The sequence below is a fragment of the Tursiops truncatus genome, chromosome 20 (assembly GCF_011762595.2).
Source record: "Tursiops truncatus isolate mTurTru1 chromosome 20, mTurTru1.mat.Y, whole genome shotgun sequence".
Classification (NCBI taxonomy): domain Eukaryota; kingdom Metazoa; phylum Chordata; class Mammalia; order Artiodactyla; family Delphinidae; genus Tursiops; species Tursiops truncatus.
This window is the reverse complement of record NC_047053.1, coordinates 46,768,903-47,741,859: the sequence shown is the minus strand read 5'-3', so window position 1 is coordinate 47,741,859 and position 972,957 is coordinate 46,768,903. Positions and strand designations below refer to the sequence as shown.

Genomic DNA, 972,957 nt, shown 5'->3' with positions numbered 1-972,957 from the left:
GTGTATGTGTAGCAGGCATTTAAGAAGTAGTTGCTGCTGTCATGAATTGAACCTCCTCAAATTCTATTTGTCCTACCCTCCCCTGTTCTCACCCTCTCTTCCACATGAACTGAATGTCTAATGCAGTTCAGGCAGCTCCCCCTCAAGGTGTGGCTTCAATAGAAATCATGTCTTTGGGGAAGTGGCCCTGGAGGAAGCCGCTTGATGCAGAACCCTGATAATGGAGACAGAGAGGTTGGATGGGAGGCAGAAGGGGAAGGATTTAGGACTCAGGCTGCAATGCCAGCATCACGTCCCACCCACGCCCCAGTAATCCATTTACTTGAAAGAGGGCAGGAGATCTGGTGTGACTGCTCTGTCATGCCCGCTCTACAGCCTGAAGTCATCCTGGAGCAATGCTCTTGGTGCCACCAGCTCCAACTGGCAGCAGCTGTGGGCTCTGCAGCCACGTCCCTGCAGACCCCACACCCAGTGGGCAGGGGAGCTGAGGGTGCTCTGTGAGCTAATGTGGGGGGGAGTGGTGGGCTTTCCCATTAGTGCTGGAGTGGGGCAGTGACCTCCATCTTTCTTTAAGATAAAGTCTACTTGGGTATTCCCTGGCGGTCCAGTGGTTAGGACTCAGTGCTTTCACTGCCGTGGTCCAGGTTGAATCCCTGGTCAGGGAACTGGGATCCCGCAAGCTGTGTGGCAAAAAAAAAAAAAAAAAGATAAAGCCTACCTGGAGCAGGTCTAACCTGGGCTAACCGGGGAGTGAATTAGCAAACCCTTTGCTGCCTGAAGTGTGATTATTTTTATAAAATCTGTTTTGGGTAGATCTATCTACCCTTTGTAAATTTAGCTGCTGATGCTGGCAAAGAGCCTGTTTCTCCACTCCCCACTTTTAAAATAATTTTAATCCCCTGGGAGGACCCAAGTTCATCCAAATCATACGAATCTTTGTGCAGTGCCGACAGCTGAATCTTTCAGAGGACTTCTGGCAAAGCCCGTGGAGCTGGTGCCTGTAGGGGGTTGAACTGTGTTCCCTAAAAGAGTTACATTCTTGATCCTAGGCACCTGTTTCTGTGACCTCATTTGGAAATAGGGTCTTTGCAGATGTAATTAGCTAAGTTCAAATGATATCATACTAGACTTGGGTGGTGTCCTTATAAGAAGAGCAGACAGAGACACACATACAGGGAGGTGCTGTTGTGGGAGCCATGAAGTTAATCCCCTACGTTCTTCTTCTCACTTCTGCCCCTCCTGCCTCCCTAAACAAGAAAGGAAACATAGCTCCTTACCGGCTGCTCTTCCTTCTGTCTGGACAGGCCTGCAGCCCAAGGTAGATGAATTCATTCGGTGCTGACAGAGGACTGAATTTTTGGCCCCCAGTGTTTTAACTTGGGGGACATCTGACTCGGGAACAGCTACTCCCTAGGGTGCAAAGAGCAGGATCCTCAGTCAAGAATACCCAGACCCAGAAACCTGACTCCTACCAGCCAAACTTTGCCCCGACCACATAGAACCCAAAGCCCCGTTAGTGAGACACTTAACTGCTGAGTCTCACTCCTGTCTTTCCGTGGGGAAAACAGCTGAAATGAAGATCTGGAGGCAGGCTGGGAAGTAGATGTGAACGAAGCCCAGAACTACAAGCCCCTCTTGTTCTGCACGGCTCTGGAGTTAATGTGAGCATTCTATTCAGCTTGCCTGGTCACACAGGCCCTGCTTTGAGACGGCTGGATGCCCTCGTCCGGAGCAGAACCACGTCCCTGCCCTAGCAACCCACACAAGGCCCTTCGTTCCAGCCTCTCACCACACTTATCCTCCCAGCAAACTGTGCCTCGGAGAGCGTCCTTTCTGCAGACGACCCCAGGATTATCAAGTTAGGCGGGCAAGGAGCAAGACCGTCCAAAACGTGTGTTTGGGGCCCAAATGAATCCATTCTACAAATGCATGAGATTGAGGAAATTTCAAGTGCTCCAATATCCAAGGGACCAGGAAAATATTCTATGCTGGGTTTGGCTGGACGGGCAGTGGGGCTAAGTCCAGGGGCTCCCCTGCTGTGTCATGCGGCTGACCTGGGGAATAATGACCGGGCAGGCTCCTCCCAAGCAGATCTTCTATGTGGAGGAGCCCGGGCCCTTTGTGAACAACGGGCCAGGAAGAGAGGATGTCCAGATTCAAGCCCGCAGTGTCCACAGCACCATCTTTTTAGGGACAAAGCTGGAGGTGATGCCATCTGAAACCTTTCGTCAAGTCCTCTGGCTTCCTCGTACCCTCCTTCCTTCATCCCACCACCCCACCATCCTCCTCCACCCTCCTCCTCTCTGCGCCTGGCTCAGCTCTGCAAAGTAAACTGCATCTACCACTGTCTTTGTATTTTCTAATTACGTTAGATCATATATTACATTTATATACTATTTAATGTTATACTATTTTTTTATTTTTAAAAATTGTGTGCATGTTTCAATGCATACATTTATTGCATTGATATAGACTAGGGAATGTGAGGGGATTTCTCTGTGAGTATTCAGGATGGGCTCCTAATACTGGCTTTTCCATCTTTTCTTGGTCTTTATTGGATGTGGTATGTGTGTTTTGACTTGGTTCTTTGGGTTGTTAACCATCTTTCTGGTTTAGGTGACATGTTGACAGGGTCACTTACAAATAGGTCCTCAGCACCTGGAAGTGGACAGTGTCCAGAACCTCTGTCTACTTTGGAACACCTGTCAAAACAGGATGACCACACTGACCACGCCACATACTGACTTCTCAGAAAGTAGGAAGCTGAGGCCTCCTGCTATAAACAGCTTCCTCCTCTGGAGGTGTGAGTGTGCTGGTGTCACTCCAAACTCCACGCCTGGGAGTGCATGCTACAGCCATGGCTCTGGGCAGCCAGGTTATACTGGACTGTACAGGCTGAAGGAAGACTTGGTAGAGGAGGTGACCTGATAATCCTGCTGGATTGTTCCACGTTTATCTTGAACCACAAACTAAATTGAAGGTAGGACAGCGGATCCCCCCCACACCCCACCCTCTCTCTAAGGCTGGATTTTAAAAATCCCTTTACTGTTTCATGATTCCTCTAAGGAGTGGACAAGGACACGGAGAAGAGGGTGGAGGGAAGATCCCCTGGTGGCATTAAAATGGCCTAAAGTCACCTCCCTTTGCAGGGCTCAGTCTCTCACTGGAAGAATTTTAATTTCTTAAGGCTGTGTTGGGTTTTCTTTGTTATTTTTTTTGGCCACTCTGCACGGCATGTAGGATCTTAGTTTCCCATCCAGGGATTGAACCCGCGTCCCCTGCAGTGGAAGCGTGGGGTCCTAACCACTGGACCACCAGGGAAGTCCCTGTGTTGGGTTTTAAAATGAAAGATATTGCACCTGGCAGGTAAATGTGTTTTCTCAGGCCGTGTGATGACCCCACCCAGCGCGGTATTCTGTTGGTCTTTAGCGACTCCCTGTCACCTTGGGGCTGGCCCAGAATTCTGACGTGCACACCAGCGGGGTCCACAGGTCCCCACTCTGCCGGGCCCAGCCAAGCTCTGCTGGCATCCCCCCAAACCCTAAGCACTGCCTGAGCGCAAAGATGCTGGGGTTGAATGGCTGGGAGAAGCCAGCCCTGCAAGGGGCAGGCACTGCAGGAGGGGAACCCCAAGAAGGACAGAGCTTGCTGTTCCCAGCCCAGAGGAAGGACAGTGTGACTGGAGGGTGTGGGAAAGGAGGACGCGCAGGCCCAGCGGCCACGGCTCACGGGCCCAGCCACTCCGCAGCACGAGGGATCCTCCCGGACCAGGGCACTAACCCGCGCCCCCTGCATCAGCAGGCGTACTCCCAACCACTACGCCACCAGGGAAGCCCCCTGGGCCCTTTTAATGTAACAATGATGCTCATCCTAACTGGCATTTGTAGCACCCCATGGGCCTGAGCTAGGCTCCTCACAAATGCTCTCAGGCAGGTGCTGGTTGGGAGCGGAGACGGCAGTGAGGAGTAAATAAGCTGATGTACATCAAGCACTTTTTGCCCGGGGCCTGGAACACCAGCTTTCACTGTAATAGTAGTTCTCCAACAGCCCTAGGGCCGGATTACGAGCCTGACAGATGAGAAAACTGAGGTGCAGAGGCAGGCCGGGGCGGTGGCCTCTAGGTTATCAGTGACCAACACAAGACTGAGCGTGGGCCGCTGTGGTCACTTAATCCACACAAAGCCCCGATGCGATGCGGCAGGTGACCTCCACCTTGCATCCGAGTGGCTTGAAGCTCAGCTGAGTGACCAGCCTCGTGTCCTCGGGGCCCCTCCCAGGCTGGCCGCTGGCTCGCAAGGTCCTGGACATTGTCCAAGGGGCTGGGGCTGGACTGGGGATGCGCGCGCCCGGGCTCGGCCCGCGGCGTGGGGGCGGCTGGGGTAGGCCCACGTGCGAACCCCAGCCTCTGCCCGGCCGGAATCAGGGCCCCTCCGCCTCCCGCCCCGCGCGCGCAGCGGCAGGAGGCGCCTCCTCTGCGGCGGATGACCTGGCCAGGCGCCGGGTCCACTGGGGGGCGCCACTCGACGGCCACACCCGAGCGAAACTCGCTGCGCCGGCCGAAGCGGGCAGAGGGGCGGGACCCAGGACGCGAGAAACGAAACCGCGCGGACTGGCGGCGGCGTGGGCGCGGGAGCGGCGCAGGTGCGAGGTGGCGGGCGGGGCGGGGATTCGCAGTTGCGAGGCCCGGGCGCAGGGACACCGGACGCGGGTCTTGGCGGGCGGAGGGCGGATTTACAGGGAGGGATGCCGGGTCCCGTGAGTGCGGGGCGCAAGTTCCCGTGGGTACGGGCTGTCTCACGGGTCGGAGTGCGGGTACCCTGGGTGCGAGAGGGTCCCACGGATCAGGGTCCCCGCCGGTCTGGGCCACGGTCGCGGAGGCCCGGCCCGAGGCGTTGCCGGGGAGCGCCGCTTGCGTCCTGATGCGCCGCGTCCGGCCGCCGTCCGCGCCGGGCCGCCCCTTCCTGCGGCGCTGAGTTTCGGTTTCGCCGCAGGTTCCCTGTCCAGCCCCGCCGCGCGGCACCGTGCGTACCCTGTTCTCCGGCCGCGCGCAGCAGGTGGGCCTGGCGGAGGCAGCGCGCTTTCCCCGGGCCCCAGCTACATTCCCGGGGGCCCAGCCTCGAGTGCGAAGGACCCCGTGCGAGGAAGCGCCGGTCGGGCTTTGAACCCGAGAGCGCTGCCCGGGGAGGGGGCGCGGCGGCGCATAATAGCGGACCGGGACGGGCAGACCTGGGGACCTCTACCCGGGAACGGAATCCTTCGCTTTCATTAATTGCAATAACGGAAAAGTGATGTTGCGAAAAATGCCCATATCTTTATTTCATGGTAACTTTTAGGAGAACGGAATCACTGCCCACATCACCGAGCCGCCCAGAGCGCAGGGTTCTCCCGACTTAGCAGGGGCTGCCTGTGGTCAGGGGCTAAAGGCCAGGTTGCCACCTCGCCGGTTTTGGCCTTGAGAGCCGCGACTGGGTCGCGGCCCTGGGGGAAGCCGGGGAGGGCTGAGAATGGGGGAGTGTGAGGATGGTGGGGGCCACCACCTGGTTTTCTTTGGTGATGGTTGGCGGAATGTGGCTGGAAAAAAGGGGAAGGGAAAAGTCAGGAAACTGACTGAATAGAGATGTGTTGGTGCCGGCCCTCGCGTTTGCCCTTAGGCCCCCGGTGCTGGCGAGAAACAATAGGACACTTGAGTGAGGAATTCTGATCCTTGCTGTGAGTTTTCTGGTCTGTGGGGAAGCAGAGCTTTGGGGAGAGGGAATACACCTTCAGACAGAGGCCTGGGCCCAGGGGAGTCATTGAGAGTATTTTAGTGAGAGAGTACCCAGACGACAGTGGTGGTTGATTTAGGGTGGTTGATTTGGGGGGGGGGGCGTATGGAGGGGAGAGGGGAGAGGGGAGGTGGAAACCAAGGCCCCGAGGATAACTGTGCACACTGAGTGCTTTTGGTCAGGCCCTGCCCAGCCCTCGCCCCCACCCCCACCACCAAGAGCCCACCATCAGGGAGACCAAGCTGGTGGTGGCAGAGGGGCACCCATGCCGCAGATGAAGTGAAAATGAGAATGGGATGCAGGGGCAGGTAGAAGGGCTGAGGCAGAGAGTCGCTGCTTGATGAGGGCCCTTTGGGTGCCCTCCCAGCTGGGGAAGGAGCTGACTTGACCACTGCTCCAGCAGAGTTCTTGGATCTGAAGCCAGCAGAAATGGGTGGCCGGTGAATCTTTGTTCCCCAAGAGCCAAGACGCCTGTCTCCACTCTCACCATGGATGCACTAAGTTGTCCCTGGAGGCTGGATGTTCTCGGCCTGAGTCCTGGCCTTGGCATGACCCTGACCTTGGTTTGCTGCCACTCCCACAGAAGGTGTTCTGAGGGCCAAATGGTCAGTGAGAAGAGTGCAGGCTTAGCAGATGGCACTCCCCGTTATTAGAAATCTTGACCACTGGCCCCGTTATTAGGAATCCTGACTGCCAGCCCTATAGCCCTGGGCTGCCCTGTGCAGGCTGGTTCCTTTGGCAGGCTCTGACTCAGCCATTTGCTGCCAGCATTTCTGCAGTGAGGCACAGAGAGTCTGAGTCCCTTGCCTGGGGCACGCAGCAGGTATCCCCACCCCATGTCTTATCTCTGGGTTTTGCACAAGCTGTGTCTCTGCTTGCTCCGCCACTACCCCCAGTCTCCAGTCACTTGGCTCAGCTGACCTGGCTCCCAGTCTCAGCTGGGCGGGGAAATTTTTAGACTCACTGAGTGATGGAGAGTTCAGGAAGCTGGGAGGAGCAAGCCTGGTGGGGGCAGCAGAAAAGGAAGTGGGGGCTGGCGCCACTCAGGGCTCAGACAAGGAGGGAGTTAGAGGGGGAGGTTGGGATGAGGCAGGCTGGAGCGCCTCAGGGGCAGTGATCAGGCTGGTTTTCAGTTGAGCAAGGAGAACTTCCAGGCCGCTGCCAATTTCACTTTCCCAGAAAATGAAACTGAAGCAAGGCTGTGGTCATATGACAGGTGGTGGGGTATAAAACTGGCTGCCTCGGGACTCTTGCTTCCAGATCTGCAGAGGCATGCCAGCCTCAGGAATTCCCCTCCCTGGAGGTATGGAGTGTCCTTCCTGCCGGCATATCTCCAAAGAGGAAGCCCCGAAGTTCTGCAGCCAGTGTGGACAGAAGCTGCTTCCTGCAGCCCCTGTACCAGGTAAGGCCCTGATGCGGCTGGGAGCCCAGTGGAGCTGGTGGTAGTGGGGCAGTCAGCTAAGTCCCACCTCCCTCCCTAGAAATGGAGACCTTGGCCAGCAGACAACCCAGGCCAGCAGTGACGTCTTCTATGGCTAAAGAGCTCTTTCTAGAAGAAGCACTATTCTTAGAAATACAGTTTTATCTGGCCCTTTGCTGGAGGCATCTGTCACTTTTTAAAGAATCTTAGTTTCATTTCTTGGAGAGAACTTGGGGTTTTCCTTCTCCCTTGGGAGTGGGAAGTGTTGGGCTGAGCTGAGGAGTCTTAGAGGATTTCAGAGGATGCTGCATAGTAGCGGTATCCTAGGCCCACTTGGTGGGGGAAGGGTCCCCACAGCTTGCATAGGCCCCTTCCTGGTGAGGGGCGGCCGGTAGGTGCATGAAGGTAGAACCGTGTCAGGTGGGCCTCACCTGTGGACTCTGGTCGGTCCTGGATTCTCTCGGTGTCCTGGGCCTTGGACTGTCTCCCTGCCCCGCCTAGTACATACTAGGCATGCTCTGAGCGCAGGACTTTTGCACTGCCTTTTCGCTCTGCCTGGAAAACACCTTTCCTCAGAGGGCAGCACATCTCCCCCATACCCTCCTTCCAGTCTTTGCTCAACTGTCTCCTTTCTTCTGGAGGCCCATTCTGACCACCCAGTTGAAAACTGTGCTCACCCCTCCCCTTCGCTCTGAATTGCACTTCCCCAGGCTCTTTGTCCTGGTAGCACTTGGACCATACCAGGGTGGGGCTTCAGAGACATTTGCTCTCTTGTTCACTGCTTTATCCCAAGTCTCTTGTATGCTCCCTGGAACACAATAGGTGCTCAATAAATAATTGCTGAATGAACCAAAGAAGGTGCACTTTGAGGCAGGGATGAGATGGACACCCCCAGTTCTTTGGTTGATCCTGTTTCTGCTGTATTTGTACAAAGTGCTCATGTTACAGATGCTTTCTTTGGACTGTAAGAGGTATGGAGAGGTGGCCGCTTTTTGTTGTCAGTTTTTTATTGATTTTCTTTTGCTTCTAACCCTTTGGGAGGAGCTTGGTGGGCAGCTGAGTGTCCACTCTTATCATTGATTCCTGGTCCAGATAGTGAATCATAGCATGGCTGAACTCTTGGTGTCCAGGCAGAATTTCCCACCTGCCAGGGCTCCCCACCCTGGTCACTAGAACATCTGCCTGACTAGGGGGCCTTGGGAGGAGGGGTCTTTGGGACCTCAGAGACTAAAAACACAAATAAAACCAATCAGCTAACTTATGATTTGCCCGATCCTGTGCTAAATATTGAGGGAGGAGCTATCATCAATCCCCATTTTAGAGATGTCAAGACTGAAGCACAGAGAGGCTAAGTAACTTGCCCAGAGTTACACAGCTAGCAACTGGCAGAGAAGGGATTTTTGAACTGAGGAGCCAGAACCAGTACCCTGGAAGGAAGCTGTGGTTGAGGTCTTACTGGCCTAGCATGGTCGGGGAGGAAGTTTTCCTCTACCCTTCTAGGTCCTTCTGGTTTGTCTAAGAATTAAATTGACATGAGACAGATTAATGGGAGAAAATCAGAACTTCATTTGAGTCTCATGTCCTGTGCCTGGCACCTCCTGAGACTGATCCCTTTGGGAAGCCCTCCAGGAAAGCTTGCTGTCCCCCCACCACCCTTTAATTTTGTGTGAGGGGCTTTCCCAGGGCTGCTGAGAGCAACTGATGTGTTTTCCAACAGAACAGGGAAAAAAGCCTTGTCAGAGAACCCTGGTCACCTTCTAGTGTCCTGCCTGTCCAGGCAGGTAGGGAGAGCAGGCAAGGCAGCTGTCCACCTCGGCCCAGTCAGAGGTCACTCCAGGGCCCCCAACCATTAGCAGGGCATGGTCACTACCAAGATGGACAGCCCACACCTCGATGCTTGGCGTCTCTGCCAGCTCCGGGGGCAAAGGCTTTGAGAGCTGTTGGGGGTTTGCTGGCTTCTGGGCTGCCTGCTTATCCTCTGTGAGCACAATGAGTGCTGGACAGGGCCATTGTCCTTAGGGCTGGCTTGCTGGGGGCGGATCCTTACCTGTCACTGGGGGTGGGGGTTAGGGACCAGGCCCTGGTCACTCAGTGTGGGTCACACAATAGGGCTGAGGACCCAGGTGTTGAATGGTGAGTCCTGCCTCCAACCCACACCCACTTCCTGCCTACGGACTTCTCTGCTTACTACTTACAGGAATGGAAACTGAAACCAAAATGTTGGGAGGCTTGGGTGAGCTGCAGGAGTTATTTCCACCTTTCAGCCACTTGTAGGTCTGCCAGGCCACCCAGCCTGTGAGCCCTGGGCATCCTGGACGCTGGGCTCCCCCTGGTGCTGCAGGTGGGGCCCGTTCCTCTGGAACTTGAGCAAGGTTGGGATCCATGGAGCCAGGAGAGGCTGCAGTGCAGGCGCCAGAGTTGCCAGGACACCTGGGTCTGGGCGGTGGGGGGAGTGGGAGGCCACGCAGATAAAGGCGTGGAAGGGGAGTGTTTGGAGAGTTCCAGGCCACCCTGGGCGTAGGTGGAGGGCGGCTGGCTTTGCCAGGGGTGATGGTGCAGTCTGATGGTAGAGCAGGGGTGATGTTCATCTGGTCCGATGGTGGAGGGCTTCCAGTGCCAGTAGGTTCAGCGGGGCAGGGGGTAGGGGGTGGTCAGGAGCGCCTCCCCCACCCCAAGTCACCCCTGTTCTGGTAGGTGCCCCAGGGAATCCAAGTGGGACTTCCTCCTTGAGTGCTAGAAGGTTATTTTTGCAGGGGCAGGGGAAGTTCTGGGAAATGCATTTTTTCTTTTATTTTCTGCATTTCCAAGTTTTTCCTGTCGATGGTTTTTTTTTTAAATTTTTATTTATTTATTTTTGGCTGTGTTGGGTCTTCATTGCTACGCGCTGGCTTTCTCTAGTTGCAGCCAGTGGGGGCTACTCTTTGTTACGGTGCGCGGGCTTCTCATTGCAGTGACTGCTCTTGTTGCAGAGCACGGGCTGTAGGCGCACGGGCTCAGTAGCTGTGGCGCACGGGCTTAGTTGCTCCGTGGCATCTTCCCGGACCAGGGCTTGAACGCGTGTCCCCTGCATTGGCAGGTGGATTCTTAACCACTGCGCCACCAGGGAAGCCCCGTCGCTGTTTTTATAATGGAAAAAAGTAAGATAAGCAGGCTGAGACCCCTTAGGAGTCCAGGAGGGACTGGGGGCTGCTGGGGGAGCTCTGGAGGCAGCTGCGGTGGGCGAGGGGTGGCCCCAGGGTTTGGATGTAGCTGTGAAGGCCTCACTGGTCAGGGAAAGAGCTGCTCGCCTGCCAGCACTTGTGGGTCCACTGATGCGGCCACTTGATTTCTGAGGCTGCCTGCACTGGCCTTTGAGTTTGTGCTGCAGGGAAGGATAACATTTCCCTCTTCCCTCCTAAATTCTTTGGCTGGTCTAACACTTAAATTCATAAGAGACAGATTAATATTTCATGTGTACGGGAGCCCATAAAAATAGGAGACCCAAAAGGCAGCCAGGTAATTGAAGCTTCTGTAACACCCTTACTTAAGGAGAGGGGTAGGATCTGGGGCTGCAAAGAGGAGGGCTTTTCACAGCAAGGCAGAGGAGAAGTTTGGAAAATAGAGGTTGCTCTATTATGCAGATAAGTTTTTTGGTAAATGGTAACTATAGTAATGGCTCTCTTCCTGGTATAGACCAGGGTATAGACCTAATTTAGGTATAGACCTAAATTTTTTTGTAAATTTAGGCCGTTGAGGGGGAGGCCAAGAGTTTTTCTTGAATCTGCTTAGTTTTAATTGTCTTTAGCACAAAATAATCCTCGTGCCAAAGTGACATATTTGGGGTGGGAAATTCTGCTCCCCTTCAATGCCCACCACACCTGACCCAGGGGCTGCCTGGTGGTGAGAGGAGTGCATGGGCTGAGAGAGTTGTGTTTTTCTATGTGGTGATAAAATATTTAAAACGATGATGGAAGGGATTTTCACAAACTGAAGTATGGGGAAGTCGTTTGGGCTTATACATGATTCAGCCTGAACTTTGTGTGAACTGGAACAGCCTGACTCATGGCCTGTCAAACATACCTCACACATGTGCTTTAACCATTAGCGACTCCACTTTGAAGATAAGGATAAATGCCTCCCTTGCTGTGGCGTCCACATCAGCACCCCCACCCCCATATTTAAGATTCACTTCCTAGACACTGGGGTCATACTTCCTTGCAGTGTACGTGCTAACCTACTTCATCTGAAACTTTGAAGGGATGTATCCCTGTCATGTTTGGTGTGTGTTCTTTGTTCTGACAAGATATAAAACTGCTGAAAACCGTGCTTCGATGGAGCAGTTCCTCAGAACTACTGAGAGGCTGTCCTGGGCTATAGTCCTCAGTTTGGGTCAAATAAAACTCTCTTCTGTTTCTTATTATAGATTGATTATTTGCATTGACACACAAAATTTACCATTTTAACCACGTTTACGTGGACAGTTCAGTGGCATTAGGCACATTCACGATGTTGCACAACCATCACCACCATCCATCTCCAGAACTTCTTCCTCTTTTCAAACTGAAACTCTGTCCCTATTAGACACTAACTGCCCCTCCCCCTCCCCCAGCCCTTGGCATCTGGCATCCTACTTTCTGTCTCTATGACTTCTGGGGCTCTACGGACCTCATATAAAAGCTTGAGGCATGCAGTACTTTCTTTAGCCTTCAGGACAAGGCAGCTGCAGCCCCTGTTTTCCAGCTGAGGGAGGGGTGGGGATTGCTGAGGGTGGCAGACCCAGAGCTGCTGTCGGGGCTCATTTGGGAGCCTAGGCATGGAGTCTGTGCAGCTGACTGATTTAGGTTGAACTAATTTTGTAGCAGTGATTTGGGGTTGCCTGTGAGGTCCCTGCCCTTCTCCCCTATTCATGTGGTAATCAGCCATTGACTTGATTTGGGGATCTGTCTGAAGGGGAGCTCAGACCCTCTTAGCCCTCTCTGGATACCTGTGTGTCTGTTACCTGCAGGCACACCTGTCTGCAGGGGCGCTGCAATAGGAGGTCATGCTGCCCAGCGTGCATGTACCTGGTGAGCCCATGCTTCATGGGGCAGGGACAGGAATTTGCTCTGATTCAGCCACAGTCCTGGGGGAAGGACCGTGGCCCTAGCGCTGTCCCTGGGGCCTATCCTCGCCTCTGAGCCTGGCTTCAAGCCCTGCCCGCCCCCTTGCCAGCTGGGGGCCTGAGCACGTCACAGTGTGGCTGTGAGTACTTGACAGGTTAGCACGCAGAGTATCGAGTAGCTGCTAGTTAAGTTTTGCTCCTACTGAGTCCAGCTAGTTTCTTTTTTATTTTGATGATTGTAGACGAAGTACCTGCTGGTGCAAATGACCAGCATGTTACAGGAGGATATAAAAAATGGTAAAGCCCCCTCAGCTTACCCCCAGCCCAGGCCCTTCACATCCCTCATTAACACAACACCATTAACTGTTTGGTGTGTCGCCTTCCAGATGTTTCCTCCGCGTGGAAACTTGCACACACACACATGCGTTTCTATAAGCTGGTGCACTCTGCTTCCCCCATGTGGCACCGCTCCGTGGCCTCTAGTTGAGACCGGTCTCAGCTCTGCCACACGGCAGCCAGCCCCGTCCTGGACTCCTGTTCTTTTGCCACAGATGCACAGGGCTGGGCTGGATCCTTGCACGGGATCTGCCCTGAGGCCAGTCTGTCTGGAGGACAAGCTCCAAGGAGCGGCCTGCTGGCCCCCAAGGGCCGGTGCATTTACAATGGAAACCTTCAAAATCTCCCCCACACAAGGCTTCTTCCGGCTCCTCTTGTCTGCAGGGTCTTCAAGGTTTCATTTCCAGCCATACCCTGTCTAGGTTTGGGCCAGTCAGATGGGTAGAAACGGGTACCTCTTGGGTTCCACTGTCACTTCCTTCATTGGTAGGGAAACTAAGGGTTAAGAGCTCACTTATAATTCTTTTTCTTTGAACTGCCTCTTTTCTTTTGGGAAGATCCCTTTCTTCCTTTTCTAGGTTATTCTTACTGATTTTCACAGTCACTGGGGCTGTTTATATTGGAGGCAACTGGAAACCCAGCTCCCTGCTTCCTCGGCAGGAGGAGTACACTGGGCCGCACACGCTCTGTGTCCAGACCGAGAGGGTCAGGTCTACGCACAGCTCTGCATCTTTCTCAGGTCCTGACAGCCCTGCTTTGTCCTTATGCTGCTGCCCTCATGGAGGCAGACTGGTCGTTTTCAAGCATAGGGTCTGTTTGTCTGACTGGGAAGAAGGAGTTGATGAGTTCGAAACCCCAGTAACCAGCCCTGGACCCCTGCTATACTTCTGCCAATCACTGGGGCCACGGAAATGCCAGGTTCTGATTGGATCAGGCTAATGGGGGGCCACCCCCCGCAGTGGAGGCTGGGGGAAGAGAGAGGAGGTCAGGATGCCCACAGTTTATCATCAAAGGACAGTGGCCCCGGGCTGTCGTGTGTTACAAATACTCTCCCAGCTTTATTTAGTTCTTTGGCCTTAAGGTTCAGAGTGTGTTTGTAGTTGTTTAATGTATTTGTTAGAAATTCTGATTCCTGTTAATTGAAATCATGCAGCGAAGGCTCCTGAGGGGCTTTATGTTCCAGGCGCTGGGGACTCCAAGAACAAGGCCACTGGTCCCTGCCTTCCAGAACTTACAGAGGAGGGCGGTGATACGACTGGGCACCGGGAGAGGGGAGTGGAAGGCGCTTTTGGAAGTTCACCCTCCTCCCCGCGTGGGCCTGGGGCCTTGGGGATCAGTCTAAGGGAGGCTTCCTGGCAGAAAACCATCTGGAGTGTGTGTGTCTCTGGGGGGGGCGTCGAGACCCAGATTTGAAAATAGGTCCCCTGAAGGATTCAGTGTGTGTGTGGGGTCACTGTATCAGGCTCTTGGTGCTGTGGGTGTCAGCTCTAAATGGGTGTGAATTTGGAGACAGACCAACCCCCAGGACACACGGATGGATGAGTACAGGGAGGTGTTGGGAGACCCCTGGGCCCTGCTGGGAGACGGGCTGGGAAGGGGGAGCCCGCCCCTGGGGAGAGAGGGGGGCTGCTTTTGGGAGGGAGGGCTGGGCGGCAGTCCCGGTTTGGAGCTCTGTAGAGTTTGAGGTGTCGCTAAGACATCAGGGTCTGGGGCTGTGCTGATGCAGACACAAGGAGGCACTGGACTGTGCTCTCTTGCTGGGCTGGGGCCAGGGTCCTGGGTCCCTCTTGCCCACCAGACAGCAGAAATTGTACCAGGCTTGCCTCACCACACGCAGGGCAGGATCTCGAGTGGGGAGAGGGCTAATCTTGGACAACGCTCGTGGGAGGAATCCAAGTTTTCCTTCGTGACGTTCACTTGTTTTTCCGAGATGTGACCCATGTGCGTCTGCCTTTGTAGATTCTGAGAACAGCCTCGAGGCGACATCAGCCCTGGAGGGAGAAATGGAGTGTGGACAAGAGCTGAGGGAGGACAGCAGCCTTTTCTTGTCGCTGGGCTCAGGTGATTTGCAAGAAAACCCAGATGAGCCCTGTTCGGACATCTCCTGGCAAATGCAGAGAGTGAGTGCCTGGCCCCTGGGGAAGTGGGTCTGGGAGGAATGGTTCTGCCCATCCACCTGCTCTGCAAGGATGCTGTTTCTTGCTGTGGTTTCATCAGTGGCTGAACAAGGTCCCGCATGTCCCCACAGCATCCTCTCTGGGAAAACGTTATTACTCTGATGTGCAGCCCATTGGCCCCTGCATGCTGGACTGTGCCAGAGCCGCCCCTTCTGTGCCTGATTCATTGCAGGGTCTCTGGTTTCCCATCCCCCTTCCTTTTCCTCCCACCATATACCCAGCACATCGTGTCTCCCAGATGCTGTGCTTGGGCTGGGGCTGGGTGCCTGAGCTTCTGCCACGTGGGTATCTGGCTCTTCTCTGGGCGTTTTGCATGGACCGTGCAGTCCATAAGGTGCCTCCAGGCTCTGAGGAAAGGGGGATGCTCGGGAAATGCCACCAGTTACCCAGACGTTCTTCCTTGAAGGGGAAGCCAAGCTGTCTGCTCTCCTTGTAAGTGTCAGACCCCGAGAGAGCGTCTCCTGAGTAAGTGACCAGGCTGGAGTCCAGGCGAGGCTTGCAGAGAGTTACCTGGGCAGATTCAGGGAGAATGATGGGGGAGAGCTCCCCACGCTGAAGTCTAGCCTGTCCAGATGTAGACAGCCGGGTCTGTTCCCAGTTTCTTACAGGACTGGGAGGGACATTGTCTCTCTGCCTGGTGGGGGCTGGTTTCTTGTCTGGTCCTCAGTTGTTCTTTGTGGTCAGACAGTGTGGGAGGTACTGCAGCTGGCAGTGTTGCAGCCCTTTGTGAGTGTGTGTGTGCATGCATGTGTGAGCAAATGTGTGTACATAGTATATGTGTATGCACTCGTATGAGAATGCGTGTGTGGTATATGCGTGTGTGTGAGTGTGTGGGGTAGTTGTGATGTGTATATGTGAGTGTATCCTTCCCCTTGGACAATAATCCTGTCCAAAGCAGGATGGCCAGCTCCCATCCTGGGCCACGTCGGACACTGAAATTTGGGGTAAACGGTTTTTTTTTTTTTTAAATAAATTTATTTATTTATTTTTGGCTGCGTTGGGTCTTTGTTGCTGTGTGCAGACGTTCTCTAGTTGGAGTGAGCGGGGGCTACTCTTTATTGCGGTGCGCGGGCTTCTCATTGCAGTGGTTTCTCTTGTGGAGCACGGGCTCTAGGCATGGGGCTTCAGTAGTTGTGGTGTGTGGGCTCAGTAGTTGTGGCACACAGGCTCACTGTTGTGGCATGTGGGCTCTAGAGTGCAGGCTCAGCAGTTGTGGCGCACGGACTTAGTTGCTCCATGGCATGTGGGATCTTCCCAGATCAGGGTTTGAACCTGTGTCCCCTGCATTGGCAGGTGTATTCTTAACCACTGTGCCACCAGGGAAGTCCCTTGGGTACACTCTTTTTTTTTTTTTTTTTTTTTTGCGGGACGCGGGGCCTCCCACTGCTGCGGCCTCTCCCATCGCGGAGCAACAGGCTCCAGACGCGCAGGCTCAGCGGCCATGGCTCACGGGCCCAGCCGCTCCGCGGCATGTGGGATCCCCCCGGACTGGAGCACGAGCCCGCGTCCCCTGCATCGGCAGGCAGACCCCCAACCACTGCGCCACCAGGGGAGCCCCCCCTTGGGTACACTCTTAAAGTGAGTATCAAGAAACACACACCATTAGGAAGTAAGTGTATGACACTGTGATTGAAAATGGTATTGAGCCCAGCAGGATTAGGGCTTTTTTTTTTAACCTTGACTGAGTAAGTTTAAGCTTCTCTTGGAAGAAAAAATGAACAGGAATAACCAAGAAAATTTTTAAAAAGAAAAGCCTTGAGTGGGACTTGATGTATTAGATGAACAAAAACATGTTTCAAAGCCAGTCATTAAAACAGCGAATCTTGGTGCTTCTCTGGTGGCGCAGTGGTTGAGAGTCCGCCTGCCGATGCAGGGGACACGGGTTCGTGCCCCAGTCCGGGAAGATCCCACATGCCCTGGAGCAGCTGCGCCCATGAGCCATGGTGTCCGGAGCCTGTGCTCCGCAATGGGAGAGACCCCAACAGTGAGAGGCCCGCGTACCACACACACACACACAAAAACAAAACAGTGAATCTTGGGAGGAGTCAATGTACCTGAATAGCTAATCCAGAAACAAACCCTAATGTGTATAAAAACAGTTGGAGAAAATATACATAAATATTTATCTGACCCATGGATGGGGAAAGATTTTCTAGTAATTAAAGCAAAGGTGAAAAATACAAATAAAAGATTGGTATATGTGACTCCAGAAAAAGTCTTAAAAGAATTAAAAACCTCATATCATGAGTACAAATGAAGGGCAAACAGTTTAGGAAAAATACGTATTTACGTACTTGTATATACATAAAAAGATTTATATTTACATAACATTTTTTTTTTAGCAAAGAGTGAGTTGCCTCAATATGTCAAAAGCTCTTCGAAATCAAGTAGAAAACAGTAACCAACCCAATAGAAAGATGGGCCAACAATAGATATAGTCCACAATAGAGAAGATAGAAATGGCCATTAAACGTATAACTGTCCCACCTCTGAATCAAACACTCAAAAGAGTTGCAAGGTTTTGTATTAAACCTATCAAACGAACAAATTGACTAAAAGTCAGCATTTGCAGCGATGGGGCAGTTTTCTCCCTGCAGGTGAGAGTAATGTGGTGGGACCCCCTGTGAGGCAGGTGCCCCCTGCTCTTCTGCTTCTCTACTGTCATTGTCAGAAAATAACCTCAGGCATGTGAGATTTCATTTGAAGATTTTATCACAGCCTTAGTGTCTTATGGCCAAATGTTGGAGTCCACCTGAATATTCCACCCTGGGGAGTGTCATTTGTATCATCCTTATGGCAGAAAGTACTGTGGCTTCCAACTGTTATTACTGTCAAAGATTAAAGATATGAAGGAATTCTTGTAATCAAATCGGATAGATAAATAAAAAGATAAAGGACAACGTATAGTAGAGTGATATCAGCAAAAATGGCAGAGAAGGGAACTCCGAGGGCCTGTCCCCTCAGAGAAACACCCCAGTAAGTGAGAACTGTAAGAATAAACTTTACTGGAACTCTGGAAAGTAGTCTGAGGTTTGCAGTAACCAAGTGAGCGTAGAATCAAGAAAAAGGGGCTTAACCTGGTAGCAGAGCTTTGTGGTGCCGTAGCTCAACCTTAACTCAGCCGTGCCCTCCTCTCCCGCGTGCTGGTGGTCTGAGGATGACAGCCTCGTTCTGATGTTCTGCTGTGGGCTCCCTGTTCCGGAGGGGGCCGAGCAGACCTGTCCCCAAGGAAGTATGTTGTGGCCTGTCTGGGAGTTCCCAGAAGGAATAACACAGGGCACTTGCCTTTTTTACACCTGACTTGGAACTAACTCTCTAAGGGTGGAAAAGCAGCTGTGCAGAGGGTGTTCCTCAGAAGGCAGATGGAAAGGTGCTACCTGCGCTCCCCCCACCCCGGGTGGAAGGTTCCAGCTGGGGTCACCAGCAGATGTGCTGGAAGCCTGGGGTAAAAAGCCTGAGAAGAAGGTTCCTCTGGGGAATAAGATTTTGAAACAGCTACCAGGATTGGTGAGGAATCTGGAGAAAGCCACGCAGGTGCCCGGAGCTCACCCAGGGGCTGGGTACGGGGTTCCTCCTGGTGGGACGAGAATGATGGAGTTACATGGAAGCGATGGCCATACAGTACTAAATGCCACTGAGTTGTGCACTTTAAAGTGGTTAACTTTAGGTTATGTTATGATCTTCACCTCGATATAAGAAAACTGTGTAATATTGTCATAGAAGGGGATTTAAAAACAAAAGCCTGAATGCACACTTACCCACACAGGAGAAGCCAGATGCAGTGAACACAGGAACGCTGGGGGGTTGTCTGGTGATTAGCTCCTGAGGGCTTCTGTGACTGTTGCCAGTCCCTGCAGTGACCTTATATAATCCTAGTAGACAGTGGCGTGTGCGTGGTCGGAAGGGCCTGCGGGCGAGGCCGTGATGTTCTAACAGTGGTGGGATGACATGCGGGGGACCAAGGGAAAAGGCCAGAACCAGGACCCGGACCACTTGGCCTCATCCCCAGCCGCTGAGTGAGTGGGCCCTTCACCCGGCTGTCGTGCAGTGGGTGCAGGGGTGTTGGGGTTACGGGCCGTGGGGAGCACCTGTCCCTACCTGCCCTTCCTGTGGTGGCCCTTTGGTGCTGACTGACAGGGCGGCTTTGGTGGTTCTTGCTTCCAAATGGATTCATTCTTCCTCTGGGACAGCTTCCCCCGCCCTGTGAGGAAGAGGAGCACAGGATGGAGCCCAGAGAGTTGGGTTGAAGGCGCCTACTGACCCTGTGGTTCCTTCCAGTGTCGCCTCGGTCCCCATCGTCGGCTTCCTTCTGGGAGGGGATGGAGCCAGCCTGGGTACCTGGCGCTGACTGGGGTGGGCTTTGCGCCTGGGCCACCCATGTGGTCTGACCTGTCTCACCCACTGGGCCTTTGCAAGTACCCCTCGGAGAACTCCCCTTCCCTTTCCACGCTGACTGCCTGCCCTCCCCAACACTCGGTCAGAGGCTCGTGGTCTTTCCCCTTGTCTGTCCCTGAGGGCAGTGCCAGCCATGAGGCCCCCATGTGGGAGGCCCAGGTACCCTCCCCTGACCTGCACCCAAGGGGAATGGCACAGGACTGGCTCTGTGCTGCCTGGGGTGTGCCATCCAGAGGGGTTGGGCACTGCCCTGCGTGCCCCTCGTCCCCGAGAGCCCCCTCGAGGCCTGGCCTCAGGTGCTGGGCTGCCTGCTCCTCCAGGAGTGTCCCCGCAGCTGCATCTGTGTGGAAGCACCGGCCTAGGCGTTGTGATGGAGCTTAGGGAACCAGGGCCTGGGCCTGCTTGCATGGGAGGTCTGGTGTGCCAAGGCTTACAGGCACCAGCTCTAGCATGGGGCAGCTTGCCTGCATGGATTTGCTCTGCCTGCCACCTGCAGGACCCTTTCTTGGGTTCCCTACACCCGGGACCCTGTGCCTGCTGAGCCTGGACGCCCCGGAGGCTGGGGGGCTGGTTTAGTCCTCACTCGAGAGCATCTCTCTGCCTGGGGCTGAGTTAGGGGTCCCTTAGGTCCTGATGGAGCGGGGCCTGTGGTCACCCTGTCCTGTCTGAAGGGGGTCATGTTTCAACAGGAAGTTGCGTCAGAGGGTTTTGTAGATGCGGCAGGCGGCACATCCACATCCGATGAGCTGGAGGCTGCTAGTTACTCTGCCTGCAAAAGAAGAAAAGAGGATGCAACCCCGTTTGAGGTCCCTGACGCGTGCTCTTCAGACTCTGAGCAGGTAGTTTGCATAAATAGTGACACACGATGCCTCCCGCCGAGGCTTGCATGAAACTGAGCCCCACACCTTCTCTGATGCTGAGGATGGCTGGTGGGGAGGTGCTTTTCACTCCTACCTGGACTGGTCTAGGAAGGAGCCATGCCTTTAGGTGTCAGCTCTTGTGACTCTGAGGATGTTCTGCTAACATTGAATTTCAGCTTTATTGTATGTGGCGCCCTACCCCACTTTTCCATCCATCTTTTAATTTCTTGTGCAGCTATCTTCTTTGGTTCATGGGAAAACTTACCCTGAAAGCCCCACAGGCCATACAGATTCTCTGCATGGAAAAGAGCAGCGGGGGCCTGGGTTTTCTGTGGGAGCTGGGACTAGTCTGGTGGGGGTCAAAGGCCGAGCCTCTGCTGGGGCTTAGAGAAAACCCCCAGTCTCTGCAACTGCCAGCGCCTGAGGTTATGGGCTCATGTTCTGAACCCCGGTTGTGCAGAGGAAGCCCGCTAAATTTAGTCTCTGGTTTCTGGAAGTTCAAATCCGACTTCTTTCATTTTCTATAGCATTTGTGAGTCTTGCAGATTTCACGAATACTATCAAAAGTGAAACTATCTAATATATGTAATGGAAGTATTTTTGCTTATGAGGAAAAGCAGTGAGGCTTCAGACATTGAAGAGTGATGTTTGTGGTATTTACCTATCAGTCTTTTACAGAGTGGTGACTTTTTTCCTGAGTAAGATGGCCATTGATTCATTTAACAAAGATTTATTTGAGCAGCTGCTGCCTGTGGGGCACTGGGTGCTTGGTGTGAGGGGGAAGCATGTAAACCAGGTGTGGTCTTGCCTCTGGGCTTGGGTCTGCTGGTTAGTTAAGAACAGAAACACCTTGGGAACTCCCTGGCCATCTAGTGGTTAGGACTTGGTGCTTTCACCTCCTGGGGCCGGACTTCAGTCCCTGGTTGGGGAACTAAGCTCCCACAAGCCATGTGGCACAGCCAAAAACAAAAACAAAAAAAGCAAAAGCACCTTGTAGGGCTTCCCTGGTGGCGCAGTGGTTGAGAGTCCGCCTGCCGATGCAAGGGACGTGGGTTCGTGCCCCGGTCCGGGAGGATCCCACATGCTGCGGAGCGGCTGGGCCCGTGAGCCATGGCCGCTGAGCCTGTGCGTCCGGAGCCTGTGCTCTGCAACGGGGGAGGCCACAACAGTGAGAGGCCCGCGTACCGAAGGAAAAAAAAAAAAAAAAGCACCTTGTAAATACAGCGGACATCAGGGTGCGAGCACTAACAGAAAATGGGGGGGTGGGGTGGGTGGAGAACCCCTTCATGATCTACACAAACAGGAAAACCAAACTGCAAATAGATTTTCCCAGAAGGAAGGTTTAATATCGTAAAGATGTCAGTTCTCTCCTCAGATGTATACATCCAAATAGCCAATGAATGTGTAAAAGTAGTATTGTTCCCAGTGGGTTTGTTTTTGCTTTTGTTTTTGTTTTGAAATAGATAAAATACTCTAAAGTCCATCTAGAGTATAAATTGGCAAGAGTTCCTATGAAAAATGTAGAAACGTAGAAAAATAAATGGGAGATTTGACATCAAAATGTATCATAAGCTATAAACATAGCAATATAACATCCTAATGGAGTAACAGAGACCCATCAGGGAGGGTTGACGTAGAACATCCAGACGCAGATGTGAGCATTTATGGCAGTTGAGCACATGATAAAGGTGACATCATGTATCAGAGAGTAAAGTTGTGTTAAGTAAGGGGTGTTTGAACCGTGGCTCACCATTTGGAAAAAACGGTTCTTTACTCATACTAAACACTAAAATATATACCAGCTTGGTTGACCATTTTAAAGTAAAATACACCCTAAAAGTTCTTGTAAATATAGGTGACTATTTATAAAATTATATAGATATTCCTAAGGCTCACCAAAACAACCCCTTAAATGCTGATAGGGGCACAAAAATATTCCAGATTCTGAGTTAGAGGGGACCATTCAGCAATAAAGTGGAAAAGCAGATGGCTAGAAAACATTTGCAACATGTGACAAAGAGTTCACGACTGGAATACCTAATCAGTTCTCTCAAAGAAATAAGACATCCACGCACTAACAGAACAATGGGTGAAGGACATAAAAGGCAGTTCCCAGGAGAAAGAGATAAGTGGGCAGCAAATGTGGGATAGTTCTCCTGGAGGGGTGATCAGAGGAGAGCACATGCCCACCGCCCAGAGGCTGCCCTGTTGCCTCTCAGATGGGTGGGGTTTGGTTTTATTTATTTACATATTTTATTATTATTTTTCAAATTGAAGTATAGTTGATTTGCAATGTTTCAGGTGTACAGCAAAGTGATTCAGTTATGTATATATTACATATATAGATCCTTTTTAAGAATCTTTTCCATTATAGGTTATTACAAGGTATTGACTATATTCCCTTTGCTGTATAGTAGGTCCTTGTTGTTTATCTATTTTATATATAGTAGTGTGTATCTGTTAATCCCAAATTCCTAATTTATCCCTCCCCCACATTTCCCCTTTGATAACCATATTTGTTTTTATGTCTGTGAGTCTATTTCTGTTTTGTAAATAAGTTCATTGGTATCATGTTTTTAGATTCCAGGGTTTTGGTTATATTAAAAAGAGGGTTTGGGCTTGTGGCTGCCACCACAGGTGTGGTGACATCCACCAGTCTGCTCTTGGGGGCTGGGGCGTGGTCTGGGGTCCGCGTGATGGGCTGTTATCGTGTCACCCTTTCTCCCAATGGTTGTCTTCCAGGAACTGGGTCACATCCCTCCAGGGGTCCGTCTTGCATTTACTGCCATCTTTACACAGCCGCACCTCCCAGACCCTCCTGGTTCCGCGGGGTCGCCTAGCTCACTGTGGTGTGTGCTTCCTTGTTCTTTCCCTGCTGACAGCGCCCTTCCTTCTAGAAGGCAGACCTGACCCATGTTCCCTGGGGGGCGGCTGGCACCTGTTCATGAGGTCAGAAACCTCCCACCAACTTCTGTGATGCCCAGAAGGCATCTGGTCACACACGTGTCACAGAGGGATCCTCCTGTACTGTGCCATGAGTGATACAGGAGCCCTGAGGATGCTGTGGCCCAAGCATATCTACCAGAGCCTGACATCTTATGCACCAAAGCTGTTAGAACATGATTACCTTGACTTATTTGGGGCTTCTGTAAAAAGGAAACACCCTACTCGGAAGTTTGAGTATTTTAACCATTAGAAATCTTTTGGTTGCAAATAATTGAAACCCACCTCTGGTTAATTAATACAATAAAGGGAATCTGTCACTCTCGTAACTGAGAAATCCTCAGGTAGACCTAGCTGCATGCGAGGTTTAATCTGGGCACCTAGATGATATTCCCAAAGTCCGGGTATCTCTCTGTGTCTTTGCACTGCCTTTCTCATGTCAGTTAGCTCCTTGGCCTCTCAGAAGCAGTTTCCACCACTGTGGACCCTTCCACAGTTATCCACTTCCCACTGCATCATTCAGGGGACAAGAGAATGCCTCCTTTGGGGGCTTCCAGAGAAGGAAGAGGAAGCGTCTCTTTCCCAGGGGAAGCTCTCCTCAAACCTCAGTGGCTGTGATTGGAATACATACCCATCCCTGAAGCAGTCACTGTGGCCAGGGTGGTATGCTGACCCTGCAGCTGGAGTAGAGTTAATCCTGCTTGAGCCACTTGGCTGAGAATGGGAGGTTCAGGGGACCATTTCCTGGAGTTGGGGAGTGGGAGCAGGACGCCAGGCAGCTGGGGGGGCAGGGATGGTCCAAGCACCTCTCCAAGGCTCCAGAACTGGTCCAGTCAGGCTTCCTCAGCACATCCAGGAATCGTGTGGTTCCCTTAGTAGAGATTCTTGTTGGACTTTTTCCTGATGGACCCTCACTTCCTCCTCGGCATTCCTTACTATGGAGTCTTAGTTCCCTTTTGCAGTTGGCTAGCGTCTAATTGAGAGGCCAGCCCTGGTCCTAATGATACCACTGGTTGGGATAGGTCAGGCTGGGGGTCAACCTGATCTTTCTAGTTCTCATCCCAGTTTCTTTTCTCTTGCTGATTCTGTAAAGCCCACCTTATGTTTGTAGACAGACCCCCCACCCTGCTCCCCCCACTGAAGCACTGCCCACATGTGTCATCCCAGTTCTACAGAAGTGGAAACTGAAGCTGAGAAAGGTTACCTGGGTCTGGAGACGGTGGGAAGGAAGGCTGCAGAGAGGGAGCTTGGGCAGTGCCTGTTTACTAGAAGGAAGTGCTTGATCAGATGCCAGGTGGAAAGGTGACACTCTCCTCAGCCCTGCCGTCCTCCCTGAATTGGCAAAGCACTTGCTGTTGAAACCGCACTCCTTCTCGGATTGGACTCGAACCCAGCTGCACCTCAGATTGGGCCTTGAACCCACGATCCCTGACTTAGGAGGGGACTCGAACCCACTGTCTTTTAATTGAAACTGCTCACCTGGTCTCAGGACTTAATGAAACTCAGGTTCTTTTGTCTCATCACAGAGATAATTCAGCATGAGGCAAAGCGATAGACAAAGAGTGGGTTTGTTAGCATAGGACACTTGTGACAGATACAAGTGGGCAGGCAAGGGAGCGCAGCCCCAAGAACAAAGAGGGCTACATTTTTATAATCAAAGAAAAAGTGGGGAGGGGAGAAGACCACCTTCTTCCTCATTTTTGGGTAGACATCAAGGCTTACATCATTAGTTCCTCCTGACCCTATATATGGTCTAACAGGGACAATCATAGCACTATTTAAATCACATATGTGTTAGCAAAAGGATGGTAACATACACTAAAATATTGTAATTCATCTAAGGTTTCAGTATAGTGTCCTCTTTCACCTAGTTTCTTTCCCCCCCTCACCTATGCTCCCGTCTTGACTACATGCAGAAATGCTACTCTTTGGGGACCATTAACTCCCTGACTTCAAGTAACAAGACCAGGACCCCATATCTATTGTCTTGTGTTTTAACTCTCAGGACCTGTGGCTTGAGTGTGCCTGGTGCTTGGATGTGCCTGGTTTTCCTTCAAGGTAGCGCAGATTATTGCTAGGTTGCTGGATTCTTTTCTTGAGTGGTCATTGGCCTGCAACAGCTTCCTAAGCTCCCTTAAAATTCCTTTTCCGTCTTTAATGCCCTAGTGGGATTTCTAAACTAACTTTAATTATTCTACTCTCTCCCTGTCACTATCAGTGCAGGTGAAGGCAGAGGACCCCTGGGAATTGGGGCAGAGCTAGTGGGCCCACTTAGCCTCCAACACGTCAGCTTTTGTCAAGCGGCTTCACTGACTTTCTGTCCAACAAGTCAGTGTTCCCACCTGTCACCCCCGCATCCTGCTATAGGTACCATTTCAGGGTCCGCAGCACCACCCTTCTGTGTGCTCCTGACCCAGCTCTCAGGTGAGTGAACGAGCTGGCCTGCCTTCCCCCAGACTGGGGTCTCCTCTCTGCTCTCCCTGTTTGGGAAGCCTTTGTTCTTTTGATGGAAAAACAAACTGATGCTCATTATAAAATCAGAGGTGTATTCTGACCAAACCCCCCCCCACCCTCAAGAAGTAGCAAACTTGTTTTTTTCTAATTAATTCTCTTTGGACAGGAATAGGAATAGCCTTTATGTATGCATATAGAGCTGGCGCAGTGTAGCTTTTTTTTTTTTTTATAATGTTGTACATTCTTTTTTTATAAATTTATTTATTTATTTATGGCTGCATTGTTGCTGCGCGCGGGCTGTCTCTAGTTGTGGTGAGCGGGGGCTACTCTTCGTTGCAGTGCACGGTCTTCTCCTTGTAGTGCTTCTCTTATTGTGGAGCGCGGTCTCTAGGCACGCAGGCTTCAGCAGTTGTGGCCCATGGGCTTAGTTGCTCCGCGGCATGTGGGATCTTCCCGGACCAGGGCTCGAACCTATGTCCGCTGCATTTGCAGGCAGATTTCTTAACCACTGCATCACCAGGGAAGCTCCCGCAGCATAGCTTTTGAACTGAGGTAAAATTGGTATTGAGTGAAATGCACAGGTCTTCAGGGCGGAGCCCCCTAGATGTTCTGCTGTGTGTACAGCTTTGTCACCCCCACCAGATCCAGAGACAGGACATTGCAGTCCCCAGAAAGCTCGGTAGCATCACTTCCAAGTCAATAAACTCTTCATTTAAAAAATGTTTTAATTAAATATGATGCCCACTATAAAGGGTATGTATAACATAAATGCAGGATTAACTAAGTGAATACTCACCCCTACCATCCATTGTAAACGTGGGCAACTATTGGGATCTCCTCCCAACCGCCCCCATCCGCTGCCAACATCCAGAGGTTGTGACCCAGGTCCGTGCATGCATTCCCAATCAGCAGTGTTTAGTTTTAGTGTGCATATTCCTGACTAATGTGGTCAAATGACAGACCACAAGAATTAGGAATACGTAAATATGTAACAAGTATCATACATATAAACTTGATTTTTGTCAAGGAAAATTTTAGACTTTAGCCTCAAGCCTTGCTATATGGCAGGCGTGCCAGCAGCCTGAGATCTGCCAACATCCCAGTCCTGTCTATAGACCCATGAGGGGGCCGGGCACTCACGTGCCCCCATAGACGTGTGTTGAGAGAACTCTAAGTCACCTGTGCAAAATCTAAATCTCATTCTAGGGTTTTGAAGCAGCTTATATAAAGAACAGTTAAATAAGGATAAGAAAAGGAGAAAGCAAGGTAAAGGGGAGAAAGGCAAATTGGAAATCAGAAGTCAAAACCTTTTGTTCTTGGATCTGATCACAGAGCCGACTGAGGGGTGTGGGGTCCCAGGGGGAGAGGAAACATGCTGGTGCTACAGGGAAACACGGGACTTTCCAAGGAATTTATTTAATGAGACAGAAGTGATTAGGCACCTATAGGGGGTCAAGGATTGTTCTGGACACTGTGGATGCAGCAGTGAAGAAAACAAGGACTTCCTTCCTGGAGGGGAGAGAAAATAAAGACATATTTAGTTGACAGTGGCTAAGGAGGGAAATAAAGCAGATGCGGGGCTGTGAAGGTTTGCTTTCCTACTGAGGGTGTCCGGGTAGTCTGCTGAGGGGTGTGGGGCAGAGGACTAAGTGAAGGAGGTGTCTGGGGAAAGACAGAACCTGAGGCAGGAGGCGCCCTGCTCGTATAACTGGTGATGACACGAGAGGTCAGTGGTACTTATGGATTCCAGCAGGGGGGCCACGTCCACAGGGCCCCACGGGAGGGAGAAGGCGCAAGGGGAGAACGTGGCCCAGAGTCTGCCTTGTGGGGAAAGGCAGGCAGGTTCGAGCAGGTTTAGGTTTGGCTGGTTTGAATACTCTTTGTGGGCTCTGGGTTATAGGATTGTCTAGCTGTCCTGTACTTGGCCCTGCGGTAATTCAGGGCAGGGAATGTTGCCTTGGAGGGAGAGTTTGATAAAGGAGGTGGGGGGCAGGGCTCCGTGTTAGTTGGTTTGCAGATGAAAGATCTGCTCAGATCTTTCATCTGCTCAGAGAGATCCCTCTCTCTGGGAATTAGCTAGCCCTGGGAGGGGCAGTCTCTCCAGGATTAGCAAGGCCCCCCGCAAATGCCAGAGCATCCTAAAATACAGAAAGTGAAAAACAGGATTAATACTGGAGGCCAGGGGATGAGGTTAGCAGGCAGTGAGGGCCAGTTCTGCAGGGTCTTCCGGCCACACGTACGCTTTGATTCTGGATGGGCAAGTCAGCATATGAGGCAGCCTGTGGCTTTGGCCACCTTCAGACCTGTAGGACCCGGGAATCTTTGTCGAATGGATGAAACTGCCTCCTCGGCCTTTGGTGGCTTTCAGACTCAACCTGCGCCTCTTCCCTGGGAAGCCTGCGAGTCCTTCCAACATGCTAAAACCATTTGTTTTTAGTCTTTCTCTCCTACTAAACCATCAGCTTCATAGGGGAGGAACATGTCTTACTTTCTTGTTCCATGCGCTTAGGACAACGTTCCAGGTTCCTTGGTAAATCAGTGTAGAACTAAGCGACTTGATTTAAGCCAGCCTCACGCTGAAAAAGGAGGAGATTCTGCAAAGGGCTTGGGGCTGTGGGGTCCGCACACAGCTTTCTGCTGGTCTGACCTGTGGTTCCCAGTGAGGTTTCATGTCAGGACCACCAGGAAAGCTAATGGAGATGCTGGTGCCCGTGCCCCCAGGCCAGTCGGATCAGTCGGGCGCCTGGGGTAAGGGAGCTGCTTGGTCCTCGTGCTCACAGAGCAGGCCTGGTCTGGCAGCAGCACCATGGAAATGTAGAACCGTGGGTCCTCCAGACGTGCTGAGTCACCATCAGTATGTTGGCAAAATCTTCAGAGATCTGTATGCCCTGGAAGCTGGGGAAGTGACTGCCTCGAATGACCTTTCTTAAGCCTCTTTCTACTGCGATGTTAGCAGGGGTCAGTGTCAGACTGGGAAATTGCCATCCAAGGTGGCCTGTGTGTCGTGTTGCTTGTTTCGAGCAGATGGGCACGAAGTTTGGTCAGGATTCTTGGAGAAAATCTGGAAGCTGACCCAGAGCAAGGCTGCCCCACTCCATGTGCAGAGAAACCCCGAGGCCTTCCGTCTCCCTCTCCCGGGGACTCAGCCCAGGCATGATTACTAGCACTTAATGAACCAATGAATACTTGCTCCAGAGCAGGATCCCCAAGCGTGCAGGGCATCCAGCCCCATGGGGTCCTCAAAGGGTCCTGCCACTCCTGCTTCTCACAGGCTCCATCTCTGATTCTGAAGTTGAGGATTCTTGCCTTTGAGCAAGGATCTCAGGCAGAGGTGTAACATGCCAGTGCGGGTGCAGGAAGGAACTACTTAGACTTCTGTTCATTCTTCCGTCTCTATTTTGTACATAATACGTATATGGAGTATGATGTGTGGGGACCTGTACCTGCTTTCTAACATTTGAAAGCCATCCTTAAAGGATGTCCCATGGGAAGGAATTCCATGTGAGGGTCTCAGCTTGGATTGGACAGAACGAAGCATGTGACCATCACTGCTCCCCACTTGTCCCTCCCCTCTGTTCACCACTCCCATTCACTTTGTGTCTCAATTTCATTCTTTCCAAGGTAAAGAAATGGTAGATTTAACAGATGTAAGGTGGTTTGGTCGAGCTACACTTGACGTACTTCAGAAATTGAAAGGAAATTGGAGGAAAACATTGGTGAGAGTATAGTAAACCTGAGAAATAACATGTGTGTCTCTTTTTCTGTTTAGAGGAAAGGGAGAAAAAGGAGAAAAAGGAAGAAAAGGAATCAGAATGCTTCCACGTCTGCAGAGTTGGATCCCTTGTCCTCATCCCTCTTGGGCCCCTGTAGTCTGAGTTCGCTTGCAAACCCTGAGCTCCCGGACACAGCCCCACCCCAAAGCCCAGCTCAGCAGGGTGGTCCCACCCACCAGACAAGCCAGCCCCCAAGTGTGGACAAGACGCCGCTGGAGGCTGTGGGCCGCCCTCTGCAGGGCCAGGTTGCGAGAGGAGTAGAAGCAGCTACGGACACCGAGTCTCTGAGCAGCCCGGTACCCCAGGACCAGACTCTGGGAGGAGCCTTCCCGGAAGGGAAGGACCACCACTCCCCAAACCCCTCCAAGGGCAAAGGCCTCCCCACTTCTGCCAGTGAAGGCCCTCCTAGGGAGAGAGATGCTGCTCAGGAGCTCCCACTGCCTGAGCCAAAGGGGGACCACTCCAGGCCCGGGAAAGAGCCGCAGGCCACTGGGCAGCAGGCCAGGGCCCCTGCCTCTGGGGTGAGTTGTTAGGGGAGTGACGACCGGGGTTGGCCTGCTATGTCTCGACACCTTGCTGTGCAGTGCAGTTCTGACAGTACTTCACTGTCTGGGAAGGGTGTCCACTGGCACTTGCTCCCTGGGAAGGGGGGCTGTGGAAGGGGCTGCCCTTCCACCCCGAGCTGCTGACCCCTGTCACTGGGCTGGTGGCATATACTTACCCTTATGCCACTGAGTCAGAGTTTCCCTGTCCATTTTGTCCTGTTGGCCCTGAAGTTTTGGGGTCTTTATTTCTTCCAGGCAAGTGTTGCTGCAGCTGAGCCAGCTGATGCAGGGAAAAGAGTTGGGAAAGAAGTTAAAAATCAGACTGAGAAAATGAAACAGCCTCCCACAAGTGTCCCTGCTTCCCGAGACAACCACCAGGTAAAGCGTCTCATTCCAACCTGGTCGGCTTTCCAGGAAGCCGTCCCCGTCCTTGCTGTCTGTCCCATGGGCTGCTCCTTTTGGCCCCGTTCCTTCCACAGCTCAATTTAATCATTTGGTGAATATGTGTTAGGTGCTGGGGGTGCAGCCTAACATTTGAAATGAGACCAGCTCCTGCCTTTTGGAGCTCACATTCTAGTGGGGAGAAAGAGAAAGTGAAGTCAGGCTGTGAGAAGTGCCGCGGAGAGAAGTAGGGCGAGGGGCTGGGGTGTTGGAGGTGGGTGCCAGGCAAGGCCTTCCAAGGAGATCTGAAAGAGTGACAGGCGAGTCGCGTGGCTGTCTGGGGACGAGCAAAGGCCCCCAGGTAGAGTGTGGTGGACCTGTTCAGGGAGCAGCAGGAAAGAGGGGCCATTGACAGCGGTGCGGAGAGGAGTCCTGGGAGGCTGTGGTAGGTGGACCAGAAGGCATTCGAAGGTTCTGAGCAGGGAAGGAATGTGACCACTCTGGCGGCTATGAGAAGCATCCCCTGTTGGGGGCAAATGTGGAGGCTGGTCATCAAGATTGGGGTTTGGGTGCTTGTTCCAGGAAGCTGCAACCAAGGACCAGACGGGTGTTTCTGGAGGAAAAGCAGGTGAAAATGAGAAGGCCAAGCCGAAGGACCCGAAGAAGCCAGAGGGGAATAACAGAAATAATGCAACCACCGTGAAAAATGAGAGGGAGCAAAGGAGCCAGAGGGAGAGCTCACACGGAGCTAAGGAGTGGTGGGTGTGACCCGGCTCGGGGCGGCACAGGCCTGGTCCCCACCCTGAGCGGGGGCTGGAAGGGGCCATGTCACCCCAGAGGAGATTCCCACCTTGCCCTCTTGTTGAGTCTTGGGGGAAAGGGGAACACTCAGGAGGTAGGCAGTGGAGGGGCACCTGTTCCAATTCCTTGCTCAGGTGAAATGCTCTGTAATATGGTCCCTGGGGTCCCTGAGGCAGCACGGGCCTTACAGAAGTCAGGAGAGAGGCTGTCACGTCCCAGAGTACTCAGCCACCCCCTCCTGCCACAGCCCTCAGCCCCTCGGAGCTGGGCAGAGATCACCCCCCCCCACCGCGCCCACTGTCCTCCTCCACTGTAGAGGGAGAGCCGAGGGCACCCACACAGCAGACAGCCTGTCTGAAGTGTGGACGCTTTTGCATTTTGTTGGGGTGTGTCTTAGTGCACAGCCAAGAAACAAGGATCCTGTGTGCACACGTGTGCCTGTGTGTGTGTGGGGGGGTGAGTGTGTGTGTGTGCAGAGAGGTAGACTGATCCAGATATAATCGGTGTTTTCCTCCGTGGCTTTCCCCCAGCCCACTGAGCTCCTTGGAAGGAATCACGGTGTACTTCCATGCAATCATTTCAAAACATTTCCAGTTCAACCCCGGGCAACACAAAGTGTTTGTCAGGGGCGGAGAAGAATTTGGGAAGCCCGGATGGAATCATGATGTCTGCGAGATGTACTTCACCGAGTGAGTATATCCCAGTAGGCCTGTAAGGAAATGTACAGAACATCCAGTCTTTGAAATACATTGAAATCATAATTTTTATCAAGTTGATTAACCCTTAGAACTTTGGGAAGATGAATATTTCAAACAACTCTTCCCTATAATGCACTTCTTTGTCATACTTCACCTTGGCCTGTTTTCTGTCTCTGCATGAAAACCATGCCTTGTTCCGGAAACATCCTCTCAGTCAGCATCGATTTATAGCTCTGGGTCTGCACTCCGTGCTATGTTTGAGAAGAATGAAGATTTCTGGGAGAGGATTTTTGGATAACGGGCTGGTGTCCTGTTTATTCACAGAGACCTACATGAGAACGGGTTCCTTGTTGAAGGCAGAACCATCATTTCTAAGCAGCACCTGGATAAGCCCATTCCATACAAGTACGTCCTCTGGCGAGGCAAGGGCCCTGTGGAGTATGAGTTCATTTACAAATGTCAGCAGAAGGAAGGCGAGCACGTGAACCGCTGTCTCCATGTGAAATCTTCCCTTCTGGGCTCGGGAGGTAAGCCTCAGGCTGGGCTCCTGATCGGAGCTCAGAAGGCTGGACGTTCCTCCTGGGGATCAAAGGCTTTCCTTGGCCCGTGTGGGTCCTCTTTGCTTGGCATTGGCTCTGCCCTACCCCCCCAGCTCTATGTTTCATAAACCTGAGCTTGGAAGCATGTTTCTGATCAGGTTGGCTTAACCACTCACAAGAGTAAACAAGGGAAAGGATTTTTACTAAGGGAAAGGAGAGAAGATAGAGCTGCTGGGAAGTAAAGGGACTGGGGCCTAGAGGGGCAGCAGTGAGCAGGGGCAAGGGCAAGGGAAACAGGGCTGCCAGGACCACAAGCCCTTCCCAGATTTCCAAATGGCGACTGTGAATAAGACATCCAGCAGAAGCCATGAAGGGCTGGTCCACTGCCCCCTGCTGTCTGTCGTAAGTGTCACTCTTCTATTTTCTTTTTTTCACTTTATTCTGTTTCTCTTTCTTTCTCTTGTCTGTTATCTAATTCTTCTTTCTGTGCTCTGTTTTCTACTCACTGTATGCAGTGTGTGTGGTGTTTGTGTGTGTGTCAGGTGTGTGTCAGGTGTGTGTGTCCAGTGTGCGTGTGTATTTGTGTGTGTGTGTACATGTGCATGTGTTCTATATAGTGAGTCTATATGGGTTCTACTTTTAGGAACTTGCTTAGATCTTCTTTGTGGCTGACTTCTTGGTCTGTCATAAATATTCCATGTATGCTCAGAAAGAATGGATAATGAATTTTGTGACTCAAAAGCTGTATGTATATCTATTAGATAAAGCCTGTTTAATATTAAAGTCCTTGTTTAAAAAGATCCATCTGTCAGCTTTTGAGAGAGATGTTCCAGTCTGTCACCAAGACCAGGTGCTTTGTTTATTTATTTTTTTAATTATACTCATGACTTGTGTGGGTTAGGAGTTTGGATGGAGCACAGCAGGGCTGGCTGGTTTCTGCTCTCTGACGTCTGGGGCCTCAGCTAGGAAGGCCTGAAAGCTGGGAGTGATTTGCTGGCTGGGCTTTGGAATCATCTGGAGGGGTCTTTGCAGTTGATGCTGCCCGTGGCTAGGACCTCTGTTGGGCTGACAGCGATTGAGGTCAGTGGGGCAGGTGCTTGGTCATTTTGAACTGGCCCAAAGAGACAGAGAAGAAACTAGAGTCATGCTCTCTTTTTAAATGTGCCCAAGTGTTGACTTGATCGCCTCCAAAAGACTCTATTCTGTATGGGCTGACCAAAGAACAGAGCCCTGCGATACTTTCTGGTTTTGCCCTGTACTTGCTGGATGATCCAAACTGGCTGTTTCCATGCTTGAGGTGACCCCTCATCAGACAAGAGCTGATGCTGATCTAATCTTGCCGGAGGAGGTGGTAGTGATTTGGGATAGCAGGTCCCATTTGCTCTTATTTAAGAAGCACTGCCTTAGTCACTTCAGATTTTATCTGGCTGGGTCCTGGTACTTAAGCTGTCAAACCAGATAGAGATGCGCTTTTCAACACAGAGACAATCATTTTAAAGTCCATTAAAAAGATTTTCTTTCCCTTTCTTCCTTCCTTCCTCCCTTCCTTCCTTCCTTCCTTCCTTCCTTCCTTTCTTTCTCTCTCTCTCTCTCTCTTTCATTGAAGTATAGTTAGTTGTTGTGTTAGTTTCAGGTGTACAGCAAAGTGATTCAGTTTTATATATATATATTTTTTCAGATTATTTTCCATTATAGCTTATTATAAGATATTGAATATAGTTTCCTGTGCTATACAGTAAATCCTTGTTGCTTATCTATTTTATATGCAGTAGTGTATATCTCTTAATCCTATACTCCTAACTTATCCTTTTCCCCCTCACTTTCTCCTTTGGTAACCATGTTTGTTTACTTTGTCTGTGAGTCTGTTTCTGTTTTGTAAATAAATTCATTTGTATTATCTTTTCAATTCCACATACAAGTGATATCGTATAATATTCTTCTTTCTCTGTCTGACTTACTTCACTTAATATGATATTCTCTAGGTCCATCCACTTGCTGCACATGGCAATATTTCGTTCTTTTTTAATGGCTGAGTAATATTCCATCACACACACACACACACACACACACACACACACACACACACACACACATATAATGTTTTCTTTATCCATTCATCTGTTGATGGACACTTAGGTTACTTTCATGTCTTGGCTATTGTAAATAATGCTGCAGTGAACATTGGTGTGCATGTATCTTTTCAAAATAGAGTTTTCATCTTTTCTGGATATGTGCCCAGGAGTGGGATTGCTGGATCATATGGTAGCTCTATTTTTAGTTTTTTAAGGATCCTCCATACCGTTTTCCATAGTGGCTGTACCAATTTACATTCCCATCAGCAGTGTAGGAGGGTTCCCTTTTCTCTACACCCTCTCCAGCATTTATTTGTAGACTTTTTGATGATGGCCATTCTGACCAGTGTGAGGTGATACCTTATTGTGGTTTCGATTTGCATTTCTCTAATAATTAGTGCTGTTGAGCATCTTTTCATGTGCCTGTTGGCCATCTGTATGTCTTCTTTGGATAAATGTCTGTTTAGGTCTTCTGCCCATTTTTTGATTGGGTTGTTTGTCTTTTGATATTGAGTAGTATGAGCTGTTTATCATTAAGCAGATTTTTAGGTTGTAGAGTAACTCAGAATTGCCAGATTATTTTCAGATGCTTTTTTCTTAATCGTGATATTGTTCTAGTGTTTTTCAATAATTATACTTTGCAAGCTTTTTAAAAAAATGAGTGTTAAAGCTTTTTCCTTATTGTTGCACGGGCACTTAAACTGCCTACTTCTTGGTGTGGGCCGTTCTATTTAGATGCCCTGTTGGTAGGTTGACATTGGAGCTCCCTGGGAGATGGTACCCTGGTGAGTTGGGTTAAATCAGGAGTTTTAAGCAGTAAGGAGGTCAGTCATAGTAACCAATGGAAGGCCTGATGGGAGTGCCAGGGAGGGCCTTTGTTGGCTTCTGAGGGTCTGGAGGTCACTACTTGAGCCCAGGTGGGGAAGTGTCCCAGCCCCTGACATCATCAATGCAGGTGATTTGGGAGGAGTGTCTGGAAGGCACTCTTGTTGATTGAGAGAAGTTTTGTGCTTTGTTTTATTTGGTGTGGTGGTGGTTTATCTTAAATAAATGTAGTTTTCATCAGTCCCAAGAAACAGAGAGAGAGATGACTTCCCTCCCCTCTTCCCTCCTTCTAAGCCTCCTGTGGGTGCTCTCATTGGTAGAACCCACTGTGGCAAGGCGGGCAGAATGGAGGTTCTGGGCTCCAGCCCTGTGACATGGGGGAGACCCAGACGGCAGATATGTGTGCTGGTGGCAGAAACAGCCATCACGAGCACTCTGTCCCTTCCAGTGCCTTTTTCCTTGTGCTGTGTTTTGCCTGAAACTGATTCTGCTGTGTCTGCATTCCTTGCCTACCCTCTTAGCCTCTCTGCTTTTGTCCCAACTCTTGCTGTTTGCTCTCAAGTTCAACTCTTGCAGCCCCGTCTCTGTTGCGCTGGACTGTTGTTGGTTTGTTTTTTTTTTTCTTTCCATTCAATGTGGTCATCATTTTTTTTTTTTCTTTTGTCCGTGCCGCATGGCTTGCTGGATCTTAGTTCCCAGACTGGTAATCGAACCTGTGCCCCGTGCAGTGGAAACGCGGAGTCCTAACCACTGGACCACCAGGGAATTCCCAATCTAATCATCTTTAATGGGTGAATTTAGCCCATTGGCATGAATTGAGACTGTCAGTGGAAGACTCAACTTTTGACAAATAATCATGTCTTTTCTCTCTACCTTGTTTCCTTGTTCTTTTTTGTACTTTTTCTAACTTTTGGATTTTCTTTCTCTTTTCTCTGGGGGTTTGGAACTTAAATATTTTATTTCTGCTAGTAGATTCTTCAAGGCCAAGACCATTAATGGCCCTCCCTGTCCCACCGTCCTGGCGTCGAGGGTATCCCATGCCCAGGACATTGATTGGTACTCCCTTCACCTCCACAGCACTGGCCATTCCAGGCCAGCAGCTCTCACTCACCTTTTGTCTGGAAGAGCATTTTTATAAAACCGAGAGAGAGCCATTGTGTCCCACACCATATGGAGCAGGAAAAGCTTCCACAGGAGGTGATGCCTGAGGTCAGATCCAAACAGTGATTCCAAGTTATCGCTGGGCAGGGCCAGGATGGGGCAGGGATGGCTGAGTGGGGACTTCCAGCAAAGAGCAGACTGCACAGTGAGGAAAAGGAGACCTGTTCAGAGGCTGGACTTCCTGATTTTCATGGCTGTTTTTATGTACTTGTGTTGCCTCTGGTGCCTTACTGACCTCTTTGCCTTCTAATTATTTGACAATTGATTTTCCTGGGTTTTCTAGGTCTGTACTCATATCATTTCAGCTGGTTATAAGAGCAGCCATGGGTTCAGCCCTTGCCCCATGTCAAGGGCTGTTTTGTCTGCCATGTGACCTGTACCGTCCTTCATGGAGTGGGCACCATGGTTCCCAGGACAGAGGAAATGGGCACTTGCACCAAGTAACATACCAAAATGGTGCACAAGTGCTAGTGAGGGATGCAGTTTCAGTACGAAATTTTTGACCCCTGTGTGGTCATTTTCTAAGGAACTCATGTACCAATTGTGCTGAACCATCTAGTTCGACAAAGACATGTTTCAAGTATTTTCAGGGCAGCTGAATCGTGTGCCTCACTCAATTCACTGTAGGGTGTCCAGGTTATTTGTCCTAAACAGCCATGCTCCACCCAGGGGCCAGGCCCCCTGTTGTTTATCTGTGGATGGGTACCTGGATGGAGCAAGTGTTGGCTGCCTTCCATTTACCACGTTCTGTGACGTTCCTGTCTTTCTTCATCCTATTTCTTCTGGTCAAGATCAGCCTTCCAGGGTGGAGTGTCCAGGTCTAGTGGTTTTGATGCTCCTAAGTATAACATTGTTCTTTTAATCTTAGACTGGCACCAGTACGATGATATAATTTGTAGGAGGCCCCTTGGGAATTTCCAGAGATTGGTGGATTATCTAACAGATCGTAGAAGGAAAGACTTGGTGAAAGGGAAGCAGATCGCGGCTGCGGTCATGCTGGACCGCATTTTCAGCATCCTTGAGACCTGGAATGCCATCAATTTAAAGAACTTTTTCACCCAGTTCCAGCAGTTTTATTCTGTCATTCGGGTGCCCATGATCTATGAAGGAGAAGAACAGCTGTGGAGCACTCTGCAGTACGAAGAGAAGGAGGTACCAGGTCTCAGGGGTGTCAGCAACAGCTCCCTTCTCTTCCTCCTGGGCACTCAGCATCACTCCACCTCCTAGTGGCCAGATGACCCCTAGAATCAGTGGACCAGGTGGATGGGGGCAGGATATTTCAGTCCCTTTTCTCCTAGTACCACCTCTTGGGAATTCTTTGTTCTCCCCATTTTCTTCCTCCTCCCACCTCCTCACCTGCCCCCCTCACTGGTCCCACCTCCTCACCTGCCCCCCTCCCCCACTGGTCCCATCTCCTCACCTGCCCCCCTCCCCCACTGGTCCCACCTCCTCACCTGCCCCCCTCCCCCACTGGTCCCACCTCCTCACCTGCCCCCCTCCCCCACTGGTCCCGCCCCCTCACCTGCCCTTCCCCTCCACCACAAGAAGGCTGGTGCCCTTCACTGCATCTCCACCTGCTGTGTGGTATGGCTTAGGCATTTCTGAGACAGACCTGGAGCCACACCTGAGATGACCAGTATATCCTTATAAGGCTCAGGAGCCCCCACTTGATAGCGCCTCCATCATGCTGAGGCCTTTGGACGTACCAGTGGCGGCACCTCCCAAAGACCCAGGGCGAGGGGGATGCTCAGGGTTTAGTGGGGAGGCAGGCAGTGGGTGACCCCTCCACAGAGCCCTCCCTGCCCAACTGATGGGGAAGTAAGCATAGTGATGGGCAGCTCTTGACACCTCTGGTGGGTTCAATGCCGTGGTTCTGTATCTCCCTTTTCTCCTGGGAGCAGGTGAGAAAGCACCTGTGGGAATGTTTGACAAAGAAAATGGCACCATTTCTGGAAATGAGGGCGGACCCTCTGCCTGAAGACTGCCCGGTGAGGAGTAAATTGAGAATGGGCCTGATTGTCCTTTTCTCAGTGGAAAAATTTCACTTTCTCTTACCGGAAAGTGACCTGGGCTCACTCTGTTGCCTCCTTTGCTCGAATGCCAGTTCACCGGATGCCCTTCGCAAGGATCTGATCCACATCCTTGAAACATCTCAGAGGTAGTGTGTGTGTGTGTGTGTGTGTGTGTGTGTGTGTGTGTGTGTGTGTGTGTGTGTAAAGATTTTCTAGCTCTCTAATGGTTTTTATCTGATTATAAAAATAAGTGCTTGTCAGAGAATGGATGAAGACATGCAAGGAATAAAAACTAGCCGTAACTTTACTGCTCACTGTTGTCGCGTCAGTGTCTGTCCCGCTGGCCTCTTCTAGCCGATATACCAGTTTTCATCTTATTCACGTTCTCCTGAGTACCCTGCTTTTGAGCAGCTTCAAGGTGTCTCATGACTCAGCCCCACGTGCGTGTATCTTGGGGGGGGGGGTCATGGTAAGACAACGAAGCCGGACTTGAGGATGTTTGTGGAAGTACTGTGGGTGCCCTCCCCGTGGCCTCTGCAGTTGCCGTGCCCAGTTCACGAGCCAGAGTGTCACTGCGCTGGGCCCGGAGCACTCGTGGTGTGGAGGCCGCGGCCTGTCCTGAAGGCACTCATGTTTCACTGGGTGGAGGTGCCGCCCCAGAACCCTCTGATGGTCCCAAGGTCTTTTTTCTGGAGCTGTTTGAATTGAACTTTAGGGTGATATTGGGCAGCCTTCTCTGAGCAGTCAGTCTTATGGAACACCTGCCTTGTGGTTTTACAAATTTAAAACACCCAGTTAAACCCCGTTCATTTTGAAAGAGAGAAGAAATGCTGGCAAATATACAAGTGTTTCCAGGTCTTAAGAAACATCCGTGTTTTGTGATTGTAGGGAACATGCCGTGTATTATTTATAGGCTCCTTCCTTACATGTAAAAAGTTGCTTTATATGTAGATTTACTGTTGCCAGATGACCTGGGTTCAAGCCCCAGCTCTGGCACAGGGGCCCTTGCATAGATCACATGCCTCTCTGAACCTCTGTCTCCTCCACTGTCAAGGAGGATGGAAAGATGCCACCAGGAGTTTGCTCTGGGGCTTCGAAAGGGCCAGTTCAGTGCCTGATGCTTTTTGGGGGTGCCGAGGGGGCCCCTGAGGTTTCTCCCTGATCTGGTCACTCTGTGCTCAGACACCCGGAGCGCTCTTATCTTATGCTCTGTGCGAGGAGCTGTCCCTTCGCTGGTGGGTGTCAGACCCCCGGGGCTGGCCTGACACTGGCCGTGCTAGGCTCACATGGGATCTCTGTTCCCTTTCTAGCTGGCGAGCATCCATGGTAAACCTGTGCCAAATGTGCATGGACAGAAAGGTTGACCATTGGGTGTGTGCCCTGCCTGTGCTGCACCACTGCATGGACCTGTCCTCACCAGCCCAGGACTCAGGCGTGCAGCCCGAGGACACCTGGGCAGCCCTTGAAGGCATCTCCTTCTCGGAGTTTCGGGAAAAAAGAGCAGATCAGTAAGTTACAGACCTGCACTTAACATATGTAAATCTTGGAATCATAACTGTGCTTCCAAGATCTCCAGTGGACTTTTAGTACCCACTCATTCCTGCTTTTAGTGATGGAAGTAATGTATCACTTCTTTTTAAATTACTTCTTTAAAGATTTTAGGGGATTTCCCTGGTGGCTCAGTGGTTAAGAATCCGCCTGCCAGTGCAGGGGACACGGGTTCGAACCCTGGTCTGGGAAGATACATGCCTTGGAGCAACTAAGCCCGTGCACCACAACTACTGAGGCTGTGCTCTAGAGCCCATGAGCCACAACTACTGAGCCTGCGTGCTGCAACTACTGAAGACCACGTGCTTAGAGCCCGTGCTCCACAACAAGAGAAGCTACCACAATGAGAAGCCTGCACACTGCAACGAAGAGTAGCCCCCTCTCCCCACAACTAGAGAAAGCCCGTGCACAGCAATGAAGACCCATCGCAGCCAAAAAATAAATTAAATTAAATTTTTTTTAATTAAATTTTTAAAAAAAAAAGAATTTTAAACAAGCAAGAAATACAAAGAAAAATACAAAAATGGCCTGCAACCCCAGAGCTAATCATTGCTGTTGACACTTTGGCCTGTGTATTTGCAGGGTTTTGTCCAAATGTCGATATGTGGGTGCTTTATATGCTTAAAAATCAACCACAGGGCTTCCCTGGTGGCGCAGTGGTTGAGAGTCCGCCGGCCGATGCAGGGGACACGGGTGCGTGCCCCGGTCCGGGAAGATCCCACATGCTGCGGAGCGGCTGGGCCCGTGAGCCATGGCCGCTGAGCCTGCGCATCCAGAGCCTGTGCTCCGCAACAGAGAGGCCACAACAGTGAGAGGCCTGCGTACTGCAAAAAAAAAAAAAAAAAAATCAACCACAAAAGATAGATTATGTATTTTTCTTACAGTTTTATTGAGATATAATTGACCTATAGCACTGTATAAGTTTAAGGTGTACAGCATAATGATTTGACTTACATCACAAAATGATGACCAACGATAAGTTTAGTGAACATCTATTATTACCTCATAGGTGCAAAATTAAAGAAATAGAAAAAAAGTTTCTCCCTTGCGATGAGAACTCTTAGGATTTCCTCTCTGAACAGCTTTCATATATAACACAGAGCAGTGTTCATTATATTTATCATGTTGTACGTTATATCCGTAGCATTTATTTATCTTATGTCTGGAAGTTTGCACCTTTTGTCTGGTTTCATGCAATTCCCTCCTGCCCCGCCTCTATGATAGATTATTGATTCTGTTTTATCCTGTTTTCCAACCTTCTTTTTTTCATTTAACAGTATATTGTGAACGATTTTTTTTGCCAGTAAATATATACCTACTTTTGTAATGACTGCTTAGTGTTGCAAATTTGATTTAGCCGGTTCTCTGTACCTGGACGCTTGGATTATTTCTGCACTTTCGCTTTGTAAGCATGCTTTGATGCACTTCTTTGTAATTTTCCCTGTCCAATTATTTCCTCAAGATAAATTCCTGAAAGTAGAATTTCACAGGTCAGAGGCTTTGCACATTGTAGGTGCACATCTTGAGGTAGTGAAGTACTATTTTGAGGCAAGGAAAGATTTCTTAGAGAAGACACAGAAAGCACAATCCATAAAAGAAAAATGGTAAATCAAATTTAAGTACAAAAGCTAAATAAAAAATACAAATTCAGTACAAAAAAATTAATACTAACACTTATTTCCAAGCACAGATAACATCCCCCATTTACTTTGTTTTTTGTCAAAGAAACTATTCCAAATCTCTCATCTGCCCTCCCCGCCCCTAATCCAATAGGATCTAGCCTATAGGTTTTTAGGGATTGAAATAGTGAGTGAGCTGAATTATTTCTTCTTCACTATTATTGGAACGTTTTGAAATTAAAGCCAAATTAAGATTATTTATATAATTATATATATTTTAAATTGCCCTTCAAGGGGCATTTATCTAGAAGACTGACTATCTAGAAGAAATTTAGCTGGAGAATGACAAACATTAGCATTGGTCTTAAAGATCGTGTCTTTTAGGCAAAAGTGGCCTTTAGTATGTAGTGAAGCTTTATCCATCCATATGTTTCGCGTAGCCTCTGTCGCTTCTGTGTCACTCGGCTGTATTTACTTTCCCATTGTCATCTTTTCGGGTCTCCAGGACAGTGTTACAGAACAGCATAATTTAAAGACCTTCCCCAGACTGGGTTTGCATAGACTGTTTGATCCAGGGCGCTTGCTTATTCACGCATCAACATGCTTAGTTCATAAATTATTGCACCCACGATGGAAAACAGTATCAAAAGTTAAAAAAAGAACTGCCATAGGATTGCCATAGGATTGCCAGCAGTCCTACTTGTGGGTATGTAACCCAAGGAAATGAAATAAGTATCTCAAAGAGATATCTGTACCCCTGTGTTCATTGCAGCATTGTTCACAATAGGCAAGATGTGGAAGCAACCTACGTGTCCATCAACAAATGAATAAATAAAGCAGTGGTGTGTATATGTGTGTGTGTGTATACATATATATGATGTATATATACTTGTGTATATCATCATATATATGTATATATGACGCAGTATTATTCAGCCACAAAAAAAAGGGAATCCTGCCACTTGCAACACATGGATGGACCTTGAGGGCATTATGCTAAGTGAGATAAGTCAGATAGATAAAGGCAAATACTGTATGATATCACTTATATGTGAAATGTAAAAAAGTCAAACTCAGAAGCAGAGAGTAGAATGGTGATTACCAGGGGCTGGGAGGTGGGGAAAAGGGGAGATGTTGGTCAGAGTACAAACTTCAGTACTCTGAAGAGAAATTAGTTCTGGGGAGCTAATGTACAGCATGGTAACTATAGTTAATAATACTGTATTGTTTACTTATAGTAAGCTAAGAGAGTAGCAACTTTTAAATGTTTTCACCACAAAAAATGTTTTCACCACAGAAAAGAAATGGTAACTATATGACACAATGGGTGTAGCTATCAAGTAATGCTATGGTGGTAATCATTTTGCAATAAGAAAGAGTATCAAATCAACACATTTAACCTTAACCGTAACACAGCGTCATATGCCAGTTGTATCTCAGTAAAGCTGGAAAGTGCTTAATTTTGGGTGGATTCTTTTATTATTATGATAAAATATACCTAACCTACAATTTACCGTTTTAATCATTTTAAGTGTACGGTTCAGTGGCATTAAGTACATTCACATTGTTATGCAACTGTCACCCCCATCCGTCTCCAGAACTTTTCATCTTGTAAAACTGAAACTGTGTCCCCATTAAACAACAACTGTCTACTCCCTCCCTCACTACCAGCCCCTGGCACCCACCACTCTACTGTCTGTCTCTATGAATCTGGCTCCTCTAGGGACCTCACATAAGTGGAATCAGAGTATTTGTCCTTTTGTAAGTGGCTGATTTAACTGAGCATCATGTCCTCAGAGTTCATCCATGTTGCTGAATCCTTAATATATTATTGTTTACTTCTCATTTGATTGAGTTCTTAGCATTTAAATCATTTTTGAAATCAGAACTTTTCAGATCCCTTCTAACATAATTTTAACTAACTTGGTCTGTTTTACTGATCTCACTGTTGCCCTTTTTTTCTGTTCCAATTTTCCCTTATATAGGAAACAATTACTCCAGCTAATGGGAAAGAACAGACATTTGCTAAATGTGGATGAGTATCTGTTCCGATCCTGGTTCAGTTTGCTCCCTCTGAGTAACTTGGTTCATTACATGGAAGACCTCATTGACTACCTGAGTTACTCACCCCCTCGTATCCTGGACTGTCTTCTAGGGACTTGGTACCGGCTTGAAGGACTTGAGGAAATCTCCAACAGAAATTCCCAGGTTTGTTGTCTGGAATCGGCTCTTGAGTCCTTGCTTAGCAAAAGCAGATCAAAACCGAATCAGTCAGAATGTGTGATTCTCCTTTTCTGAAAACCTGACAGGGTAAAGCATTTAGAAAAAAGAGAACCAGGAGGGGTCAATATTTCATAGGGTAAAGGGTTGATTTACTTGAGTTATTCTGTTTCAGTAAATAGAACTCAATAAAACAGTAGCCTTTGGGTATGTGTGATTGTGCAGGGCAGGGCTAGAAGTTATTCTGAGTATTGGTCCACTTCCTAATTGCTCTCTGTCCTTTCCCATTTTGGGGGTGGATAAAATGGTATTATTGTATTTTTAAAAAAATATTTATTTATTTTTGGTTACTTTGGGTCTTAGTTGCGGCATGCAGGATCTTTTGTTGCTGCGTGCGGGCTCTTTGTTGCAGCGCACAGGCTTCTCCCTAGTTGTGGCACGTGAGCTCAGTAGTTGTGGCATGGGCTTAGTTGCCCTGTGGCATGTGGGATCTTAGTTCCCTAACCAGGGATCGAACCTCCATCCCCTGCATTGGAAGGCGGATTCTTAACTACTGGACCACAAGGGAAGTCCCCAAAACAGTATAATTTTAAATCCTGAGTTTTATTTGTAGAAGGTATAAGATTAGTACTTGAGCCCCTTAAAATTTGTTTATAGAAAGAAAATAATTATTATGCTCTATTTATGTTGGATTTTGGGGGGTCTGTTTTAGCAAAGATGGTGGCATCATGATTAAATCCTCTCTTTTTTTTCTTTTCTTCCCCACCCTAGAGTATTAAGAGTACTTTTGAAATGCTGTTGCACCTCCTGGATATGTTTCGGGAAAAGTAAGTAGAAAAGTAAAGTGTAGTCTCTCTCCTCTTGCACACGGTTATCGCCTACTGATTGGCTGTATCCCATATTTGCTGTCATTAATGGAAGGTCATAAATTAATATATATCCCACTTCTTTTTTCTAGGTATTAATGTAATTATGCTACTTTTTAAAAAAGGGAAAAGCATAGAAATCAGCTGCTAAGATTTTGGTTTATTTCCATCTGGTCTTTTTTCCTGTGCATTTTTGTCATTTATTTTTAAGTGATCACCATCATATTACATATTCATGCTTGCATCCTGCATTTCGTCAGCATTTAGTCTTCAAATTTTTTTTACAAGTCAGGGAAGTTGAAAATAAAAATCAAAGTTAGCTTTCCGTAATCATCTGAGATTACTTGCTCCTGCAAATTTGTGTGACCTCTGATACCCAGAAGGCACAGTGTACCGAATGCAGAACAATAGAAATGTACCTGTGGGAGAGAAGGTATTTTCCGAGATACTTGGAGCACTGCCAGGATCACCTCATCTGAATTAGTAGGGTGTTCAGGATGGAGGTGGGGGTGTCAGGTCTTCATTAACATCAAGCACCTGGGGCTTCAGGGACCCCACCTAATTCTGTGTATTACAGAATTGACCCAGGTAATTCCTTTCTCATGCTGCCTTCTAAACCCCACTCTGATCAACTCCCTAACTCTCAGCTCTGGTCATGTGTCAACCAGTAAGCAAGTCCACACAGAGCGGGAAGAGATTTCATGCACAGGATATCCCAGGATATATTCTTCTAGCATTTCTTTCTCTTTCTCCCTCCCTGTATCTTCCTGATTTTTTAAAAAATTTATATGGTATTTGAATCTTTGGTAATATGCATCCCTAAGATTTTTTTCAAACAAAGGAATACACTTGGAAATAGTTTAACTTGCTTTTGTTAAAATAGTTCAGACCATGGAGGCAAACCAAAAGGACTTTGTTTCCTTTTTATCTTAATCCCAAGTTCAAGATAGATGGAAATGTCCTGGATGTTAACCTATATGGGATCAAGTACACGCCTTCCTTGTAGGTGTTTTAAAGGGAAGGAACTCGTCATGGATAAGGGGTACTGTTTTCTCATTCCTCCTAAATTACTTCATTGATTTCTTTCAACTCTTTGTGGGGTAGGATTCTTGAGGAGCCCTTGATACAGTCCTACTTGACTGTGTGCCTGAAACTTCACGAAACTACCTGCAGAATAACAAAAGAATACACGTTTTATGAGATGCCTGCCTTATCTGCTGAGATTGTTTGCAGAATTATTATACTTAAACTTCTAGTGGTAAGTGGAACACGTACACGTAATGTTGTACCCAGGAGAGCTATGGAACCTGAAGCACCCTCAGTTCAAAAAGGAGATAGGCTGGGGCTTCCCTGGTGGCGCAGTGGTTGAGAGTCCTCCTGCCGATGCAGGGGACACGGGTTCGTGCCCCGGTCCGGGAAGATCCCACATGCCGCGGAGCGGCTGGGCCTGTGAGCCACCGCCACTGAGCCTGCGCGTCCGGAGCCTGTGCTCCGCAACGGGAGAGGCCACAACAGTGAGAGGCCCGCGTACCACAAAAAAAAAAAAAAAAAACAAAAAAAAAAAACAAAAAGGAGATAGGCTAATTCTAGGATTGCTGGAATGACACAGAGTGGCTGATTGTGTCATCAGATATTTGTCAGTACCTACTTGATGCCAGGTTTTGTTCTGTGCATCGAGGCTATTTTGGTGAACTAGGGTCTGCGTGCTTGCTCTCCAGGGCTTGCGTTGGAGGGAAGGAGGCAGTGCAGGATCTCAAGTGTAGAGTATCAGCTGTGACTGGGTTAATTCAAGAGCTCTGCAAGTGGCTGGGACTTCAGGCAAGGACCTCCCCACCTAAATGCATATTCATGCCTAGTCTTTCCCACCTGAGCTTTATTCCTGTTCACTGAAACTCAAATACAGTAGCGAGGTCCACACACCTAAGTGCCCACCTTAGAGCCTTTCCACACAGGCTCCATCTCCCTCATCAAGCTGTAGGGACATCCCAGAGCTCTGTCCCCCCTCGCTCCACACCTCCCAGAGGTAACCACTCTCCTGATCTCTACCACCACGGATTAGTTTTGCCCATCTTTGAACTCTTTCCTTTTTGTGTCTGGCTTTCTTCACTTGACGTGACATCTCTGAGTTCCATCCATGACGTTGCTTGTTGTGCGCAGCTTATATTTTCCCATTGTTTTGTGATCTTCACCAGCTTGAGTTTGAGCTTCCACATGAAGGTGATAGATGATTTCATATTTAGATCGACCAATTATTTGTTAAGCATTTGACACGTCAGAACTGGGACGTTAGTGATATAAAATAATTAAGTATATGTTTTAACTTGTTCCTTTTCGTTTTTCTTCTTTAAAATACCAAGGATACATTTAAAAATAAACATTATTGGTAAGATGATTGCTTTCTCCTGAAGTGGGTATTATTTAAACCATCATAGGCAGGTGCCAACGTCTAGATAAACTGTGTTCAAGAAATTTGAAATTTGTCAGTTACTTAGGGTATATGTCCCTGTAGAAATAACTATCTTAAATGTTGGTTGGGATCTCAGATTAGTGCAATCCACAGTCTGATCCAAATACTCTACCTGTGCCATAAAAGCAGAAAGCTTTGCAGAACTGAAATTAAATAAAACCAAAGTATATGAAGAGTTTTTGCAGAGCTTTTGGTTGCATGCTGACATAAAGGGTTGATAGGATTGATAGGACATCAGATCGAGAAAAACAAGGAGCAAAGCTGAAGGTTCTAGAGTAGATTTTCAGACTTGGGTTATCCACTTACGTCCATCATCTGTGCTGGGTGCAGGGGACACCCAGATGGAGAAGACAGGTCCCTGGCAGCAGGGATGCGTAGGAGGGGGACCATCCTGTGAGCACATAATTGCAGCACAGTGGCTTAATGCTAAGCTGGAGTGTTGATCAGGTGCCCTGGGAACAAAGGGCCTTCGGAGGGGCTGACGTTCCCACAGGGCGAGAGAGCAGCCCGTGCAGTGTCAGGGAGGAGAGGAACATGCTGCTCCGGAGGACCCACAGGTAGCCTAGTGTGGCTGGAGATGGAGCTGAGATCTAGGCAATGCCAGATCACAGATGGCATGCACACCCTGCTAAAGCTTCCAGATTATTCTAGAAGCTGTTGCACCATGCGGGGATGTTCCGCATGGGTCAGCGTGTCCTGCTTTCAGCTCAGAACTGTCGCTGGCCCTTGCCACCCACATCCTGAGTGCTATGCTCCCGTCACACCTGTACCCCAGCCCACCACTCCCATGCTGCCCAGAGCTCCCCGAATCTTTCAGGGAAGAACTGCCCCCACCAGGCTGGGTACAGCACCCTTTATGTGCCTTGAAAATAGCTTGTGCTTTCTCATCTTGGCACTTGCTCTGGTTACTGACCGTGCTGTCAGCTCCTTGGGCAGCTGCCTCGCCACCGCGTCTTTAGCCCTTGGGCCAGGCATCTCTGGAGGGAGGGAGTGACACCAACAGATTCAATTTTGGGGGGTCCTGACACACAATTTGAGGGGCTCAGTTGAAGCAAAAGGAAACACACACAGAACTGGGAGAGACCTCTAAGTGGGGCTGATGGCTGGGCTGTATCTGCTTTGTGGTAAAGGTGCTTCTGGTGAGAAGGAGAGGGAGAGAGGGAGGGAGGCATCCTTGGAGCCCTTGACCCCGGGGAAAAGGGGCTTTTCAGGGAGAGGGAATGAAGGGAGAACCTCAAGGAAAGAGCACCAGTGGTTGGGGACGTGGGTTTACCTCCTGGCCCGCAGACCAAACATGTCACTGAGGAGCAGGGTTTACACTAGCTCGGCTTCTCTGAACTGCTGGAGGCTCTGAGCCCTGGGTGCCTCCTTCGCACCCTGTCCAGAGGAAGCTTGTCAGCTCTTCCTCGGCTCAGAGCCCAGGAAGTCTGTGCATTGGCGAGGCAGAGTTGCCTCTGTTAACAGTTGCCTGGGGTCATTTGTTGGGGCATCCATGCCACTCCTTCTCCTGCCTCGTTCCCCCATGCTGCCCACCCAGAGTGAAGCCGAAATGTTCTGGGGAAATGAAAGTGCTATGAATGTGCAGGCTCTGGCCAGGCCGGTGAGTCTGAGCGCACAGGTGGTGTCGGGCGTGCAGGGGGGAAGGGAGTGGCATCTGGCCGATCCTTTGGGTCCACAGCGCAGGGACAATTAAACTCTCTGTCTCTCACTTGTGGTGACAGGATTCAGCAGGAGGACAGGGAAATGAAACTGGAAAGAAGAATTCAGTAAAAACAGTCTTCCAGGGGACTCTCGCCGCTACAAGATCTTGGCTTCAGAGAATTTTTCAAAAGGGCATATTCCAGACTGAGTATTCGTTTTCTGTCACCTTCACTTACTGCGAGGAGATTGAGGTAAGCCCTGCCGAGTGCAGGGAACCCAGTGGGTCTTGTTTGCAGAATGGGCAGCTGCTCCCCTAACAGGACCCAAGGGCACGGGCACCCTGGTGGGTGGGCCATGGTCCCCACACCGATGGTGAGGCTGCTGAATGGTGAGGACAGACCTTGTTGGGCTGGCGGGGAGGGGCATTCGAGTCTGATCCAGTGCTGAGGTTATGAGTCAGGTTTATGATGTTGAAAGTGGAAGAATAAGATGGAAGCAAGAGCTACTTGAAAGGGAAACTGGGCAGAGTGGCGTCTGAATGTGAGGAAACTGGAAATCAGTTCCAAAATGTTGGGAGGCAGGGAGGGCTTCCAGAAACCGAGGTGTGGACAGAATCTTGTGCCACTGAGGAGGAAGAGGGAGGGCCTAAAGACTGTTGGCTCCAGGACAAAGTTCTAGAAAGTGATATAAGCAAACCAACCAAATGGCCCTCTGACGTCATCAAACCAGACTTCAATAGGCTGTTGCCTTCCAGGGATACTTTAATGGAGTCATTATAAAATCATATAGCTGAGACTGTGCATGAGCAGAGACAAATGACTCTCACTCCATCTCAGACTTCTTCAAACTTATTACCTATCTACACAGAGGGGAGAAGATCATTAATCCAAATACCCAGAGCCCAGAACTCTGACCACTCACCCTCACCGGGGCAGAGTCTAAGGTCAAAACAAGGAAAACATGCATACATCTTGAACTTGGTTTAGAAGTTTTGCTGTTGGCAGTGGAATGGGTGTAGCAAGTCTGGAGCTATGTTGTGTGTACTCTAAGGCTGAGCAGATGGACACAGGGTTGCTGCTGTTGGAAGCCCAGGTTCTTTCTTACTGGAGGAGGGACGTGTGGACCAGGGGAGAGAGGAGGCGGTCTGTGGTTTGGAAGGAGCTAGAGGTATAGTGTGAACTCATGATTTAAAAAGCAACAACAGGTAAAAGACCTGTACTAATAAAACTATGAGACACTGATGAAAGAAATCAAAAATGACACACACAGATGGAGAAATATACCATGTTTTTGGATTGGAAGAATCAATATTGTGAAAATGACTATACTACCCAAAGCAATCTACAGATTCAATGCAATCCCTATCAAATTACCAGTGGCATTTTTTACAGAACTAGCACAAAAAATCTTAAAATTTGTATGGAGACACAAAAGACCCTGAATAGCCAAATCAATCTTGAGGAAAAAAAAATGGAGCTGGAGGAATCAGACTCCCTGACTTCAAACCATACTACAAAGCTCCAGTAATCAAGACAATATGGTACTGGCACAAAAACAGAAATATAGATCAATGGAACAGGATAGAAAGCCCAGAGATAAACCCATGCAACTATGGTCAACTAATCCATGGCACAGGATGCAAGGATATACAATGGAGAAAAGACAGTCTCTTCAATAAGTGGTGCTGGGAAAACTGGACAGCTACATGTAAAAGAATGAAATTAGAATACTTCCTAACACCATACACAACAATAAACTCAACATGGATTCGAGACCTAAATGTAAGACTGGACACTATAAAACTCTTAGAGGCAAACATAGGAAGAACACTGTTTGACATAAATCACAGCAAGATCTTTTTTGACCCACCTCCTAGAGTAATGGAAATAAAAACAAAAATAAATAGGACCTAATGAAACTTAAAAGCTTTTGCACAGCAAAGGAAACTATAAACAAGACGAAAAGACAACCCTCAGAATGGGAGAAAATATTTGCAAACGAGTCAATGGACAAAGGATTAATCTCCAAGATACATAAACAGCTCATGCAGCTCAATATTAAAAAAACAAACAACCCAACCAAACAATGGGCAGAAGACCTAAACAGACATTTCTCCAAAGAAGACATATAGATGGCCAAGAAGCACATGAAAAGCTGCTCAACAACACTAATGATTAGAGAAATGCAAATCAAAACTACAATGAGTGTCACCTCACACCAGTTAGAATGGGCATCATCAGAAAATCTACAAACAACAAGTGCTGGAGAGGGTGTGGAGAAAAGGGAACCCTCTTGCACTGTTGGTGGAAATGTAAGTTGATACAACCACTAAGGAGAACAGTATGGATCTTCCTTAAAAAACTAAAAATAGAATTACCATATGACCCAGCAATCCCACTACTGGGCATATACCCAGAGAAAACCATAATTCAAAAAGACACATGCATCCCAATGTTCATTGCAGCACTAGTTACAATAGCCAGGTCATGGAAGCAACCTAAATGCCCATCGACAGACAAATGGATAAAGAAGATGTGGTACATATGTACGATGGAATATTACTCTGCCATAAAAAGGAACGAAATTGGGTCGTTTGTGAAGACATGGATGGACATAGAGGCTGTCATACAGAGTGAAGTAAGTCAGAAAGAGAAAAACAAATATCGTATATTAACACATATATGTGGAATCTAGAAAAATGGTACAGATGAACTGGTTTGCAAGGCAGAAATAGACACAGATGTAGAGAACAAACGTATGGACACCAAGGAGGGAAAGCGGGGGTGGGGTGGTGGTGGTGGTGGGATGAATTGGGAGATTGGTATTGAGATATATACACTAATATGTATAAAGTAGGTAACGAATAAGAACCTGCTGTATAATAAATAAATAGCAACAACAGGGGCTTCCCTGGTAGCACAGTGGTTGGGAGTCCGCCTGCCAATGCAGGGGACACAGGTTCGAGCCCTGGTCCAGGAAGATCCCACATCCGTGAAGCAGCTGAGCCCCTGCACCACAACTACTGAGCCTGCACTCTAGAGCCCGCGAGCCACACTATTGAAGCCCACGTGTCTAGAGCCCGTGCTCCACAACAAGAGAAGTCACCACAATGAGAAGCTGTGCACTGCAACAAAGGGTAGCTCCTGCTCGCCGCAACTAGAGAAAGCCCGTGCACGGCAACGAAGACCCATCGCAGCCAAAAATAAATAAATAAATATTGTAAAAATTAAAAAAATAAAAAGCAACCACAGTTCCTGACTCCATCCACTGAAAGGGCCTCGAGATTGTGACACCGAGGTCCGTGAGCACACCCAGAGCCCTAGTCATGGCTTCTAAATGTCATTTCCCGTGAAAAACAAACCAAAACAAAACCCCCCCAAACCTGTGCTTCTGGAAGGAACAGCAGATTCTAGAGGTGGGGCTGAAGAAGTGAAAGGCCAGCCTGAAACACCTTGTATTGCCAGAAAGTAGAAGTGCTTGAAGTCTAGTGGTGACATGTCACAAGGAGGCAGGACTAGATCCAAGGTGATATCCTAGGTTAGATCCTGGACGGTAAAAGGATGTTCATGGGAAAAAAGTGGTGAAATCCAAATAAAGCCAGTGGTTTTGTTCGTGGTAATCTAGCAATGCTAATTACTTAGCTTTGACAACTGTACTATGGCTACATAACGTGTTAGCACTCGGGGAAATTGGGCTGAGAGTATCTGGAACTCTCCATACTATCTCTGCAGTATTTCCGTACATCTAAAATTATTACATTTTTAAAAAAAGGAGACAGAAGCTAGCTTGCAGGGGTTCCCACTATCCAAATCTGAGGCAATTGGAGTATCACAATGAGTAATGACCAGAAGAGGATTATCATGTTAGAGATTATCGTATTAGGTGGAGTAAATCAGACAGAGAAAGACAAATACCATATGCTGTCACTTACATGTGGGATCTAAAATACAACACAAATGAACTTATTTACTAAACAGAGACAGACTCACAGACGTAGAGAACAGACTTGTGGTTACCAAAAGGGAAAGGGGGTCTGGGAGGGATAAATTAGGAGTTTGGGATTAACAGATACAAACTACTAATATATAAAATAGGTAAACAAGGCCCAACTGTATAGCACAGGGAACTATATTCAATATCCTGTAGTAAACCATAATGGAAAAGAAAAAAACTTTGTCATCATCATAACAGAAAGGAAAACAGAAAAGGCCAGAGAACTCTTCTAGAAAAGAGACATGGTAACTAAATGCAGTGTTTGTCCGTCAGTTGGATCCATGACCCAAACAGTCAGGAAGGACACCTGTGGACAATGAGAGAAATGTGGACATGGACCCTTCCTCGAGAAAGGTCACACCCACGTGAACTGGCCTCAGCATGACACCTGTACTACCATGTGTAGCAGAAGGGACATGGTGTTGGGGATGCCTGCCCAGGACTTATGGGCCAAGGGACATGACGTCTGCAACTTCCTTCCGATGGTTCAGCAGAGAAAATGCCTATTTCTAGAGAGACTAAAGGGAGCACAAAAGAGAAAGAGATAAAGCAGTCGCTTTAAACACTGGGGAGCCTAGCTGAAGGTATATGAGTGTCCTTGTGCTGTCATTGCAACTTTCTGTTAAGTTTGAAACTTCTTGAAATAAAACAATGGAGGGAAATCCTTTCAGGTTAAAAACCAGTTACACAGTGGAAGAGACTGTAGAGATGACCTGTCCCAGTCAGGACCCTTCGTTTTATAAGGCTAAGGTGGGTTGCCCTGACACACCAGTGACACAGCAGACCATTGACAAAGATGAGTCAGAACCCAGGTGTCTTTGAAGCGCTGTGCATAATCATCTTCCTTCATAGAATTCCACTGTGGCATCTAGGTGTCCTAGTGGCTGTCCCTTACATGTGGGTTTTGCAGGTCTGGAGGCGACTGGTGGAAATAAACTTCCCTGCAGAGCATGGCTGGAAGGAATCCTTGCTGGGGGACATGGAAGGGAGGCTCAAACAGGTACTGAAAGTCGGGGGATGTTCTTTTTGGAAGTCGGTAAAACCAGACCGTGAGAAGCAACCAAGACACGTGATGACTGCATTTGAAGGGACAGGGCATGGGGTTCATATGACTCTGTCATATGATTTCTGATTCAGCCTTAATAGTTTGACTGCAGATGGTATTCCAGAGAAGAATAAGGGCACAAGGTCTGGGCACCAGGGGAACCCTCAGCATGCATGGGGTTCTAATTGGCACTAACCCTATATGCGGTGGCTCTAAGTGGCCTGTTGGTGACAAGAGCCTTATTAAACCCAGTGACAAGTGGGGACAACACAAAATTGCTCCCCATTTTTAATTAAGGCCTGTGACCCTAGAAAATTCGGGTTTTAAAAAACGGGATATGAGGGTTTTCTACGCAACTGTTAAATGGATCTTTTTAGGAAAAGAGAAGCAAAGAAGAAACCTTTTTTAATTAATTAATTTTAAAAATTTATATTTTTGTTATACATTTATTTTATTTATTTTTGGCTGCGTTGGGTCTTCATTGCTGCGCAGGCCTTCTCTAGTTGCGGCGAGCGGGGACTACTCTTCGTTGCAATGTGCGAGCTTCTTATTGCGGTGGCTTCTCTTGTTGCAGAGCACAGCCTCTAGGCGTGCAGGCTTCAGTAGTTGTGGCACGCAGGCTCGGTAGATGTGGCACGCAGGCTCACTAGATGTGGCTTGCAAGATCTAGAGCGCAGGCTCAGTAGTTGTGGTGCATGGGCTCAGTTGCTCCGCGGCATGTGGGAATCTTCCCGGACCAGAGCTTGAATCCATGTCCCCCGTACTGGCAGGCAGATTGACAGCCACTGCGCCACCAGGGAAGCCCTTTTTTTTTTTTTTTTTTTTTTTTAAATTTACCTGCTTTTGCAAGCTGCTGAGCCGGATGCTTTTTCTGCAAAGTGGGAATTTTAGCCTTCTTGGTCTTGTTTGAATTTTTGCCTTGTTGGTCTAATGGTTAGAGGCAGGGAGGACATGCTTAGCATGGGATGGGAAGAAGGTCAAAATAATGGGGAGCTGATACAGTAGTAGGAAAGTGAAAATTACTAGGGTGTTTTCATTCCATAGTGTCTGAGAGTGCAGCACCCCAAACCTATAACACCCTCATCTTCCCTTCTTGCAGGAGAAGCCTCTCTCCCAGATCTCTGCCTTCTGTAGCACTAACTGGGATGCTTCAGGTGCAGAAGACAGTGTGTCGAAACGCTTTGAGATGTGTGCCATTGAAGCCGTGAGCTCGATCTGCCAGGTGAACAACCTTTCCCACTCAAGAATTGCGTTTGGGTTCACACCTGCCTTCTGTCTTCATCAACTAAAGGCTATTAAGTGCCGCTGGTTCTGAGACCCTGCACCAATGCAAAGAATGGGCTCTGGGCATCCCCCTCCCCAGCCTGAAATCCAGTACCCTGTACCCACTCCTTGAAATGCCACTCAGCTTCCTGCTACTGCATGGTATCATAGCAGTTAACGGGTGACCTCCAGAAATCTCACAGGCTGCTCCTAAATGCCCCATTATTATCATTGCCACCTACCCAGCCTTTGTTTTATTGCTTGCTAATAACACTTGCTTAGCATGCAGTAGAAGACCCCAAAGGTTAGCAAAGCATTATGGAAGAAAAATGTATGAAGTTGAAAAGATTTTATCAATTCACTTAGAAAGAGAATTAAAATTTATGTGTTGTTTGTAGGTAGCTTTACAAGAATTACAGTTAGGAATACAAAGGATACCAGTATTAATGGTTTACTTGTATTATGTTTGATGTTTTTCATAATGTGAAAGTCCCAGGAAAAATGTAGAAACTGGCATTGAGCCAGAGGAAAGAGGGGTGACTTGTGGGTTGTGTCTGTATCTGTCTGTCGGTACCTGTTTCCGCATCCCCAGTATTCATCACTTACGGAGACAGTGCACAGGAAAATGGAAGTGCCCTAAGAAAAGTTAAGCATTTTATTTATAATTGGTTTTTTTGAGGCTTTGTAAAACTAGTTATGAGGGATTTCTGAAATGCTGTTGGGTGGGTAATTTACTTCTGTTATTCAAAAACAAACCAACCAGAAAAACCTTCTAAATATCCCTCTCTTTATTCATTTTCTTGTAGTCTCAGACCAGTATCCTTGAGAAAATCTCTTATAACGACTTGAGGAAATGTGGCACCCTTGTGTCTGCTGTGATCACTAAGTCCTGGCCGAGAAGTAGAGGGGAATTTGTAGATGACTTAGGTGAGGTTTTGAATCACCTGCTCACTTGGCCAGAAGTCAGTCATCTCCTCAAGTTGTATGGTATGTTCACAGAGGGTGCTGGGAACATGTGCTCTGTCCAGTGGTGCCTCCTGACCCAAGGGTAGGGCAGAGTATTTGACCTGTGAGTCAGTTCGAATGGGTTGATGTTTGCCAAAAGAAGCAGCCTGGATGGAAGGACCCAGGAAGGTTCATAGTATCTTGTATTGTAATTGAGAGCTAACACTGAAATCCACCATTCATAGAATAGCTGCTGAACACCAGCTACCATGCTGATGTCTTATACTTGAAGTGGTCCTGAGGCTCCTCAGACAAAGAAACTGAGGTGGAGAATGTAATAGGACTTACCCAAGGTCTTGCCAAGAATAAGTGTTAAGAACTGAAATCAAAACCCAAGTGTGTCTGAGTCTAAAACCCTCTCTTTGTTGTTCTGAGATCCATATAAATGTCCGATCCAATACTGGTGACCTTAGCAAAAACTAAGTACTGCCTGATTTTTCCACCCGTACATTCCATGACCCAAGCGTTTGTGACCAAAGAGGGAGAGATGTGTATTTCCCTAAAAACATTATATTCAGGTTTATGTGTGAGTCGTTAGATTCAGATCTAGTGGAAAAGCACCACAGTTAGATTATTTTGCGTCTCAGTTTCATCAAATTACTGGGACAGCCTTAAAACAAAAAGCTAAGTTTCTTCAATGGCAGGGTTGTTGTAGCGATAAAATAAGAAGATTGATGTGGAATTCCTATGTAATGATTAAAAACTACTCATTTGAAAATATTACATTTGTGTCTTTTAAATTAATAGACCTTATATTTTAGAGCAGTTTAAGTTGATAGAAAAATTGAGCAGAAAGTACAGAGATTTCCCATATTTAGCCCCTCCACACACACAGTTTCCTCTATTATTAATGTCTTGCTTCAGTGTGGTACAATTGTTATAACTGATAGGCCAGTACTGATATGTTATTAATAACTAAAGACCAATGTTTACATTGGGTTTACTCTGGTACTTTCTGCGGGTTTTGACAAATGTTTAAGGATGTGCATCCACTATTACCGTATCATACCGAATAGTTTCACTGCCCTAAAACCTTGTGTTCCACCTGTTCATCCCTCCCCTCTCCCCTCTTCTACAGTTGTGCCTTTTGCAGAAAGTGATATGGTTGGAATCACACACTCTGTAACCTTTTCAGATTGGCTTCTTCGTTTAGCAACATGCATTGAAGGTTCCTTTTCATACCTCACTTCTTTTTACCACTGAATAATGTTCCATTATGTGAATGGACCACAGTTTGTCCATTCACCTACTGAAGAACATCTTGGATACTTCCAAGATTTTGCAATTGTGAATAAAGCTGCTTTATTTGCTTTTAATGGCATGACCCAACTGTATGACCCTAGTATGACTGGGAGAGAAACCTTCTGGTGGTTAAGTATGTTTGAAAATTTTGCCCTCTAAATTGATCCTAAAATTCACATTCAACATTTTGCAAGATAGCCAAGATGTGTAGAGTATAGCCATTACACTGATGTTTATCTTGTTTCCATGTGCTGTGATGATGCCTCCTTAAGACCACGTAGATAACCCTCACGGGGTGTCAGTGCATCCCTAGTGCAGTTTATTTTTCTCTAAGCGTTCTCAAGATGGGAGATTTTAAAGGCGGTGATGTCTAGTTTAAGAAAGATATTCAGTATACTGAAGAGGGCACAGGTTTAAAATAACTGAGAAATGTGGTTCTCCTGGCTGACTTTGGTCATTTGAGGAATCGTCTTCATGAAGAAGGAAGTCCTTTGGGAGATGAATTTGGGTGAGATGTAAACCTCCTGGGCAAAGCAGGATCGAGGGATGTGAGAAGCACATCTGGAAACACGGAATGACTCTGCTTTATTGTATGGAAGTTGGGTCAGAGCAATGAGGAAGTTACTGGGAATTCAATAACGTGGGAAGGAAGTGGGATGCCCACGTTTTAACTCTGTTCTTAACTTGATCAGGAACCAATGACAAAATATTAGAAAATATTACCGATGAAGGGAAGAAGTTGATGGCCACTGCTGACTCTGTGTTCAGAAAAGTTACTAATGACCTCATCAGTGGAGCGATTTTAGTTGGACAACTGGAGCTGATCATAAAACACACCAATCAGTTCCTTGACATCTGGCAGTTAAGTAAGTTGAGATGTGGACTTCAGGCTCATGAGGGGTTAGACGGTAAGAAGCGTCTCTGTTTGCCTGTGTGTCTTGTAGAGGGGCGATCTTTGTCGTCTTTATGATTAGTGGCTCTTCTCGCCAGGAAGTTGACAGGCGATGGCTTCTAATCCTTAGGAAAATAATGGGAAAGTGATAAAATACTGACTGTGTCAGAGCACTGGCTGTTTTTATTCCATGCTGCTGACACGGGGACATCTTGGAGTGGCCCTGCACGCAGCCCCCTGCGTCACCCTCCACATAGCTCAGCACGTGGGGCATGTTCATGTGGGTGGAAGAAATGTCTTGCTACAAGCGAATGTTTGTGTGTTCTACTGGTTTCCTTTTCTTTTTTTTTCAGGGAGTACAAGTCTTCCAGCCCATGAGAAAAGACACGCTATGAAGGAAGTGCTGAGTCTCAGAAAGAATGAACTAGTCACTCTAAAGAATGAGAAAACATATGTTGACTCTCTCCTGAAGTTGTATGGGAGGGTAAAAGACCTGATTAAAGGTGATATTCTTAAGCATTAAAATAAACAAAATTGAGGGGTCCCCAGGGGAGAATGGTCAAAAGAGAATATGATAAAAATGTATCACAGTAGCAGCCTTTTATCTTGGACGGGAGCCTTTTTTAAATGTGTTAATTTTTAACAAAGTTAAAATTTTTTTGGCGATTACTGCCATATCTCTAAATAGCATGCTTAAATATCTCCTTGATTTTTCAGGTTTAAGCATTATCCATGTTAAATGTTAAATCTCCTTATTTTTCCAATTTCTGCCTTACACACATAACCTTTCCAACCTCCCTTTCCTCCAATTTTATCATAATTTTAATTAGATCAGTCCTCAGGGTTTAAATAGTCACGACTGTGTAAATGCACTGTTCATACCTGAGCCATGAAACATACCATGATTCTCTTCCATTTCTTGTGCAAACTGTTTTCTCTAGATTTAAAATTCTTGTCTTGTCCTATGCTTTGTTTTCAATGTATTTGTTTTTAAATTCAATCCCAGACTCTTTACCAACCATTTGAATTTCCTCACAAGGCAATCAGTTTGACTTTTCAGAAGGACTCTCCCCAGACTGGAGGGATGCAGTCCTAGGGATGTCCTGCTTCTGTCCTCGGCTGGATCTGTGTCCTGGGTCCCATGGCTCCCTGCTTTCACTCCTGTGTTTTAGTGAAACACACCCTCTGGTCCCTCCTGAGAAGGGGGCACAGGAGTCGTTGCCTGTCTGAAAATGTCTGCCCGTACATGAGATCTGTTGTTTGGTGCAGAGGTACAGACTGGAAACGTTTTCCTTCAGGATTTGGGATTTGTGGCTCCATGGTCTCTGCAGGGTCGCTGTTGAGAGTCAGATGTGATTCTTATCCTTCGTGGATGACATATTTTCTCTCTCAGGAAGCTCTTGATATCTTTTTGTCCCCCTTATTCTGAAATTTCCTAATGATGTGCCTTGGAATGGGTCTGTTTCCCATCTGTTGTACTGGGCATAATTAAGTGGGTCTTTCTAATCTGGAAATCCAAGTCCTTGAGTTCTGGGGAAACTTCTTGTGTTAGTTAAGTGGTTACTTTTTCTCTTGCTGGAATTCACAGTTGGATGTGTGATCTCCTGGAATGGTCATCTGACTTCCATACATTTTCTCTCCTATTTTCCATCTCTTTGTGTTTTGTTCTGCTTTCTGAGCAGTTTCCTTAATTTGACCTTTTAACGTTTCCAGTAAATTTTTAAATTTCTCTTCTTATGTATTTAATTTATAAGAACTCTTTTTTTCCTCTGAGTGATCCTTTTTCTCTGCTATCCTGTTCTTGTTCATGGTTGCAGTATCATATCTTTCTGAGATTATTGATATTTTTGATTTAGAGGTTTTCTTTTTCTTTATCTTGAATAGTTTCCTATTTCCTCCGAGTTGCTTTTATCTCTTGGTATGTTTTAATATCTATTTTTCATGTTAAAGACTTTCCCCATCTGTCTAGAAATGCTTGTTTATCTGTTTATATTAAGAGAGGTGCCTAACATGCTAATGGAGGATTCTGAGGGTGGCGTGGCTAGGCTTTGAAATAGCCTGTATCTTTAGCTCCTCTCTCTTGGGCTGCTTAGATTGCCAGTCTCTTGCTTGGAAGGTATAGGCCCCGCTGCCAGGTTTCTGGGAGTCAAGAGAGAAATGAGGTCTGGAGGATTCTCAGCATCCAATATGCACATCTAGTCTTACTGCCTTCCTTCTCCCTGTATCCTCTGTTCTCCTTTCTTCTTAAATTTAATGGTACGTACCGTCTGTTAGCTTCCTGACAAAGCATACGTGCCTGGAAATGCCTTTATTCTGCCATATACCTGAGACCCCCAATCCAGAGAGCCCTCCGTGTTATCCTGTCTAAAATATAAACCGCCCATTGCTTGCCAGGGTGGAGGAGGTGCCATCAACCTGCCGTATGGAACGGGTGGGGATGAAAATGAGGCTATTTGATGACTTCTTAAGCAGACTTTCAGCCCAGTCCTCCTTATTTTATCACCACCTCCCAAATTTCAGTTACCTGTGCAGCCAGTGTCTGTGCATTGGGGGAAGTCTGTGACACCAGACACGTGGCAGACTCAGGTTTCCCCACCATGGGCTAGGACCCCACGTTCTGAGGCTTAAGACGTCATTTACCCCCTAGCACATCTGCTTTTCAAGTTCCAAAATTTTGTTGCTGTGATCTCCTTTTCTGTCCTTCCCAGCCCTGTTGCTTTACGGCTTTTGAACAACAATCTCTTTTCTATCATTGGAACAGAATATGGGGAGGGAGTGGAAGCATGTGCAGATGTCAGACTGTCATCTTCTCCCAGAAGTTGCAAAGCTTTCTTTGTCATGAAAATTGACGAGCTAGGTGAGGGTGGAGACTTAGGGATTCTTACTGAGAACAATGCCAGCAAGTGTGTTCACTTGCATTTCCTTAAGAGCAGCGAGGGGAGTAAAAACTGGGAAAGTAAAATGAAATGATATCATGAATAGAGGTTTCACTTTTGACATTCTCTTATGGTTTCAAAAGTGGATTTTGGAGAGATTGCTGAAAGACATTCGGAAGACCTCAGCGGGAAAAGATTAAACCAAGTCGTGATGGTGAACTTGTCAGCCACCTCCCTCGACTCAACGTGGACAACGCATTACAACCTGAGCCCTGCAGTCCAAGAAATGGCCAGAAATGCAGACTTGCTGAAGGACAGCCACGTCTTCCAGGTCTTCTGGACAGAAGCCGCCCAGGAGCTGAGTGAGCCAGAGGAGGAGCTGGAAAGGAAACTATTCCACCCTGAAGAGATGTATCAATGTTTATATGGCCCTTGTTTCAAAAGGTTTACGAAACTGTATCAGGATCTGAAGTCAGGGGAAGTCACCTTTGGGGAAATCGATGACATCTTCAAAAACTTTGTGAATAAATACAGCGACCTAACTAAAGACCTCCAGACCATGTGTGCTCTGTACCCCAGTGACCAAAAAGATTGGATCAAGGAGCGAGTCCGGCAGATCGAGGAATACCATCACCTGCATCAGGCTGTCGACTCAGCCAAGGTCATCTTGAAGGTCAAAGAGAATTTGGCCCTGACCGGCGACTTTGGTGTTCTCCACATCTTACTAAGCTTTGTAAGTTATTTACTGGGGACTACTGGGGGTGGGGGTGGCGGGGATGCCGCTCTCGAGCTCTTAAAAACTGGGCAAGATGATTCCGCAGCTTCCTTCAACGTTATTTGTATTTTATTCGATGCCTGCATATGCCAAGGGCTTCGTTCTTACCTTTGTTTACCAACAGTGCGACTGTTTTGGCTAGTGAGGGTTTCCTTGGATCGGCAGGAGGATCGTGAATTTAGGAAAAGGCAATGATCCTCTTTTAGTCATCAGGTATTTGTAAAGAGTCACCTGAGCTCTTTAGGTTCTAAAAGCCATTTGTTTTGTCAGCTCTGCACATCTAGTGCTTACCTGGGAGCGGCACGTGGTACATTATCTGTTACAGTTAAGAAGTGAGTCTTCTGCTTTCTGATTTTTTTAGGTGAGCATTTATAAGGTATATGGTGACCTATATTATTGTATAGACAGGTATGATGGGGAATGGCACATGTAAGCTTGAAGCCCAGCAGCGTGTTTTTGAGTAGGTCACTGTCCTGGTCCTTCTATTCTTTACCTAGAAAATAGAAAAAATTACAAGGTGCACCTGGCAGGGTTCTTGTGTAGGTTTGCTTAGCAGAATGCCAGGTGCGGAGGAACTGTAGTTACTATGGATCGAGGCGGGACAGAAGAGCGGCTACAGTGTCCAATCTGGGATAAGAGCTTTATGCACCTGCCAATCCTGGAAGCTTGGTGGGAAGGACTGTTGGGACGGTCAACATTGTTGTTTTGGGGGGTCCAGGAGCCAGTTCCAGTGCACATACAACCTTCTCTTGCAGACTCTCTTTGACAACTTGCTTTGATGACTTTTTTAGACTGTCTTGGACAACTTTCGCCATGAAAAACTGGACCGGATCAACCAGCAGCTTATCCGTGCCAAAAAGCTGCTGCAGGACGTCAATGAGACCCGGTGTCAGTGTCTGAAGGAGCTGTCCCGGAGGAAGGAGTTCATCAGCTGGGTCCGGGAGGCTCTCGGAGGTACAGTCCATCACTGTGGTGGCCGGAAGTCTGGGGCATGTTTAGATGGTTCATAGGGTGGTCTTGCTAAACGTGTGGGCAGCCCCTCCCCTTGATCATGTTCTGAGTAAAGGACCATGAGATGCCATCTGCATTTTTTAAATTAAAACATTTTAATTGAAATGTATTTGCCAGGTAGCATTGTGTAAAGTTAGGGTGTGTGGCACATTGATTTGCTACATTTATATCTTGTAATATGATTGCCGTTGTAACAATAATTAGCCCCACTGTCACGCCCTGTAATTCTCCTTTCATCTTAGTGATTGTAATAATTAAGTCTAGTCTCTTAGCAAGTTTTCGTCTGTATTCTTTGGTAAATGTGCAGGGTGTGCCTCGTTGATTGTAGGTAGCATTTATTTCAGGACAGTATAGCTCATTTTCTGGTGTAAAAACTATTTCCTTGGCTACTTTTTTTCCCTCTCACTCTGGATGCTTGCTGTGAACAGCAAGGGATCATTTTCTTTAAAATTGTGTCCCTTTAGCTTTTTCCTCCAGTTGATTTTTACTAGAAGCCAAGGCGAACTTGTCTTGGCTTAATCACCTCTTCCTGTCGTTGTGCAAGGGCTTGGCAGTCTTTTTAACTCTGTGGCTTTGGTGACTTTAGCAGAATTAATTCATGGACGGGAGATGGAGCCAGGGAAGAGGGAAGGTGGACAGCCCTGGTGTGCAGGGACAGGGGAGGGGCCGCCTGCTCAGCTCATCACAGACTCGCTGCTTTCAGCTATGGGCTCCTCGGGCCACAGTGATGCACAGATTTTGATTAGTGAGCAGCCATTTTTTATAGATAACTGTCAACATGTTACTGTTTTTTTTGTAACGAAATGGCAATATTGTGTGATTATATGAAGTAAGGTACACAAAAGCCCCATGCAATGCCTGGACATTGATGCTGTTCAGTAAGGTCAGGTATTGGTCAGCAGTATCAACATAAATGGCAAGAAAGAAAAAAAATGCCCCAGGTTCTTATCGAAAGCAAAAAGTGGATAAAGCCCCTAAAAATCCACTGAGTATCCATTTATAGCTTCAGTAAGGACCATTGTCGCGGATTTGAGGCTCATGTCATCACGGGGTAGCCCTGCACTCACCTGCCTCTCCCTCCCCAGGCATCACTGAGCTGAAGGTGTTCGTGGACTTGGCCTCCATCTCTGCGGGGGAGAATGACATCGACGTGGATCGGGTGGCTTGCTTCCACGATGCTGTGCAGGGCTTTGCACCCCTGCTGTATGAGCTGGACACGAGTGCGGGTTTCGATGAATTCATGCAACACCTGAAAGAGCTGTGGAAGGCTCTGGATAATGACCACCACCTGCCCCAAAAACTGGTGAGTCTTATTTCTGGCTCCAAAATAGATAAGTGTAATAAAACATCGCTTAGAAACACTAGGGGCAGGACTGCAAACTATTGCACTCTCACGTGGCAGGTTTTTAATGCAGTCATTTAAAAGGATGTTTAAAAACAGTTTCTTCCTATATGGAAATGCTTTCTCTGTCTTATTATGTTAGAAAATTGGATACAAAACTGCATGTAAATTAGAGTGATTTCTACTATGCGAAAAGAATGGGAAAAATAGACTGAAATATGTTAAAATGTTACCAGTGGTTTTCTCTTAATGGTGGTAATTGTTACTTAATTCTCTATACTTTTTGGTATTTTCCATACTTTCCGCAATTGGTACAGATTCAGTTTTAATCAGAAAAAATAAACATTTCACTGTAAGTTAAACCATCTGCACAGGGCCCAAGCAGGCCCATAGTATTGGGTTGGCCAAAAAGTTCATTCAGGTTTTTCTGTAAGATGTTCGGAAAAACCCGAACGAACTGTTTGGCCAACCCAGTACATAGCTTGTGTAACAGGGTGGCTGGAGCGCCACAGGGGATGGGGGAGGAAAAGAGGAATGGAAGGAGCAGCAGAGCTCACAGCCTTGTTATAGCCAGCATTATCCCCAGCTGGGGGCCCGGCAGAACGCTGCCTTCTCACAGAGAGCTGGGTTCATGCCTGTCCCTCCCCATCCATGCATCCAGGGCACCGGGTGAGAACACAGGGGAGCAGCCCATTGCAGCAACACCTCCTGACAAGTGTCCCAAGAGGGAGAGCCAAAGCCCGTGGCAGTGGTGGGCAGCGGGTGAGGGAGGCCCCCCCTGTGGGTGATGGCACGCTGAGCCAGAGAAGGGGAGGAGGAGTTTGCCCCTGGAAGGCAGAGGTGGAGAGAGTGGCAGGAAGAAGATCACCTGTAAGCTGCGGCCCATTTTCTCTCCTGTCCCAACAGTGTGACTCTGCCCGGAACCTGGAGTGGCTGAAGACAGTGAAGGAGAGTCACGGGTCTGTGGAGCTCTCATCCCTGTCCCTGGCGACAGCAATCAACAGCAGAGGCATCTATGTGATCAAGGCTCCCGCGGATGGCCAAAAGGTGAGCATTCACATCCCAGGCACAGCTGCAGGTGGCTCTTACAGGTTGCTGTCCTCAGGGGCGGGGGTGGGGGGGGTCTCTGCCTCTCAAAAATGACCTCTGATTGTGTACTGTTCCACAGATTTCCCCAGACACAGTTCTACACTTAATCCTTCCTGAGGGCCACGGAGGCCACGAGGAGGTGCGAGACTACTCTTTAGAAGAGCTGAAGGAGCTTTTGAACAAATTGATGCTGATGTCTGGCAAGAAAGATCACAACAATGTTGAAGTCGTAGAGGTATTTTCTGAGGTAAGGGTTTGTATCTATGTTGGAGCAGGTATCCTATTCCCATCTGTTTGGGCTGAGGACTCTCACCGCTGAGGTGCCTGGGAAAGTCAGAAGAGTTTGAGTTTGTATTTATTTGTTTATTTTTAAATTTTATTTATTTTATTTATTTATTTTTGGCTGTGTTGGGTCTTCGTTGCTGCACGCAGGCTTTCTCTAGTTGCGGTGAGCGGGGGCAACTCTTCGTTGAGGTGCGCGGGCTTCTCATTGCGGTGGCTTCTCTTGTTACAGAGCACAGGCTCTAGGCGCACGGGCTTCAGTAGTTCTGGCTCACAGGCTCTAGAACGCAGGCTTAGTAGTTGTGGTGCACGGGCTTAGTTGCTCCGCGGCATGTGGGATCTTCCCGGACCAGGGCTCGAACCCATGCCCCCTGCACTGGCAGGCAGATTCTTAACCACTGCGCCACCAGGGAAGCCCTGAGCTTGTATTTAATTCATAGGAATCACTCTGCTCTTAAACCCATGGAGAGTGGAGCCAGTGGGTCTGCAGAATGCATGTATTCAGAAATCATGACCCAAAGAGATGTTGATTTACTCTGTAAATCAGCAAGCATCCCCAAGTACTTAACGATGTACATGGACATCCTTCATCAACATCCGAAGTAATCGTGATGAGAAAGGCATGTCGATTTATGTCATGGTCTCTCCTTTTGATTATGAGTTTTGTCCTTAAAGTTCATTTGTATTTTATAAATGGTTTCCTTTATCTTTACAACGTATCGCTTCCTAAAGAAGAGACTGTGGAAATGAGGAAGGAAGGCCTTCTGTGATCAGTCTCATGCTCGATATCACACAGTGAACCATGGAGAAAACACGAACCCCAGCCCTTCAAATTATCAATCTGTTTGTGTTATTCTAGACTGTTGTGTCCTTCTCTCTGCGGTCAGCTCTGTGACGTCTGCCTCCTGCTTCCATTTGCAACAGGTGTTTTGCAACGTGCAGAGGCTTGTCCAGTCCTTTATAAACCTGTACTCTGCCGGAAATATGCTGTTCAGGACCTGGACGGCCGAGGTGTACTGCTCCCCCCGGAAGGGTGCCTCCATCCGGATGGACTTCGGTCTGCAGCTCGTGCGCCAGCTCGTGGAGAGCGGGCCAGTCGCTGAGCTGCTCGAGACCCTCTGCCGGCAGATGGAGGACTTCCTGGACCAGTGGGAGAGATTCGTGGCAGAGAAGCGAGCTGAGCACTTTTACCTCAACTACTATACTGCCGAGCAGCTGGTTTACCTGGGCTCGGAACTCAGGAAGCAGGTGCCCAGCAGTGCCGCCCTCACCATGCTCTCCTTCATCAAAGGCAACTGCACCCCAAGGGATGTCTCGGAGGCCTGCCGGGGGCCCGATGGCAGGGCCATCACACACCAGGAGAGTACAGTGGTTGAAGAATTGCCACTGTTGCTCTTCTCTGAGTCCAGACTGGTGGACAAGCTGAGGGTCATCATGAAGCACTCGATGACGTGCATGAGTGTCTTCCTGCCTCACTGCCTGGACCTGGAGGCCCTTGGCCACTGTCTGGCTCGCCTGGCGAGGATGGCTGGGCCCCCTGTGCAGCGGGAGCTCCCCAGAGGCCTGCAGGACGGCCAGCCGAATCTCGTCGTCTGTGGCCACTCTGAGGTGCTGCCAGCCGCCCTGGCCATCTACATGCAGACCCCGAACCAGCCCCTGCCCACCTACGACGAGGTGCTGCTCTGCACCCCAGAGACCACGTTCGAGGAGGTGGCGCTGCTCCTGCGTCGCTGCCTGACCCCGGGCTCCCAGGGACTCAGGGTCTACAGCCTGCTGTACGCAGACCAGCTGAGCTACGAGGTGGCCTGCCGGGCGGAGGAGCTCTTCCTGAGGCTGTGCATGCAGCGCCACCAGGAGCACTACCGGCTCGTGATGGTCTGTGACCATGAGCGAGAGCACTGCTACCTCCCCTCAGCCTTCAGCCAGCACAAGGTTCTCATCACCCCCCAGGCGCCCCTCAAGGACATCCAGGCCTACCTGGCTCACCACTTCCGGGTCCCGGAACAGACCCCGTCAGCCGCTGCCACGTTCCGGGACCGCATGTGTGTTGGGATCGTGGCCTCGGAGAGAGCGGGTGTCGGTAATGATGGCTGCTGGGTCCCTAAGTCCCAGGGACCACCTGATGGCCCTTCCCTGTCCAATGGGGTGGGGGGTGAGCTCAGATGAGCCCTTTTGCAGGTGGGGAAACTGAGTCTCCAGAGGATTGACTCATCTGAAGTTGTAAATCGTGACCCATACTGGAGCGGGACACCGTTTCTCACATGGTTTCCAGCTTGGCTGAGCCATCTTCCCCCTTTAAACTAGCATCTCTGCAGTTTCCTCTTTTTTTTTTTTTTTTTTTTTTAAGTCCGTTGGCTACTTTGGGGTTGATGTGGGTCCTGAGCGGGCTGAGGTATAATTACCCCATCTTGAGAAGAAACGGATGCCTCTGCCTTCAGTCACCATCATGATTTTCATTCTGTTGACTGTATCCCTTTAACATTACTACCTTCCTTCCAGTGAAAATTGCTCCCCGCCCCCGGGAGCGAACTCTGCTGTTTCTGTCCTTATGCTCAGACTGCCATCCTTAGTCCCAGGAAGCAGCAAGGATGGTGGGTGGGTAACAGCAAGGAAATCTGAGGGTTCGAACGTGCGTCCTTTAACCTGATGTTAGGTTGCATCGGTTTTGAATTTTGTACAAAGAGAAACGATTTGTAGTGACTCTTTCTGGTCATTCTCACTCTTGATCCGTAGCCCTGGCGCCTAATTTTTGTATGTTCACGTCACAGGAAGGTCTCTCTTTGTGAAGAGGTTGCACGGCCAACTGAAAATGAAGTTTAATGGAGAAAAAGTGCCTCTAAAAATTATTCGATTGATCAACCCTCAGGTGGATGAGAATGAAGTCCTGGGCTCCCTCCTGCCTTTCCTGGACGCCCGGTATCAGAGGAGACCCATTGTATTCCACTTTGACGTGACCTCTTCAGTAAGTGCCCGCAGGTTCTAGCTGAGTGGCCGTGCTGGGAAAGACACAGCTCCCACATCCTGCCTTGCCCCCTTCCCAGTATAAAGACTTGCTTCTTCGTACATGTATTGATACTCAGTATCATCGTTATCAAAGAGCTGAATAAGAGGGTCCTTAGGGTTGGGAGGATTGGTGTCTTTTGTGTACGTATTTACAGACCCACGTCATTCTGTCTTTAGGTGCAGACTGGAATTTGGGTGTTTCTTTTCAAACTCCTCATTCTCCAGTACTTAATGGATGTAAATGGGAAGATGTGGCTTCGGAACCCATGCCACTTATATATCGTTGAAATCCTGGAAGGGAGTTCGCTGCCACAGAGGCCTTTGAAGCTGGTGTGTATCAGGGCACTTTCATGTTACTGTTGGGGTGGGGGCTTCGATACGTTTTTGTGATTCCCCACTTTTGCCTTAGCAAAGTAGCTGAGTGCAATGTTAGTAAAGACAGATCTTTAAACTTATTTTTAAGTAATGCCTGGAATAAAAAGATTCTTTTATTAATTAGCAGTATCTTAGATTTGTTCTCATCGGGATGGATGCTGTATGTCTGGGTTAAATGCCGGTGGTGCTGGGAATGCAGAAAACTCATTTGCTAGGAGGAGCACCATCTTTCTTAATGGTAGCTGACAGGGAAAGGAGACTTTCATCATCTCAGTTTCTTAACAAAAGGGAGTTTTATGCGGACATACACACACACGTGCACGCGTATGTACTTGATGGAGAGATTTAGTTCCAAGAGGTTGGGTAGAAAAGGGCTTTGTGATCGACAGTGCAGCTCATATGATGCCTGAATGTGCAAAAGGTAACACCCCATGCAAAGAGGAATCTACAGAAATCCCTTCATGGAAAGTGATTTTTCGTAAAGGTCCATGCAGTCTAGACCATGTGGAGGATTAAAACACAAAAGCATTTTTTAGGCAATTCAGCCATAACTCATTTCATTTGTGTCTCTTCTTTCCAGAGTACACTTGTCCCCCAGTTCAATTTTCTAGACATCTTCCCCAAAGTCACGTGCAGGCCTCCCAAAGAAGTGATCAGCATGGAGCTGGATCCTCAGTGGAGCTATGAAGAGCCAGGAATGGACCAGAGAGCGTTCTGCAGTGAAACATTCCAGAGACCTTACCAATATCTAAGGCGGTTCCATCAGAAAGAAAACCTAGACACATTTCAGTACCAAAAAGGCTCTGTTGAGGGCAGCCCCGGTGAATGCATCCAACATCTCCTGATTTACTGTGGGGTGATAAACCCATCCTGGTCAGAGCTTCGGAACTTTGCTCGGTTCTTGAACTACCAGCTCCGAGATTGTGAGGCTTCTCTCTTCTGCGATCCCAGCTTTGTTGGAGACACTCTGGTGGGTTTCAAGAACTTTGTGGTCACCTTCATGATCTTCATGGCACGAGATTTTGCCACGCCTACACTTCACACATCCGACCAAAGCCCAGGGAAGTACACAGTCACCATGGACGGGGTCAAGGAAAAAGATCTTGCCCCTTTTACTCTCCGGAAGAGGTGGGAGTCAGAGCCCCACCCGTACGTGTTCTTCAACAGTGACCACACATCCATGACGTTCATAGGCTTCCATTTCCAGCCCAATCAGAACGGCGGTGTTGACGCCATTGACCGCTTGAGTGGGGAAGTAATCAAGAAGGATGTTATGACAGTGCAACTGTATGAGGGCCTGTTACTTCAGAGGGTGCCCTTCAATGTGGACTTCGACCAGCTGCCCCGACATGAGAAACTTGAAAAGCTGTGCCTGGCCTTGGGGATCCAGTGGCCCATCGACCCTGATGAAACATACGAGCTTACAACGGACAATATGCTTAAGATCCTTGCCATCGAGATGCGTTTCCGGTGTGGCATCCCTGTCATCATCATGGGAGAAACCGGCTGTGGGAAAACAAGACTCATTAAATTCCTCAGTGACCTGCGGCGTGGGGGTGCTGACGCTGACACCATGAAGTTGGTCAAGGTTCACGGAGGAACAGTTGCCGACATGATCTACTCCAAGGTCAGGGAGGCCGAAGCACTCGCCTGCTTCAATAAGGACCAATTTCAGCTAGACACCATCTTGTTCTTTGATGAAGCCAACACCACAGAGGCCATAAGCTGCATCAAAGAGGTCCTGTGTGACCACACAGTGGGTGGCAAGCCCCTGGTTAAGAATTCTGGCTTGCATATCATAGCAGCCTGCAACCCTTACCGGAAGCACACCCAGGAGATGATCTGCCGTCTGGAGTCAGCTGGATTGGGATACAGGGTTAGTGCAGAAGAGACGACGGACAGGCTTGGCTCCATCCCCCTGAGGCAGCTGGTGTACCGCGTTCACGCTCTGCCGCCGAGCCTGATCCCCCTGGTGTGGGACTTCGGACAGTTGAATGACTCAGCAGAAAAGCTCTACATCCAGCAGATTGTCCAGAGACTAGTGAACTCCATCGTGATGGTGCAGAGCAAGACTCGTGTGATCACCGAAGTGCTTTCTGCCTCTCAGGGTTTCATGAGGAAAAGACAAAATGAATGCAGTTTTGTCAGCCTCAGGGATGTGGAACGCTGTGTGAAAGTTTTCAAATGGTTTTACGACCACAGTGAGATGCTCTTGTCTAAGCTGGATTCCTTTCTCTGCGAGTCTGATGTCATCCAAAATGACTTTGAGAGAGATCCCATCCTCTGGTCCTTGGTGCTGGCCATCGGGGTATGTTACCACGCCTCTTTAGAGAAGAAGGAATCTTATCGGAAAGCCATTTGCAGGTTCTTTCCAGAACCATATAATGATAGCAAGATTATCCTGCATGAGATAACACAAACCCAGGATCTTTTTCTGAATGACGTATCTCTGAGGAAAACCATCGCTAAGAACTTGGCTTTGAAGGAGAATGTCTTCATGATGGTTATCTGCATCGAGCTCAAGATTCCTCTCTTCCTGGTGGGCAAGCCCGGCAGCTCCAAATCTCTCGCCAAGACCATCGTGGCAGATGCCATGCAAGGCCAGGCTGCGCACTCGGACCTATTCCGGAGCCTGAAGCAGGTCCATCTGGTGTCGTTCCAGTGTAGCCCTCATTCCACCCCACAGGGCATTATAGGCACCTTCAAGCAGTGTGCCCGCTTCCAGCAGGGGAAAGACCTGGAGCAGTACGTCTCCGTGGTGGTGTTAGATGAGGTTGGACTGGCAGAAGACTCGCCCAAAATGCCCCTGAAGGCTCTGCACCCACTGCTGGAAGATGGATGCATTGAAGACGATCCCGCCCCCCACAAAAAAGTTGGCTTCATAGGCATTTCCAACTGGGCCCTGGACCCCGCCAAGATGAACCGGGGTATTTTTGTGTCACGTGGCAGCCCCAATAAGAGAGAGCTCATTGAGAGCGCCAGGGGAATTTGCTCTTCAGAGCCCCTCGTCCAAGAAAGAATCCGAGGATACTTTGCATCCTTTGCCAAAGCCTATGAAACAGTATGTAAGAGGCAAGACAAGGAGTTCTTTGGGCTTCGTGACTACTACAGCCTCATCAAAATGGTGTTTGCCGCGGCAAAAGCCTCTAATAAAGAGCCTTCCCCTCAAGACATCGCACAAGCTGTCCTTCGGAACTTCAGTGGCAAAGACGACATCCACGCCCTGGATATTTTTTCATCCAATTTACCTGAGGCAAAGTGCACAGAAGAAATCAGCACCATGCATTTGATCCAGCAGAACATATACGGTGATCTTCAGAAGGCATCTGGCAGAGAGCTGGACGACTCCGAATCCCGCTACCTGCTCGTGCTGACCAGAAACTATGTGGCCCTGCAGATCCTGCAGCAGGCGTTCTTCAGTGCAGACCAGCCAGAGATTATTTTTGGATCCAGTTTTCCCAAGGACCAAGAGTACACCCAGATCTGCAGAAATATCAACCGAGTGAAGATATGCATGGAAACCGGCAAGATGGTGGTGCTGCTCAATCTACAGAACCTCTATGAGAGCCTCTATGATGCGCTCAATCAGTACTACGTCTACCTCGGTGGCCAGAAGTACGTGGACCTCGGTCTGGGGACCCATCGGGTCAAATGTCGGGTTCACCCAGACTTCCGCTTGATAGTCATCGAGGAGAAAGATGTCGTCTACAAACATTTTCCCATCCCCCTCATTAACCGGCTAGAGAAGCACTATCTGGACATCAACACTGTTTTGGAGAAATGGCAGAAGAATATCGTGGAAGAGCTTAAGGTCTGGGTGGAGAAGTTCATAGACGTGAAAGCAGAGCAGTTTCTAGCCAGACCCAAGTACAGCCCTTCCGATGTCTTCATGGGCTACCACTCAGACACGTGTGCCTCTGTGGTGCTCCAGGTCATAGAGCGGCTGGGGCACAAGGTCTTGACGGATGAGCTTTACCAGGAGGTATCTGAGCAGGCCAAACTGGTGCTGCTGGATTGTGCCACACCTGATGCTGTAGTTCGGCTGAACGCTTCCTCACTAGGCCTGTTCACCGCACAGTCCCTGTCGCAAGCATACTATTACAGGCAGCAGCATAACTCCTTTGCAGACTTCTTCCAGGCTCACCTTTGCACGATGGATGCGGGGCGCCGTGCCGTCTTCACAGAGGTGATTATCTTTCTATATTTTACCCTTTTTCTCTTTTACCTCAGGGTCCTTGACTTGCTAGCATCAAGAATTCAAGATTCTTTGCAAGTCAGTGTATAGGAACCGTAAATGAATGTGTTGAGACTTTTGGTTCCTCTCCTTGGCAAGTGCAAGGAGACCTATATATTTATACATGTTAGTTTAACCAAGTTTCGAGTGCCCATTTTTCTGCAGTGCTGTGCACAGTGTTCACTTCAACAAATGAGGTTCGAGTACACTGGGGATATAAAGATGAATTAACACAGGGCTTGGCCTTGGTCTACATACAGTGTAAGGTGGAAGGACACTCATGAACGGGTACTGTTGATATCTTATGACAGTGCTATCCACAGAGGCAAAGAGGAGCAACACAGATCAGGATACGAGGTCGCGTGAACCCATCTTTAATAAGAGATGACCGTCAAGCTAATTGTAAAGTATGGTTGGGAAGGTATTATAGGCAGAGGACCTTATTTGAGCAAGGATGTCAAGGTTTAAAACAACACAGTCTGTGCAGGAAACCAGGAGTTAAAGGCTGATGAAGCTTAAAGTTCAAGGCTGCGAGTGCTGAGAGATGGGGATGAGATATAACTGGAGAGACTTCATGGAGGGTCTTGTCAGTAGCACCAAGGAGCTTTGTCTTCCTTGTATAGAGGGGAGTGATGGAGAAATGTGTGTGGAGAGAGGAAGGAAAAAAGTCCGATAAAAGACTCACAGAAAAGATAGACCAGTAGGGAGGCTGCAGTACCAGTTCAGTCAAAGTAGAGGATGGATGGGTGGAATTGAGACATAGTAGGGATGCAGATTGGCAGAGGTAATGATTGATTCCTTATAGGGGCTCTGGGAGATGGAGGAGGCTAGACATGGCTCCCTGGATTCTTCCTTGGATGACCAAAAGTTTGGTTAATCACAATCTAGGTATGAGCAGCAAGTTTGGCAGAGGCAGTGGTGAATTCCATTTGGGATGGGCTTTGATGTTCCTGTAACATCTAGGTAGACTATCATGCAGTTGGATATAGGAATAGGAAACTCAGTGGTAAGGCCAGCCTGGAGATAACGATTCAGGACCTAGGATATCAGCATGCCCTTAAGGAGTGTATTTGTCGCACTGTGCGGTGTGATCCAGTGGCAGGGGAGAATTGCTAACAGCTGTGGGAAGGGACATGAATGGCCAACTCGATCTGAAAGTATGAAGTAAGATTGCAAAGGAGAAATGGCATTTGTTCTGAGCCCTAAGGTATCATCAGAACTGTCAGTAGGATCCAAAGTAGGAAAAGACACTGGAGTCTAGGAAGAAGACTTGAAGGCCTCTTAGGGACAGGGTGACTCTTCTCTCCAATACGTTTGATCCTGTAGGTTCTGTTTACCTCAGCACTGCCTCGTTTTGGAAAACTCCACTGGGTTTGTATTCTTTTCTGTCTGTGTACCAACTGCACACTGAGGAGCCCATGGAAGATATTTGCTGAACATCCTCATGTTTCTGGGATCTAAACCTAGCGGACGTGCAACCCTTTCTTGCATTCCAGCGAATTATTTGCATTTCTTGCCTTTGCAGATCACAACGTTCTCCAGACTGCTAACCAGTCATGACTGTGAACTTTTAGAATCAGAAGTAATGGACAGGGCTCTGAAACTCACCATCCTGTCACTGCAGCACTTTGACACCGAGTACTCCTTCCTCAGGGAAGTTCGGTGAGGGTCTCTGCCTTCCCCTCCCGTTCCTTTCCCTCCTCAGGATCCATCACTTTGTATTTCATATGTATGGCTATGGTAAACACTGGTGTTCTCACCACTTTTGGTTAGTGAACCTTGAGGACATGTGACTCTGAAAAGGATGTTGTTAAATTCTCCAGGTGTCCTTCTCATCTCTGTTATCCTCTGCAAAAACAGCCCTCTCTGAATCCAGCATCCTTATGCCTCATTGGGAGGCATTTATTGGGGCTTTTTTCTTTCACCGCTGGATTGTCTACCCACCTTACTTGCAGAGGAAAATCCCACCTGAATAGTTTTTCTATATACCCCTTCTATTTCCCATCACTTTGGAGAATATTATCACCAATTTTTAGGACAGAAAACTCACTTGGATAATTTCCTTTTTCTTTCAGAAACTGCTTAGCTCACAAAGCCAGTTATAAAATCCTCATTATTCAAACAGATTTTGAAGATGGAATTCACAGTGCTCAGCTCATCGCTTCAGCAAAGTATGTTTTTATTATTTTTCTCGGAAACTGCGTAGGAAACTCCAAATTTATTCAGGAACTCCTAAAGAATTTCTTCCCTGAAAACTGTATAGTATCAGAATGAACATTAAAAATAAGAATAAAAATTATTCTCCCTTTTTATTCCTCTAAATGTGGACTAGAGAAACAAAGAGAGAAAAGGCTCATAACAACACAAAAATAGCCAAATGCAACAAGTGTAAATAACAGAATATTAGCAGGATATAAAAGAGTATCCTTGGAACATATGTTAGCAGACATAATTTGGTCATTATTCATTTTAAACTACATGATATGAAGTTATTGCAAGTTTAAGGGCCATAATGGTATTTAAATGCTTTCAGTTGTATTTGTTGGGCAGCTTTATATTGTTTGTAGGGGAAATTTGATACTTTTAGAATTAACTACGTTCCCTTATTACTTGATGTTTAAGTAAAAGTAATTTCTGGACCTTCTAAAGCATTGGAAACCATATTTCATATCTTGGTTGTCTTTGGCCATTGGTTGTCTGTTCACAGAACTCTGTTTCTTGAAATGGAAAGGTCCGCCAGCCTTACCTTAGTAGCATCAGAGCAAGCCCATCAAGGGTTGTAAGATAGGGTTCCTGACCAATAAAAAAAAAAATGCCATGTCAAAGCAGAGGGATGCAAGAATGGGGGAAAGAGATGAGCCTACTTAGAGAGGTCTTGCTCCCATTCTCTTGTAAGAGAGGATAGCAAGCTTGAGGGTATGAAATCTATTTAAAGCTAAAAAAAATGTGAGATGGAACTTGACCGCTCCGAGGACACCCTTCAGGCATTTTACAACGTCCATTTTGTTTATTTTCTTGGGTTTTGTTTTGATTTATTTTGTCTTTGCTTGTTTGTTTTTAAAATAGGTATTCTGCTATAAATGAAATCAACAAGATACAAGGAAATAAGGACTACGTCTTAGTCTATTTCATCACAAAACTGTCCCGGATGGGAAGTGGAACGTCCTTTGTAGGATCCCATGGAGGTAGGACCAAAATATTAGTGAATATGTTTGTTTAATGATGTTTAAGTTGTTTCTAATTTGGTCCTATGATGTACAAAGTCTGACATTGGAACATTAATATTAATCTCAACAATATTTTTTTCATTGAGATTTCTTACTGCTGATTAATGCAAAAAACACTCATCTTTGGACTGGCTGTTCCAACATATAGCACTTCTTTCATCACTTGTCGATAAACACTTGATTAATCTCTGGTTCCTCACCTTTTACTATATGGATAATGCAGAGAGAGAGTTCCAGCTAACAGTGTTACGAATGCATGGATACTTTATGCCTGCTTCTGGGGTGGGGAAATGCTATCTTAAATCTCTCTCTCTCTCTCTTTTTTCCTGAGGAATTAGCCACCAAATATTTATCACACAGGCACACCTCGTTTAAGTGCACTTTGCTTTATTACACTTGACGGATACTGCGTTTTTTACAAATTGAAGGTTTGTGCCAAGTCTATCGGTGCCATTTTTCTGAAAGCATTTGCTCACTTCATGTCTCTGTGTCATATTTTGGCAATTCTCGCAATATTTCAAACATTTTCATTATCATATGTTCTATGGTGACGTGGGATCAGTGACCTTTGATGTTACTATTACGACTAGCTGAGGGCTCAATGAGGGTTAGCATTTTTTAGCAATGCAGTATTTTTTTGGTTGTTTTGTTTTTGTGTGTGCTATACAGTATTTTTTAATTAAGGCATGTACATTGTTTTTTGAGACATAATGCTATTGCACACTTAATAAAATACAGTATAATGTAAACATAACTTTTATAGGCACTGGGAAACCAAAAAAATTGTGTGATTCAGTTTATTGTAATATTTGTTTTTTCGTGATGGTCTGGACCTGATCCCAAAGTATCTCCAAGGAATCCCCTGTATGAGAAAATTAGTATTCTAGAAATAGGCAAATAACAGTTTACTTTAATAATTTCATAGTTAATGGGGGGCAAAGCTTGCCGTTGTCTCACACCCCTCTACTAATTATGATACAGCAAGTTTAATAACAAATTTATAAAAGAATCACAAGCCTTCTTCAAACATTTTTTACAAAGTAGTCATCTCAGTTCTTAAAACTGAATTTTATGCTAAAGTTGCTAACAGCTGTAGCATGACATCTATATGGTTCCTGTGTATATTGAAGGAATTAGACTTCAGGATACAAAATGTTCATTCCGCACTGCGTTGAAACATAGGGTTGGTAGTGTATCCCTGCTTATGACTGACAGGAAGAAACCAGAGGAGACAGGGAAGCTTCTGGGGCTTGTTTTCCCAGGGCTGTGGCAGTCTGTACACATCGACGACCTCCGGAGATCCACAGTGATGGTTTCGGACGTGACTAAATTGCAGGATGTGGCCATCAGCCAGCTGTTTAAACCAGAAGATCAGCCTGAGTGTGAGTGTGGAGGAAAGGTCCTCGGGGAGACAGGATGGTGGGAGTGGCTGCAGGGAGGTGTGTGCGGCGCTGCGAGGATGGGACCTTAGGCTACCATTCCCTTGGGTCCAACACCTGCCCCTCGGCAAGAGCTCGGGACATGTTTGCTGAACTGAGTGATGATGAATCGAGGGCACTGTCTACTGCTTTCCAAGGCCAGGAGAAGACAGTATTTCCACAGGAAAGGTAGGTCTTTGCAGGTGCCTGTGGAACATGTCAGATTCTGTCTGCCCTGCCTCCCGGATCAGCCATCCGAGCCCAGGACGGAGGTTCGGGTTGCACTGATGGACCACATCCAGTGGGCGAACAGAGGCTGATCTGCATGACTGACGGCCTGTCCTTTGGGGACCCTCCCCCGAGCTGTTGCCAGGGAAATCCCAGTGGTTAGAGCCCCAGCACGCCACGTAGAGGCTGTTGCCAGCGCTCCCCTTCCACCTCTGAACAGTAACTCCATTGTTTTGCTTCTATGCAGTGGAGGTGGAACACGGGGCCCAAGACGATGGTGAGGAGGTGATGGAAACTGAGGTGGCCACATCAGGGGAAGTGGCAGAGGTGGAAATGGAGACAGAAAGTTCTGAGGCAATGGACAGCCCGACCTCTGGACCAGGAAGTGATGTGAGTTCTTGCTCTTTCTAGTCCTCTGAGCCTCCGTGCTGTTGGGCTTCCCTTCCTTAGACTTGTCTGAGGAGTGGACTCAGCTGTCCAGGGCTTAGCCCAACACTCCTCCCCCTGCCACTGCAAGTGCAGGTGAATTACCAGTACCAGATCTGACCTTGGCTTTTCCTGGTGTCCCCTGGTCAGTTTTGCTCTGATCCTTGACCACTGACGGGGTCCCCAGGCACACGGGATCATGTTACAGTGGTTTCCTTTTTTTCACTTTTTATGGCTGTACCACGTGGGTTGTAGGATGTTAGTTCCCTGACTAGGGATTGAACCCAGGCCCACAGCAGTGAAAGTGCCGGAGCCTTAACCACCGGACCGCCAGGGAATTCCCTCACAGTGGTTCTAAGGGGAACTTGGCAAGGGCACGTGGCGGGAGCTTGGGCAGGAGGAACACTGTGCCCCCTGCACATAGGTGCTTAGACCTTGTCTCCCATGTGTCGCCTGGCTTCTCCTGACTTGTAAGTGACAGAAACGGAAGGTTTGATTGTCTCTGTCGACAGACGCAGATCCTGGACACCACCAGGCTGCTGGGAAGCTGTATCCAGGGCGCCGTGGGCATGCTCAGAGACCAGAACGAGGCTTGTCAGCGCAGCATGCGGAGGGTGTCCATTCTCCTCAGCCTCCTAGACGAAGATGGCAAGTACAGAGGCGTGGGGCCCCTCTTGCCTGCACCCCAGCCTGGGCTCCTTCTTTGGACCATGAATCATCCCCCCGCTGCCGCTTTCTGTGGCTCCCAGAAGCAGCTGGCCCCCTGGGAATCTAAGTGCACCTCCGGGATTTCTGTAGACCTGGCCTGCCCAAAGGAAACGGGCTTACCCTCCTGCTGGGGCAGGTCAGGGATGCAGAGCCTACCACTCGGTGCCCGGGGATGTGCTGAGTGCCCATCTGCTCTGCTTTTCCATAGCCGCTTTCTTACGGGTCACCAAGATGCGCCTCTCTGTCCTTTTAAAGAAGCAAGAAGAGAACTACCTCTACAATGTGAAAGACTGGGTGGTGAGGGAAGCCTCCAATCAGGACGCTCTGCAGGAAGCCGGCACGTTCAGGTACTGCCGTGAAGGGAAACCAGGGCTGGCTGGGGGGTGGATGCATGGCTCTTCCAGCCGAGGAGACGCTTCTTTCCAAACCTCTGAGAAATTCAGAGCTGTCAATATTTTTTCCCCAGAGCACAAGATGGTCTGGGCGGCAGTTACATGGGGTTTGCCAGACTCTTTTCTCTACTTTTGTGTGAGTTTAAATTTTTTCATAACACAAAACAAAACAAAACAACCCAGAACATCTGTTCTTGTTGGATGTAAACTTGTACCAGCATGACCATTACCATAGAAATGGGTGCCTTTTTAGGTTAGTAAATTAAGGGAGGGAAGCGAAGTTGTTTTCCCAGGCCTCCTGCGTGAAGTTATTTGATTACTACGAAAATAAGACCCAGAGTATTCATTTGTTGTCCCTGGTCCTTTTTCTGCAAAACTTGACATTGTTTTCAAGACTAGCCCGTGACAACCTTTGTGGCTGAGGCAGGGGGCATTTGCTCTGGATTCCAAATGGAAGATTCCACCCGCCCCTGTCGGCAGGGTCGTCTTAGACCTGTGACTTCACCACCCTGGCCCTCAGTTTCTTCATCTCTGAGAGAAAGGTTAACTCATCCGGAGGCTTGGATTCAGCAGGGGTGTGTCGCCTTCATGCCATTGGCAGGGGGGACACGTGGGAACATCCAGGGTTAAATGGACCATGTGAGCTTATTGATGCTGGGTTTGTGACTGTAGGGTTTTTCTGCTTCTGTGTTTTTCTGTAGTTAGCCTTCATTTCTTTCCTAATTGTACCTTCTGAAGGAACTTTATAAGATTAGATTTGGACCTAGAATTATTTTCATTTCCCTTGGTTCCTCTGTATGGATTTTACTAAATGCTTGTTTTTACATAAATGCTTCTTAAAATCTGTATTTTCAATGTACCCTTGACACCACCCCTTCACTTACTGCACTTCCCACATTTGCCAGTGTTCAAAGGGTGTTCATAGTGGCAAGGGTGGCGCCACTTGTCACTGCTCTGCTGTTTGCTCTGCGTCAGGACTGGCCTCCTTGCACTCAGGGGCCGCCATGGGATCCGACCAGCATCTGAGTCCAGGTGGAGCTCTGGGGCCTACTGGCCCGTTCTCACAAGGGTTTGGAAGCTAACTGCTCACCCTCCATGTGTTTTGGATTTCAGTCATTTGCCCTCTTGGCATTAAATAATCCAAATTGGGATAGTCTTTACACAGTCAGCCCTCCATATCCTCAGGTTCCAAATTCACAGACTCAACCAACTGCGGGCCGAAAATATTCGGGAAAAAAAAAAATCCGGAAAGTTCCAAAAAGCAAAACTTGAATTTGCCACATGCTGGCAACTATCTGCATAGCATTTACCTTGTATTTACAACAGTTTACGTAGTGTTGACTTTGTATTAGGTGTTATAAGTAATCTAAGGATGATTTAAAGTGTAAAGGAGGATGTACGTAGGTTATATGCAAATACTGCACCATTTTATATAAGGGACTTGAGCATCCTCAGATTTTGTATCTGTCAGGGTCCTGGAACCAACCCCTTATGGGTATGGAGGGATGACTGTACTAGGGTTTTTCCAGCACCCAAAGTCTGCATATGTGACCAGGTACAGCTTCCCCCATTTCTCCCTGCAGCCAGCTTTTACCTTTCACTCTCACAGTTTTCTGCACATTTCTGGTTCAATATTTTTAAAAAGTATTTCTTTTTCTTTTCAAAATGGAACATGCATTTTTCTCCCCAATATTAATTACCTAGTAGTAGATTTCTTTGGCCTTACCATAAGAATTTTTAAATGACTTAAGTTTATTTTTATAAAATAAAATATATTTTATTACTAAATATAATTGTACATGTATGAGTTAATATAAGCAGTCAAGTTTATATATATGTGTATATACGTATATATAAATATTCAGATCTAATGTACAAAACCATCAACAATAAAAACTAAGTTCTAGATAAAGATATGCTTTCTTGTTTAACGTACCTGGAATGAATTTACTTTGGTCTCTTTATTATATTCTATTCCCAACTGATTTTTTTTTTTCTTAAAATAACATTTTTTTCAAATGAATTTGGTCATTCTTTTCTTTATTTATAGAGCCTGGATGACTTGTTCTGGAAAACAGCTATATAACAAAATAAAACAAATACTACTTGGCCTTTTCAACGAACTAATTCCAGTTTATTAGAGGTAGAATTACGGACCTTTCCAATTCTGCCTCTAATCTTATTTCGATTTGTAAGTCTTTCTTCTAGTACTTAAAAATGATGTAAAAAAACATGAAAAACACAGCTACAGTGTAGGAGTAATAGAGCAGATGTTTTGTTACTACCAAGAAGGCACAAAATGTGAAAAGGATGCAGGCATCCCAGTGTGATCTGTGGTCCCTCAAACCTGAGCAGGCCTGCTTCTCTCCCAAACATAGGCAGACCATCTGGAAGCGGGTCCAGGGTGCTGTGACTCCCCTCCTGGCGAGCATGATATCTTTCATGGACAGAGATGGCAACCTCGAGCTGCTGACCAACCCACATTCTCCGTCCTGGGCAAGAGATCTTTGGATGTTTATTTTCAGTGACGTTAAGCTTCTGAACATTCCTCTTGTGGCAAATGATACAAGGTGAATAGAAGACTTTCTTTTCATGGGAAGGGAAAAAAACCCATAACATAGCAACAAACTTAATAGGCCCTCCCAGGTGTTTGATGAAATATAGTTATGGGTTTTAGAATCACATTTAAGTTGGCTGTTTCTGTAGCCTGAAGGGTCATGACATTACAGTAACAAAAGAGTTGACGCGAGTTCTGAGAAATACTTGTTTCATTCTCGGCTTTCCTCATTCCCCTGTTCTCAGAGCACCCTTTGCAGTTAAAATGGCCAGCTTCCACCTCGTCTACACTGGCGAAGCTGCACGTAGGAGAGCGTTTGTGTTGATTTTCCTGCTCCTCCTGCCAATGGCGGGAACCACAGAGCCTATCCCTAGACCCGATCTTGTGTAACTCAAGCTCAGCTGGCCTGCCAGAACCTTCCTGTTTGGATTTCAGGGGGCTTCGATTCTCTTTGCCTAGGTATAGGGTAAGGGTGGGTTCAGACACCACCAGACTGGTTCTGCCCAAGACTTCAAGCAACCTACTTAACCCCTTCCAGCTGTGGTTTGTTTTTGTTTTGTCTGTAAAACCAAGAGATAACATACGGTCATCCTTGAGTTCCTTTATAACATAAAGGTGAGCTGTTCAATAGACCGGGGAACTGTCTTTGTAGCCCACTAAGCCTCCCAGTTCTTAAGGATGGAGAGGAATTGGCATCAGGAGTGGATCTCGTCTTGTGTCTTGAGCGGCGTCTCACTAACCACATTCTTGGTCCTTGTTTGGCCGATTGCAGGTCTAAAGGGGAGATGTCCTACATCATAGTGCAGAACTACATGAACCTCTCAGAGGACACTTCCAACAGTGTCCCGTTTAGCTGGAGAATCAAGGACTATCTGGAGGAGCTGTGGGTCCACACTCAGTACATCACGGGAGATGAAGGTGAGCCCAGCGATGGTGGGAGGGGACGTGTTCTGGCAGGAGGAGACCCTGCTACCCGTCATAGGTGGTCACCCCCATTCTGAGTTCCCTGGGCAACTAAGGCACCAGGACTCAAGATGTCCCCAGCTGGGCCCTTCTCAGCAACTGCCAGTGACCAGAGTAGAGTAATACCTTTGCCCTGAGTCACAGGGCACCTTGCTCTGTTGTCACGTGCCAAGTAGTCTGGCCACAGACATTCCAGGAAAACCGGTGGTCACATAGCACTTTTGGGAAAGTCATCTTTCATACATGAAGTAATCTTTTCAAAGTTTATGTATAGTACTGCTTTTTAAAAATACAGGACAAAGATGGTTACTAGACTTGTAATCATTTCATAAGGTAGGCAGATGTCACATCACTGAAACTAACATAATATGATATATCAACTATATTTCAATTTTTTTAAAAAAAGGAAAGATTTCTTAAAAAAATACTGGTCAAAATACTTGAAGATGAACTTATTTTTCTAGGTAAGCATTCTGCCACTCTTTCTGAACAAACCTGAAGCAGTCTCTCTCCTGAAGAGAGAGTATTTCTCTTTCTCATACCATATCCTAACTGACCCTACTTTTCTATAATAGCATGTGACTTGGGGGCCAGCATCCCATCCACTAGACGGCAGATCTTTTTGATTTGAGCAGCATATGATCCCAGCCCCTGGAGGGCAACCCACTCATTCCTGGTTCGCTTGGGTCCGGGGTTCCCAAAGCACGTTATGACTTGGTAGAAATAAACTTGATCTATCCCAGGTTGTGTTCTCTTTGGGGCTGGCTAGGCTTTTATGACCGGAATGGAACATTCCTTCTGACTTTGTTTCTGTTATTCCACTGAGAAGATATCTAAAGTGTCCAGAAATGATGATAAAAAATGATGATTAAAAAGGCAGCCTTATTAGAACCATGTCCATGTCCCTGCATTCAGCGGGTAAGGGGAGTCATGGTCAACATCCTCACCCCAAGCCGTTCTCCATCTCCCCCCTCACCCACCCCCGGCAGGACTGGCAGAGAAGTTAGTGGAGCTCTTTCAGCAGACCGCACTGGGCAGGTTTCTTGCTCAGCTCACTGTAGACCAGCGGCAAGAACTTCTTCAGTGCTACCTGAAGGACTTCCTTCTCTTGACCATGAGAGTGTCCACTTGGGAAGAGTTAAACGTGAGTACTGACTAGGGGGCAGGGTGAGGCTGGTATAACGTGGACAAGATGCCAACATGGGAACTTTTCCTCAACTTCTGGAGCTGTAGTGTTTGTGGAACAGAATGTGGTCCAAGAGGACAGTGGTATGAGAAAATGCCACTGACCCCCTCAGAACTCTCGGGGCTGGATGCTTAGCCCACTGACCAGCGCCCCTAAAACATGGAGCTTTTATTAACAGGAAGAAGACCTCCGATTTCCTGTGACACCTTCTTTTTAAATGTTTAGTTTTTCTTGAAGAAACTTAGGTAAATATTTAACTGATCACAGCAAGGTAATAATAATGATATTAACTAAAATTTCAATGGAAATATTGAAGATTTCAAACTTCAGTTCCTAAAAAAGGAAACTGACAGATTTGAGGAAAACATACTTAACAGCCAACATGATTAAGGGTTAATAAAGTATTCTTAGGATACAATAAGAAAATCTCCTAATTTTTAAAAATGACTGAAAGTTAGAAATTAACTATTAACAGAATAATTATACAGATGTCCAGAAAACACTGGAAAAAGTGCTCAGCCTCACTAGTAAATCAGCAAGGCATGAACAACTTTTAGATACGATCTTTACTTGCTCTTGTGGCAAAACTGGTTTTTAAAACAGCCAGGAGGGGGCTTCCCTGGTGGCGCAGTGATTGGGAGTCTGCCTGCCGATGCAGGGGACACGGGTTCGTGTCCCGGACGGAGCGGTTGGGCCTGTGAGCCGTGGCCGCTGGGCCTGTGCGTCCGGAGCCTATGCTCCGCGGCGGGAGAGGCCACAGCAGTGAAAGGCCCACGTACCGCAAAAAAAAAATAAATAATAAATAATAATAACGTGGCTATAAAACAGCCAGGAGTTCCTCCATTGCCAGTGGCGGTGTGAACGGCGTGGTGCTTCTGGAAAACCATCTGTCGGGATGAATGAAAAACTTCACAAAATCTGAACTGGCGATTCTGTCCTGAGAACGTTGTCGGAGACGTGAACAAATATTTTATTCACGGGAATGTTCTTTGCAGTTTTATTTCTAAAAACAGAAAATTAGAAACAATGTAATTGTCTTAAAATAAGGGTTGGACAAATATTTGTACAGCCATTTGACTGGTTAAAAACGATGTCTTCGAGCATGCTCGTGATAGAGAAATGCTTGTAATGTAAAGTGGAAAAAAATCAGGAATACTCTGTGACCCTGATTTGGGGACCACAGGGAGAAGAGGTATGGATCACAAACGTCTAGAAGGGACGACACCAAAAAGTAAACGAGGGATACTAATAGTGTGCATGGTTTTTAATTTTCTTTTTTGTCATTTTTGAATAGTTCCGGTTTCCCACAAGGAAAGTGTATCTTTTTTAAAAAAAATAATTTACAAGTATATAGTAAAAGCTTGTTTCTCATCCCAGGTTCTGCAGATGGCTCTGGGGTCCTGCATCAATCAGCTGAAGGCAGGAAGGCCAGCGGAAGAGATCTCCTTACCGTCCGTGCACCTTGCCTACCAGCATTTCAGGAGCCGGCTACAGAACTTCTCCAGGATCTTGACCATCTACCCCCAAGTTCTACAGAGCCTTACAAAAGGCACCTGGAACCACAGCTGGGCCGGACATGAGCTGGTATGGCCCCTCTTAGGGACATCACGTGCCTGCAGCCAGGCTTGGCTTCCTCAGCGACTGGGCGGTTGCTCCTACTGCCGCCCTGGGAAGGGAAAGCTTATGGACCACATTCCAAATGGGAAACATCTTCATGGGGCACACATGTCAGTGTGGCTCCTCAGTTAGAACGCATCTAGCTCATGCTTCCTAGATCCCAAGACAATGAAAGGTGAAGCTACAAGCCTGGAACACAAGAACACACTGGGCTAACAGCCAGGGCCTCCGACTTAATGGTTAGAGCAGCCCAGTGGGGGTCAGGGGACAGGCTGCTCAGTCACAGGCCTGTTCTCTGCCCCCCAGAGTCTGGATGTGTTTGCTGCAGTGGCCTGTGCTGAAATGCTGACAGAAAACCTCCTGAAGCCCAGTCCCCAAGCTTGGTTACAGATGGTGAAGAATCTTCGCATGCCGCTGGAGCTCCTCTGCTCAGATGGGTACCTGCAGGGCAACAGGATGGTAACCGTCATCAGGGATGTCAGGTGAGATCCAGGAGTCCCGGGCACATGAGAGAGAGAGCAGATGCTCCTGCCACAGGAGGTGGGCCTGTCCTCATTCATTCTTTAACGTCTCTTGAACCCTTACTAAATGCCAGGCATCATGATGATCTTAGAGAGGTGTACATTCAGGGAGTGCGTGGAGTGATGGGGGTGATAGAAAGGCAGCAGATTATGATGATCCTGAGGGAGAAGAAGCAGCTGCAAAGGACCCCAGCAGGGCAGCAGAGAGGGAACACACAGGGTAGACTCTCCAGGGGACAAATCCTGTGCTGGCCTTTAAGGGCGAGGTGGGACTCACCGGACACAGTCAGAGGCATAGAACTTGAGATGTCCCAGCTGAGAGTCTGAGGGGAGGGGCGGAAAGAGACAAAGTGTGTGGAGGTCAGGGAGCACATCACAAAGGGCTTCTACCTAATTCTTTCACCCACCTTCACGCCCGGTCCTTTTCTTATCTTTCAACCCCTGTGCCTTGGAACTGCCTCCCTGCCCCTCTTCATTCATCTCAGGCGCTTTTGTCAGAGCTGAGTGAGGGACCCCCTCTCTCGACAGAACCCAATGGAATCGCATTTTCTCCATTGCGCTCTTTGTGGAGCATGTGCTCCTGGGGACCGAGAGCTATATTCCCGAGCTGTGCAAGCTGGTGACAGAGTATGTCTTCTTGCTGAACAAGGTGAGCGCGAAGGCTTGGCCTGTCAAACACTGGTCTGCCTCTTTGTAAGACAAAGAACAATTGAAATGTGACCTGACTTTTACCATCTTGGTGGTATATCCCCTTTCTGCTCTGAGAGTTTTATGTGAGTTATATTTCATCACATAGGCCATTAAAATTTTGGTGTTTAATATTTCAATATTTACCCTCTCCTGAGTGTTAAGTCAGGGTGTGTCATTTAGGGTTCCTTGCAGGAAAAGGAACTATTCATGCAGCAAGTACACTTGGGAAACCTTTGGGAGGACTGAAGGTGGGCTCCAGCCAGGCCTCCAGTGGCCCCAGACCAGACCAGCAGCCTGGCCCGCGGAGGGAGCTGCTTCCCACGGCCACGGTCAGGAAGACGGGGGTGTAGGAGAATGCTGCTGGGCCTGTGGACTTCCAAACACAGTGCTGTCGGTGGGACCAAGGGGTCAGGAAGCCCATGTCTCTGTCCCTCTACACCCTTGATAAAGTTGGTGACACACAGGATAGTACTCTGTAGAAAAAGTGACTGTCCTTTCAGCATCAGTGGCCACTCAGGGAAGACAGTGTCTGCCCACTGGGAACCTCACACAAGCACTGCCAGCAGCTTTGCTGTACAGCCTTTGAAATGTCCTTTTGTGACTGGCTTATTTCACTAAGCATCATGTTCTCAAGGTTTATCCACATTGTAGCAGGTGTCAGAATTTCCTTCCTCTTTAAAGCTGAATAAGATTCCACTGTATGGATAGAGCACATTCTGTTTATCCATCCGTCTGTTGATGGACATTTGGGTTGTTTCCACCTTTTGGTGATTGTAAATAATGCTGCTCTGAACCTGGGTGTACAAGTATCTGTCTGAGTCACTACTTTTAATTTTTTGGGGTGTGTACTTAAGAGTGGAATTGCTGACTCATATGGTAATTCTGTGTTTGACGTTTTACCATACTGTTTTCCACAGTTGCCACACCATTTTACTTCCCCACCAGCAATGCCCCAGGGCTCCAATTTCTCCACATCCCTGCCAACACTTGTTATTTTCCATTTTTTTTAATAATAGCCCTCCTAATGGGTATGAAGTGATATCTCATTGTGGTTTTTGATTTGTATTTCCCTAATGACTAGTGATGTTGAGCATTTTTTCATGTGCTTATTGCCTATTTGTATATCTTCTTTGGAAAATGTCTATTCAAGTCCTTTGGCCTTTTTTCAATCTTTTTTCAATCTTTTGATTAACAGATCAAATTTAGCAGGGTATTAAAAACTAATATCATTGCCAAGTAAGATTAATCCTGGGAATTCAAGGATAGCTCAAAATCATAAAATCGATGTGTCATCAGTTATGTAACAAATTAAAAGAAAAACTCCAAACGATTATTTCCAAAGGTGCAGATAAAGCATTTGATAAAATTTATAATTTGGTACAAAGATACTCTTGTCAAATTAGGAATAGAAAGGAACTCTCCTTCAGCGGATAATGCCCAAGGGGTATACCTAATAGAAAAACATCTATAGCAAACATTATACCTAACCAGAAAATTCCCTAAGCACACCCATTAAACTCACTATCTTATATCATTAAAGATGTGCATTTCCTAAAAAACAGTGTTTCCACTTCTAAATATATATCCTAGAGAATTTTCCCATTTGTACTCAGACACATGGAAGAATGTTGGGTGCAGAAATGTCTGTAAATGCAGGAAATTGGGAACATTCTAAATGTCCATTAATGGGAAAACAGGTGACCGGTATCAACAAGTACCATACAGCAGTTAACATGAATGATCTGAACCTACTTGTATCAACAAAAAAAGCAAGTTGCAGAAGCTTAGGTACAGTGTGATGCCCCTGATAGAAAGTTTACAACATTCAAAGCAACAAGATTTTTATGCATGCATCCAAGTCTAGTGGAAGTGGGAATTTAGGAATGTGATTTTCTGGGGCTGGGTGGGGGGTGGGGGATGGAAATATGATCAGAAAAGGATACACTTGAAGCTGCACCTGTAATATTTTGTTTCTTTAGAAACTGATAAAGCACATATTCAAAAAAAATGCTATGATTACTTAAAGTTTGGTGGATACGCAGGTGGTCATTATATTATCTTTTATAGCTTGAAATATCTCATAACGGGAGGAGGGGGATAGACCTTAAAAGAAAAAAAGGAAGAGGGGAAAAATCAGAAGCCGAGAATATCAACCTTCTCCCCAAAGCAGCATAGTCACAAAGGGCATTCAAAGTTAAAGAAACTGCTAAATTAAAAAAAAAAAAAAAAAAAAAAAAGCCTTGCACTGCAGACACCAGAGCCCTAACTGCCCAGCTTCACCAGCAGCAGAGGGGATGTTGTGTTTTGTTGCCTTTGTTGCCCGGCTGACTCCTGCCCTTCCTCACTGCTAATTAGCTTCCCTCCTCCTCCCGCTGCCTTTCTCCTTCAGTGCCTGCAAGAGGACTCTGACATCAAGACTCACAGGCCTTTCGTCGCAGTGATGACCACTCTTTGTAAATGTAAGGACCAGGTCAGCAAGAGCCTCACCAGGTGAGATCTTGGGTTTGGGATCTGCAAGGGAGAGAATTCAGAACCTTTTGTATTTTTTGCTTCTCATGGCCAGCTTCTCTGCTTCAGAATTGGTCACCCTTCTTGGCTTCTAGGTTTGGGGTGAAGCCGTGCCCCATCTGCCTGGGAGATGCACAGGATCCTGTCTGCCTGCCCTGTGACCATGTATTCTGCCAGCGCTGCGTCAAAGTTCACCTCACCCAAGGGCAGATGGGATGCCCCTATTGTTTAACTGACTTGCCAGACAGCTTCTCTCCTTCTGTTTCCCAGGAGCACCGGTAAAACACCCTTTCTCTTGAGAAAGCTTCCTCTTTTTTCTTCCTTTTTTGCAAATACAGTATTCAGAAATATAATTATTAATCTTAGAAAGCCTGACAGAGAAGTGTTCTAAGAAAGACAACTAACTACTTATGTACCTTTATAAACACCTGGTGTCTGAAAATTATCCTCTCCTCAAGACATACATGTATACAGATTAGGGAGATAGAAAAATTAGAGGAAATAAACCAGAAATTCGTAAACTAAATAAAGCCATCACAAGAGACCCGAAGAATTTAGATGCAACTGGTTTGTCCTCTTGATATGTAAATTCCATCCATGTTCTATGTCCTGAGGATAAAGCTAGCTCTTATCTGGCTAAGTGCCTTTCAGGGCAGTAGTTAAAATTAGCCTAAGTGGTTGGTTTTCCTTCCCGTTTTCCTCCATTCTGATGCCTCCTGAAAGCGGAGCACAAGGCAAGCCCAGTGGATGGGATCTTTGAGAAGCTCTTGGGATATGAAGGCTATTGCTAGATGGCCCAAATGATCAAAGTATTTCTCAAAAGAGCCAAGTGTATGTACTGTCTGCAGTTTTGGAGATTGGTTCTAATCAATGTAAGGAGATACTTGCATCTTTTAATTAAAAAAAAAAATGCTGTCCAAATCCCAAAGCACTCTGTAGGGAGGGATTCTGGAACACATTCTATAAGCCTTTTGACCGTGGTTTTCAACGATTCCTAAGGGAGGTCATCAAGAAACATGCTCGCTTCCGGCAGATGTGCAATAGTTTCTTTGTGGACCTAGTTTCTACCATGTGCTTCAAAGACAATTCTCCACCTCAGAAGGATGTGGTCAATGTTCTGCTGTCTTTACTCTTTGTAGAGAAGGAGCTCTTTCGAGAGGCTTCCCAAAGTGAGTGGATTTCTTCCTATAGACTTAAAAATTCAGTTCTTCATCTCACTCTTTATGTCTGATGTGAACGATGATCTACCTTTCTCCTTCTGGTTTAAGGACGCCGTGAACACACAAAATCTCTTTCTCCTTTTGATGACGTTGTGGATAAGACCCCTGTCATCCGCTCAGTGGTACTGAAACTGCTTTTGAAGTACAGGTGAGAGCACCACGAACGTGGAGTTGCCTCTAGCACGCCTTGACTTTTTATTCTCCTCGTGGCTTTTTCTTTGCTGCCAAGCATTCTTTGCAGAACCTGTAGCTAGTTCATGATTTGGGGAAGCTTTTTCAGCAAGAGACCCCCTTGTTCCTTTATCTGTATGGGTTGTGTCCTTGACATATTCACATACTGGCTATGAGTTCAGCATGCCTACAAGCACGTGGTTAGGAAGAAGACAGATTTGGGGGAAGGGTGCAAGGTGTTGTAACACGTGCGGGAAGTCGGGAGTCAAGAATCTGCGGTTCTCATCTCAATTCCACAGCTACAAAGTTTTGTGGTCTTTTGGATAATAAGTTAGACTCTCCCCTCACCCTGCTTGCCCTTGATGTTGTCTAAGTTTTGCTTCAGCTCTTAAGTTTCTCTGATTCTATAAATGGACAGAGAAGTCCATATGGTGCTTCAGCTCAATGGTCTTGTCAAATTATGCTATTTTAGAAAATTCTTAGGAAGCTGATCTGTAGGGGGCTTCCCTGGTGGCACAGTGGTTAAGAGTCCGCCTGCCAATGCAGGGGACACGGGTTCAAGCCCTGGTCCGGGAAGATCCCACATGCTGCAGAGCAGCTAAGCCCGTGCACCACAACTACTTGAGCCTGTGCTCTAGAGCCCGCGAGCCACAACCACTGAGCCCACGTGCCACAACTACTGAAGCCCGTGTGCCTAGAGCCCGTGCTCCACAACAAAAGAAGCCACTGCAATGAGAAGCCTGCGCACCGCAACAAAGAGTAGCCCCTGCTTGCCACAACTAGAGAAAGCCCATGCACAGCAACAGAGACCCAACACAGCCAAAAATGAAAGAAAGAGAGAGAGAGAGAAAGAAAGCTGATCTGTATTTAGAGGTTCTTTTGGAAGATACTCAGTATCCCTAGCCTGTGTTCTGACTTGATAGAGTACACCTTGAGGTGATGGCAAAATCAAGATGCTGTAAGAAAAGTTCCAATAGAAACAACTGTTTCTAACTTAAATGTCTGAAAGGTGACTCAGGATGGAGATTAGATTTACATTTAAGCATGGATCTGCTGCAGCCTTGTCCACGGGCATTTTATTTTGCTTCTATTTTTTCCCCCCATTATTTGTGAAATAGTTTTTTCAAACAGGATTCCTGGAGGATTTTCAAATAAAATACTCTTAAAATACATTTTCTTACAGAACTAGTATCTTACTGTACCTGAAAATGGCTTTTAAGGCATACATGGAAAGAGTTGACTTGAGATGTGAGAAGAGCCTCTTTTGATATTCTGTGATTTTTATTAATTTTGGTAAATGTGTGAAATCTGTATTCATTTGAATCTCTTTGCTTAGAGAAAGGGAACAGTATCATCAACATGCAGACCTCTTGACATATAGTGTAGACACATTAACATGAGTACAAACAATGCTTAAAGGTAAACACTTTGTTTTGAAATATTTAGAGAGTAAAGTTTACAGAACTGATTTTGAAATAAAAATCTTGAGACATAAAACACAATTTAAAAATCTGCATTGTCATTCCCTGGGTTGAGAAATACTTGTGTCGTTGCTTTTGTGATTCGAGTATTTTCATGTATTAAGAATCAGTCAGGGGCTTCCCTGGTGGTGCAGTGGTTAAGAATCCGCCTGCCAGTGCAGGGGGCATGGGTTCGATCCCTGGTCAGGGAAGATCCCACATGCCACGGAGCAACTAAGCCCGTGTGCAATAACTACTGAGCCTGGGCTCTAGAGCCTGCGAGCCACAACTACTGAGCCCACGCACCTAGAGCCCGTGCTCCGCAACAAGAGAAGCCCCTGCAATGAGAAGCCCGCTCACCGCAACTGGAGAAAGCCCGTGTGCAGCAATGAAGACCCAACACGGCCAAAAAGAAAAAAAAATCACTCAGACCAGACTTAGACATACTTTGTGGAAATGTAGGCATCCATTCTTTAGGCAGACCTGTGTGGGGGACAACACTGATGAGACTGCAAATAACACTAAGATATTATCTGGCTTTTTCAACATGTTGATATTTGCACTGATGTTACTAAAGTAATGAAGGGTGAATATGGTAGCATCTTAGCATGAGGAAAACCCCGGTATTGGCCATTGTTTCCATCACCACCAACCACGTATAGTTTTTTAAAATGCCAATTTCACTTAATGTCCTTGACGAAGCTATAAAAATTCTTAATTTTACTAAATCTCCACCTTCGAGGATATGACTTTTTAATATTCTGTTGAAATGAGAGATACACACAAAGCACTCCGGCTGCACACCAAGGTACAGGATTATCTCAAGGAAAATCACTCATGCGGTTTTTGAGTTACATGCTAACTTGGCTGCTTTTTTTGTGGAATACCACTTGTACTTGAAAGAATGACTGACAAACAACACTTATTCAGACTTGGGCATTTGGCAGGTGTTTTCTTGAAACCAAGGGATGTGAGCCTGTCACATCAAGGAAGAGAACTGATGGTTTTGTTGCTAATGATAAAATTCAAGCTTTTAAGCAAATATTAAAATTTTGGTGGGAATTCCCTGGTTGCCCAGTGGTTAGGGCTCCACGCTTTCATTGCCAAGGGCCTGGGTTCAATCCCTGGTTGGGGAACTAAGATCCTGCAAGCCATGCAGTGTGGCCAAAAAAAAAATACATTTTTTAAAAATTAAAATAAAAATTTGGAAAACCTGTATCCTCCACCGGGAGCCTATCAGCTTTCTAATACTTACAGACCTTTTGATGATAATGAATGTGAGGTTTTTTAAAATATATCATAAAATTAAAATGTGTCAACATTTGCCAGATCTGCACAGCTCAGTGGACCGGTATTTTTGAAGTGACTGATGCTTGATGTCAGAGAATTTTGCATTGATCAAAAAGAAATCCATTTGAAGTGCAAGGCAGACCATTTGATTTTAATGTAATTGACTATGAAACGTGCATTGATAGGGTTTCAGATTGCACATTGCAACTAACCTTTAGAAATTATCATTTATCAAGTTTTGGTGTAGTGTCAAAGGAGAATATTCACAGTTACCTGAAAAGGCTACTAAAATATTTCTCCCTTTTCCAGCTACATAATGTGTGAGACCAGATTTTTCCTCATATAACTCAATATAGTGCAACCAATTAGAAGCAGAAGCAGATTTGAGAATCTAGTGAACTTCTGTTAAGCCAGGTGTTAAAGAGATTTGCAGGAATGAAAAACAGTACCCCTCTTCTTACTAATGAATTTTTGTTTTGGAAAAACTTTTTAAAAATATTATTTATGTTACTATGTAATGAGTTTCGTATGGTTATTTTTAATGAATTGATAAATATTTTCAATTTTTTTCAGTTTTAATTTCGAATACTGTAAATATCAGTAGATGTAATCCACAGAAACAAAAGCTCTCTGGGGTTCTCAATAATTTTTAAGTCTGTAAAGGAGTCTTGGAGCCAAAAAGTTTGAGAACAGCTAGTCTAAAATAGGGAATTTTATATTCCTCCAAGTTGGTGCTAGAATATTTTTCATAAAATCGTGTTACAAACTATACATACACATGTATGTATGTGTATATATATATATATAATTATACAGGGAGGGGGGATGGGTAACAGGCAAATAGATACATACATACATACCTTTTTTCTTTCTTTTTTGGCAAAATGAGTTTCCAGACCTGAACTAACCAGGTATAATATTTCTCCTTCCAAAGCTTCCGTGACGTGAAGGATTATATTCAGGCTTATTTGTCCCAGTTGGAAAAGAAACCGTTCCTGGCTGAAGATAAAGCTGAATTGTATGTGCTCTTTAGCAGCTGCCTGGAGGTAAGCTGATTATCACCTCCCTGCATTTCTTTTTCAAACTCTCCAAACCATGTGGTTTATGTGATGGAATAGTGTTTTTCTGAAAATTTACAGAATATAAATTAGGTGGTAACATTAACAGATGCTCTGCTCCATGCAGGGGGAAAAAAGTTTCAAAAACGTTGCTTCTGCCCTCAGCAGTTGTATATATTGGCATTTATGAGCACGTGCATGAGGGGGAAAAAAGAAGCATAGAAGAATATGCCACCAGAGTTGTCTCCAGGTGGTGAGATTGTGAATACTTTTAATTTTTATTCTCTTCATATTTTTGTTACTTCCAAAAATCTTACAATGCATATGAAAAAATAATATTAGATAATAAAATCTTTCATCATAGCTTTTCTTTTTCCCCTCCTTCTTGCCCCTAAAATAAAAAGGGATATTAGTTTTCCATGATTCAAAAAATGTACACTCAAACCCACAACACTATTCTTTATCCTTCCTGCATTCTCCACGACCAGACTGTGGAAATTTCGAAGGTGGGAGACTCGCAAATAAAAAAGAATAATATCCTTTCTTTCTGGTTCTATGTTCCCTAGGATTCAATACATGAGAAGAATAATACTTTCTTCATGAGGGATGAATCGAAATACCTAAGAGAGGAAGGCCAGTTCCTTAAGACGTACCGACCACTGGGATGCAGCCAAGAGCCCACTGGCGAGGCCTCGGTGGAGTACCTGCAGGAGATGGCCCGCATCCGCCTCTGTCTTGACAAGGCTTCTGAGATCCTCTCTGAGCTTCAGGACGGCTCAGGCAGGTCTTCTTCCCAAACTTTCTTGACCACAGGCCGGGAGCCCCCATGATCTAGAAATTCAGGAAGTGTGGGAAGCTGGTTCTTGGAGTAATACTGGTCTGTACCATGTCCCCTTTCCTCTAGATTAGTTCTTTCACTGTGAATTCCTAAAGGGGAGGCCCCAGAGCTCTTACTAGCCTCTGTTCCAGACAGTTAACTAACAAGTACCCTCAGCCGTCACTCAGCCTTTCTCGTTGGCTCTGCAGAGATGGCGGAGGAGAAGCGTCGCTACCTGCGGCAGGTGGAGCACTTCTGTGCCCGGGTCCAGAATGACTGGTACCGAGTATACCTGGTGAGGAAGCTCACTAGCCAGCAGGGGATGGAGTTTGTGCAGAGCCTCTCCAGACAGGGCCATCCGGCCCACTGGGTGTTTCCCAGGGGAGTCATTGCACAGCAGGTAAGAAGGGTGTTCCCAGCAGCCCCTGTGCTGTCTCAGCTCCGCTGCCCGCCCCCCAACCCCAGGAGCGGGGCTGCTGCTTCTCCATTCCTCCCTGACCTTCTCCCACACCCATCACGGAAAATGCGTGCATCTGTTCTGGTCTTCTCCTCTGTCTCTGTGCTTCAGTTGATTGACCCAGCTCGTGATCACATTTAGACTGCCTGCCTAGGGGAAAGATATGTGTGTGCGTGCGTGTGTATGTGTGATGTGTTTGTCACCTACCTGCACAGCATATGTAGATATCACTTCTGATAGAGTTTGACACAGGGAAAGCAAAAGAATGATTCTGTGGCTTTGGCTTTTAGCAGATTGAAAGTCATTCAGCCAGGGATTTCCCTGGTGATGCAGTGGTGAGGACTCCATGCTCCCAATGCAGGGGGCCCGGATTCGATCCCTAGTCAGGGAACTAGATCCTACATGCATGCCGCAACTGAGAGTCTGCATGCCGCAACTAAGAATCTGCATGCCACAGCTAAGACCCGTCACAACCAGATAAATAAATAAATATTTTTTAAAAAAATCCTTCAGCTTTCAGAATAAGCCCTTTTTATCCTTGGCAGGTGAGATAGGAAAGGACTAAGGATGACAGAGTTGCAGCCATTTTGGCTTCAGGGCTGCTCAGTGGTCCTTTCCTAGTGCTCAGAAATGAATGAATTTTTACTGTCCTGGAGTTACAAAAATGGCACTAAAGATCCTGGCTTTTTGTTTGCTCCCAACTGGAGCTTAGGGCTAACGTATTGAAGTCCTTTGGTGCTCTACTCTGAGTGCAGAAGGAAAGCAGCCACAAGATCACCTCCCCCAGATTTTCACCCACTCCTTGCTCTTCATCTATTGAGGAGGTGCTTCCCAAACAGCAGTGGGATGTCATGCCTCAGTCTGGACCCGGAAACTGGGTTCAGCTGCCTTTAAACCTCTTATGATTGCCTGGTCCCTTTACCTATCAAGAAGCTTCTTTCCTAAGCATTCCTCACACTGTCCCCACCATGATTAACCCCTGTGTTCCTGGGGTTGCAGAAGGATCATACAGGCCAGATGGATCAGTATCTGGTGCATGGGGACAGCTACAAGGCTCTCCGCGATGCACTGGGCAAAGCCATTCTGGAGTGCGAGCCCCTGGCCATTGAGACTGCTCTGGAGGTATGTTGGACTGGGAGACTGCTCTGCGTACACAGTGGCCCCTCAGAGCCTAAGTCTTGTCTTGTTGGTGTCAAATGATGCAGCGAAAGAGGCCCCACAGGGTGACATGCTGCATCAGAAGTCTTATGCTCACGGCCTCACGGGCTCGCCTGGCAAACAGGGGAGCATCAGTGGTTGATTTGGGGTGGTGGGTTTGCACGAGGCCACCGGCACCTCCTTTCTGATTCATTTATGTCCATTACTTTCTTTGAGACCCTGCTAAAAAGTCACTTCCTCCAAGATTCTTCTGCTCTGACAAGTGATGGCACAGGAAGCAAAACCTGTGTCTGTGTAGCCTCATAATTCCCATAGAGGCGTATGCATGTGTTTATTTTAATAGATACAGGGTTTTTAGAATCTAATCTTTCAATTGTTCTGGTCATGTTTCCTTTTTGAGTCCTTGTTTACCCTGGCATTTTGCTGGGAAAAGAGGAAATAAGTATCTTATCTCTGCTCAGGAAAAGTTTCTAGGACCAGTGAAGTAGTCAGAAAGAGAAGAGGTGGTGATCTCTGTTACTTCTGTTGTAAGCTATCTGATAAATATGCATTGAGTTTAATATGAGAATGTTTATGAACAGTTGTTTTTCCAGAAGATGGTCCTTGAGGTGCAGGGTCCCAGGCGCCCAGGGTCTTGGGAAAGGCTCCCTCAACCTCTCCAAGGCTTAAGGGCTGATCTCATTTCATATTCATATACGAATCACATGGGATTCTGGCCCTGAGCTAGATTTTTTAAAGTCTCACTTGATATCCTTGCTTTTTCAGGCCTGCAGGAGCCCCACAACTCAGCAGGCTGCCCACCTAATGTTAGCACTTTTTAGAGAGGTCACGACTTTGTACAGATCGCACAGTGCAAACCTCCATCCTAAGCCACAGGTGAGTATCAGCCTTCAGGGCTGTGTTCATAGTCTCATAATTTGGATGGACTTTTTGAATAGAGGTAAAAGTTACAAAGACCAGTTATGCCCCCAGTTTTTAAAATTCTAGGATTGGGGTTTCCAGCCTTCTTATGTGGAGCAATTACTTTCTGTTTCATCCAAAGCTTTTAGAGTAACAGTTAAAACACAGTCAAGAACATAAGATAATGTTTTCCAAAATTATGAAAACTAGTGCTTGGGTATGTGGTTTCTGTGTTTGTAGAGGAGAATTCTCTTCTCCAGATAATTTCCCTTCAAACAGCAACCATTTAGCCATTCTAACATTGATTTTTTTTTAAAAAGTCAAAGTTATTTTAATGCAAAAAACTTTATCTATTTATTTATTTATTTTTGGCTGCCCCACTCACCTTGCGGGGATCTTAGTTCCCCAATCAGGGATTGAACCTGCGCCCTCAGCAGTGAAAGCATGAAGTTCTAACCACTGGACCACCAGGGAATTCCCCTTAACCTTGATATCTGATAGGTATTTGCAATCAAAAATGTATGAGTGACATAAGAGCAAACCTTTGGTTTTCTCTCACTATTCACATGATACTCTGCTTTGTTGTATTTTCATTTCTTTCCTGTCAGCAATGTGAGGCTATGAAGAAATTCATTGAGGAAAGAAAGACCTTGTCTCCTGATATGAGACGTTTTGCAATATCCCTTGTGAACAATGAACTACCCCTGCTGAGGACGGGTCCTGGGGACAACAGCCTTGAAGGGACAGTAATAGAAATGGCTATTCATGTTGCAACCATCCTTCTCTGTGGACAAAGCAAAGTCTTGGAACCCCTGAAGAATTTGGCCTTCTCCCCAGAACTCATGGCGGTAAGATTGGGATATGATTGCATCTGCGTTCACAGGAAAAACTTTAGAGACCCAGCCGGTACCTCAGAAACTGTTGAACCTGTTTATCTTCTAGATTCTCCATCTGCCTCTGTCTCACTTGACCCTTTAGTCCACAATGATGGTGAAAAACTTGCCTTGCCCTTTGTTATCTCACAGGGAGCTGTTCTGTGTTCTTCATAGAGAGTTTTTTAGGTCAAGAAGAAAGAAAATCAAGGTCACATTCTTACTTGAGACCTCTTGCTGATCAGTGACAGCCCATCGATATGCTCACTTAGCTAAAGCCAGCCCTGCTCTTTTGACTTTTCAGAATGCCTTTCTTCCAACGATGCCTGAAGACTTGCTTGCTCAAGCTAGGAAGTGGAAGGGTCTGGAAGGAGTCCACTGGTACAGTAAGTGTTGGCCTGAGGTGGAATCCCACTCCTGAGCTTTGAAGAGCATCCTAAAACCACATGAGACATTGTTATAGAATTGGGGTCCACGGGTTTGTCCCTGAAGGTCCTTATGCGCCTACCTCCTTCTGCCGTGGTTGCCTTTGCAGAACATGAACAGCTTGCAGGAACTGGTACCCTGCTGACTGTGGATGAGCCAGATTATTTTTTTCTTAGTCACAGGGAGAGGGTCTTTTAGGGTGTACTTCTGTTCCCTGGAATATGCCCTTTGGGGAGAAGGGGGTGCTGGGAACCACATGAGAGGCTCAGTCAAGGGCCAGCTCACAATACAGCCACGTTTTTGACCCAAAGATAGTTCTTTTAGAAATATAGAACTGAAGGAGAAAATAATATAACCCATGACTTTATGTAAATTTTGCTGTTGCCTTGAGTAGATGATCTTTTAAAACTAGTTTTAAAAGTTGTTATAAAACCTGCTCATAGCAAAAGGAAAAAATCAAAGAGAGTGAATAGGAGGGTATAAAATACTATCCACCCTGCCTCCAAAAGTAAACCCTGGTATGAACCTGTAATCTAGTTTCTCTTTGCTTTGTGAAATTAAACACAGACATTATTTTTCAGTGATACCGGTTGAGCTCCTGGTATGTGTCAAATATCTAATGAGTTCTAATATCTAGCAAAGTTCAAGATTTCTGGTAATGTGCTTGGGAAATCAGGTCCACGTCAGCATTTGGTTAGACCAGAGAGGAGGGAGTTAGCTTTCCCTTTTAACCGTGGGTCATTAGGTGAAACCTCATCAGCCAACATGTGTCTTGTTCTTTTAACAGCATGTCCCAATGGTCACGCGTGCTCTGTAGGCGAGGTGAGTCTTGGTATTCAGGGTGGGGTTTGGGGGGTTCAAAATGTGTGTTCCTCCAGGTCTGAGGAGGGGAGCTGTGGAGGAGGAGGATGGATAATGAGGGTCTGGACCTTTTGGGAGAACATAGACTCATTTTGCCGGCTATTCTAGGTATTACGACTAAACATCCAAATGGTACTAAGGTTTTCCAGCCAGGGTTTCTCAGTCTCAGCCCTGTGGACGTAACGCCTTATTGTGGGGCTGGCCTGGGCATTGCTGGAGGTTTAGGAGCATTCCTGGCTTCAACTCACCAGATGGCAGTAGTATCCCATCTCACACAGTGTGACAAATAAAACTGCCTCCATACATTGCCAAGTGTCCCTTGAAAGACAAAACTACAGGACAGGAACCACTGCTGGCCATCCTTCCTGGCCACTGCATCACAAGATCAGTGACACGGGTCTTTATGTGACAACAAAGTGTTGACTAGACCGTAGGCTGGATTACTGTCCCAGGGAGGAGATAGGGTCTAGATACCAAAGGATAGGAAAATGAGACACACATCTTGTAAGCCCGTTGGGGGAAGATCTGTGTATTGTTCATCTCTGAATCCCAAAGCATCAACCAGGGCCCTTCATAGTGTCATCCATCCTTGCTCAGAACAGGCTATTGAATTGAAACAGACAAATGTTATTTAATAAATAAATAAGTGACCTGGAGGATAAACCTGATATATGCATTTTACTTTATCTTTCTGAGCTTCTCACTTACTTGTCTGTGAAACAGGATTAAAATAGATTCTTCCTGAAACTGCTCCTGAAATTCTGTGGTCTGGGAACCTGAGACTGGTTTGGTTTGTGATAGACTGTTATTCAGTGTATGTAGTAGCGCACAATCTGATTTTGAAAAATGAGCCTTTGGAAGTAGTGAATCATATGGTTACATTTTTTTTAAATAAAAAAGTCCAAATGGCGTTAGGGAAATCAGTTTGGAAGCTGCTATAGTATTCCTGGTGTTAGATAGTGAAGCAGTAAGGCCAGTGTGATAGGTGGGGGAATGAATGGAAAACAGTGATGAATCTGAGAAAGGAGGATTGAGTTTTATATATTTGTCTATAAAGTGACTATTTAGGAATAAAACTTAAATTGTCTCTATTTTTTAAAAGTCTGTATTTGCCCACATACAACATAGTTGGCATGGAGTGCCTGCCCTGTCTCCCAGGGCTCCTGTAGCCCCACCTGACACACACATATGCTAAAGGAAGCAATCGTAGTGGCGTCCGCTACCTCCTGTGGTAAGTATGTGCTCATTTGCACGATGGCATTTGTCCAAACTGAGCCGGGGTCTCATTTGTGTTTATCCTAGTGTGGCTTGCCGATGGAACAGAGCTTTTGTATTGACTGTGGTGTTCCAGTTGGAGGGATTAATCACAAACCAAAGGATGGATTTCATGTTATCGAGTATGTAAGATTTTATCTCCTTTCTAAGTAGTCAAACCATGGGCTTTGGGACTGTTTCTGTTCCAGCTGATAAATCAATACTAAATATAGTATCAATTACTATTGTACATTTGGACCTGGGTCTTGTTGATATCAACGCCAAGGTCCCTGTGGTCATTCAGTAGTGAGGCATTTGATCTGTTATTGGCTAACTGGGCTCTTAATGCAAAGCAGACCACGCGTTAATACTTATTAATACTTGTTAATTCAGATGTCTTCCATCTGAATCTTGGGCACAACCCCTGTAGAAATTGCTTGACATAAACAGGTGACCAATTTCAGAGGCACATTTAAGTCTGTCACTTATAAACTCTCTTAGCTTACTCTTTTTTTTCCCAGAAAAATAGAGGAGACATAGTCAATCTTATCAAATACTTCAGAATCCAGCTAAAAATCTGATCTCATAATCCCACACTTGCTCATGAGATGAGTATGGTTATACATGCTCCCTTAATAGGAGGTGTGACCTCTCTACGTTCATCATATATTCTAGCTCTTTTAGTGCTGTTGCAGTTTAAAATATGCTAATCTGTTATCTCCATAAACTATCAGAATGTCTTAGAATCTTCAGTAGCTTTGCAACTGAATGTACCCATCACACTATACCTCCCATCTGGGTGTGATGCCAAATCCTTTGCCAGACCTTGGATCCCAGTTTTTGATTTGGGAAAAGGAGAACAGTGTGTACATATTCCCATGGTAATGTCAGCCGTTCCAAACTCTTACTGTCCTTTGCCCGCCTGCTCCCCCGATCCCCCACAATGATTCAGTGGAAGAAGCGGGTCCAGACCTCCATCCTGACACATGGCCCCAGGACTAGCACAAACAGCCATTTTTTTATGCTTTCAAAACTTTTTTTTTTTTTTTTGGCTGTGTTGGGTCTTCGTTGCTGCACGCGGACTTTCTCTAATTGTGGCGAGCGGGGGCTACTCTTTTTTTTTTTTTTTTTTTTTTTTTTGCGGGACGCGGGCCTCTCACTGTCGTGGCCTCTCCCGTTGCGGAGCACAGGCTCCGGACGCGCAGGCTCAGCGGCCACGGCACAAGGGCACAGCCGCTCCGCGGCATGTGGGATCCTCCCGGACCAGGGCACGAACCCGTGTCCCCTGCATCGGCAGGCGGACTCTCAACCACTGCGCCACCAGGGAAGCCCCCTTGCGGGGGCTACTCTTCATTGCGGTGTGCGGGCTTCTCATTGCGGTGGCTTCTCTTGTTGTGGAGCACGGGCTCCAGGTGCGCGGGCTTCAGTAGTTGTGATGCGCGGGCTCAGTATTTGTGACGCACAGGCTTAGTTGCTCCGTGGCATGTGGGATCTTCCCAGACCAGGGATTGAACCCGTGTACCCTGCATTGGCAGGCGGATTCTTAACCACTGCACCACGAGGGAAGTTCTTCAAAGTTATTATTATTTTTTAATTGAAGTATAGTTGATGTACAATATTATATAAGTTATAGGTGTACAATCTAGTGATTCACAATTTTAAAGGTTATACTCCATTTATAGTTATTATAAAATATTGGCTATCTTCTCTGTATTGTACAATATATCCTTGTAGCTTATTTCATACATAATAGTTTGTACCTCTTGACGCCCTACCATTATACTGCCCCTCCTCCCTTCCCTCTCCCCACTGGCAACCACTAGTTTCACAAACAGCCACTTTACACTGTTGTGGGCTTTTAGTCAGCCAGAAAGGTCAGTCTATAAAGAAGAAGACTCTTAGGACAGTGGTCTAGGACTTCTCTGGTGTTCCAGTGGTTAAGATGCCATGTTTCCACTGCAGGGGGCATGGGTTCAATCCCTTGTCAGGGAAGTTCCACATGCTGCATGGTGTGGCCCCCCGCAGAAAAAAAAAAAAATCTTCTAATATAGGAAAGTAGTCTAGGCTTAGTAGAATATGTAATTTAACATTGTTTTCTTCAAAACTCTGAACCTGGTCTCCAGGTTCTAAGAATGGGAAGTGTGCCCCCAGAGCTGAGAAGAAATGGTGATCTTCAGCCTTCACCCTGTCTTCTCTTGTCCTTTCCAGAAACAAGAGGGACAGAACTCAGACTGGCCACGTGCTGGGAAACCCACCACTGAGAGGCGAGGCCATGGTATCTGACCGAGAGCTGTCCCCAGTGGTCTTCCTTCTCATCCGGCTACTCACTCATTTGGCTATGCTTTGGGGAGCCACCCAAAGTCCCCAGGTAGAGCATTGTACTGCCCAACCATGTGTTTAGTTTCTACAGTAATTTTTTTCACGGTGAATCCTTTTGTCTAAAAAGTCCTAGCCAGTTCTTGGGAAGGCCCTGCAGGGTCCTGCTTGGTTTCATTGTGACTAACCCCTTTCCCGCTCCAGAGTTCTCTGATTTTGCCCCTTGAAACACAAGACTACTTCCTAGGTTTGAATGCTGTGAGGTTTGTGTGTTGTGCCCTTACTGACATCAGAGGCAGAAACTATTTAGGAAGTATGGGGAAGATCTGAGTGGCAGAGTGCTTGGGTGAGGGAAAAGAGATTAATGAATTGGTCCACTCCTTCCTTTCAGAGAGTATGAATGTACTGCTTCTCTGATAACTAAGTATCCTTAGCTAGGATACTTGGTAGAAATAAGTAACTGTTTTCTTACTCCTCTTTGAAGGTCCAATCTGTGGTTCTAGGTGTTCTCATTCATTAGAATATTATTGGCAATAGTAACACACAAGGAATGCTTTACAATATAAAACAAGTCTTATTAGCTTACATTTATTAGTGCATGTAGGTCCAGATGAAACATGTTGAAGCCTGGTATGAATTCTTTTTTTTTTTCCATAGAAGGCATAAGGTTTATTCTAAAAGTAACTTGTTGAAAGTTTAAAAAAGGAAATAATTGTAAAAGATAACCAGCAGGGTGATATTAATATGACCTCAAGCTAACTGTGTATGATACCAATTCTTTACTTTGACAATTAGATGGATATCAAACATTAGAATTAAAACACTTAATATGAAAATACTTTATTTTTTATTTATTTATTTTTAAATTTTTATTTATTTATTTATTTTTGGCTGTGTTGGGTCTTCGTCGCTGCACAAGGGCTTTCTCTAGTTGCGGCGAGTGGGGGCTACTCTCCGTTGTGGTACGCGGGCTTCTCATTGCGGTGGCTTCTCTTGTTGCGGAGCACGGGCTCTAGGCACGTGGACTTCAGTAGTTGTGGTGCGTGGGCTCACTAGTTGTGGCTCACGGGCTCTAGAGTGCAGGCTCGGTAGTTGTGGTGCACGGGCTTAGTTGCTCCGCGGCATATGGGATCTTCCCAGACCAGGGCTCGAACCTGTGTCCCCTGCATTGGCAGGTAGATTCTTATCCACTCCGCCACTGGGGAAGCCCTGAAAATATTTTAGAAAGTTTAATTAAAATCAAAATTGAAATAAAAAATTTAGCATTATTTAAACTATTTTGGTCTGAATTTTTAATTGTCATTCTTATAATTTGTACTTTGACTTTTAAATTTTAATAAACATTTAAAATGTTTAATAAATTATTTAAAATAGTTGAAAAAATAAAAAGTTCTAGCCACTTCTTGTGGATTTCAAATACGTCATTGTCACCTAATGCAAAACATAATATAAAATTCACATATCCTAATTTTTCTCACTGTGGTCTATGGTGGTAAGGGGGAACTACTTGTCAGATTATGTAAAATCAATTTTTAATGAACGGCTCTATGTCTCCGGTCCACACCTGGGAATGGAGAGGCTAAAATAACCATGATTTTACCTGTCTTTGCTGCAGCTCTGGGGAAGAAAGAGAGCAGGCTGCATTTCCTCTAAGTTAATTAACCACGATAGCAAAAAGTTCAGGCTTTGAAAATTCTTTACTTCACACTGAGGATATGGAAGGCACTTGTTTTCAGACTGCAGTCATTTCTGCTCCTGAGCCTTCTCTCGCCACTGCTGTTTGAATCACACTGACATCCCTCCTAGAGACTCTCCTCTGGCTCGGGGCTGGTTCTTCACCCCTCCTGACCTCTCCTGAACTTGCCATCTCCTCCACAAACAAGATCTGGCTTGACATTTTGTCCCCTTGCCCCCACAGGCTTTCATGAACATCATTAAGCCTCCGGTGAGGGATCCAAAAGGGTTTCTGCTGCAGCATATCCAGAGAGACCTGGAGCAGTTAATGAAGATGCTGGGGAGGAGTGCAGATGAGACCGCCAGCGTGGTGCATCTTGTCCTCAGCCACCTCCTCAGAGAGCACGGCCACAGTGAGGAGCCGGGCATGGGGCCGAGGGGCGTGGGGCACGGCCAGCAGAGGAAGCAGCGCACTCGTCTGGACCCCAGAGCGAGAGGAAGGGGAAGCAGGAAGACATGCACCTTCCAGAGAGTGGGGGAGGGGAGAGCCTTTCCATTGATCCCCTGCTGAGTGTGCTCTGAGTGTTAAATGCCAGTGTACTGGGGAGGCTTAAGTTTCAAAAGTCAGCCTCCGTTGTAGTTTACCCACTGTATAGGGAACATATTGTTGTCATCCCAAACAGGTGATGTGTGTTAAAGAAACATCACCATCAGAGAGACTAATGTTTGATAAGCGCTTGGAGCTTGGTCTCTTTGTACATCTGTCCTGTTTTGCGGGGGCAGCATCTGCTTTTCCTAAAAAATACTGCCGTTGTGGGCTGACTTAATATATGTCCGTGTCCATAGTTCGTTACATGAAAAAGCAGGCTGTCTATTATGTTCGCTAAGCTAATTTTTCTATTTTAAAATTTAAAATCCACACAGAAAGAAAAGGTCTGTAAGACAAGTTAGTAAGAGGGTTATCTCTGAGTGGTGGAATTAAGAACAGTTTTGTTTTCTTTTTGCTTATCTGCAAAAATCTTTTAAAATTACCACTGTAATGACAATGTTATTTAAAATAATAACAATAGCAATAAAATGTTCTGCTACTTTACAAGAAAATCCATTCCCACTTCAGGAGCTTTTTTGCCAGAAGCCAACATCAGTATATATTTTCCATTTAGCAAAACTTCATTTTATTTTAAGCCTCTCATTCTAGTGCAATTTCAAACTAGGTAAGCTCACCCAGTATCATACTGACAAAGTGATCAAATTCTGGAAGCATGCCAACAGTTTCCACAGGACTCTGCATCACGCGGGCATCCACAGGGTCCCGCCTCCATTCTCAAGCCCAGGTGGCAGCAGCTGAGGCAGCTGGTGCTACCACTGGCCACCATTATTTTGCCCGTGGGCTTCTGATTTAAAGTACTGTCCTTTCAGTAATTTTGTTCAGAATGGTTTTAAGATGATAATTATGTGGGTTAGAGTTTTTAGAGTTCTAAGTTTCTTCATGAAGATCATGAGGTTGGTGGTAGCAGCAGGAACCATTTTTAAATGCTGAGATTAATTTAGGAAGATATACCCGCCCCCAACCCCAAAAGGAGCATTATTTCAATTTAACATTTATTTAGTGTTTATGCAGACTGCTTTTGTTTCTTGGTAACAGACACATTTTTCTTTGTAGGGTCTTTAAATTTTGACGCAGAATTGTCAACCAGAGAAAAGAGGAACAGCTGGGAAAAGCTTGTTGAGACTATTATTCTGCCGGAACTAAAGGTAAGTGATGCAGAGCTACAGGGCTACTTTGGGAAAGTATGGGAGCGTGTTTCCTGGGCCTCTACTGAGTGCTCGGTCTGTTGCCCCTTCTGAAAGTGTCCCTTATTGAAGCCCTAGGCTAAGCCCCAGATTTAGATCTCATTTCCAGATCTCATTTCCAGATCCCATGTCGCTTCCTTACCTAGCATCTAGATAAAACCCTCCTGGCGGTGAACACTCGGATCAGCCAAGATGAGCGCATCAGCTCCAATCCTGTGGCCAAAATCGTGTACGGTGATCCAGTGGCCTTCCTGCCCCACCTGCCCCAGAATAGCGTGGTTCACTGCTCTAAGATGTGGAGCTGCAGGAAAAGGATCACCATTGAGAACCTCCAGCACATTGTGGAGCAGAAGAATGGCAAAGAAACAGTGCCCGTCCTTTGGAAGTTCCTACAGAAGGTGAGGCTGCCTCTCCGTGAATGCTGCCTACATGTCCCTTGGAGACGTGAAGGCCCCACTCTCATTTAGTCTGATTAGTCCTGAGGATGGGACAGCCATCAGACTACTTTGATTTTTGAATAGAATGTCTCTGGCAGAAGACTCAGGGATAGAGCAGAGATCTCTCGACACATCAACCTATATGAGTTGCTTGAAACATAAAGTCACAGGTGAAATATGTACACGAGTTGGAATGAGCAGGTATCTGTAAAGAACTTGAGGGCCAGCAGGGTGTCTCCCAATCACTCAGCAAGAAAGAATACAATGAAAATGTTTCCTTTGTCTTTTCATCTTCACCCCTGCCCCCAGTGCCTGGAGCAGTTAGTCACCAATGAGTGTCTGTTGAATAAAATAACTCGAGTTAAGAATGCACAGCCAAAATCAAACAAACAAAGAATCTTCCCTGTTCCCGAACCATTCGGAGTGAGGGTGGTGGTGGGATTGTGGGGAGGAGAGCAGTAAAGTGTGTGTCATATCTTTTAGAACCAGAATTACACACGGTTCCTAACTTTAATCCATTTGAACTTTTATTCTCTACAATAGACTTTTCTAATCATTTCCCTCCATGGACCAATATATGCAGTCTAGGAAGAAGTAAGATGACTCAGAAATTTCTGTGGGTCAGTTAATGAAAATGAATTCCCAGTGGGAAGGCCATTGTGTTAATACTGTGACCTGTCACTGATATGCACAGGTCCATTAAACTGAAGAAGCTTAGGTCCTAGGTCTTCAGAACAACACCGGAATAGCGCCAAGCCTCATTGCCTAAAAGCTTGGTCTTCTTGGTCTCAGCAGCTCCTCTCCACACCTAGCCCATCTCATGGCCTCAAGAGGCTGCTTTCTTTCATCAGCTTCTGGCAAACACATTTGATGTGTCGGCCCTACGGGTTTGTTCCCCAACCTCTAGAGGGTAGAAGAACACTGGCCAACACGTTGTAAGCAGTCACTAGGTACTTGCTGAAAGAATGGTGTGGCCTGTTCCCCATTCTCAAGTATCATTATGTGTCATCATGTAAAATGGCACATTGACCAGATTAAACTACAAATACACATCCTGAGCCAGCCTTGAAGTCTGTTTCCCCAGTACATTAAAAAGTGTTCTTGGCGGTCTTCCCTTCTCTAGGAAGCAGAACTGAGACTGGTGAAATTCTTGCCTGAGATTCTGGCCCTGCAAAGGAATCTAGTGAAACGATTCCAGAATGTTTCAGAAGTTGAATACAGATCCATCAAAAGTTTCATTAGCAGTCACAATTCAGGTAGGTCTCTGCTCTCATAGGGGATCAGGACGATCCCTGTTGTGGTTCAAAAGGATCAGTCCAACTCGGAGACTCCAGTTCAGGGCTAACGTGTGCTCTGTACCCTAAGCTTGTAGCATAAGGCAGTAGGTGCTGTGAATCCCCGGGACACATTAGAGGCTTTTGCCGTAACAGACAAACACCTCCCTCTCTGGTTCCTCAAACTCAGCTTTAGTTTAAACAGCATTTAGAACGTGTTGGTGATGGCATGAAGGTAGGGGTCAAAGAGCAAGTAAGTCTGTTGGTTTGACCTAGACGGGGTAGGTGTTATCTTGGAGTTCTAACAAGTGTTTTGTTTGACAGATGGGCTGAAGCAGTTATCCCAGAACAGAATCACTATCTTTCTGTCGACGTGGAACAAGCTGAGGCGATCGCTGGAGACCAATGGTAAAGTGTCAAATCCCCTTTAACACTAAACATTATAGGAGCACCTCTCTGAAGGCCCTTTCTCTCCAGCCTAACTCTTCTTGTTCCACGTCTGCACAGTGCCATGCTGTGTGCATCTAATGCTGGATCTGAGGACTCTTGGTGGGGTGTCTGAGATGAGTGCATAACATACCAGGAAGAGCAAACCCTCAGTCCTCTTGAGTCTATAAATACGGTATCAAAAAGGAGTTGAGAACATTTGAAACTTATCAGCACATAAAATAGAGATGGGAAGCAAAAGCACGCCTGGTTCCCAGCTCTGTTGTGTTCTGTTGAGGTGGCTTCTGCGTTGCTCCCACTCCCACCGTGGTGGGCTCCCAGTCCTGATGCTGTGAAAGAAACAGCAGGGAGGTGACTGCCCCTCTGTCATTTAAAGGTGAGATCAAGCTACCTAAAGACTACTGCAGCTGCAACCTTGATCTGGACACTGACTTTGAAGTCATCCTGCCACGCCACCAGGGCCGGGGCCTCTGCTCCACTGCCTTAGTCAGCTACTTGATTAACTTGCACAACGAAATTGTCTACGCAGTAGAAAAGTTCTCCAAGGAAGACAACAGGTGAGCGTGCAGGCCCACAGCAGGGGACGCCCTTTCAGCCCAGGAAGTCGTTTCTGAGGCGGCACAAGCAGGGAAGCAGGGTCCCCAGGCATGGGGACAGCGAGCCAGGCTTCAGGTCCTTCTCGAACAGATACCCTTCGGCCACCCTCACAAGTGTCACAGATTTGCATGTCCCTTCATCTGCACAGCCCATGGCAACATCAGACAGGAGCTGACTCCATATCACCAGGCCATGACTGGAGTGCTGAGCTCTATCTATCTGTCCCCCAGCTACTCCGTCGATGCCTCCGAGGTCGCCGACCTGCACGTTATCAGCTACGAAGTGGAGCGGGACTTGATTCCACTAATTCTCTCCAACTGCCAGTACCACGTGGAGCAGGGCGGGGAGACCTTGCAGGAGTTTGACCTGGAGAAGATCCAGCGCCAGATCATCAGCCGCTTCCTGCAGGGCAAGCCCAGGCTAACCCTTAAGGCAAGGCTGACCTGCTGTATTTACGTGGTCAGTGTGTCTGTTTTGCAAAAGTTGCCCTGAGTGTGGCTTTGATCACAGTGGTTTCAAAGTGAGGAGGGACCAACGGACCCTTCTTCCACACCCCCAGTGTCCATGACCAGCCCTGCCACTGGGGCTGACGGCTCTCCGGAGCTGTCTATGCATCTGGATCCACACATTACCCCAAGGGTGTCTGCAGGTCTCAATGGACTCATTGTCCGGATTTCTATGCCATAATTAATGGCACCACCAAAACCTCATTGTTTTCCCCCTTTTCCTTTAGTCTGCACACACAGTCTGTCATCCGGCGCCCCCATTTCACCACCATAGCCATCAGGCACCCCCGTTTCACCACCAGAGCCCGCTGCTCTAGTTCAAAGCATCTGTCCTTAAGTTCCACTGCTACGGTAGCTCCCAACTGGTCCCTGCCTTCAGGCTCTTTAGCCCACATTTCTTACATCCAGATCTGCATCCCACCACCCTGTTGGATAACCTTGATGCGCATGTGGCACAAAAGGCCCTGTGGCCTTGCCCTGACCCTGTCTCCAGCCAGTTCCCCACGTTGAACCCCATAACCTCACATACTGGATCACTCTCCCTCCCCTGAATGCACCCTGCACTTCCCCATCTGTTCTTTACCTGGGCTGTACTTGCTCCTTCCAGGTCCAGTCAAGGGTATGGTACTTCAGTATATTTATGCTCCTTCCCTGCCCGCAGTTAAACTGTGAACTGTTTGAGCTCAAGGCTGCTTTTAATTCACTCTGCTCTCCCTGTTAGCAGAGTGCCCCCTCATTCAGTCTGTTCTCAGTGTCCCATTGGGAGGTCCTCAGGACCTACTTCCCCCGGCGGCCTGCAGGCCACAGTATTCTATGTGACAGTATCTGCTTGGCCACAAAGGCCAGGCTGGGTTCCTCATGTCACTGTTTCCATAGAGTACGGGTTAAACACGGACATCACGTGGCAACAAGGAGCTGCCTGCTTTGCCTGGTGATGCACTGAATAGCCTGGGACTACATTTGAGTTTCTGCTCAAGCATATATTGTCATTTGATGGAAACCTCCACAGTGGATTCCATTTCCAAAGACTTTTTTCTTTCTCACTTTAGGGAATACCCACTCTGGTGTACAGACGTGACTGGAACTATGAACATCTCTTCATGGACATCAAGAACAAAATGCCACAGGTGATGATGATCAATCTTATTTGCGTGTGCCTCTGTCTTATCAGAGTGTTTCCATCCATGTTAGGACTCTTCCACCCTCACTCCTGGCATTTGCCATGAGCACCAAAGAGTTTCAGGGCCTCCCTACGTTCAGAGCCCAGTGCTCTTGCCAGACGGCAAGCAGGACAGCAGATCAACAGAAGTTTTCTTGTTGAGTATAAACAGATTGAAATCTTGTGCTTGTAGTTTTTTAGCAATGATGTCATGACTGTGTATGCTGATGCAAAAGGTTCAGAGAATTTATTTATTCCTGCTTTTCTGGTTTATGTGTGTTATGTGTGTGTGGGGGGGTGTGTGATGTATATGTATGTGGTTTGTATGTATGTATATGTCCATATGCATATCTTCACCAAGTTGATTTGAGGATTCAGTGAGTTCATCTCTCTTTCTGTAACATACCTAAATACTGCTGACACTTAACAAGCACAAGTGTTAACTACTGCTGTTTTGGGGGGGGGGGTTTGGGGTTTTTTGGCTGCTTTGGGTCTTTGTTGCTGCGCGTAGGCTTAGTGTAGTTGCGGTGAGCAGGGGCTACTCTTCATTGTGATGCGTGGGCTTCTCATTGCAGTGGCTTCTCTTGTTGTGGAGCACGGGCTCTAAGCACATAGGCTTCAGTAGTTGTGGCGCGCAGGCTCAGTAGTTGTGGCGCACGGGCTTAGTTGCTCCACGGCATGCGGGATCTTCCCAGACCAGGGATTGAACCCGTGTCCCCTGCATTGGCAGGTGGATTCTTAACCACTGCGCCCCCAGGGAAGTCTTACTGCCATTTAAATTAGAGAGTCTGTCCCATTTTGTGGCCTTAGCAGTGAAGAAGGTAAGCACTCTTATCAAGTAGCAGTGCACAGGAAGCCCCAACCATGAACTCTATCCTGCTTTTGACTTCCTAGAGCCCCCTCCCCAACGTGGCCATCAGTGCCATCAGAGGACAACTGCAGTCCTACAGCGATGCCTGTGAAGCTCTGTCTGCCATAGAAGTCACGTTGGGGTTTCTGAGCACAGCTGGGGGGGATCCAAACATGCACTTAAATGTGTATATCCAAGACATGCTGCGGATGGGTGATCAGGCCTCACAGGTTTCAAAGGTGGGTCTCATGTCAGCCTCTCTCCAAAGGAAATCAGCATTGTCCCCCTCCATCGTCTCCCCACTTCCTACTGGGATACCACCACCCAGGGAGTACTGATCTAAGCAGCCCCTGAAAAGGAGGGGAGGCAAGAACACCCCCTCCCCGAGCCAGCCCACAGTGTAATCAGAACACACTGATGGGAAAGGCGGAGATGTGCTTGGAACTTAAAGATCTAGACTGAGTGCCACAAATATGCGGAGGCGTGCCTGCAAACTGCACGCCGCTGGTGGATCCCGAGATGTTGCAGCGGGGAGAGGGCTTTCGGAGACGTTCTGGAGATGAGGCAGGGAATTAGTGGACGAAGCAGAGGTGCCTCTGGGGTGAGGGAGGTGGAATCAGTGCAGGGCCAAGTGAAAACAGCACCTCCTATTCAGGAGTTCTGTTCTCTTTCAGGCCTTAAACAGATGCCAGTTAAAACACACCATCTCCCTCTGGCAGTTCCTCTCTGCCCACAAGTCTGAACATCTGCTTCGACTGAGAAAAGTGAGTCTGGCCTCTTCCTGTCCACCTGGACGAAAGGAGCTGCACGCTCCCTTCCCTGGCTTCCGTGTGTCATGTGTTCTTATTTCATTCCAGGAGCCATTTGGGGAAATCAGTCCAAGGTACAAAGTTGATCTCAGCCCTGAAAATGCTAAGCTGCTCAACACCTTCCTGAATCAGATTGGCCTGGATGCCTTCCTCCTGGAACTTCACGAAATGATAGTCTTGAAGCTAAAGAACCCCAAGACCGCGGAGAATTTCAACCCTGAGTGGAGGTACAGGCTTGTAAGCCTGCTGAGCGAGGCACACACACAACATTCTGCCACGTCCCCCGAGATCTTCCACAGACGTGAAAATCATTCTTATGTTATTGCAGAAATTGGTTTCCTGCTGATGTACCATTACCAATTGCAAAAAAGTCATATATTCTCATTATAACAAGTGGACTTCCTACGTCAGAGAGATGTGCATTTTAAATTTGATAGAAAAAGCTACGCCAATGTATAGTGTATAAGAATACCCAACATTGGATATTATTCGTCTTTTATATTTTTACCAATCTAATGGCCCAAAAATGGGATCTCATTTTTGCTTGTATTTTCCTATTTACTGGTGAGGCTGAAAATATTTATCAGCCATTTGTATATCTTCCTCCAAATTGCCTCTTGATATCTTATGATTATTTTTCTTTTGGGCTATTTGTCTTTTTCTTAATCTTTTATCTGTTTTGTTACAAATGCTCTATCTTTAATTTTATGAAGCCAAATCTGGCAGAATTTTCCTACAGAAGTTTCCAAGGACTCTTTAGGAAAAATATACCTGTAAGAGTCTTATCCCAAGGTTATAAAATATTCTCCCATGTTTTTTCCTGTGCTTTTATAGTTTTATATATTACATTTGTTTTGTTAACCAATTATTTTTATGTGTGGCCTGAGGTAGGGATTTAGCTTTACTGTTTTTCTAAATAGATAGTGAAACTCCAGTTTTCCTCACCGACACACTTCGTAATTGCTGTTTTCCTCCATTATGTATATGGCATATGCCTATTTACATTTGTATTCTTTGAACTTATTCAAGAAGTCTTTACTATCCTGGACTTTTAGTGTAGGGAAAGAAGATCCCTTTTCTAGAGAATTTACAATCTTTGTTGATACAGATGAACTGGAATATAAGCTTTTGTTGAATGGCGAGGCTTTTTTTGTAAAGCAGGTGTATCACTAGAGTGCTTAGAACCATCTGACGGGGCCCCTATCAAGGGGTGCTCCATCCCATAGGGTATGTGTACTGCAGTGTGGGGAGCAGCAGGGATGTACTAGAACCTTGAACCTAGGATTCTAGTGCCAGGTCGGTAACTCAGCAGTTGGTTGACTCTCGTTATTTCTGGCCTTCATGAGCACTTTGGTTCTCTGACGACCTGAAAAAGCAACCAGTGATGGTCTCCTTATGTCACATGACTGTTTAACGCTGTCTCTTGTTCCTTGGTTTTTCAGCCTGAGAGACACACTGGTGATTTACATGGAGACTAAAGAGAGTGAAATTCTTCCCGAAATGGCATCTCAGTTCCCAGAAGAGATACTGCTTTCCAGTTGTGTCTCTGTGTGGAAAATGGCTGCTGAACTGAAACGGAATCGACAGATGAGATAGAATCATTTTCTATCTCTGCAAGAGACTTGGGCAGAGAAGGCTCTTGCCTCCTCACTGGTGGGATGGGTTCCTTTGTGGGCTATTGCCTTTGTGCGTGCTTAGAAGGAAAGCTATTGGCACAGCACTAAATTTGAGACCAAGATGTGCTATCGGCTGACAACTTTTTGAGAGCCAAGCTGTTTCAGGAACATGTGTATATTCTGAAACTATCTTCTCATATTCTGAATACCGTTCATTAGGAGGTGAAAATTGAAGATTATATGAAACTAGAATAAACCACCATCCTCTGCATTCCAGGAGAAACCAAAAAATAGCTTCTCAGCTTCACATATAGGAATCTGTGCCTCAGATGTCCTAGCTTCTTACCATGCACGTACCCAGCCCACCAGGCCCTTCTTCCTCAGACCACTGCATAGTGACAGGGAGGGAAAATGGGGTTATTAATTTGTCTTCTTTTCTAGTTTATTCTGCACTCACAAACGAGAATCTGGCTTTCTTCTTTCTTCCATTCCTTTAAATTCAGAAAATTGTACAAATATTTCTAGGTTTTCAAGAAGATATGAAAAAGTGCCAGACTCTTTTTTGTCTTCTCACAAATACAAGTCAGGGCATTCTGTGAGTGCCGTGAGGCCAAACTAGCCAGCCCTCACCCAAGCCCGCAAATGAGTCACTGCCAAATTTCCAGGGTCAGAGCCCACAAGCTTTCATTGTGAAGAGCACTGGGCCAAGAGTCAAGGACACTTTCGGTGTCTTAGTTTGATTTCCTTCCAGTTCTAGTATTCTAGTAAATTCTAAATGAAAGATTATCAGTGTAAATTTGGATCAAAGGCATGGTTCTGGCATTTCTTGGGGAAGTTTTTGCCTCTCTACCATTCTGCCAAATAAACATGAACTCTTAGTGTGGTCTTGATTTCCCCAAGTGTATGACTATCTGGTCCTTTCTTTGGGTCTCAGCCAAGGCATAATAACACTCAGAGAGAATATAAAACCAGTCACATTTCTGAAAAGGAAATAAAGAATAGTCAACACACCCTGATCTTGCACTGCTTTTCTCACTGTGTTGTGCCTTTTTTTAAAAATCTACTTGATGCTTCTGACCTCTCTGGACTAATTCCTATTCCTAGATAGCTCAGCACCTGTTAGCCCTGGGATGACAGTTGTTTACAAGTCAGAGGTAAATGTCTTTTCATACATATTCTGAATGAGATGATGACTCAATCAACTTGAAATTGGGCCCATGGAATGGGGAGAGCTACAAAAATAGAAAATGCTCGCCAAGGACACCATGGGCCCTTCAGCACCATTGGAGGGAGCCGTAGAAGAATCCGTGCTCCATTTCTATTACTTTGGTTTCTCTTCACCATGTTTGATAAAGGGGAGCACAGGAATCCAGGATTTGATACAATATCCACTTGCATGTAGTAACCTCTGATTGTTGAATCATTCCATGCAAAGGCACTCTGCCACAATATCAGCTGGATTGTGCATTTAATGGACGTGAGAGTGGGGGAGTTGCTTGTTCATCCCTTCAGTTTGCACTTGGAACTCCTTTGATACCTCAGAGTTGGGATAGAGCTGGCCAGCCTGTGAAGACCTCCTTTGGTGGATGGGGGGGAGAATTTTTTTTCCCACTTTTATGAAGGTTTTATTTTTTTGATGAAGATAATGTTGTTTTGTATGCTATGCTTTCAAAGTGTTAACTGTCATTATCTAGCATTATCTTGTTGTTTGTACAGAAATACACTGGCCTAGCACAGGCAGATGTAAATTTTGTTATACTTGTCATAGCTGTTTTAATAAACTTGAATTTTGCTGCTAAAGAATCCTCTTTGGGGAAGAGGCTTTGGGGAATGGTTTCATGTGTTCGTGGAGATGTCCTTGCAGGGGTGTCCATAAAGTGGAAGGTTCTTTTTTTTTTAAATTTATTATTGGCTGTGTTGGGTCTTCGTTGCTGTGCGTGGGCTTTCTCTAGTTGTGGCGAGCAGGGGCTACTCTTCGTTGCGGTGCACGGGCTTCTCATTGTAATGGCTTCTCGTCGCTGAGCCTGGGCTCTAGGCGCATGGGCTTCAGTAGTTGTGGCACGTGGGCTCAGTAGCTGTGGCTCACGGGCTCTAGAGTGCAGACTCAGTAGTTGTGGCGCACGGGCTTAGTTGCTCCGTGGCATGTGGGATCTTACCGGACCAGGGCTCGAACCCGTGTCCCCTGCGTTGGCAGGCAGATTCTTAACTACTGCACCACCAGGGAAGTCCCAAAGTGGAAGGTTCTTGACAGAAAACATACACTCTGGTTTAGAATGTGACAGGGTAAACTTTTCCTGTGGACAAAATGACAGCAGAGCTGAAGTGGAGTTTCACACTGCTCCCCCGTCGCCAGGCTCAGGGGCTAAAGCTTAATCCTAGAGGGCTGCCCTCCCACTCCCTGCCTAACAGGACTTTCCTGGAGGATAGCAGAGCTCCAGCCAATGATGAGTAACAGCTGATTCTGTCAGGGGGCTGGGCTGTGGGATGGGCAAACAGCTCCTCAGGAAAAGGAAATAGACACTTGAAGGAGAAACAGTAAATTTCCAGCAGCCCGCTTTTGTTCCAGTGGCAAAACACTGCTTTAGGGGAAAACTGCATTTTCCTCTTCTAAAATGAAGAGGTTCCTCCAGGAGAGAACCCCATGGTCTGGAACCGCAGCAAGGAGAAGAGGCACTGGTTCACGAAGGAGACATGCCCCCCCCCCCCCCCCCCCCCCCCCCCGCCCTGTGTCTTCTTCCCCACAGCGTCTGTGTCAACTCCACCTACTCTCCCTTCCTCAGTAGCTCCTCACTGACCCTGACCTTCCCCTCTAGCCCTGCCTACTCATTCTGGTTTCCATTCATATTCTGGATTGTTCCTGCTCCACAGTTCTGTCTGCTTTCGGCCCAGGAGGAAACATTCACTAGGTTGGTGATGACTTAATCTGAAAATCTTCACAACTGATCACTGTCTCCTTCTTTCTAAGACCTTACTATGTGTGTAAATTATTTACCTTTCATCAGTGGCTGTAGGATTTCGTCACGTGTTAACTGAGACAAGTCATGAGCTATTTCAGTCACTCCTAGGTTCAGGCAATTCCAACCCGGAAACAAACTTCTAGTGATAAACAATCACTGTGAAGAAAGGGCTTTGCTCAGTAGGTAAAGCTACCCATGTCCAGCCCCGTGCAAGGGCACTGCTACATCTCTGACTTCATATGTTCGCAACAAGTGTAGGGTCGCTGTATCAGCTGGGTCTAGAGGGACACAAGATGAGAAAGTAGAAGAAAGCCTGAGGCCTTGAGCTGAATAACAATCCATCCAACCATGATTAGCATTTTTATTGCTTCCTGCTCTTTCTAATCCCTCTCCACTAATTAATCCCCTGCTCGAACATTATGAATCTCATTTCCAACTGGAAAAACACCAAGAAAGTGCCTTCTCCCGAGAAAGCAAATGCTGACAAGATTGAAACCTCATCAGACTGAAGTGTATTCTGGGGACAGCAGGACTGTGCTTCCTTCTGAGGAGCTGGGATTATTTTGGGAAGCCATCTGGGGCAAGAGCAGAGAGAAGCTGGAGGGGAAAGGGCCCAGCTGGAGCACATGGAAGCCACCCCTGCAACTGCATATCCTATAAAGGCCTGCCTTCAACCCTGCTCCCCTTCCTTCACACGTAGACCCACTTGGAGTGTTACACATTCCCCAGCATTCCTTCCCCATCACCACGCCTGTACCCTGAAGCACATCAGAACCTCAACCCAGAGAACTGCTCCTTCCTCAGCACCCAGTAACTGCCTCCTGTGGAGATGGAGTGACTCCTGTGGAGTGAATGACTCCTGATAACTAAAGCGAAATGCCTCTGTGTCCTGACTGCTCTGTAACACAACAAGGCTGACACACAGTACAGCCCAGATGGACCGCAGAGTAAATCTTGGCTCTCCCATTTGCCGCCAGTGGTCAAATGCCATATGAAGCTTTTCCTGAACCTCAGACTCCAATCCTGTATTTTCCTCTTGAGGTCTATATTCAGACTAGATTACTTATCCATATACTTCTCTTAATTCCCCTAGTAGAATATAAACCACGGGTTAAATCGCTACACTTCAGCCTAGCTGGCTGCCTTTCAAATACACCAACCTCTTTGCTACCTCAGACCTTGAAATGCTCCCATATTATTTTCACTCCAGCACTTAACACAATTGCAGTTCCACCATGAGGAAGCTGTAACCCCAGCATCTCACACAACACCCAGCACAAAGAGAATGGAATTACTACTCATTCAATTGAAGAGCAGGGGGTCAGTCAATGTTCCACAGGTTGTCCGTAGTAAGTCTTTCTGCTCACCAAGATCCACCGGGTCAAATTTACGAGTCTGGCTCCACTAAGGACTGTGTCCTGTCCTCAAAAAGAGTCCCTGAAACGGAGGTCAAGGTGTCATGTAAGCGGCAGATGCTTGGTGATGGCGTTCAGGACACACTACCCCAAAATATGGCACATTGGTGTATTGATCTTAAGCCGGAGAAATTCGAGAAAGCGGCAGAAGCAGCAAGATCACTCCTGCTTCTCCCATTTTTCACTCCAAATCTCCCACGTGAAAGGTCCCCTCCCTGTACCAGGAGGGAGAGAGACATTCTCATCACCAGAGACAGGGCGTTTAAGGCCAAGGTGAGCAAACCTCCATCTGGTTTCACCATTTACTACCCACAGCCCAAACCCCTCTGCCTTAACAATTCTTCACAAATTCATTGTTTCTTTATCCAAAGGGTATAAAGCTTCCCGCTCTGGTCACTTCAGGTCTCCACTCTCCGGTGAAAGGTGTCATGTACGTGTAGAAATTCAGTAAAATGTGTACACGTGCTTTTCTCCTACAGATCTGTTTGTCAGTGTAACTTTCAGATCCCGTCAGGGGCCCTGGACGTGGACAACTTTCCTTTCCCCACGGCTGCGGGGAAAGGCTGACTCTGAGGTCGGCGGCCGCTACTCCCGAGCCGCTGGTCCCCAGCAGGGCCTCAGGCCACGAGGCGGCAACGTCCCGGACCCCGACCTGAGCGCCGCCATGGCAACGATGCGGTCCGGCGCCTGCGCGCGGCGCTCCGCAAGTGACGCCACAGGAAGGGGCGTTCAGGGCCGCGCCATGGCCCGAAAGGCGGCTGGGAGGCCGCCGGAGGAAACGCTGTCGCTCTGGAAACGGTAATGGGGCCAGAGAACGCGTAAGATCCGGGGACTGGAGCGACGAGGTTCCCCGCGGACCTCCGACCTCGTAATCCCCGGCTTGGGGCCGCGGGGGCCTGCGACCGTTTCCGGCGTGCGGGCGAAAGGGCGTTCGGGAGCTGTAGCTTCCGGCGACGCGTCTGGGTCCCAGGGAAGGGAGGGGGTGAGACCGGGAGGGTCCCCGGGTAGAGCCCCGAACCCCGGACCTGGACGCTCCGTGTGTGGGCGGCCGCAGCCGTACCGCGGGGTGGGGGGATCTGGGCTGGGCTGCCCGCTGGACCTGTTTCTGCCCTCAGGGAGCAAGCCCTGTTGAAGACACTTGTCGTGGACCGGGACACGGAGGCGTGGCAACGGGACCCCGCTTTTTCGGGTCTGCAGAGGGTCGGGGGCGTGGATGTGTCCTTTGTGAAGGGCGACAGTGTCAGCGCCTGCGCCTCCCTGGTGGTGCTCAGCTACCCTGAGCTCGAGGTAACCCCGGGGGGACGCTGGCTAGGGGCCGCTACGCTGGGCCCCGGCGTGCATTAGTGAGAGAGGTGGGGCTCTGGACAGGGAACAGTGTTAGGGTAGAACCCCGCTTCTCCTTTCGTGGGAGTTCATTAATGAATTGGGAAGCCTTTGAAAAGAAGAGGATAGGGGACAAAAACTGAAGTCATTCTGTGACTTACATCCAAATAAACTCATGATCTCCAAGTGTGGCCGTTATCTTGGGCTCCCCATGTCAGGGGCCCACAGCAACACACCCTCAAGTTGCCCAAGCTGGAAATCTCTGTCTTCCCAGACCCCTCACAGCAGGTCACACACGAACTCCATTTTTTCTCCCCCCTAAAATCACTGGAGTCTTATCTATCCACTTGTCTACATCGCTGCTGTCCCTTCCCTGGCTGTGCCACCGTCACCTCTCCTGTAGGTGACAGGCAGAATCTTTCCTGGGTCCCTTCTCCATGCTGCCATCAGAGCAATTTTTCTAAAAACCAAATGTGAGCAGGTCACCACCTAGTCCACTTAAGACACTTAAGTGCCTATCCTGTGATCTCATGGTAAATAAAAGTGACACTCACGGACAAGGCATAAAGGCCGTTCGTGATCTGACCCCTGCTTAACGTAACTCTCTGTAGGCTCACCTCTGGCTACCACCCGCTCCTCACCCACTCCCCACTCCAGAGGCCTTTGGCTTCCTCAAACACGCCTTGCTGTATCTGCCTGCCTGATCTTAGCAGTGAAGTTTCCTCTCCTGGAATGTTTTTCCTGGCTGACTGCTCCTCATCTCTTAGGTCCTCCAGTAAGCCCCCCTTCGTCCTGCAAGACCAGGAGTTGCTCTCAGCACCCTCTCATTCCTCTTTATCACACTGGGATGGAATTGGCCTGTGTGTCTCCCCTACCAGAATGTAAACTCCACAATGGTAGGAACCATGCTGTCTTGCCCACCGGTTGTAGCCTCTGCACCTAGTTCAATGCCTGACACATAGAAGACGATCGAATAGATACGTGAATGAATGAACAGCGTGCCCACGATTCCTTTGGAGTCAACAGCTCAGGAAGCCTTGGCTAAAGAAGAGCTTGACGAGGAAACCTCTGCTCTGCAGCTTCAGCATTTCCCCCTCCCTGCTCCTCTGCCTGATCCCAAAGCTACTACCTTCCTGCCTCAGCGTCTTTGTGCTTTACTTGGAAGATCCTTTAGTCAAAATTCAGCAGAAATATATTGATACCTGACTCAGAGTTTGGTGAGGAATAATTGAGATCATGTATGGAAAGCAATTAGCATAATGGGCGTGTGGTAAGCCCTCAAAAATTAAATGCTAAGCCACTGTTAATTCTGAGGATGACTTCTCGCTTCTCAAGACCCAGTTCACTTGTTCCCATTGCTCTATACCTTTCCGTACCTGCAGAATTAACCACCCCCTTGTCTCTGTCCTAGGCCTGTTTCTTATGCATGTGCTATTACAGTGCTTCTCACACTGTATTAAAGTTATCAGTTTAGGAGGTACTCGCAGATCTTACAGCCTGTTAATGGAGCACTCTCCTTTTGCAGTAGTCTTCCTCCCCTCATTGCAATAATAGTTTTGAATAGTTCCCCTTACCTCAAAGAAAAGTTATTGGTATATTCTGGTTTTCCCACCATCTGTAGGTTCTGAAGGGCAGGGTTATACTGTATTTCTTTTGGAGCCCCAGCACTGAGCAGAGTGCTTGCTACTTGGATGTAGTCAGCACTTGTCATCCTGTGGTATGGAAGCTTAGACTAGGGAATGATCTTGGAATAGTCTGGTCCAATGACTCCCAAATGCCCAACCATGGATCTATGCAATGAGAGTCGCCTGGAAGTGCATTTAGAAATATGGATTCCATAGGCAAATTCATAGAGACACAAAGTAGATTTGTGGTTGCCAAGGGCTAGGGATTGGGATGGAGGGTGACTGCTAATGGGTATAAGAATTACCTGGGGGTGGTGAAAATGTTCTAAAATTGGATTATGATAATGGTTGCACAACTCTGTAAATACCAGAAAGCGTTGAATTATACTCGTCAGGTAATTTTATGGTAGTCAATTATATCTCAATAAAGTTGTTAAAAGAAAAAAGATTCCAGGGCCCCACTCCCTTTACTGATATTTACCTTTTTAAACAATCCTTCCTGTGATTCCAAAGCAAAGCCAGGCTGTGAATCACTGGTCTCCTTTCGCACAGCCAGGAATCCTTTCCTCACCATCCCTGACAAATCGTGGCCTCACACCAGAGCCCGTTCCATAGTTGGAAGCCTGGTTCGTGTGTTCTTTTCCACATGGAGCTGAAATTTAGTTGTTTGTGACTTCTGCCTTAAGGTGCAGAGCACAGGACAAACCTTTCCTACCCTCCTATTTGAAGACAGTCCTGTGTTCTCCTGAGTTTCACTGAGGTGATTCCAGCTCCTTCACTTGCTGCTTGTCCTCCAGCCTGCCCTCAGTGAGTAGGGCCCATTTTTACATCCAGCACCCAGAACTGAATCGAGTACCTCAAGTGCAGTTCAGCCTTTTGGTTCAAACATTTGGTGGGCCTAATGCACAACGCCAGCTTAGGTTGAAACTTGCATATCTTCACAGAGACTACTGACTAGATCATGCCCACACGCTAATTATACAACTGATTTTTCCTTCTCCCAGAATTTTTTTTAACATTTATTGGAGTATAAGTGCCTTATAATGTTGTGTTAGTTTCTGCTGTATAACAAACTGAATCTGCTATATGTATGCACATATCCCCATATCCCCTCCCTCTTGCGTTTCCCTCCCTCCCACTCTCCCTATCCCACCGCTCTAGGTGGTCACAAAGCACCAAGCTGATCTCCCTGTACGATGCTGCTGCTTCCCACTAGCTATCTAGTTTACATTTGGTAATGTATATATGTCAGTGCTACTCTCTCATTTCATCCCTTCTCCCAGATTTTTAACTTGAAAATGTGTGCACATACTGAAAAGTTGAAAGAGTAATACATTGAACACCCGTATACCCTCTGCTTAAGATTCAGCTGATTTTGTAGTCTTTGTGTGTGTGCGCACTGAGATTCAAGAGTGCCTCCTAGAGGTTGTGACAGCTCAGCAAACCTGTCCTAGAATATTTTCCTACATAATGGCAGCGTCATTATCATACCTTAAAATATACATACATTATTCCATCACCACCTGAATCCCATTCCATAACACATTTCCCCAGTTGTCCCCACATGTCTCTTAAAGCTGGTTTTGTATTTTTCTCTGATCTGTAAAACTTTGACATGTGTTATGTGATAGTTGCTGTTGATAGTAGATTATGATTACTGTGGAGATTTTTTTTGAGGGGGGGGTCCAGTATATTGCTGTTTACTTTTTTTTCCACTAAGATACATTTTTAAAAATTTTATTTATTTATTTTTTATACAGCAGGTTCTTATTCGTTATCTATTTTGTACATATTAGTGTATATATGTCAATCCCAATCTCCCAATTCATCCCACCACCACCACCAGCCCCGCCTCCCCTTAATTTCTTAATTTTCCTTAATTTCTCTTTCTGATCTTTTGTTGTTAGTGTATAGGAATGCAAGAGATTACTGTGCATTAATTTTGTATCTTGCAGCTTTACCAAATTCATTGATTATCTCTAGTAGTTTTCTGGTGGCATCTTCAGATTTACCTATGTATAGTATCATGTCATCTATCTGCAAACAGTGACAGTTTTACTTCTTCTTTTCCTATTTGTATCCCTGTAATTTCTTTTTCTTCTCTGATTGCTGTGGCTAGACTTCCAAAACTATGTTGAATAATAGTGGTGAGAGTGGACATCCTTGTCTTGTTCCTGATCTTAGAGGAAATGCTTTGTTTGTCACCATTGGGAATGATGTTTGCTGTGGGTTTCTTGTATATGGCCTTTATTATGTTGAGGTAGGTTTCCTCTATGCCCACCTTCTGGAGAGTTTTTATCATAAATGGGTGTTGAACTTTGTCAAAAGCTTTTTCTGCACCTATTGAGATGATCATATGGTGGTGGTGGTGGTGTTTTAATATTTATTTATTTATTTGGTTGCACTGGCTCATAGTTGTGGCAGGTGGGCTCCTTAGTTGCAGCACATGGCCTCCTTAGTTGCGGCACGCGGGCTCCTTAGTTGCAGCATGCGGGCTCAGTAGTTGTGGCACATGGGCTTAGTTGCTCCATGGCACGTGGCATCTTCCCGGACCAGGGATCGAACCCGTGTCCCCTGCATTGGCAGGCAGATTCTTTATCCACTGTGCCACCAGGGAAGTCCAATCATACGGTTTTTAATTCTTCAGTTTGTTAGTATGGTGTATCACATTGATTGATTTGCATATATTGAAGAATCCTTGCATCCCTGGGTTAAATCCCACTTGATCATGGTGAACGATCCTTTTAATGTGTTTTGGATTCTGTTTCCTAGTATTTTGTTGAGGATTTTTGCATCTATATTCATCAGTGATATTGGTCTGTAATTTTCTTTTTTTTGTAGTATCTTTGTCTGGTTTTGGTATCAGGGTGATGGTGGCCTCGTAGAATTAATTTGGGAGTGTTCCTTCCTCTGCAATATTTTGGAAGAGTTTGAGAAGGATGGGTGTTAGCTCTTCTCTAAATGTTTGGTAGAATTCACCTGTGAAGCCATCTGGTCCTGGACTTTTGTTTGTTGGGATATTTTTAATCACAGTTTCAATTTCATTACTTGTGATTGGTCTGTTTATATTTTCTATTTCTTCCTGGTTCAGTCTTGGAAGGTTACACCTTTCCAAGAATTTGTCCATTTCTTCCAGGTTGTCCATTTTATTGGCGTAGAGTTGTTTGTAGTAGTCTCTTATGATGCTTTGTATTTCTGTGGTGTCCATTGTAGCTTCTCCTTTTTCATTTCTAATTTTATTGATTTGAGTCCTTTCCCTCTTTTTCTTGATGAGTCTGGCTAAAGGTTTATCAATTTTGTTTATCTTCTCAAAAACCAGCTTTTAGTTTTATTGATCTTTGCTATTGTTTTCTTTCTATTTCATTTATTTCTGCTCTGATCTTTATGATTTCTTTCTTTCTACTAACTTGGGGTTTTGTTTGTTCTTCTTTCTCTAGTTCCTTTAGGTGTAAGGTTAGATTGTTTATTGAGATTTTTCTTGTTTCTTGAAGTAGGATTGTATTGCTATAAACTTCCCTCTTAGAACTGCTTTTGCTGCATCCCATAGGTTTTGAATCGTGTTTTCATTGTTATTTGTCTCGAGGTATTTTTTTGATTTCCTCTTTGATTTCTTCAGTGATCTCTTGTTTATTTAGTAACATATTGTTTAGCCTCTATGTGTTTGTGGTTTTTACGTTTCTTTCCCTGTAATTGATTTCTAATCTCAAAGTGTTGTGGTTGGAAAAGATGCTTGATATGATTTCAATTTTCTTAAATTTACTGAGGCTTGATTTGTGACCCAAGATATGATCTATCCTGGAGAATGTCCCATGTGTACTTGAGAAGAAAGTGTAATCTGCTGTTTTCAGATGGAATGTCCTATAAATATCAATTAAATCTATCTGGTCTGTTGTGTCATTTAAAGCTTGTGTTTCCTTTTTAATTTTCTGTCTGGATGATCAGTCCATTGATGTAAGTGAGGTGTTAAAGTCCCCCACTGTTACTGTGTTATTGTCGATTTCCTCTTTTATAGCTGTTAGCAGTTGCCTTATGTATTGAGGTGCTCCTATGTTGGGTGCATACATATTTATAATTGTTATGTTTTCTTCTTGGATTGATCCCTTGATCATTATATAGTGTCCTTCCTTGTCTCTTGTAACATTCTTTATTTTAAAGTCTATTTTATCTGATATGAGTATTGCTACTCCAGCTTTCTTTTGGTTTCCATTTGCACGGAATATCTTTTTCCATCCCCTTACTTTCAGTCTATATGTGTCTCTAGGTCTGAAGTGGGTCTCTTGTAGCCAGCATATATATGGGTCTTGTTTTGGTATCCATTCAGCGAGCCTGTGTCTTTTGGTTGGAGCATTTAATCCATTCACATTTAAGGTAATTATCAATAAGTATGTTCCTATTACCATTTTCTTAATTGTTACTGGTTTGTTTTTGTAGGTCCTTTTCTTCTCTTTTGTTTCCCACTTAGAGAAGTTCCTTTTAGCATTTGTTGTAGAGCTGGTTTGGTGGTGCTGAATTCTCTTAGCTTTTGCTTGTCTGTAAAGCTTTTGATTTCTCTGTCAAATCTGAATGAAATCCTTGCCAGGTAGAGTAATCTTAGTTGTAGCTTCTTCCTTTTCATCACTTTAAATATATCTTGCCACTCCCTTCTGGCTTGTAGAGTTTCTGCTGAGAAACCAGCTGTTAACCTTATGGGAGTTCCCTTGTATGTTATTTGTCATTTTTCCCTTGTTGCTTTCAGTAATTTTTCTTTGTCTTCAATTTTTGTCAGTTTGATGACTGTGTGTCTCAGTGTGTTTCTCTTTGGGTTTATCCTGCCTGGGACTTTGCATTTCCTGGACTTGGGTGGCTATTTCCTTTCCCAAGTTAGGGAAGTTTTCAACTATAATCTCTTCAAATATTTTCTCGGGTCCTTTCTCTCTTCTCCTTCTGGGACCCCTATAATGTGAATGTTGGTGTGTTTAATGTTTTCCCAGAGGTTTCTCAGGCTGTCTTCATTTCTTTGCATTCTATTTTCTTTATTCTGTTCCATGGCAGTGAATTCCACCATTCTGTCTTCCAGGTCACTTATCCGTTCTTCTGCCTCAGTTATTCTACTATGAATTCCTTCTAGTGTATTTTTCATTTCAGTTATTGTATTGTTCATCTCTGTTTGTTTGTTCTTTAATTCTTCTAGGTCTTTGTTAAACATTCCTTGCATCTTCTCCATCTTTGCCTCCATTCTTTTTCCGAGGTCCTGGATCATCTTCACTATCATTATTATGAATTCTTTTTCTGGAAGGTTGCCTATCTCTACTTCATTTAGTTGTTTTTCTGGGGTTTTATATTGTTCCTTCATCTGGTACATTGTCTTCTGCATTTTCATTTTGTCTGTCTTTCTATGAATGCAGTTTTTCATTCCACAGGCTGGAGGATTGTAGTTCTTCTTGCTTCTGCTGCCTGCCTTCTGGTGGATCTTCACTAAGATACATCTTGAGTTGACTTCCATGTCAGTTTCCCCAAGTTCCCACTTGGGTCTTTCAATATGTGGGGTCAGATCTTCTTTTATTTTTGGAACGTTTCTTAGTTTGTGGTTTTAAGTATTAGTTATATTTATTATTTCAGCTCCATAGTTTTGTTTCTCTTTTTCAGTCATGCATATGCTGGGTTTTCTGTCTTGTCAGGTTTTTTTGTGTTTCTGTTTTTATTTCTGCCAGGTTGTGCTCTCTGTCTGGCGTTTAGTTAACTTACCTCTGCTGCACAACTGGTTGGGGGCAGTATTTCATCAACTCACAAGGTTTGATCATTGCCTTCTGAGTTCTCTGTTCACTCTAAGTTGTACTTAGGTACTTCCCTGGTGTTCCAGTGGCTAAGACTCTGCACTTCCACTGCAGGGAAGATCCTGCATGCCACATGGTGTGGCCTTAAAAAAAAAAAATGTATTTAAACAGGAAACTCAAGGGCCAGGGGTTTGGGTGCCTCAGTGGGTTTCTTAAATCATGAGGGACGGTGAAGTATCGTCGTGCCAATAAATGGCATCCTTTTCAGAAGCAAAGACGGCCAGTGTCTCTTCTGATTCTTTGATACTCTCGTTTCCAAAGGACCTTACACTTCTGGCCTCGCTCTCTTCTCCACAAGCCCCCAGGGCTCACCTGTGTCTCCCCAGAGCAGCATCTTCCTGATAAGGCTGGGGCTGCCCCCCAGGTCTCATTCCATCAGGCTCCCTACCACTGTGCCCCACCACACCCCCTGCCCTTGTCCCTTCCCCACCTGCCTTTCTGGCGAGGGGCCCAGAGCTGGCTCTGTGAGTCTGGGCTGTTTATTTCCGCCCGTAGATGCACACCGTTGCTTGTAATTGGCTTGTCTCCCAGTTATGCTGTGGGCATGGGGTAGAGGGGGTTCATCTCCTCTCCTGTGGATCTCTGGTTCCTGGAGCTTGTGCAGAGGGATTCAAACGTAAGCAGCCACCATCATCCTGTGGGAACTCAGGCCACACTTCACACATGTCCCCGTGAAGAGTCATCCTGTTGCATGGGGTTCAGCACTCCAGCCTGCCGGGTTCACTGTGAATCGAATTCTCTGGTCTGTCATCCGGTTGGACCCTGCCCACTTTAGGTCATTGGCAGTTTGATGAGTTTCCTGTGAGTCACTGATAAAAATGTTGGAAGGACGAGCCCCTTCCTCCATGCTATTAGAGTAATTCTTTCATTTAGGGACATGTCATTATGACCTGGCTTCAAGGGAGAGGTGGAAGTATGATTTTGAAAGCTATCACCAAGAGATTGGTGGGGGGGTGGGATGGTCAGTAACAATCCAGGACATCTGAAGGTTCTGGAGAATGTGTGCTTAGTGGGAAACGTTCTCACCTCCGGTGGTCTGGCTGTAATGAAAACTCAATGTTTAAGGGGCTTAGGGCTGCCGTCCTGTGCTCTGAGCGGGTCGTTACATGCTAATCAAGTACCAACAGGGCCTCCTCTTCCATGCTGTGTTAGGACTTTTCAGTTTGAAGAAGAGTCTGCCAGAGCGTGTGAAAATTCTGGGTGGTCCCCAGCAGGTCTGCCTCAGACTCCTGGCCCCTACTTCTCCCAGCGTGAGCCAGGCCTTTTAGCACAACATCCCCAGGGGTATCCCCTCTTCTCTCTCTGGGGTTATTTGCAGCCTCAGAATTTTTCTTTTTGGACTCTCCCATCCCTTGGGACCCAGTTCTCTTCCAAACTGCCTCACTGTGAGATCGTGCCTGTCCTTTTTCCGAAATATTTGTAATCTCTTTTCTTAAAGCCAGAGTTGCCCTTCTTGCTATTGTAGCCTCTGTGAAGACTTGGCCTTTTCTTCCCGGAGGCCCCTTCTAATATGGCACTATGGTGTCTATTCACAGGTGCTTCTTGTGCTTTGTCTTCTGTGAGCCTCCAAAAAGCCTGGCAGCAGGGTGGGGTGGGGAGGCAGCAGGTCTGATTTACAAAGGAGGCAGCCTGAGGAGGGCCTGTTACAGACCAGGTGTGGCCAGTACCTTTGAAATGGCAGCATTTGAATCCCCACTGCCCATCTGCAGGGTGGATCACCTGTCTCCAGTTAGTGAGGCAGGGAAGGGGGCGACTTGGGGGTGGGCCTGGGAGACGGAGTGACAGGGATTGTCAGATAAGGGCCAAGGGCATGCGAGGGTGCGGGGGAGGTGGCCAGGGCCGCGCGTGCCTAGTGACCTGGGTGCCTGGTGGCAGGTGATGTATGAGGACTGTCGCATGGTGAGCCTGACAGCCCCCTACGTGTCAGGCTTCCTGGCCTTCCGAGAGGTGCCCTTCCTGGTGGACGCGGTGCAGCAGCTGCGGGAGAAGGAGCCCCGCCTCATGCCCCAGGCAGGTATCTCACTGGGTTGGAGGAAAGGCCTTCCACAGGCCCCGCCCCATTGCAGGGAGATATCCACGAGCTTCCTGGAGAAGTGCTTTTGCCTCAAGAGGGATCAGACCTAAAGAGCTGGGGCCCTCGTCTTGCTCTGGGATGCCCCAACCTGATGGGCGAGGGGCACTTCAGCTGACCGTGACTTTCCCCTGTGGCTCTTCCAGGTCCTTTTTGTGGATGGAAATGGGGTGCTCCACCACCGAGGTAATCTGCTCCCAAGACTCCCTGAGAGGGCTGTAAGAGAGGGACCAGGAGGGGTGCAGTCCGCCTGCACCAGGCCCCAGGCCCTCTGCCACCAGCCTGGCCTTGCAGCTCCTTCTGGCCTTGCTTCCCTTGTCAAGGCCCCCTAGTAAGGAGCCCCTACTTCTCTTCACCCCTGCCCCTTTCCTGCCTGCCTCCACCACCTCTGCTGGCTCAGCTCAGGTACCAACATCCAGTTTGGCCCTGACGCTTCCAGAAGTCTCAGGCCCTGAGCCCAGCTAGCCTGTCCCACTGGCGGCCTGCCCTGTGTCCTAAACAGACCCTTGCCTGAAACGGAACAGGAACAGACAGGTGTGCCTGTTCCCCACTGACACAGGGAAACCCACACCCACCTGGGTGCTAGAACCTTGTCCCGGGGAGAACCACCAAGGGGGAGGGGCTGTCTTACCCTCAGATACAAACCTGGGGGTTGGGCGGCAGAGGGAGTCAGGAAGGGGTGGCATTGTGATTTTAGCCCCTGCCCTGGGAGCCTGTGGGCCCAGAGCCACCCTGGACACTAGTGGAGGACCAGCAGGCCAGCCCTGGGCCTGGCCCCCAGTCACTGCAATCCTTGTGCCCTGGCAGGAGTCCCAAAGTTCTGGGCGAGTTAAGGGCAGAGTTGCAGAGGCCTGAAGGTGGCCACAAAGGGGAGGGGAGGATGAAAGAAGCAGGTGAAGCATGTGAGCACACTAATTATAATCAGGCTCCTAATCTTGTCAGAACAGGGTGGGGGGGAGGGGGAGTCGTCCTCCACCCAGCCTGCCAGCCCGGAAGTCAGGGTAGAGGGCCACGTCCGAGGTCAGGGTGGGGCTTAGAGCCCTGTCCCACAAGTCCTTGCCCACCGACAGGCCTCTGTTCACATGGAAAAGTTCAGCGAGGCTCTGGTGTGGCCCCCATCCCCACACTGTCTCTAAACTGCTGGGCTCATTGCCTCACCTCCCCAGCCTCATCTTGCTCTGCCCCTACAGGCTTTGGGGTAGCCTGCCACCTTGGTGTCGTCACAGACCTGCCCTGCATCGGGGTGGCCAAGAAACTCCTGCAGGTGGATGGGCTGGAGAACAACGCTCTGCACAAGGAGAAGGTTAGGGGGCCAGAGTCCGCCCCGCTGCAGACCAGCTCCACCTGGGACGCTCTCCTCCCAGCCTGGATTGCTGACCTGGAGTGAGGAAGACCAGCTTTCTTTGCGCGCCTTGTGGGTGGTGGGTCATCTCGGGAGACTCGGAGCTCCTCTCCCAGCCTCTGGGTGCACACTTGCCTCCTCTCCACCCCTGCCTGCGTGCTGCTGTGGCACCCCACGTGGGGGTAGAGCCTCCAGGTATCGGGGACCGGGCATTCGGGGCCTGTACAACACTCTGTACTTTTCCACCTGCCGTGCCACCCCCATCTGCCTGGGGCATCTCCCTCCTCTGGGACCCCCTCTGGCGGGAGCTGGTGACACATGTGGCTCTCTAACCTGGACAGCCAACTCTGAGAACAGGTCAGTTGCATCTGTCTCATCCTTCCAGCTCCCCCATGCCTGTGTGGAGTGCCTGTTTGTTGAGTTGACAGGGGCCCCGACCCACCCAATGGGCCAGTCCCTACCACCACCACTCCAAAAAGTTTGTCAGGTTGAATCAGAAGTGCTCAAATTCGTAGCAGGAGAGAAAGCAGCAGGAAGTAAGTGGCCTCGAGTGGGTTGTGGCCCTGTGTGTGCACCAGCCTGGTGCCTCCACCCTGCAGCACTGGGGCCTGGGCAGGCTGCTGCCTCTTCTCTGCTGCAGAATGGGGAGGAGAGTACCTCGTCAAGGTGAGATGGTGCTGCAGGCCGCGCTTGGACGCAGGGTCCACTCGCGATGGGCCCTTCCATCTCCTCGCCCAGCGGTTGCTCAGGTTTTAAAGGTGAGCAGGCTTGCCTTCAAGCCTTTCACCAAGAAAGGTGTTTTTCCAAGTCTTTTTTCTGTTTTCCAGATACGGCTCCTGAAGGCTGGAGGAGACTCATTTCCTCTGATGGGAGGCTCCGGGACCGTCCTGGGCATGGTGAGTGGCCAGGGGCCTGCGCCCCACCGAGGCAGACCCCTCAGCTGAGGGCCAGAGAGGGCCTGGGGTCAGTACCCATGTACGTGTGTGCCCCAGAACCCGTCCGCCTCTCCCTATCTTCCTGCCACTCTGGCTGCCCCTGCATCTTTATTTCTTCCCCTCCCCCACTGTGCTGAGGGGGCCTCTGGGCCCTCATTCGCCCCACCCTGTCCCTAAGACAAACATCAGGAAGGTGCCCCAAGGGTGCTGCCAGTCTCCCAAGCTCCTGCCTACCGCCCAGGACATGTCAGTCCTCCAGCCCACAGAGCTTGCCCAGTGCCCTGACCTCACCCTCCCTGTCACAGGCCCTGAAGAGCCACGACCACAGCACCAAGCCCCTCTATGTCTCTGTGGGCCACAAGATGAGCCTGGAGGCAGCCGTGCGCCTGACCCATGGCTGCTGCAAGTTTCGGATCCCGGAGCCCGTGCGCCAGGTGAGTGGGCTGCCAGGTGAGTGGGCTGCCAGGTGGGTAGGCTAGCGCATGGCACCTGCTCTTCCTGTACTCCCGGGCTGAGGGTCCACAGCACCTGTGGGAGAGTCAGTTTGGGCCACACTAGGCTCCGGAGGGGAGGAGAGGGGCCTGGAAGATGCAGAGGCCTGCCCTGCCTAGCCCGGGGGTCTGCTGTGCCCCTGCACTCAGCCTTTCAGCCTCTGGCACCCTGGGTCATCGGGAAAATCAGCTGACATCAGCTCAAATAGCAGAGTGGCCTGCCAGCCCCTGAAGGCCCAAGCTGCCCCGCTGACCTGGGAGGGAGCGGCCGTCCTCGGCTGGGAGGCCCCTGCAGGGCTGCTGGGCACTGCTGAGGAAGACTTGGGCCAGGGATAAAATCAGGAGACTCCAGGGTGTGGCCACGCCAGGCACCCAGCACCTAACTTGGGGCCCAGGGGGATCAGAACTCTGGTGAACGAGTTGGCTCAGCTAACCTCATGCAGGAAGCCCTTGGACCGCCTTGGTGGTCTTGGCCATGACAAGGTGCAGAGCAGGTGCACGTCCCAGGGAAGCCCGTGAGGCAAGGATCTGTGAGAAGCTGTCCTCAGGGAGAGGCCTGCTGGAAGAGGGGGAAGGGCAGTCCAGGCCTGAGGACCAGCATTTGCAAAGGCCCTTGGGCAGGAAGGAGTTTGATGCCAGAAACTCAGAGGAACTTGTGGCTGGAGCCCTGGCGAGGGTGAGCGGGCGGAAGCCTGTGTGCATTGCAGGGGCCAGAACTTCAGATTTACCACAGGGCCTTGGATGTGAGTTGGGAGGGGACACCATCAGATTTGCCTTCCCAGCAGGGACTGTATGTCGCCTGCTGCTCCGTGTGTCCCTGAGGCCTGTGCTGCGTCAACTAGAGGCAACCTGGCCTAGGTGCCACAGGCCAGCTCGGTACTCTGAACTCAGCACCACCTGGTGACACCGCAAACCTGAGGGTCCTGGCTCTGCCTCGACCACCCCAAGAGCCCCCGTAGCCACCACCTCAGGGTTTGGGACCCCCCCCCCGGCTGCTGGTGTGCAGGGCAGCCTCCAGGTGGCAGCAGCGGCACGCACGCGGCTGTGGCTCTCCGCCCCTGCCAGCAACTCTCTGGGCTGCGAAGAGTCAAGGCCTCTAGGGTGGCTTCCAGGGTGGACTTTCTAAGTGTCCACCAGCCTCAGCCTCCTTCCCTCCCCGTACAGGGTTCGTAGGTGCAAAAGCCTGTGACGTGTCCTGGCCCCAGGAAGCCTTTCCTCCCCCATTCCCATCCACCTGTGCGACCTTGTGGTGGGTGGGGTGACGACCCGAGATTTCTCCGCAGGCCCTCAGAGCCAGGGACTCTGCTGAGCTGGTATGGTGGGCAGGTCTCTGTCCCTTCTGTGTCTCGTCTTTCCCCAGAGTGGATGATAGCTGTGTCCTTGCAGGTGGGGGGATGCCCTGTAAAGTGCCGTGAACCCCTCAAAGGTGGGCAAGGACCATGTGTCTGCCCTAGAGAAAAGCCAGACGTCTGCACCCAGGAGCCTACCAACCCTATCGTTTCCAGGAACGGGGTGTGGCCCTGTCCAGTGGCACTGGTTATCTCTTGGTCCATCTTCTTCCTTGGCCCACTCACCTGTGTACACTTTGCCCTCCTGACTACTTCTGTAAGCTCTGAGGAGAAGCTGAGAGAACGGCTTAGGGCCTGCTCCGTTGGTCACAGGCCCGCTGCCCCCAGCTCCCGGGCCAGGCCGGGACCGGTTGCTGCAGGGGAAGGCGGGAGCTGCTGCCTCGCGTCTCCGGGGCCTTTCTCCCGGAGCACCCTGCCGCCCACCCTGCCCACTTGCCCATTCACTCTTAAGTAGAAACAGTCGGGGGGATTAGCTGTTGTGTCCTGTAGTCACACAGCCCAAAGCGGGGCTGAGCCATCTAAGCCGGGATCAGGGGCCTCCCTGAGGCCAGGCCCCCTGGAACGGGGAGAGCCTGTGCCGCAAGGTCCTGGGGGCCCCATTCAGGCCTGTTCCCCTCTCCCCAGGGTGTGCCCTGATCCCAGCCTGTGGCCCAGAAGCCCCCTTTCATTCTGGTGACTCTGAAGAACTTTCCATACACTTCTCCAGGGACAGAGGTTGCAGCTGACACTAGCCAGGGAGTCAGATGAACCAAAAGTGAGGACAGACAAGCTGGGCTGAGGACAGCCTTCAGAGAAGAGGGCTTTAGCAGAGAAACTGTTGGCTCAAGCAAAACCTACAGGGAAGCACAAGCTATAAACCCACTGAAAGCCAACTGAAATAGGAGCGAGGCACCCAGCCCATTTCCTCAGGCCCTTCGGGGACATGCTGTCAAGCACCCCAACCAGAGGGCCTGACCTCCTGGCACCCACGCATGATGGGGCCGCTGCTCCTTTTCCCTCAGGCTGGGCCTCCGTGGGCTTTTCCAGGAGGGGCCACCCTATCGGGTGGGGACTGATCCAGAGGCCAGCTTGGGACCCCAGCCACTCCTCTCACTCGAGCCATCCCTTTCTTCAGGCTGACATCCGCTCCCGAGACTACATCCGCAGGACCCTGGGAGTCCAAGGGGCCCCTGCCTTGCGGCCAGAAAGGTGAGTGCTGGGGTGGCTGGGTCATGCCCCCGTGGGGCCACTTCTGGTGGCTGGGCCTCTCGGCGGTGGCGCTGTGGCTCAGGCCAGACAGGCAGGGCCAGGCAGGGGGCGCAGGATTCCTGAGGGGACAGGAGAAGAGCCAGCAGAATGCTGGGGGCCAGTGTGGACTCCATGTTCAGTGGGAACTGTCCAGCAACCCCCAAAGCCCAAAGCTCACCTCCCACCAGGGCGCTCCCTGCTTACCTTGGTCCATTTATGTCGTGGTCTCCACAGAAAGGGTGAGGGAGTCAGGTGCTCCCGGTTCATGTCCTGGCTCTGCACCTGCTGTGTCGTTTACGCTCTCAAAGCCTGTTTCCTCACCTGTGTGGTGTGCACGGTGATTCTCATCCCACTATGTTGTGGTACAGTCACAGCCAGCAGTGGCTGGTTACTTAATCCTAACGGCACTTACCATGAGACAGGCACTGTGATCACTTTGCCGATGAAGAGACTGAGATAGCAGGGTTTCCATTGGCAGCTTGGACATCAGGCCCATCCTCTCCCACCAGGAGTCCTTACAAGCACGGCGTTTCCTTTGTGCTCCCTTCTCCTCCAAGCCCGTGCTGGCCTGGGCCTGGCTAAGCTGCTTTGAGAACTGTGGGAAGGTGTGGCTGGGACCCCTGAACTCTCCCAACAGTGGGGGCTGGCCGTCGGGATCTGCCTTGCCCCCTCTGGCCTGGGCTCTCGCACCCCTGAGGATCCAGGTTGACACAGCTTCCAGGGACCACCTGGGGATCGAGGGGGGCTCTGACGTTTGATGCTGTCCTTTCTTGATGTCATTACCAGGAGCAAGAAGGCACAGAGGCCAAAGGCGTGCCCTCAGGGAGCCTCAGAAGAGCCCGCAGGTAAGGACGGGCCCCTCAAAGCCCATAGCCGAAACCCCAGGACACACCGGAAAGCCCTGGGCCCAGGTGCCCAGGGGCAGTAGGGCAAGGGCTGGGGCTGGCACCGAGCTGGATGCCAGGAAGACTCTTGGGCCACCTGTGGCCCTGCTCCAGCTCGTCTGTAGGGACTGGGGGAGCGGCCCCCACAGCAGGTGGGGCACCCTGGCCCGAGGACATGGGGACGCAGAAGGCACAGCCCTGCTCGGATGGACTGGGGTGGCCACCTTTCCATTCCACGGTCATGAGGCACAGGGGCCTGGAGAGAGCTCAGTGGAAGACAGAGCTCACATGGCAGAGTGCCAGGCCCAGAGAGCACATGACGTTAATTTCTTAGGAGCACAGGAAGGGATTCAGAGTTCATAGGGGATTTTCTGGTGTTTTTTTGTTTTGTTCTGAAAGCGCCCAGGTGGGCTTACAGCTGCCAGACTGCACATACATGCACACCTTCTCCTTGCCCATCTGCTCCTCTGAGTACATGTGCCGCTTTCACTTTGTGTTTGTTTATAAACCAGCACGTCCCTCCCTGCCGACCAGCTACACTGAGCCACTTCTGCCCTGGCCGGGGAGGGTCCAGAATGGGGTGGCTGCTGTCAGGCTTGGCCCCTGGCTGCCCAGCCGGTCTCCAGACTGCCTGCTGCTGGGACGTGCAGGGCCAGGAGGAGGGGAGAAGAGCAGTGTCTGAGCCTGGAAAAGGCTGAGGGTTGGGGGACATACAGGGGCAGTCTGGGCTGCAGGGGTGGGGTGCCAGACAGAGGGCTGGCACCCGTACCCGAGGAGATGGGTGTTGGGATCTGCTATCCTGGCCACGGGCCCCGAGGGCGGGCAGCCCACCGTGTTCAAGTGCCAATAGCTCTCCCCTGTTCCTGTCAACCCGGCGCACTCCCCCCCGCCAGCCTCTTCACCCAGAGGCCCAGCCTCAAAACGCGTCTCTGCTGTGGGAGGGCAGCCCTGACTCTGGCACCCTGCCTGGCCACTCCTCTTGGTGTGAGCTAGTCCCAGGGAGGCGCACGGCCCCACCCACAGCCCCTGGGTGCCTCCCAAGCAGCCCTAGTCCTCCACCTCCTCCCAGCTCACCCCTAGGTTCCCTAAGGACTCTGGAATCTTTGCTGAGGGGTGTGAAGAATCCTCGGAGGCAAGCCTTTCTTGCCGTTTATCCTGCCTCTCAAGAAGGAACTGCCTGTCATGGTTTGACAGCCTGGGATGGAAGCCCAGGGAGGCCCCGGGTCCCAGCGCTCCTTCCACGCCCCGCTCTGGTGTCTCTCCTTTCATTCAGAGTGAGAAGGGAGCTCTCTTCCAGGGCCTGGGCTCATGGAAGAAGCAAAGGGGACAAGTAAGCAAGGCAGCCAGCTATTTGGGTTCAGCTGTCCCCCTTCCCCTCCCACTTAACCTGTGCTTCCAAAACCCTTTGTAAGGCGGGGCCAGGGGCTGCCCCACATGGTGGTAGTAGCCCCTAGTCAGGACATTGCAGTAGGAAGCAGGGCCATTCCAGGGCAGGGGGCTTCGGGGTACAGAGGGCCTACACGGGCCAGGTGGGCTGCTGGGTGCCACCCACATGCTTATGGGCTCCACCGGATGGCCCACTGGGCTCAGCAGCTTCCAGCATGTTCCACAGGTACCTTCAGGGGAACTCCTTCAGGCAGGAAGGCCTATCCCAGGTTCTGATCTGTGGTCCTCCCCAGATGTCCTCGCTGCACATCTTTTTTCTCACCTCAGCTTCTACTGTCCACCCAATCCTGAGACTGAGAAAAACACCTGCTCTTCACAGCCGGTGGTACACAGGGAACCCCAGCTCACCCCACCCTCCCTAGCAGGCCCCGGGCCTTCTGCCCACTCACCCCGGCTCTGGGATGCTGTGCCTGTTTAGAACCTGCACCTCAGTACCTGCGGCTTTTGGCTCCCTTGTGCCGGCAGTGCCCCAACTCTCCCTGCCTCTGGACTGAGGCACGGGTCTGTGTCCTGGGATAGAAGGTGGAATGTGAGATCTGATGGAGCTCCGAGAGGGACTGGTCCTCCCTCTCGGAACCTGTTTTCTTGCGGGGATACAAGCACCTGCTTAGTCCAGTTGGGGGATTGAGTGTGAGGGTCCACGTGGAGTCCCTGCCGGCGGTGACACAGTCAGTTCCCAGTTAATGAAGGATGGGGGGCGTCCAGCACCAGCTGGGCGCCACGCTGAGTCGTTAGTGGTCAGAGGCAGGGACAGCGTGGAGTCCCGTCTGAGGTGTGCAGGAGCACAGGGCCATGGTGAAACCATCTCCCTAAAATCCCTGATGGTCACTGGGCACCAACAGGCCTGGGCAGGGTTCCACCGGGGGGCCACAGCTGGATTAAGTGCAGCCGTAGTCCTGGGGGCTGCCCAAGGACAAGGGAGACAGTGGCACTTGCCTGGGGTCCCAGGCAGCTGCTGCCTCATTCACACCCCTGCTGAGTACAAGGGTGCTGAGCCACCCCAGATGTGCCCCGAGCCTGGTGCCCAGGACTCTGTGCCAGGGTGGCCCTCAGGAGACTCAGTCCCAGCCTACCACCCACGCAGGCCCTGCCTGGTGCTCCACAACCACTGCCCTCCTAACTTCTTCTTCCAGGTCTCTCCCTGCCCAGAGTTCATCAGGACCAGGGGGTGGGGGGGACTTCGGAGCGCAGGATGGAAGCCACGCAGAGCTGGCTGGGCCTGACGGCTTGGTACTGACTGGCCTTGGGCAAAGCTTCGAGCCTGTAATGGGGATCATACCTGTGCTGTCTCCCCGGACAGCTGCAGCCCTGTGTGGAGTGGCCGTGGCACAGAACCTGGCACGCAGTCAGTCCTTGCAAAGAAAGTGAGAAGGTTTGGAGAAGTGGGGCCCACAGGGGCCAAGGTTGATGGTCCTCAGTCTGCAAGGCTGTGCTAACTGCACCAATGGGAAGGGAGAAACAGGAAGTAAAGGTCCTCATTTCCTACTGAGCTCCTTCCACCACCCCAAGCCGCCAGAATGCAGGTCCCGCAAGGGCTGGGCAGGAAGGACCGTGACTCCTCGGCCCCAATGGCACCTTCCCCTTCAATGCCTGCCCCACGCACATGCCAACAGGAGAGCTTCCCATGGTGCCGGGAGGCTCAGGGTGATGTCTGCAGCAGCATCCCCTGGGGACCCATCTCTAAGACAGGCACAGAGATGGCCGAGACCTCCTACTGGGGTGGGACTGGGGTTCTGCTTAAAGCCACTGCTTCCTCACTGACCAGAGGAGTCAAGTGGGCCCCCTGGGCTGAGGCATGGACCGCTGTGGGGTCCCTCATCCCTATCCCCTCCGCTTCAGTGAGAAGCAGACAGAGCCTGAGATCAGTTTACAGACAACTGAAAACCTGAGTGGTTTTTGTTTGTTTCAAGGTTAAAGTCATGTAACAAGTCACCATTTTAACATCTTTAAGCGTACTGTTAATTGGCTTTTAGTATATTCAGAATCTTGTGCAGGCACACCACTATCTAGTTCCAGAACCTTTTCATCCCGTATCCATTAGCAGTCACTCTCCTCCACCCCTCCCCCCTGCCCCAGCCCCTGGCAACCACTAATAGGCTTCCTGTTTCTGTGGACTTGCCGATTCTGGGTACCTCATAGGAATGGAGTCACACAGAGTATGTGACCTTTATGTCTGGAGTCTCTCCTTAGCATGAGTTTTCAAGGTTCATCTGTGCTGTAACATGGATCAGTACTTTTTTCTATGGCCAAATAATATTCTGTTGTATGGATAGGCCACATTTTGTTTATCCATTCATCTACTGTTGAATATTTGGATTATTTGGGGCTATGATGAATAATGCTGCTGTGCGAATCGACGTACAAGTTTTTGTGTGAACTTACGTTTTTAGTTCTCTTGGGAGTGGAATTTCCTGGTAACTCTCTGTTTAACTCTTTGAGGAGTAGCCGTACTATTTTCCTCCTGTTTTCCGTGGTGGCTGCACCTTTTTACAACCCCACCAGCAACACAGGGTTCCAAGTTCTCCACATCCTCACCAACACTTGTAATTATCTGTCTTTTTGATTCTGGCTATGCTAGTGTATGGGAAATGGTATCTCATTGTGGTTTTGATTTGTATTCCCCTAATGACTAATGATCTTGAGCCCCTTTTCATGTGCGTATTAGCTATTTGTATGTCTTCCTGGGAGAAATGTCCACTCAAATTCTTTGCTATTTTTAAAATTGGGTTGTTTGTCTTTCTGTCATTGAGTTGTACGAGTTCTTTATATGTCCTGGGTACCAGACCCCTTTCAGTTATATAATTTACAAATAGGTTCTCCCATTTTGTGTGTTGTCTTTTCATTTTCTTGATAACATCCTTTGAATGAAAGTTTAAAATCTGATGAAATCCAGTTTATCTGTTTTTCACTTGTTGCCTGTGCTTTTGGTGTCATAACGAAGAAACCATTGCCTAATCTGATGTCACAAAGATTTCCTCCTATGTTTTCTTCTAAGAGTTTAATAGTTTCAGCTCTTACATTTAGATCTTTGACGCATTTTGAGGTAATTTTTGTATATGGATATTTGGGTCTCTTGAAATTCCATATAAATTTTAGAACCAGCTTGTCCATTTCTGCCCCCAAAAAAGGCAGTTGGAATTTTGATAGTGATTGCACTGATCAATTTGTAGAGCATTGCTATCTTTTTTTTAATAAATTCATTTTTTAAATTTATTTTTGGCTGCTTTGGGTCTTCGTTGTTGCGCGCGGGCTTCTCTCTAGTTGCAGAGAGCGGGGGCTACTCTTCGTTGCAGTGTGTGGGCTTCTCGTTGCCGTGGCTTCTCTTGTTGCAGAGCACAGGCTCTAGGCGCACGGGCTTCAGTAGTTGTGGCACGCAGGCTCAGTAGTTGTGGCTCATGGGCTCTGGAGCACAGGCTCAGTAGTTGTGGCGCACAGGCTTAGTTGCTCCACAACATACGGGATCTTCCCGGACCAGGGCTCAAACCCATGTCCCCTGCATTGGCAGGTGGACTCTTAACCACTGCGCCACCAGGGAAGTCCTGAGCATTGCTGTCTTAACACTATTACGTCTTCAAATCACTGAACACAGGGTCTTTTCACTCATTAGATCTTCTTTAATTTCTTTCAATGATGTTTTGTAATTTTCATTGTACACGCCCTCCCTGTACGTCCTTTGGTAAAATTTATTACTGAGTATTTTATTCTGTTTGATGCTATTGTAAATGGAATTGTTTTGTTCATTTTATTTTTGGATTGTTCATTGCTAGTGTATAAAAATACAATTGATTTTTGTATCATATCTGGCAACTTTGCTGTATTCGTTTATTAGCTCTAATTGTGTGTGTGTGTGTTCTTTAAGGGTTTTATATATCAGATCATGTCTTATGTGAATATAGTTTCACTTTTATTTCTTCCTTTCCAATCTGAATGCCTTTTATATCTTGTTCTTGCCTGGCTGTCGTGGCTGGAACCTCCAGTGCAATGTTGAATGCAAGTAGGGAGAGTGGACGTCCTTGCCTGGTGCCTGATCTTAGGGGGAAGCTTCACTAGAGTGTGATGTTAGCTGTGGGTTTTCCATAGATGCCCTTGATCCGGTTGAGGAAGATCCTTCTATTCCTAGTTTCTCTGTGTTTTTATCATGAAAGAGTGTTGGATTTATCAGATGCTTTTTCTGCACCTATTGAAATGATCATTTTCCTTCATTCTGTTAATGTGGTGTGTTATATTGATTGACTTTCATATTTTGAGCCACTTTTGAATTTATGGAATAAATCCTTCTCAGTCATGGTGTATAATCCTTTTACTAAGCTGCTGAATTTGATTTGCTAGTATTTTGTTGAGGATTTTTACATCTATATTCATAAGGTATACTGGTCTGTACTTTTCTTGTGATATCTTTGTCTGGCTTTGATATGAGGGTAGTACTGACTTCATAGAATAGTTAGGAAGTGTTCCCTCCTCTGAGAAGGCTTGGTGCTGAGTCTTGTTAAACCTTTGGTAAAATCACCTGTGAAGCCAGCTGGCTCTGTGCTTATTTGTTGGGAGGGGTTTTGATTACTGATTCACTCTCTTTTGTTATAGATCTATGAAGATTTTCTGTTTCTTCAATCAGTTGGTAGTTTGTGTGTTTCTAGGAATTTGTCCATGTCATGCAGATCATCTAATGTGTTGGCCTACAATTGTTTGTGATATTTTCTTTCTATTTCAATAAGGTTGGTAGTAGTGTCTCCATTGTGCTTATTGACTTTAGTGGGTTAGTCTGGCTGTGAGTGGTTTTTCTAAGGAGCCCTCTCCCCACCCCCAAGATGCCACTTGTTAGTGCCCCTGGCTTGAGTGGGGAGTGGGAGGGCAGAGTCCCCTGCAAGATTCAGAGGGTCAAGACTCAACCTACCTCTGCTTTCAAGGGTTTCCCTCTCTTCCCAGAAGCCCCAAAGGGTGTAAATCCCACCCCATCAGAAACTAATTATGGCCCCAATAAATCCTGGGCCTGACCTCAGGGGGGGAGTAGGGTTCCAGGAGAACCAGTTGGAAGATAGCAGAGACGTTGTTTAACCCTGGGTGGGCTGAGTGGGGGGGTTAAGCCTGGCATGGAAGGCTTGTGGGCAGAGGTGGGGGCGTCTGAACCTTAAAGGGACGAGTTTCAGCTACAGCCTGATGGAAGAGAATCTGCAGCAGTGGGCAGTGCCATTGGCCCCTTGGCCCTGTCTACTGGCTACACTAAGGCCGTATCAGAGATAAGATGAAGAGGTAGAGCATGTGAGCAGCTTGCTGGGACCCCAGGCTCATCCCAGGGTGGTAGGTGTGGCTATAGCCCTGAGCATCTCGAGGGATGGACCATGCTGAGAGTTCATGTGGAGGGGTTGGGGAGGCTGGGGGAGTGCAGAATCAACTAGAAGGGGCTGAGGTGGTACCTGGGGACCTACTGGCTGGGGTCATTCATGGGAGAGCAGGAAAGCAGTGGGATTGGGAATGGGGAGGGTGCTTGGGGGTGGCATGTCCTGCCCACCTCTACCCCCCACCCCCAGAGGCTCTACCCTGCAGAAGGCTGCACAGGAGCCCTAAGTGCAGTGGTATCTGGGCTTCTCACAGAACCTTAAAAATAGGGCCGAGATGATATCCATCTTCGCAGATCACAGCCCACCCCAGAACCAAGAATAAATCTCGAAACACTCAATAATTCAAGTTGGATCCAAATAGATTTTTCTGTTAGCCTGGCAGCCTCTGTGCCCCTTCCCTGGGTCCCCAGGGGCTGAGCCTGAGAGGCTCCCACGAGGTGGTGGGCTGGCCTGACCATTGCAGGTCACACCCTGGCCCCTCAGGACACCCGCCTCCAGGACCCCAGTCTGCCCACGCTCCCCTCACCTGGAGCAGTCAGGAATGGAGGACACCCAGGGCTGGGAGTCCTTTATGATCAGGTCAAGGAGGAGGCCCAGCCATGTTCCTAGCTGTCCCAAGGATACCTCCCTTGCCCCCCTATTTTCTGATCACAGGCATTGGCCTGTTTGAGCTTGGGTCTGAGCCAGGCTTCTTGGCCCCTTTGACCAAAACACCTCCCCTCCCCTCCTAGGCTCCTGGGGTCTCAACTCTCCAAGGCTCAAGGGCCAGCCTGGGCTCCAGGGGAGCAAATCCCCTCACTTAGGCCCCAGTCACTGGTGCACACACACCCCTCAGGGTCTGCATTCCTGCCTCCTCCTGGAAGGGTCCCTAAAGGGGCTTCACCTGGGGCTCTGTGGCCTGGAGTGAACAGCTGGGGACAGGAAGCAGGGCCAAGCTTCCCGCCCAAGGCCTCTGCATTGACTGGGGGTGGGGGGTCCTCATTGGCCTGGCCCACCCACTGCAGGTTTGGCCCAGCCCCAGCAGTCCCTGTTGCACTGCCCTAGCCAGGCCTGAGTAGAGTTTTACCAAATTATTAATTAAAGGCACAGGCATGCGGCAGCTCTGACATCCAAATGAATAACATACTGGGTAATTAGGAGAGGTGTCAGGGAAATGATGGAGCATGGCCCGCTATCCCCAATTCACCTCCCTGGGAAGCAGGAGCAACTTCTCCGTTTCCTACCACGATGGGCGGCACTGGAGGCGGGGTAGGGAGTGCAGGCCAGAGGGGCCAGGGCACAGCTGTTGCTTGTGGACAGGGCTGGGTCCTCCCCAGTCTGGTTGCTCTCCACCCAACCGGGAGAAGACCTGGGAACAGGGCAGGGAAGGTGGGCTAATGGAAGAAGGATGCGGTCCCAAGACAGATAGGCAAGCCGACCTGGAGGGACTCAGAGAGAAAGATACTGGGGGAGACCGCTGGAGGCCCGTGGTGGGGCAGGGGAGGAAGGATCCAGACCCGACTCCAGCACACGGGGTGTCCTGCCCTGGAAGAGGAGACAGCTCCCTAGGCCCTTCCTTGGGGCTGCAGGGGCCTGATAGAGAGCTGGGAGTAGAGAGCAGGCTGGAGTAGTTTTGTCTTTTAGTTACTTAAATTGCACTGGTGTTTTGGTGTTTGTTTGATTTTTAATCGAGGTTATAAACGTACATAGTTTAAATAGTCAAATAGTTCTATCAGACTTGTAACAAAAACCCAGTAGCTCCTTATTCACCCACCCCTCTCCTCTCCTGACTTCCCCTGCTCAGAGGCAAAATTTTGTTATTTTAGTTTTCTTTAGTGTGGGGGTTTTTCATATTTACTTCTAAATAACATGCTAATGCTGCCTTTCTCTTTTTTGTTTTTCTGTTTTTTTAGATTTAGAAATTATCCATTGACTTTCTGCCATGGAGGTTGAGAGTTTGTTCCCTCTCACATAGCCTCTCATACACTTTCCTTCCACCCATCTTCTCATTTTCATTGAATCAGAATTCAATGTCTGCGTTATTCTTTCTTTGCACGTACTGTTCGTGGCTGAGTAATGTAATGTAATTACATCTCCTTTTTTGTACAACCTCTTGTTTTTCCTGCACTTGATAATTGCCTCATGTTTTGGATTTGGTTTATTTTCTGTGTATCCATTACTTATTCCCAAACCCTGCAGTGGAAATATAAATCTCTTTTTGGTACATTCAAAGCATCAGGCCATCTTGAATTTATTTTTTTCTCGGAGCCTGTGGTAGCCAGCTTCCGAGATGGCCTCCTGGGGCTGGTGTAGCCCTATGACCACACTGAACAAGGTCCGTCTGTATGACCAGTGGAGGTGCAAAAGTGAGGGTGTGTCATTTCTGATACTAGGCCTAAAACACATTGGGACTTATGTCTTGATGGTGCCCCTCCCTCTCTCTTCCCCCCTCATCATTCACTTTGAGAGAAGTCAGCTGCTGTGTTGTAAACTGCTCTGTGAAGTCCACGTGGCAGAGAACTGAGCCCACCTGCCCGTCACCATGTGAGGGAGCCATCTTGGAAGTGCACCCTCCAGCCCTGGCTGTCATCTGACTGCAACCTCATGAGAGACCCTGGGACAGAACCAGCTAGCCAGTCTGCTTCCAGGTTCCTATCCCTCAGAAACTGTGAGATAATAGACCTTTGTTCTGGAATAATATTTTTATGCAGCAAAACATAACTAATACAGAGCCACTCCTCCCATGCCCACCTGTCTTGGTTGCCTTGTATACCTGATTCACATCCGTCTCCAGGGACCTCTCTCCACCCTCGTTTTGCTCCTGCTCCTGTTATAGTGGTGTGCGTCATCTAGCGTCTGCTTGAGAACTACAGCCCCACCCTAGCCCCACCGTAGAAACTGGGGAGACCCTGGAAAGGGGCTTTTTTAAGTACCCAGAAGAGTCCTTATTTCTGAGGCACAAGGGCACCACGACATCTTTCAGGAGTCTGTCAATAGCCTCAAGATGAGCCACATTGTCCTGGGTCTCCCAGGTGGGTGGGAAATCTGTTCGCTCCTCTGGGCCTGCAGCGCTGTGTGGGGCAAGGCCACCGCTGTCCACGGTGCTGAACTCAATGCCGTCATGTTGGCCTCGGGTGCCAGCCCCAGACGCTGGGTGGCCTCGGCTCTAGCTTTCCTCCTCTTCAACCCAGATCCCCTCTGTACAGGCCTCGCCTTTCTGCACTAGGCTGTCTTCCTGCTCAGGGCTCCTTCTCGCTCTTGTAAGCAGACCCCACATGGGCTCTGCAGACAGGCTTGAATCCTGAAGTAAGAGCCTGTAGGTGTTTGAGCTGAGAACTCTCCAGATTACATGTGACAGAAGCAAACTTAAACCACCTTAAGCAAATAATAGGGCCTTGTTAGTTCACTCCAGGGTAGAGCTGGCTGTGAGTGGCCTGGCTGCAACACACGTCTACCCTCTCCCTCTGTGCCATTCCCAGGGGGGCTCCCCTCTGGGTGCTAGATGGCTGGCAGCAGCCCCAGGCTTACTTTCTCCCCTGTGGTGTTCCCAGGCAAAGCGCAGCCTCTACCCTAAAGGCTCCATCGCAAGCCCCAGGCCCTGGGTTCTGGATGGACTGTGATCACTGCTTAGTTTTCACTGCGGCTGGAGGGGAGGGGAGGCCATGTGTCCAGCCTGGAGCCGGGGAGTGGAGTCAGCCGCAGCCCATCTCATGGAGGGGCGCTCCTCAGTGGACAGACCACTGTCAGCAGAAGGCACACCTGGTTGGGGAAACTGAGGGGAGGGGACTCCAGGCTCTCTGAGGATGCTCTGTTCCCAAGGCCCTAAGAAAGCACCGTCTCTTCCCAGCAGTGCCCCATCTTGTCTCCGGGCAGTTCTCTTCCCATACCAGCAGGGAATGGCATGATTAAGTCTCCATTATTAACTTGCCAATCTTGTTTCTGGGGCACAGATACTGACGGCTTAGGGGACCCAGTTGGCATATAACGAGGTCTCTGTGACAAATTACTTGGGTGTCAATTAACTATCTAGAGAAATGTCAAGCAAGATCTGTCATGCTGGTGGTGAGGGACAGCCAATTAACCCGGAGTGGTTAATGCAATCCACGCAATCGCCTGCCTCAGCCTCCGGCTGGGCTGGGAGTGAGGAAAAAGGCCTAGGGTGTGGGGTAGGCGGGGCCTGGCCTCCGTCTCCCTGGGACACACTTCTGCAGTCACACTGGGGTGCTCAGCACATGGCTCTTGCCTTGCAGCCTGACTCTGTCCATTCTTTCATTCATTCCACAGCCACCTGCTGGGTCAGGCCTGAACTGGTCACTGCTGGTCAGGGGGTGGGACAGTGCTGGGGAAGGACAAATGTGCAGACAGGTGTCCATGACTTGCGTGGTCTCCACAGGATCCAATATGGATAAGAGTATCCTCAGGGAAGGGGAAACTCTAAAGGGGTGAGGGCAGGGCAGGGAGGTGAAGGAGGAGTGGCCAGGTCCTGGGTGGCAGTCAGGTGGAGGGCACCCAGGGCAGCGCAGACAGAACAGTACCCTGGTCCCAGTGCTCGGAGCCTTTGGCAATCAACTGGCAGACCTGAGCACAATCCAGCTACCCGACTCTGAGCCATAAGACTTGGAGACAGTTTCTTCAAACTTTTCTAAGCCTGTTTTCTCACCTGTAAAATGGGGCTAAAAACCCCCAGTTCCCAGGAGTGTTGTGAGAGCGAATGGGGCCCTGTGTAGACATGCCTGGCCCAGCACAGGTGCTGGCTGAATTTGGATCCCCCTCCTTCTCCCTGCAGGTGAAGCCTTGGTCCCCAGCTCACTAGTGGGAGGCTCAGATGGAGCACGTGCTGGGGAGAGGCACAGGGTGCGGGCGCAGCCTGGGAGGAGAAGGGCATCCTGGAGGGGCTGGTGTGGGCTGGCCAGCGGGCCCACAGGCAGACACAAAGCTGAGGGGCAGGGTTCAGGGCTACCCCACACGGTCACACCATGCCATTTGGGTTTTGCTTGTTTTCAGGAAAGCACACTGGTCACCTGGAGGTGGGTCCCTCTGGTGAGGACCAGTGACCATGCTCTGATCCTACCCTCTTCCCATGCCTCTGCCCACACCATCCCCCCACCTGGCCTGCCCCTCTGGTAGTGGTGACCCCCCCCACCCCACCCTGTGGTAGCCTCCACCCCATGTCTGCTCGGCAGGTGATTGGCAGCTGCCACTTCCCAGCCCCCCAGCTACAGCGCCTCATGCTTATTCATGACACTGACATATGGCACCTCCGTGGGGGGGGGGATCGGAGGGAGCTGCCAATTGTGAGAGTGCAGCGTGTCCCCATTGGAGCCCTGCTGAAGGAAAACAAACGCAAGATGTGAGGGGAGCAGAGGCGGCCTGGGGGCGTGCGTGTGTGTGCCTGCGTGTGCCTGTGCTTGCCTGCACCGCGGGGGCGCCGGGAGGAGGGGAGGAAAACAAAGGGTGAAGGCGGGGGAGAAAGGGAGGCTGCAGGGCTTGGAAGTGAGCTTTGGTTGTCATGGCTTCTGCCGTCTCAGTTAACGGGGTCCTCAGAGGCCAAGCTGTCCATCCCTCTGCCCCAGGCAGGCTGGCTCACACCAGCCTAAGACCCCTTTCACCTCTCTCCCCCTCACCTCTCACATGGGACACTGGGCTAGAGGCCATGAACAAGATAAGGGCTCAGCAGCCAGCAGCCCCATTTGCAGATCATTGAAATGTTCTAATTCTTTCCAGAATCAGACAAATTTAGCTTATGTCAAGCCAGAGTCCATAGGGCTCCAGACTTAGCCAATTTATTTTCCTGTTTTTATAGAGGATGGAAAAGTATGTGCACCACCACCCAGCAGTTCCCCTCCCCCAGGCTGGGCTGGCCCTCCAGTGCTCTGCTGGCCACCCACGGGCTACAAAGCTCTGTTCCTTGGCTGGGGAGGGCAGAGCAGAGACAAAGGCCGAGCTCTTGGGGTCCTCAGCCAGCCCCTCCTCCTGGACCCAGGGCTTGAGGCTGCTGCCATGGAAACGAGGCTCTTTGCCAACTGGCCACGTGCATCCCGGAAACAGTAGGTGAGTCCAGGAGCCAGTGGGTCCAGGAACTGTGACCACCTCCCAGGAGGCCCAGCCCTAGGGTCCCTTGACCCTGCTCTGCCATCTACCCCCATTGGTTGTAAGAACTCAGGAGAGAGAGAAGCTTGCTGAGGGAGCCTGGGATGAGGCTGGGGCCAAGACAGAATGAGGAGCCCCATGAGGCCCAGCCGAGGGTCCCACACTTGTACAGGAGCTGGATGCTCTGAACCCTCTTCCACAAGCCTTCACACGCGCTGTGTGCAGTGGCTGACCCTGTGGGGTCTGTCCATGGAGTCCACCAACCCCCTCACTTTAGGCCTTCCCCAGGGAGTCAGGGAGCTGTAGAAGCCTGTCCCCCAAGGGTGCAGCCTGCTAGAGAGCTGCCCATCCAGCAACTCCCCCGCAGGACACTGATTCCGGCCTTGGACACCCTGGTCCCCAGCCCTGGTAGGCTGTCTGGGTGGCCTGACCCCCTCCTGGCCCAGCCTTGGATGAGGGACCCCTGCCCCAGCCAAGTGTCACGTGAGCCCTGTGCCTGGCTGGCATGCTCTCGTCCGGCAGGCGCAGGGCCGCTGCGCTTCAGGCACCGCTGTACATAGAGGCATCTGCTGTTCACTGTCTCCGGGCAGATGGGCTGCCAGTGAGCTAAGTGTGTGCGGGGGAAGGGGTGCCATAGGAACCCCTTCCCGCGGTGGCATGGGGGCGGGAGAGGCAGGCGCCTGCCTAGGGAGAGCGGCGAGCACACAGGAGGGAGGGGCTAGGATCGCATGGGCTCCCCGTTTGGGGTGAGGCCTGTGGTGCTGGTTCCTGGGCAAGGAAATCCCAGCAGGACCGCCGAGGGGAAGGGAAGCCTGGAAGCAACCCCCCTGTCACCACTGGCTGTGTGGCCTTGGGCAGGTCCCTTTCCTCTCAGGGCCTGAGGGAATGAGTTTGGATTGTCTTCAGGATGCCTTCCAGTTCCTAAACCCTGAGCTTCAGCAGGATGGGGGCATCCTGCCATCTGAGGGACCTCCTGTGTGGCAGGGGAGTGGGGGGCGACACACCAGCACAGTCTGCTGTGGCTCCTAGAGAGGTTGGGGTAGTGCTGTGTGTCAGGTGAGGTCACTCTGCTGATCACTCTGCAGAGTGGGACTCAGCGCCGGCTTTTGCAGCCCTGCCTGGCGGCAGCGGGAACCACACAGTGTGGGTCCCGGCAGGTGATGGCGGCAGGATGCCAGCTGAGGTGGGAGCCCTGCCCTGATACAGACATGGCTACCCCAAAGCCCAGCCTGCTGGACCTGGACCTGGGGCCCATGAAGGGGGAAGTGTGGGGAAGTCGACAAGGAAACAGCCCAAGACCACCGACAGCCTCGGAAACGCACCCATGGGGCAGCAGGAAGGCCTGGGGCAGGGGTGGGGGAGGCCCACTGGGCAAACCCCAGAATCCTGCTCTGGGAAAACCTAAAGGCTCCTCATTCATAATGATGATGAGCAGAGCCACTGGGGCCTGGCTCAGCGCCCCCCTCGTGTGCCAGATGCCACCCTGAGCGCTTGGCACCGTGGCCTTCAGTAATCGGCCCAGTAGCGGGGGAGGCAGCCATTACCCCACTAGACAGAGGTGGAGACTGAGGCTTCGAAAGATTACGTGGCTGGTGGAGGCCTGTGGGCCAGTTGGTGGCTGAGCTGGGAATGGAGCCCGAGGCCAGCTGGCTGCACAGCCCTGATGGTCAGCTCGACCCGCTGGGCACCCTGCTGCTAGGTGCCTTGACCCTCCACAGCTCCAGAAGCCCAGGGGAGGGTGCCAGGTGCCTGGTGTCCCCTCCTCCTTCCTCCGTCCCTGGGAGGCCCCCACCCCACCCCTGCAGCCGCCTCCACCCGCCTGGCTGCAGTGACTCAGCTCAGCTGTTCCTCAGCCACTCTGCTTGCTGGTGCTTGCCTTTCTTCTTCTTTTCCAACGTGTGACATTGCCACTGTGCTGTGGCACAGTGACTACCTCTGCCCGGGACGGTCCGTGGTGGCCCCAGCTTGAGGTGGCCAGATGGCCGGGCCTCACCCCCAGACTCTGGTCATGGGAAGAGAGACTGTCACCTCCAGAGCGGGAACAGTCCTCACCTTAGTTCCGCCTGACTCGGGCACAGTGCCAGGGGACACCTGTCCAAAGTCACCCTTCGCAGCTGCCTCAAGGACCTGTGTCCTTGACGTTGTAGGTTGGGCATCAAGAGGCCAGAAACCCTTCTAGGGAGGGTGACCCGGAGGGGATGGCCAGAGCCCCACTTTTCAAGAAAGGGGTAAGAAATGGAGAGATGTGTCCTGGAGAAGACTGGGGCAGGGGCATTGCCCATTGCCAAGGCGGGGGGTGGGGGAGTGAGTTACATGAAGAAGGAAGGGCTTTCCCTCAATGAAGGAAGACTCCCTGATACTTGGGACTGTCAGTGGAATTCGCTGTTTTGTTAGGTGGTGAATTTCCTGTTCCTAGGAAGATTGAAGCTGTGACATGGACAGGATTCTTTATGGGGTTGAGCCCAGTGTGTTGGAGTTGGTGGGAAGAGCATTAAAAGCTGGAGTTAGACGTTTCGGGTTTGAGTCTCAGGTTTGTGTAAACTCAGGCAAGTCATTAAACCTCTCAGAGCCTCAGTCTCCTCTTCTGTAAAATGGGATTAGTATTTCCTTCACAGGCAGTAGTGAGGATCCGAGGAGACAGTGTAGGATAAAGGGCAGTGTAAACTGCAGAGTGCACACAGATGTTTTTATATTCTGGTTCTGACCCATGCATCTTGCATCTTGAAGGTTCTCCATCTCTGAGAGCATTTTCTGCCAAGGATGGGAATGAGCCCCATCAGAAGAAATGGCCCAAACTCCAACAGAGAATTTGGGGAAGAGAAAAGGAAGCACTTTGGGAGGTAGGAAGTCAAAAGATGAAGGGATTGTGGGACCCACCCTTCCCCTTGGGCAGGAGGGGCAGGGCAGCTTCTCCTGACTCCTGGACTTGGAGATCTTGGGGGTCTGAGGTGCAGGAGGGCCTGGGAGCCCTCAAGGAGATGGGGTGTTCATGATGCCTGGCCTTGGGGAAAAGACAATGATGGGGATACGGGAGGTGGTGGGAAGCTCTGTCTGGGCAGCCACAAGCTGACTTGGGGTTTGAGTAGCAAAAGGAGATTCGACAGCCCCATGGATGCTGGGCTCGGGCAGCTGGTTTCTCCTGCCCAAACGTCCCTTTCCACCTCACCTCTTCCTCTTCTCCCTTGCCGCCTTCTCAGTGTCCATTTCTCATGCCTCTTGGAGTGGTTGAATGGCTGGGGGCCCAAAGATGGAATCCTAGAACCTCAGAACGTGACCATACTTAGAATAGAGTCTTTGCAGATATAACCAAGTTCAGGATCTTGAGATGAGATCATCCTGGATTAGAGTGGGTCCTAAATCCAGTGTCAGGTGTCAGAAGAGAAAAGCAGAGGGAGATTTGAGACTTAGACCCAAGAGACGACCGTGTGAAGTTGGAGGCAGAGACTGGAGTGGTGTGCCCACCAGCCAAGGAACACCAAAGATGGCCAGCAGCCACTGGAGGCTGGGAGAGAGGCCTGGGATGGTTTCTCCCTCAGAGCGCAGCAGCTGCTGGGAGTTTGGGCTCTGTGAACTAAAAGGGGTTCTGGGGTGGCTGCTACCTTGCTGGTGTTCTCTGAGTCCCTTGCAGTTAGAGTGGGGGAATGTGACCTGGGCTCCACCAACCAAGGTTCACCTGAACAGACTGACTCAGAAGCAGCCAACACCAGAAAGCAGATCCCCCCGCATCTCTTTTCTAGCAACGGGGGGGGGGGTGGGGGTGGTGGAAGGTCCTGGCTTATGGGCAGCAGTGCCCTGTCACGCGTGGGCTGCTGGGTCTGTGCCCAGTGGTGGAGGCCTTGTGGTTGGGGCCTTGCTCCTGGGCGTGTGGCCACTGAGCAGAGACTTTCTTTGCCATTAAGCTAGCCAGAGTGTGTCCTGCTGGTTCTGAGCAGTATAAGGGGTAAGGAGACCTCTGTCCATGGGGCAGGGAGGTCATGCCCCAGAGAGAAGCTCCTAGAAGCCCTTCTTCTGCTAATCCTGGCTGGATGAGAGCTGAACTCTGCCCCAGGGACTTGTGGGAGTGGAGCTGGCCAAGAGGTCCGTGGGGGTCAGGAGGAGGACACAGCCTGGGCTGGAAGCACCGCGGTCAGGACAAGGTGGCCCCCACTTTCCCCACAGCTTTTCCCTGGGCCTGGCACCCACTCTCCCCGCTCCATCCCTCCTCAGGGCCCCTGTCCTCCCTCCCTCTGTCCTCCTTCTCTCCCCTACACCCTTCTTGGAAATGAAGTCATCTAGAAAAATAATCAAAAAATAGAAAGGAAAAAAAAAAGCTAAGAAAATGGGATTTTTTTCCCCTTCAAACATTTGGTAAGACACCTCCCACACGGATGAGTGTCCACCGGGGCCTGTTTTTGTCCGAGGGAGACTCGGGCTTGAATGCCTTGGGTGGTGTAAGCCAGGTGGGCCTCCCGACTCCCCACCGTGGGGGTCCGTGCTGGGCCTCTTCCTGCAGACCAGCCAGGGTCAGCCCCTGAAGCCTGAGACCCCAGGTGATGCCTTCAGCAGAAGGCCCACGAGCCCCTGAGGCAGAGGCAGGGTGGGGAGAGAGAACAGGAGGGTTCAAGTTCAGGGGGGAATATTAGCTCCTAAGTGAGGTCTCTGCCTCCAGTCTCTCCCGTCTTCCTACCAGCCCACGCCTTGCCTTGCTGCAGAGTTCTCGTTTGTTTATTTATAATTTAAACTCAGCCTGCTTCTAAGAAAGCTCAAGACACTTACTAAAAAGCTGCTTCCGCGAGCTGGGTCGCGCTCCCTCAGCCTTGGGCTCAAAGTCCATGGACACTATCCCGTTGCTCAACCTGGCTCCCAGGGCCCCCCGGCCCTGGCCCCCAAGGCAGCCTGCCCCACCACCCGGTGTGCACCCGGCTTTCAGACAGACCCTTCCAGGGCAGCTTGCTGGGGTGACTGGGCCTGGGGTGCCCCCTCCCATCTTGGAACCAGCCCCTTCCTCCCTGGCCCCTGTGGAGGGACCTGGGGACGTCTGTACCCGTCTTGTGCCCCTCGGCCATCTGTTCTGTCACAGTCACCTGGCACAGGCTGCTCCTTTTGCCCCCAACTGGACTCGCCCGGCCCTTGAAGGGGTGTGACCGAGTCATGTCACTGTTGACAACGATGGATGATACGGTGGTGAAGGTGGGGGCTCCCCTCTGCATCTGGAATGGCATCAGGCCTGGGGTGCCATGTCTCTCGGGCATAGGTTCCCATGGTTGATGTAAAGGAAGGGAAGGGCCTGTGAGGGAAGGCTCGGCAGGGGAGAGCCTGCAGAGGAAGGCAGGGGTCACCCTGATGGTTTCGTCTGAACCCCAGGTAGAAGCCAAAGATGCCATTTTCTCATTTCTTCAGGATCTAGTGACCAAGTGCAACTCCATCCACCAGGGAGGGGCAGGGCACCCACCACAGTGAGGACCCACATTGCTGCACTTGGCGTCCTCATTCCGAACTTCCCAACCCAGCTGGGCCTCAGGACTTCTTGCTTCCTGCAGGAGGGTCACCTTGATCCTGGGTCTCCCTTCCCTCAGCCTTGCATCTTTGGGCTCACTTTTCCATCTCGTGGCAAAACAAGCAAGCGTTGGCACTGCCCTGGCTCCTTCTCAGATCCGTGCCATCCCGGGCCAGATAAGGGGCTTACCGGGACAACTGGCAAACAGCACTTCACTTCTCCAATCCCCAGTTCCTCCTCTGTAAAACGGAGCTAATGACGCCGACCTCAGCCCTGCAAACAAGATAAAGCCCACTGAGCACACATTTGCTTCCTTCCCCTCTGAGAGCCTCAGTTTTCCCATCTGTAAAATGAAGCCCTCTCTCAGGCTGTAGACCCAACTCCTGCAGAGCAGGCTGGATGCCTCTGCCAGCTGGAGGACGCATCATGGGCAAGGGGCAGGGGCTGCCCTCCTCTCCTACTATTTGCGGGTTCAAGATCCCACTGGCCTGGCATCATCAGTTGTAACCAGTGTCCCTCCCTACCTCCCTCAGCCTGAGCGGACACCGCCTGGCAGAAGGATCCCTGACAAGGAGAGCCCTCAGGGGTTGCCCTCAGTAAGCCTCAGTGGAAAGGGCAATGCCAGGTGGGTCATGCCAGGAATGCTCAGCCAGTTGGCGATCACAGTAGAGTATGGCCTTCCCCTGGTTCCGGCTCTCCTCCTTGCCACTGCGTTCCATGGGGCCACAGATGCCATGGCTGCGGGGGCTGAGGCAGACCAGATGTCCGTTCCAGGCCAGAAGGACAGTGCAGCATGGCCCCGTGCTGACACAACCCTGGAACCCTAGACTTTGGAGCTGAGAGGGAGGCAGGAGCAGGAGGGCAGGTGGAGAGGAGCCAGGTGGCTCCTCTCCTGAAGGAAACGCCTTTGAGCCACAGACCGGCCCAGGAGCATCTGGCTGCCAGGGTGGCCTGTGCCCTGCTCCCCACAAGGCTGGCGGCATATGGCTGCCCTGGCTCACCCAGCCACACACCATGCAAAGAGCTTCTCTCCCAGTGCCCACACCCACAGGGAAGCCAGTTGTCTGCACACTTGGATGCAATTCTGGGCAGCCCTGGATGCTTGTCTGGCTTCCCGCTTGAGAAGCAGCATTGGGCCCTGGGAAGAGCACAGCCTTCTCAGCCACAAAGAGCTGGATCCCAGGAATCGCATCAGCACAGAGTAGACAACCAGTGATTGTCGTCCACAGTGCACACTTCACGCCAGAAAGGCCTCCGGGGACCACCAGGAGGAACTCCAGAGGCCCCACTCTGGACGCTGAGCCCACCCTCCTTACGCTGTGCCTCACACGCCCGGCCTCAGCACTGCCCTACGCGTGGTGGTAATCACTCTCCTCTTTCCCTCCCACTAGACTGAGAGCCTTGAGGGCAGCACCAAGCAGAGTGCCAGGCACGTAGGAGGGGCTGCTGGCACCAGCCAGCGACATCTGGAGCCCAGAGGATTCTGAGCTGAGGATGATGGTGTTTGGAGGATAGGGCTCCCTGAGACGCCTTGGGCCTCCCGCAGGAATGGGAGGCTACTCTGGGAGTGAGATATCGAAAGTAAGGCACTTGGCATGTGGGCAGTCAGCCAGTCCTGGCCGGTTCTCCTTCCAGAGAGGGTGACCCAAGGGATTCACCACCCTTCTTGGGAAGGAAAAGAAGACCCCTCTTCCACCTGCTCAGTCTACAACACTGAGTACCTGCTCTGGTCTAACAAGACGAACTCTTGGCCATGGAGCTTTCAGACAACATATAAGTACATTATTAACTCTGTTAGATGGTGACAAGACCTACGGAGAAAAATCAGGGCAGGGAGTATGGGGACTGTGGGGTGTAACTTTAAGCAGGTGGGTCACCTCACTAAAGAGGCGAGCATCCTGCTAACGTCTTGGGGAGGCGTGTCCCAGGCAGAAGGACCAGCAAGTCCAAAGGTGGGGTGGGGGAAGGGGCGGGGTATGGAGCAAGGTCAGTCAAGAGTAAAGCAGTCAGCGAAGCTGAAGTGGGGGAGCAGGGAGGGGCTGGCAAACGGGGCAGGGCCTTGACTCTCTTGAGAAGCAGGGCACCACAAGATGACACGGACTGAAGGGCGCAGCTGAGAGACCCGGCGAGAGCTTGGACAGTGTTCTAGGCGACGAAAGGTGGCCCAGACCAGGGTGGTCGCAGCGGAGGAGGGAGAAGGTTCCTGTTCTGGGCACATTTCGGTGGCACAGCCAGCAGGGTCGGCTACCACACGGTACGCGGCAGTAGAGTCCAGGTGGCAGCTTAGGCCGGTAGCCCTGCCCCACGCTCCCTCGCGCCCTCGTCCCGCGCCGACCGAAAGCCGGGACGCCGAGCTCTCGCGGGAGCACCTCCCGGGCGCCGCCTCTGCGCTCCGCCAATCGTCGCGCGCCTGAGGGCGTTGTCGTGGCAACCCCGCCCGGCGTCTGGGTCCCGAGGTTCTGTCCCAGAGTGTGGCCTCCGGGCCTCGGAACCCAGGTCTACGTGTGGTCTGGGTCCCGCCGTTCCCGCGCTAGGGGTCACGGGCATCCTCCTCCCCAGGGTGCCCTCTCAGGAGGGTTCGGGAGCAGGAGACCGCAGAAAGCCCAGTCGACCCTTTTAACGTTGTCCGAACATTTTACACCCACTGTCCCGGAAGTTGAGGAGCCAAGGCCGACACCCACGCCTCCCGGAGGGCTACCCCGCCTCCCTCGGACACCACCCACCCCGGAACATGCTCGCCGCCCCTTGCGACCCCGATTCCTCGCGGAGGAGCGGGTCGTAGGGAGAGGATGCCCCTAGGCTGCAGACTCTCTGAGGACGGGGACCCCCGGCCCAACGCATCGATTGTCCAAGGCTAAGGAAGGAGGAATGAAAGCACGAGTATGAAGTAGTGTGAACTTGAGAGGGAGTCGTTGTTTTAGGTTCACCGAGAAATCGAACTCAAAGGAAAGTTACTGCAACTGGGGAAGAGCACAGTTGGCTGGAGAATTTGGTTTAAATATAAATAAATAAAATTTAAATTACATAACCAACACGTTTGGTGTAAAACACGAAAGTATAAAAATCCTAGATCCCATCGCAAGATAAACCACTGTTGACACTTCAGAATATTTTCTTCTAGTCTTTTTTTCTCAATATATTGCATACACATTTTTTTTCAGATAAAATTTATGCATGCGCTGCAGTGCCTCATAGACCCTTATGTGTGAATGGGAATGGAGGCTCCTGATTTGATTGAAGGCTTTTCCCTCCCCAGTATCTCAGTTTCTCCCCCAACACACACACAACACTCAAGGGCACACACAGGTGCACTGATGCAGCTGATAACCAGTGTAGCTTCTAGTTCCCAGAACCCCACCTTCCAAATGCAGAGGTTGTCCTGGGGGTGACAGCAAGCTCTCCATGCTCCATGTTTGTTTCTACAGTCTCAAGTTTTCTCCACCTTCTTCTAGGTTAGGGGCGCTGCGGTGGGAGACAGGGTCAAGATGAGGCTTGAAGAACCCACCAATCCAGGTGAGGGAGGGAAATTCAAGCAAGCAGGCCTAACAGAGGGCTCCACCTTCCAGGCATGAGAGGGTCCTGGGAGAAATAGGAGAAGCAGCCAGGTCAGATGGGGAGGCAGCAAGGGGCCCAATACAAACACTTTGCCTCTGCCCTCCCTGGGGACCACTGGGCATGCTGTTGGACCAATAACCAAAGGAGGACCCCCCCCCACACACACACACACAACACACGGTTTCACCAGACAAGGGGACACATTGTAGCCTGGCACCTTGGAAGAAGCCCCCCAGCTAGCCCACCCTCCCGGGCACAATTTGGAAGCAATGTGTATATGCACTGGTGCAGGGGAGGCAGATACACCTCCTCATCTGAGCTCCCTTCCTAACCTGGGGGCCAGTTATTCACAAGTCTGACCCCTTAGCCCTCCTGGCTGAGCACACACAGGGTTATGAGAATGACGTCACCATCCATCCAGACCGAAACATCAGACATCTGTGTAGGACTTTATGTCCTTGGCTCCTTGGTACCTGCAGGTGTGGATTGATTTTGTCTTTTCCACAAACTCTTTTTTTTTTTTCCTTTGGCCGCTCTTTAGTTCCCCGACCAGGGATCGACCCAGGCCCTTGACAGTGAAAGCGTGGAGTCTTAACCGATGGACCGCCGGGGAATTCCCTCCACAAACGCTGTCTTAAAGGGTGTCTTGAATGTGGTGGCCCCTCTGCTCAGAAAGGGGGTGGGTAGGCGCCTCTGCACTGTCCACTAGGATGCTTGTCTCCCTGGCTGCCTAGAGCTGATGCAAACAGCCCTGTGTAGCTCGCTGCAGCTGAATTCTTATCTCAGAAGCCCCTTAGAAAGTGGTTCTGGGACACAAAGGCCATCCGTGTGCTCTCATCCTCCCTCCTTCCTGCACTGGAGGCAGAAGGGGCGACCTCCCCCACTGAGTAGCCACAGGGAACTCTGCTCCAGATGCGCTCCAGACAGAGCCTCCTGATGGGTCTTCCAGAACATTTCTTTCGAAAATTGCGGCACACTTCTCTGCTTAAAACCATCCAGTGGCTTCCCGTATGATTCAGAGTAAAACCCACAGTTCTTTCCATGGTGTATGAAGTATCAGTTACCTTCCATCCAAGGACCCCCAGGAACACAACTGCAGTGAAATGGAGTGAGGGCAACAGCACACCGTGGGGAGCTGGGGGGGGGGGGTGTCCGTAGGAGGTGTTAGGAAGGACTCTGGAGACGGGCTTGTGCTGGGGAAACTGGGGCTGGGGTGGAGGCTGTCGGGAAGCAGGGTTGATGCCACAATCAGATATCTTAATAATTTGTGTCTAGAAGGCAGGAGAACAGAGCAAAGCTTAGGCTGAAATTGATAAACCCACGCCAGTCCGCAAGGAAAGGGGACCAGGGCCCATTTTAGGTCTGGACAGTGTCCACGTTCTGTGTTCAGATATGACTGCAGAGGCCTCTTGTCTCTGTCTCCATCCATCTCAGTCACAGAGTGGCTGTGTCTGATGACAGTGACATTGGTTGTTTGTTTTCTTTTTAAAAGATTTATTTATTTATTTAATTTATTTCTGGCTGCGTCGGGTGTTAGTTGCAGCACACGGGATCTCCGGTGCTGTGCATGGGCTTCTCTCTAGTTGTGGCATGCGGGTTTTCTCTTCTCTAGTTGTGACGCGCAGGCCCCCGGGCTCGTGGGCTCTGTAGTTGTGGCGCGCAGGTTCCAGAGTGTGTGGGCTCTGTAGTTTGCAGCGCGCAGGCTCTCTATTTTAGGCGCGCTGGCTCAGTAGTTGTGATGTAAGGGCTTAGTTGCCCTGCAGCATGTGACATTTAGTTCCCTGACCAGGGATCGAACCTGCATCCCCTGCATTGTAAGGCTGATTCTTTACCACTGGACCACCAGGGAAGTCCCGACAGTGACACTGTTGAGCCATGCAATTGTCAGCACAACACCGAGGCCAGGTGTTTTTCTCCTTCTCAAGCCCCTGTGTGACCTGACCAGCCCCCCAACCCCTGCCCGCCTCCAGCTCTGTGCTTTCCTGCCATGTTGCTGCCCCTTCAGGCCCTCTGCCTGGTCCATCTGCCCAGGAACCCTTCCCTGCCCCACCTCACTCTCTGTCCCTTTATCTTGCTTTGGGCTCTCACCATCGCCTTCCCTTCTGCTAAGTGAGTCCTCCATCCTCTGGTCCCTCCTCATCTCTTGCTCCTCTCCCCAGGCCGCCACCAAATCCACAACAGGGAGAGTCTGGTCACACGCCAGGGTGTCACACTACTGGGGGCAGGGGATGGTTCTCAGGGGCAGCTCTTGTCCTCCCAAAGCACTCGGGCGTTTTCCGGGGTTGGTGACCCCACTCTGCGCTGCTGTTTCTGCTGCAGCACTTAAGAGACCCAAGCTGGCTGTGGTGGGTGTGTGACGTGCAGAGGCAGTTTCGACCAGACGGCTTCTCAGCCTCCCCTTTCTACTGCCAGTTGCCAAGGAGCCAACAGTCTGGTGACCCTGAGCCCTAAAGAGCAGAGAAACTGGAGCTCGGAGGCTCTGCCCGAAGCCAGTCTGGCTCTTTCTGCTGGAGGCAAGGACCCCACGCTAGCCAGGGTCGGCCACTGATGTTCCCAGCCCTCCAGCCTTGGGGCCTCCCATTCCTTTGCTCTTAAAACAGAAGGACGTTAGCCCCTCCATTCATTTCTTGGGCTGCCATAATAGGATACCACAGACAGGGGAGCGTCAAACAATAGAAATGTATTCCCTCACAGTCTGGAGGCCAGAAGTCTGAAATCACGGTGTCAGCAGGTTTGTTCCTTCTGGAGGCTCGGAGAGAGAATCTGTTCCAGGCCCCTCCCCAGCTTCTGGTGGCTGCTGGCGATCCTTGGCATCCTTGGCTAGTAGACACATCATCCAGTCTCTGCTCTGTCTTCACATGACCTTCTCCCTGTGTCCCTGTGTCTTTGATCAGATTTCCCAGTCTTTGAATTAGGGCCCCCTCTAATCCAGTAAGATTGCATCCTAACTTGATGACACCTGCAAAGACCCTATTTCCAAATAAGGTCACATTCACAGGTTCTGGGTGGATATGAATTCTGGGGGGACACTACTTACCCTAGTACAGCCCCCATCCATATAAAGTGGAAAACCCAGAGTCCCATGAGGAACCCCACGTTTCTCTGGGTCACCTGCCTTCACGTTCCCTGCTTCTGCTGCACACTCGATGGCGGGAGGGGTCTACACTGGACACCACCCAACTTGGTTTGTGCAAAGCATCGTTCACATGGGCCCTTCTGGGAGCAGACGTTCACCGGTGTTTGGGGTGACGGAGCAACTCGTTACAGATGACAACACAGGCATTTCTGGCCAACTGGGCTTTCCCCCTTTGGTCTTTCTCCACCCCGTCACGTCTTTTCTCTCCCCAGTTCTCTGTTCTGCAGATTCTCACCTCTTCTCTCCCAGGATGTCTGTGAAAACCACAGTCCCTTTTGCTGCTGTGCAAGCAGCTCCCTTCACCTTTTGCTTCCTGCCTCGACCCCTGCAGGCAGGGGAGAGGGTGAGTTCCCCTTCCAGACTAACAAAAGCCATTGGTGTATTTTCCTAAACTGAGTCAAGCCAGCCTGTGACATGTACCAGCTCCCCTGGTGCATGAAAGCAGTTGGCTCTTATTTCAAAGAGCGTTTCTGGTTTTTTTCTTCTTTCTACATCTGCGCTAACATTCTGTGATTCTTAGAGAACCAGAATTCTGAAGAGTAAAGCCCAGAGCCAAGAATGTTCAATCCAGAAGGAGCTTCTAGGAGGAAGGAAACAGACATGACTTCTGCCCGTTGGGGTTCTGGGTTGGGGAGACTCGGAGCTGTGCAGACCAACTGGGTGCAGATGGCACTGCCAAGGGAACACAGGTGCAATGAGACAGGATCGCAAGGAGGACTAATTTACACCGGGCGGGGGATCAAAGATGAGTAGGATTTAGTCTAGCAAATTATTTCTTGGATATGACACCAAAAACACAGTGCAGAGGCAGCTTTGACCAAAAAATAGCTAAGTTGGACTTCATCAAAATAAAAAACTTTTGTGTATCAAAGGGTACTATCGAGAGAGTGAAGAGACAACCCACAGTATGGGAGAAAATATTCACAAGTTATATATCCAATAAGGGATTAATATCCAGAATATATAAAGAACTTCTATAACTCAACAACAAAAAACCAAGCACCCGATTTTAAAATGGACAAAGGGTTCAAAAGGACATTTTGCAAAAGAAGATACACAAATAGCCATAAGCACATGAAAAGCAGTATATCAGGGACTTCACTGGTGGCGCAGTGGTTAAGAAGCCACCTGCCAATGCAGGGGCCTGGCCCAGGAAGATCCCACATGCCGCGGAGCAGCTAAGCCCATGTGCCACAATTACTGAGCCTGTGCTCTAGAGCCCGCAAGCCACAACTACTGAGCCCACGTGCCACAGCTACTGCAGCCCACGTGCCTAGAGCCTGTGCTCTACAGCAAAGAGAAGCCACCGCAATGAGAAGCCCGCGCACCGCAACGAAGAGTAGCCCCCGCTCACTGCAACTAGAGAAAGCCCGCGCGCAGCAACGAAGACCCAACACAGCCAATAAATAAATTTATTTATTTTAAATAATCAGTATATCACTAACATTGTGTGATATCACATGATATCACTAATCATTAGGGAAATGCAAATCAAACCCACATAAGATAGCACCTCACACTCATTAGGGTGGCTACCATCAAGTAACAGCAACAGCAGAAATAACAAATACGGTTGGAGACGTTGGAACCTAGTACGCTGTTGGTAGGAATGTAAAATGGTGCAGCCACTGTAGAAAACTGTGTGACAGTTCCTCAACACCTATACATAGAATTACCATATGATTCTACTCCTAGGTATATACACAAAAGGATTGAAAGTAAGGACTAAAACAGATACTTGCACACCCATATTCTTAGCAACACTATTCACAAAAAGGTGGAAACAACTCAAGTGTCCATCAACAGGTGAATGGATAAACAAATGTGGTCTACCCATACAGTGGAATATTATTCAGCCATAAAGGAATGGCATTCTGACACAAGCTACAAGATGGAGGAACCTTGAAAACATTATGCTAAGTGAAAGAAACCTGACGCAAAAGGACAAATACTGAATGATTCACTTAAATGAGGTCCCTAGGATAGGTAAATTTTGAGAGACAGAAAGTAGATTAGAGTTACCAGGGGTTGGGGAAGGGGGTAGGGGGTTAATGTTTAATGGGTACAGAGTTTCTGTTTGGGGTGAAGAAAAAGTTTTAGAAATAGTGGTGATACTTGCACAACATTATGAATATAATCAATACCAATGAATTGTACACTTAAAAATGGTTAAAGTGGTACATTTTATGTTATATATACTTACCACAATTTTTTAAAACTAGTAATATACCAAAAGCCATTGAGCTGTACACTTTAAATGAGTAAATTTTATGGTATGTGAATTATATCTTAATGAAGGTATTAAAAATGAAGGGGGCTTCCCTGGTGGCGCAGTGGTTGAGAGTCTGCCTGCCAATGCAGGGTACACGGGTTCGTGCCCCGGTTCGGAAAGATCCCACATGCCGCGGAGCGGCTGGGCCCGTGAGCCATGGCTGCTGAGCCTGCGCGTCCGGAGCCTGTGCTCCGCAACGGGAGAGGCCACAACAGTGAGAGGCCCGCGTACCGCAAAAAAAAAAAAAAAAACCACACACACACACACAAAAATGAGGGGAGCCCTCCTCCCATGCAAGTCCCATGCAAAGACGTGGAAGTTTTAGGCAGGGGCTTGATGCATTGGAGACACTGGCAGGCCTGAGGCCTCCCAAGGATGGGACAGGAGCAGGGGTGTGTCTCCAGCCCTCCCTCCCTGCACCCAGCCCTGCCCGCTGCCTCTAGCACCTCCTCTGCAGGCTGGTTCTATGCTGAGCACACAGCCTCCCCTCAGAAGCCAATTTTCTACATAGCGAAAATGTTTTCTCTGTGTCCACTTTAGCAGATGGCCCCCCACCTTGGCCTGAATTGAGAAGCGCAGAAATCAAACAGCAGACAGACGGCGTCCTTAGCAATGCCTTGTAGGCACACAAGCATGCAAGCTCACACCCGCCCTCCTCCCCCTCCCCCATCCTCTGGCACCATTAGCCTTCGGTATTTCTAAGCCTGAAGCTGGCCCAGGTGCCTGAGCTGAGCCTTCTTCTTCCGCCCCTCAGACCACCCACCGGGCACCTGGCCCCAAGTACTTGCTCATGGTAGGTGCTCAGGAAACAGGTCCTCGATAAGTGAATGAATGCATGAATGTACGTTTTTCTTTATTTCTCTTTTTTTAAAACTGGAATATAGTCCATGTACAATATTGTATAATTTACAGTTGTACAATATAGTGATTCACATTTTTTAAAGGTTATACTCTATTTATAGTTATTATCAAATATTGGCTATATTCCCTGTGCTGTACAATATATCCTTGTAGCTTATTTTGTACATAGTAGTTTGTACCTCTTAATCCCCTACCCCACGTTTGCCCCTCCCCCTTCCCTCTACCCACAGGTAACCACTAGTTTGTTCTCTCTCTCTCTTTTTAAAAAAATTATTTATTTATTTATTTGGCTGCGCCAGGTCTTAGTTGCAGCATGTGGAGCCTTTTAGTTGTGGAATGTTTTAGTTGTGGCATGCGGGATCTTTAGTTGCGGCATGCGGGATCTTTAGTTGCGGCATGCGGGCTTTTAGTTGCAGTATGTGGGATCCAGTTCCCTGACCAGGGATTGAACCTGGGCCCCCTCCACTGGGAACATGGAGTCTTAGCCACTGGACCACCAGGGAAGTCCCTAGTTTGTTCTCTATATCTGTGAGTCTGCTTCTTTTTTGTTATATTCACTAGTTTATTGTATTTTTTAGATTCCACATATAAGTGATATCATAGAGTATTTGTCTTTCTCACTTCACTTGGCATAATGCCCTCCAGGTCTACCCATGTTGTTGCAAATGGCAAAATTTCATTCTTTTTTTATGGCTGAGTAGTATACATATACATTTAAATACATGCCACGTCTACTTTATCCATTCATCTGTTGATAGACACTTAGGTTACTTCCGTGTCTTGTCTTGGCAATTATATATAATGCTGCTATGAATATTGGGGTGTACATATCTTTTCGAATTAGTGTTTTTGGGGTTTTTTTGGCTATATACCAGGAGTGGAATTGCTGGGTCATATGGTAGTTCTATTTTTAGTTTTCTGAGAGACCTCCATACTGTTTTCCACAGTGGCTGCACTAATTCACTTTCCTACCAACAGTGTATGAGGGTTCCCTTTACTCCACATCTCGTCGACGTTTGTTATTTGTGTCTTTTTTGATGACAACCATTCTGACAGGTGTGAAATGATATCTCATTGCAGTTTTGATTTGCATTTCCCTGATGATTAGCACTGTTGAACATCTTGTCATGTGTCTGTTGGCCATCTGCATGTGCTCTTTGGAAAAATGTCTATTTGGGTCTTCTGCCCTTTTTTTTTTTTTTTCGTCGCATGGCATGTGGGATCTTAGTTCCCTGACCAGGGATCAAACCCATGCCCCCTGCAGTGGAAGTGCAGTCTTAACCACTGGACCACTAGGGAAGTCCCTTCTGCCCATTTTTCATTCAGGTTGTTTGTGTTTTTGATGTTGAGTTGTATAAGCTGTCTGTATACTTTGGATATTAACCTCTTATTGGTCATACCATTTGCAAATAATTTCTCCCCTTCAGTAGATTGTCTTTTCATTTTGTTGATGATTTCCTTTGCTGTGCAAAAGCTTTTAAGTTAAATTAGGTCCCATTTGTTTATTTTTGCCTTTATTGCCTTTGCCTTAGGAGACAGATCCAAAAAAATATTGCTACAATTTAGGTCAAAGAATGTTCTGCCTATGTTTTCCTCTAGGAGTTTTATGGTTTCTGGTCTTACATTTAGGTCTGTAATACATTTTGAGTTTATTTTTGTATATGGTGTTAGAGAATGTTCTAATTTTATTCTTTTACATGTAGCTGTCCAGTTTTCCCAGCACCACTTATTGAAGAGACTGTCTTTTCTCCATTGTATTTTCCTATCTCCTTTGTCATAGATTAATTGACCATAAGTGTTTATTTCTGGACTTTCTATCCTGTTCCATTGATTTGTATGGCTGTTTTTATGCCAGTACCATTCTGTTTTGATTACTGTAGCTTTGTAGTATAATCTGAAGTCAGGGAGACTTCAGATTATACTGAAGAATAATCAGAGACTCCATCTCTGTTCTTCTTTCTCAAGATTGTTTTGGTTATTTAGGATCTTTTGTGTTACCATACAAATTTTAAAATTGTTTTTTCTAGTTCTGTGAAAAATGCCATTGGTAACTTGATGGCGATTGCATTGAATCTGTAGATTGCCTTGGGTAGTATGATCATTTTAACAATATTGATCCTTCCAATCCAAGAACACGGTATATCTTTCCCTCTGGTTGTGTTGTTTTCAGTTTCTTTCATCAGTGTCTTATAGTTTTCTGAGTACAGGTCTTTTACCTCCTTAGGTAAGTTTACTCCTAGCTATCTTATACTTTTTTTTTGTTTGTTTATTTTTGGCTGCGTTTGGTCTTCATTCCTGTGTGCAGGCGTTCTCTAGTTGCGGCAAGTGGGGGCTACTCTTTGTTGTGGTGCGCGGGCTTCTCATCGCAGTGTCTTGTCTTGTTGCAGAGCACGGGCTCTAGGCACGTGGCCTTCAGTAGTTGTGGCACGAGGGCTCAGTAGTTGTGGCTCACAGTCTCTAAAGCGCAGGCTCAGTAGTTGTGGCACACAGGCTTAGTTGCTCCACAGCATGTGGGGTCTTCCCAGACCAGGGATTGAACCCGTGTCCCCTGCATTGGCAGGCAGATTCTTAACCACTGCGCCACCAGGGAAGTCCCCTAGGTATCTTATTCTTTTTGATGCAATGGTAAATGAAATTGTTTTCTTAATTTCTTTTTCTAATAGTTCATTGTTAGTGTATACAAATGCAACAGATTTCTGTATATAAATTTTGTATTCTACTATTTTACTGTATTCATTGATGAGCTCTAGTAGTTTTCTAGTGTCATCTTTAGGATTTTCTATATGTAGTATCATGTCATCTGCAAACAGTGACAGTTTTACTTCTTCCTTTCCAATTTGGACTCCTTTTATTTCTTTTTCTTCTCTGATTGCTGTGGCTAGGGCTTCCAATGCTATGTTGAATAAAAATGATGAGAGGGAATTCCCTGGCGGTCCAATAGTTAGAACTCTGTGCTTTCACTGCTGAGGGCCCAGCTTCAATCTCTGGTCAGGGAACTAAGATTCCACAAGCCACATGGCTTGCCCCCCACCCGCCCCCCAAAAAAGTGATGAGAGTGGGCATCCTTGTCTTGTTCCTGATCTTAGAGGAAATGCTTTCAACTTTTCACTGTTGAGTATGATGTTGGCTGTGGGTTTGTCATACATGGCCTTTATTATGTTGAGGTATGTTCCCTCCATGCCCACTTTCTGGAGTTTTTTTTTTTAATCATAAATACATGTTGCATTTTGTCAGAAAGCTTTTTCTGCATCTATCTAGATGATCATATGGTTTGTATTCTTCAATTTGTTAATGTGGTGTATCATATTGATTGATTTGCTGATATTGAAAAATCTTGCATCCCTGGGATAAATCCCACTTGATCATGGTGTAAGATCCTTATAATGTATTGTTGGATTTGGTTTGCTAATACTTTGTTGAGAGTTTTTACATCTATGTTCACCAGTAATATTGGCCTGTAGTTTTCTTTTTTTGTGATATATTTGTCTGTTATTTGGTATCAGGGTGATGCTGGCCTCATAGAATGAGTTCAGAAGTGTTTTTTCCTTTGCAATTTTTTGGAATAATTTGAGAAGGATAGGTGTTAACCCTGGGTTTAGTGCCTGCGTACTAGTGATCAGAGCCAGGTCCCGGAGTCTAGTTGCTCGGCTCAGGGATCCCAGAGCTGGTGTCACATCACTGTTGGGGTGGGGAGGGGCGGTTCTTGAAACAGTTGGGTACAGGGTCCAGGCTGTCCTGAAGCTTGTGTTGGCCTGATAGTGGGCAGGACTGGGACCCAGCTGCTTCCAGGGCAGGGTCTAGCCTGCTGGTGGGCAGGCTGTATCCATAGGCTGTGGGATTGTGGTTTTCTTGTGTCTGGTGCCTGCCCACTGGTGGGTGGGGCTGGGTCCTGGGCCCTCTGGTGGGCAGGGCGGTGTCTGGGGTGGCTGTGGGCTCAAGAGGTCTTTAGGCAGCTTGTCTGCTGATGGGTGGGGCTGTGTCAGTTAGTTGCTTGGCCTGAGGCATCTCAGCACTGGTGCCTACAGGTTGTTAGGTAGCGCCAGGTCTTGGCCTTGATGAGCTAGAGGGAGGATCCCACACAATGGTGCCTACCAGCACCAGTGTCCACGCGGTAGAAGGAGCTCCCAAGAATGGCTCTCACCAGAGTCTATGTCCCCAGGGTGAGCCACCCCCCGACCCTCACCTCTCCAAGAGACTCTCCAAGACTAGCAGGTCTGGCCCAGGCTCCTATCAAATTACTGCTTCTTCCCTGGGTCCTGGAGCATGTGAGATTTTGTGCGCACCGTTTAAGAGTGAAGTCTCTTTCTCCCCCCAGTCCTATGGGACTCCTGAAATTAAGCCCTGCTGGCTTTCAAAGCCAATGGTTCTGGGGGCTCATCTTCCTGGTGCAGGACGTCCAGGCTGGGGAGCCTGATGTGGGGCTCAGACCTCTCACTCCTGTCGGGGAACCTCTGCAACATAATTATTCTCCAGTTTGTGGGTTGCCCACCCAGGGTTATGGGACTTGACTTTATTGAGCGTCTGCCCCTCCTACCCATCTCGTTGAGGTTCCTTCTTTATGTCTTTATTTGTAGAAGATTTTTTCTGGTAGGTCTTTTTCATTGATGATTGTTCTGCAAATAGTTGTGATTTTGATGTGCTTGTAAGAGGTGAGCTCAGGGTCCTTCTACTCCGCCATCTTGGCTGATCTCCTGTGTGTACGTTTTTCTAAAGGGTCCGTTGTGGTTCTTCATTTCCTTAATATACTTCTCTGCCCCTGTCCCCAAAGGGAGACTGATGAGTCCAGGTCATGACAGTGGGCTCAGGGCCTGTGGACCCCACCCCAAGTACCTACATGCACCCTGATTTATATGGTAGCTAAGAGATTCTGGGGAGAAAATGTGACCCAGGTCCACCAACAATGATCAGAAATATGAACTCATGTAGCCTGAACAGGGACCCTGAGAGGGCAGTTAACATTGAGAAGTCTGGTGAGGGCAGATCCCATGGCTGCTGGACTGCTGGTGGGGCAGGGGGCAGAGGGGTCCTGTGTGAGCAAGGGTCTAGGAGCAGGTAGGTCAGACGTCCTGCACAGAGGGCCTTGCTGGTCCCCACGGATTGGGGAGGTTGCCTCCTAGGCTCGAGGGAGAGCCCAAAGGGACTGCAGAGACCAGCTGGTCCCACCCTGTCTTCCTATGCTGGGGAAAACCATGGCCCTAAAGACCACTGTCCACTTCCTTGAGTGACCATGTGAGTCTCAGGAAATGCAAGTGTGCTTCATGGGGAAACCAAGAAATGAAAGGATTTTCAGTTTTTAAGGATCAGACTGTTAGAAACAATTTATTTGAATGTCAGGAGAGGAGGGAGGCTCTGCTTCCGTGAGGAGGGGCATCTCGGGAACCTGAGGCCACAGGGACTTACCACGTGCATCACATGTGGGTGCGTGAGAACCTGAGGGGTCAAGGATGACAGAGCAGCAAAGTGCGAGGGAAGAGCAGGTCTGGCCAGAGATTCACGGGCTCAGATTGGGACTAGGTCCTCTGTGAGGAGGTGGCCTGCCAGCTGCTGACCCCTGCAGATGAACTCGGAACCTGATAGCTAGTGTGGAAAGACAGGGGCTTTGCAGTCTGATCGCCCGCCCTGCCACTCATGAGCTCAGCAGGTCACCCGGCCTCCCCACCAGCTCCTCATCTGCAAAATCAGTGTTATCATCAGGGTGGCCATTGGGATGACGTGAGATGAAGCGTAGGAATGAGTTAAGCACAGAGCACGATGCACAGTGTGGATGTCAATGGCCCCTGGAGGATAGCAGCACTGCCGGGGCACCTCCAGAGGTGGACTGTGGAGAGTCGTGAGGGTCTGGGCCCCTGGCAAAGCTAGCCGATGGGCACCACCGGCTGTGAATGGGAAAGAATCTCCTTTCCCATTCTCCTTAGCAGTTCTGCTAAGGTCAAGGCAGCAGTGCTGGCTGACTCCATCCCAGGGACGGCCCCTCGTTGGCTCTTCCGAAGGGCATCTGGTTCCTACAAAGAAGCCAAGCCCTGAGCTCAGAACCACAGGCCTTTCAAAGAATTCCAGAACCTTTGTAACTTCCCCCCAGCCACCACTTTTATTCTCTCTTATTTCCTCATTGCAGCAAGTAGTTAACTTCCCAGAGCCCATGTGGCTTTGTGCTCCTTGGAGGTCTGCAGAGAGGGGGCTGCTGCGGACAGGCCCACTCGCTGGGAGCCTTATGGGGAGCAGACAAGGAGATGGAGCAGGTTGGGACTCCTTGAATTGTGCTGCTTCTACCCTGGGGGCCCACAGCTGATGCACAAGCCCCAGCTTCCTGGAGCAAGGATGGGGATGGGGTGATACATTCCCTGGACCCTCCAGGGGTTGGTCTACACTCCTATGCTGCTCCCTGGGGGGCTTCTGGGGTGGGAGGAGTGTGACCGTAGAGCAGGTCAGCCAGGTGCTGCAGGAGAGACATGAAGGCAGACCCAGGGGGCATGAGGGCTGTCTCCCTGTGTGCAGACAGGTGGGTGGATGCTGCAGCTCAGTATAAGGAACTGGGCACTACAGAAAAGAAATAGAAAAGGTAGAAAAGAAAAAAAGGAAACTCCCAGCTGGAGCTGTCTGAAAATGGGGCAGACTCTCTATGAATAGTGAGTTCCCCATCACTAGAAATGTGCAAGCTGAGAACATTTTCGTACACCTGATGGGCCGTTGGAGTCAATGGCTTTGGAGACACTCTCCAGCTTTGAAATCCCGAGCCTGTGTCCCTCTGCCCCAGGCTCCCACGCAAGCGAGCTCAGCAGCAAGGCCTGACTGCCTCCCTGCGAGCTGCTGTTCTCAGCTCCATGGCCCCTAAAGTCAGTCACTGATGTACCAATACAGGTGTGAGAGGTGGAGAAAGTAACTTGTTTCTGATGATAGTTAAAATACCCAAGTTTTTGAATGAGCACTTCCATAGAAATTAGAAACGTAAGAATGATGTTATTAAAGGCATAACTATGCACTTGCTTGAGTGGGAGACAAAGAGGTGGTGTGTTGGCTGAAGCTGCTGAGATTGGGTACAACCCTTGCCCTGGCCACACGTGTGCAGCCTGGAGGTGGATACCACCCGCCAAGGGCAACTCTGGAGAAAACAGGTCCAGGGTCTTCAACCTGGCAGGGGCTTCTCTCTCCCAACTGGGGCTCCTCCTGCAGGGGCAATAGGGCGAGTGGCCACCTGCTCTGAGGCCAAATCCCCTCCCTCTGTACCACCCCAGGCAATGGACGGCTCAGTTACACCCCACCAAACCCCAGGTCCTGAGTCCTGGCCAAGTCCCCTCTGCTAACCCAGTGTGCATGTGGGCATGTGTGTTGGGGCATGGGGGAGACCCACCAACCAGGCAGGCTACTTTGGCCCCTGGTCATTAATTTTGTCCCCTGGGAGGGAACAGTTCCAAAGCTCTTTGTGCATCCAGAGTCTAGCTTGGTCCACCAGGGGCCAGGGAAGTAAGTTCTTCTCAGTGCCCAGGGCTCCCGCGTCACCCATCTTTTTGTTATGTGAATCTAGAGATGCTGTCTTGCTTGAGAGCAGGAAAGCAGCCTGGGAACCCCAAAAGAGGAGAGGTAACCAGGTGTTGGCCAAGGATGGGTCAGCAGGGATGTGGCAAAGGAGAGCAGAGCAGGGCTGTTTGGGAAGGACAAGCCCAGGCCACCTGGGACCTGTGCCCAGGTGTGCTGTGGGCAGTGCATTCACTCAGTAGGGAGCAGGGCTGCAGGCGAGGTGAGGAACGGGCAGTTACTCTGCACCCCAAGCCCCAGTGTGGCCTCCACACTTTGGGAAATCACTTCACCTCTCTCTGCCTTGGTACTCTGCCTTGGTATTGGCTATTGGGCAGGCCCCCTCCCCAGCTCTGATGTCCAGTGTCACCAGATGACTGCGGGATTTTCAAGGGGCACAGGGCAATAGGCAGGCATGCATCCCCTGGGAGGACCCCTGAGGTCATCCAGCAGGTTGAGGTGACATTTGCAAGCTTGAGAAAAGAAGAGATATTCCAAGGAGACCACAGTCTTTCTTCACTCTTTACTGTGTAAAAATAAACTCAACAATTCATGTCATTTCAGCAAGAAAATGAAGAAAAAGAAAAAAGCAAGAATACCAGTAGAAATAGTGCATTTCCAGAACTGCTTATGGGAGGTGGCAGGTCCCATGGTTTTGACCCATTAGATACCCAAAAGGCTGCGGATCATATGAAAAATGTACAGCTTTGGTTAGCAAATAATGAAAAAGTAAGATACATCAATTCTGTTTCCTATTATACAGTATATACAATATAACAATATCAACCATAGGGGGTTTGCTTTGTTGTCGTTGATTTTTTTGTTTTTTTTTTTTTGGCAAATAAGACAAAATTGGGACTTTAAGTATTTGGGCTTTTTTTCTCCTCATTGACTTGTTCCCCTTCAACAAATGGCACTTAAGTCCACTGTGCATGGAAGTGATACATTTCCCGTCATTAGCTGAATAAATGTACACACTGTGTTTTAAGAGATGAAACCATGACTGCTTTAAGCCACATTTTGGTTGCCATAAGGTTACAAAGGATACTATCCTCTTAATGTTTACAATTCGGAACCCTAGTTTCTTCTATCAGGGTTGGAACTGACCATCAAGTCCTCAACTCATTCCACTTAACAAGTCAGCTCGAGACAGAGGGGCCACCATAAATGGCCAGTGTGCATCCCATCCCCGACACATCTTTGAGAACAGGTGGCCCCTCTTTGGAGCACATTGGAATGACTGTGACCTTCATGCCAGCCTCTTCCCTCCCCTTCACTCCCCACAAGACACCCCCTTGGTCTCAGGTCCCAGGGCTGGTGACAAAGTGATCTTTGCAGTCTTAGAAAATAAAACTGTGAATCTACAAAAGGAACAGAAAGCATACAAAATGTATCTCTTTCTTCCAAAATAACATGCTTTCAGTTCTACGTTTTTGGCGGAGCCTGAAAGTATTTTCAAGGGAAATATAGGTTGAGTTAATTTATAGGTTTGTCCTTTTCTTTCATAAAAATACTCTTGTTTGGTAATAAACTTTTTCGTCTAGAGTAAGAGAAATAATACTGTTATCAAAAGCAAGAAAGGCTTACGATTCAAGTGGGCTCTAATCCCCCGAGGGCCCGGAGAGCCTCTGTCAGCAGCTCTCCCACCTCGGACACCCAGGGAGCTGTGGGACACCAGCTCGGTGAAAGCAAACACTGTCTCGACAGTGCTTTTTTATCTTCTTCTTTTATAAAATGGCTTACCTGAGATAGGCATGTATTATTTCAGTGCAAGAGGGAACATCAGTCAGATTAAGGGGTAGATGGAAACTATGTGGATTAGATCTGTGGCTGTGTAATCGGCCTTCCTCCGGGCTGGCAAAGTGCCAAGTGTTACCACAGTAAGGGAGTCCGGGGCTTGGCACAGGCTCCAGCTGGGGAGGGCGGAGGGAGTTAAACATCAGCTTCCATCCCTGGCACCGCAGGTGCGTCAGGGGAGGGGCGAGGAGGGTGAACAGGTCGGGAGGCTGAAGGGACACAGGCGTAAGCATCTGGGGTGTGCTCTGCCCCTCTCTACTTAGGGCAGAGGATGGCTTGTGGTCCTGAAAGGACAGCTCCCACTGCGCCCACTGGGACAGGAGGTGGTCCGGGGTCTGGTAGATCCATAGATCAGCAGGGGCTGGTGGGAGGTGCTGATGGGAGAGCACCTGGCACACTCTGGGCCTTGCCAACAGCTCTGAGATGGCTGAAGTGAGGGGTGGGGCCGATCTGGTCTAGAGGGGGATACTAAGCTCTCACTCTTTCCCAACCACAAGCATTGTTAGGCTTGTTCTCAACCTACATGTTAAAAATACTTCTTGGTGTGTTTGGGGAGTGGGGAGGGGGAGAGGGAATCGATCTCTCCCTTGACCTCCTCCGACACCCTTGGCTTGCTTACCCAGCCATTTTTAGTAGCTACATGGATGGTCACAGAACAATGGGTGGCACTGGGCACACAACACAGAACCAGAGAAGTTCATGCAGGCAGGGGAACACACACCAGACTGAGGAAGCAAGGGACATGCCACCCCAAGGAACATGCAAACAGAGAAGATCCCTTCAGATCCACAGATGCCACAGCCCGATGGGCTCTGACAAAGCACAGCGGTCTCAGAAGAAGCCACCGTTGAACCACAACACGTAGCCTGGCGCCTGGACCTCACCCTCGGCACTAGAGTGATGCATTGCAGAATGGCGACTGGGTACCGTGCAGACACCTACGTGGACACCAACACAGAGACACCAACACAGACACACACAGATGCACTAGGTTTCCGACACAACACGGACCTGCGTTTAAGGAGACAGGTGCCCTGGAAGGAACAGAAGACAGAAACACCTGCTCCTCCTGAAGAAATGTCTGCAGCTGTGGATGAGCCAGGCAGTGCAGTAAAATTTCTAGAAAGACTTGCCAGCCTTTTGCTAATTAGACTCCTGGTGACAGAGTCCAGGTTGCCCTCAGGGTGTGCGACCCCCAGATGGTGCAACAAAGCAGGGAGCTCACCCTCCCCTGGGTGTGATCCGTCTGAGTGCTATTCTGCTCGCTCTCATTCAACACACACACACACACACACACACACACACACACACACACACACACGCACTTTTCTCCCCGCCTTGGAAGGACTAGAAGGAGGCGCACATGTTAGTTTTTCATGGAGGGAAAGAAATGTCAAAGCTTCTGGACACTGGCTGGGTCTCAGTGTCACCAGCTGGTGACAGGTTGGGGGCTACATAGGATTTGCGCTCTGTAAGACGGGGGAGTGGATTTCAGGCCCCGGCCTAGCCATGCGTGGCTCCCCAGAAGAGGTCTCCGGAGGACCTGCCCCCTTGGAGGGCTCGCCTCGGCCCGGGTGAAGAATATGGCTGTCAGAGTTACCACGGACCTGGCCCGTCGACTGGCTGGGTTCAAGTTCCAGTGGCCCTGTGTGGCTGGGTCATAATCAGAGTGTGGGTTTCCTGGTCTAAAAGGTCTGCTCTCAAGCTGACCCACCGAAGCCTCTGGTCTCCCACTGCCAGAGGTCAAGGGGAGGAGACCAGGGGTCCTGGCTTCCTGGGCTGTGGATGGGATGTTCCTCTCTTGGGGGCGCTAGCTGGCAGCTGAAGGGGAGTCTGAGGACGTGGGAAGGCTGAGGGCCACAGACGGTATCCTGGGCCAGAGCTGGCCGAGCTGGGTATGCAGGCTGGCCTCCCAGGCCCAGGGCTGCCCTCAGATGCCAACAGCAGGATGCTGGCCAGGCACTGGGGGTTGGGGGAGGGACTGCCCGGATCCTGAGGCTGGTCCCTCCTCCTCTGCCCCTGCCCAGCATGTGGTGCCATTACAGGACACTGTCTGCCTTCAACCCTTCAGAGAGAATTCCTTCTATGACAAGATACAAATTCTCCATGGAGAGGCCCCCGGCCTTTAACAAACTGCTACAAGATATTTATTTTATCAATATAGAGATATGTCGCTCTGAAAAACGTTTACAAACAAAGACGAACGCATTGCAGAAGAAGATGCACCAGCCCCAAGGCACACGGGCGGACACCAAAGTTGGCAATGCAGATATTAGACCAGTCATGAGATTTCCCAAAGCCACAGAGAAAGAAGAAATGAAATACCTCATTTAAAAAGAGAAGGCCTCCCCAGAGAGACAGACCCTTGTAGACACACAAACACACACACACACACACACACACACACACACACACACATACACTCACACACAGGTCCTCTCACCTACGTGTGCATTTTTCAAAATGTTGCAGCTGCCGGCTTTACTGGTGAACAGGGCATGCCTGAGAAACAGTGCGGGCTCCTAGAGAGAAGTGGGGACACCTCGGGGACGGATGGGAGCCGGGCCTGCTTCACGTGCACGAGGACGAAACCAGGCTGTGTGCGTGTGCGCATGTACGAGGGCGATGGCCTTGAGTCATTCCTGGGGGAAAGGGAGAGGAGAAGAGACGACGGATCATCACCGCACAAGCAGGGGGGAAGCGGGAAGGGGCTGGGGACCTGGGGACCAGGAGGCTCAGCCCGGCCCTGGGCCTCAGTTGATCTGGCGACAGGCTTCGAACGTCCACTTGGTGGCTCCGCCGTAGATCTCGATGTGGGACTCAGACCAGGCAATGACATTGCCGGAAAGGGCCTTGGTGCTGCAGGTGGCCAGGTTGTACACCTCCCCCGGGGTCAGCTTGCGGTCCCAGATGTTGAAATGGGCCAGCTCGCCCACGAACGCTTGGGTGGCATCAAACCCGCCACCCAGAGTGTCCTTCAGAGAAAAGCAGAGGATGAGGGTGGAGGGGGTCATAGCAGTGTGGGCCTATCAGGAGGGCATCCCTAGGGGGAAAGGCTCTCACATCTACCTCTGGTCCATTTGTCTCCCTGCGTCTGGTCTTCAGCTATCCATCAGTCCCTCCCCTGTGGGAAGCTCAGGAAAAGGAGTGATGCTGGCCTCCTCAGCCCTGGATGCAGAGCTTCTCCTGGGGGCACCTGAGAGCTGCCCAGTGAGGGAGGGTGTCAGCCAGGTCCATGGACAACTGTGGGAGCAGTGCCTGGAGGGCCTCCCCTACACTCCCTGCCTCTAGTCAAGAAACTCAGATGTCGTTCTTTAACAGCAATAGCGGCCCAATGAGAATGGAAGCCCTGGGGCTCTCCTGCCTGCCTTTCCCTCCCGGGTGCCCGATGGGAGACAAACCACTTCCAGGAAATAAATTATGCATCACTAAATGCACATTTGGTCTTCCGGTGCCAAAGAGCATTGCTGCAGTTGTTGAGAAAGTTGTGGAGAGCCTTGAGACCAGAGCCCACTCCTGCTCGCCTTTCCTGAAAGTGCCCACTCAGAGCAGGGACTTTGCCCAAACTGCTGCATCACTTGCTTCCCTCAGCTGCTTCTAGCGGAAACCACTTGCGTCTCCAGCTCCCTCCCACTTTGCTCCCTGCTGCCTCTCTGCCCTCTCTCCCAACACCCTCATTCTCCTTTCTCCTGCCTAGTCTCTGGTTCTGGGGCTCCTCCCCCTGCAGCTGCCCCCCCTTTCCCTGCCCCCATGGCCTCTACCTGCTCCTGGCCCAGCACCAGCACGCCCTGTGGCTTGATAGGGTGATAGGGCGCCAAGTTCTCGCCGTTGCCTCCCTGGGTGCCATCCTGGTAGGCTTCCCAGACCCCGTCCCGGGTGGTCCAGGTGATGCAGATGTGGTGCCACTTGCCATCATTGATTACAAAGGGCAGCTTAGCCACCTGGGAAGGAGAACAACATACAGGACATTATGGGAACAGGGGTACAATCAGAATCAATTATCATCACTAGTTAGTAGTTCAACCGATATTCATAGGCATTTACAATAAATATCAAGAGCTGTTACTGAGTTCTTGCAGCACCTGCCCCTCTGGACTGTCAGGCCCATCCATTGATGGAGCACAAAATCACAAAGGAAATGGGAAGATTTGTCAAGGGGGCTCCTAAGATCGATCTGCATATGCATGCAATCTCCTCCCTCTTGGCTAGTCTATGAAACAGGCCCTCTGATGGAGGAGGGCCACCCCTGGGGGCTGAGTTCACTGCTGCTTTCTGAGCCTCTCCTCTCTTCCAACACTCCATCTCTAACTGCCAGATCTCTGGGTCTACAACCCGCCCAGCCTTTTTGCATAGACTCTGAAAGATGCCAGGGGAGATGGCTCCATGCCTTTTAATGCTCAGACCAGCCTCTCACCTGGAATTTCACTCACGCTCTTAACATTTCAGGCAGGGAGCCTGCCTCAGCCAATGAAAGAACCCTCACACCCTTTTAACTTGGGGGAAATGGGGCCCCAGAAAGGCACAGCCCTTTCTAGGCAAGGCATCAAGAGCAAGGGCTTGGAATCTAATTCCCAGCCTAGGTTTTAGACGTTCACTACCAAAGCTGCCATAGAGATGAGGGAGTTCGGGAGTTGGCCGCTATTCCCACAGCTAACAAGGGCCAAGATGGAGACGGGCTCCCTGGAGGGAAAGTTTGCCCTCTCCCAAGGACTCGCCCAGATCCGGCCTCCTCCCAGGGGTAGGGGGCTAAGCAGGATTGATTTGGACTCTCTAGGAGCATCTTTACCCCCCCCCAGCATCTATGGTCTCCCAAATATGGGGGAGCAAAGTCAGCTCCAAGGCCAGCTGGGGGAGGAGGAGTCTGTCAGATGGATTGTCCCCCGGGGTTATCCTCCTCCACCACCAGCCAGGAGGCCTCTGTCTGGGAGGCCTGTTCATGGAGCACGGCAAGGGCACCCCTGCCCACTTCTCCCAGGCCTCACCCTGCACCTCCCTCAGCCCTGCCTGGCAGGCTCTCCTCTTGGGGCCACAGTAGCATCTGAGGCTGTACATCTCATGCTACCGAGACCTGTCCCAGCAGCTGGCACAGACTGGGGCCCTGGGGGCCTCGCCCTGCTGCTCTGCAAGTCCAGAGGGGTGGGGACTCTACCTTGTCGTTGATGAGGATCTCCATGGGGTTGTTGCCCCACTCAATGAGGACCAGCTCATTGGCCTGGCCGGGCACAGCATAGGAGAAGGGCGTGCCCACCCCTGGCGCTGCGCTGGACTTGAGCCACATGCACACCGTGAAGGCGTACATCTCCGGCAGGCTCTTCTTCACCTTGGCATACATGTAGTTGGTCCGCAGGGGGAATGTGAGCTGGAACTTGTCTCCAGGGCGGTTGTCCTTCTGACCTGGGGAGGACGGGATACAGTCCAGATACCTGCACCTTGACGAAGCGCCTGTCCCTGACTAAAGCAGGCTTGCCAGTGCCCCTGCCCCCAACCAGGCTTGGTGATGCAGACAAAGCAGACTCCTCTCTGTTCTGTAGATGCTGAAAAGGAGGCTCGGAGAGGTCAAGTGCTTTGCCCCAGGGCACAGGGCCAGGACGCAAGAGCTGACCCAAGGTCTCTGCTCCCGGTCTGGCTCCCATAAGGTGGCTCCCATAAGGTGGCTCCCACACGGTGACCCCTGTGGAGAGGCTGGGATGGGGGTGTGGGGAGCCGCCCGCACACTCTGGGCTCTGAGCATCTGCACCTGGGCTGGGCAGTGGGCATGGGTAAGGAGTGGGTCAGTGTGCACCCTGTAAAGCAACGCTCGAAGGTGTCACCACAGAGCAAGGAGGTCTCCTCCCGGCCAGTAAAGAGGCTATTATCTCCCGTCAGAGCAGCCCCTCCAGGAGCCCAACCTGATTCCAGGATGCTGACTGCTGACGGTGCAGGCCCCCCAGTGCCCGTCACACTTCCCGTGAGGCCAGGACACACTGCAGCCCCTGGTCACTCATCTGACCCAGCCGATTTGCCCCGAGGACTCAGGCTGTTTCCAGAATCCCATCCATCCCACAGGAGGGAGAGTTGTACCCCTCGAGGCTCTTCTAGCAACTCTGTCTGGGCCCCTGCAGAGAGGGCAGGACAGCAGGGAGCCGGGAGGTGGCCCTAAAGCCAGGTTCCCCTAAGGTGACTTCTCTGAGGATGATGCCAGTCATTCTCAGGGCGAGCTTCCTGTGCGTTTCCTGAAAAATCAGGCTCCTGGTCCCATACCCTCCCTTTATACATGGCCACCAGCTCCCCGCCTGCTGGCAACGTCTCCAGGGAATGCTTTTCTGCCCTCTCACAACCTACACACACACTGTGGCTGTGGCCCTGGGCATGGTGTGACTGATTCCAGGCAAAACATTCCAATCCAGCAGTGGGCATGGGCACCAGGCCCAGAGCCAGGAACACACACCCACCAGCTCCAGGGTGTACGCTGGGTGCTGCCAGGGAGCCCAGCACTAAACCGGCCCTCCAGGCCAAGAATTATTTCTAGAAGGCATCCTGCTGGGCCAGCAACCCCACGCCCTTCCTCTAAGCCAGGTGTCAGGAAACAGAGCAGGGCTGGCCCTCAGTGTTCCCCTTCCATTTCAGGCTGGCAGCCCCCTGCCCTTGGAGCACATCTGGTCCCTGGTCTCTCCAGGGGGTGTTCTTCATTTCCCCAATCTCCCCTTTCTCCCCCCCCCCTTCCCGATCTGTTTTTCAGTTACATAACGTGCCTTAAGATGGCACTGTTTAAATCCATCCAGCACACTTTGCAGTCCGAGAAGGGTCACGTGGCCCTGCTTCGAGCCCCGAGTCTCACCCCCCCCACACTTTTACAACCTTGTTTGATTTCTGCGACTTCAAGGCTGAGCCTCCCGAGCTCATCCGTGGGCCTCGGGTGAGATTGGGGCTGGCTGGAGTTGGCGACTCGGGAACCGCGGGGCTGCATGCAAGATGCCTGGGCTTGGGTCACTCAGAAGAGAAAACCTTGGGGGTGTGCTCAGGGTGGAGGGGAGGACCCGGAAATCCCCAGAGGATGCCAGGGCACCAAGGAGCTGGGAGGAAACCTGCTCAGGGCCCAAATGTGCCATGGACCACGAGGGCCCAGCCCCAGCCCATGCCCTGCTCTCTGCTGTGGATGGGGACCGGCTAGAGCCAGGTTTTCCTAGCCAGGGAGGACTCGAGCCAGCCAAAGCTATAGTGCAAAGTTGCTGAAGATTAAACAAATCAGACTTGGAAAAATCCTGTGAGTGTGTGAGTGTGTGAGTGTGGCGGGGGAGGGGGGAGGGAACCCCAGGCAATCCCTTCCTCACTCTGCTTCCTGAGATGTCCCAAGCCCAGGGCACCCCAGTCCTGCCAGGAACACCAACTGGAGAACCTGGGGCAGGGATGGGGCTAGAGGGGTGGAGGAGCTGAGGGCTTCTACACTCCCAACCTGAGCTATGCAGGAAGCCAGGACCAGAGGCAGGGTCCCACTGGTCCAGGGAGCTGAGACAGGATGCATGACCCCCTAGCTCCCCATGACCATTACCTTTCTCGAGCTCGCTGATCCGCTGGTGCAGGGAAGTCAGGGCACTCTCGATCTTGACTCTTTCCTCGGTGTCATTTCTGGGGCCCCCCTTGCCCTCCTCCAGAGTGTTCACCCGAGACAGCACCTGCCTCTCCAGGTCATCGATCTTGCTCTGCAGCAGATCCTTGAGGCTGTTGGTCTGGCTGGAGGAATTGAGCCGGCTGTACTGCTGCGAGGGTGCAAGGGTGGGAGGGGGGGGAAACCATATCGTTACGCGTGGAGCAGGGGCCGTGCCGGGAGGCCGGTGGCGCGGTCCCCTCAGGGCGACTGCGGGGGCAGCCTGGCGGGGAGCTCAGGCGAGTGGCCGTCCGCGGGGCCCCGCACGCTTGGGGAGGGCCCAGCCAGGCATCGGCACCCGGCCAAGGCCTGGGTTGGGGATGTCGGGCCGGGTCGGGAATGGAGGTGGGGGAGGGCAGAGGGGCGCGCGAGCCAGAGGGGAAACAGCGGCGCGCGCGGACCTCGAGGTTCTCCAGGCGGGTTTTGAGCGACTGCAAAGTTTGCCCGAGTTGGCTGAGCGTCTCGGCGGCCGGCGTCCGAGACAGGTCGCCCATGGTGTTCTTGCCCGAGCCGGGCTGCTTGCGGCCGCCGCCCGTCCGCGCCTCGCCGGCGCTCGCGTCCAGCGTGCTCTGGCTCTCGCAGCGGCCCAGCTTGGTGGTCAGCTCGCGGATGGTCTCCTTCTGGCTCAGGATGGTCTCCTTCTGCTGCAGCACGGTCTCGCGGAGCTGCAGCACGTTGCTCCGGAGCTCCTCGGCGCCGCCGGCGGCCACGGACGCGGCGCACATGTCGGTGTCCACCGGCACCGAGGTGCAGATGAAGCGCGTTGGCCCAAAATCCTGGGCCCCGCTGCCCAGGAGGCAGAGGGCGAGCAGCGCACAGGTGCGCGCGGCGCGGCCGGCCAGCATGGCTGCGGGCGCTGGGACCCGGCGCTCCGGGCCGGGCTCGGCTCGGCTGGAGCTCCGCGGGCGGCCAGCGCTCTGGGCGCCGCGCTGCTCACTGTTCCGCCGCGCAGTCCGCACCGCCGCGCTGTCCGGCCCCCACTGCCGCCTGCGCTGCGGAGCCCGCGCCTTTTATGCCACCGCGGGAGGGGCCTCGCGCTGCCGACGTCAGCGGGGGAGGAATCCCGCTTTAATTGTCTGCGGCCCGGGCCCGCTGCTCGGCTGGGGTCGTAGGGGTGCGTAGTGGGGGAAACTTCCCCCAACCCCCGGCGCCGCCGCGGCCTTCGCACCACCCTCTACCGGCCCGTCCCTGATCCCAGCCGAGAACGGAAGGAGTGGGGTGGGGAGAGGAGGGTGGGCCGGGCCGCGGCCTCGGACTCCTGGATGGGCCACCTGCATGGTGTCCCCAAATATCCGACGGGGCTCGGGGCGTGTGGGAGGCCACGGAGGACCCGGGAGACAGAATTCGGCTCAACCCGCTCGGCTGCACTGAACACCCGCGGGGCCCGGACCCGGTCCCCAAGGACTCAAGTCGTCCACACCTGCGTGCCGGGTGGGGAGCGCCGGGAGCAGAGCCTCACTACGTCGCTAAGTCCCGAGAGGGGGTCGCGGGACCGCTCCAAGTTTCTTAGATGTCCGTATGGGGTTAAAAAGACGCTATACACCCCAGGTCTGGGGGCTTCCCACGCCCTCGTTCTTGGCTCTCCTGTGCCCTCCCCCACCCCCCAGCTCCGAGCTTTGGGGACTGGCAACGTCTCCTGGGATTGACAGCCCCCACCTCGTGCCGGCGGGGCAGGCGGGCACTTTCGGAGGCGTCCCTTGCGGATTAAGCCTTTCCTGCCAGCCGAGCGTGCCCGATTCCGGGCAGACGGCGCTGCCGGAGCTGGACGGTCCCTCCAGCCCCGGGGGAGGTGCCACGCTTCCGAGGGGGCCCTGCAGGCGGACCGTTTCGCGCTCTCCGAGCGCCTTCCCATCGCGGAGATGTGAGGGCACGTGTGTGTCCGTGTGCGAGTTGCGGTGCGTTCGTGTGTCCATGGCTGTGTGTGTTCGCGTGTGTGTTGGGCTTTCTGGACCCCATTCACCCCAGCTGTGCCCACTTCTCTGCCGCTGGGGAGGGGTCCGGGACTTTGGGAGGGGGGCGTCGCACCTGCGAAGCTCCAAACGATGGTAGGTTACTCATAGTCACCCCACTCACCCGCCCACACACTCGAGCCATTTTTCTGGGCAGCGGCGCCGCGGGGCTCGGCTCCCAGATTTCCGTCCAGTTTTCAGTGCCCGGTTCGGGGCTCCCGACTAGGGCCTGAGACCCTGGCCAGTCCCTGGCGGTCAGAGCCAAACGCGCTTCGGAAGCCGCCCCTCCCAGCTCCCACTGTACAGAGAAGGGCACTGAGGTACCAAGACTCCGGGGTCCGGCTCGATGCGACAGGTCGAGCCATAGCTACAGTCGCAGTCGGGGCCGCCCGGCGGACACCCCCGCCCCACGCCCCGAGCCCTTCATTCCGCTTCCTCTGGGCTCTGCGATGGCCCCGCCGTTGGCAAGTGCGCGGGTCCCTGCCCGGAGGGACCCACAGGCAGCTCCTGGGTGCGGAGCTGACTTCCGCCCCGCGGGTGGGAGATGAAGCCAGCTCTATTGAGACCTTTTTGATAAGCCACGATCTCCTCCCTCTCCGCAGCCTCCTCCCACCCGCTGCCCCCCGGGCTACTCGCGGCCAGAGTCTTTCAGCGGCGCCAGAGGGACCCCGCGACCCGCAAGCGGCTGTCCTGGGCTTGGCGCGCCTCGGTCCTGGGCTGTGCTGGGTTTCTGGCCCCAGCGGCAGCGCTCACCCACCACTGAGCCCTGAGACCTGCCGCAGCTCACCGCCCGGCCCCAGGCCGCGGGAGGGGGCTGGCCACGAGGGTCCCACGCGTGTCTGCGACCGGCCGCAGCGCCCCAGGTCAGCAAGCGACTCGGGAGGAATTACCCGCGCGAGGGGCATCACGGCTTCTGCCCCAACTCCCATCCTGAGACCGGATGGAGTCACACCCCCCCCACCCCGTCACCCCCGGGTCAGCGCCCCCACCCCCCCCCCCCGGCGGCGCGCTCCCCCGGGCCAGGGCTGTGTGTGGCCAGAGGCCGATTTCCGTGGGGCCCTGAGGGCACAGAGGGATGGCGCTCCGCAGAGATCGTGTGTGGGCGCGGGAGAGGAGCCCAGCTGGGCCGGGAGGAAGGTGTGGACAGAGCGGGAACCCTGGGCTGGGCCTTGCGTCCTGAGCCCCAGGAGCGGCAGGGGCTTGCCTGAGCAAGGCAGGGACCTGGGCTTTTACCTCCAGAGGAGATCTCAGCGGTTGGCACTCGGCACTTGGGCACTGAGGGCCAGACCCCGACCGCCCCCCGCCATCGCCACAGACCCCGACCGCCCCCCGCCATCGCCACACACACACACACACACACACACACACACACACACACACACACACACAGAAGATAGAGTAGACTGAGTCTGAAGGGGAGGAGGGACCCTGGGGCAATGTCCAGGGGCAGTGGGATCTCTGGCAGGGAAGTATGGAACCCTGAGGGGAGGACACTGCGGTCAAGGGCCCAGGACCCTTTGGTCCCAAGGGCAACCTCTGTGGAGCTCTCTGTCTGCCAGAAGGCAGTATGTGGGACACCTGCGCAGAAATGCTGGGCTGTGCTGAGGGGCTGGTAGGGGGCACACTATGGCAGCCCTCTGCCTTCTTTAAATCTTTTTAACTGTACCCAAGACCCTGGGCAGGAGAGATTCAATCTGGGTAGTGTTTGCAGCGTCCTCTCCCTCCCTAGAGTTCAGGAGGTATCTGGAAGTTGGGGACTAGAAATCAAGGACTGCCTTGCCCAAAACCCTCAGAGGAAGAACAAGTTGCCTAGCTACGTGGTCTGAAGGTCTCATATGTGTACACCTGTTCTCCCAACCTGAGCCCCGTATGTCAGAACTGCAGCAGGGATGGAGGTGGGGGTGGGGGGGAGGAAGTGCTGTATACACACTTGCAGTGGAGTTGGGAAAAGATGTGGCAGGATCACACAAGTGTATGGTTTTCCCACCTCATGGATGCAATAGATGCAAAGAACCTAAAAAGCATAGATAATAGTAAAATGTAGTAGAAAACATTAGAAAGTGATGAGTTCTATGTATTACCTTCGTTCTTAATATAATTTATATAATTGTAAGTTTGTATAATTTAAATTTTAATGATGGCTGTGTTTAACAATCAGCTTGCAAATTCCTGGAAATGTAGCAATCAGCTGGAGCCAGCCAGCTGGGCACATCACTGGTGGAAGAGGATGCAGAGGCCTTCAGAGGTTAAATTGGGGGGGGGGGGCAGGTACCTCGATGTAGGGAAAGCAAAGGGGACTGGTGGAGAAGTGTGGCCGGAGGCTCCCCAGCTGTGGCCAGCGTAGTAAAGGCAGGCAGGCATAGGAAGGCTAAACAGGTGGGTCGGGCACTATTCTGAGCACATCAGTGCTGTTGAGGGTCTTTACCCAGTGGATGGTGGAAGCCCACCCAGGGAGGGTGCCCAAGCCTGGTGCTGTGCCCAGGACCCTCACCCATACTGTGGTATCTCCTGGCCCTGTTCTCTTCAAGGGCCAAGGCCATGGGCCAGCCTAGGAAGGAAAGAGCTACCCTCATGGCAGGCAATAGGGGGGCGCTGGGTGGGTGCTGGGAGGGCACAAGGAGAACCTGGGAGGACCTGGGAGGGCACTGGGAAGAGCTGGGAGGACAATGGACCCAGGCCAGGGCCCACCCACCACTTGACTCTGAGCCCATCTAGCATGAGGGTCCACCCTGCCTTTTGAAATAGCTCTCCCTGCAGGGGGGAGGCTAGGGAGTGGAGGGGGAGGCTGAGGAGTGGAGGGGGAGGGCCAGGCAAGGCCCCGGGACCCCATCTGGGAAGAGAAGAAGGCAGGAGTCCTCACTGATCTGGCTCTGGACACGGGTGGGCTCCTCAGACAAGAGTCAGGCCCATGTCACTGCTGAGGACACGCCGTGGACCCTGCTGGGTGAGCTGGCGTCTAACCTGGGATGGGAGGGCGCTGCGGTAGTGTAAGGGGCTGCTGTTTTAAATGTGTGGGGACACGTCTGCCATGCTCCTGAGCTGATTTTTGCTTTTGTTTCTGTTTTTGGTTTGTTTCTGTTTGCAGCAGCCCCACAGTGCTGGTTACGATCTGTTTCTCAGTCTGGGTGCTGCTTTCGTAGGGGTGTTCACTTTGTGTCCAGGAGGATGACTTATGCGCCACTCTATGTGTGGTTATTTGGGGGGAGGCAGCACCCACAGGTTGTCCCTGGAGCAGAGGAGACAGGCTTCTGGCTGCTACCAGGTGAGAGTCAGTAGGTACCTCTGGCAGCCAAGCCCTCACGACAGAGCCAGGCCATGTGACTCCTATGTGAGAAGCTCCCGGGCCCAAGGGATTGGGGATGGGGCCACTCTGACAGCAGCAAGTCCCACGGGGCCTCTGACCCCTGGCCTGGAGTGGCATTCCTGACAGGCCCCATCCACCCACTCTGGTGTGACGGGGACACGTCCCTGCTGCCCAGCTCTGCTGGGGGAGGGACCACACCAGAACCGTCCCCTCTGCCCTCTCCTCAGACACCCCTGCGGTAATAGCCTTATCTTATAAACAAGGAATTGTCCTTTTCAAAGCCCTCTGTCCATGTTCATTCATTTGCCTCCCTAAGGCATGGCGGGGCTATTGTCCTGACTTGGCAGATAAGGAAACCAAGGGAAGTCCAGGGTCTCCCACACGTGCAGTGAAGGCAAAGCTGAGAGGCAAGCCCTGGCCTTCACACTCCCACCCAGCTTTCTCCCTGCCCACCCCGCTACTCCCCCCCTCAACCCCGAACCCACAAAGGAAAGAGCTCTCAGACTGGCAGGACTGAGTGGCAGAGAGGAGGCCCAAGAAGGGACAGTGGCCCATCCTGCCCACACCTGGTGGTGGAAGCAGATCAGGCCAGGTCCGCAGACCCCGGGCTGAGGAGCTGCTCACCTGCTACCCTTGGAGGAGAAGCCCCCTGCTCCACCACAGGGTGTTCAAGTTCATGCCCATTGTGTGAATACCAATATCCCTGCGGCAGCCACCTGGGGACTAACCAGTCGTGGGCCGTGGTCATTAGCGTTGGACAGTGGGGTCCCCCCACCCCGGGCCTCCAGACTCCCTGCACCCAGGGGCATTTCCCACCCTGAGGGCCCCCTTCCTCTGAGCCAGCCTGGGCAGCCGTCAGCCCAGTCTGGCTGGAACAGAACCCTGGGTGGCCTGCCCTCCTCTGGACCGAGCCCAATGCTGGGATCAGGTGGGGAACGGGTACTTTTGAACTTGATGACTTGCTTACTCCAGTAAACAGGAGTTTACAGGCATAAACTTACCATCCTGTCTTGGTGAAAACTCACTTTTCTCCAAGCAGGGGTTTCTGGCCCCAGGCAGAACCGTGGGCACTTAGTACAGTGTAAATATTCATCAAGTGTGCTCTCAGTTCAGCAAATATTTCCAGAGCATCTACTGAGGGGCAGACCCGGTGCCGGGGCCAGGGATGAACACAACAGTCTCTCCATCCTGAGGGTGCTCAGCCTGGTGGGCAGATGGGGTACCACGTACCTCCAGGGCGGGATGGCACGTGAGTGCCCCAGGCCAGGGCAGGTGGGTGGGTTGGGGTCGAGCAGTCAGGGGCAGTTCCTGAGGAGGTGATACCAGAGCATGGTCTTGAGGAGTGAGTGGGGAGGGAGGTGGCTGGCACGAGCAATGCCGGGTGATGGAGGAGGGGCGTGAGTGGCGGGCGGGGACGTCTTCCATCTTCGCAGTGTAAACTGCAGAGCTGGCTGGCAAGAGGCGTGGGTGAGGGCTGGCAAGTGTGTAGGAGCCACAGTTCCGTCCTGTCCATTTCATCCTGTCTGCAAGGAGGCACAGCTGCGGTGCCGAGTGTATGTAGGAGGTTCTGCCTGGGAACCTGCCTGGGAGGGCAGACTTGAGGGGGACACTGGCTGAGAGGCTGCTGCTGGGTGATAAGGGGTGGGAAGGAGTTTGTGGCAGGAGCCAGGGAAAGAGAAACGGACTTGAGAACGTTTGAGGAGATGAAATCGTCAGGACTTGGTGATGACTTGGGTGTGAGGAGTGAGCAGAGGGAGGAACCTAGGAAGCTTCCTGACTGGTGCCGCCCACTGAGTAGGGGAAGGTCTGGAGGGAGGGAGAGACCGTGAGTTCTTGCTGGGACATGCCGCGTTTGAAGTGGTTATTCGACAGGCAGTAGGAAATTAAAATGATGGGGACCAGGTACTTGGCCCCAAACCCAGTACTTATTAGACTATCCATATTGTCCATTGAGGAGACTGGTCCTGAGCCAACAGGGACTACGGGTCAGTGGGGAGGTCGGGGGCTGACAATGGAACCCCGAGAGCATCTTCAGCACGGTGGAGTTATAGCCAACCAGTATAGAGACGGCCCAGGGAGAGGATGGAGGAGAGCGCCCGGGACCCCACTGCTCAAGAGATTAGTTAAGATTTCTGATCTCTGAGAGTGACGCCACTGGTGACAGGTCCTGGCACTCCCAGCCATTTGCATGGTGCCCTCGGACACCAGCGTGCTTCCCAGCACTGGCGTCCCTTCCCTCCAGACAAAGGAACTGGTAAATTCAAATGCCAGGTCTGGAGCGGTCCTGGAGCCCCCACTCCAGAACCCCATTTGCATCCCTTTGGTTGGCTCCCTTGAGCTAACAGCATCTGGCTGGTGCGGTGGGTGCTGGGGCCGCCAGCCCGCTGTGTCCTTCCACATCAATTTTACCATCTGCCACAGCCAGGAGAGGGCATATGAAATATAAAATGAGCCGAGGCATAAAAGTGTTTTGGAATAAAAATGGTATGTACCAGCAAGGGATTACAATTATTACAAGGTCTGTGCCTGCTGCCATCACTCATACCTGGGAGGGGAGGGCATGAGCTCCTGCCTCTCTAGCCTCCTCCTCTGGGGACTGGGCCACCGCGAACAAGGCTCACTGGACAGAGGCCGCAGGCTGCCAGGCACCGGCGAGGTCCTGAGAGCCCTGGGGGACCTCCCAGTGCACCAGAGAACACGACACAGACCAGTTCCTTCGTTCCCTCATTTGATCACGGAGGAACCTGTGAAGCGGTCACAGCAGGGGCTATTACATTTTATTTCCCCCATTTTACAGACCAGGCAATCGAGGTTCCTTACGTTTCAGTGTCTTGGCTTAAGCAGCACAGCTAATTCTTGTAAGAACTGGCCTTCTGTTTCCAATCATTCATTCATTTATTCATTCAGTGAACAGTCAGTCTTCCAGTATCTGTTGTGTGCTGCCGGGAACTCTCCCAGACAGTGGAGATGCAAGAGCTTTCCAGCTAATTTTTTTTTTTTTTTTTTTTTTTTTTTTTGCGTTACGCGGGCCTCTCACTGCTGTGGCCTCTCCCATTGCGGAGCACAGGCTCCGGACGCGCAGGCTCAGCGGCCATGGCTCACGGGCCCAGCCGCTGCGCGGCATGTAGGATCTTCCTGGACCGGGGCACGAACCCGCGTCCCCTGCATCGGCAGGCGGACTCTCAACCACTGAGCCACCAGGGAAGCCCTCCAGCTAATTTTTTTAAAGTTGATTTCTTGGTTTTAAGTTTCAATTTCATGCACTTTTCTTAAAACCTTGTTATCTGCTACCAGCAGTTGTATTAAGATCCCTCTAAGCTGGTGTCTGGCTGGGCCGAAGCATGAACCCATGGCTTTCTGGTCTATCAATATCAAAAAAATGCAGTGGGCCCCCTCTGGGGCAGGGTGAGGCACCCTGGGAGGGAAAGAGGCTCAGCGTGTGAGCTCCAGGGTCACGGCCTTGGCCACCAGCTGCGAGACTCTGGGTGGATGTGAGGATGACATCAGGTGGCACAGGGGAGGCACCCCATGGAACGAGCGCATGATCAGTGGTGATGGAGGTTATCATTTTTACAGTGATGTCCTTGTGCTGTTGGCAGCACTGGTCCAGTCCGGGGAGGGTCTCCAAGCCAGGAGGGGAGCTGACAGGACGTGCAGGAAGCAGAGAGCTGTTTTTCCGTTGTGGCTGTGCTTCCCATCTCTGTTTTTCTTGATGCTGAGTCAGAGTTAGTGTCCAAACCTCTCAGATCCTGCGGCATGTGGACATGTCATGGGGATGAAACAGGAGCTCTTGGGAGAGGAACCCTCTTTAAACACCCGTTGTAGGGTATGTGTGTGTGTGTATGTGAGAGAGAGAGAGAGAGAGAGAGAGAGAGAGAGAGAGAGAGAGGTTTGGGGTGGGGGCGTGGTCAAAGAGGAGAAATCTTAAACTGTCATGTAGTGGGAAGAAAACAAAAGAATGAAGGAGTGACATCCTCCTGTTGCTTGTCTTAGGGTTGCAAAGCCTCTTTCCTGGGAAGATTTTCATTCCCTGTCTGCACAGGGACAGCCCAGTGCCCTGGGAGGCAGGGCTGCAGCAGGAAACTGGTTAAAGCCAGCCCTCACCCTTCCATCCCACCCCCACTCAGGACCAGCCCCATCGGCTGACAGTGACTCCGGCAGGGTTCCCCGGTCCCCCAAGCCAGTCGAAGCTTAGCCTTAGCCATGACTGTCTCTGAGGCTCTGAGGTGAGGCCGACCTCCCAGGGAATACCGAGCATCATGCTTCCTGACCCCTCCTGGTCATCCCATCCGTCTCCAGTGGGGTGGGAAGTAAATGTCCCCCTTTTTTTTTTTTTTTTTTTTGGACACACTGTGCAGCAAGTGGGATCTTAGTTCCCCGACCAGGGATTGAACCTCTGTCCCCTGCAGTGGAAGTGCAGAGTCTTAACCACTGGACTGCCAGGGAAGTCCCAGTAAGTGTCCATTTTTATTCCTTCTGCCATGGCTCTTAACTTGGTGATACCCATGGGCCAGGACAGTGCTGGGCACAGGGGGTGGCATGGGGAGGAGAAGCTGTCCCCACCCTCAGGCCGGGGTAAATCGACCTAACAAGGGATTCTTGAAGAGTGAGGAGCTGCGGCCAGGAGCGTACCTGTCACCTCTCATAGCGGCCACTGCCTGGCGTCTGGGCTGCACAGCCTGCGGCCAGCTCCCCGCCCCCACCCCCGACCGTGCTGCAGCCCAGCGGTCCTCGCTTCCTGAGGCCCTGGGGCTCCTTTCTGCTCTGCACACTCAAGTGCACACCTGGAAGTGTGGGGTGAGGCCACACTGGACCAATGGCGTAAAGAGTCAATGGATAAGACCCTTCTCCTGCCCCTGGGGGGATGGCCCTGAGTGGTTCATAATTCTCTCAGGAGGTCCCCTGGGATCGAACACCTGGTGCCCACAGCAGTAGCCAACTCTGTCACTCATCCTTGCACTCCTCTTTCCCCCTGGACCACTTCACAGATAAACCACCTACCAGCCTCAGGCTCTACCTTTGGGAGAGCCCAGCTGACTCAGGGGCATCTGAGGAGCACACAGCAGGGCTCCCACCCAGGCAGGGGATCAGGGAAGGCCTTCCCAAGGGAGTATCGTTTAAGCTGAGCTCTGAAGCGGGCGTGAGACTTGTCTAGGCAAAGAGGTATTCTAGGTGAGGAAAGGCAGCACGTGCAAAGGCCCAAAGGCAGCGAGGTGTTTGAGAGTGGCAAGAGCAGAGCATTGGATGAGCAGGGGGTGGACGCGGAGTTCAGTAGGTCACGCTAAAGGGTTTGGACTGCACTAGGGGCATGGGGAGGCACAGAAGGGCTTGGAGCAGGTGACTATCTTTTTAAAATTGCAGTTGATTTTACAATGTTGTGTTAGTTTCAGGTATACAGCAAAGTGATTCAGTTTTTAATGTGTATATATATATATTATATATGTTATTACAAATATTGAATATAGTTCCCTGTGCTATACAGTAGGTCCTTGATGTTTATCTATTTTATATATAGTAGTGTGTATATGTTAATCCCAAACTCCTAATTTATCCCTCCCCCAACCCTGCTTTCCCCTTTAGCAACCATAAGTTTGCTTTCTATGTCTGTGAGTCTATTTCTGTTTTGTAAGTTCATTTGTGTCATTTTTTTAGATTCCACATATAAGTGATATTATATATCTGTCTTCCTCTGTCTGATTTACTTCACTTAGTATGATAATCTCTTGGTCCATCCATGTTGCTGCAAATGGCATTATTTCATTCTTTTTTATGGCTGAGTAATATTCCATTGTATATATGTACCACACCTTCTTTATCCATTCATCTGTCGAGTCGATGGACATTTAGGTTTCTTCCATGTCTTGGCTGTTGTAAATAGTCCTGCTATGAACATTGGGGTGCATGTTTCTTTTTGAATTAGAGTTTTCTCCAGATACATGCCCAGGAGTGGAGTTTCTGGATCATATGACAACTCTAATTTTAGGGGTTTTTTTTTGGCTGCACTGTGCGGCATGTGAGATCTTAGTTCTCCATTCAGGGATTGAACCTGTGCCCCCTGCAGTGGAAGCGTGGAGTCTTAATCACTGGGACTGCCAGGGAAGTCCCTATTTTTAGTTTTTAAAGGAACCTCCATACTGTTCTCCATAGTGGCTCCACCAATTTACATTCCCACCAACAGCGTAGGAGGGTGCAGGTGACTATTTTTGAAAGCTTCTTCTGGCCACTCAGTGGAGAATGGATCCAGCACTGGCACCAGAACAGACAAGGAGACCGTTTAGGAGGCTGTCCTGGTGACCGGGTGGGATGACGGCTTGGAACAAGGGTGGAGGTGGGGAGAACACCCAAAATTATGCCATGTGCGGAACCAGCACCCATTCTATGTGAAGTCCAAGGCTGACCGTATTTAGCTCTGGCCTCCATGACTGTCCTGGTTGATTTCTCAGGGACCCAGCAGCCTGGTCTCCCCTCCACAGGCCTCTGACACAGCCCTGCTGCCCCCTTTCCTGTCTCCTTATCCCTCAGATCAGTCTGGGGACATTCCCAACACTCAAGCTGTCATAACCCCTGGCCTTTAAACAGAAGTGGAGGAGGGACGGCAGTGCTGCCTGTCCGTACCACGTGGAAAACAGCTCAAATGTCTCGTACAGGCCCCTTAGTGGCCGGCCGGGGTGTAGGCTGCACATTCTAGTCTTAAACCTAAGACAAGTCACTCGATCTCTGAAGTCTTGGTTTCTTCATCTGTGAAAGAGGGATGTTCTCTGCCTCCTTGGAAATCATGTCAAGGGCACAGCATGGACCAGTGGTGGACCAGCAGTGGGACTGGCACAGAGGTTCTGGGGGTCCAGGAGGGCAGCTCCTGTTCAGGGTGCGGGCTCATCCCCCGACCCCACCCCAAAGTCTTCTCTGACCATAGGTGACCAGGCACTCAGGGGGTGCTTCCAGGGAGGCTGTTGCAGGCCCAGCGCCACCGGCCTGGAGGGGCCAGGCTGCTTGGTCCAGCCACATGCTCTCCAGGTCCTAGGCGGGCTGTGGGTGCCCTGCAGAAGGGGACCCCCATCAGAGTTGGACCAGGCACAGGTGGGAGAGTAACGCAGCAGGGCAGAGACCTGGTCACTGGGAAGCCCACCTTCTAATGGGCAAACTTAGGCCCTGCTGCGTGGACAGCTGTCATCCCAGGTGGGGAGCATCATATCCGACCCCATCTGGAGGTACCCAGCCCTGCTGCCCCTTTAAGTGAGGGATGCCTCAGAGAGCTGGGTGGGGGAGCTCAGAGCCTGCTTGGAAGAATTGAGCTCCATTTTGCTGCAGCATCTGGCTTGCAGGCCCTAGTGCCCCCTGGTGGGGCCTCTCCATCGCCCCTCTCTCTCTGTCTCGCACGCATACACACTCCCGTCTCCCTCCTCTCCATCCTTTTATCTCGGCCTCACACTCATAGTATTTGGGTCTGTGAAGTCACCGCTTCCTTCCCGTGACTGCCATTTATAGCTGGCAGTAATGAAAGGCGCCCATTTTTTTAAAAAATAATTTTATTTTATTTTATTTTTGGCTGTGTTGGGTCTTCGTTGCTGCACGCGGGCTTTTCTCTTGCTACAGCGAGCGGGGGCTACTCTTCGTCGTGGTGTGCAGCCTTCTCATTGTGGTGGCTTCTCTTGTTGTGGAGCATGGGCTCTAGGCGCGTGGGCTTCAGTAGTTGCGGCTCACGGGCTCTAGAGCTCAGGCTCAGTAGTTGTGGCGCACGGGCTTAGTTGTTCCGGGGCATGTGGGATCTTCCCCGACCAGGGCTCGAACCCGTGTCTCCTGCACTGGCAGGCGGATTCTTAACCACTGCACCACCAGGGAAGCCCAAGGCACCCATTTTACATTCGCTGGGCCCCAGCAGCACTACAGAGACACGGATCCCTTTGTTGCAAATAATTAATTTGGTTCCATATTGCGTAACATCCTAAAAAGCTTTCCAGGGCAAGCTCCCGCCGGCTGGACACTGTGATCTCATCAATATTGCATGGCATCGGGCACTACTGTTATGCGGTTTCATTAAAAATTTAATTTGTGGTTTAAATCTGCAGCGTTCCCTTTAAAAGGATATAAAGGGAGGGAGGGGCTTTGTGTCGGGGGTGAGCAGATCTTGCAGGGATCCCAAGCCCCAGGAGAGGGAGGGGGCCTTCCAAGCGCGGGAAGAGCGGGCCCCTCTCTGATTGGCCGCAGGCCACAGCTGCAGATGCTGTTGCTGGAGGGGGGGTGACTGGACCATTCATAGAAATTATTTCTCCAAATCCTGTACTGTTTCCCTTTCTATGTCAGCCATGCAGAAAGGGCAGCTCCCGGGAACCCAGACGCTGGCGGAGGGCTGGGGTGGCGGTGGGGGAGGCCTTCACCAGAGACCCTGGGCCCTTCCAGACCAGAGTTGCTACCCAACCCTGAACTCCTGGCTGTGTGGCCTCTTGCAAGTTACCTGCCCTCTCTGAACTCTGGCCACCCCCACTGCCCCATAAAGTCAGTGCCATGATTTCCTGAGAATGAGTGAAGGGCCTCCCAGATCTGAGTCAGCACAGCCTGTGTCACTGTCACCCCCATGTGGCTGTAGGGCAGGTGGCCCCTAGTGACAGGGTGGCTGTCCACAGGACCCCTGCTGGGGATCACAAGTGTCTGAAAGGCTACCATAAGTCTTATTTCTTTATCTGGACCTCACTGCCTCCCGGAGCGGACTTGGGTGATGCCACCAGCCCTGCAGCTTATAGACTGGAATTTCGTTTCCAATGAGGGGCCTTCACTGGGGGGTGGGGGGTTGGTTTTGCTCTTTCCAGAGAGGGAAGGGGAGGCCCGTGAGAGCTCTGATTCTGGTGGGGGAGGGGAGAGAAGGGAAGTGAGGAGTGGGAGCAAGCACAGATGGGCCAGAAGAGACACCTGGGCAACCTCGTAACGCTGCCTGGGCGCCTATGCCTGAGGGCGCTTCAGACCCACAGGCCCTGGCGAGGCCACTGACTGTCTCGGAAGGCAGGGATTTGTGCATCTGGGGCTATCTTCTGACATTGTTCCAGAGTGATTAAGTTAAGCTTCCTGGGGCCAGCTGGAGAGAGAGGACAAATTGCTTTGTAAAATTGATTTGCTGCCGTAGCATTTACAGCGTGCCCGGGGCATATCCACACTGGCAGGTGCGTTGGTGCCCTTCCCTCCCTCACACGGGGGTCTCACCGGCCATGTGTACACCAGTCACACGCCATATGTCCAGAACATGACTTGGGCACCACTCATTTCAGTGCGCATGTCTGTGTCCACTCATGGTGGGCTCATGGTGAATCCTCAGTGTCTCAAATGTCCACACGAGGCAATGGCCACCCACAGCTGCAGCCTGCTGGGAGACTTGTCCCAAAGACCCCTGGAGGGGTCCATTTCCGTGGGCAATAGCCATGGGTACCACAGGAGCTAGAGCTGGGATCTAAACATCTGAGACTTGAAGGTTCCCTAAGAAGAGGGGAAGAGCCAGTGCTGGACCAGGGTCTCTGGACCCTGGTGGGGCCTTTGCAACACCTGGGCTGCCTTTATGCATTCCTGGGGAAATAGGACAAGGCAAATATTGTGGTTTTCAAAGAATGTGTGAGCTTGGATTATGGTATGATGAGACCCATGGACCACACAGTTGGCTGCTGAGGGCCATCCAGGGAAGGAGGACATGCTGGGGCCAGGGGTCCATCCAGACAGAAAAACATGGCTGGCATCACCACCCAGATAGAAAAAGGACAGATGGTTCCTTTCTGGCAGGTCTGCTGTGCATTAGAAAGCACATACTTGGTAATGGAGCATCTTGGCCTGGCTGTAGCCCAGGAAACAGGACTCAGGCCCTTGGGCGCCGCTGGTTCCTTTGCCTGCTTCCCAGGCACTCTGGGAGCACTGGCCAGTAGTGTCTAGAGCATCCTCTAGACACTTCTGGGCAGTGGGAAAATGGTTAGGGATCCTGGCAGTGAGAGGCAGCTTCAGCATCATGCCTGGGCCAGAGCCGGCTCCTCTGCTCAGCTGCTGTGTGACCTCAAACAGGTGACTTCACCTCTCTGAGCTGTGTCAAGTGTTAAATTAGACAAGACCCATAAAACTCTGAGAATGGTGTTGGTCTACAGAAATAAATTAGTAAAGCTTAGTAAATGCTGATTATGATTTTTTTCGTCTTTCCCTCCCTCAAGATGCTCAGGTACTAGTAACACAGGGGAGTGAAGGAGGGGCTGAGCCAGGGGTCCCGGGGTTAGGGGGCTCCTGCCAAGCCACAGACAAGGGAGGAACGTGGGCCTCTGAGCAACATCTCAGGCTGGGCCCTTGCACAACAGCACCCTCCCCACCTTTTAAATTTTTTAATTTAAAAATGTTTTAAATTGTGATAATATATAATAATATAAAATTTACCATTTTAACCATTTTTAAGTATACAGTTCAGTGGTATTAAGTACCTTCACATTGTTATGCAATCATCTCCAGAACTTTCATCCTCCCAAACTGAAACTCTGTCTCCATGAGACTCTAACTCCCCATCCCTCCTCCCACCATGCCTGGGCACCCATCATTCCACTTTCTGTCTTCATGAATTTGACTCCGTTAGGGACCTCATATAAGTGAAATCATGCATATTTGTCCCGTAGTGACCGGCTTATTTCACTTAGCATAATGTCCTCAAAGTCCATCCATGTTGTAACAGGTGTCAGAGCTTCCTTCCTTTTCAAGGCTGAATCCTATTGCATTGTACGGATGGACAACATTTGGTTTACCCACTCACCTGATGATGGACACTTGGGTTGCTTCCACCTTTTGGTGATTGTGGGCGATGCTAGTATAAAGATGGGTATACAAATATCTCTCCTAGACGCTGCCTCTACTGATTTTAAATATATACCCAGAAGTGGGAATTTCTGGATCATATGGTCCCCACCCCTCATTACAAATTCAGGAACTGAGGCTACACAGAGGAGCTCAGAGGCTTGACCAGGGGACCCAGCGTCCCCACCGCCCAACCCCTGGCCTCCAGCTCCTCTGTGGCCTATTCCCAGGCCTTCGGGAAGGCTCTCTGGAAGAGGTGAGCTGCGATGGATGCACTGAAGCTGTGATGCTGTCATCATGGGCAGTGGAGTACTGGGCCAGGATGGCAAGTGAACAGTCACCAGCCAGGCATGACTCGGCGCTGGGAAGGCAGCTGTGAAGAGCCAGACGAGGTCTCCCAAGGGGAGAGACAGACCAGAAGCAAGTTCAAAGGCAGCAGTAGGAGCACAGGACCGCAGGCTCCGGTCCCCTCTGCATCTGGGCCTGTCACCCGAGGCACGAGTGGGTGCTATCTGCCCCTGGCGGCCACCTCAGCATCTGCTGGACCTTTGGGGTTCCCCATACCCCACATGGGAGGCCCAGATGGCTCTCCGTGGCTTGGGTGAGGGGGCTCGGCAGGAAGGGGATTCTGCTTCCATGCCCTCTGTCCCCAGGGCCTGGTTAGCTCTCTGCAGGGTCAGCAGAGCCACCTGGTCTTGGTGGAGATGCCGGGCTTTGCCCTCCCCAGGGCCAGTCCAGCCCCAGAGCGCAGTCAGCCTGGAGAGGCCAGGGACTGCCCCCAAGGTCTCGTCAATTTCCTGATAAGAACTGAAGGGCTTCTCGCTTCCCAGGGAACCCCCATGCTGACAGGTGGCTCTGGTGACCGTCCTTGGTGTGTTGTCCGAGTGCTTCCATCTCCCGGTACAGGTGGAACCACACTGTCCCCTGTGGCTCGAGGCCTCCTGCAGTCAGTGAATCAAGTCTGAGCGTCACTTCAGCCCAGGGCGTTTCAGAACCCCACACACCAGCCCTTTCTTGTCCCTGTGGCACAGCAACTGGGTCCCCGAGTGACCAAGGTGAAAGAAGGCCTCGATTGACCTGCGGGGGACATACCTTGGGAGGGAAAAAGAAAGGACATGCGTCATTTGTAGTAACTGACATCTCGGGATACTTGTGACTGTGGTATGACCTAGCGGCCGCCTAGTCCTGCCGTCCTGACTGACGAGGTGGCTGAGGGGTCAGCCCAGCTTCCCATGCTTCGTTCTCCTGGCTTCTGTTTTCCTTTGAGGAAACCGATACCCGTCCAACAAGTTTCTTTTCTGCTTAACTTGACCCCAGTTAGGCTTTGCTCTTTGCAACCGGGAGCCTGGCCTGGTGGAGGAGGCTGTTTCAGCTGTTACCAAGCAGCTTATCACTGCATGTGGACGAGGCAGTTGGGAGGAATGGAGGGGGCCTGGGTTTCAGACACAAATGAGGGTCATTGGAGGAAGAGGTGGTGTGGTGGTGTGTGTGTTGGGAAGAGCGCTAAAGGAACTTTCCCACCTCTGAAGGCCATGTGGCTGAATAGTTAGAAGCACAGCTTTGCCTACACGCCCCCCGCCCTCTACCTCCCCCCACAAGCCTGGCTTTGGATCCTAGTGCACCGATGACTGGCTGTGGGTCCTGGCTCAAATTCACCTCTCTGAACGCCAATAAGCACATCTGAAATATGGTGATAACAAGACATGGGGTTGTTGGGAAGACGGCAGGAGAGGAAGTACATGAAGCACCTGACACAGTGTCTGGACATAACGTATTCCCAATTCACCATCATAGTACCGTACATCAAGGCCAAGGGTGGTGTGCAGCAGCCGCAACCCGCGGAGCCAGGCTGCGCCTCCTCCTTGCCTTCTGCGAGCCCTTGGCCCCAGCTGCCCACTTGCACCCCTCCCTCCACAAGGGAACCCGGCCGTCCTCTCCAGCCCACCCTCCGGGACAGAGCTGTGTGCCAGCTGCGGGCTCTCAGTGTCTGCAGCCTCCAGGATTCCTGTGTTTGGGATGCCAGCTTCTTTTACTGTTGTTAAAGTGTTTTGCTGCTGGGAAGCCTCGAGCATCTCCACGGAGGGACATAAATAAAGGTAATAACCTGGCTATTAGGAAGTTTCGCCAGGTGTGTCCACCCTGGAGCACCCTGGCATGCTGCAAGGCAGCCCTCGACAGCGAGCGCAGGGACGGGTGAGAAGCCTCTCGTGCTCTCTGTTTCTGGGTCAGGTACCTCTTATTCTCTGGGCTGCAAACAGAGTGGGGGGTGGGCATAGGCAATGTGCCCCCCGTCAGGGTGGCGTGGGAGGGATGCGGGGCAGACCACGCCCAGGATGGAGCACAGTAAGCGTGGTGAGGCAGGACAGAGGGTGACATCTCTGAGTGCTGCTCTCCACGGCCCTCCTTCCTCCCCCAGCTGGGCGTGGAGCCTGCAGGTGGGGCGTATCGCTCAGAGCCCAGAGCTGAGGCTTGGGGCTGGCAGTGCAACCTGGTGGCTGTGGGTGTGGGCTTTGGCACCAGGCCAATGTTGGTGCAAGTCCTCGTCCCTGTGCAATGTCTGTGCCACTGGGCAGGTCCCACCAACTCGATAAACCTTGGTCTCCCGTGTATAGAATAGAGACGGTGATGGTCTCCACTCCCGGAAACTGAGCCCAGAGCCACCAGCACCCGTAGAGGGGGTTGGCACACGTGCAGCCTTCAGCTCTGTCCTGACCTGGATTGTCCCATGCAGGATGTTTGGGCTGAGGCCCGGCTGCTCGTGGGGTCTCTCCATCGCGCACCCTAACACAGAGGAGGCGCTGGGCCTGCCTGCTGGCAGGGAGGGGGTCTGACCTCATCTTAGGTCAAAGATGGGACAATATTGGCTGGTGGCAAAGCTCCCCATGAGGGAGTCCCGCTGCTCCATAGTGGCAGGGGTGGGTGGGTGGGGCGCTTGGGGGCCTGGAATCAGGCTGGATTCATTGAACCTGACAGGCTTGGGCCTGAGAGGGCTCAGAGGGTCCCCAGGCTACTCCTCTGTTTTGACCCGGCCACCGAGGGCCTCTCCCCCTCCCAACCCCAGGCCTCTGTCTTCTTTGCTTTAAGAATTGCGACAGCACATTTTCATTTATTAATCTTATGCTTCATAACACTTTTTTAAAAGCCCCAAAACCAGGTGCCCGTGAGAAACAATTCACACTGTGTGGACAGTTGTCAAGGCCCCTCAGAGGCGACTATGTGGCCCCAAACCCTATGACAGTTCCCTGGGGGTTTCCTGGGGCTGCTGAGCCTGGGAGCGGGGGCGGGGAGATTCGGGGCTGCAAAGCTGAAAGGGAGCAGAAGGTGGGACACAGGGGGAAGAGTGGCAGAGGAGAGGACATCACTTAGGGTGCCCCGGGGCCATCCCAGGATGCAGGCTGGAGAGCAAGGCCAGCCTGAGGTGGGTGACATCCTGGCATCTGTGGGTTCACTCCAGCTGTGAGCTCCCCAGAAGTGAGAGCAGAAGAGGGCAGGGGGAAGGGGGCAGAGGGGTGAGGGGCAGCACACAGGGACAGCTGAGGAGGTCCGCAGAAGGGGGCGAGTGTTTCCCCCTAAGCCCCCAGGGCAGCAGTAGGACAAAGCTCTGTGTCCTCCTCCCCTCCCCTCCCGATGTGCTCTCCACTGAGGAGTCAGGGCCCTGGGTGGCCGCAGCTGCCTGTCTAGGGATCTGTGCGCTAGGCCAGGGTGGGCCAAGTCAGCCGAGGGCCGGAGTCGCTTTGACCTGGCAACCTTCCCGGCGCCCCCTCCCTCCCCCAACATTCCCTTCACAGCAGGCGTGATAATTGGGTTTTACAAGGGGCCCTCTGGCACTGACCTAGTTGTCCTGGTTCCCGCCTTCCTCTGTCCCTGTGTGTTCGCCCCTGATGTTCTTTAAACCCCAGGCATTGTGCCTTCATATGTCCTGATTCTGTCCTGAATCCACTCTGATTCTGCTGGGCAAGGTCAGGCTGGTGCCGGAGCCTGGAGCAGGCATTCAGGGTGCCTGGCATAGCATGTGCTTCTCAAGGGCGCCCTGCTCTGGGCCCACATCTGGGAATGAGACAAGTGGGGCCCCGGGTCTGCACCCTGGACAGCTGAGCAGCAGGTGATGGCCTGAGCGTGACCCCGTTAGGGGCCTCCTCCCTGACACTGGGTCCCCATGTGTGTGAGGAGGGATGGAAGGGTTTCTGGGGACCAACTCCTCATCTGGAAATGGCAGCAATAATGCAAAGTGCTCGGGCTCAACTGAAATAACACGTGGAGGGCACAAGGCCTAGCACCGGATGAGAATGTCCATTTGTCTGTCCATCTCCCTCCCTCTCTCATCATTTCCTCACCTGCAGAATGGAGGCCTGGACATCCCAGTGAGAGCCCTGTTCCCGCAGGGACCGTGTGTCCACTACAGGACACTGACCATCTGCGCTGGTGCTGGAGCAGCACAGATGGGAGCATCTTCTGCCGGTTAGAACATCTCTGCAGGGGGAGGTGTTCTTGGGTTCCCCATTCACAGGTGAGAGCACCTGAGGCTATGAATGACAAAGGGACTGTGCCCAGGGCTCAGAGCTGCTCCCGCTGGACTCAGGATTCAAGCTCGGTGACCGACCCCTGTGCCCCTGCTCTTCACCCCTGCTCCGGGCTGACCAGATGTTTGGCAGCTCTGGGGCTATCTGGGGGGGTAGAGGGCGAGGAAAACTTGTCCTGAAGCGGGTCACCACCGTGGCGCCTTCACCAGCCCTGTGGGTGGCCGAGCATGTCCAGGTCTGGATTCTGACAGGTTGCAGCTTGTTTTTTTGAGACTTGTCAGCATGGGGCTGCCAGGGAAACAGGTGCCTGTCTCTAACAGGGATGTTTACCCGGCTGCGATCTGAAGAGGCACGTTCCTTGATTCCTACAGGGCTTGGGGCCAGTCCCTGTAAGAGGGAGCCTCGAAAGGGTCAGCTGGGGGGCACAGATGGCTTTGGGTTTAAACGGGGCCAAAACTTTCACCAGCTCCTGCAAACAGTTCCCTGAATGTGGAGGTTTGGCTGAAATCAGGTGGGCGACATCAGCTGCTCCCCACACCCACGCCCGGAATCCCCCCACTGCCCCCTCCTCAAGACATCCCCCCAATTTCAGAATCACCTCTGCTTGGTCTCCCAGCTCCCGTAAGCTGCTAAGCATGAAGCCTGCCTTCCGAGGCTGTATGAATAATAGGACTGAAATCATCCCTAGTTAAAAATAGATACTCTTCTTAATAAATATTTTACATACTGTCTTTAGAATATACAGATCCCCTGTCTGGAGAGTTAAAGAAAACCCTGTTATCGAGCCGAAAGACTGTAGGAAAGGCTCAGCCTGACGTCCCCGCAGCCACAGCTCCTGACCGGGATCCACCCCCTCTTCAGTGACGTTCACTGAGAACAGCCTGAACCAGTACTGACGGAACTCCCAGCCAGGAGCAGCCTGGGAATTCTTGGGCGTGTTAGTCACCTATAAATTTGATGGAGGCAAATCAGTTATCCGATGCCCCTTGGCTAAGTGAGGCTCGGAGTTCAGAAAAGCCAAAAGCAAGTTCTCATGTTCCCACTGTACAGAAGGACTCCCCTCTGTGAGCGGAAGCTGGGGGCGTCTGGGGGCAGTCTCGGGGAGGGAGAGGAAATTCTGGGTGGGGAGGCGGAAGTGGTTGGAGTTTAAAGCGCTGGCCCATTTCAGAAAACTTTGCAAATGCAGTATAACCTTGAAGGTCTGCGTTAATTAGGACACGGCATGATCTAGATACAGCAAATGAATCTGAATAATCTGCAGAAACAGCTCCCAATCTTGACCGCCTCCTCCCCGCTATGATCTTCCCATGGAAGACAGGGCAGGCAGGAAGTGCTGGGGTCTGCCCAGCATGCAGACCACTTCAAATAAGCCCCACTCTGCAGGTCCCAAGAGAATGGCTGAGAGTCCTTACTCAACAGGGCGGGAAACTGGATATTGAAGGGGCAGAGTATGCTGAAGCTAGGACAGATGAACCAAATGGGGTTTGGGGCCGATGTCTCAGCATTGGTCTCTCTGCCTGGACTGGCAACTCCATACCCCATCTGGTTTCCTTGGACTGAGCGCAGAGGCCCTTCCCTGTGAGGCCCACCTGCCCTGAGGATGGGCCACTCTCTCCCTTGTGCTCAGCTTACTTTGAGGAGATTTTGGTTTAGCACCCGGCACCCTGATGAATGGGTGGATGGATGGATGGTGGATGGATGGGTGGTGGATGATGGGTGGTGGATGGTTGGATGGCTGGATATATTGATGGGTATGTGGATAGATGCATGGATGGGTGGATGGATGGAAGGGTGGATGCATAGGTGGATGGGTGGATGCATGGATGAGTGGATAGATGGGTGGGTGGATGGATGGAGGATGAGTAGATGGATGCATGGAGGGGTGGATGGTTGGATAAATGGGTGAGGGGATGGATAAATGTGTGGATGGGTGGATGGATGGGGAGTATGTGTGCATGGATGGATGGATGGGTGCATGGATGGATGCGTGGATAGAAAAAGCCACCTTGTATCAGATTCCAAAGGGGAATTGATCACAGAATAAAAATGGGAGCCCAGTCACTCCATTACTCCAGGGTTGATCATATACGTGGTAATGTGCTTTAATCCTTCTCTCCTGCTGCCCTCTATCCTTTGCTTTCCAGTTCCTGCATTACTGGCTGGAAAGGCAAGGCTTGGGGAGCAGGGAGAAGGAGTAGGAGAGACCAGAATTACAGAGGACAGACAGTGAGAGTTCAAGGACCCGATGCTAGACTCTCCCACATGGCCCACCTGGAGACCTTGAGAAGCCAGGCTGCCCCTCCACTGTCAGTGAGCCAGGGCACTTTAGGACGTTATTATGTTTCCCAGTGTTCCTCGAACAAAGCCGGTGCTGGAACGTTGGGCAATCAGAACTCAGCACCTGCTCGGGCTCTCGTTGGGCGAGGCTTTGTGGGGGATACAAAAGAAGTTAAAAAAAAAATAAAGACATCCAGTTATTTCAATAGAAAGCATTTTTTAAAAATCCATGCCACTGTACCTACACTTGTTTTAAGTTTTTTATTTTGGAAGGTACAGGGGAAGAAAATCATGAAATGTTTTCATGTCTCTGTGATTGAGCAAATGCTTAAAATATTAAACTATTGCTTAATAATTGATTAAAACTAACCTCAGTGGGAGCCAATTACCCATTTGGCAGGATCTCTTTAAACTTTTAAGGCCTTTTAGCTTCCCCTGGCCGCCTAACCTTTCTCTTGTCTGATTCATTCAGGTTTCAGCAGACAGTTTGCCTCTTGTTGATTGATGATGTCACGATGCCTCTATTGAGCTGTGGGATGGTTGACACAGGCTGGATTCAGAAAAAGTAAAGTCCTAGCAACACTGTGTCTGAAGAGGTAGTGAGGGGAGGAGAGAAGGAAGTCAGAATGTCTGCAAATAACAGTACTGCGGTTTCTAAGATGCAGAAGGGGAATCAGAGGTAAGGCTGTGTGGCCTTCAGAGCCACTTAAGTTGTCTGTGACTTGAGTTTTCCCGCTGAATGACAATTATGCCGGCCTCTCTGTTTTTCAGGGAGGATACTAAAAGCATTGAGCCGAATGGTTTAGAACGTGGGCTCAGGTGTCACACTGCCCTTGTTCAAACCTTCCCCAGAGGTTACTTCATGTGTGACCTTGGACGAGTTTCTTAGCCTCTCTGTGCCTCAGTTTCCTCATCTATAGAATGGGAGTAAGCGTAGAAATGCCCTCCTGAGCACATTAGGTAAGATATTCTCAGCATTAGCCAGTCTGGGAAAGGGCTCCGCTGTGGTTGCTATGCTGATTTTAAAACAAGTACTTTGAATTCTGTAAGAGAAAGGGCCATTATATGAACAGCCAAAGTCCCCCAAACTAAGCACAGTCTTCAAGAGATATGTGCACACCCATGTTCATGGCAGCATTATTCACAACAGCCAAAAGGTGGAAGCAATCCGGTTGTCCATCAGTGGATGAATGGATAAACAAAATGTGGTCCATCCACACAACAGAAAATTATTCAGTCTTAAAAATGAAGGAAATTCTAACATATGCTACATTGCAGATGAACCTTGAAGGCATTATGCTACGTGAAATGAGCTAGACAAAAGAATACAAATAATCTGTGATTCTACTTATATGAGGTTCCTGGGGTGGCCAGATTCATAGAGATGCAGTAGAATGGTGGATGCCAGGGGATGGGGGAGGGGAAATAGGCATTTAGTGTTAAATGGGGACAGAGTTTCAGTTTGGGAAGATGAAGAAGTTCTGGAGATGGATGGTGGTGACAGTTGCACAACAACGTGAATGTGCTTAATGCTACTGAACTGTACACTTAAAATGGTTAATATGGTCAATTTTATGTTATCTGTATTTTACCACAACGAAAAGTAATAACTAAAAACATCACTAAGCACACCTGCCTCCTGTCCTGAGTGTGTCACCCCTGACTGGGGCCAGACTCATTTGCTGTCTGTGGATGGTGCTCAGACATGCATGGACGGAGCAGGGCTCTTTCATGACAGCTCAGCAGGGGCTGAAGAGCCCCCTCTCCACCTGCTGGGTTATCCGCAGACCAGCTGAAAGAAGCTTCAAGGGTCCACAGCTGGATGAGCCAACCTCACCCTTCTATGCCATTGGTGGGAGTGGAAACTGATCCGGCCTCTTCAGGAGGGGATCCTTGGGAAGGTGTATGGGAAACCTTAAAGGCATGCCCAGGCCAGAGCCTCTGAGGAGTGGAGTTGTTGTTTGAACCCTGCCTGGTCCTAACTTAGCCTGTGCTCATTCTCCTTGATCTAGCCAGGCTCAGTAGCATCATCACTCAGTGGTGGAATGCGGTACAGGAGGATAGAGATGGGGACTGGACCCAACCCTTGTGAATCCCCCATCACCAGAGAACACAGGCAAAAGTGATGACAATGCTTTGCAAGATGCTGTTAACAGTAATATGAATTCCTGCTGCCTTCCTAGAGCTGAGGGCTTAGATTTTTTTCTTTGATGCAGACCATTTTTAAAGTCTTCATTGAATTTGTTACAATACTGCTTCTGTTTTATGTTTTGTTTCTTATTTTTTGGCCATGAGGCATATGGGATCTTATCTCCCCAACCAGGGATCGAACCCACACCCCCTGCACTGGAAGGCGAAGTCTTAACCACTGGACCACCAGGGAAGTCCCTAGAGCTGAGGGCTTAGAAAAAACTTTCCCATGGCTGATTTTCTTCATTTCCTACAGCCTGCCTGCCTCATCCCTCGCTACAGACTTGTCTATTTATTTTATTTATTTATTCATTTTGGCCACGCAGCAAGGCTTGCAGGATCTTAGTTCCCTGACCAGGGATTGAACCCGGGCCCAGGGCAGTGCAAGTGCTGAGTCCTAACCACTGGACCGCCAGGGAACTCCCAAGACTTCTCCATTTAAAATGGACAACGTAAGGTCCGCCTTCTCAGGGGGCTATGGGGCAGGCCTGTGGGAGACCAGGGGTGGGGGAATCTGTGGGTGGGGGGCAGGGGAAGACACCCAGCACTGAGAGTCATACACAGACTCAGCATCAGCTGAAAGGGCCACAACCATACAAAGCTGGGATCCACGTTCAGGCTTCCTCATTTTCTTTCCTCCTTTTATCATGTGTACGCTCTTTTGAAAAATCAAATTAAAAAAGAAAAAAAAGTCAAACAGTTCAGAGAGGTTTATAAAGAACTCTCTTCCTCTTCCTCCTTTCTCAGCCCTGAAGGCAAGCACTTTTAACTGTTTCATTTTTAGTTATATGGTGGTCGCTCCGCGAGCCTAAATAATATGCTCATAACGCCATTTCTTGATTTATCTGCTGTAGAGATTATCTGCTGTGCTGGGTGAGGCTTCCTCATTGACAGCGCCTGGCCCCGTCCCCGTCTCCGTGCGGTTCACCCTCTGCCGCTTCCTGACTTTGGATTCTGTGCTCGGCTCTGTCTCAGGTATGGGCTTCTGCAGTCTCTCTGTCCTCCTGGGGAGAAGGGGGATGTGGGCCTGCCTTCCTACTTCCACTCAAGTTTTGCGCTGCCCTGGTTGGTGGTCTTTCATTCCAGTCCGAGGCACTCTCATGTCTCAGGCTTTGGCCCCAGAGTGACGCTCTACATTGGAAAGCACATGCACGTGAACACTACATGGCGAGCAGGGCAGGGCCTGGCTCCTGGTCCTTAAGGTTCTGAGGCTCCAGGCCCCTTGCAGGACTGCTCACCTGGGCTCTGTCACGCCACCAGGGGTTCAGAATCACTCCTTCTCATTTTCATTTGCATACTTTGGACCAGGCCTTTCTTTTTTTTAAATTTTATTTATTTATTTATTTATTTATTTATTTATTTATTTATGGCTGTGTTGGGTCTTCGTTTCTGTGCGAGGGCTTTCTCTAGCTGCGGAGAGCCGGGGCCACTCTTCATCGCGGTGCGCGGGCCTTTCACTGTCGCGGCCTCTCTTGTTGCAGAGCACAAGCTCCAGACGCTCAGGCTCAGTAGTGTGGCCCACGGGCCTAGTTGCTCCACGGCATGTGGGACCCTCCCAGACCAGGGCTCGAACCCGTGTCCTCTGCATTGGCAGGCAGATTCTCAACCACTGCGCCACCAGGGAAGCCCAGGCCTTTCTTATAGGCACTCCATTTTCTCCTGCATCTTGATCGCTTATTCCTTCCTTTCTGCCCTGACCCTATCTCATCCCTGTTACCCTCTATGTATGGCTTGGACTCTATCCATCCTTCTCAAGGCTCAGACCAGGGGCTCCACACTTGGACCAGAACTTCCTGGCGCAGACTTTTGTTATTCCTGGATTTCTCATCACCTTTCTTTTTTGCCGCTGCATCTTGGATTTACTCCAGTCATTGTGTCACTTTGGTACCTTGGGCTTTCTTGTTCATGCTGAGGCTTTTGTTTCAGGGAAGTGGGCTGTCTGTTCACGTGTGAGACTAGCGAGGCTGGTGTGGAGCAGGTATGGGTGGGATTTAAGGACTGGCGGGCTGTGCTGCAAGGCAGCTGCCGAGAGCCCCCGGAGGCCAGCATCGTGTTGGTTACTAGGGGCAACCAACACCCAGAGACTTTAATGCCTATGTTCCAGATGAGGAAGCTGAGACCCAGGGGGCAAGTGGCTTGTCCAAGGCCACATGGCAAATTGGTGGCCAGAACCCAGGTCCTCTGAGTCAAGAATCCAGGTCCCTCTACTGGACTGCTTTGGTTGGAGCCACCCTGGAGAACTGGGCTTCCTAAACACACGGACCAGTCTGTAAAGCTCTCACAAGGGGGCTCGTGACCTAGGTCACAGACACCTCTGCTCCTGGGCGCTAACCTTCCTTCCTTGGCTTTCCTCTGCTCCATCCACAACTGCCCTTCCCAGCAAGGTCGTGCTCTGAGGTTTCAGAACAAAAACAACCTCCAGGACTATCTGACTAGAAAATACAGGCCAGAAATCCACCGTGGGACCTTCACACTGAAGAGATTTTGTTGATTTTCTTGCCTTGAACAATCCAGTCTTACAATTAACTAGAGATCCAAGCCTCCACGTGTGTGGGAGAAGGGCTATGGGCTGGAACCATTTGCAAAGGGGCTGCTGGTCGTTGGGGGCCGGTGGGCAGGCTCACAGGCCAGCTTTGAGGGGACTCGGCCTCATTTCATGACCTGGAACTTTGGTCTCCTCTACACGTCAGGCACTTTCCCACAGGCAGCCCCATGGGTTCTCCTTTTAATGTCAAATCACAGAACTTTAGTGCAGAGTGGACTTCTGTCCTGTCCCTTCATTGTAGAGGCAAGGAATAGGGGGTCCACGTGGGACTGGGCCAGGCCACTCAGTGGCTTTCTGGGGGGGCATTGTTGGTATTTGGGGCAGGTTGTATTAGTCAGGGTCCTCCGGAGAAACAGAATCAGTAGGATATATATACAGAGAGGGGGAGTGGGGAGTCGGGGAGGAGGAGAGAGAGAGAGGGACTATTTTAAGGAATTGGCTCCTGAGATTGTGGGGCTGGACCGTCTGAAGTCTGCAGGGCAGGCTGGCAGGCTGGACATTCCAGCAGGAGTTGATGTAGCAGTTGTGAGCCCAAAGGCAGTCTGGAGACAAAATTCCTTCCTCTTCTGGGAACTTATCTTAAGATAAGGCCTTCGATTGATTTGGTGAGGCCCACCCACATTAGGGAGGGTCATCTATTGAGTTAAATATTAATCTCCTCTGAAAAGTGCCTTCACAGCAACATCTAGATGGTGTTTGACCACACAACTGGGCACCATGGCCCAGCCAAGCTGATACAGAAAATTTAACGATTGCAACGATTCTGTGTGTGCAGTTGTGGGACATTTGGCATCCCTGGTCCCTGCCCACTCAGCACCATAGTGTCCCCAGACCTGTGACAACCAAAGACAAGTCCCCTTTCTACTTCTGAATGAGCCCTGGGTCAGGGGTGAGGGGGGTCTCCTATGAGAACCTCTTAGGGAAGGTGGTGAGAGAGCCGAAATTTCCCTGGGACCCTTAGCCAGTGCCTCAGGCACTAGACTCCATGAGCATCTAGCTTTTCTGCTCAACTGGGGGTTAATGTCTTGAGCCTAGGGAATGCCTCCTCGCCTGTGTCCTCCAGAGCACAGGGTGGGTCCTGAGCTCACAGTGGGCCTCCTGCAACGTCGCACTCCCTCCGTGTCCGATTCTCCGACCATCAGTCCAGGGCCCCCAACTGTGGCTGCCTCTGATGAATGGCCACAGTAACGGCCTTCGAAACCGGCCCAGAAATCAGATATTTCTGTAATGATTAGAGATCATTTGGGGTCCAGCTCCCGGGGACATTATGTGGTTAAAACAGACCTGTTTCATTTCATCCCCAAGTGTGAGACTGTGATATTAGGAATTCTAATGTGACCGAGTCCCTGCTGATCCCTGGCTCCTGTCCTTTAGGAAGCCTGATATCTGCAACTCAGAGGCAGTGTGGATAATGGGGGGCCTGCTGCTTAACCCTTGATATTTACCAACTTTGGTCAGTTCATCAATCCCCAGTCCCAAATTTGCTAAAGTAAATGCTATGCCCTTTTCATAGAGCTGTCATGCATAAAAACTGCCACTGTGTTCCCTCGTTCCTACCCCCCACAGTGAGCCCTGCAGCAGGTGGCTGCCAGCACACTGGGGGTGCTCTGAGGACAAGCCCGTGACAGTCTCATCCCCTTTCTTTCCCCGTCCAGCTTGCCTTGGTCCGGAGACCCAAATAAGTCCAGGGATGGTTGTATACCCTTGTGTACACCCAGGAGAAGTGAACGCTTGACCCTCCAGCCCTGGCAGTTGGGGTCCAGCTGGACGACACCTGGAGTGGGGAGGAGGAGGAGACAGGGTTATTGGTGCAGGGATTTCAGCCCCTCCTGCATGGCTGGATGCTCCTGTCCCCCCTGTGACCTGGACCGCCCTTACCACCTCCTGCCCCATCCAAAGGGGAGGGGAGGCCAGCGAGACAGGGAAAGAAGACAGAGGGTTTGGGACCACAGTGGCAAGTAACCCCCAAGTCACAGAGACCATAATAAGCTGCTATGAATGGAGCATTTTTATATGTCAGCCCCTGCATCGGGCTCTTTGCGTAGACTGTCTCACATACCTCCCCTGCACGTGCCCGTTCCCCCTCACGATCACACAAGCCCCATGTCCATATAAGGCTTACATGGGTAAAAAGCCACTTCAAATGTCTATCTCTAAATTCAGAGTCATACAAGGATGCAGTTCACACAGGTATTTCACCCTAGTATTTGTGTATTGTTTTTGTAAAGTCATGTCTTTTTTCATGATATGATTTGGTTATCACTGTAGTAGGTATCTGAGTGCCTATTAGTTACTCATTTTTACTGATGGGAGGATTATAGGTCTAAGACATAGTACCGACAAGCTCACAGTCTTGTAGGAGGTACAGGTGTAATAATATAATGTAATGTGCAGCTCTAAGGTGAGATGGCTTGTCGACCAAGTCTCTACTGTTCTGAATCCTGCCTCTGAACATAGAAAGTGCTGTTTACCCTCAGAGGATTCCCTAAGTCACTAATTGAATCAGTGAGTTCTCCAAGAAGCGTTTATTAGGCTGAAGAAAACATTTTCTTTTGAACAATACTTCCTCTCATTGGTATAATTCTATAGAGGTGGCCAAAGGATTTTATATCATCTAACTTTTTAGATGGGATGGGTAGAATAAGAACTACCCTCACCTCATTTTACAAATGAGGGAAGTTGCAAGGCTACTGAGGTAGATTCTGGGCAAGAACTTCTGCTCGTTGGCCAGAGATTCATTTATTCATCTACTCATCCATCCACCCATCCACCCACCCATCCACCATCCATCCGTCCATCCATCCATCTATCCACCCACCACCCAGCCACCCACCTATCCATTGCCAGGCCCAGGGCTAAGTGCTGGAGGACAGAGGTGGCTCCGGCTCTCAAAGAACTCCCAGTCTGGAAGGTTGTTTGGATCCTGTAGGTTACGGTGGTAGCTTATGTTCTCCTCGACATTTCAAGATTAGTTTCTTCCCTCACAAACAATCTGGGGACAAGCAAAGGCACCTGGTAGCAAACTCCTTCAGCTTGGGTTGGGTGGTTGGTACACCTGCAAGTGATAGACACAGGGAAGAGCACTGACATCCCGCAAATTCCTGAAGGTCCCGATACGAAGTGCTGAGTAGTAGTATTTTGGTGCCTAAGCTTCCGGGCAATCATGGGAGAGGATTTCTGGTTTCCCTCTGGATGCTAAGAGGTAGCAAATCTTCTTTTGATGGATTAATGGATCTAAATGTCATGAGGGCCCCTGATTTACAGCCTACATTCTCATCTGCCTTCCGTAGCCTGGCAGAACTTTAGAGGAAAGTTCTTGGGCAGCAGGGTCAAGTGAAGGATGTTCTTTTAAAGCAAGAGGAAAACGTTGTGACAACACAGGAATGATGTCATGATGGAAGACCCCTGACATGCTCAGCAACTCTGAGGAGGATCAGCAACTTGGACCCCACCTGCTCAAGTTCCAACTTTCAGCCAGACACCAGCCACAAAGAGCCCTCCCTTCCACTGAGGGTGTGCGATAAGCATGCCCCATGCAGATTTGCCACCGCGGGGGGGCGGGGGCGGCGGACTGCTGCCTCTGTGGGATCAGAGGAGCATCAGGAGGACACTCTCTCTGCCCCAGTATCTTCCTACTGGCCTGCCCCTATGCCTGGGTGATCCCCGTTAGCAGTCAGTTCATTTGCGTTAAAGCAATGAGGGTGCTAGAGATTCCTGCAGAAACCAAGGAAACCAAGGAGGAAGGGGTGGCGGTGGCAACAGTGCCTTCCCCATGCCCACTCCATGATGGTTCCACTTCCCAGACGGCCTTACTCTCTGACAGCTCGGTAGGAGCTGGGCCTCAAGGAGCTGGTACATAGGACAGGTCATTTTTTTAAATTGTGGTAAGATATTTATAACATAAAATTTTCCATTTTAATCATTTTTAAGTGTACAGTCAGTGGCACGTTCATGTTGTGCAACCAACACCACCATCCGTCACCGGAACTTTGTCATCATCCCGAATTAGAACTCTGTGCCCATTACCTAATAGATCCCCATTCCCGCTCCCCAGCCCCTGGAAGCCACCATCCTCCTTTCTGTCTCTGTGAATTTGACTCCTCTAGGGACCTCATATAAGTGGAATCATACAGTATTTGTCCTGTTGTGAGTGGCTGATTTCACTAAGCATGATGTCCTCAAGGTTCATCCATGTTGTAGCCTGTGTCAGAATTTCCTTCCTTTTATGGCTGAATACTATTCCATTGAATGGATGGACCACACATTGTTTATTCACCTATTGATGGACACTTGGGTTGCTTCTACTTTTGGGTGGTTGTGAGTGATGCTGACATGAACCTGGGGGTACAAGCATCTGTTCAGGACAGAGCACTTGTGATGGGAGCCAGAGGGCACGGGGTGGAGGGAAGGGTCACCAGAGCTGCCGGGCTGCAGTGGGGGCTCTGCCTTCTCCAAAGTGACCTGCCTCTGGTTTGATCATCGCTCACCCTGTGAAGTTCCTCAGTTGTGTGGACACCCTGAGTGCCAAGACCAATCTTCTCCATAAGTGGTGTCTCCCCCAGCATCCCAAGGAGGGAGGGAGATGCAGGGGAGACTCGAGAGCTATCACAACCTAGCTGACAGGCAGCCGAATCCAGGACTGACTACCCTTGTTCTGGATTGTTTCAGTGACCAAGCCCACCCATTGCCTGGTGGAGAGGGGCAAAGATGGCACAGCAGAAATGTCACTGTCCAATGACAATGATATCGACAACACAATGCCATCCTTGTCAAGGTGAGCTTTCTTCATCAGAACCAGTCAGTGAGTTCCTCATAAAAGTAATGGCGAGACCTCAGAGGCCTGCCCCTGGAAGCGTGGTGTTGCAGTGTCTGTATTGGTCAGCTACTGGCCCAATAACGATGCATAACAAGCCAGCCCAACTCATGGCTTCACATGGCAGCGCTGACTCTCCTGGATTTGGGGGTGGCTGGGGGCTGCCTCATGCGGCATCTTGGCTCTCTCGCCCTCCTCAGGTGGGTGGCCTCACTGGGGTGGCTTCTTGTTCTGGAGAAAGAAGCAAACAAGGGGGAGAGTCTACCCACCCCCCCCCCCCCGCATGTTCACAGCCCCTGCTTTTGCTGCTCCGCTAGCGTCTCACTGGCCAAATCAAGTCTCAAGGCCAAGCCTGAAGTCCGGGGTCAGGGAAGCACGTTCTACCTCTGTGGGAAGAGCTGCAGGTCACTTGACAGAGGATGGGGACACAGAGAGGGGTGAAGAATGGGAGAAAAATCTGCCACCTCTCCAGAACATTCCAACAAAAGCTGGATGGCCACCGCTCTTGGGTTCCCCTCTGGCCCTGGAAGGTAGGTTTATTTGTTTCCACTGTAAGGTGCTCTGATTGATGACAATCCCCAAATCCTGTGACTCTTAATCAATGCCTGATGAATCATACACATGCAAACAAAATTCATTTTCTGCCAAGATAATCCTGAAGGCCTCCAGTGTCTCTCCTTTATTCCCAAAGCCCGTGCAAATGCATCTTTTTTGTTCCAGGCTTACTGGGAAGTAAAAGATTTTGTCTGCGGGCTGATGGGTATTAGCAGAGCTATATGGGGCTTGAGTGGAAATGCGGAATGTGTGGATCAGCCCGAGCTGTGCTGGCAGGGTCTGGGAGGAAGAAGTGGTGTGCTGAAATTCTGCCCAGGTTGTGGCTGTCATCTGCCTTGACTGCCAGACTCGCTCTTTTTGGGGTGTGTGTGTGTGTGTGTGTGTGTGTGTGTGTGTGTGTGTGTGGCTATGGATAATGCTGTAAAGTTTCCTTGCTCTTGGCTGTTTCTGAGAAGGGCCTGGATTACTGAAGAAAATCCAGCTTATGTGTCCAAGGGCAAAACAGGCTGTTTATCTTTGGCTCGTACATGCTTCTCACATCTCCTGAGGTTTGTCTCTAAGTAGGATTTATGTCTCCCCATATGGAAGGTAAAAAACAAGAGGCCAGCATTGAGTTTGCAAGAGGCGATGCAGCCAGCACATGGCTTGCCGTATGCTTAATGTGGATTTAAGAAAAGAGAGGGTTTTTAAAAAATTATTAAAAATGGCAATTTTGAAAATCTGACCTAATGTTATTAAGTTATCTTGACATGGAATGTGTGTGGCTGGAACCTTCTGATGGGATTTGGGAGCTGGGCTGCAGCGGGGGGCTGGGGACACATTCCTGAGGTGCGCTTGCCCCTTTGTGGAGCTCAGGTACATGAAGGGGAGACACAAGTCTTCAGAGATGACTGTGCACAGAGCTGTGGTTCTCAACCAGGGGTACACTTGGCAAATTCAAGAGCCATTTTTGGGTTGTCACAATTGAGAGGAGGGAAGTGCTTCTAGCATCTAGCTGTTAGAGGCTGGGATGCTGCTAAACATCCTACGGTGCACAGAACACCCCACAACAGAGAGTCATCTGACACCTGCTACAACGTGGATGAACCTTGAGAACACTATGCTCAGTGAAATAAGCCAGACACAGAAGAACAAACACTGTCTGATTCCACTTACATGATGTCCCTAGAGCAGTCAAATCCATAGAGATGGAAAGTAGGAGGGTATGTGCCAGGGGCTGAGAGGAGGTGGGCATGGGGCGTCAGTGTTTAACGGGGACAGAGTTTCAGTTTGGGAAGTTAAAAGAGTTCTGGAGATGATGGTGATGAGGTTGTATAACAATGTGAATGTGCTTAATGCCCCTAAACTACACACTTACAAATGGTTAAAAGTGTTCTTTGCATTTACCACAATGTTTAAAAATGCTAAAATATAAACAAAAACAAAACAGAACCATTTGCCCAAAATGTCAGTAGTCCTGGGGCTGAGGAACGCTGGCCTGAGTGGTGTGGGGACAGGCTGGCGCTGACTCACCTGAGTAGCTGTGACAGTGCAGGGATAAATGCAGCCATTTCACACATGTCACCCAATGTCATAACTTACAGAACAGCGGTTGCCCAAAGTCCCTCCCTCTGTCCCCCCTATACCCACAGTCCCTGCCCCAAATTACAGCAAGGTGGCCCCACAACCCCCAGGAGCCTCAAATGAGCTCACAAACCAGGTGGTCACCCAGAGGATTGTCATCCTTCCTGGTTGTCCTGCTGTGGTTTGATATCACCTGCCTCTGCTCTCAGCCTAGAGGGAGAGCCTATGACTGTGCCCATGTGCTCCCTGGACACACCCAAGCTGCTTTTTGGGGAATAACCCCCTCAACACTATGCCACAATGTGTCACCAGGGCCCCCAAGCAGCCCTGCTTATGCCCAGAGTCCCCAGAGTCCCCCAGTCCCAGCTCCTGCAGCTGGTACCCTGCCCCATGTAACTGGGCCCAGCTCCACTCCAGAGAGCTAGGAGCACGTACGTGCCAGCGCTGTATCACCTCCTCTGATCCCTGAGTCAAACTCTTCCCACCTTCCTTAGTTTCCATCAGCATCTGGGGAGCAGAGACCCAGGATGGGAGCACCTCACAGCCCGGTCGACTCTCGGTCTGTGTGCCCGGCTCTACCACTCTCTTCCACAGGCCCACGCACCAGGTGGTGTCAGGGTCAAGGTGAAGGGTTCCAAAGCCCAACTTGTCTTTTTGGAAAGTAAATTGGCTCACAAGAAATTTGGCCTTCTCACTGGATCTCATTACCTTTGTGATCTAACCAAGTGCTTGGGGGGAAATTGCATGATGATAGTGGCTACGGTGAAAGGCTAAAGGAAGATGGGAATTACAGACCCGTAGACCCGAGATGGGGAGTTCTGACTTTGATTATGTTGTCAACCTTGGACCATTTTAAGTCAATGATGCAGCCTCTGGTTCTAGAAATGAGTTTCTGAGTTGGCCTAGGGCCCTCCTCTCATCTCTCATCATAAAATTCTTTTTCATCCAGTGGAAATCAGCTTGACAGTTACACATTTTTTTCCCCCATTTCAAGCTCACTCTCTCAACCCTATGCTCTGGTGAAGGCTGGGCTCTCAGAAGCCCCTGGAAAGCCCTCGTCAGGCTTACTTGGGAGTGGGTGGTGCCCACGGGAGCAGAGAAGGGGGACCATCTCTCTGGGGATACTGTGAAGGGGGCTGTCGTGCTGCAGGGAGAACCGCGGCCCCCCTGGCTCAGCTGCCCCACCTACCTCTTTGGGGACCAGGGATTGAAAGATACATAAAAATTCAAACCATACTCGAAATAACTGAAAGGAAAATATACATTTCAGAAGGAGATAACCATAGCAATCACTTTCACTCAAAGGTAATAAAAATATGTATTGTAAACATGAACTCGGAGATTGGAGGCTGCACGCTCCGCCACCGGAGAGACCACATTCTGAGAAAAGGCAGAGACTTTTAGAGTCACTCTTGACAGATCCCTCTGATAAAAAACCCGAGAAGGGAAAATATGGGAGGAAGATGGAGAGTTATGAGGGGAAAATAACGAACAAAACTATGACAAAAATTGAGAATACAAATTATATTTACAAATTTCCCCCTGGCTGACATTCTGCCTGGAATGTGATCACATGCCATAAGGTGGCTGGTATGAATAATTCACAGGGGCCGGGGTTATTCTGGACCGAGCACAGAGCGTTCTGAGGTGTGGTGGCACTGACGGCCTCGTGAATGTCTTACTCCGAGCGTCTGCTGCCACGTTCATCCCCTGCAACGATCGGTCCGAACCGCCACTGTGACAAGCAAACCAGACAAGCCTCTTCCAGCCTCAGCAGCTGGGCTGTCTGCAGAAAGCCATCCAGGCTCCTTGCTGGAAACATTAATTTCAGATGGAGAAATGGAAATTTCTGTCCTCTCTGCCTTTTTTGCTTTCTGTAAGAAGAGAGCTACGATCTCGGCTAGTTAAATGTTTCTCCATCCCTGCCTGGGTGGTGTCCTGTGATGGCCACTCCCAGCTCAGCAAACACCCTCCAGTTCCCAGGTTTGCCCTGAGGACTCCACACACACTGGCCCAGTTCCTGTCTGTCCCCTGCCCTTGGTCCTGACTGCCCACCATCCTTCAGTCGTAATGGATGACCAACCTGAGTCCTGAGTACCTTGTGCACTTTCTGTGTCCTTCCTTACCAAAACGCAAATGAGATGCCATTGTTCACTTATCGAATTTGCAGAAATCAAGATAATAAAACTCAGGAAGAAAACCAAAATACTCTTATTTGATTTGGGGAGGATGATACCGGTACTCTGCTGGTCCATAGACAAATTGGAATGAGCTTTTTGGAAGCAATGTGAGAATGTCTCAAGAACCTTTAAAAAGTTCGTTCTCTTTGTTTTTCTTATGGGTTGAATTGTGTCCCCCAGAGACATACATCCAGATCCTGAGCCCATGAGTGTGACCTTATTTAGAAATAGGGTCTTTGCAGATGTCACTTAAGATGATTTACGGTAGGCCCTTAATCCGATATGACTGGAGTTCTTGTAAGAAGAGGAGAGACACAGAGACACAAGGGGAAGGCGCTATGAAGTGATAGAAGCAGAGGCTGGAGTTACGCGGGACAAGCAGAGAGACACCAAGGATTGCGGGTTACACCAGAGGCTAACAGGCATGGGACAGATTTTCTCCTGGAGCCTTCAGAGGGAGCTCCACCTATTCACACCTTGATTTCAGACTTCTGGCCTCTAGAACTGTGAGATGATAAATTTCTGTTGCTTTAAGCCCTCCGGTTTGTAGTACTTTGTTACAGCAGCCCTGGGAAACAAATATAGCCTTTTTTGTCTAATTTTTAGGAAGAAATCTTATAGCTCCTTTTTTTTTTTTTTTGGCCACACTGCTCGGCATGTGGGATCTTAGTTCCCTAACCAGGGATCAAACCCATGCCGCCTGCAGTGGAAGCGCAGATTCTCAACCACTGGACCTCCAGGAAAGTCCCTATAGCTCCTTATTTACCAAATTTATTGCATTTCCTCCCAGGCACATACACCACATTTCCCAGTCTCCCTTGCAGTTAGTTGTGGCACATGACAGAGTTTGGCCAGTGGAATGTGGCCAGAAGTGACGTAAGCCACAGGCCTGGCCAATAGAAACCTGGATTCCCTTCTGAGCTGCTCCCTCTGGCTGGAAGCAGACACCTAGCTAAGGACCCCGAGTCCTGGGGGTGGTGGGACCCACAAGATGGAAAGAGATCATCCCAAACACCTGTATTGAGCTCACCTGTTGTGTGGGTGAACAATGGCCTTCTGCTGAGATTTCGTGTGTGTGTGTGAGGCGGTCCAGAACTTAGCCTAGCTTGACTAATACAAGGAAGTAATCAGAGATAGATAAAAGCCAAGATTCAGGGACCAAGATGTTCCTATGCCCCATTTTACTCACTTGGGGGTTCAAAATAAAGTCACTTTTCTTTTCATAATCAGGTCAGCGTGGCCCCAAGTCTTTGTCCTTTGAATCCTTGGGCGGCCATTCTTCTTGGGGTGGCATTGGGGGTTTCTCAGATACTCCCCACATCTGCCCTTCCCCACTGCTTCTTGCCTCCAAGGGGTCAGCTGTAGTGTAGGCAGATATGGTAGGGGGTCCCGGGAGGAAGAGAACCAGGCATTCATCGCTTTCTTGACACAAGAGAAGCCATTTCAGGTCTAAACCATTTTGTGATCTGAGCCTGGCCACAGTGTTTGCCCTTGCACAAGAATGGGCCTCAGTAGTTAATGATTTCAAGGGAAGAAAAGAAGGTAAGAACAAACAGCTATTACCAGACCAGGGAAATAACCATATTGGAAACAATAAATCAATTGTAAAGGTAAAGATTAGCCTGGAGTACATTCCTGAGCTGTTTTGCAGGATCCAAGCCCCCTTGAGTGCTCGAGTGCTGGACCACCAGATTAACTAGAGCCTACGGAATGATGATGTTGACTTTTGCTGACCCTTGTGACTTCCATCAACTAAAGCTCGGACTCTGTCGACCTTTGCCCCAATTCTATGCTGAGTTCTCCTCTGCTTCAGCCCCTTCATGAATATGCATGTACCCTTAGCTTAAAACTTCCTCAGTTTTGCTGCTCGGGGAGACACTGCTTTGGGAAAGATCCCCAGTGTTCTCCTTACTTATTGCAAGAAATAAATCCTTCCTTCTCCTGCTCTTGTGCGTTGTGTGTTTTGGCTTGATACCCACCAAGAGGCAAACCCAGTTTTTGGGTAACAGTAGCTGCTGTGGCCCTAAAGTGTGGTCAGTGTGCCTGTGCCTGGTGTTCATCGGAGCAGGGCAGCCCTTCTCATCTGAGTCATTCAACTAACACTGCCGGTGTGTCTGCCACCCTACCAGGCTCTGTGATCCCTGCGGGGCAGAATCAGAAGACGTGGTCCCTGTCTTCACGGAGTTTCTACCTAGGTAGGGAAAGGGACATCAAAATAAACACTGGTTTGGACTTCCCTGGTGGCGCAGTGATTAAGAATCTGCCTGCCAATGCAGGGGACACGGGTTTAAACCCTGGTCCGGGAAGGTCCCACATGCCGTGGAGCAACTAAGCCCGTGTGCCACAACTACTGAGCCTGTGCTCTAGAGCCCGCGAGCCACAACTACTGAGCCCACGTGCCACAACTACTGAAGCCTGTGCGCCTAGAGCCTGTGCTCCACAACAAGAGAAGCCACCGCAGTGAGCAGCCTGCACACCACAACGAAGAGTAGCCCCTGCTCGCCACAACTAGAGGAAGCCCGTGCACAGCAACGAAGACCCAATGCAGCCATAAATAAATAAATAAATAAATTTAAAAAGAAATAAAAAATAAACACTGGTTTGATTAGAACTACTCTGTATGCTGTGAGTAGAAAGTATAGGGTCCCATGAGAGAGGGTAAAGGTAGCGTGATTGTAGTTTATCATCCAAACCAGGACATTTTGGGAATGTAAGAGGGTAGTGTTAATAATATGTCCAGGCAGAAGGTACAGCTGGGGCTGCCCCAGGAAACCAGGACATCCGGTTACCCGGAGAGACTTAATCCAGCCCACTACAAGCCTTCTCTGGCCAGCTTGCTCCCAGCTTTGAACCAGCCCTCACCCATAGCTATGCGTAGATAGCACAGCCTGGACATGTCACCGCAACAGCACATTTCCCCAAGACTGGACCTAATCACGCTTTTCAGGAAGCCATGTCACTGCCTCCATGCTGGCACTGGCTGGCTGGAGACAAGCCCCTGGGTGCGCTTAACACAGTGGTTAAGAACTCAGACCTCGAGGCCGTGGGTCCCCCACTTCCCAGCACTGGGAGCACCTGGGGGCTCCAGGCTGCTGCCAGCTACCACCCCTGACATTCTAATGGTGCAGCCTGGGCATCAGGTCTTTAAAGGCCCGCGGGTGATTCTGATGTATCAAAATTTGAGAAACTGCTAGTTTGAATCCTGGTTCCACCACTTGTTAGCTGTGTAGCTTGGCAAGTTCCTTAATCTGTCTGTGCCTTAGCTTCCTTATCTGTAAAATGGGGGCAATAGGTGTGTTGTAGGCATTGAGTTAATATGTGTGAAGTGCTTAGAACAAGGTCTGGTCCATAGGAAGTATGCTATGTTAGCCATCATTATTACAATAATTATTTTAATAAGTACTAAATCGAACACTTAAGAACCTTCCAATGGCTCCACAAGCAGGCTTAAGGTCCCTCAGGATGTTTCTGGAAATGAACTGGAGGGTGTTTGCCATATGTCTTTGTAACCAAAGGTCTAGCCTGTTGAATTTCATTAAACCAAGTGAAAGTCCTGACTTAAGGCAGCAGCCCCAAGGGTTAGCCCACAATAAAAAAAAAAAATTTTTTTTTTAAATTAAAGTCCTTCTCTATGGGTCACCCCTCCACATTTTTCAGTTACTGTCTGTGCCAGGATACATGGCAATGGTTAATGATGTTGATTTGCAGAATGCTAGGAAGTGTAGACTCGGGAAAATGCTTCTGCTATGAGAAAAAGGCACAAAATGAAAGGTTTTGTTAAACAGTGTTTATACAAAATTGAATGATTCTCTTTTGCAAAACCTTACAAATAAGTATGTCCATTTATAATAAATATTTATAATATATACTGGAAGGCTATACAAAGAAATATTAAGAGCAGTTATGTGTGTGCAATAGAATTAAAAGTGTTTCTTCTTTACTTTCAAAATGATGTTTCAGAATAATGTTATTTTTTAATGTAAAAAGCAAATATTATTTTAAATATATATATGCCAAAAAGAAAAGACAAGAAGGAAATACATAAAATGGAAACAGTAGTTACTCTGGGCTGTGAACTGATGGGTAATTTTTTTTTTTTGACATTGACATTTTCCAATTTCCTCCAGCAAATATCTATTACTTTTATTTTTTAAATTTAAGAAAAATTGTCAAAATACTATGTGATACTGTTTAAAATGTCAAATATTATTTCTGGGATTACAATGCAGGGAAGGTGGTGGTCCCTGCCCCCTACCCCACATCACCCCACCCCTGGAGCAGATGGTCTACACATTGGGCTGTTTCTTCTAACATTCAGTTCAGCATTTCTACATGGTGTGTTTCTTTCTTTACTTTTTAAAAATCAGTTTACGGTCTGATCCACTGACATCTCCCGTGAAAGACGAGACATCCCATTCTGACGTCTCCCTCCCACCCCAAGTGTAAGGTTTTCATTTGGAAAAAAACAATTTAAATTATTTGGAAAAAAGAAATCCACTTTTGAGGCTCAGGCACGCATGCTGTGTTTTCCAAGAAGCCTCTTTAATCTTCCTAGATGGAATTTATTCTTATAGCAGTTTGTTAATAAAAACAGCCTTTACTGAATTCTTACTGTGTGCCTGGCACTAGCTGATTTGACACTTATAACATCTCTACGAAACAGAAACTATTAATTTCCCTATTTTACACATGAAATTGGGGCTGGGGTGTGTTCAGCACCTTTCTCTTGGGTCCCAGGACACAGAAACGCCAGAGTGGGGATTTGAACTTTGGTAGGTGTGACTCCCAAGGGCCCAAGGAGGTTCTCATGGCTCCCAGGTCCTAGCCTTAGACATGCTGGTTGGACTCTCGCCCAGCCCTGGCCAGCAGGGGGATCTTGAGAAAGCTATTTAATTGCTCTCTGTCTCAAGTTCCTTACTGGTAAAGCAGATCTAATACAGGAGGCTTAAAGGAGGTTATTAGGAGGATTAAAGGAGTTAATTCTCATGAAAAGGGCTTGGCTCACCACAAACACTATCAGGATTACAATATTTTAGTTACTGGCACATTCTCTAATGCCCCCCATTAAAGGCAGAGGCAACGGTTGGGTTAGCCTTGGCTCCCCCAGGACCTCGTGCTCACTGAGAACCTGAGAATCATTGATGAGATGTGAATATTACATAAAATAACAAATGGGGAATTTAAAAAGAGACAGTGGTGACACTATTTGTATTTTCATAAAGGTAGAATCTTATTGTAGGCAATATTATTAAAATAAAAGCTTATAAAATTCCATTTGCATATTTTTTATTGGATAACAAATTTTCTCAGTATAGTCTCTATCATAAAAGCTTTCCTTTTTTCCTCTTTTTTTTTTAAGCGCTCTTTCTGCTCTGGGCCTAGACCACATCCCAGTGATTCTACCTCCAGGTTCTAGGGGAGGAAGACAGGGCTCACATTAATGAACTCGTGACTGGGAAAGGTACTAGCTTTCGTCCCTTCTCTACAAGGGCTGTGGACAGTGGTGTCTGGTTCAGTGAAGCTCGGAGCAGGGAGCACCAGGCCTCCAGACTGATGGGTCAGGGCTCTCGTGCTGCAAGCTGGGCCCAATGGTGACTGGGCCTGAGACACATTTCCTTCCAACTCCATCACTCCTCACCTTGCTCCAAATTCTAGGGTCCCCAGACAGCTCTTCACCACCCTATGCAAAACAGCCCCCAGAGTGGGAAGGAAAGGGCCGGGGGTGAAGGATCCACTTCTGTCCCCTTCCTTGTGTGTTTCCTTCTCATCTGGCTGTTTAAGGCTGAGGCTATGCAAAAATTCTCAATTCTGAAAGGAGAAGTGTGGATAGTAGGTGAAGTTTATTCAATAAGAGAAATCTTTTACCATAGTCCCCATGCTACTCAGGGGTCACTCCTTTTTAAAATGGAATAATATTATTGTTTGTTTGTGCTTCCCAAAACCTTAGTTGTTCAGTGTAAAAATTTGTACATAAAATAGAAAGATATGCAATAGGAGGTGAAAAGCACATACACAAACACCGCCATATTTTTAGACAGTGGAATGGGCAGAGAGGGAGACGGGCTCGTTTGAGTTCTCAAAGCCAGCGTCTCCAACTGCGGGTGCTGTTACTTCCCTTTCTCTCTTCTCACTTCGCTGTCAACAAAACATCTGACCTGCAGGGGTGGGGGGTGGCTTGGATTCTGCTAAAAACAGAGTGATGATGCTCAGACAATGGCAAAGTACTTTATTTTTGTTTCTTTTAAGCTAATTACAGATTTCTCTGGAAAGGGTGGGAGCTGGCTGGTCTCCCTGCATGGAAAGTAATAGCTCAGCGAAGCACCGGTTTTCTTGAGTTGCTTGACCTCCAGGCTTGATCCTGATTCTTGATGACAAAACACATTCAGTGCCCTTGATTGATTTAGCGGAGAAACTGCAATATTGGAGGATGGAACGCAGCCTGTCCTGCCTGCAAATGGAACGCCTCGGCTGTGATGGTCTTGTGTTTTGAGAGAAGATTAGCCAACAGCTGAGCTTGAAGGCTGTGAAAACCCAGCCTCCTTGGTTCTTCCTGGGCAACGTGCTATGTTCCCAAGGCATCTATTCAGATCCTTTCCCTGCCCCAGTTGTTATACCAAATTTACCCCTACATGTACCCCTGACTTCTGTTGTATTTGACCTACACACTCAGGTTTTTTATAATTGTTCTCTGCTCACTTTGCTGTTTCTTTGGCTTCTGGTTGCCAAATAGCCCGAGATTTTGGGCTGGAAGGGGTCTTCTGCTCGACCTTCATATTGTAAGACAAGGTCCCCCCCCCACCCTGTACAGGAAGATCAAATGTTATTCTGTTGTTTCACATCAGAGCTGGGCCTAAAAGCCCCTTCTCTCTCCCAGCTGCACATCGGCAGCCTGATGTTTACCCCCAGCAGGATTTCATTAACACTCTCTCCCCTTCCATAGCTTGAACCAGATCAGGTTTTACGCATTTTTTGAGATTTGTAGAACTTGTTTTCATGATTAAAGTATCTTATTTAGAGGCTTTGGGGCAAGCAGGAGATGTCCTTTCTTGTGAAGAATTGGAGATATTGGGAATCAGAACGGCAGGTCCAAGTGGCTGGCCGATCACACGCCGTGGTAATGAGATCACCCAGGTGAGAAAAGTTAGCCCTTGACTTTCCAGCCTGTCATTAGTCATCGACGCTCACTGCCTTCTGGAAACCTGGAGCCATGCTTCCAAATGCTTATCTGGGACTTGAATAGAGCCGCTCATGGCACACTGGGGAGAGGTTTCTTTTAGAAGCCATGATGCTGTGAAATGATTCAAGCCCCTTCTTGAAACTTCAGGTTGGGAGCTGGGCTTTCATCTGCCCATTTCTCGTTTTTACATGAATCACAGAATTTTGACCCTGAAGTGTCTTTAGAGGTTCACCTTCTTTAAGTTTCTGTTGTCAGACGTGGAGACTGAGGACAGAGGAGGGCAGAGGCTCTGGCAATTCTGCAGGAATTGGTGGTGAGCTGGGGACAGAATGTTTTCATCTAACCCTCAGTCCGGGACATGGACCCCAAAGGCCTCTTGGTTCTGGGGTCACATTTGTAAAACAGTAGAGGGCGTGTTTTGTTATGTAGTTTGGGTGTTTTGTTCTGATGTATTAGATGGAAGATTGGATAATTCCTTCATAGTATTCATTTGTTCAGTACAAATAGTTATTGAGGGCCCACCATGGGGCTGGAACAGAATCATTGGGGGAGAATATGGCCTAATATCCTCAACGAGAATATTGTCCACTATCCCCACATCTGACTGATTTTAAGTTATCATCAGGGTTACCTGATTAAAAAATAGAGATCCTGAATCCCTGTCCTCCCTCTCGCTGTGATTCAGTAGGTCTGGATGAATCTTTATTTTAAAATAGTTTCCCAGGTAGTTCTGACAACCTGCCAGTTTTGGGTTCCACGGGCTCCGTTACTACCTTCGCTTAGAATGTCAGACAGGGTGAGTAGATTTCCCCAGGTGACATACTTCATAGGTGAGGAAACTGAATCTCACACAGATTAAGTGGGTTTTCCCCTGTCACAGGGCTAGTAAGGAATGAATGCGTTTAATGCTGCTGCTTTTCTGTAACTGCTGCTTCCTGCAAGAGTGCCTGGGGACACTGGCCTTCACTGTTGTGTGCTGCAGGGTGATGGGGCAGAGCCGGAGTTATGCTGCTGCCCTCAGGTGAGAGTGGGGTCTTCTCAGGACCCTGCAGTCCTGAAGCCTCTGCTGGTGACTGTGGGGGATATTTTGTCAACACAGAGAGCAAGGAAAAGGCAGATTTTAGCCTCTATTTCTGTTCTGGTGAATTTGCCCTGAGTTTTAATGGGAGGATTGGGCTCATCAGGATGTAATAACCATATAAATGTTTAGAATGGTAATGATTTAATCCAAGAATTTTAATTAAATACCTGTGATGTGCTAGGTGAGAATGATCTGGGATTGCACTATTCACTCAGCTGTTGAAAGGAACACAAATGCCATCAGGATCCTTATATGGGCTGCCACATTGTGTCAAAGCCCTAGGAAACCACACTGAGAAAAAGGGTCTCTTCCAGAGCCCACCCTGAGGTTTTAGATTAGTAAAGCACACAGGGCTGCTAGATCTCGCTCCAGCTACAGACGCATCATTGCTGGAATTGTATTGGGCACTCACTATATACCAGATACCTACACGGGTTAATTTTATCCTTCAAGGTGGGTATTATATTCACCCAGTTTTATAGTTGAGGAAACTGAGGCTGAACTAGTTAGGGATTGACCAAGGTCACAGACATGGAAAGTGATACAGCTGAGATGCAGATACAGGTGGGCCTGACCTCAAAACCTAAATGCAGAGGGGAAGACGAGCCTCTTTGCCTTCTGCCCGGCTTTATCTAACGGTTACATCTGTGTATCACTAGACACTATGTTTATTGAAGGCAGGCACCGCATGCTGCTTGGGGTTTATAATCCCTCCGCACGGGACATAGTTATCCACAAACTGTAAATACGCAATGTTTATGGAATACAGCAATAAAGTAAGGCAGGAGGCGTGCCACGCATAGAAATCTGTAGCGTTTAGTTGTTTGCACATGAAGCTCTATCATAATAAGAATAAACCGTGCAGAAAATAAGATGGATTAAACAAAAATATAATTGTCGAAATTAATTTTTTCATTTAGTGTTCCTTGAAAATAAAAAAGAAAATCTGATTGATACTGTGGAGGATACTACGCCCCCCCCAATACTATCTTCTTTTGTAATGTTATCAATTGTTCTTTCTGAAGCTTTTGCTGCTTTTTCAAAATCTGGAAGAAAGAAGGGGTTGAATCCTTTAATTTCAGAAGCATGTAGGTCCATTTGTAATAATAAAAAGCTTTTTTCCAAATAACACAGTTTCATTTATAGGACTGACTTTGATATGACGCGTCTATTATACCAATTGCCATAAACTCTAGAAAGCTTAATTGTGGTAACGATGGTAACGGAGAGGCAGGGACGCCTCTCGCTGTCTCCTGGGAAGCATGGCCAGGACACTCTGAGGAAGTTTGGCTTATTAGCCACGCCGTAGATCGCGCTGCATTCTGGGTCTTGGCAATATGGCGTCCTCCTTGATGTGCTGATGAGAGGAGTTTCACTGTAGCTTCAAACCAGAGGGCAAAACTCCCCAAACCCAGTAAGCCCACATTACGCGTTTTCTCCGCGGCTCCGTGTCGCCTGTTTCTTAGGACTCGTTCTCAGGCAGGAGAGAGCCACGGGGCCGGAGGCCAGGACCGGCCAGGCCGCGCGGACCCGGGGCTGAGGAGCCGGCTGCGGGCAAGCACGATGGGCCCGTCCTGGCTCTGGTTGCAGCAGCTCCGGCGAGTGCGAGATCCGCAGGGCTGAAAGTGGCTGTAGGAGACCCGAGGCGCTCTGAACCTCTTCCCCTCGGCCGAAGACCTCAGCCCAGTCGGCAAACCGGCACCAAGAGCGGGCGGCCTGCCTGTCCTCGGATCGGCTGAGGCGTTGGAGACCGAGAGCAGGGTCATCGTGAGGCCTGGAATCTCGCACGCCTTTGACAGCTCCGCTCGCAGCCCCTCCGGGAACGGACAGCCTCAGAAGCAGCCGGTGACTTGGGATCTGGGGGCGTGTGTGTCTGTGAGGAGCTCCTTGGGTTCCCTCATTTCCCACCGCTCTTCCCACCCCTTCTGACTTCTCGCGCAGAGTTAGAAGGATCTCAGACTTCTTGCCTCAGCGAGGATCTCCGCACACTCTCCATCCATTTCTTTTTCTACTTTGCCCTTCTCTGTTTTTTATTTCACCAATTCTGGTACACACTAGTTTTTAAGGCTGGAGGTTCTCGAGCGCTTGCTGCCCAGGACTCCCCCACCCCCTCCCCCGCTGATGGAATCCGAGATGCTGCAGTCGCCTCTCCTGGGACTCGGGGACGAAGATGAGGCTGATCTTACTGACTGGAACCTGCCTTTGGCTTTCATGAAAAAGAGGCACTGTGAGAAAATTGAAGGCTCCAAATCTTTAGCTCAGAGCTGGAGGATGAAGGATCGGGTAAGTGGATTGAGCCTGCGTCTCTTAGACCTTGATAGCTTTTACAAGTTCAGAGCCAGAAATATGTCCTTGGGAGAGCAGCGATATTTTTTCTCAGCCACATGTTGCAAGTCAACCAAAAAGCACAAACCATTTCAGACTCCATATTTTTATTGTAAATGGAAAAGTCTGTTTTGGTTAGTAGTTATTCACTGGATAGTGTTAATTAGATTCAAAGTAAGTTCTAATTCAGACAATGGAAGTTAAGCAAGTTAGAAAATACAGCATTGCAACTATTTACATGCTCTTTGATATACTTTGTACTGTTAAACTTTGTACTGTTAACACTTAGAGGAAAGACAACTTGGGATATAATATTTGTCCCAACGTGGTTAGTCTACTTAGTGGCTAGTTTACTTTTTTTGCCCAAGCTAGGTGGAGTGCAGAAGTCTAATATAGTATGCTAGGAAACAAGATTACTGGCAAATGTTCAGCTAGTAACAAATTAATGCAAAGTTATTTTAAAGTTACAGTGAACTTCATCATAGACTTCTAAACAGTTTGTCTTGAATCAAGACTTTCATACTTTTATGTGGTGTCGCGATACTGTTAGGTGGAGACAATTTCTCTAATAGTAGAGTATGATGGGTTGGAACTTGGGTCTGGTAGGGGGTCCTCGTGGTGTTGGAGCGTGGATAGTGACTTAAGAAGTTAGTAGGAAAGAAAACAGTCAATTTTGTTAAACCTGTCCTTAATCAACCACCATCTATTTCCTGGCCTCCAGAGCAAAAGGGTGGGACCGTCTCACCCATACACGCTTATAATTTGTTTTGGATTTTTTTTTGTGCTTTGTTTTCTCCTTCAAGACTGTCTTTATTGATTTGAACATTTTAGCCTAAGAGGGGTAGTTGGTGGTGTAATGCAGTGTGCTTTGCTCTGGGTTTATGGATATGTTTATATAAGATTGTTGTTTTTAGTGTATGATGTTGAACGTATATAGGATTACCCTTGTGGTAATTCTAGCTAGTCAGTCACTAGTAACTTGTGCTTCAGTTGTTATTAGGAAAATTTGTTTCATCCAAAAGTAGTTTAGGGACTAAAAAGAGATGGTCATTGGAAGAGATTGTATAAAGTCTGTCTTACGGACATCTTTAGTACTAATTATATGGTTTAAAGCTTTTGTGGTTCCTATGCATATATGAAGAGACTTATTTTAAAAGTAACTGTAATCTTTTTTTTTTCCCCATTCTATTTGGAGGGCTTTTTTTTTTCTTTTTTTGTGAAATGTGGTTCCCTTTGCTACTCTAAACCCATGCTTAAACTGTTCAAAACTGATTGATGGATTTATTTTTGACCTTTTAATTACAACAATTGGTGAATGATTAACATTCCCTGATAAGCTCTTCATAGGTTATTAAGAGGAAGAAAAGTTCTGGGAGTCTGAGTAATTACTGAGATTTTGACTTAGAAAGATCCAGGGGAGAAAGTTTGCTGTGTCCGACCTTCGCAAGTTGTTTAAAGAAGATCAGCAGCTAACATTTTTAGTTAAGTTTGTGAGAGCTTGGCCTCTGGACATCCTTGTATTCTCTTTCCCCTGGTTAGACCCTGAGGGGACCTTTTCAGCACACTATGCTAGGATAAAGGGTATAGATCCAAATGATGCTGAGAGTTGGAAGGTAGCATAAATGAATGAAACAGGCCAGACAGAAGGAGAATAATGGCACAGGTTCATAGATAAATGGCAGCTGAGGTTTGACTCGTGCCTGACTTTCTGGAGGCTGAGATCAGTGAGGCGCTGAAGAGCACAGGTTGCAGCTCAAGGGGCAGCTGGTCCTGGCCAGGTCTCCCTCTCTCTCTCTTTTCTTTGAGAAGCCAGAAAACTTTTTTTATTTTTTTAAATGTGAAGTTTGCCAATTTTAAAATATTGGAACTAATTCAGATATTACAAAACACGAAGCAGTCCATTTGTGGGGTTGGCTCTGGCCTGTGGGTTACCCATATGTGACTTCAAGATTCTAGGACTCTTGAGCACATGGGCATGATGCCAGACTGTTTCCCTGTGCTGGAGGTGATCTCCAGAAGTCAGATGATGCAGCATCGTTGTAAGGCAACAGGTGTGGACCCAGTTGTCCTGTACCAGGACCTGTGTAGGCTACTTCTTCCAGTGGGCAATTGACTGCCCTAAACGCAGACTCAGTCATTGCTTTTTTCTGTGATCCGTATGCAAGTCCACATACTTTTTTTAAAAAAATAAATTTATTTATTTTCTTTATTTATTTTTGACTGTGTTGGGTCTTTGTTGCTGTACGCAGGCTTTCTCTAGTTGTGGTGAGTGGGGGCTACTCTTCGTTGCGGTGCGCAGGCTTCTCATTGTGGTGGCTTCTCTTGTTGTGGAGCACGAGCTGTAGGCTCGCGGGCTTCAGTAGTTGTGGCTCACGGGCTCTAGAGCGCAGGTTCAGTAGTTGTGGCACATGGGCTTAGTTGCTCCGCGGCATGTGGGATCTTCCCTGACCAGGGCTCGAACCTGTGTCCCCTGCATTGGCAGGCAGATTCTTAACCACTGTGCCACCAGGGAAGTCCCAAGTGCACACACTTTTATTGTATATGTATCAGTAGTTACTTACTTTTGTCCTATTTAGTGGAGTTGTTAAGGGTTCCTAAAATTGACAACTTTACCAAAGTTGAGTGATGACTCCAAGTTTTTTGCCTCTTGGCATTTGGCATCCTCACAGAACTACAGCACATGCCCACTCTCGGTTGGGATTCCCACAGTCTTGGTATTGAACCATTCCTGGTTTTCAGATGCCACTATTGTTGCATTTTAATTACTAAGTTACTGTAAGTTTAATACTGTTATTATCAAATTATCAAGTTTGTTGTTTGGTTAGTTCTGTGTGTAGTAAATATGTATATGCCTCACTGGCATTTTTGACTTGTGATTTTCAAATAACTAGACATGTGAATTACAGTTCAAAGTGAATCATTCATAGACCTATGGCTAAAACAGATTTGTATATAACTCCGCCATTTATGTTTTACTGTGATACTTTATAGTTATCACAGAGTTCATTTTCCGGAAAGCGGGCATGTGGAGATAATTGATCTCAGATGGATCTTTACCTTACATATGTGGGATGGAATCAGGGAAGCCTGAGAGCTATTGCTCTGAAAGAAAACCATCGACAGAGACACTATACCTGCCTGTATGTAGGAGATGTAGCTATAAAATGATGAAGCCATTTCCCAAACCAGTCTTTAGACTTAGTCACCTTGCTTTGTAGCTGTATTTGAATAAACCATGGAGGAAGCCGAGTAGATACATTAAACTGATATATGGATAGTCAAATGTTTAGGTTGTCTTTGGAGCAAGGGGAAATAGTAATACTTTATAACCCTTCTTTACTCCTGTTTCCTCACTTTGCATCCTCTCAATCTACTCCATTTAGGCTCTCTTCCATGCCACTCAGACTGCCCTCCACAAGGTCACCATTTGCCGCTAAATCTAAATGTCACTTCTCTGTCCTTATCTTTTCGACTTCTCAGCAGCATTCCAGGGTGGACCACTCTCTCATTCACACAGCTTTTTCCTCACTTGCTTCTGTGTCTTCCTGAAACTCCAGGTCTTCCTCTGAGGTCACTAACTGCTCCTCCTCAGACTCCTTTGCTGGTTGACAGCTGAGTGTAGAGTGTTCCAGAACTTGATCTTGGAGCCCTTTCTCTTTTCTCTGTGTACCCTTGCTAGCTGATCTCATCTAGTCTCATGGTTTTATGTGCCGTCTACGTGCTATGACTCTTGTCTCAGGTACCTAATTGTCTGCTTTGCCTTGGTTTTCTCCATCACAACACACTGTCATCACCACCCACTCAGTTGTTCAAGTTGTAAATCTAGAATTTATCTGTAATTATTTCTTCTTCCTCTCCTCATTGTACTGTGTCATCAGCAGAACCTGTCAACTTTGCCTCCAAATTGTATCTTATATCGGACCACCTCATTTTGTCTCCACTGATGTGAGCCCAGTCCAGGCAACTACCATCTTTCATCTGGATAGCTAGAATCGTGTCCTGACTGGTCTTCCTGTGTCTACTCTTGTCCTGCAATCGATTCTTCACGTATTGGTCAGAGGGAGCTTGTTAAAGTGTAAATCAGATTCCATTACTTACCAGGCCGCTTGGAGTAGAACACAAACTCCACCCTGGTTCACAAAGCTTCATGATCTGGCCCTGCCTGCCTTTTCTGCTTCTTGGATGGAAAGGCCTGGAATGCTCTTCTATCTGACCTTTGCATACTTGGCTCCTTCTTGTAGTTTGCACCCAGCGCCTAGGTCACTTCCTTTCCTGATCACCCCATCTTAAGCAGCTCCCCAGTTGCTCATGATCACTCTTTATGTCTGTGATATTTTTCTTTATACCCTGACCCCCAGAAGTGAGCTTTTTAATCATAAAACAAGGACCTTGTTTCTGCTGGCATAGAGGACAGTGCTTGGCACACAATAGGGATTCAATAAAAATGTACTGATGAAAAAAATGAATCATTCACCAAGGGCTTCCACATAGATTATGTCTTTTAAGGCTCAGTAGTAGAGATCGTTATCTATGTGTGATTGATGAGGAAACTGGGGCTTGATTAAAAGGCTTGCGTGAAGAGACATAGTTACAGGGCTCCAACAGAGGAAGCAGAATCTGAGAAACACAGCCCAGGTAAAAACAGACAGGCAAAACTGTATCACAGTGTCTCCACTGGAAAAATCCTGCTGAGAGGCCATGGAGGCTGAAACAAAATGTATGGAGAAGATGAGGCGGGTGGTGGTCAACCACCAACTGAACGATTCTGATGGTGCAGCCTAGCTGTTCTCACCGTGTGCTCGGTGCTCTCTCGGGTCCCCGAGGTGACACTGTTTTCATAATAATAGAAGATGTTAGTTATTGGCGTTTTCCCCATGTTGACAGTTGCGCTGATTGTGGGTGGGTAAAACTGCTGGTGCCTGAGCTTGAATCAAGATGGTGGCATCTGACTGTGCTGGTGGTTATTGTTTTCTTCATTGCCACATGCTCTCAGTAAAAAAAAAAAAATCCCAGTTTCTCTTCAGAATGCCCTTGATAAAGCATTAAAATGATTAGTTTTCTTAAATCTTGGCTCTTTGGTACACACCTTTTTTATCCTTTGCACGAGGTATGGTTGTCTGAGGAAGAGCACCTGCGGTTGCCGGCTGCGCCAGTTGCTACCCTTCCTGAAACACAAGCTGCACCTGGAGGAGGCTGGCAGGCTGGCCCTGCACGGTCAGGCTTGGGTTCTGGCGGACATTTTTTGGAAAACGAACCAAGTGAGCTTCACTTCAAGGAAAACAACTGACAGTATTTGTTGCTAGTGATAAAATTTGAGCTTTCAAGTGAAAATTAGAGTTTTGGAAAAGCTGTATCTGCCACTGTGAGCTTCCCGGCTTCCCAGTACTTAAAGATGTTTCTGACGAGATGATGGTGATATTAATGAATATGATCTTTTTTATATTGTAGAATGAAATGTGTCCACGTTTGGAACATCTGCATAATTCACTGAACCAATATTTCCAAATGACCAATTCATGATATTATAAAATCATCCATGGGTAAAAGATCCAAAGTTAGGCCAATGGATTTTAACATCATAGGGTATGAAGAGTTATTGCTTTGGTTTTGGATAGATTAAATTTTCTATTTTCTATTCTATTCAGATAGATTGCAGCAAACCTTTAAGAAACTACCACTTACTGAGTTTTGATGTAATATCATAGAAGAATATTTCCAATTATTTTGCTCTACTGTTACTCCTGCTCTTTGCAAACTATGTGTCTTTTTCAGTCCATATTTTTCTTACACACTTCAGCCAAAACAACATATCACAACAGATTGAATGCAGAATGTGAGAGTTCAGCTGTCTTCTATTAAGGCAGACATTAAGGAGATTTTCGAAAAACAGTGTCACTTGTCTAACATTTTTTTGAAAATATAGTTATTTTTCATAGAAATCTTTATTGAAAATATAACAATTTTTAAGTGAATTAATAAGGAAATATATATATATATTTGGTTTTAACCTCTAATATGGAAAATATTGATAAATGTAACATATAAAAAGCTCTTTGGGAGTCTTCAGTAATTTTTAAGAGTGGTTAGGTGTCCTGTTATCAAATGTTTGAGACCTGTTAGTGTAGTTAAAAGAAAGGGGACATCACAGAAATCTCTGCCATTCCTATACACCAACAACGAAAAATCAGAAAGAGAAATTAAGGAAACAATCCCACTTACCATTGTAACAAAAAGAATAAAATACCTTGGAATAAACCTGCCTAAGGAGTCGAAAGACTTGTACTCAGAAAACTATAAAACACTGATAAAAGAAATCAAAGATGACATAAACAGATGGAGAAGTATACCATGTTCTTGGATTGGAAGAATCAATATTGTGAAAATGACTATACTACCCAAAGCAATCTACAGATTCAGTGCAATCCCTATCAAACTACCAATGGCATTCTTCAGAACAAAATATTTTACAATTCGTATGGAAACACAAAAGACCCCAAATAGCCAAAGCAATCTTGAGAAAGAAAAACGGAGTTGGAGGAATCAGGCTCCTCGACTTCAAACTATACCACAAAGGTACAGTAATCAAGACAGTATGGTACTGGCATAAAAACAGAAATACAGATCAGTGGTACAGGATAGAATGCCCAGACATAAACCCACACACATATGGTAACCTAATTTACGACAAAGGAGGCAAGAACATACAATGGAGAAAAGACAGCCTCTTCAATAAGTGGTGCTGGGAAAACTGGACAGCTGCATGTAAAAGAATGAAATTAGAACACTCCCTAACACCATACACAAAGATAAACTCCCAATGGATTAAAGAGCTAAATGTAAGACCAGACACTATAAAACTCTTAGAGGAAAACATAGGAAAAACACTCTTTGATGTAAACCACAGCAAGATCTTTTTTGACCCACCTCCAAAAATAAACAAATGGGACTTAATTAAACTTAAAAGCTTTTGCACAGCAAAGGAAACCATAAACAAGACAGAAAGACAACCCTCAGAATGGGAGAAAATATTTGGAAATGAAACAACAAAGGATTAATCTCCAAAGTATACAAACAACTCATGGAGCTCAATATCAAAAAAACAAACAATCCAATTAAAAAATGGGTGGAAGACCTAAATAGACATTTCACCAAGGAAGACATATGGATGGCCAAGAGGCACATGAAAAGGTGCTCAACATCACTAATTATTAGAGAAATGCAAATCAAAACTACAATGAGTTACCACCTCACGTTGGTCAGAATGGCTATTATCAAAAAAATCTAGAAACAGTGAATGCTGGAAAGGGTGTGGTGAAAAGGGAATCCTCCTGCATTGTTGGTGGGAATGTAAATTGATACAACCTCTATGGAGAACAGTATGGAGGTTCCTTAAAAAACTAAAAATAGACCTACCATATGACCCAGCAATCCTACTACTGGGCATATACCCTGAGAAAACCATAATTCAAAAAGAGGCATGTACCACAATGTTCATTACAGCACTATTTACAACAGCCAGGACATGGAACCAACCTAAATGTCCATCGACAGATGAATGGATAAAGAAGATGTGGCACATATATACAATGGAATATTCCTCAGCCATAAAAAGAAACGAAATTGAGTTATTTGTAGTGAGGTGGATGGACCTAGAGTCTGTCATACAGAGTGAAGTAAGTCAGAAAGAGAAAAACAAATACCGTATTCTAATGCATATATATGGAATCTAAAAAAAAAAAATGGTACTGATGAACCTAGTTGCAGGGCAGGAATAAAGATGTAGACATAGAGAATGGACTTGAGAACACGGGTGGGAGGGGGAAGCTGGGGCGAAGTGAGAGTAGCATCGACATGTATACACTACCGAATGTAAAATAGTTAGCTAGTGGGAAGCAGCAGCATAGCACAGGGAGATCAGCTCTGTGCTTTGTGATGACCTAGAGGGGTGGGATAGGGAGGATGGGAGGGAGGCTCAAGAGGGAGGGGATATGGGGACATATGTATGTATGTGGCTGATTCTGTTGTACACTTTGATGTACAACAGAAACTAAAACAGTATTGTGAAGCAATTATACTCCAGTAAAGATCTATTAAAAAAATAGAGAAACAAGTGTAAAAAAAAAAAAGTGGGCATCAAACTTAAACTAGGAAGAAGGCTTGAGGTATCAGATGGTTGGCCAAAAATACCAAGCTTGACCAGAAATCAAGTGACAGACCTAAAAGGGATCTGTTACACTCTTTCCATCGTCTGAGCTTGTGCTCGTGGAGAGCCTTTGTGATTGTGAAGGCATTTGCCTTTTATGTAGCCCTTTAGGCACCGTTAGGGCCTCCTGTTGCCCCTGTTGCATGTCCTGTAGGAAGACACACTGTCACTCACCCAGGACGGCCTTGTTCTGTGAGGGGAGGAGAATGGATCCAGTGGGGCGAAGGGAGGTAGCCAGACGTCTTCACTTGAGCTCAGTGGAGGTTTATTGCTTATTGACAGTGTGCCGTGTCATCAAATTATAGTACAATGTGTGTTTATAGGGGAGGAGACCATGGTTATCAGCGAAAGCCTTTAGTTTATAATAAATAAGTGAATCATTTGCATTGAACAACATTTATGAAACATAAATCAGTCAGGTCGACCCAGCTTTAAACTCACAGCAACTAATGACTGTTGATGTAGTTGGTGATGGGAGCTGCTTCAGGATTTAAGCAGGGGAATGTCAGACATAGATTTGTGTTTTGAAAGGTCTTTTTGACTGTGGGTGGAGTGAAGGGTTTGAAGAGGGGTGACACTGGAGGTGGTATCACCAGCTGGGGAGGGGAGTGTGATAATCCAGGTGAGAACCACCAGGGCTGGAGGAGACAGTGGTGGGAGGGGTGGAGGACAGGACAGGGCCTCTGCTGATGTCCAGAAGGTAGAATCGAGAAGGTAGAATCAAGGGAGTCTGGTTTGGATGTGGGGATAAGAGCGGGTGGGGTTTATAACACTCTCTCACTTTGCATTTGAAGTATATCAACTTTCCTTTGGCGTTTGTCGTGTGAGTCTCAGGAGCCACAAAGGGACATCTACATAGATTTTTTTTAACCTGCTTTAAAAAATGTGCCATGTTCCATTTTGAACAACGTGCTGTGGAAGAGTCCTGAAATGGATGAGAACATTTCTACCTCATTATTAGAGGTAGAAATTATTAGAATTCTTGTGGCATTCTAAAGCTAGAGCTCTAACAATATCCATGTGGCTTACATATAGAGGGTGTCCTCTAGGTTTCTGACTCTGTCCTCTTTTTGTTCAGAAGCCATTAAAGTGCTTGGGGCATCCACCATGCTTGTCTCCGTGGAGCTCAAGGTGGATACTGTTTCCTTTTTTTTTTTTTTTGCGGTATGCAGGCCTCTCACTGTTGTGGCCTCTCCCATTGCGGAGCACAGGCTCCGGACGCACAGGCTCAGCGGCCATGGCCATGGCTCACGGGCCTAGCCGCTCCGCGGCATGTGGGATCTTCCCAGACCGGGGCACGAACCCGTGTCCCCTGCATCAGCAGGCAGACTCTCAACCACTGCGCCACCAGGGAAGCGCCTGTTTCCTTTTTGTAAGTCTAGTTAAATACATAGAAAAGGCCATTCCAGTAAATATATGGCATGATATGTTAATGCTTTAATCATGTTCTTGAACCTTAAACTTGCCCTGTACGTCCAACTCTGCAGAGAGGGTTGTGCCTTTACAGCGGAAGGGGAGACAGCTGAGGAGATACAGCCAGTGACACGTGTTAATTTTACCGACCATCGGTGTGCTTTCCAGGTGGGTCTTCTGTTCTTGACTACTACTATTTTGTATTTTTTAGTTTTGATGTAATTTCAGACTTACAGAAAAATTGCAAGAATAGTGTAATGAATTCCCATATACCCTTACCCAGATTTACCCGTTTTTACTTCTTGCCTCATTTACTTTTCTCTATTTATAAATGTGAATATGTAATTCTTTCCCCTGAACTATTGAAGAGTAAGTTGGAGACTGTGCTCCTTTATGCCTTACTGTGTGTATCTCTCCTAAGAACAAGGACATCCTCTTACATAAACACAGGACAGTTGTAAAAGTCAGGACATTTGCCATCGGTATAATACTATATATATATATTTTTTTGCCACACAGCTTGCGGGATCTTAGTTCCCCTACCAGGGATTGAACCTGAGGCTACAGCAGTGAAAGTGCCAAGTCCTAATCACTGGACCGCCAGGGAACTCCTGATATAATACTATTATTAATCCACAGTTCACATTAAAATGTTGTGGTTTGCCCCTTTATGAGCCATTTTTGTGCCATTTTTGCCCCTCCCCCCATCCAGGTTCACTTAACTGCCTTAGAAGTCTCGTCTTTGTAGCCTCCTTTAATCTAAAGGAGTTTCTCAGGCTTTCTTAGAATTTCTTGACCTTAACAATTTTTTTATTGTCGTAAAATATACATAATATGAAGTTTATCATTTAAACCATTTTTAAGGCTACAGTTATTAAGTACATTCATACTGTTTTGCAGCCATCACCACCGTCCATCTCCAGAACATTTTTGTCTGCCCAAACTGAAACTCTGTCTTCATTAAACACTAACTCTCCCTCCCCCTCCCCCACCCCCTGGTAACCACCATCCTCCTTTCTGTCTCTGAACTCACTGACCTTGACATTTTAAAAGAATACAGGCAGTTATTTCCTGGAATGTCCTCAAGTTGGGTTTGCCTGATGTTTCCTTGTACTCAGATGCAGGTTATGCATTTTGGGTGAGGATGCTACTGAAGTCGCTTGCTTTTTCCAGAGCATCGCATCATGTTGCTTGGTCCCAACTTTGTTGCCGTTGTTCATTTGGCCCGTCCCTGTCATTATTTATTTTCTAGCTTAGCAAGGCCTCATCATGTTTTTGTCAGTGCCCTTTGACATACCAGGCTTTGAACATTTCTTGGCTTTTTGGCACTGTAAGATGTTCCAGGCTTATCTTGTATTTTCCCTGCCTCAACCCTGGAATCAGCCTTTTCTCCAATGATCCCCAGTTCCTTTTGGTGGAGAATGGAATTTAGAAGCAAGACCTGGCACTAGGTGTGCCCATTGCTGCTGGTGTGCCACTGTTTGCGGGTCCCCTTGGCAGAGAGGTAGGGTGGAGACATCCGTGTTTGTATTTATTGCTTACTTACTGCTGTGCATTGTACGGTGATGCACAGAGGTGATTACCACAAGGCCCGTCTCCTCTGTTCCCCTTTTCAGGTTTGTCACTTACTTCCCAGCAGTGAGAACCTGGCTCCTTTGTCCTCACTGATTCATTTGCTGGCTGGAATACACAGAGGGGAGTTTCTGAACTGCTAACCCATAGCACTTGAGGAAGCACACTTATTAACTAAGAGGTTAATACTTACATTATTGTTTGAGGCAAACTTTACATACAGTGAAATGCACAGATCCTAACTATTAGTGTATGCTATCTAAAAGCAAGTTGCAGGGCTTCTCAGTGTTTTGTGGGGAAATAATTGTTCTTATGAGCACTTTGTACCATTTACCTACATGGCACTGAGCCTGGGATTGTGTGGGATCTCAGGAGGTATAGATGTAGGCGTGGCCCTTGAGGAATTTTATCTTATTAGAGAAAATGGCATCCTTATACAAAGTTAAGTAAAAGCCCAACGCAGTAATTATGTATCTGCACTTGAGTAATAAGGTAGTGATTTAAGGAATTCTGCTTTCTGGACATTTTGGTGGCATCTGTTTGCCTAAGCTGTGTGCAGTAGGGGGTCCCTAACGGGGGAGATGAAAATGTGTGCAGGTCAAACGTGGGGGTATAGTGAGGGGAAAGAGTGGTGAAGTCACAAAAACTGATTTAAAGAATTCAGTAATTCAGCTAATATTTATTGAGGGCCTCTATGTGCCAGGCACCACGCTATGTGTTGGCAATTCATTGGTGCGTAACTCCTGCTTTTAAGGAGTTTACCAGTTTTCTGGGGGAGATGGGTTGGGGTGGTGGTGGCTATGTGCAGAGTGGTGAGAAGGCCTCCTGGAAGGCAGGCACACTGAGCCAGTACCTGAAAGAGACTAGAAGTGATCTGGGCAAGGAAGGAAGAGGGTGGGAGGGAGGGCAGAGGAGCCAGGTGTGCAGAGGTGGGGAGGGGAGAGAGCCGGTCTTTGAACAGCGCTTCCCTCTTTCCTCCTCAGGGCCATGCTCCAGCCCCACCTGCTTTATCTTCTGCTGGCACGTCCACCCCGTGACACTGGCTTATGCATTTGTTTTGCTTCCCCGACTAGGACAGGGACTTTGTCTCGTTCGTGCCACATCCCCAGCTTCTCACATAATGACTGGCTGGTGGTAGGTGCTCAGTGAATATTTGTTGAGCAAATAAATGGAGCAGAGACTGTTCGGAGAGAAGTGCCGGGAGACCCATGATGGTGGAGAGGCAAGCAGGGCAGGTCCTGACAAGCTTTGTAAGGCCCTAGGAACTTGGGTTTTGTCTTAAGGACAATTAAGGAAGGTTTTAAAGCAGGGTAGTGAAATGATCAGGATTAGTAAGCTTCTTCGGGCTATAGAGTCAGGCGGGGAGGGCGGGTTAGTTTGTGTGTGTGTGTTTATGTGTATGTGTTGCGTAGGTGTGTGAGTGCATATGTATGTGTGTGTGTGTGTGTGTGTGTGTGTGTGTGAGAATGTGTGTTAGAGAGGGGGTGTGGGGCGGGAGCGTCCTGAGTAAGGGGAGGTGGGAGCGAGGAAGAGCTGGCCATAGCTCCAGCTAGGGAGGTGACAGACGTGGGTGGCCCCAAGCGCTCCCTGGAACAAGGATTGATTGCACTTGGCCATTGATTGGCTTCAGGAGGCGACAGAATGTCTTGCTGGTTCTGGCTGGATGTAGAAGGGAGAGGAATGAGCCACTACCATCATTTGGGAGGGAAAGAGCATGTATCTGGCTGTGGAAATGGGAGAAAGTTTTCCTTAAAGAATGTTTAGGTGGGAAATGTTGAAAGTGTTGCTTCAGTGGTTCCTAGCCTCCTGTCCCCTTGGCATCTGGTCTTCATCCCTCCCCGCCGCACCCCTTGTCCCCAAGCCTGAGGGTATTGGTGATGAGCTGTGCACAGTGAATACCGTTCAGTTTGGTGTTTTCTTGCGTGACTTCTTTTACCCTTAAAGGTTGATCTGACAAGCAGTTTAAAGGTGTATCAAAATAAAACCACAGTCAAAATGTTAAATCAAGCTTTTCCTCTTTCTGCGTTCCCTCTAAGCCCTGGCCTAGGTCTGGACTAGTTTCTACAGAGGTGAAACCACTGCAGGGACACAAGGTGCCTCCTGTCTGCTGTAGTGGACTTCCTGAGTGTGCTGGCTTGGCACTGTCGTCTCCCTGAGTCTCTGGCCACAGGACCTCAAGGGCAGACTGTGTTTCTTCCCATCTGTTGCCAGCCTGGCCTGGTAGGTGGCAGAGCCCAGATCAGACCCTGGTCTGGCTTCAGGGCCTGGTTCCAGAGAATTGCTTCTCAGTCTTTTCCTTTATACATACAGCTCTTCTCCTGAAAGTGAGTTTTTACTTGACCAGCAGGCATGAATATTTTCCCTGAAGAGTTTTTTTAAAAAATATTTATTTATTTATTTGGCTGCACCGGTCTTAGTTGCGGCACGTGGGATCTTCATTGCGGCATGTGGGCTCTTAGTTGCGGAATGCGGGCTCTTAGTTGCGGCATGCATGCAGGATCTAGTTCCTTGACCAGGGATCGAACCTGGGCCCCCTGCATCAGGAGTGTGGAATCTTAACCACTGGACCACCAAGGAAGTCCCAGTTTTTGTTCTTTAAATAAAACTTTATGCTGAAAATGGTCTTAGTACTTGAAAACTATTTTAACATTTTTTTTACTGGAGTAACTGAGTTCCTTGAAAACTTGCTGTTTTCCTTCAGATTATAAAAATAACACGTCATCGTAGAATATTTAGAAAATATGGAAAAACACAACAGTGAAAATAAAAATTATATAAAATCCTGTATGCCACTGTTAATATTTTGGTGTATTTTCCACTTCTCTGTCTTCCCTTTCCCCCTTCCCCACAACCAGGAGTCTACTGTATGTGTCGTTAAAGGATTATTTTGAATTATCTATTTTTGACATCCTTACCCTTGTAAGATCTGAAGCATAACAATAAAATAAGCACTCGGAAAACACCCACCACGCTCAGGAACTAGATCATCATCAAGACTGTCACAGGCACTAGCTCTTAACATCTTTATGCCTCTGGGAAAATAGTAGCACTACTAGCTTAGTTTTAAGTCGTACTTACCGTGTGTCTGGCTTGTCCAGGCTGCCCACGTTGACAATCCCTTTAATTTCCAAACAGCCCTGGGAGCAGGTACTGTTACAGCCACTTTGTGATTGAGGAAACTGAGGCAAGAGAGGTTAGATGATTTTTCAGAGGTCACGTGACTAGTGAGCCGCAGAGCCTGGACTTGGACCCTGGCCATCTGGCCCTGGCACCTGTGCCCCCATTGTGCCGAGTTATCCGCCTCTCTGAGAGCGTGAGCGTTAATGGTCGAACCTGGGAGACCATGATCTGCTGGCTTCTCAGGAGCACCTGCTCACTCGCTGTTTACTGACCCCTGAGCCAGAGCCTCTGCTGTACCAGCTCCTCTGTGGGAATGAGAAAGGAGTGGATCTGGTCCAGAACCCTGGGGAGCACTGTGAAATCAGTACACCCGCAGACCAGCTTAGTGAATCAGATAGCATCTTGAAACATCTAACTAGTGGCTCAAGGCTGTGTTAATACCAATGAGAAGTAGTGGTGTGGCCAATGGCTGGTGAGGGATTCCAGGAGAGGGGTCTGGCTGAGGAAGGCTTCTGGAGGAGGGAGGGAGGACCTGAGCTGGGCACAGAGACAGGAAGGATTGCACTGGCTGGAATGGAGAGGAAAAGACCTTCTAGGGTGGGGTATACACGGCCTCTAGTTTAGGTGAGAGGACACAGTGGGACACAGTGCTGGCGGGCGGGGAGTGGAACCACAGTGTGACCCTTTGGGTGCCCAGTAGAAAGGCTTGGCCCTTCTCCTTCAGTTATGGATGTGCGGGGAGATGATGACAGCAGCATCCTACCAAGGTTAACTGGGCGTTCTCTAGGTGGACACAGGTGGGCAGAACACCTAAGCGTCTGAAGCTTTTCAGTGAGCAAGAGTTGGTCCAGTTAGGACCAGCTTCTGCTCTGAGGGCACGGATCCCTGGGAGGTTTGGTGGTGAGGACTAGTGCTCAGGTGAGATACTGCAGAAGCATGGGCCTCAGGGGGGCTCACATACCTGGTGTTAAATGTAGGTGGGTGTCAGGGAAGCTCTGGAAGCAAGAAAACATTTGAAGGACAGAGCAGGATTTTGGCAAGTGGAGTTGAGAGGATAGCTTGGAGTTGGGAGGGAAGGGTTTGCCCAGAGTGAGAGGAAGCCTCAGGTTCCAGAGGCAGGAGGTGGTCTGCTCCACATCTTTTAAAGGCCTGAATGGTAGCGTGAGGAAATGACATTTATTTGGAAAGCAACAAAATCTTTGAAGGTTTTTGAGTAGGGGTGGGGGTGTAAAGTGGAGTAGTAACATTCTGAGAGAAATAAGGAGAGAATCATGGGATTTGGTGAATAATTGGGAGAAAGAAAAACTGTGTGGTGGTTTTTTGTGGCAGAGGGGAAATGGACTTTCTCTCTCTTTTTTTGTCCATAGTTTTAGAATTTTATTAAAATTGAGAAGATAGAGTTCCTGTATACTTTGTACCCAGTTTCCCCAGTTGTTAACATCTTGCATTAGGATTGTACACTTGTCATAACTAATGAATCAATATTGATACATTATTATCAACCAAAATCTATCCATACTTTATTTGGATTTCCTAAGTATTTACCAATTATCTTTTTCCTGCTCCAGGATCCCATCCAGGATGCCACATTACATTTAGACTATCACACTGGCTTGTGACAGTCTCTCAGACTTTCTTAGTTTTGGATGACCTTGATAATTTTGAGCAGTACTGGTCAGGGATTTTATAGACTGTCCCTCTGTTGAAATTTGTTTAATGTTTTTCTTATGATAAAACTGGGATTATAGGTTTTGGGGAGGAATATCACAGAGGGAAAGTGCCCTTCGTATCACATCACATCAAAGGTCCATGGTCTCAACACAACTCATCACTGTTGATGTGACTTTGATTACCTGGCTGAGGTCCTGTTTGTTAGATGTCTCCACTTGATATCCCCTCGCCCCATCTTGTTCTCTTTGGAAGGAATTTACTGTGCCCAGCCCACACTTAAGGGGAGGAGGGTTGTGCTCCATCTCCCTAAGGTCAGAGTATCTGCATATATTAATTGGAATTTTTCTGTATGGGAGATTTATCTATTCTTCTGCATTTATTAATCTGTTCAATCATTTACTTATATCACTATGGACTCATGGGTATTTATTTTGTCCTTTGGGTTATAATCCACTACTACTTTACTTTGTTGCTCCATCTTTGGCCAGTGGGAGCGCTTTCAGTTGGCTCCTGTGCTACTTTGACAAAGCCCCACTATTGTGGACTTTTTTTTAAAAGCAGCTATTTACTTTCTGGCTGTTTACTTTCTGGAGCACAGGATGCTCTGGGATCATCTTGTACATTTCCTGCCTCAGTTCTAAAATCAGGTGTTTCTCCAAGGACCTCTGGTTCCTGTTATTGGAGAATGGTGTTAGAGACCAAGATCTGGGTGCTGGGTACGCTCATTGCTACTGGGGTGTCACTACTTTTAGGTCCTCTCAGGTGACAGAGCAAGGAGATATATGTGCATATACTGACCCCTTTGTATATATACACATCTGTAAACATTTCTATATGTAATCATCTCTATCTGTATTAAGCAAAACATGCATTTGTAGTGATGTCTTCAGGTCTAATCTGTTTTGTTTTTTCTGTCTTTTGTTGTTGTTGTAAATCTGGAACCAAGAGGTTAGTAACATAAGGTGAAGTCAGACATAGGTGTGCTTCTGGAGAAAAGCTAATGAGTATGTGTGTACCAGGGAGTGTCTGTGACATAGCACAGACTTCATAAATATTTGTTGCATGACGGAGCCAGGGCCCTTGTTGACTTTTGTGAGTGATGTCTTGGTTGAATAGAAAATTCTGTGGAAGCTGAATTTCTGGGAACAGAAATTTCATCAAGGGGTTGAGGGGAGAGTGAGGCAGTGGTCACAGAGCAGGGGTTTGGGAGGAGAGAAGTGGCTGGCATTGGGGGCAATAGCAAACAAATGTTTGCCAGGCAGAGGAACCATCAGAGGGAGAGATGGAATGTGGTGGAAAGAGGCCCAGGGAGGGGAGGCAGTGTGGGCAGAAGCTATAATGTTCCTACTTTATTGCTTTACAGTTTGTGAACATTTTTTCACATGGATTTAGTCTACTTAATCCTGACAACACCCCTAGCAGGCACCTGTTGTTACCTGAGTGAACTGAGGCCACTTAGAGGGGGCATCCAACCCCATGGAATTCATGGGCTGCTGAGGAGCCGAGCCAGGAGTCCAGGCCTCAGTCTGACGACTGAGGAGCCGGGCTGCCACCTTGTTTCTCACCCCATTTGCAGAGCAGCTTTGGGCGAGATTTCTCATTGGCTCAAAGTCCCTCCTTATGGAGACTCAGAAAATCTTTTTTATTTTAATTTTTATTCATTTATTTGTTTATTTATCGGCTGCGTTGGGTCTTCGTTGCTGCGCCTGGGCTTCCTCTAGTTGCAGCGAGTGGGGGCTACTCTTCGTTGCGGTGTGCAGGCTTCAGTAGTTGTGGCACACGGGCTCAGTAGTTGTGGCTCGCGGGCTCTAGAGCACAGGCTCAGTAGTTGTGGCGCCCGGGCTTAGTTGCTCCGCGGCATGTGGGATCTTCCCGGACCAGGGCTTGAACCCGTGTCCCCTGTGTTGGCAGGCGGATTCTTGACCACTGCACCGCCAGGGAAGTCCCAAGACTCAGAAACTCATGATGGACTTTTTCTAAAAATTGAACAGGCAGCTGAGGTTTTATCTAAGAGAATGGACTTTGGTGTCAGAATGACCTTGGTCTAAGCTGGTTTCTTTTCTGTCTGTTCTTGGTCTAGATCTTAGTGTTTTGATTTGTAAAGTGGGTCTAAGACTACCTACCTCGTGGTGGTGTTGCAAAGATTAAATGTGATCATATTTATGAAGCAGGAGGACTGTGTGATGCATAGCTGAGCCCAGTGTTTCGAGGGGCAGCCTGTGTGGCTGTGTTTTTCTTCCCATGTGCTCCTTACTGCACAGCTGCTAAGGAGCCCCGTCCCCTCCTGTGTGGTGGTGCAGATGTTGCACGTGATTGACTATTTGGAAGAAAAAGAACAGATTTGCCCCTGTCGAGACAGCGAGCTGTGCCTGCAGCTTTCATCAGTTGATAAGGGGCACAAGTTCAGGTGACCACCATCCTAAGAGGAGCTCCAAACTGGGCAGGCTTAGCTTTCTTTTTTAAAAACCCTTTGCACCCACGCTGGCCCCTCTCCGGAGTAAGATGGGAGCTCTCCTAAGATCCATGCTCTGCCTGAGTGTGTTTATGTGAGGTTCTGGTAAATGTTATAGTTTATCAAAAACTAGACTTTATGGCACACTTCCCATAAATCAGTGTTTGTGAACCCTACAGAAAATGAATTGATTCTTGCAGGCCATCATGGCAAGTATTAGGGCTTCAGTAATAGCTCACACATTTTTTCCTGACATCAAATTCATTTCATTCAGAATGAGTATTCTTGTAAAAACAGTTCTGAATCTACCAAATCAGACTGGGAAGGTGAGGTCATTACTGTTCCCTTCTTTCTAGTAAAGGTGCTCTGAAGATGAAATGCTTTATTTCCGTATTATGTGGTCTGTGAGGCAAACTGCTGGGTTTAACAGGCACTACTGTGGGAAATTCTCTGAACAGGTGCTTGCTGCAAAGCCCTTCTTTGTTGCTGGTACTGTCCCTGACTCCTACTTTGTTGCCTTCCCGTGGGTGGGCTCACTGGCCTAGCGCTCTCCTGGGTTCCGGGAGAAATGAGCCAAGTCGGAGGTACTTCAGCTCTCCCGGGGCCTCTCTGGGAGTAGCGGTGTGGGGGCTGACCCAGAAGTTGGGGGCCTGGCTCTGCCCGCTGGGCTTTGGAACTGTGCCTGGGCCGCATTTCCTGTAACCTACATTTGGTTCTTTGTCTCCAGATGCTGATTCACTCTTAAGTTCAGTGACTGCCTGCTCTCACATAGCCTCAGAGCTTGTTACTGAGTTCCAGAGCTTGAGTTCCCTCTATGGGTTCTGGTTTGCTTCATATTCTTCTGAGTGTTGGTTTTGGGCACCTGGTGGGCTCTCAACTTCCTGGATTTGCCTGGGTCCTGCAACTCAGTATATGGAGTGGTGCCCCTGAGCTGTGTTGGGCTCCACGTGCTGTCTCCCCCTCAGATGCCCTCCAGGACCGCAGGTGCCAGAAGTATGCCTGAAGTGGACTTGGAGATTGACTCATTCCCTTGGCTACCACCGCTGCCCCCATCCCTAACATTCACCTGGTCCTACTGCGGGGGTGGGTGTTGACCACGAGCCCTTCGCTCTGCACTTGCTTATTGCAAGCTGTACCAGGACATGCTTGTTTATGGATCATTTACTAGTGCCATATCAATGTCTTATGTTACTGTGTTTAACTTTGAGACAGTGGATCCTAATTTATGATCTGTTTTGTTGCCTTATTAAAATTAATGATAGTTTTCACTTAAATAAATATATTTTCACTTAAATGCATATATTTGAGAAATAGTTGCCAGATTGTCCCTGACAGTATTCTTTTCTCTGAGAAGAATTTCATGCTAAGTAGATTATGGTTGATTCTATAGATTATTTTTTTCTTCATTTTAAATGGCATAACTATATGGAATTGTCTTTATAGAATTGTGAGCCTGTTTTAAATTTAGGAATAATAAATCCAAGGAAATGTAGAAAACTGGCATTTTAAGATTATCGCAGTTTTCTACAAGAATATTCATTACAGCATTCGTTCATTCATTCATTTAGTCTGTATTTATTGAGTGCCTGCAAATAACCTAATATCCATCAATAGAGAACTGATTAATTAACTTTTGGTGCATCATATACTAGACTTCCATGCAGCTACTAAATACAGAAGTAATTCTGTGTGTGCTGTTATGGGAAAGTTTCTAAGATATATTATTAAATTAAAAAACAAACCACACATTAAAAAAAAACAACTAAGGCACAGAGCAGACTGGTATGATCCTATTTGTGTTTTTAAAAAGCTATATATACATATAAAAATAAGTGCTTATCTATGTAAAAAATATATGGAAAGTTACACACTTAAGGACAGGGATAGGAGGTAGGCATCAGTAGAATTATATTTATAAAAATTTATATTTTCCTGTATTTAATTATTATATCCTTTTGCATGGTTATTTTAATGTTAGTTAAAAACATGATTACCCTTATGATATGTCCTCTGTGGGCCTATTAGCGATACCTTTGTTTTATTTTTTGAGATGGTGGTTCTAAGGTTTGCCGTATTACATCTTTAACTTATCACATTGTACCTCAAATAACAACAGTACACCTCTTCACATGTGAGGTAAGAACCTGACAGCCTGGTGCTTCTGTCCCCCATCCTTTTGCTGTTCGAATCATACATTTTACTTCTGCATGCTATAAACCCCAGACTACGTTGTTACTGTTTTTTTAAAAAGTCAATTATCTTTTAAAGAAATTTGAAAAATAAGAACATCCTTTATATTTACCACATAGTTCAGTTCCCAGCCTTCATTGCTCTGTGTAGCTCTGAGTTTGAATCTGGAATCATTTTTCTCCCGTCTGGAGAGTGTTATTACTTGGGTCCCCTGGCGATACATTTTCTCAACTTTCGTTTGTGTGGGAGTGTCTTTATTTCATCATCATTTTTTTTTTTTCCAAAATTTTATTTATTTTATTTTTTGCTGTATTGGGTCTTTGTTGCTGCATGCGGGCTTTCTCTAGTTGCGGCGAGCGGGGGCTGTTCTTTGTTGCGGTGCATGGGCTTCTCATTGCAGTGGCTTCTCTCGTTGCAGAGCACGGGCTCTAGGTGCGTGGGCTTCAGTAGTTGTGGCACACGGGCTCAGTAGTTGTGGCTCACAGGATCTAGAGTTCAGGCTCAGTAGTTGTGGCGCACGGGCTTAGTTGCTCCATGGCATGTGGGATCTTCCCAGACCAGGGCTCGAACCCGTGTCCCCTGCATTGGCAGCCAGATTCTTAACTACTGTGCCACCAAGGAAGCCCTCATCATCATTTCTGAAGGATGTTTTCACTGGATGTAGAGTTCTAGGTTGACTTTTTTTCTTCAGCACTTTGAAGATGCCCTGTTGTGGTCAGGCCTGCATTGCTCCTGATGAGAAGTGTGCTCTAGTCTTGTTTTTGTTCCCCAGGATGTAATGTGTCTTTTTTTTCCTCCTGCTACTTTTAAGATTTTTCTCTTTATCGTTGGAATTTAGCAGTTTGATTATGATGTGCATTGGTGCCTTTTTCTTTGTGAGTAGCCTGCTTGTGGTCTACTGAGATTCTTGGATCTGTAGGATTATGGTTTTCAGCAAATTTTTGGAAAATGTGCTGCCATATATTTTTAATTTTTCTATTTTTCTCACTCTGCTCCCTTTCAGTCTTCCAGAGCTCCAATTACATTAATCTTAGACGTTTCATATTGTTCCATGAGGCTCTCTCCCAACTCCTACCTTTTTCCCCCCTCTGTGTTTTAATTTGGATCATTTCTATTGCAGTATCTTCAAGTTCTCTCATTTCTATTGCAGTGTCTTCAAGTTCTCTCAGTCTATTCTTTTGCAGTGTCAAATATGTTGTTAAGCCCACCCAGTGTAGTTTTTGTTTTCTTTTTTCTTTTCTTTTTCTTTTTTTTTTTTTTTGGCCACACCGCATGGCCTGTGGGATCTTAGTTCCCTGACCAGGGATCGAACTTGCATTGGAAGCATGGAGTCCTAACTACTGGACCACCAGAGAATTCCCACCGCCCAATGTAGTTTTCATTTTGATATTATGTTTTCATTTTCTAGAAATTCTACTTGGGTCTTCTTCATAGTTTATTTTTCTCTCTTTGTGTTCATGTTTCCGTTTAAATCCTTGAACAAATTTGTAATGCCATTTTAAAGCTCTTGTCTGTTATTTCCATCATCACTGTCATTTCTGGGTCTGTTTCTCTGGATTGATTTTCTTTTGCTTATGGATCACACTTTCCTGCTTTTACTTATATCTAGTAATTTTTGATTGGATGCCAGACACACTGACTGTTATGTTGTTGCGAATCTGGTGTTATTGTCTTCGTTTAAACAGTGTTGAGTTTTGTTCTGGAAGGAATTTAGTGTACTCGTATCAGCTTCATTCTTTCAAGGGTTGTTTTCTAGCTTTGCTAAAGCAGGTCTAGATCAGGGGTTGGCAAACTATGACCCACTGCTTGGTTTTGTAAGTAAAGTCTTTTGGAACACAGCATTGTCTTTTATGTATTGTCGGTGTTGCTTTTGTTCTACACTGGCAAAGTTGAGTAGCTCGACAGAGACTGTATAACCCAGATATTTACCATCTGGCTCTTTATGGAAAAAAGTGGATGACCCCTTCTAGAGAAGCCTTTGCTCTGAGTCTAGTCTAGCCCTATGTCTAAGGTGGGGCCACCTTTCTGGGTGAATATTCTGAGTGGTCAGTGGGATCTCTTCATTCTGACTTGTTGGAACTTGGATGGTTCCCCTCGCTCAGTAGTTCTTTGCTTGGCCTCCTGGAGTCTCGCCAACTACATGCTCAGCCAGGGACACGAGGGACCCCATGTAGATTTCTGGCACACCCTTTCTGTATAGTGCTTTCCTCTTTGGTCCTTGGGCCCACCAATTCCAGCTGCTGTAGCCTCCGTGAACTCTGATCTCTGTTTTCTCAGCTCAGTGATCCTAGCTTTCTCTGCTCAGGGCCCTGTCTCTCTGTGCAGAAAGCTCAGTGATCACGGGGCTCACTTCATTTGCTTTCTTTGTTTCAGCAATCATGTTCCGATACTGCATGTAGTTTAATGTCTGCAAAAGTGTTTTATATGTTTTGTTTAGCTTTCTAGTTGTGCACGGTGCGAGGACTACTCTGATACTGTTACTCTATCTTTCCTGGAAGGGGAGGTCTCCCTAAGTAGGATTTGGAAGAGCCAGGGAGGACAGGAGGTTTTGGAGAGATTAATGATGCATGACTAGATCACCTTTTATTCAGTAGAGTAGTTGATAGCTGATTCTTTACAATTAATAGTTATGTGTTGTAGTTGTTCTTTTACTGAACCTTATTTTTTGCCAGTGGAACTTTACTTTCTAACTTCAACGTGGCATTAAAATTTAAGATTACATTGTATCAAGTTGATAGTACAGATTAACTGTTGGGAAGAGTTGCACTTGCAGTGATCCCAAGACAGGTAATTTACAAGTCGGGATTTAGAGTCCTCCTTTCTTTGATAACATCCTTTGCATTTCATTTGGGCTTTATAAAGCCAGGTGGGTCAGAGTTTGAAACTGAAATAACTGTTAAACATGGAAGAGGATTTAAGAATAAAATCCTTTCCTGTTTTGGTGTTACAGATCTAAATTGGGCGCTTTGTCATGCAGTCTTAGAGTACCGGATTTGACCTACTACCTTAAGGGTTTAGTTAATTGTACAGAAATCCTCTTTGGTGTTAATAATCATTAGAGCCCTAGAAGGAATTGTCAAATTGCTCTTTTCATTTAACTGTGGGGTTAAGTGGGTCTAGTCTTATTTGATTTGATTTACTTTCTTTTTAAAAAAATTATGAGGTAAAAAAATGCATAAAACATCTACTTACAGTTTAACTCATATTAATAAAAAGAACACCTATGGGGCTTCCCTGGTGGCGCAGTGGTTGAGAGTCCGCCTGCCGATGCAGGGGACACGGGTTCGTGCCCCGGTCCGGGAAGATCCCACATGCCGCGGAGCGGCTGGGCCCGTGAGCCATGGCCGCTGGGCCTGCGTGTCTGGAGCCTGTGCTCCGCAACGGGAGAGGCCACAACAGTGAGAGGCCCGCGTACCGGGGAAAAAAAAAAAAAAAGAACACCTATGTACCCCCTACCCAGGTCCGGAAATAGACCCTTTCAGCACCCTTGATGTGTCCTACCCTCATCACAATTACTTCCTCCCTCCAAGAGGCAAATATTTTTCTTACTTTTTTGGATGATACTTATTTCTTCACTTTTTTTTAGTGGTTTTCCTGCCTATGCATGCATATCTAGAAAACTGCTTATTTTGCCACTGGGAAGATTATATGGTTGATATACTGCATGTATGTTTCTTTGCATTGCTTTTCTCAGTATTACATTTGTAAGATTCACCCAGGTTGTTGAATATGTGTGTAATTAATTCATTTTTACTTCTGTATAGTATCTCATTACAGGTATATGTCACAATTTACTTATACATCCTACTCCTGAATGATGTTGAAATGAGCATTCTTTTGTATTCTGGTACACATAGCAGGCATAGGGCACAGGTACAGGATAATTATATATTCTTTTTTTTTTTTTTTAAAGCCTGTTCTGGTCTTTTGCCCATGTTTTAGTTGAGTTGTCTTTTTCTTACTGATTTTAGGAGCTTTTATATATTTTGGATATTTACTGTAAGTGTCTTTCCACTTTGAAGCTTGTCCTTCTGCTTTCTTTGTGAGGGGTCTTTTGACATCTCAGTTTTAATGTCATCAGATTTGTTATTGTTTCTCTTCCATCTTCGTGCTCTTTTCCATCTTCGTTAAGAACTTCTTCCCTACTCTTTTCCCTGGTAGCATGAAGGTGATCCCCAGTCCTATCTGGAAAGCTCCCTCCCAGTTTGGGTCTTTTATGCACTTTGTGTGTGTGGTCTATGGAAGGGGTCCAATTTTCTTTTTTTCTTTTCCCCATGTAGGTATCTAGTTGTCTTAGTGGATTTTGCTGGAAAGCTCATCCTTCCCTCAGCTGCAGGGCTCTGTCTTTTGTCCAGAGGCCATGTCAGTGTGGGTCTCTCGGGGGCTTCCTGCTCTTTCCACATGGTCACCGTTGCACCACTCCTCTGTCTTAATTACGAGCTGTATGGAAATGGACTGAGAGGAGTCCTCACAGTTGTTTTTTTTGAGAAACATCTGGCTCTTCTTGTTCTTCTGCTCTTCATGTGAGTTTAAGAATTAGCTTGCAGGTTCAAAGAAAGAAAGTTTGTTGGGTGTGTGATTGGGATTGCATTGAGCCTGTATTTCAATTTGGGGAGATTTAACATCTTTACAAAATTGAGTGTTCCAGTCCATAAACACAGCATGTCTTCATTTATTTAGGTAGGTCTGAGAATTTCCCTAAGTAAAGCTGTATACTTCCCCTGTAGAGGTGTTGCCTTTTTTTTTTTTTTTTTTTTTTCTGTTTCTTTTTTTGGCCTCACCTTGTGGCTTGTGGGATCTTAGTTCCCCAATCAGGGATCAAACCTGTGCCCTCAGCAGTGAAAGCGCAGTCTTAACCACTGGACCACCGGGGAATACCCTGTTGCCTGTCTTTTATTCAGTTTCTTTTAGGTGCTTGATATTATCTTGATGCTTTCCTAAATAGCATCTTTTAAAAATCTAATTTTTTTTTTTGCTCGTGTACTAGAAAGTAATTTATTTTTATATGTAGCGCTCACAGCATCTTCGATTTCATCAGAAGCCCTGGCAGCCCATGTGCACAGCTTCCTGCCTCCGCCCCTGTGCTGCGTGTGTAAAGCTGCTGGGGATGAGATGGGTGTGTGGGGGGGTGTGGACACAGAGAAGCCATGCCTTGGCTTCTTACTGGTTTAATATTGTTCTAATCACAGGGCCGCTTGACAGCTTTTGTTTCAGGTGCTGTCATCCCGCAGATCAGATAGTGGCTCTGGGCACCAGCCTTCCCCATTTTCCTTACCTGGTGCATCTCCAGGGAGTTGGTGCTGTGAGACGTCAGTCCCACTCAGGCACCTTCCTGCATGGCTCTGGGGACAGGTTCAGGCTTCGTGGTTACTCAAGCCAAGGAGAGTGATCCCTCAACACTTGAATGATCTGTTCCATGAATGCTTGCTAGGACCTGCCAGTGAAGCCGTGCAATCCTAAACCTTCCTTTGTAAAAAGAGTTTTTAAAATATGATTTAGGCTTTTGAAATGGTATATTTTCCCCCAAATTTTATTTATTTATTTTCCTTCCAGTTTTATTGATATATAACTGGCATACAGCATTGTATAAGGTTAAGTTGTACAGCAGGATGATTTGACTTACATGTATCATGAAATGATTATCACGGTAAGTTTAGTAAACATCCATCATCTCATATGGATAAAAAAATTAAAGAAATAGAAAAGAATTTTTTCCTTGTGATGAGAGCTATTAAGGTTTGTTCTCTTAACAACTTTCCTGTATAACATACAGCTGTGTTAATTATATTCATTATGTTGTACATTACATCCCTAGCACTTATTTATCTTATAACTGGAAGTTTGTACCTTTCAGTATTTTTTTTTTAAAGTCAGTTTTAGTAATTTGTATTTTTAGAGAATTTTGTCCATTTCTTCTGGGTTTCAAATTTAGGAGCATAAAGTCGTTCATCATGTTCTCCTGTGATCTTTTTTTTTTTTTTCTGTATGCGGGCCTCTCTCTGTTGTGTCCTCTCCCGCTGCAGAGCACAGGCTCCGGACGCGCAGGCCCAGTGGCCATGGCTCACGGGCCCAGCTGCTCTGCGGCATGTGGGATCTTCCCAGACCGGGACACGAACCCGTGTCCCCTGCATCGGCAGGCGGACTCTCAACCGCTGCGCCACCAGGGAAGCCCCTCCTGTGATCTTTTTAAAGTCTGTAGAACTGTAGTAATGTACCCTTTCTATTCCTGACATTGAGTATTTGTGTGTCCACTCTTTTTTCTCAGTTCTGGCCAGAGGATTGTCTATTTTTTAGTCTTTCAAATAACCAGCTCTTGGCTTTGTTGATACTCTATACCATTAATATTTTATTAATTTATTTAAAAATCTTATTTCCTTTTTCTACTTTCCTTGGATTCATTTTATTGCCTTTTCCCCTATTCTTGAGGGGGAAATTCCTGAGATGGGTACTTAGCTTATTAATTTCCAGTCATTTGTCTTTTCTAATGTAGGCATTTTAGAAATATTAAAATTATAAACTATAATATGTAAATTAAATACTTGGCTGCATTCAACAAGTTTTGATGTGTAGTATTTTTGTTATTCAGTTCAAAGTTTCTAAATTTCATTTTGACTTCATTATGAGTTATTTAAAAGTGTGCTTTGTAATTTTAAAAAATAGAGGAATTTTCCTAGGATTGTTTTTTGATTTCTTGCTTAATTACGGTTTGATCAGAGAACATGTATGTGATTTCAGCAAGTGGTAACAGATGCACTGGGCATCCTTAGGGGAGCCATTTACATGATTGTCTTATGTGAGTGGCACCCCCTGTTGTTGTGGATCATGTGACTTCCACAACTCTGTGCATATACTCCAAATTTCAGTCTTTTGAAATTTGTTGAGCTTTGCCTTTTGGGCCTGTATAGGGTCAATTTTGGTAAATGTTCCCCGTGTGCTTGACCATAATGTGTATCTGTAATAGCTGGGTGCCATACGTGAGCATTAAATCAGATATTTATTTGTCATGTACAGATGATTTATGTCTTTACTGATTTTTTTGATTTCTATCAATAACCGAGAGAAGTATATTAAAACCTCTCACCATGATTGTAAATATGTCAAATCTTCCTTATAGTTATGTTTGTGCTTTGTTTATATTCTGAGGCTATATTATTATGTCATACAAATTTAAAACTGTGTATCTTCCTGGTGAATGGGAGCCTGAATTGCTATGAAGTCATTCTCTTTATCCCTAATAATGCTTTTTTGCTTTAAAGTATGTTTCCTTAATATAGTTACACCAGTTTTTTCTCGCTTAGTATTTGCACTGTTTATTTTTCTATCCTTTTATATACGTCAACGTTTCTTTTCAACCCTATGTTTTTTGTATGTCTCTTGTAAACAGCTTGTAGTTAGAGTTAAAAAAAAAAAAGTCTAGTCTGATGATTTTTGTCTTTTAATTGGAGCATTTAGTCTATTTACATTTATTTGGGCTTAAATCTGCCATCTTATTTTGTGTTTTCTATTTGTCCTGCCTGTATTCTTCTTTTTTTCCCCCCATGCCTTTTTATGGATTGAAAATATTTATTATTTAATTTCTTCTCCTTTGCTGTTTTTGAAGTAACATACTATTTTTCTCTTGTTATAATAGTTCCCTAGCAATGACAGTAGGAATACTCAAAAAAAGCATAAAGTTAATCAGGACCTTTATTTTTTTTCCTGGACAACATAAGACTGGAAAAATCCACCTAACCTTTTATTTCTTAATTGTTAGTATTGTGTATGTTATTTCTGTTTCTTTTTTTTTTTTAGCACAATTATTCTTGCTTTATACTGCCAACATTCTTTTAGATTAATGCACATTTATGACTTTTTGCTCTCATTCCTTTTGGATCTCAGAACTTCCATATGGGATTGCTTTATTTATTTATTTATTTGGTTGTGCCAGGTCTTCATTGTGGCAGGCGGGCTCCTTAGTTGCGGCTCGCCTGCTCCTTAGTTGCGGCAGGCAGGCTCCTTAGTTGTGGCTCACCGGTTCCTTAGTTGTGGCATGTGAACTCTTAGTTGCGGCACACATGTGGGATATAGTTCTCTGACCAGGGATTGAACTCAGGCCCCCTGCATTGGAAATGCGGAGTCTTAGCTACTGCGCCACCAGGGAAGTCCCATGGAATCACTTTTATTTTGACTGAAAAATTTTAGAATTTCCCCTCATGAGGGTCTGCTGATGTCACATTCTCTTTGTTAATCTGAAGATGTCTTTATTAAGTCCTGATTCTTAAAGGACACTTCTACCAGGTGTGGAATCCTGGACTGGCACTCTCTCTTAGCACCTGAAGAAGTCATTCCACCACCTCCTGCTTCTATTGTGGCTTAGAAGCTGCCAGGCAGTTGCTGGAGTTCTTCCCACACACTATTTGTGAAACTCTAACTAGATTTATGTTCACTCTCTTTTCCATATTTCTCTTCCATATCTTCTTCCTTTTTGTTCTTTTGAGCTGCATTGTGGACAGTTTCTTCTTTTTTATCACGTTCACGCAGTCTCTCTTTAGCTATGTCTAAGCTGCCATTTGTCATTCACTGAATTTTTCACATTCTGCATTCTGCTTAATTCTTTCAATCCACTGAGTTTTTTTTTTTTTCGGTACGCGGGCCTCTCACTGTTGTGGCCTCTCCCGTTGCGGAGCACAGGCTCCGGACGCACAGGTTCAGCAGCCATGGCCCACGGGCCCAGCCGCTCTGCGGCATGTGGGATCTTCCCGGACCGGGGCACGAACCCGTGTCCCCTGCATCGGCAGACGGACTCTCGACCACTGCGCCACCAGGGAAGCCCCTCCACTGAGTTTTTAATATTGTTTTTTGTGTTTTTAATTTTTTAGAACTTTATTTGCTATATTAGTAGGTCACTTAAAAATTTTTCCCATTCCCTGCAACTATTTTCATTTTGCCTTTTAGTTCATTTGACTCTAAGCATAGCATTTTTCCCTGTCTAGTATTACAATTTGAAGATCTTTGGGTCTTCTGTTTGCTGCTTACGTTGATCATTGCCCCATTACTGTGTTTATTTGTGTGCTTTGTTATTTTTTGTTGTGTACTACTTTGCTTCGGGAAGTTATCTGTGGGCATTGGGCAGGCCCAGGGTGAAGTTAGTTTCCTCCAGGGTGGGTTGTTGTTTCTTTTGCCCGGCAGTTGGTCCTAGTCTGGGACTGCTTTTTGTGGTCTTGGCCTGAGGTTCCCTGGGCCATCTAGAACTGAGAACCCAGCTTGCAAAGTGCATGAAGGACGCAGAAGACCGCATGTTGTATGATTCAATGAAAAATGTCCAGACTAGGCTGGGGTCAGGGGTGGGGGGTGAAGAATGACTTCAGATGGGCACGACAGTTTCTTTTTGGAGTGATGGAAATGTTCTAAAATGAGATGGTGGTGATGGTGGCAGAACTCTAAATATTCTAAACCCCTCATTTGTACAAAAAACAGGCGAATTTTATGATATATAACATATTACTCATAAAGCTGTTTTGAAAATGCATGAAGGTCCCATGTGGCTGTTAAGTCCTCAGGGCCATGTTTTGTTCCTCTTACTCCTCTTCTGCTCTTGTCACTGCCATGCTCCCCAGGGTGGTGGTTGTGGGCAGAGGCGAGGTGGTGCCCCGTTGGCACAGCCCATTGGGGTCCCTGCTTACGTGGGGGCCTCGCCTCCTCGGTTCCTGCTCTGGGCTGCCTGGGCACCGTGACTTCCCCTGCCCACCTGCAAATCCCTTCTGATCTGCTGCTGCCTCCGGGTCCCTGCTCTCCCTCAGATTTTCACCTTGTAGTTTCTTGCTAGCTTGACAGCTCCTCAGTGCTTTTGAGGAGGTTGCAAATCAAAAGAAAGCAGAACATTTGGCCCAGGTTGCCCCCTCCTTGCCTGTACTGCCCCTGCCTCTTACCTTGCAGGGCTGGAAGACCTTGCCCTTGTCACTGGATGTGGAAGTCCTCCCCTGTTCACTTGTTTCCCACAGTCCTATTAAACATTTCCCGTGCTTTTGGGCCCCTTTTCTACCATTTATTAATCAAACAGGTGTTATAAAATAGATCTTCAATCTCATAAAATAGTTCCTCGATTTCAGTGGGTTTTGATGGTGGGGTGATGGCTGGCACTGGGGATCAGAGGTAATCTATCTAATTCTAAACATCTGCATTTTATTTTTACCAGAGTAATTTAAAGAATTGAGTTGATTGGGGGTGGGATGGAGTGGGGGAGGGTTTGAAATAAGGTGATCACATTGGTATGCTAGAATTTTTTAATAAGGAAAATAACTGTTGTAATAATTATTATTATGGATTACATAATTCCCATTCTTTTTGTTTCTTAGAGTTTTTGTTTAGATGTGTTAAGCTTTGGTTTTTGTGAATTGCCCATAGCTTTTCACCGTTCTTGGTAAGGACAGGAAAATAAATGATATAGCTGAGCAAAGACACCAGATGTATGAAGAGTGAGAGGGAGAGAGCTCTACAGAGGCATTGACAATAAAACATATGAAATAGTACTTCCGTTAAATTAAAAACACAAAAGGCTGTATTTACAGAGTTAGTGAATTAAAATCAGGTTAATAAAATGTTTGAGTTCAAAATTTACAGTTTGTTAACTTGCATATAAATAATCATACTTTAAAAAATGGTATTCCTTTTTTGTGTTGCAGTCTTTTTTTATTCCAGGCTTTCTACTTATTCCCACAAATTTATATCCCTGTGTGACAAAGGCACGTGGGGTTCAGAGTTATCTGGCTGTTGATATACACACACACATACACACCCTTTGAAACTGCAAAGCATATAAAAATTTGATCACACACGATAGTGTGTCTGCTTCCCAATCCTGGTAGACCTGTAGCATCTTTCAAGTCTGTTTCAAATGCTAATGTCTACCTGAATCCTTGTCTCCACCTCTTCCTTTTGTTTGTTTATTTATTTATTTATTTTGGCTGCCTTGGGTCTTCCGTTGTTGTCGTATGCGGGGCTTTCTCTAGTTGTGCCGGGGCGGGGGCTGCTCTTCGTTATGGTGCACAGGCTTCTCATTGCGGTGGCTTCTCTTGCTGTGGAGCACGGGCTCTAGGCGTGCGGGCTTCAGTAGTTGTGGTGCACAGGCTCTAGAGTGCAGGCTCAGTAGTTGTGGTGCATGGACTTAGTTGCTCCATGGCATGTGGGATCTTTCCACACCAGGGCTCGAACCCATGTCCCCTGCATCGGCAGGCAGATTCTTTTTGCTTTTATTTTTATTTATTTATTTATTTATTTATTTATTTATGGCTGTGTTGGGTCTTCACTGCTGCATGTGGGCTTTCTCTAGTTGTGGCGAGTGGGGGCTACTCTTCATTGCGGTGTGCACGCTTCTCATTGCAGTGGCTTCTCTTGTTGCAGAGCACGGGTTCTAGGTGTGCAGGCTTCAGTAGTTGTGGCACATGGGCTCAGTAGTTGTGGCTTGTGGGCTCTAGAACGCAGGCTCAGTAGTTGTGGATCATGGGCTCTAGAGCGCAGGCCCAGTAGTTGTGGCGCACAGGCTTAGTTGCTCCGCGGCATGTGGGATCTTCCTGGACCAGGGCTTGAACCTGTGTCCCCTGCATTGACAGACGGATTCTTAACCACTGCACCACTAGGGAAGTCCCCACCTCTTCCTTTTTAAATCTCATAGCATTTTGTACACATTTGTGCCTTGGAACATAAATTACTTTCATTTTATAGTTTACTGTTATATTCTTCTTACCTTTTAATAAAATTTGTAGAAGAAAGCAATATGATAGAAGATTTGAAAAGTCGAAGAAAGTAGTAATAATAATGAAATAATACTAAGAGCTATTTGAATATTGGTTTCCTTTCCTGTCATTTTTCAGGTGCCTATGTGATCACACTGATGTCATCATGATACAGTTTTATGTTTTATTTTTTGTACTTATCTCATCATATGCAGTTTTCCCAGATTGCTAAATGTTCTTTTCACTAATTTTTGATGGCTCCTTGTTAGTCGACACTTTAGTCTCCTGTTGTTGGCTATTCAGGTTTCATCTTGTACGGTTCCCTTCCCCCATGTTAAGAATTATTTCATTAGTGTGGATTCTGGAAGTCAGAGAGCTGGGAAAGGACACTTGGAGGGAGGATGTGAAAGAGACCGCAGCCCCTGAATTCACGCCTCCGCCTTCATGTGCTGCTCCCTTTGCTTAGAGGTTCTTCTGTGCTTACCCCTTCTACCTGAAATGTCATCTCTCTGTTCCAGAATGTTCTCATTAATACATTTTTCTTTCACTTTTTTTTTTTCCAGAGATGGGGACACCTTATTTAGCTAGAACCCCTAGATTCATGACAAGGTGTCCCTGTCAGAGTTTGCAGTGAAAAAGTATTCATACTTACATTTTTGGATGAAAGAAATGTTTTATTCATGGAATAATAGCGAACCCGTGCTGCTGTGCAATACCACTTGTTAAAATAGTCACCCTGCAGTGTGCAGCTAGGAGTGTGGATGAATGGTCTTTAATGCTTGGTCTGTGGGCGGAATGAAATAAAAAGTGAGGTTGTTGTTGACCCAGAAGTTTTTGGCCTTGTTACTGTGTATTCTTTTACATGGGTTTTACCATAGGAATTCTTGCCAGCTCTTAGTGGGAATATTTGCCAAATATTCTGAAGTGTGGGTATTTTTGTGCCCTTTCTTCCTACTCCTTGCTCTGTCCCCAAGTAAGGGAGGTGGCATGGTATGAAGTCATGGTGGTCCGGGGTGAGGGCCAGCATCACATCTTGCATTTACTACGTAACTAGCTGCCTGGCCTGAGCCTCAGTTTTTTGTCTATGAAACAGGCATAATGTCAGCCTTGTAAGATTGCCGCGAAGTTCGTTTATTTTAGAATGGGGGATAGGGCACGTAAGCTGATGGGCATGTTGTAAAGTGAAGAAAGCAAACTAGAAAAATGTGTACAGTGTCATGTAAGTTGTGCTTCAGCTGCACACATGCGTGTCTGTGTGTGAGTGTGTGCATGGCAGTGGGAGCCTGGAAGCACACCCGAGGCTCCCAGAGGAGGAGGAGGGGGCTTCTTCAGCCTTCCCTTCCCTTCTGCGCATCTCTGTATCATTTCAGTTTATTACTGATGAGATTTGAGATGTTTTTTTCCAATTGAAGCACATTTTATGTCAATATAATCTGTACCAAAAGCTCTTCATTTGATCACTAAATGAAATGTATTTTTCTGTAATATGCAGTATATTTACACTGTTGATTTTACTGTAACCAGTGCTTGGAAAGATGAGTTGAAAGGTGAAAATAACTTTTCCTAGTTGGAAAAAAAAAGATTTTGATCTACCTTTAATGACATAGGAAAATGTTCACAACATGACAAAGTGAGAAAAACATTGGCTCTAACACTGCCTGTGTTGTGTGGTACAGAGGGAAAAAGAGTAAAACACAACTGTATGAATGGTGGTTATTTCTGGGTTTTCTGTGGTAATCAGAATTATTATAAAATGATTGTAAAGTTGTAAGTACAGTGATCAGAACTGGTTGCCACACTCATGGTGTTGGCTGATGGGTGAGAGGGGAGGGAGGTGGCCATCCTCACCTTCATCTGGGGAGTTGACATTTGCTGTCCACTGCCTGCCTCGGAGGTCTCATCCTGCTGTTGACCCATGGTGTACTTTCTATCAAAACATTCCTTAGGCATCATTTCACACCTGTCCCGCCCGTACCCATACACTTGGTTTCTTCTGGGTGCAGAACCTAGGATTTAATGTTAAGTTTTATCTCATTAGAGTTGGTTGCTTGGCCAGATCTTTTGTGGATTCTGATTCTTTTATCCAGCTTACGTAAAATCCTCTCCAGCTATACCATTCAAGAATGGTTAAGGGGAGACTTCCTTGGTGGTCCAGTGGTTAAGAATCTGCCTTCCAATGCCGGGGATGTGGGTTCAATCCCTGGTCAGGGAACTAATATCCCACATGCCGCGGGGCAGCTAAGCCCATGTGCCACAACTACTGAGCCCGCATGCCACAACTAGAGAGCCCACACGCTCTGGAGCCTGCACGCCACAACTACTGAGCCGGCGCACTCTGGAACCCGCGTGCCACAACTAGAGAGAAGCCTGCGTGCTGCAACGAAGAGCCCGTGTGCCTCAAAGAAAGATCCCGTGTGCCACAACTAAGACCTGACTCAGCCAAAAATAAATAAATAAATAAATTTTTTTTAAAAAAAAGAATGGATAAGGGTACATTCTAAACCTCTTATCAAGTAACAGATAAAAATGCAGCCTTATAATCATCTCAATAGATGCAGAAAAAGCTTTTGACAAAATTCAACACCCATTTATGATAAAAACTCTCCAGAAAGTGGGCATAGAGGGAACCTACCTCAACATAATAAAGGCCATATACCACAAACCCACAGCAAACATCATTCTCAATGGTGAAAAACTGAAAGCATTTCCTCTAAGATCAGGAACGAGACAAGGATGTCCACTCTCGCCACTATTATTCAACATAGTTTTGTAAGTCCTAGCCACGGCAATCAGAGAAGAAAAAGAAATAAAAGGAATACAAATTGGAAAAGAAGAAGTACAACTGTCACTGTTTGCAGATGACATGATACTATACATAGAGAATCCTAAAGATGCCACCAGAAAACTACTAGAGATAATCAATGAATTTGGTAAAGTTGCAGGATACAAAATTAATGCACAGAAATCTCTTGCATTCCTATACACTAATGATGAAAATTCCGAAAGAGAAATTAAGGAAACAATCCCATTCACCATTGCAACAAAAAGAATAAAATACCTAGGAATAAACCTACCTAAGGAGGTAAAAGACCTGTACTCAGAGAACTATAAGACACTGATGAAAGAAATCAAAGATGACACAAACAGATGGATATACCATGTTCTTGGATTGGAAGAATCAATATTGTGAAAATGACTATACTACCCAAAGCAATCTACAGATTCAATGCAATCAACCCCTATCAAATTACCAGTGGCATTTTTTACAGAACTAGAACAAAAAATCTTAAAATTTGTATGGAGACACAAAAGACCCCGAAAAGCCAAAGCCGTCTTGAGGGAAAAAAAACAGAGCTGGAGGAATCAGACTCCCTGACTTCAGACTATACTACAAAGCTACAGTAATCAAGACAATATGGTACTGGCACAAAAACAGAAACAGAGATCAATGGAACAAGTTAGAAAGCCCAGAGATAAACCCATGCACCTATGGTCAACTAATCTATGACAAAGGAGGCAAAGATATACAATGGAGAAAAGACAGTCTCTTCAATAAGTGGTGCTGGGAAAACTGGACAGCTACATGTAAGAGTGAAATTAAAACACTCCCTAACACCATACACAAAAATAAACTCAAAATGGATTCGAGACCTAAATGTAAGACCAGACACTATAAAACTCTTAGAGGAAAACATAGGAAGAACACTCTTTGACATAAATCACAGCAAGATCTTTTTTGATCCACCTCCTAGAGTAATGGAAATAAAAACAAAAATAAACAAATGGGATCTAATGAAACTTAAAAGCTTTTGCACCGCAAAGGAAACCATAAACAAGACGAAAAGACAACCCTCAGAATGGGGGAAAATATTTGCAAACGAATCAACGGACAAAGGATTAATCTCCAAAATATATAAACAGCTCATGCAGCTCAGTATTAAAGAAACAAACAACCCAATCCAAAAATGGGCAGAAGATCTAAATAGACATTTCTCCAAAGAAGACATACAGATGGCCAAGAAGCACCTGAAAAGCTGCTCAGCATCACTAATTATTAGAGAAATGCAAATCAAAACTGCAGTGAGGTATCACCTCACACCAGTTAGAATGGGCATCATCAGAAAATCTACAAACAAGAAATGCTGGAGAGGGTGTGGAGTGTTGGTGGGAATGTAAATTGATACAGCCACTATGGAGAACAGTATGGAGGTTCCTTAAAAAACTAAAAATAGAATTACCATATGATCCAGCAATCCCACTACTGGGCATATACCCAGAGGAAAGCATCATTCAAAAAGACACATGCACCCCAATGTTCATTGCAGCACTATTTACAATAGCCAGGTCATGGAAGCAGCCTAAATGCCCATTGACAGACAAATGGATAAAGAAGATGTGGTACATATATACAATGGAATATTACTAAGTGATAAAAAGGAACGAAATTGAGTCATTTGTTGAGATGTGGATGGATCTAGAGATTGTCATACAGAGTGAAGTAAGTCAGAAAGAGAAAAACAAATATCGTATATTAACGCATGTATGTGGAACTTAGAAAAATGGTATAGATGAACCTGTTTGCAGGGCAGAAGTTGAGACACAGATGTAGAGAACAAACGTATGGACAGCAAGGGGGGAAAACCGTGGTGAGGTGGGGATGGTGGTGTGCTGAATTGAGCGATTGGGATTGACATGTATACACTGATGTGTATAAAATTGATGACTGATAAGAACCTGCAGTACAAACAAACAAACAAAAAAACAACTAATACTAAACTTTCTTTTGGTTATTTATATGGAAATATGTTAATATAAATATTTCAGACGTTACATGAAATTTCTAAAAAAAAAAGAATGGATAAGGGTACATTCTAAACCTCTTATCAAGTAATAGATAAAAATGCAGCCTCAGGCGTGGCCAAGGTATCATGCTGTCTGGAAAGTCCCTTCTACGTCTCTGCCTGCTGGGTTCCCATGTAATCGCAGCAGCTCCCAGTCTCAATTTTTAAATTTTGTCCATAAGGTTAGTTTGAGGAAGCTTGTCCAAATGTGGATGTAAACGGCATTATTATTGGTAGCTCGCTTTGTGGTTAAGAAGAACCAATATTTCTGTAAACTTACTATATGCCAGGCACGGTTTAAGTACTCTACATATATTAACTCATTTAATCCTCACGGTAACCCAGTGAGGTGGATATACCCATGTTACAGATGAGGAAATGAGGGCTGGAGCAGCTAGGTGACTAGTCCTGGATCACACAGCTGGTAAGGGGGAGAGCCAGCGTTCAGACCTGGCCATGCATTTGCGGGGGCTGTGCTTTGGTACTGTGCTGTAGTTCAGTCTGTCTCTAGTGCCATCCTCAGAAGAACCTTGAAAGCAGAGCCCTCCTGGGAGGGAGAAGTAAATGGCTAAAATGCAGAATGTTTTTCATTCCTATTCTGGAAATAATGTACTAAATGAAACGATGGTCAGTATGAACACCTTTCATGCCTTTGAAAACGTATTTAGGTGTCTTAGTTAATTGAAGGCACAATATGACTTAACTGTGATGTGCTGCTGGAAACAAGTGAATCAAACCATGGGTGTCATCTTTTGCTGTATGGATAGAATGCAGTGTCCAGAACGAGCAGGAGGGTCTTCATGTTTATGAACTGCTTTTTCCTAAACACTCCGTTTAAAAAGAACCTGCCTTGGGACTTCCCTGGTGGTCCAGTGGTTTAGACTCCGCACTTCCACTGCAGGGGGCCTGGGTTTGATCCCTGGTCGGGAACTAAGATCCCGCAAGCTGCCTGGCGTGGCCAAAACAATAAATAAATAAAATAAAATTTCTTAAAAAAAAAAAAAATCCAACCTTAAGCAGGAGATATTCAAGGTGTGCCATTGAGATTGTGGAGGGATTCAAACCCGTGTCAGCTGAGGAGGTTCAGTCAAGGAACTGGGGAGTGTTGCCTGGAGCAGTGTTCCTTTGTGGGAGAGTGGGGAGGGGAGGTGCCTCCTGGATGTCAGCGGTCCTGTGTGATGTAGGTGCTGCTTCTATCCGAGTTTACAAAGGAGGGAGTTGAAGGTGTGAGAGGTGAAGTGATTTGCATGGGGTCCCCTGAACTCAGGCCTGACTGCCTTCCAGGTGGCGGATGGGCTGGGGAAAGTCACGGTTTCTGACGCACAAACTGACCAGCTTCTCAGTGTGTGGCTAGGCAATGGGACACACCTCAGTACTTTACATGGTTTCTATAGTTTTAACATGATTATGTGCTTCTTTTCTCTTTGAGGTGAAGGCCTATCAGTCAGGATCCAGTAAAGAAAACAATACATCCTGGGTGTTTCAACAGAGAACATTTAGGTGGGGAATTTATTTCAGAGGAGCTGAAAGGGCAAACAGGGAACCTTGAGGCATTACGGCCAGAGGCAGCCAACACCCCCAGGTCTGGGGAACAAGGCCACTGAGGTAGGGATGCAGGGTGCTGGCGCCTCTGCTGGTATGTGGTGAGGCGGGTCCTGGGAGTGCGGGCGGAAAGAGAGGACGGTCTTCCTCCTGTCACCTGTCATCTCCCTCTAGTGTCCCTAGTGGCACAACCCCAAGAAACCTCCCTGGGACAGGAGAACTGGGGCCAGCAACCCTGGTGCCTGCGTCCCATGGCAGAGACCAGCTGCTTGGACCCCAGTGAAGGCCACTCCTGGGATGTTCAGGCCTCTACACATGCACACTGACGGTATCTTAGGGTTTGCTCTGTAGATGCGCAACTGTTCTTCATCCACAGTCATTCTGCGGTTGATTCTTAGTCATATGCAGAATCTTGCTTAATCATAGGCACTTAATAGCCTCACCCAAATGAGGGGCTTCAGAAACCTTGTTGACCCCTTAAGTTGCCACCCCAACATGTCACCCATCCCACCAGAGCCTTCGAAGCCTGGGATGCTCACGGTCACTGTGTATGGAAGAGGATGGGGGAGATCAAACCTTTCCTCTCTCCCAAAGCGGTGGGAGTCTTCGTTGCTGCACGTGGGCTTCCTCTAGTTGCAGCGAGCGGGAGCTACTCTTCGTTGCAGTATGCGGGCTTCCCACCGCGGTGGCTTCTCTTGTTGCGGAGCATGGGGTCTAGAGCGCGGGCTCAGTAGTTGTGGCTTGTGGGCTCTAGAGCGCAGGCTCAGTAGTTGTGGCGCACGGGCTTAGTTGTTCCGCGGCATGTGGGATCTTCCCGGACCAGGGCTCGAACTCGTGTTCCCTGCATTGGCAGGCGGATTCTTAACCACTGCGCCACCAGGGAAGCCCTGTACCTATAATTTTAAAACCACTTTTCTATAAGACATGTAAGCTACTTCTGATTTTTCAATATTATGTTATGATGAGAATCTTTAAATCTTTGTTCAGATTGCTGGCTGTTTTCTTAGTGTAAGTTTCTAGATGTCATAAATATCTGGATGTGAACATATTAAGGGGTATTGACATATTTTGCAGAATTGCTGTTCATACTAAGGCCAGCAGATCGGGAGACAATTGCCATTGAAAAGACAGTTTATTACTCACAGTTCCCAAGAGAAGAGGGCTTGCCATGCAACGTCAGGGAGCCCTGGGGGGTGTCAGGATGTGGGGGTGGGTAGAGCCTGTGGGCAAGCACCTTTACTGGGGTTTCTGCTGGAAGGAAGGGGCAAGGCAGGGCAAGCAGGCTTGGGATGGGCTATTTTGAGTAATTTCAGCAGGCTCTGGGGCATAGGGGCTGTCCTGAGTTGTCAGATACCTGGCCCTGCAGTGGTTAGGGCAGGTGGACAGTGGCCGGACTGTGAGAGCGCCTGTGGGAGGTAGTTGGGGGTGTGGGCTCTGGGGATGTGGTTGGTTTGCGTTTGAGAGCTGAGTTGTTTACTGTCTCCAGGAATTGGCTAACCCTGGGAGGGCAGTCACTCCAGGGTCAGCAAGTCAAAGCATCAAAGCATCAGAAGTACAGGAAACAAAGGACTTGGTTAAAACAGGTTTTACTGTTTTACATGCCTGCTAGCAGGGTCTGAGAGTGCTTCTTTCCAACCTTCAGCATTGCCATTAAAATATATTTGCACTGAATTGGATACCTGATCATTTCATTGTTTTAATTATACTTTTCAAGTGCTTGTACAGCTGAACATTTTTATACACGTTATGGGTCAGTTGTATTACTTCTTTTACTAATTGTTTGTGCTCTTTGCCCATTTATGAGTAAGATAGTGAATGAGGTGAGCTGCAGGGCATCAGCCCTGGGTTCTCTGCACGCCCTGTACTCTGAGAATTGTCCTGTAACTCTCTGATAGCCTAGAGCGAGGGCCCCTTAGGAGCGTGGCTCCATGCTCACGTATTGACCCTGTCCTGTTCAACAGTCTTGTCAGTACCTTGGATAAAGAATTGGAAGCTGTGTTTACCATGTTTGCTGATGATACAGAATTGGGAAGGACAGGTAATAATGTAGATGACAGAATCAGGATTGAACATGATCTTGAAAGGGCGAAATGCTGGTAGAATGTGGTAAAACAGAACAAGGATGCACTGCAAGCAAGGCCTGAGTCTGTATCCTTCCTGCCTTCCTTCTTTCCTCCCTCCTGCCCTTCCTCCCCACCCCCACCTCCACTTTTTTCAATTCCTGTTTTCCCGCTAATTGCATAAATACAGATAAATGTTCAGCAATTCATGTGCAAAGACCTAGGGATGCTGAAAAGCTAAGTCTTTGCCTTACTGATTTCCATTCGTGGGCCTCTTTGAGACCACATGTGGAGTATCTTATTTAATGCTGGATATTCTTTTTTGAGAGGCAGTCACAGAATAGACCAGACAGAGGATGGCCAAGGACAGTGACTAAGATCCCAAGAGGCTTGGAAGCAGAGGCCCCTTAGGGTGATTTGTAAAGAGTGGGGATGCAGAGTGAGAGAGGGACTGGCTGGCTCCTTTCCAACCCCAGAAGGGCTGCCACTGGGCATTTGAGAGGGAGTAGAGCAGCCTGTGGCTCCTGAGGGCTGACTGGGAACAGACCCCAGTGGCCCGGTGCAGCAGATTTGTCCCTCACTGGGACAACCAGCTGTGTCATCTCATTCCTATTGAAAATACTCAGGAGTAATTGGATAGCCATCTCCCAGGATATTAGCATTTCTGTGTTGCTAGGAGGATGCTTCATGTAATGGAAGAGGGATACCAGGTGGACCTGAATTCAGAGAGCAGCTCACAGATTCCTGGCTTTGTGGCCTTAGGATGATTGATTCTTTAGTCACTCTGAACATGGTTTTCCCGTAAAATGGGGTACTGATACCTGTTTGCCGTGATTGATGTGAGTATCTAAAGAGGCAATGCTGGTAAGTCCCACTAGTGCAGTTTCTGTCTCCTTTCTTGAAAAGTTACACTGTGTGGATCCAAGATCCCCATTGCTCTAAACTGCACGGCCCTGGGGTTGTCTTAGTGCACACATAGTATGAATATCCGGCACACATGCTTATTATGAAGATGACAGCAGGGCAGACAGGTTGTTTTAAATCTGTGACCTTTTTTTTTTTTTTTTTTTTATTTTTGGCCGCAGTGTGCAGCATGTGGTATCTTACCAGGGATTCCCTGGCCAGGGATCGAACCCGCACCCCCCACAGTGGAAGCGCAGAGTCTTAACCACTGGACCACCAGGGAAGTTCCTGTGGCCTTCTTATTAGAACATATATCAGAATTTTTAGCTTCACTTATATCAATACTTTCATTGCACATAAGAGCATCTATCAATAAAAACATGCTCTTGGGTTTTCCTTGTCCACTGCTTCTTTCTGAGGCCTGTCAACACTTGGGACCTAGTGAGGGGTCTTTAGGGCCAAGTGGTGGGGCCTGTGCTTCTTCTGGGCCTGTTGCTGTGCTTACAGGAACCTCTGAGCTTCTCTTTTCTTCAGAATCTTTGTCTATAAAACCATAATAATAATATTGCCCTCCTAATTCTGGAAGGGAAGGGAGGAATAATTAGGTCCTATCTGGAAAGTGCTTGAGTTCCTCAGAGGAGAGGTAGATACTGCATAATAAAAACCGAGATATCAACCACCGTAATAATGGTGATAATCATGATGATATTCATGAGCCCATGTTTTTCAGCTTGTTATGGTCATGGGTGAGACAAGGACATTTAATTTTTCTTTTTTGGACTGTGTCATGTAGAGAATTATACCTTTGCCTAGTTTCCATTTTACTGAAGGGAGAGGCCAGAGAAGATGTGTTTTCAGTTGCAAGGACGTTGTTCACTACTGTCTGTCTCCCTGTACCTCTAGGACCCTTGTGGCTGGGCACAATGGCCCTGACTCTGAGAAGAGTGGAAAGGGCTATTCTTGTTTACATGTAACACCACCAGGACGTGGCCCTGACTTGCTTGGGGGTAGGTAAGGCAGGGTCTCCAGAGAAATAGAACCAACAGGCTACGTGTGCATAGGCTCGCATGTGACTGTGGAGGCTGATAACTCCAAAATCTGCAGGATGGGCCAGCACGCTGGGGACCCAGGGGTGAGATGAAGTTGCATTTCAGGCTTGGAGGCTGTTGCAGAATTCACTGGGGGAGAACAGGCTTTGGTTCTATTCAGGCCTTCAACTGATTGGATGAGGCCCACCACATTATGGAGAGAAATCTGCTTTGCTCAGAGTCCACTGATTTAAACGTTAGTCTTATCCAGAAGCACCCTCACAGAATAATCGTTGCCCATGTATCTGGGCACTGTGGCGCAGCCAAGTAGACACACAGAATTAACCATCACAGTGTTGTTCTACAGAGAGTTGGGTTTTTGTAGCCATTGGACCTGTGGAACAGGCTGCCTGGAGGCTGTGTGGGTTGTGCCAGGTGAGATGGAGCCAGGCACACCTGCGTTTTTATATCTCCAACTTTTTTCATTCTGAATGCAGTGTTCTTTCTAAGCTGTAAAGGGGAATAAATTAGCATCCTGAATTACACTTTAATGAACTTTATTTTTTGTTAGTTAGGATTTTGCTGAGCGCTACAGAAAAACTACTCATGTGGGGGTTCAGAAGAGGGCTGGGGAGCGCTGGATTTTTCTTTGAGCTTTTAAGGTCGGAACTCTTGGGAACTTAAAAAGAATATGTAAAAATATAAGCATTTAAACTTTATAGGGTGACTCATAAATAACTGCCTTTCAGGATGAGTGGAATTCTTATGGGAAAAAGAACAGTGGAGTTTTCCTACCCATGTAGAGCACTACAAGACCCCATATAGTATACCTCTGCATGGAGTGGAGTGTCTAGTAAGAGTGTGGTTCTTTTTCTGTGTGTTACTGTCTTTATCACGTCCCAGTGAGGTGACAGAGAATGTCCTTTTCCACAGTTTCATTTTTTCTTAATGTTTCCCCCTCCATTTCCTTGTAATTTCCCCTTTTCCAGGGACTGCCTGACTGTAGGATCCATCGCCTCACTTTTCTGCCTTATGGAATGTGGCTGCCATCATTGTGATGCTACTTTTACTGTTATTTATTTAGAAAGTTTTTTTACCATGAGAAAATGGGAATTATGTTTTGGACTTTAAATCAAATCTTTGGTAGCTGGTGAGTCATGAAACTTTGTTAAAATGAATGATCTCAGATGTGTGGGATACTTACTGACAAGATGCTACCAGAGTTCAAACATTTAAAAGGAGCCACATATTATTTATATCAATTCATAAAATATAAAGGAGCATGAGCTGGATATCTGGATTTTTTATCCTTTCCCCCAACTTCTTTATGCTTTTCTAAAAGAAAGTGAGAATTTGCTTCTAGTTATAGAAAGCGGGGGAAGGGGGTCAACTGGAAATTGAATTAAAACAAAATTGTGTAAGAATGTCCTTGGTTTTATAATATCCTGTTATTGTTCCAGTGCTTTAGTTTGCCATTTTTTCCTTAGCCTTATGAAGCACCTAGGGCTGCTGTGTCCATAGGGTGAGCTCTGCCACACAACTCCAGGGCGTGCCATTCACATCACTGTGCATAGTGCTGTCAAAACCCAAGTTTGTGTGCCTTAAGGAACTATATAGTTGAAGGACAATGGTGTTCTCAACGTGAATTCTACTTAGGACTTTTTGCATAGAGTTTAGAAATAAGGCATTTTATAATGTGTAATTGTGAGGAGTAACCTGGAAATTTACTTCATCTAGAAATTAGTTATTTTGGGCTTGGGTTTTAAAATATTTGAAAGCCTGCTAAATAAATTCTCTAGTAACTAGAGGTTCAAAAATTGTGATATTTATGAAAAATAGTCATTCTAAATCTGCTTCCTTTTACAATCTAGTCATATACGCAGTCTGCTCAGAGTCCTTCAACGTAGTGCAGTAAATATTGCTTTGAAGTCTTCTGAGTCCCATGTTCTCAGTCGTGACTGTGAAGTAACATTTCCAGCACACATCATAATGCTCTTTGCAGTTTGTCACAAGGTTCTGGGCAGCCGGGCAGATGAAGGGGCCAAGAGGCAGGATGCCGAAGATCTGTGAGGGCATCAATCCTCTGTTTCTGGCACAGATTTAATTGTTTGGTTCAAGTGGGAAGCCATACGTTAACTTCTACTTCAACCCATCCTGAGCTCTCCTACAGATGCTAGTTTTATACAGGCCTATTTTTCTCTGAAATTGAGCCTGAGAGACAAAAATTTGTGCTCAAGTTGTCATAGATGTTGCTGGATTGAGACTTGTGGAACTGGTTGGATGCCCTCTGACCACCGGGCCACACTCTCTTGTGTAAGCTGGCGTGCCACGACCCCAGATGACATCTTGGGGAGAGTTACCTGCCCAGATGGGGATGTCTGTTTTCATTCCACTTTCTATATGGTCCAACTGTACATTGTACACTGTAAACCATACAGTGACATTCCCTTTTTGAGAAAGTAAGAATTAAGGAATTAAAGAGAGAACATGGTCGAACGGTTTGGGCATGCAAAGTGCCATGGGGTCCTCTTTTATAGCCCTGAAGAGTTCCTCTGATCACCTGCTGTGTCTGTGCTTTGCCAGATCTCTCCTCACCTCTGGCCTCCAAGAGCCTAGGTTCAAGCTCCTGGGTGGACACAGCGAGCAGCCCCAAGTGACTTCTGCCCCTTTCACATAAGCCACGCTCAGGAACAGCTGAAAGTCGCTCCCAGGGCTGAGTGTCTGGTTGCTCCCAGCTCTTTAAGGTTTAGTTCAAATGCCTAATGTTTCCTTTGCTAAACTTCTTTTGTTTCTCGTGGTCTTTATCACTTTTTTCCTATGTATTATAGTTGGTATTATAGTTAGACTGGCTTTTAGCATTCTTGATGGTGAGAAACTCCTCCCTCCCCCATTAGTGAACAGACGGTTTTCTAACTGGTCTTCAGAAATGTCTGTTGAGTAAAAACATGAACCAGTCATGTACCACTTCATCTATGTTTTCTTAACCTTTATCTGTTTTAGAAATGTGCTATATACACAGAAAAGAGACATAAAACAAATACATAGTGAAATGGATACCCAGAAAGCACACTTGAGGTAATTACTATCACATCCGGAAAGATGCCCTGTCAGCCCTCCTGTCAGGATCCCCTTGCACATAGGGTACCTGAGATGAATCCCTGTTGTCCCGTAGCAGTAGTTACTCATTGCTGTAGTACAGGTACTGTTCAACGGATAGATCACAATTTAGTCATCATTCCACAGGTGTGGAATATTGGGGGTGTTCCAGTTTTTTAATATTATGAACAGTGCTGTTATAAACATTTTTATATATGTCGTTTGGTTAGCACATATACAGAATTTTTTGGGGGGGGTAGATGCCTAGGAGTATAATTTCAGGCTAGTAGGGTATACAAAAATTCAGTTTTGAAGGTACTGCCAAATGGCTTTTCAGAAGGGCTGTTACTCTTCTGCCAGCTGTGTGTGAGTTCTGGTTGCTCTGCATTCTGACCAGTGCTCTTATTTTCATTGTAGTCATTCTTGTAGGTATGATTGTATTGTGGTTTTAGTTTTCATTTCTTAGAAAGAGATCCCATGCTCTTGGATTGGAAGAATTAATATTGTTACAATGGCTGTACTACCCAAAGCAATCTACAGATGTAATGCAATACCTATCAATACCTATGACATTTTCCACAGAACTAGAACAAATAGTCCTAAAATTTATACAGAACCATACAAGACCCAGAATTGCCAAAGCAATCATGAGGAAAAAGAACAAAGCAGGAGGCATAACACTCCCAGACTTCAGACAATACTACAAAGCTACAGAAATCAAAACAGCATGGTACTGGCACAAAAACAAACATATGGATCAATGGGGAACAGAATAGAGAGCTCAGAAATAAATGCACACACCTGTGGATGATTAATCTTTGACAAAGGAGGCAGGAATATACAATGGGGAAAAAACAGTCTCTTCAGCAAGTGGCTGGTAAAGTTGGACAGCTGCATATAAATCAATGAAGTTAGAACACACGCTCACACCATACACAAACATAAACTCAAAGTGGCTTAAAGACTTAAATATAAGACGAGGCATCATAAAACTCCTAGAAAAGAACATAGGCAAAATATTCTCTGACATAAATCATACCAGTGTTTTCTTAGCTCAGTCTCCCAAGGCAATAGAAATAAAAGCAAAAATAAACAGATGAGACCTAATCAAGCTTATAAGCTTTTGCACAGCGAAGGAAACCATAAACGAAACGAAAAGACAACCTATGGACTGGGAGAAAATATTCGCTAATGATGTGACTGACAAGGGCTTAATTTCCAAAATACAAACAGCTCCTATAATTCAACAACAAAACAAACAACCTACTCGAAAAATGGGCAGAAGACCTAAGTAGACATTTCTCCAAAGAAGACATACAGATGGCCAATAGGCACATGAAAAGATGCTCATCGTCGCTAATTATTAGAGAAGTTTGAATCAAAACAGCAGTGAGGTGCCCCTCATACCAGTCAGAATGGCCATCATTAAAAAGTCTGCAAATGACAAATGCTGGAGAGGGTGTGGAGGAAAGAGAACCCTCCTACACTGTTTGTTTGTTTTTTTTTGGCTGCATTGGGTCTTCGTTGCTGTGCGCGGGCTTTCTCTAAGCTGCGGCGAGCGGGGGCTATTCTTCGTTGCGGTGTGCGGGCTTCTTATTGCGGTGGCTTCTTTTGTTGCAGAGCACAGGCTCTAGGTGCACGGGCCTCAGTAGTTGTGGCACGTGGGCTCAGTAGTTGTGGCTCACGGGCTCTAGAGCGCAGGCTCGGTAGCTGTGGCTCACAGGCTTAGTTGCTCTGCGGCATGTGGGATCTTCCCGGACCAGGGCTCGAACCCGTGCCCCCTGCATTGGCAGGCGGATTCTCAACCACTGCGCCACCAGGGAAGCCCCCTCCTACACTGTTGGTGGGAATGTAAATTAGTGTAGCCACTATGAAAAACAGTTTGGAGCTTCCTCAAAAAACTAAAAATAGAGTTGCCATATGATCCAGCAATCCCACTCCTGGGCATATATCCAGACAAAACTCTAATTTGAAAAGATACATGCACCCCTATGTTCATAGCAGTGCTGTTTACAATAGCCAAGGCATGGAAACAACCTGAATGTGCATCGACAGATGAATGGATAAAGAAAATGTGGTTTATATACAATGGAATATTACTCAGCCATTAAAAAGAATGAAATAATTTGATTTGCAGCAATGTGGATGGGCCTAGAGATTATCATACTAAATGAAATAAGTCAGAAAGAGAAAGGCAAATACCATGTGATATCACTTAGATGTGAAATCTGAAATACAACACAAATGAACATATCTACGAAACAGAACCAGATTCATAAATATAGAGAATAGACTTGTGGCTGCCAAGGGAGAGGGGGTGGTGGTAGAAGGAAGGATTGGGAGTTTGGGATCAGCAGATGCAAAAAATTATATATAGGATGGATGAACAACAAGGTCCTACTGTATACCACAGGGAACTATATTCAGTAACCTGTGATAAACCATAATGGAAAAGAATATGAAAAAGAATATATATATGTATAACTGAGTCACTTTGCTGTACAGTGGAAATTAAACACAACATTGTAAATCAACTATACTTCAATAAAATCAAAAAATAAAGATAATTTTCATTTCTTTTATAACTAATGAAATTGACTTTTCATCTACTCACAGGTCATTGGGCTAGCCTCTCTGTGAAGCGCCTGTTCAGGGTTTTGCCAATTTTTCTGTTGGTTGTTTTGTATTGATTTGTGGGAGTTCTTTTGCATGTTCTAGATTAAGTCCTTTTTAAATGGGTTTGATGTGTGGCACATTTCTTTTCCTATTCTATAATATGATTTTTCAGTCTTTTTATGGACTCCTTTGATAAACAGAAATACTTATACTATAGTTGAATTTATACCATAGTATAATTAAGTATTTCTGTTTATCAAAGGAGTCCATAAAAAGACTGGAAAATCATATAAATATTTTCTGTATAGTTCGTGCTTATGTTAAAGTCTTTTCCTACCCTAAGATCAAGACTTTGTCCTATAATGTATCCTAAAAGCTTTATAGTTTTGCTGTTTATATTTAGGTCTATAACTAGGATGACCATAAGTCCCAGCATAGAATTGACATCTTTCAATATTAAGTTTTCTAATTTTCCATGTCGGAGTCTTTCATGTCTTTCATTGAATTTATTCCCAGATATTTGAATTTTTAAATGCTATTTTGATGGTGTCTTAGAAGCATTATAATGTTTGTTCTGGTGCATGGGAATGCAGTTGATTTTATTTTATTTTATTTTTTAAAATAATTTTTATTTATTTATTTATTTTTGGCTACGTTGGGTCTTTGTTGCTGCGCGCAGGCTTTTCTCTGGTAGCCGTAAGCGGGGGCCCCCTCTTCGTTGCGATGCGTGGGCTTCTCATTGTGGGGGCTTCTCTTGTTGCGGAGCACAGGCTCTAGGTGCGCAGGCTTCAGTAGTTGTGTGGCACGTGGACTTAGTTGCTCCATGGCATGTGGGATCTTCCCGGACCAGGGCTCAAACCTGTATTCCATGCACTGGCAGGCGGATACCTAACCACTGCGCCACCAGGGAAGCCCTCAGTTGATTTTATATACTGATTTAGTATCCAGCAGCCTTGCTTATTAATTTGAGTATTTGAGTATTTATCCACATATTCTTTTGGATATCTGTAAACATAATCATAGTCTTCTGCAACTAATGACAGATGTGTTTTTTCTGTTCCAATCTTTATATGTACATTTTCTTTTCTGTTTTTAACTGTGCTACACTGACTAGGACTGGTGTTGAATAGCAGTGGGGGTATCCTTAGCTTACTCCTTATCTCAAAGGGGAAACTTTCAATCTTTCACTATTAAAGATGATTTTTGCTACAATTTTTATAGACTGTCTTGATCAGATTAAGGAATTTTCCTTTTCTTGTTACACAAGTTGTTTTTATATTGAGTGGCTATTAAATTTTATTTAAATACTTGTTCTGTATCTATTGAGATGATCATATGCTTTTTCTCTTTTTATTTGTCAATGTGGTGAAATTGAAGTGTGCATGTACACACAAGTGCGTGTGCGCACACACACACACACACAGTGTTTTTAATAGTGAAACCTGTCTCACATTTCAGATATAACCCTACTTGGGCATCATGTCTCATGCCTTTTATGCATTGCTCTGTTTGGTTTGCTTAAGTTTTTTTTTACCTGTGTTCTTAATAAGAGGGACCTTTCTTTCCCCTTGTACTTTTTGTCTGTTGGGTTTTAATACCAAGGTAATGCTAACGTAAAAATGCGAGTTTTCTATTTGTTTATTCTCTGGCTTTCAGTAAGATATGTAGAACTTTGCAGTTACCCATCCAGATCTAGTGTTATCTCTGTGAGACGTTTTTTATTATGATTGTTTTTTAAATGGTTATAGGAATTTTCATGTTTTCTATGCCTTCATGAGTCAGTTTTGTAGAGTTGTATTTTTCTAGGAATTTGACTTTTTATCTAATAAAGTTAAAAAATTTAGTGGTATAACATTGTTCAAAGTGTCCTCTCCTTATCTTTTCAATGTTTGTAGAGCTTACTCTTTTATTCTTCTTAGTGGTTATTTGTGCCATTTCTCTTTTTTCTTGATTAGTCTCGTGGGAACATCCATTCTCCACAGGGGCAGGACTGCCCCAAGGGGAAAAGTTGGTTCTTGGTGGAGGAGACAGAAAAATTCTTTTTTTTTTTTAAGATTCTTTTTTAAAAAAATTTTTGTTTATTTATTTATTTTTGGCTGCATTGGATCTTTGTTGCTGCGTGGGCTTTCTCTAGTTGTGGCGAGCGGGGGCTACTCTTCGTTTCGGTGCGTGGGCTTCTCATTTCAGTGGCTTCTCTTGTTGCAGAGCACAGGCTCTAGGTGCGCGGACTCCAGCAGTTGTGGCTTGCGGGCTCTAGAGCGCAGGCTCAGTAGTTGTGGCTCACAGGTTTAGTTGCTCCGCGGCACGTGGGATCTTCCTGGACCAGGGATCGAACCCGTGTCCCCTGCATTGGTGGGCAGATTCTTAACCACTGTACCACTAGGGAAGTCCCAACAGAAAAATTCTTATTCTTCATGCATGAAGCACAGACGTTCATCCAGTACACAGATATGCAGCATTTCTGCAGTATTAGAATTTCATGGGGAGGGCCATCAGGAAAAAAAAAGTTTAAAAAGGCTCCTTGCGGGGGTGGGCAGTGGTGAAAAGAAGGCTGGGAAACACCTCACTGGAGGTTAGTCTTTTATAGAAAGCCAATTTGTGTCTTTATCAGTCTTCTCTTCTGTATATTTTTTTCTATTTTATCAATTTCTGATCTTTATTTCCTTCCTTTTAGTATCTTTGGGTTTATCTACTTTCCCCCTAACTTCTTGTGATCAGTGCTTATTCATTTATTCTCAGCTTTTCTTCTTTTCTTCTATTTGTGTTCATGGCTATGCCTTCCCCTCACCAGTGTGGCTTTACTCTGTCCCACCCCTCCCCGCAAGCTGTGATCTCTCCATCTGCTTCCCATTCAAAGGCCCTGAGGCTGGAGCGAGTATGGCCCAGGCGAGGAATAGAAAGAAGGCTGGATTCAGAATAGAAAGAAGGCTGGATTCGCTGTAGCTGGTGAGGAGAAGGAGCGATTGGCCTGAACTGTCATGCTGGGGCATGTGGACCCTGGTTAGGAGTTTGACTTTATTTTACGTGTGTTAGGGATCCATTGCTGGGTTTTATCAGGGGAGTGGTGTCATTTGACTTCTACTTAAGAGACTGGAGAATGGATTGTAGGGGCAGGGATGCTAGGAGAGACTCAGGCTGCTCTGGGCTACAAGTAGGAGGTGCTGCTGGTTCACCCTGGGGTGGAGGCGGCGAGATGGCAAGAGGAGGGCAGATTTGGGATGTGCATTGTGGGAGAGGTGACAGGACAGTATCACACAGTTGAGCAAGTTGTTTATAAAAATAACCTTTATTGGACAGATCATTAATTGCTCTCTCTCAGTAAGCTGTAGCTTTGTAACTTTTCATTTTCCTCCATGATTATTTAGTGTCCTAACAGAACAGGAGATTTATTCGGGCAAACAGCTCTCTAGGAACATTTACTTTAAGTATTCCTGCAATTCTTGTGATAAATAAAGAAAATTCAGTGCAGTATGTTTTCATATTCCTACATACTCAGTAGTACAATTCTCAGAGTGTGTTTGCAGACTCCTGGGAGGTCTCCATGACCCTTCCAGGGTTCCGTGCAGTCAGTTACTGAGACTTTGTTGGCTTTCCCCCCTGTTGACATGTGCCCTGATGATGCAGGAGTGGCCGGTGAAGCTGCTGTCTGAGTGTGGCTCAGGCAGCCACCCCACCCTGGGCTGGACATTGTGTTCTTCCTAGTCTCGCACTCACTTGCAGTAAAAAATAATGCCACTTTCAATTAAGATGAAGCAGGAAGAGACTGTTAAATCTTGACCCTTTAGGCCACTTATTTATAATATGCCTAAAGCACTTCTGCATATTGAGATCTGATGGTTGTCTCAAGGAAGAGCACTTGTGCAGTCGAGTTACGAGCTGAACTGTTTTTTTTTTTTCCATACAACATTGTTTTTCCTTGAAAGAACAACTGTAAGAATTTTCTCAAAAATGAAAAGTGAGCTGTCACTTCAAGGGAAACAACGGATGGTATCTGTTGCATTGGCAATGATAAAATTTGAACTTTTGATTGGGAATTAAATGTTGGAAAACTTGTATCTGCCACTGTGAATTTGACGGTTTCCCAATGCCTAAAGCCTTTTCTGATGAGACCAATTGTGACGGTACTCAGTGTGGTGGTTTACTCTTTTTTTTTTTTTTTTTTTTTGCGGTACGCGGGCCTCTCACTGTTGTGGCCTCTCCCGTTGCGGAGCAACAGGCTCTGGACGCGCAGGCTCAGCGGCCATGGCTCACGGGCCTAGCCGCTCCGCGGCATGTGGGATCTTCCCGGACCGGGGCACGAACCCGCGTCCCCTTCATCGGCAGGCGGACTCTCAACCACTGCGCCACCAGGGAAGCCCCAGTGTGGTGGTTTGATGTTGGAGAATGAAATGCGTCAACGTTTGGAAGGTCCACATCCCTGGGTGACCCAGTCTTTCTAGATGACCGGTGCATGGTGTCATAAAATCACGTATGGGTCAAAGAGCCACTTAAAGCACAAAATGGAATGCTGGAATTTAATGTAACAGAGTTGGAAAAGGGTCTTGAAGTGGCTTCAGGGTCTACATGGCAAATAACCTTTTGAGAAACTACCACTTGTTGAGTTTTGGTGTAGTATCAAAAAATATTGACAATTATTTGAAAAGACTACATATAGATATGCAGCTTCATACCCGGGTGAGGCTAGATTTTTATATATTGATACTTCAAAAGAACATATTGCAACAGACTGAATACAAAAGGAGATAGAGAATCCTGCTGCCATCTATTAAGTCAGACATCAAAGCAATTTGCAAAAATAAAAACATTGCCACACTTTTCACTAAAGTTTTTTTGTTTGGGAAGATAGAGGTTTTTTTTTTTTTTAAAATAAAATATGTCATTTATATTAATACATAATAGCCTTGTTATTAATTTTAAATGAATTAATAAAAATAAACCCTCAGTTTTAACTTATCACATGATAAATATTGGCAAAAAAGGTCTTTGATACCTGCCATAATTTTTAAGAGTATAAAGAGGTCCTGAGACCAAAAAGGTTGAGAGCTGCTGGTTTATAGAAACAGAAATGGTAATGATCTTTCAGTTCTTTCTTTTTTTTTTTTTTTTTTTTCCCCGGTACGCAGGCCCCTCACTGCTGTGGCCTCTCCCGTTGCGGAGCGCAGGCTCCGGACGCGCAGGCCCAGCGGCCATGGCTCACGGGCCCAGCCGCTCCGCGGCATGTGGGATCCTCCCAGACCGGGGCACGAACCCGTGTCGCCCGCCTCAGCAGGCGGACTCTCAACCACTGCGCCACCAGGGAAGCCCTCAGTTCTTTCAATGTAGGAGGTAAACCTGGGCTTCTCAGTCTGACACCAACATTTCCGACCATCAAAGGCAGACTCTTTTCTGTGCTGCTGTTCTTGCCATATAATGCTTTACGTGAAGTGCTTGCATTTGGGCAAAACCATGCCCTTCAGCATGTGACGCCAGCATGGGACTGACACTTGCAGTATTTCCTTTCTGCCACCTAAATCAGGAACTGTGTGCCCTGCCTGTGTGTGGAAGAGCTTGTCTGAGGGCTCGAGCACAGCTCAAGAATAAAGCCATTTGGGCTTCCCTGGTGGCGCAGTGGTTGAGAGTCCGCCTGCCGATGCAGGGGACACGGGTTCGTGTCCTGGTCCGGGAAGATCCCACATGCCGTGGAGCGGCTGGGCCCGTGAGCCATGGCCACTGAGCCTGCGCGTCGGAGCCTGTGCTCCGCAATGGGAGAGGCCACAACAGTGAGAGGCCCGCGTACCACCAAAAAAAAAAAAAAGAATAAAGCCATTAAAAGTCAGCAGAGAGGACTTCCCTGGTGGCGCAGTGGTTAAGAATCCACCTGCCAATGCAGGGGATCCGGGAAGATCCCCACATGCTGCAGAGCAACTAAGCCCCTGTGCCACAACTGCTGAGCCAGGGCTCTAGAGCCCGCGAGCCACAGCTACTGAGCCTTCGTGCCACAACTACTGAAGCCCGCGCGCCTAGAGCCCGTGCTCCCCAACAGGAGAAGCCACTGCAATGAGAAGCCTGTGCACCGCAATGAAGAGTAGCCCCCACTCTCTGCAGCTAGAGAAAGCCCATGCGTAGCAACGAAGACCCAACGCAGCCACAAAAAAAAAAAAAAAAAAAAAAAAAAAGCTGAGAGAACTAGCCATTACTGAAAACTGAACATTTTAATTAAAAATATCCATCACAGGGTGGCTCTTCTCTTCCTTTATTTCTCAAGTGTGGTGGACGTTAATCAACAGTGGCTGCACTTGGTTCGTGGTAACTGCCATTTGGTGAGTGGGATTTCTTCCCATGAAGTGCTTAGAGATAAAACCCTGCAACATCTGTTCTGGTGACAACTATCCCTTTTTTATTTTAGTTTATGTATATTTCAGAAATTAGAGCTAGGGGGTTATGAGACCTTCAGCAGGAGCTCAGTAAATGCCTGCTCTGTTGTGTGCGCCTGAGGGTCAGAGAAAGAGAAAATACGTGACTAACACATGAATTCAGTGGTAATCCTTTCTGTTCACTTTGTTTTTCACTTGGATTAATTGATGGATTGACTAGTTATTTGGGTGTGAGAGGCACCCAGGTGTTATAGAGAGGCAGTCAACACTACCTAAATCTTCTACTTTTTTAAAAAAAAATATTTATTTGGCTGCGCCAGGTCTTAGTTGTGGCACACAGGATCTTCGTTGTGGTGTGCAGTATCTTTAGTTGCAGCATGCAGAATCTCTAGTTGCAGCATGCGGAATCTCTAGTTGCAGCATGTGGGATCTTTAGTTGCAGCATGTGGGATCTTTAATTGCGGCATGTGGGATCTTTAGTTGCGGCATGCAGGATCTAGTTCCCTGACCAGGGATTGAACCCGGGCCCCCTGTGTTGGGAACGCAGAGTCTTAACTGCTGGACCACCAGGGAAGTCCCTAAATCTTCTACCTTTGAGAGAACATTGACTTTTTTTTTTTTCAAAATTATTTGATTGGAATTGGCAAAAGGGTCAATATCATGATTCTTTGTTCTGTTTATATATATATATTTTAATAAGATACGGTAGAATTTGGGCTTGAGTTTTCTGCCTTTGAAGTTGTTGTGCCTAAAAGTTGCTCAGATTAGGGGAAGGATGATAGAATTTTAAAACTTTTTAAGACTTATTAAGTGGGTTGTTTTGGGGTTTCTACTGCAGCGTAACAGCAGGTTTCAGATGGATCTTCTGATTGTATAAAAAGAAATCGAGCCTTATACCAGCCCCCAACTTACTTCTTAAACATCTAGTTTTATTAGATAGAAAACAAACAAAAGCACAACAAATGGAAGCCTGGAAACTTGCAGTAAAATCTCTGACTCTCCATGGAGAGGATTTGCAGTGTGTTAGATGGTCGTGATCATGCGCAGGGTATTCGGTTACCGGCTGAGGTAGGCAGCACCGTCTTGGCAGAAGCAGGTTTTTTGTTTGTTTGTTTGTTTGTTTTTTAAGTAATTAATGTAATTATTTCTGCCTGTGTTGGGTCTTCGTTGCCGCGTGTGGGCTTTCTCTAGTTGCGGCAAGCAGGGGCTACTCTTCGTTGCGGTGTGCAGGCTTCTCATTGAGGTGGCTTCTCTTGTTATGGAGCACAGGCTCTAGGTGCACGGGCTTCAGTAGTTGTGGCACGTGGGCTCAGTAGTTATGGCTCTTGGGCTCTAGAGCGCAAGCTCAGCAGTTGTGGCACACGGGCTTAGTTGGTCCGTGGCACATGGGATCTTCCTTGACCAGGGCTCGAACCCGTGTCCCCTGCATTGGCAGGCGGATTCTTAACCACTGTGCCACCAGGGAAGTCCTAGAAACATTTTTATGAGTCTGTGCATCCCCTCTGTTTATAAGGTGTGTGGGATATGGTTTTGGTTTTGATATTTTCAGTAATATTGCCCAGCTATTTGGATTTTTCTTGTAAGGTTTCTGGCCATCAACCAGCTGCCCTGCTGTTTTGGGTTGCAGTGTTTTGGGGAGTTTCCAGGAAGTTTACTAAAATATAATATTTACTTATTTTTTGGACTGATATAAGTTTGTCTTGATAACATTTATGGTTGTTATCATTTTCATTGTATTGCCATTTAAAACTAAGGCAGATTAGTTTCAATGTTAGTTCATGCTGTCTTAGGTTGAAAGGGTTTATTAATGTGGACTCGGGTTGTGATTAAACGCACATTGGAAGCCAGGGTCCTCCAGAAGCAATTTTTGTGGGGCAGCAGTTTTGTTTACATCCGTATCATTCATATTTACATTTTATTTTAAGGAAATCTGCTTATCCCTGCCATATCCTCATTCTCACATCTTTCAAGTTGGGATTGGAATTAATAATAGAGGATTGACCTATCATTACTTTGCAAATGGTAAAAAAAATGTCAGAAAGAAGTATGTTTATCTTTTTGGCTACATCTACTATAAAATTTTTTTCTTGAATTTCCCTTTTTCCTCTCTTCAAGGTCTGGCAGGCACTGTTAGGCTGCAACTTTTTGTTTTAAATGTTTGCCTTAACAGCTATGGGTCCTCTTATGGGCTAGTACATTTGTGGTCTTCCAGAGGGCATGTGATACCTCGGGTTTACAGCTAGTTATGGGACCATTTGTGGTGCTTCTCTGTGATGAGGAGGAGGATACCCAGGTTTGTATTTTATTTGACTTATTTCTTAGATTGTGTACCTTTTATATTTTATTCTTTCATCATTGATGATGGTGCTGGTATTTAAGAACTCCAGTGTAGAAAGCATTTTGGAGAAAAGCCCCGTGCATTTTAATTTTGATGATGTTTTCCTCTTGTTTAAATGGACTCTTGCTGAGGTGGAATTGGGAGAGGTAGAGTTCAGCAAGGGACCTGGTTGTCATGTCACAGGTTCATCACATGTTCTCAAAATGCAGCATAATTTGCTCTTACAAGAGGATAAAGATTCTTGTTTTTGGCCTGGGGGTTTCCGTGCACCTGGCTGCGCTTGAGAGGCACTCAGGTAGCATGATAACAGTTCAGATGTCTGCGGTGTGTAACAGTCGGTTTGTCCAGTGGGTATCTATCCCGTGGGAACTTTTGTTTGGCATGGTGTTTGGTTTGACACTGGAGGGAGTTTGCAAGAAGGGGAAGACATAGCTTATATTGTTGGATCCAAGTGTGGGACTAAGGCACCCAAAACAGCGAAGCAGAAACTTATGAGGCAGTTTGTGGTTGAGCCGAGACACTGAAGCTGAGGCGCCCAGCAACAGGGGCAGAGCCCAAGGCTCGTGTCATGAACCAACCTTAAACTCTGTTTAGAACCTGTCTTCACTGAGGAATTAATGAAAAATGGAATCCTGTGTACACAGGTGTGCTTGTAATGAGATTTCTTACTACAGTGTAGGACTTGGAGGTGAACAAAGAGACAACAGGAAATGAAGGCAGATTGTATTTTTCCCCATACAGTCACTGTGACTTTCCTGTTTCTTCCATGGAGGAGGCGTCTCTGTTCCCTCCCCTTGAATCGGGGCCACTTGTGACCATGGGCCCTGTGACCTAGAGGCTGGGTCATGCGAGGCTTTCCTCTGATCCGCTGGGGTCCTTGTTTCTGGAGCCGCCCCCTTGCTGTGAGGACACCTGTGGCCATGTGAGAGGCGTGCAGAGGCCCCCTCCTCCCCAGCTGTCACTCACCCCCTGCAGGGCTCTTCCCAGCTCTTGACCTGTGGAGGCTGTGAGCACAGTGGTGGTTTCACACACGGAGTAAGGGGGTTTGTTAAGCAGCAGTAGATGATGTGAGCACATTTTGGAAGCTGGAAACAGGTATTGCCATGATAAAATCCTAAAGCCTTTGGCATTGGCTTAGGGTCCAGGTGGTGGGCAAAAGTCTAAGGGCCTCGCAGAAGCTTTAGGGCTGGGGATGGGGTGGGCATGTGGTGTCTGTCTCCCTCCTCTGCCTGGATGGACAGTAAGTAAGCCTGTGGGCCTGGCTGGATTTGGGCCACATCCCTGAAAGGAAAGGAGGTACGTTTTATTGTGAACTGGAGGAAAGGAGCTCCTCGTTATGTGGTGGTGGCGCATTTGGGGTTGCTGTTGCTGTGATAAAGAGCAGAACACACAGAATGTATTTAATGAACCCAGTAATTTAGTTCAGGAGATTTCCAGGCAGAATATTCAAAGAGCCACCTGGCTTCCACTTGGTGCCTGTGATAGAACTGGAGAGGAGGCAGGTGAGCTAAAGAACAGCGTTTCAGTATAAAGAGACAGGACTTGCTGGGTTCAAAACTAAAACTTTCTCATTTCCAGCCTCTCCTCCAGGCAGAGGGTCCTCAAATGAAGGAACGGCTTCAGGCAGTTCGCAGATCTAGGCTGGTCTGTGGGAGCCTTTGCTGAGGCCTTGGATCTGGGCTGTGGTGTTTCCCTCAGCGGCTGGCCTCTGAGAATCAGAAGGATGCTGACCCTCAGCCTGGAAAGGGAGCCGGGGACAAAGGGCTCCCCTCTTCATGGGTGTAGCTTTGTCGGATGGAGTGGATTATAAATTGTTACACAAAAAGCCCACAAAGATTGTAAGAGATTACGTATCTGCTTAAACTGAAACAGAACAAAATGAAAAAAGGCCTTTGGACCTCCAAACTTGTACTGGCAGGAAGCAGGCTGAGAAAACTCCCCAGCTGCAAACAGGGGCTACTTTTTATGGGAAATGAAGTACATCTGAGAGGCTGGAACCACGAGCCCCAGAGCACAAGCACCAGGCAGCAGACCAGGGCCCTAATCATGGCTCTGGGTGTGTGTGCCCCTGCTGTCCTGTGCCGGCCCCTCCATGTGTGCGGGCCATGTGTATGTTTCTAGTTCATAGGCCTTTAGATCTGAGGGAACACGTGACGAGCCTCATGCTCCCCTGACGTGGTTTAGATGATGAGATCCTGGTCTTCAAGCTGAGGTGGTAACCTCGTGGGCCTTGGAGCCTTGGGGAGGTGCCAAGTGCATTTTGCATGTGGACGGATGTGAACTGTTGCCAGAGGGTAGACTGGGCTGGTGGATTGTATTTTCCAAAGAGGACCACACAGCCATCTCCCATCCCACACAGTGCCACTGCAGTGTGGTGGTGACACTCCTTTCACTGAGAGGCCACATCCTTTTTCCTTCCTCTGGGGCCTGGGCCATCTGTGACCATGATAGAAATGATGCTCTGTGCCTTGGGGGCTAAAGACAACACAGCTTCTGCCTGGTTCTCGTGGGGATGCCCATGCTTGGAACCCAGCCACCATGGAAGCCCAGACCAGCCCCACTTGGGAGACCACATTGGGAAGCTACTCACTGGTATTCCTGTCATCCCAGCCCACACCACCATCAACTGCTAGGTGTGTGAGAGAAGCTTCCAGGTGGTTCCATTGTGAGTCATCACCAGCCTTTGTGTCTTGCCAGCTGAGGCCCCAGACATTGAGGAGCAGAGATGAGCTGTCCCCTTCGTCCCTTTGTGAATCTCTGACCTGTAGAATCGCCACTAAGTGGGTAGTTTGTTGTGCACCCACAGGACGTGGAACCCAATCTCTCCGCATCGCGGCAAGCACTCATGTATTAGAGGTGGTGTGAGGCCCCACAGAGATTTATGAAGTTTTAATCTCATACATTCCAGTTTTCCTTAAACTTTCTATGGCATATGATTCCATAGTTTTGCTGCCAAAGAACACTGAGTTTTCTTAGGTCCTTCCATTTGATGGTCATCACAGATGGGATGCTTTGTGCCTTGTACCTTTCCATGTTTATATGTTTTGGAGTATTTTTCTTGACACACAGTGAGAAGTAGGAACTGTTATGGTGGTTGGATTTGCAATCTGCCTAACTCACTATGCCATTTATTTTTGTTGTGAAAAATATCTCAGTCAACTGGAATAATTTCACTTTTATCCAGGCAATTTATCCTGTGGACTTTGTTAAGCAAATTGAAAATGATTTAAGTCTAATTTATCCTGTTTCATGCCAAGAGAAACCTATCAAGAAACTGTTTCAGCAATGAAATGTCAGGATGAGGAGGACTTGGCATAAATGGTTACTTTTCCGAGAGCTTAAGACTGGTTGGTTAAAGGTCTAATTTGTAATCAGGTACTAATAAGCATTAAATCTGAGAGCCTGGGGAGGAAGATACATTTCTGACCCATTCAGTGCTATTTGTAGGAGTTGGCATATCCTTTGAAGGGTTGAGGGAAGGATCGGGAGAAAAGTTGATTATTGTTTGATTGTACACATATGGTGTGCGTCAAAGGTCCCCAAGACACCCCCTTGCTCCCCCCCCGCCCCGATGATTCACTAGGACTCCCAAGACTCAGCCTGTAGTAGTCATGGCTATGACCATTACAGTGGAAGGAGACAGAGCAAAACCAGTAAAGGGAAAAGGCGCATGGGGCAAAGTCTGGGGAAAGCCAGGCAGAAGCTTCCAAGGGTCCTCTCCCAGAGGTGTCACACAGAACATGCCTCACTCCCCCAGGAACGAGTTAGGACAAGACGTGTGGAATGTTAATGGCCAGGGAAATTTGGTAAAGACTCAGCACTAAAGGTTCCTATCTGGGGCTGGTCATGTAGGCAGCCTCTGAGTGGCAGGTACTGAAATTCCAGACCCTCATAAGGAAAACAGGTATTCAGCAGGAAGCCAATTTCAGCCAAATACTGAAATATGATATAGTCACAAAAGGGAAGTGTTGGAAGATAGATAGATAATGTTGGAAGAAGAAGAGACTTAGTGTTTTAGAATTTTGTGTTAAGTATTGGATAGAAACTGAACTTTCCTGAGCTTCTGTTCTGTGCAGGTACTAAATGATGGCAGAGTCCCTTTTTGTTTGTTTCACTTTTACTTTTTTTTTTAAACATCTTTATTGCAGTATCATTGCTTTACAATGGTGTGTTAGTTTCGGCTGTATAACACAATGAATCAGCTATATGCATTCATATATCCCCATATCCCCTCCCTCTTGCATCTCCCTCCCACCCTCCTTATCCCACCCCTCTAGGTGGTCACAAAGCTCTGAGCTGATCTCCCTGTGCTATGCAGCTGCTTCCCACTAGCTATCTGTTTTACATTTGGTAGTGTATATATGTCCATGACACTCTCTCACTTCTTCCCAGCGTAGCCTTCCCCCTCCCCGTGTCCTCAAGTCCATTCTCTACAGGCAGAGTCGCTTTTGTGAGAACAGTGTTGTAACTAAATATTGAGTACCTATACAGTGTATTTGCATTACAAAAGTGTGTAAAATAAATTCCTCCATCTTTGTAAATTTAGAGAATATCGTTTAACGAAGGAATGAGCTAGTCTTTTGAGGGAAGGGGAGCAGAGTCAAGAGCTGGGCTGCTGATGGTACTGGCTCTCTTGGCCCAGAGGTGAAATCTGCACACTGGCTGTGCACTCTGTGCACAGGACACGCCTGCATGCAGCCATGGAGAGTTCCCACAGTCTCCTCTGTCCCTCTCCGGCTGCCCTTCACAGTCTCTTCCTGGAGTGGAGGTCCACTCTTGCTGTGGGTCTAAGAGAAACATGGCTTTTGTGGATTTGAGTAAAATATGGTGAAAGGAGGGTTAATACAATCCAGGTCTTGAGGTGCGGTCCTCAGTTCACCATCACTCTCAGTTGACCCTGGGGCTGGGGGTTTAAGGGCAAGTTTGGGTAAATCTCAAGGTGAAGTTTTCAGCCAGGCAAAGAGGAAAGAGAGACTGAATACTTTTTTTTTTTTTTTTTGCGGTACACGGGCCTCCCACTGTTGTGGCCTCTCCCGTTGCGGAGCACAGGCTCCGGACGCGCAGGCTTAGCGGCCATGGCTCATGGGCCCAGCCGCTTCGTGGCATGTGGGATCTTCCCGGACCGGGGCACGAACCTGTGTCCCCTGCATCGGCAGGCGGACTCTCAACCACTGCGCCACCAGGGAAGCCCAAGACTAAATAGTTTTAACTCTGCATTTTGGAGTGAAGTCACTGACGGCTTGGGATTTTGTCTTACTCTTACTACTAAGTAATTGTTTTGAGATGAAAGTTATGTAACCTCTCAGGTTTCAGTTTTTTGGAGTTTAAAAAAAATGTGAGGATGTGATGATGACAGAGCAGATGATATGTAAACCCTTTCCAAGTTTTAGGAGTCAGTGAAAATACATTGCTTGGGGCTGGAGAACATGGGCAGGGAAATGCTGGCTGCAAAGTAGATAAGTAGATAGATAGAAGGAGGTTTGAATCCAGTTGGGGTCACACGGGCATTTCTCTTCCCGAACTATGGGTTCTGTAGTGTAAAATAGAAGTGATAATATTTACTTATGTTTGAAAATGAAGTTATGTACATAAAGTATCCAGCAGAGCAGTTGTCACACAGTAGGCCCGCACAAACCCATCTGTTCAGTTGTTCATGATCAGGGTCTGTCTCAGGCCCTGGGTCCATGGTGTGAACTGGCTCCAGAACAAGCTGTGGCTAAATCAGAAAAGCAGTGGATTTGCTCTTTGGGAACTGGTGTAACTCTGGATCTGACTGTCCTCTACTATCTAAGTTTGTGAAATGCCGGTAGTTGTGTGAAGCTCAAGGTATGTCAGTCATGGTGCCGTTATTTTCTATGGTGTCTCTTACCAGCAGAGTTTTTAAGGAGGTGGTTTCCTTAGCCACTAAAAAATGTTCACATGATTTTTAAAAATACATGCAATTATGTAACAAATTTCATAGTGAGTGACAGTTTTCTCCCCCATCTTTCTTTAGTTGAAGTAGTTGATTAATTTTGGATTTTGGGACTAGTCCTGTTCTGCTTATATTTGCATCATTTTGTTTTAGTGATGACACTGTGGGAAATTATATACCTAAGGCAAGTTTCAGGCTTCTGTTTTGATCCATCCATCCATCCATCCTACCCACCCATTTATTCGTTTATTATCTATTTGTTTACCTACCTATTTATCTACCTACATATCTACCCACCCATTCATTCATTTTAAAGGTCTAAAGGTCTTTTGTGGTGGGAGGAGTGTCGAATTGCAGATCTACCTCTGAATAATATCTTTTATCAATCAGTAGGGCCATTCTCTGATTGAAACACAACTCTAGGTTTCTAGAGGGAGCTACTCAGGTTAAAGATTCATTTTTCTAACAAGGAAAATGACCCATTACAGATCTTCCTTGACTTACAATGGAGTTAAGTCCCATAAACCCATCATAAGTTGAAAATATTGTAAGTCAAAACACATCTGCTACACCTAATCTACCTAACATAGGTGGGCCAGGCTCACAGCCACCGTGACCACTTTGAGTGCAACATGGTCTGGAGCTGTTCCTCCCCTTTGGTGAAGTGCCAGGGTCCAGCCACAACCGCTGACAACATTTCTTTTCTGAGTCAGTGTGTATTGGGTGCCCTCGTTTTACAGGTGCTGCTTCGTGTGGTTTTGATGGGACCACTACACTCGGTGCATGACTTGTAGTCATGGTCAAGTGCCTGTAATTGCTGGAATTTGCTGCTGTGGTCGTAGAGGTTAATTGCATGCACTACAGTTTCTGTTTCTAGTTATTGTCATCTCAGCAACGATGAATGGGGTTCTTCCCGGAAAACTAGAAAGCTTTCCTAATGTGCTTGATGCAGATTTTCCCATGTGCCGTCTGTCCCTGCTGGCCATATTGCCATGGTGATTTCATGGGCGGGATACTCGGTCTCCAAGAGTCAGAGGAGTCTTCGTGCTGCCTTCACTTTCATAGCTTTTATAAACTCTTTTCCAATCTTTGCATTCATTTGGTCTCATTGATATCTCAGTAGAAGACTTTCATTCATCCCCTGAGGAGAAGAACTCTATAAATGAACATACATGTAATGCATCCAGTCCCCATTGTTGGACATTTAGGTTGTTTCTAATTTTCTCACTTCTCAAGACAGCACCCAGTGAATGTCCTTATCGTGCCTACATTTGCACGTGTGAGTGTTTCTCTAGGGTATTTACCTAGAATGGAACAGAGCTGTAGGAAACGCACACTCTTCCACTCCATCGTGTTGCCAGAATCCTCTCCAGGCAATAGTGTGTTCAAGCTCCCGCGTCCAGGAGTGTCCGGAGCTCCTGTTCACCCACAACCTTGCTAGTATAGGTACTGTCAGACTTGGAAGTTTTTTCCAATACTATGATGTGAAATGGTATCTTGTCTCTATTTCTCTGAGAAATAGTGAGCTTGCACAGTTTTTGGTATGTGTGTTGGCCTTTTGAGTTTTTTCTTCTGGAAAGTGCTTGTTTGTATTTTGTGTTCTTTTTCCTAGTTTTTGATATTTGTCTTTTTTCTCAGTTTTTCTTTTCTTTCTTTCTTTCTTTTTTTTAAAAATAGATGTTAATAGTTTAGTTAGGTGTAGAGGTGGACATTTCCCCTAAATCCGCATGCAGCGTGTGTGTGTGTGTGTGTGTGTGTGTGTGCGTGCACGTGCGCACGTGTGCATGTGCATGCGTGTGCGCAGTGAAGCACAGGGTGACCAGAAAAAAGGCAAAGAATGTGAGAGAGCGTTGCACGTTTGGGGAGTCGTTGGCCATGTATATGAATGTAAAGGAGCGATCCTGTGGGGCCCTGCACTGCTGTGCTCTCCGGGTGATGGGATGGCATGGTTAGTCTGTCAGTGTAGAAGGCACCCATGGTGTTAAAATGGAGATGTATTAAAGGAGGTTGGATTGGAGGGGAGCAATTGGACTCATGGAGGAGAGACAGGTTGAGGCTTGAACTCAGGGTATGGAGACGGGCAACGTGGACATCAATTTGGGAACATTAGATTGGGATGAAGTGTCCAGATTTAGAGCTGGGTAATTGTCCGTACCTTTCACTCACGTAGGAGGCGACACGGGTGGAGCAGGTTTGGGGCTGCGGGAGGCAGGGGATGATGACAAGGAGAGGTCAGCGGACAGGAGGGCACTAAGCCACAGGAGGAGAGACTTTCGAGGAGGAATTAGCCTCCCGCCTCCTCCTCCTCCCCCCCTCTTCCTTTTCCATGTGTTTGTTCAGTTTTACTACTTTCATTACACAGTCAGCTAAGCAAAATGTGAAACATTTCCTAGTCCTGGTACGTGCAGCAGAAGCTCAATTGTACAACACGATGATGATGTAGATGGAAAGCATTTCTGAATTTTGTTCATGTAACGTGGAATGTTCCCATTGTTGTCAGTTACCTTAGCTTATTAAAGTGAGCAAGTGTTTGGTTGTTGTTGTTAGTCAGTGGACTTAATTTACTTCACAGTAGTTACAGAATGATGAGGTGTCGTGCTGGTGGCGATGGTGCGGGGAGGGAGCTGGTTTGGTATGGAGGTGCCACATGTGGGACCTTTGCCTGGGGAAGGGCAGGAGGTGGCGGTCTCGTGCTGTGCCCCTTTGTGGTTCTTGTGCAGCTCTGTCTCTGGGAGGGCAGGGATGTGAGGTAGAGCTTCCTGAGTGGTCCTTTGACCCACGTGACAGAAGCTGAGGGAGCGTCCAGTCTTACTGATAAAGCTTCTGCTGCATGTACTGATGAAGAGAAGGCCACAGGAAGTGCTGCCATCCCTGATGTGTTTGAATTCACTCCTGGGGACTTCCCAGGTTGTCCAGTGGGTAAGGCTCCGAGCTCCCAATGCAGGGAGCCCGAGTTCGATCCCTGGTCGGGGAACTAGATCCCGCATGCTGCAGCTGAGAGTCCACATGCCACAACTAAGAAGTCCACATGCCGCAACTAAGAGTCCGCATGCCGCAACTAAGAGTCCGCATGCCGCAACAAAGATCCCGCGTGCCACAACAAAGATCCCGCGTGCTGCAACAAAGACCTGCCGCGGCGTGAATGAATGAATGAATGTATGAAAACCCAGAGAGTTCTCTGATTTCCAGGCTTAGTGCGTGTACTCAGGGTACCGTCAGGCACCCCATCAGTTAAGCTGAATGGTAGAAAGTGTGTCTGATGTTTGGATGTTGTGGCACCCCTGCCTTTTCTGTTGAGTTTTAGAGTGGGACAGCTCTGTGTGCAGTCTGCTGAGGAGAATGGTTTCCAGAACTGTCCTTTCATGGAAGCAAAAATGCTTTCTATTACCTGGCAACTAGTTTCAAGCAATAGAATATATTTTTGCTTGGATTCTTGTTGTGATCAGTTTTAGTTTTTTCAGTGTAGATTGCCTCCAAGCCTTTATTCTGAAAAACTCTCATACAAGTAGAAGAGTTGAAAGAAGCGTACAGCGAAAACCTGTGTTCTCCACTTACAGCCAATCGTTGTTTCCAATATATAGTAGTATGTGCATGTATTTATAAAAAGACCAAAAAGCAAATCAAATCTCACAGTACATAAACATCACCACAGTTCCCCAGAGCCAGGGACCCTCTGTGGGCCCCATTCCCGTAGATGAAGCTCACCTCCTGGCAGGTATGCTGCTTTTGCTGTGCAGTCCCCGGGCCATGGTCCTGAAACCACAGAACATGTTTGGGGGCTCAGTAGAGCATAGGTTCTTCTGTCTTGGTACAGAACGAATTCAGTGAGAGGCAGCGTGACAGGTAAGGGAAGAGTTTATTAGTATAGTATGCTTGTGAGAGATACAAGGGGGTAGGCAAGGGAGTGCTGTGCCGAGAACTTAGTGGGCTACATTTTTATAATCAAAGGAAAAGGAGTTGCCAGAACCAGTTTTAGATCTAAATCACTGTGAGGTCAAGATGCTACTTTTGCTGCCTTCAGACTGAGTATTTTCAGGGCTCAGGAAGATTCTTGATAGTGATGGTTCAGTGATGATTCAGCTAAGACCTTTCGTTTCCTTCTTCTCTCCTTTAGATACGGTCAGCTAGTCTGTGTGAGATTGGAGGCAAAAGTGCCGCTTGTTGGGATAACAGCACCTTGGCAAAATCTTTGTGTGTCTTCAGTTCCCTGGTTCGACGACGGTTGAGTTGGCGATTAGCACAAGATGCCCACGTAGTTAAATCCAGTGATGATTTTGGCCTCTGAATGTTTTCTCCCCTAAAGAGCCTTAAGGATTCTTAGTTATAGGCGTTGGAATCCATGCTGGGAGGTTAAGCAGAAAAGGAATGTGTTGAAGATCTCTGGGAGGACCCAGGGCCAGACCCAGATCTTCTGAAGATCCCAAGGGGGCCTCAGTAGCTGCTGAACCACTGGGACATTGGGATGAGCTTAGCAGCTGTGCGGCTGCCACCCTCCAGAGTCAGGTGCCTCAGCCACACAGCTCCCTGTGGAGCAGGGGCTTGGCATTGCTGGATTCGGAACTTGATTCTCGGGCAGGTGTATCTGACTGGAGGAGCCCAGGCCACATGCTGACCCCTTAGCTGCAAGAGAGTCTAAGACACAATTGTTCTTATTTTCTACTTTGGGAAGGTGGGACCCACAGCATAGGAAGTTATCAAGGTGATGGAAGGTGTAAAAAAGGTTATGGGGAGTCAGATGGCAGGTGTCTACCACAGTTCCCCATGGGGGCTTTTAATGGATGGCTTATTACGGAGTTTCAGCCACACAGGACCTTTATGCTTTTCATCTCCGACACCCACTTAGCAGCACATGCTATCCCCTGTTCTCTTTGAAATAGAGGTTTCTTTCTTTCCCACTCTCCCCGCACCCAGTGCAGGTCTTCTTGTTTCACTATAACAGCTTCCGGGCTAATTTCCCTTCCTCCAGCCTCTTCCTTCCCAAGTAAATGTTAGCCGTTGTCATGAGTTAGTCTTCCTGAAAAACATCTGTTTAGCCACATTTCTGCCTCGACAACTTAGTGGGGCCCACACTCCAGCTCCTGGCTGTGATGCTCTTCAAGGCCTTTGTTAGCAGAATCCACACTACCCTCCACTTGGAGCTGTGAGACCTTTGAGAACAGCTTCATAACATATGTTGTCCCAACCAAGAGGGTGGATGGTAGCAGAAGATAACAGCCACACGTAGCATCCTCAGACTTAGTGGTGAAATGCCTGTTATCAAGGTGTTCCAACCACCTCGGGTGTATTTTTTCAGCCACCTGGGAGCTGTGTGTACTTTGGTTTGCCTTGAGATTGTTTTTATGAAATCTGTACCATGGGTAACATATGCTGGATAATAAAGAGTGGAAGAAAAATTAGTCCTGAATGAATGACTCACTCCCATGCTGCTGCTGCTAATTTTAATTTACATTAGGAGTGGTAAAGCAGCTGTTCAGTGTTTTATCAAATAACAGAAATCTCTAAACAGCCTTGAAATCAATCCATTTATTGAATTGGAGAATCTTGTTGAAAGCAATTTTAGCAGTGGGCCTTATCTTGTGTCCTGACCTGGGAAGGAGTGGAGAAGAAATAGACTAGAGCCCTTTGACTTACTTGCTTTGCCAAGACCAGGTATATTGTTGATTATGAGGCCACATTCAGTTTGGTTAGCAGAGTTCTGTCTCCGCAGGCATGCTGGGGATCACCTGCATTGCATTTCCTCAGTCCTGGCCCACTTGTTGCCTTGGAAGTTAGACTAGTGTCTAAACTTCAGCTAACCGAACAAGCCACTCTCTTTATTTTCAGGATACAATAAAAATTATATATACATATATGCACACATGTAAAAAATCCTTGACTATTGTGATAAAATAATTTTTATAACCTTTCCCTCCACTTATAGAAATAACTTATGTTCACGGTAGAAAATTTGAAAATACACAGAAGGGCCAGGTAGAAAGAGGAAAAGAGGAATCATCCACATCTTCCATTCCCCAGAGGTCAAAACTACTTGTGGCATCTTGTTTTTTAACTCTGTGTTCTCTGCATATGTATACTTGCACATTTGGGATAATAATTATGGATCTGGTTGTGTACCTCCTCTCTTCACTCAGGTTACGTTTGGGTATGTCCCATGCTGTTTAACATTCTTTGAAAAGATGTCTTTTCTAACAGCTTTATTGAGATATAGTGCACGTGCTACAAAGTTCACCCTCTACCAACAGAGTTGTGCAACCTGCAAATGTGCTTTAAAGATGCTGTAATGTTCCAGCACATGACACAGAGCGTTCTTTAACCTGTGCCCTCAAGTCAGACCCTTTGGCTTCAACAGAATGGTTTACCATATTTAGACCTTATATAGAGTTAATTTCTCAGTATGCACATCTTCTTATTATCCCTCTGTGACAATTAAGTTTTTTTTTTTGCGGTACACGGGCCTCTCACTGTTGTGGCTCTCCCGTTGCGGAGCACAGGCTCTGGACGCGCAGGCTCAGCGGCCATGGCTCGCGGGCCCAGCCGCTCCGCGGCATGTGGGATCTTCCCGGACGGGGGCACGAACCCTTGTCCCCTGCATCGGCAGGCAGACTCTCAACCACTGTGCCACCAGGGAAGCCCGACAATTAAGTATTTTTATTTTCACTTTTTAAGTAAGGAGACTGGATAGTTAATTTTATCTCTGTGTGTATACACACTTAAATTTCATTTCATAAGGTGTTACAGGAAAAGGCAAGGAAGTCATTTTTGGTCCCTCACTCAGCTCATTAGTGCAAGTAGACTGGCTCCTCAGACCAGGTGGGGCATGTAGAACCCCATATCACAGACGCCCAGGTTTGCAAAGGTGGCACCAAGGGAAGACCATCTGTTTCATGAAGGAATCACAAAAAGATTTCGTATAGGATTCCTCTGAGAAGGGATTTCTTTAGTTTGTTTAAAGCAGTTATGATCTCTATAGTCAACCTATTTTTTCCCCCACGGGATCTTTGTTACGGCATGTGGGATATTTAGTTGCGGCATGCTGGATCTTCATTGCGGCATGAGGGATCTTTAGTTGCGGCATGTGGGATCTAGGTCCCTGACTAGGGATCGAACCCGGGTCCCCTGCATTGGGAGCGTGGAGTCTTAACTACTGGACCACCGGGAAGTCCCTATAATCAACCTATTTTGTATTCAGTTCTTTAATTTGGCTTTTAGAAATATAAATTTCCTAAGCGTCGTGATGTTGGAGGTACACGTACTCCACATGTCCTGAACGTTTGGATGGGGTGGGAAGGGTGAGGGAGGGAGGGATCTGCACACGTCTAAGACAGTAGCTCTGGACGAGACTTTCTAATTTTCGATGTTGAAAAGTTACCTCTTGTGTCTTCACTTTTTATTAGGCTATTTTATAGGAGTGAACGTAGATTTAAAAACAGGGGAATATAGACAGAATTTGGCCTCAAAAAAGAGTCCTTAAACGCAAGTTAGGCCTCTGGCTCAAGGTAACAAACTGAACTCAGACATTCAAGAACCACTCCCTCATTGCCAATTCCCATTGAAATGAGCAAAGGAATAGACAACCGGGATTGCCCAGGTTCACACAGTTGCTGCTGGTGATGAGGATCTTGTTTTGTATTATTGGTCTTGGTTGCAAAAATTCCATTTGATGTGCTTCTTGCTAGGTTTATTGTTCACTTCTTTCTAGCAGTCTTTGGGATGGGAGTTAGGAGGCAAACTGGTTTTTCCTTTTCTTCAACAACTCGATTCCCCCCACCCCTCCTGTAGTGTATCTACTCTGTTTGCTATATGTTCTAGTTTCTGACTTTCTTTATAAATTATGCATTTGTATAGCTTCGGCTCTGCTCAAAGTTTTTGCTTGATGCTCTGAATCTTAATGAGCACTGCCGGGAATTGGGTGGCTTTGCCCTCAGACAAACAGGGGAATAGTGAATGTTGTGGCATATATGGCAAATCCTAGTCTTGCTTTCTGTTTATTTTCCATTACGCTCAGTTGTTTATGTTGAAAGGAATAGGAGTGAGTCAGACTCTCGGTTTGGGGAGCAGAAAGCAGTGATTGGCCAGTTTAAGCTGCATAATTTCTTCATTCTGTATAACAGCTTGGGTGTCATTGCATGCCAGCCTGTGAATTTATACTCAGGTTTGATCCACTGTATCTTTTAAAAAATATATAGTTATCAAATAATTAAGTAGGAAGAAACCAATAAAGGAATTCCTTGTGATTTTGTTTTGAATTCTTCGGTGACAGGCATTAATGTATTTTTAATCAGCAAGGTGACAAGCAGTATACAGAGGCTTTCAAGTAGAGGCAGTGATCCAGGTCCACAGGCCCTTATCTGCAATTCTGAAATCCAAAAGCTCTGAATACTGGAAATGTTTTTGCAACTCATTTGGGGGCACAACTGGGTTGTGAGCTGGTATGAGGTTATTGATAGTCTTTATTCCATGGATTGTTGATATTTGTGCATTTCAGTGGAAATTTTAATTTTGAATAGGATGTTACTCCAGACCCTTCTTGGTATTTTACATGGGATATGGGATATATACCATATTATCCTTTTGTAAATTGGAAAAATCGTGAATTTCACAACACATCTGGCACCAGAGGATTGTATGGGAAACTGCCCAGGCTGTTACAACAGCGTCAGGCCCCCACTGCCCGACTGTCCCCAGCCTCTCCCACCTTGTAGCCAAGGTGATGTTGAGCCCTCTAGGTTGGGTTCAGAATCGTAAGGCAGGGTGCTCCATGCCTTTAGGGATACTTCCGGTATGGCTGGAGAGACCAGTCCTGGAGTCAAAACTTTAGGATCAGAGAAATCTTGGGGCCTGAGAGATCATCTACTTCATTTTAGGGTGAGAGAATTGTTCAGGAGAGATTGGAATTAACCGACATGCCCAAGGTCATACGTTTTCAGTGATCACTTAATGTTTTAGAGCTTCTCAAAATGATACTCTTTTCAAATTCGAAATTAACCTCTAGGGATATAACTCTTGTCATCTTCAATTATATGACATTGGAGAAGAAATGTTTTAAAATTCAAAATGGTTATTTTATGTACTATTATGCAATTTTTGGCACAGTAAATTTGATAGCCCTTATATTTTCTTAATGCTATAACTGTATTATTAAAAACATGAATCTAGAATTTTTGGAATGAGGTTGCCATAGAAATGAAAATAAAATACCAAAAAGACACTTTAGGGTATAGCTAAGAATTTAAAATCCACCACATTTGAAATCAAGCCAATGCCATGACAATTTGCAGGGGAGCAAAGACATATTTGATTGGCTTAAGGATATTTACTGGTATTGTCTTTTGCCCAATTGTGGAATTAAATTGGTAGCTAGGTGTTAGGTCAAATACATGTTTGTAGTTCATGGGTCAATATATTCTTGAGATGTTTTCCCTTGTTTTCTTAAAAGATATAAAAAGGCAGGATGTAGGGTTAGGTGTGTATTATATACGCCAGGATGAATCAAATTAATTCCTTTAATATCTTAATTTATGGAGTGTAGCTAATTTTATACTTTCTCTCTGAGGGCCATGCTTTCCTATTGCTCACCTTCAAAGCAATCACGGAGAAACTGTTGCTGTCAGTAATGTTTGATTAGTAATGAACACTACACTTGGTGGAGGCCTGGTGAGGTGAGGCCCATTAGCTGCCTTGCAGGACTAAAGAGCGATAATAGTGCTTCTATTAGTATTTCTGTCTAAGGACTTGGAGAGCCTCAGAGATCATACTTTTTATAATGAAATTAGAAATTATTTATTTTACTGAGAATTGTTATTTTAAGTTCATTAACTGCAGTTGTAGAGGTGGAGGGAATGCAATTTGTCTAGAGTGTCAGCTGAGGTAGAAGAAATAGGATTATGATCAGAGAGCATAAGAATGCTGTGTAAATGCCCTATCTCATCCTGCACCACCTGCCTGACAACAGAGAGATTAAGAAGAAGAAACAGGGCTTCCCTGGTGGCGCAGTGGTTGAGGGTCCGCCTGCCGATGCAGGGGATGCGGGTTCGTGCCCCGGTCCGGGAGGATCCCGCATGCCGCGGAGCGGCTGGGCCCGTGAGCCATGGCTGCTGGGCCTGCGCGTCCGGAGCCTGTGCTCCGCAACGGGAGAGGCCACAGCAGTGAGAGGCCCGCGTACAGCAAAAAAGAAAAGAAAAAAAAAAAAAAAAAGAAGAAGAAACAGATGCTCCAGCAATGGAGCTTTGAAATCCCAGTGACCAGGGTACAGTCCTGGCGCCTCCGCCCAAATTCTTTACTCTCTCCATGCCTCCCTAAGGATGGCACACAGCCACCTTTTCTAGTTCATGGCCTTTTGGTGACGGCGTAGCACAGTGCCAGTTAAGGAGTAAGCGCTGGCATGTGGAGGCCATTCTTGCTCAGAAATGATCAGAAACGACTGGGCTTGAGACCTGGCCATAAACGCCTGGAGGTAAGAAGAAGGGGTAATGTGGGGTGTTCCTGAGCTCTCATCAGCCTGGAAGGCTGGCTTACCCTCTTTCTCCTGGGTCCACAGCAGGCAGGGCTTGGCTGAGGAGCAGTGGGTGGGCTGGGCCTTAGAGCAGACCCCTGAGTGTAGTGTCCTTCACCTGGGCTTTGTGAGAGAAACGAGAGTAGGCTGTCTTTGCAGATTGAGGACAAAACACAAAACTGTGGTGGCACAGTCAGTCTAAGAGAGACCCTGATCCGTATGGAATGTTTTCTCCCCTGAAGCCTTCCCTTGCACCCAGAGGGGCCGTCCCATGACTGTAAGAAAAGCAACATTTTCCTTAGGAAGCAACTTGGAACTTGCTCCCGGGTTTAATCCACACCTCATGGAAACCTCAAAGTTCCACATTATAGAGCACAGAAAAAATGCTCTTGATTTAAAAATGGTAAAGGGCAGGTATTAGTAGTTATTCACCATGGCCATTGGAAGACCACAGAAATGTTTCCAGAAACTTCTACTTTTAAGCAGCTTATACTCAGAGTGAGTTTGCTGTAAAATAATCAATCATCTGTATGGGATTATTGATACTGATCAATTAAATATTGGAAAATGACTAATAAATAAAACTTTTGTTATTCTCTGATTACTTTTCAGCCCTTTCTCCTGACATTAGGTCAAGGGACCATTTGCTTCTTATGGCTCATAATGAGAAGATTCTGGCATGTCTGTGGGAAGATATTGTTCCTCTCTTCAGTATGTCTTTGGAGGCAGGGTTGCAGTTCCTTTAAAGAGTGAAATTATTATTAATAAATGCTTTTTGTTTCTTTTTTTTTAAGAATATATATATTTTTTTGGCTGTCGGGTCTTAGTTGCGGTACATGGGCTCTTCGTTGCACCGCACGGGCTTCTCTCTAATTGTGGTGCGCGGGCTCCAGGGCGTGTGAGCTCTGTAGTTGTGGCACGCAGGGTCCAGGGCGCGTGGGCTCTGTAGTTTGTGGCACGCGGGCTCTCTAGTTGAGGTGCACAAGCTCAGTAGTTGTGGCGGGCGGGCTTACTTGCCCCGCGGCATGTGGGATCTTAGTTCCCCAACCAGGGATCGAACCCATGTCCCTGCACTGGAAGGTGGATTCTTTACCACTGGACCACCAGAGAAGTCTCAATAAATCCTTTTTTTAAGTGTTGGGAGAGAAGAGACAAAAATACTTCCTTTCTTCCCCATATAACTTTAAATTCTGTTTGAACAGAGGAATATTTTCTTGCTGTAATAAAGATTATATCAAATCAGTAACCATCATCATTCTCAGTGATGAAACATTTATGACAATTTTGTTAAAACCAAGTGCAAAGATCACCACTATCATCATTTTGTAATTATTAGTAATATGATTTTGGAAGATCTATGTAATGCCATAAGACCTAAAAAAGAAAAAGGAATGATCTATTGGAAAGAATGAGATAGACTCATCATGTCACAGACAGTATGTTTGTATACTAACAAAACCTGGAGAGAGTCACCTAAAAGCAGTTACGTTTAATTAAGAATTTAGTAAAGTGACTTAAACATTATTCTGATGGGGGGTTGGTGGTGGTGGGATGAAATGGGAGATTGGGATTGACATATATACACTAATATGTATAAAATAGATAACTAATAAGAACCTGCTGTGTAAAAAAAAATTAAATATGGGAAAAAAAATAGGATGCCTGGGTTGGGGGGCGTGGAGGGGAAGAATAAAGGTCACTTCCCAAGGTCCATGTGGGAGTTCTCCCATCCCTTCTGCTCTCTGTCTCTTAGTTTTCAAAGATCTCCACTGGTAAGAGAATACGGTATTCAAAATTGTTAACTGATTAGGGAGTCAGAAAATCCTCAAAGGGACCTCGCTTTGGCTGGGGAAACAAGTTTCCAAAGCAAAATAAACAATTTCGATTCCATTGGTGAATCTCTATAAAGAAAAGTCACTGTTACCCAAATTATATCCTTGCAGAAGAGCTAATGAGTGTAGATTCTGCCGCAGGTTTTATCTCCTGTTTCTGGATTAAAGAAAAGGACATTCTCTGGTGGATAAAGCCTGGGAAGGTGGGGGTGAAAAAAAAAACACAAAACATTATTCTGGTATATCAGCAATTATCAGTAAGAAACTCCTATGGGCAAAATACATGTATAGTAGCATATTGCCCCCAAATAGTCATGAACAATCCAGGAATAATCTTAAAAGAAATGACCAGGACTTGGCGAAGATGTTTAACTAAACATCTAAGAAGTAATGTTTAACTAAACATAAAGAAGTAAACTAAGAGGTAATGTTTAACTAAACATTACTGAGAAAAATTAAAAGAAAATTTGAGGGACTTCCCTGGTGGTCCAGTGGTTAAGACTCCACACTCCCAATGCAGGGGGCCTGGGTTTGATCCCTGGTCAGGGAACTAGATCCCACATGCTGCAGCTAAGAGCCCACCTGCCGCTACTGAAAATCCCACGTGCCACAACTAAAGATCCCTCATGCCGCAACTAAAGATCCAACCCAGCACAGCCAAATAATTAAATAAATATTAAAGAAAAAAGAAAATTTGAATAAACAGAGAAACACACTGTGTTCCTGTATGGAAAAATAGAATATCATAAGGATGTCATGTCTTGCCAAGTTTAGTTTATATGTTTAATGAAATTTTTTTGTATTTTGAATCCATTTCTATTCATTTAACATTTTAAGAATTTAATCTAAGTGTCATTCTGTTAAGAGTATATAATGGTGTGCTTAAATATTCCCTTATTTGCTTAAAATTTAGGTTGCTCCCACTTATTTTTCATGATAAGAAATGCTGTGAAGAAGGGCTTCCCTGGTGGCGCAGTGGTTGAGAGTCCACCTGCCAATGCAGGGGACACGGGTTCGTGCCTGGTCTGGGAAGATCGCACATGCTGTGGAGCGGCTAGGCCCGTGAGCCATGGCTGCTGAGCCTGCGCGTCCGGAGCCTGTGCTCCGCAACAGGAGAGGCCACAACAGTGAGAGGCCTGCGTACCGCAAAAAAAAAAAAAGAAATGCTGTGAAGAAAATCTTTACACATAGAAAGTTCTCTCTTATTATATTTTGTACCTCCTATGACAGATTCTCGTATGTGGAATTATTGGATCAAAGAAGACAACTTAAAATACTCAGTGTTATCAATATGCAGCTTGATTAAACAACTTTAATCAAAATCTCCATGGGATTAAGAAATTGAATAACAATTAATTTGGAAAAAATAGGTGAATATAAATGTAGCCAAGTAAAAGTTTAAAAAAAATTGTGAAGAAGAAAACCAGGCTCTCCCAAGCATTGTGAAATGTTGTGAAGATAAATTAGTTAAATCAGTGAAGTATGTGACCCAGAAATAGAATTTGGTCTATGTGGGAATATATGCTAGAGGAGTCACTACAAACCTGTGAGTTTGGGGAGATTATTTAACAGGGGGAATTGGCACCATTGGGTAGTTTTTTGAGACAAAATTAATCCTCACCTGGTACCATATACCAAAATAATATCCAGCTGGATTAAAAGGGTGAAGTGTGGGCTTCCCTGGTGGTGCAGTGGTTGAGAGTCTGCCTGCCGATGCAGGGGACACGGATTCGTGCCCCGGTCCGGGAGGATCCCACGTGCCGCAGAGTGGCTGGGCCCGTGAGCCATGGCCGCTGAGCCTGCGCATCCGGAGCCTGTGCTGCACAACGGGAGAGGCCGCAACAGTGAGAGGCCCGCGTACCGCCAAAAAATAAAAAAAAGGGGAGGGTGAAATGTGAAACAAGTGAAAACATTAGAGGAAAATCCCTGTATTCACCCACTCAGCAGATGGTCACTGAGCTAGGCCTGGGCCAGGTGTCTGCTCCTGCATGTCAACTCTGACCTTGGAGGAGCTGCAGGTGCACAGAGGAGCGTGAATGGGCCTGGCTCCACCAAGAGGAAGACATGGATGCTGGGGTGGTGTTGAGCAGGTGGCTCTGCCCTGACAGGGTCTGGGAAGGCCTTCCCGAGGAGTGGAGGTCTGAACCCGAGAGACCCTGAGCTGGTGAGGCCGTGCAAGGAGCCCTGAGGGGCTGTGTTTGAAGACCCAGAGGTCATGCTGGCAGACCAAGGGTGAGACTTGATGTGAGTGAAGAGCTTGGCAGGATCTGGAGCTTATGAGGCTTGAATAGCATGTGGAGCAGTTCACAGTGAATCTTGAAGGTTTTGGGAACTGATTGAAAACAGGGCAGTGTGCCAATGTGTTTGAAAGCCTGGACTGGGGCAGGCAGGGGAAGGGGTCCTAGGAAAATGGTAGAGCACAGGTTGGACGTGATGGTGGCTTAGAGCTGGCAGATAGTGAAGTGGACAAACTCAGAGACATTCAGGAGCAGGACAAAAGAGATGGACGGGGAGTCACAGTGGGCACTGGCGCTCGGGAGCCTGGTGGAGGGAGCAGAGGCTCAGGTGGTCTTCCTAGCGGCCACCCTATTTGAAATGATATCTTGCCCCTCCTTGCAGGGATTTTTCTTTTATTTATTTATTTATTTGGCCGTGCTGTGCAGCATACGAGACCTTAGTTCCCTGAGTAGGGGTTGAACTCGTGCCCCCTGCGTTGGGAACACGGAGTCTTAACCCCTGGACCACGAGGGAAGTCCCAGGGATTTTATTTCTTTGATTTACTACTGTATCTTCATTTTGTAAAAATAGCGGTTGGCACCTGGTAGGTGCTTAGTAAATATCTGTTGAACAAGTGAACTAATGAAGGATGAGTTCCAGATTTCTGGCTTGAGCAGCTGGATAGGTGGGGCTGACGTTTCCTAACACTGGGAAGTCGGAGTTGGAGCAGGAGCAGGTGTGGAGGAAGATGTATCAGCTGATGGGTCCAGGGCTTCGGTATGTCGAGAATCAGGAAGGAATCCAATGGCAAACACTAGACTAGGGAAATATTTACAATAAATTATGTGGATGCCATCTTTAATATGTAAAGAGTACATGAAAACCAATTAGAAAAGATCACTAATATTAGTAAATAAATGGTAGTATAAACATGAGTAGAAAATCCACAAAGGATACAAATATTTGAAAAAAATATTCAGCCTTATTAATACTAAAGAATGCAAACTAAATCAGTATGACAATTTCTCTCTCATCAAATTATTAACAATTTTAAATAATGAGAATAGCGATGAACTGGTCAGAATGTAAATTTGTGCAGAGTTTTTGCGAAGTAATTTGGCAGAATGTATAGAGTGTCTTAACATGTTTATATCTTTTGATCAAATAATTCTGTTTCTGGAAGTATATCATAAGGAAGCCTGAGAAAAGCCTCTCCTGCCATGTACTCTTCCCCATCTGCTTACTTGACTCTGAAACCCTGTCTTACTTGTGAAATACCCCTGGGGTGGCACAGGTAACAGGCGACTGAAGACCGGCTGTAGAAGCAGAGGGCTCCGTATGTCTGGGAACATTTTAACAACTGGAAAACTCATCAGTGAATTTCATATTGAATTATTTGTTTTTTCTGTTGTGTTTCTAGATGAAGACCGTCAGCGTTGCCTTAGTTTTGTGCCTGAATGTTGGTGTGGACCCTCCAGATGTGGTGAAGACTACTCCTTGTGCACGTTTGGAATGCTGGATTGGTAAGCGTGGGTCCCTCTCTTACAGCCTGTTGCAGGGGTCACTGCGTGGCGTTCTGGGCTTGGCAGGACTTGCCTCCACTGTCCTGGTCCAGTGCAGGCCTGTGATTGGTTTGTGTAAATCTGAAGATTTTATTTCATTTTGCAGTTATATAACCTTTAGGCTATTTTAGATACATTCACTTATGATTTGCAGTGGAGAAAGTGTCTCAAGAAAAATTGATAAGATAATGACTATTGGATTATATAATTTTCTCCTTTAAATTTGTCCTGCATCTGGCATGTAGTACAAGCTTTATTTATTGATTGATTGATTGATTGCTGTGTTGGGTCTTCGTTTCTGTGCGTGGGCTTTCTCTAGTTGCGGCGAGCGGGGGCCACTCTTCATCGCGGTGCGCAGGCCTCTCACTGTCGTGGCCTCTCTTGTTGCAGAGGACAAGCTCCAGACGCGCAGGCTCAGTAGTTGTGTCTCACGGGCCTAGGTGCTCCGTGGCATGTGGGATCTTCCCAGACCAGGGCTCGAACCCGTGTCCCCTGCATTGGCAGGCAGATTCTCAACCACCGCGCCACCAGGGAAGCCCAGTACAAGTTATATACACTTAAACCTGAATGACTGATGCCTGCATGCACAGTGCACAGTGAGGAGTCCCACCTAGCTCTTCCCAGGAGGAGGCGAGGCTGTTCTTTGTCGTCATCCTCCTCGGAGCATCTTAGCACAGTGCTGACTAGAAATGGTGAGTGTGCACAACCTTCACTTGTTTCTGGTCTTAGGGAGAATGCATTAGGCTCCCACCACTAAATAGGGCATTAGCCAAAGTTTTTTTCTGATGCCTTTTCTAAGGTAAGAAGTTCACTTCTATTTTTAGTTTGCTGAGAGTTTCTGTCAAGAATCAATGTTGCATCTTATAAAATGCTTTCTCAACATGTTGAGATAATCACCTGGCTTTTCTCCTTTAGTCTGTTGATGTGGTGAACTATATGGATTGATTTTTTGGTTGTTGAGCCAACCTTGAATTTCTGGCATAAACCTCACTTGTATTATCTTTTTCATATGTTCCTGGATTTGACTGCTAATAGTCTGTTAAGGAATTTTGCATCTCTGTTTATGAAGGATATTGGTCTATAGTTTTCTCATCTTCTAACATATTTGTTTGGTTTTGGTACCAAAATAATGCTTGGTCTCATTAAATGAGTTGAGAAGTATTCCCATCTTTTCTTTTTTATGGAAGAGTTTGTATTGATTTGGGTATTATTTCTTCTCTAAATTTTAGTGTAATTTACCAATGAAGCCATCACAGTATGAATTTTCCTTTGTTTCCATCACTGATTATTCAGCTTTCTCTTGTTGGTAGGATCAGGGCAACCCCCCCACCCCCAGCTTTTTCTATTCTAAGCAAAAGCAGAAATTCCCTTTATCTACTTTAAATAGTATAAATTACAAACTTATTATAATCTGAATTGGAAAAAAAAAGTTATTTTTCCCACTTACCTGTCTCGCTACTCTTTGGGGGTGTCTTAGGATGACAGCCTTTGTTTCACAGCCTCCTGCCTGAAGCATAGGCCCCTTGTTCCCCAAGCCCGGTGTCAGTAGCTGTTTTCTGTGGTCAGTTTTCTTAGATGCTTTCTTGGCTCTCTGCCATCCCCTGGTGACTGTGCCGATTGAAATTGACTTCTTATTAGCCACCACTGACTGTTTCCACTTCATTTATCCCTTGTCAAAGCTGAATTTAATCAATTGTTTTCTATTTCCTCCCTCTTTATCTACTCTTCTGTTAGGTTTTTTAACACAGGGCTTCTCAACCTGGATCCTGGTGTGTACTCCTAGGGATGCGTGAGCCCGCTGGGATTGTGTGAGCGGTGGTGTCTGAGTATAGCATTGCACCTTCCGGGCTGAGGGCCCTTGGTTTTTATTAGATTCTCTAGGGGTCCTTTGCATCCTACCCTCCTGTCCCCAAATAGAAATCAAAGAACCCTCCCTCACATCTCACCCAGTCTCTTTGATCAGTATTTATGGGACAATGTTAATGAAAACGCAAAGAATTCCTTACTTCCTTCTTGGTGTGAAATCCAGCAAACGAATAGATTTTTTAATATTGTGTTCTTAAAAAAATTTTGCAATTCACGTATGCAATCTACTTTGTAATAATTTCGATGGATTTTGAATTCAAAAGGGCACATTGCCTTTTTTTAGATTTAATTTTATTTATCTATTTGTTTGTTTGTTTATTTATGGCTGCATTGCATCTTTGTTGCTGCGCGGGCTTTTTCTAATTGTGATGAGTGGGGGCCGCTCTTCGTTGCGGTGCGCGGGCTTCTCCTTGCAGTGGCTTCTCTTGTTGCGGAGCATGGGCTCCAGGTGTGCAGGCTTCAGTAGTTGTGGCCCGCGGGCTCAGTGGTTGTGGCATGCAGGCTTAGTTGCTCCACGGCATGTGGGATCGTCCCAGACCAGGGATCAAACCCATGTCCCCTGCGTTGGCAGGCAGATTCTTATCCACTGCGCCACCAGGGAAGTCCCCACATTGCCTTTTTTAAGTTGAAAAAATTTCGCTTGGCTTTTATTAAAAAGTGGGTCCTTATGTTGGTGATTTTAACAATATGGGATAAGAAAAAAAAAAACTCGTAGAGATTTGATTCAGCAAATTTGTAATGGTGTCTAGCAGCCTGTATTTTAATTTTTATTTTGAAAAAACATTTTCAGAAGTTGCAAGTAGAGCACTAAGCAGTGTTTTTCCTGATTCATTTGAAAGTAAGCTGCTGAAATGATGCTCCATCACCTTGGAATCCTTTAGTGTGTGATTCCTACAAACAAGAGTTTCTCTTTCATAATGACAACTCGTTCTTCACAGACAGGGGATTAACATGGATGCCCTGCTACTGGGTTAGCCTCAGGCTGCATTCAAGTTTGCCAGGTGTCCCCATAAGGTCCTTTATGGCACAAGGACCCTTCGCTGTATCACCCATTGCCCTTAATTTAGTCTCATTCAGGCTGCAGCAGGCCTCAGTCTTTCCTTAACCTTCATGACCTTGACATTCAGAAGATCACCAGTGCTCTGTTTAGCAGAACAACCGCTGATGTTTCCTCGGGATTAAATTTTGTTTATGCCTCTTTGGCAAGAGTGTCATGGAAGAGATCCGCCTTCCTCTGTGGTGTCCTGTCAGGTGGCACGTGACTTTGATTTATCCCATTGCTGGTTATGTAACTCTTTTATCACTTGATTAAGTTGGTGTGGTACCTGAACTTCAGCTGTGAAATCCGCCCCCTTCCCTTTTGTAGTTAATAAGTATTTTGAGGGAAGAGGTGCTTTGGCTGCGTTAATATTTCTTTCCTCATCAGACTTTCAGTTTATTCAATTTGAAGTCATGGTTTCCTTTTTTATATTTTATATATTTTTATTGCTATTTTATATTATAATCAGTGGATTATAGTCCAATATTACCATCATTTATCTTGATACTCCACTTGTTTCCCATTTAGCTAGTGGGAACCCATTCCCACTGGCTTATATGGCCTTTTGTCTTGCTTCCATCGTCCTTAGAGTTACATCTGTACTTTCTATCTCATCTTGTCTTTCCCTGCTCCATTCCTGGGATCAGCCATTTCTCCAAGGAGCCCAGTTCCTTTTAGTGGCAAATAGAATTTGAAAACCGAGATCTGGGTTCTAGGTGTTCTTATTGGAGCTGTGTACTGTGTTGTTTCTCCCATTGCCTCTCTCATTGGATGGAGCAAGGGAATGCACACATGCACACATGTGCATAATATATGTATGTGTTTCTGTGTGGACACACATTCATATCTATATTTCAGTATTATCTATACAAATAAAAAACATGCATTACATTAGTGCCTCCCATTCCAAACCAATAGGAATTTTCCGTATTTATAACTCTTCCTCTGACAGTGAGAACCTTGGTATCCTTCATCCTTAATATATTTACTAATTTGATGAATCCTCCTCTGTGAACCAACTTCTTATCCCTGTCATCATACTCCTTTATTTTATACCCAGCTTCTTCCCCCACAGGTGTCCATGCTCCTCATTGCCTGGGCTCCGATACCCCATATGGGTCACCACTCCATGGACATACCTTCTTTCCTTCCCCCGTACAGGCTCTGAGCCCCTGATTGGACTTGACAGCTCATTCTGGGCCACCACAGTTACCCTCATCCTAGAGCAGGTGCCAACCTTGTCCAGACCTGCCTCTCCCACCAATGGCTTTAGGATTGTTCAAGAAGGGATTTCAGCATTTTCAACAAGTGCTTTAGGTTTCAGGCTTGGCTAGCTCAAGGGATGATGATATATCAGTAACCAAGATGGAGAGTTGGGGGCCAGCTGGGCTGGGGAGATAATGGGATTACATTTTGTGTAAGGTAAGGTGCTTCTGGAATGCTCAGAGTAGAGCCACCTTCCAGCAGACACCTGGAAAGACCTCTCTGGTTGGAGAAAGGGATTTGGGGGATGTCACCTGCTGAGAATGTGCAGTGACTAGAGGGAGAGGAGCAGAGCCAGGCCATGAGTGAGTGGGGAGGGGTGCCGCCTGTGACAGAGACCCCTCTGGGTGGGCAGAGGTAGGAGGAGGGCCAGGTGCCACTGGATGAGAGTTTCAGGTTGGCATTGTCACAAGCTGTGGCTGCAGTTGAGTGAGAGATGCTGGGAGCCTGGAAGGCGAAGGGGAGAGGTACAGTGAAGGCTTGGCTGGCGAGGCAAGGAGACCCAGGCTTGATGACGGGTTGGTTCTGCCATTTTCAGGATGGGAATACCTGGAGTATGTCATGGGTGGGGAAGGAGTCCCTAGGAAGACCCCCTGCAGGAGTTGGTGCCCTCATATAACCTAAAAAGCTGTTTCTGTTTAGAAGGCAACCAATCGATGTTTTATATGTGGTCTTAGCATTTTGTGCTCTGTCAGCAGAATTCAAAAGGTTTTGCACTCGTCAAGACCCCAGCTTATTCATTCCAGCTGTTTCACTCAGTGAGTTCCTTAACCATTTGGGGCCTTAGTTTCCTCATCTGCAAAATGGAGCTGATGATGGCGCCCATCTTTTGGCTGGAGGGCGATTAACTGGAGCGTGAACTGGGCTTAGCATGGGGACTGCCCTCAGCCAGGAGCAGCCCCCACGGGCCTGCACCCGCCTCCCCACCCCACCCAGCAGGCCAAGGTGCAGGGTGGGAGCTTGAGCTCTTCCTGCGTCTGTGCTACCTCTGCTCCGTTCTGTGTGCTCTCCCCAAAAGAGAGGGGAAAGAACCCTGTGCTTCTGTGCACAGGGCTGGGTAGGGATTACGAGTTGATTGCTTTATGGCTGCAGACACACATCAAACTGGTGAGACTGTGCTGGTTGAAACTGCCCTGATCTCAGGGACAAGGGGTCTGGGAGCTTGAGAAATAGACAGATTCTTACTTTCCAGTCCCTTTTTGTGTACCTGTGTGTGCACAGTCTCCATACACGTTGGGGAGAATCCTACTTCCAGAGGCTCAGAGGATGTAAGAGTCCCTGAAGCGGCCCTTTAGGTTTTCGTGTGGTGCCAGAACAAGCGAGTAGAGGTTGTACCACAGTACTCTGCAGTGATGGCCTGCCCTCCCTGCTGGACTGTTGCACAGCCAAGGCCCGGCTTCCGAGCTCCGGCTGAGGGAGGAGGAAAGGTGCACAGGCCCTGAGTAGCCCGGCAGGAGTGTGTATGCAGACATGAGGCCGTAGGAGTGGTCCGGGAGCTAAACGCCTCTCCCCGCCCCACCCCGCCCCACCCCTCTGTTCCTGTAGATAATAAGATGCTGTTCTATTTCTTGGAGGTGACACTCAGGGAAGCAGGGGGGAAGCTGTTTTGTTTTATGGCCCCACATTAAAGTAAAAACAATCCCTCTAAAGAACGGTGCTCCTATACCTGCTGGAGGAATCTGTGTTTTAAAACAGTGTAGATGAGCTGAGTGCTGAACAGGAGGGAGTATAATTTAGCCTTGATGTCTTTTATGCCTAGCTAATGGTAGCCGTGTATTACAGGTAAGAAGGCTATGGGTTTGTCGGATGCTTGGGAATTTGGTTATCCTAAGGAAATATTTGGGAGGCACTTTGCTTTGTTTCCCTTATTCCTTAGAGAAAAGCATTTTCTTCTTCCCTCCACACAAGTGGGCATTAAGAGACCTGTGTTGATGAGCTAAAAATAGTGGTGGTAGGCCTTTGCGTGTCGCTCTTGGTTTTACAGACACTTTCACAGACTGTCATCTGATTCTTACATCAGACTTGGGCTTGAGAGATAGTCGAGTTGGTCAACAGATGTTTGTTAAGTAGAGATCTACGTGTTAAGTGTAGAGGTATACACAGAAGAAATGTAGGTCGTGATCCTTGGGATTTCGCTGGAGACAAGACGAGAGCAAGGGAGACAGACCCCTCGAGCTCAGCAGATGTGGGGGAGTTGGAATGGGCCACACGGGTTGGGGGGGCTGCACGGGAGGTGAGAGTGAAGGACCCCGGGAAGAGAAGGAGCCTGGCAGTGGGGACCGAGCCCTGGGAGTGCTTGCTGGGCTCGCCCGGGCCCTGCTGCTGGATGCTGGGGCATGCCCCATGCCTGCACCTGGGACCCTTGCTCTAAGGGGCTCCTGGTTTAAACCCTGTTTTCTCTGTTCGGTGACACCAGCCTCTTGTAGTAGTGTCTGGGTTTCCCCCAAAGGAGGACTGTGTAACTGCTCGGAGCCTCCCTTCCTCTCTACTGTGCAAAGTGACTTTTGTGTAAACAGCGAGGCCCATACTTAAAACAGGGCGTCCCAACCACCCCCTCAGCTCTTTTGAGAACACATCCAGCTCTTGGTGTTTGTATACAACACAGCAAAAGACAACAGGGACCTGGTCTACTTGTGGATATTTGGGGAGGGAGGTTGAGTGGTTAGGATGGGGCTTAATTGTAGAGAAGGCTCCTGCAGGATTCTGGCTCCCTTCCTAGGACCCTCAGGTACTGGGAGGATCGGGGTTGGGCCATTAGCCAGAGCGTTACTGCCACGGTGCATACAGCTGAGGGGCTCCCAGCTCTGTCCTTGAGCTCAGTGAGATGAAATGCCTGTCACTCTGTGTGCTACTACTTATAAAATGTATGTAGATGATGTTATGGCTAATAGAATACAGAGCCATTAAAAACCGTTTCTGATTTCAGTGGCCTTTTTGCCATTAAGTACTTTCTCAAGCAAAAATTAGTTACACAACTGATTAGTGGCAGAGTCCTTGAAAGACATATAAAGAAATTTGCACTTGATCTGGGAGGCAGTGCTCAGTTAATAAGTCGATGAACAAATACTTAGGAAATGTCCACTAAATACAAGCTACAAAGAAGTACAAACGTTCCTTGAGCAGTGAGCTCTACATGTTTCTAAAATTTCAATTTGTACTGAAGGATAGCATACGTTCAGGAAGATGCACTGATTCAAATATGTAGTTGATAACTTTTCCCAAACTGATCAGACCCAGATCAAGAAACAATATTATCAGCAGCCTGGAAGCCCATCTTGTCTCTTGTCACCTTCTAGTCACCCAGGCCCGGGGCTCCACTGTATTGACAGCGCCTGTTATCTCCGCTGATTTTGCATGTTATCTAAATGGGAGCATTCAGGAGGCACTATAGGCCTTTTGGGGGAGTGACATCATAGAAGTGTTATTTTAGAAGGATGCACTCTGCTGGTCTGTTGAGAGAAGACAGGTCAGTGGGTTGAGGAGATAGGGCAGTGAGCCCTACTGCGCTCCCTGGCCTCTGCCCTCTGCTCCCTGCAGCGTCTTCAGGAGCTGGCTGGGAGCAGGGAGTCTCAGTAGTGTCAACACAAGGTGCTGCTGGTTGGACCGATACAGTCGTAGCTGATGGTTGTAGTGACCATCACGTAGTGACCAACGTAGTTGCAGTGATGGGACACAGGGTCTTTTGAAGGAAAATTGGATAGGACATGGTAGTCGGGTTGTATAAATGTGAAGAAGATGGGGAGGTAAAAAAGGCTCCACTTTTTGGGCTGGCTGAATGCCAGCACCACCAGGAACCTTTGTGACCTTGGACTAAGTCATTTGACCGCTTTAAGCTTCAGCTTTCTCTTCTTTGTTATGAGGTGGGTTGGACTAAGTCCATGTCATTGTGAAGTTCTAAGAGTTATGAAATACAGAGGGTTATGCTGAAAAGCTTGCAGGCAGGGAGATTTATCAAGAGCTAAAATTTTATACAAATGCCAATTGCCATCTACTTTTCTTTCCATCCATCTATCCACCCACCCACCCACTCACTCACTCACTAATTCACTTCATTCATTAAGTAGAAACCCGTGAAGGCATTAGAAGAGAAGTGTTTTATTAAGACAGAACTACAATTTTAAATTTATGTTCTGTCCACTTCACCCTACATCAGATTGATAACATTGTCAGCAGTATCCACCCAGGAATTTAATTTTAGTTTACTTAAGTTATTTAGTTGTTTATTTTAGTAAATGTAGTATTAAATGCACCATTTTAGTCATCCTCATTCTTTCCCTCTCTTCACCTCCCCTCTCCCACTCACTGTCATATTCTTGGGAAGAAACCATAAAACTAATTGACCGCAGGGATTCCCAGTGGGTCAGATGTGACAGCCTCACTTAGTTGATCACAGCCTGATGGTTGGCCGGTAGCTGCCCCTGCTCCTCCCTTGGGTGGTGGTATTTTGATCCGAGACCAGGGGAAGAAGAGTGGGTGCTGCTGTCGGCCACCACTACTGATGAGGCTCCAGTGTCTGTTGGGCCGTCGGTGAGGTGCACAGAGAAGTGTGGTGTGCCTCTCTCCAGCTCCCACATGCTTTCCACATGCCCTTGCTGGGAACAATGCGGGGAGGAAGGGGCAGGTGGGGGCCTGGGCTTTCCAGAGGGTGAAGTCCGAGGAGGAGGTGTAGTTTTCGTCCTCCCTGCACTCTGGGCCTTTGGAACTCCCTCCCTCCCTTTGCCTTTGTCCTGGTTCTTTAGAGGATGTGCCTAAGAGCTGCCACTGATCAATGTGATTCCTGGGCAGGCCTTTATCTTTTTACAGAGAAAACCACTTCTGTTCTCTTAGCCATAGGTTGCCTATGGCCAGAGTGCTGACCACAAGGGCACTGCATGGAAGTGTGGATGCATGAATTAGACGTGTTCAGACCAGCTCTGACATTTACTCTGTTGGTCATCATTCACAGGACATGACCAGCTATTTGACGGCTTCAGTTTGTTGAAGCTGTTTTCTGCTTCCCTTTGCTTTGGTTCCCTTTGCTCTGTTTCCCTTCCCTATGCACTTAGGTGGCCCTTAATTTTAACTTTTCAGATCCCAATTCATTCCTGTCTCTTGCCAGTCTTGTGATTCAGATTAAAGCAGCGTTGATTGCTGTCATTATAATTCTTTTGAGACCTTAACACTCTGTTCCTGCCATATCAGAGAGAGCTAAAGATTAACATCTAATTTCTTTAGTTATGGATTAAAACAAGTTTACCATAATTCTTCCAGATAAGTTAGTTACAACCCAATTTTCACCAGGTTTCCCTCAGCCAGAGCTGCTCATCAGGTCACTGGCCTCTTCTGAAGCTATTGAATTAGACTTTCCAGGGTGGGGCCTGGCATCTCTATGAAGAGTCCTTGATGACTTTGACATGTCCATGGTAAAGGCCCCTTCCAACTCCAAAGTCCTGTTACTTAATTTTATAATTCATTTTTGTGTTATTTTATTTTTATCAAGGTAACATATGCATATCTTAAAATTCAAATAGTACTAAAAGGTAGATTAAGAAAGAGCTCTGTCCTGCTCCCACCCTTCCCTGAGGGGCTACTCTGATTGAGTCCTTTCTTGTCTATACATGTATATATAACCTTTTCCCCTGTAGTTACAAATTTGCTAAATTTTCTGTGAACTTATGAGTTTATTTTATTTTTTACGTATATTCCAGTACATCTGTCAAATGCTATCAATATTTTTTCCAGTGCTCAGATAATCTGTTACTTTTTTAAAAAACACTCCTCTAGCTCCTGTTGGGCTCCTTGGTCTCTGGATCTGGTACATGGGTGACTTGTGTTTTTTCTTTTTCTGTTTCTCTCTGTCTGTTTCTCACTGTCTCTCTCATTTCCTGGATCCTTTGTTGCCTTCTTTTGTGGCCTGTTTCCCAAGAAGAGGAACATGAGATACAGGTTTTGTGTTTACATGTCTGAAAAGACCTGTATTTTACCCTCAGACTTGAATATCAGGTTGAAATTATTTTCACAGAGGATTTGAAGGCATTGCTCTATTTTGTCCAGCTTATAATGCTGTTGGGAAATCCAGAGCTTTTCCCATTCCTGATTCTGTGTTTGTGATCTGATTTTTCTCTATGGATTTTTCTTTGTCTTTCTTTTTTTTTTTTTTTTGTGGTGCCATGCGGCTTGTGGGATCTTAGTTCCCTGACCAGGGATCGAACCCAGACCCCGGCAGTGAGAGTCCTAACTACTGGACTGCCAGGGAATTCCCTGTCTTTTGTTTTTTAACAATTGGATTATGATGTGTCAGGGTGTCCTTGGGTTAATCCTGTTTGTGGTTCCCTGAGCTTCTGGAATCTGTTAGTTTACATCGCTGACCAAATTGGGGAAGTTAACAGGCATTATATCTTAAACTACTTTTTGAGCTCTCCACTTACTTTTCTCTTTCTGAGACTCTGATGACACTAACATTAGACCTTTTGTTATTGTCCCCCAGTCCCTTTAGGCTCCTTTCTTGGGAGTCATTCCATTTCTACAAAGAGGAATCTCGAATTCTCTACCTGGGCGGGATTGTTCAGCGGTGGCCAGGAGGAGAGGAGAGATGAGCTGATATACTTTGTGGAAGATAGTATTTGAGAGGGATAGTATATTGAGAGGGAGAGTTGGGGCAGAGTTAGTATTAATACATGGAAAACAAGGAGACTGAAAAACAATTCAAGAAAGACGTCATTTTCATACACTACTTGGCTCAGCATTGAATAATATTTCCATAGGCATTACTAATGTAAAACACTGAATATTAATTTAATAAAAATGTGATGTGGTTATGTTGGGAGAATAGGGAATGGGGGAGTGGGATGGTGGCTGAAGAGAGGACAGTTCTGTCCTCTGAGAAGTGAGGCTTGGGATGTGGATGGAGGGGTGTAAGGTTGGATCTTAACAAACGGCACCACGAAACAGAGGAAAACTTCAAGTGAGCTTTATTAGGGAGCGCTCCCAGGCGAGGTTCACTGGTCCGAGAGAAAGGGGGCCAGAGAAGTCGTGCCCGGGCGAGGGTTGGGCAAGATTTTATAGGGGAAGAAGGGAAAGGGGTGTGGTGAATCTGGGAGGGCGCAGGGTATTCCTTATTTGGTGGTCTTTTCGGGTATCCTGGGGGACCGTTAATCCCGCCCCTGGAAAGGCGGGAAGGCTGGGCTGGTTTCAAAATCCCCAGGTCAGTTCCTGGAACTGGGTGGTCTGGAATGTCTCCAGGGCAGTTTCTGGAACTGGGTGGTCCAGAGAATTTCGTTCTGATGCAACCTGTGAATCTGATTGTGTTCCCCTGCCTCAGGCCAGTTGGCCTTACAGAGGGGCAGGACTGCTGCTGTTTTGTTGAAAGCCTTGTGATGCTATCTGCCTTAAGCCAAGTATATATGTATAACTTTGAGTTTAAAGAAGCCCATGGGAATGCTCTGGTTAAAAGGGAGAGGCTGAATATCCTAGAGCATGGAGTTTAGTGTCTGAGAAAGTGGAACGGTCTGGAATCCAGAACATAGAGTGGAAGAATTAGTCACAGTTTGGAGGAGAATTAGATAAAAGACTTAAGTATTCTACCTATCCAGTAGTCTAACCTCTTCCTTTGAAAAAAATGCTTTCTGATTGAAATTAGAGACACTGTTGAAAAGTTTCCTACAGCTGTTAAAGTGTGGTCTGTGGACCACTGGGGGTTCCTGAGACCCCTTCAAGGATCCACGGGGTTGAGACTATGTTGTAATAACATTAAGATGTTATTGGCCTCTCACTCCCTCTTGCGAGAGCACCGGAATCACAACTAACTGCTGAACAGTCATCGACAGGAAGACACTGGAACTCACCAAAAAAGATATCCCACATCCAAAGACAAAGGGGAAACCACAATGAGATGGTAGGAGGGGTGCAATCACAATAAAATCAAATCCCATAACTGCTGGGTGGTTGACTCACAAACTGGAGAACACTTATACCACAGAAATCCACCCACTGGAGTGAAGGTTCTGAGCCCCACCTCAGGCTTCCCAACCTGGGGTCCGGCAACGGGAGGAGAAATTCCTAGAGAATCAGACTTTGAAGGCTAGTGGGATTTGATTGCAGGACTTTGACAGGACTGGGGGAAACAGAGACTCCACTCTTGGAGGGCACACACAAAGTAGTGTGTGCATCGGGACCCAGGAGAAGGAGCAGTGACCCCATAGGAGACTGAACCGGACCTACCTGCTAGTGTTGGAGGGTCTCCTGCAGAGGCAGGGGGTGGCTGTGGCTCGCCGTGGGACACTGGCAGCAGAAGTTCTGGGAAGTACTCCTTGGCATGAGCCCTCCCAGAGTCTGCCATTAGCCCCACCAAAGAGTCCGGTAGGCTCCAGTGCTGGGTCACCTCAGGCCAAACAACCAACAGGGAGGGAACTCAGCCCCACCCATCAGCAGACGAGTGGATTAAAGTTTTACTGAGCTCTGCCCACCAGAGCAACAGCCAGCTCTACCCACTACCAGTCCCTTTCATCAGGAAGCTTGCACAAGCCTCTTAGATAGCCTCATCCACCAGAGGGCAGACAGCAGAAGCAAGAAGAGCTACAATTCTGCAGCCTGTGGAAGGAAAACCACATTCACAGGAAGATAGACAAAATGAAAAGGCAGAGGACTTTGTACCAGATGAAGGAACAAGATAAAACCCCAGAAAAACAACTAAATGAAGTGGAGATAGGCAACCTTCCAGAAAAAGAATTCAGAATAATGATAGTGAAGATGATCCAGGACTTCGGAAAAAGAATGGAGGCAAAGATGGGGAAGATGCAAGAAATGTTTAACAAAGACCTAGAAGAATTAAAGAACAAACACCTAGAAGAATTAAAGAACAAACAGAGATGAACAATACAATAGCTGAAATGAAAAATATACTAGAAGGAATCAATAGCAGAATAACTGAGGCAGAAGAACGGATAAGTGACCTGGAAGACAGAATGGTGGAATTCATTGCCGTGGAACAGGATAAAGAAAGAAGAATGCAAAGAAATGAAGACAGCCTAAGAGACCTCTGGGACAACATTAAATGCACCAACATTCACATTATAGGGGTCCCAGAAGGAGAAGAGAGAGAGAAAGGACCCGAGAAAATATTTGAAGAGATTATAGTCGAAAAGTTCCCTAACATGGGAAATGAGATAGCCACCCAAGTCCAGGAAGCACAGAGAGTCCCAGGCAGGATAAACCCAAGGAGAAACATGCTGAGACACATAGTAATCAAATTAACAAAAATTAATGACAAAGAAAAATTATTGAAAGCAACAAGGGAAAAATGACAACATACAAGGGAACTCCCATAAGGTTAACAGCTGGTATCTCAGCAGAAACTCTACAAGCCAGAAGGGAGTGGCACGATATATTTAAAGTGATGAAAGGGAAGAACCTACAACCAAGATTACTCTACCCGGCAAGGATCTTATTCATATTCGACAGAGAAATCAAAAGTTTTACACACAAGCAAAAGCTAAGAGAATTCAGCACTACCAAACCAGCTCTACAGCAAATGCTAAAGGAACTTCTCTAAGTGGGAAACACAAGAGAAGGAAAGGACCTACAAAAACAAACCAGTAACAATTAAGAAAATGATAATAGGAACATACATATCGATAATTACCTTAAACGTGAATGGATTAAATGCTTCAACCAAAAGACACAGGCTCACTGAATGGATACCAAAACAAGACCCATATATATACTACCTACAAGAGACCCACTTCAGACCTAGGGACACATACAGACTGAAAGTAAGGGGATGGAAAAAGATATTCCATGCAAATGGAAATCAAAAGAAAGCTGGAGTAGCAATACTCATATAAGATAAAATAGACTTTAAAATAAACAATGTTCCAAGAGACAAGGAAGGACACTACATAATGATCAAGGGATCAATCCAAGAAGAAGATATAACAATTATAAATATATATGCACGCAACATTGGAGCACCTCAATACATAAGGCAACTGCTAACAGCTATAAAAGAGGAAATCGACAGTAACACAATAATAGTGGGGGACTTTTAACACCTCACTTACACCAATGGACAGTTCATCCAGACAGAAAATTAATGAAACACAAGCTTTAAATGATACAATAGACCAGATAGATTTAATTGACATTTATAGGACATTCCATCCTATAATGTCCTATATTACGCTTTCTTCTCAAGTGCACACGGAACATTCTCCAGGATAGATCACATCTTGGGTCACAAATCAAGCCTCAGTAAATTTAAGAAAATTGAAATTATATCAAGCATCTTCTCTGAGCACAGTGCTATGAGATTAGAAAGCAATTACAGGGAAAGAAACATTAAAAAACACAAACACATGGAGGCTAAACAATGTGTTACTAAATAACCAAGAGATCACTGAAGAAATCAAAGAGGAAATCAAAAAATGTCTAGAGACAAATTACAATGAAAACACAACGATCCAAAACCCATGGGGTGCGGCAAAAGCAGTTCTAAGAGAGTTTATAGCAATATGACCCTACCTCAAGAAACAAGAAAAATCTCAAATAAACAATGTAACCTTACACCTAAAGGCACTAGAGAAAGAAGAACAAACAAAACCCAAAATTAGTAGAAGGAAAGAAATCATAAAGATCAGAGCAGAAATAAATGAAATAGAAACAAAGAAAACAATAGCAAAGATCAATAAAACTAAAAGCTGGTTCTTTGAGAAGATAAACAAAATAGATAACCCTTTAGCCAGACTCATCAAGAAAAAGAGGGAGAGGACTCAAATCAATAAAATTAGAAATGAAAAAGGAGAAGTGGGGCTTCCCTGGTGGCGCAGTGGTTGAGAGTCCGCCTGCCGATGCAGGGGACACGGGTTCGTGCCCGGTCCGGGAAGATCCCACATGCCGCAGAGCGGCTGGGCCCGTGAGCCATGGCCGCTGAGCCTGCGCGTCCGGAGCCTGTGCTCCACAACGGGAAAGGCCACAACAGTGAGAGGCTCGCGTACCACAAAAAAAAAAAAAAAAAAAAAGGAGAAGTTACAGTGGACACCACAGAAATACGAAGCATCATAAGAGACTACTACAAGCAACTCTATACCAATAAAATGGACAACCTGGAAGAAATGGACAAATTCTTAGAAAGGTGTAACCTTCCAAGACTGAACCAGGAAGAAATAGAAAATATAAACAGACCTATCACAAGTAATGAAATTGAAACTGTGATTTAAAAAAACTTACAATAAACAAAAGTCCAGGACCAGGTGGCTTCACAGATGAATTCTATCAAACATTTAGAGAAGGGCTAACACCCATCCTTCTCAAACTCTTCCCAAAAATTGCAGAGGAAAGAACACTCCCAAACTCATTCTACAAGGCCACCATCACCCTTATACCAAAACCAGACAAAGATACTACAAAAAAAGAAAATTACAGACCAATATCACTGATGAATATAGATGCAAAAATCCTCAACAAAATACTAGGAAACATAATCCAACAACACATTAAAAGGATCATTCACCATGATCAAGTGGGATTTCTTCCAGGGATGGAGGATTCTTCAATGTACGCAAATCAATCAACGTGATATACCATATTAACAACTTGAAGATGAAAAACCATATGATCATCTCAATAGATGCAGAAAAAGCTTTTGACAAAATTCAACACCCATTTATGATAAAAACTCTCCAGAAAGTGGGCATAGAGGGAACCTACCTCAACATAATAAAGGCCATATACCACAAACCCACAGCAAACATCATTCTCAATGGTGAAAAACTGAAAGCATTTCCTCTAAGAACAGGAACGAGACAAGGATGTCCACTCTCGCCACTATTATTCAACATAGTTTTGTAAGTCCTAGCCACGGCAATCAGAGAAGAAAAAGAAATAAAAGGAGTACAAATTGGAAAAGAAGAAGTACAACTGTCACTGTTTGCAGATGACATGATACTATACATAGAGAATCCTAAAGATGCCACCAGAAAACTACTAGAGATAATCAATGAATTTGGTAAAGTTGCAGGATACAAAATTAATGCACAGAAATCTCTTGCATTCCTATACACTAATGATGAAAATTCCGAAAGAGAAATTAAGGAAACAATCCCATTCACCATTGCAACAAAAAGAATAAAATACCTAGGAATAAACCTACCTAAGGAGGTAAAAGACCTGTACTCAGAGAACTATAAGACACTGATGAAAGAAATCAAAGATGACACAAACAGATGGATATACCATGTTCTTGGATTGGAAGAATCAATATTGTGAAAATGACTATACTACCCAAAGCAATCTACAGATTCAATGCAATCAACCCCTATCAAATTACCAGTGGCATTTTTTTACAGAACTAGAACAAAAAAATCTTAAAATTTGTATGGAGACACAAATAGCCAAAGCAGTCTTGAGGGGAAAAAGTGGAGCTGGAGGAGTCAGGAGTCAGACTCCTGACTTCAGACTATACTACAAAGCTACAGTAATCAAGACAATATGGTACTGGCACAAAAACAGAAATATAAGATCAATGGAACAGGATAGAAAGCCTAGAGATAAACCCACACACCTGTGGTTAACTAATCTATGACAAAGGAGGCAAGGATATACAATGGAGAAAAGACAGTCTCTTCAATAAGTGGTGCTGGGAACACTGGATAGCTACATGTAAAAGAATGAAATTAGAACACTTCCTAACACCATACACAAAAATAAACTCAAAATGGATTCGAGACCTAAATGTAAGACCAGACACTATAAAACTCTTAGAGGAAAACATAGGAAGAACACTCTTTGACATAAATCACAGCGAGATCTTTTTTGATCCACCTCCTAGAGTAATGGAAATAAAAACAAAAATAAACAAATGGGGTCTAGTGAAACTTAAAATTTTTTGCAAAGCAAACTATAAGCAAGACAAAAATCAACCCTCAGAATGGGAGGCAATATTTGCAAACAAATCAATGGACAAAGGATTAATCTCCAAAATATATAAACAGCTCATGCAGCTCAATATTAAAGAAACAAACAACCCAATCAAAAAATGGGCACAAGACCTAAATAGACATTTCTCCAAAGAAGACATACAATGGCCAAGAAGCACATGAAAAGCTGCTCAACATCACTAATTATTAGAGAAATGCAAATCAAAACTACAGCGAGGTATCACCTCACACCAGTTAGAATGGGCATCATCAGAAAATCTACAAACAACAAATGCTGGAGAGGGTGTGGAGAAAAGGGAATCCTCTTGAACCGTTGGTGGGAATGTAAATTGATATAGCCATTATGGAGAACAGTATGGAGGTTCCTTAAAAAACTAAAAATAGAATTACCATATGACCCAGCAATCCCACTACTGGGCATATCCTGAGAAAACCATCTTTCAAAAAGACACATGCACCCCAATGTTCATTGCAGCACTATTTACAACAGCCAGGTCATGGAAGCAACCTAAATGCCCATCGACAGATGAATGGATAAAGAAGATGTGGTACCTATGTACAGTGGAATATTACTCAGCCGTAAAAAGGAACGAAATTGAGTCATTTGTAGAGACGTGGATGGATCTAGAGACTCATACAGAGTGCTATTACTTTTAAATGAATAAAGATATATTTTAAAATTTTCTCATCTGAATTTTGAATATAGTAAATGCCGATAGGTACAGCCACATAAACAAAAGTTCTTTGGGACACTCCACGATTTTAGAGTGTGAAAAGGACTCAAGACCAGATAAATTTCAGGACTTGCTGGTCTAGAGTTATTTGCTCTAGAAGCTCCTCCTGAAGTGAATAGGTAAACCCAGAATGAATAGGTGTACAGGACCCCTTGTCCACAGGGTGGGTCTCTTTTCCACAGAATCACAGCCTGGGCCTGAATAGGAGCACAAGATAAAGCAGTAAGAGGGCAAGAGAACCGTAGGTGCTGAAATAACAAACGTGGATGAAAGGAAACAATCACGGGGCCAGTGATGTTAATAAAAACAATTTTCTCTAGAAAGGTGAAGAGTTGTGGCTTTTCAGTCTGTTCGGGTGCCTTAGCGGTTCCATAAGTCTGGCTAAACACAGGTAAACCTCAAGCCCTGTTGTGTTGTCTTTAGTCAGAGGTGACTTTGAAGTGACTTGTGTGAGAGGAAACTCTGAAAGAGAGATTTAGCAAGGAGGAAATGCACAAATAAAGAACTTTCTCCTTCTCATTGCTTTCCCAGATCCTCTGTCAATGGGTCCTCAGAAAGCCCTGGAAACCATTGGTGCGAATTTACAGAAGCAGTACGAGAACTGGCAGCCAAGGGTAAGTTCTTTATTTGCTTTCCTTTTTCTTTCTTACAGGGAAATTTAGTTTCTTGGTTTTAAACAATCTTTGAATCCAGATCCTCACCTCATATAATCCAGTGATTGGACACTCCCCGTGGCAGGCTTGCAACCCCTTTCTGTCTGTTGATGTGCTCCATGGATTCATAATGAAGCACATGCCCTAGTATGAGCCATTAATTGGATGGTCTGTTATTTATTTTGCCTACGCTTTCCCCTGAAATATTTGGAAAAGTAAAAGTGTTTTTCATGTTACTCTTAAATCGCGGTTTTTATTTTACACAGGAAATGTATTTTCAGTCATTTTCTGCAACCTCAACTACTTAGAGCTATTTCTCCCATCTTCAATTTTCAAATAGTTGAGGAAAAAAGCAGTCAGCATTCAAAAGGTGACACCTGTTATATGCTTTGCCTTTGATTCAAAAGGTAAGGTTCTTTTTAGGGAGTCAGTTACCAGTTACTGTGTCTTCTGTTGCCTATATCTTACATTTTTAAAAAAGAAAAGTGGTATAGAATATAACAACTCTGTCAGATTGCCTTTAGATCTCAAGTTATTTGTAAACCGCCCGAAGACATATTTTATTTAGTCTTTCTCATTAACTAGTTTGAGGATTTAATAATTCTAATAGAAAATTAGAAATCTGGGGTGTTTATGGAGGTGCCTTTCCATACAGCTTTGTGTGATGCTGGTTCCGGAATTATCTATAGGACGTGACAAGGAGGGGGTGGTGAGCAGGTGGTCTTGCCGGCATGCCTCCCATGGGTCTTTGCTTCTCCATTTCGGGCGTAAGCCTAATGGGAATGTCTTGGAGAACCAGCAAACACTTGCCTGTCTGGCATTTTCGTTCATGGATTATTTATCCACGTGATCTGGATTTAGGAATTCTTCATGGATTATTTACATTCCAAGAGCAGAGAATGGCCAGGAATAAATTTGTTCCTGCCTGTGATGGTGCCCTTGGTAATTTTTTTACTGTTGCTTATGGTGCCAGGTGACTAATGTCACAAAATATCTCTGTGCCGCTGCTGTGTCCTTGTGCTTTGCATTTCTAACTTTTCAAGTCAGTAGTAATGGACTCTTGTCCTTCCTTCCCCCCTCCCTTCCCCTCCCCTCCCCTCCCTTCTTTCTTTCCTTCCTTCCTTCCTTCCTTCCTCCCTTCCTCCCTCCCTCCCTTCCTTCTGTGTGGTATGTGGGATCTTAGTTCTCTGACTGGGGATTGAACCTGTGCCCCCTACAGTGGAAGCGTGGAATCTTAACCACTGGACCGCCAGGGAAGTCCTTGGGCTCTTGTTCTTTAGAAGGCAGTTTCTTAGTGGAGATTTTCATCTATGTCTAAAGGCTTTGCTTTTTCCTCCCTTGAATTTGTTACCTCTTGGTGGTTTATATAAAAATTCAGTAGCATTTTTCTTGAGAGTACAGTGTGTTTGGGGCTTGGATGAGGACCAGAAAGATATTTAGATGGTGTGTTCCTTTAAAAATAGTTGAGATGCCGCATGTTATCAGTAGAAAATAGTTTCTTTGAGGACTTTGAAGGTACTCCAGGCTAGACAAGCACTTAGGGGTGAGTGAGAGGCGTAGACAGACCTTATCGTCCACATGGGGCAACGTGCACAGGTAATATCGGAAGACACGATGTCACTGGCAGATGGAAGGTTGAGAACCAGCACTACTAAAATTTAAAAGAATGCCTTTCTGACTTAGCTACTTCTGACCCTCCTCTGGGTTTGACTTTATGCTTTTGCTCTTTGCTAGACACATTTGTTTAAAAAAGAACGTGACCAGATCTACTGATTGTATTCTTCATAGGAAGGGTCTCTGCTGTTTTAATTACTTTCTTCCTTTTAAAGAATTATTATATAGAAGATACAGTCTTTTAGAATGCATATTTAGTATATCAAGACATTATATGTTCATTACATTTGGTGTGGTGTGTAATTTTTGTGCGTGTGTATGTGTGCTAAGAGTTGATTTACTGCTAGCTTTATTATTAGTTTAGCTTGGTAGGTATTAGTAAGTTCATGCTAGCTGACAGTAAATGGAATCTTCTACACTAGGATTATTATTATTTTTAATCTAAATTTCTGTCTATGAGCAGATCTCTTCCATGCTATCAGGAAGAGGCATTAGCGTGTAAGGCAGGTAACATTATATAGAGAGAAATGATTGCAGATCCAAAAATGACAGTGTAGAATCACATATAGGACAGAGAAATTACCTTCCCAGGATAGTGGGAGGGCTAACCTTGGGTGGCCAGTAGCAGTACAAAGGAGTATAGTCCTCTGGGTAGACGGTTGTTAGTCTGAGAAAATTTGTTAAAGTTAGTGAGATTTCAAGAACAGATCTATAATGTAATTTTTTGAAGGGGAGAGAGTTCAAAGGGCTGATGAGGGAGAATGTTTACAGATTATTGGATGCCTAGGAAAAGGTGCCAGCGTACCAGTGTGGGGTGGGATTCCATCTGGGTTGGTTTATAAAGTAGAATTGGAATAAAGTATCAGCTATAGCCTAGAAAGAAGCAGTTCCTGCAGACAGGGTGAGATCTTTTGCCTGCATTCAGGAAGCAGACACAACAATGAATCCTTAATATTTTCTTTTTTGAATGCCAAGACCATTACATTCATTTTTAAGTACTATAAAAATGTTTAAAATGTTGCTACTACAGACTCTTAGTGGGACTTATATATTTCGGAGACAAGCCTAAGGTAACAGTGCAGCGGGATGCCTGACTGGCTCGCTGGTATCAGTCATGGGGCTGTGCAGTATTCACTGGGCAATAATGGCACGTGTCCTGGTGCAAGTGCACGCTTCTCTGTTCTGCACCCCTTCACGTGGGTTACGGGAGAGGGAGGGAGGCCTGGCATCCGATGGTGTGGTTTTCAGAGTGTGGCAGCCTCATGCTTCCTCATAGAGTTTGCACAAAATGTGAGGCAGTCACCAAGCTCAGATGTTTGTGCATGGGCGCCTGGTTCCTAACTATAAATCAGGGTCCTTTGAAACATTGCAGAGCAAAACACACACCACTTCATTGCACTCTACAGGGCTCTCGAGTTTTCTGCAGTAATAAAGAGAGGTTGGTTGCATCTGCAATAAAACAATGGGAACGTTATTAAATTTCTAGACCTTTGATGTAGATACCCATAGATCTGGTTTTCTCTCTCTGTGTCCTGTACTGCAAGACTCACAAAGGTTGGGCCACTGGAAATAAGGTCATTTTCATTAGTGTTTGCAGAAATCTTTGCATGCCTCCACGTTGCCATGGATGGGAGCAGGCTGGGGAATCCTGTGACTTCCATCTCGTCCAGGGAGTGCAGAAAATCAACCACTGAAAACCTGTCAGCATCATAAGAGTGATACCTTGATGAGCTGATATCCTTCCTGGTTAAAATCCTTCTGGTTTTTCCTCTTTACTTTTCTAGCTTTAACTATTAAAGATTAAACATTTTGATAAAGGTGATTTGGGGTCAAGAAGGAGTTTAGAGAAACCATGACGATGATGTTTTTTTCTGAAGCTGCCAGACTATCTGGCCCAGGTTTCCTTGACAGGCCGATTGAGCCCTTTTCTAAATAATTTATCAGTTTGCCATGGGTGAAATATTTCTTCTGATTAAATTTAAGACTTTGCCTTATTACCTTGTAGGTACATAAATTTGTGTTTCTGCGGGAGATTGAAGGAAAAATGCCAACTGTTGTTTCAGCTGAAAATCCTGCAGTTAAATAAACCTCACTCAGTTCAACATAAGTCTTAACTGAAAGTTTTATTGGGAGATGGGAGCAGGAGATTATAAAGCTGAGCGTCTACAGTGAAGAATTTATCTTTTTAAGACTTACTAACAAATTGGGGGTTCTGGCAGTTTAGTACAGGGTGTGATTTAGGGGCTGGGGCTGGTGGAAGATGGCAAACAAAGGGTCTTGTCTCTCCGTTGTTCTTTCCCCAAAGAGTTTCCAAGCCACCAGCGAAGCCACAGCACCTTTCCTTGGGCTGAAATGCGGTTCTCCTGGGTGGCTTGAAAACAAATGTAATGGGAATATCGATAACTTCCTAAGGTAGGTGAAGACATTTGGCAAGGCTTCCACTGCCGGCAGGTGTCTGAAGTGACCCTGACTGAGCCCATTTTGTCCGGTGTGCATGTCCACGAAAGGGGACGGAAGTGCCCTTTGGCACCTTGCTGTGATGCGCCCTCCTCCAGCCAGGCCTCAGGCGGCCCATACAGTGGCTGTGGGGGAAGCCGAGGTGCTGGACAGCCTCAGTTAATCCTCGCGGGACCAATCTTAGTTACCACATGCAGGACATTTGGTGCATTGCATGTAGCACGTTCTCAATTTCAGCCTTCCCTTCAGTTCATCATGCCTCTCAAGTCTCTGTCAAGCGGTCAAGGGATGAAAGTTGGTTTTACCGTTAGACAGATGCGTTTTCACAGAGTTTCCTGCCAGGTGGAATATGTGTAGGGACAGGTGTCTTCCTGAAACAAAGCAAGACTTCACCACCCGGGCCATCATCAGAGCAGAAATAATTGTTGCGTTTTAATTTAAGTGACAATCACCCTTTCCTTCGTATTGATCACAGAGTCGTCTGCATCCTCTCAGAGCATGCGTGAATGAACTGCAGTGACGATTCTACCTCACGGTGGGAGGAGAGAGTTTGAGGAGGAAGCCGGTTGCCAGGGCCAGTGGACAGCTTCGTTTGTGTTTTGGGCATTTGCCAGCTCGTCCTTTGGGTTTAGGCACAGCTGCTGTTTGCAGACCCTAACACTTCTGTGCAGCAGTGTCTCCTGGTGGGGTTGTGGTTAGGATTCTGGAGTCAGGCTCCTTGCCTCCTCCCAAAAATGTGCCTGACAGCTCAACCTGCCCACCCCAAGGAGAGGGAACCCCATGGCCTCTAGACAAGCTGCCAGGCACTTGGGATTGACCGTAGAATTGGTGGGTGTTAGGGAACGGGCTCTCAGTCCAGTTTGCTTGGTCGGGCTTTGTAGCCCACTGCACTGCTGGGTGACTTGCCGCTGCTGGCCTCCTTCCTGGGGTGGTCATGGTGCTTGTGACTCACAGGCTGTGGCGCCTGAGCAGCAGGTATTGTTAATACAGACAACTCTCCTTACCCGCCTCCTTCAGTGCTTTGGAATGCGTTCTCTACAGGGATGCAGCAAAGAACCTTACGCAAGTGGGTTCTCCCTTTTCTTGGGATTTTCAGAGTCAAATGTAGAAACTCGAGGAAGAAACCAAGTTTGCCCTAGGACTATGTTTCCCACCTGGGAGGTGCTCCAAAGAGATCTGTAGAATAGACCAAGGTGGATTGTTTCTTGTAGTGAAGCTGCTTGGGGCCAAGTCCAAGTCCCAAATTGACATTGCAGTTCAGCCAGTGAAAATGGCCCTGTGAGGGAGATCGAGAGCCCTCCTAATGCCATTGTCACACTGTCATTCGCATTCTGCTGTCCCCTAGGCCAGCCAGCTCTCCCTCTTCTTGCCTTTACCAGCCCTTTCCTTTCCTTGGGTCCTAAGGTTGGGCTTGTTTGTGTTTTTGTGACAAACTGCAAATAAGGACTCATAGCCAAAGGCAGAATTGTGGATGAATGGCTCACAGTTTACATAATTCAGTAGCTGCTGTGAAGCACTTTGCATCCTGTACTCATTAAATTTGCATGACATTGTAGACAAAGTCTTCTGGTCTTCTTGGGGTTAACTGTTATGTTTTCACAGTTTCACTTAATTGCTTTCTGCCCGGAATGTTAAGATTTGTACCTGTGACAAACATTTTATTTATATTTTGCTCTGGCCTTGACAGTGTTCCCAGACTTCATCTTTACCCCTCTTTTCAATCACTGCTCACCTGACAGCTTTTCCATGTACCGGGTTCAGTGAGAATTCTGATTTATGCTCATCAGCTGAAAGTCTTCTCTTTAGCCCTGCCCACACACCTCCGTCTTGCCCTGTCCCCAGAGTCCAAGGTATTGGAAACAGCCTCTGGATGTGGAGTTTAGATTCTGAAGCATCTTAGCCAAACTCCCCTACTAAATCCATCTCTGACTACTTTTCCTAAGAGAGCATAAAGACCTGGCCATCCCTCCGCCAACCCTCAGAGGTCTGACCTGGGCATTCTTTTAAAAACACAATAAACACATTAAAATAGAAGAAGGAAATCATTTTGCAGCCCATCTGGAGGATGAATAGCCTATTGGGACTAGAAGAACTCTGGCTCTTTCTGGGGAGGGGTGAGTTCACGGCCTGGTAACCAGGCAGAGAACCTGGGCTTGTTGGATTTTGGCTTTGCTACTTCCTAGAAATGTAACTTTGAGAAGTTGCTACTTAACTTTTAGGATTTGTTAAGTGTGGGCTTCCCCGGTGGCGCAGTGGTTAATAACGCAGGGGACACAGGTTCGAGCGCTGGTCCAGGAAGATCCCACATGCTGTGGAGCAACTAAGCCCGTGCGCCACAACTACTGAGCCTGCACTCTAGAGCCCGCGAGCCACAGGTACTGAAGCCCACGTGCCTAGAGCCCGTGCTCCGCAACAAGAGAAGCCACCGCAATGAGAAGCTTGTGCACCACAACGAAGAGTAGCCCCCGCTCGCCACAACTAGAGAAAGCCTGCGCGCAGCAACGAAGACCCAACACAGCCAAAAATAAATAAATAAAACAAATTAAAAAAAAAAAAGATTTGTAAGTGTGAAAGGAGGGTTAATGGGGAAAGTGTCTGCACCAGGAGGGGCCACAGTGCTATGGGCAGATCCCTACTTTCCATGAGTTGGAGGCCCTCTCTGTGGAAGATGGCAAACAAAGGCATCCCCCAGGGGCACACCCTCTCTCCAGCTCCCCGCTCCTGCCTAACCACCTCTGTTCCCTGCTCTCCTCTATGAACTGACCTACTTGAAGGGGTTGTATTTTTAGAGACAAATACAGGCTTAACTCTGTCCTTAACTAGCCTCTCCAGGACGTCGTCTCTCATCTTCATGTTCCTTTTAACAAGACAGTTATCTCTGTGTGTGTGACAAATTGCAAATGAGGACCAAATGCTGTCAGTTTGAAACTAAGACTGCAGCTCAGATGTCTGGCATTCACAGATTTCATGTGCAGGGCTGGTTTCCTGAGTTAACCTGGAGGCCCAAGATGCAGGGCTCTGTGTAAACAGCTCTGGAGAATGTGTGAGGATGGAAATAAAGATGTCTGAGGAAGTGCTGGTTCTAAGTCAGAAAGTAGAAGATGTGGTGCTTTAAAGAATGGAATGTGAAACTTGGAGATGGCAAGGAGCCCACCGTATGCTCACCATGTGTAACTGTGAAGAGTTGTCAAATTATATTCCAGCCAAATGAGAGAGTGCTGATCAAGGGGGAAATGAGAATGGATTGGAGGGGAATGGCCACTTCTCTTATACTTGATTTCATTTTACAGGGGAGACTGTATGTCTCAGTGATATTTGTGAGTTGGGGCTTCACAATGGTTTCTGGACACCCCCTCTTAAATGTCAAGGAGTTACTTGTTGGTGTGATATATAATGGAGATTTAAAAAAATTAAGATAAAGTTCGCATAGCGTAAAATTATAAATGGGATCATACACTGTGTGGCCTTATGTGTCTGACTTCTTCCACTTAGCATGATGTTTTCAAGATTCATCCATGTGCTTCATGTTGTTGTATGTATCAGTAATTCAGTCCTTTTTATAGGTGAATTACATTCCATTGGCTGAATAGACCACACTTTGTTTATCCATCTGTTGATGGACATTTGGGTTTTATCTGCCTTCTGGCTATTATGAATAATGTTGCTGTGAACAGGATGTAAAGCACATGGCCCAGCCAGGAGGGTTATATAGGACTTGTGTCAGTGTCATCAAGGAAGTTTCTCTTTTAAAGGGCTGCATGTAGGGCAGGTTCCTTGATAGATTTTTAGTTATAAGCTTTGTTTTGATTAAAATTTGGCTAAAAAGCCAAATTTCAATAAAATTCAAGGAGAGATCATAAATGATTGAGGAGAAATAGCTCAAGATTTGAGGAAATTGAAAGCATCATCAAGGAGTGCTTTGCAAAACATTGCAAATAAATTGGAAAACCTGTATGAAAGGCATAATTTTCTAGGAAAATCAAATGGCCATAATTGACCTCAGAAAAGATAGAAACTCAAAATGAATCAATAAATGTAGAAGAAATTGAGAATGTTGTCACAGGGGTCTTCTCCCACTCCTCCTCCCTCCAAAAGATTTCAAACTTTGGAGGAACACAGAATTCTAAGGCTATTTGACTTCTATTGTGAGAAGATACTGAAATATGGTAAGTTTAAAAAGCAAAGCACAAAATAAAATGTATTCAGCAGTCTTAGAATATGCATATGTAACTTACAGAAATTCAGCTGTTTCTTCTTGTCAGATTAATAGTGTAGGTGTGTGTGACATCTGTGTACATGGTTGTGTTCGTGTATATGTATGAGTAGGTAGGTTGGTCGGTCGCTTGATCTGCCCATCCTTCCACTCGTTCAAGTGCCCTGGAGTGAACATAATGGGAGATGAGCCTGTGGCTCCCTTAGTTGTTCACTGTTTCCACTTGCCTTGTGGCATCTTGCTGTGTTGCTTAATTCTAGTCCCACCAACATGTAGTTACACAGATAATCCCTGAAATGATGCACAAAACATTTGTCATGGTGAGTTTGGGGTATATGCAGAAGAAGACTTTTACCCTAAATCCCGTACACCTTGCATTTAAAAATCATGACTATGTATGACTTTAATAATAGACATCTGATTTAAAATACCTGTTCTCCAAGTATCACTTCGTGTAGGAATGAGACTGTGAGGCAGAAGGACCCACATGTTACCAGCCTGGGTTGTGAAATCCACATGCAGTACGTTCTGCCACTTCTGTACTCTCGTTTCCATGCATTGTGTGTGTGTGTGATGTAAGCAGCTAGAGAAGCTATTGCCCGGGGCCTTCCTTCAGCCATTTATGCCTTGGGGTCAGCTTTTGTTACTCTCCCTTCCACAGAGGTTGACTTGAGTCTGTCAGAGATGGCTGGTCCCTCTGTCTGTAGGACCAACTGCAGTGAGAGCTGTTTAGTGGGGAGCACCGCCCAGAGGGCAGCAGCCTGAGGCAGCGCAATCTTTGCAGTCACCACCCTGAGGCAGTGGGGGGCAGGTGGAAGGGTCTCTGCTCAGCAAACCTGTTCCCTTTGATTTTGTTTACCAGCTCCATGCATTAAAGTAGCTAAGCTTACTAGGGGCATTTAACCCAAGAAAAACAACAAATGGTGAGAAATCAGTTTGTCTTAGTGGAAGGAAAAGTGTTATAGTGAATACTCTAAGGAAAAAAAAAGATAAACATCTTGAAAAAAATAAACATCGGTTATGTATAGCACCTTAACTGTTAATGTGAGGGATCCTGTAGTCAGAAGATAACAGCCTGTCTTAAAGGGGTTTACAACCCAAAGAACAGAGATGGCTAATCATCTTAAAATTGATACTTGTACCTGTCCAAGTGGTCCCGGTGCTTTGGGGGTGTGTACATGCAGTGTAGACTCCAGCTGGCTGTGGGTCACAGGTGTGTGAGGGGACACTTTGGGGCTGAATGCAAGTGTGAGGGCGACACTTCTTTAATAATTATAGGGTCTCGGTATAGCCTCAAATGAGAGGAAATAGTGGTTTTACTTATAATTTTAATATTTTCATCATTGTTAAAAGTCACTGTTTTTAATACATAAAAAGTAGGTAAGTGAACACCCAATTCATTGACGAAGAGAGTTGCAGGTAATGGAAGTGACCATTAGTTTACTGTCCTCTTTTCAGGAAGATGACCATCTAACTAGTGGTGTCTATACTTTTCCATACTCATCCTAGAGTTGCAGATGTGGAACTCAGAGGGAGAGCGATCTGGGTGGGGTAGCTTAGTGTGGGGAAAGGGTGTTCCTGCCTTCATTGCCCTAAAGAAATTTCTTGTTTTACAAAGCTGCCTTTAATTAATGTACTTAGTGAAAACTCCCTAACAGTTAACACAGGCATTTGCCTGGGAGTCAGGAGACCTGTTTTAATTGCACTGAATACTTGCGACCTTGGATAAATCTCTAAAATTCATTTCAACTTTAAAATGCTCTCGCTCCAACAAGAGTTTATTCTTATCTATTTAATGAGACAGAATAGTCTGTATTAACGATTAAAGTCAGATGATCTTTTTAGAGGCAAGCATTTTGGACAGCATTGGGTCTGATTTCTGCAGGACACACAGGAGTAGGAGATAGGGATTATACAGTTCCTCTCAGTGTTTTAGTCGTCTTGAAGATTAGAAGCGCCTTTATTTTTAAAACTCTACTATTCCTTGTTTTAATTTGAGTATGTTTCTACTCAGCAGATACGAAAATTGTCACCTTTTAAACTGAGGGAGAAAAAACAGAGCGATTGACCGGGGACCTTGTGGAATTCCACTGGGCTTGTAAGGGAGGGCTTCGGGCTGGTGGGCCTGTGGGGGACCTTGGAGACTGTTGATGGCAGGAGGGGACTCCAGGAAAGAGCAGGCCCCAGCTTTGCAAAGGAACATTTGAGAGTGCACCTAGGGCCACAGCAGGGATGTCTGCCTCTGAGGGAAGAAGGAATCCAGGTTTTTAATATCTTGGGACCTGATCTTTTATTCCTTTGGCTGTTGTCTTGGTCTGTCAGGACTTTTGTTTTGAAGCCAGAGGAAGCAGCTGACTTGCCCTCATATCCCCAAAGCACTCAGTAGGGGTTCAAATGAATGAGTAAAGGATGGGCTAGTCTTAGTTTACTAGGGTGACCTGAGGCTGGTTCTGTCAAGCTGCCCTCTCCTCCACCTGGCCCGTCTGAGGTGCAGCCAGGAGTGTAGCTGCCCTAGGAGGCCCTGAGCACACAGGCTTTCTGGAGGCTGCATTCACCTACCGGGTTACAGGGCTTTCTTGTCCTTTAATGGGAATGTTTAGTCCGTTTTCATTTAATGTAATTAGCAACACATCTGGGTTTAAGCCTAGCATTTCATTGTTTATTTTATTTTTGTCTCACCTGGTTTTATTGCTTTTTTCTCCTATTTTGACTTCTTTTGTAGCAGTCAGGTTTTATAATATCATCCCATCTTCCCCTTCTGTTAGTGACACACTGAAGACTGTATGAGCATGTATTGATATATCAGCTTATGTGTTGGTTTAGTGTAGCTCTAGAGGTCTCTGCACACGAGTATTTTAAGTTAGTGCTTCTACCATTTTTCATACAGTGCAGGAAACTCAAAACATCACACCTCCCGCCTTTACTCACTTTCCCCCTGACTGTGATGTCAGTGTCATGTGTTTTAGTTTAACCCTACAAGACAGTAGTGTTGTTTTATACACTCAATATTTATTTAGATATATCCATTTATTTACCCTTTCCGACACTCTTTATTCCTTCCTGCATTTCTGTCCTTCTGCCAGGGGTCATTCTCCTTCAACCTGAAAAACTTTCTTTAATGTTTCTTTTAGCACGAGTCTGCTGGAAACAAATTTATTTAGTTTCTCTTCATCTGGAAATGTTTTACTTTTACCTGTGTCTGATTTTTGAAGGATAACTTTGCTGGGCACAGAATTCTATAGCAATTTCTTTCTTTTGGTGTAAAGGGGTGTTTTTTTGTTTGTTTGTTTTGGTTTTTAGTTTTTGTTTTCAGTTTAAACAAGTTTAAAAGTGTTTCTCCTTCATCTTCAGGCTTCTGTCCTTTCTGTTATAAAGTTGGCTGTGAGTCTTAATATTTGTCCTTTGAAGGTAAACCCCCACCCGCCCCGCCCTGACTTAAAAGCTTCTTTCTTAGTTTTCATCATTTCACTGCAGTGTTCTTGGGGTGGTTTACTGCGTCTTTATCCTGTTTAGTGCTTCTTGACCCTGTGGCTTAATGTTTTTTGTTAGTATCACTTCAAATGCCACCTCTGTCTCTTCTCTCCTGGAACTCGAATAAGAGTATGTTAGGCCTTTTCTCTGTGTCCCGTATGTTTCTTACATTCTGTTCAGTTCTGGATATTGCCTGCTGACCTATTTTATAGCTCTCAAATCCTCTTTTTTATGGAGTCTAATCTGCTATTTAGCAGACCTACAAAATTCTTGATTATATTTTTTTATTCCATAATTTCCACTTGATTCTTAATGATTCCTAGTCTCTGGTGAAAATATCCTTCCACCTTGTAACCTATTTTCATGAAGATATCAGCTGTCAATTCTAAGGTGCCCATTCTCTTCACATTAACATCTCTGGAATCGGGATGTGTGTCATAACCAATGCTGACACGGGTGTGGACTCCGGGGTGTGACTGGACAGGGGTCAGTCGGTCAACTAGCTGTAAGGCCCACTTGTGCAGAGAATAGGAGTCCTGGATGACGAATGCAAAGGACAGAATCAGGTCCCCTGAATGGGGGTCTGTGACCTGGAAGACCCCCAGAGACCGCCATGGAGATGTCACACCCCCCTGCCCATGGTCTACGGGGTGACACTGAGTGAAATTGTGTGTGTCGATGGCTCTGAGGGGCAAGTTGGTGCAGAGAGTGGGCTTCTGAGCGTGAAGGAAAGTGTGGGAATACCCGAGTCAGTGGCTGTGGCTTATTTTTTCTTTACGTATCCATACAAGGGTGATAAATGATAAACCTGTCCGATTCAGTTTACAGTACCTCTTTCACGAAGTATCAGGTGTAATTTCCAGGCGATGAGGAAGTGTCGTACTACGTTGAGTCGGCAGCATCTTCCCTTCGTGATGCATGAAGCAGTGGCACGTCTTTCAGTCTGTAGCTTCTTAGACTCTATGAAGAAAGAACATCTATTTGATATAAATACAACCACACCCCTTGAGGAGCCGAGCTGGGAGAGGGGCTCCGTGAAGTTTAATGATGTGGGGAGCCCCTCTCCACCGTGGCCACCGGCGGCATCCCCTTGTGCATACACGGGTGCCAGTCCGTCACGTCCCTTCCTGAGGTGCGAATGCCTCCATCTCTGCCACACACGCAGTCAGTGAGGGAGACGCGCTTGAGCGTCCTGTCGCTCTGGAGTCCCTTGCTCTTGCTCCCCAGACCGCCTCAGCCCAGCCTTCCCACTGCCGTGACACCAGCGCCCCCTTCTTCTCCCGCCCCCCTCCCCCAGGTACCTCAAGGTCAGTCTTGTTCCGGTGCCGCTTACTCGCCTCCTGCTTACAACAAACAAGTCAAAACAGGATCACATTCCGCCCCCGCCCCAGCCACCCTCTGGTCTGGCGTTCCTCCCTGCCAGCCCACCGCCTGCGGGAGGGTGTTCGTCCCTCTCACCCCCGTCTGCCTCTCCCCAGTTCCTCTGCTACCTGCTCATCTTTCGCACGGTTCTAAGGCGGCTGCTTACCCACTTGGCTTAAGCCTCTCTTCTTCATGCGTCTTCTGTGTCAGCCCTGGGCTCTGGAGCTCCAGAGCAGGAATGGAGATGGTGATGGTCAGGCTTGAGCCTGAGTTAGGGATCGGGGGTGGCCGACTTGGAGATCTGGGGGAGATTGGAAGGGACTTGCGCTGAGTCAGGGTTGCTCCTGGAGTCTTCAGCTAGACGGACTGGGAGGGCAGAGTGGTTCCGAGTCATGGCACGAGGGGGCCAGCAAGAGACTCCAGGTGTGTCTCAGGGGAGGTGGGAGCTCTCCTCAGGGAGAGCTGAATGGGGGCCCCAGAACTCTCCTTGCTCTTGGCAAAGCCCCTAACGCCCGTCCTTCACCACTGTTATGTTGAGATTTTGATTGGGATGGTACTGAATTTATAGATCAGCTTGAGAAGAACTGGGTGATTTTACAGCCATAACTAGGGTGTACTTTTCCATTTATTCTGCACTTGTTTTTATGTCTTTCCATGGGGTCTGAGGATTTCTCCACAAAGATTCTTCTCAGAGTTTCTGTTGCTCCTGCTAAAGGGATCTTTTTTCCCTTCCCTTTTCTAATGGGTTTCTAGAATGCAGTATAAGAATGCTGTTTGTTATTCCATGTTGGTTGTTACATTGTCGCTGATTTTTAGGGTTCTTCCAGTACAGGTCTCCTGTTGTGTCGTTCAGGGGCGCCAGCTGTGACAAAGAGTGTTGTCCAGAGTCTCCTGGCATCAGGATGGTGTTCTGCACTGTTAGGGACTCACAGCCCTGCACATCGGGGCTCAGTAATTCACAGTCAAAACACCAGGCTTGGAGGTGCACCAGAAAGTCTGTCCTGTTTTCAGTTTTATATATTTCATGTCTCTTTAAATCTCTAAAAATTTAGAACATCCTTTTTTTTTTTTAACATCTTTATTGGAGTATAATTGCTTTACAATGGTGTGTTACTTTCTGTTTTACAACAAAGTGAATCAGTTATATATATACATATGTTCCCATATCTCTTCCCTCTTGCGTCTCCCTGCCTCCCTCCCACCCTCCTAATCCCACCCAGGCGGTCACAAAGCACCGAGCTGATCTCCCTGTGCTATGCGGCTGCTTCCCATTAGCTATCTACCTTATGTTTGGTAGTGTATATATGTCCATGCCTCTCTCTCGCTTTGTCACAGCTTACCCTTCCCCCTCCCCATATCCTCAAGTCCATTCTCTAGTAGGTCTGTGTCTTTATTCAGAACATCCCTTTTTTATAAGCCATTCTACGAACTTTTTTACAACCTAGTTTTAGACGTCATTTACATACAATAACGTGTACAGCACTTAAGTATTTAGTTTGATGAATTTTGACAATTGTACAGTCCCCTTTAATCACCACTCAAAACAAGATGAAGAACATTTGATAACCTGGAAAGTTCCCTGGTGCCCCTTCCCAGCCATTTTCTCCTGGCCAAGGGAAACCACTTTCTAGAAGCCATCTATCACCATCTATCACCAAAGGTATCTCCTTGACCTTTGTACAAATGATCACACACTGAGTATTCTTTGGTGTCTGCCTTCTTTTACTCAACATAATGATTTTGAAGTTCATCCACATTGTTGCACTTACCGGTGATCCGTTCCCCCTTTATTATTGAGTAGCATCCCACAACCTTTCTCTCCATCCTCCTGCTGATGCACCTGTGGATTATTTCCAGTTTTTGGCTGTGATGAACAAAGCTGCTATGAGTGTTCATGTAAAAGCCTTTGTGTGGGCATATGTTTTCATTTCTCTTGAGTAAATAGCTAGGAATGGGATTGCAGGTCGTGGGATAGTTTCATGTTTTCCATTATATTTTGTAAGCAGCACTAAATTGACACAATGACAAAAATCATCTGTTTTTCTTTGCCAGGCAATCTGCAGAGAAATCTTATTTACAGTTTTCTCCACATACTCAGAAGACATGAAAACATGAACATAAATGAGCTTGGAGACATTTGGTTGTCTTTGAATGAATTCTTAGGTTAGATATTGGGCGTTATTTTCCTCTCAAATAATATACTTTCCTTTGCTGTGGGGAGTGAATTAGGCTATTTATGCTTATTATGGAATCATGCACCTAAATACATGCACAGTTTAGAAATTAATCAAATAAATTGTTTTTACCCATTATTGGGCTTAGGAAAGAGAAAGTGACTTGTGGCTTTAAAGCCCCTTTGAGTCCCTGACAGCCCCCTCATCTTTCAGAGGCAGCCCTGTCCTGTGCCTTCACTTGTTTTTTTTTTTTTACATCTTTATTGGAGTATAATTGCTTTACAATTGTGTGTTGGTTTCTGCTTTATAACAAAGTGAATCAGTTATACAGATACATAGGTTCCCATATCTCTTCCCTCTTGCGTCTCCCTCCCTCCCACCCTCCCTCCCACCCTCCCTATCCCACCCCTCCAGGCGGTCACAAAGCACCGGAGCTGATCTCCGTGTGCTATGCGGCTGCTTCCCACTAGCTATCTACCTTACGTTTGGTAGTGTATATATGTCCATGCCTCTCTCTCGCTTTGTCACAGCTTACCCTTCTCCCTCCCCATATCCTCAAGTCCATTCTGTAGTAGGTCTGTGTCTTTATTCCTGTCTTACCCCAGGGTTCTTCATGACATTTTCTTTTTCTTAAATTCCATATATATGTGTTAGCATACGGTATTTGTCTTTCTCTTTCTGACTTACTTCACTCTGTATGACAGACTCTAGGTCTATCCACCTCATTACAAATAGCTCAATTCCGTTCACTTGTTTTTTTTAAGAGTGGTGTGTGTGTGGGTGTGAACAAGACCCTAACTGGATCATGGTCAGCTTGCCCTGTTTGTGGCACTCGTGTCTCCTTCGCTCAGCACTGTTTTTGAGGCTCATTTGGCTGGTTTGGGTTCTTAGGTTCCCCCTGCTCTGTATATTCCCTAAGAGCGATAGAATGAAAGTTTGGCTCTTTACAGTTTTTTGCTGTCACAGACATCTATTGAGAAGGACTATGCATCTTTTGGTGCAAAACGCAGGACTGCTTCTAGGCTCTACCTGGGAAAGGCCTTGCTGGTTGTGTCTGTGCATCTTCACCTTTGCAGGTGAGGGCCAGCTGCTGACCTGGTCCTGGTGGCTCTGCTGCTGGGGCAGGGCCCCTGTTGGAAGGCCGCCTTTCTCTGCAGTCCTCCTGCAGGACAGCTGCTAGCTCACTCAATCTGAATGGTCTAGGCTTCCCAGCTTCCTGAAAGGGGTGTTGGAGGCATCTCATCCTGCTTTCCTTTTTTTTTTTTTTTTTGTGGTACGCGGGCCTCTCATTGTTGTGGCCTCTCCCGTTGCGGAGCACAGGCTCCAGACGCGCAGGCTCAGCGGCCATGGCTCATGGGCCCAGCCGCTCCGCGGCATGTGGGATCTTCCCGGACCGGGGCACGAACCTGCGTCCCCTGCATTGGCAGGCGGGCTCTCAACCACTGCACCACCAGGGAAGCCCTCATCCTGCTTTCTTAATGATAAACAGCAAGAAATACCAATCCATTTAAATTCTGAGAACAAATACATTTAGCAGTATTCATTTTTGTTCCCTTTTTAAGGAATAGAAGCAAAACCGAGAAAATCATTTTTATGCCCAGTATTGGTTTTCTGCTTCAGGTGCTGGGGTAGGGCTCCACCCCACCCCCCAAAGCTGCTGCTCCTTCCCCCACACCCTTCCTCCCTAACCCCGCCTCCCCACTTCCATCTTTCCCTGCCCTCCTCCTCTCCCCTCCTTCTCCCCTCCTTACCTTTCTCTCTTCCTCCTCCCCTCCCTGCCCATCTCCCCCTTCTTCCTCCCAGCTGGTCTCCTAAGAAGCACTTGGCAGTATTCGGAATCCTTGACCTTGGCAGGTTTTGGGAAGTGTTGGTTATTGAAGAGATGAGGAGGAGAAAAGAGCCCACGTCTCTAAAGGAATCAGGCTGTTCAAAGCTGGCTTGATTAGGAGATGGAACATTTATAATAATGTGGGTTGTTAACTGTAAAGTGCCTGAGATAAATTTATAGTGTTCATTTCCTTCAGAAGGACCTGGACTTTTTCTCACAAGGAGAAATATGCTTCCATAAATTTTATGTCCAGAATATTGATAGAGCTTTAATCTGCGTTACTCCTCACAAGGAACAAAAAAAGTTTTGTTTTGTTTTTCTGCACTATGGAGACTTCCTTCTATCCACTATTTTCCCACATTTCTCCCTTTTCTCTTCCCTCTTTTTTCTCTGTCAATTAAGATATTTGAAAGGAAATCTCTGAAACACTTCTGCTGTTGTTTGACCGTGGGCCTGGGATTCCAACCTGCCATCCTAATTAGTGGTTTGCTGGCTGTTCCACATCAAAGACTTGCAGGTTTCCCAGGGAGAACCAAGTAAGGCAGGGAAGCTAATTGAAGACACTGTCTAATTATTGGGTGCCTCCTAACTACTGTTCTTATTTCTTCTTTTTTTTTTTTTAACATCTTTACTGGAGTATAATTGCTTTACAGTGGCGTGTTAGTTTTTGCTTTATAACAAAGTGAATCAGCTGTACATACACATATATCCCCATATCTCTTCCCTCTTGCATCTCCCTTCCACCCTCCCTATCCCACCCCTCTAGGAGGTCACAAAGCATTGAGCTGATCTCCCTGTGCTATGTGGCTGCTTCCCACTAGCTATTTTACATTTGGTAGTGTGTATATGTCCATGACACTCCCTTACTTCGTCCCAGCTTACCCTTCCCCCTCCCCATGTCCTCAAGTCCATTCTCTACCTCTGCATCTTTATTCCTGTCCTGCCCCTAGGTTTTTCAGAACTTTTTTTTTTTTTTTAGATTCAGTATATATGTGTTAGCATATGGTATTTGTTTTTCTCTTTCTGACTTACTTCACTCTGTATCCACCTCACTACAAATAACTCAATTTTGTTTCCTTTATGGCTGAGTAATATTCCATTGTAAATATGTGCCACATCTTCTTTATCCATTCATCTGTCGATGAACACTTAGGTTGCTTCCATGTCCTGGCTGTTGTAAATAGAGCTGCAATGAACATTGTGGTACATGTCTCTTTTTGAATTATGGTTTTCTCAGGGTATATGCCCAGTATTGGGATTGCTGGATCGTATGGTAGTTCTATTTTTAATTTTTTAAGGAACCTCCATACTGTTTTCCATAGTGGCTGTATCAATTTACATTCCCACCCTTATTTCTTCTTGAGAAAATTTTCCTTTAAAAGTGATATAAACTATTAAAAACTCCAGGAAAATCTTCATAGGAAGCATGGAAGAAGTCTTGCTTGTCTATTAACCCTCAAAACCATTCAATATCTTTCTTTCCAGTCTGTTTGTCTCTATGAATTCTGCATGTGTTGTAATGTTGTCACCATCCCATTCATGGGACCTGGGGTGTGTGGAGTGAGGAGGGCATGCTAGTTATTTGTAGTGATTCTCTCCAGAGAAGAACTGCATTTTCTGTCTCCTTTGGTATAGAATACTAGGAATTTCTATCTCCTTCGGTATGGAATACTAGGAATTCTTTATTACCTCAAGAATTACCTTTCTCCAAATTTGACCTGTGAAAATAGACCATTTTTATTGTTCTTTCCTTCTCCCTGGTATGAATTCAAGAAGATTCTTTTTCCCTCTCTGTCTAGCCTGGTGGAGACATCAGAGATGACATGGAGATTGGAAGAGGTCCCAGGACAAAGTGCTGGGGTCTTCAGGAGAAGTTAGAAGCATTAGGATCATTGTTGTGAGTTTGAGTGAAGCCACCCAAAATCCAGTTGCCATGCTGGTCAGAGAACTGGGAAAGCAGAAGCATGAAAACCATTCCTACTTGGTTCAGCACAACAAAATATCACTGAGTGTGTGCCATATGCAAGGCATGTTGCTGGTGGCTGTGGATGTGGAAAAAAGAGCTTCCTACTGGTGATAACTCCAAGTCTTATAGGGAGGGTAGACATTGATTCACTGATTGGTTCATGCATTCAACAACAATGTTTATCAGGATTATACTAAGCTCAGAGTCTGAGCAAAACCAAATATGGTCCCTGCCATTGTAGAACACGGAGTCTAGTGGGTGAGACAGATGACAGTCACAGAATATACTAGGGATGGTTCACAGCAAACCAGAAGTGCCTGAAAGCAAGGAATATGTTCCCTGAACACGGATAATGGCGATCCTGACCAGAGGTCATGTGGAATTCCTCTTGTGTTCCTGATCGAATGCTTGACAGGCCAGAGTGCTCCCCCTATACCCCAAAGAAGGCTTTAGAGCCTGCCAGCAACTCCCCTTCTTTGTATGCGCAGGAGAGTGTGAAGAAGATGTCCTTTGTGGTGCCTTCTGTGTGGTTAGGGCATAATTTATAGGGCATGGATTTTCACAGTAACCTGGGAAGGTAAGAAGCTTCATCTCCACTTACCTTTCCCAGGATACCAGCCCCAAGAGGAGATTCTGCTCATCTCCTCCCCAGGCATCTGTCATCTTTCCATTACATCTTGTTGCCTCCCCTGTACATGCAGGGGGCGAGGCCGCCCCGAGTTAGAAGAGTTGTTAGTCTTTGAGAGGCAGGAAGAGAAGTAGCTCAGGGAAACTCCACAGAATTGGCAATGTCTGAGCCAGGAGAAAAGGGGACCTGACCTGGCCAAGTGGTTGAGGTGAGGGCAGGGCCGCCCACGGGAAGAGGGCCTCCCAGCCTGCAGCTCAGTTACACACTTGAAGAAGCTTCGATGCTTGCAGAGGTATCCATCCAGTAAGGACCAGGTCATCTTTCCCACTGAAAACCCTCTGCCATGTCATTTTTTCTGCTCGTGCCATTTTCAAAGTTTATTTCTCTTAGCTATTTCACCAGTGTGTACAGAGTTAATAGCTGAAATTGAATGGTAATTTGTTTTCCCATTTTAGAGATGTTCCATGGAGTTCTGTGTCTGACTCGTTGGCCCTAATGGTGAGCCTGTCTTCCCTGTAGTCATGTCCTTCCCACTCACCCTCACCTTTGTTTAGCCGCATCTCTGGGGGCCAGCATAACCTGTTGACGACAAATTAGAGAAAACGTTAATATTCTTTCAGTTTTCGTGGGGCAAATACAGGGCTCCTCGATTTGCTTTCCAATAATTGGAGTTAGGCCATGAGATCACAGAGCTGATTTGAAAGATTTTAGTGAAATGAGTAGTATAGTTGTGACTATGATAAGGCATGTTAAACCAGTTCATTGTAGCTTTTTATTCATTTGATTCCCATCAGAGGCCCAATATTCTGACACAAGTTAACCTTTTTGTGAGATCATTTTAATGGGAAAATCCTCAAGGATCTCCCATTTTGCTGAAAACCTTCAGATGGGAAGAATGACCTTGTTGTTGGAATCTGAGAATCAAGGGAGATTCCATGCCAACAAGTGACATGGGAACAGCACAGCAGAAACATCCGGGTTTTTTTTGTTTTGTTTTGTTGTTTGAGTACGTGGGCCTCTCACTGTTGTGGCCTCTCCCGTTGTGGAGCACAGGCTCCGGACGGACAGGCTCAGCAGCCATGGCTCACGGGTCCAGCCGCTCAGCATGTGGGATCCTCCCGGACCGGGGCACAAACCCGCGTCCCCTGTGTCGGCAGGCGGACTCTCAACCACTGCGCCACCAGGGAAGCCCCCATCCGGTTTTTAAGTGGGGCATTTAGCCTGGGGCTGTTGGTCTAGAAGACTGCAAATGTTGTGGTGAAAGGGCAGTTTATCTTGTCTCCGGGTAGGGACCTGGGAGGGGGGGCAGTTCATAATTCACCTTGTCCAGCAGGCTAAGGTTGCACTGATAATTTCCAAGGTTCTTCTCAACTCCATCTGTTTCTACCAATGACTAGCCTTTGTAAAGTACAGAGTTACGTTTTATCATCCTTAGGACCTCTGAGGACCGGTCTCTAAGTCTCCCCGTGTTCTAGGAGGAGGATCTCTGAGAAGAGGTGGCAGTGCTCAGTGGGCTCAGTGCCCTGACGCTGATCAGGTGGGCGTGTGCTGTTCTCCTTCTCACCGTGGCGGCGCTCCTTCCAGATGGAGCCTGCAGGGTGTGTCCTTCCAGGCTGCCGCGGGGAGGGCTGGCTCGAGTGGGCAGCACAGAGCCCCAGTGACACAGTGGCAAAAGGGTGACCCTCCCTGAGTTCGCCTGCCTCAGCGGGCCTCTGCCATGTGCCCCACCATTACAAATGAACAGTGCTGTGCCTGCTGTTTGCACGGTAATGATGCCCTGTTGGTGTTTTAAAGGTTTATGATAAATTTTATAGTCCTTCCCCTCATTAATTTTGAAAGAGAGACAATGAAGAATATGGTGCTCCCTCTCATGTTTTATATTTCTTTTCTGTCTGGTTTCCTGGCAACCTTTACATCTCACTGTTTATTTCCCAGAACCTTCTGTTTCAGTGTTCTGTGCAGCAGATCGGCCACCTGGGGGTTGTGAGCAGAGGAGGTCCTGTTGTGGAGCCGTGTGAGGACAGCTGCTCTGCTCTTTGCTGGCCGGAGTGTTGAACATGTTGAATTTGTTCAAAACAACCATTTTAAATGTGAGATTTCGTTCGCTGCCAGTGTTATGTAAGGACAAATTGAACATCACTGAGGGAAGAGGCTTAGTAGTTCTGAGGGTGCTGAGGGCCGCTCACTCTGCCCCGTGCCCTCCAGGCCAGAGCTGCTGCACACTCCCTGCCAGCTGGGCCTGCCCATCAGCTGCGCTCACACGGGCAGGATCTGTGCCCAGCTCTGGGTCCCTGGAAGCTCAGTGTGACATTCTGCCCTCTGTCCTTCCAAGGATTCTGCAGGCTATGGGACCCCTGGTAATGCAGCCCTGCTGTGTGAGTGCTTGCTTGAGTGGTTTCTGCTGAACTGCCCGCCCCACCCCACCCCACCAATGAACACCATCCCTGGTCCATAGTCTTTCATTCTTAAAGTGCCCCTGTGATGTTTTTCCTCCCTAAGCCCAGGTTGGCCCAAACTGTTCGATGGCAACTGGGCGACTGAGTGCTCTGCCTCTGTCTTTGCACTGGCGCCTCCCTCCTCTGGGGCCCATCGCTCCTCTCCCCTCCCCTCCCCCTCTGCTCCCCCTCCCCCTCCCCTCCCCTCCCTCCCCCTCCCCCTCCCCTCCCCTCCCCCCCTCCCCTCCCCTCCCCCTCCCCTCCCCTCCCCTCCCTCCCCCCTCCCCTCCCCTCCCCCTCCCCTCCCCTCCCCCTCCCCTCCTGCCTCCCCTCCCCTCCCCTCCCCCTCCCCTCCCCTCCCCTCCCTCCCCCCCTCCCCTCCCCTCCCCCTCCCCTCCCCTCCCCCTCCCCTCCTGCCTCCCCTCCCCTCCCCTCCCCCTCCCCTCCCCCTCTCCTCTCTCCCCTCCCCTCCCCCCTCCCGTCCCTCCCTGTCCCTCCCCTCCCTCCCCTCCCCTCCCTCCCTCCCCCCTCCCCTCCCCCCCTCCCCCCCTCCCCTCCCCTCCCCCCCTCCCCTCCCCTCATTGATCTGACACTAATTTAGAGAATTGATCTGTTTTTCTCACCAGTCACCACAGCTGTGGTTTCTGGGCCCCTCTCCAGGCCTGACCTCTTGTCTCTCCCAGGTTGTTTGTCTGTGACAGTCTGTAACATCACTTCACTTCACTGTCTCCAGATTCATCGTGTCCGATTGGAATTCATCCTAGAATTGGGTGCGTTAGATCCAGAAGGGCTCTCATAACCCTTTAAAGCTGTCACCCTCACCTGATAGGGCATGCAGCCTGGATGGACAAGTGCCTGCCAGTTGAGTCAACTCAGGACTGGAACCCAGATTTCTTGATTCGTTGCTCATTGTAAGCAAGGATCATTCTTGTTATCTTTCAGCCTATAAAACATGGAACGTCTCCTTTAAAGCATCGCTGTTCTTTTGACCATTGTCCACTTAGCCACCAGGTCCTGCAGTTCCTTTCCAGTGTCTCTGTAATCTGCCCCTTCCTCTCCATTCCCACCCGACCTCCTAGTGTAGCTCTAGGTCTTTAATGTAGGACTCAGTTTCTTGCCAACTTTGCCCATTAGATTTAACTGTTTCCAACCTCTGACACCTTCAGTCCATCCAGAACTTTGCTGCCACCACTGGATTTCAGGGTCCCACTGAAAGAACGCCTAACAGTGACTGGTTCTCTATCCTGTTCTGCTTGTTCCCTCTTTTTCTCTGTAGCACCTGTCACCTCTAACATGCTGGGCAATTTTCCACCCTGTTTTTTTTATTATGGTAAAATATATATATAACATAAACTTTATCATCTTAACCATTTTTAAGTGTACAGTTCATTGATATTAAGTACATCTTATTGTGGTGCCACCATCACTGCCATCCATCTCCAGAACTCTTTTCGTCTTGTAAAACTCTGTGCCCATTAAACACTAACTCCCCAGCCCCTGACACCCACCGTTCTACTGTCTGTCTCTGTTTTGTTGTTTTTTTTTTTCCGGTACGTGGGCCTCTCACTGTTGTGGCCCCTCCCGCTGCAGAGCACAGGCTCCAGACGCACAGGCTCAACGGCCATGGCTCACGGACCCAGCCGCTCTGCGGCATGTGGGATCCCCCCGGACCGGGGCACGAACCCACATCCCCTGCATCAGCAGGCGGACTCCCAACCACTGCGCCACCAGGGAAACCCTGTCTCTGTGGTTTTGACTCACTGTACAGTTTTGGTATTTATTATGTTTGGTGTCTGGTTCTCTGCATCAGACTGTGAGCTCCAGGAAGGCAAGAACATTCTGCTTTGATAATAGATGTGTCCTAACTCCTGGCATAGGGCCCAGCACATAGGAAGTGTTCATTAGTCGTTGTTGAATGTGCTTAATCCTCATCTTGACCTTTAACCTGGATTAGCTGGCTTTCCCCCCCTCCCCCTTTTCCTTACACGTTTCTGGTCACTCTTAAGGCATAACCCTTCTCTGTAGCCACGAGGGTCTTCTCCATCAGAGGCGCAGATCCTGCCGGGCCGCGAGGAGCCCGAGCTCGTGCCCCTGTGCAGACCAGAGCCCCTGCCACCCCGGCAGGCCTTGTGCTCCTGCCGCCTGGCCCTGGAGTGGGGCCTGGGATTTCACTCTGCCCTGCCATCTCCTGAGTTTCTTTCCCCTGTTCTTTCTTCATTTTTCAGAGTCCAAAGTACATGGTCCTTTCTCTAGTCTCACCCTCTGCCAGTTTGATTCCTTCCTTTTAGCGCTGCTGTGACCTGCATCCTCCCCTGTCTGCCTGGTGTCGCTCCAGCTCTCCACCGGAGCCCCAGGCTGTGGCGAGGGCCTTTGTCCCTCTGCCTGGTTCCTGATAATCACACTTACGGGGGTGAGTGTGTGTGTGTTTCTGCTGAGGCTTCCTGGGTAAATCAGAGCGCTCACTAATTATTGGTTTTTTTTCTCTTCTCCTGACGGCGTATCTACTTGGCCTGTGTCAACAGTGCTGAGTGAAATACTGCAATGACCAGCTGATGTTTGTAGTGATTTCCAATAGCTTAGGATTCCTTTAGAAAAGATGCTTAAGAATCGGGTGGAGAAGGGGGCTTGATGAAATTATAAAGGGATATTTTCAAAAGTCCTTAAAAGAATGGGAAGAGAAGCAGCTTTGTGTGAGGTAGTGGGCGGTACCCTGTAAACAGGATGGGGAAGAAGTGTAATGTGCGTGCCGTACTTTGTGCACGAAGTGAGCACGGAGCTTGTGAAGGAGGCAGTTGTTGTCACTAACACTTAACTGTAGGCTCAATTTCACAGTAGCTGCCGTAGCCTTACATCCCCCTGGCTACGTTCTAGTAATTAATTCCATTGTACATTGAATCCATTGCTCCTTTTTAAAATATGATGTTTAATACATGGACTTATCTTTGAAGAAAAAAGGACTGACGTCACAAAATAGGTTTTTAAGCAGATACTTACTTGACTAAGAAATCTGCTCAGACTCAGAGACTGAAGGGAAGGAGTCGTGACCTGCATACTCCCTTCATGATTGTCACCTTAACATCTCTCTGTATTAGGATTCAATTTGGTTAAGAATTACAGGGGGAAAAAAATAACAGTAGTGTAAATAAAATTGAAGTTCCCTCACATGAAGATTATCCAGAAGTAGCCATTCAGGGCTCTTAGGGGCTCTACAATATCAGGGCCCTTGGCACCTAACTAGGACTCTACCCTTTCTGTCACCTCATTGTCCAAGATGACTGCTAGAGTTCCAGTCATGACATACGCATTTCACCGTACAGGAAGGAATATGTAGGGAAGAAGGCCCCCTCTCTATACCTTTCGGATGTTTCTTAAAAGTTACACTTACCACTCTCACTGGGAGACTGGGAAAACTGTCTGGGTAGCCCTGTGCCCACATAAAAAAAATAGGGGTTCTGTTATTCAGGAAAAGTGTGGAGCAGATATTGGAGAAAACCTGCAGCATCTGGCATAAGCACCATCCTGGCTGATGCTTATTAGCTAAAGTCTTGCCCCCATGCCAAGAAAAGAATGGTTTTGCATATTGGATTGTTTGTTAATCCTTCTGAATTGGTTCTAAGTCTGACGTATCTCAGGTTGTGATCAAAGGTGCATTGAGAATATGAGGATGACTTGTCCTGGTGATGGTGCCCGGAGAGCCTGGAGGTCAAATACCTAGGTGACCAGTTATGCTTCTAACTAGGACCCGAGCCCGAAGGCTGTAGAAGGGGAAGAGCCAAGCTATGAGAAATGGGGGAGATTTGGGACGATTCACAGCAGTCTCTGGCACAATGTGGAAACTGGTGCCACATTTGAGAAAACTGTCTTTGCTGCTAAGGGGACCTTTTCTTTTTACATTTCTCTGATTTAGGCCGATCAAGATTATTTATTGCCTGTAGTCGTTTTTTATATATTGCAAATTTGGGAAAATTGCCTTGAGTTTTGGCTTCATCTCTTTATTAGCATTTCTGAGAAAAATTCTTACGGAAAGAGATTGCTAAGGGGCTAATAGAATATTCCTAGATGAGATGAATAAATACTAGACCTTCTTAGATGGATGGTCAGGAGCGGCGCTTGGAGCAGCCCCCTGAAATATTAGGGTTTCCTGGGAGTCAGTAGGGTGGGTGGGGTGACAGCTCAGGGCCAACTCCGCCTCTCACCAGCAGCCAGGCCCTGTGCAAGTGCTTCTCCTCCTTCTACCTCATTTTGCACATCTGTAAAATGAAGACAGTGTTCACCGCGGGGCTGCTACAAACACTGAAGACATAATATATATAAAAGGCACTCACTAAACATTAGCTATTAGTATTTTTATTCATACCTTTTATATGTAAAAGGTATTAATCTTTCTCATTAATATTTTGTTTGGTTTTCCCAGAGATTTAAGAAGGAGCTGTCAAAAAGTAACTTCAGAAATTCAGAAGTTCTGAAACTTTTTCCATATTTGGTGCTGAAGTTTTACATATTTGGTACCAAAATCAGACCTGAATGACATGAGGCTATTTACAGAATTAAAGGGAAAAAAAGCCAATTAATATGACTGTCTGTAGGTTTGTCCACAGAAATATTTATGTTTGTTTATTCACCATTATTATCTTTCTAAAATGCAACAGTTCTGAGTTCTAGACCACATCTAGACAACATGTAGTTGTAGGTTAGGGGCCGTGACCCTGTGGGCCCTCTGGCCCTCTCTTCAGAGAGCCCCGCTCGTCCCTGCGTCCTGTAGGCTGGGGCTTCAGGGACAAGCCAACAACTCTAGGAGGAGGAGGTGCAGGAAGAGAAGCTGCCTGGCAGTTAGGAACATATCTTATACTAGCTTGTCTTTCTCCATTTGGGGGAAGGAGGGTAGATTGTTGCTTTTGCCCTGTTAGTCTTTTTTCTTTAATTTTCAAAGGTTTATCTCTGGGTCTGCTTGTCGGCTTCTGGCTTTGTTCCTTTCCTGGCTGCTGTCTATGTACTCATGGTTCTGGGTCTCATTTTGTTATTTGAAACTTAAAAATGACATAATTTACCAAGGGAGCGAATTTAGAATTACTATTTATTTTTCCATTTCCTCTTAAAAAACATGGGGTTTGTAATTTATATGATTTACTGCTGAACTGGCCAAATACTGGGGTTGCCAGCCTATGTCATCGTTGCTAAAGGTGAGACATAGGTAAGGCAACTGTTATAGAAGACTACCACCTATGGGCAATCAGTTCCAAATAATAAACAATAAATATAGGACAGTCCTAGCCTTTTTTTTCAAGAGCTAGGAGACTGCCAGTGTAGTCAGGAGTAGAATATTGTGCTTTAGAGTTTTCTGTTAATTTGTTAATTCTGCTACTTTGGCTCCACATAAATGCTAAGAACAACCCAACTTTTTTCTTTGGATAGTGAATTACAAAGGTGTTTGTTTCCGTTTTCCGTGGCTTCTGCGACCAAGAGCCCTAGAACCTAGTGGCTTAAAACAATAAGCATTTATTTGCTCACAGTTGTGCAGTTTGGGCTGGGCCACTGGCAGTTCTTCTGCTGGTTTCTCCAGAGGTCATTCATGTTCCTGTCACCATCTGGAGGCTTGACTGGGGCTGGAAGTCCAAGAGGACATCACTTATACGTCTGGTGCATCAGCTGAGGTGGTAGAATGGCATGGGCTGGCAGTTCATCTCTCACCCCCCACCCCTCCAGCCCACCCCAGTGTTCCTTCCAGTGGTAGCTAACCTTTTTATTTGCTCGGGCATTGAGGAGGGAGCATTCTAAAGGACAAGCTCCCCTCTGCTGGCTGTGCCTCTGTTTGCATCACACACACTTGCTAATGCCCCATTGGTTAAGGAAGTCACACAGATGAGGGTTAGTGTGTGAGGGGAGCTCAGAGGACATGAATACAGGAAGGCATGGTTTATTAGGAGCCACCGATACTTTGTTTAGTGTCATTATAAACTTACAGGTTTAAACATATTTGATGCTTTTTAATTCATTGCACTTTTGATTTTTATTGAAGCTCAAGTTGTCCCATCCTTATCTAGTAGGGGCCTCTTCTAGTTGGCTTGGTTGCCAAGTCATTTTGACATGTCCTTGTCTGTCATGCTCCTGTAGAGCTTCCTTGCTCTTGGGTGTGACAAGATGGTATGTTCATCTTGTACATTTCCTGTCCCATTTTTCCAATAAATTTTGGTTTCCTTAGGTTAGAAATTTGTATTTCAATACCATAATCTCAGAGCTGGAGATATTCACTGATACTGCATTGGCCATTTTTTTCTAGGCCTTTTTAGAGGAGACAGCCCGAATTGTATTATTATTTTTATATACATTTAGTGTTTATTTATATTTATATTCCAGAAATTTGCCAATTCCTTTGCATCTCAGACTTCCCATGATTATCATTTTTCTCTTGTCTGAAGCTCATCCTTTAGAATTTCCTTGTCTATATTATCTCTTTTGGGATGAACTTTCTTAGTTTCTGTCATCCTAATGTATTTTTATGTACTCTTATTCTAGAAAGTACTGGGTATAGAGTTGTCTGACACTTATTTTCTCTCAGTACATTGAAGCTGTGATTCCACATTTTTTGTTTTCTAGTATTGCTTTTGGGAAGTCAGTCTAACTGCTTCTCCTGTAGAGTGGTCTGTCTCCTCTCCCTGTCTGCTTTGAGAGCTTCTCTTTGCTTAGGGCTCTGCGGATTCTTTATTACATGTTTAGTGTAAATTTCTTTCTAGTCATTCTACTGGAGATTCAGTGGGTATCTAAAATTTAGGTATTGGCATCTTTCATAATTTCTGATAATTTCATAGCCATTACCTATTCAAATATTGCTTGTGTCCTATTCCCTCTTCTATATGAATCTTATTAAAACTGTGTTGGACCTTCTCACTCTGTTCTACAGACTTTTCCTACATTTTTGTGTATGTGTGTGGGGGGGGGGTTCCCCCTTTTTAAAAAAAACTTTTATTGAAGTATAGTTGATTTACACTGTTGTGTTAGTTTCAAGTGTACAGCAAAGTGATTCAGTTATACATATATATACATGTTCCTTTTTGTATTCTTTTCCTTTATGGGTTATTACAGGATATTGAATGTAGTTCCCTGTCCTAACAGTAGGACCTTGTTATTTATCTTTTTGTTTGTTTAGAATGTTGAATTTTTAAAAAATTTGTGTTGAAAAAAAAAAAAAAAAAAAAAAACAAAAGGGCTTCCCTGGTGGCGCAGTGGTTGAGAGTCCGCCTGCCGATGCAGGGGACGCGGGTTCGTGCCCTGGTCCGGGAGGATCCCACGTGCCGCAGAGCGGCTGGGCCCATAGGCCATGGCCGCTGAGCCAGCATATCCGGAGCCTGTGCTCCGCAGCGAGAGAGGCCGCGACAGTGAGAGGCCCACATAACGCAAAAAAAAAAAAAAAAAAAAAAATTTGTGTTGGGGTATAGTTGATTTACAATGTTGTATTAGTTTCAGGTGTATAGCAAAGTGAATCTGTTATACATATACATATATCCACTCTTTTTTAGATTCTATTTATCTATTTTATATATAGTGGTTTGTATCTGCTAATCCCAAAGTCCTAATTTATCCTTCCCTCACCCCCTTTCCCCTGTGGTAACCATAAGTTTGTTTTCTATGTCTGTGAGTCTGTTTCTGTTTTGTGAATAAGTTCATTTGTGAAGTATTTTAGATTATACATATAAGCAATAGCATATGATATTTGTGTTTATCTGATTTAGTTCACTTGGTATGATAATCTCTAGTTGCATCCATGTTGCTGCAAATGGCATTATTTCATTGTTTCTTATGGCTGAGTAGTATTCCATTGTGTATATGTGCCACATCTTCTTTATCCATTCATCTGTCGATGGACATTTAGGTTGCTTCCATGTCTTGGCTATTGTACATAGTGCTGCTATGAACATAGGGGTACACGTATCTTTTTGAATTAGAGTTTTCTCTAAATATATGCCCAGGAATGGGGTTGCTAGATCATATGGCAGATGTTGACAACTTCGAAAAGTTCAGGCTGGCTGTTCTATGGACTGCCTGTCAATCTGATCTGTCTCATAACTCTCCCAGGATTAGATTCAGATTACATTTGAGGAACAAGAACATTAGGAAGTTGAGCTGCATTGAAAATGTGCTTTTTCTCCCTCTCTACTTGTTCCCAGGGTTAGAGACAGATCATTTTCTGTGCAGCTGCTTTGTGGGGTGGTTTTACTTTGGATAAATTTTACTCTGAGTCTGTAGTCCTCTGCAGGCACACCTTTCTGAAGGGACATCTCTTGGACTCCCCAGCTGACCTGGGCCTTGGGCATTGTCTCCTGTCCTCAGGCCACTTGTGGCTGCAAACACCCACACTCCAGCGCCAGGCTTGGCAGTCGCCATTGAGGTGAGATCCTGCTTCTGCCTCTGTTCACATAGCTGGGTTCCCAACTTCAGTGTACGGTCAGAGTATTCTTCACTTTCATACCAGCTCATTCCTGTTTTTAAGAAGGTGTCCCCCCATCTGCCCATCTGCTTCCCCACTCCAAGCCTTTCCCATCGTTTGTGGCGAGAGAGGAGCTTAGGAACCCAGGTCCACCACGTTGCTGGACATTTTCTCATCTGGGGTCTTTGTGTTGTTGCAGATGTCATTTCCTTGCTTGTTTCTTCCAGTGACATAACAGTTCCAGGTCCTAACCTTAACATTGAGCCATATGATAAAATGTTTTCGAGAACGTGAATTGCACTAAATCACGAGTCTGAATGGCACAACCTAACAGTTCTGAAAGAAATAGAAAAGGTAACTGAGCGTCTGTTATCAAGGATAGCCATTTTCACAATTTATGTGAATGCATAACGGCCTGCTTCTACTTTGTTGGCATAGAAAGTTCCAGAAGATAAGAAGTGGTTAAGCACAGATGAGTGGTGAATGCAATTTGATTAAACTCAAACATTTCTGAGGGAAGTGAGTCACTGCGGAGATGGAATCACCTCCAGCTTTGATTTAAACCATGGGAAACAGTATCAAGAGAAAGAGAAAATGACCAGCGTGTCAAAAACCCCACAGCTCTTCTTGTTACATAAGGACAAGCGCCAGACATCACGGCGCCCTAGGATCACCGGAGACGAAGGCCCCCTAGTCATCTTTGACTTGAAGCCTGAAGAGGGCAGTTGGAGTAGCAAAGGTTGTCCCCATGCCATGACCATGTTAGGTGCTGCCTGCTGGAATGTCCATTCACTGACCCTGTGCCAGTGAGTATGTGGGGGCTTGGCAGGTAGCAGTGGGAAGTTTGAGTAAAGTAGAATTTGGGGGCAGAGAGTTAGCTAGGTAAGTGCAACTAAATGCAGGGTAGCATGTGCGGGGGGCCGTTGTCAGTCCTTGGGCACCTGCGTGACTACTGGAACCAGGGCCTCGGAGGGCCTCTGGCTTAGTCTCCTCGTGTGTCCTGTGAAGATTGGAGGCCCGGGAAGGTGGCAGGCTCACCTTGGGAAGCACAGAACCAGGACCGGATGTCTGGGTTTACAGGCTCGTGGTCTCTACATAACACCACCTCGTGTTATTTAATTACAGCCAACACTGTAGAAAGGTTTTTATTTTAATAATCAGCTTAAGGTAGACCTTGAAACCCGAAAGCAATAAAAAGACAACAGGCTTAGGTTCCAACAACCAGAGCCGGAGTCTGATGTCTGCAGGCCTGGCGTGGTCAGAGGCTGCCCCTGGGTGTCAGGGAAGAAGATGTTGTTTCGTATGTGTTCTTCTTTTGCTTGTTTATTGTGACAGGAGTTAGTTGTGAGAAGCTCTAATTGTGATAAGAAAATAAGCATTTTCTTACCGTTAGCAATAAATATACCTCCTTCTCTCTTAGCTGTCATCTTTTTATTTATTTATTTATTTATTTTAGGCTGTGTTGGGTCTTCGTTGCTGTGCAAGGGCTTTCTCTAGTTGCAGCGAGCGGGGGCTCCTCTTCGTTGCAGTGCGCGGGCTTCTCATTGCGGTGGCTTTTTTTGTTGTGGAGCATGGTCTCTAGACGCACGGGCTTCAGTAGTGGCACGTGGGCTTAGCTGCTCCATGGCATGTGGGATCTTTCCAGACCAGGGCTCGAACCCGTGTCCCCTGCATTGGCAGGCAGATTCTTAACCACTGCACCACCAGGGAGGCCCTCTTAGCTGTCATCTTAATACTTGCCTTTAACACCATGCTCTTAGAGATACTTAGTAATTCTGTGCTTTTCAAACTATCATAACTTTTCTTTGTGTTTTTGAAGTGCAATAAAGAAGGTGTAACCCTAAAATTGTGCAGTAATTCCTGAACTTGGCACTTATTCTCCACTCTGGGAACATTATGGGTTTCATTTCAGAGGGATCTTGGCCTGCTTAAAGCATTTTAATGGCTTTTCATTGACCCCAGTACAAAGTCTAAAACTCTTCAACTGGGCTAAAAAGTCACTTTGATCTAGTACCTGCTCTCACTGCAGCTGCAGCCCTTGCGTCCCACACCGACTCCAGCCAACTTTCAGCAACTAGTGCGCTTGACCTTCCCCCTGCCTGGTGCTGCCAAGTTTTCTCTTCCTGTGCCCACTGAACTCTATTCATGCTTCAGGTCTCATCTTTGATGTCATTTTGTTCGGGAGCCTTCCCTGAATCCTTAATCATTAGCATCTTAAAAAATAATAACAAAACAAACCCTAGGAAAGATGCCCGCCCCTTTGTTCTCCCAAGGGATGTTATTTTACTCCATAAGATGTCTATACTGTAAGATATATGTTGTTATTATTGTTGTTATCATCATCATCTTAATTTTAGTATTGATATCAGTATTGCTCACTGGTCTCTAGGCTTCAAGAAAACAAGGAATGGAGACTTCCCATAGCTGATGACAGTGGTTGTGTCTTACATCGCTGTCTCCAAATATTTCCTCCAAAACAATGTAGCAAAATAAGAAGGGGAAAATTAAACTATATAAAAACTGTGCCCTCAGCATAAAGACATGATATGCCCAAACTTGAAAGTAAAGAGAAACTCAAATCTCAACGTATAATCTCTAGTATCCCCTCCCTACTCTTGCCCCCCGACAGGCTCTGCAAAGGCAGGCCAGGAACACCTGCTGGAAAATGAGAAGAAGGGAGCTCAGAGCAGGGCCTGAGGGTGATTGGAAACCACTACCCAGAAGGCCAAGAACCCTCTGAGTCTGAGAGCACTGTAACAAGCGGTCAGGTAAAGTAGAGCATGGATTATAGGTTGTGGGCTTAAAAGGATGGGTAAGAGTCTGCAGGAGAAGGCAAAAAGGGAGGGAGAAGCAAAAGGGGAAAGTTTAGGGCCCTGTAAATAAAAGAGAACCAAAAAATTGGCACTCACATAACTTTTCCTCTCACCAACAAAACATTCACGAAAGCAGGGGTCACCAAACTAAGGCCCCCAGGCCTATTGCCTTTCTTGCAAATAAAATTTTATTGGAATTTAGCCATACCCATTTGTTTGTATATTGTCTGTGGCGGGCCACAGCAGAGTTGTAGAAGTAAAGAAGATATGTATGAAACTCTCTGAGGTAAACTTAACACTCCCCTGAAAACCACGGAAGATGACTTGAGCGCATTGGGAGGCGTCCCCTTCTGGATGGGCGTGACTTGGATTTATAAAGGTTTCTATTCTCCCTAGTTCATTGATGAATTTCATGAAATCCCAGTAAAGATACCAACACTTAAAAAAAATGAAGTTATACAAGTTGATGTTAAAGTTTATATGGGAAAACAATCATGAAGAATAGCCAGGAAAACATTGAAAATTAAAATCCACCAGGGGTGACTGGCCCTGTCAGGCATGAGAACATCCTAAAAAGCTTCTGTAATTAAAACAGCATTCTGCTGGCTCACCAAGAGACAGATAGACCAGGGGTATAGAATTAAAATCATTGACAGTACAATTAAAATCATCCAGGTACAAATGGAAACGTAGTATATCATAAATATGACATCTCAACTGCAGCAAAGATGGACGTTTAAATAAATGGTGCTGGGGCAACTGGGTACCTGTTTGGAAAAAGATAAAACTAGATCCATACTTCACACCATATAGAAGAATAAGCTACAAATGGGCCAGGGATGTAAATGTAAAAAGTGAAACCATGCAAACACTGGTAGGAAACCTGGGTGAGTTCCTCTTATCTCAGTGTAGCGAAAGGCTTTCTAATTACAAACTGGGGGGAAATAGCACATAAACCACAGGCACAGGGCTAGTGTCCATAATGTACAAGCAACTGCTAAATATCAAGGAATCAAAAATGTGATACAGAGCAGGAAGAAGAGATAAACGGATAATCCACACACATATAAAAGATATGAAAATTGGCCCTAAAATACGAAAAAGCTCTGAAGCTCATACTTGGAGAAATGCAAAGTGAAATTACACTGAGATGTCATTCTTCACTTATCAAACTGGTGAAAATTAAAAAGGATGACAACACATTCTGTTGGCAAGGCAGTGGGGAGACAGGCCCCCTCCTCATTGCTGGTGGGAGTGCAAATTGTCACCTCACTCTGGAGGGGAGTTTGGCAACTCTGAATACAATTACGCTTGTATTCACCTTGTGGCCTAGATTCCACTTCTAGGGATTGACCCTGAAGATGCACCTCCAACTGTGCACAAGGTCATTCAGGGCAGCCTTGTTTGTTTACAGGCAGGAATCACTGACAGATGCCAGAATTAGTCTTGGAAGGAATGTTGAGATATAGTTGAAAGGTCTTGAAGTCTCTCCCCAGAAGATACTTATTAATTACAAAGGGGAAAATAGCAACTTTTCACTATAGAAATTTGGCTTTACTTAATCAAATGTTCAGAGTTCTCATCACTGATAACAAGACATTTTGGCCCACCTGATTATGCACCAAGGGGACACACATCAGAGAACCCCAAACTGAGGAAGAGGCTACAAAATGACTGCCTGGTGTTTTTCAAATCTGTGAAGTTCATGATGGCCAGAGACTGGGGACCTGTCACAGATTAGAGGAGACAAAGGAGATCTGAGGGCCGTGTGTTATGTGGGTCCTGTGTTGACTCCCAAACAGGAAGCAGCCACGGTGACTTCACCCTTCACCGGCTGGTGAAGTTCAAGTAAGGTCTATAGACATGCTAATAGTATTGTGCCAGGGCAAATTTTCTGCTTTCAGTAGTTGCACTGTCGTTATGTAAGATGCTAGCCTTAGGGGATGCTGGGATAAGGCTAGATGGGAATTCTGTGCTAGTTTTTCAGTGTTTCTGAGTGTCTAAACTTATTTCAAAAGAAAAAGAAAAAACGAAAGAACAGGAATTATGTCTGCTTATAGTTGTGCTTTGTACGATGCCTGACACGTAGTAGACCAGTCACCCATTCATGTTTTCTAACTCAAAATACGTACACATAAAAAAAAAAACGCACAAAGAGGGTGGAGCGAACCATGGGCTGGGGTTCCAGAACTGTGGATTTAGTCACCGTGGATCGAGCCTGTCATCTGTTCAGTGACTTCTCATCCGTATGGACTGGAGCCTTCCGCAGATATTTTCTACTTGCCTGTGTCACTGCAGCCCTCTGCTTCTTCGCTTCCCAGGCAGTGGTTTTTACTGCTCCATCTGGTGGGGCAATTTCTTTTTATTGCTTTTCCAGCAGTAACTGTCATCTCCCACGCATTTTTCTCTCTCACTTCAGGAGAAATGGCCTCTTCTTTTCCTGATTATTCATAGTGTCCCCCAGTGATTATTCCTCTTCTCCTTTCTTTCCTCTGGATGAAAGTTTGATGTCTTGAGAATTAATGATGGGAAAGAAACTGTAGGGACATATTTCCCGTGTGAAGAGTCACAGCTGACCCTGAGGTCCACCACCACGAGCCACACGTCAGTAAGGAAAGGCCCACTCAACATATGACTTTCTTTTCTTTACTCTTACCTGAGTTAAGATTGATGGGGGGTGGTAGTTAATGATGTTGCTATAAGTTTTTGTTTACTTTTTCCTCAGATTATGGCTCAGGAATAGTAGAATACCTTTATAGAACTACTTGAATGCATTTAAACTTAAGGATTTCTTTCATTTGTGTCTCTTAGCCTAAATTTTGAGCTGCAAATGATTAATTTTTGCTATGGTGAAAATAACTTACTTACTTAAATCCTGTTTTGAAAAAGGCAGAGTTTGAAAAAGAGAATCATAAATGGTTTATGAGGAGTTGAAGTGTCTTCAGAATTAGTATTTCTATTTTGAAGCTCATCACATTTGGAATCACTCAGTTCTGCATCAAGTTTACCCAGATCTCATCAGTTACCTGACCTTACTTTACTAACCCCCTTTTCCAGCATATTGAGGGGTTAACGGTAAGGAAGAAAGCTGGTGCCAGTCTGTCTACATTGTTTTCCCAGAGCTCCGGAGAGAGGGAAGGAGGTAAGATGGTCCCTGTCATAGAGTTAAACACCTCCAAGTGTTCTTGGTTAGACTCAGGACCTGGGAGCGTAGTGGTCGTTTTGTGTCTCCTGTTCTTCACCTTGTAGTGCGGCTTCATCCACTGAAGGACTTACAGATGTGCGTGCCCCGCTCTCCACTTCCAGGCGAGTCTTTGCCCAAATGCCAACTCTGTGTTTCAGACTTTCCATGAAATGTTTCTACTGCAGTGCTTGTCTCAAAACTCGGCCTTCTTTCTTCCCTGGAGCTCTCGTACTGGAGAAATCAAGATGTTCTCTGGGGTAGGAGCTTCTGTGTTGAGTTCCTGGCTTTGTCTTTCAGCCTCTATTTCTCAGTCTTCTTCCTTCCTCTCCTCTAAATGCCCATTCTTTCCCAAGGCTCAGTCGTGATTTCCTGCCCGCCATGGCAGTCGGGGTCCCCTTTTCTCAGTGAGAAACAAGTTTGATTCCCGTGAAATCCCACGGTAATTCCAGGTGGAGCTCCCTTTGGTGAATGATAGGGAATACCAAGCATGGCAGTACTGTGACCCAGCAGGGTTCACGTGACACCCCCTCTCCTGTAGGTCGGTATCCTAACAGTACCCCTGCTACCCGTCCTCCTGAGTTGGCTTCTGTGCAGATCCTAAGGTTGTGGCCTCCTAAGTATTTGATGGGTGAATCCTCTGCCTTGCTCAGCACAGCTATTACTATGTATAGTGAGATAGAACCCCTCTAAACTCAACAAATGGGGTTAGAAGTATGTGTTTCTCGTGTCTAGCTGGCATTTGTTTTTCGCCATAATTTCCCTCTCAGATATTGCAAAACAGGACGAGGTAACGGAGAGAACAGCTTGTTTCCAATGCCAATAGCCATGCGTTGATGCGAGTGTGGGCGTGTTGGGGTAGGTGGCCTGATTGCAGGTGTACTGATTGCGGCTCTCAGAGAGCAGGGTCTTTATAGTGGTGTCACGAGCTCTGTGGAAGGTCGGTTAAGTGTCAGTAAAACATGGTCTCTTAAACGCTAGCAGTGGAGTAACTCCTTTTATTTTTTTGATTCAGATCGATATCTTAGGAAAAGAACACCTTTAAGAGTTGTCTCAAACTAAATAAAAAGCAGAATAACTGTGCTTGCGGAAATGTCCGTTTTTTTGTTTTTTTAAATAAATTTATTTATTTATTTACTTATGGCTGTGTTGGGTCTTCATTGCAGCATGCGGGCTTTCTCTAGTTGTGGCGAGTGGGGGCTACTCTTCGTTGCGGTGTGCGTGCTTCTTATCATGGTGGCTTGTTTTTGTTGTGGAGCAGGGGCTCTAGGCGCACGGGCTTCAGTAGCTGTGGCTTGCAGACTAGAGCGCAGGCTCAGTAGTTGTGGTGCACGGGCTTAGTTGCTCCGCGGCACGTGGGATCTTACCAGCCCAGGGATCAAACCCATGTCTCCTGCATTGGCAGGCAGATTCTTAACCACTGCGCCACCGGGGGAGTCCCATTGTCAGTGTTTTTATCTAGGCCTGAAGGTTTCAAGTTGCTCAGTGCAGATTTTGCTCAGTTTTTCATGCTGCTGGCTGGAGTGTATGTGTTTTATGTGGTTGTTTTACACTGCAGTGTGATCCCCAGACAGGTGACAGTTAATCCAACACCGTAGTTAAGTCTATTTCAACAACATCCAATTAAAAACAGGCTGTCAGAGTGTGGCTGGCACATATAGAAGGGAAAGCTGATAATATCCAGTGTTGAAAACCAATTTTATGTGTATGTATTAACATTTTTAGTTATAAATACCAATACCCTGGAAGTTTGTTATACCTTTATGAGATTAAACTTTATTTTACTCATTTTCATGAAATATTTGGTTGAGTAGTTAGATAATAAAGAAAAATTTTATTGTAGTTATGATCTTCTTTCCTGTTATATGAACAACGAAGAAGAATGAATTTGTCTATTACCATGTCAGTTTATTAAAATATTGGTCAGTGATATGGGATCTTCCTGTATTAAATGTGACATAATCCCATTACTCGTTTAAAATATGTGGTAGGCTGAATTGTGGTCCCCCAAAAGACTTATACCACATCCTAATCCTCAGAACCTGTGAATATTACCTTATACGGCAAAATAGTCAATATTACTTTATGTGACTAAAGATGTGATTAAGTCAAGGATCTTGAGAGGAAGAGCTTATCCTGGATCTCCGGGGGTCCCTAAATGCAGTCACATGTATCCTGATAAGAGACAGGCTGGGGAGCTTTGAGGCAGACACAGAGGATGAGGTCATGTGAAAATGGAGGCAGAGATGGGTGTGATGTGGCCACACGTTCAGGATGCCTGGGCGCGCCAGCCACCACCGGGAACTGAAAGAGGCAAGGGGAGGACTCGTCCCCAGAGCCTTTGAGGGAGCGCAATTCTGTCGACATGATGATTTGGGGTTTCTGGCCTCCACAGCTGCGAGAGAATAAATTTCTGTTGTTTTAAGCCACCAGCTTTGTGGTGATTTGTTAGAGCAGCCACAGGACACTGACACAAGTGGGATATGAAGAAATCTTGCTTTTCACGTACAGACACAATTAATATGACTACAGTTGATGAAAGCTCGGTTTTATTACCACTCTGTGACTTACGGAAGAAAAAAAAATCGGATACCTCTGTGTTCTTAGCGTGGACTAGAATGCCTCTCGTTCAGCATTGTCAGCTGGTCCCCTGGGTGTGTCACCTTCCTGCCTGTAATTATGGAGGACGGTAAGGCCACAGAGGGTCCTTCTGGACAAGTAAACCTCTGGCAGGCCAGTGAACTTTGCCACATGTGTCGTTAGCACAGGCAAGGAGCAGTGATCTAGAGGGATGTGACTTTAACATGTGCTTCTGAATTAGGCCTCATGTGAGATGTTGGTAAATGTCCAGAATAAGTGTGCTTTGTTTAATCTGCATCTGCCCCTCCTCTTATATTTCCTCTCTGCACAGTTACTGTCCTCTCAGCTGCCCAGGCCTGGAAACTTGGGGTCACGCTTGGCTTCTATCATTTAGTCCACATTTAGTCCATTATCAAGTCCTGTGGATTCCATCTCCTAAATCTCTCTCCTCTCCGTTTAGTCCCCACAGCCTCTCACTGCCTTTAGGCTGTCATCACTTTTTGTCCGGGGCGCTGATGGAGAGCTCTTCTCCCCTCAGTCAGTGCACATCCCAGCCCCAGTGCACATGCAGCTCCCACCCTCACCTGCTGCGGCGGGAGCCCGGACACCCTGGTAGAAAATGTATGTTTTCTCTGGAAGGAAATGGGTATTTGCTTTGTTTGTTCATTTATTTTTCATATATATTCATTATTCATGTACAAAACAAAAATTTATTGCACACCTGCTGTGTCCCTGGCACTTCTAGGGGCTGGGATAGGGCACTGACAGAATAGTCATGTCCCCATGGAGCGCCCCTCTTTTGGAGCACTGTTAAGAAATAAACAGTACTTTGAATTATCACATTGATCTGTCTTCTTTATCATTCATGCCCCAAATGTATTAAAATATATATATATATATTTCCTGAACCATTCGAGAGTCATTTGCAAGCATCATATCCCCTTACCCATAAATACGTTAGTGTGCAGTTTATAGCAACAAGGACTTTCTCCTTCGTAACCACAGTACATTTATCAAAATTAGGAAATGTAACATTGATTCAATACTATGATTTAATTTGTTTCGTAATCAAATTTTGGCAGTTGTTCCAGGAATGTCCTAAATCCCCACCCCCATCTGAGCTCCACCCCCACCTCACGCTCACCCTTCCTTCCCCTCACTCCCCCCCCCACCCCCCCCACCTCCGGGCTGTTCTTGACAAGTGCAGGCCAGTGCTCCTCTAATCCTTGATTTGCATTTTCCTCCCATTTTCTTATGATTAGAGTCAGGGTGAGCATTTGTGGCAGGAGTACAGCAGACATGATGCTGTCACCGTCTCAGGCTCGACAGGAAACTTGCTGTACATTTGTCCCATTATTGGTGATGCTAAGTTTGATCATTGATTAGGATGGTGTTGGCCACTTACTTGCTTTCTGACACCACAGGATGTATGTACCAGGCTCATATTGTCCCTCCCCTCTTGAGCCGTGGAGTTAGCCATGTCTCCAAGGAGCCCGGTTCTTTTTACTGGAGAGTGGTGTTTGGAAACCAGAATACAGGCTCTGGTGTGCTCACTGTTCTTGGCTCCCATTATTCTCCATGTATTTACTCAGTGGGTTAGTCCTACAACACACTCAAGAAATATTAACATAATCCCACAAGTCAAAATAATATAAGAAGTTATATACTCAGAGTAGCGTCATCTCCCCACAGCCATTCCCATCTCCCTACAGCCATTCCCATCTCCCTGCTGTAGGTGATGAATTTCATTAGTTTCAGGTTTATATTTCTTAGGTTTCTTTTTTAAAATAAGGCGATACATGTTTATCTTCTTCTTCCCTTTTCTTTTTTATACAAAAGGTGTTATACTACATATACTCCTTTCCTGGCTTTTTTCTACTTCCCAGTGTATCCTGGAAATCACCCCATATCAGTTTCTAGGAAGCTTTCGCATTGTGTTTTAGAACTCTGTCGCACTCTACTATGTGAATGTACCATTGTTTTCTTCAGTCTCCTGCAGATGCCATTATGATTGTAATATTTTGCAATTACAAACAATACTGCATTGAATAACCTCGTTCAGATGTGTTTTGTATAGTTAAGGGTGTATCTTTAAGGTAAATTCATAATAATAGTATCACTGGGTCAAAAATAATCCATATATAAGGTTTTTGGGGTTATTGTCAGATCCCTCTGCCTAAGGATCGTGTACCATTTTACATTCCCACCAGCAATATGTAAAAGCACCTGATCTGCAGAGTACTCTGTGGTGCTTTCTAATGTATGCCAATGTGTGCAGTCTGCTAGGTGAGCAGTGTTCTCTCATTTTTATTATAAGTGAAGTTGAACAATTTTGAATATTTATGGGCCATTTCCTTGTCTTTAGCTGTGAATTGTCTTTTCAAATCTTTTGTCCATTTTTCTCATAGAATATTTTTTATTTCCATAATTTTCCATAACTTCATCAGTGATAGCCGCTACACCCCATAAATTCCCAGCTGCCTCTGACTGCTGAATCCCTTCTAGCAGTGAGGATAAGATAAATCAGAGTCATCCTGGAGAGCAGAGCAGAGATTCCCTATGAGGAGCACATTGTCTTCATGTGGAAGGATGTTCCAGTTGGCAGTGTGATGGTGGCCTTTGATGAGGGCGGGGTCGTCCTGTGCCCAGAGAGGGTGGATGTCGGCAGATCACTTTCATAGAAGGAGTCAAACCTCCCAACTCTGTCCAGCCACCTGAGCCATCCAGCACTGCTTAATTCTGAGATTCTGTGTCCCTGAGATGAAGAACTGGGTGTGTGGGTGGGCGGGGGAGGGGGGGGTCCATGGCTTAGTAGTGTCACTGAGAGCTTGTGTCCCAACCCCAGGTGCAGCTCTCACAGCACAAACTCACATCCTCTCCACAGCAGCCCTGGGAGCAGTTCCCAGTTTGCAGTTTAGGTAACAGACTTATTCCTTCTCATCCCACGTGGCTCTCCCCTCTTGTAATTGTGGCATGTTTATGCTTCACAAAATGAAGAGAAAAGGGACTCTACTCCTAGGTCTTCCTTCCTGAACCATTTGCATAATTCAGATTTCTCTGCAGTGAGTCAGTCTTCTGGAAAGTCTTCCTCCTGGGAAGGTTGGAAAGAATGATTCTCTGTTAATGAGGCCACATGTCTCAGGCACTTGGCTGAATAGAAAGAATTAGATGTATACGAGGATAGGTGGTGAGCTCCCCAGCCTAGCCAGGGGATTCTGAGCCATGCTGATTTGGACCCTTAAATGTAACTTATTTTAAATCTTGCATGTGATTTATTTTAATGGGAGCCTTTAAAGTGGAGGCTGTGAAGGTGAAAATCATGTAGCTTATTGAATCTATCAGTTCTTACTAGAGCTGAAGGCCAGCTCTTGTTTTTTCAAGTCAGTAACAAGGAGTGCAACCTGTTTATCCAGGTCTTCCATAACTAAAATGCATCCCGTGGGCAGCTCGTGGCCTGTTTCCATGGGGGCAACAGCTCTGTTTCCGCAGGTGAGGGGCCACCACAGGCGAGGGGCAACCACAGGCCAGACACCCCCGGCCCCGGCCCCCTGTGCCAGCACTTACTCCACTTGGTGGATGCTCATCTGTGTGTCTCACACTGGATGTTGTTCTTTTTTGCACCTGTGAAGAATTGTGTAAAATGAGGGCCACAGCAAGCCACAGAATTGTCGTTGGTTTAGAAAAGGGAAATGAAAAGAGTCTGCATGGTTTATGTTGATTATTTCTGACTGCTTCCTGTTCTGGAGTATTTATTCACTGGAATGAAGTGATAGCTTCACAGTGTAATGTTTAAGTTTAAAAATGTGAAACAAAGTGAGGTTAGCAGTAAATTCTGAACCTCAGAAATGGTGTGTTTGCACCATCTTCGGTGCCCCCAGCATCCATTGCAGCTGTTGCCCTGTGAGTGCCTGGTGGCCTCCACCTCACAGGCTGTGGCTGACTTCACATCACTTCCTGAGGCTTCCCATTCTATGGCGTTTGTTTCACTGCCCTGCAGCCCAGTGCCCAGAGCTTCAAGCTTCGGGCTCAGTAAATACTGGTTAAATTGAACAGACAGGGAGTCTAGGTCAGATTTACTATGTTTTCATTCTTCATTAGTCTATTGGTTGTAACCATTACATATTTGAAAGTTTTAATTTTATGGAAAGTTGTAGGATTTTACTGACATATATTCATTCACTTACGTATATTTCATATTAAGTGGCTGTGCAGTATGTGTGAGTCAGTGTGTTCAGTGTTGGGAGAAATGCAAAGGAATAGGGAGTCAGGAGGAGGCACCAATTTGGAGGAGACAGCTCACATGGAGTGTGCCGGAGTGGGCAGGGATGGGGGCGCTGGGAATGACAGGAAGGGAGTCAGGACTGGTTGCCTGCAGAACCAGGCATCTGCAGAAAAGTAGTCAGAATACTTTAGGAATGGGGGGTTTAGGGGGCAGAGCATAAAAGGAGGACTCAGGGGTGAGGACCCTGTGTTGGGCTGGGAGGAGGAAATTGATTAGTTCGGATGCTCCTGTTTACAAGTAATATTAGTAACCATTCACATAGTAGGTGGTGTGTGCCAGGCACTATTCTAAGAATTTTTTTTTTTTTTTTTTGGCGGTACGCGGGCCTCTCACTGTTATGGCCTCTCCCGTTGCGGAGCACAGGCTCCGGACACGCAGGCTCAGCGGCCATGGCTCACGGGCCTAGCCGCTCCGCGGCATGTGGGATCTTCCCGGACCGGGGCACGAACGCGTGTCCCCTGCATTGGCAGGCGGACTCTCAACCACTGCGCCACCAGGGAAGCCCTAAGAACTTTTATGTATTAACTCATTTAATCCTCACAAAAACTGTGAGCTCCCTCTTTCCCCCACCCCCCGCCCTTCCATTTTACAGATGAAGTGGAGGCATGGAGAAGTTAAATAATCTGCCAAGATCACAAAGCTAGTATGAGCTGGGCTTCTCTCTGTCCCCAGAGTTCATCCTCTCAGTCTTTATATGTACTTTTTCTCTGGTTCGACAAATATAAGTTTATTGTGAAGTCTGAAGGTAAATGGTTCTAGGACTGGTTATGTATATGGTTTAGTATTGTCAGTATTCTGGAGGATTCTGTGTTTTCTTAACTTTGCTCTCATGATTACAAGATGGCTGTTGCAGCTCCAAACATCACATCCATGTAATTGTGTTCAAAGGGAGAAAGAAGGAGGAACAACCATTCTCTTTGTATGTGAGAACACTGTTCCAGATGCCTTCCAGCTGGCTTGCCCTCAGGTCTCCCTGCTCGGGCTTGATGCCCGGAAACATTCAGCCTTGTGTGGGAACAAAATTTGCCACCCCCAAACGTCTCTTTGGCAGGCGGATTATTTTAAACTGAAAACAATCGATGCCCAAAAGACTCAGGAAGAAACTTAGACCTTCCCCTGAACTTAAAGAATGGAGATAGAGGACCTGTTAGAGGAAGGAAGCCACCCCCATAGATAGCTAGAGTGTGAACCAGGAACCCATCAAAGTCTGTCTGTTAAAATTCCTCTCTGTGTCCATTGTCTCTTGTCTCAAGGGCCCAGCAAACATTTGTTTACCGAACATTTACTTTTCAATCTCCATGTGAATTGCCTTCCTCCCCTTCTAAGTTCTGACCACTACACCAACATCCTCTCTTATCTTTAGCTGAAGATGGTAAAGTGAGGTGAGGACTTTAAGCTGAGAGCTTCAGCTATTTTGGTGAGTTACCCAGTTTTCCTGGGTCTCTCCCATGTATATTGTGCTATTAAACTTTTGTTTGAGTTTCTCCTGTTAATGTCTCATGTCAATTTAATTCTGAGACCAGCCAGAAGGACCTAGAAGGGTAGAGAAACATTCCTTCCTCCCCAGCAGCCTCTCTGGTGGTACAAGGTGTGCTCTGCTGGAGAGAGTAAGAGGTGACTCCCTGCCCATCCTTTTTTATTAGTTTTTTTTGTTTGTTTTTGCGGTACACGGGCCTCTCGCTGTTGTGGCCTCTCCCGTTGCGGAGCACAGGTGCCGGACGCGCAGGCTCAGCGGCCATGGCCCACGGGCCCCACCGCTCCGCGGCATGTGGGATCCTCCCGGACCGGGGCACGAACCCATGTCCCCCGCATTGGCAGGCGGACTCTCAACCACTGCGCCACCAGGGAAGCCCTTTATTAGTTTTTTATTAGTTTCTTTGTTCCTGTTCCTGAGACTAGATGTATCTCTAGGGCAGTGGCAAGAATGTGGTCTTTTGCCAGCTCAGGGCTGCAGCCTGACTGGGAAAGTGATGCTGAAGCCCAGTCTCTGCTCCCCAGCCCTGAGCCCTGGCGGGTGAGTTGGCTTCCTGATGCATACAGAGGCCCCTCTTGGTGTGGAGCTGCCCCCGTCGTGGCCTGTTAAGCAAAACAGCAGCTAGCCACTGCAGTTCTGAGGGATTGCAAGAGAAGTACTAGCAAGTGGCATTTCTGATTCTGGACAAGACTTTGCCTAAAAATGTTACTTAGAGTCTTCATAAATATTTATCTGATTATCACGTTTTGTGGTCTTTATTTCACCCTTTAAAGTGAGTAGGATTACCTTCCCAGGCCAGTCAATACTCCTCTCGCTCCCAAACAGCAGAGGCCAGTGAGCAGATGAACCCCACGGCAGTGCTGCTCCTAGAGACACCACAGCAGGCCTCAGCTTGCACAATGGTCACTCAGTTATTTACTCACAGAAACCACAGACTGCCTGGCCGGGGCAGCGGTCCCTGTGCCCCCATTGTCCTGTGTTCCCCAGGCCGTGCCGGCCTCTAATGAGCAGGATGGGGCACACTCCTCCCTGAGTCTAGCCTCCAGTGCAGGACTCTTGAGTGCTTTTCTAATGCAGGCAGAGGAGATGATGTGTCCGGAGTGCTTTGTCAACCCCGTTAGAGGCATTGGCTGCACAAAACTGCGTTCGTGGGTCAGCTGGGGAATGTGACCCTCGGTGAAAGAATCAACACTTAATCGGAGACGGATTTCCTAGTTCAGAGTAAGCTGACTATATCTTACACCATTATTATACTTTCTTATCATGTAGAAAACACGAGAGGAGTTTCTGAGACATACCAATATCTGTGTTACGTTTATGAAACTTTGTTTTCCCCAGATGTGTTCATCTTTCAGATTATTTGTATGTATATCTTACCTGTGCTAAAAACACATTTAAGTTTTTCACCTATCTGGATACCTTCTTTAAGTGTCTGGCCAAAATGCTTCATGTAAGCAAATTGTAATCAAAAATAGCCAATTCTGACATTAAGTTAGGTGTCAAAACAATTCTAGGGCAGTTCCATTTTAATCATGGAAACATTTTAAAATGCTGTTTGTCTCTTTGTTTCTGTGGCTTATTCATTTGTTAATTTTAAAACTTTTTGTTGTGGGAAATTTCCACATCTCCCAATCATCTGTCTTCAGTAGTTACCAACTTTTTCCCAGTCCTCTTTGATCTATGCCACCACCCACTCCCCTTTCCCACCCACTCCCTTGGCTTATTTTGAAGCAAATCCCAGGCATCATATAATTTCATCTGTAAATATTTCAGTGTATCTCAAAGGTAATTATGACTTTAAAAAACTACACACACACACACACAGTTTTTTTATTTGAATCAGGACATAAATAAGGTGACTACATTGTGATTGATTGATCTACCTTATTAATCCATAAAATTAATCTAAAAGTCAGTCCCCACCCCCATCCTGTTCCAATCATCCATCTCTCTGTTTCTTGTTTCTTACTGTAATTTTTTGATTGGAGAAACCAGGGCTTCCCTGGTGGCGCAGTGGTTGAGAGTCTGCCTGCCGATGCAGGGGACACGGGTTCGTGCCCCGGTCCGGGAAGATCCCACATGCCGCGGAGCGGCTGGGCCCATGAGCCATGGCCACTGAGCCTGCGCGTCCAGACCCTGTGCCCTGCAACGGGAGAGGCCACAATAGTGAGAGGCCTGCGTACAGCAAAAAAAAAAAAAAAAAAAAAAAAAGGAGAAACCAGGTCATGTGCCTTATAGAATTCCTTGAGGTCTGGATTTTGCCGATCCTTCCCTCACCCCCCAGTTTTGACCAGATTCCTCCAATTGGAGGGGGTGTTTGGGGGCACAACATTCCATAGGTGGTAATGTGTACTTCCTTTAGGATGTGTATAATGATTGGTTGTCTTCTCTCTGTTAAGTTAGCAGCCATTGATGATCAGTACCTGGATCCATCCGTTAGAGGTTGTAAAAAGGTTGTGCTATAATTCTATTATACCTCTTTGTCTGTTAACTGGTATATCTCTATAAAGAGAAACTTCCTCTCATCTGTTATTTGGGTATCTTGAGATATAGTTCATATAGGAAAGCCAATATGAATACTTATTTTCTTTTATTTACCTGATTGCAAAATAATGAGTGGACTTCTTCCAGTAGAAGGTAACCATTTAAACATTTGAACAGTATGTGCATATATAAATATATGTATATTTATACACACATTTGTTGCCCTCTTTCTTGGATAAATGGTAGTATATTATACACATTTTTTTCCACCTTGCTTTTTTTCACTTTATTAGATTAGAATCAATGTGTCTTCATTAGAATCAAAGCTTCATTATTTTCCTGCAAAGCAGGCTTTCTTAAACCCAGCACTATTGACATTTTGATCCAGATAATTTACCTTTGTGGCGATAATGTCCCCACATGCTGTGAGGATAGTTGTAGGATGTTTAGCAGCTTCCCTGGCATTTACCTATCAGATGCCAGTAGAACTACCCCTCCCACCCTCCATTGTGCCAACCAAGCCTATCTCCAGACCAAATGTGCCCCAGGGGACAGAATTGCTCCCTGATGAGAACAACATTTCTCACGACCACTGAGGGGAGATTCTTAGCATGTCTGCAGAGATCATATGAGCCCTTTATTTCAGAAGTGGATTCAGACCCCATCTAGAAGCTATAGCTTCTATTTTTGGACTTTGAATACTAAACCAGCTCTTCTAGTTCTCTCCTGCCTCTTTTGCAAATTAAGGGAGGAAGGAAAGAAGAATTGTTATTGAATAATGCATAAAGGAAAGAGAGGCAGTGATGTTACAAATTTCATGTAAAACTGTTCTTATTGGGAAGATATGTGTTGAAAACACCAGGAGTTACTTTGGCCTTGTATGGTAGCCCTTCAATGCTAGTGTTCACCATTTCTTACGCGCTTTGCTGGCCCTGAGAGCTCCTGTTGTGCCGTGACCTGGGCACTACAGGCACAGCCGCTCTCTTTCCACACAGGGTGGAAGTCAGGTTGTACTGTTGGGTAAGCGGAAAGAAGCCAGGGCATTTTGCCATGGGGCAATGAAATTACCCAAACTAGTAGTCTAGAAAACATCCCGTGGAGCAGATGAGCCCGAACCTGGAAGGTGGACTCCTTCAACGTTGAGTGTGGAGGCTGGGGCCCTGCTCAGAGGTCACCAGCGTCCTCCGGAGCTGCCTCGGAGCCAGCAGCACATCCCGTCCTATCACCCCCAGATTTCTGAGGCTCCATGCCGAAATCAGACTAACCCCTACAGAGAGGATCATCTTGAATATTAAAAGAAATCTAATAAGAAGTAAGAAATTTCTTTGAAAAGTAAGTACATTGCATTAGCAAGAATGCCTCTATGGCAATTAAAGATTTGAGTTTGTAGCCATAGACCAGTTGGAGATAGACTCTGACAGTTCGACCCTCCCGTTGGCTCCTGGGCCCTGGCACAGCCCTATTTGGGGCTTGACTCAGAGTGAACTCTGGTGGTAGGAGGTATAAGGCAGGGACATCTTCCCATGAGTCAATTTGATGGCTGTTTCTCTGAATGAATTCCAGCTTGATTTGCGTTGGTGGGCACACCCCAGCAGACTGCTTGTGCTTGCCTGGTTTGGCAACCATTTAACAACACCTATTTCCTCCTCACACTGCCAGGTATTTAGTTATTCCCTTGTTCATTTTGTTACTGTTGAAGATAACATATATGAGCTGTTTCCAGAAGTTCTCTGCAACTGTGGCAGTGGCTCAGAGCACGATTGCAGGTCTGGAATGCCCATATTCCTGTGTCCACTGAATGTTCTGGTCCTAGTGACTGGGGTCCAGTCTCCCCTCTCCCACTCCCTCTGTCTCCTGCATACAACTTATTACAGTTTGAATGTTCTCCTTCTCTGCTCGCCAGGCAGGTTAATAAATATTGAGTGTTCCAGGTCACTAGCAGTTATTGATCTTGCTTGGAGGTAGTCCAACATTAATGTCAGGACGGAGTGGGTTTTTTCAGTGTTGATGTGGAATTGTTTGGAAAAATCAGTAGCAGTGAGTGACTTAGGCTATTCTAAGTCTCCTAAGCAGTTCTCAGCTTTGCTGCTCAGTCAAGGCAGGTGCTCAGGGTATCAGCCCCTCTTGAGAGGAAGGGCTTTCTGTTAGTGTGGTGTCAGAGCCCAGAGGTCATATTGAAGCAAGAAGGGATGCCAGCACATGAGGATGGTCAGAGATGGTCCTTCTGTCTTCTACTCCCTGCTTGTCCCCAGTTTGCAACAACACAAGAAAGCTCACCATTAGTCTCCGGGTCTCCATGGATGTCCTCAGGCTGCCTGGCTTTGAAATGGGCCCTGCCACACACCCGCTGTGTGACCTTGTGGTAGTTACTGTACCTCTCTGTGCCTCCCCTCCCTATCTGAAAGACAGGGACAATGATAACGCCTACTTTGCATGATGGTTGTGAAGGTCAGGTGGCTGGCACATCAAAAGTGCAGTGTGGGCGCCAATCTCCATCCTTGTCCTCCCTTCAGTTTAATGACACATACTTTCTCACGTGGTCCCCACAGCCTGCGCAGTAGTCAGGGGCACTAGTATTTTAGTTGTTTTACAAAGGAGGAAATGGAGGTTGGGTTTGGTTCGTGAGCTTTCCCAGGTTGAATGGCTGTAAATCACTGTTCTGGGGCTGACCCCAAGCCCTCCATCTTGGGGACCCCAGTTCTTGTAGAGGGGAGGGACTCACCAGTGGGCACATCTGACTCCTGTGTGGCTCACCTCTAGTGTCGAGGGGGGAGGGACAGAGGCACAACGGAGACTGCACCAAGGGGAATGAAGCCACCACAGGGCTGTCATGGATACGGAGGGAGTAGAGGGGAGGTGGCCAGGAGGACTCCTGAACTTCCTGGGGGGGCTTTACTGAAACTTGGTTTGCTTGCAGCCTGTCTCTCCCTGGAGGTGTGATACAGCATTGACGGCCAGCGGCATTCCTGTCAGCCCCAGAAATGGACTGGAACTTGCTTTTAGGGTGGGCCGCAGTGAGGCGGTTCATTCACTTCTTAACCCAGTCAGAGCCTCCTTTGAGACACCACTGCCCTTGGCACATCTTGGCGGGGGCATGGGCGGTGGGATACCTGAAAATGTTTGTGTCTGCTGCTCAGCTAGAACTGTGAAGTGGGTGGAGCAGATCGCTAGAACAGTCTGTGCTGGAGCCTTGAAGACTGTGAGTCAAGAGGAGGGATTCTTAGAAGACAGAAAATAAATTACTACTTAATGGTCAAAGGGGGGCCCTGGATTGTTGAAGCAAACATGAATCTAAGTCAGGTCAGATCTCTCTGCAGACCACATGTCGTGAGCCTCTTACTGTAGTGATGACCCAGGCAGGTGGAATGGCCCTTATCTGTCAGCCACTCTCAGAGCCAAGGTCCTCCTAAGAGGTCAGTATTATGGCTTATGCATTCTATCTCTGAATGTGCCCTAAAATTCCAAAATAATATGAAAAGGTTGGAACCAATTGGAAAGTGATCAGAAAATTCTGTGTTTCTAGACTTCTTCTAAGGGTCACCCCCTTTATTTCTGAAAAACAAGTAAACTCAGTTCTACCTGTGCTGAGTGACCAGACTCAGGCTGCACAGGTGCAAATGCAGAGCATGAAAGCCAAGGCGAGGCCTGCAGGCCGGCCAGCCGGGGTGGGGTGTGGGCCCTGCTTCTGCTCTGCAGAAGGGCTCTGGGCTCCCTTCTTCTTTGGTGAGATGGTTTTGATTTGTTCAAGATCCAAATTTCGGTGATGAGTTTGGGAAGGATCTGGTTTTATTTTAGATGAAAACTGCAACTGTTTCTATAGGTGTGACGCTGAGAGCCAGCACAGTGTCTGTGAGTTCCTTTTGGGCCAAGTAGATTCTTGGGCAGGTTTATAGACTGAACACCTGTTTATAGGAGGCTCCTGCCTCCTGTTTATACTTCAAGGACTCAAGTGTTCCATTTCAGCTTATAAGATAAGCAGTAGTTGTTTTTTGTTTGTTCTTTAATTAAGAGATTTGGGGAAGGGGAACAGTCTTATAATGATAACACTGGGAAAAAATTATACAAGATAGTATCTTACTATGAAATAGTGAAAACATTTTTTTTAATTAATTAATTTATTTATTGGCTGTGTTGGGTCTTCATTGCTGCGTGCGGGCTTTCTCTAGTTGTGGCGAGTGGGGACTACTCTTTGTTGCGCTGCACGAGCTTCTCATTGTGGTGGCTTCTCTTGTTGCAGAGCACAGGCTCTAGGTGTGCGAGCTTCAGTAGTTGTGGCACGTGGTCTCAGTAGTTGTGGCTCACGGGCTCTAGAGCATAGGCTCAGTAGTTGTGGTGCACGTGCTTAGTTGCTCGGCGGCATGTGGGATCTTCCCAGCCCAGGGCTCGAACCTGTGTCCCCTGCATTGGTAGGCGGATTCTTAACCACTGTGCCACCAGGGATGTCCCTAGTGAAAACATTTAAACAGAAAATAGAACTTGCAAATGGACTGGACAGCGTGTTTGTGCTACACAACACTTCGCCCTGTGTCCTTCCTAACAACAGAGTAGCTCTGAGGTCTGTGAAAGGGCACAGCTTGCTCAGGACGCCTGGAAATGACACGGTGGCTGAGCAGAGGGCTGTGAGGGTGATGCAGCCGAGGTGGCTGTGCTGTGCTCAGGCATGGTGATGCTGTCTTGGGAGCAGCAGACACCCCCATTGAGGACTCGTTTTTAGAGGGCAGGTGGCCTGATTGCTGTGTATTTGAGAGGGAAGTCTGTGACCGAATGGAGAGACTTGGAGATGATGGTCTGGAGGCCTGGGGATAGTTGGGGCGTGTTTGACCCCTGATAAAGGCAGAGGTGGTACAGGCATGTGTTAGGTCCACTGAACAAGTTCTCGATGAAGGGGAGGTGAGAAGGAGAGCAGCACAAAGGACAGGCCTGGGGAGTGTGGTCTGGGTGACTCAGTATAGGCTGATGCCAGTGATTATGGTAGGGAGCCCAGAGGGTGGGCATGTGTGGAGCATGACGAGGAATTCGGCCATGGATTTGTTCAGAGGTGCCGTCCAGGAGGCGCATGTAGTGTGAGAAAAGAAGGGAAGCTGAGTCATGGCCACATCTGAGGATTAATGGAGGAGGATGGACCAGGGAAGAGGTGAGAGACAGCAGTCAGAGCAATCTGAGGGAGGAGGAGAGGGGCGGACAAAGGGGAGGGAAGAGGAGGAGAGAGGGGTGGAGAAGGAGGAGGAGAAAGAGGGGGAGAGGGGAGGACAGAGGGAAGATGAGAGGAAGGGAGGGGGCGAGGTGACGATGGTGATGGTAGTGATGGTATCGGTCTTGGCGGTGATGAAAATGATGACGGTAGTGGTGATGGTGATGATGACAACGATGGTGTTGGTGGTGGTGATGGCAGCAGCTTGGCCTAGGTAATGATAGTGGGGATGCAAAGGGCTATAGCAACAATAAGTGTTTTGTGAGGGATGGTGGTGTAAAGCTCCTGAACTTCCAGGGGCCTGGAGCTTTCTTACATGGGACCACCACCTAAGACAGGTGTCCTTTGAGCAGACCTGACCTTCCTCCTCCTACCCAGCAGTTCCCTGGAAGCCCTTGCTTCCTACTTGGGAAGGAGAAGGATGGGGTGAAATGTTTGCAAAACCCCAGACCAAAGGCAGAATTGGCCCAAAGTCTAACATTATGTTTTTTCCTCCTGGACAGTTCTGAGAAAATCTCTCAGGCATTTCTGTTTCTTGGATCTGAACTTGAGGTGTTGCTCATTGCCGTAGAAGGATGGAAATAGCATTATTCATACTCACATTCCTAGTCGAGTAATGTGCAGTAATCTTTACTAGAAACCCCAAAGAAGCACAGGCAGTGCCGCTGCTGCAGCACAGGTTTCCTCGTTACGGGATTCTGTCATGAGAAGACCCACCAAGCAGAGACCCCAGCTCCTCCCCCAGGCGCTGCCATTACTCTCCTGCAGCACAACAGCAGCGTTCTGTGTGGCTTCACCAGACCGAGAAGGGCCACCGCTGCCAACTGGACCACATGGAGCAGAGCCCCTCTTGCCGCCACACCTTCTAACCTCTGGAATGTGCACGAGGAGGGGCCACATCCACAGGGAAGGCAGAGTCTGCAACAGCACTGCTTAGGCCTTATTAGCATGTAGAGTCAGCAGGAGACCATCCTGGAAGGAAATGAAACCTGGAGCCCCATTCCCTTTCATTAAGCCCAGGGCCAGTCTTCCTTTGACCCTTCGTCCCGTTGTTCATTCTTCTGTTTTCTTCCTCTCTCGCATCCCCCGAAACTTCCATGCTTGTTTTTTTATTACATCTTGAGATGTGGACTTATAGTAGCAGTGCCCAGCACAAGAGGCAGTATTTTAGAGACTTGTGTTGTCATTCAGTACACCCAGCTACACTTGTCACAGGTCTCCCAAATGGTGAGATGCTTCCTGTGCCACAGCAGTCCCTCCAGCCACAAAGCCATTATCCCGGGCATTCTAGTTTTGAAACAAAACCTTAACATGGTGTGGTGACATTTAATTTAGTGCTTCTCATTTCAAAGCCCTTAAAAATATTAATTAATTCCCATAAAACCCCAGGAGGCTTATTATTAATATCTGTAGTGCCTTTCATGCTGGTCCATTAATGTGTCCTTTCTGTGTGATAGGTAAGAAAATGAGGCTAAATCATTTTTTGCATCCCACAGGAGAAGACCTTGATGGAGCCAAGGTCAGAAATAGCGAATCCCTAACTTTATTGACATCTCCGAGTAATGTCAGCCCCTTGACCTTGTGTGTGGTTTGGAAGAACAACTCTCCTGTTTAGGACTAACCTCGGGGGACAGCGAATGATCTTTCAGCGGAGCTGAGATTTCACAAATCCTAGCTGGATAGCAGTGCAGAGGGGCGGGCCTGAGGGAAGCTGGGCAGCAGCAGTGAAATGTGGGGCCCAGACAGAGCAGGAAGTACCGTCGCCTCGCGGGATAAGTGCCTCGCAGCACATGGGCACCCAGTGAGCCCTGCCAGCCTGGGAGATGCTGTGCGGCGCGGCTTGTTCATATTTTGGGGCGCTTTGTCTTTGAGTGACTTCTTCACAACTGTATGCCAGGTTTCCTTAGCCCCAGGAGCAAGAACTCCACTCCGTGGGGCAGGTCACAAAATGAGGGGCTCCCCAATCCCTAGGGTTCAGCTTGTGGTCTTTGGTCATCTCCCTCCTCGCCGCCCTGCTCTCTGGCAGTTCTGCATGGTATTTTCTCCCGTGTCCCTGCAACTTCTGACTTGAGAGGTCTTCTGACTCTGAAAATGGGTCCTTTGGGTGACGTGGCTTTTGTGTGAAAGGAGGGGGCCTCCGCCAGTTCCAGGCGGCATGGTGGGCACAGGCCTCCCAGAGGAGGGGTGGGAGGGTGCCTGTGTGTGACTCTGGTGCCCCTTGGCCTCGGCCGAGCCAGGCCATGGACCCGAGGCAGTCCACTCTCCACCCTGCACGGGAGGCTGCAGGAGGCTCCTGCGGGACCAGCTCGTAAAGGCAGCTGCAGGGGCATCGGGCTCCCGCGCCACGGCCACTCTTACTCAGTAGAGTTGTGAGTGGTGACGAAGGGGGCACGCAAAGCGGGCTGTGCTGCTTACCAACAGTGATCACTGTTACACTTACTGATGGCGGGAAATTTCCGGAAGTAAGTATGGGCAGGGGAATAAACACATATACACTGAAGATTTATTTGCTGTTTTCTTCACGTTGTCTGATAAAACCGGCTGTGATTTGAAAGTTATTGACGATCAGTCAGTGCTTTCGTACCCGCATAGCAGGAGAGGTGGGTGCAAGAGGGGTGGTTCCCCTCACCATTGCCTCCTGCCCTTACCTCACCAGGCACAGACCCTGCCCTCTCTAGAAGTTCCCCACCACCCTACTGCTCCTGGTCATCACTGTGGCGGGGAAGAAAGGGCACATCCCCACACGGCTCTCCCGGGGTGCCCTCTGAATGCGTGGGAAGGAGGCCCCTTCCCTCATTTCTTCTAATGGAACCGTTTGATTTAAGTTGGTTTTCTCACACCTTTGTGGAAATGTTTTGGTTTGGGAGGGGAGCAGTTTCTGTCTCACGTACTGTTGTCCTAACCCTTGAGCAGCCCCACATGCTCAGAGCTGGCCCCCCAGAGCCCCCTCGGAGGGGAGACAGCTCGAAAGCCATTAACCTCATTTGAACTGAGTTCCTTTCCAGTATGATTCCCTGTTACTGCTATTGGTAGTAAATAAAAATGCTTTCATTTCTTTTGTGCTCACAGGGAAAATAAGTAACAAATTCAGAACTCCTTTTGGCATGCATTAAAATTATTTTGCGATTCAGCCTTTCCCTCTTTGCTGTTTTGCTGCTCCCTCTATGAGCCACCTGGAAGCCTTCCTGGGAGTAGGGAAAATACACGTCCGATATTTCCTAGCATCTCCCTCCACTCCAGCACAGCCCAGTGAGACTTGGTAATGCTTACACTCACACTTCCCTTCAGCCCTTGGGCCTTGTCATTGAAGCTCCTGGTGATAAAATGTTCTTCTGAATTCTTCTGGTTATTTCTACCTACCCAGCCAGGATGTCTTTTAAAAAAACACATGTATCAAAAAAGCATAGGTATTTATTTTAATTTACATAAAGGCCCAGGTCAACGTGTCTACCAAGGTGGGATGTGATTTGCTGCCTAGTTTGGCCATTCCAGCAGCTCTGATTCACAGAAAAATCTAAATTCTAGATTTATGCAGGTCATGTCACAGTGGCTGAGGGATTTGGGCTGAAATAGTAGTTTACCTGGGTCCTATGCTCCGGCAGGTGTTTTTGGGCCGGGGACTCTCTGACTTTTCTCATTGTGCTGATGTGGATGTGGTTCTGGAACACATGTCCAAAGTCATGACATCTTAGTAAAAGGTTTCCGTCTTTGCCCCCAGAACTAGATTTTCATTTATCAACTACTCTCATCTAGTTTTATGGGATTAGCCAAAATTTAGTTGTGTAGAGCATTAAGGCTCAGTGCCCTGTTTCTGTCCAACCCAGAGCACAAATAAGTAGTTTATTGGTGATGAGTCAGGAATGTTTTCCTGCATCCTTTTTTTTTTGGTGGGGGGTCACAGGATCTTAATTCCCCGACCAGGGATCAAACCTGGCCCCTGGCAGTGGAAACTCGGAGTCCTAACCACTGGACTGCCAGGAAATTCCCTCCTCTATCCTTTTCTTAACTGTTTAATATGCAGAATTCCATATAGCAAAGTAGAAGAATTATTGAACATCTAAGTACCAACCTCCTAGACACAACAGTTTTTACATATACACTTTCTAATTTTGTGCTGAAATTCACTTGTGTCACTTCAGTGTCAGATAGGATTCATCATTTTGGTTTGTTTCATTACAGATTATTGTAATCAGTGTCAGTAAAAGTTTGATAGTCACTCAGCAACTGTTTGCTAATAACTGAGCGTGTTGTGAGGCCATGGGAAGAATATAAAAACAGAGCTGGGTACTGAAAGGCACACATGAAACTATAATCTGCGTCTGCCCTCATGGGGTTTACAGTGTCCATGGAGCTTAGACAGCTTCACAGGAACACATGACAAAGAGTATAAGTTAGTTTAGAGACAGAAAAGATTATTCCTGCCAAAGGGGACCAAGAAGGAATCCTGCACAAGAGCTAGATGTTGAACTGGTGCTCCCAGAACATGTGGTTTAGGTGAGCCAACACAGGCTGAGATGCCCACCTGGCCGGAGGGAGCAGGTGCCACGGCTGCCTCCCCAGGCCGGGCACAGGCTCCATGCCCCTGAGTGCCCCATGTCCTCAGCCCCCACATCCACACAGACCCCGTCTCTCTTGGGGCCAGCCCTGCTCTGGTAGCATGGGTAATGCGCAGCCCCTCTGTCAGTGTCGAATTAATGCACATTGCCTCAATGAGAATGAATTTGAAAACATCACATTATGTGTTGGCTTTCTCTAGTCTCCTTTGTGACACAGTTTTATTTTACAAATAGCATTCTGGACCTCATGGAAGAAACACAGGGAGAGACCACTTTGCTGGACCCTAACCTGCCACCTCAGGGCAGGGTCCTAAAATTGTCCTGCAGTGGAATAGTGTTGCTATCCTTGTATCAGTTTACTTACAGTTGGAAAAAATTGGGGGAATCTGGAAGAACTTTGTTCTGAGTTTCATCATCCTGAAGCTTCTGTGTTTGTGCCCCCAACGCTCTCAGAACACACGATGCAGTATTTCACCAGGATTTTCTACTGTCAGAAATTGCATTATTAGCACGTATTTAATTAGGTGAAACCAAATGTCATATCTCAAACATGGAGGAACTAATGCTCTGCGAGGTGAGCCACATTTTCCTGTAGTTTCCTCCCGTGTAGCTCTTCATTTTCCTCTGAAAGGTCAGGACGCCTCTCTTTTTTTTTTTTTTTTTTTTTGTGGTACGCAAGCCTCTCACTGTTCTGGCCTCTCGCATTGCGGAGCACAGGCTCCGGACACGCAGGCTCAGCGGCCATGGCTCACGGGCCCAGCCGCTCCACGGCATGTGGGATCTTCCCAGACCAGGGCACGAACCCGTGTCCCCTGCATCGGCAGGCGGACTCTCAACCACTGTGCCCCTAGGGAAGCCTCAGGACGCCTCTCTTAAACATAGGCCGCAGGTCATCCTCAGGCCTATGTGTCTGCTTTCCATCTCTGCTCCCTCCACCTCCCTGCTCTTCTTTTGAAACAACTTCAGCGGATGCTTCCTGAGCAGCACCCATCACTGTGTGCTGAGCCCTGCGCCAGGTGGCAGGCCCACAGCGGGAGCCGTGATGCTTCAAACATAGTTTCCTCGCCGTTCATGTTTCTTGTTCTCACCACTGTTTTCTTCAAGTGATATCATGGCACTGGGTTGGGTTTTTTTGGTTTTAAATTTAACATTTTAAACAAAGTTTGAGAACTTTATCAAAATAACAAACATACACATTATGTTTTGAAAGTCAGAACATAATCCCTACCTAGAGGTAAACCCTTTTAGCTGTGTTTTTTGGGCAGATATGCCCATATTTTAGAACAATATGTGTATGCTGCTTTTTACTGATTTATCAACTTGGGGTGTTTTTATTGACTTCCTGGTTTGGCTTTAGTGGTTTTATACACATCACTTCCACGCGACCATCTAGTACGGTTATAAATTTACACTTTCAGTTCTTTTTTATTGGGAATTTACCATTGAAAGTTCTTTGAAAGCAAACAAAAGGAAATGAATATAAAGTGGAGAGACTCTTCTGATGACCACGTGTACCCCTCACCCAGCCTCAGCGTCCTCACCACACTCTTGAAGTTTGCACAGTTTCTAATGAAATAAAATCAGTGTTCGTAACATTATGACTGTGTGAACACTGTTCTCCAAAAAGCCAGGAAATGTGTTTGGACCTAATTCTGGACTCTGTAGTAGCTCCCTGGCCTGCTGGTCTCTCTGGGCCTCGACCCTCACCTTTTACTTAGAGAGGCCCAGAGGAGGTTGGAGTGTCGGGGGGCAGGACCCCTCATAGCTCTCCTTTCAGTGTTTTCCTGGCTGTTCTGGCATATTTATTTTCCACGTGAACTTCAGTAGCAGCTTGTCAAGCTCCGCAAAATAGCTGCTTGTTATATTTATTGGGAACGTGTGAACTCTTAACCTGGGGAGAACTGATGTCTTAAGAATGTGGGTGCATCCTACCCAGGCAGGGAGCATCTCCCATTTGTTCAAGCCTCCTTCTGTTTTCCAGGAGAGTTTTACAAAGTTTCCTTGTCAGGGTTTTGTATATTTCTTGTTAAGTTCAATCTTCTTTGTTGCTTTAGAAGTGGGGGTTCCTTATGATTTTAAACATCTGTCGTTTATGTATATATATGTAAAGGCTGTTGATTTCTGTGTGTTTACTTTAGGTCCTGCTAATTCAGTGAATCCTTTATGTTCATCAGCAAGGGTCCAGGCAGGAGTAGTGGGAGGGGGTAAGCAGGGCGAATATGACTAAGCAAGAGAGGGGCAGTTTGCTTCCTTACTTTGTTGTGTTTTTGAAACTATTCTCCCTTGCTACCATACATATTATAGCTTCCTGTGTTTAAGCAAATTCTCTTCCATGTTCCAGACAATTTTTCCAAACAGATTCAATGCTTCTAAGAAATACTTTTGATATCACAGGGATGCTACCTTTTACTAGTGTTACCATGTGGCAGGCATTACTTATTAATCTCATGAGATCTTCACAGTAGTTCTCAATAAATATTTGTTGAGTAAATGAATGTTTACAACCACCCTGTGAAGTAGTCATCATCCCAGTTTATAGATAGAGAAATTTGAGGTCACTTGTGCAGGGTCCATTAAATGCAGACTTGGAGTAAAGGATGGAGTTGTTTTGTTTTGTTTTTTTAATTTATTAATTTATTTTTGGCTGCGTTGGGTCTTCGTTGCTGTGCACAGGCTTTCTCTAGTTGCAGTGAGCAGGGCTAGTCTTCATTGCGGTATGCGGGCTTCTCACTGCGGTGGCTTCTCTTGGTGTGGAATACGGGCTCTAGGCATGTGGGCTTCAGTAGTTGTGGCACGTGGGCTCAGTAGTTGTGGCTCATGGGCTCTAGAGCACAGGCTCAGCAGTTGTGGCACATGGGCTTAGTTGCTCCGCAGCATGTGGGATCTTCCCAGACCAGGGCTCGAACCTCTGTCCCCTGCATTGGCAGGCGGATTCCTAACCACTGTGCCATCAGGGAAGCCCCAGGATGGAGTTTTAATTCTAGGTATTCCCATGAACCCATGATAAGTTTCTTAATTTTTTCTCCTGCAACAGGCGCGGTACAAGCAGAGCCTTGATCCAACTGTGGATGAAGTGAAGAAGCTTTGCACGTCTTTACGTCGAAATGCCAAGGAGGAGCGGGTCCTCTTCCACTACAATGGGCATGGGGTGCCCAGGCCCACTGTGAACGGCGAGATTTGGGTCTTCAACAAGGTGGGCATGCCATAAAAGGTTCCTGTGAACTGAATTTGTTTCTCTTTTTACAAGAAAATCTGTAAGTTTTGCTGGTTGGCCACAGGTCCTATTCCCCTGTAGCTTCTGTGGAACCATTGATGGCTAATCCGTTTCCACAAACCCAAATGCAGGAAGACTGAATAGGGACTTGGGCCAGTTATCTGGTGGAAGTTTGGGGATTCTTTCTTTCTTTCTTTATTTGGCCTTGCATGTGGGATCTTAGTTCCCTGACCAGGGATTGAACCTGTGCCCCCTGCAGTAGAAGCGCAGAGTCTTAACCACTGGACTGCCAGGGAAGTCCTGGGGATCTTTTGTATTTCAGTGATAAAAGTTGAAAAATAGTCAGGCACAGGGAGTTGTTTCTTTTGCGAAACATGTTAATGAAGTGGCTATCTAGGGAAGTCATGAGGTCTGGGGATCTTCCTTTGAGAATCACTCATGTTCCTAGAAGATAAAATGGTATAAGTATTCCAAAGAGCTAATACGAAGCAAGTCTGCAGACAGGGCTTCAGCTCTGCTCTCTCCAAGGTCAGTGTAGCCAGCCTCCTACAGTCCCTTAATCAAAAGACTGTAGATGAGGGACTTCCCTGGTGGTCCAGTGGCTAAGACTCCATGCGCCCAATGCAGGGGCCCCAGATTCAATCCCTGGTCAGGGAACTATCCCAGGTGCCGCAACTAAGAGTTCGCATGCCGCAACTAAGGATCCCACATGCAGCAATGAAGATCCCTTGTGCTGCAGCTAAGACCTGGCAGAGCCAAATAAATAAATTAAAAAAAAATTTTTTTTTAAAAAAGGGAATTCCCTGGTGGTCCAGTGGTTGGGACTCCATGCTCCCAGTGCAGGGGGCCCAGGTTCATCCCTAGTCAGGGAACTAGATCCCACGTGCTGCGACTAAGAGCCCACATGCCACAACTGAAAGATCCCACACGTAGCAACGAAGATCCTACGTGCCACAACTAAGACCCTGCTCAGCCAAAAAAAAAAAAAAAAAATATATATATATATATATATATATATATATTTTAAAGACTGTAAATGAAAGTGAGGGGTAAACGACACCCCTTCCCACCATCCTGGGTCCTGTGCTGCAGGCTCTTATCACATCCTCTGAGAGGTGGTGCCTGTAGGTGTGAGCATTCAGCCCACCTGGCAGCTCCTTACACACTGGAACACATGAACCAGGACAGGAGCTCATCACACCTGAGTTCTGACTTCAGCCTCACCACTTGTTAGCCCCAGGACATGGACAAATGAGAAGACTTCCTAGATCTCTGTTCCTTATTGTGGAAGCTCCTTCATAGTGAAGGATTAAAGTAACCAACACACCACTCACATAGTGAACTCTCAGGGGACGTCCACTCTTCCACAGGTGGCCAACAGGTAGGCAGACGGGACAGTCAGGGACCTAGAGGAGACAGAGTGGAGAAGAGGCCTGGACCCAGCTCCTCCCTCAGGATAGTGCCCTCTCTGCCTTGTATGTACCTAGATACCAACTTGATTTTAATCATTTTTATTATTATATAGATTCAAAACTGTAGTTATAAAAGAAGTAGAATGAAAAGAAATATGATGTCATGAACCACCAGCTGTCCACCAGCCAGTTCAGAAAATGAGCCTACAGGGTCCCTGCATGCCCTCCTCACTCTCACCCCTACCCCACCCTCCCAGGTGACTGGCCCCTGAGTGCTGAGTTGATCGGTACCATGCTTTTTATAGCTTCCCCATCGTTGGGGGCTCTCCAGACACACGGGGGTTGGGTGTTTTCTAGTTGACGGGATTGGGGTCATTCCTGCTCAGTTATGTGCTGAGGGTCATCCCCCGACTGCTGTGGCTGTGCTTCCTCCCTCAGCCCCGCTGATGGCCCTCCCAGTGCCTCCTGTGTACACAGACATTGGGTCGGTCCTGTCTTTGTACAGTTCTAAACTGCCTGCGTGTTTCCATTACTCATGTCTTCCCAACACTGGGGGGGGGGGGGGGGGGTGGAACACTGCGTGGTGGTGCAATCCAGTCACCCCAATAACTGTGAGACTGGTGCCCTCTGGTTTCTGGGTCAGCCACATAGGCTTCCCCTCTTGCAGTGCTGTTTCCTGTTTTTCACTTGGGTTGTGTCTTTTTCTTATTTCTTATTGAAGGAATTCTTTATATTCTAGACAGTAACACTTTACCATTTTTGTTAATTGCAAATGTCCCTGAGTTTATGGCTTGGTTTTTTGGTTTGTCTGTTTGCTTCTGTTCTCTTGTGTTGTCCCTTAGTAGACAGGAGTTCTTTATTTTTTTATTTATTATTATTTTTTTTGCGGTACGCGGGCCTCTCACTGCTGTGGCCTCTCCCGTTGCGGAGCACAGGCTCCGGACGCACAGGCCCAGCGGCCATGGCCCATGGGCCCAGCCGCTCTGCGGCACGCATTATCCCCCCGGACCAGGGCACGAACCCAGGTCCCCTGCATCGGCAGGCGGACTCTCAACCACTGTGCCACCAGGGAAGCCCAGGAGTTCTTTATTTTGAAGTGGTCACTGTTCAGTCTTCCCTTAGGATGTGGGCATTTAGTATCTTCTTTAAGAAGACTTTCCTTATGCCAAGGTTACAGAAGTATTCCACTATGTGTTCTTTCAAAAGTGTATTTTTGTCTATTAATTTGGGTCTTTAATCTACCTGGAACTGATTTTTACACATACTGTTAGGTAGGGGTTCAAATTCTTTTTTCTTTTTTTCTTTTTTTCAAATGGATACCATTATCATTTAATGCCAGCTTTGGACTCGTCAAGTTTCCTTAGTGAGTGTGTATGTTTCTGAGCTCTCTGTTCTGTTCCATGGGTCTCCCTCTGTGCCCGTAAACTTTTTTTTTTCTTAATAAATTTATTATTTTTTTAAATTTTTGGCTGTGTTGTGTCTTCGTTGCTGCACGAGGGCTTTCTCTAGTTGCAGTGAGCAGTGGCTTCTCTTGTTGTGGAGCACGGGCTCCAGGCATGCGGGCTCAGTAGTTGTATGTACCTAGATACCAACTTGATTTTAATCATTTTTATTATTATATAGATTCAAAACTGTAGTTATAAAAGAAGTAGAATTAAAAGAAATATGATGTCGGGCTTCCCTGGTGGCACAGTGGTTGAGAATCTGCCTGCTAATGCAGGGGACACGGGTTCGAGCCCTGGTCTGGGAGGATCCCACATGCCGCAGAGCAACTAGGCCCGTGAGCCACAACTACTGAGCCTGCACGTCTGGAGCCTGTGCTCTGCAACAAGAGAGACCGCGATAGTGAGAGGCCCGCGCACCGCGATGAAGTGTGGCCCCCGCTTGCCACAACTAGAGAAAGCCCTCGCACAGAAACGAAGACCCAACACAGCAAAAATAAATTAATTAATTAATAAACTCCTACTCCCAACATCTTCTTTAAAAAAAAAAAAAGAAATATGATGTCATGAACCACCAGCCGTCTCAGTAGTGGACAAGGGCTCAAACCCGTGTCCCCTGCGTTGGCAGGCAGATTCCTAATCACTGCACTACCAGGGAAGCCCCCGTAAACTATTTTAATGAGTATAGGTTTTCAATGATTCTTGACATTTGGGAAGGCAAGTTTCCCTCCTTTGTTCTTTTTGGTCCTTTGATCTTCCATGAAAATATTAAATCAACTTGCCAATCAGTGGATTAATGGGGGGAGACTCAACATCTTTATATTGTTGAGTTTCCAAACTATGCTCTTTTAAGCATTTATCAGTAGTATTTTATAATTTCATAAAGGTTTATATATATATTTTGGGGGGGGGCTGTGTTGGGTCTTCGTTGCCGTGCGCAGACTTTCTCTAGTTGCGGCAAGCGGGGGCTACTCTTCATTGCAGTGCGCAGGCTTCTCACTGCGGTGGCTTCTCTTGTTGCGGAGCACAGGTTCTAGGCTTGCGGGCTTCAGTAGTTGTGGCACGTGGGCTCTAGAGCGCAGGCTCAGTAGTTGTGGCCCACGGGCTTAGTTGCTCCACGGCATGTGGGATCTTCCCAGACCAGGGCTCGAACCCGTGTCCCCTGCATTGGCAGGCAGATTCTTAACCACTGCACCAACAGGGAAGCCCGATACTTTATATTTTTTGATGTTGTTAAAAACGTTTGCTATAAAAAATATATTTTGCAAGTTTTTATCAGGGTATATGGCAAGGCAGTTGATTTTTGTACATTTATTTTATGTCTACTAATTTTGCTATTCTCTCATTGATTCTAATGATTTGTACATATTTTAAAACTTTCTTAACAGACTACCACGTGGTGTGCAAATCGTGGCAGTTTTATTTCTTTCCTTCCCGTCTTGTGTTTACTGTTCATATCTTACTGTGCCTCCAACGCCTCACAGAGCGTGGAGTGGTGACTGCATGTCCTTATCTCACCCCTCATTTCGAAGGGGGTGCCTCCTGTGCGTCAGTGTATGATGTTTGCTATAGATATTTGTAAAAAGAATAAAAAATAAGAAAACCTCTTATCGGATTAAAAAAGTGCCCTTCTATTCCTAGTTTATTTTTTCAAATCATGAATAGATGTTGCTTTTCCCCAAGCCATTATGTGTGTGTGTGTTAGATGATGGTATGATTTTTCTTCTTTAAACTGGAAATGCATTGAAAGGTATATGATTTTCTAATATTAAATATACCTTTCCTTTGTGGGATAACCTAGTGTGCCTTTATCAATTATGTGTTTCATACAGGGGTTAATTCTGTTGTTGGTATTGTGTTTAGTATTTTTACATCGGTGTTCATGAGTGAGACTGGCTTGGAATATTTCTTTCTCTTGTTGTCTTTGGATAATCAGTGTAACTGTGGCCTCAGAAAATAAGTTGAGGGAGTGCTCCACTTAGATACACAGGGATTGTTTTTGTGAGATTTGAAGTACATGTTGTCTGAATATTGGGTGAAGCTTACAAATCAAGCTGTCGGGCTGGTATTTTGTATGTGGAGAGATCTTTGACTACCTATTTAGTTTCCTTCATTGCTAAAGGGCTATCCAGATGTTCTGTTTCTTCTTGAGACAGCTTTGCTAACTTACTTTTGTAGGAATTTGTCCATTTCAGCTAAATTTTCAAATTTGTTGGCAAAACGTGACTCATATTTCCTTATTAATTTATCAGAGTCTGGGTTAGTGATGTTTCTTCATTCATTTTTGATATTGTTACTGGATACCTTCTTTCTCTTTTCTTGTTGATCACTCTTACCAGAGGTTTCTGTATATTTCATTAGTCTTTTCAAAGAATCAACATTTAACTTTCCCTCCTCCAGAAGGATTGAAAGAACAATAGAATGAATACTTTTATACTTTTCATCTATATTCACCAGTTAACACTTTGCCACATTTGCTTTATACCTCTGTATAGATAAATATTTTTTGCCTTAGCCATTTGAAAGTTACAGATATCATGACACTAAAAACAAGGACACTTTAGTACATAACTATAATACCCTTAAATTGCTCAAGAAATTTAACATCAACTCTATAATATTGTTTAATATGAAGTCCATAATCAAAATTTCCCACTGCCTCAAAAATGTGTGTTAGTAAGCATTTTATGTTTGTTGATTTGGTTTTGCATTCAGGATCCAGCCCAGGTTCGTGCATTGCATTGAACTGTTAGTCATCTTTCTCAGTCTCCTCGGATATATAGAAAAAGAGATTGCTCTTTGCCTATTTTTCTTTATTGACTTTTTTTTTTAGTGAGGTTATTTTATTGTCTTCTTGTAGTAAGTTATCATAGTTACATGCCAGTCTTTTTTAAAAAAAATAGGCATTATTTTTTTTTTATAGCAGTTTTAGTTTTTAGGAAAATTAAAAAGTACAGAATTTCCACATAACAGTCGTCCCTTGGTCTCCACAAGGGAATGGTTCCGGGACCCACTGCAGTTACCAAAATCTGTGGATGCTCAAGTCACTTAGTTGGCCCATCTTATTCACAGTTCCAAATCCCCAGATCAAACCCACTGAGGATCATGTAGTCCTGTATGTATTTAGTGGGAAAAAAATCTGCTTATAAGTAGAGCTGTGTAGTTCAAACGCGTGTTGTTCAAGGGTCAGTTGTATTCTCACTCCCTACTTGGCCTACATCTTGCCTCGGTGTGGTATATTTGTTACAATTGATGATCCAGTATTGATACATTATTACTAACTAGAGTCCATAGTTTATACTAGGGTTTATTCTTCATTTTGTACAGTTCTGTGGGTTTTGCCAAATACATAATGTCATGTATACACCATTATAGTATACTGGATAGTTTCACTACCCTAAAAATCCTGTGTTCCACCTATATCTCCCTCTCTGCCTGTCCTCCCCAACCCTTGGCAACCACTGATATTTTCACTGTCTGTATAGTTTTACCTTTCCCATAGTGTCATATAGTTAGAATCATATAGTATATAGTGTTTTAAAACTGGCTTTTTTTCAATTAGGCTTATGCATTCAAGGTTTCTTCATGTCTAGATAGCTCATTTTCTTTTTACCGCTGAAAAACATTCCACTAGTGAAGGACATCTTGGTTGCTTCCAGTTTTTGGCAATTGTGAATAATGCTGTTCTAAACTTTTGTGCAGATTTTTGTATAGACATGATTTCTTCTCATTTGGGTAAGTACCTAAGAGAGCCATTGCTAGACCAGCTGGTATGTTTAGCTTTCTAAGAAATTGCCAAACTCTGTTCCAAAGTGGCTCTGTCGGTTGCATTCCCACCAGCAACGAATGGGAGTTCTTGTTGCTCCACATCTTCCTCAGCATTTGTTGTTGCTGGTGTTTTGGATTTTAGCCATTCTAATTAGGTGCATAGTGGTATCGCATTTTAATTTGCAATTCCTTAATGACATACGATGTTGAGCATCTTTTCATATGCTTATTTGCCATCTATATATTTTCTTTGGTGGGGTTTCCATATCTTTTGCCCACTTTTAAATAGGGTTATTTGTTTTCTTACTCAGTTTTAAGAGTTCTTTTAATATTCGGGTACAAGTCCTTTATCAGAAATTCGTTTTTAAAATATTTCCTCCCATTCTGTTACTTGTGTTTCCATTCTCTGAAGAGTGGGCACTGACTTTTTGGAGAGTCCAGACCAGTTATCCTCTAAAATGTTCCCCATTCTTTGTTTTTTTCATGAGTTTGTATCAGACTGGATAAAAAGCAAAATCAAACTTTGTGCTGTCAGCAAGAGATGCACTTTAAATACAAAGACACATAAAAGTTAAATGTAAAAAGGTATATCATGAAATACTAGTTGAAAGAGAGCTGGAGTGGACATATTACTAATTAGAAAATAGACTTCAAGACAAGGAGTTTTGTCACAGATGAAGAGAGACATTTCACAATGACAGACAAGTCAGGTCATCAGGAAGACATAACTACCCTGAATATGTAGACGGCTAATAGGAGAGTTAAAGATACATAAAGCAAGATTACGAGGGCCAATGAGAGAAAGAAACACATCCATAATCCTAGTTGGATATTTGAGTAACCATCTGGCAGTTATTGATAGGTTAAAACTGGTGTTAAAATTGAAGATAAAATTGATAATTAAAAACTTTCTCACAAGGAAAACTCCAGTCATGGTATATTATATTTTTCTAATTAAAAAAAAATCAGTTACTATTATAAAAGACTATCAGGGCTTCCCTGGTGGCGCAGTGGTTGAGAGTCCACCTGCCGATGCAGGGGACACGGGTTCATGCCCTGGTCCGGGAAGATCCCACATGCCACGGAGCGGCTGGGCCCGTGGGCCATGGCCGCTGAGCCTGCGTGTCTGGAGCCAGTGCTCCGCAGTGGGAGAGGCCACAGCAGTGAGAGGCCCACATACCGCAAAAAAAAAAAAAGACTATCAATCACTCCGATTCAGTTAACAGAACACTGCACCCAATGCCCACAGAACGCACATTGTCCCGGGCAGGTGGACCACTCACCAAGAAAGGCCTGTGCTGGGTCACAGAAATGTCATAATAAAGTTTGAAGGATTGAAATCATTCAGAGTCTATTCTCTGGCCACAGAATCTGAAATTGTAGGCTAGCTGGAAAATCCTCAAATATTTGGAAATTAAATGACACATGTATGAAAAAAGGTATCACAAGGGATAATAAAAATAATTCAAACTAAACAATAATGAAAAGACGACTTGTTAAAATTTGTAGGATACAGCTAAAGCAGTGCTTGTATAAAAATGTATAGCTTTATTAAATCCTTATACAGAAGGGAAGAAAAGCTTAAAATAAAAATCTAAATATCTACCTTAAGAAACTAGGAAATGTTGAGCAACGTAAACTCAAGGGAAGTAGAAGGAAGAAGTAATAAAGAGCACAAATCAGTAAAATAGAGAACAGGTGGTAGAGAAAGTTAGAGCTAAAATTTGGTTTTTGGAAAACATCTGTAAAATTGACAAGTCTTTGGCTAGGTAGCAAGAAAAAAGAAGATACAATCAACATTTAGGAATGAAAGGGGATATCGCCACATATCCTGTAGACATTGAAAAGATAGGGAATGTTAATAATGTTATACCAATACATTTAATAACTTAAATTAGATGGAAAATGCCTTTTAAAATACAGCTTTCTGAAAGCGACCCAAAATGAAATAGAAAATCTGAATAGCCCTAGATCAATCAAAGAAATTGAATTCACAGTTAAAAACCTTCTTACATGTTGACTCATGGATAAATGGATATTTTTATGTAAGTATCATCTTATCATCAAAGTGTTTCCTGATCACTATATGTAAAGTGTTAAATCATAGATGGAAAAAGGGAAGTGTTCTTCATGATGCATGGGAAGTACAGTTTACACCAAAACTGGAAAGTGAATGTTTTCTGTTTCCATCAACATTTGCACTGTCTGCACCAGGGGTTCTCAAAGTACAGGTCCCAGACCAGTAGCAGCAGTATTCTTGGAATTTATAATACATGCAGATTATCAGACCCCACCCAAGACTTATGGAAGCCTATTCTGGGGAGGGGCCCAGGTATCTGCATTTTAGCGAGCCCTCTAGGCCATTCTGATGCACTCTCATTTGAGAATCCTTCCTCCATAAATCTGGTTTTCAAATATAGGACATCTGAGAAGTCAGTTAAGATATGGTCTAAGGTTTTACGTCTCAGCATCAAGAAAACAATATTTTTTAAAAACTTTAAAGCTCTTATAAAGAGATAGCCCAAAGTTTTCTATCACTTCTCCTGAAGAAAGAGAATTTTTACTGATGGTCTTCAGCTATTGCAAGCAAACACAAAAGTGCTAGAAAGGTCAAGTTTACAATAAAATTAACAGCTTTTTTTGGAGAGGGGGACAACTGCTGTATTCTCAATATGGATAAAGTAACAATTACAACAAATGTTAAATGTGGTCTGGCACAAATATTGCTTTTAAAAAATCACAAATACATCTTTTTGATAATAGCACATTTAAAAACCTTTATGATCCATCTTTCAACAGACTCAGTAATGAACTATATACTAAATCAGAATAAGAGGCATCTATTTGATAGTGATGCACAGTTTTTCCAAACCAATAAATTCTATTATTTAAATAACATTTATTTAGCATTACTCATAAGGTAAACAATTATTGAACTGTAGTAAAGGAAAGGCAGAGAAAGTATCAGCAAAGCCAATAAACCTTCAGCCTTAAGGATTTTAAGGGACTAGGAGTTTGCTTGTGACTTAAACCCTGCAGTGTTTGGTTCACAAGTACCATTGCCCCATACCTAACATCTCTGGGCCATCACCTCCCAATACCGGTTCCTTCAGAAGGAAGATGAATCTTCTGCTTACCCATGCTCCTCTGCTCTCCTCGGAGGACAGCTGTATGCAGACGCCCTTACTGTCCAGGGAAAGCCAGGATGACACATCCAGATATGCCTGTGGTTCCTGTCTGTGAGGTCAGAGGAAGCATGCATCCTTGGGGGCTTTACCGGAAAGCCCTTAGGAGGATGCCATTTTACTATGGCTAAGACTTCTGACTCACATTCTGAGCTCTTTGGCAGAAGATGTACAGACCTTCCTAAACTTACAGTGGGGTTATGCCCCATAAACCCATCATGGTTGAAAATACCAAAAGCTGAAAACACCTGTGCTACACCTAACCTACCAAACATCATAGCTGAGCCTCGCCTACCTCAGACATGCTCAGAACACTTACGTTAGCCTGCAGTTGGGTGGAATCATCTAACACAGAGACTATTTTATAATAAAGTATTGACTGTCTCATGTAATTTTTATTGAATACTATACTGACAGTGAAAAACAGAACAGTTGTCTGGGTACAGGATGGTTGTAAGTGTATCAATTGTTCACCCTCGTGATTTCGGGCTGACTGGGGGCTGTGCTCGCTGCCACTGCCCAGCATCATGAGAGAGGATCAGACCGCATGTCGCTAGCCTGGGAAAGAACAACATTCAAAGTATGGTTTCTACTGAATGTGTGTTGCTTTGCACCATGTAAAATCAAAGACTATAAGTTGAACCATCGGGAGTCAGGGACTGTCTGAACTTAGAATCTGCTCGGAGATGGAGAGTTGCTTCCTAGGAGGTCGCCGGCTTTACCTGGAGAACAAAGTGCCCTTCCTCCGAGCTCCTGTCCCAGGGCTCAGTGCTTGGCTGCCTCTGTGGTTGACTCAGCTGTGATGACAGTCTGATGAAGCATGTGGCTTTTTTTTTTTTTGATGTTTAATATAACCTGACAGATAAAGTAGAGTGTAATGAATAAATTATTTAAAACCTATTTCTATGTTGGAAATGAAAACATGGCCTTGAGTATGTTTTTTCAAGAGAAAGGAAAGACGCTTTGATTAGGAATTCTCTGTGCTCATAGTTTTTGGTGGGGGGAGAAACCAAACCATTGCCTGAAAGGCTGTGGAGTGTTTCTGGGAGCCTTCAGTGCGTGGGGGACTTCGACTTCTCCAGCTTGCGTAGGTTGGTTCAGCCTAGAAGACACAGGGATAATTGCACGGGGTGGAAACAGTTGCACTTCAGGTGTTGTTTCTGTTCTGTTCACTCGCTGCAGCACCAGGGCTGTCATCCTGCAGGCCTCCCTTTGCAGGTTTGCAGGACCGTGATTCTGGCCCGAAGCTTGACAAACTCCCCAGGATCCTTCTGAGATGGGAAATGAGATCCACCTGCTCGTGTTCCAATAAGGATTCGTTCTCAAAGGCCATTTTCCTCCATATGGTTTAATAGAGTTGATTTTGTATCCCTAAGGAAAACAGACTTCCAAGTTTCACGGGCTTACTAAACTACAGATATACAGCTACTGCTTTAAATGAAATCATCTCTCCTCAAAGGCTTTGGTTCTCACCAGGGGAGGTTCCCCCACAGGGTGCGTTTGGCAGTGTCCAGAGACCTTTTTGGTTGTCACAACTGGGCAGAGAGGGGGAAGTGCTGTTGGCAGGGCTGCTGCCAAGCCTGATGCAGTGCCCGGGATGAGCCCCACACTGACTGACCAGCCTCAAACGTCCACAGTGCTGGGGGTGTCTGCACTTCAGCCACAGAGGCCCTTGCTGCTCAGAGGCTGCCACCCACCATGCAGCCCATCTGTGTGGAGGTGTGGGTCCAAGCCATTTTCTGTGGCTGAGCATCCCTGTGGACGGTATTAGGTGCCAGACCCTCTCACAACTAAAAATCATGAGGCTAAAGACCAATTCCGAAAGCTCCTTGTATGCTGCCCCTTGGACAAGCATTAGAAAATGGAGGTGCTTCTGCCCTCCAGTGGGACTGGGTGGCTGACAACTCCACTTGAACCATTTCCGTGGCAGCCAGTGGCACAGGGAATGAAAGGGAAAACCCTTAACGAGTTTCCTGATGGATTAGTGCTTTATTATTTTAATGAGTCACCATTAATTACCTTTGTGTCTCAGAAATTTAGAAAGTAACTTTTGATTTGGGGGAAATATAAAAATTACATTTTAGTTCAAAAGGCCAGACCTCAAAACACAGTTAAAATGTATTTTATTGCGTGCTGCTTTGCTGCCTTTGGGGCCTTCTGGGGCTGTACCTAGAAGGCAGCAAAGATGACAGCATCGCCCTTTTCCAGCAGTCACTTGGATGACGTGGTGGCAGGAATGGGGTCAGAACTGCCCCAGCCGTATTCGGCCGCTCCTCACTGAGCTAGAACCTTGTGGGAAGCAGATAAACAGCAGAGTGTGGCTGGCATATAAAAATGTGATGATTTCCCAGGCTGGTGCTAAAATCCTTTCTCCTCTCAGTGTAAGGGTGTCCCTGCCCAATTAAAGGGTTCCTTTTGGCCCTTTTCTCCCCCATAGCAGTGGGGGCTGCAGGTGAACAAGGGGAGGGATGCTGCTGGGCAGAGGGCCGGAGAGGAGCGCTCTTCCCTGCTGGGCCCAGGGAGGCGCTGACTTGTGTCCTGCTCTGTCCAATGCAGCATGTGCTGAAGCCTTTTTACTTGTGCAGATAACGTGTAATGCCTGCTCATTATGAAACACTGACTGAACGTAAAGTATGTTATAGTGAACCCTGGAGCTTACCCTTTTCCTTCCTCCTTTTAATAGTTGTGTGCATTTTGTCTTTTAAAAAAATACAAGTAATTTCTATTCTAAAAGGTTCCAAGAGAACAGAAGTTTTAAAAGAAATAGATATGACACTTTCTTACCACCCCACACCCCTGTCACCTCCCCAGTCAGAGAATGCAGTCCTTAGCAGTCCTGTGTTCTTCTTTCAGCACCATTTATAGGACCTTTCACTCAGCATGTTTCTGCTGAGTCCTCATTTCATTCAGCTTAAGTGCTGGGCATGTGGTGCTTTACACACAAAACAGGATATTATATGTGAGATTCTAAGACTTGCATTTTTAAAATCATGACAAGCCTCTGACATCTCTCCATGTCAGTGCATATAAATAACCTTGCATGGTGTTCCATAACGTGGGTGTATGGGCCCCCTTTGCTTAATGATCCCTTCATATTGGATATATTAGGATCCAAGATTGGTTGTGATAGTCCCTGTGGGCCGTCTGGGACTGCTGTGGCATCGTCATGACATGGGGCCCAGGCCCCTTCCATCACACAGCTCTGTTGTCCCCCTGCTTATGTCTTCTGCCATGTTCACTCCTCCTGGGAAGGGAAAGAGGGCGGCACTTATAATTTAGACACATTTCTGATCATGTCCCATTGGCCAGAATTGGGCTGCAAGATCAGACTTAGCTGCAAAGGAAACTGGGAACTGTGCTCAGCTAAACTTGCATTGAGGATGAAGAGGGGAAAAATAGATGTTAGACTGGCAGTCTTTTCCACAGTAGCATGTAGACAGCTTACAGGTTTTTACCAGTGAAAGTATTATACATCCTTGTATGTACATTTCTGTACAAATGCAAGTATTTCTATAGGATGGACACCTAGAAGTCAAAGGTATGTACAGTAAAAATTTTAAGAACCACCCAAATTGCCTTCCAAAAATAGCTTCCTCAATTTATACTCGCACCAACGATAAGCCAGCACCCTGTTGAACATTGTGGTCAGCATGGGGTATTATTCATACTTAAAACTTCTTTCCAGTTTGCTGGATGAAGATAGGTAGATGGATGATTCTCATTGTAATTTGCATTTCCATGATTAATCGAGAGCGTGAAACTTTCATAGTTGTTGATCATTCATGTTTCTTCCGTGAATTGCCTGTGTGAAGCTTTTGCCTATTGTATATTGTTTTTGTTGTTTTGTCTTTGTTGATCTGCAGCAGAAGCTTATATACACACACACATTCTAAATATAAAGCCTATGTCACATATGTTGTACCTACTTTCTTCTTAAATTGCTTGTCACAGGTATGTGTTTTTATCAGAATTATATAATTTTTACATTGCTCTATTTTTCTTTAACGTTTCTAGGTTCTATGTGTTTAAGAAGGTCTTTCTTACACCAAAATAAATTTTTAAATCTTTTATTCTGCTTTTGTATTTATTTTTAAAATCTGTCCTGATTGTGTGTGGAATCTCAGATGGCAATATTGAATGGTTAGTTGGATTTTACAAGTATCACTTGTCGAATTGTTCATTCTTTCTTCGCTGAGTTAAAATGCCACCTTCATTACAGTTATATATGTGGCTCTGTTCCTGGGCTTTCCCTCCTGTTGATTTGTTTGTCTCGCCTTCCCCAGTACCATCCTGTAATTACCATAGATTTATAGTGTATTTAATATCTGCTAGCGTGAGTCCTCACTCATTATTCCTTCTTTACAATTTTTTTTGTGTTGTGCTATTCTTATACCTTTCTCTTCAGCATTAACTTTAGAATCAGCTTGTCAGATTCCATTAAGGAAACCCCTGATGGTATTTTGATTGGGCACTGCCTTTATAGATTCATTAGGGAAGAACTGCCGTCTTTAGAATCCTTCTGTGAGAGTTTACTTAGAGCATATCCAAGTGTTCTCTTACTCGTGCAGTGACGAAGAACAAGACACCAGGTGATGGCAGTTTAGCAAGGTGAAATGGCACAGCGTAAGCAGAGGGTGGTCCCCTCGTGGTAGAGATGTCTGCAGCCCCACCACACCTGTGCTGTCGGCACATCCTCCCCGTCTGGGATGGGACTTGCATCTGGTGACGTGTGTGCATATCAAGACGGCCTCTGCCGCCACCACCTTGATGACAGTCTTCTCCAGGCCTGGTTTGGTCTTTCTGTCTTCTGTTCCTTTTCCCCTTTGCATTAGAAACAATCCTCTTGGCAATACCAGAGGCAATGTTTGTGGCTTAGCTTTGAGGAAACACAGTCACCTTTACTGTAAGTGCACAGAATTGATTTCTGCTAGAGTGTCACTACTTAAACTGTTGGTGCCTGAGGAAGGATAAATAAGTGATGGCGTTCTATGCAGAAGAATTGCTTAAAAATGTTACCTTTGGGGCTTCCCTGGTGGTGCAGTGGTTGAGAGTCCGCCTGCTGTTGCAGGGGACACGGGTTCGTGCCCCGGTCTGCAAAGATCCCACATGCCGCGGAGCGGCTGGGCCCGTGAGCCATGGCTGCTGAGCCTGAGCGTCCGGAGCCTGTGCTCCGCAATGGGAGAGGCCACAACAGTGAGAGGCCCGCGTACCGCAAAAAAAAAAAAAAGAAAAATGTTACCTTTGAGTGAGGATTTTAGTCATTTCTCTGGTGAGATGAGGACCATTCCTCTCTATGTTTACCAGTAATAGCTGGAGTGTTTTCAAGTACTGAAGAGTACAGTGTGTCCAGAAAAATATTTCACTTAGCAGATTCATGCTAATATGTTATTGTTCTGTGATTTGAAAAAAAAATTATGGAGCCAAATCTATTTGTACTCCTTCAATGTGATCTAAATCATCTAGAGGATAAAGTGCTTATGGGTAGCTCTGAAATTAAAGGGGCAAGAGGGAAAAACATGCACATTTGAGGACCCGATCAACTTTTCTGAGCTCATCTTCTTTATAATCGAGGAGCGTGTTCTGCTGTATAAGCCCAGAGAAGTTACAGAGTAAAGGGTGAGCAGGAATGGTGTGAAGTAGCATGCGTAGCCTTGGGATTTATAAGAGAAAGCTGTGGTTTGGCTGCAAGAGGGTGGGAGAGGAAGGGTGGGTGTGAAGGCCTCGTTGTGGGACACGTGGAGGGAAATCCCTCAGTGGAGTGAGTGCGCTCCCAGGGGGCAGCGAGAACTGAACAGGGGAGGAGAGGAGCTTGGGATTGAACTGTGCCACCGCCCGGTTCTACCTGATGAAACAGCGTGTGGGCAGATGGTGGGGAGGTTAGTTTGCTGCTGTTCACAGTGGGTAGAGATGGCAGCTCAGGAACGCTCTGTGCAGCGGGCCCCATGCATGGGACCCTCTTGGAGGTGCAGGTGCTGGTGAGCAGGCAGAGTTCGCCATGTGTGAGTCACAAACATGCACTGTTTTCTTTTCCAGAACTACACTCAGTACATCCCCCTGTCTATATATGACCTGCAGACATGGATGGGCAGCCCCTCCATATTCGTCTACGACTGCTCCAACGCTGGTCTCATTGTCAAGTCCTTCAAACAGTTTGCCCTGCAGAGGGAGCAGGAGCTGGAGGTGAGGCCCTGAACACACTGGGCGGTGGGGGTGGCCATGGGGGACTATTGGCCTGGAGCTGTGGTTTTGTTTCTTTGGGTGGGGCAGGCTCAGAGTGCTCAGCGCAAGGTGGTGGGGTCCACGACAAAGAACTTGGAAAGGACTCAGGACAAGCTCTTGGGCTTATTTTTACACCTCGTTTTACCCAGCATCATTTTTAATCCGAATTTTAATTAAGCGATAAAATTAATAGAGTTGAATTGTGCTTCAGTGGGCTCTGCCTTCGAGATAAATGTGAAAATAAAGCAGACACATTTATTTTCGGAGAAATGGACCCCTGTCTGGGCACAGTCTTCAGTTCCACCCGCATCTTAGTTATTGCCCTCATTTTTTTGTCTTTTGTGTTGGAAAAAACCCCTACTACGCTAAATACAGAAAACAAAACAGCTACAGCTGCCGTTGGTGCCTTCCATTTAAAGAACTGGAGAGCCTGTGTAGTGCTCTGATCGTGAAGAAACGTTTTACTTGGTTGTTTTAATTAATATTTGATGTTTGAATTAAACAGTGACTTCTAAAGAGAAACTGAAGAGGCACTTTCAGTTAAGAGGCCTCCATCCTATGGCCTGCACAAGAGTGAGAATAAAATATTCTGCAGCCTCCAGGGGGTCATGAATTCCAACTGGTTGCAGTGCAGGAAATTCTCAATTCAGGAACAGAAATGGCACTGAGTACATGTTTCCTCAAGCCTTTTTGGGTCTATCCAATTTTAATGTATTGTTATGTTTTTCACATTTCATCAGAGGATATTGCTGAAATAATCAGCAATAAAATTTGAAATTCTACTTGGGAGAACTTAACATGTCATACAGTTAATTTATAAATATTTTATAAATTAAAATGTTTATAAATTAAGCCCTTATGCAGAACTTTGCACCAGAGTGACTGATAAATTACCCTTTATCCCAGTGCCACAAGTTGTTATTGTTATTATTATTATTTGCATTCTAGAATAAGAGAAGGGAAAGGTCAAGTTTTATATCATTAAATTTTTACCTTGCTTTTAGGCATTTCATCTAAGTTTATCCAAGGGATAGGTTATCTTATGAGTGCTAAAAACTCAAAGCACCAAGAGGTAATTGCTTTTCCTCGCATCAAGTAATAAATCTTGAAAAAATATTTTTTTTGTTTTCCATTTAAAATGTGTAAATAAAAATGCCAAAGAATCCAGCCTGATATTTATCCCCAACTTATGAGCTTCAGGGTGATTAAGGAAAGACCAATACATCCGCCTTTGTTAATTAAAACATGTTAAATAGGGCTTCGCTGGTGGCACAGTGGTTGAGAGTCCGCCTGCCCATGCAGGGGACACGGGGTTAGTGCCCCGGTCCGGGAAGATCCCACATGCTGCGCAGCGGCTGGGCCCGTGAGCCATGGCCACTGAGCCTGCGCGTCCGGAGCCTGTGCTCCGCAACGGGAGAGGCCACAGTAGTGAGAGGCCCGCGTACTTCAAAAAAAAACAAAAAACAAAAAAAACATGTTAAATATAGTCCCTCTCCCACCCTTCTCAGCAGAAGACAAGCATTTCCCTCTTATGCTCTAGCACTTGGAGTATCTGCTCTGTCGGTTCTGTAAATGTTCTCTGTATGTTGCCAAGGATTAATCAGCCTAAGAAACTGTTCATTTCATTGAATGCGACAAAAAAGTTTTCCATGCATCTTTTTGGGGTGAGGAGGGAAATGTTTAATTGACTAATTCCTAATGGAGGAGAATAAATGAAAAATATGTTATCTGAAGTGGCAAATAGATGGCAATGTAAAGTTATACCATATGTTTTATAATTAGCTCTGACTTTTATCTTCATTCTTTTCTTAATTACAGTGCAGATAAGTCTTACGGTTTTCCATTACACTTACTATTATTGGCTGTTGTTCAGCTGGTCTCTTGCATCAACAGCGGAAATTAAAATGATAAAATTGGCTCCCAGCTAATATCTTAATGTTCATGTTAGTTATTATTTTTATCTGCTGTAGAAACAGCAATCCTGTGTGGCCTCTTAGGTTTATTCTTTTAAAAAATTCTTTCCCTGTCTGCAGTTGGCCAGATTCTTTGTAAATTTATGATACATTTTAACACTTTTATTGGGTAGATGATAACATGAAACTGAAAAAAACTGGCGGGTAAAATGGTTTGTGCCAGAGTTTAAAAAATAAAGAGGGTAAAAATGATTAAATATAATGCAAGAAAATAGTTACCTGGACCAGAAAGCCTCCAAGTAATAAACATTAACACAAATATGAGTGACATAAATTTTAAGAGAGGGTTATCAGCTTTCATATTCTTGGACTTCCATCTCAAAGGAATACTGCAGGTGAAGTAGAAGATGCCTCCATGAAAGCATGGCATAAATTATTGCACACAATTGAAACTTCATCATAGCCAGGAAAAATGCATGTCTGTCCCTCAGTAATGGTCTCTACATTTTTCCTTGTGTCATATTTGCTTTGTAATTTGAAAACTAAGGAAAGTCTTCAGTTCTCTCTGCTTTCCATGTTTTTTTTTTAAGATAAATTTTTTGTGTGTGTGTGTGTGTGCGGTACGTGGACCTCTCACTGTTGTGACCTCTTCCGTTGTGGAGCATAGGCTCCAGATGCGCAGGCTCAGCGGCCATGGCTCACAGGCCCAGCCGCTCCGCAGCATGTGGGATCCTCCCAGACCGGGGCACGAACCCGTGTCCCCTGCATCAGCAGGCGGACTCTCAACCACTGCGCCACCAGGGAAGCCCTAAGATAAATATTTTTATTTTTACTAAATTAGTATATGCCATGATTTTAAAAATTAAATAGTACCAAGGGTTTATAATGAATGAAATATGCCCTGGCCCACACCTCCTTGGCCAAGACTCTGCTACTATAGGGAACCTATTTTAACTGTTTATATTTCTAGTTCCTCTATGAGTATCTCTATAAATGTAAATAATATGCTTATACTACTACTGCTTGATTCATAAATTTTAGATTATCAGGCTTTCTGCTACTGTATAAACCAAAAACAGAGTTGCCATTAGTAAGTTCTATTTAAAGAATTGGAGAAATTATATAGAACTTTGATAGTAAAGAGACATGTTACATAGTTTTAAGTCATATTTGTTGTTTGTATTAAATTGTGAATTCTAAAGAGAAATTGAAGAGGGTGAGTCACTAACTGCCCCCTCCTGTTTCCCCACTGCAATTTAGTTGTGTCACTACATTTGGATTCCCTATACTTTGTAACCTTTGCAATTTGAAATAATACCCTGACGTTTTTATTTCTAGTTTCGTCAGTAATCAGTACTATCCTCTGGCTTTAGGTTCTTAGCTTCCTTGGACTTTCTTTTACCTCTGGACCTTTCCAACTTCTGTCATCTGCACTTTTATGATTATTCTCCAGTCTCTGACCATAATTAAGTCCCCATGCTTTGTGTATGAGTTGATTCTAAAATATGACAAATATTAAACTTCAACTCCCTGATTATGACCATGTAAATATTGTTCATTGAATGGCTAAATAGGGTGCTATGCTTTCCATTTTTATAACAGTTTTTGTTTCTTTGATTTTCCTGAAGATTTTCTCTTTTCTTATTGAATTAGATCTTTAACATTTCCTCAGTTCCTAAATTTGCAAGGGTAGTATTGAATCTCAGAATATACCTCTTCCCAAAGTTTCTTCTTTCCCAGCTCTCCACTGCCTACTTCAATCAGCTGTTCTAAATGGGCCTGCTCCAAAGCTGTCATCCTGGGATTTCTCCTTATCACTCTCCTGGAAGCATCCACTGTTTTCTAGATCCCACCTCTGTCTCTTCCTCAGTTTTCTCCTTTGTTCTGCTAGGGCAAATCCTCAAATAACAACCCAAGAACTGATGTATGGGAGTAATTTTTCTCAGGCTTTAAGTGTTTGCATTTGGACTGCTTTTAGCTGAAAGTAATGAAAAATCTCACTATTGCTTTCTAAACAAGTAACAGTTTGTCATTTTTGCTAAGATCTCTGAGGCAAATGATTTAATTATTCAGCAGTACCATTAGGGACCCAGGCTGTTTTTAATCTCTACACTCTGATGTTTTATCTTGATGGTTACAGTACATTCTTCCACGTTGAGCCTGGATGAGGTGGGGACAGGGCAGAGCTATCACATTTGTCTCTCTTGTTAGGAAAGCAAGTGCAGATATGAGACCCTTATGTCTCATTAGCTAAAGCTGGGTCATATGCGATGTGCCCCGCCCCTCATAGTTGGGGCAGGGGGTGGCAAAAGGGAGTGGAGTTGGGATGAGTACTGGTCTGTCTGACAGTGAGTGTCAGCTATATTGCATGTGTTATTGTCTTCATTTTGTCCACATGCATTATGGACAGTTTGGGTATGGAATTTTAGGCTGTTTTCACTAAACTATATCACCCTTACTTCTTGCAATAGATGAGAAGGTGGCCTTGTTGTAGCCATAACCAAGAATTCATGATAAAAGCCAGAGAAGGAGTATTTATATCCACAGTACACGGTATATATGTTGAGAGAGAAAGAGAGAATTCAGATTTCTTTTTTTTTTTTTGCAACAGCTTTTATCTTGGTTATAAAATCTTTGTAACTAGAAGAGGAGACTAAATCTTCAGTGGATTCTCTTTGAAATAGTCTTTATTAAGTTTTATCCATTAGTTCTACTTCCATTGAATATTTCCCACGGGCAGTTATGATTCTTCCCTTCACTGAAGACAGCAATGAAGCAGGGGTCAAATCTCGGCCTTTTCCTCTTTTTCTTTGGAGGCAGGGAGGTGAGTTGGTGTCTGGTGGTGGGAACAGGATTGCCTTTCTTTTACAGAGACTGATGGGGCTGAGCTGTATCCCAGTAAGACTTGATCCTCAGCACGATCATCCTCGTTGGTGTAGGATGGGAGCCCAGATAGTTTCTCGGTGGCAGCCACAGCGGTGGTGGGACAATTTCTTACCCCAAGGATGGTCGACATGCTTTGAGGGAGTCTGTTGTTGAGGTTCAGGCCATCACTCTGGTGGCACCATTCTCTCCTCTTACTGCCTGTTTGTACTTGGCAAGGCTTTTCTCATGATGCCTCCAAATGAATCACGTTTTGTTTTGTTTTTTGTTTTGTTTTTTTTTGTTTTTTTTTTTTGGCTGCACCGCGTGGCGTGCAGGTTCTTAGTCCCCTGACCAGGGATTGAACCCATGCCCCCTGCAGTGGAAGCAAGGAGTCTTAACCACTGGACCGCCAGGGCAGTTCCGCGAATCATGTTTTGATCTGACAATCTGTAAACTTCCTTGTGTGACCCACTCCTGCTGGCTCCAGCAGTAGCATCCAGCAGCTCAGGACCTTGTCCAGCAGATACTCATTTTCACAGAAACAGGCTTGGTCCTGCAGCATCACTGGATTCGCAGTGACTTAACCACCCTATTTTCCGTTTGAAATCCTGTATTCGACTTGATATTTATGACACATTATTCTCATGTATTCATCAGTGTGGCTAAATTTTATGCCAAGTGTTTAAACTAATTGTAACAGAAATGACTAACATCAGAATCTTCAGGTTTCTTCAAAAAATGTCAAATGTGCATCCCATAGAACTAGAGAATTCATATTTGGAAACCTGTGGTTCCTTTGCTACTGTTGTAGATAGCACGTTGTGTGGATGTCTGTGGAATTCGAAAATATTGGGCTGACCAAAAAGTTTGTTTGGGTTTTTCCGTAACATCTTATGGAAAAACCCAAACGAAGCTTTTGGCCAACCCAACAGAAGTCGACGCTCTGTGTTAAGGTTAATATTTGTAGTGTTACAATGTCTGTCTGTGATTTTTGAATATCACATGTTAATTCTAAGGTTATCTTTAGAAAGGTATGTGTCTTGGATGACTGCTTACTAAATGGAGTTTGTGTGTGTGAATTTGTGAACATTCTCCGTGGACTTGCTGTCGGGGTGTTCACGCTACAAAACAGGGGTCCACGGTGCTGATTCTACACGGAGCTCAGGCTTGTCCGTCTCTAGCTTTCACGTTATAATTTTTTTCATGTCTCCATTCTTTCTCTTCTATAGCTTCATAGTTACCATTTGTAGGTAGTAGGGAAACAGGAAGTCTGTTATGTGATAATCTTATTTATTTTCTCTTTACTTTTTAAATGATATTAATTTGAAGGGAAGCTACCCATTGTTGCTGTGTGCCCATGGCGGGGAAGGCAGGTGGCTTCCTGGGGCAACCTTGCTCACAGTGCGGAGAGCATTCTACCTCTGGGAGCCGGTGACGACACTAGCCACCCTAGTTTTCCCCAGACACATCAGTAACTCTCTTTAAAGAAGAATACCACCACGTGCTTCCTGGGGAGGGGTGGCTGTGGTGGTTGCAGGACACCTGGCTTCGGGCACAAGGGCGAGCAGGGGGCTGTCCTGATGGTAGGTCTTCAGGGGAGCCTCGCCATCCTGCTGCGCCACCCCCGGCTTCAGCGGTGAACCACCTTCCCCGCTTGCTTCTCTGCACACACTCTGTGCAGGTCCATGCCCTTTTCTTTAATAAAGGCGGGCCAAGTTCACCCCTCTGTACCTTATACTCTATGTATAGCAAGCTATATAGCAAGCTGTAACAATTCGTAAGAGTGAATATTTTCAAAACAAATATCAATAAGAAACCTATTATGTAGTTGAAACACTCCCTCCATAGCACACACACATTTGTAATTTAAGGAGAAATGCTACCATTTCCACTGTTTATAGGAGAGTAAGTGGGGGTAAACCTGTAAACAAATACAGCAGAAATCCCTTTCATTGGGCTGCACACAGCCACCCAGAGCACCCGGCTGGAGAAAATAAAGCCATGATGGAAATGAAGAGTGGAATGGGAGGCTGGTCCTCCGAGTGCTCTGGGAGCTGACGTGCTAACCAGAAAGTGGAAGGGGTCACAGAAACACGCTGATGAGAAAAGCAGCCTCTAGAAGATCAGGACCCTTACCGCCACTGAGAGCTGGTGAGAGAGGAGGGGGCCGTGCAAGATGGAGAGGCAGCATCAGGGGAGGCCAGAACACCTGACGGCCTTAGCTGATGGACACTACCTACTACCGCCTTTTATTTGTGCGACCCTTTGTGGTTTGCAGAGCACTTTTTACATTTAGTCCAGTCATCAGCCTGTGCAACAGAGGATGGTACATAAGCAGTCTCCAGAGTCTTTGCTACTATGCACCTGTGAACAATCCCTTCTGCAGTTTGTACCAGGAGATCCAGTTTTTTTCTGTTGGCACCTTTTACTATTCCTAGTCCTGGAATTTGAAAGCTTTGGGTGAAAGAAAAGTGATTTCGCTGCATTAAAAATTCAGGAACTCTCATCTCTTGTCTGTAGATTAAATGAAATCCACAGACAAGCAAATTGTATTATTAATACAGTCAACTTTCAGGGTATAACTAAAATTCTACTTCCCTGAGCCTGAAATCTTTCTCAGCTGACCTCATATAGCAAATTTTTATGCAGTTAATTTGACAATTAATTATGTATTGTCTTGCAGTATCTCTTCTATTGGCATTGTCAGCTGTATTTAAGTCTGTTATGTAAACCTATCAAGGATGCTTCATATGAAGTAGTTGCTTAGTAATTATTTATGGATTTGGTCTCATAAATAACTGTACATTTGAATAAACTACCTTTAGTTGTCTTCCTTAGATGTATCTATGATTCACTGAATATGTTTAATCTTTGGTTGATTTGTATGAAATGTAAAAAGAAACAAAGTAAAAATTATTCACCCAAATCCATGAATATAGTATACTTTTTGCAGCCATCATAAAACTGGGAGCTTCTTCAAGTTAAGTCTTAGAATTTAATTTTTTTTCCTAATTTCGTCTATTTTAAAATATGCCAGAAATTGCTTAATGTCCTGGACCCCAGATCATGACCAACACCCTGGGATATCGTGAGGGTACTGTGGTTCCCAGCAGGACCCATCTGCATGGTCCTGCTTGCTATCACAGGAGGACCTCTCCTCCATCAGCCAGAGGCTATGGAGGTAATGGCCCGATGTTCTCTCACAAAGGATCTGTGGTAGCACAGACCATGGTGTTTCTGGTGGCAACCAGAAAAATGGCAGCACTAAACTGGGTGATCACAGAGCCATGCATGGGGAGAAGGGCAGGTGGGAAGTTACCAACCCACTTGAGGGGAGGGACAAGAAGGTAAGTGGGTTTTCTTAACACTGGGGTCAGAAGCAAGGAAAAGATATTAGTTCTCACTAGTCCTCCTCAACATTATACAATAAGACTTTTGCAATATGGCAAGGGAAAAAAACAGAAGGTATACAGACTGGGAAAAAGGAAATTAAGCTATCTTTTTTTGAAGATGAAACAGTTATATTTGTTGAATGTCAATCATAAAGATCTAATTGACAGTAACTGAACACTCCAACCAACAGCAGCAGCAAAATACACAAGTGTCCATAGAGCATCCATCAAGATATATCATATCCTGGGTCATAAAGCAAACCTCAACATATTTTAAATAAGTGAAACCACACAAGTGTGCTCTTTGACCATGGTAGAATCAACTAGAAGTCAGCGATAAAAAGACAACAGAAAAATCTCAGAAAAAAAAAGAACACGTAATTGATGGGTTAGAAGTCTCAAGGGAAATTAAAGAAAATACATTAACTGAATGAAAATGAATGTACATCAGAAAACTAAAAATAGAATTACCATATGATCCAGCAGTTCCACTCCTGGGCGTATATCCAGAAAAACTATAATTGAAAAAGATACATGTACCCCTATGTTCATAGCAGCACTATTCACAATAGCCAAGACATGGAAGCAACCTAAATGTCCATCGACAGATGAATGGATAAAGAAGATATGGTATATACATACAATGGAATACTACTCAGCCATAAAAACGAAGGAAATAATGCCATTTGCAGCAACATAGATGCAACTAGAGATTACCGTACTAAGTGAAGTAAGTCAGAAAGAGAAAGATAAATACCGTATGATGTCACTTATATGTGGAATCTAAAATATGACACAAATGAACCTATCTACGAAACAGAAACAGACTCATGGACATACGGAACAGACTTGTGGTTGCTAAGGGGGAGGGGGAAGGGGGAGGGATGGCGTAGGAGGTTGGGGTTAGCAGATGTAAGCTATTATATATAGAATGGATAAACAACAAGGTCCTACTGTATAGCACAGGGAACTATATTCAATATCCTATGATAAACCATAGTCAAAAAGAATATAAGAAAAAAATGTTTATATATATGTATAACTGAGTCACTTTGCTGTATAGCAGAAATGAATACGATGTTGTATATCAACTACACTTCAATTAAAAAATAAATAGAAAAAGAAAGGAAAATGAATGTACGACATGTCAGTACTGATAAGATGCAGCTAGGACTTCCCTGGTGGTGCAGTGGTTAAGAATTCACTTGCCATTGCAGGGGACATGGGTTCGATCCCTGGTCCGGGAAGATCCCACATGCCGTGGAGCAACTAAGCCCGTGTGCCACAACTACTGAGCCTGTGCTCTAGAGCCCATGCTCTGCAACAAGAGAAGCCACTGCAGTGAGAAGCCCACGCACCACAACAAAGAGTAGCCCCTGCTCACCGCAACTAGAGAAAGCCCGCGCACACTAACAAAGACCCAACGCAGCCAAAAATTAAAAAAAAAAAAAGATGCAGCTAAAGCAATTGAAAGGGAAATTTATAGCACTAGATCCTTATGCTAGAAAATAGGAAAAGTATCAAATTATAAGTTCCTCCCTGTATTAATCAATTTGGGCTACTGTAACAAAATACTACAGACTGGGTAGCTTCTAAACAACAGAAAGTTATTTCTCTCAGTTCTGGAGGCTGGACAGTCCAAGATCACAGTGCAGCTTGATCAGGTGAGGGCCCTTTTCCTAGTTTATGGCCAGGCCTTCTCGCTGTGTCCTCACATGGTAGAAGGGGTCAGAGAGCTCTCAGGCTGCTTTTGTAAGGACACTAATCCCATTCAGGAGGGCTTCACCCTCATGCATTAATCACCACCCAAAGGCCCCACCTTCTAGTACTATCACCTTTGAGGGTTAGGATTTCAACATGTGAATTTTGGGGGAACACAAACATTCAGACCATAGCACTACCTCAAGAAACTAGAAAAGCAGAGCAAAATAACCCCAAAGCAATCAGAAGAAAGAAAATGATGATAAGAACAGAAATCATTGAAATGTAAAACAGAAAAAGAGAAAACTCCATGAAACAAAAAGCTGATTCTCAGGAATAATCAATAAAATGGATAAATCTCTAGCAAGACTAACGAACATAGAAGGAGAAGATTCAGGATCGTACAGCCATTGAAAGAATAATAAGGGAATAACATGAACAACTTTACATTCGTGAATTTGACAACTTCAAAGAAATGGACCAATTCCTCTAAAACCACAAACTACCAAATCCACCCAAGATGAAATAGATAATGTGAGTGGTCAAGAAATTAAATTTGTAATTTAAAAGTTCCTGAAAGGAAATCTCCAGACTCAGCTAGTTTCACTAGAGAATTCTACCAAATATTTAAAGAATTAACACCAGTTTTACAGTCTCTTCCAGAAAATAGAACAGGGAGGAAACACTTCCCAATTCATTTTATGAGGTCATTATTACCCTGATGCCAAAATGGATACACATTACAAAAGAAAAAAAAAGCTGCAGACCTCTATCTCTCACAAACTTAGATGCAAAAGTCCTCAACAAAATAATAGCAAATCAGTTCTAGCAATCCATAAAAAGAATTATGTTCTATGACTGAGATTTATTCCAGGTATGCAAGTCTGGCTTAATATTCAAAAAAACCAGTTGATGTAATCCATCATACCAACAGACTAAAGAAGAACGATCATATGATCATATCAGTTGACACAAAGCTTTTGACAAAATCCATCACCTTTTCATGATTAAAAAAAACCTAACAAACCACCTCTTAGCAAATGAGGGCTAGAGGGGAACTTCTTCAGCTTGATAAAGAACATCTGTAAACCTACAGCTGTCATCATCCTTAATGGTAAGAGACCACGTTTTCCCCCTAAGGTCGGGAACAAGGCAAGGCTGTCCATTCTCACCATTCTTACTCAACATAGTACCGGAAGTTCTAGCCAGCACAATAAGGTAAGAAAAGGACATCATCAGTCACTAGGGAAACAAATCAAAACTACACTGAGGTGCACTTCACATCCACTAGGATGGGTAGAATAAAAAAGATAGATAATTACATGTCCTGGCCAGGATGTAGAGGAATTTGAACCCTCACACAGTGCTAGTGGGAAGGTAAAATGGTGCAGCCACCTTGGAAAACAGTCTGGCAGTTCCTCAAATGTTAAACTTGGAGCTGCAGACGACCCAGCAGTTCCACTCCTATGTTTATACCCAGGAGACTTGATGTGTCCACACAAAAACCTGTACACAGATGTTCACAGCAGCATTATTCACAGTAGCCCCCAATGGAAATTCTCTTCTTGATGTAAAGGATTGTGGAATTTTTTAGTATCTCCTTTTTTTTAGTTATCTAAGAGTAATAGTGGAGAAATTTGGTTATAATTTCTAATTAATCATCTTTACTGAGTTATAGAATGATTCTAGAGCATTTTAGAAAATGATTGCTAACAACTAAATGGCTTTAAAATAGTGGACGGTCCATTTAGGCAAACTCTCAGGATAATCATGTTCTTTAGCCGCCCTATAGGGGAAATATTGGGGGGGGGTTCTCGGTATGATTACAAGTCTTCCTCCAACAAAGACGACTCCTGCTCTCTTGGCCTAGATTTCATAGTTCCCAGCAATAGGTACCACTTCTTTTTAAATTACTATTTAATATTTGATATATATAGAATTATATAAATTATATATTAAAAATTACTACTGCCACTTTGTATCTGCTATTTTTAGTACAGTATCTGTCGCATGATAGATGCTCCATTAACAACTTTGAAATGAGCTGGGTAAGCAATACCTGATTCCTTTACAGATCTCAGTCTCTCTCTGAACTTTGTAAAAATGTCCATTGTAAGTAGGTGTTATTGAATTGAGAATAAAAATTGCTTTAAGCTAGAACTGGAATTATTACCAAGTAGATGTTATTTTCAGAAAGTCGCTTGGTAAAGGCTCCTCTGAAATAAATTATTATTGCCTTCATCTCTTTATCAAGATGTCTTGTATATGTATATGGAGAACAGAAGCGGCACAATGGCAGAGTTTCATTTAGAAAATGAGAGGTGTAGGTGCTCCCGCTGCAACCCCCACTCACCTCCAGCCGTGCTTCTGGAGCGGGTGGTTCCGGGCCTGTGTGAGCTGCTTGGCCAGCCTTCCCATGAGCTCTGAGTGCATGAGTGCCACGTTATCCACACGTGTGGAAGAGGTAGCAGATGTCTTTCTTGGATCTGGTTGCTGTGTATCACATCTGAAGATTTTTCTGGATCCTTCCCAAATCCTCCAGAAGGCTCTAGTGAGCTTTTTTTTTTTTTTTTTTTTTTTTTTGCGGTATGCGGGCCTCTCACCGTTGTGGCCTCTCCCGTTGCGGAGCACAGACTCCGGACGCGCAGGCTCAGCGGCCATGGCTTACGGGCCCAGCCGCTCCGCAGCATGTGGGATCCTCCTGGACCAGGGCACGAACCCGTGTCCCCTGCATCGGCAGGTGGACTCTCAACCACTGCACCACCAGGGAAGCCCTCTAGTGAGCTTTTAATGATTAAAGTTTTCCTGGTGTTTGAGCCTCTAGGTTGTCCAGGAGAAGCCCCTTTGGGTAAAAGTGCATCTGGGGTGTGCCCTTCAGGGTGAGTGGTGGCTCCCAGCTGGACCTGTTCTCTTCTCAGCCTGGGTGCCTTTGAAAAGTCCTCTGAATCACTGGTAGTTAGGTTTACATGCAAGCTGTTTCCAAAGACTAATTTCAATTAAAAGGTCAATATCTTAGATAAATACAAAACCAAAACAATATATTGGAAGTAGCTCATCTGTTGGGTTTTGTTTTGTTTTGTTTTTTTGTATTCCTGGGTTAGCAGCTTGAAAAATGAATCGTTGGTGGAATTGTTTGTCTTGAATGTCATTTTTTAAAAATGTTACTGATTCTAATTAACCCCAGCGCAGAGCTGTCATGTGCCCAGTGGTGACAACAGGTCCCATATGAGTCTGAGGGGACTATTATTGTGTGTTACCACACTTCAGATTATCTGCAGCCACATATAATGCTTTCTGCCAGTTTATACATCAGCATACTGCAAGGGGCTTAAGAAATAGAGGTTTCTATCAATGATCACTGTGAATTGGGAAATTTAGTTTCTAGTGGACTTACTTGGGATGAAGATGTTCCTGCATCGTCTCCCTGTCTCCTTGTGCCTCCTCTGCCTCAGGTACTTTGCAAGGCTCTGGGCCAAATGCTCGTGGACCACAAGGTGCAGCCCGAGGCAGACCTAACACAGAGGCACTGAGCAGATCGCTACCTGACAGCACCACCCGGCTGTGTCAGGGCTACGGGAGCGCTGCCTCCACAGAGGACAGGGCACAGACGTCCTGACATCAGCAGAAATGCCCTTAACCCACCGAGCACCCCACGTGGCTGCCAGGGCATGGGAACCCACCCCACCCCCGCCTCCCCCTGGGGGCCTGTGTCTAAGGCCGGCTTGGGAGAAAGGTGGCCTTGGTGTGACACACTGCTTCACTTCTGAGAGCCTGAGGCTGTAGAAGCTCAGTGACAGGCAACAGCAAAGATGGAAGGGCTGCAGCATTTGGGGGCTGTAGCCAGAGGACCTGCTCTTCGCTTCTCAGAAAGTAAATTTACTGTGGAAGCAGATTATAGACAGAGAAGTTAAAACTAGTAACCCACACCAACATTTAAGAATATTGAATCTTGGTTTTACATAAATGATTGTTTCTTCCTACATTGTTTCCTGTAATCATCACGTCTGTGCGCAGTTGTGGTAAGGCTTGCAAGAAGCATGTGCATTGGCTTCAGTCCCAGGCCACCTCTCCAATGCCCCTTTCACCGTTGAAGACTGTGCACTCTGTTCCCCTCCCGGAGCCTGACCCATTGCCGATGTCATCCTCCCTCCTGGGCTGGGGAGAACGCACTTCCACAGAGCACACAAGTCGAGACCACTTCCGGCAGGCTCCCCTGGCTCTGACACATCTGCAGCCTCTGCGTCTTTCCGTCTTTCCGCATGACTCAGGTCTGATAAGCCGCAGACCCACACGGCACCCAGACCCGACATCTTTCCTAGCGTGTTGTCACAGCAGACCTGGAAACTAATTTCCTGTGTGGAGCAGGTTGCTTCACTGGTGCTATTTTAGATTGTAGAGCTGGAGCCAAGGAAAGGATTAAAAGTGATTCTGCCTTCCCTTTTCTCTGTGCTTTAAAAAACCCACTCTGCTGATGGTTGTACAATGTGAGTGTACCTAACGCCACTGACCATACAAATAAAATGGGTAAGATGGTAACTTTCATATTATGTATATTTTGCCACAATAAAAAACCCCTTCCTCTAGAAATTGCAGTTTTTATTTAGTATTAAGTATACTAGAATTTGATTTGTATTCTGGATTTACTGTTCCTTCTATTAATAATCTGAAGAGGTTATTAATAGAAGTACTGCTTTTACTGCCTTCCATTTGAGAAGGTTTTATCAGCATTAATAATGACAACACTTTACATGTCGTAATCAATGTTAGGTATATATGAGTGAGCACAGCTTTGTGTGTATTTAACTTACAAAGTTCACCCGAGACTGCTGTTTGGAAAAGACCCTGCAGAGCACTCATGTTAGTGTCACAGGTGTGTGGTATAGATTCAGGAGGGTCCGGATGGGATGAGGGAGTGGAAAACGGCCCTCAGGCCAGGACCAGCTTCCCGTACTCATGACTAGGACTCGCCCGGTGACCGGCAGTTCACGTCATTTCTTGGGGTCTCTGTTTCCTCATTGTAGAAGGTTTTTAAAATTGGAAAGAAGACTTACCTCATGGGGATGTTGTAAAAAGCAAATGAAATAATAGCCAGTGTGAAAGAGACACAATCGTGCAGACATCGGGGATTATTAGTAAGGAGCAAAACCCGAGACACGTAAACATTCTTTTCAAGTTGGGAAACAAACGAGCAGCCGTCAGTGATTAAAATTATCCCTTCCTGCCCCATCTGTCCTCCTCAATGCCATCATCACCTGAAACCCCAGCCCCTGGTCTTCATGGAGCCCCGCCCCCTGGCGTTTATAACCCAGGAGTCCTTAAAAAGTGATTTGGGGCTGGAGCTTGTGGTCGACTCCAGGAGAGGATCTAGCAGCTGGGCCTCTCTCCAGAGGACTTGGCCAGGAACCCCCAAGCTTTAAGCCTCGGTTGATGGGTCCTTTCCTTCGTGTCACATTTCTGGCTCAGTCTCCAGTTGTGCGTGACAGTTAAGCTGCTCTCTTCCTTCCTGTCCCCCTGCAGGTCGCTGCTATTAACCCAAACCACCCACTGGCCCAGATGCCTTTGCCCCCATCCATGAAGAACTGCATTCAGCTGGCAGCCTGTGAGGCCAACGAGCTCCTGCCCATGATCCCCGACCTTCCAGCCGACCTATTCACGTCATGCCTCACCACCCCCATCAAAATCGCCCTGCGCTGGTAAGTGGCGCCCACCTCGACTCCCAGCAACCCCCTTGGGGTTTGCTGCAGGGACCCAAGGAATCTACCTGGGTCTTTTGGACCAAGTTACAGGTGTGAGCTCAGGACCCCAGGTGGATGCTGGGGTTTTCCTCTTGGGGTTCAGGATGCGCTGTCCCCCGGATCAGGTGCGTGTGTGGCTTCCAGGAGCACCCTCTCCATTTCGTGGCTAACTGTGGCTGTGCCCTCAGATAGTACCAATGTGGGTCATGCTGGAAAGTGGACTTCCTTTTGAAAAAAGAAAAGCCTTCATTAGTTATAGAATTCTTTGCTTGAGTTGAAGTAGAATCTTCCAGTTTATTCCCAGCAGTAAAAAATAATAATAATAATGATTTTTCTTCCTACCGCCACTCTTTTGAGAAGTTGAGAGCTCTTGCGAATATGACTGAGGAAATGTGTGGAATATTCCAAGACAGTAGGACCTGCATTTAAGACCCTCCATCACTGGCAGGACTCACAATGGAATGTGTGTGCTTCTTGTCTCCAAATCCAGTTTTCTCCCCTAGACCGTCTTGCTCTCTTTTAATATCTACTTTTCCCTTTTATATTTTGCTGGAACCCATATACATGGAGGTAAGTAGCTCTTGGTGAGGCACAGGCGGGACGGTGCAGCCGCGTGGGTTCACTGGACTCTGTGGAGGCGCCTTCCTCCGTTTCCTGCCGGGGTGTCCTAACAGCGCAGAGGCACAGGGTCCTGCTTCCTCCCCCACAGCCCTGGAGAAAGTGGGGAGACAAGCAAGGACTCTGGGGGCAACGACACAGTACTCAATCCCTCGGGAGGCCCCTCGGGTGACTACAGCCTGGGTTGGGGGTCCTGTGGTTGCCTTGAGCTGCTGGTTGGATGAGAACTTGGACTTGCAGCTTCACCTCTGTAGCAGCATCAGGTTGACCCACGGCACCTGAGTGAGGGCATCCACCTCCCACCCCAGCCCTCCCAAATCCCGGCTGTGGATCCCCCCAGGGAGAGGCCTCTTCTAACATGCCTGATCCCTAAGGAGCTAGTGGAGGAGGTGTCCCCCAGCTGCCGAGCTCACCCCCTGACTCAGCCAACTCATACAGGGCCTGACCGGGGCCATTCCCCACTGCACCCCACAAAGCATAGCACACATGGCAAAAGCAGACTCCAGGGGAGAGAGATGAGCTAGTCATCGTGCGAGGCAGGACTGTTGTCATGAAGCACAGTGCACGTGATGGGAGGTGAAGGGAGGAAGATGCTGGCTGGTAACAGAGTGAGACTACAACCTGGGGATGTTGAAAAGAACCACATAGAGATACAGGTGAGAGGACTATGGTGTTTGAAACAAAGGACACAGTGGACGGGATTCCTAGCGGGAGGGGTGGCTGCAGTCTGACTTAGCACATTGGGAGATTACAGCGAGGGGCTAGGCGCTGGGGAAGGCAGTAGGAGGAGAGAGACAGAAAACAGAAGAAGAGCAGGAGACACGGGGGAGATGGAAGCTCCCCCATGGAGAGAGAAGGGGAACGTGGCAGAGCTGGAAATACCTGAAGGTGATGCGGACACATTCTTCAGAACTGGAGAAAGCTCGAAGGATCTGAGAGGCTAGGGCTGATGGGAAGGGAGGGGAGTGGGGACCCAACCTCGGGGTGAGGCTGAGGCTGCACGGCAGCCACACCCACACTGCCTCTGAGCATCACTCCTTTCTTCGTGGCTGCGCTGCCCTTGACTGTAGGGCTTTTTGTTCTTTCATTTATAAGTGAGTTTTTCTATTTAACTCTCTGTACTCTGTGATTGCTGTTAGAAAAGGTTTATGGTGCCATTTAATGTGACCTCAGAAAGATCTCTGATTCAGATGACTCAGGAAGTTGTTCATTTTATTCATCGTCCAAGAAATAATTTACTAAATACCAACTGTGTAAGCCCATGGGTAAGCACTATAGGCGATACAAAGAAGCATATTGTCCTGAAAAATTTACGGTCTCGTTGAGGAGACAAGATGTGACCTGAAAATTCATTATCTAAATGGGTGCTTCATGCCAGGCAAAGAAATCTGAACATTTCAGGCAATGTATGAGCAAGGACTAAATGGATCTGTGGCACCAAGGGCTATTTGTGTTTCCAGAGAACAGAGAAATCCCTAAGGGCCAAGGGGATCAGGGAGGGCTTCTCGGAGGAGAGGAAAGTTGAGTCAGGGTCTGGGCAGATGGTGGGATTTGAAGGGGAGCAGAGAGCACCACAGGCAGGTGGCCCCCAGTGCAAGAAACCATCCCTGAGTAGCGAGAGTGGGTCAGTAGAGAGAGGACATCGTCCAGAGGGGTGAGGTGAGGTCGGAGTGTGGGCCGGCATCAAAGGGTGGGCCGCCTTGATGTTGGGCCAAGGACCTTGGCTTCTAGAACTGGTGGGGGAAGGTGTTTATGTGGGGAAATGACTTAAGAATAGTGTTTAAGGAAAATAATCCATGTAAGGATGGGGAGACCTTGGTCAAATGAGGCCTTTATCACAGCAGTGAGATCAGGATCCAAACTAAAGCAGGAAGGTGGAAATGGCCCTAGACCCCTCGGTGGGAGGGCCCACAGACACACCCCAGAATCTGCGGTGCAACAGGCCTCATTCCCACTCATTTTCCTGCCCCTCCCTGTGGATTTCCTGCCCTTACTGCACCTGTGCACCCCGACTCTGGAACTGACGGTGCACACCAGCTGTGCTCCGGGACCCCGGGCTGGGTGCTACACCTGAAGGGGCTGTGAGTGGAGGGGTGGACTGGCGAGGGAAGAAGCAGGAAGAGCACAGACGGGGCCTCCTGCCCATGCCACTCCACACTCTGCTGCCAGCGCAGTGAGTTTAATCTGTTTCTCCCCCGTGTCTCCGGCCCTGTCGTCCTCCACCAGGGGTCAGAAGGATGTGGCGTCCCTTCACTGGCAGCGGTGGGTCCCTGCCCTCTGGTCAGGGGTCAGGCAGTAGGCTTTCAGTCCACCATGATGCGATGCATTGTCTTGGTACCTACCCGAAATCCTTTTGGGAGTTAATATATAATTAAATTTTTTTAAAGTAAGCATTTAGTAGGAAGCACAGTGAAAAATCAAACTAATACAGTTACCAGAGAATGGACTTTGAGGTCAGTACATCACGGTTGTGGATGATGGTCGTCAGATAAGCACTGCCTGGAGTGATTAAGCAGAGTCCCAGATGGGTGGATCTTTTACAATTAACCACTTTCTGCATACTGAGGGATTGAAATTAGATCGAACATGACATTTCACTGAGTGTCCTTAGCCTGTGAATGGCAGTAAACCATATTCATGGGAAGAATTGTCAAGGGAATTCTGTACTTCTTTGTAACAGCTGAGTTTAAAAAAAAAAAGAGGCACCAGCCTTTTTATACATGAAGAGAGGAGACAGTTTGCCAGATAGTATTAATACTTATATTTTTAGGGTTAAGTTTCTTTTTTTTAATTTAAAAGTCAGTTTAATATTTTCCAGTGAAAAATGGGATATACATTCTTTTAGAAAATTTACTAAAAAGTAAAAAGAAGGAAAAAATTGTCCAAGATTTTACCACCATTACCACAATTAGTGTTAACTTTTTGGTTAAAAAGTCAGTCTTTTTTTTGTGTATGTACATGTTTGCATTGATGTAATTAGACTAAATTTACAATTTCATATACTTAAACCTTAGCATAACAAACTTATTTATCCTTGACCATTAGAAACTCTTAGTAAATGTTATTTGTAGTGATTGCATAATATTTCACTGTACTGATGTTCTGTGTTATTCAACCAAGTATAGGGCTTTAGGTTTTATGATTCAGGTAAGCTCAGAGTAGCTCTAGAATAGGGGTCCATGGGCTTTTTCTGTGAAGGGCCAGATAGTAAATACCTTAGGCCTTGTGAGCCCGAGGGTCCCAGCTCTGTTGTCATAGCATGAAAGAGCCATAGAAAGTATGTAAACAAATGAGCATGACTGTGTTCCAATAAAACTTTATTTACAAAAACAGGCAATAGGCCACATTTGACCTGGGAACCATAGTTTGCCATCCCCTGCTTTCGAGAATGGAGCCAGGCTTTTACCTTCAAATGACTGCTAAACTTACCTGTTGGTCAGTGAACCCAAACAATAAATAACCTAGGAAAAACCTTTGCTCGGGAAGGTTCCTGTATAACTAAGAGGATGGTTTTAACAAAACTGCACTCATGTGAGGCACAGTTGCTAAAGAAAGTTATATACCTTGTAAACCGAATACAGCCTTACTTTATATGTACAAAATATGTGTACATATATTTGCTGGCAAGTATGCTTATAAATCTTATTTGATGATGAAGTAGTTGTTGGAAGACATCATTCTCTGATTTTTGTTTCATTTTTGCCTCAATCTTATTTTCAGAAACTGATAATTTTAGTAATTCTGAAGTGAGCAATTACATTACTCTCCCTGTAAGTGATTTCCTTACTCACCATATACATCAATATAGGATAAGAATCCAAAATATGTTTTTTTCCTTAGGCTGTTTTCTACTTACTAGATTGAGTGGCAGAATACCATCTTAAATTTATTATGGATATATTTGTGTGCTACTGAAATTATAACTCAGTGGTACTTAATTTGCTGTGGGACTTGCTGCAAAATAGATTGATGCCCATTGCATTGTGTGTCATGCAGTTATATTGTCTGTTAATGAAAATGGCAGCATCATTTTGGATTGAATAGAGGTCAAGAAACATGTTTCCTTCATTTCAATTAAATTGAGTAATCTCAAGGAGTTTAAATGTTAATGGCATAGTATTACCGAAAATTTGCCAGCACGGAAAGCCTTGTCTTCATCTTTGCCCAGATAGAGAGGCAGCTGCAGAGACACCCCGCCCTGCAGCTGCACTGTGAGACCCTGCATCGTCCATCCGGCTGGGCCCCGCGCTGTGTCCTGCTTGTCTCACTGCAGATGCTTGCTTTGCATTTTGTGACACTTCTGGCATTTGCTTTGTGTTTTGTCTTGAAGACTCAACCAAGAATCAGTCAGAATTACTTTTGGAAACATAAATTCCTGCTGGTGTTTGTTACTGGGGTTAACCATTTATTCTCTGTACAGTTTTCTAAAATACAACTTCTCTGCTAGAGAGCAAACTTTCTGCCTATGCATTTAATCAGTGCTTTCTGTTTGTGATCTTTTTCAGTTTCTTGTAAAAACTGAATTAAAATGAAGTATCTTATGTTTGAAGGCAGGTGATCTAGACACATTAGTGAATGAAATTGTCTTACCAGTTTACTTTGTAGTAATGTCACACTTTGCGTCATAAACCTTGGTGGTAGTAAACTTAATTTGTGATTTATTTAAACGGTTTTCTTATCTGGAGGCCCTCACAATGTGGTCATAACTGTTATCTGGTCCTGCTCCGTAAACCCCAGGACAGTTTCAGGGTAATTTCCAGTCTTTCAGGTTATGTAATTTGTCATGTGCCCACTCTGAGGAAACTATTTTTTCTCCCCAAACTAGACAATGTACTCTCAGTGTTCCTGTCTCTGACATACACGCAATTGAGATAAATATCATAATGTATTATAATAGAGCTCCTTTAAAAAAAAGTTGACATGCGGAAACCTGATTTATGCTGCTAAGAAATGAACTGAACCAGACAGAATGGCACAGGCTGCTGACTCCCTCCCCTGAGCCCAGTCCTCGGGCTGCCACAGGGGAGTAAGATTGATGGGTCCTACAGTGAGTCCACTCAACAAGTCAGAAACGGTGTGGAGCCCTTGGGGATGGTTGAGACTGTTGGGGTGGGGAGTGGAACAGGTGAGGACCAGAAGGTGCAGCTGAGGGAAGGCCGAGGGTGGGCCCTCTGGTGTGCACATCACTCTTTCCATCATTGCCCTGGACAGTGCAGCTTGCCTTGCTGTATCTGGGGCTTGGAATGAATGAAGGAAGGAAGGAAGGAAGGAAGGAGGGAAGGAGGGAAAGAAGGAAAGAAAGAAGGTGTACCACCTCTCCTTTGTAGAAAAAGCTACACCTGTAAAAATCAGAAGCACTACACTACAGAAAAATAATTCAGAGTGAGGATAAACATACCCAAAGTGATAAGAGAGAATATTGGAAATAGGAAGAAGAAATAAGAAAGATTAGTTGGAGGTATGGATCATGAAAAATACAATTGACGAAGTAAAGAATTTAGGAGGTGGATTGAAAGGCAACATTATGGGTATAACCAAATGGCAAATTAGAGAGCTGGAAGGCTGGGTTGATTAATTCCCACCAAAGAAGTAGAGATGGAAAGAATGAGAGACCAGAAAGATAGAATTAAAGTTTGAATATCTGAGATATTGATCATGAAAAATAAGTCTAGGTTTAGGCCTCACTATGTTAGAGGTAACCACCAAAAGACAGGAGGAGAGAGGATTTCTTCTCTCCAAAAGAAGGTAGAAAAAGAAACAAGAAAAGCATGGTAAATAGAAAATGTGAAATAAGATGGCTGAAATAAATTTTGAAATGTAAGTGATTATTTAATTGTTAGTGAGTTGAATTCACCGCTCAAAGGACAGTGATTCTCATGTTGGATAAAAATCATCATGATATAGCATGTATCACAGGATACATGTTTAAAACAAAATATTTGAAAGGTTGAAAATCAAAGGATGAAAGAGGAGAAATATGGAAACCAAAAGAAAGCTGGAGTGACAATTTTAATATGCATCAAAGAAAAATCTGAGATTAAAAAATATTGAAAGGATAAAGAAAACTTTTATTGTGGTAAAAAGAGCAGACGATCAAGAAGATACACTGATCATGGCTCTCTATGCATCAAACAGTATGGCCTTGAAATATGTAAGATGGGAACCAAAAGGACTCTGGGTAGAAACGGATACACCAGGAACATAGGTACTGAGACCAAGTACATTAAAAAGTAAGAAAAATAGTTTAGATTTTAATAGCAGGACTAATTAGCTAGGTCTAATATAGGCATATAGGACCATGTACCCAACAAGCACAGAATACACATTACTTTTGAGCATAGGTGAACCATTCACAGCTAACAAACAAACAAACAAAAAACCTGTGTACCAGGTTCCAAAGGAAGCTTTAATAATCCCAAAGAATTGATACCATATAAACTCTATTCTCAGACCACCATACAATAGAGTTGGAGCTCAATAATGAAAGGTTAGCTTTTAAAATGCCTGAAAACTAAAAATCTTACTCTTAAAAAATAAAGTCCTTAAAGAGGAAATACTTTTAAAAAATTATGAAATACTCAAAGCTGAGTAACAGTGAGAGCACAACTTTTCATGTCTGTGGGATGTAGCTAAAGCAGAAAACGAAGATTAAAAAATAAAAGGAAACTCAAATGTTCACCTTAAGGAGCCCGGGGGGAAATGCAGTAAACAAAAAGGAATATGAAGAAAGGTAGTCCTGAAGATGAAGGCAGTCCTGAGCTGTTCATAGTGTCTCCACATCCAGAGTACCTCTGGGTAGTTTCTCCAGAATTCTCCCAGCAATGAGGAGCAGCCCTAGGGCTCTATCACTCTTTATATAAATTCTGGACCAGCACTCTCATCCTTAGCTCCTCCTTCAAGTGAGTCCAGTACCTCAGTATTCATTCTTTCTGAGATTCTGCATTATGAGGGTGCTTACTTCTTTTTGGCTTTACCCCTTTGAGGTTTAAGGCTTCCATTCTCTCTCTGCTTAGTCACCACAACTTGCCCAACTCTTAATTGGTTGAAATTTTAAATTATGGTAATAAAAGTAGCTCGATCTTGTTGAGCATTATGCTGTGCCATTACATGAATTAACCCATTCAGCCCCTGCAGGAAGCCTGTGTGGCATGGCCTGCCTTCAGCCCTGCTTTCAGGAGGAGGGGATTGAGGCTGCATGGTCGTGACTGGTAGAGCCAGGATTCAAACCCTGTCCTGACCCCAGCGCTGACACTTGAGACTGTCTGTGTGATGATTGGCTTCTCCCATTTGCTGTATTTTCTCCCTGGTACTCTTTGTCCGTGTCTTACTCTTTTTCTTCCTCTTTGGAGGGAGTTGAGATCCATGTGCATGTTTAATCCAGCATATTTAAGTGGAGTCATGGGCATTTACTTAACTTGGTAAAGGCTGTACAGGGCTTTTCAGCAATATGCTTAGTGGAGAAACTTGAGATGCCCTCCCTTTGACATTGGGAGTAAAGCAAGGGTTCTCTCTGGCACTACTTTAGTATTAGAAGTCCTGGTCATCAGTAAGACAAGATACAATATTTGTAATTATCTCTGTGCATTATGGATCATCTTTCATATTTCATTGATTCTAGGATGTACATTTTCACATCTGAACATATCTGAGACCCAGTACCATCTTTTGAAAAATAATGTGCCTGTTTAGTTGGAAGCACTTTTTCTTTCTTAGTGTACATAGAAATGCTTAGAAAAGCCCACGTCAAGGTGTGTGCTATAACCTTTCTCATTGCACTGTTTGTGAAATAACTGACTCAGGGTTTATCACTAGGGATCATGGGTAAAATATCATGTTTGTAAGAGGTAAAATTACTGAACTCGGTTTACACGTACCAAAAATAATCTCAAAATTGTAATGGTGTTTATAGATTTTAATTAGGAAAGTCTAAAATTTATGGTCTAAGCTTTCTCCATAAGACCAGAAAAAGAGAAGCACATCAAACCCTAAGTATGTAGAAGAAAGGAATAAGAAAACAGCAAAAATAAACGAAATAGAAAATGTATCAGAGAAATATACAAAACCCATGAAAATAGATGAAAGTTTTTGAAAAGTTCAATAAAATTTTTAAACTCTAACTAGAATGGTCAAGAAAAACAGAAAGAAGATATAAATCCCCTATTTCAGAAATGAGGGAGCATCACCACAGATCCAACAGACATTAAAAGGATAGTAATGGGATCCGTTTAAGTATGAAGGACTTGGTGCCAATAAATTCTATGTCTTAGGTGAACTGGATGAATTTCGTGAAAAACACAGAATACTAAACCTGACACAAAAAGAAAAAGAAAATATGGATAGTTTATATCTCATAAAGAAACTGAATTCCCTAGTTAAAAGCCTCAGAAAGAGAACTGCAAGCCCAGATATCTTTGCTAATGAATTCTAGCAACATTTAAGAAAGAAATAATACCAACACTTATACAAACTCTTTCAGAAAATACAGGAAGGGGAACATTTCCCATCCCATTTTAATAGGCTGACTTTATCTTAAAAATCAAAGTCAGACAAAGACTCTGCAAGGGGGGGAAAAAAGCTACAGGTCAAGATCTCTCATGAACACCGGTATAAAAATTCTTTGTTTTTCTTTATTTTATTTGTTTAAGACAATTTTAAAAAAATTTTTGGCCTTGCCGCACAACATGCAGGATGTTAGCTCCCCGACCAGGGGTCAAACGTTCTCCACCTGCAGTGGAAGCACAGAGTCTTAACCCCTGGACCACCAGGGAAGTTCCAACAGGTATAAAAATTCTTAACAAAATATTAGCAAATGAAGCCCAACCATATAGAGAGAAGATAAAGTATTATGATCAAGTAAGGCTTATCTCAGAAATGCAAGGCTTAACATGAAAATCAATCAGTGTAATTCATTACATTAGCAGAATAAAGGGGAAAACCTATATGATTATTTTAATAGATGCATAAAAAGAATATGACAAAATTCAGCACGGTTTTATGACAAACTTATTCAGCAAACTGCAAATAGAAGAGAACATTCTCAAGCTCATAAAAGGCGTCTAAGAAAAACTTACAGCTAACATTGTAGTTGAAATGATGAAAGACACTTTCCCCAGAAGACTGGAAACAAGGCAAAGATGTTTACTCTCACCGTTCCTTTCGACGTTGTACTGGAAGTCATAGTCAGTGCAATAAGCTAGAAAAGAATAAAATGGCATGCAGACTGGCAAATAAGTAAAAATCTCTTCACAGACAACATGATTATCTACGTAGAAAATCATGAGAAGTCTACGAAAAAGTCACTGGAACTAATGCATTTTAGCAAGGCTCCAAGATATAAGATCAATACCCCCAAATCAGCTACATTTCTATAAAGTAAAAACTAATAGTTGGAAATTGAAAATTTTTAAAAATATATACTATTAGCTATGGCATCAAAATTCTGGAATACTTGGGAGTGAATGTAACAAAATATATGCAAGATCTGTGCACAAAAACTATGAAACATTGCAGAGAGAAAGACCTAAATAAATGCAGAATTATACTGTGCTTATGGAGTAGAAGACTCAATATTTTAAAACTTTTATTCTACCCAGGTTGATCTATAGATGCAGTGCAATATCCCAGTCAAAATTACACCTTTTTTTTTTTTTTGGAAATTGATGTTGATTTTAAAGTTTATATAGAAATGCGAAGAGTCTAGCCAAAACAATTTTGGGAAACAGGCGTGTGGTTCATTTCAAGATTTAATGTATACATATAGCTGATTCACTTTGTTATACAGCAGCAACTAACACAACAATGTAAAGCAATTACACTCCAATAAAGATGTTAAAAAAAAAAAAGAAAGAAATGTGTGTGAACAAACAACTCATGAAACGGGAACTTGAAGTGGCTATTAAAATTCTGGAAAAAAAAAGATTTACTGTAAAGCTACAGTAATCAAGACTGTGGTATTGGTATAAGGATAGCCGTGTAGATTAATGGAACAGGGTATGGAGTATGGAGCAGAATTAGACCCCCACATATATGATCAATTGATTTTGGACAGAGGTACCAGATAATTCAGTGGAGAAGGGACTGTCTTTTCAACAAATGGTGCTGGAACAACTGGCTATCCATTCGGGAAAAACAAAAATAAAATCAAAACCCCAGCCGTTATTTTACACAAAGCAGAAAAATTAATTTCTGATCTTCTATATATAAAAAAACTATAAAACTTATAGATATAAACATAGGAGAAAATGTTCATGATTTCTTACATGTAACACAAATAGCATAAATCATTAAAAATTGATATATTGAGGTTCATCAAAATAAAGACATCTGTTCTTTGATAGACACTGTTAAGAAAATAAAAAGACAAGCCACAAACTAGTTGAAAAGATTTACAATACATGTATCTGAGAATATATAAAGAACTGTATCTAGAACATATAAAGAACTGTAAAAACTCGATCATAAGAAGACAACCCAAATTTTAAATAAATGGCCAAATGATTGGAATAGACACTTGACAAAAAGAGAGAGGAAGAACCGACAGACCCACAAAAGGTGCTCGTGTGTTGGCCAGAATGTGGAGTAACTGGAACGCTCATACATTGCTGTGGGGATGAAAATAGTACAGCCACTTTAGAAAACAGTTTAGCCATTTTTAATAACTTTAAATATACTCATAGCATACAACTCACCTATTCTATGTATTTACCAAGGAGGAATGAAAACATGTGTCCACACTAAAATGTGCAATGAATGGTCATAGCTGTGTTCCTGGTGTCCAAAACCTGGAAACAGTCCAGAGAGATGTTCATCCATGGGTGAATGGACCAAATTTTGGGACATACACTTAGTCTGTTACTGCTTACCAATAAAAAGGAACAAGCTATCAATATAACATGAATGAGTCACTGCTTGAAAAGAAGATAAGCACAAAAGAGTACATAGTTTATCATTTTGTGAAGTTCTCAGAGTGAACTACAACAAGAGAAAGCAGATCTGGGCTTGCTGGAGCCAGATACAGGGATGAGATGGACAGCGCTTCTGGGGGGTGGAAATGTCCTGTGTGGGAATTGTGGTGGTTGGTTGCACAGACATAACACATTTGTCAAATACTTCAAATTATAATCTGAAATGGGTGCATTTTATTGTATGCAAATTGTATCTCATTAAAGTTGATTTAAATGTTTTAAAATGCATAATATTGGGTGAAAAAATGATACTGTTTTGTAAATTAAATGCAAAAAATATAGTATAAACAAGTTTGCACATATACTTGAAATATGGAAGGGCATACATTAAATAGATGTGAGTGCCTATGGGGTATTGAGACAGGCTGGGGATGTAGGGAAGAAAACGGCAAAACAAAAGAGAAGGCTCATACACGATGATGATGTGTTCCACTAACTCGGGACTGTGAGCAGCCTTCTGGACACCTAACATCTTAGAAAGTCACATATATGAAACGGACTAGACAGACCACCCTTTGCAAGATACCAGGATTTTAAAATCATGTCTCCTTTTATTTCTTTTAAATATCAGGTGTCAGTGTTGTCCCAAGGCTCAGTGTAATCAATAATGGTAAAAAGCTAAGAAATATAATGTTTACAGAGTTACTGTCTAAATATTGACCAATTTGACCAAATTTTAGGCACATAGGGCCTTTTGAGAATCATCTTATTTCCCTGAGAAAAAGTATTAAGTGAATTTTTTTTTAAAGGGCAGCTTACCTTTTTATTATTGTTCACGTTTGGGTTTATTTATCTTCAAGTAATTTGCTGTTGGCTCACAGTCTCCTTTCTCCTCCTGTGTTTACCTAACAAGAATACGTGGAATGTATTATCTCAGACGGATCTCACTAGGCAGTTCAGTGAGTCCAAGAGTCTTTGGTGAGAGTTTGAACGAATCAGTATGTAATGTGTGTGGAAGACTCGAGGGGAGCAAGCGTGAACAGAATATTCTTTTAACATAACAGGAGTGTTCAGAAGAGAATAAAGATTATATGCAGTTCAGCTCACAGTGGGACTCTTACAGCCACCGAGTTATTAATATAGTTACAGGAAGTCAACTTTGGGTGAAATGATGCTTATAAAATAGTGTTCTGCCCCCGCCAGCCGGCCTCCCTCCCTTCCTCCCGGTCCTCCTCATGATCGTCGGCCAGTGGAAGCAAAGTCATTTGTCCTCTGCTGCTTTGATACCATCATCACTATGTTCCAAATTAGTTTTAATCCCTGTTTGAAATCATACGTGCAGAGCAACTAATTATATCACTTTTTATAAAATGATTACCTGATAACTATTTATTTGCTTATTTGTATCTTCTCCTTAAACTTCTGGGCATTTTAACGGTACTTTGACTTCTAATCTGATTTGTGTGCCTAAGGATGCAAAATCAGTAACAGTAAATCACATTGCTTCAGAGACTGTTAATGTATACAGCTGCATACTTGACAGCACACTTTCATGACCCTTATGGACATAAAAAAGCAATCCTTTGATTGGTGCTGAACTAGGCGGTGTATTGCATGAACCAATTTCATTCTCTTTTTACTTTGCTGGAATGATGGAATTGATGGTCCCTCTTAAACAACATCACGTTTTGAATACCAGAACAGTGTGACCACGTAAAACCCATGCAGATGGTAGCATAGTGACCCCATCAGTGTCTAAAATAGTGTAAATTAAGCCACGAGATGTCAGCCTCCTCTTTGTTTTTTTTACTTCTTTATTTTACACACTTTATTCTGAGCGTTGAAGCTGGATGCAGAGGCCATGTTAAGGCACTGAGACTGGGCGTTAAAACTCGTTCTAGTGTTAACTGTTGTCACCATGGTCATCAGAACAGCTTGTTTGCTTATCCTGAGACTGAATGGACTTGTGAAATAACTTCTTTTGAACATGTGTTCTGTTCTGTTCAGTCAGCCTTATTATAAGTACTAAAATTATAAAGATCTGTGAGACAAAGTCTGCTAAAGAGACACTTTTTATCCATGCTGCTCTTGGGGTCGGAGAAGAGGATGAGGACATTCCTCTGCTCGCCGTGGAGGCAGCCAGCATTTCTGGGGGGGTCATTGGTCCTGACCTCCTGTGACGAGTAAAGTCTGGCTCAAGTGAGGAGGAAGAGGCACCTGAGCACAGTCACCGCCAGGCCACGTCTGGGCGATGGCAGAGCGTCCAGTGTGGCAGGAGCCCTGAGGACTGAGGGGGGGCAGGTGACCATGAAGTGGGAAGAGGGTGGAGCCGTGGATGTGCAGCTTGAAGGTGGGCTGTTCCGTAGGACCTTGTTCCAAGGGTATGGTGCTGGGTCTGGGGTCCCGTCTCCAGAGGCAGTGAGATGGGTTGATCTCTCCCCTCCAGGAGTGTGATGGCTGATTCGGGAGACGTGTACGTGGATTAGTAATAGAGTAACTCGAGTGCTGCTGGAAATGGGCACACGGAGACGCAGACCCACACCCGACAGGGCAGCTTCCCCAGGTGGGCGAGACCTGGAGGCGGCCATAGCAGTGGCCCTCTGGTGGGCGTGGGCGAGCTCAGGACACCTGGGTGCTCCCAGCTGGCCTCTCCCCAGCCCCACCCACCGCCCCAGTGGAGGGCAGCAGGATTTGTGGATGTGACTCATAAAGGTGTTTCAGGGCCTTCTGATAACCCCCTCCTACTAAAAAAAAAAAAAAAAAAAAAAAAAAACCAAAACCAAAAAGAAAGACGGAGGTAAACAAATGGGACTGGAATGGAGAGGTTGCTTTCCAGGTGGAGGAGATCTGAGGGCCTGGAGGGAAGGAAGAGGCGGGAGCTGGACTCTGTCGGGTGGGGCCGGCGGGTTCTTTGCTGTCTGGTGGAGGGTCTGTGGTTGTTGTCACTTTGTTTTGAGCACAGCACGTGAGGCTTGAACAGGTGCGTGAGATGAGAGGAAAGCTCGTCCCAGGGGAGTTGTTTCACTGGGGTCCATCACCATGGTTTGGATGCAGTTGAGGTTACTCATAGAGAATGTAAGCCGAGAGGAGGGCCAAGAACACAGCACCAGGTTCTGCGAGTCCTAATGTAGGAAGGAAGTTGGCCGGAGGGAATGATCGGAGGGGCAGAGTGGAGAGGGCAGCCAGACCCCCACATCCCTCTGAGGACCCTTCAGGGTTGAGGATTGGGAGAGGCCTTGAAGTTGACAGTTAGGAAGTCCTCAGTCACCTCGGGCAGTTCTAGAGCCACTGGAGTGGCAGCCAGAAGGCACAGGGCTACCCTGAGAAAGGGGAGGCAACACAGGCATAAACTATGTTAAGGAAGTGAGGGGTAAAGGGGCAGAGGATCAGTTGCTTTTTTGAGGGGAAAATGGACGACTTAAGGAAAGAGGTTGTTGGCTTTAAGTTAGTTGCTTTTTTAGTGTTCTTGTTTTTAATAGGCAAACATTTGTAGACTGGAAGGTAGGTATCTTTTAGAGAGGAAGCAATTGAGGCAGGCTGAGGCTGCCCCTTTCCTAGCAGTGGGGTTCATCTGCTTCTTGAAGCCGTGAGGGCAGGTTTGGAAGAATCTCAGTGGAGGGTAATGTCCCAAGGTCACTGACCTGACACCTAAACCAGAGTCCAGGAGTACAAGCAGGTAAAGTCAGCAAGCATGACTCAGTGAACACCCTCGTGGTGTGATTTCCAAGCTTCCTGCCTGGCTTGGGAGTCCAAGGACAGATTGTGTATCAGACGTTGTAAGGAACACAATTTACATTTAAAAGATAATTGGAAAATCAACCTGAATTCGCTCATTTGCTGCCAGAATACCAGGAATTGGCTCAGTTTCTCAGCAGAGCTCCTCCTCACCCCCGCCCCCTGGGAACTGTTTTTCTGGTAGATTCAATACCATGAGAGCACGGAGAAGCCAATGAAATGTCTGGGCTTCCTTCCCTGCACCTGACCTGGCGTTGCCAGGCTCTGGTCTGCAGAGGAAACTTGCTTTGGCCTGGTGCCTCTGCTTGTTCCCCGCACGGTCCTCAGACCAGCAATGTTATCATCATGTCCACCTGCCTCTAAGTTAATGGGCACAGACTCACGGTTCATAAAGCAGCTGGAATATCTGGTACTTATCGGGGTACTTAATTGACAAATGTCTTACAAGAATTAGAATCATATCGGTGCTATTAATGTTCAGAAACATATTTGGGTGTTTTCTTTTCCTTCAGTATAAGTGGAGACATGAGTGCAGAAAAGCATGTAGGGAGAGCTTAGGTGTTAGAAGGAACAGGAGAGGATGGGGGTGGGGGGTACAAAGTCAGTCCAACCTTAAATATGAGACCTAAAAAGCAGGAAGATTTAAATCCCGAGGAAGACAACTGCATAGACTGCAGCCCAAGACTAGACTTGGGCGGCTGGCATGCCAGCCGTGGTCCAGGCAGGAAGGAGAGACTTGACTATAGTATTCCTGCAAGGCTGTTGGCCTTTGTTAATGAGCACAGGTTGGACCAAACCTGGACCTGAGATGTGCACATTTCTCATTTGTTTGCTGTTTAAGCTACTTCTCTGTTGCCTCTATTTTACCTGTTAGACAGGGATGTGCAGCTACTTCTGTCAGTTCTCTCCTGAGCCAATGGCTGGACCACTCACCCTGCCTGGTGGCTCCCACTCCACCTGTGGCCTCCCCCGCACAGCTGGAGGAGTCTCTCTTTATAGGCTTTCATCTTACTACTTGTTACCTCTTTTCTTCCTGCTTTCACTGCTTGAGTTTGAGACGATGCATTGAATTGTCTAGAGGAGCACAGTGGTACATCATTTTTGAGTTTGGGTCCGGTGGCCTTAGCCCCCGTGTGAATGTTGTGGCACGTGGCTGCAGAGGTGCGCTCTCATGCTTGGCCACGTAACTGGCTGGGTAGTTTCAGAACCTTCTGAACCTCAGCTCTCTCCCCTGAATTAGAAATAATAATAGCAAACGAAGAAGCTGTCTGAACACAGAAGGTACTTCATAAATGACATTGTCCCTATCTTAATCTTCCTGGAATCCCTGGAGATGCTGCCGGGAGGACCAGCAGATGGTGGAGTCATAGCTCGGCTCACAGCTTCTGCCCTAAAACGCCAAACCCATTGCCTCTTTTCCATGTTGTGTTCTTCTTCCCAGGAGTCATTTAGGAGTTCAACCTGGAAACTGAGTCAGAGAATGCGAATTTTTTTAACGGGAAGAACTTCCCACGTTTAAAACACCTGGGGCTTATTACAGAGACTCCTTCTTGTGGCTGCTTTTTTTTTTTTGTGTGTGTTACGCGGGCCTCTCACTGTTGTGGCCTCTCCCGTTAAGGAGCACAGGCTCAGCGGCCATGGCTCACGGGCCCAGCCGCTCCGCGGCATGTGGGATCTTCCCGGACCGGGGCACGAACCCGTGTCCCTTGCATCGGCAGGCGGACTCTCAACCACTGCATCACCAGGGAAGCCCCTTGTGGCTGTTTTAAAGCATGGGTTTTGCCGTGCTATTGGCAGGCGGGAGGTGAGCTGCAGCTGAGAAGCTCCCCTTCTCTCCGGGGTTGGAGTGTGGCCTCACACGCGATGGGAGCCTGGTGACCGAGTCTGAACTGACCAGGCGTGCACAACACTGAATTAACTGCTGACTGAATTTCTAAGCCAACCTCCGGCTTTCAGGAGTCTCCTTGCAGGGAGAAGTCTACTGGTTACATAGGAAAGAAGAGAAATGAACATCTGCGTTATTCCAGTAAAGTGTCTGTAACTCGCTGGAGGGGTTTATTTGTATCTTTTGATCATGGAAGGAGCGTGACACTGCACAGCTCATCTTGGTCTCCCATCCTGCTTAAAATTCCTTCCAGCCGATTTCTTCTCTCACTTGTATCTGGAGAAGAATCAGGGCTTGGCTTGGGGCCACCAGACGCGCCAGGACTTCTGAGTTCTGCAGTGACATCAGCTTCAGTCCCCTGTAATAGGGACTGACTGATTCTAAAATGATCCACGCAGGTCGCTGTGTAGCTCACGAGCACTGCTGCTCTCAGCGTATCATGGGCTTATGTTTTTAAATAGGGTCTCTTTTGAAGTTGTCACTTGAATGGTAAGTGGTATGGAATTTGGTGCTGCAGCACCTTCCCTCCTCATTCACTGGGGCAGGGGTGGCCTCGGTTCACCTGTATTTCCTGTGCACACAGGCATGAATTGACCCCCAGAGTGAACTTTTGGATGTAGAGGAAAGATTGGGGGTCAAGGACATAGCTTCTTAATACAGAAAGGGCACATCAGGCAGCAAGAAAAATATAGTAAGAATAAATACGGTGGAAGATTGTAATTTAAGTGGTGTTCGGCTCTTTAGTTTAAAAGAATCACTTAATTTTTACATAAATTTAACTTTCTGGGTCTGCCATGAGGCCATCCTATATCCTAGACAAGGACAGATGAGGGCCCAGCTGTTGTGTGTGAGAGTGAGTAAACAGGTGTGTTCACTGGGAAACACTCCCTTCAGCCATTTGGCCCTGTTTTCCTTTTATACTAGAGAACTTCGGTTCCCAGGGGACAGCAGCCTCCGCCACCACCTCTCAACCATTCCTCAGCACTGCCAGCGCATGAAGACGCCTACTAAATCAGAACTGTGCAGCAGGGCTCACAGGGAGGTTCCCTGGGTGAGAGGATTGGGGTTCTGTGTGTTCCGTGTGAAATTCTTGTTTTCTCTGGCCGCCCCTTCCTGACTGCTGACTCCCTCCAGGCAGGTTTGTATGTGTTCACTCCTCAGCTTTGTCAGTAGGCAGTGTAAACACAGTCCTTGTTTTCAGTTTATCAGGTAAAATTACACCTTAAGATTTGAATCAGACTGAGGAGGCTGTCCTGGACAAGCTGGATTCTAACTTCTTTATCAGGTGAATTCCATGGAAACAGGGTCCGGAAAGTTTGGAAGAACTCCATGGAAGCTTGTTGTGTGTTCTGCGTCTCTCCTGTGGTTGGGGGTCGTGAGTGTCACCTCTGTGGAAGAGAGCTGCACTTTTAGGAGAGAGTGTTGGTTTTCTGCTTTTGCAGATCAGTACAGGGGCTTTGCTGTCAGGACCGACTCTTAATGACCATGGAGATGAGCTGGGCTGGGAGGGGCTGGGAGCCCCTCTTTACATCTTGACATTCTTCAAAAACAGAAACAAACTGCTCAGGTTTTGAGAAATTAGATCTTTCCCTGGAGTGTTTTCCTGACGTTGACTCATCAACGTAGGAACATCTGCTTTGACCTCTCTTTCTCTCTGTTTACTTTTCATTGCAGGACAGTTTTCAGCCATTCTAACAGAACAGTCAAGAGAATAATAAAACAAACCCCCTTGTACTCATGACCCAAATCTTACATTTGTTACTTGCTCTATCATTTTCTTCTTATGGCTATATTTAGTAAATTACAGAAATTATGATATTTACCCTCCAATACTTAAATATGCATTTTCTAAAAGACATTTTCCTTATGACAATTGTTTTGACCTTTTAACCTCTTCTGAACCAAAATGACAGCACCCTTGCAGAGTTAGCACTGTTCCCTTGAAAGTTCTTTCTGCTTTCACTGGGCAGGTACTTAAGGGACCCCTGGGACGTCTTCCAGGCTCTGGCCCTGGGAACAAGACAGACAGGATAGGCTCATTCCGACCATCATTCAGATGCTTGCCTCTGAAGCATTAGAGGGCAACTGAGACAGCTGGCTCCTGAACCTCATTTGTGTCTTGTCCTGGTTACTGGTCTAGAAGCTCCTGAGGAGAGTGAGCCCTTCTGTGCATTTAAAAGTGGTAGCTATTTAAAGATTGTAAATTACAAAAGTCTCTTCTTCTACTTTTTTTTCCCTAATAATACACATGGCATGCTTTTTAATTTAGTTACAAATACCAGATGATTGGCACACTGTTTCATGTGGGTTTCTTTGTTTTTTAACCTGCTACATTAAATGAAATGTCACAGAATTTGCTTGTCTTATTTTAACAGTGTATTGCCACTTTGAGCTGTTTCCCAAAATTCCTTTAAAAGCCTGACATCTCTGGCAGTGCGCTTCATGTTCAGAAGGACTTGGTTAAAATAGTCTGATCTGTGAAGCTTCCGTGGCATCTCCATCCGTGGAGACCCCAGTGTCGGCCCATAAGAAGGACTCAGCCACACTCAGTACAGCCTCTGCTCAGAACGCAGCTACCCCGAGGACTCCAGAAAGTGAGCGGCACCTTGGGGACTGAAATCAAACCGTGAATAACACTCATAGTGGGGATCAGTTCTGCGTGTCTTTTCCTGCCCTGTGTCTCCCAGCTCTGACCCAGGTGCAGACTAGACTTGCACAGGGAGTGCTGAGAGCAAGACTACTGGGGAAGCCCCTCTTTCTCACTGGAGGGGAGGGTCACCTGCATGTGGGAGAGAGTGGAGGGCACACCCCCTCCACAAAGTGCCAACCTGGAGCTCAATTCGGGAGCTCTCCGAATCTCTTTGTTCAAGATTCTTTTTAGAGCTCAGTCTCCAGCCCCCTTCCCTCCTGAGGTCAGAGGCTGGAGGTCAGCATGGGGCTGAAAGTTCCCTGCTGTTATCCAGTGTTGGTCTGTCTGGTGACCAGCCCCCACCCTGAGTCACCTCATCAGCATAAACTCAGGTGTGGTTACAAGGGGCTCCAGAAAGGAGACAGCATATGCTTTGTATCCTCAATGAAATTACAGAAAAATGGTCTCTGAAAAAAAATGAATAAATATTGAGATTGACAAAACAGTACATCAAGATGAAAAGAGAACTAGCAAAGAGAAAGTTTAAGAAATCAAATTTAATTCTGAAGTTTGTGACCTTAAAATTGGTCAGGAGTACAGGAAACAGAAAGCAGTAAAAACTAATGAGAAACAAGAAAAATAAAACAATGAAGATTCAACATATAGATGATTATCCTTGAAATATGGAATAAAACAAATGGTAATAAAATAGTATGTAAGCATAAGCCATATTTCAACAAGTATTGATGTAAGCTTTCTCATTCTCTTCATAAAGTTACCATGACTGACGTACCAAGCCTGACGAATGCAGTGTGTATACACATACACAGACACATACGCACAAACACGGAGGCACACACATATGCATACACAGACACACACTGCAGATGAGTTCAAAATGAAATATTAGCATTTAGAATCCTGCCGTATAGTAAGAGAAGAATAAACTTTGGCCAAGTGAGATTCGTTCCAGGACTGTTGTGATGACTTTCTGTTAGGCTGCCTATTAATGTAATGCATCATCTTAATAGGTGAGAAAAGAATAGTTATTTGATAAAATTAAAAATGAATTTTAATAAAACCTTATAATAAAAATAGAAGAATACTTCCTTTACATAAGAGAAACCTTCTAAACTAGCAGCTATCATCATGCACTGATGCTAAGTGACTCAAATCAATACCCTAAAAGTACAGGCTACCTCTGGGGAGGGAGCGGGAGCAGACACCATGGCAGGGACACATGGGGCCTTTTAGATTTTGTAATGTGCTATTTCTTAATCTGTGTGGTGCTTATATTTACTTTATTGTTCCTTAAACTCACATCTGTATCTTATATACATAAGTAGTATACCATAAGTATATGGTATACTTCACAATAATTTCCTTTAAATTGTTACCCTTTTTATATATTAAAAATAGCCAGTAAGGAAATGTTGGGAAGGAAAGTAAATCTGATCCACAGTAGCAGCAGTAACAATGACAAAACGTAAACAAGGGGCTTCCCTGGTGGCAAAGTGGTTAAGAATCTGCCTGCCAGTGTAGGAGACATGGGTTCGAGCCCTAATCTGGGAAGATCCCACATGCCGCGGAGCAAGGAAGCCCGTGCGCCACAACTACTGAGCCTGCGCTCTAGAGCCTGCGAGCCACAACTACTGAGCCCGTGTGCCACAAATACTGAAGCCCATGCACATAGAGCCTGTGCTCCACAACAAGAGAAGCCACCACAATGAGAAGCCCACGCACCACAACGAAGAGTAGCCCCCATCCACCACAACCAGAAAAAAGCCCGCGTGCAGCAACAAAGACCCAACACAGCCAAAAAAAAAAAAAACACATAAACAAGCTAAGATGTTGTATTGGATGTATGTATAGAAAATTCCATAAAACTTTACTGATTGATACGAAAGGATATTTGAATAAATGGAGGGATTGACCACATTATTATTACATGGTGAGAGCCAGAAGATTAAGGATATAAATTCTCCTTAAATTAAACCATAAATTTGTCACATATTGATAAAGTAATTTTAAAGGTCAAGTAGAAGGATAAATGTTTGAGAAGTCCCATGAGAATTTTTTGAAAAAATGTGTGAAAGAAAATTTGTCCTACTTGTTATTAAAATGCATTTTGAAGTTTCAGGTGGAGTAAGAGCAGACATTTGAGGCCATGGAACAGAGTAGAGCGTTCCAGAAACAGAATCTGCTGTATAAGAATTTATCATTTGGAAAAAGAATGAATTACTCAATACTGTATGGGGCACATGGCTAACCATTTGAATTTTTTTAATCCTTACCTCTTACCTGAAAAAATAAACTCCAAATATACCGAGGATTTAAATGTAAAAAAGGAAACTCACAAAAGTACTGGAAAAACTGTCAGGAGACTTAAAGAGCTATAAAGGAAGTGATAGATTTTATTAAACACCAATTTTAAGTTTTGTATGGCAAAGAAAACAAAAAACAAAACTTAAAATTATAAATTGAGAAAAATTGTGTAATATATAACAAAACCACTGTTGGTTCCGTTAATGTATAAAGCACTTTTAAACTCAATAAGACAAGAAGGGCATAAACAGGAAACAAGCAAAAGAAAAATACAAAGAACTGGAAAAATTATTAGCTAGCATTTAACCTCAATAATAATCAAAGAAATTCCAATGATGTGTCATTTCTCACCTATCAGTAGAACAGAGGGTTTGTTTTTCTTTTATTTTGATAAACCCAGTATTTTCCAGAAGTTAAAAAGTGGGTATATTCAGCCTTGATGAGACAGTAAATGGCACTTCCCTCTGGAGAGCATCAGATGAGTGGTCATTCAATATGTGTACCCATTCGTCAGGCAGTTCCATTGCTACGAATGCATCCTGAGGACAGCACACTTATGTTCATGAAAAAGGTAATGTTCTATGCATCAGCTTTTATATTGTCCATGATACACAAGGACAAGTTACAGAACAGAATGTATAAACTACAGTCTTTTCATATAATGGAATACCAGTCAGCAACAAAACAGAATAAATTCATGATACAAACAAAGACATGGATAAACATCCAAAACATTATGCTGACTGGAAGAGGCCTTATACAAAAGTACATACTTGATGAGTCCATGTATGTGAAACTCTAGAACAGAGGAACGAAAATAAGTAGAAAAATCAGAGCAGTGTTTTTGCCTCTGGGCGCAATGGGAAGAAGTAGGAATTGGCCGAGAAAGGGTGAGAGAAAACTCCCTGGGATGTTGGTAGTGGTCCCTGTAGGAGCTTGGGTACACGGGCATGTGCAATTGTCAGAACCTGGTGAACGAACAATTAAGATGTGTGTACTTCATTGTATGTAATCTTACATCAAAAGACAAAAACAATAAACAGATACTGAGATCTCAGTATGTGTGCTGAAGAATTTAAAGGCAAGTGTACCATATCCTCTGTCGCACCAAAAATGAGATGGATTAATGGACGGAGAGGCAGAGATGTGATAAAGCAAATGCAATCAAATTCTGATGGTGGAACCTAGGTGGTGGGATGCAGGAACTTACTCTAAAATTCTTTCAACTTTGTTGAATGTTGGAAAATGCTGGAAAACAAATGTTTAAAAAAAAAAAAACCACAGCTGTGGTGTGTATGGCAAATTCTCTTGTGGTAAGAAAAAAAACTGAACAAAACCCAAGGGTAGATATTGGTTGTGCACGTGTGCTGGGCACATTCTGGATGCAGAGGAGCAGTCAGCAGTGGTCAGCAGTGGAATGGGGCAGCAGGACAGACTCTTAATTTTCCATTACACACATCTGTATTGTTTGGGATGTTCCAGTGACTGTGACTCCTAGAACAAAATAAATCAGCATGATTCAATTTTCTCTAAGAGGTAAATGTGAAAATGTTAATGGTTATCTTAGGTTTGGGGGTAATTTTTACTTGTAATTTTTTGTACTTTTAATTTTTTATGGTAAATATGTGGGGAGTTTTCTAATTAGAAAAAAAATTAATGTATTTCCATTCTCAGAAACAATAGCATCCAACAGTTATATGATAGTGTACAAGGTTACACAGTTGAGTTTTTTTAACGTTAATTAATTTGTTCTGCATAAAAATCTTGAAGCCACTCACTTTCAAGAGCAACAGGAAAAAAAAGATATATGTGAAATATTAGAAATTAATCTTATACCGTATTCACTTGTTGACACATTTATGGATTATCAAAACTATATATTAAGGCACCCTTCTAAGTACTGGGGGCACACTGATGAACAAAATAAGAGAAGTCCTTGTACTCATTGAGCTTATCTTCTATGATAAAGACAAGCAATAACAAATATATAATAAGGTAGCAAGAAATGTTATTTTTAAAAAGCAGGGTATGCAGGTAGAGAATGAAGGCGTTGTTTTCCTTAGGCTGGTCAGGGAAGGTAGAAGAAGTCCAAATAAAAGGAGTAAACCTTCCAGTTATCTGGGGCAAGAGTGTTGCAGGCTGAGGGAACAGCAAGCGCAAAGGCCCTGAGGTGGGGCTGTACCTGGCGTGTTGAAGGAGCAGGAAGTGTGTCAGGGTGAATGGAGCTGGGTAAGCAGAATGAGAGTGAGGAAGTGAAGTTAGAGCAGTGACTGGAAGCCCAGGGCAGGGCCTTGGGAGGCTAGGCAAGCACCCTGCATTTCATCCTTCATGGCAGGAAGCCTCTGGAGGGTCAAGATGAAATGACTTATCACAGCATTTCCTCTTAAAAGGGTTGCTTTGCCTGCTGGGTAGAGAATTCCTGGGAGAGGAATAGGAAGCACAGGCAAGAGTGGAAGCAGAGACTGTTCTGGAAAATGTGAGAGACACTGGGGCCTGGCCTAGGGCTGTGGCCTCAGTGGGGTGACTCTGCCCCCCAGGGACATTAGGCAGTGTCAGGAGACATGTTTGGTTGTCACAACTGGGGTGTGGTGCTGCTGGCATCCTGTGGGTCGAGGCTAGGATGCTGCCCTTACAGCAAAGAATGATCTGGCCCTAAGAGTCCTTCGTGCACAGCTGAGAAACCCTGGCCTGGAGGGTCAGCAGGCAGGCAGTAAGCAGTGGTCTGGTGCTGTGTAACTGTTCACTCGAAGTTCGGAAAGGGCAAGTTGGACAAAGAAGATTCAAAAGTGGCCAGAGCCTGTTGATGAGAGCTCTAGCACCAAGAGTAAGCACTAACCGACTGCCAGCTGTTGTGTTTATTGTCATAATTACTAATATCCAATTTTGTGGGATTGTCAAGCCATTTTTATTGCCTCTGATTTTGCCTGGTGCGAAGGAATAAATATTGGCTGATGTACAATTTGTGGCTTGTCAGTCACTGGTTTATCCATGCTGCTCTTAATGCATATAACCATATCATAGATATTTTAAAGTTGCATCATGGCCCTATTTTTAATTTCCTACTTAATGGAACTTTGTATTTTCAGCAGATTTATCATAATACTTATTTCCCAGTTAATAATTATTTTTATAATTTTAAAGTCTAATTCCAATATGTGGCCAGCAATGAATCTGGTTTTATTAACAATTTTTCTCTTGATTTTAAGTAGAATACTTTCCATTGTGGATGAGACACTGAGAAAGTCTGGATTCTGTTATCTTCCTCTGAGGAGTATTTAGCTCTGTTCTTGTAGATGGTTTAATTGATTGAGGTCTCTTAGCTGTAGGACTGGCCTCCTTTGATTTTGCTCCTAGTTCTGGGGTGAGACTCTGAATCCTGGACCATGGTTGTAACTGAGGCACCACCCCACAGGGTGTCAGTGGAAAGCCCCAGGTGTTGATAGCCCCCTAACGTGGCACTGGCTGTCCCCATCTGCATGCATGTCTGCTAGTGAGCAACTGTGGAAACCTCTGCCCATTGTGTTCAGCACTTCAGCTCTGGTGTCCCCGGGGCTCCTCGGGGTCTGGGCCCATGCCTGTGCAGTGCCGGGCTCAGCCCAGGGTCCTAGGAAAGCTTGCTCGCAGAGTTTGACTCCTCCTTTCTAAGACTTCCCCTGAAACTCCTGGCAGCCTGGGGTTCTGATCTCCTTTCCGTTGAGCAGTGTCCCTGGCGCTGTGTGAATTGGGGAGCACGCCTGGGAAAAGCTGGTTAAGGCAGACCTTGTTATTCTTCTTTTAAGGGTCATGGCTTCCCTTTCTGCCTGTATTTGTTTGCTCTTTGGTGCTTTCAAGTGGTTGTTTTTTATATTTTGTCCAGAGCTTATTGTTGTTATTGACGAAAGGATTAGTCTGGCACAGACTATCATTATGGGAAGGCAGAGGTCCAGTCAGTAAGTGCGTTACAGAGAGAAAGATGACGACAGAGCAGCCCTGTTTGCATATAGGCCTCAGAAGTGGACTGGAAAATGTGTTTCCTGTAGACCATTTCTATCCACGGAGAGATCCTGATTCACATGGAGCCGCTGTCAGAGCTGCATGTGGGCTGGTTCGGCGGTTGCGGTGATGCGCGGGAGCGGACGGGCCGAGTTCTCCGCCAGAGGAGTAAACAGAAGGATTTGTCTGGAGGAACTGACTGGCCCGGTGGAGCAGCTGGTCAGCCCAGCCGTTTGTGCCGGTGGGAGGGGCCTCTGTCTGTGTAGGGCAAACACAGCCCTCATTTATGTTTCTTCTGCTCCGTGAATAGAGAGCACCGACCGGCGCAGCCACAGCCAGGAAGATAACTTCCTCTGCTGGCTGAGCGAGACGTTGCTCCCCGAGGCCATGAGCCTGGCGGGGCAGGGTGCACAGAGTCCCCTCTTCCCCTACCCCCACCCTCCCCCCGCTGGAGGGCTACGTGTTGGGAGCCAGTGGCCCACCAGACGCCGTCTTCACGGCCTTGTCTGTCGTCTTCCAGCCTCTGGGTCTCTCTCTGTCTCCTTGTCTTTCTCCCCCACCTCCACCCACCCACCGTACACGTCTCACTCCGTGTGTCCTGAATGTGGCCGGTTCCCTGTACTCGTCCCCTCCCTTGAGCCCACTGGTATTCGCTGACCTTCCTCCACTTCTCACATCCACTAGTGATACTAAAATGCATTTTGTGGGTGTATTTGCTGTGTGCCTGATGCTGTTTTTATGGAGGGCATTATTTGTTCTTAATTTTTAAAGCCGATGAATTAAATGTTTTACACTTCTCCTGCGACTGATACTAAGTTGCCTCTTTACTCCATGCTACCATTGATTCTGTCCTGCTGCGTGGCAATAGCCCTGACAGGAAGAAAGAGATGGTCCGAGACCTCTTGTTGGTGCGTACAAATTAGGTGAAGCCTGGACAGTCCCACCCTAGCTCTCCAGGATGGCTCTGCAGTGAAGATTAAGTCTCGCAGCTCTGACTCCTATGATTTTATGATAATTAAAATGATATAATTGAATTCACTTTTGTCTTCTCTCACGAATTTCTTTTGTGTACCTGGGGGTGGTTCGCTGATTCTTCCATCACTCTCCCCAGCTTACCTGCCTAAGAAGGAAAAATAGAAAAGTGGAGCCTGTTCATCATCTAGGTGGAAACTTCCTGTCCTGTGGAATCTTGTGCGCACATGCCCCCAGCCCCTGCCACAGTGGGGGCTCTGCCCCGCCATCCCGTAGACTTGTTTCTCTCCTTCCACTGAAGACCTGTGGTTGCAGCTCGGTGTTCCTGCCCCTTTGAGAGGCTGCAGGGAGATTTTCTTCATAAACCTAAAAGCTGACAGAATTAAGAAAAACAGGGTTTACTTTTTCACCGTGGCAATCCCCATCCTCACCTTTCTCTCTTTGCTTTTTCTGTGGGACTGTTGCACTCTCTTGTTAAATATCCTATTGCTGTGATTCACTTTCTTTTCTTTCTCTGCAGGTTTTGCATGCAGAAATGCGTTAGTCTGGTGCCTGGAGTCACACTGGATTTGATAGAAAAGTAAGTCAGATTTTTAAACTATTGTGGCTTCTGGTGTGAGGGGAGTCTCCTTTTTTCACTCTTGGTTCTCAGAAGTACTTCCTGTCCGCACAGGTTGTTTCCCTTTCATGTGGGTGTGTTCTTTTGTTCTCTGATTAAGGCCATGTTTGTGATCGTTACATAGAACACAGCTAAATTTGGGGCCATATTAAAATGAAAAGAATAAAAGCTGAATCCTTTTGAACATTTAAAAATACTTCCAACACTGAGCCAAAGTAAAAACATATCGTTACACATACAGACCAATCACTTCACATACAGGTCACTGCCATGCAGATCCATCACTCTGCACATAGAGATCATCACTCTGCTCCCCAGCTGCAAACGTCAGATCACAGCTTAGCATCTTCCCGATGTTCTTCAATGTTCCCTTTCACGTTCTGCAACCTTCCATCCCCCCACCCCCAGTTTTACATTCTATCTCAGGGCAGATGCAGTGGTCCCTGCAGGAGGGGTCCTTCATGATGTGCTGCGGTTGCTCGGCCTCTGCTTGTCCTCCCAGGTCACAGGGCTGGCTTGTCTGCTCCTGTCGTGAGCCTCTTTGGGTCAGTACACCATCTCACAGCTCTAAACTTGACCTGCATTTTTTATTTGTTTGCGTGTTCATTTCATTCATCCTGATTCACCTAGGTAGTTCCTAATGCTTCTGTTCCAAACCCCGTTTCTTCTAGAATTAACATGCAAATTGTTTCCAAAGTCTTGATATACAAAATCTTGTGCTAAAACAGCTGAAGCCTGATTTTAATTACATTAGGTAGGAAAAGCAAATCTTCTAGTTTTCTCTCCTGGAAAACAACTTGCCTGTGTGTCAGGGGAAATACACAAAAATATTATGCCTGAACACCCACTGTAAGGGCACAGTTCACTCAGTCATGTGCATTCTCACGGGCAAATACAGAGAATATGGTGGCTACCCTTGAACTGACAGGGAGTGGCCTGTTGGACATGTTGTTAAAGACCAACACCCATGGTGGGCTGCCGAGCACATGTTTGAAACCGTGCATAACTGTGTGTGTGTGTGTGTGTGTGTGTGTGTGTGTGTGTGTGTGTGTGTGTGTACCTATCAACAAGGCATGAAATGAAATAGTTACACTTCACTCTGGGTAGGAAAGTGGAATTTGGAGCAAGAAGCAGGGAGGAGCAGTGTTAGGGACTGATTTTTTTCCATCTTGTTTAATTTTTTTTTATAAGAATATAGACATGGAAAACATAGGTACAAATAAATTTAAAAGAAAGAATCAACAAAATACAATTAGGATACCTGCAAACGGTTCAAGTATAATTTCTTCCATTAAATTTTGGATAAACGTTTAAGGAAATCATGTGACTGGTCACTGCATCTGTTTGCTTCAAGATGCTTTTGTCCGCAAGCAAAATGGGATATTGTGACAAGAAAGAATTAGTGTAACATTGATCAGTGCCAGCAGGACAAATGGGAAGACCTGCTGGTCCCCTCTGCTCAGAGTGGGTCTTGGTTACCACTGCCCAGCCCACAGCTGATTCTTGGTTACCATTGACCAGCCCACATCTGGGTCTTGGTTACCACTGACCCACAGTTGAGGAGACTTTGAAGCCATTGCTGGAAAGGCAGTGCTGGCTGAGGCAGGGCCAGAGGATGCGCTGATAGATTGGCACTGCAGGCTGGGTGGGAAGCAGCGGGAACTTGAGGTCGGGATTGGGACCAGCAGCGGAGCTGTGTTCGGGGAGCTGGTTGTGCTAGCTCGGTCAGAGCAGGGACCGTAGGCTTCACTGTGTCACATTCGCAAGGGTCAGGGAGGGCGGAGGTCTGGCTCTCCGTGTGCCCCCACCCAACCCCCATATGTAGTGTAAGGCACACCGGTGACTCTTGCTCCTATTCGAAACTGTGCTGCTCTGGGCATGTGCAGCTGCTGGTTTTCTCCAAATCTGAGTGCTGGTGCAATCTGGTGTCAGGTGGTGGGGAGAACGTGTTGCAGCCTCGTGTCCCCAGTCCTGTCTGTGCTGGGCAGCCCGGTGCACCAAGGGTCACTGCAGTCGGGAAGCAGAGGGCCAGGTGGCCAGGCGCTGAGTGCTTTTTTAACTGGGCTCCACGATTGCCTTGTCCTGGTCACGCTCGCACAGCTCTCTTCTAGAGACAGAAGGCTCAACACCCTGCCACTCAGGGGAGCTGCTCCTCCCCGTTCTAAGCCAGCTTCACCTCCAAGGTGGGCTGAAACCAAGAAAACCATTTACAAGTGCTGGACAAACAAGGCAACCATCGAGAGACATCACACGGAGAGAAGTTAGAAAATAAGAAAATGCTAGATCTGCCTGGTTATCCGGCCTGTTTGGTTCAATTCCCTGATGAGATTTCAGAGTTTGGAAGCCATCCCGTCAGAGTTCGTTCACCAGCACTGCTGTGCTGTGTCTGTGGGTCTTTACTTCTCTCCATTTCTGAGTGACAGAGCCTCTGTTACCTGTACCACAGATCTCCATAGACATGTAATTCTCAAATAAACGGTTATCCATTAAAACTTCAATAAAGTTACATTCTTTCCTAGCGAGGTGACGTCTGGTGACCAGTTCAGACGGTTCTCGTTCTGTTTAAATATTTTGTGAGCAGGGCTGGGTTGTCTCCCTCTCCCACTGGGTGGGGCGGCTTGAAGCATGAACGCAGCCCAGACCCTGTCTCACATGCTGGGTGGTGTACCCTCCTGGTCACTCAGCATGGTTGTGACCGTCCCTGACTGTGCTGTGCTCGTATGGTGCAGGTGGGCCCAGACAAACAGTGTCACGTGTTCCGAGTTCTCCAGACTAAAAAGAGCTGTTAAAAATCACATAACTTAAAAATATATTTTTTTAGGTTATTTAGTTAAACCCTGTGATATTACTGAAGAGGAACCTGGCTTTGGTTTGGTTCAGCTTCCTCGGTGACATTTCCCGCCTGGCGGTGTCAGGCCCGCCTGGCGGCCAGGTCTCTGGACGTCTCTCTGTGGTCTTTCCCATACACAGGCCCTCCCTTTTCCAGACTTTGATGTCTAGACAGCCAGCTCCTATCCTGTCACTTTCTCAGACTTACAGTGTGCACAGCAACTTGACACCCTAAGCCTGATCCACAAAAGAAAAGAATTGGCAAATTGGACTTCATCAAAATTTAAACTGTTTACTCTGTAAGACACTGCTAAGAGAGAGAAAAGATAAGCTACAAACTTGGGGAAAATATTTGCAAATCACATACCTGACAAAGGACTTGTATCCAGAATATATGAAGATATCTCAAAACTCAAAATTAAGGGGAAAAAAAACAAAAAAAAAACCAAAATTTTAAAATGGACGAGAGACACTTTACCAAAGAGGATTTAAGGTTGGCCAATAAGCACATGAGAAGATGTTCAAAATCATTAACTGTTAGGGAAATGTAAATTAAAACCACAGCAAGACACCATTGCACACCTATTAGAATGACTGAAACAAAAAAAGGCTGGCGGTACCGAGTGCGGTGAGAACTGGGATGGCAGGACTCCCGCACGTTGCTGTGCAAAGGCAGAGCGGTGCAGCCACCCTGGAGAAGTGCGTGGCTTCTTGTCACTTTAAACATACCTTACCGGGCTTCCCTGGTGGCGCAGTGGTTGAGAGTCCGCCTGCCGATGCAGGGGACACGGGTTCATGCCCCGGTCCGGGAAGATCCCACATGCCGCGGAGCGGCTAGGCCCGTGAGCCATGGCCGCTGAGCCTGCGCGTCCAGAGCCTGTGCTCCGCAACGGGAGAGGCCACAGCAGTGAGAGGCCCACATACCGCAAAAACAAAACAAAGCAAAACAAAAAACATACCTTACCATATGTCCCCGCAGTCCCAGTCCCAGGGGTTTACCCTAGAGGAATGAAGACTTAGATTCATACAAAGTCCTGTACAAGCATGTTTATAGTAGCTTTGTTCATCACCATCCAAACCTAGGAACAACCAGAATGTCCTGGGGGTGAATGGATAAACAGGCTGTGGTGCATCTGTACAGAGGAGCACCACCTCCAGGGGGAAGGGAGGCCCCTGGGTCCACAGCCACGAAGGGTCCCAGAGGTCCTTCATGGAGTGAAAGGTGACACAGATCTGGTTCTATTCATGTGGCATTCAGGAAGAGACAGAACTGCAGGGTCAGAGAACAGGACTATAGAGAGAGGCTATGAAAGTGATAGAATGTTCACTATCCTGAGTGTGGTGCTGGTTCCACAAACCTACACATGCTAAAATCATAGCGCCGCATACCCCAAACCAATGAACTATACGACAACTTCAAAAATAGGATTAATATAGAATGTGGGGGAAATAAGATACCCTGTAAGAGATACAGGTCAGAATGACTAAAGGAAGTCATAGCAGAAACACCTGAACCGGGGAAGCGGGGACCAGAGGAAATGGAGAACAGAATTTGAGAGGGGAGTGGCCTTTCTACCATGAAATGTGCTCCATTGTTTCTTGGGGAGAAACCTTTATTCTTACTACTTAAACTGGCTAATGAGGATTGAAATATAGAAGCAAATACCCTTATATAATAAGATTTTAGTATTTTTCATCAAGCACAATTTTCCTAAATCAGGACTTCAGAGTTTGCAGCCACCAGTGTTCCTGGAAACACCCAGTGTTTACCCCTCAGGGGTCAAGACCCCAGGGCTAAGTGACTTTCTCAGCTGGTGAGTCTACACTTTGGCCTATGAAGTTGTTTCACAGGGTCCTCTTTTCTCCATCTCCCCATCTCCTGTGCCAGGTGATACTACAACGCTGGTGAAATGCTAAAAGACTGGGAGTCTGTGTGTTTTAATTTAAAAAGAAAAACATCATTAATAGCATCCTGAGTGGGAATGGAGGCGAGGAAGGGGATGTGGTGGAAAGACTGCAGATGGACAGACGTGGCTGTGGTCCTGGCCTCACCCTCAGGAGTCACACTCGCTGGGCACACCCCTGTCACCCCCACATCTGTCCCTGTCATACAGGTCGGACTGAGGAGCCTGTGGTACTGTCGGCTCTGTGGGCGTCAACCCACAAATACTTCTGTTGTTTTACCACTTTCGGCCGAGCTGCAGTGGGGATAATGGTTAATACTACTTTGCATTTCTGAAGCCATTCGGATTTCTGATAAAGACTGAAGGGGGAAAGTGTCTTTCATACACCGGCCCTGTCCACCATCAGGTGAATGCTGCCACACAACTTTTGGAAGATTGTGTTCCCAAAGTCCAGCTAGCTATGCAATTTAAAAAGAGATCATTCCTGGGGCTTCCCTGGTGGCGCAGTGGTTGAGAATCTGCCTGCTAATGCAGGGGACTTGGGTTCGAGCCCTGGCCTGGGAAGATCCCACATGCCACGGAGCAACTAGGCCCGTGAGTCACAACTACTGAGCCTGCGCGCCTGGAGCCTGTGCTCTGCAGCAAGAGAGGCCGCGATAGTGAGAGGCCCGCGCACCACGATGAAGAGTGGCCCCCGCTTGCCGCGGCTGGAGAAAGCCCTCGCACAGAAACGAAGACCCAACACAGCAAAAATAAATTAATAAACTCCTATCCCCAACATCTTCTTTAAAAAAAAAAAGAGAGAGATCATTCCCATTCCAGAGGGGTTTGCATTTTAGAAAAGCGTGTTGTCCAGATTAGTTGGGACAGGCTACAAGCATCCAGAATGAACCACACTTTTCCCCCCAGATGGAGCTTCATTTGGGTGGGTTTGTGATGGTGGTGACAAAAAGAGAGTAAGAAGAAGACATTTTAGAAACCTCGAGTTTTTATTGTGAATAACTTTTCAAGGTACATTGATTTGGGCCTGAGTCATCGTTCTCTGAATACAACTTAGCAAAAGTATAGTTCAGTTGAGATGCACACACATCATCGTTTTCAGTTGGAGTTGCCACGTGGCTTGCTCCCCTCGTAGCCTGGCCAAGGTTAGAGTGAATGTGTGGGGTTGAATTATGTTTATTTTTTATGCCAGGACAAACTCCAAACTTTAGTTATATGGCGCTAGTAGAAATCCAGATGTGCAGCTCCTTAAGATACCCAGCCACTAGAACCGTGAGATCTATTTCTGAGTAGATACAAGTTCTTAATTTCTGTAGCTTACTTGAGAGACTTTTCCATTTAAAATGCTATTCTGTTTTTTTAATTTTTAGATTTTTTTCCCCAACTGTGCTTACAGTCTGTAAGAAGAAAAAATTTCAAGAAGCAGATGTGATTTTGCAGTTACAAGGCTAGAGAGAAATGCAGCACGTCTGTGTTCAGTAGAGTCTTCCAGGCTGCTGAGGTTTCTGTATTCAGAGAACATTCCTGGGGACAGTGTCTCATTATTTTTCACCTATTTTATCATCATTTTCTGGAGATTTCTGGTCAACATATGCAGCTCTTGGATATAGCGATCTCTTGGCATCCACCTCTCTGGGGCTGTGTTTGGTCTCTACTCGCTGTGCTGGGGCTGCTTGGGGTTCCGTCAGGGTCATAACTCGTCGTGATGTTTACCTGCACGTTGGTGAAGCAGGTCCACTCGGGAACTGTCTTGTGAGGTGATTCCTTACTTATGAATCCTTGCCATGCTGAGTGCCTGAACTGCTGCTCTGGGCCAGGCTGTCCAGGCTGATTTACCCTTTTCCTCCGTCTTGTCGGCAGTCCTCTCCTTGGATGGCCATTCTCACCATATCAAGTGCCCTTTGTCCACTGGATGCCCCTCCTCTGCACAAGCCAGCCCGCCTTTGGGACGTGGCTGTGACTCACCAGAAGAGGTGCAGGGAGTGTTCAGCGGAGAATCGTGGATGCTTCTCCCAGGGAGGTTCACCCCACCCTCTTGGCAGCGTGACTGAGCAAGCTGAGCCTTCAGGGGGCAAAGTGAGACCTTCACATGGGCTTCCAGTGCAGCTCGTTTGTGGGTCCAGGTTAATTGGCAGGATAACTTGTGCTTACTTACAATTATAGGACCAAACAGAAATTGGCTTTTTTGCTCAATCCCTTGGTCCCATTTCATTTATTCTTCAGCAGTTCTTTATTCCTAACAAAATCCTAAGCACTGTCGATTGGTGGGGGAGAGGAAGAAACTCTATCAGCAAGGAAGCACCTAAGAAAATATTCCTGCATGGAAAGTATCCGTGTGTGGATGGCGTGGGCTGTGTGGATGGTGTGGATAAACCCATGTCAGGGAGCTCCTGGAGACATATCAACAGCGATGATGGGGCTTCCACTGACATGTTGCTGGTTTCACGAGCATTTTTTTTTTTTTTTTCGGTACGCGGGCCTCTCACTGCTGTGGTCTCTCCCGTTGCGGAGCACAGGCTCCGGACGCGCAGGCTCAGCGGCCATGGCTCATGGGCCTAGCCGCTCCGCGGCATGTGGGATCTTCCCGGACCGGGGCACGAACCCGTGTCCCCTGCATCAGCAGGCGGACTCTCAACCACTGCGCCACCAGGGAAGCCCTCACGAGCGTTTTAAGGCATTTTGCATCCAGTGTGACTCTGGTTTCAGCTCACCACAGGGAAAATCTTAAACTTGAGAACCTCTCCGTCACCCCTAAGTGTGAAGGTGACCCTGATCACCCTACCACCTGACTGGGGTGACAAGTCACAATACAGAGATGAAACAAAACAGGAAGGGCACTGGCCTGTGTTGTTGGGTTTTGTTTCCTTCAAGTTTAATGACCTGCAGAAAATAAGAATAATGTCTATCCCGTCCTCTGCCCACCCCTTCCCTTCCCGGGTGCCTGCTCTGCATGTGTGAAGGATGGTCCTGGCACAGCCTGGCGAGTGGCCATGCCGAGGCCTGTCGTGTGTGGACCGGGATGGCAGGCACGTGACCCGAGCTGCCACTTCTTCCCCTGTGTGTGGCTCTGTGCACACCCAGGTTTCCAGGGCCACAGCTTGTTAGGACCGGCGCCGGCTCTTAATGTCAGCGTGAGCTGGTGAGGGAAACCTGCCCTGCACGCTGCATGGCAGGCGACCCCATCCAAGGAGCGCCCGAGAGCCTCGGGGTCGGGAGCGTCAGGCATGGGGACTTGAGGGTGGCGCCAGGCTTCACCTGCGTGACCTGCCTTTCCAGCCATCTTCCAGCACCTTCCCTTACTCCCAGTAGACAGTCAGAAATGCAGCCCGATCCTGTCGTCGCCCTCCTCTTTGCCATCACTGGAGAAATTGATTGAAAAGTTTCACACTTCAGATTCGCTGCATGGTAATTCTTTGATAAATGTGGTTTGTTTCAAACAGCTGCCTCTGTGCAGCAGCTCAGCATAAGGTTCCGCAGGATATCAAGGATTAACCCCTTCCCAGTCTCGGCCACCTTTGTCAGATGTGCAAAATGTGTTGTTTAGAGTCTCAGCACAAGATCAAAGAGAATACATGGGCGGCGTGTGTGTTGTAATTATTTAGCAATCTTTAAAGCTAGGCAAGGAATTTGTTTTCTAATTAAGCTGCTGTGTCTAGAAGTAAATTATAGTGAACCTTCTCTGAGAAATCTCCCGATTTCTAATTATCTAAGCGAACCCAGCAGCCTGATAAATAGTCATGTTGCCACTGCGGTACATATTTATATTCTGACAATATTCTGAATCCTTTGAGAGACTGGCAATAAGATCCATGCTTGGAAATTAAGGGACATTTTTCAGCCCTGAAACAAAGTAATGAAACGCTTAAACCGTGCTAGAAATATTAGGATACTCAGAAAGGTCCTGGGAATCAGAAAGACATGGAAGCTATTCCATGAGGCTGTTAGGTGGTATTCTGATCACTGGAGGCGCAGAGCGCACCAAAAAATTATTCATAATTAACATCTATTGTGTAAACAGCATATTTTAAATAACTAACAATCCACTGTCTTGAATAAAGTGAATTGCTGTGTCCTGCTTCCTCAGAACCTTGAATAGCAGTTTAGCCCCTGTTTAGTCCAGGAGCAGTGGCTGAAGCTGAGCCTGGATTTGGAGCTTGATTTTCGGTTGAAACCTTGAACGTTTTAACTTAGCTGCAGTCTCCATCTTAAGCATCCTGGTCTTGGGCTTCCCTGGTTGCGCAGTGGTTAAGAATCTGCCTGCCAATGCAGGGGACACAGGTTCAAGCCCTGGTCCGGGAAGATCCCACGTGCCACGGAGCAACTAAGCCCATGCACCACAGCTACTGAGCCTGCACTCTGGAGCCCGCGAGCCACAACCACTGAGCCCACGTGCCATAACTACTGAAGCCCGTGCACCTAGAGCCCATGCTCCACAACAAGAGAAGCCACCGCAATGAGAAGCCCGCACACCACAACGAAGAGTAGCCCCCACTCACCGCAACTAGAAAAAGCCTATGCGCAGCAACAAAGACCCAACACAGCCAAAAATAAATAAAGTAAATTAATTAAAAAAAAAAAAGAATCCTGGTCTCATCTGAGTCCTGTGGATACAGTGAGGAAGAGGTAAAAACATACATGAATTGTGGCTTGAGAATACAGGGTAACCCATGATTCTTTAGTTGAGAATTAGGAAGAATAATAGGTGACGTTCATTGGGCACCTGCTATGTGCCAGGTACTGTGTTAAGTGCATTACTTATATTAACTCTCTAGTCCTCCCTAGAGCCTTTCGAAGGGAGGTGCTATTATTGTCCACATTCCAAAGACGGGGAAACCGAGGCGCCAGCAGGCAAGTAGCCAGCCCAGTGTCTGACTGCCCGGGCCTTGCCGAATGACCTGTTCCAGCATCGTGGCAGGAGGGGAAGCGGCGTCCCATGGGGCTGGCGTGGGCAGAGAAGTCCAGGGCTGATGGCTGCTGCTCGATAGCTGTGATTAGAACTTACTCTGCTGTCAAGCTCTAATTGTACACATGTATTATGTTTCAAAGGAAAACTGTCAAAAGATACCAGTCTTGATTCAAAAAGTACCTTTCTTTCCAACATAAATATATTGTATTGGCTGGTTGAAGGTGAAAATCAGTAATTCATTAACGCCTGCCAGTCGCTGAGAAGAAGAGTAATGATTCACTGGAAGCTAATTTGGAAATGAAGTGGGGAAAACAAAACCCCAAGAGATGGTGCAGTGGAGAGAATGTGAGTAATTGGCGGAAATATGGGAACACTGAGGTGGAACAGAGTCACAGATCCTCCCCAGCCCCACAAGCAGGCATCAATCAGCCTGGTCTTGGAGTGCCACCACCAGAGAGAGTGACTGGGCGGGACCGGGCTTTTCTGCGCTCTGATCCTGATGAGGTCGGAAGGGGAAGGAGGGTGGGTCCCCACACCCCTTACGGTCTCTCTGGCCTCTGCTGAGCAGCCAGCGTGAAGGAGGCTTGTCTGGGAGGAAGCCATGGATGAGCTGCCCGGGGAGCATGAGAGGTTCCCGAGGCCTCCATGGGGCACCTGCTCACAGTGCAGAGCGAGTCTGTTTCCTTCTCAGTGGGACCAAATCCTGGCCTTTTGTCATCCAAGCAAAGGCTGCACAGGGCCGCTCAGGGCGTTTAAACATCTGCGGCACTCATTTCATCTCCTGGCGCCTGGTGCCCTCAGCGCCCCCCTGGTGTCCTGAAGAAAATGTGTCTGTGGGTCTCTAATGGATGCTGAATCCGTGAGATCTGGGGATGCAGATGGCAGTGCAGGCGGCTTTTCTTAATCGAAGGCAGGCGTCAGGGGGTGAGAGGGGAAGGCTACTGGGGGCTCAGCGCGTGCCTACCAGTTACTCTCAGATTGGCCTTCCTTGTGGTGACATTGTCTCCTGAGTCTTGCTGGTGCCTCCGGGGACGCTTATTGCAGCAGGCCTGTGACGGAGAAGATAAGGCTGAGTCAGTGCCTCATCCCATTTCTGTCCCTATTGAAGCTGGCACTGCTTCCCTCCTTTCTTAGTCTACTTCTTGTTAACCTGTCTCTGAGAGCTTGTTCAAGTCCAGCTCTGCAACACGATCCTCTCCCTTACAGCCCAGCAGTGGGCGCTGCTTCATTATGTTGCGGTGGGGGGCAGTTACACTAAGCTGTGGTCCCTAGACCTGTCCCTCAATACAGGACTCAGAGCCGCACTGTCACCCGTGTTGGCACAGGCCTTGGTGAGCCCAAGCTGTCGGAGGTGCATTGGCTCTTTGGTCCACACACCAGTCCAGGGAGTGACTATTGGCACCATCTCCATCTCAGACCCTGGAAACCAAGACGAGAGGAGGTTGAGTGTCTTGCTCAGTCACTTGTAAGTGGCAAAGCCAGCTCCTGCCTGCTCCATCCGCCAAACCGCCTGGTCATTGTGCCGGGTTTTCTTTCCAGAGACAGCACTCACCCACACTGATCTGAGCGCGTCTTCTGAACTAGAAGCCAATGAGTCACACGTGAGATGCCTACTTTTGAGAGGGGCATCTGAGATTCTAAGCTTAGATGCGCCTAGGAACCAGGCATCTCTTTCTTGGACTGTTCATTCATTCATTCAGCAAAGAGTTGGTGTGTGCCCTTGCATTCTTATCAGGAGAAGGAAACATGAAAACATAAATTTAAAAATATGAAATTACAAAGTGTGCTAGATGGAGCCATAACATAGTTACTGGTGCTTCTCTGATGGAGCAGCCAGGAAGGCCTGTCTCCTGGAGGGCGATCCACCTGGCCAGAAGGAGCCAGCCACACGAGGTGGGGGACAGCATCCCAACCGGGACCCTCGCAGACTGAGTTGGGCACAAGTTTGGTGTGCTCCAAGTGCCACCCTGGAAGGGCATTCGTAGGTCTGGTATTTAGAATTAATGCACTTAGAGGGTTCATAGTGGCCTCTCAAGTCTGACTCAAATCACTACTTCACACGGTAAAGCTGAGCACTTAGTAGCTTGGTTAGTACCTAAATAGGGGATGGAGCCAGATTGTTTCCAACTATAGTTGCTGGGGTGCTGTACGGGTATGCGGTGACGTTTACGCTTCCATGCCAGCCACTGGCAAGTGTTGGAGTGCCGGTGGTGTGTACCACACCAGTTGCTAGGGGGTGATGATGGGAGAAGACTAACAGTGTATGAGATGGTGTGTCCTCAAGACACACTGATCAGGGTGTCTTGATCAGTAAAAACTGATCAGTAAAAACTGATCGGGGGCTCAGGTTCATATCTGTAGAACCATTAACAAGGAAGGCCTGAGCTCACTAGGCTGCAAGCCTCTTGGAGCTGAGATTGGACTGGACGCTCAGTAAGAGGTTGGTAAGAGGTTGGTTGGCCTCCTCTCCTGTGTGGACAGCGTGTAGTGGGCAGTCAGTGAATGCCTGTGAGTGGATAGTTGTCCAGAGAGGAGAGAGCCCTCGGCAAGCTGGAGATTCTGGGGCCAACTCCATGGAGGAGGACCCACGGGCTGGGCTTCACAGAGGAGGCAGTATTTGGATCAGTGGCAAGGAACACTGGCCATGCTTTGCTCTGTAAGTCTGTTAGCTGCAGCTTTCCACCAAAGGGAGTGGTAGTACAAAGCCTGATGGATGCGCTCTGTTTGCAAGATGGAGAATGGGTACAACTGGAAAGCCACAGGAAGGGTTGTCCCTCATCTTACTGGAAGAAGGCGGTCAGCTGGTCCTTTTGCGAGATCTGTAAGATTACTTCCATTAATGATGGCCCAGATCAATTTGGTGTGCCATGTAGCATATCTTAGAGCTGTAAAGCTTTGCTTTTTACCACTGGGATCGCAGCCAGAATGCTCCTCCTTCTATTCCAGGTATAGCAGGAGTCAGTTTAGATGTGACAGCACCAACAACTCGCCTCACCATTGCATGATCTTTATGATGGCACCATTCTTCTGCTACAACAAGCATGCGTTTAATAATTAACCATAGAAAGTAGAGCAAAATGATGCAGAAAGTTTTCAGAAATTCAGTTCAACAGTAACGATACTTTATTAGAAGTAATGAGAGCTAAACTAAAAATTTGCTCATATTAAGAAAACTTTGAGGTGAACCCAATACTAGAATATAAAAAGGTCTTGACAGGCTGAGTAGCTAAATGCAGATGATCGGAATTGTGTATATAGATCTCACAGTGGTCCCCAGAAATCACATGTATAAGTATGGGATTTGGAAAATTTGATAGAACACTAGCCCCTGTGGAAAAAGCCAGTATTTTAGTAAACTGAATTTAATTTGGGTCAACTCTTCGAAATGACTGCTCCAAAAATAGAAAAATCTAGAGAAGGGAGGTGATAGACCCTGAGGGGATGGGGTGGGACATGGAGTAGGCGGCCATGTGAGAAGCACTTTAAGGAACTGGGATGTTTAGCCTGGAGCAGAGAAGGCTCTGGAATGACAGGTAACTGTTTTAGATAATGGAAAACTCATGAGATTCAGGTGAATTACATGTATCTGTCTGGTACCAAGAAGTGCTAGCGTCAGAGCTGCTGGGCGGGAGCTTCAGCGAAAGCGATCTTGGTATCCCGAAGAACCGCCCGGTGGTCAGAACCCGAGACGAACTGAGTAGCAGGGAGCGCACACCAGGCAGAGTGAGGGCTGTGAGGGGCGAGGTGAACCAGGAGGGTGGCTGTACTGGAGACGATGTGTAAGGCCCCTCCGACCCAGGCAGCATGAGTTTTGCGGATGCCAGGAAAACCAAGAAATAGATTACTTCCAAGTGGAAAAAAACTACTGGTTTATTAAGGGAAAGAAAGGAAAAATGGGAAGAGAGAAAATTTTACATCTACTAAAAAGTAGAATTTGGGGAAATCCCAGGAACTAATATCCTGCAAGCTGTATGGCACAGCCAGAAAAAAGAAAAAAAAAAAAAGTAGAATTTTAGTGTAGCAAAATTAAGTAGCTCAACAACAAACGATTCTCTCCCTCTTGCCTCATTGTTGGGTCAATGCAGAGAACATGACATTTTGAAAATAAAGTGGGTTTTGTAGTATCACTTATATATCCAATTAGGGCATTTGAGGGGTTTGTCTTTTTCTTCTTTTTTTTTTTTTTTTTTGCGGTACGCAGACCTCTCAATGTTGTGGCCTCTCCCGTTGCGGAGCACAGGCTCCGGATGCGCAGGCTCAGCGGCCATGGCTCACGGGCCCAGCCGCTTCGCGGCATGTGGGATCGTCCCGGACCGGGGCACGAACCAGTGTCCCCTGCATCAGCAGGCGGACTCTCAACCACTGCGCCACCAGGGAAGCCCTGTCTTCTGATTATTGAATTGTAAGAGGTCTTTATATATCTTGGATATGAGTTCTTCTCAGATATATAATTTGGGATTATTTTCCCAAAGGCTCTTTACAAGTTACAAAAGTGAAAATGTGCTACATGTAACTTAGGTTGCTCATAAAATTATCATGTTTGTTATATTAAACTTAGGGGTTGAGTTTATTTGTGCACTTCCAAAATTTCTGATTTGATTTGTTTTAGAACTTGTGGGGGTTTTGTAGCAAATAAATAGAAGCAGCTATAAATTCTGAGCCCTTACGATGTACCAGGTTTTGTGCGAACTTGTTAGGTGTTAACTTATTCCACTTTTCTAGTTCCTGTGGGGCTGGGTGGTACAGATGATGTGACTGAGTCGCAGAGAGGTTAGGTAACGTGCCCAGAGTCACACAGTGAGAAGTGGCAGAGCCTGGAGGGTTCACACGCAGGCCTCTCTGATTCCACCCCCTTATCTCCATGCTGCGAGTAAACTGAAGGATCCCTTAACATCCTGCAAGTTCATGTGTGGATGTTGAGAGGGAGGAAGGGTTCATTTTGGTTGGGGACATATCAGGAAAGGTCTTACAAGGGAGGTGGCATGAGTTTCATGAGTCTAGGTGTCTGGTCTCCGGGGCACCAGGTACCTGGGAGGAAGAGGAGCACTCATGTCTGTTTAATGCAGCCCTGCCAGGAAAACCTCAGAGGAAAATTATCCCGGAAGATCAAGAACAGCAAACACAACCTGATTGTATTTGGAAACTATTGTTTCTGTGGTGTTTTAACAAATTGACAGGAAGAGACAGAATTTCCAGCAAGGCTGCCGGCAGTCCTACTCTGCACGAGGTGTGGAGTTAGGATCAGTCTCTATGAAACACTTGGAGGCATTACATCCAAGTCTGCTGCTGAGCAGGCCAGCTCCGCCCTCCACCAGCCCCACCCTCACCCTCCCCTCCTCCCACCTTCTTTACAGAGAAGCTCCCTGTGAGGGTGCTTCAGTACATTCAAGGGGGGACGCCTGGAGAGCACAGCCTGAAGGTAGGGGAGCATCTCAGGAGGGAAGTGCTCCTTGCTCGTCTGGATTTCACCTCTTCCCCTCATTTTAGAAGCTGCCTTTTCCGAATGTTACAGGCTTTTTAGCAGCTTTTCAGATAACTCTGCTTGGAGGAGACTTCTGCTTGGCTCCTGGGCCTGTAGCTCTCAGTAAAGGGTCTGTCTGAAGATCAGCCTTGACACCAGGAAGGCCAAAGAAAATCAGGTTTTTTCAGGGAATGCTTAAAAAATAATCTTAGGTTCAGATTTATTTCTGTACTATTTAATAGAAAAGAACCTATTTTCATTGTGTCGTAAACATGTTGAATAAGCATGTGGGAAACTGCTCCTTCCCTCTCTTTGACCCCGTGTCTCTCTGGTTTTTGTTCTCAGTCTCCAGAGGGACTCGTGCCAGTACTGGTGCTGTTGTTGGCTGGCTCCGGGAATGGACAATAGTTTATCATTCTGTAATAAATTCAGTAAAAGGGAGATTATCTTCAGTGTTGTTTTAACTCCTGCTCACCACTGAGCCTTGGAAATCATCACTCCTTTGCCCCCAGGATTTTAAGATACATTTTTTTACATTTGCTTCACAAGTAAAGATTGGCAGACTTCTGTTCTGTGGGAGCTGTTAAAGGCAGAAGGAAAGGGATGTGAAGAACAGCAGTGCTGCACACATAAACCATTCGATTTAAAGGCTCAGTACATCCGGAGCCTGTGCTCCGCAACAGGAGAGGCCACAACAGTGAGAGGCCCACGTAAAAACAAATTAAAAAAAATAAATAAATAAAATAAAATAAAGGCTCAGTACAGATTTTTTAAAAATCATTAGGAAACAAGCTGCCTGTGTGGCTTTTGAAAAATATCAGTCAGCTTATTCAGAGGTAGAATTATGTAATTTTCTAATCTCTCACATCTCTCAGGTGCTTTGTTCACCATCAAACTATTTTGATAGCCAATATCTTCCAGGAGAAATTAACAAGAGCTTCATTTAAGTCAACATTTTTTTAAACTGCAGGTCATAGTTTATTAGTAACTGTAAAATCAGTTTGGTGGGTCACAGCCTTGCATTAAAAAAAAAGAGAAAAGGTTAGAAGATATCCTTGTTTTTCTAGCAACATGAATGCTCTCTGGCCCTATTGTTTGAATGTGTATATTTACGTATGATTGTGTATATCAGGTCACCATGCAAAACGCATTCCTTACTAGGAGTTGTGATCAAAAAAGTCTGAAAGCCTCTTATGTTCCCTAAGGACCTGGACATACTGGCTCCCTAATGGTCCAACCTCGAGTTGTCAGTGCTCTTAATATGTAGCTCATCTTTTCCTATTGGTAGTCCCTGTTGACGCAAATAATCAATAAACAATCTATAATAAGGGATAGAAGAGAGTTTTATTTGAGCCAAACTGAGGGCTATAGTCCAGGACAGCCTCTCAGTAGCTCTGAGGAGCTGCTCTAGAGAAGCATGGTTTTTAGCACAGTTTTATATCCTGTCAGAACAAAGAACATACACCAAACATGACAGAGGTACATCCCTTCAAGGTTTCAAAAGAGACAGATTAACAGCTACACTGCAAATCAGCATGACCTTGGCATCTGAGAAGGGAACTTATCTTTGAAGGAGAACTAGCATGGGTGTCATAGGAAGGGAGGCATTTATCCCTGTTTTCAAGTGGACATTCTTCTGGATACTCTGCCTTTTTTTTTTTTTTTTTTTTTTTTTTTTTTGGCCGTGCCACATAGCTTACAGAATCTTAGTTCCCCGAGCAGGGCTTGAACCTGGGGCCCCAGCAATGAAAGTGCCAAGGCCTAACCACTGGACCCCTAGGGAATTCCCTGGATATTGCATTCTTTTCTTTAGTGGTTAAAGCAGTTGTACAATGTATGATAAACAGGCCATAAGACAGGCTGTTCTAGTTAACATAAACTTCAGGCCAAATCATGTATAAGCCAGAATGACTTACCCATACCTCAGTATGTGAAAATTTCTTCCAGCATCCTGAATGCCTGTTGTGCCCTCAGCCTAATGCCATGTTATGGTTTCCTATAACCTGCCACATTTTTAATTAAATGATTGCTGATACATATACCTCAACTTCCTCTTCTCTTATTGTTCAAGAAGTAATTTTGAAAATTTATTGTCATTTTACTTTAAATTAAAAGCCCATTCCCATTTTGACCACATGCTTTGTCCTTCAGAACTGCAGAAGGACACATTAGCCATGACTGATTTCCCCTTCCTGGTAGAATGAATTGAACCTTTTGTCACCAAGAAATGTCACTCTTCATCTCTGGTAATGCCTTTGCCATAGAGTCCACTTTGTAGGATAGTAGTGTACCCATACAGCTATCATTTGGTTAGTGTTTGTAGAGTGTGTCTTTTCATATGTATATACATAATATGTGTGTACATACTTTTATGTATGATATATAAATAATTTTATATATATTTAAGCAGGTATCTTTATATATATTTCTATAGCTTTATATATTTAAAGTGTATCTGTTTTTAGCAGGATGTAGTTGACTTTTGTTCTGTTTTTAAATCCAGACTAAAAATTTTTGATTTTATTTTTTATAAATTTATTTATTTATTTTTGGCTGTGTTGGGTCTTTGTTGATGCACGAGGGCTTCCTCTAGTTGCAGCTAGCGGGGGCTACTCTTCGTTGCGGTGCGCGGGCTTCTCATTGCGGTGGCTTTTCTTGTTACAGAGCACGGGCTCTATGCACGCAGGCTTCAGTAGTTGTGGCATTTGGGCTCAGTAGTTGTGGCACACAGGCTCTAGAGCACAGGCTCAGTAGTTGTGGCGCATGGGCTTAGTTACTACATGGCATGTGAGATCTTCCCGGACCAGGGCTCGAACCCGTGTCCCCTGAATTGTCAGGTGGATTCTTAACCACTGAGCCACCAGGGACGTCCCCAAAACTGGTGACTTTAATTGAAGTATCAAGTTTTTTTATAGTTGATATAATAATTGACATATTTGAGTTTAAATCTGCCACCCTGTTTCTTTTTTGTTTTGTCCCCCATTTCTTTTTTACACCTTCCTTTTTTTCTCCTGCATTGCCATATTTTGGATTGATTAACAGTTTTACTACCCTTCCTCCCCTTCTTTTGGCTTGTTAACTATGTGTTCTTTTCCTACACTCGAGTGGCTACCCAGAGCCATGGTCTCCTTGTGCTTTCTGTTAAAGGCCAGGCAGTGAACACTTAAGCCTCTGTGAGCCACATAAAGTCTCTGTTGTTTATTCTTCTTTATCTTCTGTTACAGCCCTTTAAAATTATAAGGCTTGTTATTAGCTTTCAGGCCATACAAAAAATAGGCTGCTGGCTGGATTTGGCCCGAGGGCCATAGTTTTAGCAACCCCTGACTTACTAAAGTCTAATATAAATTAGTACTTTTACCACTTTCCAGGTGATGCAAGGACCTTAGAACAATTAACTTCGTTTACTCACTTCCTTAGTTGTATACAATTACTGTCATATATTTTAACTCTCCATATATTATCATTTCCATAAACATTATTAATATTCTACAGAGTTAATACTTACTTTTACCCACGTATTTACATCTTCTATTGTCTTTCATTCCTTCCTGCATCTCAGAGCTTCCATCTGAGATCATTTTTTTTCTTTATTTCATTTAGTGCAGGTTTGCCAGTGAAAAGTTATATTTTTATTGTTTGAAAACGCTGTAATTTCACCTTCATTTGTTTTTACTTTTTAAAAAAATTATTTATTTATTTTTGGCTGCGTTGGGTCTTTGCTGCTGCGCGCAGGCTTTCTCTAGTTGTGGCGAGTGGGGGCTACTCTTTGTTGCAGTGTGCGGGCTTCTCATTGCGGTGGCTTCTCTTGTTGTGCAGCACAGGTTCTAGGTGCGTGGGCTTCAGTAGTTGTGATGCGCAAGCTCAGTAGTTGTGGCTTGCACGCTCTAGAGTGCAGGCTCAGTAGTTGTGGCTCGCAGTCTCAGTAGTTGTGGCTCACAGGCTTAGTTGCTCCACGGCATGTGGGATCTTCCCAGACCAGGGCTCAAACCCATGTCCCCAGCATTGGCAGGCAGATTCTTAACCACTGCGCCACCAGGGAAGCCCCTGTTTTTACATTTTTAAATTGGCATTGTTGAAGTATAGCTTGCATTCAATAAAATGACCTCGCTTTAAGTATATAGTTTGATGAGTCTTGGCAGCTTTATACACCCATGGGACCACCATCACACTCAAAATATGTCCTAAAAGTTCCCTTGTACCTCATCCCAGTTAATCCCCCACCCTAGCCCCCAGGCCCAAACAACCATTGATCTGCTTTTTCTCATACATTAGATTTATCTTTTCTAGAGCTTCAGATAAATAGAAGATGATACTGTATTCTTTTGTGTCTGAAGAATGGAATGGCTGGGTGGTATGGCAGGTGTATGTTTAACTTTATCAGAAACTTCCCAGCTCAGCATTCGCCCCAGTCATGTGTGAGTGGTCAGAGGTTCTGCATCCACGTTGATACTTGGTGTTCTTAGTCTCTTTAATCTTAGCTGTCTAATGGGTGTGTGATGCTGTGTCCTGTGGCTTTAACTTGCATTTGCCTAGTGACTAATGGTGCTAAGTGGCTCTTCGTGTGCTATTGGCCATTAATTTATATTCTTTAATAAAATGTATATTCATGTCTCTTGCCAACTTTTTAATTGTGTTGTTTGTCTTCAAGAGTCCTTTACATATTTTGGATATAAGTCATTGTCAGACCTACATCTTGTGAGTATTTTTGGTCAGTCTGACTTTTGTTTTCATTTTCACAGCAATCTCCTAAAGACCAGGAGTTTTTCATTTGGATAAAATCTGACCTAATAGTTTTTTCTTTTATGCTTTATACTTTTGTGTCCCACCTAAGAAATCTTCGTGTACCCCAGGGTAGTGAAGATTTTCTCCTAAAACTGTTATGGTTTTAACTTTTATGTTTAAGTTTATGATCTGCTTCAAGTTAACTTTTATACGTGACGTGCAGTGAGTCAAGGGTCAGTTTTTTCTGTATGGATGTACATTTGTTCCCACACCATCATGGAAATAAAGTCTTTTTCCCATTAAACTACTTTGGTACCTTTGACAAAAATCATTTGAATATAATTGTGTAGTCCTTTTGCTTTGTCCTGTGACATAGATCTCTATGTCTGTCCTTATGCCAGAACCACACTATCTTGATCATTGTAGCTTCACTGGAAATCTGTTCCCTTTCAAAATGGTTTTGGCTGTTCTAGCTCCTTGCATTTCCATGTCAATTTTAGAATCAGCTCATCAGTTTCTAACAAGCCTGCTGGGATTTGTACTGTGATTGCGTTGCATGTGTAGACCAATTTGAGGAGAATTCGGAGAATTCTCGTCTTAACAATACTGAGTCTTCTGATCCATTAGCGTGGTGTGTCTCCCCAGTTAAGTCTTTTAAAAATTTACTGCAGCAATACTTTGTAGTTTGTTGTTGTTGTTTACTTTTAATTTTAATCCCATGAATTCATCAAATGGCATCAAACATCTCTGACTGTGACAAATGCAGTATAAAGTGAAGTTCTCTTTTGAGGGGAGTGGTCAGAGCTGTTCAAGGGGATTCCGAGGGGATACATCTTACAACGAGGAAGTCAGAGACAGGTGCTTCGAGGTCACTGTGTGAGAGCAGGAGAGATCCTCAGGCCTCTGCCTAGTTCTGGTCAGAGGTCTGGTCAGTGAGATCAGGATTGGGTGTCCAGAGAGAAGCTTTCAGTCAACAGTGCATGTCACATGCCCAGGAGGACATTAACCCCCATCATGTAGTGATGCTGGACCAGATCTTCCTCTTCTGTTGCTGACTGTTGTATTTAGTTTCTGGAATTTTAAGTACCGCAGAGAAGTGACAGAGCTGCAGGCATCTGCTGGACATTGAGGCATTTCACCTGTATCACCATCATTACTGAACACTCTTGTTGTAGTTCACTGGGTATCCTCCCAACAGTTCTTTCTTTTCTTTTTTTCTTTGGCCTCACTGCACAGCTTGTGGGATCTTAGTTCCCTGACAAGGGACCTTCCTTGAGAGTCAGTTTATTATTAGAGCTGTATGTGCATCTACCTGAGTACCTACTATATATCAGCCATTGTGCTTCACATACATCATCTCATTTAACTTAATCCAAAAAAGTGGGTCCTGGGCTTCCCTGATGGCGCAGTGGTTGAGAGTCTGCCTGCCGATGCAGGGGACACGGGTTCGTGCCCCAGTCCAGGAAGATCCCACATGCCGCGGAGCGCCTGGGCCCGTGAGCCATGGCCGCTGAGCCTGCACGTCCGGAGTCTGTGCTCCACAACGGGAGATGCCACAGCAGTGAGAGGCCCGCATACCACAAAAAAAAAAAAAAAAAAAAAAGTGGGTCCTTATTGGCATTTTCAAGGGATGGAGCATAAAAGAAGTAGAGTCATACAATAGTAAGTAAAAGTTCAAGAACCAAACCCAAACTTTATAGCTGCAAACTTGTGTTTTTAACTGTGGTATATTCCCTTCTACCCTTTTCTAGTTCTTGGAGTCCTCAATCTAATTTAGATGTTTATTCGTGGTGTTTCTGTAGCACTAAGTGGGTTCATCTACCATGATCATTATCACATACTGACTTAGTTGTCTTGATGCTTTGTAGTTTGAGCTGTGTATATTTTGCAAATAGTTTGTTAAATTAATTTCAGTTTTTAAATTGTTCAATGATAGCATGTAGAAATGCATTTGATTTTTGTATACTAGCCTCATTTTTCTAACTATGCTAAACTCACTAATTAGTTCTGATACCTGTTTTATAGATGCCTTAAGATCTTCTATGTATGTAATTGTGTCATCTGCAAAGAAATACAATTTTACTTCTTCCTTTCATATCTTTATGTCTTTAATTCCTTTTTCTTACTTTATTGCACTGGCTAATGCCTCCACTACAAAGTTAAATAGAAGTGATGAAACTGAGCCTCCAAGCTGTGATCCTAATTAAGGATCAGTTAGGGGAAAACATTTTATCTTATATCACTAAGGGTAATGTGAGCTGTGAATTTTTCATAGATATCCTTTATCAGGTTGAGGAAGTTCTCTTCTGTATATAGTAGTTTCCTGAGAGTTTTTATCATGAACAGCTGTTGAAATTTATCAAATGCTTTTTCTACATCTATTAAGATAATAATTTATTCTCCTTTGTTCTGTTAATAGTTTCATTACATTATTGATGTTCAAATGTTAATTTAAACAAACCTTGCATTCCTGTGATAAACCTCATTTGATCATGGTGTATTACCCTTTGATATACTGCTGGATTTGACTTACTAATGTTTTATTAAAGATTTATGCACCTGTATTCTGAGGGATAATGATTTTCTCTATAATCCAGTGGGGTGCAGCGACACCCTCTCCAGCAAGATCTAAGTCGTAGCCTTGGGTGGGGCCTCTTCCAAATATCCTCCTTCTTTGGGTGTACTCCCTGAGCTGAAGAGGTAGTAGCTGCTCCCTACAGATACCAATCCTGTCTTTTTTAGAGTTCTTTTTGTCCTTCTTAGTAGTTAGTTAATCTCCATATTTTAGTTAAAGCAGTTAATATTAAATGCTTAATATACTGCTTAATATCTCTGCTTAATTTACTGGCATGGTTTTTGTCTCCTGACGAGACCCTTACTAATACATGTTCCCTTGAAAGCTATATGCATTTTTTCCTCTATTTTTAGGAAGTTCTCTTTGTCTTGGATTTTGGCGGTTTTATTTTGATGTGCCTATGTGGGCATTATTTGTGTTTGTCCTGCTTTATGACTATGGCATTTCTTCAACCTGAATGCTATAGACTGAATTATGGCCCCCAGGAAGAGCGTCCTCACCAGAACCTGACCATGCTCGCACCCTGATCTTGGACTTGTAGTCTCCAGAACTGTGAGGAAATAAATTTCAGTTGGTTAAGCCACCCAGTCTATGGTATTTTGTTACGACAGCCTGAGCTCACTAAGACACTGTGCCTTGATGTCTTTCATCAGTTGTAGAAAATTCTGAGCCATTGTATTTTTTTTTAAAGAGTGACTCTTTTCTTGCATTATTTAAATGCTTTTCTTTTATTTATTTAAATATTTATTTATTTATTTAGGCTGTGCCAGGGCTTAGTTGAGGCATGCGGGATCTTCGTTGCGGCATGCAGGATCTTTAGTTGCAGCGTGTGGACTCCTAGTTGCGTCATGGGGACTTTTAGTTGCGGCATGCATGAAGGATCTTGTTCCCCAACCAGGGATCGAACCCGGGCCCCCTGCATTGGGAGTGTGGAGCCCAGCCACTGGACTACCAGGGAAGTCCCTGAGCCATTGTGTTTTTGAATATTGCTTCTATTCCATTTTCTCTTTTGGGGATGCCAGTATGTACATGTTAGGTCTTTTCACAATATCCACTCTTTCTTATTGTGTTTTTTTCTTATGTCCCAATCTCTTGTCTCTTTTGCTTAATTTTGAGTATTTTTTTTCTGACCTGTCTTCCATTTCTGTCTTCAATGTTGTCTGATCTGCTGTTCAGCCCATCTATTGAGTTTTTAAATTTAATATAGTGTATTGTTAAGTTCTTGAGGTTCCCGGATTTCCAGAGTTTATTTTATAGTTTCCAGTTCTCTACCAGAGTTTTTCATCCTGTGCATTAACTCCACGAACATATTAAGTAAAATTATTTTGAAGTTGGTGTCTGATATTGCCATTATCTGAATCCTCTGTCCATCTCTTTCTCTTGTCAGTTGTTTTTCTTGGTTTTAAACCTAGAAATGCCTGGGGGTGTTTTGTTTGTTTTTTTGTTTGGAGTTTTTTTGAGATATAGTTGATTTACAATATTATATTATTTTCAGGTGTACGATGTAGTGATTCAAAATTATCGATTATATTCCATTTATATTTATTATAAATGCTTGGTTATTTTTTACTGAATGTTGCAAATTGAAAATGGAAATTGTACAGAAATCTGGGATGATTTGAGGCTGTGAGGTTTGTGTTATTTCTAGTTCATCCTTTGCACCCAGCTCCAAGACTGGGGGTTTTACCTGAGCTCCATCTCCTTGGTGGGCCCTCAGTTTTTGTTCTCCAGCCTGTGAGTCCACCAAGCTCAGCTTAGGCTCTCTGCCTCTCAGAGTTGCCAGGTACCTCTGGGACAAATGGAGCCCCAGGTGCCGGCTCAAGCCTGGGGCTTTTCTTTCTCAGGTTTTGGCCCCACGATTCCCCACAACCTTGCCAGCCTTCCATTGCCTTCAAAAAGATTTACACACACACACACACACACACACACACACACACACACACACACACACACACACACACACACACACCCTACACACACAGCCTTTCTGGTTGTTCTCAGTGGGAGAATGGTCTGAGTCACCTCACCTGCCATTGCCAGGAGGTCTTCTAAACCCTAAGAGAGTAATTGAACCGTGCACCCCAGGCTTTGCAGATGTAATTTAGGGCCCGGCTGACTCAGCACTAAGATAGCATCCCAGTGGCTGCACAGTTGAGTGTCTCTGGGTGAGTGTTGAGAGCTGAGTGCATCATCCACACGCTTTCTGCATTTAAACAAGTGTGGCTACATTTCCAACCAGGCTTTCTCACTGCGTGTTTCTCATTTTCTTCCTCCTGACTACTCAGACGTAGTCCTGCAGTCCAGTTAAAGGGGGACTCCTCTGTAAAACTGCAAACCATTCAGGCTGCAAACAAACGATATCACACTTTATAAACTGCAGGTTCCATACACACTGAAATGGACTTGGATGATCATCACTTGAAATCTGTGAATGGCTAGAAAAAAGCCATTGTGTAATAGGAAATACAGATAATATTAGTGTTGAATTGTACACAATTTTAAATAAAGAGACATTAGAAAGAAGTCTTACAGAGATGTGACTTGGTCCGGTTCAGCAGAATGTCAGCATATGAAGAAATATGTCCCAAAATGTACTATCTAGGGCAGAAGTTCCCAACCTTCATTTATGTCAAGTAGTTTTCTTTTCCTACTCAGCTGAATTTTTAAAATGATTGAGATTGTGTATGTCCGCGCGCACACACATCTGATTTCAGTATAGCATTAACTGATTGAGAAAATGTACCTGCATACATATTCAGGGACTCCTTTTGGTGACATCATGAGCACTGTCCCTTACCCCACAGGTTGAGAACCCTGATCTCGTTTATCTGTCTTTGTCTAACCAAATATCTAACCAGTACATACGGACCTGGATATTCAAAAGAATTATTTTTTTTAAAAATTGCTGAGGATTTCCCTGGTGGTCCAGTGGGTAAGACTCCATGCTCCCAATGCAGGGGGCCTGGGGTTCGATCCCTCTTTGGGGAACTAGATCCCACATGGCATGCCGCAACTAAGAGTTTGCATGCCGCAACTAAGAGTCCGCATGCAGCAACTAAAAAAAGATCCCACATGCCACAACAAAGATCCCGCTTGCTGCAACTAAGACCTGGCACAGCTAAAATATAAATAAATGAATGAATGAATGAATTTTTTTTCAATTGCTGGGTGCACCTCCCCATTTTCTTAGTCACAGAGCATTTCTAAGTAATGAATTATTTGCATTAAGTAAATGAATTAGCCCAAAGTTCTCTGCACCATCATTTTCATAAAGCCATTTAAAGCAGACAAAGTAAAAGTGCATCCTCCGTTATTTGAACTGAATATGAGATAATGTAAATTCATAAAACATGAAATTTTCAAATGTTTTCCCTTTTCTGGTAAACTTGCTTGGCTTCCCTCTTATTAAAAAAAAAGTTTTATTTTTCTTTATTATGCAAGTAGTGTGTTTTCAGCGTGTATATTATTAAATACAGATAAGCAAAAAGAATTAAAATCATCCATAATCTCTACCATGCCAAGATAATCGTTGTTACTACTTTGGTGCAGACCTTCCCAGACTTCTTTCCTAAGTGTATTGGTGGATGGTTTTTTTAAAATATTTATTTATTTATTTTTGGCTGTGCTGGGTCTTCATTTCTGTGCAAGGGCTTTCTCTAGTTGTGGCGAGCGGGGACCACTCTTCATCACGGTGCGCGGGCCTCTTCACTGTCGTGGCCTCTCGTTGCGGAGCACAGGCTCCAGACGCGCAAGCTCTGTAGTTGTGGCTCACGGGCCCAGTTGCTCTGCGGCATGTGGGATCTTCCTAGACCAGGGCTCGAACCCGTGTCCCCTGAATTGGCAGGCGGATTCTCAACCACTGCACCACCAGGGAAGCCCTGTGGATGTTTTTAACAAAAATGTAGCATGTCTTTTCATATGGTTATTTCAGTGCATTTAAAATTATTTGATTTTGTACATAAAGAGATATCTGGAGGAATGGTCACCAAAATGTTTCTACTGGTTCTTAGATGGTGAAATTTGGGATGATTTGTGTTATCTTCTTATCACTTGAGTATTTTTAGTGAGTTTGTGTCATTTTCTTGGAAACCATAGTTTTTCAGTTAGCATTTTATTTACACAGAGCTGTGATCATGCAGCTAGAATCCATCCACTCACTCATCAAATATGTATCTGTTATGCATTAGATGCAATGTGTGAACACTGGGTTAGCACGAGGAAGCACGTGGGCCTGCCGTCCAAGAGCCCCGAGCCTAGTGGGAGATGTAGCCTGGGCACCAGCTGTCATCTGCGGAATTCTGTGGGGGCCTCAGAGCAGAACCTGAAAGCCTGGGGGGACCACTGGGCCAGGGAGGCAGGAGGGCGTCTGCGCAGGTCTGGAGGCATGTGAGCTGTTTGAGGAGGACAAGTTCTGTGTAGCTAGACATCGGCGTGTTGGCGAGAGAGGAAGCTGGGGAGACACAAAGTGACGAATGGAGGTGAGGACAGGCAGGGTGAGACACCTACCCCAGACCACGGTGCTGGCTGGTTGATGGGGGCAGACACAGAGACAAGGGACACAAGCGTATTGGGGAGAAGCACGGGAGGGAGGCGAAGAAGCAGCGGCCATGATGCTGAGCTGCAGAGCATGGGCCGCCTGTGGAGGCCCTGCACCTCTGCCCTGGGGATCATCAGCTGAGGCCAACCTGACAGCTGAGACGGGCTCGTCTCCCAGCTGGACGGTGTACCCGAACATACTCCTCCCGCTGAGCAGCCAGCCCCTCTTGGGGGGTCTGGGCGGTGCCCCCTCCATGTCAGTCACTCCACCACACGGGGTTCAGGGAGCTGCTGGCCAAGTGGGAGCAAATGTTCTTAAGTAGGGAAGTAACGTGAGTCAGATGTGTGGGCTGTGAGCTCGTGCATGTGCTCAGCACTCCGCCAGAATCTGTGAAGAGACTGATTTACATCGAGGAAAGTAAGTCATTGCCTACAAGGAATTTATTACCTAGTTACACAGATAATTAACATGCATGGAGCAACACTGAATAAATAAAAAGAAAAGTAAGCAATTGGTGGGCTGCCAAAGAAATCCCAAGTGAGATGCAGTTGAAAAGGACCTGAGCAAAGGCTGCTGTGGTCAAGACATCTTCATGGACAGGGAAGTTGGGCTTCGCTTGTGAAGACTGAGCCAGAACCAGCCCAAGACACGTGGGAGGCTGTGCCAAGTGGGCAAATGAGAGGAGACTGAGTTTGATATTTTTGTCCAACTGCGAGGTAATGGACCCAAACAGAGGGAACTAGTTTTAAAGTTTATTGTGTCAAGGTGATGGCTTTGAAGCCAAGTGGAAACTTTCTACCTAAGTCCATTGGCAGAGTTTTCGCCCTTGCTCCTTGGAGGCCTCGCGGTGGCCCATCTGGGGAGGCGTGGGCCACTGGGAAGCTGGTGGCTCCCAGCCCTCACCCCTCCAGCCATAGGAACTCTGCTTTCCTTTATTCCAAGTGAGATTTTGTTGAAATAGAGGGAACTATTTGAAACCACTGCAGCAGTAAGCAGAGAACCCTGTAGATTTTTGAACAAAGGTATACCGGGGGCTGTCACCCTGCCTAGTATGAATTGGATCAAGAAGGCCATTGAGGATACCTTTGCAGTGGGAGTGGTTACCAAAAGGCAGTGGAAGAGGTGCCTTGCAAGAAGCAGGAAACACGAGCTACACTTGGGGAAGAGATGAGTGGGCCCTGTCTCTGAGGGTTCGAGCTCTGATGGAAGAGAATCCACGGGGACTCTTGGAGTGAGGACACATGCTACAGGGGAGAAGAAGATGGCAGTAATGAGGATGAGCTTGATTTTAGACATGTTAAATTTGAGTTGTGAAGACAGCTAGCAAGGGGTGAAGGCAGGTTGGGTCATCTTGTAAGATCCAGAAGCAGAGTCGCCGTTGCTGCAGTCAGGCTCCACACAGTGGGCAGTGCTGGAAGCTGTGGGTGAACCCAGATGTCGGAGGAGGTGAGAATAAATCCAATGGCAGACAGCGGTGATGAGGAGTTTGAGGAGGTGGCATTCATTTTCCAAGGAAGTCTCTGCTGGCTCTCTGCTGCATCTCCTTTGGAAGTGCTATCCACTTTATTTTGATCTCCATTTTGCATATGAGGTTAACCTGGGTGACTCAGAGCAGAGAAACAAGACACCAGAAGTTACCCAGACATGCACTGCTGGGACTAGAGTTCGTTTTTCTCATCTCCCAGTTCCATGATCTGTTCCTAAACTATAGCCTTTTGTGCTTTTCACATAAAAGTTAGTCCTTGATTAACACTGTGGGTTTAAATTTTAAAAGAACCACCTTGATTATTAATGAAATTGGGGGGAGGGGTAGGTGAAAGAAACTTCTGTAATGAAATGTGTCCTGGGCTTGACACTCTGTGCTGTGCCTTTCTTCGTGGCCCTGCATCGCTGACCCAGACAGCTTCCAGAGCGGGTTGGGTTTTGACGTCCTTAGGATCAATTACAGAAAGGAAAACGGAAACAAGTAGTTTCTGAAGTGACTTACTTCTTTCTTTATTTTTTTTTGAAGTGACTTAATTCTAAATGACATGAAAAGGGAGGGAAGTGGGACTCACTTCCACCTTTGTCATCCCAGGCTGCCGAATGCAGATGGGTCTTGCAATGATTGGTTGATTGATCACTTTGAATGGTTCCCAGGTCTGTCTGAAATCAGTCGGGCAGATGGCTTGGTTTGTGGTTTCATGATGAGCTTTAGTGAAAGACATCAGTAGAATTTTCAGGAGATCATAGTGGGAGTCTTAGTTTTGCATTTATCTGCCAGCGATTGTCACAAGATGAGGATTTAAAAAACACACCTAAATGCACACTGACCTCCACCTGACAAGGAGTGGCCTCTGTTCCCTCCGATGGCTCGGCCACAGTGCCGGCAGCAGGGCAGCTCCTCACTGCTGGGGACGCAGCGGCCTTTCCCAAGGGTCAAACCCCAAGGAGCCAGCTGGGGCTGTGTTGCTTCACCTGACTTAAGGGGCACTGCACACACCCATGATGCGCTTGGTCCAGGTTTGGAAATAGACCTCAGCAGACCCTCCTTCTTCCAAGAACACTGTCCTGTCACCACCAGCTGTCAGGGCGAGAGGCAGGTGAGTGGGCAGAGGAGTGGCATCCAATGCTGACTGCGTGCAGATGTGAAGACAAGGAGAGTGTCGCCACTGCCTCACTGCGGGGCTTTCCTCCTGATCGGCTCTCCTTGTATGTGTTCTGTGTAATTATGACGGCAGGATATTTGTCCCACTTCTTTACTTAATGTTACAAAGCAGTCTTTTCCCCATATCATTAAAATATTCATAAACAACAGTTTAATAGCTTGTAGTTATTTCATTGTGGTTGTTCCATAATTAATCATTTCTCTATTATTGGTCACATAGGTAGTTTCTGACTTTTCACTGTTATAAATAAAACACTGCAAAACATACCTTGTTTCCACATTCTTCGTTTCTGGTTCAAGATTGATTCTTGGGAGCAGACTTAACTGAGGAAAGGATACAGATGTTTTCTGTCCTTCATGTGTCTGTCCTTTCCAGAAGGATTGTGCCAGCTGATACACCCAAAGGCGTCGTATGTGAGTGGCCACAAATGGAGCACCACTCAAAAGAGTGTCGCCCAGTTGTCTGTTGTGTTTTTTCTTCCTGTGCTCGAATTTCCCCACAGGGGGCGGGGAAGCAAGCCCAGCTCCCCTCACACGCCCCACTGGGAGGCCTGTGATGCTGCTGGCCCACCTCTCACATCCTCACCGCTGGCATTTTCAGTCCAGCGATGCTGCGCCCAGGACTACGTGTGAATTTAAGAGGTGGAATCTAGGCCTGACTAGGTCTGTTTTGATGTTGAACAGGTGAATGATTGTGTGGTGAAGAGCTGGGCCCACAGAGGTCTTCCCGTTGCCCTCAGCTTCTGGGAGGTGACCCGTGTCCTGCCTGACAGGAGTGTCTTGATTAGGGTGTGGGGCCCGTCCACTTGGAGGCTGAGAGCAAGGCTGTGGGGGGCTCCAGGGCCCCGGGGGCCTGCCTGGTCGGCAGAGCTCTGTGCCTGCTGTCACGGGGGTGCCAGAGGGGCCCACCCGCTGCTCCTGTGCAGATGGGGAAGGGAAGAAAGTGAAGTGGAAGCTGAGTTTTAAGATGTGAGGTTAGACGTACAGGAGTCTCAAAGATCACAGCAAGGCAAGGAGGTCCTCCTGGCATGGCCAAGTCGCCCCCCAAGCCCCTTCTGACGCGTCGTCGTCCCCTCACCCCTTCTCTTCCCACCTCCTCCTGCCTCTGTCACCTGTTTCCATCTCCGTGACTGTTTTGTGTTTCCTAGGATTCCCGGGCGGCTGAACGACAGGAGGACCCCCCTGGGCGAGCTGAACTGGATCTTCACGGCCATCACGGACACCATTGCATGGAACGTGCTTCCTCGGGGTGAGGCTGCCCAGCTGTGGACTGGTGGGAAGGCTGCTGCCCCGGAGTCAGGAGACTCTGGCGCTGGGATGTGAGAGAAGTCAAATGGGAGGACTGAGTTCCCCTCAGTGAAGAAACCTGAGGATGTGGGCGGGAGAAGGCAGGGACCCCAAAGGTTCTGAGAGGATGAAGTGAATCGCGCATCAGGTCGAGAGCAGTGCTGCAGGGCTAGTTCAGAGTGGTATCTGCTCGGGTCCTTAGTGTTTTCGGGGCAGACTCAGGGCTCATCTGCCTTCAGAGTCACACACCATCCATATTTCTTAAAACCCAAATTACTACTATAGTATAAGACACGTTTATGTTTTTCTGTGACCAGTTGGTTGGGTTCTGCTGTTTGTTCACATTACGTGTGTCATGTAGGTGCTGCCAGTGGAGAATGTGCATGTCAGTTCCAACCTGCTTGTTGCAACTTCTGGTAGAAGGATAGTAAATTTGTATATTTGGCTTTAAATGCTGGACGTGAGTCAATGAAGTCACCTTTTTATCTTTTCTCTGCCCTCAGATCTCTTCCAAAAGCTCTTCAGACAGGACCTATTGGTGGCTAGTCTGTTTCGAAATTTTTTATTGGCGGAAAGGATCATGAGGTCATATAACTGCACCCCCGTCAGCAGCCCACGCCTGCCCCCCACGTACATGCACGCCATGTGGTAAGTGTCTCTCCCCAGACCAGCATCAGATTCTCTAAGGAGCATGGTTTTCCCGTTTCTGCGATAGTCCAAGTGTAAGGGAATTATTTGAACAAAATAGGAAGACGGGGCTCCAAACGTGGAGGCCTGAGTGGTGTACACGAGTTAACAAGGTCGACCCTCAGCTCTGCCTAAGTCCCCTGCAGAAGTGCAGGTGCCTCTAAGGGTCATCCAGGGCTGAGCGGGACCAGTGCCTACAGAGGCCCTGCAGTTCATAGCTCGGGGCGGAGAGGGCCTGCGGGTGAGTTTCTGACTCTGTAGGGATTTGTATTGAGGAAAGAAGCTGCCAGCTGAATTCATGAAGTGTATCCAAGATTGCTCCAGAGAATTAAAACTGTTGGGTTCGTGACCACTTAATTTGCATGCTTATTGCACACATATACACATGCTGTCACACACACACACGCACGAGTGTGATCTTTATGATACTTGTATGTTGATTATAAATTTCCTTCAAAACTGGATTACTGGGACTTCCCTGGTGGTCCAATGGTTAAGACTCTATGCTTCCAATGCAGGGGGCCTGGGTTCAATCCCTGGTCAGGGAACTAGATCCCGCATGCTGCAACTAAGAGCCCACATGCCGTAACTAAAGATCCCACATGCTGCAACGAAGATTCCAAACTAAGACCCGGCATGGCCAAATAGATAAATAAATATTAAAAAACAAAAAACTGGATTACTGCTCTTTACACTACTGCTAGTAGTAAGTACAGTATGATAACAGCAGTAATAATGGAAATTGTTTTGAATCTAGACATTATATCTGAAGGTGTTTGGTTTCTTCCTGTTTCCTTGCTTTTGTGACACAAGCAGAATGTGAGGAAGTACTAAAATGGGGCGGTAACAAAGGAAAATGTGTCTTAGTCACATCCAGAGAGAAATCCTAATACAAAATACTTAAAAAGAGTAGTGATTTTTTTTTTTCTTTAATATGTGCATGACCACTTTCCCCCGACTCTGTAAACCCAGAGAACTAAGAAGGAGGTGGTAAACTCACCTGCTCTCGTCCACTCAAGGAAAATCAAGAGTTAACATTCTTATCTGTGAGATAAATCAAGATGCACTATGCTGGCCAAGCACCAGACTATAATCAGAAATCAAGTTAAAACATGCCTCATCCATACCCTTTGGAAGAGCTTATGGAATAAACTGGAGAAACAGAGAGATAGGAGTAGACCGCACGAAGAGTCTCTGTGCAGCAGTTTAGATCCTGTGTGAACAGACTGGCAGGACAGCAGACGCAGTTTCCTTCACTCCATGAAGATTAGAACTGGGGAGGTGGGGTTGAAAAGCCTCTCTAATGCTTAGGATAAATAATTAGAAAGAAAACCCACATTTCTGAAGAAGGAGATCCTAAAACAGCCTTATCCTTTAAGTAAAGTGATGCCTTAAATTCTGTTTTTTCTGAACCAGGTTTTTATAAAACATTTATTATTAAAAAGGAAAGAAAAAAGAGCTGAACAGGGTCAGTGCTGCGACTAGTCATGGATGGAAAACTAGTTAAGCCACAGGAAATGGGCATCACACCAGCTGCCCAGTGTGAATGGCCTCCTGGGTGACTGGGGCCACTGGCCAAGCAGTTCCCCCCAGGAGGAAGAAATACAGGGTGGACGCGAGGCGCCAGCTTTTAGCGAGCTTTTAGTCCTTCCCTCCATCTGCCCACCCCACCAACAAGTCCGTGGGACAGTCTTCCTTCTTGTGCATGTTTCTCTGGATATAAAACTGCCTCCTCTAAGATGTGCTCAGCTGCAAAGAGTAAAAAACAACGTGTTGTCCCGGAGAAGAGAGTAAGGAGCACAGCCTGAGCAGAGAGCAGACAGAACAGACAGGGAAGATGACAGCAGGGTAAGGGGACTCAGGGAGGAAGCACGCAGAGATGGCTGGTGCGGAACAGTCACACCTGTCTCTCTTCATCATGCCATAGATCCTTCTCTAGTATTGGCCTCTTAGAACATTTCTGAATTCTGGGATTTGTATAAGTGCTGTTTAATATAAGGTCCAAAGTCTAACAGCAGTGTCTCATAATCCCTCCCGTCTCTGTTACTGATACCTTTCCATGCCCTACTCTAAAACTAGGAATATGGCCCTCTTGCCTGCAAGTTTAGCTCTCCATGAATCTCATAAAACAAATCCTCATTTGTATTTATTTGTTGTACAGAGAAACGTGAGCTAACACAGCAACCCACAGAGGCCCAGATGAACATGTGGAAAGCCTCCCGGGTATCCCGGGGCACATGGAATTGCTAGCAGTCATACATGCACCCTTGGGGTCTTTCTACTTCCCTGGTTCCAACCTCCCTGCGCATTCCAGGGCCCCTCTGCAGCTAGACTTGAGTACAATCTAGTCCCTCAGCCTGCATGGTCCTCCATCCTGCAAAGCTCACTGTCTGTGGCCTGATACCCTCTCCGCTCCCTTTTAGGCGAATCCTGGTTGTTGCACGTTGGGTTCTGTGGGAAGCGGACTCAGAGGTGGGGGTCAGCATTAGGATGCTGTGAGGGAGGGCTCTGGGGATCACAACCCTGGACAGGGAGGCGGCCTGACCCCTGACCCAGCCTGGACCAGCACATTCCCAGCCGGCATTGTTGGACCCTGACATCTCCCGCGTCACTCCAGCCCCTGCTGCCCTGTCCACTTTGCATCCACCCATTCCAGCTCAGGAGAGGGACTAAGCAGGTTGCTGAGGAAGAACCAAGGAACGGGACTGGTGAGACAGTCAGAGAGGCTTTGAAAAAGAATGCCGTTTGTCAGAATATTAGCTATAAAAGGGGAAACCGGGGAGAATCCCAGTACCTAACAGAATGGGGATGTAATTGAGATACATATATTTGAAAAAATGTAAGCCATCTTAAAACTTTGTGAAGATTATTTATTATTATACAAAATATATGTTAAATGACAAAAACAGAACACCAGACTGTATCAGCAGTATAATTACCTCTATATTATGCATGGGAAAAGGGCTGGATAAAATTATAACAAGATGCTAATGGTGCTAATACCAGGACAGGAGGATTGGAATGAGAATGCTCCCTTTTAAAAGTTGGTAGAGGGCTTCCCTGGTGGCGCAGTGGTTGAGAGTCCGCCTGCCGATGCAGGGGACACGGGTTCGCACCCTGGTCCAGGAAGATCCCACATGCCGCGGAGTGGCTGGGCCCGTGAGCCGTAGCCGCTGAGCCTGCGCGTCCGGAGCCTGTGCTCTGCAACGGGAGAGGCCACAGCAGTGAGAGGCCCGCGTACCGCAAAAAAATAAATAAATAAAAAAAGTTGGTAGATATTACTTTTGTAATTAAAAATCTACGTGTCGATGTTTTAAGCCTTTGAAACACTAAAAGCTATTTTTTAAAATTAAGTTATTCAGGTTGAAGTCTCCCTTGTCAAAAATGCAAAGCTGGAGACAGAAGAATCATTGTGTGCTTCTTTGCATGAAAAAAAATGTAACTAGTAGAATTCCCTGAGGTTTAGTACCTGCACTTGATCTCATTTGGTATTTTTTAAATGTTGTAGAAAGAGCTCATTAAAATCCTGAGTTGGAAATCATTCACATGCATTAGACTCGTCCCATATTTGTTACTGTACAGCAAACGTACAGCAAACCAAATGGGATTGTTACTGAAACAACAGTTGCAGGGATAATTTAATTTAACAAGTAGTTGCATACTCACTATGCACAGGGCATTGGGAGGCCTTGTAAAGAACATAAAAAGCCGTTCTAAAAAGGCATGAAATCATGCCTGAGTATTTATTGAGTATCAAGCACTGGCAACCCAGCCTGGGCACATTGTGCGTTTCCAGGTGGGCGTCACGCCCTTGCACACCCAATCCTCCTCGTGTCACTGCAGACACAGACTCAGGGTCGGACCATGTGGGGTCCTGGTATTGTGTCCAGCTGCCACATTTAACATGGCCCTCTGATTGGACCGTGCTACTGTGTTGTAGATCTAGGGAGGAGAAAACCACTCAGGGTGAGTGACAACGTTTATTTCTTTATGACATCATGCAGAATTGTCTCATGCCAAGTCAGAGACCGGAAATACTTGGTGTAAACACTGGGTCAGGCAGCTGTATAGGGCATGCAGCCACGTTGAGGGCCACTGACTTGGTTAAGATGGAAAGACTGCCACATGTTTCCCTCCTCCTCTGGGGATAGTTAGAGGTAGTGGTTGGAATATCAGTTGGTAACACCAGATCCAATGGCTTTACAAATGGGGATTTGTTCCTCTTTCCTGTGTGGCTGAGTGGCTCACAGGAGGGACACGGATCTCTGCTCTTCCCCGCAGCCGTGTGTGGTGCCTGGTCTAGGGAGGCTGGGGATGTGGTCTCTGTCCTGGGTGGCAGGTATCCTGCTCAAAGTCCTGGCCTTAGGGGAGGTGGGAGAGCGGAGGGAACAGGCAGTGGGCTCAGATGCAAAGGCAGGAGAATGTGAGGCCCGGAAACCTGGAAGGTCATGCTCGCCTGCACTCAGGTTTGCCAGCTGCCCCTGAGGTCTGAGGCGCCGCATGGGCTCCTTGCCAGTGAAGCGTTGCCGTGGGCTTTCAGCAGAGCTCCTTCGGGTGCTGAAACACTCAACAACAATGCCCATAGCTCTTTCTCCCTCCTCGTAAATAGACGAAAGTTTGTACGTCCCCAGGGAGTGCACAGCCAAGGTAGTCGGAAAGAGCATTTGGAATAAATAATTTGCCATCTAGTTACTATATTCCTTGGGTGGTGATGGAGAGGTTGAATTTTCAGCAGGGGGAGGAAGGGAACAAAGCCTAACAAAAATTGAGGTTAAAACACAAAGTCATACACATTCACACTTTGCTTCAGGCACGGGTGCCAATGATGAAATGCTCAGCACCCGGCTTCTGTTTAATTTTTGATGCAAAGCCACCAGGGAGCCGTTTGCCTTCACTTTCAATTTCAGCAGGTCCTGAAACCTTGCATTTCTCCATGGTAATAACCTGTGCATTCCTTCCCATCGAGCGAGCCTGGCTGGCTGACTGATCGGTGCAGATGGAGCCGGGCGCTCTTGGAAGGCTGTCCTCCCAGCCCACTCCTTGGGTGCCTGCCATCTTAGGCCCGTTTCCTGAAAACCCGAGCTCTTGCCTGGATGGCACGTTCTCCAGGCCGTGATTCATCGGCAGCCCACGGCTCAGAGCCCGGCTGGTCTGCGCCTCGGGGTGGGGAGGCCCGGGATCCTCCCTCCCTGGGGGCGCAGCCTGTGCGGCTGGTCACAGGGGCTGTGGGAAGTGTGAACGCGGACACCTCCCAAGTTCCATGCTCGCCTGGGTGCCATGGCTCAAGGTTTTACAGGACTTGCTTTCCCACTTTCCCTTAGTGAGAATCCCAAATTAAGACTCCAAGTTTGTTTTGATTTTACCCTAGAAAATGTAGCCACTTTTAACCAACTTGAGTAAATGCTCAGCAGAGGGTACCGTTGTGCTGCTGAAAAGGCTGCCATGTGATCTAGGGCTTGATGGGAACTCTGAGGTCCCCAACCTGACCCTTTCCTTTTGTAGAGAATCAATGACCACAGGCCCCAGAGGGAGGCCGGCTAGCCCGGTGCCAGCCTGCTGCTCTCTGCCGGCCTCAGCCTGGGGCTTGCCGCAGCCTCACTGCTGGCTGGCAGTGTGTTTGGCCACTTGGTGTCCAGTAGATCTTAGGTGTTCTCCCACGTCCTCTGCTTTCCTCCTGTCCTCCTCGGTGCCTTGAACGGAGTCCCTTGTCCCCTCTCAATTAGACAGCTGTGCCCCTCCAGTCATGGTCCTGCCTTGGTCCCGGTGACAACAGGCGGATCCCTCCTCCGGGGCTTCCTTTCAAGCCAGCAGTCTCCTCTGAGCTGCTTTTCTGGCACAGAAGAGTGCGGCTGGTGGGGACTCAACCCCACTGAGTGATTGGACCCAGGTGGGGGGCCAGCCCTGGGGAGCCGGCAGGCCCAACGGGCCACACTCAGAAGATTTGCGCCCAGGCCCCGCTGCAGCTGCGTCAGGTTTTGTTTCACTCCTTGGAAAGGACTGAGGCCGCCCCAGTAGGTCTCGCTAGGGCAGCCTAGTTCCTCTGATACTCTGTCTAGGACACCTCAGTAGGGACGTCTTTAATGGGTTAGAATTCTTCTTGCCTCGTGATTTTGAGGAGATGGTTCTGAAAGAGGGCACAGAAGCCAGCTTTACAGAAGGTGCAGTTTCGGGGTGCCCACTGTGTAGCAGCTGTAGCAAGACCATCAGCTGCCCTGGACCCCCTCTGCCCACATCACCTCCCCCCAACTGGTACACACTTTCTTCTAACTCTTAAAGTTAAAACTTTTTATTTGATTAAGTTCAAGGAATCTTTATAGAGCTTAATTGCAATAACTGACTTGACTTCTGCCTTAACAGAGAGTAAGTGTCTCCCTCAATGCTGCAGAATAACCATTTTGCCTGCAGTCTGGGCACTTACTGAGCATATGGGAGCTATTTATTGCCCGCACTTTGAGGAACTTTTGATTATCTCCTGATTGCCTCTTAATTAGATTGGTGGGGGAAGGGCGTGCTTGTGCAGAAGGGGCCAGTCTGGGAAAAAAGAAATATATTCCACATATTTGAAAAATGAAAACGAGTTCTCTACTCTTTTGTTCATCTTACATTTTTACTGTTTTTCTGCATGTTTTCATTTTTCATTCTTGTTTTGATCCTTTATTAAGACCCATGAATAGGTGCCTCTTGCACACAAACAGGCAGTTATTAGTCTAAATAAACCTAACATGGAATCCTTGAGTGTGTCAGGAAATTGCGCTGGGAAGAGATTGCAATACCAGAAACTAAACCCCTTGTTCTGACCATCACTTTCTTTCCACGAGGAGCACGTTTCTAAAAGAAAGGGGGGTCAGAGTTAGAAAATCGTTATATCCTTGGGAATCCGCACTTGAATCTGGGACCACAGAGAAAGTAAGAGGATCGTTTGTGTCCAGTTTAGAATCGGTGTTAAACGTTGCCAGGAAATAGTAGGCCTCTGTGTGTGTCCCTCCGTGTCAGCCACCCTCCGAGGCCTTCATGGGACCCTGTGTGGGAGACGCTATCTTTAGCCTGCCTCACAGGTGGTGAAACTGACCCTGGGAAGGTGACACCATGACCCAGTCGGCACCACCTTGTCTTGCACATCTTGTAAGCGTGCGGAGCTGGGTCCGGCGCCACAAGAAGTTGGAGAAGGTGGCCAGGACTACTCATCAAAGAGGCTGCTGCATCCCCAGCATACAGAGCACCACCTGTCTTGTCCCAAGTGGTTTGTGTTGGGCACAGGTGCCGACCACCCACAGAGGGGTGCAGGGGCCTGGCAGTGGGTGGGCCGAGGCGGACCCTTTCTCCCAGCCCCACCTGGCCCGTCTCTGGTGAAGCGCCTTGGCCTGACCATGGCTTTTCATGGCAGGTTTGTGTGTGATGCTGCCATGGTCCGGTCACCCAGTACCCCAGCTGCCATCAGCATGGGCAGGCTGCCGCGCTAGGTGGGCTCAAGTTGGGGGAAGAAACTGCATTAGAAAGTGGTCAAGTCTCTTTATTTTTCCTGAGCTTTTTCTCCTTTCAATTTGAAGAGAAAAACTGTCATAAACAAAATGGCTTTAGCTAGCTGAGAGTTCCTCACCTCCTGTGCCCTTCACCAGCGGCTCTGCCCCGACTCAGCCACCCACAGGCTGCTCTGCTGTTGGGTCCCTCTGGGTGAGCCCGTCAGTAATGCTTTTTGGGTTCCTCTCTGCTCTCCCCAGGCAGGCCTGGGACCTGGCTGTCGACATTTGTCTCTCCCAGCTGCCGACCATCATCGAAGAAGGCACGGCATTTCGGGTGAGTCCTCCCAGGGCATCCTGCGTGGTCCACTGCGGCAGCTGCTTCTCTGGCCAGCTGGTCTGCAGAGCCCCTGGTCGGGTGTCAGAGACAGCCCTCACCCACCTGGGAGAAGATGCATTATCCAGAAGCTTAAAAGATTGCACCAACCAGGGGTTAAAGTTAGCTTATGAAATGGTCAGCTCTTAAAAACGTCATCTCTGCAGTGTTGCTGTCATAGGTCTGCTTTTCTTGACGTGCACTCCCTGATCCCAGGTTCTCAGCCTTTTTACCACGAACGGATGCTCTCGACTTGCGGCCCTGCTGCCCAGTGGCCAGGTGAAGCCTCTAAGGCTGAGGCTTGGCCCTGAGGGGATGTCTGGTCCCCATGTACTTTCCTAGGTGGTGGTCTGGTCATCCTCGAGTTAATGTCGTTTCACTTGTGGCTCCTGAGGCAGGCAAATCGACTCTCCCCCCACCCCGCCGGGGGTCATTACATCAGCTCACCAAGAACCCCCTGTTGCATCCCCTGCACATACAGCCCCTCCTGTTTTCATTCAAGATTTGTTCATTTGATGAGCGTTTGCTGTGCGTCAGACACCACGTCTGGGTGCACGTGGGTGAGACCCGGTCCCTTCCCTCAAGTAACCATTGAGAAAAGAGAAAAGCCACCCATCAAGTTAGAGCACAATTAGATCCCCCATCTGACCCTCCAAGGGACCGGGCAGGTGTTCAGGACTGGGGGAGTGGTGGGGGGAGCCGGGAGGAAGCAGGTGGCTCCAAGCTGTCCACTGAGGGGACGGGTTGGAGGGTGGGGCTTGGAGATCGGAGTCACTGGCCTTTTCTCCCCACACCGTCGTCTCTGGGCGCCATTGGAGAGACCACAGTGGGCAGCTTAGCCCCCCGGTGCCTCAGTTTCCTTGTTTTAAAACGGGAACTATAGTTGTATCCAATTCAAGGAGCACGTGAGGACTGGAGGACAGAGCCTGGTACGTGGTACATGCTGGACACAAGGGTTCCTGGCCCTTGGTGTATTCACAAAGCCCTGACTGCAGCCAGAGGCACCCACGTCTCACTGCAGAGGTTTTTAACTTTCAGTGCACATCACATCAGTAAGATTGAAAGGGAAGCTTTCAACCTTACTGAGTCAGGGGCCTGGGTGCGTGTGTGTGTGTGTGTGTGTGTGTGTGTGTACATATGTATTTCTGTGGGGGGTGTATGTGCATATATATTTGTGTGCCTGCGTATATCTATGGGGTATGAGTGTGTGTGTTCTCTGTGGGGTGTGTGTCCATGTACATGTGTATACGTGCGTGTATGTCTGTGACGGAGGGGGAGGGTTGTATGCATGTGTGTTAACTCAGGTGATTTCGATTCCCCCCGAGACTGGGGTAACTGGGCTATGAGGCCCTCCCTCTCTATCTTATCTTTCCTCCTTCATTGCTTGAATTTTTTTCCCATTTTATTATGAACATTTTCAAACCTACAGCAAAGTTGGAAGAACTCTGCATCGAGCACCCGTGTGCCCACTGCTGGGTTCTCCACCAGCACTTGCGGTGCCTGCTCCAGCAGCTCGCCGCTCTCCACCCACCTTTCCTTTAACGCACTTACAAGGGAGTCGAAGCCAGCCTTGCGTCTTGAACCCTGAAGTGGGCGCCGGCAGGGCCTTCACTTGGCTCTCGCCTATATGTTTGGCATTGCCTGGGAGACCCTAAACCCTGAGGCAGGGACAAGTCTCCGTGGGGAACAGTCCTGGCCTCCGGCTCCTCACACGCTCCACCTCCACAGGGACAGGGCCTGTCACCACAAACATGTGTTCGGGAACCTCGTTCAACTCATGCTTTTTTGTGCTGTGTGCCTGGTTTTCCTTTGTACCGTCAAGGGGTCAGAGCTGCACACCTCTCAGATAAAGCCCCACGGTTCTGTCCTCACCCCTCCCTCCAGTGCCAGGCCTCCTTTCAAGCGTCTTCAGCTTCATTTCTCATCTACTAGATTCAGGATTCTGCCTCTGGGAATAATCTCACCAAATTGTCACTGGGAGGGATACCTGGTGGAGGCCACACGCTAGCTGTTTTATTTAGTTTTCATTCTTTTGGAAGCATAACATACACATAGAAGATTGCAGGCATCGTAACGTGCAGCTTGGTGAATTTACAAGTTGAGCGCACTCGCGTAACCAGCACCCACTTAGAACATCAGCGGTCCCCCGATGCCCCTCCTGCTCTGGCCACCACCTCCGCCAGGGTGTGTGCTGCCCTGAGGGGTTGGTACTTGGGTAAATAGAATCCTTGTGTCTGGCTGCCTCCACTCAATGCCAAGTTTGCTCCATTCACTTGCAGCTCACTCCTATCACAGTGTGGAAACCCCAAAGGTCATGGTCTATCCCATGGACCTCACGAACTGTGCTGGCCACTGCCCAGCCGAGACGCTGGAGCCTGAGACAAAAGGAGAAATCAGTCATGCTGGACCTGTCTTTCTATGAAATTTTGATATTTTGTTCATTATAGATTTTTATATTAATTTTTATTTTCTGAAATATTGCATTAAGGTTTTTTTTATCTGAATTACTATGTTTTTTGGTGCCCCCTTAAATTTTGTGCTTGAGGCGAGTGGGTGGGTGTGGCCAGGTACCGCGAATTCCTCGTGCTCTGGTGTGTTAATGTCAGGTGTGCACACGAGGAGTGGGATTTCTGGTCACCAGGTGTGCATATTTTCAGTTTCAGTACAAACTGCCGGACAGTTTTCCAAAGTGGCTGTGAGTCAATTTCCAGTCCTTCCCACGATGTATGAGAGTTTTAGTTGTCCCATGTCCTCATCAATACTGGATGTTTTCCACCTTTTGTTTTTTCATTTCAGCTATTCTGGTTCATTATGTAAAGGTATTCATTGAGATTTATCTTGTATTTCCCCGATGGTTAATAGAGTTGAGCCCTGTTTCGTGTTTTTATTGGCTTTTTGAATATCCTCTTTTATAAATTGCCTGTTCAAGCCATGTGATCCTTCTTCTTTTGCGTTATGTTTCTTATCGATTTGTAGTGGTTCTATTTATATTCTGAATACAAATCCTTTGTCACACATTGTGAATATCTTCATTCTGCAGACTTGATTTTCACTTTTTTAATGTTTTTACTTGAACAAAAGTTTCTTGTTTTACCATATCCAGTTTACCAATGTTTTTTCTTTTATGGTTAGGGCTTTTGGTATCCGTTTAAGAAATCTTCACTTACTGTGAAACAGCCAACATAAGTGTGTTTGGACTGGGGATGGCAGGTGAGAAGAGTAGGAGTGTGTTGAGATGAACTAGCTCTCCTCCCTCCCCACAGTGACCTCACAAGTCACGGTGGATTGGCCCCAGGGTCAGGCGTGGCTCTTTGTGCTCAGAGCTGGCCTTTCTGCTCTTAGTCCTTCACGCTTGGCGCCTGTTTTCAGACCCCCCCAGCCCGTCTGACACATGGGCTAACCACAGGGTTGACCACCTGGCATCAGAATCGTCCCAGGAGGCCCAGGCCACATGGCCACATGACTCAGAGCCTCTGCCCACGATCTGTGAGCTCTCCTCCAGAACACTCATCCTGGGTTCTGCTTCTTCCCCCCCAAGAATCTACACGGTATTTCCGGGAGGTAATCATGAAGATTTGGCCCAAAACATCAACTCTGTGAATAATCTCAGGCACTCATGGGGCAACTCTTGAGCTGTTCTGTGAAGTGTTACTTAAAATGCTGAACCACACTTATGGTGGGGTGCTGATCTGATCTGTCATCTTCCCCGTGGCTTTAAGAAGCATGACAAACCTCACAGCATACTTCGATGGCCAAAGGCTTTTCCCTCTTTGTCAGCTTTAGGTGAAAAGATCAGGAATGTTTGTCATTCGGGACTGAGCGGCTTCTTCAGCAATGAGCAGCGTGTTTGCATCCATAAGGCAAAACTAAGTGAAGGAAATGGGGGGAGGTGGAATTATCTGAGTTTCCCGACTTCCCCTCCCAGACTGAAGGTCCCCCTCACTCAGTACAGCTGGGGAGGGAGCATTTAACAAGATTATTGTTTTTAAACCAATTTGTGAATAACTCACACTTAAAAACAGGAAAATCACTTTGGGGGCTCCATCCCAGTCCCCAAGTTGCCCTCCAAATTTGATTAACTTCACGTACACTGACTTTGCAAGAACACGCATTCCTAAGTGTGAAAGTCCTCTGCCGAATTCTCATGCAACACTGACTTCTTTACAAGGGCACGCACCATGGCTCTGACCACCAGGCCCCTCTGTGGAGGGTGCGGTGGGAACACACCTGGTCTGGCTCACAGCTCTGCCGGAGCCGTGCCCACGGTTTGAAGTCCTCTGCGCACACTTCCACACGTGCAGGAACCTGGGGTTGCAGCCCGCATCCCTGCCTTCCCACCCACCCTTCCTTACACAAACACCCGCTTTCCCCCTGGGGAGACAGAGTGGGACAGAGAGGAGTGGGCTGGAGGCAGAGATTTGGAATTCTTTCTGTCTGGAGCTCAGGGACAGCAGAGCTGGGTATTAAGTGGAAATGCCTATGTAAGACAGGAAACCCAGCAGTCCTACTGCTTGGTCTCTCAGTTCCCGGACCTCCTTCTGACAGCCTGGGCCCCCTCCTACCTGAGCCGCTACTTCTGCAGTTTCCCTCGTCCTCGTCATCTCCACTAAAGGCATCCCCTCCTCAGTGCCTGCGCAAGGACAAGCCACCCTCCGCACCCCCACTGCCAAGCTGGGGAAGCCCACTGTGACCTGCTGCGGTCACGACCCTCCAGGTGCCTTAAACGCTGCCTGGCAGGCTGCCCGGACGCATCTCCTTCCTTCCCGTCGCCTCTCCGCTCGCTCTTCCCTCCATCCACAGCACCTCCTTTTCCCACCTCGCTGAGAGACAGGAGCGATAGAGGGATCCTCTGTAAGTCCTGCCACATTGGCCTTTGTCCTGCATCCTGGCCCAGCTGTGTTGCATCTCCTGCTCCCAGCAGTGCTACCCCCAACCTGTGCGCCAGGTGTCCACTCGCCAAGGCCCTAGCCCAGCACCTCCCTCCTTCATCAGCAGTTTCCCCCTCTTACAAATACGCCCTTATTCTCCCACCTTTAAAAAGAAATTCCTAGTCACGTGACCCCATCCGCTTTCCCGCCCCCACCTCCCCATGTCTCTCCTTCCCCTTTGCAGCCAGATTCCTGCAAAGAACTGTCTATTCTTGAGCCTCTGAATCATCTTTTCTTCTGTTTGAACCCAGTCCGGTTGTGCTTCTGCCCACTACCAGGGCCCTCCTGTTACATCCTTAATGGTCTCCAGGGCCCTCCTTGTCACCATCTGCTCTGGACCTTGGTCCTGCCTGACCCTGTACAGGTATGGAAGGTGCCGACCATGTCCTCCCCCTAAAACACTCCTCCCTGGCAACCTGGCCACCACCCACTCCTGATCCCCCTCTGCTGGCCTTACCCTTGTGTCTCCACCTCCTTGGCCTCTCGCTCTTGGGGGGCTCCAGGGCTCAGCCCAGGGTCCCCTCTGTTTCTCACTTAACTTTAAACTAGATCTGTCTCTCCAGCCCAGACCCATCTCCTGGACTGCGGGCTCACGTGGGCCATCATCCCCCAGATGTCTCGGTCGGGTGTCCAGTAGGCACCTTAAACTCAGTGTGTCCAAGCTGAGTTCCCCACGTGCTCCTCCCAAACGTGCTCCTCTTTCAGTCTTCCTGCCTCAAGTCTTGGGACCCCGCTTCCGGGTGTTTAGGCCCAAGCCCCGGCATTAACCTTACTGCAACCCTCTCTTACCCACACCCAGTCTGTCCTTGCAGCCTCTGGCTCTGCCGTATGAAACGTCCTGGTCTGACCATGTCTCACCACCTCCTCTGGTATGGCCCAGCCCTGTGTCCCCTCGCCTGGATGGTGGTGGCCGAGTGGAGTCAGGGCCTCACAAAGACACACGGCTGAATCGATGGTGGGGGTGGTGTATAAAGGCAGAGCTGGGTGAAGAAGGAGAGCCCCTGACTAACCCTCTGCTCGTCCCACAGCACAGCCCCTTCTTTGCTGAGCAGCTGACCGCCTTCCAGGTGTGGCTCACGATGGGCGTGGAGAACAGGAACCCACCTGAGCAGCTTCCCATTGTCTTACAGGTGAGTGTCTCCAGGTGAGCCAGATTGATGAAGGAGCTAGAAAACCCCGCAGTCGCCCAGGAGGGAACTAGTTTATTGGGGCTGAGTGTGCTGGTGTGTGACAGCCCTCCTGCTTTGGAGTTAATGCCTCCTTGTCTCCTGGGCTCGCCTGGTGAAGTCACTGAAGCCTCTCCCCCCCCCCCAATTAAACACTGATCTGGGCTGTCGTCAGCTGCCCTCCCCTCTCCCCCCATTGCTGCTGCCAGCAAGCTCCGTTCCAGCACGGCTCTGGCATCAGTGCCCCTTCTCTTTGGAAGGACATGAGATGCAAATCAACTGCAGAGAAAATGGGAGAGCCTGAGCAAATTACACACGTAGGTCGTGGCACCGCTCCCGCCACCTGTGGGTTGCTCACTTCCAGGGGGCTGTGCCCCGCGGTAGCTGTGGGCTGTTGCACTCTCTGGCTGTGCCGTCAAGCGCAGTCACCCATGTGGCCTGTGTCAGTGTTCACGCGGCACCTGGTGCCCCACGAGTGGTTTGGGAGATCAGTTCTGTGGGTCTCACCCAGCTAAGTTTTGGGTAATGAGATGGCAAAATACCAAACTTCGTCACAGGCAGGAAGTTTAGGAAGTTTTCACAGAACTTTTGTTTCAGTTAATGTATATTTATGGGGCAGGTGTAGGGACCAGGTCATGACATAAGCAAAGCTGTTTTGCTCTGAGACAGTGTCAATTGAGATGTAAAACCACTGTCAGTGTAGACACCAAGGCCTAATAATTCACTTTAGGCCCTGGAAGAGATTGTGTGCAGTGGGGATGAGGCAGTTGGACTTGGGTGAGAACTGTGGACGGTTGTGGGAAGGGCCGTGCCCTCAGCAGGAGGGGCTGCATGTCCAGTTAGGAAGTGGGGTCTTAAATTCTGAGAGCTGGCTGGGAAGACCATCACCTTCCCCTCAGAAAGCTGATTAGGTTGCTTTGCCTCACCTGCCTGAGGACGAGGCCTTGCCTCCCCCCAGGAGGGCCCCACTTTCTCACCATGCTGCTGACCACGTCTCGCAGAAGTACCATTCATCTTCACTGGGCCCAACGTGCTCTCTGAGCGGCTCCCGCCGCCAAGGACAGTTTGAAAAATAGGTGAATGGCTGATCCCTGTCCCACCTGGAGCGTGGCGGGCCCCCTCCCTGCATGGTCTGCTCTCCTGCTCTGTGCTGACCGCATGGTGGGCTGGGAAGGTGCCTACGACAGAACTGCGATCTCATCTGGCTCAGGACTGTGTGCCGGGACCCAGGCAGCAGAGCAGTGAGAGCAGTTTGTGCAGTTGTGGAAATGCCACCACACAGCCTGGTCCTCGTGGCTTGATAATTACGTGGGCACAGGGTGTTGGTCAGGATCCTTCCCTGGAGATATTTTGGTGCTTTTTCTGTCTTATGACTGCTTATTTTCTGACATTGTGAAAAGAATGCAGAAATTATTAGTATTCCTCATGTGTGTTTCTAGATTAGTTTGACTATCTTGAGTTTGCAAGGTGAGCAATAAACAAATTTTCAAAACAAAACAAAATGAAAAGCAACGATAACAACACAACAAAGAAAACTCGCCATTTGGCAGGAGCCCACGAGTTCTCATGCAGCGAGTGGAAGGCTGACGGGGCTATGGGACAGCAGTAACCGGTTGGTTGCTGTGCTCCCCAGCTCCTAGGGTCATCCGAATTTTCATGAGAGGAGACTGTGGCCAGCCTCCACTGACCTTCCTATTATTTCAATAATGTGATAGATAAAATTGGTCCTTTCCAAGCAGGGGCACAATGCCCAGCACTGAATCCTGCCTGGCAAACAATCCTGTTGTAAATGGCCTCCTATTGACTTTTTCTTTAATGTCCCATTTACAACCCACACGCCCTCAGGGAAAGAGAAGACCCAACTTCCTGTTGCCAAAATGAGGGAATGACTCTGAAAGAAAAGAAAGGGGCATCTTCTGTGCGATCTTTCAGACGAACGAAACCATAGGTTCCTCATCATTCTGATGGGGGATCTGTCTGGGCTGTGTCCCACCTGGATCAGTGCAGGAACCTGTACTTAACAAGAAAACCCAACACAATGCAAAGGAGAGCTTGCTTCATTTGGGGTAGCCTGCGGTGTTGGCTTCTTTCTCATTAATTCAGTTATTTTACCAGAACCTGGGCCCCATTATCCATAAATTATCCCCAGTGCCTTGGCGAGTCAGGAAGTGTTGCTGAAGGGAAAAAGAATTTTAATACAGAGACGTCACAGCTTTTCCAATCCCTGCTACTTTTTCCACTGCCAGAGAGCGTTTTCTCCCTCCGAAAACTCAGAGGCATTAACTGAGGATCATTGGGGTAAAATGAACTGTCTCCTCGGGCTGATCTGCAGCCTCTCGTGTAGATGTAAGCGTGAACGTACGCTTTTCCTGACCAGTCCTGATGTCCTTTTTCACCTTTTAAAAATACAAATCAACAGAAAGGACGGGAAGGAAGATTCTTGAGCCCTGCCACACTGCAAGGCCTGGCCCCGTGGTCTCCTGGTCTGGTGGCCCTGCCTGGACTCAGCATTACTGTCTGCACTCCCTCAGTGGCCCATGTGCAAAGAAGCCCCAGGCAGAGAAGGAGGAATCAATGTTGTGGAAAAAGAGAGGGAAGAGAGAAATTTTACAGGATTCCATGTTAGTACCTTTATACAGATACTACAAGTCAGTGTGGGCATTTCATTAGGAAACCCTGTTTGCTTTCATGCCATCATTTTATTTACAAATAGAATTTTTGGTCTGAAAGTACAGGATTATTATTAGATGGCATCAGGATAATAACTGGGATGTTATTATTACACATATTATATTCACCGGTGGCTCCAGAATCTCTGATCATCAGATTCCTGGGTCCACCAGGCCAGGACTGGAGCTTGAGAATCTGGTTTTTAAGAAGCGGCTCTATCCAGCAGTCTCAGCGCAGAAGCCTGAGTGCGTTTTTGTGCACAAAGCAAATGAAAGGTTGTTGCCCTAGCAGCTCTGTTTTAGTTTGGGTATTTGTATCTCCATTATTAATCTTCAGTTTGGGTTGCCACAGACAGAAAGAAATCCCAGTAACTCATTTAGTTCACCAACGTTTATCTCTGTAATTTCCCCGGGGCCTGAGGCACACTGAAACAGGAATTTTTTTTTTTTTTAAGTACAAATACAAACAAACAAAAGCCAGTCCTTTTTTAAAAAAGTAATTTTAATTTATGTTGGGCCTCAATATTTTTAAAATGTAAATCAACAGAAGGAATCACAGGAAGCAGTAACGTTTAGAAAAACCAGTACTTGACATTTTCCCTAGGACTTGTTATTGATGCTGTTTATTTTCCAGTGAAACATCAATACCCACAGCACAAAACCCTGCATTGCTGAGGGTCTTGAGTCTCTGAGACAAGTGGGCTGTCTGTCGATGCTTTAATGTGTGTTTCGTCAACACGGACAACAGAGTCAGGAAAGATCGCATTGCAGTAGTGATGGTGATGGTTTCCCTTTTACTTTTGCCATCTGTAAATAACGTTGTAATGGAGACCTCTTACTGCTGGTCAGTGCACATGAGAAACAAACAATGCGAACTACGCGTGGTTAGGTTTCTTGGCCCAAGTTGCCATTTCTTCCACTGCAAAGTGCTCTGCTATTTACTTGAAAACACAGAGCTTTATTCACGTTGACAGTGTTTTAAATAACAAAGGGAATCAGTAAATAGAATCTTTACAAGTGTTAGATGTGTTTGATGTCTTTGATTTTTGAGGAATTACACCTGCTTTCACAAACCTAGTAAATGGAAGGTTCTGCTCGCCCTGGATCTCTAGAGACTTGAACCTCCGGCAGTTCCGTTTTCTTTAAAAACAAATAGGGAAAAACAAATACCGTATGCTAACACATATATATGGAATCTAAGGGAAAAAAAAAAAAGGTCAAGAAGAACCTAGGGGTAAGACGGGAATAAAGACACAGACCTACTAGAGAATGGACTTGAGGATATGGGGAGGGGGAAAGGGAAGCTGTGACAAAGTGAGACAGTGGCATGGGCATATATACACTACCAAACGTAAAATCGATAGCTAGTGGGAAGCAGCCGCATAGCACAGGGAGATCAGCTTGGTGGCTTGTGACCACCTAGAGGGGTGGGATAGGGAGGGTGGGAGGGAGGGAGACGCAAGAGGGAAGAGATATGGGAACCTATGTATCTGTATAACTGATTCACTTTGTTATAAAGCAGAAACTAACACACCATTGTAAAGCAATTATACCCCAATAAAGATGTTTAAAAAATAGGGAATTCCTTGGTGGTCCAGTGGTTAGGACTTGGCGCTTTCACTGCCAGGGCCCAGGTTCAATCCCTGGTGGTGGAACTAAGATCTCACAAGCCACACAGCACAGCAATAAATAAATAAATAGTCAATCAAATCGCTTCTGAGAGATGGAGACATCCTGTAGCTGGATGCTGACACCGAGACTAACATTCATCACACCCCTCATACCAGACCGCGTTGTACCAGACAGGCTGCATCTCATTTGATTCTGAAAATAAGCCCAAGTCACATGTTATCTCTCCTCTTCTTGATGAGGAAACTGAAGTGTCCAGAGGTTGTGATTTAAGCCACACTGTGAGGAAGTGAGATAGTCACATCAGCTTGACTCCAAAGCCCATGCCTTTCAGCCATCTAACCTTGCCCTCCAGATCTGTCTTTCCGCTGCAGTGGCATGAGATAACCCATGAGTTAAACATGGGAAAGGGATCAGGGCCCGTTCAGATAGGCCCCTGTGAGCAGCCCCACATAACCTCTCCCAGCTTCTTGTTTGGAGAACCTCAACTTCTCCAAACATAAAATGAACCACTCGATCATCCGTCTCGAAATAACGATGTGGAAACAGGCTCCAAACCAGTGGGAAATGACATTCCAGCAGCTGAACCCAGCCACCTCCGCTTCCCTGACCCCTGAGCTGTCCGCAGGCTGGGAACACACGCTCTCGCCTCCTCTGCAGCCATGGGCCGCGCGTCCACCTGGGGAAGCTCCCCAGCCTCCCCCCTCCACCCGGGAACCCCTCCTCAGGAGCCTCGTGCTGCCGGGACCCTCCCCACTTTCCACTCCCTCCAGCATCTCCTGCCACCTCCTCTGTCCCCCACCTGCTGACCCTCCCTGCTCCCCACCCTCCTCCCGCCAACCCGTATTCACCCCTCAGAGGGTAGCCCCTTGAACCACTGCTCTGGCTGCGCCATTTCCTCACCCCTGTTCAGTCCTGACACCACGGTCCACATCCCTGCAGCCAGAAGGTCCTCTTCACGAGTCCCACTACTGATCCTCACCTCCCGGGAGCAGGTACACAGTTAAAACCTCCCCGCCTTCTCTCCCACCTCCCTCGCTGGTCTCTCTACCCAGCTTCTCCCTTGCAGACCACCCCAGGCTGGCTGGTCCGTCCATCTGTTCTTTCCTCTTGCCTCATTCCAAATCTTCTCTTTCAGCGGCTCCTTTCCCTGACCCCTATTCCCCCTCCTCCAGCAGGCTTTGTCGGCCATGCCCGCCAGCTGTCTTGGAGTCTGTTTCTCCCCATCGGTCATGGCCACGGTCAAGTCCACGCATCCCACCGCTCCATCCATCTTCCTGCCAGCCTATTGCCCTCAGCAAGCACATTGGATGGGTCCCTCTGCTGCTCTTCTTAGGAAAAGCTGAAGCCCTTAGCTTGGTCTGCAGGTCTGGCTGGTTCTGGAGCCTCCCCCATTAGACTGGCCACCTGCCCTTCCTTGGGGAAGGCCCACACTTTCCCAGCCCCTCTGCCTGGAACCTAGGAACCCCACATGTCACCCACTGGGAGGGAGAGCTTTCAGACCCCCAGAGTAGGGAGTGGCCCCCAGTTGTCTGTTCGATGGTTATTGCAGTGTGGCTGCGGAATGTCTGTGTCTGGGCCAGGTGGTGATGGGAGGGGCCCTGCTGTTCCCAGTTGCACCCAGCACCGCACCCGCACACAGTAAGTGCTCTGTTCATGTGACCTCTGGGTAAACATCGTGAGGGAAAACTCAATATAAATGACTCCATTAAAGTTTAAAGCTTTGATATAACACAGGAAGAAAGAAAAAAATACGTGGCAGAGGTCGCTGTTTTTAATTTACAAAGAATCCTTTCATATCAAAAAGAAAAAGCCAGACATTTAAGTAGGAAAATAAGGACATGCATGGCCAGTTTACTAGAGAAATAGCCTATTAACCTATGAAAAAATATTTAACCTCACTTGTAATCAAAGAAATTCAGATTAAAAGAGCATTTTATTATTACCTATCATGTTGGGAAATAATAGTGTAACGTGGGCTAATATTTTGCTGGTAGCTTTTAATTTGATATTTAATAGAACTCTTGTGGATGGGTCTTGTGTTATGAATTAGGAAATTAAGGTTCAGAGAAGTTATTTTCCCAAGGCCAAGTAGCCCGTGAGCACCAGAGCAAACATGTCCTGGTGCCCAGTATTCAGCCAAGGCTTGGTGGGCAAGTTGGTTCAGCTGGAGGGCAATCTGGTGATATAAGTGTGTATGCTCTGACCCTGTAATTTTACTTCGCAAGTTTATCCTAGGGGAAGGGGAAAAAACGTAAATGTGCAGAGATGTACCTGGTAGAATTTTTATCACAGCATTGTTTACAATAGCAAAAATTTGATAATAATTTAAGTATCTAGCAATGGGGAGATTGTTTAAATGAATTATGCACATTTACAGAAAAGTTCAGTGCTGCCGTTGGCAGCCATAATGGTCAGACGTATCTAGCTATGTGGAGTGAGAGTGAGGGTGTATCATTTAGTCAGAAAGGAGATGAGAAACACAATAGTATCTTATCGAATTTAGAACAAACGGGACGTTGTACATAGAGAACAGTGTCTGGAAGTGGATAGACCAGTGTCATCAGTGGATATTTTCTTAAATGAGGTTATAAAGTGTCTGTTCTATTAGTTCCTACAGCGTACACATAGTTTACCTGTTCATGAAGAAATGGAGCATTCCCAGCCTGTGTAAAGCATGAGCCATAGAGAAAGGGGCACCTGCTGACCTGGGAGAACAGCCCCTGGGGATGCTCATCCTGGCTCCGTGTTGCGGGGCAAGGGGTGTTGCGGTGACACCGCCTCTTCTCCCTTCCAGGTGCTGCTGAGCCAAGTGCACCGGCTGAGAGCCCTGGACCTGCTGGGAAGATTTCTGGACCTGGGTCCCTGGGCGGTGAGCCTGGTGCGTGCTTCCTGTGTCCGCAGTGGGGGGCACGAGACTCCACGTCACCGTCTGACAAATCAAGGGACCTTGGCCATGCGGCCAAGGATGACTGTGGGGGTGGCCGTTAAGCCCGCAAGCTCCCGTGGACCTCGCTTTTTGCACCTTCATTGTCACATTGTTGGGCGGCCCTTTCCCATCCGCTGTTAGGCTTCACCTTTGCAGGACAGAAAGTGTCCTTTAGGGACACTCTAAGGGGGGGCTCACCCCTGCCAGGCCAGGAAGCTGGCAGCCTCTGGGCTGAGTCCCCGGCCACACGCGGCGTGTGTTCTCCTAGGAGAAGCCTGCGAAGCCTCACTCGCCGTCCTTTCACTGTGGTTTTAGGCACAACTCTGAAACGCTTTTCTATCATTCTATTCACAGGAGAATGGAAACAGCCATTCAAAACACTGACAAAAATAGAGTCAAAAGTGATCCATTTTTTCAACACATAAATCACCAGGGAAAGAGATCAGGAGGGACCTAGAGATAAAAGGGGATTCAGGAGATCCACCACCAGGTGCAGGGTCTGGACCTTATAGGGCTCTATTTGCAAATGAAAGTTTGAAAGTTAAAATTTGAAAAATTAATAATCATGAAACAATTAGAAATTTTACATGAACTGAATATTTTATGTTATTAAAGAATAATTGTTGAGACTTCCCTGGCAGTCCAGTGGTTAAGACTCTTTGCTTCCAATGCAGGGGGCGCAGGTTCGATCCCTGGTTAGGGGACTAAGATCCCACATGTGGTGCAGCGCAGCCAAAAAAAAAACAATAATTGTAATTGTTCGTTTTTTTAGGTGTGGTAGTGGTATGTGGTCATGTTTTCATAAAAGAGACCTTATTTTTTAGAGATAAACACTTAAGTGTTTACAGATGACACAATGTGATACCTAAGACGTGCTTCAGAACATTCAGGAAAGGACGGTGGGTAGGGCCAGCCAGGATGCCGCGCCCTTTCAGTTGATGGCGTTGAAGCCAAGTGATGGGCACATGGGAGTTCAGCATATTATTTTATCTCCATTGATGTATATTTAAGATTTTTTAATTGTATATTGTCAACCAAGAGTCATAATTGATAGTTCAACATGAAAGAGAAGAGGGAAAACCTAAAAATTAGGAAGAATGCACGAGCAGTCCTTGCTAGCCCTCTTATACTCCCAGGTGCCAGCAGGGAGGCCGTATGTAGCTCACCGCAGGTAGACTCAGGTGGAGGCCTGGCATGTCTCTTAGCTGCGTGAGCTCATGCAGCCCAAGCAGGCAGGCCTGAGTCGCTTCCAGGAGAAGGACTGGAGGTGAGGGAGGCACGACCCTTCCCCATGCAGCTCCGTTAGTGCTGAGGACGCCATGCGCTCTGCTCCCTCCGGCGCGGGGCTGACGTGCTCTCTCTCGCAGGCCTTGTCTGTGGGTATTTTCCCCTACGTGCTGAAGCTGCTCCAGAGCTCAGCCAGGGAGCTGCGGCCTCTCCTTGTCTTCATCTGGGCCAAGATCCTCGCCGTGGACAGTGTGAGTAATGTCTGTCCCCTCCCACCACAGGAGAGCTGCTGAGAGTAGGGTGGGGGGCCCAGCCCCACCGTCCATTCTCCCTCCTCCTGGCCTCACGCCCTCCATGGCCTCCCTCCCTCCCAGGAAAGGCTGTGCTTCCCCTGGGCCCAGTCCTGGTCTGTCACGCTGGCCCTCGGCTCACCTGTTGTCTCTTGTGCTCTGCCCCCTCCTCACCCACAACCACCCCTCCAGCCGGCGAATGACCCTGCCCGCTTCCTTCTTGATGCTCAGCCCTACCTCACCCCATCAGTCTCCTGTCTCCAGCCAGTGTTTTCCCTCCCCAACCCTGACCCTGGGAACAGTCCCGTGGAGGCCCAGGCTGTCACCTGTAAGGCTCAGGCCGCGGCACTAGCGGTCACTTCTCAGCCATGACAGCCCAGCCCATACCACGTCTCCAGCTCTGCTCCCAGTAGGCACCTCCCCACCCCTGTCCTCGTGCCTGTGGGTCTGCAGTCACATGGCCACTGCTCGAAGTCCTAGGCAAGGCCCTGTACTCAGAACTGTGCTGAAGGCCATAGGTGTCGCAGAGCTCAGCCGTCCCTGCCCACGACACTGTCTACTGGGGACAAAACCCTCTGCTATGAGGCCGAATCCGCACACATGCCTGGCATGAGGGTGACTCTTCAAAAAGTCGAGAAATCTTGTGGGCAGGGCTGCATTTGTGTGCCTCAGTGTAAAGGAGATTATAATGTTAACCCAGGTGGCAGGGGGCCACCGAGGCCTCTGCTGCAGGAATTCATGCCCAGACGGAGGGGTGAGGGTGGCCAGAAGGTGGGGGCTGCTGGACAGGAAGGGCCAGGGTAGGGGACGCACAGCTAACAGGAGGGCCAGGCAGGTGTGGAGAACAAATGGTTCTCGAGTTTGAACCTGTGTGGGGAGTGGGCCGGCTGTGTCAGTGACAAAGGGGCGCCGAGCGGGGAGGCGTGGTGAGGGGAGTGCTCAGGGGACCACTGGTGATGGGGCCTCGTGGCCTGGGAGGTGGAGACTAGGGCCCTCGTCTACCCGATGACGATGGCAGGCAAGTCCTCGAGGGGAAATGTGACACGAAGGCCCAGCGCGCTGAGGGCTGAGCTTCGGGGTCTGCTCTTCGGGGGACAGAGAAGGGAGGGTAGAAGGAGGTTGTCAGAGAGGGGAAGGGTGGGAAGTCTGATAACAGAACATGAAGAAGGAGGCTCCGGAACAAGGGAGAGCACTGGGAGCGGGACAGAGACCCTCAAAGAGGCTGCTGCACTTGGCAGTCAGGCTTCAGAAGTATGTGGGGAGGGAGGCAGAAATGGGGGCTCTGGGGAGGAAGGACAGGGTGCGGCCCTCAGCTTGCTTGAGGGGTTTGTAAGTGGGGAGACGAGTTGGCATCAGTGGTTGGGTTTGCTTGCTTGTTTTGAAGGAATGGTGACTTAAATGGTCTCTAGTTGGGAGAAAAGAATCAGCAGAGAAACAGCCATACATCTAATTGGACTTTGACCCGCTCGCTGTGTACATGTGCGTGTGCACACATGTGTGTATCTGGGTGACACCCCGTGGCAGGGGCTCTTGTGTGAAGATTTTCTTAGTTCTTGCATCAACTCCATGCTATAAGTGTGGTTTTGTAGATTATCTGCAGATAAGAAAATGCTCATTTAAGGAGCTGCCCAGGAGCCCATAGCAAACCTGTAACAATTTGCTGTGAGCTGAGTGGAGCCCTTTCCACCCACAGGAAAGGGGGATCAGCAGAGCCACAGAGAAGGAGGGCAGGAAGCAAGGGCATCACCATGCAAAGGGAGAGACCATTCTCTGCTCTGCAAGGGGTAAAAGGAGAGAGTGGGGGACCTCAGCTCAGAGTGTCAGCCCCTCCTTCCTGTCCAGGACCCCTGCGCCATTGAGATAGCCCTGCAGGCCACCCGCTACCTGGGGCTCTTTTCAGCTCACACACCCACAGGGCTTCCACTCCCTAGCACCGGTGGGCCTGGAGGTGACAAATGCGTCAGGCAGATCCGGCCACCTGGTCCTGTCCCTACCACCTTCGTGCATCAGTCCTGCACGCTGCTGCCCGAACCCATTCACGTGACCCTCTTTGCTCCAGTGGTAATAACTGTGGTAATAACACTGCCTGCAGTATGGTTACAGAGATCAGAACTACGGTGTATAAAGCAGTTTTGGAAATTTTAGAGTGAAGGGAGTAGCGGTAAAACCTCATTTCTACCCAGCCCGTCTCTGCTACACTAAAGCCTTTTGTTACTGATCGGAAAGCCTGGTCTTGTGGCTCAGGAAACTGTACCTTTTGGTCATTTCTACTTTGCCCTTTGTCAAATTTAATTGAAAAGCCAAGCTACATAAACAAGAGGGCTTTTCTGGGGAAGTTATTTCAGAACCTTCCCTGCTTCTCTCCTACTTCAATACCTTTGTCATCTGTATCACATGTTTAGAAATTCACTGGCACTGCTCTTGGTACCTGGCCATTAAGGACCATGTGCAAAGGTTCTGGATGCATAAAATGGAGAGACTACCATGACGCAAAGCCCAATGAAGGGGAGGGACAGAAAAGATTTCCCCTAAGAGATGAGGGGTGGCAATCGGCCACCCAGGCCTGCTCCCCGGGGCCACCAGTGCTACAGTAGCAACACCTTCAGCCAACTGTGATTCTTATACTCATCAGGATTTTTAGTAGCTTTTAGTACCTGGAAATAGAGAATGTCTTTATATTTAGTCTTTGGAGTGGCTATTTCTGCTTTAATTTTTTTTCTTTACATGAAGGTAGATGACCCTTCAGAACTGCACTTTGCTGCTGAGTTCTCATGGAATTTGCAGTTAATCATCGTAATCTGGTTTGAAACTGCCTCTTGGTCACATTTGTCTCCAGGGGTCTATTTATCTCTGGAGCCCAATATGGGAGAGCTCGTCGACAGCACAGATGCTGCAGTGCTCCTCCATTACACCTGCTCTAAGGCCATCTCAGGGCCTGCGTTCACTGTCTGCTCGATGCTGGAGGAATTACACATTTAATAACACTTGAGGAGCTGTTCCTGGGCCCAGCTGGAAATGTCCTAGCCTGCAATGTTCTTGTAAGTGCAGGCGCTGGGACCATCCTCTGAATTAGTTCCTTAACCAGCTTGTAGCACCTGTTTATTTAAGGGCATTCATCCCACTGAGAGACATTTTTTAGTATTTCCGATTGAGACAGCATCATTTACTTCATCCTTCCTTTTCATGATCACCCTGGCCTGAGTTTCCAAGAGATTAAAGTTCCGTGTGTTTCTGAGGAGTTGTTCCTCCCCTCCCCTCCTGGCATCTGGCCTCCGCGTACTCATATGGTATGTGCCTCCCGCAAAGCTCAGAGCTCCCAGAGTGAGTCCTTGATGTGGCCACCATGAGGGTCAGAAGGCATGTTGTTTGTGACAGGGACGCCCACCTTGGGATGAAGGAACCTGCACAGAGGCACAGACGAGGCGAGGCGTCCCAGCACTCGAACACACTCAGCTGTCCCTGGGCTGCGGAGCTTCCCACCCTCAGGGCACTTCCCCAAGAGTTAAGAAAGTGTGGGCCCCACTCAGGCTGTACTCCCAGCTAAGGGATGAGTCTTGGGCCCCCTCTTTATCCCACAAGCATATGTTGAGCACACACTATGTGTCATTATGTGAGGGGCTCCTAAAGGATTCAGAGAATTACCTGGTTTTTTTTTTTGAGCTCAAACGTCCATTTATTTCAAAGCAGTAATAATTTAAAATTATAAAAACCTTCCCGCCGTCGAACACGTAGAGGGTGAGGTCGGATACAAACAGGAAGGGAGTCAGACGCCCCGCCCTGGGGAGGCCGGGCTCCCTCCGCAGCTGGGAGGGGCAGGTCCTCCAAGCCTCCACCGCGGCAGACCCAGTGGCACCGCAGTCCGTGGGCGTGAGGGGTGCAGGGGGCCGCAGAGTCCGCAGTCCTGGCCCGCGGCCCAGTGCTCGCCCTGGGGGCCGGCCAGGATGCTCAGGAGCTGCTGGCTGGGTTCTCATTACCGGGCGAGCTGAAGGAGGAGGACAAGGAGGAGGAGAAGCTCACCACCGCCAGGCCCGGGGGTGGGGGGTGGTGGTCGGTGGCCGTGTTCTGACCTGTGAGGCTTTTTTGGCAGATGGGGCAGCTGTCCAGCCAGGGCACGATGCAGCTGTCGTGGAAGAGGTGGTTTCAGGGCAGCTGCCGCACGCACTCGCCCAACCCATAGTCGTCCTTGCACACGGGGCACTCCAGCCTGGAGCCTAAGTGCTCCTTGGTCACGGGGTCGGGGTGGGGAGGGCCTGGATTTTCTTTTTGTCTGCGGGCAGGGGGCCCCTGTTTTCAAACTGATTGAGGCACAGGAATTACCTCAGGCTTAGAGAAGGTAGGCTCAGTCTTGGAGGAAGCAAGGAGGGGAACTCCAGAAAGAGCTACAGGCTCAGAAGGATCATGTGCCATTTGACTGAAGGGGCAGTGTGCACTGTGGGGGCACTGATGTACAGAGAAGGCGTGCCTCGGGACAAGGAAATCTAATAACAGCACATTAGGAAAGCCCTTTCCTGTCGTCTCAGTGCCCTGATAATCTCCAAGAGATCTGGTCCCAGAGGATCTCTTTTTAAATCACCCATACACCATGTTACTCTACACTTACTGCTACCAAGCAAAATTTACCAGACATGTGAAGAAGGAGGAAAATATGATCCATAATGAGGAGAAAAAGAAAATGAGTCCACTGAAACTTATTCTGAACTCTCACAGATGTTAGAACTAGCAGACAAGGACATTAAAATGGTCATTAGAAGTCTGTTCCATATAAAAAAGCTCCACTGAGACATGGAAAATATTAAAAGGACCCAACTCAAACTTCTAGAAATGAAAACTATGATACGTGACATGAAAAGTATACTAGATGGGATTAACAACCGATTAAATGTTGCAGAAGAAAAATTAGTGAACTTAAAGACATAGTAATAAAAACTCCAAAATGAAGCACAGTGAGAAAAGAAACTTTTATAAAACTAAAGGAACATCTTTGAGTTGTGGGACAACTGCAAGTGACCGAATATATGGGTACTGGGGGCCCCTAACGGGGGATGGCAGAAAAAATATTTGAAGAAATAATGGCTAAGATATTTTCATATTTGATGAAAACTATAAACCCGCAGATCCAGGAAGTTCAACAAACCCCAAACACAAGAAACATGAAGAAAACTACACCAGGGCACCTGATAATCAAATTGCTTAAAAAACAGCAAGTTAAAAAACTCAGAATATAAGCAAGTTGCTGTTTTTTAACAGCAAGTTAAAAAACTCAGACAATAAGAAAAGGAACAAAGAAGCAAAGATAAGGATGACAGCAGATCACTTGTCAGAAACAGTGACCAGAGGAAGACAGTGGGGCTGCATCTTTAAAGTCCTGGAAGAAAAACCATCAACGTAGAATTCTGTACCCAGTGAAAATATCTCTAAAAAATGGAGGCAAAATAAAGACTGTTTAAGACATATAAAACTGAAAGAATTCATCACTCATAGATCCACAGTATAAGCAATGTTAGAGAAAACCCTTTGGGCAAAGGAAAATAATACCTGGAGGAAACATGCATGTACACCATATGGTGAAAAGCACCAGGAAAGAATGCTCCACTGTTAAATGTATGGGGTTTATTTTCCTTGTTATTTAAATCTCTTTAAAAGATAATTGACTGTTTAAACAAAAAGTAATAACAGTGTACTGTGGAGTCTATAGCATATGTAAAAGCAAAATGTATGCTAACAGTAACAAAAAGGTTGGGAAGAGAGAAATTGAGGAAATACTATTGTTAGTTTCTCTTCACTTTATTGAAGTGATATAATATCACCTGAAGGTGAACTGTGATAAAATGTAGTCTGTAAACCTTAAAGTTATCACTAAAAATTTTTTTTACTATAGCCAATTAGCTAACAAAGGAGATAACATGAAATCATAAGTATATACAAGCAACACAAAAGAAAGAAGAAAAGGAGGGAAAGGGAACAAAGAATAGATGAGATAAATACCACAAACATAAGGCAATAGGTTTAAGCATAACCATATCAATAATCACAATGTAGATAGTCTAAATACCCAATTAAAAAGCAGAGAGTGTCAGATTGGATTTAAAAGAAAAAAAGAACAAATTATATGAGCCTAAAAGAAATGCACTTTCAGTGTGAAGACACAAATAGATTAAAAGTAAAAACATATCATGCTACCACTAAGCAAAAGAAGGCAGCAATGCCCCCGTTAATATATCAAAGTAGGTTTCAGGGCAGAGAATATTACCAGAGACACAGAGGTGTTTCCTGACACTAAAGGAGTCTACCCATCGTGAGAATAGAACAGTCTAAATGTTTATTCACCTAATAACAGTATTTCAAAACACATAAAATGAGAACTGGTGGAACTGCAAGGGGAAATAGGTAATCCATAATTACACCTGGAGAATCCAGCACTCTCTTCTCAGTAAATGACAGAACGAGTAGACGGGGAACCAGGGAGGTTCTCTCAGACACTTGAACAACACCATCCACCTGCTGGACGAAACTCCACACAACTGTAAACTACATGTTCTTTCCAAATGCCAGGGACGTACACCAAGATGGACCTCATCCTGCATCGTAGAACAAACCATGACACATTTAAAAGAACTGGAATCTTACACAGCATATTCTACAACCACAGTGGAATCAAATGCAAAATCAAAAGAGGTAATAGGGAAAAAAAAAAAATTTTTTTTTTAAAAAGAGGTAAGGGCTTCCCTGGTGGCACAGTGGTTGAGAGTCCGCCTGCCGATGCAGGGGATACGGGTTCGTGCCCCGGTCCGGGAAGATCCCACATGCCGCAGAGCGGCTGGGCCCGTGAGCCATGGCCACTGAGCCTGCACTCCGCAACAGGAGAGGCCACAACAGTGAGAGGCCCGCGTACCGCAAAAAAAAAAAAAAAAAAGGTAATAGGAAAATCAACAACACTTGGAAACTAAACTGCATACTTTTAAATAAATGATTAAAATATTTTAATTATAAAAGTTTAATAAATATAAATATATTGTATAAAATAAAACAATATTAAAGTATAAATGTTATATAAATAAATGTATAAGCAGCATAAATATGTAAAATCATATTTATAATTATAAGTATGTATAAAATAAGTGGGACTGCATCAAACTAAAATCTTCTGCATAACAAACAGTCAACAAAATGAAAAAACAACCTTCAGAATGGAAGAAAATATTTACAAACATCTATCTGATATGGGGTTAATATCCAAAATATACTACTATAAGGAACTCTTGCAATTCAAAAAGAAAAAACCTGATTAAAAAATGGTCAAAGGACCTGAATAGACATTTTTCCAAAGAAGACATACAGCTGGCCAAAGGGCACATGAAAAAGTGCTCAACATCACTAATCATCAGGGAAATGAAAATGAAAACCACAATGAGGTATCACCTCATACCTGTCAGAATGACTGTTGTCAAAAAGACAAGAGATAACAAGTTCTGGCAAGGGTGTGGAGAAAATAAGGGTGTGGAACGCTTGTGCACTTTTGGTATGAATGTAAATTGGTGCTGCCACTATGGAAAATAACATGGAAGTTCTCAAAAATTTAAAAATGGAACTACCATACAATCCAGCAATCTCACGAATGGGTGTATATCCAAAGGAAATGAAGTCGGTAGTATCTCAAAGAGATACCTGCACACCCAAGTTAGTTGTAGCATTATTCACAATAGCCAAGATGTGGAAACAACCTAAGTGTCCATCATCAGATGAATGAATAAAGAAAATGTCACACACAAACACACACACAGTGGAATATTATTTAGCCATAAAAAGGAGGGGGAGATCCTGCCATTCATGACAACATGGTTGAACCTGGAGGACATTGTGCTAAGTGAAATAAGCCAGACAAGAGAAAGACAAATGTATGATCTCATTCATTTGTGGAATCTTAAAAAAGTCAACTCGTAGAAACAGAGTAGAATGGTTTTTGTCAGGGGCTGGGGAGTGGGGGAAATGAGAAGATATTGGTCAAAGAGGACAAACTTCCAGCTATAAGATAAATAAGTTCTGGGGATCTAATGTACAGCATGGTGACTAGTTAACAATACTGTATTGTATACTTGAAAGTTGGTAAGAGAGTAGATTTTAAGTGCTCTTCTCACTCTAAGAAAAAAGAAGGTAACTATGTGAGGTGATGGATGTATTAACTCTATTGTGATAATCATTTCACAATACATACTTTAACCATGACATTTTACACCTTAAATATATACATTTTTGTTAATTATACCTCAGTAAATCTGGGAGAATATTTATGTATATTTTATAACGTAATTGATATTTATATACTTTAGTATAATTTGTATATAATTATAAATATTTATAATCATATAAACATTTATATTAATATGTAAAATAATGAAATAAAACTTTTTAAAATAATTTTTTTCAAAAAGGAGGTCTCAAGGGAAGTAAAAAGTACCTTAAACTGAATAAAAATGAATATACAACATATCAAAACCTGTGGGACACAGCTGAGCAGTGCTGAGAGGGAAACTTCTAGAACTAAATGCATACAATAGAAAAGAAGAAAGACAACATTTAGGCAAAAACACAAGGTACAAAGTGATACATAGCCAGGAAAAATATGGGTTATCTTCACTAATCATATTAATTACATAAAGATCAAATATCTACCTTTCTTGGTCCTGTGCAGATATGACTTTAGACAGATCTAATCTTTCTTCTGATATTTTTCACATACTCTTTTAGGCAGACACAGGGAATAATACACAATTCTGTGTCATAAAAATTATTCCAGAATCTTTCAAGGGAAGAACTTCTCGTGAACATAATTTTTTAAATGATAAATATGGAAGATTATAATTACTTATAGTCCTGTAAAGGTAATAAAGAAAGGTTTCAGGGACTTCCCTGGTGGCATAGTGGTTAAGACTCCACACTCCCAATGCAGGGGGCCTGGGTTCGATCCCCGGTCAGGGAACTAGTTCCCGCAAGCATGCTGCAACTAAGGAGCCCATGTGCCACAACTAAGGAGCCTGCCTGCCGCAACTAAGACCCGGTGCAACCAAATAAATAAATAAATGTTAATTCCCCTATTAAAAAAGAAGAAGAAGAAAGGTTTCAAATCACTGACTTCAGCTTCAACCTGAAGATGTTAGTAAAAGAAAAGCAGATTAAACCCAAAGTAGGTAGGAGAAAGGAAATAATAAAGATCACAGTGGAGATCAATGCAAAAGAGAACAGAAAAGCAGTAGAGAAAATCCACTCAACCAAAGGCTGGTTCTTTGAGCAGATCAATAACTGCTCAGACTGATAAGGAAACAGAAGACACAAAACCCCAAATCAGGAATGAGAGAAGTGGCATCACTGAAGGTTCTGGAGACACTGAAGGGATAGTGAGGGAATTTATAGACAACTTGATGCCCAAGCTTTTGATAACTTTGATGAAATTAATTCTTTGAATGACACAAGCTGCTCACTTAAGAAGGTATATAATCTGAATAGCACTGTATCAATTTTTAAAATTGTATTTGTGGTTAAAAACTTTCCTGCAAAGAAAGCTCCAGGTCCAGATGGCTTCACTGGTGAATTCTGCCCAAATGTTAATGAAGAAATATACGGATGGGAAACAAGCATCTTCCCATATCATCCTATGATACTTGCTTTGCGCTGATACCAAAAACCAGACAAGAAAACTACAGACCAGTGTCCTTGGTGAAGATAGATGCAAAAATTGTAAACCAAAATTTAGCAAATCAAATTCAACAATATATAAAAAGGATAGTACATCATGACCTTGAAGGACTTATTTCAGGAATGTAAAGTTTTTAAAGATTGAAAAACCAATGTAATTTATCATATTAGCAGAAGAAAACCCATATTATTATCTCAATAGACAGAAAGAAAGCATTTGACAAAAACTAAAATCTATTCCTGATTTTAAAAAAAACACCTCTCAGAAAACCAATAAGGGAACTTCATCAGCATGAAGAATAGCATCTACAAAAAATGCTACAGCCAACATCACACCTAGTGGTAAAAGTCTGAACACTAAGATCAGGAGCAAAACCAGGGCATCTGCCCTCATCACTTCTCTTCCAATTTTTGCTGGAAGTTCTAGGTAGTTCAATGAGGCAAGAAAAAAAACATCCAGTTTGGAGAGAAAGATGTATAACTGTCTTTATTTTCAAACAGCACAATTCTCTGTGTAGAAAATCTGACTGAATCTACAAACAAATACTAGAACTAATAAGTGACCTTAGTAACATTGCAAATTATAAGATCAATACCCCAAAATGAGTCTTATTTATATACACTGTTAACCAATTTATACAAACTGTTAAGAACATTTACAATGGTATCAAAAATATGAAATACTTAGGGATAAATTCTGGCAAAGATATGCAAGACATACACTGAAAACTACAAACTATTGGTAAGAGAAATTAGAGAAAATCTAATAAATGGAGAGATATTCAATTATCATGGGTCCTGATCTTAAAATCCATATGGAAAAGCAAAGGACCTAGAATAGCCAAAACAACTTAAAAAAAAAAATTTAAAGGACAACTACTACCTGATTTCAAGGCTTATCATAAATCTACAGCAATTAAGACTGTAGAAGTGGCATCAAAATGTGCAAAATATCAATGGAACAGAATAGAAAGTCAAGAAATAGACTCACACATATACGGACGACTAATTTTTGAAGTTACAAAGACAGTTCAACTCAGTGGAGTTAGAGATAGTCTTTTCAACATGTGGTGCTGGGGCCATTGGACATCCATCTGCAAAAGTGAACCACAATCTACACCATGTACCATGACAAAAATTAATTCAAAATGGGAAAATATTTGTGAATCATTAATTTGATTAAAAACTTGAAATGAGAATATGTAAAGCACTCTCAAAATTCTATATGAAAAGAAACACGCAAACCAAAAAAATGGGCAAAAGCTTTGAACATACACTTCATTAAAGAAGTATGATGGCAGATAAGCACATGAAAAGGTGCTGAACATCATTCATCACCAGAGAAATACAAAGTTAAAACCGCAGTCAGATACCACCACATACCTATCAGAATGTCTGAAATGAAAAAGACTGATAGTATCAAGTGTGGGCTGGGATTTGGAGGAACTGAAACTCTCATAAATTGTGTTCGGAATGCAAATGGCACAACCACCCTGGGAGGTTTCTTCACAGTTTTTTATAAAGATTAACATACATACTCAACCATCGAATCCAGTCATCTTACTCATAGATAGTCACCCAAGAGAAATGAAAGCATATGTCCAGACAAAAACTTCTACATGAATGTTTATAGCAGATTTATTTGTAACAGCCAAAAACTGGACATAGCCTGAATGTCCATCAACAGGTGGATGAATAAGCAAATGGTGATTTACCCATACAATGGAATACTACTCAGCAATAAAAAAGGGTAAACTAATCCCCAAATAATTATGCTGTGTAAAAGGATACATGTTGTATTATTCCATTTAAACAAAATTCTAGAAAATGCAAACTATAGCCACAGAAAGCAGATTAGTGGAATAGGAGGAAGGATTCCAAAGGGCATAAGGAAACTTTTCAGGAGATAGCTTAATTACCTTGCTTGTAGGCATGGCTTCACAGGTGTAAACATACATCCAATATTGTCAAATTATATAGTTTAAATATGTGCAGGTTTTTGTATATCACTTATACCTGAATAGAGCTGTTAAAAAATTCAAATTGTAGAATAGTCCACAAAAAAACTGTAATTGTCCTATCTAGATTTTCAATTCAAGAAAGACCAAAAAATGTGGGGAAAGTTGTTCCAGATTAAGACTAATGTTGCATGACAACTAAGGGCAGGTTCTGACTGGATCCTGGATCAAAACCCAAAGGCTATAAAGGACATTATTTGAACAATTGGGAGAAATTTGAAAAAGGACTGAATATCAGATAATAATATTGTATCAATGTTAAATTTCTTGAGTGTGATCATGGTTTTGTGGTTATGTAAGATAATGTCCTTTTTCTTCAGAAAATTTCCAGGCAAAATGTCATGCTATCTGCAGCTTTCAAAAAGTGCAGAAAAATACAGGGGAAAGGAAAGGGAGAAGCAAATGCAGCAGAATATTTTTTATTAACTGTCCTTCAGGTTGTGTGATGGAATCAGCCATCAAAAGCAACATTACACGTAGATGAGAGAGTCCAGAGAATGTGGCAAAATCTACCCTACTCTGGGAGGATGGCGGTGGTTGTCTTTTAATAAATACCTTAAGTTGTTTGTTATCATTTGTTTCTCTGCTAATTAACAAGATTAAGAGAGGGGAGGGACTTCCCTGGTGGCTCAGTTGTTAAGAATCCACCTGCCAATGCTGAGCCTGCACTCTAGAGCCCACGAGCCACAACTACTGAGCCTGCATGCCGCAACTACTGAAACCCGCGCCCTAGAGCCCGTGCTCCACAACGAGGGAAGCCACCACAGTGAGAAGCCCACGCACTGCAATGAAGAGTAGCTCCCCCTTGCCGCAACCAGAGAAAGCCCGCGAGCAGCAACGAAGACCCAACGCAGACAAAAATAAAATAAATACATTTATAAAAAAAAGAGAGGGGAGACAGTTAGAGATTTCTATAAGCTAGGTTCCAGTTAATAGAGGTTTTTTCATAGACACAGCTAATACGTAATTCAGGCAGACCTTCCCTAGTTACAGCTGATAAAGTTTTATTTATAGTGCCACCAGGGGATTCCAAGGGCACAGTGTCACTGAATTTGGAAAAACATTGTGTGTCAGTATAGAGGAAGTACATCCAGATGTGGGGACACAAAGAGCTTCACTGTGTGTGCCAGCTATCCCAGTCCCAAGAAGGAACACATTGTGTGAGTGAAAAGCAGATCAGAGATTAGTGGAGTTTAATTTCTGTAGCCCCCCGCCCCGTCCTCCCCACATCTGTGCTAGTTCTCCTTCTCAGTCTCAAAACTTCTGCTGTTTTCTCTGCATAGTGATTTTATCCCAGCTCACTGACTCTGACGTTCACAGCCTCTCTTCCTGCACCTGTATCCCCCCTTTCCCCCCCACCCCGCTGCCAGCTCACAGTTGAAAAAGTGAGCAGGGTTAACTTCCTCTCCCATCCAAATATGATTCACATCACCCAAATTGGAGTGTGATCAGGTGGGCCAGAGGATCTGCCATCCAGAACCTGCTTTCTTTTTTTTTTAATTAATTAGTTTATTTATTTATTTTGGGCTGTGTTGGGTCTTTGTTGCTGCAAGTGGGCTTTCTCTAGTTGCGGCGAGCGGGGGTTACTTTCGTTGTGGTGCGCAGGCTTCTCATCGCGGTGTCTTCTCGTTGCAGAGCACGGGCTCTAGGCATGTGAGCCTCAGTAGTTGTGGCACATGGGCTCAGTAGTTGTGGCTCGCGGGCTCTAGAGCACAGGCTCAATAGTTGCAGCGCACAGGCTTAGTTGCTCCACGGCACGTGGGATCTTCCCAGACCAGGGCTGGAACCCATGTACCCTGCATTGGCAAGCGGATTCTTAACCACTGCGCCACCAGGGAAGCCCCTGGAACCTGCTTTCTTAATGGTCCAATCACGGAAGGCAGGGCAGCCCATGGGGCTGGTCCTATGACAACCCGGGGCAAACGTACCTCCTGTGCTGGGAGTTTGTGTCCTGAATGCCTTGTTCTAAACAGTTTTCATTTTAATAAGATATTTTTTTAATCATAATTTTATATTTACAGAAAACGTAAGACAATAGTAAATAGAGTTCCCGTATGTCCCACACCCAGTTTCCCCTGTTGTCAATACCTTACATTAACATGGTACAGCTTGGTAAGAAAGTGGCAGCCTCCTATAGGGCCCATGCCAATGAGCAGTTGCCAGAGCTGCCACTGCCAGTATCCCTGTCTCCATAGTGAGCCATAGCTGCCCCCTGCCTCCTAGGGGACCCTCCAACACTAGCAGGAAGGAAGGAAGGGATCATCTACGATCCCCTACCATGGATTCTCTGGGACAACAAAAATGTCCCTTATTTGTAAAGAAGCCTTGGAATTTCCAGGAGAAGATGGAAAGCATGGATCAGAGAAGGATGAGCAACTCTCCCAAGTTCACTCTGCTGACTGGTGATCAGATCTGGGTAAGAATTCCCATCTTCATTCAAAACTCAGAGCCCTTCTATATACCATACCACAGCGGGGCATATGCAGTCCATTCATCGATGAAATTCCCATTTTTTGATTATTCACCTTTGATTATTCCACTGTAACTTCCTTTCTAATGACTAACAGTTTAAAAGGAGTACCAAAAGTCTACTTTTCACTGAAATTCTGTATTTTTAGATAAGCCCGAGGACTTGGGATTCAGTGTGAAAAAGAAATAAAAGAAGCTGTTCCATTAAAAAAACAACAACAGGGCTTCCCTGGTGGCGCAGTGGTTGAGAGTCCACCTGCCGATGCAGGGGACACGGGTTCGTGCCCCGGTCCGGGAAGATCCCACATGCCGCGGAGCGGCTGGGCCGTGAGCCATGGCCGCTGAGCCTGCACGTCCGGAGCCTGTGCTCCGCAACGGGAGAGGCCACAACAGTGAGAGGCCCACGTACCGCAAAAACAAAAACAACAACAACAACAGCAAAACATGGTACATTTTTTACAACTAAGGAGTCGATGTTGATACATTGTCATTAACTAAAGTCTACACTATTCAGCTTTCCTCAGTTTTAACCTCATGCCCTGCTGTTGCTCCAGGACCTCTCTCGGACCCCACATGGCAGTCATCACATCTCCTCTGCCTGCTCTTGACCGGACGGTCTCTCAGACTTTCCTGATTTGAATGACCCCGACGGTTTAGAGGAGGCCTGGGCAGGGATGTGCAGACTGTCCCTCTGCTGGTTTGTCTGATGTTTTTCTCATTGTTAGTCTGGGCTTGTGGGTTTGGGGGAGGGAGACCACAGAGGGAAAGTGCCCTTCTCATCACATCCCATCAGGCATCAGGGTCCATACTCTCAACATGACTCCTCACTGTGGCTGGGCTCTTGGTCACCTGGTTGAGGTGTCCCTTGGTCACCTGGCTGAGGTGTGTCTGTCAGGTGACACTGCTGGGAAGTTCCTCTTTCTCCCCTTTCCATCCTGTTCTCTTTGGGGTGCCATCACTGTGATGCGCTGAGTTTTTTGGTTTTTTTTTTTTTTGCATGACCTGCTTTATGTCTGTTGTTGACCACTGTTCCTTTATTCACCTTCATGATCTGTTTAAAAACTGAATCTCATTTTTTAATAAATTTATTTATTTGTTTTTATTTATTTTTGGCTGCATTGGGTCTTCGTTGCTGTGCGTGGGCTTTCTCTCTTTTCAGCAAGCAGGGGCTACTCTTCCTTGTGGTGTTCAGGCTTCTCATGGTGGTGGCTTCTCTCGTTGCGGAGCACGGGCTCTAGGCGCACAGGCTTCAGTAGTTGTGGCACATGAGCTCAGTAGTTGTGGCTCGCAGGCTCTAGGGCGCAGGCTCAATAGTTTTGGCACACGGGTTTAGTTGCTCCATGGCATGTGGGATCTTCCCAGACCAGGGCTGGAACCCGCATCCCTAGCATTGGCACGCAGATTCTTAAGCCACCAGAGAAGTCCCATGAATCTCATTCTTTTAATTTCTTTTATTTATTATTCATTGAGTCTGATTTTATAAGGCTTAGTATTGGAATTGTTTTGTTTTGCATTTCTGGGACTTTCTAATATTCCTTCTCTCAGTTTGCCCCCTATTGAGCCAACTGTCCAGCTGTCCCATCTTGCAACTACCTGCAAATGGACAAAGGGACTGATTCGCTATCACCACGAACTGTCTTGTCAGTCACACAGTGTTGAGTGGCAGCCAGGCCTGGCTTCCTGTGAAACTCCCACCCAAAGTCTGCCTTGCTGTGGGCACTTCCCACCTCCTCATTTTAATGTAAATAACTTAATTGCATTGATGGTCCATTTAATTTCTAAACTATAGGTTTTAGAACACAAAACAAAATCACAGCGTTGGAGAACACAGTTTGCAGAGACCCATGTTTACCCAGAAGCTGTAGTCAGCAAGGCTGTGCTGTGTGAGTGATTCCGGGTGTTGTTTTTATTTTTTGGTAAAATAGAACTGTTGTGCAGAATGGCCTCTTCTTAGCCGTCATTCTGGTTAAATGAGGTGGCTGCTTTTCAGAAGTGCTGGGAGTGGGTTTTACTCTGGAGAGAGGTTCAGATCCACCCTCCTGGGGTCCCTGGAAAACTGTGGGCTAGCAAAGCAGAGACCTCACCCCTGCCACGTCCAGACAGGTCTGCCTGTCCCAACACTGGTTTAGCCTCCAGGACCACCCACCTGGGAGGAGGCCAGGCCCTGCTAGACATGCACATTGATGATGATGACAGGCCAGGTTGCGGCTGGGTATGTATGTGTCTGGCTGGCTGGCTGGCAGGAGGGATGGAGGGAGGCAGTTGTTCAAATGCCTGTACTTGCCAAGAGTGAAGTGAAAAGCTGAAGGAGGATGCAGGAGGCTTTCACCTGCCCTCCCCACACAGGCCACTCGGCCCCACACAGGCAGATTGGACTGGGTGCTGCCAGGGAGGTGACAGATCACACTTTCGCAGGATGAATGGGTGCGGTGACTCAGGCTGCAGGGGACTTCCCGGTGCATCAGTCTGTCACCGAGGGCAATCCAGAGGCTGAAGGGCCGCGTGATTAATTGTCAGGCTGTGCTGACTCACTAGCTCTGCAGTGCTGATTCCATTTGGGGTTGGGAGAGGTGGGCAGGGGCTACTCAGCCAGAGACCGTAGCCCACACGACCAGGTCTCGGAAGTTTTATAGAAGGGCAACCACAGTTTGGATGTGTGGAGAATAAATAAGAAACTAGTAAAGAGATTACATATAGCAGTGGAAGAGATTTTTTTAAAAAACCCCATCTAATTTAATATTAATTTTCATTTTGTATCCAGATGTCACATTTTCTACATTTAAGATATGATCATACTGACTCCGCCACCCCTTACAGGGACAGGGGATGGACGAAAGCTTCTCAATCTATACCTTTCTGTAGCATTTTGATTTTGAGCCTTGAAATACATTTACAAATTTTGTTCTGTTTTGGCTGCACCAAGCAGCTTGTGGTATCTTAGTTCCCCGACCAGGGATTGAACCCGGGCCCACGACAGTGAAAGCACCAAGTCCTAACCTCTGGGTCACCAGGGAAGTCCCTGCATTTACAAATTTTAGAACACATACAGAAAAGTAGATGGACGGCATAAAAGCATTCATGTATCCCAGTGATTTTCCCACTGATATCAGTTATTTCAGCATTCACGGTGTCTATTCATTCTGAAGTTTACCTTCAACACAAGAGCATCTGACGAGAATATTTAAAGTAATAAACCATTTGTTGGAAAATGAAAACCTGTACGTATTTAACTATCTTGCTACACTTGGCAAGTGGGAAGGCCGTTGTGCCGAGGCTTTGAAGCGTGCAGAGGGACGTGCGTCTTTAACTGCCTGTGACTGTGCTTTTGGGTTTGTGAAGGACAGTGAGCTCTTGTGAGCAGTGAGCAGAATCCCTGCTCTGGGATTATTTTCTCAGGCGCTACTAGTTTTATGGCCACGTGCTGTTGTTAAAACTCTGGATGTATAAACAGTCCAGCATAGTCCTACATCTGTCTCCAGACGATTCTAATGTTCTGGTAGCAGTGGGTCAAGGTGCACTCCGGTGTCGCTGTCTCTTGTGTGAACCCGGCTTACCTCTCCGGCATCCTTTCCTCATCCTGAGGAGTGAACTCTGCGACCCGAGGACAGGAAACAGGACCCTCCCTCTGTGTGATTTTCTCCATATTCACATCAGAACATGAGTGGCTGCGTCCACTGGCGACACTGCTCAGGACTGCCCTGCCGATTGCGCCTCATTTGATGCATCATGCCTGGTGGTCTGTTGGTCTGTGCTCAGTTTGTGTCTTCCCGCTCCCCAGGAAACAGACTTTATAGTCTGCATTAAGGAGAATGAAGGTGGGCTCTCCCCCACAGCATCCTTTGCCAGAATATTCCGAGGGGGAGCACCTGCCCTCCCCCGGTGAACTTACCCTTGCAGAAGCCAGGGTCTCTGGTCGGACTTGTCCTGGTCTCTGCCCCCTCCTGAGAGGGATCTGCTTGCAAACTGCATCTTCAGCTGCTGCCACAAGGAACTATGTGCTTGCTTCCCCTTCTGCTTTTCTCCTCTTCCTTGCCTCCCTCCCTTTTCCCCATGTTAAAAATATAATTCCATGAAATCCCTGAGACAGAAGCATCAGAGCTGTTGGGTGTGTAGTGGGGGAGGGGCTTGCTTAGGAAACACCATTTCATAGTCGTGCTCTTCCTCGCCTCCCCACTCTTTCTACCCCGGCCTTAATATGTCAAATCTGTAGCTTGATCTGGGGGAAAGCAGACACAAGAGGGGACCCTTGGAAAGCGGCTGTGTGAAGGAGTCTGGGCTGCCAGAGCCCTGCATCTCTCTGGGAGCTTTCCACTGGCCTGTGTGTGCACTGCATCTGTGGCCTGCATTTCTGGGCCTTTGTAGTTTCAAGGACTGTTTTCTCTTCCTTATAAGGAGGTAATTGGCCAAGTCAAGAGGGCAAGCAGGTGCCTGGTGGCCTGTGTCCCAGCATCCTCAGAAGTCAGAGCCCTGCAAGTCCCTGGCTCCCCGGTCGCGGACAGGGCTGGGATGGCTGATGGGGTGATTCTTCTAAACCAGTTCATAAAGGACACCTGCTGAGACCTGAGAGTGAGGATGGACAGGACCAGAGAGCATTATTGTGGTTCCCACCTGCATGGCAGCCTCGTCTAGACAGAGGTCTTTCAACATGGACAAGATAATTGCCGTTTCCGATACTGAAGACGTATTAAAGTTATAGCTTCACATACTCCCACAGGTGCCTCAGCTTCCGAATTAGCAGGATATGACTTAGTGACACGTCGTTTACTCTATGATGAGACATGTGCTATGAGCTTAGCTGTAAATGTGTGGGCCTGGATTTGACTTGTGGAATCTCTGGTTTCAAATCAAAGGACATTGGCTTCATTCTTAGATGCAGGTGCCTAAGCCTTGTCGCTGGACACGGGCACTGCACTACAGGCACCAAATGAGTGCTCCCTCCCAGCCCCTTCTGGACGAGTCTCTGCAGAGGGCATCACGCTGATGCCTTTTAGTCCATTTGTCAAAACCTTCATTCAAAGTGAGGCATCCCTTATGGGAGCGACTTGAAAGCTGCATGCTTTATTGGCTTCCCTGGCTCTTGGGGATTATTATCCTGCTAACCCGAGCCCCTGGTGCCCCTGCTTCCTGACCACCCCCTCCATCTCGCTCAATTACCACTTAAACAGCTGAGTCCAGTCGCCACCTTATTAGTTTATTGATGTGAGGAAGAAACACCTCATTATCAAAGCACCCTGAGAAGTGGGCCAGCGTGGGAGAGAGGGGATCAGGGCTCCGGGCTGCAGTAAACAGCAGGTTCTGTCTGCAAAATCGCCCTGCCCCTGAGAGGGCTTCACACAGGGCGTGCCCCTGAGCCAGCAGTGCCCTGCAGAGGTAGAGATGTATTGCAGTGCATAACTTTCTCCTTTTATTCTCAGAAACTCAGATCTTAAAATTCCGGTTCTCTCTTCTTGAATGGCCTTTTTCCCCTAGAGTGGAGCATGCTGGGAGCTGATGGAATTCAATGTCTCCCTGTGGACACGTTACCCTAAATCACAAAGCAGTTTTTCTGGGTATTGATCCAGGGCACGTCCCAGCTTGAAAGGCGCAAGGAGAGGCACGTGGGCCCCGGGCTGACGCGGGAGGGAGGACGTGTGCGGAGGCTGCAGGATGCAGACGGTCTCCAAAGGAGCCATCCAGCAGCCAGGGCGCCCCCATTCAGCAGGTACCCAGAAGATGGTTTCGAGAACGCCTTGGAGCTGCTGCACTTCTGAGAGTGTGTGAGATGCCAGCCCTTTTCCCACAGCCAAGGAAAAATGTGTCTCCACACAGCCGTCGGAATTATTTTTTCAGATGAAAATTGGACTTGAGAGGAGAAAATGATTAAGGCATAAAATATTCATTGCACATTCGTTTGTTCACACATCCCAAGAAGAAAAAGAAGTCCCTTCCCGGAATTGCACTCACTGTTTCTCCTGTGTCTCTCTCTCCCCAGTCGTGCCAAGCTGACCTGGTGAAGGACAACGGCCACAAGTACTTCCTTTCGGTCTTGGCAGATCCGTACATGCCAGTAAGGACCAGCTCTGGTGACGCGTCTCCCGGGGACTCTGGGGAAGGTTACTTCACGCAGAGGGGCCGGCAGGGTGGCGGGAGGGGGTCCGCTTTCACCCCGGCTCTGCCTCACTCAGACGGTGCCCTTTGCTTCCCGTCATATTATTTCAGTAGCTGCTTCCCTGAGTAAAGAGTTACAGTGAAACTTGACACACAGGCTGTATTTTTGTTTACAGTGAGTCCATTTTCCAAGCACATCTTTGTAGTGAAGTAGAATCCACTCTGCCTCACACCCTGTCAGCCAAGTTAGATCAATGAGTACTTGTACATCCATAATATGGCAGTTCCTTTGCCCAGTGCAGGTTCTGGACATGACAGGAGGCTGTTGCACCTTCTCAATCAGGAAGGAAAGCCGGGGAGGGGGGCGGGAAGGTGGAAAGAAGAGATTGAAAGTTTAAATTTTAAATATATTTTATTGTATTAAGTTGTTTAAAAATTAGTAATCCGTAAATAGCATATAGAATAACTTCCTATAAGTGTTTTTTTAATTAATTTCTATGTTCCCTACCTCTAACTCCTAGCATAGTAAAAAGAACAAAATAGACACCCTAAATAATTACTTAATATAACTTATTTTTATCAGAATGTTTAATTAAGTCTAACAGCTTGTTCACACAGTCTTAGGTGGCTTTGGTTGTGTAAAGGAACTTTTGTGTGTAAATTCAACCTCTAGTTGGTTTTCTGAACTAAATGACAATAATAAAAAAACAAACACATTTTTCAAAATACAGAAAACGTCAAAAACAGGATTGTTATGAAAGGTAAGTAGAACTTGTGTGTTTTAACTGAAGTGTGGTTTTTAAACATTATCATAGGCAGTTAAAGTTTAGACTTTATACAAATGTTGGAAATAATCACTTCCCTGTTCTTCAGGGTAAGATACAAATCAAACAAATAAGACATCTAAGCTGATAAAATGCAGTAAAGTGGTGAGCGAAGCCAGCACAAGTGGGCCCCACTTCAACTACAAACACATTGAAGATTTGAGGACATAGATGTGAAAGAAAGGAAAGGAAATCTCCAAATGCCAAAAACCGATGTCAGAGGAGGGGCACGGTGGGACTCACAGGCAGACCTCACAGTGACCCTGGCGCTCCACGCGCGTGCAGCCTCAAGTCTGCATGGAGGACACTGGCCTGTGGGGCGAGCCGCCCACTCACCAGACAAGGACAAGAAGAGCTGGTCCTGTCTGTCCACGTCTGGACGGAAAGTCAGGAAAGGCCCCCGTGAGAAACAGAAACCCCCCGTTGCGGGGGGAGCCGCCAGCTAAGAGAGGAACATGAAATCTCCAGGGCCTGCCTGGAAGCGGCAAAGGCTGAACCTTTCTGCAGGGACACCTACGAAGCCAGGGTACTGAGACTCATGACAGGAACGCTGGCCTGCTCCTAACCCATGTTCAAGGGACATAAGCAGAGCTGGCATGTAAGAGGGTTGGCTCCCCAAGAATTGAAACTAATAGGATTCTCTGAAAAAGACTGACAATCAATACAAATAAGTATGTTTAAAATTACTGAATAAACAATTTGTTTTAATTACATCCAAAAATAAACTCTTATGTTTCCTCATAAGTACTTTTGTGACTATTATAAAAGAACAATGTATTCTGTCCTTTTTACTCCTCCTCAAAAAATGACCAACTAGAGTCTTTTAACAAATAGGCAGATTTGGGGGGGAAAAAAGAACCTGTAATGAAAGACAGTCACTGTCATTTAAAGCTCCGTAGATGAATTAAACAGCAGAATCGACACAACAGGTAAAGGAATCCGTAGAGAAATCACGTGAGATGAAGCAAAGCGGAGACGTGACGGAGGGGCTGAGAGGGCTCGCTGCATCCAACACAGGCCAGAGGGAGATGGTGGGGGCAGGTGAGGCGGTGGGGGGGACACACGATCCAACTGGTCTAGCGGAGAATTTTCCAGATTTGAGGAAGAAATGAGTTTTCAGGTTTATAAAGCACAATTAGTCTTGAGAAGGTTAAATAAAAACAAATCCCCACAAAGATTTATCGTAATGAAAGTAGAGAATGTCAAAGGCAAGAGGAAAAATCTTGAAAGTAACCAGGACAAAAAGGAAGACTGTTGCAAAGATCTGGACAGCAGTCACCAGAGTAACAGGTGGAAGACTGAGGAGAGGCCCTCACAGCACAGGGGGAACCGTCACCCCGGGACCCTGTGCCTGCCCCGGTGTCAGGGAGAGGGCGAAGCCAGCACATCTCAGGACCGATGGCTTCCCATGCGCTGACCCCACCCAGGCAGCCAGGAGGACCGCACTTCAGGAGGAGATGGAGCCCAGGGGACAGTAGGATGCAGGAAGCATCGGAAAGCAGACAGCTGCAAACTTGTCATGTATCTAAATCAGCATCGGCTGTAAGAATAAGTAAAAACAGTCACTCACGTGAGGGGCTGACACGTGAGGAGGAGTATTGGGAATCCAAGGGAGACACAGGAAATGACTAACTTTATTCATTCTCTAAAGAATGACTAGGTACCACTAATAGTTAACATAACACTGATCTCTGAGTCAGTAGAGGCACAGAGGAGAGGAGAAAATGAGAATCGATCTGTCCACTAGAAGACCACGAGGAAGGGATAATGAAGCCAAGTTAGGGACTGTGGTCGGTCGTTTTACGACCAGGGTGATTTGCTTCCATAGACTTGGGCAGGACAGGGCGGCCTCTGATGGAGCAGAATCAGAGAGGCCCATGCCCCTCCTGCAGCATCAGACGTCAGGGACCCATCTGTCCTCTGAGAGGCCAACCCAAAACTGTCAGACCCTCTTAAAAGTGCTCTTCCTTTTTGTGGACTCAAAAGACAATAAAGCTGGCTCCCATTACTTTAATTACACACCAAGCATAATCATAAAGATTCTGGAAGGATAACTCTAGTGCTTGGGAGTGATGAGTTTCCACCATGAAAAAAGTGCAAACTAGCAGGTGATTTCTGTTTTCCAGGCTGAGCACAGGACCATGACAGCCTTCATTCTGGCTGTGATCGTTAACAGCTATAACACGGGGCAGGTGAGTGTCACGTCATGTCCCCACCCCTGCAGGGCCTCCCTGTGGATTGCAGAGGCACAGCCCCGAGCTCCAGTATTTGGGGGCCAGCAGAACTGTTCTGAATGTCTGATGAAACAGTGACTTCAGAAGAGGGGGTGTTGCAGGATCACACCAACCCAAGGGGCTCCATGGGAGGAGTGGGGTCCGGACCCTTTGTTTAGCCAGGGTGAATTGATATTGGTGGGATTTAAAATGAGGAAAATTGAGGGACTTCCCCAGCGGTCCAGTGGTTAAAAATCTGTGCTTCCACTGCAGGAAGCACGGGTTCGATCCCTGGTCCGGGAACTAAGATCCCACATGCCGTGCAGCACAGCCAGAAAAAAAAAAAAAAAATGAGGAAAATTGAGGCCATCTTGCAATGTGATTAAGCAACATTTCCCTGAGAAACGCTGGGAGCTGGGGTCCAGCCCGGCACCCCTCCCTCCTCAGTGGTCAGGGTGATGCCGTGTGTTGCCTGCCTTCTCGCAGGAAGCCTGCCTCCAGGGAAACCTGATCGCCATCTGCCTGGAGCAGCTCAACGATCCCCACCCCCTGCTGCGCCAGTGGGTGGCCATCTGCCTGGGCCGGATCTGGCAGAACTTTGACTCGGCCCGGTGGTGCGGGGTGAGGGACAGCGCTCACGAGAAGCTCTGCAGCCTTCTCTCCGACCCCATCCCTGAGGTGAGTCCACACCCACGGCCACTTCAGGCTAACTGAGGTCAAGGTATGCCTGGAGACCACACAGCCAGAAAGGCCCAGCCCCGGCCCCAGACCCGTGCGTCCCCCTCTGTGGGTTCCCCGGTGCCTGGTGTGGTCTCTGATGCCTGCACAGCCTGTCACCTGGCCTCCAGGCGGGGCCGCCACTTACCTCTTGTTTCCCTGCTCCTGCTCGTCTACGCGAGTGGAGCTGGGCCAAGAGGACCGTGGACGAGACCGGGCTGCGTCAGGTCGGCTCCAGGGGCCCCGGCTAGAGCCAAACAGCCGGCCGCTGGGTGACTGCCCCCTGTCCCACCTGCAGGTGCGCTGCGCAGCAGTCTTTGCCCTCGGCACATTTGTGGGCAACTCCGCAGAGAGGACGGACCACTCCACCACCATCGACCACAATGTGGCCATGATGCTGGCCCAGCTCATCAACGACGGCAGCCCCGTGGTCCGGAAGGTGTGTGGCCCCCGCCCCCAGGCAGCACCGAGCGCCTCCAGGCCGGGCTTCCCTGGCACCCAGGTTGAGCCATGACCCTGACCCGACCACAGCAGCGAGCACTCAGTCCCCGCCACACCGGTGTGCATCCTGCTGAGAGCAGGCTTTAAATGTTTGTTTAATTCTCTCCAAAATAGTTTCTTCACCAGATACTTGTGTGTTTGCTTCATTTAAAGGCATTTAACAGGCTGCGTCTTCTGGCAGCTTGTATAATAGGCTCCTTCCTGCCTGGGAGCAACACTTACACACATCAGGAGATTCAAAAGAGCAGTAGCCACCCACAGACAGACGGAAAGGTTTGTTTAGTGTATTCCCCTCCCTGCCCCCATGTTTGTCAGCGCATGAATGGAGCAGTTCTTTGCAGTTGAAACTTTTACTTGTCTGTTTCGATGTAGAAGTACCACAATTTCCGTCCAAGATCTCACACCCCTGTCAAAAGTTGGCCCAGAACGGTCAACCCTCCCCCTCCCCCAGCCAAAAAGGGCCGTGGGGGGGAACCCTAATGTCTGCTGGCCGCATTTTGGGGTGGCCTTGGAGCCCTGCCCTGGGAGCAGAGACTGTTCTAGGACCAGGAGGGCAGCGTCGTTCTGTGTGTGACCTTGAGTCACCTCTCATCACCTAGAGGTGCCGGGCTGCTTCTCGGCATGTCTGAGATCCCTGTGCCAGGGAAGGGAGGTTGGGTTTGTCAGAGGCGGGTGTGGTTTTGAAGGGTATTTGTTTGGAGAGCAGACCCCACTGACTTGGTGGCAGGGACGTTGTCAGAGCAAGTTCACATTAGCCAGGAAGGACTCATTTCATCTTGAGTTCCCTCAGAGGGCCGTGAACCCAGTTGCTAACAGGCCAGGTTATCTAGAGAAATGTTAACAATGTGGAATGATCCTGGAGGTGCCTTTTCACAGCCCTTACTTTTTTATTTTGGGTTCTCATCATTAGCATCTGTCTGAATCTGGCTTCCTTGAGTCAGTCTTCTTTTTCCCGAGTCAAATTGCCTGTATGTGGACGTCAGTGACCAAAGCAGCACATCAGTAGTATCCTGAATTGTCTGTTAAGATTCCTTTTAAAGAAAGGAAAGCTGTGTTTCAGTTCTTTCCCAAAAAAACTTAAAAAGAATGTTAATAAAAATAGAAAGAATGTCCATCTGAGTCTCCAGTATCAGAATGGTCGCTAGGTCATCAGGAACACGGGGACTACCGCCCTCTCGAGCATGTCCCAGGTGCCCTGACGTTCCCAGCCCCAATCCACTGGCTGTCCCTTCCGCAGACACTGGGATGCTCGGGTGTAGCCAGGTCATTCCTGTGGGCACTTGATGTTGGCCTTGCCTGGGGTCAGCACGTCCACAGACAGGGGTGCTGAGAAGAGGCCTGCTTCGCTCGCCCAGCACTCGGGCTCAGCTCACAGCTGCCTCTGCACACCAGGCTCGACGCGTGGAGCAGCAGGCATCCTGCCTTTGAGAGGTACAGGGTCCAGGTGGAGAGGCAGGCACAGAACCAGGAATTGTACTGAAGCCCTTGTAAATGAGCAGCACCCCAAAGGCCAGCCCAGGTCAGGGGCTCTGGCCCCATAGGGGGAGGAGGGGAGCTCGTGCCTGGGTTGTGAGGGATGGGTAAGGGACGGGGAGAGCAAGTGAGGCAGGAGCATGTGCAGAGGTCCAGGAGCACAAAAGACCATGGTGCGCCCGGGGCTGCCCATCCTGTGTGCGCTGGAGCGTGGAGCTGGCGGGAGGGCAGTGGGGGAGAGTCTGGGAGCGGGCAGGAGCGCACCTTCTGTAACCGTGTTCTTCTCTCAACACATCTGAGCGTCTGCCACGTCCCAGGTCCTGTGTCAGGCCTCGGGACCATCACTGCCTCCAGGGCTTTTACTCTCTAATGGGGAGACGGACAGCAATGCAGGTCTGTTAAATAAGTCAAGGGGGCTATGTTTGCCATGGAAACATGGGCAACACGGAGGTTCAGGGAGACTGAGGCCCTTGGGTTGGAGAGAGGATCCAGGCTTTAATAGGGTGAGTGACACCAGCTCAGAGGCTGAGCCTTCCTTCTCTTCACGGAATCCTAATGCTGTTGGCAGCTTGCTTTTCCCGTCTTTGTCCAGAGCACGTGGTGACAGTTGTGGCACATGGTGCTCTGAGGAACACAGGCCCAGCCTGCTGGCCCAGGAGACCCAGCGTTAGGGCACCTGAGGGTATGAAACAGGACTCGGCCCTGGGCACTGCACTCCACGAGCTGACCTTAGCTAAGGCTTAAGAAGTCCCAGCTGTAACCAACTGCTGGTGTCTCCAGCTCGTGGCAAAATGAGAAGAGTCAGGGTATTGTGGCAGGGTTTCGTAAAGTCACATGTATTCAATGTAAAAAAGATTGCCTTGGGCTTCCCTGGTGGCGCAGTGGTTGAGAGTCCGCCTGCCAATGCAGGGGACACAGGTTCGTGCCCCGGTCCAGGAAGATCCCACATGCCACAGAGCTGCTGGGCCCGTGAGCCATGGACGCTGAGCCTGCGCGTCCGGAACCTGTGCTCCAGAACGGGAGAGGCCACAACAGTGAGAGGCCCGCGTACCGCAAAAAAAAAAAAAAATTGCCTCTGTTGACTCCTGAACGATGAAAGCATCCTTTCCTGGGGGAGGCCATAATGACAGAGATGGAAGGTTTTTGCTTGCTGACCTGTTTAAGGAGTTTACTTGATAAAATCAAGAGTCAGTAAATTCATGTCAACCTCCCAAATTATTTTGAACTTGAGCTTGTCCAGGAAGTACACGATCCAGACTGTCCATCCAGTCAGCAAGCTGCCCACACCTCATCAAGAAGGGCCAGGCCAGGGAAGCAGGTTTGTGACCCCCCCCCAATCCTGTTGTCACCCCACCGTTCTCAAGGGCTGACCAGTCCAGCCCCGCGACCCTTGTCTGCAGCTTACTTGGTGCCGTCTACCTTAGCAAGGAAAGCGGGACACATTTGAATCCTTTATCTCTAGTTTACATTAATTTATTTAGTAACCACAGACACAGAGGAGCAGTACCCGGCATCCTCCTCCCTTAACACACATCTGACTCCAGCCGAAACTGATGAATGGCGTCAGAGGGTGTTTCCCCATTGATGCCCAGGACGTCTCAGGTGGAGGCGACGGGGCAGGATGAGCTGCCAGGGCTGGGGCGCCTTCTCCCGCAGGCGAGCCCAGAGGGCGTCCAGGCGGAGCAGATGTGCTCCCTTCCCCAGAACGCTGCTCTGTCGTCCTGGGAGCTGAGTTTGATGCTCCATGGCCATGGGCCAAAAACAAATGTTAGCCAGTAATTCGTTGTTGAAAACGTGGAGTGGGGATGGCCCTGGGGAAAGACCTGGGAACGCGTGTGGTCCAGCCTTCCAGGCGACCACAGAGGAGCATTAGCCGACTCGCCTCGGGCCATGTGTGTGCCCAGGCGTAATGTCCCTGAATCCTGACGACAACTCACCTAAAAAATCAAACCATTTGTTAAAAATTATAGTGTATCTGAAGGGAAGAGGCTTCATTCATTCAGCAGATACTTATTAAGCACTGCCAGTGTGCCAGGCCCTAGGTCACCAGGCCTCCAGAACTTGTACTTGGAGATAGGGCAGACCAGGGTGTGATGTGGCAGGTGGTGACCTGCTCCGAAGGAAGGTCGGGAGTGAAGGTAGAGAGTCGGGAGCCCGGGGCGAGGCATCGGCCTTTCCAGGCCGAGGGGGCAGCAGGTGCCAAAGCCCAGAGCGGGAGGCCTGCTTGGTCCGAGTGTGAGCAGGCGGCTGGAGTGTGGAGGTGGCGGGACCACTCTGCCGGGAAAGGGAGTGAGGCTGCTGGCTGGAGGGGCTCGAGTCGCCGTGCTGATCTGCTTCCAAGGTCTGAGAATAACTCGAGCCTCATGCCCGGCCTGCGCCCCAGCCAGACATGCCTGCAGACCTCTGAGGGCTGGAGCCCATGGCTGCCGCCCAGCAGGAGGGGCTTGACCCACGGCTGCTTGATGTGGGCCTTGCACTCAGCCTCCTGTCCTCACAGCTGTCCCTGGATCAAACGGTCTGAGACCTGGGAATCTGCTTCAGGTCCAGCTGAGCCCTTTCACCAGTTCAGAGTGAAGGGAAAACCTGTGCTTTTTGAAGACGGCTCAGGCTTCATCTTCGCTGGGAGGGGCCGGCGGGCAGTCCCTCGACAGCCTGTTACTCAGCGCCTGTTAGACTAGAGGACCCACTGGGTGGGCATCCGGATCGCCAGAGAGAGAGATGGGTCAGGATGATTCAAGGGTCTAACTGAAGCCACCAGAGATTTCTGCTCCTGGCACAAGCCGAGGGTCCCCAGCAAGGGCTGAACAGAAAGGAGTGGGCAGCAGGTCCTGGGCAGGTCGAGCTGGGGTTTGGAGAGCACTTGGTGGACACACATGGTCAGTGGTTGGAAGGGCCAGCCTGGAACTCAGAGATGGGACCTGAAAAGGTAGGTTTGGGAGTAAAACCCACACATGTGCTGGGGAGGCCAAGGAGTGCGTAAGGCTGAGGTGGGAGAGACCCTCTCAGGAGAGAAGGGGGCGGCCGAAGAGAGGACCCGGGGGCCCCATCCGAGCCCAGCTTATCAGCACCTCGGCACAGCTCTCCTGGCCCTGGGGGTCTGGGGGATTCACGGAACAAGAAGGGGCTCTCAGACCTTGGTCTTCTGCTAAGTATTTTTCTAAAAAGTAAAATAAAGTTGTGGAAACCATTTGAATAGTGATGGGAAAAGTAGTGCAAACCGACATCCAGTTTTATTTCCCGTGACTTTTAGGATCTCCAGGTACTCAGGTCATAGCACCAACTGCCCCAAAAGAGGTAAATTGTATTCTTCTCCTTGGACTGAGGCAACTGGCCTGAAGTCATGTAGAACTTTCCTGTTACCCTTTTGGGGGCTGGAAAGGAATCTATCTTTGAAAATTTCACATTTAGTAGAAGAGCGTGCTACACTGTCCGGGGTATCCTGCCTTAATGCCCAGGGTTCAGGTGGCTCTCCACGGTGTTGACCATGGGAAGCCGTGAGGGCTCTTCCCCATCCCGCTCTGGGGTGTCCTCAGCCTGCATCCCTACAAGGCCCCCCTCTCACACCTAGTGGTCAGCAGTCTCTCTGCCGGGTGTCCGGGGCATCCCTCGGAGGCCCTGATCTTGACCACATGGCTTGTTCAGAGGTTTCTGCTCACGCCGGGGGCTCAAGAGTGCTGCGTTGAGGGCGCAGCCCCTGTCTTGGCGCCGAGTGCTGTCTGTCCCACGGCCCCCCACAGTGGCTCAAGCACTCAGCGCCAACATGTACATCTCACTGCTACTCTGAGTTGTCTCCCAGCCCCAAGTCAGTGTCGCTGTCCTTTCTCCTCCTGGCAGGAACTGGTGGTGGCTCTGAGTCACCTTGTCGTTCAATACGAAAGCAATTTCTGCACCGTGGCCCTGCAGTTCATGGAAGAGGAGAAGAACTACCCACTGCCCTCTCCAGCCACCACAGGTACAGCCACCAGGGGTACGGCACTGAGTGGAGCCCATGCGGCTCGCTGGCCCAGGGGACCCTGGTCAGGACTGTCAGCAGGCCCCTCGTTCTGCTAGGTCCTGAGCCCATGTGTCAAGTCAGGGCCACTCAGATATCTGCAATTCCCATCTTCCCAGAATAGAAAGGGCAGGAAAGGGGGCCACACTGACCCTCTGACTGTTTTCTTTCCTTTTTACCCTTTTTGGAAATCAAAGCATGGAAATCTTGGAGGGTACAAAGTGCTGCCATAGGGACTATAGGAAGGCACATTCTCTTTCTTCCCCTGATGAGTCCTCACGTCAGTGTCACGTCAGGCAGCTGCTCGTCTCACATTTGTCCTTTTTACCGAATTTATATTTCGTCATCTTGAGCTGCCCCCTCCCTCAGACAGCTGTGTCTTCAGGAAAGAGGGCTTGTGATCAGCCATGAGACCATTGCTGCGTTTAGTACATCGGGGAAGGGAAACGGCTGGCGGGCCTGGGCAGGGTGGGATTGGTGAGTGGGAAGGCGGGGGGCTGAGCCAGGAGGTGGCCATCCTGGTGCTATCCTGGGCAGCGGCCGCAGGCAAGTCCCAGAGCACCTGGTATGGTTCTTGGAGACCCATGTGGGCCTCTGTAGTTGAACTCTCACAAAACGCCAAGCGTGGGTCATGGTCATCTGCTCCCATGCTCCCTTCACCCCAGTCAGGACCTTGTCCAGCTTTGTACCCCAACATACATGTGTCAGAGACCCTGCTGAGCAGAAGGGCCCTGTTGTAGCGTCACATCATCCAGGTAAAAGCCACTGTCACCTGCCGTCTGGCCGCCTCCCACCTGAGCCCACCATTAACTCTTCTCTCTCCTTCTCTCCTACCAGAGGGTGGGAGTCTGACCCCCGTGCGGGACAGCCCCTGCACCCCCAGACTGCGCTCCGTGAGCTCCTACGGAAACATCCGCGCCGTCACCACGGCTAGAAGCTTGAACAAATCTTTGCAAAATCTGAGTCTGACAGAAGAATGTAAGACCCCAGAGGCTGGGTGCTCGAGTCGGGTGGTTGTGGGTCATCTTCTGGGACCTTTTATTAGATGTGCCCCTGCCCCCTCCTGCCATCTGCTCGCCTGGGCGTGAGCAGAAGTCGTGGGTCAACCCCCCAGGGTGGCCAGTGATGATCCTGCAGCACCTCTGGGCACAGCCGCTCCTGAGCCCCGCAGCACCCCCCTACCCCGTGCCCAGCAGCCCAGCCCCAGGGGAGGCGGGGGTGGGTGTGCTAACTGACGCTCTGCCCGTGGCGATGCCCCACCAGCCGGCGGCTCGGTGGCCTTCTCCCCTGGGAACCTGAGCACCAGCAGCAGCGCCAGCAGCACCCTGGGCAGCCCCGAGAACGAGGAATACATCCTGTCCTTTGAGACCATCGACAAGATGCGCCGAGTCAGCTCCTACTCCTCCCTCAACTCCCTCATCGGTGAGTCCCACCCCTCCACGTCTCCACCTGTCCCCTCAGCACCCATGGGTTCCCGCCCAAGTGGACGGTGCTGGGACACGCTCAGTGGGAGAGTAAAGTGAACGGGGTAGGAGGAGGTGAGGAGCGTCTTGCTGTGGCAGCAGGAACCCCCCGCCCTTGGTTACTGGTCTGATCCAGGCCATCTGGGCGAGCCGGCCTTGTCGCTTGGAAAGGCTGCAGAACTCCCAGTGCTGCAGAGCAGGGGGGTTCTGCCCCCAGGAGACATTTGGTGTGTCACGGCCAGGGCACAAGGGGGCTCCCAGCATCCAGTAGGCAGAGTGGCCTCCAGTGGTGCCCAGGGTCCCCCAGAGAATGCGTGTACGAGGTCCAAGGTCAGAGCCCTGCTCCAGGGCCGCAGACAGCCCTTCCCTTCTCAAGTTCCCTGGCTGGAACCCCCCATCACCCCCATCCAGGGCCCCCTGTGTGCTTTCGCCTTCAGCCAGTCCAGCAGTTTCACACTTGGCTGCCTGGAAATTGAAATTTGAGTGAAGGGTCAGCGTCGTCTCGTGTTCTGCCTTGAGTGGTGAGCCCCTGGTTCTGCTGCTGGGCTCGCTGAGCTGTGGGAATTCACCGCATGTCCTCGCTGCATGACCAACCATATCGACCCTGTGTCACCGGTAACACACATAGGACTCAACCAGACAGCCCCTCTGCGCTTGTTCTTGGCACCCCGGTGCTTTACCAGGCCTCATCTGAGGCTTTACATAATACTAGGAAATGCTGTAGATGCATAAAAACGTAGACTAATGTGACACACCTCCCCATGTGTGTTTTGTTCCCAATTTAAGGAATTACAGATAGAGTTAAAGCGCCCAGAGCCCCTCCTGGTTCCCTGCTCAGGATCCCTGCACACTTACTCTCTGGCTGTGGATCCCCATGGACTCGCGCCCTTTCCCAGGGTTTAAATGTCATGTGAATGGCGCCACACATCCTGTGTCCTCACTCTGCCCAGAGGGCTGTGTGTCCACACTGGTCACCTGAGTCTTGTTCACACCCTTTCATGATCTGCTGCAATTCACTTGTCCATTCTCCTGTTAACGGACAGTAGCCTTGCTCTGATTTTTCCTTCTTTTCTCATTTTCTTTTTTTTTCTCTTTTTTTTTTTTTTTTTTTGCGGTACGCGGGCCTCTCACTGTTGTGGCCTCTCCCGTCACGGAGCGCAGGCTCAGCGGCCATGGCTCACGGGCCCAGCCGCTCCGTGGCATGTGGGATCTTCCCGGACCGTGGCACGAACCTGCGTCCCCTGCATCGGCAGGCAGACTCTCAACCACTGCGCCACCAGGGAAGCCCTTTTCTCATTTTTTAAAAAGCAAATTCAGGATTTGGCCCCAGCTCCACCTCCTGCCCTCCCCCTTGTACCTGGCAGTGCTGGGCTCCTGGGTTCCTTGGCTCCTCCCCTTGGCTTCAGGGTTCCGCCTCCAGACACCTCACAGGCTGCTCCTCAGTCCAATCACAGTCCTGCTCCAGAGTCACCTTAAAAGAAGTCTTCCAGGCTCCTCCCACCCCAATCCAGAATAGCCTTCTGCAGTCGCTCTGAGTCTCTCCCTCTCTGTTTGCTTTTGTCCTGAGAACTTTTCCCCAGCAGACTTATGATGCAGGATCTCATTTATTCAGCTCGGTTCTATCTCTGCTCAGCGGGTCAGAGCCACGAGTGCAGGAACTTTGTCCTGTCTCCTGCCACAGACCCCCACACCCCGTGCCTGGTACACAGCAGGCACCCCCATAATGTGCACGGGTGTGGGCCGCAGCAGACACACTGCAGCCTGACACATGTGGGGTCTGACAGCTCCACGTGGAGGGAGATTGACCACAAAGGGCTCTGTTCCAAGGAGGACAAGCTCCCGTGGCCCTGCTCACTCCTGTTCTGGTCAGGCTACCCCGTCTGATGTGAGCGAACCGACTCCTCGTGGTCTTAATTTGTATGTCCCTCGATTATGATGAGGTTGAGCTCACGTGTTCATTGGACTCCTGTGTTCCCACTCCTGCAATCATTTACAGTATTAGTTACCCTCCTATTTCGTTGGTACTATTTTTCATTAACATTCAGTTCTTGGTTGTTTGCTTGTTTCCATGATAATCCCTCTACCTTAGAGCTCACACTCTCTTGGCATCACGTGACAGTGTTAGATATTTCTGACTTGCCGTTTTTGTGATCTGAAGGGGGAGGGCAGTCTAAACGTGCTTGCCAGCGGTACCCATGAGCCTCAAGACTGGCCCTCTGTTGGCCCTAGAAAGGACTCAGGACTCTCATTCCACAAGACGAGTCTGTCTGGGGCCCATAAAGGTCTGAATGGACTGTAGAGTCCAGAGCTGGTCACCATGCCCCACCCCCAGCAGTACGACCCAGAAAGGGGGATCTTTTTGTCCTTGGCCCTGGATTGGGGATGTAAGGGGTGAAGAATCGGTGTTTCTTTGACGCCACATGAGATTGCAGGGTACAGCCCGCACCTCCCACCCCTGCCGCCTTCCATGTCCTCCAGGGACTTGAGAGCCACGTCACTGATTCCTTCCTTCACACAAAACCTGACTCCTGAACATTTTTTTACTGGAGAAAACTGAATTTTATCTGTATGTGGTTCATATCTTTGAAAACTTCAGTGGGAAAGTTTCACAATGAGCCGGAGCTGGAAGGAGCGTTAAGGAGACAAAGTAGCTGTGCACCTGAGTGCGCGCGTCCACCTGGAAACCGCGGTGCTTACATAAGTGTTTAAAATTCATAGCCTACACCGAATCCCATTACTTGCAGCATTCGCCTGTTTAAAGTCAATTTTTTCTTTCATTTCAACTAAAGAACAGCAATCTCTAGCCTCTTTGAATATTGCAAAAGAGGTTTTCAAAACCATGGCAACCTAGGACATCCATTCATTGCCATCTTCTCCCAGAAAACTAGCCCCTCCCAGGCTCCCCCTCCATCCCCGCTGTCTCTAAAGCACTCGAGGTCTCGCCTGCTGAGCGAGGTGCTGTCCCCCCACAGGGGCAAAACCTGATCACGCATTTCTCCATGTGCCTAAGCATATCTGCCCAATGTCTGTGAATCTGCACTGGGACCCAGCTCTGTCACCACCTTTTGGAATCTTCTTTGATGTCTCCCTCCGCACGTTTCTCACCCACTCAGCCATTTGGCCTGACCTCCATGTGTGTCCCCAGTCAGTTCTTTCCATTTCCGGGCCCCCCACCCCAGGACTTGGCCTTGGCTCTCACACCCCACCACCTGTCCAGAGCAGATCCCCCCAACATCAGCTCTGCACGGACCACTGTCTGGCTGATGCCTTTGCAGAAACTCGTTTCCTGTAAAGTCCAAGCTGTGGCTGACACTCAAGACCTTCCTTCTGAGAGCAGCCTGGCCTTCACCATAGCTCCGCCCACTGTGCCCACCACCCCAGGCTGGCCACTGGCCCCCGAATGAGGCCTGGACACCTCTGCCTTTATCCCACATTCCCGCACCCGCCTCTCCACACAGCAGTGCTCGCCCATTCCTCTCCACGCTGGCATTCTGCGGCGTCTCAGGAGGCCCTCCCTGACCCATCAGACGCCTTCGTGTTGCACACTAAACCTGCGGCATCACATCGGGCCGTGAAGTTGCCATCTTGATCAACAGGTTTGGTAAAGCTGCTATTTCTTGCTCTTGTGTGTAGCAGGCAGCCTCTCCTCCCTCCATCACCTGCCCTTCTGTCCCTCACCTGTCCACCCGTCACCATCCTGCCCCTCATTCCCTCCCTCCCTCCCTCTCTGAGCCTCACCCCATTCCTGATGTCCAGAGGTGGGAGTGCAAAGAGTGGGGAAGGGGGGGCCCTGGTGCTTTTGTCTTACCTTGTCCCCCAGGTGAGACACAGGGGAGCCCCTTGAAAGGGTTGTGCAAACACACCTCCCAGTCCAGCCAGGGCTCTGTCCAGTAGGCGAGGGAGGACGTGATTAGGACCCTCCCAGAGGGGCTCAGAGTCAGGGTCACCAAGAGGGGAAATGCAGAAGCCCCAGGCCCTGGGAGCTGATTCCCAGGGAGGCGCCCGGGCCCGCATCATGCGATAGAGCGTCAGGGTTGGTGACCCCTGAGACCCAGGCAACAGGTCACAAGTGACAGCTCCTGCCTCCAGGGGGCTCCACCTTCCTTCTCCAAGCTGCCTTGCTAGCCCCCCGGGGACTCTGGGGCCCAGAGTTGACCACAAAGCTCTGAGCAAATTTTCCTGAGTCCAGTGCTATTTAGAAAGTTGTGGCCATTGCTCTGAAAAATAAATCCTAAAACCATTAGTTATGATCTTTTATTACTTTTAGTCTAGACATGAAAATAGGCTCTCAGCGCTTATGGGGACTTTGGCAAGTGCCAGACACGGCACCCTGTCTGAGCTGGCTCAGCCCAGCGGTACCCCCCATCCCCACGGGGGCTACACCCACGTTCTCGTCGTTCCAGAGGCCCGAGCTCTGTGCTGCACAGATTCAGAACGTTCCGATTTGGAGACAGCAGATGTAAAACCAGGACAGTTCACAGAACAGAGAGGCTGGGGGGTGGTGGCCAGCCCCAGGAGAGCAGTGACGTGGAGACAGCAATTCCAGGTCCCTGTTCTGTGTTTTCACAAGTAAATCGTATACCATTCACTGTGGTCAAGGACACTACAAAACTTAGATTTTTAAAAATTCCCTGTTGAATCACAAGCAGAGTGATATCAAAGTCGAAATCTTCTGCAAGAGAGTCAACAATAGTAATAAAAACTGAGATTTTGTAAAGTGAACAGTACCCCTTCCTCATTGCACAGTGCCACGCTGCACCCCTTCCTCACATTTATACCAAAGGTGCCTTGATTAAGGCCCTTGTGTGCTCAGGTGTCTGCCCTGGACCATCACCCTAGTAAGGAGGCCCCTTGGCCCCCACTGTTCCCCCCACTTCCCCACGGACCTGTTACCACGGGTCCGTCATCTGTAGTCAAGCAGATTTACTGTGCCCTTCACAGCCCTCTTGTCACACAGGTCGGCTGCTGCCCTGATCACTCTGAGCTCAGAAACAACGGAGGGGAGAGAATTTTGCCCAGTGGCTGTGGTGACTGTGTGGGGTCTTTGTAGGAACGTCCCATCCGTGGGGCCAGTTCTCCCGTCTGAGTGAGCCACATCCATGAACGTGCTTCGCCTCGTTCCCCCGTGCGTCATGAATCGGGACCGTCTGCAGAGTGAGTGTGGAGCGGCTTCTCCCACCCTCCTCCTCTGGGGAGACAAGAAATAGCAGTGGCCTGGTGGCCCTTCACCGCACCAGGTTCCTATGGCAGCCGATCTGCTAGGACAGGAAAGCAGCTTCTAGGAAATTTCCCCAAAGAGATTCCGACTGCCTTGACAAACAGCCCTGAGAATTTGTAAATCGGGGCAGCTGTCATGAGCCATGGCATTTGAGAGTCAAGAGGTTTTTGTTGTGTTTCTACACTGAGTAGGGCAGAGGACAGCAGGGAGGACAGGTGTGTGTTTCCATGTGGACTGTTCCCTAGCTCATGGTCCCCTCTGTGCAAGAGTGCGTCTGCCTGACGTTACTCACCAAACGAAGGTCCAAATTTATACTAGACCCAAGTCCCTGGATGTGCCCTCCTGATTCCTGTGGGCCACGAGCTTTCGAGAGTGACTTTCCTCGCACACAGTAGGTGCTCAAACTGGTGCTGATGCACGCATGCCAAATGAGTACCTGATGGGGCGTTGCTCTGACCATAGAACACTCTTCGCCCTTGGTGGCGGGAGGTGCGTTCCAGGCCCCGCCTCTCGGAGGTTGGCCTGCGCAGGCAGCTGTGCTCCTGCAGAATTATTTAGAGGCTGCAGCCAGCTGTCAGCTCCTCTTCCCAGAACTAGGGTGGAAGGATAAGGCGACGGGAGTTTTGTGAATGCTCACTGGGAGGTATTTTATGTGTGGTGGTCCCCTGGGGAATGCGGCCACACCACATGCGATTGAGGGGTTGGCCTCCTCCAGCTCCATCACCCTGTGAACAGGCAGGCGTACAGCGGGCAGGCCCTGCAAACGTAGGCACCACAGTCCCTGTGGAAAGGGGACTGGGACCCTGTCGCCTCCCGTTACAAATGAGAGGGTGTCGGGTGCGGTGAGCTAGGACTTGTCCGTAAGCATCGACGTAGGACACACAAGAGAAGCTGACCTTTACTCTAAACCTTCGTCCAATCCCTCTTCTGTGATTTGAATGTTGTATAAAACCCTTTGAACAATGGTGTCCATCAGGAAACACTGTCCTCCAGTGGCCCTTCTTGTGCTTAAATTCTTCATAATTAGAGGGACTTTGTTAACTAGGGGCTGGCTGGTCAGATGGCATGAGATCACAGCTTGTTCGAAATCCTCTGTTACTCCCTGTCTGTCGTTGAACAAGCACTTGCTTTTCAACAAACCAATTGTCCAGCTTCCCCCAAATAAAAAGGATGCAGTGGTATATGGCGGCCTCCTCATTCGGCCACGTGCATTCAAACTCTTCATCCTTTGGATGCTAGGCCTTGCTGTCCTCCTCTGTAAAGCCTGGGGTGATGCCTGCAGCTAGGACGGTGAGGTTAAATAGGACTGAGCTGCCTTCCCTGGGGGTGGCCTCCCATCCCTCATAAATGTTCCTTCCCTGGGCTTCCCTGGTGGCACAGTGGTTGAGAGTCCGCCTGCCGATGCAGGGGACACGGGTTCATGACCCAGTCCAGGAGGATCCCACATGCCGCGGAGCAGCTGGGTCCGTGAGCCATGGCCACTGAGCCTGCGTGTCCGGAGCCTGTGCTCCGCAACAGGAGAGGCCACAACAGTGAGAGGCCCGCATACCGCAAAAAAAATGTTCCTTACCTTTCCTTCGGATCCACGATTTGCCCCATCTGTGTTTATGTCCCGTCTCATCTGCCTTGGCACCCAGGCACTCGGCAGGCCCTAATGTGGAGAGCACACTCGGGAGGTGCTGGATGCCTGGGGAGGTCCTGGGGAGCGTGGGCAGAAGACTCAGTGAGTCACCGAGACCAGAGCAGGCCATGAATGCAGAGGGAGGTGTGGACGGGGACTCAGCCAACATTCTCCACTCGGGTGGGCCATGACAGCTCCTAGAAATCTAGGCGTTAAATCCAGTGCTGGATAGTACTCTCCAGGCAGCCAAGGCCTGAAAGGAAGTCCTGCCCTTTTCTAACTTTTCCTTCTAGAAAGATCCAGCCACAGGAGGTGAAATTGTGTGATCAAGCCTGTTCACCACCTGGGATTTCTGAATCTCTGGGCCCCTTATCAGATAACAAAACCGGAGCTTCCTGTAACCCCAGCTCTTCTAAGTGTCCACCCCTGATGCATGGTTAGGTCTTCAGAAGAGGGAGCTACCCCAGAAGCTGCCCCAGCATGCAGCGGCAGCTCCTTGTTGTTAAAACAGCTCCCATTTCTCTTTCCTAGGAGTTTCATTCAATAGTGTTTACACTCAAATTTGGAGAGTCTTGCTACATCTGGCTGCGGATCCCTATCCAGATGTTTCCGATTTGGCTATGAAAGTACTCAACAGCATTGCCTACAAGGTACGTGTGAAGGGCGTTCTTTGTGAAGCTCTCAGGACCCTGGTTTTCAATCATGAATGTTCAAGCAGAGAACTCCAGTCATGTTCAGGTCTACGCATGGTTTAGGTTTAGAAACTTTGAACGAGCGTTTTGAATCCAGAGATTCACAATATAGGCTAAATTCCATGTGCATGTAGCTTCAGGTGGGGCATGTGTCACTGCTTCTGCACACCCACATCAGGGCAGCAGAAAATTAGGTAAGGACATCTGTGTGACCCGTAGTGATGTCCTCTCTTTCATTCCTGGCACCAGTAACATACAACTTCTCTTATTCATGACTATTTCTGGCTAAAGGTACCTCTTCAAAGAACCAGCTTTTGGTTTCATTAGTACAATTGACCTCTGAACAACACAGGGGTTAGGGACACCAACCCTGACCCCCCACAGTCAAAAATCAGCCTTTCCGATTCATGTCTCCACAACCCTGAATTCTGTAGTACTGCAGTGTGTGCTTATTGAAAAACGTGTATAAGTGGACCCGTGCAGTTCAAACCCACGTTGTCTAAGAGTCAGCTGTGTTTCTCTGTTGTTTTTCATTCTGTGTTTTATTGATACCTGCTTTTATATATATTGCTTCATTTCTTCTGCTTACTCTCAGTTTAATTTGCTCTTCTGATTCTAGTTTCTTAAGATGGAAGCTTAGGTCATTGATTTTAGTCCTTTCTTCTTTAGGGACTGTAAACTCTCCCAGTTCTTTTTGTGAGCTCTGGGAATTATTTGGCCTTTCAGTGGTTCTTTCCCCACCCTCATGGGTTTTCACGCCTCCCCCAAGCAGATTTGAGGGGCCTCCCCTGCAGACCCTGGAAGCCCTCTCCTCTCTGCCCTGCAGATTCTAGCCACCTAGGCTTCCATGTCACTCCGATTGGTCCCCTCTGCTAGCTGCACTGCTGGGTTCTGTCTGGATACCCTTCCCCCACCACAGCCGGGTCTGCAGGAAACTGACTGCAGGCCAGGAGCTGGGCAGTGATTCCCCTTCTCTCAGCAGTACCCAGTGCCCAATGTCCAAAAACAGCTGTTTCTTTTTTTTTTTTTTCTGTTTTCCAGCTGTTTATGGAAGTTGGACAGTTTACATGCAGTTAATCTTTCATGAATGGAACAATAATGAATGCCACAAAGAAGTCATTCGTTATAGCATTTTTAAAGATTTTCGTAACTTTTTGATTAAATTTTAGGCTTGCAGACAAGTTACAGGAAAAGTACAGGGAAATATTGTCACGTGTCACAGTTTACCTGGCGTGTCTCTATCCTCATCTGACCCTAATCACTAACGAGGGGTCATCCTCAGGCTGCCACTTGCCTGAAGGTACGTGGCTTACTCATAGCTTCCCTCCTGGTCTGTTATTTTTTTTCCAAACTGGTTATCAAGCCCTCCTATTTGCTGCCGCCTCACTGGGGTTGGCCTCCCACGTAGCCCAACCTCCTGCAGCACCTGGCCTCCTGTTGGCACCATATTTGTGTGGTGTTCAATTCCCCCACCGACGTTCTTCTTCACTGGTGAAGTTCTGTCTTTTCCTGGATGATTGAATCATCTCATTGTCTGTGGCTGCTACTTCAGCTTCTGGTAGCATCACAAGTAGTAATAACACAGCCTCATCGTGTACCCAGTCTTAAACTGTTGCAGCAGTCAGCTTCCTCTTCCTCCTTAAAGAAGCAATGAGGATAATTCAGGAGCACATTCTGGGTTTAACCCCAGCCTCTGGTCACACGTGTGACTCTCTCTGGAAGCAGAGACTCCTAGGTACACAGTGTTCGCTGCACTTCCTGCCTGTGAGCACTGCCAGCCTCATGGCTGAAGTGCTAGGCATTACTGTTGGCCGACCCGGGACTATCGGGTAGTTTATTCCACTCTGACCTCCCCTTGTGCCCAGTGAGCCCCTCGCCCACTTTCTTCATCATCCTACTGCATGACTCGCCACAAAGGCACCTGAGTGCTGTTCCATCCTCAGGGAGTGTGGAGTCTTCTCAGTGTCTATAGAAAAGAGGCCAGTGAATTAAGGTAACTTTTTCATTCGTAATACAAAACTAAGAAATAGTCTAATCATCTGCTTTTTCAACTAAGAATAAGATTGATTCAAAAATTAAACTTTTCTAAAATATATGTTTGTTACAACATATTAGGGCCTGTGACCAAGGGAGGGAGGAAGTACAGTCTTGGGGAAAGAAACAGAGGAAAAGGAAGGAGGTCCTGGAGAAAGGCACAGCGGACTCGAGTGGGTGTCGTCCTCCTCGTCTGTGAAAATGGAGCCTCCCTGCTCTGCCCGGTCCTGGCCTCACTGATGCGAGTTCCCCTCCCGCGAGGCCGAGGATTGAGGGCACCCAGGCACCCAGGAGAGCGGCTCTCCCAAGTGCCAGCTAATTCATCACAGTCACCACCGTTGCTTTAAGTGAATTCTACCTGGGACTTGGAGTCCAAAAGGAAAGTTTATATTATTTATCTAGGAAGTGTGGTTTACAGAAAAATTACTCTTTAGATAAATAGAGTCATGTGCTTTCATAGGTGTCCATTCTCAGTGCTCCAGCAACCAGAGGCTCTGCCTCATGCTTAGCCCAGAATTAACTGTAGACGATCCTTTGGGGAATTACCTCCTCCCACATGAAGCCAGATCTTTGGTATACAGTTAACAGGGACTTTTCTGAAATACTCCATCCCCCAAGAGAGAGCAGCCAAAAGCCTCCGTTGGTATCCTAAACCCTGACTGTGTCGAGATCCAGTTGGGAAACTCGCTGTCCTCATCACCTCTGTAGGGTGTTTTCTCTGCACTGGATCACGCTTTCCTGCATCCCTGTGAGGTGACGTGTTCTAGTGGAAGATCTGCAGAGTAAGAAAGCGCTGGGAGCGGGAGACAGAGAGGGTGTCTTATTGCGGCCCCAGGCTCCCGTTACAGCGACCACCCCCATTAACTGCATGGGGGCGGGGAGCACAGGTGGGGCTGTGTGAGTGTCCCTGCAAATCGTTTCTATGTTTGCACTGGGCTAAGAGGGTACATCTGACCTAGAATCCTACTAACAAGGTGTTTGCCACTCTCTAAAAAGTTGGCTTGTAGCCCTAATTATGACCTCCCACTGCTGCCCTTCCTCTTCTGGACTCAACACTTGTTGGGAAGGGAACTCACCTCAGGCCATCATCAAAGCGCATCTGCTGGTCCAGTGACTCCAGTGCAGCGTCATGGAGGGAGAATGACAGGGTGTTGACACCGTGAGAACAATGGGCAAGTGTGCTTGCAGTGGATGGGGCTCGCGGTGAGGTCCTGGGGTCTCTCAGACCCACGCTCCATCCTCCTCCATATACAGCCCAAGCCTGACATCCAGCAAGCACACCGGTGTTTCTCCGTTACCCTTTCCTGGCGGTGTGCTCTCTGTGTGAAACGGCGACTGGAACCAGCACAGAAAGGGGCCTTCCTGGAGGGCATCTCCCACAACCTGCTCGCCACCTGCTCCCGGAGCAGCCTCCATCCACACCAATCCCACGGACAGGCGGGTCTGCGTGGCCACCCCCCACTCATGCTCACCACTGCAGCACTGCTGCAGTGAATGTTTGTTGCACAAATAGGAAACGTTAGGCAAAGAAGCTTCACCTAAGCCTGAAACCCTAGGATCGATCACCAGTCATGGGGCCTCCCCAACCAGTGACATGCCCACCTCTCAGGATTTCCAGAACGGATGCAAAACTAGAGCTGTGTGCAGCAGCCGTCAGCGTGAACTGCATTAAAAAATCATGGCTGTCTTCTTTGCCCTCGAGGCTGAGACAGAACAAGCCAGGGCTGTGCCACCTCCACCCCCAGGGAAGAGCAAGGAAGCAGAGTTAGTCACCCCAGGCCCACGCGCTTCTTCCCTTTTGGAGCCTCCTTGGAGGGGAGCAATCGGGGTGGGGGTCTCAGGGGAGATCAGCACCGTGGGCTCCAGCTCAGGCAGTGGCAGAGCCTCTGTGCTCAGGGAAACTTTGAAAGGTCGTGGATTCAACCGAAGTCTGCATTTCAACCCCAAAGTTTTCTGTCTCTCCTCTGTCTCTCTCTCCCACTGATTTTCTAGAAATTTTGAGGAGACACATATTCGGTTTATAGTTTCTTAGCTTAAATTTCTTTTCTCCTTTTAGACCTCTTAAGGGATCATTTGGCTCTCAGGCTTTGTTGGGGTTGCGTGTGTGTGGAGGCCAAATAACTTAAATAGCAAAGCAAAACAAACACAAACAATACAACTTTTATAATTCAAAAAATAAAAAAGTTTTTATAGGCTGGTTATGATTCAGTTCTTGCTGTTTGCATTTCAAAGTGAAGGATTATCTGGGACACATTGGTATTATGTTGGTGGTTTTGTATTCTGTAATTTTCTACCTGTCAGCTGAATAGAGGTATGGCCTTCCTAACTGCTGAGAGAATAAGCCAGAATTTGAGGGTCTTCTGTAAGTAGCCAGTCCAGGGTTCCCCTGGAGCGTCACCCCATGAAGGTCGAGGCTCCGCCCATCTCGCTGGGTGACACCAATCTTCGAGAACTGAGCCTGGCACCAGCCACACTTGGGCAAGTGGTGGCCAACAGCCGCCATTCCTGTTCTCTTCCTGCCAGAGTGGCACCCCCTCCACAGCATCAGCCCCTTTCTGGTCCTTTCACCCTGGATGTCCAGATCCAGCAGGCCCATCCAGCTGTCCAGCACTCAGAACAGAGGTCCAGGAAAGAACTTGGCGTCAGTGGGTCCACCAGTAGCTACGCAGTGACACCCCTGTTTGCTTATTGTCTCCTCCACCATTTAAAAAAATCACAACAAAGCTGCTTCCCTCCTGACTGCCAGCCCAGGCTGGCACAGACCCTCTGCTGGGTAAAATACCAAACCTGCACGTGATCATGGGAGGAAGTGCACAGACCTGGGTCTTGTCTCCATTCACAAAATGCTGCACCCAAGGTGCTGTTTTGAGCCTGTGCCGAAACATGACAACGAACAACCGAGGCTGAGCCTAGGCGGGCTCCTTCCCAAGTGCCAGCTCTGCCCAGGAAGCTGCTCCCTCCAGGGGAGCTCCTGCCATGAGAGGGAGCCTGGAGAGCCTTCTCCCCAACTTCCAGACCCCCCCACTCCTCATTAGTCCCAGTGCAGTTTTGTGACAGCGTTTCGGGGCGGGGGGCGTCCTTGGAGCCTCACTGAACCAGGTGAATACTTTCCAGAAAAGCAACAGAATATCATTTTATCTAGCGGGTGACATTTGTGGGGAAAATTTTAACTGGGACCTTCCATTCCTATGAGATTTCCTCAGCCAAAAGCCTTTTTCTGTGATTTTGAAGGCACTCAAAAGCAGCCACCAACCTGTGCTTGTCTTGTAGCCTCAGGTTGTCACAGTGACCACCCACCTCACTTGTCCCTTTGTTCCTTCAGGCCACAGTGAACGCCCGGCCTCAGCGCATCCTCACCACCTCTTCCCTCACTCAGTCGGCACCCGCCAGCCCCACCAACAAGGGCATCCACATCCACCAGGCGGGGTGAGTGTGGGTAGCTGCCTTCCGGGGTCTGGGGAGGTTCCCAGCACGGCCTCCCCCCGCCTCCCCCTCCCTCTCCAGCCTGCAGGCTCTCTCTCACACCCCGACATCTTCTCATCTGAGCCCCTCCTAGAATCCTTTCCTACCTTTATCTGCACAATTGTGACAGCAAAAGTTGACCTGAACCTGACTCCATTCAGAATTTTATCAGAGAGGGTCCGTGTCTTCCAGTGAGTGACCAGCAGGGTGGAACCCTCCACTTAATCAGTGTTCACAGAGCTGTGCACTGGATCTCAGGGGAGTAGACGTGCCCTGCACCCTCCTGGAGCCTACTCAAAGTCCTGACTGAGTTTGCCTCCGGCTGCATTGGTTTTCAGGGGAAGATGGTTCTTAGAACCTGCAGGCAGAAGCTAGAAGGGGTCATTAATTCAGCATCAGCAGCTCAGGTTTGGAAGTCACGTTGACAAGCCATGCAATTGAGGGTGGTCCGAGCTGGTGACCCTGGGCCCATTCGCAGGATCTGGGAGTGGGCAGTACCAGGGGAAGTTGCTTAGGGTTTGGTTTCAAAGGAGTGTGTTCTGGGTAAAACACAGTGTTTCTTTTTTCCCGACGGCAGAGGCTCCCCGCCAACATCCAGTGCAAGCAGCTCCAGCCTGACCAACGACGTGGCCAAGCAGCCGGTCAGCCGAGACCTGCCTGCAGGCCGGCCAGGCACCACAGGCCCCGTGGCGGTGCAGTACACACCCCACTCCCACCAGTTCCCCCGGACACGGAAGATGTTCGACAAGGGCCCAGACCAGGTACGGATGTGGTTTTAAACACTAACTCTAATGGGCTTGGGTGCTGGGACGTTCGCTCCTGAGAGGAGAGGCACCACCTCGGGCGACGGGGTGCATGTGGCCTCGGCCCGGGTGCAGAAAGCCGTGAGCCACCGACGGCTCTGGGCTCCTGCCCCCACGTCTGGGCAGATACTGCAGGGTGTCCCTCTTCCTCCTGCAGCCCCTTGTTCTGGGTTCACTCTTGGCAGCTTCCATGTAACAAGCAGCACATGGGCTGATTGGCTTTTTCCCTTCTCAGTCAATAGCATTTGTCTCCACTAAACGTGGCAGCTGCTCCACAGAAGCGCTTGTTCTGACAGGTTGTTTGCTTTGTCCATCAACATTCAACTATGCCCCGTAGGTGGGTGTGGTCTCAGCCGCTAAGTTAAACGAGGCCGTTCAGGAGAGGGAGGAATTGGCGTCCTTGTTTGTCAGGGTTGTGAGAACACATAACAGGTGGACACAAAAGCTGGGGCCTCGTGTCTTGTCCAGACTGCTTGCTGCTGTCCCGGCCAAGCACAAACGGTATAGCGAGGGTGTTCTGAATGCACCAAGGACACGTCTCAGCTCACCAGTGACCGGCAATTTAACAGGAAGGTCACAGCAGCCTGCACCCTGACTTTGGAACTAGATGCAGGTGTTGGGGATGGACAGGTGTCCACACCTGCCACCGGCCCCGCCCACCTGGCTTTGGAGCTGCCTGCTCCCCTCGCCTCGATGGCTGAGGAACAAAAACGGCCACAACGCCAGGTGCCATGTTTAGCCTCCCGGCTGGACCCTACATGGGGCAGCCAGGCAGGAGTGGCTGGACCATGATCCGTGGGTCCTGGCCCAGCAGAGCCGCGAGGTGGCGGCAGGTGGCTGCGGTTCCCCTGTCAGGCGGGAGGTAAGACCTTATTGCTGACCCCATCTGTGGGATTTTCCACCCAGCGTGTCTCCCTGGGTAGCGGGGGCTGCTCTGTGAGGCACTTCTCATGCCTGACCACGTGCAGTGAGGCAAACCCCTGCTCTGCCATCCTGTCCCCCATTGGTTCTGCAGCGGGGAACAAACTGAACCATTGTCCCAGTGAGCAGAGCCACGTGTTTTAAGTTTTAATGCTTAGAAGTCCCAGTTGGCCCAAGCTCTACTGTGCTCTTATCCAGGAGCCAGAGGGTAGGCCAAGGTCCTATGCGTATGACTGGCCTGGTGGGAGTGGCGGCCCTGGGACCAAGCAACAAAGTCCTCGTGGGGCTGCTGACTCAGCACCGATGGCAAGTGTCAGGGACTCTGCAGCCCAGGCCACCTCAGCCAGCCCTGGGGGATGCTCGACCTCTGAGCGCAGACTCAGAGCCCTGTCTGACAGTCGGGGTTCCTTGGGCACCAGGACGCAGAAGTGAGGGGACCACGGAGATATTGCCCTCAGAAGCCTGACCCCTGTGCCTTGGTCTCCAGGGATGGACTGTCTCGAGCTCACAAAGAAGTTCGGGGGTGACGTGACTAACTTTGTTTCTGTCTTCTCCTCCCCTCCTCCTTTCCAAATGCCCCGAAGACCACTGACGACCCGGATGATGCTGCCGGGCACAAAAGTTTCATTTCGGCCACAATGCAGACAGGGTTCTGCGACTGGAGCGCGCGGTACTTCGCCCAGCCTGTCATGAAGGTAGTGGTGTGTCAGCAGCTCTCTGGGTTTAAAGCCAGAATCCCCTGGCATGCACTGCCCCCATCTCCTCAGCAAACGCACACAGGACTCCAGAGCCCCGGCCTCAGGCCTGGGTGTCTGAACCCCTCTGCTCTGAGCTCAAGGTCTGATCCTCACTGGTTTGCTCACTGTGACCCTCGGGGGCCACATGCTGTGACTCCTAGCAGCCCAGGTGCAGTTGCGCAGGCCCTGCCCTGAGCCGTGGCCCGGGGCAGGTGCTGGCTGCACAGGGCCCTGCTGTGCCCACTGGCCTCCTGTCCCACCGAGGGTGGCTGTTGAGGGGACGCCAGATTGCTGTCATGGTAGCTGGTATTAACAGGTAAAAAACAGTAAAAGAAACAGACCTCACTTACCTGCCTTTTCCGAGCTTGCCAGTATAAAATGTGCCATTTTGTCTTGATTAGCAAGGTCATCCAGGTGGTCCCCAGGCCTCACTTGGGCCACTTCTGGCTTTGGGGACTGTTGGACTAAGCTAGCTGACTGGGGTAATCTGGCTTATTCCAGGACACTGCCTTCCAGGTTTGATGACGTGACGTGTGTCCTCTTGCTACAGACTCAGGCCACACATTCAGGGTGCCAGGGTGAGACAGGGCAGTGCTGTCAGAGCTGAATCTTCGTGCCCGTCTTTCTGCAGGGAGTGCTGCAGGGGTTCATTTTAGACTTGCTGATCTAAAGCACGTTCTTACAAAACCACCTTCCTCTTCCCTCATAGGTAATGGAAAATTGAAAACTGCAGTTTATTCTCACTTGTATATCAAGCTACATAACCAAGTAATTTCCAGGCAGAGTATTTGGACTCTATTACAACTTTTCTCTGGCCTTCCTGTTTCCCTGTAGTGATACTGATTTTTGTCAGTTACAACACAGAATAACGGTTGTCAGTGCCTGAGGCAGGTGATAGAGTTCTCATTTATCAAGCCCCGTTGCTAAAAAGAAGCACCCTCTCAGTAGCGAAAACTAGGATCCACGGAAATGTCCAACAGGAGGGGAATGGTTAAAAAAGGATGAAGTATTTGATACGATATTATTGGAGCTATTAAAAAATAAAGCTTTGAAATTAGTAACATAAGAAAATGCTCATGATAAAATTTTTTTAAAAGGGAAAAAAAAGCAGGACGTAAACTGGCCACAGGATGGCCATACTTTCTACACTTAGCACGAAGTACCTTTATAATCAGGAAAAAAATATATTAAAGAAATGACCCCGGGACTTTCCTGGTGGCGCAGTGGTTAAGAATCTGCCTGCCAATGCAGGGGACAAGGGTTCGAGCCCTGGTCTGGGAAGATCCCACATGCTGCAGAGCAACTAAGCCCTTGCGCCACAACTGCTGAGCCTGCATGCCACAACTACTGAAGCCCGTGCGCCTAGAGTCCATGCTCCTCAACAAGAGAAGCCACCACCATGAGAAGCCCATGCACCACAACGAAGAGTAGCCCCCACTCGCTGCAACTAGAGAAAGCCCACATGCAGAAACGAAGACCCAACACAGCCAAAAATAAATTTTTAAAAATAATAAAAAATAAAGAAATGACCCCAAGAGATCATTGAGGCCTGTTACAGTCAACCAAGTGTGTTGTCCACGCCAGGGTCGGCCTGCTCCTGCTGACCTGTCCGCCTGCAGACAGGACATCTCGGGCTCCTCTGGCTAAGGAAGGAGGGAGTAGGCAAACACCAGAATTTGTCCCAGGAGACAGTTCATCACTGGTGCTGTAGGTAGCGAGTTGTCCTTTAGATCTGTGGTACATACCATCTGCTTGAAAGTTAAGGGGGTTTAGTCTAATAGTAATGGAAGTTCAGTTTCGTTGATACAGTCTCCTGCTTAAGGCAAGTGCGGTCAAGTGACTTGGACTCTAGGTGGTTGGTCTGCCATCTCACTGAAACGGCAGTGACTGTAATTCTCGGAAGCTACTTGGTGGGGTGCTGAGTGGCTGTCCTTGAAGTCTCCAGGGATGCCTGTTCTCAGTCATCTACCTGTGGGGAGAAGTGGCATAGGTAATCCAAAACATGTTTCTCTTAAACTTAGAAATGAACTTGACTTTTCCCTAAGAATTTGCTTTCCTTTCCTCAGCACCGGGTACTCAGACTCAGAGTGCAGGTGCCCTCCAGCAGCGCACGTCAGCTGACCGCGGGGGGAGGCTCCGCAGGCGAGGGCTGCGGTTTGTGGGGACCTCTACTTACATGTTCACGTGTTTCACTCAGATGCAGACCCACAGCCACCACTGGAAAAGGCGAAACAAAGCTGCAGGGACAGAGAACAGAGGGCAGGGTGTTGGGCTGGGGCTGGGGGGAGGGCTTGACTACAGAGGGCACGTGGCAGTTTGAGGTGTGGGGGACTGTTCAACATGCTCACTGTGGTGGTGGTTACATACTGTGCCCAAAAGGGTGAAATTTAATGCATGTGAACTGTATCTCGGTCACCCTGATGCTTTATGAGAAGTGTGGCCTGATGATGAAAATGCCCATCGTTGGGTATCAGTACCTGCAGTGAACTCTGATCTGCACTTCAGAGCTTTTTCCTTGGCAGTCAGTGGTCTTCACCCCTTAGATGTCGTGCCCAGAGGTGGCGGGTTGAGCCGGGTCAGCCCGCAGCCAGTGCACACCCTCCCGGTACTGCTGACCCCCGTCATTGTTTGGGGAGGGTGTTTGTTATTAAACGAGGTGAGAGGCAAGCGCAGAGGTACTCTGTCCTGCCACAGAACTCGGCTTTGTTTCTGGTGGGAACCCAGGGAGCTCGGTGTCTGAGAATTTAGCATTGACATCATGAGCCTTCCCCAGGGGTCATGCTGCAATCATGATAGTCACGTGCCTGTCATGAATTTTATCCCGTGCACTTGAACCTCTTTAAATTCAGAGGCATTGAGGGTAAGACCCAGCCCTGTGATTCACAAATTCATCATATGAGAACCTGCTCCACGTGGAAATGCCCGCCCTCAGGCTTCTGCAGACCCTCTGGTCTTCCTTTGTTCCCAAGCCCAGCCTGCCCCAGTGACAGGCGAGGAGCGAGGGGGACACCCTCACCAGCTGTCAGCCGCCAGCTCCTCAGGAGGCTTCAGGAGGCTTCAGCACCGTAATTGGTTTCTGTTTGAGGAAAAGCCAGGAGGTGTTAGGAATTCGAGGAGTGTCGTGATCCTAATCATGTAACACTATTTCCCACACCCACATCCCTCCAGCTCTGCTTAGAGGAAAGCGCAGCACAGTGTGGGTCTGGGCTTTTGTTTAGTCAGAAGCTTTTGTTCAGCCTGCAGAGCCGTGGGGGAGGGGAGGAGCACATGAGCAGATGATTAAGAAAGGCTGAGTGGGAAATCGTCTGTCTGGTCCCTCCGTACATCCTTGTCCATCCCGGCCGGCCAACGCCGGCTGCTTCTCATGGCCTCTTCTGCTCTCTTGTCCTCTCCTCGTCTCACTCCACCCTCGCCTCCCACACTGTCCCACTGCTCTCCGCCCCTGCTTGTCCTAGTACTTCATGGCAATTATCCCCAAGACGATGCGTGCACTGGTTCCTGGGCTGCGGTTTAGTTCAGTTCAGTTCTGCAAGTCCTTCTCTGAGCTCAGCAGAGCCTGTATGCCCGTGGGACTGCTCCCGGGAGCGCCACGCTCTGCTGCTTAGGATTCAGCCCAGGGCAGTGATGCCCAGCTGTGCCGTGGAGGTCAGCCTGTCTGTGTCCCCAAGGCACGTGTGGCCACACTCCCATGCGCAGCTGCCTCCCGTCCCCCTTCCTTCCTCCCACCTGCCCCCACCATGGGGAGTACAGTCCAGAACTTCATGCCTGCCTGTCCCACTCCCTTCCTGCTTGTCTAGACCCTTCCTCTAATATATTCCTGCAGAAACGAGAGATTTATTCAGGTGCAGTCTCAGTCTTTTCATGTGGGGTTTTCTTATTATTCTACGTTATTGGTTATTTGTTATTTGTTTTCAAATAATCTCTGGATTGTCATGAAACAAAACCAACTGGTAAAAACCCACCGTCTATCCCAAGTACCTTTGTGGGGTTATGTCTACAGCACTAACTGTGCTCTGGAGGCTCTGGGTGACTTTTCTTCGGTTGTCTCTGTGTCAGGATATCTTTGCTGTTTTGCTGGGTGTAGTTTTGTGATTTTTAAGAGAAAAAAAGGAGTGTAGCAGTGAAATGCTGGAACACAGAGGCCTCGGCACCTGTACACAGGGACGAGGTGAGGTTTGGGGTTGTTCATTTGTGATCAGAGATAACACAGAGCATTCTAGGAGAAGACACGAAAGTGCTCCATGACCATTTCATGTAATAACTGCCTAAAACGTGAGCTGAACTCCTCTCCGTGTAGACGTCACCTCATTTCTCAGCCACACTTACACACGGGCACGTGCACATGACCACGTTCACTGTCCTTCATCCTGATGCTTTCTCCAGGATGAATATGGGCTCCTTCTGCCTGTGTGGTGTTGCCTGGCTGAGTACAAGGCTGGTTAACTCAGCTAAGTGGAAGAAGGGTTTTTCCTAGTTTACTCGATTCCTTTTGTATTTTGGGATTTTACAACTCTGAGTTTTCAAGCAGGGAACCAGAGTTAGCCAGATTGACTATGTGATTTAGGAGATACATCTTTTTTACATGACAAGTGATTGTTATGAATAAAGTAGACTTAAATCATAACTCATTATTTGCTAAGTGTGGCCCTCTCCTAGGCACACCCATCCGTAGCCCACAGGCATCCACGCCATGCACACACGCCAGCCATGAAGCGAGAAGGGCCCTTATCCAGGAAAGGGGACTGTTCCGCAGCATCCATATACTCCACGTGCAGATAAACTCCGTCTCTTGAAAGCCGATTAGGGAGGGCAGAAGGGTCGAAGCTCCCTCCTCAGTCTCCACCTGTGCGGAATCCGATGCCAGCTTCACCCTCTGCTGCATTAGGTGGAGTGGGGCGGGCAGCAACTCCCAGAGAAGACCCCACCCTCAGGCCCGGCCTGCCTCTCGCAGCTGTCACAGGGTAGCCGTGCCCTGGCTGCTGTCCTCTGTCACTTCTCATGAGCTCGTTCATCTTCTAACCAGATGCCTCTGTTCCCTTTGGCATCAAAGAATAAAAGCAAAAGTCTCTGAGCACAGCCCATCTTTTTCCGATTTTGCATTTAAGGGCAAGAAGGAGCAAATTTAGTGTCTGGCACAGCAGGGCCCTTTGTGTCCCCTCCTTCGGAAAACACCCAGCCCTAATCCCTGAATCTCCCCTCAAAATCTGTCTGCTTTGAAACCAGCCCCCCTGGTGCCCTGTCAGAGTGCGAGACTTCTGGCTTCCACCATTGGGCCGTCGTGGGGGCAGGGGTTTCCTAAGTCTCCACTCCGTGTCCCCGCGCCGGCCAGCCCTCCCCCCACCCGGTCCCAGGTCTCAGAGCCTCTAAGCCCAGCGGGCAGCAGTGAGCGGCACTCCCAGCATAGAGAGGGAAGCTGCTTCGGGGGTCCAGTGACCAACCTCTGACTGTAATGCTCTGCTCTAGCCTGCGGTAGGACACTGGACACTGGGCTGACCAGAGAACCCAGATTCTTTAGCACCTGCGGAGGACGAATCCTCTTATCTGGAAATAATTGTTTTTTTATTGTTGAAGATCCCGGAAGAGCATGACCTGGAGAGTCAGATCCGCAAGGAGCGGGAGTGGCGGTTTCTGCGAAACACCCGCGTCAGGAAGCAGGCGCAGCAGCTCATCCAGAAGGGTAAGCAGTGTCCCCAGGGGCCACCGCGGTCGTTGAGCAGGCGCCCACCCGCCCTTGTGCAGGGGAGAAGTGAGGCTGGCAGAGGTGCTCGAGGGAGGGAGGAGTGCCAAGGTGGGGGCACCATCCGCCTGCCTGACAAAGCCTGGTCCCGGGAGACTCTGTGCCTTTGCCCTCAGGGAGACTTGGAAGCTCTCTGGGATCATCGTCCAGGGAAGCTCCTGTCTTGACTGGCAGCTTCTGGGCAATTGTGTCTTCTGCCTTTTGTCGTTTCCAGAGAGGAAGGAGCAAGCCCTCCGCAGGCCCTGGGGTCCATGGCGGAGTGGGCCTGTGTCCTCCCCATGGGGACAGAAGACAAACACCAGGCCCTGGCTGTGTTTACCTGGACCCCACCAGGCCCCCAAATAATTGCTCTCTATCACCCAAAGCTGTGTATCAGTCACATTTTGACCAAACCTTTTACTAAATTTGCCAACAGATGCCCAAACCGCCCACTTTGCATGCCCCCCAGCCCCACCCCCCGGTGAAGTGGCAGTGAGCAGCGTGGACAAGTGGCTGCCACAGGGAGGGCTGCTGGGCCGCGGGTCCTCCTCATATTGGCTGCAGCAGCCCCCCAGGCACTGAAGCAGGGTGGGAGGGGGCAGCTGAGGGCCTCCACCCTGTGATCAGAACAGGGACAGAGTACTGGGGCCCTCACCATCCCCCAGAGACGAGCCTCTCTCCTCTCCCTCTCCCAGCAGTACAGCCCCTGCTGGCCCGGGAACCGACCCAGTCCCACAGCTGTGAGTGCACAGGGCGTGGGCTGGTCTTTTGGCTCTGCCTGAGCCCTCATTGCTGGGCCAGCTTTGGGCGGTGGACTGACCCTGCCCAGGTACCGCACAGAGTGGATAAGCAGGCTCTTAACGCTTCTGTTGAATTATTGTCGTGACCTTGCCTCCCTGTCCTGTCAAATTCTCTTGATTATTACCGGTTACTTTTTAAAGTTGAGGGTGAGAACCCATGAGACCGTCCCTGCCTGCAGGCAGCCTGGAGTCGGGGTCTCGTCCCTGGCCTGCCTGCCCAGGCCCATCGCACTCCTTGGCCCACTGAGCACTTCCAGAAGCAATGCTGTTTCGGAAGCACTTCGGCACGTGTTCACAGTGCTCTCCGTGAGATGCTCGGGTCACGTTTCATTAATGTGCGGTCACTTCTGCTAAAACCAATCTTGGTTGTTTGTAACTCGCCTCTATGAAAGCACTGTCGCAGCTGGATGTAAAGCCTCTGGGGTGTGGAATTGAGAGTCTGCAGCTTTCTCCAGGAGAGAGCAAGCCGCCCAGCATGATAGAAGCTCTCCGCATTATGGGGTCAAGGGCCTATTTTCTTGGAAGTTGGTGGTTCTTTAGAACCCCAGGCCTATGGACGGGGACAGCAGAACAAATTGGTTTCTCTGTACCCACGGGCGCAACCTGGGAGCCAGTCTGCTGCGTGCAGTCGGACATCTGAACGGGGTGAAATTAGAGCCAGCCACTCGAAAAACAACTAGGTTTTCCAGACAAAAAAGAAAAAAAGTATCTCTGTAAATTAGGGTCAGGGGTTCTCTTTTCCAGTCTTTGTGGAAAAAAAGAGGTCTGCTTGTCAGACACACACCGAGAGGAACTGCTGAGCCGCTGAAAACCTTAGCAAGTGAGCTTGCTGACGGGAGCATCACTGCCGGTGGACGTGGGCAGGGAGGACAGGGCCGCTAGTGAGTCCACAGCCTCCTCCACTACCTGCCGCACTCAGAGCCTGGACTCCTCATGAAGTTGTAGTTTTATCTGAGGCCAGCGGTGTGCTGGGAAGGCTGTGAACGGTAGAAGTATGGGAATCACACCTGCAGGCCGAGCAAAGTCACTGGACAAGTCAGCGAGGCCCCGGAATACGAGCTGAGAAAGTTAATGCTGCCTTTTCTATCCATGACCCCTCCGGCCACCCCCCATGACACCATGACTTTGCCATCATACATGGATCTCTGCATGTCTGCAGAACACCTGCAGTGACTCAGGACCTGGGTATCCCCTCATCTTTCCTGGGTCAAATCACGCCTCTGTCCTGAGGAACCCATGGCTGTGGGGGAAGGCACCTCTGGGCAACAGTTAAACCCTCTGGGACCTGTTTGCCTGTTAGTTTAACCCTGTCTTGATTGTTGAGTGGTTTTCTGTGTTAGTTGTTTTAGCAAAGGGAGGCGGAAAAGGACTGAAATTGTGGGTGACAGTAGCTCGCCCGGCCGGCGCCAGGTTCACAAAGCGTGAGCAGCTCCTCTGTGTCACCCAAGACTTGCGTCCAGCCACTGAGGAGGGGGTGACTCCGGGACCTGAGTGTCACAAGGGCTGCTCACCCTCTACGACGTGCAGGGAAGAGGGGCCACCATGCCTGGCTCCTCTGCATAAGCCTGTGTCATTCTCCAGAAATGTGTGTGAACCTGTCGGATGCTCTTAGCAGTTTTATCCTCTTTTCGTTGTTCTTCTAAAGCTCCTTCAGGGCCACGAGGGTTTTTTCCCAAGTGGCTGTATTGGGGCCTGGTGAACAAATCCCCGTTCACATCCTTGGCTGGATTGCAGACAGCGATGGCCAAACCGAGGCTTCAGCCTTGGGTCTCAGTTACGAATCTCAGCCTTACTGAGCTTTATTCCAAAATCTTTGGTGCTCTTTTCCTAAAACCTTAACCAGTGTGCACTGATCTGAGTATTGCTGACGGGTTGTCGCAATTATATATCGAATGCTAGCCATGTACAAGCAGAGGCAGGGCCCTGCTGTCAGGAGCCCACCCCTGCGCTGTAACCCCTGCTTTCCTCTGGGCCCCTCCAGGTCCCCAAACATTAGGGACTGGTGTCGGCCTTGGTAAAATACATCATTGACATTTGCTGCAAATTGAGACCCATAGTCGTGTGTTTCCCTGGGCAGGTATCACAAGGCTGGACGACCAGATATTTCTGAACAGGAACCCTGGTGTCCCCTCCGTGGTCAAGTTTCACCCCTTTACGCCGTGTGTGGCCGTCGCTGACAAAGACAGCATCTGGTACGTGGGGCACTTGCAGGGCTGGCGTTTCAGCTGGAGAACAGGTAGCCCCTGGGAGGTGTGGGCAGGATGCCCCTGCACCCTCCTGGTGTGGAAGCTCCTCAGCCCGGGCCTTTGGGCTGTTTCAGGGGGGGAGGGGTGCTGGAAAATGTGCAGAGAGACATCCCTCCTCCTGGTGTTGCCCGCGCCCTCCCAGGGTTGCACTTGGCCACGTTACCACGGGTGTTCCAGAGGCCTGAGCACGGTTATGTGTGGGCCGGGACGGGAGCTTCTGGTACGAAGATGGAGCCATTCCTGTGCAGTGAACAGAGACCGGTGCACAGGGGCTCATCAGGATCCCACAGTGACAGGACATGTGAGGAACCCGCTTGTGTGCAAGGGCAGCAAGTGTGTGAAGGGGAAGTGTCAGTAACAAGACACCATGTTAATTCATAGTGACCATTGCCCTTATGTCACTGAGAAAGCGCTCACTTGATGGGAGAGAACCATGGACGCGATTCTTTTTATAGCTGATAAAATGGATATAATTCTTTTTTTTTTTTTTTTTTTTGGCTGTGTTGGGTCTTCATTGCTGCACACGGGCTTTCTCTAGTTGCGGCGAGCGGGGGCTACTCTTCGTTGTGGTGCACGGGCTGCTTCTCATTGCAGTGGCTTCCCTCATTGTGGGACACGGGCTCTAGGCGCGCGGGCTTCAGTAGTTGCAGCACGTGGGCTCAGTAGTTGTGGCTCACAGGCTCTGAGCACAGGCTCAGTAGTTGTGGCACACGAGCTTAGTTGCTCCACGGCATGTGGGATCTTCCCGGGCCAGAGATCGAATCCGTGTCCCTGCATTGGCAGGCAGATTCTCAACCACTGCGCCACCGGGGAAACCCAAAATGGATAGAATTCTTACCTGTTTCTTATTCCTCTCCTTTTTTTATACATAACATAAAATTTACTGTCTTCTCCTTTTTTAAGTGTGCAGTTCAGTGGCATTAAGCACATTCACCTTGTTGTGCAGCCATCACCACTGTCCATCTCCAGGACTTTTTCATCACCCTAAACTGAAACTCTGTCCCCATGAAACACTGACTCCCCCTCCCCACTTCCCAGGCCCAGCACCCCACACTCTACTTCCTGTCTCTATGAATTTGTCTATTCCAGGAACCTCATATAAGTGGAATCATCTAGTATTTGTCCTTTTTTTGACTGGATTATTTCACTTAACAAAGCAGGTGTCAGAACTTCCTTCCCTTTTAAGACAGAATAATAGTCCATGTGTATGGACCACATTTTGTTACATCCTTCCTCCATTGATGAGCATTTGGGTTGCTTTCACCCTTTGGCTGTTGTGAGTGACACTGATATAACCTGGGTGCACAGTGTATACCCAGAGGTAGAATCCTGGCCAAACGGTACTTCTGTGTTTAGTTATCTTGAAGAACCACTCTTGTTTCGCATGGCAGCTACACCATTTTATGTTCCCACCAGCAGGGCACAGCATTCCAGTTTCTCCACATCCCTGACAACATTTGTCCCTTTCTGTGTTTTTGCTGGTGGCCGACCTGGTGGGTGTAAGGTGGTATTTCCTTGTGGCTTTTGTATTTCCCTGATCACTAGCCTTATTCCTCTCTTATTCCCTGAAGTTTTTGGGACTGGGAGAAAGGGGAGAAGCTGGATTATTTCCACAACGGAAACCCTCGGTACACGAGGGTCACGGCCATGGAGTATCTGAATGGCCAGGACTGCTCACTCCTGCTCACAGCCACAGGTGAGTGGGGTTTGTGTGGTGGGGACCTAAACCGCAATGCAGAGGTGGTGGGGGACAGATGCAAGACCCCAGCACGAATTGGAACAAAGCTTCCTGTGACCTCGATTGTTTCTTCTGGCAAAGGGGACTAACCGCTCCCAAGTGGAGGCCTCCATCATTAAAGGCACACCCATGGGGAGAGGTCCTGCTGGCAGCCCTCCCCAGGAAAATAAAGTCCAGCCCCGGTCCAAAGCCAGCCCCCTGGCAGACATCAGGCAGGGAGGGGGAGGACAAAAACCCAGAGTGGTGCGGGCAGCCAGTAGGGTCAGTTGGGGGTTTGAGGACAGATCACACCGAGCCTCTCTGAGCGCCAAAGAGGAGGCAGAGAGGGTGATTCCCCGGACGCAGAGACACAGCAGAGGAACCCAGGGCCCTTCAGGAGTCGGGTCCCAGTGGAGGTGCAGCACGAGGCTTCACTTCTCAGCAGAGATCAGGCAAGTGTTTCCCAGTGTGTCCCCAGATGACCTCATCCTCCCTCTGCAGCTTGAGGCAAGGTCATCCTTGAGGGCCTCATGTGAAGGGCTAGTGAGGCCAGAGAGCAGGGTCCTGGGGGCAAGCAACACCAGGAGGAAGGAAGGAAGGACAGACGGACAGACAGCCAGGTGGTGGACCCACACACTCAGGCCCACCTGGCTGCCCATCTGCCGGAGAACACTGGGGCCTCTGCCCCGTTCTGAGCCTGGAGAGGCAGGAGGAACAACCCGCCCATTTCCTGAGTCTCGTGTGAGGGGAGGTGGGGAGAGAGAGGCCCTGAGCACCGTCCCCTTGAGACTGCCTCTTCTTGGCAGGTGATCCCCTCGGGGGGGATCGGGAATGCTGAGGCGGAGGCGCAGCCCTGAAGCCCAAGGTCAGGCCAGAAGAGGCCTCACTCTGCCTCTGATAGGCTCCTCACCAGACGAGAGACCCATCTGTCCCTTGGGCTGGGCAGCCTTTGTCCTCCTGTGCCTCCGGGGGAGGGCCCTCCTCCCCTTCCCAGAGCAGCCAGGCCTGCATTTGAATATCCTCTCTTGTCTCCCCAAGATGACGGTGCCATCAGAGTCTGGAAGAACTTTGCTGATTTGGAAAAGAATCCAGAAATGGTGACGGCCTGGCAGGGGCTCTCCGACATGCTGCCCACCACCCGAGGTGGGTGCTCCCCGGGGTCCTGCAGGCGCTCAGTCCACTCAGACTCCCCAAGTAACGACCCAGCCAGCCTCCACCTTGGGAGACTCTGCTCGCGGGTGGAAGTCCTGCCGAGCTCTGACCAGCCCACAGCCCCCGTCCTCGGCTGGAAGCTCGTGTTGCTTGTGAGAGCGTGGCCGCGGCAGGGCCTGGGGCTGCATTCTGTGCCCCTCGTGCCCGAGTTAATCGCCTCTCGGTGATGAGCACACAGCAGGCGCCCCAGTTGTGTCTGGTCCTACGGGGGAGGCCAGTGCGCTGCCTGCCTGCCCTGGGCTGACAGAGGCGCGGCTGCAGCACCCACCGGCCACTGCTGTGCGTGCTGCCTGTCGGTGTGCATGGCTGCCCCACGCCCAGGGTGAGAGACACCAGCACCGCCTTCCGGTCTCTGGGTCCAGCCCATTGTCAGGAGGTCTGCACCTCTCAGCCCCGCGCTCGCTGTTCACACAGCATTAATGCGGCCACGGGTCTGGATTTCCAGGGACACCCTCAGCCGGAGCCGCCCTCCAGTGTGGTCGCAGAGCCGCTGCCAGATGGAGGCGGGAGCGGCTTGCTGTCGGCCCCCTGCTGGCCTGGGGTCTTCGCATGTCCTCGCGTGGCCGATAGGTGCCTCCATGGCTGCTTCTGTCTCCTCCGTCAGAGCACTTGTCCTAGGGAGACGCCGACCCCTGGGGGCACAGCTGGCTCCACGGCAGACACTTCCGTATGTGTTAATTTTTAAAATAGCCATGTTTTTACATTTTCTTCAGGAACAAAATGGTCATGCATACCCACCTCCACAGGACCCAACACAGCCGTTTTCTTGTTGCCCAGGCCCCTCTGGGCCCAGTCCTGGGCTAACGTGGATGACAGCTGCCATCACAGGTCCCTCTGTCTCTCTCTTGCTTTTTCCAACATTGGAGCAAAAGCCTGATCCCTGCCCTGCAGCGCCCCCGCCTCCCACCCGCTCAGCCCCCAGCCCCACCTCAGGCCCGCCTCAGTGCTGCTGGCTGCGGCAGAGCAGGTGGCTGACGGCCTCCCCGTGGCTCTCAGGTGCTCACGCTCACAGGTTTGTTTCACTGCGGGACACGCTGGACGAGTTGAATCGTGGTTTTCAGTCCTTAGCTTCCTGCTGCCATCCAGCAGGACGGGACACACCCCAGGCTCCCGCCGTTCTGCAGACCCCTGTGCAGGGAAGGCAGGGGCTGGTCGAGAGCAGGGTCAGCCTCCCGGCAGGGCCAGAGGATAAGAAAGTGGGGAGCCCACTGGCAGCCCAGTGGATACACTGTTGTCTAGTTTATTCCTCTTGCAGCGGCCTACCTACCTGCCGCCCCCAAATACCTGCCACCCCCAAATGATGTGTCTGTGGTTTTTTACCCGCGATGCCACTTGCCTTTGCTCTAGTGAAGGTGAAAGCAAGGGTGGACAGCATGCAGTTTGGGAGGGGGGCAGAGAGTCTAGCTGGGAGGAAAGGAGGCTGAGGTGACAGCAGTACAGTCTCAGGGCTCCCCTGCACTTGTCTCCCCCAGATGTCACCTGTGTGAGCTGCTCCTGGCCCAGGTGTGCACTGCAGCCCTAACTTGAGAGTGGGTCCACTGCTGTAGACATGTTTGCTACAGACTCCTTCCTGCTGGACCGTCTCCCTTTCCTGGGTTTCAGAAAGCCCCCCAGGAGAGGCACTGTTGCTGAGGGGTCAGGAAGCTGGTGGGGGTCTTACCTCCAGGTCTTTATCGGCAGGTGGGGTGAGGGGGGCTTTGGGCAGGCACGCAGCACTCCTCGGCGGCTAAGCCAGAGTTCGTTTGGTCTGCCCCCTGCCTTTTGACCAGGCAGCTGTGGGCTTAGCAAAAAGGAAGACATTATTTCCTTGTTCTTTCAGGGGGATGGAAGGTGGAAGGGGTGGTGAGCCTGGGAGGCTGACTGCTCTAAGGGATCAAGACAGGAAGGGCTTGTGTGCTGCAGGGCCCAGAAGGGGCACACTGAGAACCGGGGAGCCTCTCCGGGCCCCACATCCTTCAGTCTCCACAGCTTCCCTCTGCAGCACGGGGATCGCAGCCCCAGTAGGGCTGGAGAGACCCCCGATTGTAATTTCTATTTCAGGAGCTCAAGCTCAGTAACCGAGGGGCAGGTCTGGTGGAATTCTGACCCCTGTGCCAACTTCTCGTTGCCTTCTGCCCATCAGCACCTTGTTTCTTTTTCTTCACCCGCCTTGGCCTCTGACTTGACAGTTACAGAGCTGTGGGCTGGGACCCTGCGGGGAGAGCTAGCAGCTTCCACAGCAGTTGCTTGTCAGCGTCTGGGGGGACCCCCACAGCTTCAGAGTTCTGGCTGTGTTCCCCCGGGACCTTGTCGGGCAGAAGCAGCAGCCCCCGCTCCCTGCTCCAGATTACCGCCCCCCCAGGCACGTGAAGCTCCCTGTGCTCCGCAGTGAGGTCCTCCGCCTGGTCTCAGGTCCCAGGCAGCCACGAGCCGTGGGGGGGGAAGAGGCACCCTCGGGGGGGGGCTGCGGTCATCAGCTCCTCCACGCGCCTGTGACGGGGGATCCTGCACAGCTGTGCACCCCATGAGGCCTGGCCCACCGTGTCCTTCAGCTACAGAGGGCGTGGGGGGTCTCATTTGTGAATGCTGCTGTGTAGGGCACGTGGGAGGGAGGACTTGGCACTCCCTGAACAGTTAGGAAAGTCTGCCTGTGAGGTTCTCCCGCGCGCTCTCCAGCTCAGAATCTGCTCGCCAAGTCGCTGTCGTGGCAGCTTGTTAGCAAAGATTTGATTCCGTGGTTTGTGACTAAAGAGACTGTTTCTTGCGGGAGCCCTACCCCTGCTTTTCGGAAGTCATGTGAAATGTGCAGGGTCTCCGCGTCATCCTAGCATGCCCCTGGCTCCCGTGTGTACATGTGCACACAGGCATGGGCACGCATGCATGCATGTGCACACATGAACACGCTCCTGTGCATGCATGTGCAGTTAGCCTGGGGACACTCCCCTCATGGGGTACCCCGCTGTCAGGAGAACTGAAGTCAGTCTGGGTTCACAGCCATCCCCGGAACTGAGCGAGCCGTGCTCTGAAATAGAACCGGTGGTGGGACCGCCCGTCCTTGGGCCACGGCGCCCACAGACACCCAGATGGAAGCACACTTCCCACCCCCCAGAGGCCTCCTCACTGACCGCTGGGCCCCATGAATGAAGAGCTGTCCTCACTCTAAGGACCTAAACGGAAGTGTCTGCCTCCTCCGGGCGTGGCCAGTGGGTCAGCTCCTGCTGGTTGGGCTGCACTGTGTGCACATCCGGCCACTAACCTCCACTCACTGGAAGTGCCCACGCCGTGTCGGGTCATGTTTCCCCCACGTCATAGCGCTTCCAATTTCCTGTCTAGAAAGAGAGTCTTTTTAGCCAAAACCCCTGATAATTGGGTTTTCACGTTCAGAGGTACATTTGGCCCTTTTTTCCCACTGCAGCCGTGGCCTGGGCCACCGTCTGCCCCTCCCTCCTGTTTCCTTCTCGGCTGCTCCCCTGTTTGTGGTTTGTGTGATTTTGGCTGATTTGGCTCTGGCTGGCCTGCTTTCCCTTGCATCCATCCCATAATCCCTGTTTCCTCGCAGGTCTGGCCCGAAAGGTCTCAATCTTTCTTGACCGCAGTAAGCAGGGAGGTGAGTGCCTTCTCCCTTATCTGTGAGTGCCAGGGGTGGGAGCCGGCTCCTCTGCTTTGCCTGAGGACGCTCGCTAGCCCGCTGTGCTCTTCAGGCAGCAGAGGATCAGGGCTGTGGTTTTTCTTATTCGTTCCATCTGCACAGTCTCCTCCAATACAAAAAATCATCACCAGCTGAGCACTGAGATCTCATGGGATGAATGAGGTTGACTGTGTGAGGCTCTGGGAAGAAATCTTAACGAAAGCCATAGACAGGACTCTCCCTGGGAGCCGAGGCCTCATGGTCGCACCTCCCGGCCTCCTTGGTGGCCTCAGTCACTCTTGGGCTGGCTCAAGGACAATTCAGTTCTCTGTTCCAGGCCACCTTCACAACAGCCTGGGAATGGAAAACAGTCCAGATCCAAGCCTGCTGGAGTGAGGATGGCGCAGCTCCGCAGGCTCGCAGGGAGGAGGCACATCTCACGACTCCATCAGGACAGAAAAGTCGCTCCAGATTGAGATTTGCGTTCCCACCAAATTTTTCAAAAAAGAATCTTTTTCAGAATTGAATGCAAAGTCTCTTAAAGCATCTGTTTCCATCTGAAAATCCATATACAAGTTTGATAGTTACTAAAACACCTATATGCAACTGACTGTGGATACACATGGTAACACTGGGTTAGCAAACCCATATGCCTGCTCAAAACGAGCCCTTTTCTCTCCTAAGCTCACTAGTCAGGTAAATTGTAAAGAGATGGAGCCTTATGAATCCAGGCAGCAGGTAGAATTCTTGACCTTTAATTTGCAGCATCTGAGTTTAGAGTATGACCAGCCTTCTGGTGAACTTTCTGTTCTGGTCTCTCTTTAGTCGCTCCCTAAACAAGGGTTCCCTGCAGGAAGGCATATGTGGCTATGGGTCTGACGGGGTCCCTCGTGCCATCAGAACTGGAGTGGGTAGAGAAGCAGGTCCCGGGAGGCTGAGAACAAGATGTCCTTACAGATGTACAAACTCACAGTTTCGTATTTTACAAAGGACCCTTTTAGTAAAAAGTTCAAAAGGAAGGAAAAAGAGAAAAGAGAAAACCCGAGACTGACTCAATCTTCACTCCTTTGCTTCCCGCCAGCAGTGATGGCGGTGGTTGTAACAGGAAGGATTTCTCTCAGAAAGAGCCTCCTGGGTTCTCAGAGGAATGACAGGGTCACTTGCCCTGAAATCCTGAAGAGGAGCCAGGGGACACCTTTCACGGTCAGGACCTGGGGCGGCCAGAGGAGGGCAGCCCCGTCCCCTGGTTGTCAGCTGCCAGGGGGCAGCAGCCACCCCGGAGGGCAGGGAACAGATCGTCCAGCACCGGTGTGTGTGTGAACTGGACGTAAACCTTGGGCCTTGGGGCAGCTGTTAGTATTCGTTGCCTGGATCATCTGGGCAGCAAGCAGGGCACCGACGGCAGAGCACAGGGGTGGCTGGCGGGGGGAGTCACGGCTGCCCTCCCCTCCCAGCCTTACTCCTCCTCCGGGGTCACAAGCACATCCAGAGTCTAAAATTAGCAGGACCTGGTGAGCAGGAAGCCCTCTCAGTGCAGGAGGCAGGACGCGGGGCCGGGTGGCAGCCCCCATGGGCCCACGCAGGACAGGGCACTGGCCGTGGGGAACGACGGCTCCCTCCTCTCCCAGGAGGCGTGTGCCCCACCCTGTCTCCTCTGACCCTAAGCAGCTGCCACGTGTTCTGGTCCACCTCCCAGGTGAGAAATGGAAGTTTAGGTGAAATCATTTGCTCCCGAGGAGCCCAGTTTTCTGTTGCCAGCCCTGTCCTGTGTCTCTGAACCTGCCGGCTGTCCAGGAGGTGTTCATGGGCCCTGAGGGAGGCCTGATCCCGTGGGGAGGCATTGCGTCTGCATCCCTGTGGAGGGAATGGAGGTCGCCATCCCACAGGTCTGAGGTTCTCACACATGCCTGGTTGGGCAGGGGCTGGCCCCTCCTCCTCGGAGTTCCAGAACCATAGCTCCTAAGGGCGTTTCAGGTTGGGGCTGATGGGTCCTTAGGGATCAGGTCTACATGACATGTCCTCAGAGGTCAGATCCCCATGTTGGGTTCTCAGAGGTCCATTCCAGACGACAGGGTCCTTAGAGGTCAGTCTGGACTGGCCTCTGAGCCTGGAGGGCTGATCATGGACATCACAGGGACCCAAGCCTCTGAAACAACGTGTTTCTTCTTTTCACTGTCTGCTGGGCCTAGGGTTCTGTCTGGTCCCTGACTTACACGTTCCAGCTTCCTAGTCTACAGCCATCCCTGTGCCATACGTCTATATTTTAATGAAGAAATTCCCTCTTTTTCACGGCCAGCTTTTGGATAGGAACATGTGAGCAGAGCTCATATCCAGGATAAAGTCAGACGGGAATCTCTGCATCCTTTTGGGGGCTGCCCACCACCCCTGGCCCCAGGCAGTGAGATGGATGGGCCGTGATCTCAGGCACTCAGGGTGCTGGAGTTCGCCCAGCGGGGGAGAGGCTGCAGCACGTGCGGAGCCTCCATCAGTCGAGCACTCTCCGTGTCGAGGCGGCAGCGTCGACAGGGAGGAGGGGCCCTCCTGGGGGGAGCCCAGAGCAGCCTGCCTGCTGCCAAAGAAAAAAAAGGCCAAGGAGGCCCGGGGGAGGGAGGAGGGGCACAGGCTCTGCCCACAGCTGCCACTTTTCTGGGGATGGGGAAGGAGGAGACACTGCTGAGACCGTGCTCCCCAGGAACGAAGTGATTGGAATCTTCACTCTGGTTCAAAGTCACAATGTTCCTGTCTTATGAGTTTTACTTAAATCATAGCCATCAATTTTCTTCCTTGTGCTCAACACGTCAAGGAAGAGCGTCACCCTTTTTATCATCTTTTACCAACTCGTGATGAGTCAGATCATCTCTCCTCCGCTGTGTCTGGAGGTCGAGACACAGGCTTGGTTGGGAAAGGTCTCGAGTGAGAAGGACAGTGTTTGCGTTCTGTTCTGGGCAGGAGGACGGGCCAGGACCCCAGACCTACAGGAGAATGAGGTGAGGGCAGGCGCAGGAGGTCGGTCAGGGTGCAAGCAGACTGTTGTTTTTATCCCAGCAGTTTTCACGTTGATCTGAGACTCTTCCACGGATAGGAGCTTACTGTCTTAGGTGACACAGCTTCCGCAAACAGTCTGGTAGAGCTAAGGAAGCAGCCTCGCCCAGATTTGTCTGTATACATAGGACGCCTGCCTCCCCGGCGTGTACAGGACTTGGGAAGACCTTAGGAAACACGTTTCTTGTCTCTGCTGGCTTCACCATGCTTTACAACTGGTTTAAACCAGCATTTGGTCCGCATCAGAGAATCTAGATTTAAAACAGGACTCAGAGCTCACGTGATGCACGTCCCCAGGTCCTCTGACGGCCACATGGGCACACCTTCCAGAGCCTCCAGTGCAGATGGAGACGCTGGGGCCCTGTGTGGGAGCTGTGTCTCCCCAAATTCACGTGGTGGAGTCCTCGGCCCCAGCACTCAGAGGGTGACTGTATTTGAGAGAAGGATTCAGTTGAAATGAGGTCACTTGGGTGGGCACTAATGCAGGGCGGGCCCCCACTGGCTCTGAATCCATCATGAAGGAGACTCAGCAAGAAGGAAGCCACCACCACTTCATTTGGAGGCCAGGTCAGGCTTCTTATCCCATTGGGAGTGGCCGCGGCCTCCTCTCTGCTTCCTGCATGGGCCTGGGGCTGAGACCCCCCTCCCGGTCCTTCTGTGGTCCCCCCAGACCCTCCCCAGCTTGTTCCCGTGACCCCAGAGCATCCCAGATGTCACCTGGCCACATGCTCTCATCGGAGGACCACTCCTTAATTACACGGCTCCTGAAAGCCCCATGGGGCTGACACAGAGCTCCAAGTGCAGTTAAGGATGCCCGAGAACACAGGCCACCCCATCAGTGGTCCATGGATACAGGAGTCTGTGAGCCTCTGCAGTGGCCTGGCACCCCAAGTCAGGTCGTGGGTGGGCGCGTCCTCTGCGATTCATTCACACCATGAACACCGGGCACATGGTGAGGGGAAGCAGGTGGCGTGGTTTCAGGCTCTGCTTGTGGGCTGACTGGTCAGTGTGACTGGGCTGTCCCGGACAGAAGTGGGGGCCACATGCCCTGCCCTCTCCCCTACCAGTTCTGATCGTGGTGATAGGTGAGAGGCCTCGCCTGCAGCCTTGTCACCAGTAGATGCCTTTCTGGCACATTAGGGTGTATTCTCCTGCCTGGGGTCAGGGGCGTTGCAGTGGGGAGACTGCATTCTAAAAGGTGAAACAAAGGCTCGTCCATTTGTTGTGTGGAGCTGACATTCTGCAGGGTAGACATGGCAGCCGCCAGCAAAACAGGGAGGACGGGAGGGGGTGTGCCAGGTGACACATCTGGAACAGGTAGAAGACGGAACAGGGTGAGTCGTAGCCTCACATGGTCGAGGAGGTGAATGAGCACGATTTGGAGGGGCTGCATGGACGTCAGGAGAGGGGCGTTCCAGGCACAGGGCCCACTGTCAGTTAAGAGGACCAGCCTGGTCACTTTTGGAGCTCGAACCTTGCAGGGGCCAGGGCAGAATGGGAAGCCATGGGGGGTCTCTGGAGTGAGGGTTGAGGGGCTCAGATCCAAGCAGGAACCTGAAGTGACACATACAGATGAGAGTCTGGAGTTCGGGAGAGAGATCGGGCACTTGGCGGGAACTCCATAGCCTGAAAGGGGCATATCAGAAAAGAACAAGTGAAGGTCACATTGTCCAACTCAGGAAGTCAGGAGAAAAGTGGGCACCCACAGAGAGAAGGGGAAACCACAGAGGCAAACACAGGAGCTGCTGCCACAAAAAGCAGAGACAAATGTATAAAAAAGCTTGATGACTTCACTTCAGACCTCAGTATGACCAAAAGAAGACATAAACAAAGTTATAATGTCAGTGACAGAATAGGAGAGGATATTTGCAATATATGAGCTAAACCATCAGTGTCAGAATGTATATTAAAACATACAGGCTGCACACACCAACATCGACCAGGATTTGGGGAAATCACACCTTGTGTCCATTTCTGATGAGACTACAGACCAGCATCCACTCTGGGAGTGAAACGGCCTCGCCTGGGGAAGTGGAACGCACAGGGATATGTCCCCTTCCCGGTGCTGCCACTTCCTTGTGCAAGGGCGTGTGGAAACGTCAGTGTGGCGTGGTTTACAGGCAGGGAATCGTGGAAGTGATGGGCTCGTTCTCCAAAGGCGTGTTACCCAGAAGTTCAGTACTAATTAACCAGATCTGCATCCGTTGGGTTGGATAAACCCTCAAAACGTAACCTTACTGGAAAAACGCAAATTGCTGGAAAATATACCCCCGTTTGAAATTGGCGACGTTTTTGAAATGTGGGAGATGTGGTTCATGGTTTTGGACACGTGCCCCTACAGGGGAGTGCACGGGGGCCAGCCTAGGAGGGCGCCCAAGGCCTGTGGGTGATTTGTCTGCGGACAGGACAGGCAAGTGAGGCTTTCACTGTCTTAAATTTCACTTCAAGAACAAAAAAAAGAGCAAAAATGATAAGATATTAGCAGCTCTTAGATCTGGGTGGTGGGTACAGGGGTTTCTGTTGTGTTTTTTCTGTGTGTTTGAAATATTATAATTAAACATCTTAAATCTTATAGTCCCTCCTGTGAGGTCAGTGCTGCCCTTAGGGATGCTGAAGGCATTCGCCCCCCCGCCCAGTCCAGTGTAGGGAAGGGCAGTCCTCGATTCATTCACCACTGACCGTCTGTGGTCAGCCCCCTGCCTCCGTGAGGGGCAGCTGCAAAGCTGTTCACCCCCAGGGGACTGCGGGACCCAGGAGACTCACATCTCTGTGCCTCTGACACCCATTCTAAAGTCTCCAGACCTGCCGATCATGCCCAGGTGTCCTGGAAGGTGGGCATCTTGGACAAACAGTCCTAAGATCCTGCTGTCTCTCTGGTAGATGCCTGGGTACAGCAGAGATATAGAGAAGGCTCTGAATTGTCACCCCGACCTCAAGCTTGCATGAGGTTGGGGACCCACCCTATGGGTTGGCACCGACTGCTTGAGCTGTTGCCCAGAACAGGCTCCCTCGGTGACACCGGTGCCCGTCTGTGTCTCTCCAGGAGCTGGGATGGTGGTGGACTGGGAACAGGAGACCGGGCTCCTCATGAGCTCGGGAGATGTGCGTATCGTCCGGATCTGGGACACGGATCGTGAGATGAAGGTGCAGGTAAGCACACCGTCCCTCATGGGGCCTCCCTGGGGGCGAGGCGGGCCAGTGGGCGCAGACCCTGCCGTCCTTCCCAGCTCCGATTGCCCTCGAGGTCGAGGGCTGAGAATGAGGGTCCTTGAGCGCCCCCACCCCACCCCGCCACAAGTACTCTGAGCAGGTGGTGTCTTCGGGGTGGGGGGGGCAGGGGAAGCGGGGCCAAGTCAGGCTGCCTCCCACCTTTTAAAGGGATACGATGATTCGGTTTCCATCCGTGTTGGATTTCTTCCTTGTGTGTGCCTGAGAGCAGCAAAAACTTTTCTGATTGGAAAAGCACTTTTCCCCGTCTGGGGGCCCATTTCCTGTTTCCTGCTCTTTCCTGCCGCGCATTTATCACGCCTCCTTCCCTTCTCCAGCGTTTACAGCTGCCAGGAGGAGAGGCGAGGAGATGGTTTATGGGCGGCAGGACTCCCCCTAGACCCTTCCCTGAACTAATTAGGAGTTTTAAGAGGGAGCCGACGATGATTCCTCCTGCCGATATATGTTTCGTCTTCCTTCTTAGGAGAGAGGGAGACTTTGGAAAGTTCAATGGGCGCAGAGGTGTTTGCTGCCCTGCCTTCCTGGCTGCGGGCCTCGGGTGCCCGGGCTGTCACTCAAGCAGATGGAGCCTGACTCCCTCTGGGGCCCAGCTCCTCAGGCCTTGACAGCTTCCCCGGTGGAGAGAAAGGCAGCAGCTCCACGCCAGGGTGACAAACGCACCCACGGTGGCTGTAAAAGGGATCCAGCAGCTAGTGGGGGTGGGGTGGGGGGCCTGATGCCAGGGTGCCTCACGGGGTCTGTGTCGGCCCTAGGACATCCCCACAGGTGCCGACAGCTGCGTGACGAGCCTGTCCTGCGACTCCCACCGCTCCCTCATCGTGGCTGGGCTCGGCGACGGCTCCATCCGCGTCTACGACAGGAGGATGGCGCTCAGCGAATGGTAATTGGGCTACGCCTTCCCCTCCCTCTGCCAGACAGAGCCAGCCCCCAGAGCCAGCTGGGCACTCCCCGCAGAGCCACATCCCCCAGCGTGTGGAGGAGCACGGCTTCCCACCAGCCGTGGATGGGCTGTTTGGAACACAGGTTTGGGGGTCGGGAGGTCCCAGCAAGGCGCTGCCCTCCTGGGCTCCATTCCCACCTGAACATAGAGAAGGCTACCGCCTCCCGGGTTGAACTCAAGAATAGCCAAGAAGATGGCGTCAGGGACACGCTGGGCCACATGCATTGTCACGGCTTTTCTGGGCACTGGCCCTCAGCCCTGGGCTGAGGCGCAGGTGGGGCCCAGCGCCGTGCCCTGTGTGAGCCGGTGAGCGTGGAGGTCCAGACGCCAGTCACACACGGATGGTAAATGGCAGAGCAACGCTGGAACCCAGGCCCAGCCGTCGCGGGCTCCCGGGTGATGTTTACTGAACACCCACCTTGTCCCTGAAAACAGGCCTGGCCTTTGAATGGGAAGCAGCAGGTGGGCCCATGTGCAGCCACAGGAGCTAAAGGAGCCCTCGTGGGAGGGGACGAGGGGACAGGACTGAGCTGGGCCTGAGAGCAGGCGAGCACCATCAGTGACCCCAGCCGGAAGAGAGTGCAGCTGTGAGGTTGCAGGGCCAGGAGCAGTCGGGGGAGTCAGTACAGGACCCAGGCAGGCAGCAGAGGCGTCAGCCAGACTGTGGCGGGAATTTGGGCCTGAGGCTTGGATGGCGAGTGGGCCCAGGCAGCCCCTGGCTTGCATGTTCCCTGCGGGTCTCTATGGGAGGGTGCCCACTGAAAGCCCACACTACCCACCAAAAGCAGCCATCGTGGAGGTGGGGGAGCAGGGTTTCTTTTTGGGGTGATGAAAATGTTCTAAAATTAGATGTGTGATGGGCGCATAGCTGTAAGGATGTGCGAAAGTCACTGAATATGTGCTTTTAAAGGGAGAGTCTTACAGTATGTGAATCAAATCTCAGTCAAACTGTTATTTTAAGAAGCCTCTCTAGGCAGGCAGTTAACTGGCAAACCAACCCAAGAAGACCCGAGGGTCACAGAACGGCCGTGAGGGAGGGGCTGGGGTCTCCAGAGCCCCCTCTTCGGCCCAAGGTCTGAGGACAGAGACGTGGGGTCTCCTGTGCATCCCCAGGCACCGAGACTTATGTGTGCTGGGTGTGACCTGAGTCCTGGATGCCTTCCCAGATGTCACACTCTGCCCCCACCTCCCCAGCACACGCATCCCAGTCCCGTACTCCCTGTCAAAGACCCTCACCAGGCCTCCAGGAAAGCCCCTGTGTCCCTCCATTTCGACAGCCTTAGAGTCTGGGGTTCTTGGTCTTGACCCTCAAACCCACAGGGAGATGCCAGTGTGAAGTCCTGGTAGGGGGGCTGGCGGTGCCCAGGCCCCAGGAGGGCATGACAGCCACCCTGCCTCCGGAGGTCCCAGCGTGGCCCAAGGTGTTTGGGAGGCCCCCAGGGAGGGGCGTACCTGGGGGGTTCAGTCACTCACAGTGAACACAAGAGGGTGAGGGCAGATCTCGCAGCACCGGCGGACCCCGGACGCTTTAAATAAATGCTCTGTTCCCTCTGCTCAAAACGAAGTCCACCCTGCCTCCCATCCTGATGCCTCGGAGCATCAGGGACACCCACAGTTGTCACCGGGCCCTGACCCCACCTTCCTCCCCTCCAGCCGCGTCATGACATACCGGGAGCACACGGCCTGGGTGGTGAAGGCCTACCTCCAGAAGCACCCTGAGGGCCACATCATGAGCGTCAGGTAATGAGCATGGAATATTCATGAGACATTTTGCTGTAAAAACATTATTTTCCCTCCATCTAAAATATGTCCTTGATATTTAAACAGCTGGGAAATGATGGCATTTCAGGGTAGTAATTAACTTCTGCTCTGGGACAGGCCAGAAAGGTCAGAGCCGGCACAAGGGTGGGGACAGCAGGTCCTCCCACTGGAGAACTTTGCCTGTGGGTGACTTGCAGCGGCAGGGGACGGGGTGGCAAGGCGGCTGGGCAAAGCCTCCCCGCAACAGCGGCATCTGCCTGGCGTGGGCCAGTATCACTGTGCGGATCCGTTGTCTGCCCGTAAGTCCATTCCTGCTGCCGGTAAATCCTGTGCTGAGAGCAGCGCATATTTATTTGCCCGTTAAAGGGACAGAAAATGTAATTTACTGTCACAAAGCCACCATTTCTTCAAAGAGATGCTCTTCCCTTGTTTGTAACGTGAAAACAGAACATAGCTCTCAAAACGATGTCCGCCAGGCCCAGGGCAGGGAAGAGGTGGCCTACTGTCCTCACCTCCCGCCCGTCGCCGCATCCCCAGCTGCACAAAATCTAATCTCTGGCCGGAAATGAATAACTCACAGCCTCCCCTGTGTCTTTGCTCACCGCTGCTTCGTGCCTCGGCAGCTGGGCCCTTTCTGGCTCTGGGGAGGGGTCCAAGGGGCTCGGCGGCAGGCCTGGCTGCCAGGGTCGGTGGGGTGGGCCCATGTGCCATCCAGGGGCCTCCCTGGACACTCTGAGGGTCCAGGGAACCATGGCCTTGAGCTGCACGTGTGGACGGCCCCTGACCACACATGGCCCGTCCTGGGGCCGGTAGGCCCGCCCAGCATCACCACAACACCCTCTTGGCAGCGTCAACGGGGACGTGCGCTTCTTCGACCCTCGGATGCCGGAGTCCGTGAACGTCCTGCAGATCATTAAGGGGCTGACGGCCCTTGACATCCACCCCCAGGCAAACCTGATCGCGTGGTAGGTGCCGGCCCTCTTCTCTCTCCCCGCCCTGCCTGACCAACTCCCGGGGCCCTGTGTAAACAGCAGGCACTACTGCCCGCCCCCACACCTGTGGAGGAGAGCTGGGTGGAGGGACTGAGTGTGCGGCCCCTTTGCTGCTCCTCACCTGCCTGGCCTCCCGGCCCTTGAGGCCCAAGTCCTCTCGTGGGGGTGACCAGAGAGGAGCCCCATCTCCTTGTGGACACGCCCGCCTCCCCACGCTGACTGCCAGGCCTTCTCGTGTGCAGTGGCTCCATGAACCAGTTCACCGCCATCTACAATGGCAGCGGAGATCTGATCAACCACATCAAGTACTACGACGGCTTCATGGGCCAGCGAGTCGGCGCCATCAGCTGCCTGGCTTTCCACCCGCACTGGGTCTGTGTCCCCGCGGGAGGCGAGGAGGACGGGCGGGAGGCTAGCAGCAGCAGCAGGAGGGGTGCTGCAGCCAGGCCCCTCCCCACACCACAGTGTGGCCCAGGGTCTCCAGGGGCCGTAGCCCCCAGACTGCACTCACTATAGAAGCAGCACCAAATTCCCTGTCAATCAAAGCAGATGTGAAGTAGCCCCGCCCTTTCTGACCCCTTCGGCCCCTACACAGACCCCAGTCCTGGAGAAACCTCCCCCTGTAAAGCCCACTGGGGTAGGAGCAGCCCAGACCCCTGTGACCCGGCTGACAGCACCGTCCTTCGTTACAGTCGGCCATGTGGTTGGGGGCTGCTGTGTTTTAAATTAGGATTCTGCCAACCTGCCTTCGTGCAGCATGAGGCTCCCTGGGAGCCCGGCGTGTGGCTCTCTGCCTAAACGCACGACATCAGTCTCCCAGAGCTGTCCCTGGGAGGCCATCCTGAAAAAACAAGTGTGGGAGGCATGGGGAGTGTGCGGATTCCCTGTGACAGGGAGGAGATGATGCATCTCTGCAGAAGCCGCAGCCGATGGGCCCTCGTTCCCGCGCCTGCCTCGTGGGCGGAGTTGGGGTGTCAAGGCCCGGCCGGCACCCCCCTGGATGCTCACTGCCTGCTCTCTGCTCCCTCCTGCAGCCTCACCTGGCCGTGGGCAGCAACGACTACTACATCTCCGTGTACTCGGTGGAGAAGCGCGTCAGATAGCGGCCCCTCCCCACAGGCCGCCATGTACATAGTGGACCCACCGCACTGCCCTGAGCACCTGCCTGACCTGGCTGCTGAGGGCTCGAGAGGGCCCGCACTGTCTGTCTGTCTGTCTTCGCTGTCACGCCCAGGAGCCCAGAGAAGGGGGCTCTGCTGGAGTCCTCGGTGTGATGGTTGCTGCTCTGATGAAACACAGCTCCTGGCCTGAGGACACAGTAGCTGTACATCCCAGTCCCCTTCCCGTCCTGTTTTCTTCTGAGGTTTTTAAGGGGGAAACACTTGTTTTGTTTTCCGAGTGATGCATTAGTCCACAAAGGCTCCAGACGGAAGCCAGCCTCCCGGGGCTGCGCGCCGTGCCTCCTCCCCCCCACCCCCGGGTGTCCTCCTGGGGATGGTCTGAGCGCACTGGATGAGCTTGAGATGGAGTGAAGGACAGATGGAGGCGGCCTGCCACCCACTGGGTCCTCACCCCGGGCCCATCCGGCCAAACGGCGAGGCCGAGCGTGCCCCTCCCCACACAGCCACCCTCCCCGCAGGCAGGACTTCCGTCTGAGTGTCAGCTGTTCTTGCTGCAGGTCTGTCAGCAGGAGGGGCCCTGGTTTGGAAGGAGAGACAGGTCCCGTGGGCCACAGAGCTTGTTTCTCTCAAGTGCTGCTCTTCCCCAGCAGGTGTGGGAACCGTGGCCTCCCCACCTGCACCCCACACGCATCACACGAGCACACATGGAGGGGCCACCAAGCCCCAAGAGTATCGGGGTGAACGGTGCCACCCCAGCCCTCTGTCCCCACACAAAGGGGTGCAGCTCATGCTTGCGAGGGACACAGGAGAGCTCCCGGGAGGGCAGCAGCTTCACATATGTCCATGCACACGCGTCTGGGACGGCGCGCTGAGCAGCCACACCTGGAACACGAGACGCAGCCACAATGATATTTTGAAAAGCATTTTTTCCATTTTCCTTGGGAATCAGGATTATTCAGAAATAGAGGGATGAGCTGGCTTAGCTACTTCTGCCAATAAGAGGCCAATAATAGTGAGAATGTGAGGGAGAGCCATGCTGTGGATGTGGGTGGGCTTGGCGGGGCGCAGGGCTGGGCAAGGGGAACAGCCCTTCTGCAGCCCATAGGCCATGCCTGCTCCCCTGAGAAAGTTCCAGGACAGCGTCCGCCATGTTCTGGGCAAGCGAGCAGCGTGGGGTCGGGGAGACCGCAGAAAGCTCAGCTCCCCCGCACACAGCCGGTCACCTCCACCCGGCGCTCCAGACGGCGACTTGGGAACCTTCCAGAAGCTGAGCTCCACCCACAGATGCAGAGTTGACTACCCACAGCCAATTCACGGAGCGGTTCCACTCCAGATTTTGAGCTCATATGCGGTTCTGTTTGTTTTGAGACAAAACCATCCCCTGGCCAAGCGCAGAGGCCCCGCAGAGGGGCTGTCTTCACAGGTCTGATGCGAAAATTCAATCATGAAGTTACAGAGTCTCGAGAGAGCGTGACCTAAGGGTTCATTTATCTCTATTTATTTTACCAAAATGAGAATTGAAAGACTTTGATGAAACATGGAATTGTAATACGAGAGTAAGAGCGATAAACTGTTAATAAAAGATAAATATGCAGAGGGTTGGCTGGAGGCTCTGTCTTTTAAGGCAAGTCCTCTGTGCCCTCGGGGACTCCAGGCACCAAGCAGGTGGTTCTCGGCCCTCGTTCCCCTTAGGCACAGCCCCAGCCCTGTGGCTTGGACAGTTGGTCCAAGAAAAGGCACTTGGGGTGCCTTTTAAATGTGGGGTCACCCCACTCTACCTGTGAGCCCAGGCTCCCAGAGGGATTCCTGCTGCCACTTCTTGTGTCTCTTATTTACCACCTGCAGTTAGAGGCCAGGAGCCTGCGTCCGCTCTATTCTGGGCATCTGCCTTCCCACGCCCATCCCATGGCTCGGGGACCGCAACTCCACCCTCAGCCAGCATCCCCTCTGACCCCAGCCTAAAAGGTCTTCCACTGTCAGCGCGTGACTCCTCAGGCCCACCTGGTGGTCCAGGGTCGTCCCCCCTTTGGGGGCTGGAACGTCATCTCCTGCAGGGCCCCCCTGCTCCAAATGGCTCCTGATTCTAGACGGGACCCTGTGGCTCCGCAGGCCTTGCCATCCCTAGACACTTCCTGAGGTTGGGTGGGGATGTTCCCACAGATGCGGTCAACAGGCCCGTGGGGTCCCGGCCCCTCAAGCACACCTCACATCTCAGGGGTCCCACTGAGATGTGGGTCCCACTGGAGACGGCTTGGGCACCGGCTCTTGCTGCCCCCGTGACAGGAAATGGGGCCCAGGCGTTAAGTAACTCACCCAAAGCCACACCCATTGGGTGGTGGCAGGAACCTGCATCCCAGCCAGGCATCCTGACCTCAAGGCCCGGAGAAAGACCTTCGCTCCGCAAAGGGGTTGTGGTGGGCGGGGAGGCAGGTGGCATCGGGTACCAGCCATGTACAGTGGGGCTGAAGGGGCGACCGGAAGTGAACGGGGTTCACTGGGCTAGACGGGGCCGACCTGACCAAGGACAAGGGGCGGGCCCCAGGGGAGACCAGGTAGGCTGTGACAAGGGACTGAGTTGCCGGGGGCACAGGGGGAAGAAAGGGGCCAGGACTTGGGAAGGAGGCGGGCCACCCGGCCCCTGGTCCCAGACCAATGAAGCCCCCATGTCAGCCCCCATGACTGCTGTAGCAAATCACTCCAAACGTGTTAGCCAGGACAGACTTACCCTCCCGATCCTGGAGAGCCCCACGCTGGACCTAAAACCAGGAGTCAGCAAGGTTCCTTCCGCAGCTTCCAGAAGAGAATCCCTCTTCCCCCTTTTCCAGCTTCTAGAATCTGCCCTCATCCCTTGGCTTGTGGCCCCTTCCTCTTCCTTCAGAGCCGGCGGTGCTGGTGAAGTCTTTCTCATAGGGCATCACTCTGACTCAGACTCTGCCCCCTCACTCTTTCAAGGACCCTGTGATGACATGGCCCCACAGGATAATCCACGATTCTCCCCACACGAGTCACCGATTGGCAACCTTAATCCCCTTTGTCACGTGACCTAACAAGGTCCCAGCTCCCAGGATTAGGATGTGGGCCCCTTTGGGAGACTTCATTCTGCTGACCACTCTCTCTGTCTACAAGTCCCCCACCAAGCAGAGCCCCCAAAGGCCGAGGGGCGGGGGCTGGCCAAGAGGAGGTGGATGGACGCTGAGATGGGAAGGAAGACGTCAATCCCTGTTCTCAGTGCCAGGAGAGGACTGGGAAAAGGGCATCAGGCCATGGCCCCTGCTCTCCAGAGCCATCCGTGCAGGGCCAGCTGCCCCCACATCCCTGGGGAGGCCCCCAGGCCTGGCGCATGAGGGAGGCTGCCGGGAAGTGGGTGGATTCCCCAGCACAGCGCCTGCTCCAAGGTGGGGAGGGGAGCTGTTGCCATAGAAACCCAGGTTCTGAGCAGCTGGAACTCCTGAATTAAATTATGGTTTGTTTTAAACAAGAAGGATACCCAGCATTTACTCAGCTGCACCCGACACGCTTCAGTGGAGAGAGTAATATTTTTCCCATTAGCATCAGTTATTCTGTCACCAGCACTTGAGTACAAACCAAGTGCTCATAAAAATGAAAGATGGGCACGTGGAAGTAGCTACCACAGGAGGGCGCCAGGCCAGGCCCAGGCCCACACCCTCCACTCGGCCGCACAGCCGCGGTGAAGGGCCGGAAAAGAGAGCCCAGCTGCACCAAATGACCAGTGTCGGCCTGCAGGCCAGGAGCTAGGGACAACTGTATGGGGCAGCTGTGCAGAGACAGCCATCCAGCCGAGGAGAGAGTGGGCAGGGAAGTGGCGTCTCATGAGGTCATCCAGCTCGGCAAGGCTCTGCTCTGTGGGTCACTTGGAACCAGGAAGGTCCCTCCTGGCTCAGCAGCTTTCGGCACAGGACCACCTGACACGTGGCCACAGCCTGGTCCTGCTGCCGGTGCTGACGCTGTGCTTCCACACACAGGAGGGGCCAAGAATTCCCGGCAAAGACGTGTTCCCCACGGCCAACACGCAGACACACATGCGCGTGCAGGCGGGCGGTGGTGATTCCAGTCTCAGGATGTGGGGCCGGCAGAGGGAGTTTGGGAGAAGGTGATTACAGACAAGGGCTGGGGGTGCCATGAGGCTGGCCGGCCACTATCTTGTTCCTGGAATTTCTGCAGGTGTTCCTCTGGGAAGGGGTCAGAGGGGTTGACCTCTCAAGTTTGTTCTGTTTCTCAGGTTCAGTTGCACAGCTCGTTGGAGGCCCATGTGCCCCCAAAAGTGGCCAGTGCCTCACAGCCTGGGGCAGGTGAAGATGGGGTACGACCAGAACAGGTGAAGGAAGAGGGGGACCAGAGAGAGGATGGCAGCTGGTATGTGCCCAGTTGTGTCCTCTAAACTCAGGCTGAAGTCTGAACCCCCCTAACTCCCTGCAGCCCTGCCCCAGCGCCCCGTCTGGAGGGGCCAATTCGGCACAGCCCCTGCCATGTGCTGGACAGGGGGGACAGTGGCGCTTGGTGGGTGGGGACAGGGACTCTGGCGAAAGCATGGGGTGCAGGCACGGACAAGGTGGCTCTGAGGCCGAGTCTCATAGGACCAGAAGCAAGTGGGGGAGGATGTGGGAGACCCAGGCTGGGTGGGGAGGGCAGAGACCCCTCCCGAGCCCTGTGGTCCTGGAAGGTGGCCCGGCCTCGAGGGTCAGGATGGGGCTTCGGGGAGAGATCGAATTGGGCTGTTGTCAGCCCCTGAGCTAGTTGGTTTCCACCAATTTCTCCTCAGCAGCATCAGGTGGAAGAGACACCCTGGCAGGTTGATTGCAGCCCCTGGATCTGCGTCTTGGAGCAAAGGTCTCCTTTGCCTCCACCTGGTGGGGCCGGGACTTTTTCCGATGGTGGGAGGTGGGCTTCATGTCCCCACCCCTCTCCCCAGCCAGCAGGCACATCCTGAGACACCCACCCACCCGCCAGCCCCCCTGGTCCCCAGGGCTGATGTGCAGGGAGGGAGCCAGGGGCCAGCACAGGAAGCCGCAGCCCCACGTCCACACGGCCTGAAAGTGTGCAGCTGGGACAAGTGGCTGAGGATCAGAAATCCGGGTGAGGCATCCGATACACCGACCCAGACGTTGCTGCTGTGTGAAGGAGGAGAGGCCGTGAAAGAGGAGCTGAGGGGACAAGCCACTGCCTGAGTGTGGGGCAGACACCCGGGGGACACAGGTTCTGGTCCAGCAGAGCCTGCCCAGTGCCTCTCCACACAGGAGACAAGACAGGGGAGCTCCCAGAGAGGCCCCCCCAACTGCGGGGGAGGGACTGGGGTGAGGAGGGAGGGGCCCCGGTCCAGAGCTTGTCAGCAGCACCCACTGTGCCCTGCCCTGCAGGAGGAGTGGCCTGGGGGCTGTGCTGTGAGAGAGCCCGGCCACACTGGACAGCAGCCCTAGTTCCACAGGGAAGGTGGCAGCCGCCAGCAACAAGCATCACCAAAGCCCAGGCAGAACCACGTGGAGTTCCCTACAGGCAACTGGTTCTCAAAAAGGGTGACAAAGCCATTCACTGGGGAAAGAATAGTCCTTTAATAAATGGTGCTGGGACAACTGAATATTCACACACAAAAGGTGGGCCCTTACCTCACACCATATTCGAAAACTAACTCACAATGGATCAATGACGTAAATATAGGAGCTAAAACTATAAAACTCCTAAGAAAAAAACATGGGGGTAAATTTTCATGACCTTGGGTTTGGCAATGGATTCTTAGATTTTACACCAGAAGCACAACACAAAAACCAGATAAACTGGACTTCATATAAGTGAAACAATTTCATGCATCAAGAATGTGAAAAAAAAAAGAATGTGAAAGAAAATAACCTACAGAGAAAATATTTGCAAATCATATATCTGATAAGGGTTTAATATCCAGAACGCATAAAGAGCTCTCACAACTCACCAACTGAAAAACAAACAACTCAATTCAAAACTGGGCAAAGGACTTGAACAGACATTTCTCCAAAGAAGATGTGTTATGGAACTAAACTTGGCTCTGTTGCCCACACACAGTAAAGCCAGTCTATTGACACCAGGTTGTGGTGAAGGAGCGCAGCACTGATTGTAGGCACTAAGCAAGGAGTCCAGACAGCTAGTGCTTAAAAGGCCCAAACTCCCTGAAGGCTTTCAGGGAAAAGTTTTTAAAGACGGGGCGGGGGTGGGGGGGGCAGGGGGTGATCAGCACGTGAACATTCTTCTGATTGGTTGGAGGTGAGGTAATTGGGAGTAAACATCATCAACCTTCTGGTTCCAATCGTTCGTTCTGGGGTCTCCATGCTTGTGGGCAGCATACAGTTAACTTCTTCCACCTGGTGGGGGTTTCAGTATCTGCAGAACACCTCAAAGGACGTGGCTTCTCCCAGCTTCTCCCAGCTAGGGCAGACCCATGGCAGATCCTCCCTCAACCCCATCTGTTCTTCTTGGACCCACCTTCCTGAAAGCCCTGCAGGGGTCGCTGCCTGTTGGTGCTGGGTGCTGTAGTGCAGGGATGCCAGGGCGCTACGATGCTGGGTGTGGGATGCCAGATGCTGGGGTGCCAGGTGGCTGGTGTGTTGGGACCGGTGCAGAGTGCTGGGATGTGGGGGTGCTCTCCCCACGGGGCACAGTGTCCGAGATGCCGAGGTGAGGGGTGCCAGGTGCTGGGGTACCAGATGGCCTGTGTCCGGGGGTGGGTGCCCGGTGTGGGGTGCGAGGTGCGGGGTTCTAGGTGTGGGAGTGCTGAGGTGCCCAGTGCTGCGATGCGGAGTGCTGGGGGACGGGTATCCGTACCGCCTTGCGGGGAGCCGGCCCACATCCCAGGCCCTGGTGTTGTCCCGCGGCCGCCCGGCTGTCCTGCAGCGCCACCGCGTGGCCGCTGCGGGGCTAGCCTTTGCCCTCCCGCAGCCCGGCTGAGCGTCCTGCGCTACACTTCCAGGAAGGAAGGTGGACGCCCCTGCGGCCCTGCACCCCTCCCCGAGGCCCCGCGTTTCTTCTGCTCTCAAGCCCTCAAAAGATGTGTCTCAACCCTTGAACCGCTGCGGCCCAGCGTCCCCACTCATGGGTCCCTCGAGGGTCACCAGCAGGCAGGGCCTTCCCCTGCAGTCCCTCTCCCCGCGGCCTCTCTGAGCTCCGCCCTTCCCCAGGACGTCCCCCCTCCCAGGACGCCCACCTGGGAACTCCCACCGGCCCGCACCCGGGGCTGCCCCATCCTCTGTGCCCACGTAGCGTCCATGCAGCTGGTCCCGCCAACACCTCATCTGTGTCTTCAGCACTATTTCCTGGGCTCATACCCAATGTCTGGGACTTGGCCTGGATTCTTCCGACTTCTTCCAAAAGATTCCTTGGCTCACCCCGCGTTCTCTGCTGCTGTCACCCACCGCCTCCTTAGTCTGACCCCCCAGGACCCCTGACCCTGGGGACCCCTGACCAGGACCCTGACAGTTTTTAACATGCTGCACGTTCACCCCCGGCCAACCCCCCAGCTCGTCCTCCCTGGGGTGTCCTGGCCCGACCAGGCATCGGCATGACCCACATTCTCATGTTGGGCTTGTCCCAGAATCGCTGGCGTTTCGTGGCCTCGAAGAGCGCCTATTTTGGAGGAAATTCCCTCCTCTCTGCCCGCGAGCACCCGCCCACCCATCTGCGGATTGGCTCAGGTGAAGGCATGACGCCCGCAAGGCCACAGCTGATTGGCCTGGAGAGAACCAATCAGAGCCCTTGTCTGGGAGTGAACCCTGGAGGCCTGGGAAGGTGGGCACCCAGCGGAGGCTGAGAGGTGGGCAGAGAAGGTGGACGGAGGATGAAGGCCGAGGAACGATGAGGGGCAGGAGGTCCCGGATGGCCTCCCGCGCTGGTCACCCAAGGCGGCCTCAGTTGGTGGAGGTTCAAGTCCTGCCATGTGCTCCTTGGCCCGCCACCCCGGCCCGCAAGGCCCTGTCAGCTACACCTGTGAGCAAACCGGCCCGCGCGGCCGCACTTGCACTCCACCTGCTTGCCCCAGTCTGCGAGTCAGGTAAGGGCCATCCCGTTGTACCTTCCCTGGAAGGCCTCCCATCAGGATTCCAGGTTAATTTCCTCTGGTACTAAGTGTTCCATCCGAGCTGTGGATGGTGGAAGAGGTGTAGGGGCGGCCAACTGGGGCCTTGGCAGGTGTGTTTGTGAGGCAGGGGGTCACTGTGCCGAGCCTTTCCTTTCGAGTCTACGAAAGCTCCCACGCCCCCAGGATCCAGTGATGGGACCCCTGACCTTCATTCCTGAAACCCTGGTTTTGAAGGGCTGAATCTCTGTAATAATCTCTGTAATAAACATCTTCCTGCTTGATGCATAGTTAGTGCCAGAAGTCAGTCCAGGACAGAGACCTTCGAAGACGGAAACCCAGAACTGGTTGTGCGCAGCGATGATCTCATTATTGTGTTATGGACTGAACTGTGTCCCCCCAAAATTCAGATGTTGGAGTCCTAACCCCCAATAGCTCAGAATATGCCCTTATTTAGGGAGACGGTCTCTACAGAGGTGATCAAGTTAAAAGGAAGTCATTCAGGTCGGCCCTGATCCAACATGACTGGAGTCCTTATGAAAAGGGGAAATCTGGACACAGGTAGGAGGCTACGTGAAGATGGAGGCAGAGGCCAGGTGATGCTTCCACATGCCAGGCCTTGCTGGCAAACCACCAGAAGCGGGGAGAGAAGCTGGGACAGAGTCCCCCTCACAGCCTCAGAGCGAGCCGGCCCTGCCGACACCTTGATCTCAGACTTCCAACCTGCAGACTGTGAGACAATAAGTTTCTGTTGTCTGAGTGGCCAGCCCGTGGTAATTTGTCATGGCAGCCAGGGAGACTAACACAGTCTGTGGCAAATTGGACGCGGGTGGTGGAGACATGCTGCAGCCACACACTTTTCTGTGATGACCTGGAAGGAAGTGTTTCCTGAAAGCCAGGTTCTGGGAGCCCAAGCAGCTGCAAAGCAACATCCTGGGGGAAATCAGGACTGTGGGGTGGGCTGGTGATTTCTGACCACACTGGGAAGATTTCCTTTTTTTAAATGACAAGCAAGGGGCTTTAAATTCTCTGTTCAAGGTAGAGTCAGAAAAGCAGAAAATGTGTAGGACTACTATAAAAGAAAATCTTGTTTCTTGTAGCAAGACTGTTGTGTCTGGAGATCATTCCCCAAGTTTTATCCTGTGGGTTGTAGGATTACAGTGTAAATTGAATTCTCAGCCTCACCAGGTCAGAGCTTTAAGTGTGAAAGAGTCAGATGGAGAGAGCTGAGTGGACTGATCGTGACACCCCCATAATCCGTTGAGCCTTGCCTCCCAGCAGAAGCAACCCTGCTCCCTGTCTGAGGCAGCCCTCCCGCCCCCACTCGTGAAGACCCCACCGAAGCAGCTACCTGCTTCACGCCCCAAGAATACCAAGATATTGCTGACTCACACTGGAAAGTCTTGCGGGGGCATCCCTCACAGGTACCCATGGCAGCCGACCCCCAGGGAGCTGGACACCTGAGACTCGGTGTATGTATGGGCACCTGAGACTCGGGGCCCCACTGTTTGCTTGCGTCTGTGAGAAGCTCCTTTGTTGCTGGAAACTTGGACTTAACATGGCCCAGCTAAGGTGCCAGGAATTTCTTGGTATAATACAGAGGAAAGACTACAAGGGCTGGGGCAGACAAGGACTTGACATGAATTTATCAGGTGCAACCCGTTCCTTGAGCCCCTCGTGGCCCCGAAGCACACACACTGGACAGAGGCCGCAAGAAAGCCCTTGGTGAGGACCTCGGGTTCTTGAAAAGCCCTCCAAAGTCTGCAGGCCAGGCATGACGGTAGAGGTGCTGCCATCAAAACAGGGTCCCTGATTTCTCCTGGGAACCCGGTGGGTCAAGGCCCAGAGCTAAGGTGGGCAGGTCACTGAAAAAGCAGCAAACCCAGGGGACTTCCCTGGTGGTCCAGTGGTTAGGACTCTGCTCCCAGTGCAGGGGGCCCGAGTTCGATCCCTGGTGGGGGAAATAGATCCTGCATGCCACAACTAAGACCCGGTGCAGCCTAAATAAATATTTTTTTTAAAAGACCCAATTGGCAAAAAATTTCAAAAAAAATAAAATGAAAAATGTTAACCATCGTCTGAGCCTTCAGCAAGTCATAGTAGTAACATCAAAGACCACTGATCACCATAACAAATATAATAATGAAGAAGTTTGAAATAATTGTGAGAATTAGCAAAACATGACACAGAGACAGGAGGTGAGCAAATGCTGTTGGAAAAATGGTGCCAATAGACTTGCTCAAGACAAGGTTGTCATGAACCTTCAATTGTTAAAAAATGCAATATCTGTGAAGTGAAATAAAACGAGGTACACCTGTATTGTAATTGTTTTGGCCCCCCCTTTTTTTTTTTTTTTTTTGGCTGCACTGCACAGCTTATGGGATCTTAGTTACCCAACCAGGGATTGAACCCGGGTCCTCAGCAGTGAAAGCATGGAGTCCTAACTACTGAACCACCAGGGAGTTCCCTGTTTCAGCATTTTTTTAAGCAGTAAAGCATTTTTTTAAAGATTTTTTTGATGTGAACCATTTTTAAAGTCTTTATTGAATTTGTTACAATATTGCTTCTGTTTTATGTTTTGGTTTTTTGGCCGCAAGGCATGAGGGATCCCAGCTCCCCAACCAGGAATCGAACCTACACCCCCTGCATTGGAAGGTAAAGTCCTAACCACTGGACTGCCAGGGAAGTCCCAGCAATAAAGCTTTTTTTTTTTTTTTTTTTTTTTTTTTTTTGCGGTACGCGGGCCTCTCACCGCTGTGGCCTCTCCCGCTGCAGAGCACAGGCTCCGGACGCGCAGGCCCAGCGTCCATGGCTCACGGGCCCAGCCGCTCCACGGCATGTGGGATCCTCCTGGACTGGGGCACGAACCCGTGTCCCCTGCATCGGCAGGTGGACTCTCAGCCACTGTGCCACCAGGGAAGCCCCAATAAAGCATTTTTTATACCTTAATTTAAATTCCTTTTCTACTCGGGGTCTAGACCACCAGAAAATATGAATGTTTTCTCTAACAGGGTGAAATCCCAGTTCCTCCAGAACGTACTGCACTTAATCAAGGCACAGCATCTCTAGACCTCAGAATCCACCTAACTAAAACAAGGAGGGTTGTTCTGTGATGATCTCATGGTCTTGTCCAGTACGAAAATTTTATAACTGTGTGATATATGTAAACTCCATAAAATGAGTGTTAATATTTTCGTATGTAGCAGAATGGGGAGGAGGCAGGTTCGCTTCATCACACAGCACTTCTCAAGGAGCAATCATTTGCATACCACCTCCTCAATTTTTACTGTTTCTGGGTACCACCTCTACTATGATTACTTAACAGCTTTCTTTGAATCAACTTACTTATTACACTTTAATAATTTATTTTAAAAGGAAACTTTATATCAGCATAAATGCAAAACTGTTGTCTTTTGTCATAAAAATATATTTAAACATAGATATTTTACCAGTTATGTTTATTCTTAAATACATAGTATTTTTTTTTGTTGTTGTTGTTGTTGTTGTTGTTGTTGTACGCGGGCCTCTCACTGTTGTGGCCTCTCCTGTTACAGAGCACAGACTCCGGACGCACAGGCTCAGCAGCCATGGCTCATGCACCCAGCCGCTCTGTGGCATGTGGGATCTTCCCAGACCGGGGCACGAACCCGTGTCCCCTGCATCGGCAGGCAGACTCTCAACCACTGCGCCACCAGCGAAGCCCCTTAAATACATAGTATTTTAAAGAACATTATTTAAAAGGTCTGCACACCCTCTAAAATCACCTGAAGGATCCCACGTAGTAGTCTGGATAAAGCTCTTTGGGGCTTTATCCAGTCCATCTTTGGGGTAGACTGCACTAAAGGGAAGTTGTATTTCCCTTATATTCCTTGGAGTGGCAGGAACTTGGTCTTCTTAGAAACTATCCCTGGGTCAACAGCAGCTTATAACTCAAGAGCAAATTAGTGAAAGTCAATCCCATGATCACCTAATAATAATAAAAGCCAACATTTGTTGAGCACTTACTATATATGCCCATGTGGTTTTCATACTTTTGAGTCTTATTTTCTAATTCTAAAAACTAAAATAGATTTTTACTGAATAGTGGTATGACTGATGGTATATGTTTCTTAAAGGTCCAAATGTAATAAAAAAATGGAAAAAAGAGTATAGTTGATTTATAATATCGTGTTAGTTTCAGGTGGACAACTCAGCGATTCAGTTATACAAAAAGACCTCTGAGTATTTCAAGACAGGTGCCCCTGGGGATCCTGCCATAGAACACAATTTCTCTCTTCCAATGTCTCTCTTGATGGACTGGGGGTAATAAAGCATTTTAAATTAAGGTATAAAAAAAATTAATGTATGTACATAAAGGTATGTACATCTTTTTTTCAGACATAATGCTATTGCACATTTAATAGACTACAGTATAGCATAAAACATAACTTTTATATGCACTGGGAGAGCAAGAAATTCCTGTGAAATATTGCAATATTTGCTTTATTGCAGTGGTCTGGATCAGAACCCTCAGTATCTCGGAGTCGTGCCTGTATGTGTGCAGTGAGGGATGGCAAGAAGTTACATCTGTATTGAATCACAGGCAGCTGCTAAGGTTTGACTGAACGGGCAGGGACTTGGAAGAAACAGGACCTGGAAGATTGGTCACAGGAAGTCTGGGGGAGAGATGTGGATGGACTTCTCAGAGTGGACACAACATATTTGTGTCCCAGGGAAGGCTCACAAAAGAGCACCCTCTGCCCAGGAGGCTCTCCATGGCCAGGTGGATGCAATGCACAATCTCTGGACATGAGCCAACGGCTTTTCCAAGGCCCCCAGCGCTCGGTCAATGGGCGTATGGACAAAGTGACCATGTGGGCAGGGATGGAGGCTCTACGGGGCTCAGTTACATGGACTTCCCCTCACTGAGGCTCACCTGGCCACCGCTGCTGAGGGCCCAGTGGGTCAAGAGCACTGAGCCCCCCAGATGGCATTATTACCTGTGGGACCAGCCAGCTGCCAAACAGCAGATTAGCTAATCAGGACTCTTCCCTCAGGGCGCAGTGACGTGTCCTCACGGGAACAGACACTCTGGATACAGATTTGCCTCCCCCCTCACCCAGGGGGCTTCTGCCAGCGGCACTGTTGTGGACTGAGAGGCCCATCGTGGTGTCCTCGCAGCACTGCTTCTGATCAAGGAGTTCATTTCACAGAAAGGGGTGAGCGCTGGACTCATGCCATGGGACGCCTCATCTTATCATGACCCACCGCTCAGGAGCTGCTAGGCTGCTAGAAAGGTGGCGGGGCCCATGCAGACTGGGCTGCGGGATCAGTTGGGGAGACCAAACAGGGCTGGGTGCCATCCTATGACCCCCACCCCAGCCAGGACACACGGGTGGGAGCCAAGGCTGCAGGTGTACGTGGCGCCCCGCCCTATATCCCCGATGCCCCGTAGGGGCTTCTGCCCGGGCCCACGGAACCAGAAGGTGGGCTCCTCCGGGGCCTAGTCACCGGCCCGAAGGCCAGAGCGGGTGGAGCATGCTGCGCAGGGCGCGGTTCAGCGGACACTCTGACGCCCAGGGTTGTAACATCACTAAACGCAGCATTTTGTGGTCCGAGCCAGCGGCGCAGTGACTTGTGAACAAGATTTCTGACCGTCCGGGAGACGGTACACGCTGTCACCCTGCGAGGGTCCCACCGTAGTGGGAGATGAAACTTTTAGTCTTGAAGTCCGCGCAGGTGAGGCATTCTGGAAATGCACGTGAACCACGCGATCCAGGGCCCCAGAACCCCGGCCGCTTCTCGGGGCGGGGCCTCCGTCTGCGGACAGCCGCGTTCCGCGTTCTGCGGCGCTTGGCCCCGCGCGGCCGCCGTAGCGGGGGTGGGTTGGGTCCGAACTACGGAGGCCGCGACGTGCGGAGCCGACCGGGCTGGGCGGCGGGGCGCGGGCCGGGCCGCGCCGGCCGCCATGGGCAACCTTTTCGGCCGTAAGAAGCAGCAGAGCCGGGTCACGGAGCAGGACAAGGCCATCCTGGTAAGACGCCGGGCCCTGCAGGCGGGTGGACGCGAGCCGGGGACACCTGGGCCGGGCGGGGAAACCGAGGCACGACGGCTACCGGCTGCGTTTCCGCTCTCGCCACGGGCTTCGGCCCCTCCGGCCGCCCAGCCCCACGCCGGGGCCGCAGCCCCAGAGCCCGTCTGGGGCGGTGAGCGGTGGGCTGCCGGTGGGGAGCGTGTCCGGGTCCGGTTCCCAGCGAGTCTGAGCGAATCCGGTCGCTGCGGGTGTAGGCGGTCCCAGTGCGGCGACTGAGCTGTGCCTCGGGTCTCGGGAGGCGGTGCCCGCGTTTCACTGTTTCCTGGTTGTACCTTGTCAGCGGGCAGGCTGGTCACGGGGTGGGAAGGCGGGCGCCTCTCACGGCAGCAGGGACAGGACGTGCGGCTGTCGCTGAGCCTGACCCACCGGCCATGGGTTGCGCTGGGGCAGACGGCCTCTAAAGAGAATGGAGCTGTGGAGGGAACTGGGGAGCGGCCGCTTGAGACAGACTGACCACGTCTACACTGGGGGCTAATTTCTCATCATGTTGAGTTTTAAAGAGGTGCACACCTTTGACCCAGTTAACTCACTCCCCATAACCGACCCTGAAGACATAGTCTTCTATCTGACAAGTGCCTTGTGCTTGCAGGTGCTCACTGTAGCGTTACCTGAAATGATGAAATCTGGAAGAAATGTAAATGGCTTAAAATAGGGAAAGAGAGACTAAGGCTTGAAAATGGCCTTGCATCCTTTTTGGGACACTGGGGTCCTAGGTGATTGGCACGGTCACGTGAACCTCTCACCTCAGTGCACCATCTGTTGTCCACTCACGTATGGTGATAAGTGTCAAGAGCAGGGGAGCTGATGGCAAATGGCTGAAGTCCATAGAGGAGTGAAGCTGGGAGGGAAGGCCCCAGTCTCCAGCCATGGCTGGGCTGGGATGGTGGCACTCGGGTGACTGTCACCAGCGACTTCTGTGTCGTCTCTTCACCTTGGAGGTGCTGGCCACACTCCCTGACCAGCGCTCACACTCCTCGCTGATGGCGATGCCCTGCCATGACGGCGATGCCGCGCCCTGACGGCGGTGAGAGCATGCCCTCCACCCCGGTGCTGAGGACGTTAGGACTGGCTCTCTGTCTGGGGTGGGGGAGATTTGTAGGATATTGAGCTGCATCCCTGGCCTCCACCTCCTAGATGCCAGTGGCATCCCCAGTGTGACAGCCAGGGATGTCTCCAGATAGTGTCCCACTTGCCCTGGGGGGCAAACTTGTCCCCATGGAGAACTCAGTTTCAGAGGATGTGCTTCCATTGGTGACAGTTGGGGCAGCCTGGCCTGTGGGGGGCCCTTCAGTGACCCCAGCAACCTCTGTACTGGCTCTCCTGGACACCGGGTAGCCCGGTGAGTGTCCAGCGTGCCCTGAGGGGGCTTGGTGTCAACACAAGGCCTGCTTTCCCGGCAGCAACTGAAGCAGCAGCGGGATAAGCTGAAGCAATACCAGAAGAGGATCACCCAGCAGCTGGAGCGGGAGCGGGAGATTGCCCGGCAGCTCCTGCGCGACGGCAGGAAGGAGTGAGTGGGGCTGGAGGCCGGTCTTCGGGAGATGGGTTCTGTCCCCCATCGGCCTAGAGCAGAGGTGGGGTAGGCCAGGAGGCTGGTCAGTGCCAGGCCAGGGCAGCTGATGGCCATGGCTGCTGGGTCACTGCTTGGGTTCCCTCTGCAGACGGGCCAAGCTGCTGCTCAAGAAGAAGCGATACCGGGAGCAGCTCCTGGACAAAACAGAAAACCAGATCACCAGCCTGGAGACCATGGTAGGCCTAGTAGGGGTCGGGGGGTGTGGGCCATGGACCATGTAGGCACCAGAGTCCCCTCGGAGGACTGAAACCTATCATTTTCTTCTCCTGGACCTCTCAGCCCACGGCTATGGAATGGGTCAGGCCTGGAGGTGGAGGAGAATCTTTGATGGGAGCCTGACCGTCTTAAGGGGCTGCAGCAGGTTGGCTCTTGCAGGATGGTGGCTGGGGGACTAGGCCACTTATGGGTAGTGGAGTGGGCGGGGAGTCTGCCCCAGTGACTGAAGAGGTGTTGGGATCTGCAGGAGGCTCCCGAAATGATCCAGTTTCAGGACCCAGAGCTCTAGTTCTGCTCTTCTGCTAACAGAGCTGCTGGTTATAAGCAGTCTACTTTGCGGTTCCTCCCATGCCCTCTCAGTTCTGCCCAAGTGTTGGTCAGGGCAGCGGGAAAGGATAGAAGGAGGAGGAAGGCAGAGACAGTTTGCTCTGAGGCCCAGCAGTCTTTGTCAGTGATAGTGTGATCCTAACTCCCTTCCATGGGTCTGCATGAGGCGGCAGAGAAGGTGGGCCCCTGACCACATGGGTTTCTTCCTCAGGTCCAGAGTATTGAGTTCACCCAGATTGAAATGAAGGTGATCGAGGGGCTGCAGTTTGGAAATGAGTGTCTGAATAAGATGCACCAGGTAAGTCTTGCAGGACTGGGGAAAGAGAGGAAGGGCAGCCAGTGGAACAAGGAGAGGGTTAGTCCCTGAGGCCACACCTGCACGCAGGCCTTTGGGCATGAGGGAAAGCCAGTCACTACCGGGAGAGGGTGATGGGAGAGAGTGACAGTCTAGTGGTACAAAAAAAAATTGTACCGTGTCCAGAGATGTTAAAGTGACTAGAGGGACAGTCTGGTTTTAGTGGGGGGGGGGGTGAACTAATCTGGAGGACTTCCCAGAGGAGGTGAACACAGCTTCATTTCAAGAAACAGCACAGAGGTGGATGGTGAAAGGAGAGGTGAGGCGCAGAGATGGCGTGCCCCGGCCCCCACCCCATCTCATTCCTGATGAGTGGATGGCAGTGGGGCTGGGCAGAGAGCTGAGGTTACACTGCCTTTCTGACTGTCCAATGTGATGGTGACCAGTCAAGCAAAGGTGCCGCTTTTTTTTTTTTTTTTTTTTTTTTTTTTAGGATCTTTCAAACATTTTTATTTTATTTATTTATTTATTTTTTAACATCTTTATTGGAGTATAATTGCTTTACAATGGTATGTTAGTTTCAGCTTCACAACAAAATGAATCAGTTATATATATACATATATTCCCATATCTCTTCCCGCTTGCATCTCCCTCCCTCCCACCCTCCCTATCCCACCCCTCCAGGCGGTCACAAAGCACCGAGCTGATCTCCCTGCGCTATGCGGCTGCTTCCCACTAGCTATCTACCTTACGTTTGGTAGTGTATATATGTCCATGCCTCTCTATCGCTTTGTCACCGTTTACACTTCCCCCTCCCCATAGCCTCAAGTCCATTCTCTACTAAGTCTGTGTCTTTATTCCTGTTTCACCCCTAGGTTTTTCATGACATTTTTTTTTTAAATTCCATATATATGTGTTAGCATACGGTATTTGTCTCTCTCTTTCTGACTTACTTCACTCTGTATGACAGACTCTAGGTCTATCCACCTCATTACAAATAGCTCAATTTCGTCTCTTTTTATGGCTGAGTAATATTCCATTGTATATATGTGCCACATCTTCTTTATCCATTCATCCGATGATGGACACTTAGGTTGTTTCCATCTCTGGGCTATTGTAAATAGAGCTGCAATGAACATTTTGGTACATGACTCTTTTTGAATTATGGTTTTCTCAGGGTATATGCCCAGTAGTGGGATTGCTGGGTCATATGGTAGTTCTATTTGTAGCTTTTTAAGGAACCTCCATACTGTTCTCCACAGTGGCTGTATCAATTTACATTCCCACCAACAGTGTAAGAGGGTTCCCTTTTCTCCACACCCTCTCCAGCATTTATTGTTTGTAGATTTTTTGATGATAGCCATTCTGACTGGTGTGAGATGATATCTCATTGTAGTTTTGATTTGCATTTCTCTCATGATTAGTGATGTTGAGCATACTTTCATGTGTTTGTTGGCACTCTGTATATCTTCTTTGGAGAAATGTCTATTTAGGTCTTCTGCCCATTTTTGGATTGGGTTGTTTGTTTTTTTGTTATTAAGCTGCATGAGCTGCTTATAAATTTTGGAGATCAATCCTTTGTCAGTTGCTTCATTTGCAAATATTTTCTCCCATTCTGAGGGTTGTCTTTTGGTCTTCTTTATGGTTTCCTTTGCTGCGCAAAAGCTTTTAAGTTTCATTAGGTCCCATTTGTTTACTCTTGTTTTTATTTCCATTACTCTAGGAGGTGGGTCAGAAAGAATCTTGCTGTGATTTATGTCATAGAGTGTTCTGCCTATGTTTTCCTCTAAGAGTTTGATAGTTTCTGGCCTTACATTTAGGTCTTTAATCCATTTTGAGCTTATTTTTGTGTATGGTGTTAGGGAGTGATCTAACTTCATACTTTTACATGTAGCTGTCCAGTTTTCCCAGCACCACTTATTGAATAGGCTGTCCTTTCTCCACGGTACATTTCTGCCTCCTTTGTCAAAGATAAGGTGACCATATGTGCGTGGGTTTATCTCTGGGCTTTCTATCCTGTTCCATTGATCTATCTTTCTGTTTTTGTGCCAGTACCATACCGTTTTGATAACTGTAGCTTTGTAGTATAGTCTGAAGTCTGGGAGCCTGATTCCTCCAGTTCCTTCTTTCGTTCTCAAGATTGCTTTGGCTATTCGGGGTCTTTTGTGTTTCCATACAAATTGCAAAATTTTTTGTTCTAGTTTTGTGAAAAATGCCAGTGGTAGTTTGATAGGGATTGCATTGAATCTATAGATTGCTTTGGGTAGTAGAGTCATTTTCACAATGTTGATTCTTCCAATCCAAGAACATGGTATATGTCTCCATCTATTTGTATCATCTTTAATTTCTTTCATCAGTGTCTTATAATTTTCTGCATACAGATCTTTTGTCTCCTTAGGTAGGTTTATTCCTAGATATTTTATTCTTTTTGTTGCAATGGTAAATGGGAGTGTTTTCTTGATTTCACTTTCAGATTTTTCATCATTAGTATATAGGAATGCCAGAGATTTCTGTGCATTAATTTTGTATCCTGCCACTTTACCAAATTCATTGATTAGCTCTAGTAGTTTTCTGGTAGCATCTTTAGGGTTCTCTATGTATAGGATCATGTCATCTGCAAACAGTGACAGCTTTACTTCTTCTTTTCCGATTTGGATTCCTTTTATTTCCTTTTCTTCTCTGATTGCTGTGGCTAAAACTTCCAAAACTATGTTGAATAAGAGTGGTGAGAGTGGGCAACCTTGTCTTGTTCCTGATCTTAGTGGAAATGCTTTCAGTTTTTCACCATTGAGGATGATGTTTGCTGTGGGCTTGTCATATATGGCCTTTATTATGTTGAGGAAAGTTCCCTCTATGCCTACTTTCTGCAGGGTTTTTATCATAAATGGGTGTTGAATTTTGTCAAAAGCTTTCTCTGCATCTATTGAGATGATCATATGGTTTTTCTCCTTCAGTTTGTTAATATGGTTTATCACATTGATAGATTTGCGTATATTGAAGAATCCTTGCATTCCTGGAATAAACCCCACTTGATCATGGTGTATGATCCTTTTAATGTGCTGTTGGATTCTATTTGCTAGTATTTTGTTGAGGATTTTTGCATCTATGTTCATCAGTGATATTGGCCTGTAGTTTTCTTTCTTTGTGACATCCTTGTCTGGTTTTGGTATCAAGGTGATGGTGGCCTCGTAGAAGGAGTTTGGGAGTGTTCCTCCCTCTGCTATATTTTGGAAGAGTTTGAGAAGGATAGGTGTTAGCTCTTCTCTAAATGTTTGATAGAATTCGCCTGTGAAGCCATCTGGTCCTGGGCTTTTCTTTGTTGGAAGATTTTTAATCACAGTTTCAATTTCAGTGCTTGTGATTGGTCTGTTCATATTTTCTATTTCTTCCTGATTCAGTCTTGGCAGGTTGTGCATTTCTAAGAATTTGTCCATTTCTTCCAGATTGTCCATTTTATTGGCATAGAGTTGCTTGTAGTAATCTCTCATGATCTCTTTTATTTCTGCAGTGTCAGTTGTTACCTCTCCTTTTTCATTTCTAATTCTATTGATTTGAGTCTTCTCCCTTTTTTTCTTAATGAGTCTGGCTAGTGGTTTATCTATTTTGTTTATCTTCTCAAAGAACCAGCTTTTAGTTTTATTGATCTTTGCTATTGTTTCCTTCATTTCTTTTTCATTTATTTCTGATCTGATTTTTATGATTTCTTTCCTTCTGCTAGCTTTGGGGTTTTCTTGTTCTTCTTTCTCTAATTGCTTGAGGTGCAAGGTTAGGTTGTTTATTCGAGATGTTTCCTGCTTCTTAAGGTGGGCTTGTATTGCTATAAACTTCCCCCTTAGAACTGCTTTTGCTGCATCCCACAGGTTTTGGGTCGTTGTGTCTCCATTGTCATTTGTTTCTAGGTATTTTTTGATTTCCTCTTTGATTTCTTCAGTGATCACTTCATTATTAAGTAGTGTATTGTTTAGCCTCCATGTGTTTGTATTTTTTACAGATCTTTTCCTGTAATTGATATGTAGTCTCATGGCGTTGTGGTCAGAAAAGATACTTGATACAATTTCAATTTTCTTAAATTTACCAAGGCTTGATTTGTGACCCAAGATATGATCTATCCTGGAGAATGTTCCATGAGCACTTGAGAAAAATGTGTATTCTGTTGTTTTTGGATGGAATGTCCTATAAATATCAATTAACTCCATCTCGTTTAATGTATCATTTAAAGCTTGTGTTTCCTTATTTATTTTCATTTTGGATGATCTGTCCATTGGTGAAAGTGGGGTGTTAAAGTCCCCTACTATGAATGTGTTACTGTCGATTTCCCCTTTTATGGTTGTCAGTATTTGCCTTATGTATTGAGGTGCACCTATGTTGGGTGCATAAATATTTACAATTGTTATATCTTCTTCTTGGATCGATCCCTTGATCATTATGTAGTGTCCTTCTTTGTCTCTTCTAATAGTCTTTGTTTTAAAGTCTATTTTGTCTGATATGAGAATTGCAAAGGTGCCGCTTTGAACCCAAAAGAAATCAAGTCACCTGGCCAGAGAAAAATTGTTATACTTCTGACTACCGCTAGGGTTGGTTTGGGTGCCAGAAGGGCCAGCAGGGGTCCAAGGAGGTCAGTTGAGGCTTCTGAAAAGACTGTCTGACAGCTCCATGCCTCTGTGGACGGGCCCTGCCTGGGACAGAAATAACCAAAGATGTGTTATATCCCGCTTGGCGTGGCTTCATTTAAACAGGAACAGAGGGGCTAGGCCGTGCGCCCTGCCAATGCAGGTGGCCTTCGTGTAGGGGGTTCTGTTACGTGCTTCACTGACAAGGCTCAAAAACTTGTAACCGATCAGGTGATGTCCATAGAAGAGGTGGAGCGGATACTGGACGAGACGCAGGAGGCTGTGGAGTACCAGCGGGTAGGTGTTGCCGCACCACGGGGCCCGCCATCTGGCAGCCAGCGAGGACAGTGGCCAACTCGCTGAATGTCCTGCGCCACCCTCGAGGGCCAGGCCTTCCCGCACCACGTGGGGGCTGCCTTCCTTCTTTCGAGTGAGAGGAGCCTTAAGCTGGGGCTGTCTCCTTCCTCCACGAGGGCCCACCTTTCCCCCACCCCAGCCCAGCCATGCTCCTCACCTCTGCTCCTCCTTTTGCAGCAAATAGATGAGCTGTTGGCAGGAAGCTTCACTCAGGAGGACGAAGATGCCATCCTGGAGGAGCTGGACGCAATCACTCAGGTAACAGTACCCCCGGCACTGACACAGGCCCAGGTGTAGGGACCCCCCCAGGAGGGCTCTGCTCACTGGCCTCGGCGAGCGACTGTGTCAGGTTTCACTTGAGCACACAGCCCTGGTTCTGCAGCTGGTTTTCTTCCCTAAAACAACTGGCATTTGTACTAAACTGAGGTCCCTTCTCCCCATCCACCTGGCTGACTGCAGGGCAGGACTGGCCTGGAAAGAACATTTTGCAGGTTGTCCACCCAGGTGTTGCAGGCCTCAGAGTGAACCAGGTGCCAGGACAGAGCGGAATACCGACCCTCCTAGCTCCCTCAGCCCTTTCCTCCCCAGTGGGCAGTGTGTGGGTTTTAGATCAAATGGGGGCTTTTTCCCTCTTGTGGCCGGTCACTCGCTGTCACACACAGGGCCTCCATGTGTTGGCCCAGAGGCCTCTAACCAGCCAGCCATCACTTCAGGCCCTGAGTCTGTGTTTGCTCCCTGATGGAGGGCGTCTCCATCTCTGTGGGCCCCTGCCTAAGCAAGCCGAATTCACACCGTGCCCACCAGCCTGCCACCCCCAGCCATAGACCAGGCCAGGCAAGCAGGTCCTTAGCACTGCTGCTCGCTGCCTGGGGGCCCTGTGTGCACCTGCCTGCTGAACTACTTCCTCCCAAGGCCCGAGAGGTAGACCAGCACTCGCTGGAACAGCGGGTGCACCCAGGTACCACCACCTGAGGCAGAGGCGCCACTGGGGCCCCTGACCTGCATGGGTGCGTGTTTCAAAGCCCTTGTCTCAGACTCAGAATGGAACTTTGGGTTGGGAGCCCCTCGGGCTCTGGGCCGTTGGAAGCAGCCACCTTTTGTGGTCACTGTGCCCCCGGTGATATGAGTTGCAGAGATGCCAGAAGCCAGGGAGGATGCACCCTGGGCTTGCGTGCTGGAGGATTTGTGTCCTATGTAAATCCCGCTGAGAGCGTAAGTGAACAGGATGCTGTTCTCTCCAAGAGAAGGACAAGGTGATTGTATCTCACAGCCTTTATCCTCTGTTTCTTGCAGGAACAGATAGAGCTGCCAGAGGTTCCTTCAGAACCCCTTCCTGAAAAGATCCCAGGTACCCTCCTCGTTATGTCCTTTGGAGAACCGTGCGTTCTAGAGCAAAGCAAAATATCCTGGCCTCTGGGCCCTGCCCTTCCTGCCTGGTGAGGGTCGGGCCCCAACCCCCCTGCTTGGTGGGCGTGCTCGCTGGCACCAGCTCAGGCGGAGTGCAGGCCTCGCCCTGGGTTTGAGCCCAGGCTTCTGAGCAGTTTCGGTAACCTTGTAAGAGCCAGACCCCGTTCAGAGAGGCGAATCCCAAAGTTAGAGTCGGGAAAGGGCCAGTTGAGCTGTGCAGGCTCTTCTGGGTCCAGCCCAGGACCAGCCGTCCACTAAACGTCACTGGGACGACCTTCCCCGCGGCATCGCATAACACGCCTTCAGAAATTCTCTATCCGCCCGGACTCGTCTTTCGCGATTCCTCCTCAGTTCTCTCTGCTCCCTTGCTGCTGCTTGGCCTCCTTTCTGGGGTCCGTGGGTTAGGGGTGCACGTCCTGAGTGCTTGTGCCCAGTGCCTGCTGTTTGTCATCCCTCCCGGCTTCTGTGTGTAACTCGCCTTTCTCAGAGCTGTGCCCGTTCTTCCCAGAGCGCAAAGCCCTGACCTGGCTCCTTGCTGCCTCTTGTCCTTTTCGGGAAGTTCCCGCCTCTGGGGTCTTCTGTACGCGACAGCCATCTCTATGTTTCCTCCACAGAGAAAGTCCCCGTCAAGGCCAGGCCCCGACAGGCGGAAGTGGTGGCAGCCTCGTAACTTGTGTGGGACTCACGGGGATTCCAGAGGACTGGGGCCCACAGAGTTTGGGTGCGTGTCCGGCCCTGGCCGGGCTCCCAGGAGGCTGGCGCCGGGCCAGGTGGGCCGGGAGCTGACGGAGCAGCACAGCACACACAGGGCTCCGGATCAGGATGACTACGGAGCGTTTCCCTGGCGCTGCTGTCTTGCTCTCGTTTCTGGATTAAATGGCAACATTCAAACTCTCCGGCCAGACGCAGCTTCTGCAGCTGTGGTTCCCCTGGGCCACGGCCAGGCCCAACGCTCCTGGTGCTGGTCACACCTCCCGTCCCGGGTCGCGCGGCTCCACGGGCCAGTGTCTCCGCCACCCTGTCTTCTGTGGAAGGCACATCAGACCTGGCCTCCCCACCCTTCCCTTTCCCTTCTTCCTGCTGCTCCCATTAGCTGGCAGGGCTTTGGTTAAGGGGGCCCTCCCTTGGCCTGGCTCCCGGACGTGCCCAGTTTCCATGTAGACTTGGGGGTGGTAACCTCTCTGCTTCCACGTCGGCGTTTGTGGGTGGTGGACCAGGAGGGGTGCGTCCCTGCTGGATTTTGATGACTCTAGGAGGTCTGCCCACCCCATCACTCCTGGGGCCGTACAGAGGCCCAGTCCTGCTGACGGACATTCCAGGATAGCCGGCCGGTGTGGCTGCGGGTTCCCGAGCTGCCAGCTTCGAGCTGTTAGCAGCCAAGTGGAGACTGGGAAGGATGGAAGTGACTTCCCTAGTTCACGGTTCGTTTTGGAATTAGACAATCTCCCTGAGATTTCACTCCCAACAGGAAGACAAAGGGGACCCTCTTAGCCCCCCAGACAAGCCAGCCCCCTATTAAAGTTGACACCCACACAGCCTGCTGCCTTGTGGACTGGGGGCCGTGGAAGGGCGCGTTGGTGTGGTTCCTCCCTCAGGTCCCTGGAACACAGTCCCCTGACCCTCCCGGGGCACTTGGCACCTGGCTGGTCAGCGCCACACGGGCTGGGGCCTCAGGAGCCAGTGAGGTTCTAGCCCTGCCCGGCTGTGGGTGGAAGGCAGTCACCTGTGGGCACCTGCCTGCAGCAAGGTGCAGGGCGGTACTCTGGCCCCACCTCCCTTAGAAGGGGTGCTGGTGGTTTCTCATTTTTCAAGGGGTTTTGTGTGACTCCCGTGGCTGGTGGCTGGGAGGGCGTGCAGTTTGGTGCCTCTGGGGTGTGGGGGTCTGGTTTGGAGTCCTGATGTCTAGGTAGGAAGCCAGATGCCTCAGGGAGCGAGCAGGCAACAGCAAGGACAGACAAGTGGATGTCCCACCTGAGGGGGGGCCTCCACACCCTCCACCCAGAGGGTATGGTGGGCTGTGGCCAAGTTGCCAGGTCTGGAGTTCTTCAAGAGGAGCTGGAAACCCAGGCTTTCAGTGGGCAGTCTTGCTTTGTGTGAAAGCACCCTTACCAGGTGCATGTGCGCCTCAGCCAGGAGGGGGCTCTGTGCCAGCTGATCTGGGGGATTTTGCCAGAAGCCGACCTTTCCAGCGCCACTCTGGCTGCTGGGCCGCACCCCAGTCCTAGGGGCAGTTCTGATTGAGGAGGGGAAGGAGGTCCGGCCTCTCCTGCCTGTGAGTGACCCGTCCCTCTGCAGCAGTGGGTCCCAGGCCGGGGGAGGGAGGGGCAGCCTCTCCGGACCCCACAAGCAGGGTGGACACCTCCCCTTTCCCTCTGCCTCCCAGGACCCAGAGCTTGGGGCGGCCTGGGAAGCTGCCCATGGCAGTGCCCTGCCTCGTCTCTTAAACAGTTTCACCACTGGGAGCTGTGTGGTGGGCTGTGGGGCACCAACCCCCGGCCCTGGTGAGCGCTTGGAGAACCTGCCCATGGGTGTGTGTGGCCCAGCTCCCTGGGATACACCCGTTCCCAGGACCGGAAGGTCATGACCAGCCTCCTCCTGACCTGGGCAAGGGGTACCCTCGTGTGGAACAACCCAAGAGTTGGGGAGGGGACCCTCATCCTCTCGCCGTCAACAAGTGAGATTTCACGTACCAACCAACATGCCTTTTTCTTTGTAAAAGTTCATCCCTGGACCTAGGGAGGCCGTACTCTGAAACCCAGCTGACCTAGAGCTGACTCCTAGGCTCCGGCCTTGGAGGTCACCTGGCTCATAGGCCCCCTGTGTGTGTGTTGGGGCAGGGGGAGCCCATGCAGCCAGGATGAGACTCACATCTTCCTGCCCAGCGCTGAGCCCCGGTCTTAAAATACCAGCTGTGTGAGCCTGACCTGACCTCCTAATCTGGGGGGCATAGAACTCATGACGATCACAAACCAGTCACAGTTAAGTACAAAATCTGGGAGCAGAGCTGGCATCCTGCCCAAGATCAGTGGGGGCCTGGTGGGGGGCTTGGAGGAAAAGGAGAGGCCGCAGTGAGCCACCTGCAGAGGGCCTGGTAGCAGCTGTGCCTGGTGGGTGAGAGAGGTGTAAGGGGGAGCCATGGGGGCCTTCTGACCACAGAGAGGACTTCCTGGGAAGCTGGCAAGCCTGGCGTCCAGAAGGGATAGACCGGGACAGTAGAGAAAAGGACCCAGGGACCAGGACCGTTTGGCTGGAGGCGCATTTGTGGTACAAGCAGCGTGGAAAGTAGAGAAGCAGGGGATGGGGAGTTGGGGGAAGAGGGCACCCAGGATTGGGTGGGGGTACTACTGGGACAGGGTAGGGGAGACAGAATGGGAGGTGCCCAGACAGGGTGGGGGCCGTGTCCTGGTTGCATTGTGTGCCCTGCCCTGGGGAGGTGTTTGCCCTCCCCCCTACCCACTGCTGCCCCATGGGGTCTCCCGGTGACCCCCACCTGCCCATGGGGAGAACCTGGTGATGTCAAGTGGGGCGTTGTCATGACAACATGGGAGCTTTGCCTTTCCAGGAGAGGCCCAGAGCCAGGTCACTGGCCACATCACCAAACTCAGCAGGAGACCCCACCACCCCTTCCATCTCTGCAGGTGCTCGGCCACTGGGGTGGGGGCAGCAGGTCAGCAGGTGGAGCTGGCCTCATGGCCCCAGTCAGAGCCTTGACTGCGTGAGCCAAGACACCCAGCCTGGGGCCTCCCCAGTGGACACCTGCACCCCTTGGCCAGGACAGCTGCCACCTTGGCATGTTCTCCACCCTTTCAACGATCCCTAGCATCCTTGCGGCCCTGTGTCTGGGGATCTCACTGAGAAAATGGGAAACTCCAGATGTTTCTTCCTTAGTCATCTGCCCCCTCTCCGCCCAGCTTTCCTGAGTGACCCTGCACACAACCCCATCTCATCCCTGGTGCCCCGCCCTCCCCAAGGACCAGGTCTCAGGCTGGGGGCTGTGGCATCCTCCAGGGCTGCTCTGGCTACTTGTGATCTTGTTCCTGAGGAGTCTGAGGACTGGTCTTGGAAGGAAGGAAGGTGTGTTCTTTCCTGAGGCAGGCACGGGCTAGTGTAGGGAAGGCATTTAAGGGTCATGAGCGACACTGGCCTCTGATCTAGCTTATGGAGTAAGTAAACCTTCCTTAAGAAGCAGAAGTTCAGAAACGAACTCAAAAGAGTAAGAGCACAGGGAATGAGGACCGTGGAAGCTGAACTGTGGATGCAAGGTGCTTGGCGGCGCTCTGACACCCGAAGAGTGATCTTCACTTCGTTTTTGTGGGTTTTTTGGTAAAAGCTTCATTGATTGTGCAGTTCAGTCATTTTTATTATGTTCTCAGAGTTGTGCAACCGTCACCACAATCAATTTTAGAACAGTCCCATCATCCCTAAGGAAACCCTGTACCCTCTCGCTAGTGCCCTCATCTCCCCTCCCCACAGTCCCTGGCAGCCACTAGTCTGCTTTCTGTCTCTATGGATTTGCCCATTCTGGACATTCATACACATGGAGTCACACAATGAATGACCTTTAGTGTCTGGCCTCTTTTACTTAGTGTGATGTTTTTGAGGTTTACCCATGTTGGAGTGTGTGTCAGTACTTCATTCCTTTTTATAGTTGAATAATGTTCCATTCTGTAGATGGACCACATTTTATCTGTTCATCACCTGATGGACGTTTGCGTTTTTTCCACTTATTCACTTTTATGAATAATGCTTCTTTCTGTACACGTTTTTGTGTAGACAAGTTTTCATTTCTCTTGGGTATAAACCCAGAGTGAGTTCCACTCTGGGTCATGCAGTGACTCTTAACGTTTGGCCATTGGAGGAAGTGCTGCATGTTTTCCTCAATGGCTGCACCATCTTTCATCCCCAGAAGCAGGTGTGAGGGCTCCACTTTGTCCACAGCCTGCCCAGCACTAGCTATTTCATATCTTTTTCATTATAGCCATCCTAGTAGGAGTTATCTCATTGTGGTTTTGATTTGCATTTTCCTCATGACTAATGATGTTGAGCATCTTTTCTTATGCTTAGTGGCCATTTGTACATCTTGGGAGAAATGTCTGTTTAGATCTTTTACTCATTTTAATTGGGTTGTTTTTTATTATTGAGTTGCAAGTCTTTATAAATCCTTGATATTAGACTCTGATCAGATATAAGATTTGCAAAAATTTTCTCCCATTCTGTGGGTTGGTCCTTTCACATTTTTAATAATTTCCTTTGAAACACAAGTGTTCTTTAATTTTGATGAAGTCCAGTTTATTTTTTCTTTTGTTGCTTGTGCTTTTGGTGTCATATCTAAGATACCATTACCTAATCCAAGGTCATGAAGATTTATTTCTATGGGGCTTTTTTAAGAGTTTTATAGTTTAGCGCTTACATTTAGGTCTTTCATCCATTTCGAGTTAATTTTTCTATATGATGTTAGGTTGGTGGTCCAATTCATTGTTTTGCACGTGGATTTTTTTTTTAAGAGTTGGTTTCTTTTTTTTTTTTTTAGAGTTGGTTTCTTTTTTTTTAATAAATTTATTTTGCATTTATTTATTTTTGGCTGCGTTGAGTCTTCGTTGCTGTGCGTGGGCTTTCTCTAGTTGCTGCGAGCGGGGGCTAGTCTTCATTGCAGCACCCGTGCTTCTCATCACGGTGGCTTCTCTCGTTGCGGAGCACGGGCTCTAGGTGCACAGGCTTCAGTAGTTGTGGCACACGGGCTCAGTAGTTGTGGCTCACAGGCTCTAGAGCGCAGGCTCAGTAGTTGTGGCACATGGGCTTAGTTGCTCCACGGCTAGAGTTGGTTTCTGTTTATTCGGGAATAACTGTGGTCAACTTTCATTAATGTGGAAGCTTACTGATTAATTCTTTTCCAATCATTCTAGTACCATTTGAAAAGACGGTTATTTCCCCCATTGAATCCTTGGCACCTTTGTCAAATATCAGTTGACCAAATGTGAGAGTTTATTTGCAGACTCTCAATCCTATCCCATTTATATGTCTATCGTTATATCCTTATTGTAGCTTTGTAGTAAGTTTTGAAATCAGGAAGTGTGAATCCTCTAACTTTGTTCTTTTTCACGGTTGTGTTTGCTCTTCTGGGTCTCTTGAATTTCCATATGAATTTTAGGATCAGCTTGTTAATTTCTGGAACGAAGCCAGGTGAGATTTTGATGGGGATTTTGTTGGATCCATAGATGAATTTGGAGAGTGCTGCCATCATAGCAATATTAAGTCTTATGATCCATGAACACAAGTGTCTTTTCATTTATTCATTAATTCCTTTCAACAATGTTTTATAGTTTTCAGAGTGTAAGTTTTATACTTCTTTTGTTAACTTTATTATTAAGTATTTTCTTCTTTTTGATGCTATTGTAAATGGAGTTTTTTTCTTAATTTCAATTTCAGATTATTCACTGCAAGTGTATAAAAATAAAATTGATTTTTGTATGTTGATCTTGTATCTTTCAACCATGCTGAACTTGTGTATTAGTTCTAGTAGGTTTTTAGTGCAACCCTTAGGATTTTCTATATGCAAGATCATATCACGTGCAAATAGAGATAGTTTTACTTCTTCCCAAACTGGATGTCTTTTAGTTCATTTCCTTGCCTAATTTCCCTGGCGGAGACCTCCAGGGCAGGGTTGACTAGAAATGGATATCTTCATTTTATATGTTTCTATTCCACTCCCACCCCTAAAATACTAAAAACAGGAAGAACAAGTCCTTACAAGTTTTTGAACAAAATCCAGCTCATTTCTTTTTCCTTTCCCATTCATCCCTTCCTACCTTTCTCCTTTCTTCTACTTTTCTTTTTGAGCAGGGTGGGGTGGGGCTGACAGGCCAGGTCACGCCTGGCCCACCCGGTCTTCAAGCTGCACTTGTCAGTCTTTGAGATGTTCCCGTGGATTCCGTCGTGAAATGTGAGCTTGATAATGGCATCATCGTGGGTGGGTTTGCTGCCAGGCGGGAACTGGCCAGTGGCTCTGCAGCAGCAGAGGGAGAAGATCTCCCATGCTGTGATTCCAAGCTGAGAGGGGCAGCAAGAGAGTGAGTAACACTCAAGATGATGGCCCCAGTGGTAACCAAAGCCCCCAGACAAATGTGTTAACAAAGGACGTGTTAAGTCCCATAAAGGCCGCCAGTGTATGGGTTTATAGGTTAAAGCCTTGTTTGGTAGCGATGTATTTGAAGAAGGTCTGGGAATTTTGCTTGCAAACTCTGCAGGTGAACTGTGGGTGCAGCTGCTAAATCCTCGATGGAACCTTAGGCTTCACCAATAGAATATCCTCTTAGTGGGATGCTGCAGTCCCCTCACCAGCTTACGTTTACAGTGCTGCCCCTGCGTCAGCAGTAAAAGGCTAGGTTCTGAATGTTCTGCTTCAGCAAACAGTGCCACGGAGAAGGGCAGAGACGGGTCTGACGTGTTTGCTGTGCTGTCCCAGCCTCCTGAGTGCTGATGTGCTCATAGAATAGGTACCCCCACAGCTGTGTTCGATTCACGATGATCGACATTTCCGAAGTGCTCACTGGCTAAACAGGCAGATTGCAGCCGTCTAATTCCTCAGGCAGAACGTGTCATTCCCCAGTGACGTCTGCAGAGCGAGAGAGGGTCTCTGTGTGTCTTTATATATTGTTTTCCTCGTGTGTTTAAAAAACAATACGTTCTTAAATACAGTATTGCCTTAGTACTGTAGTTTCCCCCTTGTAGTCTTGCTTACTTCACTTATTTCTTACTCCACTTATTTTTTAATAAATAATATAAAAATATACCCGTCTCAGTTTCTTTACATTAGTTCCAAATCAGTAGCATTTAACCTAAGTTTAGCTGTAGATTTAAAGAAGCCATAAGAACACATTCGTCTATACAAGGGGAAGTGGGCATTTCCTTATCAAGGGTGATATCCCAGAGGAAACCCATTTTCCCACAGACCGTTCGTCTGACCCACTGAGGCACATCTCGTGCCTGTACTACCGACTGAACAGCCTCATGTGGAGGAGGTGACCTGTGGCTTATCCTGTGCATCTGTTGCTTTGCCTACCCTCAGTGTACTGGCATGAAGGGAAATGAGGGGAAGCAAACACACTTTTTTTTTTAATTGATGTATAGTTGATTTACAATGTCGTGTTCATTTCAGGTATCCAGCAAAGTGATTCAGATATATATAGAGATATATATAGAAATATAGATAGATATAGATATTCTTTTTCAGAGTCTTTTCCATTATAGGTTATTACAAAATATTGAGTATAGTTTCCCATGCTATACAGTAGGACCTTGTGTTTATCTATTTTATATATAGTAGTGTGTATATGTTAATCCCAAGCTCCTAATTTATTTCCCACGACCACCACTTTCCTCTTTGGTAACCATAAGTTTGTTTTCTGTGTCTGTGAATCTGTTTCTCTTTGGTAAATAAGTTCATTTGTATTATTTTTTAGATTCCACATATAAGTGATATCATATGATATTTGTCTTTGACTTACTTAATATGATAATCCCTAGGTTCATCCATGTTGCTGCAAATGGCAGTATTTCATTATTTTTTTATGGCTGAGTAATATTCCATTGTGTGTGTATGTGTGTGTGTGTGTGTGTGTGTGTGTGTGTATATATATATATATATATATATATATATATACACACACACACACACACACACACCACATCTTATCCATTTATCTGTCAGTGAACACTTAGGTTGCTTCCATATCTTGGCTATTGTAAATAGTGCTGCTGTGTACATTAAGGTGCATGTATCTTTTTGAATTAGAGTTTTTGTCTCTTCCGGATATATGCCCGGGAGTGGGATTGCTGGACCATATGGTAACTCTATTTTCAGTTTCTTAAAGAAGCTCCATCAAGTTCTTCATAGTGGCTGCACCAAGTTACATTCCCACCAACAGTGTAGGAGGGTTTCCTTTTTACCACCCCTCTCCAGCATTTATTTGTAGACTTTTTTGATGATGGCCATTCTGGTGTGTGGTGAAACCTCATTGTAGTTTTGATTTGCATTTCTCTAATAATTAGCAATACTGAGCATCTTTTCATGTGCCTGTTGGCCATCTGTATGTCTTCTTTTGAAAAATGTCTGTTTAAGTCTTCTGCCCATTTTTTGATTGGGGTATTAGTTTTCTTGATATTGAGCTGTATGAGCTGTTTGTATATTTTAGAAATTAATCCCTTATCAGTCACATCGTTTGCAAATATTTTCTCCCATTCCACAGGTTGTCTTTTCATTTTGTTTATGGTTTCCTTTACTGTGCAAAAGCTTTTAAGTTTAATTAGGTCCCATTTGTTTATTTCTGCTTTAATTTCCATTACTCTAGGAGACGGTTCCAAAAAATTATTGCTTTGATTTATGTCAAAGAGTGTCCTGCCTATGTTTTCCTCTAGGAGTTTTATAGTATTCAGTCTTATATTTAGGTCTTTAATCCATTTTGAGTTTATTTTTGTATATGGTGTTAGAGAATGTTCTAATTTCAATCTTTTATAAGTAGCTTTCCAGTTTTCCCAGCACAACTTATTGAAGAGACTGTCTTTTCTCCATTGTATATTTTTGCCTCCTTTGTCATAGATTAATTGACCGTAGGTGTGTGAGTTTATTCCTGGACTTTCTATCCTGTTCCATTGATCTATATGTCTGTTTTTGTGCCAGTACCATACTGTTTTGATTACTGTAGCTTTTATAGTCTGAAGTTAGGGAGTGTGATTCCTCCAGCTCTGTTCTTCTTTCTCCAGATTGTTTTGGCTATTTGGAGTCTTTTGTGTTTCCATACAAATTTTAAAATTATTTGTTCTAGTTCTGTGAAAAATGCCATCGGTAATTTGATAGGTTTTGCATTGAATCTATAGTTTGCCTTGGATAGTATGGTCATTTTAACAATATTGATTCTTCCAATCCAAGAACATGGTATATCTTTCCATCTGTTGGTGTTATCTTCATTTTCTTTCATCGGTGTCTTATAGTTTTCACAGTACAGGTCTCTTGCCTCCTTAGGTAGGTTTATTCCTAGGTATTTTATTCTTTTTGATGTGATGGTAAATGGGATTACTTCCTTAATTTCTCTTTCTGATATTTTGTTGGTAGTGTATAGAAATGCAAAAGATTTCTGTATATTAATTTTGTATCCTGCAACTACCGAATTCATTGATGAACTCTAGTAGTTTTCTGGTGGCATCTTTAGGATTTTCTGTGTATAGTATCATGTCATCTGTAAACAGTGACAGTTTTACGTCTTCCTTTCCAATTTGGATTCCTTTTATTTCTTTTTCTTCTCTGATTGTTGTGACTAGGACTTCCAATACTATGTTGAATAAAAGTAGCAAGAGTGGGTGTCTTTGTCTTGTTTCTGATCTTAGAGGAAATTCTTTCATCTTTTCACTATTGATGTAATGTTAGCTGTGGGTTTGTTATACATGGCCTTTATTATGTTGAGGTATGTTCCCTCTATGCCCAGAAACACACTTTAATTCTGACTTATGTGGCACACAGCCAGCAAGGGAACTTGGACGTAGTGAAGTTCTGAATAATAGGTAAAGCTGAAACCTCAAACAAAGTAGAAATTCTACAAATCAATTGTTTGGGATTAACTGCATCATCTCCAGATTATTTTTCTTCCATTTTAAAGTAATATATGGAGTGTCTGGCTCTGTTATGGTAGCATAAGCCCACTTCAGCCCATCTCTGTCACTGTTACAACTGAAAACTCAAGGGAAAAAAAAAAAAGGAGCTCCCTAAGGACTCTGCAAAGTGAACCAAAGCAGGTGGATTGTGGAGGCAAGTTCAGACTTGCTGCTGTGACCCATGTGGGGAGGAGTTCCCATTTTATTTTCTCTTTTCTTTTTGCCGTGGGCGGCCTCAGTTGCAGGACCACACAGCAACACCAAACAAAAATTCTGATAGAACTCTGTCTTTCTGGCAAGAGGAACTCTACCAGAGGAGCTGAGTTCTGGAAAGTGCAAGGGTCCTGGAGAGGAGAGAGTTGGAGAAAGGGACCTGTGCTCTAGATAAACCAGCAGAAGTCTTGGGCTCACCTCCATGTTATACATGCGCAGGACAGACCCAAAGCAGCACAAAAAGCTTTTGATAACTGAACTTAGACGGGAACCACTGGCCACTGAAGGCAAGTGGGGCTTGTGGTCTGAGCTAACCAGGTTGATGGGCTGCTGAGACAGAACAACATTCTCCAGACCCAGAGTCTACACAACAGTCAAAATGTCCAATTTACAACCCCAAATTATGCAAGGAGAGAGACGATGAACAGATGCCAGCTCTGAGATGATCCAGGTGGTAGAATCATCAGACAGAAACCTTAAAGTGGTTATTGTGACTGCATCATATAAGGTAAGGTCAAACATACCTGTAACAGATGCAAAGGTAGACGTTCTCAGCTGAAAAGGAGAAACTGTGTCAGTGAACAAAATGGAAACTTCAGAACTGAAAAATAAAGTGCCAGAAATCTAAAAAAGTACTGAACATGCTCAACAGCAGAAAGGAGATGACCGAGGAAAGACTCAGTGAACTTGAAGATAGAGCAACAGAAATTACTCAAATAATAGGTAGAACCGAGAAAGAGAAAAGATTGGGGTGGGGTGGAGTGAGGGGGAGCCTGAGCCTCAGGAACTTGTGGGACAATATCAAAAGGACTAACATGTGTTTTTAAAATCCCAGGAGAAGAGAAAGAAATTACAGCAGAAAAAACATTTGAAGAAATAATGGATGAAAATTTCCCACATTGGTGAAGGATATCAATTTAGAGATTCAAAAAGCTTGGGTCCCCAAACAGGATAAATTCAAAGAAAAACATGCCTAGACATATCATAATTAAACTGCTAAAAATCAAAGGCAAAGAAAAAATCTTAAAAACTGATAGATAAAAATGAAACATTACATGCAGAGGAACAACAATGTGAATGACTACAGATTTCTCATCAGAAACCACAGAGGCTAGAAGATAGTGAAACAGTGTCTTTAAAGTACTGAAGGACTTCCCTGGTGGCGCAGTGGTTAAGAATCTGCCTGCCAATACAGGGGACATGGGTTCAGGCCCTGGTCTGGGAAGATTCCACATGCCGCAGAGCAACTAGGCCCATGTGCCACAACTACTGAGCCTGCATGCCACAACTACTGAAGCCCGCATGCCTAGAGCCCGTGCTCCACAACAAGAGAAGCCACCGCAATGAGAAGCCCGCACACCGCAACAAAGAGTAGCCCCCACTCGACGCAACTAGAGAAAAGTCCACACACAGTAACAAAGACCCAATGCAGCCTAAAATAAATAAATAAATTTAAAGTACCAGAGAATAGAACTGTCAACCCAGAGTCAATATCTGGCAAAAATATGCTTCAGGAATGAAGGGAAATTAAAGACATTCTTAGATGAAGGAAAACTAAGAGAATTCACTGTGTAGTCCTGCTCTAAAAGAACTACTGAAGGAAATTATTCAGGCTGCAGGGAAATGACACCAGATGGAAAATGAAGGAAGAACAACAGAAATGGTAAATATATGGGTAAATGAAAAAGATAAATTTTCCTTTTAAGGTTTAAAAAGTATGTATGACTGTTGAAAGCAAAAATTACAATGTTGCCTGGTGGGATTTTCAACATATGTAAATGTAATAGGTGTGGCAACTATAACACAAATGGGGAAGGTAGAGGAACTTACATGGGGGTAAGGCCTCCACATTTTAGTTGAAATGGTATAACACTAACTAAATAAACTGTGAAAGGATAGGAATGTATATATCAAAATCCTTAGTGTGACCATTAAAAGAATAGAGATACAGCCTAAAAGTCAGTAGGTAAGTTAAAGTGGAATAGTCAAAAGATTCTCAAATAATCCAGAAGGTGGCAGGAAAGGGGGACCAGAGGAGACAAATAGAAAACAATAAAATGGGAGACCGAATTTCAACTACTTTAATAATTACATTAAATGTAAATGGTCTGAACACACCAACTAAAGGCAGAGACAGTCAAATTGGAATTTAAAAAAAAAAACACTATATGCTGTCTACAAGAAACCCACTTTATTTTTTAAAATTATTTTATTTATTTATTTTGCTGCGTTGGGTCTTTGTTGCTGTGTGTGGGCTTTCTCTAGTTGTGGCGAGCGAGGGCTACTCCTCATTGCGGTGCGTGGGCTTCTCGTTGTGGTGGCTTGTCTTCTTGCGGAGCACAGGCTCTAGGCATGCAGGCTCAGTAGTTGTGGTACACGGGCTTAGTTGCTCCACAGCATGTGGCATCTTCCCAGACCAGGGCTCAAACCTGTGTCCCCTGCAGTGGCAGGCGGATTCTTAACCACTGCACCACCAGGGAAGCCCCAAGAAACCCACTTTAAATAGGAAGACAGGGATAGGTTAAATGTAGAGAAATGGGGAAAATATACCATGGAAACACTAATCAAAGGAAATCTGAAGTGGTATATTAATATCATACAGAGATAATTACATAATAAAAGAAGGCATAATAATCCTAAATGTGTATTTGCCTAACAGTAGAACTTCAACACACAGAAAGCAAAAACTGACAATTAAAGGACAAATAGTCTCTTAGAAATTAGACACCCCTCCTTCACTAAGTGAGAGACAGCAGGAAGTCATTAAGGATATGGTCAACCTGAGCATTACCCTGATACCAAATCACATGAGGTCATCACAAGAAACCTGAAGACTACTATCCCTCATGAACGTAGATGCAAAATCCTCAACAAAATATTAGCAGATTGAATCCAGCAATATATAAACAGGGGTCTTTGTCCTGGAATAACCTGTTTTTTACAGGATAAATCACATGGGGTTTATCCTGGAAATGCAAGGTAGGCTCAACCTTCAAATATTAATATATTTCACCATATCAACAGACTAAAGAAGAAAAACCTTATGATATCTCAACAGATACCAGAAAAGCATTTTAAAAACTCTTAGCAAAGTAGGAGTAAAAGAGAATTTCTTTAACATTATAAAAGTCATTTACAGGGACTTCTCTGGTGGTCCAGTGGCTAAGACTCCACGCTCCCAATGCAGGGGGCCCAGGTTCAATCCCTGGTCAGGGAACTAGATCCCACATGCCGCAAATAAAAGATCCCACATGCTGCAACTAAAGATCCCGCATGCCGCAAAGAAGATCCCACACATGGCAACAAAGATCCCACGTGCCGCAACTAAGACCCGGCACAGCCAAATAAATAAATAAAATAAATATTTTTTTAAAAGCCATTTACAAAAACCCTATAGCTAACACCACACTTCATGGTGAAAGGCTGCATGCTTTCCCCATAAGATTGGGAACAAGGCAAAGATGACTACTCTTACCACTTCTATTCAACATCACATTGGAAGTCCTAGTCAGCATAATAACCAAGAAAAAGAAAACGCACACATGTTGGGAAGGAAGAAACAAAACTGTTTCTATTTGTGGATGACAAGACTACATATGTACAAAATCCCAAAGGAATTTTTAAGAAATCTACTAGAACTAATCAGTACATTTAGCAAGATGACAGAATGCAAATATGCAAAATTCAATACGTATTTCTGTTTCCTAGCAGTGAACAACTGGAAACTGAAATTAAAAATTTAAACACGGGAAACAGACTTCCCAAGCAGGATGGGACAGTGTGTGGCAGATCAGTGCTCCCGCTAAGAACTAGAGAAGCTAGACAAAATATATAAATCATCTCTTTAAATGTATCAGAGAACTGCAGCAGCAATGGAAATGAACAGGGGGCAGAACAACAAAAAGATGAGCTGACCATCTGTAGGCAGTGCTTGCCAAGCGTTGGATTATGCTGGGTTTAGTGACAGACCTGGAGATTTGAGGGGCATCTAATCATGAGAAGAATGGAGACTTGGGGGCCGATCTTTCCTTCAAGACTTTGACAAATTTAGGAACATATGAGGATGCTAGTTAAAGAGCTAATGTGAGAACCTCTGGAAAGTTGTCTACCATCCTTCAGTGCTGAGGACACAAAGACCCACCAAGGGAGGCGCCGGTGCTCACCCCGGGCTTTCTGGTTAATGTCCTGGAGGACCAACCCCTGGAAGGAGAAGCAGATGGACTTACCAAAACCATAAACCACTCCAAGTGCAGCTCCATCCTGGTTGGGTTAAGGTGGTCAGCCTTCTTATGGAGGAAAAGGTTGATTCTTACCTGCTGGAACACATCATCATCTAGAGGAGGAGTTGCCAAACTTTTCCTTAAAGAGCCAGATAGTAAATGTCAGGAGGTATGGTCTCTGACTACTGAACTCTACTGTCTCCATGGAGATGCTGTGTAAACAAATGGGCATGGCTGTGTTACAATAAAACTTTATTTACAAAAACAGGTATCTGACCCTTGGGCTCTAATTAGCTGACCCCTGATCCGTTGCTCCCACCATCTTTAATACTTGACACCAGCATGCATTCAGAGGGCCAGATGACTGAAAACCAAGAGGAAAAACCCATCAGTGGCAGCAGGTCCACAGGTTCTCTCGGCAGTGGTGTAGCAGGTGAGAACTCTGAAAGATCTGGAACCAGAACGTTTTTCTAAATAGAGGAAACAGTGGAGAAAGTAGATTAAAAGATGGAGAATCGGAATCTATATAAACAAACGTTTAAGAGTCTGCAAACCCCAAGCTTCCCTGTCCAAGCAGGTCTGAGCACAAGTCACTTCATCCTGGGCAAGTTAGTCTGCGTCTCGATATTTCACCTGATAAATGAAGCTGTTCTTGTGACCATAAGTGGCCAGAGGACATTAACTGCCTGCCAGGGGTGGGGGTGAGGGTCCCCATTGCGGCTGAGTCTGTCCTACATAGGTCATAGGCCCCCTTCCCTGCCCCCTCTCCTGTGTGCCTGCTCTGTGGGGGAGCTTGTGAGCAGCCTGGTGTAAGGAGGCCAAGGACAGAGGACCACACAGGCGTCCAAGGTCACTCTCACGGCCCTGGGGGGAGGAGGCAGTGAGGTGGGAGTACAGGGGCTGCTCGAGGATCTCATCCTCATCCCTGTGGTGCTGTGGGATGGCACTGCAGCGCCACAGGGGACGGGGTCAGGGCTACATCTGAGAGCCTCGCGGGGCTGCAGTGTAGGGACTGGTTTGTACGGGGCAGAAGAATGCGGGGATCAGGGGAGGGACCAGTGCCTGGGTCTAGGGTGGAGGGGCGGATTGGAGAATTAGGAGCACAAAGCTGAGGGGCTTGGGGGCGGGGCGGGGGGCAGGTAAAGCAAGAGAAACTCACCCAAGGTGGAGAAGCCGTGGTGGGACAGGACCTGGACTTGGTCCCCAAAGGGGGACTGACAGAGGGGATTCTGGGTTGGTGGTCAGAGCTGGAGCCCAAGGAAGAGGTCTGGGCAGGAAATACATACTGTGGAGCCATCTGAGTTTAAAGGGGGGAACTGAGCTCTACCAGGAGCCGGGGTGAGTGAGGGGCGGGCCTGCAGGCAGGGGCCCTGCACCAGGCTCACTCTGTGGTCCCAGGGGAGCAGGTGAGGCAGCCTCTTGACTCCCTGCCTGGGGTCTTGGTCAGCCCCACTGCCCAGGGCAGTTCCTTCCTGGGGCCAGTTTCCTCATCAGCAAATGAGGGCCTCAGTCGAATCGACATTGTGAGCTGTGGAGAGGCACCTGGTGTGGCCCGTGGAGGAAATAGTCACGGTCAGTTCCTGCTGCTCTGGGGCCCTCGGGTGCCTCAGTCTGCAACCGTTTCTTGTGCTTGTTTTGAGAAATTAACTTGATTCTTAGGCCTGTCGATACTGGCAGCCCTTCACAGGAAACCTTCAGGCTCGGGCTCCCTTGATTAGCACCCTGAGGAAGACTGGGGCTTACTGAGGGAGGACAGGGCCTCTGGGGGTTTCCAGAGTTAAAACCATCTGCATGAGTACGATGTGTGTGTCCCCAGGTGTGATCTTGGGAGCTGTGTATGGTGTAGGGTCAGGGCAGGTGAGTGAGGGCGCCATGAGTCAGTAGTTGGCACAGCGGGTGTCAGATTCCCCCTCTCAGGTCGGGGGCCCCTCAGCGTGGGGAGTTTGTGGAGACGGCCACCAGAGGATGGGAGGGGGCTGGGAGGCAGGGGGAGCCGTGGTGCCAGCTGTGGGAGTGCAGTGGGCAGAGGTGGCGGCGACAGCAGCAGCCCCCGGGTCAGGTTCGCAGGGCCAGCTGGGCCTGCTTGATGGACCAGGTGGTCCTTGGGCCAGGCCTGGCTCAGGTGGCTCTCCAGCTTTCCTGGAAACCCAGTAATCTACCTGATCTTTCAACAAAGCCCATTTCTGCTGGAGTCTCTGAGGCTCTCGCCCACCAGGGCCAGCAGATGCAGCTGCCCATGCCCTAGGTGGGGTGGCTCTGACTCCCCGTGGCCAGCCGCGTGGCCTTGGGAAAGCCCCTCCCAGCCGGTGCCTCAGCGCGATGAGGCTAAAGGATGTCCGTCCCGCCCCGCCTGTCCTGTGGGCTGGTGGTCAGAGGCCTTGGGGGGTTGCTGAGCCCGGCTCCCTGGCTCCGGGCCACCACCTGGCAGCACAATCCTGCCAGGATCTCAGACAGTCTGGGCTCCCACCCAAGGCAGCAGGTCAGGACTTCCACTCACTCCGCATGGCCAAGGGTGGGGGCCGTAGGGCCCTTTTCTTTTTTTTTTTTTTCCCGGTACGCGGGCCTCTCACTGTTGCGGCCTCTCCCGTTGCGGAGCACAGGCTCCGGACGCGCAGGCTCAGCGGCCATGGCTCACGGGCCCAGCCGCTCCACAGCATGTGGGATCTTCCCGGACCGGGGCACAAACCCGCGTACCCTGCATCGGCAGGTGGACTCTCAACCACTGCGCCACCCGGGAAGCCCTGTAGGGCCTTCTTAACACACATCTCAGATGCCCGGTCTGCTCGGGAACCCCCAGTCCACACACCACTCTCATCAGACCACAGGCTTCAACTTAAAGGCACACAGGAATTGCTCAACTCATAGAAGTAGTTTTGGTGGTCCTTGCTGCTTCTAGAACTCTGCTAGGCTGGAAGATGCAGCTGAACTGGGTCCAGGGAGCCCCTCGTTCAGCTGGGGAAGCCAAGTTTTGGTCAGAAGCCTGTGAGAGGAGGCCCAGGTACAGGCTGGTTGGCCTCCATGGAGTATCCCAGGCTCACTCCCCTGATGGAGTTCTCAAGGAAAGGTACTGAAATTCTACAGAATTCTGGTTCCTTTTAAAAAGGGTGCTGGACTTCGCTGGTGGTGCAGTGGTTAGGAATCCACCTGCCAGTGCAGGAGACACGGGTTTGATCCCTTGTCCAGGAAGATCCCACATGCTGCGAAGCAACTAAGCCCGTGCTCTACAACTACTGAGCCTGCGCTCTAGAGCTCACAAACCACAACTACTGAAGCCTGCGCTCCTAGAGCCCGTGCTCCAGAACAAGAGAAGCCACCGCAATGAGAAGCCTGCGCACCACAGCAAAGAGTAGCCCCCACTCGCCACAACTAGAGAAAACCCAAGCACAGTAGCAAAGACCCAATGCAGCCAAAAATAAATAATAAATTAATTAATTAAATAAAAAGGATGCCATATACATGAAAAGACATTCAATTAGGCATTGGGGAAGTTAAAACCACAATAAGATTGCACCCAACTAAGATGGCTAGAATTAAAACAGAACAAAAAGACAGAAAATAACAAGTGTTGGTGAGGATATGGAGGGAGTGGAACCCTTGTGCTGGTGGGAGTGCTCAAGGGTGCAGCCGCTAGGAAGACAGCTCGGTGGCTCCTCAAAAACTAAACATGAAACTACCATGTGACCCAGCAATTCACTCCTAGAGTAAACTGAAAACAGGTGTTCAAACCAAAATTGTCCTTGACTGTTCATAGCAGCACTATTCACAGTCACCTAGAGGTGGTAACAACCAAATACCCACCACCAATGAATGGATGAACAAAATGTGGTCCTCCCCACACTGGAATGTTTACTCAGCCCTGAGGAGGGATGAAGCATTGGCACATGAGACAGCATGGATGCTCCTCAGACGCTGAGTGAAAAATGCCAGGCACGAAAGATCACACCTCGTATGATTCCACTGATGTGAAGTGACCACAGAGACAGGCCAGTGGCTGGGGGAGGGAGCAACGAGACCTAACTGTTAATGGGCACGGCACGGGGTTTCCCTTCGGGTGATGAAAGTGTTTCAGGACTAAATAGAGTTAGTGGCTACACAACATTGTGAATGCACAAAACGCCACTAAAGTGGACAGAATTGTATACTTTAAAATGGTTAATTTTCTGTTATGTAACTTTTATCTCAATTTTGAAAAAAAAAAGATGTCATAGGACCCTTTGAAAATACATGTCACAGAGAGCAATTTTCTCATAGAGCGTAAGTGGCCGGGGGTCCGCACAATCCCCACGTTCCCTCTGGAGGTTCCAGGCGGCCTCTCCCATGCACTATCTTTTCATCCCTGCTGGGTCCTGGCAGGGTGGTACTCCCCTCCTGAAGATGCGTCTTAGGAGAGTTCTGGTCCCCAAAGCCAGTGCCCTGACAGCCACCTGCTGACTGCCCAGTTTCAGGGGCAAGCATGGACACCACCACCCTAGGCCAGGTGGCCCCTTCCCTGTCTCCACCGCTCTGCTCCCTGCAGCCCATCCACCGGGGTGTCCTCCTCTGGCCTGGGGCCACCACTCTCTGAGCCTGCCACACGTCCCGTCACCTTTCCATGCTGTCCACCAGGTGGCAGCGGAGGCTCCCCATGTGGAGTCCCTGCCTACCAGCAACACCAGCACCCCACGTTCTCTGAAGACCAGAAGCTGAGATGCCGGGATCACATCTCCCTCAGGGCAGAGCTCGTCATCAGCACGAGCACGGCCGCAACCTCAGTCCTCTCTGCCCAACTCGGGAGGCCGAGCTCCAGACGCTGCACTGGGAGCCTGAAGGCTGGAGTCTGTCCCGCAAAACACCACAGGGCCGTGCTCCTGCAGCTGACACCCCATGAGACCCCACCTGCCCGGAACCAGTTGCAAGCCACCACCTCAGCTTTCCGGGAGGGCTGCACAGCAAGCCCACCACTTTCCAGCAGGGAGCCTGTGCCTGGTGGGGAGGCTTGGCTTTGATTTTTCCTGAGGTGGAATCAAGGTCTCTGGGGTTTTCCTGGTGGGAAATCTATGAGCCAAGGAATGAAGGAAAATTACAACCGAATCCAACACCACCAGCCCCAGGGGTTCTGAAAACCCAAGACCTGAGGCTGCAGAAAGGACTCTATTGGCTCCTGCGGCCGCAGAGAAAATCTCAAAATCTGGGTGAGAATTAACAGCAGATTCCAGGGGCTGAGCTGCCAGATCTCCACAGGGGCCTCGTTTCTGCCAGCAACAGAGCGACACTGCAAAGGTCACGTGGAGCCAGTGTCTGGTTGGACTGGGGGTTAAAGGTCACCTGGATCTGTTTAAATTGTTTTTCCCCCATGGATGGAATCTTCTTTTTGTTTGGACAGCTAGTCAACAGCTAAGGTTTTCCATGAACCTCTACAAAGATGTCTGTCTCTTCCAATTTTTGAGGGGAAAAAAGAGCCTAACGGGGCAAATGATATTCTCAAGCTTGACACTAAAATAATTTTTTTCAAAATCCTACTACTTTCTGACCGGACCTGTCAGTGAAGAAATTCCAAACCACTCCATGCTTCCTGAGGCTTTGACAGCTCGGGCAGCAGTTTGAGTACTGTTCAGACAGCTGCCTGGTTCTGGACAGAAAGGGGTGCCCCACCGTGTCCCTGCAGCCGGCATCAATTCAGCCCAGTCTTCGCTGGACCACCGTGGGGCCTCCTGGGGGGACCTGCCCAGGCATCTGGGTGGTTCTGGGGCCCGGGGTTTGCTTTCACTACAGACTGGACTCGGGGCGTCGCAGATTCTCCAAAGACCCCAGCCCCTCTGCTCTCAGGCTTCCTGCCACTTGCTGCAGGAGCTCGTGGTCAGACAAATAAACTCGGTCCCACACAGGGGTCCAGCCAGCACCCCCAGGCCCGTGGAGCCCAGCCTGGCCCCTCAGCCAGTTTTGCCTTCTCACTATCCAGTGTCATCACAGTCCTTCTAGCACGTTCTGGGGTGAGCCACAGAAGCAGGTGCGGGTGGTTACGTGCTACTCAAAGGGACGGGACCTCATGTTTCCTGAGCGCCCACCACCACTTGGGCTGGGTCCGTGGGTCACCTCGCCTGTGGGACAGAGCCCCCGCTGTCCAGCATCGGCGTCTGATGGCCACAGTGGCCATCCAGCATTGGCTTTCCCACACTGTACAAACCCACAGGTGGACAGTGGGCCGATGTCTTCCTATGAGAGCAGTCTCGTTTGGTGTCCACATAGTCAGAACACGGAGAGCCCCCTCAATACCCTTGGTTCCCAAATACAAGAGAAACGGGGAGACCTGAGTGCCAGAAAGAACAGAGGTGGGAGAGAAGCCCACACTGCAGGCCAGCAGCTGCTGCCCAGTGCGCAGGAACTGCCCATCTGGTCCCTCCCCACCTCCAGGGGACACACCTGGACCAGGCAGGCCCAGCTGCCTTAGGGCCTAGACAAGGAGACGATAGGCGGGTGGCTCCAGACCCCCATCTCCTGGGAACACCTGGCACCAAGGCGGATGTGCTCGCCTCTCCCGAGACCCGTACACTGCTTCTCGTGCATTTGGGAACCGAGGACGTCAGGGGGGCGGGGGCGGAGCTCTCCGTGTTCTGGCTGTGTCGACACCACACGAGACTGCCCTGATAGGAAAACATCCTCCAGTTGTCCAAATGCCACCGTGCTGGACAACCGGGGGTGGGGGTGGGGAGCGTCTGTCCCACCGTCAAGTTGACCCACAGACCCACGCGAGTCGGCCTCAAAGCTCCCCGTTCGGGAGCTGTGGGACCCTAGGTGGGGTTTTAGGACCTGCAGCAAAAGGAGAAAGTCAGATTTCAGGGCTGAAGACATTTTCTAGTCTGGCTTTAAATAAACATGGAATTTAAAAAGAGAGAGAGAGAGAGTGCGGAGCCCCCAGCAGCTGAAATTAGAAGCAGCAGCCTGGGCAGGGAAGCCATCTGCGCACGCGAGGCAGAGCCTGGGCCTCGCTAGCAGCACCAGGAGCCGGCGCTGCAGGTACAGGTCTGCCCTCTCTGCCGGGACATCCAGGCTTGTTTCCTGGAGTGTCCTCTAAGTTCACGTTCCAAAGAACAGATTTCCTCCTCTCCACTCCAAACATACCTTTGAGATCACTTTCAAGGCAATTTAAGTCATTTAAGAGGCAGAGTGATAAGAAAAAATGGCATTTCAGGGGTAAAGGAAGTAATTACATTGAGGGTGAAGCCAGCGTCTTTCCTCATCTTTCCCCTGAAGCCGAGTGACCACCGAGCCGGTGTGCCTGCGGTGGCCGGCCTGGGCACACAGCACTCAGCCCCTGGGCCCTTCAAGTCGCTCACCTCTGGCCTCCTGACCCAAAATGCCGTGTTCTTTTGACCCAGGGGCTTGCACGAGGGCCGACGCTGGCTTCCTTAGTTTGCGGTCTCCCCGCTCACAGAACCCTGTCGCAAGCTGGGTTTGCACATAAGGTGGTGAGTGTGCCCGAGATGGGGGTGGGGGGGGGTGTTTGGGTGGGCTCCTCGGCTGCCTGCCTTCGGCTCCCCCTCCCCACCCAACCCAGCCCAGACCTGGCCCCTGAGCTTGGGCTGCCCTTCCCAGCCCGCCCCGTCCAGCTCTGGACACAAGGCCCAAGCAGGCAGCTTGCCTTGGCGTCCTTCCTCTGACCCAGCCCTCCTGCCTCACCTGGGCCAGTACAGGAGGCCCAGGTACAGGGGGCTCTGCCCAAGGCCTCATCACCTGCCCAAGTTATCTAAATCTGCATTGTCAGTTAATATATTCGAACAAGCGAGTGGGTGACCGAGCTGGCAGACGCAGGATGACGCTGAAATGTAATAAGAGGGGGAGAAACACCGAGTGAAGCTGAGACTCGTCCTCGCCCCTGCGCTCACCCCCACGCTGCCTCCCACAGGCACCTGGAGTCACGCCGATGCGCCGGATTATGTAAGAGGGCCCGCTGCTGGCGAACCTCTCCCCACCCAGCCCGGTGACAGGGTGGCACCTCCTCTGGCCCCTCCACCCTCAGTGGAAGCCCCTGTTGGCCCCTCCTGGGCCTGGCCAGTAGGGAAGCTCTGGGAACTTTCTAAGCTGCCTTGCTAAGAGGGTTGAAGCTAAACCAGGAAGGGCATGGGAGCCACACTCCTTCATCTCGGAGAGGGCAGAGGGCCCTGCTGGTCCAGGCGGTGCCCATGGCCGGGCAGATAGGCGTCCCCGCCTCTCAGGCGGGGCCCGGCTCAGAGGTCCTGCGAGGGCAAAGAGGGCAATGTCACTGATCCCTGGAGGCACAGGGTGAAGCCCGTGCCATCTGCAGCCAACATTTTGATCAGAGAGATGAAAGCCTCTGAACCACGTTCAGCTCAAGGGGGAGCAGGTTTTGAGGGAAGAGCACATCTAAGTAAAAGCCTGGGGAGGAGGGAGCTAAGAGCCGCATCTGGGTGGCAGGAGATCGGCCATCAGCTGGGCCCACGCCCCCCGTGCCAGCCTCCTGCACAGAAGACACGTGGCAGAGCGGGCGCGGGGCACCCTGTGGGGACAGGGCCACTGCTCTGCCTACTGAACCTACAGGCACCAGACTCTGGGGTGAGGTGCAGGTGCCCTCCTTCAGACCCCCAGGCCAAATGAAGGCTTGTGCCAAGGTCATGGGTGCCCCCCCCCTTTAGTAAACTTTACATTTTAGGACTGTTTACATTTACAAAATTACTGCAAAGGTAGCCCACACCCAACAGTCTCCCCTATTGTCAACATCTCACATTGCTGTGATGTGTTTGCTACAATTAAAGGACCAACATGGAATCACTGTTGTTAACTAGAGTCTGGACTTTATTCAGGTTTTCTTAGTTTTTACCTCGTGTCTTTCTACTGCTTCAGGACCCGTCCCGGACCCCAGGTGACATTTAGTCATCATGTCTTCTCAGGCTCCTCTTGGCCAGGACGGTCTCAGGCTTCCCTGGCTCAGATGATGTGCTGGGCAGGGATCTGCAGACTGTCCCTCTGCTGGGATTGGTGATGTTCCTCTCATGATAAGCCTGGGGTGATAGGTTTGGGGAGGAAGAGTACAGCGAAGTGCCTTTCTCAGCACGTCAAGGCCACGTACAGTCCCCGTGGCTCACCCTGCGCGTGTGGCCTGGCTGGCCTGGCTGAGGTGTGCTTGTCAACGTCTTCCTGGCACCTGTGCTCTCTGGAAGTCGCCGTGCAGCCCACACCGAAGCTGGGGGTCTCCTGGAGCAGCCGCTGTAAAGGGCAGCTTCTCACGTGCTTTCCCACGGGCACTCGGGTGCTCTCTGGAAGGTCCTGTCTAACCACTGACGATGACAATCTCTAAGACACACCGACGGCTCGCCATGTGCCGGGCACAGTTCTCGGTGCTTTTTCTGCCACCTACACCTCGGCTCTCCCAACACCCTGCTCAGGTACCTTGCCCACCTGGAATCTACCCAGGCCCCCATGGCCGTCACACTGCTGCTGTCCCAGCAACTGGCCCCGGGTACTGGCTCCCCAAGTCGGTGGTCATGCCGTCAGCAGCAGCCCCAGGTAGACGCCAGGCTTCGCCCTGTGGCAGGCAACATGGCCCTGCCTCATGCTGGACAAAGCCACAGTGTGCTAGAAGCCGCTGAGGTTACCTTCCTGACAGCAGGACACAGGCCTCCCCCCACCCCGGAGCTTCTGGCTCCAGGCACCCCCATGCCTTCTTGCTGACAACGCCGACAGTGTGAAGAATGTGGGCCGAGGACCAAAAAGACAGTACTCTGGACACAAGTCGGACAGTTCTGCCCAGTGACCCTGCCCGGGCCGGTCGCCCAGAGCACCTGGCGTGGAAGGAAGAGGCAGCAGTGGCCAGAGAGGATGGGGAAGATGAGACAGTGCCCATGCCTCCACTCTCTCCTGCTCTGGAACTTTCTGGTTACTGATTACAAGTGCTCTAATCCAGGAAGGAGAAAAGGAAGAGGAGTTCTGATTGGGTGGATTCTTCTCTTAGAGAGACGGGGAGGCTGCCAGGAGGAGGGGGGCGGTGGAGAAACAGCTCCCTTGACAGGCACGAAATTTCCCTGTGATCTGAGACACATCGCCACCCCCTTAGGCCAAGCTCAGCAGAAACCGGGTTGGGCTGGTCAGAGAGAGAGATGGTGGTGAAAACCCTTCAAAGTTCTGCGGTCACCTCAGAAAGGGCTCCTTCTGTTTAGCAGAAATTCACAAATCCTTGTGCCTGCCTTGCCAGGAGAACAGCTTGCTTGAAAAGCAGAGGCTGTCATCCTGTAATTAAATCTGAGACCCCCCCTCCCTACGTGACGTTGAAATGAAACCACTTACATAACGCAACTAAAAATAAGTTGATGAAGAGATGCACTTTGATTCTCCCTGCTTCTAGCCTTTTTCTCCGGGGCCACCCATGCTGGGGTCAGTTGACCCAGGGTCAGTGTCCGCAGCACCACGTGGTCAGATTCTTGTCTCCGACCCCTGCTCCGCACCCTGTGTGCGCGAGGCCCCATCACCGGTGCATGGGGCAGGGGGACCTCAGGTTCAGAAGTGGGATGCTGTGGGTCACCATGGCTACACACCTCCCTCGTCGCTCGGCCTGTGGAGGTGAGGACCGGCAGTAAGAAGTGACGGGAAACCGGCAGCGGGCAGATTCCAGCCCATCTGCTTTCTCAGTGATTCCTGATGAGCTGCTCATTTATAGAAAGCCGCTCCCCGACCCCAAGTAGTGCAGGAAGAACAACACCCTGGTCCGGGTGAGAGCAGTGGGCTTGGGGTGCTGGGGGCTGAGTGTTCTGGCTGGTCCTGGCCCTCTTGCTAGTCCCTGCAGAGCAGGCGGGAAAAGCAAAGGCTCTCCATCATGACAATGGCTTCTTACGGGTCTAGGAGAGGGATGGGCCTGACCCCAAGTCTAAACAACCCCCGCGGCACTGACCACCAACCTCCAGGCAAGTCACTAGATCCCACAGCACCCCGACGAACTCTCAGAGTCCAGGGGAAGGGAAGGAGGTGGGGTTGGTAAAGGTACCGAGACAAGCAGGCCCTCCTGACTCCCAGGAGTGGCACTGGGGCTGCCTTGGCACCCAGCCCACCCCCTGGCCCTGGGCACTGCTCAGGCTCTAGGTCCTCACCTGTGGTACTCAGCCCTGCCCAGACACTGCTGCCATCTGAAAGGCCTCCCACCTAAGAAAGGCCTGAGAGGACACTGGTGGTCTCCTGGCCCGAGGCTCTGACCTCCTTGCAGCTGAAGCGGTGAGCACCCAGCGCTGGGCACCTCGGCAGGCTGGTGGCTGGGGGAAGCCGCCCGGTAGGGGGCGGACTTTCTCGCTGCGGTTCTCCAGGCCCAGGTGCGACCCCCTCGCCAGTCCTGCTCTGCACCTGCCATCAGCCCCGCGTTTCTCAGTGCTATTGGGCTCAACGCGCTTATTTTCACTCGCCCCAGGTGCTCTGTGAGCACACTTCTTACTGATGGCTTCCCTCCTAACTGTTCACCTCCTGCCCAGCTGTCAGCTGGAGGGTGCAGGCCAGAGGTGAGGCTGCAAAGCAATTAGCCCAAATCAGGCAGGCCAGGCTGAGTGGGTCTCCTGCCTCAGCTGCTACCAAATGTGAGCGTCCCGTTGGGCAGGAGGAGGGCAGTCAGGAGCAGGGCCTTCTAGAGGGTGGGGCGGGGCTCAGAGCCATGGAAGATTTTCTGGTGAGGCCCCTCTCCTTTCTCTACTGTCTTGTGGCTGATGGGAGCAGACAGCCCGGGAGAATTCTCCCCAAGCTAATTCCCCTCCCAGAGTGATGAGACCCTGTTTTCTCCGGCCAGCCTCCACCCACCATTCCCCTGGTCCTGGTCACTCCACTCCCTAAAGACGAGCAACAGCTCTTGCCCTGCACCCACCCAGCTCCATGTTGGCCCGTGACTCCATGCAGGTCAATGGATGTCAGTCCTAGGGCTGGAAGGATGTAAGCGTGCGCTGCATCTAGCTGGCCTGGAGGAAAGGGAGCTGGGGGAGGAAGACGGGCCTGACTTCTGTCACCTGAGCCAACAACGCCCTCATTGTCAGAGCCAGTTTGAGCTGGCTTTCTGTTACTTGCAACCAAAAGAATCCCAGAAATTACTTACACCGGAATCTACCTTAAAACACTGCAAGCAATAAAACGGGGGCTGGTAGCAGAAAGGAAATTAAACCAAGAAGAATCTCTGTGAACGAAGGCTGGAGGTTAGGACAGAAGGCAAATGCTTCCTGAATATCCCTTCCATTTTCTTCGAATCAGAAGAAAGCAGAGTGTAGTCCATTCAAGTCAATGACCCTGTGGAAGAAACCTGTCTTATGTCCCTGCTGTCTTCTGGACTCCCCCACCTGTCTGGGGTGGGGTGCGGGGGTGGGGAGGGAGTCTGTCTCCTGGGGCACCTGCACTTGAAGGGATGACTGTCCAGGGATGGGATGCTGGCAGAGACTGTCAGGTTTAATTAAAGGGAAACACTTAGATCTGGTGTTTTACGATGTAAAGCAAATAATTCCTCTACGTTAGTCTAATTTACGTAAATACTTCTCCAAGGGAATTGTACGGAACCCTCTGTGCCAACTTGGTCAGCTTATGCAGCAGAACCTCCCAGGAATCGCCTTCAAAAACCAGGCATCTCTGACCCCTTGATCCACCTAGGAAGGTTCCCCCTCCCCCAGGTTTTCCCACCCCACCAGAGTGCTCCCTGCCCCCCCTCCCCTTGAGTCCTCCCTCCCCAAGGAAACTGCCCCCAAAGAGGATCTTCTGCCACTACGAGGGTCCTCTGTTTCCCTAAGCGTTCGCCCTCAATCATTCCCACAGGATCGTCTCCCCACACCCCCTCCAGAATCTGCCCCCCAAATCCCCACTCCCCAGAGTCCTCTTCTGCAACCCAGGGCCCTCCCCTCTCCAGAATCCCAGCCTCAGGCCCCCCTCAAGATGCACCCCTCACAGGGTCCACCCTTCTCCAGCGTTCTCCCCAGGGTCCTCCCTCCTCCGAGACTTCCTTCAGGGTCCTCCCTCCCCAGAAGGGCTGGCCCGGGGATCGCAGCCACCCAGTGAACTTACCTACTAAAATTCCGGGTCGCGGCCGGACCCCCAGGGCACAGCGGCGGCCTCTCACCATCCTGCACCAAGCCCGTGCGGCAGGCATCCGAGCGCCCAGGGACCCTCCCCTACCCAGCGAGGGCACCCGACCCCGACCGCGTTCGGGGGAGCGGCGCCCAGGACACGGCCACCCCGACTCGCCACTTTGCTGAGTGCCTCCCCCACGCGCGTTCGCGGCCGGCGTGCCCCCCCCCGCTTCTGCTCCCTTCTTCCTGCGCCACCCCGCCCCCGCCTCCCCGCCCCCAGCCCGGCTGTCGCCCGGGCCCCCAAGGCTGTTCCCAGGGCCCCAGCCTGAGCCGCGCCTCCGCCTCCTCCCCCGCGATCGACGGCGCCAAGGCCCAATCGCTGCCTGAAGCCGGCCCACAAGCCCCGCCCCTTACCCGCCCCCTTCCCCGGGCTCCGGAACCCGCCAATGGGAAAGGCGTTGCGGGGTCGGGGCCTGTCGGTTGCCTAGCAGCAGCGACTGGGCGGGGGCGCCAGGCCGGGGGCGGAGATCCGGGTGCGGCGGGGGCGAGCACGAGGTGGGCGGGGCCTCAGGGGGCGGGGCCTGATCGGCTATAAAGGCGGACGCCGGCTGGACGCCGCGCTTTTGGTTTGGCTCTGCGCGCTTCGCGTTGGTAGTCGTTGCCGCGTCCGCAGTCGCAGCTGCTTGCGCCCCCGCTCCGGTCAGTGGTGTAACCGGACCAGCACCATGTCGCTCTCTCGGTCGGAGGAGATGCATAGGCTCACGGAAAATGTCTACAAGGTGAGCTCTGCGCCACCCGCGCGCTCGCGCCCGCCCGGGCGGTCCCTGGGCTTTCGGGGGTCGTCCCGGCGCGGCCGCGGGGACCCAGCACCGGCCCGGCATAAGTTGGCGCGGGCGCCCTCGTCCAGACAGCCCCCTGCTGCCCCCGCGCTCCCGGGGGCTGGAGCCCTCGGACCCGAGTGAGGTGGGGGCACGGGCGCGGGCTGCGGTGTCCGGGGTCTGCCGGGGTCCGGGGCCGTGGCTCCTCGTCGCTCTGCGCTCTGTGGTGGTCCCGCCGGGCGCGGTTACGCAAGCCTCGGGCACTTTTTTCTCAACAGGCTTTTCCTTTCCACAACTCCTTCCCGGGCGTCTGTGGACGTGGCCGGGTGGGAGGTCGCGCAGGGGCAGCTTCGATGGGTGGACAGATAATCCGTCATCTTATGTAACCGCGGAGGGAGAAGACTAATTGTGTAGGAGGCTGGCGCGCCCGCCTCTGCTTCTGATGTGTGAGGAGTCGGCTCGCAGCCCCCGGTGCGGAACGCGGGTGTGCCCGCCGGACCCTCGTCGCCCCCGCCCCGGCATGTTTTGCGCCTGTGTGCACGTGGGCAGACACCCGAGTTTCAGTTTCTTAGCATCCATTTTTTCGGTTTGGACCCCCGCCCCCACCAGCACAGACCCAGGCTCCGGTGGCTCAGGGCTGTTCCCGGCAGCATTTCCTCACGGGAGATTCGTTCCTTGGGCGGTCCACGCAGTCCTCTTACAAAACCGTGCTCTGTTTCAAAACTGTGCCTCGGGGTTAAGTGGTGGTCGGGGGCGGGGAGGGGTGGGGGGTTCGGAGTTGGTATTTACGCGGCGGCGGCGGCTGGTTCATGGCGGCGGAGTGGGTTTGCAGCGCGCTGGCAGAGCAACAGTTTCTAATTGTGTTAAACAACTACGCTGTGCCTCTTTAGCCAGCGGCCTGCCAAGCCCTCTTTGCGCACGGCGGGGGAGGGCGGGGAGAGGCCTCTGGGGGGCCGTTAGCTTTCAGCTGGAGTCCGGCGCGGCTGGAGTCGATCATGGCTGCTAATAAAGGTTTTTAAAGTTGTAGCTAGGTCACCTGGAAGAATCCTGAAGCTGGGTCAGGGTAGACTAAGTCAGTTCTGAAGCCATGTTAGAGGTGCTGGTAAACAGGAGACTGCCGAAGAAGCAGCACGTAAAAGGAACAGCTCTTGGGGGTTTTATATTTGTCTCACGTAGAGTCGGTGGCATAGGTTTTTGGTTGTGTTGCTCTGTAAATGCTCTCAGGGGAGGGAGGTTTATTAAATTATTAGTCATTAGTTCTATTTCGACTTGCTCATTATTGCAGGGGGTAGAAGAGAAATGCCTGGCTTGGAGGTTTTTTCCCCCTGTTTTCCCTGCTTCTGCACTGAAACCACCAAACAGGAACTTTAATGGCGAGAACTAGGAGGGAGTGTGTGGCGTGGCTTTGCTCTGGAGAATCCCATGATCAGCCTTAATAAAACACTTAAAACCGAGCAGTCAGGCGTGTTGTTCCAGCTGAGCAGCTTCTGGATGGAGCTATGATTTGTCTGTAGGTCTGAAGTGAAATCTGTCGGCAGGATGGTGGCAGAAAACGGTTAGGATCCCAGCTTTGGGGGGTTGGGGCACACGTTCAACAGGCTAGTTTGCGGTCTGTGCTCGGCGGGTCAGCTGATGACTGAGCTCCCATGGGAAGGTGTGGCTGAGACCAAGGACTTTCACGTTGGACACATCGGAAAGTGGGTGTCCACAGGCTGGGCACCTCACACACTCCTGGCTGGTGACGGCTGCAGAGCCCGTGGGCAGGTCGGTTTGTGGGCGGTGCTCCCCTGCCACTCTGCGACCTGACTGGTGGGTTTTTGGTCCGGTGCTCTTACTGTTTGTGGTTTGTCACTGGGAGCTCGGGTTCTGCAGCAGAGCCAGGACAGGTTGGGCAGCTTCAGCACACTGGCTGGGCAGAGACCAGGCCACCTGAGGCGCAGTCAGGATACAGCCAAAGCCACTGTGTGTGGACCCAGGCCGGTCCGGCTGGTCCTCTGCTCTGTCCAGGGACGCTGCTGCCTCTGTGCCTGGGTTGGCAACTTGTGGGAGAGTGGCTGAGATGTGGCCCTGCTTAGTGTCACCCCAAGCTGCAGCTCAGCTGTTTGTTTTGGCCCCTGTGTCTTATCAGCTGCAGTTCTAAGTGGTGTTTGTCTTGTCAGAGAAGGGAACGGTGGGGACGCTTGTCCTTGGCCTTGCTGATTAAAAATGCGAGACTAAAATGTACAGTTTTGATTCTCTTCCCTGGAAGAAGCCCTAGCGCCGGATTTAATCTCTCTCCCTGTGGCCCGGTTCCCGTGGGAGCTGTGTCCTCGGGGAATTTCATGGACGATGAAGGGGCGAGAAATGGAATGGTTTCCAGACATCTGCTGAGAGCTCACCCTCAGACCGCGGGTGCAGGGACAGGGACTGAAGCCCTCTGGGGACTCCCTGGGCTGGGCCCCTCAGGGGATGGGGGTGCAGGCATCAGAGCCTGGAGCCCAGGACTTGGCTCTCAGGCAGCCCTGGGTAATTGCCTGGGGTGAGGAACAGAGTTGCGGGGTGGGGGTGGGGAGTCTGCTGCTCAGGATTAAGCCCAAATTGCAGCTCTCTTGGGAGAGGCCGCCAAGCATCCCCTTGTGCTGGAGAGAGAGGGCCTTCTTTAACAGCTGACCCTAGACCCCGGCTTCAGGAGAGTGACTGTCAGGTTCGTGTATTTCTCTCGGTCCTGTATCTCAAGAGAAGCCCTGGCTCCAGGCACCCTAATGACCTGGGAGGGGGGCGGCTCTGGCACCTTTTGTAGGAACAGCACCACGGGTCTCTGTCCTGTCCTGAGGATGTGGGAAGGTGGGGGACAGCCTGAGGAGAAGGATGTCTCTGGGAAAGCTTCAGGCATGGCTCTTCAGGGTGTCGTGGGCCTTGGGCCTTGGTCACCAGAGGCCGTCCAGTGGTCCTCACTCTGCAGCTGTGTGGGGAAGCTGGCCTGGCCTTGCGTACCCGCCCTGCGAAGGCTGCTGTGGCCAGCAGGTTCCTGCAGCCGGAGTCGGTCAGGTTTGCCACCATTGGTGCAAGGTGGTGGGCGTCAGCACTGGCAGGAGAGACCCCACCTGGTAGGTGAGAGCCCACTGCTGGCCAGGCCTTGCCCGCCACCCTCCTCCAGGTGGGAGCAGAGGGAAGCACGAGGGCCCAGGTCCTCTACTGCTGACCCTAGACCCCCTTCCACTGCTCAGCAGTCACAGCAAACTGTTGGCCGCCATCAGAAGCCTGGCGCCTAGAGTGGACAGAGCTGCGCCAGCTCCCCATTGGGGATGGTGAAGTGCTGCTCTGACAGGCGCTTCCTTGGCAACAGAAACGCCTGCTGGGGAGCAGCCCTGAGGGCTGTGTGTGTGCATGTGAGTGTGTGCTTGTGTGAGCAGGAACATGTGTGCACATGTGTGTATGTGCAGACGTGTGTGAGCTCGAGCACATGCATGCAGGTGCCTGCTGGTATATTCACAAGTCTGTCCAAGTGAGCACGTGTGTGCCTGAGTGCACGCATGTGTGTGCATGTGGTGCTTTGTTTTGCTTTAAAGGTGACTCGAGTGCCGCATTGGGGTAGAATCTTCTCATAAAAAGAGGGGCCTGATGTCCCTGAGTGGACTCAGAGCTGCCCTTCCATGGAGCGCGCTGTGTGGTACCCACTCTTTCCACCACCAGCGCAGCAGCAGTACTGCGCCTTCCATCCCTTCTGGAGTAGCCAGGGCAGTTTCTTTGTCGCACTGATCTCTGGGCAACTGGCTTCAGCAGCTGCTTGTGCCCAGGTCACGTCCCTGAGGTTGCTGCTGGACATTGCCGAAGTTTGCTGATGGTCATGAGGTGGCTTGGTGCCTGGGGTGTGGTGGCTCTGCAGAGTTCCTCACTGGGCCAGGAGTGTTTTGCCTGCGCTGCCATCCCTATTGGTCTCTCCTGGAGAACGTGTCTTTTGTTGGGGAGGCTGCTTGGGACAGACCATGTGCACTTGAGCCTCTGGGTACTGGTCCAGGGCTCTCGGGGCATCAGTGGGGAGGGCCATGGGAGGTGCTGTGGAAGCTGCATGCTTGTTGCCACCTTGTTTTAGGCCAGAGCTCCTCTAGGCCTGAGAGCCAGCAGGTCCGTCCACCTCCCTCCCTCCCTCCCCTCCCTCTTCGGCACAGGTGGTGCTGGCTGGGCTGCCCAGGTTTTGGGGCCTTTCAGGGGAGGACAGGCCATTGAACAGAGGGCCCCGTCCCCTCCGGGCAGGAAGGCAGGCTGGCAGGGAGTCCGAGGCCCTCCTGGCACTCCCCCCCCAGTTTGCAGGTCTGGGTCCTGCTCAGGGGAGCCCTGCACAGGACTGAATGTGTGGCAGGCAGGGCTGGCCTTGTCACTCGGCGGTCCCCACTCAGGCTTGCGTGGCCCCCGGGACAGGCGCTGCCTGGGCTGCCCTCCAAGGGCAGGCACACCTGAGCAGTGATCTGGTGGGGGGCTCCCTGGGGCACTGGCTGGCTGGCTCCCGTCCTCCTTCCTCAACCCTCAAGTGCACCGGGCCAGGGCCCACCCCATGAGGCCTTCCTGGCCACTGTGTTCGGGCAGTTTCCCATGAGGCCTCAGAGTGGAGAGGCTGTCCTCATTACGGTGCAGGCCTGTGCCCGCTGAACACGCTGCACCGGCGTGCCCGGTGGGGCTGTCAGCACTCTGCTACTGTCTGCTGCCTGCGGCCGTGGCAATTACAGGCAGGTGTGGACTGTGCCTGCCCTGTACTTCCCCCACCCCCCAGCTCTGATTCATTTGGGCCCTGATTGTGCTGCACAGCTGTGAGATGACTCAAGGGGCCCCAACCAGAGGGTGCAGGGTGCACGAGGGTATGCACCCATTTCCCCCACCAGGTGGGTTCCCAAGGGCTCCAGCCAGCAGGCCTGGGAGGAGGTTGGCACCCAGGCTTCTCTTATTGGAGAAGATCCTTTTGTCCCTACCTGACGTGCTCCCGAGCAACAAGGTGTGGTGACTCAGGACCCACATGGCCCCTGACTGTGGGGACCCTGGCCTGGAAGGGTGGCCAGCACATGTGTGTCAGTGCTTGGGAATGGATGGACCTCGTTTCTGATTCTGGGGCTCTCGCTTTGCTCACTGTGACCATCTCTGTCGTGAGTCTGCTCTCTTAGCTGTTTGCTCCACAAGCAGTGGCCCAGGACCCCCGCAAGTTCTGAAGGTGGTGCCAGGCTCCTGTCCCCACGCAGAGTTCCTTTTTCTCAGGGCCTGAAGGCAAGCCAGGGTGTTAGCCAGAAGCACCTGGTCCTGCCATGTCCTGGGGGCCCAAGGGGTCAGTTGGTGTGAAGGCAGGGCCTGATGGGAGTCCTGTCTCTAAGAGGTGACCTTGGAAACCTCAGGAGCAGGCAGGGGATCTGCACCTGCGAGTGAGCATGCAGTGGGTGTCAGCAGGACCCCTTTCTGTCTGTCAAGGGGCGGTGGGGTGGCAGGTTGGCCCCTCCAGCTGCCTTTGGCCCCTCCTCCCAACTTTCACCGCAGGAGCCATCCTCTGCCTTGGAGGTCTTGTCTGGTGCTCTGCTCCTGCAGCGAGCACAATGACCAGGATGGCCCCAGGTCCCTGCAGGCTCCCCTTGCAGCTCCAGTGCCTGTCTGGGGCCTGGTGGAGCCAGTCCTGACGCCCTGGGCTGTGAGTTGAGCATCCCGAGGGCCTCCTGCAGACCCTCGGGGCATGTGCGTGAGAGAGGGACCCGCGCCCTTGGGTCACGAGTACCCTGTGCCGTAAGGGGCTGGGAGAGGTTGTACACCGCAAGGAGGAATCAGGGCCAACAGCGGGAACAGCGTGCTTTTTTCTTGCTTGGGATATTTATTTTCTAGTTATGAAAACAGTTCTTTTAGAATTACTTGGACAGGTTTTTTAAAAGTCATATGTCAAAGGCACATGACATAGGGCTTCCCTGGTGGCACAGTGGTTAAGAATCCGCCTGCCAATGCAGGGGACACGGGTTCAAGCCCTGGTCCGGGAAGGTCCCACATGCCACGGAGCAGCTAAGCCCATGCGCCACAGCTACTGAGCTCGTGCTCTAGAGCCTGTGAGCCACAACTGCTGAAGCCCGCACACCTAGAGCCCATGCTCCTCAACAAGAGAAGGCACTGCAATGAAGAGAAAAAGAAAAAGAGAAAGCCCGCGCCCAGCAACAAAGACCCAATGCAGCCAAAAATAAAATAAATTAAATAAATTAATAAATTAAAAAATAATAATAAAGACATGAGATTAATTGGTAGAGTTTTCCTAAAACCTCTTCGGATTCAGAGTCTGACTCTTCGGAGCTTTGTTTCCGCTCACAGTCATCAGGGTCAGGGTGTCGCCTGGGCCTCACCTCTGGCCATCCAGGTGTTGGAGAAATGGGGGCTTTCCTGAGCACGGCTGTGGGCTTTTCTTCCAAGCCCTCAAACCCTTGTTCTGCCACTTTCGTTTGCTGGCATTTTGTTTCTTGACCAAAGAAGGTTTCCCCACGACAGCCAGGATCTCTGTTCCTTCTTACTCGCTAAGTGGTCTGTAGATGTAATGTCCCCGCTTGCCCCTGCCCAGCGGTGCCAGGAACAGTCACCAAGCAGCCCTGTGCCGGGTGACGACACACGTGTAACAGGTTGTGAAACGTGCTGGGATTTCACAGGTGTCTGTGCTGTGAAAGAAATCGACATCCTGACGTTGGAATGGGGGTGGGAGCTTTGTGGAGGAGGGGCTGTGCCCCCCACCTCTGGGAGCTAGAATTCCATCCAGCAGGGCGTTTGCATCTCTGGGAGCCAAGCGTGGGCAGAGCTGACCTGCTGAGCCAGAGTGGCCTGGCTGCTTCCAGCGGGGCTATTAAAAGAAGGGGGTGTGGTAGAGCCTGCATTGGTGCTGATGTGCCCCAGGTGGAGGGGACCGGGGGTCCCTCCACACCCACTGCCCCTCTGAACCCACTGTGGGGCAAGTCAAGCCCCTCTGCCCTAGCCAGCACCTTGGCAGAAGCAGTTGTCGTCCACACCTCTATTTATTCCCTCCTGCCCCTCCCACGGAAGGCACATCCTTTGCAATCCAGGGACTAGTGGTTCCCAGGCTGTGGCCAGTCCTGCCCTTGGGGATCCAGGGCCTTGCTGGCCACAGGCAGGGAGGCAGCCAGGGGCTACAGTCAAGCCCCGGCAGGAGACCTGATTTCAGGCTTCTTGCACAGGCCCCCCTGGGCAGGGGACCATGAAGTTGGGTGAAGAGGCTGGACCGTCTCACGCTCTCATTCTGGCTCTGCGCTGTGGGAGGTGCCGTGGCCGCCTGGGCTTTGCAGTTGGCTGGTAATCCTGAATCATCGTGAAGAACCTTCAGTGGGTTGCTCGGTCCAGGCACCATGCTGGGAGTAGTGTGTGTGCCTCATTTATCTCTAAACCTGCTTCACGAGGGGCCCTGGGTGTCCCAGCGGGTGGGGGAGGCTCAGAGCCATGAAGCAGCACATCGCAGCCCGTCCCGGGTGCCCGGCTGAGCCAGAGCCTGCTTGAGCTGGGCCCTGTGGCTTCAATCCTGCTTCTCTGTTTTTCCATTTGGGAGCCCTGAGGGCTTCGGGCGAGGGTTTTTAGCTTCTGTGCCACCACTGTCTCATTCGTGATTAGCTGGAACCAGAGAACCCTTCCTGGCCGCAGGGAGCATCAGGAAAGTGGTGGCTATGGTTGGTAGCTTTCAGGATGGAAAGTTCTTGGAGGAGCTGGAAGTCCGTGGAGAGGGCAGGGAGGCCCAGCCAAGGCCTCTGTTGCTGCCGTCTGATTTCCTGGGTGCTGAGTGGCCTGTGTACCCACCGGCATGACAGCCTCCCCAGCTGGCTCGTCCCACCCGGCGGAGGGCGGCAGGAGGAGAGGCAGCTCCAGAGTGTTCCGGGGCTGTGTCCCTGCTTGCTCATCGAGGCTCCTCGTCCAGCGGGGAGCCCAGCCCTGTGAAACTCGGGTCAGAGCCTTGTCGGGGACAAGGACAGGTCAGCGGCCCTAGAATGTTCTAACCAGTTGAGCAGTAACCAGATGATAAGAGAAGTGATGGTTGGGCCTTCATAGGGCGAGTGGGGATCGGCCCAGCGACTGGGTCTGCTCGGGCAGCCAAACAGAGCGCCACGGGTGCTTGAACAGCAGAGAGGTGTGTCTCATCTGAGGCCTGGAGGCCAGGGTCCAGGTGTGGGCAGGGTGGTTCCTCCTGTGGTCTCTCTCCTGGGCATGTGCAGGCCACCTTCTGCCTGTGTCCTCACATGGTCTTCCCTCTAAGTGTTGTGTCCTGATCTTTTCTTAGAAGGACACCAGTCCTATGGGAGTGGGGCGCACCCAGATGACCTCGTTTTACCTTGATTGTCTCTGTAAAGACTCCCTGCAAAAACAGTCACCAATGAGGTGCTGGGGTTAGGCCTAACACGTGAATTCTTAGGGGACGAATTCAGTCCCTGACACCCAGCAGCCGTAAGGCCCCCACCTCAAGGTGCAGTGGGCTGGTATGTGGGGGACCACGTGCCCTGGGGCAGGGCTGAGAAGTCAGGCAGGTGTGGCAGGGCCTGGATGCTGGAAGGCGTCTGCGGCCTTGCAGCGTCCTGCTCCTCTGAAGTCGGGACTGGCCGGATGTGCCTCTGGATAGGAAGGAAGTGGCCGGGCTGGTGGGGCCCGCGTGTGGACCCTGCTGCGCGGCTCCTGGTCTGAGGGGGAGGCTCTCCCAGTGGCACAGACCCCACCCAGCACTCACTGGCCCCTTCTCCAACCTGAGCCCACTTGTGGCTTCCTGCCCCCAAGACCTATTCCAGGAGGGGTCAGTCGGGTTGGGGGCACCTGAGGATCCAGGTCCTGAGGGAGAGCAGGGGTGGGAGGCGGGTGTCCACAGCCCCAGGAATCGGTGATGGTGCTCGGTCCCTGAACGTGGGCCTGTGGGGCTGTGGGAGCTTGGCTGCCCCTTCCTCACCTTGCATCACCTATGCCCATCCCCTGCAGGGGCCCAGAAAGTTCCCGCCCTCAGATCAGGACCGGGAGAGTTGGCCAGAATTTTGTCTTTTTCCTGGTGTCGCCCACCCCGTGGCTCAGGGCCTCCTGGGCCCCCTGCCTCAGGGCCGTAGGGGTGACGGGAAGGGGTACCCGCCCCCCCCCTTGGTCCCTCCTCATGGGAGGCCGCCATGCTCCCTGGTGTCACTCTGGGCTCCATGCCAAAGACATAAGTTGTCACTTTATTCTAATGTTGGCAGCTTCCCCAGAAGCTGGCGGAGGCCGAGAACCAACGTTTCGCTGCAGGGCCGCTTGTCAGCCTCTCACGCCCCGGGGCGACCCTTTGGCCGGGCTGCCAGGCCAGCTGGAGCGCCCCCCCCAGCATGAGGGCCAGCTCGGCTGCCCCCCAGGCCTCTCCTCTGGCTCCCAAAAGAGCCAGCTGTGCTCCCACCGCCTACCCCTCTCTCGGCGGCAGGGGACTGTCCTGGGCAGCATGGGTGCCTTGATTCCTGATGCTGGGTCCTGCTGCAAATGCTCTTTTGTGCACCCTTCTTGAGAGGCTGTGGTGAGCTTGGCCTCTCTGTGCACTGGTGGGACCCTGGCCCTTGTCCCCGCTGGAGGTGGTTGGGCTGAGAACATGCATGCCTGGGGGCGGGGGAGGGGTGCTCTTGTGGTCTGTGGGGGGCTCATGGCCCATGGGGGGCGTCTCATGGAGGACGTGGGGAGGGGGGCCTAGTGCTGTTAAAGTGAAATCAGCCGGAGTTGATCCCTGCTTGGTTTGTTCTTGTTCGTTCGGGGGACTTTTCTGCAGCCACCACCAGCTTTGACTGTCCTGTCCTCACCTCACAGGCCATTTCATTCTGGAAGCTGCTGCGTCCACTCACTTTGTCAAGTGCAGACCCATTGTTATCTTCTCTCTGGCTGTAACCAAGAGAGATCCAGCGCAAGTTCTGCCTCCTCCAGGAAGCCCTCCCAGCACTCACTGAACTCCAGTTGGTTTTCTTCCCTTAAGAATGGTCCCCAGGACAGATGTCCCAGTTAATATAGGGGAGCAGAGGCAGGAGTCATGCAGAGCTGCAGTGTGAGCTGGGCCCTCTGTCCAGAGCCTCAGGTAGTCGGTGCTCCTGTGGAGGGCAGTTACAGCAGGCAAGGACAGCCTCCCTTGAAGGACGGCTGCCACCTTCCCCTGGCAGTGCCTGGACAGTGGCCCCGCGTTGGATGTGGGTTGTTGGCTGCAAAGCTGGCGCCTGCTCTTCCTGCCACAGAGGTGGGATGAGAGGACAGGTGGTCAGGGGTAGTCAGGCACCAGGCCCCCCCCTCAGATGACCAGGTATCCTGGCATCAGCCCTTGCCCTTGCTCTGACGTTGCTGGAACGTGGCTTGTGAGGGAGCCCAGGGCAGGCGGAGTTGCTGTGTGGCACCTGGTCCTGTCCTGCCTGCCTCGGTGACCTGTCCAGAGAGCACTGAGGCCCGTGTGGAGAAAGGGACAAGCTGGGCTGTGCAGCCAGCCTGTAGTCGAAGCCGGGACTGGCTCCACCAGGACCCAGAAGGCTGGCTCTTAGCCTCCCCGAGCCTCTCTCCATCCGTCTGTAAAATGGACAGTGGCGCCCCCCACCAGTCCAGTGAAGATTCGGGGTGATGGGGTGTAAGGCCGCCCCTCCCCAGATGGCAGATAGAGCCCAGCGAGGTCTCATCCCCTGAGTTTGTTATAACAGGCGTCGACTGTGTAGGGAGGATGCAGCCTGGCTTGGCCACGACACGCGTGCACACCCATACATGCACACATACGCACGTGTGCACTGGACGCAGGCAGACACCCCACCCTGCCTTCCTTGACTGCAGGAGGGCAGGAGGGGAAGCAGGAGGCACGTCACTTCCCTGTGTCAGCAGAGAAACTTTGCTCTTTGTTTGTGGCAGCCCTGCCAGGAAAGTGCTGGAGGGGGGCTGTCGCCAGGAACCAGAGCCGTGAGGGATAAATAGAATTCCCGCGCTGGCGAGTGGCAGACCCTGGGCGCGGGCGTGGGAGCAACTGGAGCACAGTCCCTGGACAGAGCCCCCTCTCTCCTTGCGACCCCAAATTGGGGATAGGGGCGTCCTGCTGCCCCTTGTCCTCACTGGCCAGGCAGACCCGTGATCCAGGTCACTCAAAATGGGCGTCACTGTGCAGACGCTGAGCTGCCCAGGAGCCGGCCAGGCAGGAAGTCCTCTGCGCTCACGGCTGCTGGGGTGCTGACACCACCGCCCCTGCAGCCAGGCCCGGCCCCTCCCATCGGCTCCCTGGACATGCAGGGCTGGAGGCCCGGGGTGGGGGTGGGCGGGCCAGCCCTACCGTGGAGATTTGGTTTAAGGCCTGGATTCCTGGGACTGCAGGGGTGGCAGGGACATCCAGTGTGGGGACATCTCGGCAAGAGGGCCACCATGAACCGCGCCTGAGCTTGCAAGAGTCTCCGGCAGAGATCCCTCCTCTCCCTGACCTTTCTGGGGCGCTTGTGTGGTGGGGTGGCAGGGAGCCCTTGTGGCAGCCCAGCTTCCTGAGGGCACCTCATAGGCACTGAGCCAACCAAGGAGTGATAGAAGGTGCTGAGCGCAGTGCTTGGCCCACGCCCCCTGCAAGGGGGTCGCACACACAGTCGCCACGTGCCACGGCATGGCGTTTGAAGGGATTTGGTTTCATCTGCGTAGCACAGATGTCAAGTTTGGAGAAGGTGCTGGTCACTGCCCACGTTGTCGGGTCTCTGTCCCGGCTGCGGAAAAGCGGTCTCAGGATGCAGAGCCTCTCCCAGGCCCTTGAGTTTCACGACAGGCGTTTCACGACAGAGGTGTGTGCGGGGAGGCCGCCCTCCTGGCCTGGCCTTCGTTTGCACACACCCTTTGGCGTCGATAAGGAAATGCATTCCCTTCCCTTTGGGAAGTAAACAGGTCTCCCTCTTCCCGCCCTCCGTGGGAGGACGTCTTGGGGTTTGCATCTCAGTTCCCTCCATTGCTCCAGTAAAGAGTCCCATGGAAAGACACCGTCGTTCCATCACTTCTGAAAAAGTATCGTGGGGCGGGTAATGTGTAGCAGAGCCCCACGGCCTCCTCGCCATGGCAACCGTGCCTCTGTTGGCTTCCGGCTTCCCCTCCCAGGGCCCCCTGGTGCGTGGAGGGGCTGCGCAGGCCCCTGGTTAGGGGAGCGCTCACTTGCAGTGGGCGTGGCAGGGCCCCACTCCAGGCTTCTGATGGTGGGTTTGGGCCCATCATGGGCCTAGCACGGCCCCCTGGGTCCAAATGCCTCTGCCTGAGCCCTAGGATGGCAGTGGACTCAGGCTCTGAGAGGCCCCCAGTGTCGGGGGCCCCCTCCCACAGAGAAATCCCCTGCAGAGAGGATCCCCCACCAGAGGGGCTAGGCCCTTTTTGGGCCACCAGGGTCCCTCCTGACAAGGTCGTCTTGGACCTGGCTGGTCTCTGGTGGTCGCGGTTCTAGGAGATCGGTGACCTGGAGGTGGATGGGAGCCCGCTCTCTGGCCAGGGCAGCATCTGTGAGGAGCAGGGAGGAAGAATAGCTTTTGGCCAGGGAAGGAGGGCCCCCCTGGGACACCAGCCCCCCAGCATTTATGCCTCTGCCACTGCCTCCAGGCAGGCGAGTCAGCGGCACCTGTGTGACCCGGCAGTGCCCTGGCCAGGTGTCCTGGCCGACACCCCAGCACCCCTCCTGCCCTGCCCCTCGCTCCCACATTCCTCGTGCCTGAGCTCAGCAGCTGTGCTAAGGAAGCGAAACCTGGCGGCTGTCCCCGTGTGTCACTGGGCGGCCGTGGGTGGGCTGCCGAGGTGACCCTCTTTGTTGGCCTGGGTGGCTGCTGGCCTATTTCCTGCTGTCATTGAGGATGTTTGGGGCTCTAGGGAGGGAGCTGTGGAGCTTCCTCTCCTGCCCCCGGGATGGGTGGGGGCTGCAGTCCTAGAGCTCTGCAGCCCAGGTCTGCCCTCACATATTCCCACCCTAGGGCCTTTTTCAGCCCTGTGCCCATCGCTGCAGCGAGAAATGCATCTTACACTGAAATGCTGTACACACGCGCGAGCACATGCACAGATGTGCATGTGCATGTCTGGAACACCAGAATCGGGGACAGAAGCCACCCTTACTGGGTCTATACCCTGCTTTCGGTCCATTTCCTTTGAGCAGACACATCCGCCCTCCAGTGCTTTTCTGCCCCGACACAGGTCTGGGTGGCGCTGAGCAGCGAGGCTGAGGGCTCAGCCAGCCTGTGCGTGTACCCTTGGCAGACAGCCCCACACTGAATTCCCCTCCGCGCCCTGCCCGGACGCCAGTCCCTCGTCTGCTGCCTGTTACGTGACATCCCTGCCCTGACTGCTGGGCACTCTTCAGACTGGATGCATCCAGACTTGGGTTCCCCCCTGCAGAGTCGTCCCCAGACCACTGAGCTTCGTACTGCCCCCTGACCCCATCCCACATTGCAGTGGGGCCAGCTCTCTGATCCACCTTCACATCTTAGGTTTCTGTGCAGCTCTGAGGGGTCTCCCGCGTCTGTGCGGTCTCAGCTACAACCTGGGCTCCCTGGAGCAGTCAGGGGTACATTTCCTTTTGAAATGTAGTTGGATCGACCCTCGGCTTCCTGTCAGGGAAAGCAGGTGTCCCTGCCACGGGCTGCGAGGCAGTAGGTTTGGGCCATTAACTGCACACTTCCTGCCTCTTCTTACCTCCCGCCACCCTTTACCCTGCTCCTGGCATCCTGTCCCTGACACCAGCAGGCCCTGGCCTTGGGGCCTTTGCATGCCCCTGCCTGCAGCCCTCCTCTCTCGACGACATGCTTCTCTCCCCTGCTGTCCCCTGAGCCGTGTCCTGCTGTCTCGTTCTCCAGGTACGGGGTCCTGCCCGGTGTGTGAGGTGGGCCTGCCTTCCCTCTCGGGACTTTGTCCCATGGGGTCACTGCTGCGTCCCCCTGTGTGCCTCAGCCCCGGTGCAGCACGTGGCAGGTGCCCTCGCCTTTGTCGTGTCCAGAAAGGAAGGTGCACCTGCTCTCTGGACTCAGGCATGTGTCAGGTGTATCTCCTTCCCAGGTTCCCTGCACGGCGTAGAGCAGGTGGGCACCCAGCCCCGGGTGTTAGGAGGTGGTGGCTCAGGCTCGGGGTCTCATCACCCTTGGGCACAGGTCTCTGTTCCTCTTTGTGCTGACACTCCAGGCTGCTCCTCAGGGTGGGCGACAGAAGTAGTGGGTTTTTCTGGAGCCCAGATCCCACAGCCCTTCTCGGAATCCATTGTCGGTCCTGCTGGCTGAGGGCCCGGAACAGGGATAGAAGGGTGTTACCTGGGGCTGGGGCTGCCTTTGGCCTGTTGGCCGGGATGGGGCGGGCACTGCCTCTGTTCATGCAGAAGCACCTGGGGCTCTGCGGTCTGCCCACGGGGCCAGGCAACTTTCCCTCCCTGGTGACGTTTCTCTCTTACCCTGCGGAAAGATCAGACACATATCACGATAATTGACCCGAAGATGTAGGATGTGGCCGAGGTGGGGTTCTCCTTAGAAGCTCCTTGCAGTGTTCTCGCTGGCTGGGGTTGGCACCCAACCATCAGGGTACATTACCCAGTAGCGCTCACGTTTGGCTGTTGTTTGTGTGTGCCTGTTTTTATGCCTTGTAATTAAAACATTTATTTGGCCTTCGCAGTGAAAATCTAATTTCTTCAGTCTAAGGACTAGTGGTATTGGCACCAAGACTTGAGTCCATCAGGCGAGCGGATCCAGAGCCTGCTGGATTATTCATCGTGTGGTGTTTGCAGTCAGGCTGTGCATTGCTCTAATCAGAGCTGACGTTTCGTAATTGATGTGTTGAATGAAGATCGTGGTGGGAGGGGGCTCCAGGCAGCGATGAACCCTTTGTGTGTGGCCTGCGGAGGGACCTTCCTCGCTGACTCAGCCCTGCCAGACGGGGTAATGGCACCTCAGCGCAGCATATCTGAGCGCCGGATGTATGTCGGGTACTGCCCCACGTGTCATACGCATGCTCACTTGTTTAATCTGCAAGGCCCCTATGGAGCAGGTTCTGTTCTTTCCCCCATCGTACAGGTGTCAAAACTGAGGCTTGGGAAGGTCATTTGCCCAAGGACATTCAACAGGGGCAGAGCTGGGATTTGGACCCGGGGCCCGGCCATGGCTTCGTGGTCTTGACCCCGCATGTGATGCTTGTGGGATTTTCCCCTCGCCGTTCAGGCCCCCAAGCCGCCGGGTGCCTTGCCTCTGATGCCGTTCCCTGCTCTCTTCCAGACCATCATGGAGCAGTTCAACCCCAGCCTGCGGAACTTCATCGCCATGGGCAAGAACTACGAGAAGGCGCTGGCAGGTGAGGCTGACGTCCCTGGCCCGCGGGTGCGAGTGAGGACATCTCAGTAGGTGGACAGCTCCTGGGGCCTGATTAGGGAGGGACTGCGGTGTTTCCAGAAGCACACCGTGGCAGAGTGAAGGTGGAGGTGCTGCACCACGGAGGGCCATGATGTTTAGCGCACACTGTGGACATGGGGCCAAAAGTGGCAGGATGGTTCCAACCCTGGAGCTGGGGGGATCGGCCTGCACATTTCAGGCCGATGGTGGTTCCTTTCCTGAAAGCATCACCCAAGGACATCTTACCCCCGGGGGTTTTCTCTCAGAGTGACGTAACTTCATTCTCAGCTGCCCAGCGTCGATGGCCTAGGGTGAATCCGTCAAGGCCCGGCCTGGGGTCTCCCACTCACGTGCCCCAGCCCTTGGACATGAGGCACAGGCCTCCTTCCAGGCTCCTCCACCCCCACCTGGGCCCCCAACAAAGTTCTGTGGAGGGGGGGCCTGGAGGTGTCCTCCCTTCCCCATCTTCCTGGACTGCCCCATAGGACAGAGCCCCTCAGCTGCCCTCGGCCGCCCCAAGGCCAGGCCTGGGCCCGCTAGGCTTTCCTTTCATCTCTTTGAAGGAGCCCACCCTGCCCGGCAGCAGACGCGCTCCAGCTGCTGGGGTGCGGAGCCCGCACGCACTTCCAGACTGCAGAGCAAATTGCGTGTGCTTAATTGAAAACTACCTAAATAAAATGTGATCAAGTGTCCAGTAATAAGTCCCTAACTGGGTTCTGGAGAAAACAGATTAGAAATAGTAATTATGCTGCTGGCGGGTGCTCCCCATGGTCCTGCTCCAGAGGCGCCCTCGTCCTCCTTCCAGCGTGAAGTGCAGCTGGGGGGGCTCTTCTGATGAAGGAGTTTGTGGGCACACCCGGGGTCTTGAAGGGTCTCCAAGTTCTTGGAGGAAGCTCCATCCCAGGCAGTGGGCAGCGGGCACCAGGTGTGGTCCCAGGAAGTCAGCAGGCCCGGCGCTTCCCGTGCCAGTCCCTTGCGAAGTCAGGTTAGAGCAGAAGTTGCCCTGGGAAGTGGTGTGAGTCCCCCGGCTCCGTCCCGGTGGTGCTGCCTTTAGCCCACTTTGAGCGTGTGACTCACTCCCACTTACTTGCTCTCTCTGAGACCACAGACGGGGACAGAGTCCTCAACCCAGGTTGGCTGGGGGGGTCTTCCTGCCGACCTACTTTGCAAGTCTCCTGCCTGGGGTTGGCGTTTGTCTCGTCAAGACACCAGGCCTTGTGGTCAGGGTGGCACACTGCGATTTGACTTGAAAAGCTCTGGACCCAAGCGGTACACTGTGCTCTTACACAGAGAAGGAGCTCTCAGGATTGGAACGAGAGAACATCAACAAGAAACGGGCTTAGGTCCTGCCGGGGCTGGAGCCTGCTGGGCACAGGGGAGGCGGCTGACTGCCAGGCAGGCAGGATCGCCGAGTAGGTGCTGCGGGTGTTGCTACTTCCCAGCGAGGGAAGTGACTGCCCCTTCCTCTTCTCTCAGGTGTGACGTATGCTGCCAAAGGCTATTTCGATGCCCTGGTGAAGATGGGCGAGCTGGCTAGCGAGAGCCAGGGCTCCAAAGAACTCGGTAAGACCCCTAAATGTGGCAGAGACCCCGGAAGTCCCTGAAGTCGTTGGATGTCCCCATGCCGATCTGGGACCCCGCCCTGTCCTGTGTCTGGTCCTTTGATTTGGGATCAAGTTTTCCCTGTCCAACAAGGGAAGACTTCCTAAAATGGCAGTTCCCTTGGAGCTGGCGAGGACTGTGGGGCACACACCCTGCTGAGAATGGGGCGCACCGGGCGGCTCCAGGTCCCCTGAGAAGCACGGTGTGGGGATGAGGAGACAGGCAGATCCACGTTTACGGGGGTGTTTGTGGCAAAACTTGAATGGTCGGCATAGGGGAGCCATGTGAAAAGTTGGACTCAGATGATGGTCTTTAATGGTGTGGGGAAAGGTTCTTGGTATAAAAATGAGCCAAAAAGGAAAAAAAAAATGAGCAAAAAAGGATGCAAACCCATAGCATGGTGTGACCAGATTTTGTAAAAATACACTGGGGGCCGTTTGTCTCATAATACAGGAGGAGACCCCAGAAGCTCAGCAGGTAGAATTCCTGGGATGGGTTGTCTTCTTTATGCTTTTACTGGGTTTTGCACATTCCCAGCATGAGCTCACGTTACTTTTATAGTCGGGGCACACAGTGTGAAATGGCAAGAGCTGTGGGCTCCCTTGGAGAGGCTCTCGGTTGTTGGCAGGTTGGAGGGTGTTTGTTTTCTCTGTGTGTCCATTAATTCCAGCTCCCAGAGGTGCCTCTGTCTTATCTATGGTGCGGCCTTTAGCAGAGGCTGCCCGCTCTCGCCCGCAGCACCGCCCTTCAAACTTTTCACACCGCCCTACCCCGTAAGTCAGGCCTGCCCACTGCCGGGCTTTGTGGTGCCCTCTGCTGCTCCCTGTTTGAGGACACGGTGGCCCAGCTGGCCCTGCCGTCCCGGCCCTGGGTCCACACCTTCCCCAGCAGGCCTGCCAGGTGTGTGTGCTGTGTGTCGTGACTGCCACCCCGGCAGAGCAACAGTGGCGTCCGGGTTTTCCTGAGAACAGAGAACAGTGTAAAAGCCAGACACAACTATGGGACCTTCCTGGGCTGGGAGCAGGGGCAGGCGACCATGTGCAGGCGAGGCTGGGCGGAATGAGTGACCAGGGCTGGACTCCTCATGTGGGCTGGGCTCTGCTCACCTGGATGTGGGCCTTTCTTCAGTGTCTACAGAGCTGGCTGGTGTCCGGCTCTGTGGCTCTAGAGGGAAACCTGCTGGCCTCTTGGGGATGCTCAGCTGACCTGCCCTGGGCAGCCCCGTGAGGACATGGAGGCCGGGGTGCTGTGGTCAGGCCTGCGGGCTCGGCCTGGCTGGTGACGTGTTGGATGTTTGGGCAGATGGAGGCCTGGACCCCTTTGTGATCAGCGATGGCCGTGAACCAACCGACTCTGAGCTCAGAGGCCACGCATGGGCCCCGCCCAGCACTCCTGGGCATCCCGGCTGCGACTCCTGCAGCCACTGTCTGGACCCCTTGGAAGAAAGTTGGGTGTTGTGTGTGATCCTGTGTGTTTATACACGGCTCTTGTCTGTGAAAGGGGCGCTTTCCTATCGTGGTTAATCGTGGTGGCCTTCTCCCCGCAGTCACACACACGTGTGGAAGGGGAGGGTCTGTCCACGGGGAGATCGGGTCCCACGTGGCCCCATAGTGAGGGTGGGCATGTGCGAAACCGCAGTGAGATTCCCGTGGGCAGAGTCCTTGGGAGTTGTTGCTACAGCAGGCCCCGTGAGCAGGACAGCAGGCAGACTTCTGCTGTGGAGTCCGCACATGGAAGGGGCGGGCGGGGGGTTGGAACATCCCTCCACCCACCACTCTAGGAGCTGTCTGGGCTCCGGCCTGAATCAGGGAGCTTCTGGTTTACTTGTGGGTTTTTGAACTCTCTCCAGGGGCTTTTGGGGCTTTGTGCATCTGCGGAGGTGGCTGGTGAGGACTCTGTTTCCTCTACTCCCAACGGTTCTGACACCAGATGTGGGTTTTCCTGCACCAGCCAGCCCTCCAGTTTCTGAGGACCCCAGCTGGGCGTCCCATAGTTCAGCTCACTTCTGACACCATCTACCCAGGGTCAGTGCAGACCCACAGGGTGAGGGCCCCATCCCGAGGGACTGCCCCCCACCCCATAGGCTGGCACAAGTCATGGGTCCCCAGTTCACCACAACTCTGTCCAATTTGGCTACAAATCGGGTTCCCACCACTCCCTCCTCAGACCTGGTAGTTTGCTGGAGCGGCTCACGGGACTCGGGGAGGCTTACTTCAGAGTCCCAGTTTGTTGTAAAGGGTATAACGAAGGACCCAGGTGAACGGCCGGAGGAAGGGCTGCACAGGGCAAGGTCTGGGAGGGTGCCGAGCGCAGGAGCTTCTGTCCGCGTGGAGTCGGGGTGCCCCACCCTCCCAGTCCATGGCTGTGTCCATCACCCTGGAAGCTCTCTGAACGCAGTGGTTTAAGGGTTTCCAGGCATGAACGATTGTTGGCTCCGTCTCCAGCCCCTCTCCCAGAGGATGGGGGTGGGGCCCAAAGTGCCACTTCTAGCCCTGGCTCGGTCTTTCTGGTGACCACCCCCATCCAGGAGCCCACCCAGAGTTGCCTCATTAGAACAAAGGATGCTGCTATCACCAGGAGATAACAAGGGATTAGGAGCTCTGTACCAGGAACGGGGGCAGAGACCAGTGTGCCTTTCTTCTCAGGTCACTGTCAGCCCTGCTCTGGGAACTGAATTTTTTCTTTTGGCGACAGCTTTACTGAGATGTAATTCACATGCCATACAACTCAGCACTGAAAGTGTACAATTCACTGGTTTCTGATGTATTCACAGAGTTCTGCAACCATCACCATATCTAGTTCCCAAACTTTTCCTCACCCTCAAAATGTAAGCCGTCCCCATTAGCAGTCCCTCCCCCTCCCCCAGCCCCTGGAAGCCACTGATCTGCTCTCTGTGTCTGTGGCTTTACCTGCTCTGGATGTTTCGTATGGATGGAAGCGTGCACTGACCCATTGTGACCGTTTGTGTCCAGCTTCCTTCAGTTAACATGTGTCTTCGAGGTGCATCCACGTTGTAGCGTGTCGGCTCCATTCTTTTTATAGCTGAATAATATTCCATTGTGTGGATTCCATTCCCCAGTTGATGAACATCTGGGCTGTTTCCATGTTTTGACCAGTTTCCATAGCACTGGTGTCAGCAGTCGGCACAAGTGTCTGTGTGGACACTTCATGTATGCCTGGGAGGGGAACTACTGAGTCACACGGTTGGAGTTGAATTTATATTAAAGCAGCACACACCCTGGTTTAAAAATAAGTCTCCCTGCCCCCCACGTGCCGAGGCCCTCTTCTCAGCCCTGCATGTCGTCTGCCTGTGTTTGCTTCCATACATGTAAACAGGCAGGTTTGTGCTGCTGTTTTTCATGTTTTTGTTTTTTTTTTTTAATTTTTCGGCTATGCCGTGCGGCATGCGGGATCTTAGTTCCCCGACCAGGGAGCAAACCCGCACCCCGTGCGGTGGAAGCACGGAGTCTTAACCACTGGACCGCCAGGGGAGTCCCTGTGCTGTTCTTTTTAATTTTGGACATTATTTAATTAATGTTTTTCTAGGAGATTTGGATTTAGCATTTTTATACCACTTCTCACCCCACCCAATAGAACGATGACAACTCTTGCTTAAATCGGTGTCCAGTATAGCCTTTGTGCGGTGCTGGCGGGAATACTCAGCTCAGACAGAGCAGTCTGACTGCAGTGCAGCGGACTGCACGTCTGAAGTGGAAGCATGATGAGATGGACATGCGTGCACACCTGCCTAGGTAGTACACACCTGCCCAGCTAGCAAATGGCCCTGTCACCCCCAGCATTTCCTGGGGCCCCCCCAGAAAACCTCATGCCTTTCTCCCTCCGTGCCCCCCACCCCTTGCCAGGCAACCACTGCTGTGTATTCTGCCCTGAGACTCGGTGTGCATTTGCTCAAGTTTTGTGTAAATGGACTCGAGTAGTGTGTGCTGTGCTCTCTCTTGGTCTGGCCTCTTATCTCATGATTGTTTTGAAAGTCATCCCAATGTTCCACGTACCTCCAGACCATCCTGCCTTCGTGGCAAGTAGTTTCCGCTGCGTGGAGGTGACCCATTGTTTATACATTCTTCCGTTGATGGACATTTGGGTTGTTTCCAGTTTGGGGCATTTCCATGTCTGCATTTCTCTAACGAAGTAACGACATCGAGCATCTTTTCACATAGTGTTTGCTGTTTGTTTATCTTCTTTGGTGAAATGTCTCTTCAGATCCTTGTCTCCCTTTTTTCAGTTGGGTTTTTGTCTTATAATTGAGTTGTAAAAGTTCTCTGTGGGGGACTTCCCTGGTGGCGCAGTGGATAAGAACCCACCTGCCAATGCAGGGGACATGGGTTCAATCCCCGGTCCGGGAAGATTCCCACATGCCGCAGAGCAACTAAGCCCATGTGCCACAACTACTGAGCCTGAGCTCTAGAGCTAGAGCCCATGCTCCGCAACAAGAGAAGCCACTGCAACGAGAAGCCCGTGCACCGCAACGAAGAATAGCCTCTGCTCGCCACAACTAGACAAAGTCTGTGCGTAGCAACAAAGACCCAACATAGTCAAAAATAAATAAAATTAAATCTTATATAAAAAAAAAGTTATCTGTGTATTCTAGGTTGAAGTGCTCTCTCAGATACATACTTTGCAGATATTTTCTCCCAGACTGGCCTTTCATTCTTGTCACAGTAGTTTATTTATTTGTTTGGCCGTACCACATGGCATGTGGGGTCTTAGTTCCCCAACCAGAGATCGTACCCCCTGCAGTGGAAGCGTGGAGTCTTAACCACTGGACCGCCAGGGAAACCCCTGTCACAGTGGCTTTAGAACAGAAATATTTAATTTTAATGAAGTCCAGTTGAGTGATATTTTTTCTTGAGCTGTGGTCCATAGGTTTTTGTTACTATTTTGACAACTTTGTTTTTGCTGGAGTTAATAATTGCTTCCCTTCATTTGCATAGTCGTCAGTTTGCGATCATTAACTCGCTCCCAAACCCAAGACCGTGCTCTGGGACTCCTCCCTGCCGGCCGCAGTCCTGTTGATCTGGCTGCTTCTTCCCCTCTTGGAACTTGCCTCCTGGAGCCCCGACCTGCTCTGATACCCTGGGCCGGTGGCTGGGCCATGCATGGGACACCCCTTCTCCAGTCTGGGACCATGTTTTCTGGGTCGTGGGTCCTGTTTTACTCCCTCAATTAGGGAGATCATCCTTCCTTTTAATGGTTCCTTAGCGGGAAGAGGGGAAATAACGTTTCTGAGCCCATGTCTGTCTGCGGGTGTTTCTCTACCTCGCACTGATGGCTTAGAATTCCAGGTGGGAGACCGCCTTCCCTCGGGGTCCTCACCCCCGTCCTCTGACTTCTGGTGTTGCAGTCTTCACTGTCGTTTTGGCTGATTTTTTTTTTTTTTTAACCGTGAGTTTTTTGTTTTTCCCTCCTGGAAGCTTTTGAGATCTTTGTCCTTGGTTGGCTGTTGTGAAATTTCCAGACGTAGCTCCAGTGTGTATGTTGGGGGAGGGCCCAAGGGGGCCTGGAGAACAAAGCATCCCAAGGGTGGGTGTGGTGTGTGGCCTCCCGGGCCACAGGACGGGGCAGGGGTTAAGCTGCAACTCCGACCTTGGGTGAGGCCAGCAAGGGCACCAGGAGGGGCGGAGGACAAGAGCAAGGGTATGTCCACAAGTGCAAGGTGGACAAAAACGAGGCATTCTGGCAGAAATGGGAAAGTCTGGAGAGGAGGGAGGAGGGCGAGGCTGGGGGAAGGGGGCAGGGCCTGGCAGGAGCTGGGGCTTCTGGCCGTGGGAAGCTGGGTTTGTGCAGCCTGCTTGTTGTACCCGCATTCCGATCCGCCTGTTGCCTGCAGTAGCGGGTGTTGCGTTTTCACTGCTGTAGAATATTCCGTGAACACGTGATGAACACAGTGTATTTCTCTGTCTTCTCGATCGGCGCTTGGGTTACTCCCGGTGGGGGTGGGTTTGCTGCTCTGAACGAGCTAGTCCTCAGGACCATGATGCCAAGCCCACCGTGGGGTGACCTCCACGTGGTTCCACAGCAGCCGCTGCCCCAGGGCTCACCGGTGTGACGCCACGGGGCTCTCCCTTCTGGCCCTGCTGTCCTCCCACATGACCGGTGTGTGAGGGTTCGCGTTGCTCCTGTCTGAGTGAGGCTGGGCACCGCTGCCTTCTATTCCCGTGCCCTCGTGTCCCCCTCTGTGTGGGCGAGTCCCACCCGGCAGGCCACCCAAACCCCAGGCGCCGAGGCAGCAGCTCTGGTCCACCTGGTGCTGGAGGGGAGGGGAAAACCAAACCGGGACCAGCATCTCGGATACCAGCAGGACAATTGTTTCCGCTTTGTTGTAACTTGGGGCGTGCTGGGTGCCGGTGTACCAGGGGCCAATGACCCAGCCCAGGGGGGATGCCCGTCCTGGGGCTGCCCTGCAGTGACCTGCTGAGAAAGCTGAGGGCTTCCAGGTCCTTCTGAGCTTTGAGGCCCTGGTAGAAGTGGCAGAAATTTCAAATTGGGGACCTTGGCTCTTGGCTGGAGTGTGGTGGGGATTGGGGTTTGGTGGTGCACTTTGGCCACTGTCCTCATGGAACAGTGTCACTGGGTTACTTGCTAGGAAACGTTTTCTTCTCAGTTTCTTGGTCTCGTTAGCTCTGCCCGTGGCCCTGGGCATCTGTATGAGCTCCCCGTCCCCAAAAGCTGGTCGGGACCCCAGGTAGGGGGGCCTGTGCTGAGTCCTGAATTATCTGAATCTTGGGCATTCACTGACAGGCTGTTTGGTCTGGCATGTGGCCCATGTTTATAGGTTTCTGTTATGTTTGAAGAGAACATATGTTCCCTGCTTATTCCGATTCTGGGTGCAGGGTTCCTAATTGTGTTCAAATCTTCAGTAATTCCACCTCCTAATTAGTAAGTGAGAGGCATTTTTCTTACTCGCCAGGAAGGTGGGCTCATCAGTTTCTCCGTGAGGTTTTTGCTTTATGTGTTTTCCAGCTGAGTTATTGAGTGCGTAAACTACAAGTTATGTGCGGTCGTGTTTTCCTGACAGGCTGAACTTTATGAGGGGAACTCCTCTGTTCTCAGTAACCCTGTTTTCAGTCTGTTCTGTTTCATGCTGAATTTGTTTTCCTCCACCCTTCCTGTCTGCAGCCCTGGGGAATTACTCGTTTCTGACCACTTTCTTCTCGATAGACCTTACTCCCCAGGATGGAAGGGAAGAGATGCAAGGTCTCTGCTGTCCTGGGGATCAACCAGAGCCCTCAAGGGGTGAGTGCCTCTGGGGAGGTGGTGCTCCAGCCGAGGTGTGGCAGCAGCCTGGAGGGAGCTCTGCTCACACTGATGACATCCTGAGCCAGGCGCCGGGCTTCTGACCAGAGACTTAATCTCGAGGCCCTGCAAAGTGGGGCTTCATCTGCCCTCTTGCTGCCCACTTCCTGCTGGGATCCCTCTGGGTGTGGCCCCTGATGGTCTTGGGGTCAGGGATTGCCAGGCAAGCAGTGGCAGACACCCCGGCCACTCCCCGGTCCCCCTCCTTCCTCCGCTGATCCCTGCCCCGTTCTACCAGCTCTTCTTGCCTTTTCTTTGCCACGAAGGGCAGGAGCTGTATGGCTCCCGCTCTGCTCCCTGGGCCAACAGCCCACTAGGACGGTGTGGGAATCAGCCATGCCGACCCTCGTCTAATGCGTCGGGGGTACTGCACCCCCTCCCCATCTCCCTACGAGCCTTGCGCTGCATCCTTCCTGCATAGAGTGAGGGTCCCGAGCAGCACATCACCCCCCCGCCACGTCAGCCAACCACGTACTGCCCAGAGCTGCACCCCTTATCACCAGAGCAGAGGCTTCTGACGTGAGGTCTCCTGCTGTGAGCGAGGCTGAGGCCTGTGGAGGTCAGAAGTCACAGCCCAGTCGCTGTGCTGCTGCCCCTTTGTTCCTCGTCCCTGTGGAGAGCGAGTGGCCACTCTGCCTTTGGTCCCGTGGCCAGGAGGCGGCTTGGGGCTGCAGCTCCAGACCTCACAGAGGAGACGGCCTCTCATCTTCACTCCACTCGGCTCTGGGTTCGCTTTGATAGGCAGGCTGCTTAGTCGGGGTGCAGGGATGCCCGCCTTCCCCATCGCCTCGCCGCCCTCTCATCCCCCGCCACCAGCCACTCACACTTGCCGTGGACTTGTCTCCCTAACCGCCCCCCTCACGGCTCCGTTGAGGCACACCTGGTGCCGCCCCCGTCTCTTTGATCTGTGTACTCGGGGCAGCTTTTCCGAGGCCCTGTCTGCTTGCTTTCCTCACGGATTTCTGTGCTCGTGGGACTGACCGGCAGCTCAGGGCAGCAGAGGTGTCCCATCTGGGTCCGAGGCTCCAGGCCAGTCCCCGGTGTGTGCAGACCCAGGCCTTCCCCAGGCCAAGGAGCCAGGATGGTGGCCCAAGGGAGGGTGACCCCGATTACAGCACCCCGCGGGGGCTCACTCTCCAAACTCGTTGACCACAAACTTGGGGGTTTGCTAAGATCTGGGAGTGAGCATGTTTTCATGTTTGTTTCTCCTGCTTCTGTCTCTACCTTGAGCCTGGGGGCCACAGGGCAGAGGGGGCAGGTGGCTCCTTTGCTGCTGGCCACAGCAGGGTGCACCCAGCCTCTCCCCGTCCCCCTGACACGGGCAGCCTGAAATGCCAGCATGGTGGGGAGCATGGCGCAGAGTGGGCATTTCCAGACTGCTCCGGCCTGGGCTCCGGGGCTGCTCGGGGAGGAGGTTGGACCTCCAGGCGGGCAGGCTCCTTTTGCCCTGAAGGAGGGAACAGTGCAGATGCTGTCCTTTTATCCTAGGCACTGTCAGCAGTGCCATGTCCTCTCTGGGCTCTCCCATTGCCTTAAGCTTTAAGTCACAGGACACTCAGGTCACGTCAAAGCAGAGAGAGCAGGTGGAGACCCCCCCCACCGGTGCCTGTCACCTACTGGCACAGACCAAGTACGGCGGCATCTCAGCCGCGCCCTGTCACTGTTCCCCTGGGGTGATCCCGATGGCACCCCGTCGCTTCTCCATCCAGCCTCCGTGTGCACCGTCGGCAAGCCCGGCCTTGGCCATGGGGCTGAAAGCACACAGGTACCCCAGTCCAGGCAGTGGACAGGCTGGCTTCCGGGCCCTCTGCTCCAGCATCATGGCCACGCCGGATGGGCCTGGTGCAGCATCAGTCTCTGTTGTCCTGCTTGCTGGATTCTTCCCCAGTGTTGGCTCCTGGGGTGCCCTGCTCCTGGGGGTGCCACCATGGACCTTGACCTCATCCTTGGTGCAGGGGAGGCCACTGTCCTGTCCCCCTCCCCGAAAGCCGTGCCACCATCTGCAGGAGCCCCCAGGGAGCTGGCACTCCTGAGCACATCCTGCCCGCTGGGTGGCCCCCTGCAGCCAGGCCCCCAGCTCTACTCCCCAAAGCCACTGTGCAAAGAGCAGGGCTGAGCCCAGCACAGGCAGGAGTAGGAGGTGGAGGCCAGAGTCCAGTGCACCTGGGCTCTGGGCACAGTGCTCAGGTGGGCAGGTGACTCAGGGGCTCTGTGCCAGAATCATTCATGCAAGAAAAGAGGGTCAGTCAGCTGCCCTGTGTCTGTGCAGGAGGTTACGGTGACATATCCTGTGGAGCATTCTAGGCGTTCCTGGCCGGCAGCACTAACATGAGGCCATCATTGCAGCGAAGGGCCCAGCCTGCCCTGAGCCCTCTGTTTCCTCCGTGCGTGGCCAACCTTCATGCTGGGCCCGTCCCTCCCGAGCCTGTGTCCGGGGCCTCTGCCAGAGCCTCACCTGGACATTTCGTCCATCTGCGCAGCCGAGGGCCAGCGGCTGAGCGGCTGTTCTGTTTGGGCCTCACCATCTCCTGAGGCCTCTGTTGCGTTCTCTGCCTTTGAAGAGCCCGCTTGTTTGTGATCCCGGGCATGTGTGTGCTTGCAGGTGCCCTGGGCCTGTGCTTGGCTGCCACCTGCCTGCACCCATACTGGTATCTGCACCGCACCCATGAGAGAGCAGGAGCTCCGTGCTGGGCGGGGCCTCAGGGCAGGAGGCGGCTCCCTGCGCCTGAAACTGCGCCAGGTTTGGCCGCTGAGTCACTGGATTAAGGTGTGGCCTGAACACTCCCCTGGCGTTTGGCTGCTGTCCACGCCCAGCTACCTGAGTGAAGAACCGAGGCAGGCAGTCCCATGCCACCTTTGGAGACTCGCCCTGTGGGACTTGGCTACCTCTTCTGGTTCCTGTAGATGCCGGCTGACTTTCCCACGACTGCCTCATGCTTAGAGGCACGGGGTGGCCCTTTCCTGCGTGTGGGTCACTGAAATGCAGGGGCCATGTGACCCCAGGGGCCTTTGAGCCTGTTGCCGGATAGTTTCCTTGGCAGAGGTAGTTCTGAGATGGTGCCACAGGCCATCCACCAGGTCGGGGGGCTGCCCACCAGGTTGGCTCCTGTGCTCCCTGTGAGGCCGGGAGGTTGTCGGGCTGCATCACGGCCCCTTCCATGTCTTGCAGAGCTGTCAACACCTGGCTGGGGAGCCCGAGTGTGGCCCTGCCTTCCCTGCAGGTGGGGGACGGTCTGTCTCACGTCCACGTGCTGTCAGACCCTAACAGCAGGACCCACCTTTGACTGCTAAACCTGACAGCCGCCACTTGGAGGACTTAATTACAGCCGCACAGTGGGAGGCAGGTCGATTTCACATCCCTGAGGGTCCCGACTCAGAGGCCCCACGTCACCCTACACTGTGGTCCCATGATGGCCTGGCGTCCCCAGGCTGGCCTGGAGTGGACTCCTTCACCTCCTCTTCCCAGCTGATAACACCAGCAGCCCCCGCCATGGCACATGGAAGGAGTGTCCTTTAGCCCCTGGGAGAAGTGGCCGGCACACGGGCGGTCACCGGAGCCCCAGGAATAGGGTCCACGCTCTCCTGGCCTCCCTCAGGCCTCGAGCAGATCTTGACACCAGGCAGGTATTTTGCAGAGTCGCGGCCCTCGTGTCCGGCTTTGGGTGGACGCTAGACCGGTCAAAGCCTGGGGCTGAGCACAGGGTAAGAGGGCAACCTGGGTCCCCTCTCAGGGCCCCCTGCACTCACATGACTGCTGTGAAGGGCCAGGGGCTCCAGCGTGTCCACTTGGCCTGCCCTGATGAGAGCTTTATGGGGCAGGCTGGAGCCTTTGTCAGGAGGGATTAATAAACGTCTTAATGGGATCTGCCTGTTCTCAGCGACTCTGGCCATAGCAGGAGAGACGGCTCAGGGTGTTTTCATGCTTCCTCGGTGTCCAAGGGCCCACTCCAGGGTGGGAACATCCATAGAGAACAGCGGTGTGTGGCTGTGGTGACCCTACACCCTCTGGCCTGGTTCCTGGGGGTCCTGCTTGGGAGGAGGGGAAGGGGGCCCCCAGCTGTGGTTCATTCTGAGCCTGGTTCTGGTGGTGAGGTGGGGCTGGCAGGGTCTGTGAGGACCGGGCCTGGGGCTTGTTCCCACTGGGTGGGGGGGCATGTGACCTGACCGGGGTCCACAGCAGGAGGCTCGCCGAGGTCTTTTAAAGCCCATACTGCAGCAGCACGCCTGTGAGGGCTCTCCCACCACGGCCAGTCTGACTCGAGTGCCTGGGTGGCTGGAGGGCCCTGGGGGCCCCCAGTCCTGTGACCCCGCCGTGTCTCCCGTGAATTGAGGTCCCGCCGGCAGCGTGTGCTGTGTTCTCAGTGTGTCTGCAGCTGCCCGCCCCCAAGTGAGAGGGCGGAGGAAGCGGTCCTTTGTTTATCCTCCAGCAGGGAGCCCGTGGCCCTGGAGCATCCCACACATGGCGGGGGGCCTGGTGGGCACAGATGCCGTCTCGGGAGCCTCTGTGGCAGGTCTCCACCTGTTCCGAGGGGTGCTGGCCCCTGGGTCCCCGGCGTTGGCAGGAGGGCAGGTGTGTCAGAGGCACTGTGGACGCTCTGACCGCAGAGGACTGCTTCCATGATGAACGGTCCTCAACGGGGCCTGTTCCTGTTTGTGTCTCGCATGATTTAGAGCGAGTTGATGCCTGAGAAACCGTCCCCAGGAGAGCTGATGTCCACTTGGACAGTTAATCGGGGGCATGAGTGGGCAGGTTAATGCGGGTCCTCATGGCACTTGGTGAGGATCGGAGCAGCAGTGCCTGCCCGGCCTGGGGCGCAGCCTCACGGGCTCTGTGACCCCTGGAGGGTGGCCGCCCTGGAGGAGGGTCATCCACGTACCTTCCAGCTCTGGCCCTGGCCTGCCCGCCCTGCCGAGGTCCAGGTGGCCTCCTGTGGTCGGGGATTGTGGCCTTGGCCACTCATGTCCCTGCTCTGGGTGGGAATGTGGGAGGAAAACCCCTCCCTCTGTCCACATCCACGTTTCCCTGTCCCCTTGTGAGTCGCGTCAGGCAGGAGAAAAGACGGCATTTTGAAGCACGGTGATGCTGGCGGGTGGAGGGTCTGTCGATGTGAGTTCCTGCCCCACTGTCTCCCAGCAGCACAGCCAGCGTCTCGCAGCGTGCCCTTTCCTGCTGCTGCTGCGGGGACCCGGCTGAGCCAGCGCCTACCCAGCCCATGGGCAGAGGACTCCAGGTTGACCCTAAGTCCCCGCCTCCCTGTCGCCCAGGCTCAGCCCACGCGCTCCACGGCCTCCTGTCGGCCAGTTCCTTGAAGCAGCCCTCCAGTCGGCCTGGGCGGCCAGCCTGGGAACCCCGAAGCCCCGAGTGTAACTGTGGGTGCCTGAGAGCTTGTGGATTGGCCGAGGACACGTCCAAATGCATATTTGGCTTCAGAAGGCCCGGGGCAGGCCTGAGCTTCTGAGATCTGATCAGACTCCCGGTGTGGCTGACGCCGGTCCAGGACCTGACCCGGAGTAGGTAGGGCAGAGGCTCAGGACAGGAAGGAGGCCAGCCCAGACGGTTGGGCCACGTGTGGTCGGTGCCTCCTCCACCTCATTCCATGACACTCCGGTGCCTGGGCGTCCACTTTAGACACAGCACTGATACCGACACCGAGGGGCTGTGTGGTCTTGCTCTCCTTCAGAGCAGCAGTCAGGGAGGGTCCCTGTCCGCTATCATCACCATGGCAACAGCCATCGATTTTTGTCCTGGTTATCCTTTTGGCCACTTGCCATTTTTTGCCATTTTGTAGGCAAGAGAAGAGCCCTGCTTCTACCAGGGAGGAACTGGTGGCTTTGAGGCCAGCAGGGAGGATGGGGGGGTTGGTGGCTGATCCCAGAGGGGTCCCTCAGTGCTGTCTGAGCTCCGCATCCCATACCGCTGGCTCTCAAGGCCGACGCGACACCCCCGCAGCCCTTGGCTGTCTGTCTTCCCAGAACGCGAGAGCTCTATATTTGTGCCTTGTTCAGGCGTATGCTAATGAGCTCTCAGAGGCGCCTTTCCGCTCTGGAAGCCGCCAGAATAATTGAGCATTATGGATATTTGCTTCAGAAGGCTTCAGGAGGCAGCGGGCGCTCCCAGCCAAGTTTGAGCAGCTGACCCCTTGGCTCAAGAGCCCCTTGGCCACCGGCAGGGAACGGGAGCTCTGGCTCCTCCTGAAATGACAGATCCTCAAGAAACGAGTGTTTTGGCGCCCTCGGTGGCTGCCAGTGACCAAAAGGAACGCCATGACCACTTGGCAGTAATAGTGCGTCCTGCTCTCCAGGTTCAAGTCCAGCTCTGCGAAGACAGGGCTGGAGGTTTAGTCTCTAAAGGAAGGTCAGACACCTTCTCTGTGCGCCCAGCACCATCTGGGGCTGCTGTACCTGGGAGGAGGCGGAGAACTCCTGCCCACCCCACCGCGGCACACGCCCGCACACGTGAGTCTCATGGTCGCAGAGTCACGGCTGTGCTGGTCTCACCTCTGCTTCTCCTGGAGAGGTAGTCAGGGGTCTGGTGTCAGTGCCCAGGTGGGGTGAGGGCTCCCGGCAGGCCTGTGGCTGCTTTGGTCTTCACCATGGTCCCCCAAGCTCCACCCCTCACACTCTGTTGGGCTCCTCTAGTCGGGGGGAGGGTTGCTAAGGTGGCCCTGGCTGGACTTGATCAGGGAGCAGAGGGGCCGTCCTGGCACCCCTGCAGTCGTGCCTCGTCACCCCACCCAGATCATCCTTCATGTGACACCTGCACTGGTCAGTGGGCTTGTTACTGGTCTGTAACCGTGCGGACGTTCTGCTCTCAATTCCACCTGGGCCACAGCCTCCTGGCCGCCCCAGCCTGGTGTTTCGGTGAACCCCAGCCCCTGCCTGACGTGGCAGTGCCGGTAGAGAAGGGCCACTCTCCCTTGGAGAGACCTGGCACTGTAACCCCAGGTGTGGAAGGACTTTGATCTTTGTGGTGCAGCCGACAGCCCTGGGCCACCCTGCCTTTTCAGACGGCTTCATTTCTAGCTGCATCGGGGCTCGGCTGCCCCCTGACCGGTCGCCCAATTTTATCCCCAGGAGGGAGCAGTATCAGCCACTTTGGAGTTGGGGCGGGGCCTCGGGAGGCGGCTCCTGGCGGTGGAGGGATGGTAGGACCCTCCCCAACGCACAATAAGGCTGCTCCTGGGGACCCGTCTGGGCTGGGAATCTGGCTGGGGTGCTCATGTCCTGGGGTGATCTGGCTTGACGTCTACTAGGCGGGGGGCCAGCAGGTTACAGGGAGCCCTTAAGGATGAGCCGCGTGGGCAGGGACTTGGCACTGGATGTTCCCATCCTTCCCACATGTTCTCAGATCCTGTCCTGGAAGGCTTATGCTCTGGGAGTGCCCAGCATGGTCTGAGAGGTCCAGGTCCAGGCAGCTGGGGAGCCGGGCTCTCATCAGCGTCCACCACATTTGTAATGCTGCTGAAGACACCCACTTTCTCGTAGCATCAGCTCCCCCTGCACCCTGACACTGTGCCTTCATGGGAGCCCCCCAGGCTCTTGTCCACAGAGCCCTGTGCAGTGTCCCATCTTCACGGCCAGGGCCAGAGACAGGCACGGCCCTCTCACAGTGGGAAGGACACAGGTGTGAGGATGGGGGTTGTGAGCAAGAGACCAAGCACTCGGGACCCCTGCCCAGGCCTGACTTTGGCATCAGGGACGAAGGGCATAGGCAGGGGAAAAAAGGGCACCAGTGGTGCCCTTGACCACACGTGGGTCGTACCCTCCTGCCGGCCGGGGCCCAGCTCCTCAGAAGGACGGAACATGCATGTGGGCCGGGGGCTTTCCCTACCTTATTGCCCAGTTCCTGAACCTCTTCACCCACCATCCTCCTGCTTAAAGAAAGAGGGGGTGTGTGGCAGGACCGCTGGTGTCAAGGTGGAGCTGCACCCAGGTTCCTGGCTGTCCTTGTCACTGTTACTGGCAGGGGCAAACACTTGCCCAGCTCTGGGGCAGGGGCTGTGCCGTGTGCCTTGTCAGCCCAACCCCCTAATCAGGAGACACGTGGTCTTACTGATTTAATCCCGGGATGAGGTACAAACATGTACGCGTAACCCATGAGACAGTGAGGTCAGCCCAGGCAGGCCTGGAGCCCTTTCCCCGCAGATGCCTGGACTATCAGGCATCTGATATCAGGCATCAGGACTTGTCACCCCCAGGCGGCCCCCCTGACAGGCATCCCCTGGCTGGTGGACGGGCACCAGGATGGAGGCTGGTCTCTGCCCTGGGGGGTGGTCCTGCTGTGTGGCAGTGGGTTTTGGAGGAGGCCCCTCCGTAGGTGGTGTTGGACTCCCCTCCCCACCTCCACACTTCCCACCCCTCCCCCAGCCAGGGCTCAGCCGCCTGTGCCTTGCAGAGGTTGAAACTGCCCTCTGTGACCTCCCCCACCTCAAGTCCCCAGCTTCCTCCCGCTTCTTGGGTTAATCAGGTTTTAGGAGTTTCACCGGGTTGCCCTCTGGACACTGATCTCGGGGGTGATGCTTCGCTGTGGGGGTCACAGTGCTCTGGGGGACCTGGCCCTCCATGCAGCTGTGCCCAGCCCCGGGATCCGGCAGCCGGGTCCTTACCCTCTTCATCCCGTGCTGTTGTTCACTCTTGCTGGGGGTCAGCTCAGGCCGCTGGCTGTCTTCATGAGAACCATCTCAAAGCAGGCTTTCTCGGGTCTGTGTTGCTTTGGCAAAAATGTGTTCTTTTTTAAGCCTAAATGGTGATAACTCATCTTCTCCTGAAATCCTGTCCTCGCTCCTTTGGGATTAGGAGTCTAGCATTATGGCCCAGGAGGGGCCCTCAGGTGGAGTCTGGTCCACCCTCGGCTCATAGAACAAGGTGGGGAGCTGCACAGATCTGCCGGGCGCCGGCCTGTGAGCGGCCAGACTCCGGGGCCTGAGCCCCGCTCCCACCCCGGCTTGTTCCCAGTCTCCCAGATCCACGCTCCCTCTCAGCTTCTTGTCATTTGCAGATTATAAGAACATGTGTTTTTTTCTGCAAAAAAAAAAAAAAAAGAAAGAAAAAACCAGAAAAGCAGCCTGAGCCTTTAAAAATGTCAGCATTGTGAGAGATGCAACTCGAGAGGACTCTGCTGGATTAGAGAGGCTGAAGACTCCCGACTCCACAGAGGAAAGATAAGAATTCCGGTGCCGCTGAAGGTTAAGTCCTCATAACCCACGATTAAGCCTGTTTATGACTTACTTGTTCCAGATGCTCACAGAGCAGCATTTAGATAAACAGTACGCTGACTTATTGAGAGAGAGAGAGAGAGTGAGAGAGAGAGACAGAGAGAGACCTGAAGAGCCGCGCGTGAGGTCCAGGGTTGGGGAGCAGCTCACAGGCGGCAGTGAGTTGGGCACCCAGGCTCCGAGGTGCGAGTGCTGAAGGAAGAGGGTCTGTGTCGGTGGCCGCTGTCCTTGGGTCGGGATGGCCGTGGGCCTGTGCACACAAGTCCGTGCTATCCAGGTGCAGAAGCTGACATGCTGGCCACGCCGTGATGTTCACTACTGTCTCAGGTGGTTCCGCCAAAAAGTGTGTGCACGGCTACCTGGGTGCATGTGTCGGAAAGAGAGCCGGGGAACCTGGTGAGGGGTGAGCGGGTACCCGCTCTGTTATTTTGGCCGCTTTCGGGAGGTTTGGAGGTTGGGCTGAGAGGAGAGTGTCTGTCTTCTAAGCGCTGATAAGAACAAATTCACGGCCCCTTTGATCTCCCGGGCCATGGATGGAACCCTCTGGGTGTGGCTGTAGACCTGGCCTCCAGCCACACTCAGGTCCCCTGTGTCAGTATTCAGTGCCCTGGGGGAGTGTCTGGTGCCTTGTGGAGCCCAGGTAGGAGGTGGGGCTACACCTGTGCTGGTCTGGGGCTCGAGAATCAGTGAGATGAGACTCCCTGCCAGACCTCCCCGCCGTCTCTGTGCCATCTGCAGCCACAGGCATCCTCGTCCTCCCGGCCTTCGGGCGGCCCTCCTTCCCGACCTGCCTGGCCCACTTGCCCCTCACTCTTCCTCGTTCCTCACTGGCCCACGTTTTGTCTGCCTCTCCCAGGAAAGAATGCAGGCACCACAGAGGCAGGGCCTCTGGTTAACTGTCTCACCTGGAGCGGCACCTGCACGGAGCAGGTGCTCACAGCGCAGTCGTCAGTGTGGTGACGATGAAGGTGAACGAGTGCCCCAGGCTGCGAGCGGGTCACCTTTATCTCAGTAACAGCTCTCACATGAAGACACCAACCTGCAATTTCTAGAGTGGGTCCCTTTTAAAAATCTGGTACCTGTAATTTTCTCTAGTCTTCTGGAATCTTTTATCTTTTCCCAAAGAGCCCAGTTTGGGGAAACACTTGAATGTTTCTGAGGTCTGAGATGTCAGTGGTGGGTCCTACGTCCCTGAACACGTGTAAATCGACTGCTCCTCCGAACCGTCTACAAGTTCTGAGAGCACCCGGGGTGGGTGGCTGATCCCTCTCTGTCGTCTGCTAAGAGGACGGGGCCATGTCACAGCAGGGGTGCGAGTCCTGACCTTGCCTGGAGCTCCAAGCGAGAGCAGCTCCGCCCCTTCCCCTCCTGTGAGCTGTGGTCCTGCCAACACTGCTCTGCTGAGAGTCTGCCCCACTGCCATCCTCCCGGGTGTGGGGCCTTCCTGCACCTGGGCCTCCCCCTCCTCAGCTGTGCCCTGCACCTTCCAGCTTATCGCCCCGGCCCCTCTGTGCTGACGGGGTCGCTAGCTTCTGCCTTTTTCTCCCCTCAGTGGGTGCCTTCGGTCCCCAGGTGCTGGCCAGCACTCACACTGGCCAGTGCCAGGCCCCTCCACCTTGTCCTTGTACTGAGGTTCTTGCCAGGGGCTGTGAACATTTTTGAGAGTCTGTTGGGAATTTTTTCATATCGGTGGTGAAATAAAACACTTAAGGAAAAGAAGCAGAGCGACTGAGCCGTGGTGCTCGCTCTGGCTCACGATCCCAAGGTTTGGCAGAAGCCAGTTCCTGCTGGGGGTGGCCAGCGGGGGCAGAGGGTCCCCCGCAGACAGTCCCCAACCTCCCCACTCAGCTGGGAAGCGAGAGGGTTGCTGAGTCACCCAGACTTGCTAGAGAGGCGGGCTCCTGTTGTGGAATCAATTCCTCTTCCTATCTGCAGCCTCATCTTCCCAGGGGCGTTTGGACTAGCCTGGAGCAGGGAGCGGTCCCCTCAGAGATGGCAGTGGGCGCCTGGAGGGGCGCTGACCCTGGCTCCCTCCTGGCAGTGGGGGGCTCGGTGTGGCTCTGGAGGAACCTGGGAGGGCTTGGCGGCTCTGAGGCCCCAGCCCCCACGTGCTCACAGTACTGGCTGGAGACTCCCCTTTTACTCACCTCCCCCCAGGGTCTTCTGGCTAGTGGACTCTTGCTCTAGGCTGATGGGAAAAACCTCAAAAATCATATTGCAAAGATTGTGTACAAAAAGAATTCAGAGTTATTATAAAATAAAACTGCTTCCTAAGGAGAGCTGATTATCACAACAGCCAACACTATTTGTAACGGCCTGAAAGTGGAAACGCCCAAATGTCCTCCGATGGACATCATGGGCGACTGGATAAACAAAATGCGGCTCATTCCCTGGAATGTCATCCAGCTGGGAAAGGAATGAGGCCCTGCCACACTGCCACGTGGTGAGCCTCAAACACCAAAAACATGCTCCGCGAGGAAGCCAGACACCAAGGCCTGTGTCACGGGATCGCACTGATACTAAACGCCCAGGACAGGGAGAGCCGTACAGACAGTAGATTAGTGGTTGCCCGAGGCTGGAGGGAAAGGGGAGTGACTGCTGCTGGGGACAGGTTTTTGGAGTGATGAGAACGTTCTGGAATTAGGAGTGGTGGATGCTCCTTGAGGACAGAGTGGCCTGTGAGGGGCTACGCAGGCCTGGGCCTCAGCCCTCCCTGTCCAGCCACCCCAGCTCCAGTGTTGCATCCTTGTTGGGGGCCCTGTCCCTGCTGGAAGGCTGGACCAGTTCTTTCTGCCCCTGTCACCAAGGGCAAGGCCACCACCCTGGGGGACAAGGGCACACCCTGGCTCCCGAGGCCGCACAGCCTCTCTTCAGGGGCACACGCACCGTCTGCAGGATGCTCAGGCTCCCAGGCCACAGTCATGCAGAGCAAAGGTGGTGGCGGCTGTCCCGACGTTGTGCTGTCTTAGCCACACCAGACAGAAGCAGCCTGTGTCCAGCCAGACTGTGTTGGAGGGGAGGGAGGTGAACAGCACGTCGCCTGTGTCGGTGAGGAAGTGCAGCATGTGCCGACATGTGCGTGTGTGTGTGTGTGTGTGTGTGTGTGCGCGTGCGCTCCTGCGCTTGCTGCCCCAGCCCCTTTCCTGGGGGAGGGGAGTTGCCATGTGTACCGAGTTCCACTCTTAACCCAAAGACACAAGGCTGGTGTTAAAGGTTACCAAGAGTACCAGGAATTTTTACACTCAGAGCTGAAGGGTGTGCAGCCGGAGGTGACTCACTGCTGACCTGGCTGCCTCCTCACAGGGTAAACACTGGGTGGGAGGGCGTCGCCTCGTTCTCAGATGCCTGTGTTTCTGTCGGTGGTTTTGTCTTGGATGAAGCCTCATGGCACCCAAGTGTGCCCTCTCCTGTCCCTGCTCCCGATGGCCTGCTCCCAACCCCTCCTCAGTGCCAGGGTGGCCTGCCCGCTCCCCTCCTGTGGCGCCCTGGGGCCTGGCCACCTGCCTGCCTCCCACTCTGTTCACACTCCTCGAGACCCTGGCGGTCCCATCGGTGGTGACAACTGAGTACCCTGCTCCCCCGCTCTTTGCTCTGGCGAGGCTGGGTCTGGGCTCTATTTTAAACCTGGTTTTTCGAGTTTAGGGCCCACCTGTGCTGTGGACCGAGACCTGGGTTCCCAGATGAGGCCTGGTAGAAAGCCCGGTGGCCTCCTCCTCCACGTATGGGGTGGGCCTGGGAAAGTGTCCCCACCTCATGCTGGCCTTTGAGCCCAGAGAAGCGGGGAGGCTCTGGCCGGCCCCATGGCTCCAAGGACCTTCACTCGCCCGCCTCCCAGGACCCGGAAGGGACCTGGGTGAGAGGACGAGAGAGTGTCCGTGCCAATGCCTGAGGCCCCCCGCATTCCTGGGAAGCCTAGTTCGGGGCACAGCCTCATCCCCGGGCAGGGGTGACCGCCCCCTGCAGCTGGCCCAGTGCCCCCACAGTGCTCCAGGGTCCATACGCTCACACCACCATCATGTACACGTGGCTTCCTGCAGCTGCTTGTGTAACGCACCTTAAAAATTCCCCGTGTGGACCGGCTTGTGGCAGCCACTGGCTTGCAGCTCAGAGCATGTGCCCACTCCCCGCATGCATGCGCAGGGACACAGGCGGAGGCTCCGGTGGGCGGAGGCGATGCGGTGCAGTGTCCAGAATCCTCAAGAAGCTTCACACACTCTTCTTGGCAACAGGAATTCTTTATCTAAAGGACTTGGTATTTGTTGTTGTTATTTTTCAAATGTTTTCTTTCAACTAGTTTTGTGTGGCCGTTCAAGGAAATACATGTGTTCAGTTTGATCCGGACACTAATTTACGATTCTGGGGCCTCAAGCGTGACCAACGGTGCCACTTGCTCTGTGTCTTATTTATGGACTTCATGTCCCTTGAGAGAGCCCACAGGGCCAGAGGGTGACCTGTGGGTCTGGCTTTTCTGTGCGTGCCACCCTTGACACACAGGACAGCATCCCCTCCAAGCATATCGGATCTGGGGATGCGGAAAGGCCGTGGCGATGCCGGGAGCCTCATCCCACTCGGGAGCTGCGGGTCTGAGCAGGTCAGGTCAGGGTGGTGGCAGCCTGGCCTTGTCCCCTGGGCTGCCTGCTTGTATTTGTCCTGGTGGTTCCTTTTCAGCCAAGGGCGGGGACCAGGCACCTTCTGTCCCCTGTTGTCCTCGGCCAGTTCCCTGACTCATAGACCGCCCCCTGGGGTCGGGACGGGGTAGAAGTGGGGTCAGGGCCAGGAGAGGATGAGTGAGACTCACATCCTATCCTGCTGGGGCTGCTCAGCCGCAGCTCAGCCCTCAGTGTATGTGGTTGGTTGACCATCGACCATGCTGCCCCCAGGCAGCCGCGGTGGGGGCGGGGCCTTCTTGTCCCCAGGTGCCGCCCCCCCTGCCCCGCCACACCCAACAGCACTGTCAGGCCTGAGGTCAGGCTGCCATTTGGAGCCTGAGTGGAAAGTAACTTCCAGGGACTCTGGGCCCCCGCCAGGCCTCCCCCTGTGCCCTGGTGCTGGTGTCCGTGGCCCTGCCAGCATGCGCAGTGCTCAGTAAATGTTTATCACTTTGGATTAGGGGATTTGTGCATCAGGAGCTCTGGTGTCTGCCCCTGCTCGTGCATCTCCCCGCTCCGTCCTCTCCCTCCCGGCTCATGGACAAGCATGGTCCTAGAGGCAGACCTGTGTGGACCGGCTCTGATCCCTGTGGCCCACCCAGTCACAGCCCGGTCACTTAGCTTCCTGGAGCCGCGCGTCCACGGGGCCATAGCAGCACCCCAGGGCTGCGGGGAGAGAGAATGGAGACTGAGGCGCACACAGCCACACGTGTACCCACTCAACACCCACGCCCAACACAGCCACACACGCTCACACCCACACCCCTGCATCCATGCACGCACTCACCCCCATGCACACCGTGGGCACCTACATGCACACACGTGTACACTCTGGCACCCACACGCCCTCCCCCACTCACACCACACAGACACTACCCACTCACTCACGCTCACACGGCGTGGCACTGGCCCTGACCGCAAGCATCCTTCGAAGCCTCGGGCTGGGCCTGGGCGTCTTCCTCTCTCTGCAGTAGCTGTAAGCAACTTGGTGCCTTGGGTGCCAGCCTGGGCCCCCCAGGGGTCTGTGCTTCCTCATGTGGTGCCTGGGAAGGGGTCTTCGCACTGTCGGCACAGGCAGCCTGCTGGACACTCAGCCCAGGGTCCAGCGAACCACAACTATGTGTGGTCTGACCCCATCCGGAGGGGACCCACCGGCATGCCTGTGTCTCCCTTTTTCTTTTTTTTTTGGCCACACCCCATGGCTTGTAGGATCTTAGTTCCCCAATCAGGGATCGAACCTGCACCCTCAGCAGTGAAAGCATGGAGTCCTAACCATTGTGCCGCCAGGGAACTCCCCCGACCTTGTCTCCTGACAGGGACACGCGGTTGGCTTTGCAGGGCCTAGCCCCTGGCACACCGTGGCTCCTCCCAGCTGACAGGTGACCCTTGGGGCTCCTTCGGAAGCACTCTTCTCCCCTCCTCCTCCTCCCTCGACAGAAATCTGTGCATCCGAGGCGAAGCCAGGCCTTTGGGCACTCAGCCCAGCAGCGCACTGAGAGTGAGAACTCAGAACTCAGACGGGGGCGGGGCACCCGCTGGCTGGTGAGGCCGCCCTCGCGTGCACTCCAGCAACATAGAGTGACCCTGGGAGGCAAGGCCCGGGGCCTGCCAGCGGAGGCCAGCACTGCGGCCATTTAACAGCCCACTGACCTCGGGCAGCCTGCCCCAAGGATTGGCGATCTGTCCCTAATTCTGCCTGTGGTGATCACTGTGCTCTGTGGTCATCAGGGCCACAAGAGCACCAGCAGCTGACCGAACGGCCCGATGACCGGGAGCTGGCCGTCCCCAGAACCCAGCTGTGCTTCTGGGAGGGCAAGCGACCCCAGGGGATCATCTACGTGCTGTCCTTATGACCTTGGAGGGTGGGCAGCGTCACCCCATTAGGGCAGGGGCCACAGGAACTGTTCTGCTTTCTGGCTGGCCTCATGGGGACCAGAGGTGCTCATTGTGGCTGCCCCCAACAGGATCCTCTGGGTCACGTGACCCCTGAGTGGCCTGGATGTGAGCAGGGGAGGGTCGTCCTGGTGTAAGCAGCACCTTGGGACAGGGTTAGTCAGCAGGTGACTGCCCCCGAGGGCAGGGGCGGGCCCTCCTCCACGTGGCCACAGCGCATGGTTAGTGCCTGCCGCCAGAAGTGGCTGCTTAGCAAATATTTGCCAATGAAATGAATGGAGCTCACACTGCCCGTTCCAGACCCACCCTCTGCAGAGGAGGAAATGAGCCATTTGTGCAAGGAAGTCCTTCACGCTGACCCTGTGGGTGTGGGCAGTGGCCCTGAGGGTCTTCGGAGGCAGGTACCATGAGTGCCCCAGCTCGGAGCTTCTGTTCCACAGTGTTGATTTGGGGTGGGTGTCGGGACTCTGCTGACCATGACGTGTCTTGGGCCGTGGGGTCCCTCCTTTCACGGCCACCTTCCTTCCACGCCACGTCCCGGGACGCACAGGGGCTACGTGTTGTGGCTACCTCTGCCTGGGCCCGAGGTAGGTGGGCCGCTGGTGGTTGGCGCCTGTGAGAGGAGATGCATGTGCTCACAGGGTCGCACGCAGGGTTGAAACCTGCAAACGTAGGGTCTCCGGTCTTCTTACCTCTGCCATGAATCTCAGATCCAGTGCAGATGCCTGAGGCCCCCAAACCCCCAGAGACACCAAGCCACTGTGTATCCTTGTCATTCTAGAATTTCCCATCTCCTCTTGGCGGCATCACCTGGAGAGGCACCCCTCCCCCTGCCCGCCGGTCCCCAGACCACAGCAACCCCAGTGCCTGGCCCACTGGTACCTGCTCCCCAGCCGTGGAGGGAGTGATAAGACAGTGATTCTGAGTAGCTCACTTTCCTCCTGCTTTTCTCTCCTGCCATCTGCCTCCCAGGGGACGTTCTCTTCCAGATGGCCGAAGTCCACAGGCAGATTCAAAATCAATTGGAGGAAATGGTGAGTCCCAGCCTCCCAGTGCGACCCCGGGGAGGGAGGGGCAGATGCAGGTGAGCAGGCGCTGTCAGAGGCGAGGGGAAGAGCCGGGCATGTGCTGTGGCCGTGCATCCACTAGGGAAGTATGTGCCTTCCTGTGGTCATACCCAGAGAGGTGGGGGTGTCCCCAGGGCCTGAGAGAGAAGTCACACACCAGGGATGTGACCACCATGGGGGCTGAGGATATACAGACGGACCTGGAAGAAAAGGACACGGCCAAGATGGGGTGTTATTCTCAGCTGGCTCACACGCAGGGCCACATGGGGACATCTCGAGTGGTGGCCTGGGGAAGCACAGGTGCACCGAGACTGTAGGTCCTGCCAGGACCTAGCAGGTCTACGGCTCGTGTCAGCTTTTGCCTATGTTACCCACCAGCACGGGAGAGCAGGGACAGTGGGGAGGCGGTCTCTGTCTCCCCGAGGGAAGCGAGGCTCCATGCCTGTCGAAGGCCAGGCTTCAGTTCAGCACTCACTCCCGGGGCCGCGTGGCCCCGCGGGGCCCACCTGTCGCTGCGGGGTCATCGGCTCCTGGATCAGACAAGCTCCTCTCGCCCATTGGGGTGCCCAGCGTCCCAGGTGCCATGGTCGTGGTGACCGCCCCCCCTCTCCCGGGACAGCCGCACGTCGGAGCTGACGGCTGTTTTCTCTCCATGTCCAGCTGAAGTCTTTTCACAACGAGCTGCTAACGCAGCTGGAGCAGAAGGTGGAGCTGGACTCCAGGTACCTGAGCGTAAGTAGCCCCCACCCTGTACCTGCTGGTCACCCTGAGCTGCTTGGGCTCTGCTGTGTGTGAATCCTTCCCTGTCTGAACGGTTTTCATCTTCCTGTGAGCTCTCCATCCTGTGGGTTTCCTGCAGCTCCTCTGACATTCATGCCCATTTGAAACTAAATGTGACCCCGTGAGTGGACTCTTGCGTCTGATGCCCCACATGCCAGGTTCCACTACCCGCGCCTCTCGGCCGCTTTTTGTAAAAACGATGTGAGGCAGCCGCCCTGTGGAACCTGTGTGAACTCCTCTGACCTGCTGTCGTTTCCTGGAGTTCTTCATGCCCTGACCCTGCCCTGTCACCTCTCCCAGGTTGACAAGAAGGGCGAGGGGCTGGGCTCTGTCAGTGTTCGTTACATGATTTGACCTGAGGCACTTCCGGCCCTGCGTTGGGAGAGAGCGAGGCTCGAGGCTCGGTGGGAGAGAGGGAGGCTGGCTGGTTTTCCCAGCCCTGATCTTTGCCTCCAGGGTGGGCAGAGCTGAGGCCTCAGGTTTGCAGCTGCACAATTCCTGCCGTCCACAGGTTTGGGGCTGCTGTGGCCCAGTTGAGAGCGGGAGGGGCGCACCAGCTCATTGCCCGTGGTTTTGTTGTTTGAATCTCAGGCTGCGCTGAAGAAATACCAGACGGAGCAAAGGAGCAAAGGTGATGCACTGGACAAGTGCCAGGCCGAGCTGAAGAAACTCCGCAAGAAGAGCCAAGGGAGCAAAAACCCCCAGAAGTACTCGGACAAGGAGCTGCAGGTGGGACTCGGCCGCCGCGTGCTGGGGGCTCTGCCTGGGGACACAGGAGTGTTGGGTCCCCGGTCATGGTTTTGGGACTTCTCGGGCCTTTTAGTGAGCGGTGAAGGGCAGGCGCTCTTGTCTGTCCCCAGCACTCACCCTTCTTGGTCTCGGGGGGCGAGGCTGATCCCTCCTGATGAAACTGGGCAGAGCCAGGCTCCACTCTCCTGGGGGATTTTGGGTGGTTGGGTGCCCGGCGTCCCGGAGCCAGCAGGACAGCAGTCCCATCCTGTAGCCTCGGTGGGTACCAGAGGGCTCTCCACCGAAGGAGCAGAACCCAGACGGAATCTTCCTGCCTGTTGCTCTGATTCGTACCTCGGCCAGAGATCCCAGACCGTTACTCTGACTGACTTGTGAATGCCTGCTCCCAGCACAGACCCAGAGACCCCGGGGCAGGCAGATGCTGGCTGGTCCAGCATTTCAGTGACTCTTCAGCGTGAGGCAGGTGGCATTGCAGGGCACGGGAGGGGCAGCCCTGGTTGTAGGCGTTACATGCTGGGGTGAGGGGCAAGGATTTAGGACAGCGTGGCCTGTGACGGGCACGACCCTGATACACCTGATTCACCAGAACCCTGCAGCCAGTTGACACAGATCAGGCCCAGACGCTGCTCTCCAAGGTCGCACGTCTCAGATAAGGAGGAACAGGATAGCCCCCAGTGGTCGGCAGTGGAAGCTTCCCCTGGGCACAGGCATGGGGGTGACCCCTGGGGTGAACCCCTCACCTCCTGAAGCCCCACCCTTCCTGCCAGTGATCAGGGCAGTGAGCCTGGGGGCACTGCCTGGGGCCCTCTGTGCATGGTGCCCGCGCATGCCCCATGGTGCCCACACCGCTGCCCGCAAGCACCTCTGGAGCACGCCAGGGCCAAGAGGCCGGTCCTGCCCACTTGAGTGTGGCATAGACGAGCAGGCCTCCTGCTCCCCCGGGGCGGCCCGGCCTCTGCGTCCCTCTGTGCCTGGGGCACCCAGTGGAGAGGATGGGGGGGGGGGCGCAGCGGCAGCTGAGAACCACAACCTGCCGTGTGGGAAGCAGCCGCCAGTCTCCTGCAGCCCCTTACTCAGGTGTGTTCCTCATGTAGTCGCAGTGACTCAACTCCCGCCTCTCTCTAGCATCCCTTCCCCAAGTCAGACGCGTTTCCCCACATCCACAGTCTCGTGACCATCGTCTCAAAAGACCGTCTGTAATCCGTCACCACCTCGAGGCCTCCCCTCCCCGCCGCGAGAGCGCTGCTGCAGGGAACCCTCCCGAGTCACCCCCGCCCGGGATGTGCTCCTGGGAGAGTGTCATGCGGTCGGGGCTGGAAAGACACCTGCACTGGTGTGTGTCCGTTTTTCTGTTCTGTCCCATCCTTGACGTGTTTTGCCATTTTGTTTCCTGAAAACCTTGACCCGCTGCCTGGGAGGGCAGTGGCCTCCTCAGAGCCCTATCTGAGGGAACCCTGGGGACTGGTTTGGAGGCCTGGTGACAGGGACAGGAGGCTGGCTTTCCAGGGATTCAGCCTGTGCACTCCCCGCTCCTTAAGGTGCTTTTTTTTTGGTGACAGCTTTATCGAGAGGTAATTCACATACCATATAACTCACCCGTTTGATTTTGAGTACGTTCGTATAGCGTTGTGTAACTGTCACCACAGTCCATTTTAGAATGTTGTCACGGCCCCAGAAAGAAAGCCCGTCTTCACTGGTCCCTCCCCGCCCCCCGGCGGCATGACCGGGATCAGACGGCAAGTGACCTGCGTCTGGCTTCTTGCCCTCGGCGTGACGTTTCTGAGGTTCGTCCACGCTGTGTGTGTCAGTGCTTTGTTCCTTTTTATCATCACATACCCGTGCTTCGTTCCCCTTTACGGCCATGGACTTGGAGGCTCCGTCCTGTGCCGAGGCCCTCTCCCTGGACGAGCTGGTGCTGCTGTGACGAGCTTGCTGAGAGCCGTCAGAAGGGACCGTGTCCCAGCCGGTGCATCCTGTGGCTGGGAGAGGACAGGCCGGGCAGACGTCAGCGCGTGTGGGCTGGCGTCATCCATGGTGTTCACTCCTACGTGACTCGGAGCCACACAGGCCTGGGTCATCGTGGCTCTGCTGCCTGTGGTTCCCAGTGGCCCACTCCCCTTGCCCCAGAGCCCCTGCCACCCACTGCAAGAGCTCTCTCTTCTGGAGAGCCCTGACTGCTCCACTCTGGAGTCTGGGCCTGCAGGGCCGAGAGGGTGGGATCTGCTCCCCCAGCCACGCAGGGCCAGGGGGACACAGCACAGGCTCTGCAAACCTTAGTCTTTCCGTATGGGCAGTTGGGTGGTGGTTCTCTCCTTGGGGGGGGCCTCCCAGCAGTTCCCCAGCTTGGTGAGGCCGGCCATGTCCAGCCTGGCCTCCTGGGACCTGGGAGACATCCAGTGCTGACCTTTCTTCCCATGTCCAAGGGTCACCCCACAACTGAGGCTCCCCTCTGCCCTGTATCCTCAGCACAGCCCTGCTGCCCCCGCTGAGGCCCAGTCCCCTCCGGGTATCTGCCCTGAGGCTCTCTCTCAGGGGCCTCCTCTTCACCCCGCTGTGGCCTGTCACCGCCTGGGCATAGCCATGAGGCCCTGGCCGTTGGGTTTGGATCCCAGCTGTGCCCCGTGTGCACTGGCCGTGTGGTCACGGTGAGCTCCATGTCCTCTCTCGGTTTCCCCGCTTCGGAGGGGTGTACCTCGGCCTTCCTCCCATCTCAGAGCGGGAAGGGCCCTGGGGCCTGAGCAAAGCGAGGTCACCCCTCCCCGTTCTGTGCACTTCCTCGGTTTCCCTTGTCTTTCCCAGACCCACCCCAACCCCCTCTCTACCTGCCCCTTGGCCTCCTGAGGGTGTTACTGCAGCGGTTCTCCCCCAGTAATCGAGTTCCTCCCAGGGAGGGCTGGGGGCTGTGTTCCACACTGTCCCTCTCGCCGTCCAGCCCAGGCTGCTGACGCGGTGATAGGTGGCATGTGATGTTATTCCGGTTGTGGTTGTCTTTCCAGCGACAGTCCAGCCAGTGCGTTTTTTGTTCCCTGGTGGCGCTGAACCTGAGAGGCCAGGCTGGGGCACGCTCAGAGTCCCTCATCCCGCGTCTGTGCCGGAGGGGGTGGGTGCCCAGTGTGCTGTGAGACCGTGGAAGGCATGCTGGCCACCTGTCCCGTGGACAGTTCTGGCCTACCTGGTGGCCTTGTGGAGGTGCCCAGCCCACCTGGGCATGTGAGGGTCCTTTGGCACCTGGGTCTGTTCCTTCTGGTTCTTGGAACCTTTGCAGACCTGGCCAGGAGCCAGGACCTGATGTCTCCTTTGAGGTGTGGCTGCTGGGGGCTGGGAGGGCCTTAGGCACCTTTTGGTGTGACAGCCCCTCCCCTCCCCACTGTTTCCCCTAGAGGAAATGCCTGGGCAGGGCAGGTGTGTTGAGCCGGCCCTGCCCCTCGCCTTGCCTGAGGTCCTGCTAGTCACAGGAAATGGTCTGTTTAAGACACTCTTTTTTTTTTTTAATTTATTTTTGGCTGTGTTGGGTCTTCGTTGCTGCACCCAGGCTTTCTCTAGTTGTGGCGAGTGGGGACTACTCTTCGTTGCGGTGCGTGGGCTTCTCATTGCGGTGGCTTCTCTTGTTGTGGAGCATGGGCTCTAGGCGCACAGGCTTCGGTAGTTGTGGCACTTGGGCTCAGTAGTTGTGGCTTGCAGGCTTTAGAGCTCAGGCTCAGTAGTTGTGGCGCACAAGCTTAGTTGCTCCGCGGTATGTGGGATCTTCCCGGGCCAGGGATCGAACCCATGTCCCCTGCATTGGCAGGCGGGTTCTTAACCACTGTGCCACCAGGGAAGCCCAAGACACTCTTTTCCTGAGGAAGAACAGGACTCTGTTCTCCCTGTCTCCATTTCGTAGAACGGCCGACACCCCAGCTCACACGCAGTCCACTCCTGTAGCGTATCAGCCGTGGGGGCAGCTCTGTCCGTCCAGACTGTAGTTCATGGCCCTGCCCTGGAGAGCTTGGCCTCACCTGGACCCACAGGACATCCTGGCCACTAGACCTGCTTACTCCAAGCAGATGTGTTTGCACGCTGTCACCAAGTGGGGGCAGGATTCCAGACTGTTTGGGCCCCTGGGGAGGTGGGGAAGGACCCCAGGCACCGGTGCCCCCCCCCGCTCTCTTGAAGCCCCCTCTGTATCCCCAGGGTCTCCACTCCGGGGACCTTCACCGGGGCCTGGGTCACATGTAGCCCAGTGGGCAGTATGTGTAGGTGGGTGTGGGCCTGGGCCCCACAGCTGGCACAGGGGCCACACCTGGGCATCCCCGAGCCACAGAAGCCCCTGGGCTGACGTGAGCTGCAGCGCCTCTTGGTAGAGGAGGTGGGACCCCAGACCGACGAAGCCCATGCAGCTCTGTTTTCTAGGTATGGATATGCTGCCCAGGGCTCCCACAAGTGGATGCAGGTGTGGGCTGACTCAGTGGTCCCAGGATGGGTGGACTTCCTTGGGTCAATCCCTGGGGTCACCTGTGAGCCTTTTGGCGCCCCTGGTCCATGTGTTTTCCCTCCCTGACTGGAGCTCAGTGTGGGCAGGATGCTCGCCAGGGAGGGTAGAGAGGCCCCCGAGCACCCTCCAGGCAGGGGTTGACCCTTGGAGCACCTACACACCTCCCCCGAGGCACCTCAGCTCCTGAATGGGGCGGAGCCTTGTCCCCCGTGAGCGTGTCTGTCTGTCTGTCAGTCCGTCTGGGATGGACTCCCTGTGAGTGGGACTGGGCCAGTTTCGTGAACTGCTGATAATTGAGACTGTGTTTTGGGATTTCCAGCGAGAGAATTGATTTTAATTATAGGTCAGGGAACAGGCACTTAGAGGCATTTGGGGCACAAACTAGGACAGAGGGTTTTTTCTAGAAGTAGGGAGCACACCAAGTACTGCCCACACGGCTGAGGTCACGCCCTGCACCTCTGGTCATTGCCGTGCTCGCCGGACCAGGCACTGACCGAAGCGCCCATCTCTGTGGAGGCGGCTACAGGGGACAGTCAGTGGAGGACGTACCGTGTGTCTGACAGGGCGTGGTCACAGGCCTCGTCTGGCGCCCTGTCTCTGGCCCAGGGTCCCCCTCCCCAGGCATGCGGGTGCGTGGTTGTACTTTAGCCTGTCAGGTTCTCAAAGCTTCGGGGTGATTCTGATGGACAGCCGGCCCCTGGCTGGCTGGCGGTCTCCAGGGCTTCTGACGGAAGGGTCCGGGCTGGGGTGGGACTGGTGCCGAGAGCCATCCCGGATGAAGCACTTTGGGAAGCAGTGCTGGGTGGAGTTGGTCAGGCTCTGGGTGCACGATCCCCTTATAGATCCGGAGGGGCTTGGCCAAGGATTTCTCCCGTTTCTGTTTCCTTTGGCCCCACCCCCAGCCCAGCTCTGATTAGGCAGGAGTCCTCGTCCTCCAAGGGACACCATGACTGTTAGAAAACCCAGCAGTCATCTGTGCCTTTGGGATTCGCGTTGGTGTGTGGCCGGCCGGTGGGGGCCACGGGGAGGCAGTGTGCCCTGTCCACCCCTTGTGTAGGCTCTGAGCTCTGTGGGGAGGGGCCGCCAAGACTGCAGCAGAGGGGAGAGCCCAGGAAGAGAAGGCTGGAGGCAGATGGATGGGCGTGGGTGTGGGGCGGGGTCACCCCCAGTGTGGGCCAAACCTTCTGCCCGAGCGCAGAGGGCCAGGGCCCTGGATGGTCCCTGCCAGCCCAGTGCCAGGCTCTCAGCAGCCCAGCACTTGGAGCTGCTGACAGCCCCAAGGCAGGCTTCTGCTGCTGGGACGGCAGAGGGCCCACCCACCCAGCTGGGGTTTAGGTTGCCAGGGGCCCCCTCCTCTGCCCTGATCCATCTTCCCCGTTCCCTCTCTGAGACCCAGAGAGTGGGGCCTCGAGTGTTCTGGGTGTGGGGTGTGGCTGTTGCCGGGGCCTGTGCTGAGTAAAGCAGGCGGTTCCTGCAGTTGGCTCCCCCTCGCTGGGCTCCCTTGTTCCGGAAGGCGCCTCCAGATTGCCCTCTGAGAAAGGGGAGAGAGAGATTTGTTCTATTTCAAGGGATGTGTAATAAAGCAAAAACAAAATAACCATAATTTAGATCTTCAAAAAAGATAATGGCAGAGGCTGCTCCTGTTAACCCGTGGAGTTTGATGGCCGTGATTTAAGCCCCTTATGCATCTGCTGTTCTCATTTTAAAAAGCTCTTCAGTGTGAAAGGCGGTCTGTGGACAAGGCACTGCATCCCAGCAGTGGGACATCTTCTTTCCTTGGGGTATAAGCAGTTAGGGGTCTTCCTGGAAAAGAACAACTGAGAAGCCAGAAGCCACTGCGTCCTCTTAGGGCTTCTGTGTCCACAGATAGTATCAGGATTCTCAGTCCTCTGGGGACTCTTTCCCTTCCCTTGGTCCCTCCCAGACCTACCCCCAATTCACCAGATCAAGCCACACAATTCCCCCTCCAGACCGGGCTGCCTACTTGGATAGCACCGTGGGAAATCGGGAGCATCTTATGCTGTCAGAGCTGGGAGGGCTCTCGGGGGCAGCACCGGGCACACGGCACCTGTCTTTTCACCCTGAGAGGTGGGCATGTAAAACAGTGAGAAGAAACAGGTGAAGTGTTTATTTAGCGGCGCATGTCTAGAGTGTTATTTAGACACGCAATCATTGTAACAGATACTAGTGAGGTGTTCTGCGTTCCTGTTTTTCTGCTGAGTCTTTGAAGCTGGATGTGAATTTTGTACCTGCAGAACCTCCAAGATCATGTGAGGCAGGGGCTGCCATGTCGGGTGCTGACGATCTGGCTCAGCCCCTGAGGAAACTGAGACCCAAAGGGTCCAGAGACTTGGCAGGGACCACCCAGCAAGGTGGGCACAGGAGCCCGGGCTCCATCCTCCTCCAGGTCCCAGGGCAGCAGAGTAGACCCCAGACCTGGAAGGCGTGGGTCCTGGAGGCTTGGCGCGCTCCCTGGTGGCTACCCGAGGCCTCGGCTCAGCGTGCTCACAGATTGCTGAGACCTCGTCCCCTTGGACCGCAAGCCTTTGTCAGCATGTCCAGCCCACTGGTGTGGACAGAAGTGGCCCCACGTTCTCTCCTGGGGTCTGGGCATGGGGATGCCCATGGGCGCACCCCTCCCAGCACATCCTTTCTGGACACGCCAGCGTGTGAGTGTGCTGCGCAGGGCGTGGGCAGTGGGATCTGTTTGGTCACGGACCACCACCACCACCCCACCCCACCCCCCAATCTAGTGATGGCTGTGGGCCCTTTCTCAGGAAATTAGGAAGCCCGGGGCCCATGGGTCCCTGATGCTTGCAAGAGGCACTGCACTTTCTGCCTAAGGGTGTGCGCACAGCACATTCCCCGCAGAGCTGCCTGCTAGCTGTTGCATCTGCTGGACCATGGGCAGGAGGGCGCAGTTGCCCTCTCCCGAGCCTTGCTCTGAGCTCTTGTGTTTAAATGAGATTTTTAAGGGTCCTCCAACAATCCACTGAACCGCTGCCACAGCCCTCACCAAGCTTCACCCACTGACCCAGGCTGTCCTCCCTATTCTTGGCCTGGGTGCCAGGTGCATCAGACCAGGGAGTGGGCACGGGCCCGGTCAGCAGGGCTGCCCCCAGAAGGTGCCCAGTGGCTGAATGAATGCAGCTTGGGGGCAGCAGATTCTGGCTGTACCTTCCTGTACATCGCAGCTAATCGGGTCCCCTCCTTGTCTCCTTGGAGTAATGGTTACTAGTGGTGACAGCTGAGGCCCAAGGATTCCGCTGTCATTCACCAGCTGCAGTGGTTAGGGGCAGCGTTGGGGTTTTGAGAAACGTGGGAAAGCCACGATGGCCTATCCGGTGAGGGAAACCAAAGCCTCGGGTGTTTTCTAGAATGCCCCTCCCCCGCTCTGAGTCACTGGCTTGCTCCACGGAGGAGAGGAGACGTGTGTTCTGATCACTTTTGTCTTCTCGGATTACAGGGCTGTTCAGCCCAGGGTGACTAAGTGGGAGCGTTCTGTGGGTCTTAAATGCTTTCAGCTGGGTGTTTCTATAGTGTGGTCTCCATAGCACCCGCTAAGCAAGGAGCAGGGGAAGGTGGGGGCAGGGAGGATGCAGGACGCCAGGAGCCTGGCCACGGTGCCTGCCCGTGGCAGGGACCGGCTTGGGGCGTTTTCTGGGGCCTGTTGCTAAGTCATCAGAGCTGTAGGGTCAGGCACGTTCTGTCCTCTGCACGTCCCAGAGAGCGCGGCCACTCCTGCACATTTGGGGAGTGTCCCTGCCGACAGCGGCCAGCAGCCAGCTTGGCCTGGAGGCTGCAGCGGGGGGCGGGGCGGGGGTGTGTGTTCTCCTCCTCCGCCCGTTCGAGGGTGAAGCTCCTCACTTGGCCTCGATTTCTAGGATCTGCCCGTGAAGTGGTGGCCTCTCTCCACAAGGAGGCAGCGTCCTGGGAAAGGAGGTCAGGAGGGCCTGCCGTCGTTCCTTGACAGAAGTGGCAGCCAGTGTCCTGGCCGGGTAGCTCTCTGCCCAAGCCAGATGATTGGTGTGGGGACCGTGGAGGAAGGGTCGGCTCTCCAGGTCCTTGTGGCCCCCGCCTGGGCTGGCCCTCCTGGCCGGTGTAGCTCGACATCTCTCCTGGCCTATCCCAGGCACCTGTGGTCCCTGGGAAGACACTGGGTGGCTCTCGTAGCCCCAGGTTCCCTGCCTGAGACCTGAGCTGCTCCTGGCCATTCTTGGGGCTCGTTTGAATAAATGGAAATCTTAAAAATAAACCACCACTCCCTCCCTCGGCACGGGAGGCTGCCAGGCAGCTAATGAGGCCAGTGCCCCGCGTCATCTCGTCCAGAGCTGGTTTCTCTCCCCTCCAGGGAGTGGGAGCGTTGAGGTGAAAGATGTTACCGCAGCCTGAAAACCCAGAAACCGTCGGCAGGACGGACGGGGACACCGGGCCGGCACGAGGAGGAGCCGTCCTCAGCAGTGGGCTCAGGGCGGGCGGACCCTGGGGGCCCACGTCCCAGTTTACGCTGCTGTCCTGGGGTAACCGCTGGAGGAGGTGCCTTGCCCTCCCCAAAGTCCCGAATTAGGGTACAGTGGGAGGTTTCCCTTGGGCCTTCCTGCATGAGGCTCCGTGCTGATCTCTCAGTGTCTCAGCCCCTCTTGCCTGGGCGTGGGGTCTCCACGTGCCTGGCTCACCCCGCGCCCACCCCTGGCCAGCACTGGAGCAGCCCCCAGGGAGGGTAGGAGGTGGTGACCCCGGTGAAGGGCTGGCCGGCTGGGGCTTGCCCTGGGGTTAAAAGCCAAACTCCTTCCGGAGCCTCGCAGAACTTTTCCTGAGGCTGCCCCTTAAGGGGCTCCCAGGACCCCAGCCGAGCCCCTGTATGTGCCCCTGTATGCAAGGATGGGCAGGACAGGCTAAGGGAGGCGTCTTTATTCAGGGCTGGTTGAAGCCTGCAAGGCCACGCTGACGTCCCACCATCCCCTGGACGTGGTAGGACAGCCACGGAGCAGAGCGGGCGTGGGACCCTCCGGGGGATTTCAGTCTAGCATTGGGTATTGTTTAGGTGATAGGGCAGGCGCAGCGGGGTTGTGCATCAGGGTCCCCCTCTCTGTGAGGGAGCCCTGCCCCTTCCAGGCCCTTCTGTCCAGAGGGTGTTCCCGCCCCCAGGCTTCCTGTCCGCATAAGGGCTTCGGGTGTGAGCCACTCCCCCTTGGTGGGCGGCATCTGAAGGGACCTCCCCACACAGCACAGCCTTGCCCACGGTGGCCTCCACAGGCCCCCAGTAGCACCCCAAATCTGCAGACTTGCTCCCCTACTTCCTGGAGGAGCTACAGTGCAGGGGGTGTTCTGCAGGAGCAGGGGCTGCAGGCTCTGATGCACACGCGTCTCAGAACCCGGAGGAGAGCACTTGGAGCTGCTCGGGCTGCTGGGGTGGGGGGCCGCGGCAGTGGAGGCAGGGCTGCCCTGGAGGCCTCTCTCCTCCTGCACTGACTTTCTCAGGCACACCCACCCCGAGGTGTGGCGGCCCTGCAGCTGCTCAGGAGGACCAGGGCCAGCTCCTTTAGGGCTGGGGTAGTGGACTGGCCCATTTTGGCTGCCCTCCCAGGGCGAGGAGAGGGGGTTCAGTGTTGAAGGCGGGGTGATCTGCAGGCGTTGGAGGGGGGAGCAGGGTCCCAGTCCTGGTGAGGGCGCTGGGCAGGCCCTGCCTGGGGTAGTGTGCTCACTCACGCTGACTGAGCTGAGCTGTGCACTGGTGAGAGCGCTGGGGACGGCCCACGCCCGGCAGGCAGGCCCTCGCCCTCCAGCTGAGCGCGCTGGAGGGGAGGGGAGGGGAGGTGACAGGAACAGCCTGCACTGCGCCCACCGGCTCCGCACCGCCCACCCACGCTGAGTCAGAGCTGGTGGAGGAGCCGGGCGAGTCAGGCGGGGGAGGCCGCCCCCTCGTGGCCTGGACCTGCCCGCGCCGCCGGGGATGGGGCTTGATTGGGCAGAGGCTGCTCCCTGGCCGGCCAAAGGACAGCGACACCAGCTTGGGGCGGGGAGTCTGTGCCCCGTGTGGAGCGTGGAGGGGCGAGAGGGGAGACAGGAAGGGGCTGGCAGGGCTCCCACACCCAGGAAGCTGGGCCCTGCAGACCCACACCCAGACGTGGAGAGGGGCCTGCAGGCCCCCCTGGGACAGCTGCCCCTAGTCTTGCTGGTACTTTATTACTGAAACTTTCCAACCTGCAGAGAACGTTCTGGGGTGCCCCAGTATCAAGCGGGGTCTCCTGTGTCTGCGTTCTCTGCCCACCCCATGGGATCTGGGTGTGAATTAGTCATTCTCCAGCACAGTGCCAGCTGAGCTTTCCTGGTCTACCGAGCATTAGGGTGGCTTTTATTAGGTTTGGAGTCCGGGTCCGAGGGAGGTGACCACCGCCACCAGCCTCACCAAGCAACCTGCCAGCATGGTCCCCACATGGACGGCTGCTGGGGCACCAGGGGGCAGTGGCACAGCAGGGCAGCCCCATGGCCAGGGTGAGTCACACGGCCAAGCCCCACACCAGTGCGCCGGCCGGGAGGTGTGCTCCCCCTCCGTGGGGCCACCCAGAACTGGAGGTGAGCGCGCGCTGTCCCATCGCTGGCTCATCTGCCTCTTCTATCCCCTCTCCCACCCCCAGTACATCGACGCCATCGGCAACAAGCAGGGGGAGTTGGAGAGCTACGTGTCCGACGGCTACAAGACTGCTCTCACTGAGGAGAGGAGGAGGTTCTGCTTCCTGGTGGAGAAGCAGTGTGCCGTGGCCAAGAACTCCGCCGCCTACCACTCCAAGGTGGGTGCTCACTCTGCGCGGGGCCGAGCCCTTGTTGGCGAAACGACTGCTTCCCCCGGGAGCACCGGGACGCGTCCAGCCTGGAGCTGTTGTGAAGGAACATTGTGCTGAACATCCCATGTGTTTTGGATTTCCCCAGGGCGGGAGTTCTGGAAGGAGAGTTACCAGGTTAAAGCTGCAGATGTTTTAAGACTCCCGTTAGAAGCTGCGGGCTGTGTTTTTGAGAGCACTCACACTAACAGCCCGCTAAGAGGGTCTCCTCCAGGGATCGAGCTCCTTGGGAGGGGCTGCAGTGCCAGGGAACCCCTACAGAGGCCAGCTTAGGCCCCCGGGGCCAGCGAGACCCAGAGGACACACCTCCCCTGCAGGGACAGGTAGCTTCACTGAGGCTTCTGTTCCTGTAGTGCACAGGTAGGAGCTGGGGTGGGGTCAGAGCTGTCTGCGGGAACATTCCAGAACGTTCTGAGAGTTAGGTGTGGTTAGGCAGCTCAGCCAACCGGGGAGGCCCTCGTTTGTGTCCTTTTTCCATAAAGGGCTTCTGCGGGTCAGCACCTCATACACATGCTTGATCTGACTCAGCTTCTGGTCCCCAGGCGGGAGCTGCCAAGGAGACAGATGCCCTCCCTCCGCGGAGAGGCTCCTGCTTGCCTGGGCCTGCCCAAGGGCCTGCCGCCACCACAGGTGCAAAGCAAGGACGGTGACAGGACTTACGTCCTTTGCAGGGTTGGGGGTCGGGCCACCCCACCGAGTGCGGCTTTGCCGGCAGGCCCTGTGCCCCGAGGGCTCACTGGCAGCAGGGCGGTACTTGCTGCAGTTCTCCAGCAGGGCCTCCGCAGCGCCCACGCGGCCCCAGGCAATACTGTGGCAGGCATATGCGCCCTCTGGCGGCTGGGCCCCGTGACTGGTCAGGGAGAGCGCAGGCCCATACGTGCAGGAAGGGCAGGAAAGCAGTCCTTTTCCAGGATGCCACCATCTCCGTCTCCTGGGGGGCCTGATCATGTGTATGCGAGACACGACAGCTAACTTTCCAGGGAGCTGGACGCCAGGCCCCTGGTAGGTTTCAAAGAGGCACAAGCCCCCCGGGCTGGGGCACCGGGGCACGAAGGCAGCACCACCCCAACCTATTCCCAGCAGCAGGCGCCCGGCATTTCCCTGTGCCTGGGTTCAGGCCCGACAGCGACAGGGCCGTCATCAGGGTGGGAGCCCTGGGCTGCGGCGCCCTGATCCTGGGTTGTCCCTGTTAGTACAGGGTCCCTGCTGACCCGCTTTCTCACCACCAGCCCAGACCCATCAGCTATTTCTCTCAACCAGGAGCCAGTTAGTAAATATCTCGTTCTGGTTATTGCACAGAGAAGTGGCCACAGATGGGTAAACCAACGGACGTGGCTGTGTTGCACTCAAACCTTGTTCACAGACGAGCAGCCAGCCCTCGGGTGGTTGTTTGTTGGCCCCTGGTTTAAAGCAACAGGTGGTAGAGGGGGCCACAGCCTGCTCCAAAGGGCTGTTTGTCCAGCAACCTCCAGTTTCCCCATGTGGGCGCCACCTCCCTGCCCCAGACACAGGTCAAAAGAAGTGGGAAGAGAGACTTCCCTGGCGGCCCAGTGGTTAAGACACGGCGCTTCCATTGCAGGGGGTGCAGGTTCAATCCCCGGTCAGGGAACTAAGATCCCTCATGCTGCGCAGCACTGCCAAAAAATGGGGGGGGGGGGGGGAAAGTGGGAAGATAAGTGAGGAGAGACAGTGAGGGCTGGACAGACCCTTCCGAGGTCCTGGAGACCGTGACTGCCCCAAGCTGGGGGGCAGCTCCACCCAGGGGGGGTCTGGGGTCTGCAGTGGAACATGGGTTGTGTCACCTGTTGCAGGTAGGGTAGCCCACTTTGGTCAGAGGGCCAGGAGAGGGGGAGGGCACAGCTGCACCCCAGGCCCTGAGTGTGTCCGTGTCGTGGACACAGGGCCCCTGAATGGGCTGCAGGGAACCTCAGGCTGGTGTCTCACTCTGGCTGCACCCCCATCCTGGGGCCCCGGTCAGGCCTGTGGCTTCCTCATCCTTTGTCAGGCCCTGTGCTCTTCTGGCTAGCTGTGTCCTGGGCAGGCCCTGGTGCACACTGGAGGGACAGCTGGGCTTGTGGGCCCCTGGGTGGTGCCCTGATCGTAGCTGGGCTTTGGGCAGCTCTGTCCCTTCCCCACGGTCTCCTCTGTCCCTGCGAGGTTTCCTGGCCCTCAAGTCTGCCCAAGTGGCGCTCTTCCTAGTATCTCATGGTTTGCCCACAAAGGGCCTTTCTGTTCCGTGGCTGACCACTTGAGCACCTGTCCATTTCAGCTCCCTCGGGCCCCTGGGGAGGCCCGCCCTGATCAGGCCTTGGTTTGATCTCACTCCTGAGGGTCCCTCGACTGCACAGCTCACTGCATCTTCTCAGCCCCTTTCCTAGGTCGGGGGTCAGGGACTTACAGGTGGCTCATCTGGCTGTAAGGTACCCACCTGGTGAAGAGCAGCCCTAGCCAGGTGTGCCCCTCCCGGGGTGCCAGGCGGGAGCCAGGGGGCTGCATCAGTGAGGTCGGCAGCAGGCCCTGGGCTCCCCCAGCCCTGCGGGCAGGCTACAGGAGCCTGCGGCCGGCCCTCATTGCCACCCTGTTTGGCTTTCTCCGCTTCAGGGCAAGGAGCTGCTGGCACAGAAGCTGCCGCTGTGGCAGCAGGCCTGTGCCGACCCCAACAAGATCCCAGACCGCGCCGTGCAGCTGATGCAGCAGATGGCCAGCAGCAATGGGTCTATACTCCCCAGCGGCCTGTCGGCCTCCAAGTCCAACCTGGTCATCTCAGACCCCATTCCGGGGGCCAAGCCCCTGCCGGTGCCCCCTGAGCTGGCCCCGTTTGTGGGGGTAAGTCCTTGCTCTGGAAAGCTTTATGGGGGTGTGGGGGGATGGCCCCCCTTGGCACCAACGGTTGGCATCCCGTAGCAGCTGGGGTGCGCCCCTGCTGGGGGCAAGGGGTTCTCCACACTGGCCTCACCCGGGCCGGGCCCTCCTGCCACACCGCCCCCATGCCGCCTCTTCCCGACAGCGGTTGTCTGCCCAGGAGAACACGCCGGTCATGAATGGCGTCTCAGGCCCCGACAACGAGGACTACAACCCCTGGGCTGACCGCAAGGCCGCCCAGCCCAAGTCCACATCTCCTCCGCAGTCTCAGAGCAAGCTGAGCGACTCCTACTCCAACACGCTTCCTGTGCGCAAGAGCGTGGCCCCCAAGAACAGCTACGCCACCAGTAAGAGCTCCGCTGGGGCCCCGGCCCTGCCCGTAGTAGTAACATCACACCTGAGGGGAGGCTGGGGAGGTCCAGAGGCTCGCAAGTGTGCATGCCTGTGTGCAGCACCCCGGGGGCCCCTTTGAGATTGCCTTCCTGGACCCCTGGGCTTGGCCAGGCTCCCCCATTAAGTGAACATGATAGGGCGGGGCAGGGTGGGGACGCCAGCAGCTCAGCTGGTGACAGGAGCAGGTGGATGACGCTGGGGAGGGCTTTGCCGACCGTGGCACAGGTTCCCGCCCTCCCACGTCTGCCGTGGTCGGCACTCTCCCTCCTGCAGCCCCACCGGTGGCCTCGGCCCGTGAGGGTCTCCTGAGTAGCAGATGGGAAAGCTGAGGCTCAGGCCCAGAGAACTGCCCCCGCTGATGAGCGGCAGGCCAGAGGCTGAATCCGCACGCGCCCCAGCTCCCGGCCCTTCCGCAGTGTGAGCCACGCAGCCCTGGAGGCCTGGTAGTCGCCCATCGGGATGGACAGTCCACCTCCAGGCCCACCTGGGGCCTCCTAGCCGCTCACCGTCGGGCAGCTGAGCTGACGGGAGGGTGACCGTGCCCTTACCCGCTCGGGGCAGAGATCCCCCTCACACCTGCCCTGTCGTCCCGGCAGCCGAGAACAAGACCCTGCCCCGCTCGAGCTCCATGGCAGCTGGTCTGGAGCGCAATGGCCGCATGCGGGTGAAGGCCATTTTCTCCCACGCGGCTGGGGACAACAGCACCCTACTGAGCTTCAAGGAGGGCGACTTCATCACCCTGCTGGTGCCTGAGGCCCGTGACGGTTGGCACTATGGCGAGAGCGAGAAGACCAAGATGTGAGTCCTGTGTGGGCAGTGGGAACGTCGGCCTCATGACCTGGTCCTCAGACGTCCTGACTCTGGGCTCTGGGTCCTCCTTTGAACTGATGGTCCAGGTCCCACGCTTCTGTTGGGAGGGACAGATGTAGCCGAGGGCCCCCCACCGTCCCTCACTTCCACATCCCCTGACCTAGCCCATCATCCCACGTGTGCCCTCCCAGTCAGCAGAGGCCAGCCTTCCACCCCAAAACCTTTCCGTGCATGTGAGCAGCCCTCGCGCTGGGGTTCTAGAAGTGGCCTTGAGCCGGATGGGCCGCGCCGTCACGGCTTAATCGAACGCCTGTTGCCCAGAGGCTGCGCCAACGCCTGGCTCTTGTTCAGCCGGGGCCCGCCCAGGTCAGGGGCTGTCCCGTCCCACCTGCACGCTTCACACCCCACTCCACCGCCACCACCATTGTCTGCATGCGTCTGTCCGCCGGGTGAGAGACCCCTGCCCCGGGGCAGAAGCAGCCTGCCTTAGCCGGGAGGAAGATGCTGCGCGGAGCCTGGCTCTGGCCCACTGGCAGCCGCCACCCTTGAGGGGCAGCTCTGAGGAGCGGGGGCACCGGCAGGGCACCCGCCTCCCCCAGGCAGCCTCTCACGTTGGTGCCGTGGTTCTGTGTGGCCAGTTGGGGCTCCGCCCAGCTGGGCCACGTGGCAGGAAACCAGCCCTGTTTGTTGAAGAAGTAAGAGCCCTGCTTGGGTCCTGGCACCTTCCCTCACCCCCAGCCTGGCTCCCGTCCGGAGCAGGGCAGTTCCGAGCTGCATGCATGCCCCGCGTGGGTGCTGCGGTCTCTTGGTCTCCCTGGAGCGCGCACACGTGTTCCCTCAGGTGCAGCCAGGCCGGGGAATGGGTGGGACTTGGCGCCGGAACGCAGAGGCCCTGGCACACTCTGACAGGGTCTGCTCTTCCAGGCGGGGCTGGTTTCCCTTCTCCTATACCCGGGTCCTGGACGGCGACGGCGGTGACAGACTGCACATGAGGTGAGCATGCCGACAGGGGCAGGTGGCCCATAGCTCTGGGAAGGGGCTGCGCCTTTGAGGCCCTAGGGTGCAGGGGCGCGGAGGTGCTCTGAGGGCGGCGTCTGAGAGCCCCGGGGGTCGCTGCCAGCTGTGGGGGGCGGGGTGGGGGCCCCGTGAGCCCCCCAGGTCCCTCTGGCCCTCGGGAAAGCAGGAGACGCGCTGCCGGAGCCAGCAAGGGGCTGAGCGGCTGCCGTAGGGCTCGGCTCCCCTCCCGCCTGCACGCTTCACACCCCGCTCCTAGGAGGGGGCTGGCCCACCGGGGCGGCGTGGCTGCACCCCAGGCCCCAGAGAGCAGCCTCTCGTTCCGCCTCCCTTGCGGGGCCCGGCGAGGTGGGGGGCCCGAGCTGACGGCCCTGCGCCACGTCCCCACAGCCTGCAGCAGGGGAAGAGCAGCAGCACGGGCAACCTCCTGGACAAGGAAGACCTGGCGCTCCCGCCCCCCGACTACGGCACATCATCCCGGGCCTTCCCCGCCCAGACGGCCGGCCCTTTCAAGCAGAGGCCCTACAGCGTGGCCATGCCTGCCTTCTCCCAGGTGAGCTGGGGGCCTTGGCAGGGGCCGTTGATGGGTGGGCTCGGCTGCAGTCCTGTGTTGGCACCTCCACCGGAAGGCCGTGGGCTCGGGGGTCTGGGCCTGGCATCTGCACCCCTGCTGTGGCCACCTCGGGGGGCACGGCCAGACGTCCTCTATAGTCTCAGGGCTCTAGAGAAGGCACGGCGGCCCCTCTGCCTGCCCTTCCCTCGGGCTCGGGTGCTGCCGGCCTTGAGACTGCACTGGACGCTGCCTCTCGGGAGGAGCCCCTTCCCTGAGAGCCGTGGGGCTCCTGCCATCATGGGTCCGAGTGCAGACGAGTGCCTGCCACTCAGGGCCTGAGACGTGGCCGGAACCTTCTAGTTAGTGTGTTTCTGGGGCCCTTAGGAGGCAGGGCCGGGCACGTGAGGTCAGGCCACCTGGTACCAGGCGACCAGAGGCAGAAGACTGAGGCTTGGGTCCCCGGTGGATCCCCTGATGGATCCCCCGTGTGCCTGGTGGTCTTGAGGTCAAGGCGGGGCTGGGGTGTGAGTGTGGACGGTGCTGCACAGCTCTGCTGGGGAAGCTCGTGGGGTGGAGGGGGCCCAGGCTTCCAGGACGTTCATCTGCTGTGGCTGCGTGGTAGGTGGGGGCCAGCAGCTCTGTTCCGGTGCCGCTCTCTAGGGCAGGGCCTCCCTCGGTTTGGGGATTGGGGGGCCCAGCCAGATGGGAGAGAAGAGAAGAGAACTCAGGTTTCTCTAGGGTTTGAGCAGCCAGAGAGTTGACCCAACAGCTGGGGCTCCCATATTGACAGTGTGATGTCAGAAGTGGGTGAGGCAGGGAAGGGCTCTGGGTGCGTGGTGGCCGACTCTCCCTTCCAGCTGTCCCTGTCCTGTCCTCGGCCACCTCTCCTTCCTGTGAGGAGGGCTCAGCTGGCATATGCTGTGTGAGGTGTCGAGGGTGGAGGGAGCCGTCTTCAGGGAATCGACGGCTCAGGCAGAGTGAACACGTGATTCGAGACAGCTTAAGTGGTGAGAGGGGAAGGCCGAGGTGGTGTGGCCGGACCCTTGGATGGAACCTTTCAGAGAAGGTGATGTTGGGACCAGTGGCCAGGGCCAGCAGCAGGGAGGGAGAGGCTGATCCCACCTTGGGAGAGGCGTGGCGCCTCGGGGGGCCACAGGGCCAGGCTGCGGAGCAGTGAGACGCTTCAGTCCCTCTGCAGCCTCACCCAGGCCTCGGCTGGCCTGGCCTGGAGAGGTCTGACCACTGCTTGTTGCTCTCGCTTCCTGGTTGCTGGTTTTGGTTTTGATGCTTAGAGAGCTGAGGAGGGTGTCCCCAGTACCCCTCAATGGCTTTGGGGCGGCAGCTGCTTCAGGGCCAGGAAGCTGCAGCTGGGTGTGGGGTGCTCAGGGGCCGGCACAGGCATGCATGAGGCAGGCGTGCGGGTGACCTTCGGTGCAGCCGCCCTCCCCACGCCAGCCTCCGCCAGCCTGGCTTCCCCGATGCCCCACCGTCAGTGGTTTCAGCCTCTGGGTTCCCCAGGAAGCCCTCACTTGCCAGGTGTTCCTACCATGTGACCTGCAGGGCCTAAGAGCCATAGGGAACATGGTTGGAAGGGCATCATCAGGTGGTCTGTCTTGTGTGTGCCCGGGAGCGTGAGCTCACCGTCGGCCGCTGGCCAGATAAGGAGACATCCCTGTGAATTGGGAGGTCACTGCTCAGGAGGGGAGGGGCCCCTTCATGTCCTCAGCTGCAGGCAGCACTGCACACCCTGGGGTTAGGAGGGGACCCTGCCCTGCAGATCTGGCCTCACCCCCTGAACCCCAGCCTGACCTGTTTCTTCCTTTCCTCCCCAGGGTTTGGATGATTACGGGGCACGGGCCGTGAGCAGGTAAGGGGTTTTGAGACTCGTCTTGGGGAGCTGTGGTTTTGGGGAGCTGTCCCACCGGAGGCTGGAGTTGGGTGTCTCCCCTCCCAGGCCTGCTCTGTTGGGGCCTGGCTGGAGACCATGGTGTCGCCACTCTGAGTCAGTGAGCGGGGCCCAGGGTGCCTGTTCTCTGCCCCTCACCGCGTTGTGCCTTCCCCCAGTCCGCTCTGTAGGGCAGGGCCCTCGGTGCAGGATGCCCTGTCCCCTGGCAGTAGCCCAGGGTCCCCAGATAACGCCGAGTGGGGGAGGCAGCCCCTCCTGGAGCTGCCTTCATGCTCCCCTTGCGGGCAGGTGGGTGGGTTGGAGCAAGCCGGGCCTGGCCCTGTGCCCAGGCCGGAGTCAGGGACCCACTGCAGCCACTACTGGGACTCCCATTCTTTCCTGGTGGGGCCCTCGGGCTGCCCACAGCCGCAGCATGACCCCCTCACCTGGTGGTTTTGTGGCCCTGCTCTTTCCTGGCGTCCACACCTGCTTGTCCAGACCTCGGCCAGGAGGGGGGCCCGCCCCTGGGCTCGTCTCCCCGGAACCAGCCCAGGCCGGTGCAGATGGCTCAGGGCTGCAGCCTCCTGAACCCCTGACCCGGGCGCAGCCCTTGTCCAGGCTCTGGGGGTCTCCTGTCACCACTCCCCCAGGGCCGGTGGCCAGTCGCGCGGCTGGGAGGGCAGCTGCGGGGGAGGTGTGCGGCCCGGCAGCTGTCCTGTGCTTTGTTTCACAGCGGCAGTGGCACGCTGGTGTCCACAGTGTGAGGACGCTGACCCCGGGCAGCTGCTGCTCAGAAGAGCTTCCGCCGTCTCCCCACCCCCCCCACCCCGGTCTGTCTGGTCTCCATCGGTTTCCTCCTCGGCGCTCGTTGGTTTCTTCCTGGGTTGTTTCTCTTTCCCACTTGCCCCCTCACCCCCGCCTTTTGGTTCGTGACCCCAGACTCTGTGATCCCCCAGGGTCCATGGTGCTGCCCCATCTCCGCTCCCTGTGTTTACACGCCCCCACCCGTGTGTTGGGACCTGCCGCTGGGCAGCGCGGGCGGGGTGTCCTCGCCGCTACTCCCCATCCGCCGTATTCATGACACACTGTCCCTCTTTGAAGGCTCACCGTGAGCCAGGTCTAAAAAGTTTGAAGAAAAAGAAAAATCTTTAAAAAACAAAAAAACAAAAAGATAAAAAACAGGAAAAGGACTTTTTTTTCCTGAAAAACAAAAACAGATATGCATGGACTCCGGTGTACGTACTGTTATCTCTGCATCTGACCCCCCAGCACACGCTGGCACCTGTGTCAGGAGAGGGAGGGTGCTGGGGGCTCCACAAGGCTTGTGGCCCCGGGGGCATCCTTCCAGGCCGCATCCAGAGAAGGGCTCGGGCTGAGCCGGGGGGCCTCCTGAGGAAGCTGGCCGCTCCTGTGAGGGAGGCCGCAGCCCCCAGCCCTGCCTGCCCGCCAGGCCGGGCTCCTGACCGCTTCCTTGTCCCGGACGCCATTGGACGATGTACAGACCAGAGCACGGCGCCAGCCTCGGGGCGCCGTGACCGCACAGTGCACTGGCGGGGAGGGGGACCGGCCGCACTCGGACATTCCAAAGACTTCCAGAGACCACCCCCAACCCCACGTGTTCTGGAAATCATTTCTTTAACCAGCCTGTGAAGGAGTGAGGGCGGCTCTGGGCGCTACACCCCTGCACCTGCCGTCGGGGAGCAGGCAGTCCCTGCCCAGTCCTCCCTAAACGCTCTCGTCTCTCTGTGTGTCTTGGTGACTTCAGAAACAGACATGCTGGACTGAGTGGCTGGCTACTGGTATTGCCTCTTCACGCCTTGAATCTGGGAAGTGAGCGAGGGCGCAGCCGCTCCGTCCTTCCCGCCACGGGAGCCCCCGTGAAGCTGTGGACGCTCCTTTTTTTGATGTGATTTAGCAAAACCCTCCCACCCCCTCCCGTGGACTAGAACATGGCTGGTAGCATTTGTGAGAGAAGCAGCTCAAGACGCAGACAGACCCTGTTTTATAATTAAGGAAAAAACAAAGCCAGAACATGGACCTTTGTAAAAAGAGCCTTCTATGTTGGTGTTCTAATTTTGCTAAAAGATCTCAAATCCAGGGGATTCCATGCTCAATGGATGAATGTAGACACAAAACCGCAAAACTTGTATGAAGATGTAAAGTGCTGAAAATATTTTTCCTGTTTCCTTTCGTCTTTTTTTTTTTTTTAATCTGAATTGTGCCCTGTACTGCAGTTGTTTGAATAAAAGTTTTATTTATTGCATCGAGTTGGGTGTGGCGCCTCCTTCCAGCCCCTCTGCGTGTGTCCGGGCCACGTGCAAAGCCTGGCCTCCTCGCCGACAGAGTGACCAAGGTGCAGAGCGTGCCAGGCCACACTGCTCTCCCTGGGGGCGCCTGGGGAGGCCCGCACCTGGGGGAGAGCCACATGGGCCTGATCCAGGGACGCCCTGCTTGAGCTGCTCCTTGGAGCTGCCTCCCTGCAGACCCCTCCCGCGGGCTGGAGAGCCAGCTCTGCCCTGTGGCTGGTGGTACATGCTCCTGGCAGCATATGCTAGCTGCCAGGCGTCCCCCCATCCTCCATCCGGCTTATGTCCCCTCGGAGTCCTCAGACCTCACTCCCACCTGCTCCACGTGCATCAACTGAGCCCTGTGTTTCCTTGCAGTGCCGATGTGGAAGTGGCCAGATTTTGAGCGGCCCCTGACTAGAGTTAGTAAGTTGCCCTGGTTTTCTTATGCTGGGGTCCGAGGGTCTGCTGAGCCTGCGTCTGCTCTCGGCTCTGGGTCTTTGCCTCCCTGGACCTCTCCTTGGGCTCTCGGATTTCCTCCCTCTGGAAGCTTGCGGGTCTGTCCTGGCCCTCTGTCTGGGTTCCCTGTTGCTTCTGCTGGGTGCTTTGGCCATAATCGGGGTGAAGCCTGGTGATCAGCTGCGAGGCTGGCTTTGGGCTCCTTCGGCTGAGTGCCCCTCAGACCGGTCCCTGAGCGTGGGTCTGAGCCCGGCCTGGCTGGCTCCTGGGTTGGTGAGTATCGCAGCCCCTCGAGGGCTGGGGAGACCAGGATGGGTGTGGGGATAGCGCCATGGCCTGTGCCCAGGTGAGAGCCACAGGCACGCGGGAGCAGCAGCATGCATCTGCCCCGCAGGGGATGAGCAGATGCAGTGGCCCCGTTCTGCGCAGGCTCAGCTGCTGTCTGCCCCGACATGGCTCCAGGGGGCTACTCCAGGCTTCCAGAGCAGGCCCCAGGGGCCTCCTCCAGCTCCCAACTGGTGATGGTCCCTTCCCCTGTGCCCTTGGAAAGCAAGCGCCAACAGCTGGGGTGGGGCGTGCAGGGGGAGCCCACTGCTCTGGGCTCCTGTGCCTGGGTCTGGGCAGCACTGCTGCCCCTCTGCCCCACCCCAGCCCTGTCACTGAGAAGTCTGCTGCGCGAAGCTGGCACGTGGGCCCTTTACAAAGATGGTCATCACTTCACCTCCTTGGGTGTCATGGAGATGCCATCCTCCCTCCCTGTGGGCAGCAGGTCCTGGACTCTCCCTCTCCCTCCTTCACTGCCTTTCTTGTTTTTTTTTTTTGGTGTGTGTGTTTGTTTGTTTAGGCCACACTGCGTGGCTTGTGGGATCTTAGTTCCCTGACCAGGGATCAAACCCGGGCCCCCAGCAGTGGAAGCGCAGAGCCCTAACCACTGGACTGCCAGGGTTTTTTATCTATATATATGTTTGTTTGTTTTTTCCTGCCTTTCTCTTGATGAGTTGCAGTGTGAGTTCTGGAAAACTCTAGAGACAAGTGCTCCTGAAATTGGGGGATGGGAGAAATGACTTTGACCCTGGCTCAGCAGTGGGTGACCTGGGCCACTCTCCTCCCCTGCATCTATCCCTCTTCTTCCGAGATGCTTTGAGACACCTGCATCTCCCGCCCCCACCTCTGCTGCCCTCGTGGTCCCTCTGAGCTGGTGGAGCCCAGCTGATCTCACCCACTGGAGGTACTGGAAGGGGGTGAAGGCTCAGGGAGGCTCGTGTGGCCTCTGCCTAGAACCCCACCCCTGGATGGAGGGCAGAGCCCCAGGGGCACGGCGGGCGGGGGTGCACTCATCTCTGGGAGCTCACAGCACGGCGGCCGCAGGGTCTGCCTGTCCTGATGATCCTACCAGGTGCGGGGGTGTCACAAGCCACCTCTGGTTGGTTGAGGGACGTTGCTCAACTTTGCCAGAGCTCACAGCCCTGGGAGGAGGGCCGGGGAGGAGAACGACTCAAGTCCAGAAGGGCCGACGTTCTGAAGTTGTGCCACGTTTTAAGAGGAAAACGTGGAGGAAGTTGAAATCTATGCTGTGACTGCTCTTCGCTCCTTCTCTGCCCCGGAGTCACCACAGGACACAAGCCATGCTTCGTGCTGACCGGGCTGTTCTCAGAACCACCCCCTTTCTTATTCAAGAAGTGGATTCAGAAGATAACCGAAGGTGATTCCACCAAATCCTCAGTGACGAATGTTTCATGAGCCTGGACCCGAATGCTGCTTGGCTGCAGGGGTCCCACCTTGTCAGGCTGTGGGGGTCTGCAGAGGACTGGGTGGTGGGGACAGCCATTCCTGGCGGGGGGCCTGGCTCATGCCTCCCTTCACCATGCCCGGGACTTCAGGCCTGCCCCCCGGAGGATACAAATCCATTCCGTATAAAAGCTACCGGCTGTCCCTGTGTCCCTGCTCAGGAGGGGGACAGAGCCCAGCCACCAGTCGGGCACCTGAGTGCCTGGTGGCCCTGCCTGGGGAGGGGCCCTGGCATCCTGACAGCACTGGCTCTCGCATACTCCAGCGTCTCCCATTTGGGTCAAGAAGAGCTTGTTCTGTGTCTGGGTGGTCGTCTGTTGATTGGCCCCGGCGTCCACCCCTGGGCAGTGACGGACGTCTGCAGGACAGCAGGATCAGCAGTGCCTCAGGTCCAAATCTTGTCATGTTTTGTCATCCCAGTGTTGACCCAAGTCCCTCACCTGGGGTCACTCAGGTGCCCTCCCCGGGGGTAGCTCTTAAGCCTGTTCTTTCACAGAACATCCCAGAAGGTGGTGAGCACCCAAGGGGGCCTCACACTTCCTCTGATGCTGAAGGGTGGGAGTGTCCCACCCAGGGGTCTCTGGCTGGGGCTGCAGGAGGGAGTCGCTCCAGAGGTCTGGAGTGATTACAGCTGCCACCTCCTTCCTCAGAACCTGCAGTGTGGACAGCACATGCTTCTTCCATGGTCACACTGTTTTGGGGGACGGTGTGGGTCAGAGGCCAGACACCCTCTTCAGGGAGGTCTTCCTGGTTCAGGTGGTAGTGTGGGTTTGCCACTGACCCTTTTTTTTTAATTGAAGTATAGTTGATTTACAGTGTTGTGTTGATTTCTGCCATGTAGCAAAGTGACTCAGTTATACCTGTATATATTCTTCTTTATATTCTTTTCCATTATGGTTTATCACAGGATACACTGAATGTAATTTCCTGTGCTATACGGTAGGACCTTGTTTACCCATTCTATATATAATAGTTTTCATTTGCTAATCCCAAACTCCCAATCCACCCCTCCCCACCCCTCTTCCTCCTTGGCAACCACAAGTCTGTTTTCTATGTCTGTGAGTCTGTTTTGTAGATAAGTTCATTTGTATAATTTTTTTAGATTTTATATATGTGATATCATGTGCTATTAGTCATTCTTCACTTAGTATGAGAATCTCTAGGTCTATTCATGTTGCTGCAAATGGCATTATTTCATTCTTTTTTATGGCTAATATTCCATTGTGTATATACCACATCTTTATTCATTTATCTGTCAGTGGACATTTAGGTTGTTTCCATGTCTTGGCTAGTGTGAATAGTGCTGCTGTGAACATAGGGGTGCATGGATCTTTTTGAATTAGTTTCATCTGGATCACATGGCAACTCTAGTTTTGGGGGGAACCTCCAGACTCTTTTCCATAGTGCCTGCACCAATCTCCCACCAACAGTGTAGGGAGGTTCCCTTTTCTCCACACCCTCTCCAGCATTTGTAATTTGTAGACTTCTTAATGATGGCCATTCTGACCAGTGTGAGGTGGTACCTCATTGTAGTCTTGATTTGCATTTCTCTAATAATTAGCAATGTTGAGCATCTTTTCATATGCATGTTGGCCATCTGTATGTCTTCTTTGGACAAATGTCTAGTTAGGTCTTCTGCCCATTTTTCGATTGGGTTGTTTGGTTTTTTGTTGTTGAGAGGTATGAGCTGTTTGTATATTTTGGAAATTAAGTCCTTGTCAGTTGCTTCATTTGCAAATATTTTCTCCCAATCTGTAGGCCGTCTTTTTGTTTGTTTACGGTTTCCTTTGCTGTGCAAAAGCTTGTAAGTTTGATTAGGTCCCATTTGTTTATTTTTGCTTTTGTTTTTATTGCCTTGGGAGACTGACCTAAGAAAACACTGGTACGATTTACGTCAGAGAATGTTTTGCCTATGTTTTCTTCTAGGAGTTTTATGGTGTCGTGTCTTATATTTAAGTCTATAAGCCATTTTGAGTTTATTTTTGTATATGGTTTGAGGGTGTGTTGTAACTTCGTTGATTTACACGTGGCTGGTCACTGACCCTTTCTGATGAGAATGTAGGTGCGTCAGGACACACCCGGCTGGAACTCCCTTTTGCCCCTGGCTCTGGTCAGCACAGGTGCCATCCTCCCTTCTCTGGGTCCCTTCCCCTGCTGGGTCCCCGACTCTGGATGGACAAACCTGCCCCGTTTCCAGCCCCACAAGACCCCCCGCCATGACCCTGGCTGCAGACCGCCAAGGGCATGGAGCCCTCCTCTAGGACAAGAGTCCAGTCAAGGCGGCCGCCCCCGTGGCTGCCCTGCATCCTCCGTCCCAGGGCAGGTGACGCTGGTCACAGCAGAACCTCGGTTTCAGAATCTCCAGGCTGCCCCTGCCTGGGGCCAGTGGGGCTGAAGCACATCTGCTCAGACCCAAGCCTGGGAGGCCAGAGAGGCCCTGAATGAGGGAGACTGAGGCCCCGCCGGCTGGAAGGGCCTTTCATCAGGTGCAGATGTTCCGAGGCAGGGGTGGAACGGCTGCGGGTGCTGCCAACTGTCAGGCAGCATCTTGGAGATGCAGATCAGTCTCCTCTCACTAGTTCATCCTTTGGACTCAGTTGTTCAAAGTGCCTCAGTGTTTTAGAAAATGCCAGGTCCTCAGGCAAACACAGGGTTGCCCACCCCACATTCTATCTTCCTGGGCACCTGGACAGAGCGCCCACCCAGCTCCTGTGGACGCCCAGCCATGTCAGAGGCCACTCCCGCCCCAGGTAACGGCTCCCGTTCAGGCCGAGCCCTCCGTGTCCCACGCGCCATCCGTGCTGTCACCCTTGGGACTGCCTGACGTCCCCTGGCCTGCTCTCCTGTGCCGTCTCCACCTGGGCAGGTCCTCGGAGCCCGCCGAGGAGGAGAGGCCTCCGTGAGCACGAGGCCAGGTGCCAGCCCCACCCTGCACTCATCTCGTTCCATCTCAGCCCCTTGTCTGGTGCGTCTGTCTGTCTGTCAGCCGCAGCCTCGGCACGCAGGGGCAGGCACGGCTCCTCTCTGAGGAGGCGGTCAGCCCCTCCGCAGGGGCTGCGGGCGTCCACTCCTACCAGCCCCGTTGTCGCTGGGGTGCCTGCGCCTCGTGTCTGTCATGTCGGCATGGGACGGGCCACTCTCTGGGCCCCCAGGATGCATGGGCTGGGCTTGTGCACTCTGCTGAGCTGTGGCTCTATGTGTCAACAGCTGTGTCCTTGCAGATGGGCTCAGCTGCTGCTCCCGGGCAGGTGACGGGGGCGCTTGGCCTTGGGGGGCGGCGCACCGAGCTCGGGTGCGGCTCATGTGGGGCTGCCTCAGGTTGCAGAGAAAGGACCAGGGCTGATGTGGCGGGGCCCCCCCCATGCCCACCCACCCTGCCTGTGGGAGGGTTGACGGTTTGAGGTGGGGCACCTGGGGGGGGGTGAGCAGAGGGTGGCGCGCTGGGGCTCAGCTGGCCTTGCGGACAGCGCCCCTTTCTGGCTCTCCCCTGTGGCCTCTGCCACCCCCGGGCCCTGAGCTCAGAGGCTGGGCCATCGGGGTCCAGGTGGGTGCCGTCTGTAGCCACAGGGCGGCGCTCAGCACCCCTCCCGAAAACCACTCAAACCACTCTTCTCTCCTCTTCTCAGGAATCCCTTCGCCAGCGTCCAGCTGAAGCCGACGGTGACCAATGACAGGTCTGCCCCACTCCTCAGCTGACGGCCACATCTGCACCCACTGCCTGTGGGGCTCCTCCTCCCACACCCTGACCTGTAACCTGTTTTGTTACAATCTGCTTGCTCCCCATTTAGAGAATTGTCTCCTTCCAAGCCCTTCTGCCCCCACCTCAATCTGGCCTAGGCTGGACCCCGGCTGTTCCTACAGGGTCAGGAGGTGGCATGGCCGTGGCCAAGGAGAGTGAGGGGAGCAGGGACCTGCTGCCTGGGCTGGGCGGCCAACCTTTTGAATCAGGCCCATCTGTCGTGTGGGCCAGGGAGCCCCCAAGGTGCAGGGAGGGCCATCGCATCAGCTTGTAGCTGTAAGGGGAGCCCCTGTCTGGTCAGTAATGAGGCCGCCCACCTGTAGTACGTGCCTGCGGCAGCAATGCAGGGGCAAGGGGAGGGGAAGGGGAGAGCGAGGGCCGGCCTCCCTTCCTTGGATTTAGTATGAGCACAACTTCCTGGCAGACCCCTGATTGGGGCTTTGCTGGGTCTCCCCCCTGCCACTGGCAGTTTTGTGGGCCTCTCTGTCCCAGTTTCTCCCTGCCCACACCCTAACTCCCATCCAGAACTGGCTGCAGGGCCCCCAGCTCTCCTCCCTGTCCCCAGGGTGGTCGGTGCTGTGGCCTGGCTCCCCAAGCTCTGTGCCATTGAGGGGGCCTACCCCAGGATTCCTGGGTGGGCCCCCTCAATGCTCTGGCTGTTTCCATATTTCAGCTGAAATATAAGATTTTAGAAGCTATCGGATCCATGCTGTTTGACATTTAAGGCTGAAATACAGCCGTGCTAATAACCACGTTGGTGACAGCAGTCCTTACCTCAGGAGACGTTCAGTTCCGGGCAGCGTTCGCTTGCTCCTCCCAGACCCTCCCAGGAGGGGCTCTGCGCACAGCCCAGAACACGAAGCACAGGGGTTGGGGCCCCAGAGGCTCTCACCTTGCAGAAGCTGGAGGCAGGCCAGGTGAGGCGAGGCAGGGTCACAGGGCAGATGTTTGCGGTGGAGGGGCACAGAAGCCCCACCTCCTCACAACCCACCTTGCTCCCAGCTCACCGCCCCCTCACCCGGCCTCCCCGTGCTGAGGGACAGGGGCCACCCCTGGAGAGGCAGGAGGAAGAGCTTCCCGGAGAGGTTCCCTCTCACCCTTACCTAGGTAGGGCCAGCTTCCAGGCAGGAAGTGAGGGCTGCAGGCGTCAGTCCGCTGGCCCTGTTCTGGGAAGACACCCCAACCTGGGCACCCTAGGGGCCCAAGGTCACTGTGTCCCTCCACCAAGGTGTGCCAAGGACAGCTAGAGGAAGGGGTGGTCTCCCTCCTGCATCCCCCAGTGGTCAGAAGGGACTATAGGGACCCCACCCCAGCACAGCCCATGCCCCCTCCTGCCCGAGGCTTTATCTGCAGACTCCGAAAGAAAACACGCTTAGCACGAAGGCTTTTTTCCTTAGTTTTGATTTCTCTTAAAAAACAGACAAGAAAGGAACAAGACGATCATTGTACCAGCATCATAAGCCTCAAATAAACAAAAAAAAAACAAGTTCAAAACAAGTCCCCACCCACACCCCCACCCCAAAAGCAACAATAAATTTTATGTCTCTTTGGCAACAATAACTTAAAAGCATCCCTCTTCCATCTGTTCTGACAACAGCGTTACAAAAATACCACCTGTGCTGCCCTGCCCCACCCTCCCTCCCAGCTCCACCCCTTCCCACTGTCTCCATCCCTGCAGTAGGAACCCCCTGACACTGACCGTGGGGGGCAGCCGCCACTTTCCTTTGGCAGCTGGGCCGGGCTGGGCCCTACCTTGCAGAGGGGAGCCACAGACACCTCTAGACAGACAGGGGCTGAAGCAGCAGGACTGCGACCTGAAAGCCCCCCATCTTTCGGGCTGCCCACCTCAGTCCCCTCGCAGGGCTCCAGTGGGACCCAGGCAGGAGCCGGCCCATACCCTGTGGGAAGGGAGAGCTTACGGTCTAACTGATTCAGTGAAGGGGAAACAGCCACAGACTTGGAGCGGGGACCCACGAGCCCGGTGTCCTCTTCTTGCACTGAGCAAACCCTGAACCGGCAGAAGGGGCAAAGGGGGCAGGGAGAGGCCGTCCTAGCAGGCCTGTACCTGCCCTCTCACCTGGGGTGAGGACACAGCAGCCTGTAATACACCACAGGAACCTGTAGGCAGGGCGTGCGAGGGCCCCTGGCCTCAGAGGCCAAGCAGTCTTGACAGCAGGGGGCCGGGGGGGAGGGGGCAGCTTCAGGGTGAGGGGCGGCTGTAGGGCATCCCTAGGGCCTAGCAGCAAACCCAAGTGTCCAGGACAAATCCTGCCCCCAGGGCAGCACAGGGCTGGTGTGCACAGATGCTCTTATGTCCAGCGCCTGCCCTGCTCCTCCAGGGTGCTGCATGGGGCACCGAAGCGCTTGGAAGCTGCTGCTGACCACTGCCAAGATGAAAGTCCCCACCACTCTTGGTCACCATCCTCGCTGCTGCCGGGGAGAGAACCGGCAGGGGATCCAAGCAGGGGCTGCCTGGGGCTCAGGCCTCTTTACAGCTGCCCCCAGCACCTGCTGTAGGACCTGGCAAACATGTTTAGGGAGACACTGGGGCCACAGGGACTCCTGAGAGCACCCTCCCCTCCAAGGACAGCCAGAGTCCCCTCGCCCAGGGCTTTCACCTGGCCTCAATCCCTGGCTTACGGGCCACTGAGCAGCTGGGGCTGCAGCAGGCCTACCTGCCTGCCTATCTAGGTAGGAGCCAGACGATTATCCTTCCCGCCACATCACCAGGGATCGGGCCCAACAAAGCTCAACGTCAGCCCTCTGAGTCCTCTTTTTACAGGTGGGAAAACTGAGACCCGAGCAGGACTGGGCTGGCCAGGGTCACACACTCGCCTCCTGGTGACCTGCTTGCTTGTTCAGATATCCATTAAGGGCACACTGTGTGACACAAACAGACCAGCACATCCTTCCCTAGAGGCTGCAGCCACATGCCAAGGGCCGCAAGGGAGGGGCTGGGTCTGCCAGGGGGACAAGATAAGTAGGGGCATCTTAGTGAAGGTGAGCTTTCAGGGAAGCCTAGTAGAATGGGGTGGTGGCAACTGGGCAGGTATGAGCCCACCTGGTCTGAGGTTGACAGGAGTAGAGCTTGGAGGGAGGAGTGAGCTAAGGCCCCTGAGTAGGGCCCCACGTGGGCACCTGAGCCACCACCACCATCTCTGGACAAGCCATTAGATCTGAGATGGGGGGCTGGTGGATGAGGCAGACCAGCAGGGGCTGGGAAGGTTCTGGCAGGAGAGGCTGCTGCAGGTCAGAGAGCAGGGTGGGGGGCACTCAGTGTCCAGCCTGGTGCCTTCGGAGGAGGGAGAAAAGAGCGGGGGGGTGCGGGGGGTGGGGGTGGGGCAGGGAGTGGACATCCAACCTACATCCCGAGAGTGCTGAGCCAGCTTTGTCTGGGGCACTGCATCTCCTCAGGGCGGTGAGGAAACGTGCCAAGGTGGCCACAACAAACAGGCCTGGCGTGACCTGACCTCTCTGAGCCTCAGTTCCCCCGTCTGAAAACTGAGCTTGTCCAGAAAACACGAAATAACGAGCGTAGGGCCTCGCGCCCAGCAGGTGCCCTTCCCAGCCGCCCTCACCACTGTCCTGACTCAGTATCCCCTCCCGCCAGCCCCACCGCAGCCTCACCTCCCACGGACCCGGAGTCCGAGTCGGTGACGTGTGTGATGGAGAAGCGGGACGCAGGCGCTGGTGAGACAGTGAAGCGAGAGAAGGGGCTGGGCTTGGCGGGCGCAGCGGGGACGCACGGGGTAGGCTCCTGGGCCGGCGTCGGCGGGAGGCCATCGTCCCACTCGAACCCTCCGCCTGCGAGGTGCCCGCCGTCAGTTGTGGACCGGATGGGGGAGACACCGCCCGGAGCAAGAAGTCACGTCCAGGCCCCGCCCACCAGCTAAGTCACAGGCCCACCCCCACCCCGCCATGTTGCCCCGCCTCCATGAGGACCCCACCCACCCCGTTGCCCCACCCACCCCCGTTGCCCCACCCTCGCCGCCGCGTCACCCCGCCTCCAGCTCACCCTCTTCGGCCGCGGGGCCGTCGGGGGAGCGGTCAGCCCGCCGAGGCCGGCCGGGGGTGCTGGGGGAGCCCGGGCTGCCCACCGGGAACGTGGGGGACGACTCCTTGGCGCCAGGGAAGGGCTCCCCGAGCTCCCGGGTGGGGCTTTCCTGGAGGATCAGAACAGCACGAGTCTCCCATGGCTTCCCGTCCCGCCGCAGACCCCCACTCCGCCACGCAGAGCCCACCCAGGGCGGCTGCCCACCTGGTCGAAGAGGTAGACGGTGACGTCGTCGAAGAAGGACACGGCTTTCTTCTTGCGCTCCAGGTCCTCGCAGAAGGCCTCAGACAGCAGGCTGGGCATCTTAAGCAGGCTGCGCAGGTTGCGCGCACTCTGGCTCTCCGCCACCACCACTGGCACAGGCGGCGCCTCCTCCTCGCTCTCCTCGCTCGGCTCCTGGATGCTGTAGCAGCGGAGCTCCTCGTCCGACTCGTCACTGTCTTCGCTGTCGTCCTCTTCCTCCTCCGGCCGCCCCTCTGGAGCCGCGAGGACTGCCGGCAGGGCCAGGCAGAGTGGGGTTCTGGGGGCACCTGGACCCCCTGTCCGTTCCTGCAGGCCCGACCCTGACAGCAGTCCCAGGGTCTCCTGGAGCTCGGGGCGGTGGCCTTCTGAGCTGGGCCGGACCGGAGTCAGCAGGAAAATCTTAGAGTGCCCGGGGCTGGGCATGGGTGGCGCCTGGGCTGGGTCTTGGGGCCAGGGAGGCTCCAGCCTGGGGCCCCCGGGGCCGGCGCTTGGCTCTGGGGAAGAGCCCTCAAACAGTGGCAGTGGCGGCACCTCCCTGGGGCCAGAGCCCTGTGCCTCCCCAAACATCCCCGACTCAGGGGAGGGCAGTGCAGACGGCAGCCTGGGGCTCTTCAGGCTCTCCAGATCGGGCTCTGGCCCAGGGACTGGGACACCTCCTTGCTTCTCCTTGGGGCCCAAGGGGGGCTCTGGCTCCGTGTCCAGGTCTGAGAAGTAGGCAGAGTCGCGGTAAGGATTCTTCTCGCTGAGGCCACCCAGGGAGGCGGAGAGACGAGTCTCTGGCCCGGGGCTCTCACCCTCTGAGGCCAGCTCCTCCAAGGCCTCAGGCTCACAGGGCTCATGGGCCTCCTTGAGTACAAACTCAGGGGACTCATAGTTCTCTGTGTCATAGCCGCTGTCCAGGGCTCGGGGCTGCCCGCCAGGGGTGCCAACAGCTAATGGGCTGAAGACCTCAGAGCCGCCATCACTGGCTGAGGATGGGATGTCCAGGGAGTCCAAGGAGTCGGGGGTCCCCACCTGCTTCTGTAGGGAGCGGAAGGCTGGTGTCACATCTGGTTTCTCAGCCTGCGGGCCGTCGCTGGACAAGTCAGTGAAGACACCAGAAGTGGCCTCAGTCGTGTCTTCGTCTTCACTGCCTGGTGCCTCCAGCTCAGGGGAGCTGCTGCCACTGTCGCTGTCCAGGGCCTGGACTGGCTCAGTGGCAGGCTGTGGGCTGCCAGTGGGCGTGGGTGAAGCAGGCAGGGTGGGCGGGGTGCTGGCCTCCTCGGCAGGAAGCAGGGCTCCCTCTTGGGATGGGGATGGGATGGAGGGAAGGGGCAGCTGGAGTCCAGCAGAGCCCTCGGCCTCCTCTGCAAGCCTGGGCTCTGCCTGGGGGCTGTCACCACCACTTCTGGCTGCCTCTGTCCACGGGGATGTGACCAGGCACGGGGCAGGTGTCAGGCCCTCAGCAGGATACAGATGGGGGAGGCCAAGGCAGCGGCCCATCTCCTTACCAGAGGAGGCCCCCTTTGGCCCAAGGAGAGGCTCTCTGAGGTCCTCTGGGATCAGAGGATGGCCCAGCTCAGGGACGGTCTGTAGGGCCTGCTTCACACCAGGGCAGCAGTCCGTGTAACCTGAGAGGCCCGGGACCCAGAATTCTGGTGCTCGGTTGCTGCTGTTGTTGTTTGCAGATACATTGGAGCTCCAGTGTCTGTGCTGGGCAGCCCTGGGCATCCCAGCCTCTCCCAGCTCTTCCCCACCTGGGGATGGTTGGGCCCTGGAGCTCGCGGAGGGGGATGTGCCCAGCGGGTCCTCAAAGAAGGGCGGGCAGAATGCCCCCACGCCCCAGTCAATATCCTCTGCTCTGGGCTCCGCCAGCATCGGGGTCTCTGGGGAGGGTGAGCGTGAGGTGCAAGGCAGGTCACGGGCATGGCTCCTGCATAGGTGGTAGTCGCAGTGGCCCCAGGGGCCATCAGCGGGCGGCGCGTGGCCCAGCAGTGGCTCCATGACCAGCGAGGCGGCCGTGCTGCCGTCAGAGTCGTCATCATGGTCGCTGCCGTCGGGGCGCAGGGTGGCAGCGACGGTGCTGGGGGCACAGCCGGCACAGTCGGGGTCGTGGCCTGCGGCAGGCGCGGGGTCTTCCAGGCGGATGAAGTACTCGCTGCCCACCGAGGGGCTGTGAGCGCTGAGCACCGGCACCACGCCTGGGGGAGCACCGTCAGGGACGCAGAGCTCCTGCAGACGCGCGTCTCGGCCCGGGCTCAGTGCGCCCTCAGGTGGCGGGAAGGCATCGGAGCCGCGGCCGGCTTCCCACTTGTACTCGAAGTTGAGGCCACGGCTCGTCTCAGTCACCGTCAGCACGTCATCACCATCCGTGTGGAAGCTGTCGCCAGCAAACTGCTCCAGCAGTGGGAAGGATGAGGTGGCCGCAAGCTCGCCCATGCCCCCCAGTGCCATGCCTGCCGCCCCCAGCCCGGGGCCCACACTGCCCCCCACAGGCCGCAGTGAGCGCCAGCGCCGCTCAAACTCCTCCTCTGCCTCGGTGGCACCCTTGGCACACAGGTAGGACAGCAGCAGGTGCACCTCCTCGGCCGTCGGCCGCTGCTCAGGCTGAAGCCAGCAGAACTGCATCACCTCATACCTGCGAGAAGGGATGCCCTAGGGCTCAGTCCCTGCCCCCCCCACGGGTGGTAGTGCCTGGCCAGGACCCCAACCCCCAGGGAGTGAGCCAGTCCGCCCTCAGCATGAGGGTCTGAGTTCCGCCCCTTCTCACACTCAGAATCCCGAGGGCAGTTACGGGCATCTCCTGAAGTGGGCGCGGTGGTGTGGGAGACAGCAGTGGACTAGGGCACTGTTCCCTCAGCTCATCCCTGCCAGGGCTGCAGGCAAGTTTGTGTTTTGGATAAAGCGGCCATTCCAGTGTAGGCACAGGGTGGGGCCCAGAGGTCACTGCTGGCCGGGGGGAGCCACTTACGCTCTGGGGACTCGAAGCACCCCCCTTTGTGTTGTCCTTCCTGCTGGGGACACCCCCAGCCCCGCCTGGCCTCACAGGGTCCTCACCAGCGGTCAGAGAGGGTCAGCTGCAGCTGGGGCTTGGGCAGCTTGAGCTGCTGCTCCCGGACCGCATAGGCCAGCACCTGCCGGTCGGAGTGGTGCGGATAGGGCTGCGCTCCCAGCTCGAAGAGCTCCCAGATGGTCACGCCCAGGGACCTGTGGGGGTGACAGCCATCAGAGGGCAGGCACGGCTGGCCAACGCACGGCTCCAAAGGGTCTCGAAGACTTGGGTGCCAAGGGCAGCTCCTGTCATCACACCAGCAGCCAGAAGACGGCGCCTTCCTTCAGTAAATGGGCAGCGTGTGCCCCCTGGCCGGGTCCGAGCCCACGCCCAGGTGCTTGGACAAATAAACGCCAGACTGGCCTCCCACAAACCCAGTCCATTTGTTCACTCGTTCACTCCCGTGCCGGGCTGAAGCGCAGACACTGCCAGGTGCAGGAGATGCCCTGGAGAAGCTCCCAGTCCTGCCAGGCACCTGTGGAGGCCAGAGGGAGGGAGTGTGCCAGGGTGTGAGGCGGAGAGAGGGGTGAGTCTAGGGACACCCCAGCCAGCAGGCCAGGCAGCCAGTGCACGCGGGGCTGTGAGAAGGCAGCTGGGATCTTTCCAGTGGGCGGCAGCTTCACCCAGCTCCCGGGGACCCCCGGCTGTTCCACGAAACTGGGGCCATGAGGGACAGCAGATTTGGCGACAGAGACGTCACAGTGGCCCTGGCCAAAGCCGTCTAGGGGAGGGACCCCAGTCAGTGTGGGCTGGTGGGCAGGCAGGGGAAGGTCAGCCAGAGGGAGAGGCGAGCGGGGGAATGGAGTGTCCGTGACGGGTACAGTTAATGGCTCAGGGGAGACCCCTGGAGAGCTCAGGAAGGGGGACTGGGCCCTGGATCCAGGCCCTGAGGGTTTATCAGGAGCAGAGGGGGGCCAGACAGGCCTGGGAGGCTGGGAGGAAGCAGGAGGGGGAAGCAGAGGCTAGTCAAGGCCAGGGACAGGGGACCACCACAGCCAAGCCTCTAGAGGCTGTAGTCCTGGGTCCCAGCACCCGCTCTGTGCCCAGCCCCAAGCCTCCAGGCTGCAGTCACAGGAGACCGCAGCCCCACTGTCCCCTCTCAATGGGAACAGGTGCTACCACGAGGCCCCACGTCTCATCAACTTGCCCGAGTGCTCTGACCCTGATGTCTTCGGGCATCGGCCCAGCGGGCCCTGGGAGGGGCAGGGCTTCCTCCACAGACCCCACCGCTCTGCCAGCCCAAGTGCTGTGGGCCGTGGCACTGGGCAGCGACAGGGGGCCCCAGAACCCCCACGACCTCACCTGGGGGTGTATGTGGCCACCTCCCACAGAGCGACAGGGCTGCACAAACACACACGTCCTCACACACGTGGCCTTGCTTGGCGCGGCCAGCCTGCATCCCCTCCAATGCCAGGGAGCCGGCAGGCGGGTGGGACTCAGCCCCCCAGCGCCCCGCATCCTCACTGGACACTCACGCGGCACCGGACAGGGCAGCCATGAGGGCTGACAGCCGCAGGTGAGCATCAAGTCGTCGGCTCTCAGGGGTCCAAGTCCTCATGGCGACTGCCGGGCCCACACTCACCACACGTTGCTGGCCTTGGTCTGGTCCACCACCAGCAGGTTGCAGTGCACCTCGTCCACCAGCTCAGGCGCGATCCAGCGCAGTGGCACCCACAGCTGGTCAGCCGTCACAAAGTAGTCCTCCTGTCGGCACACGGGACAGTGGTACCCCGCGGGCAAGTGTGGCCGGCCCTGCCCCGGCCCGAGCCGGCCCACTCACCCTGTATTTGCCGTGAGACAGGCCATAGTCGCCGATCTTCACCGTCAGGTCGGCTGTGAGCAGGCAGTTCCTCAGAGCCAGGTCACTGAGGGTGGGAGGATGGGAGGGTGGGGTCAGCTGGCAGTGCCGGGCTGGGGCATCCAGGGCACTGAGGGGACTGGGCCGCTTGTCGCCGAGGGCATCCTGGGCTCGGTTCGGTCGGTGGGTGGGTGGAAAGGGGCATCTCAGAGGCTGCCCGCCCTGCCCCTCACCCAGCACTGGACACTTTGAGGGTCTGAGTGGATGGGGCCACACATGTTAGAAGGCAGACAAGGAAAACGAGGCCCAGGGCCAGCTAGAAGGTGCCCAAGGGCTCTCCTTGGACGAGGTCTGCCTCACTGGAACCCCATCCCCTGACCCCAGTCCACTCCCCTGCTTCTCCTGGGACACCAGTCTGCTGAGCAGTCCCTCGGGGGCGAGCCAGCCCAGGGACACCGCAGTCTCCTCCCGCCCGCCACACTGCCACCCTCAGCTCCCTGAAGGCAGGCATCAGTGAGGCAACTGAGTGCCCCAGGGTCCTGCCCCTGCCCTGTGCACACACGGCCCCTGGCAGGGTGGGGGTGTGGAGTGCCCGCCCAGCAGTGCCGCTCACCCCCGCCTTTGCCTCCCACCCACGGCCGGCCTTGGCTGCCGGCTCCTCCCCTGCCTGCCTTGTGGCCCCATGGGTGTCTGGGGCCCAGGGCACTGGGGCAAACGCGGGGTCAGCACACATCGGCCAAAATGCTGCTGTGCCGGGGCCACAGATGGGCGCCTGGGGCTGGGTGGGCTCGGCGGGCCGGTCGGGAGGCTGGCAGCGGCCCTCTTCAACAAAATCACTGATGCTGGAGTTGCCTGTGTCATCACTCAGCACCAGGATATTGTTGGGGAGGACGGCCCGAGTGCTGTCCGCGGCTGGCGGGGCCACGCAGCGCCACTTCTTCCGGCATGTCCCCCTACGCTGGGCCCTGGCCCGTCTGTCCGAATCCAGGGGCCAGGGCGGGAAGCAGGACAGAGCCACCCCTCCCTCCGGGCCTGAGAGAGACAGAGGAGAGTAGGGGCCGCCGTAGGGCCACCAGGCGGCGCTGACCACCCTGGCGACAGAGGATGGGCTTCAGGCCCTACCGCATGCCCAGCCAGGCCAGCTGGACAGTGGACGTCGCCTGGCTTAACCCTCCTGCAGAAGCAGGTGTTCAACTCCCATCTGCCTGGTTATTATTTGACAAGATCCCTTTGTACAGTGGTCCCTAGAGGCTGAACAAAGACTAACCCGGTTAATTGAGGATCCACCTCACGCGGCCCCCGGAGCAGGTGCGGAGGCCCTGCAGAGCTCGTGGGCCACCTGCGCCCTCACCTGTGCACGTAGTTGTTGCGATGCAGGTGCAGGACGCCACAGGCCACCTCACAGGCCATACGCTGCAGGGTCAGAGGGTCGGGCGCCATGGACTCTGCCACCCGACAGCTCCGCAGGTAGCCCTTGAGGTCCCCCTGCCGAGAAGGGCAGCACTGTCACCTGCTGGTGGGGAGTGGGTGCCCGTGCAAGCCCACCACCCGGCCCCGCCCTCCTCAGCAGGGCCCACGGGGGGACCAGGCATCCTGCTGCTGCCACAGGGCTGCCGCTGCCCAGAGAAGCCCGTGTCCGCCCCCCAGGGGCCAGCTCTCAGTAGGATGACCCCGCAGGCAGCGGACACTTTCCCCACACTGACAGCCCCAGCCCCAGGCAGGCTTGCGGGCCAGCAGGGTCACATCCCGCATACAGACCCCTGGGGCCCAGATGCTCGCCACCTCTCAGCTGGTGGGTGGCAGACAGGCCACACGAGCAGTGACGCTGAGCCTGGGCGGAACCCAGAGCCGGTGGCCAGAGTGTCCTCTGGCAACTCCTTGACCCGCTGATGACCTGCTGACGCCGCTCAGCTCCAGGGAGGGCCCAGGCATCCTGGGGAAGCCCCGGGAGGCTACGCCAGGAGTCCAGAAACTAGATGGTGGGGGGGCCCACGTCTGTGGAGGCCGCCTCCCTGTCGGCAAGCGGCTCAGCCGTGTGTGTGTGTGTGTGTGTGGCGGGGGGCCTGAGAGCAAAGTACGGGCGAGGCCGTGGACTCGACGCAAGGGCCGTGAGCCCCCCGAGCGGGCCGGGGCGCCTCTCAGGAAAACCTCCGTGACTGGGAGCAGCACAGGCAGATGGGGGAGCCCCCCTCCCCTAGGGTACAGTGGAATCCCAGCCCGGACGGCCGCTGTCTCTGAGCGGGGGCCACCTCCTTCCTCCCCCAGGCCGCCTCTGGGAGGTAGTGGTGCAGAGCCACCTGGACCCCACTTTGGGGGGCATGTGAGGCCCAGAGGGTGGGGGTGAGGGGTCCCCGGCTCAGCAGGAAGGCCAGGCCCACCTTCCAGTAGCGTAGGGCAGGGGCTGGAGGGCCAGGGAGCGGGCGACTCACCATCGGGCAGAACTCCATCACCAGCAGGTAGGGCGTCACCTCGGCGCACTGGGCCAGGCACTGGAGCAGGTTGCTGTGCTGCAAGGCCCTGTGGGAGCCAACAGGCTGCCCCCTGACTCGCACTCAGGGCAGGGCAGGAGCGGGGCAGCACAGAGCTTGCCTTTGTCTACAGGGCCCACAGCCCCACCTCCCGGCCAGTGGCCCACCCCCTCCTCCGGCTAAGCCTGTCCCCAGGTGCCACCCACCTGTAGGGCTGCGCCTCCTCCAGGAACTGCATCTGCTCCTGCACGCTGGCGCTCACCTTCAGCTCCTTCACCACCACCTGGGTGCTACTGATGCCCGAGTTCACCTCCCCGAGGAATACCTGCGGGGCAGGCGTCACCAGGTGGGCGGACTCCACCGTCCCCAAGCTCTGCCCCCAGCCTTGCTCTTCCAGCCAAAGCAGTCTGTTTCTGTGCCTCAACGTACTCATCTGCAAAATGGGTTCTGGACCGCTCCTGGGAGAGCGAGCCCTCGTGGCTGTAATACTCCGTCTTTTGTGTCTGCCTCCCCTAAGGTCCCCGGCTGTTCTCAGAGCTCTGGGGGTCTGCAGTGAGGAAGATGGACTCCTTGTCCCACCCAGGCTGGTGGTCAGGGAGAAGCCAGGAGCCAGACACTGCTCCCCATCCCTGCCCACTCAGAGGCATCTCCCAGCATGACACCAGGATCTGCAGAGAAGAGGCTGCCGGACCCTGAGGTCCCCAGGGAGGGGCCCAGTAGAGTGCGCCTTGAGAGGGGACCCCAGGGCTGGGGAAGTTTCTGGGAGAAGCAGGTCGCCAACCCACCCTCTCCACCTGCCAGGCAAAAGAGCGGACCACGCTGCCAGTCCCTCCCCCATCCCCACCAACCCCTGGGACGGCAACTCACCTTCCCAAACCAGCCGTGGCCAATCTCCTCCAGGTACAGGAGGCTGTGCCGGCCCAGATCTGTGGACTTGAGCAGCTGCACTGTAACAGGGCAGGGGGCTCAGAGAGGCCAGCTCAGCCTCCATCATTGCCCCATCTTCTCTCGCCTGGCCCCTAGAGGGGCTGCCTGCATGGCCTGTTCTGGGGAGCCACCCAGAGCCCCCTGCTCCCTCCTGATGGAGGCGGCCATCAGGAGCAGGGCACCTGCTGCCCAGGGGAGCTGTGGATCTGCAAGCCGCATCCATGCATCTTTCTGAGTGGGTCTGGGAAGGCTGTGCCCCAAGCTACAGGGACAAGCCAGGCTGGAAACATCAGGGCCTGGAGCCGGGACCAGCGCACAGGCAACGCTGGGCAGGCAGTGTGGCTGGGGCGGAGGCCATGGGGAGGAGGGCAGTGGAGTGGCCCGTCCCCTCACCCCTGCCGCAGGCTGGCATTCCAGCGCCAGGCACGCCAAAGGCTCCTTTGTTGGGGGCTGCTTGGCACAGCCCTGTACGGAACACACTGGGCCCATTCTCCTGCAGGCTGGGCTGGGTGAGGTCAGCAGGCAGGAAGGGTCAGTGAGGGCCCCAGAGGAAGGGCCAGAGCTGCTGAGCCCACCCACACCCCGCCTGTGCCCCAAGGGATTCCCCGAATTCTGCTCCCACGCCAACTGCCCGGAGGGCCCAGGGGACAGGCTGAGCCTGGCAGCCAGTAGACTCCAAGGTGAGGGGCTGCTCCCAGGGACTGGAGACCCTATGGAATGTTGACCTTGATGCTGAGCAGAATTGGGGGTAAGGGGTCCCACTGGGGCCCTGAGTCCCGGGGCTCCTCCCCCTGAGGTCCAGCCTGGGGTCTCCCCAAGCAGGCTCAGCAGTCTTGACAGTGGGGCAGTGATGGAGGTGGAGCGTGCTGACTGCCAGCCAACGGGAAAGGTCTCCTGGCAGCTGCAGGAGGCGTGGCAGGCCGGGTCCCGGGGTTCTGGGGTCCGCACCCAAGGGGCAGCACCTACAGAGCCAGGCTGGGGAGCCTGAAGGCTGGGCCATCTTCCCCCACGGTTTCGAGGGGTAGTACTTGCTGCCCAGGTTTTTAATCCTTGACCTCCAGGTGGGCTGCCCTCCCAGCATCACCCAAATCTCTCCCCTCCCCAGAAGCAGGGCACCCTATAAAGGACAGAACAGAGCTAAAAACTAGAAAAAAGCATGCAATCACTGCCCCCTCCTGGATCCCTGTCCCCCCGCATCCCCAGGGACAGTCCCTTAAGCGGTAGAAGACACTGGGTCTCAAAGATTCCTTGGCGTCCCAGGCACACACTGCCAGGGGCAGGTGACAGGCCCAGGCCAGGGGTACAGTGTCCCCTGAGGGGACCCCTTGCTCCGCAACAGCTCCTAGCGTCCAGCACTGTCAGCACAGGCTCAGAAACTCCCATGGTCACCCAGGAAGGTTGGGGGGCTTCCTATAGCAGAGACCCCACCTTCAAGATTTTATGGGGTGGACCTTTGAGTCACTCAACAGAGTGGGACCTGAAATTCCTGCCTAACTGGTGAGGTCTCCTCTAGGAGACACCTGCAAGGGGGGGGGAGTGACAGTCATGGTGCAGGGGGTGCTGGGCCCAGGCCAGCACCTTGGAGGCCCCCAGCCCATGGCGAGGGCTGGGCTTCGGGGTGGGCAGCACCGTGGTCAGGACCAGCAGAGCCCAGAACACACGCAGGCGGGGCAGGCCTACCCATCACAGGCCCTGGTGCCAACAGAGCCCCCCCTGGGCCTGACACCCTACTCAGTGAGCCTGGAGGAGCTGGGGGTAGGCGCAGGCCTGACCTAGGAGCTGCCAGGGAGGGGGCCTGGGGCCAGGGACCCCACCCACCAGCCTCCAGACACAACTGGGGGGTTCTTGCAGTGCTGAATCAGGCAGATGTGGGTTCAAAGCCCAGGTTGGCCACTGACCTTTAACCTCTGGAGTGTGGGCCCTGCATCTGCCATGTGGGTTGCCAGCCTGCTGGGGGGACCACGGGATGGGGCGAGTGGGAGACATGGCAAGGAAGCCACAGGAAGAGGCCCCGCCTGCACCTGCACGCGCTGGGGGGACCCAGGCCCCTCCTTCCCCCACCCCAGGGTCCTGAGCAAAAGGCTCCACCCACAGAAGGAGCCCCAAAGAGCCCCTCCCCCCCAGTGGGTGGGCCCTGCTCCTGGGCACCACGGAACCCATGTACGGGGTCCAGCATCCCAGGGACCGCAGAGAAGTCCCTCCTCCCAGCACATAGGTGCCCACCCCAGGACCAGAGGGAGCAACCCCCACCCCCTTTGCACAGTAGCCCCAGCTGGCCCAAGCCTGCTCACAGCGCCCCAGGTCCCAGCAAAAGGGGACACACACCAGCTCCTTGCCTCCCCTCCCCGGGAGCACTGACCCCAGAGCCACACCCTACGCCCACCACCTGGGCCCACCTGGGGGCTCACTCACCTGAACGCCCGGGCTGCTTGGCCATAGGCAGGGAGACCTCGGTGAGTGGCAGGACATACACGTCAGGCCCGTTCTGAGCCGCTGCTGCCGGGGAGCCCTGTGCCGAGAAGTCGGCCGGGTACTCTTCCCCCTCGGCATTCTCAAACTCCTGGGCCAAATGGGTGACACACGCGGTGAGCTCCAGGGCTCCCCAGAAGGGGGAGGGGCAGGGGACAGGGGGCAGGGCAGGGAGAGAACAAGGGGTGCAGGCCAGCTCTGAAAGGCCCCTTTCTTCCCAGAGCCCCGCTCCCCCCAGCAGCCCTGCCAGCTGCCCCCTCCACCCACCTCCTCGCTCCTCAGGGCAGAGAACAGACCCCACTCCTCGGCTGCCCCCTCCGCAGGGGCACCAGCTGCCCCAGGAGGGCGGGGTTTGGTTTGTGTTGGGTGGGGAGTGGGGATTCACCTCCCACGGGCAGAGCCTCAAGGGTGGTGGCCGTGAGCCCCAGGGCAGCCATGCCTCGCCCAGCCTCAGCCCACCCACATCCATGCCTACCAGGCTCAGGGCAGGGTAGGCAGCACTGGTTGGGGGGGGGGCGGCTGGAGGCCAGCTGCCCCTGCCCATCCAGAGTCAGCCCTCCACGCCGCTCAGCCACCCCACCTCCCAGCAGCCTTTGCCCTGGGCGGGGGTACCCCATGGTCAGTGGCTTCAGGGTCGTGGCTGGGGAATCCAGGACAGGGGCTCCATCATCCCACCCACCCTGACCCAGCAGACAAGAAACTAAGCGCCCCTGCTCCTCCCAGACAAGGAGCGTTCCTGAGAGCCCACCCCCCGGCTTCACCCCCAAGCAGGTGGTAGCTGGCAGCACCACCTACCGCGGCCATCTGCCTGCAGGGCCCCTGGACTTCGACCCAGGAGGGCGGGCGTCTGTCCGCTCCCCGGGCTCCTTAAGAGCCTGGCCCTGGGCACCGGGCTGGGCCCCACCTGGCCCGGCTATTTTCAACTTCAGCTGCCCCTTCGTCTGTCTGAGGAAGCCCCCTCACATTCCTGAGCCACGGCCAAGTCTCCCAGGAGCCCTGGGCCACAAGCAGAACCACAGTACTAGCGCCACAGGCCTGCCTGCCTGACCAGGACAGACCGCTGCCAGGTGGGGAAACAGGTCGAGGGACTTCCAAGCAGCTGCAGCGGGGCCGCCCCTGTGGCCAGGCGGCTGGACTAGGAGCCGCAAGGCCTAGGTTCCCTGCCCGGCCCTGTGACCCGAGGACACTCCTTTCTCTGGGCCTCGATTTCCTCAGCTGCAACAGGGAGGCTGAGAGCCCTCTGGGTGTCCTTGCGGGCCGGTCCCGGCCTGTACCTAGAGATGACAGAGCCACTGGGGACAAGGCCTGCAGGGACTCCCCCTCTCCAGGGCCCGGGAGACCACCCTTGGGCCCCGGGGCTGTCAGAACCAACCCCCTCGCCCTGTAATCCCAGCTGCGGCTCCGCAGAGGCACAGACGCCCGCCCACCCACCCACCTCGGGGTCTGGCCCTGGCCCCAGCCTGTTACCTGATGGTGCCACCTGGAGGCCCACCGGATGGAGCCAGCAGAGCGGGTGATCAGATAGGACAGTGTGAGCATCACTGCCCAGCCCCTTCTCCCAGCACAGCTCCAGGTGGGAGAGCCCAGCACTGGCCCCCCAGAGCCCAGGCGGGAGCCTGCTATGCAGGCAGGCCCTCCCACTGAGGCGCACTGGTGCTGGAATGTTCCGGGCACCATGTTCCCAGGAGGTGAGGAGGGCACGGGTAGGAGGGGGCCGCACTGGCCCTTGTTTGGGGCCTTGTTCTCACAGCATCCTGAGAAGGGGCTGACATACAATAGCCTCAAGGCCCAGCCCTGGCCCCCCCTTTCCCCTCCCTCCTTCCCCTCCCCTCCACCCTCCCCTCCCCTTCCTTTCCCCTTCCCCCTTCCCATCCCCCTTCCCATCCCCCCTTCCCTTCCCCCCTTCCCATCCCTTCCCCCTCCCGCTTGCTTCTCTGGCCCCAGGATCCTCCAGGAAAATGCCAGCATCGCCTGGCCCAGCCCACTGTGTTCCTGCAGGCCAGGGAGACAGGGCTAGGCATGCGGATACCCAGGCAGGGGCTTGGATGCAGAGCCGAGGCTCCCAGGGCCATGGCCCTGCTGCCCAGGCCCTGAGCTCCACCAGCCCACCCCTCAGACAGCTCTGGATGGCCCTGCCGTGAAATGTGGCAAAGACACCTTTGTAAAAGGCAAGTGCTGCGCAGATGCCAGCTCCCCGGCCCCCCTGTGATGAGACACAGCAGGGGGAGGCGGAGGGCACTGCTTCTCTAAAATGGGGGTGACCAGGCTGCAATGTGGGTCACTTAGTATGGAGATGACTGGGGTGGCAGGCTGCTGTGCTGGGCCACAGGACAGCCCCTCCCCTCCTGACCTCACCAGGCCCGGGAATCTGACCTCCAGCCAAGGGCGGGGCAGCTGAGTGGGCGGGAGAATGACCACAGGCGGCGCTATGTGCTAAGTCGGCAGAACTCAGCCCACAGGGCTGGGGGGGTGCTCTGGTTGGGCCCCTCAGTTCCCAGCTTTTTCTCCTGGTCCTCCATGCTCAGAGCTGCAGCTAAAGGTAGGGAGCAGCCGTGGGCGCTTCTAGGATTGGGGAACAGCGCCCCAGGGATGCCTCTGGGCCACCATCCTTAGGAGGGGCACCTCAGCCCTGGAATCCTGCCCAGGATGACCCCGGGAGCTTAGCCCTGCCAGGGCGGCCAGAGAGAAGGCGGGCCCAGCCTTCTAGCTGATGCTCCATGAACAGTAATGATCACTCCTGCTGTCCTACCGCCCTGATTCCCACGTGGCGCACAGTCCTTTCCTCGTGGGGCAGAAGACGCCCAAAGTAAGGTGACCCCAGCCAGAGAGGTGCTTCTGATGCCGAGAAGCGTGTCTGGGCAACTTTGGTTTCCCTTTGCTGATTCGAACAAGCAGGGATTCAAGGACCCCCTAGGCATAGAGACCCCTCCCACAGCGGCTCAGGAGCCCCCGTGGCCCCCTTGAGGCCCATCCTCACCGTCCCGGGGTGCACCGCACACAGAGGCCTGACCCTGAGCTGGGACATGACAGCGTGAGGCCATGCCTCCCCAACAGGGGGACCCAAAATGGGGGAGGCAGTGGGAGGGGCCCCTGACAGCCCCTAGGCCTCTCCCATCGGCTGCCCCCAGAGGAAGGGCTGTGGGGTCCTGGCCTCTATAGTCCCCAGAGGGCCCTAGGAGGGAAGGAAGCCCAGTGCCGAGTGGACACCAGAGGGCCAGCCCTCAGGATCTCGTCCACAGCCTCCCCCGACCCCCAGCCCTCACCTTGAACCCGATGCCGCCCTTCTTACAGCACAGGCAGGCCAGCATGAGGGCAATGACGGTGAAGAGCCCGGAGAAGGACACGGCCACCACAGACAGGGAGGACGACCAGGAGAGCTCGCTGAGCGGGGCGCCGTCTGCCGAGGGAGAGAGAGTTACAGGGCAGCTCTGCGACCCGGCCCCCATCTGCACCCAGTCCCCCAGGCACACTCTGGGGCCAGCCGGATCCCCACGCCGGGCTCCGAGGCCCCCCGATTCATTGCGGTCTGAGCCTCAGCACCCTTACCCTTGCTCCAAGACCCCACACTCGGAGGCACAGCCGCCGGCCCAGGGCCGGTGGACACACGGGTTGGCCACGGTGGCCCAAGCCTGCAGTCCATGGCCGGCCCCTGGGTGCCACACTGGCCTTGCCAAGGGACAAGGGGCTGGCTGAGCTGGCGAGGCCTGCTCAGCTCCCACTTCTGGGGGGCTGTGGACATCCCTCATGGGCTCAGCGTCTTGGGGCTATGGGGACCCTCTCCCACGTCTCTCAGACTGGCCAGCCCACCCACCCCTGTGGAGTGGGCCCCGGGGGCTGCCATCGTTGCCATAGCTATGGCATGGCACTGGTAAAGGCTGTGAGACCCGGGAAGGGGGCTGCTGGGAGGCGGACCAGGGCCCCGCTAAGCGGGAGAGACTGAGGACCTGGCTGCTGGGGGTCAGGGCCGGGACCTGTCCAACCTCTGAGGACAGGGATGTCACCGTCCCCAAGAAGGTGAGGCAGCAGAGTTCCTCCATGCAGTCTGGCGTTTCCAAGTCACCCTCTTACTGAACGCCCACCAAGGGACCCCCGGTGCTGTTTCTGTCTTGAGGACAGCAGGGTGCCTCGTTCTGCAGCACCTGGTCCATGTGAGCCCCTCATGGCTCACCCTCATGAGGGTGGGGTAACTGTGATGGGGTAACTGTGGTGCCCAGGACAGCACAATGTGGCCCTCCAACACACAAGCATGGCCCCCAAATTAGGGCTCCAAGCTGCCCCCACTCCCCCGCTGAGCCAGGGCTTTGGGGAAGCTTGGCCCATCTGGTGCCCGCAGGACAATGTGGTGGGGCCAGCCGGGGTCCCCTAAACGCTGGGCAGGCAGTTCCACCCCTGGCCTGCCCTCCTGTCCCACAATACCGGCTCCAGTGCACGCCCCTTTCCCGAGGACTTTCTTTCTGCCCGTCCTCCCTTCGGACCCTGGAGGCTTCCTGCCTGTCCCCAGCTCCTCTGCCCACTGTGTACCCCAGCCCCCCAGCTCCCAATGGCTGATTCCTCAGGACCCCATCATCCCACCCAGCACACCTGCCATCACTGGTCCCTCAGGTCAGAGCAGGTCTCAGCAGCGCCTCACCGGGTCCTAATTGGCACTGAGGTGGCTGCCATGCCTGTCTCCACTGGACAGGAGGAAATGGAGGCTCAGCGAGGGTGAGAAGCCTGCCCGAGGTGGCACAGCTGACCTCTGACTGATGTGCTTCTGCTCCTGGGCATTCTGCGCCCACATGGGAAGCCAGAGCTACCAGTTAATGGGGTATCTAGGAAGACTTCCTGGAGGCAGTGTGAGCCCAAGAGGCTGGAACAATGGCAAGTGCGGCCTGGACTCCTACTCAAGTTTCTGAGCTCATTCCAGATACCCACACACAGGGAAGAGAGGCGAGGCTGAGGGCCCAGGAGGGCAGGGTCACCATGGCAGGGGAAACCAGCTCAGCCTGCCCTTGGAAGAGACCCTGGAACTTTTGGCTGTATTCCCCAGTCCCGTGGGGCTGCAGATACTTTCACAGGGGCCTCCACAGGCCAGGTTTCGGGTGGGGGGCCCACCCACTGTGTAAGCATCACCCCCCCAACTGGGCTCTCCCACCCAAATAGCGTGTACTCACAGGTTGCTGAGCAGCGCTGGCTGCCGCACCCCCAAGAAGCCATGAAAGCCCCCAAGGATGTGCTGTTGCCATGGCAACCCATGGGCGTTCAGCAGGCTCCCCTCCCGCCACCTCTGCCTGCACGCGCACTCCTGCATCTCCATCTCCTGGATGGTCCCAGGGCCTGGAAGAAGGCAGCAGGCACCAGGCCCATCACCCACCTGCCCCTCTGGGCCGCACAGGCTGCTGTCGGGCAGGATAACCTCAGATGGCCCAGCCTCAGCCTCTGCCCTCAGCCTCCTTGATGCTAGTCCTGGGGTGCGGCCCTCCTGTGGGTCCCCTCCCAAGCCCCTGGCGGGCCCTGGTCACAGAACTGGGCTGAGGGTGGGTGGGCACTCAGCATGATGTGCTCGACTCAGCAGCAGAGGAAGGTGGCGGGTGGGGCCCCGAGTGGGCCTCCCCCACCATCCAATGCCCACGTCCCTGAAGGTGGATCTGCGGGGATGGGGAGAAGACCAAACAAATGGGCAGAGGCAGAAGCGGCTGAGAGGCTGTGGACTTGAATTTTCAAATCTACGAAACATGTCAGTTTCTGGAGCCCCACCAATGCTGGAACAGTTGAAACCCTGCCCCCCTCCCCGAGACTACAGCAGGTGACAGGAGTGTCACCCTCAGAACCACTCTGCAGACGAGGACACGGAGGTCCGTGTCAGAAGCTAGGCGACTGCTCTCGGTCCCCAGGGAGCCCCTGCCCTGCCCTCCGCGGTCAGAGGATGATCCTGGTGGGAGAAGGAGGGTTCCAACAGCCCCTCGGTGTCAGATGGACCTGTCCCCTCCAGTGTCACCCCCAGATCCCAAGGCCGCACAGGGGCCGCTCACCCCCTGCCCACACATGGGCATCACTCACTCACTGCACCCTGGCCACCCCCAGGAGGGAGCCACCAACGCCCTCAGCACCTCCAGCTCTGGCTCCCGGAGCCCTTCTCTGAGCCCGCAGGCCGGCGCCTACAGCCTGGGCCCTGCTGGCCGTGAACTCCTGAAACAGACCAGTGTCTGGCAGAGACACCTGTTGTATCAACACAGCGTGAACGAACACACACACGGGGGCACACACACTATGTACGCACACACACATACCCTCTCTTCCAGTCCCCCCGACAAGCCTGCTCAGGAGGTATCATTGTGCCCACTTTAGAGGTAAGAAAATTGAGGCTCAAGGAAGTTATAGATGCAGCCAAACACCGACAGGGCTGGTGCCTGGGGGCCTGGGTAGACCCACTCCTGACTCCTGGCTCCCTGCTCCTCCACCATCCACCAAAGATGCCTACGGGGAAGGTCCCGCTCGTGCCCTTAAGATCGGCGCCCACTAACAGTCTGGGAGGCCCATATGGGGTCCCATTCACGCCCCACCTCTTCCCAGAGGGCAAGAGGGGTCAGCACCTCGTTTCATTCTTTTGACAACCTCAGTGAGAGGTGTGACAGCCCAGGGATGCTCTCTGTGTCAAGGGCTAGAGGAACACTCAGGGCCTGGAAACACCAATAAGCCTGTGTTCACTGATGGAGGAAAGAGAACAGTGCCAGGACCACAAAGGGCGCAGAGGCCCATCAGGTTTGACGCTGGGGCAGTGGGGCCACGAGGAGGGGGCAGAGCAGCCTCAGGTGGGTATTTGGTTCCGCAGAGCAAATAAGCAACATACTGGAGCCAGTGCAGGACGGGGAAGAGCCGGAGGTGCCCGCGGCGGGTGGCGGTGCCTGCACGACCCCAGGGTATGGGCACCTGGCACACCTATAGTGCACAGACAGGCACTGACCTGTGTGTCTGTACTCGTGCGCCTGCACACATGTCCTTCCATGCTCTGTCCACTGAGGGGGCCTGGCAGCGGTGACCCCGAAACCATCCCCCCAGTACCAGGCCACTCACACACCAGAACGACACCACGAGTGCCCGGGAAGACAAAAGTTGCAAATGGCTTTGTTGTTTGTTTCGGAAATGAAAAACCCATTCAAACAAACCTCAGGCCGTTCACCTCTGCAGCAGAGAGCATCCAGCCACGGCTTTGCTCCCAAACTCCGAGCCCTTCACCTCGCTGTGGCCACTCACCCTACCGTGACCGTCAGCCCCACGCGAGCCCAGCACGGGAAGGCCCACTTCCAACCGTACCCCAAGCCCAGATGCCTGCCGCTCTACCCTTGGCCTGGGGGACAACTACACAGGCCGCGGGAGGGCAGCTTGGCAGTGAGACACAGGTCGGGGTGGGGGTGGGGGGGTGTTCCTCACCGCCCACCAGGTGGCACTCTCTGGCCGTTTTATGTCCAAGGGTTCAGCGGGGAGAGCCTTCCTGTAGACTCTGGGCAGGTGAGAAAGGATCAGAACACCAGCCCCTGGACATGGCCATGAAGCCCAGCACATACATCACCGTGCCAGCCCCCTTCTGTAACCGTGAGGGGCTCCAGAACTGAAGCCAAGGTCTGGGGGCTGCAGGGCTGGGTACCAGGCACCAGGCCCCTGGATGTGGGGAACAAACGCCCCGCTTGTGCGGCTGGTGGCTGGCTCAGAGGGGTGCATGCCACCCGGGGGTCCAAGCTTGCGGCTACTGCACTTGGGACCCACCAGCATCGTGGCACATGGCCTCAGCTAACACCCTGTGACAGGAGGGTCCCCTGAGGCACTGCCCTGCTGGCTGGCCCCCACTCGGGGGACCCTAGGCCTCCACGGGTGTTTCTGTCCACCCAATGCCTCCGGGACCCATTTCTGCAGCACTGTCACCAGAGGTTCCATCCCTGCCCCCAGACCCTGCCCCCAAAGCAGAAGGGAAGGCCAGACCCTCACGGCACCCACAGCTACTGCCCAGCCCCACAGAGCACAGTGGCCACGCATGGACAGGCACCGCCTCGGAGGGCCCTGGCGGGGGCAGCAGCTCCCAGGTCAGGTCATAGTCAAGGGCCGCAGGCTGGGCTGCCCAGTGCAGCTCCAGGAAGGGAGGGTGCCGGGGCCAGAGGTGAGGGGAGCCTGCTAAGCAGAGGAAGACCAACCCCCGGCCAAGAAGCCTCCCTTGCACGCTGGGGCACTCGACCACCGTGGGGCCTGGCCCCGTGGTCCTCCCCACAGGAGATGGGCACCTGGCGGGCAAGTGCTGGCACGTCTCTGTGCCCATGTGCCAGTACCAGGGGGCTCCTGGTCATGGTGGGAAGAAGCTACCTGCTCACCCTCCCCAGGCTGCGCTGGGGCAGCTCCAGGCCAGGCTGGGAGGGGGCTCAGGGCCTCGCTGGGCTGGAAGCTCCACCAGCTGTGGGACCCTGAGCCTCAGCTTCCCCATCTGGAAATGGGGCCACCCCACACCGAGTGTGCAACAGAGGAACACCAACCCAAGGTGTCAGCTAGGCCTGGTACACACCACAGACCCCCTACCACAAGACCCCGCCCCCCGCCCTTTCCCACTCCAGCTCAGCCCCAGGTAAGGGGTGAAGGGTGGGCTAAAAGGTGCTCCAGGCCTCCTGCTGGCTGAGCGGAGGGCGAGGAGAGGAGGAGCAGGGGCAGAGGCTGGCCCCACAGCGAGGCCACAGGGCGGCCGCTCACCACCTGCTCCTCTCTGCCCCCATACTCCTGCCCAGAGGGCACGCCAAGATTATAAAAATAACCCACAGACCCAGGTGAAGTTCACACCACCGGGAGTCACCTGGGAGTGGCCAAGGGTGGCCCTGCAGCCCGAGCCCTTGGTTGTACCCCATTCAGTGAGCCCCCCGCCCCTGCACTCGCTCACCTCCAGGCAGGAAACGTAGCCCCCGCGGGCACCCAGATCCCAGAGCCCCTTCAGGCCCCACTTCGCCAATCTCGGTCCAGCTGGGATGGGGGAGGGCTGGCCCACCACACACGGGGCAGGGCAGGCAGGACTGCTGAGTGCTGGCAAGTTCTCTCTTAGGGTCCATTTCATCGTCCAGGTCTGCCCTGGGGCTGTGCAGACCTCCTCCGGCGTGTCCAAGCCTCGGAGGCATCAAGGCGGGGGCAGGGCACTCATGCGGTGTGGCCTCCACGGCATGGGGTGAGGCTCCCACTGCTTCAGCTCACACCCGCCTCCTTCTGAACTCTAGACCCTGCCTTCCAGGGTCTCCAGGGTCTGCTCACTCCCCATGTGTCCCGTGTGCCCCACAGCGAGGTGAGCTCCTCAGTCCCTGGAGCCTCGTCCCGGACGCCGAGCCGCCTGCGTCCCCGGAGCCGCTCTGCAAGCTTCCTCCATCCGAGCCGCCCTGGGCGGGGCAAGTGGCCTCAATATGAACTGCTTTAAGCAGGGGCAGGTGGCCCCCATCAGAGGCTCCTTAAGCAGGGGCAGGTGGCCCCCATCAGAGCCTCCTTAAGCAGGGGCAGGTGGCCAAAGTGGTCCTTCACTGGGAGGGGGATGGGTGGCATCTCAGCCGTGGGCTAGGTTCCTGCCAAGTGACCGTGGGCGTTGGCACACAGCCCTCCACCGTTGTAGGGCTCACTCCCCAAGGCCCCTTTCGCCGTGGGGGGCACCCACAACCGGGGGCACCCACAGCCAGGGTCACCTGGCAGGCACATAGCCTGCCTGTCTTCACCCAAAGGGCTGGGGTGAGGAAGTAACAGACAGGAGTCTGGGGCCCCCGGCCAGGACCCCTCCCTGCCCTCCCCAGTGCCCCATGCCCGCTCTGTGGGCAGAACTGGGGCCAGGGAGCCAGGACACTGGGAACAGGGTGGTGACATCACAGGGAGAAGCAGCGCCCGTGGGTGGCTGAGAGCACACAGGGCAAACCCTGGGCCCAGACCCCTCAACGGGCCCACAGCCTACGGGGCTGGAAGAGGCAGGGGCTGGGCCGGGGATTCTGGAAGGAAGCCTCACGGGGTGGGGGTGGGGGGTCCCTGGGGTGGTGCTCCCTGAGAGCAGCGGCCAGCCCACCCCCACCTCCACCAGCAGGGGTCACGTTTCTGGCGTAAGAGGAGCTCTTTTTTGTTGTGATTAAGGCTCTGCTTTAATCAGATGAATTCACACAGGAAAGGACTGAGAGTCCAGCTCCCTTATGCGAAAACGCAGGTTGTAAAAGCCGACATGGTCATACAATACAAACACCTGTTAACCATCGACCATCACAACAAAGGTGGTGTGTGCGGAGCCAAGAGGCGCCTGTCCCATCTTCCCTGACACCCAGGAGTATTCACACCCCAGGGTAACAAATGCTCAGCAGCTCACCTCTGACACCCACCAGCCCCTACAACACCCCAAAACCCACGCAGCATCTGAGCCAGAGCAGCAGGTAGACCAGAACCACCCCGCGTTCCTGGCCGCTCCTCTGTCTGAGGTCCCGCCTCTGCGGCGCCCTCCTGTGGGGATGATTGATGGTGGACCCTGTTTCGTTAGATACTTCTTAAAATAATAATTCTATCCACCTGCAGAAGCAACAGAGAAAACAAGACAGAGACGACCAGCTTCCCCCCGACCCAGCAGGCCTATGGCCTCCATCGGCCCAATTCTGCTGCTTGAAGGGGACCCTGCCTTCCTGGCCAGCCCGGTGGCCTGATGAGCACTGCTGGGCAAGGCCCAGCCATTTCCAAGGAGGCACAGCGTTCGGTAAAACTGCATGGCCACGTTTAGGAAGAGTAACTCACGCTTACCGGGCACTGCTGTGTCCCGAGGGTCTCCCGTGGATGCTTTCTCTGCCAGGAGGGGCCCCTTTCCAGTTCATGATGAGCAAACAGAGCCCGCCCCCACCCCCCAGCCTCATGGGTCAGATCTCACCCGTACCACCCAGCTTCCCACCTGGAACCACCCTTCTCTGGCCCCACCCCACCTCCACTGGGCCAGGCACATGTGGGGGTCTGAACTGCAGGTCATTTCAGGGTGACAGCCCCCACACAGCTGCAGCCAGGCACCACCTCCCAAGGCAGGGACACCGGGTCCACCAATGGGTCCCCACCCCTCCTTTCCCTCCCCTCCCCCTCCCCCTCCTTCCTCCCCCTTCTCCCTTCCTGCTTTTCCTGTTTCGTTTTCAAGTTCAACACATTCTTTGAGGATTCCCCCCTCCCACACCTTCTCTGCTGTCCCCCAGATCACCTCAGGGACCTGCAACTGGGGTAGGGAACCCAAGGGAGACAGGTGGGCCAGAAGACCCTCCTTCCAGACCCCACAGGGCTAGAGTCCCATGTCCCCAAGCCCTCCTTGCCTCCTGGACATCCCACAGTCCCCCATAAAACCTGCCAGGTGCTGGCTCTGGGACTCTGCCCCCACCCTGTCCCCCGAGTACACGACTGTAACACCCGCCACATGACAGGTCCTATCCAGTTCTCCAGGACCAGCCTGATCCCACTGGGAGGGCGGGTAAGCAGGGGGCAGGAGTGGGGTCCAGCGTCAGGGTCTGGGCACGAGCCACACCACCCATGGCCCTCAGTGGATGGACATGGAAGAGGATGGGGGAGGGAAGCTGGTTTAAGCTGGGGTGGAGGCTGCAGGGCCAGGACCTGGGTGTCCCTTGGGGACAGATCCCCCCATGGCCCACCCTGGAGGTCTCAGGGCCCTTCACAAGGGGCTCCGTTTTTGGGGGGCCTGGCCCTGCAGGTGACACGGGAGGGGTGACACGGATCCTATGCTCCCCAAAGGGGGTGGACATCAGTACCCAGCAGATCCCTCTGGTGAACCACCCTCGGTGCTGGTGCTCTCTGGTCCTGGCCTCGGTCCGTCTCCAGGGAGGGCTCCGAGGGGCTGGTGGGAGGAGGGGGATGGACCATTTGTGGGGGGAGCTGTGAGGAGGGGAGGGAGCAGTTCTGAACAGAACCAGGTACCAGGCCGGGCTTCTTGTAAAAGGAGTGACTTGTTCCACCAATGAGTGGGGGTGAGGTCAGGTGAGTGGTGTCCATCAGGGGGCTGTCACACGACTTGGGTCACCCCACCTCCCTCACCCCCTCCCAGGCACCCATCAACAAGACCCATGGCCTTGTAGTGGATGAAGCTCTAAACAAGAGAAACTAGAAAAAGTGCAGAGAGAGGGATCTTGCCTTTCTAACTCTTAACATGTCCAAAAGCTACAATCATTAAAACCATATGGTTCTGCAGCAGAGATGGGCCAACAGGTAAAGAGCGAAATCACAGCCCAGAGCCAGGCCTGGCCTCAGCGGAAGACCCTGCACAGAATGCCCGGCCCCGTGTGGTCTTGCCTCAGACCACACACCAGGATAACTTCAGATCGACATCAGTGAGTCAAATTATAGCATCTGAGAAGAAAATAGATAAATATCAGGCTTCTCAATGGAGAGGGATTTTTAAGCTAAAAGCAACGGAAGGAATCATGAAAGATCAATGGGTTTGGCCACATAGAAACATATGTTCCATAAAAGCCCCAAATTAAAAGGAAACAACAAACCAGGACGAATGATTGACAGAAAATTTGTCAAGGACTGATGTGACTACTTTTGGGAGCACACAATCAGCAAAAACTAAAAAAATACATTAAGACCCCAAAACAGAAACAAGCAAACACCACACAGTCAGCCCACAAACAAGGAAATGCAATTTGACCAGCCCACAGGAAAATGTGCAGCCTCGTCCATAATAAAAGAAACGAAATGTCACACCCGATGTCAGCTTCTCGACCACGTGAATTCTTAGAAGCTGGTGTCTGGCCGAAGCCCACACACCAGGACCAGCTGCCCAGGCGCTCTGGTGGGCGTAAGTTGGAGCAGCCTCTGGAAAGCGATTTGGAGACATGCATGCAGGGCCTGGGAGACCTGCCAACTCCCAGGCCTAGTGATTCCAGGTCTGGGAATTTAAACGAGAGAGCAGCCTGGATGGCACACAAATCCAGACTAAAAACAAAGGAAGGAGCAAGTTAACATCACAGGCAGGAATCGCTTCACACAGGGATGTTCCCTGCAGTGGTGTTTATAAGAGTAAAAACCAGCCTAAATAGTCACAATAAAAAGATTCCGTAAAAACAACAGTACATTTGCAAAAGAAGCCACAGAGAGTGAATTTAAGAAGATGTTTTAAATAAATGAGGAAATATCAACTTTATGCGAATTTTAAAAAGTGGATACACAAGGAAACGGTTGGGCTCAAAGCAAATGCTTGTTATTTGACCACGGGGTCAAGGGTTCATGGGGTCTCCCAAATATATATCCTTCATGAGTTCTGACATATCCGTACACCAAACCCATCAAACCCAACACTTTAAACATGCTCAGTTTAGTCTATTTCTATTATGCCTCAGTAAATTTGAGAACAAGAGGCAGGACATAGAATTGTTTATAAATCCTGATCACAACCATGTCAAAAAAAAAAAAAAAACTAACTGAAAGAAAATATCTCAAAATGTGAACAGTGATTGTCTTGGGTGGTAGAATTCTGGGTAGTTAATACCTTCTCGTCTGCAGTTTTCATATTTTCTACAATAAGCATGTACTACGTCGAGAGTCAGATGTGTATAATTTTATTTAATTATCACCCACGCCTAACCCCATCCCTCTCGTCTTTAAAGACCCCCACGGTCTCACCGTAAACAGAATGGAGCCCAGATCCTGTCCTGGCGTCACAGGGTCCTGGGTCTCCACAGGTCTCTGTCTGCCCCCCACCCCACACTCAAACCCCACCTGCGGGAGCCACATGGCTGGAGGTCCGTAAGGTTTCCCCAGGGAAACAATGGGGACACAGAGGTGGAAGGTGGAGGTGGCCTGGATCGGCGAAGAGAAGGGTCAGTGACTCCAGCCATCCTCAGGTCAGTGGAGCCACGTCTCGCGGCCAGAGTGCAGGAAGGAAAGCAGGTTGTGCCTCACTCTGGGTCCCGGGGTGGCCCCTGCACCCTCCACCTCCTCAGCCGCCCCCTTCACTGTCCTGGGCTAGACGCCATCCTCCTCCCAAGTGGACCCAGGCTTGGCCTACATCCCCTCCTGACCCCGTCAGGGCCCCAGCTCCCACCCTGGTCCCCAGCTTCTTCTGGGGCCCCAGACCCCGATATCCCCCTGGCCCTGGCCCTTCCCTTGGGTGTCCTGGAGCATCTCAAACCAAAGCCAGCATGGAGTCCCTGTCCCCCTCAAGGCAAACCCGCTCCCTGGGTCCCTCCCACCCCCTCCCCAAGTGGGAGACCCCAACTGCCTCTGGATTCCTCTTGCCCCCTCCCCACGTCCAGCCCTGCTGAGGCCACTGAGCTCCACCCCATGGCCCAGACCCTACCCAACCTCCTCGGGGGTCTGTGGTTTCCAGGCGGTTCCTCACCTGGGACTGAAGCCACCTTCCAAAAGCGCCACCCATGAGCCCCCTCCGAGCCCTCTACCTGCCTGCCTGCCCACTGCTGGCCACTCCCCCACTGCACCTTCATCCTCGCTGGCCCCTCGGCCTGGCCCCGTCCCAACATCCCCAGCAGCCTGAGACACACGGCACTCAGGAAGCATTTCCAGTCAGCCCCCTCCAGCCTCAAGGCCCAGTGCCTCGGTCTCCCAGTCTGCTGGGAGGGGCCGCGTGCTGCCGCCTGGCTCAGCAGCCACTCTGAAGAGTAAGGGAGCCATCTGAGCCACTAGGACGGCCATGATCTTTAAAGCAGAAAATAACAGTGTTGGTGAGGATGTAGAAGAAAAAGGAGCCCCCGCGCAGCTGGTGGAGAAGCCGTGGGCGAGTCCGACGGCCCCTCCACGGCACTGCGTGGTCCATCCCTATGGAGTGTGCAGAACAGGCGGGTCCAGGGGACAGGGCCCGGGACGGGTACTGCAGTGGCACAGGGCTTCTTTTTGGGGTGATGAAAAGGCTCTGGAACTAGAGAGGTGGTAGCCGCACAACACTGTGAACGTACTAAATGCTACTGACCCGTACACTTTAAAGGGGTTAAATTCACGTTATATGAATTTCACCTCAACTTAAAAAGATGTTAAGCAAGCGGTCTGACACCTGTGGAGACTGGGTCAGGGGTGTGCCAACCCTGCCGGCCCCCATGGGCGGGCACCCCCAATGCGCCCCTGGCTGGCTCACTGCTCCCCCCAAGAGCCCCTTTCCAATCTGCACCAGACGCCCATAGCCTCATCCTTCACCCACTCCCTTGGGGCGCTGCCCAAACCCTCCTGGAACAAAGGCCACTTCCACAACAGTGAGGGTCCTGGACGACCCCCCATCGCGGCCAGACACCATGGGGAGCCCACTCCTCGACCAGCATCTCTGCCGGGGGCCGTGGGCTCCGAGGCCAGAACACCAACTGCCTCCCTGCTACAGCCCCGTCTGGCCCTTGAGGTTCACTGGACGTTCCATCCTACTGTCGGAAGTCAGGGGGAACCCGGCCCCACCCCTGCTACTCAGGAACACACAGGCCAGGACCCTGTCCGCTCGTCCACCCTGTGCCCACCTACCACCAGGGCCCAGCACCCTTCCTGGCCCCCAACATGTTCCCCTGTGGAAGGAGGGGAGCTCTCAGATCCCTGCCGTGGCCGAGTAGCCTCGAATACCCCCACGGGGTCACCCACCCCAAGTACAGCCAAACTGCTGTTCTGAGCGCCTGGCAGCCGCCTGCGTGCCCCCACCTCGTACCGCACCTAGTCCAGGGCCGGCCACAGGCTCTGAGGCCCTGAGGATCTGCTCCTGTGGCTCACACCGAAGCCCACGGCACCACGGTACCACATGAGGACACAGAACAGCCGGCCCAGCCCCCACTGGCCTACGGTTCCAGTGGGGGCAACCAGGCCCTCTGAGGGGCTCCGCCCAGCCCAGGCAGTGAGCCTGGCTCTGAGCGAGACAGCCACGCCCCCTGGTATTCCCAGTGCCCCAGCTGGCCTGCCTGGTGCGGATGCAGCCGACAGGGGCTCACACCCGGGGTCACCAGCAGGCTGGGGCGGGGCCCTGGCAGGGCATCGGAGGGCATCCTGGCACCAGTGCCCCTGCCCAACAAGCCCGCCCAGCGATGCAAACAGGATCTTGTGCAGGAAGAAGCTGTGCAACCTGGGCGGGCATATCTGAGTTACGAGGCCGAGGTGAGCGGACAGCACGAAGGGCAGAGCTCTGCGTGCCCAGGCCTCCAGGGGCCCATCATCTGTCCCTTATACTCCCACCTCCCAACCCACAGCTGGGGCAAGTGGCAAGAGTCTGGGGCTTCCCCGGACAGAGGGCAAGTAGGAGGGGCATTCATACCCCCATGAACCATCCGGAAGGTGGACCCAGCGCTGAGGGGCCCGTGGGGTGGAGTTTCTTGGCAAATGTTTGCCCAAAGGCCCAGACATGGAAGTTCCCCTGGAGAGGAACAGAATTCTCTTGGCGGAGGAAGGGAAGCAGGTCACTGGACTTGTGTGGCGCCTCCCAGGCAGGACCCAGGCCCACCCCATCCTGGAGGACCCAGGCCCATGTCCTCACTCCTCCCCCAAATCTCTGAGGTCAAGTAGAGAAATGAAAGGACGCTGGTGACTGATATCAGAGCCCTGATTGCTCGGACACAGGGGTCGCTTGGGCCCCGGCACACCCACCTCCCCGTGGGCCTGCCAGGATGAAAGCCACAGCTACAGGATGCCCCCATCCCAAGAGCTGGCGCTGGGTGGGGCAGTCACGGACGGCTCTCAGTCCCAGCCCGCCACCCCACCAGGCTCACCCTGACCGCCTCAGAACGCAGCTCTGGGCAGGGGTGCAGCAACCCCACCTCCGCGGCCGCCCAGGCTCCACCCCGGCAGGTGAGAGGGGCCCGAGACACGTCTCCATGGGGAGGCTGCGCCCCACTGCCCCCACCCCAGGACCTTCCAAACCTCTTTACCTGCAGTCTGGATGTCCTAATGTACAGAGACAGGTGTGGATGGCACCTGCAGCGTGGAGTACAGACGGCGTTGGGGCCGCATGGGGCCGAGGACATCACTGGGGGAAAGGGGCCGGCAAGCAGGCATCCTGGACAGTCTTGCACCCCAAGGACTGAGGGGAGGGCTGGAAGGTGGAGGGCGCTGCCTCCGGGGGACGAAGCTCAAATGTCCGGCGGCTAAGTGGCTGCAGCCATTCTGCCGGCTTAAGTGTCAACCTGAAGTGACGGACCTAGACCCGGCAAAGTCCACGGACACACAAACAAGCAGCTGGGAGGCCCCCCACCAAGGCCCCCACGGACACACGGGTCACAGCAGCCGCCTACACAGGAGGGTTCTTTCCCCAACCCCGGACCGCAGACCCTTGGCAGGTGGCTGGACGGTCGGCGTGGTCGGAAGGGGGTGTCATCCCCCCTCCTGCCGTCCGCAGGGGGTCAGGAACTACACCATCACCCAGAGCCTAAGAGGGGAGCCCGAGGGCTCTCACTGCCCAGCGGCAGGGGAGAGCCGGGGGCCTGGGCCTCCCCCCGGAGAACCAGAGAGGGGACACACTCACACACACGTCCCCACGTCCTCACACAGGTGCACTCATGTTTACACGTGTGCTCACCCACTCCCACACACACACTCCCCCCACATCCTCACCCCCACTCAGACCCCTGCGCACATGCTCACGCTCACACACTCCCAGCACACACATCACACCCACCCACTCTCACACCTCTCACGCCAGGAGACGTGCTGGCAGTATGGGTTTGGACACCCAGCCCGGTCCCCCTCAGGCCAGGACCAGCACTGGGCGTAAACACAGTCGCGTGTGTGCCCCGAGCTCAGCACCAATGAGCAACACCCCTCCTGCCGGCGTGTGACAGGCCAGCCTGGCCACCACCAGAGGCCCCTTGACTCTTTCCCAGGAGCCCCAGGACCCACCCCAAGGCTAGTCCTGGGGCAGGGTGGGCACGCAGGATGTCCTCAGCCCTGGCCCCCCAAGCCCTGGTGACCGAGCAGCCCAAGGCACACAGCAGGAGTGGTTGGGTGGGGGGTGGCTGGGTGAGAACAGGGAAACACGGGCACTGCAGTCCCGTCTCTCCGCTCCCGGGGCCGCTCCCACTGACACCGTCTCCCCTACACAAACGGCCTCTCATTGGCCCCCAGCCTCCGTCTGCCGGTCCCTCCACGGCTTGCACGTCCCTCGGCCCCCACTCCCTGCAGGGGCTTGAGGGTGACCCCCTCTGCCCACCCTGTTCATCTGAGGACCCTGCCCTGACACCTGCTGGGCACGGGGTCGCCCCGAGGGGTACTGAGCTGGATGAATGAGTCCCTCTCACAAGCATGGGCGGGGGAGCATCGGGGGAGCAGCTGTGCAGAGGCCAGAGGCAGCCAGGCTCAGATCCACCCAGGAGAAAACCTACAGATGCACGGCTAGACCCAGGAAGCACTGCAGCCAGTCAGTTTCAGACAGGACTTGCAGGGCCGCCCATCACAAGAAGGAAAAATAAAGCAGAATCCGATGCACTGGCTCCCACTCCAGCACCAGCTGCTGAGGGTGGGAGGGCAGCCCAAGCCCAGAACTTCCTGCCATCCTGGCCTCCAAGTTTCTGCCTGGAACCCAGTGCGGGCAGAGAGTGGGGTGAGGTGGGCTGGGGCAGCAGGGGCAGGGCTCAGGTCAGGTGCGGCCTCAGCCAGGGGCAGGACTGTGCAAGCCCTGGCCCCGCCCTCCCTGAGCAGGCCCCGCCCTCCCTGAGCAGGCCCCAGCCAGGGGCTCCCTCCAGGGCTGAGTGGCCCAAGAGGGGCACGACCATCCCTCTGGGTCATTCATCCCCAGGGGCCAGAAACTGCCTCTTGAGGACGCCTGCCTCATGCCAAAAGGATTCCAGGCGGCTTCCTGGGATTAACAAGCTGGCCTACACCCCTGGTTTGCTGGTAATGCTTAACAACCGGCTCTCGGGAAGAAAGAGACGGAGGAGGTTTCTGACGTGGAGGCTTTGCAGGCTCCTGGGGCGCAAATTCTCCCACCACAGCCCGTCTCAAGCCACCAACCTGATGCCACTGAGCACGGGGATCGGGAAAGACTCGCCCCAGCGGTGCCTGCATACCCTGCCCCAGACCAGTGAGACGGCTAAGGTGTGAAAGCATCAGCCCTGATGCACACCTCTGACCTCAGTTCCAGAACATAGAAACACCACCCACAGCCGGGCAGGCCTGGCTCACACGGGGAATCCCAGAAGGCGACTTCAAATGGCCAACAAGCCCCCAGAAAGGCACCCAGGGCGTCAGGCAGCGGAAAAGGCGAGCCACGCTGTGGCCCTGCAGGAGCAGGGCCTCAATGCTGAGTGCTGGGCAGGGGCCTGCGTGTGGTGGCCCAGCCCTCAGCATCCACGAAAGCTGCCCCCAGACCCAGGCCCACTCCCTATGTTCCAGTGATAGAAAACGGAGGGCCCATGGAGAGAGACACAGACACACCTGAGCTGCACGCCTGCAGGTGGGAAATGTCCAGACAGGCGATCTCCAGAGACAGGCGATCTCCAGGGACAGGCGATCTCCAGAGACAGGCGATCTCCAGAGACAGGAAGCACATGAGGGGCTGCCGGTGGGTGTGCGGCTAGCACGAGGGGGACAAAAGTGTTCTGAAACAGTGGTGACGGCTGCACGCTTCTGTACATACAGTAAAAAGCACTGAAGTGTACGCTTGAAATGGATGAATCATACGGTACGTGAATCATATCTCAATAAAGCTGTCAGAAAAAGAGGGAAGAGACGGCGTTGGGATGCCTGGAGCTGGGCAGAAGGCAGTATCTGTCGACGGCTGGGCAGAGAACCTGCCGTTTCGCTGTCAACAAGGAGTGACCTCGGGCATGAGGCCGAGCGCGCCCAGCCAGACTCCTTCCTATGAGCATCCTGTGCGGGTGACGTCCCCCAAAAGCGGGATTCCTTCTTCCCAGGGGGGTGCCCGGACAGCCAGGTGGGCCTCACAGCAAGTGGAGCCGAACCACCTGCCCGGGACTACAGGCAGCTCCACGCAGACAGCCACCAGCCCATTACACAGTCACCACACATCCCTCTACAAGCGACCACCTGCCATATCCTACCATGAGAGGCGACCGGGGACCCACCCCAGCCTCCAGATGCCGGCCAGCATCCTGCTGCCCCACCTCACACACCCTCTGTAGCAAGTGACCCCCAGGCTGCCCAGAACCACCCAGTGCCCTGGCCCTGCCCATTCCTGTCCTGCCACTTCCTCTGGCAGAGCCAGAGCAGGGGCTGGGGACCTCGCGAGTACGAGCCCCTGTCTGCTCATGCCCGGCCCCAGGGCTGGCAGTGGGAGAGCCCACACCCTCCCAGAAACCCCCACATACCTAGCTCTGGCGGCCGCTCCCGCGCGGCTCCAACTGCTAACTCCAGAGTCACCCTCAGCAGACCTTCCCTGACCCCAGGGCACCCTGGCCCCTGCCCCTCAGGCTGACACTGGCAGAGGAAGGCAGGGACCCGGCGGGGACGCTGCCTACTGCGACAGGCCAGACAGGCTGCCTGGGAGCTGGCTCTGGCCCGGCGTCCGCTGCCCTCATTTCCTCTGCCGGCTTCCTCTGCCGGGGGAGGGGAGGCCACGGGCCGCCTGTCCTGCTGGTGCTGGCTCCTCTGCAAGACGCAGCTGGACGCCGAGAGCGAGGCCCCAAGGTGCCCAGATGAGGGCTACTGGCCTGGGCCACAGCTGCCTTCCTTTCACCGCGGTCCAGTGAACTCGCGTGTTCTGAGGCGCCTGCACACGTGTTACCTTGCTTTCCTCCTAAGACATGTCCAGGTGGGTAGGGCTGTCCCAGTTTACACAGAGGAGATGGAGGCTGGCATCAAGGCAGAGGCAGGCTCGGCCCCAGATGACGCCCCGTGGGGCTCAGAGCCGCCCTGCAGGAGTGTCCTGGGGCAGCTATCGCAACGTGCCACAAACTGGGGCCTTAACGCACATGGAGTGTCTGACGTTCTAGAGGCCGGACGTCCTGCATGAGGGCCACACTCCCTCCAGAGGTTCCGGGGCACAGCCCTTCCTGCCTCTCCCAGCTGTTGGAGGCCCCAGGCCTTCCTTGGCTCGTGGCTGCATCAGCCCAGCTTTGCCTCCATTGTCATGTGGCATGGGACATCCTCCTCCCTCCTGAATCTCCCCCTGCTCTCTTGTAAGGACCCAGCCATGGAATTAAGCCACCTTAATCCAGGATGGCTTCATCTTAACTTATTACAGCTCCAAATGCCCTATTTACAAACAAGGTCCCATCCTGAGGATCCAGGTGGACATGAATTTGGGGGGATGCTATTCCACCCATGAGCCCTTGACCTGGGGAAGGTGCAGAACAGGGAGGAGGATGGAGAATGGGCGGACCTGCTCAAGGGCAGTGACTGCAGGTGGCCGGGTGACAGTGGGGCAGTCCTTCAGGGCCAGCCACCAAGAGGGACGGCTCCAGGCTCCTCAAGCCTCAGGCCACCGGGACCCGGTGACTCAGCCCATCAACTGAAATGAGAGCAGGGGTGAGGCTGAGGGCCAAGGGTGGGGCGGGGGTCTGGCTCCCCTCAGCCATGACCTTGACCACCCCCCGCAGGAGACCACAGCGCCCACGGCCCAGCCCAGGCTCGCACACAGGTGAAGGCATCTGTGAGCATGCGTGCATTCGTGTGTGTTCACGTGTGCGAGTGCCTGCGTGAGCCCGGGCACCGGCGCATGTAAAGCTACCCTGCGTGAGGGAGAAGCAGCCCCTTTGTGAGAAGAGCATAGGCTGGAGAATGTGCTAGAATGCAGAGAAACTGCCCGAGGGAGGACTGTGGCCTCCCCCCTGCCCTGAGCTGGCCCACACCCCCAGACTCAGCCCCAGAGCCACAGCTTCCACCCTGCGGCCAGCCTTTCTCGGGGCGCGGGGAGGGAGTAACACTCCGGCCCTTGACGCCCCTCTCCCCCCAGCCTGAGTCGATCTGGGGAGGGCCTGATGGAGGGGACGGGGGGCGGGTTGTGTCAGGCAGCATCTGCCTTCAGCTAGGCCCCGTGGGCAGCAGCCAGCGAGCGGTGGGCCACCAAGTTCAAGAACCACTGCCAGCACGTGTCCGTCAGCCAGAGAGAGGGACCCCCAGGGCTGCAAAAGCCCGTTCCTGGGGGCCTCTCAGTCCTCAAGTCCCCAGGCGCACCTGTCCCCGTGCAGGATAGATCAGGCCCAGCCGGAATGCCCTCCCTGCGCCCTGTTCCCCAGCGACACCTTCTCCGTAAGGCCCGGGCATGCCCAGCCCTGAGCCGGCACCTCGCGTACATTAACGCTGGTGAGCCGGCTCCCAGGGGGGCCAGGCGCAGGACGAGGACGCGGGCAGGCAGCAGCATGTGACCGAGAGGCTGGGGGCTGCCTTGTCTTCCATGAGCTTCCCCAAACTCCAGGTCCCGCCAAATGGTCCACGGTGACCCCTACCCCAGGGTCAGCCTTGAGTGGTGCTCCCTGGGGACTGACCCTCACCCAGCACTCCAGTCACCCACATGTGACCCTCAGGAGGGGACACCACAGTAATGCCCACCTACAGATTAAGAAACAGAGGCACAGAGAGGGCCATGGGATCAGGGAGGGATTGGTCCACTACCTGCCCTACGGGGTCCTCAGAAGCTCCAGGCCCCCAGGCTCAGGACTGCAGAGCTCTGACTGAGGCCTACACCTGGCAGGCACCTGCTGAAGGCCTGGGCTGTACCCAGTCCACCCGGGGCCGGAGAGGGTAAGAAACAAGGGCAGCTCCCTGCCTCAGACATTCCAGCAGGAGAGGCAACCCCCCGCCCCGCCCCTTAGAAGCCACACCTTCCCCCCACCAGCCAGACCCAGGTGCTCCCGATTCCCACGTGGCACCCTCATCACCCCTCAGCTCTTGGCTTCCATACCCCACCACCTGGTCTCCCCAGAGTGAGGTTTCACCTATGTGGGGCTGAGTCTCAGAGAGGTTGAGTGACTGGCCCAAGGCCACACAGTGCTGAGGTCACAGGGCTGTGACTGCCCAGAAATCCCCCAGGGTCACCCACATCCTAAGGAAGAGCTGGACCCCAGAGGAGGCAGCCCTTCCGGATGCCCACCCGCGCCGGCCCATCGCCCCAGGAGCACATGCTGGGCCTGGCCCCCTCCAGTGGCCTGCCCTGCCCTTATCTGGTAGGTGGTGGTGGCCCAAGCAGGAGAGCAGTTTAAATGAGGTCCCCCAGCCCCCAGGCCTCACTCAAGCGTGTGCCTCAAACTCAGCCCCTGTCACTCTCTACATAACCGCACCATTTTCACCACCTATGTGGAGAACTGCCACAGGACCCATGACAGACAAAGAGCTGGCAGTAGGCAGCAGACCTGGCCTGGTGACACTGTGAGGACCCTCGGCCTGGGCCAGGCTCCTCTGTCCATCCCTGAGTGTTGAGTGACCACAGAAACAAACTCCGAGACAGCCACAAACACGACTATCCCCTGCCCTCCGAGTTTGGAGGACCCCGAGCAGGGTCCCCTCCTTAGACAGGAGCCAACTTCAAACAGAACCATCTCTCCCCGCTGTGAGGACGGGAGAGCCGCGCGCCACTGTGGCCTTGTCTCCACACCGCCCCCCCATAGGAGCAGCCTCTGCTCATTGAGAGTCAAGTTTTCACCAGGCGCTTAACCGCTAACTGAGCTTGGGGTAGGCACAGCTATCCCATTTTACAGGTGAGAAAACTGAGACTCTGGAAGGCAAGGGTGGGCGGGGGGGACTCCAGGGGGTGGGAGCTGGGCTCTGAACACTGGGCATTTAGCAGGAGGGCAGCGGACCCCACCCCACCCCCTCCCTAATGCCCACGTGGGGGCCAGCACAGAGCCCTGCACCCCAGCCAGCAACCCATTTCCACCATCTAGGGTGGCCCCTCCCACAGTGGGGCACAGTTCTCCCCTTCACTCCACCTGCAAACAGAAGATCTCCCCTTGCCTCCTGACAACTTTTTTCCCTCATAAGTCCTTAAACTGACACATTATAATTACATTGATCACAGCTGTTTACAGGGCCACTTGCAAGAGGAGCCAAGCTCAGCTGTCTCTCTAAGATGGGGGAAGGGCCTCGTGCTGGGACACACACACAGGGCAAGTCTGGGCCCCACAAAGAGTGCAAGAGGCAGGGCGTGGGGGAGGGCGTCGCCAACCCTGGGTCAGTCCTGGCACACGCCCCGCCACACTGCCAACGGTTCCAAGGCTGGACCCTCACTCCCCAGCAGCCGCACTGCATGGAGCGCTGGCTCGGAGCCAGCAGGACACGTGTCCCTAAAGGTTGTCTGGGCCTGGGACTGCTGAGCAGGGCCACCTCCAGCCCCTGCCCTCAGAGCCCAGCCAGGGCTGTCGCTGGCAGATTCTGGGCCATCCACTGGTGACTCCACGTTCTCCAAGCTCCAGGAGTCGCCTTGGGAAGTCATTTCTGAGCCAGTGACACCCACACCCTAAGCCCAGCAGAGGAACCTGCTGTCAGGTCCCCTCCCCCAAGAGCAAATGCCTTCAGATGGGGCCGAATCCAGGGGACCCTGTGCATCACTGCACGAACTGGACCCTACTCCAGGGAGGGAGACCCAGGAGAGGCCGTCACGTGCTCACCCGGCTTTGTTTTGGCTGGATTAGCCTGTGCCAGAGCCCCAGTGACATGTGGGTAGGACTCTGGGCCCTTCGGCCAAGGCTCCAGGGCAGGGGTTTATCTCCCACTCGGGCCAAGGAGGGGGGTGCTGAGGCCAGCGAAGACAGAGGGAAGAAAGCCTACACCTCCTGGTGACAGATGCGGGCCTCCAGCTGCCCCTGGTCCCTCTGCCCACCACGGCCGCCCACAGCTGCCAGGAGATCAGGCAGCCATGGGTAAACAGGCTGCCAGGGCCGCCAGCCTAGCCCCACGCCCCCTGCAGCCAGCTTGACAGCGCCACCTGGGCCTCTCCCTGCCCGGAGGGCCTGGGCATCCACTGAGGCCCATCTCTTCCGAGCCTCTGCTCAGTGGGTTCTGTCCTGTGGGTTGACCACTGCTCCCACCTCTCCATGTGGGCGACTGGGTGGCCTGGCAGGGCTCCCCAGAACCAGCTCCCAGCCTGGGGAGATGCCTCCCATGCTAAGACCGTAAATCCACGAGGGGCCATGGTCACCTGGGCCTGGGGGGCGACATTCCCACACCTCCCGGGGGGCTCTTAGTCCTGGCCACCTCCTCCCCCGGACACCTGGGGCCAACACGGGCCGTCCTGCCCGTTACCTGAGACGGAAGCTTCCACAGAGACAGGGCAGTGCCCCACTGCCCACCCCCGCTGCTGGAGGCCGCAGCCGTGCAGTGCCAGCCCCAAGGCCTGCCCGCCTCCGGGCTTCCAGGGGGTCCTGCGGGGAAAGCCGCTCCTTCTGCGGCTCCACTCAGAGTGAGGAAAGGGTTAACTTCCATGCAAAATAGGAAACGGGGGCTCTGGAAGCATCATGTCCGCAGTTGGGCAGGTTAGGGGCAGCCGCAGCGGGCAGAGGGCCGGCAAGGGGCGCGGCCAGGGGACTCACCGGGGTCGAAGTGAGAGCTGAAGGCGAAGCTGGGGTTGAAGAAGGACGACGACATGGCCAGGGCCAGCAGCGCGTCTTGGCATCCCCCGGCGGGCGCTGCGCTCAGGACGCCCGCGGCCCGCGCCGCGCCATCACCCGGCCGCCGCAGGTGCGAGCGCGCCTTGGCCGCCGCGCCCGCCCAGCGCCCACAGCCGCAGCCGCGGGCCCGGCGGGGTGCGGGTGCGGATGCCGGTGCGTGTGCGGGCGGCGGCGACAGACGAGGCGCCTCCCCCGGCCGGCCGCGGCGCCGCGGGGCTCCCGGGCTGGTGCAGTCCGAAAACACCGGCGGGAGCGCGCGCGCCGGGGGGGCTCTCTACACGGCGGGGGGGGCACGGAGACGCGCGGGGGGGGTACCCGAAGGCTGGGGGCGTACGGAGACGTGGCGGGGCACGAAGGCACGAGGGGACACAGGGACGCAGGATGGGAGATCCGGAGACGCGGGGGTGGCACGGAGAATGGGGGGGCGCTGGGAGGCGGAAGGTGCGGGGGGAAGGGGGCGGGGAGGGGGATACTGAGGCGCCGGTGGGAGCTCAAGAGACGTAGGATGGGAGACCCGAAGGCTCGGGGGCACGGAGGGTGGGGGAGGGGTGCTCGGAGGCGAAAAGTGCGGGGGGGGGGAGGGGGGAGGGACGGAGACTCAGGGAGGGGGCACCTGGAGGCGCGGGGGTGGGCAGAGGCGTGGGGGGAGGAGCGGGAAGGCGGGGGCGCGGCGGCGCGCGCGGGGGTGGGCACGGTGGCACGCAGGAGCAATACGAAAGCGCGCGCTGGGTGGCCCGGAGGCGCGGGCCCCGGCACGCGGGGGTCGGGGCCCCGCACGCGGCCTGCACACGCCGGTTTCGGAGGCAGCTTGGGTCCGGCCCCGCGCCCTCTGGGCGGCGCCCGCGCCGGCGGGGTGGGGGGGCTATTTTTGCCCAAACCGCCCGCGCCTGTGCCACGCTGCGACAACCGTGGAGAAGGAGCGGCCGCCCCCGCCCGGGAGGGAACAGCGCCGGGCGTTTAGGGCGGACGCGGCGGCGCCGGGCACCGAGGGACCGTCCCTCCCCGCCGGCTGCGCGCCCTGCCGCGCCATCTTGCGTGGATGAGGCGGCTTCAGGAGGGCAGGCGGGCTGAGCGCGCAGGGGGCTGGGAACCGTCCCCTCCCCACCCCCTGGGATAGGAGAGAGAGTTACTATGTAGCCAGGATTTGAGTTTTATGTAACTTGGGTCACTCACTCTACGTCCATCCATTCATTCTCCGGCCAGATGAGCAAAGCTGCTTGGCTGACCCAGCTGGAAGGCAGGGGGTTTGTGCGGGCAGGAGGGGCTCCTAAGGCTTTGGGGAAGAGCAAGGATCAATGGAACAGGGGTGGCCAGGGACAGAGAAAGGATGGTGAGGGCCAGCCCTCAGGAGAGGATGCCAGGACACATCCTTCTTAACCTAAGATGGCCCGTCGTGTAGACAGTTCCCCCATGGGCAAAGGAAGGGGCCTCCTCTCCTTTCAGACCTTCGGGGTCCCCTGCTGTGGGTGGCCCTGACAACCTCAGGCTTGTGGAGGAGCATGGGGCATCCAGAACCTTCTTACTGGCCCTGATGTTGTGGCCACTACTCTAAACAGCTTTGCCCCAAAGGCCTTGTTGGCGAGGAAGGAGCCACAGGGGAGTGGCCAGCAGAGGGCCTGGCCTGGGAGAGGGGCTCAGATCCCAGGGGCCTGGAGGGGCAGCAGCCACAGGCGCAAGGAGGGCTGAGGGCTGTGATCCAGAAGTGCACAGTGTGAGGGAGCTGGATCCACAGTGGGGGGTCTCCCCTCCCCACCTAGGAGGAAAGCCCAACACTGCCCACCCCCATACCATGGGCCCTGCCTCTGCCCACCAGGAAGATGCCCCAGACACCTGGACCTCGACACAACCGGGGGACTCCCTAGGGACAAGCAGGGAAATGACCAGTGGCCCTAAGTTGTCCCTGTCCAGATTCTCAGCGCCACCATGGCCAGCCTCAGTGACCAGGATCAGAAGACCCTCTGTGAAGACCTCCGTGACATGGGTTGACCAGTGAACACACACACAGTGCACACACATGTAGTGCACACACTGGCATACAGAAGGCCAGATCTCGGGGGCGTTAGGGTTGCAGATATCCTCCAGGGTCCAGGTGGGGCAGGAGAAGTCCACCCAGGGCTGCAGGTCCAGCACTGTTACTCCATTTGACCCGAGTGACACCTTCCCCCCGTGCACTGGGGTCCTCTGAGATTCACTGGACCCAGGAGCCCTGCTGCTCCCCTGCCGTGGTGACCGTTGAAGCAGAGGTGCCCTGAGTTCCTCCACCATTGATCTGTTCCTCTGGCCAGCGATTCCTGTGTGTGGCCGGCCACCAGCACTCACTGGCTACCACAGTGGGGGGCAGGAAGCCTGGCACTGGAACTTAGTGGGGAGGGCTTATCTGCACTCTTCCTGGGGTTGGGACAGAACTGCTGTCTTGGACTCAGGGTCCCCTGAGTTCAAGACCTCCAGGCCAACCACGAGCCCAACCCTCAGCTGGCATGACAAGGCCAAACAGGACAGAGCGCTAGGCCCTGGGAAGGGTGGAGCTGAGAGGCCTGGGGCATGGGGCTCTCTCCTCGGCCTCAGGACCCAAGGACCCGTCCCCAACACACACACACACACACACACACACACACACACACACACACACACACACCCTCCCGCTCTCTCGCGCTCGCTCTCTCGCGCGCTCTCGCTCTCGCTCTCTCTCTCGCTCCAGTGCTGGGGTCAGGGTGTGCAGGGGTGAGGGCTCACAGGGGTAGACCTGCCAATCGGGGGTGACCAGTGGCCAGCCTGCCCCAGGACTCCTACAGAACTGGCCTCTGCCAATCCCGGAGTGGTACGAGATCCCTGCCGATGTGCCCCCCGCCCCACCACCTGGAGGGAGGCAAGATGCCCCAGAGCCCTACATAGCCGGGTCAGGGGCCAGGCCTGACAGCGGTGAGGGCTGGGGTGCCCCACGTGGAGCGACCACTGCCTCAGGCATGCCTCCACCTTCAAAGGCCGGGCTGGTGGGGATGCCTCGTCTCTGCTTCTCTTCCACGGGCATGAGAGCACCCTGGGCCTGTGGCGACCGAAGCCTCGGGCAGGAGCCTCAGGAAAGACAATATGGAGTCAAGGACAAGCCAGGGGTAGTAGGGGGGGAGCACCTTCCCTAGAAGGAGCCGACCCCCAGGGAGTCTGGGCCTAGAGGATTTCCAAGAGGGCCCAAGGCCCTGGGACAGAGGGGAGAGGCCTCCCAGGTCAGGAGCAACATGGGGGCCAGACCAGGGCTCAGGTGAGGCGAGGGAGGCACCACAGGGCACCAAAAACTCAGTAAGGACATCCGTCGACAGATGAATGGACACACAAAATGCGGTGGATCCGTACAGGGGAACATTACCATCAGTAAAAAGGAACAAAGCGCTGACGCGCGCTGCAGCACGGATGAACCTTGGAAACGTGCTCGGTGGAAAAAGCAAAAGGACAAACACCACAGGATTCCACTCGTGGGAAAGACCCAGGCCGTTCAAATGCACAGAGACGGAAAGTAGATGGATGCTTGTCAGAGGTCCAGAGAAGGGGAAATGGGGGTACGGGGCCTCTTTTGGGGGTGATGAAAATGGTCTGGAATTTTATAGAGGTGATGGTTGCACGACCCTGTGAATATACTTAAAAACAATGACATGTACACCCTGAAATGGTCAACTTTACAGCATATGAATTATATCTCAATGAAGCTGTCAAAAACAAACTTGGTCTTCAAGGTAACTAATATTTTAATGCAATATCTTAAAGAATCAAAATTAATGAGAAAAATCCGTTATGAGCAACATATCGCAATTCTGAATCAAGGCAGGGGCAGAAACAGTGGTGAGCCATCTGGAGCCTGAGGCCAGAGACGCTCTGGACGGCTCACCTGTCAGCCTGGTGCCCCTTAAAGTCACAGCCCTGATAGGCACCTGGTCAGCCTGGTGGACACAGCTGCCTCTGTGTCCCTCCAGGAACCTCCAGGCCCCAGGCCTACATCCTACCTGGGTCCTCACCCGAGGCTCAGGAAGGGGTCAGAGGGGGCGGTGGGCCGGGGGTCGGGCAGACAGCGGTAGGAGAGAGGGCCGGAAGCAGGGGGGCATGAGAGGGTCCCGGGAAGGGGCTGTTGAGTGTCCTGGGGCGGCCATAACAAATGACCACACACTGGGGGCTTCAAACGACAGAAATAGATTCTCTCACAGTCTGGAGGCTGGAAGTCTAAAACTGAGGTGTCAGCAGGACCGGGCTCCCTCCAAAGGTCTAAGGGAGGACCCTCCCTGCCTCTTCCAGCTCCTGGCGGCCCCAGGTGTTCCTTGGCCCATGGCCATATCATTGCAACCTCTGCCTCTGTCCCTCCGTCGCCACATGGCCTTTCCCTCTTCTCTGTGTCCCTCTTCTTATAAGGAACCAGTCACTGGATTAGGGCCCATCATAATCTAGTGTGACCTCGTCTTAAGGGTCACATCGGCAAAGACCCTATTTCCAAACAAGCTCCCATTCAAGGTACTGGGATTAGGACATGGACATATCTTTTGTGGTAAAGGACACAGGGGCAGGACCATGGGGATGGCCAGCACCTCTTGAATCCTTCCTGTAATAACCCGCATCAGCATTTCTGCACGAAAGGCTGCCCCGGATTCAGCCCACAAACCCACACGCTGGGCACCAAAGTGCAGGGCCCCAGGGACCCCCCTGCCTGCCGGGATCTCACCCCCCAGCGGGCTCCCCCAGCCCACCCCTTTCTGCTGCACGGGGATGTGGTCCCGGCCTGGGATGGAGGCAGGGAAACAGATGTCCCTTGTTGTAATCACGCTTCCCCACCCCCACTTCTGTGTGCACAGGAGGGGTGCCAAGGGGAAATGCTGTCCCCCACCCGAACTTGCCCGCAGATAGGCCCCAACCTCAGGCGAACCTCTCCCCCACAAGCCCACCCACCACAGCTGTGCTCTGCAAAGTGGGGGTGAGAGGGGTTCCAGCATTTGCCAAAGAGACCTCAGAGCAGGTGCACCTGCCAAGGGTGCCCGGCCTCCCCAGGAACGGGAAGATGCTGCCTGGTGTTCTGAGCCAGCCTGGGGGAGACGCCACGCTCTGAGGAGGCTGTGGCTTGAAAGAGCTTTGTCCTTATATAAAAACGGCTCCCTGGAAAAGAAGAGCTAATTCCTCTTAGGTGTCTAGTACTCACGTCATGGGGCAGGGCTGGGCTGCGGGTCTCTGCAGGGGTTTCCAGTCTGCAGCAGGAGGGCCGAGAGCCCACCAGCCCCCCTCCCGCGAAGTTTTTCCAGGCAGGCCGGGGCGGGGGGCAGTGCCAGCCCCTTGAGGTCCCGAGAGACCAGAGTGTCCCAAGGGGACAGAGCCTGCCGTGCCTGGGCACAGGGGAAAACAGTATCCCCAGAGCTGTGAGCTGGTCCCCGTGGCCCCCTCCAGGCCAGCTCAGCCCAGAGGGGGGCCGGTAAGCTAGGGCCAGGGCTTCAGGAGAGGAGGGGCGGCCCAACTCTGAACCGAAATGAAACGGGAGGGACTGCCCAGGGGACTGGCCATCTGTCAGCTCCGGGCAGGTGCTGGTCCAGGAGCCCGCCCACCCGCTCCCCAGCCCTCGCTTCATGGCCTGGGCAGGGGTGGGCACGGATAGGGCCTTCTGGAAGGTGCCGGCGGAGGGGGTGCTCAGATAACATAAGCCATTTTAATGTGCACAACTCCGTAGCGTTTAGTGCATTCACGATATTGTGCAGCTGTCACCTCTATCTAGTTCCAGAACATTCTCATGACTTCAAAATAAACCCTGTACCCGTTAAACAGTAACTCCCCATTCCCCCAGCCCCACGGCAAACACCAATCTGCTTTCTGTCTCTATGGATTTACTTCTCCTGGACATTTGATACCAACGGCATCACAGAATATGTGGCCTTTTGTGACTGCCTTTTTTCACTCATTGTGGGGCTGTCAGGGCTCATTCGTGTTGGAGAGCGTCGGTGCCTTGCTCCTTTCATGCGGATAACATTCAACTCTATGGACAGACGTGTTGAGAGATGTCCCTGCTGCCTGCTGGGGACCAGAGTGCAGTGCAGGTGTGGGTGTGCAGGGGGCGCGGGGCACCCAGCCTCGGCTGGAAATCTGTAGGGTAACCCTTTTGAAGAGGAACGTGGCAGGACCATGGAAACTTCCATCATTCATCCTGGTCCTCCCACTCTGGTCTCCCACAGTGTCTCTGATGACAAAAGCACTGGGACCTGGGACTTCCCTGGTGGTGCAGTGGTTAAGACCCTGCACTCCCACTGCAGGGGGCGCGGGTTTGATCCCTGGTCGGGGAACTAAGATTTCACATACCGCGTGGCATGGCCAAAAAGAAAGAAAGAAAGGAAAGCACTGGGACCTGCTCCGGGTCCAGCAGCAGGTGGTCAGTCAAGGAACTTACTAGAACATCCTCAGCCTGCTGGCCTAACACACAGCTGTCTTACGTCATGGCAGAGTGCGGCGACACATGATAAACTTTTGTGCAGAGAAAGCAGACCTCAGAGCTATAGGAGCGCCACGTAAAACGACGGGGGCAGAAACTCCCGCAGGGGACAGCTGGTGATGGAGGGCTGGAAAGAGGCTGCACAGACGTCTGCACCGGCAGGGGCACCACTCTGTAAAATACTGAGGCCGAGAAAGTGAATGGACACTGAGCCGTTCCCCTCCAGGTGGGCCACGGCCGGGGGGGCTCTTGGCGATGTGTCCCTCTCTGGTCCCCCGTCCTCACCCTGGTGACTGCCCTGTGAGGGCCCTTCCCAGGGAGAGAGACCAGCCCCGCCCGGGGTCACACAGCCCTGCTCCCTGTGCCTGCAGCAGTCATCCTGCCTGACGGAGACCTCCCTCTCCTCCTCTCGCCTTGACAGCCAGCCCTGGCATGGCTCCCAGCCCACCACAGTGACCCAGGGACAAAGGACAGCTGCCCAGCCTGACTTCTCGTCAGAGGAGGCCCAGTCGTCCAGTCTTCTGCTGCCATCTCGGACACGCTGGCAGCCTGTACCCCCTGGGCCATCTCCTGGACCGCCGCCCCCTCTCACCCCCACGAGGCCAGCAGGCAGGGTGGGACCTCTTGCGACAGATAGCAAGTCTACTCACTCGGCAATGTCATCACTCTCCCTACCCCCACCCCAGGCTCGGGGAGGCCAGGCGCTGCTAATGGTCAGTCTGCCCAGCCTGGTGTGGACGTGCCAAGTGCCAACGAGCCCCTGGGGGCGGCCAGTGCCAGGCTGGAGTACCCAGGAGAGGCGGTAGGACAGCTGCAGCCCCAAGATGTAAACAGGCCGAGCGGCTGCAGGTATAAAGGCTGGAGCCCCCACAGCCTCTCAGCAGCCCCAGCCTGACCCGCCTTCCCAGAGCCCTCGAAGAAAGCCAGGCGAAGGTGAGCCCTGCCCGGGGAGCGGTGGTGTGGGCACCCAGCCGGGCCAGAGCTGCCCGAGCTGCATGGCAGGGGCTTGCGCCTCGTCTTTCGCTGGACAAGGGGAGGCCCTGGGTGCTGAGGGACCCCCAGGGAGGTCTAGGAGAGGAAGAAAAAGAAGAGGAAGGAGAGGGGCAGCCCCAAGGTAACTGAGTCTGCAGGGGTGGGCACGTGTGCACGCACGTGCCTAGGCAGGCCTCTGAGAGCATGGCTGCAAGCTGGGGTCACTAGGGGGAGGCTGAGACCACCTCACAGGGCTCCCAGTGCTGAGTGGGGGAAGGGCCTGGCAGAACAGAGGCTCCAAGGCCCCCAGACCCACCAACTCTGGCAGGCATGCTGAGCCAGCTCTGGGCCCACGTGCCCAGCCCCGTCCCAGTGGGGCCCCAAGGCCTCCATCACCGCTTCCCACCCTCTCCAGCCATGAGGCCTTTTTCTCACTGAGCATCTGAAGTTGGTGATTCAGTCTCAGGTGCTAGACGCAGACCACAGCCCCCAGGAGGGCCACATGGGCGGTCCAGAATGGTCTGGGGACAGGGGAGGGCCCTGCCAGCCTTGGAAGGGGCACAGAGAACGCAGCAATACTGGGCATACGTGGGGGTCTGCGGGGGGGCGGAGCCAGGCCTTAAAGCTATGACCAGCTTTGGCTATGGAAGGCAGTGAGGGGGGAGGAGAGGGAGGAAGGCCTTTTCAGGGGGAAGGGCGAAGAGGGCAGGGCCCTTCCAGGCGCTGGGGGCACCCCAGGAGGTGCCAGGCAGCCCCCTCCCCACCCCCCTCCCCGCTTCCTACCCTGACTAGGTGTGCCAAGTGAGACTCCATCCCAGGCCCTGGACCAGATGCTATAAATACACTAACCACGGCCTGAGGCCCAGGCCCTGCCTCTCCTGCTGTCTCCAGCTCTGATCTCAGGCTCCCCTGCCTTCATGGGGGATGGGGGTGGGGGGATGCCCCAGAGAGCAACTGGGTGGGAGCAGGGTGGTAAACAGCCCAGCACAGGGCGCCCACAGCGCTCTGCAGTCAGGATGTCAACCCCAGGCTTGGCCAGACCTGTCCTGGAATTTGGCCCTGTCCCTCTTCCATAAAGAGGGTGACATTGGCCCTGGGCAAGGCCCCGAGTGGCAGGCAGGGAATCCCTTCCCTCCAGAATGGACCCCATGATTCCAGGTTATAGAGGGGAATCACGGTCTCACCATGGGATGCAGGGTAGTGGGGTCTGTTTTGGGCCTCCAAGGCCTGGGCCTGCCCTTGATCCCAGCTGACCACCCCCACCCCATCTCCCGGACTGGCTGCAGGGACTTGCCATTATGGGTGACACGCACCACAGGATCCAACACCCTTTCCCCACCATCTCCTTCCCTCGTGGCTCCTTGCATGACCCTGTGAAGGGGCAGGGCAGGGCGGGCAGGGGTCTCTCCATTTCACAGATGAGAAGCCTGAGGTCCAGTGCAGCTGGGAGGCACGCCCGGGTCAGGAAGCAGGACACAGCCCTGGGCAGGATCCAGCCCTCCCTGCCCCTCCGCTGCAGCTTGAGTTGCAACCTTTGACCCGTGGCTTCTCCACTGGGAGGAAGGAGCCGCCTCCGGCCACTGCCCGGCTGGCTTATGCACCGCAGGTCACCGAGCTGCCTCCCCTGGCGGCGGGAGTAGGTTCCAGAAGGCTCACCACCCCGTGAACTTCAGAAAAGGCCAACGAGCCTCTGAAATAGCTGCTCTGCCACAAGCCCCAGAACCCAACCCGCCCTGGGGACAGCAACCCGAGAGCTCCGCAGGTCACAAGGCACCGGGTGGGGGCACGGGACAGCCCGGTCCCTGTGCCCAGACCCCACCTGCCCAGCTGGAATCCCGGCCTGCCTCAGTGGCTCCTGCCTGAACCCCCAAGAAGGGGGGACACTGCCGCGGGCACCTCCTCAGGGCACATGCACAGCGGGCCGCCCTCCTGAGCGCCTGGGAAGGGGGTGGGGCCATCCTGCTGGAGCGGGTCTGGACCTTGCTCAGTCCAGGGCCGGCTCAAGGCTGGCCTGCGCGCAGCATGCCTCCCAGCTGGCGGCTAGTGCCCAGCCAGGATGACCAAGGCCCGCCGGTCTGGGGTGCGGGAGAGAGAGACTAAGGCCCTGGGCCCTGAGTCCCGGCAGGAGGAGGTGGTGCTTCAGGTAACCAGGAAGGCTTCCCAGAGGGGGTGGCTTTGAGGTGAGCCTGGAAGGACAGAGGAAACTACCCAGCAGCATTGAGGGGTCAGACAACGCCTCCTCCACCTCTTCCGAGCAGAGTGAAGGACCTCGTGTCTATCACTTATCATCTCAAAGTCTCGGTCTCTTCTGTGAAGTGGGGTAACACCTCAGGGTGGCCAGCTGTCTTCCTCAGGGCCTGGCCACGAAGGCCTCTGCAAGGCCAGGGCCCCAGGGTGCTGAGAAAGCTGGCCCTTCCAGCCGCCCTCTGCAGCCAGAGGCCCGCCTGGGTCTGGTTGCCTGGGGTCCCCAGTCTAGGGCCAGGAGCTGGCACCAGGCAGGGTCCAGGCAGAGCACCCTTTCCTGCCCAGCACACCCGCCGAGCCGGCTCCCTGTCCCCTGCAGGGCCAGGATGGACGAGGACTTCTCCTCCCAGATGAAGAAGATGGCCTTGGCCATGGGCACATCCCTGTCAGACAAGGACATAGACCTGCTGCCCACCGACATGAGGCACCATGGTACAGCCCGCCCCCGCCCGCCCTGGGCCAGCCCCACTGTGGACGCAGGAGCCCCCCCGGGCTGGGGGAGGGCACAGGACCCGGCAGCCCCCACCGCAGGGCAGGAGTCCCCCTCTGGGCTCAGGCCCTGGCAGTCCAGCCCCAAGGCGGATGGCCCTAGTGACACGCCCAGTCATCCCCAGGCTCCTTCAACTACATCAAGTTCTTCGAGTACATGCAGAAGTTCCCGGCCTCGGGGCAGCAGGAGAGTGTCATCCGCAAGGCCTTCCAGACCCTGGACAAGGACAAGAGTGGCTTCATCGAGTGGAATGAGATCAAGTAACAGCCAATGGCCGGGGACAGGATGTCCTGAGCCCTGGGCCCCCTCCCTGGTGGTGGCTGGGGATGAGGGGGTACTGAGCTCTGGGCCCCCTCCCTGACCTACAGCTACCATGCTCACCCCAGAAGACCTGGTACCCCCACTGGGCTCCAGCAGGCCTTGTGGGAGATGGGGCCAGGCTAGAAACAGGGGCACAGCACTGGGCCTAGGCCCAGAGACCCCTCTCCAGCTGGGCCTCAGTTTCCCCAGTTGTAAAGAGGGGAGCAGGTACCTTGTATACCATTGGGCACCAGCCAGATGCCCCCTCAGCCCTGACCCAAGCCCACCCCCGGCCCCAGGTACATCCTGCACATCATCCCCAGCAGCGGGCCCACCACCCCACTGACGGACGAGGAGGCTGAGGCCGTGATCCAAGCAGCCGACACGGATGGGGACGGGAGGATTGACTTTGAAGGTGGGGCAGCAGAGATGAGAGGGGCAGGGATACCTCTCAGGACCTTCCTGCCCCCCACTGCCCGTCACTCGCACTCAGTTTGCTCCATGTCCAGAGCCTGTCTCTGTGCAGGGCTGACCAGGCTCCCCACTGCCAGGCAGGGACCCCATCTCCCAAAGCTTACAGCCACCTGTGGTGGTCACCATCGTCCCCGTTCACAGATGGAGAGGCTGAGTCTCCGGGATGCTGAGGGGGCTTGGGCATTTCACCAGGCCCAGGGGAGCTGCTGCAGGTTTCTGAGCAGGGGAGAGGTGGCCCAAGCCGGCTTTGGGGAAGGTCAAGGGGTCAGATTAGATGGGGGGTTTCCGAGATGGGGAGGAAGGTTTGAGGCAGAGACCAGGGCCTGAGGAGCTGCAGAGGTGGACGCAGGTGGAAGGAGGTCAGGTGGGCCAACAGCTGTGCGTGAGTTGAGCGGGCGGGAGGGGGGTGCCCAGGAGGAAAGGCATTTGTGGGGCAGGCCTTCCCTGAGTCTCCCCATGGCTGCCCTGGGGTCTGCATCATCCTGCTGCCCACCCACCCAGATGCTGACCCAAAGCCTGGAGGATGGCCCTGGGAACAGGCAAGCACAGGCTCAGAGCCCCAGACAGACTGGGGACCTGTCCTCACCCCCCAGGCCTCCACTTGCTGCCCGCAAATACCAGCAAACCTTGACTTGTGGGGTGGTCGCAAGACTTAAAAGAGGGGCAGCCAGGCCAAGGGGTCTGTTTAGGATGCAGCCCCCCAGCCTCTCTGTGCCTCAGTTTCCCCACTGAAGGCATGATGACCACAGGAGCACCAGCTCAGAGACTCTGAGGGGAACTGCTGAGGGTTGATCGTAAGACCCAGGGTGGGTGAGCTCCCTACCGCCAAGCTGGCCGGGCACAGGGCACACGACAACGGTGTGGGGCACTCGGGCAGCCAAGTTCCGGTCCTTCCTGCTCCCCACCCAGGACTCAGGAGGGCAGGATGCAGGGCCCCCTGGACCGCGAGTTGCCCCGTCATAAAGGAGGCTTCCCGCTGGGCCTGCAGGGCTTGGTGGGGCACGAGCCAGGGGGTTATTTACTAGAAATCTGTCTCCTGTTCTAGAATTTTCTGAATTGATCAAAAAGGAGAACATTGCAAAGAAGTAGCACCACGTCCAGCCCCGGCCGGCTGAGCATCCCCCGAGGGGCACCGTGGGTTTCGCGAGTGCCCCATGGAGGCCATGGGAGCGGACGCAGCTTGAGCCAGGAAAATGGAAGAAAAACAGCATTAAATGAACCGCAGCCCATGTGTCTGTTGGGTGTTGCAGCGTCAGCTGGGGCAGGGGCAGGGTCATGGGTCTCTGGGCGACAGGTGGCGGGCAGGGTGGCATGGGGGGTGCAGGAGGGAAAATGGAAGACCGGGTGGTGGGTGTGTCCAGCCTCCTCTGCCCCTTCTTGTTCCTGCCTCACTGGGGGCACCCTCAGAGGGCAGTCCCCCCTCCAGCCCCGGCACCTCCTGGATCTGCCCTCCCAGCGTGGTGCTCTCTGGGCCCAGACCCCCCCCACCCCCCCCACACACCCAGCCCCGGCCTCCACTGGGCTCTGCGCAGGCTGCTCACCAGGCTGGGTCTTAGGCCGCTTCGAGTCCACAGCGCAGGGACAGCTTCAGCCCCAGGGTGCCTCTGAGCGGTCCTGGCACCAGCCCTGCACCCTGCACTCCGGGCTAGACGTGTCCAGGGCTCAGATCTCTGCCGATATCTCCTCGCCTCCTCCTCCCGGTCTTTGAGAACCCTCCCTCTTTTTTTTTTTTTTTTTTTTTTTTTTTTCGGTACATGGGCCTCTCACTGTTGTGGCCTCTCCCGTTGCGGAGCACAGGCTCCGGACGCACAGGCTCAGCGGCCATGGCTCACTGGCCCAGCCGCTCCGCGGCACATGGGATCTTCCCGGACTGGGGCACGAACCCGTGTCCCCTGCGTCGGCAGGCGGACTCTCAACCACTGCACCACCAGGGAAGCCCCCACCTCCCTCTCTTTGAGGCCTCCTCCCCTTCTCCCCAAGCTCATCCTCCTGTAGGAGTCCTCCCCCACCCCACCCGCCTGCTCCAGCCTCTGTGCCAGCCACACTCGCCCACCCGGTGGGCTCCCTTCTTGTGCTTTAAGCACCTCTCTCCTGTACTCCAGACTCCTGTGCCCATTCTGGCTGCCTGACACCCCGTTTCATGTGATGGAGGCGTCTCAAGCTTAACGTGCCCAAGGCTGAGCTCCCGTCTTCCTCCCACAGCCCCACCCTCAGTCTTCCCATCTGTTAGCTGCGTCGTTCCTCTGCTGCTCAGGCCGGGAGCTCTGTGGTCACCATGCAGAGGGTGTGGATGTGCTTCCCACTCCATCCTGGGGACGGGTAGCCGGGAGAGCACTAGGCCCCCATCTCAGCCCCCTGCATCCACGTGCGTGCGATGAGTTCCCTCCTCCAGCTGCCACGGGACTCCAGACTCTCTAGGATGGAGGGGCCAAAGGTGGCTGGATCACCCCAGGGGGAAGGCACTGCTCTCAGGAGCCCCCAGGCTGGGCTATTGCAGGAGCAGCAGCCTGCGAGCCAAGCTCACACACCATCCTCGGCTCCTCTCCCTTTCACACCCACCTGCAAGGTAATCCCACTAGCTCCGCCCTCAAAATGCATCCAGAGCCCCATTCCCCCACCATCTGGGCCACCACCAGCTCTTGCCCAGATGACCACCTTGGCCCCCAGACTGGCCTCCCTGCCTCTACCTTCCAACAGTGGGTTCTCAATATAACGGCCAGAGACGTCCTTTTAAAATACAAGTCAGACCTGTGGCTTCACTCAGAACTTTCCAGAGGCTCCCCTCTCGTGCAGAAGAGCCAAGTCCTTGGGATACCCACATGCTCCCTGACTTTAGACCCTCCCACCCTCACTGCAGCCACACTGGCCACCCCACTGCTCCCCAGCCAGGAACCACCCTGCCCCAGGGCCTTTGCATGTTCCTGGGCCTGCTATGCTCTTCCCTAGACATCTGTCTGTGTGACTAACTCCCTCATCTCCTATGTTTTCCTCAAATGTTACATCCCAAAGAGGTCAACCCTTCCGCCCTGTTTCACATTCCTCTCTACCTTGCCCAGCATTCCGCATTCTCCTTAATCTATTCTCTCCATAGCACTAGCATCCCCTAATATACCATATGAGTTGCTTATTTATTGTCTATTATGAGCAAGCAAAGCATCAAGGACATGGGTTCTGAGATCCCGGAGAGGAAAACCCAAGAAGTGAGCCTGACGTTGGCACAGGGTCCCTGCCAGGGTTTGCAACTGGTGGAGACGCTGAGTGGCTGAGGAGGGCGTCCGGCAGTCTCCTGGGTGTTCAGTACCTGCCAGGGAGGAGGGTCTTTGCTTGTGGGTCCTATGGGGCTAGGAGTGAGGAGGGAGGACAGGAGTATGAAGCCAGTCCTCACAGAGACTGGAGCCCAGCCTCAGCCAGCCCAGTCCTGTCCTAACTGCCACCAGAGCAAAAGTAATTCCTCTGGACCAGGGTCCAAATTCAGCTCAATGCAGGCCACACCTGACTGTGCCCATTCGTCTGCATATTGTCTGTGGCTGGTAGAGAAAAAAAGAAAGCTGGTATGGCTGCTACTATCAGATGGGGGACACTTTAAGGCCAGAAGCTCTGCTAGGCAAACAGGGACAGTCTGTAAAGATAAACAGTCAACTCACCAGGAAGACACACAGCTCTCAATTTGTATGCACCTACTAACATAGTCTCAGAGCATAAAGCAAAAATGGGCCAACTAAAATGAAAAAGAGACGATGCACAATCACAGTTGGAGATTCTAGCATTCTTCTCTTGGGAACTGATAGAGCAAGTAAGAAAGAAATCATCAAGGATATAGAAGACTTAAAAAAACACAATGGATTAACCAGAGGAGCTAGAAGGCCAAGGAGACCTTTCTTGGGAGGCTGGGGCCTAACAGATACCCTCACCCCTGCGTACGGTGCCACCCAGCCCACTATCCCTACCCCAGGGAACAGGAATGGCGTCTCAGCCCCCCTTCTTTGGGGCACACCTGTGCAGGTGGAACAGTCCAGCGGGGCAGGCCTCCCACCCCACCCCCAGCACTGTAGCCTCTCAGGGACACGTTTCCACCAGCTGGGACGTGTGAGATGCCACCACAAGGCCCATGGGCACGACGGAGACCCAGGATGACACAAAGCTCCAAACCAGTTAATGTCAGGAGCAAATTATCTGTGACAACAAAAACTTGAATAAAATTAAAGCAAAGAGCTCAGATAATAGCAGAAATGAAGGAGTATAAGGGATGCAGAGACTGGTACAGAAGGACACCCAACCTGTCCTTGTGAACAGATGAATGAATGGATGAATGGATGGGTGGATGGATGGGTGGATGGATGGATGGGTGGGTGGATGGGTGGATGGATGGATGGGTGGATGGATGGGTGGATGGGTGGATGGATGGGTGGATGGGTGGATGGATGGATGGATGGGTGGGTGGATGGATGGATGGTGGGTGGATGGGTGGATGGGTGGGTGGGTGGATGGATGGGTGGGTGGATGGGTGGGTGGATGGGTGGGTGGATGGGTGGGTGGATGGATGGGTGGATGGATGGATGGTGGATGGGTGGGTGGATGGGTGGGTGGGTGGATGGGTGGGTTGGTGGGTGGGTGGGTGGGTTGGTGCGTGGATGGATGGATGGGTGGGTGGGTGGATGGGTGGGTGGGTGGGTGGGTGGGTGGGCGGATGGGTGGGTGGGTGGGTGGATGGGTGGATGGGTGGGTGGGTGGATGGATGGGTGGATGGATGGGTGGGTGGATGGGTGGATGGATGGGTGGGTGGATGGATGGGTGGGTGGATGGATGGTGGATGGGTGGGTGGGTGGGTGGGTTGGTGCGTGGATGGGTGGGTTGGTGGGTGGGTGGATGGGTGGGTTGGTGGGTGGGTGGGTGGGTGGGTTGGTGCGTGGATGGATGGATGGGTGGGTGGGTGGATGGGTGGATGGGTGGATGGGTGGGCGGATGGGTGGGTGGATGGGTGGATGGGTGGGTGGGTGGGTGGGTGGACGGGTGGACGGGTGGTCGGATGGGTGGGTGGGCGGGTGGGTGGATGGGTGGGTGGGTGGGTGGATGGGTGGATGGGTGGGTGGGTGGATGGATGGGTGGATGGATGGGTGGGTGGATGGGTGGGTGGATGGGTGGGTGGATGGATGGGTGGGTGGATGGATGGTGGATGGGTGGGTGGGTGGGTGGGTGGGTTGGTGGGTGGGTGGGTGGGTTGGTGCGTGGATGGATGGATGGGTGGGTGGGTGGATGGGTGGGTTGGTGGGTGGGTGGGTGGGTTGGTGCGTGGATGGATGGATGGGTGGGTGGGTGGATGGGTGGATGGGCGGATGGGTGGGCGGACGGGTGGGTGGATGGGTGGACGGGTGGTCGGATGGGTGGGTGGACGGGTGGGTGGGTGGGTGGGTGGAAACCCGTAAATCAGAAGCTAGGGAGTCAGGCACCATCTCCCTGATTGGAAAGTCACCACCATCCATTCCTCTGCTTCTCTGGCTGTGCCACCATCTTTCCCTGAAAGTCACCCCAAGTACCTGTCTTCCCATCTGCTGAAAACCTTACTTGCAAAAATACCATCGTTTAGAAACTCCCAACGACAGCTTCAGGTAAAACTACATTTTGGGGGTGGATCAGAGCATCCAGAGGCTGCTTCTCCCCGATTTGGTCCCTGCCCTGCCCCCAGAGCCTCTGGCCTGGAGACCAGGGAGCAGCCAGCGCCCTCTGCTTCTGTGCAGCTCAGGGAGGGTCGAGCAGACCCAGCCTCTGAAGCCCGCAGCCTGCTGAGCTGGTGACCCACCGCCCCTCGCCTGGCAGAGCTCACTCCCAAGACCTTGCCCCTGGGGCCCAGCCCCTCCCCACCTCTTTTCTGGGACTCAGGAGGAATGCCTCAAATGGCCAGCCTGGCTTTTAGAACAGCAGGCAGAGACAGCTGGTTGGCTGAAGTGGGTGGGGAGCTGGGAGGGGCTCTAGGCCCAGTGGGAAGGGTTCTAGGAGCAAAGCTGTCCCAAGGGGAGACAGGCAGGGGCCAGAAGCGCTGTGGGTGACTAAGCAAACCTCCTCCTCACCTTGAGCCCCAGGACTGGGAGCCCCAATTGGAGCTGGAGGGGCTGCAAGGCCTGCTCTCTGCCCGGTCATCTCATGGTGATGAGACAGCCCCGCAAGGGAGGGAACATGGATGGCACACATGTGCTCTGCCCAGGGACCAGGCCAGGCACTCCACCTAGGAGGGGTCAGGCCCAGAGCGGCCCTGCTCGTCTCACTGCTGTATCCAGCTCTGGCCTGGGGTTCTGCGAGCAATCAGCTCTGGCACGAAGGAAGGAAGGAGCCGTCCCGTGCAGATGAGGAAACTGAGCCCCCGGTACCCCAAAGCAGGGGATGCGGGTGCCGGGAGGGCCTGCAGGTCAGCGCTCCTGTGAGCTGCCTCAGGCCCATGGGGCGTCTGCCTATGCCCTCCTGGTGGTTGAGACTGAGAGTGATCGCTGCCGGGACTCACACTAGCGAGAGGCCAAGCCCCAGGGCCTTTCAAGGGCGCAGGAGGGGCTCCACCTGCACTAGGGCCAGCCCTGCGCCTTCCCACAAGTAGGGTGGCGCCTGGGCCAGTAGGAGGGCTGTCCTGGCCAGCGCCGGCTCTCCCCAGCGACCTGGTCCCAGCACCCTCGGCCAGGGCAGCAGCAGCGACGAGTGCCTGGCGGGAGGGCAGCGGGGGAGAGTTCCCAGAGGGGGAGTGTCCCCTCCGCTGCCCTCCCGCTCCCCTGCCCAGACCTTCCAGGAGGGGCCTCCACCCTCCTCGTGGGCAGGGCCTGTCCAGTGCCCATTTCTCACAGGTTCCAGGTTGTCACCTCCAGGGGGTGTCCTGAGTGGGGGAAGGAAGGAGAGGCCCTCAGGGAGGCTGGCCAGTTCTCTAACCATGGAGGGGGCACACAGCAGCCTGTGCAGGGGTCAGGGAGGAGGCTCAGAGCTCCGTCCCCAGGGGCGAGGGGTGCGGTGAGGGGGCACGAGCGTCATGGGGCTCGTCCAGGCCCAGGCTGGAACAGAGGGCCATTCTCTCTGCTTGGGACTGGGGCCTGAGTTGCGGAACCGCAGGGCCAGGCAGGGAACATGGGGGGCAGGCCAAGAGCAAAGCTAGGTCGGGTCACCTCACACCTGGCCCTGAGCAGCCTCCAGCCCCGCCACCCCAGGCCCCAGCCCAGGAGAGACAAATCAGGGTCACACAAAGTATTAAAAGACACCTCTTTACTGTTACGACGTAGCCTCGGTGCTCCACCTGAGGGGGGGCCAGAGCACTTCCCGCCAGGCGCCCTCAGCCTGCTGCTGTCGGCGGTCACTTGGCACTCGGGAACGGCCGCCTGCGCTGCTCCAGCAGCTCCTCCAGGTGGTCGGCCCTCTTCATCGCGGCCTGCAACAGGCCGTCCACCCTGGTCAGGCCCGAGCCACCCCCGCTCCCCCAAGGAAGGCCGGCGTGGGGACCCACCTCGTGCTGCTTCCGGAGGCTGCTCACGGCCTCCTCCTTCTTTGCCAGGGCCAGCTTCACCCTGCGGGGGAGCGCACGGTGGGCCTCTGTGCGATGCCCCTGCCGGACCCCCACGCCGGCCTGCAGCTCTGAGTGCAGCAGGGTGGCCAGTGGGGGGCCTCCATCCCCCAAAGAACAGGAGGGGCCACTCCTGCCCACCTTGTCCCGCCCTGCTGACTGCGGCACTGGGCCGCCTGGAGAAGCCAATGACAGGATCTGTGACCCCACGGCTGACCCCGTGTGAATCCACGCCCCTTGGGAAGGGCTCCCTGCTGAGAGGAGGACGAGAAGCCCCCACCACGTGCCTGCGTTGCAGAGCACCCACGGAGGGCAGGCAGGTAGGGACCAGGGAAGGACTGAGGGATCCACGGCGACAGGGGGAGTAGGGGGTGGAGGGTGTCCATCCTTTCTGCATAGCACCCACTCCACCCAGGCCCAGGGGGCTAAGGGCCAGGGAGCTCCTCTCCGGACGCCCACACATAGGGCACCCGCCCTGGCTGGGGTTGGCTGGGCTTCTTCCCAGGCTCTGGGGCCAAGCATCACATAGAGGACGACAGAGCCTCAAACACAGAGCCTGGAGCAGCTGCGGTGATGGGGCCCAGTTCTGCGTCGGCAGGAAGCTGGCAGGAGGGCGCACAGCCTGCTCACCTTCCTGGGCCCAGCGTCCTCTTTGGAGCCACAGGGTCCCGCCTGCCTCCCCCAGCCCTGTGCTCCCCAGGACCCCAGTCAGCCCTGCGGCCCACCTCCCGTGAACCTCCTCCAGCTCCGCCTGCTTCTCCCGTGTGAGCTGCTCCAGCTCCAGCCGCTGGCGGGCCCGCAGCTCGGCCAGCTCGGCCCTGACCTGCCGGTTCTCCTCCTCAGAAGCTGCCAGCCGGTCAGCGAACTCCTGGCGAAGGACCTGGGCCAGGCTGCTGCGCTCGCCAGCCAGCTGCTCATTTACCTGGGGTGGGGTGGCGGGGGGGACGACAGGGACGGCGTGAGGGGACGGCGGGGGCTGGGGGCTGGTGGTCGGCCACCCCTCCCGCCTGCTCACCGCCTTCACATCCGCCAGCTCCTTCTCCTTCTGCCGCACCAGGCCCTGCAGACGCACATTCTCCCCCTCGGCCTCCCCAAGGCGCCCCTTCAGCTCTGCGCACCGTTCCTGGAGCTTCCGCTCCGACTGTTCCAGTTCTGAGAGCTCCGCCTCATACTTATCCCGGAGGCGTTTGACCCTGGGGGCGGGAGAAGCAGGGTCAGAGGCAGCCCCGTTGCCAGTCTCTGGACCTCGCTCCGGGGTTCTCGGGGCCTCACCGGCTCTCGGCGGCCCGCTCGTTCTCCTCCCTGGCCAGCGTCATGTCGGCCTCCAGCCGGTGGATGACCAGCTCGATCTCCTTGTCCCGGCCTCTCCGGATCTCTTCCTTCAGCTCCCGTTCCCGGTTCAGCAGCCACGCTTCCTGCAGGGGAGGCCCAGGGGGTTTGGGGGGGCCGGCTGAGGTTGGCGGAGGACGAGGGATGGCCACATGGACTCTTGGGAATGCCCTGATGGCAGGGAAGGAGAGGCCTCACACTACCCCAGGCCCCACCTGTCCTCAGGGGTGGAGGCCACGTCCTGTCATCAGCACCCAGCGTGGGACACAACAGGGGCTTGAGTAAGAACCATTAGCACAGCCTGGTGCTTCTCCCCCGCCAGAGACCTGGGACCAAGGCCACAGAGACCGCGTCTGCTGCCAAACTGACCCTCCTGATACAAGAAGGGACCTCATCCGGTTGCTGAGGGCAGGGCCGGGTGCCCCAAGCTGGGGGCAAGAGCGTCAGTGGGGCAGCCTGTTGGAAGGCAACCTGGAAAGCGCCATTAGGTTTAACATGCCGCACCCTTTAACTCAGCAAACAGTCTGGGAACGTGTCCCACAGATACGGGGACCCCTCCATGCGTGGCTGGGGGTGGGGAGTAGCATGGCTGCTGGGCCACTGCTCAGGCTTTGTCCCCAGGCTGATGCCTTGTGTGGCCCCGGGTGCCTGTCCACCACAGCCTCCTTCCAGGACAGGAGAGGTGACACAGCACACCTGGTAAAAGGCATGAGAGGACAAGGAAAAGCCTGCTCCTGCGTGGGCCCCTTACACTGGCTGCAGGTCAGCCTGTCAACTTTGAGAGCAGCTACCTGGGCGAGGGGAGGGTGAGGAATGCCCGCCACCATCAAGTGGGGTTCGCTCCAGCCTCCTGGTCTCTCCCGAGGCCACCTGGAAGCTCACTCAAGTACAGTCAGAATCACACCGCCAGCCCTGGGCAGCCAGAACCCACATGTGCCCGAGGGGAGGCCACAGAGGTGGAGCCTACAAGCCAGCTTTGAAGCCTGGGGTGCCGGGCAGGAGGGGAGAGAGGGAAGGAAGACCCCACCCCCTGCCCCAGCTTCACCCGCCTCCCACCTCCTTCTTGGCGGAGTTGGCCTCCCACATCTGTTTCTCCACCTCCAGCTGGTCCTTCAGGGCCTTCAGTTCCATCTGGGGGCCAGTGACAGGGTGAGAGCAGCCCCCACTGGCTGCTCCCCACCCAGGGCAGTGTCTGCAAGAGCCTGGATGGGGCCTGCGGTCAAGTTGGGGGTCTGTGGTGAGCTAGCTGGGGAGCCCCGTCACAGGAATCCAGGCTTAGCGTAGCACTCCAAGTGGCTGCCACCCTGGCAGGTGGGCGCTGCTCCTGGCAGTGGCCCCTCTCCACGGGTGGTATGGGTGCTCTGCTGCTGGGCTGGCCTGGAGGGGCGGGGCCCGGGCGGGATGGGGCGGGGCTGACCTGGTGCCTGCGCTCCTGCTCCTCTCTCCCCTTCTCAAACTCGGCCCTCAAGGCCCGGCCCCCTGCCGAGCTGCTCTCCTCCAGCTGCCGCCTCAGCTCGTCCAGCTCCGCCCGCTGCCTGCAGGTGAACAGAGGCCAGTTCTGTCAGGCTGGGCGGGGTGGGGCGGGGCTGGGCAGGGCGGGGGCCCTCCCCTCCCCGCGGTACCTGGCGGCCTGCTGGCCCAGCCGCTCCTTCTCCTCGGCCACCTCGTTGTAGAGCCGCCGCCGATGCTGCTGCAGCGCCCGCTGCTCCTGCTCCAGGTGCTGCTCGAAGCTGCGGACACAGGACCCGCTGGAGGTGGGGCCGCCGGAGTGCTGGAGTCCCCGCCCCATCCACCCCAGCCGCCAGCCGGGCACGCCCCTCAGAACTGAACTGTCCAGTACAGCCGCATCCCTCGGTGTCCTACACCGCCCCATTTTCTCTGTCCTCCGAGGGAGGCCACTGCGGAGGAAGTGCTGTTCGCTCCGGGGGGGTCTGCGCACACCCCAGGCCTCACCCCCACCCTCCACGTCCCCAGAGGGCTGGGCCCCTCACCGCTGCTGGGCACGCTCCCACTCCTGACGGCCCAGCGCCTCCTTCTCCCGCTCCAGGTGCTCGCGGAGCTCCTCCGCCTGGCGTCCGTAGCGCTGGGCCGCGCGCTCGTCCGCCTGTAGCAGCTCCACCGCGTGCAGGCTCTTTAGCTTCTTCACCTCCTGCTTGTGCTTGGCGATCAGTTTCTGGATCTCAGGCTCCAGGCCTGGGGGGCGTGGAGGGAGACCGTGCTGCAGGGACCCTCCTCCACCACTGCGGGGGCGCTGCCCCTCGCCCCTCTGTACTGTGGGGGACCCCTGACCTCTACCCACCATGACACCAGGGCTGCAGTCTGGGTAGAGGACCCCCCCACCCCGGGCTCCAGCCCAAAGCACAGCTGAGTCCACCAGTGCCCATGGCATCTCTCCCTGCCCACTGCACCAAGACTCCCTCCTTGGTGCTCTGGCCTGCTGGGTCTCCCACTGGAGGAGGGGGCTCACTGGAGAGGGTGTCCTGGGGCAGGAGGGCCGGGCATGGGCAGGCACAGCTGGGGCTGCCCCATCAGCCCTCAGAGGGATCTCAAAGTGGGAGAGGAGCGACTGTGCCGCCAGCAGGCGGCCCCCACCCCGAACCCCCATATGGCTCGCTCCCCTGGAAGCGGGAGGAGACCAGGAGACCCAGCAAGGGGAGCCCAGCCAAGGGAAGGTGAGGCCCCCCAACCCGGACCGGGCCCTCTGTCTGGACGCTGGTCTGTGGCCAAGCTCGTGTGCCGCCGGCCTCCCTTGCTCCTCCTGGCCTCGAGCCAGCTGGGCCGCATCCCTGAGTCTCACTGCTTCCCAGGAAGCCTCTCCGCCACGTGTGCAATTGGAACTACTGTTCTCACTCGAGACCCCCACGATTACTCCGCCCGAGTGGCAGCTCTGGGCACAGCGGCACCCACCTTTGACCGTGATCTCCTTGATCTTCCGGGTCTTCTCATTGATCCACTTTTCCCTGCGGACTTTTTCCGTGGCGCTCATGAGTTCTTTGAGTTTCTTAATCTCCTACCAGCAAGGAAACAAGAGTCAACAGAGCAGCTGTGCGAAGCGGGAAGATGCAAATGACAGCCCCCTTCTGGCCATCCTCTGGGTTTCAGGAGGCGGCCTTTCAACAGTGACCTCGGGCAGAGCAGGAAGCACCAGGGGCTGCGGGTCGTTGTCTGACGAAAGCCAGGAGTAGTAAGTGGCATCCCTCTGACCAGGGACCAGAGCGGCGGCATGTCCTCGGTCACCTCCTCTGAACCCCACCTCCTCATCTGTGACATGGGAGGGGCCCCGCGAGTCCCTCAGTCCCTGCCCCGGGGTGTGCCACCTGCTGGGCTTGCAGGAAGCAGCTCGGAGGTCGGGGAATGAGGCTCTGGGGCCACCTGTCCTGGGGTTCCTCGCACAGGGCCTGCAGGCACAGCAGGCCTGGGGTCAGGTGTCAGGAGGGCGAGGGGCTCACCAGCTCGTGCTGCTCCCGCATCTGGGCCTCCTTGTCCTTGAGCCTCTGGTCCCCCTGCTTCAGCTCGGCCACCAGGGCCTCACACTTCTCACCCAGAGCCTTCTTGTCTTCGATCAACTGCGACCAGGGGCGGAGGTGAAGCTGCTGCCCCACGAGGCCAGGAGATCCCGCCTCCCCTCACCCGGGGGCCAGCGCACCAAATCCCCAAACACCCCGCTGCTCCTGGGTCTGTGCGGGACCCTGGGTCTGGGAGGGTGTGCACACATGGACAAGGGGCTGCAGCTGCCCCCGGCCCTCAAGCCCCCTGAGACCTGGCTGGTGTCAGCAGAGCTCAGGCAGGGACGGTGCCTTGGCCACAAGCCCTCCACTGTGGCCACATCAGGAGCTTCCTGGAATGGGGGTCATTCTTTTGACCCCGTCACCTGGCCTGTGGAGAAGGGCCTGCCCGTCGCCTGCCAAGGGGTCTCTGTGAAGCCCCAGGATGGCACCCAGCCTCACTGAGGGCTCCAGGCAGACCCCCAATTTGGAGACACCTATGACCACCAGGCAGAGTGTCGCTAATGATCACGGGAGGCCGCTCGGTTCCTCTGGGCGCCTGCCTCTCTTCAAAGACCCTGCACCAGAGTTTTCCTCAGAAAAGGACCCGATGGGGGGGCTTGACTGAACACAGCGTGGGGCTGAAGCTTCCACCACCCTGTCAAGGGAGCTCTGGCTGCCCCACCAGCCCCAGCAGACCAGGAGTGGCCTCCCCGGGACACGGACAGTCTGGAAGGCACAGGAAAGTTCAGGGTGTGTCCTGCTGGACGCCTCCCACCAGGCCCCCAGAGGACCAAGCGGTCCTCTGAGTGATCCCACATGCCTGGACCCCACCCTGGATGTGCTCTGCCCAGCAGCTCCTGCTGCCCGCCCACCATGCTGGGCTGGGGAGCACGGCCATGGGTGGGGGGAGGATTATGGCTGGGGGGAGCATCGCTGGGGGCTGGTGAGCAGCACCCAGTGGGGCTGGTGTGCACAGACAGGACCAGCCCTGGTCCCCACAGGGGAAGATGCTGCCCGTTTCTACAGAAGGAGAAGGAGACCCACAGGGGAGGCCAATGGCTCCAGAAATCTCCATGAGGCCCGAGCTGGTCGGGAACCCAGTCCCGTTCTCTTCCCTGACTGCTCAGGTCCTGATAGCCCTGCCCTCAAGCCCCGCCTCCCAGGCGGCAGCACCTGGTCGATGAAGGACAGGTGCCGCTGTATGGTGGCCTCGTAGTGCTCCTTCTGCTGCCGCAGCTGCCGACCCAGCTCCTTCTCCGTCTCTTTGACCCGCCGGATGGTGAGGTCGCGCTGCTGCGCCTGTGGGGGGTGCGGGAGATGAGACAGAGATGAGGCCCTCAGGGGGCAGGCCGGGCACTTGCTCCAGCTGGGGACATGGGGACGGAGGCAGTGCTGGTGGCGACGTTACCAGCGCCCTCTGCAACAGCACCATCGCCTGCTTCTTCTCCTCCACTTCCAGCTGTAGCCGCATCACCGATGTGCTGACCTCGGACGCAGGCTCCAGGCGCCCCAGCCCCTCCTCCGGCACGGGCCCCTGGAGACCCCTCCACACCTGGGGGGCCGAGGCCGGCGGGCCCTGCCCAGACTTCTCCATCTCATCCAGGAAGCTCATGATACTCTGCAGCTTGGCCTCCGAAAGCAGGGGCCCGTCCTCGCGGGGGCAAGCAGCCACACTCAGCTTCCCAAATTTCTCCAGGTTGTCAGCTGTCAGGGAGCTGGAATCGTCCTCCTGCGGGGGGCGGGGGCGCAGCGGAAGACTCTGGGCTGGCCTTCTAGGAGCTGCTCAGGGCCCCCTGGGGCAGGGGAGGGCCTGGTCTGGAGGGAGGGCCTCTCGGGCTGCCCAGACCCTGGCAGGGCATCCATCACCTGGGGGCACCACTGGCAGAGAGGTGGTGCCCACCCCATCTCCACCCCTGGGTTATTCTGGGGGTCCTAAACCTTAGTGAGCCCGGGGATGACAGGGGGGTTCAACAAGGTCCCATCTGGCCCTCGTTAGCATCCTGACTAGAGCAGGGAGGAGCCCGGTGGACTTCCCTGGCCCCCAAAGTGCCCCTGTGACCACGTGGACAGTGGCAAGGCTCACGGTCACCTCGTCAGTCCAGGCGTATTTGTCCTTGTGGTAGGCCTGGGGGCGGGGCAGCGGCTCAGGCTCCTGCTCCAGCAGCTTCAGCGTGTCCAGCAGCTCGTCCAGGGTTGCCCTGGACTTGGCCCTGCTCCCAGCAGGGCCCAAAGCTTCCAGGCCCTCGCCAGCCACGTCCTGGGAGCTGGCATCCTGCAGCAGATGGGCCATTAGAGGCAGAGACCACCAGAGAACGGTGTGGGGAGAGGCCGGGGTGAGGCTTCCTCCACACGGGTGCCTGCCCGCTCAGCCACAGGGACTGGGCTTGCCCCCCAACCCACCTCCAGGGAAACAAAAAGGGCGGCCGAGTGAGATGGGTCTGGACCTGGCCTCCTCGTCCCTCAGGCTGGAGGCACTGGCCAACACCTAACCTCTGAGCTTCCAGCTCTCTTCTGTGGGTCTGCACAGGCTCCACCCCAGTGTCCATGAAGACCCAGTGGGATTCCAGAGCAACCACTGAGACCCCAGCCCTCCGCTGGAGTGACAAGACCCATCCTGGGTGGCCTTTCCTGGTGTGAGTGACCCCACAGCCGGGGAAGGGCAGGGAAAGGGCAAGCACAGATGCACCCCAGAGCTGAAGCCGGGCAGGGAGGGCAGGAAGGGCTGTGCCGAGACCTGAGGCTTGTCCTCTGGAAGCTGCCGGGGCTCTGGCGACGAGTCGCGGGCAGGCTGGCAGGGGTCCTCCGGGCCCGCAGTGCGGAGGCCAGCCCCTGCACAAAGGAACGCAGCGTCAGCCCACCTGGGGGCAGCGAACGCGGGGGAGCCCTTGGGAAGAGGCCAGGGAAGGGGGATGCAGGCCTGGGACAGCACGTGCCACAGTGGACCGCATGGAACAGCGGGGACAATGGAGAGCCCTGACCTCCCGGGGCGAGAGGTCAGGTAGCTGGTGCAGCTGCTCTGTAGGGACCCTGTGTCCAGCTCCAGAGTAACTGGGGCACAGGTGGAGGAGCAGGGCCTGGCGTCTGCTGAGAACGACGCCCCTCCTCCACGGATGGAAGCCACAAACAGGGCAGTGGCACAGGGGGCCAGAGGACACTGGCAGAGGCCACACCTCCTTCTCAGCCACGGGCCTCCCTGAGGGAAGGGGATGGAGAGGTCTGGGCATGGGGTGTCCGCCTTCAGGGATGGCTGCAGCTAGGGTCACCATACCCGGGGTGCCTGTACATAGAGCTGGAGGCAGAGGTGGGCAGGTGGCAGGGCAGCCTCCGGGCTCTCAGACCTGCTCACCAGTGTTATTGGCCTTGCGGGTCTGCTGGGCGGCGCTCCCCGGCCTCAGGCTTGGCTCCTGGGTGGTCTGGGGCTTCCCCGGCTCCCCCGGCCCCTTCAGCAGCCCAAGGTCAGCGTTACCTGACTTCTGGGCTCGCTTCTGCTGCAGTTCCTGCCGTGGGGAGCACCTGTGAGCAACCCCGCCCAGGGGAGAGGGCGGCCCCTTGTCCTCCCCAAGCCGTGCTGCCCAAGGCCCCACACCCAGGGACTCAGGGAAGGGGGCGGCGGGGCCCCCAGGAGCGCAGTGGTGCTCTCGGCACCCGGGGGTCCTGCCTTAGCACCGGGCTCCCCATGTGGCTCAGGTCACCCCTCACCTGGATGGCTGCCCTCCGGGCCTGGCGCGCCTTCTCCTCCCGGGCCTTCCTCCTGGCCACCTCCTTCTGTTGGTGCCGGTCCAGGAGGGTCCCCTCTCCTAGCCGCTGCCGCTGCCCCTGCAGAAGCCGAGCCATGGTGGGTTTCACTGGGAAGATGGGGTTGCCCCATCCTGCCATTTCTCTGCCCCACAGAGAACAAGCCCCCCCTCTCCCAGGTGGCCAGCGGCTCCTGCAGGTGGGAGATGGCTCTGCATCCCAGCCAGAAACCCACCCCACCTTTCAGCAGGGGTGACCTGGCACCCAGGCCCTGCCAACCGAGTGACTCAGGAGGGAGGAAGCTGGGCCCCCAGATGGGGGGGACCCATGGGGCAATTCTAGGTTCAACCCCACTGGTCCGAGAAACCCTGCCATATAGCTGGACCCCTGGGATTCTCGCCCGTGCCCTCAAGGTATGGCTCACACACCCACGCTGACCTCTTGCTTGGACGCCAGCAGGTGCTCCAGGCAGGCGGCTCCAGCTCGGCGCCGTTGCACTTGATGTCGGTACCAGCGCTGGATGGTGATGGCGGCCTGGTTCACCTGGTGGATAAACCTGCCAGAAAGTGGGGCTCAGGATGGAGGCGGCTGAGCCAAGGCCTCCCTCCCCGGGTCTCCAGAAGGCCCGGCAGGCAGAGAAGTCGGCGGCTGTGCACGTGGCCCTTCTTCAGGTGCCAGCGTTCCCCAGGGAAATGGAAATGCTCACCCACACAGGCTATTCACAATTGCTAGAAACAGAAAGTAACCCGAAGGCCCACCACCTACGGGTGAGCACCGTGTGCTCCTGGCAGCGACATCACTCACAGACAAACAGCAACAAACCAGGGACTCTGCGGGCCAGGCACAGGAGGCTACAGGCCAGTGCTCTAGTCAGGGCCCGCTAGGGAAGGCAAGCTGCAGGGGACAGGCTGGTGTGGCCAGGGTCTCGGCCGGAAGGGGCTGGGCGAGAGGCATGCGAGGGGATCCCAGGGGGTGACATCATTCCGTCTGCACGTGCATCAAACTCATAGACCTGTGCCCTAAAGGGGGCGTGTGTTGTTGTACGTGAACTATACTCAGTAAAGCGGGTTAAACCCAAAGCCTTCACCTTGGCTCTCAGGGACACTTTGTTGATTCACTCAGCAAAGGTGCTAATGGACCATCTAGGATGTGAGCAGTCACCGGCCGTGGGACATGCACGCAGAGGGGAGCCCTGGCGGGGACCCCCGGGCCTCACCCAGCTCGTCCCGCTTGCCCACTTCCAGGGCCCAGTCCCAAGCTCTACTGGGACAGCAGGGGTGACTGCTCAGCCAGGTGAGGCTCTCAAAGCCCAGCCTCTGATCGCTAAGTGGTTCCTGACAGGGCACAACGTCACAGACCTGGGGCTGCAGCAAAAGGTCCCACCACGCCCACCCTCCACGCTCGCCTGGGGCAAGATTCTAGGGGCGGCTCCATCAGTTGTTTGGAGTTTTTCAGTTTTATATCTTCTTTCTGCTTAATGTTTTTTTAACTAACAGTTTTACTGAGGTATGGTTTACATACTTATAAAATTCACCCATTTTGAGTACACGATTCAATGACTTTTAGTAAATTTACAGAGCTGTAGGACCGCCAGCATGACCCGGTTTGAGAACGTTTCCGTCGCCACCCAAAGCACTCCCCTGGCCCCAGGCAGCCACCACTCTAATTTCTGTTTCTGCAGATTTGCCTTTCTTGACGTTTTATATAAAAAGAATTGTACGTGTGGTCTTTTCAGCCTATATATCTTAAAACAACTCTTAAATGGAAATTTCTCCCACTGGTACCTCCGGGCTCCTCCCAGCCCCAGCTGCGGTCACCTCTCAGCCTCCTCCTCGGTCACCTCCTTCCGTCTGAGCTGGCCGGCGGTGCCCCCCGAGTTGTTCTGGACCGTGTGGTTGCTACGGGCCGCGTTCTTTTGCGGCTTCCCGTGGCTGCTGCCCTCGCCCTCGTCCGTGGCTGCCTTGATGATGTTGCTGACCGGGAGGGCAGAGAAAGGCTCACAGCCTCCTGACAGGGCCCCCATCTCCTGGCCCCCGGGGGACGGCTCTGCCCGCAGCCCGGGGAGGTGCCTCGGCCTGGTCCTGGGGCCTTGGGCCTGGCAGGAGGCACCCACAGATCCTGTTCCCTGTTCTGACTTGCTGGTCATTGCCCGGGTCACCTACTCTGCCCCCACCAGAGCCCATCTGGTGGCACCCAGGGTTAATGGGCACTGCATTTAAAACAGCAGAAAGGTCTCAAATGTTACAGGATCCCAGAGCCAGATGGTGACTCAAGACACCCATGGGCCGTCCCTGACCTGAGCACACTATACAGCGGATGTAGGGGTGACGGACTAGGGGCTGCTCTGCTCAGCTCAGCTCAGCCCTGCTTGAGACCCTCCTTGGCTTTGGTCTTAGCCGGGGACCGGAGACTCAGGGGGTGGCTGCGGCTTCCTCGGCAGGACCTCAGGCTGGAGAGAGCCCGGGCCCACCTGTGTGGCCCAGGTTGTGCACCGTGCAAGGCTGGAGCCAGGGCCTTACTTGAGGGAGGGAGCCATGTGGTTGGAGCTCTTGGGAGGCGGCACCTTCTCCGAGGGGGTGTAGTGGTTGTGCACCATGGTGGTGACGCAGTTGCCCACGGCGCCCTTGTTGCTCCTGCCAGGAGAGACCGGGGCAGGGGGGTCAGGCTCTGGGAAACACCCCCGAGTCGTGCTGCTGATGCCAGGGCTCACCGTGGCATCGTCTCAGCGTCCCTGCCGGTGGGGCCCTTCTTGGGACCCGAGAAAGCTCCGCCAGGGCATTCCACCGAGCAGAACCCAAGGTCTGAGGGTGAAAACTGCGGCCCCTGACTTCGGACATGCCTGCGACAGGGTGGGGGAACGGTCACAGACCAGTCAACAGAGAAAGGAGCTCCCCTGCCAGCTACATGTGATGGATGGAATACACACTGTTTTCTCTCTGCCCCTCTCAAACCCGCCAGAAGGAATAAAAAATGTACAAACACACAAGGATGAGAAGACGAGACAGCGGCAAAGAGATGTCCACAAAGTTCTTGAGGACGAGGAACAGAGGGCCCAGCGGTGACTGACTCGCAAAGTGAGTGAGGGGAAACCTGGGTGCCGCAGGGGCCATGAGGTGGCTGGTCTGCACCCCAGAATCCAGGGAGGTGCGGGAAGCAAGGGCACCTGGCTCTTCCAAAGCAGCAGCTGCGCCTGCACCCCCTTCCTCACTGAGCATCAGGCCAAGCCCGCCCTGCCCCACCCCTCCTCCTGCAGAAGACAAGCAGCTAGGTCTCCAGGTGAGAGTCTGTGCACTGGACCAGGACACCCCCAGCCCTTTCCTGCCAGCCCGCAAATAACCCCACGGGGGAGACAGGAGGATCTCTCCCTGGAGACACTGGGCAGCCCCAGCAGAAAAGTCCCAGACGCAGACAGGTGGGGAGCCCCCAGCACAGCAGCCTGGTCCCCACACAATCACCCCAAAGTGAAGCCTCCAGGCAACTTTTAGGGCCTCCCTCTTAAATTCTGACAGAGCCAGTATTCCAGACATTTGGGGAAAGTCCCACATGTAAAAACTCAACAAACAGAATATGATGGAAATAAGGCCAAGCAAAGAACAGGACATTTCAACAAATGTACACTCAGTGTCAGGCTGTGCTGATAAATCTTTAACAGCCAAGTCTCTAGGGAGAAAAGCTCTTATCTGCAGCATCTGCCACTGTCAGTGACAATAGTTCCCACCATGGCTGATTTCAGACACCCTGGAACCAGAGCCGGGCAGAGGAGGACAGTCGGCCTAGTGAGCCGGTGCTGGCAGCTCCAGCCGCCGCTGCGTGGAATCCTCAAACACGTGAGAGACGAAACAAGAACAAGATGCTACAAAAGAGGAAGGATGGAGAGACACTCGAGAACAAGAGGAGCTACAGGAGAAGAAACAGAGCGAGCAAAGGGTTGAAATACACAGTTAAGTGCATCTATCAGAAAGCAGATCCCAAAGCTGAAGAGGAAGAAAAGGGAAGACGCCAACTTTGTAGAACCAGCCCAGGAGGCCCAACGTGCAAATAACCGCAGTCGCAGAAAGAACGGGAAAAAGAAAAGGGAGAAAACTGTCAAAGAAATGACAAGAGGAAATTTCCTAGGACCGAACAGCACAAGTGTGCACATGGACCAGCCACCAAAGCCCAGTGTGATGAGTGAAAGAAGCACGTCGAAGGCCTGGCCCTGGGACCTTCCACAACAGAGAAATGAGAAGATGACTCAAACTGCTTCTAGAGGGAGGAAAACAGACACGTGAAAGGACTGGGGATCAGGAAGGCAGTGAATTCACAACAGCTCTCCACGGAAACTGAGCAATTGCTTCAAGATGTCAGGAAGGCTTTCCAATCTAGAACTCAGCGCCAGCCAAACTCTCAGTCGGTGGAACGGTCACGGCATGTTCAGGCACACGTGGTCTTAGAAACTTTACCTCCCACACATCCTTCCCGAGGAATCTACGGGAGGATGTGCTCCCCGAGAGATGGAGGAAACGGAGGGCCTACCAGGAGGGAGGGGGTAGCAGAGGGAGGCCAGCTCGGACCCAGGCAAGAGAAGACAGGGCTCCGAGAGGTTTCTCTGGAGGAAGGTGGACAGGCAGGGCACCTGCTGGCCTGCTGGAGGGGAGTTCTAAGGTTCTCTTGCCAAGTCTGGGAGAAGAAGTGACCCACACACAGACGACGAACCAAGGAGGAAAACAAGAGATCATTTTTAACTCCGGTAAAAACAAAAGTGTGCCCCAAACATCAACAACGTCTCTTGAGCAGATTCTGCTCTGAGGTTCACATCCTGGATCCCTCAATCCTCCTGACTCTGAGGGGCAAACACAACCATTATCCCCTTGGTATAAATGAGGATCCTGGGGCCCAGGAGGGTTAAGCAACCTGCCCACAGAAATGTTCCAAGGCACCCTGGTCCAGACACAAGTAAGACAAAGCGGCCACCCCCGGGAGCTCTGGGTGGGCAGGGCCGTGTGGCCCTGCAGCCGGCGCACCTGTTGTTGGCGGTAAAGTTGGGGGCCAGGGGCACCGTGCACTCTCTCCTCCGTGGGCCCACCGGCACGTCGAGGGTGCCAGGACTCTGGGCATCGGGTGGCAAGGTGAAGGCCCTGGGCTGGTCATCCTGCACATAGACGACAGCCTGTGACCTCGCTGCACACGCCACTGACACAGGGCCCCTGCCCTGCCCCCACTGTCCCACACACACATGGGGAGCAGTGGGATGGCCTAAGGGCTGGGACATTCTTTGCTGCTCCTTCTTACGTTGACCGCTGTGGTCAAAGCTGGCTAACTAACACTGATGACCCCCACCCCCTGCTGGCCCAACCTGCAGGGGCAGCGAGAACGAAGCCGGAACCAGGTGTCACTCCCAACGGACATGGGCCGCGTGACGTCCTGTCCGCTCAGCTCAGCTGCAGCCTCACCAGGACATTCCACGTGGCTCCCTTCTCGCTGGAAGCTTTGCTCAGACCGGCAGGCCTCTTTCTCCCACCGGGGCTGCCCTCGAAGAGTGTCAGGAAGTCCGGGGGCTCTTCTGGCCTGTGTCACAGAGAGGACAGCAAGCAGGGATAGTCACTGGGCCCGGGGAGCCCAGCTCCAGGAACCCGGACAGGGGTCATCTTACGAGGGGACAGGAGGGACCAGGTCACCGGTGGGGACTCCTGCTCCCCAGCCCACAGCATAAAATATCATTTTTCAGCCCCGATCTGACAACCGCGCCTGGAAGAGGTGCTCACACCTGTCCTGTGGCCACCACAACACCTCAGGGAAAGCGCAGCAAGGACAAAGAAGAGGTGCAGGCAGGGGGATGGTGGCCTTGAGGTCCACATCCCTGCGCAGGAAATGACGGGCCAAGACTCATCCCACCCGCCCCGCCCAGGGCTGGCCCCCCGTCCAGCCAGCGCTCACACCAGTGAAGCTGGGAGAAGGGCTAACAGAGGGAGGAGAGAGCAGGCCGGGGGTACCTGAGGGGTCAGAGGTTACCTTAGGGGGCCAGGCCATGCCTGGTTGGCTTGTGGCTGGTTGACCTGCGTGGCACTGTTAGATCTGCGAAGGTTGCTGATGGCCCGGGAGCCTCCGGGCCCTGGGGCCTCCTGCCAAAAGGAGGGAAGCAACCAACCATGTGGCCAAGGTTTTAGACCCTCGCCAGTCCACGCGGCACCAGGCTAGGCGTGGACACAGATTTAGGGAGAGGCCCTCCTGGGTCACACGTAGACAGGTGGGCAGGGGAGCAGCATGGGGGTCCTGGGTTTGACCTGCTGAGCGGGGGCAGGTCCTCGGCCTCTCACACGAAGTGGGAGCTCCTCACCCCTGGCAGATGGAAGGTCCGAGAGGAAGCGTGTGAGGCCCGCCCAGGAGCCGCAACAAAGGCTGGCCATACTCCTCATCACCTTCTAACCAACGAGCCTGGCCGCTCACTCCCCCTGCAGCTCTCGTCCCGCAGCTCCCGTGGCCATCCTGCTGCCCGCCTGCCCTGCCCTGCCTGGTATCTCAAGGCCACCAGGAGCTCCTCCTTCCCCACACATCAACCCCGTTTACAGAGGAATCACACAAATCCAAATGTTGCTGGAACAGGAGGGACAGAGGGCTTGGTGCCGGCAGGATCTAGGCTCTGCCCGGGGCCAGCCGACCCCAGTCTTGACCTCTTGGTGAGTCAGCTCCCTGGTCTCCAAGCCAGAGTCCTTCCTGCCCCGGGGTGGCCCCAGGGATGCACCGGATGATGGACATGAAGGTGCCTGCTGAGGTGTGGAGCTTACCCAGGAGTCAGACGCCACCCCGAGGTAGGGGGCCCTGGACACCCCTGGACCTGAGGCCCAGCCCTACCACTCACCAGCATCTTCCTCCTTGGCTCGCTGCCAGTGACCACAGAGATGGAGCGGGCGATGGGCTTGGCGGTGGAGGCACTGTTGGGACGCCGGGACATGGGCGGAGGGAGGCCTGTCAGACTCAGGTCCATGCTTTCCGGGCTGCCCTCGGGAGGGCCGGAGGGGCCGCTGAGGGCCCTGGAGCCTTTCATGGTGGACAAGTAGGCCCTGAGCAGGGAAGAAGGGATGCGAGGAGGTGTCCTCCGAGGAACCAGATGCGCACACATAACCTCTGGCCCGGCCGCAGGGGCCCAGGGCGCCTGAGTCTGCCTGCCACCCAGCTCCCCAGAAGCCTGCCACGCCCACCACCCTCCTCACTGGGTGGCCATCTCCTCATCAGGAGCAGAAGCGAGTGACAGAGTGGGACCCCGAGCACAAACGGCTAAAGGAGGGCCTCCTGGGGTCAAGACGACCTTCCCCGGAGGGGCACTGCTGGGGGTGGCTGGGGGCTGCGGCAGTCATGGCTGTGAGCCCCCACCCTGTGGCAGGTACTCCACCCGCCTGGGCCACATATGCCTCACCTGTAAAATGGGCCTTTAAAAGTGCCTCCCCAGGGGTTATCATGAGGCTCAGACAAGACGGCTGTGAGGCTGGCACGTGGTGAGCACCCCACAGGCGATATTCTAACTGGGGTTAGGGCCCCCAAACTTATCTGACCACAGAACCCCCTCCATCTCCTCAGAACCACCCAGAATATCCACGAGCTCCTGGGAGGCAGCATCTGCTCTCGTGTCCAGGTTCCCCTCCTCCCCTCCTAGGTTGGCCACCTCTGCAGCGGCCCGTGTTGGCCCTTCCTCTTCCGACTGCTCAGCCCTGGGCCTCTCTCTTCGTCCCGGGGGACTGCCTCTGGCCTCCTGGCTTCAAACACCATCCATGGGCTGCCGGTTCCCACAGGTATACCTCCCGCCCCCCGTCCCCTAGTTCCCAACTTAGCTAACCACGCAGCCCCTGGCACCTCAGACCCAAGCGGACTCCTGACCACCACCTCCAGCACCCTTCCCTGGAGGGCATTTTCTGAAACCGGCTCAGACCGAAGATCCAGGTCTCGTCCCGACATCCTCCCCCTCACCTCCACACCTGCCCCCTCAGCAACCCAGCCGATGCCCCTTCCCCGTCAGTCCCTTCCCTCCACAACCCCCATCTGAGCCCCCATCTCCTCAAACTGGACAACCGCAGCAGCCCCTCCTCTGGCCCTGCCTGGCCGGCCCAGCCCCTCCCCGCAGGGCAGCCACAGCTGATCTTTCTGAACCGGGTCTCAGATCAGGCTATGCCCCCAGTGAAGACCCTCCGAGGACTCCCAGGCAGGGAGAATAAAGTCCACATGCCTAATGCCCCTCAGACCTGACCCTAACCTCTGTAACCTCCTCACTGCCTCCCTTTTCCCTCCTCAATCTGCTTGAGACCCTTCCCTGGGATGTCACGAGGCCCCCCTTTCACTCAGAGGGCTGCCTGTCGCTGTCACTTTTCATTCCCTCATCCTGCTTCATTCTTCTTCACTTGACCACCTGCGCACACAGGTTGGTCTGTGCACTGCCTGACGCCCTCGTAAGAATGTAAGGTCCATGAGCGTAGGGACCATGCAGCCCCAGAACCCGGCACGTGGCAGGTGTTCAGGTAATAAGAGGGGGTGAGCGGCACCAGGAATGACCAGAGAGGAATGAGCACAGCCCTCTGTGCCAGGGAGGACTCTGGTGGGCCAGCGGGCACACACCATCGTCCCCCAAGGTCAGCACTGCAGCCTCCTTCAGCCCCAACACCCACAGCAGAGGCTTTGCCCCTACTCTCCAGCGTGAGGGCAGAGGCTGTCCCTGCCACTCACCAGGCCAGTGTCCTCAGTTATGCATTTCCGGTCGGGTCCTGGGGGTGAAATTTAACACCCTCCTCTCCTTGAGGCACTGGCCACACCCACGTGGACCCAGGCTGGCCCACTCAAGGAGCCTGCAGGGCTCTGGGATGGTAAACACCGCCTCTGCGTGGAAACCTCCAGGCCAGACCTCACCTTGCATATAGAGGTGTCCCTCCCAGGACCTGAAGGTGGGTGTCCAGAGTCTCTGCCTGGACCCCTCAAGATGGGCTGTCCCAGGACCCCAGGCAGCTTCTCTGCCCGGCACCTCCCCATCTCTCTGCGGTTTGGTTCAAGGTGGTAAGACCGGACTGCTGCTGACTGGTTTCCACCCCATCCTCCTGGGAAGGCAGGAGGAGCTCAATGGCCCTGGGGCATGAGCCCCTCCTCACCTGTGCGGGGGCACCGATGGGCCCTCACCTGCACCCTCCCCCTCATCTGGGCAGACCCCTTTACCCGCATAAGGACCCCCCCCCCGGTCACCTGCGTGGACCCCCTCACCTGTGCGAGGGCCAGACCCCTTCACTTGCGCTGGCCTCCGCATCTGGGCGGGCCCAGGACCACCTCACCTGCGCGGGGACGCCCTCATCAGAACGAGGCCCCACTCACCTGCACGTTCCACCTCACCTGCGCAGCCCGGGATGCCCCTCCCTGCGCGGTCCAGGAACCCTCTCACCTGCGCGGGCCCCATCATCTGCGCAGGCCCTGGACCCCCCTTCACCTGCGAGGGCAACCCCACCAGCACAGGGATCCCCTCACCTGCGCGGGTCGGGCCTGGGACTCTGGGCCTGCGGGGCCGAACGGCGAGGGGTGCGCGGGGCCCTCCAGGCGGGGACCGGCGGAGCCCAGGCTTCGGGCCGGCGACTTCACGCCCCCGGCCCCGGCGCTGACTCCGAGGCCCGGTGACAATGAAACGGCCGGGAAGCCGGGCGAGCAGCAGCAGCTAGCAACCAGCAAACAGCCTAGCACCTCCTCCCCGTCCGTCACGGAGGCCCGCCTTTCCTGCCCGCGCCGCTTTCGAATTGGCCCTCCGGCCGCCCGCTCCGGACATCCCGGGAGCTCATTGGGCCGCTCGGCTGTCCTTCGGGAAGTTCAGGCGTGGGAGGAGCAGCAGAGAGCTGGGAGCCCGTGGTGGCGGCGGGCTGCCGATTGGACTTGGCTGCGGGAGGCGGGGTCTCAGCAGACGTGGGGGCGGGTCCTGGGCGGAGCCTGTGGGGAGGGATGGGGGAGGAGGAGTAAGGGGCGGGGTACGGGGACAGCAGCCGGGGGTGTGTGGTCGCTCCAAGCTTCTCTTTCACCCCAACTCAGCCAGCTTGCGCGGCTGCCACAGGGTCCCCGAACTCCCACGCCGTCCCCCGGCTCCCACGCATACCTCGGCTCCCACGCCGCCCCCCGGATCCCACGCGGAACCTCGGCTCCCACGCGGTCCCCGGGCTCCCTCCTTGCCGAGACCCGTCACACGTGGGTCCCGCTACCCTCTGAAAGCTCCGTTTGAGGGTCCAGACCTGCGAGTCCCAGGGAGGCCCGCCTTGGGGGAAACGTGAAGCTGTCAATAGGGTGCCCTTTCTCGGGCGGCCCTGACACTGACTCCCACACCCAGTGCGCGGTGGCGTTGCCCTTTTTGTCTCCATCTTTTCTGTCTTGACGATGCCTTTTTTTTTTTTTTTTGGCCTCCTTCTCGAAAGTTTTAATCCTCCCACCTCCACCCCCGCACCTGGGGGTTGTTTCCTATTATAACCCATGTCCACAGGCCCCACTGGCAGGGCCTCTCCTCCTTGGTGTCCCAGGTGTCCCACGAACGGCACGGTGCGTCCTCCCCAGCGCGCAGGTGGACCCAGCACGCCCAGCGCCGCGCTGCTCGGTCAGATTCCACCGGTCTGTGATCCCTTCACCAGGAAAGCGCCCTCTCCTCCACGAAACTTCTGATCTCACCAACAAGTCGTCTTTCCCTTCAAAATAACAGCACTTTGCTGATTTTTGCCCCACTTTTACAAATCAAATACTTTTTTACTTTAAAATTTTTAAATTTATGTCAATAAAAATCACATTTTGGGGTGTACAGCTGAGTTTTGATGATGCCTAGAGTTGTTGTACCACCACACAAACAAGGCACAGAACATTCTCTCCCCTCCCCAAACCCTGGGCTGCCTCTGTGTAGCCAAACCCTCCCCACCCCTTGCCTCAGCCACCACTAACCTGTCCCCTGTCACTATGATTTTGCCTTTTCCAGAGTGTCATAGAAATGCAGTCCTGCGGTGTGTAGCATTTTGGGTCTGGTTTCCTTCGCTTAGCGGTGTGAGAGGCATCCATGTTCCTCTTCATTGCCGACTAGTATTCCACAGTATGCGTGAACCATACTTTATTACTCAGCAACCCAAGGACATAGGGTTGTTTGCAGTTTGGGACAATTATGAATGGAACTGCTGTAAACATTCACTTTTAGGCTCTTGTATAAACATAAGTTTTCATGTCGCTTGGGTAAATAAATACTTAGGAGGGGACTACTAAATTGTATGGTAGGTACATGTTTAACTGTTTAAGAAACCGCTCAACTTTTCCAAAGGAGGTGTATCTTTTTACATTCTCACCAGCAGCGGCTGAGTTCCAGTTGCTCCCCATTGCTCTCACACTTGATATTACTGGGTTTTTTAATTATTATTTTTTTAAGTAATACTAATAGGTGTGTAATGGTATCCCACGTGGTCTTCAATGGCATTTCCCTAATGATGTCGAAAATCTATTCATGCGCTTCTCTGCCCTATATTCATATACCTTCTTTGGTGAGGTGTCTGTCCAAATCTTTTGCCAACTTTGTAAACTGGGGTTTTTGTTTTATCATCGAGTTTTGAGTGTTCATTATATGTTCTCGATACAAGTCCTTCCTGAGGACTGTGATTTGCAAACATCTTCTCTAGTCTGTGGCTTGTCTTTTTGTCCTCTTCACTGTGTCATTCAAAGTGAAGTTCTTCAACTTTGATGACGCCCAGTTTTTTCTATTACAGTTTGAGCTTTTTGTATCTCATAGACGCCATTGCCTAATCCAAGGACAGAACATTTTCTGCTAGGTTTTCTTCTGGAAGTTTTACACTTAGGTCTGTGGCTCACTTTAAATTTTGTGTAAGAGGGGCTTCCCTGGTGGTGCAGTGGTTAAGAATCTGCCTGCCAATGCAGGAGACATGGGTTCGAGGCCTTGTGCAGGAAGATCCCACATGCCGCGGAGCAACTAAGCCACAACTACTGAACCTGCGCTCTAGAGCCTGTGAGCCACAACTACTGAGCCCATGCACCACAACAATTGAAGCCCACATGCCTAGAGCCTGTGGTCTGCAACAAGAGAAGCCACCACAATGAGAAGCCCATGCACCACAATGAAGAGAAGCCCCCGCTCACCGCAACTAGAGAAAGCCCGTGCAGCAACAAATACCCAACACAGCCAAAAATAAATAAATAAAATAAATTTTAAAAAACTTGTGTAAGATATGAGATGGGGCCAAGCCTCATTCTTTTCTTCCAGTTGTTTTAGTACTATCCGGTGAAAGTCTATCCTTTCTCCATTGAATTACCTTGACACCTGTGGAAAACCAATTGACCATATCTGTGTGGGTCTGTTTCTGAACTGTCTGTACTGGTTCATTGATCTGTGTCTGAACTTTCACCCATCTCACACTTCAAATCAGGTACTGTGAGCCTTCTGTGTTCTTTTTCAAAATCACCTTAGCTATTCTAATTGCTTTGACTTTGGCTGTAGCTTTTAGGATCAGCTTGTCTCCATCTACAAAAAAATCGAAGGTGAGTTTGATGGGGATTATGTTAAATCTATAGATCAATCTGGGGAGAATTGACATCTTAACAGTAAAATTTTCCAATCTGTGAACATGGTATATCTCTCCATTTATGTAGGTCTTCATTGATTTCCTTCATCAGTCTTTTGTATTTTCATCATACGGAGCCTACATATATTTTTTAGATTTATACCTAATTATTTCATTTTTCAGATGCTATTGTAAATAATAGTGTTTTTTTGTTTTTCTTAAATAAATTTATTTTATTTATTTTTATTTTTGGCTGTGTTGAGTCTTCGTTGCTGTGTGCAGGCTTTCTCTAGCTGCAGCGAGCAGGGGCTACTCTTCTTTGCAGTGCATGGCCTTCTTATTGCGGTGGCTTCTCTTGTTGTGGAGCACGGGCTCTAGGCGCGTGGGCTTCAGTAGTTGTACCACGTGGGCTCAGCAGTTGTGGCACACGGGCTTCAGTAGTTGTAGCACGTGGGCTCAGCAGTTGTGGCACGTGGGCTCTAGAGCGCAGGTTCAGTAGTTGTTGTGGTGCGTGGGCTGTTGCTCCGCGGCATGTGGGATCTTCCCGGACCAGGGCTTGAACCCGTGTCCCCTGCATTGGTAGGTGGATTCTTAACCACTGCACCACCAGGGAAGCCCTATCATAAATAATAGCTTTTTAAATGTCAATTTCCAATTGTTTATCACCAGTATACGAAAATACAGTTCATGGTATAATTTACTCTGTAGCCTGTATTCTTGCTAAACTCATTTATTAGTTTTAGGGTTTTGTGTAGATCCCATGTGATTTTCTACATAGACAATCATGCTCTCTGTGAATAGAAAGTTTTATTTCCTCCTTTCCAATGTGTTTGCCTTTTATTTTTTTCTTCTTTTATTTTGTGGCTGGAGCTTCCAGGACAATGCTAAACAGAAGTGATGAGCGTGGACAACCTGGCCTTGTTCCCAATCTTAGGGGGAAAACATCCAGTCCTTTGCCATTAAGTATGGTGTTAGCCACGAGATTTTTGTAGATACCCTTTACCAGGTGAAAGAAATTGTTATATTTCTAGCTTGGTTTTTTAAAAAATCATGAATGAATGTTCAATTTTCTCTGTTGCTATTTCTGTGTAAAATGATAATGTGATTCTTTCTCCTTTAGTGTGTTAATATGATGAATTGCACTGATTGATTTTCAGATGTTGAACCAGCCTTCCTTCCCCAGGAAAAACTCCACTTATTGTGGTGTATTACTTTTTGTATATTGCTGGATTTGTTTCGCTAATTTTTTTTAATTAATTAATTAATTTTTATTTTTTGGCTGCGCTGGGTCTTTGTTGCTGCGTGCGGGCTTTCTCTAGTTGCAGAAAGCAGGGGTTACTCTTCGTTGTGGTGCGCGGGCTTCTCATTGCAGTGGCTTCTCTTGTTGCGGAGCACAGGCTCTAGGTGCGCAGGCTTCAGTAGTTGTGGCTTGCAGGCTCTAGAGCGTAGGCTCAGTAGCTGTGGCACACGGGCTTCACTGCTCCACGGCATGTGGGATCCTGCTCTGCGGACCAGGGCTCGAACCCATGTCCCCTGCATTGGCAGGCGGATCCTTAACCACTGCGCTACCAGGGAAGCCCTGTTTTGCTAATATCTTGTTGAGGATTTTTTTTTTAATCTATGTTGATGAAGGAGATTGGTCTGTAGTTCTCTAGACCAAGCGTACATGGAACATTCACCAAGATAGACTATATTCTGGGCCACTAAACAAACTTTAACAAAAGTTTGAAATCTTTAACAATATAATGGAAGTCTCACAAAATATGTTCTCTTACATCAGAGTTAAAGTAGTAATAACAAAAAAAACACACTTTAAAATAATCCATCAGACAAAAAGAAAGTCTTATGGAAAATTAGAAAATATTTTGAACTGAATAAAAATAAAATATTTCAAAATTCATGGGATGCAGCTAAAGCAGTGTCTAGAGGAAAACGTGTGGGATTCCATGCTCCCAATGCAGGGGGCCCAAGTTTGATCCCTGGTCAGGGAACTAGATCCTGCCTGCCGCAACTAAAAGAGCCCACATGCCTCAACCAAAGATTCTGCATGCCACAACTAAATATCCCACATGCCTCAACTAAAGATCCTGCATGCCACAACTAAAAAAAAAAAGAAAATGATCCCACATGCCACAACTAAGACCTGGTGCAGCCAAATAAATAAATATTTTTAAAACGTTTGTATTAGAAAAGAATAAAGTTCTCAAATCAATAATCTAAGCTTTAGAAAACTAGAGAAAGAAAAACAACCAGAATGAATGAAATAATAAAGAGCAAAAATCAATGAAATAGAAAACATAAAACTAGTAGATAGAATTAAACCAAGTTAGTTCTTCGAAAAGGTCAGTAATATTAATAAACCTCTAATCAGACTAACCAAGGCGAAAAATTATCAGTAACAGAAATGACAGGTGGGACTCTATAGAAATTGAAAGAATAATGAAAAGTAGGCTAGAAAAACTCTATAGCTGGGGCTCCCCTGGTGGTGCAGTGGTTAAGAATCCGCCTGCCAATGCAGGGGCCACAGGTTTGAGCCCTGGTCCAGGAGGATCCCATATGCCACGGAGCAGCTAAGCCCGTGCGCCACAACTACCGAGCCTGTGCTCTAGAGCCCATGAGCCACAACTACTGAGCTCACATGCCACAACTACTGAAGCCTGCACGCCTACAGCCGGTGCTCCACGAGAGGCCACTGCAGTGACAGGCCCGTGCACCGCAACAAGGAGTGGCCCCCGCCCACTGCAACTGGGGAAAGCCCGCATGCAGCAACGAAGACCAATGCAGCCAAAAATAAATTTTAAAAAAAAATTACTTAAGCTCGCCTATGAAGAAATAGATAACCCAAATCATCCTAAATCTACTTAAGAAATTGAACTTCATAGTTAAAAACCTTGCAATTTAGAAAATTACAGGACAAGATAGTTCCACTAGGGAGTCTTAACAAACATTTAAGGAAGAAATACCTGTCCCTGCTTTTAGAAGTCTCTCTGTGTGCCCCTTAGGGCCATTTTCACACACACACACACACACACACACACACACACACACAGACACACAAACATGGAAAATTTAAAAAAAAAGCAAACAGTGCAGCTTTGTGTGAACAGCAGTGTTTATGTAGGAGGTGTGACCCCAGGTCAACCCCAGTTCTTCCAAGAAGGACCACAGCCATTGCTCTGAGGTGGCCGTACAGTCTGCAGGCAGTGGTCACGGCAGGGGGGAGCTGACACGGGTCACACAGGGACCCAGTGCTGGAAAGGACCCCATCCTGCTGGACGAGAAGGTGTGACGCTGCTTAGGACACCCCCGCTACCCCCGCTGAAAGAGGGATCTGACCTCAAAGACCCAAGCAGTGATTCCAAATCCACCCAAAAATCCTTGTTTCTGAGGGCCAGGCAGGCAGGGGTTTCCCCAGGGGACCCCGAGGTCAGCATTTGTGAGGCCCTGTGCCTGCCTGCTGCTATAGGAATTCAAGTCCAAATGGCCAGTCTCTGGCCAAGGAGACAGTGGGGGCAGGGGGGAATGACTGAGGTGGCCCTGCGGTCCTCCTCTCAGGCCTGTCGTCTGGAAACAGCAGAAGCTTGGCTGGGGGCCGGGCCTGGGCTCAGCCTGCAGACAGGACCTGTCTGTCTCCCCCTGGTGCCCCTCTCTGTGTGCCCGTGAGGACCCTGGGGACTGAGGACAGTTCCAAGGGGCGTCTGGTCTCTGAGCTCGGTCAGCAGGCCTTCCCGCCCACACCCTCCAGGCAGGCCACGCCATACACCCACCCCACTGTCCTCCCTTAGGATCCCTTTGGCAACTGGGAAAAGCGGGTGGTGTGCTCATCCGGCCAGACCAGATGGCTGTGAGGTGGGGGACCCGGCAGCCCAGGGCCCGCCGGCTGCCAGTCTCAGCAAGCACTCGGCTCCTCATTCTGTGCCCGTCCCGCCCTCCCTGTGTGTCCTGCGGGCTGCTTGGGGGGCTGCTCCTCGGCCATCACACCCACGGGGTGGGCTGGGGGGGGTCCTGCCCCCCAGCAGAAAAATGGGGAACCCACCTCAGGGACAAGGTTGGGGAGTAGCCCCCATGGGCAAGGATGACCCTTCCAGCAGTGCCGGCCTGGCTCTTGCTGGTTCGTGGACTCCTGAAATATTATCTGTGTTTTACTGGTGGCTATTCTCGTCACTGGGTGGGCTGTCCACTCTGAGCTTACCTGGCTGGGTGGCTACCCTCACCAAGGCCTCAGTGGGTGAGGGGAGGAGGCCAGAGGAGGGCGAGGCCGACTGCAGACACCTGAGGGGAGCCACTCTTTGGTGGGACACAGAGGCTGTGGGCACATGGGGACAGCACAAAGTCACAGAGTCCTAGGAGTGAGGGGCTGGGGGACACAGACTCTGCAAGTGGCCCAGGCTGACAAGATCATGAGTTTAAGAATGCGAAAGCTGATGGCTCAGAGCCAGAAGGCTCCTTTGCTGCCACCCTCTGTGACGACGTCCAGGGAGCCTGGCAGGCTGGGAGGGGTTCTTCTGCAGCAGTCCCGGCCCCCACCAGGTGGGGACAGGCCACCAGTTCCATGCCAGCGAACAAGGAGTCACAGCTATCCCCGGGGCCCGGGTCAAGCTCTGGCCCTCTCTTTGCAGTGTCTGTGCCGAACGGGCCCCGCTCGGATCCAGCCCCCTGCTCTCTGGAACCTGCCAGTCTGGTCTTGGCCTCCCTGGCATCCGCACGGGCTGGAAGGGGGCAGCCCTCCAGGGAAGTCGGGGGCACAGGGCCGGGCTGCAGCCCCGATGGGGGAGCGGTGCCCTTGGGCGAAAACAGAGCTGAACTCAGAGGCTGCAGGAAACCCTGGCCCCCCGTGAAAGGCAGGGTGTCGGTCAGCAGGTCTGATGGGCCCACACGGGCGACTGCGGGGCCAGGCTCGGCTGGGGGCCTCCGGGCAGGGGGCCACTGTCGGCAGGAGGCTTCAAAGTGTCTCAGGATCTGAACGAGGGAAGAAGAGGGGAATCAGTGAGGGCTCCTGTGCTCCTCCAGGAATCTCAGAGGACATGGCCCTCCCAGTTCCCTCCTCAATGCCGCTGCCCAGAGCAGGGGGCAGGGCCGCTAGCCGCTCACAACTATTCTCGTGTCATTCCCCCAACTGCAGCGCTGCTGCTCCCCACCCACTGTCACACAAATGGACACTTTCCCGGCGTCAAGCTGCCGTGTGACCTGCCAGAGCAGGAAAAGCCCCCCTGGTCAGGTGCCACACAAGCACCTGACACACACGCGGAGAGAACAGACATGTCTAAACCCCCTGATCGTTCCCACCTGCCAGACTCCTGGGTCCTTCCCAGGTTTTAGAAACACCACCGTGACATGCCCACAACGTGTTTCGTGTGTGGCAGGTTCACTAGTGCTTTGAAGAAGGGCAGTTTAGGGACAGGTGACTAAGGATCTGAATCTTCAGCCACCACAGAGGAAACCAGAAGCCGAAGGATGCCAACAGCGGGCGGAGGTGCTGGGGCCTGGCTGCTGCCGAGGGGCCCCCAGCGAAGATCCCGGGTGGCCTCCCCACATTCATCAGTGGAAAGAAGACTCAGACGAACGGAACCATTTCTGTCCTCCTGGAGCTGGGGATCTGGGAGCAGAGCTCAGACCCACGAGCTGTGACCCAGAGTACAGAACAGAGGGACAGATGCATCCAAGCATTCGAGGAGAGCTTCCCACAGGAGACGAGCCCTGAGGGAGAGCGAGTCGCCCGAAGGGCAGAGCTGCTGGGCAGAAGGGCGGGGGAGAGGCCAGGCCCCCGACCGCTGTCCTAAGGGCATGACCTGTCCCTCCTGTCCAGCAAGGGCAGGAGGGGCGGGTCTAGGGAAGGCAGTGGAGGGTGGGGGAGACGGTGTGGGGCTGCCGAGGCGTCCTGTGCCCGCTTCTCTGGGTCCCAGAGGCTGCCCACCTTGGTGGCCTTGTTGGTCACGGGTCCAGGGCTGCCCACACTGAGCTCCTGCAGCCGAGGCCGGGCAAGGAGCAGGACTCGCTCCTGGGAGAGCAGGTCGGTGCACCCGAGGGAGGCGATGGCACCCAGGGCTCTCTGCGGGGCGGGCTTGATGTCAGCAGGGTCCACCCCCAGGGAGGGCTGTCTGACCAGCTCCCTCCCTCCTCTCGGCCCTCAGCCGAGCTGGGCGGTCCACCGGAATCCCGTGCTCACTCCCCCCTCACCCACCACCACCCCCGCCCCCCCTCACCATCTGCACACGCTCGCTGGTTGCGCCCAGGTGGCGGACGAGCAGCTCCAGCACGGCCTCACAGTTGAGGAGTCCACACCTGCATGTAGGGGGCACCGGGCAATGGGGCTGGGCCAGCAGAGCAAGAGGGGGGCGGTGTGCAGAGCCAGGGTGAGAGGCGGGGGGGGGGCGCAGGGCTGGGGGGCCTGCAGTGGGTCCGGGGCTCACTCTTTGACGAAGTGCTGCACCTCCTCTCGGCTCAGGAAGCAATGTGGCCCCCGTGTCACGGCCCGGACCAGGCTCAGCTCCTGCTGGCAGTCACTCAGGATCACGGCCTCGACCCTGTCGGGGGCACGCAGGTCAGGAAAGAGAGTGGACTCCACCCATGCCAGGAGGGGTTAAGCCTTTCCGGGTCAAGTCTCCCCCATCGGGGTAGGACCCTGGAGCAGGGCAGGGAGGGGTGCCCTGGGGTGCTGGCTCACCTTTCTGCCAGGTCGCTGGGTGCCCGGCTGGCCCCTGAGGGGCTGTCACTGCCCGACGGACTACCTGAGTCCGAGGCCTTGCCCAGGTCGTCATTTTCCTGGGAAGAATCCTGAGAGTTTGGGCTGCTGTCCAGCTCCTCCCAGCCGCCTCCGGCCTGCCCAGGCTGGTGTCTCATGGCTGGAAGAAACAGTGACCAAGGGTAAGACCCTTGTGGGCCTCAGACTGGCCCCATGTCCATCTTCCAGGAGCCCTGGATGGGGAGACCCAGGGAAGGGCCTGGGGGCTGGGTCCCGAGATGTGGACAGGGTGGCCGCCTGGGCTCCAGCTCCAGGAAACACCAGGCGAGAGGAGACGGGACAGAATGGGGCACATTCTGACTCAGGGCCAGGGTGGGGGGTCCCGCACGGGACACGCCCAGCCTGGAAGATGCAGGAAGCAGTGCCAGGCACCACAGGCCAGGCGGGAGGCAGGACACGCAGGGCAGCGGGCTGGGGCAGCGGGGCGGCGCCCAGCACAGCAGCTCTCAAATCCCAGTGAGTCCTGACATTCTTCCTTCTAGCCAGACAAACGTGACAGCAGCTTCTGGGAAAGGCGGAGATCACAGACAGATGCCCCTCCTTCCTTTCTTACAGCTCACCACTAGAACGCACGTGCCACGGAGCCTGGCCCCTGTGGGGGGCTTCCCTGTTGTCCCTGGGCCCTGATGGGCTGCACAGCCGCTTGAACGCGCTGGGTGAATGCACAAGAGCTGGGGCTGGGCTCCCGTCCCAGCTCAAGTCCTGCTTCTGTGTCTGAGCAGCTGGGATCCTGGGCGGACCCCGCCTTCTCGTGGGGCCTTACCACCCAAGTTCCCACCCAGAGCAGACTGACAGAGACGTCAGACAGTGCAGGGACAAGGCAGCCACCGCAGAGGCCCCAGGGAACTCGAGTCGTGTGGGCGGCCGGCTCTGTGGGGGTTCCCACGTGGCCAATGGAGCATGCTGGCTCTGAGAGATGTCGTGGGAGCGGCAGGGTGTGGCTCGTACCCCCTCCCACCATGGGTGGGCTGCTTTCTTCCTCCTCCCCCATCAGCTCCGGCCTGGCCCGAACAGGTGACAGGAAGCCCAGGGCCCTGGGAGGGGGAAGCCAGACCCCTCCAGGGGAGGAGTCTCGCTGGATACCTCGGGCACCTGGGCCGGCTGTGGGGAGAGGGTTCCCAGGGGTTGGAGGGCCGAGGCCGGCTGAAGGTGTCACAGCCGGCTGGTAGGCGTCACCTCGCAGAAGGGACCTCTGGGAGCTGGGGCTCTCAGGCCCAGGGCGCATGGCGCTGGCCACCACCTCTGCGGCCTTCTGGATGGTGGACAGGAAGGCTTCGCCTGCAGAGCCTGCACCAGAGACGGAGAGGAGACGGCGCAGCCCCTCTCAGTCCTGCCCCGTTTTCCCAGGATGAGGTGCCCCTGCCTGCTCCCCACCCAGGACTTGGAAGCAGGACACAAGCTGCAGTCACAGAGCGGAGACCGTGTGGAGGGACAGGGCCCTTCCAGAAGCTTCCGTGGTGAATTCACTTCAGTGCATCCTGGCCCCGTGGAACCTGGACGCTCGGCAGCTCACAGCAAAGCTGTGCCGCTGTGCCCCCTGGGTCCCCGCCTCGGAGCAGGGGGCCACCTGAGGTGCTTGTCCTGAGAACCACAATCTCCGTGGCCGCTTAAGGAGTGCTCACGCCCAGGGCTGAAGGGCCTTCCCACGAGTGCCCCACAGAGGGTGATCCGGCGGCCACCCCCAAATTAGGAACAGGTGGGGCCTCTGAGGCAGACCCACTTCGGGAATTACAAGTGCCAGGGAACTGGGAGCCGTGACCACACAGTCAGCACAGCAGCCTGACACGGCCCAGTGGCCCTGCTGGGGCCTCAGGCTCTCCCAGCAAGCAGGGCCGGCACCCGGCCTGCTCTAAATCACCCCGGGACCACCACCCTCTGCCCTCGGCTCCTTGAAGGAGCCAGCGCTGGGGGCCCGAGTGCAAGGCTGACCCTCAGCCTGGCTTCTCACCTGTCGGTTAAACAGAGCCAGCTGCACCTGCCCTGCCGCCCCAGGGTGGGAGGGAAGTCAGTCGGGGGGCGCACAGGCCCCGCCCACCCCTCGCCCGGCCCCTCATCCCCACAGCACTCACCTGTGTGGCCCCGTTCCTTGCTGTAGCCGAAGCCCTGTAGGGAGCTCTGGGGCCTGGACTGGGAGCCCATGCCTGTGGGGGGGCCCACGTCAGCAGCGGCGGGGACCCCCACCCTCAGTCCCGGATACTCAGGGGAGGAGAGGCCGTGAGCCCCCGCAGAGTGGAACCTGGTGATGGGGCTGGACGTACTTGCATACCTGCTGGAGGCAGGGCCCTGGGTGGCTGGGAAGGAGGCAGAGGTGACAAGGCGTCCGAGAACAAGGCAGCCCCCAAGTCCTAGGCAGAGGCAGAGGACACTCAGCACAGCCACACGCCGCTGTCCTCCCGCCCACCCCTCTGCTCTGCACCCCTGTCCCCTTCTCCTCTGAGGGCCACACACAGGGGCTCTTGTCCCGCAGCAGGAGTGGAACCAGAGTCCCGGGTGGGAAAAGCAGGGAGAGACCTGGGTCCTGGGCTCACCTGGGCGGCTGCCCGCACCTTCTGGTACAAGCTGTTCCCATGGAGAGGATCCGGGGGTCCCGTGAAAACTGCGGGACGGAGGCAGAGGGGAGCAGAGCTGAGCTGGGCTATGCCAACCACCCCGAGGGGCCCAGCCTCAAAGCCCACCCCCGACACAGGTGGTGAGCCTCGGCCCCGCCCAGCCCCCCAGGAAGCCCCTGCTCAGCATCCCCCCCGAGTCCCTGGGGGCTTCCTAAAGCACAGATGCACCACCATCCCCAGGCCTGAGGTGGCTATGCCCTCACAACCCCTCGGCTCCCCCGGCCCACACCCCCAGCGGCGAGGCTGCAATCCGACCTCCAGAACATCATGGGCTGCATCACTCCCTGACCCCACTGCCGCCCCCGCCTGAGCTCCTGCACCCGCGGCCTAACTGCCTCCCCTCAACCCCTTCTCCACCCAGAGGCAACCAGAGGGGGCTCTTGTTCGATTCAAAACACTTAGCGCTTCCAGGGGCTCAAAGATGATAAAACTCAAGTTCCTTACCACGTCTGAAAAGTCTCCTGCTCATAAAACTTCAGATGTGGTGAATCAAACGAGCTTAAATCTCATTAAGCCACTCGCGGGCTCTCCCTGCCGCAGGGCCCTTGCACTAGCTGGAGGACACCTTATGCCTGGCTCCACCTCATCCTTTCAGAGCTGAGAGGAAGAGCAGGGCCTCCCTGTTTCCTCTGTCCAAACACATCACACTTTTCACCCATCTGGTACTGTCTCCACCCTGGCAGGCCAGCCCCGGGGTGTGCAGACCACGGCCCTGCAACCAGGTAGGGCGGGCACCTCCCTGCTGCTGTGCCACAGCTCCCACCCTCCCTGTGGGGCCCAAGCCTCGAATTGCAGGGGACCCCCACCTGGCCCCCAAAGTAGGGCCGTCCTCTCTGTGTACCTTCCCGCTCCCAGCACCATCTCTTCTCACAGCCTATGCAGGCCTATCTGGGCACCCGTCCTCTGGGGGCAGTGCTCAGAGCTCAAGCGATTTTGGTGCCAACAGAAAACCACGGTCTGCTGTCCCTGTTCTGCTTCATCTGCCCTCTTTGGAGACCAGGATAGAGGTGACATCTGGCACCAGCCATGGTCACATGAGCTGCCCAGCGGGACAGGCCCATTCTGACCAGCTGGCTGGTGAGTATGAACCAGCCGTGCTGCTTCAGTGCACAAGCTCCGGGGAGCTAAGCCGTGACAAGTGCACCCCCAGCCCCCTGGATGCCTCTGGGCATCTGCTGAGTCATGGTCTGTGCCCGCTTCAAGGCCATTCCCTGTCTCCGAGGCGCTGGCATAGTGGCCCAGGGCCCACGGGCAGCCCAGCCCCACCCCAGCCTCAGTCCTGCCTGCAGTAAAGGGGGGACAGTGGATTTGGGGTGTGGGTGGGATAAGTCCCAGCACCTGGTGGGTGGGACTAACTCGCTAACTGCTGAGGGTCTCCTGCAAGCAAGCAGTGGCCGAGGGACTCAGTCCCCTCCGTGGCATTGCCCCTCAGGGACAGCTTGGCAGGGTGGGCTCTTGCCTGAACACCAAGGCCCTCCTGTTCAGTTTGCCCCACCCGAGGAGAAGATCTCAGGCCATGTCCCCACAAGTCCTTGTTAACAAGAGATGAGAGACGCACGGACACCTCCGGCCTGGGGGTGGGTGAGTGATGGGGCTCCACCCCAGACCCACCTGTCGCCTGGACCACGACAGGCCAGAGCCCCACCTCTCCTGCCGGCCTCACCAGTCCCGTCCTCCCACAGCCCTTCCAACAGCGGAAGGCTTACTAGGGCCCTGAGGAGCAGCCCTGGGGAGAAGAGAGAGCCCGTGGCAGGGATGGCAGTGCGGACGCTTGCCGAGCGCCCACCGTGTGCAGGGCACAAGGACAGGAAAGGTCCAGGCCGCAAGGGCCTGGCAGGGCTCACGGACAGACACCAGTCATTCTGTACAGTGCGGTGAACACAGGGGAGGAGCAGGGGGCTAAGCGCAGGGAGGGCTTGGAGGAGCCCCCAGCTGAGCTGGCCTGGCCCTTTGGGGAGGAGGGAAGGGTCCGGCACAGAGGAGCTGGCAGCAGAGGACAGGGTGGACGGAGCACAGGGTGGGAGCATGAGTAAGGGGTGGGGGAGTGGGGGCCCGGGTTATGGGATTTGGCCAAGACCTGCCCTGGCCACCCTCCTCCCTGCACCTCCACTGGGTTGTGCCGGTGCTGTACCTGCGGCTTCCTGGATGAAGGCGGGGTTGCGCTTAAGGATGAGCAGGAAGGACGAGGAGCCATGACCGCACAGGTGCAGCATGATCTTCAGTACCTGGGGGAGCAGGCACATGGGGCAGAGCTGGGCCCAAAGAATGGCACCCCTCCCGACACAGCCACCGCGCCCCCGGCTCACCCCTCCCCTCCAGCCTCACCACCGGGGGCAGGACTGGGCCCTAAACTAACCCCCAGGAAAGTCTGCGGAGCCGCTCACGGACTCACCTTGAGCTTCACGCGGCCAGAGCCGCTCTGCAGACGGCTCAGCAGGTACTCCAGGAGGCACTGGCTGCTGCCCAGGGACTCGTGGGTGATCTCTGGGAGGCGCTCGGTTAGGGAAGGGGCGAGCTGACCCTGGGCCGCACACGGCCGCTGGCCTGGGCGAGAAGCCAGGCCTTCCTGCCACACGCTCCTCAGCGTGTCCCCCCAGCAGGCGCCCACCCAGGCCCTGGTTTCAGGAGCATCAGGCTTCGAGGGTTTCCTGGGCCTCATATCATCAGTAGTGCGGCTTTCAGAGCCCGCTCACACCTGGCTACTATGGAAAAGGAGCCGTGGCCCGCTCAGGGTAGAAGCCCAGGAACCCTGCTCCAGGGCCCCCACATGTGTCCACAAGGAAGGATACTGGCGATCTCCTCAAACAGGTAGCCTGGACACGGGACGTCATCATCCGACGTTCCCTTCAGGAGAATCGGGAGCTGAAAGGGAGGGAGAGCCCTGCCCACAGTGAGTGGCCATGCACACAGGGGGCCCCCGGACACCAAAGGGGCCACCCATTCCTGAGATGGGCCACAGGAGCCCTCGTTCTCGGGGCACCGGTCTCCACACATCTCGTTGTTGGCATGCCACAGGGTGAGGGGACCCAGAGAGGGCAGTTATGGTCCTACTGGCCACAGGAAGCCTGCAGGAGCCTCCCTTGTGGAGGTCAGCATGAACGCCTGGGAAGAGGAAATGGGTGGTGGTCTCCATGGTGACGGGCCCTCTGGGTCAGGATTCGGCATGGCCCCCAGACCCCTATGCTTACAGCCGCACAACTTAAAACCACCTTTAGTTTACCTACTTACTGACTGGCAAAAAAAAAAAAAAAAAGCCCTTGGGGTCAGCCCCCTTCCCACTTCCCACGCAGGGCACTGGGAAGATTACATTTTTCCGGAACACAAATCAGCAAAGTGACATAACCATTCAGCCTGACCGACCTACAGCTCCACTTCTATGAAAGGACTCCATGGAAACAACCCAAAGCAAGAACAACCAACTTAGTTGTGTGTCTCACGTTTACCTGTTGGCAGAAATTAAGAGCTGACTCAGCACAAAGACCTACAGCTTACAGGGATAAAACCCAGAAACACCCGTTCCACATCATTGAACATCTGGGGGGCACAAGCCTCAGTGTAGACAGACTTCACGTGCACTCCGGGAGGTGCTGGCCACAGATACGGTCTGCCTGAATGTCGCACGAGGCTGTGTGTGTACACAGTCTTTAGCTATTTGTCCACCAAGACCCAGAGGGGAGCTGGCAAGGTCTGCAGAACCGTAGAATGCTTGGCACGTAGCGAAATCTCTGCTCAAAGAGAACTGACCGTGCTTCTGGCAGCACGAGGGTGAACCGGGAATCCCCCCACCCCCATCCCCACCGCCTGCCTGAGGAAGCTCGAGGTGCCAGGAGAATTTACTGGGTCATTTCAGAAGCATTTTCTAAGAAGGACCTACAATTGTGAACACGGAACTCCTACAACTCGGGAGTATCTTTCTCAAGGACCTGAAGGCCACTCCTCTAAATGTAACCATCAGGAAGGACAGGGGCTGTCTCCCAGTCGCTACTGGACGATGGGATCCTAGCTTCTGTAACCACCAGCTATCAGCACAGCAGCCGGTATCCCGTGGACACTGCCCAACTGCCTATAATTTTTCACTTGAGCTCCACCCGTCCCTCCTTCTGTCCTGAAAACTCTCAGTCCTCTCTGCACAATTTGGAGTGGAGCTCAGGGCTTCCCCCACCGCCTGAGCCACTGAATAAAAGGTTTTCCCCTGTTTCCCGGACCAGTGTCTGGTTGTGTTTATCTTAGACAGAATTTGGGGTCACTATGTTTCCTTTTCTGTAAGGTTATTGATACTTTAAGTTGGGTAAGAAAACAAAAACTGGGGTCCCACAGCTCTCTTCTCCAACTTGGATTTTGTTCAAGGGGGTCTCACTGTCCCCAGTGGACCTGACACACGGGTAGCCTGACCTGCCCCCTCGACGTACGTGCTGTGGGATCCCCCAGCTTTGGGAGGGGCCGAAGAGTAGGAGGGGAGAGGAGGAGGGGTCTGGGGTGTAGGAGGGGACGGAAGGGGGTGAAAAAGAGTAGAGAGAATAAGTGGGAGGGGCCGGGGGACGACGGAGGGGACGCCGAGCTCAGGAGCAGCCGGAGAGCCCGGCGCGGGGACGCCGCGAGGGTCGAGCGGAGCCAGGGAGGCGGCCGGTTCGGGCCGGGGACGAGGCCAGGAGGCGGCGCGCGGCGGGGCCGGGGCCCCCCGCACTCACCCGGTGCAGGAAGCTCAGGCGGTCCCGCAGCGGCACCGTGGCCGCCATGGTGCCGGTCAGCTTCCGGCCCCGCCCAGCTCCCGCCAGGCCCGAGCCCCTTCCAATAACTGCGCGGGTCTGACCCCGCTGGCCAATCACTCGCGTGAGGCGGGCCCTGCGGCTGACTTCGGGAAACAATTTGCACATGAACCAATCCAAAGTCCAAGGACAAAGACAGACAAAACCGCGAGCCAATTGCAAGGCTCTGGCACACCAGGAGCGGTTCCGGAGGAGAGGCGGAGGCGAGGGCTGAAGCCTGGCCAATGACAAAGCGCAAGAAAGGTTGTGGGCGGAAGCTCCGACCTATTAAGCTGTTGGGTGCCGGAAGAGGCTGGACCTAAGATGGCGGCGCCCACGGGTGCCAGAAAGAGCTGCTCATGTCGGGGAACGGAGCGGTGTGGGGTCGCGTGCGAAGCCGCCTCCGCGCCTTCCCCGATCGCCTGGCGGCCTGTGGGGCCGAGGTGCGGAGTCGTCAGGCGGGGCAGGAAGGGCCGCGCGGGGCGGGGTGCGGGCTGGCGGGGTGGTGGTGACTGGGGAGCGGCGACGGGGTCTGCCCGGGTGACCGGCGGGCGTGGGGGCCGCCGCGACCCTCGCCCGTCCCCGTCCCGCCCCCAGGCCGCGGCCTACGGCAGGTGCGTGCAGGCGTCCACGGCCCCGGGCGGCCGCTTGAGGAAGGATCTGTGCGCGCAGGAGTTCGAGGCCTTACGGAGCTGCTTCGTTGCCGCGGTAGGTAGGCGCCGGCCCCGCCCGGGGAACGGACCCTGGGAGGCTGGCACCCACGTGCTTGCGCGGGCCCTCCGGCTTCCTTTCCTTCTGGGTGCGGTGCTGGGCGCCAGCAAGTGCTTCAGACGCGGCACACCCTCCATCAGCCGGCGCGACCCCCGCCGCCATGGAGCGCGCGTGCCAGTGTCCGTCAGGTTGGGGGAGCACCGCTCTCAACGTGTACCTGCCAGTGCCTTGTAACCCTTTGCGGGACTGTTGCTGGTGGGGGGTCCCGGCCCTTGCTGTCCTAGTTTCTCTGGTGTTTAGGACCCCACGTGTGTGCTGTGCGTGGGCAGTTGCAACCGGGCACCCCGACCCCCGCCTTCCTTTCGACTACCCCATTTCACAGAGGGTGAAAGGAGAAAAAACGAGTGTATTTTAGGTTTGTTGTCATGACCAAGGTTACAGAGGCTGAGAAGTCCCCCACCCAGCCGTGCTGGTTGGTTCTCACTGGCGCAGAAGCGGGCTGTGGTGACAACAGTGTGTTCCTTGGCTCTGGACTCAGTTCTGCCTCTAACCCTTCTGTAACAGGTGGTTTCTGTTTCTGAGCTGTGGCGTTTTCTGATCCTCATCTGATCAAATGCTATGCCAGTGAAAATAGACACCGTGCACAAGTAAAGATTTATGGTGTTGTGTTGATGCGTTTATTATAAAGGATGGGGAGGAAGTAGGGTTGGAAGAGACCCACACTGACTGAGGGAGAGGAGCTCTCTGGGGAACCGAGATGGGAGTTCCAGTCTCTCAAGAGGAGGGTGTGGAGACCGCCTGTAATGAGGCTTTAACACAGGGTTTTGAGCTGGTGTCATGGCCTTGGGTGCTCCTGGCCAGTGGGTCTGGGGTGGGCCACGATGCCAGTGGTCAGCTCTGTTTGCCAGAACTGCTGATCTCGAGAACTGGACCCAAGAAGGGGCAGTTGGGTCAGCCTAGCAGAATTCAGGGAATCCAAGGCAGTTTCCTGATGTTCCAGGATGGTTGAGAATGCGTGGGCTATCCCTCATTTCCTGGAGGGCTCAGAGAACTCCTTGCACCTTCCTTGCCATCGTTGTGGCTGGGACGTGTGGCCTCAGCCCTTGTCACCAACCTCTGATCTGACATGTGCCCTTCACCCAAGCTGCATGTGTCCCTTGGACTTGCTTCCTGCCTCTTGGCAGCTTCCCTGCTTTACTTAGAGTGTTCCCTCGGGGAGGGGACAAACCTTCATTCTGTGGTCACTGGTTGGAAGGATTCACACGTGAGATAAAGATCACACACTTCTGGCCACGCGAGGCTTTTCTCTACCGCCTATGGTTAGTCAGGAATCACCCATTACAGGTATCTGGTCATCTGTGATTCCTTACGCTCCTTTGCCTCTGTCACGTCATCCTGCCCCCGGGAGCATGTCGCTGCCTCTCGTGCCATTTTCCACTGAGGGTAACCTAACTGCAGGCCCTGGGCACTGGAAGCTCAGAACAGGGAACTTGGGGGTTTCTCACCTAAGAACACAAGCCGGTGAACGCATTTTTGCCCACTCTGCCTGGACCCTGAGACTCCACGGGGCTGAACGAGGAGGCAGAGGGCTCTGGGCGCCACTTCCAGCTCCGTCCCTGGGAGCCCTGTCCCTGGGCAAGTGTTTCAGCATCTCTGACCTCAGAGTTTCCGCTACAGGGGGAAAACTAAACGTAACTCGTTGGTGCACAGTGCCTGGCACAGGTGGGCGTGGCTTTGAGGCCACAGAGCAGCTTGAGCTCTGTGGCCTGTGGAGGTGGGAGCAGAGACCCAGCCCCAGGGGCCCCCTGCTGCAATCCATGGCCAGGCTCTTTGTAAGTTATTTGCCAGAAGATGGCATTTGGTGTGGCAGTTTTCTTACTTTAGAGCCACGTCTAACTTGAAAACAACTCATTCAGACAAAGAACTTTCTCTTCCAGGCCAAGAAGACCCTGACAGGAAGCCATTAGGAAGGACTGCGAGCTCCACTCCACGTCCCCGGGTGTGTGGTACTGATGGCCCCGAGGGGCAACTGTCTAAAACCTCAAAAGCTCTTGAGGCTAAAAGGACCGGAAACACTTTAGGCGAGTGCGGGCAGAGGGGAATGGGTTTTCCAACTTTGCTCACTTAAGGATTCAAGGGAGAATAAGATGAAGTGAACTCACAATAAAGACCAGATCAGATGCTATAAGATCTATTTTGTCTGCAGGGTGAGCGCGCGGGCCATAGAACACCCTGCCTCTCGAGTCTCTCTTTTTTTTTTTTTTTTTTTTTGCGGTACGCTGGCCTCTCACTGCTATGGCCTCTCCCGTTGCGGAGCTCAGGCTCCGGACGCGCAGGCCCAGCGGCCATGGCTCACGGGCCCAGCCGCTCCGCGGCATATGGGATCCTCCCAGACTGGGGCACGAACCCGCGTCCCCTGCATCGGCAGGTGGACTCTCAACCACTGCACCACCAGGGAAGCCCGAGTCTCATTTTTTAAAGAATTTTCACCCAAGCCGTGTCGTCTGAGTCTAGCGAGGCCTCTAGAAGTAACTACCAATTTACAGCACGGACCAAAGAGAGAAGAGCGACACCACGAGGGAAAGGTAACCGCTGTAGGAATCTGATACTGATGGTTTTTTCAGACTTGGAGAGGAAAAAAGGCAGGGGTTGCTCTTCCAGACTAAGGCATGAGTCGAGGGAGGGTCCGGTTTAGGAACCCAGTAGTGAGACCCTCCCCGTGGGGTCTCCTACCCACCCTTCTGCAGCCTCTGGAGTCCAAGCCCAAGCCCATCCCTGCCAGGCTCCTGCTGGCTCTGGTTCCACCTGTCATCCTGAGATTAAGGTTAGGCCGCAGCAGCGCCCCTCCCAACATGCACATGCGCAGTCCAGGGAGACCTGACAGGACCCTGGTGCCACGGCCTGAAGATTCCAAGGTCCTGAGCACCGCCTGCTGGGCGTGTGGGGACTGTGCTCCCAGAGCCCCCTCCCCGGGGTGTGGAGGTCACACTGTCCTCTGGCTCCATCCAGGCCATGGCGTCCCAGAGCCTCGTGCCAGGGCACCCTCGCCCTGAGTCCTGGAGCTGTTTCCTCTTGTAAACGCTCCTCCAGAATCAGCCCGACTTTCCCCCAGGTGGTGAAACCCCTCATCTCTTGAGACATCATCCCAGTGAAATGCAGTTCCCAGGGCGGCCTCGGAGGGGAGCCACACGCCGTTCAAGGGCTTCAGGGCTGTTAGAAACTGTCCCGCTGGGCGGTCACATGTCACAGTCAACACTGGAATTCAGGACTCGACACCGATGACACGACCCCCATCCCTGCCAGGGGTGACGAACCCACAGATAGGCTGAAGGCTGTGGGGAGGAGTGGGCCTCCCCACTTTGGCGTCCACCCGGACCTAGCGTCTGCCCAGCACGTGCTTCCGGCCTGAGGATGGCCTTCTCTTCCTGATCCTTCGTGACCTTTGACAGCCTGCTGGCTAGGGCTTCCGGCATCTCTGCTGGGCACAGGTGCTCTGGCCCCTTCCAGAACTGTGCCGCCAAGTGCTCTCTCCTGCCATCCCTTCAGACTCCAGTTCTTGGAGGCACATGAAGCTGCCACCTCACGTCTCAAGCCTAGGGCTGCGGATGTGGTCCACTGACGGGGCCAGGCCGCTCACCACACACTGAAGTCACCTTGCAGGTCTCCCCGGCTCGCCTCCCCAAACTCACCCTGTCTTCAAGACTACTTATTGAAGGGAATTCAACCAAGTTGTGTCAGGATGCAGGAAAGATGGTCTCTGCTGCTTCTGCAGCTGCGTCACCATGAAGAAGTCACCCCATGCGGCTCTGTACTCTCCACCTGTCTTGACCTTAGACCGAGAGCTCAGCTGCACCAGTGGAGGCAGTATACAGCCTCGGCCTTGGCTTATTCCTACCCTGGTCTGGACTCAGTGGCCCTGCTCTCGAACAGGAGCATGGACAGGGTGCTGTCCCAGTCACCCAGGCCAGCATGGCCCCATGTCTGCCAAGTGTAGCTGCCAGCACAGAAGGTCGCCCACTGGTGGCCCAGTGTGCTGCTCTGGCTGGGACCCCTGGCCATACGTGCCAGCCATGGGACCCAGATGGAGGAGTGGTCTGTGGTCAGAAAGCAAAGCACTGTCCCGGGGCCCTTCCTAGCTCCCTGCATTACTGGTAATGGTGACCCCACCCAGAAGTCTGCCCAGATTCTGGGGAAGATTCGGGTTCCTTTCCCAAGGGGCTGCCAACTGGGGAGGGAAGTGGAGCTGAAAGCCAGGAGGAGAGAACAAGCGTTAACTGGGACAGAGGACCCCGAGTGTCAGGGTGTGTGGGGATGGCAGGCCGCAGCAAGAGGCCCTGCACTGCTGCTCTCACCCTAGGCTCGGGCCGCCCTGCTCTAAGAAAGTTATCTTGGCAGAAAGAGCAGGAGGGTGGTGTGACCTCCAGAGGACACGAACACTGGGTCAAGGTAAGACATTCAGGTAGAGAGAGCTGGAAACAAAGTCCCACTACAAGACCTTAACAAATGGAGTTCCAACCTGAGGGAAACTTCCACTGAGCACAGTTTGTTTGGAATTGCTTTTAGTTAAGAATGGAGGGTGGGAAGCACTGAGACCCGGCCCCCTTTCACAGAGCTTCCCTCTATGTGAGCAGTGCCCGGGGTTCATGGGGAATCAGCTTGGCCTCCAGAAGATTCCACTCCTTTTATTACTCATTTCTAGTCTTCAAGATGACACAGAAATTTCAGAAGGCGCAGGGGAAGAGTGTGACCTGAGGCCGAGGCTGGAGCTGCCACATGCCCTGGGCACCCCTGGCCAGTGGTCAGCAAGTGGCCCACTCATGGACCCCTCGGGGCAGGGTCTGGAGCTGCCCCTAGCCCCAGAGGGCAGCGAGGCACACACAGCACAAAGCAGGTGAAGGCCCCGGGCTTGCAGCGGGACGGCCTGGCATACTTGCCGGGTCACCTGCTGACCAGCCTCAGGGGTCGGGCGTGACCATCGGCCTTTCTGCCCCTTGAGAACAAAGTACAGCACGAAACCACAACCCTCTCAAACCACAGCCCTCTCAACAGATGAGCAGGTGCCAGAGGTGCAGACTCGGGAGAAGCTGCCCCGGAAGAAGGGAGAAGCAGCCTCTGCTGGCTGTGTACTCCCACCCCCGACACCTGCGGGTCTGGCACCCAGCTGAGGCTCCGAGCACGTGTCACTGTGGGGTTTGACAGTCATGGCTTATGTCTGTGGTACGGGGTCCTCTGGGTGATTCACCTCCACACCAACCACACTAACCAGACGTCAGCGGTGTGTTTTACTTTTTAAATCTCACAACCACTCGACTGGGAGACCAGAGTATGCAGAGCAGAGTTCTAGGGCAGAAGCAGTTGGACTCACAGACCTGCCCAGCCTCTGAGATTTGAAGCAGCATTTGCTGTGAAGAAGGGTGAAGGCAGAAGCATTTCCTTAGGTTTTGTATGACACTCACAGAGAACATCAATAAAGAAAGTTCAGGGTAACAATAGCCGTGTGGCTGGTGGCCAGTCACGTTTCCTGGGTCTCAGCAAGCGGCTATTTCTTCTTGAGGCCACTTTTTCTCTCGGTGGCCTCAGGGAGCTGAGTCAGCGGGAAGTGTAAGAGGAGAGAGGGATGGCAAAGCTGGTTTGGAAGCAGGGTGCAGCTGGAGAGCTGTCACACTCCACCCTGGGCCTGACTTCCAGGACTTCGCGCCCACCGTGGTCCAGGTTCGCCGGCTGACAGGGAGCACTGTGGCCTTAACGGGGCTCAGGGCTCCTCCAGGGCCCCGAGCAGCTGTTTGATCTGTTGGCCTGGGACCACTCGCAGGGCGCCCCCCGCGGCCTGGTGCAGCTGGGTCTCCAGGGCGCCGCGGAGGTCACTGACCTGCACGTCAGGCAGGGGGTTGAAGCTGATGATGACCCTGTCCTTTGGGGCTGGCCCCGCCTCTGCACGAGGAGCCACGTCCCGCCGTCTCCTCCGAAGGTCAGAGCCGGCCTGGACTTTCAGGTCCCGGTTGGGTTTGGCATTGTCTGGCTTCTGATCCCCCAGCATGGCTGGTTTGGGCCCGAGCTCAGGGTCCAGCCTCTGCTCGGGCTCTTGGATGGCGGCGTCCTCCCTGGGAGCGGGCACGTGCTCCTTCCTCGCCTCCTCATGACCGCCCTGCTGCCCGCCCTGCCCTCCGGCAGAGACAGCCTGTTGTTCCGGCTGATGTAACACGGCTTGGGCCCGAGGGGCTGCTCCCCCCGACCTGCTGGACAGGCCTCCGGGTGCCCGGTCTTGGCTTGCTTGCTGGGACTTTACCTGAGGGCCCCCAGCTGCTGCCCCCGCCCGCAGCACATCTGCCTCCTGAGCGTCTGTGCCAGCGGCTGCCTCGTCCTTTCCAGACTTCTTCCTTTCGTGGGAGCTTCCACCAAAAACATTCCGACTCTGCCAGGCGACGCCTCCAGCGCCGTGCTGCTCGGGGCTCCCGGGTGCCCTGGCAGGGTCCAGCACAGGGACCCGCTCCTGCAGGCCAGCGTCCACGCCCTCGGGCACAGCTCCCAAAGGGTGTGGTGGGGGACGCTCTGCCATCCCCATGGCGTGGGCCTCCTGCTCCTTACCTCTGGGCCCGGCCACCCCCAGCTCAGGCTGCACGTCCGCTGCAAATGAAGTCAGTCACCGGTTTAGCCACAGAAATGAACAGAAGCTACCAATGCAGGGACTAAAGAACCCAGCTTGCCAGCAATCAAGAAACACAAACCACAGCTTAAATTTGCCCAGCAGGACTCTAGGCATGGAGCCACAGACCCAACCGCGCAGGGACCCCCGGAGACTCTGGCGTTCGTGCACTAAGGGACAACCCCTCTTCCCCGAGCAGATGCAGCAACTGTCCCCTGCCCTGCAGGCCCGGCCCCCTCCCCCTGCCGCCTCCCCCGGACTTGCCGTCCTCGCCGTCCTGGCCGTCCTGCCTCTGCTGGTGGATCTCCTTATGCTGCTCTTCGATCACTGCAAGCAGCTTCTCCTGCTGGTCCAGGAGGCGCTTCTGCTGCACCTGCTGTTCCTTAATCACTTGCAACAGAACGGCATGGTCCAGCATCTCCGCCCGGCCAGCTTCTGGAGTTCGGAAAACACACGCAGTCAGAGCCTGAAGGCTGCAAAGGCGCTCTGCTGGGCAGAGGGTGACATGATGCATGCAGCAATGCCAAGGCGGCCTGTGGGCCCCTCCCCGGGACACCACCCCCGGGACACCATCCCCGGGCGTTCCTCTCCAGCCGGCTGAGCTGGTGCCCAGGCCACCCTGGGGCACAGCCATCGCCTCTCTCCAGCGACCAGACACCCTTCCTACTGCTTCACTCCCACAGTGGCTCAGGGGTTATGAGAGCCAAGAGAGAGGTCACGCGCCATAACCACAATGATGGTGATCTGGGCTGGGTGACGTGAACTATGAACTACTCTAAGAAAGAACATCGGTGCTTTAAGAAAATTTCCTCCAAGGTGTGTATTTTAAAAACAAACAGAACCATCTTCCTCTTCAGCAGAGACAAGAGCTGGGACCTCAGTGAGATGGGGGCTGTGACAGTGCTCCCACCGGCCCCACCTCCCCCAGGAAGATGGCTGCAGCTGGCACGGGAGGAGCGCCAGGTGAGCTAGGGGCAGGCCGGCTGCAGCAGGTGTGTGTAGGAGGGCCCCCCACAGACTGTGGACCAAGAGGAGGCCCCAAGGCTGGACACCTTGGGTGCGGAGAGCTCCCACTGCACTACAAACACCTCAGCGCTGGGTCAGTTCTTTACAGCCAGCAATCTGGGTTTAAGTAACTTTTACAACACAGCTTCCCGTCTTTAGACAGGAAGCTTTGAAAGATGATGTAACTGTACAGGTTGTCAGATGTAGAAGCTCAAATCCAAAGAAAGAAGAACATTTTGTGAGTGGTGAGAGCTAACACCCAGCGAGGGCCCTGAGTGCCGGGCACACGCAGATGTGCTGACGTGTCCTCCCCAACGGCAATCTGTGACCCAGTGGGCTTGGCCTTCTGTCAGGGACTGCCATGGCTTCTCCCCTGCAGAGGCCGGTGCCAGGACGTACAGGCGGGCAGGCCCATGAAGAACATGCTGAGGCCGACCACAGGGAGGACAGGCCCCTCGGCCAGCCCAGGCGCTCCAGCCCCCTGCTCCCCACCAGGCACACATCCAGACACCCTAAGGTGACCAAGATGCCTGCCTGAGAAAGCCCATGTTCCGTAGATTGGCTCGTGGCTCCGCACACCCCCTTTAGACAAGGGATGTGCACAGTGCCATCCCACAGGGTTCTAGACCAGCTCCCTTGGCCATGGCCATGCTGTCACCCTGGGTGCCCGTGGCTCATGACCACCTAATGGTCCCACGTGCTGCCAATACCGCCTGCCCCCAGGGAGGGTTCCTGAGGAGCAGGCCCCCTGCCTCACTGGCTCCTCGGAGGACCAGCCCTGGACTGAGGCTGGAGGAGGGGGGAAGTGTGCCATGTCCAGCCAGAAGCAACATGGGACAGGCGTGAAGCAGAGTGGAGGTGACAAAGTGAGCTCCCAGCCAGAGCCCCACATGTGGCTCTGGGTTCCTGCCCGGCCCACCAGGACCACGGGGACCAGGCTCGTGGATGGGATGAGAGCTGCACGGATATTAACATACGTGCAGAGCACATTAATACCAGGCCATGCACACGGTGGAAGTCACACACAGGCCCCGCCCCGTCTCTGGGGGAGTCCAGGCGCTTACAGGCTGCACCTGGCTGTCCTACGGTGGCAGTGGAGCCCCAGCAGGGCTAAGAGGGACCAGGGTGTCTGTACAAGAAGGGAGTGGGCTGGGGCATCGGGGGGACCCCCACCTGAGGGGCTGTGGCTGAGCCGGGGTGGGGGGCAGACCGTGTGTGGCTCCCGGTCTCTGCCCCATGCGCCCCATGCAAGGCGCTACTGGATGTGGGGCCCACACCATCTGCTCTCGCGTCTTTAAACCCCCCACAGACGCATTCACTGTGATGCTCCTCCCGACTCCTACCTGCCACCATCTTTCTGATTTCAGCTGTGCGTGTCCCATTGAGAGGCGTTTGGAGAAAGGCAGAATAGGAAACCATGAAAGTTCTTTTCAGGAAAGAAAAAGCCAAAGAATCAAACAGGCTTACATAACAGATTATAAGGACCGGGACCAGTAAACAGACTGAAACCAAGTAACATGTGGAATTCCCACGGCTCCCGAGCTGCAGGAAACCCCAGGACCCTTGGCTCTGCCTTCCTAGCCTTGGTGTGCAGAGGCTCGGCTGGCATCCCTGCGCAGTATTCTGGGCCAGCTATCCCGAGGCTGCAGGATCCGCTGGGAAGCAGCTCATGGGGCAGCAAGGCACGAGCATCCCATGAACCCACCCAAGTCTGCTGTACCGCCATCCCCACGCACAGATCAAGACTCCCAGAGCACAGAATGAAACACCCAGGGGCCGTTCTGTGGACACTGCTACAAAATATGGTGACACCGCAGCGACTCAGATTGGGCGGGGACCAAAGAAACCAGGATGGGTGATCATTCGCTGGGACGGCCGCCACCACCTCTAGCGCAGGGGCAGTGCCCAACCAGGTGGGCCCACGAGGAGGGTAGTCAAAAGCCAAGAGCTGGGAGCACCCCAAAATGGGCATGAAGGTATGGAGGAGGATGCAGAGCAAGTTTTGTTCACTGGAGAGAAAAGACGAGCTTTTGCTTTGGGACAGGTGCTGGGTCTTCACTGCAGGTGGACACAAATGTCCCCCCTCCCCCACCCCTGCCCCAGCTAAGACGAAGGGGTGGGAGCCGCTGCCACAGGGTTGGGGGGAGAGCTAAGACAGCAGTGAGTCACCAGCCCTCCCACCCTCACTAATGCCCCCACACTGGGCCGACTTGTTGGAAATATTAACATATCTATTTTGAAATGAGATCCAAATGGTAACAGAAAGTCACGTGACAGTGAAAGGTTATTTTAAAAAGGGAGAGAAAAGGAGGTAGAAAACGTTCCTAGAAAGGTGAAAAAGGAGCAGAAAAGGTTGTTAGTGGGCACGGGAGCTATTTAAGATCTTTCCTCAGCAGGAAACTGGCAAGTGTAGAGGCTGAGGCCCTGGAAAGGCCCCCAAGACAACGGGCACCTGTGGCTCCTTCCCTACATCACTCCGCTTCTGGAAGGAAGGGGCAGGTGTCTCCAGGCCCCCAGAGGATGCAGAGAGAAAGTGAAGGCCTTACCCTCCAGCTTGCTGCCCGCGTGGTCCCCGGCGTGGTCCCCGCCCTGTCCCTCCAAGGTCCTCTGCTCTCGAGGCTCTGCCTGCAGCACTGCCCTTGGGCCTGGCTTCTCCTCCGGGAGGGGAGCCTTCCCACCTGCACACACGGCAAAAACTCAGGAGGCTGGCAGGAGACTCAGAAGAACGTAGAGAAGGGACAAGAGAAGGAGGCAGAGGTTTCCTAAAATCACCCTCCACGTCGCCCCTCCCTCCCCTGTGGCAGTGTATACTCAACCCGATGAGTACCAGGGAGGTAATAAAAGATATTTAACATGTCACAGGCTGGCGGCAGGGAGCCAGTGTTAACTACCTTCGCCAATTAACACGCAGGGACCGTCCTCAGCAGCTCTGAGACGGCACTTAACCATGCACCACCCACCCGGTCAGGCGTGCGCCGCACCCCCGTGTGTGTGCCCAGGCACCCCGTGTGTGCCCAGACACACAGGACTGGCTCAGCACCTGACGTTTACGGGTCTGGCAAACAAGCGTGTGACAGATTGATCAGGAGAGCTGCCAAGCCCCCGACAGCTGCAGAAGGGCTGCTGCACGCACGTGCCAATCTTGCGAGAAAAGACAGGCAGTAGGACAGAAGTGAGGACGGTCAGCTTCTGCCCCCTCCGCAGCCTCTCCCAGGCCCCACATGGAAGGAGCCCACACCCACCGTGCTCGTTCTTCTCCACCAGCTTGCCCATGGCCCCCACGGCATGGCCGGGCAGCAGGGCACCGTCTGCTATGGCCCCTGCACCTGCCACCAGGACGTCCTGCCCCTCAGGGAGCACTGCCTGGGGCCCTGGATGCGCACCCCTGTCGACCAGCCCCAGGTCCTCCTTCAGGGGCTCAACGGCTGGCTGACCATTTTCTTCTGGAACCTTCTGGGGATCTTTAGGAAGACCACCCGCTGCCTCCAAAGCCTGGTCCTGTCTGGGTCTCTCTCGTTCTGAATCCAGCAGTGGTAGCACCATCTGACCCTTGCCCCCCAGGGCCCTTTCATCCACACGTTTGGACGGATGCTCCTTCTCCAGTCCTTCTGGGTCTTGACCTTCGTCCACCACCACCTTGTCGTGAGGGACTGGGGGTTCATGGCGGTGGGCCTCGCCCAGAGGTACCGCAACTCCTGGAAGGAGACGGCCGAGGTGGGGGAGTGGGTGGGGGTGGGGTGGGTGGGGTGGCCTGGCCTTCCCTCCCAGGGTGGCCTTCCCTCTCCAGGCCTGTGAACTGAGTTCGTTCCCGACCAACCACGTGGCTGATGTCCAGCTGAGGTCCCTCCCCCGTGGACACCACCCCCCAACCCCCGCCCGGGCCGTCACAGCACCTTGACCAGGGCGATCCAGCTGTGCCTCCTCCTGCTTCTCCTTGGCGTCTTCCCTTGGGGGCACATTCACAGGGCCCTTAATCTGGGCCTGCTCCATCTCATCTTTCTCATTTGGTAGCTTCGGCTTATCTCGGCTGTCCTCGGCCACGTCCACAATTGGATTCTGGCCTGTAAGCACGGCACAGATAATTGAGCGGTATTTCCACATGGCCACACCGCCAATCAGCACGGCAACTGGGCAGTTTTCCCTGGATTGTAATCACATTTCCCAGTCGAATGGCAGAGCCTAAGCAATTATATTATTTCCTGTTCAATCATTAGCACCTAAGTAGTATAGAAACCTGTCATTTTTCATGTGTGTTCGTAACAAAAATATGTCAAAATACAATTTACACCTAACTGGGTGCAGAAGAGCGACATCCTGCATAAGCCTGGCCATCACCACCAGGTGGCAGCACGAACCCAGCGTTTGAGGCCTGGGGACAGCCATCCTGCCCAAGCGCAACCAACCCCTTGCTGTAGGCCAAGGGGGGAGGGGAGGACGAGGGATGCTTAAGGAAAATGCCTGAGGGAGGTTGATTTGCAATTCTGTCAACTTGTTGCTGCAGAAGTGAAAATTCCTATCAAAAGGAAGGTGAGAAAGAGGTGTAGCCCACAAAGCTGGACCCTCTTGCCTCCCACACATGCCTGCATCCCACAAGCCATCTCATCCTCCAGCAGGTCCAACAGCTCACCTGCACAGTCACCCCGGGTCCTCGGGGAGAGGTGCACGAGGATGGCCCGCCGAACTGGGCCAAAATGGAGCCTATTAGGAAACTCTCTCCATTAACAAAACCACTTTCTACCTGTTAGGCAAACGTGGCAGAAACTAAAAAACTATCTGGGGAAAAAACTATCTGGGGAAAAAACACGTGTAAAAAGAATCGTTTCGGGGCTTCCCTGGTGGCGCAGTGGTTAAGAATCCGCCTGCCAATGCAGGGGACACGGGTTTGAGCCCTGGTCCGGGAAGATCCCACATGCCGCGAAGCAACTAAGTTCGTGCACCACAACTACTGAGCCTGCGCTCTAGAGCCCGCGAGCCACAATTACTGAAGCCTGTGCACCTAGAACCTGTGCTCCGCAACGAGAAGCCACTGTAATGAGAAGCCCACGCACCGCAACGAAGTGGTCCCCGCTCATGGCAGCTAAAGAAAGCCCGCACACAGCAACGAAGACCCAACGCAGCCAAAAATAAAAATAAATAAATAAATAAATAAGAATCATTTCATCCCAGAGGCCTAAAGCAACTGGTTTCCCCCTTCAGGGCACAAGCTGCCTGCAAAAGGGGAGGCGGAATCCCGAAAGGGCCTCTGGGGGGATTCACAACAGTCCTGTTCAGGTGGGCCTGCTCCCTCCCCCAAAGGAGGAGAAGGGACCAGGCTGACCTGCCATGCTGGCCGGGGGCACCTTCAGCAGCTGAGGTTTAGTGTCCAAACTGTAGGGGGGATCGTGCTGGGCAGGAGCCAGACTCGGGACTCCACAGTTCCATCAAGCAGCTGATTCTAATAAGCATGTGGCTCTTCGCCACACCACAGTTAACACCCCCATCCCCAGCCCGCAGAGAGCCCTGTGCTCAAAATCAAGAGGTGTCTATCCAGCGGATCACAAAGTGAAGAAAGGGGGCCGGGAAGGGAAGGAAGAACACAACAAAACAGAAAACCACTCCATTACGTCATAAGAACAAGTCATGTTCTCAGCAAGGAACAAAACCTGTTGGTCGTCAGGCAAAGGAACGACCTGGAGACTCAGGTGTGCAAGGGGCACAGAGTGCACAGCGCAGCCACCCTGCCTGCAGCGGCCGGGCCTCCGACACTTCACAGCTGTCCTTGGCAATGGACATAGCGCTTCCTAAAAGGAACGGAGCTCCTCATGAGGACAGTTTGCCAGCAATGCCTCTGGGCCACAGTAAAACTAACACAGAACTTCCTAATTAGTAACTGAAAACCAGCCCACACTCCGTCTGCCCTGCAGCTAGGCTCTGGAATGAGGCGCCCGCGGTGGCACAGACAGGAAATCGCCCGTGCGGTCATCGGTCATCACCCCAGGGAAGGACGAAGGCTGCCAGGCCGACCCTGGACCGTTTCTCCTCCTGGAGGCGGCAGTGGGTCAGCAGGGGGTGGCCAGCAGAGGGCGCCTCGGCCTGGAAGGGCCTCCTCTCATTCTCAAGGTCATGGCCTCTGCTCCCCAAAGTGGAAACCACACAGACATGCGCCATGCCTGCCTCATTCTGCCAGGCGGTAGAGTATCCCGACATGCACGGCCTCATCCCACACTCAGACCCTCCTGATGGTGCTTCTGGCCAGGAGCTCCCAAGACACACAGGCCGATGGACAGTCACCCATCAGACTCTCCTTCCCATGTCCAGTGCAGGCGCCAGGTGGTTCTGTAACTGGCTTAGGGAGACAGGGGACCAAAGGCCATAGACACCTGCAGTTCTAAAATCTGGGTATGTGTGTCAGGTTGCAGGTGCGACGTCCTGAGTAGGCCTGTCCACGGCAACGAGAATCTGCCTTCAAGGCTGGTTCCACCTTGGAAGACAGGGTCTGGGCTGGGGGCTCCTCTTTGTCGACTCTCCCCTGCAGGACCCCATTCTGAGTCCAGGGGCGTCTCTTTCTGTATCTTGTGATCAGTAAAGATGGAAGCAGTCCTCTCTGACTGCCAAGCACAAAAATGAAGTGACTTTCAAAATCACACCTGAGTCCCATAGATGGAGTCCCTGTTGACTGGAGGGGAACCCCAAGTTCAGGAGACACACGGGACCCCAGGGCCATGCGGAGAGCAGGAGCAGCCACCAACGCTCCTTTAAAAGGCCAGACGCTGCTCCTGAGTAACTTTCCTGACAGCCTTCGAAGTGCCCGCCTCGCTGCTGCCCTGAGAAGGTTTTACTTGTTACCCCCAACTCTTCTCGGCAGGCAGCAAGAGAAACGCTGACTATGACACCCTTTTGAATGTGCAGGAATCCCAATGGGCCCCTGACCCAAAGTCCTAGCCGGGTGGCCCGGTGGCCCCATCTGGCTCACCGTCACAGCTCTCCTGCAGACAGGCACGTCTGCCCGCGGGCAGCAGGTGGAGGGGGCATGGGCCGGTCACTCGGGGCTGGACATGGGAGGCAGCACCCCTCCCGCCCCCAAGGAGTCCTTCTGGGTTCAGCCGCGGCTGGCGTGGTTATCTTAGCACCGGTGAAATAAGCTCACAGCCTTGTCCTGACAAACGGGCAGAAAAACTGAAGCCACTCGGCAGAGCGGTGTTAATAGCCCCTTCTCTGCAGGGCACAGGGAGAGCTGTGGGGACCAAGGAGAGAAGGCAGGCGTGGAGCCGGGCCTCCCCGTGGGCATGCCGGCATCTGTCACAGGAGTTTGGACGCTTTCCTGTCTGTGTGCACCAGCAGCTGGCGCAGCAGCACAAGGGACGCATCCTCGGAAGAACAATTAGGTAGGAGCTTGTGGGGGGCAAGCTCCCGCTCAGGTCACCTGTGTCCCCACACGAACGGATTGCTGCCCACAGGCCCCGTCCTGGCCCTTCCTCTTCTTCCCCATCCAGCAGAAGCCGGGCCGTGTCCCTGATGGGGAAAGGGATGAGTTGTGTAATGGGTGTGGCCAAGGCGGCCCCCAAACACCAAGAGAAGCTGCAGGCTGGGCGGGAGAGGAAGAAAGGGGACAAGGCCACATTCAAAGGAGGAGCTGAGAGTATCACCAACTCTGAACCCACCCGCCAGAGCCTTGAGCAGGCCATGAGCCTCAGGTGAGCAGCCTCGTAGCCTTTCCTAAAGGGCTCGGCCACCTCTTCTGTCCACACCAGGTGCGTCCTGGGCTCTGCACTTGCTAAGAGTGACAGGCTGGGGGTGGCCAGTCCCGCATGTCCCCAGGAGAGCAGGATTCCCCCAGTCCTAAGGCCAGCTCGGGCTCTAAGGAAAGTTCATACCATTTTGGCCTCTTCGACATCTAAGAGGCCAGTAAACCCACCTCACACGCTGATGGGCAGACGTCTGCAGGGCACGTGGCCAAGGCCCCACGGGCCCAGCTCTGCTTCAACGAGGCAACCCATCAATGACGGGGAGGCCGGGGGCAAGAAACACGGAGACTGAGTTAAACAAACGGCATGTGGTTCCAAGAGAGGCCATGTGTTTGTTACAGACTCGTGGAAGAAATGGAAACCAGATGTGGCCGCGGCAGCTCCAGGTGAGCCGGGGGCCTGCCTCCACGACAGGATGCAGCTGCTCGTGCAGGCCGTGGGCTGGAGGCTGCACAGCGCCGTGGGGACAGGTAGCCCAGTGCCGACTATGTCAACTGATGCCGAGAAGCCCTACTGGGCGGGCCCACAGCCAGCTGAGATGCGAAACTGGTGTCCGAGTCTAGTTCTGCTGGAGGTGCCCTTAAAGCACACAGGGCCAGGACACCCGAGAGTGAGGGACCCAGTGGGGCTGTCAACAGGGGTGGAGGAGCAACACCTATCTCCCTCTTCAAGGAGGCTTTTTTCCCATCCAAAGTACTGAATCCATGCAACTTGCTGTGGGATGCCCAGGCAGCTTATTATTTTAATTTTTATAAATTTATTTATTTTATTTATTTATTTTTGGCGGAATTGGGTCTTCGTTGCTGCATGTGGGCTTTCTCTAGTTGTGGCAAGCAGGGGCTACTCTTTGCTGCGGTGCGCGGGCTTCTCATTGGGGTGGCTTCTCTTGTTCTGAAGCACAGGCTCTAGAGCGCAGGCTCAGTAGTTGTGGCACACGGGCTTAGTTGCTCCGCAGCATGTGGGATCTTCCCGGATCAGGGCGCAAGCTCGTGTCCCCTGCATTGGCAGGCGGATTCTTAACCACTGTGCCACCAGGGAAGCCCTCTTCTTTATTTTTGAATATTTATTTATTTATTTGGCTGCGCCAGGTCTTAGTTGTGGCATGCGGGATCTTTGTTGCCGCATGTGGGATCTTCGTTGCGGCATGAGGGATCTTTTAGTTGTGGCATGTGGGATCTTTAGTTGTGGCATGTAGGGTCTTTTAGTTGCAGCATGAGGGATCTAGTTCCCTGACCAGGGATCGAACCTGGGTCCCCTGCATTGGGAGCGAGGAGTCTTAACCACTGGACCACCAGGCAAGTCCCCCAGGCAGCTTCTGACCACTCTGATTAACTTCTCTGCTGAGCCCCGCTATTCCCAGGGGTCCTCTCTGCAGGGGACCCCCAAAGGGAGAGTCTTCTAGCCGGCTCTCGCCATCCCAGGAAGGCAGAGGAGAGCATGCCCAGCTACTCTGGGCTCAGAGCTCCCCCAAAAGAGCCCCAGGATAGACTGTTCTGCAGGAAGTTGGTGTGGGGTGCTGGCACTGCAGGGCCTTTCTGAGCACAGGGAGGTAAGGCTGGAACAGAGACAGCAACACATCCAAGAGCCCCATACCTCCAACTGCGGGTAGCCCAGCCCTGCAAGCACCCAGCACGCTTGCCTCCCTGGACAGCCCTTGGGACCTTTCCTTTTGTCAATCACAGTAGCTGAGGAGACCAGGGCTCCTCTGGGCTTCTTAGCCATCACCACTCAAAGGGACCTGGAATCCACCAGCAACCAGCACTGCTCCCCCAGAGGGGAATGCCAGGCAGGCAGCCTGGGGAATCTCAATCCAAGCCAGGGGTTTCTTTGCAGGGAAGGTAAGCAGACACGCACACACCATTAGTATGAATACACAAAACCCAGCCCTTGTCAGGGCAGAAGCCCCTGGAATGAACGTCATCATAGACAGCACCAACGACCAGTACCCGAACCTGATGCCGCTCGGAGCTCCTAGAAGGCGAGAGGCCAGATGGAGGGAGCCCTCCCCGCACCCCTCCCATCTAAGGCCTGGGAAGGCCACAGGCTCCAAGACACCTCTTCTCTCCCAATCCCCCCAGACACAACGGAGCTCCTGCTGTACCCCAGAAAGCCGCACTTAGAAACCACCCTGCACCCCATGGGCCCTGCCACATATGGGCGATGGGGCCACTGCACTGGGGGGCCTTCCAAGGCAGGCCTGCAGCTCATGAGGGAGTGTGGCTCATCCCTCTATCAACGGGCAGGTCAACAAGTAATACATAAAGTGAAACACGAAACAAAGCTGAGGGGCATAACTGACTTTGTCCAGGAAAACCTAGCTTAAAATTTACACCCTCAAAACAAAACAGGCAAACGTGAACGACACCCCCAAGTTTACTCACCTGTTAGCGCTCTGAACGGGGTGCTCAGATCTTGGCCCGGCTGCCTGCCATCTGTCTGTCCCCTGCACGCAGGTGGCCGCACCCGCCAGCCCCCTGGAGGCCCCCCACCCCCTCCATCACCCAAACAGGATGGAGGCAACTGGGCAGGTGAGACAGCCTGGGAAGTGCCACCTGGGTCCCCGTGACCCCAAGATGACGCTGCTGGGGTGTCCCCAAGAAGGCTGCAGGCCTGTGTGCATACCTGAGAGCCGCGTACCTGGGAGCCGCGTACCTGGGAGCTGGGCTGCCTCTGCCTTCATCGCGCCCTCAGCCTCTCCAAGTCTGCTGCCTGGGGCTTCCTTTGCCAAGTCCACAGGGGCCTCCTGGCTCACGGACAGGGTGGTGTGTGTGCTGACCACCAGGATGCCCAGGCCGACCCAGAGCACCACCTGGACAAGACAAAGACCCCAAGAGCTAAAGGGGTCATGCAGTCCCTATGCCCCTGCCCTTCTTGGGGGGTGGGGCACAGCCCACAGAGGCCCCAACCACACTGACCACTAGATGATGGTCACTAACTGATCAGCGTGACCGAATCATGGGCCACATCTGCAGGAGCCACACTGGTGATGGGGCCGGTGGGGTGGCAGGGGTGCCGTGAGGGAGCCTGAAGACAGCAGGGGCAGCAAGTATGACATGGAGGGGCCTGCTGGCTGGAGAGACCCAAGCCCACCGGCCAGGCACCCTGGAGAACCCAGCAGCCACGCCTCCCCATGCCTAATGCTGCAGAGATTGGGTCCCTTGATGGTTCTGGCCAGGAGAGCAAGAATCTTGGGGCATCTGCCTAACCTGAAGGGGGCCCTTGCTTATCCCACCCCCTCACCCAGTAGAGGGCCCAGACCACTGGGTGCCCGGCTACAAATGACCTATCCCCAACATCACCCAGCAAGCCAGACACACCTGCAGCTGCAGGGCACAGCCGGGGAGACGGCTGGGAAGGAGGTGGCTCCTCGCCCCCTCTGGCCGTCGGTGCCCATCGGTGCTGCCCAGCGAGCCGAGCTGAAGGCACTACTGCTCGCCGAGGGGCCTCATCCCCACCTGGTCCCTCCTGTTGTGGCCCCCAGGCTGATCATAAGTGCTGCCCTCGGTGACTCAGTACACGAACCCCACATTGTGTAACTCTGTCTCCCCTGCAGCTCCTGTACACGTTGGGCCGACCCTCTCCATGTTACTTCTGCTGCCACAGCAGTGGACACTGCTTGTTCTGCCCTTCCCAGCCAGGCCCAGCCCATGCAGCTCTGCCCAAGGAGCCATAACTCCTGGTGCCGCAGAGAGGACCACAAGGCGGCCTGCCTGAAGAGCCAGGGGGCCCCACCACCCACCTCCACGTGCTCTCAGAGTCAGAACTCAAACCTTTTCCGAAAGGCACATTGACTCTTTGAAATATATCTGTTCAAAAGAACCGCTGAGACTTTCCCAGGCCCAACACAATTAGAGAAGAAAGATTTTGTGCAGGAAGAAAGGACCTGTGCTCCTGAAGGTGGGTCCAGCAAATGAGGAGAACCTTGGGGAGAAAGTCTGTTTCAACCGCTGCCACTCTGAAAACACTGAGCTGGTTCAGGGCTCATGGAAGCAAAATGCTGGCCGTGCTCCGGGATCAGCCATGGTTCAGGGAGGCCTGGTCAGTACCATGGACTTGAGAGGCCCCTCCGGCACTGACCACCAGCCGGCCTTAGTCAGGTGCACATGGGGACATTGTTGGATTTGAGCCCCTGGGGTCTGAGCAGCATCAGAAGACTGTACGCAGCTTGGGGTCAAGAGCTCCTGACTCTCGCCCCCCACCCCAAGTTATTTTCTTAAAAATGTGTGGATTCCCAGCTTCCGCTGTGTGCTCAAAGAGTAGCATGTTATACCCGCTCGCCATGAAGGGAAGATTCAAAGAGCAATGGTATCCAGAGGCGACCAAAGTAGTTTTAAAAAATTTAAAAGAAACTTTAAATCCCTTGCATCTCGCATTTCTCCAGACAAACAACAAAAAGAACTTCCCGTCCCGACTTGGACCCCGTAGCACTGACAGGATGAGGACAAGACCGAGTGAGAGTCCTGAAATACTCAAACGGCCAAAGTGGTTCTGCCTGCGTGGCCGGCCAGAGGGGGGGATGACAGCTCCAGAAGGGCCCCCAGGACAGCGCCAGGTGGGGATCCCAATGAGTCTGGGCTTCACCAGCAGAACCCCATTCCCCTCCAGGCCCTGATCTGGACAGCCCCTAAAATGGTTTTGACACAGAGATGAAGATGAAGAAACAATCTGCTTGGTTGTTTTTTGTTGGGTTTTTTTACGGGGACATCACTGAACATTCCACGGGAGATGGACAAGCCAAAGGCAACATTTCATCCCTGGCTTTGAATGATTTATTTCAACCCTTGGCTTTCTGGCCTTAAAGAAACAAATTGCACACAAAATAAAAAACGTTAACTCCATCAATGCTGGGAGACAGCAAGCTTCCCAAAAAAAGACCAAGAAAGCATCAACTTAAATTCAATTTACGAAGAAGAGCCTGCACAGAGCCAGGAAGCTCCGCCTGGCGTCACACACACACCTGCCACTGCCCCGGGCCCAGACATCCCACGAGCCCACTAGCCAAGTGTGTTCCCTGGCTCCACCCTGTCCAAGAAGATACCCCACCCACGCTCCCCCACCCGGCGGCAGTCTCCACCCCACCCTTCGCCGAGACCCCCCCTCGTCCCCTGACACACCTGGCTCTCAAGCTGCCCTGGGCTTTGCGGGGTACTTGCCAGCTGACCACTGTCTGAGCATGAGCAGCCTGCTGGCCCTGCCAGAGCCTTTGTAACTGGTCACAGTCCCAGCTCTCCACTCTCACCCTTTGCTTTGAAGAAATGCCACAGGTCCGCAGAAACCTCCAGGCAGGGAAGCCAAAGCCACCCCAGCTTGAGGGGAGCAGAGGATTAATGGCAGGCTGGCGTCAGTGAGGACGTGGGAGGGCCATGCCTCACACCGAGGGAATCTAGGTCCACGGGTGATGCTGATGCAGTGACCAGATCACAGTCTGCAAGCAGGCATGTGTGGGGAGGCAAGAGTCAGCCAGAGCCACGGTGGGCACAAGGCCCCCAGGGCAGTGTCAGGAGCTCCAGGTGGGCCAGACTTTGGAAAGGGCACAGGTGTTGGCCAACTCCCTGGGGCAGCCATGACAAGTATGCACTGACCACAGACCCCCACCACTACCCCACCAAAGGCCTGAGGCGTCCATGAGCCCCCAGGGTCACAAGAGGCCAGAGCACCCAGGTTGCCGCTCTGCCATGAAGTTTGGGAGGCTGATGCCGCACATGTGTGAACAGGGACAGTCATCAGTTCCCCCAAAGTCCTGATAAGGAAGAGATGCTGCTCCCAGAAGAAGGGGCCACAGCTGAGGTCTGTACCACACCAGCCAGCAGTGATGGAATGATGGGGAACACGGGGGAGCCAGCTGGGGTACAGGGCTGTCATGGCCTCAAGACGGGGACAGGAGGGCACCTGTGCCTGCAGAACCCGTCTTCCAGGTACAACTTCCTGCAAATCCAGAGCTGCTTTGAAACGGGACAAGGTTGGTGAGCGAGCCGGGTGCACCAGACGTCTGATCACGCAGCCCTGACTTCTGTTCTTCTTAACCAGTTGCAGAGCCGCCAGGAGAAACACAAACACATCCTGACGTCTCAGCCCAGGTACATACGGCAAAACCAGGGGCTTGGCCTGGGGACCATGTGCGATGCGACACCCCAAGGCTCCCAATCTGCTGGGGTCCCCGACTCAGAACCAGAGACAAGCCCTGGCTGGGAAGAAGGTGTCCCCTTTCACTGCTCACATATGAGACTGAAGATGTACACGTTCAAACGAAACCACCTCGAGGCAGGGGCTCCGGAGCCCGCCCCGTGCACCCCAATTTGGGTCTTCAGGGCAGTGTGATCAGGGCATGGCAGGCATCCTAGCCCAGAGGCCAGGGCGTCACAGCCTGGGTGGGGTCCAACAGGTCCTGGTGTGCGTTTGTGTCCCTGTCTCAGGAGCACAGCGGCGCCTTCTGGCCCTCCCTGCGGATGCTCCCCAGTGCTCCACACAAGGACAGCTATGGAGGCTGGTGCCGCTCTGGCTCAGGGCTCCACTGCCTCTCGTGAGTCCCAGGTGGCCCTGCTACCCCTGCCGGCTCCCGGCCGCAGCATCAACTCCGGACGGTGAAACCCATCCCTTCCGCCTCAGCCCCACTGGAGAGACCCTCTGAGTTCTCGAATTTTCAAGATAAAGGATGAACTAGTGATGACAGATGAGGTTCTTTTCGATTTGCTAGGGGCCAACTGTGTTTTCGCGGTCCCTGCTTATTCTTCTGAGGACGTTTCTCAGAATACTCTTTTATGCTTTTCTCCGGCACAGCTATGATGGGCCCATCACCCGTGCCCCCTACCTTCCCTGGCTCTTCCCAAGGTCCGGGGCCAGTAACAAGCACCTCTGTGCCAGCAGCGCTCAGGCATCTGGGGCAAGTAGACTCGGGCTAACGCCAGGTCTGTGCCATCCTAGGGAGCAGCAGCCGGGGCTCCCAGGACAGGAGGGACACACTCCAAGCGGGTACCCTCCGGGCCCTAGGTCTGCACACCAGACTCCAGCCACATTTCTTTCTTTTTTTTTGCGGTACGCGGGCCTCTCACTATTGTGGCCTCTCCCGTTGCGGAGCACAGGCTCCGGACGCGCAGGCTCAGCGGCCATGGCTCACGGGCCCAGGCGCTCCGCGGCATGTGGGATCCTCCCGGACCGGGGCATGAACCCGTATCCCCTGCATCGGCAGGCGGTCTCTCAACCAGCCACATTTCTGAGCATGCCCCTTGCAAGGTTCATTTTCCTCAAAACATGAAAACTCCGTGGTAAATAAAACAGCAGGGCATATAAACGGTATGCCACAGTCAGATGGTCGATTCTACGACTGATCTGCGATGTACCTCACCAAGACACTAAGTCCAAAGGGGAAACTTTCCATCTTCTGTGCACGTAGTCCGAAAGTAGTTAATATAATTTAATATGCTTTCCAGTTTTAAAAATCCATAGTAACACAGGCACAGATAGACGTCTCTTTAACGCGATTCTGCATGTGTTCACGTCTACAGACACGTGGGGGCGTTTGAATGCGCATGTTCATTTCTGTACATGAAGCCAAAACCAGCATTACGCTCGACAATTCAACACTGGAAGCTGTCCCAGCTGAGTTGGGAAGACGACTAGCTGCCCCCCCCCGCGCCCCCGCCAGCGCCACGGCGAGAGGTGTAGGACGACACAGATGAGAGAGAAACAACTGGAAAGGGGGAGGTGAAATTAAGAAAAGATGCTGTAAGGTCAGAAGGTAAAAAAAGTTAATATATGAGAATCTATAGTCTCCCTACGTACAAACAATCAGGAAAGCCAGAGGAAGGAGAGGTCCCAGTATCACAGGCACATGTAGCAGAGGGATGCTGGTGCAGCAGACGGAGACGGGGAAGGGGGGCTGAGTGCAGCTGTGACGACTGAACGCCACACCCCATTATCACACTGGGAGGCTCACAAATACACTCTGCAGATTAGCCAGAGCATCAAGGGAATGATTCTCTCCAAAGTTATCTACAGCTTCAACGAGTTCCAATTAGACCAAAACCAAAAAGGTGGATTTATTTTTGTTAAGAGTCAGATCAGCTGACTGGAACATTCACACAGAAAGTAAACAGGGAGTTCCCTGGTGGCCTAGTGGTTAGGATTCCGGGCTTTCACTGCCGTGACCTGGGTTCAATCCCTGTTTGGGGAACTAAGATCCCGCAAGCCACATGGAGCAGCCAAAAAAAAAAAAAAAGTAAGCAAGCAAGAACATCCAGAAACGTCATTAATGAAAGAAAAGAGATTAGAATTCAAACGTTTTCAGAGCCACACAACAAGGGAGCACCATCACAAGGCTGGGTAATTAAAACAGCGTGGACGGCCACGTCACTGGACGGGACATCCAGGAAATTAAAATACAAGTCCCAAATGAGCCCAAATACATACAAGAACTTAATATACAGGAGCAGTAACATTTCATATCACTGATGGACGAACAGTGTTCTGACAACTAGAAAGCCATCTAGAAAAACTGAGGATACCTACTTTGTTTCTTACACCAAAATAGAATGCCGATGGGTCAAAGATTTAAATGGAAAAATGAAATCATGGAATTACTGAAAGAACTGAGGGAAGAATTCCTTAAAATAATACTGAAGTGGAAGGGTCATTTTAACAATGACTTTTTTCTCTCCTACAAAGAGTCTGATAGACTAAAACACTGGTACTTCACAAACTGGGAAAAACATTTGCAATTTGGCAGGCAATGGGCCAATTTCCTCATATTATAAGGAGTTCCTAAAACTCACCAAAATCCCCAATTGAAGACTGGTGAACAACCTCAGCAGCTAAGACTTGAAGGGTGAGAGACTCCAGAGAACAGATAAGCACCGAGGGGCCACCAGGCCAGGCTTTTCCCAGTCAGCAGTGCTGAACAGCCCTGGAGCCTGCAGACACACAGACTGGGCCCCAGGCATTAGAAGTGAGGGCTCCCCGGCAGCCAGAACCGGAGCGGCTACAATCCTGGAGAAGAGGAACCCTCCAAGGATGCACCCACGTTCTGTGTTCAGTTCTCCCCTGAGGCACGTGCCAGCCACCAGCTGGGCAGAGTTGTGCAGAGAGCAGTTGCCAAGAGGATGAAAGCTAAGCAGATAAGTTAGCAATCTGCGGGGGACTGCACTGAGACTCAGGAAGGGCTCCACTCTAGGGGTGAGGGCAAACCTGAAACAGATTGGCCTCAAGTGGACACAGGCCTTCTGCCCATCCTCTCCATCTGCTGGACAGAGGACAACATCATCCAGAGGCTCCACGATTTCTCACATACACCTACACAAAGTACCAAGCATGTCAGGGGACAGGACCAGGCCCCAGAAAACCAAGAGGGTGCAAAGGATCAATATAAACAAACTGACTATTTGAACAATAATAATGATGTCTTGTGGTGTTTAAAATATATGTAAAATTAAAATACATAAAAACAACAGCACCGAAGGCCAGAGGAAGGTAAATGGAGTTAAAATATCATTGGATAGTTGCCTCATCTGGGAAACAGTCAAAAAAAACTAACTTATGGTCAACTCTAATAAGCCGAGGATTCACATTAAACTGCCTCGTATAACCACTAGTAGAACAGAAACGTACAGCAGCTAATGGAAGAACAGACAATAAATACCTAAAATGCTTGATTTATCCAAAAGGCAGCAAGCAAAAAAGAAACAGAAAAAAGAACATATGGGACAAATAGAAAACAAAGAGTAAGACGGAAGCTTTAATCCCCCCAAATCAGTAATTTTATTAACTGTAAATAGTCTTAAATACTCCTATTATCAGGATGGATCAAAACAAAACAAAACAAAAGCCAACTAAATGCTCTTACCCGAGACATACCTTAAATATAAAGGCATAGAGAGATCAAAAGAGAAAGGATAATAAAAACAATATTGTGCAAATATAAACCCCAAATAAAGCTGGATTAGCTACACTGTTCAGACAGGGCTGCCTATAAGGAGAGAAGCATTTCCAAAGATAAAAAGGGACATTTCACAACCAAAAGGGTCAGTTTAATAAGATATAGCCATTTTAAAACTGTATGCTCCTAATAACATAGCTTCAAAACAAAAAGCAAAAATTGATATAACAAGACAAATAAGCCTATAATTAAAGTGGGAACTGTCACACCTTTTTCATAAGTGATACACAAGAAGATTAAAAAATCAGTAAGAATATGTAAAATCTAAAAATCACAGTTACTAAACTCAACTCAACCACATGTTGGATGCATACTGCATCCAACAACTGCAGACTCTACAGACAGCTAAACAGCCATCAGAATAGACCATCTGCTGGGCCCCAAGAAATGTCAGAGGACTGAAGTTCTTCAGCTTGTGTTCTCGAATCACACTGGGACTGTGCTCGAAATAAAAGAGAGTCCTGGAAAATCCCCCAAAGTTTGGAAATCTAAAGAAGCTACTGGTGACAATCAGCTAGAGTCCCCAAAGGGCTGTAGACAGAAGGGGGTTCCGATAAGGAAAGGTTTGATATCTGCCTCAGGAGGAGCACAGCAGTCAAGAGCAGAGCTAATATAATCTAATATGTAGGACCCAGTGCAAAATGAAGATGTGTGGCCTTTTATCCAAAAATCAGGTAAACAGTACCATTAAAAGTACTAGAATGTTTTCCCTTTTTTCTGTGGTCTCTCTCATAACTCGTTACAGTGTTTTTTCTGTTTGTGATTTTGCTGTTAGAGAAAAAGTTAAAATTTTATATTATTAGCATTAAAAATACATAAATAAATAAAGAAGCCAGTGGTGAAATAAGAAATAAGGATGGGGCTTCCCTGGTGGCGCAGTGGTTGAGAGTCCACCTGCCGATGCAGGGGACACAGGTTCGTGCCCCGGTCCGGGAAGATCCCACATGCCGCCGAGCGGCTGGGCCCGTGAGCCATGGCCGCGGAGCCTGCACGTACGGAGCCTGTGCTCCGCAACGGGAGAGGCCACAACAGTGAGAGGCCCGCGTATCACAAAAAAAAAAAAAAAAAAAAAAAAGAAATAAGGATGGAAATTAGGAAAAACTGCAAAATGATGATGTCAAGTCTTCAATCTATAGTTTGATGCAATCCCAGTCAAATGCCAACAGCTGAGAAGCCACTTCTAAAACTGACTTGGGGGACGTCCCTGGCGGTCCAGCAGTTAAGACTCTGCACTTTCACTGCAGAGGGCACGGGCTCCATCCCTGGTCGGGGAACTAAGATCCCACATGCTGCGTGGTGCAGTCAAAAAATTTTAAAAATTAAAAAAAATAAAATTGAGTTGGAAATGCAAACAGCCAACAATAGGAAAGGCCATCTTTAAAGCAGCCAGTATCAAAACTCCCTACAAAACCTTAGCAACCAACACAGTGTAGCGCTAGTGTGGGAGAGACTGACAGACCAGTGGATGGGAGTTCCCAGCCTCACACGTACACAGGTGACTGATGACAACGGTGCCCAGCAACGCTGGGGCAAGGGGTTGCTGCTCAACTGGAGAGTCACACAGAACACAACCCCTGACCCCTGCCACACACCAAGCGTTCCAGATGGGAAGTAGATCTAAATGTGAAAGAGAAAATACAAGGCTTCTACAGTATGACAGAGTAGACGGTCTTCAGGACCTGGGGATAAGCAAATTTCCTAAGTAGTACATAAAAAGCACACAGCAAAAGAAAAACTCAAAAAACTGAACTACACTGAAATTACGAACATCTGTTGATCAGAAGGTGTCATTTAGAAAGTGAAAAGGCAGCCAAGAATGAGACAAAACATTTGTAATATATACTTCTGAAAAAAGTCTTATATCTAGAATCTTTTACAAACCTCTACAAATCAATAAGAAAAAAATAACCCAATAGTTAAAAAATGGGCAAGACTTGAAAGGCGTTCACAAAGAAGACACCCACACGGCTAACAAGAGTATGAAAAGGTGCTCAACAGTCATCTGGAAATTGCAAATTAAAACCCAAATGAGGTACTGCTACACGTCCATCGGAAGGGCTAGCATCTAACAAAGGGACAGTAGATGTTAAAGCAACTAAAATTCCAATATGGTGCCTGAGGACCACTTTGGAAAGCTGGAAAAAGTCTGGCAAAATCTACTAAAATTGGACAGACATAACCTCAGGACCCAACAATTCCGCACCTAGGTGAATAACGAACAAAAGTGCACACACGCTGCACCAGGAGAGACGTGCAGAACGGCCCGTCCAGGACACCCTGCTCTGGGTGACTGTAGATTCCTACAGTGGAGAATCACATGGCAGGGAAGACGGGCAAACCACCCCTGGCCACCCTGGCAGTAACGCGGAGGAACTCAGGCATGATGCTGAGTAAGGAGGCTAGACACACGCCGACACTTCCTGTGAGACTCCATTTGTACTAACTTGAAAGGCAGGTAAAATTATTCCAAAATGTTAGAAGACAGACAGGCAGTAACCTTAGTGGAGGAAAGACTGTGGGGCGCCCCAGGGAAGCTTCAAGTGCTGGAATGTTCTGTATCTGGCCTGGAGGTGGTTCCAGGTGTGGAACTTAGCCGACATGTATCAAGCTGTACCTGAGAATTATGTGTTTTGCCATATGTATACTACGCTCCTAAAAAATTTACCAAAATCAACCGGTAAGAAAAAGCTCAACAACTCCATTAAAGGTGAGCAAAAAGCACGGACAGTTCATGGAAAGAGAAATGCTCACCTTCACTCCAGAGCAGCCGAGACCTGCCACCATCCTCGGGCTGACGGAGGGGAGAGGCAGAGCTTGGCTGCTAACCTGCACACGGGCCCTTGGGGGAAAGCTCCCACTCCTGACATAGGGATCCCGGGGCCCAGAGAGCTTCCTATAGGTACTTTCTCAAATATACAGAAATGCTCGTGGGCACAGATAGTCACCCTGGCATTGTCTGTAACAGTGAAAGACTGGAGAGGTGACACCAACAAGACAGTCCCCAGCGAGACAGTGTGGATGTCCTCAGTAGGGGATGGAGACGGGGACGTGAGCGTGTGGCACACACAGATAATCCGGTCACTGTACAGAGGCGGGGGAAAGCGGTTCAGCACTCAATGCTCAGATAAGCGTGGTCAGCAGCTCGGCTCGGCGGCCCTGCGGTGCAAGGCCGCTCACCTTGCCTTAACCCCACGTTTCTCAGACCTACAGGACCACGATCCTTTTGTGCTAAGAAACACAACGAGTTCACAGGAACTTCAGAGAACACCGCCTCCTGCTCTCCCCGACCCAGACCCGCCCTGAGTGGGGCTGAGAGCGCCGTGCAGCACGCACCTGGGAAGAGAGGGAGTTCTTGTGGATCTTCTTGTAGATCAGCGCCGGGCAGATGAAGCAGATGAGGCTTCCCATCGTGGCGCCCGTGAGGCCCAGGATTGTCTCCACTGGGAACAAGAGTGACAGGGAGGGGTGAGCTTCCAGCGAGCAGGGTGAGGAGCCTTGCCACTAAGGCGCATCTACGCGTGCCGCCGGACAGCAGCGAGGAGCGGGGCACAGCCTTCTGTGCCTGCAAGGACCCTTAGGGTGTCCGATCTGACAGCGTCGGGCCAGGCGCCTCAGGCAAGTCCCCTCCACTCTGTACCTCAGCTTCCTCGCCAGTGAGGTGAGGCTAACAGCACTGCCCGCCCCATGCTGGGTCCACAATGCTGTTATGGCTCCTCGCAGAGCGTCTGGGCGGCCAGCGGGGGCTTCTGGGCCGGATCATCTTACATCACCCCACCTGCTGCCCAGCAAGTGACTGAGCAGGGCCTGTCCTGGTTGCGTGGGGAAGCTGGGAGCCTGGAGTGTGGGGCCTGGGGGTCGCTCTCTGGAGGGCATGCGGGGCCCACTCGATGTCTGAGGACAGTGAGCTCTGTCTGTGCTGCAGCAGGACATCGGACAACAGAAATCTTGCCCAGGGCCCTTCCCTTTTCCCTGGGTGACGTGTCAACGAAATCAGGAGTCAGCAGTCAGGAGCTTCTTTATAACCACTAACTTCACACATCAGGTGGGGACCCCGCATCGCAGCTTCCACCCACGTGTTTGTGGTCACATCAAGCTGCGGCCTTTTCTCCCAAGCCTTTCTCAGGCCAAAGAAAAAAGCGCCCAAGAGTCTCTAGACTTTTTTTTGACCAGAGAGGACGGTGGTGAGATTCTGAGCGTCTTGGTTGAACACGAGACTTGAGGCAGGGGCGCACAACAGCAGGAAGGGGGCACGGGGCAGAACAGGCCAGCAGGAGGCCAGCCGCTGCAGCAGCCCCACTTACCATTTGGGATCATGATTCCACCGACCATGGTTCCAAACACAACCGAGAGGGTGAGGGCTTTAAACCGCAGGGGCGGCATGTAGCCTCCAGCGGCAAAGGTCCCATCTTTTTGCTACATGAAAGAAAATAAAAACAAGGTTCTGAAGTGACCAATTTCCTCTCCACCCTGCAGTGAGCAAGTCCTTAAAGGGCTCTGCCAACACCCCAGGTAGGTCTGCCCGGGAGGTGGCAGGCGAGTACTCTGGGCACAGGCAGATGTGCCTGAACGTGAACCTGCAACCAGAACTGCGGACCCCAGGAAGGTCCAGGCTGCTCCTCACAGCAGCTACGGTGGTAAATAACAACTTCGTTCTGAGATACGAAGAACAAATCCTTCTGTTCTCCTTTTAGAGCAATGCTGTGAGAGAGATTTTTAAAAATACGGCATAGCACGGGAAACAGAACACATCCCCAGTTCACAGTGACACGCAGTGGGTTTCAGGGTGCAGTGGGCCCCCCATGCACGCAGACAGGCTCGGCTGCGCCATCCTCGTCTCCAGCAGGCGCGTCCAGGAAGAAGACAAGGGGGCAAGTCAAGTCATTACATGTTGTAAGCAAGCCAAAGAGACCACCTCTGGCCTCACCTCCACATCCATAGGCACAGGGGCACCGGAAGCACCTCATCAGGCTGTGGTGAGGACCAAAGGAGGTGATTGGGAGTGAAGCTTCTAGAACAGTGCTGTGCACACAGGAGGGGCTAGCCATGATTACTATTGCTGGGCTAGGAAAACAGCACTCAAGTGAAGCTTCAGACCCTTCCAGAACTATAGTTTGGAGGCACCCAATATCCAGAATTGACTTGCACAGGCAGCTTTCTTAGGACAGACTAGTGAGGGAGGTTGTTAGGTCTACACCCTCTGACTCAGAAACCTACAGAAATTTACCCAAGAAACACTCCAAGAGGAGAAGAAGAAATGGGCAGCTACATGCAGGAAGGGTGTCACGAGAGTCACCCGTGATAGGTCAAGGGTGAAAGACCAGCAATGAACACGAAGTGAGAGCAAGGGCTTAGTGATGCTGGGGGTTTCTATGGATACACATGGACTAAAGACGGGAGAAAACACAGCGAGAGGAAATCTGCAAAGAGATGCACACAAACGCCAAGGGGAGCAGAACGGGTCATTCGAATGAGGATGGAGGCATGCAGGTAAGTTTTCCACTTGAATTAACGTTTCCTTTAATACCGCTACTGATTTTCTAATTTAAAAAAATCACAAAAACATGTTATTTACAGAAACACAAATGCTGTTCAGATATGAAGTACATGTTTGCATCAGAGGACCCCATGGCCGTATAAGCTAGCCTGCCGCGCCCCCCAGGGGACAGAGCCTTGCTTGGTGCCCAGGTGCCTGAACAGCTAACAGGGGTGGGGCAGGCAGCCAGTTCTTCAGGACTGGAGCTCTGCCTCAAGGTGTTATCCCTGGTGGCAGAATCTGTGGGAGGCTGCCTCAACCATGCGCCAAGCCACATGGACGAGCCCAGTTCCAGCTGTCCTTGAGGCCTAGGCAGCCACCCACCCCGTCTGCCTACCAGACTCTCCCCTCCCCGCCACCATGGCCTAAGCAGTTCAAGTGGCCACCAGGAGTCCTGGCTGACGCCACAGACCAGGCTCAAGGACTCGGGCAGGAACACAAGAACCACCGCAGAGAGACAGGGCCAACCCCATGCCCTCGCCCTTGGGCACGAGCTACCACACTTGCACCTCTTGTTGTCAACGGGCAGGAGTTAGAGAGCCGGGGAATGTGGGTTCCCACTGTACATTTGGAAAACTGCTTACACAGGACTACATGGCGCTGGGCCTACACACACGACAGCAAACAAAACTCAGCCTCTCTCAAGGTTCAGATGTCCTTTGTCAAATTATCAAAACTTTCCCTTACACAAATGTAAAGAGAATGGTGGCCTGAGCCCAGCGTTCATCTGCCCACCCGGCCAGCCATTATCAGCTCCTGTCAGTTAAACCAGCTCTTCTGAGTTCCCAACCACTCCTTTCCCACAGGGTTGTGCTGAAGCAAGCCCCTGATTTCCTGCTACTTCTCCGATGTGGGGGACAGCAGGGAAGTCACAGGACACGAGCCTAACCTGCTTGGACACTGGGCCTGACTCCACATCTCCTGCTGGAATCGACCCGATTGATCTGAGGCTCTGTTCTCCAAAGTTGGTTAAAAAAAAAGATCCCTATTAAAAGATTTCATTTTAATTGGAGTTTTTAATTTTTAACTAGGAAAAACTCTTCCTACTACCGCCCAGGAAAATAAAGAACTAGCAAAAGCCACTTGAGGACAACATAACTGAGACCAGGGCAGAAACAATTTCGGGCAGAACGCCGTCCGAGGGGCCCTGAGCACCTTACCTGCTGCTCGAAAAGCAGCGTGTTCAAGGCCTGTCTGCAGGGCAGGATCATCATGGGGAAGCCTACGGCCACGGACATCATGAAGCCCACACGGATCATCTCGGTCACCAGGTTGGAAGGGAAATGCATGAGCACGTTGCCCGCGGTGGCCTCGGTGAAGCTCACATAGCCGAAGAAGCCCACCTGCAGGGGGACGACAGAGGGATGGAGGGAGCATGTGGTGAGAGGGGCGCACCCTCCCCGGAACAGCCGCGAGCCTCATCACGAGCAGCTGCAGCAAGACCAAGGCCCCCCAGCTCCTGGCTCGTAAACAACCTCCTTGACAAGCAGAGGCTGAAGGTCTAAAGGTGAGAGTCCGATGTGGCTTCTCCCCACTTCGACAACAGGGCACCAAGAGAAGGGAGCTGCCTGCATGGAAAGGGAGCATCGGAATGCCCCATGAGCCCCGCAGAGGGGCTGGACTTAATCTGGCTCAAAACCCAAACCATGGGGTAAATCAAGGTCCCCACGAGCTCAGGCTCAGCGTGGACAACAATCTGACGGACCATTTGTAAAAACCAACAAGAATGGTGGAACCACAAAGTTCACGGAAACAAGCCAGACTCTCAGTGAATTTATATCTCTATTTGCCATGTAAAAAAACAACGAAGGGGCTTCCCTGGTGGCGCAGTGGTTGAGAGTCCGCCTGCCGATGCAGGGGACATGGGTTCGTGCCCCGGTCCGGGAGGATCCCACATGCTGCGGAGCGGCTGGGCCTGTGAGCCATGGCCGCTGAGCCTGCGCGTCCGGAGCCTGTGCTCCGCAACGGGAGAGGCCACAGCAGTGGGAGGCCCGCGTACCGGGGGGAAAACAACAACAAAGAGGAGAATTAAGAAGACTGGAGGGAAAATCTCCCAAAACATGAACTGTATCTGCACCTGTGGGCTGGAACCTGTGATATCCTTTCTCTGCTATTTCACTGTCTCCCACTTCTCACTGATGGACCACCTTTCTACAGCACATCAGCAGAGCTCTTGGGGAGGCTCCAGGCCCTGCGCTGAGGCACCCACGCTCCTCCCGGGATGGGGACAACACCACCACCTGGGGAGCGGGCTCACAGGTGGCCCTGGAGCTGAGCGGGCACTGGGATGGGAAGGAGAGAGGGCAGGCCTGCGCTGGGGGACTGGAGGAACTGTGCAAGGGGGTGGGGTGTGAAAGGGTTCCTACCATGACATAGAAGGTGGTGACCACATTGAGGGAGGAGGCGAAGATGGAGCTCATGGCTTTCACTGATGGCTCATCCAGGCTGTCATAGGTGGGCAGGACCTGGCTGTATAAAAATGAGCGACTTCACGGAGCCGATTCCAGAGACAGACACACCTCCCCCGGAGCCCCAGCCGAGTCTCCAACACCTGCCTTCCCACCACGCTGGCCACCACTGGAGCCGAGGCCGAGCTCTCACAATACTACAGACAGTACTCAGAGCCCTCCCTGAACGTGATCTCTGTAAACATTTCAGAAGTGCCACAGGATGAAAGGCCGTTTGTTCCACTGCAGCAGGAGCGTGACCGCTCCGGGCTGGGCTGAAGCACCCCGTGTTTACAGGGGAAGCAGGAAGCGGTTCAGAGCATCGCTGTCAAAAGAATGGAAAGTTAAACAAACAAGCCGGGCTGCCTGCCCATCTCAGCGCCTCAGCGAGGGGCTCAGAGCCGGCGTGGACCCAGCTCTGCGACGGGAAGAGTGGCTTCAGTCCCACGGCCCACAGCCAGCAGGGCAGTGCCGCCAGGCCTGGGAGGGATGCGTCCATGCAGGCTCTCTGCAAACAGCAGGCAGGGACCCTGCACCTGCGAGACGTGGGCCCCACGGAGGCAAACAGGAAGGGGCGGTGGGGGGGACGGGGGTCTCCTGTGCAGCCCTGAGAGGAGAAAGCAGGGTGACGCTATGCTGAAGGCTCAGGCTCAGCACCAAGGGAGACGGGGCCAGCGGTCACGCCACGCGGGAGGCCGGGAGGGGGCGCGTCAGGACATAAATGAAACCACAATAGTCAGTGGAGCCAAATCCCAAAACCGCCTTTAAAAAAGTGAAAGGAGAACAAAGAGGACCCGCTAACGTTATTAACAGCAAACGACAAGGATGAGGATGGGGGAGGCCTGGCCGGCAGAAGCTGGCACCATCCCCCGGCCCTGCACACCATCCCATCAGCTACCCCCAGTGGGCAAGGGTCACAGCAGACAGCTGTCCTCACCTCGGCCCGGCAGAGGGCAGCGGGTGGCCACACGCCCATGCAGCCCAGGGAGGCGGCAGAGGACCTGTAGGGGAACTGGCACCATCATCTGGGTGCTGACCAGCTCCTTGCACCAGAGTGGGGTCCATGCCAGGGAGCCCCAGCCCCCAGCACACAGGGAGAAGTCCCTGCCCAAGAGCCGCTGACACTGAGGGGAGGCGGCTGTGCCCTGAAAGTGGGGATGGATGCGTGTGGAACGACCACGGTCCCCGCCTTGCTCCCATCCTGCCTGGGCCCCAAGGACCCCTGCTGGGGGCAGCCAGACCCCCGTGGTGGGCCAACCCAGCACCCACAGAGCACTTGCCCACCTCGCTGAGCAGCCCTGTGACTCAGTTTACCTGAGTCAGAGGAGTCCACCTGTCTCCCTGCACAGCCTGGGCCTCCATGTGCTCAGTGCTCTCTCCGAGCTTCTCTGGGCCGCAGGGCCAAGTGGTCCTGCACCAACACGTACTCATTTACTGCGAAGTCAGACCAGAAAGGGCCACACAGTGATGGCACAGTGGAGGCACGGTCTGTCCAGGATGGGGAGACCAGCCACACAGCCGGGCCCGTGGTCACTCAGCAAGAGCAGCAAGGTCCCCGCCCCACACGTGCTCTGGGGCAGACTTGCAGGGGAGGGAAGAGCCGTCTCTGCCCTTGGATGCCCCCAGCTCTGGACCCCTCAGCACCGCTCCCTAGGGAACGTGAGTGCCTCTGCAGGCCCCGTGCCCTCCATGAGCAGCAGACGGGACATGTGCTCACAACCCCTCCGGAACCCATAATTCCACCTGAGAACCAAACCCAGCAGACGTGCCTGACTACAGAGCAGCCACCACCAAAAGCCCGACCAGGGTTTATTTTCAAAGAAGCAAACTCAGACAAAAAGGACAACCGGTAACTAGGTACATGGCAAAAGGATGTAACTTCTGTCACTGATTGTAACGGGGACATTAAACAGCAAGAGTGGAGAGTGTTCTGGTGGAAACCAAGCTGCCAAGAGAGACGAGAAGTGGGAAACCACGATTTGGATCTCGCGTGTGGGTGTAAACACAGCAGTCTGAACAGTCTCATCTGTCACATTAGTTTACGACTGGCACAGTTGATGCCCGTAGAGTTGTGGGGGGCTGCTCTGCCAGCCCCCCGCCACCGATGGTCCCTTCCTATCCCCGCCGGATTTATGCCTCTCTTTTGAGCGGGTTACCACCTGACTGGGCATGAATCACAGGCTCCTGTCATTTGGTAGAGAAGATAAGGCTGCTGGAATTAAGGAAATAGCTGCTCTGCATTTACAAAGCCCTGTGTGCCAGAGAGCGCACGCCTGCTCACGTGCACGCGCACATACACACACAGGCCTCCGAAAGCATCCCAGCGGCAGTCTGAAGTCAATGTTTGTGCAATTTCCTCTTAAATATTCTCACACGAGCAGCTAAATTCTGGCAAAATGCTCGGGACTCTGTGAGTCAGATGGTTTGGGGCTGTTCTGTGTTCCCCACAGCCAACTCTACTCGTGGGGGATTTGGCAAACTCGGCGCTCTCACCAACGTGCCGGCAACACATCTTGGGAATAAAGTCGATTTCTCCCTCACTAAACATCTAACTCCCACCCTGAACCCAAAGCAGGAAGGCCACGGTGAAGAACACATTACTCCTCGTGGCCTGGATCAACCACTGAACAAAACAGTGCTTCCCTCTCCCAGGATCATAGCCCCACCTCATAACACACTCACACCCGGGGCCCTGGGAGCAGGCAGTACTTACGACTGGCAGGCAAAGGACATGCCGAAGATGGGGATGCAGCGGAAGACACCCTCCCAGCGGATGTAGCTGACTCGCCGCAGCCACTGCCCACCAAAGAGGCCGTGCTTGAGGGAGGAGAGCATGATCTGTGAGGAGAAGAAAGCGGAGCTTGGCACCAGACAGCAGACACAGGTGGGACTCAGGCCAGAGCCAGGCAAAGAATGGATGCTGCCTGCACCACAGTGGGAAAGAGACAGCCTGCAGCCTCTGGCACAGTGCCGCCTGGTGCCACCAGCTGGAGGGGCCGGGGGTGGTGCACGGTCCCGGGGCCACCGCCCTCTGCTGTGCTGCAAGCTGGCCGGGTGCTGCCCAGAGAAGCGCATGCTGCAGGGCCTCCTGACATCGGGGGCAGCTGCCTGTCCAGGGCTGCTTAGTGCAGACGGTAAGCAACGAGGCCCACTTGGTGGGCCCCAGTCGCCTCCGGGACAGGACAGTCCCCCAACCTGGCAGGTCCTTGCCAGTCCTGCACGGACATGATTTAAAAGACAAACCCATCAAAAAAAAAAAAAAGACAAACCCATCAAGGACAGGGCTGTCTGGAAAGGAGGGGAACGGTCACTGGGCTGGCCCTCACAGCCAAGGGACGCTGGGAACACCGCCGGGTGCTTGGTCTTCTAAGGAAAGCCCACTGCACAGATTCTCACGTTCTGCTCCCGCAGGACTGATCAGGGGCTCAGGCCCAGGGGCTCCCACTGAGGGCCTCCCAGGCTTGGGAGGAAAGGGGCACCCTGAGTGTCAACTCCACGCTGTATCCCACCCCCAGCCTGTGATAAACACTCACTGGAAAACAGCTGCTCGCCCCCTTGTGACAAAAGGCTGGCCTCCTGACTCCTGGCCACAAACCCCATATGAAAGGTCTTTCGTGAACTGAGGAGCATCACACTTTCACTCCCTGCCCTGGAGGCCTCCCCTCCCCTGCCGGCCCTGTCTATCCACCGCGCCCCTGTGGACAATTCTGCAGCACCTTCCTGTCATCCTTGGAAGGCAGCTGGCAGCCCAACACTCACCACGAACATGAACACAGTGTAGAAGATGAGGGCCATGGCGCTGAAGGACTGGATGGAGGCCATCATGTTCCTCTGCAGGCTGAGTGGCAGCACGATGCACAGGGACACTGCGAAGAGCAGGAGCATGCGGAAGGTGCCCGTGACCTGCAGGGAGCGCCAGGCGTTGCCCCAGTTAATCCCTGGGTTTCCCACCCAGAGCCCCGGAACTGACCCAAGGCCCTTCACCACACAGCATGCTGGCCTCGGCCCCCCTCCCACTACCCATCTGAGATGTGGACTTAAACAGTGTCCCTGGGCTGCCACGCAAGCAGCCACAAGCCTTCCAACACACCTGCAGATGTCCTTACCTGAAACCCAAACAGCCGAGCAAAGAAGTTGGACCCCAAGTCGCCAATCACAACGTAGAAGGCGATGCAGGTTCCCAGCATCAGCCCAATCATGCTGCAAGGAAGGCAGGCGCGGGCTTGAGAGCTGAGCACCAGGGTCCCGGGGAGCCCCAGACGTGCCCCCATCCCTGCTGGGTGGCCGCTGACACGCAACAACCCAAGGGAGGGGCTGAGTGGGAGACGTGGTATCAACATTCAGCGGTTTACAGGGTTTGGCTGTGGAGTTTGCTATTTTACTCAGAATGAATATTGAGTAACACTGAACTCTTCTTTATGTGGCATTACATTTTTCTCTCTACAGGAGGTTCTAAAAGTTCTTTCAGGTGCTACAAAAATGCACTGTGATGTTAGACAAGTTAAAAGAACAATCGACTGCTTTAGAAAAGGTTATCCTTTTCAGTTTGCAATTCCCTAATTTAGAAGCCTAAAAGTGCAATTTCCCAGCCATTTTTTCATCTCATAAAATTTTACTCCAAAGGGAGAATATGAGTTTAATGCCACCTTTATGCAACAGTGTCCGGGGCAGGGGGCGGGGTGGGGGGTGCGTACGAGCTTCAGGAACAGAACCAAGAGATGAAGTGCAGCCGTGGGAGCGCCCCCTCGCTATGTTCCCTGGGTTTTCCATTTTTATATTTTTCTTAGTAAGACTTAAATAAGGCTTTCAGCCTTGACACTAATCATTTTAAGAGTACAATAAACTGAACTTTCAGCTATTTAGTAAGTAACACTTCAGAGAAATATTTTAAGCTATGAACCAATCCGCATCTAAAACATACGGCTCATTGTGTAACAATCCTCCAGTTTCTCTTTGGCCACAGGTGAAGAACAGAGAGAATTACCCCAACAGAATGGCACCACCTACCTGGTCTCCACCAGCATCTTCCCTGCTTTTCCGTAGGCGTGCAACGCTAGTGGGCGGAGGGTGGGGGAGAAAATGAACAGCTCAGTCCAACAGTGGGAGAAGCACATCAGTAAAAATGTTACTAATAAAAGCTGTGAAAGGCAATTTGACAAAAACCTGCACGTCTGGAGTTCCATGGATGTAAAGGGGATATTTTATTTTATTTTATTTTTTTTTGCGGTACGCGAGCCTCTCACTGTTGTGGCCTCTCCCGTTGTGGAGCACAGGCTCCGGACGCGCAGGCTCAGCGGCCATGGCTCACGGGCACAACCACTCCACGGCATGTGGGATCTTCCCAGACCGGGGCACAAACCCATGTCCCCTGCATCGGCAGGCGGACTCTCAACCACTGTGCCACCAGGGAAGCCCTAAAGGGGGTATTTTAAAATCTTGGTCCCATACTCTTTTTCAGATCTACCTTCAACAAACAAGAATCACAGCAAATAAGAACAAAGCCAGTGTGGGTTGGTTTTCTCACACACAAAAAAAAAAGGAGAGAAAAGAAAAGGAAAGAAAAAAAGACAAGAAAAACGATCCCAGCGAAGTAACAGTTTATCTCTGGGCAAGCCGGGCAGCTGTGAAGGAAGCTGAAAGAGGCCTGCCTGGGGCAGGAGCTGCACAGGGGTAGGGGGTGCCCAGGAGGGCTTTCAGCCTAGCCCCAGTACATCTGGTTTTCACAGCCACACCAAGGGGACCTGGCTAAGGGCCGCTATGTCTCCTCTGTGATTTCAGAAGAAAATCTCAGATGTGGTACTTTGGGACAGGACGGGACAAGTGCATTCGGGCCTGCCCCCACTTGCCCTGCTGGTGAACAGTGCGTCCTACAGCGGAGAGGAGCCCCTCTGCCCTTCCTTCCTGACAGTGGAGCTGCTTCTAGCAGAAGCGAGATTAAGAGCTGACTCAGCAGGTCCCTCCCAGGACCTAACAGTGGCCGGGAACCCCTGTGTCCCATCCCCACAGTCCAGCAGGACGAGAGCAGAGAGAAGCTCTGGTCTCCCAGGAGCAAGCAGAAGGGGGTGCGTGTGACAGCACAGCCCCAGCTTCCTGCCCCTGTCCCTCCCTCACACAGCGCCAGGGCCACCCAGGAGACTGGGAAAGTAGGGAACATGAAGGCCGACTGATATGAATGAGTCCAAAGATGCTTGTTACTTTCAAATTACTTAGGAAAAGGCATGACACTGCCAAAAGCAAGTGAGCGTGGCACCTGACCCGGGCTACACAGCCACAGGGCAGGTGGCCTTGAGAAGCAAAGGGGGTCACTCTGCTGGGGAGGTCACTCCAGCCTCCCAGCTTGTCTGACTACTGCACAGACACTCGCACCTCAGGGTCATCTAAGACACAGAGCCCGGTGCCCCAAACGTGAAGGTGCCTGGGGCCCAGCCATCCCATTCCTTTTCCTTCTCCAAAAAGAGGCTGAGCATCTCAGCGTATTCCAAATGCTCAGAGCACCCTGCCACAGAAAGTTCCAGAACACACCTGCATTCTGGACAGAGGAAGCTGATGTGGCTCCAGGAAGCCAGAGGTCAAGTCGGGAGGTGGCACCTCGTCACCCAGAAAGACTCGACTGGTTCCTAGAACGACACCCTCACAGGGCTGCCCCCAAGTTGCTGCTTGTGCTGAGACGGCCTGTGGTTCCAGCCCCATTCTCACCCTTTCCTCACCTGGGCCAGCCCCACACACACCCCACCCACCATTTCAAGTGTCCATCCCTCAGTAACCTCTAATCCCGAGTCACAGATACAAATACCTGGCAGCCCCCCGGCCCTCAGCCTCTTGCCTGGCAAGCCGGGGACTGCCCTCCTGCCCCTCTGGGCCGGAACCACAGCACCAGACCTGCCCTGAGAGGCTGGGAGGAGTGTGCGGGGTGGTCTCTGAGAAGGTGCGTCCCTTCCCCACGCTCCTGGGTCGGGCCTTCCCTCTCCATCTGTGATAGGCTCGCTGCGGCTCACGGGCCAGGCCTCACGAGGGCCAGGAGCCGGCACTCCCACCAGGTGCGGAGCCAGGACTGGTGTCAGGAGGGGCTCTCCAGTCTCCCCGGAGACGCTGGCTCAGCTCGTCCTCCTGGGGCCATGGCCTCGCTCACGGCTCCATGGCCGCTGTGCACACAGAACTGACTCTTAGCCCGCCTTGTTGAGTGTGGGACCCCAGCCCCACTCCCATACTCACCACCCACAGTCCAAAGCCTCCTGCCCGGCAGGCAGAGCGGGGAAGCACGCAGCAAATCGTGCTGTTCAAGCTGAGGGTGATGACCTCAACCCAGCCCTCCCCAGAGCCAGGCCATCCGCCAGGGGGTGATGAGCATTTGCTGGATAAATGAGGGGTAGGGGGTGCAGAGAATCCTGGGTGTTAGAAAGGTTGGTTTTACGACCCTCATTTCCCAAGCCAAGTATCCACAGGTACAGGTCACGCAACCGCAGACAGGTAGGGAGGGACAGGTCCTCTGCAGGCCCCACCCAACCCATGAGTGGGCAGCAGGCTGACCAGGGCCACAGAAACCCAGGCGGGCGGTTGACAGGACCACAGACACGGTGCCAGAGCATCTGCTGCGCACAACTGAGCACTCCGAGGTGACGGCGAGGCCCGGCCACCCTCCTCGGGCAGGGCCCGGGTCAGAGTGGCCTCGAGGGGGCCACGACTTCTAGGGGCAGTTGACTATCTGACATAGCTGTATATCTTCTGAAAATGGGGTTTGAAAAGTCCACTCAAAAGTAGGCCATGCAGGGCAAAGGAGGAGCAGGTAAGAAGTGGACCAGCCCATAAGCAGCAAACAAGACACCACAAAAACACACACAAAACACCAATAAAAAATCCACCAGTGTTTATTTCCCCAAACTGGCAAAGTTCATTCTCCAGCGATGCCTACGCACTGGCCAGAGCGGAGTGAGCAGAGCTATGGTTATTTCCAGGGAGGGACCAAACAGAAATATCGCAAACTCAAACGCTAGAAAACCACCGACCCGTTCCTCGGAGCGTGGACAGTTTAAAAAGGTTATTTGTTCAAGCTGCGACAGCCTTTCTAGGAATTTCCGCACCATGGCCTGCACTGTCTCCAGGTCTGTCCATCTTCTTGACCCCCACCTGCCTGATGCCCATGGGCCCAGCAGACAACATGTGTTGGGGGCTCCGCTGACAGAGACTGTATTTCCCCAGGCCCGAGGCACGAGGATGCAGTGAGCACTCTCCTCCTGGGCCACCTTCTCTGGCTGCAGCGCAAGCTCTGGGCCAGGAGAAGGCAGAGGCCAAGAGAAAGGCCTGCAGGCAGCAGGAGGTGGCTCAGGAAGTGTGGGAGGGTTGCTGGCCCACAGGGTCCGAGAGATTCCCATCTCTTCCTGTCTAGGGCTCCTTTCCAAGCGGTGGGGCCTGTCCATTTCTGAGACTATGCCAAGACAGAGCCAAGATGAAGGGCAGCTCATGCTGCAGGCTGGGCCTGGGGGACTCTGGAAGTTCACACAACTGAGCCATCTTGTTTGGTACCAAAGACATAACCAGAGACCACTGGTGGTTTCTGATCCTTTTTGCTTCTAGCAGTTAGAATTGGGCTGCAGTCACCACAAGCAGTTAAAGGTAGAAGCCCCAGCCAGCCATGCAGAAGGGTGTCCATGGATAGTTTTCTTCAATCTTTCACAACTAGCCAAACCAGTTTGCCTTCTCAGGGACTTTCTAAGAATACTCAGACAGGCAGCTGTCAAAAACCACGGCCTGCCCAGGCCAGGGTCACCCATCCTCTTTCAGGGCACAGCCAAGCACTTCGTGGGATGTCTGCTACAGGAACCCTCAGTGGGGAGAAAGAGTCACCCTAAAGGCCATGGCCCCACAGACGGAGGAAGGAACCTGCCCAGGAGCACATTTAATCCCAAGTAGAATTTGGTCTCATGTGTGGGGTGGGGTGGGGCGCAAATTTAGCTGATAAATTTCACTTCCCCAAATGACTCCAATAGCAATATAAGAGTCTGACAGGGACTTCCCTGGTGGCGCAGTGGTTAAGAATGTGCCTGCCAATGCAGGGGATACGGGTTCGAGCCCTGGTCCGGGAAGATTCCACATGCCACGGAACAACTAAGCCCATGCACCACAACTACTGAGCCTGTGCTCTAGAGTCCATGAGCCACAACTACTGAGCCCACATGCCACAACTACTGAAGCCCGCGCGCCTAGAGCCTGTGCTCTGCAACAAGCGAAGCCACCGCAGTGAGAAGCCCACGCACTGCAACGAAGAGTAGCCCCTGTTTGCTGCAACTAGAGAAAAGCCTGCACACAACAACAAAGACCCAATATGGCCAAAAATAAATAAATAAATTGATTACTTAAAAAAAAAAACTTAAAGAATAAAAAAGGTCTGACATCACCATTCTCATCAGAACGGAGAGAGAAGGAAGTAGCCCTTCAGTTTTGAGGTCAGAACAAATGTAAGTACCTCCATGCCAATGCAAAGTAGGCAGACTGGAAGGAAACCAGAGGTCACGCTGCCAAAAGCCCACATGTGGGGCCTGCAGATGTTTTTATTTTGTTTGGCCCCTGGAACTCTGCACATCATTTCCTCTTGCTGCCTCCTCTCTGCCGTGAGAGCTGTGAGCTGAGGGCCCAACCAGGCCCTCCACGAGTGGACGCAGCATCCTGGCCACACACTAGCTGGAGGGTCAGAGACTTCCAGCCAGAGGACAGGAATTTTCCCTAGAAGTGCTCAGGGCCGGCTCCTGAGACCACGTGCATTGGTATTTCAACACCCACACCACGTATCCCCAGAATGGAGTGCAGAGCTGAAAGTTCCGAGGCAGTGGAGAGAATGCAGCCTGCACACATCACCCTGAGGTGGGCAGGAGAGTGAGGGACCCTGCCCTCAGAGCCAAGTTTCCCAGGAAATAGTCAAACTGAAAGGAGGCGGAAAGCACAGCCTTCTCTGCCTCGGCTGAAATCAAAGGAAGCAAGAAAAATCTAGAGGAAACGAAATTGCAACTAACGACAGGAAACAGAGGACGGCACTGAGGAGACGGTGACTTGCTCCCAGCTACAAACCCGAGCCCAAGGACAGTGTGCCCATGGCATTCAAAGTGGGGATGTGCAGCAAGATCCCAGTCAGGCAGCTCGGAAGGAAGGTTCTGGGGATTCTTGGGCACAGGAGCGGAGGCTGCTGAGGCTGCCTGAACTGAGAGAGGGCTCTCTGTGTGGATATGCATAAAGGGGAGACAGGAGAATGAGTATCACCTCAATTTTAAAATGTGTGTTGATGTTAACAGTTTTTTTTAAATTGCATTAAATTTTAAAATAAGAAACTGCTGTTCAAAGGAATAAAGAATAAAGTGGAAGAAAAGTAATTAAAAGAATAAGACCCAGGGACTTCCCTGGCGGTCCAGTGTTTAAGACTCCATGCTTCCAATGCAAGGGTCACAGGTTCAATCCTTGGTCGGGGAACTAAGATCCCACGTGCCGCATGTACGGCCAAAAAAAAAAAAAATAAGGCCCAAACCACTGCACTTCTTAAGAAGGTACTGAGAAAGGTCCAGCGCTCCCTGGGGAGGCGATGCACTCACCCAGGCCAGCGTAGGTCCTCCGCTTGCTCAAGCTGGCGGCTTTCACCAGGAACATGCACGACTGGTGCGTCATCCAAGAACAGAAGACCAAGAGCAGGGCCCCCAGGACGATGCCACACTGTAGGGTTGGGAGAGAAAGAGATGTTAACAAAATAAAGCTACCCGGCATCTTTACCTCTCACACTGAACAGCATGTGCTACGACCAACAGCCCTCCCCACGGCCCCCGCCCCCTAGACACGAGGCCCCAGCTCTGTTTAGTTCCCGTGCCTATGGGCAGCGGTTCCTAGCATTAAAAGGACAATTTCCTGGATGTGGTGGCCACAGGTTCTGTCCAAAGACATAAAGCCTGTGCATGACCCCAAAAGAGCACCAGGGACACTGGTTCCTTCCCAGCCCCTCCCAGAGTCTCAAGGAACAGCAAGGGGTTGCCAGTCTCCCCAGTTCCCTGCAGACACCCTACAGCAAACCACCTTCCAGCCACTTGGATCAACAGCTACGAGTGATAAACACATTCTGGAAGGAAGAGATTAAAAATGACATTTACGCCTTTCTTATAAGTTAAACAGACACTCACCATCTGACCAGCAATTGCACTCCTAGGTATTTACCCAAAAGAAATGAAAACATGTGTTCATGCACAAACCTGCATGCCAATGTTTACAGCAGGTTTATCTGTAATCCAAAAACTGAAGAAACAACCAACTGTCCCTACTAGCATCTAGCAGAGCGGAACGCACACACAGCCCACGACCCAGCTCTCCTGCACGCAGGTCACCACCCCACAGAATGCGTCCACGGGGTCAAAGCCTGTGCACAAGTTCCAAAGCACTCCAAATAGGAAACACCATGCCTGCCTAGTAAAGGTTAAAAAACAGATAAATTGAGGAATGCTAGCCAGACATTGAAATGTACCAACATGACCCATTCACGTAAAGTTAAAATCTGGCAACACTGACCTGTGGTACTGGGGGTAGGAGGGGGACCCTCAGTAAGAAGGCAGGGCTGGAGGGTGCTGGCAATGCTGTGCTCCTTAAGCTGGGAACTGGCTACATGTGTTTGTTAACGTTAGGAAAATCCATCAAGAGTACACCTAAAATGTGTCCACTTTTCTATACGCATGTTACACTTCAATAAAATGTTAATTCTTTTGGAAAAGTACCCAAATTACTAAAACCAAACAAACAAAAAATGCAAACCAAAACTTTTTTTAAATGACCTGGCTGCCAGATCAAAACACACATCTCCAAATTGCCCATTGGCCTCACATTGTGTTCTGGCTGACGGCTTCTCACGGAGAAGTTGCTGAGAGATGGGTGAGAGTGTCCTAACTCAGCCAGGCCCTCGGGGCAGGGCAAACCACTTCCAGGTCTTGGCTTGCATGCAGACCCCCACCTCTAAGCTCTTCCCCAGGCAAGTCAGCCTGGCCCATGTTTAAATGCTCTGGCAGAGGCCTCGTGCCCAGCACATGGCAGATACTCAAATCTGAATCACCAGAGCCCTACCATGGTGGCACTTGACAGACAGGCATCAAGGATGACAGCACTGCATTTACAGACGCAGGACCAGCCAACTACACATCCCAGGATGCAGTTCTGCGCCAGGCAAGTCGCAACGCACGCTGGGACATGTAGTCCTTCCAGAAACAGAGGTGGCCGGCTCACACTGGGATTCACATACCGAGACACAGATGTTGCCCCAGGGCTTCTAGAAGCCGCCAGCGTGGCCTTCCACATAGGCCTGCAGTCTCTGTCCTCCTGCCAACATGCTCACCAACCAAGTCAGATCAACCACTCACATGGGAACCATAAACTCATTTTCTTTCTCTTTGCTAGTTTTATCCAAAAGATGCTAAATATGAAAAATGCAAAGTCTTAATCTAAAATTAAACGACTGGTGCCCATTTTCAGTTCCAAAATGTCCATCTTATTTTCACTTTTTTCCACCTATTTGGTTTCATCATATAAGACTGGTCTTTGAAGGCTTGCTGGCCACCTGTTCTTCTCTGGTGTCCCACTCCTCCTCCCCCAGCCTTAAGCAACCCAGGTAGTGGACAGCTCCTGTCCTAGGAGGCAGGTGGAGCGGCACCTCCACCGTGGCACACAGGAAGCTAAGAAGTTCATTTTTAGGAAAGAGGTTACCCAATTTGATAATTCCATCAATCTCCCTTTTCTAACGTACCAAATGCCTGTCTATTTGTGAATTAAACAGAAGCCAAATGAATTCACACCTCAAAAATGGTGAGTTTCAAAAAAAAAAAAAAGGTGAGTTTCTTTCATGCAGTATTTAATGTTGGGATGACACCAATTTTTTAACATTTCAGATTTTTTCAATCAAGGTAACATTGGCATACAGTGAAACGCAGAGATCTTAAGCGTACACTCTGGAGAATTTAGTAATCACCTTGTAACCAACATCCCAATCTAGTTCCAGGGCCTGGGGGTTTGACTTGTGTGCTTCTGAATACAAGTGCAGTCAGGTCAGAGTTTTAAAAAATAATAGTAAAGAAAAAGAACACTGAATCCTGTGGTCACTTTCCATTTTTGAAGGATCATTTTCTTTTGCTACACTTGCACTTCGGTCTGTTATTAATTGTGCTTAAGTTTTTCACTGAGGAAATTCCTTCGGTTTCTCTTGCAGTCCCGAGGCGGAAGAGCTGCAGGGCCGCCTCCCCCAGCCCTAGTTCCCGTGAGGGGATGAGCCCGGGGCGGCGAGGGCGGCGACCACTGCCCACTGGACTCACCTGTTTGAAGCAGAAGGGCATGGTGAGGACACTGACACCTACTATGCTGTTCACTATGTTCGTGATCAGCCCCCAGTTGGAGGCGGCGGCCGCAGTCATAGCGTGGGGGCTGGGGGCACGGGAGCCCCAGTCCAAGGCGCCGGGACGACGGCGGGGCGCGAGACCCTGAGGGGAACGGGTGACTGCCTGGAGGAGGCGGCCTCGCGGGAAGGCGGCGGGAGCAGTCAACCTCCAGACCCCGCCAGACCCCGCGGCCGCCTCATGGCTTCGTTCCCCGCTGGCTCTCGCTGACCACCCGCGTGTCCCCACGCCCAGACCCAGAGCAGCCGCGGGGTGCCAGCCAGGAACACCTCAGCCCGGCTTCGCAGCCCCCCTGGCACACACACTTCCGCCTTCCGCGGGCTCCTCTTCCCGGAAGTGACGACAAGGAGGCGGGGCTCGGGCAAGGCGCTCAAGACGAGAGGCGGGCCTGGGTGGAGCCTGCGGAGGCGGGGCCTGGGGAAGGCGGGAGGGCGAGGCCTGGGGGCGGGGCTTGACGAGGCGCAAACCAATGAGAGGTGGGGGCTGGGTCTGCAGGCTAGGGCATGCGGGGCGGGGCCGGGCGGCCGCTCACCTGTCCCAGCGCCCCGCTAATCCTCCTGTGGACCTGGGATCCTGAGCCGTGTCTTTCCGGGCCTGGAGCACAAGGAACTCGACCCTGAGAGTTGCATTGTCACATACATATGGTATCATCAGTTTGGCCAATATGGTGAATAAAATGGAATCTCACTGTGGTTTTTAATTTGTTCTGCCTAATTACAAATGAGGTTAATCATCTACTCATATTTTTACTGTCCATTCACATTTCTTCTTGAAATGCTTATTCATTTTTGCCCATTTTTCTAATTAGCTGTTGATCTTACGAATTTTGCGTTCTTTCAATGTGCTTAGTAAGTAGCCCTGTGTCCCTCAATCGGAGTTTGTCTGATGTCTCCTCATTATACTAGTTTTTCATTGCTGTCGTAACAAATCACCACAAATTTAGCAGCTTAACCAACACAAATCTGCTCTTACCGTTCTGGGGCTCAGAAGTCCAGAATGGATCTCACCGGACTGAAATCAAGATGCGAGCAGGTTGCCCCCTTTCTGGAAACTCTCGTTCAGACTCCATTTCCTACTCATTGGGTGGCTGGCAGTATTCAGTTCCTTCGGGTGGTAGGAGCACGGCCCCTGTTTTCTTGCCAGCTGAAAACTGAGGCCCGTTCCCAGTTTCTAGAGGCTGCATTCCCTGGCTCATGGCCCCCTTCCTCCAACCTCAAATCTGGCAACAGGGTGAGGGGGTCAGCTCCCTCTCGCTTCACATCTCTGACCCAGCCAGGAAAAGTTTTCCAATTTTAAGTATTCAAGTGATTAGATTGAGTCCATCCGGATAATCCAGGATAATCTCCCCATCGCAAGGTCTGTAACCTTAATCACAGCTGCAAAGTCCCTTTTGCCATGTAAGGTAACATATTCACAGGGTCCCTGGATTAAGGGGTGCACATCTTTGTGGGGAGCCAGTATTCTGCCTACCCACACCCATGATGAAATTCAAGTTACGTTTCTTTGGCAAGAATATCATGGATGTGCTGCTGCGTTTCCACTGAATCCTATCAGGTGCCGGATGATTTTGATTTGTCCCATTACTGGTGATGTTCTCTCTGATTGCTTGATTAGATAGTTACATTAAAGTTACATCTTTCTCCTTTATAAAAAATGAGTGGTTTGTGGGGAGGTACTTTGAAACTAACTGTCCTGCTCCTTGTCAAACTTGCAACGTACTAATGTATCGATATCACTGTGGTTTCCTATTGTATTCAATGGGTTATCATCCATTACTATCACTAGTTATTCTGATGCTCAATTTTCCCAGACTTGGACGGTGAGAGCCCCTTCAGCTGGCTCCTGTGTCCTGTGCTGCGTCCCCATCATTCTCTGAGCACTTCCTTGCTTTCCTGCACAATTAGATGTTCCTAGCTCATCCTGTACTTTTCCAGAATCAATCATTTCTCCAAGGAGCCCTGGGTCCTTCCAGTGGGAGACTAGTCATAGAGACCAAGATCTGGGCCCTGGGTGTGTGCTCAGCCATTGGGATGCCACTGCTCCTGGTCCCTCAATGGACAGAATTAGAAGACACATGTGTGTACCACGCTCACATACCGGTTTCTTCCAACGTCCATCTAAGTATATTGAAAGCCACACTTTCACAGCAACATCGCCAAATAACCCTGAGGGTCCAGGTCCACAGCGTTCATCTTGGTATTCTCCCTTTCCTTACTTGTAACGCCTGAGTTGATGCTCCCCCACCTCACTTGGGCTCCAATACCCTCCCCTGGGCTGCCCCACCCCCATCCCGGACTCCCTCTCTTTCCCACTCTGGTTCTGAGTGGCCTCCCACCTGCAATTCCCACTGACACAGTCACTCACCTCGCCCTGCACCACCTAAAGGTTTAGGGACTGAAGTGTAAAGCAGGGAAGGGCAGGGCTGTAGCTATTTTTGAACCTACACCCCCTCCATTCTCGATAGCGACACATGAGTTCAATCAGCAGAGCTGACAGGACACCACTGTTCCATGGGAGCTTTCTGGAGCACCAAGGCTTTGTGACCTGGCATGTTAATGAACCTCTCTGAGCCTGTTCTGGGGCACCTGGGGCGCCCATCACTGAAGTGGCAGCAACTTTCCATTTGGTCACTGGAGGTGACAGCCATGGGCACCAGCGGGGGAAGGAGGGGAAGGGGGCTGGATGAGGGTCCCATCTCTGGAGGCTGGCGACTTAGGTCGTCAAACAGAGGGGCATGCTGACCCCACCTGGCACGTCTGTAGTGAGGAGAAGGATCCTGTTTCTCCCACACTGGGGTGGGGGGCTGGAGGTGGTGCCTGCTTTACCAAGGGTGAGCCCCTCTACCACCTCCTTCCCCTTCCCCTCCCTCTCCCCCACCTCAGTCCTCACCAGAGAAATGCAGGGACCCAGCCTGGGTTAAATCCACATGAGAGTTGTGGCTGCTTCAGAGAAGGGCTCTTGGAGAATGTGGCCTGGGCCCCAGGAGCTGGTGGTAAGCAGAGCCAGGGCCATGGAGCTGGCTGTGCCCTGGCTACCAGGACACTGGATCAATCCTCAGTGTTTTCAGGTGTAAAATGGGGCTGATGACCCTGCTCTCCGATTCTCTGTGAGGTCACAGGTATAAGCCCCAGTGAGGGCTGGTCCCTTCTCTCCTGGAGAGCATCATTGTTTTACGGCAATCCTCTGCTTTTTCATCTGTGTCTCTAGCTTCTAAACCAGAGGCATGATGGGGGGCCAGGAAGGTCCCTTGGAAATGAATACTAGGGGCCCTGGGGGGGCTTGAGCGTCAGGGACCCTGGTATGGGGTCTGGGCTTTCATCACCCCAGCAAGCAGGAGTTAAATGTTCATGCCAGCCCAGTGGCTGAACTGTCCAGATATCCAAGTTCCCATCCCCCTCTCTGGTTGGGTTCTCCCTCTTTCAGGCTGTGTCCGAGCAGAGCCTGGAGGCTGCCCTGAGCCCAGGGAGGTGGCCGAGGGAAAGAAGAGGGAGCCCAGGCCTGTTAGGCCCCTGGCCCTGACTCCCTGTACTCTCCTCCCGCTGTTTATATAACCCCAGAGCCATAAAACTGACAACAGGTCCAGCAGACAGGAATGGATTTCATTTAGCATCCGCTGGGCGGGGTGCAATTAGATCACATGCTTGGGGGAATCCACCAACCCCGTCCTACCGCCAGGCCTCCTCCTCAGAGGAAGGGGCAGTGCTGGAACCACGTGGAGTGACTGCATTCACAGGGAACCTCGTGACTGCCGCCCCCCCCGCCCCGCCCCCTGGCCCCCCCCACACACTTGGCCATGACCTTGGTTTTCTGGGTGGGGGTGGTAAGGTCTTAATGAGGTGTGAGAGGAGAGGGGAGGCCCTGGTGTTTTCCAAAGTACGTTTGCTCAGTTCATTTCATAGGCCCCTTTGTGTTGGGAGAGGGGAGCATGTGAGGTGGGGAGGCAGGGGCTGGCTCCACTGTGGCCTGGAGGATAATGATTATGTCCCCTCCTCCTCTGTCAGGGGCTGCCCAAGTTGGAGATGCCTGGGGAGCTGCCCAGGTGCAAGGGAGCTTCGCTGGGGCTGACAAGGGGGAGCTGGGTGGGCCACCCTTAGCCCCCCACTGAGTGGGCCCAGTTTTGAGAGTCCATCCTTGGCCCCAGCCCCTAAAGCCACGGACCAAGGGTTTTTCCCAGATCTCAAGCTGTTGGTGACCAATGCTGGCTCGGGCTCTGGGAGGAGGGCTAGGGGCCAGCAGCCCGGGAGAGGAAGACAGGAGAGGAGCTGCTCATGGGCACCTGGGCTGAGTGGGCCTGGGAGAGCCTTGGGGGCCGGCAGGGTCTTCCAGGGGTCTTGACACTGGTTCCCTCTGCCTCCAGGGGCCTCTGTCTGGAGCAGGGGCAGCCATGAGACCCTCTGTTGGAAAAACCACAGACTAACCATCCAGTCCTCCAGGGCCCCCCATGCAGGTCCCAAATCTCTGGAGACTGGGAAGGCCAGAAGCCCAGGAGGCAAGCAGACTCTGTCCACACCAGGGGCCAGGCCAGCTGACCCAGACCTGAGGGAGACCAGTAGCCAGCTGGGCCAAGGGTAGACCAGGTCTCCCCTCCTCAGGTGGTTCTGGGACCCAAGGGGGCACCCAGGGAGGCCCCCCTCTTCCCTTTCCTGGAAGGCAGGAAGCCAGAACGGGGTACGGGGGAGAGGCACCTACATTTTCTCCCAGCCAACAGCCTGGCCCAGATGCCCTCCCACAGCCCTCCCCAGGGACCTCACTGGACAGACCCATCCCAGGATGCCTGGTGGGGGAGGGAGAGGGCCAAGGGGTGTTTTCTACAAGAAATTGAGAAAGCTGCCATCAGCAGAGCTGCCTCCCAATGTCCCAGGACCCCACACATCCGCTAATGAGGGCCTGTGACCTCCCAAGCCTGGGGCCATTGCTGCAGTCTCCACCCTCACCTTCCTACCCTGCAGGTTTAAGGTGGATGTGACCCCCCCCACCCAAATTCATGTGTGCATTCCTAACCCCAGTCCCTCAGCATATGGGGGGGGGGCCCTAATCCAATATGACCGGTGTCCTTACAAAAAGGGGGAATTTGGACACAGGCACCCACACAGAGAGAACACCTGTGAACACAGAGGCAGAGATTGGCGTGATTCACCTGCAAGCCAAGGAACGCCAAGGATGGCCGGCAGTAGCAGGAGCTGGAAGAGAGACGTGGAACAGATTCTCCCTCAGAAAGAACTGACTGTGCTGACACCCTGATATCAGACTTCTGGTCCCAGAAATGGGAGAGAATAAATTTGTTAAGTACCCCAGTTTCTGGAACTTTGTTACAGCAGCCCTAGGACACGAACATTACCATGCTGCCCATTCTGGACACTCCCGGGTTTCAGGCCCCTCAGTGTCCACACAGCAGGCCTCCCGCAGACATAGCCCCTGCCACGGCCTCACCTGCTCCGTCTGACAGGTTCATCCTTCCCCTCCTTGGCCAATGGTTCCCTGGTGCCCTTCTCAGCCACCCCGCAACCCTGCCTTGGCCCTGTCTCTTCCTTTTTCCTGGCCACCCCTCGCTGCCCAAGCCATCCATGTCCTCCTATGGGGCCAAGTTCACAACACCACCTAATTTGCAGTGCTCATCTGGAGAACCACAGAAACTCCCGCCTAATTCCTGCAGGTGGAGAGGGTCCGTGGGACATGCCACCTGGCCCAGGTTGTCAGCGCTCAGGGCATCGCCTGTGCCCACTGGGAACTGACCCTGGGCTAAGTGTATAGTGATCAGCATCTCCAAGTGGCTTCCTGACCAGTGTCCATGCTGTCCTTCTCCCTATTAACAACATCTCTCTGTCCTTGTCAATGGCATTGTACCCAGCAAAGAGATTACTCTTCCCATCCCCCCTTTGCAGTCAGGACAGTCATGTGACTAAGACCTGACCAATGTTAGCAGAAGTGTTGGGTGAACTTCAGGAAAGCCTTTTCAATGGTCCTTTTAATCTCTCCCTGCCTCATTCCTGTTGCCTGGAATGCAGATGTGATGGCTGGAACTCCTGCAGCTGCCCTGGACCCATCCTTGACTTCTCCTTTTCAGTCAGAACCCTAATCCAATCTGTCAGGAAATCTTGTTGAGTCCATGTTCAGATACCCATGAATCTTACCACTTCCTCTGTTTCCACCATGGTCCCGGTCATCATCATCTCTTTCCTGGACCACTGCAATGCTCTCCTCACTTGGCACTTCCTGGCCTCCTCACAGTCTGTTCATCACATGGCAGGCAGAAAGTCAGAGCTCCAACTCTTCTCACTCAGAGTAGAGCCCAGGTCCTGGTAGCAGCCTGGCCAGGGCAAACTTCTCGACTTCCTACTAGAGGCAGCCAATGGTAGTTCCTAACTGTTACCCTCTCCATTTTACAGATGGGGAAACTGAGGCTCAGAGAGGCAAGGCGATTTGCTTAAGGCCACGTAACAGGAGGCCAAGTGCCTGGGCACAGGTCATTGTGGCTCCAAGCTCCCTGCATGAGGGGCTGCTAGCCTCTGCCCCCTGAGCTGAGACAAGGGAGGCAGCATCTTCTAGCGGGTGGTGGAGTCCAGCACCTTGCCTGTGGGACTGGCTCCTGGGGATGCTTTAGGCCACGTTAGGGGAAAGGAGACACAGAGAACACTACTGCACCACTCCAGACCCGTCTCCAAGCTCGCCTTCATTTAAGCTTTGGGGCCTCATGTGGCCTCTGTAGACCTGGTCTACCCTGGGGCCTCCCCTTTCCCTGGTCTGAGGGGGGAGCCCTTGGCCAGGTCCTATCCAGCAGCGGGGAATGGGAAGTGTGTCCCCAGGCCCATCAGGGAGAGCCTTCTGTGCAGCCAGGCTGAGCTGGAGAGACAGTGTGACCTTTATGATGTCCCTGGGCTCAGACAAAAGCTTCAGATTGTAATCTTGGCCACCAACAGAAAACTTCCCCTGAATCTCATTATCATGTTGTAATTAGAGGGGGTGGTTGAGAATTTGACAAGATGGAAAAACTGCTTTCATCTACTTTATCTTTCCCCCCCACCTTTTTAAAAAAATTCCAGACACGAGGCGAGAGCTGCCTGGGCACATAAGGTGCAGAGTCCCACGTCTGGACACAGGGACCCCCAGGCACCATCCCTGCAGGCCCTGCATGGGCGGGTGGGTTCCCTACCTAGGTCCCTGGGAAATTCACAAGGTGTTTCCCTTCCTGTTGGGGCTGGAGGCAGATCTGGGGGTGCAGGAAAGTCAGGGCCATGTCTGAGCTCATTCTCCTGGCGCACCAAGCAGATTAGGAGCTGGTACTTGACCCCAGCAGTGGCCAACCCCTAACCAGCAGGCCATGTGCTCGCTCCGCCTGCTCTGGGATTCCATCCTCCTTAAGCCAGGATGCCAGGCTGTACCATGGCCACCTTCCGCTCAGCCTCAGCCTGGCAGATTGGGGCAGAGCCGGGCTGAGACCCCAGCATGCACTCAGCTCACCCTCCTCCCTGCCCCATGGACCCTCTGTGGAGCAGGCCAGCAAGAGGCATGAGGCCTCACGCCTGCTCCCCAGGCTACATCTGAGGAGTGGGGACAAAGGGTGGGGTGTTCTGGCTACAGATGTGCGTGCCCCAGGCTTGCCAGGGTGAAATGCCTCGAAGGTTTTGTGAGCCGGCAGGAAACTGTCATTTCATGCTCCAGAAGGGAGGAGCCAGCAATGGTGGCCGGAGCCCGGCAAATGCCCGCCTTCTTCAGCCCCTTCTGCATCTGGTCCTCCCAGGCCACAGAAGCGGGGAGATCTCCCCAGGATGGGCCCCCTTCCAGGGCAGCGTCCCTGGGATCAAAGGTGTCACTTATCTCTCCTAAAAGGTGTGCCCCAAGCACGGCTTGCCCAGGCACCACAGGGCCCATGGGCCCTGCTCGGGCTCCAGGGAAGGCTGTGACCCACAGGGTGGGAGGCAAACCTGGAAGGTCAGACGGTCCCCTTCATGTGGGGAAGTCCTGCCCTCGCCCTCGCCATTAGAACACTGAGCTCCGCCAGGTGGCCCCAACAGACCCAGAGTGATAAATTTCTGACTTCTCTTTGCTAGGTCGGGGGACAGGACTAGGATGGTGGGGTGGGGGGTGAGGGAGACACAGGTGGGAGACCTGGGGCACAGTTGGGCCGCATTCAGGCTCCCCCATCCAGCAGCGGCAGCCCCCACCCCCCGCCCCAGGCTCCCTGCACCCGTGGCTGCCCTGCAGTTGGGCAGGACAGCGGGGCGGTGGGGAGGTATACAGGAATGTGACATGCCCGGGCGTGGGGTGCAGCTTCTGAGAGCTTCCCCAGCTGTGCAGAGGCCCAGGCAGATGGAGCCTGGGTAATTAGAGCCGGTGACAGCCGAGAGCTGATGGAGACAGGGAGCGCAGGACGGGCTGTCCCTGGGGACACAGCCCCCTCCACTCCCCAGGCAGAGGGCCGGAGCTGGGCCTGAGGGGACGACAGCCTTCACGAAGGCAGGGGTCCCGGGCAGGGAGGCTACAGATGGCGGGGGGGCAGGGCTGAGGGCAGGGGGCCTGGCCGGGCCCTCTGGATCCGCGCCCGGGCTTTGTCAAATCCTCAGGCCCCCTCGCAGGGTGAGGAACAGTATCTGCTCCAACAGGACCTGGAGGAGCCCCACCTGGCGCCTGGCCCGAGGGTAGACTCACTCTTCGTCTCTCCTTCAGAAGAGCTGCTGCTGACAGGGCTGTAGCCACCAGGCGACCTTCAAAGCCTCTCCCCATCTTCCAGCCATCGGGCTGGACAATCATCTTCATCTGGCCTTGGTTTCCTCACCGAAATATAGCGCTAACCACACACACACACACACCGCCCACAGCCATAGCAGTCAATTAAGTGAGGCCCACAGAGGGCCTGGTACACAGCACGTGCTTAATCAGTGAGGAGCCGCCTCCGCTGCAGCACTGCCCACCCCTTCCTCTAGAAGTGGCCACAGTGGGCCCTGCCACCACCTCTGCAGGTGAAAGGCCGGCCTCCGCTTGTGGACACTTGGCAGCTCACAGGCCTTCGACCCCGGGGATGGAGAGGTGGTCACCACGCCTGCTCTGTCAGGTGCCATGGAGGTGGAGTGGGCCACGTGTTTGGGAAGCAGCAGATATGCATGGGACGTGGGCGCTGTCACTACCCGCTAGTGTTATTACCGTTGTTTGGGTGCCCAAACACAGGCCGAGTTTTCAGATAACAGGAGAGCCAATGAAATTCCAGGCTAGCAGGTGCTGAGCCCCAAGCCAGGCACCCGTTGCACGTCCAGGGCCCATCAGGGACCGGTGATGATGACAAGGGCCACCAGGCTCGGATTCCAGCCCGGGCTCCTCCAGCTGTCCCCACACTACCTGGGGGTGTGGCCTCCTCCCTCTGCACAGGGCAGGCAGTCGGACTGGCTGCATACGGACCCAGGAGGGTTTAGAGCGCACAGCCTTCGGTCACACATCAGCCCAGCCCCCAACCCGTCCAGGCTTCACACAGACGACTCCTGTGCTCAGCATCCCTGGGGATGGAAGCAGCCAAGACCACGGTGGGGGGGAGTGGGGGGGCGATTGGGGGTGAAGCCCAAGCAGACAAGAAGCCTCTGGCCTCATTCCCATCCTCTAGCCCCTGGGGAAGGCAGTCACAGGACGGAGCTGCAGGATGCTGCCCCCACTCTTCCTGGGGTCCCCTAGCTCCAAGCAGGGGTCTTGAAAGGGCCCTTTTGTCTGGTGAGTTCCTCCCTGGGAGCTGGGCCACAGTCACCTCAATTCGCGCTGACAGAGATTGAAGTCACCTGTGTTTGAGGCTAAGGGGGGAGAGTTGCCCCAGCAGGCCAGGCCTTCCTAACACTGCACCCAAAACCCACAGGGAAAAGTGAGTCCCTTCCGTCATCTGCAGGGCCTGCTACAAAACCTATGAGGCCCAGTTAAAGGAGAGTGTGCCCACGTGCCACAACTACTGAAGCCCGCGCGCCTAGAGCCTGTGCTCCACGACAAGAGAAGCCACCGCAATGAGAAGACCGCGCACCACAACGAAGAGTAGCCCCTGCTCGCCACAACTAGAGAAAGCCCGCCTGCAGCAACGAAGACCCAGTGCAGCCAAAAATAAATAAATAAATAAAATAAATTTATTAAAAAATAAAAAATAATTTTTTTAAAAAAAAAGGAGAGTGTGGACCCTGCTCAAAAGTCACGGAAAATTCCATCAAAGGAGGGAAAGCATAAACGTTTTCCCTTTCTTCCATGGTCTCTCCACTTGTCATGGTGTTTTTTAGTTGCTATGTAATGTCATTCTAAGTAAAGAAAACTTTAAATTATTAGCATGCGTTTAACATTCATCTTTATAATGTGTGATGCCCGTTTGAAACACAAATATAGGCTGAATCACTGAAATCACACAACTCGTATTTTGTAGCTGGTACCTGCTCTCGTATTCCGTTGTTATGAACACAGTACAGACAGGCCACAAAACTAACTCTGCTGTCTTTATTTCACTTCCTGCTGTGCCCGAGTTCTCCTCCAGCAAACTGATGGGGGAAGGATCGGAAGAGGGGCTGTGGCCCCTCTTTCCTTCCATGTCATCATTTCCAGCGTGAGTGGTTGGCTGATACTGAGATGGAACACCAGGAAGGAAGGATATGATGGGTTCCTTGGTCGGTGGTCACGCCTCTGCCCTTCCCAAATGGCCTGGGAATGAGGCCCGCCACATCAGCTCTGCAGCTCCAGCTCGCATCCTGCTGTACTTCCGGCCCCCTACTCTGTTCTTCAGGCTTCTCAAGCCACCCACCTTTCCTGGCCTCTGCCCAGCAGGCCCTTCCTCACTACCCATCTTGAAGCTCCACAGACTCCTCCTCCTGGAAGACTCCCTGGCCCTCTCTTTCCCCCAACTGGGTTATACATGCCCTGCTCACGTGCCCCAGAGCCCCCTGGATTTACATGTTATTTCTTCCACCAGATTGGGACTAATGCAAGGTCTCATGTACTGTTGTGGCCCTGGTACCTGATACCAGGCCTGGAATATTGTCAGTGCTCCTCATAGAAAGGTGGCTTGCTGGAGTGGGGACTAGATAGATAAAGGATGGATGAGCAAATGAATGGACACGTGGACGGGTGGGTGGGTGAACAGGTGAATGAATGAGTAAGTGGATCATGGGTAGATGGGTGGATGGAAGGGGAGAGTTGGTGGATTGGTGGGTGGGTGACAGATGGGTGAGTAAATGTACATATGATGGATGGATGGAGACATAAATGGGTGGGTTGGTGGGCGTGACCTGGACTATAGTCCTTTCCAAGTGGAACCGCAAGTCCCAACCCTGTTAATTTCATCTTGGTGGGTCTTGAATCAGCAAAATACTTTCAGTTTTTGGAGACAAAAACCAACACTGTTCTCACCATTTAAACAGGATAAGTTTGGAAGGATAACAGGATCTCACAGTTGAAACAGGTGGCTGGAAAGTGGAGTGGGGAAACGGCCTCCTGGGGAGGCGGGAAGCAGGAGTAACGTTACTCACCTTTGGTCAGGTACAGTCGGGCCAGGACACCTGGTCAGCCACACCCACAGATTCTACCTGTCCCTTTACCTGGTGACTCGGTCAGGCATCAACACCAAGAGCCAGGGAGAGTCTGCTGGCCAAGGTTTGGGTCACACACAGGTCCTGGCTGGGCATGTGTGTCTGGGCTTCCTGTGGGGGCAGAGACCACATGGCCATGGGGGTCCTACCTCAGCAAGAATCATGCATGGCCCCTGCTAATCTCGAGGCAGAGCCCACTGCTCAGGAGTGGGGTCTGCTGAGAGGCCATCTGCCCATGCCGGGCCCCCCAGTGTGCCATGTTTGCATCTCCCCACCTCAGGGAGCCCTGGTGGTCAGGGCAGGACTCACCCTCTTCTTGGAGACACCCACACAGACTCTGGGTTGAGGATCTTAATCCACTTACTTGTTTGACCACCGATCGAGTGATCATCATATCATGGGCCCCTGGGTGCTAGGTGGCAGCGCCTTGGGGGCGAGACCTGGGCATTGGTGGAAACAGGAGGAAGGTGGCATCCAGCTTGTTTGTTAGCAGTGGTCACCTCGGTTAGCACCCGGAGTATGTGACAAAACCACACGGAACCTGTGGATGGTGCGGAGGAAGAGACCACAGTCTCAGGTTCCCAGAATCCTCTTGGGAAGGGGTGGGGGGTGGCACCTGGGGGAGGTGGAGGCGGGGCAGGAGCCAAGAGCTGTTTTCACTTGGAATGTCCGCTGAAAGTTTTCTAAACGTGCTCTGCGCCACTTTCTAAAAGACTGAGAGTTTGTCAATTATACACAAAAGATGTTCATTATTTCAGAAGGTGGCTGCTAAAATCCTCCAACTGCTGCCCCCCCCGAGAGGACACCAGGGGAGAGGCCCGCATCCCGCCTCGGCCCCATGTGCACTATGACACCAGGGAAGAACTCAGTTTGAGAAACAAAAGTCAACTTAACATGTAAAGAACACAATTACCCTAACCGTCCCTTCCTTCCAAACCCGGGAAGTGTTGCTAAGGGACATGGCCCTCCCCAGATGTGGTTCCCCATCCTTCTCCCCACATCACCATTCCCCTCCCCCAGAGGGCAGCCCCTCTGCCAGGAAATTCGAAGTGCCCCCAGACCACCCCTTTCCCAGGAAACAAGCCGCTCGGACCCTCTTCCCAAGTCAGAGGCGAGCTCAGGCTGGGCACAGTCGGCCCCAGTCCCTAGGAGGAGCCGAGGGTGGGGACCCCTGCGGAGGAACTCAGGGCCTGGACACTTGCACAGGCGCAGCACTGCAGAGCAGGGGACCGCAGAGCAGGCTTGTGAACAAAGACCAGGTAAAGACATAAATCAGCCGCCAGATCACATTTCCTGCTCTGAAAAGTCCTGTAAAACACGGGAGAAAATTGACCTGTCAGGGGGATAGATGGGCAGCGATAGTGGCCGCCAGCCAGGGGCCAGGTTCCCCTCCACCCTTGGGATCTCACCTGCACCGGATGCCCTTCACCCTGCCAAGGGTTGGGTGCCCGTGGCTGGAGCAGTCCCATAGCAGAAGCCAGGGATGGGGGTGGGAGCAGAAAGGAGGTGCGTCTACCAGGACGCCTGGTCTGGCTGGTGGGGGTCTGGCTCCTCACCGCCCCCCAACACACACACACACACACACACACACACACACACACACACATGCCCTGACGGCAAAGCCCAGCGGCCTGAGCCGTCCGGCTATAAAACAGATGGAGACCAGAGATGGTGTCAGCAGACAGCTAGAGTGCCTTTTAAAAAAATGTAATCTTTTTTTATTTCCCCTCCCCCGGCCCCCTCCTCCCTCGCTGTAACCTCCTGATCACCCCTCTCCCTTCCTGCGGTGTGGGCTGGCAGTGACCTTGGTGCCTGGACCTTGGCGTGGGGCCGCCAGAGCCTTCAAGGATGCCCTCTTCACCTTGAGGAGCTCCGAGCTGAGAAGAGCTTGGCCAGCGAGCCAGCACGTGGAAGGTTGGGGGGGAGCAGAGCCCAGCTCCAAGGTGACCCCACCACCTGCAACTCTGGCTGCACTGGGCTGATGTGGGACCTGGGGCCCGTGGATGCCATCTCCAGGAAAAGGCAGGAGGCTGGCGGCCGTCTGCTCCTGGGGACCGTGCAGGGGGCACTCTGGCCTCCTCCCACAGCCCCACCCTGTGGCCACTGGTCTCGGGCAACTGTTTAATGGCTCCTGGGGACTCCATCACCTGCTAGAGTTGTGATGGGGGGCGGGGGGAATGGCCACTTGTTCTCTGAGGGGAAAAGCCAGGAGAGATTAAGGGAGGGGCCTCGTCCTGAGGCACTGTGCAGCCTCCCACAGGATTGGGGAGAAGACAGCAGGAGAGCCACACACATCTTCCTGCAACAAGGGACTGAAAAAGGTGCAAACATCCCCATCCCCTAGGAGCGAAGGGTCTAAGTAAGCACAAGCCTTCGAGGTTCCCTGGAAGGTGCCTAGGTGTCTGGGGGTGGGGTGGGCACAGAGACCTGAAGGCTGGGGAGCAGGTCAGGGTGCGGGGGATGGGCAGGCGGCCACATAGGCCAAGAATCAGGGGCCAGGCCTCCAGTGGGAAACTGTCACCTAGGGCGCGGATCTCTAGGCAATGCTTTCCCTCTGTCCCTCTAGCAGACTGACTGCCCTGGAGGATGTGCTTTGGGGTGCAGGGTGGGAAGGGAGTGCAGAGATGGAGAGATATCCAGAGACAGAGAGACAGGAGGGAGAGACCAACAGGAGGAACGCCGGGCAGGGCAGAGGGCAGAGGGCAGAGGGCAGAGGCCGGATGGCTGTGCACTGAGCAGAGCCAGGCAGAAAGCACCCCTTCCCCATCCTGGCCCTGCGCTGCCCGGGAAGTCAATAATCTTAGGTTCTTCCCCCGGGGTCTCGGCTGGACCAGAGGCTCCAGGGGACTTGGGCCCTCAACTTGCCACAGCAGCCAACTCTCCCTCAGGCAGAGATGGGGATGAAGAGGCAGAGAACAGGAAAGGCAGCCCCTGAATTCAGGCCTCACTCCAAGCACTGTCCCTGGGTCCCCGTTGGTTGCCCAGGCATGGCTGGTCCTGGGGAGTCTCCTGAGTGTGGCCTAGCCCAGGCCCTTGAGTCTGACCCTGACTGGTTGGCCGACAGCTGATGTGTCCCCATGCCCTTCCCCTTCATCTCGTCTGGAACAATGGCTCTTTCAGCATGTGGGCAAGAGGCCACTCACTGGCAGAGGCAGGCCTGGCTGGGGGCCTGGGGGCTGGCCCTGGGGCCTGGCAGTGAGCAGGCAGATGATCGATAAGACAAGAGAGAGTGAGAAGATACCGGAAGACACCTTCCCAGGGAAGGCGGGGTCCCCCACTCCCCCAGACCCCTGGGATGGTGGGCAACTGGAGCCTGGAGGGCAGCTAAAGAGGCCTGGGCTCAGCCACTCCTTCTGAGCCACTCTCCATCCTCAGGGCTTGGGGGGCTTAAGGGGTGTCCCCGAGGGTCATGAGGATTGGTGAGCCCGAGGGCCCTGGTGTGGTGGGTGAAAAGGCACAAGCTGGGGAGCATTGGTGTAGGGCAGAGCCGTGGGTGGGGATGGGGCTCTCCCAACATCACAACGCCCTCTTTGTAGGACCTTCCCCAGCACTCAGGCGGCCCATCAACCCCTGCTCCCCTGGGCTGAGTCTCTGCCCCCCTCCACTGCCCAGAGGTCTGCTTGCTGGCCTCCACACCCCCAGCTACCCTCCCAGCCCTGTGTCTCCCTCTCCTGGGCTCTCCCAGGCTTGCTGTGGCCCCAGCCATTGCACCTACTCTCCCTCCCTGGGACTCCTTCCTGTTGTTGCTGAAGCCCCAAGATCACACCCTAAATGGAGGTGACGATCCGTTTCCAAGCAGCCTCACCACTCATTTGCACACCCACTTCTGGGCCTGGGAGCGCATGCTGCCCCAGCCTCAGGCTCCCAAGGACATGGGGGCAGGCAGTGGGAGTCGGCGTGGATCCCGTGTCTCAGCCGCACACACATGTACACGTGTGCACACACTTGCATCCAGGAATGTGGCCCCTTCCTATCCTCCCCATCAGTCTCTCTTTTTTTTTTTTTAATAAATTTATTTATTTATATTTGGCTGCTGTTGGGTCTTCATTGCTGCACGCGGGCTTTCTCTAGTTGCGGCAAGCGGGGGCTATTCTTCGTTGTGGTTCGCGGGCTTCTCACTGAGGTGGCTTCTCTTGTTGCAGAGCATGGGCTCTAGGCGTGCGGGTTTCAGTAGTTGTGGCATACAGTCTCAGTAGTTGTGGCTCGCGGGCTGTAGAGCGCAGGCTCAGTAGTTGTGATGCACGGGATTAGCTGTTCCGCGGCATGTGGGATCTTCCCGGACTGGGGCTCGAACCTGTGTCCCCTGCATTAGTAGGCGGATTCTTAACCACTGCGCCACCAGGGAAGTGCCCCCATTAATCTCTTGCCCCAGGCTCTCAAACGGGGCTGAGGGCCCGACGGAGTGAGGGCTTGTCTCCCAGGTGCATGGGCACAGCAAGTTTGGGGTGCTCGTGGGGTGATGGAGGTTATGAGAGCCTAAAGTTCACTCACACCCCCCATGGTGCCATCTTCCCTACAGGTCACCCTGCGATGGTCCCTCTCCAGGTCGAAGGGGACCCCCTCCCTCATTTCTCCTCCTGCTACAGCCCTTTGGAACCTCTGAGGACCCCTCTGTACAGCATGCCCAGATTGGCCCTCTCTTCAGCCTGTCTTGGGTCTGATACCCCAAAGGGCAGAGGGGTGTTGATTCTATTTGTTTTTTTGTGTCTGTATTGTAGTTTAACCCTTCACTGCCCCAGCCCTGGAAGTGGGGGGCCCTGGCTTGTGCCTTAGGGTTGCCCCCACCCCTGCTGCTCAGCCTGAGTCTCCACCCGTCCATTTGTCCACTGGCTGGTTTTATATTCTCTGGCCAGCGACCTGGCCCAGTGACCCTGGACATTCTGCCCAGCAACAGCCTGTCTGACCAGCCCTTGGGCCCCAGCCCTTCCTCCTCCTCTTCCTCGCCTCCGCCTGAAATCCTTGATATTAAGTGCTGGGTCCTGGGCGGCCCAGGCACAGGCTTATGTAGGACAGGCCTCGGCTCCACGGGGGGCAGCAGACTCAGAAAAGCAGGTTACAGCCAGTGAGCCTCAGGGCCGACACGGTCTTAAGAAAGCGTCAGGAAATGCAGGTGGGCACTGTCAGGCCTCCAGGGCCTCCCTGGCATCTCGGGGCCGCTGGAAGGTGGTGGCTGAATAAACAATTCCCAGTGTCATTTAGGATCCTCTCATCCAGGGGCTCTGGGCCTGCAAAGGGCTGCATGAAGAGCAGGCATCGAATATATCCCCGTTTAGGCCCCAATTTTGTGGTGTGGTTGCTTTTAATACGCTGTATTTTCCCATGCCTTCAAAAACTTGTTTCCTAACTGTAAAGAGACAAAGAGAAAACTCACGGAGCCAAGGGGATTAGGTGCCCACATCTGGATTGGCACCTGCAGGGCCACCCACTGTCCCACTGTGGGGGGGAGTTACAGAGAAGTGAATCATCTGGGAATAAAAATTCGGCGGGGGGCATGCATAGGGGACCTTGGGGCTGGGGACTCCCAGGCTGGTCCTGCTACGTGGGGGAAGTCTGCGGTTCCTCTTCACTATCTCTCAGGGCTGAGAGCAGGAGTCCCTCCCCCAGGCTCGACTTGTCACACCTGACCCCGGGCCCCCAGGGAAGCCGGGCAGGACCACAGCTCCCCTTTCCCAAACACACCTCTCTCTCCCACAAAATAATTTAATGCAACTTAATGGCTTGAACTTGATGTAAAAATTACAGGCGTGTGAGGTTGGGGTGGGGTGGGGCCCACGTAAGAAATCCTTTTGAAAATCTAATTGAGTTAATGGACCCATAACTGTGTCTCATTTTGGGGGTAATTGGCCTGTTTTTTGTCACTCTGTCCATTTACATACTCCTGTTTTCTTTTAGCTATTGATTTTTTTCTTTATAAACTGGGCCACTTTACTGCAATTTTTAAAGCCCCAGTGATGAATAAAAACCTCATCTTCCCACTCATTAAGACACAGGAATTAGCTAGGCTCAGGGCCCTACCAGTCCATTGGCGTAACAACCCTGGGCTGCTGTGTTTTGGTTGGGGCCCAGGGGCTGCCTGCTCATGGCAAGGGGTTCAAAGGCAGCAAGAGGGGCCGAGTCAGTTTCCGGGAGGCGGGTCTTGGGTGAGGGGCCCGGAGGACCGAAGGGATCTTCTAAGCCCTGATCTAGGGATGCCTTTTTCCCCCCTCCCCTCCAGAACTTCCTCCGCTGCTGAAGAGGCCTCGGGCCCCTCCCTCGCCCTGTACCTGCCTCCTTGTGGCTGTAACTCAGAGGCCCCACCCACCTGCCTTTGACTACAGACCAAGGTCACATGTCCTTTAGAATCTATTTTTAAATTATACAACCCATACACGCACAAAGTAAATGAAGCCAACGGCACAAAGGATACAAAGCGAAAGTAGTATCTTCCGGAGCCTCATTCTCCAGAGGTGGCATCTGTGGACGGCCCCACGCCACCTGCAATTTGGTTGTTTGTTTGATCTCACTCACAGAGGCTCTCGGACACCTCGCCCGTTGGCACACGTAAACCCACCTGTCATTTTTCCTGACTTTGTATGACTCCCTAGCTTGTCTATACCGTGGTGTGTCCTGGTATGAGGGGGCTTGGGGTCCCAGGACGTGGGATTGTCATTGCTTGTGCCAGGGAAACTGAGACGGTTGGTTAGGATGGGTCAGCTTCCATGTATTCAGCCAGCGGCTACTGTTGGATGCTTCAGTTGTTGCTAGTTTCTCAACCTAACGAAGGACATCTCTGTTCACATATCTTTGTGCCCTTATGCACATGTGTCTGGAAGATAAAATTCCTAGAAGAGAAACTGCTAGGTGAAAAGCATGCATATTTCAAATTTGGATTGCTATTGCCAAACTTCTGGGCAAACGTGTGCCTGTATATACCCACCAAGTGTGAGAGCTTCCGCTTCCCTGCGTCCCTGGCAAAGCTAGAGATGATCGGTCATTTTGGCCTCTGTCATGTGATAGGTGACAAATAGTGTCTGGTAGGATTTTTTTTAATCAGCTTTAAGTTATGACTTAGATACAATAAAAGTGCCCATTTTAAGTGTCCAGTCGGATGAGTTTTGGCACATGGGTACAGTCGTGTAACCACCCCGACAGTCAAGATACAAAACTTCCCAGCAGCCCAGGGATCTTCCTTCAGGCGCCTGGTCAATCCCCATCTCCTGCCCAATCTCAACCCCGGGCCACCACGACCCGCTCTTTCTGCCCCTGCGGAATAGTTTCACCTTTTCTAGAATTTCAGATAAATGAAGAAACCATGCAGAATGTATTGGCTGCTTTGCTCAGCAAATGACTTTGAGACTCAACCAGGCCATTGCTGTGTGTGTCCTCTTCACTGCCGGGTAGCGTCCACGGCCTCGTGGCCGTGTCTGCACCGTTCACCTGTGCTTGGACACTTGGGCAGGTCCAGTTTGGGGCTATAAATAAGCCAGGCTGCTAGGAACACGTTCAAGTACAAGGCTGTATGTGAACGTGTTTCATCTCCTGGGCAAACACCTGAGAGCAGCACGGCTGGGTCACAGGGCAGATGGATGTGACCTTTTCCAGCGCTGTCACCTGCTCCCCCCCCCCCCACCAGGCTGCACCATTTTCTGTTGCCTCAGGCAGAGCAAGAGGCCCAGCCTTCCACACCCTCACCAGCATCTGATACCGACTGCTTCTTGCATTTGTTCACATGGGGAGGTGTGCAGCGGCATCTCTTTGTGGCTATAACTTGCATTTCCTGGGTCAGTCTGCTGTCTGACATTTGTCAATAACGATGTTTTTATCATGGAGAAGTTTCAAACATTTTGTGTGAGAAATTTCTTTTTCTGTTTGTGGTTTTGGGGTTTCATCACATTTTCCTTTTATACCCCAAGTGTGATGGTTTCAGTCCCCAGAAATTGTCCCCTCAGGCTGATCCCACTTATTTTTAGGAGTTTCCAAAGTGATGGAACTGACACCCGGGCTCAAAAACCCCCCATCTCCCCAAGAACCAAGCAAGCTGCTCAGTCTTCCTCTGCCTTAGGGTCCTCACCTGGAAAAGGGTTTGAAGAGGGTCATGGGGCACAGGCACACCACCCCTGGCCACCGTCCTTACTGTACGGAGCAGAGAGCCTCAGGGAAGAAGGCTCGGAGAGGCCTCTGCCTGGTGGGAACAAGGGCTGAACAGGACAGGGTCAGAGGCCATGCCCTGGCCCTCACGCCCCCTCTCCCCTCTGCAAACCTGGGCCAGGAAGGGCTGTGGTAGGCAAAGACACAGAGACCTGGCAGTGTCCCTCTGAGAGATGGGCACAGGACCCGAGGCCAGGAGAGCAGAGTGCCAGTGCCCAGAGAGCACAGCTGGGCCTCCCAGAATGGATTGGGCGGGGGTGGGGCTTGAAGAAGCAGAAATGCTGGGGAGGATGGGAGAGCTAGCTTTCCACATCATGTGCCTTGGGCTGGGGCCCACAGGCCACTCACCAACTCCCAGCCCAGCCAGGTAGCCTCCCCATTGCCAGGCACACCTGAGGTTTCAGCTCCTGGACCTGTATTTCTGTTTCGTGTCATAAGGCAAGAGTCACTGGGAAGCATGAAGCTGCCCTGGGCTGGAGCAGAGGCCGGGCAGAGAGCTGCAGTTCTGGGGAAGGAACAGCACGGGCTGAAGTGGGCAAGTGAGCAGAATTCCAGGAAAATCCCATTCAGAAAAATTTCCCTCAAGTGCTCAGGAAGCATTAGAAACATTCCAACGGCAAACGAGCGTTATCAGAATTAAATTGGAAACCTGATAGATACTGTGATCCTGTTGCAGAAGGCAAATCCTCCCCTTAATTCTGTTCTCCAGTGTGGGGGCACCCACATGCCCATCTCAACACAGGTCCTGACCAAAGATGCAGGCGGGAGGCAGGGAACGGCCCCGGTACACCCCGGGCAGGGCCTCCAGCAGGCTGGAAGATCCTATCTGCAGGAACACCACTGTCTGAGAGCTGGGGGGATTTGGGGGGCTGAGAAGCGGAGCCCCAGTGACACTTGCCCACCCAACTGGGGCAGCCCTGCTACCAGCCTGGCTCCGCCCCCACCCCAGGGTCCCAGCCTAGTTCCAACTTCACCCCAGAGGCTGTCCCAGAATGCTTTGTGCCAGAACTGTTGCCTATAGTGTGACCTGAGCTCCTCCTGAAGGGAGGGAGGTACCACACCTCCACCCCCATCACCCCCATCTCCCATTCTGCACAAGTCCCCAGACTCAAACTGGTTTCGGGTAACACCTGAATTTAAAAATCCTCATCTGGGTCTTCCCTGGTGGCACAGTGGTTAAGAATCTGCCTGCCAATGCAGGACCACGGGTTCGAGTCCTGGTCCGGGAAGATCCCACATGCCGCAGAGCAACTAAGCCCGTGCACCACAACTACTGCGCCTGTGCTCTAGAGCCCACGAGCCCCAACTACTGAAGACTGTGCACCTAGGGCCCGTGCTCCGCAACAAGAGAAGCCACCGCAATGAGAAGTCCTCACACCGCAATGAAGGGTAGCCCCTGCTCACCACAACTAGAGAAAGCCCGTGCGCAGCAACGAAGACCCAACGCAGCCAAAAATAAATAAGCAAAATAAATAAATAAATTTATAAAATAAATAAATAAAAATAAAATAAAATCCTCACCTGCAGTCACCAGCCCTTCTACGTGGCCCTGCCCGGGGTATTGCTGGCTGTTTGTAGGGGAGCATGTCTTGGGTCCCACTCTGCTCCCTGTGCCTGGGTCTTGTCAGCTATCCCCTTCCTAAGCCTGGGCCTGGCCCCAGGGGCCCCCTTGCATCCCCTCACCCCTTGTAGATGGACGCTGAGCCCTCAGCATTTCCCGAGAGGCTGGGTAGGGAGTGTGGTTCCCCAAAAGTGAGAGGAATAACCTGGCATCCAGGCCTCTCTGCCCATGGTGTGGTGCTAGGGGGGTGGGCAGGACAAGAGACCCCCACCCAGGAGTTGGGCCGACCTGGCCTTGGCTGTCCCCTCCCACCCTGGGGTCACTGGGTTTGGGTTTTGCTCCTGGAGCATGCAGTCTGGGGGTGCTGTTGGCTGGAGGGGGGGCGAGGGGATGCTTAGTGCATTCCTCTGCGGGGTCCTGAGATAATGTTGGGGGGAAGGGGGTGGCCTTCCAGCCTAGAAGTCCCACTCTGGGCCCCCCAGGGCCCCCTCCCTACCTGCCCTGGGAAGCCTCCCAGCAGCTGTTTTCTGGAACAACTAGAGGCTGTGGTCAGTGGGAGGCCAGTGGGAAGAGCCCTGGTGAGGGTGAGGATGGAAGGCCCTGCTCCCCAGCAGAAGGGCCCCGGCCCCTCGCCTTGCGCCCCGGGGCCCCAGGAAGACTGGGGTGGCCTGGCCAGCCCGGGAGCCTCAAAGGGCATGGAGAGTGCAGCGCTGGGGCGAGCCACCACCAGGGCCGAGACAATGTGGTTTCAATCTAATTGTCCCAAAATATTGTTACAACAGAAACCACGTGCCATCTACTCACCTGCAACTAATCAGCGGCAAAGCTACCGAATAAATCGGTTCCACACCCGTGGGGCCGGGCAGCCTGGCGCGTGAACCCAGGCGCCCAGGCCAAGGCCACCGCCGCCAGGGCCTGTTTCCTGTGGGGGGTGAGAACGGTCAGGGGGCTCCTCCTCTCTCTGCAACCCCCATCCCACTCTTGAGGGCAGAGCTGGAAGGGCCAGCCCCTCCTGTCACACCCGTCCAGACCCCAGAGGGTCAGCCAGGGAGCTGGGGCCACACTGGGGCTAAAGCCAAGGTCTTCCCATGGTTCGAGGGCCCAGGGAGTCCCCAGCATCCTCTCTGCTCCCTGACCATCCCATCTCAAGACTGGGGCCTTGGGGACTTCACCCCTTTGGGAAATACTGGCATGCCCACTGCAGTAACACAACTGCCTTTGAAGGCACTGAGGTCTTTTGGTAAATACGATTGAGAGATTCCTCCAACACTCACATGAGCCGAGGATACGCTCCACTTAGCCGACCAGGAGACTGAAGTTCACAGAGGACCCCTGATGTGCCAGGGCCCGTTGCTGGCGGGCTGGGGCACCCACCCCCGGTTCTTCCCGAGGTCCTCGTTGCCCTGCTGGCACCTTTCTCACTGCCAGCCAGTTGGACTGGACACAGGCCCTCTGGGAAGGGCCTGGGTCCTGAGCTCCAGGGGAGGGGACAAAGCAGAATCTGAGTGCTGGAGTAGCAGGCAGCTCTGATCCCTTCCTGGGAGGCTGGAAGGCCCCCATAGCAGCCCTTGAGCTCAGCCTTGAGGGCAAACGCTGTGTCCATGGGCAGGAAAGACAGCGCAAGAGTGAGCTCCACAAACCCACCCTCAGTGGGGTATTGGGGGGAGGCTGGCAAAGACCTTCTTTCCAAATAAGGTCACAGTCACGGGTTCCAGGTGGACATATCTTTTTTCTTGGGGGGGGCTGATACCTACCATTCAACCCCCAACACAGTGACAGCCTCACCTGTAACCACCCTTGAGAGCACAGTCTATATTAAGTACCATGCAAATAAGCTCTTTCCCACATTCATTTTCACAATATTTCTGGGATGCAGATGTTATTATCCTACTTTATAGATAAGAAAAATGAGGCTCAGAGATGTTAAGCAGCCTCCTGGAAATGGCACAGCTTGGAAACAGTGGAGCCTATTCTAACAAGGCCTGTGCTCTTTCTACAGGATATTGTGCTCTGTTATAGAATAAAGCTTGTAAAATGGCGATAAGGCCTCATTACAGAAGATGCTGAACACGCACCGAAACACCCCACGAGGAGGAGCAGCATCTCTGAGTGCCACCACGCACCACCACAAGCCGGTGACTCCCATTCACATGCGGAGATGACTATTCCCTGCATGTTCCGTGGGTGACTCCGTGTAGAATCAGCGGCCCAGAAAGGTTGCAGGTGTTCCCAACGCCACACAGCTGGCAGTCGCAGAAGAGGTCCTAACTCAGGATCACATTGACCGCAGCATCAGGTCCCCCAGGACAGGTTTTCTGGCGACAGAGGTAGGGGGGGATGGTAGAGAGGATACCACCCCCGAAACCAGGCAAAGAGGATGGTGGCAGCAATGCCGCCTCCTGGCAGCTACTCCTGCTATGGGTGCAGGACGTGAGACATCCACACAAGACCCCCAAACCTCATATGTGCCGATGGTGTCAACTTCTCCTCCATCTGTCTTTGAATAAGGAGCAAAGTGGACAGAACTGCTTTTTCACTTTTTTTTTTTTTTTTTGCGGTACACGGGCCTCTCACTGCTGTGGCCTCTCCCGCCGCGGAGCACAGGCTCTGGACGCGCAGGCCCAGTGGCCATGGCTCACGGGCCCAGCCGCTCCGCGGCATGTGGGATCTTCCCGGACGGGGGCACAAACCCGTGTCCCCTGCATCGACAGGCAGACTCTCAACCACTGCACCACCAGGGAAGCCCCAGAACTGCTTTTTATCTCCGGTTAAGCTGGACCTGCCTGGCAGGGGAGCTGCCAGGGAGGTGGACTCTGACTCTCAGAGGGATGGGACAGGGACGGGGAGGCCCCAGGGGGTCGCCTACATGTCTTTCACTGGGCCCCTTCCTTCTAAAAAAATCTTTCTTTTTATTGTGGAAAAATACATATAACATAAAATTAGCCATTTTAAGTATTTTTTTAAAGTGTGCAATTCAGGGACTTCCTGACACTCCGACGGTTAAGACTCCATGCTTCCACTGCAGGGGGCACAGTTTCGATCCCTGGTTGGGGAACTAAGATCCCTCAGTCTGCGTGGCGTGGCAAAAAAATTTTTTTAAATAATAATAAAGTGTGCAATTCAGTGCCTTTTACTACATTCACAATGTTGTGCAACCATCACCACTATCAATTTCTAAAATTTTCATCATCCCAAACAGAAACTCTACTCATTAAGCAATAACTCCCCTTTCCCCCCTCCCCACAGCCCCTGGTAACCTCTATTCTACTTTCTGTCTCTATGAATTGGCCCATTCTAAGAACCTCATATAAGTGGGATCATACAATATTTGTCCTTTTTGGTCTGACCACTTTCACAAGCATAATGTCTTCGAGTTCATCCACGTTGTGACATGTGTCAGAATTCCCTTCCTTCTTAAGGCTGAATGCTATTCCATTGTATGGACCAGAGCACATTTTGTTTGTCCTTCCTCCATCAGTGGACCCCTGGGTTGTTTCCACCTTTCGGCTGCTGTGAACACCAGTGAACAAATATCTGGTTGAGTCCCTGCTTTCAGTTCTTTTGGGAATATACCCCAAAGTGGCATTTCTGGGTCACATGGTGATTCTATGTTCGAGGAACCACCAGACAATCCTCCCTTTTTCAACCCAGATTCTTATTTATTTATTAACATGTTTTTTTTTTCTTTTTCTTTTTTTTTTGCTGTGGACCATTTTTAAAGTCTTTATTGAATTTGTTACAATATTGCTTCTGTTTTGTTTTGGCTTTTTGGCCACGAGGCATGTGGGATCTTAGCTCCCTGACCAGAGATCAAACCTGCACCCCTGCATTGGAAGGCAAAGTCTTCACCACTGAACCACCAGAGAAGTCCCCTAACCCAGATTTTAACCTTTTAGAGGAAAACATTTTGTCTCCATTCCCTCCCCTGGGCCAGAGGGGAATCTGTGAGGGTGAGAAATGCCTGGGGAGCTGCTGCAGGTGGGCAAGGGGGCGTGGAAGGCCGCACACCCAGGACCCAGGCCAGCAGGGGGACCCCAGCAGCCCAGGCCCTGTGGGCTCTACCTCTGAGTCTCAGCTCTGACCCTCCGGGGCTTCTGCAGGGCCTGAGTGGGTGGCTCCGTCACTCAGTGCCTCAGTTTCCTCGTCTGTCAAAGGTGGATAGAACAGCACCCACCTCTTAGTAGGCTCAGCGCAAGAAGCCAGGTACAGCGTGGAGGCCAGCGTTGGTATGTCGTGAGCCCCCAGTAATATCAGCCCTCACTGCCCACAGCCTCGCTCTTGAGGACACAGACCACGGTGGGCCGGTCTAGCCAACCCTGCACCTGGCCTGTGTCTCAAGGACCTCATCAGCTCATTTCCTGCCTCTAAACTGCTTCCAGGACCCCAGGGCAGGGGCTGAGCTCACTAACCCCCAGAAAGAAGACCTACTTGCCACCCAGAGGAGGGACCCTGGGGGCAAGGTTGTGAGCAGATGGGGCAGGGGCCTCCTCCGTCCTCTGCTTTCACAGTGGCCAAGGGCTGGGGGGGCTGCATGCCATGCAGGTTCTCTCCAGTAGGGGGTGCGCTCTGCATCTCGGCCTCACCCTTGCTTTTCCTGAGGGGCTGCAGGGACTCTTTCTCGGTCTAGTGATTCTATCAGCTGGCAGTGGCCTGGGGCAGGCCAGGGGTAGGGCCAGTACAAAGCTGGTCACCTGGCCATGTGGGGGCTCTCCCAGCTGCAGGGTTCTCAGGGGCTGAAGCCTCATCCCGCACAGGAGGAGGTGCCTGGAAGGCAGGGGCTTGGAGATGAAGGAGGGGTGCAGCCCAGAGGGGTGAGCCGAAGGGAGATGTGAGTGGGTGTGAGGCCAACTGGGAGCCTGCTTGGAGTGTACCTGACCTTGCCCACTGTTCCCAGGGCGGAGGGGACCCCAGGCTGCCTGGAGAGGCTGCTTCTGGGCAGGCCTGTGGAAGGTGTGTGTAGTGGGGAGGGGCTCTGGACTGGACTCAAGACCACAGCCTCCATGCTCTGGGGCTGCCCTGGGGAGAACCCCTTCCCAGATCATCTCAGCTGCAGCCAGACCCCCTCTGGGCTCTGCGTTTCCAAAGGAGGAGCTGGCCTTCCCCCAGGCCAGTTGTGCCTTACTTGATCCACAGATGGTCCCGACAAACTTTTTTAAAACACGTGACTTCTTTTAGCGTCTGTTAAAAAAAGCAAAACCAACAGATCAAGCCCGCGATTTCACAGATCTTAACACTTGGGACAAGATCAGGTGAACTTACAGAACTCTGTTGAGTAAGCAGTGGTACAAGGTCTGGCGATGGTCGGGCCTTGACTGACTCAGGTTTGGGAGGTCCCCCTTTCCCACCACGCAGGGGCCTGGGGAGGGAGGGAGATACTGGGCTGGGTGGGAGGGCCCCCCCCCCCCCCCCCCCCCCGCCACCGCCCCAGGCCCAGCGAGGATACTCCCAGCATGGCCCCTCCCCACAGGTTTTTCCGTCTGTCAGGAGCCCTGGCAGGCTGGCCGCAGGCTGGGCGATGACTCACGGCTGGCCGGAGCCTATTTGCCCTGCACCCTGCCTCGGGGTGAGGTGAGAAACCTGATCAGGCTCCAGCACAGATGGGAAACCCCACCGCAGGGCCCGCAGCGGGACAGGTGTGGCTGGGCTGCGGGCTCCCTCCCACGCCCACACAGGCCTTGGGCCAGGGCGTCTGAGCCCAGCTTGGCAATGTCCCCACGCTGACACAGCAGCTGCAGCTCCTCAGGCCTGGAACCCAGGATCCAGGCCGCTTTCCCGGTGAGCTCGCGCTCCGGCTCGGGGGCTCTGCCCTGGGCAGGGAACACCTGCTCTGATGGCAGGCCTGAGGAACCGGGTTTCCCACCCGAATCCGCAGTTAGCTGTGAGGCCTCAAGCAAGTTGCTTTGTCTCTCTGGGCCTCTGTGTCTGTCTCTGGATGGGTCACCTGCTCAACAGGCATTTACAGGTGACCTCCTCAGGCTCCTGAGACCTGGAGGCTGCCCGCCCTGTTCCCCTCTGCCCCCTATGTCTCAGGGACCAGGTGTTCCAGCACCAGGAGGGAGGGGGGCCGGGATCAGGGTCTTCACAGTCACAGCTCTCCCACACCCTCCCTGGTGGAGGGGCCAGGACCACGCAGGAGTTGGGTGGCCTCCCACCCGGGAACCCCTCCCACGGGAGCTGCCTTGAGAGCCCAGGGCAGGGCCAGGCCTGGTGCCGCTGAGGTCCCCCCTTCACTCCTTTCTTCCTCCACTGGTTGCGGGCACTACGCTGACACTGGGGATACGCGGGGAGGGTGGGGCAGGTTTCCGGCAGCAGCAAGGGAGGCCCAGCAGCACGAGGACACCCAGCCTCTCCAAGCAGCCGAGGACTCACAAAGGAGGTGCTATTGGAGGGCACGGAACAGACTCCTGGCAGAGCAAAGGCTCCCAGGCAGGACGGCGCAGATGGGGGAGGGGGGTGACTAAGAACGAGGATGTGGGAGCTGTTGCAGGGAGCAGGGTGGGGGGCGGCCAGCACCCACTGGTGCCAAGCCCCCTGCCTGCCTCCGTCTCCGGCTGGGGGCCCCACTCCTGTCCTCAGGGCTGAGGGTGCCACGGTATTAGCAGTCCTGATGGGGAGAGAGGCGAGACCCAGGAGATGGGGGATGGGCTTGGAGTCTCCCCCCACCCCCAGCTGGGGGGTGCTGCCAGAAGCCCTGGCTGAGAGGTCCCAGTTGGCAGGTGCAGGTGGGCATCTGAATTTATAGCAAGTATCCCGGGTTTCAGGCCCACCCAGCATCTTCAGAGAGTACGGGTTCTCGTCTTGGGCCCACTGACCACTGCCATGGATGCAGGGGTGCCTACTGGCTGGAGGGGTGCCCAGGAATGGACGTCAAGGGAGGGAGGAGAGGAGGGTGGTCCTGACCAGGAAGAAGGCTGAGGAGGGGCAGGTCAGTGTGGCCAGCCATGGCCACGTCCTCAGGTGTGCCTGGCAGAATCAGGGCCTGGGGCAGCCACCAGCCTGGAGCTGGACAGGGGCTATGATGTGAGCTCTGGGGGCCGGGGCCCACCCCTTCACCTACCCAGAGAAGGGCACTGGGACGGTTTTCTGAGCTGTCCACCCCCCCACCTTCTCCCCTCCGCCACCCCCACCCCCCCACCCCACCCTGGCCCTGTGGAGCTCCTTGACCTCATGCAGAGCAGGGGCTGCAGAGAGTGAATGAGCCAGGCCTGGAGGCTGGACTCAGAGCCTCTGTCCCGTCCCCTCCCCCTCTCCCTTCCCCGCCTTCCCCTCTCCCTCCCCTCCTTCTCTCCCTCCCCTCCTTCTCTCCCTCCCCTCCCCTGCCCTGGCCTCCCCACAAGGTCCCACAGCTACCTGCAGGGGCAGAGATTTCATTCACACATATGAAAGCAAATCAAAGGAGGGACCCTGGCCTCCAGGCTGCCCTGGGGAGGCTGCGGGGTCTCTGCAGGCTGACTGGGGTCCCGAGGAGCAGGAGAAGGGAGGCTCCAAGCTCTAATGAACAAAGGTGGTGAGGAGACTCTGCACAGGCCTTAGGAAAATGCAGAAGGCCCGGGCTGCCCGAGCCACAGCTGGCTCACCGCGCCCTCCTCACAGGGACGGACCCTAGTCCCTAGTGGCCCATGGCCAGTTGGGTTATAGGAACCTGCCCGGAGCTGCGGAGCGCAGGGCGTGTTCGAGGTTCCGGGGAATCCGCCTCAGCCCAACAAGCCTGTTTCCTCTTCTGTGGTTTGCACTTTGCCAGCATGAGATGCCGTGTGCACATGGCGGTAACGCACTCAGCCCAGCACAGGGCCTAGAGCAAGCCCCCCTGGGCAGGCTCCCTCTACCTCCTCCTGGAGGCGTGGGTGCCCCTGTGTGGTGCCAGGTCTGTGGGCATTGACCTGTGGGAATGTCCCCAAGTCTGTGTCTCTGCAGCCGAGACCTGGAGTGTCCAGGCCCGGTTCCCCTTTCCCTGGCTGGGGCCTTGGGCTCAGCGTTTAAATTCCTTACACCTCAACTTTCTCATCTGGGAAATGGGATCAGTATTCAACACCTTTCTCATGGCGTTGTTGTGAGGGTTGGAAGAGGCCGCGTGTCTGCAGCCTTGTTTTAGGGCCCTGTGCACAGTGAAGTTTAAATCAACGCCAGCTGCTCTGTCCTTTCCCCTGAGCTTTACTCTTTCTTAGCCTCAGTTTCCTTATTTAAAAATGGCTTAATAACAGCAAACTCCCAGTGGCCATGGGGACCTAGCATGTCAGCGTTTGCGACCAGACTTCGTGACTGGTTTCCTCTTCCAGCACCTTCCTGTAAGCCCCAGGAGCCTTTCTGTGTCTCAGGGTGCAAGGACAGGCACCCAGGGAGATGCAAGCGCTCCTTCCAGGAGCATCTGAGCAAACAGACCCTGCCCTCACCCTGCGCCGCCACGAACAGTGCAAACACCAGCACAGCGCTGCGCTGTGCGTGGCTCTCTCTTGTCCTCTCTGGGCACCTCCCAAGGTCCCGTGGGCAGGGCAACAGTGGCATGGGGTGTTGCGGAAGCATCTGGGATCTGGCCCCTCCAGGCCTCGGAAGGCATCTTTTTTTAAATATATATAAATAAAATGTATTTGTGTCTATTGACTCTGTACCCAACAGCTCTTTTTTAAGCAATACTGTTGCATTTGCTGTTTCTCTCCCTTTATACAAAATTGCTGAACCACTTGGGAGTGAGTTGCAGACACCGTGACACTTCACTCCTAACTATTTCAGCATTTCAAGTCCAAGAAGGTCTTTCTAACTTCATCATGCCCCGGAAATGTAGCTGGCACCATCTCTCAGATCCCATGCAGCCCCTGTGCAAAACTCCCCAGTTCTCTCTGAAATCCTTCAAAGCCGAACCCCCATGCCTAGTGGCGTCTGGAGCCTCTCCAGGGTCTCGCACTAACCTCTTTTCCTCTAGAACAGATACCTCACCTTTTCGTCTTTTTTTTTTAACGAAAAGTTGTACTTCCTTAGCCTATTAAAGAGTATCTACCAAAAATCTTCAGCAAACATTTGTATATAAGAGTAGTGTTAGAAGCGATCATTTTACTATTTTTTATTTTTAAAATTAATTTTTATTGGAGTACAGTTGCTGTACAATGTTGTGTTAGTTTCTGCTGTACAGCAAAGTGAATCAGTTATACATACATATATACCCACTTTTTTAGATTTCCTTCCCATTTAGGTCACCACAGAGCATTGAGTAGAGTTCCCTATTCTAAACAGTAGGTTCTCATTTATCTATTTTATTCATAGTTGTGTATATATGTCAATCCCAATCTCCCAATTCATCGCACCCCTCCCTTCCCCCCTTGGTAACCATAAGTTTGTTTTCTACATCTGTGACTCTGTTTTGCAAATAAGTTCATCTGTACCATTTTTCTAGATTCCACATATAAGTGATATTATATGATATTCATCTTTCTCTTTCTGACATACTTCACTCTGTATGACAATCTCTAGGTCCATCCATGTCGCTGCAAATGGCATTATTTCATTCCTATAGCTGAGTAATATTCCATCATATATATGTATCACCTCTTTTTGTCTTTTTTTTTTTTTTTTTTTTTGCAGTAAGCGGGCCTCTCACTGTTGTGGCCTGTCCCGTTGCGGAGCACAGGCTCTGGACGCGCAGGCTCAGCGGCCATGGCTCACGGGCCCAGCCGCTCCGCGGCATGCAGGATCTTCCCGGACCGGGGCACGAACCCGTGTCCCCTGTATCGGCAGGCGGACTCTCAACCACTGCGCCACCGGGGAAGCCCTCTTTTTGTCTTTTTTAACAATGATCACTTCAAAGCATCCAGAGCACTTGTTCTGCTGAATGTCCTTCATTCTGGGTTTCCTTTATTCTTCCCTTGTGGCTTGACTCAGGTTAAGCGTCCTGGACAAGAGCATCACACAGGTGGCACCGTGAACTACCTGGAGGAAACTGAGGCTCAGAGAGCTGGAGTGACACAGTCACCACTGCTGGGCCTGGTCCCCCACCTGCCGCTGCGGGCGCTCCGATGGGTGCTGTCCGCCACCTGCAGGCCTGGATGGCAGGGCTCCCACTTGGAACAGTAGCTGTTTGCTCACATATCTGTCACTTTTGTGGACTTGGGGCTCCTTGAGGTGGCACCTGTCTTTTGCTTCACCTCTGAGCTGGCCCAGAGCCAGCAGGGAGCAGAGAGGACCTGGGATGGCTGGCAGTAAGGGGTGGGGTGCCCAAGGAGCTCGTCAAGGTTACCCCCAGGGCACCTGATCCTCAGACCAAAGCATCTGGGGCTCAAGCCAGAGCTCCTTGGAGGACTGGGGGCAGAGCAGAGCCAGGAAAAGTCCAGACTGGAATCTGTATATCCTTTTCCTAAGAGGAGTCTCAAGAAGGATGCAAAGGGCCCAGGCTGAGGCCCCTGGGGCGCAGGGTGGACCCGCAGTCTGGCTGGGACCAGCCTGCATTCCTCCCTCTGCAGCCCCAGTGCCCAGAAAGGAGGTGGGAGGGGGGAAGGCATCACCAGTTTCCCAAGATCTTCTCCTACGAAGGCAGAATCCCAAAGGTGGCTGGAAGAGGAGGGACCCCTGTCAGCTCACTGTGGGGGCTCTGAGGCCTCTGGGGCACCTTCACGGTGCTGTCGCCAAGGCAGTCCAAGTGCGTAGGGCTTGCTGCTCCCAAGCAGGTCTCTGGTCATCAGGCAGGTGTGCGGTTTGGGTCTGTCAGGGCCCCGCAGACCCACCCAAAGCGAGACGAGGGGAGTGAGAGCTTGCTGAAGGACCTAGTGCACAGAGGTGGGCAGGGCCAGGCACCCTCACCCTCCTGGGAGGAAGGGCAGGAGAGAAGGTGCTGTTGGAGCTGGCGGGAGGGCACATAGAGGGCACTGTGGCCCAGAGCCTGGGTGCACGTAGGTGGGGTGCACACAGCTCTCCCCACCCTCCTGCCCTCAGCTCTCCAGCCTGCATCTCCCCCAGCCGCACCCGCCCAGAAGCCAGAGGGCAAGGAGGCCACAGGATCAGCCCCCAGGTCAGAGCAGGGCACGGAGTGGGGCTCTGCGCCCAGCGGGTCCAGCGCCAGCAAGCCACTCCCATCAATTGACTCAAATCAATAAACAGGCATAGAACAAATTCCATTTTGATGAAACATCACCAAACAGCAGATTCCTAAGCCCCAGGTTGGCGTTCCTAGAGTTGAGGGCCCCCACCTGGGGCCACTCACACCCCTGTTAGGATCCCGGCTGATGGGAAGGGGAGGAGCCTGTGTCTTCCACTGTCCACCCCGGTCTCAGGCCTTCCCACCAGGCCAGCAGCGCCCTCTCAGTGTCCCACGGTGCTGCAACGTAGGAACAGCTATCCTAGGCTGGGCTGGGCAGGTAAGGCCAGGGAGGACAGAGGACCTCTGCGTCAGGAGCTTGGGAATGGTTTGTGGGTTGTCAAGGTGCTCTGGCTGGATAAGGACCACTGCAGAGAAAGGCTGGGTGAAGGAGGCCGGGGTGGGGGGAGGGCAGTGACCTAGTGACACATAAAGGACCAGGCTGAGAGAGAGACCTTGAGCTAGAGACAAGATATCAGGGGACAGAAAGGGCAGGACTCAGTGAAACCCAAGGTCAGGGGCAAGGAGAGGGGGGCCACCACAACTCGAGAGAGAGCCGACACCCCTTTGCTTCCATGCTTTTGCTCCACACCCCCATGGCGCCCGGGAGGGAATGTCTTCAGGACCAGGGACCACGCCAGGATGGCTGCATCTGCAACATATGCCTAAGTCCATGGAAACTTCCCTCAGCTTTCCCTAGGCCAGGACACCATTACCTGCAGGGACCAGGACAGGGGCCCAGCCCAGGTGCTCAAGGCCTCCAGTCATGCTGGTGGTGGCGGCGAGGGGAGAGGAGGGGACCCAGATCAGAGCCGAATGGCCAAAGGGTCACGGCAAAACTTAGAAAGCAAACAGGTCCGATGTGACCTCAACCAGAGCTGGAACGCCAGAGCTTGAGCGTGTCTGCTCCAAAGGGCCACGTTCCCAAGTTAAGGGTGTAAAGGAAGCATCAGACCAGTGAGTCCCACGCTAATCTAACCCAGGCACCCAACAAGGCTCCGCAGGAGGGGGGGTGGTCAGTGTGAAGAGGGAGATATGGTCCTGGAGGGGAGGCACCCCCTTTCCTAGGGATGTCCTCAAGGTGGAGCCTCCCACCTTCCCCCACCCCAAAGCCCTGGCCAGCTCCAGGCCCCAGAGCTATGTGGTGAGGTGTGAGCCCCTCCCCCTCAGAAGCTGCCCAGCCCAGGAAGCTGGGTCAATTGTCTGGCTCGGGGCCATGGGCACAGTCTCAGGTGGGGGTGGGGTGGGGTGGGGCACCGTTAGGTGCCCAGCTGGAGTGACCACTTTAATTAATCTGCAATATGTCATGTTTTGGACAAAGGCGGGCTTCCCAGCCAGACAGGCTTGGTTCAAATCCTGCTGTGTGGCCTTGGGCAAGTGAGTGAACCTCTCTGTGCCTCTTGTTTTCATCTTTAACATGCTAAGGCTGTAAGTGGCCTGAGTACGGGTGCCAGCAGAGTCAGCTTCTTTCTCTTCCTTCTCCTCTCCCTCCTCCCCCATGTTCCTGCAGCCTCAGGACAAAGTTGTTTGGCAATCCCCATATGGTGCCTGGGGCTGGCAGTGTAGGCCAGCACAAGTCCACCAAGCCCAAGGGGGGGGTCTGCACCTGCCAGGTGGGCAGAAAGGCCCTGTCCAGCTATGGCAGGCAGCCAGGAGCCGATTCCACCAGAACAAGTGGGTCCTACCCGCCTCTCCTCCTTTCATCAGCCCCTAATTTCACCACCCCTCCCTCCTTAGTCATATCCTGGCTCCTCCACCTTCACTTTGGTCACATTTCACCAGCATGGGAATGCTGGGGTAGCGGGGTGGGGAGGGGTGCTAGATTGGCTTGGACTGCATTCCAGGCCCCGCTACATGCCCCTGCCCTTGTCAAGCAAGGTTTTTCTTGTGTCCCTTGTGAGCTTGGTCACTGCGGGGAAGAGGCCAGGAAGCCCTCTCCCCCCTCCCCCAACCCCTGTCTGTCTCCCTAGGGGGTTGATCTAATCTCATCCTCAAAGAAAATTTCTGGGTGGAACCACTGAGGTCAGCTCCGCCACAAACGGGCTGCAGACACTAAAAGGGCCAAGGAGATCATCTTTGCACCTAGCGAAACATCATCATCCGTCTACCCATCCACCATTCATTCAACGACACATTTCCTCCGTGAAGACTGCCCACCCCGCCCCACTCTGCCTGCCTCCCATCGCTGACCCTGTAGCCGGTCTAGGTCTCCTGGGCAGTAGTTGGGCTGCCGGAGTCAGAATCATCTGGGGTACGTGCTGGTCACACCCATACCTCCCAGGCCACTCTCTAGCATGGGTTTTTGCTGGGGGCCCCTGAGTACCCCTGCACTGTGGCGAAGTGCTGTTGGGGACCCAGCCATTGTGCGCTGTGCCCTTGCTGCTCCCGGGGACGCAAAGGCCTGAGCAGAGGCCTGTGTTGTCTAAGCGCTGATTCTCCACTCAGCCCCAACAGGACCAGGGTTCTAGAATGATGGGGATGGGGGGCTGTGCCTCTTTATAGGACTGGAGTCCCGGGAACAAGGTCCCCAAGCATGAGGTACCCTCTGCTTTGGGTGGACCAGCGAGACCCTGGTCACTCGTTTCCAGAAGAAGAGCTCCAAAGCCGGGAGGTGGCCCTGATGACGCACGTGGTCCCCACGGCCATCCTCTCCTGCCCCTCCTTTAAGGATCCCAAGGGCCCCATCCCCCCACAGGTCTCCATGTATGCCGTCAGGGCTCCCCCTTCCCTCACCTCTATTGTGTAAGAGACCCCAGCTGGAAGCACCCCAGTGGACTCCAAGGGGCCCAGGTCACATGGCAAGAGACCCGAGTGGGAGTGCAGGGGTGGCTCAACCAACCCCGCCATCGCTGCACCCAGCACTGGGGCTGCAGAGCCCCTAAATTGAGTGAGGCACCCCCTGCCCCTTCCTCCCAGCCGGCATGATTAGCAATGAGTGCGTCGTTGGGAAAATTATTAATTTCCATTCATCAAGTTTACTTCTGGGAAAGTTTGCCAATTAAGTCGGCATGCCAAGGTGCCCAGAATAAAAGGGAGAGGGAGGAGGCCTGGGACAGTCCTTTCGGGAAGTGAGGGGGGCATCAGGTGTAGATTCCATGCTCCTCAGGAGTTTGGAGGGTGAGGAGGAGTTAGGAGGCTGCTCCCAGCCCAGCCCACCCGTGGCAGCGAGCGCAGGAGAGGTCAAGGCTGCTTCAGTCCTGGTCTTTCTGGCTGGGGCTGCAAGATGTCAGGGTGTGTGTGTGGGGGGGGTGTTGTGTGTTGTTGGGGGAAGGGTGACAGGCTGGGCTGGGAGCCCTGGCTTTGACAGTGCCCGACAAAGTTAACGCTGGGTCTGAAAGGCAGGAGCTGGTGGCGGAGGATCCTGTGACGACCAGGGCTGGAGTGTGTTTCAGGCTTTCCGATGTTCCGCCCTGGTCTTTCCCGCACTTTCTTTCCCTTCTTTGTCCGAAGCCAGACCCCTCCACCTTCGAGGCTGGATTCCAACTCTCCCTTCTTTGTCCGAAGCCAGACCCCTCCACCTTCGAGGCTGGCAACTCGACCTCTCAAGTGCCCGTGCCCACTGTGGGCTGTGGCTGGGCTTGGAATGTGGCTGTTCTGATCCTGGGTTCTCCAAGTGCCCGAGGTCTGTCTGTGGGTTGGGGAGGGGGAGGGGGAGGAGCGCAGAAGGAAACCAGGGAGACACACCTGCGAGGCGGTCTGGGCCCTCAGGCCTTGGCAGTGCACATGGTGTCCCGGTTAAGCACACAGCGCCGGGACGACGGGACAGCTGGACCCTCCAGAGGCTGTAGAAACGGACATCTGATCCACACACAAGGCCAGGAAAAGGGGGACAGAGCCACAGCAGGGATCCTGACACAGAGTCTCCAAAGACAGGCTGCTTCGGGACCTGAGGAACCTGCCCAACTGACAGTGGGGTGGGGTGGGGTAAGGGAAGCCGCTGTGCCAAAGGTCCCAGGGTCCTAGGAGACAGTCCTGCCCAGCAGGCTTCCGGATAGCTGGCTCAGGAATTCTTCCCCGGCCCACTCTGCAGCAGCCAGGGACAGAAGGGCAAGGCCTTGGAGTGACTTTTCATTGCTTTTTAAAAGGCAGCCCAGGGCTTCCCTGGTGGCGCAGTGGTTGAGAGTCCGCCTGACGATGCAGGGGACACGGGTTCATGCCCAGGTCCGGGAAGATCCCACATGGGCCCGTGAGCCATGGCCGCTGAGCCTGCGCATCCGGAGCCTGTGCTCTGCAACGGGAGAGGCCACAACAGTGAGAGGCCCGCGTGTCCTCTGCATTTCCTGCTGCTCCACGTCCCATTTCACCTCGGCCACTCCCTAATCCTCCAAATGGAGGAGCTGCGGCCCCTAACCCCCTCAATTTATGCCCTAGCTGCTGCCCCCCCATCAAACCCCAGAAGTACTTAGAAACGTAAATTAAAATAAATTCCATTTGTAAATCACAAAATAGGGGCCATTTTTATTGCATAACAACCATTAATGAAGTATAGTCCCTGCCACCTTAATTGCCTGGAGACTAAAGTTCAATTCCTGTCGGAGTGCAGGCCCGGGACCTGTGCGTCACAGCCACGCACTGGCGTAACACAAGTGTAAATACATTTACAGGCAGGATGAGGAGCTTCAGGGAAGCTCCCAAGGACTCCGTGGTGGAGGCCCTGCCTCCTGAGTGAGGGGTCAGGGGTTCCTGGGGACGAATGGACGCGAAGAGGCCTCTTCGCCTGCCCCCCTCCCCTTCCTAACCGAGGAGGGCGCACAGAGGGCGGGCAAGGAGAGGCAGGCCCAGGCTGGGCTGTGTGAAGGCCCCCAGAAGGCCCTGTACATTCACCACCACTCCCCCAGGAACAGAGAAGACTGGTGAGGCTGACACAGGGAGGCCCAGACCAGTCACACGCTGCAAGACCAGCTGGCCAGCCTGGCTTTCCCTGGCCCCCTCCTGGGCGCAGCCATGGCCACTTTTCTGGGCTTCTCGCGCCACTGGGGGAGGGGGCCAGGAGGGCCAGAGTCCCCTCCTCAGCAGGAGTCCCCAGGGCAGAAGCTGGAAGCCAGGTCCTGTGTGTAGCTGGCCAGCAGAGTCACCCGACCTCTTCCCCGGCCAGACAGGTGGGCCCACCGCTGCTGCCAGCTCGAAGAAGCCACTGTTCAGCCCTGTGGGTGGGGGGGGCAGCATTAGGGAACAGGACTATGTGCCCAACAGAGAGTGCGGAGGACAGCAGGGGCCTGACTGCCCAGGGAGGGGCTAGCCTCCCTCCCCAGCCCCCTCATCCCATCCCCCAGGGCCCAGGCCCATTAATCTTTAACTGTCTCTGGTATAGAGCTGACACCCAAAGCAAACAGGGGTAGGATTCCAGGGGAAGGGACACCCCGGTGAGGGGTCGCCTGGAGGGGCTGGGGGTGGGGGTGAGGTGGTGCGGAAAGGTCTACCTCTTGCCCCACCCCCACCGATACTGGAGGAAACTACTTCTCCCCAGTTCGGAGAGACGAGACCTCTCCCAGGGGTGATGGGGGCAGGGGCAAGACCCCAAAGGCGAGGTTGGTTTGGGATCCAGACCCGAGGTAGATTTGGAAGGTTCTGAAGGCCGAGGAGGGGGCTGGGGCCAGAGCAGGGGAGGTGGTCCCCAGCTGAGGTGCCCGCAGCTGCCTGAGGGCAGAAGCGTCCCAGGAGAAATTAGGGCAGGGGGCGCTTCCTCCAGAAATCCGCTGGGCTATTGTTACGCTTTCCGAGACCAGGGAATTTTTCCAGGAGGTTGTGACAACCAAAAATAATAATAATAACGCCCCTCCCCCAGCAGCAGGAATTCTGGAAAAAACAGCTGCTGCCGCTATCGGGCCGAGGAAAAAACAAGGTCAGGCGCTGCGAAGATTCAATTTAAGGAGCGCACCCGCAGCCCGCCAGCCGCTCACTGGAATGCATGCGGTCCTCCCAGTGCTGGGTGCGGGGTTCCCGGCCGCGCGGGCGCCACGTGGAGCGTCCGGCTGGACCTTCAGCTCCGGGGTCCTGGGCTCGCGCCTGGCTCCCCCGTCGCAGACTGGCTGTCGGGTCGGAGTCCTACCTGGGAAAGGGTGGACCGCACTTGGGGCTGCCTACCGGCCCCGGATGCTCAGGGAGGGGTTGGGGGCTAAATCTGACTTCAACAAACCGCCCACTAAATGGGGGAGGGGCGAGAGAGAAGTGGGAGGACGTCGCAGTCTGGAGAATTGAGCCCGACCTTAATCGGAAGTGACAGTAGAATGGGCCGCGGGCGCTGGCGGGCCAGGCCCGGGCAGGGCCACTGAGTCCCCCATCCCCCCTCGGTCTTCCGCTGGCCTCGCGGGCCGCGCCTTTCTCCGCCGCCGGGAGGGACTGTCAACTGCTGAGCGCGGAGAGGGCGGCCTCCGGGATAAGCTCAGAGGCGGGGGGTTGACCGGCCCTGGGCAGTTCCGCGCGGGATGCCCACTCCCCACGGGCCACGAGGTGGAGGACAAGGCGGGTCCTGGGGCCAGCTCCTGCGGTCGCCCTGGGCGAACCCTCACGGTCGGGGCGAGCCCTCTTGGTCGAGGCGGGCGCGGAGCACGCCCAGCGGGAGCGCAGTTGTTTTGCACAAAGTAGCGCGAGCCTGCTCCATTCCCGGTGTCCTGCCGAGGGCCCTACCAGGGGAACGCGCGCCTGGCTTTCAGAGGCGCGCCTTCTCCATCCCACCCGCGCTGCCGGGGGAAGCTGTACGGCGCCGAGGGCGGTCAAAGGCTTCGGCCCCTGTGGGTGCTCCGACGGCCCCGAGACTCCGGAGCCTGGCTGGGCATTTCGACTCTTCCAAAGACCCCAAGGCTTCTCGGGGAAATGGCACCGCGTGCGCGCCGCTGCCGAGGCCTGCGCGGCGTGGTGAGGGCCGCCAACGGGCCGGAGCCGGGGAGATAAGGCCCGCTGCTCCGCGGAGCCCCCCGCTCGGCCCGAGTGTCTCTTCCCGGACCACCCCCTCCCGGGTGTGAGTTCGTGTCTCTCCCGCAGAAATTAACAAATAATTCTCGGTATTTCCCAAACTGGGGAACCGGGGGCGAGGAAGAAGAACGGAGAGAGGAGGGGACAGGGCAGAACCCGTTGGTTTTTTTACTTTAAAAATTTTATGTTTTATGTCACAATCACTTTTCGTTAAGACCACAAACATCCAATTTGGCTTGGCGTAATAAAATCAGCCGGAGCTCCCTTAAACGGAGCCATTCCGGTGAATTAAGTTGTGAAATCTAATCTATTATATCCATAAAGGAGAATGCTTTCATTGTAAATTCAGGTTATAAAGAAACTATACCTGGGCCACCAGCCTCCCTTTCGGATTTGCTACTCGAAGCCTTATCAAATTACTTCAAAATGTTGGACTACCCTCTCCATATCCAACAGCAACAGAAATTAAATGTGGCAACATTTCTTCTAACTCTATGAAAGGGTCAGAAACAACCGCCACAACAAGGGGGTATAATTAAAAAAAGACACCTCTCTCAACCTCTTCTCTGTGTTGGGAAGCCAGTTACTATTTTCCCAATTAATGCGAGTTTTTAAAACAATCTAAACGAGCCAAGACTTCTTTCACTTTCTCTCCTGCCCAGGCTGGTCTGGGGCGCAGCTCCTGGGTGGATGATCGCAGGTGGGCCCCAGGACCTCTGGAGAAGGGCGCGGAGACTTCCTGGCTCAGCTGAACCTGCATCAGAGGTCCTCACCCACAGCCTGCACACCTGAGCCAGGGAAGGGGTCCTCGGAAGCCAGGCTGGCTCTCTAGCTTCGGTACCCCGCCCTCAGGCCAGGGCGCTTGCTTCAGCAGTGGCCAGGCCAGACAAAGGAGTCACCAGCAAGGGGTTAACGGCCGCCGCCACCCGCCCCCCCTTCTTAGTCCTCCCCACCACACCCTCCTAAGGCAGTTCGGATAGGGAAATGCAGCACACTAGTAATATTTATTTGGTTAGCAAACTGGGTGAGGGTATTTGTGGCCCTTCCTTGGATGGGGGTCTTGGACCCTAGTCACTCCCTGGCCAGACTACCCCTTCCCCCTACAACACCTTCCTCCGTTTCTGAGAACTAAGCCTCTGCACTGGCCAGAAATTGAGGCCCCCAAGGACTCTTCACTCTCGCCCCTGAAGAGGCGTGTTGGGGGACTGGGAGGAGGCGATCCATAGTTCCCAAATTCCCAGGTAACCGGAGGACGCAGCTTTTGTCAGTCCCGCGAAGATTTATGAGGCGCAGGCGCTGTCGGTCGGAGTGTGGGCCAGGCCTCGTGGAGGCCGCCAGCGCACCCCGTCTAATCTTTGATTTCCATGTAATTATTTTTTTCCTGCCACTTTCAACTCTGAGTCCGGAGAGGCGAACAAAGGGAAGAAGATGGGGGATGGGGCCGCCAGTCAGTGGCATGGAATTGGTCTGGGATCGCCCCCCCAGAACAGTGTGTGTGTGTGGGGTCCTTCAACGTCCCAGGCTCCTGTCCTGCGCGGGCTCCCAAGAGGGTGAAGGATGAGGGTGACCAGACTGGGGCTGGGACCAGGAGGGGACTCACTCTCCAGCTCGGCTCACCCCCAGCCGCTGGGCCAGGGCGGGAGCGGATGCTCGGGAGTGGGGTTCTGAGGCCCGCGTAGTCCCCCCACCGAACCTAGCGCGCCACAGGGCAGTGCTTCTAGGGAAGAAGCCTTGTTAACGCCCTTGCGCGGAGGGAGAAAGAAAAAATACTTTTCCCTAAATTGCAATTAAGGGGGCCGTGGAGGAGTTCGACAGGTCCGGTACGCCCAGCCCGAGGCGGCAGAGAAGGCAGAGGGAGGCCGGATTTTTCTTCCCGCACGGAAAAGGCCCGCCCAAGCGGGTAAGAAAGAGTGAAGCTTGCATTTTTCACGTTTAAAAAAAAAGAATCCAAAATGGAAAATGATTTTAGTGGTCACCCACCCATAAGTCAACTAAAAACAGGGATGATCAGAGTGTGGGTAATTCGGGGGACCATATATCTTCGGCGCCTTTTCCACTGGAATCGGGAGCCTTTTATGGCTTGTTTTGTTTTATTTCGAGAGAAATGAGGTCCGGGGCTTTGGTGGATGCGGGTCTGCGTCGGGAGCGCCACGCCGGGACGAACGGGTACAAGCGCAGCCAGGATACCGCGAACCTCTCGGCTCGTCCCGGGAAGGTGGAAACCGAAACTGCGCGCTTTACCCCCAGGAGAGCTCTTTCCCGCCCTCGGGGCCCCTGCTCCCCAGCCCGGTAACCAGGACTCGGGAAAAGATGGGGAGGCTCTCGGGAGCTGGGTATGTACAGATCCCGACTCTGGGGGGCTGCCTCCTTTTCTTTCCAACCCAAACTCTAATGAGAATATTCGGGGTTGCGCGGGGACTGGGAGGTTTTTACAGCGTGCCCTATTTGAACCCCGACCCCATTCTGCCCCTTTCACCTCGGCCCTTTGTTCTGACTTACGGCGGGGGGGGGGGCGGTAGAAAATTACACAAAATCACCCCCTCCCCTTTAACCACCGAATCCCTAATTTTCAGTCTCCCCTAAAATGGCAAGGAATATATTTCACTCCATAGGGGATTTTTCCCTACCGGGTAGAGACCAAATTACCAATTTCCCACCTATCTGGCACTCTTCCTTTCCGGAAAAAGTCTCCAAACAAAAACACCCCAAATGCAAACATCACCTAAAGCCCCATTAATCAAGTAAGAAAATGGGGAGAAAGTGAATGTGCATTCTCTCTCAAAGTCTCCCTAAATAAAAGCGCGCCCTTTCCTTCAACTCTCTCCAACCTTCCCCTTTGTTGTAAAGACTGTGCCATCCTAAGAACTGGAGCGGGGGGAAATACAGGTTCACATTCAGAAGAGTTCTCCCCAGGAAACGATTCTCCGAGGACTTCTTTTGTTTGAAGTGGTCATGGGGGAGGGGAAGGAGCCCGCTCCAGGCTGGCTACCGGGCCTCCCCAAACCACCCCCAAAAAACAAAGCCTAAGGGCCTCCCCTAACCGGCAAGTCCGGGGCTCGTGGGGCTAACTACAGGACAAGGGGAGCTGCCCGCCCACCCCGGGACCAAGGTCTGGTCTCCCCATACCGAGTTTCCCGCGATCCTCCCTCAGTACTGAGCGTCCCGTCTCGAAAATCCCCGGGGTTCCAGAGAGTAGGGGTGGGAGAGACTGCACGAACAAAGCCCCATCGTCCCAGCTCTGGGGCGGAGGAAGGGCGCATGGACTCCTCGGCAAATTAAACGGAACCTGGAGAAAAGGGACAAGCTTTTCCAAAGGGGCATTTGCACCGAGCCCCGAGATGGAGTGGAGGACAGTCCTGTGGCCGAGGCCGCAGGCACATCCTGGGCCAGTGTCCACCCCGCGTTTAGCGTCCCTCCCTGAGCCCTACAGAAAGACACGTTTGCAGCGAAAGGCTCTTACACACCAGCCGGGTTTATTCGTTCCCTACCCGGAGTGTGCTTTGGGGGAGCGGGAAAAAAGGAAAACGCACGTACCTGGCGACGCTCCGAGGGCGGCCTCGCGGGCCCGCCGCTGGCGAGGGGGCCCCCAGAAGCCACTCCCCGCCCGGCCGGTCGCCCCACGGCCCGTCCCTCCCTCCCCGGCGACGCGCCCCGCCGAGCCAACTCTCCAGGAAGCGCAAGGAGCTTCCTGTCCGGGCGTCGGGTACATCTTCCAGAGCCAAGGCCCGCGTCTCCTCCCTATGCGTGGACGCGCAGAGGAACCCCGCGGGCCGGCAGTCCCGGAGAAGGGCTCCGAGGCCGAGGGGCGGCGCGTTCCGCCGCTGGGCTGCGGCTCCGGCTGCAGGTCCAGACCTGGGCCCGGGCGCGTCCTGCTCGGCCCGGGATCCTGCCTTCCCACGTTCCCGGCCGAGCAGCGGAGACGGACGCGAAGCCCTCGGGGAAGACGAGGAAACAGCGGCGGCCGTGGTCCGGGCAGAAGCCCCGGGGCGGGAGGGGTGCTAGGCGGAGGGGCGGGCGGGCTCCAGTCGCCCAGCGCCCCACGGCCACCGCCCTCCAGGGGCGCCCGGCCCCGCCCCCGAGGACAGGCCCCGCCCCCGACGCCCCGCCTCCGCCCGCACTGGAGTCCTCCCTCTCGAACACCCGCACTCTCACCCTCCCCTCGTTAAACCCCTCGCCTCTACCCCGGACCTAGAGCCCCGCGGTCCTACCCCGCCCGCGCGGCTCCGTACCCCCACCCCTTCCTCGCTGCTCTCGCAACTCCCCGCTCTCTTTTACCCCTCCCCCACTCGCTCTCCTCCCGCCCTCCCCTCAGTCCGGCCCCCACTCCGCGACCCCGCCCCCTCCTGTGCGTGTCTTCCCCGCTACCCGCGCCTCCGCCCCGGCTTTCTTTCTCCCCTCCCACCCCGCCCCTTTCTCGCCTTTCCCCTCATTCTGAGCCCTGCCCAATCGCCGCCCGCCGCCGCCGCTTCCTTTGTCTAGGCCGCAGCCGCAGGCCAATGGGAGCTCGCGGAGTCGCGGGCGGTGCGCATCTGGGCCAATGGGCGGGTCGGGCGGGCCGAGAGGGAAGACACCGCAGCTCAGGAGTCGTGCGCTGGCGGGCGCCTTCGGGCGGGCGTGCTCACGCGGACCGCACGGTCTTGAGAAGCGGGTGACTCACCGCCCCAGCACCCCGGGCTTTCTACCCTGTCGGAAACCGTCCTCCGCTGTCCGGAAAAACGCCCCGGAGTGTGGAGGGGGTGGGGATGACACCTCGTGGCGGCGGCGGAGTGGGACCCCAGGGACCCTGGGGATTTGGTTAAGAACCGCCCGTCGCGTCCAGCGCCTGGGGCCGCCCCGCGCATCTCTCCGGGGACTTGCAGAGAAATGCAGCACTCCGGAAGGATGCCCTGGGAGCGTTCCGGAGCCCCGGAGGGAGGCGCTGCTCAGGGGCGTCTTCGCCCCCGAACAGTCCCTTGGGATGGGATTGGGGCCCAGGAGCCAGTCCTGGCCGCACTTATTGCCTGGTGACTGTCTCAGGGTCACCCCGAATGAGGAGTGGCCCCCTGTCCCCGTGGGCTGAGTCATACTGAGGGGGAAAAGCCGGCCCCCAGGCTCTGAGATATGGAGCCTCCACGGCTGGGGCTGCACTTCTGCTGCTCTTTGCACCCTGCCCAGAGGTGCCTTCACCTCAGCCTTGTGGAGATGAGCAGGATTCTGACCCTTTAATTCATTGCTGCCTCCCCAGGAAGAGGGACAGTGATAAATCCTCTTTTGGACCCAAATTGCTAGTTCCCATCTTTTCACAAAAAGCAGGTTGGCTTGCTTCTAGAGGAGAATTTGTGCCCACCCCAGTCCTGCACTTTCCTTAAAAGCAGCAGACAGGGTCCGTCTTATTACATGAGGATGAGGAACCACAGCACGTGGTCCCAGGCCTAGGGAGGGCGGCTTACAAACTTTCATTGGTTTCCAAACCTCCACTCAAATTTTGATCACAAATAAAGTAGAAACCCTAGCAAAACTGTCAGTGGAAGCACTGGACATAAAGATGAGGGAAGGACCTCCCTGCAGGACCCTGTCCATCCAGGGGTGAGCTGAACCTTGTACGTGAGTAAGGTGCCAATGGCAGAGGGACCTGCCATGTTACACATGTCCTAGGAACTACCGGGTTTGGCCTGAGGATTCTCGGTGTCCACGTCACTGGAGCTGCTGCCACCGAAGTCACGATCCAGTTCCCCATTGCTAAAGCCACTAGACAGTGACCTCCAAGGCTCCACCTTGGGGTTACTCCCTACAGGCAGGGGTCATGGGGATCCTGAGCTAGGCCCCACGAGGCCAGCAGCAGCCAGGTGGGAGCAGGTATCCCCTCCCAGCAGCCTGCCCTGGTCCAGGCCAGGTTGTAGCCCCCAGTCCCCATCAACAGGTCCTTGGAAATTCTGCTCCCAGGGGCTAAGCGTCCAAGGCCTGAGAACTGGACAGGTTTAGATGCCTCAAAGAGATTAAATCAAGTTGATGATCCAGGTGTTTCCTAACAGCCTATACTTCCACCCTCAATGCCTGGAAATGACAGAAAAATTTAAAGACCCACTATAACCAGGAGAACAAGAAGGGTGCCCTTGGGGAGCAGAAATCCTGAGGGTGGAGGGTTGTTGCTCTGGCTCGAGGGAAGAAACTGTTGGCAGGTGATGGTGGCTCGAAGGCAGCAGCTGAAGGGCCCTGGGCGACTGTCAGGGTGATGCACAGGGGTGTCCAGGGTCAGCCCCACCCTGGCTGTGCCAATCAGCAGGCAGTGGACAGAGGGGAAATCCCACTGATGAACAACACCTAGAAGAGCAGGGAGCCCCACGTCCCCAGAGCGGTCACTGATGCCCCCAGCAGTCGGCTGGACCCTCCACAGTCTCAAGGCCACTGACCACTTGTTGATGGACAAATAGGAAACCTTGCATACGAAGAGGAAGCAGCACCAAACACCACGCATGAAGGACTTCCCATGAGGCAGGGCCAAGACTGCAGCTGTCCGCCCCGCTTCCTCCCAAATTCCTTCCCATGTGCTAATGGGAAGCCACTGGTCCAAGGAGGATGAGGGAGCCCCAAAGCAGACCTGAACACACCCGCATCCACTCTCAGAGCCATGAGTGTGAGCATCAGTGACTGTTGCTTAAGCCGCGGAACTTTGGAGTGGTTTGTTATGCAGCATTGTTGTGGCAACAGCTGACTAATACGCCCAGCCTAACTAATGCAGAAATGTGTACCCAGGGAGCCGATGTGACAAAACCCTAAAATATGTGGCGTTAGCTTAGTGGTTGGCTTGTGGATGGCAGGGAAACGGATATGGTGAGCTGGAAATAATAACGTGCTTCCCTTGTTATGCCATGGCTAAACATTTGGGAAAACTGGGGAGGTGATAGGAAAGAGCCAGAATGTAAGTGAAAAAAAAAAATTAAAAAGATACTTACCAAAAGTCAACTAGATATCTTAGGACATAAAAAAATTTGGACACTGAAATAAAAACTACTCAATAGGTGGGCTGAAAGGTAGAATGGACACAGCTGAGCGGTAAACTAGTGAGCTGGAAGGTCAAGCTGTGGAATTCTCCAGAACACAGAGTCAGAGACAAAAAGTTATAATGTAGGAAGGAAACGTTAAGAAACATGGGACATAAGCCCACAGTTTTCTGCATTCAGTTATTGAAAAGGAATTCCGAAGGACAGAGACAAGAAGGAAAGGAATGATTCAGGAAAGAATACTCAGGAACAGCCCTGGGCTGAAGAGGACACAGGAGGACATTTTAGAACACAGCAGAGAGAGGTATCAAAGAAAAGCTCCCAGTGGGGAAAAAACACCTTACCTGCAAAAAAAAAAAGAAGAAAAAGAAGAGGATAAGCCTGACATCAGATAACTTCTGTTTCCAAGCAATGGAGGGGTACCTTCACAGTTCGGAGGGAAAATGATTTGAGCCTGTAATTCTCCGCCAGGCCTAACAGCCATTCAGTTGGGAGGGAAAACAAACACTTTTTTGGGTCGTGCCAAGTGTTAAGAGAGTTTATTTCCAACAAATACCATCTAAAATAATTACTAGCTTATACACTCTAGCAAAACGAAAAATAAATCCGAGAGGAAGGCACAGGCTCCGGGAGCCAGTGAAACTATTTTTATCAGGGGACGCAGGCTGGAAAATACACTCAACAGTCTGGGAGGAAAATCCAAATGATCTCATCCTGGGCAGTGGAGGGAAGAGGAGGGAGAGAAATAAAACTGAAAAATGGTGTGTCTTGTTCATGGGGACAGACATGGGTGGGGAAAGCTAAGTTCAGATATGCATGTTAAAAATTTTAAGTAACTACTAGATAAATAGAAATATAAAGTAAAACTTCTGAACCATAAGAAGGAAAAATTGGAAGGAAGACATCTTGACTTATCTAACAAGAGCAGGAAATGGGAGCAGAGGGCATAGGAACAGCAGGAAACATGTAACGAAAACCTGAAACCAGGTCACAGGAATAGGTTTAAGTATATCAGTAATCATGATAAATACTAATAAGTTAAAAGTCTTGCATTAAAAGACAGAAACACTTGGAATAGATTAAAATTTGACATCTAGAGGGTGCTGTCAATGAGGCTGACCCCCAACAATGACTGGTCTGGGCCAGGGGTCCCTAATCTAGGCTCATGGACAGAGTCTGGGGGCGTCCATGACCTTCGATAGAACCACATTATCACCCCTTTCTTTTCTCTAATCTCTACAATTTGGCATTTCCTTCTATCATGAATCCATGGCTCAACTGAAATGACAGTTATTTTCAAATCACACTGCAATGATTCCAGGTATCTTAAAGTACTGTTTCTGTCATCAGTACTTCAAAATTTCGGTAGTTATTTAATGTGTTAACGAGGAAGCACAAATATCACAATTTTTGTGATATAGTAATACATGTGTACAAAACATACACAAGTCATGTAAAGACTTTGATTGTTGTCTTATCATATAGTTGGTTTCCTTTATAATCCTATGCATTTTACATATTTAAAAACCTTATTCTAGGGACTTCCCTGGTGGCGCAGTGGTTAGGACTCTGCACTCCCAATGCAGGGGGCCCGGGTTTGATCGCTGGTCAGGGAACTAGATCCCACATGCATGTCGCAACTAAGAGTTCTGATGCCACAACTGAGGAGCCTGCATGCTGCAACTAAGGGGCCCGCCTGCAGCAACTAAGACCCAGTGCAACCAAATAAATAAATAAATAGATATTTAAAAAAAAAAACGCTTATTCAAAGAAGGGGTCCATAGACTTCACCAGGTGCCAGGAAGGGCCCAGGCCCATCATGGTGATTCCACTGCTGAAGCTAGAGCCGGGCTGGGGGGGTAGGGGGGGCACAGCACGTGCAAGGGGACGTGTGCTAGGACTCCAGGGCAAGCTCCTGGTTTTTTTGTTTGTTTGTTTTTTTGCGGTACGCGGGCCTCTCACTCTTATGGCCTCTCCTGTTGCGGAGCACAGGCTCCGGACGCGCAGGCTCAGCGGCCATGGCTCACAGGCCCAGCCGCTCCGCGGCATGTGGGATCTTCCCGGACCGGGGCATGAACCCTTGTCCCCTGCATCGGCAGGCGGACTCTCAACCACTGCACCACCAGGGAAGCCCAAGCTCTTGGTTTTTGCACGCGCTGCAGGAGGAGATGCCTTGGTCTTCCCCGGATCCTGTCCGACCTGGGCAGGAAGCCTGCAACTCCAGGCACCTCGCTCAGGCCAAGACCAGGACCGACGCCTCCCCACTTCCCTGAGTCGGAGCAGGGCCCTGGTTCTGGGAGACACTGTTGGATTCTGAGTTGCCAAGTCCGGCCCTTGCCCACCTCTGTCCTGCAAAGCATTCAACTCCATTACTGTCGATGCCAGTTTGAGGCAGTGTTTCTGCTGCCAGCACACCCACCCAAAAGAAAACACCGCAGAAAAAGGGGAAAAGGTGACACCAGGGGAAGCTTCTGTTTCTTGGTCTGGGTGTTGATTGCACAAGTGTGTTCATATTCCAGAATCCGTAGGGCTGCACATTTAACGTAGGTGCATTTTTACACACGTGTATGTTGTACTTCAATACAAAGTTTTCAAGTGCTGTATCCGTGGCGATGGTTGCACAGCCGTGTGAATGTTCTGAACGTCACTGCATTGCATACTTTAAAATGGTTACAATGATAAATTTTTATGTATATTTTACCACAACAAAAAGCAAACAAAATTTGTAGGATTACAAAAGACGTGCTATATCAGACAATGCTAAGAAAAAAAGAGCAGACGAAAAGAACTCAAGGCAAAAAGCATTTAAAGAGACCCTCCCCCAAAAAACACCCCACTGTATTTCATTTGCAGCCATCACAGAGATATGTGGCCCTCTGTAGTAGCTGTTTCTGTAGCTTCAGTTGCAGAGACCAGACAACAGATAATGAGCGGCACAAGCAGAGTTTGTCTCAAGCGGGAAGAAGTATAGAAGGTGGAGTCCAAGATTAATACAGCTGTTGGAGGAACTCATCAGAGATACAGAGTCCGGCTTTTGCTGGCATCTGGCTTTTGTCCTCATGGTTGCAAGATGGCTGCTGCACCTCTAGTTATGTCCTGTTTCAAAAAAATGAAGGGGGAAGGGCCAAGGGATAAAGCCTAAGCCTTATCTCCACCAATCTGGTCCTTCATTTTTAGGAAGAGAAGTCCTCAGAGATTTCCGCCTACATCTCCTCGGCCGGGACTAGGTCATATGGTCACCCTTTGTCTTCCAGCGACACCAGGAATCTGGGTATTTCCTTTCAATAGAGGAGAGGAAGGCAAAAGAGAAGGGGTTGGAGTAGGTAACGAACCTCTTTCTATAGCCTGTCACACCAATCGTGAACTGCTATGGACCAACCAACATATATCTTCAGAATGTATAGAGCAAAAAATGACAACCTGCCTGTATTAACAAATCCACATTTAGTAGAAGACCTTAACACATCAGCTTCAGAAGCTGAGAGACCACGTGGACAGAAAACAAATAAGGATGTAGCAGATTCCAAAAGCACAATTAACAAACTTGATCCAACAGATCCATATAGTGGAACCTTGTAATTAATGAACTGAGACTCTATTATTTTCATACATGTGGACCAATCACAAAAAGTTGACCATTCACTTGGCGACAGAAATCTGATAGATTAACAGAGCAAAAAACATACAATTCACATTCCTTGACTGCAATGAAATCATATAGAAATTAAGAGGAAGAAGATAACATAAAAATTAGTCATTTGCTCATTTAAGGACACCCTTCTAAGTAACTCTTGGCCAAAGAAGGAAATCAGGGGCTTCCCTGGTGGTACAGTGGATAAGACTCTGCATTCCCAATGCAGTGGGCCCAGGTTTGATCCCTGGTCAGGGAACTAGATCCCACACGCATGCCACAACTAAGGAGTCCGCCTGCTGCAACAGGCCCGGTGCAACCAAATAAATAAATATTTTTTTTTAAAAAAAGAAGGAAATCAAAACAGAAATTGCCAACTGTTTATAAATGAAGAAACAATGAGAATACTGTATCCGAAAACCTGTGGGGGGACTTCCTTGGTGACGTAATGGTTAAGAATCCACCTGCCAATGCAGGGGTCACGGGTTCAATCCCTGGTCCAGGAAGATCCCACGTGCCATGGAGCAACTAAGCCCACGAGCTGCACTTACTGAGCCCACGCACAACAACTACTGAAGCGTGTGCACCTAGAGCCTGTGCTCCGCAACAAGAGAAGCCACTACAATGAGAAGCCCACGCACCACGAGGAAGAGTAGCCCCCACTTGCCACAACTAGAGAAAGCCCACGTGCAGCAACAAAGACCCAACGCAGCCAAAAATAACTTAATTAATTAATTTTTTAAAAAGAAATTAAAAAAAAAAAGGAAACTTGTGGGATATCCCAAAGTGAGAATTGAAAATGTATACCATTAAGTACATTTATTGGAAATCAAGAAAAATTGAAGAGGAACAAACCAAGCTTTCAAATGGTGAAGCTTGTGAACAAAAGGACAAATCCCAACGTTTTAGTTAGAATTTTTCTGTCTGTTCATAAAGGAAGTTGAGATACAGATTTCTTTTCATGCTTCCACTTTGGGTCTGTAGAAGAGTTGGGAAGTATCCTGTCTTATTCTATGCTTTGGAGGAGTTTACATACGTGGTGATTGTCTACTCCTTGAGAATTTGGTAAGCCTTGCCTTACGACCATCTGGGCCTGGTCACATTTTAATGGATTGATTCTTGACCACCTTTCCAACTTCCAATGGTTGTTTCTACTTCTTCTTGAGTCAATTTTAGCTTTTTTTTCCCCTAGAAAATAATCCAATCTAGATTTCTTTTTATTTTGTTGGTGCAGAGGTGTACTTAGCATTATCATAATTTAAAAAAAAATTCTGGGGACTTCCCTGGAGGTCCAGTGGTTAGGACTCCATGCTTTCACTGTCGAGGGTCTGGGTTCAATCCCTGGTCAGGGAACTAAGATCCCACAAGCTGAGTGGTGTGGCAAATAATAATAACAATAATAATAAAATAAATTCTGCACTTGTATTTTTGGTCGCTTTTCTTACTCTGTGTGTGTGTGTGTGTGCACACTCTTGATTTCTCTTCTTCCCACTAGCTCAAGAGGTGACCTCACTCCATCAATTATATCTTCCCTGTCATATAGGCTATATCCTGTCATCTCTTTCTTTCTCAACTGGCTTTTTATCTTCAGTGTGTAAACGTGCTCAAATTCCTCTCACCCTAAAAGTAAACTTCATCATCAACAACAAACCAGCCAACCAAAACCCCTCCTTTAACACTGAACGCCCTTCAGCTGATGCTCTTTCGCTCTCTTCCCGGCAAAACATCTGGCAAGGGTTCTCTACGCCAGTGCTTCGTTTTGTTTTGTTTTGTTTTCCCAATTCTATGCGGACTAATACTTCTGTAAAATATAATAAAATGAATTACTAGAAAAATGAAATTAAAACCCCAAAGTCATCCAAAAGGCAGGCCCTAATTTTTTATTATTGGATTCAACAGACATAAATTATTGTCCGACTGCTATAAATGTTGCTAAACGCTCCCTCTCGATTTCTGTACTTATCTCAACGTGGATGCAGCCCACATGGGGCCCTGGTTTGCGGCCACACGTGGAGGGTGCTGCCCACTCAGCAGCCACCCACAGGCTCTCGGGTCCACCACCATCTGGCTTCTGCTTCCGCCCTCCTTGCTCAGGCAAAAGTCTCCAAATACTTCCTGTGGCTTCTCAGCCCTTATCTCCCCGGACAATTCCCTGTCCATTTGGGCTCCCTTTCTTCACGAACTGTTCTCTCCTGTCTCCCCAGCTTGATGTCCTTCATGGGTCCTTCTTCCTCCGCCCACCCTTTGAAATGTGGTACCATGGACCCATTTTCTCTCTCTCCGCATGCTTTTTCTGCATCTTCACATTGCAGGTTGCATTTTTGACCACACCTATGAGCTGAGAATTCCCAAATTTGTACTCCCGCCACTTTCACTACCACCTGGTCTGTTGGTCACCTCCACTCGGATGTTCACAGCACCTCATGGTCAGCATGGCTGCATCGTTAGAATTCTTGGGCCTAACTTGGAAAGATGTAGGTTGGTTGACAGACAGGAGCAGAGAGCTGTACACCCAGGCTTCCAACAGAACAGGAAGCAGGGGTGTTCCTGAAATCCAAGTAGCAGGAACCTGTGGGTCTTCTGCTTGGGCTTCATCACAGGATGTATCATCTGTTTTCCAGCTTCTAGTGCTGCATAACAAACAGTCCTCAACTCAGCAGCTAAAACCACCATTTCATGATGCCCACACATTCTGTGAGTTAGGAACTTGGACTGGACACAGTGGGGATGGCTTGTCTCTGTTCCATGATGTCTCAGGCCAGCTGAGAAAATAGCTGGGCATGACTTGAAGGGCCTGGAGACTGGAATCATCTGGAAACACCTTCAGTCACATGTCTGGTGGTTGATGCCCACTGTTGGCTGTGGTCTCTCCGTATGGCCTGGGCTTCCTCACAGCATGGCTGCCTCAGGGGTGTCAGACTTCCTACATCCTAGCTCAGGGCTCCAAAAGCTCCAAAAGTTCTCCCAAGAGAACTGGGTAGAAGCACAAGGCTTTTCTGAATGAGCAAAGGCTGTCTGCAGAGTCAGCCCTGATTGAGGGGCAAAGGGACAGAGACCCATGGAAGGAGTATCAGAGAATTTGTGAACATGCTGTTTTTTTTCAAACCAACACACGAGGGAAATGTCCAAATTTCAGTCATTGCACAAGAGTCAAAATTCCAGCGAGTAAGAGTCTAACTGCTGAGATTTACTCCATGTGCAGAAGGATCCCCAGGAGAGTTCATGTAAAATTCATTTAAAATTTGGTCTATGAATTTGGGGTGGGATCCGGGAAGCTTACGTAACATGCTCCCTTAGTGATTTTGATGAAGATTCCCAGAGGAACCTCACTTTGAGAAACATCAGCGTCTTCTGTTTTTTCCCAATCCGTGAGTGGTCAAGATTGCCACACCAACCCCTCATGCAGTGCTGGACAAATGAGTGATTGAAGGGTGGCTCCCAGAACCTGGTTGGGTAGGGTGGACTGATGAGTGGAGTGTGAACAAGGGGTCCATGAGAGTACAGAGCATAGGTGTGAGATGGGAGACATGGGAGCTGGGGCAGAGGGCCGTTGGTCCTTGGCTACTGGCCTTGCTTCCTGGTTGTTTTTGTGAATTAACTTCACCTACCTCCCCTCCTAGCCTGTGAGCCAAGGGCAGGTTTCTGGAACCCAGCTTTAGCCCAGTGCCTTCTCATAGCACATTCTAGAGAATATGAGTGGACTGGAATGGTGGCCTGTGACTTAATGGAGGTTGAGGGCTTGTGATGACATTTTTCTTTTCTGCAGACCCTGGAGCTCTCATGGTTCTGTCTGAGTGTGAATCAGAATCGACTTGGGAACTTGCTGACACACAGAGTCCAGATCTTTGGAGATTCCAGTCTAGGGGCTCTGGAGGATGGGGAACCAGCCCTTTTTTCTAAACATTTATAATTTTATTTAAGTGTATGCAGATGTATGTAATAAATACAGCAATATATATTTAGCAATCATATAAAATCACATTATATTATTATATATAATATTATACTATACATAAACATTATATGTACAAACAAAAAATCAGGATTTTTCTTGGTTAAGCTTTTTATTTTGAATTATAGATTCATATGCAGTTATCAGAAATAACACACAGAAGGATCCAACACACCCTTCACCCGGTTTCCTCCCATGGTACATCTTGCAAAATTATACTACAATATCACAACCAGGATTTTGGCATCAATACAGTCAAGATACAGCACATTCCATCACGATAAGGATCCCCTAGTTGCCTTTTTATTTATTTATTTATTTATTTTTGGCTGTGTTGGGTCTTCATTTCTGTGCATGGGCTTTCTCTAGTTGCGGCGAGCAGGGGCCACTCTTCATCGCGGTGCGCGGGCCTCTCACTGTCGTGGCCTCTCTTGTTGTGGAGCACAGGCTCCAGACGCGCAGGCTCAGTAGCTGTGGCTCACGGGTCTAGTTGCTCCGTGGCATGTGGGATCTTCCCAGACCAGGGCTCGAACCCGTGTCCCCTGCATTGGCAGGCAGATTCTCAACCACTGCGCCACCAGGGAAGTCCCCCTAGTTGCCTTTTTATAGCCACGTCCACTCCCCTCTTTCCCCCACCTCAGTCTCCCCCCACCATCCTCTCCTCCATTCTATAATTTTGTCATATCCTGAATGTTAGGTATATGGCTCCTATAGAATGTGACCTCTGGGACTGGCTTTTCTCACGAGATTCATCCGGGTTGCTGCACGTGTGGACAGCTCTTCCTCTTTATTGCCAAGAAGGATTCGGTCCCCAGTGTGGACAGATGAGTTTGGTTAACCATTCACCCCTGGAAGTTCATCTGGGTTGTTTCCTACGTTTGGCCCTTACAGATAAAGCTGCTCAAGTTCAGGATTTTGTGTGAACGTAAGTTTTCATTTCTCTGAGACAAAGGCCCGGGAACACAACTGCAGGATTTAAGGTAGCTGTGTATTTATTTAGTTATTTATTTATCTTTGGCTGCGTTGGGTCTTTGTTGCTGTGTGCGGGCTTTCTCTGGTTGTGGCGAGCAGGGGCTGCTCTTCATTGCGGTGCGCAGGCTTCTCATTGTGGTGGCTTCACTTGTTGTGGAGCACAGGCTCTAGGCGCGTGGGCTTCAGTAGTTGTGGCACACGGGCTCAGTAGTTGTAGCTCGTAGGCTCTAGAGCATAGGTTCAGTAGTTGTGGCGCACGGGCTTAGTTGCTCCGCAGTATGTGGGATCTTCCCGGACCGGGGCTCAAACCCATGTCCCCTGCATTGGCAGGCGGACTCTTAACCACTGTGTCACCAGGTAAGTCCTGTATATTTAGTTTGTAAGGAAGCTGCCAGACCGTTTTCCAGGGAGGCTGTATATGTCATGTTCCCACCAGTAATGCACGTGTGATGCAGTTTCTCCACATTCTCACCAGCATTTGCTTTTCTGACTGTTTTTTATTTTAGCTATTCTGATAGGTGTGTACCAATGTCTCACGGTGTTGTTTTTTTTAATATATAAATTTATTTATTTATTTTGGCTGCATTGGGTCTTTGTTGCTGTGCGCGGGCTCTCTCTAGTTGTGGCAAGCGGGGGCTACTCCTGGTTACGATGCATGGGCTTCTCATTGCAGTGGCTTCTCTTGTTGCAGAGCACAGGCTCTAGGCACGCAGGCTTCAGTAGTTGCGGCACGTGGGCTCAGTAGTTGTGGTTCGCGGACTCTAGAGCACAGGCTCAGTAGTTGTGGTGCACAGGCTTAGTTGCTCCGTGGCATGTGGAATCTTCCCAGACCAGGCTTGAACCCATGTGACCTGCATTGGCAAGTGGATTCTTAACCACTGCGCCACCAGGGAAGTCCCTCTCACTGTGGTTTTAATTTGCATCTCTGACAAGGATTTGGACCATCCCCTCCTGTGTTCAGTTGCCATCTGTGTGGCCTCTTCAGGGAATGTCTGCTCCTGTTTTTTGCCCATTTTCTAATTCAATTGTTTGCTTTTCTACTACTGAGCTTTAAGAATTCTTTACATATTTTAGATACTAGTCTTTGGTTGGTTGGATTTGCGGTTTGCAGAAATCTTCCCCCAGCCTGCAGCTCGTCTTTTCGGCCTCTGAACAGGGTGGGTTTTGGGTTTGTTTCTCTTTTTAAACTTTTTACTTCTGAATAATTTCCAACTTACAGAAGATGCTAGAATAGTACAAAGAGTCCCTAGATACTGCTCACCCAGATTCCCCAAGTATTAACATTTTACCATGTTTTCTTATTCTAGTTTTTGTTTTTAATTTTTGGAACCATTTTTTGCAGTACGCGGGCCTCTCACTGCTGTGGCCTCTCCCATTGCGGAGCACAGGCTCCGGACGCACAGGCCCAGCGGCCATGGCTCACGGGCCCAGGCGCTCCGCGGCATGTGGGATCTTCCCAGGCCGGGGCACGAACCCGTGTCCCCTGCATCACCAGGCGGACTCCCAACCACTGCACCACCAGGGAAGCCCCTGCCCATTATCTCTTAATGCTCACCTGTGTATTTCCCGAAACAAGCACCCACATAATGTTCAAAATCAGGACGTTAATATTTATATGATACTGCCCTTTACTCACAGACCCCAGAAGAGTTTCACAGATTGCCTCAATAATGTCTTATCCAGAAGCCAATCTAGGATTACACGTTGGATTGTTGTCACTTGTCCTTAGTCTACTTAATTTCAAAATCAAAGTCTTTCTTTGTGGATTTGTCACTTAGGCTTGAGAAAGCTTTTGTTCCACACTTTGGTTTTTTGGGTTTTTTTTTGCGGTGCGCGGGCCTCTCACTGTTGCGGCCTCTCCCGTTGCAGAGCACAGACTCAGCGGCCATGGCTCATGGTCCCGGCCGCTCCGCGGCATGTGGGATCTTCCCGGACAGGGGCACGAACCTGTGTCCCCTGCATTGGCAGGTGGACTCTCAACCACTGCGCCACCAGGGAAGCCCTCCACACTTTGGTTTGATGGTCAGGGTCAGCACCTTGGAATTCAGGGAGGAAGACAGAGCAAACAAAACACGTGTATCAGATGGGCAAACTGAGGTGGGCAAGTGGAGGGACTCAGTCCGAATGGTACAACTGGCCAACAGTGCGGTTTCCAGGCTCACTAGCCCCTTCCCAAGACCACATAGATCCCAAGCTAGGACTCTGAATATCTCTGTCAGCTGATAAGGCAACCCAGAAAGTCAGAAGACGAGAGGATCACTTTTGAAAAATCTAATTTAAAACCTGATTTTAGGGCTTCCCTGGTGGTGCAGTGAATCCATCTGCCAATGCAGGGGACACGGGTTTGAGCCCTGGTCCAGAAAGATCCCACATGCCATGAAGCAACTAAGCCCGTGCACTACAACTACTGAGCCTGCACTCTAGAGCCCACGAGCCACAGCTACTGAACCCAAGTGCCACAACTACTGAAGCCTGCGCGCCTAGAGCCTGTGCTCCGCAACAAGAGAAGCCACCTAATGAGAAGCCCGCGCACCGCAGTGAAGAGTAGCCCCTGCTCGCCACAACTAGAGAAAGCCCACACGCAGCAACGAAGACCCAGTGCAGCCAAATAAATAAATAAATTTATTTTTAAAAATCTGATCTTAAAAATCTTTACCTTTAGGGCTTCCCTGGTGGCGCAGTGGTTGAGAGTCCGCCTGCCGATGCAGGGGACACGGGTTCGTGCCCCAGTCTGGGAAGATCCCACATGCCGTGGAGCGCCTGGGCCCGTGAGCCATGGCTGCTGAGTCTGCGCGTCCAGAGCCTGTGCTCCGCAACGGGAGAGGCCACAACATTGAGAGGCCTGCGTACCGCAAAAAAAAAAAAAAACAAAAAAACTTTACCTTTAGAACTGGTCTTTCTTTATATTTCATGACTATGATATTTTTGAAGTGCCTTTGTAAAATATCCCTTAGTTTGGGTCAGTGCCTGGATTCCGCTTCTTCGCTTTTGGCAGGACTATATCAGAAGTTATGCCGCTTTCTCCTCGGTGCATCATATCTGGAGGCACGCAACATCTGAAGTTCCAGCGCTGGTGGCAGTAACGTTTATCACTCAGGTAAGGTCGCGTCTGCCAGGTTTCTCCATTGTAAAGCTAATCAATAAGAATTTGAACTCACTAGTGAATAAGGGATAATTAGTAAACAGTCGGTGAGGAGAAAAGTGGACTCTATGTAAATATCCTGTTTCCCATCAGCCTTTCACCAGCGGTTTGAGCCTTTGTCATTGATTCTTCCCTGAATCAGTTATTAATGTGCTGTTTGCCAAATGGAAGTTTTCTAATTCCACTATTCCTTCTACATTTAAGAGTCAGCTTTTTCTCCCATTTATGTATTCATTCATTTATTTATATCATGAGTTATTTATACCATAAATAAAGATAACGATCCATTACTATCTTTATTTTGTTGCTCAGATTGTTCTCGATTTGGGCAGCAGGAGCCCTTTCAAGCTACTTCCCACCTTTTGACCCCCATCGTTCTTTGAAGCTTCCTTACCTTCTGCCACCCCAAGACATTCCATTTGGAGATTCCCTGCCCCGGCCCTGGAATCAGCCATTTCTCCAAAAAGCACTGGTTCCTTCTAGTGGATAAGGGCATTTAGAAACCAAGATCTGGGCACTAGGTGTGCTCGTTGCTATTGTGATTTCACTGTTTCTGGGTCCTTTTGGCAAACAGAGCCAAGAAACACATACACACTCACACACACACACACACCACTACATCTATATTAAAAAACATGAGCTCATACCAATACCACAATTGTAATCTAGCTCCATGGAACTGACTCTAGGCTTCCTCCTTCCCACATTTGAAATTCCCTTCTCCAAAGGTGAGAAGCCTGGCTTCTCATCTTCAAAACACGTACCAATGACCGTTCTGCCCTGTGTCTAGCTCTCCAACCACATGCCTGCATGGGCCAGTTCCTTGGCCCCGACTGAAAGGAATGGAAAAGAAAAAGTGAAGAGCAAAGCAGAGGAGAGGGTATTACCCTTCTGCCGCTGCTGTAACAAATTACCGCAAACTGGGTGGCTTAGGACAACAGGAGTCTGTCTATTCTCTCACAGTCCGGAGGCCAGAGGTGCAAAATCAAGGTGTCAGCAGGTTGCTTCCTTCTGGAGGCTCTGAGGGAGAATCTGTCTGTTCCGTACCTTTTCCGGCTCTGTTGGCTGCTGACAACCCCTGGTGTTCCTTGGCTTGTGGCTACGTCACTCCAGTCTCTGCCTCCATCGTCATGTGGTTTCTCCCCTCTGTGTGTCTGCATGAAGAATCCCTCTTCTTATAAGGACACCAGTCACTGGATTAGGGCCCTGGTTTATGACACTGACTTCCTGTTCTAGTTCAGTCGCCAACATAATCACAGGCAGGTTAGCTAATCTTACCTCGATCACATCTGCAAAGGCCCTATTTCCAAGTAAGGTCACATTCACAGGTATGGGGGTTTAGGACTTGGACAGTTCAGCCCACAGCACGGTGGAACCTGTATTTGTGAGAAGCCCAGGGGCTCACTGCTGCACAGTCTCGCAGGACTCCTGGGCTTGGTGTCCGAGTTCAGTAGGAGGAGGCCCTGGAACCAGAGGGCAGAGGGGGAGCCTTGGGGCAGGGCTTTGGGAGGAGCCAGAGGAACCACGGGCAGCGCCCACCTGGAGCGCTGGAGACGGATGGGGTGGGCTGTAGGCAGGGCGGGCAGGGCGTGGGAGTCCCGTCTGGGACAACGTTGATCACTCTGCCTGTAGCCTGGGAAGTGCTGGCTCGGGGACCCTCCACTCCGCAGTCCGCCTTGAGCCCCAAGCCCCAGGAGGGAGGTTGTGTCTTGGTTCTTTCAGCCTCGGCGCTGCAGAGGCCTAAGGTCTGGGGTCTGGATGGGCCAGGGCAGGCCCGAGAGGTTCTTCCTGGGCTGGGGGAGAGGTGGGCAGCATGCTGGCCGAGGGGGTCTCTGCAGGTTCTCTCAGTCCTAGGTCTGCCCCCAGGTGTGACAGCTGAGTGGCCTTGGACAAGAGCCAAATCCTCCCTGGCTCAGATTCCTACCTGTAAGATGAGGGGCTGGACCTGAGGCCCCTAACCTGGACGGCTGCCGTGTCTCCCTCCCCCCGCATTCAGGCTCTGCGGTGGCATCAGGGCCATTTTGAAACCCATCCAGGGCCTAAAACTTAAAAGATAGCCTTGGCCAAATGAGCACGTGCTCTGAGCAGAAAGATGTCGGCTGCTCAGGCCTGTTGGGGATGAGAGGACCGTATGTCTGGAGGTCAAGCAGGGGTGCTCCCCAGAGGCACTGCTAAGCGCTGCCAGCCCCTGGAGAGACTGGGGGGTCCGGAACAAGAGAACTTGCTCTCACGTGTGTGTCGGGGGTGGGGATTGTGTTCAGGTGTTAGTGGCATCTGGAGCTCAAGAAGGAAACCAGATGCTGAGCCATTTGTGGGGGAGGGGGCTCTCACCAGAGAGATGGGGTCAGAGCGAGATCACTGCCAGTCTGGACACCAGGACCAGCCCCATGTTCTGCCCAGTTCATGGTTCTTTCTGGGGCCTGGATTCGGGGGAAGGGACTAGAAATGGCTGGAGCACTCCTCATCCCCGACACAGGGAGGCGCCTGCCCTCTGTGCTCATGGGTTCATTTGTTTGATGAATTTGTCATAACTTGAAAGGCTCTGGTTTATAACACTAACTTCCTGTTCCAGCTCAGTTGCCAACATAACCACAGGCAGGTTAATTGCACGTCCATCAACCCGCCTGCGGAGGTGGCCTCCCTACCATGTGGCTCGAGCTCACGCGTGGGCCTAGCCTTGGTGTGGGGAGGCCGGGCCAGCCCTGGTGGCTCAGCTGTGTGAGCCTCCCGGCCATGTCCACACCCCAGAGAGCCACACCTCATGGCCCACCGTGCTCCAGAGCCCCCTTCTCCAAACCTTCCTGAGAAGTGGCCCAGATGTGGGGCACCCTCAGTGTTTGCTGGAGAGACTGAGAATTGGGACAGCCTTCTTAGAGAGTCATTTAGCAACAGTTGTCCCCAAAATGTGAGTGCTTTTAACTAGCAACTCTGCTTCCAGGGATTTTCCCAGTAGCTGAGCCCACCAGGAGCCCGGATGTGGAGCAAGGACGTTCACAGCCCCTAAGACTGGACAGGAGCTGAGCACCCAGGGGAGGGGGGGAGAGTCAGTGACTCTGCTGTTCAAAGCTTGGCCTCAGACACTTCCCTCTACCTTTCAAACATCCGTCTCCCCATCAGTCAAATGGGCGTGCGAGCCCTGCCTCACAGATGGCAACTCCCACAGGTGCACACAGAGTGTTTGCCTCTAACTCCATCTGCTCCGGGGAAGGGACAAGGGCCAGGTTAAGGCAGGAGGCCGAAGCCAGCATTTGCAGGTGTGCATGCATGAGTGTGCATGCGTAAGCACGCGTGCTCATGTGTGCACATGCGTGAATATTTTAACTGGAAATTAATGTTGGGAAGGGGGAGATGGAGACCTGTGGCCACTAGAAATGCTTAAATTCCCAGGTGTGGGTCACGTAATATTCCTGTCGATGGCACAGCGCTAAAAAATGAGTCAGGGAGGAGACCAGCAGCAGGAGGACAGGATGAGGATGTGACCAGAGGAAAGAACAGCCCTTCTCCAGGGAGAAAATCAACTGCTGTCTGAGCCCAATCTGAATTGCCGCAAACGCAGCCAGACCTCACCACAACTCAGAGCCCCTCTCCTCCTCGGAGCAGGTCTGGGACCCTCATCCTCCCTGACTGGCTGGTGGTCGCTCCCCCACAGCGTGTGCTCCCCTCTGCCTCCATGAGCCCTCTCAGACTGCGTCCTCACCTTCCGCCCGAGATGGGGAGAGCAGCCCACTTGCCAGGGCCAGTGAGGGAGTTGGTGTCCAGGTGCTGCCATACTAAGTGACCCAAAACTGGGTGACTTAAAATAGCAGAAATGGATTCTCTCAGTCCTGGAGGCTGCGAGTCCGAACTCCAGGTGTCCGCAGGACCACCTCCCTCTGAAGGCGCGAGGGCACGTCCTTCCTCATCTCGTCCAGCTTCTGGGGGCCCCACAAGTCCCTCGGCTTGTGGCCACATCACCCCAACCTCTGCCCCCATCTTCCCATGGCCTTTTTCTCCTGCCTCCCAAATCTCCCTCTGCTTCTTTCTTTTTTATTAATTAATTATATTTATTTGGCTGCGTCGGGTCTTAGTTGTGGCACGATGGCTCTCTAGTTGTGGCACATAGGCTCCAGAACGCGTGGGCTTTGTTGCCCCGTGCACATGGGATCTTGGTTCCCCGACCAGGGATCAAACCCACATCCCCTGCATTGGAAGACGGATCCTTAACCACTGGACCACCAGGGAAGTCCCTCTTTGCTTCTTTCTTGAAAGCACACTTGTCATTGGATTTAGGGCCCCTCCTCATGAAGGATGATCTTGTCCTGAGAGCTTCACCTCAGTTACATCTGCAATGACCCTTTTTCCAAACAAGGTGCCACTCACATGATCTGGGTGGACACATCTTTGGGGTGCCCCCGTCCAACCCACTGCAGTGGGATTACCAAGATATCACAGGCTCAGGAACAGAGCTGCTCCTGGCCATATGGTTAAGAATGTGTGCTGTGGGGACTTCCCTGGTGGCTCAGTGGTTAAGGACCGCCTGCCAATGCAGGGGACATGGGTTCGAGCCCTGGTCCAAGAAGATCCTACATGTCATGGAGCAACTAAGCCCATGCGCCACAACTACTGAGCCTGCGCTCTAGAGCCCACAAGCCACAACTACTGAAGCCCACGCGCCACAACTACTGAAGCCCATGTGCCTAGAGCCCGTGCTCCGCAACAAGAGAAGCCACAGCAATGAGAAGCCCGTGCACCTCGATGAAGAGCAGCCCCCGCTCGCTGCAACTAGAGAAAGCCCACACACAGCAATGAAGACCCAACCCAGCCAAAGATAAATAAATGAATAAATTAATTAAAAAAAAAGAAGAATGTGTGGTGTGGGGTCTGAGAGCTGCGGGCAAGCCACCAAATTCCTTAACCAAAATGCCAGGCGTGAACAAGCCTGCAGTGGGGGCTGAGCCTGGCCCAGGGGGCCCTTCAGCGACCATGACTGTGGTTCTGACCGAGAAGGAGAGTGAGGAGAATGAGCACATGGGAGGCCCTCGTCCACAGACACTCCCCGCCTCCAGGCTTCCCTGTGTCACCAGGGCCGCCCCGTGTCACCAGGGCCGCCCCAACATCCACCTGGCTCCTCTAATCCCCACCTAGAGAGAGTCTTCCCCGTGATCGTGGGGGGACAGGTGGACTCAGAGAGGTGAAGTGAGCTGCCTGGCTCACCCAGCCAGTACCTGGCAGACCTGGGTTTGGGCCTGGGTCTGTCTGAGCCCGGGGCCCTGCTGCCTCCTGACACCAAAGAGGCATTTGTCTGGGGGTGGAGGCCCTGCAGCTCCCGCTGGGCACACAGGAAGTGAAGGGTCCCTTCCCATGTCATTGGAGGGCTTGGGCCCTGTGGATGCTAGGCTGCTCCTTAGAAACTAGAGCAGGAAGGGCCTCAGGAGTGTCCCAGCAGGAATGGGATCCAGGGCACACGGCAGGCCTGTGGGTGTCTGGTGTGGTGTGGGACCTGGGTGTGGTCTTGCACGATGTTCGATGGGAGAAAGGGGCACAGGTGTGGGTGCCCACGGGGGCCACATATGGCCCGGACAGCTTGAGACATGAGGGGTGTATGGGGTCAACCTCCTGGCCACACAGAGGAGGGCAGGGTTGGCTGGGGCCTGGGGAAGCCTCTCTCCTTGATCAGCGAGGGATGGATCGAGCAGGCAAGGCCTGGGAGCCACTGGCCTTTTTGCCGCAGATATGCCACTCAAACCTTTGAACTTTGGACCTCGGGTTCATTAATAATGTAAATCACCCAACAGGAGAAAGAAGCAGGAACTGGGCTGGGCCTGGCCTGCCAGGAGTGCCATCTGCCTGCCCCCCACCCTAGGGCGGGACCCCAACCCTGTTCTCTCCCAGGCACCCTTGCCTCTGGCTCAGCCCATTCCCCAGGGACCCCATTGCTCAACCTTGGCCTCCCCACCAGAGGCCTTCCCAGGTGAGGAAGGCCGTGGGCACCTGGAGCCAAGGTAGATGGAAGGTGAGAGCCCCTCCCCGTCCCACCCTACCTGCTTCTAAGGGCTGGGCCCAGCGAGGAGGGGGACAGCCCCCCAACACTTCTCAGAGCCCCCCTTGGCCATGTGGACATCTGGTCCACTCTGTTTGTCCTGAGCCAGAGGCCAGTAGCGGCCCTCTCTGAGGCTCGTCCACCAGAACCCAAATCCTGCATTCCTGAGGTTTGTGGGGCTGGGTTGGGGGTCAGGTGGGCAGCAGCCTTAGCTCAGGCTGGGGCAGATGGCCTGCGTCCGAGTGCTGGCTCCCCTCCTTTCTGCCTGTGTGAGCGGGAGAGGGGATATGGATGGGGAGAGGGGGAAGCAACCAACCCAACCAGATGGCTGGGGGAGCGCTGTGCCCTGCGTGCCTCCCAGCGGTGGATCCTGACTCCTGAGTGAGCCTTTCCAGAGGCCCCTGACCCTGCGGGGGAGCCTGGTCTCAGCCCAAGGGACCGGGTCCCACATAGCCCACCATCACTGGACACCCAGTGCCCTCGGCCATGGCATAGCACGTTCGGGGTGTGGGCCTCTGGTGGGCAGGGGCCTAGCCGCCCAGGGCTCACCATACTGTGGGTGTTCAGGAGACAAGCGCTCAGTCACCAGCCGCACCCCAGCTTTGGGGGAGTGGGAAGGACTTCTGGGGGCTGGTCTGCGTTTCCCCTGGATGCTGTGGACTGAGGAGCACAGAGCTAGAGCAGATGGTGCCCTCCCTGAGTCCAGCTGGTAGCCTCCATAGGGCCTGGGGGAAGAGGTAGGGCAAACTGAGGCACCCCAGGGCCTATGACCTGTGGGGCGAAGCCGGGGCCTCGGGAGAACCATGACCGCTGAGCCAGGGCAGATTCACAGGGCAGCCAGTGAGGGAGTGGGCGCCCCAGGTCTCCCCAACAGAGTGGCTGCGGGACGGCATTCTGTGGGCCCCACTGTCGCCTCCACTGCTCACTGAGAGGGACAATGCTTAGTCACTGCCTAGCCCAGACCCACTGCAGCGGATTCAAGCCATCAGGCCCGCAAATAACCCTCGGCCTTCCCCACCTTCATCTGCCCTTCCTGCCTCTTGGAAGTCCCTCCTGACCCACGCCTTCACTTGCTGTGGAGTCACTGCAAGGTCCTCCGGCTTCCAGGGGAGGCTCTCTAGCAATTCTCCCCTCTGTACTTGGGTCTCCCTGCTGTCCCCAGCGGGGCTGAGATCCAAACCTGGCCAACGGATGCCTAGTATGCGGCGCCCACCTCTGGATGACCCAAAACTCCTCAGAAGCAAAGCGCGTGCCAGAGCCAGGCCAGGACTGGGATGCTGCCACGTGCAGCTCCTGCTCCCAGCTGGACCTGGTGTGGGACGGGGATTCTGTGGTGAAGGCTGAGTATTTCTCAGCCTTCCCCCCACCTGGGTCCCCTCACCCAGGGCCACCCTCTCATCTCCCCCAAAGACTGCCACTATTTAAATCGGGAAAATATTGGGTTTAACAACATTGTTTTGAACCTTGGGACTTGACACGGATTTTTAACCCTGGTCCTCTGTGCCCCCTGGATCCCAGCCACAGAATTGGGGAAAGACAGTGCATCCAACACCCACTCCAGGGTTAACGGAGGCCAAAAAGCAGCCACTCTAGTTCTGAAGCGCCCCCAGCCCCAGGCGCTGATCCCTGGTCCCGTGGTCACCACGGGAGTGTTGGTGCAGACAAAGCTGTGTTCATCCAGCCCTGGGTTTGATGATAGCAGCACAAGGACCCCATTCTCTGCTGTCCCCAGCTGCATTCCCTCCCCAGCGAGCCTGACATCCCGGGAGGGCCCCTGAGGGTGCAGGCTCAGCTGCTGGGGCTCCAGGAAATTCACAAGGGGCCTGCACTGGGGAGCCCCTTCTGCCTGAATGGTAAAGACAGCTGCAGGTCGGCTCATCACGTCTTCAGTGGGAAGCTGCCCGCATTTTTACAACTGATTTTTGAACCTAAAAGTGGAGGTTCACATCCAGCCTGTTAAACGTAATCTTGTTGGTTTCAGTCCAATGTGACCTTCTGGAATCTGGCTTCCAGACTCTTGCCATATATCAGCAGCTCTTCCCAGCTGCAGCAATGATGACCTGCCTTGCTGTACCTTCATCCCAGTGACTCAGACAGGCTGGCCTGGCAGAGCCTGCAGAGGGGGCTTTCCAGGGAAAACAGGGCCCTGGTGGCACCCTTCTGTGTGTGCTGCGACCCGAAGCACCCAGCTGTGGCCATGAGGCCCACGCTTTCCTGTTCTCCGTCTACGAGGGTAGGCGGCATGTGGGAGTCAGGACACAAGTCTGCCCCCATGAGTCTTGGGGCTGTCAGGGATCCAAGACCAGCCAACCATGTCCTGACTTTGCAGAAGAACCTGGGGCACAGGTACCTAGCCCTTGGGTGAGAACATAGGAGAGTTATTCACTGTCTCAGTCTGTTTGCCCATCTCTAAAATGGGCATGATCATCACTACATCTGCATCCCAGTCTGTCCAGAGGATTAAGTGGGTGTTAAGGACACCATCTGGCACCCCAACGCACATGTTGTCATCTAGGCCAAAGAGGTAGACCAGTAGAGTTGCCCAAAGCCTGCCCTCTGAATCCAAGTCTGGGCCCCCAACCAGGACTCTGTCCATCCCCTGGGGCTGCCCCTTATGGGGGAGGCGGGCAGCAAGGCTACCTGGTGGGGCTGTGTTCTCTCTTGGGAATATTGGCAGTTCTTTCTCCCATTGGCCCCACTGGGGGTCCCTCATTCATTCTCTCTCTGAGAAGCACCCCCCTCAACCCTCACTTGTTAAAAGGCAGCTCCTCAGCCCCAGCTGTGTACCCCAGCAGGACAATGTAACTTGTCCAAGCCTGGAGGTCTCAGGCAGCACGTGGCCAGGTGGTTGCTAAGTGGGGACCTCCTCCAGGCCAGCGGGCAGGGCAGGGAGGGCCATGGTGTAAATTTTGGAGGTGGAGGAGGGTGGGGGGCAAGTGCTTCGAGGGGCCATGCGGCTGCCCAGAGTCCCTGGCGTGACCTTCCCAGCCAAGGGGACAAAGGCCGGGAGGACTGGCGGCGCCTTTAAGGACGTGGCGCGGCGGGGTCAGTGACTGAAAGGGCCCGGGGCGCCCCGGCGGGTACTGTGCAGCGGGCGGAGGAGAGCGGGCTCTCTCGGCCAGAGGCCCCAGGAGTGCCCTGCATGGTCGCTTGCCCTCTTTTCCCCACTTCCTTGGAGTGGGGGCTGGGTGGCCGGGGTCCTCCCCTCTTCTCCCGGCGCCGGTTCGTCTTGGTGGGGGCGGGGAGCTCCGCGCTGGATGCGAGGGGTGGGGAGGGCCGGGGGCGCGTTGGCGCCCCTATCCCGGCCCGGGGCCCTCCGAGCAGGAGACAACGAGGTGCTTCGCTCTCCGCTCTGCCCGGGGCGCGTGGAAAGGAGCGGAGATTCCGCCCGAAACCCGGCGGAGAGTCGGCGGGCCGCGGGAGATGGGGGCCGGGGCGAGGGTCGCGGTCCCTCCCCCAGTACGCCGGCCAGGAGCCTGAATTCGGGAGGAAGCATTGGCGCGGGGCTTCCGAGCGCACCAACTAACGCGACCACTCGGCCTCTTGTCCCCCAGCCCCTCCCCGAAGGCGCGGAGAGCCGGCGTGGGGGAGAGAGATTAGATTTCGCTCCGCTCTCATCAATTTTCTGTTTAATGTCACCGGGCCCCATTGTGGGAGAGGGAAGCACGTCACCCAGGCCATAAATTTGCGATTATGGCGCCTCCGGCCGCCCTCCCATTCTAGGGACCGGGCGGACTCGGGCGAGCAGATCGGACACCGGCTGCCCGGACCGGAGCCGGAACCGCTTTGGAGCCGCCGAGCGGTAGGTGCTGTGCGCCGCTTCTCCTGACGCGGGTCAGGGGCGCCCGGCTCCGCCCGCCCTGCGGCGCAGTTCCAAAGGGCTTTTGTTTCTGGCTGGGATGTACGGACGCTGATTTTTCCTCACCCGCCTCGGGAGGGTTTTTGCATCGAAAATTCCTCCTATTAAAAAATACAAACGCAAACTAAACAAAATCAGTTCTGGTGGAAAGAAAAACCCATGTTTGCGTCTGCGCTTCCACCCGCAAGAGCAGAAATCGGCCGGCCAGCCTTGGGGAGTGCTTATTGAAATGGACCTGGGCCCAGAGCCTGCCAGAGACCCAGTCCTGGTGGAAGGTGGTCAGAAAGGCTCTGGCAGAAGCGGCGGGGGCGGGGGCAGGCAGCACAGAGCCCGGCTTGGTGCTGGCCCCAGGGTAGACTCCTCTGGCCATCCTGGTTTGAATCGTTGGAAGAGGGAGTTTTCTGGGGAGTCACCCTTTGGGACACTTTCCTGCCCCCCCCATTACCGCCTGTAGCGGGTATTGATGAATCATGAATTGGGGTGGAATACGTATTTGTACAGGTCAGAAGAAAACAGACCTATTGAATGATTTTTAATTAAATGGTTCGACTGTCCTGTAAGAGGCGGTGGCCAGAGGCGGTGGCCGTGCTTAGGCCAGGCCTGATCAGTGGTGGTGTAGCTGAGCCCGCCAGACGGGCTACCTGCCTCTGAGGACTGGGGGGAAAGGGCTTTGCTGCAGGCCCTGGCTGCTCTGTGGGAATTTTGATGGGAGTAATTTATTTTTGGTCTATATATGCTGCAGGTAACCAGGCCAAGGACTCAACACCCACCTTCCCCAGAAATAAGAGACAGGAGGAAAAGGTGTGTTTGTCGCCTTCCCAGCCCTCATGCCCAGCCCTGGGTTCTTCCCAAAGGCAGCCTGGGGAGGGAGCCCCCAGACTTGGTCATCAGACACAGGAGAAAGTCCTAGGGCTACAGGACAGGATGGGGGTGTGACTCAGCCCAAGGGCAGGTTTGTGGGGTGGGGGCCCAGATTGCTGGGCCCGGGTGTGAGTGGGGAGCTTGGCAGGCACAACCTTAGAGCAGGATGAGAACTGGAGGGTGGGGTGTGTGGCCCCTGAGACAGGAACCGCCCAGGCCTCCATTTTGCGTGTCAGAAGCAAGTCTGAATGGGCAGCCCTTTACCCTCTGGAGCCCGCTGCTGGGGCAGATTTGGGAGGGGGAGTCTGCTGGGGGCTGGGGCTTTTCCAAGTCTGGGAATTTGAAGAAATCCAGTGGGGAAGCTGACTTCGAGGTGGAAGGGGCAGATGCCGCTCCTGCCGCCTGGGCTCTGAAATTGGTGCTTAGAGGAATTTGCTGGACAGAGTGGTGGGGGTGGGAGCTGATGAGCTGTGGCCCAGCAGATTAGGGGTTGCCAGTCCCAGTCCCTGTCCTTTAGGTTCTACTCCTGGCCCGGTTGGCCTGCTCTGGCTCTGCCGGGGCCAGCTGGATTTCATCAGGGGAGACCCTGACACCCAGCCTGCGCCCCTCTCCCAGGGCCCTCCCGCCAGTGTGAGACCAGGCCTGGGAAGTCCAGCCCTGGAGGCCCTGTCCAGACATACTCTGACAGTGACACGTGTAAACACACCCAAACACAGCCGTGAATGAGCAGAGCAGCCTGGGCAGCAATGCTTACTCGGCACTTCCTGTGGCTGGGCTCCGAGGACGGGTCTGGAGGGAGGCAGGTGTCTTTCCAGGGAGGGCGGCAGCCAGGGTCTGGTTGGGGGTGTGCCTGGAAGCACCAAGTAACCTGTAACCCACCCCTCATTAGGCCCTGCAGAGCTTTTGTCCCCAGGAGGGGCAGTTCCAGCCACTGCCATCTGCTCCTATACCCGCAGGCCGGGTCTGGGCTCTGGGCAGTAGGGTCCTTCCTTACAAGCAGGAAGACAGAGGGCCCAGTTTGGGTCAGCCGCCTGCGAGGAGATGCCTCAGTGCATCACCCCCAATTTCAGCATTAGAGGGTGAGTATAGGTCCCCAGAGAACCTGCTTCCCTCTCCCTCCCATTGCCTTCCGCGGCCACCCCCAGACTTCCTGTGGGGAAGGAGCAGTGCTGGCCTTTGGGGAGGGCAGCCTGGCACCATTGGTTCTTTTCAAGACTCCCTGACGAGTCCCCTGCCTTCCTCCGGCCTAGATGAGAAAGTGACTGGGAGGCTGGAGGGACAGGACAGAGGGGAGTAGGGAGGGCAGTGGGGAGGCTCCCCTTCCCCCTCCCCTGGGGTCTCAGGAGTCCCCCACTCCCATTATCCCCTTTAACACTAATAACAATCACCCTGTCACTAATAAAAGGTCAGGGAGGAGCCTGGCAATGGGATGCTCCTACCCATTTATGAAAATCACTTCAATTTAACCCAGATGGGCCTCCTGGTTGATAACCTCACACAACCAGCACCCTGAATTATACTTTCCGTGTGAACACACCGGCTTATATTTAAAGCAGCAGCCGCAAGTTACGACTCTGTGTTTAACCTTTCCTGAGCGGAGGGGGCTGGGCAGCCTCCTGACCTGGTTGGACAAACCAGTGACAGAATCACACCCCCCCCAGGAGGGCGGGGCCCGGGGAAAGCTGTTCATCTGCCTTCAAAGTCTGGCTCCCCTGCTGCTCTTGTTGCCTTTTAAAACTTCCAGCCACATCCCCAAGTCTGTCTTGGAGCCTGTCTGTGGCCTGCAGAGACCAGCTGTGCCTCCCTGACATGCCGGGGGCTCCAACTGAGCAGGGCTCAGGCCTCAGCATGCAGGCCCCTTGCTCGGGCCTGAGCTGGGACCTCTAGGAAGGGATTCAGCCCAGCGCACAGGGCCTGGGAAATGCTGGAGGAAGGCCTCGTGGGCGGGCTGTGTGACTGGAGGACCCTCCCGCCTGGCCTGGCTCCTGACAACTCTTCATCCTCTGTCGGCTGCTTCCCCTTGACCCTGGGCCTCAGAGCGGCCCCCTCCCCTGCCACCTAGCCCCCTGGGCCCCTGCAGGCCCTGCTAGATAATGAAGAGGCTGTGACTGGAGGCTTTGTTTTCAGTGGGGGCAGCCCCCTTCCCTTGGTAGGGGGTGTCTGGGAGATCTTTGCCTTCCTCTCCCCTCCAACATAGGCCTGCCCCAACAAAGCTTAAGCCCGCAGACAGAAGATGGGCCGAAAAGAAGGCCACCCCCGGTCTAGGCACAAATTCCCCCTGCAGCACCTTGGAGAGGACCCTCGGGGATGGGGTGGTGGCTTCTCAACCCCACTCACAGCCAGAGCTGAGGGCACTTGGGCAGGCAGGGGCGCAGGCTGCTCTAATGAGTGCCTAGTGAGTGGGAGCCAGGGTGGGACGTGGGGGCTTCTGGGGCCTGGTCTGGGCTGGCACCCTCAGACCTTCCCCCCACACCCCTGCCCCCTTCAGTCGATCAGCCAAAGGCCTCGGTGAAAAGAACCACCTCCCACATCTGGTGGCAGAAGACCTCCTTCAGGGGATGGGGTGGGGCCCAGCCCTGCTTCCTGGAGCTGGAGTGGTGCTGAGGCTGAGCTCCTCCAGCCCAGGCACCTCTGGGAGTGCATTTTATTTTTTCTTCTACCCCACTTACTTGAGAGGGAGAAGCAAACCCCTAATCCCTGCACCAGATGCCATGTGGGGTGGGGTAACGCTGCCCTCCAGCTGAGGGAGGGTGGGGGGTACCATGAACCACACTGGGGCCCCAGTTCCCCGTGCTGCAGGCTGGGCAAGTGCAAACCAGTGATCCCGGAGCCCCTCCGGATGGGCCTGCCTGCGCCCTGGCCCAGCCTCTGGACCTGGCCCCCTGTGCCTCTGGTGGGAAAAATTAAGAGTCAATCTTTGTCAAGAAATTGTTTCTAATTTGCCCTTTGACTAATGGCCCAGGGAACAATGGAGAGACACCCGACACACAATTACCCAGCGCAGCTCTGCTGCTCTCTGGCCCAAGCAGGCGTTTATTCAGAGCGGCGACTAATTCACAATTTTATGTAACTCACCCAACACCTCCACCCCCTTGCGTTAAAAAATGATTAATTTCATGATTTCAGACAGAGCGGGATGGTGGTCTTTCGGGAGCGGGAGCGAGGAGCCCTGGATTTGCTGCTGCTCTCAGGGGAACAGTGTGCGGGGGCAAGTTCGGGGAGGGGCCCTAGGGCTGGGGATAGGTTGGGCGAGGGAAGGCAGGTTCTCCAGAGCACTGGTGCCAGTGTGTGCTGTGAACGTGTCGGTGTGTGATGTGCCCATGTGATGTTTGTGTATGTATGTGTGTGCATGTGAGAGAGTGGAGTGTGGATGGGTGATCTGCAAGGGTGCATGCCCAGGTGTCAGGGTACAGCTGGCTGCGTGGAGCCATAGGCCAAGCTCAGGTACCTGCCAGGCCTGTGGCCCTGCCAGAGAAAAAGAGAGCTGGGGGTTCAAGGACACCCAGGTAGTGTGCCAGGGTGGGTGGGCCTCGCCTGACTGGGAGCCCATTCATTTGTGAAACTGTGGGCAACTGCAGAAACCTGGACACCCCAGCTCAACCCTGACCTCACATTTCTATCTCCTCTCCTTTCTCCTTCCCCACCCTGGTTCTCTCTCCCTCCCCAGTGGAAGGCTGGTCTGCAGATCCCTACACCATGTTCCTCTAAAATTAAAAACATTTGTTAGCTCTGGACAGCAGGGAGAGTAAAAAAGGAAACCAGGGAGGTTTTCTCTGACCTGATAGTGCGCCCAGCCAAACATGCCCCGGCCGGCCGGAGCCTCGGTAGGCCGCGTCTTCCGAGGGGGAACACGGGGAGCTTATTTTGGTACTGCGGGAGCTGCCGAGCGGCCAGGCGCCTGCGCTGGGCAGCTGCCAGCCCCTGCCACATCCAGCAGGCCCGTCTGCAGCTATTTGCTGTAACAACTGTTTTGAAACAGTATTAAAAAAAAAAAAATCCCACTAGATTTGTTTTCAAGTGACACTGGGGAGAGAAGGGGGGAAGCCAGGTGAACAGGGGGCTGCGCTTCGCCCTCCCCACGCGGGCAGCCTCTCTCTCAGGATGCGACAGGAGGGGCAGGGGACAGAACTGGGGGTTCTGAAAGCAAGTTCTCACCCCTTGAATTAGGAATGTGGCAAAGGCGAGCTGGAAGGATCTGAGGCAGCCTTCGCAGGGGAGGGCGGACCCGAACCCCTGCCGTCCTCTGTCCTCCCATCTCGCTGGCACCCTGCGTGTCTTGGATTGTGTCTGGGGTGGGGCCCATCAGCCAGGCTCCAGGACCCTCGGACAATTCTGCCCGCGGGGGATGGGGACAGGGTTGGGGGCCCCGGAGGGGCCTCGCAGCGGATGCCCCTCCTCACACACTCGGAAGTAGAGTGGGAGTCTGGAGGCCCCGCCCCCACCTGGCGGTCACAGGCTGGAGCCCCTTCCTGACTCTTGCGCGCCGGCGGGATAGCAGCGGCGCGCGCTCCGGGAACTCGGCGTAACTCCAGGGACGCCGCGGGTTGCCAAGGTGTTTTCTCTTGGATGGAGGATTTTTCTCTTATACACTTTTTATAATTTTTTAAAATTTCAAATGGAGCTTTAAAACTTAAGGTAAAAAAAAGTTTCTGGGCCAGAAAACAAGCTCATCGGAGAAGTAATGGGGAATTCCGCTTCCAAACGAGTGGGAAACGTGCGGGGGCTAGGGGCGCCCTGCTGGGGGCCGGAACTCCGAGGGCTGAGGGAAGCTGGCGGGGCCCCTGGGCGTGCGGACCCGGCCGCCTCGGCGCGCCAGGCCACCGGATCAGGGGCGGTGGGAGCCCAGCGAGCTCAGGGACGGCACAGCTATTTGCTCCCAGGCCTAGCTCCGGCCCCGCCTGGTCCTGCGCTGGGTCCAGGAGCCGAGGCCGCCCCCGCCCACCCAGCCAGCCAGCCAGCCAGCCAGCCAGCCAGCCAGCCACCCACCCCTCTGAGGGCGCGATTTCTCCGGAGCCGGGCCAAGGCTCAGGCTGGCTTTCCTTGGTGTGCGTGGGAAGCGGGCGGCCTCCGCACGCACCCGCTAGGGCAGGACCTGGAGGAACCCGTCCCCTCAACACTCACTCCGGGGCCGATGCTTTGACTTCTTCCTCCGGAAGCCATGGCACAAGCCCGGTGGTCCGCGCCATAACCGCATCCTCCTTGTCCTGAAGGCTGCGCCCAGCCCGCGCCGGCCCCCCCGGGCCCGCACCCGGGACCTAATTCAATCGCCCCCGGCCTAATGAATAGCCGTGCGCTAATCAGATCTCCGAACGCTTATGAATTTATGCGTGCCGCCTCTCCTCTCGCGGCCGACGCGCACCACCCGGGGTCGCTTCCGAAGGCACCAAGTGGGACTGGCCAGGAGCTCGGGCCATGGGGGGCGGGGGTCCTCATCGCCCGGTAGGGGTGTCGCCGGAGCCGGGACTCGGGGCCGCGCGCCCTGTCCTGAGTCCCCGGCCCCGGCCCGCGGAGCCCGGCGCTTACCTGCCAGCCCCGGGCTCTCCGGAGCTGCCCCGCCAGCCGTGCCGCCCGAAGCGGGCTCCCAATTCCGGAGCCCCGCCCGCGGCCCGAACCCCCACCCAGGTCAGAGATACCCGCAGGGAAAGGCCGGCCGGGGCCGTGCGCCCGCTTCCCCTTTCTCTCTGAATTCCTTTGATCCGCTGGCTCTCTGCAGCACCTCGGCTCCGGGGCTGCCGGGGTCGGCCCGCGGGGGTCCTGGAAACGGTCCCCAGCTTATCTCCTTTCATCAAGCGGCCTCGGGCCGCCTTGAAACCGCGGAGCCAGTAATTGCTTTTTTCAGGAGGCCCTGTGCGGACTAGACAACAGCCAATCAGCGCCTTGTTTACACTCGGTGATTGACAGCCTACTGGCGGAGTGCCAGCCAATCCCGGAGGTCCTGCGGGAGAGGGCGGGGGGGCGGGGAAAGGAAGGTGACAACAGAAGGCCTCCGGCTTAACCCCTTCGTGTCCCTACCGGAATGAGCCGGCGGAGAATTTCTAACGCGTGTGCCTGTGTTGCTTGGCATCTAGTATAAATACCTTTTTTTTTGGTCCCCCAGAGGGGCAGGCAGAGCTTCACGTGGAGAAAGAGAAGTAAAAATAATGTAGCCATCGCCACTAAGGCATCGCCTTGACTCCAGAGAATAAATAGCATATTGTTGGGAAACCAAATCTAACAGAAATATTTGGAGAATATCTTTAAAAGTAGTTTGCATCTGATTACGATGAAGATATTCGTTCAGTGGCTCTTTTAATTGAGGCGAGAATTTAGCAGATATGCAGGAAAGCAACATAGAATTTAGCAGATATGCAGGAAAGCAACATTGAAAAATACCATGCATGGTTTCCACACCGTGGGTATCAAGGTGAACATATTTTAAAAATCTAGTTGCAGATGAAGAAGGGGAAATCTTTGTTATGGCCATAAACCCCCGATTTTCATTTTGATCGGTGCTGCGTTGCAAAATGTAGCCAAGAGAGATAAAAACTGAGGTTCCGCAGATAGGTGGCCAGAGATACAGGACCTTCTCCCCAGGGTCTGATTCCTGGGGCAGGGGGAGGAGAAGACCAGGCAGGCGACTCTGGAGCCCGTGATACCCAGGTTGTGGGCATGGGACATTCCTGAGCTCGGTCAGAGCAGGCGGAGGCCTCGGAGTGGTGGAAGGGCCGGGCAACCCGGGGAGGCCTCCATGCTTGGGACTCGGGCCTACCTGTGCCGGGTTCAGCCACCTGCCAGACAGATCCCAGGTATTTTAAAGAGCATCTGCTTCAACGTGTGTTGCTGTTTCTTCTCCTGGCCTCTGTGCTCCAGACGCCAAACTTTATACCTGCTGGGTTAAATTAAAAAAAAAAAAAAAAGCAAAAGCCTTCCCCTCGGCGTGGACACGGGCTCCCACTCGCCCCTGCTCCCTCTCCCGCCCTGCGCCAACACATTCCCATTCAGCAGCAACGATCTGCGCAAAGGAGCTGCGCAGTCGCCGGGCTTGAATTAGGCGCCATCGGGCTCAGTAGTAGCCCTGCTGCTCCCTGATTGGCAGCTCCCTGGCCCGGCGCCAGCCTATTGGGAGGCCTGTTTACGCTGAATGAGTGGCATGAGCTCCCGGCAGAGGAGGGCCGCGCGGCCAATCAGCGCGCAGGCTGCTCGGGGCTGAGTGGCACGAGCTTATTAGTATGCAGGGCCCGTGGCTCGCCGCGCCGGGCTGCAGGTTTGAGAGCCGCTCTGGATGGGCTCGCTAGAGTCGTTGTTGTGGAAGCGGTGCATTTACAGTGCAACAGTCAGCACATTGAAAATACCAATAGGAATACAAAACAAAGTCACATTTACTGGTTTAATTGTATTGCATTCAATTGTATCCAGGAAACAGCCTCCAGTAAGTAACTGAAATTGCTTTCATTTTTTTGTTTTTGTATTTTTATTATTTTATTTTTTATTTTGGCTTTGGGGTTTACAATTTTTTTAGTAGGAGAAATTCAGGGTTGCGATGTTAAGAAGTATATATCTTCCCTTTTAAAAAATCCGTTATAATGTTGAGCAGGCTTTTTTTTTTTTAAAGATGGACTATATATAAGAGCGATTTTTTCTCCCTTTGAAAAATCTTATCGATCGCTTTAAAATTCCCCCCGTAATGCGTCCTTGCTTTGCTCTGAGCGCTTGTTGTCTCGATCGACACCCAGCATTAAAAATAAATGATCGCGACAGGACAGGGACCGCCAGGCTGCGTCTGGCGCAAGCCGCGCGGGCGGCTCCGGGTGGACAGTCGGCGAGGTCCCCGACGCACCCAACGCGCTCCCGGCTCTGGCGGCACCACGAACGAACCCCAGTTGTTCTGCCCTCACACACCCTGCTCCCCTCCCCCGAGCAGCCTCGGGTCAGCCCCGCCCGGTCGCTCCGCGGCGCCGGGAACCGGCTGGCTCGCGCTGGCCGAGGCGGCCCGAGCCGCCTAACAGAGGGGCTTGCCGGCCGCCGGCCGTGTGCGGGGCGAGGGACCGGGCGGAAAGGGGTAACCGCGAGGTTTTGGGGGGTTCGTTTCCCAGAGCCTAATTCATTTTAGGGCATTTCAGAAAATTTTTTCCGGGGGGGGTGAGGGTGGAGGAGGTAGGTGGCCAAGCGAGGCTAGCGCAGCGGGGCTTTCTCCCCGCGCGCATTCCGGGCGGTGTGCGGGGCTCAGGCCACCGCCCGTGAGGCGGGGTCTGCGGGCGGGTGCGCCCTGGGGTGCGGGGGTCCGGCGCGGCCCAGGGCCTCGGTCCTCTCCCGGCGTGCGGGGGGGATGGTGTCGGGCGCGACCGTTTCGCAGGGAGCGGGTTCTGTGGCGGCGCCCGAGCAGCGCGCGCCGGGCCCCAGCCCAGCCTGCAGGTCCCACAACGCCAGCGCACTCGGAGACGGCGCCGGGGGATGCGGGAGGCCGAAGCAAGGGCAGGTTTTTCCGTGTATAAGTTAAAACCGAAGGAAACCCGAAGGAGCCCCACATCCTGGAGCGCTTGAGCCACGCGCAGAGGAACGGGCGGCTCCAGGGACCGCGCCGCGGGGTCCTGGGGAAGAGCCCGGCTTTCCGAGGTTCGGCTGTTTCCAAAATACCCTTGTCAGCGATTTTCCAGCCGGCATGGGGCCCCGTGCCCGCCACCGTTTTCGCTCCGTTTCCTCTCTGAGTCCGGCCCGATCCGAGGCTGGAGCTGTCCTTTTCTGCGGCCTCTCCTGGAGCTGGGGGGAGGGGGCTCGGAGCCCTAGGACTCGCGAATGGCGGCGCCTGAGCTCCGGGCTCGGGGCGCCGGGCCCAGGCCGGGGCGGCCGTGCGTCGCCGCCCCGCTCCCTGCCTGGCTCGTGTTCCGCAGGCACCCAGGAGCCGCTCTCTGGCGGGCGGTGAGGCGCAGCGCGGCCTCTCCCCGCGAGCAAAGAACACAAAGAAAAGCTCCCTCCGACCTGGTAAGAATCTCTGCGGCACAGACGAGCGACAATAACCCACCTCCTTCCGCGTAAAAAGTCTAGCGGGCTAGTGGGGAAGGATCAATCCAGCCCGCGATCCACCCGCTGAAGGTGAAGATTAAAATTGCTGCTGGTAACCAAGCCCGCGTCCCGAGAATCGAGAGCAACTCTTTCTTTCTCGACAATTTTGGAATTTCTTATCGGTAAAAAGAAACCCCACAAAACAAAAGCATAGCATACACGGCTCCCCGGAGGCCGCCGGGAAGCCCCCCACCCCCCGCGCGCGCAGCCCCGGGCCCTCCGCGCCTTTGAAGCCGCAGGTTCCCGACCTCCCTCCCCTCCTTTCCCTTTGTCCCTCCCCGTGCCCCCCGGCCCCTAGCCCGGCGCGGGCAGCCCCTCCCTCCCCTGACCCCGGCGCGGGCAGCCCCCTCGCCCGGCGCTCCCCCGGCCCTGGTGGCCGGGCGCTTGCTCTGCAGGCCGGAGCGGCGGCGAGCCGAGTTATTTGTTAGACCGGGGTAGAGAGCTGACGATCCCCAGAGGGAGGAAGCCCCAAACCCCTTTGTATAAAGTTGAGAGACAAAGAGAACTCTTTGTGTAGGTTCCGTTTATTTACAATGCAAAAGCTCTCCGAATAAATATTAAAAAGCTTATCAGCTGAGCAAATATGTATTCACTTAATACATTATGTTTTCGGTTGTAGATTAAATCAAACACAAAATAGTCTGCAAATAAGACGTGTAGAACCTGTAACATTAAACATAGCAATTTAAAATGGTATTCACAAAATGGAAAACATCTTAATCGCTTTATTGTCACGATGGGACGGCTAAAAAAAATCAGAAGACTTTCTGCAAAGTTCACAGTGAAGAATATTAAGCCTACCCATCTCCCTGTTGTTAAGGTGATATCAAACATTAAAACAATGCAGATTTAGGAAATGAGGAGAAATGTGTCGAATGAAAGCGGTCCTCCACGCGGGCGCACAGCCGTCCAGTCTATGTGTATGCTCCGCCGTTCCGCGCTCAGCGTCTGAAATTACCCCCAATTTCGCTTCCGAGTGGACTCTCGGCGTTGGGTGGGGGTGAAAGAGAAGGGAGGTGGGGGGCATTAAGTGCCCAGCCAGGAGGTGGAGGTGGACGACGGAGGCCGGGGGTCTGCTGGGACCTGGGCAGCGGTGAAGGTTGCGCTGGGCCCAGGCACTTGTCCGCCTCCCCAGGGCCCAGCCCAGCGTCGCAAACCCCACGTCCCCCGGCCGTGCAGAGACAGGCCTCGGCTCGGCGACCCGGGGCAGGCGCTGAAGGGAGAAATAATGTGGCCGATTTGGGGCGTTGAGAGAAAACAATTTCTGACTCTCAAATCGCCCCTCTGCAAACCTCCAATCCTCAGAGGAAGATCCTGGGCGAATTTGACTGGGGGGCGGGGTGATTGTTCCAGGCTCTCCAGGAAGCTCCCGGCTCCGGGACGGCCGACCGGGCACTGCGGCGTGGCGGCCCAGGTGACGCCGCCGGCGGACGTAGACCCCTGGGGCTCCGGGGAGCTGGCCCGGGGTCCTGGCTCGGCAATGCGGAGTGGGGGCCTGGTCCCGTTAGGGATGTTGGGGGGGGCGCGGCGGGTTCAAAAGAATGGGCCGAAAGACGCATGAGGGGGATGGGAGAGGGGAGAAAATGAAGGTTATTAAAAAAAAAAAAAAAACTCTTGAGTTACAATCAATAAAATTACTCGCTTAATTAGCATGGTCATTCGGTTAAGCAGAATGCAGTAAAAGCTGAACCTCGGAATGGGGGGAGAGGAAAAAAGCTAGCGTCGACCCCAGGCCTTCCCTCAGAGACACCTTTGGGCAGCGGGGGAGGGGAGAGGGTGTGCGTGTGAGTGTGTGTGTGTGTGTGTGTGTGTGTGTGTGCGTGCGTGATGGCTTCGCAGATTTGGGTTTTTATCACCCAGAGGAGCCAGCAGCCTTTCGCCGAGGCGCCCTCGTCGCAGGGATCCGCGAAGGGGAAGCGTCGAGCTGTACGGCCGGGTTCCCTCAGGCTCCTCCGGGCGGAGCGTGGCCGGGACGGTGCGTGTGCGCGCGGGGATCGGGGCGGCCCGGGTGGCCAGCGCGCGCGCGTGCAGCGGGGAGACGCGCGGAGCTCTCCGGACCCGGCCGCCGGGCCTGGCCGCGAGGCTCGGGCCGACGGGGTGGGGGGCGGGCGGGGCGGAGACCCCCGGGCGAGCCGAGCCCCAGAGTCACCAAGTCTCCTCTGCTTGCCTCCGCAGACTATGGACCCGCACGGCGGCCGCCGGCTCGGCACGCGGCCGCCCGCCGAGGAGACCAGTCCGCCGGCGTGCTGACCGGCCCCGCCGCCGCCGCCGCCAGTGACCCCGGACGCCGCCTCCTCCGCGCCTCCCGCGCGCCGTCCGCGCGCCGAGCCGCCCCCGGGCCCCGGCCGCGCTGCTCCCGGGAGGCGGCGGCGGGCCGGGGCCGGGGCCGGGGCCCGGCATGGATGGCCGCGACTTCGCACCGCCGCCGCATCTGCTGTCGGACCGCGGGAGCCTGGGCCACCGCAGCGCCGCCGCTGCCGCGCGCCTCGCCCCGGCCGGGCCCGCTGCGCAGCCCCCGGCGCACTTCCAGCCCGGAAAGTACTTCCCGTCGCCGCTGCCCATGGCTTCGCACACAGGTCAGTGCCGGCCGGGTGGGCGCGGGAGAGGAGGCCCTGCCGCGAGGTGGGCACGGTCGAGGGTCGTACGGGAGCCTGCCCCTCCTCTCCTTGGAGCATTTGCGGAGAAGCCTTCGGTTTCATTTCCCTGCACCGGCACCGGTGGCGGCCCGCGCATCCTATGGGCGCCCCGAGCCGGATCATCGCGGTTTAGAACGGCCTTCCCCAGGGTCCCCCAGTGTCTCGGAGGGGCAGCCTCGGAGCCGGCTAAAAATAAAGCCTTTCCCCTCCTGCCACCCTCCCCCACCCCTTCCTGCAAAAGAACTAAATTCCGCGGAAACCTCATTTCTGCATTCTGCATTCTGCATTCACATCCTTAAAACATTCCGGGGCTGGGACAACGAGGCACATTCTGCGGGAACAAAACGGCCGTTGTGAAGGTTGGGGGGGGGGTGCCGCGGCCTCTCGGATTAGGGCGGTGTGTGCGCGGGGTGAGCGTTAATAGGGACTGCTGGTGTAAGACGAGCAAATCCTGTTTCTATATAAAGCCTTGAAGTGTCAGGGCGAGAATGGGTTTGCAGGGGATGCATTTGCTTTAACAAGTGCCTCTGGTATCCTGCTAAAGCCGGACAAAGCGTGGCCAGATCGCGGCCCAGCCCCGCGGCCTGCGCCCTGGGGGAGCGCAGCGCCGGCGCCGGCTCGGCTGGGGGCGGCGCGGGGGCCGCCGACGGATTTCGGTGCAGGCGAGTTCGCAGCAAATTTGCTCCAGGAGGAGAGAGCTGGGGCCGCCCTGCACTCGGGTCTTCTCCAGTTCTCTCCCGGAGAGAGCTGTTCCTTGGCAGAGCTGACCCAGGCCTCCAGAGCAGCCCCCGTCTCGGGTGGCTTTGATATTACTGTCGAGCCAGGTCAGAAGAGAAGCAGGGCCGGGCAGAGGGTGGCGAAGGGGCCGCGATCTCGCCTGAGACCCTGGAGGTTACTGGCCAGTGCCGGCTGAGTTTGCAGGAAGCTGGAGGGGCTGCGCGTGTGGGGACCCGCTGGTCACCCTGAAAGGTTGGCTTGCTTTTGTTTACAGTTTGTTCTAAACATCAGAAATGTTGTTTGCCGCTTTTTTTGTTGTTGTTAATTTGGCAGTAACAGTTATTGCTAGCTTGATGAACTGTGAATACTAATAAAATTATATCTGCTTTAATGGGATTACAATTAGTGTGTGGATTAAAACGGATGGCAGAGTCAGGCTAAAAGGGAAAATGTCAGAAGGGAGGGCAGTCAGAAAGAAAAACATAAATTACCTAAAAAGAAAAAAAATACGAGAAATTGCTTGATTACTAATGGGCGTTTAGCATTTACAACGTGAGATACGAAAAGTTCGAGCACGCTGGGAGTAGAGGGGCTGGACTCAGCACTCTCCTGGAATCAGCCCTTCGCCCGCGTTTCCTGTTCCAGTGCGAGCCTTCTGCAAGGCTGCTTTTTTTCTCTTCCTTGCTCTTCCTTCTTCCTCTCCCTTGCTTTTTTCTCTTATAGATTTATAACTCAAAAAAGCAAAAGTACTTGCCTGGGCAATTGGTGATTTTAAATATCTGTCCTTGCTGTTCCTGTGGTTGTCTCTCCTGCCCCTGCATTAGAGATGCTGCCCGCCCAGCTCAGCCCACACTGGGGGGTTGAGGTTGGGGGCTTGTGGTGGCAGCAGGGACAGTGCTACAGTTTCCCTAGCCCCTTCTGGCTGCACACACACACACATACACACACACACCCCGCATATGCCATACCCTCTAGCCTGGAGGGTACAGAAACCGGTCCAGAAGGGCCCCCGACACCAAGGCTCTCCCAGTAGTACACAGACAGGCTGGGGCTGTGCCCCCCATGGGGTGGGGCAGGGCCAGACCAGATTCCCCGTCAGTTCAGGTCACTGCTGTCTCTCTCGTCCCCATTCGACAGCCCACGGCCCTCCCCAGGTCCTGGTCAGCCGCCATTTCCCCTTTCTGTTCTTATATCCAGATGCCGGCACCACCGAGTCAGGTGGGAACGTGGTCTGGGTGGCCCAAACCATTGTCTTGTTCATTCCAAGTTTGACCACGTGGTTCTTGGATCGTAGGCCATGGAGGGTTTGGAGAAATTGGATGGGTGCTGGCTTGGTCTGTGTCCTTGACCCAGACCCTACCCACCTCCCCCATATGCAGGGTGCTCTAGGAGGCGCTGGAGGTCCCCAGGGCACCCTGGGGGGGGGGAGCTGGAGGGCCACGTGTCCCCTGCTCCTGGAGGCTGTTTGCACCTCCTGGGGGACCAAAGAGACCTATTGTGCTTGGAGATGTTCAACCCATTTGTGACGGGAAGGCTGGCCTACAGGGCGTCCAGCTAGAAACATCTGCCGCTGAAAGCCTTTTGAAATTGCTGAAAGCCAGTATCTTGTATTGGTTTTAAAATATAGCTACATCAATTTTTTTTAAAAGGAATTATACCCCAGACTACTTTGCTTTGGTCTGTATCTGTATATGATCTAGTTTAAAAAGAAAAAGGTATAATTAAGTTAAAATATTTTTTGCATCTCTTGTATGGATTTCAAAATGGCCAGTTTGGCAGACTTTCTTCCCATTTTCGCGGATGGCCTCAGGTCCACAGGCCACGGCTGCAGCAGCCCATCCCGCCCCTCCCTGCACTGACTACCCTGCTGAAAGGAAAATTGCTCCGAGCTTCTTCCTATTTGTCCGGCTCTAACATGGGAGTAAGATCCAGCCACCGGAGATTGAGTCCCTGGCTTCTGAGGATTGCTCGTCCCTGGCACAGACACACGGCCTGGCCAAGGGTCTCCCTTCCTGCCCTCCGCCAGTGCTGCCCTTCCTCGTCCCCACCCAGTGCTTTCAAAATGTCAGCTTGAGGGACCCCGATGGGATATTGGGCTCCAGGGCTCCTTCCATTGTTTTTCTAAAACTGAAAGTGCCGATAGCTTTACCATCGGGCTGAAGGGTTTTATGGTAAAGTGCTGTTCCAGTAACCTTGTCACCAAAAGGTGTAATTAGAATGTTTGGAATCGTTATTTTTAGTGCAGTGTTAGATTTTGTCTCTAATACAGATGGTCCGGAGGCAAAGCTGTGAAATCTAGGGGAAAAAAAAGGAAAATCAACAACGCACCAACCCAAGATTTTTCATCAGCGCTACTGCCTGGAGCGATTGGGGATCGCGCCTCTCCTCCGAGCGCGTTTAGTAGGAGGCAGCCCGGCCTGGGAGAAGCCCAGTCCCCGCCCCCTCTTCTAGCCGGTCAGCTCCTGCCCTCCATCCTTCTCTGTACGTCCCCCTCAGGGCTGAACCTTCGAGAATCACCGGGTCTCCACCCGAGGAAGGCGGAGGAGCCGATCAAGTCTTGGTTTCAGCAATGTGACAGCGGGTGGGTTCTCCTCTCCGCCCCTTCTCCCGGCTTCTTTGGGGTGTAAATGGCCGGGCCTGGAAGCCAGGTGCCCTGGGCCTGCGGTTGTTGGGAGTAAACAGGACGGCACGTTCCTTCTGGTGGGAGAACCACAAACTTCTCTCCTGCTAACAGTGCTTCTGATTGCCAATCTCAAAAAAAAAAAAAGGAAAAGAAAAAGAAAAGAAAAATGCAGAGGAAAAAAAGATAATTTCCGGGTGTAAAAAGACCCCATCAAAGGGTCCCCCTCCCTCCTCATGGTATATTTTTTTGTAAAGGAAAAAAAATACATTTTCGTAAATACCTCATTAACTCAGTGACACAGTGGAGTGTTTCTGCAACAGTTACCAACATTAAGTAGGTGTGAAAAGAGTTACTTTCCGAAGACTCTACCCATCCTGCTCTGTTAAGTGACAGAAGCAGACATCAAAGCCAAGGCTGCCCTGCGGAGCCAGGAATCCAGTGGCCTCGTGGATCGGCCAGGCTGTGGCCGCCTCGCCCACCCCAGTGAAGCCATTTTTGGAATGTGGGTTTTTTCTCAGTGGGGCTTGTACTGCCCCCATGTCTGATTTTTCCTACAAGGATATTCCTATAGGAATATCCAGGTCATGTGAGCACTAAGGCAAATTAGCCAGCGAGGCAGGGAGCAGCCTTGTGCCATCCCTCATCACCCCCAAACACTCCCGTGTATTCTTAGAAATCTCCCTCGTCTGCTGTGAGACTGGGTTCAACAGCCCGCACAGACAGGACAAAACGCACAGGAGGCTGTTAGAATAACATGGAGGGAGCTAAAAATACCCCTCAGAAACACACATAAAAAAGCCAAATCCAACAACAGAACGAGCTAAAAATATTCCAGGCTTTGGCAAAGAGCACAGAGTTAAATAAATTATACAAGAGCCATTCATGGGAGCAAGTTGACTTTCTCTCTTACGGGAACTTGGTTCAAGCTAATAAAAATAATAATTTACTGGCCACTGAGCTTTGCTTGAGTTTAGATTTAATTGGTGGGGCTTCTGGCGTTTGTCACTTCTTGGCGATTAGTGGGCTTGCCCTGGCCTGGGGTAGGGTGGGGTTGGGGTGCTGAGTCTGGGTCCCTGGAAGCAGGGCAGTGTCTCCCCACCAACCCGAGGAGCAGGGCCTGGGTGCAAGGGCAGGATGCCCAGGAGGCCAGAGGAGGGAGGCTGCAGGGGAGTGGTCAGGGAAGGCAGAAAAGAGGACAGGCAAGGCGCCGCTATTTTAATTTGATAAATGATCGTATACCTTTAAGAGTGTGTTTTAACAATCAAGATACACTCCAGCAAGTTGATAGGATGTTCGCTGTCAACTTACATATGTCATCAGCGGGGGCTGTGAGCATAAATAATGTGCGAGAGTGTGCGGGATGCGCTACAGCCTCTCCAGGAGCCCGGCAGGTAGCACCCTTGTCTCTCCTGCTGTCTGGGGGCAGCTGCCAGAGGATAGAAGTCGGGGCACTTCAGGCAGGGTTTTTTTCCCTCTGGGGAGTTCCCAGGTCTTCCCACCAAAATAAGAGCTCCAGATGGCTTGCTCAGAGAGACCACTGCGGCTATGATCTGAGGCTGGAATCCAGCGTTGGCTGGTATCTTTTCAGGGAGCAGATGTCTTAAGTTCAGCCATTTCCCAGGAATGTCAAACTTCCACCTTGGGATTACAGTCAGGGTAACCTCCTTCGCTCTGTCCTCTTGCTTGCTCTTGATGAGATGCCCCTGGAAATCCCAGCAGGCCCTCCCAACTCCCAAAGGACTACACTTCCCAGAATGCTCCTGGTCTAGCTCCAGGGTCTGAGCCTGGGACCGGCCCTGAGCTGGGAATTCCCAAGCTCAGATTGAGTTCAGCCAGTGCCACTGGGAATGAGTGCTTTCTGGGCGGAAGGGGGCCTTGGTTGCCACCTCCAGTAACCCCTTGCCCTTCCTCCTGAAAGAGGCCTCTGGGCCCTGCTTGGCTTCCTCCCTACCATAAATATCTGAATATAGGCCCCAAAAGATGGGAGCTGCCCCTCTGCCCCAGGGGCACCCTGTGCAGAGGGCAGCTGCCTTGATTGGCGTGGCCAGAGTCCCAGGGGGATTCCCACCATATGCCCTGATCCCAGCCCATTGCACGTGGCCTTCTCAGAGGGGCCCTGGTCACACTGGCAAAGGGTCAGCTTGGAAGGGACGTGGGGACTCCACCTGGGTGGCATCAGGGCATCTCTGCCTAGAGAGTCCCATGAGAAAACCCTGCACAGACTTTGGGGCAGCGCCCCACTCCCCGGCCTCCCACTGACAGGCGGCTGTAAACCCTATCAATGCCGTATTGACCAGTATCCACCTGGATGACTTCTGATGAACAGAAACCATCCCCCCAGGACGGGGGTGCTGCCCTAGCCCCTCTGGAAGGAAGGCCTAGCCCATCATCACCCATCCAGAGAAAGTTCTCACTCCTGCCGCTCCCGACAGCCTCCTGGAGAGGTGGGCACCCCTTGGGAACGGCCCTCGTTGGAGGTCTTTGCTGGGACTTGCGCCACAGCTCTCGAGCTGAGGCCGACCTCAGGGCTTTGGGGTGCAGCATGTGCCCTGTCTGTTTGGCAGTAGGTAACTTGCACTGCAGGGCTTCCTCCTGCCTTGCCCGCCAGGGGATGGCTCCCCGGGGTTCCCCAGTCCCCATTAACCTCTGGGACCTCCTTTCTCCCACCAAAGACTCCAGATTAAAAGCAAACAACAAAATTACAACCAGCATGCACTGTCTAGAACATGTCCCCAAAGCCCCGGGCCACGCCAAGGAAGGTTCGGGTTTTGCAGCCCGCACTCCAAGACCGCTGCTCCGTCTCGGCTTTGACGCCCTGCCCGATGACGTTTTTATGGGATAATATACCATTTAGATCGTGCAGGCCTATTTGTCAGTGGGCCGCCCCTGTTTGTTGTAATATATAATATTACTGCCTCCTGTGGCCCTGCCAGCAGCTGCCACTGGAGGACGGGGACCGGTCGGTGGGAACTGGGTGTGGGCTTAGAGGAGGTAGGGGGGCGCCGGGTGGGGGTTGCCCCCTCCCCGCTTATGGGATTGGTGTGGGTTTGCAGTAGGCTGCGGGCCTGGCGGAGAGGCATCCAGTGCCCAAGCTGGGAGCCAGCCGGGCTGGCATCTGAGGGCTGCTGCAGCTGTCCAGACGATTAGGTTCCAGATTGGATCAGCCAGGAAGCTTTTTTTTTCTTTCTGACCTAGGGTGGGGGAGGGGGAGGAGGGAATGAACAGGTGGGTTGGGTTCCCTGCCCCCTCTCCCCTCCCCCAGGGCCCCCAACAAAGAGTCCAGTGTTTTTAGATCCAAAGACTTTTGAGGCTGGGGAAGGGGGGACCCACTGTGTGCCTGGAACCGGAAGGAAAGTTCAAGCAGCCCTGCTTCATCTAAGTATAGGAACTTGGTTTCCTCTAGAAATTACCAGAAATGCAGGGAAGGGGCAGAGGATAGGTGTGCTGCTGAGAGAGGCCTCTGAGCAGTAGGCTGGGGTCCCCAAGGGTGGCCTGGGGTGGTGTCTTCTTGGGGAGCCTCGCCAAGTAAGACAGACCCATCAGCCACATTTTAGTGGCGGTTTACTAACTAAACCACGCTCTGCCATCTTCTTGGGAAGAGGCAGTCTTGGCTGGATCCCTTTGCTCCTCCTTCAGGGAAGCCAGAGCCTTTCTTCCCTGGGACTTCCTTCTGAAGGCAACTCTGGGGAGGGCACCATGGCCCCATCATCACAGAGCCAGACCAGGCAGGGCCCCCCACCATCAAGGCAGGCATGCTGGGAGCACAGCTGGATGGGGGTGAAAAGAAGGCAGTTTGGGAACAACCAAGGGGCGGAACCCAGGGTGGGGACGCGGTGGGGGTGTAAGGAAGGGGCTGCGCTCCCAGGCCGCTGTCCACCAGCATCTCACGAGCATCTCACAGCACCCTGTGGCAGGCTCCGTCTCAGCACAGGCATTGCTGCCTGGCTCAGCCCGTGTTCCCTTTGGGGGCAGAGGCACAGACCTACCCTGCAGACCCCAACGTCCCCACAGGCCCTCCAGGGCATTAACTGGCTGAGCTCACATGAGCCCACAGTGAATGGACACACGTCACACCTGCTCACGTGTGCTCACACCCCCAGGCATGTCCTTACACCCACACCTGCTCACACTCATGCAGACACTCGCTCACGGACACTCACAACTGGCCTTCAAGGAGTCACATCCCGGTTGGCCCCTGGGAGAGCCAGCCCGCCCCGCAGTCGGAATGTGCTTTCTGATCTGTCTCCAGTTCCCGCCACCTGCTCCATCCTTCAGCTCCTGGCCACCTGCCGGGGATGGAGCCTGCAGGTCCCCAGTGACCCTCGGTGGCAGACTGAGGGCCTGATGTGCAGAGCTTGGTGCTGGTGAGCTGCCCACCCCCGCTTCAGCCCCCTTCTTCACTGTGTCACTGGCTTCTGCTGAACTGGAGCTGGTCCTTTCCCAGCACCCGCCCCAGGCTTCTGCTTCGAATGAAGCTATCCCCACGTCCAATTCCTCCAGGAGGTGCCGGTCAGCTTCCCTGCTCTGCCTCTACCTGCAGGTCAGCCCCAAGCCTGTCTGAGCCTTCAGCCCTGCTTCTCCTTCCCTTGGGGCCTCCCTTACCCAAGCCCCCTACACCGTAGGTCAGCTCCCACCTACCACCCTTGTCATATCACTGTCCCCGAAGGTTCCCAACACTCAGCACATGTGCCAAGCCACCCACAGGCTCTGGCCACCTGTACTCCCCTCTTTGCTGCCCCAGGTACCTCCTCTGCTCCCCTTCCCCTGTCCCTCCTGGAGTCTCCCCACCTGGGCAGCCCCTACAGCCACCAGTGCCCAGGCTCCACCCGCATGGTCCGTGACCTCCGGCCCTGACCGCCCTTGGCAGTCTGTCCCCCCAGGCCTTGCAGCACCCCCGCCCTTCTCCACGCGGGGCCATCTTCCCCGTGGGACCCCAGCGTCCTGAGTCTGGGTGTCTGTGCCCTCCATCCCTTGGTTCCCCCAGAGCTGGGCCTGGCCGTTGCTGGCCTCCCTCCCGTGCAGGATGGCTGGGGCCGAGACGGGGTGTGCGTGCCTGTCCACACTTGGGTAAGGCACACACGTGCCTGTGGACATGAAAAGAGCCCTGTTCGTTTTTTTTCTCCTGCAATTTTGACCCCACACTGGAAAATCGAGACAATAACCCTCTGGGAGAACCTCACGAGGAAGAGAAGGGCAGGAGACACCGGATTCTGAATTGGCCCTGGTCTCTTCACTAAAAACCAAGATGCCCGCCCGACACCCGACCACACATACATGGGGACATTCACGTGGGCAGTATCTCCAGCCTGTGTGGCCACCTCCCAGGGGCCAGGTCAGCATCTCCTTACCTTCCAGAAGCATCTTCTTTCGTCCGCAGAGGCTCCCAGACTGTGTGCACTCCATTTAAAAGAGGTGTCAGAGCTAAAAAGATTGGCACAGAGGACAATCCCCTCCTTCTTACTGTCACACCCAGTGACGGGGTGAGGGGGTGGCAGTGAGAGGTCCACTGGGCAGTGCAGCCCAGCGTCATCCTTGTGGCATGCGTGCTGGCCTCTGGGCGCACGTGTGAGGTTGTACAGTGGAGAGGGGGACCAGTGGAGATAGAACAGGGCTCAGGATGGGACTGTCCCTGCGGAGACACCGCTACCCCCTCCCCCTGCAGTAAGGGAGGGACCTGGTGGTGCAGGAGCTGGGCACCGGGTGGGACCACTTTCTGCCTGTCCCCTGACTGGCCCCTGCAGGTGACTCCCTAACCGTCAACATGTGTGGTGGGGCACCTACGATAGATTGGAGGACAGAAGCCAGCGGCTTCACCTGGGCCTTAGGGCCTGGTGGGCGAGGGGGGACAGACGCTGGGGGAGAGCTGCCCGCTCCCCTCCTCTCCCTTCTGTGGTGGCTGTGTGGGTGGCTGCATAGGCAGGGGCTGGGGGGGGGTGGACAACCAACAAAAGGGAAATGAGGGCACAGGAGAGATGAGGGAGCAGGGCTGTGGCCCCTCGCCGTCTGCTCCATCTCCATCCCGGGCAGTCAGGCATGGCAGCGAGGGGCTGCAGGCACTGGAGCATTGTGTTGCCAGGTGGGGCCCGCTCGCCGCACCACTCTGCTTTCCAGCATTTACACACCAGGAGGCTTCGGAGCCGCTCCTGGTTTGGGCCCCAGTGCCCGGTCTGGGAGGGGTGCGTGGCTGCCCGGGGCTGGTGCCAGTTAGTGGCACACCCCTGCCTGCACATCTCGTGGCGGCTCTTCCCCACAAGCCCTGAGTCTCCAGATCCTGGTCGCTTCTCTCCCCCAGGCAGCGCTCACACGCCTGCACTTTGTACTCAGTGGGGCACAGGCCCTTGATGCCTCTTCCCATCACTCCCTATAGGGTCCTGGCGGCCGGTAGGTGGGGATTCAGGACCCAGTATTGGACATGGACGTGGGGAGGGCAGGACCGGGGCTCCCGCCCGCCTCCTGGCCTCAGCAGCACCGTGCAGAAGGGTGCCAGCAGGTCCCTCTGTGCCTGGCCTGTGTGCACAGCCTTTCTCACCCTACACAGGATGCCGGGGAAGGAGCCGGACCTGTGGCCCCCCAGGACTTGCCTGTTTGCCTGGTGAGGCAGCTGCCCTGTCCAGCTGGCCTCCCACAGGCCTGGCCAGCAGGTCACCTGAGGGCAGTTTGCCTGAAGCCAGTCCCCTTTTTGAGACATTTTGCATCCCTTTGGGTCTCCTAAAAATAAGCTTTCAATTTGTTTTAAATTAATATTAAAATTAAATCTAAATTAAATCGCAATGCATCTTTAGGCGAACTCTTAAAAAGCCCTTAACGAGTGTGAATACAGATAAAATCAAGAAAAGTTGGGAAGGTGCACACGAGCAGCGTCATCTTTCCACCTGTCAAACATCTGCTCCAAGACACAGGCCAGCGAGACGGCCCCAAGCAGCTGCGCAAGGTTGTGGGTCACCAAGAGGTCCGAGGGCCATTGTTGGAAGCCAGGGTGCCCGGGCAGCCCGCGACTTCCTGGGATTCCAGGGTGAGGGTGAGTGACCCTGCACGCTGCAGCCACTCAGTAACTGTTTGTGTAACGAGTGAGCTGGGTTAGAACTCCATTCTCTGGACGGGGCTCAGGGCCCAGTCTGTGGCTTGGGTGACAAGGACGTTTGTGCTGTCCGGTCTGGACAGCACTTTCTTCCGATGTTCCCACGCCAGCTGCCTGCCCTAGTGAGGTCAGCAAGTGCCCCGGGCTTACCTGGGCACTCCTCCTGGACTGCCTGGAGCCGATGGAGGTTCAGGGCAGCCCCACCAGGCCCTGGCTCCCGAGGGCCGCTGGACCAGGTGGCCGGAGGGCATGGTGCATCTTGAGGTCTCTAGACTGTGTGGGGGGCACCCTTTGGAGACCTCATTCCACCCGGGCAGCCCAGCCCAGAGCCCCCTCCCCTGGTCTGGCAGCAGAGCCTTTTCCACACACGACACTTGGTCGGAGCCCAGCATGTGAATCGGGCGAGGGGTCAGTCCTCAGGCTCAGGGCTGAGTCCCCTGCTGCCCCCTGGTCCTGAGGCAGGTGGGGTCCAGGTGGAGGCTCAGCAAGGCCACGTGCTTGCTCTGTGGTCACATCGGGAGCCACCCAGGAGCACAGGCTTCTGGGCTGGAGGTCCAAGGCTGGTTCTCTGCCTGAGCCCCCCGCCCCTGGCATGGGGTGGGGCTGGGGGAGCACAGGGCTGGGTGAGCTGCACGGGGCAGGGGTCTTCCCTCCGTTGGGAGCTCTTGCTGGGCCGCCCCGAGGCTGGTTCCCCGCTGGCTCCCCTGGGCTGGCTGGCACTCCATCCCCATTTGGGACCCCCAGACCAGTGGGGTGCACTTCACCCCAGAAACAGCTCTCCTTGCCCCGTTCACTTCAAGAGTTCCCAGAAACACCGGAGTTTTACGTCAGAGAATTGAGGTTTTCTCCCTACTTATACTCACCGTCTTTAGAAATTAAAATACTTTCTCTCCGTTCTTCGAAGGAAGTGGGGTGGTTTGTCAAAGCGGCGCTGTTAGAAGAAACTACAAGGATACAGAGCCCTGGGTGCGTCCTGCCCCCACCCCATCTCCCTTTTTATGGGGGTGTAGCGCTGCCCCCAGGAGCACACTGTGGGGGATCCCTGCTCCCCAGCGGGCTGCCCCCCAAATGCTCCTCCCACCAGGAGCCGTGGGCAGCCGCGGTGCCAGGCCTTTCCCTGCTTCTGGTCACAGACATTAGAGTCGGGTTGGGAGGGCAGGTCTGCTGAGAGCCTCAGAAGGCAGGGATGGGGTGCAGAGGGTGGCCTGTCAGAAATTCCAGAATGTGGGCTCCCTGGAAGGCTCTGCCGGGAGAAGCACAGGGTACCCCCCCATCTGCTGGGAATGAACTGGGAGTGTTGGGTGCCCTCTTCCCCTCCCTGCCCACAGCTGAGAAAGAGGCGTGTTCAGGCCAGCTCGAGGTGCTGGGTGCCTGGGTCCAGGGGATGGGATGCAGGAGAGCGGGGTGGGCCCCTCCGACCCTGTCCAGATGGGCTCTCCCTCTGAGGGGACCGGTGGGGCTAGGGCGTGAGTGTGCACCCTGCCGTCTACACTGGACTGCAACCACTAGGGCGTTTGTCTCCCTGCAGCTGGCTTAGTTCAGGATGGTGTGAAGGGAAGCCTTGCCTTGGCTGGAGACGCTCCTCCAGCTGGCGGGGTTTGGAGGGGGTGGCGCCGACCAGCCCTGGTCACCTCCCCGCGCCCCCCCGCCCCCCGCCTGTTTGCTGGCCTTCAGGGGCGTCCTGGAGGGGGAGTGTTGGTCATTCGCCAGGGAGGGTGTGAGAGGGAAGGGAGGCGGAGACCCCAGAAGGTGTGAAGAATAGGAGGGGGTGGGGGGCAGCCCTCTGAGTCACTCTCGGCCACAGTCCGAGGCGGCCCTGGTGGGGAGTGTTGGCCACCCCGCGCTCCCCGCCTAGCCAAAAGGCTAAATTTACCCTTTTAATAAGAACCAGACTTATATCCGGTTTTCCTTTTCTTTTATTAGTTCTGGGCTGTTGGTGGTTGGGCCCGTCCCCTGTCATCGTTGCCTCTATATTTGTGGGCCTGGTGGCTCAGCAACCACAGAGTTTTCCTATTATGGCCTGTGAGACACGGCCTTTGGGCCAACCGGGTCTTCTAGAAGGTTCTCCTGGACCAGCAGAGAGGGGCTTCCCCTGTGACGCACTCATGTTTCTGGGCGGGCACCCCTCACCGGGGCTGCCCCTGCGTCCCACGGCCGGGCTGGCGGAGGCTCGCGTTCTGCCCCCACTGCTGCTGCCCCCACGCCCCTCCCCCACCAGCACCCCCTCTCCCATGGCTGCAGCTGTCTCTCTCTGCCTCCAGCCTCCTCCTTCTCTTCTGTCCTTCCTTCCTCCCCGTGCCTGTCTCGGCCTCCTCTTCTTGTCCCCCTGTCTTCTCGGGGCTGTGGATGGCAGCTGGGGTCATTGGGTGGCATCCTCAGGGATTCTGGGACTGTGGCAGCAGGGGGTGGCTTGAAGCAGGGCAGGCTCCGTGTCCGGTGAGACCAAGTGAGTGAGGGGGGTCAGACAGGCCGACATCTGGAGGCCACCGGTTTGTGGCTGGAGGGGACTGCCGCAGATCCCGATAATTTCTGTGTCCTGGAGAGCCTGCCTGGTGAGGCTGGGCCTGCCCGGAGCGGGTCCCAGATCGGAGGGGGCTTCTGAGCTGCTTCTCCACCACAGAGGAATCAGGCTGTCTGTGGGGAGATGGCCCCAGCCACGTGACCTGCCAACTGCCCCCAGAATCCACACAACCGCTGGACCCGCTTTCAGGTCCGGGTGGCTGGGGGCTGAGCAGCTGGGCTGGGGAGGGGGCCGACTCCCAGGCAGGAGGGGGTCGGGGGTCTTGGTGCTGCCGCTCGGTACAGGCTTGAGACTAGAGTTCCCCTTCCACCGTGAGTAAGCTGGATGTGCCCCCCAGGGTGGAGAAGGAGGGGGGTGTCCTGTTGTTTCTCGCCTGCCACCACAGGCATCAGGCAGAATTAAAGGCCAGGAGGCTTTTTCAGAGTCGGGGCCAGGAAGGAGACCGGTTTGGTGGCAGTGTGACCCTGGGAAGCAGCATCCCTCAGCGCCGGCCCAACCCGTGTGTGACTCCCTCACACAAGAACAAGTCACCACCTTGCGCACACTTGGAGCCAGGTGTGCACACCCACGTCGAGTGCACCCTCGGAGCCTCTGCCCCAGACCTGCATGCACATCTGTGCCTGTGTGCACGGCCATTGCCCACATGCACACTCAGCCATGCACACACACCCAGACACACCCTGAGTGCCCACACATAGTCCCATCGCTGCCTCTGTGCCCCTGTACACAGACACACACCCAGGCACACACATTATCTCATGCCTGGGCCGCTGGTGGGTTCCAGCCCAGCAGGGAGTGTCCCTGGTGGCATCAGGAATTGAGCTTGCAAACTCGTGTACACCTAGAGTGGGTCTGGTGGCCGGTGGTGTGGTGCAGCCTCTGTGGCCCCTGCTGTGGCCACTTCGGGTTTCCTGTGGGGCAGTCCAAAGCGGCCCCTCCCACCAGGGCCTGGTATCCCCATCCCTGTCCCCCTCCCCCCATTCTGCTCCTGGGTGGTCAGACAGATGGACACCCACCTGCCTTCGAGCAGGCTGGACTGAAGCTTCTCCACCCCCGTCCACGCGGACACCCAGGGTGGACATCCTCCCTCCCCTTCCTTCTCCTGGAATGAGAGGAATGTGGGCCGGGTCCACACAGTGGGCTGTTATCCTTCCTGCCTCCTCTTCTCCAGTCCGCTCCCTCTGGAGCCTGGCCCAGCACTGGAGGGGCACTTTGGCCTCCTAGGCAGGCCGCCCCTGGTGTCCTGAGGGAGACCCAGGGATGGCCTCAGGGGAGCTGGGTGTCCCCACGCCCAGGCAGGCTCTGCAGGGGGCTGGAGGCCGTGGGGAGCCTGAGCAGGTGTGAGCAGGAGGGCGGGAGCTGTTTCGGGCGGAGGGTGCAGCCGCCAGACGCAGAGCTGGGGAGCCCGGTGCCAGCAGCCTGTCAGCTGGGCCTCCAGAAGCATCAGGAGAGCCTGGGAAGGGGCTTGCTTCTCCGCAGCGGCCGCCAGCCGTCGCAACGAGGCCCTTTTTGTTTTTTACAACCCGTTTCACCGTTTCCAGAAAAGGTAGCTCACTTAAGTCAAAACAAATGCTCGTTCTGCTGTAGCTCTGCGCTCCTGCTCGCTCTCCCCAGCTCTCCGAGGCCCTTCTCTGTCCCTCTGTCAGCCTGGCATGAAGGTGGAGGCTGGAGGGAGAGGGGGTGAGCAGGCGCGGTGCGCACCTGGCTGTCCAGGGCTCCGGACCTGGCCTCTGGTGTGCCAGCCCCTCGCGCTCTGGGGCTTTGCTGCCGGTCAGCCCCTCCCTGGACTGGAGGCTCCCCGGGGTAGCACGTGGGCTCCAGGAATGCCCTCAGCACCCCTCGGGCCCGCCCAGCATCTGTTGACCGTCTCGGCTGCAGCAGGTGGGCCTGGCACAGGTTGACAGAGGAAGGCCCCTCCCCTGGTTTTGCCTGGGCATGTGCGGTCACCTCTACCACGGCCAGCACATAGAGGCTCTGTGAGCAAAGGCTGGGCTTAGTGGTCAGGGCATTCCCGCCCAGCTCCGTCCAGCTGGGGCAGCTGGGAGGGAAGTAGCCACACAGCCAGGGTCCAGGTACGGCCTGTCTCCCGGTCCAGGTTGTCTGGGCCTTGGAGCGTGGGAAAGGTTGGGCCTCTGGGGGTGGGGCCTGGCCTGAGGAACTGGGCCATGGCAGTGGGTGGGGGGTGTCGACCAGCCCTCCTGGGCATTCTGGCTTCCGGAGTGGTTTTCTCAGCCAGCCCGGCACCCGGGCCAGGCCTCCGTGGTGTCCTAGGCAGAGCTGAGGCAGCGCTGGAGTTGGGGCTGGAGCCCTGTGTCTGGGGCCGCAAACCCTGGATTGGGCCAGCCGGGCAGTGGGGATGGCCAGCTGGGGGCTGGTGCGTAGTACAGAACGGCCTGCCTCACACAGCCTGACACCTCACACCGCATTCGGGTCCCTGTCCCAAGACGATGCTAACCTTGGCCAGATCGCTGTGATGAGAGCCTGCAGAGGATGCAGGGCACTGGCCACCGTGACCATGCTCACTGGAGGGGCCAGGGCAGCCTTGGAGTGGACAAGCCTCATCCAAACCCCAGCCCGGGCACTTGGGGCCGCGGGGCCAGCACTGATCATGCCCATTCCTTTGTCAGCCCCGTGGTGGGACCGCCACCTGGGATTGCGAAGACCTGAATTGATACAAGGTTCATAAAGCCCTTGCCGAGAGAAGGGCTAGTGCAGATGGTGCCAGGCTCGGAGCTCCCAGCCCGGGGGCTCTGAGCTGAAAGCCCCTTTGGCCCTCCCTGCTGCTTGGGGCTCCCACTGTCCCCTCCCAGGTTGCTAACCACAGCACTCCGTGGGCAAGGACCTTGCCAAGAGGAAAGAAGCCTCCAGCCCAGTTCCCAGCCAGACTTGGCCGTGCAGCTCCAGCCCTGGCCAGGGCCCAGGCCGCCTCTGCTCAGGCTCTGTCTGGGCCTGGCTACTGGTCGGCGGGCGGGGGCTGGGGAGGTGGCAGCCAGGTCTGCCCACGCCTCTGCTGGCTGGGCACGGTGCCATGGCCAAACTCCTTGGAGGTGGAAGTGACACAGGAGCCCGCACGCTCTGTCTGAGGGTCAGGGGCCAGCTGGGGGGGATGGGGGGACTCTGGGTACCAGCAGTCCCCTCCCCCACACCCACCATGGCAGTGCCCGCCCAGCAAAGCCTGTAGGACTTTGTCTGCTTCCAAACTTCTAGCCCAGGATGGCGGGGGAGAAACGGACCGCTTCCGAGCAAGGCTCATGGAGCCCCATCGTGCGGGCCCAGGCTGGGGGCCCCATCAGGGAGCTGTCTTTGCACCTGCCCAGCGTGCATCCCCCAGGGCTGGCCTGCTGGTCAGAGAGTATGAGAGCCCTTGGCAGGACCTGCTGCCATGGGCTGGGGTTTTCAGAGGAGAGGCCACCTGGGTACCTGCACAGGTCTCCCACCAGGGCGAGTGGGTGAGTGCCCAGAAGGTGGTCCCTGGGACACGTGTGTGGCTCTGCCCCAGGGCAGTGGGGTCTCCCGTGACCTCTGTTTCCTTCCTTGCTGTGTCTATCACTGGAACGTCTTACAGTGAAGATATAAAGACATAATATTCATGTGACAAGCCTCTTCCGTTTTCAACATGAAAGGAAAAAGGAAGGAAAAGACACCCCAGATAAATGGCCCAGACTGAGGCAGGACACAGGGGGCTGCAAGCTGCCCACGAGGCTGGGAGAGGTGGAGCGGCAGGGGCAGCCCAGAAGGCTCGGAGCAAAGGGGGGCCCTGGAGAGCCCAGAACCGAGGCCAGAGTGCAGGGCTGGAGCGCTGTCCCATTTGCTCACTTACCACACTCTGGGACAGAGATTCCTTCATTATGGACTCAGGAAGGGCCCCAAGAGGGTGCCCCAAGTTGGGAGACTGGCTGGCATGGGGCAAGGTAGGCACACAGCAGGAAACTCTGCCTGTTACTGGTTTGTCCCCTGCCCCGTGGAGCCGGGACTGGGGCCGGCTGAGCTGCAGCACCCCCCACAAATCTCCCATGCAGTGGGACCCCCTTCTGGGATGGTGTCAAAACAGGCACCCTTGAGAGTCCCCATCCAGGGCCAGGATCGGTCTCCCGGGGGAGGAGGGCATGAAGTCCCATGCCTCCCCCACCCCCACCCCAATTCCAGCTTAGGGGACCAGTCAGGTCAGACACCCCTCTGGGCCTCAGGCCTGCTTCCTACCTGCCCCTGCCCCAGGTGGGTGGTCCTTGGGGGTGTGGGTGGTGGGTCTGCAGAGGTGGCCTGCTGCCCGTGCAGGGCCCCCAGGTGTGGGAGACCCTGTGAGGGGGCCGCCTCTGAGCCTCGGTTTTCCTGGATCCTCAAACCGGAAGGGCCCTATGGGACGCCAGGCCGCTTCTTCCACCCAGCCTGGGGCCTGCCCACTGCCCCCACCCACCGTGGTGTGGGAGAACTCAAGGTTCTCAGGCCAAGCTCCTGGAGAAATCCTTTATCCAGACCGACTCCTGGACTCAGTTGCTTCCCACTGTCCCCGGGAAGGGCAGGGCGGAGGGACTTCCCTGGGAGGGTGCGGGGGTGGGAAGGCCTGGGGGACATGGGGTGGGCCCGGGCGAGGCAGGAAGAGGCCTCAGTCATCCCACAGGCATGGCCCTCCGCCTCCAGGATCCCTGGAGCACAGCAGGGGCCGCCCTCCATCTCCTGCAGGCTCTACCCGCCAGCCTGGGAGTCCAGCACTTCCCTTCCCAGCCCAGAGTCCCCTTCCCTGGCTGGACATGCCTGTGGTCTGGCTGGGGCCCATGGAAGTCCCAGCCTTGCGGTCTGGGAAGTCCCTGGCTCCTGGGCACCTTCGCCCCCTGCCCCTGGGTCCTCGCACGGTCTCCCTTTGGCCTGATACCCACCACAGAGGTCAGTTCACACCTTGGTGCCCGGCAGTTCTCACAGACTCTTCCTCTGAGGCCCGTGGCCAGGAGAGGCCTCTCTCGTCCACACGTCCCATTCCCGCACGGGAGTGGAGGGAAGGGGAGGGGAGCTGCCAGGGTCCCGGCGGGGCAGCCCCTCCCTCTCCCCCGCTTCAGGGCCGTGCTGCCTCTCTGCTGAGTCACCCGGTGTCTGGGAAGCTCCCAGGGCCAAGCCAGGCTGGATGAGGCATCACAAATTCACAAATTCCCCCTGCCTCCCGGGCAGGGAAACAGCTGCCCTGACTCACCTTGGGCCGGGCCTGCAGCCTTCTGGGGCCCCCAAAACCCTTGCAAACCCCGCCAGGCCCCTACACTCAGCCTAATGGGATGGTGGGCCCCCAGGTTCCAGTTCCCTGTCCCCTGGGATGGTCCCAAGCTAGGCTCTCTGCCCATGGAGTAGAGGAGACAAGGTGCCGGGGGCCCTGCTGGGGTGGGGGCTGAGCAGTGCAGCCCAGACCACCCACCAGGCACCGGGTGCTGCTCTGCGCGGAGTACTCTGTGTACATCCTTCCTATGCGATCCACTGGTCGCCACGGTAACCTGAGGAGGCTTGATCATCCTGGCCTTGGCCACTGGGCTTGGGCAGATAGGGTATACAGTGTCGGAGGGTGCAGGTGGGCAGGCTACGGAGGCTGGCTGCCAGGGGAAACTCCAGGAGTGTCCTGGACCATAAGTGACTGCCTGCATCCCGCTGCCGCCGGTCAGGGCCTGACCCTGAGAAACCCTGGGGGCGTTAAAGCAGATGCTGACACCTCCATCCTCGGGCTCCTCTTGCATGTCTCTCTTCCTCTGTCTTGGCTCATTTTCTTGGTCACCTGGGAGAGGGCACCCCAGTCTGATGAGGTGGTTAACTGGACCTGGGGAGAAGGTTGAAGATGCTGCCTGGGGGAAAGGCCGGCCCTCCCAGTGCCACCCAGGGGGTGGGCAGAGACTGCCGTGCACCTGCTGCTCCTGGACCTATCCAGGAGATATCTACTCTAGCAGGTCTGCCGGCAGCTAAGAGGCCTTGGCCTGCGAGAGTCAGAGTCAGAGCCTCCGAGTCGAAGGCCCGCCCACAGGGCCACCTGTTTCCTACAGGCCCTGGGGCCCACAGTACGTGGCACCTGGCTGATGGGGGTGGGGGTGAAGGTGGGTCATTCGGCAAAAGTGCCATTCTTGGGGGTTTTGCAGTAACGAGAGGGTGTCAGGGCCTCAGGGGCCTGAGCGGGCAGCTTCTCCCACCTTGGCTTCTTGGCTGTTTGAAGACAGAAGCCCAGGGAGCTTGGGACCTGATAGTCAGCCCTGGAGAAGGGCTCCTTAGCGCTGTCCCTGCCCAGACTCACTCTTGCCCCCTGTGTCCACAGCCAGCAGCCGCCTGATGGGGAACTCTCCGGCCTCCTCTTTCATGGGCAGTTTCCTCACCAGCAGTCTGGGCTCAGCGGCCTCCGCGCATCCCAGTGGCCCCAACCCCTCCCCCTCGGATCAGGCCTACCGTGGCTCCCACCCCACCACCTCCCAGATCTGGTTCTCCCACTCCCACGAAGGTAAGTCGGGGCCGGGGCTCCCAGCCGCACCGCGCGGCTGGAGCCACTAACTGTGGTGCCCAGGGCCAGTGGTGAGGCAAAGGGCTCCCCCGCTGTGGCTGGCAAGAGCCAGCTGGCAGACCATGCCAAGCACTCTGGCGAGGGACTGCCTCCCTGTTGAGGAAGCCCCCACGGGGGAGGTGGTAATTGGTTGGAAACAGGGGGCCAGTCTCGCCAGTCAGTGATCCTGGCCAGATGTGCACCAGAGATGGTCAGAGAGGGAAGAAGGGGGTGGGGCCAGGAAGGCTCTGGGGAGCCGAGGAAATGTGGAACACAGCTGGGCTGGCCGGGCAGGGCTGCGCCCACCTCCTAGACTCGGGGAGGCATGGGCTCCAGATGTGTCAGCTGGGAGGGAGGGGTGGGGAGGAGAGAGCTGTCAGCAGACTCCAGCTGCCACCCTGGGGGCCTGGCCGAGAACAGAGCCCCTCCCGGCCCCTTCCTCCCCCTTGCTTGCAGCCTCACACACACAGTAGGTGCCTCATGTGTCTCAGGCCTCGTAGCTGGAGAAGGGCCCCTGCAGACCCTTCTAGGACCCTGGGGCTCCCCTTGGCTTGCCCACGGAGGGACAGAGCTCCGCACCGCCCAGCTCCCCACTGTCCGCTCAGCCCCTGGGCACTGTGACGTGGGCAGAGGCCCTGGGCCCCAGTGTCCCCCACCCGAGCTTCCTGGTATTGGCTTGGCCACCACAGCGTGGGAAGGGTTAAACCCGACAGCGGCTGGCACACGGAGAGGTAATTGCAGTTGGCAGCGGGCACAGAGGGCTCTCCGCTCCTGGCACCGGCACCGCCGTAACTCAATGACTGCTGAGCAGCGGGCGTTGTGTTTGCAGAGCACGTGGACCCACACACCGCGCCCGCTGCCACCCGCGTTCCAGGCGGGGAGATTAGCGCCCAGTCCTGCTGGAGAGCGAGAGAAACTTCTCTTTGTGCAATAAGAAAGGGGCTGTTTTCCAAACAGGACAGGTGACGAGTGAGGGACAGTTGTTAAAATAATCTGGGCTTTAAGCGCCGTGTGGAGCGCACATGTTGGGCAGGCGATAAGGAGCAGTTCTCCTCCCCGGTGGAGGGGAGGCCGGGCTGGCCCTGAGGACCCAGGTGGGCAGAGCAGGCTCCCTGGCCGAGACACCTCTGCTGCCTGCTTCCCACCCCTGCCTCTTAGCAGCCTCCCCGGGGGAGACCTGGTGCAACAGTGCCAGGCCCTGGTTCGGGGCTTCCTGGGCCGGCCATGGGTGGACCCCACAGGCTCGTGGCACCCCTCGCTCCCCTGCCCTTTCCAGCCCTTCCGCCTTCTGTGGCTGTCAGGCACACTCCTGGCCCTGGTGGGAGCATCTGGCTCCCAGGACGTCTGTGGGAGGGAGGAGAGGGCCGATTGCTGTGGCGAGGGCAGGGGATACCCACAGCAGCCATGTGGGACCACCTCGACCGAACTAACGGCCGCTGCCCTGCCCTGGCCCAGCCACAGGTGTGTGGGCACAGCCAGGCTGGCTGCAACGGTGGCCCCGGTCAGGGTCAGGATGGCAGAGCTCTGCGTCAGGAGACATATATCCCCCGCCGCTCCGGCCCACCCTTGGGGACCTTGCCGGCAAGGAGGGCAGTTTGTGGGCAGTGCCACCTGCCCTGGGGCCCGGGGAGAAGGTGCCCCTGTCTTGCCCCTCTGGGGACTGCTGGGGAGAGGCGGGTGGGAGGCAGCCTGCAGATAGCACCCTCAACGGCCTCCAGACACTCACTTCCCCCGGCCAACGGCTGCCTCGGCGGAGCTGCTTGTGGGACACCCCGCCGCCCACAGCCACAGCCTCAGAGCCACCTGGCAGTGACAGTTGTCACCACCCAGTGGGATGGGACCAGCGTGGGGGTAGCACCCTGGCTGTGCCGGTCCCCTACCCACCCTGCCCATCCTGCATGTTGGGGAGGCAGCTACTTCGAGGCAAGGGCAGTTTGAGCAGCCCTGAAACAGCCCCGGGTCCTCCTCAGGCTGGACGTGCCCATGGTCTCACGGGGGAGGGCACGCGTGTGGGGCACTGGGCTCAGTGGGCAAACACTGGTGGATGCAGGACAAGGGGAAGCAGATGGGGCCTCCGAGCCTCCCACCTCAACACAGCCTCTGGAACACGGGGTGGGTGGGGAGCAGGGCCCATCCGGGGCTAAAGATGAGTGTGGGAGAGCAGCAGCCCCTGGGGAGAGCACCCCAACCTGCCGGGTCCCACCTGAGGTAGCTAGTGCATCTGTCCTGGGGACCACACCACCTCCCAGGCCTGTGCCTCGGTCTCCCCCTCACACTCCCCCCTTCTCTGCCTCCGGGTAGGCTGCCCAGCCTGGGATCCCCTTCCTACGGGGTTCCCCTGCCCTCCGCCCTCTGCAGCCTCGCTCCGACAGGCCACGTGGTGTGGCTGCCTCGCTGTGAGCTCCCGGCGTAGAGGCCGGCGGGCGGGCGGGGCCGAGTGGCAGTGCTTGCTGGCGGGCTGCCCTGGCAGCTTGCCGGGCTGCTAGTTTGACTGGGTGCCAGCTGGCTCCCTGCGTGCCGGGGCCTGTTTCTCTGCCGTGTGTGTTCAGGGGAAAGGGGGGAGAGGTGGGCGGGGGGCACGCGACATGGCTGGAGAGCGGGGGCCGGCAGGCACGGTGGGCTGCCTGGGCGGGCTGCTCAGAGGTCTGACCTCACCCTCATCCTTTCACCACCCCCGGGATGGGTGGGAAGACAGGTGCCTGGCAAAGCCTGCTTGCCGCCCCCTCCCCAGCCTGGGGCTGGTCAGGGCTAGGCCCTTGAAGGGGTTCTTAGCTTAAGGGCAAGGAGGCCAGGATGGGCTCGGGGATTGTCAGCGTGGGCCAGGAGGGGTATGGGCCCAGGCGCCTTTCCACTCCAGGCAGGGCCCCCCAGCTCTCCGTGGGTGGACCCAGTCCACCATCTGTGGGACAACTGCTAGAGCAGGGGCCAGAGCTTCCTGGTTCCCTGGTGGAGCAGCTGGGGTGCAGGAGAAGCACCCCGGAGCTGGAGGAGCCGCCCAGGAACATCTGGCCTGGGGCAGAGCTCGTCTGTGCAGCCCTCGGGCCTCCTGGCCCCCCAGGTTCACCCAAGTGAGGGGTCCTGCCAGAGACTAGACTTTCCCTTCTGGGGCCTGGGGTGGGGTGGGCGGCGGAACTGGCCCAAGGCAGGGGTGAACCAGTGTCCAGCCAGCCTGTCCTGGGTGGGTCCTAGCGGGGGTGGGGTGCAGCACAGCTGGTCCTATTGTCAGCAAGCCTGGCCCCCTCCCTCCCTACCCCACCCCCGGCGGCCTGGTGGGACCACCCACAGGGCCATGAAAGGGGATTCTGTTCCTGGGGGTTCAGCTGGGGAGGGATGGGGGCCGGAGCTGCTGTGCTCCCACAGCCTGGGCTACTTATGGTCTCTTGTGCCACCTGGAGGGGGAGCCTCGAGAGGCAGCAGGCACATGTGCCAGCGCTGGCCGTTAGCCTGCCTGACCTCTTTGTCAGAGCCGCACCCACCCCGGCAGCCACTTCTCCATCCAAGGCTGGGCTGACCTCCCGTGGGGGCAGGGGCTGCACCAAAGGGCCACTGGGCACCCCCTGCCGTTCCCGGCGCCCCAGCTTCCCTGAGCCCTGTCAGCTGTCCCTCTGTCCCCTCTGAGGCTTCAGGGCTCACCAGGGCTTCTGGGAGCATGTCTGTGTGAGGGACAAAGGTCCCAGCCAGTGTCACCATCTGTGTGTGGTGACACCGTCTAGACGAGCCCTCCACCAGCCCTTCTCTGAGGCAGGTCCCTGCCCTGGACCTGGTCCTTTTCCCCCAGACCCTGGCAGCTCCAACCCCTTCTCCTGGCCTCAGTTTTCTTGGTGGCCAAAATGGCCTCTGAATCGGCCCCCACAGGACCGCTGACGATCCCTGCCCCCCGCCCAGTGAAGATGCCCCCACGTCTCAGCGGCACCCCTCACTCTGCCCACCTGGCCCTGCCCATGCTGGAGGCGAGGAGCTGGGTCAGTGGGAGCAGCTGGCTCCTCTGAGATCTTGGACAGCATGGGGGAAGGGCCCGAGCTACCCAGATCCAGATGTGGGGATCAGGGCTGCCCTGCCAGACAGGCCCTCTCCCGCCAGCTTCATCTTAGTCAGAAGGAGGCCTGTCCCGTCTGGACCTCTGACCCCCTCCAGAGCCTTCTTGGGCCAGCCCTCCCTGTGACCTTGGCCCCTCACTTGGCCTTGCGTCAGCCCGCCTCCTCATCAGGGTCTCAGCCTCTGGGGACCCCTCTGTCCTTGCAGGTCCCCTGTAGCAACTGTCCACTGCTGGGCCGGGGGCCGTGGTGCCTTCCTGCGCTGACATTGCAGCAGGGGTGTGTGTGGGCAGCCCTGGGCCTGACAGGGCTGGGGAGAGGCCTGGTGTCACATCCGGGTGTGGGGCTGGCTTGCATTGTTCCTGTGGCCCCACGCCCCGTGTCTTAGACACCCCGGGGTGGTGGCGGGGGGAGGCGAGGCTTGGAGTGTGCAAGAAGGCAGCGTGCGGAGCCGGGTGCAGGAGGCCTGGGCAGGGGCGGTGCAAGGGTTCCCTCCAGCTGAGCTCCCTGGCAGTCAGAGCTGCCGGATGGGGTGTTCGTGAGGGTTTGGGAGGTCGTGCCAGCTTGTTCCCAGCTCCAAGCTCTGAGATTCTGTTATCTTCTCCATCTTTAGTCCTGCAGCGAGCCCTGGGACCCAACCCTCCCCAGCCCGCAGGCCTTGCTCCCTCGCAGGGACTGTTGCCGAGCCCTGCATCTCTGCTCTGTGCGGCCTGAGCCCAGCTCCTCCCTGCGCAGCACGTGCCAGGAGCCCAGGACTGTCCACAACCGCCTGGCTCCTGGGCTAGCTGCCCGCTGCTTTTGTTCCAGAGGTGCCCGCGGCAGCCTGGCACCTTCCCCCGGCTCTGAGCCACTCCTCTCGGCCTGGGAACAGACCGAGGCTGCCAGGCCCAAACCTGGGGTGACTGGGGGTCAGTGTGCGTGCGTGGTGGGCCAACTCTGATGGGATGGAGTGGAACAGGAATCATCCTGTGCCGCCCTCGGGCCCCCACCCCAGCCCCCAACTGTGAGAGGCTGAGGCCTGGCCACTCCCTGAGGGGCCCAGCTTCCAAAGCCACCTTCAGCCCCAGAAGGGGTCTCGCTAGGCTCCTCCCAGCAAAGCCCAGGGTGGTTGGTCCTGGGAGCTGCACTTTGATGCACGGCCTGGACACCCATGGGTTCTGACCACTGTAAACCTGAGAGGGCTTATGGACAGAAGCCGGAGTGTTTGGCAAGGAAGAGGGAGGACATGGGGAGGGGGCTGTTGCAAGGTTACCCACTTCAGATACTAGAGCAGGGGTGGTGGCAAGCGTCCTCCCAACTTGTTGCCAATGCCCCTCCTGTACCCAGGGCAGACATTATTAGTCAATCGCAGCACTTTCTAAACTGCATGTGGATGCAGCCTCAGAATCCTTCTTAATCCAGCATTCTGGGTGGTCACTATCGTTTAGTAGTCTTACGCACCACAGTCGAAACCCATTGGCACCCTGAGTGAAAGGGGTGTCACATGGGAGAGAGCCAGCACCCAGTTAGTGTTGGGCATTGGGTTGGGACCCCTAGCCTGGCACGTGTGGCAGAATTCAAAATGACAGGAGTGTGCAGGACCCCAGGAGCAAGGGTGGTTTGCCTAGGTGTCTGCAGGGATTGCTGTGGGTCGAGAAAGGATGGGATCTCTCAGGGCTGGCAGGACATGGGTGCAGGGATGGCGTGGTCTGGTGGGGCTCTATCCAGAGGGACTTTAGCCTCTGCTGAGCCCTGGAGGGTGGCCCCGACCCAGAGGAGATGGGTAGTTGAGATGGTCCGATCCAGGTTTCCCAGAGCCTGCCCAGAATGGCTGGCTATGTAAAAGGATGGTTCCTGGTCCCAGGGGTTGGGGGCTCAGCCAGTCATGTTGTGGGCAGCTGCCCTTGGGACCTGATGCCAGAACCCTGCTGGCAGCCCCTGGCCTTAACTCAGGGCTCAGTGGTGGGGAGAACTTTCTAGCAACTTGAGCCTCCAGAGAGGTGGCAATGCCTTTGTCAAGGTAGCATGGGGGGCAGGGGGCATCCGTTGCAGAAGGCCTTGCCCTCGTGGGTGTGCGTACAGGGAGCTGGGGCAGGACCCTGGTAGCATGGGGGTGATCAGAGCCCTGTGCGTCAGGCCCCTGGAAGAGTTTGCTAAGCCTTCAGTGTCTGCACTGAGCTCTGTGGGCCTGGGGGTGGGGATCTCGAGGGACCCTGTGGTGGGAGGACCCCTGACCCCCACCCCGCTCTGGGGATTCTGGTCCTCTGTTGGCTGGCCATGCACCCCTCCCCCAGGACCTGGCCAGGAGCACTCCCACCATAGGGGATGCTGGGGGCGGGGTGCCGGGGCGTCCCAGCAGCCCAAGGACCTGGTCTGTGCTGCCCCTGCCCCGTTCAAGACTGCTTCCACTTCACTGCACCTCATTAGGTGCTGATGGCGTCAACCTTTTGTCCTCCGTTGCCACTTATGTCACAGGATTGGGTTGCCTCCTGGCGACTCAGAGCGTGGGGCCAGGATGGGGGGCATCCTCAGTGAGGTGTTCCCTGAGGCCCAGGGCCTCTCCCCGGAGCTCACCAGGGGCCTCCAGGGCTCCGAGGGCAGCAGGGCCCAGGGATACAGCGTGGGCTCGCGTGTCAGTTGGGGTGATCACAGTAGCCCGACCTCAAGGGGTGTGAGGGCCTGGGAATGACGGGGTTCTGGACCACACCACCCCTGAAAGAGTACTGGGTAGAGGAACTCTGACACCCGTCCGCTGCTCCCTGAGCCCCCTCAAGAGCCCTGCACTACCACCACGTTCTCCTCTGCAGAAGCCCCTTCTCCCAGGCTGGATGCAGCGGCCCTGGCTTCTGGTTTCAGAACAGCTGCTCTGATTCATGAAAATCATTTTTTATTTTCTTCTTCAGTTCAGAGAGTACAGTCTTGTTGGGAAAAGAAAGGGTCCTTTCTGTGGCTGGGCTGGAAGGACTTCTCCCCTTCCTCCCTCGCTGCCCCCCACCCCAGATACCCACCCGTCCGGGCCTCTTTCCTCACACTCGCCCCGGCCACCCCACTCAGCCCTGGCCCATACCCCCTCTGCTTCTTCTTCCGTCTCCCCCAGCTGCTCCCTCCTTCCTCCCTGAACCTTAATTCCCCTTCTGGGGTCCCAGAGGGTGGGGCTTCAGGCAGGCTGGAGATGGGGGAAGGGCCCCTGGTAGATTTCTGTCCCCTCATCCCTGGCCACCATCTCAGGGTCAGAAGTGGAAGGACGTGCATGGCCATCGCCCTCCCACTGCCCCCAAAGGGTGCGGCAGGAAGGAGCCCACCACTTGGCCAGCTGAATGCCTGCTCCCCGGAGGGCGGGTGGGCGGGAGGCCCAGACCTCCCGAGGGGTCATGGGGGTCTGTGCCTGGGAAACGGCGTCTGGGAAGGAGGAATTTACAGACTTCTGTTTACCAAAACGAGGCCCCGTAAAACATTTAACAGCAGCCAATTAAAGGAGGACAGCTGTGGTGGTTTAACCGCTCCCCATACTACACACACAGGCCTCTGCCCCCCTGCCCCGGCCCGCCCCACCCCCGTCCGGCTCTCTGCTTTTGTCAAGTCTTCCAGGAGCTGCGTTTAATCTAGGGAACATCTGCTCCAGATGTGTCTCTGCACACAAACCAGGCCAGTTGGCCAGGCTCTCCGAACTCAGCCGTGCCCTCTCAGGAGGGGGCTGCAGGGGGACAGGCCTGGGGGCGGTGGGCACCTTCCCTGCGTCCTCAGATGGGCCTGGGATGTGAACCCCCAGTGGGGAGACGTCTTGGGACTTCTCAGAGCTTTCACAACGTGCACGCTGGTGAAGAGCCTCCGAATGGGGCTGGCACGGGCCGTGTTCTGCGTGGAGCACCTCTTGGGGATAGCGTTCCAGAGCTTGACCTCAGATCCCCTGGGCTAGAGAACGTGACACTGCGTCATTAGGGCTGAACGGTGGCTACTGCCGAGGGGGCTGCCAGGAGCAGGGTGCAGGGTGCGCCATTTGGACTGGGGGCCTTGATCCTGGGGCATCCCAGAGTGTCCCTGTTGGATGCCTGCCCGTTTCCCATTCTGAGTGGTACTCCTGGGGCTCCTTGTCCATCCCTCCCTCTGAGCTGGGTTCCACAGCCCCACCCACGCTGGCATAGCTCCCCCTCAGCCTCAGACCTGCCAAGGGGCCTCTGGGCCCCCCACGCTCACGGTGAGCTCCAGGGCTGCCCCCCATGCCCCCACAGATGCCCCCAGCGCTGAGACAGAGCCGGCCTTCACTCTCCATCTCAACAGCTGCAGCAACATGGCAGGCCGGCCTCCAGGCCTCTGAGGGCCTGGGGGCCTGGAGGTCTGTGCTATGGCTCTGAGCCTCCCCTTCTGGAAAGGTGTTTGTCTCGTGTATTCTGTGGAGTGGAGCGGAGCGTGCGGCCATGAGTTGCCACAAGGAGTTCCACTGAAACGGCAAAGGGCTTCTGTCCTAAAAGGAGTTTGGAAAACAGTTAATGAGCAGGTTCACACGGAACTCCCTGACTCAGACTCGTCCGTGACTTCAACACGACGCACTAAGTGGGGTGCTGGCACCCCTGCTCCCCAGGCATGGGGCTCGCAGCTCCCTTGTTTCAAGGCACAGTCATGACCTTGTTCAAACACTTGCCCTGCGACCCGCGCCTTCCCCTCGGGGACTGCTGCCTCAGGGCCCTGCTCCAGCCCCTCCCTCTCCCTGTCCCTGAGGCCACTGCGCCCTGGGGAGACCCGGTGACTCCTACTCCCTCGTCAAAGCCCAGGAGCCCCAGAAGTCAGGTGGGAAGCCGCTCCCAGCAGCCGGTCACTCTTGGGACAATCATGGGGTCCCCAAGACAAACTCATTTTCCATGGGGAAAATGTTCAGAGCATTAGCTCAAAGCATGAGTTGTGGAGTAAGACAGCGTCCTGCCCACCCCAGCCCAGCCAACTCGGCCATCCCAGCTGCAGGCCCTCCACCCACCCCTGCCCCCTCACTGCTGGGCCTGGTGGGGAAGGACCAGCTGTGAGGAGCCACATTCCAAGTGGCTGGTAGCTCTGGGCGTCCAGCAGACACACCTCCCCTGGATGTGCCTGGCCAGGACACCAGTGCCCAGATGGGCCTCCCCGGCCAAGTGTTAGTTCTGTCTGTCTTCATCCCTTCTGGGGGGCAGGGTGTGTGTCCCAGGTGGCCAGAGCGAGGTCCAGGGTGTGGCTGGTGTTCCTGTGCTGGGCAGGGCCAGGCCAGGAGGACAAGTCCAGGCCCCTCAGAGGGACAGAGAGGGGCCTGCTTGACCTGACTGGGAAGCTCCAGGGAGGGTCTCAGGCTGGGGACCAATGCAGGGAACTCTCCTGGGGGCGATGCTGCCACGGCTGGGCACCAGCTCCTTTTGCAGATCTCACAGCACAGAGGAGGCCCGGCTGGTGGAGAGCCCCATACCTGCGGCCTCCAGCAAGGCAGAAGCCTGTCACACCCAACTAAGTCAGCCCCGGGGTGTGGGTCACTGACCCCAGAGCCGCTTGCTCACCTGGAGGCTATGGGTAGTGCAGGCCCAGGTCGTGTCCAGCCCTGCCCCTCCTGGCCAGACGCTCAGCCAGGGCTGCAAGGGCCTCTGTCCACTGTGTGTGACCACCGCGTCTCCCTCCTCCCAGGACGCTCTTCAGAGCCCCTTTTGTTGCCCTGCCTCAAAGCTCCCGCACTGCTAAGTGCTGCTGGGTGAGAAATCAAAGGCTCCCTCCTCCATCCTCCACTCTCTCCCCAGCCCATCAGCAATTCAATTTGTGCCACACCGGAGGGATGGTATTAGTCGAGTCAGAGTTAATATGATGTATTGATGGGTTGATTTCCCACCGGCGGGCTGCACGCACCAGGCTCCACGGGGCATCGCTCCCGGGCCACCCGCCAGCTTCTCGCCTCCCTGGGGTCAGGGCGGGTGCGAGCCTGGGGCCTGGAGGTGCCTCTACAGCTGTCTCCTTGCTTCTCTAGCTCCAGGGTACCCCAGATTTTCAGGGAGTCTGGCATCTACCTTCCTACCCATGAGCCACTTGGATCACCATGGAAACAGCAATGTTCTCTATGGGCAACATCGTTTCTATGGAACCCAAAAAGGCAAGTGCTGGTGTGGGGCCGTGAGGGATTGCGTGGGGCCTGGGGCACAGGTCATCCTGGAGGGGTGGAGGGCAGGGCTGGGGGCTTCTGGGGTGCCAGGTAAACGTGGCCAGCCTGGGTGAACCCTCACCTCCAGGTCTCAGGCCACGGCAGGGATAGGGGCTGGAGGAGGGTGGGCCTGCTTCTCAGGCCACTGGAGACTTTGAACTGCAGGGCCCAGGACCACAGCCAAGCAGCAGGTTACATGCCGTGGTCAGGCGAGCTCGCTGAAAACACAGCCGAGCTCCCTGAGCTCTCGTGGCTCAGATGGAAGCATCGCAAACAACCATGGCCCTGAGGGGTGGCACCTAGGTCCCTCAGCACCTGGCCTTTTGCTGTAGCACCCCCTGCCCCGCCCCAACAGGGGTCCCAGGGACATCGGGTGGGAGTAGGGAAGGCCCCCCAGAAGCCTGTACTTAGTGCCTCACCAAGCTAGGCAACACGAGGCCCAGGACCCACCCCACACCTGGGCCTGAGGTCAAGACAGGGCAGGGGACGGGTGGCGGGGGGGGGGGCGGGCGGCAGCAGGGAAGGGGGGCAATAGCGTGCCCCCAGCAGACAGAGGAACATCTACCCTGTTGGCAGGAGGTGTCGCTGGAGAGGGGATGCTGAGGTTGAGGCTTTGCTGATGAGAAGGCGGGGTTGGTGGAGCCATGGGGAGGGCATTCCGTGAAGAGGGCATATGCTCACGCCATGCACACACACACTCACACGTCTGCGTGCAAAGGAGGGCATTCCGTGAAGAGGGCATGCTCACGCCATGCACACACACACGTCTGCGTGCAAAGTAGGGCATTCCGTGAAGAGGGCATATGCTCATGCCATGCACACACACACTCACACGTCTGCGTGCAAAGGCCCAGCCTCAAGGAGCCCGTGGGAGATGTAGCCACCTGGAGATGAGACAGGTGTGGGGAGTGGCATGAGGCCTTGCTGCCCTGTCTGCAGGATTTTCCTTGGTGGGGTGACGTCTCATTTGCATTTTATAAAGATCTTCTGGGGGTGGTGCCCAAGAAGCTGGGGCAGAGAGATTTTTCGGTTAGTTACTGTGTTTAGATGACAAATAATGGACTTGAATGGGGACATGGGATCCCATGGGAGACCTGAAATGGGCATGAGGGTCAGGGGGTTCCCAGATAACCCCCCATTTATGGCCCAGGCTGTAGGAGGGCGGCGCACCTGCAGAGGAGCAGTTCAGAGGGGAGGGGTGAGTTCAGCTTCCTTGCAGAGGGACTGGGGGACCTGCCTTCCCAGGGGTGACTGGACATTCATGGTGGGGGGTCAGTGCCAGAGGGGCAGGTTAAGAGGTTGACCCAGGCCAAGGAGAGGGACCACCTGGGTAAGGAGGGTGGATAAGGACAGAAGCAGCTCCGGGGAGCCCAAGGATCCCCAAGATCAGGGCTCTGAGTGGGGGTCGGCTTCAGGTGGCAGCAGCTAAGCAGGAGAGAGTCCTGAAGGGTCTCACAGAAGGAAGGGGACCCCAGAGAGGTGACCCTGCGAGGCAGGTTGGCGGCGGGCCTGTGGCCAGCCCTCCTGCCCTTCCACCGCCATCCCCAGCCCCTTCTCACAGCCTCCCACTCTGTGACCTCAGCTTGTCTATGTCCTGGAGCCCATCTTGCATCTTTGTCCAGGCAGGGCTAGGGAAGGCCTTGGCCCAGCCCAGGGCTGGCCAGCTTTGATGGGTGCAAGTAAGACCCCGCCTACAGACAGGGCCAGGAGAGCTCCCAGCCCCATCAAGGGTAGGGATGGACGCTGGACGCTCCCAGGGAACCAAGTCTCCTCGGGGCTGGAGGCCAGGTGCACTGCTGCCCAGAGGACAGCCCCCCGCAGGCGTCAGGCTGAGCACCTCAAACTCCCACATCAGCCGCTTGTGTGCTGCTGACAGTGCTTGTCAGGAGCAAGCAGGTGGTCCCAGCCCCAGAAATCGGACCCACAGCTAGGGACCCCCTCCAGGGTGTGGGCCCCTGGCTTCCAGGAGCACTCACTGGCTGGTGGCCTCCTGCTTTCACAGTGCTGTGGTGGAGCCCCACCCAAGAACACTTTGGTTTTGGAAATTGAGCTAATTAGGTTTAGCTACACTCTTCCCCCTTGCTTTAATTAGCAGGAAATTGACTAGTAATTTACATGACTCAGGACGGTTTTACAAGTTCTGAAGGTTTCTTTTGTTCCCTCTCTGCTCCATGCCATCCAGGGTGCCAGCTGGGTGTAGATGGGGTTGGCCCTCCAGGGTCCCCAGAGACAGGCTTAGGGAGCTGTGGGTGTCCCCAGGGCTGGCTGGGGACCCAGGTAGAGAGCAAGGCACCCCAGGTTGAGGGCCCATGCTGGACAGCAAGCCGTGGCCCAGCGCAGGGAGCTGGGGTACACCTGCCACCCACCCAAGCTGGATGGGCCCAGAGCTGTAGAGGCATTGAGAGCCCATAGTGGACTAGGTGGGGACGGCCATCTGGGACCATTTTCCTTTCTTTAAATGATCCTAGGCCCCCAGCCTGGCTGGGGGCCTCCCAGGGTATTCAGGAGGTAGGTGGGCCCGGTCCTTCACACCCGGCCCATTCTCAGACACATACCTGCCCTGGGCCTCACTTCCTCCTGGGGGTCTTAGCACTTACAGGGGGCTACTAAAGGCTGTCCACTTTACTGTCCACAGTGCACGGTCCTGCTTACAGGGGCGTCTCTCAGGCAACTCTCCACGTGGCTGGGCATCCTGAGCTGTGTGCTGTGCACTTAGCCATTCCCCAACTGTGAGCCCACAGCCTCCGCAGCTTTTAAGGTTCTGACAGCTGTTTGTAGAGACCCAACCAGTTTACACTCCCCCAGCATCGTGTGGGGTTGGGGGAGAGGCCCGTGGCCCCAGACCTCACCCCCTGGCTCTGGTCAGGGCACACTGCCGCCCGCTCCTGCCTTCCCTTCACTAATCTCCATGGGTACAGCCGGGCACAGCGGCTGGGCTCTTTGCAGCTCCCATCTCCTAGGGGCTGAACATAAGTCAAAAGCTCTGGGGCATGGGGAGTCAGTGTTTAATGGGGACAGAGCTTCAGATTGGGACGATGAAGAATTCCGGAGATGGACAGTGGTGAAGGCTGCATCACACGAGTGTACTAATTACCACTGAACGGCACACTTAAAAATGGTTAAAGTGGTGATGTTTACATCACGTGTATTTTACAATTATAAACCTTCCTCATAAAGTGCCAGTGGGTCAGTGTCAGCTGGCAGTGGGGAGGCACCTGGCACAGTGTCTTGGGGGCACTGAGCCCTCCAGCCCCTGCCCCAGGCTTCCCGGTGACCTCAGCTCTCTCGGCACACAGATAACTTCTACCTGCGCAACCTGCCGCCCCAGCCCACGCTCCTGCCCGCCAACCACAACTTCCCCAGCGTGGCCCGGGCCGCCCCCGGCCACCCCATCGGCTCCTGCAGCCGCGACCGGGGCGAGGCCGGCCACCTGCAGAAGGGCGCCAAGGAGTTCGACCGCTTCCTCATGGGCAAAGAGAAAGCCGGCAAGGCGGCCGAGGGCAAGGAGCGGCCGGCGGTGGAGGAGGACGTCGTCAGGGGGCGGCACAAGCTGGTGCTGCCCATACCGGGGGACTCGCACTGCAAGGAGGGTGGCGTGGCCCGGGGTGCCTGCGAGGGCCGCCCCAAACACCTGGCCTCCTGCCTTCTCAACACCAAGGTGCTCGACGGTGAGCTGGGCAGGTCCGCGCTGGCCAGCTGCGCGGGGGGTGTGCTGGGGCGGCCGGGTGTGGGCGTGCCGGCCTCCGGACGCTGCACCAAGGAGGCAGCCGGCCCCGTGGAGCCTGGGCCAGCCTTCGGCGAGTGCCTGGAGCGGAGGCAGCTGCTGCACCATGCCGTGCCCTACACGGTGCCGTCTGGCCTGCCCGCCGGGCCGCCCCCACCCCTCAGCACGGCCGCCGGCTCCTTCCCCTGCCTGCAGCTGCATGGGGGCCCGGATGGGCTCTGCCCCCTGCAGGACAAAGTCCCCCGGGACCCGAAGGCCAGCGGGCCCACCTTCGTGCCTTCCGTGGGACACCTGGCCGACAAGAGCCGCCCGTTCCAGGTGGCCGAGGCCTGTGCCGTGGCGGGTGAGGGCAAGGACCGGCACCTGGATGGGGCTGCAGTGCCTGACCATGCTGCGCTTTATGGGGTCTCCTATGCCCACCTGAAGGCCGAGGGCAAGGGCGAGCGGCGGCCCGGGAGCTTCGAGGCGGCCCTCAACCCCCAGCTGAAGGGCCTGGAGTACCTGGACAGCGCAGGCCCCGAGGCCCCCTTCCCGGGGCTCCCCAAAGCAGGTCTGGACAAAAGCGGCTACTTTGAGTTACCCGCCCCCTCACAGGACTGCGCCCGGCCAAGTCACCAGGACCCGTTGGGCGGGAAAGTCACCCAGGCCTGCTGCACTTTAGACAAGACTGCCAGCAAGGAGACCCCTGTGGGTGCCCCCGGGGCCCAGAAGGTGGCTCGTATCCGGCATCAGCAGCAGTCGGTGGCCCCCGAGGTAGAGCCGGGGGGCAGCGGGGCTGAGGCCAAGCGCAAGTCTCTGGAGCTGGCGTCTCTGGGCTACGGCGGGCCGCCCCCGCACCCCTGGAGTGTCCAGTCGGGCCAGGGGGCCACCATGGCCATCAGCGAGGAGTGCAAGGCTGGCGCCTACTTGGACCCCTTTGGCGGCACCCTGCAGCAGGCCGCCCTCCTGCCTCAGGACCTGCCCGCCCCGCCTGACGAGGTCTCGGCCATGAAGAACCTGCTCAAGTACAGCAACCAAGCACTGGTCGTCGGCCAGAAGGTGCCCTTCGTGGGCCTGGGGGGCCTGAAGGCCAGCTGTGCCCAGCAGGACGGGAAGTTCCCCGCCTCCAAGGGCACGGGCCAGGCTCCCGGCGACATGGAAAGGCCCGACTGTGCCCGAAGCCGAGAGCACGACGCTCCGCATGGCGATGGGGAGGTGCGGCAGCCGCCTGTGGGCATTGCGGTGGCCTTGGCCCGGCAGAAGGACACGGTGAGCCGGGCGGAGTCAGCCTACAGTGCCAACACAGGGCGGCAGGGCCGGGCAGCCCCCGCCTTCAAAGGTATGGCCCCTCCACAGAGAGGGAGGCGTGGGGCTGTGTTGCTGACCTGCCCTCATCCACGCACCTGAGGCTCCCAGGGCTGTGCCCTGGGCCTTTGTGCCCATCACCTCCCCATGTCTCCAGGCCCTCCCAGGGCTGCCCTGCCCTGCCCCTTCCCTGCGAGGGCCACGGGGCAGAAAACCCTCTCTTAGTTCATCGGCCCCCCTGGCTCGAAGTAGGGTTCCTGCTGGCTCCCCAGCTGCCCCAACCCTCGCCCCTTTCTACCATCTTTAACCTGTGCAGCTGGCGGTGGGCCCCGCTCCGCCCACGCTCTGGACCTGGAGGCCGAGGAGGAAAGGGTGCGTCTGTGCGAGGACCGCTTGGGGCTCGCCGGCCGTGAGCTGCTGCTGCAGTAAGAACCGGGCTGCAGCCTTCGGGGTGGGGTCCGGGCCGTGCCTCTGGGCTCACCCGATATTGCCGTGTGGGATTAAGTGGCCGCTGTGTCAGGTTTTGTGGCCTGTCTCAGGCACAGCTGTGCACCCACCCCAGGCTTTGCTGGGGTTTCTGTCGCTGTTGGAGGGAGTTCTGCTAACTCCCCCTCCCTCCTCTGCTAATTCTCCTTCTGCTGGGGGACTGCTGCTGGGACAGATACCTCTGGCGCTGAGCGTGACCCCGAGGGGTGAGGTGGAGGAGCTGGGCCAGGGATGGCAGCTGTGCTGAGCCCCCCACCCATCCCCCGTGACGTACAGGGACAACAAGGACCTCGTGGAGTTCGCCCGGATCCACCCGTCAAGCGGCTGCCCTGGAGACCTGGCCCCCCATCTCATGATCGCCGGGGGCTCCTCCCTGCAGAGCAGCCAGCTGGGCGGGGACCCAGCCCCCCATCCCCACCCTGCCCACCCCCCCTGGCTGCCCCGCACCCGCAGCCCCTCCCTGTGGATGGGGGGACATTCCTACGGTCAGTGCTCTGAGGGCAGGTAGGGGTGCATGGGGCAGGACAAGAGTCCTGGCCGGGCGTGGTGGCCATTGCTGGCCTGGGGCTGACAGCCCTCAGCCTGGAGCCCTGCTTCCTGCCCCGCACTGCCTGACCTCAGTGCCCTGTCTCCCCAGGCCTCGGGCACCCTGCCCTGCACCAGAACCTGCCCCCCGGCTTCCCTGCGTCCGTGCCTGGCTCCATGCCCCCCGTCTTCCCCCTCTCCCAGGATGCCCCCACACAGCTCGTCATCCTGCCTCCTGAGCCCACGCCCCACGCCGCCCCCCATGCGCTTGGTAAGGGCCCCCCGGGCCAGGCTATTCGCGTGTGCGGCTGTCAGAAGTGGGTCTGAGGAAGGGAGCAGCCCCCCACGGGGGTAGGGGAAGGGACAGGGAGTCAGGCACCCGGCCAGAGCCCGGGAGGCAGGTGCGAGGCGGTCGAGCGGGAGGTGAGGGCTGGCAGAGGCCAGCTCGGTGGCTGGGATGCAGCCCGGCGCTCTGTCGCCGCCGGGGGCTGACGAGCCCTTTGGCCCGGCCCACAGCTGATGTCATGGACCAGGCTTCACTGTGGCCCCCCATGTACGGGGGCCGGGGCCCTGCCTCCCACATGCAGCACCCAGGCCAGCTCCCTGTCTACTCGCGGTCCCAGTTCCTACGGCAGCAGGAGCTCTACGCCCTGCAGCAGCAGCAGCAGCGGGCCGCTCAGGCTCTGGAGCAGCAGCGGGCCACCCAGTTCCAGGTACCTGCCCCCTCGGCCACACCCAGCTGGGACCCAGGACACTGCTGGCTGCCTCTCTGCTGCAACCTGGCCTGGCCCAGGAGTCCCCACTGCACACTCCCCCCACCCCTGCCCCACGCTGATGTGATGCCCTGAGCAGGGGGCCCAACCGGGCTGAGCCTCTGCCCCAACCCAACAGCAGAAGCCTGAGGACCGCCACCTGGAGCTGGAGGAGCCCGCCCAGGAGAAGGCCTTGAAGTCCACCCACAAGCCAGTTGCCTTAACCCCCACGGCCAAGGGCACCCCCTCACCCGCCACCGCAGGCCCTGCCAAGCTGTCACCCTGCTGCCACTCTCCCGCCCCGAAGCCCCCCGCCGCCAGCTGCCCTACACCACCGCCGCATCCTGGCGCCCCGTGCACTTTATCCGTCTGCCCCACCGGCAGCCCCGGGCCAGGCTCCAAGCTGCCCAGCGCCGAGGAGAAGAGTGGGGAGGGCCAGCGGCCCGGAGCCGACCTCAACACGTTGGAACCAGGTGAGAGCGGGCGGCACTGGGCTGGCCTTGGCCTGCCCCCCTCCACTCAGGCCTGTCACTTGTCTGGTGGGCAGGGCTGCCTGGCTTAGCACCTTCAAGGGTGTCCTCACAGACCCAGTCCCCCCAGTAGGGCCTGGGGCAAGGTCGCCTGTCCCTCTGCTCTTTCTCTTCCTTCTTCTCCACAGTCCTTCTGGGGGACCCACAGGGGAGGCACTCAGGGCCCCCGCCCCTGGCAGATGGGGCAGGATGAAGGTCAGGCCCAGCCGGCTGGCACTGGAGCCTTGTGGATAAGGAAGCGCCTGGCCTGCCGGGGACAGTGGCAGGACCACAGGGCAGCAGGCACGAAGCTGGGCAAGGGAGCTCATCCTCACTGTCAGGGCCCGAAATGCCACCACTTGGGCCCAAGGCAAGGAGAGGCAGCCTATGGTGGAGGGTCCAGGCCCAGCCTCGGCCTCTGCAGCTGCCCTCCCACCCTCCGCCCCGCAGCTCCTCCACAGCTATTTGATTCTCTCTCAATTAGGCTGAGTGTGTACACGGGAAGCCCGTGTGGCGAACATAAAATTCGTCCCAGTTCCACAAGAAGGAGGCTGAAGCCATCCGAGGTTGTTGGGTTTTTTTTTTCAGAGTTTTTTTCCTTTTTTTTTTTCTTTTATTGTAGTTAATGGGGCATAATGCCTCCGACAGGCTGCCAGCTCGTTCTGGTTCAGGGAAAGCCCTGATTCAAGTGTCTTGTTTTAAAATCCCCCTTTTCTGGTTAGCCACACCACACAGACCAGAGATGGCCTCCAGGGACCGCCATGGACCCCCCCCACCCCCGCCCCACCCCCGCACGAGGCAGTGGCTCGAGCTGGGGAGCACACAGCTGTCCTGGCCAAGGAGGAGGGCCTGGGGGCTTCCCCTCCTGCACCCGGTGCTCCCCTGCTGCCCCCTCAACATACCACGTCCCCATTCCTGCCTCACACATTTCACAGGCAGAGGGTTGGCTGGGGATCCTCCCCGTCAGGTGTGGGTCTGAGGTGTTTGAGGTCACCCTCACCCCCAGCTGCTCTCTCCTGACAGCGCCCTCTTTTGCAGACCTGCCTCCCGGATACACGTGCCCTGCGGCGGGCTCGGGCTTCTCCCTGCCCCGCATTGTGCACTCATCTGACCTCTCGGACCCCGAAACTATGCAAACCGCCCCGCCGGGGGCCCAGCCTGAGCTGGCCAGGACGTTCCCACCCGGGGAGCTGGGCCCACACAGCCCCCAGAACCTGGAGGAGCCTGGGCTGCCCTCAGGGGCCAGGGAGGCCACCCAGGACCTTGCCGCACACCCCAACCCTGCCGAGCGGGGACCCCCGGGGAAGGCAGCGGACCCCAGCCCACTGGAGGGGCTGCGAGAACTGCGGTGTGGGGCCCTCCTCGAGGGAGGGGGACCTGAGGCCACTGGCCAGGCTGATTCTACTCAGGGAGGGGCCCAAGAGGAGAGGACCACAGAGGAGGGACGGGAGGAGGGAGAGCAGGGGCCCTCATTGGGGGCCAGCCCCCAGGCCACAGAGCAGCCGGCAAGGAGCCTGGGTGCCCCGGATCAGGCCACGCCGGGCGAGCAGCAGGCCCCTGCAGAAGCAGAGGCGGAGGAGGCGGCCAAGTTCAAGGAGGCCGAGCTGGAGGAGGAGGAGGAGGAGGACTGGGGGCTGACTCCCGAAAACAGCCAGCCGCCCAGGGAGCTGCCGGGTCTGGACGCCCTGGTGGCAGCCACCATCAACCTGGGGGATCTGCCCGCTGTCAGCCCACTGGACCCTCAGCCCCGCACTGTCCCTGGGCCACCCAGCACAGCTCCCCTGCCCCGTAGCTCAGGGATTCATGGCATTGCCCTGCTCAGCGAGCTGGCCGACCTGGAAATCCAGCAGCAGAGGACTGAGCCAGACCTACAAGGTAAGCCCCATCCCTCCGGAGCCCCAGGAGCTGGACCTTTGGGCATAGGCTCAGGGTCAGCCGGCCAGTGGCCTTCAGCCCTGCTCCGTTGTCCCCACAATGTGGCCCCTTGTCAGGAAACCAGGCAGGTGTGCCCACACGGTGTTACCCCCAGCCCTGGCTGCAGGGTGAGCCATGGGGTAGGGCCTCAGGGCCAGGCCTGCACCCTGACGATGGTGTCAGAAAGGTGGCTGTGTGTATTCACGATGCCCTGAAGGGGCTTGAGGGTGTCTCCAGTTTACACACAAGGATGCCAAGGCCCACAGGGGTGGGGGTGGGGGGGGTCAGGTCACTAAACTACGGCCTCACAGCCAGGAAGCGGGTAGGAAAGACGGTGCTCTCGCTATAAGCTTTCACTTCCTTGGGTTCTGCAGCTTCCGAACCTAGCCTGCACGGGGCCCAGCTCAGGACGTGGCAATCTCGCCTCCCAGGCCCCAGGGAGGTGGCACCCCCCACGTCCCCCTCAGCCTCACTAGGCCTTGGGGCTGACCTGCGGGACAAGATGCTCCTGGGCTCCCTGCACCCTGCCCAAGGTCCCCAGGGTGCCAGCCCAGGGCTGGTGCCGCCCTGACTCGGACCAGAGCCCAAGGGCCAGGTGTTTGCTTAGGCCTCTCTAGCACTTAGGTCCCACACAGGGACCCCTCCCAGGCGCTCCCTGCCGGAACCCCTCAGGCGGTGAGGGGAGCACCCCCAGCCAGGCTTTGTGCCCCGTTGATACTTATAGAAAGAACCCAACAAAGTCCTCAGCTGGCCCACTCGTTTTCCCACCGCGTGAAGCTCTCCACTGCCCACTGCCAGCCACCAGCACCTCTTGTGCTGCATGGAGCTACGGGAAGGTTCTTGTAAAGTTAATTTCCCTGAAGGTCTCTGTGTCACTCCTCTCTTGTCTGACCAGAGGGGCCACCACTGTGCTGAAGAGAGTAAGCCGGGGGGCCCTTGCCGGTCAGGAACTCTGGGAGGGCCTCGCCTGGAGCTGTAGCGTGAGGCGGGGCTGCCCCAGTCAGGGCCTTGCTGCCCAGAGCCACCGAGCGAGTGTGGCTGGCGTGCGGGTGCACCGAGCAGGCTGCCGGGCGCCATGTGTGTGGCCACCGGTCTGTGCACGTGAATGCCTGCTGGACCCGTGCCCGTTCATTGAATGGATGCTCACGTGTAGACCACGTGTGTCCCATTGTGGGTATTGCAGCTGCCAGCCCAGGCCAGGCCCTGCTGCCACTGCTGGGTCTCCACCCAACCCTTCCCTTCTGGAACCTCCAAACCCTCCTCTCCCCTCCTGTTTCTCCCAAAACCCCCGCCCTCCCCTCTTGGAGCCCTCAGGCCTTCACCCTCCCCTCCTGCTGCTCCCAGGCCCCCACCCTCCCCCTGTCCCAGTTACTTGGCCCGTCTGCGCAGCCTCTCAGCTCTAGAGCCGTTCCCTACAAGCTCAGTGACTGCTTTGCCTGAAATTACTTAGGAAATCAGTTCATTTTCTGAGCAAAAGGCAGGACTCACAGACAGAGGAGGCGGGAGAAGACCATGCCGGGAACGGGCCAGGGTACAGAGGGGAGAGGGAGGGGTAGAGATCCAGAGGGACATCGGGGCCTCCTGCCCCCTCCTCCCAGAGGAGACCCCCTGAAGTACCTCCCAGGCCAGGCAGAGCTGGTGAAAGGCCAGGTGGCGGCCCCTGAGAAGTGGGGGTGAGGAGGTAACCAGGTTCTGAAAGGTGACATGGCCCCCAACTCCCATAGCCGGGCCGAGTGGAGCTGGTATTCAGGTCCCGGGCTCTTTGCTCCCAGGCTGGGGCCAGCCCCACCCTCACTGATGTGGGCGTCCAGAGCCCTCACACCCCGCACCAGTAGGACTTGGCCGCAGGACCCTGGCTTATCCCCCACCTGGGCTCAAGTCTAGGGAGCTCAGTGGGCAGGCTGCCCAGCCCGCGGACCGCCATCGCAGGGGGGCAGGGACTCAGGCCCCAGATGGAGCCCTGGGGTGGGAGGGAGTCGGACACTTCTCTGGCCGTTCACTTGGCTGGCGTGGATGCTGGGGCCTGCCTGCAAGGGCCCATCCCCAAGACACCCAAAATGCTCCACTCTGCATTTGGAGGGGCCACTGGGGGGCATGGTGCCCACTGGGCTTCCCATCCACCCTGGAATTTTGGGAAGGCCAGGCCCTGTCCCTTCCGGAGTATGGTTGCCCCTTGTTCCTGAGTGACCCACCTGGTTTAGGTGAGTCAAGATCCCAGACCCCCCTTTTGAACTTCCCTGCTGACCTGCACCCCTCCTCCCACCTTCTCCTGTCCCCAACAGCTTCTACCGGCCTGGCTGGTTGGGGGAAGTCCAAGCCTTGGCCCTCTTCTGTGCCTGTGGAGCCCTCAATCTGCCTGGACAGCCCAGCCCTACATCTCTTCCGGGACAGGGATTATAGACCCCCGAGGCTTGGGGGTGGGGCTGTTATTGTCTGCCGCACAGCTCCCTGAACTGGAGAGCAAGGCCGGTTGTTTGGAGGCCAGAGAAGAGCCCAGCAGCACCACCACCCCCGCCATCTCCCCGAGCCCACCATCCCCTCGCAGAGCTCACCCTGCAGGACTTTGCAGTCTCAGCAGGCTTAGCCTGAGGAGTGGGGGCCGGGGTGGGGGGGCTTCAGGGAGGAACAGAGGGGCTTCCTAGCAGTCACAGGGACCCCAAGAGATGAGGAGACCCTGTGGAACTTTTAGCTGAAATGGGGCTTGCAGATATCCCTGCCCCAGCTGGAGGTGGGAGGAGAAAGCCCCCTCAGCGCCTCCCCCACCTTCCCAGGGCACCTTTGACCCAGCAACCCACCTCTGGCCTTGACCCAGCACTGCGTACAGAGGGTTGAACTTCCGGTGTCCACCTGTGCTTTGTCCCATTACTGAGGGTGGATCACTGTGATAACTCCATCAAGGCTATGGCTGGGCACTTCCCCTTTTGTAGTTACTAAGTATTTCGTGGGGAGGGACTTTGAAATGGTGTGATATCCCCTTCCCCTTCAAACATTGGATTCATTTATCTATATCAGTGTGACTTGTGGAGTTTTATTCGCTTCAATCCGTTATAATTTGTCACTGTCACTATTTAATTTTGGTGATTGAATTATCTCAGATTTGGCCCCTTCAGCTGGATCATCCTCTGAGAACTTCCTGTGTTCCCAGCTCACCCCGAACGTCCCAGTCCCTGGAATCAGCCATTTCTCCAAGGAGCCCAGTTCGCTTCCTCAGAGAATTTTAGAAGCCAAGTTCAGGGTGCTAGGTGTGCTCGTTGCTACTGGGGTGTTGCTGCTCTCAGGCCTTCTCAGAGGGCAGAGCTGGCTGTGTGTTCTAGAAATCACGACTGCCCACTGACACCTCCAGCTCTAGGCACCCTGTCTGACCCCACAGGGCTCATCCTGGCTGATGCCTTCCCCAGCTGTAACGCCTCGTACGATCAGCCCACCTGTGCATGCCCAACCCCCATTTCTGCCACCACCCTCTCCCCGTGGTTGCGCTCAGTCCCAAGTCTCCACTCCAGGCCTGTCCCCTGGATGGACACTGCCCTCCACTGGCTCGGCTCTGACCCTGCACTGGGCCATCCCTCCCCACCCACCAGGGCTGACTCTCCGGGTTTTCATGGATCTGGAAGAGGGCAAAAATGCGAGGCAGTTTCTGTTACGAGCATAGCAAGCCACGTGCCTGAATGGTGTGGGCACTGTCCTGAGGACTTGTGCCATCCCAGCCGGCCTGGCCCACAGTAACCAAGGGTGACATCTCTCCCACCCAGAGCAGAGGCGAGTGTTAGGTGCCCATCTCATTGTTCCAGGCCGCCTCACTGCGCGTCTCAGGGAGTCCGGCTGCCTCCGGGCGTCTGGGGGTGGGGGTGGGTACGTGGGGTAGGAGGGAGTAGCCTGGGCTGTGCTGAGATGCAGGCTGACATCAGGAGCCTCTTGCACACACACTGACCCTCATGTCCCCTGCAGAGGAGGAGGATGTGCTAGCCTTCAACCTGCAGCGCCTGGCCACGCTGGCCTCAGCCTGGTCCCTGGTAGAGGCTGCTGGCCTGGAAAGCCCCGCCTCCTTGGCCCCGCCCTCCACTGCCGACTCCTGCAGGGCTCCCACGCTCACCCCCCGCATGCAGATCCTGCAGCGCAAGGACACCTGGACCCCCAAGACCAAGCCTGTGAGTGGGGGGCCCTGGTCGCCCCCATTGCCCAGTGCCGTGACCTGGGGGAGGCCTCGAGTGCCCAGGCTGGCCACCTACCCACCCCATCTTGGTCCCCTAGCTGGGCTCACGGGCCCCTGTGCCCCTGCCTACTAGGTATGCCCACTGAAGGCTGCCATCGACCGTCTGGACACACAGGAGGTAGAGATGCGCGTGCAGCTGGCGGAGTTGCAGAGGCGCTACAAGGAGAAGCAGCGGGAGCTGGCCCGGCTGCAGCGCAGGCATGACCATGAGTATGGCCCAGGCTGGCAGTGGGGTGGGGAGGGCTGGAGCGTGGCTTGTGGAGACACCCCCAGTTCAGGCACTGGGGCAGATGTGGGCACAGCCCAGCCCAGGGCCACCGCCTTGTGGGAAGAGGTCAACCTGTGTATGCTGGGATGAGTTGGGCCAGAAGTGGGGGCCTGGGAGGGTCCCCAGAGGTAGTGGAAGGTTGAGGCGTTCACTCAGTGGAGAAACCAAGGGAGAGTGGAGGGGTGGAAGGACCACCCAACAGAGACTGGTGCGAGGCAGAGGCCGGTCCTCATGATAGGGGGGCAAAGGGTGAGAATAGTGGTATCTGAGAGGGGGCTGGGAGGCCGGGGCAGGATTGGGGTGTGGGAGGGCGGAGGGAGCCCCTAAAGTTGCCGTAGCAGTGCGGGGAGCTCACCTGACTGGAGTGTGCAGGACGGCTGAAACTGGGAAGCAGGGATGGTGGGGGCAGCGGGGACGCTGGCTCAGCCTTGCCCTCCGTTTGGGGACCAGGCTCCCGCCAAATCTTGGGAGGGCCCGCCCCCCGCCACAGCTCCCAAGGGTATTGCCCTCTCCTGGACCCCTGTCAGGGAGCCAGGACAGGCGTCAGCCTCTGACCACCCCTCCTGTGGCTCCCAGGAGAGACGAGAGCTCGCGGAGCCCTGCCAGGCGAGGCCCCGGCCGGCCACGGAAGCGCAAATACTCCAGCTTGCTGCCTGCCCTGCGACCCAGCGAAGGCAAGAAAGTCAAGTGAGTCTTGCATGCATGGGCCCCGTGGGGTGCGTGGGGCCGGAGGTTACTCAGTGGCGCTGGGCTGGCCCAGGTGCCCTTGAGGCCCGGGCAGTGGGGACTGGGCTCCTCTCTGGCTTCCGTGGCCGCTGGGCCTCCGTCACAGCTTCTCCTGAAGATCCAGAACCCCGGACCAGCCGCGGTGGGGAGCGTCTGGGGCACTGAGCCCGTAGCAGACAAGCCCCTCCCCCTGGGCCTGGGGCATGGCCGCACCAGCTCCACGCACCTGGCCGTGGCCGGCTGGGGCCGTTGCATCCCTCCTGCCAGGCCCCAGCCCCAGCCCGGCCCCACGAGTGCGAGGCGGCGTTGCGTAAAAGCCTCTTTATCTGCACCGTATAGAGTCGTTGGTCACGCTGCGGTGCTGCGCACGGCTGCCGGCGCGCGGTTATTATCCATTACCCGCCCGGCGCAGTCATTGGCGCACTCCCGGGCCTGGTATAATTGTCCTTCTCGGCTACAAATTGCCTCTCCCGGCAGGCCCATTTGCATAAATCCTCGAGCTCCTCCAAATACGATTGGCGCGGCGTGTGCGCACTGCATCAATCCTGATGATTTGGTAATAATAGTTAAATCGGCACTAAATGGTTCCTTCAATTAAGACAGAGGCAAAAAATTAATCTCAGGGCTTTATGTCACAAAACATTAGCAAACGCGGAGAAGGTTACAGGGAGGGGAGTTCGCGTAGGCTGCTGCGGACGGGGAGGGGATGCACCATATGGCTGGGGGGCCTCCCCAGGCTGTCCCTCCGCCCTGCCCAGGTGTCACCCGGCGGGGGCTCCAGGGGCCTCCCTTTGAGGACCAGCCAGAACTGTAGGGGCTGCTGGCTAAGACCAGGGCCTGGCAGGGGGCCCTGTTGGGGAGCCCCTGGCGAAGCTGCCCCATGCTTTGCTCGAGCCCGCCTGGCGCCAAGCCCCTGCCTGACCCTGGAAGCCCCATCCTGGTGCTTGCATTGTGGCCACTTTCTCCACTGACCTGAGAAAACAGGCCCTGGCTGGACGAGGAAGGAAGCCAAGGCCAGGGCCCTCCCTTCCTAAGGATCGGGGTTCCCTCCCGCCCTCTCCCCATCTCAGGCTCCTGCCCACTCTCCATCCCTCTGGGGGGCCCCTGCCCTTCAGTAGCTGCTGACAGTTGGACCCAGGCAGGAAGTGGGAGGGCCGAGGCCTGGGGGCCAAGCATGGTTCCGGGCCGGCTTCCTGCCTGGCCTCTCTGGGCAGGAAGGTAAAAGTTGACGTCTGGCCGCACAAGGCCAGGGCCGGGCCAGGGCCCTCAGCCTCCATCTGTGACTCATTTTCATTAATGCTATGTGGGTAAGGGAGGGAGTAGGTGAGAGGCCTAGCCCCCAGCCCCTGTCTGGCAAAGGACAGGCAGCCAAGCTCCCAGCCTCACACCTGTGGGACACAGGGAAACAGGCTCAGAGTCAGCAGCTTCCAGGGCCCCATCTGGGAGCTGGGGGGGGTGCGGGGTGCAGAGTTTCTCCTTTGAGACGGAGAATTGAGGGCAGGGGACAAAGCTCTGAGGGGTCTGAGCCCAGCACTGGGGGTCCCTGGGGGCTAGGAGGCAGAGCCTGGGCACGAGTTTCTCTGGCCGCTGTCCCCCACATCCTCTTCCTGGCGGTGGCAAAGATGCTCGGGGTGGATCTCTTTCTCAGGGGCCTCTCCTGATGCCCTTTTTGTTCCTAACTGAGGTAGCTGCTGGCCTTTGCACTCACTAAGTGACCTCAGTGAGTGCAAAGGCCAGCATGATCCCACCCCAGCCTTGCACAGAGGCACAATTTAAAGCATCCCCATTTTCCAGGTAGATAGACTGAGGCCACAGCCCAGGTCACACAGTGGCCCAGCTGGCCACAGAGCCCTGGCCCTCAAGCAGTGGGCTGCCCCTCCCCAGTCAGTGGGCAGAGGGGGCTAGCTAGGTAGCGGGGGCCGGGGGGCTCAGCACTGGCTTGGCCCCCCTGGCCTCCCAGCAGCTCTGTGTGCTTAGAGGAGACTGGCCCAGGGGCACAGCCTTGGCCAGGAAAGAAGCAGGGCCCTTACAGGGGCAAGTGGGTCTCCCAGACATGCAGCTGCACCACACGACCCACCGCGGTGCCCTGGCTGCTGCCACAGGGACTGTCTCGGGGACAAGGCCCAGGTGCGCAGGTGTGACCCGCGCCCCCCGTGCTCCCAGGGCAGTGCGGTCCAGCCTGAGCCTGCTGTGCACCGAGCTGCGGGGCGGCGATGATGAGCCCTCGAAGAAGCGAGGCCGGCTGGAGAAGGGCACCTACGTGGGCCTGCAACCCGCATCTGCGGTGAGTCCCACAGCAGCCTCACCCTCAAGCCCGGGGGCAGGATGTCAGATGGACAGGACAGGGGGCAGGCGGTAGACCAGCCCCAGGCCAAATACTGCCACCCCGCCCTGCCCCGTGTCACCATCCGGCTGGGGCCCCACTGCTCAGATGAGCAGACAAGGTCCGGCGAGCTTCGTGTGCGTCACACAGAGGCGAGCCTGTGAGGCTGCAGGTGTGACCCGGGCTGGTTATGCTCCACGACCCCTCGCTCTCCTCTGCTCACTCCAGCGGGAGGAAAGCAACACACAGTCATCACAGGTCACAGGAGGGAGGGCTCACGATGTCCACCATGTCAGGTGCATACCTGGTGTAGTGGGTGGACCGAGGGCACTGCCCCTCCCTTGGGACAGGCTTCCCCAGGGGTGCCAGCACCCCATTCCTTCTCAGTACAGTGGGTGCCTCCCACCCCTCACCTATTTTAGGGTCCTGGGAGGGACAGGTGAGAGGTGGGTCTGAGTCTGTTGTCACTTTGCCTGTCCCTCCCGGAGCAGGAGGCTGGTCCCTCTCTCTAGGACATGACACACACCTGGGCCCTTGGCCACCCTCCGCCAAGCTGAGTAGGCTGGGCCGTCCGGGGAGGCTGTGCCATGGGGGACAGGACAGGCACAAGCTTAGGCTCCAGTGGGCAGGCCCTGTGCCCCGGGGCCAGATTCCCTCTCGAGCATTTTGGAGGGCAAGGCCAGCGAAGTGTCACCTTCCAGGCCCAGCGCTGGCAGAGGGGAGGCCGAAGGCCGCAGGGCCGTGGCTCAGGGCGGGGGACCCGGTGACTGCAGCCTCCACCTGCCCGTTTACTACAGGAGAAGGTTCGGTGCAAGAAGAACAGCGGTCAGGGCGACCTGGCATCTGCAGTGGCCCACAAGGTGGCCCAGCTGAAGCCGAAGGTCAAGAGCAAGGGGCTGCCCACCAGCCTCAGCCCCTTCCGGCGGAAGGAGGCCACCCCAGGGGGTCGCATCCGGAAGAAGCTGTCGCGAGCCAAGAGCGCCAAGGTGTCTGGGGCAGCCCGGCACCCACAGCCAGATGGTGGTGCTGCTGGCAGGGAGACACCTAAGTTCCCAGCCCAGCCGGCAGCGGCCACAACACATGAGGCAGGCAAGTTGTCGGTCTGAGCTGCACAGCCAGGACCTCCACGGTCACTGGAGGCTGGGGGAGTGGGTGGGCGGGAGCTGGGACAGCCATCAGAGCCTGGTCAGGGCTCATTGCGTATGCCGGACACAGGGAGAAGCTCTCACTGGCCCAGGATGGGTTCTCCGTGCCCCACCCCCACACGGGGGGGGCCACAGGGAGAAAAGAGGCTGCTGGATGCATCCTGGAAAGAGGGGCTAAAAATAGCCCTTCTGCCCGCTCCAGCCTGCCTTCCTGCAGCGTCCGGCCCAGTGACCTGGAGGGGTTATCTGGCCCCCAGCAAACACACATGTCCAGAAACAGGAGCCTGGAAAAATAGATGCTTCCTCCCTGCCAGCCCCTGCCCCCTCCCCCAGGTCCCGACTGAGAAAGAACAAAGGGAGGGAAGAGGAAGCAGGAAACAGGAGGGCATCTGGCAGGGGGACGAGGGAGGGGAAGGGGCTGCCCTGGGGAAGGGGGTCCCCAGCCCTGCAAGGCGGGTGCTCCACTGCCCGGCGCATAAGAAAGGAAAACTGAGGCAGAAAAAGGGAGGTCAGAGGCAGCCCCTTCTCCTTTCTGGTCCAAACACCCTCACCTGGACACCTGGCCCAGGTGCCTGCCCTCGAAGCAGCCCCGGGATGACAGTGACGGGCTCCACTCAGCCCCCAACACATCCGCCCCCCCGAACCCACCCCAAAATGGCACTGCTCTGGTGCCAAATCACCTGGACCACCCGCCTCTCCCCAGGCAGCGGCTCGGACAGTGAAAACTGCGAGGGTCTGTTGGAAACAGAGGCACCTCCCAAGGACCCCGGGCTGGCACTGCACGCTGGGGCCCGCGTGGCCGTGCTGGGGCCCTCGCCCTCCTCCGTGGTCAAGATGGAGGCCAACCAGAAGGCCAAGAAGAAGAAGGAGAGGCAGGGCTTGCTAGGTACCCAGGGGGTGAAGGCGGGCTGGGGCAGGCCTGGCCGACGAGGGCCCCAGCAGGCAGCTGGGGCTCCTGCAACGGCTTCCCTCCCTCCCTCCCCAGGGGCCTGCCGCCTGTCCAGCCCCGAGAGTGAGGTCAAGGTCAAGAGGAGGACGGTGAAGGCCAAGGTGGGCGGCAAGCTGGAGCGGGCCCCGGGGCGCAGGCCCCCAGGTGGGCCTGGCAAGAAGAAAGCCAAGGGCAAGGCCAAGGGCAGCCTGCGGGCAGAGCCGGGGGCCACACCCGGCAGGGAAGCCCTCTGCAGCCCCACCCGGGCCTTCACCTGCCACGAGGAGGGCAGCAGGCTGGCCAGTGAGCGCCTCAAGAGAGCCACGCGCAAGAGCACGGTGCTCCAGCCAGGGCTGCGGGTGAGGGCCAGCGGGCACCCCAGGGTCCTGGGCCCAGCAGGGTGGGTGCCAGATGTGAAGGGCCTTCGGGGACATTTACTCCACTCTTTCTCTCCACTTGCTACACCAAGTCACACTCTGGGACTCCTATTCAGGGTCACACTCAGGGTCGGCCTGAGTCACACCATGGTCAGGCTGGGGGCAGGAAGGCTGGTGCCACCCTCACCTCAGCCCCTCCCCTCCGACAGCGGAAGAACGGGGCCCTGTCCATCGCCCTGTCGCCCCGCAACGCCAAGGCCATCCTGGGGAGGGGCAGGAAAGCGGGCAAGGTGAAAACCAAGGCTGCCGGCAAACAGGTAGCATCCCCACCCCGACCTTGGGACCCAGCCAGCCCTGACCTCTCCTGCCCCTCCCAAGAGAGCTGACACTTCTGACCCCCCAGGGCAAGGGCCGGGCGGTGAGCCGGCTGCTGGAGAGCTTCGCAGTGGAGGACGACTTTGAGTTTGAAGACAGCAGCAGCCTCTCAGAGGAGGAGGAGGCCAGGGGCCCCCTGAGCGCCGAGCAGAGCGCCGCCTTGGGTGAGCGGCCAGGAGGGGATGCCGAGCGTCTGGGGCCAGCAGTGGGCGGAGAGGGGCCAGGTGCTGACACCCCCATCTCCCCAGCACGCTCATGCACCATCCACAAGGAGGACCTACAGGACGGGCTGCCCGTGCTCATCCCCAAAGAGGACAGTCTGCTATACGCAGGCAGCGTCAGGACCCTGCAGCCCCCCGACATGTAAGGCCTGGGCGTGCGCAGGGAGGGGTGTGGGCTGAGGCCTGAGCGGGAGGTGGTGGATGCGCAGGCCTGTCTCATGCTCCCCCACCCATGCCCCTCAGCTACAGCATCGTCATCGAGGGTGAGAGAGGCAACCGGCAGAGGATCTACTCACTGGAGCAGCTGCTGCAGGAGGCGGTGAGGGGACAGCCCCCGCTCGGCTCACCACCCCAGGGAGGTGGACCTGGCTGCGCCCAGCCCCTCCCGGGCACCCCTTGGCCAGCCCCGCCCACTCACGGCCGCCGCCCCCACTGGTCCCGCAGGTTCTTGATGTCCGGCCACAGTCCAGCAGGTACCTCCCGCCCGGCACGAGGGTCTGTGCCTACTGGAGCCAGAAGTCCCGCTGCCTGTACCCAGGCAGCGTAGTGCGAGGTAAGCCCCGCCCAAGGACCCCCAGGGAGGCCCATCAGCCCCTCCCCTTAGGCGAAGCTGAAGATGAGAGACCCGAGTGCCAGGGAGGAGACCCTGTCTCTCAAGGAGGGCCTCCCGCCAGCCCTGCTTCCCAAGCTGGAGCGGGTCAGACAGAGCAGATGATAACATCAGCTCCCTGGTCGCCAGGAAAAGGCGAGGGGGGACCTGGGGTGAGGACAGGGTGGAGCCTCTGGCTGTCCAGAAGGCCTAGCAGAGAAGGGGCCCCAGAGCCCCAGACCTGGGGGTTATAAACTGGTCACCTGGGCACCAGCTTTCCTGGGGTAAATCCTTCTGCCCCCTCCCCCAGGCACAGGACGCGGGGACCCTGCGGTCTGACAGGTCGGGGGCAGGGGGGCGGGCGGGCCTCAACCAGGCATGTGTTTGCACACATGTGCGTGTGCGTAGGGGGAGGCCGGGGCCCCACGTCCCTGTGAGTGTGCCCTGGGATGCGGGTGATGGATGGCGGTAATATTGCCTCTCCGGCCGCACTCCAGGAGGTGGAGGGGAGGCAGGCTGCTCCCAGCTGCCATGGCAGCTCCAAGGTCAAATGTGATCAGGGAGCAGAATATCCCAGCATCATCTGTCAGGCGCTACGGAGCCCATCCTGTCATCCTCCCGTCCCGGCCACCCGGCCACCAGGGAGAACCCCGTGGGCCCCGAGCAGAGGGCCCCGTGCTCAGGTGGGCCCTGTCTCCAGGCGCCTCCAGTGATGAGGAAGACGACCTGGACTCCGTGGTGGTGGAGTTTGACGATGGGGACACCGGCCACATTGCTGTCTCCAACATCAGGCTGCTGCCTCCGGACTTCAAGATCCAGTGTGAGCCCCAGGGCCCTCCAGCGTGGGGTCCTTACCTTTCTGGGTCGGCCCCTATGGCTGGAGTCGGGCTGACAGTCTCCCAAGGAGGGAGCAAGGGGAGGCGGTCACCCTGGCAGCACGGCGCTGAGGCCACTGGTCCACTCTGCAGGCACAGAGCCCTCGCCAGCCCTGCTGGTGTCCAGCGGCTGCCGAAGGACCAAGAAATCTTCCTGCGAGGCGCCCCCACCTGGTGAGGCCGCCGCTCCCAGCCTGTCTCCCAAGGCACACGATGGCCCTGAAGCCTCAAAGACCCCCGGGAAGAAATCCGCAGGCAAAGACAAAGCTGGTACTCGCGGGACTGCGGGGACCTCGGGTGGGGAGGCACCCTCGGGAGTGGGGGGCCAGAAGGGGCGGGCAGGTAGTTCCTCTGACTCTCCCTGGCCTCTCCCCAGGCAAAGCGGAGCTCCTGGCCTCTGGTACCAAGCCCTCCGCGGGGGCCTCAGACCACTTCCTGGGCCGCCGGGGCAGCCCGCTGCTGAGCTGGTCCGCGGTGGCGCAGACCAAGCGGAAGGCGGTGGCCACGGCCGCAGCAGGTGGCAAGGGGCCGGGCGTGCTGCAGAACCTCTTCCAACTCAACGGCAGCGCCAGGAAGCTGCGGGCCCGCGAGGCGCTCTTCCCCGTCCACAGCGTGGCTGCTCCCGTGTTTGGCAACGGCTTCCGCGCCGACTCCTTCAGCAGCCTGGCCAGCTCCTATGCTCCCTTTGTCGGCGGGGCCGGGCCCGGCCTGCCCGGGGGTGCCCACAAGCTGCTGCGGGCCAAGAAGGCCGAGCGGGCGGAGGCCGAGAAGGGCGGGCGGCGGCGGGCGGGCGGCGAGTTCCTGGTCAAGCTGGACCATGAGGGCGTGACCTCCCCCAAGAGCAAGAACTGCAAGGCGCTGCACGCGGGTGACAAGGATGTGGGGCCCAGGCCAGGGAGGCCCCTGCCCGGCCCCAGCTATGGGCACCCGGCCCTTGTGGGCAAGGACAGGAAGGGGCGGTCGCCTGTCCACCCGCTGCCCATGGGGCTGGCGCTGCGCAAGTTCGCAGGCCAGGCCGAGTACCCGCTGCCCTGCGACAGTGACTGCCACAGCTCCTACTCGGACGAGGAGGAGGACGGGCCTGGCCTGGCCCCCGGCGTGCCCTCCCGCTTCCTCGCCCGCCTTTCCGTGTCCTCCTCCTCCTCGGGCTCATCCACCTCCTCCTCCTCTGGCTCCCTGTCCACCTCCAGCCTCTGCTCCTCGGATGACGAGGGCTCCTCCTACAGCTCAGACGAGGAGGACCCAGCCCTGCTGCTGCAGACCTGCCTCACCCACCCGGTGCCCGCCCTCCTGGCCCAGCCCGAGGCCCTGCGCTCCAAGGGGGCTGGCCCACACCCGCATGCCCAGCGCTGCTTCCTGTCCAGGGCCGCGGTGGCCGGTGGGGGCGTGGGCGCGGGCCCCAGCAGTGGCAGACCCAGGCTCAAGCGCAAGGAGGCCCTGAGCTTCTCCAAAGCCAAAGAGCTGTCCCGGAGGCAGCGGCTGCCCTCCGTGGAAAACCGGCCAAAGATCTCAGCCTTCCTGCCTGCCCGGCAGCTCTGGAAGTGGTCGGGGAACCCCACACAGGTAGGTGGGCCCGACCATGCACACTTACACACAAGACACACCATCTTTCTCTCCTACACACTCCCTGCGTCTGTCTCTGTCATTCTGTCCTGTGTCCCCTGCCCGCCGCCTGTCCCCGAGGCTCCTGTCCTCACTGCCCTCTGCCCCTGGCTGTCTCCTACAGAGACGCGGCATGAAGGGGAAGGCCAGGAAGCTGTTCTACAAGGCCATCGTCCGGGGCAAGGAGACGCTTCGCATCGGGGACTGTGCCGTCTTCCTGTCAGCTGGGCGGCCCAACCTGCCCTACATCGGCCGCATTGAGAGCATGTGGGAGTCGTGGGGCAGCAACATGGTGGTGAAGGTCAAGTGGTTCTACCACCCAGAGGAGACCAAGCTGGGGAAGCGGCAGAGCGACGGGAAGGTGGGGACCGGGGTGGGGCAGGGGGTCCGGGGGTAATGGGCAGGCTCAGAGTGGGGGGCCTGGGAAGGGGTATCTCAGCAACTGGCACCAGCAGCCAGAAGGGGAGTGGTCATCTATGGACATCCCTCGCCCCCGGTTCCCACACCTCAAGGCCTCCCGGCCCAAGGGTGCCGTGGGCCCCACAGAGAGTAACACAGCTGAGGACTCAGGCCCCAGAGCCAGGCCACCTGGATCCCTCCCCAGCTGGGCCTTTGTGGCTCCCCACGCAATGGGTGACAGTTTCACCTTGTGGGGGGCTGTGGCCCACAGCAGCCTGTAGCACCTGCCCTCAGCAGCCCATGTCCCCCACCACGGGCCTGCTGATCCCTGCCTCCCAAGGTCAACCCAAGACAGAAAATGCCCCCAGCTCACTCTCCAGTCTTCCCTGAGAACCATGTTTGCAGACGGTGCAGAAACAAGTGTTTCTCCAATTCTGCCAGCCTGCTGGGGGTCCGGGCGCAGACCCCGGCCACACAGTTAAGAGCTTATCCAGAACTGAGGGTCCTGGGTCAGGTGGGGTCCGCTGGCCAAGGCCAGACCTGATGCTGAGCGCTCCTCGCCCCCTTCCCCAGCAGAACGCGCTGTACCAGTCCTGCCACGAGGATGAGAACGACGTGCAGACCATCTCCCACAAGTGCCAGGTAGTGGGGCGCGAGCAGTATGAGCAGATGACACGGAGCCGCAAGTGCCAGGACCGGCGGGACCTCTACTACCTGGCGGGCACCTACGACCCCACCACCGGGCGCCTGGTGACGGCCGATGGTGTGCCCATCCTGTGCTGAGCCTGCACAGACCGGCTGCAGGTGACCCACCTGCCCCGCCATGCCCAGTGCCAGAGCCACAGGGACGTGAGGACATGAGGACCCAGCCCCATGCCTCCGAGCGGGAGGCTGGCCCACACCTCGGAGGGGCAGGTCTGAGCAAATATGCAAACCCACCAAGGCAAGATCCAGGCTTTTTTATTATTTTCCCTGGAAGGAGAGAGAGCTTTTGGGCATCAGAACCCAGTTCATCCGTCTGCTGCGGAGGGTCGGCTGTGCCCCGACTGGGACCTACCGGCGCTCTCTGTTTTCCCACATCGGCAGTTCACGAGAGATTAGAATCCAAGCCATATTTTCCCTAGTACCTCCGACTGTCTCCCACCAGGGAAAGCAGAAATCAGGTGTGTTGTCTATTTATTTCTCTATGTAAATATTGTATTTCTGCGGGAAAGTTTTATGGAAAAAAAGCCGAAAAGGATTTTTTTTCCCTCACATGCGTAACGAGGGTATGCGTGCGTGAGTGTGTGTGTGTGTGTGTGTGTCTGTGTGTGTGTGTGTGTGTGTAGAGATTTTGTTCTTGGGGGGGGGGTTCTTTGAAAATGCACTGTTTTCCTCAGCCTAGCTGAGTTCCAACTGGGGCGTCTGTGACGACAGAGGCAGCTGGGGGTGGGGGCAGAGGGGCCGGAGGGCACAGGAGAGGTCAGACAGGACCCTAGGTTACACCTGTTGATATCTTGGGGGGACTGTCTAAGATGGAAGTCACACTCAAGTTTATTTCCTTTTAATTCATCTCCTGGGAAAAAAAGGATTGGGGGGCGGGCTTGATGATAAGGGTCCCTCGGGGAGAGAAGGGATGCCAGAGCAGGCTCCCCAGCCCGAGAGTGTGACGGCAGCCATATGTGTATCTTACCTCTGTTTAAAACAAAGCAAAAATGAACAAATATTTTAAACTATCGATAAGAAAAAATGATGTTTTGATTTTATTTCCTGAATGTTCCAAGTTATTTCTGATTTCCGTCTCAATGGCCAGCTTGTCCAGCCTTCACTCAGAGCAAGGAAGGAACTGGCCCCCGCCAACTCATGTGGAGGTTTCTGGGACTTTTCTGCGGCCACTTGGCAGGGCCGCTGGCCTGGCAGGGTAGTGCTTGGGGCACAGAGCAGGGTTCCGTCCTGCCTACAACCCAGCCTCAGGTGCACGGAGCAGCCCTCTGCCCAGCGCCCTGGCTACCGTTGTGCCGTGTGGGTGTCCCAGACCCTCAGCACCACCCCCGTAACCCTGGAGAACTCATCACACCTCCACTTCTCCTGAGGCCAAGAGGGACAAGCAGGGCAAGCCAGACCCGTGGCCCAGCAGCCCTTGTCCCCGAAAATACGCACTGAGGGCCACGTGCTCCCATGTCTCACCATGCTAAGTCTCCCCTGGCCACAATGGGAGCCCCAGGAAGGCCTCCCAAGTTAGCCACTGCTCCTTAGGACGGGCTCTTGTGTGACCCACAGGCACAGGCCAGGCACCTGGGAAATAAGGGATGTCAGTGGGTGCCCGGGCCCCTTTTTCTTTCCAACCAGGAAATCACCCCTCCCCCGCTCCTGGTGGCTCCACGGGAAGTATAGGGACATGGAGGGATTCCCCTGCACCGCAGCTTTCTTCTCCCACCCCAACTCTCCACTTTGTCTCGGCTCGAGTGCAATATTTCATTCTGGTGGTCGTCCTGGAGAGGCGGCTGAGGTCCTGCTGGCGGCTGGGGAAGTGGCAAGATGCTGTGGGGCGACGCGGCCAGTGCCAAGGCGTGTGTGGGGAAGCCCCAACCACAGAAATTAGAACCTGAGGCTACTTCCAACCCCAAGCACCGAGGCAGGAGCGAACGAACAGGCAGCCTTTTCTTGGCCTCCCGCCCTCCCATGGGTTCTTCTCCCTAGTCCATGGACTTTTGTCCTTTGCTTTTCTCTTCCCATCCCCCTCTGTCCGTGCGCGTGCGGACAGCGCGGCCCTTCCCACCATGGTTAAACCTGGCAAAAGCACGACTCTTGTACATGTGTAAACTAAGAGGACGGTTGAATTGTTTTTCAATGTAAACACTAAAAACAAACAAAAAAAATACAAAGGTTTTATGAACAGCAAACTCTATGTAAAGGCATTTTAGTATTAAATTTTTTATTGATAACTTGCTTAAGAATAAATATATGAACTATTGTGCAGGTTTTCAATGGTCCAGAATCCTAACTTCACCCCGGTGTCCGTGTGCGTGTCCCATGGGGACTCCCTGGAGGGACTGGGACATCTGGGTCAGGGCTACGTCGGCTGCGGCAGCCGAGCAGAGCCCCTTGGGGTGCTGGGCCCGTGAGAGGCACATGCAACCAGAATGATTTTGGGGTGGCCTTGGCCTTTGAAACCCCCCAGGATGAGGGTCCCTTATCTTAGTAGATCTCCCCCACGGTGGGTGAGATGTTCAGCCTGAACCAGTCCACGTGGCCAGGCCGGGTGCCCCTGGCGGGGAGGAGTGGAGGGCCCAGACACAGGAGGAAGGGTGGTCCCCACAGTGCAGGGGAGGGGTCTGTGCAGACCAGACAGCAGACACCCTCCTCAAGGAAGGCATGAATTGACTCATTTGAGAAACATTTTCAGCTGTGCAGGAGTAAACAGCAGTCCCGATCGTTCAACAGCAGGTTGGCC

At 52.1% G+C, this 972,957-nt stretch overlaps 13 protein-coding genes, 3 long non-coding RNA genes and 1 other non-coding gene across 110 annotated transcripts; 9 read left to right on the top strand and 8 right to left on the bottom strand.

The window, feature by feature from the left end:
* The first annotated feature begins 4,520 nt into the window (after positions 1-4,520).
* Positions 4,521-116,692, top strand: RNF213 (ring finger protein 213). 4 transcript variants are annotated; one of them, XM_033846798.2, is made up of 69 exons: positions 4,521-4,641; positions 7,026-7,167; positions 14,561-14,721; positions 19,863-20,012; positions 29,200-29,724; positions 30,004-30,126; positions 30,712-30,887; positions 31,461-31,619; positions 31,953-32,155; positions 37,094-37,377; positions 38,127-38,383; positions 39,548-39,745; positions 43,390-43,612; positions 44,396-44,451; positions 45,595-45,748; positions 48,679-48,849; positions 53,502-53,591; positions 54,736-54,858; positions 55,706-55,886; positions 57,839-58,054; positions 58,392-58,541; positions 61,058-61,647; positions 62,481-62,643; positions 63,786-64,003; positions 64,949-65,089; positions 65,211-65,378; positions 66,338-67,493; positions 68,182-68,375; positions 68,594-68,746; positions 69,372-72,977; positions 74,551-74,687; positions 75,101-75,196; positions 76,092-76,210; positions 77,515-77,634; positions 78,146-78,288; positions 78,837-78,972; positions 79,241-79,379; positions 81,803-81,994; positions 82,754-82,899; positions 83,934-84,088; positions 85,508-85,714; positions 86,054-86,229; positions 86,797-86,917; positions 89,348-89,448; positions 89,562-89,744; positions 90,466-90,635; positions 90,735-90,834; positions 94,542-94,653; positions 95,232-95,445; positions 95,692-95,882; positions 96,939-97,061; positions 97,863-97,973; positions 98,606-98,845; positions 99,174-99,255; positions 100,083-100,117; positions 101,459-101,553; positions 103,619-103,778; positions 105,645-105,813; positions 107,064-107,155; positions 107,341-107,592; positions 108,755-108,887; positions 109,230-109,313; positions 109,729-109,909; positions 110,180-110,381; positions 111,505-111,582; positions 112,509-112,703; positions 113,139-113,228; positions 113,322-113,500; positions 114,716-116,692. In XM_033846798.2, the coding sequence occupies exons 2-69, from the start codon at positions 7,038-7,040 to the stop codon at positions 114,867-114,869; spliced, it is 15,732 nt and encodes a 5,243-aa protein (XP_033702689.1). In that variant the 5' UTR covers positions 4,521-4,641; positions 7,026-7,037; the 3' UTR covers positions 114,870-116,692. The 4 variants fall into 4 exon arrangements, 3 of the variants coding, with proteins under 3 accessions (XP_033702689.1, XP_033702690.1, XP_033702691.1); XM_033846799.2 differs by lacking the exon at positions 4,521-4,641 and having other exon boundaries at positions 6,783-7,167; positions 57,839-58,012; XM_033846800.2 differs by lacking the exons at positions 4,521-4,641; positions 19,863-20,012 and having other exon boundaries at positions 6,784-7,167.
* A 3,272-nt stretch (positions 116,693-119,964) lies between these two features.
* On the top strand, positions 119,965-220,064 carry ENDOV (endonuclease V). 20 transcript variants are annotated; one of them, XR_012328737.1, is made up of 13 exons: positions 119,965-120,059; positions 120,377-120,548; positions 129,898-130,032; positions 130,240-130,279; positions 131,284-131,396; positions 132,263-132,331; positions 132,676-132,804; positions 135,325-135,398; positions 136,224-136,282; positions 201,799-201,916; positions 204,728-204,934; positions 207,300-207,420; positions 213,659-213,764. XR_012328737.1 is itself a non-coding variant. In XM_073798120.1 (11 exons), the coding sequence occupies exons 1-11, from the start codon at positions 120,004-120,006 to the stop codon at positions 214,242-214,244; spliced, it is 1,101 nt and encodes a 366-aa protein (XP_073654221.1). In that variant the 5' UTR covers positions 119,965-120,003; the 3' UTR covers positions 214,245-219,746. The 20 variants fall into 20 exon arrangements, 16 of the variants coding, with proteins under 16 accessions (XP_073654221.1, XP_073654225.1, XP_073654226.1 ...); XR_012328736.1 differs by lacking the exons at positions 201,799-201,916; positions 204,728-204,934; positions 207,300-207,420 and adding exons at positions 214,121-214,333; positions 219,753-220,064; XR_012328735.1 differs by lacking the exons at positions 201,799-201,916; positions 204,728-204,934; positions 207,300-207,420 and adding exons at positions 214,097-214,333; positions 219,753-220,064.
* On the bottom strand, positions 172,383-182,334 carry NPTX1 (neuronal pentraxin 1). Of its 2 annotated transcripts, none has more exons than XM_073798119.1 (5): positions 181,807-182,334; positions 181,286-181,517; positions 178,931-179,151; positions 177,543-177,722; positions 172,383-176,756 (listed from the first exon to the last, which is right to left on the bottom strand). In XM_073798119.1, the coding sequence occupies exons 1-5, from the start codon at positions 182,248-182,250 to the stop codon at positions 176,535-176,537; spliced, it is 1,299 nt and encodes a 432-aa protein (XP_073654220.1). In that variant the 5' UTR covers positions 182,251-182,334; the 3' UTR covers positions 172,383-176,534. The 2 variants fall into 2 exon arrangements, with proteins under 2 accessions (XP_073654220.1, XP_033704242.1); XM_033848351.2 differs by having other exon boundaries at positions 178,931-179,175; positions 181,310-181,517.
* A 7,619-nt stretch (positions 220,065-227,683) lies between the features above and the next one.
* Positions 227,684-575,050, top strand: RPTOR (regulatory associated protein of MTOR complex 1). Of its 4 annotated transcripts, XM_033847372.2 has the most exons (36): positions 227,684-228,642; positions 307,669-307,771; positions 326,155-326,237; positions 386,442-386,600; positions 402,462-402,608; positions 418,036-418,211; positions 445,814-445,873; positions 476,642-476,742; positions 477,284-477,428; positions 485,186-485,261; positions 491,257-491,358; positions 498,490-498,573; positions 499,989-500,099; positions 520,287-520,361; positions 523,353-523,418; positions 523,926-524,117; positions 524,455-524,595; positions 524,811-524,930; positions 529,965-530,082; positions 530,959-531,099; positions 531,385-531,543; positions 538,955-539,073; positions 544,472-544,575; positions 545,189-545,372; positions 546,920-547,033; positions 552,644-552,749; positions 555,666-555,780; positions 557,406-557,530; positions 558,590-558,694; positions 562,302-562,349; positions 568,456-568,562; positions 569,393-569,520; positions 571,234-571,320; positions 572,190-572,306; positions 572,576-572,705; positions 573,368-575,050. In XM_033847372.2, exons 1-36 carry the CDS (start codon positions 228,481-228,483, stop codon positions 573,434-573,436), a joined length of 4,179 nt encoding a protein of 1,392 aa, XP_033703263.1. In that variant the 5' UTR covers positions 227,684-228,480; the 3' UTR covers positions 573,437-575,050. The 4 variants fall into 4 exon arrangements, with proteins under 4 accessions (XP_033703263.1, XP_073654219.1, XP_073654218.1 ...); XM_073798117.1 differs by lacking the exon at positions 524,811-524,930 and having other exon boundaries at positions 227,685-228,642; positions 546,920-547,030; XM_073798118.1 differs by lacking the exons at positions 498,490-498,573; positions 499,989-500,099.
* On the bottom strand, positions 242,377-242,449 carry TRNAM-CAU (transfer RNA methionine (anticodon CAU)). The gene has a single exon. It is a non-coding gene; the product is annotated as a tRNA-Arg (tRNA).
* LOC117309478 (uncharacterized) lies at positions 520,370-521,951 on the top strand. Its single transcript, XR_004523821.2, has 2 exons — positions 520,370-521,163; positions 521,276-521,951. It is a non-coding gene; the product is annotated as an uncharacterized lncRNA (long non-coding RNA).
* Positions 575,051-587,362: 12,312 nt separating the features above from the next.
* CHMP6 (charged multivesicular body protein 6) lies at positions 587,363-602,839 on the top strand. Its single transcript, XM_033847084.2, has 8 exons — positions 587,363-587,520; positions 588,981-589,090; positions 589,242-589,329; positions 589,908-589,994; positions 594,833-594,898; positions 595,136-595,216; positions 596,252-596,306; positions 596,980-602,839. The coding sequence occupies exons 1-8, from the start codon at positions 587,455-587,457 to the stop codon at positions 597,033-597,035; spliced, it is 609 nt and encodes a 202-aa protein (XP_033702975.1). The 5' UTR covers positions 587,363-587,454; the 3' UTR covers positions 597,036-602,839.
* Positions 602,840-620,216: 17,377 nt separating this feature from the next.
* LOC141277301 (uncharacterized) lies at positions 620,217-625,091 on the bottom strand. The gene is made up of 3 exons (XR_012328434.1): positions 624,448-625,091; positions 623,498-623,685; positions 620,217-621,985 (listed from the first exon to the last, which is right to left on the bottom strand). It is a non-coding gene; the product is annotated as an uncharacterized lncRNA (long non-coding RNA).
* BAIAP2 (BAR/IMD domain containing adaptor protein 2) lies at positions 625,076-696,500 on the top strand. Of its 14 annotated transcripts, none has more exons than XR_012328433.1 (16): positions 625,076-625,231; positions 640,456-640,531; positions 642,046-642,132; positions 666,215-666,276; positions 666,970-667,041; positions 667,681-667,818; positions 678,949-679,101; positions 681,754-681,978; positions 682,160-682,361; positions 683,004-683,205; positions 684,142-684,210; positions 684,622-684,784; positions 686,617-686,651; positions 689,333-689,380; positions 690,549-690,641; positions 690,955-693,392. XR_012328433.1 is itself a non-coding variant. In XM_033847606.1 (15 exons), exons 1-14 carry the CDS (start codon positions 625,178-625,180, stop codon positions 689,358-689,360), a joined length of 1,566 nt encoding a protein of 521 aa, XP_033703497.1. In that variant the 5' UTR covers positions 625,076-625,177; the 3' UTR covers positions 689,361-689,376; positions 694,828-696,500. The 14 variants fall into 14 exon arrangements, 8 of the variants coding, with proteins under 8 accessions (XP_033703497.1, XP_033703495.1, XP_073653334.1 ...); XR_012328432.1 differs by having other exon boundaries at positions 690,869-693,392; XR_012328431.1 differs by adding an exon at positions 694,828-696,500 and having other exon boundaries at positions 689,333-691,115.
* Positions 690,216-735,565, bottom strand: AATK (apoptosis associated tyrosine kinase). 14 transcript variants are annotated; one of them, XM_073797219.1, is made up of 15 exons: positions 730,171-730,580; positions 729,278-729,549; positions 713,194-713,327; positions 709,874-710,021; positions 707,402-707,481; positions 706,741-707,081; positions 706,496-706,583; positions 705,418-705,551; positions 704,049-704,133; positions 703,851-703,972; positions 702,274-702,423; positions 699,199-701,854; positions 698,956-699,103; positions 698,568-698,744; positions 690,216-698,232 (listed from the first exon to the last, which is right to left on the bottom strand). In XM_073797219.1, exons 2-15 carry the CDS (start codon positions 729,390-729,392, stop codon positions 698,111-698,113), a joined length of 4,500 nt encoding a protein of 1,499 aa, XP_073653320.1. In that variant the 5' UTR covers positions 729,393-729,549; positions 730,171-730,580; the 3' UTR covers positions 690,216-698,110. The 14 variants fall into 14 exon arrangements, with proteins under 14 accessions (XP_073653320.1, XP_073653323.1, XP_073653324.1 ...); XM_073797222.1 differs by having other exon boundaries at positions 698,568-698,627; XM_073797223.1 differs by having other exon boundaries at positions 690,216-697,460; positions 698,568-698,627.
* Positions 735,566-745,334: 9,769 nt separating this feature from the next.
* On the top strand, positions 745,335-747,416 carry PVALEF (parvalbumin like EF-hand containing). The gene is made up of 4 exons (XM_033847848.2): positions 745,335-745,495; positions 745,678-745,813; positions 746,153-746,268; positions 747,373-747,416. Exons 1-4 carry the CDS (start codon positions 745,390-745,392, stop codon positions 747,414-747,416), a joined length of 402 nt encoding a protein of 133 aa, XP_033703739.1. The 5' UTR covers positions 745,335-745,389.
* Positions 747,417-753,543: 6,127 nt separating this feature from the next.
* CEP131 (centrosomal protein 131) lies at positions 753,544-772,104 on the bottom strand. 5 transcript variants are annotated; one of them, XR_004523774.2, is made up of 26 exons: positions 771,882-772,104; positions 769,246-769,447; positions 768,399-768,508; positions 767,840-767,954; positions 767,411-767,538; positions 764,927-765,040; positions 764,225-764,380; positions 762,846-762,963; positions 762,372-762,488; positions 762,019-762,169; positions 761,407-761,501; positions 760,762-760,944; positions 760,081-760,401; positions 759,846-759,971; positions 758,634-758,750; positions 758,092-758,194; positions 757,176-757,377; positions 756,807-756,914; positions 756,602-756,719; positions 756,241-756,315; positions 755,128-755,270; positions 754,871-755,048; positions 754,581-754,777; positions 753,997-754,109; positions 753,799-753,859; positions 753,544-753,723 (listed from the first exon to the last, which is right to left on the bottom strand). XR_004523774.2 is itself a non-coding variant. In XM_033847248.2 (26 exons), the coding sequence occupies exons 3-26, from the start codon at positions 769,429-769,431 to the stop codon at positions 753,649-753,651; spliced, it is 3,297 nt and encodes a 1,098-aa protein (XP_033703139.1). In that variant the 5' UTR covers positions 769,432-769,447; positions 771,624-771,691; positions 771,882-772,103; the 3' UTR covers positions 753,544-753,648. The 5 variants fall into 5 exon arrangements, 4 of the variants coding, with proteins under 4 accessions (XP_033703139.1, XP_033703138.1, XP_033703141.1 ...); XM_033847248.2 differs by lacking the exon at positions 753,997-754,109 and adding an exon at positions 771,624-771,691 and having other exon boundaries at positions 771,882-772,103; XM_033847247.2 differs by lacking the exon at positions 753,997-754,109 and having other exon boundaries at positions 771,882-772,103.
* Positions 772,105-778,009: 5,905 nt separating this feature from the next.
* Positions 778,010-789,283, bottom strand: TEPSIN (TEPSIN adaptor related protein complex 4 accessory protein). Of its 14 annotated transcripts, XM_033846919.2 has the most exons (14): positions 788,974-789,283; positions 787,075-787,147; positions 786,678-786,769; positions 786,417-786,510; positions 785,897-786,011; positions 784,205-784,272; positions 783,935-784,021; positions 783,746-783,817; positions 782,760-782,963; positions 781,599-781,776; positions 781,345-781,458; positions 781,138-781,216; positions 780,849-780,983; positions 778,010-779,893 (listed from the first exon to the last, which is right to left on the bottom strand). In XM_033846919.2, the coding sequence occupies exons 1-14, from the start codon at positions 789,157-789,159 to the stop codon at positions 779,333-779,335; spliced, it is 2,058 nt and encodes a 685-aa protein (XP_033702810.2). In that variant the 5' UTR covers positions 789,160-789,283; the 3' UTR covers positions 778,010-779,332. The 14 variants fall into 14 exon arrangements, with proteins under 14 accessions (XP_033702810.2, XP_033702804.2, XP_033702805.2 ...); XM_033846913.2 differs by having other exon boundaries at positions 783,746-784,021; XM_033846914.2 differs by having other exon boundaries at positions 782,769-782,963; positions 783,746-784,021.
* Positions 789,284-789,314: 31 nt separating this feature from the next.
* On the top strand, positions 789,315-791,929 carry NDUFAF8 (NADH:ubiquinone oxidoreductase complex assembly factor 8). Its single transcript, XM_019940733.3, has 3 exons — positions 789,315-789,473; positions 789,628-789,738; positions 791,679-791,929. Exons 1-3 carry the CDS (start codon positions 789,390-789,392, stop codon positions 791,706-791,708), a joined length of 225 nt encoding a protein of 74 aa, XP_019796292.1. The 5' UTR covers positions 789,315-789,389; the 3' UTR covers positions 791,709-791,929.
* Positions 791,930-794,407: 2,478 nt separating this feature from the next.
* SLC38A10 (solute carrier family 38 member 10) lies at positions 794,408-836,749 on the bottom strand. Of its 10 annotated transcripts, none has more exons than XM_073797365.1 (17): positions 836,338-836,749; positions 833,596-833,713; positions 828,029-828,074; positions 827,128-827,221; positions 826,781-826,924; positions 825,735-825,859; positions 822,941-823,043; positions 821,735-821,917; positions 819,343-819,454; positions 818,375-818,481; positions 807,736-807,922; positions 801,283-801,450; positions 800,632-801,084; positions 799,936-800,067; positions 798,733-798,756; positions 796,649-796,819; positions 794,408-796,365 (listed from the first exon to the last, which is right to left on the bottom strand). In XM_073797365.1, the coding sequence occupies exons 1-17, from the start codon at positions 836,434-836,436 to the stop codon at positions 795,494-795,496; spliced, it is 3,138 nt and encodes a 1,045-aa protein (XP_073653466.1). In that variant the 5' UTR covers positions 836,437-836,749; the 3' UTR covers positions 794,408-795,493. The 10 variants fall into 10 exon arrangements, with proteins under 10 accessions (XP_073653466.1, XP_073653469.1, XP_073653467.1 ...); XM_073797368.1 differs by having other exon boundaries at positions 800,773-801,084; XM_073797366.1 differs by having other exon boundaries at positions 807,751-807,922.
* Positions 836,750-871,412: 34,663 nt separating this feature from the next.
* LOC141277432 (uncharacterized) lies at positions 871,413-876,560 on the bottom strand. 2 transcript variants are annotated; one of them, XR_012328852.1, is made up of 2 exons: positions 874,578-876,560; positions 871,413-873,843 (listed from the first exon to the last, which is right to left on the bottom strand). It is a non-coding gene; the product is annotated as an uncharacterized lncRNA (long non-coding RNA). The 2 variants fall into 2 exon arrangements; XR_012328851.1 differs by having other exon boundaries at positions 874,600-876,560.
* A 32,892-nt stretch (positions 876,561-909,452) lies between these two features.
* On the top strand, positions 909,453-972,485 carry BAHCC1 (BAH domain and coiled-coil containing 1). 15 transcript variants are annotated; one of them, XM_073797902.1, is made up of 29 exons: positions 912,250-912,435; positions 915,927-916,041; positions 916,242-916,642; positions 935,919-936,098; positions 946,122-946,244; positions 949,589-951,334; positions 951,617-951,725; positions 952,063-952,271; positions 952,424-952,582; positions 952,828-953,024; positions 953,203-953,536; positions 954,611-955,447; positions 959,432-959,631; positions 959,770-959,906; positions 960,541-960,651; positions 962,854-962,974; positions 963,811-964,106; positions 964,866-965,044; positions 965,144-965,445; positions 965,580-965,780; positions 965,867-966,002; positions 966,087-966,201; positions 966,303-966,378; positions 966,504-966,612; positions 967,349-967,468; positions 967,617-967,793; positions 967,900-969,086; positions 969,250-969,486; positions 970,098-972,485. In XM_073797902.1, the coding sequence occupies exons 3-29, from the start codon at positions 916,465-916,467 to the stop codon at positions 970,305-970,307; spliced, it is 7,986 nt and encodes a 2,661-aa protein (XP_073654003.1). In that variant the 5' UTR covers positions 912,250-912,435; positions 915,927-916,041; positions 916,242-916,464; the 3' UTR covers positions 970,308-972,485. The 15 variants fall into 15 exon arrangements, with proteins under 15 accessions (XP_073654005.1, XP_073654003.1, XP_073654000.1 ...); XM_073797901.1 differs by lacking the exon at positions 912,250-912,435 and adding an exon at positions 913,157-913,985; XM_073797900.1 differs by lacking the exon at positions 912,250-912,435 and adding an exon at positions 913,992-915,480.
* The last annotated feature ends 472 nt before the right edge of the window (positions 972,486-972,957 follow it).

Bases quoted from the DNA above. Each gene is read 5' to 3' on its own strand.
- NDUFAF8 (XM_019940733.3), top strand. From the start codon at position 789,390: ATGTCGGGGAACGGAGCGGTGTGGGGTCGCGTGCGAAGCCGCCTCCGC. The intron at 789,474-789,627 runs GTGCGGAGTCGT...TCCCGCCCCCAG, and splicing joins TGGCGGCCTGTGGGGCCGAG to GCCGCGGCCTACGGCAGGTG. The intron at 789,739-791,678 runs GTAGGTAGGCGC...TTTCTCTTCCAG, and splicing joins GGAGCTGCTTCGTTGCCGCG to GCCAAGAAGACCCTGACAGG.
- CEP131 (XM_033847248.2), bottom strand. From the start codon at position 769,431: ATGAAAGGCTCCAGGGCCCTCAGCGGCCCCTCCGGCCCTCCCGAGGGC. The intron at 756,720-756,806 runs GTACCGCGGGGA...GTTCACCTGCAG, and splicing joins CTGGGCCAGCAGGCCGCCAG to GCAGCGGGCGGAGCTGGACG. The intron at 754,778-754,870 runs GTGAGCAGGCGG...ACCCCACCCCAG, and splicing joins AGCTGGCGGATGTGAAGGCG to GTAAATGAGCAGCTGGCTGG.
- TEPSIN (XM_033846913.2), bottom strand. From the start codon at position 789,159: ATGTGCAAATTGTTTCCCGAAGTCAGCCGCAGGGCCCGCCTCACGCGA. The intron at 787,148-788,973 runs GTGAGTGCGGGG...CCTCCCTTTCAG, and splicing joins GCCTGAGCTTCCTGCACCGG to CTCCCGATTCTCCTGAAGGG. The intron at 782,964-783,745 runs GTGAGTGCTGTG...TCTCTGGTGCAG, and splicing joins CAAGGAACGGGGCCACACAG to GCTCTGCAGGCGAAGCCTTC.
- ENDOV (XM_033848342.2), top strand. From the start codon at position 120,004: ATGGCCCGAAAGGCGGCTGGGAGGCCGCCGGAGGAAACGCTGTCGCTC. The intron at 130,033-130,239 runs GCAGGTATCTCA...TGGCTCTTCCAG, and splicing joins AGCCCCGCCTCATGCCCCAG to GTCCTTTTTGTGGATGGAAA. The intron at 135,399-136,223 runs GTGAGTGCTGGG...TGTCATTACCAG, and splicing joins CCTGCCTTGCGGCCAGAAAG to GAGCAAGAAGGCACAGAGGC.
- PVALEF (XM_033847848.2), top strand. From the start codon at position 745,390: ATGGACGAGGACTTCTCCTCCCAGATGAAGAAGATGGCCTTGGCCATG. The intron at 745,496-745,677 runs GTACAGCCCGCC...AGTCATCCCCAG, and splicing joins CACCGACATGAGGCACCATG to GCTCCTTCAACTACATCAAG. The intron at 745,814-746,152 runs GTAACAGCCAAT...CCCCGGCCCCAG, and splicing joins ATCGAGTGGAATGAGATCAA to GTACATCCTGCACATCATCC.
- SLC38A10 (XM_073797365.1), bottom strand. From the start codon at position 836,436: ATGACTGCGGCCGCCGCCTCCAACTGGGGGCTGATCACGAACATAGTG. The intron at 821,918-822,940 runs GTAGGAACCCTT...GTCCCCCTGCAG, and splicing joins TCACCACCTTCTATGTCATG to GTGGGCTTCTTCGGCTATGT. The intron at 800,068-800,631 runs GTGGGTGTGGGC...CCGTGTGTGCAG, and splicing joins GGTGGAGAAGAACGAGCACG to GTGGGAAGGCTCCCCTCCCG.
- RNF213 (XM_033846798.2), top strand. From the start codon at position 7,038: ATGCCAGCCTCAGGAATTCCCCTCCCTGGAGGTATGGAGTGTCCTTCC. The intron at 72,978-74,550 runs GTGATTATCTTT...TTGCCTTTGCAG, and splicing joins GCCGTGCCGTCTTCACAGAG to ATCACAACGTTCTCCAGACT. The intron at 97,062-97,862 runs GTATGTTGGACT...TTGCTTTTTCAG, and splicing joins CCATTGAGACTGCTCTGGAG to GCCTGCAGGAGCCCCACAAC.
- BAIAP2 (XM_033847602.1), top strand. From the start codon at position 625,178: ATGTCGCTCTCTCGGTCGGAGGAGATGCATAGGCTCACGGAAAATGTC. The intron at 667,819-678,948 runs GTGGGACTCGGC...TCCCACCCCCAG, and splicing joins ACTCGGACAAGGAGCTGCAG to TACATCGACGCCATCGGCAA. The intron at 684,785-686,616 runs GTGAGCTGGGGG...TTTCCTCCCCAG, and splicing joins CCATGCCTGCCTTCTCCCAG to GGTTTGGATGATTACGGGGC.
- CHMP6 (XM_033847084.2), top strand. From the start codon at position 587,455: ATGGGCAACCTTTTCGGCCGTAAGAAGCAGCAGAGCCGGGTCACGGAG. The intron at 587,521-588,980 runs GTAAGACGCCGG...CTTTCCCGGCAG, and splicing joins AGCAGGACAAGGCCATCCTG to CAACTGAAGCAGCAGCGGGA. The intron at 595,217-596,251 runs GTAACAGTACCC...TGTTTCTTGCAG, and splicing joins AGCTGGACGCAATCACTCAG to GAACAGATAGAGCTGCCAGA.
- AATK (XM_073797219.1), bottom strand. From the start codon at position 729,392: ATGTGCTTCCTGTCTCTGGAGATCGCCTGTCTCTGGAGATCGCCTGTC. The intron at 703,973-704,048 runs GTGAGTGGGCCG...GTGTGCCGACAG, and splicing joins TGTCTCACGGCAAATACAGG to GAGGACTACTTTGTGACGGC. The intron at 698,745-698,955 runs GTGAGCTGGAGG...GGCACCTCGCAG, and splicing joins CGGCCCCGCGGCCGAAGAGG to GCGGAGGGTTCGAGTGGGAC.
- RPTOR (XM_033847372.2), top strand. From the start codon at position 228,481: ATGGAATCCGAGATGCTGCAGTCGCCTCTCCTGGGACTCGGGGACGAA. The intron at 228,643-307,668 runs GTAAGTGGATTG...TTGTGTTTCTAG, and splicing joins GCTGGAGGATGAAGGATCGG to ATGAAGACCGTCAGCGTTGC. The intron at 547,034-552,643 runs GTGGTGTGTCAG...TTATTGTTGAAG, and splicing joins CCCAGCCTGTCATGAAGGTA to ATCCCGGAAGAGCATGACCT.
- BAHCC1 (XM_073797904.1), top strand. From the start codon at position 916,465: ATGGATGGCCGCGACTTCGCACCGCCGCCGCATCTGCTGTCGGACCGC. The intron at 960,652-962,853 runs GTGAGTCTTGCA...CCGTGCTCCCAG, and splicing joins AGCGAAGGCAAGAAAGTCAA to GGCAGTGCGGTCCAGCCTGA. The intron at 962,975-963,810 runs GTGAGTCCCACA...CGTTTACTACAG, and splicing joins GCCTGCAACCCGCATCTGCG to GAGAAGGTTCGGTGCAAGAA.
- NPTX1 (XM_073798119.1), bottom strand. From the start codon at position 182,250: ATGCTGGCCGGCCGCGCCGCGCGCACCTGTGCGCTGCTCGCCCTCTGC. The intron at 179,152-181,285 runs GTCATGCATCCT...ACCGCCCTGGAG, and splicing joins TGGTCATGGGGAGCTAGGGG to ACAAGTTCCAGCTCACATTC. The intron at 176,757-177,542 runs GTAGAGGCCATG...TTTTCTCTGAAG, and splicing joins TGGTGCTGGGCCAGGAGCAG to GACACTCTGGGTGGCGGGTT.